The 1,153,433-nt window shown below is 41.7% G+C and overlaps 4 protein-coding genes, 1 non-coding gene and 1 pseudogene across 6 annotated transcripts; 1 reads left to right on the top strand and 5 right to left on the bottom strand.

Annotated features, from left to right (window-relative positions):
* Window positions 1-17,534: 17,534 nt before the first annotated feature.
* On the bottom strand, window positions 17,535-115,943 carry LOC126095219 (putative inorganic phosphate cotransporter). The gene is made up of 9 exons (XM_049909958.1): window positions 115,895-115,943; window positions 111,124-111,305; window positions 96,790-97,023; window positions 83,513-83,600; window positions 69,003-69,250; window positions 49,564-49,719; window positions 49,331-49,460; window positions 46,022-46,263; window positions 17,535-19,239 (listed from the first exon to the last, which is right to left on the bottom strand). The coding sequence occupies exons 1-9, from the start codon at window positions 115,926-115,928 to the stop codon at window positions 19,060-19,062; spliced, it is 1,494 nt and encodes a 497-aa protein (XP_049765915.1). The 5' UTR covers window positions 115,929-115,943; the 3' UTR covers window positions 17,535-19,059.
* Window positions 69,997-70,071, bottom strand: Trnat-ugu (transfer RNA threonine (anticodon UGU)). The gene has a single exon. It is a non-coding gene; the product is annotated as a tRNA-Thr (tRNA).
* A 175,050-nt stretch (window positions 115,944-290,993) lies between the features above and the next one.
* Window positions 290,994-309,387, top strand: LOC126094473 (serum response factor-binding protein 1). 2 transcript variants are annotated; one of them, XM_049908864.1, is made up of 8 exons: window positions 290,994-291,084; window positions 296,499-296,660; window positions 296,747-296,818; window positions 301,358-302,084; window positions 306,732-306,923; window positions 307,013-307,650; window positions 308,396-309,097; window positions 309,195-309,385. In XM_049908864.1, the coding sequence occupies exons 1-6, from the start codon at window positions 291,058-291,060 to the stop codon at window positions 307,126-307,128; spliced, it is 1,296 nt and encodes a 431-aa protein (XP_049764821.1). In that variant the 5' UTR covers window positions 290,994-291,057; the 3' UTR covers window positions 307,129-307,650; window positions 308,396-309,097; window positions 309,195-309,385. The 2 variants fall into 2 exon arrangements, with proteins under 2 accessions (XP_049764821.1, XP_049764820.1); XM_049908863.1 differs by having other exon boundaries at window positions 307,013-309,097; window positions 309,195-309,387.
* Window positions 309,388-336,690: 27,303 nt separating this feature from the next.
* LOC126094472 (sialin-like) lies at window positions 336,691-389,717 on the bottom strand. The gene is made up of 10 exons (XM_049908862.1): window positions 389,668-389,717; window positions 375,796-375,980; window positions 372,455-372,688; window positions 366,052-366,139; window positions 365,496-365,740; window positions 362,730-362,888; window positions 357,166-357,295; window positions 350,810-351,051; window positions 345,240-345,401; window positions 336,691-337,416 (listed from the first exon to the last, which is right to left on the bottom strand). The coding sequence occupies exons 1-9, from the start codon at window positions 389,708-389,710 to the stop codon at window positions 345,252-345,254; spliced, it is 1,476 nt and encodes a 491-aa protein (XP_049764819.1). The 5' UTR covers window positions 389,711-389,717; the 3' UTR covers window positions 336,691-337,416; window positions 345,240-345,251.
* A 19,328-nt stretch (window positions 389,718-409,045) lies between these two features.
* On the bottom strand, window positions 409,046-1,027,481 carry LOC126094474 (bumetanide-sensitive sodium-(potassium)-chloride cotransporter-like). The gene is given in 25 exon segments (XM_049908865.1): window positions 409,046-409,351; window positions 409,760-409,880; window positions 415,519-415,676; window positions 433,621-433,735; window positions 440,117-440,238; window positions 442,150-442,173; window positions 443,930-443,963; window positions 449,331-449,382; window positions 457,554-457,568; window positions 471,819-471,840; window positions 477,160-477,351; window positions 489,253-489,494; window positions 491,285-491,496; window positions 527,735-527,870; window positions 531,963-532,084; window positions 532,206-532,329; window positions 543,492-543,599; window positions 553,656-553,886; window positions 567,013-567,152; window positions 567,329-567,443; window positions 579,984-580,237; window positions 605,542-605,637; window positions 612,283-612,358; window positions 640,636-640,716; window positions 1,027,217-1,027,481. Coding segments are annotated over 25 exon segments (3,183 nt in total). The 5' UTR covers window positions 1,027,472-1,027,481; the 3' UTR covers window positions 409,046-409,215.
* LOC126095895 (5S ribosomal RNA) lies at window positions 896,226-896,343 on the bottom strand (annotated as a pseudogene).
* Window positions 1,027,482-1,153,433: the final 125,952 nt, after the last annotated feature.

Raw genomic sequence — 1,153,433 nt, 5'->3', positions numbered from 1 at the left:
CTTCCATTCTTCACATCCTTCAAAACATAAGTTCCTGGATTGGGTATTTTGGTAATCACAAATGGTCCTTGATACAATAATTGCCATTTTGTGTTCTTCCTCTGTATAAGTGAAGCCTTAGGATGAGTTTTTACTAAAACTTGGTCTTTCACTTTATATGTTTTTATTTTTCCAAGTCGATTGTCAAAATATATTTTCCTTTTTCTTGCCTTGTCCATTATATTAAATAAGGATTGTCGTACTTTATTTTGTAGGTCTATTTTGTTAATAGCTACTTTAGAAATTGGTCGAATCCAGTCATTCTGTTACTGTTTTCCAAACATCAGTTCGTATGGGGTGTATTCCGTCGTAGTATGTGGCATATTGTTTACAATTTCCTGAAAATCGTGAAGATAATCGATCCATTTGGGTTGCTGGTTGTGGCAATATGTTCTCATGAACCGGTTTAATTCACGAAAAATTCGTTCCACAGGATTCGCCGAAGGGTGGTACACTGATGTTAGAATTTGTTTTATACCACAACTTGCTAATGTTTGCCTCCAACGAAATCCAGTGAACATTGACCCATTGTCAGAAAGAATAGCCTCTGGTTTGCCAACCTTGACTATATAATCCTTGACCATCTTCTTGGCTATGGATGCAGCAGTAGCTGATTTTAATGGATAAAGTTTGACATACTTAGTAAATATATCAAGAAAAGCTACAATATATTTGCATCCTCCCTTTGATGATGGTAGAGGACCACAGACGTCGACCGAAATGATTGACAGCGGTTTAGTGGGTATAATAGGATGTAGGAAATCTTTCACACAAAAATTTCTTGGTTTGGCTAGCTGACAAATTTTACATTTCCTTAACTGTCTGTGCACTTTCCTGCGAATGTTTGGGAAGTAGCAATATGCTTGAATCTTCCGAGCACACTTTAATACTCCAAAATGTCCCCAAGTGATGTGCGTGTGCAAAATTAAGTCATTCTCATTCTTCTCGGGAATACACACCTTCCAATTATCTGAATCAAGATGCCCTTTGAAAAATAAGACGTCGTCCTGAACTTTGTACAGTCTCTTCAGATCATCGTTTCCAGGCTTTCCTAAAGTTTCCTTTATTGAATGCCAACGAGGATCTTCATTCTGAAGTTTTTCCATGTTCTTACACATGTCAAGAAAATGTTTCCTATATATTCTATCAGTCATTATAAGAACATTAAATTCGGACGGATTGTCCGTGATATTGATAGTTGACAAATCTCCATCTGGCATTCTAGACAGTGCATCAGCGATGAAATTATCCTGTCCGCTTAGGTATTTAATTTCAAATTGAAACTCTTGGAGTGAGAGCGTCCAACTTGCTAATCTTGGATGTAATAATTTACATGTTTGCAAAAAACTTAACGCTTTGTGGTCACAGTATACTGCTGTCTTCGCTCCATATAAGTAATAGTAAAATTTCTTAAATGACCAGACTACGGCCAATGCTTCCCTTTCGGTAGTCGTATATGTTCTTTCACAAGCAGTTAAGAGTCGGCTAGCAAAGGCTATTGGACAGAAAGTTGATTTTCTGTCTATCATCTTTACTTGGAAGAGGCATGAACCTATTCCAATTTCCGAAGCATCTGCCATTAAACCGAATTCTTGGCTCATATCTGGATGATATAATATTTGTGAATTGACTAAGGCATGTTTTATTGCTTCAAATGCTTTCTGACATTGTTGCGTCCACACCCACGGAGTATTTTTGCGCAACAAGCTGTACAACGGTTTTGCATTAATAGAGTGGTCGTGAATGAAACGCCTGAAGGAAGAGACAACTCCGAGGAAGCCCTTTAACTGCCTTTTTGTTGTTGGAAGTGGAAAGTTTTTGATTGCCTTTAGTTTCTCGGAGTCCGGTAAGATGCCTTTTCCATTTATAAGATGACCCAAAAATTTGATTTTATCTCGAGCAAAGTGGGACTTTTGCAGATTTGCGGTTATGCCTGCTTCCTTGAAACGTTCTAACACTCTTCTCAATAAATCAACGTGCTCCTCCCATGTGGTCATAGCTATGAGCATGTCGTCCACAAACAAAGTTAAATTGCTTCGAAGTGCAGGTCCCAATGCATAATCTAGAGCATTTATAAAAACTCCTGAGCTCACGTTTAGCCCGAAAGGTAAAACCTTAAATTGATAGCTTCTACCTGCATGTACAAATGCGGTGTACTTTTTTGATGGTTCGTCTAGAGCCACCTGCCAAAATGAACTTCTCAAATCAATATTTGTTAAGTATTTCATCCCCTCGAACTTTTGAATTAGCTCATCGATATTTTCTGGATGAGTTCGCACGGGCACGATAATCTTATTTATCTGCCATGCGTCTAGCACGAGACGAACTTTTCCTCCCTTTTTCGAGACAACATGAAGCGGACTACAGTATGGACTCGTCGAAGGTTCGATCAGATCCCATTCAAGCATCTTGTGGATTTCCGCATCAACTGCCTTTCGTTGGTGCCACGGTACTGGATAAAAAATACGGCAGAAAACTTGGTGTGGTATCACATCTAAATGGCATGTATATCCCTTGATTACACCAGGTCTTTCTTGAAAGACTTCATGATATTCCTGTAGAAGATCATATAAATGCTTTCTTTGGTGTTGTTGCAAATATTCAGGTTCTTGTACCTTTTCATATACCATATCTTCAGGGTTTAAAACTGGTTGCAAGTAATTAATTTGGTAATACCGTACAGGTTTGCTATGTATCCACTTTATTTGCAGCTTTCGTCCCTGACAATACTTTCCATGGGTACTATATTCCCTGAGAAGATTCACTTGATGTTTCTGATCCATTATTGTAAAACTGGCACGGCCTAGAGAAAAATCGATATGTCAATTTCTCTCTCTAAATTCATCTATACCCAGGATACAGTCCTCAACCAATTTTTCTATTACAAGGAACGTGCAATTTATAGCTACATTTCCTATATCTAACTGGAGTCGAGTCTGCACTTTAACCTGAGAAGACTTATGACCAGTAGGACCTACAATTCTACAACATTGAACAGGAAAAATCAGTGGATTTGCTTTCTGAAGTATTCTTTGAAATAACTTCTCAGAAACGACATTTACTGCTGCTCCTGTATCTAAAGTAACTTGCACAGTAATGCCTTCAATTGCCGCCTGAATTTTCGCAACAGGTTCAGTGATATGTTCCTCTTGACAAGGCATCATATCCTGCTGAAGTTCTTCTATTAATAATTTGCCATCATTGTACCGAAAGAAATTGACGCTTAAATTTTCGCCCCTGAAAACTTCCTCGACTGCACCGTCGGGGCTTCTGACAGTCGAGTTTAGTTTGACGATTGTCCATTATTAGTAGATGTCTGCTCCGTTACGTCGGTTATTATTGGTGGTTGATTTCTCCATTCATTTGCATTAACATTTGGTATCCAACCTGAAGTTTGTGGTTGGTTGTGATAATCTTGGGTTGGTTGCTGATCTCGGCGTTTTTGCTGATAATTCCCTTCTTGATAGTATCCTTTCCTCTTCTTATTATTCTTCCTCCATTTCCGTTAATATGTTTGTTCACATTGTTGGTCATGATTACACTGGTCGGGTTTTCGTTACCAAATTTCACGTTTTTCTGGAAATAATTCACCTGTGGGTTTGGTGAATTGTGTGCAAAAGGTTTGTTTCCATACTGTTTGTTGTTACTATTATATTTGTTAGGTTGGTAACTTGGCTGGTTATAGCGCACACGTGATTCTTCGAACAGAATGTCTATTGAATCCAATGTGGCTAGAAAATCTTCCACATGTTGTTCAGGCACATGTAGAAGTTTTTCCTTAACTTCAAGTGGAAGTTTGTCCTTTAATATTCGAATGATATCCTGCGTCGGGATTGGTTCATTCCAGTATTTACTTTTATTTATATACTTCTCGAAATACTTTCTTAAAGATCCATTTTTGAAAGAAAAAGGTTGGGGGTCAAAAACTTCCTTACGTAGTCTTTCTTGTACTCCCTTATTCCAGTATTTGTGCAAGAAAGCGCGATCAAATTGGTCATAATCTTGACACCAATCGGATGCTTCTGACGCCCACATCGATCCATCTCCATGTATGAATCCTGTAACGTACATAATTTTTTGTTGCTCAGTCCACATTCGCGGCAATATCCCTTTAAATTGCTTGATAAATACCACGGGATTTATCGACTTCCTTTCGGGAATAAATATCTGGAATTGACGATATTTAAGCATTTTTTCTTCATTCATGGTCACAGGTGTATTCTGGTGGCTACTTCGCGGCGAATGATAATCTCGATAATTTGTTTCTGGTTGATTACGTAAATATGCACCAATACATGGATATTGTTGCATGGATTCGGTTTCCTGGTTTCATCAGGAATAATGTCTGCCTTTGATAAACTGCAAGTAGTATGTGCCCCTCTAGTATTAACTAGACCTTGCTGGCATGCTTTTAATGTATTTTCTATCTTTGCATTCCAAGCAGGAAATTCATCTCCTATATTCTCCTTAATCTCTTTAACTTCTGCCTTAAGTTGTTCTTGTGCAGCTTCGTTGTTAACTTGCACGTTAGAAACCGTTTCTTTCAAGGTTTTGTCAACATAATTTCGCACTGTCTCGGTTTGCTCTTTCGCCCAATCTTCAATGTCCTTAGAGAATGCGATCTTATGTTCATTGAAAAGTTTCTCTATGTGTTTCTCGCCTTCGAGACTGAGAGTGTCTATCCTCCGAGTAAGCTCAATGACAGCTTGCTCGTTATCGTGCTTAATTGTATTCACGTCTTGCGCAATAGTGTTCTGTACATGAATAACTTCCTGCACTTGATGATTTAGTGTATCTTGACGACATAAGATGTCTTTGTATTTGTTTGTTAATTCCTGATACTGTTGTTCTTGTGTAACTATGAGTTGTGCCTGACTGGTAATCAAGTGACTCTGCTTTGTTTCCAAACTCTGGAATTTTTCAGTAATCTTATCATTTATTTCTTTTAGTTTATTAGATTGCTCCTGAGCAAATTAAATTGCGCACTCTCCAATACTTGGAATCTACGATTCATGTCGTTTGCAAAATTAGATTGCGATGTTTCCAATGCCTTAATCCCTTGTGTTATGACAGTCAAACTTGACATCAGCTGGGATAACAAATCGGTATTCTCAGCAATTGGCGATTGCACTGAGCTTAATGAGGATTGTACCGACACAATTTTCGGTACAGTCATTTCGTTTTCGCACGCGTCTGTGTCAGAGATGAAATTCAAGTTGTTTGTTGGTTGCTGCATATTTCTCTGGACTTCTTTCGACATATGAATATCGGAACTAGCAACCGTTTGTGTCGACGGCGTGAGCGCATTAATTATTGCTGGTTGCTCAGCCGTAATCGACATATCGCTAACTACGGCGGTATTAAATTCTGTGGCACTAGTTGACGATGCATTCACACTATTTAATTCATTTTGTGGCATTGTGATGCGTGCTTGCTTATTGCCTTTGAACATAGATCTAGTTATCACCATGTAAATGAGCAATTGACAGTTTCTCCTCTAAATAAGTCCTACAAAAGTGACTATTGAACTTTTACACACGCAAAAAAAACGTTAATGTCCTAATGCTGTCAATGTACACTTTACAATGTGACACAAACACAGTACATAGATAACACATAAAATATTGTCTTACTATATCTACTGAAATACAGGAATTCTAGTAAAAGTAATATAGCAACACTATTTATACTTAGAAAATTAATAGCTGAAAGGTAACTAAATGCATAAATGCTCAAGAAAGCTATTAATTCAAATGTTCTGGCCTTTTTGAAGTTTCTGCTCGGCTGCTGGGACGGCGTACTCGTTCTCTTCACAAGATACTCCCGCACGTTCAGTTAGCATGAAACATACAAAGGACAATAATGTAGTTACTCTATAAAACTAGACATATATACACACAATGAAACATTAATTACTAAATTACTAACATGGTTATATTTCATGTTCACTATGAGTGTTGTATCAGGATCGTGTCCTGTCACGGTCGCCATTTATAATGGCTCCTATTATTACTAGGCTAATTACTATTTAGCTCTACACGGCCTTTATTCTGAAATGGTTCTCCACACCACCTAGTATTGACTTCTATGTGTGAGAGTAACTGTTTTTTCACTGTTGTAGGTAAATACATACAGCGTACACAGGGCGGTGTGTGAAACTGATAGCAATTACACTCTTCTGCTGTTGTAGAAATCTGCTCCAGATGCTGCAGATACCGTGTTGAGCTGAAAGTGATAACCAAAGTACGGAGAAATATTCTTCGGGGCTCTGTTGCATAGCAATCAGATTGCTTTCAGTTCTGAGAAATGTCCAGTTACTATTGTGGATTTGAATGATCCATGAAGTGACTTCTTTTCCGAAGAAAACATCGAACTATTTCACTAGAACTGAACGCTCCCGTCGGAACTGTTCTCAGCTGTGGGATATTAGTAGATCACAATAGCAGTATATCGCTGGGTGTATAATAAGACGTACCTTCTTGAAATGAACAATATTTTTATTGTTCTATTAACTGATTTCCTTCCATATGCACTTATATTTTACAATATGAATCACAAACTCGCAATGGCGTCGGTTTTTACATCACAAGAATGGCTCTCCTCTCCTCAAAATTACTCTTAACAAGAACAAAACAAAAAACTATATCCTAAGAATAATTATGTGAGCGCTGACCGCCACAGAGTAATAAACAATATCTTTGTCTCTCTCTCGCACTGTCACAGCAAGTTACACTGCATGATACATCATAAAACCTAGCATTTCAAGTGAGAAATGTTGGAGAAAATGTTTCTGATGTAGCTGTAATGGTGAAAGTTATTGCATCATTACCATCAAAATATAACACATTTAAACAGCTTGGGACATGGTGCCAGCTAGTCAACATAACGTCGAATCTTTGATGGAACGTCTAATCAAAGAAGAGTCCCAGTTGAATATGAGTGTTAAAGAAATTGGTGCATTTGCAGTGATGTCCATCAAAAGACAAAAGGAAAAAGCAAGATATCCTGATAAAACCATAAGTTCACAAGAATGAAAAACAAGATCAGATGTCGAGTGTTTTTACTGCAAGAAGCGTGGTCATATAGCTCGTGAACGCCATAAGAAAAATGAGAGACAGGGAAACGTAAGAGTGGCGCGAAAATAAATCTGGGTGTACATTTGTTGTGTCAGCAGATAACATGTTTTGAGTTGTCAGAAAGTCAAGAGAGACATGTGCTAAGTAGTTTGAACATGATCAGTAAGATGTGTGGCTATTGGATAGTGGTGCATCGTGCCATATGACTTTTTGACAGGAATGGTTTTTGAAGTTCTGTCCAGTGACTGGGGAGCATGTGTTACTGGATAATGATAAAGAATGCCAAGTTTCCAGTGTTGGTACTATTATTGCCAGCAAATGGAGTGAGGCACGTGTCGAAAATGTTTTGTACGTACCAGGTACCAAAAAGGACTTGTTTAGTGTCGGAATATGCATGTCAAAGAAAATCACTGCAGCTTTCAAAGATGATCAAGTTGCACTAATACCTGACGGTGAGACTGTAGCTGAAGGTATGACGAAAGAGAACAATGTTTATAGGATGTGTTTTGCGACAGATTCCACACTAGGGAGTGAAGTTAATGTTGCAATGATTGATCTGAAACAGTGGCATGAATGGTTAGGACATGTCAGTACATGAACAATTCAACAGATGTCAGCAAAAGGGATAACCAAAGAACTAAATATAAAAAAGGGGAAGATTTTTTCTGTGAATTATGCCAGCTAGGCAAGGCATATCAGCTGAAGTTCAGCAACAAACAGACAAATCGTTCAACAAGACCAGGGGAATTTATTCATTCAGACGTGTGGGCCAATGGCAGTTGAGTCAATAGGTGGTGCAAACTGTTTTGTCATATTCAAAAATGATGCAACTGGATACAAAGTCATTTAATTTCTAAGACACAAATCCGATGTCATTAATCGATTTTGCGAATTCAGTAATCTTGTGTTGAACAAGTTTGGTCAGAATGTCAAAACATTATGTGTGGACAATGGCACTCAATACATTAATTATGATATGAAACAGTTTCTTAGGAACCATGGCATTCAGTTAGAAACAACTGCCCCATATATGCCAGAACAGAACAGTCATTCTGAGAGGGACAATCACACAATTGTTAAAAGTGCATGCATGATGTTGGAACCCAAAAACCTATTGAAGTTTTTATAGGCAGAGACTGTTAACACTGCTGTATACATACTAAATAGAGTTACAACAAAATGCAATTTGGAGCAGACACCACATGAGTTATGGAATGCATGAAAACCATATGTTGGACATCTTCAAGTATTTAGGTCAGATGCCTTTGCTCATGTACCAAAACAATTTCACAGCAAGTTTGATACCAAATCCAGAAAAGTTGTTCTTGTTGGTTATCAAGGAGAATCAACAAATTATCAACTTTATGATCCCGTGAGTCACAAAGTGTTTGTATCGAGGGATGTCACATTCCATGAGGTTAGCAACAGCTCAGCGTCTGCACAACAAGAAGTTGACGACACATACTTAAACTTCAAGACTGATGAAGAACAAGATATCGTGGATTGGCACAAGCAATTTACTGGTGAACCAGTGCAAGCACAGAAAGAGATGAGAAGTTCACAAAATGATCTAAATAAGGCTAAACTGGAAACTGAAGAGCAACCTACGAAAGTGCCATTGATGCAGCTACAAGATCGTTCTCCAGCAAGATATGAAGGTGATTTTGCTCAGTATAATAACCCTTACTGCTTCAAAGAAGAAATTTCTCGTCCTGACTCAAAACACTGGAAAAAGCGATTGAAGAAGAATTGGAAGCTCACGAAGGCAACAAAACCTGGAAGATAGTTCCTAGAACTAGTATTCAGAGAGCTATTAACTCAAGATTGTTGTTCCAGGTTTTATTTAACACAGATGGTAGGATTACTCAGCACAAAGCATACCTGTGCACAAGAGGTTTCAAACAGGACTATGATGTTAACTACAATGAGGAAGAAGTAGTTTACATGGATAAACCTCTGGGAGTGGTGGTTAAAATAGAGAAACCTGTAGTTTGCAAACTTGAGGAATCACTCTATGGACTTAAGCAAGCTCCTTGGTGTTGGAACAAGAAATTTATAGACTTTCTTTCACATTATAGTTTTCAAGCAACTGATGCTGACCCATGTTTAACCAGTGGTGTAATCAGTGGTGATGTTATCTTCTTAGCATTATTTGTAGTTGATGGTCTTATTGCATCAAAGTCAATGGAAGCAATTCATAAAGTTGTTACATCACGAAAATAAGTCATTCAAATCAATGTTGGTGAAGGTCATCGCTTTGTTTGAGTGGAAATTGAGTGAGATCGTGTGGGAAAGAAAAGTTAATATGTTAATGTTACGCCAGTACACAAGAAGAATAATTCAGAAATTTGGAAGGTCTGAAGCAAAAGGTTAAAGTGTTCCTGCTGATCCTCATTTGAGTCTGTTACCTAATGATGAAGGGTTCAGTGGTGAAAAAATATCATATTGTGGAGCAGTTGAATCTCTTATGTTTTTTTCAGTTATCTCTTGACCAGATATTTCATGTTTGAACGGCCATACTAATGCACATTGGCAAGCAGTGAAAAGAATTTACAGGTACTTAATTGAAACACCATATTATGATGTAGAGTACTGAAACAGTAGGAGCAAAATGCAACTGGAAAGTTTTTCTGATGCTGACTACACAGGTGATCTTACATCGTGAAATTCAACAACAGGATTTGTTTTTCTTTTGGCTGGTGGTCCTGTAACCTGGACTTCTCACAGTCAAAACAACTGAATCCAAATATGTACCTGCTGCTACTGCTGCTAATGATGCAATTTGGCTGAGAAAATTACTAGGTGGTCTGGGAATCAAGTGAAAGAACTAACTACATTACAAATCGATGACCAGAATACAATCAAGTTGTCTAAACATCCTATCACAAACACACTAAACACATAGATGTACACTATCATCTCTTACATAAAAAAGTGCAGTGTAAAGAGACAGATGTTTAAGTGTGTACCAAAGAACAACTTGCTGATTTGTTGACCAAAACATTAAACAATAAAATTTTGTATATTTGCACTTAAAGCTCAATGTTGTTAATTGGTAAATGCAATCACTTAAATAGTAGGAGTGTTGAAAAGGTTTTACATAATTGCATTTGCATGTGTTTGCAGTTCTTGTTTATGCTCACATTCTGACCACTAGTGCATAGAGTTTATTTATGTGAGTGCAGCTGTTTATCTTTGTCTTCTTTGCAGTAGTAGTATTCTTTGTATTTTTTGTTGCATGTGAAAAGACAGCCATTGTAAAGAAAGCCAGTTATTTTAATTAATAAAATAAGTTTATAAACAGCTTTATTAATCTCTCTTAGCAAACCTCCACTATCCACATCAGAATGTTATCAATATGGGCTGAAATAAACTAAGACACAATAAGTTAATGATAAAAATTGAATAAAGGACTTTTGAAGATTCAATACAGATTTACTAACATATCCATGAACATTATAAAAATATACCATAAAATTTAGTTCAAAACCAATCTGATGATGGTGATGCCTGAAAATCCCTCATAATGAATATATCTTGGTTGTTTGGTTGAGTAGGGAGAGGAGACCAAACAGTGAGGTTATCGGATTAGGAAAGGATGGGTAAGGAAGTCAGCCATGCCCTTTCAAAGGAACCATCCCAGCATTTGCCTGAAGCAATTTAGGGAAATCAAGGAAAAACCTAAATTAGGATGGCCAAGCATGATTTTAAATCATCATCTTCCCTAATGCAAGTCCAGTATGCTAACCACTACACCACCTTGCTCGGTAAAAATATAATGTCTGTATACAGCAGTAACTACAACAGAAATAAGAGATGCAGTCAGCAAACAAATGGAGCAAATCATCCTGTGGTCCTTGTGGTACCTAAGCAATCTCTTTAAGGAAACATCAATTGAAACAGATTCTCAGCAAACTCATATAATCAATATATAATTTAATATAGAAATGTTGCTGACAAACCTAAAACACTCAATAGTAAAGCAATTTCACAAAAGGGGTAATACATGCAACATACAAAATAACACACTTATGTCACTATTATCTAGCTTTTCTAAGAAATTGGAAGTCATATATGATAGGTTATTTACATTTCTGAATAAAAATAAAATACTAGTTACGGCTCAAAAAAAGTTTCAGGAAAAACAAATATACTGAAATGGCAGTCTTTACTTCTTGAAGCAAGTCCTGAGTGCTACAGGCCAAGATGAATTATTAAACTGTTGGCTACTTCAAGTACTCTGTGAAGCCTTTGATCTGATCAATCATCTGCTACTTAGGTGATTATACAAATAAGCTATCACTGCAGTTTCAAATGATGGTTTAGGTCATGTCTTTCTAACAGGCAAAAATGGCAGAAGTATCATGAAAAAAATTTTCTAATCAAGATAAAGAAAAGCTACGTGTCACATCCTTGGTTATTCTTGACCCTTACAAATGACTTGCCATAGCACTTATCAGCAGCAGAGCCAGTGTTGCTCACAGATGATTTAGTATTTATATTACAGGATGTAATGAAGCTGATTTACAGCAGGAGGTCTCTCTGACAACTGAAGAAGCATAAAGATGTTTTATAGACATATGTATGGTGATAAACGAGAAGTTGATGGAATGGATAAACTTTAGAGACAAGAACATAAGCCAGAAGCAATATAATCATAGAATTGCCTGGTTCCAGTATTGAACAACCTTATTACATGAACCTTTAGGAGTTTGCTTAGGTACTCATTTAAGACAGGAAAAAAAAATGTTGAACTGTGGAACAAATGGTTGAGTAAATAGTGATGTCTTAAGAATGCTTAAGAACCACTATAACAAAGAAACAGTGCTATGTGCTTACTAGGCAAATGTGCATGGCCTGTTAGGGTAAGACACTGTATGATGTTTCAGGGGAACATGAATTTAACAAATCAAACAATGGAAGCTCCAGGTAGGAATATCAATAATGTAGGAAAAGATAGTTTACTACTTATCATAAAGAATACATTTTAGTTGCAGACAGGCACAATAAAAGACACTTACATAAAGCTTTTGGCCACAGCCTTCATCAGCAAAAGAGAAACACATGCCATTCATACACACAAGCAAGCACACCTCGTGCACATGACTGCCAATTCCAGCATCTCTGGCCTGAGATGATAGAGTTGGCAGTCATCTTTGCATGAGGTGTACTTGCTTCTGTGTACAAATGGTGTGTGTTTTTCTTTTGCTGATGAAGGCTGTGGCCAAAAGCTTTATGTAAGTGTCTTTTAATTGTGCCATCTGCAGGTGAACATGTCTTCTTTATGGTAAGCAGCAAGTCAGTCCTTTCCTATGTTGCTGAATTTAGCAAAAGAATCATTTAAATTTAATAAAGGGCAATAAGAACTACCATAGGTAAAATTGTAGCCCAGGGACATTTTCAAAGGATTTAAGTTGTTACCCTTGAAGGATTGCATATGTACTGATTTCTGTGTTACCTTAAATCATGTAGGAAACTATTGCATTAAACAGCCAAATTCTCAATTATGAATATAGAAGGAGAAATAATTCTCATTTAGAAGTTCATAGCAAGGTCCTGTGTCAGAAAAATACACTGTAATCTTCAATAAATTACTTGCAGAAGAAAGAATATAAAATATTAGATTTATTTAAGAAAGAGCTAAACACTAATATGAAATAGTTTCTGTAGCTCTAAGAAATATGTGTGTTACCCCTATTGATGTAGGCCTGTCACTTTCTTCAAGAGTATATGAAATATGTTTCACAGTATCTTCCATACAAAGAACGTTTCTGCTGTCTTCATAATTTGAATCAAAAACAAGACATTCTATTATTTATCCTTGACCGAGGTTGTGCAGTGCTAAGCACTTGAGTTTGTATGTGGGAAGATGGCAGTTCAAATCCATATCTGGCTATCTAGAATGAGATCCTAGCTCTAACACAACTATCCAATTATTTCAATAGAAAATTATCCAACTTTTACAAAAATATATATTATAGTGCCATTTAGTAGATGATTTCATTGGTACATAAGTCCAAGACATGTAACCACATCATCAGTTCATCAGATATTGTTAGAACAGAAATATCATTCATCCTTGTATTCCATGTACACTACTGGCCATTAAAATTGCTACACCACGAAGTGATGTGCTACAGACACGAAATTTAACTGACAGAAAGAAGATGCTGTGATATGCAAATGATTGGCTTTTCAGAGCATTCACACAAAGTTGGTGCCATTGGCAACACCTACAATGTGCTGACATGAGGAAAGTTACCAACCGATTTCTCATACATAAACAGCAATTGACCAGTGTTGCCTGGTGAAATGTTGTTGTGATGCCTCATGTAAGGAGGAGAAATGTGTACCAACACGTTTCCAACTTTGATAAAGGTTGGATTGTAGCCTATTGCGACTGCGGTTTATCATATCGCGACATTGCTGCTTGCGTTGGTCGAGTTCCAATGACTGTTAGCAGAATATGGAATCGGTGGGTTCAGGAGGGTAATACAGAATGCCGTGCTGGATCCCAATGGCCTCGTATCACTAGCAGTCGAGATGACAGATTTCTTATCCGCATCATGCAGCCAAGTCTTGATCCCTGAGTCAACAGAGGAGGATGTTTGCAAGACAACAACCATTTGCACGAACAGTTTGACGATGTTTGCAGCAGCATGGACTATCAGCTCGGTGACCATGGCTGCGGTTACCCTTGACACTGCATCACAGACAGGAGTGCCTGCGATGGTGTACTCAACAACTAACCTGAGTGCATGAATGGCAAAACGTCATTTTTTCAGATCCGTGTTTGGCGACATCACGGTGAACGCACATTGGAAGCATGTATTCATCATCGCCATACTTGCATATCACCCGGCGTGATGGTATGGGGTGCCATTAGTTACAAGTCTCGGTCACCTCTTGTTCACATTGACAGAATTTTGAACAGTGGACGTTACATTTCAGATGTGTTACTACCCGTGGCTCTACCCTTCATTCGATCCCTGCAAAACCCTACATTTCAGCAGGATAATGCACGACCGCATGTTGCAGGTCCTGTACGGGCCTTTCTGGATACAGAAAATGTTCGACTGCTGCCCTGGCCAGCACATTCTCCAGATCTCTCACCAATTGAAAACTTCTGGTCAATGGTGGCCAAGCAACTGGCTCGTCACAATACACCAGTCACTACTCTTGATAAACTGTGGTATCGTATTGAAGTTGCATGGGCAGCTGTACCTGTACACGCCACCCAAGCTCTGTTTGACTCAATGCCCAGGCGTATCAAGGCCGTCATTACGGCCGGAGGTGGTTGTTCTGGGTAGAGATTTCTCAGGATCTATGCACCCAAATTGCATGAAAATGTAATCACATGTCAGTTCTAGTATAATATATTTGTCCAATGAATACCCGTTTATCATCTGCAATTCTTCTTGGTGTAGCAATTTTAATGGCCAGTAGTGTAGAATAAATGGGTCCAGGGTTCTTGAACGTAAATAACAAATGGACAAATTCTCCCATTTTAATTTTTCCTGGTGTAGCAGATAAATTCACAATTTTTCGGAATCATTGGTTGCATTTTGCTGATAAATACAAATCTGATCTTTGATATTACAATTAGTATGAAATACAACAAATATATAAGCCATCTCTGTACTGACAACAACCAGCCCACTCAGCCTTGCACAGGCCTCTATATAAAATGTAACAGTCTATGATGCCAAACTCATTACCAGAACAGATACTTCTGTGATGTCATAATGAAAAGATTACATATTCACAAATATTTAAATAATATGATGTTTTATAGTAATGAGGAAAAGTTTGATACGGTTCAATTTTTTAAATAATTTGTTTTTCATAAAAATTTCCTTAAAATGTGAATTGTAAACCATTAGTTCTAAAAAACTAATTTTCTACTAAATAACATAATTATTTCAATTACTAACATTTACCATTTACACATGTTCTAATAGAAGAATTAAATTTTGCTTTCCCCCCACAAGTTACTTTGTATTTAATGTTATACATTATTAAACAGTCTTAATACTGTATGCCAATATTATGGAAATCTCAACACAAAAGCTTTATATTAAATTAACCTAAATGCAAACTTGAGTTAGTATTCCTTTAGATTTGACAATACAGATTTTGTTTTAGCTAATTAAAAAATCAAAAATATGTTATTAAGAATTACTGAAAATTGTGATTACGTTGTAACATAATGTGTTCACTGTCAATTGGTATACAATCTACAATTCCTCCATACAACATTAAATGCAGCATAATAAAAATTAAATACTCCATAATATGTATCAAGTAATTTGATAGATAAAAAAAATCTTCCCACCGAGTGGTGGCAGGAGAACACAAACATATAGAGCTATTTAAATCAACAAGCTTTCAGGACCAGTGGCTCCTTGTGGCAGAAAAGATGAAGGAGAAGGAAAAGGGTGAAGGAAAACACTGATGAGGTTTAGGAAATGGGGAGTGTTGAGAAAAGTCATTCAGAACCCAGGGTCAGGGGAGACTTACCAGATGTGACGAGAAGAAAGTCTTATTGCTGGTGACTGCACTGGACAAGATTTGGAAACCTGAGAGCTTAAAGGTGGAAATAGGATGATAGCAAGACAGAGATTAATGCCAAAACATTGTGCACAGGTTGAAAACTAAAAACGGAGTGAAGAAAGGAATAATTGCTATGAAGAAATGGTGAGACTAAAGAAATTAACATAAATTAAGGTGAAGTGTGTGGCGAGAACAAAGGACATGTTGCAGCACCAGTTCCCACCTGCAGAGTTCTGAGAAACTGGGGGAAGAATCCAGGTGACACATATAGTGAAACAGGCAGTGAGGTCATGACTGTCATGTTGTAGAGCATGCATTGTGCGTCACTAGTATATACCCTTGGTCTATGCCCATTCATCCTGACTGATAACTTGGTGGTAGTCATGCTAATGTAAAAGGCTGAACATTGTTTACATAACACATGGTATATGACATGTTGTTCCACAGGTGACTCTCCCTTTGATAGTATATATTTTGCCAGTTACAGGGCTGGTGTAGGTGTTAGTAAGAGTGTGCATAGGGCAAGTCTTACAACAGGAATGGTCACAAGGGTAGGAGACACAGGGAAGGGAAATGGGTGCCGAAGGATTATGCTATGCATCAAGTAATACATTAAAAGTTGTGTATCGAATAATGTATTAAAATATGTGTGGCACATATTCCAATATGCAATTCAAGACTGTTACATTATGCAGCATTTGCTGGAATAGTTCTTTTGAAAAGTTACAGCCAATTTAATTCCCCAGTCCAAGCTTATGCTCAATCTTCAATGACCTACCTACCAACAGAACATTAAATTTTATCTGCTATGACTACCACTGTTCTACAGCTTCAGCACCTTCTTTCCTATCCCTTTACCCTAGTCTTTCACAGCCTAGCATGTCACCTTCCTGATTCTATAACAATATCCGTCCATATTAAACCCTCTATCAAAAATACCTCCACTTTGACAGTCAACATTTCTTCACACAAAAACATCTTTCATATATAGTGTGGCTACCTATGAACGGTATATTTTAGTGATGGTTAATCCCTTGCTCTGTATTCTGACAGTATATCAGAGCCACATATAAAAGCATACACCAATTCTGCTATAATTTCTGCATAACTTTTTATGTGGTTATCACCACCAACCAGCTACCCACTCAATGAATGTCACCACTAAACTGTGGTCATGAGCAGAGCTGACCACCCAGTTGCAGAATATACTGCTGAGCATGACACCATGGCATATGCTACTTCAATAGCTGCTTCACAACCCATGCCTTCTAGGTCTCTTGCCTCCACCCCATCCCAACCTTTTCTTTTTTTTAAATTACATTGAAGGAAATTGATATTACAACATTCCTTTTATCCAGCAGTCTCCAGGTCCCAATTTCTGCTAGCTCCTACCCCACACCCACCACCACTACCACCACAACCTGTAACGATACTTCCCACTGCATGGCATTAATGTCTACACCCACTTTTCTCTCAACTGTCCCTGTCCCTTCCTCTGTTACATTTTCTCTATACTCTTCTAACCCATTCCTTCATTTGATCACACATCACACACTGCTTCCCCTGACTGCACCAGGGAAAGTTCATGGGTATAACATTCATATTATATTCCCTTGCTGCCTCTCCCTCCAAGCTGTCAGAGCAGGACATTGTGTGAAAGCTCAGCAATGTTTATGGGCTGACCAAAAATATACAGCTTAGTTTTACATGTTCTGTTATTAGTTTTGTCATGTATATGTTTGTAGAAACTATTTAAAAAATGGGACACAGTGAAAAGCTCATGATATTTTGCTTTCAGTAAAATCAAGTAGAATCAGAACATTTATGTTACATAAAAGAATTTTATTACATACTCTGAGCTACAAAATTTTAAATAAATAACATACATTTGACACATTAATCTCAGATATAGTTCTTTACTTCAGAAATTAGCAGGGGTAACAACACAATTCATTTTAACAGGCAGACAAAATTCTGGTCTAACCAGAGGCAAAATAGTTTGTGTGCATGTAGTGACAACAAAGGAAAACAGAGAAACAAAGAAAAACAAAGTTTCAGTAGACTAACACACTCCAAAGCAATTGGAGAGGCAGAGACAATATAGATATCTGCAGTTATTTATTTTTCATCTTTTGACAATTAATAACTTCTTGTTGCTATTTTGTATTAATTAAAATTTTAGTCTCGTGTCTATAGCATTATTTCTATTTTGTGTGCTCTGTTACCACCCATTTCTCTGGGACTGAAGCTTGTACTCTAAATGCTTCATTTAGAATATTTATTGTTTATATTTGCAACTTTCAGATCAAGTTTTCATACACTGATAATTATGGTATTATTCATACGCCTTTTTGTACTTGAAATCTCATTTTTAAATGAGAAAACTATAGAATTACAAAGAGACAGAATATGTAACTGGCTCTGGTGCCCTAGTGACTGATCATCTTTTATAACATTTTCTGACTTACCCTCTTTCTTTTCTGGGGAAGGAACTAACAGCTCCAAAAGGTTTGATAGTTCTTCTACTCTTACATGTGCCATTAGCGGTACATACAATTTCAGCTGCTGAAGGTAAGAACTGGACAGTCATTCTATCCCATTCTATGTAGTTGTATCACATTTACATTTCTTTATGTTTACAAACAGTTTTCCTTGAGTAAATATAACAACGTGAGTCTGTTAACAGATTGTTTGAAGTCTTATTTTGCATGCTTAGAGAACTGTACTGTCACGCCAGAGTTCTAAAGGAGGAACTTTATTATTGTTAACCAGTGATAATTTAAATTATATTCAAGGAAGTTGCTTATTACCACAGTATGCAAAATATCATTGCAGGTACCTAATTACTAACATTGCAAGTACAAAATTGCTGTCAGTTTCACTTTGTTGCATGTTTGTATTAACTGGCACAATGTGAATATTCACTTTTTCCCATCTGTTCTTGTTGAATAGTAGTAAAGAACACATTTTTAGCAATGTAACCAAAACTAATAATAACAGGCATACAGATCTTTTTACTCTTTGGTTAATATTATTGAGACCTATACAATGCACTTCTGGTTGTGCTGAAACACAAAAGACTCAATGTCATTTCTGTTCCTTGTAGCATGTACAAACAACACAGTTTAGAAACAGGCATCAACCGGCAATGGTCTCTGAAACTTAAATCTTCTAAACACATAGTGTATATGATTTTTAGATCCATCCTAATCATTTTATGACCCTTCATGTGAACAAAGGCAATGTTAGCTCTGAGAAATAATTCACTATTCAAGTCATAAAAAAACTGGCAAGGATGAATATTTCTCTGATATCAGAGATCTTTTCAGTGTACTGATAACAATGATACTTCAGCCTGACTGTATAAGACTGAAGTTAGAGCTTTTTCTTTTTACACAGAATTTGTCACAGGTAGATCTGTTATGTGAGCCGGTTTCCTCTTTTGCTCCTTGCGTTCTAGCCACTTTGATTCCTGCTCATCAGCAGTTCCAAATATGAGGAAGGTGACATAAGGAATTGCACACACTGCCATTGATGTATAAAATACATACTTCCACTGCTGTATTGTTTGCTGCAACAGAAAATACAACAACTCATATGTATTTATCATTCATTTGGATGATGTCAACAGTACTCTCAGTTTCTAACTATTTGTCTAACATTCAGACATTCAGTTTAAGGAAATGAAGTCAAAGTAATACATGGCCCTATTGCTTAGCGTTGTAAAAATGGTTGTATTTAAGAAACAGATAATTATTAAAACAGTGATTCTTTTCTCATCAAACAGTTAGCTCTTGCTACTTCTGCACCTGTAGAAAAAGCATAAATCTTTCCCGCAGCTGTATGTCTCTCTCTCTCTCTCTCTCTCTCTCTCTCTCTCTCTCTCTCTCTCTCTCTCATCCCCCCCCCCCCTTTTCCACACCATTCTTCACTATACCGGCTGGATAAGTGCATCTTAAAAATTGGGATAAGCAGACAGATTAAGTAACATTGAGAACCAGTATTAAATTGTGAGAAAGACTGCACACACTAACTCAGTTTCTCACAGCCACCTTGTATTTAGTACATGATTAGGTGTAATAACTAGGGACCTGTCTGAAAATGTAGCACCTATTTTTTGGTGAAAATCAGACCTATTTTTTGTGTGTAAATCATTAGACATAAAAATTCAAAATGTTGCTATGCTATGTGCAAGAAGACGAATCCTTAGTGCTTTGATATAACTTTCTGGTGACAGAATGTTTCTGACTCGGATGATTGCCTTTTCAAAAATTTTAACAGTTTTTTTTCTGGAATGGTCTTTGCTTTTTCTCTTCTTTTGATTCTATTTAAGCTTTCAACAAATGATGTTTCTGTTGAGAAACAGCAGCATTTCCCCACTGGTGAACTGAATGCTTCTCGGATTTACAGTGTTCCTCGATATTCTTTTTCTTTTCCCACTCAATTTGATAATCAAAAAATCTTCAGAATATTAACACCAGCCTTTCATGGGCATTCATAGCTGTGCAACCAACAGTTGACAATGCTACAGATCGAAACAACAAGGCATGTAGAGTAGAAACATAATTAAAAATATCTCTATTTGCATGTTAAGGGAAAAATTATGATGCAGTCGAAATATGTTGGCAGGTTTTCTTTTTTCTCCAATTGATATAGTGCAGACTGTGGATACCACATACCGGCCATCAGCCTTGAGTGTAAATAAACTAGAATTATAATGTCACAGGGGTAAGAAGCAGTGTGGGGTAATGAGCCCTGCCTCCTTCACAGGGCAGCAGCCTACACCAGTGCTCTGTGTTTCATTGACTGGTGTTGTAGGGGTGAAATTAAACTCCATTATGGACACACTTGAAAATAAGAGAACAACAAGCAATGTACAACACAAAGAGTTCATTGCACAATTACTTGCTGAGGTTGGCAGTGACATAAACAAGCTAGTTGAGGCTGCACTTCCTGGTATTTCAGCAGCCATAGTTCAAAACACCTGCTCCCTAAAACTGCCACTTTAAATTTGTTAGCATTTTACCAATTTTTTTCAATTTTAGGTAGCAGACAAATGTACATGTTTCTTTGTTCTAAGATGCTTGGTCCCACAGCTGATTAGTATGGTGTGTTATACGACACATATTTTACATAGACTATTCAACTGCCCACAACTGGCATGGTACCAGAGCATTGAGTACACTGATACAGTGTTGTCTTTGTGCACTTTTCGCTTTGCAAACACATTAATACATCCATTAATCTTTCAAATTTGGCTTTGCCAGATTATGTGCAATGCCAGTAACCAAAAGTTGGTTACATTTTTTAAATTAATGTGCAGAAAACAGGTACATGATAAAACAGTTCATCTGAATATAATCTGCAATACAACAGTGTGTTTATTCCACATGGGAAAAATATATCAAAACAAAGATGCTGTGACTTACCAAACAAGAAAGTGCTGGTAGAAAGACACAATAAAAAACACACACTAAAAAACACCAGTGCTTTCTCGTTTGGTAAGTCACAGCATCTTTATTTTAATATGCTTCATCAGGAAAGAGGGAAGGAGGGGGAAAGACGAAGGGATGTGGGTTTTAAGGGAGAGGATAAGAAGTCATTCCAATCCCGGGAGCGGAAAGACTTACCTTGGGGTGAAAAATGGACAGGTATACACTCGCACACACACACATATCCATCCGCACATAACAGACACAAGCAGACATAGGTAAAGGCAAAGAGTTTGGGTAGAGATGTCAGTCGAGGCGGAAGTACAGAGGCAAAGATGTTATTGAATGACAGATGAGGTATGAGCGGTGGCAACTTGAAATTAACAGAGGTTGAGGCCTGGTGGGTAACGGGAAGAGAGGAGATATTCAAGGGCAATTTCTATCTCTGGAGTTTTGACGGGTTGGTGTCAGTGGGAAGTATCCAGATAACTCGGACGGTGTAACACTGTGCCAAGATGTGCTGGCCGTGCACCAAGGCATGTTTAGCCACAGGGTGATCCTCATTACCAACAAACACTGTCTGCCTGTATCCGTTCATGTGAATGGACAGTTTGTTGCTGGTCATTCCCACATAGAAAGCTTCACAGTGTAGGCAGGTCAGTTGGTAAATCACGAGGGTGCTGTCACACGTGGCTTTGCCTTTGATCGTGTACACCTTCCGGGTTACAGGACTGGAGTAGGTGGTGGTGGGAGGGTGCATGGGACAGGTTTTACACTGGAGTGGTTACAAGGGTAGGAGCCAGAGGGTAGGGAAAGTGGTTTGGGGATTTCATAGGGATAAACCAAGAGGTTACGAAGGTTAGGTGGACGGCAGAAAGACACTCTTGGTGGAGTGGGGAGGATTTCGTGAAGGATAGATCTCATTTCAGGGCAGGATTTGAGGAAGTCATATCCCTGCTGGAGAGCCACATTCAGAGTCTGATCCAGTCCCGGAAAGTATCCTGTCACAAGTGGGGCAGTTTTGGGATTCTTTTGTGGGAGGTTCTGGGTTTGGGGGGGTGAGGAAGTGGTTCTGGTTATTTGCTTCTGTACCAGGTCTGGAGGGTAGTTGCATGCTGCGAAAGCTGTTTTCAGGTTGTTGGTGTAATGGTTCAGGGATTCAGGACTGGAGCAGATTCGTTTGCCATGAAGACCTAGGCTGTAGGGAAGGGACCGTTTGATATGGAAAGGGTGGCAGCTGTCATAATGGAGGTACTGTTGCTTGTTGGTGGGTTTGATGTGGACAGATGTGTGCAGCTGGCCATTGGACAGATGGAGGTCAACGCCAAGGAAAGTGGCATGGGATTTGGAGTAGGACCAGGCGAATCTGATGGAACCAAATGAGTTGAGGTTGGAGAGGAAATTCTGGAGTTCTTCTTCACTGTAAGTCCAGATCATGAAGATGTCATCAATAAATCTGTACCAAACTTTGGGTTGGCAGGCCTGGGTAACCAAGAAGGCTTCCTCTAAGCGACCCATAAATAGGTTGGGGTACGAGGGGGCCATCCTGGTATCCATGGCTGTTCGCTTTAATTGTTGGTATGTCTGGCCTTCGAAAGTGAAGAAGTTGTGAGTCAGGATGAAGCTCGCTAAGGTAATGAGGAAAGAGGTTTTAGGTAGGGTGGCTGACGAAGCAGCCGTTGGTTGCGAAAGCTAGAATTTTGTGTGTATGTTTGTGTTTGTTTGTGTGTCTATCGACCTGCCAGCGCTTTTGTTTGGTAAGTCTCATCATCTTATATATATATATATATATATATATATATATATATATATATATATATATATATATATATATATATATATATATATATATATATATATATATATAGATGATGAGACTTACCAAACAAAAGCGCTGGCAGGTCGATAGACACACAAACAAACACAAACATACACACAAAATCTAGCTTTCGCAACCAACGGTTGCCTCGTCAGGAAAGAGGGAAGGAGAAGGAAAGACAAAAGGATATGGGTTTTAAGGGAGAGGGTAAGGAGTCATTCCAATCCCGGGAGCGGAAAGACTTACCTTAAGGGGAAAAAAGGACAGGTATACACTCGCACACACACACATATCCATCCATACATACAAGACACAAGCAGACATTTGTAAAGGCAAAGAGTTTGAGCAGAGATGTCAGTCAGGACGGAAGTACAGAGGCAAAGATGATGTTGAAAGACAGGTGAGGTATGAGCGGCGGCAGATTGAAATTAGGAATTAGCGGAGATTGAGGCCTGGCGGATAGCGAGAAGAGAGGATATGCTGAAGGGCAAGTTCCCATCTCCGGAGTTCTGACAGGTTGGTGTTAGTGGGAAGTATCCAGATAACCCGGACGGTGTAACACTGTGCCAAGATGTGCTGGCCATGCACCAAGGCATGTTTAGCCACAGGGTGATCCTCATTACCAACAAACACTGTCTGCCTGTGACCATTCATGCGAATGGACAGTTTGTTGCTGGTCATTCCCACATAGAACGCTTCACAGTGTAGGCAGGTCAGTTGGTAAATCACGTGGGTGCTTTCACACGTGGCTCTGCCTTTGATCGTGTACACCTTCCGGGTTACAGGACTGGAATAGGTGGTGGTGGGAGGGTGCATGGGACAGGTTTTACACCGGGGACGGTTACAGGGGTAGGAGCCAGAGGGTAGGGAAGGTGGTTTGGGGATTTCATAGGGATGAACTAAGAGGTTACGAAGGTTGGGTGGACGGCGGAAAGACACTCTTGGTGGAGTGGGGAGGATTTCATGAAGGATGGATCTCATTTCAGGGCAGGATTTGAGGAAGTCGTATCCCTGCTGGAGAGCCACATTCAGAATCTGATCCAGTCCCGGAAAGTATCCTGTCACAAGTGGGGCACTTTTGGGGTTCTTCTGTGGAGGGTTCCGGGTTTGAGGAGATGAGGAAGTGGCTCTGGTTATTTGCTTCTGTACAAGGTCGGGAGGGTAGTTACGGGATGCAAAAGCTGTTTTCAGGTTGTTGGTGTAATGGTTCAAGGATTCCGGACTGGAGCAGATTCGTTTGCCACGAAGACCTAGGCTGTAGGGAAGGGACCGTTTGATGTGGAATGGGTGGCAGCTGTCATAATGGAGGTACTGTTGCTTGTTGGTGGGTTTGATGTGGACGGACGTGTGAAGCTGGCCATTGGACAGGTGGAGGTCAACGTCAAGGAAAGTGGCATGGGATTTAGAGTAGGACCAGGTGAATCCGATGGAACCAAAGGAGTTGAGGTTGGAGAGGAAATTCTGGAGTTCTTCTTCACTGTGAGACCAGATCATGAAAATGTCATCAATAAATCTGTACCAAACTTTGGGTTGGCAGGCCTGGGTAACCAAGAAGGCTTCCTCTAAGCGACCCATGAATAGGTTGGCGTACGAGGGGGCCATCCTGGTACCCATGGCTGTTCCCTTTAATTGTTGGTATGTCTGGCCTTCAAAAGTGAAGAAGTTGTGGGTTAGGATGAAGCTGGCTAAGGTAATGAGGAAAGAGGTTTTAGGTAGGGCGGCAGGTGATCGGCGTGAAAGGAAGTGCTCCATCGCAGCGAGGCCCTGGACATGCGGAATATTTGTGTATAAGGAAGTGGCATCAATGGTTACAAGGATGGTTTCCGGGGGTAACAGACTGGGTAGGGATTCCAGGCGTTCGAGAAAGTGGTTGGTGTCTTTGATGAAGGATGGGAGACTGCATGTAATGGGTTGAAGGTGTTGATCTACGTAGGCAGAGATGCGTTCTGTGGGGGCTTGGTAACCAGCTACAATGGGACGGCCGGGATGATTGGGTTTGTGAATTTTGGGAAGAAGGTAGAAGGTAGGGGTGCGGGGTGTTGGTGGGGTCAGGAGGTTGATGGAGTCAGGTGAAAGGTTTTGTAGGGGGCCTAAGGTTCTGAGGATTCCTTGAAGCTCCGCCTGGACATCAGGAATGGGATTACCATGGCAAACTTTGTAAGTGGTGTTGTCTGAAAGCTGACGCAGTCCCTCAGCCACATACTCCCAACGATCAAGTACCACAGTCGTGGAACCCTTGTCCGCCGGAAGAATGACGATGGATTGGTCAGCCTTCAGATCACGCATAGCTTGGGCTTCAGCAGTGGTGATGTTGGGAGTAGGATTAAGGTTTTTTAAGAAGGATTGAGAGGCAAGGCTGGAAGTCAGAAATTCCTGGAAGGTTAGGAGAGGGTGATTTTGAGGAAGAGGAGGTGGGTCCCGCTGTGACGGAGGACGGAACTGTTCCAGGCATGGTTCAATTTGGATAGTATCTTGGGGAGTTGGATCATTAGGAGTAGGATTAGCATCATTTTTCTTCGTGGCAAAGTGATATTTCCAGCAGAGAGTACGGGTGTAGGACAGTAAATCTTTGACAAGGGCTGTTTGGTTAAATCTGGGTGTGGGGCTGAAGGTGAGGCCTTTGGATAGGACAGAGGTTTCGGATTGGGAGAGAGGTTTGGAGGAGAGGTTAACTACTGAATTGGGGTGTTGTGGTTCCAGATTGTGTTGATTGGAATTTTGAGGTTTTGGAGGGAGTGGAGCTGGAAGTGGGAGATTGAGTAGATGGGAGAGACTGGGTTTGTGTGCAATGAGAGGAGGTTGAGGTTTGCTGGAAAGGTTGTGAAGGGTGAGTGAGTTGCCTTTCCGGAGGTGGGAAACCAGGAGATTGGATAGTTTTTTAAGGTGGAGGATGGCATGCTTTTCAAATTTGCGGTTGGCCTGTAGGAGGATGCTCTGAACAACCGGTGTGGATGTGGGAGAGGAAAGATTGAGGACTTTTATTGGAGTTGATGGGTGTGTTGATTGGCTGAGTGGATGTGTAGGTGAAGGATTAGGTGGGTGAGGGCAATGGATTGTTCGGTTTGGAACTGGTATAGGGACTGATGGAAAGAAGGGTTGCAGCCAGAGATGGGAACTTTAAGTGTGAGGCCTTTGGGGGTGATGCCAAATGTCAGACAAGCCTGAGAAAATAAAATATGGGAGTGTAATCTGGCTAGGGCGAAGGCATGTTTGCGGAGGGAATGTAAATAAAACTTAATGGGGTCGTTGTGGAGGTGTTGTGAGGGTGACATGGTACTAGAAGGTGGAAAGTGGAACACGAGGCTGAAATGAAAATGAAAATAAAAATAAATGGGGAGAGATAAAGGTAAAACTAGAAAGCAAATGGAGATCTGGTGTGAAAAAAGGCGAAAAAGGGTTGGTTAGAGCTGGGCTATGTTGATCCTGTGGTGAACTTGTGTAGGTAGATAATGATGTGCATAAAGGTTAGTGCCGCCAAAACACGTTAAAGGGTGGAGAAATACGGGAAAATTTCGAAAAAACTACGTGAGGATGTATTAAAAGGGTGGTTTGGTGGTGGCAGATAATGGAAATGAGGCTAACAATTGTCTGATGAAGAAATAATGACGTTAAAACCTGTGGGAAGCGGCTAAAAATGATCGATGATGTGAGAAAAACGGAACTGGAAATAAAGCAAAACATATTAAAACTAGCCGAAAAGGTTGTTTAGTAGCTGAAAGGAACTGTTTGTGAACTGGAAACGGTGGATTTTATAGCAGCGGTAGTGTTGAAAGCGGAAAAAAAAAAATTTTTGGTTATGGTTTGGAAGTGGGTTACGTATTATTACGTATTATTGAGTATATATCGGCGGGATAAAATTGTATACTGGATTACGGTAAAAAAAGGAAAAGGTGAATAGAAAGTAAAACTGCTGGCAAAAACAGAAGGAGGAAATAAGATGACAGAAAAGACTACGAAATGTAACAGTGACAATAACAATAACAATAACAAACGTGATTGTTGGGTTCAAATTAATGATTGAATATAATAGAGGGAAACATTCCACGTGGGAAAAATATATTTAAAAAGAAAGATGATGAGACTTACCAAACAAAAGCGCTGGCAGGTCGATAGACACACAAACAAACACAAACATACACACAAAATCTAGCTTTCGCAACCAACGGTTGCCTCGTCAGGAAAGAGGGAAGGAGAAGGAAAGACAAAAGGATATGGGTTTTAAGGGAGAGGGTAAGGAGTCATTCCAATCCCGGGAGCGGAAAGACTTACCTTAAGGGGAAAAAAGGACAGGTATACACTCGCACACACACACATATCCATCCATACATACAAGACACAAGCAGACATTTGTAAAGGCAAAGAGTTTGAGCAGAGATGTCAGTCAGGACGGAAGTACAGAGGCAAAGATGATGTTGAAAGACAGGTGAGGTATGAGCGGCGGCAGATTGAAATTAGGAATTAGCGGAGATTGAGGCCTGGCGGATAGCGAGAAGAGAGGATATGCTGAAGGGCAAGTTCCCATCTCCGGAGTTCTGACAGGTTGGTGTTAGTGGGAAGTATCCAGATAACCCGGACGGTGTAACACTGTGCCAAGATGTGCTGGCCATGCACCAAGGCATGTTTAGCCACAGGGTGATCCTCATTACCAACAAACACTGTCTGCCTGTGACCATTCATGCGAATGGACAGTTTGTTGCTGGTCATTCCCACATAGAACGCTTCACAGTGTAGGCAGGTCAGTTGGTAAATCACGTGGGTGCTTTCACACGTGGCTCTGCCTTTGATCGTGTACACCTTCCGGGTTACAGGACTGGAATAGGTGGTGGTGGGAGGGTGCATGGGACAGGTTTTACACCGGGGACGGTTACAGGGGTAGGAGCCAGAGGGTAGGGAAGGTGGTTTGGGGATTTCATAGGGATGAACTAAGAGGTTACGAAGGTTGGGTGGACGGCGGAAAGACACTCTTGGTGGAGTGGGGAGGATTTCATGAAGGATGGATCTCATTTCAGGGCAGGATTTGAGGAAGTCGTATCCCTGCTGGAGAGCCACATTCAGAATCTGATCCAGTCCCGGAAAGTATCCTGTCACAAGTGGGGCACTTTTGGGGTTCTTCTGTGGAGGGTTCCGGGTTTGAGGAGATGAGGAAGTGGCTCTGGTTATTTGCTTCTGTACAAGGTCGGGAGGGTAGTTACGGGATGCAAAAGCTGTTTTCAGGTTGTTGGTGTAATGGTTCAAGGATTCCGGACTGGAGCAGATTCGTTTGCCACGAAGACCTAGGCTGTAGGGAAGGGACCGTTTGATGTGGAATGGGTGGCAGCTGTCATAATGGAGGTACTGTTGCTTGTTGGTGGGTTTGATGTGGACGGACGTGTGAAGCTGGCCATTGGACAGGTGGAGGTCAACGTCAAGGAAAGTGGCATGGGATTTAGAGTAGGACCAGGTGAATCCGATGGAACCAAAGGAGTTGAGGTTGGAGAGGAAATTCTGGAGTTCTTCTTCACTGTGAGACCAGATCATGAAAATGTCATCAATAAATCTGTACCAAACTTTGGGTTGGCAGGCCTGGGTAACCAAGAAGGCTTCCTCTAAGCGACCCATGAATAGGTTGGCGTACGAGGGGGCCATCCTGGTACCCATGGCTGTTCCCTTTAATTGTTGGTATGTCTGGCCTTCAAAAGTGAAGAAGTTGTGGGTTAGGATGAAGCTGGCTAAGGTAATGAGGAAAGAGGTTTTAGGTAGGGCGGCAGGTGATCGGCGTGAAAGGAAGTGCTCCATCGCAGCGAGGCCCTGGACATGCGGAATATTTGTGTATAAGGAAGTGGCATCAATGGTTACAAGGATGGTTTCCGGGGGTAACAGACTGGGTAGGGATTCCAGGCGTTCGAGAAAGTGGTTGGTGTCTTTGATGAAGGATGGGAGACTGCATGTAATGGGTTGAAGGTGTTGATCTACGTAGGCAGAGATGCGTTCTGTGGGGGCTTGGTAACCAGCTACAATGGGACGGCCGGGATGATTGGGTTTGTGAATTTTGGGAAGAAGGTAGAAGGTAGGGGTGCGGGGTGTTGGTGGGGTCAGGAGGTTGATGGAGTCAGGTGAAAGGTTTTGTAGGGGGCCTAAGGTTCTGAGGATTCCTTGAAGCTCCGCCTGGACATCAGGAATGGGATTACCATGGCAAACTTTGTAAGTGGTGTTGTCTGAAAGCTGACGCAGTCCCTCAGCCACATACTCCCAACGATCAAGTACCACAGTCGTGGAACCCTTGTCCGCCGGAAGAATGACGATGGATTGGTCAGCCTTCAGATCACGCATAGCTTGGGCTTCAGCAGTGGTGATGTTGGGAGTAGGATTAAGGTTTTTTAAGAAGGATTGAGAGGCAAGGCTGGAAGTCAGAAATTCCTGGAAGGTTAGGAGAGGGTGATTTTGAGGAAGAGGAGGTGGGTCCCGCTGTGACGGAGGACGGAACTGTTCCAGGCATGGTTCAATTTGGATAGTATCTTGGGGAGTTGGATCATTAGGAGTAGGATTAGGATCATTTTTCGTCGTGGCAAAGTGATATTTCCAGCAGAGAGTACGGGTGTAGGACAGTAAATCTTTGACAAGGGCTGTTTGGTTAAATCTGGGTGTGGGGCTGAAGGTGAGGCCTTTGGATAGGACAGAGGTTTCGGATTGGGAGAGAGGTTTGGAGGAGAGGTTAACTACTGAATTGGGGTGTTGTGGTTCCAGATTGTGTTGATTGGAATTTTGAGGTTTTGGAGGGAGTGGAGCTGGAAGTGGGAGATTGAGTAGATGGGAGAGACTGGGTTTGTGTGCAATGAGAGGAGGTTGAGGTTTGCTGGAAAGGTTGTGAAGGGTGAGTGAGTTGCCTTTCCGGAGGTGGGAAACCAGGAGATTGGATAGTTTTTTAAGGTGGAGGATGGCATGCTTTTCAAATTTGCGGTTGGCCTGTAGGAGGATGCTCTGAACAACCGGTGTGGATGTGGGAGAGGAAAGATTGAGGACTTCCACTCAGCCAATCAACACACCCATCAACTCCTGTCCCCAATAAAAGTCCTCAATCTTTCCTCTCCCACATCCACACCGGTTGTTCAGAGCATCCTCCTACAGGCCAACCGCAAATTTGAAAAGCATGCCATCCTCCACCTTAAAAAACTATCCAATCTCCTGGTTTCCCACCTCCGGAAAGGCAACTCACTCACCCTTCACAACCTTTCCAGCAAACCTCAACCTCCTCTCATTGCACACAAACCCAGTCTCTCCCATCTACTCAATCTCCCACTTCCAGCTCCACTCCCTCCAAAACCTCAAAATTCCAATCAACACAATCTGGAACCACAACACCCCAATTCAGTAGTTAACCTCTCCTCCAAACCTCTCTCCCAATCCGAAACCTCTGTCCTATCCAAAGGCCTCACCTTCAGCCCCACACCCAGATTTAACCAAACAGCCCTTGTCAAAGATTTACTGTCCTACACCCGTACTCTCTGCTGGAAATATCACTTTGCCACGAAGAAAAATGATCCTAATCCTACTCCTAATGATCCAACTCCCCAAGATACTATCCAAATTGAACCATGCCTGGAACAGTTCCGTCCTCCGTCACAGCGGGACCCACCTCCTCTTCCTCAAAATCACCCTCTCCTAACCTTCCAGGAATTTCTGACTTCCAGCCTTGCCTCTCAATCCTTCTTAAAAAACCTTAATCCTACTCCCAACATCACCACTGCTGAAGCCCAAGCTATGCGTGATCTGAAGGCTGACCAATCCATCGTCATTCTTCCGGCGGACAAGGGTTCCACGACTGTGGTACTTGATCGTTGGGAGTATGTGGCTGAGGGACTGCGTCAGCTTTCAGACAACACCACTTACAAAGTTTGCCATGGTAATCCCATTCCTGATGTCCAGGCGGAGCTTCAAGGAATCCTCAGAACCTTAGGCCCCCTACAAAACCTTTCACCTGACTCCATCAACCTCCTGACCCCACCAACACCCCGCACCCCTACCTTCTACCTTCTTCCCAAAATTCACAAACCCAATCATCCCGGCCGTCCCATTGTAGCTGGTTACCAAGCCCCCACAGAACGCATCTCTGCCTACGTAGATCAACACCTTCAACCCATTACATGCAGTCTCCCATCCTTCATCAAAGACACCAACCACTTTCTCGAACGCCTGGAATCCCTACCCAGTCTGTTACCCCCGGAAACCATCCTTGTAACCATTGATGCCACTTCCTTATACACAAATATTCCGCATGTCCAGGGCCTCGCTGCGATGGAGCACTTCCTTTCACGCCGATCACCTGCCGCCCTACCTAAAACCTCTTTCCTCATTACCTTAGCCAGCTTCATCCTAACCCACAACTTCTTCACTTTTGAAGGCCAGACATACCAACAATTAAAGGGAACAGCCATGGGTACCAGGATGGCCCCCTCGTACGCCAACCTATTCATGGGTCGCTTAGGGGAAGCCTTCTTGGTTACCCAGGCCTGCCAACCGAAAGTTTGGTACAGATTTATTGATGACATTTTCATGATCTGGTCTCACAGTGAAGAAGAACTCCAGAATTTCCTCTCCAACCTCAACTCCTTTGGTTCCATCGGATTCACCTGGTCCTACTCTAAATCCCATGCCACTTTCCTTGACGTTGACCTCCACCTGTCCAATGGCCAGCTTCACACGTCCGTCCACATCAAACCCACCAACAAGCAACAGTACCTCCATTATGACAGCTGCCACCCATTCCACATCAAACGGTCCCTTCCCTACAGCCTAGGTCTTCGTGGCAAACGAATCTGCTCCAGTCCGGAATCCTTGAACCATTACACCAACAACCTGAAAACAGCTTTTGCATCCCGTAACTACCCTCCCGACCTTGTACAGAAGCAAATAACCAGAGCCACTTCCTCATCTCCTCAAACCCGGAACCCTCCACAGAAGAACCCCAAAAGTGCCCCACTTGTGACAGGATACTTTCCGGGACTGGATCAGATTCTGAATGTGGCTCTCCAGCAGGGATACGGCTTCCTCAAATCCTGCCCTGAAATGAGATCCATCCTTCATGAAATCCTCCCCACTCCACCAAGAGTGTCTTTCCGCCGTCCACCCAACCTTCGTAACCTCTTAGTTCATCCCTATGAAATCCCCAAACCACCTTCCCTACCCTCTGGCTCCTACCCCTGTAACCGTCCCCGGTGTAAAACCTGTCCCATGCACCCTCCCACCACCACCTATTCCAGTCCTGTAACCCGGAAGGTGTACACGATCAAAGGCAGAGCCACGTGTGAAAGCACCCACGTGATTTACCAACTGACCTGCCTACACTGTGAAGCGTTCTATGTGGGAATGACCAGCAACAAACTGTCCATTCGCATGAATGGTCACAGGCAGACGGTGTTTGTTGGTAATGAGGATCACCCTGTGGCTAAACATGCCTTGGTGCATGGCCAGCACATCTTGGCACAGTGTTACACCGTCCGGGTTATCTGGATACTTCCCACTAACACCAACCTGTCAGAACTCCGGAGATGGGAACTTGCCCTTCAGCATATCCTCTCTTCTCGCTATCCGCCAGGCCTCAATCTCCGCTAATTCCTAATTTCAATCTGCCGCCGCTCATACCTCACCTGTCTTTCAACATCATCTTTGCCTCTGTACTTCCGTCCTGACTGACATCTCTGCTCAAACTCTTTGCCTTTACAAATGTCTGCTTGTGTCTTGTATGTATGGATGGATATGTGTGTGTGTGCGAGTGTATACCTGTCCTTTTTTCCCCTTAAGGTAAGTCTTTCCGCTCCCGGGATTGGAATGACTCCTTACCCTCTCCCTTAAAACCCATATCCTTTTGTCTTTCCTTCTCCTTCCCTCTTTCCTGACGAGGCAACCGTTGGTTGCGAAAGCTAGATTTTGTGTGTATGTTTGTGTTTGTTTGTGTGTCTATCGACCTGCCAGCGCTTTTGTTTGGTAAGTCTCATCATCTTTCTTTTTAAATATATTTTTCCCACGTGGAATGTTTCCCTCTATTATATTCAATCATTAATTTGAACCCAACAATCACGTTTGTTATTGTTATTGTTATTGTCACTGTTACATTTCGTAGTCTTTTCTGTCATCTTATTTCCTCCTTCTGTTTTTGCCAGCAGTTTTACTTTCTATTCACCTTTTCCTTTTTTTACCGTAATCCAGTATACAATTTTATCCCGCCGATATATACTCAATAATACGTAATAATACGTAACCCACTTCCAAACCATAACCAAAATTTTTTTTTTTTTTTTTTTTTTTTCCGCTTTCAACACTACCGCTGCTATAAAATCCACCGTTTCCAGTTCACAAACAGTTCCTTTCAGCTACTAAACAACCTTTTCGGCTAGTTTTAATATGTTTTGCTTTATTTCCAGTTCCGTTTTTCTCACATCATCGATCATTTTTAGCCGCTTCCCACAGGTTTTAACGTCATTATTTCTTCATCAGACAATTGTTAGCCTCATTTCCATTATCTGCCACCACCAAACCACCCTTTTAATACATCCTCACGTAGTTTTTTCGAAATTTTCCCGTATTTCTCCACCCTTTAACGTGTTTTGGCGGCACTAACCTTTATGCACATCATTATCTACCTACACAAGTTCACCACAGGATCAACATAGCCCAGCTCTAACCAACCCTTTTTCGCCTTTTTTCACACCAGATCTCCATTTGCTTTCTAGTTTTACCTTTATCTCTCCCCATTTATTTTTATTTTCATTTTCATTTCAGCCTCGTGTTCCACTTTCCACCTTCTAGTACCATGTCACCCTCACAACACCTCCACAACGACCCCATTAAGTTTTATTTACATTCCCTCCGCAAACATGCCTTCGCCCTAGCCAGATTACACTCCCATATTTTATTTTCTCAGGCTTGTCTGACATTTGGCATCACCCCCAAAGGCCTCACACTTAAAGTTCCCATCTCTGGCTGCAACCCTTCTTTCCATCAGTCCCTATACCAGTTCCAAACCGAACAATCCATTGCCCTCACCCACCTAATCCTTCACCTACACATCCACTCAGCCAATCAACACACCCATCAACTCCAATAAAAGTCCTCAATCTTTCCTCTCCCACATCCACACCGGTTGTTCAGAGCATCCTCCTACAGGCCAACCGCAAATTTGAAAAGCATGCCATCCTCCACCTTAAAAAACTATCCAATCTCCTGGTTTCCCACCTCCGGAAAGGCAACTCACTCACCCTTCACAACCTTTCCAGCAAACCTCAACCTCCTCTCATTGCACACAAACCCAGTCTCTCCCATCTACTCAATCTCCCACTTCCAGCTCCACTCCCTCCAAAACCTCAAAATTCCAATCAACACAATCTGGAACCACAACACCCCAATTCAGTAGTTAACCTCTCCTCCAAACCTCTCTCCCAATCCGAAACCTCTGTCCTATCCAAAGGCCTCACCTTCAGCCCCACACCCAGATTTAACCAAACAGCCCTTGTCAAAGATTTACTGTCCTACACCCGTACTCTCTGCTGGAAATATCACTTTGCCACGACGAAAAATGATCCTAATCCTACTCCTAATGATCCAACTCCCCAAGATACTATCCAAATTGAACCATGCCTGGAACAGTTCCGTCCTCCGTCACAGCGGGACCCACCTCCTCTTCCTCAAAATCACCCTCTCCTAACCTTCCAGGAATTTCTGACTTCCAGCCTTGCCTCTCAATCCTTCTTAAAAAACCTTAATCCTACTCCCAACATCACCACTGCTGAAGCCCAAGCTATGCGTGATCTGAAGGCTGACCAATCCATCGTCATTCTTCCGGCGGACAAGGGTTCCACGACTGTGGTACTTGATCGTTGGGAGTATGTGGCTGAGGGACTGCGTCAGCTTTCAGACAACACCACTTACAAAGTTTGCCATGGTAATCCCATTCCTGATGTCCAGGCGGAGCTTCAAGGAATCCTCAGAACCTTAGGCCCCCTACAAAACCTTTCACCTGACTCCATCAACCTCCTGACCCCACCAACACCCCGCACCCCTACCTTCTACCTTCTTCCCAAAATTCACAAACCCAATCATCCCGGCCGTCCCATTGTAGCTGGTTACCAAGCCCCCACAGAACGCATCTCTGCCTACGTAGATCAACACCTTCAACCCATTACATGCAGTCTCCCATCCTTCATCAAAGACACCAACCACTTTCTCGAACGCCTGGAATCCCTACCCAGTCTGTTACCCCCGGAAACCATCCTTGTAACCATTGATGCCACTTCCTTATACACAAATATTCCGCATGTCCAGGGCCTCGCTGCGATGGAGCACTTCCTTTCACGCCGATCACCTGCCGCCCTACCTAAAACCTCTTTCCTCATTACCTTAGCCAGCTTCATCCTAACCCACAACTTCTTCACTTTTGAAGGCCAGACATACCAACAATTAAAGGGAACAGCCATGGGTACCAGGATGGCCCCCTCGTACGCCAACCTATTCATGGGTCGCTTAGAGGAAGCCTTCTTGGTTACCCAGGCCTGCCAACCCAAAGTTTGGTACAGATTTATTGATGACATTTTCATGATCTGGTCTCACAGTGAAGAAGAACTCCAGAATTTCCTCTCCAACCTCAACTCCTTTGGTTCCATCGGATTCACCTGGTCCTACTCTAAATCCCATGCCACTTTCCTTGACGTTGACCTCCACCTGTCCAATGGCCAGCTTCACACGTCCGTCCACATCAAACCCACCAACAAGCAACAGTACCTCCATTATGACAGCTGCCACCCATTCCACATCAAACGGTCCCTTCCCTACAGCCTAGGTCTTCGTGGCAAACGAATCTGCTCCAGTCCGGAATCCTTGAACCATTACACCAACAACCTGAAAACAGCTTTTGCATCCCGTAACTACCCTCCCGACCTTGTACAGAAGCAAATAACCAGAGCCACTTCCTCATCTCCTCAAACCCGGAACCCTCCACAGAAGAACCCCAAAAGTGCCCCACTTGTGACAGGATACTTTCCGGGACTGGATCAGATTCTGAATGTGGCTCTCCAGCAGGGATACGACTTCCTCAAATCCTGCCCTGAAATGAGATCCATCCTTCATGAAATCCTCCCCACTCCACCAAGAGTGTCTTTCCGCCGTCCACCCAACCTTCGTAACCTCTTAGTTCATCCCTATGAAATCCCCAAACCACCTTCCCTACCCTCTGGCTCCTACCCCTGTAACCGTCCCCGGTGTAAAACCTGTCCCATGCACCCTCCCACCACCACCTATTCCAGTCCTGTAACCCGGAAGGTGTACACGATCAAAGGCAGAGCCACGTGTGAAAGCACCCACGTGATTTACCAACTGACCTGCCTACACTGTGAAGCGTTCTATGTGGGAATGACCAGCAACAAACTGTCCATTCGCATGAATGGTCACAGGCAGACAGTGTTTGTTGGTAATGAGGATCACCCTGTGGCTAAACATGCCTTGGTGCATGGCCAGCACATCTTGGCACAGTGTTACACCGTCCGGGTTATCTGGATACTTCCCACTAACACCAACCTGTCAGAACTCCGGAGATGGGAACTTGCCCTTCAGCATATCCTCTCTTCTCGCTATCCGCCAGGCCTCAATCTCCACTAATTCCTAATTTCAATCTGCCGCCGCTCATACCTCACCTGTCTTTCAACATCATCTTTGCCTCTGTACTTCCGTCCTGACTGACATCTCTGCTCAAACTCTTTGCCTTTACAAATGTCTGCTTGTGTCTTGTATGTATGGATGGATATGTGTGTGTGTGCGAGTGTATACCTGTCCTTTTTTCCCCTTAAGGTAAGTCTTTCCGCTCCCGGGATTGGAATGACTCCTTACCCTCTCCCTTAAAACCCATATCCTTTTGTCTTTCCTTCTCCTTCCCTCTTTCCTGACGAGGCAACCGTTGGTTGCGAAAGCTAGATTTTGTGTGTATGTTTGTGTTTGTTTGTGTGTCTATCGACCTGCCAGCGCTTTTGTTTGGTAAGTCTCATCATCTTTCTTTTTAAATATATTTTTCCCACGTGGAATGTTTCCCTCTATTTTTTATATATATATATATATATATATATATATATATATATATATATATAATAGAAGGAAACATCCCATGAAGGAAAAATATATCTAAAAACAAAGATGATGTGACTTACCAAATGAAAGTGCTGGCAGGTCGACAGACACACAAACGAACACAAACATACACACAAAATTCAAGCTTTCGCAACAAACTGTTGCCTCATCAGGAAAGAGGGAAGGAGAGGGAAAGACAAAAGGATGTGGGTTTTAAGGGAGAGGGTAAGGAGTCATTCCAGTCCCGGGAGCGGAAAGACTTACCTTAGGGGGAAAAAAGGACGGGTACACACTCGCACACACACACATATCCATCCACACATATACAGACACAAGCAGACATATTTAAAGACAAAGAGTCTGCTTGTGTCTGTATATGTGTGGATGGATATGTGTGTGTGTGCGAGTGTGTACCCGTCCTTTTTTCCCCCTAAGGTAAGTCTTTCCGCTCCCGGGACTGGAATGACTCCTTACCCTCTCCCTTAAAACCCACATCCTTTTGTCTTTCCCTCTCCTTCCCTCTTTCCTGATGAGGCAACAGTTTGTTGCGAAAGATTGAATTTTGTGTGTATGTTTGTGTTCGTTTGTGTGTCTGTCGACCTGCCAGCACTTTCATTTGGTAAGTCACATCATCTTTGTTTTTATATATATATATATATATATATATATATATATATATATATATATATATATATATATATATATATATATATATATATATATATATATATATATATATATACACACACACACACACTTATGTTATAAGTAGATAAGTCTCATACATAGGAAAATTACCTCACTGAAAAAAATCTTATATACTGTCTATACTTTTGATTCATTCAGCAAAAGAAGATTAGTGTTTGTTTGTCTTTCATCTACATGGTACAGCAGAGTCTCGATAGTTCAAGTCTCGATAGTTCAAGTCTCAATAGTTCGAGTTTCCAATAATCTGAGTCTCTTTTTTTCTTTTTTCTTAAAAAAAAAGTTGCAACGATCTACTTTCTTTTTTTTTTTTTTTTTATTGACATGATAAATAATGAAAACATCACTGCAAAAGATAGACAGGGAGAGTACAGCTCAGTGGCAAAGCAGACAACAATGCAATCAACACCGACAATTAGCTCGCTGCCCTATTGCACGAACATCTGTTGTCAGTATGGCATGAAATGCATGAAATATCCCAACTGCTGCCAGCTGCTACCCATCAAAACTGGGGAGTTCATATGCTGCTGTAGTTCCCAGTACCTGTACTGTACAGTGTTGTGTGTCGTTTTGTTTGTTGACTGTGTGTTCCATTGGACACCTTACAAAGATGAGTGCTGTAACAAAAAAGAGGAAATTTATGCCTTTGCATCTAAAATTAGAAGCACTCAGATGACTTGACAAAGGAGAAACAATAAAAAAAACTTGTTCTCAAATGTGGTGTCAATGAAGTTAATGTTGGTGACTGGCAAAGAAACCAACTTAAATTGGAACAGTTTTCTTCACAGAAATTGTCAGACGAATCTCTCAGTCGAAGAAGTATATAAAAGTCAGACTTTGAAAAAACTAGTGAGGCATTGTTCATATGGTTTACCCAACAGAGACAGAAGGGTGCTCCGATTTCTGGCCCAATCTTGCAAGAAAAAGCTTTGTTTTTCAGAAACCAGCTGCTGGAAGGAGATGACAATTTTGCCGCTAGTGTGGGCTGGCTTGACAAGTGGAAGAAGAGTTATGGAGTGCGTCAACTAGACGTATGTGGAGAAAAACTCTCTGGTGACACTCAGGCCATTTCAAAAATTATTGTCGAGTTTAAAAAAATCATAACTGATGAAAATTTGTCTAATGAACAAACATATAACTGTGACTAAACTGGGCTACATTTTAAAATGTTACCAGCGAGAACACTTGCTTCTTGTGATGAAAAAAGTGTTCCTGGGCACAAAAAAGCAAAGAGTGGCTCACAGTTATGGCAGCTTCAAATGCAACTGGAAACCACAAACTAAAACTAGTTGTGATTTGGAAGTCTGCCGAGCCAAGAGCATTCAAGAATGTATCCATCTCAGCTCTTCTGGTTGTCTATACACATCAGAATAATGCCTGTATGAATCAGGAAATCTTCAAGAACTGTTTTTGTAACTCATTTGTACCTGACTGCAAGGATTTTTTAAAAGAAAGGGGACTGCCATGCAAAGCAATTTTGCTCATGGATAATGCGTCCTCACATCCAAGTGCAGGAGGACTGCAGTGTGACGGTATCCGCGCCTTGTTTTTCCCACCAAATGTTACCTGTCTCATTCAGCTCACGCATCAGGGCATTCTGGAATGTCTAAAACAAAAGTATCGACAGCGATTGCTACAGTCAATCCTGCATTCCGAAGACAATGAAAGCATTGTAGGAGCTTTGAAGAAAGTGTCTTTGAAGGACGTCATGTACTGGATTAGCGAATCTTGGAGTGAAATAAAGTCAGACACAATTTCTAAGTCATGGAGGAAAATTCTGCAGGAAAGTATGCCAGACACAGAAACAGAAGATTTAGCAGATGAGGACAATTAACCATTGTGTCATTTAATCAGAAGATTGCCAGGGTGTGAAGAGGTAGAAGAGATGGAAGAAGGTGAGTGATTAAATTCGGACGAACAGTTGGGAGTGACAGACTCTTCTATAATTGACATGGTTAACATTCCATTGCAGTGTGAGAGTGACGAGGATGACGAGGCAGAGGCTGCACCGATGATGAGCCACACCGATGGCTATGCTGCTCTCGAAGCTGCCATATGCTACGTGGAACAACAGCCAACACCAACTTACCTATTGCTCCTGAGACGGTGGCGTGACATTGCTGCGAGGAAACACTGCAGCTTCGCCAAACAAAAGACACTTCACTATTACTTGTCTAAATAAATAATTATTGTTATTCTGCCAATGCAAATGCATGTGTAAATACTTTTATTTTAATAAAGTTCATATTTTAACCTGTATTACTTGCAATATCATAATATTTCTTTTTCCCATTTAAATTTCGATAGTCCGAGTTTTGGATAGTTCGAGGTCGTTCTGGTTCCGTTCACCTTGAACTGTTAAGACTCTACTGTACCATACATAGATTAGTGTTTCACGTGCCTAAGGCCACACTCCATGAAGAGCTACATCCTAAGGCAAAGGTCAAAATAAGAAAGATAAAAAATGGTAATAGTTGTTTTCTCAAGAATAAGAACATACATTCACAGTTTGTGCTGTCCCCCACCCCTGTACGTTCAATCAATGGAGTTCAGAGAAAGAAAGGGTCAGTGGAACACAAAAAATTAATTACTATGAAATGTCAGATCAAGACTGAGGTATAGTGCTAAGCAGTACTTCAGTGTAGTATACCATCCAATCCAGTCACTTCTATTATGTATGTATACACACACAGTTTATATTTTTTTAGTTAAACTTGAAACAACTGTTCTTGATGATATTTATAACTACATGTAGAAAATAACTGAAGCTTAGGTAAAACTTCATAAAATTATGTGTACAACTTTTTGTAATGTAAACAGATGTCTCATCTGTCATCTTCAGTACAAAGTGAAATGGAATAATTCATATAAAATAATATGAACTGTCATAGGAAATTACTACAATTGGAGGTAAATGAAATTATAGTTTAATTATGTTCAAAATTAATAATTTAGAAAATTAATTGTTAAAAATGCAATATAAATTTTGCATGAAGGAATGCAAATTTATGAAGTTTCACTGTGGAAACTGTAGTTATGTTTTGTCATGTGTGCTGTGGTTTGTTTACATCATTGCACAATTATTGTTTGCAATTGTGAATCAACTAATATTTTACTGTCAGTAATGCATGTATTGATTTACATTTTGTGAACATATTTATACTTCGACAGTTGCACTCAAGAATTGAGTTTGTGGCAATATCAACCACCAGTATTGACACTGATCAATTTATTGACTGCAGCAACTAAGGACATGGTTTGCCTGTAGCTTAAGCTCATGATCTTTGATCACCAGTTCCCACTTGTCACTCAAACTGTGCGTATCAGGTGAGTGTTTCTTGTATATGATCAGTTTATGTTCACAACAATAAAGTGTGGAATACTTTGCCAAATGATTGATATATTATTCTACTTGACCCCAGCCACCTGCTATTCCCAAATTGGCGACCACAGCACATCTGCCACATACTTAATGGACACACAAACTGCTGTCAGGATAATGGACACAGTGACCAACAGGGAACTTTCTTCCACTTCCCCATATGCACACCCTCATCCCCACATGGCATCAGACACCATCTCACACCACAATGAATCAGATCCACCCACCTCCTACAGAACACCAACTTGAGCCAACACTTGTAAGCCATCATACAATCCCACAAAATGACACTCTTCACATGCTCTAACAATTGTTCAGCCACGCCATGAGACTTGTGCTATCACGTCAGGCTCTCAGGTGACAAATTCATTCCTACCTAGTGACAGAGCTCAGCTGGCCAAGTCATGCCAGAACATTCCCAGTCTCCCAACAGCATGGCATATGAGCAATCAGGTTTTGCATACTTACACTCCTGAATCTAATCAATAATAACCTATGGACACCTTACCCACAACACTTCAACAGTAACGTCTACACCTCTTAAACTGCCTCCATTCCTAGTAGATCAACCTCATACCTGGTTTGCTATCACTGAATCAGTAGTCACCACACATAACACATTTGATGACACATTGAAGTATATGTTTTGTTTGTGTCACTTAGGCAAACATACCATCATGGTTAGCAACATCATGTGGCCTCCACGTAAATTTAACAAGTCCGAGGTAGCCAAAACAGAGTTGCTCCTGAGACTACGCAAGACCCCCCTAACAACAAAATTCAAGCCACCCATGTGGAACAATTAAATGGATGACCACCTTCACAGTCATGGCACCTTTTATGGTCCACAGTGAATCCATCACAAATATTTGACATTTCACTGCAGCCATGTGGTCAAAAAATTGTCATGTGAAGTCCAAACTGTGCTAATATGCAATGAAGGACTCCCATTGGACCATAGATTACAGTTAACAGAGAGCATATATGCTTTGCAAAATGGTCACTCACACTACTCAAAAGCCGCTGGCACTACATATTGCAGTCAGCCACGTTACACACGGAGTTGGCAGATGGCTTCTGAATGACACCAATCCTTCTGAGATTACGCGATGTACTCAGCATGGAGCAGCAGTAACCATGTTTCTCACTCCAGGACACCACCACCAAACAGTACCAACCTCTCGCAGCAAGGTCCTCCAACATGTCATGCATGGAGTAATGGCGGCCATCTTACCAACCCTTCCCAGCAGGCCATACCCAACTGCTATTGGACCTCCCTGACAGTGCCCAACACTGCCACAGCCAGTTATCAACCCCAGCTGGCCAAACTACATGCCCGCACAGCTGACAACTACATACGGCACAGCACCATCCACACCATGGGATATGGACAACAAACGACAACTGTGCAGTGGTGCTGGTTTCACACCTGCTTCAGCAACATCACACACAAGTATTCCCAGTGCTGCCAATACCCAAACACCTCCAGTGACCTTCACTAGGTGTCAGAGGCTGCAGCATCAACAAAATTTGCCACACACTAAACCAAACCAGTTTGTCTCACACACCAGTCAACAATAACAACACACCAAATAGCACATTTTGGTGGACTCAGGGTTGGAAATCAGTAGGGTCCTGAATACCGCTCTATCCTCCCATGCCCCCTACTCTGCACATACACTGCAAGCAACAAATGAATCAGTCATTGCCATTTACGCAAGCACCACCTGTGACATTGACCTCAGCAATCGCCAACATTTCACATGGACATTTCTTTGTACCAGTGTCAACAAACCACTGGTTGGGGCTGATTTCCTATGGCAATTTCATCTCTGCCCAGATTTATGAGAAGGAGTACTGCTCTGCAGACCAAGTAATGTCACCATCAAGGGCACCATCAGACAACCACCGGCCCCAGCCCCATGACAACACAAGGACACCTGCCTTTCAATGTATGCAAGCTCCAACTGTTATGATCCACTATTGAGAATCAACTGACAGCAACCAACCAACATTGACACAAGGGAAGAACCTTCTGCATTCACATCAAAACTAGCTAGTGGAGGGAGAATTACAACTTAGGACCTTTCAGTCCTTCCCTATCACCACCGTGCAACAATTACCACCACAGCACAACCTGGCAGACATATGGCAAAAAATGGTAAAAGACCTCCACACCAGAATGCAGAAATTCTCTGCCAATCCTTGTTCCAAATATCATCAACTTGATGAATCATTGACCCAGATGTTACTTACCCTCGACTTCATGAACACTACCAGTGACACACACACACACACACACACACACACACACACACACACACACACACACACACACACACACACACACATACACACAAACAACCACCTTTGACAAATACTGTGAATGAACAGGTCAGGGCCAGTAAAACAAGTGACAGTGCAGTCAGTTTTTATGCAACAAGTGACTATGACAATTATGTCTGTTCCCCTGTACATCCAAATCTTTTCCCTGATAAAAGACCTTACTAATGGCACACTGCACAGAATTATAACAACAGAGGGACTGCTTGTGTCTCCCGAAGAGGACCACCTCTCCCCCAAGAAATGGCAAACCACTGAAGCAGCTATAGACGAGCTGCTTAACTCGGGCATAATCTGCCCTTCAAATTGCTCTTGGGCTTCACCTCTACATATGGACTGCAAAAAGAGTGATACTTCTCGAATGTGCATACCAATGGTGACTGAAGACATTGCAAAAACTGCCAGTACACCCCTTCAGGTTATTTGAATATTTATTCATGTCATTCAGACTAAAAAGGGGGGCTCAAAGATGGCAGCAATTCATGAGCTCCACCCTACGCAAATTCCAGTTCTGTTCCCATTATCTGGACAATGTACTGATATATTCCACTACATTCCAAGAGCATGAAGACCACATATGACAAGTTTTTTTTATACCCTAGAACATCTAGGTGCAGTCATCAACACTTAGAAGTACCACTTGCATCAGCAGAACCTAACATTCCTAAGATATTTCCAGGATGAAATTTTCACTCTGAAGCGGAGTGTGCACTGATATGAAACTTCATAGCAGATTAAAACTGTAGGCCTGACTGAGGCTCAAATGGGGGACTTTTGCCTTTCATGGGCAAGTGCTCTACCAACCGATCTACCCAAGCATGACTCATGACCCGTCTCCACAGTTTCTTCCAGGAGTGCTAGGTCTTCAAGGTTTGCAGGAGAGCTTCTGTGAAGTTTGGAAGGTAGGAGATGAGGTACTGGCAGAATTGAAGCTGTGTGGCAGGTTGTGAATCATGCTTGGGTAGCTCATGTTGTAGAGCACTTGCCCATGAAAGGCAAAGTCCCGAGTTCAAGCCTCTGTCTGTCACACAGTTTTAATCGACCAGGAAGTTTCATTCCAAGGATATTCTGTCATTAGCAGGGATCATACCAACAGAAGAGAGGAAGAAACTCATGCAATTCACTCCCAAGCCCACTACCTACAAGGAGCTATGCAAATTTCTGGGAATGGCAAATTTCTACTGATACCATATTGTGCAGGCATCCAAAATTCAGGCACCCCTCACCAACACCCTTTCCAGAGCCAACACCAAAGGCAACCGAGCTGTTCTGTGGTCGCAAGGAATGTCACAGGCTTTTGAGGCAATACAAGGGCTACAAGGGCTGTGAACCTGACTCACCCCTCACCAATGGCCCAACTGTCAATCACTCACTGCTGATGCTAGCGACACTGCCATCAGCATTGTTCTACAGCAAAAAGTTAACGGCATACGTCAACCCTTGCACTTCTTCTCATGTAAACTGAACAGATTGCAAAAGTTGTGAACTGCATACAACCATGAACTGCTCACCCTCTATGATGCAGTAAAGTATTTTAGACAAGATGTTGAAGGCTGCCCTCTCATACTTTTCACTAACCACTGTCCCTTTACACATGCCATTCAGTATCCTAGTTCAGATGTATCACCCTGCCACTACAGCACCTTCACCTGATAGCTCAGGGGGTGACGGGGGACTGTTTGTGTACTAAACATTCCATATCCACACCACCAGTACCCTAATCAACTATCTGAGCTTAAGTTCATACTCTTTGTTTGCCAGTTCCCTGTGGACTCTCGAACTGTGTGTATTGTGTGAGTGTTTCTTGTATATGTCCAGTTTATGTTCACAGCACTAAAGTGTAGAATATTTTGCTGAGGTGTCTGTATATCTTTCTACTTGATCCCTGCCACCTGTTATTCCCACAAGTTCATGCCAATAAGGTACACAATGGAAGAGTGCATAGCAGTACAGTACAGAACATTTTGCCTGCTGAACAAGTATGCATTCACATGGAAGTTTGTACAACACTGTGAAAGTCAAAACTGTATTCTTTACAAAGAACAATATTGTCAGAAATTATTCTGTAAATAAATTACAAAAGTGAATTCTAAATGAACTTGGAGTTCTTATTCTGTCCCCAAACTCCAGAGTTTAGATGCCTGAATATCTCCAACTACTCATGCTAAAAAGCAGTTAAGTACCAATCACAGATGTAGAATTGCCTTTTATAAAACTTTTATATTGTAAATCTACTCCCTTAACTATTAGAAGCATTCACAATTAATTAACGAAAATTTTTTAACTCTTTTAAGGTTTGTTGTAATGAAAATATAATTTAAGGTTTGTTGTAATGAAAATATAATTAGAGTCAGGAAGGTTACATAGATATAATGCTGTAATTAATCAGTTCTTTTAGTAGTGTTTTCAAGAACAGATTGTTTCATACACACAATCCATCAAAGGAACTAGGTAAAGGCAATTCTGAATAAACATTTTTGAGAATAATGCTAAAATACATGTTTTTGTTTAGTTCTGATGATAAACGATGATACACCGAAACACTTATTACTTGTGATAAATGATAACTGCAGATTGTTATACTTACCCTGCCAGATACAAATGCACTTGTAACAATGGGAGTGATAATTCCAGGAATGTTGGTGCTCGTTAGTGCAAGACCAGCTGCACTTCCATATGATTCCGGGAATAGATAAAGGTGATTCATATAGGAACCACCATATATAGCACAGCGAGCCACCATAGTCATGACAAATAGGGCTATTATTGCTGTTACATTGCAATTAGCAAGGGTTACACCAAGGAGGAACAGTGGAGTTCCAATACAGGCTGTAAGACAAAAGTATTTCTAGTATCAGATGTCTTCTTTGCACTATCTGCAACACAAAAGCCTACGGAGAGAATGATCTTGTACAGTCAAAACTACTTTATTACAAAATATGGAAATAATATCTACAAAACTTCCATAAACTGAAGTAAATAACTACTGCCATTAATATACTTGTAATTAACAGTTTGAAATTTTACTTGTATTCATGTGTTTTGAGTTTCTTTGATAACAAACATCAGAAACAAAGTTTTTATACCGTTCCTTTAAAACCCACAATTCTATATTCAGTAATGCTTCTTCATGAATTTAGTTATGACCTATCTATAGGTAATAAAAACAAAACTAAAAATTGTATGGTGCATTTCTTTCAGTCATGGCAGATAATTTTCATATTGCATGTGGGGTGTATTTTTCCTTCTTTTCCTGCTGCTGTTTATTTTGTAAGATTTGTGGTGGGTCTTACATCAGCACTAGTGAGAAGTTGCGTCCCTGGCCGATATGACGGGGCAATATTTTGCCGACCACAATACACCGTCAGATGAAAGTAGTATTACCTTCATCCTCTTTTCTCAGAGTAGTTTTCTTTTTTGGTGGTCTGGATCCTTCTGTGCCACCTCCCTGTCAATCCAACTGCAGTGAATATCCTTGGAATGCTTCCACAAGTTCTCTCTATTGCACTACTAAATAAATAGCCACACTTCTCACAAACAGGGGTATGTTTTGCCCACCATTTTCATTATTACTTTTCACAACACAACTAACAATTGCCACAGTAATACCACTCTCATGAGTACATTCAAACTTCCATACATACATTCTGTAGGACCTGAGAGAAAAATCAGAAATATCGATTCTCCCTTCTATTCCAGTCTCGTATTGTTCGTGGAAAGAAAGATTGTCGGTAAGCCTCTCTGTGGGCTCTAATCTCTCTGATTTTATCCTCATGATCTCTTCACGAGATATACTTAGGAGGGAGCAATATACTGCTTGACTCCTCGGTGAAGGTATGTTCTCGAAACTTCAATAAAAGTCCGTACCGAGCTACTGAGCATCTCTCTTGTAGAGTCTTCCACTGGATTTTTATCTACCATCTCCATAATGCTTTTGCAATTACTAAATGATCCTGTAGTGAAGTGTGCTGCTCTCTGTTGGATCTTCTCTATCGCTTCTATTTAACCCACACCGGTGAGCAATATTCAAGCAGTGGGCGAACAAGTGTACTGTAACCTACTTCCATTGTCTTTAGACTGCATTTCCTTAGGATTCTTCCAATGAATCTCAGTCTGGCATCTGCTTTACCGGCGAGTAATTTTATATGGTCATTCCATTTTAAATCACTCCTAATGCCTACTCCCAGATAATTTATGGAATTAACTGCTTCCAGTTGCTGACCTGCTATTTTGTAGCTAAATGATAAGGGATCTATCTTTCTATGTATTTGCAGCACATTACACTTGTCTACATTGAGATTCAATTGCCATTCCCTGCACCATGCATCAATTCGCTGCAGATCCTCCTGCATTTCAGTACAATTTTCCATTGTTACAACCTCTCGATATGATACAGCATCATCCACAAAAAGCCTCAGTGAACTTCTGGTGTTATCCACAAGGTCATTTATATATACTGCGAATAGCAATGGTCCTATGACACTCCCCTACGGCACACGTGAAATCACTCTTACTTCGGAAGACTTCTCTCCATTGAGAATGTCTTTCACTTCATATTTTCATCACGCTACATTAAGAGCTACAAACTGTTTTTCTTGCATTCTTTTGTGAGCACTTGAATTGTTCACAGTTGGTATTTTAACTATTATTAACATTATGTGAATGAAGGGTTAAATGAAGTACTGTAAGTTCCATAGTAACCCATTCTATATCATGAGAAATTTTTAACTTTCTTTCTTGTCTTTATTCTATGGCAATCTGTTTCTGAAATTTGTATGTCACTCATTCATTCATTCATTGTTCTCCATAGCGTCTATCAAGAAACAGAACCTTCATGGCTGTGGGATGAATCAAGATATACATTAACATGGGACAGAGATACTACAGAAACTAAATCTGTATATTAGATTAACTTCATTCATTCATTGTGTTCTGTAGAATCTATCAAGAAGCTGAACTTTCACAGATGTGGAATGAGTCAAGATAGGCACTAACATGAGACAGAGACATCACAGAACCTAAATCTGTCTATTGGATAACAATAAACTATCACTATACTGCCTAATGCTATTCACACTAAATTTAATCGAGTGAAATAGTAAGAAAGCTATTTTGGATAAAAGCAGCTTCCTCTGAAGTTTTGTTACATAGCTGCTGTTTATCTGCTCTTAACAGCTTTGTATTTACTTGATTATGGTGGTATTTTTCAAAGAAAATATTTTTACAACTATAAATACAGGGACTTATTTTCAGCACACAATCACTTGAATACCTGCCAGCAAAAACATTGTAACCCTCACTTTTCTAGAATGCAGAGTTTTCACACATAAATGTTGTATCTGGTCAGAATGAGCCTTGTATGAAGTTAAGTTGGCGACCATGTACTTATGTAACTTTTTTCTTTTGTTGTAATTTTGCTGTGGGTCGCTCAGGTGCAGAAATGTTGTAACAATGGAGGAGGAAAGTTATGTGTTGCTAAGTTGGAGTACAAGCAAAGATATAACAGGGGATGGAACACAAAATTAAATATAATAAATGGAAGAGGAATGAGAAGAAATACAAACAGAATTTTTGGCAGACATATTTGGCCCACAGTAAAAAACCAGTGCCTGGGAAAATCTCTGCTGAACAGGCACATGAAAAATGTTATATGTCGGCCTAACAAAATCAATCAAAAGTATACACATATGACACCAGGCAAAAACTGAACCTTCACAATGAGTCTGTAAACACAGCTTCCCAGACAAAATGGAACACTGAAGACTGGCAAAAACTTTACAATAAAGTTCCACATCACATCAAGACAATAAAAGAAACATAAAAATTCAAAGGGGCTCACTTTGTAAAACTAGAATTTAGTCTCTTGGAGGAAATATTATCTTGAAAGATAACATACCTACTGCATCCCACACCCTCATTGTTGTAATAATGCGCACACCTTTCTGCGTACATTTGCGTGTCAGATAACCATATATACTGCAGCTGATCCACCCGAACAGGTAGGGCAATGCTGACACGAGACCAGCCTGGAAAATAGTTCAGCATAACAGACCAACATCTCAAAGTAATGCCTGGATTTTTATTTAATGTGCAGATTTGTATTCTATTTTGAAATAGCAGTGCACTTACTTGATCCAGATCATAGTGGAGTATTTTCTCCATGTAAGTTGGTAATTCAGATAATAATGTGTAGTTCACCCATCCAATCCCAAACATTACAAAACAATGCGCCCACATTGGAGGATTTGACAAAATCATAGGCCACGGATTTCCAATTTTTGACTCCTGAAAATATCAGAATATTTCATGTAGTAAAAGTTGACAATCTTTCTCTCAATGTACTCATCCATTTGTGAGTGGTATTTTATGCATTCCACTAGGAATTTAATGAGCATTGTATCCTGCATTCTTTTCAATCATTTTTCTTTGGTAAATGCTGCCTCAGCTATTTAAACTCTGTTTCTACCAATGATTAGTTTCAGTCTAGATACTGATTCACAAGTGGAGTTCATTCAATTAGTAAATTTCACAATTTAAAATTATATAAGGCAATCTACCTTTGGACTGGATAGTTTGAACTGCAAAAAGACAGTAACCAAATGAACTTCAATTGGGTATGGGAAAATATCCAAAATCAGTCATGGGAATAAACAGAAATTAAGCAGATGCAGTAATATTTATGGATATTGATGTTTATTATTAGAAGACATATACCTTAAACCATATTCACAATAAATGCTACGCTGTGGAATTTGTTTTTATCATGCTTCTTTCTGTGTAGCTCTCTAGTGTCCAGCCAGATGCAGTCATTTATGAAACATGATATTTTGCACTGTACCCAACCGTCACCTTCAGGTGATACCTGTAGAATGAGCATCTTTGCTACATTGCAACTGGTTTATATTGTTATTGCTCCCACACCCTCAGCGTACTGCCACATGTCAAATGCAGAAGTCACACTCAGCCAATATTGTGACTTCATCCACCTGAACATGTGAAAACAATACACAAATACACATGCGCACACGAGCGCACACACACACACACACACACACACACACACACACACACACACACACACACACACACACATACACACACACAATTATACCACGATGGACTGGCCTCCTTCAGTCCCTCCCTATCATGAGAATATCTTCAACTTTTACCCTACTGACCAAAATTGAGTCCAACACCAATTTCAGCCTTCACTTGCACTAAACCAGCAGTATTTCTTTCCGATGTCCCTTCTCAAAGATAACAAACTGTTGAAGGTTCAAACAACAGTCATTTACATACAAATAAAAGTTCCATGACTTTTGGTATGGACTCCAGTAATTACAAAATGGAAGCAATGCACTAATTGTTTGACACCTTCACATGAAGGTCTTAATACCCTGTTCCTGGTCCAAAGGTCCATCTTAATCTCCAGTGCTTACTTAAATCCTTAAACAGAGCTTAGATCTTCATCTGAATTTACCATCTTTCATTCCACAGGCTTCTGAAAACTCTGAAACCCAACTGTCTGGGGAAGTCCCATTGAAACTGATTTCTGTCCCACTGAGCACATTTCCACCCTGCACTGTCAGCATTTTTAAGGAGGTATATCCAAAAGTAGCCATTTCAACAGATAACATGTTAGAAACTTAGTTCAGACATTAAAATTTCTCAGTTCTTTGCTAAAACACTAAACTAATCAACAGCTTCTAAATTAGTAATGCACATACAAAACAATATACAAGATGGAGCTGCTTGCTACAAAAAAGTCTTTCAGTATCAAAATAATAAATGATGCAGAAATAAAAGCAAAGTCATTTGGGATGTTACTAAGCATGAAACTAGAAAAGATAGACACAAGTATATTAGCATACAAATCAAATATGGGATTAGAGTAATAGAAAATTGACAAATTTTGTAAATAACTGTTTCTATGGTGCTGCAGAGAAATTGCAACAAAATGTACCTAATACATATGTAGCACCCACAGTAAATTATAGTGCAAGCACTGTGGCGTTTCCCATTACAGAACTTTAAATTAAAAAATAAGAAATCAGAAGGCTTAAGAAAGGTTCCAGTTTCTGTTCTGAGCGTGGGCATGGACTGTATACACACCCCCTCAAGAAACATAATAAATGTATCATTTAGTTTGTGTATTATCCCAGATATTAGTTGTGTTCTCACTAAAGAAAGGGCAATGCAGAGAGAAAACTACAGGCCAGTTTTCCTACTTCCAGTGTTTCAAAAATATTGAATCAATCATGAAATATGGAGTAACTTTTTTATATTTTACTTTAGTCAGAAGCATACTTATATGATTCTACAAATTCACACTTCAGGTAAGAAACTGGAACGAATTTACGCATGTACACACAAACAGAATTGAAATCAGACCCAAAAGCCATTATAGATACAAATAAATAAGGACAGTCTTGCCAGCAAAGCACAACTTGGCTCCTGAAGTGGGAGAAGTACAATATTAGCCATAATAGAGCTCACAAAAGGGGTTCTTGAAGCTCCTGATGAGTATGACTATGTTGCAACTATATTCTTAGTCTGTTGACCATAAAATACTATTAAACAATCTACAAGCATTAAGTGTAAGAGGAATAGCAAATGAGTGATTCCTGTCTGAGAATAATAAATTAGTGGTTCCTGTCTTACCTGGAAAATAGGGTGCAAAAGGTAGAGATGGTTCACACACCTACTGATTATAAATTTTTAATAAAACAATTGTCAGATAAGAAATTTCTTAATATACAGTGCTCTGCAAAACTTAAGGGGAGTTAGAATGGAAAAAAAAGTTTCTTTTTTTTTTCGCATTTTCAGATTTTTATCTCATTAAAAAATTTGCAATTTTCTGAATAAAATAATATATATATCACTTATAAACTCACATGGGAAGCATTTTATTTTAATTTTTTAAATATAATCTACACCAGTTGAAAATGTTAAAATTTTTACGTGCATTACTTCAAGACCTAATAAAATCGGTAATTTTTTATATAAAAGGCTGGGGATTGTTGTGTTATAAAGTCATGTCCAGAAGAGGATGGGCACCAGGTTGAGGAAGTTGAAATAAAGTTTGAGAGACAATAAACTTTCTTATGGTAAAACCATAAGAGACCAGCTGACAGACAAAATGATTAATGAACTACAGCAGTATTATGGGATGGCCATTAGAAATAATACTGAGGATTGGTTGAAAACGAAGCAGGCAGTATGGGCTACCTTCATCCACAGACTGTCAACTGATGAAAAACCAGTACACCACTTTGCCCTCCTGGACCTGATTCATGGTGCAATACCACAATGCCTAGTACTCAAACAGTTCATACAGCCATACACAATCCATCCCAACAGCAGCCATGGATATCATAAAATCTATTTACAGAGACTTGACAAATCCTGAATTACTGAAGAAGTGTCAGACTCAAAATCCCAATGAGTCATTCAGTAATCTTATATGGACTCGCTTACCACAAAATGTTTTTGCTGGAGTGAAGACAATAAAGGGGGGGGGGGGGATCAGTGATGATGTTATTGCTTTTAATGATTGCAACATTGGTAAGGTAAAAGTGCCACAGCATATGGGAATTAGTCCTGGAGCAAACTGCATCAGAGAACTTGAATGGATGGATATGGTTCGCATTGATAAATCAGAGTATACAGCACAGTTGGTCACTAAGGAGGAGAAAAGAAGAAAAAACTTGGAAAACAATCAAGAAGATGATATACAGTATAGTGTAGGGTGCTTCTGGGTGACTAAAAATAAAAAAATTAAGCATATATTAAGTGAGTTACAGTCTTTTGTAACCTTAGAAGCTGTTCCTGAAAATTTACATTTTGTGTTGCATTTTTCCCTAAATCTCAGAAACCACTTCGAGTAGAGTATTCAAATTTTCAGGGAGTAATAACATACATATCCTGAGTCTACTGAACTAAAAGAAGAACATAATGATATGTTAAAATTATTTAGGATAATGTACAGAAAAGTACAAAAAATTTTAACTGTGTAATTAAAAAATTGTATTTCTGAAAGCAGTCCTGAAATGTAATTATTGCAGTTAAGTAGACTCAGAACATACAGTTTAATGTCCTTTAAAAGTTTCATGTCAATGGCTACAGTGCCTCATGAAGTACAGGGAAGCCAAGTCACTAAATTTAACATTGTCAGGATAGGGTGATCCGGCTCCCCTTAAGGTCAAGGTAGATAAAGTACTATAAAATATTAACAACTCAGTGAAAATGAATGAAAGTGCAGCAGCATGTCACCAGAGGTTTCATGTCATGCACAGGTAGCTGAACACAACATTGTGTGAGGTCAGTGTGATTGTAGTGCCAACTGAGACTGACCCCGCAACATGTGGCAGTTGAAGGAATGGGCGAAGACACTGTGTGTCAGTCACTGAACTGTTATGGTGTACTTTGGTAGTGTTCCTCATTACAATGTGGCCCAGACACAACTACTGATTGACTTCATGTGGGGGAAGAATCATCAGAAAACTAGAAGAAGGACCAAGTGTGATGAGAACAGCCCACGTAACTGGTGTTGCTCACAGCATTGTCTTGCATGCATGGGGAGTATTCCGACCAACAGATACTGATGCCTGAAGGAGAGGAGGTGGCTGACCAAGATCAACTATAGCAGCATATGAGTGCTGCACTGCAAAACAGGCAAGAAGTGATCCATGTCAACAGGTGGTGCAATTGCAACCACATTTAACACGACTGCAAGGCATGCAATCTCTTGCTCCAGTCAAAGAATGACTAAATGAGGGTGGTCTCTGCCAGATGATCACTATATTCATTGTGTTCTGCTAAACCACACATCAGCGATACCATTTTCAATAGGGCCAAGAGCATAGGAACTGGACCAACAAGGAGTGGGGTCGCGTGCACTTCTCATATGTGAACAGATTGGGTATGAGTAGTGATTCTGGATGTACCATGAAACTCTGAGAACTCCAAATCTTTAAACATTGTACTCATTGGTCAATGCTATTGTGACATTCTACTGCTTCTCCATGAGCCTTTCTATGGTGCATTCATCCCTGACTTCACTTTTACGTTTGACAATGCATGACTGAATCAAATGGCGAAGGAGCACCACATAGCTGTCCCTATTTTTCATTGCAAAGTTTCTTTTATTTTCATGCAGTGTCTTACTTAAATGCAAATATCACCATGACTATGACCACTGTTGGGCACATCATCTTGAAGCTGACACATAAAGTTATAAGTAATGCAATAATGAATATTTTGTTAAATAGTTTCTGTGAAATTGTTTGAGAAGGACTGCAGGGTGCACACTTTGATTCTGTCATCGCAGTGTGTCGTCAACTGGCCAAAAGTGGGCAAACAATGAGATGAATAGAAATGACACTTCATTCAAAGACAATAATAACACTCAACCATTTGACTCAGTCATGCATTGTCAAACGTAAAATTGAAGTCAGGGATGAATGCACCCTAGAAAGGCTCATGGAGAAGCAGTAGAATGTCACAATAGCTTTGACCAATGAGTACAATGTTTAAAGATTTGGAGGTCAGTACGGCCATGCAACCATGCAACATAATACCCACAGCATATACCTGAACCACCAACAAGATCATATCCAACAATGTTCCTGAGTGCATTATGTGTGGAATGAGAAGATACTTGGCAAATTGACTGGCCTGCTCATCGCCCTGACTTAAATCTCTTGCTCATTTCCCGCAACTTAAATCTCACTTAGTTCATTTGGGATGTGTTGGGGAGATGTACTGCAGCACATTTTGATGTACCACCATTTACACCAATAGCTGTCGACCAAGTTGTTGTTGGGGGAATGGAGTACCCTGCCACTGGAACTTTATACCAACCTTTTGGCCTGCATGGGAACAAACTGCAGATCATTCATTGCTATCTGTGGTGATAACACACACTATTAAGAGCAATGTCCTGTCTTTTGTAATGTACAGCAGACCACCATAAATTATGGGACATCAGTGTAATTATTGTCTTTGAATGAAGGGTCATTTCTATTCATCTCATTGTTTGCCCACTTTTGGCAAGTTGACGACACACTGCGATGACAGAATCAAAGTGTGCACCCTGCAGTCTTTCTCAAACAATTTCACAGAAACTATTTGACAAAAAAATTCATTTTTGCATTTCTTATAACTATATATGTCAGCTTCAAGATGATGTGCCCATCCATGATCAGAGTCATGGTGATATTTGCATTTGAATAAGACACTGCATAAAAATAAAAAAAAACTTTGCAATTAAAAATAGGGACAGCTATGATTTTTTTACTTGGTTCATATTACATAAGTTGTTGCATATGAAATTTAGCTAACGCATTGAATTTTTCTGTAGACCTGGGTGAAGATCTCCGTCTGTCACCAACATAAAGAAAATTGATCTGATGTAGCACACTCTTTTGCAATTGCACACCAGCGATAAAGTGAGAATGAAATATGCACATATTCATCATATTTCATAAACAGTTTGAGATACTGAAATGAAATTTTGGCAAATTACAGTACCCAAGGAGGAAAGTACGAGGGTTGGCTCAAAAGTAATGTCTCCACCTTTGTAACTCTTCAACAATTGGCAGCATTGGTATGTGGCAGGTACTGGCTTGTTCTGTAGCCTCTTCTCTACAGCTCCAGTTGGTGGGAAGCCTTAGCATTGAGCAGTTGTGTTGTTACAGTGTAAAGTATGGAACCCTGCGCAGACAGTTGGTCAATGCGATTTAAGCAGTGTGCAGTCATTGAATTCTTGACAGCAGAAGGTTTCACCCCAAAGGAGATTCATCAGAGAATGAAAACAATTTATGCTGATTGTGTTGATATGAGTATTGTGTACTGTTGGGTGAGTAAGTTTAAAGATGCTGAGGTGGGAATATCTGACCTGCATGACAAACAAAGAGTTGGACATCTTGTGACAGCAACCACTGAGTTTCACAAGCAAAATGTTGACAGATTGATTCAGGATGATTGTCATATCACTCAGAGAGAAATTTCAAACATAATCAGCATTTCACAAGAATGTGTGGGTCACATTATTGCTTTCCTTGGCTATTGGAAGATCTGTGCACAATAGGTACCCTGGGTGCTGACTCCTGAAATAAACATGCACAGACTTGAAATTTGCCAGGAACTCCTCTCGTGTTATGAGAATGAAGGTGACACCTTTCTCCATTCTGTTGTGACAGGAGACAATATGTGGGTACACCATTACGACCCAGAAACGAAACGTCAGTCTATGGAATATCGACACAAAGACTCGCACCAGAAAAAGAAATTCAAGACACAGCCCTCAGATGGAAAAATCATGGCCACAGTGTTCTGGGACACAGATGGTGTTATCCATGTTGACTTCCTTGATCATGGAACAACAATAAATTCAGTGCATTACATCACAATGATGCGAACTCTGAAACAATGGCTAACAAGGGTCTGAAAGGAAAAGGGAAATATTTTCCTGCAGCATGACAATGCCAAACCACACACTTCACGTGCCACCACAGCAGAACTTCAGAAACTGAATCTCCCCACAGTACAGCATCCTCCATACAGTCCAGATTTAGCACCATCTGACTTCCATCTGTTCCCAATAATGAAAGACGATCTAAGGGACATCACTATGCTTCTGATGAAGATGTTGAGAGAACTGTGAGACTGTGGTTGCAGAAACAGAGTGTCGTCTTCTTCTGGGATGGCTTCAGAAAACTTGTTCATCATTGGCAGAAATGTATCCAATTGGCTGGTGGTTATGTGGGGAAGTGAATAATTGTAATTAAAGATCACATTCTAAGGATTATTTCTGCACCTGATTTATCAAAATATTCCCATAAAAACTCAGTTAACGAAGGTGCAGGGATTACTTTTCATTCAACCCTCATATTTTTCCATGTGGATATAATGCAAAACTTCACTATCTACTGTGTTATTCCTCTAACAACGGACTTCACTCAAGAAAGAATGTAATTTTTAAGTGCCATGAATAGAAAGCAAAACAAGAAATGCTGTAGGTTTTGGAACAGCGTAAGTCAACACATTTATTTCTGTAGTGAGGATGTGCTTTTTCATAAGCTATTCACTTCACTTTTCCTCAGTTCCTCTTTTAACAAACCATAGTTACAGAAATCTCCAGCAATCACATCTGCACAATGTGTTAGGAAGTGATATTGTATAAATTCTTCTATGTTTTGGCAAAAGAAGCAAATTTTAACATGGCAAGAAGAGACATGTAGGTTTTACTCAAAATTTGCCACTCATAATGCTTCTCTAAAAAGTCACAGATGGTTAACAAGCCAGGCAAAAAGAAACAGCTGTTTCTGCTGCTTTTCAATGCGATTCTTTCTAGATACTAGCCAAAGCAGAAGTGACAGCAGATCTTTTTGAATGGTCACCATGCAAGTGTGGGTGTGAAAGGACTCCACTTAATATTTACAAAATATGTGAGCACAGGCTTCAGCTTAGAATGGTACTTCCTCTGCAGCACTCAGCATTTCTCCTAGAGTACCTGCCCACAATCCCCACCACCACCACCACCACTATTCCCACGTGTCTGATGACCATAGCTGTTAAGTCCCATAGCGCTCAGAGCCATTTGAACCCACATGTGCCCTGGCAACTGTCCATCTATGGCCACATTATTCTGCATGTTCTAAAGTGCATGTGAGGATTGCCCACTGTCTGCATGCGGTGAATCAGTTTACACAGTTTATTTAAGACAACATGAGAAATGTTCTTGAATTATGGTAAATGGGGCTAATCTAACACAGTGACCAAATAAGTGAACTTGGAGATACCATAAGTGTATCTAATCTAACTCAGTGATCAAAGAAAAACACAATTACAAACAAATGAATTTGAGGTACAATGGGTGAAGTTAATCTAACAAAGTGATCAAAGCAAAAACACAATAAACAAGTAAATGAATTTGTGGTATCGTAAGTGAAGCTAATCTAACTCAGTGACTAAAACAAATACAAAACACAAATAAACAAACTTGAAGTACTGTAGGTGAAGCTAGCCCATCAAAGTTATGGATTTCAGTCTTTAACGACTGCACACATGATGCAGTAGTGGTTTGCATACAGTTTGCAAAATGAGGTCAGATCTTGCCACACTCACTATAATTTAATAGGCTCTGTGAAGTGGATACTACTGTTGTGACTCGCCGATCTTTCAAAGTGCCACCGCGCAGTTACGTGCATCCTCTACATGCGGCACTGTCTGCCAGCCATGCAGCAGCAGTGCCACCTAAGTGGCCAGCCATCCAGCGGCCGCTAGACTCGGACTCAGTTATGATTTGACTGTTAAAATGTACACACATCTTACTCTGTTTACTTGATCTGTGACTTTCATGTATTGTGTCTTCCTTGAAATATATTTGTTCAACTTGAAGTTATAACTACATGCTCAGGACATGTGACTATGAGGCAGGTGCTGGATAATGCTCCCCTGAAGTGTGGTATCAATCTCACCTACAGTACTAGTTCTCCCTATCTGTTGTGGTAACCTGCAATGCTATTCACTTCATACACATACGAAACTGACACACCATTAACATCTTCATAGGTCATGCCCCTATCCACTACCACTATGCCAAGCCATTAAATTCTGATAACAAAATAACCTGAACATAAACTTAACACCAAAGGAACAATAAATTGCTGCACTTGTTGTGTGGAGAGGTTGGTGTTAGTGCAGAAAGTGCTGGGAGCTGGAGGTGTTTCCTGTAGCATGAGTGAGGGAAAAACCTCAGGCACTGCAGCAAAGAGATGTACTGTTGTCCTCAGATAAAGTTCATTATGTGTTGTTTGGCTGGTTGGACACACTGTATGATACAGCAAAAGATCATCTGATAGAGCAGATGGGTACCAGGCACAAATGCATAATTGTGCATTGCGACCTGTAACTGTTCTTGTTCTTCACAAATAAGGTCCAGGTTTCATCAAGCTATATTACTTGGCAGTGACAAATCATGTGAAAGTTACTTTTGCCCTTAAGTTATGCACACCAGTGAACAGCAATGCCTTTCCAGACAGTATAAGATAAGGGGGAAAAGTTCTTTTTACTGATGGTAGCAATACTGTAGTCACTGATAAAATAGGGCAGGCAAATGAAGCCCTCATGGATGTATACAAATGTGCAGATATAATACTTGAACATTGCAAATATAGGAAACAAACAACATGCATTTCTTCATAAAGAGGAAAAACAAGTCTGTCACACTGACCACAGAAATAAAGCAACTGATTGTGTAACAAACACAGAGTTTTTAGGGTTGAAAATTTATTGTCAGTTAACATGGAATTAACACACAAAGATACTGGCAAAAAGAATATCATCAGCATGTTATGCTATTAGGGTGCTAGCAGCAGTTTGTAACAGGTCATGTCTTTTGGTGATGTACACTTCCCACATAAACTCAGTTCTTAGCTATGAAATTCTTTTCTGGGAATCAATGGTGCAAAACATGGACACTGTTTTCAAACTACAGAAAAATGCAATAAGAATAATACAAAAAAGTAATAATCTGACTCATTGCAAAGAGCTATTTACAAATATGGTTTGCTTAGTTCCCCAAGTGAGTACATCCATCAGTCTGTTGTGCATATCAGGGAAAACATTAGTAAGTATTTCATTAATAGTTCTATATATAACCACAGAACAATAGTTAGTATGGGCTTGTGTTTACAAAGGAATTACAAACATAAAACACAAAACTGTTGTCTTCCAGAGAATAAAATTGTATAATAAATTTTCCCATGTGGTAAAAAATATTTCTAAAATATACTATTTAAAAGGCAACTACAGTATACTTCATAAGTAATGCATACTACACAATTACAGATTACTTAGAGGACTGAGATGGTTAATAACAAAAGGGAAACTACAACACTCTGTCACATAGCAATACGTCATCACAATGTAATACTTTTACAACCAAGTGTAACAAGATCTATAACATGTTATTCTCCTGAGCTCAACATCTTACTCTTCATGAAGGATACTGATTCAGTTTTCATGACACACTGAAGACGCAGTTTCGACAGCACTTTCATTTCACATGAATGTTAACAGGTATTTGCAGTGACATACAGGTTACAAAGTGGCCCCACCAACGAGTGCGTGGCCACAGTGCCAGCTGCTTTTGATACCTGGCTTGCATTGTTAGGCAGGTTGTTGTAACTTACATGAAAGTGATGATATACAGTTATCTTACATTCTTCTCTCAATTTTAATCATAGCTCTACGAACTGGCCCATAAACAAAATTACATGAATGCCAGACAAGTCACCTGCCTGTAGGTACTTAGTGCTACCAAAGCAAAGCTGAGACAGGTTCCTAGTTTATTATAAGATAGTGGGTGCAAATTGTGTACAATCAAGAGAACATTGTATGTTAGTGATCGACCAGATGAGGCAGTGCAATTGTCTAAGACTCTTAAATTCATATTTGGGATGAGGTACTTTACTCTCTCCGGTCATAGAGATTTAGGTTTTCCTAAATCATTTCTGGCAAATGCCAGGATGCTTCCTGTAGCAAGACCATGGCTGAGTGCCTGTATCATTCTCATAAACATACTTATATATTCTATGTGCATGTGTAATGGAGTTATTTATTTTCATTGTATTATGATGACACATCCTATATCATTGTGAGATGATCCATGAGTGAATTAATAAATAAAACAAAATAAATAAATAAAAATCTAGCTCATTACCTACAGCCTTCTTTCTAATGTTAAAGACACCAACTACTTCCACCATCAACATTCCCTAATTTCTATTTCATTTCTGAAATTGCTGATTCCACACATCTATATACTAAATTTACCATGTGCATGGTCTTTCTTCCATCAAACTACCTCTCTCATTGACTTACTGCCTCCTCCTTTTTATGAGTGATCAACTGTATACTTGGATCAAACTACGTTTACTTTAAAAGATGTATCTTCGAACAAACATGAAACAGTCATAGTCACTTGCATGGCATCTTCATATATCATTCTTTCCTGCATCACTAAGAAAAATCATTTCTAGATATCCAAAATACTACAGTCCTGTTCCTCACACTTTTATCAAGTGGCTTATCCCCCACGCACCTAAACCTTCACTCACTACTGACAAATCATTAAGGAATCCCATTCTTTTCCCTCATTACAAAGCACTACCCATGGCCGGAAAACAAAATTGATTGTTATTTTATCCATGTCACATATGTGAACTCCATGGCTGTTGATGACAGTTGATGAATGATGCAACCAGTGACAAATACTTTTTAAATATTTTATTTTAGTGCCATAACCAATTTCAGGCTAATATTTTTAGTTACATGGATCTTTTGACTAAAAGCATGTCATCTGTTCCCACACTACAGTAAATACTCAAATATTATTGTGGAGTGTAGGAGCAGATGACATGCTGTTGATGAAAACATCCGTGTAGCTAAAAATATTAGCCATCAGAAATTGGACATGGTAGCCTGAAACTGGTTATAATACTAAAATTACACATTTAAAAAGTATTGTGGCTGATTGCATCATTCACCAACAAATAAACTTGAATCATATTATTGATCTGAGCTCATCATATTTCTAAATATGGAATTCTTCCTACCCTCACCTACACTGCAAAACAAATCTGTCTATCCTCACATTACTCAGCCAGGTGCAAGACCTGCATAATGTATCCCTCTCACATACCTGTTCTAATTCTTCCACAAGTATGTACCATCCTAGTGAAAGAGCCACTTATGAATACAGTCATGTTACATACAAATTTTCCTGTAACTGCTGTACTTCATTCTATGGCATCATGAGCATCATCCAAGTACCTAGGTATTGTTAAATTGTGCATAACAGCAAGTTTGACTACTCTGTTGCAGAACATACCGCTTAGCAAAAGTGATTCAATTTCAGTAGCCACTCCGAAAACCATTCCACCTGTGCTCTCTTTCTGAACAGCTCAATTTGATAATTCCCCCCCTCCCCTTCCTCCGAGGTCCCCCTACCTTTCTCTGCCCTGCCACTACTGTGGTGAGAGCACTTTTGTGCTCCCCCTTCACTTTAATAATAAGTGTACTTCTTAATTTACATGGTGGCTCAATGGTTAAGGATCAGACTCTGAATTCAAAAAGTCTAGGGTTTGATCCCCAGTCAGTGTCAAAAATTTCTGCTGTCATTTACTTTGTCTTTCACCTCTGGTGGTTGTTTGTTTATGTAAAAAACTGATGAGTAGCATTGTGTCTTGAGTTCTTGTCAAATGGTCTGAGTATGTCAGTTCAAAGGTTGCAGAAAGTCAAGGGCATGCCACTTGCAATATGATCATTCCTGGGTAAATTCTGTGATTTTCAAACCAAACTTTGGGTCATGGACAACTTCACTTTTTAATGTAGATGTAGCACTGTTGTGTTTGAATTCCTTCGTATAATTGTTCCCCCACAAAGTTTATGTTGTGGTCCCTTTTTTATTACTTCCATTTACCCCTCTCCATCTCCTTCACACATATTAATTTCTTTGTACACTTAACCTTATTGCCCTCCACCTTCTGCTTCATTTATTGAGAGAGATGTTACAGTGGTTAAGAAACGCAGTCATATTTTGAAGGATTTTGATTCAAGTTCCTGTCAGCCCCCCCAGTTTAGGTTTTTCTTAGAAAGATTAAAGCAATTTCTGGGATAGTTTGTTTGAAAAGGTCGGGGTAGAATTCCTATTTGAGCTTGTGCTCCATCTCTAGTGACGTCATTGGTCATGGGACTTAAAGCCCTAATACCTTTCTGTTCCTCTTCCACTTACAACCACTGACCAGAGAGTTAAGATGGCCGCGATTATAGATGTGGTAGTAAATCACTCTGAAAACTGTGAGTATTTAGTGTCTATAAGGTGCATATTATGTGACAAAATTGTGTCAAGTGGTATTAGTACATGCTCAATGATGCATACATGGTATCACGCACATTGCTTCATGAAAATAAATCAAGAAAACATTTCATGTGCTTGTGGAACAAAGTGTAAAGGACGTTTGGCCACAACTGAAATGTATTGTGCAACTCATGAACTTATAGTATTAGTAACACTGCAGAATGAACTGAAAGCAACAAGAGAACATGTTCAGTTGTTGGAAAATATGGTTAAAAGCCTATCTCATCAACCACTTAAAGAACTCAGATAATTTCAGGAACACAATGAACCAAAGAAGTGTGCAAAACCTAAATCTGCTTCAAACAATTTTAAAGTTCCGTTAAGAAACAGATTTCAGTGTCTCACTACAGACTGTGAAGTTAATAATGATGAGTCCTGCAGCTTGCACCAAGATTATTTATCTGAATTGGTGGGAAGTAAACACATAATGTTTGAAAAACGTAACTGCCACGATGATGCAAATAAAATGATGAAAATAAACTTTAGTAGGCCTACAGTTTTGCTTGCTGACAGCCACAGGAGGGGAGTTGCGGGTATTCTTCGCCTCCAGCAAGATCTCTCTGTTACAAGTGTTGTGAAACCTGGAGCAAGTCTGACAGAAGTTTTAAAAGACTGTAAAAACTATAACTGCATGTCACAAAGTGAATTTATAGTAATAATGGGCGGCGCAAATGATGTGTATAAAAATGAACTAATAGTGGCAAACAGTGTATTAAGAAATGTGCTATGTACATTAGTGAATCAAAATGTGATTTTGGTAGGCATACCACACAGGTATGATCTTAATGAATCTTCTTGTGTGAACAGAGAGATCCAAAAAGCAAACAGGATGTACAAAAAGATCTGCAAGGTCACTTCAAATGCATTTTTCCTTAATATTGATGACCTGGAGAGAAAGCACTTCACTACACATGGATTGCATTTAAATACATGAGGCAAATCATTACTCAGCCAGAAGATCGAGTTACTAGTGGAAAGTGTTTCTCCTAGAAGTAAGAAATGTTTTCCAATCCCATTGCCAATGATGAAGGAGAGCTGCAATGTAGCTTGCCTACCAACTACTCCAGCTGCTGCAGTAACACAACTTGCAGTAACATTGATTACAGAAGAACATGTTGGGAAAGAAGCAGGCATATTAACAGCTACAACAGATGGAACAACACAGCAACAAACAGAGAAAACAGAAACAGCAAGGGTGGCAGCATACTCAGCTACAAAAACTATTGCTCCATCAAGTGGTACAGGTATCCACTCTGTAGCAACATCTGGACTACCCACAAGGGCAACCCATTAATCAAGATCAAGACATGAACATGAAGAAGGGAAGAGAATTCAATTAGGAGTAGAAGTGTCAAGTGTTGTGGGTAAGCAAAAAACAGTTCATCCTCTCCTTCTAAACGATTTTTTACTGGAAGGCAGCAAGGAGAAGAAGCCGATAAGGTAAATAGTGCAGGAGATTTAATAGCCCCTCACCATAATGGTACATCTGTGAGGAAAGACAGGTTTGATCTTAAAATATGCTATCTTAACATTCAAGGAGTGAGGGATAAGGAATTGATTGTCAATAGTCATGGAATAGAAAATGTGTTTGATATTTTGTGTTTGAACACTGGGCTACTGAGAGTGACCTAACACTTGTTAAATTTGATTATTATAATATAGCCAATAGCTACTGCAGAAAATTGAATTTAAGAGGTGGTGTAGCAACCTATGTTAAAAAGTCACTTAGATGTTCAATCAATAGATAGGATCTAGAATTTTTTGTGTGATGAACTGAACTTTGAAGCTGCTGGTATAGTTTTAAACAGTTTTTAAGTTATTGGTAATATCCCTGTACAGATCACCTAAGGGCATCATCAGTGTATTTCTAGAGAAACTGGACCAGCTGTTACATGTACTTGGCGAAACTAGATGGATGAATTATGATATTGCAATAGGTGGTGATCTGAATTCGGATTTTGATGTAACAACCCACAAACGTAGTGTCACTGAACTTCAAAACCTACTAAGACAATCCAACTTACACTGTGTCAATAATAGGCCCACAAGAGAACAAGCATGTCTTGACTATATTTTTGTGAATTTTAAAACAACAGACGAATCATGTAATGTGCCAGAGTTTGCATTTTCTGATCATAGTTCTGTAAGCTTAAATTATACAAGTAGGTTCCCTCCTGATAAGACTAGTATAACTAAGCCTGTCCCAAAAATTGTGATCACCAGACCTGTCTCAGATGAAAAAATTATAGATTTTGTAATTCCCTTGTTGACAGAGGCTGGTTTGGCCAGTGTTATGGAGCCACACCCTATACTTTAAGTAATGATTTGACAGCAAATATACTATTTGAAAGGTTTTTTAAAGTAGTTTTGGCACACTTTAATGACTGCATTCCAACAAAGAAATTCAATGTAGGCCTAACTGATCAAGTCCTGAAAACTAAAGTTCCAAAAAGACAAAATACATGGTATACAGAACAGCTGACCACTCTGAAAAACCAAGTTATGTTGTTGCACATTGTTTATTGTAGACTGAAGACTAATCAAGCTAAACTAGCCTAGATTACATGGCAGAATGAATATAAGAAATCAATCATAGAAGCCAAAAATGCACACAATCTCAGAAGTATTGAGAAATCCACCAACAAATGCAAAGCTGCTCGGAAGCTGGTAAATAGTGTCACTAAAGATGAAAGAAATGTTACAATTAATATCTCTCCCCAAAAATTCAATGATTATTTTGTTAAATCAGTTGAAGAAGTAGAAAGTAGTATTGATAAACCCAAAATCAGCTCATCGCAGTTACTGTCAAAAAATAGTTGTAGATCATCAACAAATACAAGTAGCTCCAGTTTCTCTGAGGTCTCATCAGATTCTGTATTAAGAATAGTGAAACAGTTAAAATCGTCAGACAGTGTAGACATACATAACTTATCCTGTAACATACTGAAGAAAGTCATAGGCAGTATAGTGTACCCCTTAACACATTGTATAAGCAAATGTCTAGCTGAAGGATATTTTCATGATGAGCTTAAACTGTCTAAGGTAGTTCCAGTTTATAAAAAAGGGGATAAAGACTCTGCCTCAAGTTACCAGCCAATTTCCATAGCCCCATCTTTCTCTAAAGTTCTGGAATCCACAATTTACAAACAATTACCTGATTACTTTGATAATATAGGAATTAGTAGTGAATCTCAATATGGTTTTAGGAAAAATACATCAACAACTGATGTGATAGATGCTGTTGTAAAATACATCCATCAAGTATTTGAGGATAAAGACTTTGCTCAAGTTACATTTTGTGGCCCAGGCAAAGCCCTTGACTGTGTAGAACATACACTACTCCTTGAAAAATTGGACTTCTGTGGTGTTAGAGGTAATAGCCTTAAACTATTAAAATCATTTTTACAGAACCGTAAGCATTACCGTAAGCAAGAATTGTCCAGTGTAGAACTAGTTAAGGTAGGTGTCCCACAGGGATCTGTTCTGGACCCTTTCCTGTTCCTAATGATGATTAATGACCTGCCATCATGTATTAAATCAAAAACTGTACTATATGCAGATGATACAACTTTTCTGAACAGCAGTAATGGCCTCAATAGCCTTAAAAATTGTGTTACAGAGACAATTGCTCAAGCATCATACTGGTTTAAAGCAAATGGATTTTTGCTTAGTGAAAATAAAACTCAGCAGATAGTATTTAGTCTAAAAGACAAGCTACCATCTGATGATCCTAGTTATGTTAAGTTTTTAGGTGTATATTTGGATGACAAATTATCTTGGGGTCAACATGTCAAGTATCTTAGTGGTAAGTTGTCTAGGGCGACTAATGGATTTTGTACATAAAAATTATGTTAGAATATCCTATCTCTCATTCTTCCAAAGCATCATTTCTGGGTATCATTTTATGGGGAAACTCCAGTTGTGTGTGACATCCTTCTACTGCAGAAGAAAGCTGTTAGGGTAATTACAGGCTCATCATATAAGGCACACTGTAAACCTTTATTTTCTGAGCAAAAAATTTTGACAGTAGTAAACCTATATATATACTAGAAGCTTACTGAAGCTAAACGCAGAGAAAATATACATTGCTACAACACTAGGATGAATAGATGTATTTATACTCCATTCCACAGACTCTCAAAATTACTGAACAGTTATGAACTAATGGGGCACAAATTATTTAACAAACTTCCACTAGCTATGCGAGATTTACCAGAGCAACCACTCAAACAAGCACTGTATGACTGGTTAGTTGCTCACCCATTCTACGACATAAAGGATTTCATCAATTGTAATATTATACTGTCATAACAAACCGATTACTCTTTTGCTACAGGAATAAGTATGATTTTGTAGGATTTCAACATGAATTATATTGTATTATATGTATGACCTTGTCAGTTGTAATATTATACTGTAATAACAAATCTATTGCTCTTTTGCAACAGGAATTATATTGTGTTATAAGTATGACTTTGTAAGATTTCATCAGTTGTAATATTACACTGTAATAACAAACCTATTGTTCTACTGCAACATGAATTATATTGTATTATATGTATGACTTTGTCTATTGCCTTAATGGCCTAATGACAATAAAATTATTCTATTCTATTCAAAACAATAATAGCAGTCACTGGCAACACTATAGCAGAGATCATGGTGGCTGCTTTACCATATCAATGATACAAGAATTCCTTTCATCAGCCACATTATAGAACTTTACACATGGTATGTGTTCTATACCATAATTTTATTTGTTAATAATGTGCTTTTGAATATTCTGCTAAACTGTTGTTTGCATTTTATGTGCAATGTTTTGGTGACCAACGCAGCTGTCTTCTTCAGGAGCTGTGAGTTTTTCTGCTATGTGTACTCGTGTCTGGACTCCAATCAGACTGTAAGACTGTTTGGAGTCCAGGCAGCAAGTTCACATAACAGCTAAACTCACAGCACCTGAAGCCAGCTTTGTTGGTCATTGAAATCTTGTGCATAAAATGTGACAACTCAGCAGAACAGCCAAAAGCAAACTATTAACCAATTGAATCAAGAAAACCCAAGATATCACATAATTTCATTTGACTCTATCCCATATTTTTTCTGTTTGTTTATCCTTTTACTCATACTTGCCTTCACATTATAAAAATTTCTTCTTTAACTTATCATTTTCTAGGTCTTAGTTTCAGTCTTTTCTTGCAAATTATATGCCTTTTTCCCTTTTCCATTTAGGTCTTCCTCCCATTACTTTTTCTATTCAGCATTTCTCCCCAGATGTACATTACTGTGATTTTCTTCCAATTTCTTGTTTCATAATTTGAACTGAATAAAGGTTCTCTCTTCCAGTTCTGATTTCTCAATTTTTCAGTATGATTTACTGCATAATTTCCATCTAATCCTGTGTTGTCTCACTCAGGTTGAGGAGTGTAGTCAAGTCCCCATTTCATCCTAATTCTCATTTCTCTGTTTGGATCTGTCTTTTTCCAATAACAGAAACTTATTGCTCCAAAATTTAATGATAAGTTCCATTTTTAGTGTGAAAATAGGCCTTAAAAACTTGCAATCATATGTTTTCCTACACCTACTCTGTTGAAAACTGCAACTGCATTGTTCTTTTCTATATATTAAATTATAAGTGTATTACCTCATCATCAGGCAGCTTCTTTTTTTCATCATTCGTCTTTTTACTGTGACCAGTGTTCTCTAGTATATAGTCAAGTTCTTTCTGTGAGATTCTTGGATGACTCTCAGGTTCACTGTACACAAAGTAGAGCCAAGGAATAGTCAGGGAAATTGTAATGCCACCAAAAATGTAGAATACTGAAGGCCATCCCAAAGACTTCACCATTGTTCCAGACAAGGCCATTGAAAGAACAGTACCCAAATAGTTTGCTGCAACAGGAAGAAAACATTATTCATTTTTTCATCTGTAAGCTGACCTTTATATTTCATAACAAATAAACATTAAAAAATCTGTTATGGTGCAACCTGCAGATTTCCAGATAGCTGTCATAATTAACAGCTCAGAGTAAAGAAGAATGAGTTTAAAATGTAATAACCTTGAGCCATCAGCCTGCTCTTAACACTTTTTATGCAAAACAGAATAATGAATACGTGTATGAAGACAGTAACTGTTCTCGAAAGAACAGACTACTGTTGATGACCGTGCAGCTTTTCCCTGGAATAAATGATGACTAACTGAAACCCTCAGCTGCAAACAGGTGTTGTTGATATACCTCGATGTGGACAGCTGAGAATGTGTGCCCCGACCGGGACTCGAACCCGGGATCTCCTGCTTACATGGTAGACGCTCTATCCATCTGAGCCACCAAGGACACAGATGAATAGCGCGACTGCAGGGGCTTATCCCTTGCACGCTTCCCGTGAGACTCATATTCCCAACTGTCCACAATTATACATATGTAATGTACCTTATAGACATTTGCCCATTCACTCATTACTCGCGCACGCTTTGGCGATTCCCGTAAGAGTTTGGGCAACCTGTGCGCATTCGCACAGATGAAGGTCAATGGCAGGGTAGCCTTTAACTATGTATATGAAGACAGTAACTGTTCTCGAAAGAACAGAATACTGATAGGTGTTGTTGATATACCTCGATGTGGACAGCTGAGAATGTGTGTCCCGACCGGGACTCGAACCCGGGATCTCCTGCTTACATGGCAGATGCTCTATCCATCTGAGCCACCGAAGACACAGATGAATAGCGCGACTGCAGGGACTTATCCCTTGCATGCTTCCCGTGAGACTCCCATTCCAATGAATTACAGACGTTGAGGAACTTCTTAAATTTTCATACAGAAACTCGTTTAAGCTTTTTCACTAATATAACAGAATATAATATACATAATATATAATATATAATATTACAGAATATCGAGAACTAAAATCGCATCCCCAATATAGTTTTCAACATTATAGCTTTATACCATATTTAATATTTTAAAATTAATTATGTTAATAATAACCTATGATGTCTGATCTAAAAACTCCAGAACTTTGATCACAAAATTTTTCTGTGCTAACCTTTTACTTATTGTGCATGGTCACCTTTGAAATATTCTCCTCCACAACTGATACACTGTTCCTAATTTCCTAATGCTATTTGTACTTCTGAAAGCAGTCCTGGCAGGCCTCTTGCTGGATTGTGCAAAGTGCTGTCTGTGAATTTTCTTTTATCTTGTCTATCTTTGCAAATTTTTGTCCTTTCAATAGAGTTTTCAACTTTGAAAATAAAAAAAGTTCACAGGGACCAGGTCTGGAGAGTACAGAGGATGATGCAGCACAATGATTTCATTTTTTATGCAATAGTCACACACCAACAGGGATGAATGTGAGGGTGTGTTATTGTGATGCAAGAGCCATGAATTGTCTCGTCACATTTCAGGATGTTTCTTTCTCACATGTTCTCGCACGCATCACAACACATACCAATAGTACCATCAATTAACAGGTTGTCTTTGTATCATGAACTCCTGATGAACAAATCCTTCAAAGTCAAAGAAATCTATCAGCATAGATTTGACATCTGACATGACCTGATGAGTTTTTTTTTTTTTTTTTTTTTTTTTTTTTGGAGAACATTTCCCAACCAATTGTGAAGGTTGAACCTTGGTCTCAACATAATGACCACAGACCCATGTTTCATCATGAGTTATGATTCTCTTAAGTAACAACTCATCCACATTTGCCAAATCCAAGAGCTCTTCACAGACTGCAAGGAAAAGGTTTTTCTGGTGTTGGGTCATGAGGCGTGGGATGAACTTAGAGGCAACATGATGCATTCTGAGACATTGTGCAGGATTTCATGACATAATCCAACTGAAATTTTACATACTTCTGCAACCTCTCGGACAGACAGTCTTCGATTGGCAGGCACAGTTTTGTTGACATTACTGACATGAGCGTTGTTGATAGACACTGAAGGGCATCCTGAACAGGGGTCATTTTTATCTTCTGTCTGGCCTTTTTCATTGTGTGAACCATTCATAACACCAAGTGCAGCTTAAGCACTGACCACCATAGGCTACCTGCATCATTTGGTGTGTCTCTGTAAAGGTTTTCTTGAGTTTCATGCAAAATTTAATGCAGATGCATTGCTCCTCTATCTCTGCCATCTCAAAATTAGTAAACTGCATGACACACCATTCTACTCAATACATTACTGGTCAATAACTAACAGACATACAATGGTGAAACCTCCAGCAGTTACACATTAAACACAGGTGTGTACGGAGAGGCCAACCGCATTTTGCTCCAACACACCATTGGTGCATAATTACGAATGTTCCAGAATTTTCTGAGCAGACACCATATATTAATGTGTTTACAGTTATCTTTTCATTCCCCCACAAACAGCAAGTCTATGCATCTAATCAGTCAAAAACTCAAAATAGTGTATTGTGCCAAGGACCAAAATTGTACAATAGACTGCCAGAAGAAATAAAAAATGTGAATGTTTCCCACACCTTCAGCCAAAGCCTAAAAAATATTTGCTAAATAATAGCTACTACATTGCAAATGAATATTTAAAATAACTATAGACAGTAACCTGATATTCATGAACACTACTATGTAACAATTTGTGACATGATAAAAAAGTAGAACTAAATACAGGAGCTATAAATACTGTAAGAGAAACGTTTATTTTCATAAGAAATATTGTACAAACATTTGACAACATCTGGACAATGTATATTGTTCTACGTATGAATACATAAATCAAATGCATTGCAGCTCTGGGGTAAGAGAAAAGTGGATGGGAAAAAACTACCAGTACTATTTAAAGAAAGTAATTAGTGGCAGGAACTATGATAGAATGTTGACTGGAATTATTTACCTGAATGGCTTTTGAAATAAATATCATGAAATCAGATGCTAATGTAGCAGATTACCTGAACAAAGTAAATGCTTCTGAATTGGATCAATTTTGTGTGACACATTAGATTAGATTAGATTTACTTTCATTCCAATTGATCCGTAGTGAGGAGGTCCTCCAGGATGTGGAACATGTCAGAAAAACAACAATACATGACAAATATTTACAACTAAAACAAATAAGCTAATGTACCATTCCACAGGTCCCAAGTGGAATGATCGTCATTTTTTAATGAACACTATATGAAAGTCATTTTACAAATACTAATGCACTGAATTTAAAATAAAAAAGTTTTTTATTTATTTATAAGGTAATAAACATGTAATACAACTACTATAATACTTATTTACAATGAACACATTACTGCACTGAAATGGTGCAGAAGTTAGATTGTACTTACACACACACACACACACACACACACACACACACACACACACATTTACAATGAACACATTACTGCATTGAAATTGTGCAGAAGTTATATTGTACTTATATATATACACAAATCAGTTGGTTTTACTGAGAAATTCATCAATGGAGTAGAAGGAGTTGGCCACCAATAAATCCTTTAGGCTTCTCTTAAACTGAATTTCATTGGTTGTTAAGCTTTTTATGGCCGCTGACAAGTTATTGAAAATGTCTGTTCCTGAATAATGCACACCTTTTTGTACAAGACTAAGTGACTTTAAATCCTTGTGAAGATTAATCTTATTTCTAGTATTGATTCCATGAATTGAGCTGTTGGTTTGAAAAAGTGATATATTTTTAATGACAAATTTCATTAAGGAATAAATATATTGACGAGCAGTAGTTAGTATCCCTAGTTCCCTAAACAGGCTTCTGCAGGAAGTTCCAGAGTTCACACCACATATAACTCTTACTGCACGTTTTTGTGCCTGGAAAACTTTAGCTTGGCTTGGTGAATTACCCCAAAAAATAATCCCATATGACATTATGGAATGAAAGTAAGCATAGTATGCCAGCTTTTTCATTTTTATATCCCCTATGTCTGACAAAATTCGCATTGCAAACAGAGATTTGTTAAGATGCTTCAGCATTCTGTGGTGTGCTCCTCCCAGTTGAATTTATTATCAAGCTGTAATCCCAAGAATTTAACACTGTTCACTTCTTCTATCTTCTTGTCATCGTATGTTAGACATATACTCGTGGGACACCCCTTACAAGTTCTGAACTGCATGTAGTGTGTTTTTTCAAAGTTTAGTGACAAAGAATTGGCTAGGAATCAGTGATTAATGTCCACAAATATTTTATTAGCTGATATTTCTAAGACTATGCTTGATTTGCTATTTATTGCAATGTTTGTATCATCAGCAAACAAAACGAACTTGGCATCTGGTAATGTTACTGATGAAATGTCATTGATATACACAAGAAAAAGTAAGGGCCCTAAAATGGAACCTTGTGGGACGCCATATGTAATTAGTTCCCAGTTGGATGATGCCTCATAGCTTGATACATGTCTCTTTCCTCATGACACCCTTTGTTTCCTGCCAGAGATATAAGATTTGAACCATTTTGCAGCATTTCCTGTTACACTATAATACTCTAATTTACTTAAAAGGATATTGTGATTTACACAGTCAAATGCCTTTGACAGATCACAAAACATACCAGTTGCCTGCAATTTTTTGTCTAATGAATTAAGCACATTTTCACTGTAAGTGTAGATAGCCTTCTCAATATCAGAACCTTTTAGAAATCCAAACTGTGACTTTGACAGTATGTTATTTGAGATAAGATGGTTATAAAGCTGACTGTATATTACTTTTTCGAAAATTTTTGAGAATGCTGGCAACAGTGAAATTGGATGGAAATTTGATGCTATTTCTTTATCTCCCTTCTTAAACAGTGGCTTAACTTCAGCATATTTCAGCCATTCATGAAATATTCCACTGATAAATGACTGGTTACACAGATAGCTTAATATGTTACTTAGTTCAGAATCACATTCTTTAATTAACTTTGTTGATATTTCATCATACCCACTAGATGTTTTTGATTTTAAAGATTTTATGATGGACATTATTTCTGTTGGGGTAGTGAGGGTCAAATTCATATTATGAAAGTTGCTTGAAATTTCTGGTCTGAGGTATTCCATAGCAGCATCTACCAAACCTGACAGCCCCATCTTTTCGGTAACAGTTATAAAATGTTTATTAAAAAGTTCTGCAACACTATACACATCTGTCACCAATGTATCATTTACTCTTAATGCTATTTGTTCCTCTTCATGTCTGGTTCTACCGGTCTCCTCCTTCACTATATCCCATATTGTCTTTATTTTGTTATCTGATATGACTATCTTTTCCTTGTAATATATTTGCTTTGACATCCATATTACAGTCTTTAATATTTTGCAGTATTTTTTGTAATGTGCTATAGCATCAGCATCAGAACTGTTTCGGATTGACAGATACAGTTTTCTTTTTGTTTTACAAGATACCCCTATCCCTCGAGTAATCAATGGCTTTTTGTAGACTTTGCTCTAACCTTGGTAAGTTTTGGGGGAAAACAGTGTTCGAATAAGGTAAGCACTTTATTAGCAAAAGTGTTATATTTTTCATTCATGCCATGAGCACTGTAAATATCAGTCCAGTGAATGTCTCTGAGGAGTGTCCTAAAATAATCAATTTTTGGCTTACTGATTACCTTCTTGAGCTCAGATTTAACAGATTTTATATCCTGTTCAGTATTAACATTTAACAGAAGGAACTGCATGTTATGGTCTAAGAGGTCATTGACTATTGGTTTTGTAATATAATTTTGTTCATTGGACTTTTCTATAAAGATATTATCAATGGCTGTTTGTGAGCAAGTGGCTACCCTAGTGGGGAACTTTACAGTGGGAATTAAGTTGAATGATAGTGTTACTAGCTCAAATAAGTTCTTATTGGGAGAGTCTTTAAGGAAATCTACATTGAAATCACCAGCAACCACTATTTCTTTGTTTTTGGTTGTTAAATGGGCCAGTAAAGCTTCAAGGTGGTTTACAAACAGATTAAAGTTACCTGCAGGTGCTCAGTATACACTTAATATTATGAAGGATTTTTTGTGAAATTCTAATTCTGTTGCACGTTTCCATATGCTGTTCTAGGCAAAATTTATGAATGTCTATGTTCTTAAATTTATGACAGTTCCTAATGAATGTAGGGGTGCACTCAGCCTCGTGATGCCAATTGAGGAGCTACTCGACCGAATAGTAGCGGCTCCAGTCACAGAAAACCATCATAACGACCGGGAGTGTGGTGTGCTGACCACACGCCCCTCCTATCCGCATCCTCACCTGAGGATGACACGGTGGTCGGATGGTCCCGATGGGCCACTTGTGGCCTGAAGACGGAGTGCTAATGAATGTGGCAACTCCTCCTTTCTCCATTTCTGATCTACAAAAGTGAGATGCTAACCTAAACCCTGTAACACTTAAAAGTTCTATACCAGTGGTCACATGATGTTCAGAGAGACATATTATGTCAGCTGGGTTTGAAGACTCTAATTCATCTATGCAGATAGTTAATTCATTAATTTTATTTCTCAGTCCTCGAATATTTTGATGCAATAAAGATAGCTGACATTTCACATTGACTGAGTTAAAATTTGGTAGAGTTATAATATCTGCTGACTGCTGAAAATTCTTAACCAATAGCTGTTTATGCTGTTTATACAGCTAACTTTAATCTAAAGCCCTTTATACTAAGAGAAGCAATATAAGTCATGAATGACACCACCAATACTTCAATACATTGACAACCATCTGCTTGTAATTAAAAAACAGTGTATTAAGTAAATATGACAACAGAAGTGGTAGATAACCGAAAATCTATTTGATTAGATGCATAGACTTGCTGTTTGTGGCGGGATGAAAAGGTAATTGTAAACACGTTAATATATGACGTCTGTTCAGAAAATTGCCTATAAATTATGATGCCCATTGACTACCATTTCAGTAAGTATAGAATGTATGTTTTTTAATATTGTAAGCACACTGACATTTATTATTTCTGTTCCTTATGGCACAGTACAGAACTGTAGTTTACAATAGTGCTCTCTCTCTCTCTCTCTCTCTCTCTCTCTCTCTCTCTCTCTCTCTCTCTCTCTCTCTCTCTCTTTCCTTCCCCTTACCATTCTCACCCTATTACTTTAAAAGTGCTTCATAATTCACTCAAACATCTTATACATTGCCTGGCATTGGAGGCAGTAAAATATTATATGTGTTGCCATTCGTTCACACTTCATAAATCATTTTACATTTGACATTTTGCTTATGTGATAACTTAGGAGTACAGTTACAAGGCCTGTCCAAAAAATTCTAGAACTTTGAACACAACATTTTTCTACACTTACATTTTACTTATTGTGCATGGTTTCCTTTGAAATACTCTCCTCCACAATTGATACACTGCTCCCAATGCTGTTTCCACTTCCAGAAGCAGTTCTGATACACCTCTTGCTGGACAGCACAATGAACCATTTGTGAATTTTCTTTTACCTCACCTATCATTGCAAATCTTCTGCCTTTCAACAGGGTTTCAACTCTGGAAATATAAAAGCTCTGTATGGAGCAGGTCTGGAGAGTGCAGAGGATGAGGGAACACAGTGATTTCATTTTTTGTGCAATAGTCATGCACCAACAGAGATGAATGTGCAGGTGTGTTGATATTTGACCTCACCTGACAAACTTTTTTGTTCTTGGAGAACCTTTTCCAACCAATTGTGAAAGCTGAACCATGGTCTCAACATAATGACCATAGACCCATGTTTCATCATGAGTTATGATTCTCTTAAGTAACAACTCATTCTCATTTGTCCAATCCAAGAGTTCTTCACAGGCTGCAAGGAAAAGGTCTTTCTGGTCTTGACTCATGAGCCATGGTATGAACTTCGCGGCTACATGATGCATCCTGAGACACTGTGGAGGACTTCATGACATAATCCAACTGAAATGTTACATTCTTTTGCAATGTCCTGGACTGTCAGTCTTAGATTGGCATGCACAATTTCATTAACATTCCTGACATGATCATCATTGGTAGACGTCAAAGGGCATCCTGAATAAGGGTCATCTTTAAATTCTGTCCAACCATTTTTGAAACACCAAGTACAGCTTAAGCACTCACCATTGTAGGTTACTGCATCATTTGGTATGACTCTATAAAGATTTCTTTGAGTTTTATGTGAAATTTAATGCAAATGCATTGCTCCTCTAACTCAGCCATCTTGAAATTCGCAAAATGTGCAACTCAATGTTCTACTCAATATAGCACTGAGCAATAAATAATGGACATACAACAGTGAAATTTCTGGCAGTTACACACTAAACACAGGCATATGTGGGGATTCCAACTGTGTTTTTTCCAACACATCAATGGTATGAAATTACGAATGTTCCAGAATTCTTTGAACAGACCTTGATTTATCAGGATTGCATTACTGTACACATTAGCTTAGATGTGCACCTTCAATAAACACATTTACAGTGGACTGGAACAACCACCATGATTAATGATAAGATATTTATGTTACTGACTAATGGAATTACCATACAGTATTCATATTTCAAGTCACATGTTATGTAATTAGTAGAAAATTGTTAACTTTAGAGACTCTGCTCTTTATCTATCACAACATCTGTTACAATAATTTTGTGTAGATAGACTGAAATGGCAACTGAAAATTTGTACCAAGGCCGGAAATGGAGCCCAGGTGCATTAACCACTAAGTCACCTTGGCAGAGCAGATCACACAGCTGCAGGACTTACCCTAGCATGCCTCCCTTCTCAATCCAAGTAGTAGGCAGGAGACATGGGTGCAATTCCCAGCCTTGGTACAAATTTTCACTCGCCACATCAGTCTATATACATAAAGTCTGTATGAGACTAGTAAAGTCTATGAAACTGTGTCATTTCATTTACCTTACAACAAGGGAGAATTAATTACAGTGAGTTTTGTTTTCTAAATTGCTAACAGGAACTCGCAAGAATCCCAGTAGATTAATCATTCATTGAATGACTAGTAATTCATGATTTACAGTTTATTTTGTAAGACTTCCAATTTGTTAAGGTCAGTAAGTGGTTTATTGAAACTAGAATAAAGAACACCATTTTGTTATCTACACAAAGGTATAGAGTAGGCCTACATGTATAAATTATTTTTATCTTGTATTGGAATGACGTCTATCACTGTTCATTTGACACAAAATTTTATTTATTAATAACATTTTATTTATATCTAAAAACAAAGATGATGTAACTTACCAAACGAAAGCTTTGGTATGTTGATAGACACACAAACAAACACAAACAAACACACAAAATTCAAGCTTTCACAACCCATGGTTTCTTCATCAGGAAAGAGGGAAGGAGAGGGAAAGATGAAAGGATGTGGGTTTTAAGGGAGAGGGTAAGGAGTCATTCCAATCCTGGGAGTGGAAAGACTTACCTTAGGGGGAAAAGAGGACAGCTATACACTCGCGCACACACACGTATCCATCCGCACATATACAGACACAAGCAGACATATGTAAAGGCAAAGAGTTTGGGCAGAGATGTCAGTCAAAGTGGAAGTACAGGGGCAAAGAAGTTGTTGAATGACGGGTGAGGTATGAGCAGCGGCAACTTGAAATTAGCGGAGGTTGAGGCCTGGTGAGTAACGGGAAGAGAGGTAATATTGAAGGGCAAGTTCCCATCTCCAGAGTTCTGATAGGTTGGTGTTAGTGGGAAGTATCCAGATAACCTGGACGGTGTAACACTGTGCCAAGATGTGCTGGCCGTGCACCAAGGAATGTTTAGCCACAGGGTGATCCTCATTACCAACAAACACTGTCTGCCTGTGTCCATTCATGCGAATGGACAGTTTGTTGCTGGTCATTCCCACATAGAAAGCTTCACAGTGTAGGCAGGTCAGTTGGTAAATCATGTGGGTGCTTTCACATGTGGCTCTGCCTTTGATCGTGTACACCTTCCGGGTTACAGGACTGAAGTAGTTGGTGGTGGGAGGGTGCATGGGGCAGGTTTTACACCGGGGGTGGTTACAAGGGTAGGAGCCAGAGGGTAGGGACAGTGGTTTGGGGATTTCATAGGGTTGAACCAAGAGGTTACGAAGGTTAGGTGGATGGCGGAAAGACACTCTTGGTGGAGTGGGGAGGATTTCGTGAAGGATGGATCTCATTTCAGGGCAGGTTTTGAGGAAGTCGTATCCCCGCTGGAGAGCCACATTCAGAGTCTGATCCAGTCCTGGAAAGCATCCTGTCATAAGTGGGGCACTTTTGTGGTTCTTCTGTGGGATGTTCTGGGTTTGAGGGGATGAGGAAGTGGCCCTGGTTATTTGCTTCTGTACCAGGTCAGGAGGGTAGTTGCGGGATGCGAAAGCTATTTTTAGGTTGTTGGTGTAATGGTTCAGAGATTCCGGACTGGAGCAGATTCATTTGGCACGGAGACCTAGGCTGTAGGGAAGGGACCGTTTGATATGCAATGGGTGGCAGCTGTCACAATGGAGGTACTGTTGCTTCTTGGTAGGTTTGATGTGGATGGATGTGTGAAAATGGCCATTGGACAGATGGAGGTTAATGTCAAGGAAAGTGGCATGGGATTTGGAGTAGGACCAGGTGAATCTGATGGAATCAAAGGAGTTGAGGTTGGAGAGGAAATTCTGGAGTTCTTCTTCACTGTGAGTCCAGATCATGAAGATGCCATCAGTACATCTGTGCCAAACTTTGGGTTGGCAGGCCTGGGTAACGAAGAAGGCTTCCTCTAAGCGACCCATAAATAGGTTGGCGTACGAGGGGGCCATCCTTGTACCCATGGCTGTTCGCTTTAATTGCTGGTATGTCTGGCCTTCGAAAGTGAAGAAGTTGTGAGTCAGGATGAAGCTGGCTAAGGTAATGAGGAAAGAGGTTTTAGGTAGAGTGGCAGGTGATCAGTGTGAAAGGAAGTGCTCCATTGCAGCGAGGCCCTGGATGTGCGGAATATTTGTGTATAAGGAAGTGGCATCAATGATTACATGGATGGTTTCTGGGGGTAACAGATTGGGTAATAATTCCAGGCGTTCGAGAAAGTGGTTGGTATCTTTGATGAAGGATGGGAGACTGCATGTAATGGGTTGAAGGTGTTGATCTACGTAGGCAGAGATACATCCTGTGGGGGCTTGGTAACCAGCTACAATGGGGCAGCCGGGATGATTGGGTTTGTGAATTTTAGGAAGTAGGTAGAAGGTAGGGGTGCAGGGTGTCAGTGGGGTCAGGAGGTTGATGGAGTCAGGTGAAAGGTTTTGTAGGGGGCCTAAGGTTCTGAGGATTCCTTGAAGCTCCGCATGGACATCAGGAATGGGATTACCTTGGCAAATTTTGTATGTAGTGTTGTCTGAAAGCTGACGCAGTCCCTCAGCCACATACTCCCGACGATCAAGTACCACGGTCGTGGAACCCTTGTCCGCCAGAAGAATGACGATGGATCGGTCAGCCTTCAGATCACCGATAGCCTGGGCTTCGGCAGTGGTGATGTTGGGAGTAGGATTAAGGTTTTTCAAGAAGGACTGAGAGGCAAGGCTGGAAGTGAGAAATTCCTGGAAGGTATGGAGAGGGTGGTTTTGAGGAAGAGGAGGTGGGTCCCACTGTGATGGTGGACGGAACTGTTCCAGGCAGGGTTCAATTTGGATAGTGTCTTGGGGAGTTGGATTATTATGAGTAGGATTAGGATTATTCTTCTTCGTGGCGAAGTGATATTTCCAGCAGAGATTACGAGTGTAGAACAGTATCCTAGAAGATACATCCTCCGTCACAGCGGGACCCTTCTCCTCTTTCTCAAAATCACCCTCTCCTAGAAGAGGAATCCTACACTCGTACTCTCTGCTGGAAATATCACTTCGCCATGAAGAAGAATAATCCTAATCCTACTCCTAATGATCCAACTCCCCAAGACACTATCCATAACTCAGGAAAGGATGAGGTCATCAATCAATAACTACAGCAATTCACTGAAAGTAAATGACCATTGTTAAAATGTTTTCACATATTTATAAAGCAGAAAAGGGATGGTATATGACTCCTATAGTGTTACTAATGTCATCTTCAAAATTATTGTCCTACTGAATGAGACTTGCATCTATAAAGTAAAGGTACTGGCAATCAGAGGATGATATATGAAGACCACACTATAATTTGATTGCTAATATTGGCAGTGGGTACACACAAAATATTAGTGGTCCAAGGTCTTTAAATTACTACAGATTCAGAATTAGGAAGCCTCTGCCTTCCCATTTCTTGAAGTTGCTACATGCTGTAGTAGAGCGAGATCATCTGCATATTATGTGGTAACAGTTCAGAAATGGTGTTCACCTTCAGTGGTGATGGGAACAACTGAATGAAAACAATCAATTTGGTTGGTTGTTGGAAAATAATTCAGTGATTTGGTTGTATTTTTATGAATCAGTTGAATTATTCTATCTTTTGAGTGAAACCAGTCTGTGGAAGCAAACAAGTGATTCAGTCAGCTGTAGTTTTACACATCAGTTGGATTATTATTCATTCGTTTCCTGAGACTGAAACCAGTTTGTGGGAGTAACTGAATGAAAACATTCAATTCAGTCCATTGTAGTTTTGCATATTGACTGAATTACTCATTCTTTCTTTTAAAGTGAACCCAGTCCGTAATTTTTCTGTCAGTTGAACGAAGTGTTTGTTCTTTGAACTGAAACCACTCTTTAGTGTTTTAGTTCACTGAGCTGTCCATTCATTCTTCTGAATGAAATCTGTCTTTTCACTTTTTAAAACTCATTACTACTCCATATTGCTGTGGATTAAATTCATTCAAATGTAATTAACATGTAATTAATTAAGCTGATGTACTGCTTGGGATAGAAAGTTGACCATAATTGTTCCCTTAGGGTAGAAGAAGAGGAAGAACATTGGCAAATTTTACACTCTATTTTAATGAAAGGTTGTGATGATGTCCATTAATTAAAAATCATCTAGCATATAAACACTTACTCAGTCACTTATTTGTGGGGAAGATACATATATTGTGCAGAAAATAATTTTACCAGCTCTGTACACACAAAACATAGTCATGCACACAAAGCTGTTCTCACTTTAAAAGTCTTTGGGAAATAGCAGATGTAGCATTTGACAGTCATGAAGAAGTATTATTCACAATCACACACAGGCCCTTCACTTTCATTGTTAAGCCTTTCTCTAGCCATCACAGTAAATGGTACATAACATCATTAGCACATCTCATGGACTGCTAGGGAAGACATTTCGAGTATTTTTCTATGGTATTACTATTGTGTTATTTACGTGTTAATTTTTACTAACTTGTTTTTTATACAATGGGAAGTCCAGGCTGATATATCAACAATTATAAAAAGTGTAGTTTGCTACTCACCTTAAAGATGAACTGCTGAGTTGCAGACAGGCACAACAAAAAGACTGTTACAAACTAAACTTTTGGTCAAAGCCTTCTTCAAAAAAGAAAGGAAAACACACATTCACACAAGCACGTGGACCTCATGCATGCATGGCTGATACCTCCAGTTGCTCTAGACAGACTATCGTGTGCATGAAATGTGTTTGCTTGTGTGAATTTCTGTGTTTTATTTTCTTTTCTGAAGAAGACTTTGACCAAAAGCTCACTGTGTAACAGTCTTTTCATTGTGCCTGTCTGAAACTCAGTATGTCATGTTTATGGTGAATGGCATCTATCTTTTCATAATTGTTAATTTGTGTTTTATTAATTTTAAGTATTATTAAGGATCCCCAGTGACTTCCTTTTGTGAAATGACAGACTCTTAAAATGGCTAGGGTCTGTGTGGTAGACTTTAGATGTGGATAATGGGTGTAGCATTTTTATCAACTGTTTATTACATGTTACAACCTATTAAAAATTAATCAGACACACTGAAGAATGTCATACAAGTGATAATAACCTCACCTGGAAGACGATAAAAAATATACGTTTTGTTTAACAAAAAACTTCAAAAAGTTCAACAAATTTATCATTTCCTAACAAAAACAAAATTTGTATTCTGATTATTATATCTTTCATACACATGTAGAACCAACCACTCTTTGTGGAAACACATGGTTGTAATTATGGTATCTCATGACATTTGATAGAAAAGAAGTACATTCTAATATACTTCATAAAATTATTTGCACTGTATAATCGTAGATGCTGACAGAGTCTTCATAGGATACCAATCTAATAGAAGCTATTAAGTTATAGTGTGATACATTATCGTACCTGAAAAAATAAATCCACTCAGTCTCTGACGTTCATTTTCGGGAAACCATCTACCAAAAATTACGTGCATGGATGGTGTAATAATGCCCTGAAATATAAAACAAAATTACATTAATGCATTAAAATAGCTACAGTTTTGATGTAACTCTTCAGGCTTTCCCGGCGATCTAATGACATCTTGGGTTGTCGGGTGTTCTGCCGGATATCAGCGTCGTACTTGCACGATATTTCGGTCACGTAGCTCGAGACCTTCATCAGGTGCGACCTGAGACTGCTCCTCGAGTGGACCTGGTCCAGAATTTATGCCTATGGCCTTCCCCCTCCACCAACGGCTGCAGGCGCTTCCTCTGTGGTCCGCGCTCATTCCCTGCGACCTGCTGGAGCGTTGCTGCTCCGTTTTCCGTCCGCTGCAGTTCTAGGTGTTCCCTCTGCGGTCCGCGCCCACCAAACCCGCTCCTGGGAGTTTCATCTATGGTCTGGGGTACCAAGCGTTCCCCCTGCGGTCCGCGCCCGCTCACCACGACCTGTTGGAGCGTTGCCGCTCCGTTTTTCGTCCGCTGCGGCTCTGGATGTTCCCTCTGCGGTCCGCGCCCACCAGTCCCACTTCTGGGTGTTCCATCTTTGGTCTGGTGCACCTGGCAGTCCATCAGGGGCTCGTTTACCATCTCCATGTCTCTGGTTCTTCTGTTTGTGTAGTGTTGCAGTTGGCCCCGTTGCTCCTTTAACAATTCCAGAGCCGGATCCCAGGCTCTGCTTAGCTGGTACCCTGTGTCACAATTCATAAGATCGTCAGCCATCTAGCACAAACACCCAGATTTTGGGACAGTGTTATAAGAGAATCGATAGAAATTATAATGGCTGACGATCTTATGAATCGTGACACAGGGTACCAGCTAAGCAGAGCCTGGGATCCGGCTCTGGAATTGTTAAAGGAGCAACGGGGCCAACTGCAACACTACACAAACAGAAGAACCAGAGACATGGAGATGGTAAACGAGCCCCTGATGGACTGCCAGGCGCACCAGACCAAAGATGGAACACCCAGAAGTGGGACTGGTGGGCGCAGACCGCAGAGGGAACATCCAGAGCCGCAGCGGACGAAAAACGAAGCGGCAACGCTCCAACAGGTCGTGGTGAGCGGGCGCGGACCGCAGGGGGAACGCTTGGTACCCCAGACCATAGATGAAACTCCCAGGAGCGGGTTTGGTGGGCGCGGACCGCAGAGGGAACACCTAGAACCGCAGTGGACAGAAAACGAAGCAGCAACGCTCCAGCAGGTCGCAGGGAATGGGCGCAGACCACAGAGGAAGCGCCTGCAGCTGTTGGTGGAGGGGGAAGGCCATAGGCATAAATACTGGACCAGGTCCACTCGAGGAGCAGTCTCAGGTCACACCTGATGAAGGTCTCGAGCTACGTGACCGAAATATCGTGCAAGTACGACACTGATATCCGGCAGAACACCCGACAACCCAAGATGTCAGCTACAATTTTGTTTTAAAGCACAAGCAGAAATTCAATGAAAATACAAAATAAAATGAACTTGGGGCTTTCTCGGGGTTGATTTTTGCTGTGTGTGTGTGTGTGTGTGTGTGTGTGTGTGTGTGTGTGTGTGCACGTGCGTGCGTGCTTGCGTGGGTGTGTGTGTGTGGATGGGGGGTGGGTGAAACGAATTTGTAAGCTGATATAAGGCATTCTAGTTCTTGTTACATGGGTACCCATCCCCTAATGTCACCAGTAGTTGGTGAGAGATTATTTTTACCCATGCCAAGTTTGTTTTCCATTCACAACATTCCACTATTGTATTATCTAAACAAACCTCTTCCATTTCAACCCATTTTAAATGCAAGAAAGTGGTGCACATTTGTGAACATGTTCATGAAGTCCCATCACACTTTACTGCCAATGTGACATTCATTAATGCAATGTGATTTGTTTTTCATTTACAAATATTGATTTTAGAATTAATATTGTTTTTGAGTAATTTAATGTTCATTCTTATTGTTCATTTACAATATATTCATACTTTACTATACTTTTACTGTAGTTTGTGTACATTAATGAATGGTCATGTAGAAATGAACTGAAACTGCAAGTTTGTAAGGCAGTGCCTGTACACAAACTGGGTGATGGGGGTACGGTTGGGGGTGGAGGTTGATGCAGTTGACACTTGTATGGCCTGTATTTAGAATTTCAGAATAACTTCCTGTACACACACACACACACACACACACACACACACGCACGCACACACACACACACACACACACACACACACACACACACACACAATTTCATCTGGCAGGAAAAGGACGTTAAAGAGTGGCAATCTGGCAACACGGTAACCACATATATGGTAACTACCTCTGTCAGTACATATTGGTTGCACTATATACCGTATTTACTTGAATCTAAGCCACACTTTTTTTCCGGTTTTTGTAATCCAAAAAACCACTTGCGGCTTAGAATCAAGTGCAAAGCAAGCGGAAGTTCAAAAAATGTTGGTGGGTGCCGCCACAACTAACTTCTGCCGTCGAATATATGTAGTGCTACACAGGCATGCTTTGTAGGCACAAAGATAAATACTGGCACCAAAACCTCTGCGTCAGTAAATAAATTTTAAAAAAAGGTTGAAGACGAGCTTTTTTCCCTGCCCTGAGTTTTGACTACTGCATTTTCATACATTATCCAACAAAGTAAACACAAATTACGTATTGTTCATCTTCGAATGTAGCAGCATTTCAATGTACTATGAAAATCCGGCTGGCAAGACTGTTTGGGATGTTTGTCAATATGGCCAACTCTACATTCTGAATTTTTTCGTACCTGTGAGAAGAGATGGTTGCTAATAGGAACTTTTATGAAGTATTCTCTTCACCATAAGAATAATACGAATATAAACATTTTGCCATGTATTGTTTCGTGTTTGCTGCTATCTCATTTAAATCCTGTCTGCCCAATAAACTACAAAACTAGAGTGAGACAACAGCAAACGCGGAAGAATATACATATCATGTGTGTTTATATTCATATTATTCTTATGCCTAATAGTGATAGTCAGAAATGAAGCACGGCAATTGACTAGATTTTTAAATCTAAGATGACTCTAATTTCTGTGCAGAATGTAATGTACTAAAGAGGCGTCTGCAAAGATTTTCAAACAGAGAAAAGTTTTCACTAAACTCTCGTTCAGAACATCTTCTATCATACACAGTCTATTATTTCGTTCTTGTTGATCAATATCAAAGAAAGCAGCAGTGTAAGTAACAACAAATAACAGTCTCTTGCCATTGTTTCGCTTATGAGACAATTCCTCTCCCTCTCCCTCTCCCTCTCTCTATTTTTTTTTTTAAAGCGGCGGTAGCGCGCACAAAAGCAAGCCATGCTGCGTGCTGCGACAGGCCGTAAACACGCACTATCAGAATGCAACAAACAATGTACGACACAGTACAGTAATACATTTTCAGCTTAGAGTGACGTAAACACCTATAACAAAGAAAACGGCGCTTATCAGATCAAAGAAAAATAATCAATGAATTCAAACTAGACGAAGCACATGAAAAAGGACGGGTACCCGTATAAATTCAGACGGAGAGCCTGCGCATAGCAATGGCTACCTGGTAAAGCTTAACTGCTAAGCTTACGACTCGAACCAAACTTCTGTAGCTGTATCGTCATTCATTCGACCTAAATTGTCTCTCATATTACAATGGACCAACTTTGTTCCGATTTGGAGATGCGGCCTAAAACTTTTCTCTCCCCCTGAATTTCGAGTCTCAAATTTCAGGTGCGGCTTAGATTCGGGAAATTTTTTTTTCCTCCATTTCGAGTCTCATTTTTCAGGTGCGGTTTAGATTCGGGTGCGGCTTAGATTCGAGTAAATACGGTTGTTGGTGCAGTGGACAGAGTTTTGGGTTAGCACGTAGGAGGTCAAGGGTTCAATCATGGGTTGGGGGTGCATTTTTTTTATTTGCTCATTTCATTTTGACATTTCATACTGTAATATACACCATTTCATAGCTACACGTATCCTAAATTTACAACATTTTGTAATGCTGAACATAGCAAATACATGGTTAGATAAATAGGAAATAGACAGCTGAAACAAATGACTTGTCATAGGACAGAATAACTACAAAAACAATACCAATTTCAAGATGCTAAAGATGATAGTACAGTACAATAACACAACATTTACTTGTGATTTATACTACATGTAACATGAGCAATCAAATGTCACACATTATCAACCAGTGACAATAATAATGTCCCTGTTAATGACCGCATGACCTTCACAACAGAATACATTGTCCTCAGAACAACAGATGCTCAAAGCGAACTCCCAGCACGTCCAAACATTGTGCTACTTCCAGGTCTTGCAGCTCTGGACTCTTTGCAGCAAAGTTGCATCCACAATAACAAGAACAGAATGAACACTCGCTACCAATTCTTCCACTTTTGTCAATGGAGAAGAGTACACATGCTCCATGTGATTTAGGTCAGGTGAACATGGTGGCCATACAACTGGACCTCCATGTCTGAGCCATTTCCATGGAAATGTTCTGTCCAAATACTGTCGCACATTAATTCCAGATTGTGGAGATGCACCATCATATTGGAACCATATCCTCTGCTGAACATGTAGTGGAACATCTTCCAGCCCAACAGGCAGACAGTTTGAGAGGAATGCATGATACCTTCATGCAGTCAACCAGTCAGGCAACATGTAGGGGCCCAAACACCAGTCACCCAATATTCTGGCCCAGATGTTGATACCAAAGTAAACTGGATAACTACAGTCACAGGTGACACACGGGTTAATCTCACACCAATGGTGGGCACTGTGCATATTAAAGACACCCTCATGAGTGAATGCTGCTTCATCCGGCCATATTAAGGTGTTCATGAAGTTGTCATTGGCTTCCTATTGTTGTTGGAATCATTCACAGAATTGCATCTGCTGATGGCAATCTGCAGGATGATAGGGGTACAGCCCATGTTGTGCAGCACGTTAACGACCATGCATTGCAGGACAAGCAGCTGCCTTGTTATGCAACATGTACTTCGCTGACATTCTTGGTGTATGACCTCCAGAATAGCTTCCTCAGCAGCTGGAGTACAGCAAGTTAATGGATGACCTCTATCACACAGTGGTGGAAGTAGAGAACATGACTACCAAAGGCACAGCTGGAGATGATGAAACTATAAGGAGATTGTTTGAATTGTTGCCCCCGGATGATAATTACATGAAATATTTGTCAGGATTTGTAAGCAGGTGGAAGTAGAGGACATGACTACCAAAGGCACAGCTGGAGATGATGAAACTATAAGGAGACTGTTTGAATTGTTGCCCCTGGATGATAATTACATGAAATATTTGTCAGGATTTGTAAGCCGTGAGTCCTTGAGGTACAGAAATACGCAGACAGCTAAAAGTAAGTTAAAACAGTTTATTAACAAAAGACTGATTATAAACATGCATGCTACATGCACCCATCATCACTATGTCTGATATCCTAACAATGGCTAATTACAGTTGTATCGAAGGGCTCCATGGTGAGCTAAGAAGAGAGACATATTCGCACCCGAGGCCACATTAGTTATACGGGGTTCTGCAGATGGTGGCCAATGGCTTACTTGCTTGTGGTGCACAGTCGCTGTACGTACGTCTACTGACCAAGCAAATTGTCAGCATTCCAAGGTACGTCAGCTGGCGAGCACGTGTCATGTACTGTACCGCTACAGGCAAACCCATAGACCCTTACATCACTCTCCTCAGAGAAAACGAGCAACCACAAGTGACTCAAAACGACCTCCTGGGCGATATGAATCTATTTTGCCATTTGTGACATCAGAAGGCATTGGAACATGTATTTCATTTGCAGACACAGTAACGCTCGGTACAAAGAAGTGAGCTTTCAGGATGACAATTTCATACATGACACATGCTGTTGACAAAAGACGTATTAATAAAAGCAATAAAAACACAATATTGACAATTGAGTATGCATTAACATTACGGATGAATCAAAGGACTTCATTTTATTCGCTGCTTCAATGAAGTTTAGCTCATTCATTGAAAGAAATTATATTTTCATGGATATCCTTAATTAAATCATTGTCTTACATACTTTACATGAATACCTACCTGTCTCCATTTCACAGGGTAAGTATAAATCTTATACATTTCAAAATTATGCTTTTATCTAGCAATGGACATAGAAACAATAACAGTTAATTCATCTTCAATCATTAAAGAGTGTGTGGTGGTTAACTTATTGTAAGCATATAAACTGTAAGAGTTAACAGGGTAAATCATAGTATATGTTGCATCTAGCTTTCATTCAATTGACAGTATGATCTGTGAAAATTGTTCTGTACACTGCTCAAACAATCATTTGAACTACTTTCTAAGGCTGTTCTTAAGTTAGGGGCATCAATTCTAGCATCTGATAAACTATCAGTAATCCTTAACAAAAGAGTGTTTAAATCTAAATGTGCACTCACAGCATTTAATCCTTGGAATAGTTCTTGGTTATTTGTATTCATTTCATTATTAATTACGTGGAAATGTGAGATAAATTGCTTTGCAATCTGTTCAATGAAACCTGTGTGGTTAGTAATGGTTCTTTGAATACTCTTTAATATGATAATTTCATAAGAGAGATAGTTGAATTTGTACTGGACTGTTGCTCAAGAGCTAATATTTCGCCTTTAACTTCCAGTAGATCTCAACTAGTTAAAGTACAAAATACAGTATGAAGGAGACTCCCTCCAAAATCAAACCAGGCATGTTTATGCCTAATTAAAGTTTTGTGTGGCAAAAGCTTTAAAAAACAGTAAATCTCTTGTTCATAATTAGCAAATTTAGCTCTACCTGCATTTTAGCTGTGATCCAGTTATTATACCAAGATGTACCCATTTCCAAAATTGTTTCATTACCCTTAACAGAATGAATTAGATCAATTTGCTTCTTTACAGAATTGAACTGTTCATGGATTTCACTCAGATTGTACTTGAGTACAAGTTTTGCATTACTTTTTGAAACTACCATGTATGATTGTGGTTCAAATAAAACACTTGTACTCTGTGGTACTATTACTCCAGCATTGGTAGAATATGCTATTATGGCAAACATTAGAATAAAAATGAACATGGTTAATCAGTTCTGTATACTAGAGTTAACAATGAACATAAAGTAAATGAGTTGCTTCTGGTAACCTGTGGAATAAAAGGTTTAGTTTCACTTGTGCACTTGTGTAATAGCTTCAAAACTAAATTTTCACAACACATTCACATAAGCACATGGCAGAAATAAACACACGCATTGCACTCTCACACGCTACACACATTTATGCAGATTGTAGGGGTGTCTGGAACAGGATTGCTCAGAACATGGTGATGCGTCAGCCTCAAAGTTTGGACTACGACCTTGCGATTCTCGCTTCCTGGGTTTGAGAACAGCAGACTACTTCTTGGTTGGTCTTCATTGTCTTGCGATGCTACAGGAAATCTACCCAGAAATGGCTTTACACAACTGACATTAACAACAATCAAACAAAAGGGCAGTTGGAGCTTAAGAGTGACTGGTGACACCACCTCCAAGATTCGATATGATCCTTTCCAAAACTTCTTAAACTTTTTGACTTGGCTCTCCTTTAACACCATGTTGCTCAGATACACAAGACCTCCAACTCGATACTGTGGCACTGCTGCTTGTCGGTCATGTTGTTTTGCTTGCTGAAGAAAAGATTGATGGTTTCGCTGTTTCACTCCCCTCCATGCTTCCTTTAGTTTGCATGCTAGATCCCTCACGTGTTCATTGCTGATTTTGGCAGTGAACGCAGTCTTCTTCCATAGACGATCTCATATGGTCTTAGGCCAGTTGACATCCAAATTGTTGTGCTTTCTGCCCACATAATGGCTAACCATTTTAATAATTGTTCTGTGGACTTGCATTTCCTTCAGGGTGTGCTGGTGTAGTCCTTAACTGAGTTATTTGCATGAGCTGACAAGTCTGTTTAAGTAATTCACTCATAAAATTCGTTCCTTGATCACTGATTATACTTAATGGTGACCCAAACTTAAGAATTCATTCTTTTACAAAAACATTGGCTGTAGTCTCAGCACTCTGATCAGGTATTGGTATCATGAGAAGGTATCTAGAGAAATGGTCTAACATTGTCAATATGTATTTGTTTCCATCTTTAGTCTTAGGCAATGGTCCTACAACATCTAGTCCTACTCTTTCAAATGGTTTACTTGCCTCTGGCAGTTCTTGCAATGGTGCTCTACTTTTTCCAACATTATTCTGCCTGTTACAGGAATAAAATTGTGAAACAAACTCGAAAATGTCAGCTTTGCAGCTCGGCCACAAAAACATTTGAGCTGTTTTGATGTTTGTTGCTTTTTTACCACAATGTCCTGATAATAAAGAATCATGATGTTCTCTCATAATTTGTTCTTTCATGCTTTCTTGAACAACTAGGCGGTTTCCTTTACTAGTGGTTTTGTATAATAATCCATTTATTTCAACAAAACGTTGATCATTTTTCCATAATTTGCATTGTGGATCTTCTTCTTGAGCTGCCTTTAACTCTTCTTCTTGACTTATTGTAACACAAATATTGACTTTTTGATTCATTGCATCAGCATTCACATGTTGTATACAAGGTCAGTGAATAGCCTTAAATCGGTACTCACTCAGTCTTAATACCCATCCTGTTAATCTGGAACTTGGATCCTTTAAGATCAATAACCATTTAAGTGCAGCATGATCTGTAATAACTGTAAATTCTCTTCCTGTGTAGAAACATCTGTTATGTGTTATACTGAAAACCAAAGCACAAAGCTCTTTCTCAGTAGTAGTATAATTACATTCTGCTTTGTTTAATTGCTGGGAAGAAAATGAGATTGGATGTTCATGACCGTCAACTTCTTGAGACAAGATACCAAAAATTATTACATCATAAAGGTAAACAAGTGCTTCTGTGGGGGTGAGCCCACATAAAACTGAAACCATCAGGCGTTGAAATGTAGCTGGAGCATTACGAAGTCCAAATGGCCTATGAAGATACTTATATACTCCTGTTGCAGTTGCAAATGAAGTTTTTGCTTGAGCATCTGGATGCACTGTTTACTGGTGATAACCACTTGTTAAATCACATACTGAAGAAATTTGACATCTGCCCAAGTAATCCAAGGTTTCCACTTAATTTGGTAAGGGGTAAATTTCGGGTGTGGTCACAGAATTCAAAGATCAGTAATCAACACAAAAACAGAACTGTGGTTCTCCAGAAATTGATTTCTTCTTTACAATTACAACAGGCAAACAGCACGGTGGGTCTGAAGGATCTCTTGGTTTTATAATTCCAGCTTCTAATTGTTCTTTAACCAGGCCCTCTACTAACTCTCTTTGACTGAATGGTATTGGTTTCTGCTTGATTGGGACTGCATTCTCTGTATGAATATGATGCTGAACAAAATGAGTGACAGGTAAATTTGCACGTTCTTGGAATAAATCTGCATACTCCAACAAAACATGTGCTAAAATCTTCTGTTCATCAGCTGTCAATTGTTCTGTCTTCTTCCAAATCTTGCCCTTCAGTTCATTATTAACTTCATCTCCTCGTTGCAATTTTGCGGTACTGTTGCAAAAATCTGTGTTTATAACTTCAGCATTTGCTACCTCATCTGGAATCTGTATTACGTCACTTTTACTTACGCTCAACACTTCAGCAACTTTCGTTCCTCATGACAAAACAACATACTCATTGCCCATATTCATTATTGTAACTGGGACTTTTGTGACATTCTGTCTCACCATTGTAGTGACACTTACACTTCTAGCAATATAACAATGCATTGTATCCAGTAACTCACTTTTCTCAGGTCACTCAATTAATAACAAAGTTCCTTCCTTGCATCAGGGTGACTTAACTTCAACATAGATTGTCTTTCCTGCTCCCTTGGGAATTTGCTGAGGCTGATCAATTTGAACATCGACTTGGACAGTTTGAACTGATGCATCGCTTGGGCGGTCCATTCCCGTGATGTCAGTATTGCTGTTCCTTTGAGTACGATATGAAGAATGATTTCATAGGTTGTAGTTACTACGGCCTAGTCCGATCTTTCTTTCTGTGACAAATATGTCTGCCTTGTTAGTGGACACCATCGTAACGCATTTCGTTATTTGAAGTTACTTGCACCCTTGCTGTGTATTTATCTTTATTTTCACCTTGATCTTGGCCATGGGCAAGAATTAATTCTATGTCAATTTCTCCATAGTTATGTAGTCTTCCTCCATTTAACACTCACACTTTTAATAGCAGCGGTCTGAATTTATCCCATTTATCTATGCAACACCACATTAATGAGGTCTGTGCTCCTATGTCAATAAGTAGTTTGATGTTTCTCCTACAATATATAGCACCTATCATGAAGTTATTTTTGGTCTGGTTTTCGCTGGAACTAACAGGAATCACTGTTTCTGGCAGGGGGCGAATGGAGTGGTGGCCCATACTTCCACATACTTGTTTAAAGATCTGGCAGATTGTCTGTTGCTTGTATTACCTTTCTTCTTGTTGCAACAATCTCTCGAAACAAGGCCCTGCATCCTGCATTGATAGCAGATTCAATTCTCTTTACAATCCTTACACTTGTGACCCAGCATTGCACTGCTGTGTTGAAAACTCTGCGTTCTTGTTTCTGCATCTTATTCGGTCGTCTTAGTGCTTCAACGAAACCAACAGCTGATTCTACTGCTTCCTCAAATGTTTTACATCATACCAATCTAACAGCTTTGCTTACTTCTTCTCTGTGTACAATCCATGAATAAATGTGTCCAAGGCTCTCTGGTCAGCTTTGAACAACTGAATGCAATTTTCATTTTCATCTTCTACTAACCCGTACATTTCAGCACTGATGTTCTCAATTCTGTTGGCAAACTGCTCGATAGATTCATCTCATCGCATTCACAAACTGTAAAGCCGCTCTCTGTAAAATCTAATCACGTTTTTATATTTAAATCTCTGAATAACAACCGTTCTAAACTCATTGTAATCTTCTTTTTTCACGCAAGTAGGCTCCATGCTAATGAAATCTTGTGCTGCTTCCTGAATTCTTAATTTGGCAACCACTAGCTTATCAGAATCTGTCCATGATCCTAACGGGGTGGCACCTTTAAGTTTACAAAAAACAAAACACTGTCACATCATCTTCATGTTTCCCGCTAAACACTGGTACTGATGGCAATAATTAAAAATTCTTTACTGTAGTTGTACTTGAACTGCATGAACTATCATTTGACAAGTCTGTTGGAATGTTATGCTCACTTCTTTCTGCTTTTAACTGCTGAATCTCTTCCTGCATTTCATTAATAACAGTTTGTAGATCAACAACGTTACTCTGACTGAATTGCGGCATTTTGTTTAATTTAATGCCAAAGAGTCACTCAAGTGTAAAATAAAAATCCATCACTGCCTTTTGTATTCTAGCCAAACTGAAGTAGATCAACCTGAATTTCAGCGTTGGATGTCCCCACGTAGTGGGAAGATGTTCATGCTGCTGCTGCTCGAAGTTCACATTGTGCTGCACCTCTTCAGGACTGTATGTTTTCCACAATTATCCCCATGCTGACACCACTTCTATAAGGAGGTTGTTTGTGTTGCTGTCCCGGATGATAATTACATGAAATATTTTGTCAGGATTTGTAAACAGTGGGTCTTTGAGGTACAGAAATACCTGAACACCGAGAAGTAAGATAAAACAGTTTATTAACAAAAGACTGATTATAAACTTGCACGCTATGTGTGCTATCACTGTGTCTGACATCCTAACACCGGCTAGTTATGATTGTATCAAAAGGCTCCATGGTGAGTTAAGAAGAGAGACATATTTGCACCCGAGACCATATGGCACGCTGCAGACAGCAGCCAGTGGCTTACTCCATTGTGATGCACTGCAGCTGTAAACAAGTCTACTGACCAAGCAAATTGTCAGCATTCCAAGATAGGTCATCTGGTGAGCACATATTATGTACTGTATGGCTATGTGCCAACCTGTAGACCCTTACAAAACACTTTTTATCTGGATGGTGTCGACGGGGATATCTAGCAGCATATTCATGAGCAGCAACACCAGGCCGGTTATCAGATGCACCACAATGGTTTAGAGGTTTACAATGAGAAAATTTGATGCATCTACGCATGTACATTGGAGTCTGTCATGGGTGCGTTACTCCACTTGCAAATAGTCCATCTGGTGGACAGCGCATACAGTATAAACATGCCATCAGTCCTGCATGCTGTTCCACCTAATGCACATTATGCCTCTGACAGATATTGTTCCGCATGATCCATCCCAACACCACTAACTGTGAAATGTTCGATTTCGAATTACCCTGTTTCCCTAATAGACTTGCTATTTCCACAATCCCATCAATAGAATAATAATAATAATAATAATAATAATAATAATGAGATATGTACTAAACAGCACGTGGTTACCAGACTCAGTGTTGAAAGGCATAATACATACAAATAGTAAAAGAATTTGGACATTATTTGCAAAGCACATTGCTAGTCCTAATGGGAACATAAGGCCCTAACGAAATGTAATGGACCTGAACAAGGCATGAATAATAATTGATACTAATCTATGGGCCACTGGAGGAGGGTTCAAAGAAAACAGGTTTCGCATCTAGTAGATGAAGTGGTGCGAATAAATTAATAGCCGCAATGTGGAAAGGACTTCTTTCAAAGCTGACCAATCTTCCATTTCTACAATTGTAGTATGTAAGTACAAATGTTTTCTAGAGGACCCGCTGCAATCACTATTGATGATTAAGATGCCAGATACTGTACCAGCTGGACTATATTTACCAAATAAAAAACATATGCCTCAACCGGGGATCGAATCATCGACCTCCTGCAGACTGACCCAAAACTCTATCTACTGCACCGATTGTACAACTATATGCTGACAGAGGCAGGCACCTTACATGTGGTTACAGAGTTGCCAGATTGCCACTCTAACATCCTTTTTCTGCAGGATGTACTCGCCAGACAAAATTACTATGGTACAAACTCCACAAAGCAGAAAATTTAGAATTTGATAGTGCTATCTCATACACAAATGTTCAAATGTTTAAGACAATTTTTGACGTTTTATGTTTTTCATTTCCATATTATTTTCTACTTCATGCAAGCAAATTTATTTATTTATTTTTGCTCCAAATTGGCAGTGTTTGCTTTGATAGGGAAATAATTACATTTACTTACAGAAAAAATTCCAACAATAATACGTGTCAGCATGAAAACAACTGGTCCTCCCTCAGCTGCCAAAGGGCCCAGCACTGAGAAGAGGCCTGCCATCAAAAGTCCTGTGCAGTAGACCCAACGAGCACTGTATCGTGAGGCAGTGTAACCAGCAATGATGTTAACTGGTGCATATCCATAGTAGTATGATGATAATATGTATCCTTGCATATCTTCATCCCACTCAAAGTCACCTGGCTGTTGAAATAAGCAATTTATGATTATGAAACATAGTTGTTAGACAACCACGAAAATGTATGTAGTTTTTGTAGAACACATTGAATAATCAGAAAATTAATAAACAATAATGAAGATACATAACTTTCCACCTGAAGTTGATGAATGAATGGCACATAGACACACTTAACAGTATAGACATTACTATCTTTCAGGTACTGCTAAATCTCCTAGTTTGAATGCACACTATCCTATGCACAGATATCCAAATGCATCCACCCACATCTACGTTAACTGTTTAAGGGTGGATATTCAGTTTCAGTGGAGTGGAGGGAGAGGAAAGAAATTAAGCAACTAAGAGGAGGGTAAGAGGAAAAGTGCAAGAGTGGGTTAAAGTGATGGAAGGCAACAAAGGAGACAGCACCAAAATGAGACATAGAAATGATCACAATAACAAAACTAAGAGAGAAGGACACAACATATAAAAGTGGAGGAAAAAGTGATAAGATTTGGACATGGGAGGAGTGCTGTGAATTACCAACAGTTTTTAAAATTACAACACATTCAAAAGAAAAAGAAAAAAAAGAACAGGATTAGTCATTTCAAACAACAAGAGCAAAAGAAATATGTCTACTATCTACCAATGAAGATATTAGAAGATATTACATTGAATGTGGAGACTTCTTGGGATGCGAGATGTGGAGAACAACTAACATATATGAGATTGCCCATGACTTTGCTACGTTTGTTCAGAAACTATACAAAATTCATTGTCTGCTTGTAAACGCACAACACTCATTCCTCCCAATACAAGTGTACAAGAGCAGGAAAATGAGTTTAGAGGAAAAATACCTGAGACAAAAGAATACAAAAATTACATTGGCTGTTGCACATTTCCTTGCTTTCTCGTTGAGAGGTTTTCATGTTGTTCCAGTAACACCTGTCTAATGTCAGAGATACATAATCTTAGGAGGAAACATAACTTGGTTATTTAAAAATGGAAACATTTAAATATTTCAAGAAAAATGAAGGTTTCAGTTTGAATCCTGGTAGTGGAAGAAATTTACACCACCAGTATTTAATTGGCAAGGGGAGGAGAGAAAGCGTGGTAAAGCTTCTGATTACCAGACTTGGCAACAATCCACTAGACTAAATTTTAAAGCTGTCTGTAGTCTCTCATGAAATGGGGCATGGTACACTGTTGATGGCAGTGCCAGTTTATGAGTATATGTTGTGCATGTTCTCAAATTTTTAGATTCAGATAAATTTGAGAGTGTGAAATTAATACCATCTTCTGTTTAACAGTTATGCTTATCAACAAGTTTATACAGATAGAGCCACTGTCAATAATAATAACAAAAGTAATAATAACAATAATGCAATACAGGATCAAACAATAAACACCAGATATTACAGCAAGCATATTATTAAAGATCCTAATACCACAACAGATAAATGCAGACTTTGCAAACAACAAATAGAAACTGTAGATCACATCACAAGTGGATGTACAATACTAGCAAATACAGAATACACCAGAAGACATGACAATGTAGCAAAAATAATACATCAACAACTTGCCATACAACATAAACTAATAAAACAATGCGTTCCCACATACAAGTATGCACCACAAAATGTACTGGAGAATGATGAATACAAATTATACTGGAACAGAACCATTATAACAGATAAAACAACACCACATACCAAACCTGACATCATACTCACCAATAAAAAGAAGAAATTAACACAACTAAAAGAAATATCCATACCAAATACAACAAATATACACAAGATAACAGGAGAAAAAATTGAAAAATACATCCAACTGGCTGAGGAAGTCAAGGACACATGCGGCATCAGGATAAAGTTGACATTATATCAATTATACTATCAACTACAGGAGTCATACCACACAATAGCCACCAGTACATCAACGCAATACCGCTACATCCAAACATACATATACAGCTACAGAAATCTGTAATTATTGATACATGTTCAATTACCTGAAAGTTCCTAAATGCAATATAACATATACCGTACAGTTAAAAGGAAGTCATGCTTGATCAAGGTCCGCATCACTTTCCATTTTTAACCAGACATAATGTCTGAGAAAAGAAATGCTATAATAATAATAAATATGCATAACTTATCTGACAAAAGAAAGAATTATTTTGTGGAATTATGTTGTTTTGAACATAATTAACTACAGTTTATGGCAATACCAAAAAAATGTGTAAGCTTTCACAACTGTCCATTTTGTATTTTTGTGCAAGTGGGAGTTTTCATGCTTTCCATTTTTTTGGACGAAGTAGAAATCCCTAACAGATGTATTAGTTCATGAATTTACTTCCATGCTGAAAAGCAGATAATCTTACGCTATGATCTAACTGTACACTTCCTTGTTACATGTTTGCTTGTAGTCATGCTCATTTGACTTTGTCACTCTCTCAATCAAACTATCTGTTCTCAGAGGCCGTACTTCCCTTGAGGCTAACTTTTCTTGGTACATCCTCACAGTTTTATTTTTCTATTAGTATTTAAAACAGTCAATATAATCCATGTTTACACTGCACACGAAAGCCGATTCCCGCACAATACACAACCAACTCCAAACACAAAGTTCCATTTGTGGAAATGATGAAACTCAAGTAGTAATGTCTATCAACATGGCCACTTGACTAGAATATAAATGAGGCACTGAGCACCATAAGGGCCTAAAGCACACTGCCTTCAATCCCACATTTACTGTAAGTGAATATCAGAGAAACCAGCGATATAGCTTTTTGTGGATTTTTATATCTACATTGTGGGCCTACAGCACAGATAAACCTGACTCACCATAAGATCAACAGATTTCAGAAGCATGAATAAATGCTACACTCTCACAATAAACACTGATGTGCTTTAGGCCAAAATGGTCCTCAGTGCCTCAAATGGATTACAGTATGATAAAATTCACAACTTAATGTACTACAACTCATTCAGAAACCCACAAAATAGGTTTATTGTCAGTACAGTTTTAACATATACTGACATCTGATCTAATTTTACTACAGTATATAGTGAGCAAATTACCATATCTGAGACATGTGCTATCATCTGGCAGGATTTATGCCAAATGAATGGGGATAAAAGTCTGCCACAGTGTGTACCACCTGGTGGAGATGACATAAACTTCTAGTTGAGTGGCAAGGGCTAGCTGTCCACATTGTGAACCAAGCACATTGTTTATTGAATCTGTATGTATTTGGCCCTTAAGGCAATTATGTCACGTAAGTTGCTCATGTGCAGAAGCTCCTTAAAAAGTGTACAAATGAAGGTGTGCTCACAACCCTGATGCCAAGATGCCAAGTTTTATGGGTCTAGAGGAGCAGTAGCACGATAGATTTAAGTGCCATATCTTTCAGATTACAGCATCTATGTTACACTTAACAGCATTCAAAGAAAAATAACCAATAAATCAGCAAGGTGTGGAAAGTTAGGGTGTTCACACACTCTTGTGCTCTTACACAGCAGCCACCACTGGTTGATGGGGATCCATCAACTGGATATGGACCCTTGAGCCAAGGACCCATTTGCTATTGGCGCCAGGTTTCACCCTCTACCTTACTCCATCATCATACAGCCCAAACATGAAACCACACTATAAACACACACCTACTACAGTTGCTTACATCCAACTGATCCATCTAAGACTCAAATCTCACCCACTGTTTGGTGCTGTTTAAGAGGAACAGGCTATGTGCACCAAGTTTCACTCTCTCCATTATTTCATCACTGTACAGCATAAATATGAAACTACACTCTAGATGCACCCATTTGCAGTCACTTACACTCAATTGAAGCATTTAAAACACAACTCTCATATACAATGTGGAAAGGGGTCATTGTGCATGAGGAAGAAAACACTTTCTGATTAGGTGGCTGAAAAGGCCAGCAGGGTCTTCCAAACAACAATGCATTACAACTCCTTTCCGACAGTTGTTGTTGTTGTTGTTGTCGTCTTCAGTACTGAGACTGGTTTGATGCAGCTCTCCACGCTACTCTATCCTGTGCAAGCTGCTTCATCTCCCAGTACTTAGTGCAACCTACACCCTTCTGAATCTGCTCAGTGTATTCATCTCTTGGTCTCCCTCTACATTAAAGAAACAAAACTGCTTTCAGTCACTACCTGTGATTTTTACTACAAAGCATGATGCAATTCACATCCTAGGGGACCACCTTCAAGTGTGTGACATCATCCTGTATCACTGTAAACCTATAAACAGGCTACCACTGGTTGTCTTAAGCATACATAGGTCTTATAAGATAATATACTGTGCTGTAAAGCAGCTATAATTTTTTGTGAAACAAAGATAATGGAGAATATAATAGAGGGAAACATTCCAAGTGGGAAAAATATATCTAAAAACAAAGATTATGTGACTTACCAAATGAAAGTGCTGGCAGGTCGATAGACACACAAACAAACACAAACATACACACAAAATTCAAGCTTTCACAACCAACGGTTGCTTCATCAGGAAAGAGGGAAGGAGAGGGAAAGACGAAAGGATGTTGGTTTTAAGGGAGAGGGTAAGGAGTCATTCCAATCCCGGGAACGGAAAGACTTACCTTAGGGGGAAAAAAGGACAGGTATACACTCGCACACACACATATCCATCCGCACATACACAGACACAAGCAGACATTTGTAAAGGCCAAACAAATGTCTGCCTGTGCCTGCACACGGGCAGACGGACACGCGTGTGTGTGCGAGTGCACATCCGTCCCTCCCCTCCCCCCCCCCCCCCAAGGCAAGTCACCCCGCTCACGGAACCGGAAAACTCCCCACCCCCTCCACCAAAAAACCCACATCCCCCCCCCCCTCCGACGAAGCAACCATTGGTCGCGAAGGCCTGAATCCCGTGTGCATGCCTGTGCCTGTCTGTGCGTCCATCGACATGCCAGCGCCCCTGCCCCCGCAAGTGTCACATCGTCTTTATATATATATATATATATATATATATATATATATAATAGAGGGAAACATTCCACGTGGGAAAAATATATTTAAAAAGAAAGATGATGAGACTTACCCAACAAAAGCGCTGGCAGGTCGATAGACACACAAATAAACACAAACATACACACAAAACTCAAGCTTTCGCAACAAACTGTTGCCTCATCAGGAAAGAGGGAAGGAGAGGGAAAGACGAAAGGATGTGGGTTAAACCCACATCCTTTCGTCTTTCCCTCTCCTTCCCTCTTTCCTGATGAGGCAACAGTTTGTTGCGAAAGCTTGAGTTTTGTGTGTATGTTTGTGTTTATTTGTGTGTCTATCGACCTGCCAGCGCTTTTGTTGGGTAAGTCTCATCATCTTTCTTTTTAAATATATTTTTCCCACGTGGAATGTTTCCCTCTATTATATTCATATCATTAATTTCCCCTCTCCCTTAAAACCCACATCCTTTCGTCTTTCCCTCTCCTTCCCTCTTTCCTGATGAGGCAACAGTTTGTTGCGAAAGCTTGAGTTTTGTGTGTATGTTTGTGTTTATTTGTGTGTCTATCGACCTGCCAGCGCTTTTGTTGGGTAAGTCTCATCATCTTTCTTTTTAAATATATATATATATATATATATATATATATATATATATATATATATAAAAAGAAAGATTATGAGACTTACCAAACAAAAGTGCTGGCAGGTCGATAGTCACACAAACAAACACAAACATACACACAAAATTCTAGCTTTCGCAACCAATGGTTGCCTCGTCAGGAAAGAGGGAAGGAGAAGGAAAGACAAAAGGATATGGGTTTTAAGGGAGAGGGTAAGGAGTCATTCCAATCCCGGGAGCGGAAAGACTTACCTTAGGGGGAAAAAAGGACAGGTATACACTTGCACACACACACATATCCATCCACACATACACAGACACAAGCAGACATTTGTAAAGGCAAACTTCCGCCTCGACTGACATCTCCGCCCAAACTCTTTGCCTCTGTATATGTCTGCTTGTGTCTGTATGTGTGTAGATGGATATGTGTGTGTGTGCGAGTGTATATCCGTCCTTTTTTCCCCCTAAGGTAAGTCTTTCCACTCCCGGGATTGGAATGACTCCTTACCCTCTCCCTTAAAACCCAAATCCTTTCGTCTTTCCCTCTCCTTCCCTCTTTCCTGACGAGGCAACCGTTGGTTGCGAAAGCTAGAATTTTGTGTGTATGTTTGTGTTTGTTTGTGTGTCTATCGACGTGCCAGTGCTTTCGTTTGGTAAGCCAAATCATCTTTGTTTTTAGATATATTTTTCCCCACAAAATTCAAGCTTTCACAACAAACGGTTGCTTCATCAGGAAAGAGGGAAGGAGAGGGAAAGATGAAAGGATGTGGGTTTTAAGGGAGAGGGTAAGGAGTCATTCCAATCCCGGGAGCGGAAAGACTTACCTTAGGGGGAAAAAAGGACAGGTATATACTCGCACACACACACATATCCATCCGCATATACACAGACACAAGCAGACTTACAAATGTCTGCTTCTTCACTGTGAGTCCAGATCATGAAGATGTCATCAATAAATCTGTACCAAACTTTGGGTTGGCAGGCCTGGGTACCAAAGAACGTTTCCTCTAAGTGACCCATGAATAGGTTGGCGTATGAGGGGGCCATCCTGGTACACATGGCTGTTCCCTTTAATTGTTGGTATGTCTGGCCTTCAAAAGTGAAGAAGTTGTGGGTCAGGATGAAGCTGGCTAAGGTAATGAGGAAAGAGGTTTTAGGTAGGGTGGCAGGTGATCGGCATGAAAGGAAGTGCTCCATCGCAGTGAGGTCCTGGACGTGCGGAATATTTGTATATAAGGAAGTGGCATCAATGGTTACAAGTTGTGGTTACAAGTTGCTTTAACCAACACTTTTTCGCGTTTTTCAACACCAGATCTCCAGTTGCTTTCTAGTTCACCTTTATCTCTCCCCATATATTTTTATTTTCATTTTCATTTCAGCCTCATAGCACCCCCACAATGACCCCATTAAGATTTATTTACATTCCCTCCGCAAACATGCCTTTGCCCTAGCCAGTTTACGCTCCCATATTTTATTTTCTCAGGCTTGTCTGACATTGGCATTACCCCCAAAGGCCCTCACTTAAAGCTCCCATCTCTGGCTGGAACCCTTCTTTCCATCAGTCCCTATACCAATTCCAAACTGAACAATCCATTGCGCTCACCCACCTAATCCTTCACCTACACATCAACTCAGCCAACGAACACACCCGTCAACTCATATCCTTAATAAAAGTCCTCAGTCTTTCCTCTCCCACATCCACACTGGCTGTTCAGAGCATCCTCCTACAGGCCAACCGCAAATTAGAACAGCATGCCACCCTCCACCTCAAAAAACTATCCAATCTCCTGGTTTCCCACCTCCAGAAAGGCAACTCACACACCCTTCACAACCTTTCCAACAAACCTCAACTTCCTCTCATTGCACACAAACCCAGTCTCTCCCATCTACTCATTCTCCCACTTCCAGCTCCACTCCCTCCAAAACCTCAAAATTCCAATCAACACAATCTGGAACCACCACACCCTAATTCAGTAGTTAACCTTTCCTCCAAACCTCTCTCCCAATCCGAAACCTCTGTCCTATCCAAAGGCCTCACCTTCAGCCCCACTCCCAGATTCAACCAAACAGCGCTTGTCAAAGATTTACTGCCCTACACTCGTACTCTCTGCTGGAAATACCACTTTGCCATGAAGAAAAATGATCCTAATCCTACTACTCATGATCCAAATCCCCAAGACACTATCCAAATTGAACCCTGCCTGGAACAGTTCCGTCCTCCGTCACAGCGGGACACACCTCCTCTTCCTCAAAATCACCCTCTCCATACCTGCCAGGAATTTCTGACTTCCAGCCTTGCCTCTCAATCCTTCTTAAAAAACCTTAATCCTACTCCCAACATCACCACTGCTGAAGCCCAGGCTATCTGTGATCTGAAGGCTGACCGACCCATCGTCATTCTTCCAGCGGACAAGGGTTCCACGACCATGTTACTTGATCGTCATGAGTATGTGGCTGAGGGACTGCGTCAACTTTCAGACAACACCACATACAAAGTTTACCAACGTAATCCCATTCCTGATGTCCAGGCGGAGCTTCAAGGAATCCTCAGAACCTTAGGCCCCCTACGAAACCTTTCACCTGACTCCATCAACCTCCTGACCCCACCGACACCCCGCACCCCTACCTTCTACCTTCTTCCTAAAATTCACAAACCCAATCATCCCGGCCATCCCATTGTAGCTGGTTACCAAACCCCCACAGAACGTATGTCTACCTACGTAGATCAACACCTTCAACCCATTACATGCAGTCTCCCATCCTTCATCAAAGACACCAACCACTTTCTCGAACGCCTGGAATCCTTACCCAGTCTGTTACCCCCGGAAACCATCCTTGTAACCATTGAAGCCACTTCCTTATACACAAATATTCTGCACGTCCAGGGCCTCGCTGTGATGGAGCACTTCCTTTCACGCCGATCACCTGCCACCCTACCTAAAACCTCTTTCCTCATTACCTTAGCCAGCTTCATCCTGACCCACAACTTCTTCACTTTCGAAGGCCAGACATACCAACAATTAAAGGAAAGAGCCATGGGTACCAGGATGGCCCCCTCATACGCCATCCGATTCATGGGTCGCTTAGAGGAAGCCTTCTTGGTTACCCAGGCCTGCCAACCCAAAGTTTGGTACAGATTTATTGATGACATTTTCGTGATCTGGACTCACAGTGAAGAAGAACTCCAGAATTTCCTCTCCAACCTCAACTCCTTTGGTTCCATCAGATTCACCTGGTCCTACTCCAAATCCCATGCCACTTTCCTTGACGTTGACCTCCACCTGTCCAATGGCCAGCTCCACATGCCCGTCCACATCAAACCCACCAACAAGCAACAGTACCTCCATTATGACAGCTGCCACCCATTACACATCAAACGGTCCCTTCCCTACAGCCTAGTTCTTCATGGCAAACGAATCTGCTCCAGTCCGGAATCCCTGAACCATTACACCAACAACCTGAAAACAGCTTACGCATCCCTCAACTACCCTCCCGACCTAGTACAGAAGCAAATAACCAGAGCCATTTCCTCATCCCCTCAAGCCCAGAACCTCCCACAGAAGAACCCCAAAAGCGCCCCACTTGTGACAGGATACTTTCCGGGATTGGATCAGACTCTGGATGTGGCTCTCCAGCAGGGATACGACTTCCTCAAATCCTGCCCCGAAATGAGATCCATCCTTCACGAAATCCTCCCCACTCCACCAAGAGTGTCTTTCCACCGTCCACCTAACCTTCGTAATCTCTTAGTTCATCCCTATGAAATCCCCAAACCACCTTCCCTACCCTCTGGCTCCTACCCTTGTAACCACCCCCAGTGTAAAACCTGTTCCATGCACCCTCCCACCACCACCTACTCCAGTCTTGTAACCCGGAAGGTGTACACGATCAAAGGCAGAGCCACGTGTGAAAGCACCCATGTGATTTACCAACTGACCTGCCTACACTGTGAAGCTTTCTATGTCGGAATGACCAGCAACAAACTGTCCATTTGCATGAATGGACACAGGCAGACAGTGTTTGTTGGTAATGAGGATCACCCTGTGGCTAAAGATGCCTTGGTGCACGGCCAGCACATCTTGGCACAGTGTTACACCGTCCGGGTTATCTGGATACTTCCCACTAACACCAACCTGTCAAAACTCTGGAGATGGGAACTTGCCCTTCAATATATCCTCTCTTCCCATTATCCACCAGGCCTCAATCTCCGCTAATTTCAAGTTGCTGCCGCTCATACCTCACCTGTCATTCAACAACGTCTTTGCCTCTGCACTTCTGCCTCGACTGACATCTCTGCCCAAACTCTTTGCCTCTGAATATGTCTGCTTGTGTCTGTATATGTGTGGATGGATATGTGTGTGTGTGCGAGTGTATACGTGTCCTTTTTTCCCCCTAAGGTAAGTCTTTCCGCTCCCAGGATTGGAATGGCTCCTTACTCTCTCCCTTAAAAACCACATCCTTTCGTCTTTCCCTCTCCTTCCCTCTTTCCTGATGAAGCAACCGTTGGTTGCGAAAGCTTGAATTTTGTGTGTATGTTTGTGTTTGTTTGTGTGCCTTTTGACCTGCCAGCACTTTCGTTTGGCAAGTCACATCATCTTTGTTTTTAGATATAAAGATAATCGAGATTTATATTTAATGTTTTTAGCAGTAGCTAAACAAGTTTTAGCAAACCTGTTTTCAGCAGTGGCTAAACAGTTTTTAGTTAATCTTTCTTATGTTAAGTGCAATACTGTCTACAAGATATGTAAATATTTCATTGATATAAGACTAGGAATCTTCATGATTATAAGCAATATTGTTTCAGTCTCCTAAAGTAGATTACTGAAATATGTATTTACCATATGAGTTTTGTGACATATGTATAAGTTTAATCAATATTGCTGGCATTCTTCTTAATAATGGAGACTATCTGGCTGTATTTATCAGACACTTCTTTGTGAAAAATTGAAAAATGTAAATGGCTAACTCACTTGTTATCATGTTGAACATATCTCCTCATGAAGCAGTCCTTCAAGTATATGGAATGAGTCTAGGATATTTACAGATAAAACTACTGCCAGGAAATGTTTCTGTATCCTATATTAACACATTTTACCCAGTCATAACTCATGTGATATAACCAGCAAATGATGGAATATATTCAGAGCATAGGACATGATGTAATCAACCAATGGCAACAACACTGTTAAGCAGAGCAGACACAAAGTAGCCAGTGAAATAGACAAGAAAAAGCAGCAGACCAATCCATGGCACTTAATGTATAACCACCAAACACTTCCAACTCATCTTAAGTCAAAGAAGAGCTTTGTCCAATGGACACTACCCCTAGAAGCCCAACTTGACTCCTTGCACTCATCTTCTACAAACCTGTGTTCAAAGAGGAAATCACACAAGGGCAGCAACTAAAGTGTAGTACATGGAGAGCACTGAATACATTAAGAACAGGAGGCACAAAATGCAAAGTAAACACAGTTAAATGGGCTACTCTGAAGAGACCAGCGTGAATGTGGAGAAACACGGACAACTGAAGATTTGCTCATGTGCTCGCAGATCAAATTTGTTTGCACAGTGTAAGATCTATTCTTGTGCAATGACAAGGCCATTAAGGCTGCAGAGTTTTGAAAGAAGAGAGTTTAGATGTTCTTGCCAAGACACTGAAAGTAAAGTAAGTAAGCACATAAATAGAAGAAGTTAATGGTTTAAATTAATATACATTTAATATAGTTACATCATAAACCTAAGCTTTCTCATATAAATTGGTCATAAATATCTTTTTTGCTTTTTTCCAGGGGTAGGATCATAGGATTACAGCTTAAACTGCAGTAACTGAATATTTCTGACAAACACGATTATAAATTTCACTGCTGAGCACCAAACATTTTGTGGGTTACCCGGCTTAATAAATGTTCTGTTGAACACTTTGACTTTTCCACAAAACATCCAGTTACTTGTAAAACTGCTCAAGAACTCACCTTGCACTTTTTTCTGAATGATAATTATATTTTTTGCCATCATTACTGCATAACTTGTAACCTACGAAAGAACTAAAACAAATACAAAAATTAACCTTGAATCTTGGTCATTTTTTAGCGTGTGTTACCCTGTAAGGTAAGTCCAACACAAAAGCACCAGAAAAATTTTAAATAATGACATAAATGGCTGGTCTCCTTGGCCCAAAACTTTTTGCAGTGGCTGGTCCTTAAAGTGTTATATTTTGAATGATATTCAAGTGCTCCATGATTTCAGACATTCATCACACATTCTTACAAGTAACATAAAATAACGCTTCTCAAATCAACATTCACAGTATTTTTCCATAACCTGTTAGAAATGTAAACAACAGTTGTGCCATCACATTCATTGGAACAGTTTCCTGTTACAAAATGCTGCAGAGTCTTTATCCTATGACCTTTGACACATTTGCTATTGATAGATGCTTGTGTATGCAATGTGTTTTGATGTTGTAAATGGCACATTTTCTTTGTAACTAAAGTTTTATTTAGGTGTTATTCTCTCATTTATGTTCTGTTGCTGTGGTACTATTTTGTAGTAATACACTGAAGCAAAATTCTTAGCGTGTCAGTTTCTATCGGTCAAAATTACAAAAAATTATCTGAAATCTAAAACAATAAAAAATTGCCGCAATTCTTAAAAAATTCCAGAGTTTTACCACATTTTCCCTGGATGAAGAAATTCTCAGGCTGTTCCCAGATTTCCTGTTTGTCCTGGGGCATATACACCCTGTAATATAACTGCAGAATAGTTGCTACTGTAAAAAGGTGGTACTATCTCAGCTATATCAGGTCTCTTTTGTTTAAACACTATTGCTTCATAAATATTTATGTCACTAAGTGCTGACAGTCTAAGAAAGCTATTTACAACCTTTAAGAATGGAGAAATATTTACAGTGATTGTTACTACTTACTGTGCTCCTATGAAGAATTTTCAATGCTTAGGTGCGCAAAACCCTCATAAGCTTTAGAAGTGACTAACATGAGATTTTCCTAATTTATTGTATTATGAGGGCTGTTCAAAAAGTATCTGACGTTTTTTCATAAAATCAATCTTTATTCAGACACAACTGTTTGACACTAGTCACCTTTAAAGTAGCCCACTTCAGCTTCTACACATCACTCCCAGTGCTGCTACCACTGCTGTAAGCATCTCTGGAAAGCCTCTTTTTGTATGGTGTGCAGCTGCTCTGTCAAATTCTGTGTAACATCTTCCCTGTTCTGGAATCTGGTCCCTTTCTGAGTAATTTTCAGTTTAGGGAAAAGCCAGAAGTTGCTCGGTGATAGGTCAGGGGAACAGGGAGGCTGACAAATCATAGACATATTGTGTTTGACCAAAAATCTCTGACATAACTGAGAAGGATGAGTGGGTGCAGTATCATGGTGAAGCTGCCAGCTCTCTGCTGCCCAGAAGTTCTGGCTGTTTGTGGCTAATTGCTTCACAAAGGTGGTGCAGAATATGTTGGTAGTACTCCTTGTTGATTCTAGTACCTTGTGGGGGATACTCATGATGGATCATGTCATTGGAGTCAAAAAAAGACAGTAAGCATGACTTTCACATTGCTGAGGACCTACCTCATTTTTCTGTGTCTTGGGGATGATGAATGCTTCCATTCTGATGACTGGAAATTTGTTTCTGTTTCACACCCATAAACTCTGGACTTATCACCAGTGATCACTGTGTTATGGAAGTTGGGGATACTGTTCACAGAATCCGGCATCTCCTGTACGATCTCTGACTGAAGTTACTTCTGTTCAGTTGTTAGCAACTTTGGCACAAATTTTGTTGAGACCCTCCTGCGGTCCAACTGTCCCATAAAAATGGAATTAATAGATCCAATTCTAATTTTGACCTCATCTGCAAGTTCTCTGATCATGATCTGTCTGTCCTGCATCACTAGGGCCCTTAGTGATCAATAACAACCTCATTTGCCGGTGCTGGGGGCCTATCTAAACATGCTTCACTCTTTATTTATGAGTGGCCATCTTTGAAGCAATTGTCCCACTTCTTTATCTGTGAGGTACCGATTGCTTTGTCCCTAAACACTTCTCGAATCTTGAAGATTGTTTCAACTTGAGAATTACCAAGCTTGAAACAAAATTTGGTGCAGTGACATTGTTCCACTTTTTCTGTTATTTTACCCACAGCACAAAATCTGATCAACTTTTTCTGTTATTTTATCCACAACACAAAATCTGATGACTACCACTTACACCTGTTCACTTGTCAGCAGCTAGCCAGTGACTGGTTATGTCCATAGTCATGGAAAAAAAAGAACAGGAATGCACACTACATATGCCTACAAACATAGAGACTGCACATGCCCTGATACTTTTGTTAGTTTCAACAATAAAATATAAGGTTGGATACTTTTTGAACAGCCCTCTTACATCTTCCAATAGAGTAACAAAGATCTTTGCACTAGAATACAAAACTTCTCTCTGAAACATAAAGAGAGATGCTTCTCTTTACAATACAATGCAATCTGGGAACAACATACCTGAGATACACCAGATGTGGTGTTTGCACCTGCAGGACCACATGTGTTATCAGTAGCATCGTCCTGGGCAGTCTGTTTCACCATGCCACCAATAGCAACAGACAGTGTGACTTTCAATACATACTGGAAAGCTATCCCCAGAAATCCAAGAATTGCAACAGCAGCTCGCAAAGGAATAAGTGCTGTAAAATTTTTTATACTTTTTTTTAGCCCATTCAAGAAATCCATAAACCAAAAGAAAATGATGTACAATCTACTAGAACTTAAGCTCTTCTCTTGTAAATCTCAAAGAAGACAATAAGAAATGAATTTAATGTTCATACACAAGAAGGTATTATATTTAGCTGTTACTGCCATCTTTATGTGTAAGGTTGAGCTCATTCATAGTGGCAAAACAGTACAAATTGTATCTCTAGACCAATCTCCAAGGCATCCTCAAATAGATATGTTAAAACATCATTTCCAATAAAAATAGATCTTCTTTGAAATCACATTAAGGAAGCGGTCAACACTATTTTAAGCTATTACAAAGTTTCATTTTAGAAAACTAGGACCTATTTGGACAGTAAGTAAAAATAAACATTACTGTCAAAAGAACTCTCATAGTTTTATATCAATTACCTGGAAATGATCTGCAGTCATTCATGGACTTAATGTTGCATTACCTGGAAATGATCTGCAGCCATTCGTGGACTTAATATTCCCAAATTATGATGGAATTTTTATGGCTAACAGTGCACCTTGTCACCGGAGCACAATTGTTCGCCACTGCTTTCAAGAACATTCTGGACAAACAGAGCAAATTATTTGGTCACCCAGATCACCCAACATGAATCCCAATGAACATTTACAGGATATAATCGAGAGGTCTGCTCATGCACAAAATACTGCATTGGCAACACTTTCACAATTATAGATGGCTATAGAGGCAGCATGACTCAGTATTTCTGCAAGGTACTTCCAATGACTTATTGAGTCAATGCCACTTAGAGCTGCCGCACTGCCAGGCAAAAGGAGGTCTGACATGATACTAGGAGGTATCCCATCATTTTTAAAACCTCAGTGTATGGTATACATTCACTGTAAAAAAAACTTCTAAAGAAACATAAGCAGCCTCATAAAAAGGTGTAAAACAAAGCCTTGGGCTATAGATAGAAAGATGATGAAAGAAACACATTTCGCTGAGAAGAAGGCAATGTGTGATGCTTACCATGGTGATTACAGCAGAATCTTATTGAAAGATCTCTCAAAAAAACCAAGTAATTCTGGTCATATTTAAAGGCTGTTATTGGCACCAAAGTTAGTGTCCATGCACTTATGTATGAGAAAGGAACAGCAGAACAAAAGATTCCATCTTCAAAAGGTCCTATACAAAGGAAGTTACAGATGTATTGCTCCAATTTACTTCTTGCACCACTGCAAAGATGAGCAATACAGATATTACTTCTGTGGCATTGAGAAATAGCCAATATTGCTAAAATTAAACAAGGCTCCAGGGCCCAATGGAATCCCTATTACTTTCTATACAGAATTTGAAGCTGAGTTAACTGCCATCTTGGCCATAACATAGTGTAGAACCATTGAACAAATGTTGTGCACATTGATTGGAAGAAAACACAAGTCATGCCCATCTAAAATAAAAGTAGTGGAATTGATTTACAACTCTGTTGTTTGTCACATTGACATTTTCTGTTGCACAATTCTTGAACATATTTTGAGTTCAAACATAAATAATTTATCTCCAACAAAATACCTGGCAATCAGCATGCATTCTGAAAACATCAACCATGTGAAACTCAACTTGCCCTTTCATCACATGCCATTCTGTAAGCTGTGGATCAAGGAAAGCAGGTGGCTGCAGTATTTCTTATCTTCTGAAAAGCACTGACTCAGATCCACAGCAACAATTATTAGCAAAGGTATTCTTATATGGGATATCAAGAAACATTCATGATTAATGACCTCACTGACAATATTAATAGTAAACTCAGACTTTTTGCAGATGATGCAGTTATCAGTAATGAAGTGCAGCCTGAAGAAGGCTGGACAAATATCCAGTCAGATCTTGATAGGACTTCAAAGTAGTGCAAAGGTGTTCAGGAATGTAAAATTGTGCAATGCACAAAATTCAGGAAAGTAGTATCCACCGGCAATGGCATCAAACCACAACTGGAATCATGTGACTAACAAAAATATGTGGAATGCAACAATCTGTAGTGGCTGGACAAATTCAATTTAATTTTATCCATATTTGACAGCTTCAAATATGACTGTATTCTATACACTGGAGGTATGTTTTATTAAGGACACAATGCATTTCGGACCCTGTGGGTCCATCATCAGGTGTAATTCACATCGTGTTCTTAATAAAAGACGAAAACCTGTGACTGAAGGAGTTTTTTAATTCATACCTCCAAAATCTATGGTGGTATGAAATGGAATGATCACATAGGGTAAGTCATAGGTAAATACCTAACAGACTTTGGTTCTTTGGCAGGATAGTGGAAAAATACAGTAAGTCTACAAAGGAGGCTGCTCACAACTCTTGTGTGTTCCATCTTACAATATTGCTCTAGTGAACGCAACCCATACTGAATAATTCTAACAGGAGACATTGAACATATGTGAAAAATCTTGGGATATTCTTCAACCCCCTCAATATCACTCCCATAAGGGTGTGAAAAAGATCAGACTAATTACAGCAAGCAGCAAGACATTTATGCAGGCATCCTTCATGCATTCCTGCCCAGCTGGAATGGGCTATAACCCTAACACGTGGTGCCACAGTAAGCAACCTCTGCCACACATTTCACAGTGGTTGATTGATCATTTTTTATTGGTCCAGTTATATCATACAGCACAAATTGTACGATTGAGCCGGCCGGAGTGGCTAAGCGGTTCTAGACGCTACAGTCTGGAGCCGTGCGACCGCTACGGTCGCAGGTTCGAATCCTGCCTCAGGCATGGATATGTGTGATGTCCTTAGTTTTGTTAGGTTTAAGTAGTTCAAGTCCTAGGGGACTGATGACCTCAGAAGTTAAGTCCCATAGTGCTCAGAGCCATTTGAACCATTTGTACAATTGATACTGAACAGGTTGACAGAATGTGCACATAGATGTAAATCAGTTTGGGTTCCTGTGATGTGTAGGAAGACACAAATTGATGTTGACCCTATGCTTTACCTTAGAAAAGAGGCTGAAGAAAGGTAAATGCACATTTATAGCATCTGTAGATTTATAAGAAAAGCTTTTGATTATGTTAACTAGAAAACACTCTTTTTAATTCTAAAGTTCTAAGGGATAAAATACAAAGAGAAAAATGCTATTTGCAACTTGTATAGAGGCCATCTGCAGTTATAAGAATCAAGAGACATTGAGTCATACCAATAGCTGACAACAACAGTATATTTGGTTGATATTAGAACATTTAATTGTTACATTTTGTAACTTATAACACTTGGAAATGATGTGCACATCACAAGTCAATGATCTTAAAAATGATTTGTTTCAGAATTGATCTAACTTATTTAAAAGTCCTCATTCTCACTTTTCAACAAATGTTTGACTTTTTTTCGAAAGCTTTGTAGAGGATGCAGCAACATAGCTTCCTGATTTCAAAACATAATAAAACACATTTTATGAATCAGATTTTTATTTCTGTCCATATATTAGCCTTCAGGTCTTCTAAGGTCTTTAGACAGTTGACATAAATGATAAATGCAGGACTTAAAAAAAAGAGAAAGAATCACAAGGGGGCAAATCATGGGAGCACCTGGCCACTATAAATCAAAAAAATGGCTCTGAGCACTATGGGACTTAACTTCTAAGGTCATCAGTCCCCTAGAACTTAGAACTACTTAAACCTAACTAACCTAAGGACATCACACACATCCATGCCCGAGGCAGGATTCGAACCTGCGACCGTAGCAGTCACGCAGTTCCGGACTGAAGCGCCTAGAACCGCTTGACCACCGCGGCTGGCACTATAAATCACCCCTTATTGAAATGAGGCACTCTGGGAAGTGTTCTCTCAAAACAGCTATCAATGCCTTTGCAGTGTGAGCCGTTGCTCCATCCTGTTGAAACCAAATGTTCCCTCAGTTCACAGGAGTTTTAAAAATTTTCATTACGTTTTCATAAGATTTTAGCATGAAGTATTTGATAGGTAATTATTATTATACATTTTAACTTGATATAACTCTGTTTTATAAATTTTTTAAAGTTACTCCCCTACTTAATAACTCACCATTGCTGTGAAACTGGTGGGTGGTAAGAAAATTTTACTACTGACAGAGACACAAAAGTGAACAGTATATAAAATAGGTTGACTGTACCTGATGTAGATTGTGTGGAATCAAGTGATGCTTAGCAAATTTGACTGGTAAACAAACACTAAGAGTAGTAGATGAATTTTGCTGTTTGGACAGAGCACTAACTGATTACATCCAAAGTAAAGAGGGTATAAAGTTGCAGACTGGCAACAGTAAGAAAAGCTTGTCTGGAGAAGAGAAATATATTAAAATTGAGTATAAATTTAAGAATTAGAAAATCTTTGTATGAAATATAATCTTTATGGGTACAAAACAAGGACAACCAAGAGAACAGACAAAAAATGAACAGAAACTTTTGAAATGAGTTGTTACAGAATAATGCTCAAAAGTATGTCGGTAGATCAGGTAATTGATGAGGAGGTACTGAATGTAGTTAGGAAGACAAGAGCTTCATGACACAGCTTTATAACTAAAAATTATTATTATATTCAGATTACATACTGGATTCCTTGCGAGCAGTGTTACTTGAAGTCATGTTGCCAGCTTTGATAATGAAATGGTAATCACACTCTGAAGGTTCACTCTATGGTTCACTTTGTTTTTATTCCTCTGCTTATCTTATCTTAAGAAGAAGTAGTTTTGTAGTGGCTTGTTAGATTAATGTACAACATGCAGAGACCTTAAAGAAAATGTAGTTATCAGCTGAAGAGGAGTATTACTTGTGTATCATTTATCTGGCATAATATTGCCATTAGCTGATAGGACATTTGGCTCTCATATCAGATTTCTATGGTTTCAATATTCATACAGAAATAAGTGTTAGTCACATTTACACAGCATGAACTTAAGTCTTCTATAAATTATCCATACTATAGTCAACTATGAAAACATTATTATTATTATTATTATTCCACCCCCCCCCCCCCCCCTCAGTGAGTTTGAGCTTTTCCAAGATTGCTGATTTTTTACATCTGAAATACTACTAAGGCAACAAACATATGTAGCTATTAATATACTGAAGGTTTTAGTTTATTGACTATGAGCCCAAGCTCATTCACACCAGATTTAATTAAGTGATCAGACCTGCAGGTGGCTATCACAGTGTGTGGGTGTGTACAAACACACACATACACACCTCCCTGCAGTTACATTGTCCTGGTTGACTAAATGTGCACATGCTGTTGCTCAGTGGGAATGGGAGTTGATTAAGGTGGAGTGAGTGAGGGCAGAAATCTGGTGCAAAGGGAGGGAAGGCAGAGTTGGAAGGAAGATTGGCTGATGGATGGGAGGAAGAGAGAGCGTGCAGGCAGTATAACTGTGTCACAACCATAAGCTCACCCTTGCACAGACAAGGGGAATTGCACTTGGCACACAATGATGTAGAGGAGTGGATGAGAAAGGGACACAGAACAGAGGAAGAGAGAGACTGCAAGTAGGTGGGTGTGAGTATTGAATGAATGAATGAAGTACTGGGCATAAAAACAGGGGTGGAGCTAGACACAGGGTAGGGGCTAAAGGAGATTGAGCCTAGGATGGTTATGAAATAAAATGATATGCTGTAAAGATGATTTATGTATATGTAATTTAAAGAAAGTGGTATTTGAGGATTCAGATTGCACAAGTTGTGAAACAGTGATTGAAACTCAGCATTTTTTGGTCAGCAGCATGTCCTGTCACTTTGTGGCCAGCTCTGCTTTTGGCTACGGTTTAGTAGTGGCCACTCACTTAGGTGGGCAAGGTTGGTAATCACACCTATGATAGGATAGGATAAGCTGGATGGGTACACGGAATAGATCTTGTAGCTATATCTTCTGTAGGGTTATGACTGTTGTGGCAATGGTTTGGGAGTAGATGTGTTATAATGATGGACCAAGGTATTTCATAGTTTCCATGTTTTTCATTTCCAGATATTATGGTAGGTAGTCAAAGTCCTGTCAAACGATGTGATTAAATTGTTCCAGGGTGATATTGGGGGGGAGAGGAGATCTTTTGCATCTTGGTCATGGGACTAGGGGTATGTGTAGATATTGGGACTAGGGGTATGTGTAGATATTGCACAGCAGATCTGTTTGTGGACTATGTTTTGTGGGTAATGATTATCCGTGACAGCCCTGGTAAGACCTTCAGTATACTTGGGGTAAGAGGCTCTTTGTGCCACTGCAGATACATATTGCCCATGTAATCTGTTTGTGTTCTAGGATGATTGGGATTATAGATATTGAAACGGAGATACTGCTGATTGTCAGTGGATTTGATACGGACAGAAGTTTTAGAGTGCCATTAGAGAGGTGAAGATACATATCTTGAAGATGGCACACGGGGCTGAGGATAAGCAAGTGGACAGGAAAGGAGTTGTTGAGCCTATGGAGGAATGAGAATAGAGTGTCTTGGCTCTAGATCCCAATCATTATGTGTTCACAGAAATATATTATATATTTTTTAACAAATTACAATGACCAAGAGCTACCCAAAAGGCACATTCATAAAAGCACAGTGATGGAGAACCAGAGCATGAATTTTTGAATTTTGAGATAGATAACAAGTTGGATGCCATTGGCATGTTGTTAGGATGATGAAAGGCAGTATTCAGCATGTCTGATGGGAAAAAATATATCTCATTATATCAACATCCATATTGAGATAAAACTCCTAGCATATTTTGTATACCTTCAGTCCATGTCATCTTGTGGAATAAACTTCTGGAGCCATGAACCATAAAGGCTAGCTTAAGTATGCAAAAATCATACTGACATGGTTCTTTAAGTTTATACAACATAGTTAGTACTGTGCGTATCCACATCTTCACAGGTCTTAATCATCCAAGTAATTATTATTGCAGGTATAAGTTGATATCTCTCTTTCAAATTCTGAAAGTGGCAGGGGTCAAATACAGGGAGCAAAAGGCTATTTACAGTTTGTACAGAAACCAGATGGCAGTTATAAGAGTCGAGGGGCATGAAAGGGTGGCAGTGGTTGGGAAGGGAGAGAGACAGGGTTGTAGCCTACCCCGACATTATTCAATTTCTGTATTGAGCAAGAACTAAAAGGAACAAAAGAAAAATTTGGAGTAGGAACTAAAACCCAAGGAGAAGAAATAAAAACTTTGAGGTCTGCAGATGACATTGTAAATCTGTCAGAGACAGCAAAGGACCTAGAAGAGCAGTTGAATGGAATGGACAGTGTCTTCAAAGGAGAATATAAGATGAACATCAAAAGCAAAATGAGAATAATGGGATGTAATCTAATTAAATCAGGTGATGCTGAGAGAATTAGATTAGGAAATGAGACACTGAAAGTAGTAGATGAGTTTTGCTGTTTAGGGAGCAAAATAACTGACGATGGACAAAGTAGAGAGGATATAAAATGTAGATTGGTAATTGCAAGAAAAGCGTTTCTGCAGAAGAGAAATTTGTTAACATCGACTATAGTTTTGAGTGTCAGGAAGTCTTTTCTGAAAGTATTTGTATGGAGTGTAGCCATGTATGGATGTGAAACATGGACAATAAATAGTTTAGACAAAAGAATAGAAGCTTACAAAATGTGGTGCTAGAGAAGAATGCTGAAGATTACATGGGACGACCATGTAACTAATGAGGAGGTACTGAATAGAATTGGGGAGAAGAGAAATTTGTGGCACAACTTGGCTAGAAGAAGGGATCGGTTGATAGGACATGTTCTGAGGCATCAAGGCATCAACAAGTTAGTGAGGGTATAAATTGTAGAGGGAGGCCAAGAAATCAATACACTAAGCAGATTTAGAAGGATGCAGGGTGCAGTAGTCACTTGGAGATGAAGAAGCTTTCACAGGACAGAGCAGCATGGAGAGCTGCTTCAAACCAGTCTCCGGACCGAAGACCAAAACAACAACATTAACAAGTTGATATCTGCCCCCTTGAAGGTTTATGGTGACAGAAAAAGAGAAGCATGAATAATACTGTCACAGATACATGTAGCAGACTAACCACTAAATAAAAATGAAAAATGCATGAGCCCGTGGGATTGCAACATATTACAATTTCAATAATAATCATTTGAAGTAGTGTCCATGCACCATTCATATTGTAGTAACAGTTCGCATTGTTATTATTAATAATGGCAACTGTTAGTAAATAAAGGCATCTGTGTATGTTACCAATATTTCCTCAGTTATTTTTTTAAACATGAGCAGATAACCACCACTAGGTACCACTAACAGGACAGTTGAATCAGAACATTTGTACTGAATCTGACAAATTTAGAGAGATTGTCGTCCAAAATTTAAAGAATCAGATGAATTTGAATAACAACTAGTACACATATGACAGGGGTATATATCTTAGACTCTGTAGCTACAAACAGGGTGGACTTTATCAATGATGGCAGTATAGAGACAGGGATTAGTGGTCATGCTGTTACCACAGCAACTATGGTTGCAAAAGTTAATAAATTAGTTAATCTGACAAATTTAGAGAGATTGTCGTCCAAAATTTAAAGAATCAGATGAATTTGAATAACAACTAGTACACATATGACAGGGGTATATATCTTAGACTCTGTAGCTACAAACAGGGTGGACTTTATCAATGATGGCAGTATAGAGACAGGGATTAGTGGTCATGCTGTTACCACAGCAACTATGGTTGCAAAAGTTAATAAATTAGTCAAGAAGGCTTAGAGTGTTTCTGCTAAAAACAACAGATACACAGTTTTTAGCTTCTCAGTTAGACAATGATCATTTAGTTTCAGTGTGATGTTCATGGAGGTATTGTAGGTAAAGTTTAAACAGATTGTAAATTATGCTCTGGACAAGTATGTGCCTAGTAAGTGGGTTAAAGATAGAAAAGACCCACTATGGTTTAGCAATGAAATTCAGAAAATGCTGAGGAAGCAAAGGCTTTTGCATGAATGCCCAAAGCATACAACAATCACCATCATCATACCTTAGCAAAAGATTTACTGAGAACTGAAGAAAATTCTGGTCCTAGGTAAAATCGCTAAGCAGGTCTAACGCCTCCACTTAGTCACTCATTCACCAGTCTAGTGTGGCAGCTGAAGATAGCAAAACGAAAGCTGAAGTTTTAAACTTCATGTTTAAGATATCCTTCATGCAGGAGTATCATACAAACATAATGCTGTTTGACCATCACACAGTGTCCCATATGGATGACATAGTAATAAGCATCCCTGGTGGAGAGAAACAATTGGAACAGTTGAAAATAAATACGTTGCCAGGTCTGGATGGAATCTTAGTTCAGTTTTACAAAGAGTACTCTGTGGCATTGGCTCCTTACACTTATCACAAATCTCTCACCCAGTACAAAGTTCCAAGTGATTGGAAGAAAGCACAGGTGATTCCTGCATATAAGAAGGGTAAAAGAACAGACCCACAAAATTACAGATCAATATCCCTAACATCAGTTTGCTGCAGAATTCTAGAACATATTCAGAATTCGAATAAAATAAATTCCCTAGAGACCAAAAAACTTATGTGCACAAGTCAGCACGCTTTAGAAAGCATAGTTCATGTGAAACTCAGCTTGCCCTTTTCTCATATGATATACTGCAGGCTATCAATGAAGAGCAATAGGCAGATTCCATATTCCTAGATTTCCAAAAAGCATTTGTCACAGCACCCCACTGCAGACTGTTCACGAAGGTACGAGCATACAGAATGGGTTCTCATGTTGTGAATGACTTGAAGACTTCTTAAGTAACTGAACCCAGTAAGTTTTCCTTGATGGCAAGTGTTCATTAGAGACAAGGGTATCACTAGGAGTGCCCCAGAGATGTGAGATACGACCACTATTATTTTCTGTATACAGAAATGATCTGGAGGACAGAGTGAGGAGCAAACTGTGGTTGTTTGCTGGTGATGCCGTGATGTACAGGAAAGTGTCAAAGATGAGTGACTATAGAATGATACAAGATGACTTACACAAAATTTATAGTTGGTGTGATGAATGTAGAAAAATGTAAGTTAATGCAGTTGAGTAGGAAAGACAAAGCCATAAAGTATGGACACAGCAAAAGTAGTGTCCTGCTTGACTCAGTCATGTCAGTTAAGTATCTGGGCAAAATGTTGCAGAGTGATATGAAATGGAATGAGCATTTGAGGATTATGGTAGGGAAGATGAATGGTTGACTTTAGTTTATTGGAAGAATTTTTGGAAAGTGTGGTCCATCTGTAAATGAGACTGTATAGGATGGCTAATGTGGCCTATTCTCGAGTACTGCTCAAGTGTTTGGTATCCACACAAGGTTGGATTAAAGGAAGGTATCGAAGTACTTCAGAGGTGGGCTGCTAGATTTGTTACTCGTAGTTTCAAACAACATGCAGGGTTACAGAGATGCTTCAGGAACTCAAATGGGAATTTCTCTAGGGAAAGTGATGTGCTTTTTGAGGAACATTAGTGATAAAATTTAGAGAACTGGTACTTGAAGCTGACTGCAGAATGATCTTACTGCCACCAAATACATTTCACATAAGGACAATGAAGGTAAGATACAAGAAATTAGGGATCTTACGCGGGCATATAGACAGTAGTTTTCCTCACTCTATCTGCAAGTGAAACAGTAAGTAAAGGAAATGACTAGTGGTAGTACAGGGCACCCTCCACCATGCACTGTACAGTCGCTATCTGAACATGTATGTAGATGTACATATAGAGTTATCTGTGATGCCAATAACAACTTGTGCTGTCAGACAGAAACTAGCGTATTTTCCAAGGAAGCCAGTATATTGTGATTTTACATAAAATTGCATAGCAAATGAAAATATTTGTACAGTCATCTGTCAATTAGTCTGGACTTGCATTAAGAGGCAATAATAGGAAACTTTCAATTTTAAATTCCAATTTTGAAGGTTCATCATCACTATTGGGGGGGGGGGGGGGGAGACAGTTTGACTGCTGCACAAACTCTTCAATGAATGGCAGAAATAATCATCCCTGTTACTGAAATATCATTTGAGTTGCAGAGAAATATTGAACCAACGACTGACAGAATACATATCAGTTATACTAAGTTTGCCAGGGAATCAACCCCCTTCTTAGGTTACATTTAATGTGAACTTCTCAATGACTTAAGAAAGTACATGTTACTTTTGTTTATAAGAAGAATGATGAGAAAATTTGTAGACCAGGATCATTAATAATCTGTGTATTATGTGACTCTACAATATATTCTAAGCTTTAATATAATTACATCACTAGAGAGAGAAATGTCAAATAAAAAGTCAGCATGGATGTTAAAAGCATCACTCATGAGTAAAGCAGGTCATCTTTTATTTCATATGATATCTCACAAATCACAGTCATGAGTGAATCTATTCTTGGATATCTGAAAGATGCTAAAATCAAACTGCACAACAGGACCTAACCATGGGGCAAGATAATTCCTCACCAAGTGAACAAGCACAGAGGGAACACAAAGAAATAGAAAGAAAAAACGAAAGAAAGAAAGAGAGGAAAAAAGATGGTTTAAGGACTACCAGCACAGGTATATGCATCTTCAGTACCACTTGTATCTGTGTCTTCTACCTGTGAGAAGAAGCCTTTCCCATGACCTGCAACTGTAAACACAGTGTCATATCTACAGTGCTATTTCATCCAAGTACCATCATAAAGAAATAACTACTACCAAACAGATATCTATCATTAATATTGTTTATGTATCAACAATGCGCTTGGCTCAAACAGCTGTCACCTACACAGCTCACTCATATTCAACAATGAGTTCCTACTGCTTTTTCATTATGATATTGTAGGATCTCAAAAGTCAGCCAACAGCTGCTGCAGCAAATGCTATATTTGACTGAAGTCTTCTGACCTTTATTCATTTCTGCCAATTGAGGACCAGAGAAAGGCATGACAGTAAATGAAGCAAGAAGCAAGTGTGAAGGGGAAGTCCAGCCAGTACTTTTGCTGCTCCCATGTTTCAGTTGGTACAGTCTGCAGTGTAAATAAAAAAGAATCCTAAAATGAACCTTGTATAGCTGATAAATAATACTATGGGCTGCTACTCATTGTGCCAGTAGATAGCTACATAAGTTCTGTCATTGCTTACAGAATGTACTGCTTAAGCATCTGATGTTGTAACCCCACTGGGTGCAGGCCTTATTTATGTACTGGGTATTTTGTTTTTCCTGTAGTGTTAATGAGACTTTGGCACATGCAATGTCATCATAAGCCTTAATCTTCTTTGCTAATTACTTTGCTAAATGTTTTGTATGCAAATTTTTCATGAATATTGATAGTTGAAGTAATATTTTTCAGTACTGTCTCATTTTTATTAAACCTACTTCCAAAAATATAAAATTTTACTAAATCTTCATAGAAAAAAATGAAGGTGGTGGGGAGGGGGGGGGGGCAGATTTTGCAGTTCTGCTAGAAGCACAGGATCCCTTTGGCATGGCTCTGTCAAACAATATATGTGAAGTACATGTCAGAGGTATGAAAGTATGGAGCATCTTCAAAAATGTGTGGTTGGATCAAATAACTTTTGGCTGATAGAGCCATGCACATTTCCCTAGATGGCTAGTGTCACAATCAGAATGCAACAATTATGTAACAGCTCTGTGGCTGAATAGGAGATGATATCCTGTGCATGACATGGTCTAGGCTAAGATCAGAGCATATTTTAATCAGTATAGATAAGAGCGGAACAGCTATGAGAAATAAGTGATCAGATAATTCTGTTGGAAATCTTATTATGTGAACCTGCAGCCAATAGATAATGTATATGATAAAACAGTGACTGGCAGTCGGGAAAGTTATCTGTTGATACAATGTCAATAAATCTCAGTTTTTATCTTTTTATTTGACACTTGAAACGGGTAATCACTGTTGTCATCTGATTTGCTGTTCTTATCAGTGATTGGTGCAGATATTTTAATAATGTATAAAGCACATGCAGCTTGTTTTATCATTTTGTAACTTCTGAAAACTTATACTGCATATCACAGATGATTTTTACTTACCAGTACAGAATACTGTATCACAGTTAAATGTTTTCAGCTGTTCCATTTCTTTATCATGTGCTTGTTACTGTGAATAGGAAATGAGATGTCACATAGGAAACAAAACCCACACTGCAATCATTCAGTGGTTTGTAAAATCTGACACAGTGTGAAATGAAATCATGAGTTTCTCTGCTTCACTAAAAGTTTTTGACACTGGACAGAAAATTTTGAGCAACAACATTCACACTTTGTGAACATAAGATGCCATTGTATGTGAAGAACAAAACCCTTTGCAAATATACATCTGAATCATCACTTGAGGTCTCTAATCTTCATGAACATTTATATTTATTAAATGTAACTCCTATTGTGCACCACTAGAAACCAATGCAGTAGTTACTTTGTGTCCTGAAATATACATCTGAATCATCACTTGAGGTCTCTAGTCTTCATGAACATTTATATTTATTAAATGTAACTCCTATTGTGCACCACTAGAAACCAATGCAGTAGTTACTTTGTGTCCTGATAATGCCTGAAAAACAAAGAAAACTATTTACCTGATGCTCTGAAAGTACTGTTTCTACCAACATTTAAGATGTCTCTAAATATAAGGAGATTTCTGTTTTGCTGAACATTCTTGAGAATTTTCTTATTTCTAACATATTCAGACTAATCAAAGTAAAAAATTAAATAGTTTACATAATTAGTTTACTTTTAACTCAGTGCCTGAGATAATAGTCTGCTGAATCACTATTTTCAACATTACCATTATCATCATCATCATTTCTAGGATCATTGTTATTGTCATTTATAAGCACACCCTGATTGTGTTCTCGTGCTCCAGCATGTATTCACATGTCAGCAGAACTTGCTGTTGTAAGTACCTACATTATAATAATCCTTAAGTAATGGGGAAGTCTTCACTGCATTTATTTTCTACATACTGCAGAACTTGTTGCTCCAATCCATGTAATTTTCCCTTCTTAAATCCTCTTACAGTTTGTGTAGGTAACTCATGTCTTTCAGTGCATTCTTCATCCAAAGTCACATACAAATATTCACTTCTGTGACATTCAACTTTATTCTGGCCACACAGCTGTTTGTGATCTCTGCATGAACCAGTCATTAACCTCAAGCTAGCAGATCTTTGAATCTCATTACAATCACAACTATGGTTTGCACCCATTCTGAGTCACTATATTTTATTTGCAGATTCAACAATGAAACAAAACTGAATGCTATGCTTGCCTTTAAGAATATTGGTATTGGTATCACAAAATTCAAATGATAATTTAACAATAATGTGAAACAAATCCAGGCCTACACATAAAATCCAATGAATAATGAATATTAATTTTAACATTTGGTATCATGGAAGAAATTAACAAAAATTAAGGCCAGCTGACATGTTGTAGCTCTATTTCCCACCTACAGAGTTCTGAGAAATTGGTGTCTAGAGGAAGAAGCCAGATGGCACATGTGGTGAAACAGGCACTGAGGTCATGGCTGTCATAACGTAGAGCATGCTGTGCAACAAGATACTGTGTGTTGCCGATATTCAACCTCTGCCTACGCCCATTCATCCTAATTGATAACTTGATGGTAGCCATGGCAATGTAAAAGGCCAAACAGTGTTTACATAACAGCTGGTATATGTTATGTGCCATTTGATGGGTGGTTCTTCCTTTGATAATATATGTTTTGCCAGTTACAGGGCTGGTATAGGTAGTGGTAGGAGAGTGCCTAGGCCAAGTCTTGTAGTGGGGATGGTCACAGAGGTAGCAGCCACAGAGTACGGAAATGGATACAGGAGACTAGGGTCTGACAAAGATATTGTGGAGACTGATGACAAAGATATTGTGGAGACTGAGAAGATGACAAAAAGCTATTCTAGTTGTGGTGAGCATAATCTCAAACAAAATGGACCTAATTTTAGAGCAAGATTTTAGGAAGTCATGGCCTCATCAAAGTAGTTGATTAATACATTCAAGACCAAGCTAATACTGAGTGGCAAGTGGTGTGCCTCAAAGTTGTTTTTGGAGGGATCAGCAGCACCAGTGTTGGATGTGATGGCATGGGAAATCTGGTTTTGAACTAGGCTGGTGGGGTAATTACATCCAGTGAAGGCTGAGATGAGAATGGTGGTGTATTGCTGTAAAGAGCCTGCATCTGAACAAATAGGTTTGCCTTGAATGCCAAGGCAGTGTGGGAGGGAACATTTGATGCAGAAAGGATGACAAGTATCAGAAGGAAAGTACTGTTGTTTGTTAGTAAGTGCAATGTGAACAGAATTGTGTAGCCGGCCTTTGATGAGCTTGAGGTCAACATCAGGAAGTGGAATGGTATTCAGAATAGGATCATGTGAAATTTAATTGGTAGAAGGTATTTAGAGATTCCAGGAAATTTAACAGACTGTCCACATGGCAAAGACGTCATCAATGTATCAAAATCAAACCAGGGGTTGAAGGCTTACAGATCCCAGGAAAGCCCCCTCCAAGCACCCCATGAAAAGGTTAGTATAGAAAGGAGCCGTCCTGGTTCCCATGGCCATACCCCTGATCTGTTTGTATGTCTGCCCAAGTATAAAGTTGATTAAGGTTAGCAGGTAGGACATCATAGGTGTGGAATCAGATGGGTGCTGACTGAGGAAATGTTCAGCAGCAGACAGACCACGTACGTGGAGGATGTTGGTACAGAGGGAGGTGAAATCAATGTGGATAAGCAGTTTGGGAGTGGGATGGACACAGATGTCAGATGATTTAGAAAATGTTTGGTGTCTTTAATATAGCAGGTAAGTCTTTGTACTACAGGTTGTTGGTGCTGATCACCTAAAGCAGGTGGAGGTTCATTGGGTGCTTTGAATCCAGCAACTGTAGAACATCTAGTCTGAATAGATTTTTTATCCATCCAATTACTTCATATTGTCAAAAAATTATTATTTTTGTTGTTATATTTCATGTTTGTTTGATATTTTGTAAGTAAATTGTAAAATGTAATTCTTTCTTCTGTTCAATTTGTATTATCAACATCATTATCTTTCTTTTGTGTCTGTACATTGCAGATATAAGAAGTAACTTCTTTCATGGTTTTCATGTTGTTTTTGATTTTATAGAAACATTTGAGCAGAAGATACAAAACGCTCATGGTTTTACAAGATTTTCAGTAATGAGCTCTCTTACAGTTTTGACTAAATTTAATACAACTTAAAACTGAAATTAGTAGTAATTTAAATGAACTATTCAGATTAGATCCACAACTTTTACTGTTCTTCACACTGCTGCCTGAGGTCAAAGTTGGAGAAAAATCAACAACGAATATTTTTCTACAACTTTGTCATTGCACTAATTTTTAAGTGAGTAATGTACCTACTTATACAAGGTGCCATTTGGCAGCTCTGTAAAGTTGTTACTTGTTATCAATTCTACCATACTGCAGTGGTTTTTTGTGAGTATTCAGGAAGTTATTAATATGTAAACATTGCAGCAAAACTTTTGTTTTTAATAAAGTTTGCACTTAAATGGTTTGTTTGTTTTTTAGACTCTTTGGACAACATTTATTTTAAAAATGTTCTTGAATAATACTATTGTCAAATATTCACAAACCATCATTTTAACAAGTGCATTTCATATAAGAAAACTAAAATTAACAGTATAGCTGTTGCTATCTTTAACCTGTCTGCAAAGTAATGCTTATAACAATTAAAATATTCAATTTTGGCAATATAATGTAATTGGCTATATAAGAAAACTCACCCCTCTTTGTACCTCTTCAACCTTTCTTCCAGAAGAAGGAGCCACTGACTCCAAAACCTTGCATAAATATAAACCTCTTCTATGTGTGTGTTCTCCTGCCACTGCTTGGTGGGTAGATTTTTTTCTTATCCATCCAATTACATTTTACTGTTTTTAGACATAGCAGTCCACGAAAAACATTTTTACTACTGATATAGCTAAATTTGTTATCTTGAAAGAAAGCTAATATTTCTACTTTTTTATGTTGTCAGAAAGAGATTGCTAATATATTCCAGATTATATTACAAAAATAACAGCAAGACAAATACTTTCACCTTTATTGGACATATGCAATTCATTCTTATCATGTGGTGCCTTCCCTCAGAACTGAAAATGGTAAAATTAAAACCCCCATATAAAAAAGGTGATCATCAATGTATGGGTAACTATAGGCCTGTGCCTCTATTGTCAAGTTTTCAAAAATTATTGAAAAAGTGTTCCTTTCAAAACTATGTTCTTCGACAAGAATAATATTATTTCTGGATGTCAACATGGCTTCAGACCACAGCAATCAATTGAAACAGGCACTTTCAATCTGATAAACCATGTCTTAAATGCAGTGGGCAGCTACAGGAATATCTTAGGTTTATTCTTGGACCTAACAAAAGTTTTTCGTGTGATTGATCATTCTGTACTCCTGAGGAAGCTTGAATGGTATGGTGTAAGAGGTGTGCCAAATCAGTGGATCAAATCGTATTTGAAATATCGCTCTCAGGTAACTGAAATTAAGTACATGGAAGGAAATGAACTCCAGGTACACCTTTCAGAACCATGTGGACTAAGTCATGGTGTTCTACAAGGCTCCATTTTAGGTCCCTTTCTTTTTTGGGTTTACATTAATGATTTCCCATCACACGTTAGGGATTCTGAACCAGTACTGTTTGCAGATGACACCAGTCTATTGATTGAAGGGAATAAAGAATAAAATTTTACTGCATCTGCAAAAGATATTACAAAAGGAGTGTCTGAATGGTTTAACAGAATCAGGGTAATAGTCAATCCCCAAAAAATGGTACTCATGAATTTCCACACTGATCAAAATAAAGATGCGGCACAACCTGTAATATGTATAGATAACCAGAATGTTAGTGCTGTCAATGAAACTAAATTTCTCACGATTCATATCCAGGAAAATCTTAAATGGAGCATTCATATCACATCCCTAAATTCAAAACTATCAAAAATGAGCTATATAGTAAGAATTCTTTGTAACAATACTAGTGCAGAAACAGTTAGGGCTGTATACTTTGCTCGTGTACATACAATACTTAAGCACGGCATCATTTTCTGGGGAAATGTACACCAGGCCATAACAGTTTTCAGAAAACAAAAGGCAATTATAAGAGTAATGAAACAAGTGAGAAGCAGAAAACCATGCAAACCTTTCTTTAAAGATCTAAAGATCCTATCCCTTCCCTGCATTTATATAACGGAAGTAGTCATGCATGTCAAAAAAGCATACTGAGGAAAGAAAACTTTTTTCCTCCAAACAAAAGTGTCCATGATTACAGTACCAGGTCAGACAGTGACATACATGTTAATCATTGTAACACCACATTATGCCAAAAAGGCGTATACCATGCAGGAACAAAACTTTACTACAGATTACCAAGACATAAAAATCTCTTCCTGAACTACTGCTACTGCTCAATCTCACAGCATCTTATGAAAGAAAAAATGTAATTTGTATCTTTAATTGCACAAATAAGTTATAAATATACAGTATTTTAAAAATATTTGTAATTATTAACTGTATAGATCCAATTTGTTATAAAAATTTTAATAAAGTATGTTTGACATTTGGAAAACCAATAGCTAAAAAGGTTTTCTGTCCAATATCCTGTGCACATTATATGTACCGAAAAAGAGATTTATATGGACAAATAAATAAATAAATATAATCACCCATATCCTGCTTTAGGCTTTCTACCTTTTTTGACCATCCTGTTCGAATCCTCAAATTCAGAATCAAGCAACAGTATCAACTAACTTTTTGAAACAAGTGTTTACATTTGAAAACCTCAACATTTGAAGAAACATTTTTACCTCTGCTCACTGAGCAGATCATAATGACCATTGCAGTATTTAGAACAATGATCATAAGAATTTTGTTGCACAAATGTATCTTGCTTAACCCAGCACAAATTGAAATCTGCCCACAAATTACATTTTGGACTTGAGAAAACTTGTACATGTAGCATTGTGAATCTTATTTTGAGATCTGATGTTGTTGAGGAGAATGGGAAATGGTCACAACCTGACAAACCTAAGCTGATGCTTTCCACAGTTGCCACATGTTCCACATTTTCAGTATCTGCAGCCCTCAAGAAGGGTAACAGAGTAGCAAGTTCTTGTATATCTCACCCTGGGACATTAGTCACAATTTTTGTGAACTTTCCTAACTTAGCCATTCTAGCTTTTATTTATTTATTATCATCCCAATTATCACATTTGTCAGGATACGTTTTAACAACTATATAATATATTTACAAACTTTTTTCTAGGCTGAATTCATATGAATCTATCTTATGTTTAATACAATATACAACTAGTAAGTGCTTTTATAACATTTATTATGTGCTTGACAGACCTATTCCTTGATGTTGTGATTTCATTTGTCACATTTATGATATATATTCTTACACAGTTGAGCAGAGTTATTCACTTATACTGTAGTGACTTTTGTTAAGCATGTGGTTCTTAATCTTCTTATGTGCTTGACATATTCATTTATGTAATTTCATTTGTCACACTAATTTAAACATACATTCTTATACTGTTGTGCAGAGATATTCACTTATGCTGTAACAACATTTGTCAAGCATGTAGTTCTTTATACTCTAATACAGTTGAGCATAGAAATTCACTTACACTGTAATAACATTTGTCAAGCATGTGATTCTTTATAACAGTTTCAAATTTATCCTCATTTTACAGCTCTTTGATATGTTTTGGTAGTGCATTAAAAAGTTTGATGCCTTGATTACATACATGTTTCTGACTTCGGGTCCTTGTTACTGCTTGTAAGTGGGGATCTCTACATTGCTGTGTATCGTAATTATGGTAGTGTGTATTGGTTTTCATTTTGTCCTGGTTTCTTTTGATCACCAACAGACATTTCAGAATGTATAATGATGGAATTGTTAAAATTTTCAGTGCTTTAAAAAGGGGCCTACAATGTGTTTGAGGTGGGCCCTGGGACATTATCCGAATAGCACGTTTTTGTAATTTGAAAATCTCATTCAGACGATAATTTCTTTTTCCCCAGAATACTATCCCATAGGATGCAACGGACTGAAAATAGCCAAAATATACTAATCTGGTATTATTCTAAGTACAAAACATGCTGAATTTAGATTTTGTGCTAAGCTCACCGCATGGTCCTTCCAGTTTATCTTCTCATCAATGTACATACCAAGCATTTTGCACACTGTACTCTTTCAAGTTGTCTGCCCTCCATGGTGGGATTTAGGTCATCATGCTCACTTATTTTTCGATATTGCACATAATTAGTTTTTTTGCATTCAGTGTTACCTTGTTTGCACTAAACCATTTTTGTATATCTTGTAGGACATGGTCCACAGTACTGTGCAATGAATGCTTCATATCACTAACTATTAAACTAGTATCATCAGCAAATACATGATTCTATCTGTGATTCTTGAGTTTCTCCCGGCGTATTTGATAATCAAAACATCCACGGGTGTACTGCCAGTCTAGAGTGTCCAGCGGGCACAATATTTCGGCGATCATACATGTCGCCATCATCAGGTGAACTGACGGACTGAGCTCCTGTGAACGTGCCAGCACGGAGATTCGTATGCTATGGCTGCTCAGAGGGAACTGGGTTCAGTCGCGGCGGCAGCCGATTTAAATACTCCCCGCCCGCAGCACGCTCCCTCCGCTGTCCGCGCCCCGCGCCACGGTCAACACTAACTGAAGGTTTGAAATTTTTTACTATTTTTAGGATATCATTTGGGCTCACTTTTGTGAAAGTCAAGGTGTTTGGGGGAAGCTTTTCGAAGCAGCTGTCCATAATACTAAGTGCATTTTCAGGGGGTTTGTTTATTGAGCTACTAATTTCTTCACTGGACTGAATGCAATATTTATTAAATTCTTCTGGGGTAATGGCAATTTCCTCTTTGTGTTTAGTGTGAGCAATGGAGTTTATTATGCTCCAGGCCTTTTTGCATTTATTGTTAGATTTTTCAATGTTTACTATGTTATGCAGTTTCTTTGCTTCATTTAATGCCTCTTTTGGTATGAAAGCACACACACCCTTCCCAATGAAACAAAAATCAGTAACATAGGAAGTGACATTTAGTGAAAAAAGCTGAAATAAAATATTTTGCTGGTGTGTTTACATATTGATAACTTACAGACTACTCTAAAACAACTGCTGGAGCTCAGTTGGGTCAATAACAAGTAACTCCTCTGTAGAACTGCTAACAGACATTCAGTACACAGTTTACTCAAAAATTATGAGTCACAAAATGGTGTAAAATTATTGACTGATATTTCACCAATTTTGACCTCAGGTAGCAAGAATGTGGTGAATGACACAGTGTCAAAACTAGAACAGTATAAAGAGCAAAAGAAGATGTGCATCTAAGCCAAATATCTTGCTTACATTAATCCTAGCTTCAGCTTTAAACCATCTTAACTTTGGCCAAAATTGACATGTAACTCACACAACTTTTTGCATCCCTCTACTGAAAGTCTATCAAAACCTTGAATTTTTTCTGTATAGAGGTCTAGTTTGGCACAGCTTAATTTTATTGCAGAGGCAATATCTGTACAAATTTCCATTGAAATTGGAGGTCGTCGGTTGGGGAAGATTCCTAAAAGTAGTCCACTTGATGTGGAGTAACGCAACTGCAAGAGTAATTCTTACATGCAACACCATCTACTAGGCCTATGCACTTTGTGGAGCAACAAGTATTATATGCAGCACCATACACGTTTAAGTGCAGATGCTCAGTATATGACAAACAATCGCGACATCACGGGAGTTCTGTGTTCATATCTTCATCTGTTTCCTTGATTATAGGAAAGCTTTTGACTGTGTGCCTGGGAACTGTTGTGGCAGGAGATTACAGTGTTCAGTGTCCCATCACACTTGACAGCAATGATCATCCGTACAATAATCACCTTGCAACAGGGAAGAACAGTGCTCACGTCTGATTTCTTCAGTGTATTGAAATGTGTCAGGCATGGGCAGTGTATCAAAACCTGTGAGGCAGGGTTCTGTTCTGTCCCTCCAACTGCATAATATTCATACAGAACACTTCATTAGAAATGCTCTTGGTGGTTGGACTAAAAGCATCTCAGCTGGTCGTAGAACTATTAGCAACATCCGATTTGCTGATAACACTGTGCTTTTAGCCAGCAGCGAAGATGAAATTCCTGAGCAACTAACAAAAGTAAACGACAGTAGTAATCATATGGATTGGACCTCACGTCTCAGCAAGTCCAAACTCATGATAATTGATCAAAGTACAGCTGATAGGTCAATTACAGGTACTGGAAGTCGTGGTTTCTTTCATCTACCTAGGGTCAACCATCTGTGATGCAGAAACCTGTGAAAATGAGATGAGAAAAGGGATCTCACTAGGATGATAGGCTATGCAGAACTTCATCAAGATCTGGCAAAACAGTGCAATAACGAACACCACAAAAGTCTGGCTTGTTGAAACACTCATGTTTTCCATCTTCTTTTATGGTTGCAAAACATTGACCCTTAAGGCCAGAAACAAGCAGCGTGTTGAAGCATTTCAGGTCTAGTGCTGGTGCAAGATGCTGTGCAGGAAGTGGACTGAAGGAACAAGTTATTATTGAGCAGCTCATATTTCCAGGTGCCTTTTTCTCGTATCAACTAAAAAATTCTTCAGTTCTTTGGCCATATTGTGAGAAGGAATAGAGAAAAATTAGAGGAAATAATCATCTAAGGAAGTTGAGGCAAGAGACTGAGAGGAAGAATGGAAGCTGGTAACCGTCCAGAATGGAGACGCTTTGTTTATGTGGTCACAATGCACAGCAATGAGCATGACTTGTAATGATGGTAAAAATTTTATAAAATCACATTGTTGAATATTAATTACTGTACTTACACTTCAGAATTTGCTTGACTAACTGTTGAGAGCAAAACTCAATTTGATCACTTTGTTCTTTTACAGAAATTTCTACGGTGAAAATTACCTTAGCTAATGACAGAAGTGCCAGTAACTGAATCATCAGTTCTGCTCAACGTAAAAATTGATAGTTGTTATAGAGTTACCATATTTCTAAGTTAAGTACTGCTCAGCTCTGAACATTTTATTTAAGCTCGGAGACTTAGTTTACTTTCTCGGACAGCTTTCGCCACATCGGGGCCAAATCGCCACTTCTAGAAATCCAGCAAATCTCTTTTCTGAACTTATTGTAGTGTTTGTGGGCAGAATAGAGTTAGATAAGAATTTGTGGAAAAACAGGGATGTTAGTGAGGAAATCCAAGTCGTTACGTGTCGTGCCTTCCCGCGTTTAATAAGACTAAGATTTAGCTGTTGAAAGTCTGAGCAATCAAAAACACAGGCGCTGTGAAAGAACTAAACATATTATTCCAAATAGGCACGAGGACGTAATGCCAAAACAATGCAGAACCGACACTCCAAACAAACGTAACACGAAACGAACAGAATTCGAGCTACACCCAACGATCCAGACGAGGTCATCACGTTGAGACAGGGTGTCCTGCCGATGGTCTGCGGCATCCCAACACTATATTTCGATACCATCGGGTCTTCATCGGGTGTTCTGTAAGGTAATGAGATGACAACGAATTTCCTGGAAAGTCTCAGAGATTTAACCCAGCCGAAGGTTTACGGAAAAAAAAGGAGGGGGAGGGGGGGGGGGGGGCAAACTCAAGTGAAGCACACGACTCAAGATGAGGACGAGCTGCCAAACAGAAAATATTCCAGCCAAAATCACACGGTAATCGTACCAACTTGGAGACAAATGAAAAAACTACCTGGAAGTTGCAAAAACGAAACCTCACTCAAGAAATGAGACATCCAATTGCGCAGAGACAGACCTGTTACATTAAGTAAGTAAAGCAGTCATCAATCTTAAGATTGTTTCGAACACCACAATGTTGTACTAGATGTGGTCCTGTTGGAGGTGGTATGCCGTTGCCCTCCTCCAACCTTTGAACTGATTTACCCAGCCAATTATAGGGGACATAAAGTTTAATGTGGATTCCGAATCAGGGTGCACCTCATACCAACAAACTTTGCCAGAGCGGGGAAAAAAGTGATAAGCAACAGATAAAATAAATCTTATAAGTGAGCGGGCATCGAACCTGGGACCTTTAGAATTTGCAGTCTGGCATTTTATCATTGAGTCACCCGAACTAAAATTCAGCATTGTAGTGCTAAGAAATAAAGACCATCCGCCCATTCAGTCATCATATGAATGTCGAAATACGAATGTTGAGATAACTGGTCGCAAAATAGAAAAGCAACTACAATCGCTTAGTAATGGAAAGGCATCAGGACCAGATGAGAAACCTATAATATCCTGCGAAGATTATGCAATAGAACTTGCTATCCTTCCAGCAGTAATTGATCGAAGATCGCTGGAGGAAAGAAAGGTACCTACCTCGCGATTAGAGAAATATACAGGTCATCCAGTTTTCAAGAAGGGTCGTAGAGCAGATGCATATAATTGTAGGTCTATATCGTTGATGTCAATCTGTTGTAGAATCTGGAATATATTTTATGCTCAATAATTATGACGTTTTTGGAGAACAATAATCTCCTCTATAAAAATCAACATGGATTCCGCAAACAGAGATTTTGCGAAATTCAGCTTGCTCTGTTCTTCCACGAGATACGTAGCGCTGTATACAACGGCACTCATGTTAATGCTGTGTTCCTTGAGCCTTAGGAAGGCATTTGAGACCGTCTACCACTGTCATTAGCGAAAAAAATTCGACTTAACCGAATATAGGACCAGATCTGCGATTGGATTCAAGGCTTCCTTGCACGTCGCTCTTACGCAACAAAATCGGCAGATGTAAATGTTATTTCCGGAGAACCCCGAGGGAGTGTGATAGGACCGTTACTGTTTACAATGTATATAAATGATCTACACTCATGCTCATAAATTAAGGATAATTGCAGAAAGTGGTGCCACACAACGTGGTACTACACAAAACTGGCGCTAGTAATTTTAGCACATGGGGAACACACACGATATAGATATGTAAGTCCACGGTATTGGTGATAGGTTGAGAAAAGCGTCCCGAAGCACATGTGTTACAAAACGCCACTGTTTCCTGCGCATGTACCCCGACATCAATATGGGATATGCACCATGCACACGTACTCAGGCCGCACAACGGGTCGGCATACTCTGGATCAGTTGGTCGAGCAGCTGCTGTGGTATAGCCTCCCATTCTTGCACCAGTGCCTATCGGAGCTCCTGAAGTGTCGTAGGTGTTTGAAGACGTGCAGCGATACGTCGACCGAGAGCATCCCAGACGTGCTCGATGAAGTTTAGATCTGAAGAACAGGCAGGCCACTCCATTCGCCTGATATCTTCTGTTTGAAGGTACTCCTCCACGATGGCAGCTCGGTGGGGCCGTGCGTTATCATCCATGAGGAAGAAAGTGGGACCCACTGCACCCCTGAAAAGGCAGACGTAGTGGTGCAAAATGACGTCCCAATACACCTGACCTGTTACTGTTCCTCTGTCAAAGACATGCAGGGGTGTACGTGCACCAATCATAATCCCACCGCACACCATCAAACCACGACCTCCATACAGGTCCCTTTCAAGCACATTAAGTGGTTGGTATGTGGTTCCTGGTTCACACCAGATGAAAACCCGGTGAGAATCACAGTTCAGACTATACCTGGATTCGCCCGTTAATATAACCTGTCACCACTGTTCCAATGACCATGTACTGTGTTCTTGACACCAGGCTTTACAGGCTCTCCTACGATCAGGGGTCAGTGGAATGCACCTTGCAAGTCTCCGGGGGAATAAACTATGTCCGTTCAGTCGTCTGTAGTCTGTGTGTCTGGAGACAGTTGTTCCAGTGGCTGTGGTAAGGTCCCGAGCAAGGCTGCCTACAGTACTCCATGGCCGTCTACAGGCACTGATGGTGAGATATTGGTCTTCTTGTGATGTTGTACACTGTGGACGTTTCCTGTCTGCTGGAATCATTGTCATAATCTCGAGATCATACTTTGTGGCACACGCAGGGCCCGTTCTACGACCTGCTGTGTTTGACCAGCCTCCAGTTGCCCACGTGTTCTACCCCTCACAACGTCATCAATATGTGTTCTTTGAGCCATTTTCAACATACGGTCGCTATTAACATGTCTGAAAACCTCTGCACCCTTACTCGCTGCACCAACACACCTCTGCATATGTGGACTGCTGCCAGCGCCACCGTGCGACGACGGCAGGTCAAATGCATCGCATGGCCATACTCCGAGGTGACTGAAACTCGCAAACCGCCCACCAGAAAGTTGTTTCACCATGAATCAGTATTATCCTTAACTTACGAGCAGAAGTGTAGTACAAAGCATAGGAACGCCTTTAATACTGTTTGCAGATTATGCGCTTGTCTATAAGTAAGGTTCAAATGGTTCAAATGGCTCTGAGCACTATGCGACTTAACTTCTGAGGTCATCAGTCGCCTAGAACTTAGAACTGATTAAACATAACTAACCTAAGGACATCACACACATCCATGCCCGAGGCAGGATTCGAACCTGTGACCGGAGCGGTCGCTCGGCTCCAGACTGCAGCGCCTAGAACCGCACGACCACTCCGGCCGGCTCTATAAGTAAGTAGCAATGCCAGGAGACAGTATCGATTTGCAGACTGACCTGCAGAGGATTGATGAGTGGTGCAGACTCTGGCAGTTGACCCTCAACGTAAATAAATATAACATACTGCGCGTACATAAGAAAAGAAATTCACTGCTGCACACCTACATTATCGACAAATTGCTGATAACAGTATCTACCGAAAAAGCTTAGGCCTAGTGGTCAAGAGTGACCTTAAGTGGAATGACCACAAAAAACAAACAGTAGAAAATGCAGATGCCACACTGAAATTCATAGGTGGAATCTTACAGGAAATGTAACTCATCCATGAAGAAAGAAATTTACAAGGTGGTTGTTCGACCGAGTCTTGTACTGTTCATCAGTCTGTGATCCTTACCAGGTACGACTGGTATAAGGGATAGAGAAGATCCAATGAAGACAGGCACGTTTTATCACGGGATCGTTTAGTTGGCGCGAAAGTGTTACAGCGATGCTCAACAGACTTCAGTGGAAGACGTGTTGAGCATCACGGAGCGGCTTACTACTGAAATATCGAGACAGCACTTTCCGGGAAGAGTCGGACAACATAACTGTTACTTCTTCCCATATGCATCTCGTGAAGGGACCACGACGAGAATATCCGAGAAATTAGAGCTAATGCTGGGGCTTACCGACAATTATTCTTCCCAAATACCAACAGCGAGTGGAACACGTAAGGGGGGGGGGGGGGGACTACGTTGTACCAGAAGTACCCTCCTCAACACATCGTTAGATGGCTTGCCAAGTATGATGTAGACGTAGGTAGACTAAAGGCGAAACGTTATATTTAACTTTGAGCTCAGGTAACAAGAATATGGTGAACGAGCCAGCTTCGGAATTTCAAAGGATAAAGGTCAGAACAAGAAACCCTCCCGGATGGATAGCCTTTGGAGTTAAAGCGCCCGCTTCCTGATCGAATCCGCCCGGCGGATGAACGACCTGGATGTGATTTCTAGGCGGTTTCCCACATTCCATCAGGTGAACATCGGGCTGGTACCCAAGTCCAGTCTCAGTTACACGATTCGCAAACATTTAGAAAACTTGCGCTCACTTTCACATGGATAACACTCCACGCCGACAGTTGGGGTACAGATATTCCGTCATAGGATTACGGGGGTATAGACATGAAGGGAATCCGGCTACCCCTTAAATTAACTACGCCAAATGCACAAGAAAAAGCAAGAAGAACGAGCAAAGTAAGATGCGCATCTAATCCAAATACGTCGCTTACATTTCTCCTAGCTTCAATTTTAACAGTGTCAAATTTCGTAGACCGCCATAGCTTGCCAACCGATGTAGGTAGATTTTTGTTGATTCAGGTGGCGACTGATCCGGTATAGGTTTTCTCCTATTTTCTTTCGAGCCATGTTGCAACTATGGTGGCAACAGATAAAACTTCCACAAAACAACAGGAAGAACATTAGTTACACGTACTTGTCTAACTTCTTACGAAATTTGAACCGATTTGCACACGTTTGAAACAAAGAAGTGGCCAACATAAAAAAAACTCATCAAGAAAGTGTTTTTTACACGTAAAATACGAATGAAGCTACATTTTTGGAAGTGAATTTTCAATCTTATGGTATGAATGCATATTTCATTTATTTTATCCACTTGAAACCGTTCCAGCGCATTCAGTTCAACTAAAAATTAATTTTATGTGCTACATTTAGCTCGACTTTACCATCGTACTCGACAACGTATAAAGAATACTGGGTAAAAAAATTCGTTTTGCTTTATCCATTTATCAACCTTTGTGCAAAGTACCAACCTATTCGTACAAGTTTAAAGTGCAGAAGCGGCGCGCTTCAAAAACCTCCCAGAAAGACGTGTCATTTCACGTAAAGTTGAAATGACACAAGATTTTTCAAACGATTAAAACTCATCTTAGAGCAAGGGCCGAAACACTGGTGAATTTGAACCATCGCTCTCGCTCCAGTCCGGAGTTATTCAAGGATGACTGTTTTGCACTCACAATCCCAACGGTGTACATACAAATGGTGGAGCATTAATTTCATCCCAATTAAAATATTTTGAAAAAGAACTAATCGATTCGCACAATTTGGCTGGGCGACAGCTCTAGTTCGTCGTTCAGACTTAGCTTAATATACTGTAACATAGCTGCAGTGATACAGATGTTCGACTGGCTAAACAAATGGTTTTTGGTCCGAGCTAAAACAAAATTTTCTATTCCACTGTCCCAAATAGCAACCGAGCACCAAGACATCCCCTCCCTCCCCCCCCCCCCCCACCTCACACAAAAAATCGCCTTTTCATACGTATCTGTTACAGCACTTCCGCTGAAAAATGAACATATTTGACAATTTTGATGCGCTTCATAATTAATAGATTGTTACCACTGCAGCGTGCACTGGTGTTAACACCTAGCTATTAGGATATATACACACATCAAAAAAAAAGTTGTGCACCACCCCGGGTCCAAGAACTCCCGAAGATAGACGTTGACTGTGGATGTTTGTGTCACAGACACAGTCCCTTTGACCGTTCTGAGATGTCACTTAACCCGCCCAAAGACGTAAACAACTGTGCATGAGCAGCGTCTATTAGACAGAGGGGGTCCGACAGCCGATCAGTTCCAGTCATTCCATCAGGAAGGCGGTACACGGCTAGTGTTGTCTGTAGTTCAACCATGCCTAGATGGTCTATATCGTGGTTCGATCGCGTCCGCATTGTTACTTTATGCCAGGAAGGGCTCTCAACAAGGGAAGTGTCCAGGCGTCTCGGGGTGAAGCAAAGCGATGTTATTCGGGCTTGGAGGCGATACAGAGAGACAGGAACTGTCGATGACATGCCTTGCTCAGGCCGCCCAAGGGCTACTGCTCCAGTGGATAGCCGCTCCCTACGCATTATGGCTCGGAGGAATCCTGACACCAACGCCACACTATGTTGAATAATGCTTTTCTTGCAGCCACAGGACGTCGTGTTACGACTCAAACTGTGTGCAATAGGCTGCATGATGCGTAACTTCACTCCCGACGTGCATGGCATGGTACATTTTTGCAACCATGACACCATGCAGCTCGGTACAGATGGGCCCAACAACATGCCGAAAGGACCGCTCAGGATTGGCATCATGTTTTCTTCAATGATGAGTGTCGCATATACCTTCAAGCAGACAATCGTCGGAGACGTGTTTGGAGGCAACCCGGTCAGGCTGAACGCCTTAGACACACTGTCCAGCGAGTGTACAAGGTGGAGCTTCTCTACTGTTTTGGAGTGACATTATGTGGGGACGACGTACGCCTCTGGTGGTCATAGAAGACGCCATAACGACAGTACGATACGTGAATGCCATCCTCCGATCGACATTGCAACCATATCGGTAGTGTATTGGCGAAGCATTCGTCTTCATGGACGACAATTCGCTCCCCCATCGTGCACATCTTGTGAATGAGCTCGTTCAGGATAGCGACATCGCTCGACTAGGGTGGTCAACATGTTCTGCAGACAAGAACCCTACCGAACATGCCTGGGATAGACTGAAAAGGGTTGTTTATAGACGACGTGACCCACCAACCATTCTGAGGAATCTACGCCAAATCGCTGTCGAAGAGTGGGACTATCTGGACAAACATTGCCTTGGTGAACTCGTGGATAGCATGCCACGACGAATACAGGAATGCATCAATCGTCAATGCAAGAGGACGTGCTACTGGGTATTAGAGGTACTTGTGAGTATAGCAATCTGTACCACCACCTGTGAAGGCCTCGCTGTATGGTGATACAACATGCAATGTGTGATTTTCATGGGCAATAAAAAGGGTGGAAATGGCGTTCATGTTGATCTATATTCCAATTTTCTGTACAGGTTCCGGAACCGAGGATACGCAAAACTTTTTTTGATGCGTGTAGTAAATGTAAATTAATATCAAAATTAGATGACGCTAAACCTACATCTACATTTACATCTATACTTTGTAAATCACTGTGAGGTGCATGTCAGAGGGCACTTCCTATTGTTATTAGAGTTTCTTCCTGTTCCATTCACGTAAGGGAAAACTCCCTACTTATTACATCAGCATAAAATTAATATGTATATTGACTGTTCAAATACAAATGCTATAAACTGCAGTAACTCAAACAATATTTGAAGTTGGACATATGGTATTTAGTGTCAGTTCGTTCGGAAATGATGCGTGTATGCCATGGTAGAATTAATTTGTTCAACAGTTATGAACTTCCGAGTTTAATGAATCGGGACAGTGACGTTTGGGGACCCAGTAAAGGGAACGCATTCTGAGAAGCTGGTGTGTGTGTGTGTGTGTGTGTGTGTGTGTGTGAGAGAGAGAGAGAGAGAGAGAGAGAGAGAGAGAGAGAGAGACGAGGGGGAGGGGGAGGGGTAGCGGACTAGGCTACTGCACGAGACGCGTATGCGCAAGGTTCTGCGTCGGTTTGGGTGGCAATTTAGCTGCGTTCCGGACCGGTTGGAGAACATCTTTGCACAGAAGCAACTTTTTATTTGTTGCCCCCTTCCATTACTCCCTTTTCCCACGTACACTTTCACTCGTTTCAGTTTGCACTACTATACGTATGCAAATCTAACACGTGAACGCCCCTGGCGACCCTCAGGTTGGTGCTCCATGCGGCCGCTAGACATCTCTGTCCCACACGGTAGGCCCACAACCGCCTCACAGTAGGTGACAAACATTCTGCGACTTTTATTCCTGGAACTGGAGTACCCCAGGGAGCCATCCTAACTTCATCGCTGTATAGTATATAACCTTATATTGCTGTTATACTTTGCCCAACTCATGAGCGAAGTTTTAGCGTTATACGCGAGTAAAACTGTAATTGTCGAAACGACAACAGAAGGCTTAAAACAAATGAACATGAAATACTTCAGCAAACTAGAAAAAAAGGCTCGGCTTGTGACTCATAAAACCCAAAGCCTAAGGCAGTCAACTTGTTGCCGAAGGCAGTCAGCTTGCTTTCTTCAGACAAAAAAATTACACAAAGAAGAAAAAGCGAGCACCAGAAGACGTAAAGCTGCTGTTAAGGGCACTAAAAAAACAACAAACATTTCGGCCTGACTATGAATACTACAGTATAATGGAAACGCTACATCTACATCATAGCAAAACTTATTAATGGACGCGTTAACGGTGCTTTGAATGAAACGAAACAACAGCTCATACATTCTAGGCATTCATTACACCAAACCTCGAAAATATCCTCTCATCGAACTTTCTAATCGGAATAACAGATTAAGTACGTATAGCCGATAATGGTCCTACTTAAAACATAAAAAAACAATTTTCAATTCTCCACGTTACTGATACAGTTACCTGTCACATGTAAAACGCTAATTCGCAAAGAAAAAAAGGACTACAATGAAAAAGAACGCAGGCCGGTGTGACCGAGTGACCGAGCGGTTCTAGGTGCTTCAGTCTGGAACCGCGCGACCGCTACGGTCCCAGGTTAGAATCCTGCCTCGGGCATGGATGTGTGTGATGTCCTTAAGTTAGTTAGATTTAAGTAGTTCTAAGTTCTAGGGGGCTGATGACCTTGGATGTTAAGTCCCATAGTGCTCAGAGCCATTTGAACCATTTTGAAAAAGAACCACACAGGGCTAGACATGAGAGCTGAAAGATTGAAAAAGAAATAAAATAAAATACAAGACTTGCGCTACATCAAGTCTGTGGAAGACGATCTGCACCTCCGCTAGGTGATAGTCTAGCTGTGTTATAAATGCCACCCGGGACGCGCGCCATTTCCATAGCGGTGCAGATTTGTGATGGGGGAGAAAATGAGGTAGGACGAAAGGAAATGGTAAGAGTTAGGCGAAGCAGGATGGGAAGCAAAAGGAGAAGAGATCAAGGGTTTGCAAAGCACTAAAATGCGGAGATGTACGAAAGGAAAACAACAGGAGATTCGGATTGGACTGTGTTCGGCAACAGTTCCGTAAGACCTACCTTTTATTGATACAAGGATGGGAAGCAAAAGGAGAAGAGATCAAGGGTTTGCAAAGCACTAAAATGCGGAGATGTACGAAAGGAAAACAACAGGAGATTCGGATTGGACTGTGTTCGGCAACAGTTCCGTAAGACCTACCTTTTATTGATACAACGGTCCTTGTTCCTCGCTTGCTTGATGTAGCCCTTCTCGTTCCCCCTCCGCAAGTGAGCCAACGCGTCTAAAACACCTAAATCGTTTGTTGTTTTCTTTGTTACGGCTTTGTATTGAACGACAATAAAAAATGAATCCAGTTATTGTTAAAAATAATGCGACTTCGGTTTGTGTATTTTGAATTGTATCATACAAAAAGAATTATCTATATTTGTACTTTTTCTTCGTTGTAAACTGATGATCTCAATACAGGGATAAAGAGACTGATGTGCACAAAAAAAAAAAAAAAAAAAAAAGAGATGATGTCGGTTGGGGCGGGGGGGAGGGGGGCAAAGTTTGCACTCTATAAACTGAATCGAATTGAAACGATTACACACAATGTTTCACATACAAAACAATCAAGTCACAAACAGCATCCCTTAAAAATTGTGTAGCTCTGTTGCCGTCTCTTTGTCCTATAAAACTGAGAAAACGTAGAAAAAGGATTGCTCCGCTGGCCGAATCACTGAGAAACACCTTCCATTTGTTTTCGTCGCTTATGATATTTTCTTTTCTACTTCCTTTTCAGAAGACTCGATACTATAAGGTTCGATATGAATAATCCGTGCATGTTATAAAAGTGTAATATGTATATATGTTTCACATCAGTTGAACCAGTGGATCGATTTCAACCAAACTTGGTACACATAGTACACAGTATGGAAAAGACCATTGTGGGTTTAAGAACCTCTCAAAGGAATGGGGGAGTGGATGAAGTAACAGAGTAGTCCATGGCGCGAGCCAGACTACATTCACTCGCTCAGTATTTGAGAACAAGAGCATTTAACGACTTCCAACAAACTTTACAGATAGTTTCAAACCTTTAAGAGGCCTTTTCTCGCTCACACTCGCCTAAAAAAATGATAAAGGAAGAAAAGTTTATCACTTACTACATTTTCACTGTTCATTCCGTAAAACTGGTGCGTCAGGCATGACCTTTTATTACGTCTTTACTGATAACTCTACTCGCTAGACAGTTGCAGACAGTATCACACACACCACTAAATGTACCTGCAAAAGTATATCACCGTACGACACATAATTCAAAAGATATGACGTCATAAACATTGAGCTGCATGAAAACAAAGCTGCAGATCCAAATTCGCTAGAGATACAGGTGAAATATGTGTGAAATACGTTAGACACATCTGAAACATATATGACGTGTGTGTATGCGGGCAAAGCCATGGGTAAAAAGTTCCTCCTAAACCCATGGATCGATTTCAATCAAACTTGTTACATACATTACTTACTATCTGGAAAGAAATATTGTGGGGGTAAGAACCAGGAGGCTCCTATAGGTGTGGGAGTGATAACGTGTAGATAGAAGGAAGATATGGACAGACAGAGATGTGGAAGCAGGAAATGGTCAGAGAGGGGCAGGAGGAGATGGACAGTAATGTATGGGCGGATAGACGAACAGAAAGGAGGAGGGGGGACGGATATAGAAAGGGAAGGAGAAGGACAGAGAAAGAGAAGGGGTAATGGGCACAGACAGAGGAGATGGACAGAAAGAGAGGGGGTGGAAGAGAAGGAGGAGGAGATGGACGGAGAGAGGGAGGAGGAGGAGAATATGCACAGAGAAAAACGAGGAAATGGACAGAGAAAGGGAAGAGGAGACGGACAGAGAGAGGGGAAAAGAGTTGAACAGAAAAAGAAAAGAGGTGAAGACGGACAGAGAGAGGGAGAGGAGGAGTTGGACAGAGAGAGGGAGGAAGTAGTAGGTAGACAGAGAGGGTGGTAGGGGAGATGGACAGAGAGAGAGGATAGAGATGGAGAGAGAGACGCAGAAGGAGGAGATGGATACTCGGCCAACGTCAGGTACTTAGCTATGTATAAATAAAGGAGTGGCACAAATCTTTGCCATGACTAGTGTTCAGATTCACTGTGTTTTCATACGTTCCAGGTATTTCATGTCATGATCTGTTCTAAGGCTGAAAGTAGTTCGTATTTTCAACTTAGTATTAAACAGCCAACCAGCTGCACATAAATGGTAGGTACGTTGACCTAGATTTCGACACTACTAGGCCTATCTTCATCAGAATGAGTCCGATGTTGTTCCCAGCTGGGCACAAGTGGCGAAAGCTGGGACATTGTATTTAGTTTTGACTTGAACATAGCTGCTCCAAATTCTGACTATTGCTTTTTAGCAATGTAATTTTACGATTTATCAACATCTCATTCTGAAGAACACATCCCTAGTAAGTGTCGAAACCTAGATCAATGTACCTAACATTTTTGTGCAACCCGTTGGCTATTTATTCTGAGGTTGAAACTAGAATACGGTTGCCGAATAACACCCATATTTAAAAAAAAAGGTACTTTGTATTCTTTCACTGTCGTATTTGTTGCCTTGTTTTTTGTCTACTTCTTCCCGTCACTCACCCGCCAAAATTCTCCCTCAATAGAGGCGCTTTTCAATTTGTGTTGACGCATGCGGCAGTGTGTTCCAGCATCCGAAGGGCAGCATTATCTGTGTACGTGCGTATCGCAAAAGGTCGACCGAAGCAGTTCGCTTGAAATGAGAAAGCGTGGATTCGTTCGGTCGATGATTGACAACCGGTACTAACAAACTTCCAGAAAGCGAATCTGTGTAATAAAAAATCAATGTTTCCCCATACTTCGTAGGCGGTATAGGCAACTAGGTGAATAATACGCATTTTATCATTCGTGGGGAAATTTGTCATTCACAATTAAGTACCACAAAGAGCGGATCCGTGATGGGAGACAAGTTACACATACGGGATGTTTATTTTAACTTCAGACAGCTAAATATCTCGTAAGCGACGCATCGCACGAAAAATGTTCTAGGTGAAAAGTTAATATTAGTAAAGGGGCTTATGTCTGTGCTACAACTGGTCACTTTCCTAACAACCTCTCCTGTGTGGGAGGTGTCAACTTTGTGTTTTCAAACGGGAACTGTCCATTTTTATAGAATATTCGGATTCTATGCAGAAAGTGCGTACGGTTAACTCAAACCATCGTTTTTTATTCGTGGCTGTAATCAAAAAATGGTTTAAATGGCTCTGGGCACTATGGGACTTAACTTCTGAGGTCATCAGTCCCCTAGAACTTAGAACTACTTCAACCTAACTAACCTAAGGACATCACACATATCCATGCCCGAGGCAGGATTCGAACTTGCGACCGTAGCGGTCGCGCGGTTGCAGACTGTAGTGTCTAGAACCGCTCGGCCACTCCGGCCGGCGCGCTGTAATCGATGAATATCAAGTGCTTGTTATTGCAATTAAGAATCAACGCATTTGATTCTACATTGCATTTACTCACTATGTAAATGTAAACCATTGTGTTCTAATCTTTCTAACTTTACTTTAGTGTTGCAAATTTGATAGTACAATATAAAATAGTTAGCCGTTTCAATGACTGCTTTGATACCACGTTTAACATGATCCATGAACAAAACGACGTGGATGTGATAGTTTTCTGTGCCATCGGGATTCTTGACATTGGTGAGCCCCATTGCCTCTCACTATTGGGGTGCTTCATTTCGTTGAGTCCCCTTTGCCTCTCACCACTGGGAAGCTTGATTTCGTTGAGTACCCATGGTAGGTGCGCCTGTCACTAGCACCGCCGGAAGCCGTATAGCTACCAGCACGAGTGTTACGGCGGTTGGATGGAAACGAACACCGAATCAGACACTCTCATAGCAGGGTGTGAGGGTAGCCACCGAAATTATGCAGTCCGATGATTTGCGGACTCACTACAACCAACACCTTAGGGAACAGAACACTACGTTACCATACAAGTAGCTTATCTGACAGAAATATCAGTCTCTAGCCATATTATTTGTTCTGTGCAATGACATTTGCAACACTCAAGTAACGTGTGAACATCTGTACCAACCGTTATAAAATGAAGATTTACATTTACGTCGTAAATGAAGTGTAGCATCAAATGTGTCGTTCACACAGCCTTCTTCGTCGGATGTCCTCCTTTATTACTTTATTATTATTTTATTACTATATCTTCGTCGTTTACCAACCATGGCTGGACAGACTGCGTCACAAATACAATGTTTATCAACTAACATTTATACAACACCATATACAAAATTTATATTACAAATAAAAGAAAATATGTATGCACTTCGTGGGACGGCACGTCGACAGTGTTTCTATCTCTCACTGTCCACCCAGCAAAGACATGTGTTTTGTGCAGAATTTATTTCCACAACAAACAAGTTTTCCAAACCCAAGCTTTAACAATTTTCTTGAGTTTTCTGTACAGCAATGTAGGAACGAAGACAGTAAAAGTGTTGTATCAAATGCGTACTTAAAGCATAATCACTGATAAGCGCCCATCTGGTGGTATAGGCCTCATGTCGTGTTTTAATGTGTTATTTCTGTTTCCATTAGTACGAGCAACAGATCAAACTATCATTGTTAACTCGATAGTACTGGTAGAAATACCTCGTCTAGTTTGTAAAATCGTCCTGTCATCAGCCCGTAACTAAACTAGGCAGTGTGTCACACTCAGTTAAGAACACGATCCACGAAATCAGATTTTCGTCATAGGTTACTGGTATCTTACATATTTTACTACTAAAGGATTGTAACTACCAGATACATTAAAAAGTTTGCTTGCGTTTATATGTACTCAAGAAAATCTGAATAATTTTTTTTAATTCGCTTCTTGCACATTCGATTACGGAAAACAAACATTTGTACCATCCCTTCTTTATAATTAACATTTTTAATCAAATTCGATCACCGTATATTTTGCATTTTTTTACTTGGAATATTTTCTTGCAAATTATTAGGAATTATGTTGGTTTTGATATCACTCGAATTATAATCATAAGTAGAGCTTTTATTGTCAGTTTTTTAAAAATTTTCTCAATACGATAACAAAAGTAATAATTCCTGCCGACCAGGTAATATGACATTTATGAACGAAATGTGTTTTATACTGGAAAATAACTGTAGCAAGAGTCATTCAGTGTCTCACGTGTGTCATCTCTGGGCACTTACTACATGCAGTTTCTGTTTTAGCAGTAGTGGAGAGTTATCGGTTGGACTTGGCCTTGTATGGGAGATTTTGTTAAAGAAGACGGAAACAATGATAAATATTCACTGAAGTCTTCAATCAAAATGACTATTCATTTAATGGCATGCATGAAACTATAGAACCTGAAAATCCATTTTGCAACAACAATCATCGAACGAGTCGTTTTACAACAAATTCTACTACAAAAGATAAGTAAATAAAGAATAATTACTTATCTCAATGAACGCAAAATACTCAACATCTAACAAGATCTTTTACTTTGTATTAAGGTACGAAGAAACTAAGAGTCAACAGTCTCAAGAACTGTGGGCATGAGGTTATGCTACATAACTTTTAATTGCCAGAGTATGAGTCACTGCAAAGAAATTGTTAGAAGTCCTTGACTTACTGAATGCACCTAGAAACGATTTCTGAACCTTTTCTTGCTCTTCTTTGGGGTAAAAGCGCTACCAGACAGGATGCTTCATGAAACCCATTACGATACAGGATTTTTTCTTTTTTTTTTTCGTGGTGTGCGACCTCGAATGTACTTTCGCAACACCGTTTATTAATCCTTTCGTGGTTGATGAGATACATACTGTGCGTCCCACTAAAGTAATATGCAGTTTTGAGTGTTGGGACGTCTATATCTCATTTCTGGACAGTGCTAGCATGTAGCGAGATGCTTTCGGAACTTGGAGGAAAACACTACGGATCATGGGGTGGATATATAGAAGGCTCTCACAGATAAAATGGGGTGTCATGTGGTTATAGTGTGTCTGTTTTACAAAAATCATATCAAATCACGCTCTTCTCCATTCCAAGAATGTCTAAAGTAACTAACTGTGTTTTCTTATACGACATAGACATTGTTTTGAAAGATTACTACATATCTCGGTAACTCTGCTGGTTTGTACAACATATTTGATTGCATATTTCTGTCTCAAAAATCTGATAGAATGTAGAGAACATTGCTGTGTGGTATGCCAAAGCCAACTTCAAATGCTATGTTGAAAATCTGTGTGCATTATTTCATATTTTTCATTGTCAGGAGAATAAATAAGTTTTGGTACTGATTCGTTATGCTTTTTTCCATAATTGCCATCCTGATAAAATCATTCTAAAATAAAAAAGTTGACACTGATAATCCCAAGTTAACATGAAAATATGAAACACGTGTATCCCACTACACCGGTTTTCAAACTCGGCCAGCTTGAAATTTTTTTGGGAATGAAAGTGTATTATTATTTATCACAAAGTAAGAAAGGTTTTGACCTTTTATTTTTCATATATATGCTAAATAAATTTTAATCAGTCAGTTTTTGGGGTACGTGGTTATGGGAAAAGGTGAGCGGGGCTCATTTTGACTGCCTACATGGGTGATAACCTCTGCATAATTTAAAATATCGAAATTAAGATGAAATTCGTGAGACCGCGTCCAAGAGTTGTAGCGCTGATTGAGAATCTAAATGAAGATTCGACTAATGAATTCATAGAAGATATCATCTAGGGTATGCTATCCATTTCCTGTCCTGTGAAGCACATGTGTTCGCAACCCAGTCGCGAGTCATATGCATAGGCTCCCCGCTAGGCCACTGTATCTTAACTGTGTGGATACAGAGAAAAAAGACGACGCGAACCTCGCAGTTACACGTCTTGCATTCGGTAGTGAACATATAAGCAAAGATATCTCCTAGAAGAAGCAACTATGTCTCCCAGAAACAGCTCTTTTTCATTTTTGCTTTCCTGGAAAGAAGAATATTAAGAAAAATACGACTTGCCACTGTTTTGGTGTCCCACAAGTCACTGAGCACGATAAATAAGTAGAATATGATCATTTTGGGTATTAATACCGCGCCGGCCGCGGTGGTCTAGCGGTTCTGGCGCTGCAGTCCGGAACCGCGGGACTGCTACGGTCGCAGGTTCGAATCCTGCCTCGGGCATGGGTGTGTGTGATGTCCTTAGGTTAGTTAGGTTTAAGTAGTTCTAAGTTCTAGGGGACTTATGACCTAAGATGTTGAGTCCCATAGTGCTCAGAGCCATTTGAACCATATTAATACCGCGCGGAGTGGCCGCGCGGTTTGAGGCGCCATGTCACGGATTGCTCGGCTCCTCCTGCCGGAGGTGCGAGTCCTTCCTCGGGCATGGATATGTGTGTGTTGTCCTTAGCGTAAGTTAGTTTAAGTAGTGTGTAAGCCTACGGACCGATGACCTCAGCAGTTTGGTCCCTTAGGAATTCACACACATTTGAACATTTGGTATTAATGACATTGCTTAAATGGAAGCCTCAGATTTTTTGCAGGTGAAGCAGTTATCTACACTGAAGCGCCAAAGAAACAGGCATACACATACGTATTCAAATACAGAGATATGTAGACAGGCAGAATACAGTGCTGCGGTCGGCAACGCCTATAAAAGACAATAAACGTCTGGCGCAGTTGTTCGATCGGTTACTGCTGCTACAATGGCAGGTTATCAAGATTTAAGTGAGTTTGAACGTGGTAAGCTGCAAGCCTTCAGCAGATTTCAATGTTGGCCATCAACAAGTCTCAGCGTGCGAACTATTCAACTAAACATCATTGATATGGGCTTTCGGAGCTCGTGTACCTTTGATGACTGCACGACAAAAAGCTTTACGCCTCGCCTGGACCCGTCAACACCGACATTGGACTGTTGCTGACTGGAAACATGTAGCCTGACCGGACGAGTCTCGTTTCAAATTGTATAGAGCGGATGGACGTGTATGAATCCATGGCTCCTGCATGTCAGTAGAGCGCTATTCAAGCTGGTGGGGGCTTTGTAATGATGTGGGGAGTGTGTATTTGGACTGATATGGAACTCCTCTAGATAAAGTACGTAAGTATCCTGTCTGATAACCTGCATCCATTCTTGTCCATTGTGCTTCCGACGGACTTCGACAATTCCAGCAGGACGACGCGAAACCCCACACGTCCAGAATTGCTACAAAGTGGCTCCAGGGACACTCTTCTTAGTTGAAACACTTCCGCTGGCCATCACACTCCCCAGACATCAACATTACTTAGCATACCTGGAATGACTTGCAACGTGCTGTTCAGAGGAGATCTCCAGCCCCTCGTACTGTTACGGATTTATGGACGGCCCTGCAGGTTTGATGGCGTCGATTCCCTCCAGCACTACTTCAGACATTAGTTAAGTCCATGCCACGTCGTGTTGCGGCACTTCTGCGTGCTCGCGGGGGCCCTATACGATATTAGGCTGGTGTACCTGTTTCTTTGGCTCTTCAGTGTATAATGAAGTACTGTCTGAAAAAGCGACACAAATGCCCAGCTAGATCGTGACAAGATTTCAATGTGGCGCAAGGATTGGCAGCTTGCTTTAATCCTACAGAAATTTAAAACTGTGTACTTGGTAAAACGTAGATTTGCAGTATCCTACGACAACAATATCAATGAATCACTGTTTGGTTCAATCAACTCATACAAATACCCGGGTGTAACAGTTTGTACGGTTATGAAATGGACTGATTATATGGGTTAAAAGAGAAAGCAGGCGGCAGACTTCGGTTCATTGACAGGATACCGGGAAAACGCACTCAGTCTACGAAGGATATTGCTTACGAAGCTCTTGGTGCGTCCCTTCTTAGAATATAGCTGAAGTGGGTGGAATCCGTAGCAACTAATACTGTCAGGAGATATTGAAAATCTGCAGTGAAAAGCAGGACAAATGGTCAAAGGTTTCTCTGACTAACTGGAAAGTGTCTGACTAACTGGAAAGTGTCCTCGAAATGCCGGAAAAGCTGTAGTTTCAGACACCTGAAGATAGACAACGAGCCTGCTTCCAGAGTTTCAATAATCAGTATTAAGCGAAGACACTAGAAATCTACTCCAGCCCCTTGCTCATCGCTTCCGTGGCGACCGCAATGATAAGATTATATTAATTACAGCGCTCGCAAAGGCAGCTAAGCAGTCATTCGTGCTGTGCTTCATACACTATTGGAACCATAGACTTACTAAATAAAAACTAGACCGCGCATTGGCGCTAGTGTCGCGTCCCCACATTGAACGTGATAGAAGCCGCCATTTGCAGGGAAACTGCGTAAACAGGGTTCGTTCGTGTGCTGCTTTTAATTGTAACAGTATAATGGAAGCAAAGACGAAGACGGAAACAATGTTACATTTCACAGGTCAGTCATTTCTGGTTGTTTGTTACTTTCTATTACTTGTATATAGTATTTTCATGGAGAAATAATACATCATGAGCGTTTGTTTTTGTTTAGGTTTCCCCTTACAAACGATTTTCTAAATTGGAAATGGATCGTTGCTACTCAGAGAGAGAACTTCCAACCGACAGCAAATCATTTGCTGTGCTCTCTTCATTTTGAAGAGAATTGCTACATGGAAAATTATGTAAATAGACGTCAACTGAAGGACGATGCTATACCGACAGTATTTGGATTTCCAACTCATTTGAAAAGGGTATAGTGTCCTGGAAATCGTGCAATATAGGCCTAGGTTTAATAGTGTGGAAATACAGTCAGTGTGTATAATTTTGAACGTTCCTTTTCCAGGTTACCAAGGCAATCAAATATATATTAAGTATGAATCAGAGGTAGGTCGAATAATTGCTTTTAGATACTTAACATGTATTGTCAGGTGGTGATTATACTTCCTAAATGGTCAAATATTTGATCAAATGTTGCAAACTCAACCACTTGTAGAGGTACTATCAGTGTTAAAAACTAATGTGCGAATGAAATTCCTACCGTATTTAAAGTCATATGTGTTATTACAGTTAATCATACCAAAATTCGAGCGTAGTGTCCGCAGCTCGTGGTCGCGCGGTAGCGTTCTCGCTTCCCGCGCCCGGGTTCCCGGGTTCGATTCCCGGCGGGGTCAGGGATTTTCTCTGCCTCGTGATGACTGGGTGTTGTGTGATGTCCTTAGGTTAGTTAGATTTAAGTAGTTCTAGGGGACTGATGACCATAGCTGATAAGTCCCATAGTGCTCAGAGCCATTTGAACAATACTGTGCTAAACAAAAGTAAGCGTGCAAAATGTACACAGTAGTCGGCAAAAAGCAAACAGGACCTGACAAGAAAATTACGTGAATTAAATAATAATCGTACTGTCTGCTACTTTAAAAGTTTCATGTAATTATCTAATGCAAATAACTCGATGTAAACTCGCACCTTGTCAGGAACGAGCCTTACATTCTTAAATTTCGCGTCTGTATGCAGACGTATTTCGGAAATTAGGAAACTTCATTCAAAAATGGCTCTGAGCACTATGGGACTTAACATCTGTGGTCATCAGTCCCCTAGAACTTAGAACTACTTAAACCTAACTAACTTAAGGACATCACACACATCCACGCCCGAGACAGGATTCGAACCTGCGACCGTAGTGGTCACGCGGTTCCAAACTGAAGCGCCTAGAACCGCACGGCCACACCGGCCAGCAAACTTCATTCATTTAAGTATACTTTTAAAATAGACTCGAATACTCAGTGCTTTTTTAAACAAACATGTGTTTAATTTGTGATTCAATTTGCTCTTGTTGCGTCTCATATACGTCAAATCACAACCCCAGTACTACACTCCTGGAAATGGAAAAAAGAACACATTGACACCGGTGTGTCAGACCCACCATACTTGCTCCGGACACTGCGAGAGGGCTGTACAAGCAATGATCACACGCACGGCACAGCGGACACACCAGGAACCGCGGTGTTGGCCGTCGAATGGCGCTAGCTGCGCAGCATTTCTGCACCGCCGCCGTCAGTGTCAGCCAGTTTGCCGTGGCATACGGAACTCCATCGCAGTCTTTAACACTGGTAGCATGAGGCGACAGCGTGGACGTGAACCGTATGTGCAGTTGATGGACTTTGAGCGAGGGCGTATAGTGGGCATGCGGGAGGCCGGGTGGACGTACCGCCGAATTGCTCAACACGTGGGGCGTGAGGTCTCCACAGTACATCGATGTTGTCGCCAGTGGTCGGCGGAAAGTGCACGTGCCCGTCGACCTGGGACCGGACCGCAGCGACGCACGGATGCACGCCAAGACCGTAGGATCCTACGCAGTGCCGTAGGGGACCGCACCGCCACTTCCCAGCAAATTAGGGACACGGTTGCTCCTGGGGTATCGGCGAGGACCATTCGCAACCGTCTCCATGAAGCTGGGCTACGGTCCCGCACACCGTTAGGCCGTCTTCCGCTCACGCCCCAACATCGTGCAGCCCGCCTCCAGTGGTGTCGCGACAGGCGTGAATGGAGGGACGAATGGAGACGTGTCGTCTTCAGCGATGAGAGTCGCTTCTGCCTTGGTGCCAATGATGGTCGTATGCGTGTTTGGCGCCGTGCAGGTGAGCGCCACAATCAGGACTGCATACGACCAAGGCACACAGGGCCAACACCCGGCATCATGGTGTGGGGAGCGATCTCCTACACTGGCCGTACACCACTGGTGATCGTCGAGGGGACACTGAATAGTGCACGGCACATCCAAACCGTCATCGAACCCATCGTTCTACCATTCCTAGACCGGCAAGGGAACTTGCTGTTCCAACAGGACAATGCACGTCCGCATGTATCCCGTGCCACCCAACGTGCTCTAGAAGGTGTAATTTAACTACCCTGGCCAGCAAGATCTCCGGATCTGTCCCCCATTGAGCATGTTTGGGACTGGATGAAGCGTCGTCTCACGCGGTCTGCACGTCCAGCACGAACGCTGGTCCAACTGAGGCGCCAGGTGGAAATGGCATGGCAAGCCGTTCCACAGGACTACATCCAGCATCTCTACGATCGTCTCCATGGGAGAATAGCAGCCTGCATTGCTGCGAAAGGTGGATATACACTGTACTAGTGCCGACATTGTGCATGCTCTGTTGCCTGTGTCTATGTGCCTGTGGTTCTGTCAGTGTGATCATGTGATGCATCTGACCCCAGGAATGTGTCAATAAAGTTTCCCCTTCCTGGGACAATGAATTCACGGTGTTCTTATTTCAATTTCCAGGAGTGTAGTATTCATCCCTGCAAATGGCGGTGATCAGCTGCTTCAATTGGGGGACAGTTGCCCCGCTTCTCCGCTACGGCGTGGTAGGGGCTTGATTGGAAAGGGAAGAAAACCTTACGTGTGGTACAGCCTCTGCCACACACTTCGCAGACGCTCGTTTACGTGCTGGGAGGTCCGGACAGGGGTGTGGCGTGAACGCAGCTGTGGCAGCTGGGCCCCTGTGCTGCCGTGAAACTTGCTACCGTTCGGATTTGACGTTGCGAGAGTCGTTACTAAAATACAAATAATCGAAATGCACATTTGAAAGTGTGGAGCCTAAACCACTAAACCAGCAGTGGGCACAATACACCAGATTAGAGAGCTCAACGAGACGAATGTTTAGATATACTGGGTGGTCAAAATAACCTGAAAATCTTGTAAGAGTGTTGTAGTGTATATTGCGCTGAGAAATAATTATTAATAAATAAATTCGATACGTTGCTCTCTTGTTCGGTTTTAGGAAACCTATCAAAGAACATGGTCGGTGACACTGTCTCTGGCGGGCCGCTTGAATTTTCGTTCGCGTCGGCCTGATTGACTAACTTCAGTGCTACCTAACTCGGAAACGGCGAAATTTTTATAATTATTTCTCAACACAATCTACCCTCCAAACCCTTACAAGCTTTTCAGACTGTTTCCGATCTCCCTGTACAGACTGACTGTAGCAGTGACGTATTTAATTAGTTAATGAGGGGAAAATAAATATGTAACGACTTTTTGCAATATCTGTAATAGCATTTGTACTAATTAATCCATAGAGGAGATCGACCTACCGAATGAAAGCACTGATCGAGACAAATAGAATGACTTACTCACTTGTTTATTTATGAATCAAATGATTAATTAAAGCCACCACAGCTAATTATACAAGGCAGTCACATGAATAACATTGGAGCATGTATTGGAACACGTAAGCACACATTATCAACAACATTCATATCGCAAGTTTTCAGTGTGTAATTGCTGTTTATGATTAATTAATTACATTTCTCACAGTTCCGAACATAATTGAAAATGAAATAGAGCTAAATAAATTTGAATGACACCAGTGAAAAGAACAGCTCATTTCCTATAAGACTAGTGTACCACGTGTATGTATGTAGTAAACGTTCGAGGCATAGTTAACTAATACTAAATATGGTTCTCATTATGTGAGAATTACGGTTGCTTTAATTAAGATTGTGGACGAATTATTCATTCGAAAATTTAGCGTAATATGTCATTTTAATCAGCACACATCTTTTGGTTACTCTAGTTTTAAGATGCACACGAGGATGGAAGGTTGTAATTCGGACTGGTGAACGCTCACACTAGTTTATTGTAGTTGTCGGGAAACCTGGGCCGCGTCCATTAAGGAGAGCCATCATCTTGGCCTGGGTTCAGACTGACGGACACGTTTGCAGAGGCAGGATCCACGCCACTCAGGGAGGTGATTTAGCCACTTGACTTTTTATACTTAGAAAATTTCGGGTTTTTAGATACTTGGACTAAGAATTATTTCGCCTTGAGCCAGAAATACTTGTGTTTTTCGAGTGTAGAGCCAGTGTGGACTTCGAATTATTTTTTTGTGATTTGGGCCTTCAACTCTGGCAGGACAGTGTCGATGTAGAATATTTCTTGTCTGTGAACATGTGCAATTTATTGAAATTTATACTGATTTTTAAACCACTATATGGACGCTCAAGTCACATTTCGGTCACAATAATGGCAGCTATTAGGTTTTCACCAGTCCATTGTTGTTGATGTGGATTCGGTTAATAAATTACTGTCAAACTTTAATTGTAAATCTCGTCGTTGGGTAACTGCATTTACATGCCACAACTATTTATCAGATCTAACAGACGTTTTTCCTGATTGTACACAGTCCAGTCATGTTAATTTGACCATCACCGACATTCGAAGTTAACGTGCAATAACGACTCACAGACGCCAGGTGGCAACACTAGCAGTGGAAGGTATATCAAGCCTGTCGATGGAATGCTGGAAACAGTGCAGCCGTTGACATAATGCGGAAATGGAGCGATTCATCTGATGTCCACAATGGCATAATCATTGGCTTTCGGGTCAAGGGTCGAAGCATTTCCGAAGCGGTTAAGTTTGTAAACAGTGACCGTGCAAGGCAGTATAGCCCTATCCGGATACCAGCGTTGAAGTAACTTTGGTGCACCACGGGCCATTGATGATGGGGGTGAACAACGGCTGCGGAGATGTGTAGGGACGAATAGACGTGCAACTGTTGAGGAACTGACCGTCCAGTCGAGGATCATATCAAAACCTACGTGCAATTTGTTTTTCCTCGGTATGATGTGATGGCATCTTCCATCAGCACAATGCTATGTGTCACACGTCTCGCAGTGTGCATGCGTCATTCGAAGAACACCAGGATGAGCTTACCGCACTCCTCTGGCCACAAGGCTCCCCGAATTGATCCCCAATCGAGAATCTATGGGACCACCTCGATCGGAATGTTCACGCCATGGGTCCTCAACAGAGAAATCTAGCGCAGAAACGGCGCTGGAGTCGGCATGGGTCCACATCCCTGTCGATACCTTCCAGAACCTCACTGACTTCTTCCTGCACGTCTTGTAGCGGCCGATGCCGCAGAAGGTGGATAGGTTACTCAGGATTTTAACAGGTGGTAATGTAAATTTATCGTGAAGGACGGACTGCGATCTTGGAGACTAGAACTAAATATGTTGCAGAGATGAGACGAAGATATTATCCAGGGAAGCATTGAGAGATACAAATTCTGTCGCAGTTTGGGGCTTTTCTGAATTTTATCATGCACAGTAACTAGACTCTGAGGTTAGGGTGGAACAGGTGAGTATCGCGTGTGAAATTTGGATGAAGAGGACCACAAGTTTGGTTTTCTTCGAGCACGCACATACACACATCAAAAAAAGTTTTGCATCACCCCATTTCCCACAACTCCTGAAGATAGACGTTGACTGTGGATATTATATCACAGGCACTGTCCCTTTGTTCAGAGATGGTACACTGGGGGCGGACGTTCTTTGCACAGTTTTTAGCATGGATAGGGACTGCAACTGCTGTGTTCGGATGCAGGCTGAGTTGGCATCCCTTCGCTCCCAGCTTCAGGCAGTGTTGGCTTCGGTCACACAGCTTGAGGCTGTTGCCAATGGGCATCACTGTGGGGGTCCGGATGGGGGTTTGTCGGGGACGGCCAGCTCGTCCCACGCATCCCCCGATCGGACTACGACTGTGGTTGCCCGGGATACTGCCCGCATTGAGGCTGATCCCTCACCTGTGGTAGAGTGGGAGGTCGTCTCAAGGTGTGGCAGGGGGCGAAAGACATTCCGGAGGGCTGAACGGAAGGCCTCTCCAGTTTGTCTGACGAACCGGTTTCAGGCTCTGTCTCAGGCTGATACTGATCTTCAGCCTGACATGGCTGCTTGTCCTGTTCCAGAGGTTGCCCCTCAGTCTGCAAGATCCGGGCAGTCGCAGAGGGTGGGCTTACTGGTAGTTGGGAGCTCCAACGTCAGGCGTGTAATGGGGCCCCTTAGGGATATGGCAGCAAGGGAGGGGAAGAAAACCAATGTGCACTCCGTGTGCATACCGGGGGGAGTCATTCCAGATGTGGAAAGGGTCCTTCCGGATGCCATGAAGGGTACAGGGTGCACCCATCTGCAGGTGGTCGCTCATGTCGGCACCAATGATGTGTGTCGCTATGGATCGGAGGAAATCCTCTCTGGCTTCCGGCGGCTATCTGATTTGGTGAAGACTGCCAGTCTCGCTAGCGGGATGAAAGCAGAGCTCACCATCTGCAGCATCGTCGACAGGACTGACTGCGGACCTTTGGTACAGAGCCGAGTGGAGGGTCTGAATCAGAGGTTGAGACGGTTCTGCGACCATGTGGGCTGCAGATTCCTCGACTTGCGCCATAGGGTGGTGGGGTTTCGGGTTCCGCTGGATAGGTCAGGAGTCCACTACACGCAACAAGCGGCTACACGGGTAGCAGGGGTTGTGTGGCGTGGGCTGGGCGGTTTTTTAGGTTAGATGGCCTCGGGCAAGTGCAGAAAGGGCAACAGCCTCAACGGGTGCGGGGCAAAGTCAGGACATGCGGGGACCAAGCAGCAATCGGTATTGTAATTGTAAACTGTCGAAGCTGCGTTGGTAAAGTACCGGAACTTCAAGCGCTGATAGAAAGCACCGAAGCTGAAATCGTTATAGGTACAGAAAGCTGGCTGAAGCCAGAGATAAATTCTGCCGAAATTTTTACAAAGGCACAGACGGTGTTTAGAAAGGATAGATTGCATGCAACCGGTGGCGGAGTGTTCGTCGCTGTTAGTAGTAGTTTATCCTGTAGTGAAGTAGAAGTGGATAGTTCCTGTGAATTATTATGGGTGGAGGTTACACTCAACAACCGAGCAAGGTTAATAATTGGCTCCTTTTACCGACCCCCCGACTCAGCAGCATTAGTGGCAGAACAACTGAGAGAAAATTTGGAATACATTTCACATAAATTTTCTCAGCATGTTATGGTCTTAGGTGGAGATTTCAATTTACCAGATATAGACTGGGACACTCAGATGTTTAGGACGGGTGGTAGGGACAGAGCATCGAGTGACATTATACTGAGTGCACTATCCGAAAATTACCTCGAGCAATTAAACAGAGAACCGACTCGTGGAGATAACATCTTGGACCTACTGATAACAAACAGACCCGAACTTTTCGACTCTGTAAGTGCAGAACAGGGAATCAGTGATCATAAGGCCGTTGCAGCATCCCTGAATATGGAAGTTAATAGGAATATAAAAAAAGGGAGGAAGGTTTATCTGTTTAGCAAGAGTAATAGAAGGCAGATTTCAGACTACCTAACAGATCAAAACGAAAATTTCTGTTCCGACACTGACAATGTTGAGTGTTTATGGAAAAAGTTCAAGGCAATCGTTAAATGCGTTTTAGACAGGTACGTGCCGAGCAAAACTGTGAGGGACGGGAAAAACCCACCGTGGTACAACAACAAAGTTAGGAAACTACTGCGAAAGCAAAGAGAGCTTCACTCCAAGTTTAAACGCAGCCAAAACCTCTCAGACAAACAGAAGCTAAACGATGTCAAAGTTAGTGTAAGGAGGGCTATGCGTGAAGCGTTCAGTGAATTCGAAAGTAAAATACTAGGTACCGACTTGACAGAAAATCCTAGGAAGTTCTGGTCTTACGTTAAATCAGTAAGTGGCTCGAAACATCATGTCCAGACACTCTGGGATGATGATGGCATTGAAACAGAGGATGACAAGCGTAAAGCTGAAATACTAAACACCTTTTTCCAAAGCTGTTTCACAGAGGAAGACCGCACTGCAGTTCCTTCTCTAAATCCTCGCACCAACGAAAAAATGGCTGACACTGAAATAAGTGTCCAAGGAATAGAAAAGCAACTGGAATCACTCAACAGAGGAAAGTCCACTGGACCTGACGGGATACCAATTCGATTCTACACAGAGTACGCGAAAGAACTTGCCCCCCTTCTAACAGCCGTGTACCGCAAGTCTCTAGAGGAACAGAAGGTTCCAAATGATTGGAAAAGAGCACAGGTAGTCCCAGTCTTCAAGAAGGGTCGTCGAGCAGATGCGCAAAACTATAGACCTATCTCTCTGACGTCGATCTGTTGTAGAATTTTAGAACATGTCTTTTGCTCGAGTATCATGTCGTTTTTGGAAACTCAGAATCTACTATGTAGGAATCAACATGGATTCAGGAAACAGCGATCGTGTGAAACCCAACTCGCATTATTTGTTCATGAAACCCAGAAAATATTAGATACAGGCTCCCAGGTAGATGCCATTTTCCTTGACTTCCGGAAGGCGTTCGATACAGTTCCGCACTGTCGTCTGATAAACAAAGTAAGAGCCTACGGAATATCAGACCAGCTGTGTGGCTGGATTGAAGAGTTTTTAGCAAACAGAACACAGCATGTTGTTCTCAATGGAGAGACATCTACAGACGTTAAAGTAACCTCTGGCGTGCCACAGGGGAGTGTTATGGGACCATTGCTTTTCACAATATATATAAATGACCTAGTAGATAGTGTCGGAAGTTCCATGCGGCTTTTCGCGGATGATGCTGTAGTATACAGAGAAGTTGCAGCATTAGAAAATTGTAGCGAAATGCAGGAAGATCTGCAGCGGATAGGCACTTGGTGCAGGGAGTGGCAACTGACCCTTAACATAGACAAATGTAATGTATTGCGAATACATAGAAAGAAGGATCCTTTATTGTATGATTATATGATAGCGGAACAAACACTGGTAGCAGTTACTTCTGTAAAATATCTGGGAGTATGCGTGCGGAACGATTTGAAGTGGAATGATCATATAAAATTAATTGTTGGTAAGGCGGGTACCAGGTTGAGATTCATTGGGAGAGTCCTTAGAAAATGTAGTCCATCAACAAAGGAGGTGGCTTACAAAACACTCGTTCGACCTATACTTGAGTATTGCTCATCAGTGTGGGATCCGTACCAGATCGGGTTGACGGAGGAGATAGAGAAGATCCAAAGAAGAGCGGCGCGTTTCGTCACAGGGTTATTTGGTAACCGTGATAGCGTTACGGAGATGTTTAACAAACTCAAGTGGCAGACTCTGCAAGAGAGGCGCTCTGCATCGCGGTGTAGCTTGCTCGCCAGGTTTCGAGAGGGTGCGTTTCTGGATGAGGTATCGAATATATTGCTTCCCCCTACTTATACCTCCCGAGGAGATCACGAATGTAAAATTAGAGAGATTAGAGCGCGCACAGAGGCTTTCAGACAGTCGTTCTTCCCGCGAACCATACGCGACTGGAACAGGAAAGGGAGATAATGACAGTGGCACGTAAAGTGCCCTCCGCCACACACCGTTGGGTGGCTTGCGGAGTATAAATGTAGATGTAGATGTAGATGTAGAACCGCACAATATCTTGGGTTCGGTATGGGGCGGCGGTGGGATGAGAGGCCTGCTGTAGCCTATTGTGGGGTTGTGTACTGCTGAGGGCTACGGCGAGGACGAAGCCTCTCCTCCGTTTCTAGGTCCCTAGTTCAATACATACATACATACATACGTGGAACATAGTGATGAACCAAAGAGAGGCAGTAGGTATGCAGTTAAAGCCGAGCCGAAAATAAGTATTTTAGCTGAGATAAAAAGTACCATGTGGTGGACTTATTGTCATGCGAAAGTGTTTTACTGAAGGAATGTCCGATGACACAAAAGTTAAGACTGGGGCGAACCAGGGGCCCTATTCTGTATCTTTCCTCCATTGTGCCGATCGTTTCGGTACTCAAGAGCACCGAACGGTCTAGTCCTCGAATTAGAGTCCCATCTTTATTCAGTACGCATTTCGGTAGCGATACCGTTCGGGTCTAGAGAACCGAAGCACTGTTGTCGATTCGCGTCGCGCAAGCCAATCAAAAGCAAGCGGCCGCACATCTGCACTTGCGCACTGCAGCGCACACAGCGCCACGAACACAAAGCGGCTAGCAGACGACACAGGCGCGCTATTCTTCGCAGTACTGAACTTGCCTTTTTGCAGTATGAAGTGTTGCTAAAATACCAGCGGAAATGTAGTAGGTTCACAGTTCAGTGACACTGAAAGAGTGTTTAGGATTGCTATTGTGATTGTCGTTTATGGTTATTTTATTTGAAACAAAAACAGCTACTCTGGGTATGGAGAGGCACTTATTATTGAACAGTTTTGTCCAGTATTTATAGCCTGTGCTAAAAGAATAAAAAGATAAACAGAATGTGGTTATAACTCACTCTTAGAGATCCAAATGATTAAGTAGCCCATTTCCCTGTATGATACATTAACGATTTCCATCTTTTATTTATTTATTTATTCATCTGTAAACAAATTTCTTTGTATGGATGTCGTCATTATACATACATATGTACATTATTTTGTCATATAAGATAATGAAATACAAGTTATATATAATAAATTCATTATATATATATATATATATATATATATATATATATATATATATATATATGTGTGTGTGTGTGTGTGTGTGTGTGTGTGTGTGTGTATGTATGTATGTATGTATGTATGTATGTATATTACACATACAATTTATCATTGAATTACATAATGCAGAAGAACCTGCTTCAATCAAAAGGAATAGATCACAAGACTCCTCTAATACCTGTATGGATAAATTACAATCTAGAATGCCCACTTTATAATTGATTAACCTGATTATTTATTTATGCCAATTTTATGCTGCATGAATTCTCTAATCGAGTAAAAACTATTTTTTAATAAATATTCTTTAAGGAATGCTTTAAATTTACAGAGTTCTTTTATGTTTTTGATTTCTTTTGGAAATTTATTTTATATCTTGACACCTTGGTAAAACATAGTGATTTGAGTTTTAGTTTTATTCATTTTGTAAGGTATAAGCAATTACTGTTTCTAGTTTGGTGATCATGTATGCAGCTCTTTGCTAAATATTGCTCAATATTTTTGTGAATAAAAACTGGAGTTTCCAAGATGTATTCACTTGAGATTGTCAGAATACCCCATTTTTTAAATAGCTCACAGCAGTGTGCTTTTACAGTGACTCTTGCTCATTATTCTGATAGCTCGTTTTTGCAATCTGAACACATATTTCACATTTTGGGCATTTGCACCCCAGAATGTTATGTTGTAACTTATTATAGAATGTATGTGTGCAAGGTATGTCATTCTCAGGCATGAACTATTGCACACAGCGACTAATATTAGTAAGGCATAGCATGCTGTGCTACTTTTTTTCCCAAGCATCCTAATATGTTCCATTTTAATTGTTGATCAACATACATACCCAAAACTTTGTGCTGGCTACACACTCTACGGTTTCATTTTGAACTTTAAGTTTTGTCATATACGGTTTTTTCTTTATATAGAAGTTTCTGTTATTAGTCTTCTTCACATTAAGAGTTACTTTGTTGTTATTTGACCATTTGTGAACTTCCGTAAGTGCCTCTTCAACTTTTACATTGAACATTTTTGGTGGCCTTTCTGTAAATATTATATTGCTGTCATCAGCAAACAACACTGTTTCTCCTTGGGTTACCCACGGTGGGAAGTCATTAATATGAATAAGAAATAGTATTGGGCCTAACACACTCCCTTGAGGTACTCCAAGGTTCAAATATTCTACATCTGAAAGATGTTTCACTAAATAATTTGAGCTACTTGAAATTTGAGATATATCCACCCTCTGCACTCTGTCTGCAAGGTTAGATCTAAACCATTTATTTACAACCCCCCTGATTCCTAACGCTTCGAGTTTACCTAGTAGCATTTCATGGTCAACTGTATCAAATGCTTTGCTGAAATCTAGGAAAATGCTTGTTACTTGTTCTCCTTTATCTAGGGCTTCTAGAACTACTCTTCTAAATTTTTCTATAGCTGCTTCTATTCCCTTTCCAGTCCTGAAACCAAACTGTTCTTTGTATAGGAGTTGGTATTTATTTAAGTAGTCCATAAGTCTGTTTTTCGTAATAGTTTCGATTATTTTGGAAAAAGAAGACAGCAATGAAACTGGTCTGTAATTCTCCATATTTTCTGTATCACCTTTTTTGTGTATGGGAAGAATTTTTGTGTGCTTTAGATAATTAGGGAAGCAACCTGACGAGAATGACTCATTTATAATGTCTGCTAAGGGTTCTTTTAAGCTACTAATGCAGTCTTTTAGTGTACACATTGGAACTTCATCTAAACCTGTGGATGATTTACTCTTGAATTTATGTACAATGCTACTAATTTCCTCTCCATTGGTGGGTACCAGTAGCATTGTGTGAGATACATAGTTCTTTGCCATTGTTTGTTGTGTTTTAGGAAGCTTTTCTTGCAGTTTTGTTGCTATATTACTAAAGTAGTTGTTTATAAAGTTTGCCAGGCCCTTAGGATTATCTATTAAACTATCTTTATTTCTAATTTTTATGTTCATCTGCTTTGATTTTGAGTTACCAGTTTCTTGTTTTATTATATTCCAAATGGCTCTGTTTTTATTGTTTGAGTTCTGTATGGTCTTTTCATTTTGGATTCTCTTTGCTTCCTGCAACAGTTTTCTGTGTGTCCTCTTGTACCTGAGAAGAAAATGTAAGAAGGCTGAGACACTCTTATCATTTTTGATAGATGTCAGATATTTGAGTGTTTCAGAGGATTTTCTGATACTTTTTGATACCCAAGTCTTCCTAATAGAGCCTCCAACAGAAATAACTACTTTAGGAAAGGTTTCCTCAAATTTTAACTTGAATATATTCATGAATTTATTGAATTTTTCATTTACATGTGCTGCTGAATATACTTCGGACCATGTCTGGCCAGTCATCTGTGTTGAAAATTCACACCTTTTTGATTTAGAAAAAAACCTTCTGTAGCTAAAATCTTTTGCTTGTAACTTTGTATATATTTTAAGTTTTGCACTTTGACCAAAGTGGTCTGATATCCCAAGGTTTTTAACAGTTACTTCACAGAATTTATGTTTAATATCTGTTAGAATATGGTCAATTATTGAAGATGAGTGTTTCATTACTCTTGCGGCATTTGTTACCCATTGTGAGATACCATAACTCTACAAGATATTCAAGAACCTGGTGCTGACTTCACCCATTTTCAGCATACTGATATTTAAATCTCCACAAATAAAAATATGTACTTTAGGATTACATATTTTGTCCAACACTTGTATTAATTTAGTGAAAAAGGTTTCGACATCACCATTAGGAGAGCTATATAAACACAGTATATACAATTTTTAAGGGTATTTTGTTCTTTTAACTCTACTACTGAAAGTTCAAAATGTTTTTCTTCACTCAGAGAACTCATATCACTCCTAAATATGATCTGTAGTCCTTTTCTCACATAAATACATGAGCCCCCACCTCTTAAAAATAAAATTGAAAAAACGCGTTTTCGAGAGCTCCTGCAGTTCGTCGAAGTTTATAACATGCATCTCATGAATGAAAATGTTTCGTATATGGTGCTACAGTCTAAAAATATTACGGTGGAGGGCTTTCATCTCCATCTACTGTTGTTGACGATTCGATTGCAGATAAAGACTTGTGACAAGCACGATAATGAAGATGACTGCTGCTAGTTACATTCCCAGTAATTTAAGTTGTGCTCTTAGATTCCTGTCTAACCGCGTACTCGGAAATCACTACATATTCGGAAAAATGGTGAATTATTTCTGACAAGAAAAAATATAAAGGTCACTGTCGGTTGTTTCACTCACAGCAATTTCACCTCCGGAAATTTCATATTTCGTACTTTAAACACACAGAAATCACGAAATCATTACTGAGGAAGTGCGCTCTTACATGTAAGTAATATTGCAGAAAAATCTTAACTTACACGAATAACAATGTCTCAGAACGTGTTGCATATATGAAGAAGGAAAAAAAATTTGCACCCATCTGTGCGCGAAACGTGTAGTAATCCCGCGCGCTAACCACTTGGCTACGCTAGACAACAACTACACATCGCTGAAGTCTTGTGCTATTGCGTTGAACGTAGGCTGACCTTGTTGCCAAACGATGTTGTATAAGTCAGAAATGCGTAATAGTTTGGAAGGTTTCTAGTATTAGGCTTCACATAATTGCTTTCCATTGTTACTTGAAAGTTGTAGCAACGTTTCGATAATTACTAACTAAACTATTTGTGGGAAAAAGTACACAAAGTCACTAGTAACGTCAGTTCACACTCATTTAATATACGTAAGCAGAGCCGATGTCTTGCTATTTAATGATCATTAAACACTTATTTGCATTAAAATAACACGTATTTTGCGAGAATATTGACCGAAAACGTTTCCTGTTTGGATGTAATCATTCACAGTAACAACCTAACCATAGTGCTCAGAGCCATTTGAACAACCTAACCTAACCATATTTCTAACAAAGGAAAATAGTCTATTATGACCGAGCGAGGTGGCGCAGTGGTTAGCACACTGGACTCGCATTCGGGAGGACGACGGTTCAATCCCGTCTCCGGCCATCCTGATTTAGGTTTTCCATGATTTCCCTAAATCGTTTCAGGCAAATGCCGGGATGGTTCCTTTGAAAGGGCACGGCCGATTTCCTTCCCAATCCTTCCCTCACCCGAGCTCGCGCTCCGTCTGTAATGACCTCGTTGTCGACGGGACGTTAAACACTAACCACCACCACCACCACCACCACCACCACCACACTAGTCTATTATGAACTCACTTTCCAACTGGATGCGTCCTCTGGTGATTCTTTAGTAACGTAATCACTAAATCCAAAGCTAAAACCGCTAAATATGTTTAAGATAACAAATTATAGGTGTACATAAACCACAGCTCACCGATCAACAGGGCCAGACCGAAATCCAAAACTTCTCGGTACAATTGTCGTAAAGTCGGTGGGACGACTGTTCGTTAACAAGTCCCAGAAGCTTACTGAATAGGATATTTCGATAAAGAACCGAAAATGACCTCACTACCGAGCCTAACCTACTACACCGATCGGTATGAACGGTACAGAATAGAGCCCCAGAACGCTGCGCCGTTTTGCGATTACAGTACCGGTACATTAGAAACATTAGTCTGACTAGTACCCGGGATTATGAAGACAAATGGAATTGCAGAGTGCTTTCCTAAAGTGAATGCTATCAACGTGGATGTAGATGTATGTACGAGTTCTGCCAGGAGGAACTGCAGAAATTACTGCATTTGGACAAGCCGCTAGGAATGCTAACAGAGGCGCTTGCAAGACTTTCTGCTGCGGGATTTGGTTCATAGCCATACTGAGTCGATAGACGAGTTCCTTGATTTCGTGGAGCGCATGTATAACGCGATTTGCTACAGATACAGAGGAAACGGTTCACGAAACAGTATTGGGAATAGTCGGGCAGAAAGGAATTGTCGATAGTGAGCGATTCCAGGGGGTTTGAATAAGTATCACCAAAATTCCGAAACCCTTGGGATCAGCAGTGAAACAGAATTGCGAACAATAGTATGCATAATGGCGATAGCCAGCAAAATTGTGCCCGACCCAGGCAGCAGCCGGATAACTAAACTTTCTCCCGACTGAAGAGACTGAAGCGAGGAGAACGAACTTGCAAAGATTAGAATCGCAGAAGAAATGTGCAAAACAGATAGCAGTATCCATTGACAGAAAAGGAGACACAGATATTTGCAAAAGAGGCTGTAATGGGTAACGAGGAATTGTGGGGAGGCTGGACACAGCGCTAACGAGAGGCAACAAAAAGCAGAAGCGACAAAGAACTTCAGCAGATGTATATTCGAACTGTTTATTCAGTCAGGAAGGTCATGATTAGTGGATTTGGTTAGTTTGGCAGTGCTAAAGCTAGAAAACCAGGCAGATGCTTCCATAGTAATAATGGTCGGCGAAGGCAATGTTTATTCTGACGTGGTTAAAACAGAAGTTGTTCCGGAGTCGCAAACTTTGGTTACTAGCGAACAGTACATAGAATCTGTAGCTGAAGCTATGACGAAACCCTAACGTGTGGTACAATACTAAGTGCCCTCTGCCATCCACTTCACAGAGCCTTGCAGAGCATGTACGCGGATTAAGATGTGCAGTGTCATCAAGTGTTCACCACAGTGCAGGTTTGGTCACCTGGACAACAATGCAGTGAACGCACTCAGTGCCTTTCTGAGGGGCCAACCGTAGCAAATATAGAGGTAAATTTGAGACAGATGTTCTTCTCATGTAGAGTTGACGCATGTTATTTCTATATACACACTTGCATTATCTCCTGAGTGTCTTGTAATTAGATGGCAGAAGTTAAGAAATCTTCATCTGATGCAGCAATGCGAACGAGGCACGAAGTGGCACATGTCGTGGCTACAAGTGGCACTCCGATCTCGATGAGGCTCAAATTAGGTCTGCTCGTCATCGTGAAGTGCTTCACGCACGGAAAATAAACAAAAAGTGAGGAATTTCGCCTCTTCAGGCAGATAGCAAAGGAGTGGACCTAGAAAGCCAGATACAAATAAGCAATTTAATCATAGATGATGGGAAGGAGGATGTCATATTGCCACGGTGAATGAATTCGAACAGCATGTCACTTGAGAGGTACGTGGTCGTCAGCTTAAAGTCGCATGTAGTGTGAGCAAGACGCCTGACAGCGTAGTGGTTGCAGCCAGTGCCTCGCGCATGGAATATTCATGGCTGAGATCGCCCAGAAACTATGCTCTCCACTTGCCATTGTGCCAAGCAGACAGACGGGTCAGGGTGCTGCCAATTCAGCTCCGGCATCAGTCGGCGAGCTCATGGATAATGGAGCAGATAGAAGTGGAAGCACCACTGCTGATTCACTACGCTCCTGAAGTTCAAACAGTGAATAATGACTGGTTCTGTGAGTTACTGCGATTTTTGAAACCCAAAGGTCTCAAAACTCGTGATCTGGCTACAGGATAATGCCTGCTCTCAAACAGCTGTAAAAACAATCCTGAACATTCGGAATCTTGATTTATTGCTTCTGGACCTGTCCTGACCTAGCTCCAACTGGTTTTCACATTTTTGGTACGATGATGGAGCACCTACACGAATTCAAATTTTCGTCTTAAGACGAGTTTGTAGTGGCGGTGCAAGAGTCGATGCACATGATTCCGCAGAGCTCTTTGCAGCACGGAACTAGGAAGTTTGTCAAGAAATGAACAAGGTGCATAGAGGTTGAGGGAGATTACGTACAGAAATTATATGACTTGCGATGTCGTTTTCCCAATAAAAAGTTTATTTTTAAAAATTACTTTTACTTTGTGACATGCCTTCGTATTTACAACAGCACTAACTTATTCTGCTCAGACGATCTACAAAGTTTTTACAAACTAGTTGCTATCTTGTACATATACCAGGACAAGAAAAGTCTCTCCTCAAATATGCTTACAGTATAACAATGGAATTGTTTTGCGAAAGAAAACTTTTCTCTTTGATGATATTTCAAAGCAGATTCATAATCTTCCAGCGAAAAAACGTGTTGTTAAGTTGTTGTTGTTGTTGTTGTGGTCTTCAGTCCTGAGACTAGTTTGATGCAGCTCTCCATGCTACTCTATCCTGTGCAAGCTTCTTCATCTCCCAGTACTTACTGCAGCCTACATCCTTCTGAATCTGTTTTGTGTATTCATCTCTTGGTCTCTCTCTACGATTTTTACCCTCCACGTTGCCCTCCAGTACTAAATTCGTGATCCCTTGATGCCTCAGAACATGTCCTACCAACCGATCCTTTCTTCTGGTCAAGTTGTGCCACAAACTCCTCCCCAATTCTATTCAATACCTCCTCATTAGTTACGTGATCTACCCATCTAATCTTCAGCATTCTTCTGTAGCACCACATTTCGAAAGCTTCTATTCTCTTCTTGTCTAAACTATTTATCGTCCATGTTTCACTTCCATACATGGCTACACTCCATACAAATACTTTCAGAAACGACTTCTTGACACTTAAGTCTATACTCGATGTTAACAAATTTCTCTTCTTCAGAAACGCTTTCCTTGCCATTGCCAGTCTACATTTTATATCCTCTCTACTTCGACCATCATCAGTTATTTTGCTCCCCAAATAGCAAAACTCCTTCACTACTTTAAGCGTCTCATTTCCTAATCTAATTCCCTCAGCATCACCCGACTTAATTCGACTACATTCCATTATGTTTTGCTTTTGTTGATGTTCATCTTATACCCTCCTTTCAAGACACTGTCCATTCCGTTCAACTGCTCTTCCAAGTCCTTTGCTGTCTCTGACAGAATTACAATGTCATCGGCGAACCTCAAAGTTTTTGTTTCTTCTTCGTGGATTTTAATACCTACTCCGAACTTTTCTTTTGTTTCCTTTACTGCTTGCTCAATATACAGATTGAGTAGCATCGGGGAGAGGCTACAACCCTGTCTCATTCCCTTCCCAACCACTGCTTCCCTTTCATGCCCCTCGACTCTTATAACTACCATCTGCTTTCTGTACAAATTGTAAATAGCCTTTTGGCCCCTGTATTTTACCCGTGCCACCTTCAGAATTTTAAAGAGAGTATTCCACTTACCGTTGTTAAGTTAGACTTCACGTATTATCCCACGACAACACAACACAAACTTAACTACATTTAAACGTAAAATAACCATACACTAATAATTAAAGATAAACAGTTCAATGAATACATATAGCATAATATGTAAAGTGTACGTAGTTTGTGTTACAGTACGCTCATCCCACCATTAGTTAAAACTCATAAATACACTACTGTCTCTCCAGCCGGAACGTCCACACCCGTTCGCCGCCTGTTCGTCGCTTCCCACCGTTCATATAACGTGCCGAAGATGTCACCTAGCCTCGCGATATCTTTCACACAGCTGACGTCGATTGCAATAGTGCCAACCAGCGGTACAAGTTCGTTTCAATAAGATTTTGTTGTTGGGTTTCTGCCGTCAATAAATTGTTCACATATACGGGATTGCTGTATTCCTGCACCAAAGCCACTCTGATGAATTACAACGAGCTGTTAAATTTCTGCAAAATCTCTCTTACATTTGTATAAGTACATGATGAAAGGACCTCTGGATGCCGTAAAATTAAGATTTATAAAAGAGTCCTCCGCTGCCTGCAGCTTCAACAAAAACGTAAGGAAGTCCGACGCCCAAAAGAATACCAATAAGCACAAACATTTTAACAACGCAATCATATTCAATTATAACCCATTTAAATAACTCATTTAAATTTAATTATAACTCATTTTAATATATATATATATATATGCGCGTTTCGCATTCAGAGTTATTCGTTCATCATGAGTTTCCTTCCCAAGAAATATTAACTGCTGCTGGCAAATATTGATTGAGTCCAGATAGCAACGAAGATAACTTACTGATTAGATCACAACATTGGCTGATATTCGGAATTGGCCGAAATCGCTTATGCTAAATTATCTTTGCTGCTATCTAGACTGATTAAATATTTGTCAGTTAATCTTTGGGCCACTGTGTTTTTCCTAAAGGTATTATGCCAATAATTAATGTGTCACCAACTGGTCATCTGGACTAAGTATCCTCTCATACCTCCTTTAAGCTTACGAAGGGGGTATAGTTCAATAAAAAATGATAGTCTGAGTGGTCAGATTTGTGGTTCAGTCTTCGCTGTTGTTGCTGCGCAAAATTCTCTTCAGATTACCCTTCGAAATATCACTTTTGAAAATGTCCACAGAATTTTTAGATAATGAAGCTCAGCAAAGTGGTATTATTTTTTACCAGTGTTTGCCAATTACCTTGAATGTGAAACATTTCCGCCGTTAACGGCTCAGATTTATTGCCACTACGCCAGCTTTTCGTTTTATGAGGCAGGTCATCACTTTACACCAAGTAACCACAGCAATATTTCTTGCCTCCATTGTGGACTGTGTGCTTCCATTCAGGACTGCGTGCTGCGTCCAGCAGCGTATGGAACAATCCAGAGGTGAGCCGACTTAATGCATGCGCAGGAGGGTGAGTCAAACAGCCAGGATGCACAAACGATGTGACGACTGGTCGTTTTAAAAAATTTTAGGGTTTTTTTCAGAAAGTGTCGACGTGGTAGTTATGCAGGAACCGGAGTGCGGATTAAATATTACGGAACAATTACGTGTTATATGACAGCATTCTGCACAACTACATTTTAACGTGGGCGCTAGATTACGTCATTTTGTCGTCAATTTCTGTGGTCGTTCGGGTGGAAAGAAGCTGTCTCGCCCGCCAGTCCGGGCCTCCACGATTCCGACGACGTCAACAGGAGTGCGAGTTCGGCGTCAAATTCGAAAGTGTTGCTCCCGCCCGACCTATAATTCTCAAGCGTTTTCCTTTATTTTTGTTCGGGTTCTACAGTCTGTCACTATGCCTACTAAATATGTACCCCTGTTTTCTGTTAAAGTTACTGCGCCGTAATCGAATCTCGGCTACTTGTTTTATAGCAGAAACCCAGAATGCAGTCGTCTGGGTCAGCATCCACCTCTTCTCAAATAGTTTGATGTGGTCAGTCTCAAGACAAGTTCTTGCCACGCCGACTTGTTCAGGTCTCTCTGTTTTGTGTGGTGCTTGCGTTCAGCAGATGTTTTGTCTCACGTAAACACAGCCGCATTTTCAGGGATTACCGAGCGCACCTAGCACTTCCGAGCGCACCTAGCACTTCAAAGACCAACGATGTCTTTAACAGGGCACAACTTTTTCCGAACCTTCGGTGACGGGCGGAACACAGGTTTCGACCACAAGTCTGTAGAACGCGTCCTGTCTCCTTAGTCGTCGCCTCACACTAAAATCCATCGCATATAAGGTAAGATTCACAAAAAAATTAATAAAAATGCCGTCAACATTGTTTATTCGTATCGTTTCAATTTTTTCCCATGAAAACAAAACATCTGTAATTGTCTTTGTAGCTAATTCCATGCACTTCAATTGTAAGCACAGAATGATAACAGTTTTTGTAATTATCAACAACTTCTGTAATTGTACTTAGAAAATTTACTATACGCAACAATACATCAGTTAAACTTTCCCCCAAGCTGCGGCTAAGCCATGTCTCCGCAATATTCTTTCTTCCAGGAGTGTTAGTTCTGCAAGGTTCGCAGGAGAGCTTCCGTGAAGTTTGTAAGGTAGGAGACGAGGTACTGGCAGAATTGAAGCTGTGAGGACGGGTCGTGAGTCGTGCTTGGGCAGCTCAGTTGGTAGGTAAAGGTGCCGAGTACGGCCGGCCGGAGTGGCCGCGCGGTTAAAGGCGCTACAGTCTGGAACCGCATGACCGCTACGGTCGCAGGTTCGAATCCTGCCTCGGGCATGGATGTGTGTGATGTTCTTAGGTTAGTTAGGTTTAAATAGTTCTAAGTTCTAGGGGACTTATGACCACAGCAGTTGAGTCCCATAGTGCTCAGAGCCATTTGAACCATTTGCCGAGTACGAGTCTCGGTCCGGCACACAGTTTTAATCTGCCAGAAAGTTTCACATCAGCGCACACTCCGCTGCAGAGTGAAAATCTCATTCTGAATACATTAGTTGTTAGGAAGAGCGCACAATACCGTGAGAAATCGTCTAGGGGCCCAGTACAATGTAAGATGTCGTGCAGCTCTGAGTGACATTATAAATTTTCCTCAAACATTGACTTTTCACGTCTTTTGAGAATCATGGTGTTCTCTGGACTGTCTTCACTTAAGAGCCATCTGGACAACGTTTATTTTGAAAAAAAAAAAAAAACTGAGCTACACGCACCCGACTTTAAGAATGTTTATTTCAGCTACTATTTACAAAACTAATATTTCATTATTTCCTAATGTTTTATCCCCAGCAAGGCGGTTACACCGCAGAGTCTGGCTTTTGGCTGTTCATAAAGCGTTCCATCTCGAAAATCACTTCGCCGTCATTTTGGAAGTGCCTCCGACGTAATTACTTTTTCGTCCGAAGAAAGAAAAAAATATCACTGGGAGCAACAGCTCGACAATACGGTGGTAAGGAAAAATTTGGTAACTCTCCCCTGGACAGCTTCCCGTGACGCTTCATCCTGAATATCCCCCCTCCCCAGTCAGTTAACATGATATTTTGGAATCGATAATATGGCTATGACGATCCAACAGCTGAAAAATCCATAGCAAGACTGTATATTCATTTTTGAATTGGAAAGAAAAATGTTGGTACATTACACATCAGTAAAATTCTTTTCTTCAGAAATAAAAAAAGACTGATATATACTTTTTATTATAACAGCCTGGATACATTTCCTGCAATACTTAGTCATTTACTATTTAAATCGGTACAACTTGTTTATCCTAAAAACTATGTAATATTGCTAATCAATAATCAGATACAAATTACACATTTAATCCTTATATTTACATTCACTACATTTATCAGATGACTGTCTTGATTTTAGTAGTTCCCTCAAGAAAGAGATAATCATAAAATTCAGTGCGAGATATATTTAAACGAGTTTTCACAATTATAATAGCTGTCATTGCCTCAAAACTAGTGTGATCTTTTTCTTCATGCCAGTACATGTTAATGAAACTGAAAACCGTTTCTACTGCACCATCTGCACCTGGCAGAGGTAACTCAAAATTAACAATTTTCTCTACTTTTCCGAAGAAACATTGCAAATTTCACACATTCTAAGTATTCCAATCCATCTTACTTCTAGAGACACTTTCTTCGTTTCCAAACCTTTAATCTACTGTTCTATTATGTTCTTAACATATTCAGACTCATCAGACAATGAATTCTCTCTGAAAGCAGACAGAGGAATACCATATTGAGACAAAATCCTAAGAGAATACTGAACATTTCTCCAGCAAGGCAGATTGTTGCAATGAGTCAAAGATATATCATATATGTCTGAATACTGACCCAAGGCCCGCTTCTTTAAGTAATTCACAGTTATCATAAAATGTTTTGAAAGACTTGAAGAATCCTTTTTCTGTAATAAGTCGTATGCCACAGGATTTTTCAACATTTCTTTAACAGGCTGTTATTATGAACATGTTGACCTTTCTAGAAATTATTTTTTCTATAAGACTGCGAATTAAATAAGAAGTTTCAATGACAGAGATATTTTGGTTCTCGATTTGTTTAATGGTAACAACAATAACTTGTAACTGATCCGCTAAAAATCCCACCCATAATGCGGAGGAGCTATTAGAGAAGAAATTTAGCAAAATTTGAGGACTGCTGTCAATGGACGACAAGTATGACTTACGTCCTTCGAAAATATCCACGATCCTCCGCGCGGCAGAAATAAGAGGCAGCCAACATCTTTTGCTCTTACTTAATAGGGACTTGTATTCAACACTGGTTAACTTACAGTTCTTCTAAGTCATGGGTTCTAACAATGTATGTTTCAAAAAATTTGTAAATTTGGAAGACAATCACTTCAGCATCAATTGGCAAACCATTTTGCTGCTGCAAAACGTGAGCACAACGGCCACCATCAACAAGTGATTTGCTTAATTTTGCTTGAAGTTTCTGGTAAACATTCTGCGTTCCATTGCGGTATAATCTTCCCACTAAATTTGTACCTGTCTGAAATTCAGCCCCAGTTTATCTCCCACTCAACAAAAAACTATGTATTGCCAAAACATTGTACCCACAAACTGTTATCCAGCTTAAACTTGTATGCTAACGTTGGCTAAACAGAACCTATTTTGAACCGGGCTGTAAATGATTTGAAAGCAACTTGTCTTTATATTAAATGCGTAAATTTCCACTTACCTCAAGGCCTTGACAACATTGTTGCAAATTTCTAGAAAGCGCAACAGCAAACGGGCAACGGCTAAGGTAGATTACCCTTTCTGTTTCTAAATACATATTCAAACTGTTGCATATGGTAATGCGTAATGATAAACAGTGCTGTGGGGAGAGTAACTATTTCTACGAAATAATATGCCAAGACAACAGTTTCAGAATTAATTATATATTCAAAAAGACAAAGTAGTACTTCATGTGATCTTCACACATACCGTAGGTCTGAACAATATTAAGCTCAACAAAGTGAACAATGATTTAAAGAGGGTATAGTGTCAAGAGCGAATTTCTATGAAAATCAAACACCTTAACCAACTAACATGTTAATCTAAGACTCAGGGAAGTGGGGTGGTCTTTCTCTCAGCTCTGAGCAAGTTAGATAGCTGACAATAGTCATTCCTAGCTGCAAAGTGCACAGTTTTATCTCAAACTTCTTTTCTTCACACTAATAACATAATTCAAAGTATATATTCTCTTCGCTTCCTAATGTATTAATCTTACTCGTCCTTGCTGTCCTTTCCAATCAGTCTTTCTTCATGTAACAGATGCCCGCCACCATAGCTGAATGGACAGCCCGCCAGATTGTCATGTTGAGGGCCTGTGTTCGATTCCCGGCTGGATTGGAGATTTTCTCCGCTCAGAGACTGGGCGTTTGTGTCGTCTTCATTATTATCAATCATCCTCATCGACGCGCAAGTTGCCAAAGTGGTGTCACCTTAAAAGTCTTGCACCAGGCGATAAGGTCTACCCACTGGGAGGCCAACGCCACACGCCATTTCATTTTCATTTCGTCTAACAGGTACCATCACAAGTCCAGACAGTACCAGAGAATGCATCCATCACCTACCACACTTCAACTATGAATGTATCAGACTGTGCAGAGGCAAACACTGTGTCACAACAAGTCCAAAGATTGCTTAACGGTAAGGTCCCTTTCTCTTTCTCTCTCTGACTTGCCCATCGATAACATACAAAACTCAAAATGACATGTCCATCTTACATATCCTCCACCTTCCCACAGTAGAATTTTGCACGAGGGTCATTTCAGATAGGAATGGGACGAGGACAAAATTACAAACATTAAGTATAGGAATATACAAAATATGTTACAAATAGAAAGAGCAAAATAGTTTTACAAGAATATGAGTTAAAGAACTATAAGTAATAAATATTTACAAAATTGAAGACCATGTGAATGATTACTCAATAGAATTCACTGGTCAGTTGTCAGTTTTTTATGATGTCTATGAGAACGTTCTGTACAGTCCTATTTTGGAAGTTTATATATAATGTTTTGTACTGAAGTACGTAGTATTGGTGATCTTCACTGTTTTTGTGGCACACAGGAAGTAGGTTAGTGTGTGTATATTACAGAAGGCCTACATTTCTGAAGCACATATGGCAGTAGTAATTTGCATGTTGCAAGTAGGTGAAAGAGTGTCCTGGTCACGAACGACCAAACTTTCTTTAGTTCGTTCAAATAATTTCGCTGTTGTGGAAAGTTATATGGATGCAGACTCAGTTAGGCCAAGCACAGTTCTCAGCTGACTACCCTACACATGCACAAACAGTAAATGTTGTAGTATCTGCTTGAAGCAGACTGAAGATCCATTGATAACTCCAAAACCATCTTGTAGTACCGGAAAGTTCTTTATGCTAGTCAGTTGCAGCTTGTATCAGTGAAGTATGCCAACATCTGACAGAATGTTTCGGTGTATAATCAGCAGACATATTTCTTCTGTCCTGGCAAGTCTCAATCATTTATGGTAAATGGTCAATCAGTTCCAATTTGTTACATTTACAATATTCAGTTACCTATATTAAGACAGGAGTAATAAGATTTTACATCTTTGTATATATGGAATGCACATGAAGTGTAATGGTAACAACAGATTTCTATCTCTATAAAAATCTAAGAAAAAAATTAGCGTCATGGGTTTACAATAATGTACTACAGAAACATCAGACAAGTAAATCATGTGAAACAGTGTACAGTAATAGTCATGATAATAATCAATTATAGTATCTGTACAGAATGACCCTACATAAGGTTCTAAATTTATTCAAATAAATGTTTGTGTGGGCATCAGTGAAATAATCAAAAGTATCGAGAGAAAGATTGAAAGAGACATATAAGTTTAGTGATTACACACTAGAAATAAATATGTAAAGATGATGGTCACACACACAGATAAGGAGAACACAAATATATATTTAGAAAAAAATGGATTAGGGAGTGACCAAGGTTTCTCATCAAAGAACATCAGTCTGTGATTATACCTAACAGTGGCGGCCTCTGAGACATTCCATTGGTGGCAAAAAACACTTAGTTTGGTGGCATACAATGTGCTACAGAATACGTATGTGTGTGTGTGTGTGTGTGTGTGTCAAACAAAACGTATAGAGAAATAGAAATAAACACTTATTACAACAGAGCCCTTGTTATGGACAGTAAGAGTTTGATATGTTCCTGGAGATCATGATAGCAAGTGTTTGTATAAGAGAGAGAGAGAAAGAGAGAGAGAGAGAGAGAGCGAGGTTGCTTTTGCTATCTTTTTCGCATGTCTCCATAAGATATAAAACGTAACACAACTCCGAAAATCTCTCTCGCATACACAAATGCACACGCATGCACACACATCAACAGCACAATTCTTCACTCCTTATAGAGGTTTGGTCCCTTTTAGGTAGCAGTCGTAAGCAGGGGGTGTTTGATGTATAGTTGCTTAAGATGCCGGTGTTGATCGGGTTCGAACTACCATGTAACGACACTAGGCTACTAACCTCAGCTAACAATTGCGCTCTAGCCGTTACCAAATGATTTATGTGCTCCGCTTTGCTTTGAGTTGTGTTTGCTGGTTATTTTCTTTCTGTATTTTCAAATGAGTGCAGGGAGCTATCTTCCTCTGTCACAGGGTTCGAATACGACTCTCACAACACCAAATGGAATCAGCGATCCATATGTCCATTATTACATCGGTTCTGCCTTCCCAGGAGCACAGGACACAGACGTAGGCTGCCAGCCCTGTGAGAGGGAGGCGTGGCTTGTCGCCCCACTTCGCTCTTTTCCCCTCGGCAGCCAGAATTCCTCTTCTGTTTTACGTTCGCGGCCGACTGTTTAACGTTCGCGGCTGAGTGCCAGAAAGGTGCCTGCTGCAACATGAGTGCCATTACGAGAAATAACGGAGCATGTATAAATTATTAGAACTTGTAATCTGGATTTTGCGAAGCAAATTTAATCAAATTACCTACATTTAAAATTAAAAGCATTGTACTCAGCAAAAGCAGCAACGCCATGACTTTGGGAAGACAGCTTCAAAGTAATTGGTAGGAACGATATTGTAAATCGATTCATCTCTCGGTCTTGTTGGCAAATAAATCTGTCATCTCAAATTGAAATGTTCAATTCTACTCACGAATGACTTTTCAGAGGATAGTATCCCTAAGGCACTCAGTCATTCTTCTTTCATGGTGTTTCGTAGGAACGTTTTAATGCTCTTGAGCATTGAAAAGCACCGCTCGGTTTCTGATGTGGAGATGGGCGTTGTGATTAGCACTTTCAAAACTTTAACAGTCTCATCGAATGTATCACGAAGTTCATCCTCTAGTATTAGCCAAAGAAACGGAACTGCATCAGCAATTGCTCTCAACTCAGACCTAGCATAGAAGACTTGAAGCTCATCCTGCAAACTTTCTTTCTTCCAGAAATGGATATGTGTCTTTAATTTCAGGATATTTGTCTGGAAAATCTGTTATGTATTTGTCAAATTGATTTACAACAAATAAGTTGGCTGCAGTGACGTGTCCAGTGAACTGAAAACGTAATTTTATTTCAGGAAGGACAGCATCGTACACTTCCAAAGCATCTCTTTTTTATGCCCTTCACGAATCCATGGCTTCTTGGCAAGCATCATTTCGTCATTTCTGAAACTAATCTCGTTAGGGATGGAGTTAATGTCATCTCTGATGTTTTGCATCACAGCTTCAAAGCTCTAGTTGTCTTGCGTTGCTGTGGTCAATTCGGTTACCTTCTTCTGAAGCTGATTAAAAAGTATGTCTGCTTGAGGCAATATCTTATAGCAAAATAATAGTCAGGAAATGAATTCCTTATCTTGCAGTTTTTGTTTGTATGAACCAGTTTTTTCAGTAGTGGAAGATATTTTTATGCTCTCACTTGTTTCAGTAAGTTCGATAACAGTAACAAGATTTTTTCCTGATTTCAAAAGCATCTGGTACTACTCGCGAATTGTAATTCCATCTCGTCACACACACGGAGCACAACACTTTTGGTCTCTGTGGCGAGTTAGAAACGAAAGAAGACTTACCTGAAAGAAATTCAAAAAAGATGATGTAGTTTGCATTTGCATATTTGTCTTTAATTATTTTCTGAACCCCGTTCGACTTGCCACTCGCAACGTCTGCACCATCGTAACTCTGAGTTATTATTTTTGCTTGAGCATCGCCAGTTAATGCTTCAATTTCTTTCAGAATACTCTAGCTGTAGCTGGTATGAGGATTCTGACCTTCTCGATTAACAAAGTTCCAAAATCTTTCAATAGGTTTTCCCTCAACAACATAACGCAAAACAATAACCTATCTAAATTTAGGAGACAAATCTGTGCTTTCATCCGCGATTGTTGCAACATAATCGGTACGTTTTATTGCTTTACGAACTTCATCGTGATACACTTCCAATGTGCATTGCAATAGTTAGTCGTGAACAGTCTTAGAAATGCTTTTGAACACTGATGCTTGAATGAGATGAACTTGAAGATCTTTATCCAGGGCGGCCGGTGTGGCCGTGCGGTTCTAGGCGCTTCAGTCTAGAACCGCGAGACCGCTACGGTCGCAGGTTGGAATCCTGCCTCGGGCATGGATGTGTGTGATGTCCTTAGGTTAATTAGGTTTAAGTAGTTCTAAGTTCTAGAGGACTGATGACCTCAGATGTTAAATCCCATAGTGCTCAGAGCCTTTTTTTCTTTATCCAGTTTCGCGCTGAACTTGCGAAAAAACCACCTATTTTGAGAGGCATCAGATTCATCATGGCCCCTGACTGCCGGTTCCAAAGCACCACAGAACCGAATACAGTTTACAATTAAATTCAATACATATCTATTCTTTTCTACACGTTTGTTGTGGCTGTCAATTGTTTGTCTATAAAATGTAGACTGGCAATGGCAAGGAAAGCGTTTCTGAAGAAGAGAAATTTGTTAACATCGAGTATAGATTTAAGTGTCAGGAAGTCATTTCTGAAAGTATTTGTATGGAGTGTAGCCATGTATGGAAGTGAAACATGGACGGTAAATAGTTTGGACAAGAAGAGAATAGAAGCTTTCGAAATGTGGTGCTACAGAAGAATGCTGAAGATTAGATGGGTAGATCACATAACTAATGAGGAAGTATTGAATAGGATTGGGGAGAAGAGAAGTTTGTGGCACAACTTGACCAGAAGAAGGGATCGGATGGTAGGACATGTTCTGAGGCATAAAGGGATCACCAATTTAGTATTGGAGGGCAGTGTGGAGGGTAAAAATCGTAGGGGGAGACCAAGAGATGAATACACTAAGCAGATTCAGAAGGATGTAGGTTGCAGTAGGTACTGGGAGATGAAGAAGCTTGCACAAGATAGAGTAGCATGGAGAGCTGCATCAAACCAGTCTCAGGACTGAAGACCACAACAACAACATTGCGAATCTAATTTCTGCTGAATGTTGGTTTTGCCTACACATAAAAGACTAAGCGCATTATTCATGTATCGCTTTGACATTTCATGTGCTTTCATTTTAGACCATATATGCCCAATATCAGTTATTCCGTCTTACACCAATGAACATTTCCCCCAAACAACACACAAGGAAAACAAAAAACAGCGTTTCTTTCTTCACAAACACAAATCCATTTCTTCTTTTGGTACATTTCTCGACTGAACTTACGGTCTTTTGTTTGCTGCTGCAGATTCAGATTCGGGAGTGGCCTACCTAGTGTTTATTATCTGAGAGTCCTTTAGTTTTTAACGAAATCTTATTAAATAATACAACTGCATATATAGTTATGTATGGTAAAAAGAACTGAACTTGTGATTCATAACATAGTACTTTAACAGAAAATTTTTTATTGCATAAGTGAATGAAAAATAAGAAAATTTAGGTTCTTTCAAAGATTAAAAAGTTTGGTCAAACGTTTTAATTTTCGCAACATACATTTTTAATTTTTTTTTAAATTTGCAATTTAAATTTTTAAGAAAATGCTCTTTGGCCCAGAATCGGCAAGTAGACACTACTTAAGTTAAACAATGAATAAAAAGGTATCAACAAGGAGTTGTAATTCTTCAGGCTTTCCCGGAGAGATCTTGACATGTGAAATAATCGGGTCTACTGCCGGATGTTTGTGTCGCTCTGGCACAATATTTCGGCCACGTAACTCGTTGCCTTCTTCAGGTGCGACCTGAGACTGTCTGTTCAGTCTGACTCCTGATAATAAAGTCAGTTACTTTGAATTTTTGGTGTAGTTGCAATAGCCCGTGTAAGAGGATGGACTGTGTGCAACTCATCTTCAGTGATGAAGCAACATTTTTTTGTGAATGGCACAATGAACAGTCACAGATTCTCAGTATAGGGGACAGAGCATTCCCATGCTAACGTGCGTCACATTCGGGATTCACCAGAAGTTAATGTATTCTGCATAGTTTCATGGTTTAAAGTTTATGGCCCCTTTTTCTTCTGCCGTAAAGCCATTACAGGACGCGCCGCTACTGGAGACCGACACTATGCACTTCATCTAACAACAGGATGGTGCTGAACACCACTTATATCATAACATTCATGAATTCTTAAGCAAGAAATTGAGAAACGCTCTCCCCCACAATCCCATGAGATTTTTTTGTGTGTCATTATGTGAAATCTTCAGTATTTACGCCTCCTCTACTAATAAATCTACCAGAACTGCGAACTCGCATCAACAGTGTTCTTGAAGAGCTTGATACTAAACTGCTCCGCCGAATATGGGGAGAACTTGATTATCGATACCTGCAGAATCTGTAGGGGCCTCATAAGTAGCACTTACAGAACTAACAAAACCCTGTGACAATATGTCGTACTATGTAGATACAGTAAATACATGAAATCACTTCAGTCATTTATAAAATTCCTTACCTTGCTGTCGTGATTGTTTCGGCTTATTATTCTTTCTTTCTTTCACTTACACCATGGTCCCGCAGCGATCGCAGGGTCGGCGTGGTTACAACGGATTTGGCAGTGTTAGTGTTAGGGATGGCCAGATGCCCTTCCTGCCGCCACCCCGTACCCCCCCCAGGAGAGAATCAGTGTACCCCAACTGTTTGCGTCTAGTGTAACTCGTGAAATAGCGCGGACGTGTTTCAAATGTCTGCGATGCATGTAACTGAGGCGGAACGTGAGGACTAGCCCGGTATTCACCTAGCGGGATGTGGAAAAACGCCTAAAAACCACATCCAGGCTGGCCGGCACACAGGGCCTCGTCGTTAATCCGCCGAGCGGATTCGATCTGGGGCCGGCGCGCCTACCTGAATCCAGGCGGGTATTGTTTTGGCTTTTTATACATGATGTTTTCTCATTTATAAGTTAACAGTTTCTAAAATTATATTCTGTGATGAGTAAACAGTACAAAACAGTTCATTTCAGACTCAGTTTCAGCCAATTCCCAATTCTCTCACACTTTTTCTGTTGTATTTGGCAAAAAAATATACAAGTTGCTGGTCCAAAATACAGCCATCAGGCTGAAATCGAAAGGCGCTAATCAATCGCTGAGGTAGGTAAGTGATACCAAAACGTTAAAACAACTTTTAACTTTTGGTGGCCAAGGGAAAATTTGCTTTACACGAGTTGTTACAGCATAAAATCAAGCGCCGGCATTCCAGTCGGGAACGATAGAGCAGAGAGGGCTGTGAGAAACCGTTAGCATTCGCACGCTAACCGACCCCTCTCCAGGACGACAACGCGACGGAAGTGGCCTCTATGTGAAGAGGACATAAGTGCCGCACCCGACTGGTCGCGTACAGTTCAAGAGTAGCATCAAGACTAGTCATTTCGCTTATACTATGTAGCATTGTCTACACTGAAGAAATTTGAGTATTTGGTATATCACCCTTTGCTTGCGACATCTGTGTAGTCACATAGTTAAGTATTGTAATCTTTTCCTTTTGTAATGAAACTCATTAATACGACTTATTTGAATGTTGTCTACCGATCCGAGAAAGCAGGTTTCCTAGACCTCCACATTTGACAGCTAGGCTGGGTTTAACATTTGGCGACAAGAAGTTGAACGAACACCGAAGTGACAACCGAGAGCCGACAGCCACCACAGATTCTCTGTTTTCTTTTAGTCGTGGGCTTAGTTCTACCTTGTCTTTTCTTTGCAGGAGTGTGTTTACATGTTTTAATAATGTCTCTTCTATTCAATGTTTGCAGGTGGGCGTTGCAGAAATTTTCTTTGCTTGTGTGCTTATTTGTATAGCTTGCATTGTCTGTTTATATCATTTGTCTATTCCAAAATGAGCAACCCACCTCCCCCAGCCCCTGCTCAGGCGCCACAATTGCAAGCGATAGATACAACGCAGCTAGCACAGATGTTTCAATTTCAGACGCACCAGATCTCCACACTACTAACCATCGTACAGCAGCTATTCACCAACCAAGCCACCAATATAGTGCAACAGGCAACAACTGTCGCTCCAAGTGCTACATCGCCTTCTCGCCAGTTTAACGAAGCTGGAGTAGTTGCAACAGTTTGAAGCCCACGTAATTGCTCACAATGTACCAGGTACTACTACGTTACTTTTTGTCAAGGGTAGGAAGAGCAGACTTTCGTCTCATTCCGAAATTGTTCTCTAACGCCACTCTGAGTGAGCTTTCCCATGATCAGGTTGTAGATTCGCTAACTAACTATTATGACCAACACGTGAATGTGCTGGCAGCAAAGTACCGATTCTTTAATTGCAAGAAAAGGTCAAAAGAAAATTATTGCAAGTGGGTAACAGATTTGCAGCGTATGATGAGATAATCAAAATTCAAATGTATTGTGGTGCTTTATATTCAGATACTAGCTATACCCGGCGAACTTCATTCCACCTCTGAAAATCTTTATATGTTATAGCTGACCTGGCAAACGTTGTTTTGCCATATAAATTATCTCTAGTGTATAAGAATAATGTATACGTGTAACACAATAGCCGTTGTTGGTGGGAGCTCTTGACACAAACAATAATAATGGCCAAAAACAATGTAGGGAGTGAGAAAAGGCTTAGGGGGAAGTCCAGCAGTATCGACCACTATTAGTTCTAGCGTTTCAACAGTAGATCGCGCGGATTTAACAATTACAGCTGATACACGGCTCGTCCATGAGCATACAAACATAGCGGCAATTTCGTGTCGAAACGTGTTCGCCAGCATTATGAATAAGGCCAAGAGCACACGCATCGATTTTTATCGTACGTAAAAATATTGTAGGATTAAATTCTTTTAGAGGAACAAAGGAGAGCATAGGAACTTCCTTGTTCCACTAAAGCAATTTGATCGTACGATATATTTCCATACAATAAAAATTGATGCGTGTGCGCTAGGCCTAAATGTCGGTTTGGCGAATGATGCGTGCTACCTAGTTAAATTTCTCGGTCGAGTTACGTCGATTCAAAGAGGGATATTCGAGTCGTTGCAGTTGGTACGTTTTCTTCAATTACCTATCTATCGAATAGTGAAAGACTATCACCAGTAGACACCTGGCAGAAATAACTGATCAAGTGACAATTGATCTGTTATCGACCGGGGTTCAAAATTATTAAATGGCTAATATCGCTATTAAGAAAATAAAGGTTGGTGGTAGAAGTGTGAAAATTTAGGGTTGCGTATATTTTGCAATGCCACATCATAAAAAAATAAAAAGTTCTGTCCAAAAAATATAGAAAAAATGTTTGGGGTGGACCACCCTTATCACTTAGGGGTATGAAAAATAGATTACGACGGATTCTCAGACATACCGAATATACATGTAAAATTTCATCAGAATTGATCAAGCCGCTTCGGAGGAGTATGGCAACTAACACTGCGACACGAGAATTTTATATATAAGGATTATGTTGTGTGATGCGATTATGTACAATGTAACTGATGTCAAACTTAAGAGTAGTGTGTTGGCAGAAGAGCCAACACCGTGTTGCTAGAGGAGGCCGAAATGCACGCGTTTAAGCCCACGCAGACTGGCGTGAGGTCTGGAACAGTTATGGGAATTTATAATAGCAAATAAAGTACGTAGTTGATGTAATACTTAACTTTAATGCATAATTGGTGTACATCGCTCTTGACGGTACATGATTTATAATCTCAATATAAACTGGTAATGGCGTCTTGCTAGGACGTAGCAAATGACGTAGCTGAAAGCTATACTAACTATCGTCTCGGCAAATGAGAGCGTATTTGTCAGTGTAGCTTCGCTAGCAAAGTCGGCTGTACAACTGGGGCGAGTGCTAGGAAGTGTCTCTAGACCTGCCGTGTGGCGGCGCTCGGTCTGCAATCACTGACAGTGGCGACACGCGGGTCCGACGTATACTAGCGGACCGCGGCCGATTTAAAGGCTACCACCCAGCAAGTGTGGTGTCTGGCGGTGACACCACAAAGAGAACAGATTCTGAAATAGTCAGATCCATCATTTTAACACAGTGCAAATATTAGATCAGTACAATTCAGCTGCCGTGTCGGCCAATAACTTTGAGGAGCCACCAATTTGCTGGGTTGAGTCGTCCCTTGTTCGGGACCGGCCCATTAGGCAGCAATATGCCGTGCACCACACCGTGTAAACAGTCCTCTACTCAGGCAAACAGAATTAAGTCATGCCCTCGGTGCTATTCACGGTACAAACGCCAGGACTGCCTGTCCCGACAAGCACAGGGTACGCTTGCGACAAGAAAGGTCAAGTAAAATCCGTATGTTTGCAGTGGAACACTCGTACACTGCTGAATCGTAGGACATATGAACTGTTAGGCTCCCCACGCCTGGCTAAAACAAACACGCACCTCATTGCTTATAATGGACAAGACATCCCTGTTCTCGGAAAATGTACTTTGCCTGCCATGTATCACTTGCACACGCGAACTGTGACTTTCATTGTGCTATAGTCACGCGATTGTGAGAACATATTTGGCCTTGATTCGCTTGATTTATTTAGCTTTCAAATTCAGGACAATGTGTTGTTAGCGACTGCATTCAGTGCCAAAGACAACTTGCTGAAAGAGTACCCTGAACTCTTTCCTGAAGGATTAGGCAAGGCTAACAATTTTACTACATATTACTATGAAACACAATGCTCAGTCAATATTTTGCCGGGCCACAACTGTTCCCATTGCATTATGGGACAAAGTCGCTGTGGAACTTAAAGAATTGCAAGATAGCGGAGCTATTGCGCTCCTACAAGCTAGTCTGTGGGCAAGTCCACTGGTTTTGCTCCCCAAACCTTCAGGTCGCATTCGCCTCTGTGTTGACTTTAAGTGTACAGTCAACCTACAAACTGTGGTTGATACTTATCCGTTGCCACGCCCAGAGGATCTCATGGACAGATTAGGCGCTGGTCGCAACTTTTAAAAAGTTGCTTTGCGCGGCGCATACCTTCAAATAACACTAGATGAAGAATCTTAAAAAGTGTGTGTTTTGAAAACTCGTTTGGGCTTGTTCAGATATTTGCATTTGCCTTTTGCCTGTGCGTCCGCACTCGCCATTTTCCAACAGTATTTGGAACAGCTGACTTCGCAAGTACTAAACTGTTCAAACTATTTGGACGATATGGTCGTGGCAGGTCGTATACCTGAAGATCACGTTGCAAATTTGCGTGCTTTGTTTCGTGTGTTATCTGATACAGCACTAAAATGTAGACTGGACGAGAGTGATTTTTTAAAAACTGAGTTGCAGTATCTTGGTCATGTCATCAACAGTCAACGTGTACACCCTCCTCAGTCACATTTGTTAGCTATACGTGACCTCTCAGTTCCTTGCAATGTCACAGAATTGCCATCAGTCTTAGGGAAAATGAACTATTATATTCGGTTCGTACCGAATGCTGCACAAATCGCAGCTCCATTGCGTCGCTTGTGTCGCAAGAATGTCCCCTTTGTTTTCACAGATGAGTGCCAAGAGACTTTTCAAAAACTTAAGGATGCATTGCTCAGTGATCGATGCTTCGTTCTCTTTGACCCTGACAAACCAATTGTGTTTCTAGTTGACGTTTCCTCTTACGGAATAGGTGCAGTGCTTTCGGACAAATTTGGTGAAAAAGACAGGCCTATTGCTTTTGCATCAAAAGAGTTGTCCAAAGCTCAGTATAACTATTCACAAATAGAGAAAGAGGCATTGGCTATTGTGTATGGTGTCAGCAAATTTCACCAGAAAATGGCAGAAAATTCTACTGAGTAACGGATCACATGCCATTGCAGTCCTTATTTCATCCGATGAAGCCGGTTCCTGTACTATCTGCCCAAAAATTTCAAAGATTTGCTTTGTTGTTGTCTCAAAATCAGTACGAGATTGTATATCGTCCGACAGCTCAACATGGTAATGCGGACGTGCTTTCATGTCTTCCGATTGGCCCTGATGGAGACTTCTACACTTATACTGCATCTTGTTGTCAAATAGATGCTCAGGGTTTTGAATTGCTTCAATCCTTTCCTCTGAACTACAGGAAAATGGCACTGGCCACGAAAGCTTACTCAGATTAGCACATTTTGCTGAAATACATTCTCCCATCTTGGCCTTGTTCATTGCATAGCATAAAGAACTCTGTAGTGTGCCGATACTTTGCACGTAGGCATGGTCTCGCTGTACAGCTAGGTGTGATTCTTGTTCAGAATGACAGTGGACAGTTACTTGTCTTGATCCCCGAAGCTTTACAAAAAGAAAGTATTGCACTTACTTAACCAAGGAGGTTCGAGTCGTCCCTCGGGCATGGGTGTGTATGTTTGTCTTTAGGATAATTTAGGTTAAGTAGTGTGTAAGCTTAGGGACTGATGACCTCAGCAGTTGAGTCCCATAATGTTTCACACACTTTTGAACATTTTGAACTTCACCAAGTGAGGCGTAGCGCCGTATAACGATCCTGCCTTGGAGGCGATTAAGTGGGAGATGTGTCTCAGAACTGGATAGTGACAGATGGTGACGCGAGACTGGACGCGCACGTAGTCTATGTATCAGCCAATAGAGGACAATATTGGATAGGGGGACTGTGATTTTAGTTTCGATTGTGCCCACTAGTTTGCACTAAAGTAATAGAATGTTTTTCATAAACTGTTCTAGTAGTTTCATAAAGTGTTATGTCTTTTTGTGTAGGTAAAATGTTATAATGTGTTTTAGCAGTATGAATGATGCGTGAGTGTGGTTTAAGGTTAATATGAAGATAATTGTTTAATGAGCTATGTAGTGGGATTTAGTGTGGGAACATTTCGAAGAAGTATGGATATGGACAAAGGGGATTTTTGTAGAATAGATTTGTAAAGTAAGTTTATGGTAATGGGAAAGTTAATTCAGGTATAAATAACAATAGTAAATAACTTTGTGCATAAACAAAACTTCAGCATATTAGATGATTACGTCTGTAAAAAGTGCACTCGTTAGGTTTATTATTTTGCGATTGGTTATTGATGAAAAGCGCGGACTGACGCGGGAGAATGTTGTTTTGCTATTGGCTGTTGAGTAAACTGACCAGTGGTAAAGCAATGTTCTTCGCGCGCCTTTCTCTGCTGGTAGAGAAGACTTAGAGTATTCTAGAGAAGAGTGGGAGCCAAGCCATGAAACAGTTCGGACGTGTGTAGTAGTAGTTCCGATGGAAGCGATAAGTTACCCGATCTAGCAGTGTTTCATACATCAAAACTGCTGGAAAGTTACGGCATAATTATTCCGATGTGTCTGTAGAAATTTCGGAATTTTTAAGTGAATTTTGTGACGAGAAAAGACATATATTCCGCGTGGGTTATTGAGCAGGTCGGTGGCTAAAAACTGTGACTGCATTAGGTACCGACAGACTTAATATTTGGCGATCATGCTCAATCAAAAACAATCTGTATTTTTGTAGCTATTACGTTTTCGGGAAATGCAACACCATAAACTTGCTAATGTGAGTGAAAGGGATTGTGAGTGACTGTGTTAAGACTAGCACGGGCTTGACAGTGATACTTGTTCACCTAAGTTTCAGAATATATTAATTGAGGACAAAATTTCCAATCTTTCATTTCTTGTGAAAACCTTCTCCCGAAACATAGATTAGTGACTTTAATTGCAGCCTGGTTCACGTCGAAGTACAGTAGGTTTCGCTCGGATTCCCTACTGATGAAATGCTGAGACAATGTTCACAGGTAGGTGCAGGTTTAGTCGTAAAGGGACAGGAAGAACCGCGCCGCCACACAAGGACACTGGGGGATTGTTTGTACGAAACAGTTAGCGCGTCGACACTGTACTTAGCAGGGTATGGACTCAGAAATAGAACAGATGACGCCACAGTGTCACGCATGTGTTGAAAATCAGTCCGCCAAGCCACAAAAATTCTCTGCTTGGCCTAAATCGCCATCACCATGTGCACATAGACTTTGCGGGACCGTTTTGGAACACCAGTTGGTTTGATTGTGGTAGACTCTTATAGCATGTTTTCCTTTGTTTTGCCAATGAACTCGACAACGTCACGTAGCACAATTCAGTTGTTGTCCTCTATCTTTTGCCTCGAAGTTTACCTGAAGTCATAGTGTCTGACAATGGCACTCAGTTCACGTCATTCTGTGAACCCAACGGCATACAGCATCCAACACAGTTAAACGGCGAAGCGGAACATTTTTTCAGCACTTTCAAGCAGCAGATGGCCAAACTTCGCACCGCACATACCGGGAATCAAGTACTGAAACTGTTTCTCGCCTCCTATCGTTCTCATCCACGAGATGGACCAACGCCGACGGAATTGCTTCACGGCAACCGTCATCGGACACTGCTCCACCTGCTCAACCCTCCTCAGCATCCGGCAAGTATAGCTTCGTGCTACATGATATTGTGTTTTTCAGGGTTTTCAGCGGCAGCAGACGGTGTGCGCGAGGCGAGATCCTTCGTCGACTTGGCGCAGGCAAGTGTCTCATTTCACGCCCAGGCGGATTGCAGCGCTGACATCACAATCAAATTCGACACTGTCATGTGCACGGTGATTCTTCTGTATCTCTTCGCCGCAGCAGCCGATGCCTCCTACAGCTGGTTGTGGGCCTCAGGTGGTGGACGCGTACCCTTATGGTCGTTTTCTGGGGGACGTTTCCACCAGAGCGAAGGCCTGATGGCGGGGTATGACTGGAGGTTTGACTTTCCCTGCAGCCACAGCTTCCAGTCCATCGCAGCAACCACACTCTTGCCTCCCCTCCTGTTGTCGTGCTCCATATACGACGACGGTCCGTCGTTTTTTTTTTTTTGGGGGGGGGGGAAGGAGGAGGAACGTTACGGCGTAAAGTCAAGCGGCGGCACGCCAGTCGGGAACGATAGAGCAGAGAGGAATATGCAAAAACGCCAACCAATCACACGCTGTCCGCCCTCTCGAAGATGACAACGCGACAGCAGCAGCCCCTGCTCGAAGAAAAGTGCCGCACCCAAGTGGTCGCCGCCAGTTCAAGAGTGGCTTCAAGACTAGTCATTTCGCTTGTACTATGTACGAGGGGTATTTGAAAAGCCCGTACAAAAATAAAAACTATTTACGTGTTTGGGGTAAACCTTTTTTATTTTTCGACATAGTCTGCTTTTAGACTTATACATTTCGTCCAATGCTGTTCTAATTTGTTGATCCCTCCGAATAATAGGAATTGTCCAAGTCTGCAAAATAGCTATTGTTTGGTGCAATCATCTCCTCGTTTGAATAAAATCTTGTCCCGCCAGCCATTTATTCAAATTGGGGAACAAATAGTAGTCCGAGGGAGCCAAGTCTGGAGAATAGGGGAGATGTGAAACGAGTTGGAAACCTATTTCTAATAATTTTGCGGTCAAAACTGCTGAGGTGTGTGCTGGTGCCGTGTCGTGATGGAAAATGACATTTATGCGGTCCAATCGCCGGCGTTTTTCATGCAGCTCGGTTTCAAAAGGTTCAATAACGATGAATAATATGCACCTGTAATAGTTTTACCTTTTTCCAGATAGTTGATGAGGATTATCCCTTGCGAATCCCAAAAGACAGCCGCCATAACCTTTCTGGCCAAAGGAATGGTCTTCGCCTTTTTTGGTGCAGATTCTCCCTTAGTAACCCATTGTTTAGGTTGTTCTTTGGTCTCAGGAGTATAGTAATGTATCCATGTTTCATCCACAGTGACGAAACGACGCTTAAAGTTTTGAGGATTCTTCCTGAACAGCTGCAAACCATCGTTGCAACACTTCACATGATTCCATTTTTGGTCAAGCGTGAGGAATCGCGGAACCCATCTTGCAGATAGCTTTCTCATGTCCAAATGTTTATGCAAAATATTATGTACCCGTTCAGTTGAGATGCTCACAGCACTAGGAATCTCACGCACCTTAACTCTTCTGCCATCCATCACCATATCATTGATTTTATCAATGATTTCTGGAGTCGTAACCTCCACAGGGCGTCCAGAACGTTCAGCATCACTTGTGCCCATATGGCCACTCCGAAAATTTTGAAACCACTTATAAACTGTTCTAATCGAAGGTGCAGAGTCACTGTAGTGTTTATCAAGCTTCTCTTTAGTCTCCTGAGGCGTTTTGCCTTTCATAAAGTAATGTTTAATCACCACACGAAACTCTTTTTCGTCCATTTTTTAACAATCACTCGACTGCCTTGATTCACACGAATGCTAAACGCAAAGAAATAGACCAATATGGCTGATACTTGGTGTGCGTTCTTTCCAAAGATACTACTAACTGAACATGGCCTGGATACCCGCCGGTGGTGCCATCTCTCGGACTTTGCAAGGGCTTTTCAAACGCCCCTCGTAGCATTGTCTATACTGAAGAAACTTGAGTATTTCGTGTATCGCCCTTTGCTTGCGACACATCTGTGTAATTACAAAGTTCATTAATGTAATCTTTTCCTTTTGTAATGAAATTAATTAATACGGTTTGTTTGAATGTTGTCTAGTGATCTGAGAAAGCGGGTTTCCTAGACAGCCCTCATTTGACGACTATCCTGGATTTATCACGTGTGACGCTCGTCGCCCTCATATTCTGGGGGTTTCCACCTGAATGTGGAAGCCCTGCCTCAAGACGCTGATCTCACATTCGCGACGGTTAGGTTTCCCATAATTTCCGAAAATCCCCTGAAAAGACTGAGAGAGGGCTCTTTTGTGAAGGACACGGTTGATTTTCTGTCCCATACTCAATCATCCCAAGTTTAGGCACAGTCTCTAATGATGTCGCAACCGACGGAACGTGACCTTTAATCTCTCTCCAGTAAATAAAGGAGCATTATGTGAGACATTCTAGATTGTTACGAACGGCAGTAAATTATTTAGATGACTTCGTAACAACATATGTACTTATTTATCAATTTATTGCTTTCAAAATTAAGATAACTCATAAATTTTAAAACTTTCCAGCTGACTTCCTAGGCCATTATAATAATATCACTGTACAGCAGGAAATTAGTCAATAGCGTTAACGGTGGCTGCGATGAAGATAAGAGGGTCAAAGACAATCGGCGTTTGGGTGGGGGTCAACGGATTCTTACTTAAGATGTGTATTGTGTTTCTGAATAATTCTATCTGGAAGCTGGCTTGGCTGTTTTAAAAGAGTCTATGTTTGCTGCCGCTCTAGTATTTTCCATGGCAGAACGTTAGAGGGTCGTGGGAAAGAAGTTAGATTACATCGTGGTCAGGCAGAGATTACGAAATCATCTACTGGACTGTGCTCAGAGCCATTTGAACCATTTTTTATAGGAGGTAGTGGATTCAGTATTGCGAGAATCAGAACGTCAGAGAGCTTTGGAGGACTTAAGAACAAATAAAGTAGAAAGGACACACAACATTCCATCAAAATTTCTAAAGTCATTGGGGCCAATAAAACGACTATTCATGTCGGTGTATAGAGTGTATGAGTCTGGCAACATACCATCTGACTTTCGGAAAAGCATCATCCACACAATTCCGAAGACTGTAAGAGCTGACAAGTGCGAGAATAATCGCACGATCAGCTTAACAGCTCATGCATCCAAGTTGCTGTCAAGAATAATATACAGAAGAATGGAAAAGAAAATTGAGGTTGTGTTAGATTACGATCTGTTTGACTTTAGGAAAGGTAAAAGCACCAGAGAGGCAATACTGACGTTGCTGTTGATAATGGAAGCAAGACTAAAGAAAAATCAAGACACGTTGATAGGATTTGTCTACCAGGAAAAAGCGTTCATAATGTAAAATGGCGCAAGATGTTCAAAATTCTGAGAGAAACAGGGGTAAGCTACAGGGAGAGACGAGTAATGTACAAAAAGTACAAGAGCCAAGAGGGAATAATAAGAGTGGGCGACCAAGAACTAAGTGCTCGGGTTAAAAAGAGTGTAAGACAGGGATATAGTTTTTCACCCCTATTGTTCAATCTGCACATCGAAGAAGCAATGATGGAAATAAGTGGGATTAAATGCAAGGTGGAAGGATATCAGTGATACGATTCGCTGATGACATTGCTATCCTGAGTGAAATGGAAGAAGAATTACATCATCTGCTGAAAGGAATGAAGTCTAATGAGTATAGAGTATGGAATGAGAGTAAATCAGAGAAAGACGAAAGTAATGAGAAGTAGCAGAAATGAGAACAGAGAGAATCTTAACATCAGGATTGATGGTCACGAAATAGATGAAGTTAAAGAATTCTACTACCTAGGCAGCAAAATAACCAATGATGGACGGAGCAAGGAGGACATCAAAAGCAGACTAGCAATGGCAAAAGGGGCACTCCTGGGCAAGACAAGTCTACTGGTATCGACCATAGGTCTTAACCTGCCGGAAGAAATTTCAGAGACTGTACGTTTGGAGCACTACATTGTATGGCAGTGAAACATGGACTGTGGGAAAACCGGAACAGAAGAGAATCGAGTCATCTGAGACGTGGTGCTACAGACGAATGTTGAAAATTAAGTGGATTAAGTTAAGGAATGGGGCGGTTCTGCACAGAATCGGGGAGGAAAGGAATATGTGGTAAACACTGACAAGGAGAAGGCACAGGGTGACAGGACATCTGTTAAGACATCAGGGAATGACTTCCATGGCACTAGAGGGAACTGCAAAGGAAGACAGATTTTGGAATACATCCAGCAAATGATTGAGGACGTAGGTTGCAAGCGCTACTCTGAGATGAAGAGGTTGGCACAGAAAAGGAATTTGTGGCTGGCGGCATGAAACCAGTCGTAAGACTGATGTCTGAAAAAAAGAAAGGAAAGAAGTAGAAAACAGTAGAGCTACATCACATCCTTTACACCTATTTTGGACGAATTTACTGAACTGTCGGATACTGGTTTATCAACAAAGTGCTCTTCCAGCATCTGTTATAACACGATGAAGCAGTCTATGCAAGATTCCGAGAAGACAAAACAGGTTCCCAAGATAAGAAAATAGTTTTAGTACAGTTAAACCCTTTGAAAACAGAGCATTCTCAGTTAAAAATGAAACTTGCTGACGGTCAAAAACGATTTCTTTATTAATTCTAAATGCCATTTCGACTCTGCGGATCAATAGCCAGATATAAGTGACGACCTTCATCGTCCGATGATATCTGCACAGAACGCGAAACGTGCTGGGCACTCAGAGAACGAGACATCAAGAAACCGAAAAATTCCATTTTTTAAAAGATGTCACGATTTTATCAATATAAATGAAGTGAATTAGCTTTTTTTATCTAGACTGCGTAGTTTCCATAAGATCTGCCGGAGGTCTGCTCTTAAGATCATTATCTCATCCTGTGGTCATTCAGTTAGTAATATCTGTTTGTGGTACGTATTTGCTGTTATCACGTGCTGTGTACGTGTATAGTAAACGAGCGTAGTCTGGAAAGTTAATTGACTGCTCTTGTCGAACCTACTGAGTCGTGCAGGACATTTTGATCTAGTTTGGCAACCGTCGAACTAGGTTGCTGATACTTTTTGTCCCAGTGTAGCGGAGCCTCTTTGCTTCAGATTTGTTTCTCTTTCCGAACGAGTGAGCTATGGAGGAAAAAAGGTATCCGGCAGCAGAGTATGTAACAGTTTTGCGAGGTACGGTGGAGGATGGCACGCTGGGCGAGGCGCATGTTTGGAGCGCCGCTGTTTGTTTATTGGAGACTACGCTGGACAGAGCGGTTAGCGCATCGCGTGGTGTGTGGCGGACGCTGTGGCTTGGAGCAGGCTGCCTGCACATAGCATTTTCAGGAGGTCAGAGACGTGAAGCGAATTGCGGCTGTTGTGTTTATGGAATACTTGCTACAGGTGTAAAAGCTGATACTGCATTTCTGTAGAGAGACATAGACTATGGTGGATTCTAATGAAGCTCTAAATGATGGAGCAGTGGTCGGGACATGACCAGCCGTTTATAAACAAGGAAGGCTATGTTCCATCTCAGATTATGTACTGATAAGTGAGCAGTAGTATCTACTGCTTTAGATTCTTTTCTGTAGTGTGAAACTGTTAATTCATTACTAACTGGTATTGATATCAGTTGCTATGTTTATGTGACCCTCATAAGTCAATGTGAGAGAGATAGTTCTTTACTGTTTGCCTAAGGTAAACACCATTGAAATTTATTGTGAGATAAAGTTTTCGTTCCTTTATTAAATTTACTGATTTAACCGAGAGGTTTCTTAGTTCCTTTCGAAGGTCTGTTTCAGAACTACAGTATTGTTTTTAATTATTTCCTTCTGAAAATAATTGTTGTTTCAATGTTTAACTCTGTTACAGTAATTGTGGACCACTTTAATGAAAAAAATTTGTGCAGTCACCAGTGACCGAAGCTTTGTGCAAATTTTGTCTTTAATATACACTCCTGGAAATTGAAATAAGAACACCGTGAATTCATTGTCCCAGGAAGGGGAAACTTTATTGACACATTCCTGGGGTCAGATACATCACAAGATCACACTGACAGAACCACAGGCACACAGACACAGGCAACAGAGCATGCACAATGTCGGCACTAGTACAGTGTATATCCACCTTTCGCAGCAATGCAGGCTGCTATTCTCCCATGGAGACGATCGTAGAGATGCTGGATGTAGTCCTGTGGAACGGCTTGCCATGCCATTTCCACCTGGCGCCTCAGTTGGACCAGCGTTCGTGCTGGACGTGCAGACCGCGTGAGACGACGCTTCATCCAGTCCCAAACATGCTCAATGGGGGACAGATCCGGAGATCTTGCTGGCCAGGGTAGATGACTTACACCTTCTAGAGCACGTTGGGTGGTACGGGATACATGCGGACGTGCATTGTCCTGTTGGAACAGCAAGTTCCCTTGCCGGTCTAGGAATGGTAGAACGATGGGTTCGATGACGGTTTGGATGTACTGTGCACTATTCAGTGTCCCCTCGACGATCACCAGTGGTGTACGGCCAGTGTAGGAGATCGCTCCCCACACCATGATGCCAGGTGTTGGCCCTGTGTGCCTTGGTCGTATGCAGTCCTGATTGTGGCGCTCACCTGCACGGCGCCAAACACGCATACGACCATCATTGGCACCAAGGCAGAAGCGACTCTCATCGCTGAAGACGACACGTCTTCATTCGTCCCTCCATTCACGCCTGTCGCGACACCACTGGAGGCGGGCTGCACGATGTTGGGGCGTGAGCGGAAGACGGCCTAACGGTGTGCGGGACCGTAGCCCAGCTTCATGGAGACGGTTGCGAATGGTCCTCGCCGATACCCCAGGAGCAACAGTGTCCCTAATTTGCTGGGAAGTGGCGGTGCGGTCCCCTACGGCACTGCGTAGGATCCTACGGTCTTGGCGTGCATCCGTGCGTCGCTGCGGTCCGGTCCCAGGTCGACGGGCACGTGCACCTTCCGCCGACCACTGGCGACAACATCGATGTACTGTGGAGACCTCACGCCCCACGTGTTGAGCAATTCGGCGGTACGTCCACCCGGCCTCCCGCATGCCCACTATACGCCCTCGCTCAAAGTCCGTCAACTGCACATACGGTTCACGTCCACGCTGTCGCGGCATGCTACCAGTGTTAAAGACTGCGATGGAGCTCCGTATGCCACGGCAAACTGGCTGACACTGACGGCGGCGGTGCACAAATGCTGCGCAGCTAGCGCCATTCGAAGGCCAACACCGCGGTTCCTGGTGTGTCCGCTGTGCCGTGCGTGTGATCATTGCTTGTACAGCCCTCTCGCAGTGTCCGGGGCAAGTATGGTGGGTCTGACAAACCGGTGTCAATGTGTTCTTTTTTCCATTTCCAGGAGTGTATGTTTTAAAAAATGCAGATGTAATCCAAAGTCAGTCAATCGCTCCACCCTTTTCCTACTGTGGCCCAGTTAACGATAATACCTATGGCAGCCGAGAGAGCTCGATTGATTGAGTAATAATTGATTAAAATATAGCTTGTCTTTTGCAACTGTTCACTTAGACATCTGACTTTTTTTTCAGCATGGCAGATGTAAAGAACCCGGATTGTTTGAGAAGAAGTGAGCTGGAGTGTGAATTAGAGAGGCGGAATTGGGGACAAAGGAAACTGTTCCTGAGTTGGTCATCAAGTGCGTCAAAAGTCGTCTGCCTGCACAAAAAACAACAGTCCTCAGTGAGGTGAGTCTGGCTGCCGCCGTTATCACTACGGCATTTGAAGAAATGTTAGAAATCGTGCAGAGCCAGTTTAGTTGTACTCCTATCCACATCCGTAGGTTGCAGGCTTGTTTGAAGCACTACCTGGATAGGATGAATGAATTGGTAGGTGTAGGGAGAGACCAGGCGTAGCAGTTGCTTTCTAATAGTAATTATATTAAGGGATGGTTGCAGGATCAGGACGGTAATGCGAGCGAAATCAGTGAGGAAAGAAATCAGATAGACCACGCTAACAACGCGAGGGGGACAGTTTTAGATACCGTATTCTCTAAGTTGCCAAATCTATTGCAAAATGCGTTACAAGAGTGTTCTAAGTTGTCATTAGTCTCAGTTTCGACCATGTAGTAGAATGTTTGAACTTTTCGGTGGAACTTCAGAATAGAGCACAAGCACTGCAGATGAGTGATCTAGAAGCATTTAGATTAATTGCTGTCTCTGTGAAGGGTAACTAACGGCACGAAGTATTACAGGCACTGTAAAAGAAAATTACATGACAGCAATCCCTACGTAGAATCTGTGAGCTAGTACCGCTAAACGCCATGCAAGAAATGATTTACAACCAATACTGGCGCGAAAAGGGTACTAGAAAGCCACTAATAAAATACTTGAAGTGAATTAAGCTACGTATGGTAGCGTTTGAGTTGGCATACACTGAAGAACAAGTTGTGAAGCATATTTTAGGTGGACTGAACACAGAAAAAAGACGAAGGATGATATTTTGTCAGATTCCCGGAAAGTTTACACAGTTAAACTAAGTCAAGTGTTTCATAACTCCTGCAAACTTGACGATAGCCGTTGAAATCTGTACTGATATTCCGTGTCACTTCAGAATCGCTCGGCTATTTTCAGAGCAGACTGTGGAAGCAGTGCAATAATCGATTCTTTGCGATTGTTTCAGTTTTCCGCTGTTGGTTTACAACTTCTCTGCTGTCGGCATCTGATATTCTTTGGTCGTGGAAAGTTAACATTCAGCTGTGCGAAGTGTACTTCTGGTGTTGGTATTGCACAGAATTTGAAATTTATAAGGTCGAAACGAAAGTACGTTTTCGAGAAGAATATATTGATGCGTTTCCAAGTATTGTGTTTCTAAAGAGCAGTATTCAGAACTGCTTGATATTGTGCAGTACTATTTCTCCGCTCCAGGGCATAATGCCAATGTGGAGAGAGTGTTTTCGCTAGTAAACGCACAATGGACAGAAGAAAGAAACAGGCTAGCTTTAACATCAGTCAATGCAATGCTCCAAATCCAATATAACATGAAAAACACAAATTGCACAGATTTTCATAGACTGATTCAGAATCGGAGCGAGTTTCTTTCTTCTGTCCAGGGCTAAGAGAAATATGACTGGTTTAAAGCATAAAGTGAAAGCTATATATCAATTGTAGCAGCATGATTGCGTACATGTTAATAATTTGTGTTCAGTGCTTTAATTAAAAAGTTATTTCATGTCAATTGCAATTAATTTTCTTCATCATTGACCACTTCTTTATAGATACCATTAATGCTTGGATTAATTTTCCTTGTTAATTACAACTTCTTTGCTGATAGAATTACTGTTTGAACTATGGTAATTATGAAGATTTGGCTGATGTGCAGAAAGGTGAAAGGACATTGTGTGATTCCAGGTTTCAACCACATCTTCATAATTACCACTGTAAAGTAATGATGAAGATTCAACTGGAATGCAAACCAGTGGTCACTTGCACAACATATCGGTCCGTGTTTCAACCACATCTTTATAATCACCGAGTTTTGTCCTTGATTTTCGTCCTTGGATTATGGCAACCCTAGCCTGAAAAGGAACATTAAGTGAAAAAAGTCGAGATGGCTAGCAGCCATATACTCGTAAAAGGGGAAGCACAGCTATATTATAGTAGACCACGACAGAGTAGACCCTATTTATAAAAATGGAATGGAATGATATCAAAGTTAGCATGTTGGAAGAGTTGTAGGCACGGTCATATAAGGAAGGAATGCATGCATGTAATAAAGACTATTGGGATGATGAAGTTGCCTTTCGTGTATGCTGCTGTTAACTGGTACGTGTCCTGCTCGACCTCAGGAGCACAGTTTCGGCTATTGGCTAGCGGTGGGTAGTAGCACATCAGGTTCTCTGCAAGTGGCGAAAGTTGCAATGGATGTGGAGAAATTTGTCACTGCTGATAGATCGAACCTGCCAGTAAAGTGAGTGCCATAGGTTAAGAGCACAATTGATAAGTATATCTGGGAAATTCCAATGAGGGTAATTGAACATTTAGCTACAGAATGTATTTTGGATGCCGCCTTTATTGCCAAGGTGGGTTTAATTTCTGATTGGGCAGGCCAGCGGCTTTATTTTATATCCAGCCCTGAGAACCAACTGGAATTCTGTAGGCATGGACACTGAGGAATCGTGGCCGTAACTGAGGATACTTTTAATAGGCGAGAAAGGAGGGGAGGCGGTATGGAGACATTGGAGGACAGCTGATACACCTAGACAGATTCCTTCAGAAAAAAAGTTCCATGATGTATTGATGGAGGAGCTGGGAGTGACCAGTTAAGTTGAGTACTGGATCGAATTAATCGATTAAATCCCTGTTAATAAGGCGCCTTGTAGGTTATAACCAAGAAAGATGAAATTATTAAAGAAGCTTACAGGAAGGATATTAGAGCAAAGAGTTATCCATCCGTCCAACTCTCCATATGCAACCTCAATACTCTTGGCGCCCAAGCCTAATTGTGAAGATCGTCCAGTAGTGGATTACCGTGAACTGAACAGAAAGGTTGTTGAGATTGTTGCCACTACCGGACTAGCGTTCCTGCTTTGGGTGGATTCGGGGAGCACAAATAATTAAAACATTAGCAACAGGGGTGGCAGTAACTCCGCATCTTATGGACAGCATTTTTTCCGACTTCAAATTGAAATACGTGTACCACAAACTAGATGATTTAGAGGTATAGAGTAGTTTACTCACCGACGTATACAAAATCTGAGAGAGGTATTCCAACGTTTAAGAAGGCAAGATATTACTGTAAACTGACAGAAGTTCGTGTTTGCCTGTTCATCCATGAAATTTTTAGGGCATAAGGTTTTGGGTAAAGGAATCTGGATTGACCCAGACAGGATAGGAGCTGTTAAGCAATTTCCACAGTCTCATAATGTCAAGCAGGTGGCTCGATTTGTTGGTGAAACCATTTTTTCACAAATTCGTAAAAGGATTTGTAGAAAAGGCTACCCCACTCACTGAACTGCGTTCGTTTGAGATATTGTTATTTGTATTGGCATTGTTAAAATCATTAGTAGAGAAAAGGAGAGAAATATACTGTTTACAGAAAGAAAATTTCTGGGTCATATTAATTCCAGTTTTTAATATTTCTCATTATTTTACAATATGAATTAAACAATTTATACAGAATTCACACATGAATAAGCTGAAACAAAATCATTAACCAACATCCTAATGGAATCGCTACTACAGCACATCATACTCTCATATGTGGTGACACATAATATCACACTTTTACCACTCTGGATATCTACGATACTGTTTCTGGACACATCCTTCTTAGCTTGGAGATTGAACTCGCTGCACAGCATTGTACTACACTTAATGGTAGGAAACTGCAGAGCGTTTATGATCTTAGAAAGTTCTCTTTCTAAAATGGGTAGGTATGTATTTAAGAAAAGTATCAGAATTTGATACCCAACCGTATTACTGATGCAGGAAAACAATATCTTGTCCCTAGGTGCATCTTGAATCACTTGCAGTAAAGCTTTGTGACATACCTGATCATCATCTTTACCAACCAAATGGGTAGGGACGCTGCTGGCTGACGCATGATCATTGCTAAAGCTACGAAGACCTCTTCAGATGTCAGTGTTTGTGATGGTCTGGGTGTGAGAGCATTGATAGCACGACTGCTCGTGCGAGTCTGGGCACTGCACTGGCACAAGTAACATAAGCACTTACGTTCACATTGATCCAGATGCTCGTGCAGCCACCCATGTTGTGGATGCAATCAGTGCAGGTAGTGAAGTAGGTGTTGTCAATTGTGAAGGCCAGTTGCAGTTGCATGCGACGACATCGATGATTATTGGAAGGTCCAAATCGTCCAGTATTACTGCAAAAACGCCTCAACAATAAGTATCAAGTGAAAATTTATATACACACATACACAAGTAGAGGAGAGAAAGAGAGAGAGAGACACACACACACACACACACACACAGAGAGAGAGAGAGAGAGAGAGAGAGAGAGAGAGACAGACTTTCTTAGTTTCTTTGAATTTAAATAATCGTGATGCTTGAAGCGAGCTACAAAGGATTACAGTTAGCTTGTGATGCCTTGTGGATCTCTGTCAGCTGGTTATACTGAGCCGAAATTGTGTTTGAACAAATTGCAAGTGTTACAATTCTACCTTAAAACAAATAGTATTTTCATTTAAAAATTATCTTTGGCAGTCGTTGTTGTAGCCCTTTTAGTGAATATTAAGTTTTATTACTATTTCTCAAACTCAAATAATATAATTTGATTTGTACCGCAGGATTGGCTGTATATACACACCTGGAAATGGAAAAAAGAACACATTGACACCGGTGTGTCAGACCCACCATACTTGCTCCGGGCACTGCGAGAGGGCTGTACAAGCAATGATCACACGCACGGCACAGCGGACACACCAGGAACCGCGGTGTTGGCCGTCGAATGGCGCTAGCTGCGCAGCATTTGTGCACCGCCGCCGTCAGTGTCAGCCAGTTTGCCGTGGCATACGGAGCTCCATCGCAGTCTTTAACACTGGTAGCATGCCGAGACAGCGTGGACGTGAACCGTATGTGCAGTTGACGGACTTTGAGCGAGGGCGTATAGTGGGCATGCGGGAGGCCGGGTGGACGTACCGCCGAATTGCTCAACACGTGGGGCGTGAGGTCTCCACAGTACATCGATGTTGTCGCCAGTGGTCGGCGGAAGGTGCACGTGCCCGTCGACCTGGGACCGGACCGCAGCGATGCACGGATGCACGCCAAGACCGTAGGATCCTACGCAGTGCCGTAGGGGACCGCACCGCCACTTCCCAGCAAATTAGGGACACTGTTGCTCCTGGGGTATCGGCGAGGACCATTCGCAACCGTCTCCATGAATCTGGGCTACGGTCCCGCACACCGTTAGGCCGTCTTCCGCTCACGCCCCAACATCGTGCAGCCCGCCTCCAGTGGTGTCGCGACAGGCGTGAATGGAGGGACGAATGGAGACGTGTCGTCTTCAGCGATGAGAGTCGCTTCTGCCTTGGTGCCAATGATGGTCGTATGCGTGTTTGGCGCCGTGCAGGTGAGCGCCACAATCAGGACTGCATACGACCGAGGCACACAGGGCCAACACCCGGCATCATGGTGTGGGGAGCGATCTCCTACACTGGCCGTACACCACTGGTGATCGTCGAGGGGACACTGAATAGTGCACGGTACATCCAAACCGTCATCGAACCCATCGTTCTACCATTCCTAGACCGGCAAGGGAACTTGCTGTTCCAACAGGACAATGCACGTCCGCATGTATCCCGTGCCACCCAACGTGCTCTAGAAGGTGTAAGTCAACTACCCTGGCAAGCAAGATCTCCGGATCTGTCCCCCATTGAGCATGTTTGGGACTGGATGAAGCGTCGTCTCACGCGGTCTGCACGTCCAGCACGAACGCTGGTCCAACTGAGGCGCCAGGTGGAAATGGCATGGCAAGCCGTTCCACAGGACTACATCCAGCATCTCTACGATCGTCTCCATGGGAGAAGAGCAGCCTGCATTGCTGCGAAAGGTGGATATACACTGTACTAGTGCCGACATTGTGCATGCTCTGTTGCCTGTGTCTATGTGCCTGTGGTTCTGTCAGTGTGATCATGTGATGTATCTGACCACAGGAATGTGTCAATAAAGTTTCCCCTTCCTGGGAGAATGAATTCACGGTGTTCTTATTTCAATTTCCAGGAGTGTATTTCAACCAGGTTTCCTTTAATTTTATTGATTGATTGTTTGCCAGTGTACAGTTTGTAATTTTTAATATTTGTGTGTTTTATATTTTATTTTTACCCAACATATATTAGTGTATTCCGTTAAGGCAGTGGTCAGCAAAGCTATAGGGTCTATTTGCTTGGATGCTACACTGTTCGTTGCGTGCCAACTTCACTGCCATTGAAAATTTTTGTAAATTATTCAAAGTATTATTTGTTAGTAAAATAAATACTTATGAGAAGATGTAAAAATTTGTTCTTTGAAAACAGGTGCCGTTTTATGGCTTTCACATAATTTTGTGTTCTAAGTACTGTGTTCAGTGACTATAGGATTCTTCAATAAATTAGTGGTTGAAGCCATTGAGAGTGGTCTTTTAATAAAGTATCTCTGTAGTAAAGTTGTTCATGGTAAGTTGGGTGTCCATATGATGGAGGATCTAATAGTTACGTTTTTCGAGTGCGGGAAATGCAAGAAGGGTTGAGTACTTATGTGGAAGATATTCGTAAGCTAGTATTGTGTTGTCAGTAAAATTTTCAGAAGCTGGGATGGTATGCAGGATCAGTGAGGGAATGCTTTCCACACCTCCCCCCCCCCCCCCTGTCGGTCCAGGGGTTCAGGGGTTAGAATAGGCCTGACATATTCCTGCCTGTCGTAAGAGGCGACTAAAAGGAGTCTCACATGGTTTGGCCTTTATGTGATGGTCCTCTGTAGACTTTGACCACAATTTTTAAAATTTTCCTGAAGAGTGAGCCATTTGGGGAAGGGTGCCTTGCACGGTGCACAATGTCCATCAAGTGCTGAGACCTCTTGTATCCTTTGTCGACTTGGATCTGCACTTCCATTCATTCTCCAGCTGTTGGGCGAGCTCGCCCTCCTGGATGGGTTTTCCTCCATCCTCTGTGCAGTATCTCTTTCTACGCTGTCGACGATAATGGACTTCCTAGCTCGTTTGCACCTGTTATCCAGTACAGCAGCCAGTCCGTTGTGGTGGGGCCATGTACCCTGTTGGTTGTAGCCCTCTGACCCTACAGGGATCGCTCTGCTGATTCCTGCGCCATTAACTCCCCACATATGCCATGGAGTAGATGCCTGTCACCTTGGGGCATGGAGACTCCTGGCAAAGGTCATCCTGCCAGGTGGCCTCTGCTGCAGTTGGGTGGCACCTGTGGGGAGGGCCCCTGGTCGGATTGGGTCGTATCAGGGCAATGACACACCATGATGCATAGTATGTCATCTCTTGCCGGTGGTCAAACACCAGCAATCTCTAAGCGGTCAAGGTTTAACTTCAATCCTAAGAAATACGACCCCAAATCGTTCCCCCCCTGACCACACCATGGGAGGAACGCCAGGCTAAGGATGGCAGCGAAGCTTATTCACCCTGGTACCTCATATGTACGAGAGTTGATGGGGAATCTTTCTTGTCAATGAAACCTCAGGTTTTTTTATGGAGCATTTAGAGAACAAGTTTGTGGAGGTGGTGGGTTTTTCCAAAATGCGGTCAGGGTTGGTCTTGAATAAAACAGCATCCTCTGCCCAGTCAAGAGCACTACTCGCCTGTGACAAGCTGTTCCCATCATGCCCCATAAGAGCTTAAATATGGTCCAGGGTATCAAATTTCACAGTCACCTTTTTTTGCAGTCTGACGAAGAGTTGCGCACCAATTTAGAGCAGCGAGGTGTCCATTTCATCTGGCGTGTCCAGTGGGGCCTGAGGGATGATCACGTTTCCACCAGTGCCTTCATCTTGGCCTCTGAGGGTGACACATTACCCAAGAAGGTCAAGGTGATGGTCTACCACTGTGACATAAAGCCATATATCCCTCTCCCGATGCAGTGCTTTAAGTGCTGGAAGTTCGGCCATATGTCTTCCCGCTGTACTACCAGCATCACCTGTCGGGATTGTGGACGTCCTTCACATCCCAATACTTCTTGTGTCCCGCCTCCCATCTGTGTCAACTGCAGAGAGTACCATTCGCCTTGCTTGACAGACTTCAGGCTTCTCCAGAAAGAAAGAAAAATAATGGAGTACAAGACCCTGGACCGACTGACCTACACTGAGGCTAAGAGAAAATATGAGAGGCTACATCCTGTGCATATGACGTCAACCTACGTCGCCGATATGACAACAATTCTACCATATTTCTTTCTGCTGCATACAGTTGGCTCTCAGAACCGACACACTCCACCTGCCCCCTTGATGGTGGGGGGCAGGGGGCACTTCCCTCCCTGTTGCTCCTGCACAACCTACTTCAGGATCAACACCCCCGCCTCCTCCCCCCCCCCCAAAACCATCGGGGACATCTGTCCCCACTTCTCAGCCACAGAAGTGTAAGTCTTCTTCGGCTCCTCTCGCCAGGAAGGAATTCCTTGGGTCACTCCCTTCCCAGGTTCCTACCAGTGGCAAATCTGACACCCACTAGTGGCTGTAGTAACCACAGGTCGTAGGGCTTAACGCTCCTCCTCAATCCCTGAGACTGAATCAGTGGAGCTCCCCCAACTGGACAAACCTAAGGAGCAGCGAGAGAAGCCTGAAAAGGAAAAGACGCCAAAGAACCAAGGCACTGCGGTGGCACCCACACCACCACTACCTACAAGCTCTGTGTCTGAGGATGAGGTGGAGATTCTGGTGTCCAATGATGACCTATATCTCGCTGGACCCTCAGACACAATGGATGTCGATTGCACAGGTACTCATCTGGTGGCAGCAGGTGACCCTGAGGCGTAGACTGCTTCATTGAGTGTTTCATGCCTTCTCAGTCTCACGATCATGTAATCCTCCAGTGGAATTGCGGCGATTTTTGCACCACCTGACTGACTGACTGACTGAGCTACGACAACTGTTTAGCTTTACACTTGCTTTCTGCATTGCCCTCCAGAACAAACCTGGTTCCCGGCAATGCGGCTACTGCCTTCTGCAGCTATGTGGGATATTACAGGAACTGTAGCGACTTTAACAGAGTGACAGGTGGGGTTTTCGCCTATGTCCTGAACTCAGTACGTAGTGAACCTGTGCCCCTTGAAACCCCTCTTGAAGCTGTGGCTATCAGGATAAAAACAACGCAGGAAATTACTGTCTGCAATGTACATCTTCCTCTCAGATGGTGCAGTACCTCTGAACGTATTGGCTGCACTGATTGATCAACTCCCAAAACCTTTTCTACTTTTGACAGATTTTAATGCTCATAACCCCTTCTGGGGTGGTGCCATGTTTACTGGACAAGATAGGGAGTCTCTCAGTTCGACCTCTTCCTCTTAAATACAGGTGCCTCCACACATTTCAGTGTGGCACATGGCACGTATTCGGCCATTGATCTCTCGGTTTGAAGCCCTGGCCTTCTATCCACTGGAGAGCACATGACGATCTGTGTGCTAGTGACCACTTCCCCATCTCCCTGTCACTCGCCCGGCATCATGCACACGGCCCCTTCCAAGATGGGCTTTAAACAAAACAGACTGGGAATTTTTCAGCTCTGCTGTCACCGCTGAATCTCCCCCACATGGTGCCATCGATGTTGTCGTTGAGCAGGTCACTACAACGATCGTTTCTGCGACGGAAAACTCGATCCCTCGTTCTTTAGGGTACCCTGGCGAAAGGCATTCCCTTGGTGGTCGCTGGAAGTCACTGAGGCAATTAAAGAGCGTCGGCGAGCTCTACAGCGACATAAGCGACACCCTTCCCTAGAGCACCTAATAGCCTTTAAGCCTCTTCGTGCCTACGTTCTCCAGCTTATAAAACGACAGAAACCAGTGTGTTGGGAGAGGTACGCGTCGACCATTGGGTGCCAGTCACCTTCCCAGGTCCGGACGAAGATCAGACGTATTTTTGGGAACCAGACCTCAACAGGTGTCCCTGTCATCAACATAAATGGCGTGTTATCTACCGATGCAAACGCGATTGCCGAGCACTTTGCTGAGCAGTATTCTCGAGCCTCTGCATTGGAGAACTACCCCGAACCTTTCGCACCCTTAAACAGAGGATGGAAAGGAAAGTCCTCTCGTTCACTATTCGCCTCAGTGAACCCTATAACGGCCCATTTACAGAGTGGGAGATCCTCAGCGCCCTTGTACATTGCCCCGACACAGCTCCTGGGCCCAGTCTGATCCACAGTCCGATGATTAAACATCTCTTGTCTGGCTACAAGTGACATCTTCGCGTCATCTTCAACCGGATCTGGTGTGATGGCGTCTTTCCATCGCAATGGCCTGAGAGCACCATCATTCCGGTGCTCAAACCCGTAAAAACCCGCTATGTATGGATAGCTACCGGCCTATAAGGCTCACCAGTTTTCTTTGTAAGTTGCTGGAACGTGTGGTGTGTCAGCGGTTGCGTAGGGTCCTGGAGTCACATGGCCTACTGGCTCCACGTCAGGGCGGCTTCCGCCAGGGTCGCTCTACCATTGATAATCTCGTGTCCCTCGTGTCTGCCATCTGAACAGCCTTTTCCAGACGCCAACGTCTGGTTGCCGTCTTTTTTGACTTACATAAAGCACACAACACCATATCCTTGACACATTGTATGAGTGGGGTCTCGGGTTCCCAGGTTCGATTCCCGGCGGAGTCAGGGATTTTCTCTGCCCCGTGATGACTGGGTGTTGTGTGATGTCCTTAGGTTAGTTAGGTTTAAGTAGTTCTAAGTTCTAGGGGACTGATGACCATAGATGTTAAGTCCCATAGTGTTCAGAGCCATTTGAACCATTTGAGTGGGGTCTCCGAGGCCCACTCCCGATTTTTATCCAAAACTTCCTGTCGCTCTGTACTTTCAGTGTCCAAGTCAGTGCCTCCCATAGTGTCCACAGGGTTCCATATTGAGTGTCTATTTTTAGTGGCCATTAACGGTCTAGCAGCAGCTGTAGGGCTGTCGGTCTCACCTTCTCTGTATGCGGATGACTTTTGCATTTTGTACTGCTCCTCCAGTACTGCTATTCCTGAGTGGCATCTACAGGGAGCCATTCACAAGTCGCAGTCATAGGCTGTAGCCCTTGGCTTCCAGTTTTCAGCCACTGAGTCGTGTGTCATGCATTTCTGCCAGCGTTGCACCATTCATCCAGAACCAGATCTTTACCTTAATGACGATCCACTCACTGTGATGGAGACATATCGATTCTTAGGTTTGGTTTTCGATGCCCAATTGACTTGGCTACCGCACCCTCGTCAGCTTAAGCGGAAGTGCTGGCAGCGCCTCTTTCACCTCCACTGCCTGGGCAACACCAACAGGGGTGCAGATCGCTCTATGCTGCTGCAGCTCTACAGAGCTCTTGTTCAATCCCGCCTTGACTATGGGACTCTGGTTTATGGTTCTATGGCTCCCTCAGCGTTGCGTTTACTGGACCCAGTGCACCATTGTGGCGTTCGCCTAGCGACGGGAACTTTTAGAACGAGTCTGGTGACCAGTGTCCTGGTGGAGGCCAGAGTCCCTCCCTTGAAGTTTAGGCGTGCACAACTGCTCGCCAATAACGTTGCACATATTCGTAGTTATGCTGCTCATCCGAATTACCATTTCGTTTTCCCAACCACGGCAGTTCATCCCCCGCATCAGCAGCCCAGGTCAGGGCTTACTATTGCGGTCTGCGTCCTGTCCCTTCTGTCTGAACTGGAGTCCAGCAAGTATGCATGGCAGCAGATATATTTAGTAGATTCGTCTGATTGATACCCAGTACATCAGTTACTACAGATGTGGCCAGTCAACATCTCTCGGCAATTTTTGGCAGTTTTGGCCCACATTAGCTCTTGATCTCTGATCTCTTTCTCATTTGATGATTTTATTTTGATCATGCGATCTCTCATGTGACCACCATACCTGTTTTTCCACAGACATGTTTTGCTCAATCCTTTAATAGATATCTGAAGTCCACAGTAATTACTACTTATAACCCTCATAAGCAGGCACAGTGAGATAGTCTGATCAGGTCGTTGGCCTTTGCCTTTAATACCATGTTGATCATACCAATAAAACTACACCCACCAAGCGTACGCTGGCTTACGCCATTAATTCCCTACTTAGTAATCTGTGGGCTGTTGACGACAACCTACCTGAGGAAGTGGACCCGGACAGTATTAAGAGAAAATGGGATGCGCCACACTGCAATATCTGTCTTTCACCTCGAAGACAGACTAAGTGGTAAACCCGAGGACATAGAGGACATTCACGTCATGCTGGGGACTTGATGTACGTGAAAAACCTTTAAGCACATAGTAGTAGGTAGAACGACACGATACGTGATCGATTGTGAAAGATCTAGGGCTGTGTTTGAGTCAGTGCTATCTCCCGCCTCGCTAGGAGGCGATAGTTACGAATCTGAAAAACAAAATAGCTCACATGGCGCAACTAACGGCGCTTAATGACCCACCTGCAGGCATTGCTCAGTGTGACGCCAGACGAGTAGTGTCCGGACCGGTGAGTCTGTTGCTGTTGCTGTTGAGTAAAGATCACGCAGAGGTTGTGCTGTGGCGCCTTCGCAGTTGGAAGCATGGTGTTCTTCCTTGACTGACGTAGTGCACGTAACAGTGGAGTAACTGTGGTAGCCACAGTGAACTGTTGCCAGATAGAGTCTATTGAAAGTTCTGCTGCACGTCGCTGACAAGAAACATCAGACGGAGTCAGTCATTCCCCATTTTACACTACTGACCATTAAAATTGCTACACCAAGAAGAAATGCAAATGATGAACACTTAGTCATTGGACAAATATATTATACTAAAAGTGTCATGTGATTACATTTTCGCGCAATTTGGGTGCATAGATCCTGAGAAAGCAGTACTCAGAACAACCATCTCTGGCCGTAATGACGGCCTTGATACGCCTGGACATTGAGTCAAACAGAGCTTGGATGGCGTGAACAGGTACAGCTGCCCATGCAGCTTCAACACGATACCACAGTTCATTAAGAGTAGTGACTGGTGTATTGTGACGAGCCAGTTGCTCGGTCACCATTGACCAGACGTTTTCAATTGGTGAGAAATCTGGAGAATGTGCTGGCCAGGGCAGCAGTCGAACATTTTCTGTATCCAGAAAGGCCCGTACAGGACCTGCAACATGCGGTCGTGCATTATCCTGCTGAAATGTAGGGTTTCGCAGGGATCGAATGAAGGGTAGAGCCACGGGTCGTAACACATCTGAAATGTAACGTCCACTGTTCAAAGTGCCGTCAATGCGAACAAGAGGTGACCGAGACATGTAACCAATGGCACACCATACCATCACGCCGGGTGATACGCCAGTATGGCGATGACGAATACACGCTTCCAATGTGCGTACACCACGATGTCGCCAAACACGTATGCGACCATCATGATGCTGTAAACAGAACCTGGATTCATCCAAAAAATGACGTTTTGCCATTCGTGCACCCAGGTTCGTCGTTGAGTACATCATCGCAGGCGCTCCTGTCTGTGATGCAGCATCAAGGGTAACCGCAGCCATGGTCTCCGAGCTGATAGTCCATGCTGCTGCAAACGTCGTCGAACTGTTCGTGCAGATGGTTGTTGTCTTACAAACGTCCCCATATGTTGACTCATGGATCGAGACGTGGCTGCACGATTCGTTACAGCCATGCGGATAAGATGTCTGTCATCTCGACTGCTAGTGATACGAGTCCTTTGGGATCCAGCACGGCGTTCCGTATTACCCTCCTGAACCCACCGAATCCATATTCTGCTAACAGTCATTGGATCTCGACCAACGCGAGCAGCAATGTCGCGATACGATAAAACGTAATCGCGATAGGCTACAATCCGACCTTTATCAAAGTCGGAAACGTGATGGTACGCATTTCTCCTCCTTACACGAGGCATCACAACAACGTTTCACCAGGCAAAGCCGGTCAACTGCTGTTTGTGTATGAGAAATCGGTTGGAAACTTTCCTCATGTCAGCACGTTGTTGCACCTTGTGTGAATGCTCTGAATAGCTAATCATTTGCATATCACAGCATCTTCTTCCTGTCGGTTAAATTTCGCATCTTTGGCACGTCATCTTCGTGGTGTAGCAACTTCAATGGCCGTAGTGTAGTCACCTCCTGTGATTGCTTCTCGAGACATGCTGATGGACAACAAACCAACACTTCAGCGCATGATGAGCGTCATATTTGGATGTAAATAATTTTTTTTCTGGTATTAGGCCAAAGCGCTCATTTGTGCTCTGAGCGTTTGGATGTGTGTCTGGGCTTTGAAATTAGTGAATATAACTGGGCCTAAGGCTTTTCTTGGTTTAAGAATTGATTCTTTCAAGAACAGAGGTTAAACTGTTTAAATTTTATTATGTTTTTGTTGACGCAATAGCTTTTAAACGTTGTTATTGTATAGTCCAACTTATTTTAGTGACAAAGTTTCTGTGGTTGCTTTGTATTTAAATAACTGTGATGCTTGAAGTGAGTTGCAGTTAGCTTGTGGTGTTTTGTGCCTCTCTGTCATCTGGTTATACTGAACTCAAATTGAGTTTGTACAACTAACAAATTTTAAAATTCTGTCTTAAAACAGTGTATTTTCATTTGAATATGCTCTTTGGCACTTCTGGGCATAACCCTTTTAGTGAATATTTAGTTTTATTACTAGTTCTGAAAGTCATACAATTAAATTTAATTTGTGCTCCTAGATTCGCTATGTAAGTTTTAAGAAAGTTTTCTTCAATTATATTGAATGACTATTTGCCAGTGTATATTTTGTAATTTTTTAGTATATATGCTTTTTAGAGTTTCTTTGTGCCAAACATATGTTAATGTACTCTATTAAGGCTGCAGTCAGCAAGGCCATAGGGGCTATTTGTTTGGAAGCAACACTGTTCGCTGCATGCCAGCTTCACTGCCATTGAAAAGTTTTGTAAATTATTAAAATTGTTATTTTTTGGTGATTTCCTGTTGAATAAATGTACATAATTTGTGTGTGTTTCTCTGGAGCTGTGTCTACGATCTTACCATGACAGAACTGAGTGTGCTTAAGTTTTTGTTCGGTAGTACTTATACGACTCCTCGCTACCTTCCCCTCTCAGACTGATTACTAGGGGATATGCATGCAGATCTGTTCATAGTAAGATGTAGAATGCTGTAATTAGCCAGTTGTTCCACCATATATACTTCCCTTCATCTTTTGAAACCTTCCTGAAAGTTCTGTTCATATCAACTGTCATTCATTCGCCACTTTTCAGAAACCAGAAAGCTTTGCTGTGAATGATTCCAACAATCTATGATGTAAATTCGTCGAATCTCATGTCGGTTGCTGCATGGAGGTGATGAATGTGTTTTAAATTAACATTACCTTGTTTGAAAATAGTAAGGTTTGCTATACCTCTTATCAATAGCTTGGAGATGCTAGAGTATGTCTGACTTCGGTAAAAGACATCAGTTACTACGAGGTGCATTCAAGTTCTAAGGCCTCCGATTTTTTTTCTAATTAACTACTCACCCGAAATCGATGAAACTGGCGTTACTTCTCGACGTAATCGCCCTGCAGACGTACACATTTTTCACAACGCTGACGCCATGATTCCATGGCAGCGGCGAAGGCTTCTTTAGGAGTCTGTTTGACCACTGGAAAATCTCTGAGGCAATAGCAGCACGGCTGGTGAATGTGCGGCCACGGAGAGTGTCTTTCATTGTTGGAAAAAGCCAAAAGTCACTAGGAGCCAGGTCAGGTGAGTAGGGAGCATGAGGAATCACTTCAAAGTTGTTATCACGAAGAAACTGTTGCGTAACGTTAGCTCGATGTGCGGGTGCGTTGTCTTGGTGAAACAGCACACGCGCAGCCCTTCCCGGACGTTTTTGTTGCAGTGCAGGAAGGAATTTGTTCTTCAAAACATTTTCGTAGGATGCACCTGTTACCGTAGTGCCCTTTGGAACGCAATGGGTAAGAATTACGCCCTCGCTGTCCCAGAACATGGACACCATCATTTTTTCAGCACTGGCGGTTACCCGAAATTTTTTTGGTGGCGGTGAATCTGTGTGCTTCCATTGAGCTGACTGGCGCTTTGTTTCTGGATTGAAAAATGGCATCCACGTCTCATCCATTGTCACAACCGACGAAAAGAAAGTCCCATTCATGCTGTCGTTGCGCGTCAACATTGCTTGGCAACATGCCACATGGGCAGCCATGTGGTCGTCCGTCAGCATTCGTGGCACCCACCTGGATGACACTTTTCGAATTTTCAGGTCGTCATGCAGGATTGTGTGCACAGAACCCACAGAAATGCCAACTCTGGAGGCGATCTGTTCAACAGTCATTCGGCGATCCCCCAAAACAATTCTCTCCACTTTCTCGATCATGTCGCCAGACCGGCTTGTGCGAGCCCGAGGTTGTTTCGATTTGTTGTCACACGATGTTCTTCCTTCATTAAACTGTCGCACCCACGAACGCACTTTCGACACATCCATAAGTCCATCACCACATGTCTCCTTCAACTGTCGATGAATTTCAATTGGTTTCACAACACGCAAATTCAGAAAACGAATGATTGCACGCTGTTCAAGTAAGGAAAACGTCGCAATTTTAAGTATTTAAAACAAATCTCATTTTCGCCGCTGGCGGTAAAATTCCATCTGCCGTACGGTGCTGCCATCTCTGGGACGTATTGACAATGAATGCGGCCTCATTTTAAAACAATGCACATGTTTCTATCTCTTTCCAGTCCGGAGAAAAAAAATTGGAGGCCTTAGAACTTGAATGCACCTCGTATATGTCAGTCAAATCAGATGTATTTTGTATATCAACGTGATTACTACTGCTACATCATCAAATATGAACGAAGATTCGGTGTGACTCCTTCATGTTGTGGGAAATTGAAACTTTTGATGAAAATCTTGTATGTAGCTCCATCAATCTCCTCCAGCAGTTGGTATTTAGTCTGGAATAGTATTTTTCAAAATATATGTATATGCACCTTCTGGATGCATAATCAAAGGTATCAGAACATTTGTCTTACCACAATCCATTGGACCTAGAATTATCAATCTGATACCGTCTGGAAGTAGTGAGCCATTCTTCTTCTCGTTCTGTTGTCTGCACTATTCTCAGTCCAATCAGTTACCATAAAGCTCTTATGAAGAAGGTGTTCCTTCTGCCAGTACATGGTGAATACTATATAACTGCATCAGCATGCATGGGGATTCATAGGGAAAAAACGCATATGTCGTACACACACAATTCATTTGATTTTTATGCTCTTACATTTAGCTAGGCATATGTAATTACTCAAATAAGAATGCAGTTCTGTGCTATATCCAATGTGATAATCTTATGTGCAAAATTTAAGGATGACTGTGACTTTTCCATTATGTGTCACTGCCAAATAACAGAGCTCAATTAAACTTGAATCATCAATAGAAAGTATTGCTACAGTATAGTAAGGAAGGTAAGTAAAAGAAATATGCAATGAGATTAAAGAAAACGATACTCTTATCTAAAAACAATGATTAAACTGAAGTCATCGACATTTATGTTGGTCCATGCACCTTTCAGAAAGTGGGACATGATTTTGAGTAGAGTGTGCGACCACCATGAATTGCAATGAATGCTCTGTAGTGTGCACACTTCCTGGCCACAACGTTAGTAAGGAGTTCTTGTGTAGGGCGTTTCATTCTTCCACCAGCGCTGTGGTTGTTTTTGCATATGGATGTGCTGCAATATGTCTCCACAACAATTCCCACACATGCTTCGTGGGATTTAAGGTAGGAGAGTGGCAGGCAAGGCCATTCGCCAAGTATCCTCTCATTCCAAGAGCTCCTTCACGAAAAGCTCATCCATTAAAAGGAATTAAGGGCAAATGCACCCCTGAAAAGATGCACATGGGGAAGGAGAGTAGTACCATAATAACGTTGACCAGTAAGGGTATCATCTTCAAAGAATTGGAAGTCGGTATGTCCACGCAACATTATGCCTCCCCACACCATAACTCATATTCAACAGTGATGGATGTAACTTCATATGGCAAGATGTGGGTCCATGCATTGCACCCAGGAACATAGGGACTCTACAGTCAGGGTGGAAGAAGCTTAAACATTTAAACTGTGATGTCAGGGGTGTTGGGAGGGAAATCACTTGAACATACAAGCTAAACTGTTTTAAACTTATCGTATGTGGATTCTTAGTATAAGTAAACTGTAATGACATAGGAGAGGGGAAAATTAATTAGTTTTAATTTTCCACAATTTTAAACCTAGAATCAGACCCTAAAGACAGCACAAGCGGAATATATTTTCACTCTGTAGCAAGTGTGTGCTGATATGAAATTTCCTGGCAGATTAAACTATGTGCCTGATCAGGACTCAAGCCCACAACCTACCCTTTGCGCGAGCAATTGCTCTGCCAACTAAAGTATTCAAGCATGCCTCACAAGGCATCCTCATAGCTTTACTTCTGCCTGTCCATCACCTCCTGCCTTTCAAACTTCTCAGACGTTCTCCTGCAACACCTGCAGAACTAACACTTCTGGAGAATATCACGAAGAGTATTGCCTGGGATATTGTTTCCATAAAGAATTTTCACTGTGCGGCAGATTGTGCAGTGATATGAAACTTCCTAGCATAACAAAAATGTATGACAGAGCGGGATTAGGACCTTTGTCTTTCGAAAGTAAGTGCGCTAGTAACTGAGGTGCCCAAGCGTGACTCATGGCCTGTCCTCACAGCTTTACTTCTGCCAGCACCTCATCTCCCACCTTCCACACTACACGGAAGTTCTCCTGTAAAACGTGTGCGACAAGTGCTGACAAAACTCTGTGGATGGTTTGTGAGTCACGCTCAGATAGCTCATTTGGTAGAGTACTTGCCAACGAAAGGCAAAGGTATCGGGTTTGAGTCCTGTTCTGGCACACAGTATAATCTGCCAGGAAGTTTCACAGCACAAGCGATGTGGCAACCATGCTGGCTGTGCCAGTAAGACAGGAAATCTGTGCAACCATGCAGGCGACACACGTACTTGCAGGTCTGCTATCTTGGATCACCATGTTGGACGTTATCAGTGACATCATCGGAAATCTGGCAGTCTGTGCCATTATCCTCACCTCCGCCTTCTCCGATTGTGATTTTATGGGACTGACTAAAGTCCAGGAAATCTGACAACCATGCAACCTGGGCCCATATCCCTGGATCCACTACCCTGGATGATTAGATTAGATCAGAGATTAGATTAATACTAGTTCTACGGATCATGAATACGATATTTCGTTATGATGTGGAACAAGTCAAATTTTTCAATACATGACATAATTAAGTTAATTTAACAACATAATTAAGTTAATATAACAACTTTTTTATTGTTATTTTAAAAAAATTTTTATAATTTTTCTTTTTTCCCTAATTTGTATCTAAAAATTCCTCTATGGAGTAGAAGGAGTTGTCATTCAGAATTTCTTTTAATTTCTTCTTAAATACTTGTTGGTTATCTGTCAGACTTTTGATACTATTTGGTAAGTGACCAAAGACTTTAGTGGAGTATAATTCACCCCTTTCTGTGCCAAAGTTAGATTTAATCTTGAATAGTGAAGATAATCCTTTCTCCTAGTATTGTAGTTATGCACACTGCTATTACTTTTGAATTGGGTTTGGTTGTTAATGACAAATTTCATAAGAGAGTATATATACTGAAAAGCTACTGTGAATATCCCTAGATCCTTAAATAAATGTCTGCAGAATGATCTTGGGTGGACTCCAGCTATTATTCTGATTACACGCTTTTGTGCAATAAATACTTTATTTCTCAGTGATGAATTACCCCAAAATATGATGCCATATGCAAGCAATGAGTGAAAATAGGCGTAGTAAGCTAATTTACAAGATGTTTATCACCAAAATTTGCAATGACCCTTATTGTATAAGTAGCTGAACTCAAACATTTCAGCATGTCATCAATGTGTTTCTTCCAATTTAATCTCTCATCAATGGACACACCTAAAAATTTGGAATATTCTACCTTAGCTATATGCTTCTGATTAAGGTCTATATTTATTAAGGGCATCATACCATTTACTGTACAGAACTGTATGTACTGTGTCTTATCAAAATTCAGTAAGAGTCCATTTACAAGGAACCACTTAGTAATTTTCTGAAAGACATTATTGACAATTTCATCAGTTAATTCTTGTTTGTCAGGTGTGATTACTATACTTGTGTCATCAGCAAAGAGAACTAACTTTGCCTCTTCATGAATATAGAATGGCAAGTCATTAATATATATTAAAAACAACAAAGGACCCAAGACCAACTCTTGTGGAACTCCATTCTTGATAGTTCCACAGTTTGAGGAATGTGCTGATCTTTGCATATTATGAGAACTGCTTATTTCAACTTTATGCACTCTTCCAGTTAGGTATGAATTAAACCATTTGTGCACTGTCCCACTCATGCCACAATACTTGAGCTTGTCTAGCAGAATTTCATGATTTACACAATCAAAAGCCTTTGAGATATCACAAAAAAACCTAATGGGTGGTGTTCGGTTATTCAGATCATTCAAAATTTGATTGGTGAAAGCATATATGGCATTTTCTGTTGACAAACCTTTCTGGAAACCAAACTGACATTTTGTTAGTACTTCATTTTTACAAATATGTGAAGCTACTCTTGAATACATTACTTTCTCAAAAATTTTGGATAAAGCTGTTAGAAGGGAGATTGGACAGTAATTGTTGACATCAGATCTATCCGCTTTTTTATGCAAAGGTATAACAATAGCATATTTCAGTCTATCAGGGAAAATGCCCTGTTCCAGAGAGATATTTCACAGGTGGCTGAGAATCTTACTTATTTGTTCAGAACAAGCTTTTAGTGTTTTGCTGGAAATGCCATCCATTCCATGTGAGTTTTTGCTTTTAAGCAAGTTTATTATTTTCCAATATCAGAGGGAGAAGTGGGTGAGATTTCAATTGCATCAAATTGCATAGGTATGGCCTCTTCCATTAACATCCTAGCGTCTTCTAATGAACACCTGGATCCTACTATATCCACAACATTTAGAAAATCATTATTAAAAATATTATCAACTTCTTACTTTTTGTTCATAAAGTTTTCATTCAATTTGATGCTAATACTGTCTTCCTGTGCTCTTGGTTGACCTGTTTCTCTTTTAATGATATTCCAAATTGTTTTAATTTTATTATCAGAGTTGCTGATTTGAGACATGATACACATACTTCTGGGTTTTTTAATAACTTTTCTTAATATAGCACAGTAGTTTTTATAATGTTTGATAGTTTCTGGGTCACTACTCTTTCTTTCTGTCAGATACATTTCCCTTTTCTGGTCACAAGATATTTTTATACCCTTAGTAAGCCATGGTTTGTTACATGGTTTCTTATGAGTATATTTAACTATTTTCTTGGGGAAGCAGTTTTCAAATGCATTTACAAAAGTGTCATGAAATAAATTATATTTTAAATTGGCATCAGGTTCACGGTACACCTGATCCCCAACTGCTGTAGGCTTTCCCTGAAATTTGCAATTGTTAAATCATTGACTGAATGTACTACTTTGGAGGACTGCTGAATGGAGCTATGTTATATATTGTAACTAGCTGTGCACCATGATCAGAAAGACCATTCTCAACAGGCTGAGCATTTATCTGGTTAAACTTATCTTGGTCTATAAAGAAGTTATCTATCAGTGAGGTGCTATCCTTTACCACCTGAGTAGGAAAATCAATAACGGGTGTCAAATTGAAAGAACCGAGTAATATTCAAGGTCATTTTTCCTATTACCCTCTTTCAGAGAATTTACATTGAAGTCCCCACAAATAATAATTTGCTTCCCCATCTGACAGATAGTACAAGGAGTCCAAATTTTTCAGAAATAGATTAAAATTTCCCGATGGGGAACTATATACAGTTACAATTATAAATGTGCGTTTATTTAATTTAAGCTCACAGACACATGCTTCTATATGTTTCTCTACACAAAACTTTTTTGTTTCTGTACTTTTTGCACAATGATAACTTTTGACATATATGGCAACTCCTCCTTTCTCCATATTTTCTCTAATTACATGTGCAGAGAGCTTATATCCACTTACTAATCCATATCAGTAACAATGTGATGCTCAGACAGGCATAGTATATCTATTTCATCCTCAGCTTCTAAATCTTCTAAACAAACCAGAAGCTCATTTATTTTATTCTTTAAACTCCCAATATTTTGATGAAATATACTTACATTATTTTTAATTATACTTTTATGAGAACCTTTCCTTATTCTAACATTTGCAGTACTCTCCTGTCTGAGTTTCTCATTGTGCTTAGGCCTAGTTCCTATACCAGTGGTCACATGGTGTTCAGACAGGCAGATTATGTCAACTGGGTTGGGTGTCATTAATTCATCAATGCAATTACCTAGGACTGAGATACAACTTGGTGGAGATAAAATTTCTGGTGATTGGTGAAAATTTATAATTGACAGCTGTGATTGGTGATCCAATGTGCTAGAATTGTGCTGTTTAATTTCTTTCCTAAACTGAAGATTTGTTTCAATCCTGGTCAAAACCTGTAACCACTGGTATTTTACCATTCGTGGCAGTGCCTCCCCCCCCCCCCCCTTAAATTTCCTGTATTACCCCAGCCAGTTTACCCTTCCCTTTCCTGTTGAGATGTAGGCCATGCCTGGTATAGTCCAACTTACTGAGAGAATCAACAGGAACCACACCAATATGAGTCCCTGGGTTTGAGCCCAAGCAGCCGTTCCAACTCCAAATTAACTCTCCCAACAGAAGAGTTCAAATGAGGCTGGTCATGGCGTCTCAGGACAGATACAAATTCAACATTGGTGTGTCTCAATGCCGACGCAATCTTTACCAGGTCACACTCTATACCGTGCCCAGGATCTCTGTTAATACTGTTCCCTGGCCCTCCCACAATAACCACGGTGTCTTCGCTGGTAAATCCTTTACAGAGTGAAGCTAAATCCTCTGTCATCTGATCCAGCCTAGCACTTGGTTTGAAAAACTTTGTGACCTGGTATTCTGGTCCTAATTCCTCCTGCAGAAGTTGGCCTACACCTCTGGCATGAGAACTGCCTAACAACAAAACTTTCTTCCTTTTCGATGACTTTCCTACATTCTTTTTCAATTCCCTATTGAAAGTTTGTTGTGTCCTGTCTACACCTACCTCTGCTTGAGACTCATCAGTTTCTAACTGAAGCAACAGGTCAAACTTATTTTTGACGTTCACCACAAAACTGTCAGACTTATTTCTAGGCCTGTTCCTTCTGTTACCTGTTGCCACTTCCCACCCCTCTTTGCCCTTCTCCCTCCTTAACCTGTCCAGATCTTCCCTAGCCTGATCTAGCCCAGCCTGAAGGGCAGCAATTTTCCCCTCCCGTTTCACTATCTTCCTGTCTCTGCTGCAAATCCTACATAACCACTGATGAGCCTGATCCACTTTCCCGACACCCCACGCCACTGCAGTCCCCCCAATGAAAAAAAGCTACTGCATCCATCACACCAAACCCAGGAACTAACAATTCTACAGCAAGTCAGGCACTTCTCACTCATGGCAAAAATAATACTTTAGCTAGAATAAATCAATTAAATTACCGAAAATCAAAAAAGACGTTACAAGAATTAAGCCTATTCACAAATGTATGTAAGCAAGTTTCTGATTTAAAATTCCGCTGTTTTTCTGAGATCTGTATTAAAACAATGACGGTATACGCTATTTATTATATATTTCACTCGATGGAATGAAAAAAGGACAATTAAACGAGATACTTTAAGTTAGATTCTCCAAAAACGTTACGAGAATTAGGCCTATAAACAAATGCATATAAGCAAGTTTCTGATATAAAGTTAGAATGATGTAGTAAGACTGCGGAAAAGACTAGTAAATCAGTTGGGCTAGACTCACTATCTTGGATCTTTCAATTTCCCTCCATTTTACGCTTAGCATAATTCAGGAGTTTTGAATTTTCCTGACAATTTTTGAGTCTTCTGCCCGTTTATATACAGGGAAATTCGCCTGAGAACCCTTGGCAAGCTTGCATGGTGACGTCATCGGAAACCTGACGACAATCTAAAGTTGACTCGTTCTCTCACAGTTTCTCTACTGTCTTCACCCACCTAGTATGGACGATACAACTTATTTAGTATGAAGTCAAGCAATTTTCCATTAAAAATATGTTATAGAACGAGAACTGGTGCAAGAAACCGTTTTTGTCATGTGTATGCGGGGGTGGTGAAAGTGGGAGGTAGGATTTATTTGTCCAGTACTAGCTCAAACGTTAGATTCTGAACTCTGTGGTCAATAGTTGGAAATCATGTACTATTGAAGAAATCGAACAGAATTTATCAGTACGAAAGGTACTGCGCCGTCTTCTATAACTCAAACGGCATATCCACATATTTCTGATGACGTTTCAAAAATCAACAGATCTTTTTAAGTCGACATCTCAACAATGCAGTCCTCTCCTTGTACCATCACGTTATGCTTTATTTCTGTCTAAAACTCAGTTATGTAAAGTTGACTTCAAAACAGACGAGCAAACTTCGCTTTCACAGTTTTTCGCGCAGAAATCACAGCAGTTGCACAGAGATGTATTGTTTGTTCACCTCAATAATAGAAGAAAATAGTCGAACAAAACAGTACATACGTTTCAGAGCATTCACACTTTTGCCTTAAAACACGAAGAAATTTTGTTTCTGAACATTTATCTAAAACACAAAGTTTCTTTGAAATGTGAAAGAGATCAAGTACACTGTCAGGTTACAGTTTATAAACGGTGGGCAATTTCTGCCCGATGCGTGCGCTTGAATCTTGGACGGCAGCGTGGCGACATCAACTTTCCTGCTAGTTACACTCATTCGTAGAAACCAATCTAAATGTTCATCTCAAGTATCAGTTGCAATTCATACTGAATTTTTTTCGTTTGAGTAAACGTACGCTCGCAACTGTCGGTATTGTGCATTCAACCCCAAATGTATTTAAATCGTAAAACGACTGAGTTATTGGCATAAGATTCCGTTGCTGCTATAATCTGCTTGTCCACTCCAATAAGGTTTTGAAAAATTGACTCTCATTTGTAAAGATATGAAGAGCGACAAATCATCCTTTTACCTCGTCGTCAGTGAGATTTATTGTCTGAATACATTCGTTAATGAAGTTACGGATTGATGACCACTGTTTTGCGTAAAAATGAAGTTACGGATTGCTGACCACTTTTTGCGTAATCATAAAGGCATCAGAGGTCTCCTTGATCACAGGGTCCCGGGTTCGATTCCCGGCCGGGTCGGAGATTTTCTCTGCCCGAGGACTAGGTGTTTGAGTTGTCATCATTATTTCATCATCATCATCATCATCATCATCATTCGTGATAGTAGCTATACTGGACTGTATAAACAATTAGACTGTGTAAAAATTGGGACTTAGTATGAGCGCCGAGGACCGCGCAGTTTTTCATCATGGCTAACAGAATGCAAGGGTCACATATACAAGCCCAGGAAGTGTACACAAAGCGACATTCAGCGTAGGAAACGAAACTGCAGTTGTGTCTAGTACATTGGTTAGTATTAAATCTGTTCTTTTTACACAGGGTGACTCAAAAGTTCGTTAACATTTGAAAATGCACTAATTTAAAGAATAATGTTGGTAGAAAGATGAAAATTGACACACATGTCTGAAATAACATAGGGTTTTATAGAAAATAAAAACGAATGCAAAAATCTGCCAAAAGACGGCGCTAGACAGCAACATGTCAGTGACGCCAGATGAGAATCGCGTTTAATATAGGCTACAGTGAGAGAGGATGTCGGGTCATCCCTTAGCTTCATTGATAAATCTCTGTTGGAAGGCACGCTTTTGTGTAGGGTGGCGCTCCACCCCACAATGCTACACGTGTGAAATATCTCTCGCGCACATCGTTTGGTGAGGATCTCGCGCTATGCCGCCACCTCCTTCATGCTTGGCCTTCCATTTCTCCAGACCTGAACCCGTGTGATTATTGGTTGTGGAGTTGCCTAAAGTCGTAAGTCTACAGCGATCGTCTGATCTCAGTAGAGACGCCAAAAGATAATATGCGACGTCAGTATGTTACCATACCTACTAAAATGCTGTACTTGGCCGTTCACAACATTGTCTCTCTGTAACACTATTATCGGAATTACCTATAACGGTCTTATCTAACTGCTTTGTATGTTTTTACTTAACGTGATTTCTGTATAATCATGCTCTTTGAAGTTACATCCATGTAAATGTTTTACTCATTATCTACGGTAATTTACAGGGTGACTATCACTGAACTACATGAAATAAAATCATAACTTCCGAACGGTTTGCGTTAGGACGTTCAAACTGCATGGTTGGCCGCGGGGCATGATGGGAACTAGTATGTGCATGCGCATGCGACTTTTTGTTGTCGGCCGTTTGCACGTGAAAATGTCACGGTACAGCGTGCCTGAGCGTACAGCGCTTGTGAAGGCCTTCTGCGGCTCAAAGGAAGTTTCCGAGCGAGCGAATTCACGCTGAAGACATCCGGTCCAAGTGTGCTAACAAGCAATAATTTGATGGGCAAGTTTGAGGGAAGGGTTAGTGTTCGTGATAGCAGTGTTGGCAATGTCTGTCATCCAAAAGGAGTGAAAACGCCGGAAGACATCGAGAAGACACCCGCTGTGTTTCAAACGAGCCCCAGGAAATCGATCAGACGAGCTAAACAACAGGTGGGTATCAAGAGGGAGACGCTGTGACAAATTCTTGCTGAAGATCTGCATCTCTTCCCATACAAAATTCAAATCCATCAGCCATTAAGCCCCAGGGACATAAAACATCGGTTGTGTTTCGCCAATGCTGTTGTCCACAAAACTGATGAACAGGACTTTGATGTGAATATGGTTTGATTTAGCGACGAAGCTCTCTTTCTTTTGGATGGGTTCGTCAATAGGTAAAACTGGCGCATTTGCGGAACTGAGAATCCGCATTTCGCGATCTAACAGTCTCTTCACTCTCAATGGGTGACTGTGTGATGTGCAATGTCCAGTCACGGAATAATCGGTGCGATATTCCTTGATGGCACGGTGACTACTGAATGGTACGCGAAGGTTTTGGAAGATGATTTCATCCCAATTATCCAAAGTGACCCTGATTTCAACAATATATTGTTCATGCAAGACAGAGCTTGACCCCATCGAGGCAGGAGAGTGTTTGATGTCCTGGAGGAGCACATTGGTGACTGCATTCTAGCCCTGGGGTACCCAGAGGCCACTGGCATGGCCTTCGACTGGCCGCCATATTCTCAGGATGTGAACACATGCGACTCATTTTTGTGGGGCTATATTAAAGACAAGGTGGACAGCAGTAACTTCGAAGCCATTTCTGAGCTGAAAAAAGCCATTCAGGAGGTCATCGACAGCATCGATGTTCCGACACCTCAGCGGATCGTGCCGAGTTTCGCTATTGGTCTGCGCCACATCATGGTCAATGATGGCAGGCATGTCGAGCATGTCATAACCTAAATCCGAATATCTGTAGTGACGTACACATGCTGAATAAAGTGTGTTCACGCCGTAGTTTGTAACTATTTTTTTCATATAATTCAGTAATTACCACCCTATATGTAACTGTAATTAATGTATGGGTGTAATTTCAAAAGTTATATGCTGTAAGAGAATGAAAATGTAAAAACTTTACTTGTAATACTGATTCATGCATAGGGAAAGTAGGCTTGTAATCATGTAAAACTTGCTGGGAGGTCTCTCCACAATGGAACTGGGTTGGCGAGAATACAAAAGGTGGATCTGGCCGTCGAACTACAAGGCTCCAGTGTGGAACCAGTCACTCGATGGCCAGCAGGCAATGTGTGCACACACAACGAGGCGAGAAAAACTGCAAGATTATATAACATAGCCTCGGATGTGGATGTAATTTGGCTTATTATTCATGGCATACTTTGGCTGGCTCTGTACTAAGAAAATCCGACGCTAAGAAGAGAGTTTTCAGTGCTAATTACACAACAAGAGCCATGAATATTTTTACCGCCTTTTTTTGAACTGCACAGGAGACCGACATTGCCACCAACTTCATCTGAAATTATCAGTTGTGTGCTGTATAACTGCATGGACAAGGTATCTGGTTTCTTTTTTATTATAAGTTTGTCCTCTATAAACTTTGTGTTGAGCACCTGTACTCTATCCTTAGTCGTTTACCTAGACAGGGTCCTGTTCCAAGTGCTACAGTTTTTCCCAGTATCCTATTTTATTGAACTGGAAAGTCGTTTCAATAATCTTTGACTACAGTGAATAAACTTTGTGGAGTAATAAATTTCGTAATTATTCAGTGAGCATAAGTCTTGAAGCAATCCACGTAATTTTGTTAAAAGTATAGTTATAGTTTCGTCAAAGTACAATTGCTGAGAAGAGATTTAAAGTATTGAGTTTAAAGGTTCTTCTTACTGAAATAACAGTGTTCATAATTTCATGTGTTATGTAGTTAATAGTGTTCCTAATATCGTGTTGTGACTAAGATGTTTTGCTTAGATCAGAGTCTACTGATATACTAGTTTCTGGATTCCCATGCCAACAGTTGAACCAGATTTAAATTGCATATTACAACAACAGTACTTAAAAAGTACAACTTTCATTCTTATAACTTGTGTGTACTACAGTAAGCAAATAACCACTATTATTCAAACTACAATAGGTTCAGGTATCACATGTCCTATTTGATTTAAATAGTTTAAGGAAGTAAAAGCAGCTTGAGAATACAAATAATGATCAGCACTAAAGATACAGTTATTTGACACATATTTCCATGGCAGTAATTTCCAATAGTTAAACTGACAAAAGAGCCTCTTTTCCAAGTTATAAGTGCTCCACCGTTAGTAATCATCATACTGTGATGTACAGATAGTGTTATTGACAGCAAGTTATTGCCTAAACATATTAATACTCCGTCTGTGTTGCTCATGTCAAATCACTGGTACATTACTTGCTAAACTGCGCTAATGCCTTGTATCTTGTCAGCAAAACAGAATTTCAGTATCAAGTAAAGTCAATCTCAATAGTTAACTTTCTTTATGAACCATGCTATTACTTGGTACAACTTTGTCTTATTAGGCTGGCGACCGTTTCCTTTTACATAATTACAGTTTACTTAATTACCGATAGAACCTTAGTTCGATTTCCGTTTGCTCCGCTAATGCTTCCTTTCTATAGAAATCTTTAAAAAAATTAAATTTGTCCGACTCGTCTCCATTACGCACGATCTCTTCATCCTTTCATCATAGGAATAACATCGTTGTGTTGCTAATTTAGTGGTAATCGGGAGTGTTATATCTCGACTATAGGTACTGTTTATGAATGAAGGCCGACATGTTGAGCATTTTCATAAAGGACATCGATTTTGATAAAATCAGTTGTTATGCTAATCATTGCTTTTGTATGATGCGCCATCTATTGGTCATTTTTCGCTTTTTTTTGTATCAGTAAAACCCATGTCGTTCGAAGCATGTGTGTCAATTTCTACCTTTCCCCCTACATTATTCCACGAAGCATTGCATTTTCAAATGTTAACAGATTTTGTGGTCATCATGTACACAAATTATCTCCCATCATGCCTTGAAGAAACTAAAATAGTTCTCACTGTTGATGGTGCACACTATTATAATAAAAACCAATGGAGAAATCGGAAATAAAATTTTCTTGGAATTTTTAAAAATATTTCTCTACAAATGGACTGCCAGTGATCTTATAATAACTCAACGCATGCAAATCTGTACAGAATAGGACTCACCATACCGCCAGAAGCAATGCATTACAGAAATATAATAAAGAGAATACTCTAAAAAAATTCGGTGTTTATGTTGATACGATTCTGAAATGGAAGTCTTGTATTATTGATCTTTCCCACTTCTAAGTTAAACAGCTTTTATATTATGCCTACCAGCAAATTTTCAAGATGAAAATGTGAAAAGGTGATTAATTTCTCTTACATTCACGCACTAAAATCTTATGGCATCACGTTCTGAAGAAATTATTCATTGCGGAATAGAGTTTGATGTGCAGAAGTCTGTATCCGTTCTAAAGATAACAAATTGTACCCCAGCGAGAATAGTAACACAACTAAAAATGCACTATTTGAGATAAATAGTCTTAAAGAATTCTATAAAACTTATGTTGAAATAGTATAAGCGTTCTTTAAATTTAGAGGAAGTAATTTTGCTAGTAAATTCCAATGTAGTCTATACAACAGTACAGAGGACATGTAGCTCTGCTCTCATGGAATGTGAGGCGTTATCTGGTAAGTATTGTTTAATTATTTGTGTCAGTTTTCTTGATTTTCTAAAAAATATTTGGTTTTTGTTATAATCCTCCATGTAATACTTTTGCCACTCTTCCATCCCAAATAATAGATTTTTGTGTTTACTACAATATAATATGGCATTCGAACCTCTATCAGGTGAAATTAATACTAAAGTTAATTTAAAAAATGAAAATAAGTTTCATTTTTGTATTATAAAAATACAAATTCAAAACTAATTTATGAAAATTAACACAACTAATAAGGAACATCAATTAGGAACAATTTAAGGAACACAGTCTACTAAAACATAGACTAACAAATGTGCTTATATAATGAGGGAATACTATTCGCCGATAAAAGGGATTCGATATGAACTTTCTTTATGGGAGAAATGTCCCTCTTTTCCTTGTGCGTTGGAACACTCGAAATATTTACAACAGCTGTAAGCGTCAAATCAGCAACTGTTCTGTCAGACATGCAGGCATATGTGAAGGACACTGTAATGTGATGCAGACACTGTACAAACAATGACATTGTCATAATAATCAACGATATTCACAATTATATTCAAGTTACCTTATACATGAGAAGTTCCACAACTCATAATTTGCTACTCTTCGTGAATGACCCTTGTCCACCTGCCAGTAACAATGCTGATGCAAAACTGTTTTCACCGTGGAGCAACATGAATTAATCTGCAACAAAACCGACACATCTGCCCTGAAGTTTAAATATACCAGGTCTTAACAATTAATTAGCAAATACTCATCATCATTTCTCGGCGTTCTCTGATGCTGCAGTAGCTGTAAAAGAATTTGAGAGTTATCTGCTCCACCAAAATTTTCTGCAGCTTGCTGATTTCTTGACAGTATAGCTATTGGTTTGGTAGTGCTCAGAGAAACTTCAAGGAACTCAGGCTGACACGGTGTCCTTTTCCAAAATCACATGTTTATTGCGCAATGCTTTAACAACACTGGCTCACATAAACTGTCGGAAAACTGGCATACATATGGCTGATTCTTCACTACCTATATATATTTGTAACAAGTACTACCTATGTCATCCACTAATAGGAAAAAAAATTATGGATTTCATCAAAATCTTGCTAGTGTACACAGACTGTCGTCATTCAGTTACGCATTAATTCGTCCCTCTCACAGTGCAACATAAAGTTTTCATGGCTTTCAGCATTGAAATTCGTAAAATATGCTCGCTAACAATGTTTAAATAAAGTTGCTTATTTCATGAAGATTATTAGTTGGAAAATGTTCCTAATATTTCTGTGAGTTTATTACGCACATACAAACGGAATGCTAATTCCAATCCATACATAAACTATCCTGCAATTACAAACTGAGAATTGTTTATGTCTTATATTCAAGTTACGATTAGTAACAGTCGAACCAGCGCAGAGATATATGTATGCTCGCTAAAGTCGGAATGGATTAATGACGGAATATGAATCAGTAAAATAAATTGAATTCTCAATGACCAGATAATTGAAATAAGATACCTCCGAGGATGTCTCCCGGAGTCAGAGACGAAACGTCAGGAGAGAGTTTAATACTTCGACCACGGCCTATCAGCCCGGAAGTTTTAAGTGAAGACAATGCTGGCCGTGAAAGCTTACATTGTATGATGAAATAAGATTGTTACAATATTTGTATAAGTCCGTAAATGTGGCAGTCTGACACTTGAGGTCCACACTGCATGTCATTTTTGTCCTAATGATCGTATGTTTCGGAGTGGACAAATTGCGAGATAGAAATGTGACGTTTTTCGTAGACGTTAGGGCACTTCACACGTATTCTTTCAGTGACAAAACCAAAAATTGCCGTTTTTTTACTTGTGTCACTTTTCTTCAGGAGCGTTATAGTGTCCACTCTAGAACTTTATTCGTAGAGCTCCTTGAACTAAGTTGAACTGAAGCTCCTTGAACACTTGGGTCGCAACTTGGTTCGAGAGCCCTTAGGTTGAACCAGCAAAACCACAGGAGGTTGAGTACAGCAAGAAATAACGGAGATAACACCCCTACTATCGACGGCGTCACCCTACATTAAGTCCCTTATGAAGTTCGTTGTCAACTATCATTCGCAATTCAAAAAGAACGGTAACATCGATGTATGTAATACTATAAGAATGAATAGCGTCCATTATCCAACATTCAACCTTAGTGTAGTGCAAAAAGTAATTGGAATTATATCACAATGTCAGAATATTTTACGCTTGGCCCTCATGGCGTGTAAAATATTATATTTTGGAACAAATATGGATTAGACTTGGCAACAATTTAGCAGCACCTTGGTTTGCATCAATTCATAGAGAATCAAAACAAGTAATTAGCGTATTCTTTCACTTCACCACAAGTTATGAAAAGTTCTACTCTTAAAATTACAAATGGATTCGAACAACGTTTTACTACGTCCCACATTACTGTGACGCTAATATTAAAGAAATTCTCAAGTACGCGAGCAGTCATTCCTTCAGCGTAAAACCAGCACTGATAAGTCACGATGGGCGCCCATGATACTGGCACAATTCTGCCACACACAATCTGTGAAATGCAGGTTTTTTTTTTTCTCTTGATAAGGGGAGGATATAGACTCTTCTGTTCTTCGTAATATCTTGAGTGGAATATTTACGTAGAGCATCCATTGCATAAGAGGGTCGATGTTCTAGCTTCTTATGTATTAGCGTAATCTCAAAGGCTATTGCCGCGCAGGATTAGCCGAGCGGTCTAAGGCGCTGCAGTCATGGACTGTGTGGCTGATCCCGGCGGAGGTTCGAGTCCTCCCTCGGGCATGGGTGTGTGTGTTTGTCCTTAGGATAATTTAGGTTAAGTAGTGTGTAAGCTTAGGGACTCATGACCTTAGCAGTTAAGTCCCATAAGATTTCACACACATTTGAACATATTTTTCAAAGGCTATTGAATTAGCTTCAACTTTTGGTCAATATAAGATGTACGTCGCATTGATAACAACTGGTAATACAACACCACAAGGGAACCAAGAGTTGTATTTTCATCTGGCTCATACCAAATATTTACTTAATTTCAGAACAAAGTGCACCTACTAGTTTATTGTTTCCCTGGTGTCGCTTACAAGGAGAAATATTCAGTCGATTTCTTCTCCTCTTGATAATGTGGTATCTCAATAAGCGCGTTGGGCTTCTTAGAGATATAGAAACTATCTGGCGCCACTTCTTGATGGCTGGGCGTGATCAACTGTCACCCACTTATTCGTGCGATAATTGTATCGGCTGTAGAACGTATGATAAAGCGCAGATTCTCTCTGCCCAACCCACGATACTAAACTGTCGTTAACATATTGAGCAACTCCAGGACGTCGTCATCGTAACGAATAATTCTTCTGCATCATTCACGTATCAGATTTCCCAACCACAGCTGTGACAGCAATATTGGCTAGACTTGAGGTGCTATCTTCGAGATTGCTATCAGTTAATGAGCCACTTCTAAAGCACATGACGCAGCTTCATCATTTCACTCCTGTTGTCAGATAGTGTGGATTTCAAGTAACAGACATAAATCAGAATGGCTTGAAGGCTGTCATGCTGAGAGTGCATTCAACTGCACCTCTTCGTCAGGAATGCACGGGTATGTGACGTAAGCTGTATCTCAGTGCATTAGTGAATAGTCCAATGAAACAAGTATGCACTGTAGAATACCCAAACTATTGACAACTAAACAATTTCGTTTCCTGGAAGTCCAGTACTGATCCTATTCCTGCAACTACAATGTTGCACAAGTTAAAAAATAACATGCCATCAGACAAGTTATTATTCTGTATTGTGATCCTCCTGCTGAAATGCCAGCTAGATTGGTGTGGCTCAAAAGAACTAACTCCTACAAGGGTCCACTTTCTCCTTTCTGGGAGGGAATGAAATGTGAGTAGAAAGCATTTGAAAGAACGACTGGTTGGGGCAGGCAGCTGTCAGATCAATTGTGGGCTGCACACGCCCCACGGTCTGTTCTTTCTTGATGCATTGTAGCAAAAAATTTCATGTTTTCCTGTACGACACCAAATTTTACTGATAACTGAATATAAGCCACTGATATTATTGTTCGGTTCCTGACTGAGGCTGCTGGAGAAAATGTCAGAATGGCTGCTGCAGTTGGTATGTTTTTGACCGGTTACACCTATGACTTACATCATAGGACCACTAAGCAGCACGTAAACGCCATTGCTTAGCCTCGCCTGCCTATTGGCCTGGATAAGGACTTCAACAAACAAGAAGCCTTATGCCTCACTATCAGCAACAAAAATTGCCAGACACTGCAGTTGTTTCCTATTACTGCTCATGAAGTACAGTTCAGGATCCGCGACTTTGTAGGATTATGTCGTTGGTTGAGTGTGCATGGTCAGAGCACTTACTCACGGAAACAGACCCATGCTTTAAAACGTATTTTTAGCTGCGATATTAGCTCATCACATCGGGCACTATGTTGCTGCTGACCATTCTTGAGTCGGAATGTTGTGTTATCATTATCCCTTTGCTCCTCCAGATGCTGCAGCAGATACACTTTGGAGGTGTCGAATGAAGGTAAGTGTTCGACATCATGCACGCTGGCCCAAAATGGACAGTGAGATGGAACATAACATCCGCAAGACCCATATAAGTGCACCAAATCATGCTTATTCTCACCAGTCTTTGTGGACTAATTCTGAGCACCCATTGGAGTGGGTGTACATATTGTAGCGGCACCACCATTTTGAATAGGGAAAGTTAGCTTTGTGCGATATTCGGAGCATGAGTTACAGCCAGATGCAGGCCAAGTTGCAGTAAGTTATGCATACCAGCAGCTGCGAAGGCAAATAGAGGCCACAAGGGTGTAGAACTCCTGGAGAGGGCGCACAAAGCCGTTCCCATGGCGCAAGTCACAGGCAGAGGAGGACCACTGGCCAACGTAAGTGTTATGCGTATGAGCCACGAAGTGGTGCGTTAGCGAAACAGAGGTGCACAGCCGGGTATAAATAGGTGTTGTTTTCTAACGAGATTCATTCAAGCGTGGCAGCTCTCCTGGACGGTGAGGCGTGTCCCACCGCCGGGCTACACGCAGCAACAGATGGGGAGACAGCGTCCCAGTCCACGGTGGGTCATTAGTTCAATGCTCTGGGGCCGACTCGGTATCCGCAGACAGCCAGGGCGGGCCACTATTTGGCTCGCTACCACGGGCAGTCGTCATGGCTCCCGACACTCGCCGGAGACTTCCGAGGCGAGGGTCGCAGATGTGGACGCCGGATAGTGGGTGCTTGGTCGTCACCGCGATCTCAGCCATGCCGGCGAGAAGAAGAACGCAGCTGGCTGCCTGCAGCTCACATCGAACTGCGCTGAGTTGGCAGGGACGCAGACCGCCGAGTCAACTGTGGCATCCTGATGACGACACACTTCGCTGGCGTACAAGGCTGGGTCGACACAGCATTGCGTTTGACTGTGTCGGTGGCCTCAGCATTGCTGGGCCCAGTGACGTGGACCGACGTGAAGGGAGCATTGTAGAGGAAACGAACAAATCATCTCGCCGAGTTTTAATACGACACCTCCTGGCACCTACCCACTACATTTGGTGTCAATATGCCACATTTGGCGTCGGATACCACAACATTTGGTGTCAGAATAGCGGACGTCGTCTTACCAGTACGACGTTAGAGCCCATCGCCTGCAGTCAGTCACAAGATCTGCTGAGTGCTGACAAAACTGTTCTTTTTTGAGTGTTGGATGTTTGCTTTCTTTTTTGTTTGTTTTTTGAGTATGAAGTGTCAAAAGCCACATTTTTAGATGTTTTGCATAGACATATTATTTTCTCAGAATAAGTGTTAGTATGTTTAGAGAGTAACATTGTTTTGTGTCTTTTAATAACTTTTGTGATGATACTGAGTATGACGATACGGAGCTGTAGGAGATCGGGCTATTCTTGTACTTAGTCCCGAAACAAGAGGACTAACTGGGAACGAAGGCAACACAATGGCAGAGTCAAGGAGGCAAGGTGTGTCAGAACCAGAAGCGGTGCGGATTTTGATGGAAAAGATAGCACAATTGACAGAGGACAATACACGGTTGAGAAATGAATTAACATCCAGAAGTGAGTGGGAAACCGCATCTGATCAGTCGTTGTTGTCTAGGGAGCAGGATGCCTCAAGTTTGATTATTCCGTTTTCTGGCAAGGCATCTGAGGATGTGCGTTCGTATGTGGTGGACTCGGAGGCTTCAGCGGTGATGAATGGTTGGTATGATGATCAGTTGTTACATATAGCCAAGATTAGATTAACGGGTGAAGTGAAAACATATGTAAGGTATTCTGAGGCCTTAAGGAAGGCAGGACAGTTCAAGCAGTTAAAGGAATGGTTTTTACAAAGGTACAAGAAACAGAATAGCACTCAGTACTTTAGGGAGAGGTTAAGTACAATGACAAAGAGACAGGGGGAGTCAGTGGGGAAATTTGTGGCTAGGATTAGGGAAGTTAATGAGTATACTTACGACTTGTGTCAGAGCGATGAAGCGAATAGTGTTCTGTTGCAGGAGGCCGAGCAAATGCCACTTGATGTATTTTTGAGAGGGTTACCGGCGCATATGTCACGAAAAGTGCGTAAAAGGAATACGAAAGATTTGTATTCGGCCATTCAGCTGGCAGTTCAATGTGAGGAAATAGACGTGTCAAAAGGGTTATGCGAGAGGCAAACAGTATTTGCAGCAGGTATAAAATGTTATAAGTGTGGTCGTATGGGACATGTGCAGGGGCAATGTACCCCATCACCGAGGAATAGAGAAAGGGGTGGCAACAGCGTGGAGAATGGAGAAGTGGAAATAGGAGAGGTGGACATGCGTTAAACGGCAGAGGGGGCCCAAGACCCACCTAATGGAGCTCCCATTTAATTTCAATGCTACGAATACGTATGCAGAGGTGGAAATTCAGTGGTTGGATCTGTAGAAACTAATAAGTTTAAGATTTTGTTGGACACAGGGGCGCAAGTATCAGTAGCTACTAAGAATATAATGGGACGAAGGAAGTTAGTTGGAGTCGCCTTTGGGGTCGGTGACAGTTGACTTTTGCATAGGGATACAGAATATCGTGGTATTGGCAGCCGATTGTGGAGGATTTCATTGATCAGCAGCTTGCGGACGGTCTATAGAGCATAGTAATAGTTGCTGGAGAGCGGGCATTGTCGTTGTGCCTAAAAAATCTACAGATGGAACTAAGAAATATACAGTTTCTGATATTCTTCACGGATTTGCAGCAGGATCATTTCGTCATCCGGATACAATATTTCGGCGGACCAACTGGCCGTCATCTTCAGGTGAGTTAACGCTAGTGCACTGCCTCGACGGAACTGAATTCCAGCCACAACGACGGAAACCTTTGTTCACCATGGACAGAGCACCGCGCGTGCGTGAGATGATGGGCAGCGCCTCCTGGCGGCAAGTAGACACGCAGCGCGCCGGTGGGAGAAGACGGCAGAAACGATAAATCGCAACAGCACTAGTTGGAAGAATCCAATGATAGAAAAGATCCATTTTGGCGACATAATCCTCACGTGAGAGAATAACTGTGACATTACCTTTATCAGCCGGAAGAATTATTAGATCCCGATTTTCTCTCAGAGACCGAATAACAGCCCTTTCACAATATGGTATATTATTCGGTGGAGCGAGAACTCGACGAAGTTTATAGGCAACCTCCTGCCTGATCTCTTCTGCCCTGTTCTCAGGAAAGCGGGCCACAGCTTGTTCTACAGCACAAATAAAATCCGTAATAGGAGTCCTCTTAGGAGTAGGTGCAAAATTTAAACCTTTTTCCAAAACAGATAATGTAGCATCATCAAATTCCTGATTTGTAAGATTAATAACCACCCGTTGGCGCGTGTCGTCACCAGACATAATAGTAGAAACACAGAGACGTTGGAACTTAGATGACTGTTTACTAGTAGCAATTTTCTGCACTGAGTCCGAAAAAGCCCATGAAGCGCTATCCACCCATTCCCACGATATGGCATACAGTCTTGAAGAAATTTCCAAGTGCAAACAATGTAAATCTTTGGATACAAAGTCCAATTGTCGCCGCGTAAAACAAATACGTTCCCATATCAATGCTTGACTGGCCCGCTTCTTGATTTTGTTGGCCGCTTTTGTGTCAATATAATGATTAATTCTGAAAAATTTAGGGATAATATGGTCATCCCGACATCTCAATAAAAACACAAGTGCACTCAGTAACTTCCCTTTCTTCTTGCGAAAATTATCCAACTTTCTAACAAGACTCACCATCTCCTCCGCGTAGAGGCTTTGGTTGTGATTTCGTAGACTTACCCGGCGTAATAACTTCTGATGTTCTTCACGGGTTTGCAGCAGGATCATGTCGTCATCCAGACACAATATTTCGGCGGACCAGCTGGCCGCCATCTCCAGGTGATTTAATGCTAGAGCACTGCCTGAATTCCAGCCACAATGACGGAAACCTTTATACACCACGAACAGAGCACCACGCGTGCGCGCGATGATGGGCAGCGCCTCCTGGCGGCAAGTAGACACGCAGCGCGCAGGTGGGAGAAGACGGCAGAAACGATAAATCGCAACAGCACTAGCTGGAAGAATCCAATGATCGAAAAGAAGACCGTTGTTGTTTAATATCGGACAAAATCAGCCTGGCGCATCAGTCTGGAACCGCGCCGCTGCTACGGTCGCAGGTTCGAATCCTGCCTCGGGCGTGGATGTTTGTGATGTTCTTAGGTTAGTTAGGTTTAAGTAGTTCTAAGCTCTAGGGGACTGATGACCTCCGATGTTAAGTCCCATAGTGCTCAGAGCCATTTGTAGCAGAGCAGCCGCACACGCTGCCGGCCATCACGATAGCTGTGACTCAGGCTCCAGGCTGCTGACATGTGAGACAGCGTGCAGACTCTTGTTGTGATTTCACAAGAGTGACACAGTCTATTCGTAGGATCCAAACACAAATATGCACTCAGCCTCACTTGTACAGATGGACGAGAGCAAACAGAAACTGTCGCCAGTCTAGAACAATAGCATACTTTCGCAACACCTCTGTGTGTGTGTGTGTGTGTGTGTGTGTGTGTGTGTGTGGTAGGGTATGCAGTTAGCGGTCCTCTCCATTCATAAATAACAGAATCTGTCGATCATTTTCATACAGTCCTTCCTGAGATACAGCTCTCCAACTTCCTTGATGTCAAAACTTTCTACAGCAGCCTTCAATAATACGGCTATTTCCAGAGCATTCTGCTGTTAATGCTAAAGGCTTTCTCAGCACCTGCAGCAGGGAGAGAGTGGTAATACCTGTCGAAGCTAAACAGTTCTTTGTCTAAATATCTCACAAGTTGTTAAGTATTCTGGTTTCAAATACATCGCTGAACACTGAGGGGGGAAATGCTTCCTGCAAAGCAACACATGCCGGCCTTGTGAACAATAGAAAAATACCTGTCTGCTGACCACCACTTTCTAAACGTGTGTCCCACTCCCTATCTCTAGCGACTGAGCAAAATTACGTTTTCACGTCGGTAAAGTACCGCGAAAATCCTGTACAGCAGTATGTCATAGTGTATATTTCCTCAAAGTATTGATTCATCCGATAAAGAAAACTATTCTTTTCTGTTATGTCTGGCAACGAAAAACACTTTATTACCGCTCTAACTGGCGAATCACATCTGTGGCCACTGCCATCGTCTGTTACGAAGTCTAAAATGTACGCTGTGTAGTAGGAATACTCGCATCTTTATTTAAACAGTTACCTTATATCTTGCAGTGGGAGAGCTTCCTGTTCCACGACCACAAAGCTCACAATCACCACATATTTCAAAAGCCAATGGAATTCGTGGCACAGTCTTACAGACGAGAAAACTGAGAAAGAAACAAAGTCTAATAACTGCAACGTACCATCCTACGCGACAGAATCCCCCATCCCCATGGTAATAATAATCACAAAACATCTCTCATAATCCAGGAGAAGCTTCGGATACTGCATCCTGCCACCGTGCATGCTTGTATGGAATGGAACCAGACTGCTGTCCATTGCTGAATGGGGTGCGTTGTAATGGACGACAAGTCCAATACAAAGACCTGCTGGATGGTGAGAGAGAGAGACAGAGAGAGATAGACTTGTCTCATTCTGAACAGTGTGACTTCATGGATAGAGAGAGAGAGAGAGAGAGAGAGAGAGAGAGAGAGACTAGTCTCATTCTGAAAATTGTGACTTCATGGATAGAGAGAGAGAGAGAGAGAGAGAGAGAGAGAGAGAGAGAGAGAGAGAGAGAGAGAGAGAGACTAGTCTCATTCTGAAAATTGTGACTTCATGGATCACATCACATTACAGTCGACCAAGGGATTTCTGGAACTTTTTGTCAAACTTTAAATTTCATTGGATCCTGAAAATACTCCTTCAGAACTTCTCATCAGCTCCTCTTCGTGACTAGGCGTCCATTCAAATACGGGGCCTCTGGTTGGCTGCCTGTGAAACTTGGTGAGTCTATATAGGCCCCCAACCCACCTCTCTCATCCTCATTTGCTCCTGCCCGCTGTGGTGGCTACAGTTATTTTTCTATTTTGTCTGTCAATGTGTGTGTGTCTTTGAAAATGAAATGCAGCAGCAAAAACTCCAAAAATTAGCAGCAAGCGCCGAAGATTTGTAGAAGACGAACTACCATGTAAGTAAATTATTGTTTTCATAGAACTGTGGTTATGGTGTGGAAATCGTGAAAATTCCGTGTGTTAAATTCTATTGTGAATTTGTCGTCAGTAATTCCGTTTCCTTTCGCTCATTACATCACAGCTCCAGGAATTTATTCTGGAGTATGAGGAGAGACAGGAAGACGTGGAGGATGGATCATGGCAGACTGTTCAGCCTGTTCCTGTTGAGGTCCAGCCTCCTGTGAAAAACTCACAGCCAGGAATGTCTTGTAAGTATAAAAAGCATTCTGTAATTTGTTCTCTTAGTAGTAGCTGTAGTAGTAGCAATGGTTTAACGTCCAAAGTTTTGTTTCATGCTTGTTCTTTTTACAGTTTACATGCCAAGAATGCAGGCTGAACTGGACATAATGCTGGAAGCTGTAAAGAAACAACAGCAAACATGCTGTGGAATTCCCTCCAGCAGAGAATGCTTAGCAGCAAGAGTCGCTTAAGTACAGAAATAAATACGAGGGATATTCGGAAAGTAAGTTCCGATCGGTCAAGAAATGGAAACCACTGTGAAAATTTAATAAAGCTTTGCACATACGCGTTCGACAGTGTCTCTAGTATGCCTATCTGTCACTTTGCTCTTTTCTGAGCTCATGGTGAGCACATAAGGATGCGTAGAAAATAGTGTCTCTCGCCAGGTATGAGGTCCTGGTGAGAGATTTCGCCTGATGTTATGCAGCCCACATTACAGAACTGTCATACTGTTTCTACTTTGTGACAATTCTCGGTCGCAATCTGCAGGGGCAATGAAAATGCTCCTGCAGCGTTTTCGATAGGAAGTGTTTGATCATTCGGACTACAGCCCGTAATTGGCTCCCTGTGCTCACATTAACTAGTGGCTATGAAGACAACATTTTCGCACGGACAACGAGCTATAGATGAGCATAGATAATTGGCGGGAAGCATAGGCAGCTGCTTTCTATGACGAGGTATTGGAAAGTTGGTACAACGCTACGACAAATGTCTAAGACGGAGTGGTGGCTATGTAGAGCAGTGGCTGCAAGCTGTAGCTAACTGTTGTAGATAAAATATTTCTGATTTTCAAAGTGGTTTCCATTTCGCCATGAATCGGGACTTATTTTCTGAATAGCCCTGGTATCTGTGTATTAGCTGTGTAATCCTTCTGTATGTGCGTGAGTAGTTCAATGTTAAAAAAAATTGTCTTTCTTATTGTTGCAGCAACTACTCTAGAGGCGCTTGACTTCATAGTTAGGCAGATGGAGACTGTTCACCTGCAACAACAGGTACTGGAACAGTCTCCAGCAGACAATGAGACGTCTGAGCAGACTTGTAAGTAAAAATAAAAAAAGTTCTGTAGTGCTAAAATAAACTCTGTTTGTGTCCATAGTACAGAAGAGAGGAGTCTTGCTCTAACAAATCGATATGTTGTTGTAGCCGCCAATTTCCGCATAGCTGACCAGCAGCTGCAGAGTAGTTCAGACTCTGAGAAATTGGTATTACCCGAGAGACAGGGTGGATCAGGGTTCGAGCTGCTGCTGCCTGAATGGGCCCATGCGATGCCTGATGATTTTTGGGGGGAGATGATAGCTTCCTGGCATCAGAACGACGACATTGGCAGCACTGCTGACTCAGGTAAATTATTATATTCTCACGTTTTCTCTCTTTGCAGCATCTGTGTTTGTGTTAACCAATGTATTTTTCTTCCTCTCTCTACAGCCGGCTCATCTATGTGTTTAAGTACTGTACTTTTTCATTCTACAGCTAGTCAACAGGCAGTATCTGGCGGTGACAACCTCACCACTTAAACCCTCTGGGGGAGCCATGTGCACGGCCCTCACACAAGGCAACGGAAGCTGTCACGGACCAGCTCATATGCCGCTGGCCAGAGAAACAGTGGCGCCACAACCCTTAGCCGCAGCCGCAATGGCCGGCATTTCTGCAACCTGGCTGTTTGCTAAGCCAGGTGTCAGCGCTCCCTCCGCACCAGCATCCTATGCCACCACCCCAGTATCTCCTTTGGTTATTTTTAGTAGTAGCAGTAGTAGTAGTAGTAGTAGTAGTAGTAGTAGTAATGGTGACAGTGATATGGCTAGTAGCAGTCCCCTCCCCTCTTCTGTTACTTGACATCTGATTACAAGCTTCATGCTGGAACTAGACTAAGCAGTGATCGAGTGCGCATTTGATGAACGAATCTCGATTACAAGGTTTGAAAATCCGGTAGGATGGTACAAGATTCCTGTTGGCGTGCTACCCTGTCATGGAGAGAGAGCTCACGAAACTCATAAATGATCCGTGATATCCCTCTATGAAATGCAGCGCTGTACTATGCTGCAAACTATCACATCCTCCCAAAGAAGAAGGCGCTTCCGAGGAGAAACGATGTGATATCGCGGACTTCGTCGATTACTGAGTGGTTCCATGACCTCATCTTGGTTGCTATTACGACCAGGCTTTCAGAGAATGCTGGTACAGGATCCCGTAAAGCACTCATTCATGTTCTACGTGTCGACATCCACTCACAACTCCATGACCCAATGAACGGAGGGTCCAGCTATATCGAGTTACCAAAAGATATAGTAGCCAAACAGGTGTGTATTAATGTCAAGAATAAAATAGACAACGTCTGTTTCACGTGGTGAGTCCTGGCTTGTGAAAAAAGTTATAAGTTTCATCCGGTTCCAGACAAATACCCCGATATTGTGATATTAAAATATGTTACAGCTTTGACACTATCGAGTTCCCCATTAAACTTCAGGACATACTCAAATTCAAGAGGCAGAATGAGGGCATTTCGGTTAACGTTTTTGGCCTGGGGAATAACAAGTCACACAACAATGGTAAAATCACTCACAAAGTCGTCAGACCCCTCCATTTAACCAATTTTATAGGTCAGTGCAAGCTGCATGTTAACATGCTACTAGTGTCAACATCAGAAAAAATGTGTGTGTTTCCTGAAAAAGAACTAAATTGTGTCATATGAAACAAATTCTATCTGCGTACCAAATCTGGGGAACCAATGTGTAGAACGAACCAAATAGTATTACTGAACATTGACATGCATCTGTGTCTGTTCTAAAAGAACCAATTCTACCTCAAGAACTAAATTGCATCTCAACGATCAAACTGTATCTGTAAGAACTGAGTAAAAGGAGAAGTTCTTTACCATAAGTCTTTGTCGTTGTTATTTACGGGAAGCCTAGCCCATTTGTATATATAACGGACATGCAGGAGACAAGTGACATTAGTTTCGAACATGAGTTCTACTAAGGAGGTGAAGTTTAAGATGTAGTATAAAGAAATATATGTAATGGTTGCATGGGACTATGAGTATTGTGCTGAATGTGTTTTGTTGTGGGAGCAGGTGGCCTGTGACTGTATCTGCTTCCAAAGATACATAGCAAACATATCTAAAATTATATCTCCTGTGCTTGAGGAAAATTACAGACAAGGTACCTGGGAAAAGTTACATACTGACAAAGTGTGAACGAAAATACAGTACACACTGATTATGAGGTAAAAATTCACTTATTTCTCTTCTGAATTAAAAGTCATTTTACATTTTCATAAGCAGACGCAGCAAAACTATTTTCACACATCTTCTTCTTGAGTGAATGGAGAGCAGGGTACCCATAGAATTCCAGATCTTAAATAGCAAAAAAATTAAAGATTCGACGCATCCATGTGGCCTACTCCTCGTCTTTGATGTAGATGAGGGTAACCATGTGGTCAGATAATCGAAGCGATGTCGTCAGATCTTTTTAGTGTATACCAGGATCAGCCCAGTGAATTGCATGGCAGAAATGAGTTAGTCGGTTTGCACTCCTACATGTTTTTAAACACTTCACATCTTGAAAGACCATGGTTATGCAATGGATGCTGAACATGTCCATATTATATTAGAATCTTCTGTGTACGCTATGAATGCAATGTCTTTAAACATGAACTGAATTGTCCATGCTGTTCATATTGAAAACCCTGAACGTCGGCAGTGATGTTCTCACCTAGAGATGCCATTGTGAAATGCTTCTGGTGTGGCATAGCACTTGTTCATTTAAATAGCTCGTTGCCCAACACCAACAAGAAGGCAATAGTTAATCACATGATCATGCAGAACTAGAGCATAATCTGCACTGGATTCTGTGAAATTTGCTGAAGATTCAAATTCAGTTCTGATATGTATAGTCACCGATGTAACTATCTCGTTCTGTTTTGAGCAGTCTATTATGATGATTGGTGCCAGCTTCTTGGATTCCCGAGGGCTGAGTAGACATACTTCCTCTTCACAATGAGCAGTGTAGAAGTGCACACGCATGTCAAATGCTAAACTGTTTACATTTTCACTCCGCTGCAGGTGTAAATTATCATATTGCTAGAATTCTGAATTCAGGTAGACTCTGGCATTAGTTAAGCCTCAATCATCAAATCTGGTGGATTCATTTGCTATATTCCCTCTTCTGTTAATCTGGAATGCAAGTATGATGAATCTAGGTGTCTCCAATTGAGCAGAGGTTTTAATAGCCCGTTTTTGTTTGCTTGCAGTCGGTAGAACTGGGTATCCAAAAGGCTCCCATGAACAGAAAGATAATGGTAGAAACACAACTGCATTCAAAGCTTCTAAAAGCTTCAAACACTGCTCATCCTATGCAGTGATGTGTGGCATTTTCCATATTATTTTATTGATGGTGATCTCATTCTCCTCTTGTGATCCCTAAATGTTTGATTTGTTGTTCATTGCACTCCATACCAGAATAAGTTCCTGTTTAGCTTTCAAAATAAGTCGTTACATGCCTTCATACTATCACTTAAGCAGTTTTAGGAGTATACATGCAGTAAATCTCCTGTACTCTTCAGCTGTTCTACCCACTGGTTTGTCTAGGAACCATCCAGTAATTTCTAAAACGCTCAGATCCGAAGGAGAAGCAAAGACATGCGTTTTAAGAGTTGATGATATGCCTGCATTGCATGTATGGTCACTCTCAACTCCGTTAAGTTCATACTGTACCTCATGAAACAGGAATGCTAAAGCATTATGTATTAAGTTCGATGCCACTGTAGCAGTACCATCCCTTTTCGTAAATGATCCACCAAGATATATGAAGCTCCTGCATGGGTTGAAGTATGAGGTTTATGCAAAAGTAGTCCTGACATATAATATGCTCATCATATTCTCCTGTTTAGTTGTATCAAGTGACGTCATTGCAAGGTTTCAGGCACAATGATTTAAGAAACTCATAGTTAGCACATGTTCTGTTGTGAAGTGCCACACTGTCGGTTTTATGTCTTATCCCCATTGTCGCTTTCTGATCTGCAGCATGCCTCAAGACTTGACTGGCTGAAGGTTGCTGCTGCCACTTCTGGTTTCCCGCCAAGGTGGTGTCTTTGTTCTTACCAAGAGTTTGGAGGCGGGTCCACTGCAAGTCATGACTAGTAGAAGGTCATTGCTGGTCTCTGCACATTCGAGGTCACTTGTGGTTCCACTTTAGATGTAGTTGTACAATTATTTCCTCGCCACAAAAGTCTACAAGTTGGTTATCCTGGTACTCAATACGCACCTCCAGATAGTCCATTGTCTGAACTGTTACAGGTAGGTATATAGCGTTGGTATGGGTGTCAGTAATTTTCTACCCAGTTCCAAATGATGGGAAGGATCCGTAAATTGTATGAATTAGTCTACTGTTGATATACATAGGAGTCTGCTGCAATATTGCACTTGACGTGGATTATACTGACAGGAAGTATGTCTACTGACTAATGAGATCTGTAAAATTTATTAGGACCTTCCTTTAGTGAAACCCAACAGTTATCCTACTGAAAATTCCGTCTAAAGTCAATCATTGCATTTTATGCCTTTATTTAAGATTTAAGTGTGGTGATGTTTGCATGTAGCACAATTCCTTTTCAAAACTGTTTTAAAATTTCGTTTAAATCGTCAATATCATATGTGTTATGTTATATATCCACGATTTATTTTCGACCATTAATTTCCAGATGAAGTTTGTTGTTGGCCTCTGTGATATTTGGAGTGCTGTTGTATGTCTGCAGTCCAATCAGTGCAATGCTCCATCCTCCATTGCTTAAATCAATCGACAGGAAATAATTTGCGAATAATACAGAGAATCGTTCTTCTCAAGTCAATGTATACGACATTGCATCTGAACCTCAACTGATGAGTGGATGCTTAGTGCACCTCCTTATATATCCTCATTCGTAAACGTTAGGAGGAACATGATGATGATGCATAGACGTCCTCATAGGTAAGTATTAGAGTCTTTATTGTGATAAAAATTGTGAAGCGCACATCTCCTGTCAGTGAAGTATCGTTGTAACTCTTCTGTTAGTTGCAGGTCTCCAAATGCTCAAATGAGTCGAAATAGTAGAAACTATTTGTATTTTTCTTAACAAATGCTATCCAGAAGGTTCCAGGTCCCCCAGCAATATTTAAATTCACAGTTCCACATTCTCTGGGTTCCCACATAGTCTTTGGTAATGTGTCCCGTGTAAACACAGCGTAGAATCATGGAATGCTGAATTTTTTTTCATAAAACTTGAGCAAATCTGTAATTTTAAGCTGTCTATCTAGTAGGATGGCTAACAGGTTGTTTGTTTTGTTTACATATGAAGGGATGCAGTCCTTTCTTGCTGGTTTCAGGTGTCCTTTCCCGATGGCTACTGCTCCCATCATGTGGTTACGTCTCCCTGCCCCCTCTAGCTGCTCCTGTGAGTTCCATGCATTCTTGACTGTTCTGGCAATAGCTGCATCACCACCAGCCAGTGAACCCATTGCTGACAGACATGCGAGAGCAGGAATAAAAAATGGGATAATTCTACATGATGTCTTGCGTACTGTCAGAACCCAGGGTGCTGTAACCGGCCCTTTATGCTTCAGGGCACTTTTTAGCTGCATACATTGCTGACAGGATACAGTCTTTTAAACTCTCTTCTCCTTCTTCTTCTTCATTGTTGTCTTCTTCTTCAGTGCACGATGTGCAGCATTCATAACTTGCTCGAAACTGACATCCAAGCACAACTTAATTTTATCATGCATGATTTTATCAACTACAAATGCTGCAATGGGCTGTCCTGTAACAACACCCTTACTTCCATATACATACATTGTCTTGGCTTTATCAGCTAACATTCAATCTGCAGCTGATATCCTGGGAGATCTTTATGTTTTGCATACACAGTGTTGTGTTCCAAACACTTCTCATCAATCAGGTTAATCCCCTAATCACCACAAATATTTTTAAATTTTGTACCAGGTCGACAGTAGTTATACCCCAGAATGTGCAATTCAACTGTAGTTTTGAGGATAATACCGCGACCTCCTATAATGTGTCTCCTATCAAGCACATTATGCTACTGTGCTGGATATGCTCTGTGCACTCCATTACATAGCAAGTCGTCAGCATCAATCCAGTAGTTTGTTGCAGCAGGAAAACTAAACCATTTAACTAGTGTTCTATTCACTCGATGTCTTACAACATTCTCTATGAGAATTGTGTGATTATGAGCTCTTCTGCTTTTCCTCTGTGTAAAAGCATCCTTAAATTTATCCTTTAAGATGTAAGTTCTCGGGTTTGTCCTCTGCACTTTCGAAACTGTGATATGTCACTTGACCTGTTTTGGAGGTATGAGTTCTCAAATGTTGTCTCGTGATTTGAGATACATATCAAATCACCCATGAACCATGGACCTTGCCATTGGTGGGGAGGCTTGCATGCCTCCACAATACAGATAGCCATACCGTAGGTGCAACCACAACTAAGGGGTATCTGTTGAGAGGCCAGACAAACGCGTGGTTCCTGAAGAGTGACAGCAGCCTGTTCAGTAGATGCAGGGGCAACAGTCTGGATGATTGACTTATTTGGCCTTGTAACACTAACCAAAACGGCCTTGCTGTGCTGGTACTGCAAACGGTTGAAAGCAAGGGGAAACTATAGCCATAATTTTTCCCGAGGGCATGCAGCTTTACTGTATGGTTAATGATGATGACGTCCTCTTGTGTAAAATATTCCGAAGGTAAAATAGTCCCCCATTCGGATCTCTGGGCGTGGACTACTCAAGGAAACGTTATCAGGATCAGTTCTACGGATCAGAGCATGGAATGTCAGATCCATTAATGGGGCAAGTAGGTTAGAAGATTTAAAAAGGGAAATGGATAGGTTAAAGTTAGATATAGTAGGAATTAGTGAAGTTCGGTGGCAGGAGGAACAAGACTTTTGGTCAGGTGAATACAGGGTTATAAATACAAAGTCAAATAGTGGTAATGCAGGAGTAGGTTTAGTAATGAATAAAAAAATAGGAATACGGGTAAGCTACTACCAACAGCAAAGTGAACACATTATTATGGCCAAGATAAACGCGAAGCCCATACCTACTACAGTAGTACAAGTTTATATGTCAACTAGCTCTGCAGATGAGGAAGAAATTGAATAAATGTATGATGAAATAAAAGAAATTATTCAGATAGTGAAGGGAGACGAAAATTTAATAGTCATGGGTGACTGGAATTCGGTAGTAGGAAAAGGGAGAGAAGGAAACGTAGTAGGTGAATATGGATTGGGGGTAAGAAATGAAAGAGGGAGCCACCTGGTAGAAATTTGCACAGAGCACAACTTAATCATAGCTAACACTTGGTTCAAGAATCATGATAGAAGGTTGTATACATGATAGAAGCCTGGAGATACTGACAGATTTCAGATAGATTATATAATAGTAATACAGAGATTTAGGAACCAGGTTTTAAATTGTAAGACATTTCCAAGGGCAGATGTGGACTCTGACCACAATCTATTGGTTATGAACTGTAGATTAAAACTGAAGAAACTGCAAAATGGTGGGAATTTAAGGAGATGGGACCTGGATAAACTGACTAAACCAAAGGTTGTACAGACTTTCAGGGAGAGCGTAAGGGAACAATTGACAGGAATGGGGGAAAGAAATACAGTAGAAGAAGAATGGGTAGCTCTGAGGGATGAAGTAGTGAAGGCAGCAGAGGATCAGGTAGGTAAAAAGACGAGGGCTAGTAGAAATCCTTGGGTAACAGAAGAAATATTGAATTTAATTGATGAAAGGAGAAAATATAAAAACGCAGTAAATGAAGAAGGCAAAAGGGAATACAAACGTCTCAAAAATGTGATCTACAGGAAGTGCAAAATGGCTAAGCAGGGATGGCTAGAGGACAAATGTAACGATGTAGAGTCTTATCTCACTAGGGGTAGGATAGATACTGCCTACAGGAAAATTAAAGAGACCTTTGGAGAAAAGAGAACCACTTGTATGAATATCAAGAGCTCAGATGCAAACCCAGTTCTAAGCAAAGAAGGGAAAGCAGAAAGGTGGAAGGAGTATATAGAGGGCCTATACAAGGGCGATGTACTTGAGGACAATATTATGGAAATGGAAGAGGATGTAGATGGAGATGAATTGGGAGATATGATACTGCGTGAAGACTTTGACAGAGCACTCAAAGACCTGAGTCGAAACAAGGCCCCGCAGGTAGACAACATTCCATTAGAACTACTGATGGCCTTGGGAGAGCCAGTCCTGACAAAACTCTACCATCAGGTGAGCAAAATGTATGAGACAGGCGAAATACCCTCAGACTTCAAGAAGAATATAACAATTCTAATCCCAAAGAAAGCAGGTGTTAACAGATGTGAAAATTTCAAACTATCAGTTTAATAAGCCACGGCTGCAAAATACTAACGCGAATTCTTTACAGACGAATGGAAAAACTAGTAGAAGCCAACCTCGGGGAAGATCAGTTTGGATTCTGTAGAAATATTGGAACCCGTGAGGCAATACTGACCCTATGACTTATCTTAGAAGCTGGATTAAGGAAAGGCAAACCTACGTTTCTAGCATTGGTGACTTAGAGAAAGCTTTTGACAATGTTGACTGGAATACTCTCTTTCAAATTCTGAAGGTGGCAGGGGTAAAATACAGGGAGCGAAAGGCTATTTACAATTTGTATAGAAACCAAATGGCAGTTATAAGAGTTGAGGGGCATGAAAGCGAAGCAGTGGTTGGGAAGGGAGTGATACAGGGTTGTAACCTCTCCCCGATGTTATTCAATCTGTATATGGAGCAAGCAGTGAAGGAAACAAAAGAAAAATTCGGAGTAGGTTTTAAAATCCATGGAGAAGAAATAAAAACTTTGAGGTTCGCCGATGACATTGTAATTCTGTCAGAGACAGCAAAGGACTTGGAAGAGCAGTTGAACGGAATGGACAGTTTCTTGAAAGGAGGGTATAAGACGAACATGAACAAAAGCAAAACGAGGATAATGGAATGTAGTCGAGGGATTTAGATTAGGAAATGAGACACTTAAAGTAGTAAAGAAGTTTTGCTATTTGGGGAGCAAAATAATTGATGATGTTCGAAGTAGAGAGGATATAAAATGTAGACTGGCAATGGGAAGGAAAGCGTTTCTGAAGAAGAGAAATTTGTTAACATTGGGTATAGATTTAAGAGTCAGGAAGTCGTTTCGGAAAGTATTTGTATGGAGTGTAGCCATGTATGGAAGTGAAACATGGACGATAAATAGTTTAGACAAGAAGAGAATAGAAGCTTTCGAAATGTGGTGCTACAGAAGAATGCTGAAGATTAGATGGGTAGATCACATAACTAATGAGGAGGTGTTGAATAGGATTGGGGAGAAGAGAAGTTTGTGGCACAACTTGACTAGAAGAAGGGATCGTTTGGTAGGACATGTTATGAGGCCTCAAGGGATCACCAATTTAGTATTGGAGGGCAGCGTGGAGGGTAAAAATCGTAGAGGGAGACCAAGAGATGAATACACCATGCAGATTCAGAGGGATGTAGGTTGCAGTAGGTACTGGGAGATGAAGAAGCTTGCACAGGATAGAGTAGCATGGAGAGCTGCATCAAACCAGTTTCAGGACTGAAGACCACAACAGCAACATCAAATTACCCACATTAAATTTCTGTTTGCATGGATCAAGTATTTTAATACCACAGTGCACCATCTCCATGAGTCAATTATCATGAACATTGGTTGGTCTCATTTTTACTGTATTATGTTTGGTTTGATTACATTGCGAAATAATTTCTGGGAGGATATCAGTGTATTGTATGAACCACGAAGATTAAAATGCATCCCCATTTAATCTTTTATTGTTCTGTTCAGATGTTCCATGATACTCGGCTTCAGGTAGGTGAATGTTGAATAGTGGTTTATTTCATACAGCTACATTATGGCTGTGATACGCCTATTCTAAAACTCACCACACTGATTGGTTTGAAGGTTGTCCAGGTATCGATTCAACCCTGTTTGCAACGAACGATCAAATACCCATGCAAGATCTTGACCTGTTGTTGTTTTAACCATTAATGTCAAGACAAATTTAGAGTATGTTTCAATGACAGTTAAAATATATTTGGATTCATTATTGGCATGTGCATATTCCCTCACATCTACAAGATAAGCCTGCCATAAGTCATTCAAATCTTTGTTCATAACTTGTCTATGAGGGTATATTTTATGTGCTGATTTGTGCAGTTCTCGTACCACTGTCTCCATTCTTATTCGATTATACCTGTCTCTCTATGCTCAGAAATTACTGAAACAACTTCGTTTGAATGAGCAGTATTACCAGCTGACTCTTTTATGCTGGGTGTCAATACCATCACCACTGCTGTGTCAAGCATCTAATATATGTCTTGTAATGGTTTTGTATTTTTCACTGCATTGCTTTCCTGCTTTCCTAAGTACACCAGGCATTTGCAGTATTTCACCATACATCTCCAGATTTACAGTTTTTGAGGGATTTGGGAATATGAGGTTCATTAGACAATTGTTCTTTGAAATTCCCTATCAGCTATCTGTACTGTTTTTTCTTTTAAACTTGTAGGTTGAATGCCCACCATGTGCGGTTTTTCACCACCGACACCAAATATTTTGGCATTCCTATTGTCACTGTGGCTGTTAATAAAATCAACAATTTCTTCGTTAGTGCAAAATTTTGCTGGGATTTCATTGAATGATTCTGTAACTGGATTAAAGGTTTCTCTCAGTATGTGCCCTTGATTCAATTGCCCTAGCCATAGCAGTCATAACTTCTCTCAAACTGACTTCTGGTCAGTGTTAGTGACATCTTGTTACATATCAAGTGGACTGCTTCATAATTTGCACCTTACATACATTTTGCCTAATTCCATCAACCTGTACTTTCTTTTCAGTTCCATCAACCTTTACAGTTGTGTTTGTTACACAAATGACATCTTGTGTATTTTGTGCCACAACTGGTACTTGAGTTGAAACAGTGTTTTTAAAAATACATTCAAGCTGCTCCATCTGGGAGTGTTAGCATTGACATGGAAACATTCGTCTTGCCACAACTAGCTAGACCTACAACTATCACTTGTATATTATCATGCTCCACCTTCTTGTCTCCTTCCACACAGGACCAGTTGCTTACAGCAAAGCTCTGATGTTTCATTCATCCAGCCATGGTACCAATTACAACAGGTATTGGTGTGCAAAGTCATTTTACAGAAAAACACTTGTAATAAAATATGTAGCATTACAGCACAATCAACACCTTACCTACTGAACTACGATGGTTACAATAATGAGAAGGTTATGAGTGAGGTGAGAAAAACAAAAAGGTTTTTCATAATATACTTTATTTACACTTCAGTAATCGTACATAGGACGTGGTACATCAACAAAATCCACTGGTTCTTTCTTCACAGAAGTATAGTATTTAATAAATAATGGTTTCTTGTATGCACAGAAATCATTGTATATTTACCTGAAAGTAATTGGCATGCCTTTAGCTTCTTATTTTGGTCTCTTATCAATATGGTGATCTAATTAGTCTACATGCATACTATATGTATGGAGATAGTTCAAAATGTCTTTATATGCACTTTGGACATAAGGCAACCATCTGTTCAGTCTTTCCAACACAATGGATAGCACTATTTGTAGACAAAACAAGTTTGTAAGGGTAGAGCGCTCTAAGTAAAAGGACTGACTACCCAATCTCAGAATGAGTGCAGCACCATCATACAGTGACATTATGGATAGCGTCAGGCCAGAACAGCACATCTCTGGGGGAGAGCAGGATGGATCATATTCTGTGAGTAGTAATGCAAAGAGGGTGCTGGCTGATTTGGTTTGTGCAGGTTGCATACATTCATAGACAAATTTGATTGATTTATGAGATTAACCTCTTGTTCTGCTAAGTGGTTTTCCACATAATTGCTTCCCTCAACCTTGTTCTGCTAAATGATTTACATCATCCTGGGGATAATCCATCCCACTGAGAAACACACCACCACTCACTGGTCACAGTAATTTTACACATACACGTTTCAGACTAGATGTGCAATTATCGTTTATTTGTGTATAGAGTCCTAAAAAATTATGATATGTCTGCAGGCACACTGCCTAAGTCTCTCGATTCTCCTCAGCTCTAGGAAATTTTCAGTTAGCACTTTTGGAAGGTAGTTGAGCGCCTGGCAAACACTTGAAGCCTAGCTTGTACAGTAGTTGCACTCTTAGACAACAAATTGAATACAGATCAACCCTTTGGTGATTAGCAACTGCAACTATAATAAACACTGACGAGACAGCAGACTCAAATGCTAGATAATAACAAACAATATTTTCGCTATACAAAAATTCGAGATCGTACAGCAATGCTACTACATCACAAATAGATACACTGAAATTTCCAAATGACACTGACAATGGCTATCTACCAGCAATGACGGGACGAGCAGAATATAGCGACAATACATGTTTTCTCCCTATCATCCAAAACAAGATACAAAAATTATTTCAATACGATACCTGTTTATATTATGTCTAGCTAAATCGTAAGTCCAGCTTGTAATTGTCCTAATCTAGTTGAAGTAGAAAAATATTAAAGAAAAGCTGTGGACAATAATTTCAGTGGAATAAGTTTTAATTGAATGAATACTAATTTTAGTATTATTGTACACAATAACTTACATTGATATTCAAATAAACTATGAATTGTACATTGGAGAGGTACAATGCAAATCAGTGTGCATAAAGCATAAGAATACAAAATAGAACGAAAGAAAATGCTAAGTTGCATATAACATGGACATATGAAAACTAAGATACACAGCATATTATGCAAATAAATATTAGACTGCCTGTCAGTAAGTTTTACACATTACTGGAAACAATCTTCACAAACAAGCACACTACGTTCATTGCATACATTGTTAGAACATTTTGAACTACACTGAGCGATTTTCCTTTCCACTTCATATGGGCACAAAAAGCATCTTCTTCTGGGCCTTGTTCTTTGGTGGTTGATGTCCATTTCCTGGCACCTTTTGACACCACATCTTTGCAATGATTGTATGACATTTCTTTGCAAATTTCGAGTTTTGGCTCTGGACTCCATATGTGAATTAATAAGTTGTAGAGCCAAGCCTTTCAAGAAAAGCCCCCTTTTAGGTGGTTTTCCATTTTAATATTCAGGATGTTGTTTTGTGAATAAATAGAAAGCATTTACAGTTGCTGCATCCATTGCATTAGCCCATAATACAAAAGGCCATCTCCTTGTCTGTCTTTTGCAAGTGTATGCACATACCTTTTGATCAACAGAATCTACACCTGATTTTTTTTTTGTTATAAAATAGAATCATTTTTGATTTCTTCTTCTTATGATTCTCATCAACTGTGGCGACGTGATGCATGGAACTTAATGGCGCCACACTCTTATTCTTCTTTGGTTCATAGCTCACAATAGTCAAATCATCTCTGAATCTAAATGTTGAAGATAGAACCACTCATGTCTTACATTGTTTCATTTCAGGAGGAATTTGTGGTTTGTTATGGCGAAGAGTGCCGACTGCTGTAATTTTATCCTTCAATAAATCTTGAAACAGGGAAACACTGGAAAAGTAGTTGTCCATCATGATGTTGGTTGAGCTTCCACTGAACGTCTTTACCAGAGACTTTACCACATGAGCTGCAACATTAACTTCATGAGGGCGATCTGGAGTTTTTCCTGAGCACATTAGCCCATCTATAGTGTATGATGTCAAAGAATCACAGAGCCAGAATATCTTTATTCAATATTTTCCTGATTTGCTTGGAATAAACTGTAGAAATTTACAATGCCCTCTGAAAGACTAGCTGTTCATCTGTTGTGCAGCTCTCTCCTGGATGAAACCTTTGCCTGCAATTGCTTTTGAATAGTTCCCACACATTACGAAAAGCTGTCATATTATCATGTTGGCTCCTGGCTTGTCGAGTGCAGCTATAGCTGAATCTTACGGCTCTCGTTATTTCTTCAAATCTGTTTATAAAAAAAGTTGTCATATAAACAGGGTTGCCAGAAGAGTCGTGAGATAATTCCCTTATACGAACATCCCAGCTTCTGTAACCGCCAGCTAATAGGAGAATTCCAAAAAATGCATTCATTTCCCCATCTGTGACATTACATCATATGTGACCTTTTATAGCTGCTGAGCGTCGTCCTTTCAGATTTGTGCAATGAACTATTCCATTCACAATATTATCTATGATGAAGTAACTCCAACTATCTTTTGGTATTTGCGTGTAACTTCCCCTAACGGGACCTGGAGAAATTCTCATTACATTATGGGTAAGCATTCTGCTAGAAAGAGGTAGTGTTTTGCTTCAGTGAGTCCCATCGCACTCAGTAAAAAGTTTGCAGGCTGTTATGTACTTGCTACATTATTTGAATTTGCTGGCAGCTCTCTGTTATCAGACCAGACTTTTGTTGGTAAGCCTGCTTCATTTACGTGGGAATATTCGTTACTACTTTCTTTAGATTTTGAGCTGTCCATCAAAGGTCTATATGCAGGATCAGTTACATCTTCGGAAGCAATACTAGATTCACATTCATCCAACCATTCAGAAATAATCATTAAATCATTTGAATCATCTGCATTTATAGCAGAATTTAGTTCTCTCTTTCTAGATATACTGGATGATTCCATACTGCAAGAAACGAACATTCTGTGGTTGGAGAGGGAGTCTAAATAATTACTTTGTCAGAGAAAGAGAGAAGAAAGGAAAATAGAAAGAATGACAAACACAATTACTCACATTATCTATGAGAGAGACTTCTTTCACATCTGAGGTCAACTTGCATAATGAGTTGTAAGTCCATTATTGTTGTTGCTGGATTCTGACTCATACAACTGCAAGTATAAAAATATCCCAGGTACCACATTCATAAACTGGAAGAAAAGCCCTCGCTAAAGCGTTGGAATACATCAGGCATGAAAGGCCCCCTTCATGCATTATGCACATACCATTAAGAAACCACTCATTTCATAAAATCTTTCCGACATTAAATACAACTTGTAATGTCTCTTAGTAAAAGACATATTATGTGATAAAGAGAAAACATTGTGTATCATATTTTGTTATTGTATAAAATTATGTATTTTTTTATTATTTATTTTAGATAATATCTGTGTCGGCGAGTAATGAAACCGCCACAGACGATAAATATCAAACAAAGATGAGAATATGTGACTAGTATAAATAATACATAACGAACATTAATTTCTCTGTCTTCTTCTAGGAGTTACATGAGAAGGATAGCCTGTGACGTGATATTGTATGCTAGCGTAGCATTCTTTTGTCAAGTTTGTAAGAGGGACACCATTAGGCAAGATTGTTAAAAAGGTGTGTACTACTCAAATTGTTTAAATGTTTGAATAAAGTTATTTAGTGAAACCTTGCATTATGATTCATGTCAAGCTTGCCTGGTATTTTATCCCATCCCTTTAAGACATTTTCAGTTGGTTAAATATTATTAATGGTGCAGAGCGGCGCTACGAACGAGCCAGCCGCCGCCGCGGTTCATTTAAATTGCAGTACATGAAACCTATCATACCGCAACGAAGCGGTCAGGTAATAGTGAAGTGAAAAATTATTTCTTTCAGCTTTCGAAGTTGCAGAGCAGAGCAGCAGATTTTATGATGTGTTTTACAGGCTGACGCAGGCTGCTGATAATATAGTACTAATAGTGAAAAGAGATAATTTATTTTCATCACATGAAAGAAATCTTGCTGTGCGTAGTTCTGGTCTGGCAACCTTATAGTAAAAACATTATTTTTCTCCGATAATAGTCTCATGTTCTCGGGTTAGCCGTGGTACTTATTGTTGTTTTACTATTAACAAAAATCCACTGCAAAATTATGATGCTGAACAATCATTGCGTACTATAACTGCTTTAATAGAAAGCCAGATACAGAACAATAGGAACATAATACATTTTCTTTTGTTGAAAATTAGTGATCCAAAGAAAGGCATAGCACAGCACCGCTAAAAGGTATTTCGAGTCTCTTTTCGTAGTAACATCTCATTTAATATATGAGATGTTACGCGAATAATAATAATAAGAATAAGAATAAAAACAAAGCAAAATAAATAAATAAAAAAAGAACAGAGAAGCGAAACGAGGCCAGAGAAGTGAAACTGGCGCCCAAAAACGCGGGGCCCGAATTTGCAGTGGCCACGAAAATAATAACTGTTTTATGTGTTTTCTTTCATTGTCTATTGTTATATACACGTATGTATTTGGTGATAAATGTATGTATGTGTATCATGATTAATGCCATGTATTAATGAATGTACCAAAACTCTTTCATGAAAAATAACGCACCACTGCAAGCGAGTCAGAGGAAACGATCCTGATAGTACTGAGAAACTGTAACGACTACATAATCCGGGGGCAGCCGAACCCCGAAATCAGATAACCTAAAGGTAAGACTACAGTGTAGTTGTCCTGTTTGTATAAGCTTAACTCCAGTGAAGTGATCTCATATCACTAGTGGTGTGCGTAGTTTGACGTTAGTGTTTATAATAGGGCAAAGTTGAGTGTAGATAGTAATTTTTAGTGTGCAGAGTATTGTAGATAAATTAACATATTTTGTGTGCAAGGGGCAAAACTGTCAGATCTTGTGTTCGAGTAGATGATTTATGAATATGGTTAAATTGCGTAGTCAACGTCCGAGCAATATGGATACCGAGGAACAGGCATTAGTTAGTGCAGGAAATGTAGAAACGGGTGCATTAAGCAGTACAAGTACTCTCTTTGAGGATATACCATGCGAAAATGTGGGGGCAGGGGCACAGGAAGTGGTGCCACCGCCCACCAGTGCTCAAGGAGAGGTAGATAAAGAAATTGCACCAACCCCAGAAAAGCAGGAACCAGAGAGTGGTAATCTGCCTGGTGGGTATTCACTTCAGGCGATATTAGAGCGCGTGCTGGATTACCAGTCAAAATTTGCACAACAACAAGCTGAAAGGGATGAAAAAATTGAGATCTTTCTCGCGCAGCAAGCTGCGCGGGATCGACAGTTAACACAAAATTTCCTTGCCCAGCAAGCTGAGCGAGATCGGCAGCTAGAGGAAAAGTTTCTTGCCCAGCAAGCTGAGCGGGATCGCCAGCAAGCTGAGCGAGACCAGCAACTTGTGCAATCGTTAGAAATTATGAAAAAAGAGATTGCCTGTATGAAACAGAATTATGAGTCGATACCTAAAGCCGTGCAGGAGTTGACTGTACAGGTCAACAACCTGCAAGTAGCAAACACTAACAGGGTAGACGAGATAGGTGTCTTAGCCAACCGATTAGAAAAGCTAGAAATAGATTCCACACAGCTTGTAGAGCAGAAGTGGAACGAACAAGCGACTAAAATTGAAACCGAATTCAACTCATGGCTAGAAGCGAAGGAGAGTGAGATCGACAAAAATATTAATTCTAAGGTACAAGCAGCCATGGCAGATAGAGATTCCGAATCGTTCAGTACCGCAGTAAATAGTCAGGTACAGAACGACGTGCAAACCATCAAACAAATACTCAGTGAGGATATTCCGCAGTGGCAAGTGAATATTAGTAAACGGATATCCGACTTGGAAAAGGGTTTAGCCCAGAGCAGCAAACATCTTGAACATGAAACTATGTCGCCAACAGCCAATGTTTTTGGCAACGCACAAACTTATACGCGACGCAACAATGGTGAATCTTTAGGCGATAATGCGAAGAGCTGTAGCTTCGGTTCGGAGCACACAGCCTATGTCCCAGGAGCAAACCAGTATAGTCCAAAAATATTGGTTGAAGAAAGTTTGATAAAAAATAGGCAGTTTCAAACGTTTACTACTGAACGGAAGTTAGTACACCCAGTAGTATTCATAAAAAGCTTTAAAAATATCTTGCCTAGTGTGTGGAACGAAGCCCAGAAGATTCAATACGTAATGTCATACATTCAGGGTGATGCAGCGTTGTGGGCTACGGAAGTAGCAGACAGCTGCATGACGTACGAACATTTCGAAAGGGCGTTTTTGTCGAAATACTGGTCGCCTTGTATACAAGAGCGGCTAAGAAAAGAAGTATACAATCCCGAACCGTACTCACCCCGTCTGGGGAATCTGAGACGGTATTTCGAGAAGTATGTAAACAAAACGCGTTACTGGGATGAGCCTATCTCACCAAGAGACATAATAAGACTCCTAAAATCACATTTACCCATTCATATCAAAGAGAAATTAATACACGTACCAGAGAGCGACATGGAACATTTCCTGTCTGTTCTAGATTCAATAGATTTAATCCAGGAAGACGCAAAAGCAGCGTGTGACCACTCGCGGAATAATGGATCAGGGTGTAAACATGACAGGAATAATAGTGCACAAAACCACAACCATGAAAATGGTGGGGGTGGTAACAAGCGGCAAAAGCACTCGCAAAATTGTAATAATGGGAGAAGTCAGAACGGGTATGGTCAACCGTCCCATAACAAAAAGCGTCGATTTGACGACCGGTACGATTCCGGACTGCCAGGGACCAACCGCTGGAAAAAGGTACAGTGACAGTAATCGCAATTGGAATCAGAATCAGCGACCAAGCCCAGAACGGCAAGGTAATGACCGGTACGACAACAACAGACCACCACTGCAAAACGCGCCTATTTGCGCAGTCGTGGCGGCCTACAAATCAAAACGTAAATATAGTAGAGGTCGCGGACAATAGTCGTCCAAGTACCTCGCAAGCAAACCATTCAACAAACTAGAATCGGCCTCGATATGCTCTCCATCGCTGGCCGAGGGGTGGAGTGAGAGCAACACGAATGACAATAATATCCCTGGAATACATATGCTGCGATACAACGACGGTATCAGTATGGATAAAGATCTACTGACCGAACCGCATGAATGTAAGAAAGATAGCAACGAGAATGTGCAAGCCATAATAGAAGCGAAAATCAATGATGTTGCAGTGAATATAATCATCGACACAGGTGCCTCAGTGAGTGTAATGAGTACAGAGTTGTTTAAAGCGCTGGGGAAAGGACGTAGCATAACGACTTTCCCGGTTAATAATTGCAAGTTGTCTGGAGCTATAAGTGCACAGAGCCAATTAGTTAAGTACCAGGTGCAGGTGGAGATTTGTAAGGAGGGCGAAGCCATAGCGAGCTCGTTCCTCATTGTTAAAGGGTTAAAGGTGGCCTGCATTCTGGGAGTAGATTTTCTCCGTGAGAGGGACACAGTGATCGACCTCTCCTCGGGAAAACTAAGCATAGTTAATAAAGGTAGGAGGATTGAGTTGTCTATGGTGAAATCGAAGGAGGTACTTGTGCCATGTTGCAACCGAATTAATATCAAATGTAGGAACCCCTGGGTACTACACCTCGATGATTGTTCACATGTAGCAGACCTCTATTATCCGAATTTAGACGATAGAAATTTTGAAACAAATGTTGATGCATTTCAAACCAAAGTACAGGAATCTGAAAGTTTAAGCAACATACAAAAGCAACAGTTGACGCAGCTGCTATCGGAATATAACATGGTATTTACCGACCGACCAGGGATTATCAAGGGCTACCACTATCACATAGAGGTGATGCCCCACAAAACATACTGTCGCACATCTTACTCCATCCCTTGGTAGAGGAGGGAAGTAGTGGCTAAAGAAATTTGAAAGACGTTAGAGTGGGATAGTAAAATTATTTATTCAATGACATGTCAGATGTAAACAGTAGTAGTAATAAGAAAATTTCAATTGTGTTTTAGAGTATAAGTATGTTAGCTTTAAGAAAGAATTTGTGTGTATTTAGAATTTTGAAAAAGCAAGACATAAATAAGTAAGCACAGCATGAAAGTAGAATTAGTAAACTAAGCAATAGCATGCAAATGGAAGACTTTTTTTACAGACAATTAGTGTCATTAAAATACTATATGCTCATCAAGCAATGAATAATCTTTTTGTTGATAAAATAATTATTAATTTCTTGAATCATTTTTCGTTTGTAGTAAGTAAGTACAATTAATGATGCAATCTCATATAGTAATGTAACAGATGTAATTGTGTTAGAATTAAGGAACCCTGAGAGAGAGTCTCTACTGGCCAAAAATTGACTTTGTAGCCCGAAACAATTATGTGATGTAACGTTTACTGCCAATAGTGATCTGAGAACGACACTGGAGTAGAATTCAATCAAAAACAAACCCGTTCCATGTAACCTACGCTTTATATGTATCGATGCTTCAATTGAAGCCAGTGTACTGGGTACACATCCTTGAGTATTAATTATGCGATAAGCGAGTCAAGTCAATCAACGTGGAAACTACACTGTAGTCGTGTAGGACAGATCATTAAAAATAATACTAGTACTAAATGAAGTATTTATTGAGCAATATGCCCAAGTCCAGCTGTCATGCACATGGTAAAATCTGTTGGCTAGATGGGTGATAACCGGGCAAGCTACACTGAAAAGGGAAAAGAAAGCTATGTACCAAAAATCACACACCTTTAAATAATTACAAAAAAGCCATATATGCCTAGTAATAGTATTAAAAGTGTGTAATGACATGGTAAACACAATGGACTCAAGGTAGATGAGAGTGATTATGCTAAGAACAGTTGATGTGCATTAAAAATAAACTGTGTGCATAAACAATCTAGGAAAGGACGGAATATTGTGTGTAGTAGGGACAGAAAATGACTGTTGTATCTGCACCAATATATATGTCGGTATGAGTCAAGTGTTGAGTGACTAACTGTCATAGTGCAGTGCTCAACGAATAATAAATTTACCGTGTGTAAAACTAGTAGTTAGTGATCCGTTCGGAGTCGATCCAAACAAACATCGCTTGACGGAAACATTTAGTGTGTGTGAACCGAAACATTTTCGCGTGTTGAGAGACGCTCTGGCAGCGTATCGACCGTGAGAATAAGTGAAAGTGTGTAGTACAACGTATGTGTGACGAACCCTGAATACCAGTGTCACAATGCGATTGACTTGTGAAGCCACAAGAAACCTGTTATCACGCCAAAACATCCTGTGCATACCAGCGAAACGATGGCTTACTGAACAATAAACGCTTTTAACCAAGTTGCGTTTTCTTCCACAGCTAATAATCTGTATCCTTAAAGACAGTACACCGTTGTGGAATATTTGTTTCATGCATTGTGACGGGGAGCCATGCGGAGAAGCAGATACGAGTGCTGTGCCGCCAGCCAGCTGGCCGCGGGAAACCACTGCAACACGCCGACATTGGTGAATGGTTCGGCGCGGTTCGCGACGACTCGCGCGCCACCCCAGCACGCCGTCGCTGATACGGCGAGCAGGTCGTCGACCCCAGCGGTCGTTGGCACGCCGCGTTCCGGACGACGCTACGCAACAATTGCTTCGCGCCGCCCGCTCTGTACAACATTGTTGACATTCAACTGAACTTTACCAACTACGCTGTTAATGTACTATAAGAAAACGATTTATTGGACACGAAATTACGTGACAGACTTTTTTTTTCTTTAATTCACTGTGTATAAACTCAAAACATTTACTTGTTCGATGATATATGTTATATGTTTTCGTCATATTAGTGAAGCAAACTGACACGAATGCCATACCATGGTAGAACATTGGTCGTGAGTAAGTGCAGAGACAATCAATTACACTACTGTAAAACTGTTTAATGATTGACTTTCAGTGTGACACAGAACACAAATGTGAAAGAGTGTAGAAGGTACATTTTTAACAAGAAGACTAAAAGTTTAACATTCTGTCATAAATAACCTTTGTTATCTGTGAACATTGAATGAATTCCAACCTTTTTTGATGAACAATCGAACTGTGTTTTAAGACAAACCAGGCGAGATGACCATGGCTCCGGCGCAGTTTTCCCAGGTTTTCTGACCGCACGTAGCCCAAATGGGGGAGCCAAAAAACTGTAATGACCCTGGGACTAGGTTTACGGTCACCTCGCAAAGTGTGAGAAAACCATAAAGAGTGTGATCAAAACTATAATGCAAAATAGCAAACAAGTGAATAGTGAATATTGCAAATAAGGTAACAGACAATGACAAAACGGACGTTAGTGGCAGCATATTGCCGAACATTCTTAACGTTAGTCAATTGCTGCCAGGGGGCATTGTAACGTCTCTTAGTAAAAGACATATCATGTGATAAAGAGAAAACATTGTGGATCATATTTTGTTATTGTATAAAATTATGTATTTTTTTATTATTTATTTTAGATAGTCTCTGTGTTGGCGAGTAATGAAACCGCCACAGACGATAAATATCAAACAAAGATGAGAATATGTGACTAGTATAAATAATACATAACGAACATTAATTTCTCTGTCTTCTTCTTGGAGTTACGTGAGAAGGATAGCCTGTGACGTGATATTGTATGCTAGCGTAGCATTCTTTTGTCAAGTTTGTAAGAGGGACACCATTAGGCAAGATTGTTAAAAAGGTGTGTACTACTCAAATTGTTTAAATGTTTGAATAGAGTTATTTAGTGAAACCTTGCATTATGATTCATGTCAAGCTTGCCTGGTATTTTATCCCATCCCTTTAAGACATTTTCAGTTGGTTAAATATTATTCGTGGTGCAGAGCGGCGCTACGAACGAGCCAGCCGCTGCTGCGGTTCATTTAAATTGCAGTACATGAAACCTATCATACCGCAACGAAGCGGTCAGGTAATAGTGAAGTGAAAAATTTTTTCTTTCAGCTTTCGAAGTTGCAGAGCAGAGCAGCAGATTTTATGATGTGTTTTACAGGCTGATGCGGGCTGCTGATAATATAGTACTAATAGTGACAAGAGATAATTTATTTTCATCACATGAAAAAAATCTTGCTGTGCGTAGTTCTGGTCTGGCAACCTTATAGTAAAAACATTATTTTTCTCCGATAATAGTCTCATGTTCTCGGGTTAGCCATGGTACTTATTGTTGTTTTACTATTAACAAAAATCCACTGCAAAATTATGATGCTTAACAATCATTGCGTACTATAACTGCTTTAATAGAAAGCCAGATACAGAACAATAGGAACATAATACATTTTCTTTTGTTGAAAATTAGTGATCCAAAGAATGGCATAGCACAGCACCGCTAAAAGGTATTTCGAGTCTCTTTTCGTAGTAACATATCTCATTTAATATATGAGATGTTACGCGAATAATAATAATAAGAATAAAAACAAAGCAAAATAAATAAATAAAAAAAGAACAGAGAAGCGAAACGAGGCCAGAGAGGTGAAAAACTTTATTGTGTTTCTTAGTCATAAACGTATTTTTAAAGATTACATAAAGTAAGGTCCAATTATATGTGATTTTAATATAATGAAATGGGTGATTAATTCACTCCCCTGCCTGAAAGGCCCACATCATGGATCCAAGGGTTAAAGATCCAACTGATTCCATTTCAAGCTTATTATAGTACCAAGTGGTGCTTGTTACTCAAATGTGTAATGAATATCTAAGGATGCTTGCATCTGTCCTGTGGCTTAATATCCGAAAATTGATTGAAAATACTGTATCTCAGTTTCAATGAAAGTTTCAGATACATGTTATTGCATGTGAAAGTCATAGCCCAAACCCAGTGTTCTAAAATATCAAAAATTCCAAGAAAATTGATTGCACTTACTGACAAGCATGGTTTATGGAAATCCCATTCAGAACAATGAAACAATAGCTGGAAAGGAAACATCATTTTCTGAGTGTGATGCTCATTTGTCTGACATAAGAAAACTTGTCTACTTGCCAGCAATCAATAAAATTATCTTAAGATATTTTTCTTTTGCTTGGAGGAATCAGTGACCTTTTCCAGCAATGAGCAATTATAAAAGTGTCTAGAACACTTGATTCATAAAAGTTTTCTGATATTGGCATTCCACAATGGTATGACCTGCCATCATGGTCTTGTGTGAACAGAGAAATATATGTTGTAAGTGTATTATTAAATAATATGCAAACAGTTAAATATTGACAATGTACATCAGAATGATATAAGATGTAGATTCCACATCATGAAAATAAAAATTGTTTCATTAATTTATGTTTCTATTATGAAATTTTACGGTTTTTTGGTGCACATATTGTAAAAAGTTAATATTTTTCTTCGTCAGGTATTTGACCTTTTTTGGAAGCAAAATAAGGAAGTCCTCATGGAATATTTGTAAAATGTCACAACAGTAAAGAAATTCATAAAATAAAGATACTAAAACTCATACTCTACCTCCATAATAAGAGTGAGCACAGTCAAATGAGGTTAACTTTCAATGTTGGCAGACAAAACTACTCCCCCTCTCCCCCACCCAACAATGCCAAGTTCAAACGTTCTTCCTGACAATAGTTGATACTGCCATGCTCTCCTTTTTGTTGATAGTCTGTGTGTGTGTGTGTCCACTTCAAATGCTTTGTGGAATGTTCTGACTTTTTGTTCCATTCCATGAAATTCACTGTGAATTGTGGAGCATGGTAATTGTCTACATCACACCATGTTGCAAAAAATTCATACAAGTGAAGACCATGGTAAGAAAAAAAGAATATTTTCTTCTTCACAAAAGAGAGGAAATGACTTAACATGTACTGATAATACAAGTAGCACTATACATGATTCAGTGAGGCCTAGTACGAACAGATACAAAGGAAAGACATTTACAGTGCTGAAAATCAATTTAAACCTCACCATAAATGAACTACTTGAACTATAAGAGTATTGTAGAAGGATGAATCTTGGTGTTGTTTGCATATCAGAACAATTGCAGACAATAACTGATGTATATATTTTCATTCATCAGTCCAATGTACCTGCAAGTTTCAAATGTAGGAAATAGAGAGAAAATTGTGATGCTCTATTTGTTATCAGTGCTAGTCTCAAAATCACAAAGTTGATGTAAGCCAGTCATGTTCTTATTTAGATGAAGAGTTCAGAGTTCAGTTATGTAAATTTAACAAACTAGAATATCACAGGTATAAGTCTTTATGGGTTTCCAAATGGGGTTGAAGAAATACTTTTCAAAAATTTTTGCATTATGACTACAAAGTATTAAAGACAAAAGTAAACATTACTATTCCTGGTGACATTCAAACAGATATGTCAGACTCTAAAAAGCCAGTGTCATGATGATTGTTTTAATATTCTCAGATTATTAAACTTTTTTTATATAAACAGAAGTGCTACTCACTAAAAAGCTTGCCTGGATAGTATTGTTGTTGATTTCCTAATGTTATTTGCACCACCAGTCACGTACATGGATGATTTTATGACCACAAACCATTATTTTCACATTCTATATGTAATAGTCAATTCAGACTACCAATTCTACCCAAAAGCAAGATGTAGAAAGATGACTGATAGGAGAAAAAGAAGAATGTGTATACATGTCCACTGTTAGTAATGCAAAAGTTGAATTTTGTATGTAATGCAGATGAAAAAACTAATGTTGAAACAATGCCTGATAGATTAATTAGGGAACATATCAAGGTTTTGTTCTCCTTTTCTCCCTCTATGAAGGACTCATTTTAAATTTAAATCTAAAAGAAATTGCATGATTGTGATACTGACAGCATTAGGGGAGAATGTTGTTACTACACAGCATATTTAAAAGTAACTGTTAATTTGGTATGCAACAGGTAGATTCAATTTATTATGCATATGTGAATTATAAAAAACTGTACAAAGCCAAACTCCCCCTCCGTGGGTTTCAAGAAGCATGGGAGTCTATCACACAATAACACTCTCATACACACACACACAATAATTATTGCTTGAACAAAACAAATTAAATGTAGTATTTATTCTATTCCACTATTGGCTGAATGATACAGCGACTGGTTTTCATAGATATATTAAAAATAAAACAGCCACGGCTGCGAAGTTATTTTTATTTAAAAATAATGTGTTTTGCCATGGTTAGGAATCATCAGATTATGTAAAACTGTCACATGAAGGCCACTGTGCTGGCTACCAAAACTCTGTCAGCCACAAACACATAAACCATCTGTATGGAAATCTGGTGGTCAGGATCTGTGAGAACCCTTGAACTGTTGTGACAGCAAGTAGAGCACAGCTTAGAGCCACACCTACATGTTGGCCTGGATGCCAGCAGCTAAGCATTCTAACTGGCAGTGGCACTTGCTCAGCTGTTTGGTGTGTCTCTATGCTGTGCTCCACCTGCTGTCATAACAGTTCAAAGGTTCCTGCAGTTCCTTTTAGTTATTATGACGATCGGATTTTCACCTAGACAGTTTTATGTGTATATGGCTGATGCAGAGCTTTGGTAGCTGGCACAATTAACTTCATTTGACTTTTTTACATAATCTGACGATGCCTAATCATGACGAAACAATTTATTTTTAAATAAAAATCATTTTGCTGTTGCGATTGTTTTATTTTCAATACAACAAATTAAATAAATTCTTTGTCTCTTCAGTGAAAGAATTTGGAAATGACATCATCTCAAGTGATACTTCTGCAAGTGACCAACTTGGTTAACAGTGGCTAGTAAGACAGTTTTTCAGCAGCATCATATCTACAGCAATACAAAATGCAGCCACAAAATTGTCTAACTCCAAAAGTACTGGTAATTACTTGTTATCCAGCTGCTTCACCAAGAAAACAATTTACTTGATTTGTGAACCTTCAGCACTTACATTTAACAAATACCTAAAGTTTAGAATTTTCTCTGGCGTAATAAACATTTCGACCATTATAATAACAATTTTGAAAATGCATGATAAATATCTGTCCTAAAATTATTGGCAGTTTTCAGAATTTCCTGTGTTTTCCAAAATATTTTAAAATCCTGCTCTAAAATCAAAGAATGGTTGTTTTGCAACATGTAACTTGCTTTCTAACAATCAGTCTGGTTACTGGTCAGGAAAAGGTACCACCTCAGCATATCATGAATAACCATAACCACTGAAAATAAGGATAAGGTCTCTATTGTTTTATATGACTGTAATAAATCTTTTAATGGTAGTCTTTATGAGCTATTATTTGAGAACGATTCCGTTTTACGGAAATTGTTGAGACCAGCTTACCACAGGGGTCAGTTCATGAGCCATCTTTCATTATAGTGATTAAGTATTTCCACTTCATTTTGTGGTGTGCCCTCGAGATGACACAACTGTAGTTGCCACTCATTAACCACTGTCAGCCTTAGAACAATTTTCACAAGAAATTCTTGAGGCAGCAGTGAACCTCATTTTAACCCACATAGGAGCCATCGTTTTATGTTAGCGATATCAGATATAGAGAATAAGCCAACTAGGCTTTCAGGATTATATAGATTAGATTAGTACTTGTTCCATAGATCACAAATATGACACTTCGTAATAATGTGGAACGTGTCAGGTTAATAAAAGGTGTCTATAAAAGATATTACATTGCACAAATTATTACATGACATTTTATATTTTTAATTTTTGTTGGTGGGAGTGGGGAAATTACCCACTTACTAAATCAAAAAAATTGTCTAATGAGTGGAAGGAGTTGCCATTCAGAAATTCTTTTAATTTCCTTTTAAATTCTTTATGGCTATCTGTCAGACTTTTGATGCTATTAAGTAAGTGATCTAAGACTTTTGTGGCAGCATAATTTAGTCCATTCTGAGCCAAAGTTAGATTTAACCTTCAGTAGCGAAGACCGTCCTTTCTCCTAGTGTTGTAAGCATGTACGCTGCAATTACTTTTGAATTTGTTTGGATTGTTAACAACAAATTTCATAAGTGAATATATATATATATATATATATATATATATATATATATATATATATATATATATATATCGTTACTGGTATATACATTATATATTACTATATATATATATATATATATATATATACACATTGTGAGGCTACAGTGAAGATCCCTAGCTCTTTAAATCAGTCTCTCCAGGATGATCTCGGATGAGCTCCAGCAATTATTCTGATTACAGGCTTTTGTGCAATGAACACTCTTTTACTCAATGATGAGTTATTGCAGAAGATGATGCCATATGAAAGCAGAGAGTGAAAATAGGAGTAGTAAGCTAATTTACTGAGACGTATATCGCCAAAATTTGCAATGACCCTAATAGCATAAGTAGCTAAAATCAAATGTTTCAGCAGACATTCAGTGTGTTTTTTCCATTCAATCCCTCATCAATGCATACACCTAGAAATTTTTAGTAATAATAATAATAATTTTATTGTCATTTGGCCATTACAGCAATAGACAACGTCATATACATACTAAAATACAATAAATAGGTTGAAAGAAACATCAGATTTGTTGTTAATATTATAGTATTATATTACAGTTGATAAATTCTCTTATATCATAGGATGGGTGGAGGACTAGCCAGTCATGAATTGCTTGTTTGAATAATTGTTCAGGTAATACTTGAACAGATTGAGGAAGATTATTAAATAATTGACCTTGCCGTTGGTGGGGAGGCTTGCGTGCCCCAGCGATACAGATAGCCGTACCATAGGTACAACCACAACGGAGGGGTATCTGCTGAGAGGCCAGACAAACGTGTGGTTCCTAAAGAGGGGCAGCAGCCTTTTCAGTAGTTGCAAGGGCAACAGTCTGGATGATTGACTGATCTGGCCTTGTAACAATAACCAAAACGGCCTTGCTGTGCTGGTACTGCAAACGGCTGAAAGCCAGGGGAAACTACGGCCGTAATTTTTCCCGAGGGCATGCAGCTTTACTGTATGATTATTAGATGGGTAGATCACATAACTAATGAGGAAGTATTGAATAGGATTGGGGAGAAGAGAAGTTTGTGGCACAACTTGACCAGAAGAAGGGATTGGTTGGTAGGACATGTTCTGAGGCATCAAGGGATCACCAATTTAGTATTGGAGGGCAGTGTGGAGGGTAAAAATCGTAGGGGGAGACCAAGAGATGAATACACTAAGCAGATTCAGATGGATGTAGGTTGCAGTAGGTACTGGGAAATGAAGAAGCTTGCACAGGATACAGTAGCATGGAGAGCTGCATCAAACCAGTCTCAGGACTGAAGACCACAACAACAACATTAAATAATTTGTACCCCATGATTTCACTGCTGTTGAGTGACTTTGACAATCTGTGGTAAGGAATATAGAGGCACCTATTCCTTCTTGTATTGTGGCTATGTACATTTTCTCTGGTTTTTGTTTCTGGTAATTTCTTCTTTGTATAAATTAGAACATAGTATATGTACAAGTTTATGATAGTCATGATTTTCTGTTCACAGAACAATGGTTTACAGTGTGCCTTATATGCAGAACCAGTAATTACCCTAACAGCTTTTCTTGCAGTATTAATATGTCATGTACACAGCTAGAGTTCCCCCACAAAATAATTCCATATGTTATTATACTGTGAAAGAATGAAAAATAGGATGTTCTAACATCTTTTTCAGGAACACAGTTCATAAGTCCCCTTAACAGTTAATAACTCTTGACAACTTACCACTAATATATTGTACATGTTGACCCCAAGATAATTTATCATCTATGTATATCCCAAAAATTTGACATAACATGGATCATCTGACAGAAGCTTGTCTCTAAGACTACAAACCATCTGCTCTGTTTTGTTTTCATTCAGCAGGAATCCATTTGCCTGGTACCAATAGGATGCTTGGTCAATTGTCTTTGCTGCACAAGTTTCAGCAGGAATTCAGCAGGAATCCATTTGCCTGGTACCAATAGGATGCTTTGTCAATTGTCTTTGCTGCACAAGTTTCAGCTATTGAAATCATCACTAGCATGACGAAATGTTGTATCATCTGCATACAACACAGTGGTGGAGTGGATAAATGACGGCAGATCATTTATCATTATTAGGAACAAAAAGGGGCCGAGCACAGATCCCTGTGGAACACCTACCTTGACTGTTCTATACTCGACATTTCTTTCCCTATACAAACAATTGCTTAAGATTCTGAAGATATGATTTTATTAATTTAAGGCTGTTATGTCTAATGCTAAAGAATTCCAGTTTTTCTAGGAGTGGCTTATGCTTTACACAGCCAAAAGCTTTGCTTAGATCACAAACTGTGAGCTGAGCATAGCCCTTATCCTCAAACACTTGATTTAAGTATTTGACTACAAAATCCATAGCATCCACAGCAGACAACTTTTTCCTCAAACCATATTGAGATTCACTAATTATTCCTAATTTTTCAAAATAAACAGATAGCTGTTGGTAAATTACACATTCCAGTATTTTAGAAAAAGCTGGGACTATGGAGATTGGTCTGTAACTGGAAGGTGAGTCTGTATCTCCCTTTTTATATATTGGAACTACCCTAGCCACTTTGAGTTCTTCGGGATAATATCCATCAGATATGCATTTATTTATACAGAATGTTAAGGGATACAGAATATAGGCTATTACTTTCTTTAGTAAATTACAGGATATGTCATATATTGGGTGAGTCACCTAACATTACCACTGGATATATTTCGTAAACCACATCAAATACTGACGAATCGATTCCACAGACCGAACGAGAAGAGAGGGGCTAGTGTAATTGGTTAATACAAACCATAAAAAAATGCACGGAAGTATGTTTTTTTAACACAAACCTACGTTTTTTAAATGGAACCCCATTAGTTTTGTTAGCACATCTGAACATATAAACAAATACGTAATCTGTGCCGTTTGTTGCATTGTAAAATGTTAATTACATCCGGAGATACTGTAACCTAAAGTTGACGCTTGAGTACCACTCCTCCGCTGTTCGATCTTGTGTATCGGAGAGCACTGAATTACGTAGGGTTCCAAAGGGAACAGTGATGGACCTTAGGTACAGAAGAGACTGGAACAGCACATTACGTCCACACGCTAACACCTTTTTATTGGTCTTTTTCACTGACGCACATGAACATTACCGTGAGGGGTGAGGTACATGTACACACGTGGTTTCTGTTTTCAATTACGGAGTGGAATAGAGTGTATCCCGACATGTCAGGCCAATAGATGTTCAATGTGGTGGCCATCATTTGCTGCACACAACTGCAATCTCTGGCGTAATGAATGTCGTACACGCCGCAGTACATCCGGTGTAATGCTGCCGCAGGCTGCCACAATACGTTGTTTCATATCCTCTGGGGTTGTAGGCACATCATGGTACACATTCTCCTTTAACGTACCCCACAGAAAGAAGTCCAGAGGTGTAAGATCAGGAGAACGGGCTGCGTCCTATACGTCCTATGAAACGCCCATCGAACATCCTGTCAAGGGTCTGCCTAGTGTTAATTGCGGAATGTGCAGGTGCACCATCATGCTGAAACCATATACGTCGACGCGTTTCCAGTAGGACATTTTCGAGCAACGTTGGCAGATCATTCTGTAGAAACGCGATGTATGTTGCAGCTGTTTGGGCCCCTGCAATGAAGTGAGGACCAATGAGGTGGTTGCCAATGATTCCGCACCATATATTTACATTCCACAGTCGCTGTCGCTCTACCTGTCTGAGCCAGCGAGGATTGTCCACGGACCAGTAATGCATGTTCCGTAGATTCACTGCCCTGTGGTTTGTGAAACCCGCTTCATCAGTAAACAGATAGAACTGCAACGCATTCTCTGTTAATGCCCATTGACAGAATTGCACTCGATGTTAATCATCATGTAATTGCTGATGTAGCGACACATGAAACGGGTGAAAGCGGTGACGGTGCAGTATGCGCATGACACTACTTTGACTCAGTCCACCGGCTCTCGCAATGTCCCGTGTACTCATGTGTGGGTTCATGGCAACAGCAGCTAACACACCAACTGCACCCGCTTCTCCTGTGACGGGCCTGTTACGGACCCGTTTGCGTGTTACGACCATACCTGTTGCATACAGTTGGTGGTAGATGTTTTGCAATGTGCGGCACGTTGGATGCTCTGTGTCCGGGTACAATTCTGCATACACCCTGCAGACTTCAGCTGCATTTCGTCGACACTCGCCATAGATGAGTATCATCTCCGCCTTTTCAGAGTTAGAATACACCATGGTCTCAGTTCCTATAACACTACACTATCACAGATGTCTGGTAACACGGTGTACTACAGTTGGTCTGCGTGCGGAGACGAATGCAGAATAACAATAGCAACAAGCGCTACATGCGGACACTGCGACAGCTAGACCAAACCACAACAGTGCACTACAGCCACACTCGTAAACACTGTCGTTATCGTAAACATGTCCCTGCAGATGCTGCTCGCCGACCGTGGCCCGTGTTTGTTACCACACGAGACTGAACGTCGGAGGTTTCAAGCGTCAACTTTAGTTTACAATATCTCAGGATGCAATTAACATTTTACAATGCAACAAACGGCACTGATTACGTATTTGTTTATATGTTCAGATGTGCTAACAAAACTAACGTGGTTCCATTTAAAAAAACGTAGGTTTGTGTTAAAAAACATACTTCCGTGCATTTATATATGGTTTGTATTAAACAATTACACTAGCCCCTCTCCTCACGTTCGGTCTGTGGAATCGGTTCGTCAGTATTTGATGCGGTTTACGAAATATATCCAGTGGTAACGTTAGGTGACTCACCCTGTATATCTACACTGTCTGAAGATTTCAACCATTTTACAATGCTTAGGACATGACTAGGTGAGATCTCGGAGAACATAAACGTACCTGTGTCTGTTGGTGGTCTGCAAACATTTTTAGAAAGTAACTCTAATAAACTGATACCAGGTTTGAGTGTAGTATTTCCTACATCTTCAACAGATTTAATAAAGAAATCATTGAACTTTTGGGGACTTATATTAATTTTTTTGCTTCTTACATCTTTAGCAACACCATTTATTAATTTCCATGCAGCTTAGCACTTATTTGTGGAGTTATCAATGGTATTGAAATTATGTGCTTTTTTGGCTTCCATGATGGCTTTTTTATACTCATTCCTGCATTTTATATAGGCTAATCTGGCATGTTCTGTTTTCTGGTTGCTACATACACTCCTGGAAATTGAAATAAGAACACCGTGAATTCATTGTCCCAGGAAGGGGAAACTTTATTGACACATTCCTGCGGTCAGATACATCACATGATCACACTGACAGAACCACAGGCACATACACACAGGCAACAGAGCATGCACAATGTCGGCACTAGTAAAGTGTATATCCACCTTTCGCAGCAATGCATGCTGCTATTCTCCCATGGAGACGATCGTAGAGATGCTGGATGTAGTCCTGTGGAACGGCTTGCCATGCCATTTCCACCTGGCGCCTCAGTTGGACCAGCGTTCGTGCTGGACGTGCAGACCGCGTGAGACAACGCTTCATCCAGTCCCAAACATGCTCAATGGGGGACAGATCCGGAGATCTTGCTGGCCAGAGTAGTTGACTTTCACCTTCTAAAGCACGTTGGGTGGCACGGGATACATGCGGACGTGCATTGTCCTGTTGGAACAGCAAGTTCCCTTGCCGGTCTAGGAATGGTAGAACGATGGGTTCGATGACGGTTTGGATGTACCGTGCACTATTCAGTGTCCCCTCGACGATCACCAGTGGTGTACGGCCAGTGTAGGAGATCGCTCCCCACACCATGATGCCGGGTGTTGGCCCTGTGTGCCTCGGTCGTATGCAGTCCTGATTGTGGCGTTCACCTGCACGGCGCCAAACACGAATACGACTATCATTGGCACCAAGGCAGAAGCGACTCTCATCGCTGAAGACGACACGTCTCCATTCATCCCTCCATTCACGCCTGTCGCGACACCACTGGAGGCGGGCTGCACGATGTTGGGGCGTGAGCGGAAGACGGCCTAACGGTGTGCGGGACCGTAGCCCAGCTTCATGGAGACGGTTGCGAATGGTCCTCGCCGATACCCCAGGAGCAACAGTGTCCCTAATTTGCTGGGAAGTGGCGGTGCGGTCCCCTACGGCACTGCGTAGGATCCTACGGTCTTGGCGTGCATCCGTGCGTCGCTGCGGTCCGGTCCCAGGTCGACGGGCACGTGCACCTTCCGCCGACCACTGGCGACAACATCGATGTACTGTGGAGACCTCACGCCCCACGTGTTGAGCAATTCGGCGGTACGTCCACCCGGCCTCCCGCATGCCCACTATACGCCCTCGCTCAAAGTCCGTCAACTGCACATACGGTTCACGTCCACGCTGTCGCGGCATGCTACCAGTGTTAAAGACTGCGATGGAGCTCCGTATGCCACGGCAAACTGGCTGACACTGACGGCGGCGGTGCACAAATGCTGCGCAGCTAGCGCCATTCGACGGCCAACACCGCGGTTCCTGGTGTGTCCGCTGTGCCGTGCGTGTGATCATTGCTTGTACAGCCCTCTCGCAGTGTCCGGAGCAAGTATGGTAGGTCTGACACACCGGTGTCAATGTGTTCTTTTTTCCATTTCCAGGAGTGTATATTGTGAAACACCATAACTTTGTTTTTCACATTTGATAATTGTTTAGTAAACCATGAATTTTATCTGTTTGTAGTCCTGTTTGTAAAGCCTTTGTCAGTTAATCTGCATTTCTTTATGGGTATGTTGTCATTAAATTGTATCAGAAATGTTTTAAAAAATCTCTCAAATAATAGTTTCCCTGACAAATCAGCACTAAGACTATAACTTGTGTCACCATGACATTGGTTGAACCAGTCTCTCTCAGCAAGGGACTTACAGAGCTGAACAATTTTGTCATCTGTGACAGGCCTGGTGATTATAACTTTTGGGACAGGCTTAGGAATATTACTATTATCAATACAGAACCTACTTGTATAGTTTAAAGATACAGAGTCATGATCTGAAAATGGAAACGTTGTAACAGCACATGTTTCTTCTGTAGTTTTAAAGTTGACAAAAATATTGTCAAGACATGCTTTGTCTCTTGTGGGCCTGTTATTGATTGAGTGCAAATTGCACTGTCTTAGAAGGTTTTTCAACTCAGTCACAGTACGTTTGTGTGTTGTTATATCAAAATCTGCATTCAGATCTCCACCAATTACTATGTCATAATGCAACCATCTGGTCCCTCTTAGTACATCTAACAGCATGTCCAATTTTTCTGGAAATACATTGATGATACCCTTAGGTGACCTGTAAAGGGATACTATTACTAACTTAAGACTGTCCATAACTATACCAGTGGCTTCAAAGTTCTGTTCCTCACATAAATAATCTAGGTCCAACTTAACAATGGAGCAGCTGAATGACTGATTAATATATATTGCCACAACACCTCTTATATGCAGTTTTCTACAGTAACTATTTGCTACATTATAGTTATCAAGTTTGACAACTGGAAGTACACTCTCAGTAACCCAATGTTCACTCAGACAGAAAATATCAAATTTGTTATCTAGTCCAAAACTGTTTACAATAAATTCTTTATCTATTAGTCCTTGAACATTCAGGTAGCAAATTTTAAGATCATAATTGTTGTTTATTTTAGATTGAACGTTTCGGTGAGGTGTTATGAAATTTGTTACACTACTTATCTCGTGGGCTTCTTCATCTTTCTGCCTTCCACAAAAAAATCGTTTAGACAGAGAGGAGGTGCTGTTTTCCGTCTACCTGTAATACTTGATGCTGCTTCTCCTGTTGCAATTCTCTTTTCTCCATATAGAGGCACTGCAGTTACTGTTGCTGGTGAAACTTCTGCTGTTACTGCTACTGTTACTTCCTTTTCCACTGCTGCTACTGATAATGTCACTGGTGACTGTGACGCTTTACGTGTTTGCACAGATGTAATTTTTTCATCATAGAGTGTATCTGCAGATGTTTCTTCCTCATGTGCTGTTGGTGCACTTTTCTTTTCTGTTGTCATTGGCAGAAAACCTGTTGCAGGTAGTGCTATTTTTACATAGGCATCCACTCCTGCTGTCTTTATAACCTGGAGAATTTCTTTGGCCGGCACTTTCATGCCTAGGTTGTTTCTGTGCAGTCCATGTCTAGTAAAATGCTCTCTTACTGAACTCGTTGCTTCAATGAAACCGCTACAAATCTTCCAGAATTTCCGATTTGTTGCGATGATTTCTCTGTTAACACACGAGTCTTCTGTTAAGTCGTGTCTGTAGGGAATGTTTACAACAAATACCTTCGCCTGTGAAATTTTTCCTAGCGATTCTTTCAGTGTTCTTACAGCAAGGCTGCTTTCGTTTTTATAGACATCGTTTCCCCCTCCGATTATGACACAGTTGACGTCGCTTTTCACGGAACTTTCACAGTTTTTCAGCACTTCTCGTAGAGGAGCACCAGGTTTCGAAATTCCAGTCACTTTATATTCGGACTGCATATCAGACATGATTGTAGCCAGTCCCTTACCATGACTCGTCGATAATATGTATATTTCTTCCTTCTTCTTCACTGTTTCCTTTTTTGTCTCGTATTCAGTTTTATTACAAGTTGCTCTCACACGATTTTTTCTGCCTTAGCTACCGATTTCTGATCGAAGTCTATATTTATTAATGGTGTCATTCCATTTACTTTGTGGAACTGTATACACTGTGTTTTGTCGAAGTTTAATGAGAGCCCATTTGCAGAGAACCACTTAATAATTTTCTGAAAAACATCGTTTACAATTTCACCAGTTAATTCTTGTCTGTTGGGTGTGACAGCTATACTTGTATCATCAGCAAAAAGTACCAGCTTTGCATCTTCGTGAATATAGAATGGCAAGTCATTAATATATGTTAAGAACAGCTGAGGACCCAAGACCGAACCTAGCAGCAACCCATTCTTGATTGTTCACCAGTTTGAGAAATCGCCAGTTTTTTGCATATTATGTGAACTGCTTATTTCAACTTTCTGCACTCTTCCAGTTATGTATGATTTAAACTATTTGAGTGCTGCCCCATTTATACCACAGTACTTGAGCTTATCTAGAAGTATTCCATGATTTACACAATCAAAAGCCTTTGAGAGATCACAAAAAAATCCCAACAGGTGACTTCTGTTTACTCAGAGCATTTAATATTTCATTAGTGAAAGTATATATAGCATTTTACGTTGAAAAACCTTTCTGGCAACCAAACTGACATTTTGTTAAAACTTTATTTTTACAAAGGTGTGAAGCTACTGTACAATACATTACTTTTTCAAGAATTTTGGATAAGGCAGTCAGAAGAGAGATTGGGCAGTAGTTGTTGACATCAGACGTATCCCCTTTTTTAAGCAGTGGTTTAACAATGGCATACTTCAGTCTCTCTGGGAAAATACTTTTCTTCATAGAGCTATTACCTATGTGGCTAAGAATCCCACTTACCTCTTAAAACCAAGCTTTTATTATACTGCTGGAAATGCCATCAATTCCACGTGAACTTTTATTCTTGAGAGAGTTTATTATCTTCCTAATTTCAGAAGGAGAGGTGGGTGGAATTTTAATTGTATCAAATTGTGCGGGTAAAGCCTCTTCCATTAAATGCCTTGCTTCTTCTAATGAACATTTAGAGCCTATTTTCCCTACAACATTTAAAAAATGATTATTCAAAATGTTTTTAACTTCTGGCTTGTTGTTTGTCAAGTTTCCATCCACCTTGGTGGTAATGCCATCATCCTGTGCTCTTGGTTGCCCTGTCTCCCTTGTAATAATATTCCAAATTGTTTTGATTTTATTGTCAGATGTATTAAACTCAGATGTGATGCGCAAGCTTCTGGACTTTTTAATAACCTTTCTTAATGTAGCACAATAGTTTTTATAATATTTGGCTGTTTCTGAGTCATTGCTCTTTCTTGTTGTTAGATACAGTTCCCTTTTGTGGTTACAAGATATTTTTATTCCTTTAGTGAGCCAAGTTTTTTTTTTGCATGGTTTCTTGTAATTACATTTAACTACTTTCTTGGGGAAACAGTTTTCAAATTCTCTTACAAGTGTATCATGAAATAAGTTATATTTTAAATTAGCATCGGGTTCCTTGTACACCTCATCCCAGTCTAACTGCTGAAGATTTTCCCTGATATTTCTATTTGTTGAGTCATTAATTGAACACACAACTTTGGAGGGTAGTTTTGAATTACTGAATGGAACTGTGTCATACACTGTAACTAGCTGAGCGCCATGACCAGAAAGGCCATTCTCAACAAGACAAGAATTTATGTTTATAAACTTATCTTGGTCTATAAACGTGTTAACTATCAATGTGCTGCTGTGCTTTACTGCCTGAATAGGGAAATCAATGACAGATGTTAAATTGAAAGAACTGAGCAAGACTTCCAGGTCATTCTTCCTATTACACTGCCGGCCGGAGTGGCCGTGCGGTTCTAGGCGCTACAGTCTGGAGCTGAGCGACCGCTATGGTCGCAGGTTCGAATCCTGCCTCGGGCATGGATGTGTGTGATGTCCTTAGGTTAGTTAGGTTTAATTAGTTCTAAGTTCTAGGCGACTGATGACCTCAGAAGTAAAGTCACATAGCGCTCAGAGCCATTTGAACCTATTGCACTCTTTCAGTGAATCAACACTGAAGTCCCCACAAATAATAATTTGCTTTCCTCTATCTGAAGTAGATGTAGCTAAGATGCAACAGAATCTCACTAGGGAACCAACTGTTTCAAAAAAAGTAGAAAGTAAGAGGAAAGTTCTGTTGCTAGGTAGCAGCCATGGAAAAGGTGTGGGACAGATTATGTAGGAAAAATTAGGTGGCAGGTACCAGATCACAAACTTTTTCAAGCCAAGTGCATGTCTTAGCCAGGTGGTAGACGATATAGGCTCCTTGTGCAAGGCTTTCTCAAAGCAGGATCATGTGATGATAGTGGGTGGAGTGAGAAACAGTATTGATAGGGATCAGGGCTACAGTTTTGAGTGTGACCTGATGAAAATAGCCTCTGCAACGACCCATACCAATGTTGGGCTGGTGCCTGCTTTCATGCGGCATGATCAGCCCCAGTTGAACTGCTCTGTCAGGAGGGTAAATATGGAGTTGGATTAGTTGCGTAGGGCGGCCACTCTGTCAGACGTTGGATTGGTTCCTGTCAAGGCTATTAATAGGGTAATTTCACAAGGCATGGCTTACACCTCGATACTAAAGGGAAGGGTAAACTGGCAAGGTTGTTCGTGAAATCCATAAGGGGGGACACTAGTACTCATGGGTGTAGCTCTTTTTAGACTAATATTAGTGTTCAATGAGAAGTTCAGGCAGGCAGGTGCTAAAGTGGTCCAAAACTCACAAGATTCTCACAACAGTAAAGTAAATAATAATGTTACCATATTTAACCAAAATATTGGTGGATTAAAGAATAAAGTAGATTCTCACAAAAGTAAAGTAAAAAATAATGTTACCATTTTTCAACAAAATATTCCGGGATTGAAGAATAAATTAGATGAGCTCCTGGTTTGTTTAGATGACATTGCATCTGATAATGTAATTTATATACTATGCCTGTCTGAGCATCACATTGTGTCTGATATGGAAAAGGTAAATATCAGTGGTTATAAACTAGCTGCACATATGAGTAGACAGAACAAGGTGAGAGGAGGAGTTGCCATATATGTCAAAAGTTATCACTGTGTAAAAAGCTTAGATACAAAAAAGTTTTGTCTAGAGCAACATGTAGAAACATGCGCCTGTCAACTTAAACTGAAATAGGGCTCTTTTATAATTGTAACAGTATATAGGTCCCCTTCAGGAAACTTTAATTTATTCCTGGAAAACTTGGATGCCTTCTTGTGCCTTCTACTGCAGTCTCTTCCTTACTTAACTGTGGTAGCAAGGCAAATCTATTGGTTGTGCCAATTGGGAAACTGTCAGACACTGTCCTCTTTCTGTGGCCCCTGTTCCCAGTTACCACTTCCCACCACTGTTTACCCTCCTCCCCCTTAACCTCTTCAGTTCCTCCCTCGCTCTGTCCAAATCAGACTGAAGGGCTCTAATTTTCTCCTTCTGTTCAGCTATAATCCTATCTCTTGAGCAAACCCCGCAAAAGAATGGAGGAGTCTCGTTTGCTTTCCCAATTCCCATGCCGCTACAATTTTCCCAATGAAACCACCTCTCACAACAGCTGCACAAAACCCCTGAACTAACTTTCCTCACACACTTAGTATCCATGGTAGTTTGGAAATTAGTTAATGATTTACTAAGTGATAACGATAATATATTAAATACAGAAGTAAAAGGACACTAAATATGTTTTGGAAACTAATATGTAAGTAAACTATTAGCAAATGCACTTAAATTTTTGGTATAACGCTGAATATGCACGTTCAACAATTAGGCCTAAACAGCCGAATGTAACCAAAACGAACTTTTTGCGATTACTGGGAGAATAGGCAAATAAAAGAAAAACCTTTAATGGCAAGCTTGAAGAGCACACTAATGAACGTATTTAATCAAGTACTCTATAGCAAATGCACTTGAGATTGCGGTATAACTCTAAGTATGCACACTCGGAAAGTATGGCAAAGCTGCGGAATGTAAACAAAACGAACTTTTAGCGATTACTGGAACAATACGCAAATAAAAGAAAAACCTTTAATGGTGAGCTTGAAAACCACCCTAATGAACGTATTTAATCAGTTAAACTATAGCAAATGCATTACAATTTCGGTATAACGCTAAATATGCACACTTGAAAAATTAGACCTAAGCAGCAGCAAGTAAACAAACAAACTGTTCGCTATTACTGAAACACTACGCAAATAAAAGAAAACGTTTTAATGGTGAGCTTGAAGAGTACACTAAAGAACGTGTTTAATTAGTTAAATTGACTCCCAATTGGTCTGTAGAGAAAATATCAACGATATTTGCAAAGGAGCATCAAAGTTAACCAAACTTGTTTGGAAACCGAGAGATGTAGCTATTGTGAATATTTAAAGTTATATATTTTGGTCTCATGCAGTCTGTTAAGTCATAAAGGGTGCTATTTGTATCTGTGATATGCTGAACATGCAACAAAAAAGTTAAACAGGAAATAACCAGGGCTTTCCGAATAGACCGCTGTCGATCTCTCTTTAAAGACCAATTCACACTAGCCATCACTGCACCGTCACGTAACAGCACAGTCACGACAGTTTGTATTCACACTCACTCCGTTTACATAGAGCTCCCAAACCCAGATTTCGTAAACCAATTTCGCAGTGCCGCTTTTGGGTGGTCATATTAACGCTTCGAAATCGATTCTGGAAATCCGATTCAAGCTTTCGGTTTTCCAATCTCGCAATCGATTTTCGGTATCATGTAAACGCAACCGGTTTTGAAACGTACTTGGGCTGTCAGGTTTCGTCTTGTTTTTAAACATTTTCGTTTAGTATGGACGGAGTGGCTTTTTGTGCAGTGAAGGATAAGTGGAAATTTTAGACTAAAGCTGTTTACACCTCGTCTAATGGGGTTGTTTGGGGAAGAAGACCAAACTGCGAGGCCATGGGTCTCGTCGGATTAGGGAAGGACGGGGATGGAAGTCGGCCGTGCCCTTTCAAAGGAACCATCCCAGCATTTGCCTGGAACCATTTAGGGAAATCACGGAAAACCTAAATCAGGATGGCCGGACGCGGGATTGAACTGTCGTCCTCCCTAATGCGAGTACAGGGTGCTATCGTCTAATTGAAGAGAACTGGTGATTGTGCTGACTAAATCAAAAACTTAAACAGCTGTTTTCCAAGCGCCATATATAACTGGGCTAGCAAATCCGCTTCAGATCTTAACATGTAAACACGACAGCGGACAACGGTATTCAAAATTCGATTTTCGTCTTTCTTAAGATGTGTCACGTGTAAATGTAGTCACCACAGTCTAACATAACAGTCGCGACTCGCGACACTCACTGCTGTGAAAGTTGTTAGCGTTTGACAGCTGGAGCGACACTAGCGTTCCAAGTGGCGACGAAGGAGGACGTTAGATGCGTCGTAAGCATAGTGTTTGTTTTGCATCCCTTTCGTACGTGATTTAAAAAGCATTTCAATTACTTTTGCCTCCAAGAGTTTGTGTAATATCAGAAGACACAGATGTTTCTAAAAATGAATCTAAAATAAGTGCAAGTAGGGATAAAAATCACGAATCCAGTAGCAAGCTACAACATATTCGTGAAGAAATACTTCTGACATTGGATAGAACTACAGCTTACTATGTTGATATCAAAAGAATATAAACACAAAGATTCACATATGAGAAGCACAGGCATGGACCCCTATGTGCAAAAGGAATCGACGCCCTCCGTTTCATATGCCTACTGTATTTTAGTCATTGTCGCCTGTTGCCACAAGTAAGAGCTTCATCTTTACATTATTCTAAGTGGGACAAGCAACTACCAAATATTGGGAGAAAAAAGCTGTGCGTGTAAACCCCAAGTCCTCAAAGCCAATTTCACTGCCATAAGTGCTGTCATATGTTAAATTTGCCATTAGATACGTTTCATACAATAACAGTTCACTAGTTTATTAGTATCAGAGAAATTCTGTACCTTTTGCTTTAAAAGGTGGAATATATTGTTACCTACCCCACATTATATTTATATGCCGTCCACATATCTCTAAAGTATAAATCATTCTGACAAAACCTGTGTGACTGAGCGCTATAATGTAATAAATTTAGAGCAAGCAGCTTATTTTCGTCTTTCCATCTTGCAGCAAGTTTCTCCTTCAGTGACGTGCTAATCTGGCTTAACAATGAGTCCGGGGCATCTTTTTTTAAAATATCAGGATCCTATAGTCTTCAAAATTTGTTTGTCCTTCTTCACTTGATCCTTTTGATGCAGTTTCTGTTGCTGTCTGTACTTAAAATGATGGGAACTTTCCCTGTTCTGTAATAGTTTTGCACGTAATCTAGCGATCTGCACATTCTGACACATCACACACTTTTGCAAGACAAAAATAACTGCACTTAATATGACCACTTCATTGTCAAAGCAGATCTGTGTTGACGATTCAGATGAATCTGGCATTGATACTCGGAGAGTTGAACTAGCTGCTTCTGTGCTATAGGACTGTTTTACAGCTTTAGACAGATTTCGAACCTATGTGGTAGTTTCCTCTTCATTGTCAAGTGGAGTAACGTATTTGGGATGTTAAACAGTGTGGGTATTGCATTCCACACGAATTTATTATTGTCTACATCCATGAACTGGTTTGGTTCATGGCGAACAAAACTTAGCATTATTGTAAAGGAAAACAGGGTCTTTCTTCAGAAGATCTTCTCTTCTGCTACGCACTAGCGATTTTCTGTTTCTAAAACGAAACATTAATAATTAATACACGTAGTTTGCGAGCGAATGCTGACGATACAGTTTCGTAACATGATGGTATATACGTACCTCTCAGGGTCCTCAAAAACCTAAAGAAAAAAAGACATGTGGTGTCTTCTTGTTGTTGTTGCTGCTACAATTTATTGCGCTGCAGGCCCTCCCATTTGTAGAAACCATTGTACAAACCAAAATAAACAGCTACTATTCACTTTCTCTTTCACGATCTCGCCAAACTCAACAGTTTTACTTACTGGCCGCTTAGGGTGCTGCTGGCATAGTAGGCAACAAAATCGAGGCAAAGTGTCACAACTTTATGTTAGACTGTGGTAGTCACTGTTCATCACGTAATAGCATGTCGAGTCAATTCAAGTCACGTGATCACAACCCGCATAGCTATTCTAAGCTGTTTGTGTTACAGGAATTGCGATCTTCACAAGATGAAAAGATGATTTTCAGTTATTGTTACATGTGAAATGCACATACACAATGCAGAAGTTTATGTACTTTGATGCTGGAACCCTCATTTGTAAGTGCTACAGAAAGGGAATTTCGCACACTATCAAAGAGCTCGAGAAAAGGAATCTGTGTTGTTGTTGTTGTGGTCTGCAGTCCTGAGACTGGTTTGATGCAGCTCTCCATGCTACTCTATCCTGTGCAAGCTTCTTCATCTCCCAGTACCTACTGCAACCTACATCCTTCTGAATCTGCTTAGTGTATTCATCTCTTGCTCTCCCTCTACGATTTTTACCCTCCACACTGCCCTCCAATACTAAATTGGTGATCCCTCGATGTCTCAGAACATGTCCTACCAACCAATCCCTTCTTCTAGTCAAGTTGTGCCACAAGCTCCTCTTCTCTCCAGTTCTATTCAATACCTCCTCATTAGTTATGTGATCTACCCACCTTATCTTCAGCATTCTTCTGTACCACCACATTTCGAAAGCTTCTATTCTCTTCTTGTCCAAGCTATTTATCGTCCACGTTTCACTTCCATACATGGCTACACTCCATACAAATACTTTCAGAAACGACTTGCTGACATTTATATCCATACTCGATTTTAACAAATTTCTCTTCTTCAGAAACGCTTTCCTTGCCATTGCCAGTCTACATTTTATATCCTTTCTACTTCGACCATCATCAGTCATGTTGCTACCCAAATAGCAAAACTCCTTCCTACTTTAAGTGTCTCATTTCCCAGTCTAATTCCCTCAGCATCACCCGACTTAATTCGACTACATTCCATTATACTCGTTTTGCTTTTGTTGATGTTCATCTTATACCCTCCTTTCAAGACACTGTCCATTCCGTTCAACTGCTCTTCCAAGTCCTTTGCTGTCTCTGACAGAATGACAATGTCATCGGCGAACCTCAAAATTTTTATTTCTTCTCCATGGATTTTAATACCTACTCCGAACTTTTCTTTTGTTTCCTTTATTGCTTGCTCAATATACAGGTTGAATAACATCTCCCTCCCTTCCCAACCACTGCTTCCCTTTCATACCCCTCGACTCTTATAACTGCCATCTGGTTTCTGTACAAATTGTAAATACCCTTTTGCTCCCTGTATTTTACCCCTGCCACCTTCAGAATTTGAAAGAGAGTATTGCAATCAACATTCTCAAAAGCTTTCTCTAAGTCTACAAATGCTAGAAACGTAGGTTTGACTTTCCTTAATCTTTCATCTAAGATAAGTCGTAGGGTCAGTATTCCCTCACGTGTTCCAACATTTCTACGGAATCCAAATTGACTGGATTCCGTAGAGGTTGGCTTCTATCAGTTTTTCCATTCGTCTGTAAAGAATTCGCGTTAGTATTTTGCAGCAGTGACTTATTAAACTGATAGTTCGGTAATTTTCACATCTGTCAACACCTGCTTTCTTTGGGATTGGAATTATTACATTCTTCTTGAAGTCTGAGGGTATTTCGCCTGTCTCATACATCTTGCTCAAGAGATGGTAGAGTTTTGCCAGGACTGGCTCTCTCAAGGCTGTCAGTAGTTCTAATGGAATGTTGTCTACTCCAGGGGCCTTGTTTCGACTCAGGTCTTTCAGTGCTCTGTCAAACTCTTCACGCAGAATCATATCTCCCAATTCATCTCCATCTACATCCTCTCCCATTTCTATAATATTGTCCTCAAGTACATCGCCCTTGTATAGACCCTCTATATACTCCTTCCACCTTTCTGCTTTCCCTTCTTTGCTTAGAACTGGGTTTCCATCTGAGCTCTTGTTATTCATACAAGTGGTTCTCTTTTCTCCAAAGGTCTCTTTAATTTTCCTGTAGGCAGTATCTATCTTACCCCTAGTGAGATAAGACTCTACATCGTTACATTTGTCCTCTAGCCATCCCTGCTTAGCCATTTTGCACTTCCTGTAGATCACATTTTTGAGGCGTTTGTATTCCCTTTTGCCTGCTTCATTTACTGCATTTTTATATTTTCTCCTTTCATCAATTAAATTCAATATTTCTTCTGTTACCCAAGGGTTTCCACCAGCCCTCGTCTTTTTACCTATTTGATCCTCCGCTGCCTTCACTATTTCATCCCTCAAAGCTACCCATTTTTCTTCTACTGTATTTCTTTCCCCCATTCTTGTCAATTGTTCCCTTATGCTCTCCCTGAAACTCTGTACAACCTCTGGTTCTTTCAGTTTATCCAGGTCCCATCTCCTTAAATTCCCACCTTTTTGTAGTTTCTTCAGTTTTATTCTACAGTTCATAACCAATAGATTGTGGTCAGAGTCCACATCTGCCCTTGGAAATGTCTTACAATTTAAAACCTGGTTTCTAAATCTCTGTCTTACCATTATATAATCTATCTGATACCTTTTAGTATCTCCAGGGTTCTTCCATGTATACAACCTTCTTTCATGATTCTTGAACCAAGTGTTAGCTATGATTAAGTTATGCTCTGCACAAAATTCTACCAGGCAGCTTCCTCTTTCATTTCTCTCCCCCAATCCATATTCACCTACTATGTTTCCTTCTCTCCCTTATCCTATTCTCGAATTCCAGTCACCCATGACTATTAAATTTTCGTCTCCCTTCACTACCTGAATAATTTCTTTTATAAGGAATCTGTATACTTTAGAAAGTCAAAGCATCAATTTTTTCATTAGTTACGTTAGCCATTAACCGGAATCGATATTTTGATGGACATAACTGGAATCTTGGGTCCAAATGGACCCTTGAAAAAAAAATTCAACATAAGCCCCATAAAAGATATAATTCCTATGTAAATGTGTAATTATTGTATTAAAATAAAGTTTTATTTCAAATATAAATCAGCTTTTATTGAGCAAAAATTTTACATTGTGTAATTTTTTAATTTGTTTCATATTTTACAATAATTTTTATTACCTTACTTAGGAATTCTACATGATTACAAAAAAGGCTTAGAGTAAAAAACTTTGATATACTATGGAGTTTCTCATAACTTCCCCTTAACATAAATAGGGACTCTTTATGCCATCAATCAGAAACAAAAATAATGTTATCTATATCAGTACCTGAACTAAGAATGGGACTTGGTACACAAAACTTTTTTCTGCATGTCGTTTACAGATGAATTTAAAACATATGTCGCATTTTTATGATTGTTTACTGCCAGTTTTAGGACCACATAAATAACATCTTTCTGTTTTTCGTGAACCATTTTGATTACAAGGTGAATTTTCTAGTTGTAGGTCATTTTGTCGTTCATTAGCTGCCCCTAGAAAGTTATCTATCCTTCTCTTCAAATCTACTGTAAATGTAGAATACTCCATCTTTCTTCCTGTGACAAATGGCCTTATCAAATTTCGTCCAATTTCTTTTATGTAATGATTACATTCCATACATTTTCCATTTGATGCTTTCCATAATACGAATCCATTTGCACTTGAAACATTCAATATTGTTGAAAAAATTACACATGGCCATCGTTGGGTTCTTCTAGAGACTGAATAATTGGCGCATTTCTGACCTAACGCATCAACACCACCTTTTGTTCTGTTGTAAAATTCAATTTTCTCAGGTTTTCCACTGTTTTCATTGACTGAATTGTCGTAGTGCATTGATGAGATCACCACTACGCTTCCATTCTTTTTTGGGACATAAGATGTCAATGTTTTGACCTTCATGAGGCCAAATAACGTAGATACTACTATCTGTTTTTTACTGGATAAAAATTGTGGTGGTATTTCCCTTTTATTTTGCGCATTGTTCCAATGTAAGTCAAACATTTTCAATCAGTTTGTCAACCAGCTCTACTAGTTATTGGCAGTTATATTTCTATTTGTTTCAAATAAAGGTTCTGCAAGCTGCAGTACATTCTATGTTGGAACTGAAAGTTAGTTTGCTTTATTAGTGATTGCTTTGCCAATATAAATATAAGCATTGTATGTATAGTGTGAGGCACATAACCTTGATGTCATATTTAGCAGGCTTCGATTGCATATAAACCTTGAAAAAACATTTCCCTCTAAATGGGCAAAGCATTTCATCAACTGTCAAATATTCTGAGCAACTATAGTTTTTTTGACAGTTCTGAATGAAATTTCCAAACATTGGTGAGATGAGAGCAGTACGATCATTAGTTCTTCTCTCTTCTCTATAATTCACATCATCAAATCTCAAAGTGGATAACAGGAACATAAATCGCTTTACTGGCATCATTATTCTGAATATATCTCGGTCTGTTCCATCAGTTGAACATAAATTTTCTATAGCTTCATGGCCAGATTTGAATATACCTGATAATAGCAACAACCCAAAGAATGCTTTCATTTCCACAATAGTCACATGGTTAGTGTAGGTAGCGTTAGTTTTGCAAAAACAGACATAATGTCTGATAGGATAGCAGCAATCAGTGATTTTACAATGTGACTTATAATCCGCCTTGATTGCAAAATATTTATTCATGTGACCGATGTCAGTTCCTCTAGAACCATCTTCAGATCTGTAACGATAATGATACTAATTTACTATTTCACGTATGCAAACCTTTTTCATCCTATCTAATCGACATAAAATGTACCAGTACGCACCTGATATTTCGGTTACAGGAGTAGCCTGTCCAAAACACAGCAACTATCACATGCTGCGTCACATAAAATTGGTTGACAGTATGCACATCATTTATATTTATTATAACACTATTACTGACAGGTGGTGTCTGGTACATTTGTTACATTACATATGCGCATACTGTATTCATTAGATTTTTAATGAACTTTTATCTCTAAAAATACTTAATTAGAATCTGTAGATGTCAGGGTTAAAATGTGTGCATTATCAAAATTGAAAAACACAGTTGAATTGAAAAATTGGTTGGAAGAACATCGGTTTTATAATATAACATAATTACTGGATGTAAGTGGGACAAAAATGATATTTAAAAATGTGAAGCGATGTCTAAGTGTGAACTAAAAATAAGGCAGTTCATAGCTTGAAAATGATGGGAGGTTTTAGACGAGTCTATCGGGACGAATGCCTTGAGTTATTCAAATATGATAGTAAATAAAGAGTTTTGATAAGTTTCCAATGACTTTGTGCAGTTTAGTAAATACACCAAAGTTCTCCACGGTTCGTGTTACAACGAAGCGTTTGTGTACTCTCTAGAACTGGATATCACTGACAGCGACATCTTTTTTGTTGATCTTTGATAATGTTTACATTTGCAGGACATGTGGGTGTAGTGTTTGTGTACGATGGAGAAGCTAAGATTGAACAATGAGGTTCGACTGTGTTTTGTTGTAAATATAGAACTTTTTGTAGAAATATTTTTAATCGTACTTGAATTGCAGCGGTAACTTTTGTCACTCGCACTTTTTCTGTAGATTACAGCGGTTTACAAAAGCGTATTGTGAACGTAATTGTAAGTCTGTTTTCCAACCTCTCCCCCTCTTACGGACAAAATTCTTGTTGCTGTTGATTTTCTGCGATATAACAATTTTGTTTCTAGTGATTTGTATCGCGATTGTTTTATTTGATTTATCGTTCCCGGTCACAATGTATAACTTTGCAGAAAATATTAATAGCAATCTCGGTGACAGAAAAATAGCTGCATAGTTATTCAGTTAGAGCTAGATAAAATTTCAAACTAGTACAAACATTGGTAAGTTGCTTTTAATATACAGAAATGTAAAATTCTGCGCTTCACAAAATGAACGGACATGGTATTCATGACCACAATATCAGTGAGTGTTGAGTACGACAGTTCATAGGGCTATGAAATAAATATTGGTTAAAGTTACGTAGTGGACCCCTGTTCCAGTTTCCTTAGTTTATGTACGAGACACGTTAATAACACACATCAAAACACTCGGAAACTTGTCAGTTATCTAATATAAATATCCTGAATTTGCGTACACTTATAAGACGCCGACGTCAAAATTAGGGTAGGCTACAGGTCATGCTGTTGCCGCAACCATGATTTGGCATTTACCAACCCTTAATAAATCATCACCTTTCAACCTAAACTAGACTTCAGCCTCACACCACAACCAGTATTTCACCGAGATTCCAATGCCAGTACCAGACTCTGGCCACATAATCATTTAGACTCAATCATAACTAATGCTTGTTGCAAACTTTAATACTAGGAAAACGCAATCAGTCCAAAAATAGATTAGTTACAAAATACTCGTGTGATCCAGCCTAGAATATTAAGTGTATGGGACCTGTACAGAATTTGAGTAAACTTGGATATGGGTCAATCCATATGAAGTGGTCCAGTGATGGTTGCTTGACCATTTTTAAATATTTTAATTTTTTTATATGTGATTGCCCTATATTAGAGAAGTTCAAAACAGTTTTTTTAAAATAATTTATCTTGGACTTTTACTGGATGGCAGCAATTTTTATTTGTAGGCGCGTGACGATTTTTCAGTCTGGAGACATTACCGAAAATTTGAATGTCTCTGCACTGCGTTAAGTTATAACATTGCAATTGACATGATTGTTTCTAGAAAAGTGTGCCCTCTACAACATACAAAAAATACCCTAAATTCAAAAATAACTAGTCAAAATGATCTCCAAAGTTTGATATTCAAATTTTCAAAAATCCACATTTTAGGTGAAAAATAACAAACAAGTAGTTATTTATGAGAGTCTATTGTTTCCTGTAGTTAGATATTATACACTGCTAGTCTCATACAGAGCAAGAACACTTACAAATGTTGCCTTAATTTTTAAGAATTTGTGAAATTTGAAAATTTTCATTTTTTGTAAAGTTTGGGGTAAGTTATCTCAGGTGGGACTGAATATAAAAATATGATTTTTGCACTGTTTGCACACCTATATGATAGCAACGTACTGTAAAAATTTCAACGTTGATATCTGACTGTGAACAAAGATATGAATTTTTGAATATGAGGAGATAATTCACATTACTGTGCAACTGATCTTATGGCTGTTGCCTACCATGTGTGATATTGGTGGTATATAATCAGTTATTATTGAAGTAAGGTACTGAATTGTATACGAAAAGTGGAAGCATCACAGAAATTAACATTTATATTATTTTGAAATACTTAAAATAAATATTTTCAATTAACATCCTTTGAGATGCGACTGTTCCTAAACCTGGTGGTTAATGTTAAGAACACTTATTTCTTTAGACAACTACTGTGATATAGAGTAAGACCTCCCAGTTGCTGTGGTGTATGGAAGTGAAACATGGACGATAAATAGTTTGGACAAGAAGAGAATAGAAGCTTTCGAAATGTGGTGGTACAGAAGAATGCTGAAGATTAGATGGGTAGATCACATAACTAATGAGAAAGTATTGAATAGGATTGGGGAGAAGAGAAGTTTGTGGCACAACTTGACCAGAAGAAGGGATCGGCTGGTAGGACATGTTCTGAGGCATCAAGGGATCACCAATGTAGTAGGGCCTATTGGAGGGCAGCGTGGAGGGTAAAAATCATAAAGGGAGACCAAGAGATGAATACACTAAGCAGATTCAGAAGGATGTAGGTTGCAGTAGGTACTGGGAGATGAAGAAGCTTGCACAGGATAGAGTAGCATGGAGAGCTGCATCAAACCAGTCTCAGGACTGAAGACCACAACAACATCAACAACAACAACAACAACAGTTGCTGTGGTAAGTTCAAGCACTGATAGTTTCCTCAAAACATTTTTCCATTGGTATCCAAACTTTGTCACTAGTAGATTTCTTGAATGATATTCTGGGTTCAGCTTCATGAAACTAAATACATAGTGCTAGCTGATTTTGCAGAAAATTTTACATTTGTGATTCAGGATGCAATACAAGGGTACCACTGGGTCAATGACCAGGCAACAGTGCATCCATTTATTCTCTACTTTAAAAATGAGAAAGATGAAGTTTGCAGTTCTTCAATTTGCATTCTAAGTGACTACTTGGAGCACAACACTTTGGCTGTACATGTGTTTCAAAAGTATGTAACAAATTACATTAAAAAATTTCCCAACATTGAGAAGGTGATATACTTTTCAGATGGAGGTGGTAGTCAGTATAAGAACAAAAAGACTTTTTCTGATCTGTGCAACCACAATGTTGACTTTAGGTTGGAGGCTGAATGGCACTTTTTTGCATCTTGCCATGGTAAAAATGCGTGTGATGGAGTAGGAGGTACAACAAAACATGAAGTAAGTAAAGCCAGCCTACAAAGACCAATCACAGACCAAATACGCACAGTACAGGACATGTATGTCTTTTGCAAGGATAATATTAATTTTAGTGATTTTTCACTAGGGGATTCGTTTTCTGATCAAGAAAGAAGTGCTTCCGCATATGAAAACAACACTTCAAACCAGATTTGAAAGAGCTTCCGCATATGAAAACAACACTTCAAACCAGATTTTAAAACTTTATAGCAATTAAAGGAACAATGCATTTCCACAAATTCCTTGGCATTGTGGAAAACTTGGTTCGATGCTATGTAACATCTGAAATCAGTATTTATGAGGATCATTGTGTGAGTGAAATTACATCTTTGTCTTTAACGTTGAATGACATAGTGGCATGTGTGTATGATGGGCAGTGGTGGCTTGCAGAGGTTGAAAGAATAAGTTTGGAAAACAATGATGGTTTTGTGAATTTTTACCACCCTGCTGGCCCAAGAACACCATTCAAGAAATCTACTAGTGACAAAGTTTGGATACCAATGATAATTTTAAGGAAACTTTCAGTGCTTGAGCTTACCACAGCAACTGGAAGGTCTTATTCTATATTACAGAAGGTGTCTGAAGAAATGTGTTCTCTACATTCACCACCAGGTTCAGGAACAGTCGCACCTCGAAGGGTGTTAATGGAAAATATTTCTTTTAAATGTGTCAAAATAATATAAATGGTAATTTCAGTGATGCTTCCACTTTTTGTATATAATTCAGTACCTTACTTCAATAATAATTTATTGTATCCCACCGATATCACACATGATAGATAACAGCCATAAGATCAGTTGTAGAATTATCAGTGAATAATCTCCTCATTTTCAAAAATTCATATCTTTGTTCAGTCAGATATCAATGTTAAATTTTTTACAGTATGTTGCTATCATATAGGTGTACAAAAGTGGATTTTTGAAAATCTGGATACCAAACTTTGGAGGTCATTTTGACTGGTTATTTTTGAGTTTAGGGTATTTTGTGTAATAGACAATGTTGTAGAGGACACTTTTTTAAAAACAATTACGTCAATTGCAGTGTTGTAACTTAACCCAGTGCAGAGATTTTCATATTTTTGCTAACATCTCTAAACTGAAACCGTTGTGCGCTTGCAAACGAAAATGGCCACCATTCAGTAAAGGTGAAAGGTAAAATTAAAAAAAAAAACTGTTTTGAACTTTTCAATTATAGGGTAATCACATATAATAATAATAATTAAAATATTTAAAAATGGTCAAGCAACCAACTTAATTTTTATTGGTCAAGTTCATTTGGATTGACCCATATTTAACATACAAAGAAGGATGTCACAAATGGTGACGGGTTGGTTTGACCAATGTGAGAGCACCATAGAAATGCTGAAAAAACTGAACTGGCAGGTGGTTGAAGATATATGCAAATTATCTCTCAAAAGGTAACTAATAAAGTTCCAAAAAGTAGCTTTAAGTGAGGAATCTTAGGAATATACTACAACCTCTTACATATTGCACCCACAGTGATCCCAAAGACAACATTAGACTAGTTATAGCAGACACGAAGGCACTTAAACAGTCATTATTCTTGCACTCTATGTGGAAATGGAACAGGAAGCAGCCTTAATGAATGATACAATAGGAAGTCCTTCTGCCATGCACTTGACAGTGGTTTGCAGGATATTGATGTAAATATTTATCACTTTTGCTGCTCATCATCATTCATTCTCATGACAGATTTGATGTGTTTGAAGTCAGTCACATTTTGATCGTATGTTGTCCACACTTTTTGCAGTTTTCCCTGGAGAATATATTTTATTCGTTAATAGTGCGCAAGGATTTTTTTATTTTTTTTTAAATTTTTTCCCCCCTTAATCAACCAGCTGTACCTATACATTGTTAACTTTTTCATACATTCACAAGAATGAGTACAGGTAGTATTTTCAGTTGTTTCTAGCAAATAAAGCTATTACCTGTCAATCCAACCTGGCCCATGGGCTGCACTTAAGTAGTTTTTTATTGCAGGTGAAATGATTAATTACTAATTTAACATAACAATTGAATAAAACGGATGAATATTTGATACATCACTGACAAATACATCAACATGAGGCAACACACAGTGTGAGAGAATGGCCATTCACACAATCCAAGTGATTCATATTCCCCAGTGTATGTGTTTTTGGGTAAAAAGTTTGTAGTTTGCTACCTTAGAGCTTCCTCTGACTGGCTGCGTCCTTACGTGATGATGACTTATTGCCATCATCTGTATTGTACCTTGCTTAAGTGCAACAAGTGGGTGGCCCATAATAAATTTTAGCCATTTATCACTATGCATTATGTGCTTCAGTTGCTCTATCTATGATTATTGTTTCTTCACATTTTTATCGTCTATGACATTGTAGTTTGTGGCTGCTAAGTCTGATTGTGTTTAACAGTTTGAAAATGTTAGGGAGACACATTTTGACAAAGCAGTTGTTTAGTGTTTACTTCATGATTTAATGTTATTGTTGTACTTAAAACAGATAGTGTCTATGAGACACAGTGTCAGGAAGGCCCAAGTGCACATTGTTCATAGACTGACCAGAGAAATTAACAAACTTAAGAATAGGAAAGGTAATGAAAAACAAGTTGAAAAGTGTAAAAGGAAAGCAGAAAGACTTATAGAAGAACTACAAAATATAAAGGTTTGTCCAGTTTTATTTGAAATATGTGGCAAGGCCTGTAGTAGATTTTACTGTCATTAATTCATTTTGTTTTTCTCCCCATACAGAAACTTAAAGAAGATGATGTTTCGAAGTTTGCAATCAAAAATACTAGAGAACTACAAGAAATATTGACTGATGTAAGTGTATTTAATCTGGCATCCCCTTAGTATAAAGGTCCAGCAGTCCAGTAGTATTTGAATCTGTTTTGTTGGCCAAATATGACTATATGAATACATTAAACACATTTCTTATTTTAAAATATGTATAAAAATTGGGAAATATGTACAGTTATATGATAAAGGCTTCTATGTTTCTTATCATGTTAGTTATCCAGGGCATACAACACTCAAGTTTCTTTTTCTCTCTTTGTCATATACATTACAGAAAGTTGTGAAAAGAAGACCAGAAACACTTTATTACTCATATCCTTTATCACTTCAAACAGTCCTTTCCCCTCTTCTAGCATGGTGTGAGTAGGTTCTACGTGTGTTAATTACTTTTATTCACAATATATTTATTTGCTCATGGAGTTTATTGTAGATAATCCACTTCAGTATAAAAGGAACGGTGATGTACATAATTACAATACCAGAAGGAAAAATGACATTCATGAATTCATGACTCCACATTAAAGTTTTCTTTAGTACAAAAAGAGGTGTACAGTGCTGCAATAAAAATTTTTGATCAGTTATCCAGTATTATAAAATGTTTGACATACAGCAGAGCAACATTTTAAAACTAACTATGAAAGTTTCTCTTTGACAACTCCTTTTATTCTGTAGAATTACTTTTATTATAGCATTGTGTAGAATTATTTTTATTATAGCATTGTGTAAAAAGATGGTGGGTATTTGCTACTAATTCACATCTGTATATCTTTTTCTTTAATGTTCAGAATGTATCTGCATGCACAAATTAATTTACAATGTAAATGTAAAATGGCTTTTTCCACATCATTATGATATGTTGTGCAAAATGACCCATGAAACATGTAACTAACTAACTAACTTCTCCTCCTCCTCTCTCTCATCTCTTTAACATTTCTTATGTTTGCAACAAACCCTGTTGCCAGCTAAGTTGAAAAGTCCTAAGATTTTTACTGGATATGAAATGATGCTTCTGTTGTTTGCAAATGTGACAAAACGATGATGATAGTTACTACATCACATGCATTGGAGAGTAGTAGTTATATCTTTGAACTCAAATGTTCTGAAAATAAACTGTATACAGGGTGATTCATGGAGTTATGCAAATATTTTAATATGTTGTTCTACAAGTAAAATTAAAGAAAAAAGTTCATATAAACATAGGTCCGCAAATGTTTAGTTACGGAGCTACTTCAAATAAAAGATTTTGCCTGAATTTTAGCAAGTTCGCTAATATAAAGCCATCGCAAAACTGTAAGAGGTTAAAATAAAGCATGACTTCTGTTTATTTTTTGTGATTGATTTGGTGAATCTAATAAAACACGTCCCAGACATGTATCTGCAGTAGTTTTCCAGAACAGCCAAAGAAGCAAAGATGTAATTTCATAAAAATTTTATTTTGTTTACTGTTTGGTCCAATTTGGTTTTTAAATTCCAGACAATTGCACAAAGTTTTCACCAGAAGTTGTAGAAAATTTAATTTTGGAAAAATGAGGGTAATAATGTTAACTGAAACTGTATGATTGTGTCAGATAATCTGCTTTTATTAATACATAACAAATGTGAATTCATGTTAAACTGTAAAAAATAAAGCTCAGTGTTAAGGAAGTTGTATCGAGCACATACAATTTCACAATACATTCACAATAGATGTTCAAAAATTTCTCCACCGAGTTCAATGCATTTAGCTGCATGTGTATAAACAGATTTTGTTGCTCTTTTCAATTTCACAGGGTTGTTCTTAATTTCATCTATTGCATTCAGAATGTGAGCAAGTAATGCCTCACATGTATTGACTTGTTCTCATCAACTATGTCTTTCATCCATCCCCGTACACCAAAATCCATTGGTGTTAAATCGGCCAGTCTGGGTGGCCACAGACGTGTAGCGCCACGACCAATCCATTCCGGAGGAAAATGTTCATTTAAATGTGTAGTAATAATGTTGGTGAAATGTGTAGGTGTGCCGTAATGTTGAAAATACATTTGCAATCGCGTAGCAAGTGGAACGTCTTCGAGCAGGCGAGGAATTTCTTCTTGAAGGAATTGTAGGTACGACTCACGAGTTAGACGGCCTGGAAAAATGAATGGTCCAATAAAGTGTGTGTTGATTATATCACACCACACATTTATGCTAAATCACTGCTAGAAATTGCATTGCACTGTTGTATGTGGGTTTGCTTGAGACCATGTGTGCTCATTATGTAAATTGTTTATACCATCTCAAGTAAAGTGTGCCTCATCAGTAAATAAAATGTATTTGTGTAACTGCGGATTAGTATTTAACCAGTTGCACAACTCCAAGCAAAGGGCAGGATCTCCCGGATGTAAATGATGCACTTTTTGTTTGTGATAATGATACAGATTATTGTACTTCAGTGTACACCATACCTTAGATTGTGAAATGCCTAATCATGTTCAACATTCTTAGTGAAAATAATGCAGTGTGATTATTAATGCAGGGTGATTATTAGAAGTTCTATCCTGGTTGATAAGTATGCCAAAGATTTATGTTGTTGTTTGTAGTGGAGAATGTTGCAACAGAGCGTGAGGGTGTAGTTTCAGCTCTCTGAGACTGCAGAAGTGTGTGCAAGTTGCACTTGCGTGAGTGCATGTGTGTATGTGTGTTTACTGCTGACAAAGGCCTTCATGGCCGAAAGCTACGATTGAGTGAATCTTTTTATTGTGCCTGTTGCGACTCAGCATCTCCACTATATGGTGAGTAGCAACTTCCCTTCTCTCGTATTGTTGCATCATACGTAAATTACATTGGAATAAATGTGAGTAGTTTTGCTCAGCAAAAAATTCCTGGGATTGACCAGGAATCGAATTCCAGATCTTTGGATTTGTAATCTGGCACTTTATCACTGAGCTACCAAGTCATAACTCACAGTCAACACTAATGATGCTTGGAAAAAAATGAAATATACTTAGTAACTGCTGTAGCGGGGAGTGATGTTTTCAAAGAATGACACCAAAGGAAGTAATCCATATATTAGTATCCTGATTTCATTGTATCATTGTTACCTATAAAATCAGTTATAAGCTTGCCAAGAGTCCATCAAGAGGAGATGAATTAAATACACTCTCACTCTGAAGATCTTTGTAATCTCACACCCATGTGCAAACTGTTCATTGTGTTATCCTGAGCTGTGATGCTGCTCCACAGTTAATAATTCACAGAAGCATATAGCAAAATAATGGTTCAAAATCTGAATAGTCTTCCTTGCCATTTTGAATGTTATTTGCTATGGAGACTAGTATCCTGACTTCGAGGAGGAGGCAAGTAATTGTAATTGCATTCCCCTGCCTGGAAAGAGACTACAGCAACCTAAATAACACAAAGCTGGGGATTGACTCTTACATAATATGCATAAGAATGTTCACTTTAAAAGTGCATGACAAGTAGTAATGTGCTACAAATAGGTTTCAGTATATTCAAATATAGGTAAATATTTTCTTTGAAAAGTCGTGTGTCATAAAGTAAACATTAAGCTACCAACAACAGCTGTTTAGTATAACTGAGAAGGTAGCAACATTTTCCAAAGTAGCATTTTTTTAACTTCCTAGGTTTAATTTAGATGACATATGCTTGACTAGCATTTAGCAGTATAGTGATAATTTATTGTTTATACAGATTAAATTTTTACAATGCACATCCATTCTTGATGGAATCTACAGAACATGTTGAGCGAAAGAATCACATGGTTAGTGATCAGTCTTTTGACTCGTTTGGTGCTTTCACCTTTTCCTGTGTTGTATTGAGTCTTCATCTTTATATAATAACTATATCCAACATCTTCCTGGCAGATTAAAACTGTGTGCCGGACTGAGACTCGAACTCGGGACCTTTGCCTTTTGTGGGCAAGTGTTCTACCATCTGAACTATCCAAGCACAACTCATGATCTGTCCTCACAGCTTTACTTCTGCCAGTATCTTGACTCCTACCTTCCAAACTTTACAGAAGCTCTCCTGCGAAACTTGCAGAACTAACACTCCTGAAAGAAAGGGTATTGTGGAGACATGGCTTAGCCACAGTCTGGGGAATATTTCCAGAATGAGATTTTCACTCTGCAGCGGAGTGTGTGCTGATATAAAACTTCCTAGAAGATTATAACTGTGTGCCGGACCAAGACTCGAACTCGGGAACTTTGCCTTTTGCGGGCAAGTGCTCTTCTCTAAAGTTTGGAAGGTAGGAAATGAGATATTGGCAGAAGTAAAGCTGTAAGGATGGGTCGTGAGTCGTGCTTGGGTAGCTCAGAGGTAGAGCATTTGCCCACATTTAATGTCACCCCAGATAATTGACATGGATTGTAACATGTAAATACATTTGCATTGTATTGTTGTACGTTAGTTAACAATTAATTATTTATTTAGTAGTTATCCATATTCTTTTATGTAGTTCACAGCTAATTTACTATATGTTTAATTTCATTGCAGGTATAAGTATTTTTGTACAGGTGGGTTACTGCAATCATTTCAGCCTCAGTGAACAACTTTTTTTTTTCTGTTTCTCTCCTTGTGCAACAGCTGCAGTCATCCTGTCTTGAGCGTGCCCTTGGACGACTGGCTTGTCATCCTGATGTGGAGGCACATGTACGGAAACTACGATCTGAACCTGTTGACTGGGTAGCACTTCTAGATGATCTCGGATCTCAGACAAAACTGAAGAAAAAGAAGAACAAGAAGCAAAAGACAAAACAAAATGAAAATCTGCAAAAATATGAGCCTGGGAGGTTTGTCAGGATAAGGCATACTTCTAGCAGTGAAGACCTTACCTCTGATGTGGTAATTAGTGAGGAAATTGAGACATCAGATGAGGTAAAATGGGATCATAACATTAAAAAACCTAATATATATCCAGATGCAGCTGTAGGTGTTAATAACTCAGTGAAGAAAAATAAAAGTAAACCTAAAAATACTAATCCTGTGGCATCTGATGTTCCTCAGCGTTCTGTAAAAAGGAAAAAAGTTGCAAGTGAAGAAAATGTTTCATCTGATGACAATAACAATTTCAGTGAATCATCAGACCAAGAGAGAGAACATTTGTCTGATGAAAGAGTCATAAGATCTGCTACCAGTGAAAACTTAAAATCATTAGAGCCGGATCCCTTTTTCTTAACAGATGAAGGAGAATATTTAAGCAGTATTGTAAAAAGTGAAAGTGTAAACAGTGAAGAACAGACTATGAAAAAACTTGGAAATTCTAGCAGCAGAGTGTCTACAAAATACCCCAAGATGAATAGAAATCAGAAAGGTACAGAAATTAGGGGCATACATATGGAATCCTGTATAATTACTAATTGGAATTTAATACCTATATTGTTTTCTTTTGTTTAATTGAAGAAGAAATTCTTCTTACACATGTGAAAAAATACTGGTGGCATAATACCTGTCCATTGTCTTCATTATTAACAATTTAACAAGGATCTAAGTTGCACTGTTCTAAGCACTTGATTGTTTAGAACCAAGAACAAAAAACAGTGTTATATGCCTACTCAGACTTTTTGGTGTGACGTATATCACAAAATACAATACTAGGGTCAACTGAACCTATCGATACCAAATATGCCATAATGGTGTTGTTGCTTGTGGCATCATACAAGCATATACACGAAGAGACCAGAACACAGACAAAATTTTTGTGTTTATATTTTTTGTTGGAGTGTAGGTTTTGGTGGTAGGCTGATCTGTAATTTAGATCAACGTATAAGTTACGTTGAAAAGTGACAGTTTGGTTGTGAGTAGGTGAAACGAACAAATGCAAATACAAAATCTTAGTTGTGGTGATATACTGATCTGTAGTGTAGCCCAAACCCTAAGTTAGGTTGAAAGATGGCAATTTGAATGTGAGTGGGCAAAGTGGTATCGAAGTGTCAGTTAACCCCAATATTGTAATCAAGTGGCAGTATATTAAATCACTTCACTTTTTGTTGGAATGATATGAAATTAGATATTGTTTCAGATTTTCTGTGGCTTTCTAAAATTATGTTAGACAAATATATGCTTGTCCAGGATGGAATGTAACAATATTATAAGAAGGAAAGTTGGTACTCACCATATAGCGGAGATGCTGAGTCACAGATAGACACGACAAAAAGACTCTCACAATTATAGCTTTTGGTCATTAAGGCCTTTGTCAACATGTGTGTGTGTATGTCTGTCTATTGTTGATGAAGGCCTTAATGGCCGAAAGCTGTAATTGTGAGAGTCTTTTTGTTGTGCCTATCTGCGTCTCAGCATCTCCACTATATGGTGAGTAGCAACTTTCCTTCTCGTAATATTGTTGAAATATATGCTTGTGGAAGAGAGATGATCCCTTCCTTTCGAATACAGATACACATGCATGAAACTAGTCATATGACAGCTCATCATTGCTGTGTAATGCACTTCAGAGACTGGCAGCAGCTAGTTTAGTGTAAAGGGATACTCAGTGTGACAGGTTTAGAGAAGCTATTGATGAAAAGTGGAGAAATTAAGATGCCCATGTAAGTAGTGCACTGTGTGTCTCGATTAGAGAAATCTAGAGAGAGAAGAGGAAGTAGTTAAAATTTAGTTTGTGTGTGTGTGTGTGTGTGTGTGTGTGTGTGTGTGTGTGTGTGTGTGTGTGAATTTTATATGTGGTGTTTATGATTGGTTTTGAAAGGTCTGTTAGTAATGGATAACGCTCTGTATATGTTGTCCGTTCGGAATTGTCTGAAAGTACACATGAGAGCTTAAGATATGTGAGTTCACATACACCAAAAGATAGATTTTTCAATTGAAACTGTGACAGTATTTCCAAAAATCTAGCTGTCAAATGGTCAAAGTTAGGCACTTACCTGCAGCTTCACAACACAACTGTATACTCTGTAATGAAATATGTAGTAGATGATCATTCACAGCTCAAAAGGAATAATAATGTCCATAACATACGCCACAAAATAAATACGACTTTCCTTACACTTCCTTGAAGATGAATTTGGCTCGAAACAGTGTTCAATTATGTTATGACAAAACTTCTGATAACCTTCCCAATGATGTAAAATGTTAACAAATAGAAAAGATTTTTTATTGTAATGATACTAAAGTAAGAAGTGTAGTACACACTCTAGCTTTATTAAAGTATTTTTCAAAGTTGTATATATTCTATTATAAATAGACAGCAAGTACTGATGTGTGTGTGACACTCAACACCACAATATGTCATACAAATAATCTGTAGAAGGATCTGCACTGTAGTGAAGTGATCAATAAATTACAATCATCTCAGGAAGTAGTCACATTTGGGATGACAAAATAATTTATCCTGAAAAAAACAAAAGAACAAACCTCCGCCAAGAGCATTAATAACATGCAATAGCAACAAAAAAGTTGGAAGAGATTACTTTGAAGTGGCATACGAGCAGTCTTGAACACAGACTTTTTGATGTAATACATGACAAATAACTTTGATAGTCCTATGAACTGAGTAGTGGTAAAATGTTACAGTTACATCATGAGGAGCTGGGTTGAAGTCCTTGTGGAGCTCTCCTGATAAAGAGTTTTCTGTTGTTGTTCTAGATTACTCCAGATTTATCTTGGAGAGTCTTCAACAGCGAAGCCACAGCTTCTTCAAAGGCTGTCAGTGTCAAAGCTACCGTAGTATTCTCTCTCCGAACGATTTGACTGATAATGTAAGCTGTATGTAGTTTGACATGTGTGCATAAGAATCAAATTAGATGTTCAGTGCATTAAACTTGTGTTGTATAGATTTCTGCACTTTCTTAATGTTAAGTTGTGACTTTGAGTTGTACAAGTGCTACCTACCATTAATTGGTCATGCCTCAGTATAATGTAGCTTGCTTTCCCATGGGAAGGCAGGCAGTTAGAAATGAGATTTAATAAAATAATTGTGTTTGTATGAATTGGTCTTATTGACAGTTTTAGACAGTGAAAACGTATTTTATATCATGATTGCAGTCAATTGTGAGGTTATTATTACTGAAATATTGCCAATACATGTTCTTAAATTTGTTCAGTGACTGCAGGATTAACTGTAGGCAACGACCACCTTTTGGGAGGCTTTAAGTTTGTGGTATTTTCGTCTTAAATATCAGTATGTCAAAAAAATTTCTAGTTGTAACAATTTTTTTTCTATGGATCAGATTTGTGTGATTTGATTTTTTAAAAAAATTGCACTTTCCTGTAACATCCATTTTATCTCTCTTGCATTGCACACCACATTTTTTTGTATTTCCACTTACTGCAAACTATATATATAGTATTAACATCGTACTGCAAAGTCTTGAAGGGAATAAACTAATGATAGGAGCATTGTTAACTTTATAGTTGAGGTGTTGAGTGATTGTGAGACACATGGGAAAGATCGAAATCGTCCCTAAACTTCTGACTGATTAACAGAAACACACCATAAATACACTGAAGAGCCAAGGAAACTGGTACAGCTGCCTAGTATTGTGTAGGCCCCCCACGATCACACGAAAGTCCCACAAAATGATGTGGCATGGACTCAAACTAATGCCTGAAGTAGTGCAGGAGGGAATTCCATGAATCCTGCATGGCTGTCCATAAGTCTGTAAGAGTACAAGGGGGTGGAGATATCTTCTGAACAGCATGTTGCAAGGCATCCCAGATATGCTCAATAATGTTCATGTCTGGGGTGTTTGGTGGCCAACAGAAGTGTCTAAACTCAGAAGAATGTTCCTGGAGCCACTCTGTAGCAATTATGGATGTGTGGAGTGTCGCATTGTCCTGCTGGAATTGCCCAAGTCCATTGGAATGTACAATGGACATGAATGGATGCAAGTGATCAGACAGGATACTTATGTATGTGTCAACTGTCAAAGTCATATCTAGAGGTATCAGGGGTCACATATCACTCCAACTGCACACGCCCCACATTAACACAGAGCCTCCACCAGGGTGAACAGTACCCTGCTGACATGCAGGGTCCATGGATTCATGAGGTTGTCTCCATACCTGTACATGTTCATCTGCTCGGTATAATTTGAAAAGACTCTCATCCGACCAGGCAACATGTTTCCAGTCATCAACAGCCTAATGTTGGTTTTGACGGGCCCAGCAAGATGTGAAGCTTTGTGTTGTGCAGTCATCAAGGCTATACAAGCGGGCCTTTGGCTCTGAAAGCCCATAGTGATTATGCTACTTTGAATGCTTCGCAAGCTCACACTTGTTGATGTCCCAGAATTGAAATCTACAGCAATTTCCAGAAGGGTTGCACTTCTGCCGTAGAACGATTCTCTTCAGTCGTCGTTGGTCCCGTTCTTGCAGGATCTTTTTCTGGGCACAGCGATGTTGGAGATTTGATGTTCAACCAGTTTCCTGATATCCACAGTACACTCGTGAAATGGTCATACAGGAAAATCCCCACTTCATTGCTACCTCAGAAATGCTGTGTCCCATTGGTCATGCGCTGACTATGACACCATGTTCAAACTCACTTAAATCTTGATAACCTGCCATTGTATCAGCAGTAACCGATCTGACAACTGCATCAGGCACTTGTTGTCTTATACAGGCATTGCCACCCACAGCGCCATATTCTGCCTGTTTACATATCTCTGTATTTGAATACGCTTGCCTGTACCAGTTTCTTTTTCGCTTCAGTGTCTTTATGTACAGTTAAGTTACATTTCCCAGCCAGCTACAGTTCCCTGCACTGTAGTCTTGAGTTCATTAGTCAGTAAGCTCTATGGAAAGACTCATCCAAATTCTTAATGATTTTTGATATTTTTCAGTGCATGTTGACTATTCAAAACCCCAGCTGTACGTTGGGTGGTTATCTGTGCTCCATCCTTTCTTCATTTATAAATTGTTCGTGTAATCAGTCCTCATCTGGGACTACAAATGTAGGTTATATGCTATTATCACTAAACTAAACATGAGTGTCATGTGTTTTCAGCCAAAAATGCCTTTAATGATGAGTTACGAGGTCCATTGAGAGTAGCAGATGAATATAGACACATGAATGAGGGAAGAAGAACAGGAATGGAGAAAGAGAGGAAAAGATTCCAAGGGGAACCTCTCAAGAGAAAGCATACACTCAACACCCATATTAAGAGACAAAACACAGAACTGAAAACCAGCCAGAATGGTATGTCTGTTTAAATGCCTTGTTTGTGTAGAGCTTTGTGATTTATTTTCTTTTGAATTTCTGTTTTTAACATGTTGTTTTAACTTCAGATGCAGGAGTATCACTACATCCATCTTGGGAGGCAAAAAAGAAAATGCAGCAGCAACAGCTGAATATTCATGCATTTCAAGGAAAGAAGATTAAATTTGATGATGATGATGAATGAAAATATGTGGAATGTTGTAACTAATAAAATGTGTTACATAAAATGTTTTTGATACTTTGATGAGGTTGGGGTACTACTGGAAGTTTGATGACATATCATTATTTTACATATTTCAGATGTGGCAACAAGACAATATGAGGGTAAAGGAGAATTAATTGTAAAGGAAAGAAAGAATATCAGGTTGATCAAACACATTTCTCTTAACTGTCTGAGTAGTGAACCAAGTGGAAGATCATTTTGTTTAATATGTGAAAAATAGAAAAAGTTTTCGCATCTTGCGTCACTGTAGACAGCACAAAGTTCCTCACTGTAGTAGACCAACATATTTGGCATTGTTGAAAACAGTTATTAGTCTGTTGCTAATTATTAATTATTTGCAAATGGGCAGATTTTATGCAGCATGACGGTCAACAGTTATGTAACATTTGCATTCCACTTACAAGCACTGTGCCACACAGCAAGAGCTTCCAGAATTGTTATCACCTCTAAACAGAGGAGCTGAAAGGATGCATTACACAAAAGGTAAAATGTACCCTTGCTTCCTCAAAACAGCAAACTAAATTCTCATGTTTACCCATAGTAAGGTGTGATGTTTTTAGAAAGCTGAATTCTAAGGAAGTGTTCAGCAATAGATTGTTGCACAGCTATTTCCACACACCACATGAGTTACACTAAACACTTGCAGTGCACTGTGACCTGATCATTGCCATGTACGTGTCCTGTAGGCTGCCAGTATCACAAAACTAGTCACTAGCCCTGCAACTGCCTTACAGGCACCACCAGGCGGCGATTTATGACGATTTCGTTTGTGTGATAGTGTCAGGCAATTCATTTTGTATATTTGGTGATTTACTTAGTTTTTCAGAAGTGATGGATAAGCTTATTACATCACAAGAAAATGTCCACAATACAAAGAGGAGGTATTTGCAGAGTTAAGAGTTTCTGACGACTTGTAACATAATTACAGCTTGCGTTAAAGAGTCAATACGCAAAGAACTGTTGGGTAATATTGCCAGCTCCAAAGAATTGCAATTTATACAAAAGTCAGACATGCCACAATAGTATGTATCAGAAAGGAGTGTGAAAATAAACCACATTGTTTACTGAAATCGCCAAGAGAGGGTGCTAAGAAGCAATTGTTACAGGCAGTTTTACAAAATTGGTAACTTGATAAATGCTGTTGGACTTTCATAAAAATCAAAAAATAGTGTCAACATTACGCAAATTACTTACTGCTGTAAAACAGAAAATTCATTTTTCTTTGCAGAAAGATGTTTAGCCAATGACACTGCATGAACTGAGATTTATCTGGAAGAGAAGTGTTGGTAAAAGGAAGATTTTGGTAGAGAGAACTGATGTAACTGACTGGTGATGCAAGTACTTTATGCAAGTAAGGAAGTTAAGTGAGCAAGACAAAGTTCTTTATATTGATGAAGCTTGGGTGGAGAACAACGTTAATAATCGACAAATCGTGGACAGTTAGTGGCAGAAACATAATTATTGTTGTCTGTATAGGATCTGATGCTGGTCTTGTGCCCCATAGGACTATCACAACAAAATGAACCTAAGAATTATTTTGGATTGGATTTAGGCTGAAATAGATATGAATCTACCTGTCACCAGCATTACTGCTATGGACAGTGCTTCATATCGCAATAAGTTTCATAACAAAGCTCCCAATTTGGCCCTTGAATAAAAGGGGAAATAATTGAGTGGTTGTTAAAAAGTAATATGATTGCTGACTTGTCAGTGATAAAAACAACAATATTTCACTTAATTGTACAATTTAAGCAAAAAGACCAAGTATTTAAAATTAATAAAATATTTGAAACCCGAGAACACACTGTGCTGCAGTTTCCACCATACAACCGCAGCCTTAATCCAGTTAAAGTGGCATGGGCAAAGCTTAAAAATGTTGTCAGAAGAAGAAAAATTTGCATTATGAAGTTACTACAGTTGGTGAAAGAAGGTGTGTAGTAATTTTGGGAGTTATCTTTTTTTATTCCAAACCAATTTTCAGTAACTGAGAAAAAGCATATATTCTCACTTGCCCCCAATTGTTTCAGGTTTGAAAACTATCACTCAGGATGAGTGGATTGCATACTACCTGCACATAGAGAAACTTAAAAAAGTGTGCTGTGTTCAGGATGGTGTTAAGAAGAGATAATGCAAGTAGATGCCATAATTATTCATTAGCAATTGGCGATGATCAAGACATATTGTTGAAGATGTCATATTTGGGCAATAAATAATATAATTTTTTAAATATGCGTTGTTTATGTTTTCAGACATTTCCATTTTCATACAGTTTACATTTTATTTTGGTATGAATGTACTACATGATGACAAAAGTGTTATAAAATTTTCCAAGATAAATGCAGTCAAACTTGGTCCGAAGAAATAAACATTTTTATTATTGTTTGTACAAAACCAGCAATAATTTAAGAACTTTATACTCAAAATTATTAATTTTTTGCTAATAGAATGTGTTTCTGTTGTGTCAAACCTTTGCTGCTTATGAGACATGGCTCACCTGAATGGATTCCATCACTAAATCTCTACCTCAGTTATTGTTCACCTGATAATAAGGAACATTGCGTAAAACATGTATACAATAGCTATGCTGTACATTCCTAAAATTTCCTTCAAAACATGCACACTGGCTCTCAAGTTAAATGTAAAAAGTTTGAGACACAAGGTGCATCCAAATATTAAGGGAATTTTTATTTTTTTAAAATAATTTTATTTACTGGTCTATATCAGTGTTACTCACTTCAAAATATTCTCCATTACATATCATACACTCATGTCAGCTCTTTCTCCAGTTCCTAGCACAGTTCTTGGACACTGTCTTTGAGATAGCTTTTAGCTCTTTCATCATATCATTTTCAATCTCACCTATGCTTGTAAAATAACTGTCGAAGGTTTTATTTATTTTTGGGTACATAAGAGTCACATGAGGTGAATATGGAGGCTAGGGCATCATTATAGTGTTGTTTTTGGCCAAAAATTCATGAACATTGAAATAATTGTGAGCACGTGCATTGTCATGGTGCAGAAAACCATGAATTGTTCCACCACAAATCTGGACCTTTTTCAGATTGTCTCAATAGGATAGGAGTGGTGGATAGTGAAGTGCTGCTGGGGAGCGTGCGAGGATGAGGTGGGGAGAGCATAGGACAGCTATGTGCAGTCAGGAGGCTAGACAAATGGCAGGGGAGAAGTGGGGAGAGAGGTGTAGCGGTAAAAGAGAGAAGTAAAAAGACTGGGTGCAATGGTGGAATGAGGGCTGTGTAATGCTGGAATGGGAACAGGGAAGGGACTGGATGAGCGAGGACAATGACTAACAAAGGTTGAGGCCAGGAGGGTTACGGGAAAATGGTATATATTGCAGGGAAAGTTCCCATCTGGGCATTTCAGTAAAGCTGGTGTTGGGAAGGATCCAAATGGCACAGGCTGTGAAGCAATCATTGAAATGAAGGATGTCATGTTTGGCAGCACACTCAGCAACAGGATGATCCCCTTGTTTCTTGCCCACAGTTTGTCGGTGGCCATTCATGCAGACACACAGCTTCTTGGTTGTCATGTCCACATAGAATGCAGCATAGTAATTGCAGCTTGGCTTGTGGATCACATGACTGGTTTCACAGGTAGCCCTGCTTTTGATAAGATAGGTAATGTTTGTGGCCGGACTGGAGTAGGTGGTGACGGGAGGATGTATGGGACAGGTCTTGCATCTAGGTCTTATTACAGGGTTATGAGCCATGAGGTAAGGGGTTGGGAGCAGGGGTTGTGTAGGGATGGATGAGTATATTGTGTAGGTTCGGTGGGTGGTGGAATATCACTGTGGGAGGAGTGGGAAGGATAGTGTGCAGGATATTTATCATTTCAGGGCATGATGAGAGGTAGTCGAAACCCAGGCAGAGAATTTAATTCAGTTGCTCCAATCCTGGGTGGTACTGAGTTATGAGGGGAATGCTCCTGTGTCGCTGGACGATGGGACTTTGGGAGATGGAGGGAGACTGGAAAGATAAGGCACAGGAGATTTGTTTTTATACTAGGTTTGGAGCACAATTGTAGTCTGTGAGGGCTTCAGTGAGACCCTTGGTATATTTTAAGAGGGTCTGCTCATCACTGCAGACGTGGCGGCCATGGGTGGCTGGGCTGTATGGAAGGGACTTCTGGTGTGGAACAGGTGGCAGCTGCCGAAGTGGAGGTATTGCGGGTGGTTTGTAGGTTTGATATGGACGGAGGTACTGATGTAGCCATCTTTGAGGTGGAGGTCAACATCTAGGAAGGTGGCTTGTTGGGTTGAGTAGGACCAGGTGAAGCAAATGGATAAGAAGTTGTTGAGGTTCTGGAGGAATGTGGATAGGGTGTTCTCACCTATGTTCCAGATAGCAAAGATGTCATGAATGAATCTGAACCAGGTGAGGGATTTAGGATTCTGGGTGTTGAGGAAGGATTCCTCTAGATGGCAAATAAATAGGTTGGCATGTGATGGTGCCATACGGGTGCCCATAGCTATACCCCAGATTTGTTTGTAGTTAATGCCTTCAAAGGAGAAGTAATTGTGGGTGAGGATATAGTTGGTCATGGCGACTAGGAAGGAGGGTGTTGGTTTGGAACCCATCAGGCATTGGAAAAGGTAGTGTTCAATAGCAGTAAGGCCATGGACATTAGGGATGTTAGTGTAAAGGGAGGGGGCAGCAGTTGTGACGAGCAGTGCACCATGTGGTAAAAGGACAGGAACTATGGAGAGTCGGTGGAGGAAATGGTTGGTATCTTTTATATAGGAGGGTAGTTACCGGGTGATAGGTTGAAGGTGTTGGTCTGTGAGAGGAGAGATTGTTTCAGTGGGGGCACAGTAACTGAGCACAATGGGCATCCTGAGTGGCTGGGTTTATGGTCTGTAGAAGGTAGGAGTGCAGGGACTGATAGGGATGAGCAGAGAGATGAACTCTGGGGAGAGGTTCTGGGATGGGCCTAAGGATTTGAGAAGTAACTGGAGATCCTGCTGGATTTCTGGAATGGGTTCACTGTGGCAAAGTTTGTTGATGGATGTGTCTGACAGCTGGCAGAGCGCTTCTGCCAAGTAGTCCTTGCAGTTCAAAACAAAGCTGGTGGAGCCTTTGTCCGCAGCTAGGATTATAAGGTCAGGATCAGTTTTTAGATGGTGGAGAGCAGTTCTTTCTGTGGATGTAAGGTTAGTTTGCATGTTGAGGGATTTGGGGAATGATGTTGAGGTAAGGTTCGAGGCTAAGAAATTCTGGAAAGTTAATGGGGTGATTTTGGAACAGTGGGGATCGATCTCAGTCGGATGGAGGGGCAAACTGAGTTAGGCAGAGTTCAACATTGATCTTTGGTTGAGTCTGATTGGTAGGGTTGGTGGCGAAAAAATGTTTCCACTGTAGGGCCTGGGAGAAGGAGAGAAGCTCTTTAACAAGTCCTGCGTGATTAAATTTTGGAGTGGGGCAAAAGGTGAGGCCTTTGGCAAGGACTGATATTTCTGTGGGGCTAAGGCTTCCTCCAGAGGCCTTAGCTTCCTCCAGAAGCTGGTTGCCATGCATGCTGCCAAACATGATATCCTTCATTTCATGTCTGCTTCACAGCCTGTGCCATATGGATCCTTCCCAAAAACACCAGCTTTTCTGAATTGCACAGGTGGAAACTTTCCCTGCAGTATATCCTATGTTCCTGTAACCCTCCTGGCCTCAACCTTCATTAACCTTGTCCTCACCCACCCAGACCCTCCCTCTTTCCATTTCAGCACTAAACAGCCCTCATTTCACCATTGCACCCAGTCTTTTTACTTCTCTCCTTTCCCGCTACCCCCTTTCCCCTCCCCACCTCTTCCCCGCCATTTGTCTAACCTCCCGACTGCACGTAGCTGTCCTGCCCTCTCTCCACCTCGCGCTCCCCAGTGGTACTTCACTGTCCACCACCCTTTCCCTACTATCCCTCCCCCTCTCTGCCCCAGCCTACTCCTTACCCCCACCCAAAAATCAGGCACTTCTTGTGGTTAAAGGTTCTGAGGCGGAGCTGCCCAAAAATATATATTTTAATATATTTCTTAATAACGTAGTACAGAATTTAAATTATTAGGATGCATTTTGAATATTTCCTAAGTGAATTATGGCAGTGAATCTTTTTGGAACTGTTAAGTGATGTTTATCAAACTGATAGTAGCTAATGTTAAGGTGCACCTTGAAACCCCACCTAGCTCTTTGTAGTAGGGGCTGGGGGTTGTCGCCTCTACAAAATACAGCTCTTATCCGTCTCCAAAGCCTCGACTAGCAGAGCCTAAGGTTGTCCTACCACCTTCCACGTAATTTTCACATTCTGTTGCTACATGAAAAGGAAGCAAACAGAGTGGCTTCGCTATCAAATCCCTGTCCTTGTCTCTGTATATCAGTAATTGATATTTAATATTAATGTCTTGGATAGGATTTTTGCTTGTAGCACTGCAAATTTATCCAGTGTAATTTGTAAATGTCTCACCAGAGTACAGTAAAATGTGGTAACATGCATGCCACCACCTAGTGAGAGATTCATTAAGGAACAGAGGAAATATGCATGGGAAAAATGTTCTGTTACTGGTGTTAGCAAGTGTCATTTTTGAGTGTATTGTGCCTGAGTTCTGGTTGGTGTCATTTTTTTGCAAATAACTACAGCGTACCATGAGTCTGGAAACAACACAATGTGAATTCAGTGTACAATTTATTAGGTAAAAACATAATCTTGAAAAAGAACTATTGAATTGTCCAGGTGTTAAAGAAATGGTCATAGACCATTTTGCAGTGCAAAAGAGGAGATGAACCTGGACAAACTGATTTCTTCTATAAACAAATGAATTACAATAAGCAGAATGTGCAGTAGTAAATGATTAGAGGCAGTTCCTGCTTTGTAGCTGCCACAACAAACCATACAAAAAATGATGTGTTTTGGTGAGATCTTTGTTGCTGTATATCTCTTAAACTTGATGTTTTCATAATATACAAGTATAAATACAAAACCAACACATGTGGTATGATAGCTTCACAAAAGCATTTGAAGCAATTATTTTATACCGTTTGCTTGCTTATATAAGCCAATCACAGCACAAGACCTGCGGCAAGACCATGGAAACACTACAGTTTCGTCTCACGAATTCATATGCACTGCATATTGAACACACATGAAACATTAAACATCTCTAATTTATATCGGAAAGTGTGAAAAATATTAAGTATGCATTGAAGCTGACATACACTGCATTAAAAAATCTCTCCAAAAGGTGCCTTTGTAGTGTGTACGATTTGATGTGATTTGTGACATCAGCCATAAAAACATACTAGCTACCTATAGATCTGATCTTGAAGTTATGTGGTGTTATTCAATAGTAATTGATTATGAAACTGAAGGGGGGTAGGTGTGTGAATTTTTGGCTAGCACATGATATTGTTTCCTTCAAACAATTCTGTAATACTCAAATACAGTAATAGTGGTGGACCCCTTGACACAGTCACATCAATTAAATATTAAATATATAGGCTTAACATTGCAAAGCAGTGTATATGGTTGGTAGCAGGGTTTACCTAGATTTATTGAGAGAATTCTAGGAAATTTTAGCACATCTAGAAAGGAGACTTACTATAGAACATTTGTAAAGATGTCAAAGCAATTGAGAGGTGTGCTGCTAGACTTTTACCAGTAGGTTTGGTAAATGTGTGATTGTTACAGAGATGCTCTATGAACTCAGATTGGAATCCCTGGAGTGTAGACGATGATCTTCTTGTGAAACACTGTAGAGAAAGTTAAGAGAACTGACATTTGTGGCTGCTGTAGTATAAATCTACTGCTGCCAATGTATATGTTGTCTAAGGACCAAGAAATCAATTTAACATAAATAGTGCTTGAAAAGAGGCAAATAGACAGTCATTTTCCTCTTGTTTCATTTGCATACAAAACAGGAAACGGAATGACTTGTAGTGGCACAAAGTATTCTCTGCGATTCACCATCTGATGGCTTGCAGAGTATGTAAGTAGATGTAGACATAATAGTCTTCCAGCATAGACAAAAGACAGAATACAGAATGTGCTTTGGGGATACAATATCACCCCAAAGGAAATTATGGAATATCTTGGCATAACACTAGATAAAAAGGAAAACCTTTAAAAGATAAATGCAAAAATGTGAGACACATAGTGGGGACTAAAGAAACGCATGGGAGGCAGGGGAAAGGACACAAACGCAACAACCATGTTACACGCACGCTATGCACAACAGAAACGAGAGTACTTAGAACCATGTTCAAAATGGCTCCCAACAAAGCCGCAAGAGCAGTATATGAACAATAAAAGATGGGACCTCTAGGTTCTAAACTAATAAAGAGAACTTTAAAAATATGGAGGCTAAAAGTACAACACTAACTACAGAAGAAATCGAGACACACTTCTACATTTCAAACTTTCCGTCTTATAGGTATCCACTTCCACCCTGTCCATATTAGCATCAGTTAGTTTTGAAGAACCAGATAATGAGACGACAACCCTACACAAGAGCACACATCTACTCTGTGAAGAGGCATTGCTGAGATCTCAGGAAAATTCCATCAGCAGTAAGGACAAATACATACTAGCATAAGGATATTAAAAACAGAACATAAAATACACCTAGTTTTAAATGAGGCAGTCGTCATTGCACCTATCCTTAGCCTTTTGAAAAGAGAACGAAACTTAATGTTCAAGGAATTGGTGTGTGCCTATCACATATTGTCTGCTTCCATAGCTGAGTGGTCAATGTAGATGGCTGCCATGCAGAGAACCCAGGTTTGATTCCTGGTACTGTCAAGGATTTTTCCTTGGTGAGACGATGGGTATGGGATGCACTGAGCCTCATGATGCCAATTGCACAGCACTAAGTAGTAGTGGCTCTCCAGTCTGGAAAGTGTGCAAAATGGCTGGCCGAGTAGTGTGCTGACCACATGCCCATCCATACCACGTCTGCATGATGCTGCAAGACAGAGAATGATACCGTGGCTGGTGGACATCCCTTGAGCCTCCACAGCATGGGAAGGAGCTCATTTTGCATCAGATATTTTTCATGAAGCAATACAATAAGCTGTAATGCCTCTTCTTACGATACTGGAGATTGCAACTGGAATTCAGAATAGAATGATTGGTGGGAAGTGCAAAGAATGTGACAGAAATATTTCGTGTTCATAGTTTCTGTTATGACAGAGTTTCCAGGGATTTACAAATAAACTGCACTAAAATGAATCCTGGTATTCCTGCTTGCTTTGTGTAGTGGCTGAACAGAGTAATGGAGGTTTAGATGTTATAACTGGTAGCCTGGATAACACACCTGGGATAGATGGTGAATTTTCTTGCAGCCGTGAAAAATCCACAAATGAGAGAACCTGAACAATGTAGTGCCCAGGGTGTGGCTTGAGCAGTGTATCTTCAAAGTTGTGCAGATAAGTAAAACATGTACACTAATTCTAAAAATTGTTATTAACAATTTTTATGCATCCATGGTGTTTTTTCTGAAGGAATTTTGAAACCTGTGATTACTCAAATAGATGAGTAGGGGGGAAAGGTGATCAAGAGGATCAGGACTGAAGGTGATGGTGGTCTGGTTTGTACATGGACATTGAATGAACATGGACAGTGTGAGTGCAACAGTGAATGTGTACAGGGTTGGGTAGTGAGCTACCATCAAATCCATGAAAAAGTAAAAAACTAAACTATTTTGTCTGTGTTTGTCAAATGTAGTTGGGTAGAAAATATGTAGGCAGACCAGTACAAGTAGCATAAGATGTAAGGCTGATCACCAAGACATGTTTGTAACAAAATTATTTTCAGTTTCTAGGAACTGTGTATAATTAGACGACTTGGCAATGTGGTCTCCTCTAGTCCTTTTTTTAGCAGAAATCTTCATGCACCATTTCGAAAATGTATCGTAGACGAAGAAAACTTCAGTATTAATGTTGAACAATGGTTTAAATGCATAGATGATGTAATTTATCTGTGGAATGACATCACCAGACAACTTAACACAGTTAGAACATCTAAACTCGCAACACAAAAACATACAGTTTATCATAAAACTTAGTGAAAAATCCATTAGCTTCTTGGATCATAATGTAGATATTGCTACAAATACACATTATTTCCAAATTTGGAGAAAAGATACAACATACAACAGATACTGAAATATCTTGTTGTACGTAGCAACCAGTGACACACAAACATGTGGCCTTCTTACATCTACATCTAGAGCTACATCTGTACTCTGCAAACCACTGTAAAGTGCATGGGAGAGAATATGGCATGTTGTATCAGTTATTAGGGCCTTTTCGTGTTCCATTCACATGTGCAGCACGGGAAGATTGATTGTTAAAATGCCTCTGTGCATGCTATAATTAATCTTGTCCTCACAATCCCTTTTGGAGCAATTTTTGAGGATAGTAATATATTCCTAAGAGTCATCATTTAGAGCTGGTTCTTGAAACTTTGTTGATAGATCATTCTATGGTGCATTGTTTTACATCCATACCAATGTCAAACACAACAAATTAAATTTACTGCATCTAGCAATGGCTATAGCCCTAACTTATTTGATGACATTCTGCATAAATACCAAAGAAGAAAGCTCTTACCCAACAGTTATGCTCCTTTTACAGTAACAGTGACAACTAAAATCAACTGGTGTACTATCCCATATTTAGAAAAGTTGTACAACAAATTAGCCAAAACTCTCAAATATAGCACTATAAAACTGCATTGTATGTAAGAGGCACCACAGTTCATGTCTTACACAGCAAGGATAAAATAGATTTATTAAATAATAGTGGGGCATTGAGTGCAAAATTTTATACAGGCAGGGCTATAATCACTAGACTAACTGAGTATGAACGTAGCTGGAGATTACATAAGTCAGACCAGTTCTGCTAAACATGTGCTGAAGGAATGTCATAGATACAAAGTCCACTCAGAAACGTTACATATAGCCAACAAAGGCAATTGAGAGATATATATCAAACAAATTAATAAGAGTGGATACTGATCTGTTGTGGTACATAAAGCAGGTCAGAACACCATTGCAGAAGCAACGAAGAAAGCATGCCAAATTTTAAAAGAATGCAAAATCTCCAAGATCGGCAAAGTTTTACAGAAGCTCAAAATTTAGAGCTAGTGTCAATGTGAGATGCCTTTAATAGAGTCCACAATGAAATACACTCTCAAAATCTGGCAGAGAGTCCAAAGAGACACTGGTCATACGTAAAGTACACTAGCAGCAAGACTCAATACTTTCACCACATGATAGCAATGGTGATGTTACTGATGGCAATGCCACTAAAGCAGAGTTACAAAACATGGTTCTCGAAATTACTTCACTAAAAAAGATGAAGTAAATATTCCAGAATTTGAGTCGAGAACAACTGCCAACATGAGCAACATAGATGTAGATATGCACGGTTTAGTGAAGTAGTTTAAATCACTTAATAAACACAAGGTCTCTGGTCCTCATAGTATACCAAATAGGTCTTTTTCAGAACATGTTGATACAATAGCCCCATACTTAGCAGTCATATACAACTTAACTGCTCACTCATAGATTGATCCTTAACCAAAGACTGGAAAGCTGCACAAATAACATCAATACCCTACAAAGGAAATAGGAGTAATCCAATGAATTGCAGACCCATATCACTAACATTAATTTGAAGTAGTATTTTGGAACATATACTATGTTTGAACATTACAAATTACCTCAAAGAAAATGATTTATTGACAAATAGCCACACATATTCAGAAAATATCATTTTTGTGAAGGATAACTAGCCCTTTATTCTCATGAAGTAATGAGTGCTATCAACATCTGACATTGAATTGATTCCGTATTTTTAGATTTCCCAAAGGCTTTTGACACTATTCCTCACATGATACATCTAATCAGATTGTGTGCTGTGGAGTATCATCTTAGTTGCGTGATTGGATTTGTGATTTCCTACCAGAAAGGTCACAGTTCATAGTAACTGATGTAAAGTCAATGATTCAGTAATAACGGACATTCCTCAAGGAAGCGTTATAGGCCCTCTGCTGTTCCCAATTTATATCAGTGATTTAGTGGACAACCAGAGCAGCCTCTTAAACTATTTGCAGATAATGTCCTCATTTACTGTCTACTGTAAAACAATTTGACAAGATATCTGTGTGGTGCAAAAATCGGCAACTGAATCTAAATAACGAAAAGTGTCAAGTCATCCACAAAATTAGTGACAGAAGTCAACTAAATTTCAGTTACAAAGTAAATCAGAAAAATTGAAAGGTTGTGAATTCAACTATGTATGCAGGGATTAAAATTATGAATAACTTAAATTAGAATGACTACATAAATAATGTTGTGGGGAAAGTGGAGCAAAGCCTATAATTTACTGGCAGGACACTTAGAAAGTGCAACAAGTCTGCTAAAGATACTACATACACCACACTTGTCTGTCATTTTCTGGAGTACTGCCATTTGGTGTGGGATCCATATTAGAAAGGATTGGTATAGGACACTGAAGAGTAGCTGATTTTGTATTACTGTGAACTAGGGCAGAGTGCCACAGATGTTACACATGAACTGGGGTGGCAGTCATTAAAACAAAGGTGTTTTTTGTGGCGGTGGGACATCCTCATGAAATTTCGATCACCAACTTTCTCCTCCATATGTGAAAATATTTTGCTGGTGCCCACCTATTCTGCAATAAACTATCACCATAATAAAGTAAGATAAATCAGAGCTTGCATAGAAAGCTTTAAATGTTCATTTCTCTGATCTACTGTTAAGGAGTGGAATGGTAGAGAAATAGCTCTGACAGGCAGTTAATTGTGAACTGTAGAGTAATAATGTCGACGTAGAAGAGAGAAAAACCTAACCTGTTTGAAGCACTTGAGGTAAATACACATTTAGCTCAAAGCCCTCACCCAATTCTAAATGATCAGTTATGGCTGACCACACCCCCACCTTAAGCTTCACCAGCTAAATACTTACAGACCTAGATTCCAATGATTGTTTTCCCTCACAACCTTTAGTGTTATATTTATACAACTTGTATATTTCAATATTGTATGTTTTCATTATGCACTGGATTGGATACTATCCATCTTCTAAAATATAATTTAACGTGTTTGGTGCCTGATATGAGTGATGAGCTCTCGATTTAACATCCTTCACCTAATTTCATGCCCAGAGATTCTGTGTGTATTGAGATGATCTTTGTAAATTTTGTTCCTATTATGCTCTAAGGGACACTAGTCAGTTGTTTCTCGGTGATGGCATAATAAACTGAAAACTGGTTCATAATAAACAAATATTAGTAGAACAAAAAAGCATTATGTCTATTTTTCAATTTTAAAAATGAAATTTTTCTAGCAAGAAGTGACAGGAGACTCTGTAAGTAGGAAATACTAACACATTCTGGTACAGGCATTCGAGTACAAGGGAATGCTGAAAAGTAATGCCTCCAAATTTTTAATTCTGTTCTAAATACTGGTTGACATTTTACATTTCATGCATATTACTCAGCCGACTTTCCCACTTCACTAACAGAAGTTACAACTGTCTGCTGCTAGGGGTCTCCAAACTGTAGCATGTAACATGGTGGTGTGTAACATAATTATGTTGGTCCAAAAATTGTAAACCCAGAAAACTGAAAACACGAATCCAGAGAGCTCAGACCACTCATGAGTGCTGTGACATCAGCAACAATGTGACGCCTTTGGTTCACCATAATCAATCATCCTCCATATAGTCCTGACTTGACCTCATCCAATTTTCATCTGTTTCCAAAACTTGAGGACTTACTGCTGATAGTGGTGAAGTGGTGCAAGCAGAAGTGAGGCTGTCGACAATGATGGTATCATCAAAATGGTCTCTCATTGAGGGAACTGTGTTCATTCTCATAATAGCTATGTTGGGAAATAAATATTTATACAAGAAATAAAAGATGTAGGATGTCAATAAATTTTGTTTCATTCAAAAAGCTTTAAGGGTTTTCACATAAAAAATTTGAAGGCATTTTTTTCAGCATGCCCTTGTAATAATAAGGAAGTGAGTATCAGGATTCAGTAGAAATGACTTACTGAGTTTTCGATAGCAAGGTGAACAATGGTGCACTACCACTTAAATATGTTTCGAATGATGGTGCAGAATATTGTAAACTTGATGAAAACTTTTGATTTTAAAAGCCAAGTAATTGAATTTCAGCAATTTCTTTTTATAGTTCTGTTTCTATTTGCATGTTTCTTTCTCAGTGACTAATTTATCTTTGTGGTTACTTTATATGTTTCTGTGTTTATTTGTGGCCAGTATTGCTGTACTGAAAACTCCTTGCATTTCTTCAGTCAAAAAGAATGAACTCTAGGTATCCCAGATTGAAGTAGTGTGATGGTTTAACAAAATCTTTGATAGTCGCTGTGTTCAGGCTGAGGACCCCAATGTATAATCTGTGGATAGAATGAAACAATATTCTGAGTTTGCCGATATAATGAGTCCTTTGAGTGGTCTCATAAGTACAGTGTGTTTGAAAAGTTGTTGAACCCATAGGTAAAAAACATAATATTTTATATTGATGTACTTAAATCTAAAAACAACATATCCAGCAGACCTGTATGTATGCCACTGTACATTACACAGACTTGTCTCCTTGTCCTCCTCGACATATTGCAGAGCATTTCAGGAGTTTGGCTTCGAAATGCATCCTCAGCACTTTTTTGCAGGATTTCGCTAGTCTTATACCGATGTTGGGTAACATGGGATTTTATTATCCCCTATAACCAATTGTCTAGTGTGTTAGGGTCGGGGCTTCTTGGTGGTCTTTTAAATAGGGCTGGAGATTTTGCTGAATCATGTCCAGTTCAAGACACTTTGAAATTACTCATCAAGGAACTCGTGCGCCTTAACAGCAAAGTGTGCTGGAGCTCCATACTGCTATAAACACACATGATCCATGATTCCCTAGTCTTCAAGCTAATGTATTAGCCACATTTGAAAGATGTCCAAATACGAATTTCCTTTCATGCACCTTTGAACAAAATAAGGTTCAAACAGTTATTGTGAAGCCATCCCAGTCCATAATAATATGAAGAGGGTTCCTTTCCCACTGTTGCATACAATGGGGATTTTTAGTAACTTAGAAAACCACCTCCTCTTTGTGTGTACTGTGTTAAATTATCCATTCATAAGAACATAATGCCCTTGAGAGACCATGGCAGGCTCCATGCTGACATCAGATAATCCATTCAGAAACATCAATGTAAATACTTTCATTTTCAAATCTATTTTAATGTGCTAATGCATTTGTGACCACAGTTTTTTAAGTTCAGCTGCGCTTCTGAGAATGGATTTCATTCAAGATAGCTCAACTGACTGTACGATAGCAGCTCCTGTTTCCTCTCCCATTTTCTTATGTGCACTACACAGTCTCATTTTTGCACTGCCTGATTGGTTGGTTGATTTATTGATCCACTTTCATCTACAGCTGCACAATGTGCAAGAGATATTTGGATTTTTTGTTAATATTAACAGTTTTACATATAATATACCTTTGTACATAATAACATACATTAATATATCAATTAATGATGAATACTTAAATAAATGTTGTTTCGCTATGTACATAGAGATAAAATACAAATGTTCTTCTGAATGAGACTACATTGGGTAAACACACAAAAATTTAGTTTTGTAGATATTCATTTACTGTGTAAAAGCAGTGATCAACCAAGCACAACTTCAGTTTAGATTTGAAGTGACCAATGTTTTGTATGTGTTTAATGGTATCTGGTAAGGCATTGTATAGTTTGATATTAGGATGGATAAGGCTGTTTTGAAATAACTTTGTGTTGGCACTTTGAACATATACATCCAATTTTTGTCTTGTATCATAGCTGTGTATTGTGTGATTTTGAGTGATGAGTGGTTTTTTTGTATGTAAGTTTTGCTTTAAATACATTATATTTTCAAGCATATATATGCAAGGAAGTGGCAGGATCATCCTTTATTGAAACAATGGTCTACATGATTTATCTACCCCTTCCATTATTCTTATAATTTTTTTTTTTTTAATTTTGAATGTTTTGATGGCATCTCCAGAATTTCCCCAGAACATAATCCCATATTGGAGGTGAGAGTGTACAACTGCATAATATACACAATAAAGGGTGTTGTAGCTGGTACAATTTTTTAATGTACACAACACAAAACAAGAAGTACTTAATTTTTTGTTCATTTGCTCAATATGTGCTTTCCATTTCAAGTTGTCTTGTAGATGAAGTCCAAGAAATTTCGTACAGGCTGTTTTGGCAATTGTCTGTCCATATAGCTCTAGATTGGGTGATATCAGATTTTTTGTTTGTGCTGTGTGTATATCCATAGTTACAGTTTTTTCAGTGTTTATTATTAAGTCATTGTCATCAAAGTAACATGTTAGCCTGTCAGTGGCTTCTTTTATGTTTTTTACAAGAGTTTCTTCTGAGTTTCCTGTAATAAGAACACTCATATCACCAGCAAGTTTAGGTCATTTACATAGAGTAAGAACAGAAAAGGACCCATTACTGATCCTTGTGGCACTCCATATTTAACAGCCAGTAGCTTGGAATTATATTTCCTAATGACATTGTCCCTTTCTTGATCTATTTCCACATATTGTTCCCTGTTCTTAAGATAAGAGCTGAGCCAGTTGTTAGCTGTTCCCCTAATGCCAAGATTTTCTAGCTTGTGTAGCAATTTGTCATGATTTATGGTGTCAAATGCCTTTGCCAAATCTCAAAATATGCCCATGGTAAGTTTTTTGTTGTCTAATGCTATCAGTGCCTCTAATAGAAAGGAGCGAACTGCTGATTCAGTTGAGCGGTTTGCTCTAAATCCATGTTGAGATTCTGACAGAATGCCATTATCCTCTATGAAGTCCGTTAGCCTCTTATTGAAAAGCCTTTCTAATATTTTTGAGAAAACAGACAGAAGTGCCAGTGGTCTGTAGTTGGAAATATCATCTTTGTTACCTTTCTTGTATAATGGCTTTACTTTTGCTATTTTCAAACATGAAGGAAAAGTTCCTGTAGCAAAATATAGGTTACATAGGTGGGTTAAGGGCTCAGTAATCAAGTCCCCACACTTCTTTATAATGAAATCAGTTATATTATCTACACCTGCAGAGTGTTTCATTTCGAGACTTTTTATTGTAACCTGTACTTCTTCTACATTTGTTGGGTACAGAAACACTGATCTGATTGAGACTTTTTTCCCTGTTTCTGTATGCTGTTCTCTATTAAAAGTCTGTTGTAGTAGTTTCTCTGTTACATTTATAAAATAGTTATTAAACATACTAGCTACTTCCTGTGGGTTATTAATGTTTTCCAAGCCAGCCTTTAATACTATATCAGTAACTCTATTTTTGTAAGATTTGGTTTCTTTTTTTACAACTTGCCAGATTGCTTTGGTTCTGTTTGAAGCATCTTCTATGTATTTGTCATTGACTCATTTCCTTGCCTCCTTTATTATTTTATTTAAGATATATATATTTTGAAGTAACTGTCAAACTCCTGAGTTGTGTTGTAGCTTCTTGCAATATTGTGAAGGTACCGTTTTCTAGCACAAGATTTCCTTATACCACTAGTAATCCACTTGTTGCTTTTAGTGGTTTGGGTTGTTTTGGCTTTCAATGGAAAAGCAAGATCAAAATAATATTTAAAAATATTCATGAATGTCTGAAACTTATCAGAAATATTTTCTGTACTATACACTATCTCCCATGATTCTTGTTGGAGATAATTCTGGAATGTTTGTACTCCAATATTACTGAAAGTTCTGCCCATGTGTGTAGTCTTCCTCATATAATTATAGGATGGATTAGTGTTTACACAAAAGCTTATAGCCTGTGCATGATGGTCTGCCAGTCCAGCTTTAATTACAACTGATTTATATTTTGGTTTGGAGCTTATTATTATTTGGTCTATGGTAGTACTAGAATGATTTGTTTCACATGTAGGGGAGTGGATTGTAATCTCCAAATTATTGGCTGTTAATATGTTCATCAGCTCAGATTTTGAATTGCTTCGCTTATTAAAGTCTGCATTTAGGTCTCCACATATAAGAACTGATTTTCGATTTGTTACTACTTCATTTAGTAAAGTATCAAGCTGAGTATTGAATTTTTTTAGGTGGGTATCTGGAGATCTATATAAACATATTACAATTAACTTGAATGCTGGAATTTCTATGCCTGATATTTCAAAATCTTTCTCAGTGTTTAAGGATTCAACATTGTCTAAGTTATTCAATTAGATATCTTTCTTTATGTATATGCAGTTCCCTCCACATGTAAACTGATTTCTACAAGTTTGTGCTGCTAACACATAATCTATTATTTTCACTGTCTTTAACTCATTTTCTTTCAGCCAGTGTTCAGTTAAGCACAGCATATTAACATATCTGAGTTCACTTGATAGCAAGATTTCAAGCTCTCTTACTTTACTCCTAAGTGACTGTATATTCTGATGAAGAAGAGTGACCTGGTAAGATTTTAGGTTTGTTCTGATTGTACTTGGTTGACCACTTACCTTTATTCATGAATTTAAATTGTGTGAGAATCTTCATTCTCATCTAGAAGCGTGTGCTGGTTTTTTCCATTGGTCATAAGAAAATGTCCTGATGGTGAAAAGGGGATGTTCTCCATCTCTCTGGTCATTTTACTTGTGAGGTTGATGTTGAGGTGGTTTCTGTCTTTACTGCAAGGACAGCTAGTGGAGGTGGTGTTGATAGGTGCACTAGTTATTCTAATTTGGTCTTGAGGCTTTTTGGGAATAAAAAATCTTGTAGATGACATCGTCGCCTTACATTTCTTCTCACTGGAGTTGCTGAACTTCCTCCTGTTGCTGGGGTGGTAGTAGTTGATTGTTGGTGTTCACTGATACATGTAAAATTAGATTTCCTTGGTGATACTTTTGAGACTGGATCTGCTGATGTCCTTAGTGGGTCTCCTTTGGTGATACTTTTGAGACTGGATCTACTGATGTCCTTAGTGGGTCTCCTGTAGGTACTGCTTCTGGTTTCCAGTGCCCAGTTCTTCTTGTTGTATCTTGAATATCTTCAGGTGTGGAACTTGGTTCTGCTACTTTTTTTTGGTTAGATGCTTTTGCCAGTATCACAGCCTGGTTTAGTCGATGGTAGAGCATGTGCCTCCCAATGAAGCAGAGTTGTTTCAACAGGTGCAACCTTGCTAAAGCAATCTAAAGACATGTCAAGATTCTGTTATTGTTTGACCTGTTGTTTGTGCACCCACATGAATGCTAGTGATCACTTATCAACAGTGTAACTGTGAGTGCTAACATCAGCCATGGCTTGACTACCAAAACAGTGCAATACTGACAACAATGCTTTTTATCAGCTTCAAAGTAGGGGTAGCAATAAAACGTATATGTGCCCACTTGTACAACAACAACAGTGGTACATGGATTTCTCAAACTCCCGATACAACAGTGTTCAAGAAAGAGTATGAGGGAAAAGAACAGATACGTTACAGTGTGTAGATGACTTTATATTCTTCTCATTTGTACAGCTGGACAATGATGCTAAATTATATTTCATCATACATCCTTTCAGATTGTATCGTGTAGTATATAAACATTAAGAAGAAACTTAAGATTTAAATTTCAGGTCAGGTGTAAATGGTAATAACAGACTACTTTCTTGCTCATGGAATTACTTTTACAGTCCAGAATACAGTGTAATGCTTGACAACTGCAAACTCAAAATCCACTGGAATGGAGTTTTTTATTTACTTATTTATTTATTTATTCATCCGTGGAACAATATATATTCTATGGATGTTGTCAGTTTATAATACATGAGCACACATTTACATTTACAATGAAACAGATTTCTCATATTTTGTGTAGTTTTTATAACTAGTCAGACACACATTTATAATTACATCATATTTTGGTGATAATGTCATATGTTGCTAATAATCTACATTTATGTTAAATATTCTTTTACTGTATAACAACTTTTACTTACTAAGAAGGTTTTAATCTTTTGTCTGAAAGTGAGGGGCTCATTTATTTCTTTAATTTCCTGTGGTAATTTGTTATACAGTTTTATCCCATTATAAAATATACTTTTTTGCGCCTTTGCCTTGTTCTTTCTATCTAGATGGAGGTGGTGACGTCAGTTGTGATGTTGTTGTTGTGGTCTTCAGTCCTGAGACTGGTTTGATGCAGCTCTCCATGCTACTCTATCCTGTGCAAGCTTCTTCATCTCCCAGTACCTACTGCAACCTACATCCTTCTGAATCTGCTTAGTGTATTGATCTCTTGGTCTCCCTCTACGATTTTTACCCTCCACGCTGCCCTCCAATGCTAAATTTGTGATCCCTCGATGCCTCAGAACATGTCCTACCAACCGATCCCTTCTTCTAGTCAAGTTGTGCCACAAACTTCTCTTCTCCCCAATCCTATTCAATACCTCCTCATTAGTTACGTGATCTACCCACCTTATCTTCAGCATTCTTCTGTAGCACCACATTTCGAAAGCTTCTATTCTCTTCTTGTCCAAACTAGTTATCGTCCATGTCTCACTTCCATACATGGCTACACTCCATACAAATACTTTCAGGAACGACTTCCTGACACCTAAATCTATATTCGATGTTAACAAATTTCTCTTCTTGAGAAACGCTTTCCTTGCCATTGCCTGTCTACATTTTATATCCTCTCTACTTCGACCATCATCGGTTATTTTACTCCCTAAATAGCAAAACTCCTTTACTACTTTAAGTGTCTCATTTCCTAATCTAATTCCCTCAGCATCACCCGACTTAATTTGACTACATTCCATTATCCTCGTTTTGCTTTTGTTGATGTTCATCTTATATCCTCCTTTCAAGACACTGTCCATTCCGTTCAACTGCTCTTCCAAGTCCTTTGCTGTCTCTGACAGAATTACAATGTCATCGGCGAACCTCAAAGTTTTTACTTCTTCTCCATGAATTTTAATACCTACTCCGAATTTTTCTTTTGTTTCCTTTACTGCTTGCTCAATATACAGATTGAATAACATCGGGGAGAGGCTACAACCCTGTCTCACTCCTTTCCCAACCACTGCTTCCCTTTCATGCCCCTCGACTCTTATAACTGCCATCTGGTTTCTGTACAAATTGTAAATAGCCTTTCATTCCCTGTATTTTACCCCTGCCACCTTTAGAATTTGAAAGAGAATATTCCAGTCAACATTGTCAAAAGCTTTCTCTAAGTCTACAAATGCTAGAAACGTAGGTTTGCCTTTTCTTAATCTTTCTTCCAAGATAAGTCGTAAGGTCAGTATTGCCTCACGTGTTCCAACATTTCTACGGAATCCAAACTGATCTTCCCCGAGGTCGGCTTCTACCAGTTTTTCCATTCGTCTGTAAAGAATTCGCGTTAGTATTTTGCAGCTGTGACTTATTAAACTGATAGTTCGGTAACTTTCACATCTGTCAACACCTGCTTTCTTTGGGATTGGAATTATTATATTCTTCTTAAAGTCTGAGGGTATTTCGCCTGTCTCATACATCGTGCTCACCAGATGGTAGAGTTTTGTCAGGACTGGCTCTCCCGAGGCCATCAGTAGTTCTAATGGAATGTTGTCTACACCCGGGGCCTTGTTTTGACTCAGGTCTTTCAGTGCTCTGTCAAACTCTTCACGCAGTATCTTATCTCCCATTTCATCTTCATCTACATCCTCTTCCATTTCCATAATATTGTCCTCAAGTACATCGCCCTTGTATGTTGTTGTTGTGGTCTTCAGTCCTGAGACTGGTTTGATGCAGCTCTCCATGCTACTCTATCCTGTGCAAGCTTCTTCATCTCCCAGTACCTACTGCAACCTACATCCTTCTGAATCTGCTTAGTGTATTGATCTCTTGGTCTCCCTCTACGATTTTTACCCTCCACGCTGCCCTCCAATGCTAAAATTGTGATCCCTCGATGCCTCAGAACATGTCCTACCAACCGATCCCTTCTTCTAGTCAAGTTGTGCCACAAACTTCTCTTCTCCCCAATCCTATTCAATACCTCCTCATTAGTTACGTGATCTACCCACCTTATCTTCAGCATTCTTCTGTAGCACCACATTTCAAAAGCTTCTATTCTCTTCTTGTCCAAACTAGTTATCGTCCATGTCTCACTTCCATACATGGCTACACTCCATACAAATACTTTCAGAAACGACTTCCTGACACCTAAATCTATATTCGATGTTAACAAATCTCTCTTCTTGAGAAACGCTTTCCTTGCCATTGCCAGTCTACATTTTATATCCTCTCTACTTCGACCATCATCGGTTATTTTACTCCCTAAATAGCAAAACTCCTTTACTACTTTAAGTGTCTCATTTCCTAATCTAATTCCCTCAGCATCACCTGACTTAATTTGACTACATTCCATTATCCTAGTTTTGCTTTTGTTGATGTTCATCTTATATCCTCCTTTCAAGACACTGTCCATTCCGTTCAACTGCTCTTCCAAGTCCTTTGCTGTCTCTGACAGAATTACAATATCATCGGCGAACCTCAAAGTTTTTACTTCTTCTCCATGAATTTTAATACCTACTCCGAATTTTTCTTTTGTTTCCTTTACTGCTTGCTCAATATACAGATTGAATAACATCGGGGAGAGGCTACAACCCTGTCTCACTCCTTTCCCAACCACTGCTTCCCTTTCATGCCCCTCGACTCTTATAACTGCCATCTGGTTTCTGTACAAATTGTAAATAGCCTTTCGCTCCCTGTATTTTACCCCTGCCACCTTTAGAATTTGAAAGAGAGTATTCCAGTCAACATTGTCAAAAGCTTTCTCTAAGTCTACAAATGCTAGAAACGTAGGTTTGCCTTTTCTTAATCTTTCTTCCAAGATAAGTCGTAAGGTCAGTATTGCCTCACGTGTTCCAACATTTCTACGGAATCCAAACTGATCTTCCCCGAGGTCGGCTTCTACCAGTTTTTCCATTCGTCTGTAAAGAATTCGTGTTAGTATTTTGCAGCTGTGACTTATTAAACTGATTGTTCGGTAATTTTCACATCTGTCAACACCTGCTTTCTTTGGGATTGGAATTATTATATTCTTCTTGAAGTCTGAGGGTATTTCACCTGTCTCATACATCGTGCTCACCAGATGGTAGAGTTTTGTCATGACTGGCTCTCCCGAGGCCATCAGTAGTTCTAATGGAATGTTGTCTACTCCCGGGGCCTTGTTTTGACTCAGGTCTTTCAGTGCTCTGTCAAACTCTTCACGCAGTATCTTATCTCCCATTTCATCTTCATCGACATCCTCTTCCATTTCTATAATATTGTCCTCAAGTACATCACCCTTGTATAAACCCTCTATATACTCCTTCCACCTTTCTGCCTTCCCTTCTTTGCTTAGAACTGGGTTGCCATCTGAGCTCTTGATATTCATACAAGTGGTTCTCTTCTCTCCAAAGGTCTCTTTAATTTTCCTGTAGGCAGTATCTATCTTACCCCTAGTGAGACAAGCCTCTACATCCTTACATTTGTCCTCTAGCCATACCTGCTTAGCCATTTTGCACTTCCTGTCGATTTCATTTTTGAGACGTTTGTATTCCTTTTCGCCTGCTTCATTTACTGCATTTTTATATTTTCTCCTTTCATCAATTAAATTCAATATTTCTTCTGTTACCCAAGGATTTCTATTAGCCCGCGTCTTTTTACCTACTTGATCCTCTGCTGCCTTCACTACTTCATCCCTCAGAGTTACCCATTCTTCTTCTACTGTATTTCTTTCCCCCATTCCTGTCAATTGTTCCCTAATGCTCTCCCTGAAACTCTGTACAACCTCTGGTTCTTTCAGTTTATCCAGGTCCCATCTCCTTAAATTCCCACCTTTTTGCAGTTTCTTCAGTTTCAATCTGCAGTTCATAACCAATAGATTGTGGTCAGAATCTACATCTGCCCCAGGAAATGTCTTACAGTTTAAAACCTGGTTCCTAAATCTCTGTCTTACCATTATATAATCTATCTGAAACCTGTCAGTATCTCCAGGCTTCTTCCATGTATACAGCCTCCTTTCATGATTCTTGAACCAAGTGTTAGCTATGATTAAGTTATGCTCTGTGCAAAATTCTACAAGGCGGCTTCCTCTTTCATTCCTTCCCCCCAATCCATATTCACCTACTATGTTTCCTTCTCTCCCCTTTCCTACTGACGAATTCCAGTCACCCATGACTATTAAATTTTCGTCTCCCTTCACTACCTGAATAATTTCTTTTATCTCGTCATACATTTCATCTATTTCTTCATCATCTGCAGAGCTAGTTGGCATATAAACTTGTACTACTGTAGTAGGCATGGGCTTTGTGTCTATCTTGGCAACAATAATGCGTTCACTATGCTGTTTGTAGTAGCTTACCCGCACTCCTATTTTTTTATTCATTATTAAACCTACTCCTGCATTACCCCTATTTGATTTTGTATTTATAACCCTGTAATCACCTGACCAAAAGTCTTGTTCCTCCTGCCACCGAACTTCACTAATTCCCACTATATCTAACTTTAACCTATCCATCTCCCTTTTTAAATTTTCTAACCTACCTGCCCGATTAAGGGATCTGACATTCCACGCTCCGATCCGTAGAACGCCAGTTTTCTTTCTCCTGATAACGACGTCCTCCTGAGTAGTCCCCGCCCGGAGATCCGAATGGGGGACTATTTTACCTCCGGAATATTTTACCCAAGAGGACGCCATCATCATTTAATCATACAGTAGAGCTGCATGTCCTCGGGAAAAATTACGGCTGTAGTTTCCCCTTGCTTTCAGCCGTTCGCAGTACCAGCACAGCAAGGCCGTTTTGGTTAATGTTACAAGGCCAGATCAGTCAATCATCCAGACTGTTGCCCCTGCAACTACTGAAAAGGCTGCTGCCCCTCTTCAGGAACCACATGTTTGTCTGGCCTCTCAACAGATACCCCTCCGTTGTGGTTGCACCTACGATACGGCCATCTGTATCGCTGAGGCACGCAAGCCTCCCCACCAACGGCAAGGTCCATGGTTCATGGGGGGGGGGGGGGGGGGGTCAGTTGTGATACAGATTTCAAACTAAGTAAGGAGTGACATCCAGTATTCTTGAAAATACAGATACAACATCAGGATCCAGTGTGGCAGAATTTTGATACATATTGACTATCTACTAAAAATAGTTGCAGAATTTCATATGGATTGGCATCCCAACTTCAATGTCTGAAATTTAACTGAAAATTTCAGGGTTAGGTTTCCCTGTGATATTTTTGTAAAACCTGATAGGAGCTCTTCCATGATGAGGAATTGAAGAGATAAAAACCAATTGGTACTAGAACTTGTAACTACTTGGTATAGTTTCAGAACCAGCAAAACACTCTCATTAACTGAGAAGGCTGAATGTATAGCACATACACAAGACCACTGTAAATACTGAGAGAGTGCAAGCAACTTCACCCAGCTGCAGTGCAGTTTGTCGGATTTGCTAACATGTAGCTTACAGTTGGCAATTTGGCTGTGGATGAAGGGCTAGATGTCTGCAAAAACAGATGCCCCTGCATATGTCTATGAGGCACTGCAGCTTATGGTTGTGAGGCAGGCTTTGTGATTTACCTTTTTTGTTTAAGGGGGCAACTTACTTAGGGACTGTCTTCTAAACAAAATTCTTTTCTTTTCAAGTGTTTTTACAATCTTTCATACAGATTTTTTCATCACACAAGAATGATGATAATACAGCTATTAACTTTGTATTTTTAGTTTTAAATTAAATGTTGAGGGTGAGGTACTTAGGGCCTCTTATATTTTTATGTTTTATGAACATGTGGTACATAGCACCAGTGCCATTTGACCACTGTGAGCTAAATCCAGCCATGGTGTGATGGTGTCGTGGTGTTGAGATAGAGAGAAAATAATCATACCTGTAACTGCACATTTATGATGGATTAGTTTCACTGTTCAACTTATAGACAGAGATGTATCAGAATTATTTTGTGTTGACCATCAACACAAGCCTAAGAAAAAGTACCTCCTCTCTCTCTCTCTCTCTCTCTCTCTCTCTCTCTCTCTCTCTCTCTCTCTCTCTCTCTATCTCTCTCTCTTGTTATTTCCCTTTGAAGTAACACTTGTTGCTCCATCTCCCATTAACAGTGTATAAATGAACTGTACTTCAAAAAAATTAAGTGTGTTTTAAGTAAATCATTGTAGAAAAAGACAAACTACTACTTACAGTAAAGAAGACATGTTAAGTTGCAGATGGGCAAATTAAAATACACTTACACAAAGCTTTCGGCCACAGCCTTCATCAGCAAAAGAAAAACAGAGAAACATGGACCATTCATGCACATAAGCAACCACATTTCATGCTCACATTACTGCCAACTCCAGCAGTTCAGGCCAGAATGCGACTATCATATGTGATGGAAGCAGCAATCTGGAGGGGTTGGGGAAGGGGAAGGGATAATAGTGTACAGATGGGGGACAGAGAAGCACTGTCTGGCAAAGTGTGCAGGGACTAGAATGCCAACAGGTGCAGCTTCAGGAAGTTGTGGGGCAGGGAAATGGGGAAAAAAGGAGAGGAGCAGGGAAAGATGGGCAGGTGTGTTGGCAGATAACAGCAATCAAAAGAGGTTGGGAGATGAGAATGGGGAGATGATAGGACAGAGTGGGTGGAAACAGTTAGGTGGGTGTATGGGGACAATATGTTAGCGTAGGTTGAGGCCTGGATAATTACATGGGTGGAGAATGTGTTGTAAGGATAACTCCCATCTGCGCAGTTCAGAAAAGATGGTGGTGGAGTGGAGGATCCAGATGGCTCAGGTAGTCAGCAGCCATTGAAATCAAACATGTTATGCTCAGCTGTATATTGTGGTACAGGGTGGTCCACTTTACTCTTGGCCACAGTTTGGTGTGGCCGTTCATTCCAGTGGACAGCTGGTTGGCAGTCATACCAATATAAAAAGCTGTGCAATAGTTGCAGCAGAGCTGGTAAATGATGTGACTGCTTTCACAGGTGGCCCAGCCTCTGATAGGGTGGATAAACATGTCACAGGACTGGAGTAGGAAATGCTGGTTGGGTGGATTGGGCAGGTCTTGCACCTGGGTCTTCCACTGGGACAGGATCCTTGTGGAGAGATATTGGGGTTGGGAATGGCAGAGGGATGGATGGGGATGTTTTGGAGGTTGGATGGGCAATGGAACATAACTTTAGGAGAGGTGGGAAGCACCTCGGGTGCAATATCCCTCATTTCAGGGCTTTATGATAGGTAATCAAAGCCCTGGTGAAGGATGTGGTTCAGTTGTTCTAGTTCAGGGTGGTACTGGGTGATGAAGGGAGGCACTCCTTTGTGGCTGGTTCTTGGGGGTGCACCACCTGTCAAAGAAGCTATGTCATTTACAAGCTCTGCTGCAACTATTGCACAGCTTTTGATATTGATGTGACTACCAACCAGCTGTCCACCAGGATGAATGGCCACTGCCATATTGTGACAAAGAGCAAACTAACCACCCAGTCGCACAACATGCAGATGAGCATAACACGTATGATTTCAATGGCTGTTTCACTACCCAAGGCATCTGGATGCTCCCCTCCACCAACAGCTTTTCTTATCTGCACAGATGGGAGTTAACCTTGCAACACATTCTCCACTCCCTTAATTATCCCTGACTCAACCTAAAGTAACAAATTATCCCCAAACCCTTCACCAAACAGTTTCCACCCCTTCTGTCCTACCACCTCCTCCCCATTCTCATTACCCAGCCTCTTTGTTTGCTGCCCTGTGCCAATTCATCCACACACCTTTCTCTACTCCTCTCCTTTTTTCCCCACTTACCTGCTCCAAGACCTCCTGACACCGCACTTGTTCTACTGGAGTTAGTGGTCATGTGTGTGTGAGGTGTGCTTGCCTGTGTGTATGAATGGTGTGTGTTTCTATGTTTCTGTTTTGCTGCTGAAGGCTGTGGCTGAAACCTGTGTCTAAGTGTATCTTAATTGTACCTGTCTGCAACCCAATGTGTCTTCTTTACAGTAAGTAGCAGTCTATCTTTTCCTACATTGTTGATATTCCTATGTGGAGTTTCCATTGTTTAAGTAAGGAAGGCTGATTTGTAGATTGAACAGCCAGGGAAGTCTGATCACTGAAATATTGTAATTAATTGTTCTGTGACAGTGATTCTTCAGTTTCTCCCTGCATATTTGTTGATCAGACAGTCAGAGATGTCTGATTGCTGAAATATTGTGCCCATTGCACACTATGGACTGCCAATACACCCATGGGATGTTATTATGTGACTGTTTATGAGCATTTGTTTTGAAGTTTAGGTAGGATTTTACATAATTTGTTGTAAAACTATTGTCAATATTGAGTTAAAAGTTTAGTTCAATGGGAGCTATGTATCAATGAGAGGAAAAATACATGTGATTTACTGTTCTCTATGTTTTTCCTTTTTTTCCTGTTGTCAATTCAAATAACATTGCTATTCTTACATTTTTAATGACAGTATTGCATACTGCAGATTGACTCAAGTTAGGTTTGAATTTAGCTTTGTGAGCAAGTAGACTATTTAGGAAGTGTATATTTTGGAGTTATGTTGTTAAGCTTGAGAGCCAAGGTAATAATTAATAAGGAAATCATTTTACAGAACTACATTAGACGTATCTTAAGTACATCACATATATTTACCGACATTTCTGACTGGTGTGCATAGGCAATTCAATAAGAGATAAACATACTCTAAATGTAAAATGTAAATATACAGTATTTCACTGGATTGCATTAGTACCAGTTGTCATAGTAGTTGATTATTAAATGTGTGTTCTTAATTTTGATTAATATTGCATAATACTTCGGTTCTAAGAAGAGAACTGCTGGGTGCTGTATTACCAACTCTAGTACAGTCAGTCAAGTATGGCCTGTCTGCTAAATGGTGAATGTTGTATTGCATGACATATAATTTTACCGAAGAGATTTAAAGGGTTTTGTTTGAAAATTATAATTATTTTTTTCCATGTCAGTTTTATTTATTGTGTGTGGTTTTTGCCAGATGATTGCAGGTTAAAGTGCTACATATTTATTAACATTTTTGTAGTAGTATCTCTCAATATCATGTTAACAATTGTTTTTGCTCCAGAGGGCATTGTTAATTTTTTAATTTTTATAGCTTTGAAATCTCTGAAGGACATTTTGGTGTATACTTTTTAATGTTTCATGATTTATTGCAAATGAACTGATACTGAAATCAAACATTAGACATATTCTTTGACAAAAATATAGATATGTACTGAAAATTTGAAAGGATACATAGCACTGGTGAAATGGTGCATAACGAAGAATCTACATCAAAACCAACAACAGGTAAATATTATGTCTGGAATCCAGTGCTGGTCGGTTATAATAATACAAATGAAAATATATGATTTTAAATTGAAACATTATTTTATTTATTCCATAACATAGTGGAAATATACAGATTTGCACTGGAAAAAATATATATTTCTTGTAGTATTTATATAAGTGATATGAAGAACAGACTATTTTTGAGTTGATTTCAAAGTACACACCAATGTAGATTGAATTGTGTGTTGTTACATACAATACAATTATTTATATGTGTTCGTAACACATATTCTGTCTCATTATTACTCATTTAGAAGTATGAGTAATATTGTGGTCTATCTTGTACGTCCTCTTCTGCTATTGCATGTGACAGCAGAAATAATATATTGCCTTCAGACAATTGCACACTTCTTTCCCTATGTCTGTTACAATCGTGTTTACATACTACATTTAACTTCCCTAGCTCTCGCCTATAACTCCTTTTCGTTTCATGTTATTCCATTCTGTGGCCACTTTCATTTCCACTATTCTATTATTTCCTCTTGCCTTCCATCTGTTTCACTGGCTTCATGCCATGGCCATTTCTCTTATTTTCACTAAAAACTGTGAGATTCCTATTTCTGGCACCCTGACTGTCATGGTCATGTGCTCCTACTGTTTGATACAGTTATCAATCATATGGAAAATTTCCATTTTTTGTCTGTTATTTTGCTTCGTGATTTAATTAGCCTATTAATACTTTCCCTCTCAGGTAGAAGTAATTTACTTCCAACAGTACTGAGGCCTATTTTCACTCTAAGTTGGAAAGATTCTACAATGAATTTGAGCAATCTTCAAGTCATAGATACTGTTGTCAAAATTTTCATCTTCTGTTGTTCTTCACATGTTGTGTTGCATACTGTCTCCTGGAACATACCTGAAAAGAATTGTTGATTTAATTATGGCCATTATTGTCATTTGTAGTTTATACTTTTTTTACAGAGGTACCTAAATGTAGGTCTGTCTTTTTCAGGTGGATTTATTTAGTAGTTGAAACAAAACATACTCTACTTATTATAGTTTGACAGTAGCATTAATTATGGACTCATCTGAATATGAATTCATGCTTAGATTTAAATGTCTAAATATCTTTCCAGCATTCAGTAACCAACATATCCACAGTTACAAATACTGTGTTCAAGAGTTCATACAAACGTGTGTTTGAATTAGCTCACAGCTGAAATACTTTTTGTTTTAAGCTATAGAACTAAATTGATTCTCTGCAAAATACACGTATAGATGACTTCTCAATTAATATCACCTAAATCCACCCCACACACACAAACTGATTTATTCACAGGGCACTAAGGAGGATAAACAAGAAGCAATTGAAAGTTATAATTCAAATTATTACAACACCCAGAAACAAGAAATACGAGGGTTGGACCTTTAATAGTGGCAACTATTTATTTACAGCTCTTACAAAATAGATACGTGTTTCAAAATTTTACTGACCTTCAGAATAGTCACCAACATTGTGTATTACCCATTGCCAGCAATGTGGAAGTCATAGGATACTCTTAGCAGTGCCAGTTGTGTTGACAGTTAAAGCAGCACGATCTATTGCCTGACAAATCTGTAGCAGTTCTGAAGTGAATGCCGTGAAGTGTTTCCTTCAGTTTAGAAATCAAATTGAAGTTACAAGGGCTTAAGTCAGGGGAGTGCAGTAGGTGGTATAGCACTTAGCAGCCCCATCAGTCAAACAAATCAGTAACATGTTGATTAATCGGGTTTCTGCCAATTATTCGTGTCTTTCCTGCACGATATTTCAAATGCATGACTCACAGTCTTCTTCAGGTTCCGTCTGATACCGATTCCAGTGTGGAACGAGTCTGGTATTTATGCCTACGCTGTGTCTGGCACTCTGTCTGTGGTGAGCACCGTCCAATAGCAATGGCTGTAGCATTTTCTTCTAGCTGCGGCTGTTCCGAATGCTGTGTGCATACTTTATGGTTATTATCCATTGTCAATATAGCTGAATTAAGTTCTGAATGGCGTCCAAGCTGTGCTAGATATTTTATCTTCCAGTTGTCATCATTTGAGTCCTTCTGTGAATTAGGATGTTCTGTTACCATGCTGTCTTGTGTTAAGCATTTCATCCAAAGTTTTTGTCCCCCAGGAGTGGCTGCAGCATTATTTTCAGGACGATTGTGTACAGATCGTCGCTCGAGACTCGGAAGAGCGTCCTCAGATACTTTGTCTGTTGTCTGAGGTGCCATTTCATGTATGTCCTTGGTTGCATGTATTGGGCTGTCATCTCTAATTCCATCCTTATACTTGTGCCCCTTAGGGTCTGGGTGTTGTCTACGTTGCGTCTTCAGAACATCAAGTGCTGGGTTCCAAGCCGAGCTCAGCTGGAAACTGGTGTCCCGGTTAATGAGATTCTCTGCAACCTTAATCTCATTAGATTCTTTGATGACACTGTCCCAGTATCTCAATGTTTGTGTTAAAATCTTTGCATCACTGTACTTCATAGAATGATTGGGTTCTAAACAATGTTCGGCAATTGCTGACTTGGTTGCCTGTCTCAGTCTTCTGTAGCTTTGGTGCTCTTTGCACCTGTTGTCTATGGTCCTGGTTGTCTGGCCAATGTATGCCATACCACATTCACATGGTATGTGGTAAACACCCAGTTTCTGTAGATGCAGGTCATCCTTCCCACTCCCTAGCAGAGCCTTAATCTTGGTGGGTGGATGGAACACACTTTTAATGTTATGTTTGTGGAGAATTCTTCTGATTTTGGCAGATATTGGCCCAACATATGGCAAATGTGCAACCTTTTGCATTTCTTCTTGTATCTCTTCAGGAATCTCTCATGGGGAAACAGGGCACAGCACCTTTTGAAGATCTCAAGAAGAGTACTCATTTTTGTAGAACACTGTTGCCAAATTATCTGAATCTGATAGAGTTCATGCCCTGTGAACCAGTGTTCTGAGTACACCGTTTTTCTGTGCCAGGTGGTGGCAACTGCTGGCCTGCAGGTACAAGTTGGTGTGAGTGGGTTTGCAGTACACACCATGACTGAAGGTAACATCTCCCTTCCTCCTAACAAGTACATCGAGGAAAGAGAGCAGTCCTTACTTCTCCAGTTCCACGGTGAATTTAATGTTAGCGTGCATGAGTTTAAGTGGTCCAAGAAAACATCAAGCCTTTGCCTCCCGTGGGGTCATATGACAAAGGCGTCATCCACATATCTAAAAAAGCATTTCGGTTGATCTGGGGCCAATGTATGTGCGTCTTCTCCAAATCATTCATAAAGAGATTGGTCACCACTGGTGAGAGTGGGCTGCCCATTGCTACCCCTTCCATTTGCTTGTAGAATTGACCCCCATACAGGAAGTACATCAAAGTCAGTATGTGTCTGAATAAGTCCAGGAGCGCACTGTTGAACTTTTCTCCATTGAGCTCAAGTGAATCATTCAGTGGTACGTGGGTGCACAGCGAGACCACCTTGAAACTGACCATAGTGTCAGAGTCCAAGATCTGTAGCTGCCTGAGGTGTTGTAGGAAATCCTCTGAGTTGTGAATGTGATGGGCACACTTCCCCACTCACGGCGAGAGAATCTTCTTAAGGTGTTGAGCAGCGAGGCAGGTGGTCGTGCCAATAGTGTTGACTATTGGACATAGAGGAACCCCTTCTTTGCGCACCTTAGGCAAGTCATAAAATCTGGATGGCACTAGTGCTTTAACCCTTAGCTGCTTAATGGTTTTTTCTGGAAGGCCAGTTTCCTTTAGAAGAGCCCTGGTCTTCTTATCCACTTTGTCTGTGGGGTCCCTTTCTGTTGGTCTGTATGCCAGGTTGTCTAAAAGTTGTCACACCTTGCTATCATAATCTGCCTTTTGTGGGATATCGGTTGCATTCCCCTTATCTGCTGGTAACACCACAATGTTGTCATCTTCCCAGAGTTGTTTGAGAGCCAACCTCTTGTCACCGGAGATGTTTGATTTGGGCAGCTCGGTTTTAGTGAGCATCCTACGTGTCTCTCGTCGGACTTCTTCAGCCTTACTGGCAGGAAGTTTCAGGGCCACCTGCTCTACTGCACTGACAAAGGCTACAACTGGAATATTTCTGGGGGTAACTGCAAAATTGAGACCCTTGCCCAATACTTTCAAGGTGGTCGCGTCCAGTTCCTTCTCACTCAGGTTGACAACATTGTGAGCATCATTGTTCAGCTGCACTTTGTGGTTAACACGTTCAGACTTGGCTTGTTGACAGGATGCCAATTTCTTCCTCATGCACTCAGTTAGGGACCAGGAGGTGCCGTCAACTCGATCCCAGTCTTGTCTGGTTAGAGAATTTGCTATAAAAATGTGTAGAGCCAGCAACTCTCTGGATATCACGTCAAGTCGGTGGCGCATGTCACGTACTCTCTCCCTGACCAATGCTAAGCATGCTCGATGTTTAATTCTGTTGGCCACTCTAGAATTGAGGTGATGTTTGATTCTAGCAAATACTGGAACCACGTCCTCTTCTCGGCATTGCAGCAGGAAACAGAGAGAATTGAGCAGTCTGCCCTTCCTTTGTTGAAGCTTGTCTAACACGGCACGGCATGGTAACAGAACGTCCTAATTCGCAGAAGGACTCAAATGATGACAATCAGAAGATAAATGTCTAGCACATCTTGGACACCATTCAGAACTTAATTCAGCTATATTGACAATGGATTATAACCACAAAGCATGCGCACAGCGTTCGTAACAGCCGCGACTAGAAGAAAATGCTACAACCGTTGTTATTGGTTGGCGCACACCAAGGACAGAGTGCCAGACGCGGCACGGCCCACAGTGGGCACGCCTAGCACAACATAGGCATAAATACAGTACTCATTCCACACTGGAATCAGTATCAGACAGCACCTGAAGAAGACTGTGAGTCACGCAGTTGAAATATTGTGCAGGAAATATGCGAATAACCAGCAGAAACCTGATTAATCAACATGACAATGCCTCACAGGGAAAGCTTGAAGAATTACAAATCAGTAACAGCTTGCACTGTACGTGCTTGAGCATTGTCCTGCAAAATAATGGTCAGGTCCTGCAGAAAGTGTGATCACTTCTGTCTCTGAGCTGGTCGAAGGTTGTGTTCCAAAAATGAACTGTCAACACAACTGGCACTGCTAAGAGTATCCTACAACTTTCACATTGCTGGCAACAGGTTATACACAATGCTGGTGACTACTTTGAAGGTCAGTAAAACTTTGAAACATGGATCTATTTTGTATGAGCTGTAAATAAGTAGTTGCCACTATTAAAGTTCCAACCCTCGTAAAAGTAGTCAAAAACAAGTTTCATTAATGTTTTGCTTAAATATGAGGTACATATATTAAAGCAACTCTAGAATTATCGTATTTTAATTGGTATCTTGCCATGCATGTGTTTTGTGTTTCCATTGTCTTTTGCAGAAGTGAAAAATCCATATTTTTATAAATTATTGAAGAAAATTGTGTAGAGTTTGTGTTAACAATGCCAATTTGTGGATGTACAGATCATCAATCAACAGGTATCATGCTTAAATGTGCAAGTGGATCTGCTATTACAACAAAAAATATTACTTCACAGTAGTTATAGATGAAAGCAACGGACTACATGCAGGAGTTTTTCACAGGTAGTTTGAAACCTTTTATATACACCACCTATGTACTCTGTAAAACACCGTGAAGTCAGGTGCTGATCCAGCAGGTCATGATCCCCTGCACGAAGCAAAACCAAATTTAAATTAATTATTATGATCATATGAAAATGTTGCATATATTTATATTATGAAAAGGAAAGTTGCTACTCTCCATATAGCAGAGATGCTGAGTCGCAGATAGGCACTTCAAAAAGACTGTCACAAATAAAGCTTTCAGCCAACAAGACTTTCATCAAAGATATATGACAGCCCACACATACACACCCACACATGCACACGCACATGCAGCTCACACTGTGTGTGTGTGTGTGTGTGTGTGTGTGTGTGTGTGTGTGTGTGTGCTGTCGTCTATTTTTGATGAAGGTCTTGCTGGCTGAAAGCTTTATTTTGACAGTCTTTTTGTTGTGCCTATCTGTGAATCAGCTTCACTTCTAAATGGTGAGTAGCAACTTTCCTTTTCATAAAATAAATATATGCAACATTATCATATGATCATAATAATTTATTTAAATTTGGTCTTGCTTTGTGCAGGGGATCATGACCTGCTGGATCAACACCTGACTTTACTGTGTTTTACAGAGTACATATGTAGTGCATATAAAAATTATATGTGTGTGTGTGTGTGTGTGTGTGTGTGTGTGTGTGTGTGTGTGTGTGTGTGTGTGGGCACGCATGCGCACACGCGCACCCCTATCATCTATTTTTGATGAAGGCATTGCTGGCCAAAAGCTTTGTTTGTGACAGTCTTTTTATTGTGTCTATCTGTGACTCAGCATTCGCTACATGGCGAGTAGCAACTTTCCTTTTCATAATATTGTTGCATTCCATCCTGGATTTTCCATAGTATATATTTTATAGTTGTTATTGAAATTCTAGGCATCTTTAGCATGTTATACTACCTGACAAAAAATGTGAAGCACCTAGAAGGGCAGAAAGAAACGAACTGAAACTTCATGAGTTGAGAGGGTATAAGATTTTATTTCAGTGACTGCAAAACTGAGCCAAATGTTTCGATAAGATTCTGCTCTGGTAATCAGTGAAGACTTCCTGCAGTGCTCTTTTGGCAACCAAATGCATTTCATTCAGCATCTATCTATCTACAGCCCTTTGATTTGTTTTATATCTTTTATGCAGCAGTTACTGTTTCTTTAGAAATTTCTTCACAGAGACTTTATATCATAGAGAGCCGCCTGTCACAAAAGGTATATGTCTATCCAGTGCTTGGTCAAAGATTCTTTTAAACTTGAGCCACATGTCCTTGACTTGCTCCTACTCAAGGGTGAATGTTACCACTGACAAGTTGTGAGTGTGCTCTTATTAATGGTTAGCAAGCAATAATACTACTTTAATGGAAAATCAATAGTTTAAAAAATAATAATATTATTACTTAGCTACAAGTTGTTCCTAATTGTAGATAGTGTTATTTTGTAGCATTTATAAGCACAAAAAAAATGAAAGTGTCATTCAGGATCATTTGTATTGCTAATGTCTCTCTGTCAATATATGCTGGAACTCATTCCTTATCCCAAAATAGATGTGATCAATATAACAATCTATATAACACAGCAGAAATAATGACTGAAGTCCTAAATGAATATAGGGAACATTAACACAATAAGGAGAAGTCCTGACTGGAATACAGTAAATGGAAGGAGTCACTTAGTGATAGGTACAAAGAAAAGAGTGAACAAGACAGTTACAAGCTGTAGTTATTTGAGTGTGTGTCTGCAGCTCAACAACTCAGCAGTAGGGGAAATCATTTCTTTTACTTCTTCCTTCATACAAATATCAGGAAATTTGCACAGTGTGTGAAGTTGAGAACCATTTACAACATTTTTTGGTTGGATATCCAGAGCTTCAGTAACATTCAAAACATCAATAAAAACAGATAAAAGTAACAGCTTCCTAGAAACAATGTAGCATTGTAGCTAATATGGCAAAATAAATAATTATTGAATTGAGGCTTTTGTAATCAAATATCCTTTTTAGAAAGATGTAATGTTTATATAATGTGTGTTATACAAATACAGTGTGAAAAAGGGTACAACAAAGCTTTGTACATTTTACTGATTATTACCTTTTACTGCTAGTTCTTACTTAATTTTTAGCTTCCATTGACTTCAAGCTTAATTTCACTATTTCAAGATTTTTTCTATGTTAGTGCAATTCTGTTGAGTAGATAGTTATCTAAAATTCAATAAAAAACTTTGTATTTGATAAGCATGAAGTTAGTAGCATGTAAGTATTAGTAAACTAATTTTTTAAAGAAAATTCAGAGGTTCTTATTCAGGAGATAAGAAGTCACAAGAAATAATAAAATAAGTAGACAATAGAAGGCATAAAAAAGTCATATATGACACTTTATTCTGTAAGTGTCATTCAACTCAGTTTTAACATTGTTCAGTCTGTAATCATATTTTGCAAATGCTCTAATCAATCATGCTCCTTTCGTTTTGATTTCTATCTTCCTCATCCTTAATTTCTGAAGAAATTTTCCTTTTTATACCATATTACTATGAGTGTCCCTCCTTTTCTTCAGTGTTAAGCTGAAAGTGCTTCTTAACTTCTCATTTTACCTTCGCTTTGTAATAGCTTGACATTATATCAATAAATCTACTGGGATGTGAACAGTTTTCTGTACACAAATTTGTAGCAATACCAATGAAACTGACAGTAGAATGAAAAATATTTGAAGAACTCAGTAATTTCTGCATCACAGAATAAAATCATCTACATCTAGATATACATCTATACTCTGCAAACCACTGTGGGGTGCAAGACAGAGGGTGTGTCCCATTGTACCAGTTATTTGGGTTTCTTTGTGTTCCATTCACATATAGAGCACAGGAAGAATGATTGTTTGAATGCCTCTGTGTGTGAATTTATTTTTCTAATCTTATCTTCACAATTCTTATGTGAGCAAAATGTAGTATCATTCTGTAAGTTGCTGCCTCTGCGGCCTGTCTGTGTCATGGTAACTTCATGTTGATGCTGTTGTCATAAAGCATATTTGAATGTACAAAGAATTTGTTATACAAGGAAGAAGTGAGTATGTTTTAGTGACTCACCTGCAGCACTTGTTAGACCTTTGGCACATCCTTTTCCTTCCTTTTGTTCATCCATCGTGTTTCTTGCTCCTCAACTGTCCCAAATAACAGATAGGCCAAGTATGGAATGGCAGATACACCCATAACCACATATAGTACTTTACTCCACTGCTGAATATTTTGCTGTATAAAGAAGAAAAGAGCTGGTGATTTTCCATTACTTCAGTGACTTCAAGGTGCTTTTGAATGGTCAAATTCTTTTAGGTGAAGATGAATTAAGCTGTTATGAGGAACAATACACACATACACAGTATAAATATATTTCAAATGAACTGGCACATTTCCCACTATCATGGAATATAAAAGACATAGTAAGATAGTGTCTGTATCTCTCTCCACTGTCCAAAACACAACACAGTGTTTGTCAAACTGGCAGTATTTGATGTTAGTTCTGTACTGCACATGTTACATGTGGCTATCAACTTTTGCTGATAAAAAGATGGTAATTTTTTTATGGGCACTACACTGGAAGATTGAGATGTAGCATACTGATTTTGAGTTTATTGTATCAGAGCTCTCTTCAAACCAACTGTATTTCAAGATGCTAGAAGTAAGATACACAAAGCCAGAAACTTGTGCTGCATGTGTATGCTCTTCCACCATCCCTCCCTCCTACTCCCCAAGTGAGTGAGCAATCTGTAGAATTGCCAGTTCTAGGGATGTAGCCCAGAAAAATGTAATTGGACACATCTCTTGCCATGGATGTATGTGTCTGGGTGTCTGCATGATTGTGTGCGTGAATGTGTGTACTTCAACTAGAGAAAGAGCAAGAGCCCAAAAGCTAGTGTAAATGCTGTTTTCTGTTGTGTGTTTCCATGCATCATGTGCCAGTCAGCTATAGGTGAGTTACTGCCTTTTCTTTATTTTATGTACATGGACACAGTCATTGACAAACACCCTCTTGGATTACTTTTTGACACTGGTACTTCTTTGTCATTTTTAAATCAGTCTACTTAAGTTTAGAGTTGCAGGCAGGTGAGACAAATCTTTGAGCTTGTTGATATCATCACTTGCCTTTGCTAGGAAAGTCTGCTGTTTTAATACTTATAATCGAGTCACTTGGCCAGTAAATTTTCGGGTAGCAGCTGAGACCAAAGTGGACAATGTTTCTGGGATAGACTATTCCCACACTTTTGCATACTGTGCAGTCTGAAGGGACTTGCAGTGCATTAAAAACTCCATGTGATATGCATACCCAAACAACAACTATTTTAAAGCTTAAAGTGATTGCAGCCCATCCTTTTTTCAAAGACCACCCATTGCACTTGGCAACACTGAAACAGAGCTGGATAGGCTCACTCATGAAGACATGCTAACACCTATTCCCCATAGTCAACAGTCCATACCCTTGGCCACAGTACACAGGCTCATGCATTTTGATTTCTCATAATGGGATGGTGTTTACATCTTACCAGAAAAGCTTTTCCACCTGTAATAGGTTTCAACACATTCACACCACACCTTTTCATCTGGCCTCCAACAATCACGCAGAGAGATCCCCATGTTTAAAACCCAGCTGCACAAGGAAATGATTTGAAACAACACATCTAATGCTTTCTGTAGGTTTCTAGCTATTTACAGGATGACCACAGCTGAGGGCAGCAGGCAGTTGGAGTGGTTTTTTGGTCATCCTCATCACACCATTCTGAATATACTGTGACCAGTGCCCAGCCCTCTGCCTTCTGAGTGAGCACTACAGTGTGGGCGTGGCAGTTCAGGTGCCACTCAACCTGGATACAGAATTATCTCTGCCCATTGGTCCATGTTGTATACTGTGGCTTCCACCCACAGACTTCTGCAGTGGCAATGGAATCAGCTTAACTTTCACCACCCTGGCCGGCATCTATCTGCTTCCCATTCCTGGCAGAATGTCAAGTCCCATGGTGTCTCAAGCATTTCCCATTGGATCTTATCCTTCCTTGGCAATCCAAAGCAACACCCATGTATATCAACCCACTGCCTTCACTGATGATAGCTCATCCAGACCAAGTACCACCTGCATCTTGTCCCCCATCAGTTTCTGCTCGGAGGAGAACAGACAGTAATGGCACCACCCAACATTATCATTGAAAACAAGTAGCTGGTATAAAACTACTATCAACCTATATGGTGCCACTACTCAAATGACACTGATCATTGGGCATGCTCTCTGGTGGGATTGCGCCAGACTCTGACATATAGGGTGGCATAAGGCAGTGTTGACTTGAGCAGTGGAGTGTGTGCCATTAGTATTATGATATTGGTTACAGTGTTATTGTGGATGATGCTATTTGTAATAGGTGTAATACTGGCACAGCTTCAAATTAATTTTGCTTGGAAACATTGACTGTTCTTAGTGGCATCCTGTATGTATATCTCTTGTTGTGAGTAAAATCCATAGTCTGTGTGACTAGAGCACCTTTTTACAAAACCATGTGAAGATTAACCGTGAGTGAAGATGTGGCACTTCTTTTCAGACTACACATTAGCATGTGATATTACTTGATGATAAGTATAATCCTTTCATTCTCATATTTTTTACATAATTTTTGTAAATAATTTGCGAGTGCAGCCCTGTGTGTCTCATATGCACTAACTGTTTTAGGCATGAATGACATATTTTCACCTGTTGGTTAATGTTTAATTCACTTTTTTGTGTGACAGCTTGTTATTTTTGTTTACTATCAGTCCCATAGTTTGTCACAGGACATTCCAAGAAACAAAATCTGAATATGTTGCTTTATTCACCAATTTTGTCAGATAGCCCATGTGTGTATGTCTGTGGGTGGGGGGTGGGGGGGGAGTCTCATGTACAGTATGGAAAAAAGGCCAGCCTGTCAAAGTTTTATTTTTAATCTGCTGGTGTTATATTATGTAAAAGTAAGGGAGAATATGAAACACACTGTTAATGCTTTGCTTCTTTTGAAGACACAGTGAAAGCATCTGTCATAATTCATGTCACTATTCAATGGATGTATAACTGACAAAAATGTGTTACATCCTCAGTCTAGAAAGCATTGTGCAGAGATCTGATATTCACCTACGATCACCATGGCATTGTCTAGTAACCAAAATTGGTATGATATTAGGTCTTCTACTTTTCTAGACAGATAATAACAAAAGTGATTTTAGCAGTCATTACTGTACTATTATCTGTGTTGTTATCTGAATTTTTGTGTGTGATTATTTGACATATGGATGTCCTTTTACATGTATCTGCTTATATATGTTAAATTGGTTGCCCCATGATCATCTACATGTGGCTGTTACTGTAATAACCTGACACGTTCTACATCCTAGTGATAGATTCTCGTCCAGGATCCACAGAACTCGAAAATAGGTAAAATAAATAAATAAAAATAAATAGTAGTGAGATTTGAACTAGCTAACATGTCATCAGATAACAATTCTATGGTCTAATTTACCGAAGTCACTGATGAGGATGAATTGGATATTCTTATAATTGAAGGAGCAATTTTTTCATGGCAGAACTTTAAAATATTGGTTACAGTTGTGGGAGCCTGTTGTATTGTGTAATTTATGGTCCCAGGTATTGCTCTGTTTTGGAGGAATACATTACAGTTTTCACTTTAGCATATCACATAGCATTGCACTCTGGTCTTGAACTACTTTTAAAAAATGCAGATGTTGTCACTCACTACCATGAATTTTGGCCTGATCACAAAACTTTCGAAAATCCAGTCCCACATATCCTTGCAGTTATAACTGGTCATTAATATCCCTCCCATTGAGCTTAAAATGAAATAAGTGCCTCTAGCTGGCACCTGTTAATATGCAAAGATCCTCATGGAACCTCTAATCCATAACAAGGCATCCTATTTTATGTTTTCTAAATTTTCCCTAAATTCCTTCAAGCAAAGTTGGGATGGTTGCTACTTTATCCATAGCTGATTACTTCTCCCATCCTTGTTAAATTAGACTTGTAATAATGTAAATGCTTGTACATATGAATTATGTTTTTTGTTCTTCAGCTGCATCATCTGATATGTCCAATATACATGCTAAAGTGCTCCACAAATGAATAAAACAACAACAAAAACAACAAAATGCCTCGAGCAACTCAACAATGTTCTTTGTTAGACCCTCAAATAATTCTCATCTTTCCTTGATATGATGCATATCTTACTCAAAATTATGATTTCTCCTTCTAAATTTGTCTTCTATCATTTGCCCAACCTGCACTTCCAGCCCAACACCTCATATGACATTCCTTGGTAGACGTCTCAGATACAATTTTTACACTGTTCCTCCACCCACTACCTCCTGTTGCTAATCCTTCACATTACTTTCCTATATAATCAGAGTCAGGGCTACATGTGAAAACAGTTATGTCATCAAGCAGCTGTACTGTGGCTGCTGTGCATCACCCTTTGTGGTTATATGGCCAGCACTAAACTGTGGCTAGCCATTTGGGGAATGAATGTGCAGCACACTGCAACAGCAGTGATTTGATCAAAACTGGACATGTTCATCATTATGGATTGTCCATGATCTTTAGTTGTGCAAAAATGTCCTATTTCAATTTGCATTTTGCTTTTGTTTATTTTCATGCAATCTGCAGGTTGAAATTGAACATTTTGTACCAGTGACTTTATCAGTCACTTCAGCTTCCATACCACATTAATCGTCTCCCACCAGTCACCATCCCTTGAACTGCACAGATAGAAATGGTCCATCTAGAACATCCTCCAATCTCCTTTACACTCTGCTAGTCCTTATCCTACATCTCCTTATCTCATTCATTTGTCTCATTCTGTGTCCTTCCTTTGTTGTGTGCTTCTCTATATCTCTTCTATTCACTCCCCACCCCTCTGCTGCACATATACACACACCATTTTGTTGTGATTACTTTACTCCATACAGCAAAAGAAGATCTCTGACAGCTGGTTGGATTGTTGCCATCTTTTACTGTGATGTGGAGAATGCTACCTGAAAGCAATAGCTGCCTAAACTGTAGCAACACTGTGGTGATAAAGGAGCCTAAGAAAATCACATTATGTGATTGGTCATAATAAAAGTGCAAAGCAGCTGGGCAAAGTCAACTTCAACTGTCAGGGATGCCATATGGATACTAGGCAAATTTTCATCAGTGGCATAGAGAGCATATGGTGTCCATAGTCCATGTCTTTCATCTCTCTCTCTCTCTCTCTCTCTCTCTCTCTCTCTCTCTCTCTCTCTCTCTCTCTCTTTCTCTTTCTGTGTGTGTGTGTTTTCAGTCATTCAGTAATATATAGTTTTTTCAGTGAGTTATGAAAATTCTGATTACTGGAAGAAATTTACAGCAGTGAAATATTAATAATAGCTGTTCCTCTTGTTTCCAGGTACATAAATGTGTATCAAAGGTAGACATAAGTGGTACTAGTAAAGTACAAGAACACATATCGTTACACACTAGTGCAACAGATTACTATTCAAACAAGAATTCTTATCTAAAGGCATAAATGCAGAAAATTGAAATACTGTCATAGTTGGCGAATTTTAGCACCTGTCATGTTAATATTAGTGGAAGTCTTCCATTTAAGGTAACATACCTGTCCAGAAATGAATGCACTTGTAACAAGTGGTGTTATAATTCCTGGGACAGTGATGAATGTCTGTGCAATTCCTGCTGCAGTTCCAGCAGCATGAGGAAACATATCAATGTGGTTTAGGTATGAACCTCCATAAATTGCACACCGTGTAACCATTGTGAGGACAAACATTGCAACAATTCCTGTCACATCACATCCGAGAAGTGTCACTCCCAACAGGCAAAGTGCAGGTCCAATACAGGCTGTGAAAAAAAGAAATGGGGAACATGAGTTCTTTCAGACATTTAACTTCACTTATATTTTTATTAATGATCAAATAGAGATTACTCTCATAAGCAGAATTTTCAGAAAATGAATGGTGAGAACAGTGCAATTTTCTTTGTAAAATGCTCATAAGTTTCCTCAACAGAGGAAAGTCCACTGGACCTGACGGGATACCAATTTGATTCTACACAGAGTACGCGAAAGAACTTGCCCCCCTTCTAACAGCCGTGTACCGCAAGTCTCTAGAGGAACGGAAGGTTCCAAATGATTGGAAAAGAGCACAGGTAGTCCCAGTCTTCAAGAAGGGTCGTCGAGCAGATGCGCAAAACTATAGACCTATATCTCTGACGTCGATCTGTTGTAGAATTTTAGAACATGTTTTTTGCTCGCGTATCATGTCGTTTTTGGAAACCCAGAATCTACTATGTAGGAATCAACATGGATTCCGGAAACAGCGATCGTGTGAGACCCAACTCGCTTTATTTGTTCATGAGACCCAGAAAATATTAGATACAGGCTCCCAGGTAGATGCTATTTTTCTTGACTTCCGGAAGGCATTCGATACTGTTCCGCACTGTCGCCTGATAAACAAAATAAGAGCCTACGGAATATCAGACCAGCTGTGTGGCTGGATTGAAGACTTTTTAGCAAACAGAACACAGCATGTTGTTATCAATGGAGAGACATCTAGAGACGTTAAAGTAACCTCTGGCGTGCCACAGGGGAGTTATGGGACCATTGCTTTTCACAATATATATAAATGACCTAGTAGATAGTGTCAGAAGTTCCATGTGGCTTTTTGCGGATGATGCTGTAGTATACAGAGAAGTTGCAGCATTAGAAAATTGTAGCGAAATGCAGGAAGATCTGCAGTGGATAGGCACCTGGTGCAGGGAATGGCAACTGACCCTTAACACAGACAAATGTAATGTATTGCGAATACATAGAAAGAAGGATCCTTTATTGTATGATTGTATGATAGCGGAACAAACACTGGTAGCAGTTACTTCTGTAAAATATCTGGGAGTATGCGTGCGGAACGATTTGAAGTGGAATGATCATATAAAATTAATTGTTGGTAAGGTGGGTACCAGGTTGAGATTCATTGGGAGAGTCCTTAGAAAATGTAGTCCATCAACAAAGGAGGTGGCTTACAAAACACTCGTTCGACCTATACTTGAGTATTGCTCATCAGTGTGGGATCCGTACCAGATTGGGTTGTCGGAGGAGATAGAGAAGATCCAAAGAAGAGCGGCGCGTTTCGTCACAGGGTTATTTGGTAACCGTGATAGCGTTACGGAGATGTTTAACAAACTCAAGTGGCAGACTCTGCAAGAGAGGGGCTCTGCATCGCGGTGTAGCTTGCTCGTCAGGTTTTGAGAGGGTGCGTTTCTGGATGAGGTATCGAATATATTGCTTCCCCCTACTTATACCTCCCGAGGAGATCACGAATGTAAAATTAGAGAGATTAGAGCGCGCACGGAGGCTTTCAGACAGTCGTTCTTCCCGCGAACCATACGCAACTGGAACAGGAAAGGGAGCTAATGACAGTGGCACGTAAAGTGCCCTCCGCCACACACCGTTGGGTGGCTTGCGGAGTATAAATGTAGATGTAGATGTAGATGTTATTCGGATCTACTTAGTAGGCAAAAAATTTTAAAGTAATCAAACCATGGAAACTCCAGGTAGGAATATCAACAATGTAGGGAAAGACAGATTGCTACTTACCATAAGGAAAATACATCAAGTTGCAGACAGATACAATTGGAAGACATTAAGGACAAAATTGCAATCATAATAATAAATATTTCATACATTCAACAGTGACTATAATGTCTTTTAGGAAGTATTATATGACTCTGAATCCCAACCATGAGAAGTTAAACTTACATAAAGCTTTTGGCTGCAGCCTTTATCAGTAAAAGAGAGATACATGTCACTCAACACAAAAGTAAGCACACCTCACGCACACACTCCTGGCAACTCCAGCATTGCTGGCCGGAATGCGGCTATCACATGGGATGCAAGCAACAATCTGGAGGGGGGGACTGAAGGTGAAGTGATATTAGTGTAAGGGTGTGGGAAAGACGAACACTGTCTGGTGGAGTGTGCAGGGACAAGAAACCCACAGGCTGCCTAAACCACGGAATTCCCCCCAAATGGCCTAATCATAAGGATTCCTTTTCTGGATCCCACCCCTTCTTTCACAATAACCTACACCTTTTCATATTCTGACAATCCCTTGCCATCAACAATCTGGTACTGCAAAAACACATCTACATGGCACAGGCAATCCAGAATCGCCTCTGTTCCCTCCACAAGATACTACTACTACTACTACTACTACTACTACTACTCTACAATCCCATGCATCACATCACTGAAATTGAATCCCTTGCTCTCCAGCACCTAGAGCAGCATTCCAGATACCACCTCCACGAGTTATCCAACGTGCTGACATCCTATAGCCACCTTGGGGCACCACTTTCCAAACTCTGTCATTCCCACAGTGTTCCTCCTCATCCACCCCTCATAGCAGCTAAACCCAGCCTAGCTGATCTTTTCAAATTGCACATTCCCCAAAACTCCCTACCAGCTCTCCACCAAATCCATAGCCAAGACATCCCCGTAACACTGTTGTTAATCTTTCCACCAAACCCCCCAGCTCCACAGAAGTTTCAGTCTTATCCAAATGCCTCACCTGTAGCCCTACACCCATATTTAACCATGCTGGAGTTGTCAAAGACCTACTTTCCTTCTCCCAATCCCTGCAATGAAAGCACTTTTTTCCCACCTTTCGAAAAAACCACCCTATTTCCAACATTGAACCCTGCCTTTTCCAGTTCATACCGCCATCTAACTGTGATCATCCTCACCCCCTCCCCCTTTCCCTCCCAGCTAACCATCCACTGGTCATCTTCCAGGAATTCCTTATCTCTAACTTATTCTCACCATCCTCCTCCAGGTCCCTTCCTCAGAACACCAAACTTTCAGTAGAAGAAGGTAAAGCCATACACAGCCACAAAACAAATCCTGACTTAATCATCCTACCTGCAAACTAAGATTCCAACACTTTTTATGAATCACAGTGACTACCTGGCAGAAGGACTCTGCCAATTATCTGACTCCTCCACCTATAAACTGCCAGAGTTACCCCATCCCACAAGTCCAACACAACCTCCAGTCTCTGCTTAAAGCCTTAGGTCCTTTTTGGGACATTTCCCCTGAATACATTTCCCTCCTCTCCTCTATGACACCTTGCACATCCACCTTCTATGTGCTCCCCAAAATCCACGAACCCAACAATCCAGGACACCCCATTGTGGCTAGTTATTGAGCCCCTACTGAAATAATTTTGGCCCTCATTGAGCAATACCTCGAATCAAGTGCCTACAATCTAGCCTCCCATGTCAGAGATCAGAGATACCAACCTCTCACTGTTGATGCCACTTTCCCACTAAAAAAAAAAAAAAAAAAAAAAAAGTTCAAATGGCTCTGCTCTGAGCACTATGAGATTTAACATCTGTGGTCATCAGTCCCCTAGAACTTAGAACTACTTAAACCTAACTAACCTAAGGACAGCACACAACACCTAGCCATCACGAGGCAGAGAAAATCCCTGACCCCGCCGGGAATCGAACCCGGGAACCCGGGCGTGGGAAGCGAGAACGCTACCGCACGACCACGAGATGCGGGCTGTACACTAACATCCTCATGGTCTTACCACTATTGAATGTTACCTTTCCCAATATCCTTCAGGCTCAAATCCACTATCTCATTCCTCATACACCTTACTAACTTTGTCCTAACCTGCAACTACATCTCCTTTGAATGAAAGGTGTATAAACAAATCCACTGCACAACCATGGGAATCTGCATGGCACCCTCCTATGCCTAACTTCTTGTGGGTCATCTAGAGGAGACCTCCCTAGCTTCCCAAAACACCTAACTGCTATTCTGGTTCAGATTCATTGATGATATCTTCATGATCTGGACTGAGGGCCAAGACACTCTATCTTCATTTCTTCACCTTCTCTCCCATACACTTCTGGTGGTCCACCTCAACCCAGCATGCCCCCTCTTAGATGCTGACCTCTTCCTCTCTGATGGCTCCATCCACACCTCTGTCCACATTAAACCCACCAACCACCGATAGTACAAGTATTTTGACAGCTGTAATACCTTTCACACCAAAAAACCCCTCCCATACAGTCTGGCCATCTGGGGACAGCATATCTGCAGTGACAAAAGCTCTGTTGCTCAGTGTGCTGAGGGTCTCACCAACACCTACACAGACAGGCACTATCCCCGAGACCTAGTCCACAAACAGATCTCCTGTGCCATTTCCCCTCACACCCCAAATCCCCCCACCACACCCAAAAACCAGCCACAAAGGAGTGTCCCTTCAGCACCCAGTACCACCCTGGACTGGAACAACTGAATCACATCCTTCGCCAGGACTTTCATTATTTTTCATGATGCTCAGGAATGAGTGACATCCTACCCAAGATATTTCCCATCCCTCCTAAAGCAATGTTCCATTGCTCACCCAACCTCCACAACATCCTTTTCCATCCCCATGCCACTCCCAATCCCAACACCTTGCCACAGGGATCTTTTCCCTGTGGAAGACTCAGCTATAAAACATGCCCAATCCATCCACCCAGCACTTCCATATGAAAGCAGCCATGTCATTGCACAGCTTTTTACATTGGTATGACTATCAACCAGCTGTCCACCAGCATAAACAACCACTGCCAAACTTTGGCCAAAAGCAAAGTAGACCACCCTGTGGCACAACATGTAGCTGAACATAACACACTTGGTTTCAATGGCTGCTTCACTATCTGAGCCATCTGGATCCTTCCCTCCACCAACAGCTTTTCTGAATTGCACATTTGGGAGTTATCCTTACAACATATTCCCTGCTCCCATAATTATTCCACTCTCGAGCTACAGTAGCATACTGTCCTCACACCCTCCACCCAACAGTTTCCACCCTCTGTCCTGTTATCTCCTCTCCGTTGTCATCTCCCATCCTGTTTATTTGCCGCCTTCTGCCAACACATCTGTCCATCTTTCCCCACTCCTCTCCTTATATGCTCCTTTTTTCCCCACCTCCCTTCTCCACAACTTCCTGACACTGTGCCTGTACTCTCCACCAGACAGTGTTCATCTCTCTCTACACAAATACATTACCATACCTTCCCCTTTCCCACTCCCACTAGATTGATGCTTGCATCCCATGGGATGGTTGCATTCTGGCTCAAGATGCTGGAGTTGGCAATCATGTCCATGAGGTCCACTTGCTTGTATGTATGAATGGTGTTTGTGTCTCTTTTTTACTGGTGAAGGCTGTGGCTGAAAGCTTTATATAAGTCTGCAACTTAATGTGTCTTCTTTACCGTAAGTAGCAATCTGTCTTTTCCTACACTGTTGTTTTAAAATAATCAAATAGACATAAATAAAAACATTTTTTGGCTTTGGCAGATGACAGAGGATGAGCTGCAGTGGAAGGTAATATGTGAGTGCAATAAAATTCTTGTTAATGATTATTTTAATATTTTACAATATAAAAGAACAATTTTCCACTTGCTCATTCTTTTTTCTGCACTGGATGAATAGGTCTTACCTTCTGGATGCTGTGATCCAGTTGCTTTTATGGTGATAAGTAACACCTCTGCAATCTTCTAAACTATAAACAGAATCTCTTACTAGAAATAGCTACTTAGTTCATAAATTTTATCTGATACAATGTCAGATCAGCAACAGTAATTTGTGGTTTCAGGAAATTTTTATGAAGACAGAAACATAATACATCAAATGTACTGAATGGGGCATAAGCTTATACACTTACAACGGATGAAATACTCTTTAATTGTACTTCATTCTGGATATACTTTATGGAGAAATGTTCCACTCATCAATTGCATTACATGTGGGGAATAGATTTTTGCTTATCTTTACTCATATACTTCTGGAACTGTTAGAGTTTTGTGCCAATAAGAGAGAGTTAGAAATTATAAAGAAGCTTCATCTATTTGACAATAAAAGAGCAGCAGAAGAGAGTTTTGTATAAAAATAATAATTACCTATTGCATCCCATATTTTGAAAGCAACAATCTTACGCATGCCCTTTTGTATGAACCACTGTGTTAGGAAACTGTATATGCTGCAGCTTATCCAACCAAATAAGTAAGGCAGTGCAGATATAAATCCAGCCTGAAAAATAAAAAGAAAAGGTTTTCAGAGTATGGATCATCATCATAATTTGGTAGCTCTTATCCAGGGTTTTATGAACAGTTTCTGACATTACACATCTGTGACTGCCACTTATTAGAAGGACACATTTAGCTCTCTGACCACAATCTTCGACTTTTTACCAGGGCTATTTCCAACAACCTAAGCTCTTGTTTATATGCATGGTTTTGTCAAAATACTTCAAAGCACCAAAACTATTAAAAATATTGAAAATTTGCTACACCCCCCAGATTAAATGGCAGGGTTCATTCTAATCTTGTCATATAATACATTTACAACATTACTGCTCCAGTATAAAATTCTTGAGTGTTTTAATTCTTTCTGGGCTGATTCAAAATCAGCTTAGAATTTAAAAATAAACTTTCTGTTTTCTCAGTTGTGTAGATAAATTGTTAAATGCCACAGAGGAAAACACATATAGCTCTCTCATTTGAAATGTGAAATGTCTTTTCTCATAACATATAGAACTTCAAAACATGAGAGTGATGTACAGGAGACAAGACAGGCTCACAGTTTACTTATTTAAAAATTTTGCTAAACTTACAGTATTACTTGTTGAAGAATTTACTAATTTAAAATTTGTCAAACTTAAAATATTATTCATTGAAGAATTTATTCAAGCTTCTCCCTGAAGCTGTTGAAGAATTTGCATCCACTATAAGTAGCAGGTAACTTTTTATTTCATTTTAAGAGTCCAGTTCAAAGTATCAGTTCGTCATTGCAATCTTCAACTGAGTAGTAGCTTATTTCAATTAGAAAATGATGTAACTTGCTTTTTAAAGTATTTAGCTTCATATTTGTTATGTCACACCCTTTTATTTTGTTGTGAATTTTCATGGCTATATATTAAGGGGTCTGCGCATACAATTTTAAGTGATGTAAAGTGAGCATAACATTTTCTTTATGTTTTGTGTAGTGCAAGTGTTGAAAATGATTTCTTTAAAATACACTCCTGGAAATTGAAATAAGAACACCGTGAATTCATTGTCCCAGGAAGGGGAAACTTTATTGACACATTCCTGGGGTCAGATACATCACATGATCACACTGACAGAACCACAGGCACATAAACACAGGCAACAGAGCATGCACAATGTCGGCACTAGTACAGTGTATATCCACCTTTCGCAGCAATGCAGGCTGCTATTCTCCCATGGAGACGATCGTAGAGATGCTGGATGTAGTCCTGTGGAACGGCTTGCCATGCCATTTCCACCTGGTGCCTCAGTTGGACCAGCGTTCGTGCTGGACGTGCAGACCGCGTGAGATGACGCTTCATCCAGTCCCAAACATGCTCAATGGGGGACAGATCCGGAGATCTTGCTGGCCAGGGTAGTTGACTTACACCTTCTAGAGCACGTTGGGTGGCACGGGATACATGCGGACATGCATTGTCCTGTTGGAACAGCAAGTTCCCTTGCCGGTCTAGGAATGGTAGAACGATGGGTTCGATGACGGTTTGGATGTACCGTGCACTATTCAGTGTCCCCTCAACGATCACCAGTGGTGTACGGCCAGTGTAGAAGATCGCTCCCCACACCATGATGCCGGGTGTTGGCCCTGTGTGCCTCGGTCGTATGCAGTCCTGATTGTGGCGCTCACCTGCACGGCGCCAAACACGCATACGACCATCATTGGCACCAAGGCAGAAGCGACTCTCATCGCTGAAGACGACACATCTCCATTCGTCCCTCCATTCACGCCTGTCGCGACACCACTGGAGGCGGGCTGCACGATGTTGGGGCGTGAGCGGAAGATGGCCTAACGGTGTGCGGGACCGTAGCCCAGCTTCATGGAGACGGTTGCGAATGGTCCTCGCCGATACCCCAGGAGCAACAGTGTCCCTAATTTACTGGGAAGTGGCGGTGCGATCCCCTACGGCACTGCGTAGGATCCTACGGTCTTGGCGTGCATCCGTGCGTCGCTGCGGTCCGGTCCCAGGTCGACGGGCACGTGCACCTTCCGCCGACCACTGGCGACAACATCGATGTACTGTGGAGACCTCACGCCCCACGTGTTGAGCAATTTGGCGGTACGTCCACCCGGTCTCCCGCATGCCCACTATACGCCCTCGCTCAAAGTCCGTCAACTGCACATACGGTTCACGTCCACGCTGTCGCGGCATGCTACCAGTGTTAAAGACTGCGATGGAGCTCCGTATGCCACGGCAAACTGGCTGACACTGACGGCGGCGGTGCACAAATGCTGCGCAGCTAGCGCCATTCGACGGCCAACACCGCGGTTCCTGGTGTGTCCGCTGTGCCGTGCGTGTGATCATTGCTTGTACAGCCCTCTCGCAGTGTCCGGAGCAAGTATGGTGGGTCTGACACACCGGTGTCAATGTGTTCTTTTTTCCATTTCCAGGAGTGTAGATCAGCTCTGCTGCATAGGAAAGGAATCACCTCAAATATGTATAATGAGGGGACAGTTAATATTTTTAGTTCTTTAAATAATGGTCAACATGATGCCATTGGCTTTGCAGAGCACGTGTTATGAATGATTGTCTTTTGTAGCTTTAAAATTTTTATAATGTTTCCTGAGCCTCCTCAAAAAATATGCTGTGTCTAATAATGGATTCAAAAAAGTTTTAGTATTACACTTCCCTGGTGTCTATATGAGAAGCACTGGCTAAAATTTCCATTGAAAATGAAAGCCTGTTTAATTTATTTGCTAGATATTCTGTATGTGTTCTCCATTTGAAATTTCTATCTAAATTTACTCCTAGGAATTTGATAGAGCTGAGTTATTTTTTGATTTTTGTGAATAATAAATATTTCTTCAGGTTCTGACATTTTTGTTTTAAAACTCATCATATGGGTTTTTGAAATGTTTAACATGAATTGATTTAGAGTGAACCATGTTTCCAAGTTCGTCATGACACTCTGTGGTATATTTTCAGCATTTACATTTTCGGTTGGATGAATATTTATATTGAGAGCGAATCATTTTCAGAGAACAGGAATAAAATTGGCCCAAGGACTGAGCCTTGAGGAACACCTTGTGATACTGTTTTCCACTCTGAGTAGTAAACTGCTCCATTTGATGTAATTATTACCATTTGTTCTTTCTCAGTGAGATACGATTCAAACCAATTCAAAGCATATCATTTATTCCAGAACTATCGAGTTTGAAAAACAGCAGGGCATGGCTTACAGAATCAAATGCTTTTGGAAGATCACAGAATATTCCTGCAATTTTAGATTTCTTGTCTAACAATGAAGAAATTTTTTCAATAAACTCATTTATGGCAACTGGTGTGCTTTTACCTTGTTGGAAGTCATATTGATTATGCGAAATGATATTGTACTGTGTAATGAAGCTTTGAATATGTTAAGCAACAATTTTTTCAAATATTTTGGATATGATTTGGAGTATAGAAATAGAATAATTCACCTATCAACTTTTGAACCTTTTTAAAATACTTCTACTTGTTTTAAAAGAATTGGAAAGCAACATTCCTTAAATGTTTTGTTCATTTTGAGAGATAGAGGGTGAGCTATCATGTTGTGTAACCTTCTCCCAACCTGTAGAGTCTTTGGTTTTTAAGGACAGTATGACATTTTTAACACCATTTGTTGAGACCATGTTGTATTTATAAGATATCCATTGACACCGTCTTTCAACCCAAAACTATTTACTTTGTGCTCATAATTTGGTACATCTAAATCAGATTTTTATACATTTATGAAGTACTCATTGAAACACTCAGATATTTGAGCTGGATTTACAACAGATTTTTCCTTAAGTTTAATTTTTGAAATGTCTTGCTTGTAATAGTTTTAAACCCAAGTTAGACTTAACTAAAGACCAATACTGCCATTGTTTTATTTTTACCCTAAAATGACTTTATTATTTGCATTTGTTTTTAAGCTTTTTCAGCTTTTTAAAAAATAATTTTATAGTTTTAACATCTTTTACAAAATGAGAATCTTTTTTGTACTTCAGATGATTGTGTAACTTTCTTTTCCTCTCACTGAGTAGAGGTGTGATCCACCTTATCTTACTAAATACTTAATTGCAATATGTTCTTGTGGGAAAGATTCATTAAATACTCCAAGAAAACTATTTAAAAATTTACTTAAGTTTTCATTTTTTAAATCACTGTCCTTGTCAGACCATGTAACTTTACTCAGTTTCTCATAGAATATTTCAATATTTCTTTTATTGCAACTTCTTGTAATATACCTAAGTTGTTTCTTGTATTATATTTATCAGTTTTTGACTGTGAGAAAAACAAGGCTGAGTGATTAGAAAGTCCTAAGTCTAAACAGAATTTATGTACATATCAAAGAAGTAATTTATTACAATGTTATCAGTGCATGTTGCTGAGTGAGTATTTTCTCTGGTCGACTCTGAAAAATTTAGTTTAAAACCAGGATTTTTAATTGAATCAATAAATTTTGTTGATTCTTTGTTGTCATTTGCATTGTTTTTATTAAAATCAGCAACTGTTAAAAAATTTTTCTTTCTTTAGTTTATCCAGCATGTATTGGAATTTAGAGAGGAATGGTGTAATTAATGCTCTTTCTGGAATTCTGTAAACTGAAATGACTAACATGTTGAGGTCCTTAAGCTCTATGCAGAGGGTTTCAAGTATACAATCTTCATTCAAGTAATTGAAATGTGTTTTCACTACATGGCTTATAGCAGAATTCAGGAATATGCAGCAATCTCCACAATATTTTTTTCCCTTGCAGTAGTTGCTTTCAATTTTGAAATTTTCAGTTTTATTTAAAATATTATTGTATCTAGCTAAGACAATGTTCATTTAAACAAACAGTTTATATAATTTTACATTCTGAACGAAGAATTTGTAAATCATCAAGTTTGTCGCTTAGGTTGCTGGAAGATTTTGAATTTAAGACATTTATATTCAACTGCATTAGGTATGAATTTACACTCATTTTAATGGTATTAAGCATACATTTCAGAAAACAATATTTGCAATTAAATACATTTCTACTCAGCAGAAGGAACAATTTGGTCTTTTTAGCTCTTTTCACCATCACTTATTTTGCTTAAATAAACTAAATTATACTAATTTATTGATGAAAAATTACATTTATTCAGTTTGTCAGTAGCTCACATTTTGTATTTTGCCCAAGAAATTCAGTTAAGGGTACTTTTTTAATAAATAGTAAGATTTAACTAATCTTATGAATACTACTTATTTTAGATAAATATTTTAGTTAATGATAATTATTCAGTGAACTATAATCTTCAAACTTTCTGATGGCCATAGCAGAGGTAGACACTGTTTCTTATTCAAAAATGCAAGGAAAACCTAAAATTAATTTGTCATGTTTACTTGTATGTAAGCAATAATGACTCATCTAGCATTTGTAATGGTAATCAATGGGCAATATTTTACATAAGAAGTAAATAATATACTTACCTCATCAATGTCAAAGTGTAAAATGTTTTGCATATATGTTGGTAATTCTGAAAGCAATGTGTAGTTGACCCATCCAACAGCAAACAGAACAAGACAGTGTGCCCACATGCCAGGAGTCAACAGTATCATAATCCATGGATTAGTTCTGTTTGAATTATCCTAACAGAAGTGAAATTTCAGATTATCATTATTGTAATAACAGTAATCATACAAATTTTAATACAGGGTAAATAAAGCTTAAATTGGAAAATTAAAGGCTCAAAAGTTGACATCAGATGATTATGAACATAAGTGAAGTATCTGTTATTGATAAAAAAATGTTATTACTTGCATATAAAGGAATACTACGTCTCAAGCTTTATGATCATCTCTTCAGCAAGAGCTAAGAAGAGAGCAAGAGGAAGAAATGGAACTGTGCGACATTTGTTTCAGAAAGACAAAAATCTGTATGATGTAACTGTAATGTCAAAGAATGATTATTGATGCATTTAAATCTGCTATTGAGAACTGAAGAGGCCTGAAAAATGATGAAGATTATTATTCTTTCTTTCTTTTCTATTAATATGTTCATCTCTTAAACCTCCTGACTAGTTAATTATTTTCTCCTCAATATTGTTCCAATAAAAGAACAGTATCCTACCTCTTTCCTGCTACTATATAAATTCATTGGTTGACTTTTCTTCCAAACTAACTTGAATGTTACTCTAATTCTTATTACTTTGTCATCTGCTATTAAACTCTTACATCATTATAATTTCCTCTCATTTCTATGTCTTTGTCCCACATAAAAAATAAAATTAAATAAAGAAGATAAAAAATAAAAAAACTAAACTTGAAATTTTATTCCTGCAAAGACATTTTTTATATGATTCTTTGTTTTTACGAATCTTTCATCTATTTACAGCTGAAGAAAATAATGTCTCATAGATTTCAGAAATACTGAATATTTAATAAGTCCAAAGTGTATTATTTTTAAAATAAGAAGGATATAATGGACTTCATAAATCCGAAAAAAGAAAATAACTAGATTAATAACATATTATCAGAAAAAATAAATATGAGGGCTAGTCATAAATTAACCCACAACTGGCTATTAAAAATAAATGTTTGCAGTTACATTGTGTGAGGGGTTCAAAAACAGACTTTGTAGGTCATGTTGTGTCAGTCAGCTCTGTTGTTTTTGTCACTGCAAAAGCAGCAAGTGATTTAAATAGATGATGTTATTGCATCTCCTGTAGTTGTGAGCTATGTTCTGTCATTCGCTTCAAGCAAGCAGAAGGTGTCAATGATGCTAAGATTCTTTGTCAGTTGTGTAGTGTGTACGTGGATGGAGTTAAGAGTAATAGTGTTGTGAGGGAGCAGTACAGAAAATTTGAGTCTGGTTGCACATATGTTCATGATGAAATTGGTCAGGAAAGACATTCAGATGTGGCTTATAAACTTGTGCAACATGCTGATGAAAATGTATATGTGAGACTTTGACTCACTATTTCTGAACTTTCTGAAGATAAGACTCAGATTTCACGGATGACCCTCTTTAACACTGTCTCAGAGAGGTTAGGTTATGAGGAGTTTTGTACACGGTGGGTAACAACATGTCTAACTGATATACATAAAACTGAAAAAATGGGTTTTGGGTGTGACATCCCTTCAACACTACACTAAGATGTAGGACGAATTTGTGAACAGAATCATGACTGAGGACAAGACGTGGGTGCAGTACATGAATTACAGTAATAATGAACAGTCCATCAGTGGAAGCACACTCATTTCTCCAGTGAATCCAAAACATTCAAGCAAATGCTGTCAAACTGCAAAATGATGGTTACAGTTTTCCAAGATATCAAATGAAATTCACAAGCGTAACAAATGAGAATATTGTGACATCACAGGTTTACTATCAAACTCTTATGGAACTCCTAGGATCAATCTAAAACAAACAATTTGGGAAAAAAGTCCTTCTCCTTTACAACAATGTGTGACCCCAAAATGCAAACTGAATTAAAGTAAATCTCATATTTTTGGCTGGAAGATTTTTCAGCATTCTGTCTGTAGAATGACGTTTTTACTCTTCAGTGAAGTGTGCACTGATATGAAACTTCCTGGCAGATTAAAACTGTATGCTGGACTGAGACTGAAATGCAGGACATTTGCCTTTCTCAGGCAAGTGCTCTACTGGCTGAGCAACCCAAGCACAACTCACCCCCTCACACCTTTACTTATGCCTGTATCTCATTTCCTACCTTGTGCTTTGGTAGCTCTGTCAGTAGAGCACTTGCCGCAAAAGGCCAAGGTCCTGAGTTGAGTCTCAGTCGGCACATTCTCTCTACAGTCCAGAATTGGCATGAAGTGATTTTCATCACTTTCCAAGATGAAGGTCGAGCTGCCACTCATCACTTCATGATTGACGCTGTACCCAAAGATGCTGTCAACAACTGGCTGAAGCACCATGCAGCAACATTCTTTGATGAAGGGATAAAGAAGCTGGTGTCACAGGCTGACAAATGTTTGAATAGGGGTGGCAATTATGTGGAGAAGTAGTTTCTGCATGTAGGTACAGATTGTATATAAAATACTTTATCTATCATTTTCTTTTTTTTTAGTAGCCGTTGGAAGTTTATTTATGAATAGCCCCCATAAATTAAAATTATTTCTTAAAAGAAACAAATTAAAATTATAAATTCATGCAAATTCAGTTATTTCTACAAAGTGATAAGCTTGAGAGACGATTATTATTTAATTTCCATAAATATTATTGAAATGTACCTGGCTGTCCACTGGCTCTTTGCTGCTCTTTTCTTTCATATTACATCCAGTATTTTCCAGAATATATCTTAATTCTTTCTCTGTAATTCTTGGATGAGATTCAGGTTCGCTGTATACAAAGTATACCCATGGAATTATTGTAACTGTTGAAATACCACCAAAAACGTAAAATACAGAGGGCCATCCCAAGTTCTTCACCATTGTTCCTGATACTGCCATTGAAAGTAAGGTACCCATGTAGTTTGCTGCAAACAAGTGGAAGTAAAAATTTCACAATCCTTTTCTACGAATAGTTCATCAATAAGTACAAGATATGTATTTATGAAACACCATCTTTAATGACACCTCATGTTACTCATCACTTAGCTCAACATGTAACTGAAAATGTACGTAAGAAAATTAGGTGGCTTTTTAATATTTGATGAATGTTTTAGTAAATTACTTTGCATGTTACCTTACTAACAAGCAGCAAAAATAGATATTCTACCTTTAGCTCTTACTTTTCCTTCAAGAAAAGTAAACAATTCATATATAATAGTAAACATCTGATAATAACCTGAAAATATGGCACCAGATAGTCTCTGACGTTCATGCTCGGGAAACCATTTTGTAAACATCACATGCATTGATGGAATTATTACTCCCTGAAAAAATAAAAGAAATATACATATTTGTCAGTAGATTAAAAACTGTAACACAATATTTACAAATAACTAGGTGGGGTACCCCATTTTGCTAAGGGAGTTGATATGAGACTGTGTGGTTGTTGGAATAAAAGGATGAACTGTAAAGTATAAGATGTAAAAAAAAAATGTTAGTGAAAGAATATTCTATTTACAATTCTTGTTAAAGTATGAAAGGTAAAAAAATTATTGAAAACATATTCTAACTGTTTACAATACTTGTTTATAAAAAGCATTTTTCATTTTCTTATCCAGGGTGAATATGTACAAAGTTTTTGAATTTCCTATTTTTTGATAGATCTTATTTGTTTTTGTCAGAAAATTCATGCTATTATGTCTTGTCAATGCAGACGGGCTCATCCATATCTTAGTTGTTCTTTGATTTCTGGCCACAATGAGTTGCATGTGAATGTTATGAAGAGGTCAGGTCACCCATATTTTCTTGTGGAGGTCATGGCATCTTGAAAGTGCTTATGGATGTGCCTCAGACTTCCTATGTATGATGAGGGTAAGATTACTATTGTTCCAATGTCATCTGAGTTTCCATAATTTATGACTGCGTCTTGAAGGTGGCTGTAGTCTTCTATACATAGTTTCTTCTGATTTAGTCTTATGTAAATTATCCATTCCACTTCTATTTTTGCATACATATCTATCAGGAATTATTAAAATAAACAGTGAGTGCAAAGAATTGTATGTTTCATTGTCTCTGATCATTGAACAGTAAGCATAGAACTCCTTGGAGGTGACTTTTTGGTTTGTTTATGCACCTGTTTCAGGTTGGATTTGTTTCATGTAAAAATGATATCCATCCTTTTCATGCAGCAATATTAATGGATATTGGAGGGCACCAAATGAACAGTGTGTCTCTGCAATGCATTGTAGTTCTCCTCTTCTTTGTTGTACAATTATGTCACGCTTGTGTCTTAATTACAGTGGCAACTTTGTCTATCTGAGGTGCATTAAATTGATGTTCATGTTCTATCTTCATGATCTACTGGTGGTATTTTGTCAGCTCAAATTATAACTTTATAGTCATCAAAAATCATTCGGTCTACTGCTGTTTTGAATATGTAAAACAGTTGATTGTATTTGTGTAAGATCTTCTGTACATCTTGGACTACTTCTCATCTCAATCCACTGATATTTGTGCATTGTTGATCAATTTCTGTTTCTTCATTTCTGATGAAACGTACTTGCAGGAATTTACGGTCTCCATTGGGTAGTGACAGTAATGATCCCAAGTTTTGATAGATTTTTCCTTGAATGGGAAAAAAAAGTAATCAGTTTGAGCTCTGTTAGTGTTGAACAAAGTGGTGCCAAAATAAATCATTTGGAAGCAGGTGGTGTACGCTTTTATATTTTGGAGGAAGTGTTTTGAATCTGGAGTTTCCCCAATCATGTCACGTAAAACTGCCTGCAGTGGTGTGTTCAGTGGTGGTAATTGAATTTTCCCATTTGGGCAACAGAATCCTGATGTTTCTCTATTGAATTTTTTTGCATTGCAAAATTGGTAGATGTTATTCATTTTTTCCAATTACAAGATGTTTGTGTTTGCTACATTATTTTGTCAGGTCATAGTGAAATGCTTAATTTGTTATGTTGTACTGTTTACTTGTCTGTGCTTCTCTTAGGGTGATATTTTCATGGCTGGCTTGAGTTCACAGTCCTTTATTACAAGACTGTGTTGCAATTATTGATTCTTCAATCTGTTCATTTTGTTGTTTTTTTTCCTGCTTTTCATGGTGCTCATTGTTATTTGTTGGGAATTTAAACATGCTTCGCACTCTTTGTCTGTTTTGTTTTTTCATTGTTCTTTTTGTTTTTGCCATTTTGATTCAGAACTGGCAAGAGTTCCTCCTCTTTTACATTTGGGCATTGACTAAAGTATACATAAAATAAATGTTTTACTAACAAATACACTAAGTACACTTTACAAATTTTTCACACTTGATTTATATGCAGTCATTGTATCACTTTGACTACTCACACTTCACTGTTTGTTTTTATTTATTCACTGCACTAGTTTTTCAGTTCATATCTTTGTCACTGATAAGAAACTGATGCTTGAACCTGCGACAGGTCTTACTTTATACCCCTACCACTGGGTAGCCCCACCAGGGTGAATTCCAGAACATACTAGAAAGGCTTCAAATGGCAGACAATGTTCCAGAACATTCCACAACATTTGAGGGTGTTCTGGAATGTTCAACAATGATCTGGCATGTTCTGTGATGTTCCCAAACATTCTGAAATCTTGCTGAATGTTCCACACTATCCCTGAACATCCTGGATCAGTCTGAAACATTCCAGAACATTCTGGAATATTGTGGAATTCTCTCAAATGTTCTGGAACATTCTTAAACACTCTCAAATCTTCTAGAATGCTCTAGAAATTTCTAGAGGGCAAAACTTCCCAGCTCTTATATCTTCTAAAGCACACCCTTCAGGTAAAAATGGCAATGTTCTTCCTGGATGGGGTTAGAGGGCTACCATACCATATAACTCCCCTTATTTTTGTCTAATTTCATTATTTTTCAGTATTATGTTTAAAATTAATTTTTATGTGAAACAAGTTAATATGTCTAATTATACACAACTGAAAATGATATTGTAGCAACATTTTTCCAATATAATGTTGTGAAAAGGGACAGGAAAATATTGTTTTATTTTATGGCCAGTTTTGGTGTTATTTTTAGCAAACTTTTCTGTTATTTTTTGCTAATGTTGGTGTTACTTTTTGTTAGTTTTTGTGTGATTTTGTATGCTTATATTTCAGACACTGTACATCCTTTATTTTGTATTAAATAATTATTTTTCAGTGTTATGTTGAAAATATACCTATCAGTTACATTAGATTTATCAATTTCTCACATCACGTTTGTACATTACCAATACTGAAAAAAGGATCACTTACAGGGTGACAATTATTGAACTATATGAAAAAAAATTAATTACAAACTATGGCATGCACACATTTTATTTAACATGTAAAAGTTGTGACAGATATTTGGATCTAGGTTATGACATGTTTGATATACCTTCCACCATTGGTGATGATGTGTCATGGGTGAATTGCAAATTCTGCTTGACCTGGAATTGCAAAATTCTGCTTAACCTGCTGAAGTGTCAGGACATCAATGCTGTCAATGACCTTTTGAATGGCTGTTTTCAGCTCAACAATGGTTTTAGGGTTATTGCAGTACACCTTATCTTTGATATTGCCCCACAAAAAGGAGTCACATGTGTTCAGATACTCAGAATATGGTGGCCAATTGAGGCCCATACTAGTGGCTTCTGGGAACTCCAGAGTCAGAATGCAGTCCAGAAAGCATTCCTCCAGGACATAAAACAGTCTCCTGCTTTGATGGGGTCGAGCTCCGTCTTGCATGAAGCATCTCTTGTCAAAACTCAGGGTCACTTTGGATAATGGGGATGAAATCATCTTGCAAAATCTTCACATACCATTTGGTAGTCACCATGCCATCAAGGAATATCACACTAATTATCCTGTGACTGGACATTGCACACCACACAGTCACCATTTTGCAATTTACGACATGCTGCTCAATGGCCCATGAATATCCAGTGGAATGTGGGACCTCACCTTCATGCTGCAAGGGTAGGACAGGCCAGTATTTCATCTCTCCTAATTGGAAACCCCATTCACAACATTATATTCCTCCAGCATATCGAACATGGGACTACTCGACATGCCACCATGGCCGTGTAGCGAACTACTGCATATCATAACAGACAGTACACTGTGACCAAAGCTGAAGTACTGTGCAGACATAGAACAGGTAGTGGCTCTAAATGTTACAATACTTGTGCAGAGTTTATTGTCTGCACAACTACCTGTCATCTGAACAGATGCACAAATGGATGATGAATGTTGCAACCACATAAGAAAAACTGAAATGATCCTGATTTACAGAGAACATAGGAGAAATGTCGGGGCTGCTGTTGCCTCATATACAGAGCATTTTACACAGAAAGCCCAGTCTCATTTGTTCATTTACAGGGTTGTGAGTACCTTTATCTCTGGTGACAGTGTAACACTGACAAAAGGAAATGAAGCATACGCATTACAGGAGAAGCAAACAAAATAGCTGTACTAGTGGGAGTGCACCAACTCACTCATAAGCATCCGGAAATTACACTGAGATTCCGATATGTCCATAGGTATTATTTTCACAATATTGCATCATCATAAGAATCATCCACACCATGTGTTACTGCGTCAAGAACTTCATGTGGCCAATTTCAATAACTCAGTAGTTTTTTGTGAATGGGCATTTCAACAAACGCAAATGACACCCACATTCTCTGTTGAGGAACTATTTTCTGACGAGTCTACATTCACAAAACATGGTAATATTAATTGGCATAATATGCATTACTGGAATGTAGCCAATCACCATTGGTTATGGCAAGCTGATCATCAACATCCTTTGTCAGTTAACATAAGGTGTGGCATCATGGGGAACAAATTTATTGGCCCATATTTTATCAACAAGATGTTGAATGGATGCAAGTATCAAATGTTTTTGGAATAGGAACTACTGGTACTACTGCAGGATGGTGTCCTCGACATTTGTCAAAATATGTGGGTTCAGCATGACGGTTGCCCAGTGCATTACTCAGTTGAAGCATGGGAGGTATTAGATCATGTTTACACTTGTTGGTGGATCAGCAGAGATGGGCCTATTAACTGATCCACTAGGTTACCAGATTTGGCTTCGCAGGATTTCTTTCTGTGGGGATATTTAAAAGATAAGGTGTACCAGCAAGTGCCAACAGGCAGTGAGGTCATGGTCGACTGTATCAGAAACACCTGTGCTGACATTCCCAAAGATATGCTTCTGTCCTGCATATGGTCATTTGAAAATTGGATCACTAAGCGTATTGAATGTGGCAGTACTTTGTTTGAACACTTCCTCTAATTGAAGAAATAGAGCAGCATTTGTCTCGAGTCATGGCCGAAGAGGCACGTCGAGTAGTCCCCAACTCAATATATTGGAGGAATACAACATTGTGAATGGTGTTTCCAATTAGAAATTATGAAATACTGTCTTGTCCTACCCTTGCAGCATGGAGGTGGGGACCCATGTGCTATTGGGTATTCAAGGGTATTTGAGTAGTATGTCATAAATTATTATTACGTATCCATTTCTATTTCTCCAATTACAGTGCCCTCTGTGGTGAACTGAAGAAAATGCTTCAAACAAAAGTATGTAGATTTTGCCATAGAATCATAATTTGCAATGAGAAACAGTTGCCTCCTTCCAGCCACACACAGGGTGGAATGAGGGATCGAGTATGGTATCATTGGATGTTCTGCACTGAGACAAACACATTAGAATTATAACTTTCTTTGATCTGATGTGGAGTTTTTGAGATACTTCAGTGTGTTCAGTTAAAATGAACACAATGTAGATAAATAGCATGCTCATAGGTGTGACAGTATTTGAAATATTCATATTTTCCTACCTTTGTTTCAATGGGGTCCTTTCTTGAACATTTTCTTTGAATTATTCTGTTAAAGACATTTATTAAACATGAATACTTACTCAAAATACTCCCAAAATATTCCTATTATTCTGTGATTTCAAATTAATAAAAATGACCTTTTAGCACGTGTAGTAGACATTACTGTTTAGACACTAAATGAAACATCCTGTATAACACTCTTTGGGATCCAGGAAAATCAGCACAGAAAAACTATTGATGAATGAATGAATGAATTAACTTTATATGGTTTTGTTATAATGACACAGTTAATTTTACTCATGTTAAACATAGAGTCTAACTGAAATTTTTGATGTGACAACAGGGGGTCATTAATTACCTAAATACTTGGTGATTGTTGGAACAGGAGAAACCATTTCATTATTGAATTGCTTTGCAGATTAGCTGAATTCATCATTTAGATGCTACTCTTTCACTATTTCCTAGTTACAGATGTTTCATTTCAATGAATTTGGAGGTATAACAATATTAGGATGCCTGTATCTGATACAGTGCAAAAATACATCTTATCAATCTTGGAATTCTTACTCATAATATTAGGCTTAGGAGAAGCACTAAACAAATGTCTTAGGGAAAATTCTTTGCAGTAGAATTAAATGAACACTTAATATGATAAAAGCAGTGACTTGAATATTCCAGCACATCGACTAGTGTGGAACTCTGCTGTAATTCTTTTTTATGTGGCACATTTAAATCATAAAACCAGCACAGCTTTTTCTGATTCAAAGAAATTTCTTTACTCACAGAAGCAAGTCCAACACCGATGCGTGAGACCATGAAGACTACAGGCCCAGCATATGCTGCTAGTGGCCCCAAAAGTGTGAGGAGCCCTGCAGCAAAGAGTCCTGCTCCATACACCCACCGCCCACCAAACTTTGCAGCACTGTGGCCACCAACTATCTGCATTGCCACATATCCATAATAATATGAAGACAGAATATGACCTTGCATTTCCTCATCCCAATCGAATTCTCCAGTCTGCAAAAGAATGGTTTCGTTAACAGGTACTTCCTCCAACAGCATTAATTCATGGTAACGTTATTTCAGTGATGCCCAGATACAAACATACAGAAAAAAGCAGGCCTTAGACACACACACACACACACACACACACAAACACACACACACACACACACACACACACACACACACACACTATTGTTAGACTAAACCAAAATAATAACACCACAATGGCACAGAAAAATAATATTCAAATCTGTGTGAGTGACAGTAATAATGATATCGACCTGTGTCTACAAAGAAATAAATGGAAGCAAACCATTAACATTTAAATAATGCATGTCGGAATCTAAATATTTGTATACTTTTGTTTCATTTTTTTCTTTATTCCATGGAATTTACAAATGATTTATAGCATAAATGTCATGCATATGTGTTTTCAGTAATTCTTTTAGTTTTATAATGAGTTGGTTGTTCAGTCAGGTAAGAAACAACCAAATTTTAATTTCTTGCTTGGCTTTGTGAGAGCAAGGTGAAAAGTTCTTGATCAGCTAGGGAAGTACTGCATTTTTAGGTTAAATATGCACATATTATTCAAAATATACACTTTTTAGGTCAGCATACTTTCTCAAATGTTTTTCCAGTAAGTAGATTCCATCCCTGAAATTTTACTATAGAATGTCTGCAAAATAACCAACTGTGACTGCCATAATCTTATCACTGGATTTCCAGCCACTAATTTCTTTAGATGTGAGAGTAATTGGAAATCACAGGAAGAAAAATCTGATGTGAATGGTGGGAGTTCCATCAGTTTTTATTATAGGTCACTCAATTTTCCCATTTCCAAAGTATCTTTGAGGCAAATACATTGTTCTGAGGAATGACAGTCTCTTCTTTTGAAATCCAGATTTTGTCTAGCATTTTTTCACATTCAGTTCCCCTAGAATGCTTGCATGGTATCCACCAGTTGTTGTTTTACTGTATGCAGTATAATCATGTAGAATAATCCCCTTTGTGTAATGGAATACACATTTCACAAATATTCTGACTGATACAATTTATCCACAAAAAGTACTGATTTCTTTCCAGAATGGAACAAGTGCTATTAATACCTTAGTTTTGCAACTTTTTTCCCAGTATTCAACAAATGTAACCCCCCCCCCCCTCATTCTCACAAAGCTTCCTCTTAACTGATCCATTTTGTAATCTGCACCAAACCTTCTCTTGTCATGTACCTATGATGTCAGTTAATTCATACACATTTAATACTGATCATCCAGTATAACATTGTGGATGTGATTGGTGTTCTCGTTTGTAGTTGCAGTTTTGTGATATTCTTCACATTCAACACCTTAAGGAGAAGTGTGGCACATTTGAATCCCGTCCTCTGTATCTTAAATGTTGAGAATCTACACCTGCACTCCACAAACCACCTTTTGGTGACTGACAGAGTACACTTCCAGAACCACAATGATTTACTCCTCCTCCTGTTCTAATTGTTAGTGGTGCATGGGAAGAATGACTGTTGTTAGCATATGTAGGAACTCAAATTTTTCTGATTTTCGTGTCATGATCACTTCAAGAGTTGTGTGTGAAAGAATTTATGCTTTCAGAATCTCAACAGTTAACTTTCAAATGTGCATAATGCCTCTCTATGTAATTCAATGATAAATTGTGTGTGTAATATACATATATATATTATGAATTTATTGTATATAGCTTGTCTTTCATTATCTTATGTGACAAAATAATGTACGTATGTATGTATAATGATGAATCCATAGAAAGAAATTTGTTTATGGATGAATAAATAAATAAATAAATTTCCCACTGGAATATCATGAACATCTACATGGCACTGTTGTGCTTGTACCATCTCACCGTGGCTTAGATGGTAAAGAAAAAGCAGATTTTCTAGCCAAGAAGGGCACAAAAATTAAACGGGCTGTAGAAACTAAAATGTTGTATTTTGCAGTGAAGCACATTATTAACACATTTCAAAAAGAATTATAAAGTTCCAATAAAATTTCATGTGAGGGAAAGACCTGAAAAATCTCATGTATCAAATGGTAGTGCCTGATGGATTGAGAAGAGAAGCGGTAGTCATATTCTGCTTGACTACTGGACATTACTCTTTGGTCATCTGTCTGCATGAAATATTCATCCTGCTGTCTTCAGAATGTGTTGTGTGTTACAAGATTGGTTTGCTCATGAACAAAGAATGTTTAAAAGAGTGTAAAAAATTAAGTGATTGTAATAATTCAGACTTAACAACATTGTACTGCGAAACAAGAAGGCAAAATAATAAATCAAGTGTCAGAACATTGAAATAACAATAATAATAACGGCTTCATGACTAAACATACCACTGTTATATGGATCTTCTCTGTTAGTAGTCTCTAGCAAGGGTCCCAAATTGAGGAGCAATACTCACAAATTGGTCAAATGAGAGTTTTGTAAACAGTCTCTTTCAAATGTGAATGACATTTCCAGGGTAATCTTTGGATGGATCTTGATCTGACATCTGCTTGTTTCAAAAACTTTCAGCAAACTTGGTAAAAAAAACAAGGTTATGGCACAAAGGTACCTGTAACACTTCTAGTTATGCAGTTGGGTCAGTAAAGAAAACACTGGGGAATCTAATACAACTGGCAGTCATAACAATAAAGGGAAAGGGTGAAACAATATTTATCCTATAGGTATCACTCATTCCAACAGATTTCCCTTTTAACTTTAAGAGATTGCACTTTCCACTGAGACTTGTGTTCCTGATGACAATCAATAAACCACAGGGGCAGTCTATGAAGTACTTTGGAGTGAATTTGAGATGACCCAGTTTCTCTGATGGACAGCTCATGCTGCTTGCTCAAGAATGGAATTACTCAAAAATTCATTTAGTCAACTGGAGGGGAAATTAAAAAGCCAGTATGTAATTGAGTTTTGTGTTCAGTCAACTGAGAATTAAATAATAATATAGAGCTCTGTCTATTAGTATAATGTATTTGTTTAGTATAAAACTGGGATAAATTATCAATCAGACACCACCTTGAAATTAGTTAGTGATCAATAAAGAAAAGAAGGAGCTCCCTTCAGTTTCCATTGTATGAAATAAGCATGAGGTTTACCTGTGAACTTGAGCTTGTGTTAGTCACTGTGATGGGACATGTATCATCAAGAACTGCATCTTCGTCCTTGTCAGGTTTGGATACCATTCCCACAATCGCTACTGACAGTGTGACCTTTAGCATGTATTGGAAAGCAATTCCAAGGAACCCCAACACAGCCACAGCATACCTTATTGGAAAGCAGGCTGCAAAAGAATTTCAAAATATTAGTTACACAATACAAAACAAGAAAGGGACTTAACTCTCTAATGGGTGAAAATTCTCCAAAGACTTGATTGAATACACTTTTTTATACATTAGACATTAAATGTGATGATATATAATGTAGATTCAGTACACTGGCATCATAGATCTGTTTTCTATCAGAATAAATCAGTGTGATGAAATGAGTGGTTTCAAAAGTTGAATGATTTTATTTTTCCATTAACTCATTTCATATTAGCCCACAGTTTGTCTGTTGTCAAATTGTAGAACATAACATTAGTATGCCTCACAGTACTCTGCATTATTTTGCAGCAATTTACCCTTCATAATATCATTTTATTATGAAAACTTTACTACTTACTATGAAATTGACAGTTATCCCGATTTTCTTTTTGTTGGGCATTTGACCATTTGTGTATCACATTTAACTCTGGTGATGCCTTCTGAGGAAGTGCCAAGAATATCCCCAGGTAAATTATACCAATCCTGACTCCTTCTTTCCATTGCACTCCTTTTAGCTTATTTGGTACATATTTTGGCAAAATACCTCATATCTTTGAAGAAGAGCACAAATGAGTTCTTACAAGGGACAAGTATGCTTTCTCTTTTGTGCCACTTCTTGCTTACTTCATTATCTCTTTAACTTAAACAGAGACTAAAATACTTTGTTTGCCACCTGATATATGTTCCCCGAGTGTCACATTATGTATTAGCATTGTTGTCTTGTTGAGATATCACACAGTCTCAGTTGCCTCCTGTATTTTATGCTGTTCCTGCTGTTGATGATTACCAAGTCACTCTTCTCCGTGTTCGTCAACATTGGTCCACAACTAAGAATAAAATGGAAACATGTGGGAGGTGATAATTTTTGTTATCACTTTAGAATGTCTGAGAAATCAAACAGATAGGAACTACAGCCTATTTCAGGAACCAGAAGCCACTGACCATAAGAATAAATACATGATTTTGTTTAGTGTGTTTCAAACAAGGTGACCTTTGGTCAGCAGAGCAGTTGAAATAGGAGTGGTAAATAATATGGAACTCAAGTGATCATACATGGATATGGCAGATACCTGGTGAAAGGAATTATATCTTAGTTCATGAAGGCAGTAGTAAAATTAGGTGGATGTGGTGTGAATATCTGGGGATGTTATTCCTAGCATAAGGACATAGTACTAATTCTAATTGAGAGCAGAATGGTTGCATGAGTTTATAAACATATTTAGATGATAGCATACTTCCCACACTGTAGTAACATCTCTTATATATCAGCATGATAAACCCCCTATAAAAAAGCAAAGACCCTCATAGTTTTGAAAAAGATTGCATGGGTTCGTTGGAGTGGCCTGTTCAAAGTCCCAATGTTTATCACACTCCCCAGTTATTGTTTGGCTAGAGTACAGCATCAGCTCAGTAGCAGATCACTTCACCCACCAATTATTCACCAAGCTTCAGAAAGATTCTTCATACCTATCTACATATTACACACTCTGCAAACCAATGTCAAGTGGTGGCAGAGAATACATAGCATGTAACACATGTTTTGGTTCCTTCCAGTTCCAGTTGCATATGGATCATGTGAATAATGACTGCCTAAATGCTTGTGTGTGTGGTGTAATTTATCTAATTTTTTCTGCACAGTCCTTATTAAAGCAGTTTTCAGGTGAATGAAGCATATCTCTAGATTATTCTCTTAATACTTGTTCTTGAAACTTTGTGAGTAGTCTTCCACAGGATAATTCATGACTTCTTTCGTGGTTAGATAAAAATGGTCAGATAAGAATGGAAACAAAAGTCAGTTTCACCTGTATGGAGTTTGGTGAAAAGATGTCCCCAAAGACAAATGCTATAAAAGTTGTAAAATACGCCATCTGTGGAACAAATGACACTGAATGTCTACATACTTTTCAGACGTGTAGTGTAATGTATGCTCATATCTTATGTTTGAACTTTCAGTATCTCCTGTTACTAATGTGTCAGGTCGGCATCTCAATTTTTAATGATTCTTCAGGAAGAGTCATAGAACTATTTTGTACACATCAGTGCTACAGTTCATAGCATCCTGCCACGTATCTTCATTGTGAGTGTATGTCTGCAGTCTCTTCATATTTTCTCACACCACTGCTGTCAGTTTTTTGCATCCAGAATAGCAGATTAGTTCATGATACCAAATTGTGAAATGAAAGTTTTAGTAATAAAAGAATGCAGCATTCAATGAAGTGCAGTCCTTCAGACAAGAGGGTTTTAAATACAGCATAGCTGGTCTACTTTTAATTTATCAAATCCTGAAGCCCCCCTTGATATACAGCTCTTAAACCTGGTAGCAATACAGCAGCATGTGTAGATCCTGTGTGTCATAGCTCACTAATACACTGTCAGAAAAAAATACACCACCCTTATGGACTGTGTTCAATGGCACCAGAGTATAATATGTGCATACTGAGTCATTTTAGTGTTAATGAAACATTTGTCACAGTCATCAATGATGAGCTGGCTCTCAGGATGCCTGTCTGTGTACCCCTTGCAGATGGTAATTGTGCTGAACTTAGAAATGAACAGTTTTCGTGACATAATTGTTGGGTACCTGCACCTGATGAAGAGTACCTACACCTGTAGAACAACTTCAACCATTTGAAGAGGCTCACATTGTGGGCCTGCTGGAAGCTGGGTGTGTTTGTCAACAGATTGATGCTTATTTTGGGCACAGTGTGTTGGTAGTGGGTCACTGCTTTCAGCAGTGATATGTGGAACATTGCCACACTCATAGACATCCACATAGTACAGACATACACAGACATCAACACATCGTGTGAGCAGAAGTGGCTGACTGTACATCGTTCAGGGAAGGAATCCAGGCACATTTTGCACCAGCTGTGTCACCAAGAACCTTTGAGAATCATCTGCTTGCAGCAGGACGAAGACCGTGTGTGTTCCTGGCCAGGCTACCACTGTTACCGAGTCTCCACTAAGCATGGCTACTGTAGTGTTGTGAAAGAATCGACTGGAGAGCGGAATGGCACACTGTTGTCTTGAGTGATGAGAGTGGTTTCTGTATGCATGCTAGTAGTGAACATACACATGTACGGTGTAGACCTGGTAGGCTAAGCTGCCTATTATGGAATGTATTCCCCCATGACACACAAGTCCTACAGCAGGTTTCACACCTTGAGGGGTCATCATCTGATGTTTCTGCAGGGTAAAGTAACCAGTGCCTACTACACTGCACACGCTGTTGTCCCCATGTTACTGCCGGTTCTTCGACAGGAAGGTGGTATGCTTTTTCAGCAGTACAATGCATGTCCACATGCGGTTGCTGCAAACATATTGTACAATAACTCTTCTGGCCAGCAAGATCGCCAGGTCCCTCGCCAGTAGAATACGTGTGGAACATGATGAAGCGAGAACTTACTCGATCTCGTTACTCTGCAAGAATCGTTACTGAACTGCAACGAAAGATGCAGGATGTCTGGAATAATCTATCACAGGAGACCATTCGCTACTTTGCATGCGAGGATACGCGTCTACATAGCCGCCAGAGGGTGGTAGACGGTGGACTGATGCGACTGTTTGGGCGCCCGTTATTGTGACGTGTGTGTTTCGTTTGGTCTGAATTCGTCACATACGACTACAACGAAGAACCACCTGTTATGCCGCGTCAATAAAATAACCTTATCCTTGAGGGTTTTGCATATTTGCCCTGCAGTGTATAAATAAAAACGGCAGTGACAAGTGTGTGCACTGTAAAATTAATTCCCAAACCACCGACCACCAATCACTAAGTTTTGTGTATGGTGCTGCCCTTGATCACTGTAGTGGCTGTGCCGTAGTAACTGCCGTGGTTGTGCAGATATCAGTGCTTGAAGTGGTTACCATCACATCATGGTGGTCCCCTGGACATCTTTTGTCTCTTTCGTATCAACGTATTTTTCAAGGGAAAACATTCAAGATTGGTCTCTAATTTCCCGAGTTTTTACGAATATACATATATGTTTTCGGATGTTCTAGAATAGAACTTGGAAACGGCACATATGGCACTGACGCACACGCCGGCAAAATACGTCTTAACCTGTGATTTGTGCAACGTACTAAAAACAAAGGAACATCTTATCAATAAAATTTTCTCTTGTAGGCAGAAACTACTACACTTAGTGACGCAGTTCAACAAAAAATTAGCAATATACAAAATAGTGTACCAGATGAAGGTAAAATATTTTAAATGGATTGGTAAGTGATGAACCGAGACGAAAGCGTAAACTTCCCAATACCAGCAATTCCACTTATTTCCTCCAATTTACCATTTACCTTTAACTGGCTGCAATATCCGGTAAGATCAGCGTATAGTATCACTATTAATAAAGCGCGTGGGCGAACAAACATTCCAATGTTGCGTTGAGAATTTAAAAGAACTGTGCTGCTCGTGAGTACAACTACACGTGCGATATACAGTATGGTGAACAACGGTAAAACTACTTCCTCTTTGCGCCCAAAAGCAGAACACACGTTGATAATACACTACTGGCCCTTAAAATTGCTACACCAAGAAAAAATGCAGATGATAAACAGGTATTCAGTGGACAAATATATTATACTAGAACTGACATGTGATTACATTTTCACGCAATCTGGGTGCATAGATCCTGAGAAATCAGTACCCAGAACAACCACCTCTGGCCATAATAACGGCCTTGATACGCCTGGGCGTTGAGTCAAAGAGAGCTTGAATGGCGTGTACAGGTACAGCTGCCCATGCACACGATACCACAGTTCATCAAGATTAGTGACTGGCGTATTGTGACGAGCTAGTTAGTCGGCCACCATTGACCAGACGTTTTCAGTTGGTGAGAGATCTGGAGAATGTGCTGGCCAGGGCAGCAGTCGAACATTTTCTGTGTTCAGAAAGGCCCGTACAGGACCTGCAACATGCGGTCGTGCATTATCCTGCTGAAATGTAGGGTTTCGCAGGGATCGAATGAAGGGTAGAGTCACGGGTCGTAACACATCTGAAATGTAACGTCCACTGTTCAAAGTGCCGTCAATGCGAACAAGAGGTAACCGAGACGTGTAACCAATGGCACCCCATACCATCACGCTGGATGATACGCCAGTATGGCGATGAAGAATACACGATTCCAATGTGCGTTCACCGCGATGTCGCCAAACACGGATGCGACCACCATGATGCTGTAAACAGAACCTGGATTCATCCGAAAAAATGACGTTTTGCCATTCGTGCACCCAGGTTCGTCGTTGAATACACCATCGCAGGCGCTCCTGTCTGTGATGCAGCGTCAAGGGTAACCGCAGCCATGAACTCCGAGCTGATAGTCCATGCTGCTGCAAACGTCGTCGAACTGTTCGTGCAGATGGTTGTTGTCTTGCAAACGTCCCCATCTGTTGATTCAGGGATCGAGACGTGGCTGCACGATCCGTTACAGCCATGCGGACAAGATGCCTGTCATCTCGACTGCTAGTGATACGAGGCCGTTGGGATCCTGCACGGCGTTCCGTATTACCCTCCTGAACCCACCGATTCCACATTCTGCTAACAGCCACTGGATCTCGTCCAACGCGAGCAGCAATGTCGCGATACGATAAACCGCTATCGCGATAGGCTACAATCCGACCTTTATCAAAGTCGGAAACGTGATGGTATGTATTTCTCCTCCTTACACGAGGCTTCACAACAACTTTTCACCAGGCAACGCCGGTCAACTGCTATTTGTGTATGAGAATGCGGTTGGAAACTTTCCTCATGCCAGCACGTTGTAGGTGTCGCCACCGGCGCCAACCCTGTGTGAATGCTCTGAAAAGCTAATCATTTGTATATCACAGCATCTTCCACCTGTTGGTTAAATTTCGTGTCTGTAGCACGTCATCTTCGTGGTGTAGCAATTTTAATGGCCAGTAGTGTAATTTACTTTGAATGAGTTAAGTCTTAGAAAAATTAGATGTCTGACGTCATGTTCATGGAGGATACGATTGCACAGGAATCTGTGGGAGCATTAACGGAAGAAGGAAGGACCTATAGTTACCTCCAACAGGATGGAGCAACTGCTCATACAGCCGGACGAACTTTGGAGCACATTTACACAATCTTCACGCGCTGACACAGTCGTGGTCCTAGCTGGCCACCCAGGTCACCTGACCTGTTAGCGTGCGATTTACTTTTTGTGGTGAGCCCTCAAGTCTAAGGTATGTCGCAACAACCCTTGTAGCTTCAAGAACTGCAACAGAACGTTTCGGACGAGATTGCAGCAATCTCAGGTGTCCAGTTTTGATCCATCTTCAGCAACTTTCTGACCAGGGCCCAAAAATGCCGAGAGATGAATGGTGGTCACCTTCAACATCTGTTATAGTAGGGTTAGTACTGCATTTCCTTTTCTCTCTTGTTTCCCTTTACACCCCGGTACTCTGTTCTCAGGGCTACTTTTATTTGTCCCAGACTGTATTTTTCTAATTGAGAAAACAAATGGTAAGGACGGCCAAGCGAAGCGTATAGTATCAACCAGTATTTAATATAGTGCATTCTATGTGAGATTTGTGAAAAGTGGTGAAAGACGCGTAAAAACAGCAAAATTTGTTTTTGAATTTCCGGGTAGCGCGCTTTATCAGAAGTACAGAAGTAAGCGCGTTGTGAATAGTATTACGTGCTATGTGTACGCAAAATCGAGCAAAGCTATAAATGGTGCAGTGCACTCCGTAGCAACAAGGAAACCCACAGTCTGGCATTTTAAAGAAAGACAAACCGAACATAATATGGCGACGAGCATACGTGTTCTGCTTAATCGACCTAACATTGTGTCCATTCAGTGTCGATTAAATATCGCGTGTTTGCTAAAAATTATCTAAACGCATTAGGGTGTTCTTGAACGGCAAGTGGTATCAGTCACACTGCTTCGTCAAAATGAAACTGCAAAACATGTAATGCGATTGTGAAACTTGATGTAAGAGACATGATACAGCGGTGCAAATATGGGACAACGTGAACTATGAAGCCCCTATTCAGAAATATGCAGGTAGGCTACTCCCCCTTTTTTTTAACCTATTAATTTTTTTTTACATAAAATGTGAAGATAATGTAAGATGAAATTTTATTTTACTAATTTAAGCTCTAGGTTGTTTCTTTTACCGATAATAGTGCTCTCCATCATGAAATAGAAATAAAATTTTTGCACCATTACCCATAGTTCAAAGTTTTACCACCGCTGAAATAACCGGCAAGCAGAATTGACAACTGCCTGCCGTTTCAGGCGCTGTCTTGTACAGACTGTTTCGAAATTACTTGCAACTCACCTTAAAAAGTGCAGTGCGCCGTTTTATAAGCTTATAAAGTTTAGACGTGTGGATATAACAAAATTTTTTATTCCATAAAACTATGCTACACGGTCGTGAACCATTGGTGGGGAGAACCTGGTATATGTTGTACGTAGAGCAGGAAACTGGAAAACTAAAACTGCGTCACTAGGCAATTGGAAATAAGCACACTTAAACCTCACAGAAATGCATTGAAACATGATAGTCAGGTTTACCGTAAAAGGACTTCGGTTGAACTTAAGATTAGTGAAAGGAACGTAGAAAAGGATCCGAAAAATAGTACTGAGCGATGTAAGTTACCGCTAATCTTAATTCAAACCAGTTCTGATTGTCCGACTATTCCGTTTAGCGTCCTACGTCATTTGGTACGGGAGTGCATCAACAATCGATTTTTAGGCGAAAACTGAGACATAAAGTAAACAATCTCGGGTCGACAATACTGTACAGATTCTTAAGATGTAAATAAAACTATTGTGTCAATTTGTAGTATATAAAATATGATTACATGTTGTGGAATTTTGGTCAATGTATTCTTCAATTGTTCGAAATTACAAACATGTCAGTGATCTGATAGTTACAGTTATACACAATCCCGAGCATATAATCCTACACAGTAGTACTATTTTCAATCCAGAACTACTGACAGCTAATTTTCCCCCGGAGAAACCTGGTTGTTCGGCTGTGGGGCCAGTAATTGCACGGGGCCTGCAACGTGCTGTATGGTTGAACCGCCTGCGGTGCAAATGTATTGTAGCCGTTACACAGCAGGCCTATCGCGCAGGCGTTGCATTATACGACGCAGTCGTATCAGGTATCTAGAGCAGGTGATGATGTAGAGAGGTTCTCTTTTACACAGCCTCGGGGTTAATAATGATTAAAATCTGTTTCTGTAGGAATATTACCAAATTTAGAATCCACGAAACGATAAAAGACACATGAATGCTATGTCAGGAGTAGTAAATTGAATTAACAGACAAATTATAAAATTAATCTTGTTTTTTTTGTCGAAATAAAGATGGTGGTGTGTGTATAAATATCTCATTGTGTCAGCTGTCTGCTGCTTCTTTAAGCGTTGACCAAGTTCGGTCTCTCAGTTAGTAATTATCGACACATAAAAAAAATGGTTCAGATGGCTCTGAGCACTACGGGACTAAACTTCTGAGGTCATCAGTTCCCTAGAACTTAGAACTACTTAAACCTAACTAACCTAATGACATCACATACATCCATACCCGAGGCAGGATTCGAACCTGCGACCGTAGCGGTCGCGCGGTTCCAGACTGTAGCGCCTAGAACTGCTCGGCCAACCCGGACGGCTATCGACACATCCCGTCATAAATAAACAAGGGTAAAGTAATGTATGGAGAAGCTTTCGATTCATTGCTGTACTAATTATTAGAAAAGAAAACAGTTCCGTATAGGATATCTAACTAGATTGGAGAGTACATTGAATTTCTCTTGACAGGAGAACACAACATATTATGTGAATGGAATCTTCCAGAAAATAATTTTGGACGTGCGTCAGGGAAATGCGATAAGGTCACTACTAATCATGTTGGGTGTTAATGATTTAACTGAATATGTTGGCTGCAATTTCAGACTTTGCGTAAGCAGGTTTATGAAAAAGACTTCAAGAAGTATATAACAATTCTAGTCCTAAGGAATGCAGGAGCTGACAGGTGTGAATATTTCCGAACTCTCAGTTCAGTAAAGCGTGATTGCAAAATAATAACACGAATTCTCTACAGAAGAATGGGAACACTAGTAGAAGCCAACCATGAGAAAGATTAGTTTGGATTCCAGAGAAATGTAGGACGACGCGAGGCAATACTGACCCTACGACTTACCTTAGAAGATAGATTAAGGAAAGGCAAACCTACGTTCATGGTATTTGTAGTCTTAGAGAAAGCTTTTGACAATGTTGACTGAAATGTCTCTTTTTAATTCTGTAGGTGGCTGGGGTAAAATACAGGGACCGAAAGGCTATTTACAACTTCTACAAGTGTCGAGGGGTGTGAAAGGCAAGCAGAAGGGAGCGAGACAGTGTTGTAGCCTATTCCCAATGTCATTCGGTCTGTACATTGAGCGAACAGTAAAGGAAAACAAAGAAAAATTTGTAGTAGGAATTAAAGTCCAGGAAGAAAAAGTAACAGCTTTGAGAGGCAGCAAAGGACTTGGAAGAGCAGTTAATTTTCAAAGGAGGATATAAGATGAACATGAACTAAAGCAAAATAAGGATAATGGAATGTAGTCGAATTAGGTCAAATGACGCTGAGGGAATTAGATTTCGAAATTAGACATTAAAGTAGTAGATAATGTTTGCTGTTTGGGGGCATAATAACTGATGATGGCCAAAATAGAGAGGACATAAAATGTAGAAAGGCAATGACAAGAAAAGCTTTCTGAAGGAGAGAAATTGGTTAACTTCGAATAGAGACCTAAGTGTTAGAAAGTCTTTTCTGAAAGTATTTGTGTGGAATGCAGCCTTGTATGGAAGTGAAACATGGACAATAAACAGTTTAGACAAGAAGAGAACAGAAGCTTTTGTAATGTGATGCTACGAAGAATGCTGAATATTGGATGGGCTAGATCACATAGCTAATAGAACTGGGGAGAAAAGAAATTTGTGGCATAATGTGACTAGAAGAGGGGACTGGTTGAGAGAACACATTCTGAGACATCAAGGTATCACTAGTTTGTATTGGAGGGAAATATGGGGAGTAAAAATGATAGAGGGAGACCAAGAGAGAAATACAGCAAGCAGATTCGCAGGTTGTAGCAGTTATTTGGAGATGAAGAGGCTTGCACAAAATAGAATAGCATGGAGAGACTTCAGACTGAAGCCGCAACAACAATAACAACAACGTGAAAAACTGTTACCCTTTAAGACTGTAATAATATTCAGCCAGTCATTGAAACGGTATAGACCCAACTCTTAATATAGAAAAGTGTTAAACTGTGTCCTTCGTGAAACTTAAAAATATAAAAATGTTTGACTGTATGGCTAATCAGTCACAGTTCGAGTCAACCACATCGTAGAAATACCTGGAAGTGGCAACGTTCGGGGATATCAAGTCGATTGGTTACAGAGTCTAGTTTCTAGACGTAAAAATGACAGAATTCGAGTCATTGGTATGATTTTGGAAACTGCAGCTGGTTTTATAAAATGAACGACTCATGTGGGACTCTAAACTGTTCGAATACTTGTTCGATTGGTGGGAGGGTGCTACAGAAATGACGCAAATTTTGAACTGGAAAACAAGAAAGAGCTCAACATATTGAGGAAATGTACTTAGAAAACAGCAAAACCAGTTTTTATGGCATAATCTGTCACATTTCTTGGGTTATATATATCGCTACCGTAGGGGCCGTAAACGTGAAATTCGGCTAAGTACAATTCGCGAAGGCATATAAGCATTTGGTTGTCCTATGCTGCGTGTGTGAATGAAATGGGAAGAAACATTGAAATGTGGTACAATGGAGAATGCCTTCTGCCAAGTACTTTACAATTCCATGTATACAGTTGACGACATCCATACAACACACGTTGTCTACGGATGAATAAATAAATAAATAAATAAAAAATAAATAAATAAATAAAAACAACTGGAACAGAGTTAGGTTTGCAAAGTTTCGGATCACTTGGCTATGCGCAACATGCTATAATTAAATCTCAGACCTTTATGTAAAGTGTCACGAATTGATATTCTGACAAAGTTAACGGTGATCTGTCCGTCGTATCGGACGTTAAGCACGACGGCTGTATTAAATAATACCGAACGAGGTTTTCCTAAAACGGATAATATAGGGGGAGGGGGGGTTCCTACAGAAAAAAGGCCACGGTTGACTCCCTTTCCCCATCCTCCCCACAACCAGAGTTTATGCTCCGTCTTTGAAGAACTCCTCGTCGGCGCTACTTTAAACCACAATCTTCCTCTCTTTTACGTCGAAGTACTCTGGAAACATTGTCAGTCACCTATATCGAAAAGTTACTTTTAAGATAAGACACATGCATTTCGCAATGGGATAGTGCCTAGTGAATCTGTACAGAGAAAACCTTAAAGCGGCAGATTCCTTAAAGGACATCCCTTTCCAGAATGCTAGGCGGTATTTAGCTCTGGATCTAGCGTAGTACGCTGCCTTTGATGAAGTCTTTTGGATAAAATCACGAATTCATTCGATATGGTGTTGAAATTTCTTTCTTTCATTTTTTGTTTCAGAGTAGTTAGCTTTACTCCCGATAGATAAATGCCTCTCTAACGTGCTATCGTCCAAAGAATTATGACAGATGACAGACAAATCAGTAGCGGAGAGTGGCTTCTAGGTGTCTGTCCGCACGCAGACGCAGGTAACGCCGGATTGCGTTCCGATTTTTGTCAGTACAGTGTTCTGCTCGTAGGATTCGTGATCTATCACAGCGGTGTTAAAATGGACCGCAAAAGTCATACTAGAACTTAAACAGGTTCTATATTATGCCGTATCAAAATCTTCTTCATTTATTTATTTGTTTACTGTAATTCTGACAGAGGCTAGATTTTAGATATTCAGAAATGCAGCGTTCAAATATCAGTATTTGTTGTGGGTTTATATCGAAACGAAATACGGATCCTGTATTTTCTGTTTTCGTGTGGTTTTTACCTGTTTGTGTTCACATATTCCCTACGAAATTATAAGAGGTAGTCAAATGAAAACCAAACACACACTACAATAACACCATGGAATGGTTCCATCCAAAAGTAATCACCACACACATTAAGACATTTATGCCACTGGGAGACGAGACGGTTAATTCCCGTTTCATAGAACGGGGTCGGCCGCCGGCGGATCCACAACCGCACCACTATTGTACTTCCTCGTCCGACTGAAACCGACGTCCACACATGTCATTCTTCAGGTCGCCAAAATTTTGAAAATCACACGGTGAAAGTTCGGGTTTGTACGGAGAATGTCGCAGTGTTTCACAACCAAATCACCGAAGCTTAGCCTTTGTCCGATTGGCAGTGTGGGTACGGGCGTTATCTTGCAAGAGGATGCTTCCTCTGATCGACGAATTTTTCGAGCGTGAAACCACAACCAACGCGCAGTGATATGGAAACGCTTTGCAGAAACTCCGACGTGCCACAAAGTCAAATTGCCCAGGAAGGCTGTCAGATGGAATCATCCTGTCGGACGACAACGCCCGCCCCCACACTGCCAGTTGGGGGAAGGCCACGCTTCAGCGATTTGGTTGGAAAACACTCTAGCATCCTCCGTACAGCCCGGATCCTTCATCGTGTCATTTTCACATCTTTGGCGACCTGAAGAAAGACATAGGTGGACGTCGGTTTCAATCGAACGAGGGAGTCTAAGAGAAGATGAGGTTGTGGATCCGTCAGCGGCCGACCGTGTCCTACGAAACAGGAATGGACCGTCTCGCCTCCCAGTGGGATAAATACCGTAATGCATGCGGTGATTAATTTTGAATGGAACTATTCCATGGTCCCATTGTGGCGGGCGTTCGAATATCGTTTGACTGCCCCTTATATGAATTTTCATCCTTGCCTCATACGCAGTTTCAGCAAGTTACATTAAAAAATGGGATTTAGTGAACTTTCTTGCGTTTTCAGACTGTTAGATTTCAAACATGGTTTCCGTGCAGCCGAGAGTAATTCAGTTCACGTGTCGGTTGCACACGAGGTGTCTCTCATATTACCACTTCTGCAACATATTTGTTAAATCTTGATGAAGTCTAAATTTGAGCCACAGCTTACCCAGTCGTTCTCCGACAGAACATGTTCGTTTATTTGTCCAGTTAAGCAAAATTTTAAGTTTTTATTTTCCCCTTTTACCACAGTATTGTGATATTCAATCTGCGTATGCCCTCAGCGTCCTGTTAGCAACAAAATTCTGATCTCATTAAAGAATTACTGAAAAACCGCTTTGAGTGAAAGCTGGGAAAATATTTTCAGCAACGTCGTACTCGGTTTAACTGGACAACGTTATCGTAGATGAACTAGTGCACGGCCTTCTATGAGCTCTCAAATGACGGCTCCTCGAACACTCCCAACAGAGAAACGTTATTGTTAATCGATTTTCATTGATGCATACAATCGGCATTCACCAAGTATAACAAGTTAATGTCATTGCAAAACTGTCTATAGAGTGAATTATGTTTGCAGGGCAACGAAATTATACCGAGTAAAAACGCTGGTCTTTAACAAAGAAGTAGCTACGCTATTTTATTCGTATATCTTAAGCAATTTATACCGACAGGGGTGACTACTCATTTTAAGTTACGACCATCCTGAAACTCCGAGGTAATAAAACGCGTAAGTTTAGTAAGACTGGACATATAGTAAGTATGCAATTTCTTACTGAATGGCTTGGCGCCAGGAGGTGCTGATGTCTTCTCCAACATGATTATGTTAAGCCTTTACTGTCGATGAATCTTTCAGATATGTCTTATTTATACATCTCTGTACCTTATCAGTAGCTTTATCAGTGTCTGTGTATCTACCATTTTAGATAACAACTCATTCAAATTTATGAAAGACCATCAGAAATATTATCTGGAGCAGAATATGAATGACCAGATTGAAGAGTCGGATTTAAAGATAAGTTTTTGATAAAAGTAATCCATCTTGATGAACAAGATTTAAATGTACCGAGATTGGGAAGGAGAGAAATGATTGAAATGCTGTCGACATGGGAATCCTTTTCATTGGAACTTGTATTCGGTGACAGCCAGCACCTGTTGTTTTCCATATAAGAAAGTATTCATTACACATATAAGAGATAAGGTTGCATGATACGCATAGCCTCCGTGGTACAAGAATAGACATTTAGGCAGATAATAATATTGTGTTATATGATTTGCAAAATGTCGCAAGGGACACAGGTCATAGTACATACTAGCTTAAAAAAGTCTAGACGTGTTATAAGGACTTACAGCAAATTTATCGAAGGATTCAAAAATTTTCGGTGATAGAGAGTGAAAGTAGGCACCTATTGGGACTGGGGAAAATGATTTTATTGTCTAAATAAAAATAGAGCTCTTTTGCGCTCATAACGGGTTTACTCATTTTGGAGATCGATACATATAAAACCTGAATGGTGGTTCATGGGATTTTATTAACATTCTTCACAAGGAGCCTATTTCCTTTCCGGGAGAGACGCTGAGGGACGGTGACGGGCCTCAAATTGTTTCAGGAATACCTCAGGAACACGGTAATAATCGTTCATTCATTTATACACCCTGTTTCATAAATCCTATTTTGAGGGAGGACTTTCAGGGATATGGATTAATTCAAATTATTATCGTGGTATTTTTAAAACAGTAGATGCCTTGAAAGAAAAAAATCGGTTTTCATCACGTTACATTAATCAGCTCTGCTGTTTCTACCTAGCGCTTCCCACTAGTCGTCTATGTTAGGTACTTCACACAGAACACAATCAGCACTGTATTGGTAAAGTTAAAATCTATTTAATATGAATATTAACGTTAACCGGATTGACATCTCCGAGTCAAAAACATTCAAGTAAATTATAGAAGGACGGGTTATTTTCATTTTGAGTGTTTGTGGTTTTCAATTTCATGCGTGACGCCTGCCACGAAGAAGATTTTTTTTTTCACCAGAATATAAAAGTCCATTCTGAATAGCAGACAGGGATGCATTGTCTACTAAGAAGTTTAACTCCAAGTACTGTGGTTGTGACTATTACAATGTATGTTAAATTCACTATTATTAGAAACCTCAAACACCTTCTGTTCGGTTATCAACTTTTTACAATACTAATACGTTTTTGTAGAATAAACACTTTAATGATCTTAGGTGCATTACCCTAGAAAATTATGCCAAAGGGCAGTGTTAAGTGCAAAGTGAAAATATAGAATATATGCCAGCAATACCGACTACAGGCCAACATAATGAGAAAGATTTCTGTGCGCAAAGCAGGCATAACCATGATTTTGGTTAACTTATAAACGTGCCGACGGCGCCACAGCCTGTTGTCCATCTGGATGCCTCGAAATTTCAGACACGAACATTCATTTACTAAAAAGATTTTGGTGCATTCATCTCTTCTTCGGGTAAATCTGTAAATCACTTTTGTTAGTCTTGAATTGCTAATATGAGTTTTCGTAAGATTAAGGATTAAGCTGTTTGCTGTGTACAAGCTGTAAAACTGTTTCACTATTCTCCTGTGTACTTGAAAGATTTGCATTATCAGCAAATATTACTGTTTTTGAAGAGTCTTTTGATGTCTCTAGTAAATCACTGTAGGACCATTATTGTTTACATTTAGTATGAATGTTGTTGTTGTTGTCTTCAGTCCGGAGACTGGTTTGATGCAGCTCTCCATGCTACTCTATCCTGTGCAAGCTTCTTCATCTCCCAGTACTTACTGCAACCTACATCCTTCTGAATCTGCTTAGTGTATTCATCTCTTGGTCTCCCTCTACGATTTTTACCCTCCACGCTGCCCTCCAATGCTAAATTTGTGATCCCTTGATGCCCCAGAACATGTCCTACCAACCGGTCCCTTCTTCTTGTCAAGTTGTGCCACAAACTTCTCTTCTCCCCAGTCCTATTCAATACCTCCTCATTAGTTATGTGATCTACCCATCTAATCATCAGCATTATTCTGTAGCACCACATTTCGAAAGCTTCTATTCTCTTCTTGTCCAAACTATTTATCGTCCATGTTTCACTTTCATACATGGCTACACTCCATACAAATACTTTCAGAAACGACTTCCTGACACTTAAATCTATACTCGATGTTAACAAATTTCTCTTCTCCAGAAACGCTTTCCTTGCCATTGCCAGTCTACATTTTATATCCTCTCTACTTCGATCATCATCAGTTACTGTGATCCCTAAATAGCAAAACTCCTTTACTACTTTAAGTGTCTCATTTCCTAATCTAAGTCCCTCAGCATCACCCGACTTAATTCGACTACATTCCAATATCCTCGTTTTGCTTTTGTTGATGCTCATCTTATATCCTCCTTTCAAGACACTGTCCATTCCGTTCAACTGCTGTTCCAGGGCCTTTGCTGTCTCTGACAGAATGACAATGTCATCGGCGAACCTCAAAGTTTTTATTTCTTCTCCATGGATTTTAATACCTACTCCGAATTTTTTTTTTTTTTTTTTTTTTTTTTACTTTACTGCTTGCTCAATATACAGATTGAATAACATCGGGGACAGGCTACAACCCTGTCTCACTCCCTTCCCAACCACTGCTTCTCTTTCATGCCCCTCGACTCTTATAACTGCCATCTGGTTTCTGTACAAATTGTAAATAGCCTTTCGCTCCCTGTATTTTACCCCTGCCACCTTTAGCATTTGAAAGACAGTATTCCAGTCAACATTGTCAAAAGCTTTCTCTAAGTCCACAAATGCTAGAAATGTAGGTTTGCCTTTCCTTAATCTATTTTCTAAGATAAGTCGTAGGGTCAGTATTGCCTCATGTATTCCAACATTTCTGCGGAATCCAAACTGATCTTCGCCGAGGTCGGCTTCTACCAATTTTTCCATTCGTCTGTAAAGAATTCGCGTTAGTATTCTGCAGCTGTGACTTGTTAAATTGATAGTTCGGTAATTTTCACATCTGTCAACACCTGCTTTCTTTGGGATTGGAATTATTATATTCTTCTTGAAGTCTGAGGGTATTTCGCCTGTCTCATACATCTTGCTCACCAGGTGGTAGAGTTCTGTCAGGACTGGCTCTCCCAAGGCCGTCAGTAGTTCCAATGGAATGTTGTCTACTCCCGGGGCCTTGTTTCGACTCAGGTCTTTCAGTGCTCTGTCAAACTCTTCACGCAGTATCGTATCTCCCATTTCATCTTCATTTACATCCTCTTCCATTTCCATAATATTGTCCTCAAGTACATCGCCCTTGTATAGACCCTCTATATACTCCTCCCACCTTTCTGCTTTCCTTTCTTTGCTTAGAACTGGGTTTCCATCTGAGCTCTTGATATTCATACAAGTGGCTCTCTTTTCTCCAAAGGTCTCTTTAATTTTCCTGTAGGCAGTATCTATCTTACCCCTAGTGAGATAAGCCTCTACATCGTTACATTTGTCCTCTAGCCATCCCTGCTTAGCCATTTTGCATTTCCTGTCGATCTCATTTTTGAGACGTTTGTATTCCCTTTTGCCTGCTTCATTTACTGCGTTTTTATATTTTCTCCTTTCGTCAATTAAATTCAATATTTCTTCTGTTACCCAAGGATTTCTACTAGCCCTCGTCTTTTTACCTACTTGATCCTCTGCTGCCTTCACGACTTCATCCCTCAGAGCTACCCATTCTTCTTCTACTGTATTTCTTTCCCCCATTCCTGTCAACTGTTCCATTATGGTCTCCCTGAAACTCTGTACAAACTCTGGTTTAGTCAGTTTGTCCAGATATCATCTCCTTAAATTCCCACCTTTTTGCAGTTTCTTCAGTTTTAATCTACAGTTCATAACCAATAGATTGTGGTCAGAGTCCACATCTGCCCCCGGAAATGTCTTACAATTTACAACCTGGTTCCTAAATCCGTGTCTTACCATTATATAATCTATCTGATACCTTCTAGTATCTCCAGGATTCTTTCATGTATACAACCTTCTTTTATTTTTCTTAAACCAAGTGTTAGCTATGATTAAGTTATGCTCTGTGCAAAATTCTAGCATACGGCTTCCTCTTTCATTTCTCTCCCCCAATCCATATTCACCCACTATGTTTCCTTCTCCCCTTTTCCTACTCTCGAATTTCAGCCACCCATGACTATTAAATTTTCGCTTTCGCTTCACTATCTGAATAATTTCTTTTATCTCATACATTTCATCTATTTCTTCATCATCTGCAGAGCTAGTTGGCTTATAAACTTGTACTACTGTAGTAGGCATGGGCTTCGTGTCTATCTTGGCCACAATAATGCGTTCACTATGCTGTTGGTAGTAGCTTACCCGCACTCCTATTTTTTTATTGATTATTAAACCTACTCCTGCGTTACCCCTATTTGATTTTGTATTTATAACCCTGTATTCACCTGACCAAAAGTCTTGTTCCTCCTGCCACTGAACTTCACTAATTCCCACTATATCTAACTTCAACCTATCAATTTCCCTTTTTAAATTTTCTAACCTACCTGCCTGATTAAGTTATTTGACATTCCACGCTCCGATCCGTAGAACGCCAGTTTTCTTTCTCCTGATAATGACGTCCTCTTGAGTAGTCCCCGCCCGGAGATCCGAACGGGGGACTATTTTACCTCCGGAATATTTTACGCAAGAGGACGCCGTCATCATTTAACCATACAGTAAAGCTGCATGCCCTCGGGAAAAATTACGGCTGTAGTTTCCCCTTGCTTTCATCCGTTCGCGCCGGCCGGGGTGGCCGTGCGGTTGTAGGCGCTACAGTCTGGAACCGCGTGACCGCTACGGTGGCAGGTTCGAATCCTGCCTCGGGCATGGATGTGTGTTCTGTCCTTAGGTTAGTTAGGTTTAAGTAGTTCTAAGTTCTAGGGGACTGATGACCTCAGAAGTTAAGTCCCATAATGCTCAGAGCCATTTTTTTTCAGCCGTTCGCAGTACCAGCACAGCAAGGCCGTTTTGGTTAGTGTTGCAACGCCAGATCAGTCAATCATCCAGACTGTTGCCCCTGCAACTACTGAAAAGGCTGCTGCCCCTCTTCAGGAACCACACGTTTGTCTGGCCTCTCAACAGATACCCCTCCGTTGTGGTTGCACCTACGGTACGGCCATCTGAATCGCTGAGGCACGCAAGCCTCCTCACCAACGGCAGGGTCCATGGTTCATGGGGGTAGGTTAGTATGAATAAACTAGGGAATAATGTTGGAAGCTCCATGGCGCTGTTCACGAATAAGGCTGTTGTGTGTAGAGAAGTCGCAAAAGCAATAAATGGTTGCCAAATGGAGGTATATGTGCACGAAGTCGACCTTTGGTGCAGAGATTGGGGGTTGCCTCTCAGGCTACAAAAATGTAACTTATACAGCATAAATAAGTGCTAAGATCAGCTATTATATGATTAAAAGATTGCCCAACATACACTGAAAAGAGGCATATAGAGATATTCAAAGTGGACCGACTACATAAAACTAATAACAACAGAAGCACATGTCAGACTGACAATCCTCAGGCAGTGTAGTCCACCCACGAAGGTTCAAATGGCTCTGAGCACTATGGGACTCAACATCTTAGGTCATAAGTCCCCTAGAACTTAGAACTACTTAAACCTAACGAACCTAAGGACATCACACACACCCATGCCCGAGGCAGGATTCGAACCTGCGACCGTAGCAGTCCCGCGGTTCCGGACTGCAGCGCCAGAACCGCTAGACCACCGCGGACGGCCCCACGAAGGATGCAGCTTACTAAACCCGGATTTGCTGATACTTTGGTATTGCTCCTCAGCTTGGGACCCTTAGGAGTTAGGATTTACAGAAGAAATAGAGAAGATCCATAAACGAGCAGCCTGTTCCGTCACAGGTTCGTTAGGAAGTACTATAGACGGCAAGAACTAATAGCTCTATGTTGCCAGGATGGCATGGAGCAGAGTACGGTGCTGAGGATGTGTCGTACGCCTGAAGATGCTAATGAGACACTGTTGTCAGAATACACATTTACACTACTGGCCATTAAAATTGCTACACCAAGAAGAAATGCAGATGATAAAGTTGTCCAATGAATACCCGTTTATCATCTGCATTTCTTCTTGGTGTGGCAATTTTAATGGCCAGTAGTGTATTATTCGTGGATACACAGTTGCCTGTCTTCACAGCTGGCAGTAGACAGGCGAGCAGAAGGCCACTGGTCACGCCGATATGCGCTGAACCAGTACGTCTCGCAGCCTTGGCTGCTGCAGGGGGGGAGGCACGTACTCAGCAATGCGTGCTGTCAAGGTCAGCTAGCCACATCTCGATCAGTGTTGCCCACGCTGCCTCTGGCGGCCAGCTGGTTACAAGGGCGCTCTCGTTGTCGTCATAGACTTGCCCCGGAATGACAGCCAACAGCTCTGCGTAAGGTGGCTGTAGTCGTGAAGTATTACATCACGACCTCTCAGCAAGAGAATGGTAAGTGATACCGGTGTCTAATCGTAAACGTAGCTAGGGAGGTGGCAGTTACTGCATTTCCATGGGTTGATGGTAGTTCAGCACCCCAGCAGGTACCCTGAGTGAAGCCTCCAGCGGGCCCAGGACTTCTCATCAACGAAGGTGGAATCAAGGTGGTAAGCAGCCTAAGGCAGTTAAGTCCTTCAGGGCAGGCTGGTTGTTGCATCGTCGATCCTAAGCAGGCTACAGATAGAGTATCACAGGTCCCACCTCAGGACTGGTTGGCTGTAAAGTGAGAACTAAGCTGTGGAAGTCAGGATATTTGTAACGGTTGGTCTATCCTGATGACGTTATTGTGTGACGAGAACGACCGATTGTGCTCTAGTTTTTTCCGAACCTGTTAGCGCTTTACTCTGTTACAGGGGGTCGCAACTCTGTTCTTGAGGCTTTCAGTTCAGTTATTGCTGCAGCAACCGGGTACTGAAAGCTATTCTTGTGTGTGGCTTAGGTATTGTTGCTTGACTGTGCATGGTCAACAAAGTGACAATACATTCATATTGTGACACAGAATACAGATAAACACATGACAGTTAACTGGGTTATTGAACCACACACAAGAAAGGAAGGTATACAGTAACAAGGAAGTGACAGCCAGAGTCAATGCCAAGTCCATAGCAAATTCTAGTCTAGCATAGAGCTGCAGGTTTATAGAGTAACCAAGAGCGAAGTTCAAAAAAATGGTTCAAATGGCTCTGAGTACTATGGGACTCAACTGCTGTGGTCATAATTCCCCTAGAACTTAGAACTACTTAAACCTAACTAACCTAAGGACAGAACACAACACCCAGCCATCACGAGGCAGAGAAAATCCCTGACCCCGCCGGGAATCGAACCCGGGAACCCGGGCGTGGGAAAGAGCGAAGTCCAAACAACAAAACATATCCAAATCTCTGGTGAGGCACTGTATGATGACAGTGAAATCCACAATGAAGAATGAAATTTGGAAGCTGGAATACAATAACAAGGAAGCGACAGATAGAGGCTATACCACGTCCATAGCAAAATTCTAGTCTAGTGTAACGTTGTGGATCATAGAATAACAAAGAGTGAAGACCAAACAGTGTAGTGTATCCAAATCTCAGGTGCAGCATGGTATGATGACAGTGAACAGCATAATGAAGAATCTAGATTGGAAGCTGGCGTCATCCCAGACATAGACCAACATAGTGTTCACCACTGTTGTTGATGCTGGTGTTGAGCTGGAATGTGTTCAAACCTACCGGTAACAAATCTAGCAGCCCGCCTCTGAATTGCTTCTTGCTATCCGACTTGGCATGGATCCAAAACACTCAAGCAGTACTCAAGAGAAATAGGTCGCACCAGCGTCCTATATGCGGTCTCCTTTAGAGGTGAACCACTCTTTCCTGAAATTCTCCAAATAAACGGAAGTCGACCATTCGCCTTCCCTATCACAGTTCTCACATGTTCGATCCTCCTCATATTGCTTTGTAAGGTTACGCCCAGATATTTAAATAACTTAGCTATGTCAAGCAGGACAGTTGTAATACTGTATCCGAACATTACAGGCTTGATCTTCCTACTCATCCGCATCAACTTACATTTTTCCACATTTAGGGTTAGTTGCCACTCATCACACAAACTGGAAATTTTGATTAAGTAGTCTTGTATCTTCTTACAGTCAGTCAACTTCGACACCTTACCGTACACCACGGCATTATCCGCAAACAACCGCAAAATTCTGCCCACACTGTCCGCCAAACCATGCCCGGAAAAACCATTAAAAGTGAGGTCAACCCAAAAAAGAACGTTCCTGAACAATAGCCTGAACCTGGACCTCCTACAGTGAGTAAATGAACTGATAGTGAGACAAAAAGGACTAATCACATTGGGGGAAATACTTCAACATCTGCAAAGTATTGCAGAAAACAGCTTTATATGATTACGAGGCTGCTGTGAACCCACTTAGCGAAGGGTCACTGTGCCGTAACTAGCTAAAAGCCATTAGTTGACCTTGTTTTTCTCTGTCCGAATATCGACTGTGTTTCCGTTGTCAGTTTCCACTTACATGCTAACATATCATAATATAGCATTTTTATCAGACTCACTGCAACGCACTACTCTGTTATTTTATTTGGATGTGTGTTCCTATTTCGAATCTGCAAGAATTCTTTTTTTCATAACCAACGGTATTCATTTGGTATTGAGTGCCTACCCACTTAATATTGCGTTCAAAGAATCTTTTCTCCTTGTTTTAATACCTTATTCAGTACTTGGTTTATATTTCTGTTTCTCTAATCTCGTTTTTCACCACTTAAGTGGTAATCAACTTTCGTGTAATATCGGACAGGTTGTAACGTTACGTGTATGTACGTGGATTATTTGGCCGCCTGGGATGACCTTGCCGCAGTGGTAACACCGGTTCCCGTCAGATCAACGAAGTTAAACGCTGTCGGGCTGGGCTAGCACTTGGATGGATGACCATCCAGTGTGCCGAGCGCTGTTGGCAAACGGGCTGCACTCAGCCCTTGTGAGGCAAACTGAGGAGCTACTTGATTGAGAAGTGGCGGCTCCGGTCTCGTAAACTGACATACGGCAGGGAGAGCGGTGTGCTGATCACATGACCCTCCATATCAGCGTCCAGTGACGCCTGTCGGCTGAGGATGACAAGGCGGCCGTTCGGTACCGTTGGGCCTTCGTGGTGTGTCCCAGCGGAGTTTAGTTTCAGTCTAGAGCTGGTAGGAGGTGAGGTAAACTTGTTTGCGTGGGGCCTCGGCTCAGGGCGCGGCGTGGTCGTCTCATAGGCAAAGCGCCGCGGCTGAGCAAGCCGCAGCAACCGTTACAGGCCAGCCAGGTACAAAGACGAACAGCATAAATGGAAATGGGTAAATCCCAAAGCAGGGAATTTGGACGGCTGTTGTTCGCATGCTCTCTGTGCAGGAGACAATGCTCCAAAAATGGCGGAGTGTTAGGCTAAGTGAAAGATGACTTCTTGCAGCTTTTTGAGAGACTATAATAATCTGCAATCAAATATTAATGCCCATCTGAATATATCGGCAATCCCAGGAAAACTAGGTGCATCCAATGTGACAAACTAATTTCAATATTCTTAAACCAACTAACGTTAATAATTTAAAGTGAATAATCATTTTCACAGTGAACCTCTGAATTAGTACCTTTTAATCACTTCATACGATTTCAACAAATAATATCTCAGACGACAGAACTGAGTATAGTTATCATCCCAGAAAGCTATTCAGCTGTATCTATTTTATACATTGACTTATGATGTCTTTTATATCTTTTTATTATGCACATGTTTGACAGAACATCATAGTCTCCACGATTACACAGCAAATGAATAGAGCCTGAATATCTCATACTGTCATGCACTGTGAAGTTACTTGAACAGTTTACTATTTGCCAGTAAGTTTATTTAAATGTTGATTGCAAGTACTGTTAAAAAACTGTCCAAATTTAAAAGGGGTCAATCACATACACTCCTGGAAATGGAAAAAAGAACACATTGACACCGGTGTGTCAGACCCACCATACTTGCTCCGGACACTGCGAGAGGGCTGTACAAGCAATGATCACACGCACGGCACAGCGGACACACCAGGAACCGCGGTGTTGGCCGTCGAATGGCGCTAGCTGCGCAGCATTTGTGCACCGCCGCCGTCAGTGTCAGCCAGTTTGCCGTGGCATACGGAGCTCCATCGCAGTCTTTAACACTGGAAGCATGCCGCGACAGCGTGGACGTGAACCGTATGTGCAGTTGACGGACTTTGAGCGAGGGCGTATAGTGGGCATGCGGGAGGCCGGGTGGACGTACCGCCGAATTGCTCAACACGTGGGGCGTGAGGTCTCCACAGTACATCGATGTTGTCGCCAGTGGTCGGCGGAAGGTGCACGTGCCCGTCGACCTGGGACCGGACCGCAGCGACGCACGGATGCACGCCAAGACCGTACGATCCTACGCAGTGCCGTAGGGGACCGCACCGCCACTTCCCAGCAAATTAGGGACACTGTTGCTCCTGGGGTATCGGCGAGGACCATTCGCAACCGTCTCCATGAAGCTGGGCTACGGTCCCGCACACCGTTAGGCCGTCTTCCGCTCACGCCCCAACATCTTGCAGCCCGCCTCCAGTGGTGTCGCGACAGGCGTGAATGGAGGGACGAATGGAGACGTGTCGTCTTCAGCGATGAGAGTCGCTTCTGCCTTGGTGCCAATGATGGTCGTATGCGTGTTTGGCGCCGTGCAGGTGAGCGCCACAATCAGGACTGCATACGACCGAGGCACACAGGGCCAACACCCGGCATCATGGTGTGGGGAGCGATCTCCTACACTGGCCGTACACCACTGGTGATCGTCGAGGGGACACTGAATAGTGCACGGTACATCCAAACAGCAAGATCTCTGGATCTGTCCCCCATTGAGCATGTCTGGGACTGGATGAAGCGTCATCTCACGCGGTCTGCACGTCCAGCACGAACGCTGGTCCAACTGAGGCGCCAGGTGGAAATGGCATGGCAAGCCGTTCCATAGGACTACATCCAGCATCTCTACGATCGTCTCCATGGGAGAATAGCAGCCTGCATTGCTGCGGAAGGTGGATATACACTGTACTAGTGCCGACATTGTGCATGCTCTGTTGCCTGTGTCTATGTGCCTGTGGTTCTGTCAGTGTGATCATGTGATGTATCTGACCCCAGGAATGTGTCAATAAAGATTCCCCTTCCTGGGACAATGAATTCACGGTGTTCTTATTTCAATTTCCAGGAGTGTATATAAACGATCTAGCGGAGAGGGTGGGCAGCAATCTGTGGTTATTTGCTGATGTTGCTGTGACATATGGGAAGGTGTGGAAGTTGAGCGGCTGTAGGAGTATACAAGATGACTTAGACAAAATTTCTAGTTGGAGCGATGAATGGCAGCTAGATCTAAATGTAGAAAAACGTAAGTTCATACAGATGAGTAGAAAAAACAAACCCACAATGTTCGGATATGGAATTAGTAGTGTCTGCTGGACACACTTAAGTCTTTTAAATATCAAGGCGTAACGTTGCTAAGTGATAGGAAATGGAACGAGCACGTGAGGATTGTGGTAGGGAAGGCGAATGATAAACTTCGGTTTATTGGTATAATTCTGGGAAACTGTGGTTCACCTGTAAAGGAGGCTGCATACAGGACGCTAGTGCGACCTATTCTTGAGTACTGCTCGAGTGTTTTGGATCCGTACCAAATCCGATTAAAGGATGACATTGAAGTTATTCAGAAGTACGCTGCTAGATTTGTTACCGGCAGCTTCGAACAACATGCAAGTTTTACGGAGGTGCTTCGGGAACTCAAATGGGAATCCCTGGATGGAAGGCGGTATTCTTTTCGAGGAACGCTATTGAGAAAATTTAGAGAACCGACGTCTGAAGCTGACAGCCCAACGATTCCACTGTCACCAACATACATTTCGCGTAAGGACCTCTAAGATGAGATACCAGAAATTAGGACTCATATGGAGGTATATAGCAGTCGTTTTTCGCTCGCTCTATTTGCGAGTGGAACAGGAAAGGAATTGACAAGTAGTGGTGCAGGGAACACTTCGCCCGCCACACATCTTATGGTAGTTTGCGGAGAATGTCTGTAGATGTAGATCACTGTCTTCCTTTTCTAACCCTAATCTTATGTCATGAATTATGTTGTAAAATGCGTCCATGCTGTTACTTACAAGTGTTGTTATCATAACATGGACTTACCCGCTGCTCCTTATTTGTACTTTCTTTAGTCTTGTCATTTCATTGACTCTGTGTTCGGATGGCTTAATGGTCAAAGCTTGTGCCTCATAAGCAGGGGACCCTGTTTCCAATCCCGATTCGGCGCAAATTTCCAACATTCACCGTAGATTTATATCAATGTCCACTCGCAACCATTGTCTGCAATTCTTTTGTCCCTCAAATAAGTCCCTCGTTATATAATCTTTGGGCGCTGCTCGAGCAATGTTGAATCAGGAATGCTTTTATGAACTGACTAAATGTTTCACATTGGGATCCAATTCACTTTCCCCTTTCTAGTGTACTAACTGCGTACCCTGTCTTCTTCTTGTCATCCACTGTTTAAAAATATTACTCCAAATTGTTGTTTGAATACCACTGGGTGGATGCTGCTCCTGGCAAAAACCTGAGCCTTACACACACGCAAATACCGATCGTCAGAGGTAACATAGTAATCGACCTCTGGTTGTAACAGAGCTACCATACACGCAAGGTTGTCGTAGGAGAAGTCCAAATCAGTTACATCTTAATAATTTTTCTTTTGTCTTCGGAAAAGTCTCTTCAGCTGCAGTGGATGTGTTTAGTTGTGGGCTCTTGGCACTGTAATGGTGATAACTGGAGGAAATCTTTAACTACTTGGCTCCAGGTAAAGAGAAGACAGTTTAACTGTGTCAATGTAAGCCATTCCTGTGGTTCTAAGACATCATAGTTCACTCTACACTTACTATGGTGCATAAGATATTTGTTTCTCACTAATCTGCAATTGTGGGTAGATTAAACTTTAATAACTTCCAACTCACGTACGAGGTGTGTGAGAAAAGTAATGAGACTGATTTGTTATATACCAAAGTTTCTCTTTGAATGTTCTTCAGAGTACGAAACTGACTTCCTTTTAAGACATTTTTCAATTTCGAGAAAAGAAAAGAGTCACAAGGACTCGCATCAGGTGAATAAGGGAGCCTGCGGACCAACAAAAGGAATGCCTTTTGAGGTCAAAAAGTGGAAGTGGCCGTGTGACATGGGGCGGTGTCATGATGCAGCACCCACTTGTCTGCGATGTCCGGTCTCACTCGAGTCACCCTCTTCCTGGGCATTTCAAAGACAGCTTTGTAAAATACACTCCTGGAAATGGAAAAAAGAACACATTGACACCGGTGTGTCAGACCCACCATACTTGCTCCGGACACTGCGAGAGGGCTGTACAAGCAATGATCACACGCACGGCACAGCGGACACACCAGGAACCGCGGTGTTGGCCGTCGAATGGCGCTAGCTGCGCAGCATTTGTGCACCGCCGCCGTCAGTGTCAGCCAGTTTGCCGTGGCATACGGAGCTCCATCGCAGTCTTTAACACTGGAAGCATGCCGCGACAGCGTGGACGTGAACCGTATGTGCAGTTGACGGACTTTGAGCGAGGGCGTATAGTGGGCATGCGGGAGGCCGGGTGGACGTACCGCCGAATTGCTCAACACGTGGGGCGTGAGGTCTCCACAGTACATCGATGTTGTCGCCAGTGGTCGGCGGAAGGTGCACGTGCCCGTCGACCTGGGACCGGACCGCAGCGACGCACGGATGCACGCCAAGACCGTAGGATCCTACGCAGTGCCGTAGGGGACCGCACCGCCACTTCCCAGCAAATTAGGGACACTGTTGCTCCTGGGGTATCGGCGAGGACCATTCGCAACCGTCTCCATGAAGCTGGGCTACGGTCCCGCACACCGTTAGGCCGTCTTCCGCTCACGCCCCAACATCGTGCAGCCCGCCTCCAGTGGTGTCGCGACAGGCGTGAATGGAGGGACGAATGGAGACGTGTCGTCTTCAGCGATGAGAGTCGCTTCTGCCTTGGTGCCAATGATGGTCGTATGCGTGTTTGGCGCCGTGCAGGTGAGCGCCACAATCAGGACTGCATACGACCGAGGCACACAGGGCCAACACCCGGCATCGTGGTGTGGGGAGCGATCTCCTACACTGGCCGTACACCACTGGTGATCGTCGAGGGGACACTGAATAGTGCACGGTACATCCAAACCGTCATCGAACCCATCGTTCTACCATTCCTAGACCGGCAAGGGAACTTGCTGTTCCAACAGGACAATGCACGTCCGCATGTATCCCGTGCCACCCAACGTGCTCTAGAAGGTGTAAGTCAACTACCCTGGCCAGCAAGATCTCCGGATCTGTCCCCCATTGAGCATGTTTGGGACTGCATGAAGCGTCGTCTCACGCGGTCTGCACGTCCAGCACGAACGCTGGTCCAACTGAGGCGCCAGGTGGAAATGGCATGACAAGCCGTTCCACAGGACTACATCCAGCATCTCTACGATCGTCTCCATGGGAGAATAGCAGCCTGCATTGCTGCGAAAGATGGATATACACTGTACTAGTGCCGACATTGTGCATGCTCTGTTGCCTGTGTCTATGTGCCTGTGGTTCTGTCAGTGTGATCATGTGATGTATCTGACCCCAGGAATGTGTCAATAAAGTTTCCCCTTCCTGGGACAATGAATTCACGGTGTTCTTATTTCAATTTCCAGGAGTGTATTTGGTTGGCCGTTTTCCTGGAGGAACAAGTTCTTTATGCAGAATACCCCTACAGTCAAAAGAGCAAATTAGCGTTGTTTTGATCTTTGATTTTCTCATTCGAGATGTCTTAATGTGCCACTCCTGACCCTGGTGTCTCACGGTCATACTCAAAAATCCAGAATTCATCACCTGTGATCATACAACAGAACAATTCGTGGTCATTGGCAGTCCTCTCAAGAAGATCAATATACCCGTTTCCTCAACTGTCCTGCTGCTCAGCTGTGATGTTTTTCGGCACAGTTTTGACACAAACCTTTCGCATGTGCAGAACGTCGGTCAAAATTTTATGTGCCCGGGACTATCCAAACGTAAATAATATTTTACTTGGTAATTTTCGACTAACGAGAGCACAGTTCATAAGATTTGATTTTAAATTACGTATGTTCATCTGCTTGAATTTAGGTTAACAGGTCATCCTTATTGCTAAAGGTCAGACTGGTGCCACAAGAGCACGCACACGTTCGACGTTTACGTAGGTTTTTGAAGTTTAAGGCGTTTCTGGGCGAGGTACATCTTGAACGTCTTCTGGGCATTCCAAAAATGATTTGTGCCCGCCAATTAAAGGTCACACTCGCGGATTCCTCCAAGTTTAACACAAAACTTGGTGACATAACATTCCTCTAAATTCAGCTGTTCTATTTTCGGAACAAACAACAAACACACAGCTTCACTGATGGCGCTCTCAAAAGTAACGTGATGGCTGTACGGAGCTGAAAGTCGGACTGTGCATCAGGAAGGGACGAACACACTGGTGCGCACAAGCAGAATAACACAGCGTTGCCAGATTGCTCGCAGTGTTGTCAGTCTCATTAGTTTCGTCACGCACCTCGTATATAGACCGACTGTCCAAACGTAGACCGACTATAGACCGGCTATCCAAAAATGAATAATATTTTACTTGGTAATTTTCAACAACTAACGAGAGCTCGGTTCATACTATTTGACTTAAAGCTTCGCTCATCAAACTGCTTTGGTTCTTTGACACTATGGACCACCTGTACATTCACTTCTCTGTAGAGAATTTCAAACAAAAACTCGATACACACTACCGTCACGAAACAATCTCGCACAGCTGCAGACCAATTATCCCCAAATCCGTAGTCGAGAGTAGAATGAAGTTGACAAAACCATACATCATGATTATTGCAAATGTAGACAGGTGCTTTCCTTTTGGCCTCCTAAAGCGTATTATGCTTTGTGTAAACTGCAGTGCAAAAGACACAGAATTTTTTTTATGATTTCTGCCAAGTCTAGCCATGTGCTTACCAAGTAATAAAATTAACTGAAGTTAATGTAATGTGTTGAGTAGAAGTGTGCAACATATTCGTCTCCAATAAACGTTCTAGGCATGGACCGCGTCTTCATGTTGTTATATAGGCCAAAGCTTCGGCTGCTGTGATATGCGAACTTGATAAGGCTGGTATGGTGAAGGCTATTTGCGACAACAGCCGAAGGTTTGGTCTATACGACATGACGACACGTTTCATACCTGAAGACGTTTATTAAAGCCGAGTAGAAGGTTCGTGTTAGTAAATCACTCCTTAGTAATAAAAAAAATAGGAACAAATAGGTAACAGTGAGAATCATAATTTTCGATTCCCTCTTTTACCAGAGTTTGTGAGATGTAAAGAGATACCCAACAGTTTCCTTCCTGAACTGACCTATTTCCCTTAGAGACCCCGCCTTAGGCCTAACGCTGGAGCTCCCTATGATTAGCAAGCGTCCCTCTGTGCTAGTCCGGACCGTGCTGGAAGACCAGCCCCGGTCCCAGCAGTTGAAGCCTGCAGTAAATTTAAAACTTGCTTTCCCAAACGCACCTCATTGAAAAGCTGATGTTAGTCAGATGAGGTCTCGTACATTATCTTCTTACCGGTGACAGATAATTATTATTCTTTTGTAAAGTTCACTAGTGAAATAACTGAAAGAACCAATGCGAAGCCACTGACTGTCCTTAGTGTCTTCTCAAACATGTAGTAGAACAGTGTAAATATAAACGCTTCTTTGAATAACAGAGCTGGTAGGATTGAATCTGTGGTCATTGTACTGCATTCATTTTACTGAATTATCTATACAGGGTGCTAGAGATCAGGCTAATTCGAAAATGGTGCAATGTTTTCGTAGGATGCACTCATCAATGCTTTGCACAATCGTGTTCTTTTGTGAATAAAAGTGCCAGATGACTTTGTTCTACAATCTTCCAGTAGCGTTGTTCCGTTACTTCGCGGTGTTCTTTTATGTGTTGCCAGCCAACGTCAAAAACTACATAAATTATTCGAAATAAATTCGCTGAATGCGAATATCATGACATCGGCTGTGTTAGATTTAGATATGTCACAACCCATTTGTGACATATGAAAATTTGTGTCGTAACGAGAAACTTGGGTCTGTCTGGGTAGCACGCACGGATAGCCGAAGTGATTAAAGTCACCGCTCGTGATACTTGGGAAATCCGGTTCGAGTCCAGTCCGGCATAAATTTTCATACGTGTACGTGACACAGCTGATGCCAAGATATTCCCATTCAGGGAATTTATTCCAAATTAATTTCAGACGGCTGTCAATCGTCATTAATGTCTGTTCATCCAGACATGCAAATAAATAAATACTAAAATTTTGAATATAAAATGTATTCTAAAATTTACCTTTCTGGCACCAAAACAATACTTGCAAATCTCATACAAGCTATACTCAATTAGTACATTGTAGGTAGTGGCTACCTAGAATGGAGTGATAGTATTTGCATATTTGCTGATTAATAAACACAGTTTCTCAGTAGTTTTGAGTTTTATTTTGGAAGAAATTGTACTTCATTTTCTTCTTCTCTCCTACTTCCTCAAAAATAGTATGAGTTCCTCTCTCCTTTACTCAGATCTTGGGGATGGTCTTGAACACAACTAATTTTTCACGGTTTTTGAATTCCATAAAGACTGTAGCTATTGATGCTTTCAATAACACTGTTTGGCAACGAGGGAACGAAATACCGTGTTGTGTTGACACTGGGAGAAATGTGTATTTATTACTTTCTCCTGTAATTAGAGACCATATTTTGTTCTGATAATAATGGACATTATTCTCAGATCTGCTGCGTCAATATTTCATTGTTGCTGTTTAATGCTTGGGAATTCTCCTAACGGCGTTGTAGCCTTTTACACCATTAGGGCAAATTAGTTTTCCGAAAATCAGAAAATCATTCGTATCGTCGAACTATTGCTGACTGTGTAACGCTTTTTTCTATCGTGGTAAACTTGAATCTTGCGTATATAACTGCACCTTGTTAGTCAACAAGGCAGACTTCATACGTTTTATCCTTATTCACAGAGGTACATCGTTGTGGTCCTTTCCTAAGCAATGCTTAGTAAGAACCTTCAACATCGCAGCGCGTCAGCAATCGTTGGTTAATATAATAAAAACCAGAAACCCGCCTCGATTGCGAAAAAAGCACCTAGTGTTAACCTAGGTTTCGGCGTAGATAACTACACCTTCTTCAGAACAATAAAACCCACAAGTGCCTAAGAAGACCTTTGTCAATGATTAAAAGAACACCATGGCTATACATTTATAAACGAAAAAAAGGAAAACACAAACAGTACATATGTACAAAGTCTAAACCGTTATTTAACTTAATGGTGTAGCCTCCACCTCACACCGGCCTATGTTCGATGGGCCATGACCCGCCATAAGCTGCAGCTACAAATGGTCGCTCACTTACACGCCCGACCCGCTACCTATGCACATGCGCAAGACAAGGGAAGGTACTTGAATGCGCATGCACATACTAATACGTGAAAGTTTATACATGGGTCGTGGCTAAATAGCCCTTATATTCCCAACCGTGGATCAACGTATATCAAAAAATAGAATGGATAGAATAAGTAACGAGCTTAATAGGAGAAGAAGCTAAAAAATAACCTCACAAAGGTCTTCTTAGGCACTTGTGGGTTTTATTGTTCTGAAGAAGGTGTAGTTATCTACGCCGAAACCTAGGTTAACACTAGGTGCTTTTTTTCGCAATCGAGGCGGTTTTCTGGTTTTTAAAATGCTTAGTAACATTTGGATTATGTGTAGTGCTATGTCTGATTCTAAATTCAGATAGTATTGGTGATGGATGATATGTTTTATCAGAAAGTATTGTCATTCAATAGTGTTATTAGTGAATATTTAGATAGAACTCTAAAACACTAGAACTAGCCTCTTTACAACCAGTTAACACATGTTCAGAAGACTGACGTTCTAAAACGCTCTTTGTTTCTTTCAAGATACAGGCATTTGTCTTGTAACTTCTGAAGTAGTACTCTCCGTCATTCAAGCTTAAAAATATAGCCTTGAAAATAAAAAAGTTTATTTACAAAAGTAAATTTCTTGATGTAATTATTTGGTACATTTCATGTTATGAATATAAATAGGCAACAAATATAATGTATGTGACAGATGAAATCGAAAAATTCTCTATTAATTTGTTCTAATTATAATTTTAGGACTAGCAACAAAGTTTTCAACAATAGAATGTGAGGACAGATGTCTGATTTCCCCTGAGGATGAGGTACGGCGGCATTCCTCTGGTCAGCAGCTCCAGCCACGCCATGTACAGAGGTGCGGACACAACTCCCTTCCGTGGAATAGGAAGCGCCCTGAAACACAGTTCGTGATCAGATGGGAGTTTGTACTTCTGAAGGTTTCCCGTCATAGGACATTCCAAATTGATTAGAGAGTTATCAGTTTCTTCTGGGAAGCTATTTGGTTTCTATTGGAACATGCAGCATTTGCACTGATATCTTGTGAAATTACGAGGTGTTTTGAAGTTACCAAGCGCTTCCAAACATTTAAGTTGTTTTAGCAAAACACAGGTAAACAGACCTAAATTCCAGAAACGGTTGGTCACGCACACATTGACACAGTGTTGAATTCTATAAATAACATAAAAAACTAATTACATATACTGGAATGATGATAGGGTAATGAATTGACATAAATCGTAGTAATGTAATAAACTTAGCGATCTGGAAATGGGATTGAAATTGTTAGAAGTAGTAACTCACATTACAACAAAAGTTGATGAGATGGAATATTCCAACAGCAGTTCTCTCAGCCTCATATGTCTGTTCGTTTTTTCCTTTAGAGCGAACAGCTCAGAATCTGTTATGTAAATCCCTTGATTGGCTGCAACAAATATACGTTACATTTACATTAGTCAGAAAAATTAAATGCTTTCAGTGCTTTCAACACCATTAAGGTAATACCAACTAAGATTACATGGAAAAAGTTACAAATAAATCGTCTCAATTACACGAGTACTAGAACTCGTTGTACCTAGGAAATAGTGTACCTTGGAGCCCATGTTACTTTTTGGTCGGTACTTCAGTCTAGTGCTTGGTTTTGGAAATACGTGAAGGAATGCGCACTAGAGACCGCTGTTACATATGACGTTGTGTTTTGCGCAGAAATTATAAATACGAATGTCGTTCAATAAGCAATGCGCACATTTTTTTCTCGGCCAGTTTCGAATGATAAAATGCGGACTTTATTGTGGGGCGTCGTGGAATATTACCGCTTCAGCCCTTATAGTTTCATGAAGTTTCGACAAGTGACGGCGCCATACGTAGCCTTCAAAATGACGCCTTTGACGGAGGGGCGTTACAAGCAGGAGCTGTCATTGAGTATCTTTTGTTGGAAACATAGAGTAAATATCTCTGGAGTGAGCACTCAAATGCGCAGAACAGATTTTGTGTTGTCAACATACATTGCCGTCCTGGTCACGTGATCTAGGGACGTCGAGTGTTTGTTCGTATAGCGCCCTGTACATTTAGAATGTCACTACATCCCTAGTACAGACGGATTCTTTTCGTACGTGTCGTGGATTATTTATACATGTTGCGCAGACATTTTAACAGTATCCATTTGATACCGGGAATAAACCAGCTACGTAACTTTTAAGGGCAAGTGATATTAAATTCAGCTTCTTTGCGATAGGTGTCATAGTTCAGATGCACTCGATTTTTAGTAGTTTTTGGTATGATACCGCACTTTATAGTATTATTTTTGCAGTGATAGTCCTGCAAAACGACTTGACAGTACGTTAGTACTTTCGCAAGTGTCCGAAAAACACCGAATTTACCACACATTAGCGATTATATCCCTGCTAATTCGTCCTTTTTTTCTTGTATTTCTGCGTATTTATTTTCTCGTTTTTGCGACCTAAAGCACAATTTTTCTTACTGGTGGCACTTTGAGGTATTTATTTAACGCATTTTAAGTACTTGCTCCCAGTTCATTAAATAAATAGTAGACGGAGTAATCTACATACATAATTGACAAGTCACTGATAAATGCATTTACTGAAACAACTAACCTTTCCCTTTCCTGTTCCACTAGCAAATTTACGAGAGGAAGCGATTGTTTGTAAGCTTTTGTACGAGCCGTAATATCTATTATATAGTCATAAAATCGTAGAAAAATAGGTCTACAGAATCAAGTCTTAATTATAATGCGTCTCGAAATTTTTAAACGTATACAGTGTCTCTTACTAAAATGAAAACTATAATTAGAGCTATATGGAGTGTACCCATGAAAAGTTACTATCCCTCCTTTCACATATTTTTCTTTGCATCCGTAGCAACAACGTAATTCACCATCGCTATTACACTATCAACAAACGGTGAAACACAACAAAAACTCTTGGTATTATAAACTTCAAACGCTGCAGAAAGCACACAGGCACAGTGAAGTCCCGAGATCACGTGACAATCCTGGTTTAATGTTGACAACATGCGCAGAACGCAGTTCTCACTCCAGAGATATTTACTCTATGTTTGGAAAAGCTGAGTATCGCAGATATTCATAGATGCTACAAAGACCTGACAGTGAACAAAAGCATGACGCGAAGTTGGGCGAAGCGTCTGCTATCATCGCAACATGATCGCGCAAACCTGTCCGATCTTCCTCGTGCCGGCCGGAGGTACATATCTGTGACACTTGCAATGTTGGAACGAGCGGATACTCTCATTCGAGGTGGTCTCCGCATCGCATCCAAACACCTCCCTGCTCACCTGGGCCTCTCTTTTGGGAGTGCTGACACACTCGTTGGTTCCGACGTCGACCAATAGAGTGGTGCCATGCGAGTAAATAGGTCTCCCCAGTAAAGTGGCGTAAGGCCGTCGCATTGAAAGGAGAGATTGTTGAAAAATGAAGTTTTGTAGCCAAAAGAGTGGAGTGTACTACTGTTTATTAGAACTCTGAAGAAAACCAATCTACTGTCAGAAAAAAATATGTTACATTATTTATTGATAGCCCTCGTATTACGAGCTCAACTTGTACGGGTATTATATAATATATGTTGTTAATTCTTCAGTTACATGTTTCTGTGGCAAGAAAAATTTACTATATTTTTAAAACTAATTATATAACCTGTGGACGGTTAAACCATACTTCGTTAGTGAATACCGTCTTGTACCTTGAAACGAAAGGTGATCTTTTGACAAAGAGCATGTCATATTAGCAAAGCAGCTGAGTTTTATTAATGTCTTAATAATTTAACATGCCTTGAAAACAGAAATTTGTACTGGTCGTCAGCAGCTCCTATTTCAAAACGTGTTTAATTTGTAACAGGTTTTTGATAATACTTCTGCTTGATCTTATTTCATGTACTGGTCATTGGTGTATAGTAGAGTAATAATGTAACACATAGGCTATTAAATACAAAATTGACAAGATTTTCTCGCTTGCAGCGCTGTTAAATTACAGTAGAACACTTGCTCCTAGGTAATTGACCATGTTTTATCTTGGAACATGTTTTCACATTTGAAAAAACTTTACTTTTTTAATTTTAGAAAAAAACTGCATGACATAAAAAGTGAATGTCATCATTTAAAAATGGAATAAGAAGGTGTATTATTTATAAAATTAAAGTATGAAATGTGTTCTAAGGTTATTTTTAACTGATTCGGAAAGTTTTTTAGACACCTATTCAACACGCAGTAACAACTGTAACTAGGAGGGCATAAGAGGAAATAGAGAACATGCTTGAACAAATAAATTAAAAGGAAAATTCTTACCCAAAAAGAAAAAAAACATCCACTTTAGTGCAGATGTGATTGGCTACGAATTTTAACTATTAAAATAACTTGCATTTCACAGCTGTACTCGGTACGAAAACAAAATGTACCCTAACTCGCAGACTTTCTTCAACAATCCATAGGGATTTTTGGGGTGCATGACTTGATCTTCAAATATTTTTATAATATCATGTTCAATTAGTGAAATCGAACTTTCATTGTAGCTGTTATTACAGGAATGTTGTTATACTTCAGAAACATACAATTTCAATGAAATAATAATAGATATTCTTATTTGGTTGGCTGTACAGTTTAATAAGTTACATTTTACTCTGCCAATTTGCACGACATATTGTAATGATGATCTATAAGATATGTAGTAGAATATTTATTTAAATATGATTACGTGTTAAATAATAACATGTCACTTTACATAATAGTAAATAAGGGAACTGTGTAAGTCAGTGGTTCCCACACTGGGGATAGTTACAATCTGAGGGGTAAAACGTAGTTTTCTGAGGGGTCAAAACAAAAGGGTTCGATTTTGTTTCGATTACGAAACAACGATATTTTTAAAAGAACATTACTATTATCAATATCTTATAACACTAATGACTATTACATAAACTGCCAATAATTTTTTTTTTTTACAAATTCTAGCATTAACGCCTGACACAATGTGGTGGAGGTTACAGTTTGTGAAACGAATGTGTGAACAATACCTTCCTCACATTGTTCAACCAGTACACACATACTTTGTACTTTTTACCATGCATCTATAGCAGTAAAATTGGGACATATACGTCACATATACTAGAATTGTTCTTGAAAATGTGTTTTCCAACTTTCTGCAATGGACCAGAAATTTCTTCATTATTCACTTCACAGCAGATAAATGACATCGACAGCACAATATCATAGTAGCTATGTAAGGGGTGCTGCATTGCTCTCTGGCCTATGCAGTAGTATTATTATTAGTGGCAGTGGTCAGACACAAAACGCTGACAGCATGAAGGCTTCCAATTACTGCCAATTCAGAAGCAAGGAGACCCGAAATCAAGGGATTTACAAATGTAACGCACAGTGCACACTTTTAACGTGGTTAATTTAAATGTGAGTACAAGGTGTTAATAAGGATCTGTAGCTAGGACGAGGACTAATGTAGAGGAATCAGGTTATGTAACAAGTGTCTACCATCAATGTGGATAGTTAACTTTCTTTTCTGAGAAAAGGTTGTAGATAGCACATACAAAGCACCGAGAATTGCTTCGTTACACTGTAAAAACAGGTTGTTCGAAGTAAGCAGTAGTCATTGTCTCATTAGTACAGGTTTAAAAAAACTAAAAAACTAAATACTCTGTCACTCAGTTTCGTCAATTTACAAGTAAAAGTGTCCAAAGAAAATTCTTTTTAATTCAAAAGTTTACTTAGGAACTGAAGTTGATGATGGGGGTGGTGGTGGGCGGGGGGGGGGGGGGAGAGTATGATGGGATGGGGTGTACGAGCTAATACCTCATTGTACTCAGGGGTAAAGGCCTGGTTTTACTTATTGTTTTTCACGATGTAAACAACAAAATTCATAACAACATTTTTCCACAGAATACGAGTTAACCACGGAACACTTTTTCAGATTGCTTACAAATTTGATGTTTCCGTCTGCCATATCTTTTATCATTAAGCAACTGATGAAAGACTATGTAAGCAGCATCATTCACGTTATTGCTTGACTGACGTCTTTTCCTAATAATGTAATTATTGACACCATTATTCCTCGTGACCTGTAATGCATTTTTGACTATAAAGTTTATGAATATATACAGCTATAATGCCTAATTCCCTCAACGGTTCCCTTCAAGATGATCGGGAGTGCACACATTATCATCATCATCATCATAATAAAACCACCACCCTAGGATCATCGGTTTTGAAGACCACTCATTACCTCAAGTTGCCATCTATGTCAATTTAAAACTTTCTTTTTAACACTGACCTTCAATACCCAGTTCGTTTGAATCTTTTACGAACTCGTGAGGGCAGTCCCTCCGTTATAGCTCTTGGCATAGCGCAACCGTTATTCATTTCACATGGCTAACTCAGTTGATTCGGGGCTCCTGAACATATTTGTTATCCACTGACATTCTGCCATGCCACATTTACCTCCATTTTTCCGCTGTCTCCACTCTTTCCCATCTTTGATTGGACCTAGTGTTCATGTGACCATCTTTCTTTCAAAGAAGTCAGGATTGTCTCTATCTGCTTTCCTGAATTCCCATATTTCTGCGCTATTGATACCAATTGGTCTAATGGTGGTGTTACATATCTCGATATTAATCTCACAGGAGATGGCGTTCGGTCCCATGTATTTGGCACGGCATATCAAAATAAATAGTTCACTTACTAATTTTGTTTCAGTGTGATACTTTGAATGACAAAAAGTAAAAGTGGCTTAAATGAATTGTTAAATAAGCTCCAAATCGTGTATTTTTATTTAAATTTAAAACATCTGAAATAACTATACCAGATTAAAATTTTTTTTTTCTTAGTTGATAATGGTTGGCGACTATGAATATGCAACAGATGCGTAGTAGATGTATTTTTTGAGGAACCTGCTCATAATGATGGACTCACAGAACCATAAACTCATAGTTTATTGATCTTTTTAATTAGAATCTAGAGAGTTTCTTTAAAATGTAAGAGTAGTATCCTTTGTGTTGTGATATTGTAAAATTACAACCAGAAGCTCTTACCGTTGGAAGAGTTCTCTCCATTACTGCTGTTAATTCGGAATTTCTCGATCAGAGATTCAAATTCCAATCTTGTTTTTTCTTGTGCTTGCTGAGTGATGTTCGGTATCACGACCACATCGCTGTAGTCGATTCGGAATTTTGACAGGAGCGCAGCTAAACTGTGACAGAACATATTAATTATAAAGTTTTGGTATTAGAATAATAAGTGCACGTTAAATGTATATGTTTAGGTTCTACATACAACAGGTCATTTGCATTCAACACTTGATCCAGGAAATATAAGATCATTTTATGGATGTTTTATTATTCCCTTATTATCCGTATTACGCTAACAGGATCGTACTGATGTGTCCATAGATAAATGATTTGTTTGAAGAAGAACGTTTGACCAGTAGAACCTAGTACTGGACTGTGAATGTTGATCAGAAATGAAAACATACCATGTGGCCCAATAAAGCTAACAGACTCCCTAATGTTTTCAATATACGTGAACATTTTATCAGATGGGATCAGCGGCACTATCGAGTTGTTCGTGCCTCCAGAAAAGTGTCCCATCTTCGGACGATCGTAAAGAAAGACTTAGGCAAAATTTCCAGTTTCTGTAACGAATGGCAGATATCTTCAATGTTAGTAAATGCAAGACAATGCTCACAAGAAACAGAAAGAACCCGACTACTAAGAAACAGAGAATGTCAAGTAGATGACATTTCCTCTGGGTTTCAGGGTTATTGACATCCTTGGCAGAACCATCTATGGGAAAACTATTCCATACGATGCACATGATATATGCAACAGGTGAAGTACCCTTAGAACTGTAGAAGAATGTTCGTGTTGTTGTGGTCTTCAGTCCAAGACGATTGGTTTGACGCAGCTCTCCACATTACTCTATCCTGTGCAAGCCTCTTCGAATAACTACTGCGACTTACATCCATTTGAACTTGCTTATTGTATTCGTCTCTCGCTCTGTATCATTTTAACCATTTTAATCCCCCCCCCCCGCCCCCCGCCCCCATCCCGCCCCCCCCCACGCACACACACATACACACACACACACACACACACACACACACATACACACACACACACACACGCTTCCCTCCAATACTAAACTGAGGATTCCTCGATGTCTCAGAATGTGTCCTATCAACTGATCCCTTCTTTTAGTCAAGTTAAGCCACAAATTTTTTTCTCCCTAATTTTATTCAGTACTTTCTCATTAGTTGCGGGATATACACATCTAATCTTCAGTCCTCTATTGTACGACATTTCAAAAGTTTCCATTTTCTTCTTGTCTTAACTGCTTGTCGTACTCTTTTCATTTCCACTCAAGGCTACACTCCCGATAAATAGCTTTAGAGAAGATTGCCTAATAATTAAATTTGCATGGAATGTTAACAAATTTCTCTGCTTCAGAAACACTTTTCTTATCATTGTCAGTCTACATTTTATATCCTCTCTACCTCGAACATCATCAGTTATTTTACTGCCCAACTAGCAAAACTCATCTACTACTTTTAGTGTCTCATGTCGTAACCTAAGTCCCGCAGCATCGCATTATTTAATTAGATTCATCCCATTCCGCTAGTTTTGCTTTTATGTACGTCCGTCTTATATTCGTCTTTCAAAACACGTTCCATTTCGTCCAACTGCTCTTCCTTCTTTCGTTGTCTCTGACAGCTAACCTCAAAGTTTTTATTACGCCTCCTTGCGCTTTAATTCCTTTCCCAAATTTTTCTTTCGTTTCCTTTACTTCTTGCTTAATGTATAGATCGAAAGACTTTAGGGATAGGCTGTAACGCTGTCTCACTCCTTCTCAACCACTGCTTCCCTTTCACGCCCTTAGACTCTTATAACTGCCGTCTTCTTTCTGTTGTACATAACCTTTTCCTCACTGTGTTTCACCTACGCTGCTTTCGTAACTTCAAAGAATGCATTCCGCTCAATATTATCAAAAGCTTTCTCTAAGTCTACAAATGCTGTAAACATAGGTTTGCCTAAGATAAGTTGTAGTATCAGTATTGCCTCGTGCGTTTCTACTTTGCTCCCTAACTCTAACCGATATTCCCCAAGATTGGCTTCTACCGGTTATAATTCCATTCTTCTGTAAGTAATTTGTGTTAGGATTTTGCAACCAAGTCTTATTCACGTAGTGGTTGATAATATTCACACCTGTCAGCAACAGCTTTCTTCGGAATTGGAATTATTACCTTCTTCTTGAAGTCTGGGAGTATTGCGCGCTATCACATGTGTGTTGCCTACCAGACGGAATACTTTCGTCATGGCTGACTCTACCAAGAATATCAGCTGTTCTGACAGAATGTTGACTACTTCCGAGGCTTTGTTTCCACTTAGGCCTTGCAGTGCTCTTTAAAATTCTTCTCGCAATATCATATCTGCCATTTCATCTTCACCTACTTCCTCTGTCCTTCCCATAATATTGCCTTCATTTCCCTGGTATAGCCCCTCTATATATTTCTTCCATCTTTCCACTTTCCCTTCTTCTTTAGAACTGGATTTCCGTCTGAGCTCTAGATATTCATACAGCTGCTTCTCTTTCCTGCAAACGTCTACTTCGTTTCCTTGTAGGCGGTATCCATCTTTCCCCTAGTTACAAATACTTCTATAGATTAGCATTTGTTGTTTAGCCATTCCTGCTTACCCATTTCTCACTTTCTGTTGATCTCATTGTTTAGACGTTTGTATTCCCTTTCGTCTGTTTCATTTGCTCCACATCTATATTTTCTCCTTTCATATATTAAATTCAGTTACTCGTGTGATATCCAAGGATTTCTATTACGCCTTCTCGGAAAAATACAATAATTTCTATTCCAAAGAAGGCAGGTGCTGATAGACGCGAATATTACCAAATTATCAGTTTAATTAAGTCATGGTTGCGAAATACTGATTCGAATTATTTACAGAAGGTCGGAAAATTTATAGAAGACGACGTCGAGGAATATTAATTCGGTTTTCGGAGAAATGTAGGAACACAAGAGGTAATACTGATCCTACGACGTATCGTAGAAGATATACTAAATGAAGCCCAAAATACCTCAATAGCATTTGTGGGTTTAGAGCAGGCTTTTGAAAATGTTAACTGTAATATACCCTTTGAAATTCGGATGGTGACAGGTATAAAATAAAGAGGGCAAAATGTTGTCTACATTGTGCAGTTACCTTCATGTGACCACCCGTCAGAAAAACGAGTAATCAACCTTTGCAACGCGGACCGCTGCGAGAAATGTAGGAAGAGAGTCACTGGGTCTCTGGAAGGTACCGACAGGAATATGGAGCCGTACCGATTGCAGTACCGTGGCCAGCTGCTGTAGGTTTCTCGGTCGAGGATCCATGGAACAAGCAGGCTGATCGAGGTGAACCCACAGATTCTCAATTCAATTTAAATGCGGGGAGTTTTGAGGCCAGAGGAACGCACGTATGCTGCGAACTGGGTGACAAGGTGCATTGTCGAGAAAAAACAATCTGCATGCAGGGTTGGATGTAGTCCCCAAGCATAGAAGTATACTTGTGTTGATCCTCTGTACCTTCCAGAATTAGGAGATCACCCAAGGAATGCCACGATAACATTCCCCAGACTGTAACACATGCAGGGTGTTTTCTTTCTGATGTTCCTCACCGCACACGCTAGCGATTATCTCTGCGACGGAATATAACGTATGTTTCATCTGGAAAGGCCACCTATTGCTACTCAGTGGACGTTCACGTGCGGTATTTAGGTGCAATTTCCATCCTGCGTCACTGATTAACGGTAGTCAGCATGGGTGCATGAACCGATCGCCTGCTGCGGACGCCCTTTCGCAACAACGTTCGCTGAACGGTTCTTGACACTGTTGGTAGCCCTTGTTTTATCTGGGCGGTCAGTTGCTATTCGCCCGTACCCTATCTCCGCAGCCGTCTTTCAGCTCTGTTATCTATGACCGTGGTGGTATACCACAGTTGTCACAGCGCCGGTTGTGGATAGAGCCATTTTGCCGTGGTTAACCACGGCGGCAGGCAAACTACTGTATTTACAAACCTAGCTGTTTCGGAAATGCTTTCACCCTTGGCTCGAAAGCCAATGACCACTCAGTCCCGCCGGCTGGAGTGGCCGAGCGGTTCTAAACGCTACAGTCTGGAAACGCGCGACCGCTACGGTCGCAGGTTCGAATCCTCCCTTGGGCATGCATGTTTGTGACGTCCTTAGGTTAGTTAGGTTCAAGTAGTTCTAAGTTATAGGGGGCTGACGACCTTAGAAGTTAAGTCCCATAGTGCTCAGAGCCATTTTGAACCACCCAGTTCCGACTGCAATGTTTTCCGCGTCCACCGCTAATGCTCCCACCAGTCTTCTGTAAGTGATTATTGACGTCGAACATAGGAGATGCTCACATTAAGATAGTAATGAGCGTTCTTTAGCGCTACTACGGCGACTTGCGAGTGAATGAGGATGCAATGACGATGAAAGACACACAACACCCAGTCATCTCGAGGCTGAGAAAATCTCCTACCCCTCCGGGATTCGAACCCGGGACCCCGTGCGCGGGAAGAGAGAACGCTACCGCAAGACCACGAGCCGCGGACCTCACATTAAGATGATTGGGCCGATTATAGCTTGTATAGAACTCAGACAGCAGTTATATGAGTCTAGGGATAAGAAAGTGAAAGATACTGGCCAGGTGCGAGTAGGGTTCACACACTGAGAGTTGCATACAAACTTAATTATGTATACAAAGAGTTCATCAATTCGTGGATTCGATAAATGTTTCAAATGGCTCTAAGCACTATGGGACTTAACATCTGAGGTCGTCAGTCCCCTAGACTTAGAACTACTTAAACCTAACTAACCTAAGGACATCACACACATCCACGCCCAAGGCAGGATTCGAACCTGTGACGGTAGCAACAGCGCGGTTCCGGACTGAAGCGCCTAGAACCGCTCGGCCACATAGGCCGGCCGTGGAATCGAGAATCTCGACCATTTTGCCTGTTACCGATACTAATACTAGCAAGATATCGGTCCCAAGATTCCAAGATTTTCGAGAATGTTTTAATTTTAGTAATATAAATGTGTTGACTCGAATACTCTCTTTCAAATTCTGAAGGTGGCAGGGATCAAATACAGGGAAAGAAAGGCTATGGCAGTTATAAGAGCCGAGCGGCATGAAAGGGAAGCACTAGTTGGGAAGGGAGTGAGAAAGGCTTGTAGCCTATCCCCCGATGTTATTCAATCTGCATATTGAGCAAGCAATAAAGGAAACAGAAGAAAAATTTGGAGTAGGAATTAAAATCCATGGAGAAGAAATGAGAACTTTCAGATTTGCCGATGACATTGTATACTGTCAGAGGCAGCTAAGGACCTGGAAGAGTAGTTGAACGGAATGGACAGTGTCTTGAAAGGAGGATATAAGATGAACATCAACAAAAGTTCCTTCTCTAAATCCTCGCACAAACGAAAAAATGGCTGACATCGAAATAAGTGTCCAAGGAATAGAAAAGCAAGTGGAATCACTCAACAGAGGAAAGTCCTCTGGACCTGACGGGATACCATTTCGATTCTACACAGATTACACGAAAGAACTTGCCCCCCTTCTAACAGCCGTGTACCGCAAGTCTCTAGAGGAACGGAAGGTTCCAAATGATTGGGAAAGAGCACAGGTAGTCCCAGTCATCAAGAAGGGTCGTCGAGCAGATGCGCAAAACTATAGACCTATATCTCTGACGTCGATATGTCGTAGAATTTTAGAACATGTTTTTTGCTCGCGTATCATGTCGTTTTTGGAAACCCAGAATCTACTCTGTAGGAATCAACATGGGTTCCGGAAACAGCGATCGTGTGAGATCCTACTCGGTTTTATTTGTTCATGAGACCCAGAAAATATTAGATACAGGCTCCCAGGTAGATGCTATTTTCCTTGACTTCCGGAAGGCGTTCGATACAGTTCCGCACTGTCGCCTGATAAACAAAGTAAGAGCCTACGGAGTATCAGACCAGCTGTGTGGCTGGATTGAAGAGTTTTTAGCAAACGGAACACAGCATGTTGTTATCAATGGAGAGACGTCTAGAGACGTTAAAGTAACCTCTGGCGTGCCACAGGGGAGTGTTATGGGACCATTGCTTTTCACAATATATATAAATGACCTAGCAGATAGTGTCGGAAGTTCCATGCGGATTTCAGCGGATGATGCTGTAGTATACAGAGAAGTTGCAGCATTAGAAAACTGTAGCGAAATGCAGGAAGATCTGCAGCGGATAGGCACTTGGTGCAGGGAGTGGCAACTGACCCTTAACATAGACAAATGTAATGTATTGCGAATACATAGAAAGAAGGATCCTTTATTGTATGATTATATGATAGCGGAACAAACACTGGTAGCAGTTACTTCTGTAAAGTATCTGGGAGTATGCGTGCGGAACGATTTGAAGTGGAATGATCATATAAAATTAATTGTTGGTAAGGCGGGTACCAGGTTGAGATTCATTGGGAGAGTCCTTAGAAAATGTAGTCCATCAACAAAGGAGGTGGCTTACAAAACACTCGTTCGACCTATACTTGAGTATTACTCATCAGTGTGGGATCCGTACCAGATCGGGTTGTCGGAGGAGATAGAGAAGATCCAAAGAAGAGCGGCGCGTTTCGTCACAGGGTTATTTGGTAAGCGTGATAGCGTTACGGAGATGTTTAGCAAACTCAAGTGGTAGACTCTGCAAGAGAGGCGCTCTGCATCGCGGTGTAGCTTGCTCGCCAGGTTTCGAGAGGGTGCGTTTCTGGATGAGGTATCGAAGATATTGCTTCCCCCTACTTATACCTCCCGAGGAGATCACGAATGTAACATTAGAGAGATTCGAGCGCGCACGGAGGCTTTCAGACAGTCGTTCTTCCCGCGAATCATACGCGACTGGAACAGAAAATGGAGGTAATGACAGTGGCACGTAAAGTGCCCTCCGCCACACACCGTTGGGTGGCTTGCGGAGTATAAATGTAGGTGTAGAAAAGCAAAACGAGGATAATGGAATGTAGTCGAATTAAATGAGGTGATGATGAGAGAATAAGATAAGGAAATATGACACTGAAAGTAGTAGATGAGTTTTGTTATTTAGGGAGCAAAATAACTGATGTTGGCAGAAGTAGAGAAAATATAAAATGTAGACTGGAAATGGCAAGGAAAGAGTTTCTGAAGAAAAGAAATTTGTTGACATCAAGTACAGATTTAAGTATCAGGAAGTCTTTTCTGAACCTATTTGTATGGAGCGTAGCCACGAATGGAAGTGAAACATGGATGATAAATAGTTCAGACAAGAAGAGGATAGAAGCTTTCGAAATGTGGTGCCACAGAAGAATGCTGAAGATTAGATGGGTAGATCACGTAACTAATGAGGAGGTACTGAATAGTATTGGGGAGAAGAGGAATTTGTGGCACAACTTGACGAGAAGAAAGGATCGGTTCGTAGGACACGTTCTGAGGCATCAAGGAATTACCAATTTAGTACTGGAGGGCAGTGTGGAGGGTAAAAATCGTAGAGGGGAACCAAGAAGTGAATACACTAAGCAGATACAGAAGGACGTAGGTTGCAGCATTAACTTGGAGATGAAGAAGTTTGCGCAGGATAGAAAAGCATGGAGAGCTTTATCAAACCATTCTCTGGACTGAAGACAACAACAACAACAACAATATAAATGTGCCATAAAGTCATGAAGGAAGCAGGCGACCATTATTATAATAACCAGTAGTTCTGAATTCAGGCTGACTGACGCGTTACGGTAACAGACATCAGATGAGGAATGACTTTATTGCTCATACGACGCGTTTCGGAATTTATCCATCGTCAGATATCCACGTGCGATTACTGCACATGTAGTAATCGCTCCTGGATATCTGATGATGGATAGAGTCCGAAACGCGTCATATGAGCAATAAAGTCATTCCTTGCCTGATGTTTGACTTTTACCGTTGCGACTCGGTCAGCGTGAATGCAGAACTTTTAGTTTCAAGCTTGACGTTGCTTAACAAATGACAAAAGAAATATTTTTTCGTTTGATATAATTACAAATTAATAATTTTAGGATTTTTTTCCTTTACCTGTACTGTGAAACATTGCTTCTTGCCAAATTTCATGATTCTGTATCAACAGGAACTACCCTATAGATTTTGACTGAATTTGCGAGTATTCTCATAAGTGACACAAGTGGACGTATCTTTCGACTGCATTGTCTTACAAGCTTCAAAGTTTTACTCTGCCAAGGGACAATAGATCATAGCATGTGACTTAAATTTCAACTCGATGCGTCTACCCATTGCTGAGGAAAAAGTCTATTAACAGTCGGCCAGGCAGATAGACAAGAAAACGATCCTATAGGGTTTCTGTTTTTATCTGTTGAGATACGTAACCTTAAAATTTCCAGAGAAGGAAATGAGACAGTGGTATAGCCTCTCCAGACGTCACTCCATCTGCATATAAAGCAACAGGAAAGCAAATCAAGGAAAATTTGGGTAGGGGATTCAAGTTCAGAAAAACGCTGAAGATTAGATTAGATGGGTAGATAGAATAAGTAGTGAAGAGGTATAGAACCTAACTGGGGAAAAACAAATTGTGGCACAACTTGAGTAAAAGTAGGACACATCCTTAGGCATCAAGGTGTCGTCAATTTGGTAATGGAAATAAGCATTTGGGGGGGGGGGGGTGGAGAGCTAAAAATTATAGAGGGAAAGCAAGGCATGACTACAATAAGCAGGGTGAAATATATGTACGCTGCATGAGTTATGTAGAGATAAAAAGCAAAGGAAAGCACTGTCGTTCTGGCCACGGACGGGCCAGTTGAGACTAAACGACTGCCATGTCATGCCGTGGCAATGGCATCTTTTGGATGCGGTATGGGTTGGTGGGTATCAGCACACCTCCTCTACCGGCCGTTGCCTGTTCAGTAGACATGGCACCGATACTGCTCACTGATGTTGCTCCAAGACTGGCATCGCGAGCGTGAGTGTACCCCCGTCCCAATCCTTCCAAAAAGGAAAAATCCCTGACAGTACCGGGAATCGACCCTGGTCCTACGTATGGCACTCAGCCACTCTGACCAGAGGTGCATCAAACCAGTCTTCGGACTGTACATCACAGCACGATATGCTAAGAAACGGCATGAATGGAACGAATGTCCAAAATTAGTAGTAAGGGAGGCGAATGGAAGACTTAGATTTGCTGGGAGTGTTCTGGGAAGAGTGAAATTCATCTGTACATACGGGTTAGAAGGCGCAAGTGCGACCAATTCTGAAGGACTGTTCACACCTTTGGAGTTTGTATCAAGTAGGCATAAAAGCAGAAATCTGCTGAGCTACCAGTTCGGTGTAGCCCATAGAAACGTGTAATAGAGAAACTAGCGGTAGTTTTCACGGTAATCTATTAAGGAATAACGATGTTGATCTCGCGAAGTATTGTCGGGTAAACTTGATAACCTGCATTGGATAAATACTGTGCAAAAATCCTCTAAATCCTCTTGCCACTACAATGCAGGGTGTAGAAAGGGAACCACTGCTCAGAATGTCGACAAAATAGAACAGCATAATAATAACGCAGGGGGTGGGGGGGGGGGGGGAGGAAGGTCATAAATGGCTCTGAGCACTATGGGACTTAACATCTGAGGTCATCAGTCCCCTAGAACTTAGAACTACTCAAACCTAACTAACCTAAGGACATCACACACATCCATGCCCCAGGCAGGATTCGAACCTGCGACCGTAGCGGTCACGCGGTTCCAGACTGAAGCGCCTAGAACCGCACGGCCACACCGGCCGGCGAAGTCATAAAAAAACCACAATTTGACCAACAGATGGAGCTGTAAAAGCCAGAATATGCACACCAATAGATGCGCGGCACACGGTTGTTTTTCATTTTGCGTCCGAGGCACCCCAACATGACTCCCTCCATGAAGATCGCGCGCTACTGGTAAAGCTCTTTTACAAGTACGGTGACGGTGTACCAGTAGGCCAGCATAAGTTCCAGACACTCAACAGTGTGGAGAAAGGCACGAGTCTGATATCTGCTAAGGGTCTGGAGAAAATGATTACAAAATTCGAAAAAAAAGGTATTTTTGAAGTGCATTGTGACAGAGGGAGCAAAGCAGTTAATCCGACGTCTGTCGAAGATGTGGCAACAGCACTGCTGCATGAGGGGTCGAGCGGTGCTGTGGAAACATGCAGTGCATATGGGAACTGCTCGAACGTTGGAGATGCCTGCAAGCACGGTGCAGAAAATCCTACGAAACATCCTGCATTGCTATCCGCACAGCATCACGCATGTTCAGGAATTCGCTCTGGAATTTATTGCTCGCGTGAAAGTGGACAATTAATGGCCATGGAACATTCTGTGGACAGATGAAGCCCATTTCCATCTCCAAGTACATGTAATACGCAGAACTGTAGAACATGGGCAACGGAAAATCCGCACGTTCATCAACCGGCACTATTTCATTCTGCAAAGAGGATTGTGTAGTGCGGATGGATAACATCGTTTGTAGCAGGGTCGTATTTTTTCGAAGAGATGAGTCCTGCAGGCCCTTTTTACGTGTACTGTCAGTGGTAAACGCTATAAGAGTTTTTGCGCACCAAGAGTTCCACCCCTTCAACAGAGTGCATGTGTGGGTAGCACCATTTGTATGCAAGATGGCACTCTTACACACATTGCACAGCCAGTGAAGCGGCTGCTGCAGAGGCATTTCGGAACTGCTAAAATTATCAACCGTCATTTCTCTACACTCTGGCCACCTGATCTTAATCTGTGTGACTTCTGCCTATGGGGTTATTGAAAGATGTGTTCAGTGCTGCAATTACGAACGTAGCCGAATTGGAGGCATGTATTGCGCAACGCGTTCTGAAAGTGAGCCCCGAGGCACTCCAGTCTATAGTGACTTCAACTTTTGTCAGAAAGCGATGGACAGCACACTGAACATGTCCTGCGCCAGTCTCAAGACAGTCAGAAACCGATATCATTTTGCTTTTTATGCGATTTTTGGTTTCTGGACAGAAAACTGATCTCATTTTGCTTTTTATGCGGTTTTGGCTTCAGGATAGTTAAAAACCGACTTTTCCCATCCGGTGGCGCGCGACCTTGCCGCAGTGGATAGGCTTACATAACGAACAGTGCCACAAATGTTGACTGCCGAACTTGTGTAGTGATGCAGATTACCAGTACGGATGGTGTGATGTGCAACTCAAACCATAGCCGGCGTATTGCGATTCATCTGTCATTTGTCGCCGACCCCATTTACGTTAAGGCGCACAGCGTCATCTACTGGTAAAATTTTAGTTAAATTTTTTTGTTCTATGACGTTTCCATCCGCGTCGACAATATACTGATCAAATCTGACTTCATTCTTACTCCTAGCATGGTTCTCTTTCTACAGCGTTTTCAAATTGGATCTTTAATTATGGACACCCTGATATAGAGCATAGGGACCAAGAGAATCAGATAACAGAGTTTAGGGTGCTGAAACAGTTACATAGTCATTTTCCCTCACTCAGTACGCGAATGGACTAAGACAGAAAATCGCTAGTATTAATATTTCTCTCTCGCAATAACAACTAGATTAGAAATTCACTCAACGTAGTTTTAAATATTTAAAATATTTCCAGCCCCCCCACCCCTCCAAAAAAACCTGTGGCAAGCTGATAAAAGGTTTGTGTCTGCCTTGAGTCTAAGCGTTGATGAAAGATGCAATGCTCACCTCGAAACAGCTACCTTGACCTATCTTAAAAGCACTACTACACATGAAAATCAGTACTCCCCATAAAAGTCAGATCAAATAATAGGATTTCATTGAATACCCGCCGCAAGATCACTGGTATACCGTGTGGCTGTCGACAGCAAACCTTGAGAACGACGGCACTAGCAACATGTTACAGCTTTTCAGAGTAGGCTTTCCCAGTTTGGTACAAATCTACCATCACAAACAAAGTTGGCAAGGCACTAAACGAAAGGTGTAGGCTTATTACAGGATGTTTGAAACCTAAGCCACTTGTAGAACTCTACTGGCAGGCATAAGGCCACCAGTTATTCTTTGTGAAGTAGCCGCTAATGCGAAGGGAACTAATCAGGCTTATTAAGAAAACCATCCATTATACGGGAACTTTCCAGTAGTCACAAGTATGAGGCCCAGAAGAAGTTTCATCAAGACCACCTCAGTGTTGTAAACAATAGCAGCTACGTGAGGCACACAACTGTGAATTTCTCGACTTGACAATTACTCACTCAATCTGGCTACCCCTTTCGGAAACCCTCCCACCTGGGCAGGAACAGAACTGGATCATTTGGAGCTCAGTCAGCCGCCTTCGATCTGAAGTTGGAAGACCCGGAGTAACCTCCAGAAATGGCGCTTTCCGTGGATACCATCAACTGTCACTGCAGAGTAGAACACCTCATGGAACAGCTGCTGGTCTGTCAACTATGCCCAGCATCTTGCCCAGAAGGAGATCTTCTGCTCGCGGCTCTGAGCGGAATTGATGTAAAATTTTGGGCAACAGTAGTGTAGCTTAATAATTCTTCCTGTCTTTTGTTTTGTCAATTACCATGTATTGTATTTGTTTACGACTCCAATAAATAACGAATAAATACTTAAGGTCTTGGTAATAAATGTAAGTGAAGAATATTCGACGTCCCGCAACGTAGCTGCAATATTGTTTTTGCACGATCAACCCTTTGTTAGGGTGGTAATAGCTGTGAAGCGGGACTACACACAATTTGATTATATCAATCGGTTGACAGGATAGTCTATATTCTGTGTAATTTTCTAAAGCGCATGAAACAAGCACTTTAAAGCCGATAGGGATGGAGTGCTATTGTTCGTCTTTTTTTCACGTGAGGACCTGATAAGCGGCTAATTATAAAATGGTACAGTATATTTCTTATCTGTACAGGAAAGTCTCTTAATACGCTTTTCTTGACGGCAGTATTGCAAAACACTGATAAGTAGTATAAAGACGTAATGAGAACTGCTAACTGTCGAGAAGACATTGCCACTGGTTATCTCAAGTGGATACATCTGCTGATGGGTATCGGCTGCTGATACTGAAAACGCTTTGGCGCCATTTAATTTTTTCGCAAGGTTAGGGACACGAAGGGTGATACGTGTTCCGATTATTGACTCTCCGACTTGAAAATACAAATTCATGAGATTCTATGGGAATGTGATAGGAATGTGAAATAAAGAGATGACACATTTATCTTTGGTGAGCGACGCCAGCTGGACACATTACAAGATTTTTATGGAATACTTATCTGCAAAGACCTGTTCTACACGTAATATTGAGCAATATTGTTTAATTAAGTCTGTTAATAGTTATAACAACATCAGGGAAAATCAACTGTAAAATGCTACGAGTTATTTGTATATAAGGCCAGTGAGGCGTTTCTCGCATGTTTTGTTGCATCCGTTAATGTAACATTGTTCAAGCTTTAAATTACAAGGATTTTGTGCACAAATTTTACAAACTTGTCGAGGGTGGTTGATGATAATAATGAACTATAATTGTACTACTTCCTATTATTAACAGTGACTGAAGTCTGAAGTCGTGTAGAAATAATAAAACATAATGTACAGATAGATTTAATATTGCATTCTTCAAATATTTCTATGACAATAGAAGATTAAAATTTTTAATGAATTTAAAAAGTACTGAACTGAGAAATCAGTACAAAAATTTACTAGATGAAGAACAAATTGGTTTTCGAAAGTAAAAGTTTTGTTCTGATTGAAACTTAGAACTCAAAACCATGAAGGCTTTCATAGAGGAACAAATATTGCGTTCATTCATTATGAGAAAGAATTTGATTGTTAAACAGAAATATTTTTTTTCTTTTCGTTTTCCGTCGTTCCTTAGTTGCTGCAAGGTTCATGGAGGTGTGTTATGTCTACGCCATTAACTGCCATTCATTTACTTGCATAGACAGAACACAACTCCATAAATAAAAAAAACTTTATCGAAATTTTAAAAATGATGTAACTTGTAATCAGATCACTTTCGAGCGATGTGTCACTGGCACATAATTCGATGAAACTTTGACCATACATGGAAAGAACTGCTACGATATAGTACAGAAGCTAACGGAAAGAAATACGCAATGAGATGAACAGAAATGACACTTTTATTCAAAAACATTAATTACGCTGACATTGATGATGATCCCATGGAGCTAACGACGAGACGTGATTCTTAATAACGATGTGGGATCACCAATGACGGCAATGCATTCTCTGCCATGTGTCCGAGTGCTGGCCACAAGGTTAGTAATATTTATTGTGGTGGGTCGTTGTCTCCCCAACGCGTCTCACATGTACTCGATGGGTTTAAGTCGGGAGTACGGACAGGTCAGTCCAATGGCCGAATATCCTCTCGTTCCAAGAGCGCCTCCACGTGCGCAGCTCGATACGGTCACGCATTGTCATTCATAAAAATGAAATCACGGCCGAATGCATCCCTGAAAAGACGTGGGGAAAGAGTATAATGTGTTAATAACGTTGATAGTGAGTGTAGCATGTTCCAAGATATGGAAGTCACCAGTCCCATGCAATATTATGCCTCATCACACCATACCACCTGGACTACCAATCCGATCATGTTCGACTGTGTGCCTGGGTGCATTGCGTGTTCCCACATCTCGCCATGTGAGGATACGTCCAGCATTGTTGAACATGACCGTTTTGGTAGTCCAGGAGTTATGGTCTGGGAAGGTGTAATGTTGCATAGGCATGCTGACCTCCGAATGTTTGAGCACCATACACTCATCGGTAAACGTTACTGTGACACTGTACTCCTTCCCCATGTGCGCCTTTTCAGGGATGGATTCGGTCTCGACTTCATTTTTATGGATGACAATCCGCATCCGCATCGAACTGCGCACGTGGAGGCGCTCTTGGAACGAAAGGTTATTCAGCCAAAAGACTGGCCTGCCCGATGTCCCGACTTACAGTCCATCGAAAATGTGTGGGGTACGTCTGGGAGACGTACTCAAGCACGTCCACATGCACCAACGACCATCCACGCTGGTGGAGGAATGGAACATCTTTCCACAACAACTTTTTGCCAACCAACATTGTAGCATGTCGCAGAGCATGCAATGTCGTCCGCTGTGACCACACAACCTATGAAGAATCATATCCCGTCGTTTGTAATGTCGGAAGGACCATCGTAAATAGCAGTGACTTCCGTGTAGTTACTGTCTCTGAATAAAAGTGTCATTTTAGTTCATCTCATTACGTATTTCTCTCAGTTACGTCCTGTAATATCTTTATCAGTTCTTTCTAAGATTAGTCCCAAAGTTCATCGAACTACGTTACTTGGCACTGACACATCATGTGAAAGCTATTTTCGTCCTTAACTTTCGGACAGCAATGTTGATCAATGAAATGAGGAATAGAATTTTCTGAATGTTGGCCAATAAATTGTGTGCTATCGAGTCTCGGCCCGGCACACAGTTTTAACCTGCCAGGAAGTTTCATATCAGCGCACACTCCGCTGCAGAGTGAAAATCTCATTCTGGAAACATGAACAGTTCCTGATGGCAACATACAGTTTCAAGGTAACAACACATTCGTCGCCATACTACATGCAATTGATCAAATTCTTTGCTAGTACTGAAGACGAACAGAAATACTCTGTTCAGCATCTAAGGTTATATAAAAAAACATTTGTTGTAAGGTAGTCCCAATAACGAAAAGTTAAATCATTTTCTTTGAGGGGAAAGTGGCTATTAGAAACCAAATTTATACAAACAGTTCAGTATTAAAGCAAATCGATTCCTTTAAACATTTAGATTACACACTGTCTGATATATACATTGCTGATGTATCATATAAAGTAAAAAAACAAATTTTCCAAAGAGAAGCGAAACATGTAACATTCACACTCAAGGTGGCAAAGCTCGGCAGTCACTGAAATGAAATTTCCGACTTGACCCAATCAGTCTCAATCTCATTTTAGCTATGAAAATTATGGTGCAAGATTGTAAGACAGCAGGGAAGGATACCAACGGTTTTTTCAAATTGGTAGAAATTTTGGGTATCAGAATACGCTTCGGTTTGGGGGATCGAAAAGAGGGTACCTGAAGTCGTCAGTGTTGTAAGACCCACGAGATATTTGAAGTCCTTACGGATGCGATGTTTAAATAATACGCGGATTTAACAAATTACGAGATGCCGTCGTCAACCTAACAAAGGAAGTGGTTCTGTTTATTAAATGAAAAATGTTGTGAAATATGAATCTACTGAAGCGCTACAGATGGCTGCTAGTGTCTTGGGTATACCACTGGACAAAAATGATTTCGTCATGGTCATCATGAGGTGCTTTTAGGCCGGGGCAATGGACACTTCCACACGTCCTGTGCCCTCACGATGGCAAGGACAAGTATCACTGTACATCCACATCTACATACATAATCCGCAAGCCATCTTATGGTGCTTGGCGGAGGCTACCTTGCACTACTGCTGATCATTTCCTTTCTTTTTCCACTCGCAGACAGAGCAAGGGAAAAACGACTCTCTATATGCCTCCATAAGAGCCCTAACGTTTCTTGTCTCCATGGTCCTTGCGCGAAAATTACGTTGGCGGCAATGGAGCCGTTCTCCACTCATCTTCAGTTGCCGGTTTTCTAAATTTTCTCAATGTTTCCCTGGAGGGAAATATTGCTCGACTATCGGGCATCTATACCAGATGATAGAGGAGGTAGAAAAGATCCAAAGAAGAGCAACACGTTTCCCATATAGTGAAAAGTAATGGTCGTATAACACTCCCTCGGGGGAACACCAGATGTTCCTTTACGTCTAAAGATATCTCTCCCTTGAGAATGCATGCTGTGTTTGTTCTCTTTGCTAGAAATTTTCCGTGAGCTTGTATTTTGTTCACTAGGCGACAGTGTTGAACTGTATCGAACTCCTTTCGCAAGTCAAGGAACACAGAATCAACCTGTCTGTCGACATCTGCTGCTTCCTGGGCCTCGTGGACGAACAGAGCGAGCTGGGTTAAACACGGACGTTGTTTTCAGAACCCATGATGATTCCTGCAGGGAAGATTATTGGTTCCTCTAGAAATGTCAGAATACATGAGCATAAAACATGTTCCAAAATTCTACAATAGCCTGACGTCAGATATATAGGGTGTTTCCGTAAGAGCGTTATATATATATATATATATATATATATATATATATATATATATATATATATATATATATATATATATGCACGGATTAGCAATGGACCCACAAATGCAACGTATTGCGCTCAAACAGGCAGAAAGATGCCATTACTGTATGATTACACAATTGCGGAACAAACACTGGAAACAGTTGCATCCACCAAATATCTAGGCTTATGCATTAGGAGCGACTGAAAGTGGAAGACAACATAAAACTAGTCGCATGTAAGGCAGATGCCAGACTGCGATTTATCGGAAGAATCACCAGGAATTGTGATCTGAACACAAAGGAAGTAGCCTAACGAAACCCTCCTTCCACGAATACTTTAATATTACTTGACAATCCGGCATCTGTACCAGATGAGAGAGGAAACAGAAAAGATCCAAAGAAGAGCAACACGTTTCTTTACAGATTCATTCAGTAAGCACGAAAGAGTGACGGTGACTCAGCCAATTGTAGTGGCTGACGCTGCAACCGAAGAATCCTGTAACACGATGTGCTTTGCTGTTAAACTTCCAAGATCGTACGTTCCTGGAAGGGTCAACCTACATATTGCTTCAACCTGTGTATCTCGCGATCAAGAACATCAGGGAGATAGATTCCTGCTCACACGGCGGCTTACCACTGCCAGCAATCGTTCTTCCTGCGAATCGTTTGCGAAAAGAGGGAAGTGACAGTGGACCAGAAAGTACTCTCCGCCAGACGTCATGTGGTGGCTTGCGGAGCGTAAGTGTAGATATGAATTTTTTTTCTATCATCTCTACACAGTTATTTTGTTTTCCTGAAATGTGTATGCAATTTTTGACACTCTCTGTGCATAGAATCTCCTCTGATTTTATAAAAATGTTACTGTGATAAAGGGCTGGAACATAAACATTCAAAATGGGTAACATTCGTGGTATAGTTAGAAAGTGTACGGTGCTTACTTTCTCTGCTCTCTGTCGAGTTCGTTTTTGCTGCTCGCTAACGAAAAGATCCTCAGCTTGCAACCAGAGAACTGTGACCTCGTGCTCAGGATGTATGGAATCAGCAGCGTTAAACCTGGAAATAAGGCACTTCTGTTAGACAGTGTATTGATTAACAGTGTCGAAAATTAGCACATAATGCCGCATAGGCATTCAACAACATTTCTACGTTTAGCGATCGGAGATCGGCGGCCCAGATCCATGTACGACCACCCAGATTCAGGTATCTCATGATTTGCCTAAATCACTTAAGACAAATTCTGGGATGGTTCCCCCGAAAAGTGACCGCTCAGTTCGAGCATAGAGACATTTTCGGCAGCGTGTTAGCAGTAGGAACTGCATATAAAAAGAAACAAGCCGGAAACCGGTAAAAAAATCCTAATGTCATTGCCTGGAGAGGAAGATGCGGTCCCTATAAGAGCGGTGAGGCCCCAAACTCTCCACTACAAGAACGCAAGCGTGTACCCCACTGAGGACAGAGCGAGCAAGTGCATGCGTCGACCGCCCATTGCAAGCAGTCGACCCTGCATGCTTCCGCTAGAGACTTTGTCGTTCTAATTCCGGTTCTAGGCGATGACACCACATCTCGTCTCCAGCGACCAGTAGTGATTGGAAATCATTCCTTTTTTTTGGCATAGTGCAGCTGATGTTCGGGAGAGAGTCCTGTTCGATGCGCTTCCTGTGTTAGTTGAAGAATGGAAATTTCAGTTCGTCCTTGATGACGGCGTGATCACTTCCGTCGCTGAATCTGAGCTCTGCGACAATGGCTGGTGCCATTGTTGAATAATGGGGGCATCCGCCCGCTGGAATTTTTTTGTGCCATCATTCATCTGACTGGTTTGATGCGATCCGCCACGAATTTCTCTCCTGCGCCAACCTCTTCATCTCGGAGTAGCAGTTGCAACCTACATCCTCAATTATTTCCTGCCCTCTAGTATCGTGGAAGTCATTCCCTGATGTCTTAACAGGTGTCCTATCATCCTGTTCCTTCTTCTTGTCAGTATTTTCTACATTTTCCTTTCCTCTGCAATTCTGCGCAGAACCTCCTCATTCCTTATCTTACCAGTGCACCTAATTTTCAACATTCGTCTCTCGCAGCACATCTCCAAGTGCTTCTATTCTCTTCTGTTCCGCTTTTCCCACAGCCCATGTTTCACTATTACGCAGTGCTGTGCTCCAAACGCACATTCTGAGAAATTCCTTCCTCAAATTAAGGCCTACGTTCGATACTAGTACTCTTCTCTTGGCGAGGAACGCTCTTCTTGCCAGTGCTAGTCTGCTTTTGATGTCCTTCTTACTCCTTCCGTTATTGGTTATTTTGTTGCCTAGGCAGTAGAATTATTTAACTTCACTTACTTCGTGACCATCCCTCCTGACGTCAAGTTTCTCGATGTTCTCATTTCTGCTGATTCTCATTACCTTCACCTTTCTTCGGTTTATTCTCTTTCTACATTCTGCACTCATTAAAAATGGTTCAAATGGCTCTGAGCACTATGGGACTCAACTGCTGTGGTCATTAGTCCCCTAGAACTTAGAACTACTTAAACCTAACTAACCTAAGGACAGCACACAACACCCAGCCATCACGAGGCAGAGAAAATCCCTGACCCCGCCGGGAATCGAACCCGGGAACCCGGGCGTGGGAAGCGAGAACGCTACCGCACGACCACGAGATGCGGGCCTCTGCACTCATTAGACCATTCCATTCACCAGATCATTAATTCTTCTTCACTTTCACTCAGGATAGAAAAGCCATCAGCAAATCGTATCATTGATATTCTTTCGCCTTGAATTTTAATTCCATTCCTGAACGTTTCTTTTATTTCCATCATTGCTTCTTCGATATACGGATTGAAGAGTAGGGGCGAAAGACTACATCTCTGCCTTACACCTTTTTAAAATCCGAGCACTCCTATTATTCCCTCTTAGCTCTTGTGCATATTGCATATTACCCGCCTCTCTCTATAGCTTACCCCTATTTTTCTCAGAATTCCGAACATCTTGCACCATTTTGGATTGTCGAACGCTTTTTTCCAGGTCTACAAATCCTATGAACGTGTCCTGATTTTTCTTTAGTCTTGTTTCCATTATCAACCGCAACGTCAGAAGTACCTCTCTGGTGCCTTTACCTTTCCTAACGCCAAACTGATCGTTATCTAGCACATCCTAAATTTCCTTTTCCATTCTTCTGTATATTATTCTTGTCAACAACTTGGGTACAAGAGCTGTTAAGCTGATGGTGCGATATTTCTCGCCCTTGTCAGCTCTTGCAGTCTTCGGAATTGTGTGGACGATATTTTTCCGGAAGTTAGATGCTGTGTCGCCAGACTCATACGCTCTGCCGGCCGGAGTGGCCGTGCGGTTCTACGCACTACAGTCTGGAGCCGAGAGACCGCTACGGTCGCAGGTTCGAATCCTGCTTCGGGCATGGTGTGTGTTATGTTCTTAGGTTAGTTAGGTTTAATTAGTTCTAAGTTCTAGGTGACTGATGACCTCAGAAGTTAAGTCGCATAGTGCTCAGAGCCGTTTGAACCATTTTTTCGTACGCTCTACAGTCCGCAGCTCGTGGTCGTGCGGTAGCGTTCTCGCTTCCCACGCCCGGGTTCCCGGGTTCGATTCCCGGCGGGGCCAGGGATTTTCTCTGCCTCGTGATGACTGGGTGTTGTGCGATGTCCTTAGGTTAGTTAGGTTTAAGTAGTTCTAAGTTCTAGTGGACTGATTACCATAGATGTTAAGTCCCATAGTGCTCAGAGCCATTTGAACCATACGCTCTACATATCAACGTGAATAGTCGTTTTGTTGGCACTTCCCCCAATGATTTTAGAAATTCTGATGGAATATTATCTGTGCTTTCTGCTTATTTGATCCTAAGTCCTGGACTATGGCATTGGTATTACGGTGTGGCGTTCCGCCCTGCACTTCGTGCCAGTGACGTCCGTGCTGCCCTGAATCTCTTGTCTCTTGACCCTTGCAGCGGACATGTAGTCCTCTTCGTACACTTGTGCCATTCTTCGGTGAATTTTCGTTCGCAGCATCCCTTCCACTGGCAGGAAACTCACTACATCCAATTGATCGGTTTTGGAGACATCCATTCTTCTGTTTTCAGTACGAATTAGTGCAGTGGACGATCAACTTGTGAGCGTGCTCGCTCTGTCCTCATGTGGGTATATGCCCGTGTCCTCGTAGCGGCGAGTCTGGGGCCTCAGCGTTCTTATAGGGATCGCACTTCCTTCCGCAAATAACGACATTCCAATCCTTAAGCGATTTTAATGTTACAGCCTCCGGCTCGTTTCTCTTTGAATGCATCTTACTGAAGTACTTCTTCATTCGTCATTCTGTGAGTCCATGTCACTTCTAACATTTTTATCCACGACCACCTTAAAAAACTGTCCAATTAGGTTTTTTTCTGTCCATGATTCGTTGCTGTGTAGTACTACATTCCAGATGTTACATGTTAACTGTGCCTCCTGTCGCTTTTTGGCAGAACATCTTGCTTACATATGAAGAACACAGTATTGTATACATTTTTATATAAAGGCAACAAACACCGCTCTGGCTGTAGAAAATTTGTTAAAACCACGAAGGATTTCACGCTAGTTTAGGCGCATCCTCAGGTTGTCTAAACAGGGGTAGAGACGAAGTATTTGCAATTTTTTTCTTTTTACATAGGCTTAGAGAATACTGATACATGGAGTAAAATAGACCCGCGCTTTTGGTACTTATGTAATAGTGTGTACAATGTTATTCAACGATTTTATTGAAGCCTCTCCCCACCCATCAAGCCATTGATAAAATTAAAACCCACTGGAAGCGTTTGTGAGATAGATAAAGCGGAGTGCCCCTAAAACAAAACGAAATGAGTATTTGGTGCTCATCCTGAACGCCTAGACAGAACCGAGACACCTATCCAGATAGACCCGTGTCATAATTTGCGAAAATATATTTTGCTGCGAGTACGAACTTCTACTGTTTATAAATTCTCCATTGGTTCTCACAATGCACGGGATAATATTCATTATAAATATTACTAGTCTGTATCATACGGGATTAACAGTACTAGTTTCCAATTAACACATCGTCGATGTTTTATATCAATTTCTGATTAAAGCTGTAATTATTTTATGCACAGCATCTCTTTCACGCTTCACCGTTCGGTGCACTAGCCCTACTTTTTCTAGCACCATTTTTTCTGTTTTCAGATACCACGGCCAGTGCAGTTTTCCTCATGGCTGCTTGCACTGGGCTGTAGCTAGCCCAGTGTCTCTCATGGCTGAGCCCGCACAGTCTCCAGCTGATATAATGGTATGTTTTTATTGGTTCTTACATGAAATTCCGCACACTTTGAAGGGCGTATTTTTCTCCCTCCGCACTAAATACTCGTTTTATGTTACTTTAGGAACACCCCGTTTTATCTACATAGATCCTCTATTCACGGTACCAAAATAGGAGGTGATGAACTTAACTACACTACTGGCTATTCAAATTGCTACACCAAGAAGAAATGCAGATGATAAACGGGTATTCATTGGACAAATATATTATACTAGAACTGACATGTGATTACATTTCCACGCAATTTGGGTGCATAGATCCTGAGAAATCAGTACCCAGAATAACCACCTCTGGCCGTAATAACGGCGTTGATACGCCTGGGCATTGAGTCAAACAGCTTGGATGGCGTGTACAGGTACAGCTGCCCATGCAGCTTCAACACGATACCACAGTTCATAAAGAGTAGTGACTGGCGTATTGTGACGAGCCAGTTGCTCGGCCACCATTGACCAGACGTTTTTAGTTGGTGAGAGATCTGGATAATGTGCTGGCCAGGGCAGCAATCGAACACTTTTGTTTTTTTCCAGAAAGGCCCGTACAGGACCTGCAACATGCGGTCGTGCATTGTCCTGCTGAAATGTAGGGTTTCGCAGGGATCGAATGAAGGGTAGAGCCACGGGTCGTAACACATCTTAAATGTAACGTCCACCGTTGAAAGTGCCGTCAATGCGAACAACAGGTGACCGAGACGTGTAACCAAAGGTACCCCATACCATCACGCCCGGTGATACGCCAGTATGGAGATGACGAATACAAACTTCCAATGTGCGCTCACTGCGATATCGCCAAACAGGGATGCGACCATCTTGATGCTGTAAACAGAACCTGGATTCATCCGAAAAACTGACGTTTTGCCATTCGTGCACCCAGGTTCGTCGTTGAGTACACCATCGCAGGCGCTCCTGTCTGTGATGCAGTGTCAAGGGTAACCGCAGCCATGTTCTCCGAGCTGATAGCTGCTGCAAACGTCGTCGAACTGTTCGTGCAGATGGCCGTTGTCTTGCAAACGTCCCCATCTGTTGACTCAGGGATCGAGATCTGGCTGCACGAACCGTTACAGCCATGCGGATGAGATGCCTGTCATCTCGACTGCTAGTGATACGAGGCCGTTGGGATCCTGCACGGCGTTCTGTATTATCCTCCTGAACCCACTGATTCCATATTCTGCTAACAGTCATTGGATCTCGATCAACGCGAGCAGCAATGTCGCTATACGACAAACCGCAATCGCGATAGGCTACAATCCGACCTTTATCAAAGTCGGAAACGTGATGGTATGCATTTCTCCTCCTTACACGAGGCATTAGAACAACGTTTCACCAGGCAACGCCGGTCAACTGCTGTTTGTGTATGAGAAATTGGTTGGAAACTTTCCTCATGTCAGCACATTGTAGGTGTCGCCACCGACGCCAACGTTGTGTATATGCTCTGAAAAGCTAATCATTTGCATTTCACAGCATCTTCTTCGTGTCGGTTAAATTACGCGTCTTTAGCACGTCTTCTTCGTGGTGTAGCAACTTTAATTGCCAGTAGTGTAGGACCAGTATTCGAAATGTGGATGTCTTACAGGAATGGTTCAAATGGCTCTGAGCACTATGGGACTTAACTTCTGTGGTCATCAGTCCTCTAGAACTTAGAACTACTTAAACCTAACTAACCTAAGGACATCACACACACCCATGCCCGGGGCAGGATTCGAACCTGCGACCGTAGCAGTCCCGCGGTTTCGGACTGCAGCGCCAAAACCGCTAGACCACCGCGGCCGGCCTTACAGGAATCTTAAAATACAGTTTCAGAAGGATTATACGGTATCTATGTAATTATCGATCAAATAGCAATGTTGTGCTGTTGTTGTAAACATGTCTTATGTACAAAAAAAAAAAAAAAAGAATTTGCGTATTAATGAGATAGGCTAGGATCAAAGAGTCTGTTGCTAGGTGTTGCGTTCGACTTTTATACAGTATCTGTTATGATTCATATCACATAAAACAGTCTGTGTAAAAATGAAGTTTCTGAATCGAAAACATTGTGAAGTTCTGTTATCGTGTTGTGTTGGGTAGAGCAAAGAGAGGTGAGGTTAGGACAGGTCACGGAAGACCGCCGTAACCGGAGCGGAGGTGCTCACCGCCATCGTCGTAGAGCCACCAGACGTCTATGTAGCCCTTGGGCTGCTTCTGGCGGAAGCGCGTGAGCCGCGCCAGCAGCTCGGGGCTGAGCGGCTCGCCGGTGGGCCCCAGGAACAGCTGGCTGCCCCAGCGGCGCATGCGCCGCGACACGCCGTTGGCGGCCCTGCCCGCGGGCGACGCCGACGCCGACGCCGCCGGCGAGTCGTCGGCCGCCACCGAGGAGAGCGCGCCGGGGTCCACGTCGCGGTCCGGGTCCGGGTCGGCGCTGACGGCGTCGCCGGGCCCGCAGTCGCAGTCCGAGCTCTCGTCCGTCTGCTCCAGGTCGGCCAAGTCGCGCGCCACTGCGCAGAGTGCAGAGTCAGGCGCGAGCGTTCAGGAGAAGAGAGGAGAGCATGAGATTGCGCATGGTGAAGGGACGAGGGAGAGGTGACCAGCGGCACAACAACGATGTGCCAGTCGGGACGTCTGGCCCAGGTGCCATTTCCGTGGGTACATGCTTTCAAAAAAATGGTTCAAATGGCTCTGAGCACTATGGGACTTAACAGCTGTGGTCATCAGTCCCCTAGAACTTAGAACTACTTAAACCTAACTAACCTAAGGACATCACACACATCCATGCCCGAGGCAGGATTCGAACCTGCGACCGTAGCAGTCGCGCGGTTCCGGACTGCGCGCCTAGAAACGCGAGACCACCGCGGCCGGCGATACATGCTTTCATGACTGGCAAAATAGAATGAAGAGGAGCGAAAGAAAAAGGGAAGAGCGAAAGGAAAGGAGAAGAGGGTAAATTACGAGAGGGAAGAAGAAAAAGTGGAGGAAGAAAAAAAAGAATCAAAAGGTTTAGAAGGCACTAAAGTGGGAGGGAGTATTTTTAGCTACTAGATAGAACTACTCCTGCGATGTAAACGAGCCACTGCAACAAAAGTGGACATAGCATATTTACCATTTGTTATTTTGTTTGTTACTATATTTCATTTGTGCCATGGATTGCTAATTCACCAAGCAGTTGAATACCTCATACCTAGCGATGGCGGCAGCACAGCTTATGCGCCCCTTTTCCCGTTGGAGGCATTCATATTAGCGAGTTTTGCCGATGTACAACCACATCGAAGGAAGCTCTGGCTGTGTGGTACAACAGCATGCAGTCGCTTAGTATATTTAGCATTTGTTGTCTTGGACAGAAACTCTGGAAGGTTTTTTTTTTTTTTTTTTTTTTTTTTTTTTTTTTTTTTTTTTTTTTTTTTTTTTTTTACGAACATTCAATATGCGAGCCATGAGAGACCTGGCAGAAGTCAATACTTAATCGAACTCTTGCCATACCCGTCCCAGCATGGCATCGTCAACTGTGGCAGTCGCTTCCCCGCTTCCCCGCTTCCCATATTCTCTCCCGGAGCTCTGCTACATCACGTTGTAGAGGCGGTACATACACCCCCACAGAAAAAAGTCACATGGAGTGAGATCTGGTGACTGGAGAGGCCATTTCAAGAATCAGCTGTCCCCGACTGTAGCACAGTTGATCCATCGATGCGGCAGCTCCGTGTTCAGGTACCCACGAACTTCACGATGAAAGTGGGGTGGAGCCCCATCCTGCTGAAAGATGAACGGAGGGTCCGATTCCTTTTGAGGCATCAGCCATTGCTGCAACATGTCCAAGTAGGAATATCCACTGACAGTGCTCTCGGCAAAGAAGAATGAAGAATGGCTCGTACGCGCTCCACATTCACTTAACACACATTGGGACGTCGGCTTCTCTTTGCCGGGAACAAGCAACCCGTAGTAACAAATTTGTTGGGCCAGTGGTAAACGGCCTTCCTTGTTGGTGGCTTCTTACCGTACTTGGTGCTAAAAATCCGTTGAACAGCTACAGCACACTTGTTTTTGTCGAACTCTAACACACAGAAAGCTCGCTCCACACCAGAACTCGTCATGTTTGCGACTAGCGCTGACTGTCGGCAAATTACCAAACTACGCTGTGGCGGTGTACATCATCATCATCATCATCATCATCATCATCATCATCATCATTTAAGACTGATTATGCCTTTCAGCCTTCAGTCTGGAGCATAGCCCCCTTATAAAATTCCTCCATGATCCCCTATTCAGTGCTAACATTGGTGCCTCTTCTGATGTTAAACCTATTACTTCAAAATCATTCTTAACCGAATCCAGGTACCTTCTCCTTGGTCTGCCCCGACTCCTCTTACCCTCTACTGCTGAACCCATGAGTCTCTTAGGTAACCTTGCTTCTCCCATGCGTGTAACATGACCCCACCATCTAAGCCTGTTCGCCCTGACTGCTACATCTATAGAGTTCATTCCCAGTTTTTCTTTGATTTCCTCATTGTGGACACCCTCCTGTCATTGTTCCCATCTACTAGTACCTGCAATCATCCTAGCTACTTTCATATCCGTAACCTCAACCTTGTTGATAAGGTAACCTGAATCCACCCAGCTTTCGCTCCCATACAACAAAGTTGGTCAAACGATTGAACGGTGCACAGATAACTTAATCTTGGTACTGACTTCCTTCTTGCAGAAGAGAGTGGATCGTAGCTGAGCGCTCACTGCATTAGCTTTGCTACACCTTGCTTCCAGTTCTTTCACTATGTTGCCATCCTGTGAGAATATGCATCCTAAATACTTGAAACCGTCTTACCCCTGAAACTGCTCTGAACCATGAACTCAATTTACCTTCAACTCTAACTGCTGCCTGACTATCCATGTAAAGACCTTTAATTGCTTGCAAAAGTTTGCCTCCTATTCCATAATCTCGTAGAACAGACAATAACTTCATCCTAGAAACCCGGTCATATGCCTTTTCTAAATCTATAAAGCATAGATACAATTCCCTGTTCCAATCATAACACTTCTCCATTATTTGCCGTAAGCTAAAGATCTGGTCCTGACAACCTCTAAGAGGTCTAATTACACTCCAGAATGGTTTTCCAGCAGCTTGACCCATAGTCTCCAACCTGTTTCCAAAGTCTTCCCAAGATTTCTTCTTGGATGCTGCAATTATCTGTTTGGCTTTGTTTCTTTCTTCAACATAACTTTCTCTGTCTACCTGAGTTCTAGTATGTAGCCATTTTTGATACGCCTTCTTTTTCCTTTTACAGGCTGCCTTGACTGTGTCATTCCACCAAGCTGTTTGCTTCATCCTACTTTTACACACTACTGTTCCAAGACATTCTTTAGCCACTTCTAGTACTGTGTCCCTGTACCTTGTCCATTCCTTTTCCAACGACTGTAATTGACTACATTCAACTAACTGGTACCTTTCTGAGATCGCTGATATGTACTTGTGCCTGATTTCCTTATCCTGAAGTTTCTCCACTCTTATCCTCCTACATATGGACCCGACCTCCTGCACTTTCGGCCTCACAATCCCAATTTCACTGCAGATTAAATAATGATCAGTGTCATCAAAGAATCCCCTGAATACACATGTGTCCCTCACAGCCTTCCTGAATTCCTGATCTGTTATTATATAGTCAATGACAGATCTGGTTCCCCTGCCTTCCCAAGTATACCGGTGAATGTTCTTATGTTTAAAAAAGGAGTTTGTGATTACTAAGCCCATACTGGCACAGAAATCCAAGAGTTGTTTCCCGTTCCTGTTGGCCTCTGTATCCTCTCCAAATTTACCCATAACCTGTTCATACCCTTCTGTTCGATTTCGAATCCTGGCATGAAAACCCCCCATGAGCAGAACACTGTCCTTGTCCTTTACTCTAACAACTACATCACTGAGTGCCTCATTAAAACTATCCATCTTATCTTGATCTGTCCCTTCACAATGCGAATATACTGACACAATCCTAATTTTCTTGCTAGACACTGTCAAATCTATCCACATCAGTCGTTCGTTTATTGCAGCTACGCTGGGTTCCATTTCTTTCCTGATGTAAAGCCCTACACTCCATTGCGCTATTCCTGCTTTGACTCCTGACAGGTAGACCTTGTATTCTCCCACTTCCTCTTCTTTCTCACCCCATACCCGAATGTCACTAACAGCTAAAACGTCCAGTCCCATCTTACTTGCAGCCTCTGCCAGCTCTACCTTCTTCCCAGAGTAGCCCCCATTGATATTAATAGCTTCCCATCTCATTACCATTTGTTTGCCAAGTCGTATCTTAGGAGTCCCTGGTTTGTCAGTTAGAGGTGGGACTCCGTCACCACCAAAGGTCCGAGGCATTTTGCTCTGATTGTTGCCAGCATCATATTTAAAGTACCAGGGAAGCAGGTTGCTAGCCTTACTTGCCCCGAGTCCCATTGGGTTTTACCCCTAACGGTTGATTTGGTAGTCTTTGCCGTATGAGCACAAAGGTGACCACGACTCAGAATATGTCCGAGATGCCCAGCCTTCTTCCAAAGTAACTGGTATCCCGACTGTCGGGACCACTTACTTGGCCACTCATACGTTGCCCGTGATTCATGAACTACGACATGACTACAGGAACCCACACCATGAACCACTGTGGCGGTGTACATGAAAAAAAAAACCTTCAGGGTTTGTCTTCAAAATGACATATGTATGATATCTGTACAATGTTTGGTTCTTGTGGAATAAATAATTGAAAGTCTTTCCGGACTTTATGTACACCGTGTATTTCACTTATCCCATGGATTGCTAGTTCACCAAACAGTTGATGCCCTCCATATCTAGCGGTGGCGGTAGTTCAGCTTATGTGCCCCTTTTCCCAGTGGGCACATGCATATTAGCTAGTTTCGTCCACTTACAATCACGTCTAAGGAAGCTGTGGCTGTGTGGCACAGCAGTATGCAGTCTGGCTACCAGAAGTGTAGTGAAAACAAAATCTTGGAGTCAGCACCTGGGGGCACACACAGTGGTGGACAAGTCATCAGTGCGGCACCAGAGCCATTCATGGCACACCGGCCAAGCTTGTTTGTGTACTGGCATGGCTGGCTTAATGACTTGCAGTTGGTAGTCTAGTGACCAGAACTGTAGTGACAACAAAATCTTGGAGCCAGCATCTGAGGGCCATGGACAGTGGTGGACAAGTTGTCAGTGTGGCAACGGGTCCATTCATGGCACACCAGCTGACCTTATTTGTCTGTCAGCGTGGCATCCTCTGTCTGGGAGTTTCAGTGGGGAGTCTGGTGACTGAAACTGTAGTGACAACAAAATTTTGGAGCTAGCACCTGGTGACCATGGACTGTGGTGGACAAGTTGTCAGTGTGGCACTGGAGCTATTCATGGCACACGGGCTGAGCTTGTTTGTGGATTGGCATGGCTGCCGCATTGAGCTGCAGTGGGGAATCTGGTGAGTGGAACTGTGGAGATAACAAAATTTTCGAGCGAGCAGGTGGGGGCCATTGGCAGCAGCGTACGTCAGTGCGTCACTGTGGCTTTTTGTGGCACATTGGCCGAGTTTATGTATCGGCGTGAATGTCTCAGCGAGTAGTGCCGCTCCATGTAAGTGGAGGACGGGGCAGCTGCTGTCGTCATCAGATAGACAGCCTCAGTGGAGAGTATGGGAAGGCCAACGAAGGAGAGCACTACTAGCAATTTGGACCACGAGAACAGTTGCCTGGAGAGGTGCAGCGAGGCGACTTGCTGGACGGACAGCCGACGCTAGTGGTGGCTTGCGGTCAATTTTGGGCGTCATTCTGGCCAGAGCAGTGGACGGTGCTTGACTTCGCGGATCCAGAAAACACAGCGCGGCGAGAAGTGAAGAACTGGTTGCGGTGGCGTGTCTTCATACACGACAGAAGAGAGCATGTTGGTGTGATCCGTGCTAGCGTGTAGTGCATACAAGTGCGTCATGGCTGGCCTACTTAAGCCATCTGTTGGTTACGTTTGTAAAACGCTATGAGGCCACTTTGGGCCTAGTGTAATCAGTTGAAAAAGTTCTGTGTGGTCGAAGTGTGTGACATTTTATTTGCCATTCCTGTTGCATTTCAGTGTTTTACTCTTTCTATTTTCTTCTTGCAGCAGTATACAGATGTTGGATTTCCTGTGGATTTTGTCACTATTGTGTTGCGTGTCTAGTATTAAGTAAAGTGTCAGAGTTAGTTGGGTGCATTTTAGGATCTGATTCTCTGGTAAGACATTTTATTGGGTATTCTCGTATTCTCCTTTTACTGTGTGCTGCCATTTGTGTGTGCCATGTTCCTTGTATTGTAAGGCTGAATAAATTTAGAGGGGCTGATTTATCGATATAGTGTCCTGTTGTATTAAGTATTAGTGTGTTGTGATTTTGGTATATTTATCTGTGTACCCTTTATTGTAAAGTGATTCATACCAGGGTGCAAGTTGTTAAAAGATGTAATATCCTGTATTAGACCTCAAGTAATAGCTTGTTAATCTAAGTGATGAGTTTTCTTGTTGTTTCTTATCTTGTATGCATTCTGAATTGTTTACACTTATTAATAAAGTTAAGACATTAGGCCAAGACAGCCCCCACTTCCACTCCCTCGATGCCATGTGCCAAATATTGATTCGCAATACTTTTGGTCACTATCGGTTTAATAGCTGACGGGACGTTAAACCCTGAGCTTATATCCTTTATTTCCCGTTGTCCAAACTGAGCTATGTGGCGCAGAGGTCAAGGTATTGGATTCGCCTTTGGAATTAAGCCAGTTGAAATTCCCGTCTAGTGAACCACATTTAAGTTTCATATGATTTCCGTAACTTGCTTAATGCAAATGCTGGGACGGATCCTTTGAGAGGCTAGTTGCTTCTCTGACCTTCCCCAGTTCGAGTTTTTGCTCAGTCTCTAATGAGATGGTTGTCAATAGGACATTAAACCCCTTCTCTTCCTTCCGTCCCATTGTCGGAAGAACATTGACCTTTCTGGTAGTGAAACGTTGCACTATATTTTGTACAGTCATTAATCCACGATAAAGGTACTCTTGACCATTTAGTTATCAGAGATCGTGAAAACATTTTGACAGTCTAAAACTTTGCTGGATTGGGACTGTAACCTTGCCTTTTGCGGTTAATGTTCATAGAGACTGACGCACAACTGTTGTAATCCCCTCCTCGTAGTTCCAAATCTGACACTACCTCTCTCCTCTACTTCTCTAACTGCACTGAAAATCTTAGCTCTCTTGCCTGTTCTCCAGAACAAGCACTCGCGGAAGAAAACAACAGTTTTTTAGTCTGCCAGGAACTTTCAAAATAACGCACATTCCGCAGCAGTGAGAAATTCACCCTGGATTCGGAGATTTGTTGATTTGTAAACCATATGATCTTGCTTGGGAGGAAGCGGGATAACATACTTTACCACTTTCCACGAATCTGAAACAGGGGAAACATGTGTGAACCTGTATCGATAGGCAGAGGAGATAGGTGAATCCTCTGCCACACTTCCTTCAACAGATGTGCGAAACATCGCTGACGGTGTAGGTCCGAGCTGTTCATAGAGACCTTGCATTATCTGAGTGAACCACTTCAGACTCAAGCACATCTTTGGTTAGGGGAAGCAGAAGTTACTAAGTACTAACAGTGGAACATAACGATGTGTCTTAGCACTATACATTTCTGGGATTCCATAACGTAAAGTGATGGTGGTTCTCAGTTGGAACGACGTTTGTCAATGAAAAATTTAATATTTTATTTATTAATTACTCTGTAATCGCAAAAACCACAAGTCAAGTTTTCCTAACTTTACCTTAGTATGAAAAAATTGTTTCTAAAAGTAGAATTTCGGAAAAAACTTAGAAAAGTGAACATTTCATCACAAAAATATATAGAACTCGAAAGAGAAATCAGTGTTTTCCAACATTTTTATGAAAGCATTTGACATAAACTAGATGTTACACAAAGCAACATAGCGAAAATTTGCTACATAAGACAAATAAAACAAAAAGATTACATGATGAATTTAAAAAGGTTACATATTTTGTAGAGCTATTGGCAGTCTCAGTAGTAGGTTTATGGACTACTGGATGAGAGTATCATTACATCTGCGAAAATTCTGCGATATATATTCAGCAATTTTCTTCAAATCCTCAAACATTTTTTATTCAGTGAACCAGCCACGGAAGAGTTACGTAGCGAGCTGAAAGTATTGCTGTATTGAAACTGCAGTGGCTTTTCTCGTCATCGACAAACAATTGAAAGTCCTGTCTATTGTGCATAATGCTGAAATTTCACGTAGTTACTAGACGAAAATGTAACTTCCTATTAGGCAACAAACGTGTAGTGATTCCCGACTAAAGGACTTTTCTTGTAACAACCTTTCAACCTGTTATCAAAAGCCGAAGCGTGTAAAGATTCAAAATTTGTGGCTGGAAACTCAGGATAAGATATATTTAAATTATAGATGGTAAAGATTAATTTATGTATCTGAACAACATGCTGCATACATCACTGAGCCGTTTCTTTGCGTCTCCATGTCTCCATGTTACCGCGGAAGATGTGTGTATTCGAGGCAAGTAACAGGACTAGCGTGATATCCACACACACACACACACACACACACACACACACACACACACGCACGCACACACATACTAAGTGTTTAAATGGCTCTGAGCATTATGGGACTTAATATCTGAGGTCTTCAGTCCCCTAGAACTTAGAACTACTTAAACCTAACTAACCTAAGGACATCACACACATCTATGCCAGAGGCGTGAGTCGGACCTGCGACCATAGCGGTCGCGCGGTTTCAGACTGAAGCGCCTAGAACCGCTCGGCCAAATAGCCCGGCACACTATGTGTTGACATGAGACAACATCATTAATGACCTCAAACGTACTGCGGACAAATCTGATGTATGCTTGGTTTCTGCGATCACTGATTCGATTGCAGTTCTGTTTTGGGTACATACTACTTGTATGAGCTAGCAACATTTACGTAACTTATAATTCTGTATACACTACATTACGATCTTAGGTAAAGGACAAAATACCCGAGAACGGCAGCATTATTAATAAATAAGAACTTATTCCCAGTGATTAGTCTGCCGTTCAAAAGTATTTACAAGATTGAGGTTATGGTATCTAAAATAACGACCAATATTACAACTGAAGACGTACACTGTTGTGTAAAACTTATGGCAAAAAGTACCTTGGCTCACCGAAACAAAAGTAACGTGGCTCACGAAACTTGAACCACAGAAAGAACTGCTACAGTTTAGTACAGAAGGTAACTGAAAAAAAAATACGCAGTGGGATGAACAGAAATGACAGTTTTATTCAAAGACAGTTACTACATTGAAGCCCCTAGACATTAAACAGCGCGTGAAATGGTTCTTGGCAGGCTATGTGATCACCGTGGACGGCAGTTCATGCTCTGCAGCGTGTTCCCATGCTGACCACAAGGTTGGTAAGGAGTTCTGGTGCCGGCCGTTGTGGCCGAGCGGTTCTAGGCGCTTCAGTCCGGAACCGCGCTGCTGCTGCGGTCGCAGGTTCGAATCATGCCTCGGGCATGGATGTCTGTGATGTCCTAAGGTTAGTTAGGTTTAAATAGTACTAAGTGTAGGAGACTGATGAACTCAGATGTTAAGTCCCATAGTGCTCAGAGACATTTTTGGAGTCCATTTGGTTGGGCGTTCCATTCCTACACCGCCGCGTTTGGCAGCTATCGGACGGTCGTTGTTGCATGTGGACGTGCTGCGATATGGCTTCCCAGTGCATCCTACAAGTGTGGATGGGATCTGAGTCGGGGGAACCGTTGGGCTAATCCATTCGCCGAAGAAGAGCTCTTGCCCCTACTTATTTTCTGTGAATTATGCTACTGTACGTTCAGTACCCCCCCCCCCCCCCCCACCATGAACCATGGACCTTGCCGTTGGTGGGGAGACTTGCGTGCCTCAGCGATACATATGGCCGTACCATAGGTGCAACCAAAACGGAGGGCTATCTGTTGAGAGGCCAGACAAACGTGTGGTTCCTGATGAGGGGCAGCAGCCTTTTCAGTAGTTGCAGGGGCAACAGTCTGGATGATTGACTGATCTGGCCTTGTAACATTAACCAAAATGGCCTTGCTGTGCTGGTACTGCGAATGGCTGAAAGCAAGGGGAAACTACGGCCGTAACTTTTCCCGAGGGCATGCAGCTTTACTGTATGATTAAATGATGATGGCGTCCTCTTGGGTAAAATATTCCGGAGGTAAAATAGTCCCCCATTAGTATCTCCGCGCGGGGCTACTCAAGAGGACGTCGTTATCAGGGAAAGAAAACTGGCGTTCTACGGATCGGAGCGTGGAATGTCAGATCCCTTAATCGGGCAGGTAGGTTAGATAATTTAAAAAGGGAAATGGATAGGTTAAAGTTAGATATAGTGGGAATTAGTGAAGTTCGGTGGCAGGAGGAACAAGACTTTTGGTCAGGTGAATACAGAGTTATAAATATAAAATCAAATAGGGGTAATGCAGGAGTAGGTTTAATAATGAAAAAAAATAGGAGTGCGGGTAAGCTACTACAAACAGCATAGTGAACGCATTATTGTGGCCAAGATAGACACGAAACCCTCGCCTATTGCAGTAGTACAAGTTTATATGCCAACTAGCGCTACAGATGATGAAGAAATTGATGAAATGTATGATGAGATAAAAGAAATTATTCAGGTAGTGAAGGGAGACGAAAATTTAATAGTCATGGGTGACTGGAATTCGAGAGTAGGAAAAGGGAGAGATGGAAACGTAGTAGGTGAATATGGATTGGGGCTAAGAAATGAAAGAGGAAGTCGTCTGGTAGAATTTTCCACAGAGCACAACTTAATCATAGTTAACACTTGGTTCAAGAATAATAAAAGAAGGTTGTATACATGGAAGAATCCTGGAGATACTAGAAGGTATCAGATAAACTATATAATGGTAAGACAGAGATTTAGGAACCAGGTTTTAAATTGTAAGACATTTCCAAGGGCAGATGTGGACTCTGACCACAATCTATTGGTTATGAACTGTAGATTGAAACTAAAGAAACTGCAAAAAGGTGGGAATTTGAGGAGAAGGGACCTGGATAAACTGACTAAAGCAGAGGTTGTACAGAGTTTCAAGAAGAGCATAAGGGAACAATTGACAGGAATGGGGGAAAGAGATACAGTAGAAGAAGAATGGGTAGCTCTGAGGGGTGAAGTCGTGAAGGCAGCAGAGGATCAAGTAGGTAAATAGACGGGGGCTAGTAGAAATCCTTGGGTAACAGAAGAAATATTGAATTTAATCGAGGAAAGAAGAAAATATAAAACTGCAGTAAATGAAGAAGGCAAAAAGGAATACAAACGTCTCAAAAATGAGATCGACAGGAAGTGCAAAATGGCTAAGCAGGGATGGCTAGAGGACAAATGTAAGAATGAAGAGGCTTATTTCACTTGGAGTAAGATAGATACTGCCTACAGGAGAATTAAAGAGACCTTTGGAGAAAAGAGAACCACTTGTATGAATATCAAGAGCTCAGACAGAAACCCAGTTCTAAGCAAAGAAGGGAAAGCAGAAAGGTGGAAAGAGTATATAGGTGGTCTATACAAGGGCGATGTACTTGAGGACAATATTATGGAAATGGAAGAGGATGTAGATAAAGATGAAATGGGAGATATGATACTGCGCGAAGAGTTTGACAGAGCACTGAAAGACCTGAGTCGAAACAAGGCCCCGGGAGTAGGCAACAATCCATTAGAACTACTGACAGCCTTGGGAGGGCCAGTCCTGACAAAACTCTACTATCTGGTGAGCAATTGTATGAGACAGGCGAAATACCCTCAGACTTCAAGAATAATATAATAATTCCAATCCCAAAGAAAGCAGGTGTTGACGGATGTGAAAATTACCAAACTATCAGTTTAATAAGTCACAGCTGCAAAATACTAACGCGAATTCCTTACAGACGAATGGAAAAACTGGTAGAAGCCGACCTCGGGGAAAATCAGTTTGGATTCCGTAGAAATATTGGAACACGTGAGGCAATACTGACCTTACGACTTATCTGAGAAGAAAGATTAAGGAAAGGCAAACCTACGTTTCTAGCATTGTAGACTTAGAGAAAGCTTTTGACAACGTTGACTGGAATACTCTCTTTCTAATTCTAAAGGTGGCAGGGGTAAAATACAGGAAGAGAAAGGCTATTTACAATTTGTTCTGAAACCAGATGGCAGTTATAAGAGTCGAGAGGCATGAACTGAAGCAGTGGTTTGGAAGGGAGTGAGACAGGGTTGTAGCCTGTCCCCGATGTTATTCAATTTGTTATTGAGCAAGCAGTAAAGGAAACAAAAGAAAAATTTGGAGTAGGTATTAAAATCCATGGAGAAGAAACAAAAACTCTGAGGTTCGCCGATGACATTGTAATTCTGTCAGAGACAGCAAAGGACTTGGAAGAGCAGTTGACCGGAATGGACAGTGTCTTGAAAGGAGGGTATAAGATGAACATCAACAAAAGCAAAACGAGGATAATGGAATGTAGTCGAATTAAGTCGGTTGATACTGAGGGAATTAGATCAGGAAATGAGACACTTAAAGTAGTAAAGGAGTTTTGCTATTTAGGGAACACAATAACTGATGATGGTCGAGGTAAAGAGGATATAAAATGTAGACTGGCAATGGCAAGGAAAGCGTTTCTGAAGAAGAGAAATTTGTTAACATCGAGTATAGATTTGAGTGTCAGGAAGTCGTTTCTGAAAGTATTTGTATGGAGTGTAGCCATGTATGGAAGTGAAACATGGACGATAAATAGTTTGGACAAGAGGAGAATAGAAAAGCTTTCGAAATGTGGTGCTACAGAAGAATGTTGAAGATTAGATGGGTAGATCACATAACTAATGAGGAGGTATTGAATAAAATTAGGGAGAAGAGGAGTTTGTGGCACAACTTGACCTAAAAAGGGACCGGTTGGTAAGACATGTTCTGAGGCATCAAGGTATCACAAATTTGGCATTGGAGGGCAGCGTGGAGGGCAAAAATCATAGAGGGAGACCAAGAGATGAATACACTAAGCAGATTCAGAAGGATGGATGTAGCAGTTGTAGCAACACGCTCATTACTTGGAAACATTCTTACATCTGCACACCTTATTATGACAAGTATCTTTCTACGAGAATTGAGAGATTTTTTTACTACCTTATGAAATGCCATATGGCTAATGAATGATGTTTCATGCCTTCCTTTGTACATATTTGTTCATTTTCTTTAATATCTAGTTCCTAGCTGCACTGCAGCATTGGTTAAAATAAAATTTTATAGATGTACTAATATAAATATTTTATGCCTACAGATCCAGAAAAAAAGAATAACTTTGATGTACTTAAAAAAAAAAAACGAAGGAGCACAAAAACATATTTCCCTTCACAGGAATTGCATACAGAATTTTCTTTTCAAGTACTTGGTAATTTCTTTTGTAAAATAATTTGTGGTGCACCACTTTAATTACATAGACATTAAGATGTGAATATACATTTCCCTTGTCTGCATTGTTGTCTTTAGTGTAATATTTTTTCTGCTGGAGCTATGTCATGTTTAGATATTTAATTATTTCATTTTCTGTTGCTGTTTGCCAGGCATAGTGTTACTGAATTTTACTTTGTGTTACTCTGCTAAGCCAGTTTATTACTGATTTATTTTTCTTGTTTGCTGCTCATTGCCTTATATTAGTTGTAATATTGTTGCTTACTTTGCCAATTTGAATTTTTTTGTCATTGCTGTTCGTGTTAATTGTTTTGTGCTGCTGCATTGTCTCGTCCCTTAGTTTAGCATCTGAGCTCAGTAGATTTAAGTTAGCTTAAGAGGGGGTAGACTATATAAGAAACTAACTATGATGGATTGGAAGAAATGCATTGAGAAGCTATAAGAAAATGGTTTGCCCAAAAAAGAAAGTAGTGTACAGTGGAGAAAAACTATTTTTGAAAAAGTATGTGAACATATAAATACAGAAAGCATGCTTGGATAGGATTTTTTGGTGGAAACAAATGTTGAAATAAGACGAAAGATCTATCGAATGAAGTTTTGGGTTGGACTGCAGTACCAAATGTTACACTGAAAACAAACACTGTCCTTTCCTTTTGTGTTATCCCACTATGTTTTTGTGTACCCTTGTGTATTTGTTTTCTTCCTGTCTCTGTGTAGTTTCATAGATTTTTTTCTTCTTCTAATACTAAGCTATATTCACTATGATGAGGAATACTGTTATCCTCAAATATAATTGGCATTAATAATATGTTATTTACCTTGTAAATATGCTTAGACATTATTCATTCTGTTTTGTTTTAATGCTCATGTGTGAAGTTGATGTTTCGCAAGTTATTCTGATCTTTTATGTATGTACTCATGTCATAATTCCTGTAACACTGATGTATATGTTATTTCTATTCTTTTGTAAAGCCTGTATTACTACAAATGTTATCTGTATTGTTATGTTTTTAATTATGTATTTTGTACCTTTGTAATTGTATTCTCATGTTATAATATTGTAATTGACACCAGTTCATCAAATTAAGTAACTTGTAAGCATTCATTTCACTGCACACATTTCTGTTGGTCATAGTAATGCACAATATGTGAGAAGTTGGGACTGTTAGTGTTTGCACGTGTGTTACTAATTCAGCAAGGGACTGGATAACAGCATTGCTGGTTCTAAGGACAATTCCAAAAACTTGTGCGTGCACAAGTGGTGGTTTATGGACTTGCTATCTTCTCTGCAAGACTCTTCGATGGTGATTGTGCACCTGCACAGTCGCAGCAGATGGCTGCTGGCCATCTCTACAAGGACTACAGTGGGTCTACACCTTTGCTGACTCACCAGTACCATTATCTCTACAAGGACTGCAGTGGGTCTGCACCTCTGGTGGCCTACCAATACCATAATCTCTACCAGGACTACAGTGGGTCTACTCTGTGATGACCTACCTGCCAATATTCTTCAAAACTTCGACTGACTCTGCTGTGGGTTTGCTCTGTTGTGGCCCATTACCTGTCAGCATGTCAAGAGTCAGCACTGTCTTTCCGTTGGAAGGACAACACTACTTCTTCAAGACTGCATGGAAATCTACTACTTCTGTGTGCAATTTCTTTTACTAATGAGACTTTGTTAAAAAAAACTGTAGTTCCTATTATGATGAATGATCAGGACTAACTTTATGGACTGTGAGAAAATTTTAGCTTTTGACCAACATTGTATCAATAAGTGTGTGCATTTGATTTCTTTGTTATTGTAATTATGAAAAATTTTATCAAATCATTATTGGCCACTGCCCAAAACAATTTGTAAAATTTTTTGTGGGGAGCATGGGGGCTATGTAAGTAGGCTGTTTATGTTTTCTTATTGGCAACGTTACGTAGCGCTCTGTATGAAAATCACTGGCTGTGCTGTGTGCAGTCTGTGGCTAGTTTGCATTGTTGTCTGCCATTGTAGTGTTGGCCAGCTGGATGCAAACAGCGCGTAGCGTTGCGCAGTTGGAGGTGAGCCGCCAGCAGTGGTGGATGTGGGGAGAGAGATGGCGGAGTTTTGAAATTTGTAACACTGGATGTCATGAACTACTATATATATTGATGTGTTGGCAATGTGCCAACACCTTGTAGATAGAGGAGGCCGAAATGCGCGCTATCTAACGCAGACGGGCGTGAAGTCTGGAACAGGATACATATGAATGCACTAAAGAAAAGTACGTAGCTTCTGTTTACTTAACTTTAATTCATCCTTGTGGTACATCGCTCTTGACTATACAAATGAGACTCTCTCCAGAAATGGTTAATGGCGCCTTGCTAGGTCGTAGCCATGGACTTAGGTGAAGGCTATTCTAACTGTCTCTCGGCAAATGAGAGAAAGGCTTCGTCAGTGTAGTCGCTAGCAAAGTCGTCGTACAACGGGGGCGAGTGCTAGTCCGTCTCTCTAGACCTGCCATGTGGTGGCGCTAGGTCTGCAAATACTGACTGTGGCGACACGCGGGTCCGACATGTACTAATGGACCGCGGCCGATTTAAAGCTACCACCTAGCAAGTGTGGTGTCTGGCGGTGACACCACATATATTATGACTGTTAAGGTAAATACATTGTTTGTTCTCTATCAAAATCTTTCATTTGCTAACTATGCCTGTCAGTAGTTAGTGCCTTCAGTAGTTTGAATCTTTTATTTAGCTGGCAGTAGTGGCGCTCGCTGTATTGCAGTAGTTCGAGTAACGAAGATTTTTGGTGAGGTAAGTGATTTGTGAAAGGTATAGGTTAATGTTAGTCAGGGCCATTCTTTTGTAGGGATTTTTGAAAGTCAGATTGCGTTGCGCTAAAAAAATATTGTGTGTCAGTTTAAGCACAGTCTTGTATAAATTGTTCAAAGGGGACGTTTCACAGTAAGTACTGGGAGATGAAGAAGCTTGCACAGGATAGAATAGCATGTAGAGCTGCATGAAACCAGTCTCAGGACTGAAGACCACAACAACAACAACGTTCAGTAACAACAAAATGTTGATGATAAATCATGACGATGTCTAACAATACTTTCAAGTAACATACTGCGAATTGTGAACCGGAAATTCAGTAAAACTGCGTTATTTGGCGCTAGACGTCCTAATTCAGAATCATCTCTACACCACTCAATAACCTGTTTTGGCGGTACATCATTCGCATCTTGCTTCCGTGCTAAGTGATCTTTGAGATATGTTGACCGAATTGTTTAGCAGGTTCATCAGACGCTGGATATTTTTCAAGAACGTCGTTGATGGGTACGATTGGATTTAGGCCAGACGAATATGAGTACTTAATTATTCCGCGTGTGTTTTAGCTTTACAATAGCTTAGTGGTACGCTGTATGTGCAGTGCTCTGGTGTTAACAGCCACGATAAGAAGTTCGAACGAACTGAAGCGTACTGTAAACCACGATTCAAGAGAGATAGGAGCTGGCGAACTTTCGGCGCCATGAGTGTCAAGGCACAGATCAGGCGTCGTGTTTTTCTCATTTCTCTCGCTTGTGATTGCGCCAGTGTATGTCGTCATAGGTTTCACTTGCTGCTCTGTCTGCTAGCTCAGGCCATTATTACCTGATTTTGATTTCTTTCATTCATCTCAGATACGCAACACACGAACGTTTTCACGCACCGTTTATGCACTGTTAGGCACTGAAATTATAATACCAGGAAATTTTAGTTATTCTGCATATAAAGTACAATAGGAAAATTTACTTATTCTAGACATAATGTACAACACAAGAACACATGATTAATGTGACGACTTGTAAGAAGCCAGAATAACTACATTTGCAACACGGGCCGATGTGAGACATACGGGAAGTGAGCCAATGAGGTTCTGGAACGGTACGGACGGGGATGTGGAGTCATTCCGACTCCAGTGGAGGAGCATTAGGTTTCTCGGTTGAGGATCCATGGCGCGAACAGCCCGACGGAGACGGCTCCACAGATTCACGAGTGAACTTAAAACCCGGCGAGTTCAGAGACCAGGGAAGTGCGGTAAACTGTTCCTTGTGCTGTCCGCGGTAGCGTTACCGCCTATCACGCGCGAGACCCGGGTTCGATTCCCGGCAGGGGACTGGGTGTTGTGTGTCCTTCATCATCATTTTCATTATCATTGACTTCCAAGTCGCCGAAGTGGTGTCAACTAAAAAGGACTTGCAATGCGGCGGCCAAACTCCCCCAAATATGGCTTCCCGGCCAACAATGCCATACGATCATTTCATTTCGAACCATGAACGTACACAGCGAGCTACGTGACACGTTGCATTATCCTGCTTCTAAGCGACATTGGTTCAATGGAAAACACACTGCACCTGTCGTCAGTCAGTGGACGTCCAGTTGATGCACTGGAATGCAAAATACCAACCTCCGTCGCCGACGAACAGCAGTCAGCAAGTGTGCACGGACCAGGCGACTGCTGCGGAGGCCCATGCGCAACAACATTCGCCGAATAGTCGTCGAGAGACGCTTTTGGTAGCCCTTGTTCCATCTGGACGGTCAATTGCTCAACAGTTGCACGTTTATTCGCCCGTACACCTCGTCGGTCAGCCCAGTCATCTACGGCCTATGGTGCGCCACAGTTGCCTCGGTGCCAGTTGTAGACAGATCCATTTTGCCATGCACGGTATACTTTAACCACGGCGGCACTCGAACTGCTTATAAATTTAGCTGTTTCGGAAATGCTTTCACACCTGGCCCGAAAGACAATGATCATGTCATTTTAGATGTCAGACAAAACGCTCCCTTTCCGCATTATGATATATTTTTTGACATAGTCTCCTTTTAGACTTATACACTTCGACCAACGCTGTTCTAATTTGTTGATCCCTTCCGAATAATAGGAATTGTCCAAGTCTGCACAATAGTTATTAGTTGCTGCATTCACCTCCTCGTCTGAATAAACTCTTTGTCCCGCCAGCCATTTCTTCAAATTGGGGAACGAATAGTAGTCCGAGGGAGTTGGAATCCTATTTCCATTAATTTTGCGACCACAACAGCTGTGGTGTGTACTGGTGCTTTGTCGTGATGGAAAAGGACTTTTTGCGGTCCAATCTTCGGCGTTTTTCTTGCAGCTCGGTTTTCAAACTGTCTCGTAATCATGTATAATATGCACCTGCAATAGTTTTACCCTTTTCCATATAGTCGATGAGGATTAACCCTTGCGAATCCCAAAAGACAGTCGCCATAACCTTTCCGGACGAAGGACTGATCTCCGCCCTTTTTTGTGCAGATTCTCCCTTCGTAACCCACTGGTTAGATTGTTGTTTGGCCTCAGGAGTATAGGCTATTAATGTATCCATATTTCATCCACAGTGCGAAACGACGCTTTAAGTCCTGCGGATTCTTCCTGAACAGCTGCAAACCATCCTTGCAACATTTTACACTATTCCGTTTTTGGTCAAGCGTGAGCAATCGTGGAACCCATCTTGAGGATAGCTTTCTCATGTCCAAATGTTTATGCAAAATATTATGTACCCGTTCATTCGAGATGCCCACAGCACTAGCAATCTCAAGCACCTTAACTCTTCTGTCAACCATCATCATATCAAGGATTTTATCAATTACTTCTGGAGTCGTAACCTCCACAGAGCGTCCAGAACGTTGAGCATCACTTGTGCTCATACAGCCACTCAGAAAATTTTGAAACTGCTTATAAACTGTTCTTATCGAAGCTGCAGAGTCACCGTAACTTTTATCAAGCTTCTCTTTAGTCTCCTGAGGCTTTTTGCCTTTCGTAAAGTAATGTTTAATCACCACACGAAATTCTTCTTCGTCCATTTTTTGACAATCACTCGACTTCCTCGATTTACACGAATGCCAAACACAAAGAAATAGACCAATATGGCTGAAACTTGATGTGCGTTCTTTCCAAAGATGCTGCTAACTAAATATGACCTCGATACGCGCCGGTGGTGCCATCTCTCGGACTTTGCACAGACTTTTCAAACGCACCTCATTTATACCCTCCACTGCTAGTGCCTCATTTATACCCTCCACTGCTAGTGCTGCCACTTATGTCTGTGAGTGGTTATTGTACGTTGACGTGGAACATAGGCGGTAATCTCATTAATGGGACTGGAACGTGTATTTAGAGGTGATTTGGGTGTGTAGAGGACGTGAAATTTAGTACATAGAGTTGCCATATCTGGCCAAGAAAATAGTTCTAACCCGACTGGACATCTAGGCGAACTGAAGTTCGATGACGTATACGGGTAAGTCATTCTGATGTTTCGACTCTAGGCAGACCTCATCAACCGTAGCGGCTGGCGAGTGGCTGCGTGGCGGTCTCTCGGCGACCGCGACCCTCTACCAAATGTTTTGAAACGGTGAGAGATCTCGAGAAAGTGATGATCCTACCAACAATTGAACATCATCTGTATCAAATTAGGAGAGGACAGTAGAGCGGATGATGTAATTTCGGCCTATCGATATTGTTTCCTCGGTATATTGATACGTATCTTCGATACCTTATCCAAAATGTCGATATCAAAATGACAATATCGAGTGCCGATATTTTTATTCTATATTATTTGTCTTTCACAATTTCCGAAAATATCTTAAGTTGTTCTTCTGATATTGCAGTAGAACATAATTTCACTTTTACTGTGTGAAGGAGTCTTACTACTTTTTAAGCTTTCATCTTATCTAATCTTTCTCGTTGATTGTGCGAAGCAACTGTAGGTGGCACAAAAAAATAAGTCCGATTGTGCTGGGGGGTGTCGGTGTGAATGGTATAACAAGATTCCGATGTGAACAAACAGCACACCAGTTGCGTTAAAATAAACAATTTGCTGATGAACAAAAATCTGAATAACAAGATTGGTCTTTGCGGTTGACGGAGACGTGTGAGGGGAAATGCTGACGTAATAGGCGCTCGGCGCTACCAACAAATCTGCAGCGTTTAGCTTTACCGTGCGATTTTGACGCTACAACTGACAAATCGCTGCAGTTGGCAGAAATGAAAAAAACAGGGAAGTCGACATGAAGTGTTCCGGACACATGGGATATGTGACGAAACCGAACGACGTACCCATCGGACACCTTTTATTGTGACACTTACATGCAGTTAGGATTGTTAGCAAAACGGTTATTGCCAAGCGTGAATTTGCATCGTTTGCCTTTCAATTCTTGCCTCAAGAGGGATAGGCAGGCTGCTAGCTTGTTCATGTACAGAATATCTAATAATAAATCATTCTTAAATATGCAGCTCAATACCAGCTCAATCTGCAGCTGATATTTTTATGTGCCGATATAACGACATTTTTTCTGTCGATATATCGATGTAGCTATACCTGTTCCGAGAAATGGAGTGCTGATAGTGACCCGTTGTAGAGTTCGATGTATTTGATTCCCGAAATTTTTTAAAAATATCAACAGTCCTATAGGACAGCACGTGAAAGATGGGATCTTGCGTTATCTTGTTGAAACATAAAGTCAAGGCCTCAAAGTTTCGTGGAAGCTACTGGCCTTCAGACGTCAGGAATGAAACGGCTGTTTTCCTAATTATCGGCTACGCGAACCAATGGCACCTCACACCACTGAGTCTGTATGGCGATGACGAATGTAATATGGCAACTTCCGATATCATCAAACCTCCACACTCGGATACGTTCTTCGTGATGCTCTATGCATAAGGGAGACTCATCTCAAAAGGCTACATAGTGCCGCTCTTGTACCAAGTGTTGTTGTGCATATCAGTATCGACACGCCCACTCGCACCTCCCTGCGGTCTCTTCAAGGGAAGCCGCAACGATGGTCACTGCTCTGACTGTCCGTTGCGATTCAGACGTTGTCGCACTGGCCGTCTGGATACTTACATTGCTGCAAACAAGCTCATGCAACAAACATATGTCGTGGTTAAACGATTATGAACGGCGGAGCGAACGTCATGTCCGTCCTCTCGCACGGCAATGAAGTGGGGCCACTGAGATCCTGTGTGCCATTAGAGTATGGCTCATCTGAAATCGTCGATTGCATATTCGCTTGACAGTCGTGTGATCCTGACCATCGCAAGCAGTAGTTCCGGGGCACGGTAAACCACAGTCTACGTAGACAATGATACAGCAGCTGTCGAATTCAACACATGGTGGTACAGGTTTCTCCGTCCTAAATGAGACATAACGCAATTTTATCACAATCTAGAAAAATGAAATTTGTAAATGAGTACTCTGATGCGTAATCTCTCACGTGTGCTGTAAGTACGAGGGGCGTTCAATATGCAATGAAACACTTTCTTTCTGAAAATGGGTTGCTTTCATTCAGGATTCCAATCCATCATATTATTTCTCAGTCTTTTGACTACGAAACCATATTTTTCATCGTACTCTCCGTTCAAGGCGACGGCCTTACGCCATCTTACGGGGATGGCCTGTACGCCTGCACTCTACTGGTCGACGTCGGAGCGAACGTCTTGTTGCATCGATAACCTCCTCCTCATCCACGTATTGCTTCCGCACATATAGTCCTTCGTTGTCCTTTATGGTCTTCTATTAGGCGGCGAGGAACCCCTAGTGGTGAACAAGTGTGTCAGCACTACTAACAGAGACATCTAGTTGTGCAGAGAGCTGTTTCATTGTGTACGTCGGCCACCTCGAATGAGAGTGGCCGCACGTTCCAGCATTGCAGGAGTCACTGGTATGTGCGACAGGCCAGCACGCGGGAGATCAGACAAGTTTCTGCGATCTTATTGCGATGACGTCAGACGCTTCGCTCTAACGATTCACCGTGCTTTTGTTTACTGCCACGTCTCCGTAGACATTCTGCAAGCGCCTATGAATATCTGCGATGCTCTGGTTTTCCGCCAAAAGAAACACAATGACAGCTCTCGCCTTGGAATGCTCCTCTGTTACACACACCGTTTTGAAGGCATCCATTGGAATTTTATGAAACCATAGAGGCTGAAGCGGAAATAATTGACGATGTCCCACAACAAATTCTGCATTTTTTCAACCAAAACTGACCGATAAAAAAGTGTTGGATTACTTATTGAACTCTCCTCGTATGTATTGTTTCTCCTACATACTTCCAATGCGCTGAAGCATGAATCGTTCGGCAACAAAGCAAGTAGCACTGCTAAGAAGCGTACAGTCGTGGCAACCTTTAGATCACACAAGTTGCGGTCTGAACTTAGGTCACTGTATATAGACTAAATAAGACAAAAAATAGAGTAAATAAGAAAACAGACCAAAATAGACTAAATAAGACAAAATATGAAGCCAAATAAGTAGCTTTGTTACCACTGCCCATTTATTTATTTATCGTGTCAAAAGTACAGAAATATACATAAATATATATATTTTACATGTATAATTTTACACAAAAGAAGACCCAAAATTGGACACCTCAAGTGTATTTGGTGTAACTCTCTTAAGCTCTTGCATGGTGCAGGTGGTTGGTGATGAAGAACACAGAAGGAAATGGCTGTCAGTCTTCTCAACGCCACGCTGGCAAAGAACTGAGTCCACAGAGAAATCGCAAGTCCGCAGATTGATCTTGCATCTCGTTGTGTTTGATCGTAATCTATTGACCACTTCTCCATATGTCCGGGGGAAAGTTCTTCCTTGGGAGCCATCCATTCTCACAAATACCGACATTTCTCCCACCATCACGAGATTCTTGCAGCATGCGGATTCTCGATGAGAGCCTCAGTAGTTGTCAAGAAGCTCTTTCTTGATTTCAGCCTAGGATGTGTGGGCTGACGACCATATAGTGGATGGGCTTCTTTCGTCGTGGCCTAACTTTTCTCATATCTCACAGCTACCTCACGTCTGATTTCAGGTGGAGCTATGCCAGCGAGGCAATGGAGTTTGTCCGCAGGACTAGGTCTTAAGCAATCCGTGATAATCCGGCAAGACTCATTTAGAGCCACATCTACGTTGTACGAGAAGTGGCATGACTGGACTTGTACCATACCGAACATGCATATTCAGCAGTGGAATAACATAGAGCAAGCGCGCTTGAGCACCCCATGATGTACCTGTCAATTTTCGCACTATATTATTTCTGGCTGCCACGTTCTGTTTGGTGTTTAGGCTATGCTTTTTATATGTTAGCGCGCGATCCATAGTTACTCCAAGATATTTGGGAGTAGGATTATGTTCGAGTACGATGCCTCCCCTATTTAAGGATCTATTTGCCTGTTTATTCTTCAGGTGGAAAGCGCAGGTCCGAGTCTTGGCAGGATTAGGTTTCAAGTACTTCCCACGATAGTAAACAGTGAATTCTTCTAAAGATTTTGATAGCGTATCTTCTACAGTCTCAAAATAGTCAGTCTGAGTAGTGATAGCGTAGTCATCAGCATAAATAAAGCTTCGACTTTCTTTAGGGTTGGTTGATCATTGGTATAGATGTTGAATAACAGTGGCGCAAGCACGCTGCCTTGTGGTAGTCCATTTTTCTGAGTTATCCATCCACTTTTCTTACCCTGAAATTCCACAAAAAATCTGCGGTTCTGGAGAAGGTTTCTAATATTGCACATGAGTGTGAAGTCTTAAGTTATATCATAAACTTTATTCAGAAGGAGCGGATGGTTGATCGTATCGTAATCCGCGGATAGATCGATAAAGATAGCAGCTGTAATGAACCGTTTGTCATATCCCTCTTCGATGTGTTATGTTTAATATTTGAGATGTGTAACTTTTCCCTTCTCTGAAACCTGCTTGCTATGGTATTAGAAGAGGCCCCACCTTTCTAATCACTCTCTGAAGAATGGTCCTCTCCAGTATTTTATAGAGGTGGCAGAGTAAGGAGATAGGACTATAATTTTTGAGATATTTCCTATCTTTTTCTGGTTTCGGTATGGCAATTACTCTTGCTTTTCACCATACTTTAGGGATCTTGCATTCTCGAATATATTTGTTCATAAACTCCAGTAACCAAAGCATTGTAGCAGGACCAAAATTCTTGATTTGTTCTGCTCTAATGTCATCCAATCCTGCTGCTTTACCCAATTTACGTTTATTCAGGGCTGAATTGAATTCGTCAAGAGAGAAAGAAGGAGATAAGATACTATTCTCTTGATCCGTTTGCCTGAATAATTGTTTCCACTCTATATTTCTGGGTTTAGTTGATTTGCCATTAATGAGGAGTCGGTGAGCAATTTGGTGTGGTTTAATATTAACATATGTGTTGACCTGAGTGTTATCATTACTCAGGCGACGTAATAGCCTCCAGGCTTTTGGGTACTTTTACTCACGTCACAGTCGACCATTAATTGTACCCATTCTTCTCTCTTAGCCTCAGATATTGAAGAGAGGACATTCTGTGCAAGGCTTGATGTGGCTTCACTGAAAGGATCTTCTTCAAACTTTCTGTAGTATTATTAAAGAAGAGTGGCCGTTTCAGGTGTTATACTCTTGATACAGTTCATTCTGTATCCCCTTGGAATTGATTTTCGGGAGGAGGCATTAACGATGTTAACAAAATTCTCATATTGATCTATCACAGGATCTATAGTTATAATTTTCTCATCTAATAATTTTGAAAATTTCTGACAATCAGCCTTTTTGAAATTGTATCTTCGTCAGAAAGGGATTTCTTGAGATCTTACTTGTGGGAGAACTTGGCACATAATGGGTCGATGTTGTGTATTCGGTATGGGCTTACAGACGGATTTAGTGCAGGTATGAAAAATACTTTCACTTATAAAAAGCAGATCCGGATTTTAGCCACGTACCCAGCGTCCACTGTAGAAAGAATGAGGTAGTTTGCTGTCATGAACGAGGGAGAGATAGAAAGTTTCAGCCCACAGAAGAACAGCCTCACCATTTTGATCCTCTTGAGTATACCCCCAAACATGGCTGCGACTGTTTAAATCACCTATCACAATAGAAGATTTCCCTGTAGTAAAATTTTCAGATGGAGTGAAGGAAAAATCTGTTGTTGGAGGTTTGTATACTGATGTGACTGTACACTTACTTAACTCAACAGTAATAAATTCAATATTGTTATCGTCTGACTGATAAACACTACAGACTTCAAGGTCAGGTCTTATAAAAATGGCGCTTCCGTGCTGTGCATGTGGTCTTTCAGCAACCAGTTTCATTCCAGGAACAGAAGGACGTCTCTGCTGGGTATCCCTATGTATTTCTTGAACACACAAAACTTCACAGTGCGACCGTTGATTTGATGTCTCTGTTATCATCAGAAGTTGCAATCTTCGGGCAGGCTCCTTTCGCGTACCCCACCACTATCCATATCTGAATGGAATTATAAGACTATTAAAATTACTAATATTACCGTCCATAGCCGTGTAAAAGTCTCCAGATATTTTTCGTGGAGAGCAGTCTTCAGCTGTATGCATTCATTTCAGCCGTAATTATATATCCTACTTTAATGCACTTCCTGATTAATTATATAGTTTTTCTGTATATTCTAGTGATTCCCAACACCAACACGATTACTCACTCAACAGCCCTTTATTTTTGACTGGTTTTCGCATTAACAAGCCACGTCTCACCGCCTCATTCGACACTTTTAATACACACTGACGTACACTTTACTTTGCCGACGTGATTGGTGCTTACGTTCCTTTACTGACCAGCCCCAACCTTAGTTTCGTAAACTGTATTTAATTTGCAGTAAGCACTCCAGACCACTTTCATTATTCTTTCTTTCCTTTTCTTTTGCTGTTCATTCTGTTAATGTTTTCAACTACTCTAAATACAAAGACCTACCAAATCCACCAGCAATTAAATATACTTCCTATAATTTTTAACGTCTTTCCCTTAGTTTCTCTAAATTCGTGGAGGTATGTATTGTCTATGCAACTAAATGAAGGCAGTTTGTTTGTTACCATAAGCGTTTCGCTTCATTTATTTGGGAAGCATCTTTAGTGGCCTGAAATACATGTTTCTTTTTATACATACAATAAACGTGTTCTACTAGGGATGAAGAGGTTGGCACAAGAGATGCAGTCGGGGTGGGCCAAAACAAATCTTTTTGATCGATTTCTGTAGATATTAACGTTTGCTAAAGTTCTGTAGGTAAAAGACTCTGTACTCTAAACCAATACTACATTAGCACTTTCCAGGCAAAACGTCAGCCTTCGATTTCAGCAGGCGTGTGTACGCGCCTGCTACAAACTCTGACATAATGTAATAAGGGCTGTATGTTTCATTTGCTGTAGGCATAGGGTAAAGAAGTATATTTCGACTGCATCTGTTTGTTTCCGACCAGAATCTTGGACAGCTTTTGAGCACCAAAAAGGAGGAAGAAGGAGAGACAAAAGAAAATGTAACAGTCCAAATGCATACGTTTTCTTATTTCCTCTGAAGTATTAAATTAATGTGCATGGGGGGGGGGGGGGGAGGGGAAAGAATCAAATCTCAACTCCTGCTGAGTGATGGCAGCAGGGCAACGGGTGGGAAAAATTTTGTTAACAGCTTTATAAAAATGCGCTGCTTATTTACTGCAAAGAACGTGAGAGCTCCCACGCAGAATAGCATTCCGGCGAATGGAGTACTCTTGAAACTATTGTGGATGCGGTGGAGACGAGGAAAAGTTACCGTGGAACAAGAGGCACCAAAGGCACAACCCACCAACCAGTCCTTGTTTTGCATTCGTCTTAGACTGACGTGTTGGAAATTTACGCCTGGCTTGGGCCATTATAATTGTTCTTTATTAAAACAGAAAGATCAGGTCTACTGATATTGAAAAAAATATGTTCATTGTGTTCCTCGGCAGTCAGTCTTTTCCATCACAAAATGTACTGACGTGAAAGTGTGCTAATTTTAATTAATCTCAGTTTGCATAGAATGCAGTTTCTAAACCGGTGGGTGAAGCTATGATATTCATTTGCTTCTTGGCTTCGTATTTTTTTTGTTCAGTTGTCCGGTTAGAGGCGCCGAAGCAGTGGAACATTTTCCTTGTAACTCGATATTAAATCTAGGGATGCAGTCATACTTTTTTACTGGTAACGTAATTTTCCCAGGGGTATCAATTAGGCACCTTAATGCAGTTAGGCACCTGTGAAAGAATAAACATGCATTTCTACTGAACTACCGTTTGTGACTGAGGGTTATCAAATAACTTTCAGCTCTGCCTCCTTCGAGGAAACGGGGCCGTCACAAAGTTTTTGAACCGTGGCATTCGGAGGATATTTAACAGTGTGAACTTTTCCGCGTATATTACCACTACTGTTGAAGCTATCGTCCCGAATCAACCAATCCGTCAGTACAAGTTTGTCGTGCAATCAACGCGAGATGACCCTGTGCGTGTCTGTGATAGACTTTGTTGCTGACTGGGTTTTGTAGGGAGCGCCGGCTCACAGTGGCCAGTGGTGTGCAGCTCCTGACCTACAACGCTGACGTGTGGCGACACACGTTGACACGTGATACAGCTTTCGCGGTTAAGAGTCGCACAGTTGTTCCTCCCTCGCGCCTCTCTGCCCCGGGAAACGGTATCTGGGCGCTGTCGCACCAACGTACGTACTAATCTCACTTCTCTCATTCGTTCCACCCATCAGATGAGTGTTACACTCCTGAATACGTCTAGACGCTGACTGAATGGAACGAGGGGCACATTTGACCAATAACGTTGGCACTGTTGTTTTTATCTATCGATTAAAAGTCGCCGGCCAGCGTGGCCGAGCGGTTCTAGGCGCTTCAGTCTGGAACCGCGCGACCGCTACGGTCGCAGGGTCGAATCCTGCCTCGGGCATGGATGTGTGTGATGTCCTTAGGTTAGTTAGGTTTAAGTAGTTCTAAGTTCTAGGGGACTGATGACCTCAGATGTTAAGTCCCATAGTGCTCAGAGCCATTTGAACCATTTTTTGAATAAAAATCGAGAGAATCTTCAAATTTTTGAAGTTACTTATTCGCCGGTAAAATGTGTCATTGGAAAGAGCATTTCATATCAGGAAAAAACAAACATGTAATTGTAGATCTACGGCACCACTGGAAACAAACGATAAGATTCGGATATCATGGAAGTGTTACACACAACTACTTATAATATGGATATGAAAACAGTACCTAACTTTTCCACAACACTTCTCTATAAGCAACAATATGTGTAACTAAACAACTCACTATCTTTAATCTTGACATTCAAGTACTGAATGATGAAATGTCAGGACCTTCGACTTTCATAAATTTAACCATTGTTAAATTCAGTTACCACTTCATATGAAAAAGAGTAAGCCTACCGCTTGATTATATAGCTTGTAAATATTGACAAATGTGACGTTAGACATCTTACCATGAGGCGCAATGCAGGGCAGTTCGTCTATCCTCTGACTGGTTTTATTCCGCCTGCCTGACTGCCTATCCTGTGCCAACCTCTTCTACTCAGAGTAACAATTACGCCCAACTTCTTCCATTATTCGTTGAATACATTCCAGTCTCTATCTTCTCCTACAGTTTTTACAATCTACAGATCCCTCTAGCAACATCGAAGTTATTCCATCCTGTCTTAACACTTGTGGTATCAAGCTGTCCCTACTTCTTATCAGTGTTTTCCAGATGTTAATTTCCTCATCGATTCTGCGCAGAAACGTCTCATTTCATATTAGTCAGCTAATTTTCAACATATTTATGTACCTTCCCAATATACTTATGTACCACTACATCTCAAACGCTTCGATTCTCTTCTTTCCTGGTTTTCATATGACTCACTTCAATACAGAGCTGTGTTCCAAACGTAAATTTTCAGAAATTTTTTCCTTCGAGGAAGACAATGTTTGATGTTGTATTGTATGTTAACCGGGGGCCTAGAAACGATGGAGAGGCTCCGTCCCCGTCGCAGCCGCAGTGGTCCACAACCCCACGACGACTACCGCAGTCCACTTCACACCTCCGCCGCCCCACACCCCACCACTTTGTGAAGGTTATTGTGCGGTTCGCCCCCCCATCTCCCACCCCCCTTCGGAACGTCTCACACCAGACGAGTGTAACCCCTATGTTTGCGTGGTAGAGTAATGGTGGTGTACGCGTACGTGGAGAACTTGTTTGCGCAACAATCGCTGACCTAGTGTAGCTGAGTTGGAGTAAGGGGAACCAGCCCGCATTCGCCGAGGCAGATGGAAAACCGCCTAAAAACCATCCACAGACTGGACGGCTCACCGGACACATGTCCGCCGGGCGGATTCGTGCCGGGGACTGGGCGCTCCTTACCAATCCCGAAAACCGTGCGTTAGACGGCTAACCGGGCGGGCATGTTTCATGTTAGTAGACTTCTTTTGGCCAGGAGTGCCCCCTTTGTCTGTACTAGTAATCTATGTTTTATGTTCTCCTTGGTGCATCTATTATATGTCTTCCAAGGTAGCAGAAGTCCTTCACTTCGACTACTTCGTGATCACCAGCTCTGACGTGAAATTAATCGCTAATCTCTTTTCTGTTATTCTTCATTACTCTCGTCTTTCTTCAGTTTATTCTCAGTCCATATTTTGTGGTCATGAAATTGTTCATTCCATACAGTAAGTCATGTAATTCTTCCCCCCTTTCATAGAGGACAGTAATGTAGGCAGTGTGTCTTACCACTGATAGTCTTTCACACTGAACTTTAATTCAACTCTTCAAATTTTCATTTATTTCCCTCATTGATTCTGCGATGTGTAGATTGAATTGTAGGGCTGAAAAATGGCATCCCTGTTTTGCACTCTTTTTAATCCGAGTACTTCGGTCTTGGCCTTCGCTTCTTATTTCTTCCCTCTTTGTTCTAGTACGTAATGTAGATTATCCGTTATTTTCCCATAACTTACATCTATTTTTCTGAAAATTTTGATTATCTTGCACGATTTTACATAGTGTAACGCTTTTTTTAGGTCGACAAATCCTGTGAACGTGTCTTGATTTTCTTAAGCCAAGACAAGAATGAAATTAGTTATAGTTTTCACTATTCTCTCTACTTTGTCGTCTGTCATTACGTAGTCTCTGACAGACATGTATCCCCTACCTGACAATAGAAATCTGTGAAGATCTTTTTTCGGAAGAATTTGTTTTTATTTTTAATCTGTTAAAAACAGCAAAATCTTTTTCCTTTACAATTTTCTCCCACACAATTCCTACTACTTCTGAGATGAGGACATCCTCCATTGTGGCATTTAGCTCCTACAGAGGTATTATTTGACGTTTATCGTTGTATTTATGATTAGTATAACCTTAATCCGCAAAAAAATTACAAAGTAACACAACGCTGTATAAAATATTATCTATTCAGAAATTTATCGACAGAGTAGATGGAGTTGTCAAGTAGAAATTACTTCAGTTAGTTGTTAAAAGTTTTACTATCTGCCAGCAACTATAATTAAAAAAAGTTACACACTATTCTTCTTTCTGTAAAAAGGTAAAAAAAATTGTGGATAGTGGAAATTATTTACGTTCCTAGTGATAAATTTGTGAATGGTGCTATTATTTTCAAATTTAACAAAAAAATTTGTAAGAGGGTATATGTACTGCGAGGGTATTATTAGTATGCTTCTTTTATTTAATTAGCTGCCTACATGAGGTTGGAATGGAGACACCAGATATTATTCATTGAGAACATTCCTGCACAAAGAATGCTTTATATCTACATGTGACATTGTCTCGGAAAATTATTTCGTATGAAATTAACGAATATAAGTACATAAAGTAACCTAGCTTTCGGATGCTCAACAAAATTACCATGATACTGGACTCAAGCTTTTGGATAGATGTATAACATGAAATTTACAAGTTAAGTTTTAATCAGTATACATACACTTGAATTTTGAACATTCAGTTTTACATCTTTCCTTTTCCTGTACTCTGCTGCTGCTGACGATGATATGTACAGAACTATTATCTATTAAAATTCTCTCGAGCTTCCAGGTGCGTCAGTGGTTTAAAAACTATGAGCTCCGGTCGAGTTCTTCTTTGCCACTGTCAGATGGTGTCTGTCGTATCGTTACTGCTGCCGCACTTATGTAGCCTCGCTACCGCCTGTGACGTAACTGGCGCCCAGTCCAGCTCCATATAAGGTAAGATTTTGCTGCAAGACTGCTGCACCTTCTTCATTCTTCTAACGGCCGGCTTCCAAGCAGTGCTTAGCGGCAGACACTTATCTTTATTGATGACATTGTCAGATATGTTTATCTCGCTCGCTTCTTTTACAACGCTATACCAGAAAACCATTTGTTCGTTTAATAGTAGATGTTTCATCGAATGCAATTCGGTGTCCGTTAACCAGAGCATGTTCTGTCACAGCTGATTTCTCAGGATACCGTAGGCGAAAACACCTGTCATCTTCTGAACGGTGCTGTCCAACGTAAAATTGGCTGCACCAGCATGGTATTATTTATATTTCTGGCGTCATGAGGCCTATGTCACTTTTCACAGATCTCGTAAGCTGTCGAATGTTTCCTAGAACCATGGAGACTTAACTGAATTTAAATTATCTGTGTTTCTGTCTCAGTTAAGGGAGAGACCATATACTGAGAATTGATCATTATTTTTTCTGAATATTTTATTAGATGTTCCTTCTACTATTGCCATTTTGTTAGGCTTTATTATGATTCTTACTACACCAGGAAAGAGCACTATGTTATGCTTTGTCAGTTTAAAATGGAAGATAATTTATATATTCTGCAAACCATAGATCAGTGACAACGGGCAGATTCCATATTTCCAGATTTCCCGAGAAGCGTTCGACACGATACCCCACTGTAAACTGCTACAGAAAGTAGGTGCATACGGAACAGGTTCCCAGATGTGTAAGTGGCTCTAAGGCTTTTCAAGCAATGGCACCCAGTACGTTGTCCTCGATGGTGCGTTTCCATCAGAGACAAGGACATCGTCAGGTCTGCCCCAGGGAAGTGCGATAGGACTCCTCTTATTCTCTGTCTACATAAATGATCTGCCGGACCGGGTGAGCAGCAATCTCCTGTTGTTTGCTGATGATGCTGTGGTGTACTGGAAGGTGGTGCCGTCGAGTAGTTTTCCCCTCGCTCCGTTTGCGAGTGGAACAGGAAAGGAAATGACTAGTTTTGATACAACGTACTTACGCCAAGCACCATATAGTGGATTGCGGAGTATGTATGCAGATGTGCATGGCAAGAACACGAGCAGTCCTAAGAATGAACTGTGTGCAACACCGGTAGTAACTTATGCATACGGACAAGAGAATTCATCATGAAGGCTGTATAAGGTATCTAACGTAGCACATTGCTTTGGATATGAAGCGAGTCGCTTACCCATTGTGCCTTGAACGTCTTTTCTTCGAAGTAGTACTGTGATTTGCAAATTCGAATGCTTTACGTAAATGACATAGATCAGGGGCGGGCAAACGTTGCACGCGGATCGTGAGCGCACTGCGCTGTACGTGTGCTGCTCGCGTGCGATCGTCGAATGGGGCAGTGGCGACTGCCGGCAGGTTGCGGCAGTGTAGTACAAGGCTAAGCCGCGGACGTTGATGCGAAGCGGCCACTACGTAGTGAACGTTGTATTTCAAGAACCGGAAAATGCAGAGTGAATCAAGAAAACGGAGACGTGGAGATTTGCTATCTTTTAAAAAGTAATGGGAGAATCATTTTTTCTTTGTGCAAAGACGTGAAAATTCGAAATGTTTAATATGTGGCAGTATTCTCGCTGGTCAGCGGAAGTTTAGTATTGAAGGCCATTATAATAAATTTCAATAGGACGAGTACAATTTATTGTCGGATTCTGAGCGGATGGGGAAATTGACTGAGCTTAAGAAGAGCGACCTGACGATATTAGATGCATCTGTCCTAGTTGCCGTTGTCACGAGAGATCTGCGACTTTCTCTCGTCATGTCTCTCATCTAACTGATTTAACATTTTATGGAGCACTGTTTTCAATTTTTCAGGACGACAACAATAATAGCCCAGCGGTACGAGCAAGCTGTAAAATTGCGCTTAATATAGTGAGAGCTGGAAAACCATTTGCTGAATTAATAAGCCTCGGTTAAGAGCAAACATAAGTGATGAAAATTTACGTAACTGTTTGCGTTTGTCTGTATGCAGAAATTTTGTTCCAGATATTAAACGTATTGTAAGCTCCACCTGTGATAATTAAATAAAACGTATCGTAGTTAATAGGTTCTCTTTCAAACCATGACTTATTTCAAGCACTCCTGCTAACCTTATTCCATCATTCAATAAAGCAAGCTAGAAAAACAAAACGCATTACAGAGGAAGGAGCGGACAGAAGGTATGGTGGGGAGGGGAGGTAAGCGGGTGGCCAGCTTGCCCCTGTGTGCACGCAGAACACCTGTTAACTGCACGCGTGCAAGTGCACCGCACACGTGCAGGATTCCTGCCCGCCCCTGACATAGATACTAGTAGGCGATACCATTCGAATATTTTGACATACAGTCGGTGAAACTGTTGATGGTCTATTCTGTGGCGGAATCCTGCTGGAATCCAAATTGCGGTAGACTCAAAATCTGGAATTTGCAGATATTTTCGACCATTCTTGGCCAATTACCCTTTTTCAAAGCTGTTGAGAAGGTAACGAATAATGTAGCAGGTTTATGGTTATTAATATCTGACAGAATATACTTCTTAAATGGTGGTCTAACAATGTCTTACTTCGTCTGAAAAAAGTGATGCATTATGCATTATATAATTTGCTGATAACAACTGCTGTAACAGAAGATCATGATTGTAATTTAAGTCAGAAGACTGGTCTCGCATAGCTAACTTATTCAGTGGAAGTCTCAACGTAGCTACCTCAACCCACATACCCGTTTAAACCACTATGCAGCGGAATGTACGCTGATATGAAACTTTTTGGCAGACTGGACCGAAACTCGACCTCAGACCCTTTGTCTTTGTGAATAAGTGCTCTACAAGGCGATGACGTACTATCGGAAGTAAAGCTCCGAGGACGGGTCGTGAGTCGTGCTTGGGCATCTCGGCTGGTAGAACAATTATTTGCAAAAGGCAAAAGTCCAGAGTTCGAATCTCAGTTTTAAACTGCCAGGAAGTTTCATCTGAACCTGCTTCCTGTGGTCAAGTCTTGGTTTCTCTTTACACATGTTATCTCACACACTCCTCCCCGCTACCAAATACCTATCCCTTGAAGCTCAGGACGTATTCTATTGGCTTATCCCTGCTTTTAGTCACACTTTCAACACTTCGTTTGAAATTTATACAGGGTGTATCAGAAATGACGCGACGGGTTGTAGAAGGTGTGTTGAGCAACAAATCTAGGATAGGAAACGTCATCCAACAACGCTACAGAGTGTCGAAGTTATAGGCTCCGGCGCCTGGCACTAGGCCACCCATGCAGCAGCAAACGTGACTTCGTACGCTGACCGAGAGCAGGCGGGACATCTCGTAATGTTGTTTGTTATTCAGTGATCATGAGTGATTGCCACGATCACCAGTGGAGAAGATACAGCTAGCTGCAACCTAGAAAGACCATGTTTCCTATGGTTGCAATATTCTGATGCCACAGTAAATGACGGTTTCAGACACAGGTTCCCATCTACAGGGTATTTTTCTCCTGGAACCCTTTAAAATCTCCAGTGTTTTTCAAAATACAGGAGAGGAATAAATTACACATGAAAACACGTGTCCGAAACTGTCATCCACCGACGTAACAGAGCATTACATTCACTGGAGACAAGTGCTTTCTATGTAGCAGGTGGCTTCATCATCTCCCCTGGCAAAAGTGACAATCAGTCGCGATCTCTGAATAACAGACAACGTTGGGAGATGTTCCGCCCATGGTCCGCCAGTGTTCAAAGCCACGCTTACTACCGAAGAATGGCCTAGTGGCAGACGCCGGCTCCAGTAACTTCGACGTTCTGTAGCGTCGTTGGGTGACGTTTCCAGACACGGGTTCCTATCCTCGGTTTGTTCCTCAAGACACCTTCTATAACCCATTTAAGTTTGTGAGCTCATTCCTGGGACACCCTGTATAAGAATGTACATGTGACAGAAGGTAGGTGTTAACAGACGATATTGTCGTTTATAGTGAGGTGATCTCGAGTGAGAGATGTTGTGAAATTCCGGAATAATTGCAAAGGATTGACGACTGTCGCAGCAACTGTTAGACGTTAGACAACCAGTATGGAAGCTTCCTGGGTATCAGAGCTATGTTTCGGATTGTGCCTCGTAACCAGTACCATATCATTGCCAATAGCGAGGAACTCTTTACACAACTGAACCTTCGGGCACGTCCCACATAGCACCTCGAAGATTTACTGTATTAAAAGCATTCTGAAAATCCACTGTAGGGTTAGATTGTAGCATTGACAGGAAATGGATGGAGTAATTCCTGTGTCCGTTCAAGCAATATAAATGGCTCTATCGTGCAAATTTGATAAGGGGAAGAAGATTCACCGAAAAACTTTACCTCTTAGCAGGAACTGCACATGTGAACATCATCAAGAAAGTCTGTATTGACAAAGAAATTTATAGAGTACCTGAAAGGCAGTAAGCATTCACTGCATGGGACCATTTAGAGCAAATCACGACCTCAATCAAGGAGAATGCTCATATCTGGGAGAAAAGTTCGTTTGAACTAAACAACTTGAAGCAAAGTCAATGAACGGATGAAACCTGCTGAAGAAATTTCTCCAGGTCATGACTAATGTTAGGATGCCCTTAGGCAGAGTTTTAAAGTGGACACATCCATGACAGTTGGATAACTGGGTTATTTTAGAAGAAGTAAATACTCTGTGTGAATGTGAAAGGATTCAGTCGGTGTTAGACATTTGAAACTGCTCTCAAAAAAACCGGTGCATGTCGTCTTGACTGACTTACTGTAACCTACAGATAAGGCAATAATCCTGGCAGAATGCTAACGTAAAGCAATGTAATCTGATACATTTTTTGAAATGTCTGTTTATCTAAAAAACGATTTACTGTTAAATTAACCACATTTCTTTTATAGAGATCGTGAGTGGTCGGATATTAACAGCGACAAAGTTTACATATCTCTTTTGCACACCTTCAATATTACAATATGGTGGGAAGGCCAGTAACAGGGAGTCTAGCGCCTCTGCAGTTTCGTAAATGAAGAACCGAGCATAGTGAACTGGACTTATTGTTGGTATTTTGGGACGTAATCGTCTCTTATTTGGATCCACAATGAACAGTCTCCATAACTTCACAATGCCTATTTTCCACGTAATGGCACGACAATGCTTAGTGTGGGGAAACTTGTAAGGTTTCTAGTTTATTCAGTTCACGAAAAATAAACAAGTAGAAAAGTTAAAAACTGATCGGCGAGGATATCTTCCCAAATACAATAATGTTCCATGGTTTCTAAGATCACCATATTTGTCCGCTTGAGATTTATTATTTTTTTTTAATATAACGAAAGACGAACCTACAGGGTGACGATGATACAGTTGAGAAGTAGCAGCCAGCTGAGGATCTAAACTGAAGACTGATCAATTAGATATCTGGAGGAGGATGAGCATGATGCCGTCTACACGGCGAGAATCAAACGTAGTTATTGGATATTTTTCTGGTTCCAAACAGTCTTTATAATGGCCTCTTGTCCATTGTCACCTATATGGATAGGAGACTATGACTATCTCTGTAGAATTAAGTCGTATTATAGATGACAATGCAGTATTATATACGTACAGGAAATGTTGCTATGATTTCGCATCTCCTTTAGTTGACAATTAAAAGAAGCACTTTTTGTATACGGTAAAAATAGCGATCGGTTTTCACTGATATGCAGAGAAGTCTGAGCTACAGCACTACAGGGGCTACAGTATCAGATTTACGATGAAACGATACACACAGATGACGTGATGTCATATTTACCTTGTGTAAGTTGACAAGCTGACTGATTTCTCCTAAGCTTCTCCTCTTCGTCCTTTTTGTCCAGTTTAGATATTGGAACGAACTCGTCGTCCTGCAGAACCCTCGAGTAATCCAGGCCTCCGTCGAGTCTCAATATGCCTACAGCGAGGTATCTGTCCAGGGCGTTGCTGTTGGAGAAGAACATGACAGTAAACGTCACTCAGAGTGTGTTTCACAACAAAAATACTTAAAACAAAAAATTTAAAAAAAGTGGTTACAGGTGAAGATAAAATCCTAACGCCGAGCACCTACTTTCGTCTGCGAATGGGATTTAGGTACACTACAGAGAACTTATTACTGAAGCCTAATTGGTGTTACATAATACGCTGATGAGACAAAACATTAGCACCACTGCTCACTGCGAGACTGAATGCCGCCTGGTGGCATACGCGGAGCAAAGACGAATGTGAATCATTCCAGTGACGACACGGCCAGCAAATGAGAAAATGCAGTGACATAAGCAACTCCGACAACGGTCAAATTTTGATAGCCTGGCGCCTGGAAACGACATCTCAGAAATGGTGAAGCCACTTCTGTGTTCTCGTGCTACTGTCCCGGGGATTCATGCAAAGTGGTTAAGCGACAATGAAATCACGATTAGACGATAAGCCTGTTGACGGTAACACCTCATCAAAGAACTTGGAGGTTGGAGGCTTGCCGAATCTGTAAGGCACGGTAGTCTGCAACCCGTGGCAGATCTGACGACAAATGCGCGCACGCCCGAACATGCTGGTGTAGGCACGAGTGTTTTGGAGCATACCGACACCGAACACTGCTGAACATAGGAAACCAAGCATACGACCTTTACGTGTTCCCATGTAGACCCTATGACATCGCCAATTACGACTGCAATGAGCACGGTATCGTCGAGATTTAACCACGGATCAATGGAAGGATAACGTCTGGTCGGAGGAATCAAGTTTCTTGCTATACCAGGTAGGCAGTACTGCCGAATTGTGTTCCAAGATGACAAACAAGCTAATAATCGGATGGTAATAATGTTTTGGCTCATCAGTGTGCATAGTTATCCCGGCTGTTACTACTTTTGGTAGTTTATTACGTAGAGTGTTCAGGGCTTTGACAGGGACGATCGTTCGAAGCAAAAAAGTCTAGTAAACGTGGGCTCTAAAACGCATATCTTAAGAGCTATGAGCACTTCTTCGCCTTCGATTCAGTGAAAAAAAATCTCTTCTTCTGCAAGCTCTTTGCTGTCGGTATTTTGGGAGGAGGTAGTATGGACCAAAACAAGAAAAAACTGCCTAGTAAACATGGGCTCCAAAACGTATATCTTAAGACCTATGAACACCTCGCCAGTAGAAGAGATGTGTCTCACATTAGGAAAAATGAACAAGTGTTTATAGCTCTTACGGTATGCAGTTTGGGACCCACCTTTACTGGACTTATTTTCTTGTTTTGGTTCATAGTACTTATGAATATCTATGCTGATAAGATCATGAAAGAAAAACTCCTGAAGCATAGACAGTTTCAGCCTTTTGTGTCAGATAACAAATGTGTAAGCCTCGTAGCCTTTATAAAGGGATTTAAGGATATCCTGTCACAGTACTGGAATTATAAGCAGAAAATAAGTTACGAGTCGGTGTATGTACAGGGGAACGTGCATTGTAGGTGACGGAAATGATGGAGTCGTGTACTACGTACGATTAATTAGAGAGGGCGTTCATCAAAGAGTATGTAGCAAGATGTAGGAGAGACTACGCAAGGAAGTCTTCAGTCTGGAGCCAATGAGAAGATACACTCCTGGAAATGGAAAAAAGAACACATTGACACCGGTGTGTCAGACCCACCATACTTGCTCCGGACACTACGAGAGGGCTGTACAAGCAATGATCACACGCACGGCACAGCGGACACACCAGGAACCGCGGTGTTGGCCGTCGAATGGCGCTAGCTGCGCAGCATTTGTGCACCGCCGCCGTCAGTGTCAGCCAGTTTGCCGTGCCATACGGAGCTCCATCGCAGTCTTTAACACTGGTAGCATGCCGCGACAGCGTGGACGTGAACCGTATGTGCAGTTGACGGACTTTGAGCGAGGGCGTATAGTGGCCATGCGGGAGGCCGGGTGGACGTACCGCCGAATTGCTCAACACGTGGGGCGTGAGGTCTCCACAGTACATCGATGTTGTCGCCAGTGGTCGGCGGAAGGTGCACGTGCCCGTCGACCTGGGACCGGACCGCAGCGACGCACGGATGCACGCCAAGACCGTAGGATCCTACGCAGTGGCGTAGGGGACCGCACCGCCACTTCCCAGCAAATTAGGGACACTGTTGCTCCTGGGGTATCGGCGAGGACCATTCGCAACCGTCTCCATGAAGCTGGGCTACGGTCCCGCACACCGTTAGGCCGTCTTCCGCTCACGCCCCAACATCGTGCAGCCCGCCTCCAGTGGTGTCGCGACAGGCGTGAATGGAGGGACGAATGGAGACGTGTCGTCTTCAGCGATGAGAGTCGCTTCTGCCTTGGTGCCAATGATGGTCGTATGCGTGTTTGGCGCCGTGCAGGTGAGCGCCACAATCAGGACTGCATACGACCGAGGCACACAGGGCCAACACCCGGCATCATGGTGTGGGGAGCGATCTCCTACACTGGCCGTACACCACTGGTGATCGTCGAGGGGACACTGAATAGTGCACGGTACATCCAAACCGTCATCGAACCCATCGTTCTACCATTCCTAGACCGGCAAGGGAACTTGCTGTTCCAACAGGACAATGCACGTCCGCATGTATCCCGTGCCACCCAACGTGCTCTAGAAGGTGTAAGTCAACTACCCTGGCCAGCAAGATCTCCGGATCTGTCCCCCATTGAGCATGTTTGGGACTGGATGAAGCGTCGTCTCACGCGGTCTGCACGTCCAGCACGAACGCTGGTCCAACTGAGACGCCAGGTGGAAATGGCATGGCAAGCCGTTCCACAGGACTACATCCAGCATCTCTACGATCGTCTCCATGGGAGAATAGCAGCGTGCATTGCTGCGAAAGGTGGATATACACTGTACTAGTGCCGACATTGTGCATGCTCTGTTGCCTGTGTCTATGTGCCTGTGGTTCTGTCAGTGTGATCATGTGATGTATCTGACCCCAGGAATGTGTCAATAAAGTTTCCCCTTCCTGGGACAATGAATTCACGGTGTTCTTATTTCAATTTCCAGGAGTGTATAAGAGCGTGCCATATTGGGACTTGATTCACGATACCTTGTTATCAATTGTTATCAATACATGGCAAAGACGATGACCTAAATAATCATATAGGATGGGAGAGATGAAGCTGAATATCTAGATTAGAAACCTGATATGGTACATAGTTACAAATATTGAATGTTGTATTTTTTTCCTTTTTCATTAATGTCCCATTAGCAAGATCTAGTTGGGTGCAGGAAAAGTCATCTCTTAGTGTCGTTGGAGGGACAGTATGTCAGTTCCTTAGGAGTACTATAGGGGCATTTGGATTTATGAAGAATCACTTGTCTCTGACCTTAGTGGCCATGCAGATCTCTTTCAGTTTGCACCCTCCCCTCAACAGTTTGAGTGCATCATGGAAAGGAGACATGAAACAGAAAACATCATGATAGCTATCCCACCTGAAACGAAACACTTCTTTGATGACGGCAAGACTCTGCATATTAGACATGTCCATATTGCGATGGTACTATGACATTAGCTAGGCATTCACAGAACATGAGCGGTTCTCATGTCAACAACAGAATTTGATTTTTGTAACTCATATAGTCGTAATATGTACTACTCGACATATGAAGGGTAAATAATACTAGATAATAATGAGCGCAGATCACAAATGCAGACGTCACTTAAGCCAGAATAAAGGGTGGGAGTGATGGAATAGTCACATCTGATTAAAAAAGCCTTGGTAAAAACAGGTCCGGCTGGTAATGTCTTGCGAGGGCATCTTGCAAGAATTACCATGAGACTCTTGGCTGTGGATTCAGGCAGAAGCACCAATCCTCTCTGTTGGAACACATAGAAACTTCATCCTAGAGGAAGGCAGCAATATACAGAAATCGAGGAGAGGGGTATGGAAACTACAGTGCTAGATGCAGGCGTGGAAGGGGCGACGTGAACGGCCATTGTACAGTGATGCGAAAGGCAGTGGGAAATTAGCTTAGTACCTTTCTCTCTTACAAGGAGTCCTCAATTAAAAACTTTATGACGTTTCATTTTTTTGCGTAAAATATTTAGATCAGCACTGTGCAGTTGTTTGCAAAGTATGTGTATTGATGTAGAAGGATATTTCAAAAAGACTACTAAGGAGGAAGTGTAAGGTATGAAGAGTGTACTAATTAGAAGGAAAGAAGACAACTTAAGGTCTTGTCATTAGAGACGGAGCACAAACTTGTTTTTGGCGGAGGATGTGGAGTGAAATCGGCTGAGCTCTTTCAAAGGAACCATTCTGGAATTTACCTTAAGTGATTTAGGAAAATCATGTGGATCCTATACCTGGATGGCCGGAGGGGGATCTGAACCACCGCCCCCCCGCCCCCTCCCAGTCGAATATATGTCCGTTACTTTACTACAGTGAGACTTCGCTCGATAGTACTAAACAGGATGGGAACATGGAATGTTAATATGGTAAAGCAGTGTGGTGAACTAGAAAAATCTAAAGGGACAAATGGAAAGGACGCAGAAGCTGGTTCAAGAATCAGTAAGCAGTGTTGGGGATATGCTGAGTGGGGTTCATAGAATTATTCATAGTAGGTACAGCAGGAGTAAAAATAATAACGAGTAGGTGATTTTGAAACGAAGTAAAGGATTATCTGTAACAAAGAGAAAGAAACATTGACGGTGGGATTGAATGAATATACGACAGTTTCCATAATAACACAATAATACAAGCTATCCACAGATGTGGATGTCATAACAACTGCAAATGTAAGATAATATATACAAAAGAGAATGAGAATTTAATCATAATGGGAGGACTTAATCAAAATGAGAGGCAGGAATGCAGTGGTTTCGGCAATTAATGTGAAAGAGAGGAAAATTAACTGAAATCTTTGATGTTTGTTGCGAACACATTTTTCTAAAACGTCCTTACAAGGAAATATACATGGAAGATTGCAGGGGATCAAGGGCAATACCAGATTGATTATTATTTTGTAAAACAAAGATTCATGAACCAGTGTGCTGATACTGATACTCACCGTAACTTATAACAAATGAATTCTATTTAAAATTCAAGAAACTAAAGAGAAAGTATCTGAAATGTTGGAACCTAGAAAAGTTGATGAAACTACAAACTGAGACTGCCTTTGTAGAAAGGTTGACAAAAGAAATATTGACAGTTCAAGCAGAAACTGATATGGAAAATCGATGGAATGATTTTAAAAATTAGGTGACTACAGCATATTGAAGAAGGCAGAAAAGCAGCAGATCAATGAAAATGCACTGCAGTCGAAAGAGAACAGCAACAACATGGGTCACTCAGCATGGAAATTAAGCAGAAACGTAGAAAATTAAAATAAGAATTACTGGATATATGCCAAGAAATAGATATCTAATTGAACTACTGTAATGTAAATAATATGTAATAAAATCTAATTAACAGTTACTTTAGAGAGTAAAGAACGAGAATCAGAATGATGGTAGATAAACGTAAATGAATAATGAAAGTAAGAATAATTCCAGAAGATGCAAACAATACTTGAAGAATATTTATAGTGGTCCAGAAGGAATTAACCAACTGTAAATGAGCATACGGTAGAAGCTGATGATGGGGGCGATGCAGTATTTATTTTCGAATTAATAAACTTAGCACGAATTCGGAACAAATATTCGTAAAATACCAGCAGAACTCTTATGGGTATCAGGCCGATGGACACAGTAACAGCCACACAAGCTCGTGAACGAAATTCATGTATCTCGAGAAGTTCCACAAGACGTCGAAAGACTGAAATTGTTATGCTTAGGAAGGGAAAATTGTAGTAGGTTTGGAGGGGACCAGTTTGATTTTAGATAAGAAACACAAATTCGCTGAGATTGAAACTGTTTCTCCATACGATGTCGTTTGGGCACGATTCACTACAAATGTGTGTAGAAATTTATAACTGGATCCTTCTATCTATCAGTAAACGCACCTCCGGATGCAGTCGAAAAGGGCAGATAAAACCTCAGCTCACTAAAACAAACGTTTCTTTTTAACACTGCCATTATTTGAGGAGATTTTAGTCATCCAACACTCGACTGGTATAATTACAGTTTTGTAAATTCTGGGCATGACAAGGCATTATGTGAAACAATACTAAATACTCGTACCTTCTAACAAAACTACTCAAAACAGTTACAAATCCAATTCTATTGGCAACAGGCAACAAATAGAACTGGTCCCTCAGGATGATCACATTGAAACTGGAACCAGTGATGCTGATGCAGCTGTGGTGAGAATGATTTCCAAAGTATAAAAAACAGCTAAAACAAGCTAAAAGAAGCAGTAATATCATATCCAAGGAGTAACTCGAAACATTTAGCCTGGAGTAAGCTTAGAAGAACACTTGACCAAGCACTGGATAGACAAGCATCTAGTACAACAGATCGTGATGAGGGGGGTCCTCCACGGTACACAGTATATACGCTGATAAGCCAAAACATTATGAGCACTGCCCACCGCGACGTTGGATGCCGTCTGATGGAGTTACGGCCACGTGACATGGCAACAAAAGTATTTAAGCGGAGCAGAAACGGGCGGAAAATCACCCTAGCGAAGTTATGACCTGCGAATGGGAAAATCCATCGCGATAAGCGACTTTGACAATGGCAGATTATTACTACGCAGAGTCTGTGAACAAGTGTCTCGAAAACGGCGAAGCTTGTCGAATGTTCAGGTGCCACTGTCGCTAGCACCTACGAAAAGGGTAGAACAGGAAATTTACCACTAGCGCTAAATGCTTGGACGTCTACGACTCTTCACTAAGATGGGGTTCGGTGACTTATCTGCTCTGTAAAGTGGTATAATGGTGATCTGTGGCATCTATGACGAAAGAGCACATTGCTGGTGCACGCACAAGTGTTTCGGAGCACACCGCTCATCGTACATTGTTGAACATGGAGCTCCGCAGCAGACTACCCCTATGTTTTCACATGTTGAGCCAACGACATGGTCAGTTACTACAATTGCAGTGAGCACAGGACCATCGGGATTGGACCGTCGATCAATGGAAACGTGTCGGTATCTCGAGTGAATCAAGTTTTTGCTACACTAGGTCGCTTGTCTCCTCTACACATGCCGTCATCGATATGAACGTCGGCTCAAAATGTGTAGCGCGCCAAGGATGCAGGCTGGTGGGAGCAGTATTACGCTATGGGAGATATTCCCCTGTGCTTGGATGGGACGTGGGGTAGTAACCGAACACACGCTGACAGCTGCGAACCACTTGCATCCCTTCATTCTTGATGGTTTCCCCGACGACGATATCATCTTTCAGCAGTATAATTGTCTGTGTCTCGGAGAATTATAGTGAACTCACGTTGACGTCTGGGCGACCCGGGCACCATTAGCTCGCACGTAAACTGGGCGCCCGTTATTTACGCAAATTACATGACCTAAGCGTATACATGTAATGCCACATACACTATGTGATCAAAAGTATCAGGACACCACCAAAAACGTACGTTTTTTTATATTAGGTGCACTGTGCTGCCATCTACCGCCAGGTACTCCATATCAGTGACCTCAGTAGTCATTAGACATCGTGAGAGAGCAGGATGGGGCGCTCCACGGAACTCACGGACTGCGAACGTGGTCAGGCGATTGGGTATCACTTGTGTCATACGTCTGTACGCGAGATTTCCGCACTCCTGTACATCCATAGGTCCACTTTTTCCGATGTAATAGTGAAGTGGAAACGAGAAGGGACACGTACAGCACAAAAGCGTACAGGCCGACCTCGCCTGTTGACTGACAGAGACCGCCGATGTGGCCGAACGGTTCTAGGCGCTACAGTCTGGAACCGCACGACCGCTACGGTCGCAGGCTCGAATCCTGCCTCGGGCATGGATGTATGTGATGTCCTTAGGTTAGTTAGGTTTAGATAGTTCTAAGTTCTAGGGGACTGATGAGCTCAGAAGTTAAGTCCCATAGTGCTCAGAGCCATTTGAACCATGAGACCGCCGGCAGTTGAAGAGAGTCGTAATGTGTAACAGGCAGACATCTATCCAGACTATCACACAGGAATTTCAAACTGCATCAGGATCTACTGCAAGTATTCTGACAGTTAGGCTGGAGGTGAGAAAACGGATTTCATGGTCAAGCGGCTGCTCATAAGCCACGCATCACGCTGGTAAATGCTAAACGACACCTCACTTGATGTAAGGAGTATAAACACTGGACAATTGAACAGTGGAAAAACATTGTGTGGAGTCACGAATCACGGTACACAATGTAGCCATCCGATGACAGGGTGTGGGTACGCCGAATGTCCTGTGAACGTCATCTGCCGGCGTGTGTAGTGGCAACAGTAAAATTCGGAGGCGGTGGTGTTATGGTGTGATCGTGTTTTTCATGGAGAGGGCTTGCACCCTTTGTTGTTTTGCGTGGCACTATCACAGCACATGCCTACATTGATGTTTTAAGCACCTTCTTGCTTCCCACTGTTGAAGAGCATATCGGGGATCGCGATTGCATCTTTCAATGCGATCGAGCACCTGTTCATAGTGCACGGCCTGTGGCGAAGTGGTTACACGAAAATAACATACCTGTAATGGACTGGCCTGCACAGAGTTCTGACCTGAATCCTTTAGAACACCTGTGGGACGTTCCTGCCAGGCCTCACAGACCGACATCGATACCTCTCCTCAGTGCAGCACTCCGTGAAGAATGGGCTGTCATTCCCCAAGAAACCTTCCAACACCTGATTGAACGTATGCCAGCGAGAGTGGAAGCTGCCATAGAGGCTAAGGGTGGGCCAACACCATATTGAATTCCAGCATTACGGATGGAGGGCACCACGAACTTATAAGTCACTTTCAGCCAGGTGTCCGGATATTTTTGATCACATAGTGTACCTCTACAAACCTACCAGCAAGTTGTCAGATCCCTGATACGCAGAATCAGAGATATATGTCGTTCCAAAGACAGGGAAACAAGCTATTCAGCAGGTGATCATAATGCTTTGGCTCACCAGTCTACATAGAAAGTTCTAAAGGAAGAACAACTACAAACCATTAAGTTTAAATCAAAGTATATGGCTGTAGAGAGAGAGACGCTAAATGAAGCACTTTCAGCTGTCAAAGGAGCAGTGCTTAAAGCCTTCAAAATAATGATCACATAGACTCCTCTGCAGTAAAGGAATTGACAGACTGTTTTATTTGTAGGTACTGGGATAATGCAGTCAATCTACAATGGAAATTCCTTACAATATACTCGTTCGACTCACCCACGAATATTTCTCTAGTGTGCAGGACCTAATTAAATGAGACTACCAGGGGATGCAAAGGCATAGAGAAATAATGACGTGACAAAAGTTGATAAGTTTATTAAACGCGGTCTTTCGGAATCCTACTTACGAAGCTCCAAGAACCAATGTTAAATGAGCGGTCTAGGAGTACGCTACAGACCCCTTCACACCAGTCTCTAAGAGGACAAGTTAGACTGCCTAAGAAGGCGATTAAGTGGTAATTTTTCCCATACTTCATACGCGAATAAAAAGGGAAGAAAACCTAACATATAGTACAATGGGAAGTACACTCTGCCTTGAACCTCACAATGGTTTGCAGACTATGGATGTACACTCATGCTCATAAATTAAGGATAATTGCAGAATGTGGTGCCACACAACGTGGCACTACACAAAACTGGCGCTAATAGCATAGGCACATAGGGAACACACACGACACAGATCTGTAAGTCCACGGTATTGGTGATAAGTTGAGAAAACCGTCCCGAAATACATGTGCTACAAAACGCCACTGTTTCCTGCTCATGTACCCCGACAGCAATATGGGATATGATCACCACGTACACGTATACACGCTGCACAATGGGCTGGCATACTATGGATCAAGTGGTCGAGCAGCTGCTAGGGTATAGCCTCCCATTCTTGCACCAGTGCCTGTCGGAGCTCCTGAAGGTTCCACGGGTTTGAAGACGTGTAGCGATACGTCGATCCAGAGCACCCCAGACGTGCTCGATGGGGTTTAGGTCTGGAGAACAGGCAGGCCACTCCATTCGCCTGATATCTTCTGTTTCAAGGTACTCCTCAACGATGGCAGCTCGGTGGGGCCGTGCGTTATCATCTATTAGGAGGAAGGTGGGACCCAACGCACCCCTGAAAAGGCGGACATACCGGTGCAAAATGACGTCCCGATACACCTGACCTGTTACAATTCCTCTGTCAAAGACATGCAGGTGTGTACGTGCACCAATCATAATCCCACCCCACACCATCAAACCACGACCTCCATACAGGTCCCTTTCAAGGACATTAAGGGGTTGGTATGTTTCCTGGTTCACGTCAAATGAAAACCCGGCGAGAATCACTGTTCAGACTATACCGGGACTCGTCCGTGAACATAACCTGGGACCACTGTTCCAAAGACCATGTATTGTGTTCTTGACACCAGGCTTTACGGGCTCTCCTGTGACCAGGGGTCAGTGTAATGCGCCTTGCAGGCCTTCGGGCGAATAAACCATGTCTGTTCAGTCGAATGTAGACTGTGTGTCTGGAGACAACTGTTCCAGTGGCTGCGGTAAGGTCCGAGCAAGGCTACCTGCAGTACTCCGTGGCCGTCTGCGGGTACTGATGGTGAGATATCGGTCTTCTTGTGGTGTTGTACACTGTGGATGTCCCGTACTGCAGTGCCTGGACACGTTTCCTGTCTGGTGGAATCGTTGCCATAATCTTGAGATCACACTTTGTGGCACACGGAGAGCCCGTGCTACGACCTGCTGCGTCTGACCAGCCTCCAGTCGCCCTAGTATTCTACCCCTCATAACGTCATTAATATGTGTTCTTTGAGCCATTTTCAACACACAGTCACCATTAGCACGTCGGAAAGCGTCTGCACACTTACTCGCTGCACCGTACTCTGACATGTACCAACACACCTCTGCGTATGTGGACTGCTGCCAGGGCCACCGTGTGACGACCGCAGGTCAAATGCACCGCATTGTCATACCCCGAGGTGATTTAAACCCGCAAACCGCCCAACAGAGCGTTGTTTGACTATGTATCAGCATTATCCTTAATTTATGAGCATGAGTGTATAATTAGGAAGAGAGGAAGTGTGGGGCGGATGAGGTTGCATTCGAGAAGATATTTCAATACGCTGTTAATAACGAAGGACAGATTAGGAAAAACATCGCTTTTGTAGTTTTGGAGAAGGTATTTTATAATGTAGAAACGATTGAAATGGTTTCCATTCTGAGGTAGAGTAGCATCAACTACAGGGATAGGATTGTAATCTATTCTCCTTACGTGAATATAAAACAGAATTGAGAAATGAGCACGGATTAAATAGTACAGGCGGTCAAAATCAGTGGTAGTTCAAGGCAGGGTTGCTCATGGTAACTACTATATGATGTTGTGGTAATGTTGCCTACTGTCTGATGTCGTAATTGGGATGCGTGGTTGTACTGTCTGATGTCTGATGTTGTGGTAATTGGCATGTATGATAGTATCACCTAATGTATGCCGATGAGGTGATGATACATGTGGTGACGTTGCCTAATGTCTGATATTGCAGTTGTCGAGACGTGTGATCGTGATCCATAGTATATGATAGGGTGATTGTGCGGTGTTGTAGTGTTGTCAGTTGTCTAATGTTGTGGTAACTGGGAGGGTGGTAACGCTCCCTACTGTATGATGGTGAAGTTGTTGAGACAATGGGTAGGCTTTCTTAGTAATTGAGTTAGAACTGTGACGTGTGGTAGTGTTTCCTACTGACTGATGTGCAGTGAGCTGGGACATGCGGTAGTATGACTTGCTCTAGAGTGTTGGGGTGTGGCGGAAATGTTGTCGTGTTGTGTTAGAGTGGGTGGGACGTGTGGCAGCGTTCCTTACTGTATGATGTTGAAGTAGTTGCGGAGCTCGTCGTGGTCGCAGTGCTGCCAGTCGGCCTTGTACCCCATGAGGACGGTGTTGGGTCTCAGCTTGCCCAGCCCAGAGGTCCGCATCAGCGTCTCGGTGCCCGTCTCGAAGTTGTCGCTGTCCACGACGTCGAAGAACGCCTTTATCTTGTGCTTGCGCAGCCACAGGTACGCTTTTCGTGACAGAGCATTGTGCACACGCTGAGAATGCCTTCCCTGTAACAGACACAATACGCCTATATTCCTTCATTCCTTAAATGCCGCTCAATCGTCACATCTTAGTGACTGCAGCGTTTCCATTGCAGTCATCACCTGCGTGATCAAGATCCACGCTTTTTACATTGCCTGACAACGTGACAAAATAAGAAATAATTTAATGCTTATCAGATAAGGGAACCGTGCTTGTACTGCACACGATAACTGCACAATATGGACGGCCGATAGAAGGAAAACTGACAAGGAAATGTACTAAGGACTGATAAGCTTTGTCAAGTCTATGCAGTCCTGACGAGTCTTCAGCAGCACCTGTTAGCGTTGTCACACTTTCTTGTCAGTTGCCTTTGCTAGTGAGTGCGAATCTCTGCGTGCGCGTTTATCGCACATTGAATCGAAATAGTCGACTGTGGAACGGCGAATTTTGCGTCGTAAGACGGTGTGACACACCTCCTTAGCAAAATCAGGTGATTTTTCGAAAATGTATTTTTCTCGGCGTGAGCCTCCGAGTTGGAGACCTTCAGCAAGTATGGAAACGAGAGACACAGAAGAGCAGCATATAGCGCCGAAGGATCGTTTAGTAAGCACGAGAGCGTTACGAATGTGCTCGTGAAACTTTAGTTGCAGACGCTTCCAGAGAGGCGTTGTGCATCTCGGAGTCGTTTACTACCAAAATTTCGTGAGCAGAGCAAACAGATTTAAGTGATCAAAATGCTACTACGGCAAACACCAATAATGTGAGCAAGAGCAGCGTTGCTCTTACAAGAAGAGTCAGGCTACATATTACATCTTTTCACAAACATCTCGCGTAATAACCTTGGCCAAAGAATCAGACAAACTCATTCTTGCCACGTATCCTTCACGATGAAATATAAGGTGGCTTGCAGAGTGTAGACGTATATGATAGTGACTGCAGGTGAGCAAGGAAGGGAGAGGTGCCATCAAGGAAGGCGCCAAATCAAACATTTCCATCCGACATATATATCGCCATCAACAATGCCCTCATTCTTACTTCGTTAAGATATTATGGAAAGGTTTGTACTTTAAGCCTGGACTCAGCGTTAGACATTCACTAAGCACATGTCAGCAGATGAACGGTTAGATATCTTTGGTGACGAGCACCAATGCAGGCTACTTACGCTGAGGATATGTCTGTAGACATGCAAAGAGATAACCTAGATGATGAACGCCACTGCGAGCTACTTACGCTGAGCATGTGCAAACAGATGACCAGTGAGATGCCTTTGGTGATGAGTACCATGCAGGACTTCTGCAATGAGCATGTGCCTGCAGACGAAAAGTGAGAGCCTATGGTGATGAGCGCCACTGCAGGCAATTTATGCTAAGCACGTGTCCACAGAGAAGCACCAAGATGCCGATGCAGGCTACTTACGCTAAGCAGTTTTCGACACTGAGGAGTGAGATGTCTGTGGCGATGAGTAGCAGGAATATTACTTACACTGCACGTGTGTCCACAGCAAGCAGCAAGATGCCTTCAGCGATAACGGTCACACAAGTTACTTACTCTGTGCACTTAGCCACGTTGGGCAGAGAGATGTCTTTAGTGACGATTGCCACTGTGGGCTAATTTACTGAGGACCTGTCCACCGACAAACAGCGAGATGGCTGTGGTAATGAGCGCTGTGCAGGTTATGTACACTGAGCAAGTGTCCACAGTGGACAGCGAGGTGCCTATGCTCATTAACGATGCTGTGAGATTTTCACGCTTAGCACATGTCCGCAGACGAGCAGCGAGATGCTTTCGGTGATGAGCGCCGCTGCCGGCTACTTACGCTGACCACATGTCCACAGACAAGCAGTGAGATGCCTTTGGTGATGAGTGCTGCGAAGTCGATGAGCGGCGGCCGTGTGCCGGGCATGCCCGCCAGCACCAGCAGCTGCGGCCGGAAGTTCTTCACGTGCTCCTCCACGTGGTTCAGCTCCAGCATCGCCTTCAGCGCAGAGTTGTAGCACTGCGCCTGTGTCGATGAGCCCCAGTTCACGTCTGCAACGCACGACCGTTCAGCTGTGAGAGCCAGATCTATATATTTAAGCTACATTACTCGAAGAAGTCGTTCTTGTCCCACGACAGAGCCAGAATTTCTCTGTTCAATCAGCTGTGTTAAGACCTCAGTATACAGGGTAAATAATTTAATGCGAGACTTAAATTAATCGAGTGTTCACACTAAAATGCGTTAGTAAGTTCTCTGCAGTTGTAGTCAGGATATCAACGTATTCCTCCAGTCTGATAACAGCTTTAGGTAGGCTACAGTTATAAGCAGAAACCATATCAAGTTGCAGCTTGACATTGCCCATGTACACGAAGTTCATATACAGGGTGTTACAAAAAGGTACGGCCAATCTTTCAGGAAACATTCCCCACACACAAAGAAAGAAAATATGTTATGTGGACATGTGTCCGGAAACGCTTACTTTCCATGTTAGAGCTCATTTTATTACTTCTCTTCAAATCACATTAATCATGGAATGGAAACACACAGCAACAGAAAGTACCAGCGTGACTTCAAACACTTTGTTACAGGAAATGTTCAAAATGTCCTCCGTTAGCGAGGATACATGCATCCACCCTCAGTCGCATGGAGTCCCTGATGCGCTGATGCAGCCCTGGAGAATGGCGTATTGTATCACAGCCGTCCACAATACGAGCACGAAGAGTCTCTACATTTGGTACCGGGGTTGCGTAGACAAGAGCTTTCAAATGCCCCCATAAATGAAAGTCAAGAGGGTTGAGGTCAGGAGAGCGTGGAGGCCATGGAATTGGTCCGCCTCTACCAATCCATCGGTCACCGAATCTGTTGTTGAGAAGCGTACCAACACTTCGACTGAAATGTGCAGGAGCTCCATGGTGCATGAACCAAATATTGTGTCGTACTTGTAAAGGCACATGTTCTAGGAGCACAGGTAGGGTATCCCGTATGAAATTATGATAACGTGCTCCATTGAGCGTAGGTGGAAGAACATGGGGCCCAATCAAGACATGACCAACAACGCCTGCCCAAACGTTCACAGAATATCTGTGTTGATGGCGTGATTGCACAATTGCGTGCGGATTCTCATCAGCCCACACATGCTGATTGTGAAAATTTACAATTTGATCACGTTGGAATGAAGCCTCATCCGTAAAGAGAACATTTGCACTGAAATGAGGATTGACACATTGTTGGATGAATCATTCGCAGAAGTGTACCCGTGGAGGCCAATCAGCTGCTGATAGTGCCTGCACACGCTGTACATGGTACGGAAACAACTGGTTCTCCCGTAGCACTATCCATACAGTGACGTGGTCAACGTTACCTTGTACAGTAGCAACTTCTCTGACGCTGACATTAGGGTTATCGTCAACTGCACGAAGAATTGCCTCGTCCATTGCAGGTGTCCCCGTCGTTCTAGGTCTTCCCCAGTCGCGAGTCATAGGCTGGAATGTTCCGTGCTCCCTAAGACGCCGACAATTGCTTCGAACGTCTTTCTGTCGGGACACCTTCGTTCTGGAAATCTGTCTCGATACGAACGTACCGCGCCACGGCTATTGCCCGTGATAATCCATACATCAAATGGGCATCTGCCAACTCCGCATTTGTAAACATTGCACTGACTGCAAAACCACGTTCGTGATGAACACTAACCTGTTGATGCTATGTACTGATGTGCTTGATGCTAGTACTGTAGATCAATGAGTCGCATGTCAACACAAGCACCGAAGTAAACTTTACCTTCCTTCAACTGGGCCAACTGGCGGTGAATCGAGGAAGTACAGTACATACTGACGAAACTAAAATGAGCTCTAACATGGAAATTAAGCGTTTCCGGACACATGTCCACTTAACATATTTTCTTTCTTTGTGTGTGAAGAATGTTTCCTGAAAGTTTGGCCGTACCTTTTTGTAACACCCTGTATAAAGATCTCGGAAATCAGCTAGCTTATTTTAAAATTATTTGTTTACTATTCTGTAAAATATTGCACCAGCCACAATGTAACCCCACTGCGAATGCTGTTCTTGGGTAGGGGAAGAGTTAGTTGCTTTTCGTAAGCAGCTGGAAACCGTCCAGGCTATTGGCAAATGATTTTAAATTGCTGCAGATGGCTATGTTGGAAGGGTTAACGATAGTGATGAACTGTAAATCACCCTGACTGTTGGAAAGTGATTGGAAAATGCTGCAGATGGGTGCGATCAGTGGCTAATCATCCTCATGTACCAGCGATACCAAAGGTACCTCGAGTTCCATGCTATCCTGTGGACATTGTCGTCTCTCCAAGAAGTATGGGATCGAACACTGCTCGTCCACTTGGTTATGAGTGGCGTGTCAGTGGTAGGTCTAGGCGCCTATACATGGAAGCCGGCCGTTGTGGCCGAGCGGTTCTAGGCGCTTCAGTCCGGAACCGCGCTGCTGCTACGGTCGCAGGTTCGAATCATGCCTCGGGCATGGATGTGTGTGCTGTCCTTAGGTTAGTTAGGTTTAAGTAGTTATAAGTCTAGGGGACTGATGACCTCAGATATTAAGTCCCATAGTTCTCAGAGCCATTTGAACCATTTATACATGGAAGACAGGAATGAAAGAGAACTCAGGGTGTTACACTCATCCCCATAGCTATCAAGTTCAAAGTGCTCTCTTCCACCGAAACCGAAACTAAGCCAGTGAGATTCACTTCACCTGTTGGGAAAATTGATGTGTGTTGTGTCAAGAGGACCCAAACGCATAGGGGACTATTAACCGTCGGCAGTTCATGCGTGTAGCAAATAATGGTGAATGGCAGTAAAGAATGGGAAAGGACACCAGCTTTAGTCAGTGTGTATGCCTGTGGGCCTGATTCAGCATGATGTAGAGGCTATTCCGCCAGCCACTGGAGAATGGGGAGCAACGAACTGCAGTTTGTGCCGCATATTGAAACAAAAGATGCCAATCCTCTGCGCACCGAGTCCATACTTGGATAACTCAGCGACTGGCAGAGGAGGTTGAGAATATCACCCATGTTCACAGAGTTTTAACGGAGCTCACAATTTGAAGCACTGACCCCAGAGCTGATGGTGACACACCAGTTCTAAGTCGAGTGGAATGTATGAACCAGATACTTTGAAAGTTCTGCGATAAGTTACTCTGTGATCTGCTTGACTTGTGCCATTTTTTTGATAACTAAAGAGTCACCTGAATGGGTCAGGTGTGCACATTAGAGGCTATCTGTATGCGGGTTGCACGTAAGAGCTTTTGAGATTATGTGACTCCCTATCCAAAGAAATGCCCCTTACAGTAAAGAGTGATTAACTGCCGACGCATTCGCAACAAATTGTTAGAATTTCAAGCGCTCCTAAAAAGCAGTGGAGCTTAACTAATACTAGGTGCCGAGAGCTGGTTAAAATCCAAAATTGACGGCTGTGAATTTTTTTGAGAAAATTTAAGTGTATATCGAAATGATAGGCTAATGGTAAATGGAGGTGGTGTATTTGTTGCTGTAGAGAATATATTCAATTCGACCCAAACAGAAGTTGCAGCTACATGTAAGATTGTTTGGGCAACACTTAATATTAAGGGCGGGCATAAACTTGTAATTGAATCCTTCTATCGATCACCAGACTCACGCCAGGTGTAAGGGAAAATTTTAGAGAAAGGCTAAGTTCATTAGTACGTAAGTAATACTTCCATCATAACTAAACCAAAACTCTGTCCGTACATCCCTCGGAAGGCCCAACGATACCGACCGATCACTATGTCATCCTCAACCCAAAGGCGTCACCGGATGCGGATATGGAAGGGCATGTTGTCAGCACACCGCTCTCCCGGCCGTTATCAGCTTTCGTGACCGGAGCCGCTACTTCTCAGTCAAGTAGCACCTAAACTGGCCTCACAAGGGCTGAGTGCAGCGGTTTGCCAACAGCGCTGGGCCGATCCGGGAGGTCACCCACCCAGGTGCTAGCCAGGCTCGACAGTGCTTAACTTCGGTGATTCTTCGGCGATCTGATGGGAACGGGTGTTACCACTACTTCAAGGCCGCTGGCATTTCATCATAAGAGAAAATTTTCATCATCCGACAATGAACTGGGAAAATTACACTTTTGTAAGTGGTAGGCCTGGCAGAACGTCCTACGGAATAATACTAAATGCCGTCTACGACAACTACCTAGAGCAGTTAGGTCGGAAGTCCACTCATGATAGAAATACATAAGATGTAATGGAAACAAATACACTTGCCCTCTTTGAGCATGTCCACAACGAGACTGTTATCAATGACCATGAAATAGCTGTAGCAGCTATGATTATAGAAGCACAAATGCCCACTGAAACAATGGGAGGATTTATATGTTACGCAAAATGGTTAAAGAGGCAGTACTGTTGTGTGTCAATAAGGTGCTCGAAGGAGTTAGTTCTGGAGAGGTACACTTAGAAGAATTTTGACTCAAGTTTAAAATATTGCTTGCACGGTAGGTGTAAAACAAAGTATAGCGCTATAGATTAACTCTGAATGAAACACATTTGGCTGTGAAGAGAGCAATGCGTGAAGCCTTCAACGACTACCGTAGCAGAATATTATCGAGTGATCTCTCACAAAATCCAAAGAAATTCTGGCCTTATGTAAAGGCTGTTAGTGGTACCAAACTTAGCGCCGAGACTCTCTTGAAAGAGACAAAGAGAGAGACACATGCCCAATAGTTGGAAGAGATCCCTTATATTCATCTGCAAGAAGGTGTAAGTAGGCTGTTTAGGTTTTTTTATTGGTAACGCCACATAGCGCTCTGTATGAAAATCACTGGCTGTGCTGTGTGCAGTCTGTGGCTAGTTTGCATTGTTGTCTGCCATTGTAGTGTTGGGCAGCGGCAGCTGGATGTGAACAGCGCGTAGCGTTGCGCAGTTAGAGGTGAGCCGCAAGCAGTGGTGGATGTGTGGAAGGAAATGGCGGAGTTTTGAAATTACATATATTATGACATTTGATGATATTAAGGTAAATACATTGTTTGTTCTCTATTAAAATCTTTCATTTGCTAACTATCCCTACCAGTAGTTAGTGCCTTCCGTAGTTTGAATCTTTTATTTAGCTGGCAGTAGTGGCGCTCGCTGTATTGCAGTAGTTCGAGTAATGAAGATTTTTGTGAGGTAAGTGATTTGTGAAAGGTATAGATTAATGTTAGTCAGGGCCATTCTTTTGTAGGGATTTCTGAAAGTCAGATTGCGTTGCGCTAAAAATATTGTGTGTCAGTTTAAGCACAGTCGTGTATAATAGTTCAAAGGGGACGTTTCAAAGGGTAGCAGAAGTGATACACAAAGCTACTGTCCAATATGTTTGGAATCCATTTGTTGTAGAATCTTAGAGCATATTCGGACCTCTAACGTAATGATCGCGAACAGAATGTCCTCCACCATGCCAAACAGCACGGATTTCGAAAACATCGATCATGTTAAACGCAACCCGCAGCGAAACATATGTGCTTGAAAGAAAGAATAAACTGCGATCGCTAAAGGTGGATCTTACCCAGAAACAAATTTATTTTGAAGGAAACACGTACACAAGACTGACTTTCTACCTCGAGATAAAGATACGAACTTTCACTTGTCTTACATAACATCCCGAAAGCGATGGAACAAGGTAGTCAGGAAGATGCAGTAGTTCTTGATTTCCGGAAACCATTTGACACTTTACTATACCCACTCTTATAATCGAAAGCGCGATCGTCTGCGGTATCAAACGACATTTGTGATTGAACTGAAGATTTGTTGACAGGAAGGGCGCAGCATGTTATCTTGGATGGAGAGACTTCGACAGACGTAGAAGCAACTGCAGGTGTGCCCCAAGAAAGTGTGTTGGGATCTCGTTATTAATTTTTTATATTAATGACCTTGCAGCAGATATTAATAGTAAACTGAGACATTTCTGAAATGGTGCAGTTATCGGTAACGAAATAGTAGCTGAAAAAATATGTTGGTAATATTTCAAAGTGATGCGTAGATTGGCAATTTTCTTTAAAGCTTTGAGTTCCGTGCATCTCTGTCGTTCAAATCTGGCATTTAATTGCCGGAATCAGGCTGTGAACGCTTGGCTGTACTCACCAGTATATTGAGGATATAAAGAAAGATTTACAGAGTGGATGAGACACGCGGAAAAGAATTACAGTATTTTGAAAGTGTTTGGGCTAACTGAAATGGTTTCCACGACGCAAACTTAGTGTTTAACAACCTATCAATGGTTGGGTCATCAGAGGTAAAGCTCTGCTCAGATTGGAGGAGAAGGTGGCCATAGGGAGCAATGCAGCGTTCAGCTTGAGCGATACTATGTGGCAATTAACTTTGAAATTAATGTGGTAAGAGACGAAGGCAAAATTCAAAGTCTAAGTGTTGTGATATATTTTAGTGTATGTATGTGTGTGTGCTTGTTCTGCAACTGAAACACAATTTCAGATATGGTGGTACATAAGGAGTCACAACGTTCTGTCAACGAAATTGTCAAGGAGGACGGAGGAGAGGACAATGGCACATGACACTCTTTTGCCCTTGAAGTGGGGAACTGTCCGTAAAAGGCGGAAGAATAAGCATTGATCAAAGGAGTGAGGGTACAGAGGGCAATGGAAATACTAAATTGAAGACACATAATGTGTATCCACTGGACATGTGGCCTCTAACTGAAAAAGTGTCATAATGATCTCTTAATTGTCTAAAGATTCCGGGTTAGTCCCCCATTCGGAACTACGGGAGGGGCCTGCCAAAGAGGAGGTAACCACAAGGAGAAGATCGTATAAGCAAAAGTCTATGAGTCGGATGTTGGAGTGTGATAAGAAAGCCAGAAAATCTGAAAATGGGAAATACAAACACTCAGGAATCAATGAGCTGGAGAGAAGTTAGGGATTTATGGTCAGATGAACATAGCGTAATACCAACAGCAGCAGAAAATGGTATAATGGGAGTAGGATTCGTCATGAACAGGAACAGCAGAAACTAAGTTACTGTGATTAGCTCAGTGACAGGATTACTCTCAATAGAGTCGACAGCAGACCAACACCAACACTAGTAGTTCAGGTATACATATAGATGTGACAAGCGTAAGATTAAGAGATAGAGAAAGTATATTAGGATATTGACTGAGTAATTCACTATGTAAAGGGAGATGAAAACAATAACTATGAGTAATTATAACGCTGTATTAGGGGAAGAAATAGACTGTGTTACAGGAGAATATGAGCTCTGTAGTAGGAATGAGAAAGGAGAAAGACTAGATGAGTTCTGCAATAAATTGAAGCTGGTAACAGCGAATACTCTGTTCAAAAATCACAACAGGAGGAGGTATACCAGGAAAAGGACAGTGAAATACAACCTAGGAGAACTGGTTTGTTTCTACACTTTTGTGGAAAGCAGGACTATCAGAAAAATTCTGAAGCACTACTTTGGGCCTTATCGCATCCTTCATCACTTGTCAGATGTCACTATGAAGTCAAGGATCATGACCCTTCATCAAGAAGATAAAAGAGTATAGACGCCGTCCGTGTCCTGAGTATGTAGCCCTACTACAATCCAGAAGTGGAGATTGACAATGGGATGTTCAAGGAAACTGAAGACACGCTCGCGAAACTTCGGCAGGAAAAGCTACTTTCGGTGCTCATCGTAGCGGAGAGAACATAGCAACAGCACCAGAGCACGATGATCTGTCAGAGCCGCCACATAGAAGACCACTGATAACATCTAGACACAGGGTGCTGTAGACCGCTCCAGCCAGACCTTTTGAAACAGCGGCTTGCTGTTTCTTCAGCAGAAGGAGCAACACTGGAGCGTTAAGTGTATAGTATAGTGATTAGCGTCGCTAGCTGGAATGCTGCAGGCACCAGGTCAAGCTGACCCCTGCTAATTACTTCGCATTCATTATATCTGGATAGTTCTTGAAATATCTTAAGTTTGTAATCTTCATGTAATCTGGAATATTAGATGCTTTTGTAAATACCAGCATTCTGGAATATTCTATTTTTATAAGTAGCAGCACTGTCAGTCGAGTTGGTCAGCTCAGTTCTGGCTGTACGTTGGTGCTTGCAGTAAATATTATTTCCGTGAGAAGTATATCACTGACTGCCCTACTTTCGGATTTGGACTTGAGTGTGGTTACGGCCTAACAATATCATCCTCACGACTCCGAAGAGAACAACTGCAGGTAAGTGTGAGAAGTAAGACACTATCAATCAATGAATCTCGGAGACTCCGTGTAACCTCGTACAGGGAAGATCAGTTCATATATGTGTGGAGTAAACGTCAGAGGACTCATAATGTACCTGAAATGCGCAAGGAAGTAAACAGTATATGAGCAGCTCCAATCTTCACCCCAACTGTGAAACACTGTATTTGTGAACTAAGTTTAATGGGGTGCGTAGAGGCTGAAAAACCTTTATTACCCAAAAAAGAAAAATAAGGTAAAAAGACTGCAATAGAAACCGGAGCATGTGGTCCTACGTGTTATTCAAGCACGAATCCAAGTTCTACGTATTTGGAAGCCATTATCGGATGTTTGTGCGTCGGCGTCTTGGAGAACGTATGAGGAGTCAGTGTGTGACACCAATGGTGAAACGTGGTGGATGATCGGTCATGGTGTGGGGATGTTTTCGAGGTGATAAAGTCGGTGATCTAGATAGAATTAATGGAACATTATGGAAGAAGGATATCATAGGATACTGATCAATAAAGTAGTTCCATCTGGCAAGATACTTTTTGGACGCGGATCTGTTCTGCAGCAGGACAATGATGCCAAACATGTTTCTAAATTGTGCAAAGGGTATGTCAATAGAAAAGAGAAATTTGAGTAACTAACGTACGTGAGTTGGGCAAGTGAGTCACCTACCTTAAATCCCAGTAAACTCTTACGGGATGAACTTAACAGGGAGGTCAGAAAACTGACATCATCCAATGTTGAAGGTCTATGCAGTAATTTACAGGCGTGTTGGACTGCAATTTCTGCCAAAACACTACAAAATCTTATCTCCAGAATGCCAGGACTGTGAGCAGCTGTTCTGATTGCACAATGTGGATACTTTTAAGAGGCTACAACCTGAATCGTATTGCATTGTATTTAAAGATATAGTGCGAAAATATTTATTTTGTTTGTCTATTTAGTTTTCTGACGTGTTTTTACATTGTTTTTTTTTTTTTTTTTTTTTTTTTTTAACGAGTGATCGAAAACTTTTGACTGGTAGTGTTCATACAAGCACCGTGAGGGAACATAAGAATTGAAGACTTGAGATCAGTGCTGGGATTAAAAAGGTTGTAAGGCAGGGATGCAATCTTTCTCCCTCACTGCTCAATCTGTACATCGAGGAAGCAACGACGGGAAGTAAAGTGGTATTAAAAGTCAGGGAGAAAGAATAATAATGATAAGAACCGCTGATGTCACAGCTATCCTTATTCACATCGAGGAAGAATAATAGAGCGTACTGAACGGGATGAGGTGCTCTCAGGATATGGATTTAGAGTAAACCGAAGAAAGACGAAATTAATTAGGAAAAGCAGAAATTAGATTATCTATAAAGTTAATATAAAAACTGAGGATCAAGAAGTAGAAGAAGTCGTGGAATTCTCATACCTAGCAAGCAAAATACGGACGAAGCAAGGACGACATACAAAACAGACCAGCAGAGGTAAAAAGGGTGTTCCTGGGCAAAATGAATCCACAAGTATCTAACATTGGCCTTAATTTGAGGAAGAAATATCTGAGAATGTACGTCTGGTACACAGCTTTTTATGAAAGCGATCATGTACTACGGTGAAGCTAGAAAAGAAGAGAATCGATGTTTGGTACTTTCAGAAGAACGTTGAAATGTAAGAAATGAGGAATACCTCGCAGAATCGTCGAAGACTAATATATGTTAAAAAACTGACAAGAAGAAGAGACTGAATGGTAAACCGTGTTAAAAAGTCAGGAAATAATTCCATGGTACTAGGCGGATCTGCAAGGGATAAAAACTGTAGGGTAAGATAAAATTGGAATAGGTCCAGCAAATAATTGAGGAAGTTACATCTAACTGTAACTGTGAGATGAAGAGGTTGGCAGAGGAGAGGAAGCAGTGGCAGGCCATGTGAAACCAGTCGGAGGACTGATGATCTAAAGAATTACAGGATTTACAGGGTTTGGAAAGTAACACTCAGGTGGTACAGCTCCAGCGGTTTTAATAACGTATGCTTAAGCAAGATGCGGCGGCCTTCTGCAGTCAGATCTCGTGAAGTTCTACAGAAAGAGCAGGCTTTAATCGGCCAGTATCTGCAAAAGATTGACTGATAGCTAGTAAGATGTTTTATACTGCCTTGTTTGCCAATTGAAGCCAATTCGACATCGCAGACTGGGACGTAGGTTTTGTTGACGATTTTGAAATGAAGAATTACCTTGCGACCATGAGTAACAGCAAGATCGTGGTTGAGGCGAAATCTTTGTCTGAAGAGCAGCGAGTTAATCGTTTAATGCACGGAAAGGATGTCATCGGACATTAAAAAAAATGGTTCAAATGGCTCTGAGCACTATGGGACTTAACTGCTGTGGTCATCAGTCCCCTAGAACTTAGAACTACTTAAACCTAACTAGCCTAAGGACATCACACACATCCATGCCCGAGGCAGGATTCTAACCTGCGACCGTAGCGGTCACGCGGTTCCAGACTGTAGCGCCTAGAAACGCACGGCCACTCCGGCCGGCTCGGACGTAAAAGTTCGCAAAGCCATTGATATACCAAAAATTGAAGATGTAATAGCAAAATTAACCAGCGATTCAAGGTTGCCGAGTACTGGACGAGCGAGTTTGTCAAGTTTTCCTGTACTTAATATGATTTCGTTTTTAAATAGATAAACAGGAGTAAAAATTACCCTTACGTTACTGAGGAAGCCATGAATGCAAATATGTTGGAAATGTAGCATTTGTAGTGTGAAACTCGAGCTGTTCGGCAGCGTTCTTGAGATACAGATGCGTTTACTCGTAAGTTTGGATATAACTGGGATAAAATTAAATCCAACTCAAGAATGTTCTCAGTCTGGTTATTCCCGCAGCGGTTCGTTTATATCTGAAATTTTAGTATGAAGGTGTTAATTATGTAGAGGGTGGTCATTATTAAACTTCTGCTACTTGAACCAGCGTAGACGAAAAAAATCGCAACACAAAGAAGGAGTTCTGTGACATAAACGAAAATTGATTGGCGTGTCTTAAAGATGTTTTTTAGAATTCGTACCAGTCGCGTAAGAGGGGCACTGGTAGCGGCACTTGGAGGATACAAATCAGGTTAGCTTCAAATACACGCTGCATTGATCGTGAACGTTACTTGCCTTTGAGATTGGATGTGGTGAATTGATGTCAGTCAAGCCTGCCTTTAAGGCCATAAAGACGTCATTATCAACACCTCATTGAACGCGGTAATGTAATCGAGCTGCGAGAAAATGGATGTTCCTTCTGTGATACTGTAGAAAAATTTGCCGGGAATGTAGCCACTATACGTAATTGCTGGCAGCGGTGGTCAAGGGAATGTACGGTCGACAAGAAAATCGGGCTCCGGACAGCCATATGGCATTACCGAGAGAGAAGGCGTATGGTTCTGGCGCATCATAGTGTACTGCAGCAGCAATTTGAGCAGCAACTGGCTCGAACTGTTACAAATCGATTACTTCAAGGTCAGCGGCGAGCCAGACGATCTGTAGCGTGGATTCCACTGACCCTAAAACACTCCCATTTGTGACTTTAGTGATGTCAAGCGAGAGCTCATTGGAGGGCAGGGTGGAGATCTGTTGTGTTTTCTGAGGAAGGATAATTCTGCCTCGGTGCCAATGATGGCCATGTATTGGTTAGAAGGAGGGAAGTTGAGGGCTTGCAACCATCCTGTCTGCGTTGTAGACACACTGGATCTGCTACACCTTGTGTTATGGTCTGGGGCGCAATTTCGTACGATAGCAGGAACACTCTCGTGGGTATCCCAATCACCCTGGTTGCAAATTTCTACGTCAGTCTGGTGATTCGACCGACCTGTCATGCTGCCATTCATGAACAGCATTTCAGAGTTTTTTTCCAACAGTAACTCTCCCACGTACCACTGTTGTAACCCAACATGCTCTACAGAGTGTCGACATGTTGCCTTAGCCTGCTCGATCACCAGATGTCTCCAATGCAGCGCATATGGGACACCATCGGACGACCCCTGCCTCATCCAAAACAAGCTTTAACCGTCCGTGGATTATAGTCGCATTAAAGGAATACGCAGAGTTGCTCTTTCCATATTGGGGTTGAAGAACATGGCTCGAAAGTTCGAACTGATTAGCGATTTGGGAACTGCTCCTGGGAGACGCCGACGGCCAATGCGTCATAAAGTTCCGTTTCCATGGCTGAGAAAGCTGGACGCAAAGTGCAGTCTTTAAGCAGTGCACGACAGCTGATTCTTCCATGGCCCAACTTTCAAATAGTAATGCCAATAATCGTGAAATGGCACCTCTAGTACGGTTCCAGGATATCGTGGATGCGGACTGTCGTCACAATGAGCAACATTTGTAACCTGGAATGTAAATATAATACGCAATTACCCTCTCATGTAGAAATTAAAATATTCTTCTAGCAAAGGTCATTCGTTATCTCTGTTCCCCATGTCCTTACAAATGTTTACAGAAAATTTCATTGATCTAGGTCACTCGCTTCCCATGGGAGCACTCACAAGTAATTGTAAACAACCTGTATTTTTATGTGAATGTAGGCTTTCCCGGTGTATACTGCTGATCAAATCTTCTCGGGCTTCCATCCGGGTAGCCGTGTCTTCGCCAGAAGATGATGAGAATGACAGTCACCGAAACGTCGCGGATTTTCGAAGCAACTACCCGGATGGAAGCCCGAGAAGATTTCATCATCCTGTATTTTGGCTTACGACATTTTTCTGAGTCGAAGTGTAGCCTGAAATGGTTTTGGGAGAAGGAACAATTCCAATACTAACAATATATTCTATGATCCATCATTAACTGTTGTGAATTTAAGTCTTTGGAGATCGTTTCATAATATGCTATTGCAAAAAAAGTGTATGATTCGCTGAGTAGAGAAACGGACACAGAGAGGAATAATGTAGCATTGTAGCTAATACATTTGTAGCAATATTACACATGGCGAGTATTAGACGTCATGGATTAACCAAGAAATCTCCCAAGACATAGTTCGATCGTCGACAAGTAGAAACGGTGAATGTGAATTAAAATATACAGCCACACCTCTCAGTGTTAGCTGTTACAATGTTGGATACACTGAAAAAGTGGGAACTGCGAGCTTTGATTGCTTTAACTATCAATGATTTTAATATTTCTGCTATTTTGTGCGTTTTTGTGTGTGAAACAACTGTAGCAATGGAGGACGGATGTGTTAACAGTGACCCAGTTGTTGGAAGTGACAATAATAGATAAGAATTAGGTGAAACTGGTAACAATAATAAACTAGCCGGATTTAGTTGCGATGGTTGATGTAAATTGAAATTCTCGTAGTTCAGTTCAGACATTATGATAAACAATGCTAGAAACGTTGATAATAATTGCCTAAATGTTCAGTATTTTAAACAAACGAACAATAAGCAAGACCTCAACTTCTGCCAATTCGACAATAAAATAAGAGGAAACGCGAACGAGTTAAAGAAAAGGAAGCACAAAATAAAGGACGACATGCGAGAGTTATTCACAGATTCGAAAAATTAGCTTATAGGATTGACTAATATCGAAAATTCTCATTATATGCGCGGCAGTAAACAACACGATGAAGAGAAAGAATTTGAAGTGGTTGAAGTTCAGTCTCAGTCAATCTTACAGCGACTAGAAGTTAATCGGACTACTGAAACGAGTACAATAATTCACGATGATTTGTTATCGTGCCAAAGTCACTTGACGAAAGCAATTCAGAGGTCAAGTTGGTTTCTATTGCACGACAAAATTCTTGTGATCTTGAAATAACTGTTAACGAGCTCGATCAAATGATCAAGGCCAAACAAAATTGTGATGTTTGATTCGCTAATATATGAGGGCCACAATGATAACTGCTACTCTGATGTAACGACCAATAATTTCGCTATCAGCGAATAATTTAATGTTTCATGTTTAGGAATTCCCTGTGAGGTAGATGATATTGATAGTCGTACACAACACTTGTATGTTAATGACTACATATGGTGAAAGTGTGTCGTGAAAAAATTTATATCTGCAGAGTTTTGAACAACATTCTTAGTTGAATATTGGTCAAAGGATTGGAATTCAGCAACAGTTTTGGAGAAGAAATTCAGTGGAAGAGTAGATTAAAAAACAGCTTGAGAAAAAGAAGACGATTTTGCGCTAATTTTGGAAAGAAGAAAAAACGGCGACTAGTAAGAGAAGAGAAAGAAACGTTATGTTTATTATTAGGCGATAACAACTCATACTGGCATGCAAAATTTTGTTTTGTGAAGAAATTCATTGTGTGCATCAGCCATCATAATTGATAATGTGTAATAGACCAATTGAGAATTTTCCCAGTTATTGTTTGTATGAGCCGGCCGGTGTGGCCGTGCGGTTCTAGGCGCTACACTCTGGAGCCGAGCGACCACTACGGTCACAGGTTCGAATCCTGCCTCGGGCATGGATGTGTGTGATGTCCTTAGGTTAGTTAGGTTTAATTAGTTCTAAGTTCTAGGCGACTGATGACCTTAGAAGTTAAGTCGCATAGTGCTCAGAGCCATTTGAACCACTTCTTCTCTCTGTCTGTGCGTGTATGTGTGTTAGTAGTGAAGCTTGAGGGTATTTTGCTGCAAGATGACGCCACTATTACCTACATAAGCGTTTTCAATAAAATTCTGTTTATAAGTAAAATTGTAAAATCCTTTTAGCATTACCTTATACAGAGAACGTGGACATTGGAAGAAGTCAGGCAACACTTTACTTCCTCTGGCGTATATCTCGTGAAATGAGTGAGGACAAAGTCGGAGAAATGCTAAAACTGTACAGTCGTTCATCTATTTTCGCCGGCCGCTGTGGCCGAGCGGTTCTAAGCGCTTCAGTCCGGAACCACGCTGCTGCTGCGGTCGCAGGTTCGAAACCCGCCTTGGTCATGGATGTGTGTGATGTCCTTAGGTTAGTTAGGTTTAAGTAGTTCTAAGTCTAGGGGACTGATGATCTCGGCTCAGGTGCCAGAGCCATGTGAAAAATTTGCTGCAGAGGCCCATTCGCAACAACTTTCGCTAAACGGTTGTTGAGAGACGCTGTTGGTAGCCCTTGTTTTATCTGGGCGGTCATTTGCTCAACAGTTACTGATAACATTTTTATTTAAATTTTCAACAATTGACGGGAAGTAATAATTAAATATTTCGCACAGTTCTCTCACGAAAGAGATATAATATGTTGAGCTTAAACCTCGTGCCTTTTGCCTGAGAGCACCCTTTTCTCTTTGTGTATTGCAGGTTTTTAGCTTGTTGAATGATATTCTTTCAATACGTTGTAGTATCGTCTACAGTAAGAAACTATATCTGGGCTACGACTGAGTTTAAGTTGCAATATACTGCATTTCCGTTTTCTATTATATTACTCGTATAATGCAATTAGTTATCTAAACTGTTTGCTCTCTAGCAATTTTTAATGGGAATAAATTATTAAATGAAGTGATAAATGTTTTCGAAATGTGTTATATTTTTCTTTCAAGTTGTCTGTATTGTAGACCCTTTCAGAAGTTCGCCCTTCCAGACTAACTCTCAGTGTTACAATTCATGGTGAACCTTCAGCTATCCTTTATTTTGCACTATGCGCTAAGCTACTACTTTCGGTCAAATGACCATTATCAAGCATAAGCTGGCATGAACGGCTGGAAGGTTATACCATGATAAGAGTAATTTGCTCTTCTGAGCCCACCATAGTAGAACAAAATTTCTTACAATATATTATTGTAAAAAATTTTGTATTACTATGGTGAGCTTTTAAATCTTTTCTTTACTAATTTCAGTTATGCCTTTTCCTCTGTTCCTTTCAGTTTCAATATCTGGACATAATCAAAAATGGTTCAAACGGCTCTAAGCACTATGGAACTTAACATCTGAGGTCATCAGTCGCCTAGACTTAGACCTACTTAAACCCAACTAACCTAAGGACATCACACACATCCATGCCCGAGGCAGAATTCGAACCTGCGACCCGTAGCAGCAGCGCGGCTCCGGACTGAAGCGCCTAGAACCGCACGGTCACAGCGGCCGGCTCATAATCATTGACTAGCACTCTCATAGTATACCCCTCAATTAAGAAACAATAAATGATGTTGTCTGGGACTGTTCCAGTGCTCGCCTGTGCTCTAGCTGCATAGCACTGTCTGCATCAGATTGTAGCAGGGAGGTATTGTCTGATAGCTGACTGAGACACGAAGTAGATAACTGAAAGTTCTTAAAAAGTAAAACAGCGGAAAAGGCTTAATAGCCTTTGGTAGTACTAGCGCACTTACGATGGATAACGTAGGATATTTGATCAGGTACTAGTTGAGATATTGCGTAAAACCCCTGCTTGATAAGTTTTATTAAAATTTCAACCGCAAATCTTCAGCCGTGGAACGGTAGCAGAACATTTAATCTAGACTTGTCCCGATAAACATGTACAACAGATAAAAAGACATTCTGAATGTACTGACATGAAAAACAAGAAGATAAATTATCGCAGTCGAAATACTTAATATCTCTTATCAGGTCACATGAGTGAAGTGGACACTGATAATCAATCTCTGTGGAGGGTCCACCATTAATGGAAATACGTTGCTTTAATCTAAATTAATTTCCGTCAGGATGGATCCAGCACTAATGGCTACATGTATAGTTACAATATTCATTAGAAATTATTATTGATGGAGGAAAAGTAATATAGAAATAACTTGAAAAGCTTTTACAGAACGTCTGCAGAGGAACACAACTCCCCAAAACTGGAAAAATGATATAATAACTGTATTAATAAGAAATGATACAAACAAGACTTAAGAAACTAGTGAATCATCGTTCTTTCATTAATAGAGGAGGCATGATCTCCAACCGTTAGAAAAAATATTGGATTTTGTTTCCCTCTTACCGGGAGTCCAAATGTTAGGCGCTTTACTGAGCTGCTTAGGAAAAGAGGGTCCGGGGCTCCAAAGAAATGTAATGTGCACTCGGTGCATCTGCCGGGAAGGCCTCATCCAAGATGTGGAGGAGGCCCTGTCTGCAGCTATCGTGCACGCAGGGTGCAGTCGGCTGCAAGTTGTTTCTCAGGCCGCCACCAATGACGTCTATGCTTGGCTGCCGGCGCCATCATCAGTTCATACGAGCGGCTTTGCGGAAGTGGTGAAGGCTACTGGCCTCGCCTGTGGGTTGCAAGCAGACTTCGCAATTTACCCCATCGTTCCCAGAATTGATTGGCGTCCGTTGGTTTAGAGCCAAATGGAGGATCTCAACTAAAGGCTCTGGTAGTTCTGTGACAATCTTAGCTGCAGATTGCCGGATCTGCGTTGTGGAACGGAGAATTGTAGGACTTCTCTTGATAGTTCAGGAGTGCACTACGTAAAAGAAGAAATTACTCCCACAGCAAGGAACTTGTGGAGTGTACGTGGGGCTTTTTTTTTGGGCGAGGTGGTAGTTCGAGATCTCTCACTAGTCAGTAAGCAGAGAGCGAAATCATACAGAGCGAAATCATACAGAGCGAAATCATACAAAGTAAAGACGCTTCGACTGTCAAAATTCAACAGTAAGCAACAGTAAAAAAGTTCCTGAATTTACTTCCCCCCAGGATGGCGCACCAAGAAAGAGTTATCCGGCTGGATCGGGAATCGATAGATGTAATTTACATCTCTCCATCACTCCTGGTTTTCGGGCCGTATAGCAGGTTACAGTCAGGTTGGTATCCAAGACACGTCTTCGGCCTGGAATCTCACTACCTGGTGTAGAACTGTCTTCAGTGATGAGTCCCGCTTCGAACTGAACCCCAATGACCAGCGAGGCATGGAATGTATATCGGAAAAACAGTTTATATGCTATGGGAGAGGGAATGTTCGCTGCAGTGGACAAACATCTACATCTACGCTATTACTCTGCTATTCACTATAAAGTGCCTGGCAGAGGGTTCAATGAACCACCTTCAAGCTGTCTCTCTACCGTTCCACTCTCGAACGGCGCGTGGGAAAAACGAGCACCTCATATTTTCGGTGCGAGTCCTACTTTCTCTTATTTTATCGTGATGATCATTTCTCCCTATGTAGGTGGGTACCAATAGAATGTTTTCGCAATCGGAGGAGAAAGGTGGTGATTGAAATTTCATGAGAAGATCCCGTCGCAACGAAAAACGCCTTTCTTTTACTGATTGCCACTCCAATTCACATATCATTTCTGGGGCACTGTCTCCCCTATTTCGCGATAGTACAAAACGAGCTGCGCTTCTTTGTACTTTTTCGATGCCATCCGTCAGTCCCACCTGATACGGAACCCACACCGCACAGCAATACTCGAGAACAGGGCGGACAAGTGTGATATAAGCAGTCTGTTTAGTAGACCTGTTGGATCTTCTAAGTGTTCTGCCAATGAATCGCAGTCTCTGGTTTGCTCTAACCATAACATTATCTACGTGATCGTTCTAATTTAGGTTATTTGTAATTGTCACCCCTAAGTATTTAGTTAAATTTACTGCCTTAAGATTTGTGTGACTTATAGCGTAATCGAAATGTAGCGGATTTCTTTTAGTGCTATTGTGAATAACTTCACACTTTTCTTTATTGAGGGTCAATTACCACTTTTCGCTTCACACAGATATCTTACCTAAATCATTTTGCAAGTCGTTTTGTTCATCTGATAACTTTACAAGACGGTAAATGACAGAATCATCTGGAAGCAATCTAACAGGGCTCCACAATTGTTCCTATGCCGTTAGTATAGATCAGAAACAATAGAGGGCCTATAACACTTCCTTGGGAAACGCCGAATATTACTATTGTTTTACTCGATGAATTTCCGTCTATTACCACGAACTGTGACCTCTTTGACAGGAAGTCACGAATCCAGTCGCACAACTGAGGCGATATTCCATAGTCACGCAGTTTGGTTAGAAGATGCTTGTGTGGAACGGTGTCGAAAGCCATCTGGAAATCTAAAAATATGGAATCAATTTGACATCCCCTGTCGATAGCACTCATTACTTCATGAGTTATGTTTCACAAGAACGCTGTTTTCTGAATCCGTGCTGACTCTGTGCCAATAAATCGTTTTCTTCAAGGTAATCCATAATGTTGGAATACAGTATATGCTCCAAAACCCTACTGCAAATCGACATTAGTGATATGGGCCTGTAATTCAGCGGATTACTCCTATTTTCCTTTTTGGAGACTTGGGCAATTTTCCATTCTTTAGGTACGGAGCTTTCTGTGAGCGATCGGTTGTATATAATTGCTAAATATGGAGCTATTGTATCAGCATATTCTGAAAGGAACCTGATTGGTATACATTCTGGACCGGAGACCTTGCCTTTATTAAGTGATTTAAGCTGCTTTGCTACAGCGAGGATATTTACTTCTATGTTACTCATCTTGGCAGTTGTCCTTGACTGGAATTCAATAATATTTACTTTATCTTCTTTGGCGAAGGAGTTTCGGAAAACCGTGTTTAATAACTCCGCTTTGGTGACACTGTCATCAGTGACTTCACCATTGTTTATCAATGTTGAAATTGAATCTGACTGTGAAGTTATATGGAAGCATGTAACAGGTCCAGGTGAACTGAAATAAATTATCGGAAGTTTTTACCGGCCACTCAGTTTCGCAGTGAAAGTTCTACTCGTATTTTTGCTTGTTAGCATCCCACATAGTAAACGAATATGGACGTAGAGGTGTTATGAGCAAAGTTTAAACAGATTGTTAATCGTGGTCTGAGAACTATGTGCCTAGTGAATGGATTAAGGACGGAAAAGATCCATGGCAGTTTAACAGCAAAATCCGGAAATCGCTGAGGAAGCAGAGACTGTAGCATTCTCGGTTCAAAAACGAGCCCGCAGGTGACGACAGGCGGAAATTACTAGAAATTCTTGCTTACGTAAAACGATCAATGCGTGAAGCATACAACAACTACCTCTGCTCTATCAGTTTGCATTACTGCACTGAAGCTACATTAAAGTCACATGTTACCATAGATAACATTCACGTTAGGAGGCACAGATAGGAATAGGAAATGGTTATTTTACGAAATCAGTGGTGTAAGATTTCGCCATAAATAAATCAGTTAGCCTCCACGTAAACTGTATTTTATTAGTTTTTTATGGTTGCTTGGATGTATTGAAAATATGTGTTTCTGAACAGCGAAAGATCTTGCCGAGAATCCGAGATAATTCTGGTCCTACGTAAAATCGCTAAGTGCGCCGAAGGCTTCTATCCTGTCACTCGTTGACAAGTATGGTGAGGCAACAGAAGACAGCTAATGGACAAACCAAGATTCAAAGATGGTAGAATCATTCCTCGTTAGACCGTCGTACAGTCTCTCGTATGAAGGATATAGTAATAGTCATCCCTGGCGTAGAGAAGCAACTGAAAGAGGGAAAATATAAAAACGCCAGACCCGGATGCAATCCCAATCCGGTTTTACAGAGAGTACTCTACGTCGCAGGTCGTTTACTTAGGGATTATTTATTGCGGAGTTCTCGCCCAGCACTACGTCCCAAGGGACTGGACAATGCGCAGGTGACTCCTATATATAAAAAGGATACAAGAACGGACCCGCAAAATTTTAAACTAATATCCTTAAGATCGGTTTACTGCAGGATTCATTCTCAGCTGAACATGATAAATTTCCTTGAGAAGGAAAAGCTTCTCTCCACAGATCAGCATTGATTAAAAAAGCATCACTCATATAAAAGTCAGCTTGTTCTTTGCTCGCATGGTATTCTGCGAATCACTTAAAAAGGCAATGGGGAGATTCCATCCAGAGTGAATCTTCCCTCTGTTTCGGAGTGTGTACTGATACGAAACTTTCTGGCAGAACTATGTGCCAGAGGACTAGGACTCGAACCCAGAACATTTGCCTTTTGCGGCAAGTGCCCTACCGACTGTGTTACCCACGCACGACTCACGACACGTCCTCACAGCTTTACTTCGGCCAGCACCTCATCTCCTAATTTCCAAACTTCACAGCATTTCTCCTGCAATGGTGCCAGGTTCGAACCTACGCCCGACACGCATTTTTAATCTGCCAGGAAGTTTCACATCAGCACACACTCCGCTGCAGAGCGAGGGATTAATTCTGGAAACAATCCCTCAGGCTGTGGCAAGCCACCTTTTTGCTAAGAGTGCTAGCCCCACAAGCTACGATGGAGAACGTCTGTGAAGATTAGAAAGTAGGAGACGAGATACTGCTGGAAGTAAAGCTGTGATGATGGGTCTTGAGTCGTTCTTGAGTAGCTCAGCCGGTAAAGCACTTGCGCGTGAAAGGCAAAGGGCCCGGGTTCGAGTTCCGGTCACGTTCATAGTTTTAATCTGCCAGGAAGTTTCAGATTCCGTATTCTCAGATTTCCGGAAGGCTTTTTACATGGTGCCCCACTGCAGACCTTTAACTAAGATACGACCATACGAAATAGGTTCCCTGATAAGTGAGTGGCTCGAAGAATTCTTCAGTAATAGAACTCAGTACATTGTCCTGTTTATCAGAATTTAGGATGTTGTTAGAAGTGCCCCAGGAAAGTGTGATAGGACCGCTGTTATTGTCGATATGCACAAATGATACGACCGACAGCGTGAGAAGCAGTCTGCAGCTGTTTGTTGATGATGATGATGTTGTGTACGAGAAGGTGTCGTCATTGTGTGACGCTCTAAATATAGAAAAATGCAGATTAATACAAATGGGTAGGAAAAAGAATCCTGTAATGTTCGATTACGGCATCAGAGCACACGTCGATTAAATATCTGTAACGTTGCAAAGCGATGTGAAATGGAACAAATACGTAAGGACGGTCGCGAAGAAGGCGAATGGCCGACTTACTGGGAGAATTTTAGGAAAACGTTCATTTGTAAAGGAAGCCAGGTATAGAACACCAGTGCGACCTGTTTTTGTGTACTGCTTGAGAGTTTGGGATCCCAAACAGTCGGGATTAAAGGAAACGTCGAAGCAGTTAGGACGCAGACTGATAGTTTTGATCAACATGTGAGTATTATGGAAATGCTTCGTGAACTCAAATAGCAATCCATGGAGGGAAATATTATTTTTGCGGAACACTATTGACAAATTTAGAAAACCGACACTTTACACCGACTGGAGTACGATTCTGCTGCCGCCAACATACATTTCGCAAAAGGACCCCGAAGTTAAAATAAGAGAAATTAGGTCTGGTATGGAGGCAATACAGACAGTCGCTTTTCCCTCGCTTTGAAATGGGAGATACGATACTGCGTGAATAATTTGACAGAGCACTGAAAGACCTGAGCCGAAACAAGGCCCCGGGAGTAGACAACATTCCATTAGAACTACTGACGGCCTTGGGAGAGCCAGTCCTGACAAAACTCTACCATCTCAAGAGCAAGATGTATGAGACAGGCGAAGTACCCTCAGACTTCAAGAAGAATATAATAATTCCAATCCCAAAGAAAGCAGGTGTTGTCAGTTTAATAAGTCACAGCTGCAAAATACTAACGCGAATTCTTTACAGACGAATCGAAAAACTGGTAGAAGCCGACCTCGGGGAAGATCAGTTTGGATTCCGTAGAAATATTGGAACACGTGAGGCAATACTGACCTTCCGACTTATCTTAAAAGAAAGATTAAGGAAAGGCAAACCTACGTTTCTAGCATTTGTAGACTTAGAGAAAGCTTTTGACAATGTTGACTGGAATACTCTCTTTCAAATTCTAAAGGTGGCAGGGGTAAAATACAGGGAGCGAAAGGCTATTTACAATTTGTACAGAAACCAGATGGCAGTTATAAGAGTCGAGGGACATGAAAGGGAAGCAGCGGTTGGGAAGGGAGTGAGACAAGGTTGTAGCCTCTCCCCGATGTTATTCAATCTGTATATTGAACAAGCAGTAAAGGAAACAAAAGAAAAGTTCGGAGTAGGCATTAAAATCCATGGAGAAGAAATAAAAACTTTGAGGTTCGCCGATGACATTGTAATTCTGTCAGAGACAACAAAGGACTTGGAAGAGCAGTTGAAAGGAATGGACAGTGTCTTGAAAGGAGGATATAAGATGAACATCAACCAAAGCAAAACTAGGATAATGGAATGTAGTCAAATTAAATCGGGTGATGCTGAGGGAATTAGATTAGGAAATGAGACGCTTACAGTAGTAAAGGAGTTTTGTTATTTGGGGAGCAAAATAACTGGTGATGGTCGAAGTAGAGAGGATATAAAATGTAGACTGGCAATGGCAAGGAAAGCGTTTATGAAGAAGAGAAATTTGTTAACATCGAGTATAGATGTAAGTGTCAGGAAGTCGTTTCTGAAAGTATTTGTATTTAGTGTAGCCATGTATGGAAGTGAAACATGGACTTGGACAAGAAGAGAATAGAAGCTTTCGAAATGTGGTGCTACAGAAGAATGCTGAAGATCAGGTGGGTAGATAACATAACTAATGAGGAGGTATTGAATAGAATTGGGGAGAAGAGGAGTTTGTGGCACAACTTGACGAGAAGAAGGGACCGGTTGGTAGGGCATGTTCTGAGGCATCAAGGGATCACAAATTTGGTATTGGAGGGCAGTGTGGAGGGTAAAAATCGTAGAGGGAGACCAAGAGATGAATACAGTAAGCAGATTCAGAAGGGTGTAGGTTGCAGTAGGTACTGGGAGATGAAGAAACTTGCACAGGATTGGGTAGCATGGAGAGCTGCATCAAACCAGTCTCAGGACTGAAGACCACAACAACAACATTTGTGAGTGGAACAAAAAAGGAAACTACTAGTAATGGGAAAAATACGTTCCGCCACGCATCATACGGTGCGCTTCCTAAGTATGTGTGTAGATGTAGATGCAAATGAAGCAACATACTGGCTTTAGTGCAAGAAATCACTTGCAAGTGTTGAATGAAAATTATGAAACGAAGTAACGAGCACGAACTAACACTTTGTCTAGCATTCATAGATACTGGAAAGGATTTTGACTTGGTTTCTACGAAATCTCTGCATACTGACTCAGAGAAACAAGGTGTTAATACATCGTATGTGGGTATAGTGAAGAAAGTATCTGTCAATGTTACTGGTTCCACCAGAATTCATCAAGACAATGGGAAATTTAGAAATGAGTAAGGGGCTTCCATGCAACCAAGATTATTCCTACTGTTCCTAGATTTCTCTTTCACATATTTAAATTGCGAAGATCTGAAGCAATTCTTGTTAATCGAACATATTTAGCAATTATATATAACCACTCGCTCACAGAGAGATGGGTACCTAAAGACTGGAAAATTGCTTGAGTCATACCAATACCCAAAAAGGGAAGTAGGAGTAATCCGCTGAATTACAGGCCAAATCACTAATGTCGATTTGCAGTAGGGTTTTGGAACATATACTGTATTCGAACATTATGAAGTACCTCGAAGAAAACGAGTTATTGACACATAGTCAGCACAGTTTCAGAAAATATCGTTCTTGTGAAACACAACTAGCTCTTTATACTCCTGAAGTAATGAGTGCTATCGGCAGGGGATGTCATATTGATTCCATATTTTTATATTTCCAGAAGGATTTCGACACCGTTCCTCACAAGCGTCTTCTAACCCAACTGCGTGTCTACGAAATATCGCCTCAGTTGTGCGACTGGATTCGTGATTTCCTGTCAGAAAGGCCACAGTTCGTAGTAACAGATGGAAAGTCATCGAGTAAAACAGAAGTAATATTCGGCATTCCCCAAGGAACTGTTAAACGTCCTCTGTTGTTCCTGATCTATATTAACGACATAGGAGACAATCTGAGTAGCCGTCTTAGATTGTTTGCAGATGATGCTGTCATTTACCGTCTTTAAAGTCATCAGATGATCAACACGACTTGCAAAATGATTTAGATAAGATATCTGTATGGTGCGAAAAGTGGCAATTGACCCTGAATAAAGAAAAGTGTGAAGTTATTCACATGAATACTAAAAGAAATCAGCTAAATTTCGATTACGCGGTAAGTCACACAAATCTGAAGGCTAAATCAACTAAATACTTAGGGATCTCAATCACAAATAACCTAAATTGAAAGGATCACAGAGATAATATTGTGGGTAGAGCAAACCAAAGACTGCGATTCATTGCCAGAACACTTAGAAGGTGCGACAGGTCTACTAAAGAGACTTCTTACACCGAGCTTGTCCACCCTATTCTGGAGTATTGCTGTGCGGTGTGGGATCAGCATCAGGTGGGACTGACGGATGACATCGAAAAAGTACAAAGAAGGACAGCTCGTTTGTATTATCGCGAAATAGATGAGATAGTGTCACAGACATGATACGTGAATTGGAGTGGCAATCATCAAAACAAAGGCGTTATTCGTTGCGACGGGATCTTCCCACGAAATTTCAATCACCAGTGTTCTTCTCCGATTGCGAAAACATTCTGTTTGCACCCACCTACATAGGGAGAAATAATCATCACGTTAGAATAAGAGAAATCAGGGCTCGCACAGAAAAATTTAAGTGTTCGTTTTTCCCGCGCGCCGTTCGAGAGTGGAACGGTAGAGAGACAGCTTGATGGTGGTTCATTGAACCCTCTGCCAGGCACTTTATTGTGAATTGCAGAGTAATCATGTAGATGTAGATGCAGACGTAGATTACTAAACCACCGACGGGTTTACACGGCAGAGTGCTGTTTACTTCTGGATCAGTAAAACTTTACCAACGAAAAGAATAAGTTTGCAAGAAGGGTTGCAAATGAAATATAATAAGACAAAAATTATGAATCACAAGCGAATCGAAAAGAAAGTTGTACGAATTAAAAATGAAGTTGTAGAACTAACGGAGAAGGTTTTGTTCTTAGGACAGTTGCAGACAACGACTAAATGGAAAGGAAGAGAGAAAAACTCCAAAGTTCATACCGGGAGTGGTTTTAGTGTACTAAATATGACGTTAAAAATTAAGCGTTCGACGTGATTGAAAAGGAAATTTTACAGTCGCTGTGTATTACCAGGTTTGACTTATTGCATCGGGAGAAGGGGTGACTTTCAGCAAGCAGTGTAGAGGTGTATGTTGGGAAGTAATGGGAGAGACAAGAAATCAAACAGGTGACAAGGCCCAGAATTGAGTGTACGACGTAATTTGACAATAATGAAAGTGAAGCGGAGCTGGCGTGACATGGTAAATTGGCGATCTGAGAGCAGATGAGCCAAGAAAATTCTGGGACACGAGAAAAGGTAGAAATGTCAACCTAGCAAACGTGCATTGAAAGCTTTATACACTGACTGAATTAATAGTAAATCGCAATTATTTTGGTATATTACCAACTGGTACATCTTTGAATGCAAATGCAATGAAAATCACCTGTTTATTCAGAATATTGTCGATTCCAGCAAGTGGCGTTGTTAAAAAAATTTCAAAGTATTTCCTTCTGTCGTTTATAAATATTTCACGAAGCATATGCCCACTCTTCGAAGAAAAATGTTTAGTAGGATATATATGGTCACGCCTTGCGCTTCCGCGTGAACAATAATCTATAATTTTGAAAAGTGAATCAACTATTTTGCTAAAACATCAAACTGAGAGAGCATAGTCAAGTTATCCGTTGCAAGGTAAGAATTTTTTGTAGGTCTAAATGAAAATTTTTTACAGTATATTAGGAACAGTTTCCAATTAGTGAAATTTCATGTACATTCATCAGATGCATTTTTATAATAGGGCGTCTTTAAATTACGTCATAGTAAGTCATTCTAAAAATAAAGACAAAAAGCTTTAGGTTTGCCGGTGGCAATGTAATTCTGTCAGAGACAGCAAAACACTTGGAACAGTAGTTCAACGGAATGGACAGTGTCTTGAAAGGGGGATATAAGATGAACATCAACAAAAGCGGAACAAGGATAATGGAACGTTGTGAATTAGGTCAGGTGATGTTGATGGGATTAGATTACGAAACTTGACACTTAAAGTAGTTGATGAGTTTTGGTATTTGGGCAGCATGATAACTGATGATGGCCGAAGTAGAGAGAACAGAAAATGTAGAATGGCAGTGGCAAGAAAAGCTTTCTGAAGAAGGGAAATTGGTTAACATCAAACAGAGATCTAAATGTTAGTAAGTCTTTTCTGTAAGTATTTGTGTAGAATGTAGCCAGTATAGAAGTGAAACATGGACAACAGACAATTTAGACAAGAAGAGAATGGAAGCTTTTGAAATGTGGTGCTACAGAATAATTCTTAGGATTAGATGGGTAGATCACTTAGCTAAAGAGGAGGTACTGAATAGACCTGGGGAGATAAGAAATTTATGGCTCAACTTGACTAAAAGAAGAGATCGGTTGATGGCACACGTTCTGAGACATCAAGGGATCACCAGTTTAGTACTGGAGGGAAGTGTTTGTGTGTGTGTGTGTGTGTGTGTGTGTGTGTGTGTGTGTGTGTGTTGTGGGTTGTAGAGAGAGACCAAGAGATGAATACAGCAAGCACATTGAAAAGAATGTTGGTTGCAGTAGTTATTCGGAAATGGAGAGGCTTGCACAGTATAGAGCAGGTAGGAGAGCTGTGTCAAACCAGTCTTTGTACTGAAGACCACAACAACAGTCTTTATGAGTTCAAATGGCTCTGAGCACTATGGGACTCAACATCTTAGGTCATAAGTCCCCTATAACTTAGAACTACTTAAACCTAACTAACCTAAGGACATCACACACACCCATGCCCGAGACAGGATTCGAACCTGCGACAGTAGCAGTCCCGCGGTTCCGGACTGCAGCGCCAGAACCGCATGGCCACCGCGGCCGGCAGTCTTTCTGAGTATTTTTGTAAATTGTTCTTTGCATTACGAAATTTACAGACCAACAGATCCATTTTAGATTAATTAAAAACACATTCTTAAAATTAGTTTGCATAATAAGATCAGAATCTGTAATCGGAAGTTTAGAAGTCATGCGGTTTTCAGATTGTTAGCGAGAAATTCAATGAGAGAGAGATTCAACATCAACACTAAACTTGTCACTTTCAGGGTGCGGCTAAGAGCGTAATGTGTAGAAAAATGTATAGCTCCACGAGTTTAAGTGAAATTTTGATGACCACTGGTGAGAACTGCTAACCACGACGCTGAAAGGCGCGCGCTGGCGTTGTGAGCTTGTGAAGCGGTAAGGAAAGTATGTAATCGTATCAGATACGATATGGGCAGGAGATGGGGAAATTCTCTGGCATAAGCGACTTTGACAGAGGGCAGATTGTTATTAGCCGGCTGTGGTGGCCAAGCGGTTAAAGGCGCTACAGTCTGGAACCGCGCGGCCGCTACGGTCGCAGGTTCGAATCCTGCCTCGGGCATGGATGTGTGTGATGTCCTTAGGTTAGTTAGGTTCAAGTAGTTCTAAGTTCTAGGGGACTGATGACCTTAGAAGTTAAGTCTCATAGTGCTCAGAGCAGATTGTTTGGTCCCGTGTCTGGGAACGAGCATCTCGCAAACGGCGAAGCCAGTCGGCTGTTTTCCTATTACTGCCGTCAGCACCTACAGAACGTGACTGAAGGGTGGTTAAAGAGCGAGTAGGCATTACGCTGTTGAACGTCTACGCTTCATGACACACCCTGGACGCTGCAGGCCTGGATTTTTCAGAAACGGAATATTTATTCTATTGTCATAAGACTGAAACGTACATTATTTTTCTACATAATCTCCCTGCATTTCAACGCACTTTGCCCAACGTTTCACAAGTTTTTTGACTCCGTCGGAAAAAATGTTTTTTGGCTGCACCTGTAATCAGTTTTGCACTGATTCAATGAAATCCGCATCGGTTGCAAATTATCTTCCCTGGGCGCTTTCTTCAATGGTTCAAACGTATGGAATTCGCTTGGAGGCGGGTCTGGACTGTATGGTGGGTGCTCCAGCAATTCGGATCCCGACGCCTTTATTGTTTCGGCAGTCAGTTTGGTAGAAAGTGGCCGATCCTCGTCTTGCTGCAGGATGACACCTTTTTGGACTTTTCCGCGGCGCTTGGATCTGATTGCAGGTTTCAGTTTAGTTCGCAACACAGCACAATAGTTCTCACTGTTTATATTTTCGCCTTTTGGATTGAAACGTATGGCTGCCACACCTTCCATGTCTCATATTAGAGCTAGCATAATCTTACCAGCTGCTGGATGACGTTTAAATTTCTTAACTTCTGGTGATTACGAGGGTTTCGAAACCATGCTCGCAGCCTTACTTTCCGGTTCGTGATGATGTTTCCACGTATCGCCTACAGTAACGATTTGCTGTAAAAATCTATCTCCTCGCGATGATAACGAGCCAAATGTTTATGAGAGATGTGCATCCTTTGTGCCTTACGCTGCGCTGACAATTCTTTCGGTACCGACCCCGCACACAGTTTAGCCTGCCGTGTAAGATTGAAGACGCTGAACCATGGCTGATCGATCTTTCCTCCTCACATAGAGAAGTTCTTCCCTGTTTGAAGTGCTCTGTTCACTCGTGGATCTTACTCCGTGATAAACAGCCGAAATTGCATTTGCATTCGACGAATAATTTCCGCAGGCTTAACAGCTTCCGCAAACAAAAAACGAATAATTGCCCTCATTTCCTTCTTTGCGCAGTTGACAATGGAGCTGCCATGTATCATGGTCTGAAACGATACAACGACTAACTCGGAAATAAGAGTGACACGTTACCTATAATTGTTGCTGCGACGATGCTTCATTCTTGGATACTATTAGCGTTACCAAGCCCTACGGCGAGAAATTGCAAAACTCTCTTTACTTTTTGACTCCTGTCGCACAACTGCAGAGGGTACGATATGAAAGAGATTGTAGCGTGGATCAGTGGAAGCACATCGCCTGTTCGGGTGAATCATGCTTCATGATACTTCAGCTCGACGGTCGCGTCCGGATACGCCGTCGTCCAAGCCATCAGCTGCTCAATACATGCACTCCACCACGGACGGTGGCCGCTGAGGGCAATATTGTGCTGTGGGGTCAATCACCTCGGCTTCCATGGGGCTTTTGGTAGTAATCGAAGGCACCATGGCAACTGCGGACTACTTGAGCAGTACTGTCAGTACTGTGGACCACTGCTTTCTTTCATGCTTGATGTCTTCCAGGAAGTCGAAGGCATCTTCCAGCAGGTTAGCTGGAACTCATGGTGATGTCTTTCCACCAAATTCAAGTGACGTGAATCCGACAGAACAGATCTGGGTAGAACGGGCGTCAGCTCTGCTCCCACAAAGTATCGAGCAGCACCTAATGGGATTTGCGTGATCTGTGCCTAAACATCTGGTGTCCCATACATCCGGAAATCTACTGAGGACTTGCCGAGTCCATATCACGCAGAATCGTTGCTGTATTGCGTTTCAAAGGTGGACGACGCATGTATCTTACACCTGTTAGGCGTCTCTCCCTGGTTCTAGGGTTACATTCGCATAGGCAGTTAGTCACTTGGCGGTCGTGCAATTAGTTAACGCTCGTAGCTTAATCTGACTTGTGACTTGCACCGCCAATGTGAAAACCACCTGCATTAGATGAATTTGGTGAAGTGTTTCACCCTTAGTCGGGTGACAACGTTAGTAGCTTTTCCTGTCAAAATGTTCACTTTCAGCTTCCATGCGACGATTTGAGTAAAATAAGTTTCGACTACCGCCAGCCTACAGATATACACGACTCCTAAATAAGCTACAGCGAAGAAAGATACAGGCAACTGTTATTAATCTATACATGCGCACACCGTTATTTTATAACACAATATATTGCAAATTAGTATTTTGAGCCTGTGCTTTAGCAACGGTTAGAGGATAGTAAATGAATCCAAAGCAGCCAACCAGTTGCAACAAAACGTGGTCTTATCCAACCTTTGAGAATGGTTCTGACGGATGTTAATCTGTCTTCTTCAGAAATGTGTGTAACCTGAAAACAATGTAACAGCAATAAATACAAGCTCAAAAACATGATATATGTGAAATTCTCACCCTTTTGTGAGGATCTAGTCTCTGTATGAAGTGTAATTTTGACATGCATTTTTCCCGGTTTGTAATTATTGCTGTTACAGTGTCTTCAAGTTACACGAATTTCTGAAGAAGACGGGCATACATCCGTCGAAACTATGGTCAAAGGCTGAATAAAGCCAACTTTTGTTGCAATAGTTTTGCTGCTCTGGATTCATATACTGATACTGCAAATCACTGAGAGTGAGCTTAGAACCCAGCACGCCTTAACAAGTAGACGGGTGGCTCACCGACGGACCGAATAGCCAAACTGCAGTTAGGGATTCATGAAGTAGTAGAGGATCTTTTAAAACAGGAGTACCTTAACAGAGAACATGTATATCGGGTATAAAGGTTCCACATTGAGTGGCTACCTATTTATTGTTGCATGGATTTTCATAGTACTACTGCAACATCTGCAACGCTGGATTATAGTTTTATTAATGCTTGTTAAAGTTATGGTCATAGTTTAGGCTTACAGTTTGAGCAAGATCACTACTTGCCTTTCTACTGAAAACACAATATACACTCCTGGAAATTGAAATAAGAACACCGTGAATTCATTGTCCCAGGAAGGGGAAACTTTATTGACACATTCCTGGGGTCAGATACATCACATGATCACACTGACAGAACCACAGGCACATAGACACAGGCAACAGAGCATGCACAATGTCGGCACTAGTACAGTGTATATCCACCTTTCGCAGCAATGCAGGCTGCTATTCTCCCATGGAGACGATCGTAGAGATGCTGGATGTAGTCCTGTGGAACGGCTTGCCATGCCATTTCCACCTGGCGCCTCAGTTTGACCAGCGTTCGTGCTGGACGTGCAGACCGCGTGAGACGACGCTTCATCCAGTCCCAAACATGCTCAATGGGGGACAGATCCGGAGATCTTGCTGGCCAGGGTAGTTGACTTACACCTTCTAGAGCACGGTGGGTGGCACGGGATACATGCGGACGTGCATTGTCCTGTTGGAACAGCAAGTTCCCTTGCCGGTCTAGGAATGGTAGAACGATGGGTTCGATGACGGTTTGGATGTACCGTGCACTATTCAGTGTCCCCTCGACGATCACCAGTGGTGTACGGCCAGTGTAGGAGATCGCTCCTCACACCATGATGCCGGGTGTTGGCCCTGTGTGCCTCGGTCGTATGCAGTCCTGATTGTGGCGCTCACCTGCACGGCGCCAAACACGCATACGACCATCATTGGCACCAAGGCAGAAGCGACTCTCATCGCTGAAGACGACACGTCTCCATTCGTCCCTCCATTCACGCCTGTCGCGACACCACTGGAGGCGGGCTGCACGATGTTGGGGCGTGAGCGGAAGACGGCTTAACGGTGTGCGGGACCGTAGCCCAGCTTCATGGAGACGGTTGCGAATGGTCCTCGCCGATACCCCAGGAGCAACAGTGTCCCTAATTTGCTGGGAAGTGGCGGTGCGGTCCCCTACGGCACTGCGTAGGATCCTACGGTCTTGGCGTGCATCCGTGCGTCGCTGCGGTCCGGTCCCAGGTCGACGGGCACGTGCACCTTCCGCCGACCACTGGCGACAACATCGATGTACTGTGGAGACCTCACGCCCCACGTGTTGAGCAATTCGGCGGTACGTCCACCCGGCCTCCCGCATGCCTACTATACGCCCTCGCTCAAAGTCCGTCAACTGCACATACGGTTCACGTCCACGCTGTCGCGGCATGCTACCAGTGTTAAAGACTGCGATGGAGCTCCGTATGCCACGGCAAACTGGCTGACACTGACGGCGGCGGTGCACAAATGCTGCGCAGCTAGCGCCATTCGACGGCCAACACCGCGGTTCCTGGTGTGTCTGCTGTGCCGTGCGTGTGATCATTGCTTGTACAGCCCTCTCGCAGTATCCGGAGCAAGTATGGTGGGTCTGACACACCGGTGTCAATGTGTTCTTTTTTCCATTTCCAGGAGTGTAAATACATAAAATGGCTAATATGATCATATAAGTATCAACGTAAGTGAATAAAAATTTCATCTGTAATAATACTCAATTTCCGCAAATCTTGCAAAAATTCAGGTAATCCCAAGCTTTCCGTTCTCGAGACTCTACCTCGCAATCAACAGCCGCATCTTGTAACTGAAGGTGTATAGCAGATTAAAGCTACTAACAATTCGAAATTGGGACTGAACCCCTCAGATATCACATATATCTACGAGGCCCTCACCTGTCCAGTCATATGCTATGCAAATGGTGTGCGGATCTCAGCCCATCCCACGCACTCCGTCTCGGATTCCGTATCCATCTAACCCCTCTCCACCCGCATCCTGAACCAGCCGCAAAAATTCCCCCATCTCCTCCTTCGTCAGTCCTATACATCTTACAAAATCTAATCCCAACAATCCACTGTATCCGCATCCTTGGGAATTCTGGCCGCTGCCGCGTCTCTGCCAACAGCTTCCAATTTCCTTACACCTCCAAACACATATTGTCCTTTCACAGCGTAATTTCAACCGCCTCCCTCTCCCAGGCCACGAAATCATCTACGAGGACTATCCTTTCTACCAATCACAACCTACCTCACCTCTTTCTTTCCACGCTTAACTGCAGTGCAGTCCACCTCCTACAATCCGTCTTTTGACCCTTCCCAAGACTCATCGCACATTATTTCTCATAGCACTTCCCCTCCAATCCCATTTACATCGAAGCACCATACCTAGGAAATATTACCAGAAGATCATAGTGTCATCTGCTCCATAAAGCTGGATATTAGACACATCACCGTACATTTAACATTAAGATCACTGTTTATATCCAAAAAAATAGGGTGTTTACGTATGTGAATGTTGTAATCAGAGGCTGAGCGACAACATGGCTGCTACCAGTCCAGCTCTCTAAGGGGATCACGTTTACGACAGAGAAAAGTGAAAGAAAAAAATCCGAATAAGTGCGAATAGGACTCGCGGACTGCGGGTTCCGCATAAACTTAATTATGTATATAGAAATTCGTCCGTCCCGGAAATCTAAAAATTCAACGATTTTTGCGTGTTGTCGATATCGATACTGGCAAGATATCAAAATACGTGACATTAGTGGTCGTGTCTTTTACTGCCATTGACTTGGAAGCTTAAACTTTTTACGGCGACAAAGGCTCATAGACCTTAGTATTTTCATAAATTTGAACTCCATACGTTCCCCCGTTCCTGGGGAAAAGGGATCTTAAAAGAAAAAACCTAACAGTTGAATAGCAAATGGCAAAAAAATATTTTTCGTGTGTCGTAATTACAGATTAATATTTTTCGGATATTTTTACCTTACTTGCACTACAAAACTTTGCTTCTTGCCAAATTTCATGATTATTAGTCAACGGGAAGTACGCTATAGGTTTTGATGAGTGAGTTTGCGAGTTTCAAAATACGTGAATCAAATTGCCGCATCTTTTGATTGCATTGACTTAGGAATTTAAACGTTTTACACCGCAAGGGTACCGTAGAGCCTAGTATGTGATATATATTTCAAATTGATACATCTACTTATTCCTGAGAAACAGGGTTCTTAACAGTCTGACAGGCAGAGAGACAGACGGAAAAGAAAGTGATCCTAGAAGATTTCCTTTTTTCCTGACTGAGGTACGGTTCCCTAAAAACAAGAATACGCTACTACAAGAAATAACTTGGACGTGTTCTTGTAGATGAGCTGCAGTGACCAAGATGGAATGCAACAACTCTGATAAAAAATTGGAAGAATATTAAATGCAATCAAACGATAAAGAAGATGTACACTCCTGGAAATTGAAATAAGAACACCGTGAATTCATTGTCCCAGGAAGGGGAAACTTTATTGACACATTCCTGGGGTCAGATACATCACATGATCACACTGACAGAACCACAGGCACATAGACACAGGCTACAGAGCATGCACAATGTCGGCACTAGTACAGTGTATATCCACCTTTCGCAGCAATGCAGGCTGCTATTCTCCCATGGAGACGATCGTAGAGATGCTGGATGTAGTCCTGTGGAACGGCTTGCCATGCCATTTCCACCTGGCGCCTCAGTTTGACCAGAGTTCGTGCTGGACGTGCAGACCGCGTGAGACGACGCTTCATCCAGTCCCAAACATGCTCAATGGGGGACAGATCCGGAGATCTTGCTGGCCAGGGTAGTTGACTTACACCTTCTAGAGCACGCTGGGAGGCACGGGATACATGCGGACGTGCATTGTCCTGTTGGAACAGCAAGTTCCCTTGCCGGTCTAGGAATGGTAGAACGATGGGTTCGATGACGGTTTGGATGTACCGTGCACTATTCAGTGTCCCCTCGACGATCACCAGTGGTGTACGGCCAGTGTAGGAGATCGCTCCCCACACCATGATGCCGGATGTTGGCCCTGTGTGCCTCGGTCGTATGCAGTCCTGATTGTGGCGCTCACCTGCACGGCGCCAAACACGCATACGACCATCATTGGCACCAAGGCAGAAGCGACTCTCATCGCTGAAGACGACACGTCTCCATTCGTCCCTCCATTCACGTCTGTCGCGACACCACTGGAGGCGGGCTGCACGATGTTGGGGCGTGAGCGGAAGACGGCCTAACGGTGTGCGGGACCGTAGCCCAGCTTCATGGAGACGGTTGCGAATGGTCCTCGCCGATACCCCAGGAGCAACAGTGTCCCCAATTTGCTGGGAAGTGGCGGTGCGGTCCGCTACGGCACTGCGTAGGATCCTACGGTCTTGGCGTGCATCCGTGCGTCGCTGCGGTCCGGTCCCAGGTCGACGGGCACGTGCACCTTCCGCCGACCACTGGCGACAACATCGATGTACTGTGGAGACCTCACGCCCCACGTGTTGACCAATTCGGCGGTACGTCCACCCGGCCTCCCGCATGCCCACTATACGCCCTCGCTCAAAGTCCGTCAACTGCACATACGGTTCACGTCCACGCTGTCGCGGCATGCTACCAGTGTTAAAGACTGCGATGGAGCTCCGTATGCCACGGCAAACTGGCTGACACTGACGGCGGCGGTGCACAAATGCTGCGCAGCTAGCGCCATTCGACGGCCAACACCGCGGTTCCTGGTGTGTCCGCTGTGCCGTGCGTGTGATCATTGCTTGTACAGCCCTCTCGCAGTGTCCGGAGCAAGTATGGTGGGTCTGACACACCGGTGTCAATGTGTTCTTTTTTCCATTTCCAGGAGTGTATATACAAATATGGGTAGATTACATTACAAGAAACGAGAGTAATGATGGCTTACCTGGTTTGCGGTAGGAAACGTACAGGTAGAGGGTGACTACCACAACGAAGGTGATGAGCGCCATCACCCAAGACATGAGGAACATCACTCCGATACACATGAGGGTTCCCAGCAGGCTCACCCACGCATTGTAGTACTGCAACAAGAGGTCACCATGCAGCGCCACTCACAGCTGACTTCAGTTGTCAGTGACAAAGTTTAACACCTGAACAAAAAAAAACTGACATCTTGTGAATTGTACATGTTTTTAGTCCTCCTCCACATCTTCATTTCTCAATTCTGCATTTTGCCTGTTCAGAAAACAATCCATTTCCTGAAAACTGCCATTTCGTCATTCTGGAAATGCGTGTCATTCAATGGTTTCTTCATTTGGGAAAAGGGGAAGAAATCACAGCGTGCTGCGTCAGAAGAATACGCGGAATGACGCAAAGTGTGATAGCCTAAAGTAGCGGTATGTGTGACTGCCCTGTCCAGAACGAGCTGCGGCGTTGTTGTGGAGCAGAAACACCTCTAATGACAGCTTGCAGTAAAGCAACGTCTGGTCAGTATCCCGCAATCTCGTCAGAAGATTTGGATAGTATGCTCCTGTAAGGTTTGATCCCCCCCCCCCGCCTACGAGCTTAATTTACGTACACCATATCGTAGCAGTCCCAGAAAACACTCGGCATCACCTTGTCCAAGGATGACTGGGTCTTCACGACTTCGGAGGTGGCAAATCCAATTTTTTACACTGCCAGCTCCGCTTCTTTGTCTCAGTCATAGTGATACATTCAGGAATCGTCCAAGATGATTAAATGGCTGAAGAAGTCTTCTGGACTGGCCTGCCAAAGGTATAACATAACCTCTGCTGCTTCGATTTTACAGGCTTTCTGTATGGGTGTGAGCGGTCGTAGAACCCAGTGGGCTGCAATCTTTGTCATATTCAAAATGTCGCGAAAGACACTGGAAACTGATCACAGACAAATTTTCATTTTTCCAGTATCACTTCGATCGTGATACGCCGGTCTTTCGGCACCAGACTTCACTTCTCTCGAGGTTCCCGTTTCTTCACAGGCTGATGATCTGTTACTTGTTGTTCACCATTCAGATTTGTTTGACAACACTGGAAGTGTCTGTGCCAGCTGCTCACTGTGTCACTGTACACGTCCACCAACTCAGCATGGATTGTTGCAGTACCGTTCCGCTTCAAATGCAGAAGCAAATGAATTACTGCAAGATACTCAAGTTTATAAATGGGCAGCTTCGTTTTGTTTTGGATCCTCTAGAGGCATGTTGCGATATTGTAACGTGAGGATTTCAATGCGTACTAGGACAGCAGACATGAACTCACGAACAAAAAAATTAATTGTGTAACTTTGCTTTTTTGGGGATGATTTTTAAAGCTTTATTACTACCCTTGTATGTGTTCTCTAATGTCATCTAAGTGCCATGCATTAGCTGCTGCGATGGTGTTTTCGTATCGCTTGGAACCCAGTGTATGACACTCATTCGCTTCTCTACATAATCCACCTACTTCATTTCAGTCGCAAGTCTGTCATATTTATGTCTTACAGTCCGATCTGTTTCCTGACTCACTTGTTTTTCTGTATCTACGAGTAACGATCAATGTGCATGAGTGGTTTTTCGCATTTTAAGACCATACCTCGCTGCCATTTATCAAAAGTGGAAATATACATATTTTATTGTAAACTTTTTTTTCACTCACATCAAAGGCATGGCTGGGAAAACATTTCTTAATTTACCAAAAATGCTCCAGAACATTTATATTCTTCTCGTATTTCTTCTGCTTTCCGTCCAGTGACTGTTATCAGCTTCCATGAACAAAAACTCTTCAACTTCTTCTATAACTTCTTTGCTGATTTATAGAATGCTTCTTGCGACGTATTCATTAATCACTATTTCAGCCTACTTGTAAATTCTGGACTAAGGTTCTCGATTCGTTTTCTTAATTAATCTGCGCTAGAGGCAACTGGCATAATTTCAGCAAAACGAAGGACGTTCAGCTGTGCTAAATCAATGCGTAGTTCGTCTTTATCCCAGTCTTTTTTTTCACAAGTTCTTCTCTGGCTGTTGAAAAAAGTTTTTGCAATCCCTAATCTTGTTGACCACACTCTTGAAAAAAAGATGCATTACGAACGAATTACCCAAATGGGACGGCAATCGGTAGATATGATGTTCGAGTACTTCTCCAACACATGCAGATTCCTGTGCACTCGCCATTTAGATTCAAATTTTTTCCTTGTTTCTGGAAATGAAGGAAAACCTTCTGCTTGCGGTTTGCTAAATATAGTGGCATCAGAGTTTCGCTCCAAAATGACAGAATATATTTTGTTCATTACGTCAAATGCCTGTCCTACGTCATAGACGATACTAGGGTACTCATCGTTTAGACCTTTAAGTGCCTCACACACGAAATAATAAACTGAAATTTCTGTTGAGTCTCGTTTTCTCGAGCCATACTATGAGTCTGCATTGAGATCTGATACTGTTCTCTTACAAGTTACCTTCTCTAAGGCCTTCGACAGCGCTGATAACAAGGAAACTGAGCTGTAATTGTGAAGTTTCTCTCTTACTTTTTATGGAGCAGTTTTACTAACGAGTATTTTAATTCTACATTTATGTCCTCACTCCGCCAGCTAGCGTGCGGTGTGTGGTGGAGGGTACTCCTAACCGCTATCCTCTTCCCACTTCCCTGTTTCATTGGTGTATGAGAAGAACGACTGTTACTAAACTTCAGTATGAGGTCTCATTGCTCTGATTTTCTTGGTGTAGTCGTTTCGCGACACCTCGTAAATTTAGCAGCAACCCTCTCGGTCACACGATGTACCGACTGCCACTGGAGTTTGTTGAGCGTCTCAGTAACACCCTCGGCCGACTAAACGATTCCAGAACGAAAGATGCCCGCTCTTCATTGGGTCTCTGTCTCTTTTGTTAGTGTAACCTGGTATGAGTCGTAGACTGGTGGACAATTTACAAGCATCGGTCGAACAAGCATTTTGTAAGCCACTTCTTTCTTGGGTGAACTACATTTCCTTGTGATTCTCCAATGAATCTCACCCTGTAATCAGCTTTCGCTACTCTTTACTTCGTATGGTCAGTCCACTTTAGGTTGCTTAGTATGGTTATTCCTACATATTTTCGGTAGTTACTGTGCCCAGTGATTTTTCTCCGATAGCATAATGGTGTAGTATTAATCTATTTGTATACTTGCGCGCAATATATAAGACTTTTACACACGTTCTGGGTCCACTGTCAGTTCCTGTACTAACCATTATCCCTCCGCATGTCTCTCTGTATCTCGTTACAGTCTCCTGGTGATTCGTGAAAACATCCCGCCAGAAAGACGCGTTCCACAGGTTGCTGAGTGCAGCGCTAATGTTTGGTGCACTGACATTCGTACGTCTACTTGGTGTTTCGTCATAACGTCAGTACTTACTCCTCGTTAATTTAAGAAATGATGGAACTTCCTCATTCCTCGTCCCATGTTTGTGTACGATGCAGCAACTGCTTTGGAATACCATACTGCAAAAGTTGTGGAGAAGAGTATCCTTTTGACTGAACTTTCCAAGTACTGACAGACACTGGTAACTGAGGATGTTGCACAATTATGCTGCATCACTTATGCTTTAATCCTCACACACAGCAGTTGTAATATGTCCTGCCATGATATCTCTTACCAACTGTCCATATACTTTCAATTTACTATTCAGAGTTTCTTGTTCTCTCCATGCAATTATGGTATAACTCCCTTTTCTCTTACATGGCAATGTAATATTAAATTAAAGTAACATATCCATCGAAGTTCTGAGATTTTTGAGTTTTTTAATCGACAATAAAATAAAAAGTATGATGTGAAACTCTTTGATTTATGTGTAACATTAAAACTTCACAGTACTACCACCTTTAACGCCTGGTACTGTAAGATGGAACCTCGCTCAATCACTTCTTCTTCCACTGATATCGTGATACCTTCTTCGTAAGCTGATCCACGGATGAAAAGTCGTTAATAGTTTTAACGAAGCATCGGAAATGTTAATTTAGGTCTGTAGCTGAGTAATGGATGTAAGATCCGTTTCTTCGTGTAAGGTATAGGTGTTTTTGCTAACTTGACAGTTATATATGACTAAGAATTTAAAATAAACAAAATACATCTTACAGAAAACAAAGGAAGAACCATCATAGCCAATGAAATGATAACATTGCAAAATGAAAGTATATCGGATTGTACCTTGAACGCTGGTCTCCAACCGGGGCTCTTTGATATGGAAGCATGGAAGACGGAGAAGTTGATTAGAGCGTAGGCTGCGAGGAAGAAGTTGGAGAGCAAAGGTGCGATCGCATTCAGCTGTGCTGAAAAAAAATACAAACTCAGATTAATCAGCAAGTCGCATGTCTTATTACAGAAATGTCTCATACTATCGTAATTGTCAGTAGCACCGGTTTTAAGATTATTACGAGTTTTTGAGCTCACCAATTAATATGCATCCGAAGGAAATTAGCGACACGAGGATATAACCTCTGACAGGGTCGTTGTTCGCACCATACCCAACGGAGAAGAATCCTATGAATGGATACAGCCTGTCCTTTGCGAGGGCCTAGAAAAATTGAAAACAAATGTTTATTGTCTCTATCAAAACGATTGACATAACTGAACGATATTGCATGGCATCATGTGCTCTACAAGTGACGCGTCCTTAAAGCAATGCAGGCATATGTCATCAATTCATTAATTTTTGAGTGTCCTCGTCCAAAAAATGCATTTTTCTGGTTCTTTTGACTCATAAGGTTGTACCCGTATAAACATTATAGCGAAGTTCTTCCCATTACTCTTAAACTCACTTTCTAAAAACAATAACTCCTGCACAATATCGGTGTCTAAGAACAAAAACTAGCAAACAACATGAGGATGAATTTTGTAACCCAGGGAGTAACCAATCTCCCAATTCTAAGGAAATGAAAGTAAGAAATCGGTTATGTGGACTTACAACATCGTACAAAGGGTGAGTCGGAGCGTCCTGAAACATACTTAAAACGACAAAGACGTAACATTAAACATAAGAATGTAAATTGTCTAGCCACATTTAATGTGCACTTCAACTAAAAACATTAACAGAATTACTCAAAAAGAAAAATATTGTCATAACTGAAATCCAAGAAGAAAATATTCATTGAAACATCTTTCTTGGTTCAGAAAAATTCAGAATTTTTTAAAAGGAAAACCAAGAAAGAGTATAAAAAAGCCACAATCTTCAAAACAGTTAATTGTAAGTAAAAATAAATTGAACTCGAGAATAGAATTTAAACTCATAAATGGAAGGCTTTCCACATTAATCTTTAAGTCAACATGAAAACTGTATACTGCTGTCAACACACATGCACCAACAAACAAAATAAAAACAACACAAACAGGGCAAACACAAGAATTTTGGCCAATAATTAATCAGCAGCACATTAGACCGAATTCCATCAAGAAACAAAGTAATATTGCTTGGAGATTTTAATGCCCAAATCGGCAAAGAACATCGTCACAGATATATAGTAAACAGATATACTGCACATACCATAACTAATGCAAATGAATAACTACTTACCAGCCTATGTGAAGAACAAGGTATGGTATTAAAATCCATATTTTTTTAGAAGCTTCCTCGTAAGCAAACTACATTGGTGTCACTGAATCTAGTTAGGTAGGGAAACAACTTGGTCATGTGGCTATAAGTAAACACTCTGCGATGGAAATATTCCATTTTAAAATCGATAAAAGTGCTGGTTTGAATTTAGATAATTATATGCCCATAATCAAGTTCAGACCCATAGTTAGAAAAAAGAATCCGTACCAACGAAAGAAGTTTGACACACAGAGATTAGCCAAGGACAGTAATTCTAAAACAATATTAATACGAGCAGCAGAAAACATGATTGCCCTAAATAAATAAATAAATGATAATGGAATGATGAATATGATGAACCTGTGCTCAACAGACAAAGAGCCTGGACATCCGAGAAAAAAAATCGAGAAGTCTTTGTATAAACCAGGAAAGCAACATCGAAAGTTCTTCAGATAGTCACACTGTATGATCGGTTGAGCTCAAAAGAAGCGGAGTTCAAGTAAATCACCTGAAGGCAGTTCTGCAAAGTATTCCAAACCAGCTCAATACACCACCAAATTTACGTTTCAAGCATCTAAAAACGCTCAAAACCGTATGCAAAAACAACGAAAACTTTAAAATACTAGCAGAATATTTCAAACAATAACACAACTGCAACCTACTAAAGAAAACTGTAATTTTGACAATGTATATCAAGAGAATCGGATTCGAAGGAACTAAAATTCGAGAAAATTAAAGAAATCTTAAGAATCTGGAGTAGACGACATTCCCTGAGACGTGCTGATATCCTTGGTAGAGCCAGGCACAGCAAAAATATTCCACCTGGCGTGAAAGATGTGTGAGAGAGGTGAAATACACTCAGACTTCAAGAAGGATGTAATATCCCAATTAGAAAGAAAGCAGGTGGTGACAATTGTGAATATTTACGAATTATTAGTTTCATGACGTCATGGCTGCAAAATACTAATATGATTTATTTACAGAAAACTGGAATAGCTAGTAGAAGCCGACCTTGAAGAAGATCAGTTTCGATTCCGGAGAATTGTAGGAACACGGGAGGCAATACTAAACATACGACATCTCTTAGAAGATGTTAAATGGAACGCACCCTTTGAAATTATGAAGATGGCGTGGGTAAAATACAAGGAACAAAAGGTTATTTACAATTTTCACAGAAACCAGACAGCAATAGAAGGGCATGAAAGGGAAGCAATGATTCAGAGTGAAGTGAGACATGATTGCAGACACACGTGGAGCCTACCGCGATGCTATTCAGCTTGTTCAGTGAGCAACCAAACCAAGGAAAAATTTGGAGAAGGATTAAAGTTCAGGAAGAGGAAATAAAAACTTTGGGTTTGCTGATGACATTGTAATTCAGTCAAATGCAGCAAAGGACTTGGAAGAGCAGTTCAACTGAATGGAAAGTGTCTTGAAAGTAGGATGTAAGGTGAACATAAGAAAGACGACAAAACAAGGATAATGGAGTGTCGTCGAATTAAATAGGTATGCTGAAGGAATTAGGTTAGGAAACGAGACACTAAAAGTAGTCGAAGAGTTTTATTACTTGAACAGCAAACTACGTGGTGATGGACAAAGTAGAAAGGACAAAATATGTAGACTCGCAATAGGAAAAAAAGTTTTTCTGTAACGGAGAAAATTAAGTGTTTGGCAGTCTTTTCTGTAGGTATCTGTCTGGAGTTTGGACATGTTTGGGAGTGAAATGTGGAGAACAAGTTGTTCAGAAAAGGAGAGAATAGAGCTTCCGAAATGAGAAGCTAGAGAAGACGTAATACAGAAGAATACTGAAGATTAAATGGATAGATCATATAAGTAATGAGGAGTTACAGAACAGGATTGGGAAGAAAAGAAATTTGTGGCACAACTAAAAGAAGGGACCGGCTGATAGGGTACATTCTGAAACATCGAGGGATTACCAGTTTGTTATCGGAGAGAAATGGGGGAACGGTGGGTGGTTAAAATTGTAGAGATAGCTCAGGACTTGAATACAATAAGCACGATCAAATGCCCTAAGTTGGTGTTGTTCAGAGATGAAGAGGTGTGCACAGGACAGCTGCATAAAACTAATCTTCTGACTATAGATCAAAAGAAAAACAACAAAACAACTAAAAAAATAACAAAAATCTGAAGATGACAATACAGTTGTAGAATTATGGAAGCACTCTAGTGACAATATGATAGCATGCTTAACAAAAATAATTCAAGAAATTTGGAAAACAAACAGACTCCTGGCTGGATATACATCTACCTCAATATATCCCCTACAAAAGACAGGAGATAAAACAGATGCTAACAAATATAGAAGACTCTCCCTGTTGCCTGTGACCTATAAGATCCTGCAGAAGGCCATTTTAAGCAGAGCTGAAACAATACTTGAGCCACGGTTACGTGAGTGCGAAGGAAGGTACAGGAAGAGAGGCAGGAGAGAGATCATGTGTAGAAAAAGTCACAAATTTAAAGCACAACTTAGAAATACAGAAAATCAGAAGCTTGAAATAAGTTTGACATTTGTAGACTTCAAAAGATGTACCATTCTATTGGTGGAAATATATCACTCGATCTTTTAAAAGAGTTTGGTGAAGGTAATAAAACAACAGATATACTTAAAGCAACTTTAGCCAAAAGCAAAATTTGTGTGAGAATTGTCAGATAATTTTGAAACAAAATCCGGAGTAAGACAAGGGGATGGTTTGACATACCTACTTTTTAATTGTGTATTAGAGAAAGTGGCTAGAGAATGTAGGAATGCCATAAATACCAACAGTATACAACTAGGAAGAATGCCAAATAAGACCACTGTACAATGTCTAGCTTTTTCAGATGACATGGCACTTACTACAGACTCACTTGAAAATGCACAAGAACCAATTACAGAACTTCAACGTCGATTAGTAAAAGTACAGTTACAAACACTATTTGAAAAAAATGCAATTCATGACGTACATCGTTTACGCACGTCAAAAGCATAAAATAAATAACAGTACAATATCTAAAGTAGACTCTTTTAAGTATTTAGGAGAATGGGTATGAAACAACACGAAGGAAAAGACAGATATAGAGACTAGCCTACATAAAACTGGGATGACCTTTCAAATATCAAGAAACATGTCTATGAAAATATCTTTATCCTGAAACACAAAAGTGGAACATTATGGAACAGTGGTCATACCAGAAACAGTCTATCCTGTGGGAACTCTTAAACTGACTACGAAGGGAGAGCTATATAAGTTAGACGAAACTGAAAGAAGAAACTCAATACAAACACTAAGAGCCAAAATCAGCAGAAAATTAGAGTACAGATTAATAGAGAACTATTCCTTGAACCTATATGCAGGATGGGTAATGGCAGAATAACTAAACAAAACTCTAACTTCCTAAATAATCACAAATTCAAAATCACATTGGTGATAATTGTATTAAGAAATATCAAAATATGAGTATCGACATGGACACAATAAGAAATAGAACAAGCTTTAAGGAAGCAGTAGAAAAGGCAGGCCTTCAGGACAGGAAAAAATGGAAGAACTGGAAGAAAATTAGCACAGGAAAAAGAGAAACAACATTCTCGAAGAGTGAAAACAGTGTGGGCCCGAAGAAAACTACAGTTGAAAACAAAAAATCAGAGAAATGTTGATTTATTGTACCCTTCGAAATAAAAAAAAACAACTATGTGTGTGTGGGGGGGGGGGGGAGGGGTACACTAATCTACAACAACATCAAATCACAGCATGCCATTACGAAAGAGGGAAAATATACCGTCTCAGAGTATTCCTTCTTACTATTCGCTCCTGATGAAACTTTTGAAGAGTTTTGTTTAATGTTCTTGCTTCCCATTTTTCTTGTCATAGGAAGAAAAGCTCACTGTAAGCTATCAGTGATGCGACAAAAATCTTCCAGGCAACACGCTCGTTACACGTGCTGCATGTAATATGCCACATGATAACGAAGGCAGTCGCTGATCGCCTGCAAATGGCTAGCTACCGTTTTTAAAAAGGAAACGTTCTTGTCTCCAAGTGCCCTGATAATAATGTTTGTGTTTCTTTTATGTCTTTTGCTATCGAGACCAGCCCTATCTCACTGGTATACAAGAATTTTGTTGAAATGTCAGAAACGTGGAGGCTGAATAATTGAAGAAAAAGAATGTGGCGCTAAGTAGTCCCAGTATTTAAGATTCCGTTATTGTTTGAACTCCAAACTCTCTACTCAAACGGCACAGTATATAGAAGGATGGAACATAAAATAAAATATATGTTATACGCCGATTAGTTTGGTTTTAGGGAAAGTAAAGGCACCAGACAGACAGTTTTGACATTGCACTGACTAATGAATGCAAGAGTACAAAAAATCAAGACACATTCATGGGATTTATCGACCTAGAATATGTGTCAGACAATTTAAAATGGTGCAAGAGGTTCGGAATTCTCATAAAAATCGGTGTAAGCTATAGGGAAACAATAGAGAACAATAAGAATGGAAAACTAAGAACGTAGGAATGGAATGGGCATTCTTGATCAATTTGTCCTTTGACTGCCTGTTTGCCTACAGGTTGTGGCAAAATCGTGACGTAATCATAACCCTTGCCTCTCTTAAGACCCACCCCATTCTGAAGCCACGCCCCTTCCTCTCCTCCCTGTTTTCCTAAGGTTCGCGCTTTTTTGGAAATAGGTCAATCAGAGAGCAATTAAGACAGCTCTCCAAAAAACAGTTCAGAATTTTGCTGTAGAATCACATTTCTCAACTCCTTTCTAAGCTCCGTCCCTTTTTGTAGGAAACAGATCAGTCACAGAGCTTCCTACAACAAGAATGTGTGAGGCATGAGTTTTTACCCACCCAGTGGTGTTGGAAATTGTTATTTTATGAATTTGAAGTCAAGGTAGTTTATTGTTTCTTTTGTTTCCATTTCCATAGCAGACTGAATGTTGTAGTGTGTGTTACATACCTACATGTATAAACTGTTTATATGTTCTTGTAATCCATCTATGAGGCATGTGATATCATCTACATACATGTGCCAGTGTAAGAATGAACTCTTTTTTTTCTATTATATCTGCAAAAATTCTATTTTCATTGTGATATTTGCTAGTATGTATGACGTTGGTTTTTCATCCTGAGGCCTTTCTTTTTAAACAGATGAATTGTTAAATTCGATGTATTTCTGCTCATGTTTATTTTTGTGATTCGTATTAGTTCTTATGTAACGGTATTTGGGGTTTCTAGGTTTTCTGCCAGTTGTTCTTTTATGATGTTTATTGTGTCACTGACTGGATTAAAGTGTATATATTGGACATCAAAGGAGATCAGTTTTGTAATTGGCAGGATGTGTGAATCTTTTTGTTTTGATATGAATGCTAAGGAGTTTTATATACTTCTGTTGTTCTCTAGTTTATAATGTTCAGCTAAGTATTAATGTCTGAACTTTGCAGTGTGGTATGTGTGACCACTCTTGAAATTGATAACTAATCTCAATGGGATATTTTCTATGTATGTCTTGAACTGCATTCTGTGTTTTGGTGCTGCTTTTTTTTGTTTTCTAATATTGTTTGTTTCTGTTTTCTTGATCAAGTATTTAATATTTTAAGGTGTTTTTCAATTTCATTTGGAATCTAATGGGTAGATCAGACTTTAGTTTTTGGACATTATTTTTTTTATAATTCTTCTTTGTTTTATTTGGATATTCCAACTATGAGCACCACAGTATAACTTTACCTGATTTTGTAGCTATTGCCCCTTTTTCTCGTTTTTTCTTTATAGATTTTAATAGAGCTTCTTTGTTACCTTACTATTTGTTTATATGAGTTTTCTAGTTTTAATGAGGTCATTTACTTGTTTTATTATGAATTTTCTCGTTCGTCCTATTTTTACATTATTGTTCTTCCTTCTTGTGCTGCAGTACGTTCTGTTTCTATTATTTTGTCCCTAATGTGTATGTGTGTTCCTTTTTCTTGTTAATGTTGTATTACCAAATAAGATTAAAACTCTGATAGACAGCCAACCAGAATTTAAAAACAAATTAAAAGAATTTCTGAGTGAATAATTCCTTCTAGTCAGTAGATGAATTTTTAGATATGAAATAGTAATTATAAAAAAATAATAATAATTTAATTACATCATAAACCTTATGTTAAACTGACATGTTAAAAATCGTTACAAAATGTATTCATGATCTGTTCAACAAACATTAATGTCATGTAATGAAATGCATTTAAAATTTTTCGAAACAAGTATGTTACTACTTTACTTAGTTGTATGACAGTGAGATTCAATATTCTTCGGTAAAATGTGTTTTGGAAGTTCTCCTGCAGTTGTTCTCTCATGAGCATGCTTAATTATGGTTGCTGCTTTCTCTTGATTTTTTCTGAGCTGTCTGTTCTGTTTTGTCTACCATGTGTCATAGGATTGTAGGATTGTTCACGTAAATAAGTATCTGCAAGTGCAAATCATATATTTTTCGTTTAGGTCAAATTTTTTTGCAAAATTTTTTTGCATAATGTCCGCAGCTCGTGGTCGTGCGGTAGCGTTCTCGCTTCCCACGCCCGGGTTCCCGGGTTCGATTCCCGGAGGGGTCAGGGATTTTCTCTGCCTCGTGATGACTGGGTGTTGTGTGACGTCCTTAGGTTAGTTAGGTTTAAGTAGTTCTGAGTTCTAGGGGACTGATGACCATAGATGTTAAGTCCCATAGTGCTCAGAGCCATTTTTCTTGCATTATGTTGCCTAATTTCATTACTGACCAATCTCTGTGCTTCTAGCACTGCTTTGCACTATGCTTGAGAATCACTACTTAACTTTACCCAAATGTTATTTAGACTCAAATGATACTGATTACACTTTTTATTGACTTTAATCTTTTTTATTATGAATATGTATGAGGGGCTTCTTGTACGTGTTGTAGGTCTGGAATGGGTATGCCTAACAGGCAAGGGCGCCCATATGATAGTTTGTAGGGTGGCCTAGACGTGGGGTATGGTGTATCTTTAATATTTTGGAAGACGAATGGCAGCTCGTAAGTAGCCTTAAAGAAGTTGTAATTCCGAACCTGTTAAAAACTTGCGTAATACCGATATTTAAATTTTTTCCCCTGACAGCTAAAGGGGGAGGGGTGTTGCGCCTCCCCCTCCCACTCCCCAATCGTCGCCCACGAGAATAGGCGCCCTTGTTAACAGTCAGCAATAACATTATATATTTGAGTAATGAGGCGGCTGGTGCGTTTCAAAGAAATAATATTGTCGATATTTGCAAACATCCTTCCTCAGCTGATCAGTCATGTCGATAAGAACAGATCTTATTTGCTCCCACAGAACATGGCTTCAGCGAAGGCTAAAATCGAAACTAAAACCGAGGGAGGTGATGTGTGGTGAGCACAGTGGACTCGTATAAGGGCGGACTACGGTTCAGATCAGTTAACGGAGAGCAGGGAATCAGTGACGATAAGGCCGTGATATCATCATTGACAACAGATTACAATCGGAATTTAAAGAAAGATAGGAGGATATTTTTGGTTATTAATCGTGACAGGACACAGATTTCAATTTACGTAAGCTGTCAGTATCAAACATTCATCCCTGAGACTGAAAATGTTGCGTATGGCTGGACAAAGTTCAAGAGTATTGTATGTATGCCTTTGACAGATATGTGCCGAACACGGTTGTGAGGTATGGAAAAAAATCCACAGTCGTTTTACAGCTGTGTTGGAAAGGTGCTTCAAAAACAACGTAGCCAAAGGCTCTTAGACGAACAGAAACTGAAAGAAATGATGAGTAGCTTATGGTGAGCTATAAGCGAACCAGTCAAAGAATCCGAAAGTAAAACTCTATCTAGCGATCTGGCAATAAATTCTTTGACATTATGTTAAAATAGCAAACGGTCAAAGCTATTTGTCCAGAGACTCAGTGACTGTAACGAAGTTGAACGAAGGATGACAGAGAGAAGAGCGAAACATAAGTTCCTACTTCCAAAACGGTTTCACTGCAGATGGTAGTACTGCGATCTCTCTTTCCAATCGTCCCAATAATTTCAAATTGCCAATAATCAAGATAAGTGACCGTGTGATAGAAAATCAGTTAAAATCGCTCAACAGACAGAACCGGGGACTGGATGTGATGGGATACCAAAACGAGTATACGTAGGTTATGCGAAACAGCTTGCTCCTCTTCTAGCTGCAGTACACCGCAGGTGACTGGAGGTACGAATTACGAAACGTTCCAAGTGATTTCAAACCTGCGCAAATCAATCTCGTTTTCATGAAGGGGCATCGAAGAAAGACGTAAAGCTATAGCCGTATACTGCTGACGTCAGTCTGCTGCACAATTTTAGAATACATTTTAAGGTCCTGTGTTATGAACTTTCTGTGAACCGAATACCTTCTCTGCAGCATTCAACATTGATTTTACAAATAACGCACGTGTGAAAAACAACTTACTTAGTTCGTCCACAGTAATTCCTGGCGCTCAGGCTGATGTGTTCCACGACTTCCGTAAGGCGTTAGATAGAGTTCGGGTTTGCTGCCTAATCAACAAAGGACGATAATACGGAATATTGGACCAACTTTGTGAATAAATTGAGGAATTCCTAGCTAATGGAACACCTATATCACTCTTAAGAGAGAGAGAGATCTTCAGTCGTAAAAGTAATTTCAGGTGAAAAAAAAAGAAAAAGACGCACCACGAAGGACCTACCTCAACGGCACACGGCGAGAGTTTCTTTTGCTTTTCTTCGTGCTTGCCACACCCTTCCTTGGCAAGCAAGGTCGCCGAATCTCTTCCCAGTTGAGAACATTTGGAGCCTTTTGCGCAGGACTCTCCAACTAGCTCGGTATTCTGACGATCTAACGCGCGAATTGGATCGAATTTGGCACGTTATCCCTCAGGGGGACATCCAATAACTCTATCAATCAATGCAAATCCGGACAACTGCTTGCATAAGAGCCAGAGGTGGAACATCGCGTTATTGACTTGCTCAATCTGTGAATCTCTTTCTCTTCAATAAATCATTTTTCTGAAATTGTAATTTTTGTTTGACTGCACATGCACATCACATGTACCGATTTCTGTCCTGTTCGGACAATTCCTTCGTTGTGCGTCTTTTTTTGTCTTAGAATGTATGTAAATGTTATTTTACTCATGTTGGATCTTGAGAACTCCACGGTCGTTAATGATGGTAGCTGAAAGCTTTAGTCAGTAACGTCGGATAATTCATGAGTCTGTTGAAACTCAGCATAAAAAGGTGCAAAGCATCCGTTAGTGTGTGATTACACGATTTCCGAACAATCGCTGCAAGCAGCCAGATCTGTTTAATATCTGTGTGTGCGTGAGGGGTGGGGTGTGGGGGTGGGGTGGGGGGTGTGGGGGAGAGACTGCTTGAAATGGAACGACTACACAAAAAATATCGTAGGAAAGGCAGATGCCAGAGTGAGATTCTTTAGAAGAATCCTCAGGACGTGTAGTCCACCCACGAAGAAGGCGGTGTACAAAACCCTCGTTTTACCGATAGCTGAATATTTCTCGAAGTTCTGACACCCTTATCAGATAGGACAGTTGGAGGACACAGAGGAGATCCAAAGAAGGGCAGTGCGTTTCGTCACTGGTTCGTTTAGTATCAATGTGATGCTCATCCAACAACAGTAATAGACGCTGCAAGAGAGACGTTGCTCATTTCGGTGAGATTTCCTGTTAAAATTGCGAAATCATACGTTCCTAGAAAAGTCAACCAATATACCGTTTTCTCCTACGTACAGCTCGTGAAAGACTACGAACGCACAATTAGAGAAACGTGAGCTCGCACGGAGGCTTACCAACAATCTTTCTTCCCGCGCATAATTGGCCAGTGGATTTGGACAGGGAGGAAGTGACAGTGGTATGAAAAGCAGCCTCCGCCATACATAATAAGACGGTTTGCCAAGTATAGGCGTAGACGTATACTTGGTTCACCTTACATCAACTCAGTTATTAGTGTGGGCGTCAGTAGGATGTAAAACTGCAACTCTCCCGCTCCTGGCTGTGTATGACCACAGGTAATGCTATGCACCCTCACAATATCAAATGAAAGTTATGGCCTACAACGAAAACCACCTCAAGAACGGTATATCTACGACATATACATCGGACTTCCCGCCACGATAGCAGAAAATTACTTACCTGTAAAACTCGAGGAGCTCCCACGAGACTTGCAATAGCTGACGATAGTGCCGCTGCGAAGCACCCGCCGTAGATCAGAGGTCCCCACCACGACACCAGCTCCATCACCTGAACATGACGAACACTTACCGGTTATTAAGCCACCGAATCAGAAATACAGATAAACTGTTATCAAAATAATAAGATCGTAGCACTAATGTCTGACGAGGTGGATGAAATAGTTCGAGGGAGTAAAGCTGTCGGGAGCTGGCGGTTTTCTAGTAGAAATTGTTAAAGCGGGAGGAAAAGTAACACAAAAGCAACTTGTAAATTGCTTCAATAATGTCTGCAAAAGAAGACAATTTCCAAATCTGGAGCAATTTTATAACTGTTGTATTTCAAAAGAAAGGAGAGAGGTAAGACAAGCTGTAGGACTATCAGCCTGATAGAGCATACGACACAAGATATTCGCTAAAATATTATCAAGTGCATAGAAATAAACTTATGCATTTGATCAAGCGAAGGAACATGTTGGCTTTTAGGGTGAATACAGCATGACAAACCATTCGCAAGTCCTGAACGAAGTTACGGAACAGACCAGACAGTACAAACACTTGGAGACTACAAGATGCACTGGGAATGTGGCCAATCTTACGTCGGACAAACAGTGCACACATTGAGAGCAACGCAGGAAGGAGCATGCGAAGTTTTATCGCCTACACTATCCCGAAAATTTCGCTTTAGATGCGTATGTTCTAGAAAACAGTAGCCGGATCAAATCTAACTAAACGTCTGTCGTGGCTCGCACTAATGGCTTCTGGGACCGTAAAATTAAAGAAGCCATCAAACTAAAAATCACCGAAAACATCCTTAACAGAGATGGTGGAATGCACTTCAGCGCGGCGAGAGATCCAGCGATCGCGAGGAAGAAGAGGGCGCAGCATACGCGGAAACAAGGCATGCTCATATATAGCGATGAAAGCTCACCTGTGGCTCCTTCCAACCAAAAACATAATGCATTCTGAAGCTATGTGTGGGGCGACGGTAATCGCAACCTCCGAGCACATCAAACAAAACGTTCACTGTGACAATGCATTGAATAATGAAGAAGTTTAAAGAATATGGGTCGTGTATCTCTATTCACTGGTTGCAAAATCATTGATTGTACTCTTGAATATATTTCGTGGCAAAGAATATTCATAACTGATGGTGTTTCAAAATAGTTATGGCGTTACTTATAAAAACAATTGACAACTGGTTTGCGCCTCATAAACTCTGTATGAAATGCGTCCCTAAACATCTTACTAACAAGGCTACAAGAAAGATTATGAATATCAGCACGTGTAATTTGGTCCAGTAAAACACAGAGGATTAAATATGCTTAAAGAGAATTGTCAGCCTTCAATTGACGAATCCTAGTAGCCGAAGACGTTGTGATCGTGTTACATTCATAAAAGGTAACAGGAAACACATTCACCTTCAGTCACCAGTCGTGATACTTATTAAAAAGCAAGATGCATTTCTAATTCCAAATATGCCTATTCAGGTGCTTCACATGGTAATGCCCTCATTACTTCTGTTATCAGTTGCATAGACTTTGAACTATGTACGGTACACATTACTAAAGATAGATTTTGCACATTACACTGGTTTTCGTACATACAGGGTGACTTTTCCATCGTGTACAAGATCTAGGGATTGATCGGTGAGAGGATACAGAACTAAGAAAGGTTTTATGAACTTAGGTCCGGAAAAGCATGGTTTCCATTTACTCAGTCATAATTTGTTACAGAGACTGCGGTCTAATACGCGCTGTACCATGCAGCCACGGTTACAGCATCCTTGGTTTCCTCCAAGAGGGTGGTACTGTTCATTATACATCAGGCCCTACCGCCCTCTTCTGCCGTAGTAATTGGTAATGTTGTGTCCGATTCACTTCTCTTACTGACTCACTTTGTAATGAATGTGATACAGTGTTGTACACAATGGTTCCGTATTCCAATCGAGAGCTTACCGACATGGTGTTTACTTACGGAAAGGCAAATGACAACAACCATAGCATTCAGAATTTTGCAATAGTGTTTCGCCGTTGTCTGAGACAGGGTCGTTTCAGGAAGCAGGAAATCATGAACGATGTAACCGAAATGTTCGGACACCAGACTTACAGGAAAATATGGTTAACGCTGTGGAAGGCGACCGCCGTGTCAGTACAGGGTTAGCCAGTACAGGGTTAGCCAGATGACCATGTGGAGCATTCTTCATGACAATTGTTGGTACCCTTATCATATGGATGTGAAGGGCTTACTAGCGACAGATTTTCCACATCGGAAGCAGTTTTCTCACTAGTTTGTTCACCAGGCAAGCACGATTTCAGGATTCGTGTCATCCATTCACAGATGAGGCCACCTTTAGGGGGAGCGGTATGTTCAACTTTTATCACAGTCATCTACAGGATAGTTGGCAGAACCCTCATGGAACGATGACAACGAATGATCAGCATTGATGCAACCGGAGTGTGTGGGCTGGGATAACTGGTGACAGTATTTTGTGACCAGTCTTCCTTCCACGTCGCCTAACAGGCCGGAAATATCGGCGTTTCTCGCGGGTGACTCTGCCTCCCTTGCTGGAAGAAATGCCTTGATCATTCTAAGGGTTGTGTGGCTGCTACACGATGGTAGCCGTTAACATCCGGACGCATCTCAGTCGTGTTGTACCTGGTCGATGGATTGGACGAGGTAGTCCAGTTGCATGGCCTGTTCGTTGACCGGATCTCAACACGTGTGATTTCTGGTTATGGAACCATCTCAAAAGTATCACGTATGCAGAGCCTATTCCAGATGTGCAGCGTACTCATGCTGCCTTTGACACTGTCCGGAGGCAGGCTGACCGACGTGAACGTGTGAGACAGAACATACTACAGGGTGTACATGTATGCTTTGAGGCATATGGAAACCATTTTCAACACACACCGTAACTTCGGCTGCCTGGTACAGCGCATATTTAACCACAGTCTCTGTAACAATTTATGACTGAGTAAATGGTCTCTAGCATGGAAACCATGCATTTTGTACACAATGGAAAAAAAAAATCACCCTGTATACACTCCTGGAAATTGAAATAAGAACACCGTGAATTCATTGTCCCAGGAAGGGGAAACTTCATTGACACATTCCTGGGGTCAGATACATCACATGATCACACTGACAGAACCACAGGCACATAGACACAGGCAACAGAGCATGCACAATGTCGGTACTAGTACAGTGTATATCCACCTTTCGCAGCAATGCAGGCTGCTATTCTCCCATGGAGACGATCGTAGAGATGCTGGATGTAGTCCTGTGGAACGGCTTGCCATGCCATTTCCACCTGGCGCCTCAGTTGGACCAGCGTTCGTGCTGGACGTGCAGACCGCGTGAGACGACGCTTCACCCAGTCCCAAACATGCTCAATGGGGGACAGATCCGGAGATCTTGCTGGCCAGGGTAGTTGACTTACACCTTCTAGAGCACGTTGGGTGGCACGGGATACATGCGGACGTGCATTGTCCTGTTGGAACAGCAAGTTCCCTTGCCGGTCTAGGAATGGTAGAACGATGGGTTCGATGACGGTTTGGATGTACCGTGCACTATTCAGTGTCCCCTCGACGATCACCAGTGGTGTACGGCCAGTGTAGGAGATCGCTCCCCACACCATGATGCCGGGTGTTGGCCCTGTGTGCCTCGGTCGTATGCAGTCCTGATTGTGGCGCTCACCTGCACGGCGCCAAACACGCATACGACCATCATTGGCACCAAGGCAGAAGCGACTCTCATCGCTGAAGACGACACGTCTCCATTCGTCCCTCCATTCACGCCTGTCGCGACACCACTGGAGGCGGGCTGCACGATGTTGGGGCGTGAGCGGAAGACGGCCTAACGGTGTGCCCAGCTTCATGGAGACGGTTGCGAATGGTCCTCGCCGATACCCCAGGAGCAACAGTGTCCCTAATTTGCTGGGAAGTGGCGGTGCGATCCCCTACGGCACTGCGTAGGATCCTACGGTCTTGGCGTGCATCCGTGCGTCGCTGCGGTCCGGTCCCAGGTCGACGGGCACGTGCACCTTCCGCCGACCAATGGCGACAACATCGATGTACTGTGGAGACCTCACGCCCCACGTGTTGAGCAATTCGGCGGTACGTCCACCCGGCCTCCCGCATGCCCACTATACGCCCTCGCTCAAAGTCCGTCAACTGCACATACGGTTCACGTCCACGCTGTCGCGGCATGCTACCAGTGTTAAAGACTGCGATGGAGCTCCGTATGCCACGGCAAACTGGCTGACACTGACGGCGGCGGTGCACAAATGCAGCGCAGCTAGCGCCATTCGACGGCCAACACCGCGGTTCCTGGTGTGTCCGCTGTGCCGTGCGTGTGATCATTGCTTGTACAGCCCTCTCGCAGTGTCCGGAGCAAGTATGGTGGGTCTGACACACCGGTGTCAATGTGTACTTTTTTCCATTTCCAGGAGTGTATTATCATTTTGAACACTTGTGGATCGTATTCTTGTATCGTACACAGGTCTTCAAAATGTTAATGCGAAGGCTACTCACAAACTTATAATTATCACTTGGAAAAACGAAGCTGTGAGCATGAAACCTGGCAATAGCCACCCTCCACATATTCACCCTTCACAGCGACACCTGTTTCCCAACAATTGGTGGCTTGGCGGAGACATAGGTCGTAGAACTCTTCATTTTCAGCGTTCAGGAAATCTCCCCCCCCCCTTGAAAATCATCATTCTGGAAACTCCTTTCACACATTAGATTCCTCACTCAAGGAAGAAGAAAGAAGTCGCTGGGTGCCTTGTGAGGAAGATATGGGTGATGGAGGGGGGGGGGGGGTGAGAGGGAGGCAAAATTTGATAGTCCAGAGAAGCAACATGTGTGGCTGTATCCTGTGCAACATGAGCTGGGTCGTTGTCGTCGAGGAAAAACATTGTCATGGACAGCTCACCATGACGCTTAGCTTCATCGTGACGGACTCCCGTAACCACGTCAGGAGATGACTGTACTGTGAGAAATTGCCCGCTACGAACACAATCTGTCATGATCACACAATGACAGTCTCAAAAACAGTCAGCGTTGCCTTTCCCGAAGGTGACTGGGTCTTATCCATAGATGAATCCATATGTTCACACCACTAGCTTTTCTCCTTTGCTTTGTGACCATAGTAATACACCTAGCTCTCGTCTATGGTGACTAGGCCTCAAGGAAGCCTTCTACATTTGCCTGTCACAGTTGCACATTTACGGTGCTGCCTCGGTTTGACGGGATTCTTGAATGGGGAATCAAGCGAGAAGCAACCTTTGTCATGTGCAAAATGTCGTGGCAGATGTTGAATACTGATCCTCGACTGAATTTTACTTTTTCCACTGGATTGTGACACGCCAGTCTTCCTGGGCCCCAGCTTCTCTTGCGGTAGCCGCTTCTTCACAGAGATGTGGTCTGCCACTACGTTTTTCGTCACCGAGACTGCACTGACCTCATTGGAAGCGTCAGAACCACCTAACCAGTGTCATATGATGGTTCACTACGCCATATACGTCCCGATCTCGGCACGCATTGTTGCAGCGTTCTTCAAATACAGAAATGAATGACTGCAAGATACTTCACTTTACCAGTCGGCTGTGTCACTTTGTTTAGCTCGTCTAGCGGCTCGCTATGAAACTGCAGCGCGGGGATATCGAAGTTACCAGGACTGCAGACGTGCACCAGGTGGTTATAATGAAAATTCAGCCCGTTAAAGAGGTCCAGTGTAGACTGTAATTATCGTGTTGCAGCGAAATTTGGTGGATATTCTAATGTGTTACTGCGAAACCGATTCACCCTTGAAAAAAAAATTAGTTATAATTTTGACCACTAGCTCCAAATCTGGCGCTCTGTCCCCAGCTCGTGGTCTAGAGGTCGCGTTCTCGCTTCACGAGCACGGAGTCCCGTGTTCGAGTCCCAGCGGGGTCAGGGATTTTCACCTGCCTCGAGATGACTGGGTGTTTGTGTTGTCCTCATCATTGCATATCATCATTCACGAAAGTGGCGAGAATGGACTGAGCAAAGGTTGGGAATTTGTATGGGCGCTGATAACCGCGCAGTTGAGGGCCTCACAAAACAAACATCATCATCACCATCATCATCATCATCTGGCGCTTTGAATGCAAGAAAGACGAACAGGAACGGGACGTGGGCAGAAAAGGCGAAACAAATGGGAAAGGCGTAATGTTACCTTTATTATTAACTGTCATTTACACAGATTGTTGAATACGAACACCAGAGACATCGACGAGATGATGCATCCATATAAGGATTTGATCAACAGTTTTGCTCGCAGTAGTCCCAGTGGAATCTGAGCAACACGTTCTTTCAGATATCCACAGAGCCAAAAGTCACATGGATTCAGATCAGGTGATTTTGGATCTGAAAAACTTCTGGAGAAAATACGTTTGGCACATGTAGCACTAAGCTGATCTTTCACTGGGTGAGAGATATGAGGTGTCGAATTCAGTGGTTTCCACAGAGCTGCGCTCTCCCAAAGCAGGAATCAGATGCTGTAGAAGGACGTCTCGGTGAAGTGAAGATGTCACGTACACCTGACAAGCCCTCATGTTGTATTCTCTTCAAAGAAGAACGGGCCAAGAATAAAGATGCTTGTGAATCCACACCACACAGTCACATCGGCGAGTGCAATGGTTATTCGTACAGAAATCGCAGTTTAACAGTTACTTGTATTCACTGTACCCTGCGGTGTAATATATGTATCGTCCTTCCATATAATATTCCCCGGCGACAAGTCATCAACTTCGATCCGTACCAGTACCAGAAACAGAAGAATGCATTCAGAACATTGCTACTGATCATGAGGTTTCAGCTGCTGCGCAGTCTGCATCTTGTACGGATACCAGTGTAAAATAGACCGCAAAACTTGCCTTACTGCTGATCGTGGGGTGTATAATTCTCGTGACATTGCTTGAGTACTAGCACTACACGGGGCACGTGCTGCATGGTCAGTTAATAGCAACAGCATCCTCGTCAATAACTTCTACCGAGACAGGAGGCCTTCCTCTACCAGGTGCCACGCCATGTTCACCCGTGTTTTCGAATTTCATTTTCTTCTTCATTAAACTGTTTAATGACATCGGGGCACTCCTAAGACCTTTCTGTCGGCGATACTATCTCAATGCAGCATTGTAATTGTTGCCGTTCACTTGAAACAGTTTCACAAATAGCGCACAGTCTCTTTTCTCGATACCCATACTGTTCACTCACTTTATAGTTTCTCAAATGATAGGGTGGATGTAATACCATTACACAAATAGTGTACAGCGTCAGACTTGCAACTAGTGGCCACAACTGTAATTAATTAACTTGCTTTCCTGCGTGAATCGATTCCGCATTAACATATCTACGATATTTCGCTGCTGTACGATAATTACAGCCCACACTGGATCTCCGTGAGTAGCTGGTACCAGTTAAAAAAAAAAAAAAAAAAGAAAAAAAAAAAAGACCTTTATTTTTTTCGAGGTGATAGTTAAAACTTTATGACTACGCCAAGTACGTGTAAGGAAACCAGCGAAATGTGCAATATCTGTGGTGCAAATGTAGATTATCCGTTCTTCACATATGTGTAACTGTCGAAGAGAACCAGACCAGCAAGAACTCCTACATACAAATGTTGACGGAATAATGAAGTTAAACACATGGCGAGGCAGGGGCCACCAGAGCTCAAAATACAGAGTGTTACAAAAAGGTACGGGCAAACTTTCAGGAAACATTCCTCACACACAAATAAATAAAAGATGTTATGTGGACATGTGTCCGGAAACGCTTAATTTCCATGTTAGAGCTCATTTTAGTTTCGTCAGTATGTACTGTACTTCCTCGATTCACCGCCAGTTGGCCCAATTGAAGGATGGTGATGTTGACTTGTGCAATCACGCCATCAACACAGATTTTCTGTGAACGTTTGGGCAGGCATTGTTGGTGATGTCTTGATTGGGCCCCATGTTCTTTCACATACGCTCAATGGAGCACGTTATCATGATTTCATACGGGATACTCTACCTGTGCTGCTAGAACATGTGCCTTTACAAGTACGACACATGTGGTTCATGCACGATGGAGCTCCTGCACATTTCAGTCGAAGTGTTGGTACGCTTCTCAACAACAGATTCGGTGACCGATGGATTGGTAGAGGCGGACCAATTCCATGGCCTCCACGCTCTCCTGATCTCAACCCTCTTGACTTTCATTTATGGGGGCATTTGAAAGCTCCTGTCTACGCAACCCCGGTACCAAATGTAGAGACTCTTCGTGCTCGTATTGTGGACGGCTGTGATACAATACGCCATTCTCCAGGGCTGCATCGGTACATCAGGGATTCCATGCGACGGAGGGTGGATGCATGTATCCTCGCTAACGGAGGACATTTTGAACATTTCCTGTAACAAAGTGTTTGAAGTCACGCTGGTACGTTCTGTTGCTGTGTGTTTCCATTCCATGAGTAATGTGATTTGAAGAGAAGTAATGAAATGTGCTCTAACATGGAAAGTAAGCGTTTCCGGACACATGTCCACATAACATATTTTCTTTCTTTGTGAGTGAGGAATGTTTCCTGAAAGTTTGGCCGTACCTTTTTGTAACGTCCTGTATATCATGATAAAAAATTATAATACAAATAAAAACATTTTTAAATTTTATGACTGAAAGTAGTTCTTTTTCTTATTACATTTCAAACAATATCCACGATAGAAAATGTGTACACAACATACTATAGGATTATGAAGGTGGTAAATAGATTACAAAAGAGTTTATTGAAACAGGAATGTTTGTGGCAATGTTACATCATAAAAATTTTGTTTACCTGGTGTTTAATAAGAAAAGCACAACTCAGTGTCTCTCGCTGAGAGAGTTATATTTAATCTTCCATAATACTTCAGTAAAATAGTTACAGTGTCTTAATGACGCAGAAAATTCCAGCGTAAAAACAATAACTGTTGAAAATTGTCGAGCGCAAAGCTCCGTCTCATCTTATTAGAACAGATGCACTAAAATAGCTGCTTACGACAGACTGCTTCGGTATTTATCGTCATTGTCAAGTACGTCTAAACTGATGTGACCTCCATATTACGTCGTTAGTGAACTGTCTTATAATACTCACTTTTTTATATAAGATGGTAAATGACGTAAAATATTGAAAATAAAACGTTAAAAAATTGGTGTGACAGTAGTTTGACAGTTCCACTCTTACGACCCTGCATGTTTGTAAAGATCTTTGTAAATATATAGCGCGCAGGAATGGAACTCTCAAACTGCTGATACACCGTAATTCATATTTTGTTTTCATTATATTACATCACATACCATCTTATTAAAACAGTGACAGTCATAAGAGAGTTCACTAACGACGTAATAAGGACGTCACATCAGTCTAGACGTACTTGAAAATAGCGGTAAATGCTGAGACAGTCTGCCGCAAATAAAGATTTGTTACTATAAGCAGCTATTTTGGTACATCTATTCTAACAATCATGTCGTTATCAGACATATACAGGGCTTAGATAAAGTCCGGGAACACTTTCAATTATTTACTGCACAGGAACTAAACATTGTACAGATGACATACATATTGCATTTTGAAGAGAAACTCTGTTTTAACAAACATTCGATATGCGAACCATGGGTGACCTGGCAGACATCAATAGGGTAATCGAGTTCTTGCCATACCTGTCCCAGCATGGCATCGTCGACTGGCAGTCGCTTCCCGTATTCTCTCCCGGAGCTCTGCTACATCAGGAGGTAAAGCTGGCACATACACCAGATCTTTAATGTGTCCCCACAGAAAAAAGTCACACGGAGTGAGATCTGGTAATCGGGGAGGCCATTTCATGAAACTCCAACACCAGAAAGCTCCCTCCGCACCTGAACTCACCATGTTTGCGACTAGCGCTCACTATCGGCAAATTCCCAAACTACGCTGTGGCGGTATACATGAAAAAAACTTTCCGAGTTTCTCTTCAAAATGGCATATGTATGATATCTGTACAATGTTTCGTGCTTGTGCAATAAATAATTGAAAGTGTTCCCGGTCTTAATGTACACCCTGTATAATGCTGCTGGCCCTGAAGAAGAAAAATTCCATCCAGCCACCTCACCTGATTATCGTTCTGAAGTCCGAATTTGCACGTTGAGTTGGCGCAGTAATTGATGAGTGATAATGGATCTACACTGCTTGCGTTGTCAAATACGTCCATGGGGTACATGGTTTCGTTGCCAGTAGCATCTCTCAGTACGCAGGCGCCCACCATGAAAGCGTAGCCAACGTACGACAGGAATGTGACGACGATCGCCAACAGAGTCCCCAGTGGTATAGAGCTGCTTGGGTCCTGAAATGAGATTAAAAAGAAACAAACAAGAAGAATGAGGTGTTCCATAACACCCATTGGGTTCTAATGAACTTTACGTGCATTTGGATATACACCCTATAATTATTAAATGTTGATCTTCTACCTCTGAATAATTTGCAAACATGACAAGAATGACCGTTGTTCAGAACTGTAGGCTCACATTCTGCCTTCTGTACATCATTTGTGACGTCGTGGTATCCGTTCTCGAGTCATTAATTTGCATTTGCGAAGAGTCACAGCCAAGATTAGTCTTGGAGCTTTCTCTAAGTTCTTGATGAATGATAGTCTAATGCATAATCACTGTTCAGCGTACGTAAAAAATCATTTGAACTTATAAACGCGCACAATTTCGGTCCTGACGGTGCACTATTTTGCACATAGCTCTCAATTATTTTGAATAGCACTTCAAAAGTGATCATAAAAATGAAACTACCACTTAAAATACGTTGATTGCAGTAAATTTGAGACAGAATTTATTCTAAACTAATTTCCTGCTAGCATTAAGAACTATTTTTGTCATGTTATCTATTACTAGGCCAACTGAACATCATGCACCGAGAGCCAATTTAAAACTGGGTGATTGTTTAATAATTTTTTCATGAACAAAGCATTAGCTATGAAACTGCTACCGTCTTTTAAAAGTGTGTGTGTGTGGGTGTGGGGGGGGGGGAGGGATACATTGAAACTTAAAGCAAATTACGTGTTAAATAGTACTTGTTTCCACTCAGTTTATTTTACGAGAAGTACGAGTATTTTGGCATATAATGTAACAGCGTTGCAAACCTTAAATACACTCCTGGAAATTGAAATAAGAACACCGTGAATTCATTGTCCCAGGAAGGGGAAACTTTATTGACACATTCCTGGGGTCAGATACATCACATGATCACACTGACAGAACCACAGGCACATAGACACAGGCAACAGAGCATGCACAATGTCGGCACTAGTACAGTGGATACCTTTCGCAGCAATGCAGGCTGCTATTCTCCCAAGGAGACGATCGTAGAGATGCTGGATGTAGTCCTGTGGAACGGCTTGCCATGCCATTTCCACCTGGCGCCTCAGTTGGACCAGCGTTCGTGCTGGACGTGCAGACCGCGTGAGACGACGCTTCATCCAGTCCCAAACATGCTCAATGGGGGACAGAACCGGAGATCTTGCTGGCCAGGATAGTTGACTTACACCTTCTAGAGCACGTTGGGTGGCACGGGATACATGCGGACGTGCATTGTCCTATTGGAACAGCAAGTTCCCTTGCCGGTCTAGGAATGGTAGAACGATGGGTTCGATGACGGTTTGGATGTACCGTGCACTATTCAATGTCCCCTCGACGATCACCAGTGGTGTACGGCCAGTGTAGGAGATCGCTCCCCACACCATGATGCCGGGTGTTGGCCCTGTGTGCCTCGGTCGTATGCAGTCCTGATTGTGGCGCTCACCTGCACGGCGCCAAACACGCATACGACCATCATTGGCACCAAGGCAGAAGCGACTCTCATCGCTGAAGACGACACGTCTCCATTCGTCCCTCCATTCACGCCTGTCGCGACACCACTGGAGGCGGGCTGCACGATGTTGGGGCGTGAGCGGAAGACGGCCTAACGGTGTGCAGGACCGTAGCCCAGCTTCATGGAGACGGTTGCGAATGGTCCTCGCCGATACCCCAGGAGCAACAGTGTCCCTAATTTGCTGGGAAGTGGCGGTGCGGTCCCCTACGGCACTGCGTAGGATCCTACGGTCTTGGCGTGCATCCGTGCGTCGCTGCGGTCCGGTCCCAGGTCGACGGGCACGTGCACCTTCCGCCGACCACTGGCGACAACATCGATGTACTATGGAGACCTCACGCCCCACGTGTTGAGCAATTCGGCGGTACGTCCACCCGGCCTCCCGCATGCCCACTATACGCCCTCGCTCAAAGTCCGTCAACTGCACATACGGTTCACGTCCACGCTGTCGCGGCATGCTACCGGTGTTAAAGACTGCGATGGAGCTCCGTATGCCACGGCAAACTGGCTGACACTGACGGCGGCGGTGCACAAATGCTGCGCAGCTAGCGCCATTCGACGGCCAACACCGCGGTTCCTGGTGTGTCCGCTGTGCCGTGCGTGTGATCATTGCTTGTACAGCCCTCTCGCAGTGTCCGGAGCAAGTATGGTGGGTCTGACACACCGGTGTCAATGTGTTCTTTTTTCCATTTCCAGGAGTGTATAATCAAAAGAATGATTCATTGTAGAGTTACAATTAAGCTACTTCATATACACAACGTTTATTGAAAGGTCCGAAGACATTGTAAATTTTGATCAAAGAGGGTGATGTATGTTCATCATAGTGATCGTTATGAATGTATATTTATGCGCATTTCTTTGACAGAGGAATCAACAGTTATACTGTCTTTGGCCCCTAAATAGTCCTCTATATCCCTCTAACTATTATGCATAGAGATACCATTCGTTTAGTCTGTCAGTGCAGGCCTAACTCCTCTTACTATCACGAGTTATAGACGTACATTAGGAGAACAGGGTTGGCAAGTTACGTGTACAGGTAGCAATTTTTCTGTTTCTTTGTAAATGTGCACTAGCAGTTTGTACACTAACTTTTTCACCTGTTTCTCAATTTTGCAATAGTTCAGACTATGTTATGATTGTCTGCCTAGATACAACAATATAACAATACTTCATGTAGAAAGGTTTTGTTAATGGATTCTTTCGTCATTGCTTGATATAAAAATTTCATATTTAACAATGAAACATCCACGTTTGTTGTTTTAACTGAGTAATATGAAACTTGTCACATTTTTAACACAGTTATATATGGTGATACATGTGTTCTATTATCTAAATACTATATTTATCCACACACTGTATAATAATGATTACCATTTTTTTATACTCTTCCTTGTTAAGTTGGCTTGAGAACAGTACCCTAAGCGAAACTAATTATCAATAAACATCGTATTCTTCAAGCAGTTTGCAGGGTTAATAATCTCTTCGGTCTTATAATTGCTTTAAATTAGTATCTGCTTTATTTGTTTCAGAGATGGAAATTTATTTCCTAGAGAAAACTGTAACCTATAATGTTTAGAAATCGACCATTACGCATTTTCGCGTCATACCACATGCCTCAACATGTTGTTCTGTGCAGCATTTATTTGTAGAAATAACTTCCATTTTACGGCTATTTCTCTTATAGCGTCCACACAAAATAACTTGGCCCATAACCGTGCTGGTGATGCAGTAGAGGAGAGAACAATGGAAGTGGTGTGAGCTTCACTGCGAACGACCATCCTGCGGTAGGGGAGTTGTGGTTCGACACCTGTAACTTATGCGCAAATGTTAATTTTTAAGCTACAGCTAGGTAGTCTGCAAACGACTGCAGTAACTGATTAGGTTCTGTCAGTACGTACAGTAATAGGACAAATCAGGACGTGACAAAAAGGTATGGTCAAAGTTCCAGGAAACATTCCTCACACAAGAGGAATAAATGTGTTCTGTGATGATGGCCGTGGAAACACTTTTATTTCCATGTTAGAGCTCATTTTCTACTTCTCTTCATAATGAGATTAATCATCGGAAATACACAGAAACAATGTACCAGCATTACATGAAATAATCGAAATACCCACTTGATTACGTTTGGTTGGAGTGTACAGAAAGGTAATTTTTAAGTTCACCGACAGCGTTTGTTGTCGCATCTGAACGAGGGTAATGTTGACATGTGACTCACTTCATTGCTTGTGTTGACAAGCGACGATATCATTGCTCTGCTAGGATGATGCTTGTGGGATTAACAGTTTAGTTCTCCTAACGAATGAGGAGTTGGCAGATACCATTCTGCTCTTCGGATTAGCAGATGGAAATTGCCGTGGCGCTCAACGTTTGTATTGGAAGAGATCACCAGAAGGATGGTGCCCCGACAGTAGGACGTATGAAGAAATTGATCGCCGTCGTAGGGTGCATGGGACGCTTACGTCTACTACTCGCGACTAGGGAAGAGCGAGGGAACCGAGTTGGGAACTTCTTTGTGCAGTTGATTACAGCCGTAAGTGTCAGCGTAAGACTGTTAGTTGTAACAAGTACATAATGTTGACCACATGACCGTCTGGAGAATGCTATGTGAGGCAGGCACTACCAGCTGTTGATTTTCCTGCATGAGCCGTAAGTGTCAGCGTAAGACTGTTAGTTGTAACAAGTACATAATGTTGACCACATGACTGTCTGGAGAATACTATGTGAGGCAGGCACTACCAGCTGTTGATTTTCCTGCACGAGTACGACGTCTGCGAATGGTTCCTTCAGCAATGTGTCAACCCTCACTTTAGTTCATGTACTGTTCATGGATAAGGTTTTGTTTCACAGTAGACGATTAATGTATGGAAGAGTTGTAGAAACTGAGCACTAGTACGGAAATGAACTTCTTCTGGACCCACGTCCATATAACATACATGGTGTTTCAAAAATGACCGGTATATTTGAAACGGCAATAAAAACTAAACGAGCAGCGATAGAAATACACCGTTTGTTGCAATATGCTTGGGACAACAGTACATTTTCAGGCAGACAAACTTTCGAAATTACAGTAGTTACAATTTTCAACAACAGATGGCGCTGCGGTCTGGGAAACTCTATAGTACGATATTTTCCACATATCCACCATGCGTTGCAATAATATGGTGTAGTCTCTGAATGAAATTACCCGAAACCTTTGACAACGTGTCTGACGGAATGGCTTCACGTGCAGATGAGATGTACTGCTTCAGCTGTTCAATTTTTTCTGGATTCTGGCGGTACACGTGGTCTTTCAAGTGTCCCCACAGAAAGAAGTCACAGGGGTTCATGTCTGGCGAATAGGGAGGCCAGTCCACGCCGCCTCCTGTATGTTTCGGATAGCCCAAAGCAATCACACGATCATCGAAATATTCATTCAGGAAATTAAAGACGTCGGCCGTGCGATGTGGCCGGGCACCATCTTGCATAAACCACGAGGTGTTCGCAGTGTCGTCTAAGGCAGTTTGTACCACCACAAATTCACGAAGAATGTCCAGATAGCGTGATGCAGTAATCGTTTCGGATCTGAAAAATGGGCCAATGATTCCTTTGGAAGAAATGGCGGCCCAGACCAGTACTTTTTGAGGATGCAGGGACGATGGGACTGCAACATGGGGCTTTTCGGTTCCCCATATGCGCCAGTTCTGTTTATTGACGAAGCCGTCCAGGTAAAAATAAGCTTCGTCAGTAAACCAAATGCTGCCCACATGCATATCGCCGTCATCAATCCTGTGCACTATATCGTTAGCGAATGTCTCTCGTGCAGCAATGGTAGCGGCGCTGAGGGGTTGCCGCGTTTGAATTTTGTATGGATAGAGGTGTAAACTCTGGCGCATGAGACGATACGTGGACGTTGGCGTCATTTGGACCGCAGCTGCAACACGGCGAACGGAAACCCGAGGCCGCTGTTGGATTACCTGCTGCACTAGCTGCGCGTTGCCCTCTGTGGTTGCCGTACGCGGTCGCCCTACCTTTCCAGCACGTTCATCCGTCACGTTCCCAGTCCATTGAAATTTTTCAAACAGATCCTTTATTGTATCGCTTTTCGGTCCTTTGGTTACATTAAACTTCCGTTGAAAACTTCGTCTTGTTGCAACAACACTGTGTTCTAGGCGGTGGAATTCCAACACCAGAAAAATCCTCTGTTCTAAGGAATAAACCATGTTGTCTACAGCACACTTGCACGTTGTGAACAGCACACGCTTACAGCAGAAAGATGACGTACAGAATGGCGCACCCACAGACTGCGTTGTCTTCTATATCTTTCACATCACTTACAGCGCCATCTGTTGTTGAAAATTGTAACTATTGTAATTTCGAAAGTTTGTCCGCCTGAAAATGTACTGTTGTCCCAAGCATATTGCAACAAACGGTGTATTTCTATCGCTGCTCGTTTAGTTTTTATTGCCGTTTCAAATATACCGGTCATTTTTTAAACACCCTGTATTTTCTCCCTATGTGTGTGATGAATGTTCCCTGACAATCTGGTCCTACCTTTTTTGTTACGCCCTGTATAGATGTTCAAAGTCAATAGATTCCCGCTAGAGTACCCAAAAATTTATTTAATCGTATGGCTAGAGCCCCCTGTCGGGCAGGCCGTTCGCTGGGTGTTCGTCTTTCAAACTGACGCCACTTCGGCGACCTGCAGTCGATGAGGATGATAGGATAATGATGAGGACAGCATAACACCCAGTCCTCGGGCGGAGAAAATTCCCCGACCCAGCCGGGAATCGAATCGAACCCGGGCCCAGAGGATTGACAATCCGCCACGCTGACTACTCAGTTACCCGGGGCGGACGGTACCCAAAAAGGAATAATCATATAAACAAAAGATCTCAAAGCAAAACAAAATCGACCACACACAGCTGGAAGGAAATCTCATAACACAAAAAGGCGGGTAAAAACGTAGCATGACATTTACTATGATACTGACGTTGCAAACTAAACAACGTATGTCACATGAAAATTATTTGTCAGTCCCCCATATATTACCCACAAATAAAATTTTCTTTTCCTTCTTCCGCATCCTTCCTGAAGCAGTGAAGCCCTGGGACGAAACTGTAGGTATGTTTTCCCCTCTCACTCAACGTTCTCTTTACTGACAGAGATTGGAAAAGATAACGCTCCCTGTAACCGTCTCAAGAACAAAATGGTTCAAATGGCTCTGAGCACTATGGGACTTAACATCTGAGGTCATCAGTCCCCTAGAACATAGAACTACTTAAACCTAACCAACCTAAGGACATCACACACATCCATGCCCGAGGCAGGGTTCGAACTTGCGACCGTAGCGGTCGCGCAGTTCCAGACTGAAGCGCCTAGAACCGCTCGGCCATTCCGTCCGGCCGTCTCAAGAACAGTTTTGAATGAGATTATTGCTTCTTTGTTTGCCTGTTTCGACAAAAACTTAATGGCATTCCATATAAAAGTATGTGCCTTATTTTGAAGAACTTTCCCTGTAGCTGCGCGGTGTGAAGAATGCGGTGCCATGCTGTGTAGCAAAAACGTAGCAAACTCCAAACTGTGTTAGTGTCCAGTTGATAAACCTTGACATTCAGGTAACCCTAAAGCCATAATTCACTCTGGTTCAAATCTGATGATCTTGATGGCCACGCAGTTTGGAACGATTCGCTGCCGGCCGGAGTGGCCGAGCGGTTCTAGGCGCTACAGTCTGGGACCGCACGATCGCCACGGTCGCAGGTTCGAATCCTGCCTCGGGCATGGCTGTGTCTGATGTCCTTAGGTTAGTTAGGTTTAAGTAGTTCTAAGTTCTACGGGACTGATGACCTCAGAAGTTAAGTCCCATAGTGCTCAGAGCCATTTGAACCATTTTTGAACGATTCGCTAATGATTCCGTTCCCTCCGAATATTTTACTGAGTAACCGAGTAACCTCAGGAACAGAGGTGGAGTTTCATCGCGCATCAAGACAGTTGAGCCCAAGCACTTCTCTCCTCGTGAGTAGGGATCACATGTTGGCGAAGTAGATTACAGTAACGTGTGCGTTCACGCTGCATGTCATCGGTCTTTAAGTTCCTCAAGGAAAAATGGTCCAATCATGAACTGTACCGTGCAGTCAAATCATATTGCGATGCGTTCACTACGCAGCGGAATTTCATGAACGTTCGTGACGATTCGCAAATGTGACAATTGTGTGCTGACGGCTCCAGTGAGCGTAAAGTGTGCTTCATCACTCCACAAAATGCACCAAGGCCACAGGTTATCAACTTCAGTCCCACCAAGATAAAGAGCAAAAATCTGCTCAAATATCTGTGTCACGTGCCAAAAGGTGGCGAGCAATGTGGAGTTTATATGGATGCCATTTCACAGTTGTTTGCAGTACTTTTCGGACAGAAGACCATGGAATATTCAGTTGTCGTAACACAGGTCGTCCGCTACATGAAGCTCGCACATTGTGTCCAACGTCCTCAGCCACGGCAACAACAATTCCTTCAATAATTTGTGGCACAATTGGCCGTCGGCCTCTCCCAGGAGTCACTCCCAAATCGCCAGATAATTCGAACTTCCGAATCATATTCATCCACACCGGTGCGGAAAGAGGACCTCTCCGTATTCCTTTAATGCGTCGACACTCGCGATGAGCAGTAGCACTGTTGCTGGCGTTGAGATAAAACAGCATTACGAGCAACGGTCCCGCTCGTATTGCCCATATCGATGTTGACTGTCTGCGACTGTAACGCTTGTGTTTCTTGTTGTTTTCTGTGCTTGTTTTTCAACTATACGTCGCCGTACCAGTACCGACGCCGAACGGCAAGTCTACATCTAGATCTGCATATCCCGCAAACCACCGTACAGTGCATGGCGGAGGGTACCCTGTACTGCTGCTACTTATTTCCTCTCCTGTTCCACTCGCAAACACGATTGCCTGAAAGCCTCTTTATGATCCCAAATTTCTCGCATGTTATCTTCACGGACCTTGTGCGAAATGTACGTTGGTGCAGTAGCATCGTTCTGCAATCGGCATCAAATATAGGGTCTCTAAATTTGGCCAAATTTGTGGAAAGTGCATTGTCTTCCCTCCAGGGAAATTGAGTTCATAATGCATCCCCGTAATACGTGCTTGTTGATCTAACCTGCCAGTAACAAATCTAACAGCTGAATTGCTTCGATACGTTCCTTTAATCTGACCTGGTACTCAAGAATGGGTCGGACCAGCGTTTTATACGCCGTCTCCTGTGTGGATTAGTACACTTTCCCAAAATTCTCCCTATAAAACGAAGACAAGCATTCGCCTTCGTTACTACCAACCTTACCTACTCGCTTTGATATCGCTTTGCAACGTTAAGTCTAGATATTTAATCGAAATGAATGTTCAGGGTGCTCCCTAGTAATGGTGTATTCGAATGTTACAGGATTTTTTCCCTACTCATCCTCATTAACTTACCTTTTCCTATGTATAGAGCGAGCTGCCATTCATCGCAACAGCTAGAAACTTTGTCCAAGTCATTTTGTATAATTCTACAGTCCCCACTGCAACATCATCAGCAGATATCCGTAGACTGCTGATCAGTATGTCCGTTGGTCATTTGTGAATGTAGAGAACAACAGTGGTCCTATCACCCTTCCCTGAGACACTCCTGACGATACCCTTATCTCTGGTGAACACTCGCCGTCGACGGGATGTCACTAAATGGCTCTGAGCACTATGGGACTTAACATCTGTGGTCATCAGTCCCCTAGAACTTAGAACTACTTAAACCTAACTAACCTAAGGACGTCACACACATCCATGCCCGAGGCAGGATTCGAACCTGCGACCGTAGCGATCACGCGGTTCCAGACTGAAGCGTCTAGAACCGCACGGCCACACCGGCGGGCGATGTCACTAACACTACTAACAACGCAAATCCCACAGTGCACAGTTTGAGCACCAATCCTATGAAGTTGGGTAACCATACGGTACATATTTTCCGTCCACACTGACTCAAGTAGCGAAAATTTAATTAGAAGCACACTATATGCCAACATAGTCTTAACGTTAATATTTGTGTAAGCAGGATAGATGATCGCTCTTTTTCAAATCTCACACATACGCTGCATTATACTGAATACATTCCTCAATGTAGCTTTCTCTACTGCATTTAGAATATCACTTATTTGAATTTTTCTTGCTTCTGCCTGTGTCAACAAATAGCTTAATGTAAAAGTGAATGTCCATATGTTGTTGTTGTTGTTATGGTCTTCAGTCCTGAGACTGGTTTGATGCAGCTCTCCATGCTACTCTATCCTGTGCAAGCTTCTTCATCTCCCAGTACCTACTGCAACCTACATCCTTCTGAATCTGCTTAGTGTATTCATCTCTTGGTCTCCTCCTACGATTTTTACCCTCCACGCTGCCCTCCAATACTAAATTGGTGATCCCTTGATGCCTCAGAACATGCCCTACCAACCGATCCCTTCTTCTGGTCAAGTTGTGCCACAAACTTCTCTTCTCCCCAATCCCATTCAATACTTCCTCATTAGTTATGTGATCTACCCATCTAATCTTCAGCATTCTTCTGTAGCACCACATTTCGAACGCTTCTATTCTCTTCTTGTCCAAACTATTTACCGTCCATGTTTCACTTCCATACATGGCTACACTCCATACAAATACTTTCAGAAATGACTTCCTGACACTTAAATCTATACTCGATGTTAACAAATTTCCCTTCTTCAGAAGCGCTTTCCTTCCCATTGCCAGTCTACATTTTATATCCTCTCTACTTCGACCATCATCAGTTATTTTGCTCCCCAAATAGCAAAACTTCTTTACTACTTTAAGTGTCTCATTTCCTAATCTAATACCCTCAACATCACCCGACTTAATTCGACTACATTCCATTATCCTCGTTTTGCTTTTGTTGATGTTCATCTTATATCCTCCCTTCAAGACACCATCCATTCCATTCAACTGCTCTTCCAAGTCCTTTGCTGTCTCTGACAGAATTACAATGTCATCGGCGAACCTCAACTTTTTTATTTCTTTTCCATGGATTTTAATACCTACTCCAAATTTTTCTTTTGTTTCCTTTACTGCTTGCTCAATATACAGATTGAATAACATCGGGGAGAGGCTACAACCCTGTCTTACTCCCTTCTTAACCACTGCTTCCCTTTCATATCCCTCGACTCTTATAACTGCCATCTGGTTTCTGTACAAATTGTAAATAGCCTTTCGCTCCCTGTATTTTACCCCTGCCACCTTTAGAATTTGAAAGAGAGTATTCCAGTCAACATTGTCAAAAGCTTTCTCTAAGTCTACAAATGCTAGAAACGTAGGTTTGCCTTTCCTTAATCTTTCTTCTAAGATAAGTCGTAAGGTCAGTATTGCCTCACGTGTTCCAACATTTCTACGGAATCCAAACTGATCTTCCCCGAGGTCGGCTTCTACCAGTTTTTCCATTCGTCTGTAAAGAATTCGTGTTAGTATTTTGCAGCTGTGGCTTATTAAACTGATTGTTCGGTAATTTTCACATCTGTCAACACCTGCTTTCTTTGGGATTGGAATTATTATATTCTGCTTGAAGTCTGAGGGTATTTCGCCTGTTTCATACATCTTGCTCACCAGATGGTAGAGTTTTGTCAGGATTGGCTCTCCCAAGGCCGTCAGTAGTTCCAATGGAATGTTGTCTACTCCGGGGGCCTTGTTTTGACTCAGGTCTTTCAGTGCTCTGTCAAACTCTTCCCGCAGTATCGTATCTCCCATTTCGTCTTCATCTACATCCTCTTCCATTTCCATAATATTGTCCTCAAGTTCATCGCCCTTGTATAGACCCTCTATATACTCCTTCCACCTTTCTGCTTTCCCTTCTTTGCTTAGAACTGGGTTTCCATCTGAGCTCTTGATGTTCATACAAGTTGTTCTCTTAACTCCAAAGGTCTCTTTAATTTTCCTGTAGGCAGTATCTATCTTACCCCTAGTGAGATAAGCCTCTACATCCTTACATTTGTCCTCTAGCCATCGCTGCTTAGCCATTTTGCACTTCCTGTCGATCTCATTTTTGAGACGTTTGTATTCCTTTTTGCCTGCTTCACTTACTGCATTTTTATATTTTCTCCTTTCATCAATTAAATTCAGTATTTCTTCTGTTACCCAAGGATTTCTACTAGCCCTCGTCTTTTTACCTACTTGATCCTCTGCTGCCTTCACTACTTCATCCCTCAAAGCTACCCATTCTTCTTCTACTGTATTTCTTCCCCCCATTCCTGTCAATTGTTCCCTTATGCTCTCCCTGAAACTCTGTACAAGCTCTGGTTCTTTCAGTTTATCCAGGTCCCATCTCCTTAAATTCCCACCTTTTTGCAGTTTCTTCAGTTTTAATCTACAGGTCATAACCAATAGATTGTGGTCAGAGTCCACATCTGCCCCTGGAAATGTCTTACAATTTAAAACCTGGTTCCTAAATCTCTGTCTTACCATTATATAATCTATCTGATACCTTTTAGTATCTCCCGGGTTCTTCCATGTATACAACCTTCTATCATGATTCTTATTAAGAATCATGATAAGAATCATGTCCATATAAAGCTAGTAAATAAAGAAACATGCAACATCAGTATTTAGCATCCCTTATGGAAGTTTATATGTTCTTAATCTCTTGTCATCCCCTAAATGTGATACCAAACATGTATTGTTTGTACTGAAGCAACTAGTCACATCACAGCGGTGCTCAGGTAGCATATTAAATAAACTTGAAAAAAATACGAGGGCTATCCAGAAAGTAAGTTACGATCGGTCGCGAAATGGAAACGACTATGAAAATCCGATAAAATTTTGCAAAGATATGTTGGGCAGCGTCTCTAGTATGACTCTAGGTAGAAATATGTCACTCTTTTCATTCCTGAGCTCTTACTGAACGCGTAAAGATGTTATAGAAAATAGTGTCTCCCGCCAAGTACGAGGGCCTGGTGAGAATTTTCATCTGAAGCTATGCAACCAACATTACATAACTGTCGTGCGGTTTCTTCTTCAATACAATTCTCAGCCTCATTCTGCAGGGGCAATGAAGATGTTCCTGCATCGTTTCAAATGGAAATGTTTGGTTACCCACAATACAGCCCGTAATTGTCTCCCACTGAATTTCATCTCTGCTCAAACGAACCGCTGGCTATGAAGACAACATTTTGGCACAGACAACGAGCTTTAGGCCAGCGTAGAGAATTGGCAGAATGCACTGGCGGCTGCCTTCTATGATGAGGGTATTGGAAAGTTGGTACAACGCTATGACGAATGTCTGAGTCAGACGGCGACTACGTAGAGAAGTAGCTGAAAGGTGTAGCTAACTGTTACAAATGAAACATTTCTGATTTTCACTGTGATTTTCATTTCGCGATCAATCGTAACTTACTTTATGGACAGCCCTCGTATTATACTCACAATGACAAAAAGCTCTTAAATAGTATTCGAAATATTTTCATATGAGTATAGTTTCTCTAAGGATTACCTGCAGCATACCTTCTTTCCCGGTATTTTCAGATAAAAAATGAAGATCTCTAGAACGTAAGGACAGTTCGAGGACGCTGTTCTACTCTAAGCACTATTTTTACACATACTTACTTTGAGGTCCCCCGACAGATTGGCTCCAGCCACAATTCCAGTGACGGCCGGGAAGAAGACAGAGAAGACGGAGAAGAAGTTGTGATGGACTCCCTCATAGTAACGATAGTCGTTCCACAAGTTTTCTTTGAAAGTCTCCACTGAAACACACAACAGCCGACTCGTCGCTTGGAATACTGCATTGTCAGACGTGCTAATCACATCATTTACGGCAACAAATGCCACTAAAATCAATTTTGAATGTAATCTGAAGAATAAATACATCAAATACTAGAATATTGTAAGAATGAACTGATACGTTTACTCAACCACTTACTATTGTAGCCCACAAATCCTCTAGACCTTTCCTCGGCGCTCTTTGGTCCGATTATACTTCCTGCTATAAAGTCTATTTGCGCAGCAATCAGAACAAATAGAAGTATCATCTGCGTCTGGAAACAACGATTTCATTAGAATCTCAATTGCTGAAGATTGTGAAACATAGCAAGATCCAGTCATCAGACTGCCTGATGTATTCCGTAATTAACACACACAATACTAAAATAGTTTATTTTCTTTCATCCAAACTGATGTTACTAAATTTCAACCTGACACTTTCTTAGTCACTTGTATGTACCTAGTTAAAAAATACACATAGAATGAAACTACTAATGATAAAAATGTTCAAGGAGATAGAAATAGAAACTCCAGGATACAAGCGTCAGAGAATTTTCCAACAGAAAGATATACTCCACGGTGTCCGCGACAAGAGTACGTAATTCGTTACTCGTGAAAAATGTGATTACGAAATAAGCAAATGTTTGTGGCCAGAAACCTCTGAAGTATTTTATTGGTAATAATTAAATATCAACTATGAATAATCAAGTGATGTTCTGTAAACTATGGTGTGCAACCAAAAAAATTTTTACAAACGGATTCCATTCGTAACTGTACGTGGTGTATAGATATGTAATGAAAGATTTTTAAAGATTATGAAAACTACTAGCCATGCTGGAAGAAAAACATCAGATAATGGCAAATGATATGCTTTCGTACTTAGTCAATTCAGCCTCTGCTTTGAATACACTCGAAACGATACCGTAGCGTGGATTTTCTTTCACTGTATCTCTCAGCAACGACCCAGCTGACGGTAACTTTAACATACCTGAGCTTTTGTATCGTCTGCAGTGCTTTTTAATAAAGTTAACGCCTGGACACTTCCCTCGTTGAGGGCCCTTCCTGGCACAGAGTAACAACGCGGACACGATCGAACCGCGGTATTGACTGTCTAGGCAGGATTGAACTACAGGCAACACGAGCCGTGTACCTCCTTCCTGGTGGAATGACGAACTGATCGGCTGTCGGACCCCCTCCGTCTAATAGGCGGTGCTCATGCATGTTTGTTTGCATCTTTGGGCGGGTTAGTGACATCTCTGAACAGTCACAGGGACTGTGTCTGTGATACAATATGCACAGTTAAAGTCTATCTTCAGGAGTTCTGGGAACCGGAGAGATGCAAAACTTTTTTTGATGTGTATAAGATAGTTGATATCTTTCAGGCCAGGAAGCAGCACCAAATTGGCCCACTGAAACCACCTAAGCTATGGCACACGCGTGACCCATTAGAGTTTGAATGTCCACTAGCGCTGTTACGCCACCAGCGTAGTTGTGCACTTATAAATTGTAAAACTGACGTTGATTTAAACTGTAACTTACAGTTTTGTGAATTTTAATAATGTGAAATTAACAATGAAGTCGTTTTGATTCTTTGACCGTTTTATTGCGAGACTGTTATGGTTGCCATTTTAGATCGAACGGAAATGTAACTAGCTTTTGCATAACGTTTTCAGAAGTATTTTACTTTCATCGCCGTCACAGGAAAGATTAACCTACTAATGTTAACGAAATCCGTTGGCGTAAGAAGCGGGATAGCGCAAGTGATGCAGTTCAGGTGGCTTTCCTATGCCAATTTGAGGTTGTTTCGCGGCTTGATGGATTACAAGTGTTTGATATCAATTTGTTCGTCAAGACTTTCCCCAAAGCACCCAGTATCTTGTAGACAGTTACTGTTTACGCTCTATATGCTGTGCACATAACGGTTCTCTGACAATCTCGTGGTATACGCTCAAAGTCATATTCATGTCTGAAGATGTTTCTCCTTATGGAATAAACATGTATTAAGATGTTAGGAAGTCTTTTCTGGAGATATTTCTCTAGAGTGTAGCCATGTATGGAAGTGAAAAGTTGAAGATAGGCCACTGACACAGAAACAGGATAGAAGCTTTCGAAATGTGATGCTACAGAAGACTGCTGAAGATTAGATGAGGAAATGGAGTACCTAACAAGGAACAGAATCATGTTGTGGAAAAAAAATTATGGCACAATATGACTTAACCCTAGAACACTAAAGGGGGAAATGTTACAATGCTACTAAACTATCGTAAATTTTACTACGCCATTGAGCCGTGCACGGTTCGTGTTCAGGCCATTTATTGTTTGTCACCTTCTATTACGGCACTGCCGCCTCGTTTTCTTATTCCATTTACTGGCGTCACTAACTTCCTGCCTTACTTGCCCGTGAGTGGCATTAGCAGCACGCATCGACAGTGCACTGTCTTTCCATCTCTGGAGCGGCCTCCAGTATTTCTGGGTCGTCGTGTGTCGCGAAGTCGGGAAGTGGATTGGAGATAGACCAGGAGTGCAGTCGGGACCCAGCAGCAGTGAAGTCGGGGACGGAGCGCCGATGAGGCGCGGACAACCAGTGCTCGCCGACCGCTGGCGACACACATGAACTGTCCGACTGAAGGAGATTGGAGTGGGAGGACCGTGAGTTGGTCTTTCGGTTGGTCGTCTCATCGGCCAACGTGTATTTGGTCCTGTGACCATTTCCGGGTCTAGGCAGTCGGTCGGTTGGGGCAGAGCAGCGAGGAAGTCTCCGTGGCACGTGTTCAGGCCGGACCCGCTGGTGGCTTCCATGCGCGGTTGGAGTTGTGAGGCGCTTCTTGCAAGGATTACGAAGTTCGTCGCCCGCCGATCCTGGACACTAAAGTTGAGTGCTCACTTATCTGCTATCAAGCCTCAACTGCTATCACATCTCTCATTTCATCCTGGTTGTCGCTTTCTGGGAGATTCCAGTGATCAACAACATGTGTGTAATGAAGTCGGCTAGAATTGCAGCCGTCTTCCTGTGTGGTGTTTAACTTAATTTAATTCATTCCTTCATTAATGAAGTGTACCAGCAGTATCTTCTGCCTTGTGGCCGTTGACTTTCCGGTGACCTGCCCTGGTCATTGACGTAGTTTTTGGCAGTGTATTTTCCTTGTCCAGCATGGCGTGCAGATCGACAGCTGAGGTGTTGTTGGTAGTTATGGGTGTTTATTCTGACTTGGCTGGATTCGGCACCAGTATCCAGAACATCGTGCTATTGACATCTTGTTGTCGTTTTGCTCGTCGGGTGGAGCAGAATTGATCTTGTTGGTTGCTTCGTCGGCTGGCTTTCAGTTGGGTTGCCCTCCGATTAAGAGGTTGTCGGTCTGGCTGCCTGTCTCACCTAAACGTCCGTTAGTGTTACCTTCCCAGGCCGATCCTTGGAACCTGCTGAGTGCCGCTCCTTGTGTTTTACATAGTGATTTCCTTTTTAGTCTTAAGTACTCTGTGTGGCCTTCAGCTGAGTTTTAGGTTATTAAAGTTGCAAGGCTTTTCTTCTTAGGCCTTAAGCCGTAAAAAAAATAGTTTCTTGTTTGGTATGTGGGCTTTAGCCGAGTTTCAGCCTTTCAAAATTAAAATTGAAAATTCCTTGTGCCTAGGCCTTAAGCTGTAAATTTGTTTCAAGTTGGTATGTGGCCTTCAGCCGAGTTTTCAGCCTTTTCAAATCAAAAGTTGAAAAATTTGGTCAAATTAGAAATTTCTTTGTCTGGGCTTTAAGCCGTGAGATTGTTAGGGTTTCGTATGTGGCTTTCAGCCGAGAGTTATGTGAAGAATTTTAGGATAAAGCCTTTAGCCTATTTTAGTTGAAATTTAGAAGCTCTTCCCTTTAGGCCTTAAGCTGCAAAATTGTTTTCTGCATGGTGTGTGGCCATCAGCCGAGTTTTTAATCTCTCTTAAATAAAAAATTCAAAATCCTTGTATTGCCCTTAAGTCATAAGAGTGTTATTCTATATATGAGGCCTTCAGCCGAGTTTCACACGAAATATTTTAATATAAGGCCTTCAGCCTTTTGAAATTGAAAGCTCTTCTTAAGCCGTTAAATTGTTTTGTTGATATGCGGCCTTCAGCCGAGTTTTCGGCCTATTTAGACTAAACTGTGAAAATCTTTGTCTCAGCCTAAAGCCGTAACACTGTTCTTGATTAATCTGAGGCCTTCAGCCGATTTCTACGTGAAAAATTGAAGCCTATTTATATTGAAGATAAAATTTCTTTTCTAAAGAAGGGAAATCTCCAGAACTCCTGTACCTCAATTCCTTGCATAGGCCTTGTGCTTTGTATTTTCGATGTGGCCTTCAGACGATCTAAGTTAAATCAATGGAGGTCTTTCGTTAAAACTTTAGAGTTTTTTATTCTTGCTTGTGTGACTTCCTGTTTTAAGAAATAAAGTTTATATGTTGAGTGCAACTGACAGTAACTTATTCTGGTCCTTTCTACAAATATAACCACATCTGTTCTGTCCTGCTAGTCGAGGGATTTCAGCCATATTTTACTCAACGTAAGCAATAACGTATAGTTTATGCACTAGTTAATTATTACAAGGTCTCCAGTGATGTATCACATACAAAATAAGTACAAAATGTCCTGTTTTTAGACCTTACACTGACGGTATCAGTTCGGCGGGAACCGCGAATTGGTACCAACTGCAACGGTAAATTTTATGAAGACTAAGTAATCTTGGGTTAAAGAAAGGATCGGTTGATGGGACAAAACGTGAGATGCGAAGGAATCGTCAATACGGTACTGAAAAGGAGTGTGAGGGGTAAATTGTTGAGGGAGACCAAATGATGAATACAGTACGCAAGTTCAGATGGATGCAGTTCGCAGTAATTGTGTAGAGATGAAGTGGCTTGTGCAGAATAGACTAGCCTGGAGAGCTGCATCAAAACAGTCCTCGGATTGAAAACCACAACAACGTGATGGCACTGCACAACTGTATCGAATGCCTTCTGGGAGCCAAGGAACGCGGCACCAACCTGGGCGCAGGCATACACTGCCCTCTCTGCCACGTGGATGGACAGAGCGAGCTGCGTCTCACGCGAGCTTTGCGGAATTAATGTCGATTCCTACAGAGGAGATGATGTTATCGTGTATTATTTTCATTTATGATGATACACTGTGAATATCTATTTGTGTCATTTCAATGGGTAGATTTGCATGTGTTTTATATTTTAAGCTATATTTTCGCAGATCTTTAAGCTACGCTCTCGTTTGTAAGTTACGGCCTGTTGACCAAGCAGTAATAAAAACAAATTCGGATAAGTGAGCGTTTGACTCACGAACCTGGGGTTCCGTACAAAAACAATAACATATATAGATTCTTCAACGGTCGCAGGAATCGAGAGTTTCGACGATTTTTGCCTCTTATTGATATCGATGGCAAGATATCAAAATACGTGACATAAATGACTATATTTTTTGTTTGCATTGACTTAGAGACTTAGATGTTTTTCACCTTAAGGGACTGTAGACTTTAATAAATTTCAACTTGATACGTCTACCTATACCTGAGAAAAAGGGGTCTTAACAGATGGACAGATATACAGACGGATAACAAATGAGAGAAGAAATATTTTTTTTCGGATGATATAATTACAAATTAATAGTCATCGGATTTTTTTCCTTCACTTGTACTGTGAAATCTTGCTTCTTACCAAATTTAACGATTCTAAGTCAACGAAAAGTACCGTATAGGTGTTGATGAGTGACGGTTTTGTTTGCATGCCATCCTCGGCAGCAATCACAGGAATATTTGTTTTGTAAGTGGTTACTTAAGGTTCTTTGAGTTTTTAGATGGCATCTGCGTTTCCTCTTATCTGGTCACATGCTGAGAGCCGTATCTCTCAATTGCACTGACGTAGAAGCTTAAATGTTTTACGTCGTCAAGGGACCGTATGTCTTAGTACTTAGCATAGATTTGGACTTTATACGTCTTTCCATCCCTGAGAAAAGGACCCTTAACAGTCGGACATACAGACAAACGAACAGACAGACAAGCAGATGGTCAAAAAGTGACCCTAAAAGGGTTCTGTTTCTACCGATTGAGGTATGAGAACTTAAAAGAGCTCTGACTCGGTTGTTATGTGCTGCACGCCACTCTTAGTATCATGCCACCAACGTCGATACGTCTGCCGTACGCTATAGAGATTGCGGCAGACACCCACACATTGATTCGATTGATCAAGCGACAGTGGCAGCTGAGATAATTCAGTGAGCCAGCTTTCACCAGTAGGAGCTGGTTTACGGACAACTTATTAGTAACATGGAGGGTTTGGCTATCATTCCAGTGTGGTCGTCGTACGGAATGTGTAGGTGCGTTAAGTGTCCATGAAGCAGCTCCTCTTTGACAGCTTTTAGAGCCCTGTTTAACCTTTCGTGAGTGGGGGAGGGGGGCGGCGACAAGTACCGCCCACAAACAAACCGTAACTCCGGCACACCCAGACCCACAACTGTGTGTTGCTTTGAAGCACGTGTAGGTTTCTTGACCGCGCGGCCAGTCTTGTTCAAGTGATTACTTATTCAGCATCATCGTGTCAGCAGCACTGAAATTTAAGCCAGTACCTATCCGAAACTTTTCAAACTTCGCAGAATCTCTCCTACTTTTTTTTTGTTCTAGTCTAGCACTCACAGAAGAAAGGGTATATTGAAGCCTAGGAAATGTCTCACTCAGCAGCGGAGAGAGCGCTGGGCTAAATGACACCATTTTTTCTGCAAATCTGTTTTATTTATTTGTAATGGGCAACTCGATTACAGTAAGTCATCTTGCCTTTGGCAGTGAGCTTCGATCTGTGCGCTCAAAATTATTTTACTATTTTTGATTGGATAGAGTTGAGCCTTTGTGTCAAGGGGACACTTGTCGTGTATCTGGTTGTTAGACTCAGTTTATCCCTTTCTTGGATGAGATCTTGCGCCTTCGTTCTAATATGTGCAGTTTCCTCTGGTGTTTATAAACAAGAGTATTTCGTGTTTTATTTTTTTTATCGTTATAGTAACACCTTTTCCGTCGATTCATTTGAGGTAATCATAACATAGTACCCATCTTATTGAAAACGTTTCTGCAAGTTCTTCTACTTCACAGTAAAATTCTTCCGTGCATTATTTTATGTACGCCATTTTTGTAATTAGATTCCAATACTCCTGTAACAATTTTGCGCCCTTCCTTATAGAGCTCTCCAAAAACCTCTCATCGCATTTTTGGAACAGACTTACTGCTCCATGCAAAACTACTGCTTCCAAACATTTATGGAAGACGAGGTAGGAAAGACAGGTCATTCCAAATACATCCAAACGAGTTAATGCACCGACGTGACAAAAGTCAAGTGGTACCACCTAACAACGTGTCGAGTCTCCAATTTCCCAGCGTAGTGCGGTGGTTCGACGTCGCATGGACTCACCAAGTCGTTGGAAGTCCCCTGCAGAAACAGTGAGCCGGGCTGCTTCTACAACCGTCCATAACTGTGAAAACGTTGCCAATGCAGGATTTTGTCCATGAACTGACCTCTCGATTATGTCCCATAAATGATCGATGGGACTGATGTCGGGCGATCTGAGTGGACAAATCATTCGCTTGAATTGTCCAAAAGGTTCTCCTAACAAATAGTCCGTCGTACGTCACACATTGATTTCTGCGGTTATTTCATGCAGTGTTGCTTGCACTTAGCCCTGATAGCTCTACGCAAACGCCCCTGTTCTCGGTTCTTAAGTGGACGCTGTCGGCCACTGTGCCGTCAGTGGTGAGAGGTAATGCCTGAAACTTGGTATTCTCGGTACACTGTGGATCTCGGAATATAGAATACCCTACCGATTTCCGAAATGAAACCTCCCCCGTCTAGTTACAACTACCATTTCACGTTCATAGTCTTTTAATTCCCGTCGTGGGGCCACAATCACGTCGGAAAATTTTTCACATGAATCACCTGAGTACAAATGACAGCTGCCTCAGTACACTGCCCATTTAATACCTTGTGTATGCGATACTACTGTTATCTGTATATGTGCATATCGATATCCCATGACTTTTGTCACCCCACTGTATGTCGAGTGCGGTGTTCCCTAAGCGGCCAGTGTGATGAATTTCGTGAGATACGCAAGGGATCTGTAATGTTTGTAGCTGCCGAATTATGGTAGTGACTGTTTCATTTAAATGTAACGAAATACTTTTTTGTGGTATTGGGAAGAACCTCGGAAGAGGACTTCGCGACATAGCATGCATGGGATTTAATTACATAGTAACAGGTACTAGCTCCACAAACCACCGTCCCGCCTTCAGAAGACGAAGTCCTGTGAACATCTGCCCTGTTGTACCAATCGCAAGCAAACACGTAACTCACTTACAGATCGTGTGTTCACTTGTGTACTGAAGCTCATTAGTCTGCACTTTTCCTATTGTAACAATCAGAAAATTTCCTCACGACCTTTTCAGACTTCTACAATGTATACTGCAGCCGAGAAAGTGGATATGGTTTTCGTTTATGGTCAATGTCAACAAACCGTTCGAGTAGTTTCCCAGTTATATGCTCAATGGAAACGTGATCGTGAAAGCACTCAGGATCTATCGTTGCAAACATTGTGAAACAAATGAAATAAACTGGAAATTGGAGAGATAAAGGACGTCGACGATAAAGTGTAGCAACTGATGAGAGGAATGCACCTAACATTTTAGCAGCGGCAACATGCAAGCCACGAGTCACTACGAGATAACTGGATATGCGAGTGAAATGTGCCAAGACGTTCTCTGCCAATATTACATACCAACGCATTTAATGCAATCCAAAATAATCTCCACCTACAGTTTCATGGCAACTAATTTCAAATTGGACTATCGTTTTCCTAAAGGATAAGTGATGAGGTTTTCACGTAAGATTTCGTTTATGGCAGAAATGTGGTTTATAAGCCATGGGCAAATCACTCTTGGGAATAGGCATTACTAGTAAGTTGAAAGCTGTCGACAGAACCAGCTTCCATCTATGTAGAGTGGGAATCAATAACTGGCTAAGCGCCAAAACAGTTTTTTTAGTTACACCCGAAAAATGAAGCTAAGTGCCATTGCCAACAACCTGAAAGGGGGGTTAAGGGCTTTTGTCGGCCCACTGGTGGGGCTAAAGCGTGTTAAGTGCCACAAAGCTTTGTAATTGTTTACGAGCATTGTCTGCAACAATACTGTGCAGTCACAATCCGTTTTCTTGTTTTGTTTGTTAACTTCGTGAAGGTATATTGTAAATACGATAGATTTACACAGTGACACCAGCAGAAAAATAAAGAAGAGAGAATCAAATGGTTCAAATGACTCTGAGCACTATGGGACTTAACTGCTGTGGCAATCAGTCCCCTAGAACTTGGAACTACTTAAACCTAACTAACCTAAGGAAATCAGACACATCCATGCCCGAGGCAGGATACGAACCTGCGACCGTAGCGGTCGCGCGGTTCCGGACTGTAGCGCCTAGAACCGCTGTGCCACCCCGGCCGGCAGAGAGAATCAGTTCACGAGGAAAGAAAGGCAAGAATGATGAGATAAACCATAAATTTTTGGTCTCTATGACAGATTTTTCCCAGATTGAAAAATGCAGGAGGCTGTAAGAATGTCAAGTACATAAGAAACTTGTAAAAATTATGGAGAATGCGACACCTAACAATCCATTTGTGATTTAAATAATGAAAACAGCACCATTTACTTATTTCTTTATGCTTAGCACAACGCGTTTCGACAATTTATTCTCATTTTCAGTTGCATTTGTGCATTTGTTTACGAGAATCCGTTTGGTGATGTTTGCATGTGTGATTTTCTGCCTCTGGCATTTTTTAAAAAGTTAGACTGCAATTTGAAAATCGGACAAAATGAACCTTTGAGTATTTTTGAACGCTAATATTAGAATGAGTATTTTTGTTTGCATACTTACAGGAATTGTGCCTCCTCCGTTATACAGAACATCACACACATGCAAATCATGTTTACAAAATATGCCACAAACACATCTACATCTACATGGTTACTCTGCAATTCACACTTGAGTGTGATTCCTACTGTAGACAATAAATAAAAAGTATTGTTCATGTTTTTTCATTAGAGCATTATTGTCACAACAAAAATAACTGAATAACTTGGAATCAGTGTTTTGGCAATTAGCCTGTTATTGATTCCCACTCTACATATTACGTTAGTTTCGTGCCTACTGGTCGCAAGCAATCTTTGCTGCCATACCTACATCCACAGGTCGAATTCTATAAATATCCTGCTGCATCTGCTACGCTACTTCCTCTGCCTATGATATTTGTAGCGGAACATCCTGGGCCAATGAGAAGGGAGGGCACTGAGACATTTAATATGGCTTGTGAGTTTTGAATGGGAACAGAGCGCTCTTCTTTATGTCTGTTCCATTCGAGACGGTTGTTGAGAGAATATATGCTTTTCCTTGTGTGTGATATGACGTGTTAATGAACGTGGTTGCGATGAGGAGAAAGAGCTATCTATGAAAGCAGCTATAGGCTTGTATTTGTGAAGTTATAAGCACAATTATATACAGTTCTTTTCCACGTGTCTACTCTGGAACACAAGGTAACGTATTTCACAAATACACCCTTGACGAGCCACACTGGGATAATGAGATTTCTTAGGCACTGTTCTTGAATGACTAGCAGAGTAATGTTTGCGTTTCGATTAACGTGGGGGAGATTCCGTTTTGTTTACGTACCGTACTTGATTCGTGACACGTTTAGTAAGCTGGTATTTCATTCACCAAAGTGTTTTTCCATATTATGGAGCAAGCCTTTGTATGACTGTACCGAGGCACCACATGAGTCGTGTAACATTATCTCATTGTTCTGAGTAACGCCTTTTCTTCTTGGGATTCAGTAATAATTACAAGGTTAAAGAGGATTTCAACTCTTTATTCACGTTTCATATCATCATCAGTTAAATTAAATAACACACATTTATGTAATAGGGGCCCTGAACAAACACGAGACATTGTACCAATTTCTTGTGCAGAAGTAATGAAAGAAATGATTTCATACCTTCAATGCAATGTATAGTTCAGTGAGAACCGCTTTGCGCTCTCTTGAGTTATTCGGATAGTAAAGAATTCTTTCACTTTAGTACGTAAAATAACGATACAATTAATGTCAGGAATCTGGATCTATGTCGCCATTGGTTGCAGTGCACTTTGTTCAAATCCTACGAAGAGCAGTAAATCAGTAAAATACTTGTTCGCTCGACAATACGTATTTCCTTTGATCAAGATATGATCTATTGCGTGTTGCGCCACTTACAATGGAATTAGTTGTCCCAGAGGCTTTCTGTTGTTGGTGTTGCTGTGGCCGCCAGTCCGAAGGCAGGTTTAATGCAACTCTCCATGCTCGTCTATCCTCTGCAATCCTCTTCATCTCCGAATAACTACTGCAACCTACGTCGGTTTGAGCGTGCTTACTGTGTTCAGCCTTTCGTCTTCCTCTACAATTTTTGCCTCAAGCACTATTTTTAATTCTAAATCGACAATTCATAGATACCTGAGAATGTGTACTATCCACTTGTGCCATAAATTTCTTTCCTCCCCAATGAGATTCCGTACCTCCTCGTTAGTTATTCAAACTACTCATCTACCCTTCAGCACTCCCCTATGGCCCCACATTTCAAAAGATCACATTCTCTCCTTGGCTGAACTCCCTATTGTCAACGCTTCATTTCAGTAAAAGGCGACACTCCAGACAAACAACTTCAGAAAAGGCTTCATAAAACTTAAATCTATACCCGATGTTTACAAGTTCCCTTTCTTCGGAAATGCTTTTCTTGATGTAGGCAGTCTGCATTTTATATCCCGTCCACACCGTCCATCAACAGTTATTTTGCTGCCAAAATAGCAAAACTCACGATAGTATTACTTTTAGGTCTCATTTCCTGATCTAATTTCCTTAACATTGACTGGTTTCATTCGACTAAATTCAATTACTGTAGTTTTACTTTTGTCGAACCAAACCTCTTTTCACGACACTATCAGTTAAGTTCAACTGCTCTTACAATTTCTTTGCTGTTTCTGACGGGATTGCAATGTTATCAATAGACATCAAATTTTTTATTTCTTCTGCATGAAGTTTAATTCCTACTCCAAATATTTCCGTTCCCTTGACTGCTTGCTCAAAGTACAGACTGAATAACATCTAGGGTAGGCTATAATTCTGCCTCACTCTCTTCTCAACCACAGCTTCCCTTTGATGCCATCTCGATTCTTATAATTACCGCCTGGTTTATATGTAAGATGTATATGTCCTTTCCCTCCCTCTTCCTATTACAGAGCCAAAATACAACATAATTCCATAAAATTTCTTTTGATATATTTATGTCAGATGTTAAAAAGGTTACGAAAGAACATGCTTCGTTTTTTACACATTTGTAACTATTCGCCTAGTAAAATCAGATCGCTAATGTCGTTAATGTGTCCAAAGATATTTTAGATGAGAATATTAAGCATCGTACCTTATAAATAGAGGCGCATGTTCATAACTGAATTGACACTAAGAAGATTCAGCACCAGTTTCAGTAAATGGTTGGTAGTTCATCAAGCAAACAGCTGGTTATGAGTCGTCCTCATAAATCATTACTTTTAATAAAGTTACGCTAAGGCAGAAATTACGCGAGACAATTGTGAGCATCACTGTGTTAATTTGCATCAGTACCATTTACACTTTTATGATATAACAAGAACAACATAAACAGTCAGTTATTAAAATGCTTGAAATGAGTTCTAATTAGTGAGATTAGTGTGAAAAACGGTAAAGTGTTCTGTTGCACGTACCCTTGTCACCCAGTCCATTCCAACCAGCGCCAGTATTAGAATAGCAACAAGTGTTATGATGCCAACGATCCTTATATCATTGATGTCACCGTCAACAATGGTGAGTGAATAACCTCTTAGCAGGTCCTGCAGTGACTCGCAGAAACCAACAATATACATCGATACAGCTATAGCATTGGCTAGGGTGAACATCAGACCGATAGCGCCGCCAAATTCAGGACCAAGAGATCGAGATATCATGTAATAAATACCGCCTGAAACACCAAAAATGTACATAATGTTAAAGATATCATAGAGATGTCACTGTAGTGGATGAAAATCATAACGACAAAAAACAGTTTTCATGGTCACAGATCTTAACTTTACAGCACCTAATGCTGTAGAGAATTACTAGTCGCTGAGACTATTTCTAAATTTACTAACGAATTAAACATGCAGCATGCAATCTGCAAGTGTGACAGTTTTATCAAAGTAGCGCTATCCGTGCATATTCATTCATTGATTCGTATACTGTTCCATAAATTCCATCAAGAAGAAATGTGAAACGAATCACGATATACATTGACAAATGATAAGCAGCATGTGATCTGTACTCTGTATTAACTACGCATTATCACCATATGGATCAATAATATTTATACTTGCGTTAGTAATTTTGTCAATTAGTATGAAAGCCAATTACTGAAGAGGTCCAAAGTAATTTTAGATTTAGTGCAGTACAGGACAGATTGCACGCCCGTTAAGTTTCTGAAGCGATATTTTCTTACATTTTAACTGAGCACCACAACTACATGTACCTGTACTCACGGATGGGTCTAAACAGGGGGATTCCGTTATTGTTTCCGCTGATCGTGTCCTCAAGATTCAGTTTCCTCCGCACTTCACTGCCTTCGATGTCAAATTATACGCCATCTTGAGGGTGCTGGTGGAGATGCGATGTGCCATGCGTGTTAATATTCCTCGTCTGTTCCAACCCCCTGAGTGCCCTTCACTCTCTGCAACAACTTGTACCGAGCAGATATGGAAGTCCAGGATATTCCAGGACGCTTTTCTCCACTTACAAAGTATGGGGTTGGAGGTGCCTTTCTGCTAAGTGCCACGGCACATGGGTCTTTCAGGCAACGAAATGGCAGACAAGCAGCCAAGGAGGCATCTCGCAGTCCTCAGTTCTTTAGTGTGCTATCCCTCTATAAGCTATCGCCTCGTTGTTGCGGTACAGAATCATGCATCAATGGGAAGAGGAGTGGCTGCAAGTAACAGATAGCAAACTACTCTGATGAAGTTTACAATTCGGCCACAATGTATCTGGGTCCATTCGCTCAGACAGGATGAAGTTGACATGTGGAATAATCGGGTCTATTGCCGGATGTTTGTGTCGCTCTGGCTTCTTCAGGTGCTACCTCAGGTAGCACCTGAAGAAGGCAACGCGTTACGTGGCCGAAATATTGCGCCAGAGCGACACAAACATCCGGCAACAGACCCGATTATTCCACATGTCAAGATCTCGCCGGGAAAGCCTGAAGAGTTACAGGATGAAGTTCTTCTCAAGCATCTTCACATATGAGACAGCCCTCTGACGCATGGCTTCTTGCTCTGGCGAGAGAACCCTCCAATGTGTAGTGCTTGTGGCGTGCAGATCACAGTGTGCTATATGTTGGTAGACTGTTTTTGTATTCAGAAAAAAGGTCAGTGGCCCATTTGTCAATCAATTTACCCTCTATTTTAAATGACAGTAACACGAATGTGGTACGTCTTTCTTTTTTTTTTCGTGAGTCATCAGTCAGCCCCATACTCTTGTGAATCTATTTTATCATATTAACAGAATCTTCCGTCGGTTCTTGGTAGAACAACATTATAATAATAAATCAAAAGCACCAGTTTGCTTTTGTTCTACAATATCATTTTTATTGCTAACCGGTTTTCGGCTTACAAGGCCATCTTCAGGCATTTCAGTAAATGCCTGAAGATGGCCTTGTAAGCCGAAAACCGGTTAGCAATAAAAATATTATTGTAGAACAAAAGGAATCTATTTTAGTTTTCCTCTTTTATTTCTTGAGCTTTAACTGACAGTTTTAGGACGGATCACCGTTTTAACGCTATCGTACATGTTCTGATCTAATGAGACTGTACAGGCGATCGTGGGTGAGGCTGGGAGAGAGTAAGTGCGATTTTATCTCTCACTGCTTCTTATTTATTTTATCGCATTTTCTACTTTTTACCCACATTCGTTTCTACTAATCTTCGTATGGGAGCTTATAACCTCCTCACTGAGCACCCCTGAATCACCAACACACACACACACACACACACACACACACACACACACACACACACACACACACACAGCTGCTCGTCTGAAAGACAAATTTTCTTTCTTTATTCGTATCAGCTGCTGTTTTATCTACTATTGGTGACTCCATATTTTCATCATTTAGTGGTGTTTTTCAAAGAAAATAGTTACCTACAAATGTACTAACAGAGTTATGTTAAAACTACGCCACTCTGTTCATAAGCAATTACTGTTGACAACACAGTGGCGTTCGTTTCGCGACGGTTGCAAGTACGAGCCGCAATTTGACAACGGCAAAATAGTAGCCTACCAAGACTGTGGTTTATTGTCCCACGATATTATTGCCTGTGTTGGTCCTCACGTTCGGATATCGCATGAATATTGAATCATGTGGGTCAGGAGGTTCATATTCAGTACCGTGCAACGGCCCTCGCTGCTAGCGCCCGAGACGATAGACACGTTGTTCGCTTGGCCGTGAATGATAGTTGAGCCTTCAGTACCGGTTGCGGCAAGCCCAGTACCCACACAGACAGTGCGATGGTATCTGGAGCACCACGGAGTGTCAGTAAGACGACCGTTGGTGCCGTTTCTCTTGACGAGGCAGCCGTAAGAGCAGCGACGACAACGCATCCGTGTATGGAGCGTCTGAGAATACCGAACTTGACGAGACTGCATTCGTATTCTTCGAATATCGGTTCTCTAAATTTAGCTAATTTAGTTACCAGAGCACTTTATTCTACTTCTGAGGGGCTACAGCGAACTTTTACGAAGTTCTAGTCAAGTCGGCGAAAGAAAGTACATGACAGCTAGCAGCGCTTTTCGAACGCGAAGCGCAAACGACTGCAGCCGAAAACAGTACTTTTCTGCGTCTACATCTACATACATAATCCGCAAGCCACGGTATGGCACGTGGCGGAGGCTACCTTGTACAAACAACAGTCATTTTCTTATAACGAGAGGAAAACGACTGCCTATATGCCTCTGTACAAGCTATAATCAGTCTAATCTTATCTTCGTGGTCCAACGTACAGTTAGCAACAGTAGAATTGTTCAGCAGTCAGCTTCAAATGGCGTTTCTCTAAATTTTCTCAATAGTATTCCTCGAAAGGAGGGTCGGCTTCCCTCCAAGGGTTCCCGTTTGACTTCCTGCAGCTCCGTAATAGTTGGTGTTGATCGAACCTACCGGTAACAAATCTAGCAGCCCGCCCCTGAATTGCTTCGGCGTCTTCCTTTAATCCGATCTAGCGGCGATCCCAAACACTCCAACAGTTCTCAAGAACTGGTCTCACTACTGTTCTACATGCGGTCTTCTTTATAGGTGAAACATACTCTTCTAAAAGTCTTCCACTAAACCAAAGTCGATTATTCACCTTTCCTACTACCGACCACACGTGCTCGTTGCATTTTATATCGCTTTGCAGTGTTACGCCTACACAGTTAATCGACATGACTGTGTCAAGTATACTCTTAAATACATTTTTGCTACCCATCCACTTCAAAATACATTTTTCTATATTTGGAGCAAGCTGCCATTCACAACACCAACTAGAAATTTTGTCTAAGTATCCCCCTACAGTCACTCAGGGACGACACCTTCCCATACACCACAGCATCATCAGCAAACAGCCGCAGATTACTGCTTATGTGCGTCTGATCATTTGTGTATGTAGAGAATAATGGCGGTCCTATCACACTTACCTGCAGCATTGTTGATGGTATCCTTCTTTCTGGTGAACACCCGCCGTCCAGGACAACGTACCGGGCTCTATTACTTAAGAAGTCTGCGAACTACTCACATACCAGGGAAACTATTACACATGCTCGTACCTTCGTTAATAGTGTAAGGATGAGCCAGACAGTAGGGAATTTTATCTTATTTTATTAGCTTTGAAAAGGTAGCTTTATTTTTCTTGTTATGGCCAAGTCTCGGCCGGCAGTGTCGGCTGCCCGTAAATTTTCTCATCCCACAGCCTGGCAACAGTAAGTCAGCACCAAGGAAGGCTACCTCGGTCACGCGCCTCCCTCGTGTGCTGACGAAGTAACGCTTCCCTGGCGTCACTGGCCAGGCCGCACCCTGGAAAGTTCCACTGCCGCCCTCGCAGGTTCCTCGGCTTCTGACCAATCAGAGTGGAGGAGGCCGCGTGGCGGAGTTGGATGTACCCGGCCGCCCACCACCGGGGCTCTCTCTCTTGGACACGCGCCGTGTAGCAGTGAACATCTTCCGCTTCTCCCAGTGCTGCAGCTCCGTGGACTTAGCTTTCGCAGCCAGCATGCCGCTCGAACTTGCCCGATTCGCAGACACCAACTTTCGTTAGCTTTGCAAACTATGTTTCACCAAACTCTACGCTCTGACGCACCCTCGCCTCTCTAGGCCTGACGATGTGACCCTTCACAAGGCAAAAGTGGTCAATAAAAGACCTATTGCTTCAACTCTTTTAATCATTCCTTCGCGCTCTCAGCCTTCCCATCTGACCGTCCTGCACAACAGCCTGCAGTGGGGCACTGTGTCAAATGCTTCTCGGATATCTAGGAATGTGGAATCTGTCTGCTGCCCTTCATCCACGGTTCCCAGTATATCGCGTGAGAAAATCGGCAAGCTGAATTTTGCATGAACGATGCTTTCTAAAACCCTGCTGCTTCGTGGACATAAGCTATTCTTTCTCAAGGAAATTTATTATATTCAAACTGAGAATATGTTCAAGAATTCTGCAATATACTATTAAGGATATTCGTCTGTAATTTAGCGGGTCTGCTCCTTTCCCTTTCTTATAAACAGGAGTCACATGCGCTATTTTCCGGTCGCTTGGGAATTTGCACTGAGCGAGATATTCGAGATCAATGCAAGCTTAGTAAGGCGCCAGTGCCTTAGAGGGCTTTTCGTAAAGCTGAACTGGAATTCTACCCGGACATGGCGACTTACTTGTGTTCAACTCTTTCAGTTGCTTCTCTACGTCAGAGGCCTATTACTACGTCCTTCACACGGGAGTCTGTGCGATGGTCGAACAACGATAGGTTTCCACGATCCTCCTGCGTGAACGATTTCTTAAATGCGAAATTTAAAACTTCAGCTTTCCATTTGCTTTCTTCTGTCGACACGCCAGTCTGGGTAAAGTGTGCATGGACAGAAGTCTTCGACCAATTTCGTCTTCTATAGAACTACGGCAACACTGAGACGCCACAGAGAAGCGAGTAAAGAGAATGGAAACTCGACTGCAATCCGTGCGCTCAAGTTTAGTGCACACGCGCGAAGTCTGGCATACTTAAACAGAGTAAACAATTGTGTCTGAAGCCAAAGGCGAACAGGTACCTTTTGTTTATTTTTTAAAGTTGTGCTGGGCTTACCTACAGGTAAACTGTTGTTTGATGTGCTGTTAAAATTAGAAATATATTTTTAGCAGTTGTAAGAGAAACGACCAAACAGGAAAGCATCGAGTGGTTTCCACAAAAGGCTGATAGCAATATATGAGTAAAACTGGTTTCTGATTTTCTTGCTGTGAACAATAAAGGCTAATTAAATTGTAAAAGATACTGTAAGTAAATGAAGCAAAGGTAAATCAACTCCTCGAGTTACTTTTTCGGTAGAGGTTCCCCTTTCCATTAAAAATTAAAAACAACTTGTTCCGCATTTGAGCGTTTTCTTCACTATTGTACATAACATCTCTCCTTTCATTCCGAGGAAAGTGATTGTGACACACAATTGATTTCTTTCGTATCTTAGATCACACTTTCTTTGTGGCACTTGTCAATCGTCATTTATTAAACGAATGTGATTCATAGTACATAATACATTGAAGCGCCAAAGAAACTGGTATAGGCATGCGTATTCAAATACAATGTAAACAGGCAGAATACGGCACTGCGGTACGCAACGCCTATAGAAGACAACAAGTGTCTGATGCAGTTGTTAGATCGATTACTGCTGCTACAATGGTAGGTTATCAAGATTTAAGCTAGTCTGAACATCGTGTTATAGCCGACGCACAAGCGATGGGACATAACATCTCCGAGATAGCGATGCAGTGGGGATTTTCCCGTCCGACCATTTCACGAGTGTACCGTAAATATCAGGTGATCTGTAAAACATCAAATCTCCGTCATAACAGCGACCGGAAAAAGATCCTGCAAGAGCGGGACCAACGACGAGTGAAGAGGATCGTTCAACGTCACAGAAGTGCAAACCTTCCGCAAAATGTTGTAGATTTCATTGCTGGGCCATCCACAAATGTCAGCGTGCGAACTATCCAGAGAAACATCATCGACATGTGCTTTTGTAGCCGAATGCCCACTCGTGTACCCTTGATGACTGCACGACACGAAGCTTTACGCCTCGCCTGGGCCCGTCAACACCGACTTTGGACTGCTGATGACTGGGAACATGTTGCCTGGTCGGAGGAGTCTCGTTTCAAATTGGACTGAGCGGTTGGACGTGTACAGGTTTGGAGACAACCTGAAGAATCCATGGATTCTGCATGTCAGCAGGGGACGGCTCAACCTGGTGGAGGCTCTATAATAGCGTGGGGTGAGTGACTATGACAGGTGACACGTACATCAGCATCCCGTCTGATCATCTGCATCCACTCATGTCCAGTGTCAATTTCGACGTGCTTGGGCAATTCCAGCAGGACAGTGCAACATCCCATACGTCCAGAATTGCTACTGAGTGGCTCTTCTGAATTCAAACAAACTCCCCAGACATGAACATAATTGAGCGTAAGTGGGATACCATGCAACGTGCTGTTCAGAAGATATCTCCACCCCCTCGTGCTCTTACGTATTTATGGACAGTTCTGCAGGATTCATGGTGTGTCAGTTCCCTCCAGCACTACCTCAGACAATAGGCGAGTCCATGACACGTCGTGTTGCGGCACTTCTGCTGTAAGTAGGTTGCTTCTGTGTTGGCAGCACTGTGTAGCGCTTTGCACTGGATCTCTGACTGTGCTTTCTTTGTAAGAGACTCTGGCTGGTTGGACTCGTTGTTGGAAGTTAGTCGCCAGCAGTGACGGAAGTACTATTGGGCACAGCCAGCAGTGATGGATGTGAGGAGAGAATAGTCAGAGGTGATTTAGGTTAGAGGTTTGAAGAGTTAGCTCGAGCGGATGATCTGGAAATGTGTCCGTCATGGAAATGTAATTTGTCGATGATAATATAACCTTTTGGAATTGGATGTCATGGACGTTTATATATTATATGATTTTTGAACTGGTTGCCACATTATTAAGGAAAATACATAGTTTGCTCCACAACAAAATCTTTCCTTTTCTACCCATGTCCCTATTACAAGTTAGTGCCTACAGCAGTTAGAATCTTATACACTACTGGCCATTAAAATTGCTACACCAAGAAGAAATGCAGATGATAAACGGGTATTCATTGGACAATTATATTATACTAGAACTGACATGTGATAAATTTTCACGCAATTTGGGTGCATAGATCCTGAGAAATCAGTACCCAGAACAACCACCTCTGGCCGTAATAAGGGCCTTGATACGCCTGGGCATTGAGTCAAACAGAGCTTAGATGGCGTGTACAGGTACAGCTGCCCATGCAGCTTCAACACGATACCACAGTTCATCAAGAGTAGTGACTGGTGTATTGTGACGAGCCAGTTGCTCGGCCACCATTGACCAGACGTTTTCAATTGGTGAGAGTTCTGGAGAATGTGCTGTCCAGGGCAGCAGTCGAACATTTTCTGTATCCAGAAAGGCCCGAACAGGACCTGCAACATGCGGTCGTGCATTATCCTGCTGAAATGTAGGTTTTGGCAGGGATCGAATGAAGGTTAGAGCCACGGGTCGTAACACAGCTGAAATGTAACGTCCACTGTTCAAAGTGCCGTGAATACGAACAAGAGGTGACCGAGACGTGTAACCAATGGCATCCCCTACCACCACACCGGGTGATACGCCAGTATGGTGATGACGAATACACGCTTCCAATGTGCGTTCACCGCGATGTCACCAAATACGGATGCAACCATCATGATACTGTAAAGAGAACCTGGATTCACACGAAAAAATGACGTTTTGCCATTCGTGCACCCAGGTTCGTCGTTGAGTACACCATCGCAGGAGCTCCTGTCTGTGATGCAGTGTCAAGGGTAACCGCAGCCACGGTCTCCGAGCTGATAGACCATGCTGCTACAAACGTCGTCGAACTGTTCGTGCAGATGGTTGTTGTCTTGCAAACGTCCCCGGCTGTTGACTCAGGGATCGAGACATGGCTGCACGATCCGTTACAGCCATGCGGATAAAATGCCTGTCATCTCGACTGCTAGTGATACGAGGCCCTTGGGATCCAGCACGGCGTTCCGTATTACCCTCCTGAACCCACCGATTCCATATTCTATCTCGACCAACGCGGGCACCAATGTCGCGATACGATAAACCGCAATCGCGATAGGCTACAATCCGACCTTTATCAAAGTCGGAAACGTGATGGTACGCATTTCTCCTCCTTACACGAGGCATCACAACAACGTTTCACCAGGCAACGCCGGTCAACTGCTGTTCGTGTATGAGAAATCGGTTGGAAACTTTCCTCATGGCAGCACGTTGTAGGTGTCGCCACCGGCGCCAATCTTATGTGAATGCTTTGAAAAGCTAATCATTTGCATATCACAGCGTCTTCTTCTTGTCGGTTAAATTTCGCATCTGTAGCACGTCATCTTCGTGGTGTAGCAATTTTAATGGCCAGTAGTGTATTTAGCTGGCAGTATTGGCGCTCGCTGTGTTGCAGTAGTTCGTGTAATGTAGATTTTTGTGAGGTTAGTGCTTAATGAAATGTATAGGTTATTGTTAGGATTTCTTTTTAGCCAGGGCCATTCTTTTGATTTAATTATTTGAAGTCAAGTTATCCTTTTTCTGAGCAGTCAGATTGCGTTGCGCTAGAATATTGTGGGTCAGTGTTGACTTGATAAGAAGTAAAGAGAAAGTAGGCTCAGTAAGTTCAGTTTTACTCAGATGTTTCAGAATTAAATAACGTAGAAGCTTCAACTTACCATTTCATTCAGCAATAGAAGCAGAAAAGAATTTTAATAAAGAAGTTTCACTGCGTGCTTGCGGGGGCCCTACATAATATTAGGCAGCTGTACCAGTTTCTTTGGCTCTTCAGCGTATGTTTGAATGAATTTCTGGTCATAATTGAAAACATTTCTATAAATTTAATTTTAATGAAAGTGTATTTTTTCGATATTGGTCATAGTTACTGTGATACTTAATTTCCAAGTAATCTGAAGTATAAAATTTCAAAAGTTTCTATTGATAAATGTGGTTGTGGTCGGTTTTCATTAGCATCGTTTTAGATGATACTTTTCTGTGTAATAAATGTTGCTAAAACATCGAAATTGTTTTTAAAGTTGGAAAGAAAGCAACATCTCACAACAGTACGGAGAACCGTAAGTTAAAGTATTTTATTTGAACGTGCTACATGATGGCGCCACGTGCCATTAACCTGCAGCTCAGTCGCGAACACTTCGTGCAAGTAGACGCACGTTTCTCAAATCAGTGATCGCGATTTATTGTTGTACTAAATGAAGAAGAAGACATTCCACACCGAGTTACATGATGTGATAAAACTCTAGGGTTTCAGAGGCCTTTCCAAGTCTCAAACATCTACGATGTATGTATATGCAAGCTGAAGCGGCCAATGAAAATTTGTACTAAAACGAGTACTCGGACCAGGTCCACTGATCTCGAGGCAGATGCTCTAACCATTACACTACCCTGGCACAGTGACTCTGCACAACTGTACGCACTACACTAGCATCCCTCTCCCCTCAGTCGCCGGCCGCGGTTGTCTCGCGGTTCTCGCGCTCAGTTCGGAGCCGCGCGACTGCTACGGTCACAGGTTCGAATCCTGCCACGGGCATGGATGTGTGTGATGTCCTTAGGTTAGTTAGGTTTAATTAGTTCTAAGTTCTAGGGGACTGATGACCACAGATGTTAAGTCCCATAGTGCTCAGAGCCATTTGAACCATTTTTTGAATCTCCCCTCAGTCCAAATTCCCATACATGCTGTTCCAGTTTAGGGGGAATACCATTCATCGCTTATCTGCTTATATAAAATGTTGCATAATGTAAAAGCGGAAACACAACTCATCTTTAGGTCAAAGTTTGGGAAAAGTTTCTTCGTGGTACTTATCAGTCGTCTTCTATTAAATAAATATAATTCATATTATATAATGTATTAGAGTGGACTTATAAGTCTGGGCGTAATTCAGAATATTTGCGTAAATTAAATTTTTGTGCAGCCTACTGTCTCCATTTAAAGTAATAACTATGTGTTACTTTCCGGCTGAAAACTTGAATGAAAATTCCAGCCTTGATACAAATAGCGGAACTCCTGCACGGTGACTCATAACAGCTGTTTCTGTTGGAAGTGGAGTTGATTTATTAACTCGAAGTCCCAGGAAAGAAAAATTAAAAAATCAAAATTAAAAAATCAAATAAAATTTCCGAAACGAAAAGAACAGTATTTACAAAAAGTAGCTTCATTGACGACTTAAGCTATAAGCAGTGGTAGTTCACAACTTGCGCATGTAAAGAGTAATGAATATGAAAGCTTATGTAATAAGTTTTTAATTAAAGGTTTATTATAACTTGTTTCATTAGCGTTTCCTTTTGTATAAGTTTTCACTTATTCGGTTGGATTAGTTCCATTTCGTAAGAATGTCCATGTTGTGACTTAGTAGTATGAAGCTATTTTTTCGCATTTACTAGGCTTCAATGTGGCTTCGAATGCAAAGTCTGACTTCATACAAATCAAAGAAGCCGCCCTCTGCTTTTCTTTCTGTGTGCTCCACTCTCTTTTTCTTTTTATAAAAGTTTTCACTATTTGTTGGCTACCACGTGGACGGCAATCGCACAAGAGCTGATGTCACCGATGACAGTGGTCCCGAGCGCCTTTCTAGAAGGCATTATTATCCCCGTACATAAACCGCGCGGGTTATCGAGGGTCCAGGGCTATCGACCAATTACTTTGCTCAATAGCGACATGAAAATATTCACACGGCTACTGGCATCGCGACTCAAGAAGGTCGCACGTTACGTCACATCCAGCGACCAGACTTCCCTAGGAGGCGACAACAACATCCGTACGGCCCTTTGCCGTTACAGAGACATGATAGCATTAGCGCATTATCAGCATCTCCCTGGCGCCTTGGCTTCACTGGACTTTAGCCAGGCTTTCGACCGTGTTGACCACTTCTATTTACGGAGAGTTCTTCAGCATATGGGTTTTCCTGGCGGTATTGTCACAGTGGTTATGCGCCTGTTGAGTAATGCAACCTCTAAAATCATGTACAATGATCGCCTTACACCGTCCCTGGTCATCGCACGATCTGTACGACAAGGATGCCCTCTTTCCACGATTTTATATGCTTTCGCCTTGGAACCCCTGCTCCAGGGCATGCGCCAACGTTTGGAAGGCATGGCTGTGCAAGGACACCGTTTTTGTTGTATAGCCTACGCAGACGACATAGTACTATATCTGCGCAGTGAAGATGAAGTACGAGCCGCACTGGCATGGGTGGCGACTTACGGCGAAGCGTCGGGGAGCTGCCTCAACGTGTCCAAATCCAAGGTCCTGCTCATTGGTGAGGGCTTGCCGGAGAGATGCGCTGCCCCCCTTAGTGTCGCCGCCACCATACGGTGTCTTGGACTTGATTTCACAGCAGACCTGCGCCGCTCAGCGACTATCAATGGTAGACGCTTGCTACAGACAATCAGAGCAAATCTCGCAGATCACCGGCTACGAGCTCTCGACGTTATCCAACGCGTGCAATACGTGAACATGTATCATGCTTCCCGTATACCACACGTGGATCAAGTACTACCAGTCCCAAATCTCCTGGCACGACGACTGTTGATGGCTTTCGGCTCCTTCGTCAGCTCGGGGATGTTATTCAAGGTGCAGTATGAATCCCTTGCACTGCCACAAGATCGTGGCGGGGTGGGACTCATCCACGTGCCGACTCGTGTCAGCTCCCAACTAAAACTTTGGCATCGTTGCCCGCAGAGCCTTACTAGCCTCCTGCTTCACAACTTTGCGCCGGCCTCCTTGTCCGCCCCAGTACTGGTATCGACCATTCCAACCTCCTTTTATTACATCCAACGATTTTTCCAGGAGTTCAGTTATATCTACCAGTCCTTACCACTTACACGTTTGTACCTCACGAAAACAGTCTCCGAATTGTTACAACAGTGCCGCCCGTCCAACCCCATCGAACGTAAGTATCCACAGTACGTGTGGCGACACATATGGAAGGCGATCCATGCGCGTTTTCTCGAATCAGACGTTCAATCAGCGTGGTACATCACCGTGAATGGCAAACACGTTAACCGAGATCGTCTGCACCGCATCCATCTCGCCGATTCATCCCTCTGCACCCACTGTGGAGTGGATGACACGGATGTCCACCGGTTCCACTGTGGCACAGCGCTCGACGTTTGGACACTTGCGCGGCGAATTTTGGCGTTTCTTACTCGCCGGACACCGGCTCAGATCGACGTCCACGTGCTTTTGTACCCCGATAAGACTTTCTACGCCTCCACCAAAACTCACTCTGTGAATTGGATCTGTGGCCACACGATCCGCTATCTTTTTACTTCTGGCGACAAGTCTACGCTAGGATATTGGACTTATCTCAACGAACGACACTGCCTCCTGATACGCAACCCACGCTATAAACAATATTTTTCCAATTTCTTACGGAGCACTTTCGATGACCCACCTAATAGCTGGAACGTCCAAGCCCTGAGAAGCTGAAAACTGTATAAACCGAACAGAACTGAATAGATCTGCTACCCAGAACCCACGCCTACGCCATGAGAAGACACGTTTGGACGAGCTGGCATGCTGTAGGCGGAGACACTTCAGGAGCTCCTGTAAGAACTGGACTTTAACTACAAGCCGCACGATGACTTTAATTAAAATAAATAAAATAAAATAAAATAAAGCGTAATGAGTAGCCTCACTGTTGAGTGTTGAGTTGTTTGTTGGGGGCAGTGGTTCGCGTCTTGAAGCTTCCACGTTTTTTTTCCCTAACATTCGCGTTTTTATTAGGTTCTGATACTTTATTATTAGTTTAATATAAGTATATAATATATCTTATGTTATGTAAATATAAGTTCACCATTTTTTGAGGGGGTGACTTTCTTCGATTGGCTTAATCTACATGACAGTTTGCGCTACTTGTATAAAGATATTTTGCTCCTTTTTATTTTGCCGTTCGTAATTCACATGCTGCAAAGATTCTACTACTGGGTAGGAACAGTGATCAAGTAAATCTGACCTTGGGGTTTTTCTAAAATATGGGAATGATGAAATAACGTTTATCTTATGCGGAGAAGTATTCCAAATTTGTAACACACTGTTTGTAATGGAACTTTTATAAGCCTATGTCCTTATTGATTGGACATGGTACTTTCCTTTTCGTGGACGATGGAGGAAATGTCCGTTTTAATACAGCCAACGTGGGAATTTTACGTGCGCCCGTTTAGTAAACAGCATGATTTACGAACTAGATACATCCGTCAACTGCCGCTGGAGTGCGTTGCGATCGCGTATAGCACGTTGGGGCCCACGTACTGTATGCACAAGTCACATCGTTCCTGCGCGTTCAGCAGCACGTTGAACTTGGCACGCTCAACGTTAACGTTCGACAGCACGGTCCGTGTGCCGACAGCTTAAGCAGTTTCCAGCACGTTTTACAGTTTTTGTTGTTGTTAGACCTGTGGTTGCGCTTTGTGCAGCACTTGTAAGTATATCGCGTTCTACAGATTTAAGTACTGTATAATATATGTAAAAAGTTTGCAATGTACTGTTAAGTTGTCAGACACAGAATTTTATGGTAACTAAAATGCTTAACATTTTTAGAACTGTTTATATAACATGTGGTTCATCAACCCATACTTCGTCGGTCGTGCACCATCTTGTACCTCGAAAAAGAAGCCCCTTGCCATGTAACACGTGATACTTGCAAATGAACGGAGTTTTTTAATGTTTTAACAATTTTATCTGTCTTGAAAATTGAAATTTGTGTTAGTTTCCAGTAGCTTCTACTTCAGATGTGTTCAACTTGTAATTGGTTTTTAATAATACTTCTTCTTAATTTGATTTTACTTACTGGTTATTGGTGTGTAGTAGAGTAATAACGTAACGAATAGACTATCAAATACAGTACAGAACAGATTTTCTATTTAAATTTGAATAGAATATTTGTTTGCAGGTACATGACCATATTGTTCTTTGGAACATGATTTCACATTTGGAAAAACCTTAATTTTCCGGAGTAATGTTTTGTAATTTCAGAAAAGGACTGCACTACATAAAAAGTGAATGTTATAATTTAAAACTGGAATAAGAAATTAATTAAACATTTTTTTACAGGGCTGGATAGAGGCTAAAGTCTGAAAAGTGCACCAACGTACAACACTCTCCCCTACTGTTCGTGATATTTCCAGAGAACTTACGCTGTAGTGTTGTTGTGTATCTTCCATTGTTCTTAGGCGCATGCGCTATACACAACGGTATTTGACGTAACGCGTTATTAAAGAATTACTTCTAACAATACTTTTCGTGGTGTTTTTTTACACTGTTTATTTCTTTCTTTTTGGATCGATGTTCCTATTGAAGTTTCCACCTCCGCTGGAGAGTGGTAAGTTCGTAATCCTTGCTTTCAATTACGTCTATAGACAATTAATAGTTTAGAAGGCGACTTAAGATTTTTAGAACATTTACTACCTTACAACTGTTAAAAGTAATTAAGCGAGTTGGGAACTTAAGAGCTTTCTGACATAACGTGCATTTCAGGAAGAAAGAAGCAAAGATTATGTTACGTGAGTGAGTCACCTTCAACATTCCATTCTTTGCTTCACATCAATATTACGACTGCAAGTAACGAAGTTACACAATCCGTGAGAGTTCTTTGGCATGCGTTACTTTAACGTGTATAGCATATATCAACAACGAACGCTCAGTCGAAATAAACCTGCACTGAATGATTACAGGGCATCGTAACGAGCCCAAGGGTCCGGTTTTACATACTCCTGTATCACACGTACTAGTACATAGTTAGAACAGCACAAAATCCTTAAATTCCTTCTTCCACGTGCCACGTCGGTTTATCGTTTCTGGTACTAATGTACTGATGAGTTGAGGATGAGTTTACGCGTAGGTGAATAAGTGTAATTTTGGGTATTTCCTGTATTTACGTAACCCTGCCCCCTTTATTGATGTGTACATAAATGTCTGCCCAAGTTACCAGAATGTTATTACCAAGAAATGTATTTGATGTATTTTTTTTTTAAATTTCTGGTCAGAAAGGATAGCCCGACTGATGCAGACAAATCTAAAACTAATAATACGTGGATATTCTGTTTAACAAGGAGCGAAAATGGAAACATGTTGAAGTTAACTTGCGAAATAAAATTGTTACCATATTTCGACCTTGTTGCTATGCGCAGCATTTTCTCGAAGTTGATGTGATAATTGGGAAGATGATACGCAGTGGTTTCATAGACCTTTATCCATAATTCGGATCACGTGTTATGTACTCTTCTTAAAATTGAAAAGTAGGTCAAGCTATAAAAGTATGTGGGACACATCAGTCACAATGCAATGCACTGACGCTGAACTGGAAGTATTATGCAATATTTAACCTCCATTTTCTTGGAATTCCGTGCAGACTAGCCAGTTAAAGACAGATGATGGCCTCGTAAGCTGAAAACCGGTTAATGGAATAAATTAATAGTGCAGAACTTCCACAATTTTATACTTTTCGTTTATAATTTAAAAGACATTGGTTCCTAGCAAGTTGTACTCATGCTAAACACATACCGTGTACACCAAGAACCTCCGACAGCTACTTGTCTTGATGAAATTATAAAATTATCGTTGGGTGCCTTCCATAAGTGAATCTTGAAGAGAGTGTAAATAATGAATCCTTTAAGAAATTTGACCTCATCTGTCTCCTAATACCTTTCTCAAGCGCTTAATTTTGTTCATGAGTTCCAAGGATTTTCTGCTCTCATTCTCTTTCCGTTGGCTTTCGAACGATATATTTGTATTACGAACTTCGTCAAGGCTGTACTTTCTCTGACGTTGACCACTTTTGAAAAATCATGACATCTTTAACACGGACTTGAGTGCAAAAGCTGATATAAAAGATGCGACGAAAACAATCTTATGGAAGTATAACAAAATTCTGTGTACTGAGAGGCGCATGCTAATGTGCAGTACTTGAGACCAATTACCAAAGGGCCTGAGAGACTGTAGACAGCTTACCAGTTACTGGTCACTAATATCTACGCCGTAAGCTGAAAGGTAGCTTACCCTTCCAATCAACAAATCCAATCTCTGCTCTTACTGGTAAGTATGCAGGATAACGGTCACGTTTGACTGTAGAAAATAGCTTCGATTACTTTCCCCATTATTCGTCGACTTTGCAAAGTTTCCATATGCACAACTTTAGCTGTCGAAACAAACTGGAAGCTACTCAAACATTTATGAAATGCGCTATTTCTCGCATGGTTTTCGCACTTGAAACTCACTGGTGAGCCGCCGTCAATTCACGTGCAAAACTTCTCGGCGCTTCCTTGGAACTGCTTCAACTGATTTGCGAGACAAGCGCTAAATCCACGAATCAACGCGGTCAAAATATACCTAAATGTTTGTGGAGAAAAAACAGGCTCATATTTTATCCATAACGTTGTTTATTTCTGCAACTTGAGCATAAACGACGACATTTGACAGCCTTGTGAGCCGCTGACGGAGTTCGGCGTAGGTACATAAAACATACTACGTTGAGGAATGAGATTTTGAAGAAGACTGGCACTGTACTAGTGATTGCAACTTAAGAACACTGTCGCGGTGGTAGAGTGGAAACTGCAGGATCTGTTCATAATCACACTGTTAATGTTCTGTAAAATCCCCGCCTCTGTCGGGAAATTTTCGCTCTAACGATTAAATTACATCAAGAGAAATCTGACGTATCCCTGTTTCTTTATCAGGATCATTTCGAAATACGGCTGATAGCTTAATTCTGAATTTTATAGCCTTACTAAGAGGACAGAAGTAGAACGGAATGGTTGCTACAAAACAGAAGAACAACGTGATGCAAGTAAAATGTAACGTTTTCAGTGCTCATTTTTCAGACTTGGGGTAACTAGTACAACATTTTCTGTGCAGAACATTAAGTTGCCGATCGATGCTTGAAGAAAACATATATAACACAGGTAACAATGACCCATCCAGCCGGCTGCTGTGACCGAGCGGTTCCAGGCGCTTCAGTCCGGAACCGCGCTGCTGCTACGGTCGCAGGCTCGAATCCTGCCTCGAGCATGGATGTGTGTGATGTCCTTAGGTTAGTTAGGTTTAAGTAATTCTAAGTCTAGGGGACTGATAACCTCAGATGTTAAGTCCCATAGAGCTTAGAACCATTTGAACCATTTTTGAACTATCCAGACTGATCGCGGCCGTTATTATGTACAAGTATAAACAGTTATACCCAAATGCCTCTATATGTTTTTTTCTCTATGAATGAAAACGTCTTTTTCATAATTGAAGTGATCTGGAGGATTCATGCGCGACTCACTAAAACTACAGGTAGCAATCTTATACTCCGCACTCGCAACAAACGCTTCGATCACTTCCATTTTGAATCACATATTTTTCTGACGTGTTTCTTGACGCGGTAACTTTATAGACACAGTATTGTGCGATTTCGTGAAGCGAGTAATTCAACTTCGCAAAACCGCTAATTGTTTTGCTCCAATGTTGTTAACAGTATCTAAAGTCCACCACTTGTGCGATTTCGTGAAGCGAGTAATTCAACTTCGCAAAACCGCTAATTGTTTTGCTCCAATGTTGTTAACAGTATCTAAAGTCCACCACTTCTGCAAGATAGTAGAGTATCACTGAGAGTAAAAAAAAAAATGTGTCTGGATTCATAAAATTCAGAAAAGATGGCGTATGTAACGTCGATGTTATTTTAGATTTGACTCTTACTTCGTTCCGCATATTCGTTTCTCGATCTAGATATTTGATGTACAGAAGGCAAAAGAAAAATTCATTTTCAACAATACTTAGATTTTAGGTTTTCTTACGTCCCCTTTTCACCCAATACATCACTGCTTTTTCTTTACTTGACGAGACAATTTTAATTCCTGACTTTTCTTTCGGGGTGATATATTAATGCAATATGTTCTTATCACTCGTTAATTCGTCAGTAAGCTATACTATCTCCAATTTCTTCCCCATTGATAGATTTTCAGTCTGTAATATCGATTGTTTCAATCGTTTCTAATCATATTTGTGCCCTATTTAAACGTTCATCCGACAGTTTCACCCCCGCTTCGCACTTCACATGGTCTTCATTCTTGTGTACGGGTGTTGGCTTCAGCGGGCGTCAGTTATGTATCTCTATAAAAAGTAGTGAAACATTCAGTCTGTTCCCCATCATCTGTATTGTGAGATGGAATGCGCAAATAAATTTAGTGCTTGGACGATGATCAAAATGGTGCGTTTGCTGAATTTTTCAAAAATTAAAAGACAGGACTGCAAAATACGAATATTAGCTTCAGTTTTGAACAAAACCTGTTCAATGAGCGCTGCGCCGATAATTAGGAGACCGCACTTCCACGATCACATGAACTACCATCGGCGTAACATTAGCTAACGAATCCAGATGTATCCACCTCTTAATTAAACGAAAAGGTGAATGGGGAAAATACTCGTTTTCGTGAGTTTTTTTAGACATTTTACAGCTTGTATAGGCTGCTGAATTTCGGCATGTGGATTTTAAGTTACGTTAACTCCGAGAGTGGGAAAAAAGCACAATTCGTCTCGACACGTGAGTTCGGACTAAACCTTTGTGAGCCATATGTACTCGGCGAGGAAATTAACGCCACAATTTTCTATTTTAGTGTCTAATACTGAACTGTACTGCACAAAGATACGATGGTGGTTCTATAGTTCTGGAGAGCTGAGTCTCGTTCACGTCTTTTACGAGATTTCACTTAATCGATTCTTACAAAATCTTCTAAATTATGCTTGAAATCAAGTACATATTCCGTATCTTTTGAACTCCTAAAGTTGTTGATTTTAAGGGAGAAATAGCTTCTTCGATATCACATTAAAAATATTTTCTCTTGCAATGGTACTCCATTGTATCTATTTCGCCACCGCATTGGCACATTCAACCAGCTCCTACATTACAGGACCTACATCATATTTTGTCAGAATGCTGAAACTGTTTCACACTTGTACGCGTAGAGGCCATTTCTGGAGACGCTTATTGAGACAGTTGGAGAATAAATGTTAAAATATCGGCTCAAACACTTATTTACAACCGAGCGAGGTGGCGCAGTGGTTAGCACACTGGACTCGCATTCGGGAGGACGACGGTTCAATCCCGTCTCCGGCCATCCTGATTTAGGTTTTCCGTGATTTCCCTAAATCGTTTCAGGCAAATGGCGGGATGGTTCCTTTGAAAGGGCACGGCCGATTTCCTTCCCAATCCTTCCCTAACCCGAGCTTGCGCTGCGTCTCCAATGACCTCGTTGTCGACGGGACGTTAAACACTAACCACCACCACCACTTATTTACAGTGTAAAATCTCTCAAATTTACGTGCTTCGAAGGTCGGGCTTTCATCATAAGAATAATCTTACAAAAATCTCTAAATGTTACTAGTATAAAACATGAACAACATCAATAAAACTAATAATCAAATAACGTGGCTACCTCCCTTACAGTTCTGTCCTGTCAAGATGTATATTCAGATCACCGTCAACGTATAAAATATACCAATCAGCCAGAACATTATGACCGCCAACCTACTACCCGTCCAGGCATAGCAGCTTCACATGGTGAGGAATTACTGCTAGTCAGACACACGCACAGTGTTTGTAGTATCAGTGAGCGTGCTGTCCGTGTCTAGAATGGGGAAGGTCTGAGTTTGGCCGAAGGCATACTGTGATGTCCCGGAGTCTCGGCACGAGCATTTCGGAAACTGCAGGATGTGCTGGATATCCTATGGTGAAACCAAGGCAAATCCACGTCCAGAAGTCGTGGGGCTGGGCAGACACCCCTCATTACAGGTGTTGGACGTCGTAGGCTGGGCACATTGGTAAAAGGGGACAGGCGGCGGACTGTGGCGGAACTGACTTTAGTGCTGGGCAGAGTCCAACTGTGTCTGAACACACAGTGCACCGAACGCTCCTAACGACGGGTTTCCGCAGCCGGACGACTCACGCATGTGCCACTGTTAACACCACGACATCGTCAACTACGACTGAAATGGGCACGTGACCGTCGGCACTGGATGTTAGCGCAGTGGCAGAGCGTTGCATGGTCTGATGAATCCAGATACCTTCTTAATCATGCCGATGGCAGGGCACGAATCCGTCGTCTTCCAGGGGAACAGCTCTTTGATACGTGTACTGCGAGACGGAGATAAGCTGGCGGCGGCTCCATTATGCTCTGGAGAACATTCAAGTGAGCCTCCATGGACATAGTGGAGCTCGTGCAAGGTCCATGACGGCCAAAGAGTATCGCACACTGTTTGTAAACAATGTATACCCCTTCGCGACGATCACGTCTCCCAACAGTAGTGGCATTTTTCAACAAGATAATGCGCCATTCGCAAGGCCAGGAGTGTGATGGAGTGGTTCGAGGAACACAGTGGTGAGTTTCAGTTGATGTTCTGCCTCCCCAAATCTAAAAAATCGAACACATCTGGGATGCGACTGAATTCGGCGTCAGAGTTTATGGCCACCCTCCCCGGAATTTATGAGTATTAGGTGACTTCTTGTGTAGATGTGGTGCCAGCTCCCTCCAGCGACCTACCAAGGCCTTATCGCTTCCATGCCACGACACGTTGCCACTGTTATCTGTGCCAAAGGTGCACATACCAGCTATTAGGTAGGTGGTCATAATGCTCTGGTCGATGGATGCAGATTAAAATGGAATTCCATATGTGCTGGGCATTGGCGGCACCAGCCCTATGCTAACACAACCCGTGTATCATCCTTAACATCACACCCCACAGGCAGACACAGAACAAGTTTCTGGCAGCTCCCGCCGATGGGGGGGGGGGGGGGAGGGGGGACGGGTCCCACTAGAAATACGGGTCCCACAATGAACTTGTGATGTCACACCATGGTGATCTTAAGAATAAACCTGATGTAAACATTACGCCATGTATTCTTCCGCGTTTGCTTGAATCTCATTGGATTTCGTTTCACGGGGAGCGAAGCCCAGCTGTGACCAGTACAGTCAAGTACGATCATAAGGACACGTTTTATGCTGTGTTACACGCACAAGACTGAGCGATAATGCTGGACAACAGCTTTACCGGCGCATTAAACTTGGACAGCGCTGGCCAGCGAGCGGTCCAACTAACATGAAATGACGTGAGCAGTTGCAGGTCAGAAGTAAAACGAGACAGGCAAAGAAACGATATAGCTTCGAATGTCATTCAATTTTTAAAGAGAATGAAATAATATTCGGAGAAACTCCAGCAATATAGCGCGATTCTGAGGTGACCAGACGGAAAGCATAAAATGCACTCATTCTCACCTGTCATAGTATTCTAATTACAAACAAAAGTGATGAAAATTTCTAACTTAAACATAGGGTAATTTTTCTGAACGAGCTGTGTGTAATGCAAAAGCATATTGCAGGGATTTCACCGTACTGTTGAATACTGAAGCCACTGAATGTATTAAGTACAGTCAGTCGTCTGGTAATCTCTTAGCTCCTTCCTTATCCGAGCCGGCCAGAGTGGCCGAGCGGTTCTAGGCGCTACAATCTGGAACCGCGCGACGGCTACGGTCGCAGGTTCGAATCCTGCCTCGGGCATGGATGTGTGTGATGTCCTTAGGTTAGTTAGGTTTAAGTATTTCTAAGTTCTAGGGGACTGATGACCTCGGCAGTTAAGTCCCATAGTGCTCAGAGCCATTTGAACCATTTGAACCTTATCCGACCTGAGAAATACATTTCAGTTCTGGAAATGTCACCTGCTACGTTGATAACGAGCCTGTCAACAACAAAATCCACGACGCCAACCAGGCGCCACATTTTCTCTTCTTCTTTTATGACGAGCCCTTGTATATGCGGCCAGCGTTCGGCAGTGACGTGTGAAAAAGCTGCGTGCGTTAGTTCCAGCACGCCTGGCATCTTAACAGTCTTGTTACTTCTCGGGGCAAATCCCGTACCTTGGCTCCAGATCAATTCTGTTGGGTTCATATTATAATGGTACAGTAGGAAATATAAAAATGCAACGTTTGTATGACGTAATCGATACTGCGAAAATGATTGTTTTTCATGTTTCTACGATACTTATCTACCTCTGTCGTATAAAACGATGGACATAGTCCAAATAAAGATTTTGTTTTTCATTTTTATCTTAAAAAATAAATTGTTAAGTTTTCTTAATTTAAGCAACTTTTATGAACAATCTTTCATAAAACATCGATAATTAAGAATTTGTATTTGAAATGAAAACAGAAATTTCGCGTCCAATATATAATTAGAAACAAGAAGAGGTGCGTTACTCATAAAAAAATGATGATGAGTTTTATAATTATACGTACTTTAAATTGAACTAGAAAAAAATGACGCAGGGGAGATTCAAACCAAAGAACGATTAATTGTATGTGGTTAACATTCCATAACGCTACCAATTGCGGTATATGTACGATGTGCGGTAATTTATCAATTGTATTACATACAATGGCTCGGAAAACTTCAAAGCCGATTATCTCCGTAAATTTATGAAAAACATTAAGAACAGCCTATTTTTTGGCACTTTTTAAGTGTATTCCACACGCGTGTTTCACTACGGAAGCAGCCTCAGCCATTTTCACGGAACAGAAAGCAGCCTCAGCCATTTTCATACCGTTCATTAACAAAAAATGGTTCAAACGGCTCTGAGCAGTATGAGACTTCTGAGGTCATCAGTTACTTACCCCTAACTAACCTAAGGACATCACACACATCCATGCCCAAGGCAGGATTCGAACCTGCGACTATAGCGGTCGCGCGGTTGCGGACCGTAGCGCCTAGAACCGCTCGGCCACCCCGACCGGCGTTCATTAACAGGGCGACAATCAGAGCACAAAGCTGCAGAGGCTGTAACTGCACACGATTTTTGAAATAAAAACTACGTAGCTAAAGGTTGAATAAAAGACCTGCCGTATCACGTACTGTGATATACGCGCCATGGCGTGCTTTTTTCTCTTGGGCCTTTGGGAAGATTGGGAAGAAGGGGAGGGGGGGGGGGCTTTGAGTAACATTAGGTGACGCGTGGAGCCGACGCCACGTTTGAAATGTCGCTCCCACCTCCACACAAGCTTTAAGCAATCGTATTGCTTCCGCCCCGTATCCACAGCCCGCCTTATGTCTTACCAAGTGTGTATCCCTGATCTCGGGTTAAAATTGTTGCAATTTATTGTAATCTCGACCGCCTCCTACATGACGGAATTCTTACATGAACATGCCTGGGCTAAGACTATAATCTTTAAAACTGTATTTTGCGTTCGTCCGGTCGGCAGTGTTCAACCAAGTCCGACTTCTCATTTCCTTTTCCCTGATACGGCACATGTGCTCAGCATAAAGCTCAGAGACAGTGCGAATTGTCTGAATTCTGTATATTTAATCATGCATGCCATCGTGAAAGACTCTGTGGACATCTGTCTCGCATGACAATGAGCCCTTATAGGATTTTGTAAGATTAATAATTAGTACTATTTCGGACGGCATAGTGGGATAATCCTAGCAGAGTATTTTTCTCTATATGGCTTAAAACACATCCCTTATCGCATTCTTGAGTGTTGTTCATATATAAGTGTGTTTTTTCATGTCCAAACGACTGAGGAAATCGAATCAGTGCAAGGAAAAGTATTGCGATTTATTATGGGTTTGTATCGTTGGTTGAAGAAGGTACTCAGCGTAGCTCTAGGGAAGACTTTAGAGGGAAAATGCTGTTTATCAAGTATTTGCGTACTTTAAAAGTTCTAACAGTCCACGAGTGCGGTTGATAATAACTCTCCATACATTCGTAATACCCAAGAATCACACTAGCAAGATTTCAGAGAATAGGACAATGTAGCGGACTGTGAAACCAATCTCCCTCAGAATGGACAAAGGAGGCATGTAGAGAGGTAAAAAGAGTATATTTTGCAGTCTAGTACCTAGTCTAATCATGATATAGTCCACCTGAAATTTTCGCGAATCTCATGATCTCTTCGAAATAGCTTATTACGTATTTCTATTAATCTCTCACTTTGCTCGTATATGCTCATCACCACCTTGGGACGTGTGCTTGTAAAGTTTCAAAATTTTGGTCGGTAATTGTCCTGGGGAGTTTGGTGGCCGGCGGCAGTGTTTAAATTCAGAAGAGTGTTCCTGGAGTCACTATGTAGCACTTCTGGGCGCTTGGGGTGTCTTATTGTCCTGCTGGAATTGCCCAAGTCCGACGGAATGCACAATGGATATGAATGGATGCAGGTGATTACACAGGTTGCTTACGTACGTGTCACTTGTCAGAGTCGTATCTAGACGTATCAGGGGGACCCATATTACACTAACTGTATACGCCCCACACCATTAGAGATCCTCCACAAGCTTGAATAGTTCCCTGATGATATGCAGAGTCCGTGGATTCATGAGGTTGTCTCCACACCTGTACACATCCATCCCCACGATACAATTTGAAACGAGGTTTGTCCAATTTTTCGTTGAATGGTTCGCACGCTGACACTCATTGATGGCCCAGAATTGAAATCTGCAGCAGTTTGCTAAAGGGTTGCACTTCTGTCACGTTGAACGATTCTCTTCAGTCGTCATTGGTCCAGTTCTTGCAGGATCTTTTTCCGGGCACAGCGATGTCGGAGATTCGATGTTTTACCGGGTTCCTGATATTGACGGAACATTCGAGAAATGGTCGTACGGAAAAATCCCCACTTCAACGCAGCCTCGGAGATGCTGCCGTGTGCCGACTATAACACCACATTCAAACTCACTTAAACTTGACAACCTGCCATCGTAGCAGCAGTAACCGATCTAACAACTGCAAAATATTGGGAGTAACACAAATAGTGCTTTTAGACTTCTTTCAAACCGAAGAAGCTTCCAATTGCGTAGCAGGGCTTTATACCATCTGGTAGCAAAGACATGCATATAAAATAAGCTCATAATTCATGCACAGTACCAAACGCATAATTTTATTTACAGCTTGTTGTCCGTGTCACTGTGATTTGCTTACCTCCTTTTATCTGTCCATTGGTACAGACCGCCGACATTGAGATAGTGGTTAATAACGTAACAAAGTTTGCTACGACTATCACACCAACTCCTTCCCCTGGAAAAAAAAATCATCTCAGACTACATGATATATGTAACAATTCATGACGTCAATTAATTGAGATGTCTCATACACATGAGGTGTAAGTTTTCCAGTATGGAAGGAGTACAGTGTGCTACACAAAAGTAAGAGATAAAAAAACACTGCAACAAAAGAAGTGTAACAATAGAAAGGACTATCACGAATAATTAGGCAGACGAAAATAAAAATGCATGGCGTTGACTATTTACTATTCAAGATTAAATTACTTTTAATGTGTTATTCTTTTTTACAGAATTTAAAAAGTAAACATTGTTTACAATTTTAATTAATAGACAGTACTTCTGCGGTCATCTTAATTATATTGACGATTTTGTACCTGAACCACAAATCAATTCAAGATGTAATTGTTTTCTTTCTTTTCTTTTTTCAAGTAACATAACACATTTAAGTGAGAAAGCCGATCTTCTTCCTCTTTTAAAATGTGATAATCCTTGATGAGCCTGTGGCTAATAATAATAATAACTTGTATGGAGTGAGAAACAGGATACTAATCACATTATCAATTTGAAAAGACGCTTTACGTGCTGATCGTTACTGAACAATGAACAAGTAATTACGGTTCATAATGTACTACAAATGATAACATTACGCATCGTTTTGTAGGATTTCATATGTTAGTGTTAACGCTGGCATTTTTTTCCGAGTTAAAAGTTCAGTCGTCAGAAGTCACGGAAAGGACTGTCCCACTTGATGATGTGCCTTGTATGACCCCGAATCTGAACAAAGTGTGACAGACATGTGTAGTGAACATAGCAGCATATCACGATTTTTGAACGTGAAACCATAATCGGTGCAAGACGGCGACTACAGAGAAACTGGGTTTTCCTAGTCCAACAGTGTGTAGGGTGGATCTTTAATTTCTCAAATACAGTATTCCTACACCCATAAGCTGTTCAGTAGGCAGTACAGTTGAAGACAAATGGACATCTCTAAAAAGGTTAATCACAGAAGTTGTAAAGGAAAACACACATACAAAGAAGATAATTGCGAAGAAACCATGGGTAACACAAGAAATACTTCAGTTGATCGATTAATGAAGGAAGTACGAAAACGTTCAGGGAAATTCAGGAACACAGAAATAGAAGTCGCTGTGGAACGAAATAAATAGGAAGTGCAGGGAGGCCAAGACGAAATGGCTGCATGAAAAATGTGAAGAAATAAAAAAAGAAATGATATTCGGAAGGGCTGACTCAGCATATAGGAACGTCAAAACATCCTTCAGTGAAATTAAAAGCAAGGATGGTAAAATTAAGAGCGCAAGGCGAATTCCACTGCTAAATCCAGAGGAGAGAGTGGATAGATGGAAAGAGTACACTGAAGGTCTCTGTGAGAGGGACGTTTTGTCTAATGTGATGGAAGAAGAAACAGGGGTCAACAGGGAAGAGATTGGGGATGCATATTAGATTCAGCGTTTAAAAGAACATTGGAGGACTTAAGATGCAATAAATAACATTCCATCAGAATTTCTTAAATCATTGGGAGAATGGCAACAAAGGTTACTATTCACGTTGGTGTGTAAAATGTATGAGTCTGGCGATATAGTATCTGACTTTCGGAAAAATATGATCCACACCACTTCGAAGACTGCAATAGTTGACAAGTGCGAGAATTATCGCACAATCAAGTTCACAGCTCATGCATCCAAGTTACTGACAAAAATAATATACAGAAAAGTGGAAAAGGAAATTGAGGATGTGTTAGATGACGATTAAGAAAGGTAAAGGCACCAGAGAGGCAATTCTGACGTTATGGTTGGTAATGGTAGCAAGGCTAGAGAAAAATCAAGACACGTTCATAGGATTTGTAGACCTGGAAAAAGCGTTCGACAATGCAAAATGGTGCAATATGTTCGGAATTCTGAGGAAAATAGGGGTGAGCTATGGAGAGAGACGATTAATATACGCAAGAGCCAAGAGGGAATAATAGGAGTGCTCGGATTAAAAAGGGATGTAAGACAGGGATGTAGTCTTTCGCCCTACTGTTCAATCTGTACATCGAAGAAGCAATGATGGAAATAAAAGAAAGGTTCAGGAGTTGGATTAAATATGATCAGCTGATGACATTGCTGTCCTGAGTGAAAATGAAGGAGACCTACATGATCTGGTGAATGGAATGGTCTAATGAGTACAGAATAAGGGTTGAGAGTAAATCAAAGAAAGACGAAAGTAATGAGAAGCTGCAGAAATGAGAACAGAGAGAAACTTAACGTCAGGATTGATGGTCATGAAGGAGAAGGAATTCTGCTATCTAGGCAACAAAATAACAGATGATGAACGGAGCAAGAAGGGCATCAAAAGCAGATTAGCACTGGTGAAAAGGGCATTCCTGGCCAAGAGGAGTCTACTATTATCAAACATAGTTCTTAATCTGGGAAATAAATTTCTGAGAATGTGCGCTTGGAGACAGCAAGGACTGAGGGAAAACCAGAACAGAAGAGAATCGAGGCATTTGAGATGTGGTGTTGCAGACGAATGTTATCTGTTAAGACATCAGCGAATGACTTCCGTGGTACTAGAGAGAGCTGTAGAGGTCAAAAACGGTAGAGGAACACAGATATTGGAATACACGCACAAATGATTGAGGACGTAGGTTGCAAGTGCTACTCTGAGATGAAGAGGTTAATACAGGAGAGGAATTCGTGGCGGGCAGCATCAAACAAGTCAGAAGATTGATTATCCCCCCCCCCCCGCCAAAAAAGAGACTCCCGCACTGATGAAAGGCGCCATTCCGCTTCCTTTTAGCCACAGGGGTAATCGACTATCTATTGTGAATCAGGTCACCGCCGATATGAATGTTGAGCGTCACGAAATACGAGGGCAGTTCAATTAGTAATGCAACACATTTTTTTCTGAAACACGGGTTGTTTTATTCAGCATTGAAATACACCAGGTTATTCCCCAATCTTTTAGCTACACAACACCATTTTTCAACGTAATCTCCATTCAATGCTACGGCCTTACGCCACCTTGAAATGAGGGCCTGTATGCCTGCACGGTACCATTCCACTGGTCGATGTCGGAGCCAACGTCGTACTGCATCAATAACTTCTTCGTCATCTGCGTAGTGCCTCCCACGAATTGCGTCCTTCATTGGGCCAAACATATGGAAATCCGACGGTGCGAGATCGGGGCTGTAGGGTGCATGAGGAAGAACAGTCCACTGAAGTTTTGTGAGCTCCTCTCGGGTGCGAAGACTTGTGTGAGGTCTTGCGTTGTCATGAAGAAGGAGAAGTTCATTCAGATTTTTGTGCCTACGAACACGCTGAAGTCGTTTCTTCAATTTCTGAAGAGTAGCACAATACACTTCAGAGTTGATCGTTTGACCATGGGGAAGGACATCGAACAGAATAACCCCTTCAGCGTCCCAGAAGACTGTAACCATGACTTTACCGGCTGAGGGTATGGCTTTAAAGTTTTTCTTGGTAGGGGAGTGGGTGTGGCGCCACTCCATTGATTGCCGTTTTGTTTCAGGTTCGAAGTGATGAACCCATGTTTCATCGCCTGTAACAATCTTTGACAAGAAATTGTCACCCTCAGCCACATGACGAGCAAGCAATTCCGCACAGACGGTTCTCCTTTGCTCTTTATGGTGTTCGGTTAGACAACGAGGGACCCATCGGGAACAAACCTTTGAATATCCCAACTGGTGAACAATTGTGACAGCACTACCAACAGAGATGTCAAGTTGAGCACTGAGTTGTTGATGGTGATCCGTCGATCATCTCGAACAAGTGTGTTCGCACGCTCCGCCATTGCAGGAGTCACAGCTGTGCACGGCCGGCCCGCACGCGGGAGATCAGACAGTCTTGCTTGACCTTGCGGCGATGATGACACACGCTTTGCCCAACGACTCACCGTGCTTTTGTCCACTGCCAGATCACCGTAGACATTCTGCAAACGCCTATGAATATCTGAGATGCCCTGGTTTTCCGCCAAAAGAAACTCGATCACTGCCCGTTGTTTGCAACGCACATCCGTTACAGACGCCATTTTAACAGCTCCGTACAGCGCTGCCACCTGTCAGAAGTCAATGAAACTATACGAGACAAAGCGGGAATGTTTGAAAATATTCCACAAGAAATTTCCGGTTTCTTCAACCAAAATTGGCCGAGAAAAAAAATGTGTTGCATTACTTATTGAACTGCCCTCGTAGTTTCTACCTCTCCGCAGTGTAACATGAAATGTGAACGTGAGACACTGTACACGGTGATTCGTCCATCGGATGGCGATGTTAAACTCGTTGTCCATCTTGGTGCTATTCGAGAGGAGTAGGCTGTGTGATATGTCTTACAACATCCCTTATCATCTCCAACATGAACACATCACTACACTCCATGCACACAATTATAGTTGTCTACACTTAACAGACGCACTTACACACACCACTCCGATACTTCACAAAGGAAAGGTGCCTGTGGTCGTAAAGGATAAGGGAAAACTTTCCAATTAGGTGGCCGAGCCTGCCTTTCGGTGTCTCCCAGCTTTTTATGCCAGACGACTTTGCTTTTTCCACCAGGCACCACACAGACCTCAGCAGCAGTGCGGAAACTCGCTAATAACATCTCAACAAGCACCTTCCCACGATCTTTTCACAGTCAGAGAATTTAGAAGTAAAATTAGAAACAAAGTTACTTTAGTCCATAATGACACTATTATTTTTCTGTCGTGTAAGAACATTCCGTTTCGTTGGTAGCTCTGACTTTATAAACGTCTGTAAGCACTCCAATGCTTCTCCAGGTGTATTTGTACATACAGCATGTGTAGGAGTGATCGTTTCAGTGTTGCGTTCGCAATGGAACGCCCACGCCTAAAAGTGAATTAAATTAGCACTGCCGTAGACAGCCTGCAACCAGGATTAACATGTAAGTCCCCAAGTTGTGATAATACTCTAAATCAGGACTGGTGCTTGGAATCTGATCGTAGGGAAAGTAGAACAGTTAGATACTGTAAAAGTATTTATTATAAAAAGCAACGCTAAAAAATGCAAATTGAGCAGGTATTGACATAGAACAGTAACTCATACTCATTAATCGAAATTTAAGATCGGTAAAACATCTGTGACTTGACTCGAAATCGCGCCCCTTTTTATTCGGTGGAAATACTAAGTGGTTAACACTGATTAGAACTGAATTTAAGAAAGCCTCTACCCTAAATGGCACTGCCAGTAAAGATCTCAGAGGTCCAGCAAACTGAAATTAACACATTTACTATTAAATATTCTATATTTGACGAGATGTGGTGCGTATCACCGAATTCACTGCTGGGAAGAGCAGTTCTGCTGCGCCGATCTGGTCAGCACTGACGGCCGTCGTGCAGACGAAGTGGGTTGTTTAGCCGGCTACAAAGACGAAGTGAAATAGCGGCTGTAAACTCCTAGGGTTGGCCTCCGTCTCCACAAGAAGCACAGATTCGATTCTCTGCTCATACAGAAACGAATGCTTCTGCTCCTAGTGGCGAAATCAGCACTTTACGGAATCTAATAGTGAGACTGTTCACTGGCACCGTGCCAGCGATGTCTCATAGCGCTCTCAAGCGATGTGTGTCCTGTCGACATCCCTGTGCCCAGTCGGCTCCGGATTAGAGAAAAACCTCGCTACGTTTGCAAGCGCTCTCCATGCGGCCAGTTGTAATACCCATTACAAACGGAATGGATCCCATCCTACGAGTGACAAAGTTGCCGACCAACCTCTTTCGCTCATACTCAGTTCAGAAAAAGGTTCTAGAACTTTCTCTAGATCCTCCTCCGGCTACAAATTCAGCCAGTCAGACTCATTTCTCCGCCCTGTTGTGGGAATACAGCTTGTCATCTTGCGTCATAATTTTCGTTTACATTAGCCCACGCCTGTGTCAGGTGTCCCCCGTACATTCCTTTGTGCTAACAAGGCTGGTGGCGACGCTTAGAAGAACCATCTATACGATCTTACGCTTTCAGCAATTCCCTCGCCCCTAAATATTTTTAGCAACGACACGGATCACCACGAGTAGCCCATTTCGCTGGCTTCTGCACAGGGTGCGGGCCTAGGCAGTAAATGCGTCTATTGTACTATTGTTTTGAGACCCATAAAAATGATCCTACCATCAGCGCTATCTCCCTTGGCCTATGTCTCTTTGGAAGACTGTGGACGCCCTTGACTTCACCTTGCTGTCAGAGCCACTGCGAAATTACTTTCCAAGCAAGCAACTCTACAGAAATGTTAGTATGAGGCTACCCTGTATCAACCAATAAATGATTAATAATTCGATAACCTCACCTAAAATGCGATCCCATACTAAGTAAATATAAATTACGTATTTTCAAAAATTTTCGTGAACGGTGGCAAAATCGTGCTACCATACAGCACTAAAGTTGAAATTAGAACAATCAGTGAACAACTGAACTGACTTAGGAAAAACATGTAGTGGTTCTTTATTAGTGTGTTTTCGTGGGTTCAAAGGGACAAATCCTCAATGTAGCTTTGCTTAACTAATAACATGACTCAGTTTCAGACAGCGAAGACTTAGTTGCCGCAAAATGCTATCTAAGATGCACTGTAAGAAGACTACTTGACGTGAAGTATGTTAATAAACTTCACCACAGTTGTGAATAATTAATTTGACTCACCTATGCCGGCCTGTCCCACGACCCAAGAAAGTCGCAGGAATAGCATTACACCCCAGATGTTGAGCAGGCATCGCATCTGAAAACATGAAAAATAAATGTATACTTCTGCACTTTCCTGTGCTTAGGTAAACAGCAAAGCCGATCTATCTTCATTTAATACTCAGTGAGGACCTACTTCAATTATTAAATGTAATGCTTAGACAACCACGATAGTCTCGATAACTGGACATGAAACTATTCTTTAGGGTAAGAATGGACAACTCTTCTTAATGTTGTTGTTGTTTTCACTGAAAACTGGTTTGCAGAGCTCCATCGTAGCCTACCCTGCATAAGTCACTTCATCTCTGCATGAGTTTTACAACCTAGATCCTTTCCATCCTTCTTACTGCATTCGATCATTTGACTGACTCCAGCACTTACTCACCTCCGCAATTCCCTCTATTATCAAAATAAATAATCTTTCATGCCTCAGTACGCGTCTCATCAATGCATACCTTATTTCTGTCAAGTTGCATATTACAGATCTTCGTACGTAAACATCCATGTGGCCCAAATGTTTACGTGTTTATGGTGCTGTACATTGTCCCTATCTGAAAACTTAGAAAAGTGTTGAATATTGCTTACTATTCGGCGAAATACGAACTTCTTCAAAAGCAGCCAACAGTGCTACAAGGGAATTAGCGGTTTAAATAACTATAACATTAACTAAACTCTTATAATAGAAAGTTGTTCACGTTGTTTTAATTTTCTGATAGATCCTATTACAGTAAAGTAAACATTGAGAGAGATCCATTAGATCCAGCTTATTTATCTTTCGGCTAATTTTTTTGTCTCCGTTGTTTTTCTGAGTTACGATCTTCTCGGAAGGAAGTGTGTCGCTTCTCTGCTTTATTGTATTATTGGTAATCATGCACGTGAGTCATTCTCATAGCCTTGTCCTATCAGTTAACCTATGGTGTGTGGCTGAAACCAGTGAATGTGACTCTTCCGGTAGTAGCCGCTGTCTACTACTGTAGTTTTGCCAATAGCTGTCTTGTAAGTAAAAAGGTAGAGAGGTCTAGCTAGGTCATCAGGACAGGTACATAGCAGGTAGAAAGAGTTGGTTGACAGATAACTATTGTATGCACCCTTGGTGGATATCCTCACCACAAGCTTAGATGAAGGGGATACTAGTTTGGCCTGTGCGAATACGCAGTGCTGTGCTGTCTCGTCAGTGAGGCAGTCCTCCAATGGAGATATTTGAATTATTTAGTGTGTGAATTATAAACATTACCACTTCAGTACTCTTGGTAATCAGGGGTAAACATGCCAGTTATTGGCAGAGTAATTATGTGGGGGGATTTAACATTATCCTTCAGTTTTTGGTAGGGAATTCCTTGTGTGTGAGTGAGTTAGGCTCCACGTGTGGACTAAGACAAAGAGACTTTATATTCCTAGATAGGTTTTGCAGTGTGGAATTAATTTATTAAATGTAATTGCGAAAAGCGTGAGTGTGAATTTTAAGTTAATCACGTGTTTTCGGAACTTGGAATTCGGTGGATTTGTGCAGTGACACTGCCACGTGGACAGTGGTAGAAGGTGTCTATTCCTTGTTATTTTCAGTAAATGTATGCACTTTAAGTGCATGAGTGTTATCCGTAATATATTCGAAATTTATACAACGTGTCCCGGTTAAATATATAAAAAAACGAAATGTAATAATTCGAGACGTTGTTGAGATATTTATTGTCGGTTTGCTTCTATAAGTATGATAACTGAAAGTGTTTTCTGTGTTTACTTGCGACAGTTGATACCGCATGCGAATGCGCGCTCTGCTTTGGACTCCAGAAAAGAAGGTGTTCTATGTGCTTTCTCTCGCGGAGCTAAAGTATATTACACCGGAACAACGTCGTTTTCGGTGTGCGTATGGACTGCGACCATGTTTCCACTTACGTAACAATCAAGAAATGGGACAAGCGGCTTCGAGAAATTAGGAATTTGCTTTCGCTGTCGCATTCGCTTTCGACCACGCCAAGTACGCATTTCCAGAGGGTACTGTTGAATTAATCCATGCGTTCTTCCAGTGGAGACCTCGTAAGTCAACCCAACAATCAAGTAGGCAGTTATAGTTACCAAGTTTGATAGTACACAGTGCCGTCCATAAAACAACTGCAGCTTCATCACCGAATCTAGCCTTAGGATAGGCCGCGATGGAAGGCACCCGCAGAAACAATTGTGGCAAAAATGGATGAAAACGAGGCATTTTTCGATTTCGTCTGTTTCTCGGACGAGGCTACATTCAACACGTCTGGCACAGTAAACATACACAACAGGCGCAGAAGTGGAACTAACTCCCTACTGAATGATAGAGTGCGAACTTGGCTCTCCGAAAGTGAATGTATGGAGGAAATTGTTGAAGGACAGGGTCTACGTCTTCTCGGGACCTACAGTTAATGCAACAACGTTCGTAAACATGATGGAACTGTATGCTGTGTCACAACTTCTTCGTGACGTGATTTTTCAACGACAGTGTTGCTCTTGGATCACGAGTTTCCAGATCACTGGATTGGGAGAAATGCCATTGATTGCTTGGTCCCCGTAGATACCCAGACATTAAGTCGCTTGATTTTTTTCTGCGCGAGTTCATCAAGAATCAAATGTACCAGACACCAGCTTGTGATCTGTCAGATCTGCGCCATCGCTTTCGTGCAGCTGTCGCAAATGTTACTCCTGCAACGTTGCAAAACACTAGGAAGGAAGTGGAATACAGATTAAATGGCTGTCGCGCCACTAATAGTGCGCACATCGAGGTGTATTAGGCCTTTAAAAAAAAGTGTTGAGTTACCATACTTATAGACACATACTGTCAATAAACGTCTGTTATTTCTCAGGTTATTACATTTTACGTTATTATATGTTTAAACGAGACACTCTGTAGTCAGTTTTTCTTTCGTAAACTGATGCTTTTTCAGTGTGTGAGCCTGGGTGTTCTCAGGCACGCTTGTTCCGGGTAAAGTGTGTAGCAGTCCCTTATTAATCAGTGATCTCAATTTGCGCAATAGAATGAATAGTTACGTGGCCAAATTGTTTTTAAGGTTCTGGAATTGTGTAACATACTTCTTAGTGGATTTTCGCAGTTTGTGGAACTTCCTCAATTTCAGTACGTTCCAAAATGTACATAAGCGGTCAGTGTTCGTGAATCATTTGTGCACATCACTAAATTTCTGTAGATGTTAACAAAGTTGTAATGGGGTTTTTCCCTGTATGTATGGTGCCATGTGCGACCACGTGTTGTTCAGAGTACGTTGTATTTCATCTCTCTGCTAAGGAATCTCTCTTCTGAGTAGGCATTGTGCGCTCAAAGTGGCATTGATAGTGGTAAGGGGCGTTTCTTTCAATTTCTTGCGGTATGCATGAATGAAAGATCGATTTCCTAGTTCACGTACCTTTATGTTATTCCAGCTACGCTGTATCATTTGTTAGTTCAGTGTACTGATAAATTTCATTTAACTTTTGTGTGAAACAGAGGCAATACCAATGCATTATACTGTTAAATGCAATTTTTGCTATCTACGCTTAGTCCATGTCTAAAATAAATTGTTCAATAAATTATTTGTATCGTATTGTAAGTAGGCTGTTTAGATTTTTATATGAGTAATGCCACGTAGCGCTCTATATGAAAATCACTGGCTGTGCTGTGTGCAGTATGTGGCTAGTTTGCATTGTTGTCTGCCATTGTTGTCATGAACTGCTATAACTGGATGTGAACAGCGCGTAGCGTTGCGCAGTTGGAGGTGAGCCGCCAGCAGTGGTGGATGCGGGGAGGGAGATGGCGGAGTTTCGAAGTTTGTAATACTGGATATCATATATTAAGACTATTAAGGTAAATACATTGTTTGTTCTCTATTAAAATCTTTCATTTGCTAACTATCCCTATCAGTAGTTAGTGCCTTCCGTAGTTTGAATCTTTTATTTAGCTGGCAGTAGTGGCGCTCGCTGTATTGCAGTAGTTCGAGTAATGAAGATTTTTGTGAGGTAAGTGATTTGTGAAAGGTATAGATTAAAGTTAGTCAGGGCCATTCTTTTGTAGGGAATTTTGAAAGTCAGATTGCGTTGCGCTAAAAATATTGTGTGTCAGTTTAAGCTCAGTCATGTATAATTGTTCTAAGGGGACGTTTCATATGTCGACCCTTAGCCTAGGATACCTCACTGGAATCTTCTGATTTTTTCTTGTAGTTTGTGTATTTAGTGTAGCTTTTGTTTATTGCTAGCGCGTAATTGTAGAGAGAATCTCCTTTGTAGTTGCAGTCTTTCATTGTTGTACTGTAAAACAGTTGTGGCATGCATGTAGATTTGCACCAACTATTTCGCAGCTGCGCTTGTAATTAACTACATATTATTTTCAGTGCTATGTTAATGTGTTCTCTTATTTTTGCTATTCAAATTGTGCTTTTCTGTGTTATCGTGTGAAATATTGTGACAATAATGGCGTGTGAAAAACGTAACACTCGGCTCCAAAGTAAACTGAGAAATGACAGTGAAGACGAAAGCAGTGTGTTGGCCCCACCATGTAATGAATTAACTAATATTCAAAGTAGTAATTTGGTAACTGTGCATAGGGAAATGGAGCGGGCGTCAGACAATGGCGTAGGCAGTGAAACAGGTAGTGAACAGGGAAGCATTATCGATCGATCGGTCGGCAACAGCTCGCCTCAGGAATCCGAAATGATAGGACACAATTTTGCAAATACTGTAGATTCAGGTTTTGCGTCCTCACCGTTTTCTCAAATGAGTCAAGACACATTTTCCGCTTGTCAAAATGTGAATGTTGCCGGTGCAAATTCACTGCCGAAAAGCACTGAGGAACATGTTTCAGACACCAGTGCATTGTTATTACAGTTAATGCAACAAATGGGACAAAGGCTACAAAAGTTAGACACAACGCTTGAACAAAATCAGAAACAAATGGGACAAAATCTTCAAAAGTTAGACACAATGGAACAAAATCTTCAAAAGTTAGACACAATGGAACAACACCAGAAACAAACACAGCAACAGTTACACACAATGGAACAAAATCAGAGACAAACACAGCAAAAGCTTCAAAAGTTAGACACCACGCTTGAACAAACACGTGAAGATTTAACTACTGAGTTACATAACATTGAATCGAAATGTCAAAAAGTCTGTAATGACGTAAAAACACAAATTTGTGAGCATTTCCAACCTATTTTTTCGCGCCATGAAAATGCGTTACAGAATCACGAAGTAGCCATAAAAGAACTGCAAACTATTGTTCATGAAAATCATGAGACCTTGCAAGCTAAAATGGACTTAGTTGCATCTACCGATTCGGTTACGCAACTTGCAAAAACTCAGGAAAACTTAAAGGACACAGAAGATACTCTGAAAATTGGTTCAGAAAGACACATGGAGGAAATTAGTTCATTATCAGAGAAAGTAGCCGAACTTTCGGATCAGGTCACTAACTTATCTACAAAGGTAGATGATGATCTGAATGACACAAGACCTGTAGCCTTCACTGACACAGAAGAGTATGAACAAATTAGGAAATTCAAACAAAATCAGAATCAAATTAATACGCAACACCAAAGAGAAATCCGGGAAGTACAAGATCAGCTGACACAGGTGATACAAGACTTACATATTTCAGAGGACACACGTGCTCCAACACGGGAAGAGGAACTTAGAAATACGGTAAAGCCACAAAATAATAACACAGGGCATTTCGGTAATTATGAAAGGAATTGGCAAGGTACACCGAATTTTGAGATGGAACCGCCAACACGACGTAACAATGACCGATATGCTACTCGCCGACACGATGATTTTGACTATAAGCTGTTCATTACTACACGTAAATTCAAAACGTTTAAGAATTCTGCCAACGACATTCATCCACAAGCGTGGCTCCATCAATTCTCTCATTGTTTCCCTCCCAACTGGTCATTGGAACACAGGTTAGAATTTATGTGTGGCTACTTAGAGAATGAACCAGGTGTAAGAATGCGATCGGTCATTCACGATTGTCACAGTGAAGGAGAATTTTATCATGCCTTCCTCTCAGCATATTGGTCTCAAGCTACACAAGACCGAGTAAAACATAGCATCATAATGATGAAACACTTCTAACAATCTGAATTTTCCAGTCTTGTGAAATATTTTGAAGACATGTTGCACAAGAATCAATACCTGTCAAACCCATACAGCCCCTCAGAACTCATCCGCATTTGCTTAATCAAACTGCCTGAACATTTACGACATATTATTTTAGCAGGACGTTACAAAGACGACATTGAAGCATTTCAGGGACTGTTACAAGAATTAGAAATTGACACAGACAGTCGCGGAATGCGAAAACAGGAAAACAATCACTACAGGTCACATCCATCACAATTCCGTGACGACAGAAATGATAACTGGACGCGACAAGGCTATTCTCACCACACAAATCGTGACCAAAATAGACACAACCCGTATGACAACCGTTGGCAGAGTAGTCATAATTACAGGGAAAGATCACCTCTCCGCAGTAATGACTATCACAGAGACAATCAGAGAAACAGACAATATGGGAACCAAAATAATTATTATCAAGGGAGACAGAATAACTTTAGACGCAACGGTCCAGCGCGCAGTTACGACTCAGGGAGAAATTCTCCACCACGTGACCGACAAGAAAGAAACTATGGAATCTACCGACATGACGACAGACGATATGATCGTAACGACAGACCTGAATTGCATCAGAACTGGCGAGATTTAAACAGAGCAGAGCACTCTCGTCATGATGAATTTGTAGAAGTTAGGTCTCCAAAAACCAATAACGACGCGCGCCAACAAAGAGACAATAGGCAACGACTCACTCCGCTGTCAGCCACAATACCTACTTATGAAACTGACGACGCAGCTGCCGTAGCTAGTAATTACGTAAAAATGGAAGACATTAGGGACATCTTACTCCAGGAACACGACGTAAAACATAACAACATTGCATATCCTGTGATTCACATTACTGTAAATGACGTAAAATTTACGGCAGTACTTGACTCTGGCAGTCCCATTTCAGTAATTAGTGAAACAGCTTTTAGCAAATGCAACAAATCGAACGATTGCCCCACACTTCCGTTACGTAAGATTAAATTACAAGGTGCAATCTTTGGAAAAAGTGTAGATGTACGCCAACAAACCAACTTAGAATTCTTTTGTCAAAGCCACAGCTTCTCTATGAACTTTCTTATTGTTCCATTATTGTCGACGGAAATTATACTGGGAGTAGACTTTTTGAATGAATACAAAGCAATCTTAAGCTTTCACGATGCTGAAATAAGTTTAGAGAAAGAAGGTAAGTCAATAGCTTTGAAATTTGAAGACTGGCTCTCTAACCATGATGAGGAAATTAATCGGCTTTGCCTTCTGTTAGATAACAGTTCGGAATTTTCTACGGAACTAGACACTAACAATCACTCTGCAAGTACTGACAGGGATGACATTGACGGCATATTTGAAATTAATAAGTTAATTCAGAATAAAATTCAAACAATTGAGAATTGTAATGACACTGATAGGCAGGACCTTTTTGAGATTTTACAAGCACATTCCACAGTTTTTTCTCACAAAACAGGAACAATCACGGGATTTCAATACCAATTTCGTGTTCGTGAGCATACTAAATTTTGTGTTAGACCATACGTAATTCCGGCGCATTATAGGGACCGTGTTAGAACAGAAATACAATCTATGCTTAATGAGGGCATTATTGAGCCTGCAGTAAGCTCATACAACAACCCATTACATGTTGTTGAGAAGAAAAATGGATCGATCAGGCTTGTTTTAGATTCGAGACAAATCAATACTATCATTATTCCTGAAACAGACAGGCTGCAGACGATGGAAGAACATCTTCAAAATTTTAATGGTGTAAAAGTGTTGTCTTCCATTGATCTCAGATCCAGCTTTTATCAGATCGAACTTCATCCAGAATGCAGAAAATACACAGCTTTCCTTTGTTTCGGCGTTTGTTATCAGTTTCGGAAACTTCCTTTTGGTTTGAACATTTCTTCGGCAGCATTCATTCGCGGGTTGAATTCCATATTACATGAGTTCTTAAAACGTCACATCACCTTATATGTGGACGATATTCTAATAGCAGAAGCTTCATGGGAACAACATAACCGCATCCTCAACAGTTTGTTACCGTATTTCTGCAGAATCTGGAATTACAGTTAACTTGGAAAAGTCTGAATTCGGTAGGTCAAAGGTGAAGTTTTTGGGACATATTATTTCTTCTGAAGGCATTCAGCCGGATCCTGAAAAGTTAGAAGCAATCAGAGCCATTCCAGTTCCATCCACAAAAAGACAAGTCCGCAGTTTTCTAGGTCTCGTAAATTTTTACCGTCGTTTTCTGAATATGCAAATTCTAGTTACACCAAAACTTTGTTCTCTCACTGGAAAAAATACTATTTGGAACTGGGACGAACAAGCAGAGTTGGAATTCAATTCTTTGAAAGAAGCGTTACTTCACGTGCCAATACTAGCTCATCCAGATCTGTCACAAGATTTCTGCCTTAGCACGCATTCTTCTAAAGTCGGTCTTGGTGCCCACTTATTTCAAGAAGCCATAGAAAATGACACTACTGTTCAGAAAACCATTGCTTTTGCTAGCCGAGTGCTAACAAAATCTGAAAAAAATTATTCCGTTACTGAATTAGAAGCTTTAGCTATCGTTTGGGCATTTAACAAATTCCGTTTCTTTCTTTCTGGCAAGCACGTAAAAGTATACAGTGATCATCGTGCATTACAATTTCTTATGTCTTCAAAATTAAATCATGATAGGTTAAAACGTTGGGCATTGTTTCTGCAAGAATTCCGCTTCACAATAGTCTACATTCCCGGCAAGGAGAACATTGTTGAGGACGCGCTGTCACGCGCACCGGCTGGGCTTGAGAAAAGTAACACAGAAGGCAACCTCGAGAAAAATTTCAGTATTCTTTACATTCAGAAAGTCGCCTTTGAAAACTTCATCACCACATCTTTAAAGGACATTGCTCATGAACAAGATAAAGATCCGATTTGGAAAGACATCAAAAGTAAATGGCATGAAAAGACACACACTCAGATTCGGCATTATTACCTGGTTAGAAACAACATACTCTTCAAACGCTGCACTGTTGATGACAAGCTATGGGTACTTTGCATTCCAGACGATTTTGTTAATAAGCTCATTTGGTACATTCATTTCAGCTACGCACATTTTGGTCCACGAAAATGTTATCATATTCTTCGAACGACTTGTTATTTTAACAATATGGAAAAGAGAATTCGAAGAGTCTTGTCTATTTGTAAACTTTGTCAAAAGGCGAAACCATCTACTGTCTCACATCGTGCTCCGCTGTTTCCTATCATTCCTTCTAAATTAAAAGAATTTGCTGCTGTTGATCTCTTGGGACCACTTGTCAGAACATCTAATGGATTTGCGTACGTTCAAGTCGCTGTTGAACTTACTTCAAAATTTGTTTCTTTCACTCCGTTACGTAAAGCCACTGGACGGTCTGTATCCAACGCCTTTGTTAAAAATTTCTTACGTGAAGTTGGACACGTTAGTAAAGTCATTTCAGATAATGGACCGCAATTCAGATCTGCTGTTTGGTCACGCATGCTTCGGAATCATAAAATCAAACCTGTTTTTATTTCATTGTATTCACCACATTGTAACCCGTCTGAACGGATTATGAAAGAAATCAATAAGCTTTGCAGACTTTATTGTCACAGAATGCATCAGCATTGGGACAGATATTTACACTTATTTCAAAATGTGCTGAATGAAATGCCTCATGATTCCACTGCTTTACCACCTACTCTTGTACTGAAGAATGTAGAACCTCCGAAGAGAATCAGAGAGCTTGTATCTTTCCCGAATGCACGTAAACTTCGACACAAAGACATAATTGATTTGGCTCTTAAAAACATAAAATCTGCAGCAGACAAAAGGAGAAAACTACACGGTAAAGCAAATGCAAAGAAATTATGTATTGGTCAGAAAGTTCTCATTAAAGCTCATTCATTGTCACATAAGAAGAAACACTTGAGTCACAAATTCTTTCTAGTTTACAATGGACCTTACAGAATCCGACGTATACCACATGATAATTGCGTTGAAGTTGAAACTCTGCGTACTAGGAAGAGTAAAGGTTTACACCACATTTCTCATGTAAAACCATTTATTGACAGATAATCTGCTTTTTAACTTTGTCTTTGCCATAAAACTTTTCACTTCACGCTACTTGTACAATTTGTCACACTGAGAAACTGTTAACATGCAACAATGTTTAAAGTTAAATATCCAGTCAAGAACCAAGATAACTTATTCAAACAGAAATTACGAATGCATTGTTATTGCGAGCAGACGACACAGTGTTATTGTGTGTGTACATTCTTGCTTGTTAGTTGCACGATTACGTAACGACTATAAGGCTCACATACTTAGAACATTTACCAGTACTGCTAACGAGATTTTAATGCAACATTTTGGGTTACTTGAAAATACTTTCTGGATTTAAAGTACTTTCAGTGAGATACCAGATAAGACAGTGGTTAGTTTATGTGACAGCTACACGATTTTATCACGACGCTACTAATGAGCGACAATTTACAATGTTGCTTTTGCGGTGTATCTGTTTGATATCTGCACAGTTTTTCTGAATTCTTCTGTAAAGTAAAACATGTTTTAGTAGTAACTTTTGTGGTATAGCTACAATGAGACAGCCTCTGTCGTAGCACAACAATACGTTACAGCACAGTACTTTCTTCATCACGGCAATAAGCGTAATAAGTATGATATCGATACGCAAAGCATTTCACTTTTGTTTATCATGAGGTAAGTACATTGGCTTCTGCTGAACTTAGCTTTTGGAGGACGATAACTACGACACTTCCACAGAGATTATCTTACAGCAAGACGCACATTTAGCGCTACAGGACACGTATTTGAGTGATTAATTTTGTACTTAAAACATTTATTTTTAAAGATTTTTGAATTACAAAGAAAGTTTTCCGTGATAAATTTCATTCCATTGCTGTAATCTGTAACACCTGAGGGTATAATTACATTAATCCTCAGGGGGGTACATGCTTAGTTTGTGTACCATGTGTTTGGCAAGCACAAGGAACCCTAGCTAATATGGTATTTGCTCATACAACTTTACACATCGGTACCATATTTCTCTAACACATACATTACACAGCTATCTGATCACTTAACTGAGAGATAAACATGTTTTTTTACTACGTCAGTGACACATGTTTACGTGATTACACCGTTGGATAACTTCACATTTACGAAATTGTATTTTGTCTGTACTGTGTGAACTGTTCATATTTTTTCGGACCCATTGTGATACTATGAGAGCTTTGAATGATGTATTTGGTAAGGGAGAATGATTTTAAAGTACGTTTGAGGTAGATGACGCTATTTAAATGAGCAGAGAATATTTTTTATGGTTTGAAATTATTGCAGAAAGCTACGACTTTTTTGAGATTTGACTGAGGTGTTATGATGTAATTTTTACGACGACGATGTGTATTATGCTGTTGAGGTATGTTTATGTCAATAAGATGATGCTACCATATATGAGGAATGTGGTTACGTGTTTATATGTATTTGAATAATGAATAGAAGTTAGGGACTCTTGACTTGTGAAAAAGGATGTTGGAAACCAAGAATCGTACTTTAAGAGTTATGAAATGTGTGTAAATGCGTGAATGTATCACAATGCCGGCGAAAATCTTTTGGACACTGTTATATTCATAAGATTTTGTTTCTACAGATTTGTAACGCAAATTCTTGACCTGTGAAGACTGTCACTGTAGCGGTAAATATTTCCGTAAGAAAGTTAAGTGACCACCTGCACGTGCGTCGTCGGGACACAGCTGTGTCAGACACCTGGAGAACAAGCCATTAGGGTGTGTCTTTCCGGAAGCACAGGTAGAAAAAAAGGAGGCCAAAACCGCCGCTAATGACATTCCTTTGTAGAAAGCATCGCAAAAACGACATGGTCGAACCTGAAAACATATGATTACTCGCACTTTGTGCTAATTACTGAAATGCTTATGAATTGATGGGAAATATTCGTACATCTGCACACCTGATTATGACAAGTGTCTTTCTACGAGAGTTGAGAGCTACTGACTTACGAAATGCCACATGACTATTGAATGATATTTTTATGCTTTGGTTTGCGTAATTGCTTATTTCATTTGATATCTGGTTTCCAGCTGTGTTGCAGCATTGCTTTTATAAAATAAAATGCATTTGCTAATGTGAACACTTTCTGTCAACAGATCTATTAAGTAATTATTTTATGATCCACATTCTTTAAAAAAGGAGCACTTGGAAAGGAAAGAACAATAAGAAGGAACTAGTAACAGTAACACATAATTTTCTTTTCAAGTACATGGTAATATTTCTTTTTACAATAAGTTGTTGTGGTGCACCACTTTAATTACGTAGACATTAAGATGTGAATAGACATTTCCCTTGTCTGCATTATTGTCTTTAGTGTAATGTTTTTTCTGCTTGAGCTATGTCATGTTTAGATAAAGTTATTTCTGCTGCTGTTTGCCAGGCATAGTGTTACTGAATTTCACTTTGTATTACTCTGTTAAGCTAGTTTTACTACTGATTTATTTTTAGTTGCTGCACATTGGCTCATATTAGTTGTAGTGCTGTAATTGCTTTACCTATTTAAATTTTTTGTCATTGATGTTTGTATTAATTGTTTTATGTGATGCTGCATTGCCTCGTCCCTTAGTTTAGCATCTGAGCTCAGTAGATTTAAGTTAGCTTAAGAGGGGGTAGACTATATAAGACAATGAGTTATGATGAATTGGAAGAAATTCATTGAGAAGTAGTGTACAGTGGAGAAAAACTATTTTTGACAGAGGATGTGAACAGAATACAGAAAGCAGGCTTAAATAGGACTTTTGGGAATAATGATGAATGAAGGGAGATCTCCAAGAAGCAAAGAAAGTTTTGTTTGCAAAATACTGCAATGAAACAAACCTTGTCCTTCCCTTTTGTGTCATCCCTCTATATGTTTGTGTACCCTTGTGTATTTGTGTTTTTCCTGTCTTTATGTGTTTAGCTGATGAGAGCTATGTTGTAGACATTTTCTAATATTCTGTTATTTACTTTGTAAAGATGTTTAGACATTATTTATTCTGTTTTGTTTTAATGCTCATGTGTAAAGTTGATGTTTCAAAAGTTATTCTGATCGTTTATGTGTCTACTTATCTCATAATTCCTGTAACACTGATGTATATGTTAGTTCAATTCTTTTGTAAAGCCCCTATTACTACAAACGTTATCTGTATTGTTATGTTTTAATGATGTATTTTGTACCTTTGTCATTGTATTCTTATGTTATAAAATTGTAATTGACAGCAGTTCATCAAATTAAGTAACTTGTAAGTTCCATTTCACTGCACACATTTCTGTTGGTCATAGTATATGGACAATATGTGAGAAGTTGGGACTGTTAGTGTTTGCACGTGTGTTACTAATTCAGCAAGGGACTGGATAACAGCATTGCTGGTTCTAAGGACAACTCCAAAAAGTTTGTGAGTGCACAAGTGGTGGTTATGGACTTGCTATATTCTCCGCAAGACTCTTCGATGGTGAATATGCACCTGCACAGTCACAACAGATGGCTGCTGGCCATCTCTACAAGAACTGCAGTGGGTGTACACCTTTGCTGACTCACCAATACCATTATTTCTACAAGGACTGCAGTGGGTCTACAACTCTGGTGGCCCACCAATACCGTAATCTCTACCAGGACTACAGTGGGTCTGCTCTGTGATGACCTACCTACCAATATCCGTCAGAACTTCGAATGAGTCTGCTGTGGGTTTGCTCCATTGTGGCCCATTACCTGTCAGCATGTCAAGAGTCAGCACTGTCTTTCCGTTGGAAGGACAACACTACTTCTTCAAGACTGCATGGAAATCCACTACTTCTGTGTGCAATTTTTTTTACTAATGAGACTTTGTGAAAAAAAACTGTAATTACTATTGTGATGAACAATCTGGACTGTCTTTATGGACTGTGAGAAAATTTTAGCTTTTGACCAACATTGTATTAATCAGTGTGTGCATTTGATATCTTTGTGATTGTAATTATGAAAAATTTTTTCAAATCTGTATTGTCCAGTGCCCAACACCATTTGTAAAATTTTTTGTGGGGAGCATAGTGGCTATGTAAGTAGGCTGTTTAGATTTTTATATGGGTAATGCCACGTAGCGCTCTATGTAAAGTTCTATGTACTGACTTGGCAGAAAATCCTAAGAAATTTTGGTCTTATGTCAAAGCGGTAGGTGGCTCAAAACAAAATGTCCAGACACTCTGTGACCAAAATGGTACTGAAACAGAGGATGACAGACTAAAGGCCGAAATACTAAATGTCTTTTTCCAAAGTTGTTTCACAGAGGAAGATTGCACTGTAGTTCCTTCTCTAGGTTGTCGCACAGATGACAAAATGGTAGATATCGAAATAGACGACAGAGGGATAGAGAAACAATTAAAATCGCTCAAAAGAGGAAAGGCCTCTGGACCTGATGGGATACCAGTTCAATTTTACACAGAGTACGCGAAGGAACTTGCCCCCCTTCTTGCAGCGGTGTACCGTAGGTCTCTAGAAGAGCGTAGCGTTCCAAAGGATTGGAAAAGGGCACAGGTCATCCCCGTTTTCAAGAAGGGACGTCGAACAGATGTGCAGAACTATCGACCTATATCTCTAACGTCGATCAGTTGTAGAATTTTGGAACACGTATTGTGTTCGAGTATAATGACTTTTCTGGAGACTAGAAATCTACTCTGTAGGAATCAGCATGGGTTTCGAAAAACACGGTCATGTGAAACCCAGCTCGCGCTATTCGTCCACGAGACTCAGAGGGCCGTAGACACGGGTTCACAGGTAGATGCCGTGTTTCTTGACTTCCGCAAGGCGTTCGATACAGTTCCCCACAGTCGTTTAATGAACAAAGTAAGAGCATATGGACTATCAGACCAATTGTGTGATTGGATTGAGGAGTTCCTAGATAACAGGACGCAGCATGTTATTCTCAATGGAGAGAAGTCTTCCGAAGTAAGAGTAATTTCAGGTGTGCCGCAGGGGAGTGTCATAGGACCGTTGCTATTCACAATATACATAAATGACCTGGTGGATGACATCGGAAGTTCACTGAGACTTTTTGCAGAATATGCTGTGGTGTATCGAGAGGTTGTAACAATGGAAAATTGTACTGAAATGCAGGAGGATCTGCAGCGAATTGACGCATGGTGCAGGGAATGGCAACTGAATCTCAATGTAGACAAGTGTAATGTGCTGCGAATACACAGAAAGATAGATCCTTTATCATTTAGCTACAAAATAGCAGGTCAGCAACTGGAAGCAGTTAATACCATAAATTATCTGGGAGTACGCATTAGGAGTGATTTAAAATGGAATGATCATATAATGTTGATTGTCGGTAAAGCAGATGCCAGACTGAGATTCATTGGAAGAATCCTAAGGAAATGCAGTCCGAAAACAAAGGAAGTAGGTTACAGTACGCTTGTTAGCCCACTGCTTGAATACTGCTCAGCAGTGTGGGATCCGTACCAGATAGGGTTGATACAAGACATAGAGAAGATCCAACGGAGAGCAGCGCGCTTCGTTACAGGATCATTTAGTAATCGCGAAAGCGTTACGGAGATGATAAATAAACTCCAGTGGAAGACTCTGCAGGAGAGACGCTCAGTAGCTCGGTACGGGCTTTTGTCAAAGTTTCGAGAACATACCTTCACCGAAGAGTCAAGCAGTATATTGCTCCCTCCTACGTATATCTCGCGAAGAGACCATGAGGATAAAATCAGAGAGATTAGAGCCCACACAGAGGCATACCGACAATCCTTCTTTCCACGAACAATACGAGACTGGAATAGAAGGGAGAACCGATAGAGGTACTGAAGGTACCCTCCGCCACACACCGTCAGGTGGCTTGCGGAGTATGGATGTAGATGTAGATGTAGATATGAAAATCACTGGCTGTGCTGTGTGCAGTATGTGGCTAGTTTGCATTGTTGTCTGCCATTGTTGTCATGAACTGCTATAGCTGGATGTGAACAGCGGATAGCGTTGCGCAATTGGAGGTGAGCCGCCAGCAGTGGTGGATGTGGGGAGAGAGATGGCGGAGTTTCGAAGTTTGTAATACTGGATATCATATATTAAGACTATTAAGGTAAATACATTGTTTGTTCTCTATTAAAATCTTTCATTTGCTAACTATTCCTATCAGTAGTTAGTGCCTTCCGTAGTTTGAATCTTTTATTTAGCTGGCAGTAGTGGCGCTCGCTGTATTGCAGTAGTTCGAGTAATGAAGATTTTTGTGAGGTAAGTGATTTGTGAAAGGTATAGATTAAAGTTAGTCAGGGCCATTCTTTTGTAGGGAATTTTGAAAGTCAGATTGCGTTGCGCTAAAAATATTGTGTGTCAGTTTAAGCTCAGTCATGTATAATTGTTCTAAGGGGACGTTTCAGTATGTTCAAAAGAGAATCACAGCTTCTTAACTGCAGCCCCATCCTTCAGCATTAAAGAAATTTTGGAGGAACACGATGAAACCCCATTAATGGAATTAGATGTGATATTCTGTCTCCTTGATTAATATTTTGAAAGAAACGTGTCCATTTCATTTTTAAGTAATTGTCAGATATAACCAATAAGTGGGCCAGTAGATCAACTATTAAAGAGAAGGAGATGAGTAAATCAAAACAACTTGATATATTTTACTTTATAATGATTATCTTTCACCTGGCGACCCACTCAAAAAAGGTAGAGTGTAACAACGTTTTATATAGCTGTTGGTTGGTTGGTTGGTTGTTTCGGGGAAGGAGACCAGACAGCGAGGTCATCGGTCTCATCGGATTAGAGAAGGACGGGGAAGGAAGTCGGCCGTGCCCTTTGAAAGGAACCATCCCGGCATTTGCCTGGAGCGATTTAGGGAAATCACGGAAAACCTAAATCAGGATGGCCGGACGCGGGATTGAATCGTCGTCCTCCCGAATGCGAGTCCAGTGTCTAACCACTGCGCCACCTCGCTCGGTATATATAGCTCTCTTGCCAGTTTAGCTGGATTTCTACTGATAGAGTAGGAATCTTTGAATATATAATGCTTTATGTTACGTTATTATTTGACGTAGGGGACCATCAACTCAAGAAACTTTCGCCACAACGAAAATCAGCCAACATCGCTTGTGCAGCTTAAGCTAAGAGCAACTTAAACTTCAACAGCCGTCTGATGATGAACCTGTCAATTTGAAACCGGTAACGGCGCTATTTTTTCTTAATAAGCAGCGTCATCAACACCGATATATCAATCTGCGTCTGTCAAACGCCCACGTACGTTGTGCCTCGGATGACGTCAAAGCTGGGCAGACGAATGCTTTTTCGGTAAAAGTACGAATTGAACTCGCGAGGACTGTACACGATCCTGGATCGCTCAAATTTCACAGAAGTAATTGTTTTTGTGTCACTCGTAATGTTGACGAAACCGCGTTGTAAGTGGCGAGATTATTTTCCACTTTTAAGGCGAGCAATTAACTTATGGTGATTTAGAAGACAGGACGATAGACAGTTTTATTCGGAACTTTCCGTAGAAGTCGCCTTTGAACTGTTAATAGTGCTGTTTCCAATAGGGATATTATTATTATTATTAGGGATGTTATTATATATTATGCGTTTGAACTTTTACAGAGTATGTCAATCATTTAAAACTCAAAATTTTAATTTTGAGTCACAGTTTATAGTCGTATAGTTCTTGATCCCACTGAGTCAATAGCAAGTAGGTTGTTCGACTGTACCCCACTACACAGAAAATGTTGTGGGGAAAGCTAATCAAAGGCTGCGTTTTATTGGCAGAACATTTAGAAAATGTAACAGACCTACCAAGGAGACTGTCTCCACTTGTCCGTCCTCTTTCAGAATACTGCTGCGCGGTGTGGGATCCTTACCAGATAGGACTGCCAGAGTACATCGAAAAAGTTCAAAGAAAGGCAGCACGTTTTGTATTATCCGGAAATATGGGAGAGAGTGCCACAGAAATGATGCAGGATTTGGGCTGGAAATCATTAAAGGAAGGCGTTTTTCGTTGCGACGGAATCTTCTCATGAAATTCCTATCACCAGCTTTCCCCTACGAATGCGAAAATATTTTGTTGACACCGACCTACATAGGAAGGAACGATCACCACGATAAAGTAAGGGAAATCAGAGCTCGTACGGAAAGATATAGGTGTTCATTCTTTCCAAGCGCTATACGAAATTGGAATAGTAGAGAATTGTGAAGGTGGTTCGATGAACCCTTTGCCAGGTACTTAAATGTGATTTGCAGAGTATCCATGTAGATGTAGATGAAGTGCGACGTACAGTATCGGCATTGTAGTGGGGTGAATCGAAAACCTGTTTCTGGCTATTTTTGCAATGAAGATTCAGTTATTTTTCTGTAAGATTTCCGATTATGGTTTGTGTGTGCAGACTGTGACATTACAATCGGACGATGATCTCAGGGTGTATGAAGAAATTTAGGATGTGATGAATGTCAAATTGCGCCCGCTTAATGTGGGCAATGTAACTTGTTGTTACCAGGGAATATGACTCAATTACTACATGCAGTTTATCTTGAAACATGTAAAGCGAAAACATGACCAGTCACTCAGACGAAGAAATTGAGTTATAGAAAGCAATGTTATGGTAGAGTTACATTTAAGTGAACTTCATGTCATCCCATTGTTTTTGTTTGTCCCGTTGTTTTGTTTATTAGATAAAAGTTGCATAATACCGCAGTCAAGAACAGGCGCGTTTATCACTGAGGAAGCAATTAAATCTTCGATAGAACCAGCAATTCATTTGAGAGCGGATAATGCAGACCTGCGTAAGCAGTCAGATACTTTGAAGGAGAATAATGCAGAACTGCACAATCAGATGGATGCTGTAAAGGACAAGGCCTCGTCCTGTTTGACTGCTTCTAGCTAAGATTCAGTTAGCACTGGATTAGGTAATCTTTTTTCTTGGCAAGACAGGAGAGTATATACTGGAATTTATAGATTATCTGCTCACAGCTGGAAGATGGGATTTTAGAGAGATGACTAGCTGTTACAAGTGACTGAGTTAAGCCCAGTGGGACAAGAGAAAACAGATGTTATGAACCAAGAGGACCTAAGAAAGGCTGAAACATTCCTTGAACTCAAGAAAGGCATAGTACAACGTTATAAAAGGCAGAAGAGATGCTGCCTCTACTGCAAACAATGCGGGAGTCAAAAATGGTTCAAATGGCTCTGAGCACTATGGGACTTAACTGCTGTGGTCATCAGTCCCCTAGAACTTAGAACTACTTAAACCTAACTAAGCTAAGGACATCACACACATCCATGCCCGAGGCAGGATTCGAACCTGCGACCGTAGCGGTCGCGCGGTTCCAGACTGTAGCGCCCTGAACCGCTCGGCCACTCTGTCCGGCTAATGCGGGAGTCGGAAAATCAGAATGAGTCTGTTGAGAAACTTTGTGCATAGGATGTATATCAGTTGACGGCTAATGATGAAGCAGACAGAATCATACTGCATGATGCGCAACGTGGGGCATTATGGGCATTCTTAAGGGGACTTCTACCTGAGGCGGCAAGGAAGAATTTCCGAAGGACCTGGCTGGCCTATTAGCATAATCAAGGCACTGGAAGAAATAAATGCGGTGATAGAAATCCGAGATAAAGAAGGTACTCTCTACTAACGCGAAGTGCTGTCGTTGTTGGCATTTAGGAGAATGTCACCAACAACAGTGTAAAAAAGGTAGGTAAGTGGGGCACCGGGAGTGAGACTTCAAAAGGTGCATAGTGCAAAAAGACGAAAGACAAATAATCAACCGTAAAACCAAAAGGGGAGGCCCCATTCGCCGAAATGTTGCTTGACTTGGGGTAGTAGACGGTAGGGAAGATAGACTTATATCACACACAGACGCTCACGTATGTGTGATGAGTTTGTGTCTCATGGGGAACAGACTTTTAAACCCTCCCTCCTCCCCCCCCCCCCCCCCCCCCCACATTATAGGTTACGTTGAGTGGGAGATAATGATGTATGGTTGCTATGTCAGCGATTTTATATTTTCAGGTTGGAGCAATACGGTTCTGAGAAAGTGTGGAAGTTTTGCCCTATGTATATGAAGGGTACTGCGTTATACTAGGGTTAGATTGCGTGTATAAGCACCATGATAAAGTTAACCTTGGGCAGAGCCTGGTAGAAACTGGGGAAACATCGTTCCAACTGCAGGAGACTGTTGTTGGTGACACTCCGCTGCAAGGGTCAGGTCTCATGAAGGGCAAACAGGTTAAACACCATGCAAAGGTGTGAGAGAGCATCGCGAGATACAGGGAAATTAATTTAGGTAAACATAGCAACAAACCTACTTGCAAACATGTTGTGTGTGTTGCAGAAACACTAAAAGAAAACGATGAATTACTTAAAACGTGGTGTTTTGTGCGCATGGGTATTGTACATGTATGGGAAGTAGATGGCGAACGAGTAGTACTCAGATATTCCAGAAAAGTATGATTGAGATAGGACGCGTTCGGAAACTACCCATGAGCAAGTCGCCAGTATGACAGCATTATGTGCAAAAGGGTGACATTTGGACAGTGCAGAAAAAGTAGCAATAGAGATGTTACTATTGGTATCAGAGGATCTAATTAATCCTTGTGGGGCATTGTCAGCAATACCTGGTGATGGAGCACAGTATTCCAACAAATAATTGGTCACCAGTTTACTGTAAGACACATGGGTTGCCCCATCATCTACAACTGGTAATGGAAGAATTCGTTAACCAGCAATTGTGCAATGACATCATGGAGTACATCTATTCTCACAGTGTTGAAAAAAATCTTCAGATGGGTCGAAGAAATATCGATTTCGCTGCGATCACAAATATATCATTGCAAGGACAATTCCAGACGCATATCCAGTGCCAGATATCTGGAAACCCTGAACAATGTGGACACTGTAGATATTTTTCCACGATTAGACGTAAGAAGTGGGTATCATTGATTGAAAGTTGCAGCAGAGAACCAAAAAAACAGGCATTTACAGTTCCTTGGGGTCTTTACCACTAACAGCAAATGATGTTTGGTTTGTAAACTGCACCAGTCATCTTTAAGTGGTTATTGAATAGAGTTTTCAGAGGATTCAAACCGATACAGAATATAGTGAATCTTGATGATATTATTATATTTGCAAAGATTTTGAAGAAACATGTGCACTGGTTGAAAGACGCTTTTAAGAGACTGCTCATTTGACCCTGAGTACAGAGAAGTGCCATTTTGCACTGAAGGAAGTGAATTACTTGGGATACATGACTAGCCAACACAGGGAAAGAACAGACCCAGCGTTAGTTAATGCTGTACGAAGATTTCCAATGCCTCAAACTAATAAGGAATTGTAGTCGTTTCTAGGACTGACTAATTACTATAAGAAGTTCATAATGAGATTTGCAGATATAGCACAATCATTCATGCACTTTTTAAAAAAAGGGTGTGAAGCTACAGTAGACAACAGAGTGTGAAACCACATTTTAAAAACTGTTCACAATAGTACTATGCTGATCTTCCAAGATTGTGTAAAGGAATCCATTTTATCATTTGATGGTAGCAGCCATGCAGTCGATTGTGTTTTAAGTCAGGAAGTGCTGAGTGAGGAACATCCAGTTACGTATGCATCATGGCACTTGAAGAAAGCTGAAGAAATTATTCTACCCCCAAAAAGGAGATACTGAGTTTTATATATGGTGTCACATACTTCCACAGTTATTTATATTGGAAACATTTATAGTGCTGACAGGTCATACAGCATTGAAATGGTTGTTTGAGTTGAAGGATCCATCAAGTAAGCTTACATGATGAGCATTAAAATTTGGTGAATTAAACTTCAGAGCAATTCATAAGTCTGGTAAGAAACATGGTAATGCAGATGGGCATAGTGGGAGAACTGGTGTAGTGCAGACACTCGACTAGCCTTGCAGAGTGGCTGCTGATGAAGATTGCAAGATTTTCACATTGCGTCCACAGTTCGTCACTCACAGGGGGTATTATGTAGGACAACTAGACATGGGCCTTGCATGGTAGTGCCTGCCGTATAAGTATTAAAGGAAGTGCATTACCACATGTTATCCAGTCATGGATGATGTAGAACCGAAGGCCTGAGAACATCTGAGTTCTGTTAATCGAAAACACGTCAAAAAGATGTAGAACAGTTGTAAACAATTGTGTGCCTTGTGCATAGTGTGCAGATTTAAATCATCAGCGTATGTCGCTGGAGAAGTTGCCAGTGGCTACTAAGCTTTTTGAGAGGTATTTTGGGGCTTTTTAGCCACACTGCAGTGGGGAACCACTATGTTCTGTTATAGATCATTTCTCTCACTATGTTACAATAATAGCTATCCCTAATCATGAAGTGGACATGGTGGCACATGTTGGTAAGTAATTGGTTGCTATGGTTCGGTGTTCCAGTGATGATAATCATGGATCAGGGCACCACCTTTACTTCAGAACTGATGAAATACTGACTCCCTTGCTAATTATTTGCAAGCTAAAAACAGACCCATCACTTCCACAGGATAATTAATGGTAGGACAGAACAAGTACATCGGACAACAAGCAATGTACCAAGCTATTTCATGAAAATCCATAACAACGATTGGGATATTTTCTTGCAATATGTGGTGGCAGCATATAATTCGAAGCCTCATGAGAATACAGGCCCTGTCACATTACAAGGGAGTATGGTAAAAAATTCGCTTCGCCCTTTGAAGCAATCAAACCAGAGTTGGAGGCTTAAAGGTGAATTTGTACAAAAATCATGAAGAGATTGAAAGAAGTGTGGACTGTCAAGAAAGAGTGGTTCGTTGGAATGCTAAGTTACCAGTATAATCTGTAAGTCAGTGAGTGAAACTGACAAGCCCATGCACTCCAAAGGGTAAAACGAAAAAGCCTGTCACCTGGTACCAAGGTTGGTTTTACAATGTGCAGATGACCTCACCAGTAGATATTAAGCTGTAATTATTGACATGTATGGCTTTTGTGAATGTTGGGCCTATTCGACCTTTTATAGGTGCATCAGATTCATTGTTCCCTGTGGTGGCAGCACTCTATAATATGGAAGGATGGGTGGGAAGAAAAAGAGGAAAGTAGATAAACTTAAGCAAAAACACATACGATACCACATGCAATGAGATAGCAGAAGGAGAAGTAGTAGATAGGGATGTTCCATTTTTATGTGTATTAATAATGTAATTGTAGCAGACGATGGGAGTAGAGCATCTTATTTACATTCGGGAATATGCACTATGTGATCAGAAGTATCCGGACATCTGGCTGAAAATAACTTACAAGTTCATGGTGCCCTCCATCGGTAACGCTGGAATTCAATAAGATTCTGGCCAATCCTTAGCCTTGATGGCAGCGTCCACTCTCATAGGCATACCTCCAAGGTATGGAAGGTTTCTTGGGGAATGACAGCCCATTCTTCACGAAGTGCTGCACTGAGGAGAGGTATCGATGTTCATCGGTGAGGCCTGGCACGAAGTCGGCGTTCCAAAACATCCCAAAGATGTTCTGAAGGATTCAGGTCAGGGCACTGTGCAGGCCAGTTCATTACAGGGATGTTACTGTCGTGTAACCACTCCGCCACAGGCCGTGCATTACGAACAGGTGCTCCATCGTGTTGAAAGATGTAACCGCCATCCCCTAATTGCTCCTCAACAGTGGGAAGCAAGAAGATGCTTAAAACATCATTGTAGGCCTGTTCTGTGATAGTGCCACGCAAAACAACAAGGGGTGCAAGCCCTTCCATTAAAAACATGACCACACCATAACACCACCGCCTCCGAATTTTACTGTTGGCAATACCCACGCCGGCAGATGACGTTCACCTGGCATTCGCCATACCTACAACCTGCCATCGGATCGCCACATTGTGTACCGTGATTCGTCACTCCACACAACCTCCTTACACCAAGCGAGGCGTCGTTTGGCATTCACCAGCGTGATGTGTAGCTCGACCATGAAAGTCAAGTTTCCTCACCTCCCACCTAACTGTCATAGTACTTTCAGTCGATCCTGACGCAGTTTGGAATTCCTGTATGATGGTCTGGATAGATGTCTGCCTATTACACATTACGACCCTCTTCACTTGTCGGCAGTCTTTTCCAGTCAGCAGACGAGGTCGGCCTGCACACTTTTGTGCTGTACGTGTCCCTTCACGTTTCCACTTCACTACCACATCGGAAACAGTGGACCTAGAGGTGTTTAAGAGTGTGGAAATCTCGTGTACAGACGTGTGACACAAGTGGCAAGACACCCAATCACCTGACCGCGTTCGCAGTTCCGTGCGGCGCCCCATTCTGCTCTCTCACCGATGTCTAATGACAACTGAGGTCGCTGATATGGAGCACCTGGCGTTAGGTGGTAGCACAATGCACCTAATATGAAAAACGTATCTTTTTGGGGGTGTCCGGGTACTTTCGATCACATAGTGTAATTATAGGTGTTATTTGAAGATGAGACAGAATGAACTTAATCTCTCACCTCTCCTCAGTGTATTCTGTATGAAGGCTTTCGTTTATTTACGTTTCATTTTTCGTGTGTATTCGTTTTACTTAAGGTGTCAGTTTGAGGGTTATTTACTGTATTTCAGACGTTCATTTATTATAATTGATTGCAGGAGTATGTTTTTTCTAATTCATGAGTGCAATGTTTAATGGACTGTCTTGGAGACTCTTTGGTGTCCAGAGTGATTTTATCCTGTGCTGCAGTGCACAGTTGCGGCAGTTGTGAGGGATTAACATGAGTTCAGCACTTTGAGGTTCTCTGAGTAATGGGGCTGGAGATGCCAGTGGTTTATGTGTAGCACAGTATGAATGGATTATGGGAACCATTACTGACAGTTATATTTTGGTTTTGGTTTGGTTATTCGTTATTTGCCTTGTTAGTTTAGGAAGCAGAGAATTAGTTTGATTTGTTTTGTTAACTGTATACATAAGAAGGTGCTTGCTTCTAAATAAATGTGTATGATGGGCATATTGTAATCAGAGCTTCATTATGAAGAATTTAAAAATATATGTTGTTCATGACACCCCGTCGAACTGCTGTAGAAAAATTTGCTACTACGTGAATGTTATCCCCTAATTTTCCTTCGTTGATTGGACTAAGAGCTGATCACATAACTCAGTGTTAGCTGTCGCCTGCTCGACAGGTCTAGGCCATAGGCTGGCCATTATATGAGGACGCTTGCTGAAGTGACCATCTTCCCCGAACTGATACCAGCCTGCGTCTCGGGGGAGCCGACCGCACCGTGCCAACTCTACAACTAGCTTTCGATCGGAATAAATGTGCAGATGTCAGTTATGATTTGCCGCCGGACATCCACCTGACTCCACGACCCCTCTGCCCTGCTGTTCAACTCACACTATCACCGCGCTTGTAGCGGCGGTATCTGGCTTCATCAGCCATCCTCACAAAGCGCAACAATAGTGATAATACAATTAGCTCACATAAACACCAATCCACTGTGTGTAAAAATCTCGGAAATAAGTAGTTCTGTTCAAAAAAAGTCAGACGAGGTTCGTGAGATTCCAGACAGAACGATAAAAATCTGCTCATCTGAGATGATATTCTTATACTTTGTATTATTATACTTATTCGTACACTTATTATTGCTTTAGTATATCGCTCTCAACAGATTAACGTTAACTGTATTAGACTTCTCTATAAGAAAAAATTAAGACATATATTAATGGCGGTGTTAACTACTTTCCCTAGTAACAAATTTCATAAATATTGTGAAAGATAATGTACTACCGAATTGCTGAACATCTAAGCAACTATTGCAGACTGAGGAAAGGCACAACTTTTATTCCACAGAGATATTTCCACTAAAAATGATACAGTATTTATTGATTAACCCGCCACATATTAAAACATTTAAATGATACAATACCTGCAACTGAAATTTTATTGGCTGTGTATAAGGCTTTTTAAATGCACAAATCATAAGATAATTTTTGAGAAGCTTTTTCTAAAAGTTTTGTTGTAATGAAGCTACAAGTAATTATTGGTATATTTAATATTTTGCTAATAGATGGTGAGGAGTCAGGTAGCTCCAGTAATAATAATCTGCTTCCTGCAGACAAACCATTACTGGTATATGTAAGGTTTGATGCTGGATCTATGAAAACTATTATATATCTTATTGAAAAAGCATAATAGTCTTACTTACTGATGATGCAAACATTAAAATCAGATACACACAGATGCAGTAGGTGAATTAAAGATAAATGGCATTTTTTTACAATAATAATTGATTCTCTGTAAATGGACTGTCAGTTAACTCAGGAAAAACAGTGTTCATATGGTTCATAATTTAAGATGTATGAAAGAGAATATTCACTGATTCTGTGTATGAATATTCATAAGACTTCGCATCGTAAGTCACATATCATATAAGTTCTTGGCTAGATACGTTTAACTGCTTACACTATGCATGTGATTGTTGAATTTGATGAGGAAAGAATATAAAATGCAAAATAATCTAACTTACTGACATTTAAATATCATACAGAAAAATAATCTGGTAGAAATACTGTACTTAAATGTACGCTTATTATTGCACAAAACACAAAATGAGAATTATAAATGGCACACGTCCTCATAGCTGGTGTAAACAACGATTTAAGATTCTTGGGTCACTAATAATAGCTTCATAATACACTTACATCATAACGGTATTCTGTCCTAAACGATGGTTTATGATTTCAGTGTATTATTAGCTTTCATAAATACAACCCTAGAAATAAATATGATCGGCACTACTTATAACTTCTGGCGTTGGAACAGAAATGTGCAGAGTATGTACCGGTAAGTATCTGATCACTTCTTTTGTGAATTGGAGTTGCTGAATTTATTGGTGATAAGAAGCTTGTATTTCCCGTTGTAAGGCAACATCTGAAATCGACTTTAACTGTTTATCTTTCGTGTTGCTGTTGTCTACTTCTGTTCCTGTGTTATCAGCTGCAGTCTGGAGATTGATGTTTTTCGTCATCAACAGCCTGCTACGCGATTTCCTTCATCTTTGCTCACTAAGAATTTATGAATTCTCTCGTCGTTTGCTGTAAATGCACCTACTTTACACCGTTATTCTGTGTACATGTACGTGTCGAGAAGGCCTCAGCTTGGAAACTATGTATCAGCTATCGACTAAATGGAACAGCAAGATAGATTCTTCTGCCAAATTAGTTATTATTACTGCTACATGATTGAACCAAGATACTAAACCACCCAGTACAGTAGCAACTAATGACCTCAGCCGATCAGCAAAGACGTACGGGTCCTCTCTGCGTAGCTACGTCTGAAAATAACATCAGACGACTACTGTTATCCGGAGCGCTTACTCTTCCCCTTCCTTGTACTGTGATGTTAAATGCGCAATAGATCTCTGTCATTTCTTAATCTGGCATGTGGTCGTAATGACAGCCAATTGCCGCTTGTTTGTGTTTAAGAAAGCAGACGAAACTTCGACGATCCGTCGATGGAGCTAAAGCTATGATTAACATTAGAAATTGGGCGGTTCAGATGAGATCAGCTTTATTTTCCTCTAAATTACGCTAGCATAATACCGTGACCACAGCCGATTTCGCACGCCTTGCTTGTCGAAACTGAAGTAGATTTAGTCTGTGAAACGCTGGCCTCAAACAAACCTGCCTTAATTTAGAGGACTAATGTGAATATGACAGCCGTGTTATTTGTTACACCACTTCGCTTAATACTCCTAATCGCGCAGTGAGATAAGAAACCACGACTTTCCATTGATAAAGAGTAATGATGTACGTCAACCAGAGAATTTGACTGTTTTTCCCAGAAAAATAATTGTTTATTCTCGAACGATGATTCACGCTACAGCGAGGCGTGCGCTCTTCTGGGATTTCCTGGCATTAAAATAGGGTCCCGTACCGGGATTCTTACCTTGACCATTGCCTTCACAAGCTATCCAAGCGCGAATCAAAGTTCCAAGAGTGCAATGTCGAGTCCTATACACATTTTATTTGTCAGAAAGTCAAATTATTATTCTTATGTCTTGTGTTGTACTGGCAAATTACCACAAATTTTAGTAGGACATGCTAAAATTTACAGATGTAAAAATGTCACATCCGGAAACAACGGTAAAATATAGTCTAACATACCCCCACAATAAAAGCTGATTATGAAATATCGTAAGAAAATACTTACAAATACGCCTTCTACCCATCCGAATTTTATGACTTTCCCCTTCTTCTTTTGAAGAGTTTCTTCTTCTTCTTTGATTTCGTTCTGGAAAGAAAGAAAAAAGGATGTAATTCCATATATTTGTAATAGAATTAAAGTCATAATTGTAATACGACCATGTTACTCTTGATTATTTCGGTACCTTTACGTATGTAAGAAATCAAACATTGCAGTCATGGAAATAAATTAATATAATATCAATATTCAAAGAGGAAACAAGGAACAGTACACATTATTTAGAGAACTGTCTATTTTAAAACGAAAAAATTAGGAAATTTTATATGGAATATTTTCAAATTTACTTTTTTCCCGTAATCATTCCATTAAGGTCTTCGAAAATTTAGAAATTCTTAGACTGCACTGCCTTTGAAACACGTTGTTGAAGTGCATGATCAGGATAGTGTCATAAGGTTAGCTTAAGTCAGTTCGGTGATTATGTGGTGATAAGGATCCATTTCTTGACTAACATTCCTGTATGATACACATAATTTCTTTCAGAACAAAGAAAAAGTGTTGTTTTTTTCGCAGTACGGCAGCATATGATAGAACTACTGGTGTGCAGAAAATATTCGCTCTTTGCTCAGTACTTCAGGGGAACTGTTCTTTGACAACATGGAATCTGGAGAATGTTCTCGTTACGAGAGGTACTCAGTATAATGGATTTATAAGACAGAGGAGAGTACTCTTCTCCATTGGAAAGTTACTTGATAATTGCAAGGAAATACCGACCCACTAATACGAGATTTATCCATTCTGTAAGTGCTTGTATGTCCATCTGGTGTGTTAATATATAGAGATATATTGCATCTGAAAAGAACATAACTGTTTTTATTCAAGTTCAGAATTAACGATAAGCTTTTGGTCATCCACATCGATTTTATATATATGCTAGCTGAGTACCCATAGTCGATGAGGTATTCATTTATTTCAAGATTCTATTACCCATCTCTGCTCCCCCCCCTTTCTGTCCATCTCCTCCTCCCTCTCTCTCACCTCCTCCACCCTTACTCTTTGCCCATCTCCTTCTGTCTCCCTGTCTGTCCATCTTCCCTCCCCCCCCGCCCATGTACTTCCCTATCAGCTCTACCTCCCTCGCCCACCCTTTTCATAGCTCCTTCCTCCCTCTTTTCATCTCATTCCCCCTCTCGACTATCTCCTCCTCCTTCTTCTTCTCACTCCTAAGTCCACCTTATCCTCCCCCTTTGTTCATCTCCTCCTACCTCTCTCTCTGTACATCCCTGTCTCATCTGTCTCTCTGTCCTTCACCTCCCCCTTGTCCATCCTCTTCCCCCTTCCGTCTGTCCATCTCTTTCTTACCCCTGTACATATACTTCCCTTTCCTTACTCTGTCCAACTGCCCCTTCACCCTCTGTTCGTCTGCTCCTTCCCTCTTTCCATCTCGTCCTTCACCCTCTGATCAACTCCTCCTCAACCTCCTCTCTAGCCATCTCTTTCTCCCCCCTCTCTCGGTCTGTCTCCTCCTCTTTCTTTTCTCTGTCAATAACCTTCTCTCCTCTCGCTTTCACCATCTCTTCCTCTTCTCTTCCTGTCGTTTCCCCTACCTTCCTCTCTCTGTCCATATCCTTCCCCAGCCCCATCTGTCTCCATATCCTTCTTCTCCCTCACTATTTGTCCATCTCCTCCTCCCCTCTTCCTCTCTATACATTGTCACCACCTCTCCGGCAGAAGGTTTCTGGTTATTACCTTCACAGTATTTCTTTTCTGAGAGTAAATAATTTGTGTACCAAGTTTGGTTGAAATCGATCCTTGGGTTTGGGAGCAACTTTTTACCCACAACTTCGCCTGCGCGTGCACTATTTACATATATTTTACATATATTTAACATATATCACTAATATATTTGAACATGTATTTCACTTGTATCTCTTCGAATTTCGCTTTGCAGTTCCGTTTTCATGTGCTAAATTTTAGGACTTCACGTTTTATGATCTGTGTGTCCTAGACGCACATATTTTAGCAGGTACATTCAGTGTTAAGGGCGAATATAGTCTGCAAAATATGTTTTGAATATAGTTAGTAGTAAAAAAATCAAAACTTACATCATGCCTAATGTGACAGTTTTACTGGATGAACAGCGAAAATGTAGTAAAGTATAAGTTCCTTTCTTTCAGCATTTTGTGTGGGATGTCAACGAAGAAAAGTCTCGTAAACGTTTGAAACTATGCGTAAAGACGGTTGTAAGTCACCAAGTGCTCTCTTTTCAAATACTGAATGAATGTGATCTGGTTACTATGCACGTCGTAAGCTACGCTTCTTTCCCCCACCCCTTATAGATAGGTCGTTCTTTCCAGACAGTAAGTGATATGTAAACCAAGTTTGGCTGAAATTAATCCAGTGCTTTAGGGGCAGATGTGAAACATGCATCCATTTTAAAAATATGCATAGATATATTAGTAAATATCTGGAAGTAGGAGTAACAGTGTGAAACTGAAGGGTACAAAGAAGTTAGGTGAAAGGAAAGCAAATGAAAGACCAAGTTATTGAAGTGTGGAAATATGTAGGGCTAGTGTAAATTGTAATAAGGCTGAGTGGAAAATGATGTCGAAGAAAGTCGGAGAAACACTGCTTACTTAGTACGTACAAGGATTCAGGGTAACTTAAATGGTAATCACTGGAAATGGCGAAGATGTTGTCATCATGAAAAACTAGTTAACAAAGGCTACTTCAAAAAGTGGCACAATGAAACCGTCGCCTTGTGAAAATATAGGGGTAATATTTATGGAAGTTAAAACAGCAACAGGCCACTATTGACTATTTTCTTTTAAAAAACTACAGGCGTTACCGTTGTCTGACTGACAGTTGGGGAACTGACACCCCAACCAACTTATACCACAACTGGAAACAGTTGACATCGTATGGTCAACACTATATGAATTAAGTAAAATAAATGTGAGAGGCCATCTGACTGTGAAACTGTCCGTTTGAACCCATAGCAAGGCAACTCGTTAATAAATAGAGTAACTGATTGATGAGATCTTCTCGGGTTTTCAGCCGGCTCATGTCCTCGGAACGTTTAGACGAGTTTCCTACTCGTCATTTTCAGGCCAATATGTGCAGAAAACTCGTTGAAACCTTGCCACAACACGACACCAAGACTCGACTGGCAACGCGAGAAGATTTTATCAATGAAATTCGCCGAGGAAGCATGCGTTCCCATAGTATAAGTGATGTTTGAAGCTTTTTTGTATGAGTATACTGTAGAAAAAGATAGACGTACGCGATGAGATTTAAGTCGGGTGATCGGGCATGTCAGCCCATGCGGCGAATATCCTCTCGTTCCGAGAGATCCCCCACCTGCTCATCGCGATGCAGGCGCACATTCAAATGGTTCCAATGGCTCTGAGCACTATGGGTCTTAACATCTGAGGTCATCAGTCCCCTAGACCTTAGAACTACTTAAACCTAACTAACCTGAGGACATCACACACATCCATGCCCAAGGCAGGATTCGAACCTGCGACCGTATCAGCAGCGTGGTTCCGGACTGAAGCGCCTAGAACCGCTCGTCCACAGCGGCCGGCCCAGGCGCACATTGTCATCCATAAAAATTAAAGGATAGGCCATCACATGGTAAGAAGTAGGAACGCGTAACACTCCCAGGAACACTGTCGAACATGATCGTTTTGGTTGTCCAGGTGTTACGGTGTGCAGAGGCATTACATTGCGTGGGCATTCTGGCCTCCAGATCCTTGAACACGGTGCGCTCACCACTCAACGCTACTGTCACAGAGTACTCGTCACCCATGTGCTTGTCTTCAGGGATGCATTTGGCCCTAACTTCATTTTTAGGGATGACAACGCCTGACTGCATCGACTGCTCAGGTGGAGGAGCTCTTGAAACGAAGGAAAAAAATTGGAAATTTGTGGTAAGGTTCTACGGGACCAAATTGCTGAGGTCATCCGTCCCTAAGCTTACACACTATTTAATCTAACTTAAACTAACTTACGCTAAGGACGACACACACACACACTCACGCCCGAAGGAGGACTCGAACCTCCGACGGGGTGAGCCGCGCGGACCGTGACAAGACGCTTGAGACCGCGCGGCTACCCCGCGCGGCAACCGTTCAAATGTGTGTTCCTAAGGGATCAAACTGCTGAAGCTATCGGTCCCTAGAGCTACACACTACTTAAACTAACTTATGCTAAGAACATCACACACACCCATGCCCGAGGGAGGGCTCGAACCTCCGGCGGGAGGGGCCGCGCAATCAGTGAAATGCTGCCTCAAACCGCACGGCCACTCCGCGAGGCGGAACGAGAGGATATTTGGCGGATGGACTGGCCAGCTAGTTCCCTTGACTTTAGTACCATCGATCACGTGTGGTGTGCGTTGACGAGACGTATTCTAGCACGTTCATATGCACCAACGACTATCCAGTAGTTGTCAGTCTCGCTGGTAGAGGAATGAAAAACTTTACGATAAGAACGCCCCAGCAAACTTGTGGCCAGCATGGAGCATGGGCGCACGTTGCAGAGCATGCATTACCGTCCGTTGTGATCGCACACCCTATAAAAACCATGTCCCGCGTTTTATAATGTTCTGGAGACCATCATGAATCGCGGTGAATTCATTGTAGTTATTGTCTTTGAACAAAAGTATCATTTATGTTCGTCTTATTACGTATTTATTTTAGTTACCTTCTGTACGATACTGTAGTACTTCTTTCTATGTATGGTCCAAGTTTCATCAGTCTCTGTTATTTTGCAGTGACACGTTACTAGCGTACATGTGTATAACATATACACTGGTGCCCAAAATTAAAGCAACAAATAGCAATTTCCCAGTCCTGTGTCTAAATCACGATATAATCATACAAACTGTCAACAAATGTCGTTACGATCGTGTTCTGCACGGAAGATGGCATTCAGATCAACGGACAAGCACGCTAACAATGACTCTGAGGCACCTATCAAGCGGGGTAGTGTCTGCAGGGTAATCCCGCATCAACAGTCGCTGCGTACACAGATACAGACGGTGCAATATGGCGCAGAGAAGACGCCTACAGACTCTTTGCCGTGGAGGGCCGTAGGAAGAATGGAAGCAGGAGAGTCGCAGACTGATGTGGCCCGATGGCTTAATGTGAACCGTTCTGTTGTTTCTCGGATGAGGCGTTAGTTTATAGTGACCGAAACTATATCCCGGAGACCAGGACAGGGCTGACCACGTGTGACATCAGAAAGGGTGGACAGTTATTTAGCTGTAAGGGCGCGACGGTATCGCCTTAGTACTGCACTGCAACTGGCATCTGACCTTGCAGCATTTGGACATCTTGTATCGAGCACACGGTGTACAGAAGGTTTCAGCAGGGTGGCTTTCATTGCTGGAGACGTGCTCTCTGTTTACCCCTGGCGTGTCTTCACAGAAGGGATCATCTAGAGTGGAGCCATCAATATGCCACCTTGGACGGTCGAACAGAGGACCAATTTTCTTTTCACAGATGCGTCCCGATGGGGTCTGGAAAGAGATTCTCGACCTACTCGCATCTGGAGGGCATGTGGAACACAATTTCGGTACCCAAACATTGCGGAAAGAGACCGATATCGAGGAAGATCCCTAATGATATGGGCAGCGACACCTCTTCATGAAATTTCCCAGGTGAATCAGCAACATTTAACTGCTGTCACGTACCGTGAGGAGATCTTGGGACATCACTCGCGACAGTTACGAGGTACTTCGCACTGATGAACGATAATACTCGACCTCATAGAGCACCTTTTTTTGTTTCGTTTTTTTTTTTTTCACGCATGGCGTGGCCTGTTCGCTCTCCCGATTTGAATCCCACGAAGCATGTCTACGCACTGGGGTGATGGGTTGCATCTGTCAACCTCTCTCCAAGACTTGTGAGCAGTTCTGCAGGAAGAATGGGAGTTATTGCCTCAACGTGAGATGATGACGTAATTCACAGCATGTCCCGTCGTTGTCAAGCCTATATTGGTGCCAGAGGTGGTGACATCCCATACTGAGCACATTAACCAGTTGCCAGGGTGTATGTGCCAATCGGTGAAGTTGGGGAAAAAACGAACATTTTTGTCTACCGTTATGCATGTTGCTGTTGATTACGTTCTCTAATCTTTACATTGTTTCTACTTTACTAATCACCTGTTTATACTGTTTTGTGGCAAAATAAACGAAATCTCGCAAAATTTCCGTTTCTGCTTTAATTTTGGCATAAACAAATCGTAGCTCATCCAAAATAATAAATAGGCAATTCGTTAGCTACGAAAATAAGCAAGAATCACAACTGAATCAGATACCACATTACAGTGCACTTTAACAAATCTGACTAAAATTGACAAGAATCAGCTTACACTCCGCTGCAGAGTGAAAATGTCATTCTGGAAAAATTGACAATATCGAAATATTACCGTGGCACATCTGGATGAAGTGTCGAGGGTCTGGTTCTAATAAGTACGACCCAGTATAAAACGATTACGTTCGCGAAGTCGCTCTGTGATTGCTGAAATGTTGATATTAACACAACGATATACAGTAGAAGGGTATGCGTTTGTAAGTGTGGCCGGAGGTGAAAGCATATTGACCGTAAAAATCTTCAAGTACATCAAGACTGGAGCTTCAAAATTACTGAAATTTAGTCGCTACGGTTCATCTGGCTGTCATGGCTAGATCTCACTACGTATGTTGATTTACAGGTGGCGGCTGAAGTGGCTACAACCTGCATTGCAGCTAAGTGTGACTCAGACTGCAGTTCTTCCAAGTCCTCAGCTCATCTGCTCGAAAAGGCACTCAACTGCTCGGCTCCTGGCTAGTAGTGATGGCTGGCGAAGACGCCAGGGGATGAAACCAAAGTGATTTTGTTCTATGTACTTCCGAAGTGGAACACTCAGGTTTGTGTGTTTTGGTTCTTTACGTCATTTCAATTGTCTGTGCTACGGATTCCGGGCGCAGACCAGTAAAAAGATGCCTTACAAGACGCTGGCCCTCTCTCTGACTCTGATTTTAGGCGGTTAACCAGTTAAGTGTTACCTAACATTTGGTGCCGAAGAATAGTGTTCTGCTCTCTCTGTATTTTTCTGTGACCAGTGAGGTGAATCCTTAACAGCACAGCCGTATTTCTCTATTACTAGTTTATTTACGTTAGCCAGTCCTGATAGATCGTACATTGTTTTAAACATTCTGTTTTTCCAATGCCTGGGCCCTGGTGGCATCTACACACACAAAGGTGGTTTGGCTATGGGAACCAAAGGCGGTTTTCTTTGCGGCGAGATCAATTTACGAAATTTCAATCACCAACTTTCCTTCCGAATGTGAAATTATTTTGTTGACACCCACCTACGCAGTGAGAAATGATCATCATAATGAAATAAGAGAAATCAGAGCTCTAACCCAAAGATTTAGGTGTTCCTTTTTCCCACGCGCTATTCGAGAGTAGAATGGTAGAGAAGTAGTATGAAAATGGTTCGATGAACCCTCTGCCAGGCACTTAAGTGTGAATTGCAGAGTAACCATGTAGATGTAGAGGTAGATGTAGATCAAATTCTACCTACAGAAGAGCAGCCTAGAACAGAGGATTTAGGAAGATTCTTCATTTTGTCTTACCGTTCTTATCTGCTTCAACATTCTAACGGAGCCCATATAATAAAAATAATTAAATTAAATGAAAAATAAATAAATCCTATTCTACGTGCGTAGTTATCAAGCCCCATTCCTCATTTCCTTGTTTTTAGGATGTACATGGATTCTTAAAAGATTGGCGCACTGCCTGTAGGATTTTGTTACCTTCCATTGCTCGTAGCGGACTGGAAGGTGAGTATATGACAATGACAGCCACTCGTCCTAAAGGAAGGGAGGAAAGAAGATTAGGGTTTAAAATCCCGTCGACATCAACGCCATTAGAGCTCGGATAGTTTCAAGAGTGTGGAAGGAAATTGGCCGTGCCCTTTCCAAAGTAACCATCTCGGCGTATCACGGAAAATCGAAATGAGGATGGTCGGCCGCGGATATGAACAATCGTCCTTCCGGATGCGAGACCAGTGTACCAACCACTGCGCCACTTCGTTCGGTAACCACTCGTCGTGGCGATACGCCACGTAAAAATTTCCACCGAAGATCCCTCCACAAAAGTCAACAGGTAGTACGTGAACAAGTGGCCACGTAAGCCTTAATAATTTTGTCTTAAAATCTCATTTATTAAAGTTTGTACAAAGTCGATTACCAGGTCTTTGTGATACGAGCACACATAGCATACGAGTATAATGTCCAATAATCCGTGTAAACCTGTTATTTTTAGCAAATGGGGACCATGGCTAAACTAGTTACGGATGCTATTCGATATTAACGTTAGTTCCTTCTTCGCCCTCTAAATCGACAACTGTTGCTGGTGATCATCTATAACTACTAAGCGACGTTCCGGAATCCAGTGTCAGTTTAGCTTCCAGGGTTGACAAAAATTTGATTTTCAATATTTCGCGTAATTATTGACTGAATTTAAAAAAAAAATGGTGCAAATGGCTCTGAGCACTATGGGACTTAACTTCTAAGGTCATCAGTCCTCTAGAACTTAGAACTACTTAAACCTAACTAACCTAAGGACATCACACACATCCATGCCCGAGGCAGGATTCGAACCTGCGACCGTAGCGGCCACGCGGTTCCAGACTGTAGCGCCTTTAACCGCTTGGCCACACCGGCCGGCACCGAATTTAAAAATTTAAAATTCTGTCGTAATTTATCCATTAAGATAAGTATTACGATTAGAAACAATGTGTGTATGTCTCGAGGCAGCGTAACTAATGGCTAGCAAATACCCGATGTTACTTAATTCAGTATTAGAAAATGAGTGCAGTTAGCGAGTTCCAACAAACTTTACGCATAATTTCAAACCTTGACGAATCTTTTTCTCGCCGACAGGCCTCACAAATTTTATCTCTTACTACATTTTCCCCGTTCACATAGTAAAACTTCAGCAGCAGGCATGACGTTTTAATTTATTACTGTTTTACTTTCTACTCTATAGTATCTGTAGTATCCACTGAATGTAATTGGAACGTTATATCATTGTGCGATACATAGTGCAAGAGATATGACGTCAGAAACTTTGAGATGAGTGAAAAACTTGCATTTGCTTAAAATGGATTGCGAATTACACAGATTATATTCATCATTTTCTTCGTAGTGAGAGAACTTAGAGACCTCCAACAAACTTTAAACATCTTTTCTTACCCTTTCGAAACGTTTTCTGGCTTACATGCTTTTTACATGTTTAACTTCAAATTGTCGTCGGCTGCAACACGGCGAGAATTCGTAAAGTATTCTTTCATAGACTGAGCATTTCAGCTTAACTTATATATGTTTCTGATTACTGAACAGACCAACCCTGACGTAAAATATGCGTCCACATAACTCATACTGAGTGGTTGCAGGAGGGAGGGGTTGTATTGACGGAGCTTTCTTGCTTGCCGCCAGGCCTATTTACGTCTGTGGCGTAATCCTTCAAACAAGTTGACAGCGGTGGACGTTGTGCTCCTCCATAGTTAGCGGTCATGTTCGTATATTTATAGCAGTCGTCTTCATGATATATTTCAGCTGGTCCTTAAAGCGCTTGAGAGACGTTCTATGAGGTCTACTGCCAGAGCAGAGTTCACCACAAGGGATTTGGCGAGAATACCTGGTATCTCTCATGCGATGAGCACGGCCTAATCCAAAGCATTGAAAGCTAATGAGATATCGTGGTTGTCTCACTGCTGTTAGATGCGCTTTCTCGAGAACCGCAGTGTTGGTCATATGGTTCTCCCACTTAATTTTCATGATGTGCCTCATTTTTTGTCGGTGGAACCGCTCGATTTTTTGATATCACGGCGACAGTTTCCAAGTTTCACAGCCGAACAGGAGCTTGGAAATCATAACATCTCTGTACACCATGAGTTTGGTATGCAGCTTTAGGTCGTTATTCATGAAGACTCTGTGCATTAAAGGCCCGAATGTTGCATGTCCAGCCCCAATTCTTTTATCAACATCTTGTTCGCAGGTACACTGTTTAGGCAAGTTGTCTCCAAGTTATGGAAACTGTTCAGTCTGATCCAGTGTTGTGTCCAAGACGGAGATATCGAACTCAGGGAGAGTTAATGCTGGGTCGGATTGTGCGCGTACCTTCGCATTAATCGTAAGACTAAACTGATACATGCATTTTAAAGTAGTGTTAGAGCAGGAGAAGCTGCATCATCGGCGTGCTGTAGTTCTGCTACCCGGGTGACCTGGGTATGTCTTTGCGAAGTAAATCTTACCAGAAGTTTTGGTGTAACACGGATCAAAACGAAACTTAATCTAGACGCCTCGATTGTTTTCAGATGATTCACACAATATGGCAGACATATACAGTGCAAAGAGTGCTGGAGCAAGCACGCTGCCTTGTTTCGAAATCTGAGTCGTTGGGAGTTAATCCGAGGCAGAGTTACCACTGAGAACCTGCCCAGACTAGCAGTCATAAAGATCTTGGTTGCTAATGAGTTTCCCGTGCTGTATGGGCGTGGCCGAAGAAACTTCAGTCCAGAGCTGCGCTGGACACGTCAGGAACCGAAAAGCTTCTTCAACCGCAGCCATACAGCCCGGAAGACTCATCAGCAACTCTGACATCCACTCGTGAAAACCTTCATAATACGAAATATTTAATGTATTAACTCATTTGCATAGAAATCTGACGTTTGTTTTATACACGGGAGGTCGATAAAGGAATCGGGGGCTAACTGGCAAGCTGCTGTTCAAAATTTGTTTGTGCTGAGTCCTCGCTCAGACGCCCGGATAAAGCGGCGGCAGTGGCGGTGCGTCCCCGGCACGGAGCCACCGTCCAGTCCATCCCGGCGGCCGGCCGCGCTTGGCACGCGGAGCAGTTGGCGGCGTGGAGCAGGTCGCGGCGGCAGCCAGGAAGAGCCCAATGAGCGACCAGTGGAGTGGGTCGCTGCCAGTGATTGGACGCGAATCCGCGCCTGCTCCGCCGTCTCCTCTCCGTGCCAAACTCCCTGCCCTCGCGTAGCCGCCGTACAAAACTGCACTCTTCTGCCCTCCCGCTTACCCGCAAGAGGACACGTGAAACGTTGGGTCAAGCGCTACCACAGTCTAATAAGGGATTCACCAAATTACTAGACCATGAGGGCCACGTATCAAGTGTGGGCGGATACACATTTTTCCAGAAATTAAAGAAGACTATTATAACGTAATTTGTTGTTGCTTGACACGAACACACTATTCAGTGGAAGCCTCTTTATTTCTACTGAGTACACTTAGATAACATTCAATCAGAATTTTTAAAATCATTGCTGGAAGTGGCAACAATACGACCATGTAGAATATATGAGTCTGGCGACATACCATCAGACTTTCGGAAGAACATCAGCCACACAATTATGAAGATTACAAGAGCTGACCCTCACAATTCCTAAGATTTCATCAGCTGACAAGTGCGAGAATTATTGTACAATCAGGGTAACAGCCCTAGCATCAAAGTTGGTGACAAGAGTGATATACAGAAGAATGGAAACGAAAATTAAGGACATGTTAGATGACGATCAGTCTGGCTGTAGTCATCGTAAAGGCACCAGAGTGGCAGTTCTGACATTGCGGTTGATATTGGAAGCAAGTCCAAAGAAAAATCAAGACACTTTCATAGGATTTTTCGATCAAGAAAAAGCGCTCGACAGTGTAAAATCGTGCAAGATGTTCGAAATTCTTAGGAAATTAAAGTAAGCTATAGAGAAAGACGGGTAATGTACAATATGTACAAGAAGCAAGAGGAAGAATAATTTATTTTTTTTTGATTTTGAGGTCCGCCAGTTACGCAAAACACCGTTTTTCCCGGTACCCAAACATGTTTCGGCACCACTGTGCCATCGTCAGTGGGTTTTCGTTTTTATTTATTCTGCAATGTCAACATTTTTGTTACATGATTATAAAATTATGTGCATTTTTAGTTCAAACAACAGATCGTTTCTTTTTGTAAATACCTTTACATTTGGTGAGCATGTAAAGGTATTTACAAAAAGAAACGATCTGTTGTTTGAACTAAAAATGCACATAATTTTATCATCATGTAACAAAAATGTTCACATTGCAGAATAAATAAAAACGAAAACCCAATGATGATGGCACAGTGGTGCCGAAACATGTTTGGGTACTGAGAAAAACGGTGTTTTGCGTAACTGGCGGACCTCAAATCCCAAAAATTTTAAGTGCAAACACGGCCAATACAAGAAGCTGCAAATCAAAAGATGGGAAGAATAAAACTGAAAGACCAACAACGAGGTGTTGGATGTAGTCTTCCGCCCGTACTGTTCAATCTACACATCGAAGAAGCAATGTCGGAAATAAAAGAAAGGTTCAAGAGTGGAATAAAAATGAAATGTAGAAGGATATTAACGATAAGATTCGCTGGTAATGTCTGTGTCCTTAGTGAAACTGACGAATGAATAAAGACGAAACTAGTGAAAAGTAGAAGAAATGAGAACATTGAGAAACTTAGCATAAGGATTGATGATCACGAAGTAGGTGAAATTGAGGCATTCTGCTAACTAGGCAGCAAAATAACGCATGACGGACGGCGTGAGGAGGAAATAAAAAGCACACCAGCGCTAGCAAGACGGTCTACTAGTATCAAACATAGGCATTAATTTGAGGAAAAAATTTCTGACGATGTACATTTGGAGCATAGCATTATATGATAGTGAAACAGGGACGGTGAGAACCCAGAATAAAAGAGAATCGGAGCATTGCTACAGAAAAATGTTGAAAGTTGGTTGGACTGATAAGTAGGGAATGAGGAGGTTCTCTGTAGAATCGGCGAGAGAAGGAATGTATGGAAAACAATGACAAGAAGAAAGGACAGGACGGAAGGACATCTGTTAAGACATCACGGAATGTAGATTCCAGAAAAAAAAATGTTTGTTCACTCCTGTACGCAATTCCAAATACAGATAACAATTCAAATGCAATGTCTTTGATCTTGGGATCTTTTCTTCTGGAAGAAACTTGAAAAACTGAACTAGGCGTCAGTTATTCAAACTTGTCGTCCATTTTGTCATCAGCTTGCAGATCAAAGGTATACATCCACTTCATAAAAAAGGGGCTCTGGAAAATTTGGATCTCGTTGGAATAAGCGTCTAAATCTGAGGACTTCTCTTCAGAATTCCAACAAATTCCATTGTAAATAAGAGTGGAAAACTTGAACCACGCTCGCCGTTCAACGACCGACAGTTCGTGAAGTGTGAGAAAATTTTCTGTTTGACGCTATGTTCAAGAAGTATCAGTTCCCCCCTGGAAGTTTTAACATGCGTAGAGGTCACCAACAATATTGTCCTCCTCTTCAAAGTTTTTGTTTAGTTCGTCTAATGGCGACAACATCAGCCAAGGATACTAGTGTCCATGGCCATTCTTTGTCCCACAGCACTTCCGAAGGATTGTTTTCCTCATTCAGATACATTTCAATCTTTTTTCTCAAAGAAAATGCCCTTGACAAAATTACACCGCAATTTGACAACCTTAGTGCCGTGTGATACAGAAAATCACCTGACAAAGATTCTACCTTTTCCAGGAAAGAGTTGAACTGATGGTGTTTGAGTTCTATGACATCAAATGAAATTGAACAGAAATTATTGGCTTCAGCACACAGAACATATTCTTGACTGTACACAAAGTATTGTCAAGGGTTTGGAAACACAACTTGCTTCACATTCTGAATTTAATCTTACAACGAAACCTGTATATTTTCCACACACATACATATGTGATCAAAAGTATCCGGGCACCTCCAAAAACGTACGTTTTTCGTATCAGGTGCATTGTGCTGCCTGCTACTGCCAGGTACTCCATATCAGCGAGCTCAGTAGTCATTAGACATCGTGAGAGAGCAGATTGGGGGGCTCCGCAGAACTCATGGACTTCGAATGTGATCAGGTCTTGGGTGTCACTTGTGTCATACGATTGTACACGAGATTTCCACACTCTTAAACATACGTAGGTCCACTATTTCCGATGTGATAGTGAAGTGGAAACGTGAAGGGACACGCACACCACAAAAGCGTACAGGCCGACCTCGTCCGTTGACTGACAAGAGACCGCCGACAGTTGAAGAGGGTCGTAATGTGTAATAGGCAGACATCTATCCAGATCATCACAGAGGAATTCCAAACTGCATCAGGATCTATTGCAAGTACTATGGTAGTTAGGCGGGAGGTGAGAAAACTTTGATTTCATGGTCGAGCGGCTGCTCATAAGCCACACACAACGCTGGTAAATGGCAAACGACGGCTTGCTTGGTGTAAGGAGCGTACACATTGGACAATTAAACACTGGGAAAACGTTGTGTGGAGTGACGAATCACGCTACGAAGTGTGGCGATCCGATGGCAGGCTGTGGGTATGGCGAATGCCCGGTGAACGTCATCTGCTGACGTGTGTAGTGCCAACAGTAAAATTCGGAGGCGATGGTGTTATGGTGTAGCCGTGTTTTTCATGGAGGGGGGCTTGCACCCCTTGTTTTGCGTGGCACTATCACAGCACAGGCCTACGCTGAAGGTTTAAGCACCTTCTTGCTTCCCACTGTTGAAGAGCAATTCGAGGATGGCGATTGCATCTTTCTACACGATCGAGCACCTGTTCGTAATGCATGGCCTGTGGCGGAGTGGTTACACGACATCACAGTAATGGACTGGCCTGCACAGAGTCCTGACCTGAATCCTTTAGAACATCTTTGGGATGTTTTGGAACGCCGACTTCGTGCCAGGCCTCACCGACCGACATCTATACCTCTCCTCAGTGAAGCACTCTGTGAAGAATGGAGTGTCGCTCCACAAGAAATCTTCCAGCACCTGATTGAACGTACTCCTGCGAGAGTGGAAGCTGTCATCATGGCTAAGGGTGAGCCAACACCATATTGAATTCCAACATTACGGATGGAGGGTGCCACGAACTTGTAAGTCATTTTCAGCCAGGTATCTGGATACTTTTGATCACATAGCGTATATCTCTCCCCCATCTGTTGTAGTACTGACAAAGAAGACATTCATACATTTCAGCTGGAGATAACTGTACGCCTGTTGTTGTACCATGAAGGAAACTGGATCTGCTAGTTCTTCAGTAACTTGGAAATCTGTGTTGATATCTCTAAAAAACAGCAGGATTTGAGCAGTATCAGATATGTTTACGATTCGTTTAGGCCTATTGAGGACCAAGAAAACTTAGATGCCTTTTCTTGTAAGTGATTTGATATAGTGATTAGGTAAAATAAACAGTATCTTCTACACGACACTCCGCAGAATTTCCGAACCAGTAACCGCGTTACATTGTTCGGTTTTCTTGGCAGAAACTCCTAAGAAATTTTGGTCTTATGTCAAAGCGGTAGGTGGATCAAAACAAAATGTCCAGACACTCTGTGACCAAAATGGTACTGTAACAGAGGATGACAGACTAAAGGCCGAAATACTAAATGTCTTTTTCCAAAGCTGTTTCACAGAGGAAGACTTCTCTAGATTGTCGCACAGATGACAACATGGTAGATATCGAAACAGATGACAGAGGGATAGAAAAACAATTAAAATCGCTCAAAAGAGAAAAGGCCGCTGGAACTGATTAGATACCAGTTCGATTTTACACAGAGTACGCGAAGGAACTTGCCCCCCTTCTTGCAGCGCCGGCCTAGGTGGCCGAGCGGTTCTAGGCGCTACAGTCTGGAACCGCGCGACCGCTACGGTCGCAGGTTCGAATCCTGCCTGGGGCATTGATGTGTGTGATGTCCTTAGGTTAGTTAGGTTTAAGTAGTTCTAAGTTATAGGGGACTGATGACCTCAGAAGTTAAGTCCCATAGTGCTCAGAGCCATTTGAACCATTCTGAACCTTCTTGCAGCGGTGTACCGTAGGCCTCTAGAAGAGCGTAGCGTTCCAAAGGATTGGAAAAGGGCACAGGTCATCCCCGTTTTCAAGAAGGGACGTCGAACAGATGTGTAGAACTATAGACCTATATCTCTAACGTCGATCATTTGTAGAATTTTGGAACACGTATTATGTTCGAGTATAATGACTTTTCTGGAGGCTAGACATCTACTCTTTAGGAATCAGCATGGTTTTCGAAAAAGACGATCGTGTGAAACCAAGCTCCCGCTATTCGTCCACGAGACTCAGAGGGCCATAGACACGGGTTCCCAGGCAGATGCCGTGTTTCTTGACTTCCGCAAGGCGTTTGATACAGTTCCCCACAGTCGTTTAATGAACAAAGTAAGAGCATATGGACTATCAGACCAATTGCGTGATTGGATTGAAGAGTTCCTAGATAACAGAACGCATAATGTCATTCTCAATGGAGAGAAGTCTTCCGAAGTAAGAATGATTTCAGGTGTGCCACAGGGGAGTGTCGTAGGACCGTTGCTATTCACAACATATATAAATGACCTTCTGGAAACATCGGAAGTTCACTGAGGCTTTTTGCGGATGACGCTGTAGTATATCGAGAGGTTGTAACAATGGAAAATTGTACTGAAATGCAGGAGGATCTGCAACGAATTGGCGCATGGTACAGGTAATTGAATCTCAATGTGGACAAGTGTAATGTGCTGCGAATCCATAGAAAGAAAGATCCTTTATCATTTAGCTACAATATAGCAGGTTAGCAATTGGAAGCAGTTAATTGCATAAATTATCTGGGAGTAGGCATTAGGAGCGATTTAAAATGGAATGATCATATAAAATTAATCGTCGGTAAAGCAGATGCCAGACTGAGATTCATTGGAGGAATCCTAAGGAAATGCAGTCCGAATACAAAGGAAGTAGGTTACAGTACACTTGTTCAACCACTGCTTGAATACTGCTCACCGGTGTGGGATCCGTACCAGATAGGGTTGATAGAAGATATAGAGAAGATCCAACGGAGAGCAGCGCGCTTCGTTACAGGATCATTTAGTAATCGCGAAAGCGTTATGGAGATGATAGATAAACTCCAATGGAAGACTCTGCAAGAGAGACGTTCAGTACCTCGGTACGGGCTTTTGTTGAAGTTTCGAGAACATACCTTCACCGAGGAGTCAAGCAGTATGTTGCTCCCTCTTACGTATATCTCGTGAAGAGACCATGAGGATAAAATCAGAGAGATTAGAGTCCACACAGAGGCATACCGACAATCCTTCTTTCCACGAACAATATGAGACTGGAATAGACGGGAGAACCGATAGAGGTACTCAAGGTACCCTCCGCCACACACCGTCAGGTGGCTTTCGGAGTATGGATGTAGATGTAGATGTAGAAACATGTCTTCAGCTATAATTAAAATGCAAAAATGCATCTCGTTATGGAATCATCATCAGTGATTGGCTTGGCTTGTTTGGCTATTTCATTGGCTCTTCTTAAACGTACGTTCGTAATGTCTTCACTTTCCTGAACACATATCACGAAAATGTTTTGTTGAAAACAATGTCCAAGTAAATGTTTCGAGTTTATGTTCACGGACCTTGATATTGAATTTATCAAACCTTGCAACATATTTTCATTCGTAGTGGCGACTAATATTACATTTATTGATAACAGCAATATCTTCCTTACAGATAACACACAATGCTTCTAGCGACCTCTCTCAGAGTTAAACGAGTGGGAGGAATCACGCGCTACTTTAAACAACTGTCGCTCACGCGCGGGCCGGATTAAATACCTTCGCGGGCAGCATTTGGCCCGCGGGCCCTGTTTTGGAGACCCCTGGTTGACATTTACAGTCGCGATACTCAGTGTTGTGAAAATGGTTACCATCTGACAGCTAGAACGATATTAGTGTTCCTGGCGGTGGGAAAGTCAGCCGTAAAAATAATGTTTGTTTTTAATTATTTTTCTGCTTAGTTAACGGTATAGTTATTGAATTTTTGCTTAGTAAATTAGTTAATTGTTAAGAGACACGATTGACAGTGAAATAAATGTAAAAACATGTGAATCTCCTTGATTCAGAGACATAAGCTACAATTTATTCATGAAGAAATTCTTGCAAATATGTGTATAATTACAGCTTACTTTGGTGAAAGCAAGAGAATATAAACACATATTTAATGCATGAGAGGCACATACTTCTGTTATTTCCTGTTCTTAATATGATAAGCACTTTCATTGAAACCCAAGAATATTGTATGGAATCTAATGATTGGCAAATTCTTACTTGTCACTCGAATTTCTAAAGCATGAATATTTTTGTAAATGTAATAACTTTTGTATCAGAAGCATGTGTGTTTACGATTCTTGCTGTTTGTGGCTCAGATGCAGCAACAATTGTGAAACTGGTTTCGTCTGTGTTGGGACACAGTTTCACTTGTGTGTGGTTTTTCCCTTCAGCTTCAGTGCTCGTGGTTTATTCAATACTTTAAATAGTACAAGTATTACATTGCATACAAGTTTCCCACATACCACATTCACTAATCTGACTGGAAGTGTGGTAAAGAATACTTCACGTTGTTGAGTGGATTTACAGCTACATCTACATCATTCTCTGGATCCTAGCCGATGATGTCTGGTGAAAGGTATTTTTGGTACTACTACCTGATTCCCCTATACTGTTCCAGTTGCTAATGGCGTGTGGGAAGATTCATTGTTGGTAGGCCTCCATATCGGCCCTAATTCGTATTTTCTCGTCGTGGTCTTCTAGAGAGATGCACGTAGGAGGAAGCAATATGTTGTCTGACTCTTTCTGGAAAGCGTACTCTCGATTTCAATATTAAACCTCTCCGTGATGCACAACGGCTCTCTTCTAACGACTGACAATGTAGTTTGGTGAGCATCTTTGTAACGCTGTCGTGCCGACTAAATGATCCTCTGACGAAAAGTAGCGCTCTTCGTTGGACCTTCTCTATCTCTTCGATTAGTCGTATCTAGTAGGGATCCCAGATGGATGAACAACACTCAAAAGCCAGTCGAACGAACATCTTATAAGCCAGTTCTTGGTGGGTGAGTTATATGTCCCTAAGATACTTCCTATGAATCTCAGTCAGGTGTGTGCTTTTCCCACTATTGGTTTTACACAGTCATTCCAGTTGGCGTCACTCGATGGGAAGGTCTTCACAGCCCCTCTCACCCACATTTCACCCCTTATTTTAACGTCTCTGTGATGGAGGATAGAATCGTGACGCTCAGCGTTGAAATCATGCGGCTTTCTTATCAGTGACCGAGAAAACATTCCAGACACATCGCCTGTTAGAATTAGCACGAAATGGCCGCAGTGGGTGGCATAAAGAGCGTCAGTTAAACTACATCTTTCCTTGGGACGTTGACTTCCACACATTTCACAGTGTGATAAGCAACAAGAACATGTTCTTGGCAAACTGTTTGCTCTTGTGTATAGGTTGGTACCACTTGGGATCGTTCAAAACCATTCGACGAAATCTGAACGTGATCCGTGACCATTCCACTTGAGGTCACACTGGACAGTTGCTCGTAGATATTTTACAGTAGACACTGTTTCCAGCTCTTTCTCATCAGTAGTGTAGTAGCACAGAAGTGGCTTTCTTTTCCTATGTATGCGCAATATGTTACATTTATCTACATTCAGAGTCAACTGCCAGAGCCTGCACCATTCATCAGTTCTCTGCAAATCGATACTGTTCTCTGGCGTTGCTACTTCGTTATAGACAACCGCATTGCTTGCGAACAGACTTAGAAACCATCTGACGCGTTCTTCTAGATCATTTATACAGGGTTATTACAAATGATTGAAGCGATTTCACAGCTCTACAATAACTTTATTATTTGAGATATTTTCACAATGCTTTGCACACACATACAAAAACTCAAAAAGTTTTTTTAGGCATTCAAAAATGTTCGATGTGTGCCCCTTTAGTGATTCGGCAGTTATCAAGCCGATAATCAAGTTCCTCCCACACTCGGCGCAGCATGTCCCCATCAATGAGTTCGAAAGCAACATTGATGCGAGCTCGCAGTTCTGGCACGTTTCTTGGTAGAGGAGCTTTAAACACTGAATCTTTCACATAACCCCACAGAAAGAATTCGCATGGGGTTAAGTCGGGAGAGCGTGGAGACCATGACATGAATTGCTGATCATGATCTCCACCACGACCGATCCATCGGTTTTCCAATCTCCTGTTTAAGAAATGCCGAACATTATGATGGAAGTGCGGTTGAGCACCATCCATTTGAAAGATGAAGTCGGCGCTGTCGGTCTCCAGTTGTGGCATGAGCCAATTTTCCAGCAAGTCCAGATACACGTGTCCTGTAACGTTTTTTTCGCAGAAGAAAAAGGGGCCGTAAACTTTAAACCGTGAGATTGCACAAAAACGTTAACTTTTGGTGAATTGCGAATTTGCTGCACGAAAGCGTGAGGATTCTCTACCGCCCAGATTCGCACATTGTGTCTGTTCACTTCACCATTGCTTCATCACTGAAAACAAGTTTCGCACTGAACGCATCCTCTTCCATGAGCTGTTGCAACCGCGCCGAAAATTCAAACCGTTTGACTTTGTCATCGGGTGTCAGGGCTTGTAGCAACTGTAAACGGCAAGGCTTCTGCTTTAGCCTTTTCCGTAAGATTTTCCAAATCGTCGGCTGTGGTACGTTTAGCTCCCTGCTTGCTTTATTCGTCGACTTCCGCGGGCTACGCGTGAAACTTGCCCGCACGCGTTCAACCGTTTCTTCGCTCACTGCAGGCCGACCCGTTGATTTCCCCTTACAAAGGCATCCAGAAGCTTTAAACTGCGCATACCATCGCCGAATGGAGTTAGCAGTTGGTGGATCTTTGTTGAACTTCGTCCTGAAGTGTCGTTGCACTGTTATGACTGACTGATGTGAGTGCATTTCAAGCACAACATACGGTTTCTCGGCTCCTGTCGCCATTTTGTCTCACTGCGCTCTCGAGCGCTCTGGCGGCAGAAACCTGTAATGCGGCTTCAGCCGAACAAAACTTTATGAGTTTTTCCACGTATCTGTAGTGTGTCGTTACCATATGTCAATGAATGGAGCTACAGTGAATTTATGAAATCGCTTCAATCATTTGTAATAGCCCTGTATATACTGTAAAAATTAATTATCCAGTCACGCTTCATTCAGGTACTCCGGAAATTACCTTACATAAGTCGGCGTTGTTCTGTTAAGAGTGACGTGTTGAATACTATCTGCAAGACAGTGTTGAATCCAGTTGTAAATCTGGTCCGATACTAGATAAATTCGTATTTTTTTCACTAAACGGTGGTGGAGGACGGTGTCAAATGCCTCCCTGAAGTCGAGGAACAAGTCATCAATTTGAGTGCCGTTTACCATACGTCTTTCTGAAAAAGATCAGATCTTTCGCTAGCTGCCTTTATCTCCTTCTGCAAAAGATAAGGTCTCCTGCTGTTTCCAAGGGTTTTTTGTTTATTGAAAAAAAAAGACGTTCTTCAGTAAATACCTGTAGGTCTTGAGAGAATCGTAACCCGTAATGTACCGCTTCATACCTCCCAGGATCCTTAGGAAACGGAAGAATGACAAATCTGGTGTAATTTTTTTAGCTGGTGCCGATTTTTATGACACTACATACGCTCCAAACTGTAAAAACTGTGTTACAAATCAATAGGAACGACACTATTCTCACACATCCGAGATCGAATTCAGAAATGTGGCTTTGTAGTCCCTTGGAGCGCTTCTATCGCAGTGTATAAGGAAAATGACTGGGAGTACACTAGCTACAATGAACTGATTTTAACAGCCGTGGCCGCTTTCTGTTTCTGCATAGTAAGATTTCAGTTATGTAACTATGATCGGACAAGTTTCTCTTAAAAAGAGAACAAAATGAGTCACAAGATTACATATAAGTGTAAAACCACTATACCGGTACAATGGAGAATGAAAAAATGCATAAGTAAACGATACGATATTCACAAAGAGGCTGCACCGAGGGCAGTATCGATGAAATAATAAGCGCATGTGACTGGAAACTTGTCTCCCCCAACAGACATCACGCTAATGTCATGCAACTCTGCCACTAACCTTTGTGACCGTCCGCCTACATTGGACATCCATACGCCTTTCTTAATATCTCTAACTAAGTAATATGGCTAGGGCGATGTGGAAAGATGTTGCTGAGCTACAGTATTAAGCTCCAAGTGGGGGATAAACCTTGTGTTAATCTTCTTGGCAATTGTTTTAAAAAATTAACATGCCGCCACGCAGTAATTAGACTTACTGGGAGAAGAAATACGGGACCGTATCAGCGTTCGTGACAACAGCAGCTTACAAATAGGTCTTAGGGTTTCCAAAATTGTTTCCGCGGGAAGCGGGTAAGTGCTCCGCGAAAAGCTATTAAATAATATGGCATTTTTCCTTTTCCTGCTTTTTAACGATACTAATTATTTTTTTAAATTTTGTTACAATTTTTGTGTTACTAGTTATGATTTAAAACTGTAATAATATGACGTTTTTCCTTTTCGACGTCTTGACGATACCATTTTTTAAAATTTTACGATTTTTGTGTTACTAGTTACGGTTTAAAACTGAAATAATCACAGAATAAAACATCCTATTTTTTAAAATTTTATTAACATCCTACGTAAACAAAGTGTTCTATCAAAGTACCAGGATTCTCAAATTTTTCCGTCAGAGGAAAAGTTAGTGACTCCCTGGTCTGAGGAGAAAGGCCAAAGCCATTTAATGAAGATTTCATATTTACTCTGTAAAAGGCCAATAATTGTCTTTTATACGTATGAGACTGTCGTTATGTTGTTTGTAGCGGCATGTTAGATTATGTGACTGAACTTACTATTAATACTGAATGAAATTTTACAGGATAGCTACGGAATTCTTAAGCGCAGTGTTTGTAGCGATGGAATCAAAAATATAAAAAATGGTTTGTTCCAACATAGAATTATTACTTCATGAGTACATTTGAGTGATAATGTCGAAGTATGATGATTACTTTTATGATCTGCTGAATACCAGATATTTATTAATTTGAAAAATATTTGCCTGCAACTGGTGCAATATAACTACGCCTTAGAATTTATATAGATTATATAAATTTTTACCCAAGGAAAAGCTTTGTGTTATAGACATTCGGGGCTACAGATAGACAGTTTAGTCAAATATCCATTCCGCATATTCTGGGATTTTGAGTACTGAGTTCCTAATGGTCCTAATGGCTCTCAGCACTATGGAACATAACAACTGATTTTATCAGTCCCCTAGAACTTAGAACTACTTAAACCTAACTAACCTGAGGACGGCACACACATCCATGCCCGAGGCAGGATTCGAACGTGCGACCGTAGCAGTCGCGCGATTCCGGACTGATGCGTCTAGAATCGCTCGTCCACAGCGGCCGGCACTGGGTTCCTGTTAGATGGACATTTCACCTGAACCAGCGCTTTCCTATTATTCAATAGCACAGGAAACGGTGTCTGGAACACATAGCAGTTACACTGTGCAACAGAATCACTGAGTCACTTTTTCTGATAGTCCGTTATTGTCTTCAGTCGCGACGCTTAAGTCTGAAATAGCTGAAAGATGTGCGATGCTGCAAAAGCGTGGCGCCCTGCGAAGTCATCCTTGGGCTTGGCAACGCTTCAGGCAGCAAGGTGTCGACACATGCGAAGGAAAGGCCACAGCTCAGAAGTTCACGTGACCTTAACGATGTCATTTTGGCACTAAACTTCACCAAAATTCTTCCCGGCGCCACTGTGAACATGTCGTACGATGGGAAGGTCTTCACAGTCCCTCTTACCCACATTTCACGCATCGCAGCTCCTCTTGCCCAAATTTCACCCCTTCTTTTGACCCCTCTGCGATTGAGGTTAGGTCAGTGACGCCTAGCGTTGGAATCATGCAGTTTTCTTATGAGTGGGCGAGGAAAACATTCCAGACACACCGCCGATCAGAATCGGCATGAAATAGCCGCAGTGGGTGGCATAAACAGCGTCAATGAAACCACTCCTTTCCTTGGGACGTTATTTTCCACACATTTCGGGGTCGAAATCGACAGTTCGCAATACGATGAGCAACAAGAACACGTTCTTGACATTCTTTGTCACTGCTGACATTCTCGGTCGTTTCAACCCTTGCAGAAGGAGATTTTGGGGCTGCATCCCCAGTAAACGTGATCCGACGGCTTTGGAGGGTAACGCAACCTCAATTTCTGCTCTCGTGAACAGGCTGGAACGACTAGAAGCCGTTTAGAACCATTCGACGAAATCTGCACATTTTCATCCGTTCTTTTTCGTGCTCTCCCATGTCGTAATAACAGAAGGGGGGGAGGGGGGGAAAAGGGTCCCTCTAAGATCCCTCAATTCCACAACATCCTGGTTGACACCCACGGTCTTTAGTTGAGCACGTTACAAATGTATCTGTTGGGAACGCCGACAAACGTTCTGCCTTGCGGCTGCTCTACCGCCTGACGGGAGGCAAACACAACCTGAAGGGTGTGAAAGGGGTTGCCTAACGCTCAGGCGGTAGAGTAGCCATGAGGCTTAATTATGCGGATGTTACAGACAGATACATTTACAGCTAAGGTGCTTGGGTGGTACCCGGCGTGTTACCGAACTGAAAAGTCTTAGACGGACCCTTTGCCGTTTTATTCGTGCACATCAAAATGTTGCACCCCCTTCCCTCCCCGTGATCACGCCAAAGGAGAGGGCAGGAAGAGAAGGGATGCATAAGTACCCTTTTCTTGCCACGGATCACGTTCAGACTTCGTCGAATTGTTTTGAACGGTCCCTAGTAGTCCTAACATATACAAAAGAGCAAAAATTGCGGTCGCGCTGCCTTCCAAAGGAGTCAGATCACGTTTAATGGTGACGCAGCTCCACAGTGTCCTTAGAGAACGGTTGCAACGTCTGAGGGTGCCAGCAGTGTCAATGATTATCAAGAAAGTCTTCCCGTTGCTTATCGCACTGCGAACTGCCGTTTCCTGCCGCTAGGAGAGTGGGAATCAGCGACCCAGGGAGAGGAGTGGTTTTATTGACACACTTTATGCCACTCCCTGAGGCCTTTTCGTTTTCTCGTCGGCCACTCATAAAAAACACATGGTTTAAATCCTGGGCGTAGCTGTTCTATCAGAGAGGAGTCAAAACAAGGGGCGGCGCGTGGATAATCGGGCCTGTTACGACGTTTCCATCATTTGACACATCCACGGTGGTGCTGGGCAGAATTGTGGTGAAGTTTGGCGCCAATGTGACATCCTTAACCCACCTTACACGTCACATGAACTTCTGAATTGTGACCTTTCCTCTACATGTGTCTGTATCTTTCTGTCTGAAGCATCGTCCAATTCGAGAGCGACGTCGCAGGATGCCACGCGTTTGCACCATTAGAGAGGTTGTTTGTACGCACGCTTGAGTCAAATGTCAAATTTATTTGTCACACTGGGCGGGAATTACGTAGGTTCGAACAGGTGATTCTTAAGTCTGTTGGCTGTATACATGCAGGTCTCCAGTTTGACGACGAAGGGGTTACAGAAGTTTCTACAGGTAGCCATGTCTACCTCAAGCCACTCATTGATGATTAGATCACGTAGAGTTACCAAACTGCGGTGATATTGAATGCTAAGTTTCATCCACTATTTCAAATAGTCCAGAAATTTTTATGGCATCAAGATCGCGTGATTTAGCATGAGAGTCGAGGTGTGTTAAGGTAACTTTGTCTACATCGAAACGGGCACATATGCATGCAGCGCCGTCCTGGAAAACGGGACTGTCAGCATCATATTCACCATGGAGATGTCGAGGAAAGGGCAGTACTTATTCTTCACCGAGAATATTCAAATAAACATCCTGGTCCAAGTTCACGGTAACATGAATGGGTGGGGCATGACGATAAAACACGTGAAAAACATTACAAATCCACCTATGGACTGTAGTATACCCTTCATACAGTGCGGGTTAAACGCCTTATTGAGCAGTGGCCGCACATAGTGGCTTGCATCAATTGAAAAGTGGCAAAATCAAGACTCGTCGAACCACACTACAATTTCAATCTACTTATTGTCCAGTCTCTGTGTTAGTGCAGCTTCTTGTGCCGCTGTGTGCAATGAGCTTTTGCGAGCTGTCCGATTGCAAATGTCCCCAGTAGAGTCGTAAAACTACCGTAGGTTACCATAAGTAAGAGGAGACTACGGTAATTTTCCTAGCAGCCTTGGTCAACGAAGGTGGTACCCCGTTACCTGTATGTTATGGATGTTGCAATACCTGTCGGGCGTTACCTCATAAAGATGGCTTTCTTTATGTATGCCATCAGTGTCTTACTTTATTCTCCTAAAATCCAGAAGTGGTGAACTGTCTAGAAAGTGAGTGAGGATATAAAAAGGACCAGATAACTTATGGAACAGTTTTTTTCTACATAGTTATCCTCCCAACTGTTATTTAAAAATAAACAGAATTTATTGAAATATTGAAATTGTCAACATTTAATTCAGGTTTTACTCGAAAACTATTGATTTGTAATGTGAAACCAATGGAGGCTGTGGTAAAAATAAGAAATCAATACACATTTATTATACAATGCTAGAAAACACAATTTCCTCAACAAAAAGGTAAAATCATCATCATCATCATTTCCTTTGGGCCTTTGTCCCGCTTCAACACAGGGTCTGCCTTATTACTACGGATTTGTCAGTGTTAGTTGCAGAGGGTGGGCAGATGCCCTTCGTGTAACTACCCTGAACCCCCTGGGATAGAATTAGTGTACCTCAGCTGTCTGCGTCTAGTGTAAGCCATGAAGTAGTGCAAACGTTTTTCACATGTCTGCGAGTCGTGTAACTGAGGCGGTCCGTGGGTACCAGTCCAGTATTGATCTATCGGGATGTGGAAAACCGCCTAAAAACCACATCCAGGCTGGCCGGCACACTGGCCCTCGTCATTAACCCGCCAGGCGGATTCGATCCGGGACCGGCGCGCCTACCCGAGTCCAGGAAGCAGCACATTAGCGCTCTCGGCTACCTTGGCGTGTTTCAAAAACGTAAAATTAAAAAAAAAAAACGCAGTAGAAAAAGGGCATCACTTCAGTACTTCATCGAACTTATACAAAACACATTCGCAATGTTCGATTCAAACGTGGTTGGGATGGACCTGCATTCACTGACAAGAACATCTGCTGCTGGATTTGAAACCAATTGTCAGTAACAAGGAGTGACATTCTTCTCTAGTCTTGGTCGGTTGGGATTGTTTTAAGAGCGCTGTTCTTAAGCATCCTTACATTGTTGCCAGTGGCACACCATTCCTTGTGGACGCGTTGTGCAATCTGGGCTGATACACCAACAAACTGGTGAACTTTATTCACGGTGCGGTATAGGAAATTCCAGCTTTCTACCAATCTGTGACGTTGTTACCTTGTTGACTTATTCCACAATCATGAGGACTATTTCACTTGAGGTATGTGGAAGGTACATAACGTATCTGTTTTTATATCAATGCAAGGTGTCTGCTCTTTCTTGTTTTCTGCCACGCTCTACATCCTGGAGTTTCTCCTCGCTGTGGATCTACTGGAACGAAAGTACGATGAGCGTTAAAAAAGTAATACAATACATTTTTTTCTCTTCCAGTTTAGATTGAAAAAATTCGGAATTTGTTGTGGGACATCGTGGAATATTCCCGCTTCAGCCCCTACAGTTTCATGAAGTTCACATTGGGAGAGGCGCTATACGTAGACTTCAAAATGGCATCTGCGTTTCAAGCAGTGTGCTGTCATTGAGTTTCTTTTGGCGGGAAACCAGAGCATCGCAGATATAAACCTCTTCATTAGCACAACTTAAATAGGCGTTGAGGGAACACATGTTCACTTGGTACCAGTTCTACACCATCCACAGCCCTGCAAAGTGACTACTGTATTCTTTTAAGGGGACGACAAATACACCGACAGAGAGAAATCGGAACAGCAAAAATTACTTAATGTAGAGTAATGAAATTTCGGGAACACAATTGCTTAGGTAAGTGCTAAACATTGCAAGATCACAGGATAATGTAAGCAGAAGATAAGCCATTGCAATTGTGAAATGGTGGTACATTAATAAGCTAATATTGAATGCGAGCGTGCAAACGTACATGCATTGTATTGCACATGTGCCGGATGTCAGTTTTTGGGATGGAGTTCCATGCGTGTTGCACTTGGTCAGTCAATGCAGGGACGGTTAATGCTGGTGGTGGATGACGTTTGGGTTGCCGTCTGATGATGTTCCATACGTGCTCGATTGGAGACAGTTCCGGTGATCGAGCAGGTAGGGCATGTCGACTCTCTGTAGAGCAATGTGTGTTACAACAGCCGCATGTGGGCGAGCCTTATCCTGGAATGCTGTTCATGAATGGCAGCACAACAGGTCGAATCGCCAGATTGACGCACAGATTTGCAGTCAAGGTGCGTGCGATAACAACGAGAGTACTCGTGGTGTCATTCGAAATCGCACCCCAGATCATAACCCTAGGGCTAGGTCGAGTGTGTCTAGCACTCTGACGGGTTGGTTGCAGGCCCCCAGATGGCCTCCTAACCAACACACGGCCATCACTGGTATCGAGGCAGAACCAGCTTTCATCAGAAAACACAACAGACCTCCACCCTGCCCTCCAATGAGCTCTCGGTTGACATCACTGAAGTCAGACAAGGCGGTGGTTTGGGGTCAGTAGAACGCACGCTATAGCGCGTCTGGCTCGGTGTCGTACTTGAAGTAAACAATTTGTAAAAGTCCGTTGTGTCACTGTGGTGCTAAATGTTGCTCAAATTGCTGCTACAGATGCAGTATGATGCGCCAGTGCCATACGCCAAAGATGATGGTTTGGCTGTCCGGAGCTCGGTCTTCTTGCGACCGTACAACCTCGCGACCACCCCAGGCAGCAATCATTAACAGTGGCTCCATTCCTGCCAAGAACCTCCATCGTAACCCTGTTACACGACTTCGTTCCGATTCAGTGAAGTGTCGATAACGGCGTCTTTGTCAACTTGAAGGCATTCTTGACTAACATCAGCTCACCACGTCAAATGTCAAAGGTAACAAAAGCTCACGACCGTTACAGCGTGTATTTAAAGCAAATCTGGTTTGCTTCTTTATAGTGGCGCTATGGCCACTCTTATGCGACTGGCGCGAAATTTGAATAGACATCGCCTTTCAGATGTAGAAAAACTTGTACCAACTTTCATTTACGTCGCACACTACTTCTTGGTGTCGCAATTTTTTTGCAGTCAGCGTAGTTTGTTCTGCCGAGCATGCCTTCTAATAAGTATCCGTCAGTTTTTGAACAACATACAATGTCTGACTGACCAGCAAAAAGGCTGGAGGTTTATATCAGGTGAAGGTTCTCCCACGTCGTTTCTCCTTTCCATGGCAGTAAGTATTACACAAAAGTCAATAGGTCTGACGTAATCAGATTGATTTGGTAAGTAATCAGTACGCACAGGTTTTTCGTAAAGTTATTTCTTGTCGGTCGTCGTTTACCCGCACATCACTGGGGTTCTCTTTATTTTAATCAAATACATTAGTCTTGCTCAATCAACTTAGAAGCAGGTACATATTTGCAAACAGTAACAAATATTTTATGAGAAACGAGAGAAACGTAAATAAATATAAGTAACCTTACAGTTTGACAGAAGTAGTAGTAACTCAAATAAACATAAAGAAGTATGAAAATGGCTCAAACAACAGTAAATTCCATTTTAGGACTGTTTTCAATGTATATAAAATACAGCAATAAAAAACTGAACAAGAAAATCCAGAAAAAAACAGGTAAAGAAAAAAACAAAACTCCACACAAATCCCGAATTCACAACACCCACCACAAACACGCACACCAACGTCACCATCGCCACACAGCAATGGAACAACACAGAAACTTAAAGAACATGCTGGTGCACATTAACATACGGAAACAAACTGACACACAGGATTTGGAACATCCTCAAGAAACAAGGAATAAAAATAAGCACACTGTCTTAAAAAGGAAGATGACACTGACATGTACCAAAACTCTGGCATTTATCAACTCCAATGTAACGGCTGTGATGCCCTATACTTAGGACAGAGAAGCAGAACTTTTGAAATAAGGTATAAGGAACACAAAAGAGCATGGAAATATGGCATTCAACAATTGCAAAACACCTCCGTCAAGAAAACCACCTCCCTACCACAACAGAAAAGGACGTGAAAATAGATACAGCGACAAGAAACATCTCCTCACTCTCCAAGAGAACCTTCGAATTAAAAAATCAATAATGAAGTAGAAAAACATAAATAACCAGACAAACATCAGCATCCAGACGCTATTTAAACTAACAAAACATATTATACAGAAATAATAACGCCTCGTAGAAACCACAAAATAATATCACAAACTAGGCAGTATTCCCACCCTAGATCATCCACCACTGTATCATAGTAAAACAACAATTTACACACACAATTGTTAGGACATGTTACCTCCCTTTCCACAAACACACACACACACACACACACACACACACACACACACACACATATATATATATATATATATATATATATATATATATATATATATATATATAAGTCGGAAAATATAAACACTCACAGAGTGTTGAGTGTGCTCCCTGCCGCCGTTGGATAAGCAGCTGCAGCAGCAAGTCGTATACTCCTAGTTCACTCATTTGTTACATAGTTTAATTCTTAATTTCTTTGCGTGTTTTTGGTACTTGCATTGTTTAATTCATAAATTTCGAGCGTATTATAGTATTTGAGAGTTGTAGCATCGCGTTTTAGTACCTGAATAGTGTAAAATCGCGTAGTCTCCTTCCGCCGCCGAGAAGTGCGTCAGCAGTGCACAAGTGGCAGCATTACTGCATTTACTAGGCAATCTCGTATTTTAATAACCGTTTAAATTTTGTGTCGATTTGTTTGCGCTCTCTGTAGATTAGTTCAGACGTTCATTGCACAACAGTTTTTAGCATGGATAGGGACTGCAACTGCTGTGTTCGGATGCAGGCTGAGTTGGCATCCCTTCGCTCCCAGCTTCAGGCAGTGTTGGCTTCGGTCACACAGTTTGAGGCTGTTGCCAATGGGCATCACTGTGAGGGTCCGGATGGGGGTTTGTCGGGGACGGCCAGCTCGTCCCACGCATCCCCCGATCGGGCTACAACTGTGGTTGCCCGGGATACTGCCCGCATTGAGGCTGATCCCTCACCTGTGGTAGAGTGGGAGGTCGTCTCAAGGTGTGGCAGGGGGCGAAAGACATTCCGGAGGGCTGAACGGAAGGCCTCTCCAGTTTGTCTGACGAACCGGTTTCAGGCTCTGTCTCAGGCTGATACTGATCTTCGGCCTGACATGGCTGCTTGTCCTGTTCCAGAGGTTGCCCCTCAGTCTGCAAGATCCGAGCGGTCGCAGAGGGTGGGCTTACTGGTAGTTGGGAGCTCCAACGTCAGGCGCGTAATGGGGCCCCTTAGGGATATGGCAGCAAGGGAGGGGAAGAAGACCAAAGTGCACTCCGTGTGCATACCGGGGGGAGTCATTCCAGATGTGGAAAGGGTCCTTCCGGATGCCATGAAGGGTACAGGGTGCACCCATCTGCAGGTGGTCGCTCATGTCGGCACCAATGATGTGTGTCGCTATGGATCGGAGGAAATCCTCTCTGGCTTCCGGCGGCTATCTGATTTGGTGAAGACTGCCAGTCTCGCTAGCGGGATGAAAGCAGAGCTCACCATCTGCAGCATCGTCGACAGGACTGACTGCGGACCTTTGGTACAGAGCCGAGTGGAGGGTCTGAATCAGAGGCTGAGACGGTTCTGCGACCGTGTGGGCTGCAGATTCCTCGACTGGCGCCATAGGGTGGTGGGGTTTCGGGTTCCGCTGGATAGGTCAGGAGTCCACTACACGCAACAAGCGGCTACACGGGTAGCAGAGGTTGTGTGGCGTGGGCTGGGCGGTCTTTTAGGTTAGATGGCCTCGGGCAAGTACAGAAAGGGCAACAGCCTCAACGGGTGCGGGGCAAAGTCAGAACATGCGGGGACCAAGCAGCAATCGGTATTGTAATTGTAAACTGTCGAAGCTGCGTTGGTAAAGTACCGGAACTTCAAGCACTGATAGAAAGCACTGAAGCTGAAATCGTTATAGGTACAGAAAGCTGGCTGAAACCAGGGATAAATTCTGCCGAAATTTTTACAAAGTTACAGACGGTGTTTAGAAAGGATAGATTGCATGCAACCGGTGGTGGAGTGTTCGTCGCTGTTAGTAGTAGTTTATCCTGTACTAAAGTAGAAGTGGATAGTTCCTGTGAATTATTATGGGTGGAGGTTACACTGAACAACCGAGCTAGGTTAATAATTGGCTCCTTTTACCGACCCCCCGACTCAGCAGCATTAGTGGCAGAACGACTGAGAGAAAATTTGGAATACATTTCACATAAATTTTCTCAGCATGTTATAGTCTTAGGTGGAGATTTCAATTTACCAGATATAGACTGGGACACTCAGATGTTTAGGACGGGTGGTAGGGACAGAGCATCGAGTGCCATTATACTGAGTGCACTATCCGAAAATTACCTCGAGCAATTAAGCAGAGAACCGACTCGTGGAGATAACATCTTGGACCTACTGGTAACAAACAGATCCGAACTTTTCGACTCTGTAAGTGCAGAACAGGGAATCAGTGATCATAAGGCCGTTGCAGCATCCCTGAATATGGAAGTTAATAGGAATATAAAAAAAGGGAGGAAGGTTTATCTGTTTAGCAAGAGTAATAGAAGGCAGGTTTCAGACTACCTAACAGATCAAAACGAAAATTTCTGTTCCAACACTGACAATGTTGAGTGTTTATGGAAAAAGTTCAAGGCAATCGTAAAATGCGTTTTAGACAGGTACGTGCCGAGTAAAACTGTGAGGGACGGGAAAAACCCACCGTGGTACAACAACAAAGTTAGGAAACTACTGCGAAAGCAAAGAGAGCTTCACTGCAAGTTTAAACGCAGCCAAAACCTCTCAGACAAACAGAAGCTAAACGATGTCAAAGTTAGCGTAAGGAGGGCTATGCATGAAGCGTTCAGTGAATTCGAAAGTAAAATTCTATGTACCGACTTGACAGAAAATCCTAGGAAGTTCTGGTCTTACGTTAAATCAGTAAGTGGCTCGAAACAGCATATCCAGACACTCCGGGATGATGATGGCATTGAAACAGAGGATGACAAGCGTAAAGCTGAAATACTAAACACCTTTTTCCAAAGCTGTTTCACAGAGGAAGACCGCACTGCAGTTCCTTCTCTAAATCCTCGCAGAAACGAAAAAATGGCTGACATCGAAATAAGTGTCCAAGGAATAGAAAAGCAACTGGAATCACTCAACAGAGGAAAGTCCACTGGACCTGACGGGATACCAATTCGATTCTACACAGAGTACGTGAAAGAACTTGCCCCCCTTCTAACAGCCGTGTACCGCAAGTCTCTAGAGGAACGGAAGGTTCCAAATGATTGGAAAAGAGCACAGGTAGTCCCAGTCTTCAAGAAGGGTCGTCGAGCAGATGCGCAAAACTATAGACCTATATCTCTGACGTCGATCTGTTGTAGAATTTTAGAACATGTTTTTTGCTCGAATATCATGTCGTTTTTGGAAACTCAGAATCTACTATGTAGGAATCAACATGGATTCCGGAAACAGCGATCGTGTGAGACCCAACTCGCTTTATTTGTTCATGAGACCCAGAAAATATTAGATACAGGCTCCCAGGTAGATGCTATTTTTCTTGACTTCCGGAAGGCGTTCGATACAGTTCCGCACTGTCGGCTGATAAACAAAGTAAGAGCCTACGGAATATCAGACTAGCTGTGTGGCTGGATTGAAGAGTTTTTAGCAAACAGAACACAGCATGTTGTTATCAACGGAGAGACGTCTACAGACGTTAAAGTAACCTCTGGTGTGCCACAGGGGAGTGTTATGGGACCATTGCTTTTCACAATATATATAAATCACCTAGTAGATAGTGTCGGAAGTTCCATGCGGCTTTTCGCGGATGATGCTGTAATATACAGAGAAGTTGCAGCATTAGAAAATTGTAGCGAAATGCAGGAAGATCTGCAGCGGATAGGCACTTGGTGCAGGGAGTGGCAACTGACCCTTAACATAGACAAATGTAATGTATTGCGAATACATAGAAAGAAGGATCCTTTATTGTATGATTATATGATAGCAGAACAAACACTGGTAGCAGTTACTTCTGTAAAATATCTGGGAGTATGCGTGCGGAACGATTTGAAGTGGAATGATCATATAAAATTAATTGTTGGTAAGGCGGGTACCAGATTGAGATTCATTGGGAGAGTCCTTAGAAAATGTAGTCCATCAACAAAGGAGGTGGCTTACAAAACACTCGTTCGACCTATACTTGAGTATTGCTCATCAGTGTGGGATCCGTACCAGATCGGATTGACGGAGGAGATAGAGAAGATTCAAAGAAGAGCGGCGCGTTTCGTCACAGGGTTATTAGGTAACCGTGATAGCGTTACGGAGATGTTTAACAAACTCAAGTGGCAGACTCTGCAAGAGAGGCGCTCTGCATCGCGGTGTAGCTTGCTCGCCAGGTTTCGAGAGGGTGCGTTTCTGGATGAGGTATCGAATATATTGCTTCCCCCTACTTATACCTCCCGAGGAGATCACGAATGTAAAATTAGAGAGATTAGAGCGCGCACAGATGCCTTTAGACAGTCGTTCTTCCCGCGAACCATACGCGACTGGAACAGGAAAGGGAGGTAATGACAGTGGCACGTAAAGTGCCCTCCGCCACACACCGTTGGGTGGCTTGCGGAGTATAAATGTAGATGTAGATGTAGAGTGATAGCAGATGCCCCCACCACTACCAAAGCAAACAAAAGGTGAACGCATCCCTCAGTAGCAAAAGAACGCAGAAACGTGAAAATACACTCCTGGAAATGGAAAAAAGAACACATTGACACCGGTGTGTCAGACCCACCATACTTGCTCCGGACACTGCGAGAGGGCTGTACAAGCAATGATCACACGCACGGCACAGCGGACACACCAGGAACCGCGGTGTTGGCCGTCGAATGGCGCTAGCTGCGCAGCATTTGTGCACCGCCGCTGTCAGTGTCAGCCAGTTTGCCGTGGCATACGGAGCTCCATCGCAGTCTTTAACACTGGTAGCATGCCGCGACAGCGTGGACGTGAACCGTATGTGCAGTTGACGGACTTTGAGCGAGGGCATATAGTGGGCATGCGGGAGGCCGCGTGGACGTACCGCCGAATTGCTCAACACGTGGGGCGTGAGGTCTCCACAGTACACCGATGTTGTCGCCAGTGGTCGGCGGAAGGTGCACGTGCCCGTCGACCTGGGACTGGACCGCAGCGACGCACGGATGCACGCCAAGACCGTAGGATCCTACGCAGTGCCGTAGGGGACCGCACCGCCACTTCCCACCAAATTAGGGACACTGTTGCTTCTGGGATATCGGCGAGGACCATTCGCAACCGTCTCCATGAAGCTGGGCTACGGTCCCGCACACCGTTAGGCCGTCTTCCGCTCACGCCCCAACATCGTGCAGCCCGCCTCCAGTGGTGTCGCGACAGGCGTGAATGGAGGGACGAATGGAGACGTGTCGTCTTCAGCGATGAGAGTCGCTTCTGCCTTGGTGCCAATGATGGTCGTATGCGTGTTTGGCGCCATGCAGGTGAGCGCCACAATCACGACTGCATACGACCGAGGCACACAGGGCCAACACCCGGCATCATGGTGTGGGGAGCGATCTCCTACACTGGCCGTACACCACTGGTGATCGTCGAGGGGACACTGAATAGTGCACGGTGCATCCAAACCGTCATCGAACCCATCGTTCTACCATTCCTAGACCGGCAAGGGAACTTGCTGTTCCAACAGGACAATGCACGTCCGCATGTATCCCGTGCCACCCAACGTGCTCTAGAAGGTGTAAGTCAACTACCCTGGCCAGCAAGATCTCCGGATCTGTCCCCCATTGAGCATGTTTGGGACTGGATGAAGCGTCATCTCAAGCGGTCTGCACGTCCAGTACGAACGCTGGTCCAACTGAGGCGCCAGGTGGAAATGGCATGGCAAGCCGTTCCTCAGGACTACATCCAGCATCTCTACGATCGTCTCCATGGGAGAATAGCAGCCTGCATTGCTGCGGAAGGTGGATATACACTGTACTAGTGCCGACATTGTGCATGCTCTGTTGCCTGTGTCTATGTGCCTGTGGTTCTGTCAGTGTGATCATGTGATGTATCTGACCCCAGGTATGTGTCAATAAAGTTTCCCCTTCCTGGGACAATGAATTCACGGTGTTCTTATTTCAATTTCCAGGAGTGTATTTAGTGCAGTGGAAGTGATATATGTAAAATCCAACACATGCGCGTGGAAAATACGAAGAAAGAAACAAACAACAAATAACCGTGAGTAACTATAAAAATTAACACCGGTTATAGCCGTAAGTAAACCATGCGAACTGTTCATGATACTATCAAATAACGTTGTAAGAGAAAAACTACGAGTATATTGTTACAGTGACCAATGAAGATGCTTGAAAATAGAGTGAAACGCGTTTGGTCTTAATAGACTTTCATTACAATTGCAAAATACAGTAATTAACCTACAGAACTTGTAGAAAATCCTTATTCGTTGTAGAAGACAAACAGTGTAGGAGTACTTTGTGACTGCACAGTAAGCAACATTAACAACAAAGTGTTCCGATACAATACTTTTTTTGTCGCAACTGTTCTGCGAATCTGACTACCAATTCTGATGATGGTGTAACATCAATGAAACATGTTTTCAAACAGTAGCAACAACACTTTATAAGTCTCGTGACGGAACTCTCAAAAAAATGTAAGTTTGTTAGCGTGATTCAAGAAGTTTTTACCATATTCCATTTTTAGTCTTTAATGTCTCAGATATTTGTTTGCGGTATCTGTAATGTCGGTCAGCAGCATCGTATCAAAAATTATGGAAAAAGTCTGATCCAAGGTAACAGCGAAACAAAAATTGATTACCAAGTCATGATGAAGACTGCTACATGATAGCAGGAATTTCAAGTAGCAGTAATGTACGCCCATCTCTCCAGCAATGGATAATTTATGAAACTGTTACCTACTCTAAAGCACTTAGCCGTTAGATAAACTTCGGTGGTTTACTTTTGAGAATATTTTGGAGGCGACAGCATGATTGCTAACAGATACCTAGAACGAGTCCCCGAAGGTACATTATGAAAAACATGCCAATAATTAATCAGATCAATGAGCAACAGTGATTACGATGTGCATTGTGTCACAGATAAATGGTTCAAATGGCTCTGAGCACTATGCGACTTAACTTCTGAGGTCATCAGTCGCCTAGAACTAAGAACTAATTAAACCTAACTAACCTAAGGACATCACACACATCCATGCCCGAGGCAGGATTCGAACTTGCGACCGTAGCGGACGCTCGGCTCCAGACTGTAGCGCCCAGAACCGCACAGCCACTCCGGCCGGCCTGTGTCACAGATAACTAGCAAATTTGTTCACGAAATAATAATTATTAGCGATATATTGAAGTAATATTTAAAAACTATGAATCGATCGAAGAAAATTAAATTTTCGAAACTGTGATGCTTGAATGTCTTGGCGTGGTAAAGAAAGTTAACTGAAATTGGATTATTACACTCTAGGAAGTCTGGAAAAACAGATAAAACAGATTATTCTGGGTTAGTTCTGCAGACTCAACGTAATTCACAACTCTTTATACGTCTACTAGCAAGAAGGTGTGAAACCGTTTTGAATGACAATACATCACAGTGCTGGTTTTATTGCCTGCCACAGCAACTCGGTTTTTCTTTTTATACAGATCGTCCTGCTGAATTTTTCATTACGATTTATACAAATGAACTGGTTCAATAAAAATAGATTGAAACACACGTGTAGATTATTCTGTAATACACATTAGGTTTTCATATTTTTGTCTGGTTCCAGTCGACCAAGAATTAAAAAAAAAAAAGAAAGAAAGAAATAGCTCCAGTCCCCCGTTCGGATCATCAAGGATTTCCTCTTGGTTACTAGTCGAATGTCAGAACTAGAAATCACCTTCCAAATATTAGTAGCTGTGAATCACTTTGTCACACTCCCAGCTTTCCTGGGATTTGGCCGAAAAACACCACGTCCTGGTGTAATCTGTACTGCTCTTGTGACTAGGGAATGGAAAAAGAAGTGACATTTCGATCAAGTCATCAGTTTTTACACACTAAAAGATATACTTATACACATGGTGACAATTATTAAGTTACATGAAATAAAATCGTCATATATTCTAAACGGTTTGCGTTAGGACGTTAAAACTGCACGGTCGGCCGCGGGGCATGAAGGGCATTAGTAGGCGCAGTACGGTTTGTTGTAGCGACGAAGCCCACTTTCATTTGGATGGGTTCGTCAATAAGCAAAACTGGCGCATTTGGGGCACTGAGAATCCGCATTTCGCGATTAAGAAGTCTCGTCTCCCTCAACGGATGCCTGTGTGGTGTGCAATGTCCAGTCACGGAATAATCGGTGCGATATTCCATGATGGCACGGTGACTACCGAATGGCAATTGAAGGTTTTCGAAGATGATTTCGTCCCCATTATCCAAAGTGACCGTAATTTCGACAATATGTGGTCGTATGAGAGACGGAGGGTTTTTGGTGTCCTGGAGGAGGACTCTGGTGACCGCACTCTGACTCTGGTGTACCCAGAGGCCACTGGCGTGGGCCTCGATTGGCCGCCATATTTTCCGGATCTGAACACATGCTACTCCTTTTTGTGGGGCTATATGAAAAACAAAGTGTACAGCAATAATCCCAACACTATGGAAGAGCTGAAAACAGCCATTCAGGAGGTCATCTACAGCATCGATCTTCCGACACTTCAGTGGGTCATACAGAATTTTCCTATTCGTCTGCGCCACATCTTCGCCAATGACGGCAGGCATATCTAACATGTCATAACCTAAATCTGAATATCTGTAGTGACATTTGCTTGCTGAAAAAAGTATGTGCACACCGCAGTTTGTAATTAATTAGTTTTTTTTTTCCTATAGTTTAATAATTGTCACGCTGTACATGTACTAGGCATTCGTATTTTACAGTGCCTTGCTTGCTATCAGGATTTATCGAGAGATTTTCCTTGGTTGCAATGTGAGTGACGTATACGGCAATCGTCTCCTATAAATCACAACTGGGAACCCCTTCTCTCGGATTACTGGAATTTAGTTGAAAAGAACTGAATTCTACAATGGGTCGGATCTCAAGCACCTCGCAGATCTGAGGATATGGAGTGAAAAATTTATTATTTTAATTCATTCTGATCTTCACTTTAAAAAGGTAGATCACCATACGACGTGTGGTGGAGCGTCTATGGTACGTGTTTGTGTGCTGATCTCTGTATTACATTCTCGGTTGGTTCCCTGTAGAATCGACCGCTTCTGCGCTTCTAAGTCGCAGTCTCTCCAGTTTTATCGCTATCATGTAGATGGATAATATTCATGGGCTTATCCCACGATTGTTTGGTAAGCTACTTGTTCTTCGAAAAGCTTTACGTTCTCGTCTGGCATTTGCTCTGCCATTCGCAGTCTCTCCAGTTTTATCGCTATCATGTAGATGGATAATGTTCATGTACTTATCCCACGATTGTTTGGTAAGCTACTTGTTCTTCGAAAAGCTGTACGTTCTCGTCTGGCATTTGCTCTGCCATTGCGAGATTATCTTAATCTTTCCGGCTTATGCTGTTTTGGTGGATTGCGCCAAGCTTTACGACATGAATGAATCTTATGAGTTATCGGCGATGTTACGTTGAAACGATACAGGGACTTAACGTCTGCTTGTGTCTAATATTAGCTGCTACTCTCTGCTTCACACACAAGCATAGTACATACCGTTGAACTTCGCAACCGTCACCGCAGCTTACGACACAGTATAGTCCAAATGGTTCAAATGGCTCTAAGCACTATGGGACTTAACATCTGAGATCATCAGTCCCCTACACTTAGAACTACCTAAATCTAACTAACCTAAGGACATCAAACACATCCATGCCCGAGGCAGAATTCGAAGCTGCGACCTTAGCAGCAGCGCGGTTCCGGACTGAAGCGCCTAGAACCGCTCGGCCACAGCGGCCGGCTTAAGTATAGTCGACTAACAATCTCACAGAAAAGCGCCATTCTCAATTAAACAAATCGTACGCACGTTCTCAGGACGCGGCGACTTTTTTTTTCTTTTTTTCAGGTTCCGCACTTAATTTTTTCCCGTGAACTATATTCTGCTGTCTTTGAATGCCAGACTACTGATCTCTTAATATAATTTTGGTCTACAAGGATAAGATTTGTTTCCGCTTTTCAGCAAGTCATAGCAATGTATCGTCACTGACCTTCCCTTGGGAAAATATGTCACTAGTAAACATTGCGTACGAGTTTTAAAATAAGCGCACATTGGACTTTCTTACAATCGCATCTCCATAGACCAGTATATCAACCATAATCATAAATGTGGTGATTCTTAGTTTCACGCGTATCTAGTTATGTACTTAGAACTACCGCTCTGTTGGGTAGACGGATTAGGGAACCCTATATTGAAATATTAAGTACTACTTCCTGTGGTTTTATTACCCTGTTCGCTACATTAACTTCTTGTTGCTCATATATATTGGATTAATTCTTTTGAAAAAAGAAGAATTTCCATTAACGGGGTACACGAGCTAATTGTCCACTGTCACCATCAATGCAATGATATTCGTTTTGTAAACATCTACGTTGAGTAGCTAAAAATGAGTAGTGAAGTTTTAAATGGAAGGAAGCAGTCAGAGGTGGAAAGCATTTCAATCGAAGTTCCGATAGACGAGCAGATGAGATTCAGCGACAGCCGACCACACACATTCTCTATGGAATTAGTAAGTCACATGCATGCAGAGTTATCTTCTGGCTGGCCGTGGCCGAGCCCTACAGAAGCGGGGAGAAGCTGGGTAGACGGGAGTTCCACAAGCAAGCTAAGTATTATGTTACGTTATGTTAACCGGGGACATAGAAACGACGGAGAGGCTCCGCCCCGCCGCAGCCGCAGTGGTCCACAACCCCACGACGACTACCGCAGTCCACTTCACCCCTCCGCCGCCCCACACCGAACCCAGGGTTATTGTGCGGTTCGGCCGCCGGTGGACCCCCCAGGGAACGTCTCACACCAGACCAGTGTAGCCCCTATGTTTGCGTTGTAGAGTAACGGTGGTGTACGCGTGCGTGGAGAACTTGTTTGCGCAGCTATCGCCGACATAGTGTAGCTGAGGCGGAATAAGGGGAACCAGCCCGCATTCGCAGAGGCAGATGGAAAACTGCCTAAAAACCATCCACAGACTGGCCGGATCAGCGGACCTCGACATAAATCCGCCTGGCGGATTCGTGCCGGGGACCAGGCTCTCCTTCCCGCCCGGAAGAGCTAAGTATTACTTCTAGAGCAATGTGTTTTGAAAAGTACGCAGTCACTATGAATTTCGAAGATATTTACATCATTCACTAACAGCTGTATTAATAGTTTATACATTGCGCCGTTGTCCGTCAGCCGAACAATTAACAGCCAATCAGATTATTTTCCATCTCTCAATAAGAAACGGGCAGAAGGGCAAAGGCCACTACAGCGTCACCTATTGATGAGAAATGTAACTATTCTGTCAGAAAATTTGTTTCATTGCTGAAAAAAATCTCATCATTTTCTGTAATTATATGACTATACCTTATTGCGCCCTAAAAAAATGCGATACGTCTCATTGATTTTTCAGTTTTGTATTGCTTGAAACTTAGTAGTAACCATAAGTAGAGCACCAGTTTCTCCTTTGGTTATTATCTAACATGTCTGAAGAAGAAAGTATGTTGACCAATTGTTGTTATGTTTTACGTTTTCTTTACGATACTTCACTGTGCCGGATACCGTTCTCCTCTATACCTCGGCATACGTCATTGTCTTCAGCTCTCTGCAGTCACGTCGAACGTACATGTTTTCTAATTTCCTTTATCATCTCCCAACTATTCATCATCCACAGCTGGCACGGATGATGTAAGATGGGTTGCTTGCCTTAAGGTGCATGAAATATTTCCGGGCCAAGTTCATTTTCCAAAGAACATGCTTGTTCCAACTATCATTCATTCGTCTCGCTGCATGTCCCATATATCTCCCATTCATTTTCATTGTAACTGTCATCACATCTTACACTCCACCTATTTGCTGTTTTTTCATTTCACTCTCGGTAATTCTCAACGTGCATCTCTCTATTACTCATTGAACGACCCTTTCGCAATGGAAGGGATTGTCTCTTTTAAAGGATTAACAGAGGGCAGGATTATTGATTTATTGTAAAACTTACCTGTTCCATGTACCATCAGGAGCCAAATTCACGTCAAATGAATTGGCAGTTGACCCTCCCGATGGAGTGTGTGTGTTATTCTTAGCATAATTAGTTTAAGTAGTGTGTAAGTCTAGGGACCGATGACCTCAGCAGTTTGGTCCCTTAGGAATTCTACATAAGAGAGAGAATTGGCAGTTTACATCGCGCCCATCCAGAAAGCTGAAAATGTAGACCAAAACCTGCTGTGTTGTCGAAAAGACACAGGACAAAGAGCGTTGAGATTCTACCACTCACATGCAACATACCTGAGGTCAGACTCCTGAGAGGGCACGCACGACAGGGGCCTCGTTACGCATCGGCCTTATGTCACACAAATAGTTACTAAACTTACTGGCAGATTAAAACTGTGTACCCGACCGAGACTCGAACTCGGGACCTTTGCCTTTCGCGGGCAGGTGCTCTACCATCTGAGCTACCGAAACACGACTCACGCCCGGTGCTCACAGCTTTACTTCTGCCAGTATCTCGTCTCCTACCTTCCTCCTTTCTTTCAGGAGTGCTAGTTCTGCAAGGTTCACAGAAGAGCTTCTGTAAAGTTTGGAAGGTAGGAGACGAGATACTGGCAGAAGTAAAGCTGTGAGTACCGGGCGTGAGTCGTGCTTCGGTAGCTCAGATGGTAGAGCACCTGCCCGCGAAAGGCAAAGGTCCCGAGTTCGAGTCTCGTCGGGCACACAGTTTTAATCTTCCAGGAAGTTTCATATCAGCGCACACTCCGCTGCAGAAAGAAAATCTCATTCTGGAAACATCCCCCAGGCTGTGGCTAAGCCATATCTCCGCAGTATCCTTTCTTTCAGGAGTGCTAGTTCTGCAAGGCTCGCAGAAGAGCTTCTGTAAAGTTTGGAAGGTAGGAGACGAGATACTGGCAGAAGTAAAGCTGTGAGTACCGGGCATGAGTCGTGCTTCGGTAGCTCAGATGGTAGAGCACCTGCCCGCGAAAGGCAAAGGTCCCGAGTTCGAGTCTCGGTCGAGCACACAGTTTTAATCTGCCAGGAAGTTTCATATCAGCGCTTACTCCGCTGCAGAGTGAAAATCTCATTCTGGAAATAGTTACTAAATGGACATCCATCCGCCAGAGATGAATATAAGCAAACAAAACGGCAGACTCATCTACTGTCGCCGCAAAGAAGAACTATACTGAGCGTTTTGCAAGTGGTGCTAGTCACCGGTCACTGGATTTAACACTCTTACCAGTGTTAAAACACACATCAGTGCAAGTGAAAACTGAACTGCACTACCACGCATCATCTTCAGACTCCAATTAGATACTGTGAAACTTCTATCAATAAATCATTGGTCTACTTAAAATAAAAAAGTCTATCAGTCAAAATTAAATTAAAACACTACAAGACGGTGGTTCAACGAGGGGTGAGATAAAACAGTGCAATTTGTTTCCAAATTCACTTAGAAGCACAGAATCGACTAAATCCTAAAAGAAGAGAGAAGAACAGCTAGAACATGCATAAATGAGAAATGTCAAAAAGATGGACAAAGGCGAAAAGTGCCAAATGAAGTGGTGTTCAGTGAACTGGTGCCCAATACAGATATTAAACGGAAAAAAGGATCTCTTTTTTGTGAGATACCAAGAAAAAGATATTGAGAAACTTTCGAAAATGAAGCAACAAATAGAATAGATAGAGAAAAATCAAGGAGGAAATGAAAGAGCTAGAAATAATCCTGGAAAATTTGAAGAAACAAAACAGAAAATTTAAAGAAACTGAAAAACATAACAATGAAATTCAAATCAAGAGTATAAAAAGACAAACTATAAAAATGTATTAAATATGAGAAACAACAAAAAGGATCAGAACGAATGGAAAGATACCAGGCAATTCAGAAGGAAAACGTGTTGTAGAAGATGACCAGAAAATGACTGTCTTAAGCGGTCCAGTGAGCTGTAAAAGCAGAAGAAGAAGTACAAATCATTGTAAATTGTTTCTAACGTGCCCGCATCTCGTGGTCGTGCGGTAGCGTTCTCGCTTCCCACGCCCGGGTTCCCGGGTTCGATTCCCGGCGGGGTCAGGGATTTTCTCTGCCTCGTGATGGCTGGGTGTTGTGTGCTGTCCTTAGGTTAGTTAGGTTTAAGTAGTTCTAAGTTCTAGGGGACTGATGACCATAGATGTTAAGTCCCATAGTGCTCAGAGCCATTTGAACCATTTTTTTTGTTTCTAACGTGTGTTTCCATGCATTTTGTCATACATGTTGCCTAGTGCTATTTAGTACTGTGACGGATCTGTATAACTGCTGGGAAAGGAAAGTCACGTAGCAACAGAAACAACTTCAGTGGTAGGGGGTTCTGATCCTACCACTTGACACCCACGGCGTTTGGTGAATACAACAAAATTAAATTGTTTTCTGGATACATGGATCACCTTTATTTTGATTTTGTCGTTATCAGTGTTTGAAATCGAGCGAAAGCAAGTTGCAAACCAACCAGCATCGTAATATATCTCGTACAGAGCTGTGTACATCTCGGTTGAGCAGTAGAGATGCCATTCATCATTGAAACAACCGGTTTTCGACTGTATCAGTTATTTCGTCTCCAGTGCAGCCTGACCGCTAAAACCGCTCAACATAACCTGTTTCTGAAATAAGCAGTTTTCGGTTTATATTGCTATTATTTTCAGTCATAAAAGTAGACTTCGAACAAAGATGGAAAAATTCTAATGTTTGTGGTGGAATAGGAAACCTTGATCGATAGAGAGTTATGGTGTGACAGGAATTGGTCTCACTGTCTCGAGCAGAGATGGCGAGAGTGAAGGATACATGCGTGCCGACAGCGTGAGCGAAAAGTCACACATTGTTCACCTCCCTGCATCGCCAGTGTTGGATTACGTCAATTGTTCACCCTGAAGCAACCACAAATCTAAGATATCAGTTATTATCCCAAGTTGATAGCGTGTCGATAAAATTTACCTTCTCTTCCAAGGAAAATTCCTCGCCTTACTATGTCCGAAACGGCTCAAGCTGACGAAGGCAAAGTATCTCAACAGCCTTGGTTGAGGCAACTCAGTTGGTAGCGTGGTTTCAAACGTCCGAAAACGGAAGCAAATACCACCTAGGTAACTGGCACTGGTTAAGGCACTGGACTTACATTCAGGAATAGCGATATTAAATTTCCGTACAACTTTCCCAAGTCAGGTCCCCAGGGATGGTTCCTTTTCAAGATACATCGCGGATTTCCTTTCCCTGCCGCTTATCCTAATCTTCCTTTTCTGTTAAAAAAACTGACTTTTGTAGAGCGTGTTTGTTGACTAAGAACCATTTACTAAATTAATTCGACAAAAAATGAGCGCACTTAGCTGTCGTGAGATTTACAATTGTGTATTGTTGATAGATCAGTGTTTTGTCAAGAAGGAACAATGGCCACGAACTCACATTCTTGCAGTGACGATCGAATCTGAGGTTGCCGGTTCGAATCCTCGTGCGGAAAGAAATTGCCACCGCCAATTTTTCCCGCCTTCAGGACGAGGGATAGTGGTGTAAAGTTTCTGATCACCAAACGTAGCCCCTATGTTCTGGAATAATTTACAAAGCGCTCTACATTATCTCACAGAAGGAGACTGTATCACATTTTTGACGTAATCCTTTAATCAGACTAGGACGTTAAATTAAGCGTTCTACTTGGTGCTCTTTGAGAGTAATAGACTATGTGCCGGCATGTTCCAAGGGTTCAAATGGCTCTGAGCACTATGGTACTTAACATATAAGGTCATCAGTCCCCTAGAACTTAGAACTACTTAAACCTAACTAACCTAAGGACATCACACACATCCATGCCCGAGGCAGGATTCGAACCTGCGACTGTAGTGGTCGCGCGGTTCCAGACTGAAGTGCCTAGAACCGCTCGGCCACAGCGGCTGGCAAATGCCGGCATATTGTCCACATGAAACTCACATCTGACGTCTTGATAGTAATCATCTACACGAAAACAGTCACACAACACACAAAGTACCGTGCGGGGTAGCCGCGCTATTTCAGGCGCCTTGACACTGTTCGCGCGGCTCCCTACGTCGGAGGTTCGAGTCCCCGTCGGGCATGGGTGTGTGTGTTGTCCATAGCGTAAGTTAGTTGAAGTTAAATTATGTAGTGTGTATGCCTATGGACTGATGACCTCAGCAGTTTCGTCCCATAGGAACTTACCACAAATTTCCAACACACACTGTCCTTTAAGGAAAGAGTTTTAATGGAAACACGTGAAGGAACTCTTCCTGGTTAGGCATCAGAATCCCTACGCAATATGTCAGCGAATAGTGCCGCACAACATTTGGATTCTATATTCGAGGTGTACAGCCACTACAAATTTAATCAATGTCGTTTTTGTTCATGACGTTGCACAAAGTTCCTCAGTATGAGTGAAAGAGGACTTAAACAACTTTCGTGAATACCGCAAAGGAGACAGAGAAGAAGGATTGCGATTACCGGACTTTTACATCACTGCATTTCATAAATTTTCTCCTCGTGTTTTGTTGGAGAAGAACAACGGTGAATACGTTATTTTTAACAATGATGCTCACTTAAATTGTTTAGTGACTGCACAGGTTCTAAGTGGCCTTCATGAACAAAGGACCTTGCCGTTGGTGGGGTAGGCTTGCGTGCCTCAGCGACACAGACAGCCGTATCGTAGGTGCAACCACAACGAAGGGGTGTCTGTTGAGAAGCCAGACAAACGTGTGGTTCCTGAAGGGGGACAGCAGCCTTTTCAGTAGTTGCAGGGGCAACAGTCTAGATGATTTACTAATCTGGCCTTGTAACATTACCTAAAACGGCCTTGCCGTGCTAGTACTGCGAACGGCTGAAAGCAAAGGGACACTACAGCCGTAATTTTTCTCGAGGGCATGCCGCTTTACTGTATGGTTAAATGATGATGGCGTCCTCTTGGGTAAAATATTCCGGAGGTAAAATAGTCTCCATTTCGGATCTCCAGGCGGGGACTACTCAAGAGGATGTCGTTATCAGGAGAAAGAAAACTGGCGTTCTACGGATCGGAGCATGGAATGTCAGATCCCGTATCGGGCAGGTAGGTTAGAAAATTTAGAAAGGAAAATAGATTGGCTAAACTTAGATATAGTGGGAATTAGTGAAGTTCGGTGGCAGGAGGATCAAGACTTCTGGTCGGATGAATACAGGGTTAGAAATCAAATAGGGGTAACGCAGTAGTAGGTTTAGTAATGAATAAAAAATAGGAGTACGGGTAATTACTACAAACAGCATAGTGAACTCATTATTGTGTCCAAGAAAGACACGAAGCCCATGCCTATCGCAGTAGTACAGGTTTATATGCCAACTAGCTCCGCAGATGTTGAAGAGATTGATGAAATTTATGATGAGATTAAAGAAATTATTCAGATAGTGAAGGAAGACGAAAATAGAATAGTCATGGGTGACTGGAATTCGATAGTAGGAAAAGGAAGAGAAGGAAAAGTGGTAGGTGTATGTGGAATGGGGGTAAGAAATGAAAGAGGAAGCCGCCTGATAGAATTTTGCACAGAGCATAACTTAATAATAGCTAACATCTACATCTACATGGATACTCTGCAAATCACATTTAAGTGCCTGGCAGAGAGTTCATCGAACCACCTTCACAATTCTCTATTTTTCCAATCTCGTATAGCGCGTGGAAAGAACGAACACCTACATCTTTCCGTACGAGCTCTTATTTTCCTTATTTTATCGTGGTAATGGCTCCTCCCTATGTAGGTCGGTGTCAACAAAATATTTTCGCATTCGGAGGACAATGTTGGTGATTGAAATTTCGTGAGAAGATTCTGTCGCAACGAAAAACGCCTTTCTTTTAATGATGTCCATCCCAAATCCTGTATCATTTCTGTGAGACTCTCTCCCATATTTCACGATGATACAAAACGTGCTGCCTTTTTTGAACTTTTTCGATGTACTCCGTCAGTCATCTGGTAAGGACCCCACACCGCCCAGCAGTATTCTAAAAAGAGGAAGGACAAGCGTAGTGTAGGCAGTCACCTTAGTAGATCGGTTACATTTTCTAAGTGTCCTGCCAATAACACGCAATCTTTGGTTAGCCTTCCCCACAACATTTTCTATGTGTTCCTTCCAATTTAAGTTGTTCATTATTGTAATTCCTAAGTATTTAGTTGAATTTACGACCTTTAGTTTGACTGATTTATCGTGTAACCGAAGTTTAAGAAATTCCTTTTAGCACTCATGTGGATGACATCACACTTTTCGTTATTTAAGGTCAACTGCCACTTTTCGCACCATTCCGATATTTCTTCTAAATCATTTTGCAGTTTGTTTTGATCTTCTGATGACTTTGTTAGTCGATAAACGACAGCGTCATCTGCAAACAACGGGAGACGGATGCTAAGATCCCAAATCGTTTATATAGATAAGGAACAGGAAAGGGCCCATAACACTACCTTATGGAACGCCAGAAATCACTTGTTTTACTCGATGACTTTCCGTCAATTACTACAAACTGTGACCTCTCTGACAGGAAATCACAAATCCAGTCACATAACTGAGACGACACTCCACAAGCACGCAATTTCAATACGAGCCGCTTGTGTGGCACAGTGTCAAAAGCCCTCCGGAAATCCAGAAATACGGAATCGATCTCAAATCACTTGTCAATAGTACTCAGCACTTCATGTGAATAAAGGGCTAGTTGTGTTTCACAAGAACGATGTTTTCTAAACCCATGTTGTCTTTGTCTCAATAGACCGTTTTCTTCGAGGTAATTGCCGGCCGCGGTGGCCGTGCGGTTCTGGCGCTGCAGTCCGGAACCGCGGGACTGCTACGGTCGCAGGTTCGAATCCTGCCTCGGACATGGGTGTGTGTGTTTTCCTTAGGTTAGTTAGGTTTAAGTAGTTCTAAGTTCTAGGGGACTTATGACCTAAGATGTTGAGTCCCATAGTGCTCAGAGCCATTTGAACCATTTTGAACCTTCGAGGTAATTCATTATGTTCGAACACAATATATGTTCTAAAATCCTGATGCATATCGACGTTAACGATATGGGCCTGTAATTTAGTGCATTACTCCTACTACCTTTCTTGAATATTGGTGTGACCTGTGCAACCTTCCAGTCTTTGGGTACGAATCTTTCGTCGAGCGAAAGGTTGTCTATGATTGTTAAGTATGGAGCTAACGTATCAGCATACTCCGAAAGGAACCTAATTGCTTTTATTAAGTGATTTAAGTTGCTTCACTACTCCGAGGATATTTACTTCTACGTTACTCAATGTCGACAGCTGTTCTCGATTCGAATTCTGAATATTTACTTCGTCTTCTTTTGTGAAGGCATTTCGGAAGGCTGTGTTTAGTAACTCTGCTTTGGCAGCATTGTCTTCGATAGTATCTCCATTGCCATCGTGCAGAGAAGGCATCGATTGTTTCTTGCCGCTAACATATTTCACATACGACCAGAACCTCTTTGGATTTTCTGCCAGGTTTCGAGACAAAGTTTCGTTGTGGAAACTGTTATAGGCGTCTTGCATTTAAGTCCGCGCTAAATTTCGAGCTTCTCTAAAAGATCGGCAACCTTGGGGATTTTGCGTCTGTTTAAATTTGGCATGTTTGTTTCGTTGTTTCTGCAACAGTGTTCTAACACGTTTTGTGTACCAAGGAGGATCAGCTCCGTCGTTTGTTAATTTATTTGGTATAAATCTCTCAATTGCTACCGATACTATTTCTTTGAATCTAAGCCACATCTGGTCTACACTTATATTATTAATTTGGAATGAGTGGAGGTTGTCTCTCAGGAAGGCGTCAAGGGAATTGGTTCAAGAATCATGAAAAGAAGGCTGTATACATGAAAGAGGCCTGGAGGTACTGCAAGGTTCCAGATAGATTATATAATGGTAAGACAGAGATTTAGGAACCAGGTTTTAAATTGTAAGACATTTCCAGGGGCAGATGTGGACTCTGACCACAATCTATTGGTTGTGAACTGTAGATTAAAACTGAAGAACCTGCAAAAAGGTGGGAATATAGGAAGATGGGACCTGGATAAACTTAAATAACCAGAGGTTGCAGAGAGTTTTAGGGAGAACATTAGGGAACGATTGCCAGGAATGGGGGAAAGAAATACAGTAGAAGAACAATGGGTAGCATTGAGGGATGAAATAGTGAATGCAGCAGAGGATCAAATAGGTAAAAAGACGAGGGCTAGTAGAAATCCTTGAGTAACAGAAGATATATTGAATTTAAATGATGAAAGGAGAAAATATAAAATTGCAGTAAATGAAGCAGGCAAAAAGGAATACAAAGTTTCAAAAATGAGCTTGACAGAAAGTGCAAAGGATGATGAGGCATATCTCACTAGGGGTAAGATAGATACTGCCTACAGGAAAATTAAAGAGATTCCTTGAAGAAAAGAGAACCACTTCTACGAATATCAAGAGCTCAGATGGAAACCCAGTTCTAAGCAAAGAAGGGGAAGCAGACAGGTGGAAGGAGTATATAGAGGGTCTGTACATTGGTGATGTACTTGAGGACAATATTATGAAAATGGAAGAGGATGCAGATGAAGGTGAAATGGGAGATATGACACTGCGTGAAGAGTTTGACAGAGCACTGAAAGACCTAAGTCGAAACAATGCCCCTGGAGTAGACAACATTCCATTAGAACTACTGACAGCCTCGGGAGAGCCACTAAACTCTACCATCTGGCGAGCAGGATATATGTGACAGGCGAAATACCCTCAGACTTCAAGAAGAATATAATAATTTCCTTTACTGCTTGCTCAATATACAGCTTGAATAACATCAAGGGATTGGCTACAACCCTATCTTACTCCCTTCCCAACCACCGCTTTCCTTTCATGCCCCTCTACTCTTATAACTGCCATCTGGTTTCTGTACAAATTGTAAATAGCCTTTCGCTCCCTGTATTTTACCCCTGACATCTTCAGAATTTGAAAGAGAGTATTCGAATCAGCATTGTCAAAAGCTTTCTCTAAGCCTACAAATGCTAGAAACGTAGGTTTGCCTTTCCTTAATCTATCCTCTAAGGTAAGTCGTAGGGTCAGTATTGCCTCACGTGTTCCAACATTTCCACGGAATCCAAACTGATCTTCTTTCATGATTCTTGAACCAAGTGTAAGCTATGATTAAGTTATGCTCTGTGCAAAATTATACCAGGTCGCTTCACCTTTAATTTCCTACCCCCATTTCAAATTCCCCTACCACTTTTCCTTCTCTTCCTTTTCCTACTATCGAATTCCAGTTACCCATGACTATTAAATTTTCGTCTCCCTTCACTATCTGAATAATTTATTTTATCTCATCATACATTTCTTCAATCTCCTCGTCATCTGCGGAACTGGTTGGCATATATACTTGTACTACTGTGGTAGGTTTGGGCTTCGTGTCTATCTTGACTACAATAATGCGTTCACTATGCTGCTCGTAGTAGCTTATCCGCGTTCCTATTTTTTTATTCATTATTAAACCTACTCCTGCATTACCCCTATTTGATCTTGCATTTATAACCCTGTATTCACCTGACTAGAGGTCTTGTTCCTCCTGCCTCCGAACATCACTAATTGCGCTATACCTAAATTTAATCTACCCATTTACCTTTTTAAATTTTCTAACCTTCCTGCCCGATCAAGAAATCTGACATTTCACGCTCCGATCACAGAACGCCGGTTTTGTTTCTTCTGATAACGACGTCCTCCTGAGTAGTCCTCGCCCGGATATCCGAAGGGGGGACTATTTTACCTCCGGAATATTTTACCCAAGAGGACGCCATCATCATTTAACCATACAGCAAAGCTGTGTGCCCTCTGGAAAAATTACGTCTGTAGTTTCCCCTTGCTTTCAGCCATTCGCAGTACTAGCACAGCAAGGTCGTTTTGCTTAATGTTACAAGGCCAGATCAGTCAATCATACGGATTGTTGCCCCTGCAACTACTGAAAAGGCTGCTGCCCCTCTTCAGGAACCACACACTAGTCTGGCCTCTCGACAGATACCCCTCTGTTGTGGTTGCACCTACGGTACTGCTATCTGTATCGCTGAGGCACGCAAGCCTCCGCACCAACGGCAAGGTCCTTTGTTCATGTAGGGAGGAAAGCTGATATGTAGCACCAGAATTATAAGTGACACCGGTAAAGAGATAACGCCTGAAATACAAACAAATATAGGAATAAAACAAGAGTGTAGCTTGTCACCAACATTAACACATCTATATTAATGACATGATCAGGAAATGGATAAGAGATAGAACACCATCAGGCATAAATATTGGAAGGAATAAATAAATTAGCACCATGTTATTCGCGGATGATAAAGTTATCATGCAAGACAGCGAAGATCGCAATATGAACAAAAAGAGACATCAACAATAAGCCGATAGAACAGGTAGACCTTTTCAATTATTTAGGGTTTGACGCATCACGTTATCAAGATATGGATATACAGAAAAACGTATATGTGACACAATAAGAAGAACACTGCAGAGTAAAACAAGGAAAGAGACAAAATGGTTAAAATGGCTCTGAACATTAAGGGACTTATGATCTGAGGTCATCAGTCCCCTAGAACTTAGAACTATTTAAACCTAACTCACCTAAGGACATCACACACATCCATGCCCGAGGCAGGATTCGACCCTGCGACCGTAGCAGTCGCGAAGTTCCGGACTGAAGCACCTAGAACCGCTCGGCCACTCCGGCCGGTGGAAAGAGACACAACTGAAATGTTTAAAGTCATGGCAATTCCTGCTTTATCATATGGGGCAGAAAGTTGGACACCGAGAAAGATTTACGGCAACAAGAAGCATCAGAAATGAAATCTCTAAGGTCTTGAAATGCTGCACTAGGGAAGACATAATAACAAACGAAGTAATAAGGAAAGAATTAGGATTCAAACCGATAAACCAAAAAGCAATCCAAAACGAGGAAAGTAGAGAGAACATTTACTTCGTATGTCAACACGAAGTCTTCCAAAATTAGCAATCGATTATAAACCATGGGGCAAAAGAAGTGTGGAAAGACCGAGGATGAGATGGTGAGCCCGAAACAGTCTCTAGGCCTTATCTTAGAGTGGCAGAAGAAGAAGATTTTGCGTGAAATTTCAACTGTATAGAGTGGACATCATTGTAAACTGATAGTAGCAACTCCATCTAGCACCAACTGGAAGACTGAGTTTGAAAAGTGGCGGCTGACACCACACTCAGGTACTCGGTGTTTGACTGAGTAGCGCAAAATACATAGGTCTGACAAAAAAAGGTTCCTCGCTTCGCTAAGGAATAGTTTGTCATGGTGTATTTATGTTTGAATGGTTTCTTATTTACACGTCCTTCCGTTGTGATAATGTACATCGAAATCTATTAACTGAAGTGGCGGTAGCCGAAGGAAAGAAGAAAGATAAAAATGAGGTTTTAACGTCCCGTCGACGACGAGATCATTATAGACAGACCACGAGCATATTTTTGGGAAATGAAGTCGTTTACGTGCTTCTGGTTGGAACCACTCCTGCTTTTGACCTGAGCGATGTAGGAAAACCTTCTTGGTCGAATGTGAATTTGAACGTACATCCTCCACAATGCAAGTTTGCTCTGCTGAAAACTGCTTCACTACCTGCGATTGGCAGTCGACTAGCATTTTACAGCATGTGTATTCTTTCTCATCACCGGAAATATCCTGTGCATGGTCAGACACAAAATGAATGAGATTCTGCAAATTTGTGCACTTACGAAAGACATTCAGTTGTTGATGTTTATCTTTATCGTAGATCTCAATTTAGTTCACAACGTCCGAAGTATTCCTTCCATTTCCCAAAACATTCTCGCGTTTCCGTGAGGCTATGCAGGAGTTCTACTGTTTTTGCGTTCAGGCAGAGCGATGGAGTACAACCATTGCCTGTGAGTTGATAGATCAATTTGGAGCGCCTCACAGCTTCAGGAGAGTGGAAGAACAAACAACAGCCGCATACTAATACAGTTCATCACGAAAAATAATTCCTTAATAATTCGATATTCCTTGTTTCTCTTTGGACAATGTTCATCTACTTCTACATACATATTCCGCAAACCACCATGCGGTGCATGGCGAAGGGTACCTTGTACCACTGCTAGTAATTCCCTTTGCTGTCCACTCGTTTAGCCGAGCGGTCTAAGGCACTGCAGTCATGGACTGTGCGGCTGGTCCCGGCGGAGTTTCGAGTCCTTCCTCGGGCATGGGTGTGTGTGTTTGTCCTTAGGAGACGTTAAGTAGTGTGTAAGCGTAGGGACTGATGACCTTAGCAGTTAAGTCCCATAAGATTTCACACACATCTGAACATTTTTGCTGTCGCCTCGCAAATGCAGCGCAGGAAAAACGACTGTCTATATGCTTCCATACGAATCTTAATTTCTCTTGTATTTTTTTAACTTTATTGTTCATAACATTCCACAGTAGTACATAATTTTCAACTGACATTTAAAAGTAATAAAACAAACTAAAGTTAATTATAGGTCCCTTGACATTTCAGAAGAAATGCAAGTCTAAACCAGATAGTGATGTCCGTAACTTGATCGTATTTGTTTCTCAAAGATCAAATTATCTCTCGTTTCTTCATGTTCTGAATCGCATCATCGAAAATGGAGGTCACATGACGGCTCTTCTGAGAAAGTTGGCGTATGTATCATAGTAATTATTCATGCGTAGTAGCTTGTGATGCTGGTCGAAGATGTACGTCCAAAAATCTCCTTCGCCCCTTTCTTTCCTGGTCCTAACGCGAGCGTTTGTGGATGGAAGCGGGATTATTCTGTAGTCTGTCACAAATACGGTTCTCTAATGTCTCTGAAAAATTTTCTTTTCGCGAAAAGAACGTCGTCTTCCATCCGAGGAATTCCCATTTGAGTTCACGGGGCATTTCCGTAATACTCGTGTGATGATCGAACCTATTGGTAACAAAACTAACGGCGCTCTTCTGAATCGCCTCGGCGCCTACCTTTAATCTCATCTACTGGATTCCCAAATACTCGATCATTACTCAAAAATGCATCATACAAGGATTACGTCCGCAATTTCATTTGTAGATGAGTTACACTTTCCTCGACTTGTCTCAGTAAACCGAAGTCGACCGTTCGCCTGTCTTGCAACCGCTCTTAGGTGCTGATTCCATTTGACGTCGTTTCGCAATGCTACGCCTGGATTTTTAAACGACGTGACTTTCAAGCAGCACACCACTTATAAATATAGGTACACAAATATCAGACTAATCATTTCTTGTGAATTATTACTTTTATCTGCCTGTCAAACATTACCACTGTTCATACTGTCCACTCAAACAAGGAAGGTATGGTAGAGTGTAACGTCCTGTCAGTTATACGATCACATACAATTTATGTATAGAGAAATGTTATGAGGACCTTATGATGCTAATGTGTACATAAATCTTGCAATGTCGTATCTGTTGGTCATGAACAAATTGGAGGTTGTAGTACTTGTCGTTTCTATGTAGTGAGACATTACAGGTAATGAAGAGCTGTTTGTAAAGGGAAGAAACCTCTTGAGATCAGTGTCCGATGTTGTTTATCCAGTAGTTGGAGATAAGGCAGTCAAGCAGGCACGGTCGTGACCTTGCACGCGATAAGGTTCGAGGGCACGTTGTTCAGACTCCACAACAATCTTGTAGTACGCACACGACTGTTTGATAGCAAAAGAGAATTTTTTTTAAAAAATACGTAATACTGACGCCATCTATGTAAGAAAACAGGAAAAATCAAACTGACTTCCCACTGGCATCATTTGACATGAATAAAAAGTTTCCCGACTGAACCTTTTAACAGGTAACTGGAAAACGTGAAACCGATGAAAACAATTCATAATTATCTCTGAAGCTCTTTAAAAAAACTTTCAAATAAACACTGTGTAGTTAAAATGATAGCACGATTTATAAGGGTTTGTTTGAGAAATACTAAAATAAATGAGCATCATATAAAGCAGAAACTTTTAATAAAATTGGAAACTGACATTTGATTATATGTGATATATAACTGGTGATGTGTTAGATACACTACTGCCCATTAAAATTGCTACACCAAGAAGAAATGCAGATGATAAACGGGTATTCATTGGACAGATATATTGTACTATAACTGACATGTGATTACATTTTCACGCAATTTGGGTGCATAGATCCCGAGAAATTAGTACCCAGAACAACCACCTCTTGCCGCAATAACGGCCTTGATACGCCTAGGCATTGAGTCAAACAGAGCTTGGATGGCGTGTACAGGTACAGCTGCCCATGCAGCTTCAACACGATACCACAGTTCATCAAGAGTAGTGACTGGCGTATTGTGACGAGCCAGTTGCTCGGCCACCATTCACCAGACGTTTTCAATTGGTGAGAGATCTGGAGAATGTGCTGGCCAGGGCAGCAGTCGGACATTTTCTGTATCCAGAAAGGCCCGTACAAGACCTGCAACATGCGGTCGTGCGTTATCCTGCTGAAATGTAGGGTTTTGCAGGGATCGAATGAAGGGTAGAGCCACGGGTCGTAACACATCTGAAATGTAGCGTCCACTGTTCAAAGTGCCGTCAATGCGAACAAGAGGTGACCGAGTCGTGTAACCAATGGCACCCCATACTATCACGCCGGGTGATACGCCAATATGTCGATGACGAATACACGCTTCCAATGTGCGTTCACCGCGATTTCGCCAAATACGGATGTGACCATCACGATGCTGTAAACAGAACCTGGATTCATCCGAAAAAATGACGTTTTGCCATTCGTGCAGCCAGGTTCGTCGATGAGTACACCATCGTAGGCGCTGCTGTCTGTGATGCAGCGTCAAGGGTAACCGCAGCCATGGTCTCCTAGCTGATAGTCCATGCTGCTGCAAACGTCGTCGAACTGTTCGTGCAGATGGTTGTTGTCTTGCAAACGTCCCCATCTGTTGGCTCAGGGATCGAGACGTGGCTGCTCGATCCGTTACAGCCATGCGGATAAGATGCCTGTCATCTTGACTGCTAGCGATACGAGGTCGTTGGGATCCAGCACGGCGTTCCGTATTACCCTTCTGAACCCACCTATTCCATATTCTGCTAACAGTAATTGGATCTCGACCAACGCGAGCAGCAATGTCTCGATACGATAAACGGCAATCGCGATAGGCTACAATCCGACCTTTATCAAAGTCGGAAACGTGATGGTTCGCATTTCTCCTCCTTACACGAGGCATCACAACAACGTTTCATCAGGCAACGCCGATCAACTGCTGTTTGTGTATGAGAAATCGGTTGTAAACTTTCCTCACGTCAGCACGTTGTAGGTGTCGCCACAGGCGCCAACCTTGTGTGAATGCTCTGAAAAGCGAATCATTTGCATACCACAGCATCTTCTTCCTGTCGGTTAAGTTTCGCGTCTGTAGCACGCCATCTTCGTGGTGTAGCAATTTTAATGGCCAGTAGTGTATAACATGACGGTAAATGCTGTTGATCATTTAGGAACTGTTGAATTTGAGCTAAGATAAATTTTTATTCCCGTTCGATTGGCATTTAATGTCAAATTCGATATCTTGCTTCTCCAGAGCCGTCGCTGAGAAGATGTGATAAGCAATTTCGTGGCAGAGAATGTATGTTTCATGAAGGGAAAGGTCGCAGGTTCGAATCCTGCCTCGGGCATGGATGTGTGTGATGTCCTTAGGTTAGTTAGGTTTAATTAGTTCTAAGTTCTAGGCGACTGATGACCTTAGAAGTTAAGTCGCATAGTGCTCAGAGCCATTTGAACCCATGAAGGGAAAGGCTGCGCCGCGGGATGAAATGTGAGTACGCAGTCAACAAATCACGTGCAAGTTACACATTTATTCAGAGAAATCAAATGAAAGGAGCAAGTCAAAAACATCACCAGTGAAAAATATTTTGCGGAAATGGTCGCAGTGTATCCCGTAAAAACCACAACATGATGACCACACCAAGAGAAAGGGGTTTTGTAAGAATATTACTGCCATTACTGAAATGTCTGAATAAAGAAAGGTGGTTAGAGTTTGACGTCCCGTCGTCGGCAGCGGCGTTAATATAGACGGAGTACAAGCTCGGTTTACGAAAGGATGGATAAGGATATCAGCCGTGCCCTTTTCAAGAGAACCAACCAGGTATTTGCTTGCAGCGATTTAGGAAAGTCACGGGTACCCTGTATCTGGACAGCCGGACGCGAGTTTGAATAATCGTCCTCCAGAATACGAGCTCAATATGCTGACAACTGCGCCACCTCGCGCTGTGAACTGCTAAAGGGCTTTCGAGATGAGTGAGCAAGAGTGACGAAGAAATACAGGGTGCTTATAAATGAATATCGGGTTTTTAACGCTTTATAATATTTATAATATTAAACTTACAGTTGTAAATGATATGTCAAATGAAAGAGCAACTCAAACAGTTTTACCAAGAACCTTATAAATGTTCAATGTGAGCACCATTTGTCACACGGCACACATCAAGTCTGTACCCAAGCGCTGGATAGGCCGTAAGGGGCCCAATGACAGGGCTTGCTTTTCATGGCCTCCACGTTCACCTGACCTAACGCCACGCGATTTTTTCCTTTGATGCTTCATCAAGGATCGTGTGTACGTGTCTTCGCTACTAGTAGACCTGCCTGAATTAAGAAACCGGATTGAAGCAGCTGTTGCTATAATCACTGAAGACACACTTATCAACGTTTGGGAAGAACTCTGCTATAGACTTGATGTGTGCAGTGTGACAAATGGCGCGCACATTGAACATTTACAAGGTTCTTGGTAAAACTGTTTGAGTTGCTCTTTCATTTGACATATCATTTTAACTTTAAGTTGAATATAATAAATATTATAAAGCGTTTAAGCCCCGATATTCATTTATAAACACCCTGTATTTCATTTATTTAGAAAACGCAGTAGACTTAATATCCGTGTTGGAGACTGTAAAACCCTGTTATTCCGTCGAGGCGGTGGTGATAGTAAGAAAATAAGTTTGGTCTGTAGCCATTTCCAAAAATTCTATGCTTGTCCCATTTTTCCATGCCTAGAGAACAAAGGGAAATCACTTGTATCTCCACAAGTTTACATGTCGGTTAACGCCACAACTAACAAAGGAGCAGAAACAGATAGACCGCCACTTTGGCATACAAACCTACATTGACACTTGCCAGTTGGGTGGATGGAGTCGTCGCTTATCGCCTGGAAACATATTGTACGCTGTGTTAAATGGTCTCTCTCTTCAGTAGAAGCGGGGGATTACTAAAGGACCGCACCTTCTGGTCGTCTTCCTTCGGTAGTGTTAGCAACCGGCAAAAAGATTAAGCACCGTGTAAAGCCAACTGTAATCGTGGGCCGGTGTTTCAGCTTGCGGAACGCTCTATGTTTCCTTTCTGCACAAGGGATCACTGTGTATGGGTCCGACCCTCCTTCATGATGTTACTGTCCAATTTGCTACGTGGTTTTGAGCATACTGACTGTCATGATATCAGAAATGGAGTCAGCTACCTCTAAAATTCACGTCTCAATCTCATCCTAGAACCGTTCCTTACTTACTCTTCTCCATGGGAGCTCCGCAGCACACCCTATGTGTTAACTGAATTTCCTTCGTTTCTCACCACTTACAAGCAGGAAATAGATGACCAACATTAAACGAGCAGCGAGTAACAATCATTGGTATGACAGACGAGATATCGCAGATCTCTCAGAGCATTGTTTCTTCACGTCCAATTGCGTCAAATCTACATCACACCTTTTTCCAGTGATGTTGCCAGAATTCAAAAGGTGTGCTACAGCATCAGTCTAGAGTCTCATACGAAATCCACTTGAGGCGAGAATGAACTCAAACTTCGTTTTTCCGTCGTGTTGCACGTGAGACCCAAATTAAAGGCCGTTGATACACAGCTAGGTGGTGAAGTATTTAAGAAAATGGAAGTAGGCGGCTCAATTAAAAGTCCTAGCATCTAAATATAGGTTTCCCAGGTATTCCCTAAATAATTTCATCTGGAAGCTGGGATGGCCATTTTATAAGACGTTGGCCTGAGCTCAAATAGTTCAATTGGCTCTGAGCACTATGAGACTTAACAGCTGAGGTCATCAGTCCCCTACAACTTAGAACTACTTAAACCTAACTAACCTAAGGAAATCACACACATCCATGCCCGAGGCAGGATTCGAACCTGCGACCGTAGCGATCACGCCGTTCCAGACTGAAACGCCTAGAACCTCTCGGTCACAACGGCCGGCTTAGCCGGAGTCCTATAGTATCTTTCTCCATGGGCTGACCTCCGTATCAAATGACTTTGTAGTCGATGAGGGTGAATTGTAATCTTATTTCTCTAAATCCCTTTTTGGGAGGTGTTAAGTGTTTCTTACTTATCTTTTTGGGACAGTGATTAGATCAGTTATTTATTCACAGTGTTGGCGAAAGTCCATAATTGCGTAACTGTCCAAAAGATGCTTCCTTTGACTTTCTGAGGATGTAAGTGAAATGGGTGCAGGAAAAGCGAAAATGAAAATAAAAACAAATTCTCATTAGGAAGACACTGTCAGTATGAAGGATAGTCAAAATAACTTTAGGAGAATTCAATAGCAAAAGTTTCAACAATAACAGTGCTTAACGATCTCCATTAGTTAAAAGTACGGATAGGATCGGTGGAAAGAGTTCATTGAGTGTCTCTGCTGCGATGGGGAAGAACTGTCTGTTGAAGTAGCAGAAGAAGAAATGGATAACGATTTGGATAGCATATATATTATCGAATTAGTATCTAAGTTTCACAGAGTTTCGGAAGACTTGTTACAAAACAAATCAGGAGAGATAGAAACTATTCCTTCGGAATTTCTAGAATCGTTGTAGGAAGTGGCAAAAAACCATTACTCACGTTATTCTACTGAATTTTGAGACTAGACACATATCGCCAGACTTCTGTAGGAATATCTTGGGCCGGCTGTTGTGGTTCTAGGCGCTTCAGTCCGGAACCGCGCTGCTGCTACGGTCGCAGGTTCGATTCCTGCCTCGGGCATGGATGTGTGTGATGTTCTTAGGTTAGTTAGGTTTAAGTACTTCTAAGTCTAGGGGACTGATGACCTCAGATGTTAAGCCCCATAGTGCTTGGAGTCATTTGAACCATTTTGAATATCTTGGGTGTTAATAATCGCTCCAGCTGTATTTTAGTCTTTTATTACTGTACCACTACCGGTTTCGTGGCGTTAAAGCCAACTCTTCAGGTGACATCTGTATAACAATAAATCCAGAATAAATAACAACTCTGGTATAGTAAATTGTTTTAAGATTTTCAGAAAATATTAAAACCTTTTAGATGAGAATATGAAAAGGCTATTACTCACATGATTAAAACATCAGATGTCACCTGAAGATGTGGCTTTAACGCCACGAAACCAGTAGTGGTACAGTAATAAAGGACCAAATTACAGCTGAAGCGAGTATTGATACCCAAGATGAATACTCATAGCTGTGGTTGCCCCTTCCACAAGGTTGTCTGAAGGAATAGTATTCACACATTCCGGACACAACAAGGGCAGATACAAGCGAGAACTTTTGTACAATCAGCTTTACAGCATAAGCTTCCAAGTTACTGACCTAAATAATATACAAAAGAAAGAGGAAAGAAACTGACGATCACTTTGGCTTTAGAAAAGATAATGGTACCAGAGAGGTAGCTTTAAGTCCTCAGGAAAATGGATATACGACGTAGAGAATGACGATTAATAAGCAGTGTGTACAAAGAACCACGCGGGAGTAATAAGAATGGAATGCCAAGAAATAGTGCTCGCATTAAGAATGGCGTAAGGCAGGGATTCAGAATTCCTCTCCCATGTGTCGAAAAAGCAATAAAGCAAATTTAAAAAAAGGTTCAGAAGTGGGATTAAAATTAGGATTAAGGATGGCAGTGATCTGGTTTATAGAAAAGAAAGATCAAGCTTAAGCTCGAAATTGAGAACAATGTATGCTCTGAAGTGGAGGAATTCTGCAACCTTGGAAACTCATCACAGACGAAGTAAGGAAGTACAGGCAAAGAGAGCATTCCTCGCCAAAAGAAGTATGCAAGTATCGAACATAGGACGTCACTAGGGAAAGTATTTTCTGATAACGCCGGTCTGCTTCTCGAGGACAACATTGTACGACTGTAGGAAAGCAAGGAAAATGGGACTGAAGCGTATGAGATGTGCTATTACAGAGAAATATTAAAAAAGTAGATGGGGTTATAATATGGTGCAGTACGTCGAAAAGTCTGCGAGGAACGGAATACATCTATTTAATTAACTAGAAGAACGGACAGGGTAATATAAAGGGGTTTTGAGACTTTGCATGAATCAACCGCCTAGGGGTGGTAGATCGGTAGATCACGTCATCCGTTGCTGGCAAAATTTGCTCTGATGTTTCCCAGCGATGGTAATCCTCTTTTACGAGGGGTGTTCAATAAGTAATGCAACACATTTTTTTGGGAAAACAGATTGGTTTTAGTCAGGATTCCAATACGTCGCATTATTACCAACTCTTCTGGCTACAAAACCCTATTTTTCAATGTAATCTGAGTCCGATGCAACGGTCTTACATAACCTTATTGGGAAGGCCTTTATGCTCGCATGGTGCCACTCTACTGTCTACGTCGGACCCCCCCCCCCCCCAGAGGTTCCACAACTCTTTTGTGGATACGTGCGTGGTGAGCACGGGGCCCCGAGCCATTGCAGCCTTCTTTCTCTGCAGGGCTGCATTTCCTTTCCCTTCCCCTCCTTTCCCCTCCTTGCTCCTTTCCCCTCGCCCTCTCCTCTCCCTCTCTTGGTGTCCTTGCTTATGTTGGCCCCGCTATCCTCCTGGTTCTGTTGGTTTTCTAATTCGGCTTTGTTGCATAATCATCTCCTCCTTTTGGCATTCCTTGGTCCCCCTCTGGGGTTTGACCTCCATTACAAAATTTCTCCTCCGTAGTGTGAGCCATTTGGGGAAGAGCACATTATCTAGTGTCTCCGACGTGCGCCCTCCTAGTACATTCCATCGTTTCTTTCACGTCGTTGTCTGATGCTAGGGTGCATAGCCAGCACGGTAGCCAGCCTGTGTGGTAGGGTCGCTATGTACCCTTTTGGTTGAGCCCCCTGAACACACAGGGATCACACTTCTGATACCTGAGCTGTAACCTCCTCATGCATGCCTTGGAGTGGTTGCTCGTCCTCCTGGAGCAACGGAACTCCCGGCAATGGCCGCCGTGCCAGACGGCCCTTGCTGTGGCTGGGTGGCGCCCGTGAGGAGAGCCCCTGATCGGAGTGGGTGGTATCAGGGCGGACGCTATGCAAATGAAACGCATACGGGTCCAGAACTCTGGCCGTTCTTCTGTGGCCGTCTCTCTGCGTGGAACTGATTCCTCAAGTGCTGCTTCTCTTGCCCCTTCGGCCTTCCCTTCCATGGATACCCCCTGGGAAGAGGGTCAGGCCCGTCGGCTAGGGGCAAAACCTTTCCCCCGTTACCTAGTTTGCACCAGGACTGATGGAGATACTTTCACCAATACCAAACCTTTATTCTTTGTGGAACACATTGAAGACAAGTTTGGCGAAGTGGACTCCCTGAGCAAGATGCGGTCGGGTTCGTTTCTGATAAAAACTGCTTCAGCTGCCCAATCTGCGGCCCTTCGTGCCTGTACCCATCTTGGCACAATACCTGTGTCCATTACCCCCCACCAGTCTCTAAATATGGTACAAGGTGTGATTTTTCACAAGGACCTCATCCTTCAAACTGATGAGGAACTTCGGGACAATCTCGGACGGGGGGGTGTTCAGTTCACTTTGTTCGGCGTGTTCAGAAGGGTCCTAAAGACAATCGTATTGATACTGGTGCCTTTATCCTGGCCTTTGAAGGGGATACCCTCCCTGAGAAAGTTAAGATTATGGTCTATCGTTGTGATGTGAAGCCGTACATCCCACCTCCTATGAGGTGTTTTAAGTGCTTGCGTTTTGGACATGTCTTCCCGCTGTTCACAGGCCCCTCTCTGTGGTGACTGTGGACGTCCACTCCATGAGGGGAGTCCCTGTGTTCCCCCTCCTGTCTGTGTAAATTGTCATGGTAGTCATTCTCCATGTTCACCAGATTGCCCAGTATATAAGAAGGAAAAAAAGATACAGGAGTATAAGTCCCTCGATCGTTTAACCTACACAGAGGCCCGTAAGAAATATGCAAGACTCCACCCTGTGTCCATGACATCTAGTTACGCCTTGGTTACATCTTCACCCCTTCCTCCCCCTTCCTTACCCCCATCCCGGACCCCTCTCCTCCCCCCCCCACCCCTGCGGCTCCCACACCTTCTCCTATGGGCGCTGCTCCCCCTCACCAGCCGGAGAAGTGTCCCACTCCTTCGGCGTCTGCCGGTCAAGGGCGCCTCTCCCGGGATGCCCCTTCCCGGCACCTTCCAGGCCAAAGGTCTGCTGCCGCGCGACGATCGCTAGAGCCGCGGTCTGTCGGCCCCCAGGTCGCCCGGTCTCTTTCTGTTCCTGATCTTGCTGCAGCTGTCTCCTTCATGCCACACAGCCCTCCTCGATCGCAGCCTGAACGGAAGAAGAAACATAAGTCCCGGGACAAAGAGCCTCTGGTGTCACCGGAGGTCCCTTCCCCGACTTCACAACCGGATTCTGACCTGTCGTTCATGGATGTCGCCCCCTCCTTGTCGGTGACGGGTGGGGACCCGGCGGTATGACTGGATTTAAAGTGTTCAGCCCCCATTTAAACCATCGTTCTGTGATTCTCCAATGGAATTGTAATGGATACTATCGCCACCTTCCGGAATTGAAATCCCTTCTTTCGTCCTACTCCGCAGCTTGTGTGGTTCTCCAGGAATCTCATTTTACTGATGCTCACTCACCGACCCTCCGTGGTTTCCGTGGTTTCTGTCGAAATCGGGTCGGACCCCTGCGGGCTTCTGGTGGCGTTTGTACATTGGTCCGTACAGACATTGCTAGCACGTGGATTCATCTTCAAACTACATTGGAAGCGGTTGCTGTTAGGGTCCACTTCGACTCTGCAATCACAGTTTGCAATCTTTAAATCTTTATCTCCCTCCTGACAGGACTCTTCCACCTGCTACCTTAACCGCCCTTCTTCAGCAACTCCCTCCTCCCTTCCTCCTCCTCGGGGATTTTAATGCTCATCATCCTTTGTGGGGCAGTGCCTTTCCATCTAGACGAGGTCTTCTTATAGACCAATTTTTTGCAGACCACGACCTGCGCCTTTTTAATGATGGCTCCCCTACTCATTTCAGTGCCGGTCATGGTACCTTTTCTGCCATTGATCTTTCTCTTTCTTCTCCCTCTCTCCTCCCTTCATTACACTGGTCGCCACACGACGACCTTTGTGATAGTGACCATTTCCCATTGATTATCACGCTCCCTTCCCGCTCCCCGATGGACAGGTTGACTCGTTGGTCTTTCCAACGCGCCGATTGGCCTCTATACACTGCACAGGTCGCGTTTTCTCCCTCTTTGTCGGGTCGTATTGATGACGTCCTACATGACGTGTCTGACGCGATTGTTCGCGCTGCTAGCCTTGCTGTCCCGCGCTCATCTGGACTATTTCGTCGCCGGCAAGTCCCGTGGTGGAGTACGGCTATTGCCATTGCCATCCGGGATCGCCGTCGAGCTTTGCAACACTTTAAAAGGCACCCATCCGTAGCCAGCCTTACTTCCTTTAAACGCCTTGGCGCTAAAGCCCGTTATTTAATCAAACAGAGCAAGCGGATATGTTGGGAACGATTCGTTTCTTCCCTTGGTTCTACTGTCCCTCTGTCACGGGTATGGGCTACACTTCGCTCTCTCCAAGGTTGCCATCGGCAGTCCACCCTCACAGGCCTTCACCTCCCGGATGGCATTTGTACAGACCCATTAATTCTTGCAGAACATCTAGCGACCCATTTTGCAGTGGCGTCAGCGTCAGCCTCCTATCCAGCTGCTTTCATTCATCAAAAACAGCGGGCTGAAGCTTCCACCTTATGTTTCACCCCTTGTGAGTCAGAATCTTACAACGAACCTTTTACTGAATGGGAATTTCTTTCTGCTCTATCTTCTTCTCATGATACGGCCCCTGGCCCCGATTCCATTCATAACCAACTGCTTCAACATCTCAGTGCTCCACAACGGCAACATCTTCTTCGGGTGTTTAACCGTATCTGGCTCCAGGGTGACTTCCCTTCTCAGTGGAGGGATAGCATTGTGGTTCCTGTCCTTAAGCCTGGTAAGAACCCCCTATCTGTTGACAGCTATCGGCCAATTAGTTTGACCAATGTTGTTTGTAAGTTACTTGAACGGATGGTAGCCCGTCGGCTCAATTGGGTCCTCGAATCTCGGGATCTATTGTCCCCTTACCAGTGTGGCTTTCGAGAGGGACGGTCTCCAATCGATCATTTACTCCGCTTGGAATCCGCAGTCCGGCAGGCTTTTTCCCAGCGCCGCCATTTGGTTGCAGTGTTTTTTGACCTTCGCAAGGCCTATGACACGGCCTGGCGCCATCACATCTTACTTACCCTTCATCAGTGGGGTCTTCGGGACCCACTCCCGATTTTTATCCGCCAGTTCCTGATCCATCGGTCATTCAGAGTCCGAGTTGGTACTGCTTTTAGTTCTCCACGGACCCAGGAGACGGGCATCCCACAGGGTTCTGTCTTGAGTGTCCTTCTCTCCTTTAAAATCGCGAGTGGTCCACTTCTGTCGGCGTACTACGATCCACTCTGATCCAGTGCTCTATCTCGCTGCACAAAGATTGCCTGTGGTCCCACGGTTTCGTTTCTTGGGTCTTCTTTTCGACAACAAGCTCACTTGGCTGCCCCATATCAGACTCCTGAAGGTAGGATGTTTCCGTAAACTCAATGTCCTTCGCTTCCTTGCCCACTCCTCTTGGGGTGCGGACCGTTCCCTCCTCCCCCGTCTTTATCGTGCTCTAGTTCTGTCTCGCTTGGACTATGGTTGTCAAGTTTATGGTTCAGCTGCTCCTTCCACACTGCACGTGCTGGATCCAGTCCACCATCGTGGTATCCGTTTGGCCACCGGTGCCTTCCCTACTAGCCCTGTTGATAGTCTCCTAGTTGAAGCTGGGATTCCCCTCCCCCTTTCAGTTCGGCGGTCCCAGCTTCTGGTGTCTTATGCACTCACTATTCGTTCCTCTCCCACTCATCCTTCCTATTCTATCCTGTTCCCAGACCATGGACGTCACCCACCCGACTCCCGCCCTCGGGCGGGTTTACCAGTTGGTCTGCGCCTTGCGTCTCTTTGCCGTGATTTTCAGCTTCCTTCTTTGTCCTGTCTTCCTCGCTCCCTCCCCTCTACCCCTCCTTGGTTAGTTCCTCGGCCTCGAATTCAGATGGATCTCCGGCGGGGTCCGAAAGATTCCATCCCCCCCCCGGTGGTGTTCCGTTCCTTTTTCCGCCAGATTTTATGTGAGTTTCGGGATGCTGTTGTTTTCTACACTGATGGCTCTAAATCTGCTGCTCATGTGGGGTATGCCTTTACGTCCTCTGTCGGAACGGAAAATCATCTGCTGCCACTTACATGTGGGGTGTTTACTGCGGAATTGATGGCAATTTCTCAGGCCCATACCTTTATTAAACAGTCCCAACACAACCGCGTTTTGTTATGTACGGACTCGATGAGTGGCCTTCTTGCTATTGACCGGTGTTTTTCGCGCCATCCCTCGGTCTCTGCCATCCATGACCATCTCGCTGATATTCACCGTGCTGCTTGTTCCATTGACTTCCTTTGGGTCCCTGGCCATGTGGGTATCCCGGGTAATGAGCTCGCTGATCGTTTGGCTGGGGGAGCAGTCACTTACCCCCCGTTTTCTGTAACCCCTCCTGCAGCGGATTTACGGCTTCACATCAAATCCCACTTCGCACAGTCATGGGCCACTTCTTGGGAGGCTACTCCCCTGTCTAATAAACTTCGTGCAATTAAGGTGACACCAGGCCCGTGGCGTTCTTCCTTTCGCCTCTCCCGAAAGGACTCGACCACACTGTGTCGTCTCCGCATTGGCCATATCAGGCTGACCCATGGTTTTCTTTTGCGTGATGAGCCACCCCCACTATGTGGTTGTGGAGCCTTCCAGTCAGTAGCCCACATTTTGGTTGAATGCCCCCTTCTTTTGGCTCTGCGTGCTAAGTATAGGCTCCCCAACACTTTACCTTTGATGTTGGCTGACGATTCTCGGATGGTCTCTCCGGTTCTCGGTTTCCTCCGGGAAAGTGGTTTTTATTCTCAGTTTTAAGGTTTTTAATCTCTCTCTGGTGTTGGGGCAGGGCGGTGAGTGTTTGGATGTCTCCCACTGTAAGCAGTGTTCGGAGATTCCCGATTCCCCTCCCTGACCGAAATCCTCTTTTCTTCCCCTTTTACTCTGTTTTTACCCTTTTTTTAAGGCTAGGATAGTCTTTCTATTCCATCCTTACTTTCTACATTCTAGCAGTTGTACCTTTTACGTCACAGGTGGTCTTGCCTATGCTGCTTCAGCATAGTGTTGGGTTCGTTCTCTTGCCGACTTCCCTCATTTTGTTTTTTACCAATGACAACATGACTGCCCTTTTACGTTTTTACCTTTTTCCGTTTTATTTTTCTGACTTTACTGCGAAGTCCCATTAGCGGCATGGAGCCTATTTAAAACAAGGGACTGATGACCTTGCTGTTTGGTCCCTTAAACCTCAAACAACCAACCAACCAACCATCTACGTCGGAGCCAACGTGTTGCTTCATCAATAATGTCCCCATCACCCACGTACTGCTTCCGCAGACTGCATCTTTTATTGGGCCAAACAGTTACTCTTTGTGATCTTCTGCTAGGTGGCACGGAACCCAGCAGGCACACACCTTTGAGTAACCCAACTGGTGGACGAGTGTGACAGCACTACCAAGAAAAACGTCCAGTTGAGCAGAGAGGTGTTTGGTTATGCTCCGTCAGTCACCTTGAATGAGAGTGTCCACACGTTCCAACATATCAAGGGTCTCAGATGTGTGCAGCCGGCCGTCGCACGGGACACTGAACAGGTCGCCATCTGATTGCGATGGTGACAGACGCCTCGCCAACGAATCACCGTGTTTCTGTTCATTGTCAGGTCTCCGTAGACATTCTCCAAGCCCTTGTGAATATCTTCGATGCTCTGATCTTCCGCCAAAAGAAACTCAACGACAGCTCTCTGCTTGGAACGGAAATCCATTACAGACACCATTTTTAAGGCTACGTGTAGCACTACTTATTGGAACTTCATGAAGCTATAGAGGCTGAAGCGGGAACAAATTCCGTGTGTTTTCATCTGAAATTGGCGAGAAAATATGTGTTTCATTGATTATTGAACGTCCCTCTTATAACTGGTGATACCCAGAGAGGCGCCAGAGCGTAGGAACACTGCGGCGCTAATATGTATTATGTATTGCCTATAGCTCAGTCTTTTGCTCCGCATGATAGATGGGCGGCCGAGCTTCTAAAATATCTTTCTCTATTTACAGATACTCATTATTAAGGTTTTCTTGTTGAAAATCACCTATCAATTTACTGGGGTAGGTAGTACGCAGATGCAGCTCATGTTGTTAGTACAAGTAGAACGGCTAATTCGGTGAAATATCGTCATCCCAAGGCGGAAAATTTAATAAAAGACTCCTAGCGTCGCTGAGAAGCATGAAAGAAAATTTTGTTCAAATGGCTCTAAGCACTATGGGACTTAACATCCGAGGTCATCACTCCCAAAGACTTAGAAGTACTTAAACCTAACTAACCTAAGGACATCACACACATTCATGCCCGAGGCAGGATTCGAACCTGCGACCGCAGCAGCCGCGTGGTTCCAGACTGAAGCGCCTAGAACCGCTCGAAAATTTTGTTTCAAACAAAAGTTGTTCTCCACTAGTTGATTAACACCCCAAGACGTTTTATACAAAGATTTTGAAACAGCCTGCGTAATAGGATATCTGCTACTATGTCAGGGAATAACTTCCCTAGTACTAGACGAAGTAGAAAAACACAAGGCAAATATTGGAATACATACAACAAATAATTAAGATTGTTAGATGAGGCTGTTTTTCTGAGGTGGACAGAGTGGTAAGACAGCAGGTTTACGATTTCCCTAAGTCGCTTAAGGTAAGTAAGTATCGCTCCTTTGAAAAGGACACAGCCGATTTCCTTCCTCATCCTTCCTCAATGCGCTCCAGGTCCAACTCTCTAGTAGTCGATGGGACATTAAACCCTAATATTCCTTTCTTTTTTCCTTTCTATGACTTCCACCACCCTACTCACAGAGAAAGAGAGAGAGAGAGAGAGAGAGAGAGAGAGAGACAAAGAGAGACAGACAGACAGACAGAGAGACAGAGAGAGAGAGAGATAGAAGTGCTGTATAGTTCCCACGCTCTTGTAGCACCCACCTGGCGTGAGAGCTTATCTGGCGCGAGACGTGCAGACTTTTATCAGTAATGGAAGTACACGTGTTGTTCTTGAGTAACCGGCACCCTAAGTAGCGCCTGGCGCCACACTGACGTCTGATTACATATACGACAGTCGTTATCGCACAATGGCTGATAGCAAGACCATTGTCGCTGGGCAGAGTTGACAGGAAAATCCTGTACGCCAGCTAATCGCTCGATGTATGACGCAATGTGGCCGGCAGACCTGATCACCAGTTGCATTTGAGGGCTACCATTTTAGTATCATCTATTTAATCGTATTTTTTTTCTCCCGAGAAAGTTCCGCTGGCAAAGCTATAATTACAGATTAATTTATTATTCACATCTGGTAATAACCGGCAGTGGCTTTACACTGAAGCACGTGGAGTCTCGAGGTGATTAAGAAATCCAACTGCTAAGAAGATGGAGATAATGCGTCCCTCGTGAGTCAGTATTTCTGTATTACCTGCTCTACATGACGACTGAAGGTTAAGAGTCTGATGTGCTGCTGGCGCCAAGTCATTAGGAGAACATGCACAGATCGAACATGTGCTGGAAAGCAAATTAAGCTCTGAGCTGGTTTAGAGGCTACTACCGGTAATTTAGGGAAACTACCGGCATTCTAAACCTGATTGGCTGCACTGTAATCTGAATACCGTCCCTCACATTGCAGTGTCTCTACCACTGCGCCGTCTCTCTCACTTTAATCTTGTTCGTTTTGTGCCTCCACAACTGAATAATGTAATGATAAGAAAGACCATCGCAACTGTATTCTTCCTACATTTATTAGTCTACAACCGAGTTCCTTCCATATGGAGATGGAGCATTTAGCAACAGGCCTCGTAACTGATTCTCCGAAAGTGATACAGTCATGACGCCACCACCTTTCTACCATTTTGTGAGAATTAGCTACAAATACTGTTGATGAATTATCGATGTAACCTAAAGATATTCATTTAGATGAAAACCGCAGGTGCTACAGTAAAACAAAACCTGAAATACAGCTGTGGTGGTCTTTATTAACATAACTGTCTCACTCTGTTTACATCAAATTTCTAGACACACTCTACAAGTCATTTTGAGGTGTGTGGCAAAGTTTACTTTGTTGTGTAATCACAGGTTCTCTTGACGTGTACCACATGTTTTTCAGAGTATCTGACACTTAAGATTTTTTTTTATGTTTCCCTCGCCGTTCAAAAAAGCTTGTCGTCTTATGCACCGTCCTTCTTCGTACACGTTTGATGTCCCCTGTATGTCTGACATGATATGAGTCCTACACATACGAACAGTATTGAGGTACAGGCCATTAAAGTGTTTTTTAGCAATTTTTTAGAGGCAGACCTCTATTTCCCAATATAAACTGACACTTGTTTTATCTAGTGATGAGTCTGTTTGTCGTTCCAATTCTACACACTTTACTCCCAAACATTTGTATATAACTTATTAAGGCAATAGTCAAAAGGCAGCACGCTTTTACATTTCCTGAAGCGCGCAGCTTGACATTTCTCTACATGGAGAGGTAGTATCCAGTCTTTACACAAGGCTGACCTAATTTGATATTAGTGCAGTTTTTACCGTTTAGAATTTCGTTATACATTCGAGGGCGTGCTGAAGAGTAATGTCTCCGAAATTTTTACGTGAACATTCTATATTAGCCGGTCTTTGTGGCCGAGCTGTTCTAGGTGCTTCAGTCTGGAACCGCGCGACCCGCTACGGTCGCAGGTTCGAATCCTGCCTCGGGCATGGATGTGTATGGTGTACTTAGGTTAGTTAGTTAGGTTCAAGTAGTTCTAAGTTTTAGGGGACTGATGACCTCAGATGTTAAGTCCCATAGTACTCAGAGCCGTTTGAACCATTCTATATTTTTATTCTTTATGTCTACACATTTATTTATATGTTTGCATAAGAGACCCGAAGCTTATATCACAAATTTGGCACTGCACTGAAGAAGTGTTACTTTGATTGTTCGGCCTTTGCACGCCATGCTCTCACATGTCAGTGGAACGACACATTCTCATTGTATAAACAAAATTTTTGAAGAAAATCAGAGTGGGTGCTCCCATGCTACCCGAGCAGCATTTCAGTGTCGGGGCCTCTAAAGCTAGCGCATAAAATCAAAAATGTCGAGCTCATATGGAGATGTCCAGGGGGTGGCAAATCGGGTGCGGTCTTCACTGTCCAACACACAGACCGGCGTCTGCCACAGCCTAACTTCTGTGGCAGTTGCTCGACAATTCAAGGAGGTATGACTGACTGAATGAGATTCACAGACTGCCCTCTGCCGACAAAGGAGACCCGGGAACATACCGGGGCCCACTTCCATTGCAGGAAACTTTCTCGCCGAGTGCACTCTCTAGTGCCCATACATGTTGCTCCGAAAATAGTGGAATTTTCAAACATTCTGTTTTCTTCGTCGGTTTCGTAGTCACGGGTGTCTCCTCGCGTATCAAATAGCTATTATGATTCGATAACTGCGATGTAAAATCTGTTAAGTCCAACCTATTACTTATATATATGCATATTCTCCATTTCAGTCATACGATTTGAAACTTTCCATCCAATAACCTGCTTCTTAAGCAAAATCACTCTGGATTCAAGATTAAATTCGTAGCTACCTGCTATCACTGGCTTAATCTCTCCCTCGGAATATCTCAGCTATCCTGTTTCTGTACAGCAGCGAACCAGTATTTCCGCTATATTGTCAACACAATCCATGTCTTCCTCTTTCCATTCTATATCTGTTGTCTTTCCTCCACCTCATTTGCCAACCTTAACCTACTTAGTCACGCCAGTCAACTTACACAGATTTGATTCCGTCTTTACTGCTGCCATACATTGTTCGTAGAAGTCATTTTATATGTCCGAAAAAGAAGAAACAAAGAAATTATTTTGCACAATGTTAATTAGAGTGGTATTTCTGAAATACCATATACAAAGTGGTATTTCTTCTTCTTCTTCTTCTTCTCCTCCTCATTACTATTCTTCTTCTTCGTATTATTATTGTTATTATTATTATATATTGCTCGTTTGCTACATACCGCAATGTTAACTCACTAAGGATGTCCATTTAGAGCTAAGAGAGGGTATGAAAGCTCTAATCCTGCCAGGTTCAATACATGCCTAAGTAAACAAGTGTAGTTATTTTCAGTACGGTGCTAGCTAAGGCTTCCTTGTGATAGTCTGTCAGATATACGTGTCTTAAGCTCTGAGGCACTGTGGTTGACTTAAGAAATTTCACTGTTTCACTCCATGTATATATCCGCAACATGAGGCTACCGCTACAAGACTGAATGCTATCCTGATTCCTAGATACATCCATCGTCTCCAGTGGCTTTCGATGTTTCAGGATCAACATGTTCCTTGTGCCCTCAGCCCGGGCAAATATTTTACCTGGTACTTGTCTACATCCACACAAATACCTGACGACTCGTGATTCATATATGCCTTAATGAAATTACGATCCCGGATGGTATGACTACGTTAGTTTCCACAACAGATGTCTTAGTGAATTGTTATACGAGCTGTGATCCAGTTAGCCTCGTTAAAGTCGAAGCTAGCTGACAGCGTTGTTGCCCACTGTAATTGACTCTGGTATCTGCTTTTTTTTCCAACACTTCCGCTAGGCCCTTTACAAAGTGGCTGTCAAAGGCTCAGTTTATTTATGGTTTTCTAAATAGAATGCCTTATCCGTATCTAGTGATATATACTTGATCAAAATGCTGAATCTGATAACATCACCCTGACAAAGGCACAGTACCTGACGTCTTCACTATCATGAGCCATGACGAACTGTTCCCAGGCGATGGTAGCGTTACCTCTCACAAGTAAGACGCACCTTTTCATTAATCACTTATTGTACGGCGGAAAGAGAAGAATCTTCTGCCATGCAATTTACAGTATAATGCAATGTCTAAATTCAGATTCAGATGCAGGAGTACTTCCGATCTATTTTCTTGTACAGCTGGCGACGTCAGTTTTCGTTGTGGACGTGACTATTACAGACTGCGAACCACTCTGTAGACGTTATGCCTCAGTCTTATTCCACCTCTTTAAGTAATTGCTCTCCAAGCCTTAATATCACAAACATGGTACCCCAAACAGACTAGAAACATACAAAACTAACTCATTGCTGGAGATTATATTGTATGTATATGGTCACTTGGACGAAACTAATGTCTCGTAAATGTTTTAGTGTTACGAATAAAGACTTTCTACAGCTGATAGGTTGCAAAGTGACAGTTATTTGCTGTTCGATAATGTCTCATAATTTTATTATGTATTGAGACAGCAATTGATACAAAATCTTCCACAACTCAGATTGATCACAGAAAATAAGACGAGTTAATGTAATTTTTGTCGTGTTATTTATTGGTTGTTATCATCGCTTAATACTTTAGAATGTGGAATAGCTCTAATTACAATCGCAGTGTATGAATTTTGCTGTTCTACAGTGAAAAGTTTAACATCTTATACTTCATTCATTTATCCACACAAAATAGCAAATGTTATAGTTCTAAATGCAGAAGTAAGGGAGAGAGGAAAATACTGTGCAGTTGAAATGTTTTGGAGGTAGACACTCGCCTAATATGGCTCGTAATATACCGAATCAGGACCAATATTTCGCCACTGCTGCTCAAATGAATACGGCTGATTCAGCTGTCCCTGCTGCTGGATTTTATACAACTCACAACGCCTTCAAATATCACCTGTAAGATTTTCATATTCTCTCGCCCGGTACGCCAAAATTATTGTAACTACATGAAAATTGAACAGGACCTTTTTGTAGGAAATTTAATGTAGTTAAATTTTGTACTGGGATACGTATTCGCTAGAGGCCATAGTTTTTTAATTATTCAAGAAAAACGTTCAAGTGTGAGCTTCAAATGCGTTTCTCTTGAATAACTTCAAAAACCGTAACCTCCAGCGAAAACATACCCCAGGACAAGATTTAAGGTCATTAAACTTCCTAAAAAGGTCCTGTTCATTATTTTTACAGGGCTAATAGTTTGTGCATAGGAAGCGAGAGAATAAGAAAATTGCATATAGGGTTTTTGAAGGCGTTGTGGTTTGCCTAAAACCGATCGGTCGGGGCAGCTGTGTGAGTTAAGGTGATAGGTATCCCGTCTGCCTCCCCCCCTTCTCCACCCACCAGCCAATATATTCATTAATGTTGTGTAGCTAATGTAAGTACCAGAAAATATCAGCACGAATTTCTTATGAGTGCTCCTAAAGTTTGCGCTCTTCTCAACATGTAAATTGGATTATTTTGGAATTCTTCATGAAGACTGCTACTGAGCATAACTTCTGCAATGGCATTATTGCTCCTTCCATTCACACTTTCATTGGTTAGCAAATACTTTATGGTAATCCCTCCACCGTGATATGCAAGAATTTCGGACCTGTGAATGAACACTTGACGTCAACAACTCTGGCCATGTATGAAGGATCTGTTGAATTCATTTTATGAAGAAGCACAAGTCCTCCGCCTGATGAAAGTGGTCTGACATACTACTTGGTTGATGATCACAATATTCCGATTAACGCCGTGGTCGCTGTAACTAATTGTGTGAGGTCATGAATTATGAAATCTAATGTCTTAACCTTGTCCGTTTAACTTGTAGTTAGTATCTTAGTAGCTTCCGCCCGTCAGGTATCGTATTTATCGAAACGCATCTTGAGTTCTACTTACGAAATTTTCTATAAATATGAAAAACACTTCACAATCCCTCTGTGATGCAAAGTACGTGTGAAAGGTCAAAATTTCATTTGATAAATATCGTGCTCTTCTGGTGACTTGTGAATGAAAGCTGATAATATACACGCAACTCTCACATCCTGCGCGATATCTATTGCCTTACCAAGTGATCAATGGAGACAGCTCGCACATCCTACGCAATATCTATCGCCTTAACAAGTGATCAATGAAGACAGATCAGTGATATGCAGTTTCGAAGTACGAAACGCCACTGCAGCACAAGCTAGGATAGCATATTTGGCACTGACATTTTCAGAGGACTGAAGGTAAAAAAGAGAGATTTGAGATTATGTCGAACGATAGATTTACAAATGGCTCAGAGCACTATGAGACTTAACAGCTGAGGTCATCAGTCCCCTAGAACTTAGAACTACTTAAACCTAACTAACCTAAGGACATCACACACATCCATGCCCGAGGCAGGATTCGAACCTGCGACCGTAGCGGTCGCGCGGCTCCAGACTATAGCGCCTAGAACCGCTAGGCCACTCCGGCCGGCGATAGATTTACAAGTCGATACGATCATTATTAGTAGCGTCAAAATTGGGCGTTCGTAGAGTGCTTACCAGAGAAAGTATTTGTTAGTGTGCAATCACCATTTCCGGCTTTAGTAACGAGACTTTTGTACATCGAACAAGGACCGTCGTTACAGCACTAGACTGAAGCCGTTCTATTGTCATACAGATCGCGTTTACAACTTAAGTCAGCAATCTCATACAGCTGTCTACTACTTCTGACCAGGCTGAAGCTTTCGCTGCGTTGTATGTCAACTTTGACGGTTTTGTATATGATGAATTCAGTCAACGACCTCACGCTGTTGTCCACTCTGTGACAGATGCCTTACGTAGTGAAACGTTTTTTTTGTCCGTAACTCGGAGTTTTTGTGGTGTCGAGTGAAATCATAGTCATGACTCCGCCCAGAATCCTCGCACTCTTGGCATGTACGGCACGCGAGACAAATTACGCGAATACTGTCCCGCGAATTTAATCGAAACTTCAGTAGCGAACCCGGATTAATTCTCTGGACTATTACGTGAAAAAATATCCATACATATTAAAACAGTGTATATATGTACCACATCTCCTCCTAAACCACTGGATCGATTTCAAACAACCTTGGTCACATATCACTTACTGCCTGGAAAGAATCACTGTGTGGTAAGAACCAACTCACTTTTAAAGGGGTAGCGGTGAAATAGTGTCACAGCTCACGACACGCAAATAGCGAAACAATACTCATCCAGTACTTGAGAATGAGAGTTCTTAGTGATGTACAACTAACTCTACACATAATTTCCAACCCTTACGACAGGAAACGATGCAAGGAAAAATGTTTATCGCTTACTACATTTTGGATGTTCATCCAGTAAAACTGCCACATTAGGCATGACGTTTTAATTTTTTACTTATTTACTGCTAATTCTAATTGCAACATATGTTTTGAATGCTGCATGTATTCACATATATGCTGCATTTGTTCACATTGACCACTGAATGTACCTGGAAAAATGTATGATTCTACGGCACATAGTTCAGGAGATATGACGTCATAAACACAGAGCTGCGTGAAAGCGAAACAGCAGGGGGAAATTTGCTACAGATAAAGGAGAAATATGTGTTCAGAGGAAAGTGGTATATGTTAAATATATGTAAAATATATGTGACAAGTGCGTATGCAGGGAAAGCTGTGGGTAAAAAGCCCTTCCTTAACCCCTGGATCGATTTCAGCCAAACTAGGTATGCGTGTTACTATCTGGAATGGAATACTTTGAGACTAAGAACTAGCTGTAACCTATTTGGGTGGGGTGATAATGTGGAGAGATGTGGACAGAAAGAGAGGGGTAAGGAGGCTGTGGACACATATCGAGGCTGGAGCCGATGAATGAGAGAGGGAGAGAAAGAAAGGAAGAGAGTAAGGGAAGAGAAGGAGATGCCCAGAGAAATGAAAAAGAAGGAAATGGACAGAGGGAGGTAGTGGAGGAGAGTAGTGGGGCCTGGTGGAGATGGACAGAGAGGGGGAGGAGCAGATGGAGAGAGAGAAGTGGAGGAACAGATGGACTTAGAGAGGGAGGACAAGTTGAACAGAGGGGGAAGGTGCAGATGGACAGAAGGGGGGGGGGAACATATGGAATGAGAGAGGGGTAGGAGCAGAGAGATAGGAGAAGGAAGTGGAGAAGATGGACAGAGTAGGGGTGGAGGAGGTGGGCAGAGAGAGAGAGAAAGAAGGAGACGGACAGAGAGGAGGAGGAGGACAGAGAGGAGGAGATGGACAGAGAGAAGGGAGGAGGAGATTTACAGAGAGAAGTGAAGAGGAAATTGGCAGAGAGAGCAGGTGGATAGATGGACAGGGAGAGGGGGGAGGAGTAGGCAGAGACAGGAAGAGATATGGACAGGGAGGGGATGGAAGAGGAGATGGAAATACAGAGGGATGAGGAGGTGGAAAGAGGGGGAGGAGGAGATAGAGGGAGAGTATGAAATGGGCAGAGGGGGACAAAGTAGAAGGTCATAGGGGGGAGCGGCAGATGGAATGAGAGAGCGGGGGAGTAGCAGATGCACAGTGAGAGGAAAGGGGGAGATGGACAGAGAAAGGGTGAAAGAGGCGATGGAGTAATAGAAGACTGGAATAAACACATACACGAGTACGTACGAGAGTCGTCAGTCTCACTTCGACTGTGAGACACTGTTAGACTTCTCACAAGTCGAAATTCATTAAACCACTTTCAGGAAAGATTCCGACATTCGACCTCTGGGCTAGAATAGAATCACTGCCACAGTTTACAAGCAGACTTCAGCTGGCCACTATCAACTCTCGCTGATAATCAAAACCACCACAGAATCAGGAATACAGTTTAAGGGAATACAGTTCAAAGTCAATAGAGAGAGAGTCACTCAAAAAAACATCACTCTCATATTTGGCATGAAATGAAATCTGTGGTCGTGACTTATCTCCAGCCACGTCCGTTTCGTTCATCCATCCAACTAGCTACGCTGTGCTATGCTCTGAGTTCTGTGTTTTTACTGAACAAGTGCAAACGCAGTAATCCACAAAACTCGCGGAGAAAAATAGGAAAGCGCCTGAGCAGAATTCCACGCTCGCGCACGAGAATGCTCTTTCGAATGATTTGTAGATGTTCCATACCGGAAAAGTAATCTCGTCGATCACTAAGGCTAACTAACTCTCGATTTCCAAAATAACCACTTACAAACTTCGTCTCAGACGGCCCAAGACTTGTCACATCAATCCCACGAGGGCTGCTGGGCAACTTTCGATTTCGGGAGCCCCCAAAACGCTCCTCGAAAGTATTTAACCTTTAAACATTCTAGCCAACGAGAATCAGGAGCACAGAGTAGGCAATTCGTTGGCCATTTCCTGCTCCTGCTTACGGCGCCTCTGTAGGGTGCTTCTTAAGGAGAACGCTGGAAACACAGGCAGTCTTGGGGAAATTATTCGTCTTTAAAATCAGCTCAGTCAGCTCCGAGCACCACCCATTCAGGAGGATTAGGGAAAGCCCACTCCACATCGAGTCCATGTCGAACCAAATCCCCCTTCCTCCTGCAAGTGGAAAATAATCGATGCGACTATAATAGCAAATAGGGCTATGACATTTGGGTGGCCGGGAAATGATACATTACAATAGTTCGTGACATTAGAGATTCTATGACGCTTATCCAGTAGCACTATAGAATATCGACACTGGAAATTTCGCATCTACGCTAAAATAAATTATGTTTTATCAGTGACAGCTTTAATCAAGTTGGATACTTCTAGATATAGTCAATTTGATACTGATATTGCTAACAGATAAAGTAATCCCTGAGTGCTACAAAGTCAATGTCACAGTGTGTTTGCAAGGTGGTCTCGCACAGGTTGAAGGTGGACGATATAGAGAGTGTTATTACAACTACCAATGATACAGTAGACTGAAAAAAATGACGTAAATGTCTTAAGAATGCGCGATAAACCATCTGGGACAACAGACATATGGTTCATATTCACGGTGTGTAGAAGAAATCTCGGAGAACTAGACAGCGCATGAGGATGAAACATACAAACTCTTCGCGTAACCAAAGTGGTCGATGATACTCAAAAAACGGAAGGAAAGGGCAAAAATGACGTCAAGCAACAATTTAAGCAACTGTTTACTCCCTGTATCTACTTCTGCATGACAAATCGTTATTTATACATATTACATATTTGCACTGCGTCTTTATTTTTATATGTAACCCCTGTTGTTAAAATCAGTGACCGCAACACATTGCATAATAAAAAATAAACAACAACCTTATGGTATTACACGAAGTCATTTCTGTAAGGGGAGAAGAAAAATTTTCGTTTGAGGACGTTGCTGCAGCCTATACACAACGTAATGGGACTCCGATGCGGGAATATAAACATCGACATGCAAGAAATTAGTGTGGCGCACGTGTCTTTCCGACTTGCATGCTGTAAATGTGGGGACGTATACTATGGAGACATTATTACCAAATGAGTCCAAATAGGACCAACTTACTGTTATTCTTCTATTGGCTGCGGAAGGACAAACACCGGTAGACATCCATCGGAGAATGAAGAGCCGGCCGCGGTGGTCGAGCGGTTCTAGACGCTACGGTTCGAATCCTGGTCGGGCATGGATGTGTGTGATGTCCTTAGGTTAGTTAGGTTTAAGTAGTTCTAAGTTCTAGGGGATCTGATGACCTCAGATGATAAGTCCCATAGTGCTCAGAGCCATTTTTTTGTGTGTGGGGGGAGGGGGAATGAAGAATGTAGTATGTTTGTCGAAAGCCACCGTTATGGAAACGTGTGCCAAGTTCCGTGCTGGTCGTGATTGGACACAAGAGGTCCCTATATCGCAAGTGTTGTAGCGTAGAAGTTACGCCAAACCAAGTAGGAGTCACTCGAGCTCCCACCCTATAGCCCTGATGTTCCCCCACGCGATTGTCTAGTCTTTGACTCCTTAAAAAAGGCCTTCAGGGTCGACAATTCATATCGGACGACGATGTTCAGCAGGCAGTTACGCACTTTTTCAAATGGTTCAAATGGCTCTGAGCGCTATGGGACTTAACATCTGAGGTCATCAGTCCCCTAGAACTTAGAACTACTTAAACCTAACTAACCTAAGGACATCACACACATCCATGCCAGAGGCAGGATTCGAACCTGCGACTGTAGCGGTCGCGCGGTTCCAGACTGAAGCGCCTAGAACCGATCGGCTACACAGGCCGGCGCACTTTTTCGCACAGCAGGAAATGGTATACTACCAAACGGGTCTCATGAACCTGGTGCGTCGATGGGACGATTGCCTCAATGTTTATGGCGATTTTGCCTGACTGACATACCGATTCTGGGCTGTACGTCCTTCGAATGGATACTTTTTCATCGCCTTTTATGCAGTTTATCAGAGCTGTGCAACACAATCAACAAAATATATTTTGGAAGAAATGGGCCTCCGAATGCTGAGTAATAATGCAGCCAGTTCACGAACAGAGATCAAACGCCATCGTTAGAAATGTTAAGGCAGTTGATTCCGAAAAGCGGAAGGTAAACATTAGCGCGCTCTGGCTGTGTAAACACTTCTTACTCAGCTAGTGATCGTGCAATGTGTACGGTGATAATTCGTTGTGGTATTCGATAAACTGAAATAGACTCTGCCAAACCGCCAAAACTTTTGCTACGCTGCCACCACCACCATGGACCGTGGCGATTGCAGCCCCTTTGCAACACAAGCTTCGCAAAACCAGCCACACGGTGTCACAGTGGATACCGATGCACTTTATGCACGAATCAGTGAAGTGATCAGCGACGCAGTCATCGCGTCCCACAACGCAGACACACACACACACCAACATATTCTACCTGTCGATACATTTAAAACGAGAGACCTGCAACCCTCATAGAAACGTCAGCGCGACTGTAACAGAGGGACACGACGACCGAGACCAAATGGAGAAAGTGTTGCGTGTCGGCGCCACCAAAGAAGGATCCGTCACCTACCAATATGTAAATTGCGTTGTTAATTTTTAAGCAACTTACCACAAATGACCTTTTATCTTGTTTTTTTCGAAGTAGAGACAGAAACATAGGCAGACTCAATCCTATGGCGCTAGGCAAACTTATTAGACGGGAATGTGAGTTATTACTTAAACATACAATCAATATTACAGCGGCAGGGAAAAACTGAGACTGCGTCAAGAGTATCAGCGTTCTTGGATCAGCGTTCTTTCTTAGCCAGACCAAATTTGGAGGCCTATGTTCCGAAGTTTTCACAATTAAACAAGGCATCATCAATGATGTTGAAACCTCCCTTGCGGAGGGCGAATTACGGACGGAAACGACCTGTTGCAGCGAAGTTATTGCCGTCAGGTGATTTAGTAAAATTGTAAACCTGAGCGGGAAAAGGGGAGCAAAGCCGTCACCAGTTTTTATTGTAACAGATCACGGCGGCTCTCACAGTTGGTTTATATTCATGGAGTCCTCCGACCAGTGGACGTGTGTGTACCCTCCACCTTAAAGTGCTATAATTGTTTGCGGTTTGGATATGGCAGCGAACGGTGGAGAAGTGAGATAAAATATATAAAATATTCGTACTGTGGGGGGCCAATCAACAAACCTGTATTCATGGTATCGGTTGTCACATTGCCCTATCTCCAACCTGCCCAATGTATCTCAAGAACAAGAGAATTAACAAAATTGTGTCTCTCAGTAACATCACCTACCGAGAAGCAGCAGCTGTGTTTGAAAAAAAGACCTTATGCGAATGCAGTTACTTCTCCCTCAAAAATTCCGAGACAGAATACATATTATCCGACATTTTCGACTCAGATGCGTATCAATGCAACTACCGGCACTGCGACCTATATCTGCAGCAACCAGCCATGTAATGACGACTGTTCCGGCGTAACCACAAGCGCCGGCACGAATACGAAGAACGCAAGAGCAGAGAAGGCTGTGAGACGACGTCAGCCAATAGCACGCTGACTAGGACGTCACCACGACAGGAGCGGCCCCTACAAGAAGAGAATGTAAGCACGGCTCCTGCCATCCTCGGCCGCACAATACTAAACTGGGACTCGCATAACAGTTATTAGTGATCCATATCAATGGCATACATGGATATTGTGTATAGCCAAGGACTGACAGTTTGAATGTCGCCCATCACTTGCGACACGTTCTTGTAAATACCAAGTGAAGTATTGTCAATCCTCTTTATCGTAATAAAAACTATTAATGTGATTTGCTCGAATTTTTGTAGAGATATCCGAGAACGCAGCATCCTTTAGGCACCCTATAAGCAACCAATGGGCAGAACCCCACAACGACGTCAGGAACGGTGGCTCCAAGTGGATTCATCGCCGATACCACCGCCCCCTCCTCTCATACAGCATGCCCATCTACAGCACCAACAACAGATAAATTCAACAAAACATAAAGGAAACAAAACATAATGGATCCCACCAAAGCGCAGTCCCCCGGGACCAATTGTACGAACCAGAACTCCGTCTGCCTCTTGCTCCAACGGATCCCAACCCCTACCCATCACAATTTTACAGACTCAGCCAACGAAATGATGTTGGCAACTACCTGGTTAACAACATTTCAAGTATAGTAATCGCAGTAGTGAATGATGTATTGTACCAGCAGATTACTAATGGGCCCACTCCCGTACTACAAACAGATTCGATCCGGATGTCAATCCAAAACATGTCGACCCCACTCCTTATCCCCCAAAATCGCCTGTAAAATCATCTAGTGGGACGCAAGATAGCTCAAGGCAACTAAAGACAGCCTTCGACATTTTCTGCTCGTAACTAAAGTACACGTTTGTGCCATCACCGAAACATGTTTAAACTGGATACTATGTCATCTGCAAAATAGAGATAGTGCCTACAGCGGTGCAGCGTTGTTGGTTATACAAAACATACACTTTTTTGCTGTTAATATTGCCATTCAACAATAGGAAGTATTCGCATGCGCATCAAAGACTTCCATTTGAATTTGGTCTGACCATAAAAACGTCAAGGCCACAGTTAACAACTATCATTGCCTCTATAGGGAAACCCTATTAGGTGACTTTAGCGGGCACCACACATTGTGGAGCTGCGGGCGTGCCTACGCATTGGGAGAAATGCCAGTGGCGCTCCTAGATTCATAAAGCGTTACAGCGCTATATCATACAGTCTGCAAAGAAACATAATCAACCACGATTTGGAATGTCATAAGGAACATAAAAAACGGCCTGACAATCGACATGTGGGCACCTCCACAATCTGACGTACTGAACGACGAAGACGAGGCGGAATATGAGGAGGACAACAGTGTACGTACACGAACCTTTTTACTGGAAGAACTCCAGATTGTTCGCTCTCGAGAGAAGGGTACTGCACTTGGCCCGGGTTATATTGACTACCCAACGCTACGACACCTCCCAAGGAAAGGCAAACTGCTGCTGCTCAAAATTTACTAAAGCGTATGGACACAAAAGATCAAAATCGACTCACTGAAAACATGTTGTGTTGTCCCCACCCACAAATAGGGAAAATGATATGATAAACCCGACTATTATCGGCCTGCCGCCTTACTACTGTGCTCGGCGAAGATGATGGAAAGTACTATAAAGCGGCGCTGAGAATGGTGGTGTAAAAAGAAGAAAATGTTATCGGAAAATACAGCTTTGGTTTCGCAAAGGAAAAGGGACAACCGACTTCCTTCTGTGGTTAGTTACTGACATGCAGCTAACTTTCTCTAGGAATAATTTTATGATGGCTGCTTTCGTAATGTATGAAGTTCGTTCAAATGAAACCTGGTCAGTGCGTCTACCTTTGCCTTACACGGAAGGTGGCACCACATAACTGCGAGTATGGTTGCGCCATCTATTGGTAGAGAGACTGACTCGTGCGCACCGTTTGATGTTGCATAGCGCCAGTGTGGTTTCACGCCGAAGAGCAGGTAGTCACACAAGTTATCGTGCACTACCGAACATGCAGGCGAGTAAGCAAGAACAACGAGGAGTGATTCGATTTTTAGCGGCGGTGGGAGTTGGAGGCTGTGAAATACATCGACGGAAGAAGGCTGTGTACGGTGAGTACAGTCTGAGTCGTTCAAGTGTTGTGGAATGGGGCAAACGATTCCTTGAGGGGCGCGAGTCACTGGAAGACGATGCTCGTCCTGGACAAGCTCATCGTGTCGTCACACCGGAAATGGTTGCGGAAGTGGATGCCTTAGTCTTGGACAACCGCAGAATCAACGTGGACGAGATCTATCGGTTACTTGGTATTAGCGTGGGCCCCGCCCACACCATAATGCATCAACACTTGAACTTTCGAAAAATCTCTGCGCAGTGGGTTCCCCACCAACTGACCGCCGAACAGCTCAATACTCGAATGGCGCTGTCTTTGAGTCATCTGAAACGTTATTATGAGGAGGAATACGGCTATCTGTCGCGTATTGTCACAGGTGATAAAACATGGTGTCACCATTTTGAAGCGGAAAGCAAGCGTCAGAGCAAGCGTCAGAGCAAGCAGTGGAAACATGCGACTTCACCATCTCTAAAGGAATCAAAGGCCGTGCACACCAGTTCTGGTAAGCTCATGATGTCCTTTTATGATCACAAGCGCCCATTACTTGTCGAGGTCCTGGAACGGGAAATCACCACCAATGCCCAGCGTTATCAAGCCACTATACAGAAACTTAGACGAGCCATCAAGTCGAAACGCCGAGGCACGTTGTCCAATGGCGTTATCTTCTTGCATGATAATGACCGCCCACACGCGGCCAATGCGGTGAAGACGACACTGCAGCAGTTTCGGTGGGAAACGCTGGAACATCCACCGTACAGTCCCGATCTTTCACCTTGTGACTTTCATGTGTTTGGACTTCTAAAACAAGCTATTCACAGACATCGATTCGCAACGGACGACGAAGTGTGTGAGTGGGTCCAGGCCTGGATCCGACAGCAGCCTACTAGCTTCTGCAAGGATGCAATCGACCGGCTAGTGTCGCAATGGGAAAAATTTGTCAACAGTTTTGGCTACTATTTTTGAGTATGTGCACTGCGTATAACTACATTTTTGAGTTAATAAAATCGTTACCGTTACTTTTGGACAACCGTGTTTCATTTGAATGCTCCTTACAGAATGAACCATACGACAAAGTCGTCCTGTCAGTCTTAGGGAAAAAATTGGAGGTACATATCGTGCGTAACACTGTAAGCTCCCTCAAAAATAGGAAGACAATCATTTTGCAATACGGAACTACACTGGGCCCCAGAGAAACTAGCAGAGGTCTCTCACAGAGATCAGTCTTGGCTCCCATATTATTCAATCTCTATTTCTCACACCTTAATGACCTCTTTGCCGGAGACATCCAAATGTTGTAATATGCAGACGACGTATTCATCTATTCCGAAGACAGTACTCTTCAGTCCTGCCAGCTTAAAATGCACACTGCTCTCATACGCTGCATGAATGGTGTACAGAAAATGACCTCGTAATATCTTATAGCAAATCTACTATAATAAATTTTACTCGCCACAGCATTCCCTTTCCCCAATCAATAAAACTGGGACAGCATAATTTTCAGTTGCGCAAACAATATAATATCTTGGGATGATCATCGGTGATAAACTAGGGTCGGCTCATCATACCCGACATATCATTTGTAGACGAGAAAAAGCATGCAATCTTATCACAGCTTCGACTGGAGTATGATGGGCGCTGATCGACGGGTAGCAATGAGCTATAACAGTATCTTCTGAAGACACACTCTGATTACGGACACATGTGCTACGGACCAGCGTCACACAGCACGCTCCAAAGACTCGACAGCATGCAGCACAAACCTTTACGTACAGTTACTGGTACATTCACGTCAACGTCAACCAACTTATTACCATGTGAATCAAATGAACCATCGTTAGAGCTGCGACGAATATTCCTCTGGAACAATTTCTCCCACGGCCCATTCTCGACGAATAACAGCCCCTTGACAAAAAAATTATGGAATTAACATCCTCCTACGTGAGCGGACGATATTTGACAAATAAGGAACTTCCATCTTCAATTTACAGGCAATGGAATTCCTATCTCACTATCACGATGCGTACATGGTGTACACAGATGGGTCCAAATCTAGTGAGAGCGCTGGTAGTCCTACTAGGACGTCGAGGCCTATACAAGCTAGATCCACACACCATTGTCATGACAGCCGAGCTGACTGCCGTTTTGGACACCCTGCTGTTGGCACAGACGATCACAGCAGAAACAGTAGTCGTATCTCTGATAGTATGTCACACCTACAACGTGTTAGACACCATCATAGTAGGTGGGCCAACCCACCAGTTGCAGCAATTGTCAACGTTCTGTTTCGGGTACAGCGGAACTATGGCAACATCGTGATGGTAAGGATTAAAGGCAGCTCTGGGATACCTGTAAATGAACAATTAGGTATAGGGTGACAATTATTGAACTATATGAAATAAACGTAATTTAGTTAAAGTGCACACACTTTATTCAACATGCAAACGTCACTACAGATATTCCGATGTAGGTTATGACATGTTCGATATGCCTGCCATCATTGGCGATGACGTGGCGCAAACGAATAGCGAAATTGTGCATTACCCGCCGAAGAGTCGGATCATTGATGCTGTCACTGACTTCCTGAATGGCTGTTTCCAACTCAACAACGGTTTTGGGGTTATTGCTTTACACCCTATCTTTAATATAGCCTCACAAAAAGGAGTCCATGTGTTCAGATCCGGAGAATATGGCAGCCAATCGAGGCCCATGCCGGTTGCTTCTGGGTACCCCAGAGCCAGAATGCTGTCCCCAAATTGCTTCTGCAGGACATCAAACACTCTCCGTCTTAGATGGGGTCGAGCTCTGTCTTGCATGAGCCACCTCGTATTGAAATGAGGGTCACTTTGGATAGAGGGGATGAAATCATCTTCCAAAACCTTCTCGTCCCGTTCAGTAGTCACCGTCCCATCAAGGAATATCGACCGATTATTCCGTGACTGGACATTGTACACTACACAGACACTCGTTGAGGCTGAAGAGACTTTTCGATCTCGAAATGAGGGTTCTCAGTCCCCCCAAATGCACCAGTTTTGTTTCTTGACGAACCCATCCAAATGAAAGTGGGCTTCGTCGATAAACCATATTTGCATTAAAGTCCTGTTCGTCAATTGTATGGACAATAGTGTTGGCGAAACACAACCGCTATTCCATGGCCCTGAGGCTTAATGGCGGATGGGTTTGAATTTTGTATGGAAAGAGAGGCAGGTCTTCAACAACATTATTTGTCGCAGTGTCTCCTGGTTGCTTTCCACCTGTTGTGCAGCTCGGTTGATCGATTTCTTGGGTCTCATTTGAAATACAGAGCGTGACTTTTCGATGTTTTCAGGCGTTTTCACCCTTTTTGGACGACCAACATAGCCAACACTGTCATGACGAAAACTTTCCGTTCTCTCAAACTTGCGAATCAAATTCTTGATTGTTGGCACGCTTGGACTGGTCGTCTTCAGCTTGAACTCTGTCACACATTTCCTTTGAACACCAATTGGGCTATTACTGCCCTCATAGAAGGCCTTCACAAGCCCTATGCTCTCAGCACGTAGTACCGTGACATTTTCTCGTGCAAATAGCCTACAACAACAAGGCGCGTGCACATGCACATACTAATTCCATAATGCCCCGTGGCCAACATTGAAGTTTGAATGCCGAAACGCAAACCGTTCAGAAGTTGTGACGATTTTATTTCATATAGTTCAATAATTGTCATCCACGTATCACATAAACGTCCTAGTAAGTAATCTTCGGGCTCTTGGCCATCGGTTCCCAAGCAGCCTCCAAATCTTGTTCGCATCCAACGATATAGCAACATATGTACTACTATACGAGTTCGTCGACAGATGCAGGCCCCTGGGCTTGGAAATTAGAATTCCAGGAGACAAGCAGCGCTCAGTTAACCGACTATATTCCCATATGCTATTCAGCAGAATATGGAATGTCTCTAAATGTATGTCACTATGTACGTCCTATATGATTGTATCTGAATATGTTTCTGTATCCGAATATGTCTCTTCTGTACAATCCGGATCTTGTATACTGTTTTTAAGTTCTGTTTAGGTAGTACATGTAGACCCGCACAAATATTCAATTCTCTATCCGCAGCTTATCAAACAATCTTACCGGACATACAAAAGAACATTTTATAGTTAATTTAACTTCCAACACTTTCATGACAATTTTTCGTCGAATATTGTTACAGGCGATGAAACATGGTTTCATCATTTCGAACCGGTAACGAACCGGCAATCCATAGAGCAGAGCTACACCACCTCTTCTCCAAAGAAAAATCCGCGCCCTAAGCTGGTAAAGTCATGGTGAAGGGTCGTCTGGGACTCTGAAGGAATTATTCTGTTCGATGTCCTCCTTCATGGTGCAACGATCGACTCTGAAGTGTATTGGTCTATCCTGAGGAAACTGAAGAAACGACTTCAACATGTTCGTCGCCACAAAAATACAAACGAACTTCTCTATGGCAACGCAAGGCCTCACAGAAGTCTGTGCACCAGAGAGGACCTTACAAAACCTCACTGGACTGTTCTTCCTCATCCACCATATAGCTCGGATCTTGCACTTTCCGACTTCCGTTTGGCCTAATGAAGCATACACCCAGGGGGAAGCAGTATATGGATGACGAGGAGGTTACTGATGCAGCAAGACGCTGGTTCCGACGTCGACTAATAGAGGGCCTACAGGCCCACACAGTAAAGGGGCATAAGGCCATCCATTGAACGGAGATTATTTTGAAAAATAGAACATTGTAGCCAAGAGAGTGGGGAATAATATGATGCATTGGAATCCTGAATAAAAACCAACGTGCTTTTAGAAAAAGAATGTGCTGCGTTACTTGTTGAACGCGCCTCGTTACTGAAGCATGGGCAGTAAGTAGTACAGATAAGAGCAGAATGGACGCTTTTGAAATGTGATATTAGGGAAAACTGCTGAAGATTAGATGGGTAGATCGGCTAATGAGGAAGCTCGAAAGAGAATAGGGGGCAAATGGTACAACTGCCTTACCATAAACCTTGACCGAAGGAAAGAGAAGTTTGGCACTACACATTCTTAGGCAACAAATAACAACTAATTTGGCAATGGAGGGAGTGACATTGTAGACGGAGGTGAAGGTTTGGGTACAGTAAGCAGGTTCAGAATGATACAGGTTGCGGTAGTTATGCAGAGGTGAAGAGATTTGCACAGGATAGACTAGCGTGGAGAACTGCATTAAGCTAGTCTCCGGACTGAAGACTTCAATAAATAACACGCCTAAGTTGGGCCCATGTGCTCGAATAAGTAGATTTCTTCTTTCCTTTCTCGTTTATATATTTCTTTCTGTATTTCTCTCTTTCTCCTCCCCTCTGACCACTTGCCCGGTCATTCGCTCGTGCCCTTGAAGCTGATCGTTATAGAACTGCCTCATGCTGTTAGACATGGCCCACGGACTAGCGAAGCTGCTCGGCTTAACTTAGAACTTACTGCGGACAATTGGCCCGCGGCTTGCTGAAGGAGCTGCCTCGGGCGGTGCCTCAGTGCGTGCCAGCAGCCAGAAGTAACCGGACACAAACCGCTCGCGGAACGTCGGCACAGGAAATGCGAAATTGACGGAAGAAACAATAAAGTGACATTTAGCGTCGATTGCATCACGAGCGCTTACGTAAGGAAGCGGCCGCTAGGCGCGTCCCGCAGTGGACAGACGACGTTTCCATTCGCAGAAACTCTTAACGGAGAGCGCCAAACTTTTCCTTCCATCGCCGTTTGATCCCTTTTTTAAAACGTAAAGTGACTGCGCATCGTATCAAGTTGTGAGAGCTAGTTTTCATATCACATTCAGACAATCAGAGGAACAATAATGTGGACGTCTACGTGTTTTTCAAGATCCAAAAGAACTGTTTAACCCTTTCATGGTTAAAATTTATTTTGCAAATAGTTGAAAAATAAAATATTACAAACGTTCTGATCAGGAGGCGATCAGCTGATTGTAATATTTGCAGAAATACTTCAGAGTCAAGATCGCACTTAAATATTTATTTTTGAACTGCTGATCGGGTTCAACAGTAATGTTCTGTCATCTTCGGATGAGATCGGATGAGATCCGAAGATAACAGCAAAGTAGTATTGAAACCGGCCATCAATTCAAAATAAGTATTTAAATGTGATCTTGGTTCTTAAGTATTTCTTCAAGTACTATAAAAAATATAGGACTTGTGATAAGTAACAAACTTTCGCCACAAAAAATTTTAACCTTACCCTTTTTGAAATCGGTGAAGTGGAACACATGTTTCCCACGAACCTAAAAAGATCCATGTTTTCATGTGAACCTAGGATTTTCAGAGGTAAATTTTTTATTTTAGAATGATTCTATCACGATGACAATGAAAAACATAAAATATCGCACACGGGTTTTCAACATAGCATTTGAAGATGGCTTTGACATACCACACGCTAATGTTTTCTACATTCTATGAAGTTTTCTGGGGCATATACGTCCCACTGCATACAAATTATGAGGAAACCGCAGAATTACTCAGATGTGTAATACTATTTCAAATCAGTGTCTATGATGTAAAAGAAAACTCAGTTAGTTACTTCAGGCATTCTCGAAATGGAGAAGATGTTGATTTGATCTGAGTTTCTTGTCAAGAACTCGCTGTGTCACCTGTAAACAAACACAGCCCTATATGATCGCTCATAGCCTTTTGAATATCCACCCCATGGTCGGTAGCATTTTTCTTCGAGTTCAGAATGCATCTCGCTACATGTTAGCACTAAACAGATGTACTTATGCTCAGAAATGCATACTACTTTAGTGGAACATTTGTATCCCGTCAACAAAAGGGTTAATATATTTTTTCGCTCTCTGTGTGTGTCTGCGAAAAGAATTTAGTAATCCAGTTGCGACGTTCCATTCAGGAACTGGAAGCTATACCTAGTCTAGGCTTAAAAATTGGTGAAAACCTCAGTCACTGATAGTTGTTGTGTTTGAGATGGAAGTGAAGATTCATCTAACGTATGCTATTCCCCATACTCATGTAAAGGAATGTCGAGTTGTTTCTCCAGTTTGCCGAGTCAGTTTACTTAAAAACATGAATATCATGAATGAAACATGCTCGTTTACAGACGTTGGCCCAATGAAATCAATGTTAACAGTTTATTTACGTATGTCACTTATGTGGATGGAACCTAAGGAGTTAACCAACAGGAACGCGGCACTTGGCTTTTCCTCGGTTTGTGTCCGAGCCATGACTGTCTCCATGAACGGTACACGGTGCTGGTAAAGTTCTTTACAAAAACAGTGACTGTGCGTCAGTAGCCCCGCAGAAGTTCCGGACACTCAAGGGCATGAAAAACGGCACTGGTCCGATGTCTCCTAAGAGTCTCGAGAAAATGATTATATGGGCAATGGGGCAGAGGGAGGAAAGCAGTTCATCCGACATTTGTCGAAGATGTGGTCACAGCACTGCCTGAGAGTTTTATCGGTGGTGTGTATCAATGTGCACGGGGAATTGTCGGAACGTTGGACATGCCTGTGAGCACGGTGCATAAAATCCTACGAAGCATCCTGAATTGCTATCTATACAGTATCACTCATGTTCAGGAATTGCTTCCTGTTGACCTGCCAACGATACAAACCTTCGATCTGGAATTTTTTGCTCCCATGAAGTACGCGATGAATGGTCATGGAACATTCTGATTCAGTTGGCAGACGAAGCCCTTTTCCGTCTCCAAGGACATCTCAATACGTAGAATTGCAGAATATGGGCAACGGAAATCCGTACGTACATAAACAGCTACCTTTTCATTCTGCAAAGGTGACTGTGTGACGCGGGTTGAAGACATCGTTTATTGTAGGGCCGTATTTTTTCGAAGAGATGAGTCCTACGTGTCCTGTTACCTGTACTATCACTGGTAAAGGCTGTGAGAGTCTTTTGCCCACCAACGTCTTTCCACACCTTCAACAGCGTGGATGTGTGGGTAGCACCATTTGTATGCAGAAGTGCACTCCTCCGTACATTGACACGGCTGCTACAGAGGCATTTCGGAAATGTTAGACTTATCAGCCGGCACTTTCCTACAGCATGGTGACCAGATCACCTGATCTTAATCCGAATGACTTCTGGCTGGGGATTATCTGAAAGACGTTGTGTTCAGCGGTCCAGTTATGAACGTAGCGAACTGAAGGCACGCATTGCGCAACGCATTCTGACCGTCGGCGCCAACACACTCCGACATCTTGTGGAGCACGCTGTTTTTCGATTGCAACTTGTGGCAGGAAACGGTGGATGGTGTATTGAACCTGTCTTCCGCCAGTCTCACGACGATTAGAAAACAATGTCAGTTTGTTTTTTATGAGGTTTTTGGCCTCAGTACAATTAAAAACCGATTTTTCCCATCCGATCTGACACGACGTTGCCGTGGTTGATGTTAGTTGTTTAGTTAGATGTGTCAAAGATCCACTGAACGACTCTTTTATCGAAATGATGTGGAACAAGTCAGTTTACGGTGTATGTATACATGATTAGTATTAACATTAATGAACACATTATTTTATTTCTAAACATGCAATTTCATTTAAACAAGATTTTTTCAGCTGTCTTCCAATATTAAGTAGTAATTCATAAATCGAATAGAAGGAGTTGTCCAGGAGAAATGATTTTAAATTAGATTTAAAATTTATTTCTCTACTTATTAGAGACATTTTATGTTACTGGGAAAATGACCAAAAAGTTTTATTGCTGAGTACTGAAATCCTCTCTGGGCCACTGACAGCTTTAACAATGGGTAATAAAGGTCACTTTTCCTTCTTGCGTTGTAGGTATACACATCAGTGTTCTTCTGAAACTGTGATGAATTATTTATGACGAATTTCATTAGCGAATATGTATGTTATGACGGGGGCAGTTAAAACGCCTAGCTCCTTGAAGAGGTACGTACACTATGTCCGTAGGTGAACACCACGTATTTTTCTTACTGTTCGCTTTTGTGTAATCAATGCTTTCTTTCTAATGGATGAGTTACCACAGAAAATTATTCTTTACGTCTTGATCGAGTGGATGTATGAAAATATATTAGGAGGTTGATACGTTTGTTTCCAAGATTAGCAATTGTACGAACAGCAAAAGTAGCTGAACTTAATTGTTTAAGAAGCTCCGTAAAATACATCTTGCAGATCAAGTTTTCAGCAGTATGTATTCCTCAAAAATTTGGAGCATTCTACCCTACTTACTGACTCTTTCTCATGTGCTACATCAGTCGTTAGTATGACTCTATTTGTTGCACGGAACTGAATGTAGTGTGTTTCTTCAAAATTTAGGGAGAGTCCATTTTCACAGAACCACTTAATAATTCTTTTGAAAATATCATTTACCGATTCATCTGTTGCTTTCGCTCTAATGGGATTTATTATGAAACTAGTATCGTTCGCATAGTGGGCTTACCTTGTTAACAGTGTTACAACTGTTGACTGCCGAAACCGTGCAGTTGTACACTTTGAGCAATACAGATCTATCATTTTAGCCGACTCCATTTGAGTTAAGACGCTTACAGCGTCATCTATTAGTAAAATTTCCATTAAAACATTTTTTGTTCCGTGACGTGTCCTTCTGCGTCAATGATATGCTATTTAAATTTGACGTCATTCTGAGCAGTGGTCCTTTTTCTAAAGTGTTTTAAAACTGGAACTTTTGTTATGGACACCCTGTACATAAATATAAACTTCAATGTCCTTGAACATGTTACAAGGCAAAAAGAAATGCAGTATATCCAGGCAATGAGGTCATCCATCGGCTTATGAAAATTCCATTACAAAAAGTGCAATGCAATTTTCGTTAGTTCTCTACTTAAGATAAAAATTGTTTCATCTTCTCACTTTTTTAATAAAAACCCTTAGGTCATTGCTACTTGATCACTGTTGCTGCTATTCAGTAGCAGAATCTTTACAGACTGGAAATACAAAACTTAGTGCATAGCATCTTACTGCAAGTAGTGCAAGCAGTTTCGTATATTAAGCCAATCAATCAAACTCACTCCTCCGAAATTGCGCTCTTACATTCACATAATATTGGGTATTATACAATATACTGTTATTAAAATAGTAAGAAAATGTCAGAACATATTAGAAAACGTGAATATTTGTGAAAAATGTTTGGATCGAGTGACATAACCTAACACCTTACAGTTCTGCGACTGTAATCATTGTGCTAAACCGACCACGAATGAGTATTGACCATAGTTTACATCTTGTCATCTCATGAAAGCTTTAATCGTACGTATGTTATTAACTGACATTTAAATATAAACAGCTGTACCAAGAAGAATGCGTTTTCGATGAATCGTCAATGTGCCGCTGCGTTAAATGGCATACTTCCATAACACGCAAGTTACAATACTTCTTTAAACACCAACATAACATTTCCTATCATTTTGTTGCAACAGATCACAAAATTATCGACGGATTTTCTAGATATACTCAATTTTCTGTTGCTCAGAAACAGCGTACATACCATATGAGCTTTACTTGAAAGCCAATATGGTGCCTCGCGAGAGAGATGACATGCATGTGCCGTAGGTACCGTTCTTCCTTCTCACTGGTCTACATTCAAACTCACGTTCAGAGTATCAGACGTGCTAAATATTGCTCTGCACCTTCGGAAAGACTCGCCAACGCTGGTTTTTTATCGTGTTACTACGTCAAAAACTCTAAACGCTCAGTGCTCAACGTTCGAATGCACGATCCGTGTGCCGTCGGCGTAACGGTACCAGGGGTTGAAAGGTATAGACGTATGGTAAATTAATTCAAGTTTTGTAAGAAAATATTATCACAGTCTAATATAACAGTTGCCCACCGCGCCAGCAGCACCCGAAGCGTCCAGTAACTTAAACCGAGAGTTCGGTGCATTCGTGAAAGCGAATAGTGGTTGTTTATTTTTATTTCTACAATGGTTTTTACAAGTGGGAGCGTTTGTAGCGCAATAAATTGCAGCAACAACAGGAAGAAGACACCACAACTGTCTTTTTTTAGGTTTCCTAAGGACCCTGAGAGGTATATACCATCATATTACTAAACTGTATCGTCAGGATTCACTTGCAAATTACATGTGGATTAATAATCAATGTTTCGTTTTAGGAGCGGAAAATGGCTAGTTAATAGCAGACGAGAAGACCTTATGAAAAATGACCCAGTTTACCTGCATAATAATATTAGGTTTTGTTCATTACATTAAGAACAAAATCAGTTCATGAACGCAGACAACAATAAACTCGTGTGGAATGCAGTACCTGCACTGTTTGACATCCCAAATAAGCCAGTCATCTGACGATGAAGAGGAAACTGCCACAAAGATTCGACAATCCATCTAAAGCTGTAAAACAGTCCCATGACACAGAAGCAACCAGTTCAACACTCCTGCTTTGACGATGAAGTGGTTAGATTAAGTGCAGTTATACGTCTCTTACAAAAGCGTAGTGTTTGGTATGTGTTTCATTCACTTCTGTTGTTAGTCACTTAAATTTCCTAGCTTCCCTCGTGTGATGACGTTATTTTGTTAGCACCTTGTTCACTGACAGATTGCTTGAAAATTATTCAAATATTTGGTTATTTTTTCAACATATATCTCCCACTATTTGGCAGTTGCTTGTCCCAATTAGAATAATACACTACTGGCCATTAAAATTGCTACACCAAGAAGAAATGCAATGAATAAACGGGTATTCATTGGACAAATATATTATACTAGAACTGACATGTGATTACATTTTCACGCATTTTGGGTGCATATAACCTGAGAAATCAGTACCCAGAACAACCACCTCTGGCCGTAATAACGGCCTTGATACGCCTGGGCATTGAGTCAAACAGAGCTTGGATGTCGTGGACAGGTACAACTGCGCATGCAGCTTCAACACGATAACACGGTTCATCAAGAGTAGTAACTGGCATATTGTGACAAGCCAGTTGCTCGGCCACCATTGACCAGACGTTTTCAATTGGTGAGAGATCTGGAGAATGTGCTGGCCAGGACAGCAGTCGAACATTTTCAGTATCCAGAAAGGCCCATACAGGACCTGCAACATGCGGTCATGCATTATCCTTCTGAAATGTAGGGTTTCGCAGGTATCGAATGAAGGGTAGAGCCACGGGTCGTAACACATGTTCAAAGTGCCGTCAATGCGAACAAGAGGTGACCGAAACGTGTAACCAATGGCACCCCATACTATCACGCCGGGTGATACGCCAGTATGGCGATGACGGATACAAGCTTCCAATGTGCGTTCACCGCGATGTCGGCAAACACGGATACGACCATCATGATGCTGTAAACAGAACCTGGATTCATCCGAAAAAATGACGTTTTGCCATTCGAGCACCCAGGTTCGTCGTTGAGTACGCAATCGCAGGCGCTCCTATGTGACGCAGCGTCAAGGGTAACCGCAGCCATGGTGTCCGAGCTGATAGTCCATGCTGCTGCAAACGTCATCGAACTGTTCGTGCAGATGGTTGTTGTCTTGCAAACGTCCCAATCTATTGACTCAGGTATCGAGAAGTGGCTCCACAATCCGTTACAGCTATGTGGATAAGATGCCTGTCATCTCGACTGCTAGTGATTCGAGGCCGTTGGGATCCAGCACGGCGTTCCGTATTACCCTCCTGAACCCACCGATTCCATATTCTGCTAACAGTCATTGGATCTCGACCAACGCGAGCAGAAATGTCGCGATACGATAAACCGCAATCGCGATAGGCTACAACCCGACCTTTACCAAAGTCGAAAACTTGATGGTAGGGTGTTGTGTGATGTCCTTAGGTTAGTTAGGTTTAAGTAGTTCTAAGTTCTATGGGACTGATGACCATAGATGTTAAGTCCCATAGTGCTCAGAGCCATTTTTTGAACTTGATGGTACGCATTTCTCCTCCTTACACGAGGCATCACAACAACGTTCCACCAGGCAACGCCGGTCAACTGCTGTTTGTGTATGAGAAATCGGTTGGAAACTTTCCTCATGTCAGCACGTTGTAGGTGTCGCCACCGGCGTCAACCTTGTGTGAATGCTCTGAAAAGCGAATCATTTGCATATCACAGCATCTTCTTCCTGTCTGTTAAATTTCGCGTCTGTAGCACGTCATCTTCGTGGTGTAGCAATTTTAATGGCCAGTAGTGTATAAATATGAAGGTCGTGCTTGTGGCAACAGGCGAGAATGACAGACACAGTAGGCCTACAGAACGATAAACGATCTGTCGATCGCTTTTGCTTGTAGAGGTACATGTCTGTGCTTCTTACGTGTGAATCCGTGTGTTTATATTCTTTTGATATCAACGTGGTTAGCTGCAATTCTATCCAGCGTCACAAGTGTTTCTTCACGAATGTGTTGTAGTTTGCCACACGATTCACGATTTTTGTCCATACTTGCGCTTATTTTAGAATCATTCTTAGAAACATATATGCCTTCTGATACTATACAAACACTTGGCGGCAAGAAAATAACTCAAATATTTCGTAAATTACGTAGGAAATTGATGCAAAACAAATATTACGCATCTGGCGTTCACCTTACTTGCCGCTTGGAGTGCTAGTGTCGCTCCATCTGTCAAACGGTAACAACTTTTACAGTAGTGAGTGTCGCGACTGTTACGTTAGATTGTGATATTATATTGAACCATAGATGGTCAAATGTAGTATCGATTGTGTAGTAGCGTCGCTGCTTAACAGCGATCCCTGATTCAATGTGTTATAGGTACTGGGTTAGGGTAACTTTACATCGAGTAATGTATGGAGTGATATGGAGGATTCTCGAGTGTAAAGACGTGTTGTAATTTATGTGTGCTGGATATATACTTACTCGCTTCGTGCAGTAATGATTTTTTTTTGCATGATACAATGATGTTTACTAACTGTAAAAGGAATCTCAACTGAAGCTGGAACTAATTAAGGTAAAGAAAGTTGGTTTGTTACTAATGCAATGCGCGTGTTCATGAGTGATGATTGAGACAGTGTGTGACCATTATTAAGTTTCACAGAGTCAAAACACAAGGTTTAAAATTAGTGCCACATTGTTGCTTATTTTGTTAGTGCCACATTGTTGCTTACCGCAAGTCACTACCAGTTCCCAGATCCATATCATTTTCGATTACCTATTTTTCTCAAGAAGTTATTGTCTCAGTCATACTCGATTTAATTAAAATGTATACTAAGCTACAGCCATGCACAATAGCTGTTTGCTAACTATACTATTTAAAGTGCTAACATAGAGCAGTACGAAGAGCCTTACCATTGCGCAGATAAAGGTAAGAAATTTGATTATTTCAGAGATAGCATTCGTTAACCACAGGGACCTTTATTTCCAAACCGATCAAGTTTTGTTTTATTACTAGGGCCATTTTAAATCACTGCCTCTGCCAGGCACTTTATTGTGAATAGCAGAGTAATCATGCAGATGTATATGAACAGTGTGGCATCAGATTCAGTTTTTGTGTTTCGTAAATTAACTGCAGTTTTGATTAGGTTTAAAGTTATTAACAGTTTACTTTCTCGCAGCTAAATTAAATTTACATTCTGGCAGTGAGAAAAGTTCAGTACAGGGCAAAGCACGTAAGGGACGAGATAAAATACACGTTCACATCCCATTCCCATCCTAACAGTTGCGTTTCAGATTACTGTCAGTTACGTAATTTCAATCACATTTCAAACATACATGTTTCAGGGTGTCTTACATCCCTGGGTATTTTCCCTCATAGAATGCCACACTTTTATTATATTCGGTTGAAATAATTTCATGTAACTAAAACGTACTTTTATGTGTCCGCTACCCCTATCTTTTTCCCTAAGAGACGTGTCGCCGACCTACGTGTAGTGAAATGATCATCATAATAAAATACGGGAAGTCAGAGCTCACACGGAAAAATATAGGCGTTCGTTTTTTCCGCGTGCTGTACGAGATTGGAATAATAGACAGTTATTGTGAAGGTGGTTCGATGAACCCTCTGCCAGGCACTTAAATGTCACTTGCTGAGTATCCATACAGATGTAGATGTAAGAGTTCTAAGAATGTCCTAGACCGTCAGTGCTTTTCTCAATTCAAATTTTTTCATGTAGTAAGTAACATATTTGTCGAATACAAATGAAGACTATGGACTGAATACTCTTCACTAGCCAATACCACACATATACATTGAGAGGCGAAATACATGGGAAGGCACTGGTAAACGTGGCGGACGTCGCACGCCGAAGACTACGTGATGCACTTGTCTCGCTTCAGTCCTGCAAGAATGTCTTCGGTCACGTCACACATTCCAATCGACGGCCATTTGACTGACAGTCGGTCATCGTCGACCGCCACGATGGCTCCACAGCGGACACGTGACGTCCATTCGTGTGTGGAAACGTCTCTGCGATTCTAAATATAATAACTGTTGATCTCGGGAAAAACAAATTTCTTTGTAGTATCCTATATGCCATGGTCCATGCGTGTAGCAAAGGCTATCATTTCAGATCCAAAGTCGATTAAATTGAAGCGTGCTGTCATGTGCGATGCGCACTGTCTGTTACGGACTGATCAGATATCGTGCCCAAAGTTGCGCGGTATAATGCGTCCAGCAGCAACATCTTAACGTCGTCCGTGGCACACCAATAGGCTTACAGCGCCATCTATTGGTCAGATTTTCGTTAAATTGCTTTTATCCCATGGCGTTTCCATCTTGCGTGAATAATATGTTTTGCAAAATTGACTTTAATTACGAACAGCCAGTATACTACAGACACAATAACGTGACTATCGTATTGACAGGGGAGGAAATGTGCGTTTCAACAGACCTACCGTAGGAATTTTAACGTTTGCACAAGTCGCATCGTTTCTGAGCGTTCAGCAACACGTTTAAGTCGGCGCTTCCGTCGTTGACGTTCGAAAACGGTCCGTGTATCGAAGGCGGCTTTAGGATTTGCGTTTGGTGTCAGAAGTGGAACTTTTAACATATTCTTTAAACTCAAAAGTAGCATGCATTAACGGCACTATTATAATGGAAAACACAGTATTTTAGTAGAACATTAAATTCGGTTTGCGTCAATGTGATTTTATGAGCTTGCATCTTCTGTACAATGGGCTAATATTTTTGTTCAGAGGTACACCCATGTCATCACTTACCTTCAGTCAAGAACTGGACTTGTTTTTAATTGCTAGAAAAGCGGAAACCCCTTGTTCACATAAACAGTTTTGGAGGGAAGCATAAGATATCACAAGGTGATTTCTCGAATTTTAATGTATTTAAATTTTTTTTTTTTTACACCAAAACCGACCAAGAGAATCAGAGTCAAATTCGTCCTTACAATTTCAATTGTTTTGGATTTCAATGAGTTCTTCCTAGGTTTCTTCTGCAGCTAATCCTGCATTAGTGCTAAAAGCCTTGCGAATCAGTTTTTGGTCAACTTTAGCTTCTGTTTTGTTATATTATGGGAAGTAACGACTGAAGTCACAAGCCAACATCTGCAGATAACTCTTGATGTCTTCTTGTACCTTTGCCGTAATCGTGTCATACCTTTTTTTATCTAGTGCTTTTAATATCACGAATGAAGAATAATTATTTTCGCCAGTTTTACCTATCAATAACTAAAGGTTACAGATAAAGACGTGAAGTTTATCTTCAAACATAAATATATTTGCAACGTCTTCTAAATGCCTTTTTCCCGAACCTCACAACTTCAACTTCTTCAAACGTTTGAAAATATTGACATAAGCCAAATGCAACTGAGATGTCAGATCAGAACGCTGCTTCCATTTTTTTCCCACCACAAACACTTCCACCTCTCCTTTGAGTTTGTATAACGTGTAGTTTGAAATTTCCAATCTTTAGCAGGCCATTTTGTAACTCTTGCGAACCACAGGTGGTCTGCGGACGTTTAGATCCAATGGTGTAACAGGTATAAGTGCAGATGTTTCTATTGTTGACTGAGGGCGCTCTATTGAACAACATTACATCAATATTTATGCCATTTGCAGACTAACTATTGTAGCCATTACAAGTCGTATGTTTTAGCTTGTTTACTACATCCAAGCATGTGTGGCAAGAGCAAGCTTTGGGGGAGCACTGGGGCAGCAGGTCAGACGTTGAAGTGTGGAAGCGTGGCTGCAAAATGCTTAGTCTATTCTGACAGGCGTAGTCCACTTAATGGTGCAGTTACGATCATGCGGAAGACATCAGGTTGTAAAGTTGGTGACGTCTTTGTAGGAAGACCATTCGACGCGGAGAGAAAACGAGCGCAGTGAAGTGGGTACATATACTGAACCAGATATAAAAATATCTTCACTTGGACCTGTTGCACCCTGTATGTCTGTCCTTTGAGGTGGCCCTGTAATCTGGCACGGCGTTGAACGTGGCCCTCCTTAACCCATCGATTCCGTATTCCAGGTGCAGTCATGGTATCCCAACCTACACGAGCAGCCATGTCGGGTAACAATAAACCGAAGTGTCTATCAGAAACGATCCTGCTACTGCTTAATTCCAATAGGTGCTGGTAGGCGTTTCTCGTTCTTATACGAGGCAAAATACATCTTGTCACAAACAGCCTACATCACGAGAATTAAGTGCATAAAGAGGTAATTCACGTGCAACTAGTTGCAATTTTACCATCTGATTGTTCCTGAGCGGTCTGTAATAGTAGCGAAGGGGGAGAGGGGGTAATGGCCCACAATGTTCAATTTTTTTGTGATACTGCGGGCAGTGAGAGGCAGATTTCCATGCGATTTCGAGTTAAAGTCGTAGGTTAGGATGTTACCTATAATTCACCTAAATTCCAGCTCTGTCTGATTACAGAGAAATTAACAATTTACCTAAAACAAAGATTTCGGGGTTTTACCTTACAAATGGGTTAAAGCCCTTGAGTGCGGGTCTTTACGCCATTTGAAATAAAGTGGATAATAATAGATGACTGCATAATAAAACACTTGACATAACTTATTTGTAACATTGTGGTGTTGTAGCCAACTTACCCAGCACAATATTGAACTGAAATGGCTCGTAAATTTGAACATAATGCTTACAAATACATGTACAGAAATAATAATTTCCTTTCCACGAAAGGAGGATTCGTAGGGTAACCTGGAACTGTTCAATTACTGAGGCTAAGCTATTTAGATACCTAGTAAGTATTGTACCTCGTTAGGTCCTCTGATCCTTTCTTGAACTCCCAAGACAAGAACTTCGCAAGACAGGAAGTCCATGTCTACATCTAAAGTACTTTCATGATATTAAATGTGTGAATCTGACTCTGAATAATTATTAGAGGGCTGTGTGGTCTGTTTTCGTTTTCCTTTTTTTGTCATTGATGTAATGAAATCTAGCTTGCGCCGTTTTGTTTCTGCAGCACGCTCGTTTGTTTCTTTAGCACGTCTTTCGTTCCCAGTAGCAAAGTTTTCTTTTCCCATGCATTCTTCTTCCATTCGTTCTTTATTGCGTTTCGACGTTACAAGCACAGAGTTCAGTGCTTTGCCAGAAAGTTTCTCCTAATTCCTTATTTTATTGTTAGACAGGGGAATTATATCTTCGGATGGGGTAATCTTACGCAGTGTGTGTTGAATGACATTTTTTGCGGGCAGTATCATTGAAGAACTGTCGTCACATTGTTGGAGCTGCGGGGATTTACACCAAAACCCTTGCTGCGATTTGCCCCATTTCGCGATTTTCTGACACGCGCGCCGTCTGAACCCCTGTTCTATATTGGTGAGGACCAGTTTCGGTCTTACTAGCAAAACATCTTCAGTCACGATTTGGGAAAATGGAATGAAGTGCGACAATATAAAAGAAATTACGAAAGTGTAACACTATAAAATTTAACATAAACCTACGTAAGAAAGTATGGAGCATGCAATGGGGATGATTACACAGAGAATAACGTGATATGTGCACAACTCAGTCGCCAGTACATTGGTGCAGCGTACAGAGAATTCTTCCGTCAAGAAATAAAGAGAATTACTAAAATAAAAAGCAGATCGAAGTAATATACTGCAGAATGTATGCTGCACTATAAGATGAAAGCAGGAATACAAATGTAGAAAACCATCTCACAGTAAATTTACATTTTCGTATCTGTTTAAGTATTTCGTAAGATGGAAAGCGTGAAATTATCAAAGTTTAATTTCATGATGGAAGAATCTTCTGTAAACTGTATCAACGCTCTGACCACTGACTTCGGCACACGTCACGTTACCGATAAGCAATTTTCCCCATTGCACCCTCTGTACTATTTTACGTAGTTTTATGTTACATTCTTACAGCTACTGACAAACTACACCTTGAAGCACTTTGTATGAATAAGACAAGGATGTTTTCATGTTATTTGCCATACCATTGACGGTAGTCTTCATAGTGTTACACTTACATTATTTTTAGGCTCGTTTTCCTTTTCCCAACTTGTAAAGTTGGCTTGATAGATCGAAAGCGATCATTGTCGGTAAAAAAAAAATGTGATCCAGACGCTATTTTTCTTGCATAGAAGACTCCAAGCGTGGGAACTCGGTCTACTGCTGTGCGGGCTGCGTAGATCTCATCACCGGTAACTATATTGTATCAAATAATATGTCTCAAAATGATAAAAACAGGCAAGACAATGACACAGTGAAGAGTTCGATGTGGTCAGAGATATCTCGAGTACAGCATTTGAGGCCGCCATGATAGCCCTGAAAATACTGCGCAAAACGTGAACGTATTCCGACTGTCACTTCGGAGAGAGGTGATAACATGACAAAGCTACTGATCATGACATTCATTTGAGGACAATTCATATTATATTAAATACATTGAACAGAGCTCTCAATATTTCTAAACAACAATTCTTGCCGAGACAACGTCTCCATCTAAGTACAGTCGAAACTGCTACTCCTCCTCATCACCTTCCGTTTAATATTCAACAGATGAAACTGCGGCTACTAATATGCTATGTTTCCACATATCTTCTGCACGGGGCGGAAGTGTGGACACTGATAAAGCCACAAAGAAAAACCGTAACTCCTGTGAGGTTTGGACGACAGGTTCACATTCCAAATTACGAAACAAAGAAATGTTTTTGAAAACTGCAGCTCTAAGAAGCATACATGAGACTTACACAGACTTCATCTACCAGTGCAGGTAAATGATGATATACAAATAATTAGATTCTTGATTTGTGTGGCCGTATTACCCCTAATTCCTTTATAATTACTGAAGGTATTTTAAATCATCCTTACAACTACAAGAACATGCGTATTTTGTCACCAAACGCGTTTCTTTTTATTGAAATAAAGCATCGTAGGTCGTCTGTAATGAGAGAGATTTACAATTTGCCTTGCTTTCTAGATCGAAAACAGTTCGTTGCAAAAGATGTCGATTTTACTTATGGTGTTTTATGTCAGATTTTCCCTCACACTTCTAGCTCTCTTTGAGGTATTCCATCCTTTGGTACTGTTGTTTCCGGCCTAATCTCACGTTCCTTTACAGAACGATGAATTTCGTGATGTTTAACACATCAGCATAGCATCACTACGCAGAGAAGAACACATTTGTGCACCAAAGGAAAAAGTAGCGATTACGCTGGTAATACTGCTCAAAACAGAGGAGACATATTTAGCAAGAAAGATGCAAACTAACAGTAGTGATGTAATATTGTGTTGTTTTTCGAATTAAGAAATATATAGTTATGCAAATAAATATGGACTTAGGTTGGAATCAACAGCGTTAAACGAAAGAATACCTCGAAAATGTGCAAACAGACGGCAGTCCCTGACACGAGTGAAAATCGGAAATGAAATACCATGAGTGAAATAAATATCTTTTGTTGTTGTTGTTGTTGTGCTCTTCAGTCCTGAGACTGGTTTGATGCAGCTCTCCTTGCTACTCTATCCTGTGCAAGCTTCATCTCCCAGTACCTACAGCAGCCTACATCCTTCTGAATCTGCTTAGTGCATTCTTCTCTTGGTCTCCCTCTACGATTTTTATCCTCCACGCTGCCCTCCAATACTAAATTGGTGATCCCTTGATGCCTCAGAACATGTCCTACCAACCGATCCCTTCTTCTAGTTAAGTTTTATCACAAACTCCTCTTTTTCCCAATCCTATAGAATACCTCCTCGTTAGTTATGTGATCTACCCATCTAATCTTCAGCATTCTTCTGTAGCACCACATTTCGAAAGCTTCTATTCTCTTCTTGTCCAAACTGTTTATCGTCCATGTTTCACTTCCATACATGGCTACACTCCATACGAATACTTTCAGAAACGACTTCTTGACACTTAAATCTATACTCGGTAGCGAACTATTTTTCGATCTAAACAGCAAGCCAGATTGCGAATATCTCTCTTTATAGGCCACTGACGGTGTTTTATTTCAGTAAAACGAAACTCGTTTGGTGACAAAATATGGTTTTTCTTCTAGTTGCAAAGATGGATTTAAAACTCTTTAATAAATACAAATAATTAGAATTGCAGAAAATTACATGATCTCTGCGTTTGAGAAAAAATTCCTGTGCCTGTAGGTAGGGCGTTGCGGCCTTTAACTAGATAGAAAGTTAATTTGAAATCGATGACTGGAGTTGTTTCGATGTAGAAAGAAAAAGGAACTAATCTGCAATAAAATATCATAGATGTATTCCACTGGCAAGATATCATACAAGCGGACAGCGAAGGCCACCATGATGCTCATGATCCTTCGACTGAGGGTCGCAAATTTATCTCTACATGTGGCCAGACCAAACTGAGATATGGTATGTGTAGTTTCGTTAGGGAGGAGCGATGACCTGGGCTCTAAAACCTCCTTAGCGGGATGTTTGTTTAGGTAAGTCAGGAGAAGACTACTCACAAGAATTGGCTACTGTATTGGCGGGATACGTCGGGCGTGCACATAGGAGGAAACTATAATGTAACTACATGTATTGGATAGTACACTAAAAGCATGAATTATTAGATCTACCCACCTAATCAGAATTCTTCCGTAGTGCGACATTTGAAAAGCTTCTATTCTACTCTTGTCTCAAATATTTATCATCTACGTCTCTATCGTCTACGTCTCGCTCCTGTACAGTTCTATACCCCGTACAGACACCTTCGTCATCGGCTTCCTAAGATTTATATTTAATATTATCGAAGTTCTCTTTTTTAGAAACGCTGTTTTTGCTGTTGCCAATATGCATTTTATATCTTCTCTCCTTCGGTCTTATTATTTTGCTGTCCGAATTACAAAACTTATCTATTCTTTTCAATGTCTCACTTCACAATCTAATCCCTTCAGCGTCGTCTGATTTAATTCGACCAACATTTAGCAAACTCAAGGTCACAAAACTTGTGCCTCGTTCCATTATACGCCAAAGTATACGCCTGCCTCCTAGTGGTGCTCTCTGTAAATAAGTCACGACACGTGTTACGAATCGATACTTAGAATGATGTTCTAATCACTGTCTTTTTATGGTTCCGTACCTGAATAGATGAAAATGGAACCCTTATAGGATCACTTTGTTTTACGTCGTTCTGTTTATCTGTCTGTCCAACTGTTAAAAACCTCCTTCTCAAGAGCGGTTAGACGTATCAAGCTGAAGTTGACGTCACGTACTAAGATCTATGATCCATTGACGGTGTAAAAATGAATCTTGTAGGTCGATGCAGTCAAAAGATACGCCCATTTGTGTCACAGTTTGATACTCGCAATCTCACTCATCAAACTCTACAGGGTACTCCCCGTTGACGTAGAATCGTGAAATTTGGGAAGAAGCAAGGTTTCACAGTAAAATGAAAGGAAAAAAAGGAAAACTGGTAGTTTGTAATTATATAAGAAGAAATTTTTTTTTCTCATTCTTAATCCGGCTGTCTGTCTGTCCGCCCGTCTGTTAAGATACGTCAGTCCCAGGAACGGGTAGATGTATCAAGCTGAACTTTATGTCGCTTACTAAGGTGTACGGTCCCTTGGCGGAGTACCAAATGTAAGCGTCTAAGTCAGTGCAATCAAAAGCCACGGCCATTTATGTCACATGTTTTGACACTAGCAAACCCACTCATCAAAACTAGAACTGAAATGACGGAAGTCATGAGATACCTCCTGATATCGTGTAGGACCTCGTTTTGCTCGGTGTAGTTTAGCAACTCGACGTGGCATGGTCTGAACAAGTCGCAGAAATAATGAGCGATGTTGTCTCTACAGCCATCTATAAGTTGCCGTTGCAGGATTTTGTGCACGAACTGTCCTCTAGATTATGTTCCATAAGTGTTCGATGGGATTCATGTCGGGCGATCTAGGTGGCCAAACCAAGCGCTCGGATTGTCCAGAATGTTCTTCAAATTAATAACGAACTGTTGTGGTCCAGTGGCATAGCGCGTTCTCATCCATAAAAAAATCCATCGTTGTTTGGTATCGTGAAGTCCATAAATGGCTGCAAATGGTTTCCAAGTGGGTGAACATAACCCTTTCCAGTCCACATCATTATGGAGCCACCACCAACTTGCACACTGCCCTGCTTACAACTTGGGTTCCATGGCTTCATGGGATCGGCGCTACATTCGAACCCTGCCACCTCATCGTATCAACTGAGATCTGGACTCCTTTGATCAGACTACGCTCTTCCAGCTGTCTAGAGTCCTACCGATATGGTCACGAGCCCAGGAGAGGCGCTCCAGGCTATGTTGGGCTGTTAGCAAAGGCACTCGCGTCGGTCGTCTGCTGCCATAGCCCATTAACACCATATTTCGCCACTTTCCAAACGGATACGTTCGTCGTATCTTGCTCGTCTGTTAGCTCTGACAACTCCACGCAAAGGCCGCTGCTGTCGGTCGTTAAGTAAAGGTCGTTTGTCACTGTGTCGTGCATGGTGAGAGGTAATTCCTGAAATTTGGTATTCTCGGCACGTTCTTGTGGATCTCGGAATATTGAATTCCTAACAATTTCCGAAATAGAATGTCCCATGTATCTAGCTCCAAATACAATTCCGCGTTCAAAGTCTTAATTCACGTCATGCGGCCATAATCACGTCGGAAACTTTCACGTGAGTCACAGCTCCGCCAGTGCAATGCACTTTTATACAATGTGTACGCGATACTACCGGCATCTGTATATGTGCATATCGTTATCCCGTGACTTCTGTCACATCAGTGTATTAAGTACTTGCCATTCACGTACAATCGTGAAAGTTGGAAAGCAGATACGTTTCGCAGTACAAGCGAAGGAAAGAATGCGATAATTCTTAGATTGTAGTTATATAACACACAAAGGATATTTTTTGTCATTTGTTATACTGACGTGGTCACGTGTTTGGTACCTCCTGCCATTTTGTTTAGTTGAGGTCATGGGGCTGTGGACTGTGTAACATCGTGTGTTTGCTTACGATAGTTTTGTGCCTAAGAATGAGTCTATCGCTGCAGTTCGGCCTGAGTTTCGTTGCCATTTCAATCTTTCAAGACATCATATTGTTCCCATTAGTAACAATATTTTACGTTAGGCTGCACATTTCGTTTATGAGGGACAGTGATGAACACAAAATCGTGAGTGGCTCCTCCCTGAGTACGCGCTGCAATAAATGTTGAAAGAGTTCGGCAAGCCATATTCCGTGGTCCTGATCGATCCGCTTGGAAACATTCTGCTGAACAGCACCTCAGTAATCGTTCAGTAAGGCGTTATTGCATATTGATCTGGGACATCATCTCTACAAAATCGCCATGATGCAACAATTGAACCATAGAGATTATGTACCGCAGCTAAATTCTGCTCGAGAAAGGGAGGCCATACTTGAGCACAATGACAACACAGCTTTGTTTACGAGTGATGGAGCTCATTTTCATCTGAACGGCATGCTAAACAGTCCACTGGGTCACTGGGCCACTGAAATTCCAAAATTAATGCATGAGAGACCACTACATAGTTCCAAGGTGATTGGTGTGCTGTAACCGGTAAAGATGTTATTGGTCCATACCTCTCCCAAGACGATACCGAGAACACTGTAAATGTAGCCTCGGAACCTTATAGACAGATTATCACTGAATTCTTCCTACCTGAACTACGAAGAAAGCGTACTGCTATTCGGTGCGTTTCGTTTCAGCAGGACAGGGCCACAGCTCACACAGAAAGAATGTCAGTGGAAGGTATTCGGACTGTTTTTCGTGGTCGTGGCATTTCCCGGTTTGGTGACATTAGTTGGCCTTCTTGTTCCCCAGACCTGTTCATGTGCGACTACTTTTTGTCGGGCTCCCTCAAGTCACGTGTATACGAGCATAAACGATGTACACTTGAAGTCGTTCAAATTGACAGAGCGATGTTGGAGAGAGTGCAAGGCAACTTGTGAGAGCGGCATGAGAAGTGCGTTGCTGGAACGGCCGTCACCTGTAAGATCCTGTTTTCAAGCATTAATTTTGTAAAATTGCAACATTATTTGAGTATTATGTTGTAAATAAAAATTTTTTTGAAGCACAAGTGACAATATAAATATTTTTTAAGCGTCCGTCCTTTTTGCTTCACCCGGTATAAAGCCAAGTTTTTATCGAACACACTAAACGCGAGTCCTGCTCGAACCTGGTGTAACGTCACGAGTCCATAGGCGATCTAATCGCCTCCCTAGAACTGGTACGAGGCAAGATGGAATTGTTGTACGGCTGAATACTAGTTGTTCCATGACTAAGGGCACGCCACAGCATATCCGGCTAGTTGACCAGTAAGGGCGAGTTCAGTTACAAAGACGAGCAGCATCGCCGGAAATGGGTAAACCCCAAAGCTGGGAATTTGGACGGCTATTGCTCACAAGACTTTTTTTGCAGACATACTAAGAGATGGCTTTCTTATAACTCTTTGAGAATCTATAATAATCTACAGTTAAGTGTCGAAGTAAATCTGAATATATTTGCGATCTCAGAAAAGTGAGGCGCATCCAATGACACAACAATATTTTCAATATCTTTGAAACCACAGGAGTTAATACTTCACAGTGACTACACATTTTCACAATGACGATCTGAATTAACAAATTTTAAACGTTTTGTGGGATTTCAACAAACGATATCTCAGATGATAGCATTGCACTGTAGTTATCATACCAGAAACCTGCTCTGTCTATTTTGTTTGTTAACTTTTGACGTCTTTTATATTTTTTTATTAGGCAAATGTCTATTCAGAACATTGTACAACTTACGAATGCAGCGTGAATATCTCATATCTTGACATCCTTATGTACTTATTTAATGAACAGTTTACTATTTTGCCAGTAATTTTATTGAAATGTTGATTGCAGGTGCTATTAAAAAACTGTGCTAACTTAAAAGTGATAGCAGACACCATAATTGAAAAGAGAACCAAAAGATGCTTTTGTCAGGAAGATATAAATAATTCTTTAAACAATATTTAACGAAAATTGATTGTCATTTAAGTGAGTGCACTTGCAACAAGAATATTAGCTTATTTATTTATGAACTAGCCTTTATTGGTAATTACTGTGAATACTCTGATGTGACTAATTGTTCATGACATTTCTTTATTTAAATATTGTCATGATATATTAGTTTAGTCTGGGAAGCGGTCATGTTGAGTCGGATCATGTCTGTAGAAATTAAGAGCGGTGTATCTTTTGGGGCGATGGCCTTCAGCCAGTGGAGAAGTAGACTGTAGAGGAACATCATGAGAGTCGAATGGAGACAGGGACTCTTTGAATGAAGAGCACCAGTGAGCAATTCGGAAACTAGGGTGTTCGTTTTGGAAGGACGCAGAACTGTCTGTGATAATGTGTCATATTTGGTCGTGTCAATTACAGACTCTGGGCGATGAATGGTTGCTACAATAAACTAATTTTTGAAGGGATTTTATATTTCGAGAGGTCTGAATGTGCTCGAGAGCAGGACTCTTTTTCCGCTTGTGTTACAGAACTGAGGATAGACGAAGTATGAGTTTCTACTCATCATCTCACGTTTGTTGATTTATAGATCATGATTTTGAACTCTGAACTGTTTTGATCTAGTGAATATTCCGTGTATTATGATTACGAAATGAATTTGGTTTTCACATACCTTTGATGACTATTTAGTTTGGGGATTTTGCTACCATTCTTGTAACGTCCTCAACATAACTTTACTGCATTTCATAAGGGTATTCTCTGTCTGTATTTTAACTGAAAATCCTAGAACCACTGCCAGTTTGAGATATCCTTTGTTAAATAAACATTATTCAACATAATTCTCTGTCGTCTATATCATTTACAGACGTTCGAATAAAACCCGTGTTATTAAATTATTTATTTCATTTCCTCTGTGTATTTCTGTGTATTTTTTTACTCGCAATTCCAGCCAGTGCTTAGACTATTTGATTGCAGGACCCCAGCTATAGGTTATTATTTGCAGCGAATTAGTGCGGGCACGAAAGCAGACGTGAGTGACTCGACCCACTGACTACATCGGGTTATTGTTTTTTAAACATAGCCGTGCATAGCCCAAGTTGCTGAACTATAAATAACCGCAGGTAAAGACTAAACTGGTTTGTTCGTATGAGATGCAGTTTAGAAGGGCAACTGCTCTAGCAGTAACCGTCAGATATCGTCTCACTGGCTAATTTTTCTGAATGTCTTGCAGTTTTCACACAGTAGTCTTCTGAAACTTATATTTTATTGTTTTAGTTGTATAATTTTGTTGTATCGATTGATGCGAAAAATAAGCGTACGATTCAAGAGAAACCTTTCCAGTGCCCCCATAAGCGACGGCGCCGGCCTGTGGTGACGCCCCGTGCAGCCGTGCGGCAGGCGGTCTGCAGCCACACCGCACCCGGAAACGTGTGCCCTTGGTCGGCCGCAGCGCCGGCCACGCCACACCCCGGCACGGCGCTCCAATTAGTTGATGAGCGCTGTCCGCCCTCGGCTGCCGTGGGAAGGCGGACCTGCCAATATCTGCCGGCGCTCCGGTCCTTAACCCTGCCAATTAGGGTCGCGAGGTGCACTTGCGAAACGACCGACAAGCAAACACTCGCACTCGAAATTCCACATTATCTTATCTAAACTCCAGTAGGACAAAAACAAAGACGCACCACGAAGGAATTATCCGAATGGAACGGAAGTTGGGAGATATGATTTACATGTACAGACAAAAAAATTACAATTTAGAAAAAAATGGATGATTTATCAAGAGAAAACGTTTCACAAATAGCGCAAGTCAATAACGCATCTGTCCTTCTCGGGCCCTTACGCAAGCAGTTAGTCGGATAGGCATCGATTGATTTGTTGAAGCCGACCGTGGTGGCCACGCGGTTCTAGGTGCTGCAGTCCGGAACCGCGCGACTGCTACGGTCGCAGGTTCGAATCCTGCCTCCGGCATGGATGTGTGTGATGTCCTTAGGTTAGTTAGGTTTAAGTAGTTCTAAGTTCTAGGGGACTGATGACCTCAGATGTTAAGTCCCATAGTGCTAAGAGCCATTTGAACCATTTTTGGTTTGTCGAATGGTCTCCTGAGGGACATCATGTCAAATTCTGTCCCAGTGGCAAGTTAGATCATCAAAATCCCGAACTGATTAAAGGATCCTCTCCATAATGCTGCGAACGTTCTCAACTGGATAGAGATCCAGCGACCATTCCGGCTAAGGTAGGGTTTGGCAAGCACGAACACAAGCAGTAAAAACTTTCGCCGTGTTTGAGTGAGCATTTGTCTTGCTGAAATGTAATCCCAGGATGGCTTGTCATGAAGGCAACGAAATGGACGTAGAATATCGTCGACGTACCGCTGTGCTGTAAGGGTTATGCGGATCATAACCAATGAAAGGAAATGACGCCCCAGACTCTGTTTGGTGGGGACTGTCAGGTTGGTATCCCACTGCTCTTCGGGACGTCTGAAGACACGTCTTCGGCCTGGAATCTCGTTGACTGGAGTAGAATTGACTTCAGCGATAAGTTCAAATGGTTCAAATGGCTCTGAGCACTATGGGACTTAACTTCTGAGGTCATTAGTCCCCTAGAACTTAGAACTACTTAAACCTAACTAACCTTAAAACATCACACACATCCATGCCCGAGGCAGGATTCGAACCTGCGACCGTAGCGGTCGCTCGGTTCCAGACTTAGCGCCTAGAACCGCTCGGCCACACCGGCCGGCGCAGTGTCCGGTGCCTAGCTTGATGTGGACGGTGTTTTTTGTAAAAAGGACGACGCCACCTTAGTTGTTTGTTATATTACAGATTAAGAAGCTTATCAGTGATAAGTCCCACTTCGAACTGAATCATGATAACAAACGAAGATGTGTCTGGAGACACCCCGAAAAGCAGTGGGATACCAACCTGATTGTCGACCGCCACACAGCCCGGCAACCAAGAGTGATGGTCTGCAGTTTCTTTTCTTTTCATAGCAGGATCCCTTTGGTTGTTATCCGAGGCACACTTACAGCCCAGCGGTACGTCGACGGTATTCTACGACCGTTTCGCCGGCCGGTGGGGCTGAGCGGTTCTAGGCGCTTCAGTCTGGAACCGCGCGACCGCTACGGTCGCAGGTTCGAATCCTGCCTCGGGCATGGATGTGTGTGATGTCCTTAGGTTAGTTAGGTTTAAGTAGTTCTAAGTCTAGGGGGCTGATGACCTCAGATGTTAAGTCCCGTAGTGCTCAGAGCAATCTGAACCATTTTTTACGACCGTTTCATTGTCCTTCATGGCAAAGAATGCTGAGGTTACATTTCAGTAATACAATGCCCGCACGCACAGGCCGAGAGTCAATACTGCTTGTCTTCCTGCTTGCCAAACTCTACCTTGGCCAGCGATTTCGCTGAATGTCTCCCTAAGTGAGAATGTTTGGAGCAGTTTGGGAGAGCCCTCCTATCACCTCCGGATCTTAACGATCTAACGCGTCAGTTGGACAGAACTGGGCACGACGTCTCTCCGGAGAAGGAGTAATAACTGCTTGTCAGGGGTGGACCAATGAATTAGTGACTTGCTCAATTTGTGAAGCTCTTTCTCTTGAATAAATCATCAGTTTTTTCGGAAATTGTAATAATTTGTTTGTTACGTACATGTACAACACATCTACTGATTTCCGTACCATCCGGATAATTCCTTCCTATTGTGGCAGTTTTACAAGAATAAGAGTGCTGTATTCTGTCTGAGTTGTTTCCCTTTTGGGCATCTGTAGCCCAATTTAATTTTAATCAGCCTCTGATGTCTCGGTCTTTTATGCATTATACTTTCATTCTCACGCTTTGTGAATTTCTTCGGTCCTTTGCATGTGGTGTTTTCCTGCTCGGTCTAATTGGGTCCTGGAAATATGTTCAAATGGTTATAAGTACTGTGGGACTTAACAGCTGAGGTCATCAGTCCCGTAGACTTATAACTACTTAAACCTAATTAACCTAAGGACATCACACTCATCCATGCCCGATGCAGTATTCGAACCTGCGACCGTAGCAGCAGCGCGGTTCCGGATGAAAGAACCTAGAACCAATCGGCCACAGCGGCCGGCCTGGAAATATGTCTCAACCTCGATTTTCGATATAAAAGTCACCATGTTGTAAATTTATTTTCTGTATTCTCATTTCTTCTCCATCCCACTATGCGTACTCCGATTTTCTTGCACGCAAAAAACTGCAGATCTAATTTTTTAATACCTCCTAGTCCATTCAGCGCGTGTGTGCGAAGAATAAAGTTCTTATTTTCTAGGTGTCTTGTGTTTCATTAGGCAGGACTTGGTTCGCTGGTATACTATGTAAGACATCTCCACCCTCAGTATTTGAGAATGTTTCGTTTCACAAGCTCCAGACTGCTAAGTAACCCTGGTCTTACTAAGTGAAGTCGTTCTGTAGCGAACAAAGTTTCAGGTCGGATCACTGTCAGCTACTGCGTCATTTTTTTCATTTATTCGTGTTCTCTGTGTTTACGATGAGTCTGTAAGCTAAATTCATCTCGTTGATTCATGCTCCCGCTTGGCAACTTTTTCTGTCAGGCGAGCTTCTGCATGTTCTTGTAGATACTTAAATCACTCCACTTTCGGAATATTTCGTCCTAATGTTATGCATCTACAAGCTGTCTTCACGCTCGTCATTTAGTGTAGTCTGTCTGTGTGGGCAGAAGTGTATTTACTGAGAACAGTGCTCAGGAATTTGAATCGCGCACAGAGAAACTGGAGATGAACTGAACAGAGATTACTTTGGTTTCAGGAATGATAGAAGATATATTAATTGGCGCATGGTGATTTCAGTATGGGTGCACACTACGTCCGAACTCTTGTGGGACTCAGCCACAAGCTGGTGGCATAGATGTTAATGTACAGTGGACGCTACTAGCGTGTGACAAGTTGACAACATGGGTAGGATGAGAACCAGGTGTGGATGGCCGAAGCGTTAAAGGCGACCGCTCCCCTAAAGTGGGACTCCTGGGTTCGAGATCTGGTCTCGCACAGATTTTCACGTGTCACTGTTGAAATAATTTCAGTGACCAATTGCGGCCTATATTTGCATTTCTCTTAGAAAGGTTAAAGTATCAGAGAGCTTATTCTGGCATTGTAACAAGTAACGAAAGGAGGGCAAAGAAAGAAGCAGGATGCTTTTGTAGCCACTTTAGTCGAGAGAAATACAAAGTAGAATAAAAAGTCCTGAATCCTGAGATGAATAAGGGAGGAGTACAGGTGCAGGATAGTAACAAGAACGTTGTCATTGATGGAAAATCTTTGCGGACGCGATTGACCATAAAAGGCATAACAGAACCACTGATGGTCACATTCTGTATAAATAAAGAACTACTATCAGTACTATTGTCATCACTGAAGCCTGAAAGTAATGACAAAAAAGTAGAAGTCAGCTCAGAAGCAAACAGTTCACTGTCGCTTACTAGATGAAATTTTCATCTCTAAAAGCAGTTTCGCAAAGGGAGAGAAACTTTGGCTTCCAAGCTCTTGATGTTTGCTCCAACTCTAATTAAAACTCGAAATTGTCTCTTAGTAGCATGTGCTAGTGCTGCGGTCTTCAGCCCAAAGACCGATTTGATGCAGCTCTTCCAGCTAGTCTGTCGTAGGGAAACCTCCTAATTTCTGCATAACTACTTGAAAATGTATCCATTTGACCCTCCTTTCTAAAGCTAATCCTTGGTCTTGATCTATAACATGAGCCCCAATATTCTCCTTCATACCTAAACAGGTGCTTCCCTGATGGTCCATGACGCGCCTTATCAGCCGACCTCTTCTTTTAGTCGAGTTGTGTTATGCATTTCTTTCCCCTCCGATTCAATAAAGCACCTCTTAATTATCCGATACATTCATTTGTTCTTTAGTATTTTTCCGTAGGACAACGCATCAAAAGCAACTGTTCTTGTGAGATCTTCACTGTTTATCGTCTCCATTTCATTTCCGTACAGGGCTATACTCCATACAAATACACTCAGTGTTTTCCTGTAGCACAACGCTCCAAAAGCATATGTTCGTTTCTTATCTTGACTGTCTATCGTCTCCGTTTCACTTCGGGGTATACTCCACACAAATACAGACAGGAAAGACTTCCTAACACTTAAGTTTCTATTAGACATTAATAAAAAATTACGGAAATTATTTTCTTGCTATTGTTTTCTGCCTTTTTGCCTTCTCTGCTTCAGCCATCTTGCGTTATTTTTCTGGCCGAACAGCATAATTAATCTACTGTTCTTAGTGTCTCATTCCAAATTCCCTCTAAATCAGATTACTTAATTACGAAAAATTCAATAGCCGTGATCACATAAATTAGTCCTTAGTGTTGACAACCGGTTTTGACAGTCGTGACTGTTGTAACAAGGACGATGTATCTGAGGGCAATATTATAAAACGTGTTCCGTTGTGAGTCATGCCATGTTGTCATTATGATGAATAAAATACAGCACACTATACACAGGTCTGTTGACAATAAAGCCGTTTGCAGTTAAAAAGTACCTTATGCACCGGGGCCAGTTCGCATACGTTGCTCTCATAGAGGCTTGTTAATTCTGAAAACGCGCGTTATAAGTAAAACTCACATTTGTACGTCTGCTTATGTTTGCGTAACATGTTTCATACGTCATGGATCCCCCTTAGGCGAAGTATACGATGCATGTAACATGTCACGGAGTGGAAAACTGGCAGACGTGTATAATTAAGTGCAAGGAAACATGGTAGTCTTGTATGACGACGTGGGTGAGTGGAGGGGGTAGGAATGTCTGAGAAGGCAAGGGTGTGGGACGGATGGGGAAGGGTACAGAGGTGGTGGGATAACACGGGACTACAGCCACAATGCAGCATCCAAGTATGCATACGAAATATAATGCAAGAATGGGATAAATATAGTGGCTATAATATGCATACAGAACCGTATTAATGCATTACCAGTTACATATGGCATGGGGCTATTACTTCTTGGAAGGTAAGGACACATAAAAAATTACTTTGATTCAACAAAGCATTAACACTTCAGTGTACATGTACACCATATCTTATTAACAATATATATGGATCCTAAATACTGTAAGGAATTTTACTAGGAGCTGGAAATTCACAAACTCGTGGTGTGAGACTACCTGTGCAAAATTGGTATATGCTTCAACCGTGAAGAGTACCAAAATTATTCTGTTCAAAGAAGATAGTAAATCACACGCAAGATACTGCCAAAAAGAAGTTAGCAATAATGCAGAAACAGTAATGGTCATGTTTACACTATCAACCAGTAATCAAAATCCATTGCTCATACAAAACCATTTACAGAAAATTTTAACAAAGTGCATCTATCCAGAAAACTTTACACACACTTAACTGAGTTTGAAAAGCATTCAGCAACATAGGGGTAAACCACAGTACCAAGTACCTAGAAATGTTTGCTACTGTGACATGCTAACGTACAGGTTTATATATTACAGGTATGATGCAAGTCAATCGGCACAAAACATTAAAAGTGTAGACTATTATAAATTTGGTGTGCATAGAAGAAAACATATTGTACATGGAACCTATGAAAAAGAGTACTTAAAACAATTAAAATACACTTGTACAAGAAAGTCACAATTCCGCATCCCAGTGTCCTTTTGGATACATTGCAAGAAACAGAAACCATATGGTAACCACGGTGTGCTCATTGGAACGTGTTAATGTATTACATATTGCATAACGTGGGATAACAGATCCTAAGTAGAAAGAACCACTTAATGAAAAACAACTTTGGTTCAACACAACATGTATGCTGGAGGAAGATAGTTAATTCAGTGTAGAATAATGAAGCAAAAATGAAGTCAGCAATAACTTAATGTCGTAGTTGTCACGTTTAGAGTGCCAACTGATAACTACAATACGCTCCTCAAATCGACTGTTTTACTGAAACTTCCAACAAAGTATATTGATCCAAAAGCCTTGCACACATGTGTGTTAATCGCTCTGTCCGTCGTAATTTGTTCGTCCCCCTTCTAAGAATTCTCCGCCCCCCCCCCTCATCCTCATCCTCATTCTGACCTGCCCAACTTCAATATCTGCAAATTTTCATACATGTTTCTTATGCTGTTTCCCTCCTCCAAATCCCCCCTCCCTCCTACACCCCCTCCTCTCTCTCTCTCTCTCTCTCTCTCTCTCTCTCTCTCTCTCTCTCTCTCTCTCCCCTACAAGTATTTACTTCTAACAAATGGTTCAAATGGCTCTGAGCACTATGGGACAGCTGAGGTCATCAGCCCCCTAGAAACTAGAACTACTTAAACCTAACTAACCTAAGGACATCATACACATCCATGCCCGAGGCAGGGCTAGAAACTGTGACCGTAGCGGTCGTGTGATTCCAGACTGAAGCGCTTAGAACCGTTCGGCCACAGCGGCCGGCTTTACTTCTAACATTATATTTCCTATGTATCCATTTCGCTAACTGACCTCTATAGGTAAGCCACCTCTCCTCCTCCAGTCCCTCATCCCCGTTGATCTTCCAGGCACACTCTTCACTTTCTTCCTTTTCTTAATCATATACTATCTTCACATAATAATATCTACTCCTATTTCTTCTTCCGCCATTTCCACCCCCACGATACCCCCACTCCTGTGTTTCACTCATATTGTTATGTTTAGTTCCTTTTATATTATTAATAGCACTTACTACATCGCTAAGTGCGATTCATTGGCTTCTGTACTTTATTTTGTCTATTACTTACAGACTTCGGTTTCTTCATGCTGTATAACGCATGCTCGCTTCATATTAGTAACGATTTGATGTATACATGTAAATGCAAAGATGATGATTCACAATGCTGCCTCCAAAGGTGATCACATGCGATGAGATGACACCTAACACTTGTAAGCTTATATCTGTGATACTTCTGTATTTACTATTCTAGAGTCTACATACTTTGACAGTTACATCTTAAAGACATGTGTTAGTCTTGTTTAACTGCTTAGCTCTCCCTTACAGGTATGACTTGTTAATGACCTAAGAAGTAAGCGAATATTTCGTAATTTTATATCAGTGTGCATCTAATTTTTTTTAATTTTCAATTTTTTCTATATGTCTTACTATTTGCATGTCCCAGCTTTTAGCATAATGGCATAAGAGCCGAAATCTATGCAGTATAGAAGATAGATAAAGAAATACACAGTCAAATCGTGGTCTGCTGTTTTAAAAAAAAGTGACATGTTACTTGAGCCAGTGTAGACGTTCAGACTGTGCGCTGCAAGGTTTGCCTCAGTAGTCACGACTTAGCGTCATGTGTCGAACTGGTACGGCGACCGGGGATTGAAACACAAGCATCAGTGTGTATTACAGTTGCAGATAGTTATCACAGATCTGGACAAGGTGAGAAGGGCTTTAATCGTAAAGTTGTTTTATTAAAACAACAGCATTAATGGTGCTGCTCTTCGCTTGTATCCACACAGTAAAGGAATACGGAGAACTGCTCCTTCCGCAATGGGGTTGAAGAACATTCGAATTAACTGGTGATCTGGAAATTGCTACTGGGAGAGGCATTGGACGCAATGAGCATTCTTCAGGCATTACACGAGCTGTCACGACAGCTGCACATTCTATGGTTCACCTGAGATGTTTGGGGCCGCAGTAGAGGAAATTCTAGTGCTGTTCCAGGCTGTCGTGAATGCTGTTAGTCGTGATCGTCACAATGGGAAACGTTTGTAACTTGGTAAAAATGGTAAGCAATTAACAAATGCTACCCCCTAACGTGAAGATTAAAATGTGTTTCTGTGAATGGTTTATTCGTCATTTCTCTTCCGTATGTCCTTACAAATGTTTCCACAAAGTTTCATTGTCCTACGCTTAATTGTTCTTCATGGAGGCCCGGTCAAGTAGCGAAAATTTAATCATAACCACCCTTCCGTCAGGCTAGACTAAGGTAAATTTATTCCACATGAGGCTACTGCGTAATAGCCTGGAATGGAGGTGATACAGGCGGAATTATGAATATTACACGTGGAGTACCCGTGACAGTCGTAGCCAAGGCGATAGTCTGGCGCTCATCACGTGTTGCTTTACGACTTTTGAACCGCGCCCGCAGCGGCCGTTCACACCTCCAAGAAAAGCGAGACATTGACGTGGGTCCCTGACATTTCTTCCCGTGTATCACCCTCATACAAAGAGCGTCGTAACGACGGAAAAGGAGGACACGGTTTTCCCGTAGCCATGTACTTGGTCGGGCGCCCGATAACGCAAACATGTAACTACTGACGTTTATCGGTCGCAATAGACAAGTCAAGTGCTGGCGCCACGGACACGCCTGATTGATGTGAACTCAGGCGTATCAGATGGATCTCAGTGATAGCAGCATCGGAAATATGTTTGTTCCAGTCTTAGAGTCGTGCAAACGCGGTGTCGTCAGCCTTTAAAATGTAGTTACGTAAGAAATGAAATGATCGTATGGCATTTATTGGCCGAGATATCCCCCTCGTGGTTCGGCCGCCTTATTGCAAGTATTTTTGGTTGACGCCACTTCGGCGACTTGCGTGTCAGTGATGATGGACACGGAACACCCAGTCCCCTGCTGGGAATAGAACCCGGGCCCCCTTGCGTGATAGGCGGTAACGCTACCGCTGCGCTGCGGAAACGGATGGTTACGTAAGAGAAGGTGTGCGACAGTTTTTAAGTGTTGGAGGGCGAATGGAATTATGCGTAATTCCCCGTATCGGCCTTCTGTCGGATTAATCTAAACCTAATTTTGAGCATGGCTGCGCTTCAGCAACTGTGCATCCGAGGACTGCAACGGACTGAAAATAACAGCCAACCAATTTCAAAATACAAGTTTATTAAACCTTGACCATGATTTCGACAGTTTTAAAATTGTTTTCTTCAGAACGTACTGTACCTATTGACGAATAATTACTGCAGATGCCGCTACAAAGCATAACTTTTTCGATGGAGTATTTTCGCTCCAGAGGGAAATGTAATTTTACGTAAAAGCTTCAAGTACAACGGCTGCCCCTAAGCTCAATTGTTATTTACAGTTTTGTAACAGATTTCAAAATAAGTGTAGACATCCTCAAATCTGATAAGATCAAACAGGCCAAGGTCAAACACGAATGTAATAATTTAATAGAAAAAGAAATTGTGTAAAATATTAACTTTTGTACAGAAGAATAAAAACTGATTAATAGTATTAATAGCAAATTAAAAGAAAATGTTGCTCTGATAAAGAAGTCTGACAAAGGCAACTCTATTGTTATTGCCTACGTAAAAGAATACATAGATAAAACTGTAAAGTTTTTTTGACGTAAACGACATCATTAAGATCACCACTGATGCCACTGTTAATCTGCAAAAAGAAATACGGCGATATTTAGCTAATACTGATAGCTTGTTTGAAAAGTTTAAAGAGAAATGACTTGTCAAAATGAACCCGAAGCCTCCAGTTCTTAGAAGTCAGTTTAAACTATATAGAAGAAAACCACCCAATCCGTCCTTTAGTCAGTTGAATGGGGACTGCACACCATAGATTAGCTAGGGGGCTTCATTACAGATTCAGAGACTCGTTCGTTTTCGAACGCAACTTTTCAATTAAAAATAGTGCTGACTTAATCAACAAAATAAAACTAATAAATTGTTCCCCGGAAATTAGGTTGAGCTCATTTACGTAGCAATTTTTTTTTCACTACTCTACGTACTGATCTGACTCTTAACTCTGAAACATTTTATTACTGTACAAAAATTTAACTGACGTACAAATAGCTGAGCTTATTAATTTGGTAGATGTGGTACTTAAATATAATTATTTCACGTTAAATGGTAAAATTCAAGTACAATCACACGGCCTAGCGATGGGTAGCTCTTTTTCCGGAATCCTAGCTGGTATCTTCGTTAATTCTATGCGAAGTGCTTTCTTCAGTTGTAACAAATATAATTATTGCCTTTAATGGCAATGATCAAGAATTAGAACAGTCGTTCAATACGTTTAGTAGTGGCCACGATAAAATATACTTTACAAAAGAAATCCAGAATGAAAACGTGGAGCTTACGTTACTCGATCTTAAAATATCTACAGCAGATAACAGCATCAGCTTTCGTGTTTCCCCCAAGCCATCTTATTGAGATAATACTATGCCAGATAATTCCGCTCACCCACGAACACATAAATTAGAATTTTTTCATTCCGCTACCAACCATGCCATAACAACGCCCCTAACTCCTAGTAATCTACAAAATAGAAATCTACAAAATAGTAAACTCCATCGCTGCCAACAAAACATATAAGCTAGTATTAGATTATATCCTCATTAACAAAACTGCCAAATAATTTTCAACTCTACAAGGTAACAGACGCACATACAGTAAGGGAGACAAAAGTAAATTCGTTTCCATACCGTTTTTAGGCAATATGTCCCATAGGATTAACTGCCTCTCAGTGAATAAATATAAACGCTAGTTAACTTTTTCTGCTAACAACCTAAAGAAATATCCAGTGCATATCATCAAAGACGCTGAAGATCTGTTGTCAAATTCATTTACAAAATGATCTGCAGCAAATGTCCTAGTTACTGTAGGGAACAAACTGGTAGACCAACCTAGTTGAGATATAACGAACATCTCTTGGGAAAGAAAGGTAGTAATGCACACAATTCCACCTTTGCAGAACATTTATTTTTTGCTGGTCATACTCTGAAGGATTTAGAAGATAGCGTAAGCTTACAGAAAGAAGTAAAAGGCGTAGATTAATTTGTGTGAGAAGTTCGAGCCGGCCGGTGTGGCCGAACGGTTCTAGGCGCTTCAGTCTGGAACCGCACGACTGCTACGGTCGCAGGTTCGAATCCTGCCTCAGGCATGGATGTGTGTGATGTCCTTAGGTTAGTTAGGTTTAAGTAGTTCTAAGTTGTAGGGGACTGATGACCTCAGATGTTAAGTCCCATAGTGCTCAGAGTCATTTGAACAATTTTTTTTTGAGAAGTTTAAAATTTTCTAACACTTAGGGAAAAGCGATTGCTGCATATCAAATGATCGATTTCAGCTTGCAAGTAGACATTTCCTGGAAGGCTTTAAGCCTCTACTTCAGACCGAGTAGCCAAGCTTACCGCTCGGTGGTGACCTCCAAACGGTGTTTCTTCTCCTCAGAATTCTATATGTTCAGTAGGATACGTCCTTTATTTTGTTGTTTTGCAATATACACTTCGTCGTTCGCAGTTACGTGGCTGTTCAACATTTTAGTAATGAAGCACCTTAGGCGCTACAGTCTGGAACCACGCGAACGCTACGGTCGCAGATTCGAATCCTGCCACGGGCATGGATGTGTGTGATGTCCTTAGGTTAGTTGGGTTTAGGTAGTTCTAAGTTCTAGGGGACTGATGACCTCAGAAGTTAAGTCCCATAGTGCTCAGAGCCATTTGAACCATTTTTGAAGCACCTTACACTCATCCCCCCCCCCTCCATTTTCTCATTTTTAGTGTTTTTTATTCTGCCCTTAACTTAGAGATTTCTAGACATATAAACACTGGTTAGTGTGGGTTCGTTTATTCATTATCTTATTGGCCATTTTATAAATCCTTGTGTTCTAATATATTTGTTCTTATAGTATGCTCCATCAGTACGACCATTTCCTTTAGCATTGTGCTTCACAAGTGATGATTTTTTAATATTTTCAGTTTCTCCGTCACAGTGTATCTTTCCACAATATTCCCTCATGTCAGGGGTCAACTTAATACGTCAATTATTAGGCCCCTTGTTCATTGACAATGTTTCCCTGAAGCGTTTTCTTTAACACTCCTGCTTGTATTCGCGCACTAGTGCTTCTCGTGCGTTTTTGTGACATTGTAAAGGGTTTGATATGTTTACCTCAGGCCGACCGTTGTGGCCGAGCGGTTCTAGGTGCTTCAGTCTGGAACCGCGCGACCGCTAGGACTCAGGTTCGAATCCTGCCTTGGGCATGGATGTGTGTGATGTCCTTAGGTTAGTTAGGTTTAAGTAGTTCTAAGGTTAGGGGACTGATGACCTCAGACGTTGAGTCCCATAGCCATTTGAACCGTTTACCTCAGCCTGATGGTCTTTATAAGCCATATGACTTTAATTGCACGCTTTTATACTCCTCTATCCTCTCCCTCTATCAAATTTTGAATTAATATATTAATTCTAGTAATGAATATGTACTTGTGAAATCACACACGGCGCTCATTGCAGCTAAGCGCACACAGGACCCGCAGGAGCGCCACCTACCAGAGGTAACTGAAGGCTAGCGTCTCTACTCTTCAGCCAGCCGGCACGTGTCACTAGCTGTGTACGTGGCATACTTAAGTTCTGTAGGATCCGATGCCGCGTTTCATATTTAAAGAACATATGTATACAAATCTTTCAAGTGGCACAGTACACGTTGTTGAATTCATTGTTAAATGAGTGGTATTTTAAAAAGTTTTAAGGTAAAGCCTTACAGTAGAGAGCTACTACTTTCATATCATGTATGTTAAGTGGCGATGAAGCGGATGACACGCACATGTACGACACAATCAATGACTCCTACATCGTATATAGATAATAAGTGATTTTACGTGAGTACGCTTTAATGAAAATACTTGTAAACATTTCCCGTAATTTTGTGTATTATAATAATAGAGCACCTGATCTACACACAATAAGGTAATATTTCTTAACTGGTATAATATTTTCCAAAGAAAACAGCTTTAAAACTGTCGAAACCATAGTCAAGGTTTAATAAACTTGTATTTTGCAGCTGGTTGGTTGTTATCTCCAACCCATCTAAACCTAGCTCTTAAAATGCCCACCCTTGCATAATATGAGTAGTGTTAGAATAAAGAAAATTAGTAAATAATCTAAGGCACAAGAGGTGCAGAGAGTGAACCCTAGTCTGATGTTCCTGATAACGCTGTCTGTGCTCTCTCGCAACAATTCAAACGAACGCCTAAAAAGGGCACTCACTATTCATTTTCACCTCCTTGTCGAATAAAGTTGTTCTAAATGAGCCACTAGAAAGAGTAACCTATAATTAAGAGACACACACTCAGTATGACATATATGTATGTTTATTATTGGACACATAATTCGGGCCGCCATCAGTAGTTTCTCAATCCCAATTCCCATGGATACACTTATGTTCGTTACTTTTCTTTTCTCTTATGGGTTTCAGATCTACGGCTCCATATATGCCTGAGGTGATCTTAATGGCTCCCTACCGCCGGAGGTTCGAGTCCTCCCTCGGCCATGGGTGTGTGTGTTGTTCTTAGTATAAGTTAGTTTAAGTAGTGTGTAAGTCTAGGGACCGATGACCTCAGTAGTTTGGTCCCTTAGAAATTCATACACATTTTAACATTTGATCTCAATGGTTTAAACCAGCAATGTCACTAAGTTATCCCCAAATAAAAACAAGAATCCGCTGCACGTCAGTATGGCCACCGCCAGTGTTCACGTCATACCGCAACTCGTAAACTGAAGTACGAAGTGTCATATGAAATTGTCAAACCAAAGTACCTCTTGTCGCCCAGTCGCTCTAGTACTACCTGCAGTGAATTCCCCAAATTGCTGATGCAGCTGTTTTTATTGTATGATTTGTGACATCATTCTTATCGTCTGCCATGACAAAAGTCAGAATGAACCGTGTCTTTCAAGTTAAATCATCATTTATACAATTTCAAATTACGCTGAAAACCAATTTTAAGTTAATTCAGTCCATAAATATAGAATTCGTAGAGCCACACAGGTTGCCAATTCTGTTTCAGTTCAAATTCAGTTTACAAAGTATTTAAAATACAAAGAGCGATCTAAAAGTTTCCGTTCGAATGTCGTCAAGTCCATAATCAATATGCCGATCAGACAAAGCCGCCCGGAGCATTGACGCAAACATTCCACTATGCACCAGGTTGAACATACCCATTTGGTAAAACACTGTGACTTGCTGCGTGAAAAATTCCATAACTGTCTGCTGCATATCTTCGTCGGACAACAATCATTGATCATTCTAGGCCTTGTTTAAGGTCTGATAATCGCATGGGAGAGAACTGGACTACAGGGCGGGTACTCGAGTGTAACTACTGCGTTACGATGTTTGCAATAGGGGACGTGCGTTACTATGAAAAAGGGCACTACACTTCGCACCATTCCACAACGGTGGTTTTGAACAGATGCTGCCCTTATATATTCTGCGTTGTACTTCGGCATTTGTACTTCGGCATCTAAGAAAAGAATATCACGTTGGCCCTGTTTAGGCTCATTTGGTCGCCATAGCGCATGTTTCTACATTTGCCGCACGCACGTCAGAAAGAGACAAATGCCACACTAATCTCTTACGTACAGGTCGGTGCTTATATACCCACTTCGGAGTCGCACTACGTTGCATATACGCTGCAGCAAAGACCCCAAACGGCAATTTTGTAATCGCCCCTCACATATTTATTGGAATGGGTTGACATGGAGATGTTTAAGTCACTTGAGGCGGACGTTCGCCATTATACGTTAGATTGTTTTTCTACCCTTGTCTAACCACAGCAAATTCTTCGTTTAACGATTCACTATCCTAGAAAGGAAATAATGAGTCAGATGTCATTTTTAAAGAAAATAAAATTTCAGAAGATTTCAGAGAAGTAACATATTCAGTAAAGAATAGATATCTGAACTTCTCGCTAGTTTTAAAGAAGTTTTCATTAGATAAATTTTTTTATGATGAACAAAGTAGCTGACGCTCTCTGTTTAGGAAACAAACAAGGAATTAATGCAAATAATGACTTTTAACCCCGTTTTCAGTAGAAACCGTGATGAAGAGTAAACACAGCAGACATGTGCAGCATGCTGGCTGTAGCTTTGAGCAATCGAGATTCATCCGTCTCATCTCACACCAACAATCTGTATCTAAACAGGATGAAAGCTGCCACTGTTTGCACGTGCTGATAAAAGATTCTCATATTTCGTTATTTGCCTAAGTACAACATGGCATCCAGGACGCCGGCCGGAGTGGCCGAGCGGTTCTAGGCGCTTCAGTATGGAACCGCGCGACCGCTACGGTCGCAGGTTCGAATCCTGCCTCGGGCATGGATGTGTGTGATGTCCTTAGGTTAGTTAGGTTTAAGTAGTTGTAAGTTCTAGGGGACTAATGACCTCAGAAGTTAAGTCCCATAGTGCTCAGAGCCATATGAACCATTTTTTGCAGCCAGGACGTGACAGTGGAGTATGTTCCCCATGAGCCTGTTACATTGATTGTTCCAAATTTGTGGAAAAGAATAAAGTACACTGTTTGAGAACTAGTGCAAAATAAAAAGCAGTAACTGTTCTGCTCGATCATTTCAAAACGTTGACGGACTCACAGGAAAACGGTTTCTGCTTTATTTCACATACGCCTTGCTCATAAATTCTACGACGCCATGAGATACAGTGGATCAGTAAATTAGATACTATACTAACATGAAAGTTTTCTGGGCGTGGTATCACATCACACTGTAAAAAACAATTAGTGATGAAACCAACGTTTCGGCCACGGTTACCGTGGCATTCCTACGATTTACTAGTTACACCATTAATACCACACGCAGAGAACTTCCGTGTTAAATTATTCTGGTCGCGAAAGCCTACGCAATTATCATTATTTGTTGGAGGTACCGGCGCAAGGCGCAACTGGGCATTGAAATAATTCAGTGACGAAAGTTGAAAATTTGTGCCGGAGCGCGACTTGGCGCCGGACTTCGCTTTAAGCGAGCGGTCGCCTTAACCACTTGGGGTATCCGAGCACGCTTTCAGTCCGAACTAAATTCTCGCTTTACGGCACACTACGAAGTAGCACCCCTGTGAAATAACCTCATTTTCTCGCAGGGTTTCCTGTGTTCCCGTAAGAGTTCGGAACCTGTTGTGGACCTACACTGAGGATACCACAACCGTCAGGCTTACAAACAGATTATTCACCACACGTATATATTAGGAAATTATATTTGATAGTGTATTATACAAACCTTTCAGTACATGTAATTCTAAAATTATGTCAAACAGTGCAGATGCCTATTGAACAAAAATAAAGCTGACATTGTCTGCTCAGACACGCCTTTACCAATAATTATAACTAAGAATACACTAATTAAGAAAGTATTAAGTATAAACTGATATTAAAATAGACTCTTTTCACGTCGTTAGGCCTTTGTCGCGCGCACTTCTTTTCCAGCGTGCAAACAATCAGAATATTTCCTCGTGTAAAAGCTGCAAATAACACCACCTGTGTTCTGGCATTAGATAAAGACATGAGTTCGAAGACATCATTTTCTGGAGACAGCTTGTAACCTCCCCACAAAATAATAATTCAATATTATGGATAATGATTCTGATTTTAGTGTAACCTCAAAACAGAAAATTCTGTCTGATTTGTAACCTCCCTACAAAATTCTTTCTCATTTAATCTAAGCTCAAAATTCATTCACATTTAGCGTAACCTCAAAACAGAAAAATTCCTAAACCTCTCAACAGTAAAAATTATAATTATGTCGTTCACATTCAGTATAACATCCCAATAAAAAAAAATTCAGTAACCTGGTAATAAAACAATGTAACAAACCTCTCAATTAAATTGTCGCTCACTTATGACTTTTCAATAATTCACTGTGAATTTCCCCCCATGAACCATGGACCCTGCCGTTGGTGGGGAGGCTTGCGTGCCTCAGCGATACAGATGGCCGTACCGTAGGTGCAACCACAACGGAGGGATATCTGTTGAGAGGCCAGACAAACATGTGGTTCCTGAAGAGGGGCAGCAGCCTTTTCAGTAGTTGCAGGGGCAACAGTCTGGATGATTGACTGATCTGGCCTTGTAACATTAACCAAAACGGCCTTGCTGTGCTGGTACTGCGAACGGCTGAAAGCAAGGGGAAACTACAGCCGTAATTTTTCCCGAGGACATGCAGCTCTACTGTATGATTAAATGATGATGGCGTCCTCTTGGGTAAAATATTCCGGAGGTAAAATAGTCCCCCATTCGGATCTCCGGGCGAGGACTACTCAAGAGGATGTCGTTATCAGGAGAAAGAAAACTGGCGTTCTACGGATCGGAGCGTGGAATGTCAGATCCCTTAATCGGGCAGGTAGGTTAGAAAATTTAAAAAGGGAAATGGATAGGTTAAAGTTAGATATAGTGGGAATTAGTGAAGTTCGGTGGCAGGAGGAACAAGACTTCTGGTCAGGTGTCTACAGGGTTATAAACACAAAGTCAAATAGGGGTAATGCAGGAGTAGGTTTAATAATGAATAGGAAAATAGGAATGCGAGTGAGCTACTACAAACAGCATAGTGAACGCATTATTGTGGCCAAGATAGATACGAAGCCCACACCTACTACAGTAGTACAAGTTTATATGCCAACTAGCTCTGCAGATGACGAAGAAATTGAAGAAATGTATGATGAAATAAAAGAAATTATTCAGGTAGTGAAGGGAGCCGAAAATTTAATAGTCATGGGTGACTGGAATTCGAGTGTAGGAAAAGGGAGAGAAGGAAACGTAGTAGGTGAATATGGATTGGGGCTATGAAATGAAAGACGAAGCCGCCTGGTAGAATTTTGCACAGAGCACAACTTAATCATAGCTAACACTTGGTTCAAGAATCATAAAAGAAGGTTGTACACCTGGAAGAATCCTGGAGATACTAAAAGGTATCAGATAGATTATATAATGGTAAGACAGAGATTTAGGAACCAGGTTTTAAATTGTAAGACATTTCCTGGGGCAGATGTGGATTCTGACCACAATCTATTGGTTATGAACTGCAGATTGAAACTGAAGAAACTGCAAAAAGGTGGGAATTTAAGGAGATGGGACCTGGATAAACTGAAAGAACCAGAGGTTGTAGAGAGTTTCAGGGAGAGCATAAGGGAACAATTGACAGGAATGGGGGAAAGAAATACAGTAGAAGAAGAATGGGTAGCTCTGAGGGATGAAGTAGTGAAAGCAGCAGAGGATCAAGTAGGTAAAAAGACGAGGGCTAATAGAAATCCTTGGGTAACAGAAGAAATATTGAATGTAATTGATGAAAGGAGAAAATATAAAAATGCAGTAAATGAAGCAGGCAAAAAGGAATACAAACGTCTCAAAAATGATATCGACAGGAAGTGCAAAATGGCTAAGCAGGGATGGCTAGAGGACAAATGTAAGGATGTAGAGGCTTGTCTCACTAGGGGTAAGATAGATGCTGCCTACAGGAAAATTAAAGAGACCTTTGGAGAGAAGAGAACCACTTGTATGAATATCAAGAGCTCAGATGGCAACCCAGTTCTAAGCAAAGAAGGGAGGGCGGAAAGGTGGAAGGAGTATATAGAGGGTTTATACAAGGGCGATGTACTTGAGGACAATATTATGGAAATGGAAGAGGATGTAGATGAAGACGAAATGGGAGATAAGATACTGCGTGAAGAGTTTGACAGAGCACTGAAAGACCTGAGTCGAAACAAGGCCCCGGGAGTAGACAACATTCCATTTGAACTACTGATGGCCTCGGGAGAGCCAGTCATGACAAAACTTTACCATCTGGTGAGCACGATGTATGAGACAGGAGAAATACCCTCAGACTTCAAGAAGAATATAATAATTCCAATCCCAAAGAAAGCAGGTGTTGACAGATGTGAAAATTACCGAACTATCAGTTTAATAAGTCACAGTTGCAAAATACTAACGCGAATTCTTTACAGACGAATGGAAAAACTGGTAGAAGCCGACCTTGGGGAAGATCAGTTTGGATTCCGTAGAAATGTTGGAACACGTGAGGCAATACTGACCTTACGACTTATCTTAGAAGAAAGATTAAGAAAAGGCAAACCTACGTTTCTAGCATTTGTAGACTTAGAGAAAGCTTTTGACAATGTTAACTGGAATACTCTCTTTCAAATTCTGAAGGTGGCAGGGGTAAAATACAGGGAGCGAAAGGCTATTTACAGTTTGTACAGAAACCAGATGGCAGTTGTAAGAGTCGAGGGGCATGAAAGGGAAGCAGTGGTTGGGAAAGGAGTAAGACAGGGTTGTAGCCTCTCCCCGATGTTATTCAATCTGTATATTGAGCAAGCAGTAAAGGAAACAAAAGAAAAATTCGGAGTAGGTATTAAAATTCATGGAGAAGAAGTAAAAACTTTGAGGTTCGCCGATGACATTGTAATTCTGTCAGAGACAGCAAAGGACTTGGAAGAGCAGTTGAACGGAATGGACAGTGTCTTGAAAGGAGGATATAAGATGAACGTCAACAAAAGCAAATCGAGGATAATGGAATGTAGTCAAATTAAGTCGGGTGATGCCGAGGGAATTAGATTAGGAAATGAGACACTTAAAGTAGTAAAGGAGTTTTGTTATTTAGGGAGTAAAATAACCGATGATGGTGGAAGTAGAGAGGATATAAAATGTAGACTGGCAATGGCAAGGAAAGCGTTTCTCAAGAAGAGGAATTTGTTAACATCGAGAATAGATTTAAGTGTCAGGAAGTCATTTCTGAAAGTATTTGTATGGAGTGTAGCCATGTATGGAAGTGAAACATGGACGATAACTAGTTTGGACAAGAAGAGAATAGAAGCTTTCGAAATGTGGTGCTACAGAAGAATGCTGAAGATAAGGTGGGTAGATCACGTAACTAATGAGGAGGTATTGAATAGGATTGGGGAGAAGAGAAGTTTGTGGCACAACTTGACTAGAAGAAGGGATCGGTTGGTAGGACATGTTTTGAGGCATCAAGGGATCACAAATTTAGCATTGGAGGGCAGTGTGGAGGGTAAAAATCGTAGAGGGAGACCAAGAGATGAATACACTAAGCAGATTCAGAAGGATGTAGGTTGCAGTAAATACTGGGAGATGAAGAAGCTTGCACAGGATAGAGTAGCATGGAGAGCTGCATCAAACCAGTCTCAGGACTGAAGACCACGACAACAACAACAACAACAACTGTGAATTTAACCTGGTAAATTTTGGACGACAGCAGTGCTGCGTCATGGCCCTGAAAGATCATTCCGAATAAAAAAGGAAAAATTCTTACCTCAATGAAGTCGCCGGATATATCTGCTCTTACAATAAATTTTTCCGGCACAGCTCTGTGCAATGCTGGCCGACCTATCTGTCATTTATGAAAGGGAGCAACTGATTTTTCTATTGCAATAATCGGGATGATCATGGATGGGAGAAATTAGTAAATTCTTTAAATTGAAATGAATGGTTGTTAAAAGTTACTTTTTATGAGGAAGATTATTATTATGAGAGTTTTAAAACATTTACATGCGACTTGAGATAACATTACTACATATGCGCGAGGCTGCTTTTTACCTTATACAATAATACTCAGGCTCCGGCATCGCTGCACCACGACCGGCCAGCCAACACGATACACCATACCAGACCAGAGCAGACTCCAGACCAGACTAGCAACAACTTACTGCTACAGCTACACAGTTCCTACTGCCGTCAACACTGCTCTCTGGTCAGAGATTCTCTTATACCTTGCCTATTGCAGGCAGCGCATGAGCAATACATCGAAATTACATCTGCTCGGACTTCTTACAAGCTTAGTAGTGCGACCTGCTTTCTTTCCAGAGCGTTATAGGTTTCTTACTTATTGTAATAACTGGGGATTATTTCAGCACATTGCTGATGAACTACATTATTGTTTTCTGTGAAACTTTTTTCATACTGTCATTTGAAGCTGACAATACAGTTGAAAATTTCGGTCATCAAATTGATGTTGATACTTTCTACATGATATCTTTACTCCTATTTTCTGTTGGAGGATCACCTCTGTTACTTTGCGATGACTACAGTGAACTATGTTTACATGACATAATGACACTAACTGTAACAAGACTTTGTAGTAACGAAGGCCACTTTTCTAAGATGGCATCTGTTCTTTCGTACACGTCCGAAAGAACAGATACCATCGGTGACCAAGCAGCTCGTTAGAATAAAATTACAATGAAATTAACACCCTTAGCTGCTTACAGGCGTTGACATACGTCAACGGAGATAGATGAAAATGTGTGCCCCGACTGGGACTCGAACCCGGGCCACTTTGTTTGTTTCACGATTACGAGTAACAATAAATGAAGGCTGCTTAAAAATACGTTGGTGAACAATATTGATGATGTTTAAAATTTTGTATGTTCTTTTATGTTACAATAAAAATAAAATCACCGCTGACGATGTGAATGATGCTATTGTGTAATGCTGATGCTGGTGATGCATGTGAATGATCATGGTTATGGCGGAGGTGGAATGATGAGTATGACTACGGGATCTTGTGGAACCGCAGATAGCGACTAAGTCAGCAAGGTGGAGGAAGGAGAAGAGGGAAAATGGAATATGGTGTGAGGTGGGGCCTTGTGAATAGGGTTAGAAGAGGTGTATACCTCGGCACAGATTTAATCTTTGGAGAGTGGGAGTTGGTTGAAATTCCGATAGGAAAGGATGGATAAGGCATGAAGTTGCAGGAAAGGTGGATTATGGATGTAGTGGCACAGCACGGTGCCTAGACTGGTGATTAGTGTATGGGATACTTGGTTCAGGGGCTAGGTTTTGCGATTAATTTGTTGGATCCAGAAGTGTTCTAGGAACATAAGAGAGAAAGGGAAGTATATTTTTTTATTTATTAGCTTTCGGAACAGTCTCATACAACTTTTTCAACAATGGAAATATTTTGTTACGGTTTGTTTTGAAAATCCAGACTTTACATTAGTTTAAATCGTACCCTGATACGAAGTTAAGAGTGGGACGTAGATGACTTGATATGGAATACGAGCTGCAGAAGGTAGGCGGATGCGAAACGCAAAGCGGAGTGAATATCTTTCCAGAACTTAAAGTGTCTTGTAGAATTCAGGAAAGATTAAGATCCAGGCAGCATCAGCACAGCTGAGAGAGGATGAGGGATTTATAGGTGAGGATAATGGTAGAAGGATATAGACACCACGTACGGCTTTTAGTAGTTTTAGTAATTTTCATCGGTTTCGGGCTTTGTGTTGGATGGTAAGGACATGAACATTCCGTGTTATATTCCTGTCGAGGGTTAATCACAAATACTTTACTGTGTTAGTCAGAGGGATAGATGATTGTTTGTGGATAAAGAGGTGGAAATCTGGACGACAGAAACGCCGAGTGGTGCGACCAAAGTTGGTGGTTTGGCTTTTCTGTTGATTAATTTGAATTTGCCACGTAACCATACCGTGCACCATTCGACGAGGATATTCAGGTGACGATGGAGGGAGGCATGGGAGAGAGAAAGGGTGTGGTGAATGTCTAGGTAGGCAGTGTCAACATAATGCAGCACGTGGGTGGGGGCGGGATCCATTCACCTCGCTGTGTCACATATGTAATGATCCCTTTGTGACTGTTGTAAAAGAAGGGTTGCAAATTTCGCAGAAGAACTTCTGTGAAGTTTGGAAGGTAGGTGAGGTACTGGCGGAAGTAAAGCAGTGAGGAGCGGTCGGGAATCGTCCGTGGGTAGCTCGTCTGTAAGCATTTGCCCGCGAGAGGCAATGATCCCGATTTCGAGTCTCTGTCCGGCACACAGTTTTAATCTGCCTGGAAGTTGCAGAGAGAAGTTATTTGTAATTCTAAGAAATTACTGTGGTCAATGTGCTGTCGACACCGAGAGAACATAAAATACCCTACAGATGTCTCGACATGCAGGAAAAACTCTGTAGCGAAGTCTCACTCAAATGAAAATCAAATCGCCAGGGCGCAACACAGTAACACCTGTTATCACGTATCCGTTGTACTGCGAACGCCATCTACCTGCGAATTCTGCACTACCTGTAGTCTCCCTCTGTTTTCTGTCTTATCTGAAGTTGTCTCTCATTGATGTTTCGCACCGAATTTTTACGAAAGGGAGTACGACGTCTGCAAGAAACTGCAGCGAAACTAGCGTCATCAGACTGTTGTTACACGTTTTTATAGTCAATGTTTCACATATATTACCTCTTATCCTTTTACTCTTCTCAGAGATATTCAGACGCTTAATGGTTGTTCTTCAGTTTATTGGCTATCTCTAAGCTGCGCGTGTTTCAAAAGTTTCAGGCTGTCAGTTTACTGCGGCGACATAATCACTGCTTTTGAATTTTCTGCTTCGTGTTTACGGTTCATCTGCACGTGGGCGTGCCGACTTGAAGCAAGCGAGAAATAAAATATGCGTATGTTTGCAGGTGGACACCACTACTGTCTATGCGCCACGCGGAAGGTTAGCAGAATTTGACCAGTTCTAGGGACAAAGGGAAGGGATTGAACTACGCAGTTTCAGTTATCTTATTCATATGCAAAGGAGCAAGGGCAATATAAAATCAAATGATTACAAGTTCTCTGTGGTAGCGACATTGACAGATTCATTGGTGGCATTATGTGAAATTGTAGCTCCCCTGCAGTAGTAGATGAGAGAAAGAGCTCGTTAACATTGTACGGTTGGTTGCTATTTACAGCTGTTAATATCCAAAAATAGAAACCTTGGCATCACAAAAATTGTTAATAAAATCTAAAAAAATGGTTCAAATGGCTCTGAGCACTATGGGACTTAACATCTGAGGTCATCAGTCCCCTAGAACTTAGAACTACTTAAACCTAACTAACCCAAGGACATCACACACATCCATGCCCGAGGCAGGAGTCGAACCTGCGACCGGAGCGGTCTCGCGGTTCCAGACAGTAGCGCCTAGAACCGCACGGCCACTCCGGCCGGCCGTGATTTATCATGGAACAGAAATTGAACGAGATTTTTTAAGCATTCCGGAGATCTCACTCTTTTCATTGTTTATGGTTAATTCACACAATACAAAAATATTGTCTAAATCATTTTGCAATTTTTTTAATCTTCTGATGTATTTAGTACATAATACACGACATTAGCATCTACAAACAGACTACGAGGAGTGCTCAGATTTTCTCCTAAATCGTTCACGTAAGTTAAGAACAATAAAAGGCCTATAACGCTAACCTGGACAAACAGATATCATTTCCGTCTCACTAGATGACTTTCTGTCAATTGATGCGGTCTTTCTGACAAGAAATCAAGAATCCAGTCACACAACTGAGACTTAATTTATAGGCATGCAATCTGATTAGAAGCTGCTTGTGAGGAACGACGCTGAAGTCCTTCTGGGAATCTAGGAACGTGGAAAGAACTTGAGGTATTACTCATTACTTCGTGTGAATAAAGAGCCAGTGGTGTTTGACAAGAATCACAACGTTGAGAAACAGTATAATGTTCCAGAATCCTACTAGACATCGATATCAGTGATTTGGGTCTATAATTGAGCAAATTACTACTCTTTTTCCTTTCTTGTGTATCGGTGTGGCCTGTGCGGCTTCCAGTCTTTAGGTGCGGATCTGTCGTCGAGCGAGCAGTTGTGTGTGATTGCTGAAAACAGAAGGAAATGTGGACAGTGGAAAAGACAGAAGTAAAACCATTAGAATCCTTTGGACTGTTGTTTTCACAGGATACTGTTGAAGATCAGAGGGATTGTCAGAGTGCACAATAAACACATTCTATGAGGCAACGAGAATAAAATGCCTGATAACATAATGAATCGAAGAGGGAGAACGGTTGGACACGTTTTGAGATGAGTCGCTACTGTAAACTATAGTTTAAGGGATAGTGGACAGTAAGAGTCGAATGTTTGTGTGCATGGTAAAATGCCGACTTGATGCAACAGCTATGCTGAAAGAAGATATCACTTTTGACGAGAAATCACTTAGCAGATCTGCGACCATCTTCAGCATTGAATGAAAATATACTAGTCTTACTCATCAGTGTAATTTTTATTAACATCTCATCATTATGCGTTTTGGGATATCTCCATCATCAGATCTTTGGTATAAACGTAGAATGTAAGGCAAGGAAAGATATATATTTCACCACATTGAAGCTGACAAATGTACCTGTCACAAACCATACACCTTGCACTGCATTCCAACAGACCACCAGTGCCCAAACTGACACAAGCATTACAACGTGGCACAAAGTAAGAAATTTTGCCATTTCGTCCGTGACGACAGGCTAAACTGTCATTAGACAAGGCTTATTGAAACTTCAATTATTGCACTGACAAAATATAAATAATTTTGTTAACTAAAGTGTATAAACATTTTTCGTAATAAAAGAAGAACATTGTAACAAATGCGTAGCTATTACATTCCAAGCCGCTAGATTTTAGACGTAGGAAGAGACACGACGTTAAAAACAGCGTAATGTGGCTTAACGAAACAACAAATAGTTTCATATATTAAGATTGTATAAAGACAGTAATGATAGCAGTGAAAATAATAAAATATCAGAATTGTTATTCTTTTCTTAAATGCCAAATAATATTGTGCTGTTCCGATGACCATCGTTTTCTCAGTGTTACAGAGTCTCTTCTGTCGGTAGGTCGATAGCTTCACGCTTTCAAAAGTGAGCTGGCCTGTCTACATAAACATAAGATAATCTCTCCAGCGTTTACAGTACTTCAGTACACTGTGTACTTTTAATTCTTTAGGTGTGTCTTCAGTTCTGAATACCTCTTCACTGTATCTCCCTTTTGTAGCTTGAAGAAATCTCATTTAAGTGGGCTGCACCATTGGATCTCCCCATTTTGTACGTGCCCAAGTTTCTCTTCTATATAACTGCATCTCAGTCGCCATTGCTTTTACAATATAATCTTCGTTTCATTTCCTACTTCGTTCCTCAGGAAGTTTTTTATTATACTAAACATCTTTTTGGTCACTTTAAACAAATAGCCTCCAAGGAAATCTCCGACCATGTCAGCACTACATGTTAAAACATATGCCTTGATCACCAAATAATATTATTTATGATCACAAGATGAGTATCTGGAGAATCACATCAGAACTGTGACATTACATATAGGATAGAAGACAAGATATTAAAACAAGTACTTTACGACTATGTAGTAATTGCAGAGAACACATGAAAAATCAATACTCAGTATTTTGTCCTTAGTACTCCATAATACCAACCGTGCCCAGTTGATATAGATCCACACAGTACAAGACAACAATTTCAACACAAGGTGACGTTAGTGAATGTAATGCCTATAACATCAAGGTAACCAGAAATCAAATGTACTGTTTAGATTCTTTACACAGGATACGTGCTAGATTAGCCAAGAGCGCTAATTCGCTGCTTCCTGTACTCCGGTAGGTGCGCCAGCCCCTGGATTCCACCTGGCGGATTAACGACGAGGGCTGGCGTGCCGACCAGCCTGGACGTTTTTTTTTAGGCGGTTTTCCACGTTCCACTAGGTGAATACAGGGCTGGTCCCCACATCCCGCCTCAATTACACGCCTCGCAGACATTTGAAAAACGTTCGCACTCTTTCATGGTTTACACTAGATGCAGACAGTTGGGGTACACTAATTCCGTACTGGGGGGTATGGGGTGGCGGCAGGAAGGGCATCCGGCCACCCCTTAGATAAACTGACCATGCCAAATCCAGTTTAACTGTGCCGACCCTGCGCAAAGATGTGGGACACAGGCGCTAGGGTTAGACAAACTTCGAGAGGTTCAAGAGGATGTCTTAAAGAACAAATCGAGGAACCCATGTCCGGAAACGGCACCCAACGACGCTACAGGACGTCGTAGTTATAGGCGCCAGCGCGTGGTAAGAGGCCGTCCGTTGGGCAGGAAACGCGACTTTTTATGTTGATGGACAGCATGCGGGTCGTCTGGCAATATTCTTTTTTTTTTTTAATGTCACGATCGGCAGTGGATAATATGGAGTTAATTGCTACTTAGAAATTCCTTGCCTCCTATCGATGCGATGCACTGTTGCCTCAGTGGATGACGGTTTTGGATATGGGTTTCCATCGTTGGTTTTTCTCCTGTATATCGAAAAAATGGAGATTTTAGAGCAGTGGTCATCAAACTGCAGCCCACGGGCTGCATGCGGCCTGAGTCATGTATATGTACGGCCCAAGGTTCTCAGCGGTATTTTATGATAATATGAATCTAGCAACCAACAGCCGAATGTAAAATCGTCAAACAACGTTAATAGGTTCTTAACAGTGTAGCTTTTCTGCTCAGAACCAGACAAAAATACATAGTCGCGCGGGGTAGCCGTGTGGTCTTGGGGATCCTGTCACGGTTCGCGCGGCTCCCCCCGCCCGAGGTTCGAGTCCTTCCTCGGTCATGGGTGAGTGTGTTGTCCTTAGCGTAAGTTAGTTTAAGTTACATAGTGCGTAAGCCTAGGGACCGATGACCTCAGCAGTTTGGTCCCGTAGTTCTTACCACAAATTTCCAATTTCCAAAAATACATACAGAAACAATAATATTTTAAGCTGTGCTTAATTTTAATTAACGTTGATGAATTTGGTCATGAGTTAAGTAAAGTAGTTGGCCGCATACCTTGGCGACAGAGGGATAAGTGGTGTGGTCATTGCGAGGTTAGAGAATCTGAGAGGAGGAATTTTTTACTGTATTTTTACCAGTGCTGACACTTCACGGACGCATGTGTCATGTACTGATCAGCTACAATGACACAAGTGACATCGACTCTTGAATGCGCATTATACAGACGGCCATCTTCAAATGCAGTTCATATTTCTGCTAGGAGTATCACATGAATTAGAGGCCGTTATAATGCAACACAATGAGCAGAAGAAACCAGGCATTCAAAACATCTAATAAACATTTGTGATCGTGTCTCACATTGCGTAATGTCTTTAAATATAAGTTCAGTTATTGTTATTAATCAATCATCCGCTCACACAGACAAAGCAAAGCTCCAATTATCTGTGACAGACAGAATGGCCACCCGAGTGCATTAGTGTTGTTATCGGACTTGGTAGGATATATACACAGTGTGTCCCAGGTCCGTTAGGACTGTGGCTATGAAAAATGAGTCATGGATATTGCGCACAAAATCACTGTATTTATTCAAAATAGTCTCCCTCTGAATCAAAACTTAGATTAAATCGGTTCAAAAGTGTTGTGAAACAATCAAGTAGTCCTCGTTTGGAGTTCCATTTAGTACTGCAGTACACAGTTTTTTGGGTGTCCTTAATTACGTCGTAACGGTGTCCTTTTATTTTCAGCTTCAATTTGGGGAATAACTAGAACTCGGCTGAGGCCCAATCCGGCGATTACAGTGGGTGATCCAGGACTGTGACCCATTCGCTGGCCAAAAACTCTGGCACAACCTCTGCTTTGAGGGCTGGGGTGTCGTCATGGAGGAGCAGTTAGGAGGCAGGGTCTCGATATTTGGCTTGAATGCGACGAATTCTCGCCAACGAACGCTTGAGGAGTCAAAAAACTTTGATGTTTTCTCACTGCCATTTTCCGACTAGTGTAAGACACGTGCTGTTAGATACGAGGCCAGGATGCCTACTGCAGCAATGCTAGCGCTTTGATTTTCTACTCAGCTTTTTCTTTTAACACTTCGAAGATCATAATACCGCAACTCGCCACGAGATAGCATTGCAGTTTGCTGTTCACACAAGCAATCCTAATAGAACTGCGACACCCTGTGTAAGTGGCATGAACAGCGTCAGATGTTGCATGATCACTGTGAAGGAAACAAAAATACTGTGTACTCCATTTGTCCAACTGGTCGAATCGAGCAACATCCTAGTTTATGTGGTCGCGGCTCTGTAATACCCTGGACGATCATCATCATAGAAGATGGTCAGAGAAGATGGTGGCGAGCTTGGAAGAGGTCCCATTCTTGTTTGGAGAGGCTCAGCAGTATTACCCATGGGGTTGTGGTGTGGTTAGCCATCGGTTATGATCTCATGTAATGGCTGCTATTAATTCAGGGAACTCTGACATTACAACGGTGCGTCACGAACATTGTGTCGTCATGTGTTACATCTCAAGCGACACTATGGTGGTGTTATTTTTCAGCAGGACAATTCACGTCCACATGTGGCTCTCGTCTGTATGAACTGTCTTTGTGTTGTTGAGGTACTCCTGTGGCCAGCAAGATCCCCAGACCTGTCTCTAACAGAACATGTGTGGGACCAGCTCGGTTGTCAGCTTCGTCTCAGTATTCAGGATGGACCAGGATAGACCAGTTAGCCGGCCGGTGTGGCCGTGCGGGTCTAGGCGCTTCAGTCTGGAACCGCGTGACCGCACGGTCGCAGGTTCGAATCCTGCCTGGGGCATGGATGTGTGTGATGACCTTAGGTTAGTTAGGTTTAAGTAGTTCTGAGTTCTAGGGAACTGATGACCTCAGATGTTAAGTCCCATAGCGCTCAGAGCCATTTGAACCATTTTGATAGACCAGTTACAACTGTTGTGGCCTAACTTGCCTCAGGTGAGGTTACAACGGCTTTCCAACCGGATGAGTTAAAATGCCTTTGTATACGTCTTCTATTCACTAAGTATTATATACAGGGTGTTAAAAAAATTATCCAATATTTCAGGGGAAGACAGTAAGCAACAAAACAAGACAAAAATGCCTTATGAGCGTTGGTCCTACAAAGCATACGTTCTGACATATGAACACTCGTTCACAGGAGGTCCTCTTGTTATGTCATCCATGGTAATGCATTACTTGTCCCACTACAGACGACTGCCCGATAATTAACGTGAAGTACAAACCCTGGCATGTAAAGTGCGAGGTAGGAAAGCGGCTGGTTGCGGATGTGAGCACCGTTGTTGCATTGGCGCTCCGTGTCCTACGATGGTCAAGAAAATGTTCAAATCTGTGTGAATACGTCGGCCGCGGTGGCCGTGCGGTTCTGGCGCTGCAGTTCGGAACCGCAGGACTGCAACGGTCGCAGGTTCGAATCCTGCCTCGGGCATGGGTGTGTGTGATGTCCTTAGGTTAGTTAGGCTTAAGTAGTTCTAAGTTCTAGAGGACTTATGACCTAAGATGTTGAGTCCCATAGTGCTCAGAGCCATTTGAATCTGTGTGAATACCTAAGTGACCAAACTGCTGAGGTCATCGGTCCCTAGACTTACACACTACTTAAACTAACTAATGCTAAGAACAACACACACACCCATGCCCGAGGGAGGACTCGAACCTCCAGCGGTAGGGACCCTGCAATCCGTTACATGGCGCCTCAAACCGCGCGGCAACTCAGCGCGGCCTGGTCAAGAGCGTGCTAGGGTACTGCTGTGCAGTATTCACGTAAGCATTAGTTGGCTCAGTGGTCTGCAGTGAGTTGTTCCGTTTAGGCTGTGTGATTACACTGTAGTCTTGTTGCGTCTGTTTATGTTCTTGTACATTTCTCCTAACTTCGGGTCGTACCGTGATGTTTGGCCTACTTACAGGTCAGGGTTTAAAGTACATGTTATTGTGATGTTTGTGGTGCGGTACAACATATTTTCTCGCTTGCAGATAGTCTGACACAACCTACCAACGGAGGTCTTTTATTCCACAGGGGAAATGGTGGACGTGATTTATTGCTATGTTTAAGTAGATTGATTAATCAGAGAACCCGTAACCTATACACTGAACCATTCCAGCATGCAGGGTGCCATCTCTTAAGCTATTCAGCCGATTATTCCAGCTTGTTGTGGAAACAGATTCGGTAGCACCCAACAAAGCAGACAGAGTAAACAGTGGAAGGCCTCGTTCAATTCGCACGCCAGAAATGGAGGAGCGTGTTGCAGGTGCAGTGGACGACAATCCTGAAACCAGCGTGCGACGAATAGCTGCAGCTGAAGGTATTAGTCATCCTCTTGTCAGGGTGGTACTTCAAGAGCAGTTGTTGTATCCGTACAATGTTCAGCGCTTGCAGGGCCTTGGTGCACAAGACCATACTGCCAGAGCGCAGTCCTGCAGTGGTTCTTGCGGCAGTGTAGTGCACGTCCACAATTGCCTCCAACATTTTGTTTACTGATGAGGCAGGGTTTACACGAGATATCATTGTAAATTTCCATAATCAACATCTGTGGGTTGACGAAAATCCCCAGGCAGTTCAAGAAAAAGAGTATCAGGGTCGATTCTCAATCAATGTATGGGTAGGAGTTCTTGGATAGATTACTGGGGCCCTTTGTGCTACTACAGAGATTTACCGGGGTTCGTTATCACCGCTTTCTGAAAAACGTACTGTCTGCCCTGCTGGAGGATGTGCCATGTCAGGACAGATGTGGTTCATGCATGATGGCACACAGTCACATTTCCGCTGCATTGTGCGTGGGGACCTGAAAAGATGATTTGAAAGCTGGTGGACTGGCTAGGGAGATCCCATACCTTGGCCTGCTCATTCCCTGGATCTCAATCCCCTAGACTTCTGGTTTTGGGGACACATGAAACAATTGGTCTATGCCACTCCAATAACTGATGTGCAGCCACTTTACAATCGTGTCTTCCGTGCATCTCAGTACATTCAGAATCAACCAGGCGATTCCAAAGAGTGCATGAGTCCTTACAGCGAACAGCAGAGGCATGCACTGTGATGAATGGACATCATATTGAGCACCTCCTCTGAACAAGTTAAATGTCAGAATGTATGTTTTGTAGAACCCATTGTTATAAGCCATTTTTTCATGTTTGGATGAGTACATATCGCGCATAGTGCAATGCACGATGTTCCTACGTGGCTAATGGTCAGTGCGATATGTGAATTTTAATATTTTAAAATAATTAAGAACAAAGGAATAGGTATTTCAATTAATTAAATGAACATTAGTAATTACTATGAAAATGTATCACTAGAGTCCTGTTTCATACTCTCAGTCTTCTCACACAAAATCAGTATCAGCACATCACAAGAATCGTGCGAATATTAGCTACTACGAAATGGCTAGTTGCTGTACGATAAATTACGTCTTCCCTAGTATGAAATTAAACTAGAAGTCCATTAAATCTCATTTGAACAGTCACAGAATCAGATATAACAATACGTGCAATGCAATCTTTACTTCATCCGCTATGGCAACATTTACTCTGATACAAACAAAACTTGTAATTACCATTAAGAGACATCATACAGTGCATGCATACTGGCCAGAGTGTGGTACAACGTCATAGTAATATGTGGGCTCATACTGTCGAGTTTTTGCAAATTTGATTAAATTTCTTAGTCGCCAAAATAAGAACAAATTTACTCCCAACTCGTGCTGTTTCATTTCGTTTCCTCGACCCCTTCTGGTGTTTCATATTATTTGTCAGACAGTGTAAAATGGTCTTGAAATACAAGTTGACGTTAGGAACAGTTTCGTGCGGAAAGTTAATAAACGTTACAAGCTTGAATCAATCGTAAAGACTTCCGGGTTTCTGTACGTGTCTGATTTATACTCGTAACGTCACCAGAATATAATAAGCAAGGGGAACCTTGAAACTTCCTGGTAGATTAAAACTGTGTGCCGAACCGAAACTCGAACTCGGGACCTTTGCCTTTCGGGGGCAAGTGCTCTACCATCTGAGCTACCAAGTACGACTCACGCCCCGTCCTCACAGCTTTACTTCTTCCAGTACCTCGCCTCCTACCTTCCAAACTTTACAGAAGCTCTCCTGCGAACCTGCAGAACTAGCACTCCTGAAAGAAAGGATATTGCGGAGACATGGCTTAGCCACAGCGTGGGGGATGTTTCCAGAATGACATTTTCACTCTTCAGCGGAGTGCGCACTGATATGAAACTTCCTGGCAGTTTTAAACTGTGTTCCGGACCGAGACTCGAATTCGGGACCTTTGCCTTTCGCGGGCAAGTGCTCTACTATCTGAACTACCCAAGCACGACTCACGCCCCGTCCTCACAGCTTTACTTCTGCGAACCAGGAGAGCTTCTCTAAAGTTTAGAAGGTAGGAGGCGAGGTACTGGCAGAAGTCAAGCTTTGAGAAGGGGTCGTGAGTCGTGCTTGGGTAGCTCAGATGACGCCGGTACGGTAGCTCAGCGTGTTCGGTCAGAGGATTTAGCTACCCTCTGTAATAAAAAAACTGAGTGAACGGATCAACGAACAACCTAACCTGAACGAGTGTGATCGGACGTCCGCAACGAACAAAGTCAACGAGCAATATAGAACAAAATGAGAGTAAAAAAAAAAAAAAATGGTAGAGCGCTTTCCCGTGAAAGGCAAAGGTCCCGAGTTCGAGTCTCGGTCCGGAACACAGTTTTAATCTGCCAGGAAGTTTCATATCAGCACACACTCCGCTGCACAGTGAAAATCTCATTCTGAAAGTTGAACCTTGTTATGTTTTGCTTCTTCCTAAGGATTTGAAATCCTCAAGCAGGGCTGTAGAAGGCGTAAGACGAAAGCAAACATCATGCACCAACAACTGATCGATTTGTAGACGGTAATATCACTTGTGGTCAGAGAGCGCATTGCACTGGCAGAAATAGGAGGCTGTACGAGGAAAACAGGTGTTCGCTTCGTTCTTTCTTTTCTTTTGACGGCTCTTCACTCCATGAAATGAGTAATACAGTTTGCCATATAAAGTTACGATCTCTGATATAGAGTTCTCGCATTGGCAACTGAGTAAAACTCTCATCAAGGAGAAAGTTAGTTTGAACAGATCAAGTCGAAACGCCATTTTGATACTGCTTTGTTTAGTTAATAGCTAGTTTAATATGAAATTCGAACTACAGAGCAATTTTACTTTTTACACTTGGAGCAGAAAGTAGTTAAATTGAAATCAGATACGAGAAGTAATTTTCTTCGATGTAGAGGCAGTAAGAACGTGACAAGACACACCAGACTGTGGTCATTATCATAGATTAAATCCCTAACGTTTGCACAGTCTCTTGTGATGTTAACAGCATGTCACACGGCTGATAGTAATTGGTCCGTTGGCTGTGGCGTGTAAGTTCGGCGGTGCCCTTACAGCCATTCGAGGGGAGCAAGTTATGTCCCAGGAACGGATTTCTTCCTTTCTGTTTTCTCATCTGCAATGTAAATGTAACGTGACACACTACACTCACTTGCCTCAGTCATTAACGCTAACAAAGAGACTTACGCCACAATACTATAAACGACGGGACGAAATGTACCAATGTGCGTGATTATTGGAGCTTCGTTGTTTCGACAGCGCCGCGGACATTTCGCTAGGAAACCCTTACACTTCCTCCATAGAGTCCCGATCTCTCCCCAAGCGATTTCCATGTTTTTGGAGCCCTGAATAAAGAAGGTCGTGGCCGTCAATTTACCTCGGACGATGGGATGTACACCCGGGTACAATTACGGTTCCGCAGGCATCAGCAAAGATTTTCCCATTAAGACATTGATCCTCTTCTCCCTTAATGGGATAAATGTATTTACAGTTACGGTGATTAATTATAAGTAATAAACAGTTTACTTACTTTTTTTCAATCTGTCTCATTTTCATTTGACCGCTTCTTATATTTGAACTGTTTGTGGTGTCAGATTTTCTGAGGCAGATATTGGGATAAAGCCCAGCATTTGCGTAAATGACCGTGAAAACAGTAAATTACATTTACGCAGAATGGTGTACCAGACCAACACTCACTGATCCACCACGCGGATTCGACCTGGGTCTGGTTCACCTCCCTGTATAAGACGCCTGTTCACTATGCGTTACGAGTAGGTCCAACGTCTCCCAAAGGGAATGGAGGATCGGGAATAAGTCTCTGTAAGTTCGGTTTTAATGTTTGTCTAGCAGTCTTCAATTGAACTACTAGAGATGTTAATATCACAAGATTATCATAAGATTACAGTGAAAAATAAAATTAATATGTCACAAGGTTTTCATAAAAGCACAGTGAAAAATAATGTTAGTATATTGCATCAGAATATATTAGATTAAAAAACAAAGTAGATGAGCTTCTTGTTTGTTTAGAAGATTTAGGAAGTGAGGATGGAATAAATGTACTACGCCTGTCTGAACCTCATATAGTCACAGATTTGGAAAAGATAAATGTAGATGGATATAAGCTTTCGGGAAATGTAAGCAGAGACACCGTGTAGAGAGGAGGAGTTGCCATACATGTTAAAATCTGTCATAGAGTGAAAAATTGAGAAACTAAAACATTTTGTGTACAGCAACATATAGAAGCATGTGCTTGTGAGCTTAAACTAAATAATGGTACTTTTGTAATCGTTTCCATGTATAGGTCCCAATTGGGAGATCTTCAGACGTTTTTGAAAACCATGGATTCTTTGTTGTGCTGTCTGTCAGACAGACGGAAGCAAATTATTGTTTGTGGGGATTTCAATATAGTTTTTCTGAAAGAGTCCGATAGAAAGCTTGACCTTACAGTATTACTTGGTTCTTTAAATTTGACGACAGTTATTGATTTTCTTACTCAGGTGGTACAGGAAAGCACTGATAGGTAATGTTTTTCTAGACAAAGATAAATTTAATGAACTAAATTATGATCTGTCCAACTTTGATGCACAGCTAGTTACAGTATATGGCACAGCTTTGTACAGTAATGCAAAACAGTCCACCAAAATAGTGTGTTCAATGAAAGATTTAACAACTGAAAATTTTAGGGGAAGTTTGCAACAGTTAGACTGGGATGAGGTGTACAGGGAACCTAATGCTAATTTAAAATTTAACCTATTTCATGATACCTTTGTGAGTATATTTGAAAATAGTTTCCCTAATAAAACAGTGAAATATAATTGTAAGAAACTATCTAAAAAGCCAATGGGTTACTAAACGATAAAAATTTCTTGTAAACAGAAAATGGAAATGTATCTTATAGCTAGATGAAGTAATGATCCAGAAACAGTGAAACATTATAAAAACTGTTGCATAGTTTTAAGAAAAGTTATAAAAATATCCAGAAGTATATGCATTGTCTGTGATTAGCACATCTGATAATAAAATTAAAACAATTTGGAATATTGTTAAAAGGGAAACAGTGCAACTGAGAGCACAGCAAAATTGTATTTCTATCAAGCTCAATGAAAACTTTGTTAACAAGAAGTCAGAAGTAGAAAACATTTTTAATAATCATTTTTTAAGTATTGTAGAGAAAATAGGTTCCAGCTATTCATTAGAAAATGCAAGGCAGTATGTGGAAGAGGCAATATCTATGCAATTTGATAAAACTGAAATTCAGTCCACCTCTCCCACTGAATTTAGGAAAATAATAAATTCCCTCAAAAATAAAAGCCCACGTGGAACTGATGGTATTTCCAATAGAGTACTAAAAGCTTGTGCCCAACAGATAAGTATGATTCTCAGCCATGTATGTAGTAGCTCACTGAATCATGGCATTTTTCCAGCTAGACTGCAATATGCTATTGTTACACCATTGCATAAAAAAGGGAGCTGTGATGTTAACAACTACTGCCCAATCTCACTTCTGACAGCTGTATCAAAACTTCTTGAAAAATGATGTATTCAAGAATAGCATCATATATCTATAAAAATGAAGTACTAACAAAATGTCAGTTTGGTTTTCAGAAAGGCTTTTCAACAGAATATGCTATATATTCTTTCAATGATAAAGTATTAAATGCTTTGAATAACCAAAAGTCACCCATTGGGATATTTTGTGATATGTCAAAGGCTTTTGGCTGTGTGAACCATGAAATTCTTCTAGATAAGCTCAAGTATTGTGGTATGAGTGGGACAGTACAAAAGTGGTTTAATTCATATTTAACTGAAAGAATGCAGAAGGTTGAAATTAACAGTACAGATAGTCTGCAAACATCAGCAGAGTCCTCTAACTGGGCAGGTATCAAGAATGGTGTCCCACTGGGTTCAGTATGGGGTCCCATGTTGTTTTAAACATATATTAATGGCTTGAAAATCTATATTCATGAAGATATAAAACTAGTTCTTTTTGCTGATGATAGAAGTATAGTAATCACACACAACAAACAAGGATCAGCTGATGAAATTGTAAATAATGTCTTTCAGACTATTATTAAATGGTTATCTGCAAATGGACTCTCACTAAATTTTGAGAATACACAGTATACACAGTTCTTGATGAGAAATCGAATTGGAAGAAACACATTGATGATCTGCTGAAATGGTCAGGTACAGCTACTTATGCTGTTAGGGTCAACACAAATTTTGATTATAAAAATATCAGTTAATTAGCTTTCTGTGCCTATTTTCATTCACTGCTTTCATATATAATCATATTTTGGGGTAATTCATCATTAAGAGAAATGTATGCATTGCACAAAAAGTGCATAATCAGATTAGTAGCTGGAGCCCACCGAAGATCACCTTGCAAAAATTTATTTAAGGAACTTGGGATATTCACAGCACCTTTGCAATATGAAATTTTTAATTAATAGGCCATCCCAGAAAGGATGATCTTCTCTATTCTGGATTAAATCTGACTTTGGCACAGAAAGGGGTGAATTATGGTGCCTCAGAAGTCTTTGATTATTTGCAAAATAGAATTAAAAGTCTGGCAGATAGTCAACCAACATTTAAAAATAAATTAAAATAATTTCTGAATGACAACTCCTTATACTCAATAAATGAATTCTTAGGTATGGATACTAACTTTAAAAAGTTAATTATATTGTGTAGAGAAAACCTATGTTAAACTGAGACATAACATATCATTATGAAATGTTGTATTCATGATCTGTGGAACAAATATTAATGTAATGTAATGAATAGGGGATCGTGTTGTTGCAACTGCGAGTCTACAGACACCAGTTGCTTAATGCTGGCCCCTATTTCGACTCCACATGAGGTTGGATTCCTTCTAAACGGTAGTCAAGGAGCCTGAAAATAGCGTTATGAATGCCGAAACCGGTCGTATAAGTAAATTACATTCAAAATACAGACGGAGGAAGGTGCTTTTAATTTTACATATTATTTTACTTAGGAAAAAGGCTACCTTTGTTATTTGTGTCTAATATTAGCTACACATACGCGCAAGCAGTGGAAAATATGATGGCGGTGTGAAGACAACCATATTGTTTCGAGGAATGAACGGGTGGGCAGCATCCTCACTGCGTTTTATTTCACAAAGCACTTTCAATCCAGTCATGCTACATCACGTATTTTCTGGAGCAAACCACATGAAGCGCTAAGTTGAATCTGTTATGTGTTTGTGACGTAACCGTTGCTGTTGCGAGAAGTACTAAAAAGAAACATTCGTCAGAACAATGCGTGTGCGGAGTTGTAAACACGTGCTTGAACTGAGTTGTAAATACCACAGCTATTACGGAAATTTACTGTAAACCAACTTAACAGAGGCACCACAACAGCAATAGCGGCATCGAGACGGCAGCATGTTACTCCTAGAGTCCAGAAACTAAAAGAAATGTCTCTCCTACATATACAGTATTTTAATGAAAATGCTTGCCTGGGGCAAAATACATTGGAACCGGTGCTGTTTTGGTTATTTCGTTTTAACAGTGAAAACTATAGCAATATTTTACTTTCTGTTTTGACATACAGACTTAAAAAACACACTAGGTTGGCATCATCCGAACACCGTGGTTATGAAGTGTAATGTAAGGAATCTATCGTAGTCGGCGAACCAGGGAACTTGGAGCTAACAAGTTTCTGATGAGAATCCAGAAAATTTTCACAAACTGTATTTGTCAGCTTAGGTTGTTGGCGGTATAGTATTCTAGCCAGGAACCTACAGAAGATTCTTGCTTGTGGCCACACAGAAACCAGAGAAGTGGGACTCACCTCTCTGGCGTGGAAGAGTGTTTCAAGGCCTACCACGTACATACCAAAAGCATTACATAAAAGCCGGCCGGGGTGGCCGAGCGGTTCTCGGCGCTACAGTCTGGAACCGCGCGACCGCTACGGTCGCAGGTTCGAATCCTGCCTCGAGCATGGATGTGTGTGATGTCCTTAGGTTAGTTAGGTTTAAGTAGTTCTAAGTTCTAGGGGACTGATGACCTCAGAAGTTAAGTCCCATAGTGCTCAGAGCCATTTGAACCATTACATAAAAGTGAAAGGACTTTTTATTGTATCTCATTCCGAATCTTAATCTCAAAAGTTTTCAGTTCCTGTAATTAGTCCTGTGAAATAACCACAAGAAGCAAGTTGTAGGAAAAACATCTGCCAAGCTGAGATTCATTGGAAGAATGTTAAGGTGATGCAATTCATCCACGAAAGAAACGGCTTACAAAACATTGTGCAACCGATACTTGAGTACTGTTTATCAGTCTTAGACCTTTATCAGTTTGACTTAGGAGAACAGAAGAACCAACAAAGTCCGGAGCGTTTCGTCACAGCACTGTTTGACGGGCGGGAGATGCGCAACGAGCTCCAGAGGGTAGCGCTGTGAGAAGTGTTGTGCATCACAAAGAGGTTTACTACTGAAATTCCGAGAGGGTGCGTTCTGAGAAGAGTCGGACAACATATTACTGCATCCCTCGTATGTCTCGCGAAATGCCCAAAGGAAAAAATCTGAGAAATTATAGCTAATACAGAGGCTGGACGACAATCATTCTCCCCACCCACCATTCTGAATTGTAACGGGGAAGGGGGAAACAGACAGTGGAAGTAGAAGTACCTTCCGCTTCACACTGTAGGTGGCTTGTGCAGTATAGTGTACATACAGATAATTTCCTTGTAGTTGAATTAGTAATTGCATGGTTGTGATGAATGTTATTATTAATGTTAATATAATTCCTGGCGCGGATGTATGAGCAGTGAAGTGCACAGGTAGTTTTTTTTCTACACTAGTAAAATCCATTGCAACATATTTCTTGAATAAACACAAACGGATATTAAGTTCAATCAAAGTAAAATATTTATCCGGATTTCACGTCCAAGTTGTTATTGTTGGCACGTGCACGAGTTTATTTACCAAAATAATACACTGATATGCTATTGCGTAGGTGCAGTACACATTTGTTTAAGCTGCGATGTCACAAAGAGCATGAGCTCTTCTCATGAACGACACGAGCTACAGTGGAAATAAATTGCTGAGAAACTAACCACTATGCTGTCACATGGTGTCCATGGGTTGTTTAGTATTTGGTTGATTCTCACTTGATTTTCTATATGTTTATATGCTTCTACACTTTGCTGTTTTCTATTCTTAAATTTCACTACTGCTACTAAAGCAGATAAGTTGTGATGCATTATACTTGCTGTAACATCAATACAAACAAAATGTTAGAATTTAGTGTTACGTTGGCGAGGAAAAGGTGCCTGGGAGAGGGAAAAAGGGAGGGGGTGGCCAGATATTATCTGATCAAAAGTATCCGGACAGCCCTATGTAACGCAAAACTGATACTAAATGACGCTAGGGACGATTCAAAAAGTTCAAATGTGTGTGAAATCTTATGGGACTTAACTGCTAAGGTCATCAGTCCCTAAGCTTACACACTACTTAACCTAAATTATCCTTTAGGACAAACACACACACCCATGCCCGAGGGAGGACTCGAACGTCCGCCGGGACCAGTTCATGACTGCAGCGCCTCAGACCGTTTGGCAATCCCGCGCGGCTAGAGACGACTCCACCAGTATAAAAAGAGGAGGGGAGTGTTATGTTGTCATTAGAGAAGTCATAACCGCAGATTAGGTCTTTCAGGAGAGGTCAGTGACTTCAAAAGTGGTCTCATTGCTTGTCACCTGAGTTGTCCAAGTCAGCTGTTGGCGATGTGATTCACAAGTGGAGAAGGGAAAGAACAACCACAGCTAAATCAAGAGCAGGAAGAGCTCATGTACTGCTGAACAGAAACCATCAAGCATTGTGGAGGATGATTGTAAAAAATCACATGAAATCACTTGTGAGGTCCGAAAGCGCTACCAGCCATCCATCTAGCACAATAACTCCGTAGGGAGTTAAAAAAGATTGATTGAGAAGTTCCTCCTAACTCACATATTTCTGTGGTCAAAAAGATGCTCGAGATGTACTGGACACTGGATAAATGGAAACGAGTGATTTGTATGAATCACCCTGTAGCGATCAGCAGCCGCCTACCGTGTATGTGTGTGTGTGTTTGTGTGTGAGTGTGAGTGTGTTAGTGCGCGGGTGTGAAATTATCACGTGTGCTTCAGTAGCTCCTTGCTAGCTGTTTTACCAACGGCATGACTTGAGCCGCAGTGTAAATGAATTAGCTCCTGCGATTCTGTCAAGCCATTAGTAAAACAGCACGTCTAACGGACATTTTGGCGCGCAGTGTAGCTGTTTTACTAATGGTGTGGCAGAGTCGCAGGACCTAATTCATTTACACTGCAGCTAAAGTTACCTGCTCACCATCGTCGACAGGTTCACACGTTGGCCGTTTGAAGGCGGCAGCGGTTCGACGACGTCAACGTGAACATGTGTGAATCGCATTGTGATGTCAGAGAAATTACCTACTGGCGCATTTATGTGGCTGCCGACTTCACTGCGTTGGCGCTGGAGACAACACTTCGTCCACTCTCTAAAATCCTTCCTTGCTCCCACCCACATAAAGCGATCTACGTGGAACCTGACAGAGCGTAGATCTCGTTCCTGGGTAGCTCAAACTGTGTAAGGATTCGAATTCTTGCCGTCGGAAGTTCAGAGGCAGGTATGGACGTGGCTTGGCCGTGGACACATTGCAATACAGGAATGTAGATGTTTTGCTAATGGCATGGCAGCTAAAGTGGTGGCCCCAACATAATCTGGACTGCCTGCGCGTACATAACCTCGAATCAAGCAGCTGCTAACCCGGCAGTATCTTGACTAGCCGTGAGGCTACCGCCTTTCTGGCCACAAAATCCGGCGCTGTGATCTGCCCTGATAGAGACAAATTTTATTTACTTAGGCGTTACCGCAGACGCATCTAATTCTGAATTGGTGGTGAGCCAATTGGAGCAGCAATATGCGCAGAAGTGTAAATGTAAAATATCATCAACGCACCAGCTGAGGGGAATGCATACAAATAGTTGAAGACGGAACTGATCCGCCGCATATCTGTGTCACAAGAAGAGCGCATCCATCAGGTGCTCACTCAAGAAGATATTGGAGACCGAAGTAAGACCTTCACATTGTCTGTGGCATCTTAAAAGTAAAATTGCTGCTGGTACCGTATACGATCATCTGCTGCATACAATCTGGAGCAGTCGCTTACCTCCATCTATCAAGGCGATTATCGCTATGCAGTAGAAGATGTTAGATGGCCTGTCAGAATTGGCCGACAAGGTGCTGGATGCCGTCTCACCTGCGCCTATTACGGTATTAGCCGTGCAGTGCGCCGGCCACTGTGGCCGAGCGGTTCTAGGCGCTTCAGTCAGAAACCGCGCTGCTGCTACGGTCACAGGTTCGAATCCTGCCTCGGGCATGGATGTGTGTGATGTCTTTAGGTTAGTTAGGTTTAAGTAGTTCTAAGTCTAGGAGACTGATGACCTCAGATGTCCCATAGTGATTAGAGCCATTTGAACCGTGCAGTGAGTGAGTACAGCCACCTCGGTAGCGCGAGCTGAGTACAATCCATTAGCGGCGGAGGTCGATCAACTGATGCAACACATTAGCCAGCTGGTACCGTGTTGCAGTGTCGGTGGAGTTTCCAGCAGAACATGTGCTGGTACCACCGGCGTTTCGGGGAATATGCGCAACTCTGCACCACACCGCATGCGTTTTCAAGTGCCAGCAATAACTTGACATAGGTACTTCGTCCGATTGCCGGTCAACATCACAGCACCTATTCGTCAGCGATCGACACCCCGGCTGTAAATATTTGATTGATACTGGCTCCAACTTATGTGTTTACCCATGTATGATGCTACATCAGTTGTGACCACGAATGTCGTTCTGCCTAATAGCCGCAAATAACTCGCCTATTACAGTGTACGGCTTGCACAGAATAGAGCTGATCTTGGCCTCCACCACGCGTTCCTTTGGAATTCCACAGTGCGGATGTGGCAGAGCTAATAATAGGAGCGGATTTCTTGGAGTACTATATCTTTTTGCCAGATTGACCAACACCCACCTTGTAGACCAGACCACCGGGCTGACGGCCGCGGGTTTCCCTCGGCAGACATCCACCCAATCTGCCTGGCTGATTAGCGCCACTGACGTTGAGTATGCCGCGCTATTGAAATACTTTCCAGCGGTAACAAAGCCACTGGGCATCCCGAAGAACTCAGGCACAACACTGTATCAAGACAACTGAGGCCGCCGTCCGCAGCTCGTGGTCGTGCGGTAGCGTTCTCGCTTCCCGCGCCCGGGTTCCCGGGTTCGATTCCCGGCGGGGTCAGGGATTTTCTCTGCCTCGTGATGACTGGGTGTTGTGTGATGTCCTTAGGTTAGTTAGGTTTAAGTAGTTCTAAGTTCTAGGGGACTGATGACCATAGATGTTAAGTCCCATAGTGCTCAGAGCCATATTGAACCAACTGAGGCCGCCGATCTCCAGCCGACCACGACTGGCTCCTGACCGTTTGAAGATAGCCAACGCCGAGCTTGATAACATGGCCAAAGAGGGCATTATGTGTCCGCCTGACAGCCCCTGATCTTCACCATTACACCTCGTCCCCAAAAAGGGTGGTGCATGGCGTTTTTGTGGGGATTACAGAGCACTGAACGCCTGCACGATACCTGACACGTACCCAATACCTCTGTTCCGCGGCTTAAACTAAGCGTTGAGCGGCGTTTGTGTCTATACTAGATTGCGCCTAGGCCTAAATACAGATTCCGGTGGTGGACGAAGATATACCGAAACAGCCGTTATTACGCCATTTGGCTCATTTAAAAGCAAATTTATGACTTTAGGTCTCAGGAATGCAGCGCAAACGTGTCAAATGTTCGTCGATTCAGTGCTGCAAAGCTTGCAAGTCTCTTTCGCTAACCTCGACGCGATATTTCCCGAAAAATGTTAAACCTAATAAGGTTGACCTCTATTGCCAAATTTAGGCCAAATAGAGGACAACCGTATTAGGTTTAACATTTTTCGGAAAAATAGCTTTTTCGATAATATCATCCCAGCCGACTCTACACACTCCCAAGCCTTCTTCCATTCTTGCATACACCGAGCGCTCGCTATTCCTCTTTCAACAGACGCAATGGAGAACGAGTTACAAACCCTAGAAGCTATCGCCTATAATAATGGATATAAACCAGAAATTGTGAGAAAGCTCTTTAACAAGAAAACAGGTAAAAAAACTGCAACCTCATCTACACTAAGTGTCGCACCAGAGGATAACTCCGCTAGCTGCATTTCTATTCCCTTCATAGGCAAATAATCTTATAAAATATGGCGACTCGTAAAGAACCACGGCTTTAAGATTGCATATTCTACGAATAGTACCCTCAGAAAGAACTTGGTCCACTCGTTAAAGAATATTAATGACAAATTACCTCGTTCTGGGGTGTACAAAATTACCTGCAGTGATTGCCCGAGTTACTACATCGGCCAGATAGGGAGAGCCCTCTCAGCTAGATATAAAGAACATATACCAACGAAAAGTGGTGATGGCACGCGTAGCTCGACTTACGCCGAGCACCTTGTTCAATTGGCCCATGATCCCAATCTACCAAATAACACAGAGCTATTAAATTGCGAGGTTAAAGGCACTAGGCTTGACATCCTTGAGGAGTTGAAAATCTTTAAACACCTGTCGCTTGATATAGAAATCCTACTTAATGACCAGCTACAATTGAGAAATAATAACTTTTTCGAAGGTTTTCAACCTTTGCTGCACCGGCCCTGATGTTACGTTGCCTTTGCAGTCGCCAACGCCTGACTCCACTTTCTCAAGTCGTATACTACTGTATTCAAAATTAAGGAATAATTTTGCCGAGTAATAGCTAGTCTTTCTTACGAGCTCCGAATCCGTTTGTAGGGTCCTCGTTCTCCTCAGAAGTAAGCTCGGTTACATATTCCGCCATTAATAGTTTTAACGCTTATATTAATCCAATTCCTAACCAAAGGTAGTTACTGTTAAGCATCTATATTTCCACGTACCCATGCGCATGACCGTCAGCGGTACTCGGTACATAGCTGCTCGCTACGATTAGTTCCGGCGCAGCTCTCGCGGCCTACCGACCTCGTCCGCGCAGTGGGGCCTGCTGTTTCTTTTCAGCCCAAGTAATGTAGATTTATGACTGGGTACTACGGTGCTACAGTTTTATACATGACATGGCCAAACTTAGGCATGCAATAGTTTAGTGCCAATAGCTTCTGAAGAAGGCCAAATTATTTTGGCTGAAACCTAGGTAAAGATTGGTTTCTATTTGCAACTGAGGCTGACGTATTATATGTTTACTTAATTGCTAAAGTTACTGTTCCTGAGGAGAGTTGATAAAAATTTTGATACGAATGATGTTAAATAGTTATTTTACTCCGTCCTCCCACTCTACGGCAACCTTACGCCGGTAGGGCGTACCAGCCCCCTCTCATGAAGCAGCATCTGTGAGGCAATGGTTTGCGGACAATAAGTTTCTAAAACGACTGGCCTGCCAAAGTCGGGACCTGAGCGCAACAAGACACCTTTGGGTCGAGTTAGAATGTCGACTTTGCTCCAGACCCCTGCTTCCAACATCATTATCTTCTCTGGTTTCGCGTCAACAGGTACCTCAATAAAAGTGCTCCCAGCAGAGTTCAAGAGGTCATAAAGGCGAAGGGTGGACATAACTCATAGTAATGTCCAGTAACAGGTATGCAGATAGTTTTCATCAGCCTACATTCCTCGCCTTGGCCGCCGGAATACCTAAACCTCAGAATCGCACTCGGACCCAAATCAGTTCTCTGTTCGGCGCTCAGATGACAAAATCTATCACATCTTCGGTAAACTCAAACGACCTACCCAGAATTTCTGAGCTAATAACAGACAGTGAGCCATGATATTCCACTATATGTGTCAAAACCTTAGGGTTAAAATTTCGTAGACTGTGAGAGATCCAGACGAGATATTTTGAGATAAGGAGCTAATAGCCGAAAATCGACATTTCAGGCGGTGCCAGGCCTTGAATCAGCAATACGTGAGAAGTAGTAGCTTATAAACTGTTTATGTTTCATAAGAAACAGCTACTCGCCACATCAGCGATGGTGGCACTACCTTGAAAAACAGTACACAGCTGTCAGTGATTTTCGCACAGTGGAGCTAAGCAGTGTGTACAGTTCATGACTGGTCCCCAAATACGGACCTTTAGTCGTTATAGCGACTTACAAACGTACATTTAATAAATTGCACAGCAGAATATAGTGGCCGGAAAACCGGACGAGTGTGCAACAACAGCCGCCATCTTAGTTGAAAGAAATGAATTGCGTTGGATAGAAAGTTGAGGAGACACTGTAATTTTCAGCTGCACTGAACTAGCCAAGGTTCTTATCAAATAGTTGCTCACAATCTAGAATTTTAGGATATGGTATTGGGTCGTGGCAGAGAAGGTTTATCAACATGAATGCGTCAATTTTCCCGTGAACACGACCTTCGAAGATCACAGTCAGGTGAGTTCTGCTGGAGCAACAATTATACTGACGCTAGTTATTTGGAACACCTGCTATGAGTTTAAGTTGCTTATGTCAGTGAAAACTAGGACCTGGTTTCCGAACATTACTTCCTTTCAAAAAGTACTCCTATTTTCGTGAATAAGAGTAATCTTCCGCACTTGCTGTCTTTACTTGGATTAAATATGCTTTTAGTTCGTAGTCTCCACTGCTGCACAGTTTCGCCTGTGTAGCCATCCTTCGGTGTGTAGTATAATCTGTCACAAGGGACACACGAGGGCGGACTGAAAAGTTACGGCTCAAAATTTTTACTCTGTTCTCAATACCAATTGCGGTATTATACGTCATGCGTATTACTCGGTCGAATTTCCCGCTTCGTTAACGCAAGATGCAACCATCTGCCGCTAGAGGGGTCCGACTCGTAGCGTATAATATGGCGGTGTGTAACATAATTATGTCGGTGCGTGAAAAACAGCGTGCTGCAATCGGGAGTCTAAGCCACAAAAAACTGAAAACACGAATTCGAAGGGTTAGTCCACACATGGAGCAGCTTCTCCTTGCACATGAAAATGCTAGACCACACACGAGCTCTGCAACATCTTCAACGGTCCTATGCCTTGCGTTCGCTGCCGTTGATCATCTTCCAGCCAGTCCCGATAAGGCACCATTCGATTTTCATCTGCTTTCAGAACATAAAGAACACCTTCGACGACTTCTCTTTGATAGTGATGAGGCGACGTAAGCAGAGGTGAGGTTGTGGCTTTGTCAACGAAGTCAAATATTCTACTGTGACGATATCAACGAACTGATTTATCGCTGCTCGGGATGCACAGCCTCTATAAGTTTCTTAAATGGCATCATTACCGGTTTTGGCTGTAACTGTTTTTATTATGTGTTGCGTTTTTTTGTTTGTGTGACACTATGAAGCATCCACAAAGATATTATACAATGTATCAAGGAGAAGATGGAACAACAGCATGTACCACAATATGCAGTCTGTTAACATTCACATAATTACCGGAGTCATCGTCATACTATATTACAGAAACAGCGTAGAGCGTTCTTTTAGGGCTGCGTCATCCTTGATGATAATAGGGTCAATGTTGACTCACTTCAACCTGCATCTAAATACAAATCTACATCTCATGTTACTCGTGTAATTGATGACAGCCATAGACGCTTGACGGTGACACGTAAACAGAATCTACAGTAGCGCAACAAAAACAGTTACAGGCAAAAGCGAGAATGATTTCAAGCGTTTCTTGAATAGCTGTCACGTAATATACCGCTTGCATGTATAAGGGTATACTTTATACAGACAAGTGGTATGTTACATTACAGTTATTTAAGAAACCATTGATGTCATGTCGCTTACTTTAAAAGTCTTGTTTTTCCCCTCGTTCCATAAGCGAACGAAATAGTGCAGAGTCGCTGTTATTGGTAGTAATCACCCTCCGTCATACACTGTGCAGTAGCTTGCGGTGTATATACATTACATAGTCAAAAGTAAGCGCACACCTGTTAGCGGACCTCCCTTCGCCTTTATGACGACCTCAGCTGTGCTGGGCTCACTTTCACTGAGGTGTCAATGGAGGAATGCAGTCCTTAGTAGCCCAAACCAGAATAGGTAGTGATGCCGGGCGCTGGGGTTTAGAACGAAGCTGACGTTGTAACTGATCTCAGTGGTCGTCTGCTCAGTTCAGGTTGGGGCTCTGAACAGGCCAGTCCATTTTGAGAATGCTGTTGTCAACTGCCTCAGAGATGCTGGTTTATGTCAGGTTGTATCGTCATGCCGATACAATCATCTTCTCAGAACTTTTCCTCTATTGCACGCAAAACACACTGGTTCCAGATTTAGCGTTTTCCTGGGCGTATTAAGGGGATCATACCCTAATCACATAAACAGTTCGACGCTGTAACACCCTCTCCCATTAATTCACTGTTGGCATTCACCATTCCCAAACACTTCCATCGGATTGCCAGAGGGTATAGGGTGATTCATCCAAATCACCGTTTGCAGTTATCCAGTCTCCAGTGCGTCTCTCTTTACATAATTTCAAGTATCGCTTTGACTACACAAATATGTGACTTACGAGGAACTTCTTGATCATTCTGTTTTAACTTCCTATGGATTGTGCTAGATGGACTGCTGGTAGCACTTTGGAACACTCAAGTGATTACTTCCGCTTGTCTCATGTGATATTTTTACAGTCACTCCCCGCAATGCTCGACGGTTTCTGTCCATCTGTACATGAGGTCTACTTGCTCTTGGTTTAGTTGTTGTTGTTCTTTCGCGTTTCCACTTCACACTCAGACCACCGACAGACGACTTGGGCAGCCTTGGAAGGGTTCAAATGTCCCTGATTGGTTTGTTGCCTACATGTCATCTAATCCACGTTCGACGTCACTGAGGGCCCCCCCCCCCCTTTTACATGTCTTACGTTACATCTAGTAGTTTTTTCTGCATAGACAGGGATGTCCAGATACTTTATATCACATAGTGTATGTAGATACAGAATTCAGGAAAGAATTCCTTGTTCCATTATCCACTCACTTGGCGAAATGGCCGCCAAGCTATGTCTAGTACAGTCAAGTACGATCGTAAGGATTCGTTTTATGCTGTATTACAGGCACACAGAATGAGCGATAATGTGGGACAACAACTTTACCGGCTCATTAAACTTGGACAGCTCTGGTCAGCCAGCTGGTCCAGCTAACTTGCAATGACGTGAACAGCTGAGTTCAAATGTGAAAAGAGACGGGCAAAAAAAGTATAGCTTCGAATGTCATTTCTTATAATTTTTAAAGAGAATGGAAATAATATTCTGAATAACTACCGCACGCTTCTTACGTGACCAGACGGAAAGCATAAAATGTTCCAGTCTTCACCTAACATAGTATTCTAATTACAAATAAGACAGATGAACTTTCTTAACTTTAACACAGGGTAATGGGTGATGCAAAAGCATACTGCGAGGATTTCACCGTATTGTTCAATACTGAAACCACCGAAGGTATTTATTACAGTCAGTCGTCTGGAAATCTCTTAGCTTCTTCGTTATCCGAATCCGAGAAATACGTTTCAATTCTGGAAGTGTCATCTGTTTCGTCAATAACGAGTCGACCAACAACAAATCCACGAAGCCACCCAGGCGCCGCATTTTCTCCTCTTCTTTTACGACGTGCCGTTCTTTATACCGCCAGAGTTCGGCACTGCCATGAGAAAATCTGCGTGCGTTAATTCCAGTATGCCTGGCAGCTTAACAGTCTTATTATTTAAAAACTTGCCTCCAGATGTGTTCTGTTGTGTCCATATTGTAAGATACAGTAGCAAATGTCAAATGCAGCATTTATATGGTGTGCTCGATGCTGTAAAAATGTGTTTCAAGTTTCTGCGACACTTATCACTCTGGTTCGTGTGACTCTACATCTGCGTTATAAAACAATGGACATAGTCCAAATAAATATTTGGTTCTTAATTTTTTCTCTAAAAATGAAATTGTTATGTTTTCTTAATTTAAGCAACCTTTATTGACACCCTTTCATGAAATATCGATAATTAATAATTTAGTTTGAAATGAAAACAGGAATTTCCCGTGCAACATTTAATTAGAACCATGAAGATATGCATTATTCATGAAAAAGATGATGAATTTTACAGTTACGAGGTGTAGGTACTTCAAATTGAACCAAAAAAATGACTAAATACAGACTTGAAGCAGCGTCCCATGAATTTTGAAGGTTATCAAGCTACTACGCTACCGATTCCGCTATACATCCGATATGTGTTTGTATCTGAACTGTATCAAATACAGTTCCTCAGAAAACTTCAAAGCTGATTATTTTCTGTAAATTTAAGAAAAATATTAAGAACAACCCATTTCTCGGCACATTCTAACCGTGTTCCACACGCGTGTTTCAATACGGAACAGGAAGCAGCCTCAGCGATTTTCATACTGCGTAGTAACAGCGCGACAATCGGAGCACAAAAGTAGAGAGACTGTGACTGTATATGGTTTTTTAAATAAAAATTAAGTTTCTAAAGCGTGATCAAGAAAAATGTTGATGGCTGTTAATACATTAGAAGATCTTAAAAGTTTCATTTAACGTAACTTAGTAATGATATATCTAATACATTAGTAGAAACTACTCCCAAGAGCGTAACAACACCAGTGTACGTGCGCTACGGCTTCTGACCAATCAACCCGTTTGTGAAACTTCCTGGCAGATTAAAACTGTGTGCCGGACCAAGACTCGAACTCGTGACCTTTGCCTTTCGCGGGCAAGTGCTCTACTCCACCATCTGAGCTAACCAAGCACGACTCACGCCCTGTCCTCACAGCTTCACTTCTGCCAGTACCTCGTTTCCTACGTTCGCAGAAGAGCTTCTGTAAAGTTTGGCCGGCCAGAGTGGCCGAGCGGTTCTAGGCGCTACAGTCTGGAACCGCGCGACCGCAACGGTCGCAGGTTCGAATCCTGCCTCAGGCATGGATGTGTGTGATGTCCTTAGGTTAGTTAGGTTTAAGTAGTTCTAAGTTCTAGGGGACTGATGACCTCAGAAGTAAGGTCCCATAGCGCTCAGAGCCATTTGAACCATTTTGTAAAGTTTTATTGGTAGGAGACGAGGTAATGGCAGAAGTGAAGCTCTGAGAACAGGGCGTGATTCGTGCTTGGATAGCTCGGATAGTAGAGCACTTGCCCGCGAAAGGCAAAGGTCCCGAGTTCGAGTCTCGGTCCGACACACAGTTTTAATCTGCCAGGAAGTTTCACTCCGCTGCAGAGTGAATCTCTCATTCTGGCATCCCGTTTGTGTTTGTTTACATCAAGTTTATTCTTACGATGAACAGAGTGTAACATAATTACTCGGTTCCGTTTTTCCATTAGCTGTTGCAATTTATCCGCATTCGAGGCAAACCATTCAAAGTAGTCAGAAAAACAGAACTTATTCCTTGTTCGTTTACCCAGCACGGCTGGAATTTTTTTTTCTTTCTTCGATGTCTGTGTCTAGTTTGGCGAGCGACCTCAGCAGCATTTTCGCAGATTCGCAGAGCACGGCATTGGCGGGCCCTCACAGTGCCGGAAGCGACCAGCCGATCTGGCGGCTCCGCCCACGCACAGACGGACACGGAGCATTCAGCCTCGCTTTAACGTCCACTGCTGTGGCTCCCGCCTGCTACGTCGATAACGTAGCGACCCTGTCCCACCTACGTCTGCATTTGCAAGCTGCTGGACGCAGCAGAAATACGAAATTCACTGCGACTTGTGTACAGTACTGCTTCAACGTGCATAATAAAAAAATAATAAAAAAATTTAAAAAAAAAGAAAAGAAAAATTGTAGTGCGTCCTAAAATCTTTGTTTCGGAAGCTGTTGTCAAACGAATTCCTTCCATGCACGTAAGAAGGGAAACACAAGTTTATACAAACGTTCAGATGCTAAGAGCGTCATTCTTTTGTACAAATCGTATGAATAATCATTGTGCTGTAGGTTGTGATCTTGATACGATTACGAAAAAATAGAATGTACAATCGTATAAACTGAACTAAACAGACAAATTATAACAGCAATTAAGTTGCGATAGTTCTTATAGTAAATCGAAAGAAAGAATTACATCCATATCGCACCCATCCTAGCTGCCAAAATGTGATTTTATTAAACGGCATCACCCCTCTTTCTCTGCCCCTTTCATCCTGTCCCTGTCTCTCTCTCTCTCTCTCTCACACACACACACACACACACACACACACACACACACACACACACACACACACATCGTCAGTTTTATTTGCATGGTAGTGTCAAAGAGCTTTATAGTAGCTTATTTCACCCCTTCCTGTGCTGTAGATTCCTTTAAAGAGTAATGCAGAAAATTTTTCCTTTTACTGTTGTACAGGTGTTTCACAATGTTCTGACGATTTTGCTGTTTGAATAACGCGCGCTAAAAGCAAGGTACAGCAACGATAGCGTCGTCTATTAGTAGAGCGGAGTGTCAAGTTTTACCCCATGTACAGGTCACTTATGTCGTATTGGTCAAAACAACGTGTTTTCGGTATGGAGTGCTATTTTCGCTGCGGCGAATCTGCCGTTGACATTTTTGCTATAATTGGGTTAATCAGTTTCGAGACATGTCATACCAGAATAATTAAAATTTATAGGTGACACTAAAAACTTATTACATCCCAGACAATTGGTGGTTAGGTACTCAATATAGGAATGTAAACTCTGTCTTCGAGATTCCAGGGGGGGACAAGTGCCACCTCTTGTTCTCCCCTTGTGGACGCCCATGTTTCCATGTGTTATCTACACATTCTGGCTGCCACTTGGAACTCGTTACATTCACCGCTCCTTGCTATTAACACGTGACTCAGGCGCTTTCTGTCGCCTAACCTCGTAATCATTCTGGCGGGAAACGCACGCGGTGACACTGTGTGAATCCCATTGTCTCTACAAAAACATTGCCAACTTCACAACTGCTTTTTCTACACGCTGGTGCACAAGCGAACGACACGTTTTAGGTTCTTACACGCAAAGTGAAAAGTAACTACTTGTATGCAAGTACATATCTACTTACTCTCTGAAATTCATATGGGTATATTGCCGCGTAATTTGATAAAATACTTGATGATGAAAGACCGACGTTTCAGCCGTACTGCAGCAGCCTTCCTCAGTGCAAAGGCAAATTAGTAGGGGTGGGTGTTTCAATATATTGCACTTTTAATGGTGTCAGTGTTCGCCTCCGTAATTAAGTGGTCATCGTAGACGGCTGCCATGGGAAAAACCCAGGTTCGATTCCCGGTACTACCAAGGAATTTTCCTTGGTGGGAGGACTGCTACGAGGTACAGACAGCCTCGTGATACCAATTCTGGAGCTAGTCGGTCGAGAAGTAGCGGCTCCAAGGTCTGGAAAGTCGGCAAAAGTGCTGGCAGAACGCTGCCCCTACATATCGCATTCGCATGACGCCGAGTAGTAGACGATGACATGACGGCGTTTCGACATCCTTTGGGCCTTCAGAATCTGGTCGAGGGGCTCGTAATGGTATCAGCAGACCACCAACGTCACATCTGTTAGATTTCATTGACCGTAAAATACCATTGGTTGGAGTCGAGAGAGAGGCAGGGGAATTACACGGCTTGGTGGAAACTGGCAACCCGCTACAGATCAACGACAAGCTTCGGGGGGCTGTGTTTTCCTGCTGTTAGTGCGAAGAAACGACACCAGCTGTCCATGCGCTCTTTCTTTATGCCAGAGGTATCCAACAGGAACCCAAGAAGTGAGCGCATCCGTCAAACGATTGGTAAGAAAAATATAAATAAAAATAAAAAAATAAAAATAAAATTTGAAATGCTGTTCATTTGTAGCAAGCTCTTTCTCGCAGTCGTTTTTTTAAGTATATTATGTGCGGCCCAAAAATACTTGCCTTTTTACAGTGTGATCCAGCTAAGCTAAAAGCTTTGGACACCTATAGTGTGGCAGTGTCCGGTGAAGATGCTGCCCTGCGATCACACATAACCCAGCGTACCTTTACTGCTGATAGCCACTACGCCCCGGGAACCGTCTTCCATGTTGATGTCGTCAGGCTGCTTCAAGATTTCGAATGCCTTTCTTATTTTTCGTGTGCGAATCCACAACTCTCTTACCAGCACTTGCGCTACTTGAAACTTAATAGGTTGCTCAAAATCTCTATGGTGCTCCTCTAGTGTCGGTCTGTTGCGCTGCTGCAATCGAACATTAGTGCCTATGCTCTGCTATACGGGTACTAACAAGCCTTCCCGTTTCACCAATGTAGGTGTGCTGACCACATGCCCCTCCATTTCCGCATCCAGTGACGCCTATAGGTTGAGGATTACACGGCGGTCGGTTAGAACAGTTGGGTCTTCCGAGATCTTTCAGATAGTTTAGTTTTAGTTTTGTAGGAGTAGGTTGGCGTTTGCAGCATTCAATGGCCAGAACATGACTTTCAATGAGTTAAGGTGAGTGATAAATCTTGGAGTAGCAGGAATCCCATCAACATTAGCAAAAGTAAGATAAGGCTTTTTTAGGTGTGAGTATACAGACGATGTGTCAGTACCATTACATCCTAATTTCGGTGGCGCACGTCACATGGCATTAGGTCGTAGCTATTCTCTGTAGCCATCTGAGAGGTGAAATAGTAATATATATACCATAATCCTAAAATCCCTTTGTTTACTGGTAACAAGATCTTTGTTAGAAATACTATTTTCCTAATACGGGTACATGAAGATCAAATGTGTTAAACGTCTCTGAGCACCATGGGACTTAACATCTGAGGTCATCAGTCCCATAGAACTTAGAACTACTTAAACCTAACGAACCTAAGGACATCACACACATCCATGCCCGAGGCAGGATTCGAACCTGAGACCTTAGCGGTCGCGCGGTTCCAGACTGAAGCGCCTAGAACCGCTCGGCCACATCGGCCGGCGCACATCAAGGTAGTATCAAATTAATATAGTAGAAGTATTTTCAGAAAAAAATTCTTTACAGTATTTTTATTGAATTTGTTTTGTTACTTGTTTATTTTGAAAAGCAGTTTTATTACTACTCATGCAGAGTGCAACACCACATGTCTGGCACATCTATTTGGCACGAAGGAGGTGCCACACTTTGCTACACAATGCACACCTACATGACTTTGGCGCCTAGAGATATATGATTAGTTTCTTTTATTCATTTACTTCTGGAATGTCTGGTTTGTTACTTCCGATGCGTAGAGCTTTATGTGCTCTTGTAGGAAATTTTGGAAATTTGTGGGAAGTTCCTATGGGACCAAACTGCTGACGTCATCGGGCTCTGGGCCTTAATCTAACTTAAACACACACACGCATGCCCGAAGGAGGAATTTAACCTCCGACGGCGGGAGCCGCGCGAACGGTGACAAGGCGCCCTCGACCACGCGGCTACCCCGCAAGTCTTGTTGTAGAACAGACTGCGCTCACCCAAGCCCTCCAGTGGCAGCAACTTAAAACTTAATCCATCTTCTGCTTTAATTTCGCTGTCGATTATGTTGGTACTAGCAACAGCCAGACAGAAAAAATGCCACATTATGCCGTGCTAATATTCCACTTTTCACTGTCCATTTCGGAGGCTGCTGACTGTTGATGGCTTGGTTGTTCAGCCAGTAGCTGATACAGCGTTACACTGTTCAGGTGACCAGTACACAGGTTACATGATATCTTGACTGAGAAGAGGATATGACGGAACCGTTATTTGCCACTGCTTACATGCTGAAAACACGCATTATTATCTTGTTTACTGCAGAAGCTCACACTTAGTGACAGCTTCCGAAATGCAAAACGTCAGTAAAAAATGTTCTTTGAACTGTATAGTTATCAGACAAGCAACAATTTACAGACAACGGAGCGACAAGAAGGATGAGCTGCAGCGGTAATCTCATAGCCACGAAAGGCGTGAAATGTGTGATCTTCAATACCGAGTACTGGAGGAGGTGTTCAGAGATCAGTAGGTTCCAGTAATCGTCGTGGTTTCGCAATCACACCACTGCTGAACTAAGTAGGCGACCTAAAAAATGTTGGTTTCACTCGGTAATCACTGGTAAACAATGTGCTAGAATCCACTACCTTAACCCTCGGCACTTCCGTTACTACACTCTTAGCACGTTCAACCCACCGTGAGTACGAGAACGCTACTCATTTAACTTACATTTCGTATGCATTAATCTATCGGCTGTGGCACCGTAATTTGCAGTAGTCTGTTTAGTAGAAATCTTGTGAATAGAGCCATTCGCAAAAATTGTGGTGCGTACTATGACTGCAGCCGATGCGAGCTACCAGCAGAGGGGCTGACAGATGGTACCACCCACACTGCGGCCACACGCCAACCGTGGCGTCAGCACGCGCTAACAGCCACCAGCCCACACGTACAGTTCCTCTCCTCCAACGTGACGTTTCGGTACCGTCGCAACTTCCTCATAGCTCTGTCCGTACCGATGATTCTCTGACACGAGCATCTCGTAAGGCTGTCCATAGTAATCACAGATTTCTTCTAATCCGTCCAGTATCCAGTTCTCCTAAACTTGCAACATCATGGAAAGAATTTGTTCGAGCTTCCTCTACTTCTGCCTGGTTTTACAGAATAGTGAACCTCGCCTAGAACAGAAGCGCGGAGTCGATAGGTTCTGTAAGTAGGCTGTTTAGTTGGTTTTTTTTTAGTTTTTTTTATTGGTAACGCCACGTAGCGCTCCGTATGAAAATCACTGGCTGTGCTGTGTGCAGTCTGTGGCTGGTTTGCATTGTTGTTTGCTATTGTAGTGTTGGGCAGTTGGGTGTTAACAGCGTGTAGCGTTGCGCAGTTGGAGGTGTGCCGCCAGCAGTGGTGGATGTGGGGAGAGAGATGGCGGAGTTTTGAGAGTGGATGATCTGGACGTGTGTCCATCAGAGACGGTAAATTTGTAAGGCTGGATATCATGAACTGATATATATTATGACTTTTGAACACTATTAAGGTAAATACATTGTTTGTTCTCTATCAAAATCTTTCATTTGCTAACTATGCCTATCAGTAGTTAGTGCCTTCAGTAGTTAGAATCTTTTATTTAGCTGGCAGTAGTGGCGCTCGCTGTATTGCAGTAGTTTGAGTAATGAAGATTTTTGTGAGGTAAATGATTCATGAAAGGTATAGGTTATTGTTAGTCAGGGCCACTCTTTTGTAGGGATTTTTGAAAGTCAGATTGCGTTGCGCTAAAAATATTGTGTTTCAGTTTAAGCAGTCATTTATAATTTTTCTAAGGGGATGTCTCATATGGCGACCCTGCCAGGGTTCAGTTCTTACGGTCATCTGTGCAAAATGCACAAAAAAGTAGGAAACAGACACAGCACCAAGACAGAAATGCTGTCCTGCCCGATTAACACAACCATGCCTTATATCTCTGTGGAATTCAAAGAAGTCTTTTATTGGACCGTTTTTTCTTTGTTATGACTGTCATCACATGTGCCTTTCTTCCTACAGCACTAAACAAAACACGTAAAACCTACAACGAAGATAAGCTTCGTCAGTCGGCGTAGAAACATAATAAAAATGTGATAAACACGAAACACTCGTAGTGTAGCGTCACCTTCGGCATATGGTCTGTTTATCACAGTAGGAAAACCGATCGAGGTGGTGCAGTGGCTAGCACACTGGACTCGCATTCGGGAGGACGACGGTTCAATCCCGCGTCCGGCCATCCTGATTTAGGTTTTCCGTGATTGACGTAAATCGCACCAGGCAAATGCCTGGATGGTTCCTTTGAAAGGGCATGGCCGACTTCCTTCCCCGTCCTTCCCTAATCCGATGAGACTGATGACCTTGCTGTCTGGTCTCCGCCCCTAAACAACCCAACCCAACCCCAACAGTAGTAAATACAAATGAACTATAGTCTGAAGCCACAGTCCGCATATTGTGTTTCTTCGTAGTTTTGTTATGTTTTTACATCTTTTGTCAGTTCCTGTCTTGACTACAAGATTTTTAGTTTTTGTTTACTAGTTTAGGATAGACGCATCCGATGATGATTTAATGGATCGAAACCAGTCCAAAACTAAAGAACAATTTTGGAGTCAAAGACGGTTTTGAATCCCACAAATTTTAAACACTGCGTCGATGTATATATCAGTGTGATTATGCTACACTTCGTCTTGTATCGCTGCCTAACCTGAGTGGCCGGCCGAAGTGGCCGTGCAGTTAAAGGCGCTGCAGTCTGGAACCGCAAGACCGCTACGGTCGCAGGTTCGAATCCTGCCTCGGGCATGGATGTTTGTGATGTCCTTAGGTTAGTTAGGTTTAACTAGTTCTAAGTTCTAGGGGACTAATGACCTCAGAAGTTGAGTCCCATAGTTCTCAGAGCCACCATTTAACCTGAGTGTGGACACTGAGCATGGTAGGCGATCGACCCCATCGGTTTCACGGTCCTCCCCAAGGGTAGTGATAAACACAGAAGAGAACAAGCCGCACTACATTGCAGTGGACATAATAGTAGAGCATTTTATAAATGACTATAACATTACGAGTTAGAAGTTCGGGCCTAGGAACATTATGCAAATATTCTGAGGTTACGAGGACCGTCACCACCACAAACAACAACGGGCTGCCGTTTCCAGCTAGGACACTGTTTCGTGCCACGCCGACGCGGGTCGCCGAATTTGCCTGTTATGCTGCTCCACGCGCTGACACTGTAAAGTGTTAACAGCCACTAACAGAACCAGCTATGTTTTCTTTCAACGAGTGTTTCAAATATTCTGCGTGCCTGCCTTACAGGGTGTGTCAAGATCACTGTTAAATATTTTAGGAGTAGTATAATTCGAATAAAACATTCCATATAACGCGTGTCCACTTTTTACAAAGACACAAATGTTAGAACATAAACCAAACAAATACTCACACAAGGTGTCGTGCAAAGCCAAATGATTAAGTTAAAAAGTTGATTTTAAGAAATTCCCCGTCAAACTTCAAAGAACTTTCGAATTTTCTTGGCAGCACTACATGTAGCTCTTCTGAGGTCTTCTTGGTGTTACGAGGACAGCGCTGTACATAATCCGTACGATCTACACCTTAGTAGATTTCGCCATTCAACCATACACATAGGCAAACATCCGAAGGGGCAGAGCCCTGGGACCTATATATGACGATAGTAACTGTTCTCGAAAGAACAGGCACCATTGATGACCGTGCAGCTTCTCTAGAATAAACGATAATTAACTGAAACCCTTAGCTACCGACAGGTGTCGTTGATATACCTCAATGGGGACAGCTGAAAATCTGTGCCCCGACCAGAACCCGAACCCAGGATCACCTGCTTACATGACAGACACTCTACCCAATTTTTTTTCTTTTTTTCTCGTTTTGTTCTATATTGTTCGTTGAATTTGTTCGTGGCGGACGTTCGATGACACTCGTTCAGGTTGTTCGTTGATTTGTGCACTCAGTTTTTTTTTTTTTTATTACAGAGGGTAGCTAAACCCTCTGAACGAACACGCTGAGCTACCGTGCCAGAGCCACCGTGGACACAGATGAATAGCGCGACTGTAGTGACTTATCCATCGCACGCTTCCCGTGAGACCCACATTCCCAACTGTCCACATTCTACATACATGATGTTCCTAATAGAATGTGGACAGTTGGGAATGTGAGTCTCACGGGAAGCGTGCAGGGGATAAGTCACTACAGTCGCGCTATTCATCTGTGTCCTCGGTGGCTCAGATGGACAGAGCGTCTACCATGTAAGTAGGAGATCCCGGGTTCGGTTCCTGAACGGGGTACACATTTTCAGCTGTCCCCATTGAGGTATATCAACAAATCCTGTCGGCAGCTGAGGGTTTCAACTATCCTATACCCGGGGACCTAGTTGTTGTTGTTATGGTCTTCAGTCCTGAGACTGGCCTGATGCAGCTCTCCATGCTACTCTATCCTGTGCAAGCTTCTTCATCTCCCAGTATCTACTGCAACCTACATCCTTCTGAATCTGCTTAGTGTATTCATCTCTTGGTCTCCCTCTACGATTTTTACCCTCCACACTGCCCTCCAATGCTAAATTTGTGATCCCTTGATGCCTCAAAACATGTCCTACCAACCGATCCCTTCTTCTGGTCAAGTTGTGCCACAAACTTCTCTTCTCCCCAATCCTATTCAATACCTCCTCATTAGTTACGTGATCTACCCACCTTATCTTCAGCATTCTTCTGTAGCACCACATTTCGAAAGCTTCTATTCTCTTCTTGTCCAAACTAGTTATCGTCCATGTTTCACTTCCATACATGGCTACACTCCATACAAATACTTTCAGAAACGACTTCCTGACACTTAAATCTATACTCGATGTTAACAAATTCCTCTTCTTGAGAAACGCTTTCCTTGCCATTGCCAGTCTACATTTTATATCCTCTCTACTTCGACCATCATCGGTTATTTTACTCCCTAAATAGCAAAACTCCTTTACTACTTTAAGTGTCTCATTTCCTAATCTAATTCCCTCAGCATCACCCGACTTATTTTGACTACATTCCATTATCCTCGTTTTGCTTCTGTTGATGTTCATCTTATATCCTCCCTTCAAGACACTGTCCATTCCGTTCAACTGCTCTTCCAAGTCCTTTGCTGTGTCTGACAGAATTACAATGTCATCGGCGAACCTCAAAGTTTTTACTTCTTCTCCATGAATTTTAATACCTACTCCGAATTTTTCTTTTGTTTCCTTTACTGCTTGCTCAATATACAGATTGAATAACATCGGGGAGAGGCTACAACCCTGTCTTACTCCTTTCCCAACCACTGCTTCCCTTTCATGCCCCTCGACTCTTATAACTGCCATCTGGTTTCTGTACAAACTGTAAATAGCCTTTCGCTCCCTGTATTTTACCCCTGCCACCTTCATAATTTGAAAGAGAGTATTCCAGTTAACATTGTCAAAAGCTTTCTCTAAGTCTACAAATGCTAGAAACGTAGGTTTGCCTTTTCTTAATCTTTCTTCTAAGATAAGTCGTAAGGTCAGTATTGCCTCACGTGTTCCAACATTTCTACGGAATCCAAACTGATCTTCCCCGAGGTCGGCTTCTACCAGTTTTTCCATTCGTCTGTAAAGAATTCGCGTTAGTATTTTGCAGCTGTGACTTATTAAACTGATAGTTCGGTAATTTTCACATCTGTCAACACCTGCTTTCTTTGGGATTGGAATTATTATATTCTTCTTAAAGTCTGAGGGTATTTCGCCTGTCTCATACATCGTGCTCACCAGATGGTAGAGTTTTGTCATGACTGGCTCTCCCGAGGCCATCAGTAGTTCAAATGGAATGTTGTCTACTCCCGGGGCCTTGTTTCGACTCAGGTCTTTCAGTGCTCTGTCAAACTCTTCACGCAGTATCTTATCTCCCATTTCGTCTTCATCTACATCCTCTTCCATTTCCATAATATTGTCCTCAAGTACATCGCCCTTGTATAAACCCTCTATATACTCCTTCCACCTTTCTGCCTTCCCTTCTTTGCTTAGAACTGGGTTGCCATCTGAGTTCTTGATATTCATACAAGTGGTTCTCTTCTCTCCAAAGGTCTCTTTAATTTTCCTGTAGGCAGTATCTATCTTACCCCTAGTGAGACAAGCCTCTATATCCTTACATTTGTCCTCTAGCCATCCCTGCTTAGCCATTTTGCACTTCCTGTCGATATCATTTTTGAGACGTCTGTATTCCTTTTTGCCTGCTTCATTTACTGCATTTTTGTATTTTCTCCTTTCATCAATTAAATTCAATATTTCTTCTGTTACCCAAGGATTTCTATTAGCCCTCGTCTTTTTACCTACCTGATCCTCTGCTGCCTTCACAACTTCATCCCTCAGAGCTACCCATTCTTCTTCTACTGTATTTCTTTCCCCCATTCCTGTCAATTGTTCCCTTATGCTCTCCCTGAAACTCTGTACAACCTCTGGTTCTTTCAGTTTATCCAGGTCCCATCTCCTTAAATTCCCACCTTTTTGCAGTTTCTTCAGTTTCAATCTGCAGTTCATAACCAATAGATTGTGGTCAGAATCCACATCTGCCCCAGGAAATGTCTTACAATTTAAAACCTGGTTCCTAAATCTCTGTCTTACCATTATATAATCTATCTGATACCTACTAGTATCTCCAGGATTCTTCCAGGTATACAACCTTCTTTTATGATTCTTGAACCAAGTGTTGGCTATGATTAAGTTATGCTCTGTGCAAAATTCTACAAGGCGGCTTCCTCTTTCATTCCTTCCCCCCAATCCATATTCACCTACTATGTTTCCTTCTCTCCCTTTTCCTACTGACGGATTCCAGTCACCCATGACTATTAAATTTTCGTCTCCTTTCACTACCTGAATAATTTCTTTTATCTCGTCATACATTTCATCTATTTCTTCTTCATCTGCAGAGGTAGTTGGCATATAAACTTGTACTACTGTAGTAGGCATGGGCTTTGTGTCTATCTTGGCCACAATAATGCGTTCACTATGCTGTTTGTAGTAGCTAACCCGCACTCCTATTTTTTTATTCATTATTAAACCTACTCCTGCATTACCCCTATTTGATTTTGTATTTATAAACCTGCAATCACCTGACCAAAAGTCTTGTTCCTCCTGCCACCGAACTTCACTAATTCCCACTATATCTAACTTTAACCTATCCATTTCCCTTTTTAAATTTTCTAACCTACCTGCCCGATTAAGGGATCTGACATTCCACGCTCCGATCCGTAGGACGCCAGTTTTCTTTCTCCTGATAACGACGTCCTCCTGAGTAGTCCCCGCCCGGAGATCCGAATGGGGGACTATTTTACCTCCGGAATATTTTACCCAAGAGGACGCCATCATCATTTAATCATACAGTAGAGCTGCATGTCCTCGGGAAAAATTACGGCTGTAGTTTCCCCTTGCTTTCAGCCGTTCGCAGTACCAGCACAGCAAGGCCGTTTTGGTTAATGTTACAAGGCCAGATCAGTCAGTCATCCAGACTGTTGCCCCTGCAACTACTGAAAAGGCTGCTGCCCCTCTTCAGGAACCACATGTTTGTCTGGCCTCTCAACAGATACCCCTCCGTTGTGGTTGCACCTACGGTACGGCCATCTGTATCGCTGAGGCACGCATGCCTCCCCACCAGCGGCAAGGTCCATGGTTCATGGGGGGAGGCGGGGACCTAGGTGAAGAAGAAATTTGATCATATACGCCGATCCCTGTTCCTCGGAATTTATGGTTTAGACTATGTTACCTGACCACTAGAAAGTGCAGGGCACCCGTAATTGCTGGAAGAACACGTGAAAGGAACCTTTTCCAATATTCCAGGAAACACGTTTTTAAGAAAATTAAGACGACATAGCCCTGTAATACTAAGCGGATACACAACAACTCTAAACAGACGTCTTTGATACCACGACACACATTTACAGAGAAATGTTCTTGAAAAAGCGTCCCTACAAAGGCATGAAGATTGTCGTCGGACCACCGATGAGAGTCACGAGTGTCGAAATGGCTCCATCAGTATTAATGGCTTTACTTGGCGATTATCAGTTAGGAAATTGGAATCGTCTATCTTCAGCTCCTTCTTGAAAGTGTTGAATCCGCTCTAAATTCCAGCTGTTGATGGTGTACATACTTAATGTCCATCATATCTTTGTGTGTGCAACACCGATACGTGTAGAAATTCTGCGTATACTTGTTGAAGGACTGACTTTTACCCAACTTCTTCATCCACACACAATTCATCCGCGCATTCTTGAGCATTGTTATTGTTTGGGATCCGCGTCAGGTCGCGTTAAACGAAGACATCGAAGCAGTTCAGAGACGGACTGCTAGATTTTTTGCGCGTAGGTGCGAACAACACGCATGTGCTAGGGAGATGCTTCGGGAACTCAAATGGGAATCACTGAAGGAAAGGCGACGTTCTTTTCGAAGAGCACTATTGAGAAAATTTAGAGAACCGGCATCTGATGCAGACTGCAGAACGATTCTACTGCCGCCATCGTACATTTCGCGTAATGACCATGAAGATCAAGTTAAAGAGACAAGGGCTCGTATGGAGGTATATGGACAGTCGTCTTACCCTCGCTCTATTTGCGAGTGGAACAGGAAAGGATAAGATTAGTAGTGGTACGGGGTACCCTCCGCAACGCACCGTACGTTGGCTTGCTGAATATGTATGTAGATGTGGATGCAGATGAAATCCATCGACTTTGGCAAAGGGCAGATTGTTGTCGGCTGGCGCCTGGGAACGAGCATCTCGGAAACAGCGAAGCTGATCGACTTTTGGCATGCTGCTGTGTTGAGCCTATAGGATAAGTGACTTAAGGAATGACGAAAACACGAGTAGCCGGCAAGGTATTGGATGTCTATGCCTTATCACAGTATGTGGAAGGGTAGGTGGCTGTCTGTGAGAATTCTGATGACAGAGTACATTTCAGATGCAAGCAGAGGTGTATCGGAGCATACGGACCAAAAATATTTATTGAACAAGGGACGCCACAGAACACCTATCTGTTCCTAAGTTTATCCAACATCTTCAGTATGATAGCAGCAGACAGGGGATCGTCTAGATTGGACCGTGGATCAGTAGAAATTAGTCTCCTGGTCGTATGAATCATTTTTCTTGTAAAACCAGGTCAACGGACGTGTCAGGACACGCCATCATCCGGGTCAACTGCTGCTCTAAATACGTCCCGTAACCACGGACGCAGGCCGGTGGGGGCAGTATTACGCTAAGGGGAACAGGCACCGGGGCTTCCGCAGGACCTGCGTTAGATCCCAGAGGCACTTTCCGGACCACCTGCGTCCCTTCATGTTTGATTTTTTCCCCAACGGCGATAGTAGCATGGCTATCTGTGTCACAAGGCTAGATCGTGCTACAGTGGTTTCTGGAGTATCATAGAGAACTCACGTTAATCTGTTGCTCACCAAATTCTTTGATGTAAACCGGAGGAAACTCATCTGGGACGCTATCAGGCGCCAGCTCAGCGTCCATAAATCACCACCTCGAACTTTATAGTTCTAATGGTTTAAATCCCCCCATGAACCATGGACCTTGCCGTTGGATGGGAGGCTTGCGTGCCTCAGCGATACAGATGGCCGTACCGTAGGTGCAACCACAACGGAGGGGTATCTGTTGAGAGGCCAGACAAACATGTGGTTCCTGAAGAGGGGCAGCAGCCTTTTCAGTAGTTGCAGGGGCAACAGTCTGGATGATTGACTGATCTGGCCTTGTAACATTAACCAAAACGGCCTTGTTGTGCTGGTACTGCGAACGGCTGAAAGCAAGGGGAAACTACAGCCGTAATTTTTCCCGAGGACATGCAGCTCTACTGTATGATTAAATGATGATGGCGTCCTCTTGGGTAAAATATTCCGGAGGTAAAATAGTCCCCCATTCGGATCTCCGGGCGGGGACTACTCAAGAGGACGTCGTTATCAGGAGAAAGAAAACTGGCGTTCTACGGATCGGAGCGTGGAATGTCAGATCACTTAATCGGGCAGGTAGGTTAGAAAATTTAAAAAGGGAGATGGATAGGTTAAAGTTAGATATAGTGGGAATTAGTGAAGTTCGGTGGCAGGAGGAACAAGACTTTTGGTCAGGTGATTACAGGGTTATAAATACAAAATCAAATAGGGGTAATGCAGGAGTAGGTTTAATAATGAATAAAAAAATAGGAGTGCGGGTTAGCTACTACAAACAGCATAGTGAACGCATTATTGTGGCCAAGATAGACACAAAGCCCATGCCTACTACAGTAGTACAAGTTTATATGCCAACTAGCTCTGCAGATGATGAAGAAATAGATGAAATGTATGACGAGATAAAAGAAATTATTCAGGTAGTGAAGGGAGACGAAAATTTAATAGTCATGGGTGACTGGAATTCGTCAGTAGGAAAAGGGAGAGAAGGAAACATAGTAGGTGAATATGGATTGGGGGGAAGGAATGAAAGAGGAAGCCGCCTTGTAGAATTTTGCACAGAGCATAACTTAATCATAGCTAACACTTGGTTCAAGAATCATGAAAGGAGGCTGTATACATGGAAGAAGCCTGGAGATACTGACAGGTTTCAGATAGATTATATAATGGTAAGACAGAGATTTAGGAACCAGGTATTAAATTGTAAGACATTTCCTGGGGCAGATGTAGATTCTGACCACAATCTATTGGTTATGAACTGCAGATTGAAACTGAAGAAACTGCAAAAAGGTGGGAATTTAAGGAGATGGGACCTGGATAAACTGAAAGAACCAGAGGTTGTAGAGAGTTTCAGGGAGAGCATTAGGGAAGAATTGACAGGAATGGGGGAAAGAAATACAGTAGAAGAAGAATGGGTAGCTCTGAGGGATGAAGTGGTGAAGGCAGCAGACGATCAAGTAGGTAAAAAGACGCGGGCTAATAGAAATCCTTGGGTAACAGAAGAAATATTGAATTTAATTGATGAAAGGAGAAAGCATAAAAATGTAGTAAATGAAGTAGGCAAAAAGGAATATAAACGTCTCAAAAATGAAATCGACAGGAAGTGCAAAATGGCTAAGCAGGGATGGCTAGAGGACAAATGTAAGGATGTAGAGACTTGTCTCGCTAGGGGTAAGATAGATACTGCCTACAGGAAAATTAAAGAGACCTTTGGAGAGAAGAGAACCAATTGTATGAATATCAAGAGCTCAGATGGCAACCCAGTTCTAAGCAAAGAAGGGAAAGCAGAAAGGTGGAAGGAGTATATAGAGGGTTTATACAAGGGCGATGTACTTGAGGACAATATTATGGAAATGGAAGAGGATGTAGATGAAGATGAAATGGGAGATAAGATACTGCGTGAAGAGTTTGACAGAGCACTGAAAGACCTGAGTCAAAACAAGGCCCCGGGAGTAGACAACATTCCATTAGAACTACTGATGGCCTCAGGAGAGCCAGTCATGACAAAACTCTACCATCTGGTGAGCACGATGTATGAGACAGGCGAAATACCCTCAGACTTTAAGAAGAATATAATAATTCCAATCCCAAAGAAAGCAGGTGTTGACAGATGTGAAAGTTACCGAACTATCAGTTTAATAAGTCACAGCTGCAAAATACTAACGCGAATTCTTTACAGACGAAGGGAAAAACTGGTAGAAGCCGACCTCGGGGAAGATCAGTTTGGATTCCGTAGAAATGTTGGAACACGTGAGGCAATACTGACCTTACGACTTATCTTGGAAGAAAGATTAAGAAAAGGCAAACCTACGTTTCTAGCATTTGTAGACTTAGAGAAAGCTTTTGACAATGTTGACTGGAATACTCTCTTTCAAATTCTGAAGGTGGCAGGGGTAAAATACAGGGAGCGAAAGGCTATTTACAATTTGTACAGAAACCAGATGGCAGTTATAAGAGTCGAGGGGCATGAAAGGGAAGCAGTGGTTGGGAAAGGAGTGAGACAGGGTTGTAGCCTCTCCCCGATGTTATTCAATCTGTATATTGAGCAAGCAGTAAAGGAAACAAAAGAAAAATTCGGAGTAGGTATTAAAATTCATGGAGAAGAAGTAAAAACTTTGAGGTTCGCCGATGACATTGTAATTCTGTCAGAGACAGCAAAGGACTTGGAAGAGCAGTTGAACGGAATGGACAGTGTCTTGAAAGGAGGATATAAGATGAACATCAACAAAAGCAAAACGAGGATAATGGAATGCAGTCAAATTAAGTCGGGTGATGCTGAGGGAATTAGATTAGGAAATGAGACACTTAAAGTAGTAAAGGAGTTTTGCTATTTAGGGAGTAAAATAACCGATGATGGTCGAAGTAGAGAGGATATAAAATGTAGACTGGCAATGGCAAGGAAAGCGTTTCTCAAGAAGAGAAATTTGTTAACATCGAGTATAGATTTAGGTGTCAGGAAGTCGTTTCTGAAAGTATTTGTATGGAGTGTAGCCATGTATGGAAGTGAGACATGGACGATAACTAGTTTGGACAAGAAGAGAATAGAAGCTTTCGAAATGTGGTGCTACAGAAGAATGCTGAAGATAAGGTGGGTAGATCACGTAACTAATGAGGAGGTATTGAATAGGATTGGGGAGAAGAGAAGTTTGTGGCACAACTTGACTAGAAGAAGGGATCGGTTGGTAGGACATGTTCTGAGGCATCGAGGGATCACAAATTTAGCATTGGAGGGCAGCGTGGAGGGTAAAAATCGTAGAGGGAGACCAAGAGATGAATACACTAAGCAGATTCAGAAGGATGTAGGTTGCAGTAGGTACTGGGAGATGAAGAAGCTTGCACAGGATAGAGTAGCATGGAGAGCTGCATCAAACCAGTCTCAGGACTGAAGACCACAACAACAACAACAACATGGTTTAAATGGCTCTGAGCACTATGGGACTTAACATCTGAGGTCATCAGTCCCTTAGAACTTAGAACTACTTAAACCTAACTAGAACTACTTAAACCTTTCTAACCTAAGGACATCACACACATCCATGCCCGAGGCAGGAGTCGAACGTACGTTCGCAGCGGTCGCGCGGTTTCAGACTGAAGCACCTAGAAACGCTCGGCCATTGCGGCCGGCCGCACTTTATGGGAATTGCGTGTTCTGTGCGTAAAAAATCTGGTGCAACATACCTCCGGAAACGTATCAAGGACTTACCGAATCCATACCACATAGAATCGCTGCTGTATTGCTTCACATCGTGGACCAACATCTTTAATGGCGTTAATCTTACGTCTCATCAATTTATTTCCCCTTATGAACGTTTTGCCACTTACTGCAGCAGTGCCTGAAACAAGGGACTATCGCAGACTGTATTACAAGACTCTCACATAAACAGAATAATTCCTTCCTTCTCATAAACTATAAATTTTTCTGTCCCTCTCGTGGTTTGTTCCTGCTAAACGTAATAGAAACTTAAGTTCTCCAGAAATATATTGTGTGGTTCTTACCTCTATCCTGCAGGAAACTGAACAGAACTTGCAACGTTATTCCAGAAATCTATTCCACCTTGTACATGCACCACTGATTTCAAAATGTACTGGCAGAAAAAATATCAGCACCAAGAAATAATTAATGTAGAGTAGTAAAATTTCTGGAATAAATTTCTCTAAATACACTCCTGGAAATTGAAATAAGAACACCGTGAATTCATTGTCCCAGGAAGAGGAAACTTTATTGACACATTCCTGGGGTCCGATACATCACATGATCACACTGACAGAACCACAGGCACATAGACACAGGCAACAGAGCATGCACAATGTCGGCACAAGTACAGTGTATATCCACCTTTCGCAGCAATGCAGGCTGCTATTCTCCCATCGTAGAGATGCTGGATGTAGTCCTGTGGAACGGCTTGCCATGCCATTTCCACCTGGCGCCTCAGTTGGACCGGCGTTCGTGCTGGACGTGCAGACCGCGTGAGACGACGATTCATCCAGTCCCAAACATGCTCAATGGGGGACAGATCCGGAGATCTTGCTGGCCAGGGTAGTTGACTTACACCTTCTAGAGCACGTTGGGTGGCACGGGATACATGCGGACGTGCATTGTCCTGTTGGAACAGCAAGTTCCCTTGCCGGTCTAGGAATGGTAGAACGATGGGTTCGATGACGGTTTGGATGTACCGTGCACTATTCAGTGTCCCCTCGACGATCACCAGTGGTGTACGGCCAGTGTAGGAGATCGCTCCCCACACCATGATGCCGGGTGTTGGCCCTGTGTGCCTCGGTCGTATGCAGTCCTGATTGTGGCGCTCACCTGCACGGCGCCAAACACGCATACGACCATCATTGGCACCAAGGCAGAAGCGACTCTCATCGCTGAAGACGACACGTCTCCATTCGTCCCTCCATTCACGCCTGTCGCGACACCACTGGAGGCGGGCTGCACGATGTTGGGGCGTGAGCGGAAGACGGCCTAACGGTGTGCGGGACCGTAGCCCAGCTTCATGGAGACGGTTGCGAATGGTCCTCGCCGATACCCCAGGAGCAACAGTGTCCCTAATTTGCTGGGAAGTGGCGGTGCAGTCCCCTACGGCACTGCGTAGGATCCTACGGTCTTGGCGTGCATCCGTGCGTCGCTGCGGTCCGGTCCCAGGTCGACGGGCACGTGCACCTTCCGCCGACCACTGGCGACAACATCGATGTACTGTGGAGACCTCACGCCCCACGTGTTGAGCAATTCGGCGGTACGTCCACCCGGCCTCCCGCATGCCCACTATACGCCCTCGCTCAAAGTCCGTCAACTGCACATACGGTTCACGTCCACGCTGTCGCGGCATGGTACCAGTGTTAAAGACTGCGATGGAGCTCCGTATGCCACGGCAAACTGGCTGACACTGACGGCGGCGGTGCACAAATGCTGCGCAGCTAGCTCCATTCGACGGCCAACACCGCGGTTCCTGGTGTGTCCGCTGTGCCGTGCGTGTGATCATTGCTTGTACAGCCCTCTCGCAGTGTCCGGAGCAAGCATGGTGGGTCTGACACACCGGTGTCAATGTGTTCTTTTTTTCCATTTCCAGGAGTGTAACATATTTAAGTCATTAACATTGCAAGATCGCAGGTTAATGCAAGCGCCAGGTAAGCAATTACAAATGTGAAGTGCTGGTACATTAATAACTGGTGTAACCTTCATAATGTTGACTGCAAACGTGCAAACGTTGTTTTTTGTAGGTGCCAGATATCAGTTTATGGGATAGATGGTTCAATTGGCTCTGAGCACTATGCGACTTAACTTCTGAGGTCATCAGTCGCCTAGAACTTAGAACTACTTAAACCTAACTAACCTAACGACATCACACACATCCATGCCCGAGGCAGGATTCGAACCTGCTACCGTAGCGGTCGCTCGGCTCCAGACTGTAGCGTCTAGAACAGCACGGCCACTCCGGCCGGCTATGGGATAGAGTTCCTTGCCTGTTGCACTTGGTCGGTCGATATAGGGACGGTTAATGTTGTCTCATATGTGCTCGATTGGAGATAGGTCTGGTGATCGAGCAGGTCAAGGCAACATGTCACTCCGTAGGGTAGAGCATATTGGGTTACAACAGCGGTATGTCGGCGAGCATTATTCTGTTGGAAAGCACCCCTGGAATACTATTTATGAATGGCAGTAGAACAGGTCGAATCACCAGACTGACGTACAAATTCGCAGTCACGAGAGAGCTATCCTTGAAGTAACCATTTTGAAACAGTTCTTTGTGTCACTGTGGTGCCAACTGTTGCCCAACTTGCTGCTGCAGATGCAGTACCATGCGCCAGAGCCACACGCCGAACACGATGTCTTCCGTCTCTTGAGTGTCACGTGGCTGACCGGAGCCCGGTCTTCTTGCGACTGTACGTTCTCGTGAACACCGCTGCCAGGAATCGTATACAGTGGCTACATTATTGCCAAGTATTTCTGGAATATCGCAGAAGTAACCTCCAGCTTCTCGTAGCCCTGTTATACGACCTCCTGCAGATTCAATGAGGTGCTGATGGCGGCGTCTTTGTCGCCTAAAAGGCATTCTTGATCAGCGTCAACTCGCCAGGTCCAGTCTCAAAGGTAACTGACGCTCGCGACCGTTCCAGCGTGTATTTAAACCAAACCTCATTTGCATCCTCATAGTGGGGCACCTAGCGCTACTCTTATGCGACTGGCGCGAAATTGGAATAGACATAACCTTTCAGATGTAGAAAGACGTTGACCAACTTTCATTACGTCACACAACTCCTTCTTGGTATTGCGATTTAGTTTCGTCAGTGTAGAACAGTACTCAGAAGTGCAGGTAATCACCCTGGGAACTACAAATGCAATGACGTGTTGAACGAAATATTTCGTCGTGCCGTTTCATGCTGAGTGGCAGCAATTTTCCTAAAAGGGAATGCATCACTTTTGGTAACGCTTTGTAAAAATGTATTTTGCTTTAGATTAAGAAGTAGATCTCAATGCACACTTTAATACGAGTTTATACTCAATGAGTACTTGCTTGTTTTATTCGTAATTTTTATCATCAGTTGGGGCATATCTGAATCAACGATATAAAAATTGCTGAAGTTGCGCCTGCGTAGGGTGCGACAGTTTGTAACACAACAACTCTGTCGATTACTAATTTGTTTTTCCTTTCAATTTTGCTATCACGATGTGTTTTTTCTGTGAAGCAAAGGGAGTAAATAATTTTACTTACATTTTTATTATATGGAACAGTGGCACAGAGATGCTGAAAAAATAGAACTGGCAGTCTCTTGAAGACAGATGCAAAACTATCCCCTGGAAGCTAACTTTGAATTTCAAGAATTGACTTTAAATGATGACTATAGGAATACTCTAAAACCACCTATGCACCGCTACGGTCGCAGGTTGGAATCCTGCCTCGGGCATGGATGTTTGTGATGTCCATAGGTTAGTTAGGTTTAAGTAGTTCTAAGTTCTAGGGTACTGATGACCACAGCAGTTAAGTCCCATAGTGCTCAGAGCCATTTTTGAGGCATTTAGACAGTTATTCTTCCCGCGTTCCATACATAAAGGAACTGGAAGAAGCCCTAATAACTGACACAGTGGAAATACCCTCTGCCGTGCACCTCGTGTTTTGCAGAGGATGGATGTAGATGGTGTACAAGCGCCTCGATAAGACAAGCGGGTGAGCTGCCTGTAACACTCTGGAGGGGAGAAGTCCGCGCTCTTATTGGCAGGACGAAGGCAGAGCGATTTGCGGCCGGATGTGGCGATCGTCAGTGGAACCCCCACGTTGTCCACGGGCAGACTCGTCTGACAGTGGTCCTTACCTTACGTCACACGCATGAATTCCTGGGTATCCTCAGTTAAAGAAGCGCTTCCTCATTGTACACTGAAGCGCCAAACAAACTTGTATAAGCATGCATATTCAAATTGAGAGATACGTAAACAAGCAGAATACTGCGCCGCAGGTGGAAACGCCTGTGTAAGACAAAAAGTGTCTGGCACAGTTGTTAGATCGGTCACTGCTGCTACAATCGGAGGTTATCAAGATTTAAGTGAGTTTGAACGTGGTTTTATGGTCGGCACACGAGCGATGGGACACAGCATCCCCGAGGCAGCGATGAAATGGGATTTTCCTATACGACCATTTCAGGAATGTGTAGTGAATATCAGGAATCTGATGAAACTTCAAATCTCCGACATCGCTGTGGCCGGAAAAAGATCCTGCAAGAATGGCACGAACGACGACTGAAGGGAATCGGTCAACGTCAAAGAAGTGCAACCCTTCCGCAAATTGCTGTTGATTTCAATGCTGGGCCATCAACAAGTGTCAGCGTGCGATCCGTTCCACGAAAGATTATTTATATGGGCTTTCGGAGCTGAAGGCCCAGTCGTGTAATCTTGATGACTGCACGACACAAAGCGTTACGCCTCGCCGACATTGGATTATTGATGGCTGGAAGCATGCTGCCTGGTCGAACGAGTCTCGTTTTAAATTGTATCGAGCAGATGGACGTGTACGGGTGCGGAGACAACCTGATGAGTCCATGGACCTTTTACGTCAGCAGGGGATGTTCAAGCTGGTGGAGTATCTGTAATGGTGTGAGGCGTGTGCAGTTGGAGTGATATAGGACCCATGATACGTCTAGATACCACTCTGACAGGTGACAGGTCATCCTGTCTGATCACCGAAGAGGTCTCCACCCCTTCGTACTCTTACGGATTTATGGACAACCCTGGAGGATTCAAAGTGTCAGTTCCCTCCAGCACTACTTCAGACATTAGTCGTGTCCATGCCACGTCGTGTTGTGGCACTTCTGCGTGCTCGTGGGCGTCCTACACGGCATTAGGCAGGTGTATCAGTTTCTTAGGATCTTCAGAGTAGTTGCCGGCGTAAGCTATCAATGCTTGGTTTGTCAGAATAGGACGTCGCAGTTATTATTCTCCCTGTGGAATTTGTCCAGCATGCAAAAAGCTCTTCAGTATCAACTATTACAATTGGTAGACGGTGTAGGCCTGGAATTCCAAGGGAAGCATACGGGAATGCTACAAAAAAACTCAGACTGTGTGAAACGAGCGGTAAAAGTATTGACTGCTTGCTCCTCGGCTTCCTCAGTCGCCGGAACCGAGCGACCGCAACGGTTGCAGGTTCGAATCCTGCCTCGGGCATGGATGTGTGTGATGTCCTTAGGTTGGTTAGGTTTAATTAGTTCTAAGTTCTCGGCGACTGATGACCTCAGAAGTTAAGTCGCATAGTGCTCAGAGCCATTTTCCTCAGTCGGCAAAAATCGGAAACTGTCGGTGAAACCGCATGTTTGCTTCAGCACCCGCTCGCCGACCTTTGAAATCATACAATACCGTAGCGAAGTAGCAGCAAGAACTCCGCCGTTGAACATTAGAACTACTTACTCGATTCCCCTTGGCTGAGCGTTCAGCACGTCTGACCGCCACGAGGCGGGCCCGGGTCCTAGCCGGGTACGAGATTTCTTCCGAAAGTCGGCGGCTCAACTTACCCAGATGGCGTGTAGCGGCCATCAGTGCCGTACAATCGTTTCATTTTATTTCAATCCAAATCGTACGAAAAATAAGAAAACTGACCTCGCATTTTTTTTAAAAATCGTTATTACACTACTGGCCATTAAATGTGCTACATCAAGAAGAAATGCTGACGATAAACGGGTATTCATTGGACAAATATATTATACTAGAACTGACATGTGATTACATTTTCACGCAGTTTGGGTTAGAGATGGGAGATCCGCTCTTGAACTAATTCATAGAGTTGAATCTTTCAAAGGTGTGAACAATCAGTGATTCAGAAAAAAAGAACGGTAGCTCCAAACGTTTCCCACGGCAGAGAGTGAGAGAGAGAGAGAGAGAGAGAGAGAGAGAGAGAGAGAGAGAGAGAGATGGAGCATATCAGCAGCGCCTCTGCTGGTCAGAGCACAGTGCACGCCACACAACACAGCCAGCGCCGGCCTCTGCCCTGCTTCTACCTTGGCTGCCTGCATTGTGCAGTGCCCCATTGGATTTTGTGTTTCACATATGCCGTGCCGTCTCTGTGCGTCGTCTGCCGTGTGCAGTGTCTGGCGCAGCTTAACTTCGCATCGCACTCTGTTGGCGATCGTTTCAGTCGCACGTCCTGCCCTCTGGGCAGTTGATGCGAGCAACAGGACAGAGAGCCACCTAGCGGATAACATAGGAACTACTTGCAAAAACCTGCTCGCAAGGGAATGGACGATTTGTCTCGGAGCGGGCGAGTTCACCGTTCCCCCCACCCTCGGAACTCGCCTGCTCAACGCTCACCCCACCGTCTCGACTCTAGTCAGAGCGTTGAGCAAAGCAACTCAGGTGTCACTCTGGTCTCTGCGGTCTCAGCTCATGCAGTAATACAGCTCGCGGCTCGACCTGCTCGACTCAGCGCCTCTGCATCAGAGTTCGTCCCCACTGGATATTGTTCTTTGTAGTAATACCGCTATGTATATTACATTATTATGTTATGTATACATCAATTGTTTTTTTTATTATTATTTGTTTAAACTGATTAGATTAGGTTCCCGATGACTCCTCTTACTATAGGATTTTTATTATGGACACTCGAATTTACGCTTTAATTACGAGTGAACCGATAAACGTATTGCAAAATGTGATACACCAATATTTTCCTTGTTTTACTCTGCGTAAGGCTGTACGCAGCACTTTCGTTTTACAGTCAAATTTATATATTTTTTTCTTATTCTGGTACGGATTTTGCGATTTTAGGCGTCTTCGGAAGGAAACGTTCACTTTAAAAATATATGGCTTGCAATGTATTTGTATGAGGTTAATGAAATTTTAATACATTATAGCCAAATATATTGTTAATGTAAATCTCAAGTTACAACATTTTCCGATCACCCAAAAAACCACGATAGTGCAAAATAAATCAATAATCAAAAACTTTGCCATATCGTGGAAATTTCAATAAACAATACAAAATTCTTACTCATTATCTGTGTTACTTCAAAATAGGATCAAATAAGATCAAAATACAGGTATAGTACTGGAATAAACCAAGTTTAAAGGGCAATGTGCCTTCCATTTATTTTCTATTGTAAATGAGTTGTGAGTCATGAAAAAGAGCTAATTCATTTCAGGGAGTGAACAGTTCTGATCCAATCTCTGAAAAGAACAGTTTTGCCCATCTCTAGTTTGGGTGCATACATCCTGAGAAATCAGTACCCAGAACAACCACATCTGGTCGTAATAATGGCCTTGATACACCTGGGCATTGAGCCAAACAGAGCTTGGATGGCGTGTACAGGTACAGCTGCTCATGCAGCCTCAACGCGATACCACAGTTCATCAAGAGTAGTGACTGGCGTATTGTGACGAGCCAGCTGCTCGACCACCATTGACCAGACTTTTTCAATTCGTAAGAGGTCTGGAGAATGTGCTGGCCAGGGCAGCAGTCGAACATTTTCTGTATCCAGAAAGGCCTGTACAGGATCTGCAACATGCGGTCGTGCATTATCCTGCTGAAATGTAGGGTTTCGCAGGGATCGAATAATGGGTAGAGCCAGGGGTCGTAACACATCTGAAATGTAACGTCCACTGTTCAAATTGCCGTCAATGCGAACAAGAGGTGACCGAGACGTGTAACCAATGGCACCCCCATACTATCACGCCGGGTGATACGCCAGTATGGCGATGACGAATACACGCTTCCAATGTGCGTTCACCGCGATGTCGCCAGACACGGATGCGACCATCATGATGCTGGAAACAGAATCTGGATTCGTCCAATTAACTGACATTTTGCCATTCGTGCACCCGAGTTCGTCGTTGAGTACACCATCGCAGGCGCTCCTGTCTGTGATGCAGCGTCAAGGGTAACTGCAGCCGCGGTCTCCGAGATGATAGTCCATGCTGCTGCAAACGTCGTCGAGCTTTTCGTGCAGATGGTTGTTGTCTTGCAACCGTCCCCATCTGTTGACTCAGGGATTGAGACAGACGTGGCTGCACGATCCGTTACAGACATGCGGATAAGATGCCTGTCATCTCGACTGCTAGTGATACGAGGTCATTGGGATCCAGCACGGCGTTCCGTATTACCCTCCTGAACCCGCCGATTCCATATTCTGCAACCAGTCATTGGATCTCGACCAACGTGAGCAGCAATGTCGCGACACGATAAACCGCAATCGGGATAGGCTACAATCCGACCTTTATCAAAGTCGGAAGCGTGATGGTACGCATTTCTCCTCCTTACACGAGGCATCACAACAACGTTTCACCAGACAACGCCGGTCAACTGCTGTTTGTGTGTGAGAATCGGCTGGAAACTTTCCTCGTGTCAGACGTTGTAGGTGTTGCCACCGGCGCCAACCTTGCATGAATGCTCATCTGCATAGCACAACATCTTCTTCCAGGCGGTTAAATTTCGCGTCTGTAGCACGTGATCTTCGTAGTGTAGCAATTTTTATGGCCAGTAGTGTACTTTAAACATATGAAAATTACTCTGAAACAAAGTAACTTTCATAAGGTTATGTCTTAAATGTTTACTAGTTTTCGAGTAAAGTTCGGTAAAGTTCGCGTTATTTTCCGAACGAGACAGTCTGTCTGCTGTGAAACTCAAGAACCTTATATCGGATTTCAGTTTACTGCGATTCTTTTTGAAGCTGAATTCTGTCGTTCATGTAGGTATAACATAACGTAAGACAGTTTCCATAAAGATTAAACATATATGGGTTTGAACCTCTTTTTATTACACATTGATTTCAGTTTCAGGTTTCGTGGCTTCTCTTCTCTGAAGCGTGGAAAAAATAATTAAATAATAAATATTTTCGCTCGCGCTGTACTTAGTTTGCGATGGACTGCCGTCTGTAACTCAACTTGGCCAGAGTCGCCACAGCGTTTTGTTGCGTAATATGGTGCGGCGCAGCCAGCGGGTTTTACTGCTGTTTTTGCTAACTTTTAATTTTTTTTACAGCTCTTTACTGTAGACACCATAAAAATTTTTACTAATATTGTTTTTAAATCAAACGCTGAACTATAAGAATAATTTTTATTCCACTTAAAATATGCTTTTCATAAAAAATATGAAACATAATGAAAATTACATTCAATTTAAGTTCTGATAATACCACTTAAATACTACCTCAAACTGTACAATATTATCTTCATTTTGAATTTTATCTGAGAATTTTACTTTGAATAATTTCTGACCTACAGTTTCAGAATCGCGTGGTTTTATTAAATTACGGTAACTTCGACCTTTAAAAAATCCGAAGGCGCTTCTTTATCGCAGCTGCGATTTTGCAAAAGATATGAACTTTGCGTCTAGTTTAGATGACAGCAAACGGAACCCCCGTGGAAAATGCAAAGTTCCCTGCCGTCCGAACTGAAAGGAGCAGCCCATTAGCGAGCTGTGTAGAAGGCAGCTATTTGAAACAAAAGCACTGTTGCCGCAAAGACCGTGTCAAAAGTAAATGTATGTTCGGTAGGAGTCGTTTATTCAAGATGACACTTAGGTTAAATGACTCTGCAGAAATGACACTGTGACAACAGGGCGCGTTTACAGTCTCAGGTCGACGGAAATACTTCTGCTCATCGGCAGAAGACAGGAACACGATGGGTAGGAGAAGTCACTCACCTCCTCCAGTTCATTCTAGACACCTGAAACAGTCTTTGTTTCCTCTTTTGATCTCATTTTGCGCCCCCCTTGCTCCTGCGCACTTGGTGAGGACCTGCCTCAACACAGGGATGACTCTTATAGCTGAAACAACCACCTTTCTGTTGTATCGGTTTCTTTTCATGCCAGATTAATCTGACAGTTAAAACTGCTGGAAATAACTAGTTCCTACAATAACCGAATTTGTATTTTTCATTCCTTTTATTGCAGGTAATGAACATTGCAAAATCTTGACTCTCTGTTTCAAGATGCACAGAATCAAAACATTATACCGAGAGAGGTCAAGTCTCTCTCTCTCACTTATTTGCTAATTCAGTGCTATTCTTTAATGTTCTTCTTACACCCCAGATATCATTCTCTTTGAGACGACAGGAAGTTATCAACATGAACAGGTGCTGATAGGAGCATGTACAGTGTTAATGCATGAAACAGTATTTGCTGGGATTGACAACAAGCACGCGGTTTGGTTATTTGACAGTGAATTTTGTGCAGATTACACAGATAAATCTTAAGAGTTTGCCAAACAAACGCCACCCAGTGGAGTGCCACTTATTTGTTGCTTCAGTTTGTGTTGCCGACAGTTCGTGGTTTATTTGTCTTGCTTAACTTGTGTTGTTTGTACTATTTTATAATTAATACATTCTTGCCATTTTATATAAAAGATTAAACCTGTATTGGTATAATTTAATCACCCATCACTAATTGAGTACAATAATGACAGGGCGACTTTTTTATTTATTTTTCTCAGGATTCAGTTTTTATTTCAGATTCTGATGCAAGTGATAACCTCCAATGCAGGCTAGCAATAGAGACCACTGTCAGACTGCAGATTTAATTCAGCAGACGAGTGGACAGGTAGACATGTGGAAGGCTTACAAGGTAAAGCGAGTCTTTCAAATCACACCGCCAGACCAGCGTAGTCTTGCAATATTAAATATGGGCAAATAAAAGAAAACTTAGTCTGTCCACAGTTCGCTGCTTTTCTCAAGAAGTGATATATGGTTGAATACTATAAAAAATCAGCAGTATTCTCCTATTGATGCTAATTTTTTGAAATTCTACTGAAAAATCATGTTGTAATTGTGGATATACCACTACTTAGGCATTACGAATAGTCAGTGCTAAAGGGTGAAAGCTGAGATTGTAGAACTGTTTTTCGTGTTAATTTCTCCATTTTCAAGGGGTACAAGCAGATAAAGGTATGTTATGCAAATACAGGCAGCAGATCATCTACTTTCTATTTTTACTGAGTGCCATTGATGAATTGTTGGCAACTTTTTAATTTATTGCTGTTACCCTTATTTCCTTCCTCTTTTATTATTTCATGGAAATGCAAGGCAAACCTTTAACCTTTTAAAGTACATGAAGCATTGTACTTCATTGGTACATCACTTCGTAAAGATATTTCCAGATTACGGCTGGTGTCACTCTGCAGTACAACGGATAACCAGCACCGACAGCGAGGAACTACCGTATATATCATGTGGGGTGGGTGGGTGGGAGGGGAGGGGAGGAGAGGGGGGAAGTCTCGCACACTGCATGTACACGAGTACCTTAAGGCACAACACACGATGAGGGGGACATTATCGTCTCAGCAATGCTGTGCCAGTTCTTATGCCATGTGTTTGCGACTCGTTTCTGTGGGCATTGTTATTAAAGTAGCACTGATCACTTTTTCTGTTCTCTATAAAAACGCAATATTTCAAGCCTTTGCATATTTTACGAATAAAAACCCGCTTTAAAAAATGTTATTTATAAACGAAAAATTTTAGCATTGCTGCTATAGCCAATTGATATTTCGTTTTTTTTTTCACTCGGTTATAAGTAAAAATAAAAAAAAACACCTTTTATAACGGAGGCCAAACAAATACCGAAAAATAGTGGTTATTCAGAACTAAAACACCGGCATCGGCTTTAACCGTTTGGTTTTTGCCATCCCCCACGCCCTTGGTACGGCCTTGGGCTAACGCTAACAATAGCGTGTCGGCCTCTCGCAAAGTGACGAACGCGGTAGCTGCGCTTCACGCCGCCTAACCGCGGAATGTGTTTCCAGATCTCTTCGCGTGTCACGGCTGGTGGCCACCACGCGCCCTCCTCGAGGTCTTTCCATTCTCACGGTCATTTGCGTAGAGCGCCGCCGTATCCGCTCCTCCGTATTACAGCCACTTGCTGGCTCGAGGTTACAGCCTTTACGAGCAACCACCACTCGACTTTGTGAATTATGGTTTAGCTGTCTACGGTCTCCCGACAATGCAAGGCATCCGACAGACCTTTATCTGATGCCACAGAAATGGCAGCATTTCCAGAGAAGGAACAGTAGCAAATTCCAATGACTTCGTTTGGATACTGGTATGGGACCATTGTTAGTATTCTCATGTGGGATGCGTTATTTTTGCTACTCAACTTTCTTCCTGTAGACCAAGTGGAATACAGTAACAGTTTCTAAGAGTCACATGCACAAATCCAATGCACATTTATTCAAGCATCGTGTTCCATAAAACCCATTACTAAGAAGATCTCCGGAATATGGAACAAGTCGAGTTATCAGATAATAGACTAAAGCAGCCATCTAAACTTCTACATTCGTACTTTGCTAATTACTGCAAAGTACATGGAAGACTGTACTTCTCGTGGTACAACTTGTTAGTGTTTGTTGGCATTCCATTTTCGTACGTAACTCAGCAAGAATAACAAATGCCTCTTTGTGCACTATAGTAGTGTAATTTTGTCTTCGGGGTCGCTCGGGGGGAAATGTGTATGAGGTTGTGGTATTCACTATCTGATCAAAACTTCCGGGACACCTATTGGCCAACACTGCTACGGTCTGCGTCCACTCTGAAAGGAGTGTACTGAGCTCACTTTTATGTGGCACCAGGATAAGATACGAATATTAATAAATTAAAATGAAACTAGTATACTATCAACGACGAACGTCTCTGATAGGCTCGATGATGCGGATCGCTGACTGTGCGTTACCGCAGAGCCAAAAGATACTGCTTCTGGTCTCTGAGTAAAAGAGCGCTGGACGTACAGTTGTAGGCAGCTGTGTGTGAGGAAAAGACGATGCAGTAGGCAGTTTATGTGGTGTGATGTGTAAAGCCACTAAGTGTTAGATTAATGTAAGTATGTCAATATTGTTGAACAGGGAAGCAGAAGTCTTCACGCAACCTGAGGTTAGATAACACTTGCTGTTTAAATCTCATAGTTTGTTAATCAGTTGTGAGTAATGTAACTTCAGTTATCAGATGTTTTTGAAAAGACAAACCTAACTTGCCATATAATTTTGCAAAAAAAAACAAAACACATAGTCCTAGTAATACACCACAATCAGTACCGCCTCCCTGTCCATGTCATATATTTTTTAAAGAAGTTGGATTCTCTTAAATGTTCTCGTTAATGATCCAAAACAATTTCATGTGCATTTCAAAGTATTACAGCCAGCGTCGTCCACAAACAGCATTAACCGTCCCTGTATTGACCGACCAAGTGCAACAGGCATGGAACTCCATCCCACAAACTGTGACATCCGGCAGCTGTGCGACACGCTGCATGCACGTTTGTATGCTTGCATTCAACATTCCGGCGTTAAACCGGTTATTAATGTACCATTTCACAATTGTAATGGCTGTACAAGCGCTTACATTAACCTGCTATCTTGTTCTGTCAATGACTTAAATATGTCACCCAGACAAACGTATTTCCGAAATTTCGTTACGCTACATCAATTAGTTTGTGGAGTTACGATTTTTTTCCCGTCGGAGTATTTGGCGTCTGTTTCCAAGAGTGTGCCACTTGGGCTCCAGTACCTCAGTGACATTCTCCCGTGAGTTAGAAATAGCCGTGCCATTCGTGCTGCCCTTCTTTGTGTGCCCTTTATGTGTCCTACACACTGAGCGATGTTCTGCTATGAATTTCAGAAATGCTTTGTGACAAATCCCGATTATAGACAATTTCCTCAGTATCCGAGTACTGAAGTGTAGTCCACGACCTGCCTTACCTTAGAGTGAGCCCATATAACTATTCCGTTTCATGCGTCTAGAAACTGTCACACCCATGTATTTGTATGAGTTGGCTTATTCCAATTGCGACTCATTGATATTGTAGTCACAGGATACTACGTTTCTGCGTTCTTTCAACTGCAAACCTTTGCGTTTCTGAACATCCAAAGCTAGTTTTCAAGCATACTAAGGTGACGAAAGTTATTGGATAGTGATATGCATATCCATAAGATGGGGGTAGTATCACGTACACAAGGTGTAAAATGGAAATATATTGGCGGAAGTGTCATTCGTACTCTGTTGACACTCATGTAAAAAGTTTTCCGACGTGATTTTGAGCACACGATGGGAATCAGCGGACTTTGAACGCGGAATACTAGTTAGAGCTAAATGGATGGGTCATTCCATTTCGGAAATCGTTCAGAAATTCAATATTCCGACATCCACAGTGTCAAAATTGTGTTGAGAGTACCAAATTTCAGGCATTACCACTCACTTGACGACCTAGTCCAGGGGCGTTTGCCCGGAGTTGTCGATGCTAACAGACAAGTAACACTGAGTGAAATGACTGCAGAAACCAGTGTGGGATATATGACGCACGTATCCGTTAGGACAGTGCAGAGAAATTTGGCTTTGCTAACAGCACGACATCGTCTGCAGCATTTCTCCTGGATTCGCGATCATATCGATTAGCCCCTATATGACTGGAAAACCGTGGCCTGGTCAGATTAGTTCCGATTTCAGCTGGTAGGAGCTGGTATTAGGGTTAGAATGTGGTGCAGGCCCCAGGAAGCCGTGGACCAAAGATGTCGACAAGGCACTGTGCAAGCTGGTGACGGGTCGGTAATGGTGTGGGCCGTGTTCGCATGGAAGGGACTGAATCTCTGGGCCAGTTCACAGACTTGAAATGGTTACGTTCTGCTACTTGGAGACTACACTATTGGCCATTAAAATTGCTACACCAGAAAGATGACGTGCTACAGACGAGACATCAAACCGACAGGAAGAAGATGCTGTGATATGTAAATGACGTGCTGACATGAGAGAAGTTTCCAACCGATTTCTCATACACAAACAGCAATTGCCCGGCGTTGCCTGGTGAAACGTTGTTGTGATGCCTCGTGTAAGGAGGAGAAATGCATACCATCACGTTTCCGACTTTTATAAAGGTCGGATTGTAGCCTATCGCAATTGCGGTTTATCGTAACGCGACATCGATGCCCACATTGGTCGAGATCCAATGACTGTTAGCAGAATATGGAATCGGTGGGTTCAGAAGGGTAATACGGAACGCCGTGCAGGATCCAACGGCCTCGTATCACTAGCAGTCGAGATGACGGGCATCTTATCCTCATGGCTGTAACGGATCGAGCAGCCACGTCTCGATCCTTGATCAACAGATGGGGACGTCTGCAAGACAACAACCATCTGCACGAACAGTTCGACGACGTTTGCAGCAGCATGGACTTTCAGCTCGGAAACCATGACTGGGGTTACCCTTGACGCTGCATCACAGACAGGAGCGCCTGCGATGGTGTACTCAACGACGAACATGGGTGCACGGTGGCAAAACGTCACTTTTTCGGATGAATCCAGGTTCTGTTTACAGCATCATGATGGTCGCATCCGCTTTTGGCGACATCACGGTGAACGCACATTGGAAGCGAGTATTCGTCATCGCCATGCTGGCCCATCACCTGGCGTGATGGTATGGGGTGCCATTGGTTACACGTCTTCGTCACCTCTTGTTCTAAATTGTTCAAATGGCTCTGAGCACTATGGGACTTAAGTTCTGAGGTCATCAGTCCACCTCTTGTTCTCATTGACGCCACTTTGAACAGTGGACGTTACATTTCAGATGTGTTCCGACCCGTGGCTCTACCCTTCATTCGATCCCTGCGAAACCCTACATTTCAGCAGGATAATGCACGACCGCATGTTGCAGGTCCTGTACGGGCCTTTCTGGATACAGAATATGTTCGACTGCTGCCCTGGCCAGCACATTCTCCAGATCTCTCACCAACTGAAAACGTCTGGTGAATGGTGGCCGAGCAACTGGCTCGTCACAATACGCCAGTCACTACTCTTGATGAACTGTGGTATCGTGTTGAAGCTGCATGGGCAGCTGTACCTGTACACGCCATCCAAGCTCTGTTTGACTCAATGCCGAGGCGTATCGAGGCCGTTATTACGACCAGAGGTGGTTGTTGTGGGTACTGATTTCTCAGGATCTATGCACCCAACTTGCGTGAAAATGTAATCACATGTCAGTTCTAGTATAATAGATTTGTCCAATGAATACCCGTTTCTTCTTGGTGTAGCAATTTTAATAGCCAGTAGTGTATTTGCAGCTATTCACTCTATGGATGACTATGTGCCACGTCACCAGGCCACAACTGTTCGCAGTTGGTTTGAAAAACATTGTGGACAATTCGAGCGAATGATTTGGGCACCTAGATTGCCCGACATGAATCCCACCGAGCGTACACAATATCCTCCACCGGCAACACTTTTGCAATTAAGGACGATTGTGGAGGCAGCATGGCTCAGTATTTCTGGAGGCGACTTTCTAACGACTTGTTGAGTCCCTGCCATGTCGAGCTGGTGTGCTACGCTGAGATAAAGGAGGACGGACACTATTTTGGGAAATACCGCATTACTTTTATCACCTCCGTGTGTAGTAGCAACAAACTGTGGCTGGTACCTGTCTGGAGATCAGTAAAGTCACTCATTGGAAGGCGAGCCTAGCGAGACAGCGCAGTGGTTGCCGCTCTAGTTGCAGCGAGGTTTAAATCAGAGAAGTGCAGAGTGACCCGCCGCTCAACAGTCCCACGGGCTTCACCGGTCCTGCCCGGCCCATCTCATTCGAAGCGGCCGACTGCGCCGCCCGTGGCCCTGGGTCGCCTCGGCTCTCAGCAGACCTGCCCTCCGTTCTGGGTGGACAGCGGCACTCACACCGGCAAGCAGACACCCCACGTTATCGTGCGGACACAGGCAGCACGTGGCACCTCCATACAGTATGAATATCTATGGAGTGAGCATTCGGAGGCGAGGACGAGAATTCTGTCGATAACATCTCCTGCACTCAACTCACGTGATTTTTTGACGGCGCATTTTAGCCCGTATACCAATATTCTGTTAGGGGTCGGACGAGTGCCTTGTGACGAATTCCCTTAGTCAGTTTCCCCGGGATCCTTCAGAATTACCGTGAAACTTGGTATATGCGTTTTACAGACATCTTAACAGTTTGATGCCAGGATTCACTTGATTTACGTTTTTTCGGCAACGGAACAAGAAGAGACAGCCAACATTTTTTGTACGTTTTCTATCGCACTTATTCATATTGCCGAATCTCTGTTCCAGCTAACTACTGTACAATGATTCTGTAGACTGCGTGTGCCGGCCGCTGTGGCCGATCGGTTCTAGGCGCTACAGTCTGGAACCGCGCGACAGCTACGGTAGCAGGTTCGAATCATGCCTCCGGCATGGATGTGTGTGATGTCCTAGTTGGGTTTAAGTAGTTATAAGTTCTAGGGGACTGATGACCTCAGAAGTTAAGTCCCATAGTGCTCAGAGCCATTTTGTAGACTGCGTGGACGTGTCACGAAAAAAAGCAATGCATTTGGAACTATGAAACTGTTACAGCAAGTACGGTAAGCGGTTTGCACCATCTGATTGTTCATTCTTATTATCCTTCTACTTTTTACAGACAAGTAAAATATCTGTACCATTACCATTTTTTCGCTACATGATCAGAGATGTGAAACCATACGGTACATACAAAAAATTAAAAAATTCAACATCAATGGTCGAATGTTGGAGTAACAAAAGAAGTGACAGCCAACAAAATTTTTTTTTAGGTTTCTATTGGACTGATTCATATTGTCGAATCCATTCTAATTAATCGAGTTACAATGACACTGAATAAGAAATTGTCTCACGCAGAAATACTTGAACACAAACAAGAGTATGAGAAATTGGAGAAAACATCCGACTGCCTGAGAAATTGGGAGAAAAAATCCGACTGTCAAGCACAAATTTTATCTGCAGCCGCGCGCGTAAAGTACTGTACAATGGAGTGAGTGACAGGTTTGTGAAATATTGTTTTCATATTCGTAACATGCTTTGATCGTTGTGTCCAAAAGCGCGGTTTCTAAGCTGTAGCTGGTGCTAGTCATCTTTTTGCTTTGGACATTATTATGATGCAGTAACCAAATGCTGCATTAATGGATGAAATGAATTGGTGTGCTGTTAAGATGTAGCGTTATTCAGTTATCGCCACTTCAATTATTTCTGTTGGCCTACTTTCTTTGGATTTCAATGCTGGCCGTGTTGGGTACATTTGCAAAGGATGCGCTATGCTTCTACGTGCTTGGCATGATTAAGCTGTAAATCCACAATTATTAGGTTCTTGATTATTCTTCTCTTACTTTCGTTTATTAATTTTGGTTTTGAGGCGTATATATAGCTGCAAAATATCAATATGAGAAAGTCGTTAAAATGATAGTGATGGTATACAGCAGTGAAAATCAGTAAAAAGGCAGGGTTCTACGAAAGTAATAGCACCATGTCGGAACCATACGTGTATCGAATTTACTACGCAAGTAGTAGATACACATAAGACATAAACAGCCATGACGAAATTACCTAGTTTCTTTCATAATAGAGTAACAAAATAAGGCATTTGCATATCCTGAATGGAACCTGGTATAAAGGCACTAACTGTCCTGTTGTGTTGTTAGTACTTTGTCCAAACTTCGTTCTTCCTAATTTCTTCAAAAATTCTCTTCAGCATTGATTTTGTTAGGGTTTATAGTTCTTCCAGTGAAATTGTCCGCCATTCTTCTCGCATTGCTCTTTTCAACTCATATACGGCCTCAAGTTGCCTTCCATTGTGACGAACACGCCTTGCAAGTATTCCACAAAGGTTTTCCATGGGGTTCAAAACCGGGCTACGTGCAGGCCATGGCAAGACATCGATATTTTAATCTCCAAACCACATTTTGGTTCTAACATTATCTTGTTGAAACATTAGACTTTCGTCTCCTAGGTCCTCACACAATCTAATCAGTTCTGTTTCTCAGTGTACCTGTTCGAGTTCATTCTAATGTTCGGCCGAGCAATACGTGATTTACCTTTAGCGCAGAAGTCTGGCCAAATCGTAACACTTCCAACTGCAAAATTTCTGCCCATTCTTACCTTTTCTCAGAGCATGCCAATAACATTGAAATCTACCGCGCCATCTAAATTAAAATTCTTGTCACCGAAGATCACATTATCCGATTCTGAAGTCCGTGACATGTGTTTTTCGGCAAACTCCAATCCAGCCTGTTTTTGTTTGAATGTTTATGTGGTTTTCTGCAGTCATGTCACAAAATTTGTCGTACACGTCTATCAGTTACTGACAACTGTAAATCAGCAACAAGTTGAGAAGAATAACGATTTGCGGCACTTGATTTGCGCAGAAGTATTGCTTTCTATTCCTCAGATAATTTTCTACGTTGCCCATATTTTGCCTTGTGTCCACATCGTGCCCCCAATTTAACGAAATTATCAATCACTGTACTTGAACGGTTCAACGTCTTTACGATTTCACGATTGGAGTGTGCCATTTCCGGTTTTTGCTTTTTCATCATATTGGTAACTGTTTTCCGCGTGACATGGTCACAATCGTGTTTTATGTGCGCAACAGCCACTGCCAATAATGGTGTCTGTTTCCTATCTGCAGTAAAGGAACGTAAGCACGCACTAACACCGCACGGAGCCGACTACCTTTATGCCGAGTTTCGCCATCTATCAAGTGAATCGGACATGTCTTGTTGTAAACTGGACTACCGAAATTTGACTGCATTGTCGATATACTTGATTTCATACTATTCCATAATAACTGTACACAACTATTCCAACTGACAATGTTAATTTCCCTGCAAATATCCATGATTTTATACTAATTTCCATTACCATATGTGCATGAGCTTGACATATTTCAAAAAAATGTTCAAATGCGTGTGAAATCTTATGGGACTTAACTGCTAAGGTCATCAGTCCCCAAGCTTACACACTACTTAACCTAAATTATCCTAAGGACAAACACAGACACCCATGCCCGATGGAGGACTCGAACCTCCGCCGGGACTAGCCGTACGCCTGACATATTACGCACGTATATTATTTACTGTTTTTCGCATAGAAATCATGACAGCTCTTGAATAAGATTTCAAAATGCGTCACGCTCAGTATCCCGCGAGTAGTTGGGCTGTGATTGTAATTCCGCTGTAAGGCGTTGGGGCATCCAGAGGCAGCAGTGGAACAGAGCTAGTGACAAACAGTGCGCGCGATGTTTAATTGCTGTACTTTCATAAGGTCATAACTGCGTTCTATCAGTACTGTGGCCCCAACTTTCCTACGGGGTCGATTGCTGGGGTTGACATCCTGCAAGTGTTCTTTTTTCTACTTAAAATAAGAGGTACAGTTGGTAATGTTTCCTTGTGAGACATCTTTAATGAACTTTGACTTTGCCAAATTGTAGCATGCGGTCCATTTAAAATCTTCTTTTATTCACAGATATCGTGATTTCATTTGTTACTTACTTATTAAATGACCACAATGCGTTTCTGATGACGAATTCATACTTTACTTTCGCAACAAGGTACTGGATGTTTACTTATAATGATAACTCCTTATTCTTGGAACCGTGTAACAGTACTATACAGGGTGTGGGCAATAATATGGAAACGCCGAAAATGCAATACATTACCATGATTAATACGGTGTAGGAAACGTTCAATACAGCTTCTAGTCGTCTCGGAGTGGATGAATACGGGCTCTGTACAGTTTTCAAGAGAATCTTACACCATACTTCCAGCAAAGTAGTGTTAACGATGATAGAGGCGGAGAACTATCGCCTGTCTGTCCAAAGTATATCACAAAGGTTCAACAGTACTGAGGCTTGGTGACAGGGGCTGGCGGAGGAAAAATTTTAGAAATTTGTGGTGTGGCGCCCTCACACTACATGCGCGCCACCACAGCTTACGGCGCGATGGTACAGAGACCTCTAGGGGTCTTCGACGTCCATGACGTCTGGCGGGGATTCAAATTTCGTTGCGCGCGGTACCAGATGTGGAAAGGACTATGGCACCAAATTGCTGTGGTCATCGGTCCCTAGGCTTAAGCATTACTTAATCTAACTTAAACTAACATACACTAAAGACAACACACATACTCATGCCCGAGGGAAGACTCGAACCTCCGTTGGGGGGGGGGGGGGGGGCGAGCCGCGCGAACTGAACTGTTGGCGCAGGAGATCCGACAACTCATCCTCGTGCTCACAAAACTAATCCTGGACGACGTGAGTTTGTGTGAACAGGGGGCCTTGCCGTCTTGGAACACAGCATCACTACTATTGCGGAACAAACATTGCACCAGGGGTGGACGTGATCAACAAAAATGGTCACAGTTCCTGGCAGTAATGCGACCTGGCGGAGTAAACACGCACTCATGGAATACCACGATATGGCCCCCCAAATCATCACCTTCGCCCCCCGCTCCCCCATGGTCCACTCTTTGAACGTAAATTCGGCCAGAAGCTGGAAAAAGTGTGAAACAAGTCTCATCTGACCAAATGACTTCCTTCCATTGCTCCATACGACATTTCCATAGCGACGTAACGCTAAATGAATTTCATCTTTTAAACATTCAAAAGAAAAGTTATATATCTTAACAGTCCTGACTCTATGCCCATTATGCTGTATGATCACATCACTGGTGCGCCCGGCATCATGTCTAAATTTTCAGTTGCCTCCATTTTGCATTGCATATCACAACTAAATAATTTCAGCTGTATTCCCACTATCTCCGATTCTTATAATTTGAATTCACTGCTTATCCATTCACGGATATCAAAAGCTGATGGACACTGGTAGTTTCTGTTAAAACTACACTGCAGTGTATCAAGAAAGGTAGTAGGAGTAATCCACTTGATTACAGGCCCAGATCATTAACGTCAATATGCAGCAGGATTATGGAACATAAATTGTGTTCGAACATTATGAGTTACCTCGAAGACAACGGTTTAGAAAACACCGTTCTTGTGAAACACAACTAGCTCTTTATTCACATGAAGTGTTGAATGCTGTTGACAAGGGATGTCAGATCGATTCCGTATTTCTGGATTTCCAGAAGGCTTTCGATAGTGTACCACACAAGCGGCTTATAGTGAAATTGCGTGTTTATGGAATATCATCTCAGTTATGTGAGTGGATTTGTGACTTCCACTCAGAAGGGTCGCGATTCGTAGTAACTGTCGGAAAGTCATCGAGTAAAACAGGGGTGATTTCTGGCGTTCCCTAAGGTAGTGGTATAGGCCCTTTGCTGTTCCTTATGTATATAAACATTTTGGGAGACAATCTGAGCAGCCGTCTTAGGTTGTTTGCAGATGACACTGTGGTTTATCGACTAATAAAGTCATCAGAAGATCAAAACATATTGCAAAACGATTTAGCAAAGATATCTGAATGGTACTAAAATTGGCTGTTGACCTTAAATAACGAAAAGTGTGAGGTCATCCATATGAGTTCTAAAGGAAGTCCGTTAAACTTCAGTTACACGATAAATCTGTCAAATATAAAGGCCGTAAATTTAAATAAATACCTAGGTATTACAATTATGAACAACTTAAACTGGAAGGAACACACAGAAAATGTTGTGGGGAAGGCTAACTAAAGACTGCGTTTTTAAGGAGACTGCATCCATTACGCTTGTCCGTACTCTTTTAGAATACTGCTGCGCGATGTGGGATCCTTATCAGATAGGACTGACGCAGTACATCGAAAAAGTTCAAAGAAGGCCAGTACGTTTTGTATTATCGCGAAATATTGGAGATAGTGTCACAGAAATGATACAGGATTTGGGTTGGTCATCATTAAAAGAAAGGCGTTTTTCGTTGCGACGGAATCTTCTCACGAAATTCCAGTCACCAACTTTCTCCTCCGAATGCGAAAATATTTTGTTGACGCCGACCTACATTGGTAGAAACGATCACCACGATAAAATAAGGGAAATAAGAGCTCGTACGGAAAGATATAGGTGTTCGTTCTTTCCGCGCGCTATACGAGATTGGAATAATGGAGAATTGTGAAGGTGGTTCCATGAACCCTCTGCCATGCACTTAAATGTCATTTGCAGAGTATCCATGTAGATGTAGATCTACATGACCGATAGCAGATATTTTGTTATTATTCGTACAGCCGTGTAACAGCAAGGCGACTTAGCTTGACATAGGTGCGAGGCTCCGCTGAGATAAACACAGTGCGCGAAGCTTGCATTGGTTGCCCTTTGCCAGTCAGGTGTGCGCCGTACTGCTGCCTCAGGCAGACTGACTGAGCTATCCAAGCATGACTCAGGACCTACCCTCCTTTCCTTCAGGAGTGGTAGTCTCAGATAAGAAAGAACTTCAGTGAAATTAGGAAGGTAGGAGATGAGATATTGGCGGATATAAAGCTGTGAGGGCAGGACGTGAGTCGTGCTCGATACCTAGAGCGCTAGTCGGTAGAGCCATGCCTGCAAAAGGCAAATGTCACAGATTAGATTCCCGCTGCGACACACAGTTTTAATGTACCAGCAAGTTTCAAGGAATCTTCTGCTTACGTGGCAAAAGCGGCTTGTGCGTTGAATAACTTTATTTGCTATTCTGGTGGGATGTTTCAGTATCCTAGCCGCGCGGAATTAGCCGAGCGGTCTGGGGCGCTGTAGTCATGGACTGTGCGGCTGGTCCCGGTGGAGGTTCGAGTCCTCCCTCGGGCATGGGTGAGTGTGTTTGTCCTTAGGATAATTTGGGTTAAGTAGTGTGTAAGCTTGGGGACTGATGACCTTAGCAGTTAAGTCCCATAAGATTTCACACACATTTGAACATTCAGTATGTTTTGCCCACAGACTTGCTGCCGTGCCAGTAACGCCTTTCCTGGAGTACCTTGAACAGTAGTTGCCCGACTTTTGTACTTGGTGCCCTCCTTTGCCGTTCCAGAATATCTCATGCCTCCCTATGTTTATTTATTTTCTGTACTTACTTATTAATTTATTTGCTCCTTTTGAAAAACTTTATTTGACAATAATCTGCAATCCGCACTTCAGTAAAAGAGCATGTCCCCCCCCCCCCCCCCAGGTTGGGAAACCCTGACTTACAGCAGTCACAATCTGTTCGACTGGTGGAAGAAGCTGATAACTACTTTCTCATCTCAGAAGGAGCAATTATTATTCAATGACGGCACACATCAAATCTATAGCCGAGTTCTTTCCAAACGTTGGTAAGTGTGTCTTCAGTGACTGTAGCAACAGCTGCTTCAATCCTGTTTCTTAATTCAGGGAGGTCTGCTGGCAGCGGAGGCACGTACACACGATCCTTGATGAAGCCCCAAAGGAAAAAGTCGCATGGCGTTAGGTCGGGTGAAGGAGGCCATGCAAAGCAAGCCCTGTCATTGGGCCCTTGCGGCCTATCCAGCGCTTGGGCTATAGACTTGATGTGTGCCGTGTGACAAATGGTGTTCACATTGAACATTTATAAGATTCTTGGTAAAAATGTTTGAGTTGCTCTTTCTTTTGACATATCATTTATAACTGTAAGTTTAATGTCATAAATATTATAAAGCGTTAAAACGCCGATGTTCATTTATAAACGCACTGTATATCACAGACCAAAACCATAGTTTTTTATCTGTATTAGAAACAGCAAAAATGAAGGTAAGAAATTGAGAACGATGGTGCAAATTTCACTGTAAGTTCTTACCCCGTTCTTTCATTTACATTGGTGTCATCCTCCATGCCAATATAGTCACATCTGCCCTCAGGTACAATTTCGTTATGTAATTCCATAGAAAAGGGCTTTTTTTCAACAAGCTGAATGAAGATCATCTTTGAACAGCCTTCCTGTGTGAACAACCTATTGATATGCAACACAGAAAGAAATGTACAGGTGAAGACGCATTACCATACTGAAAACACCCATGCAAGTCGACGCTCTGGCTAATATCAGCGTTAAACGAAAAACAGAAACGCGAGGCAACTCCGTGTAACAAATGGCAATAGCTTTAGGTGTGATGTTACTACCAACCTAGTCGTGGACAACCTACAATATAAATCACTTATTTACTCATGACTGAAAAGAAGTATGGCTCTCCTTCCAGTGTTAAAAACAATTTCAAAGTGTTAGCTACATTTAAAATACAGCAACGTATAATCTAAAATGCACCAAATGTAAACTGACCAGTGACTAATTCATTCACTGCAAACTTTTCAAGACAAACTGACAGCAGAAAATCGCAAACACCAAGAAGGAGCTGTATGGCATAAACGAAAGTTGGTAGGCGTGTTTCTGCATCTGAAAGATGTCTGTTCCAAGTTCAAGCCAGTCGCATAAGAGTGGCGCTAGTAGCACCACTATGAAGATGCAGATCAGGATTGCTTTAAATACACGGCTGTAACGGTCGTGAGCATTAGTTACCTACGTGGTGAGTTGATTTTAGTTAAAAATACCTTTCAGGCGACAACGACACCATTATCTACACTTGACTGAGTTTGTTGCAGCCACAGTACATGACTTCTGGCAACGGTGTTCACGAGAATGTACAAAGGAAGACGGGGCTCCGGACAGCCACCTGTCTCTGCCCGCAGGAAAGACCATCGTGACCCGCGTACGGGTGTCGCGCGTCGTATCACATCTGCTGCCGCAATTTGAGCAGCAGTTGACACCACAGTGACACACAGAACTTTTGCAAATCGGTTATTTCAAGGACACCTCCGAGTCAGATGCCCCGTAGCATGCATTCCAATGACCCCAAACCATCGTCATTTTTTACTACATTGGTGTCAAGTTATAGCTCGTCGGAGGACAGGGTGGAGGTTTGTTGTGTTTTCTGATGAAAGCTGTTTCTGTTTCGGTGCCATTGATGGCCACGTGTTGGTTTGAAGGCGTCAAATTGAGGGCCTGCAGCTAACCAGTCTGCATGCTAGGCACACTGGACCTACACCTATAGTTATCGACTGGGGTGGGATTTCTTATGTCAGCAGGAGCACTCTTGTTGTTATCCCATTCACCGTGACTGCGAGTTTATACGTCAGTCTGATGATTCGACCTGTTGTGTTGCCATTCGTGAACAGCATTCCAGGAAGTGTTTTCCAACATGATAACGCTCGTCCACATACCGCTATTGTAATCCAGTGTGCTCTAGATGCTCGGCATGTTGCATTGGCCATATCGATGACCAGATCCGTCTTCAATCGAGCAGATATGGGACGACAACGCCAGTGTCATCCACAGCCGGCATTAACCATTCCCCGCATTGACCGACCAAGTGTATCAGGAATGAAACTCCAGCCCATAAGCTGACATTCGGCATCTGTTCGACACAATGCATGCACGTTTGCATGCTTGCATTCAACATTCTTGCCGGTACACCGGTTATTAATGTGCCAGTATTTCACATTTTCAAAGGCTTATATCACGCTTACTTTAACCCGTGATCTTGAAATGTTAATCACTTATTTGTTGTAGCGATTTTTTTCCGCCAGTGTATAAGGGGTGGTTTACTAATTTCCTAAGTTTAACAATAACTAAGGGCAGCAGCGAAAAGAAAACCAGTTCAGTATCAATCTGTGATGAGAGACTACAAGATGTGATATAATTGGTATTTTTTATCAGAGAGTTCCCTTAGAATGAAAAGAGAAGACTGCAGAGAGGAGAACAAAATAATCTTTTTTGTCTTAGTTTTAAACAAAATGTACAAGCTTTATTGAACAACTAATTAGAGAAATGGATGTAGCTTTGTTCCCTTTACGTAAGACAATTTTAATCGAGAGAAAACAGATAACTCGAAATTTTGTTCTCCCTTCCCGTTTCAGCGCATCATACATAGTTGCATGGTGCAACCAGCACTGAGGGAGGCACGTCAGTGATACGTGTAAGGTTCCCAGAACGAGATTTTCACTCTGCAGTGGAGTGTGCGCTGATATGAAACGTCCTGGCAGATTAAAACTGTGTGCCGGACCGAGACTAGAACTCAGGACCTTTGCCTTTCGCAGGCAAGTGCTCTACCGACTGAGCTACCCAAGCACGACTCACACCCCGTCCTCACAGCTTCACTTCTGCCCGTACCTCGTCTCCTACCTTCCAGACTTCACAGAAGCTTTCCTGCGAATCTTGCAGAACTAGCACTCCTGGAAGATAGGATATTGCGAAGACATGGCTTATCCACAGCCTGGGGGTTGTTTCCAGAATGAGATTTTCACTCTGCAGCGAAATGTTCGCTGATATGAAACTTCCTAGCAGACTAATACTGTGTGCCGGACTGAGACTCGAACTCGGCACTTTGCCTTTTGCAAGAAAATGCTCTACCATTCCCATTCTGGCTTTGTAGCCATTCGTAATTGCGGAAGTGCTGCTAGTGCAGAATTTTGTGCACGAACTGACCTCTCGATGATGTCCCATAAATGTTCGATGGGGTGATGCCGGGCGATTTGGTGGACAGATCATTCGCTCGAATTGTTTAGAATGTTCATAAGATCAATCGTGAACAATTGTGGCCCGGAGACAGAGCGCATTGTCACCCATAAAAATTCCATCGTTGTTTGGGAACGTGAAGTCAATGAATACCTGCGAATAGTTTCCAAGTAACAGAACATAAACATTTCCTGTCAATAATCGGTTCAGCTGGATCAGACGAGCCAGTCCATTCCATGTAAATACACCCACACTACTATGGAGCCACCACCAGCTTGCCCAGTGCCTTATTGGCAATAGGGTTCAAAGTGTGTTAATTCCCATCATGTAGCCATAATCACGTCGAAAACGTTTTCACGTGGATCACCTGAGTACAAATAATAGCTCCGCCAATGCACTGTCCTTTTATACATTGTATACGCGATACTGGCGCCGTCTGTGTATCTGTATATCGCTGCCCAACGATTTTTGTCATCTCGGTTTATATGGGCTACCTGTGAAGAGTACTGTGTGATCTACAATTGTCAGTAGCCAGGTTTGCACCCGCTACGAATAACCTCTCTTAGAGCTCGGTGTCACCCCCTTGCATAGCCTTTGGTTTTGCCTGATGGTTTATCTATGTTCAAACTGAATTACGTTACAGTACGTCTCCTAGATTGCTTCGGTTTGAGTAACTGACAGACACCTAAAACGTGGTTTCCGTCTACTGGGCTACGACAGTCAAATGCGACCAGGCATCATAACAGATCTAATTACCTTGCAACCACTGTCAAAACGTGATTCACTGGACATGTTTCTGTGAACCATGTGTGTTTCGTGACAGATAAGGAGCCAACAGATTGCCTTTAAAGTTATAATAATTAAACACGTTCATATAAAATATCTTTTATACTGCCCACTAAATAATATACGGGAGTAAATAGTAATTTATTAATAATTACCAATATCTATCATTGTGTCAACTCAAAAGAAAAATTTTAAAATACGGTCTCATCTCCTTCTTTTTATGTCTGAGCAATTAAAACACTCAACTCACCCATCCTCGTTAAATATCCTATTACTGATTAATTCTAAAAACCTACGAGCTAATTAAAATAACTAGTCGTGTGGCTGTAGATCTATTCCAGTTGCAGACGTTTTTTCTATGAATTATAACAAACAGGTAAAACAGTATTTTAAAACTGATAGAAAATGTTAGTAGCGAGCTAGCTATGTCATGTGGCAGTTCTCGCTGAAGTAAGCACTCCATTTCGGTAACTAAAATAAATGATAAATTGTTCTATAGAAAATTATAATTTTCTGGTTTTCATTTAAAGGAAGAAATTAACACTTCAGATATGTGATTTTATTTTCACTTTAACCTGGTTTCTTTTGTGTGGTTTTATTCAGAAAGCGGAACAAATTATTTATTTTGCGTTAATTTTATTTGAAACTCTTTGCTTCTACTTTGCGCATACTGGAAAAGAATAATCGAATAGATTTCTTTACAGCTGTGGCCCAAGCGATGGCCAACAACAAATATCACATACCGATCCTTCTCGGACGTAATCGCTTTATAACAGTCATAGAAGTATTCTTCCCGAATTCCCTAGTACATTTCCGGTGCTTCCACTACAGCTATCGAAGTGAGCTATGCTTCGTGTCCAGTGATCACGGATTAACGATTGTTGGATCATTACACAAGTCAGTTTAAATTACTTTGTATTCAACCTTTCTACACACATCATAAGCAAGTTCGCCTCTTCTGTCTCTTATATAACATCTTAACTATTCTTTCTGCTCTTTCAACTCATCTTTAATAGAAATAGTGAGCATAAGCATTAATAAGTCAATTGTATGAATTTTTCTTTCTTTTGTTTTTTACTTCTGGGTAACGTCGAAATTAGACTAGTAAGAACAGTGAATAAATATGTCGATTTTTATAAGGATACAGCAGAAAGCTGACAGTAATCTGGAAAAAGTGCGAAAATTTTTCCTGTTAGGTTATAGTTCGCGAGACTAAGAAGGAAATCTGCGAGATTCTGCGGCCTGGCATCCTTATGAAACACACTGAAAGGAAGTGTTCCATCATCGCAAGCAACAGATGCGAAGCGAAAAGTGACAGAAAGCTTTTAAGCGCAATAATTACAGGCAAAGACACAGAAACAAAGGGAAAGTTGAGTTATGACAACCTCTTACAATGACAAAAGACGAAACTGAAAAGGGGAAAAAAGGAGAAAACAGTACAGATTCCTATCTATTTTTGTTTTAGGAATCAAAAAACTAGTCTTTCAGTTTTATTTAAAGTTTCTTAAAAAAGTTTTGTCGTTTTTTCTGTCACTGAAATATGGTTTTTCTCATGCCCAATGGTGTATTTTCTTTTCAGAAAGCAACGCTGGGAGCTTCATTTTCTTAAATGGCGTGATGCATAGCATTACCAGGTACAACGATCTATCTGAAAGAGAGATTTTAGGTATGTCGTTCCTACAAATACGTTAAGTAAATAGCATTGTTTATTTCTTCATCTTTTTGTAAAGAAATAGCTAGGTCATTCCACTTATTTTTTGTACCCGCCTCTTCTGTTCCGAGATCGTATCACTAATGACGATTTCATTGGAGTTGACGCCTTTCTTCTTTCCTAAGGGTAAAATACGCTAGAAATGCACCAGTGAGCGACAGCAACAGCTGCCTTACAGTGAGTGGGAGGGCACGTCATTCCCCGACTTCCGGTCCGTGGCAACTCGTGTGGCTAGTTGCGGGATTAGTCGCCGGTAATGACACACTGACAAGCCCAAATATTATGACCACTATGACACAAAGAAAATAGCTGACAGTGGTCATTGATTTATATCAATGGGGAAAGATGAAAATTTGTGCCAGATGAGGATTCGAACCCGAGACTCCTGCTTACTAGGCACACGCTCTGACCACTACGCCAACCGGACACAGGCAGTCTAGTTATTTATCGTCGCAGTCTTTTAAAAATGAATGGGAATCACCGAGGATAAAGATTGGAACTCTTAATAACTATTATGTAATCACATAATCGAATGGTACCACAAATTTGGTATGGATTGCTGTTACAACACTATGCCAAAAAAATTTAAAAAATTTAATTGACTTGGCCGAAAGAAAAGGCACCACATATATTATGACCGCTGCCCACAGGAAGATTGAATCCTGTCTGGGGTCGTCACGGGTACATACGCGGTAAGGGAAGTATGTAAGCGGAGCAGAGATTGGGGAGTCATTCTAGCGACTATACGAGCCCAACTGAAGACCTCCACTGACATAATCGATTTTGACAAAGGATAGATTTTTATGGACCGGTGCCTGGGAACCTGCATCTCGTAATTGGTTAAGCTGGTCGGCTGTTCGTGTCCTACTGCCACGTGCATCTGTTGAAAGTGATTGAAGGACGGTGAAAATACGAGAGGGTGACAAGAGGTTGAATGTTTACGTCTCATCACAGAACGTAGAGATCAGAACCTTACGCGCTCTCTAAAGCGGGGTAGATTGTGATCTATGGCAGATTTAAGGATAGAGTACAATGCTTGTGCAGGCACTAATGTTTTAGAACACACAGTTCAGAGCATATTGTTGAGGAGGAGGTTCTACATCAAACGACCTCTATGTGTTTGCATGTTGACCCAATGAAAACGTGGGAACAGTTACGATTGTAGCGGGTACGGGATCACTGAGAGGGTTGGTGGATCAACTGAAACGTGTCGCCTGATCGAATGAATCACGGCTCTAGTTATATACGCCGACATCCAGCGAAGGGCTACTCGAAACAATCACCGCGCAGCGGACGCAGTTCGGTAGGAGCAATATTACGCTATGAAGGCGCTTCACTTGAGGACCTCTGTTAGTAATCGAAGGCAGGTTGTGAACTATAGACTTCCTGAACATTGTTTCAGGCTGCCAACATCCTTTCAAGCTTGATACCTCTTCCGAAACGAGTACTTCTTCCAGTAGAATAACTCTCCACGCCACAAGGCTAGAATCAACCGGCCAGAATCAACTACGGTGGTTCAAGGACCGTGGTAATAATCGTACGTTGATACGTTGCGCACTAAATTCACCTGACCTGAACCCGATGGAACACATCTGGGCCACTAAATTCACCTGACCTGTATCCGACGGAATGGATCTGGGTCACTATCGGGCTCACTCAAGCTCCGCGTCCACAAACCACCGGCCCCTAATTTACGGGAAATGCGTGACCCGTACGTAGTTATCATGTGACGTATCAACGAAAACCTGTGAAGGACTTGTCGAATCCATGCCATGCGGAATTGCTGCTGTTTTATGTTTCAAAGAGGGACCAACACATCATCAAGCTGGTGTTCACATTGTTTGGGCTCATCAGTGTATTTTAGTCGGGCAATAGATGTCTTTCCACAGTATGTATTAACATTAAAAACAACTAAATTTCATTGATATCGTCGCCGCGTTTCTGCCGTATCTTGATTTTCCCCCTACCCTAATCTATGACGTCCAAAAAACGTATGTTAACATTAATATTAATTTAATTGGCCCGAATGACGTTAGTTCTTATTCTGTATCTATCCTTGTCCGCTGCAACATGTCCTGCATAAGACTACGGAAAGTACAGTGCAGAGTGTTTAGTAAGCTGTCGCGCTTGAACTCCATCTCGTGTCTGTTATCGGATGAACGGTGAGTAGTGTGTGTGTGTGTGTGTGTGTGTGTGTGTGTGTGTGTGTGTGTGCGCGTGCGTGCGTGTGCGCTCGCGAGCGCGCGTCAGTTAGCACTTAGGAGAGACGAGAGATGTTTGCATGTAATCGATGCTGATGTAGATCTCATTATCGATTTCTAAACATCGATGGCCAGTTATAATTGGCCCCAAAAGTGGATGTTTTTAACATCAATTTAAATGACATATTTATATACTGTCGTAACAAGCATCGCGAGAATACACCTAGCCGGCCGAAGTGGCCGTACGGTTAAAGGCGCTGCAGTCTGGAACCGCAAGACCGCTACGGTCGCAGGTTCGAATCCTGCCTCGGGCATGGATGTGTGTGATGTCCTTAGGTTAGTTAGGTTTAACTAGTTCTAAGTTCTAGGGGACTAATGACCTCAGCAGTTGAGTCCCATAGTGCTCAGAGCCATTTGAACCATTTGAATACACCTAACATCACAAATATTAATCAAAAAATACAGCAACATTTAACATTACGGTGTTTTGAGAGTAGTTGTTGACAGATAGCTGATGGGAACTGTCTTTCAGAAACTGAAAATCTATTTATACACCTCAAATACCATAGCGCAACTCTTTTTGTAGCTTTGGGTGGGTAGTAATGACATTGTGATACCATCCTTCTAATAGTTTTTGTTTAAGATCTAAAAGGTGATCCTTCAGATAACAACTGAACTTTGAAGGTAACACCGTTTCTTCTCCACTTTGTCTACTTTATAGCTGATAAAATTAAAATTTGATTTCTCTGTTTTCTTAGAACGGATCAGCACGTTATCCATCACGAGTGACAGTCGTTTCAACGGCAGCAAGCAAATCCTTGAAGGTTTTGACTGCCTTCAAATATATCAAAACGTCTTAAAGTGTACGTCCTTGAATTTAAAATCGAGCAACATTGATATGGCTAATATGTTAACATTAATATATTAACATGTTAATTTGCTAGCAAGCTGTTTTTGATTTTTGTTATGATCAGACTCCTAAGATTATTTCCACTGATCTACATTGATTTATTTTTATATACAATGTTCTTCTTATTGGGACTACTTACTGTTTGCAGCTTATTTTTCTACACAGATTTTACGAGTAGCTACTAACTGTATGCTGCAGATTGTCGCAACCATCTGCCATATCTACAATATTTGCGGCTTTTAGCATGGGTGGTTGATATTAATATTGATATTAATCACGGGATGTAGTTTGAGGATTGAGACTTTCGTCAGACTCGCCGCGATAGCTGAGCGTGTTAACGCGGCTCTTCCGGATTTGAGGCGGTGATCCTGCACAAACAGATCGAATCCGGAATTAACAACGAGGTCTGGTGAGCCATACAGCCTAGATGTGGTGGTTTCCCTCATCGAACTAGATAAATACTGCCTCATATACACGCTACCCAAACATTTAGAAAACGTTTTCATAGTTGAACATGGTGTTTACTCTAGACCAGAGTCGGTCATGGTGTGCAAAACTTCATCGATGCACCTCTTGCTGCACATGTGCAGGCTGAGGCTCGGCCTATATCGGCACTACAAGATACGTCTCGGCTTTGCTCTGTCCTTCTCAGTTTAGAGCGGCATTTCATTTATAGTGCGATGTGACACTTCCTTTCAGTATTTGGTGCGGCGTACTTTGACCGGCACGACGTCCTTCATTTCGGAAAATCGTGTTGTTTATCCTTCGCTAGTTGTTCACGATGTAAAGGGAGTTCACAGGCCCAGTGGCTGTTTGTTCAAAAAAAGGCAGTTTAGCGATTTATTGTCGCAATCCTTTAAAAATGAATGGGAATAACAGAGGAAGGGATGAAACTCTGTCATTATTATGTTGTCACATAATCGTTGGGTAGCACAAATTTTCTATGAAATGGCATTACAACACTAAGCAAAAACAATTTAAAGATTTAGTTGACGATGAAGGCTCTAAAAACTATAACGATCGATAGACGATTTGCACGAGATTCATTGATCTGCAAATCAGAAAGCACTTTGAGTTAAATATGTAGGCATGGAACACGTGATGGCAATGGTGGCGTGAATAGTAAATTTCCTGATGTCACCCGCATTATTACATTGTCAGTTGCAACAGTTTTCGATGGAACTGAACGAAGAGTAAGGAGACGTTATATATAACTGGAAAGTACGTTGGGTAAGTCAAATGACATACCTGGAAAAAGTTTTCGATTTAAAATCCGCCGTTGCTGAATTTTTTAAGGAAAAGGGAAATAAATAACGAAAATTAGAAGGTCCAGACTGGATTGCAGACCTCGCATTTGAAAAAGAGTTGACGACAGAGTGCCCTTAGTAAAACATTGTAAGGTGAGAAGCCATTTTTCAGACACAATACTCAAGTTGGAAATCTTTTGAAAGAAAATATAGCAAATATCCCACCGAAAACAAAAAAGGCAAAATTGTTGTATATCTGTGACACCATATTTATTGAGCGTCAAGCTTCAGTGAACGCTTTTGTTGAAATTCTTCTTGCGAGTTGTTCAAAACCTTCAAGAACTTTCTGTTTTGGTTACAACGTTTTCAAGTATTGCTCGTCACTTTTAGCTGCTGTGTATAAAGGAAGCTTTATAGTTGCTTCGCTAGTTGTTGGATATGTTTTCAGCTTAACATTAAAGCTTTCAATTTACCTTAAAAATCCTCAACATGCTTGGTCCTCACTTCTTCAATCTAGTGATGGAATCATTCGGCAATTTGAAGATCTTCGTTCTGAAGATAAATTTTAGGTTGAATATCATAAGAAATTTGAAAATCATCAGCCTTAGCTGAAGAAGTGTTTGTGTCTATCATCGATGTACCTAGACAGGAAGAAAAGCAAACTGAAAGAGACAACCATCCACACGAGTCTCCTTAAGTTTATTACAGAAGAGCAGTATTTTTGCCAGAAATAGATGGACTCTTTGAAAATCTGGAGAAGAGGTTTCATCTAAACAAGGGTTTATCATTGTAAATGAAATAATGTTACCCATTAACTGCTGTCACTAGAATAACTGCTGTCACTAGAATTTAGAAAACCTATCTGAACTGAAAGTTTACTTTGAGAGTAGTGTACCACAAACCGAAATTGAAGCAAAGAACACATTATGAGTGAGAAATGATATTACCAAGAATACACTCTCCTGCCTACAAAACTGTTGCTGGTTATTAATGCTTGTAAAAAAAAAAAAAAAAAAAAAAAAAAAGAGAGAGAGAGAGAGAGAGAAAAGAAAAAAAGAAAACTTCTATTCAAAATTTGCGAGGACATTTTCCACGATGAAACAAGTGAAAACTTACTTGCAGAACGCAGTAGGAAATGAAAGAGTGGGTGGACTAGCGCTAGTGTCAGTACACTATCCTCTTTCTTTTACAGCAGAAAATGTCTTAAATGTCATGCCAAGAGTCGGAAATGAAGACTTCTACGATAGCTATCAAATTAAGTTCTGTGGTATTTATAGGTATATGTAAAGAAATTTAATGTTGTTCAAGAAAATTAGGGACAGATTTCAGTTACATCAAACCTATTTTGAAATAATTAATTATCCAAGAAATCCATATTCCACATGAAACGAAAGGTTGTTTAATTGATAGAGTTATCTAAACTCAATGAATACTCTGATTTTATATGACATGGATAGTTTAAAGAAATAATATTTTCATTTCTTTGTACTACATTAAAGCATTTTCAGTTAAATTAACTTAATTTCTAATTTGCCTGTTGCTGTCACATAAAGATAATTGGTATATAAGACATTCACATACAGATTATGTGACTGAACCATGGATTAAATATTGCTGTAATCTATTTAAAATTTTTCAAATTAATTATTTTTATTCATATTCTTTTGTTTGTGAAATAACTGTATGTAATATCTTTGGGACAGTGAGTCCAATTGTCACAACAATAATGTATTTGTAAATACGTGTCTTATAAGCTACAGTATTTTTTGTTCATTGAAGAGGAGTTGATTAGCATCAAAGAAGACTATATAACCACATTCTCATGGGTAAATACAAACCTATTTATGAACTCACATACCTTAGAAATGTAATTGATATAAATGCATGAACCATTGTTAAGATCCCAAAATTGTTGCTCATAGTATTTGTGTATTCCGCTTTGCTTTACCATTTAATTTAGTTGCTGTAGTTTGAAGTTGAATGTTGAAATAATTTTTTTTATTCTCTATCACTTCCTTAAATTAAAGAATTTTAATGAAATGAAAGATACTTTAATAACAATCAATATCGAATTGAGGAACCTGCGAAGATTTCACGCGCTGAACGTATTCAGACTTTGCTTCACATAAATGGAAAATTTAAATAAACGTTTGTAGTAGAAGAAAGATGGCTATTGCCAAAAGCGATTTGAAACTATTTAACTTTATAAGTTATGCAGCCTAACGTAAAAATTGTTTTACTTGGCGATTGTGAACCTTATATTAGAAGACTGAGCTGTGTTTTATTAGGTAGGAGGCAATATATTATATTAGAATTTTGATTTGTTGGAGCTGTGTTTTTTTTAGTAAAGAGGCAATTAATTGTATTAGAACTTAAATTTGTTTGGCAATAGAATGAAGTTATCATATTGCTAAATAAGGAAACATTTAGTTGCGTATTTGGAAATGAGAAACCCGCCATTGACCGAGTATTCATTTTGCCCTTTTTCTATTGGAAAGAAACAAAAACAAAAAATGAACTGTGTTTGTAGAGCAGTATTCCCGACAGCTTCTATAAGCTGGGCACAGGTACTTAACGCGTCAACGCGATTTTCTAAACTTCTCTATGGCAACATCTCTTCTTAGCTCTATAGACGACTTTTGTTTTCGCCTACAGCCGTCTGCGCTTCGCAGTTGAAATGAAAGCTGTCAAAAGCGCTGCCAGGAGTCAGGGATTTCCTTAAGTAGACACGACTGTAGGAGTGTCTCAGTAGTAAAGAAAAAGTGTATTAAAACTTTATGAATTTTGCGGCGTTTTTTCACATGTCTCAGTGTTTACCGGTATGATTTTATATCTCTTGTGCTGTACGAAGATATATTTATGTAGGTATATTCAGCTGCATACGTGGAAACGTTTAGGAGGGGATGTGGAACTCAGGAACCTACGAACGTACACACACACACACACACACACACACACACACACACACCTTCACACGTCCGCACATCCATTTCTCTACCAGGGTCGGCAAAGACGTAACCTTTGTCAAAGGGTGGGTCCATTTGGTAAAGAAAGCCTTTAAGGGCTCATGTTTTTTATTTATTGTGAAAACACATTTATTTTCAGTCTCATACTAAGCTTTTCTTGCTTATGTACTTAAACTTAAAAAGTAAATAAATGTGTTTCCAGAATAAGTAAAACACATGTGCCCTTTAAGGTTTGGTTCAAATGGCTCTGAGCACTATGGGACTTAGCTTCTAAGTTCTTCAGTCCCCTAGAACTTAGAACTACTTAAACCTAACCTAAGGACATCACACCCATCCACGCCCGAGGCAGGATTCGAACCTGCGACCGTATCGGTCGCGCAGTTCCAGACTGTAGCGCCTAGAACCGCTCGTCCGTCCCGACCGGCTCTTTAAGGTTTTCTTTACCAAATGGGCCCACCCGAAGACAAAGTCCTGGCTACATGTTTGCCGACTCTGGTAGAGAAATGGGGAAAACCACACGAAGAAGGAAACTGATTACTTCAGCAGCTCATCAGTCACCATTATACTTCACACAATCCACACTACAGTCCTCACAGCGGCACTCAACTCAGACGGTTTGTATTTTCAATTCACCTATTTGTTACCAAACTCAGCATGAAGAGTAGTGATAATGGAAATTATGACAACTATATAATACGCTACTGGTCATTAAAATTGCTACACCAAGAAGAAATGCATATGATAAACGGGTATTCATTGCACAAATATATTATACTAGAACTGACATGTGATTACATTTTCACGCAATTTGGGTGCATAGATCCTGAGAAATCAGTACCCAGAACAAGCACCTCTGGCCGTAATAAGGGCCTTGATTCGCCTGGGCAGTGAGTCGAACAGAGCTTGGATGGCGTGTACAGGTACAGCTGCCCATGTAGCCTCCACACGATACCACAGTTCATCAAGATTAGTAGTGACTGGCGTATTGTGACGAGCCAGTTGCTCGGCCACCATTCACCAGAAGTTTTCAATTGGTGAGAGATCTGGAGTATGTGCTGGCCAGGGCAGCAGTCGAACATTTTCTGTATCCAGAAAGGCCCGTACAGTACGTGCGACATGCGGTCGTGAATTATTCTGCAGAAATGTAGGGTTTCGCAGGGATCGAATGAAGGGTAGAGCCACGGGTCGCAACACATCTGAAATGTAACGTCCACTGTTCAAACTGCCGTCAATGCGAACAAGAGGTGACCGAGTCTTGTAACCAATGGCACCCCATACCATTACGCCGGGTGATACGCCAGTATGGCGATGACGAATACACGCTTCCAATGTGCGTTCACCGTGATGTCACCAAACACGGATGCGACGATCGTGATGCTGTAAACAGAACCTGGATTCATCCGAAAAACCGACGTTTTGCCATTCGTGCACCCAGGTTCGTCGTTGAGTACACTATCGCAGGCGCTCCTGTCTGTGATGCAGCGTCAAGCGTAACCGCAGTCATAGTCTCCGAGCTGATAGTTCATGCTGCTGCAAACGTCGTCGAACTGTTCATGCGGCTGTTTGTTGTCTCGCGTACGTCCCCATCTGTTGACTCAGGGATCGAGACGTGGCTACACGATCCGTTACAGCCATACGGATAAGATGCCTGTCATCTCGACTGCTAGTGATACGAGGCCGTTGGGATAAAGCACGGCCTTCCGTATTACCCTCTTGAACCCACCGATTCCATATTCTGCTAACAGTCATTGGATCTCGACCAACGCGAGCAGCAATCTCGCGATACGATAAACCGCAACCGCAATCGCGATAGGCTACAATCCGACCTTTATCAAAGTCCTCCTTACACGAGGCATCACCACAACGTTTCACCAGGCGACGCCAGTCAACTGCTGTTTGTGTATGAGAAATCGGTTGGAAACTTTCCTCATGTCAGCACGTTGTAGGTGTCGCCACCGGCGCCAACCTTGTGTGAATGCTCTGAAAAGCTAATCATTTGAATGTCATAGCATCTTCTTCCCGTCGGTTAAATTTCGCGCCTGTAGCACGTCATCTTCGTGGTGTAGCAATTTTAATGGCCAGTAGTGTACATATATCTTGTCACGACCGGTTTAGTTCTTTTATAAAGTCATAAGCTGGCCGAATTGTGGCGATATCATAATATAAAACGTCTGGCTGTCCTATGTACTCGTAACATCGAACTGCGATATTTTGTATTCAAAATCGATATTAATATATTTCAAAGACATCATTACCGATTTTGATAGATCGGTTTTTAAACAACCACATCGATATCCCTCCCTGTCGATCATCGTCGGACAAGAGTAGTGTCGGCGCGTGCGAGAACGCGCGTACGTGGATGCACAGCGTATTCGGGACGCAATTCTGCTGAAAGGGAGGAGCGCGAGACATGATCGGTATGAACATAAATCACAAAAGCGGTCGTTGCCATGGGAGTCGTGTTCGCCGGCAGATTTTGCGCTGCCTTCCAGAAAGTGACGGCCGCATTTCGCTTTCCGCGCCCGTCGCGCAGTCGCAGTCGCGCCTGTCGTAAAAGCCTCGTGCGTCCGAGGCGGCCGTTCCGGAAAATCTCCGTGCGCGAATGTAAATGGCGGCGGAATTCAGCGACAAGCGCTCGTTTACGCCGGCAGCCTTCTTCATGACTATGCATCGCAGACTCGCGCCGCCTGCCAGGGACACGCGCCACGAGCAGGCGGGCGGCCGGAGGGAAGCGAATGAAATTAAATGCAGAAAGACGACTCCAGCAGGTGCCGGGGCAAAGGCGGGTCACTGTCTTCTTCCGTAATTTATACGAGAGGACTTCAAAAAGTAAGTTAAACATATCCTCCCACACCAAGAGCATTGCGCAACGAGAGTGGAGCATTGTGGAAAGAGACTAAGTGTTCTGGGTTTCCTGCACACACAGTTCTGATGCGGTACGGATAAGAGGTGCACGTGTTGGTTAGGAAGAAGGATGATGGATCGTTGGGACATGCAGTCTACAGGAAACGTACTCCCACCGACTTCTACTTACAGGGTAATAGACTTGTACTTACAGGGTAATAGTTGTCACCATCCTACTCAGCGTGAAGGGGTACTTCGTACCTTTGTACACAGGGCACATGTCGTTTCTGTCGCCGAGGCTTTGCCAGCTATCCCATCTTGAAGTTACATTTCGTCAAAATGGTTATAGTGATAGACAGATTGAACGTGCGTTGCGCTATTGACCAACTGCACGTCGGGTGATTGATGATAATTCTGAGTCAACACCTAAGTCTACTGCCTTTTTGCCTTACGTAGGAAACACTTCCAACAAGATCGGTCGTATTTCACGGAAATACGATGTGAAATGTTTTTTCCGACCTCCATCTAAGATTAGAGCGCTTTTGAGTTCTTTTAAGGATGATCTTGGTCTGCGTAAGGCGGGTGTATATCGTATTCCTTGTAGCAGCAGCATGGCATATATTGGTCAAACTATCAGGACCGTGGAGGACCGATGTAGGAGCATAAACGGCACACACGATTACAGCAGCCAAGTAGATCTGCTATTGCCGAACATTGCTTGGATACTGGTCACCTCATGTTATATAATAACACCGATATATTGGCATGCACGGCCAGCTACTGGGACAGGTCATTAAGGAAGCAGTTGAGATTAAATTAGCGAGCAACCTCGTTAACAGGGATGGAGGTTTTTGTTTAAACTCTGTTTGGAATCCGGCCCTCTCCCTTGTCAAGAAACAGAGGGACAGAGTCAATGCTACCTCACTTGCGAATTCATAGTCTCACTGTCGATAGCTCTGACTTTGGTCATCTTTGTTGGCTCTAGTGTCCACTGTGTGTTATCTTTCCTGCTTCAGTCCGAGAACCAAGGTTTTAAATTTGCATGTACGTCGCCTGTCCGTTGCAGTTTGCCTTGAAAATTGGCGGGGTGTTCTCCCGCCGAAATATCGGCGGTAACTGAAAGTGTTACCTGGCTGAATTCCCGAAAGTTATTTGAAAGTTGCATACGCCAGGAGAAAGTCAGGTCTCAAAATTGGAAGAAGGTTTATACCATTGTTTACAGAGACTTGTTGACTGTTGAAAAATTGTGTTATGAATGTCTGTTACTTTGTAAAGTAGTAGAGTAGTGAATAAAAGTTACTTGGTCTGCGACAATAATGTGTAAGTTATTTTTGAAGTCCCCTCGCATATAACACAGTGGCGATTTAGACGGCACAACGTAGGAAAGGAATTACGACTTCACATCTAGATCTATGTGTTGGTTGCCGGCAAAGTGTCAATCAATGTGTCAGTCAAGGCATAGTATAGAATGCCTAGGCAACATACAAAGTGACTAAAATTTTTTTTGCAAGGTGTCTTAATTAATTTTAATACAATACTTCCCCTAGGAAATGTATAAAATGCATGGGTAGTTTATAAAACTTGAAATGGACACAGAGAACGTATACGCATAATACTACAATGAAGTAACATTTTGAAATTAGAAATTTATGTATTTGACGAAAGTGAAAGTACAACAATGAAGTTTCCACAATTGTGGAATCATATTGGCTTAGCCTGAAAAAACTGGTTTTAACAGTTTTTAACTATTATTAATGCGACAAACAACTGAAAACCCCCTATTTTTAAAGAATTATTGCAAATATGATTTATAAAAACTATCTTCTGTCACATCAACCACTACAGCCAAAATGTAATGAGCGTCCCCACGAACTTTATCAGTTTCATGAACAGAAACTCTAAATGTAGATCCTTTTCCAACTAAAGGGAATGTTTTGTTGGAGAGCATTTTCATTTTCTACACCTGGCTTTTTTGTTAATCTTGCAAAGAGGGCATCTAATACACGTACCAAACCTTCCTTTCCCTATTTTAAGTTGAATTCTCAGAAATGAGATGAATTTAGCGTTCACAGCGTGCACACAGGTTTTTGAACAGACATAACAGGCGAACTGTGTATTTCAGAGGAGAAGCTCCAGCCCTCCGCTGATATACGTCTACAGAGCGGCAAGTTAAGTGTTTCCTTTTATGCGTTTCCACGTAGTATATTTATTAAATTTTGTGCTTGTTTCTCTGTTTAATATGTTTAACCTCGCGTTTTTGTAAGCGTAAATTCATTCAGCTTGTAGCTCAATAATTGCTCACTGAAAAGCTGGCTACGTAGCTCGTTCACGCATCAGCCCAGTAGGGTAGCCAGTTACATATCCAGCACTGTCTGCTTTTATAGTTCCCTTCTTCAGTAGCCGCCTGCTTAGGTGAGCGGTAAAGTGTTTGCCTTCCATGCAGTGGGCCCGGATTCTATTCCTGGCCGGGTTGGGGATTTTCTCCACTCATGGACTGGGTGTTGTGTTCTCATCGTCATCTCGTCATCAGCGACATGCAGGTTGCCCAATGTGGCGTCACCTGAAATGAGATCGGCAACCTAGCGGCCAAACTTCCCCAGATGGGACCTCTCGGCCAACAATGCCACACAATCATTTTTACTTCGTCAAACAGTCTTGCTAGGACGGCTCGGATGTGTGCACGCTGTGTGCAGACGCACGATGAGCTGGCCACAGTTCGCGAACAGCTGAATGTGCTTTTGGTTACGATCATTGACCTTCAGGCTACTGTCTCTGGGTGTAGAGGTGGCGGAGAATCTGGTGTGTCGCATGAGACACCACAGGTGTTGCTTGTTTTGTCCACGGGCTCTGCTTCCGAGATACCTCCTATTGCACCCAAAGCTGTGGATGGGCCCTCATAGTAGGGTCAGTGACTGGTGGTAACGCATTAGCGTCGCTCGAGGCGGAGGGCCATTGTGAATACTGGCCACTTGGCCTCGCCCATTCCCCTTGCAGGTTGTCCGGTGGCCGCTTTTCAGAAGAGTCCGAGCAGGCACACGGGTCGAGGTGTTTACTAATTATTGGGAGCTCCAATTTTAGGCACGTTATGGAGAGTCTTAGGCAGATAGCGTTCTCGGCTGGAAAGAAAGCTAATGTGCACTCAGTATGTCTGCCGGGGTGGGGGGGGGGGGCGCATCCGAGATGTGGAGGCGGCCTTGCCTATGGCTATCGAGCGTGCAGAGTGCAGTCGTCTGCATGTTGTCGCATTGGTTCTGAGGCGATCCTCAATTCGTAGAGGCGGGTGGCGGAGGTGGTGAAGACTTCTGGCCTCGAGCGCGGGGTGCAAGCAGAGCTCGCAATTTGCTGCATCGTTCCCATAGTTGATCGGGGTCCTTTGATTTGGAGCCGAGTGGAGGGTCTCAACCAAAGGCTACGTCGACTCAGTGACGGTCTTGACTGCAGATTTTTAGACCTGCGTTATCGTGTGGGGATTTGTAGGACTCCCCTCGATAGGTCAGGTGCTCTGATGAACACTCGCCAGTCGATGTGCAGCAAAGGAAGTTTGCTTTGTTTTGTTTCGTTTTGATTTGTTGCATGGCGCAAAAACAAATAGGGTCATACTCGCCCATGTCAGAGCTGTAGAACACGAAGATAAAGAGAGGAGCTAAAAACGACTACACGTTAATCCCTATCGACTGGAGAGAATACAGCTGAAGATAGGGGCGTGGAGAAAGGTCTATGGTTCAGAATGGTTCAAATGGCTCTGAGCACTAGGGGACTTAACTTCTAAGGTCATCAGTTCCCTAGAACCCAGAACTACTTAAACCTAACTAACACACATCCATGCCCGAGGCAGGATTCGAACCTGCGACCGTAGCGGTCGCGCGGTTCCAGACTGTAGCGCCTAGAACCGCTGGGCCACCCCGCCCGGCAGAAAGGTCTATAAAATACACCATAGAGAAATGGAGGTGCTGAACTAAAAATTAAATCTCCTTCGCCATATTGCTACGACGGATAAAAAGTAAAACGCTGTCGACAGCCCCCGCGTCGTTCGCTAAAATGGCTGATAACTCAGACGGCAAACACACATGAGAACGTAAGTGGTTAAAAAAAGGGGGCTTTCCGTCAGGAAATGGCAGACCGTCGAAGGATTAGGGCAATGAGTACAAATTGGAGGGGGAGCACCTCTTAACAAATGGCAATGGCTGAAACGGCAGTGCCCAATACGCAACCTAGCTAAAATTATCTCCTCATGCCGTAAGGGCCGAGAGGTCGTCCACGCCACTGGGAGAAGCTTAATAACCCGGAGCTTTTTTCCATGGAGGGAGGACCAGTGGTGATGCCAAAGTGACATCACCTGCTGATAGACGGCAACACGGAGATCATCAGAAGGAGTGTAAGAACTAGCAGGCTGAGGTACGAGGACTTAGCCTTGGCAGCAGCGTCTGTCAGACTGACATGATCAAGAACCCACACAAACATCACGGACTCCAGCAAGAGTGAGCAGGTGACAGCTTTTCTGGGCCCGTTGTACTAAGGGATGGTCAGTGTACGGCACTCAGAGGCTTTGAAGAGCACTGAGATAATTGGAGCACATGACGCAATTGAAAAGCCTGTGTCGCCGGATGTACTGCGTGGCCTGATACAGGGCGAAATGCTCTGCCGAAAAATACTGAGCAGTGTTCCGGAAGCCGATACCGAAAAAGGGAAGTCAAACGAAGTTCTCACAATTTTATGAGTAAACTATCGAAGTATTCGCAATAAAGTTCCCGAATTTACTGCTCTCCAGGAAAGTTCTCGCCCTCAAGTTATTTTTCGAACCGAGAGTTGGCTGAAACGTGAAGTGGAAAGCTCTGAGATATTTAGCGAGTCACAGAAGATATATCGGAAAGACAGATTAGAGGGCATAGGACAAAAACATTGTGTCTATTAAGGTCGAAGTTGGGTATGACAGTGAAGTCGTCTGGTCGCGTACAACAGGTGTACATGAAAGGCAGTTGTTGGATGTTTTTACCGGTCACCTGGTTCTGCTGTGACAGTTCTAGAGTCCTTCAAAGAAATTCTACCGTCAATAGCGCATAAATACCCAGATCATACAACACTAGATGCAGGCGACTTGAACCTACCTCATGTAGACTGGAATATTTATAGATTCATTGCAGTGGGTACAGAGAGACAGTCATGCGAATACTTTTGAGTAAGTTTTCTGAAATTTATCTTGAACAGCTAGCTCGACACTCCACATGTAATGGAAATATCTTAGACCTTGTAGCTACAAACAGGCCAGACGTTATCGACAATGTCTGTATGGAAACGCGCATTAGCGGTCAGAATGTCATTAGACCAACTATGATTACGAAAGTTAATAAATCAGTCAAGAAGACTAGGAGAATGTTTCTGCTAGATAGAGTACATCAACATCTCACTTATACAGTGAATTGGCATCACTTGGTTCGAGTAAGATGGATGTAGAGGAAGTATGGGCAAAGTTCAAGGAGATTGTCTGGAGAGTTACGTGCCTCAAAAGTGGATAAAGGATGGAAGAGACCCACCATGGTTTAATAACGAAATTTGACAGGTGCTGAGGAAGCAGAAGCTGTTGCACTCTCGGTTCGAAAGAGAACGCATACATGACGGCAAACCAAGGTTAGAGGAGATTGTGCGTCTGCGAAAAGAGCTATGAGCGAAGCATACAACTACCAGCGTCATATCTTAGCAAAATGTCTGTCAGAGAGCCTGAGAAAATTCTGGTCGTATGTAAAATCGCTAAGCGAGTCTAAAGCTTCCAATCAGTCCCTCGCCGATCAGTCTGGCGTGGCAGTTGAAGATAGAAAAGTGAAAGCCGAAGTGTTAAATTTCATGTTCAAGAAATCGTTCATACAGCAAATCATATAAACTTACCGTCATTTGACAGACTCCCGTATGGACAATATAGTAATAAGCATACCTGACGTATAGAAACTACTGAAAGATTTGAAAGCAAATAAGGCAGCACGTCCAGATGGATTCAGGTTCGATTGGCGCCTTACCTAGCTTGCATTTATCGTGAATCTCTCGCCTAGCACAAAATCCCAAGCGACTGGAAAAAAGCGCAGGTGACTCCAGCATATAAGAAGGGTAAAGGAACGGAGTGGCAAAATTACAGACCAAAATTCCTCACTTCTGTTTGCTGCGGAATCTTCGAACATATTCTCAGTTCGAATACAATATACTTTCTTGATACTGAGAAGCTTATGTCTACGAACCAGCGTGGTTTTAGAAAGCGTCGCTCGTGCGAAACTCGGCTTGTCATTTTCTCACATAACATACTGAGAACTACGGATGAATGGCAAGAGGTAGACTTCATATTTCTAGATTTGCGAAAATCATTTGACACGGTGCCCCACGCAGGCTGTTAATGAAGGGACGAGCATATGGAATAAGTTCACAGATATGTGAGTGGCTCGAAGACTTCTTAAATTATAGAACTCAGGATGTTGCCCTCAACGGCTAGTGTTCGTTAGAGACAAGGGTATCCTCAGAAATGCCCCAGGGAAGTGTGATTAGGACCGCTGTTGTTCTCTACATACATAAATGATTTGGCGGACAGGGTGGACAGCAATCTACTGTTGTTTGCTGATGATGCCCTGTTGTACGGCAAGGTGTCGAAGTTGCGTGACTGTAGAAAGATACAAGAAGACTTAGACAAAATTTACAGTTGGTGTGATTAATGGCAACTAGTCCTAAATGTGGGAAAACTAAGTTAATGCGGATGAGTAGCAAGATCAAACCTGTAATGTTCGGATACAGTATTACTAGTGTTCTTTCTCTGCCTCGTGATGACTGGGTGTTGTGTGATGTCCTTAGGTTAGTTAGGTTTAAGTAGGTCTAAGTTCTAGGGGACTGATGACCGTAGATGTTAAGTCCCATAGTGCTCAGAGCCATTTGAACCATTACTAGTGTTCTGCTTGACACAGTCAAGTCGTTTAAATATCTGGGCGTAACGTTGCAAAGACATATGAGATGGAACAAGCATGTGACAACTGTGGTAGGGAAGCCGAATTGTCGACTTCGGTTTGTTGGGAAAATTTTTGGGAAGAGTGGTTCATCTGTGAAGGAGACCTATTCTTGAGTGCTGCTCGAGTGTTTGGGATCTGTACGAGGTCGAATTGAAGGAAGACAGCGAAGCAATTCAGAGGCGAGCTGCTATATTTGTTACCGGTAGGTTCGAACAACACGTAAGTGTTATGGAGATGCTACGGAAACTCAAATGGGAATCTCTGGAGAGAAGGCTACTTTCTTTTCGAGAAATACAGTTGAGAAAATTTAGAGAACCAGCATTTGAAGCTGACTGCCTAACGATTCTACTGCCGCCAACATACATTGCGCATAAGGACGACGAAGATACGAGAAATTAGGGCTCATACGGAGGCATAGAGATAATCGTTTTCCCCTCGCTTTGTTTGCGAATGGAACAGCAAGGGAAATGACAAATAGTGGCACAAGGCACCCTCCGCCATGCAGGTACGGTGGCTTGCGAAGTATCGAAGTAGATGCAGAAGTAGATGATTGAGTCGATATTGAAGCTATACGTGTAATGAACTCGAAGTGGACTTCTTTCATACTTTGTCATCAATGTAACTGTCATTCTATTATATGCCTAAAGATGCATTTCGTACTCTGCCTAATGATTTTTGGTATTCTATCTATCGCCTAGGCATTCCATAAAACGCCGGATTTCACAGTTCTGCTGGTGACATATTCGCTCTGCAACTTCCCGTACAGTGCATGCCGGGCCCATTTCGTAAGTCCCACTGCTCTTCCATTTCCACATGGCACTACCGTTTTGGTCCCAGGCGGGGCAAACGGGCGCGATTGCCCGACCAGTCTGCCTCAGTCAATGGCGTCATCGAGATGCGGGATGGAAGGTCGTGTGGTCAGAACATCGCTCTCCCGGCCGTTGTCGGTTTAGCAGACCTCGTGCTGCTATTACTCGGTCAAATAGCTCCATTATCGACATCTCGAGACAGAGTGGACCCCGTTAAGTCCTTCCACAAAGGAAATATCCCTGGCAGTGCCTGGAATCGAACCCTCGTCTTCCGCTTCGCAGTCAGGCGCGCTGGTCTCTCATCTTCGGCGATGGACATTTCCACATGAAATGAGAGAAACATTGCTCTCTCTAAGAGGGGTAGTTATAAAATTTTAACTATCACCTCAAAAAAATAAAATTACAAATTAAAATTTTGCTTGTTGGCGGGTAGATGCCTACAGACCTAGCACACACTGGAATCTGTGTCACAGTACCATGTCACGTCGTTGGAGCAACCAAAATAAAATGGTGCAGCACATTCATTGTGTGGAGAGGAGAAACTGACTCTTCAGCTCTCATACCAGAATAGTGATCTGTAGTAGTTTGTTTCAGAACAATCACCAACATCAACATTTCCTTTTAACAGATTTATACGCAAAAGGCACGTTTCTAAACGCCCGTTTATACAAGGTTTTAGGGGTATAAGTTCAGATACTGTGATATCTGGTATCTTAATGTGCACCCACTTCAGTGTGTTAGTTACTTTTCTCTGCACCTCATAGTCTTCCCACAGATACTTCACATAATTTACTGCCTGATGTTTTCCGCTCTCTCGTAGCTCCACCACTGAGTGGACTATGCCCGTCAGTATAGCTAACCGCTTTGTGTCCATGCGTCCACATTTCAGCACCTGATCTGCTGCCCAGAGGAAAATAAGCAATAATGACTTGCTCTTCCTACTCCTTATAGCTAGAGGTAATAGTCTGAAAATAAAGTAAACACTAACGTAATGGTTTTCAAAACAGTGTGCTAAGTCAGCAATAAAAATATTTGCACTTACCCATAACACCGTTTACAGTTTATCTCAAGCTGTTGTTTAATGCAGATGTACAAAACTGCTTTCGTTATGTCATTACGCCTTCCACATTGTACATTCTTGCATGCTCACTTGTAGCAACAATAAAAAAATGCTGAAATGTAACCACGATACTTGCACTTTTGCCGAGTTATTTAACGTAACTACAATCCAGTCTTCCAACAACGTGCACAACAACATAGTTTTCCTTTCCTTGTATCTGTCCGTGCAGCTGTGTACGGTAACCCTTGATATTAACAGTGGACTGGTGCATGATGAAGAAGTATTCAGCGGAACTCAAGGATGGAAAAAATCTCACCACACTTGTTTAGTCTGCAAGGGAAGGAGAGGTGGTAATCTGAAGTTTCTCTCATTTCGTTTCATTCCTTGTTCGTCCGTAACACAGAACACACCTCTGCGCTGTACGAACGTCACAACCAGTCACTCACAAAACACAAATACACCACAATTTACTCCATACGACTCGAGAGAGGACGTTAAATATACCTGTGTTTGTAGCATTTGATGTGTTCTTTGGCTCCGAAATAAACCGATAATATTATTAGTTCGTTGCATTGTTTGACTTAATGAACAATACAGGTAAGAGACAGACTCCGCTTCACACTTTCAAAGCATTCAAACTGAACTAAATTCAAGAAAGAAAAACCAATAGGTTGTTGACGAACATTTTTATATATCACCCTCTTTACATCCTCACCCTGACTCCTACAGGCAGTAGGCGTATCTTACTCCCACAGTATTTTCATGCAAATAATGAGGCATCTACATATAACATTTGGTTGAAATTGCTTCAGGCCTTCCTACTTTATGCTTCTGCGTCACCTACTTTTCATCCACACCCATATTGGAGGTAGGTGGTTCTTAATCCATAGTGCTTCTTTCCAGATAGTAATTGATATGTTTACCAAGTCTGATTGAAATCGATACAGTGATTTAGGAGGAGATGTGCAATGCACGAGCGCACACGCAAATTCTTTATATACAGGGTGAGTCACCTAACGTTACCGCTGGATATATTTCGTAAACCACATCAAATACTGACGAACCGATTCCACAGACCGAACGTGAGGAGAGGGGCTAGTGTAATTGTTTAATACAAACCATACAATAATGCACGGAAGTATGTTTTTTAACACAAACCTACGTTTTTTTTAAACGGAACCACGTTAGTTTTGTTAGCACATCTGAACATATAAACAAATACGTAATCAGTGCCGTTTGTTGCAATGTAAAATGTTAATTACATCCGGAGATATTGTAACCTAAAGTTGACGCTTGAAACCTCCAACGTTCAGTTGCGTGTTGTAACAAACACGGGCCACGGTCGGCGAGCAGCATCTGCAGGGACATGTTTACGATGACGACCGTGTTTACGAGTGTGGCTGTAGTGCACTGTTGTGGTTTGGTCTAGCTGTCGCAGTGTCCGCACGTAGCGCTTGCTGCTATTGTTATTCTGCATTCGTCTCCGCACGCAGACCAAATGTAGTACACCGTGTTACCAGACGTCTGTGATAGTGTAGTGTTGTAGGAACTGTGACCATGGTGTATTCGAACTCTGAAAAGGCGGAGATGATACTCATCTATGGCGAGTGTCGACGAAATGCAGCTGAAGCCTGCAGGGTGCATGCAGAACGGTACCCGGACAAAGAGCATCCAACGTGCCGCACATAGAAAAACATCTACCGCCAACTGTATGCAACAGGTATGGTCGTAGCACGCAAACGGGTGCGTAACAGGCCCGTCACAGGAGAAGCGGGTGCAGTTGGTGTGTTAGCTGCTGTTGCCATGAATCCACACATGAGTACACGGGACATTGCGAGAGCCGGTGGACTAAGTCAAAGTAGTGTCATGCGCATACTGCATCGTCACCGCTTTCACCCGTTTCATGTGTCGCTACATCAGCAATTACATGGTGATGACTTTAATCATCGAGTGCAATTCTGTCAATGGACATTAACAGAGAATGCGTTGCAGTTCTACCTGTTTACCGATGAAGCGGGTTTCACAAACCACGGGGCAGTCAATCTACGGAACATGTATTACTGGTCCGTGGACAATCCTCGCTGGCTCAGACAGGTAGAGCGACAGCGACCGTGGACTGTAGATGTATGGTGCGGAATCATTGGCGACCACCTCATTGGTCCTCACTTCATTGCAGGGGCCCAAACAGCTGCAACATACATCGCGTTTCTACAGAATGATCTGCCAACGTTGCTCGAAAATGTCCCACTGGAAACGCGTCGACGTATGTGGTATCAGCATGATGGTGCACCTGCACATTCCGTAATTAACACTAGGCTGACCCTTGACAGGATGTTCGACGGGCGTTTCATAGGACGTGGAGGACGCATAAATTGGCCAGCCCGTTCTCCTGATCTTACACCTCTGGACTTCTTTCTGTGGGGTACGTTAAAGGAGAATGTGTACCGTTATGTGCCTACAACCCCAGAGGATATGAAACAACGTATTGTAGCAGCCTGCGGCGACATTACACCAGATGTACTGCGGCGTGTACGACATTCATTTCGCCAGAGATTGCAACTGTGTGCAGCAAATGATGGCCACCACATTGAACATCTATTGGCCTGACATGTCGGGACACACTCTATTCCACTCCTTAATTGAAAACGGAAACCACGTGTGTACGTTTTCCTCATCCCTCATTTTAATGTACATGTGCGTCAGTGAAAAAGACCAATAAAAAGGTGTTAGCTTGTGGACGTAATGTGCTGTTCCAGTCTCTTCTGTACCTAAGGTCCATCACCGTTCCCTTTGGATCCCTACGTAATTCGGTGCTCTCCGATACACACGATCGAACAGCGGAGGAGTGGTACTCAAGCGTCAACTTTAGGTTACAATATCTCCGGATGTAATTAACATTTTACAATGCAACAAACGGCACTGATTGTTTATTTGCTTATATGTTCAGATGTGCTAACAAAACTAACGGGGTTCCATTTAAAAAAACGTAGGTATGTGTTAAAAAACATACTTCCGTGCATTTTTGTATGGTTTGTATTAACCAATTACACTAGCCCCTCTCCTCACGTTCGGTCTGTGGAATCGATTCGTCAGTATTTGATGTGGTTTACGAAATATATCCAGCGGTAATGTTAGGTGACTCAACCTGTATATGTAGACTGTTTGTCTTAACTTGAGACAACTAAATATCTCGAAAACGTCTCATCGTTCTATTTTCAAATGGGACCCCATTTTTACTGCATATTCGGATTCTATGCCGAAAGTACGTGCGGTTTACTCAAATCATTTCTTCCCATTCGTGGTAGATGGTGTTGTAATAGACAAATATCAAGTGTGTTTGTTTTTGCAATTAAGAACCGACGCGTTTCATTCCTCATTTCAATTACGATACAGATGCAAACCTTTGTGTTCTACCGGTTGATACTTATGTTCGAAATTTACTTTAGTGTTGCAAATTTGATTGTACAGTACAGTATGGTTATCCATCCCAATGTCTGATAAAAACTACGTTTAGCGCGTTACAGGAACAACAATATGAATGTAATAGTTTTCTGTTCCCATCCGGACCCTTAATATCGATGAGTCACCTTGCCTCTCACCTCTGCTTATTTCGGTGAGTATCCATGACAGTCGCGCCTGTGACTATTACTTCAAGGACATTTTATCTTATTATAATGGATGTGGTTTGTATTCCACCGACAGACGCGTAGCGACCAGCACGAGAGTTACGGCTGCTGGATGGAAACACACACCGAAATCAGTTAGCCTGACGGCAGGGTTCGAGAGCGGACATCGAAATAAAACTTTGCGATGGTTAGGGGGCTCACGACAATCAAACTCGCATGGGATGGAAAACTACATTACCATAGAAATAGACAATTTGCCAGAAATGTCAATGTCCAGGCATACTATTTGCACATTACAATCACATTTACAACACTCCAGTAACGTTTGAACGTCAATACCAACCATTAGAACACAACGGTTTACATTTACAAATGAAATGTAGAATCAGACTCGTCAGTTCAGGCACACTTGATACTTGTCGATTACAAGGTCATGTACCACGAATGGGAAACAATGTTTTGAATAAACCGTACGTATTTTGGCGTAGATTCTGAATATGCAATAAAAATGGGTGTGGGGTCCCGCTTGAAAATACAGTTGACCCGTCCACGCAGGAGGAGTGGTTATATATTCTGTGCGTGTGTGTGGGGGGGGGGGGTGGAAGGAGGGGGGGGGGACATCTATCGTGGCCAGAAACAATCTGAAAAGCTTGTAAGAGTGTTGTAGTGTGGGTTGTGGCGAGAAGTAATGGTTAAAAGAAATTCGATGCGTTGTGCCATTACCAAGTCAATCAGCATTGAAGTTAGCCAAGCAAGCTATTGCGCGCAAATTCAAGCGGCCCACCTGATAAAATTAGAGTTAGTTGTTCTCATAGCGTAGATGACAGCGCTCGAGAATTCCCCGCTTTTGGTTCGGATTAGATCCTTACTGCGGTCCGATCTCCCAATTTCTGTATCTCTCTCTTGTACGGTTTTAGGAAACCAAACGAAGGACAAGTTTGACAACACCGTCACTGGCGGGCCGCTTGAACTTGAGCGCGCAACCGTCTGCTTGGCTGATTTCAACGCTAATTAACTCGGAAACGGCGCGGAGTATCGAATTTTTTTTCTTAACAATTATTTCTCAGCACAACCTACCCTGGGACACCCATACGAGTTTTTCAGAGTGTTTCTGACTATCCTGCATACATAGGATGTCTCTCCCAAACGTCGTCAGGTGCATTTTGCCTCGTGTTTCTAAGATATTTGGGATTTCGTTTTTTCAGTGTGTAGCTGGAGTGAGCCCAAACAAACAGTGCTCATCACATGTTTATGCGATGTCCAGTGTCGACCGAAGACGTCGATTAGTTTCCCGTTACAACGAAATTGATTCTTAATGCGGAAATTTACGTGCCCATTCGATAGGTCGGTCCCAAATTTTTCGATATGTGTTAACAGGAACATTAAAACACGAAAAATAACCAGTACTTCAACAGCGACAGCACCGCCTTGGCCCACCCTGTCTGCTTCCACCACACAGCTGCGCTGCTTAGTTGCTCCTGGAGTATTGGCTGTTCTCCGTATTTTACTATCCCTGTTAATACATATCGCTAAAACGAACGTCTCAGAAGTCTAATATGGGACCACTCTATGGAACCGGTAATCAAAATTGCGCTTTAAAAATGATTTTGTTCGTAACGGGAAACGAACGGACGTTTTGCTTAGAGACTGGGCGTCGCATGAAAGAAGTGATGAGTCGTATTTGTCAAGGCTGATTCCAGCTATGCGTTGAAAAAACGAAGTTGCAAATATCTGTCGAAACATAAAGAAAATGCACCTGATGACTCTTAAAAGAGACACCCTATATATTCTCAGTAGCCTCGCAAGGCTGAATGGATCTGCTTGAGCAGAAGGATATCTATTAGCAAAGTTTAGACTTACATAACGCCAGCATTAGAGTTGCCACGCTATATATAGTCCTGTATCTCACCAACCAAGCAGATCAAAGGTCCGGACTGAGGTAGGGTGGCGTTCAGCAGCGCTGTACACTGACAAGAAATGCTGTTCCTTCACAGCAGGAGAGTCGTCCCCTGCAAACAGAGAGGTAGCTGATAACACCAGAGGCAGATCCTGCTTCAACGGCCTCCGCAGCCACGAAGGAACCGACAGGATGGTATTCCGAATGGAAGAAATTGTTGCTTTTACTGTTAGATTGTATTTCAATTGGCTAAAGTGTATAGTAACGGCAGACAACAATGGAACTGGCTGTAGTGCAGGGTAATAGAATTATGTCTACAGGGTGATTCGGCTGCCCCTACCACTGGGTTTTATGCAACCAGCAACACTTTCAACAACCGCTCGCGACATTTTCATATCCACTCACTCGCTAGATGCAAACTAATAGTCCTACAGAAAAAAATGAACAGGATCTTTTTGTGGGAAATTTAAAGTAGTTAAATTTTGTACTTCAGTATGTTTTCGCTGAACGTTGCAGGTTTCGAGTTATTCAAGAAATATGCATTTGGAGGTGACTTTTGTACATTTTCTTGAATTACTCGAAAACGGTGGTCTCCGGTGAATAGTAACCGCAATACAAAATTTAACACATTAAATTAGCCACAAAAATCTCTTGCTTTTTTTCTCTGTAGGACTAATAGTTTGCATGTAGCTAGTGACAGATTTTGAAAGTCTCACACATACTTTTCGAAGGTGTTGTAGGCTGCATAAAACCGATACTTAGGGGCAGCTGAGTCACCCTGTACACTGACGAGTCAGTAGATTATGATTACTGGTCACTGCCAGACTAAATGCCACTGTTGATGTTTAGGCATACATGACATGGTGAGGAAATCATACAAGTGGAGCAGAGTGAATGCGAAATTATTCTAGCGATTATAAGGGCCGCAGACGGGGAAATTCACGGACACAATCGATTTTGACATAGGACACATTGTTATGGGCCACCGACGAGGAACAGCATCTCAAAAATGGCAAAGTTGCTAGACTGTCACATGTCACTATCATGTGCATCTATGGAAAGTGGTTAAAGGATAGTGAAACGACTAGGAACCAAACTGTAGGAGGTCCATGCCTCATCAAAGTACGTGGAGTTTGGAAGCTTATCCAGCCTGCAAAGCAGGATAGGCGGAGACCTGTGGCAGATCTGACAACAGAGCGCAATACTGAAGCAAGCACAAGTGTTTCACAGCATAGAGCTCAGTAGCACAGAAGTACAATTGCAATGTGCATGTGATCATCGAGAGTGGACCGTGGAGGAATGTAAAAGTGTCGCTTTGTTACACCAGGTCGATGGTCGCTTCTAGATACACTGTCGTCCAGGCGAACGGATGCTCAAAACGTGCACTGCGTCACGGACACTGGATGGTAGGTGCTGTGTTTTACTATGGGTGAGGGGAGGGGGGATTCACCTGGAATTCCAGGAGACCTGTGGTACCAATCAAAGGCATCGTGACGGCTGTGGACTACGTGAACATTGTTGCATCCCATTATATGCCATGTCTTCCCCAACAGTGACGGCATCTTCCAGCGGGATAATTGTCGCAAAACCAGAACTATGCTGTAGTGATTAGAGGATCATGATAGTGATCTCACGTTCATCACTTGGCTGCCAAATTTGCCTGCCCTGAAACAAATGGAACATGTCTGTGATGCTACCAGGCACCAGCTCCACCCAGAAACCACCAACGCATATAATTTACAGGAATTGCTTGATCTGTGCATAGATCTGTGGGTACTTCTGGTATCCTTAACTGAACCCCTCCTTCCATGTTCCACACGCGAATGACGCGTGGGAAAAATGACTGTCCGTAAGCCGCTATTTTAGCTTTAATCTCTCAAATTTTCTCGTCGTGGTCATTTTGCGAGATGTACGTGGAAGATAGTAATATATTATCAGACTCTCTCTGGAAGGAGCTCTCTCGAAATTGCAATAGTAAACCTCTCCGTGATACACAAAGTATCTCTAGCAACGTTTGTCACAGGAGTTTGTTGATTATCTCTGAAACGCTCTCGCGCCCCTCGTAGTTGGATCTTCTCTATCTCTTGTATCAGTCCTACCTGGTACGCATCCCAGATCGACGAACAATACTCAAGAATCGGTCGAAGAAGCGCCTTCCAAGCCACTTCTTTCGTGGATGAGTTAGATTTCATTATGATTCTTCCTGTGAATCTCAGTTTGTCTTCCGCTTCTCATCTATTTATTTTTTATGGACATTCCATTCAAGATCGTTGAGGATAGTTACTCCTATGTATTTTAAGGTAGATACTAATGCCAGAAATTTGTCATCACTAGTATAGTGGCAAACAGAGGATTTCTTTTCCTGTGTATGTGCAATTTGTTACATTTATTTATATTCAGGGTCAACAGCCATAGCCTGCACCATTTATCAATCCTCTGCAGGTCATTCTGCAAATCCGATACTGCCTTTTCGCGTTGCTAGTATCTTACAGACAACCGTATCATCTGCAAACAGTCTTAAAAAGCTCCCAACCCTTTCTGACAGATCATATACATTCGAGGGGCTTTCAATAACCATTGCAACACATTATTTTCACGGCCGATTTCAGTTGAAAAAATACGGAATTTGTTGTGCAACATCATTGAATAATCCCGCTTCAGCCTCTATAATTTCACGATGTTCCGATAGGTGGCGGGCTTAGTTTCTTTTGGTGGAAAAACAGAGCTTCGCAGATATTCATAGGCGTTTGCAGAATGTCTATGCAGACTTGGAAGTGAACAAAAGCAAGGTGAGTCGTTGAGCGAGCCGTCATTCGTCATCACAACAAAAATTGTTCAAATGGCTCTAAGCACTATGGGACTTAACTTCTGAGGTCATCAGTCCCCTAGAACTTAGAACTACTTAAATCTAACTAACCTAAGGACATCACACACATCCATTCCCGAGGTAGGATTCGAACCTGCGACCATCACGGTCGCGCTGTTCCAGACTGTAGCGCCTAGAACCGCTCGGCCACTCTGGCCGGTGTCATCACAACAAGGTCGCGCATACCTGTCTGATATCCAGCGTGCTGGCCGGCCGCACAGAGATGTGACTTCTGCGATGTTGGGACATGTGGACTCTCTCATTCGAGTTTTTGCATGATCATCGTGCTAATTGGAGGTCTGAGGGAGTTTGGCCGTTTACTTATGTGATAAAGTGGAACTACATCCGTCCGTGCGATGATATTTATTACATGGCTACCAGTCCCGGTGCTTCAGTACACCATCTTCAGGCCTCAACAGACGCTGAGGAGGTTAACTCCGATCTTATACATGATTTCTCAGTGTCCAGCGTCTATGAACTGGTTTTCACAGACTACCTGTAACATCGATGTTCTGTCTCCAATCATCAGTTAGTTGATGTGTGGTACTGAAGAACCGAAACTGGTAGCAATGTAATAAATACATCGTAAGGACGGCTGTAGGTGTTCCATTTTATTACTCTCAATCGAAATGATCGACGATCACAAAGAAACACGTCGCTGCTCAACTAGACGACTCTATTGGTGATGTCGACACACTCATCCACGAGTAGGGGTACTCGAAAGTGAGTCCTGCTGGGTTCCTCACCAATTAACAGAAGATCATGAAGAGCAACGAAGGACCATATAAGTGGAACTACTTGCGCGTTACAAGGTCATCACTACAGTTTTTCTGTCGAACATCGTCCCAGACGATGAAACATGGGCTCATCACTTCGAACCGAAAACAAAACGGCAATCCATGAAGTGGAGCCACATCACCTCTCCTCTGAAGAAAAAGTTCTAATCCACACACCCCAGTCGGTAAAGTCACGGAGACGGTCTCCTGAAGGGGCTGTTCTGTTTGATGTCCTCCCTCATGCTGCCACGATCAACTCTGAAGTGTATTGTGCTACCCTCCACAAAAATGCAAACTAACTTCTTCTCCATGATACCGCAAAGCACCACAAAAGTCTGCGCAACCGAGAAGAGCTCACAAAACTCGATCGGACTGTTCTTCCTCATCCACCCTACAGCCCGGATCTCGTACCTTCTGACTTTCATCCGTTTGACTCAATGACGGAAGAATTTTGCGGGAAGCAGTACATGGATGATGAGAACCAGTAGAGTGGTACCATGCGGACACACAGGCCCACAGTAAGGTGGCGTGATGCCGTCACATTATGTTGAGAAATGAAGCCAGAAGAATGGAGAATAATATAGTATACTGAAATTCTGAATATAACCAACCTACTATCATGAAAAAAATGAGTTGCGTTACTTATTAAACGCCTCTCGTACACTGTAAACAGTAACGCTCCTATCACACTGACCACGCGGGGTAGCCGAGCGGTCCGGGGCGTCTTGTCACGGTCCGCACGGCGTCCCCCGTCGGAGGTTCGAATCCTCCCTCGGGCATGGGTGTGTGTGTGTGTGTCGGCCTTAGCGTAAGTTAGTTTAAGTTAGCTTAAATATTGTGTAAGCTTAGGGAACGATAACCTCAGCAGTTTGGTCCCAAAGACCTTACCACAAATTTCCACATTTCCTATCACATCTCCTTGGCATACTCCGGAAATTAACTTTCCACCTGACGATTTTGTTCCGTTAATTTCTTTTGGACAACTCCTATTCAATGGACGAGTTTCTGTTTCAAAGCTGTTAAAAAAATTGTACCTCTAAATGTAGCTGCATGTGTAGAACTAAAAATTTCAGTAATATTAATATTAGCACTATTCATGTGTGTGTGTATATATATCTTGTAATCAGACTTGTTCCACATCATATCGATAAAATAATCGTGAAAATTTTCTGCTGAACGTGACATTGCTAAACTAAACTAAACTGTCGAGGTGTTGGCGGGCTGGTCCCGGCGGAGGTTAGAATCCTCCCTCGGGCATGGGTGTGTGTTTGTCCTTAGGATAATTTAGGTTAAGTAGTGTGTAAGCTTAGGGACTGATGACCTTAGCAGTTAAGTCCCATAAGATTTCATACACGTTTGAACTTTTTTTTTTTTTTTTGTCGGGGTGTTGAGGTCTATCTTCAAGGATGTCTTGAAATCAGTCGTAAATCTGGTCCAATACTCGGTAAGCTTTTTTTCACTAAACCACCGGAAAACTACCACGAATCGCTCCTGTACTGCATTCCAAAAGTGGGTCAACGCGATGTTAAACATGACGTTATAATCTTGGGATCACGAATTTAGTTACCTGTCGTATGGGAGGATGAGCTAATCAATAACGGAAATAAGCGTGAAGTATTATATCATAAGTTAACCGGAGGAAATATTACTCCGCACCCATCCCCACCCCTCCACCCTCCCCCTAAAAGAGCATGCAGCTTTGCAGCCCTGCTCTGTAGGTGGTGTAGTAATTGTACCGGCCGGTCATATGACTCTCCACTGCTGACGCAATCGCGGCAGTGAAGTTATATGCGTGTGGCAGTCGGTTGTATGGAAGCTGCGTGGTAAGGTGACTTGACGTGGAGACGTGACATACTGTCGGAAAAAGGAGCTGTCGTGTTCCTAGAGAACAAACTAAATTGGAACTTCACACGACGAAATGCAATGAGCTGGATGGCTCTTGTCTTGACAAACTGTTCTTTTACTGAAACAAAATTTATTGGTTCTGATGCATTTTAATCAAAGCTTATCAACCTAATATTTTAGCTATCGCTGGTGATCGCAACAGAGGGTAAACATTTTGTGGGTTGTCAATAACGGAAGTGTACGAGGGGAGTTCAATTAGCAATGCAATACATGTTTTTTTGCAAGCAGGTTGGTTTTACTCGTCTACAAAACCCTATTTTGAAACATATTCTTCGTTCAATGCGAGGGCCTTACGCCATTTTACTGGGAGAGCCTGTATGCCCGCATGGTACCACTCTATTGATCGACGTCGTATCCAACGTCTTCCTGCATCACTAATCTCCCAATCATCCACCTATTGCTTCCCGCAGAGTGCTTCCTTCATTGGGCCAAACTGATGCCGGCCAGGGTGGCCGAGCGGTTCCAGGCGCTTCAGTCTGGAACTGCGCGACCGTTGCTGTCGCAGGTTCGAATGCTGCCTCGGGCATGGATGTGTATAGTGTCCTTAGCTTAGTTAGGTTTAAGTAGTTCTAAGTTCTAGGGGACTGATGACCATAGATGTTAAGTCCCATAGTGCTCAGAGCCATTTTTTTGAGCCAGACAGATGGAAGTCGGAAGTTGCGACATCCGGGCTGTTGGGTGGATGAGAATGAAGTTTTGTGAGCTTCTCTCGGATGCGCAGACCTGTCTGAGGCCTTCCTTTATCATGGTGAAGGAGAAATTCGTTGGCACAGATGGTCCCGCGTTGCTCTTTACGGTCTCCTGTCAAGGAACCCAGCAGACACATACTTTTGAGTAGCTCAGCTGATGGACGAGTATGTCAGCCCTACCAGCGGAGACGTCCAGTTGAGCGGTGAGGTGTTTTTTTGTGATCCGTCAATCACCTCGAATGAGTGTCCACACGTTCCAACGTCGTACCAGTCACAGCTGTGTGCGGCCGGTCTGCACGCGGGACAGAGGAAAGGTTTCCGTGACCTGATTGCGATGATGACAAACGCCTCGCCCAAAGACCCAACGTACTTTTCTTTACTGCCAGGACTCCGTAGACATTTTGCAAGCGCCCGTGGACATGTGAGATGCTCTGGTTTTTGGCCAAAAGAAACCAATGGCAGCTCTCTGCTTGGAACGCATCTCTGTTACAGACGCCATTTTCGAGGCTACATATAGCACCGCCACCTGCTGAAACCTCCTGAAATATTCCAAGGATTTCTCCAAATATCTCCTCAATTATTCAAACCCAAAACGGCCGAGAAAGAATGTGTTTCATTATTCATCGAACGCCCGTCGTATAGTACACTCCTGGAAATGGAAAAAAGAACACATTGACACCGGTGTGTCAGACCCACCATACTTGCTCCGGACACTGCGAGAGGGCTGTAGAAGCAATGATCACACGCACGGCACAGCGGACACACCAGGAACCGCGGTGTTGGCCGTCGAATGGCGCTAGCTGCGCAGCATTTGTGCATCGCCGCCGTCAGTGTCAGCCCGTTTGCCGTGGCATACGGAGCTCCATCGCAGTCTTTAACACTGGTAGCATGCCGCGACAGCGTGGACGTGAACCGTATGTGCAGTTGACGGACTTTGAGCGAGGGCGTATAGTGGGCATGCGGGAGGCCGGGTGGACGTACCGCCGAATTGCTCAACACGTGGGGCGTGAGGTCTCCACAGTACATCGATGTTGTCGCCAGTGGTCGGCGGAAGGTGCACGTGCCCGTCGACCTGGGACCGGACCGCAGCGACGCACGGATGCACGCCAAGACCGTAGGATCCTACGCAGTGCCGTAGGGGACCGCACCGCCACTTCCCAGCAAATTAGGAACACTGTTGCTCCTGGGGTATCGGCGAGGACCATTCGCAACCGTCTCCATGAAGCTGGGCTACGGTCCCGCACACCGTTAGGCCGTCTTCCGCTCACGCCCCAACATCGTGCAGCCCGCCTCCAGTGGTGTCGCGACAGGCGTGAATGGAGGGACGAATGGAGACGTGTCGTCTTCAGCGATGAGAGTCGCTTCTGCCTTGGTGCCAATGATGGTCGTATGCGTGTTTGGCGCCGTGCAGGTGAGCGCCACAATCAGGACTGCATACGACCGAGGCACACAGGGCCAACACCCGGCATCATGGTGTGGGGAGTGATCTCCTACACTGGCCGTACACCACTGGTGATCGTCGAGGGGACACTGAATAGTGCACGGTACATCCAAACCGTCATCGAACCCATCGTTCTACCATTCCTAGACCGGCAAGGGAACTTGCTGTTCCAACAGGACAATGCACGTCCGCATGTATCCCGTGCCACCCAACGTGCTCTAGAAGGTGTAAGTCAACTACCCTGGCCAGCAAGATCTCCGGATCTGTCCCCCATTGAGCATGTTTGGGACTGGATGAAGCTTCGTCTCACGCGGTCTGCACGTCCAGCACGAACGCTGGTCCAACTGAGGCGCCAGGTGGAAATGGCATGGCAAGCCGTTCCACAGGACTACATCCAGCATCTCTACGATCGTCTCCATGGGAGAATAGCAGCCTGCATTGCTGCGAAAGGTGGATATACACTGTACTAGTGCCGACATTGTGCATGCTCTGTTGCCTGTGTCTATGTGCCTGTGGTTCTGTCAGTGTGATCAAGTGATGTATCTGACCCCAGGAATGTGTCAATAAAGTTTCCCCTTCCTGGGACAATGAATTCACGGTGTTCTTATTTCAATTTCCAGGAGTGTACAATTAACGTCTTGGAAACAGTATATACGCAAATATGGAAAGCTTGATACGGTGTCGAAGGAAATCCTAGACAGATAAAACCAACAGAACAAATCAAGCCAAACGCTATTTCATGTTCGCCAAAGATAGCTGGACATGGTGCTTATAGGGTCCGGACACAATCCTTTGGTGTAGCGTTTACGAAGCTTCCTTTTGATATATTTTGAAGCGCCATGTGTTTATGTATGCGTTGTGCATGATTTTTATTAATTGCCGGCCGCGGTGGTCTAGCGGTTCTAGGCGCTCAGTCCGGAACCGCGCGACTACTACGGTCGCAGGTTCGAATCCTGCCTCGGGCATGGATGTGTGTGATGTCCTTAGGTTAGTTAGGTTTAAGTAGTTCTAAGTTCTAGGGGACTGATGACCACAGATGTTAAGTCCCATAGTACTCAGAACCATTTGAACCATTTTTTTATTAACTCTTGTGCGGAGTCGTCACTTGCTTTCGGTCTCGGATGAGTATCTGAATGAGAGGAAAGGAGAGAACTGGGGGCCACCACCTCTCCTTAGCTTTACAGGATTCCACTCACTCTAGGGTCCTGCTGGAGGCATCTGTATAGGATACCACTCCTCAGTTGACAGCATTGGTTAACGTACTACGCAGCAAGGTTCTTAGAAAAAGAAGTAAATACATTTCGTCTTGCGCGTCTTTTGACCCTCGGGAGGTAGTTACGAAAAATGACTCAGCGGAGCTGCTATACACTGGTTTCAATTCAGTAGCTTTTACTGTGGCTGTAAGTGTGCACATTGGAGTGTATAATGTGTAAGGCATAACGACATTACGAAAACAGTTTTATACATCCACATTAAACGACAACTGTTTGAGATTAAACTTATCAACATACGCGACGTGAGTAAATATTCCTTGTGTGTTTAACCAGTTCTTTATTTTTTATGTGGCGACAGTTTCGAGGGTTAACAAACTTTTAAGGAACGGCTACGAGTCACTTTTCTGAGATGGGAGATGAAGATTTAGTAATTTTCTACTGCCTGTTTGAAATATTACAGAGCTTACATCAAAGAAGGAAACTAGTGCACGTGTAAATGTCTTTATAAACAAGAGACTATGAGAAATGTATTAATATCAAACCTAATGTCCGAACAAAATATTAGCAGCCAACATATGTTGAGTATTAGCTTTAAACATAAGAACAGCAACACAGACACTCGTTTTATGTTGGTAAGATTGGGGCAAAGCTTAGCGACCAATGTTGATACCAAAAATGCCTGTTAGCCGCCTGTTGCCTGTGTAGCCTATGTACACAATAATTTAAGATGAAATATCAACCGTCTTGAATATTGTTGACCTCAGTTGCTATTTAGTTACTTAGTTAGCTTCATGTTCTATGGATCATTTTGCACGATAAATGTTAATGACGCGGAACGAGTCATTTTACACCCATATCGCAAATTAATTTGTACATATGGTAAGATTCTGAACATTTATAAGTTTTTTATGAATGAATTTGAGATTACGTGTGTTTACCATCAAATAAATGAAATTAATATTTTACTATACGCTTTTCTCTCCAGTTTATACTGCAGTAATGTAGAGTAACACATGGAAATCGTGGATACATATGTGCTATACTGGCAACTGTTAATTGCGATGGAATCAGACCACCCTCAGCCAGCAAAACAGAAAGAACGCATGTGTTAAAACACAAATACTCACTGTATGCAATAAAATATATATTGGCCAAGAAACCATCTGTACTACAACTGTTTCAAACCTATCATTCTAGTGGCGGCATATGTAAATTAAATGTGCAGCATCCAAGAGAAAATATGTGTTGCCCTCCACAAGGTGTATCTCGACGAAAACTGACATAGGTGAAATCAGACGGTAACAGAAGTAAAATCGTTTCAGTAACCATGGATCTACAAACGAGACTTTGGCGAGATATTTGTAAACGTGTGTTTACGGGCTACCATTGACACAGTTATGAAATACAATTCTGGTCAGCACAAATCTATTTGAAATATACACTTTGACGAAGTCCTCATCTAATTGGGAACAAATTTAAGCCATGGCCCTTAGCTGGGGAATGTGGTACATGCGTGAAGACGTACCGGCACATTTTGCTGCTGATACACACTACGGTGAAAAAAGTCATGGGATACCTCCTGACATCACGTCGGACCTCCTTTTACCCGACGCAGAGCAGCAACTCGAAGTGTCATGGACTCAACAAGTCCCCTGTGAAATATTGAGCCATGCTGCTTCTAAAGCCATCGAAATTGCAAAAGTGTTGCCGGTGCAAGATTTTGTGCACGACCTCTCGATAACGTCCCATAAATATTCGATGAGATTCATGTCGGGTGGTCTGGGTGGCCAAAACATTCGCTTGAATTGTCCAGAATGATCTTGAAACCAATCGCGGACAATAGTGGCCCGGTGACTTGGTGCATGTCCTCCATAAAAATTTCATCGTTGTTTGGGAACATGAAGTCCATGAATGGCTGCAAATGGTTTCGAAGTAGCCGGAAACAACCATTTCCAGTCAATGATCGGTTCAGTTGGACCAGAGAACACAGTCCATTCCATTTTAACACAGCACACACCATTATGGATCCACCACGGGCTTGTACTGTGCCTTGTTGACAACTTGGGTCCATGGTTTCGTGGTGTCCGCGCCAAACTTGAACCTTATCATCAATTCTTACCAACTGAAATCGGGTCTCATCTGAGCAGCCCACTGTTCTCCAGTTCTATAGGGTCCAACCAATATGGACACCAGCCCAGGAGAGGCGCTGCAGGCAACATGGTGCTTTAGCAAAGGCACTTGCGCCGGTCGTCTCCCAGCACTGATTTCTGTGGTTATTTCACGTAGTGTTGCTAGTCTGTTAGCACTGACAACTCTGTGCAAACACTCATGCCCTCGCTCGTTTAGTGAAGGCTGTCGGTGTCCATGGTGAGAGGTAATGCCTGAAATGTGGTAACCTCAGCACACTCTTGACACTGAGAATGGCGAAATACTGAATTCCCTAATGAGTTCCGAAATGGAAGGTCCCATGTGTCTAGCTCCAACAACCTTCCTGCGGTCAAAGTCTGTTAATTGCCATTGTGCGTCCATAATCAAGTCGGACATCTTTTCACATGAATCAACTGAGTAGAAATGACAGTTCTGCCAATGCACTGCCCTTTTATACCTTTTGTACGCGATACTACCACCTTCTGTATATGTGTGTATCACTGTTCCATGACTTTTGTCACCTGAATGTAATAAAAGTAACGCTCCATGAAGCGTAGGTCGAGTAGGGCCCAGTACCTTGACCTCCAAGATCATCTAACCTCAGTCATCTGGATTTATGTGTGTGTGGTCATTTGCAGAGCAGGATTCCCTTAATACCGTTGAAGAAAGGGAGCAGCAAATTTTTTAGTCTTGTCAAGAATTATTAGGCGAGCCGGGGAAGGAGGGGGGGGGGGGTGAAAGCCTTCGTAACTACCTCTAGAGTTCAGCGTAGTGTTTGATTCAAAAGCGAGGGCGACACATCAGACAATTCGTTTATGTTGCGATTGTACAGTAAATATTAAGAAGTACCGTATTGTATCAGTATCGCATTTCTTTTTAAGTCACGTCGTGGATGGAATCTGAGCCCATTTACATGAGGTATAATACAAATGTTCACATTTAAATACTTTTGTACTTGTTGGGAGAATACTGAGTGCTGATAACAGTGCACGTTCGTAACCACACATTCGCACTTATTTCGCAAACGGAGCACATCTGTGTACAGGAACGTTTTCTGCACGGTCCAGTGATATTGCTGTGACCGCCTGTGAACTTGCAATAACCACTCACAGATGGCAGGCGACAGCACTAGCAGTACAGGGTATGTAAAGCGCGTCGGGAGGACGAAAAACCAGTTTAGTCGTTGTCGTATGGAGCGATTTATCTGCCGTCCAAAAGGGCATGGTGACTGGCATTCTGGAGAATGGTGCAGTCAATTCCGAAACGGCTAAGTTGGTAAACTGTTGGGGTGCGCTGTGGTGTACGGGCGACAGACGTGCAACTGTTGAGCAACAGGGCGCCCAGATGAACCAAGGGGCTACCTACAGTGTCTCCTGAACGACCGTTCAGAGAACTTTGCTGCGTATGGCGCTCTGCAGCACACCCTGGTTGACCAGCGACGAGGACTGGAATCTGCGCGCCAATACTGCAACTGAACGTCCACTGAGTGCGAGAGGTGGCCTTTCAGGTGAATCACGTTTCATGTTCCATTGGACAGATGGCAGTTGGCACGTACGCCCCTGCAACAATCTTCGCAATGGTCCAGACCGGAAGAGAGAGTGTTATGGTCTGGAGAATGTTTTCGTGGCGTTCCCAAGGTGACTCCGTTATTCTGATCCCGTTATTCTGGAAGGCACAGGTACGCATCTGTCCCTAGGGATCACGTCTACTGCTACATGCAGTTTAATTTTTTCCTAAGCATGATGGCATCTGCCAGCAGGACAATGCAATGTGTCACACAGCACGCAGTGTACGAGGGAGTTTCGGAGACCACCAGGATGAATCTGTCGTGTTACTCTGGCCACCAAAGTTCTCGGATCGAGAATCTGCGCAACCATCTCGATCTGGCTGTTCACCCTACAGATCGTCAACCAAGAATCTTAGCGTTTCTGGCGACGACAATGGAGTCAGTATTGCTCCACATCACTGTCGGAACGTCATTGACTCTCTTCGTTCACGTCCACGTTGTACGAGGTGCATTCAAGTTCTAAGGCCTCCGATTTTTTTTTCTCCGGACTGGAAAGAGATAGAAACATGTGCATTGTTTTTAAATGAGGCCGCGTTCATTGTCAATACGTCCCAGAGATGGCAGCACCGTATGGCAGATGGAATTTTACCGCCAGTTGCGAAAATGAGAACTGTTTTAAATACTTAAAATGGCGACGTTTTCCTTACTTGAACAGCATGCAATCATTCGTTTTCTGAATATGCGTGGTGTGAAACCAATTGAATTTCATCGACAGTTGAAGGAGACATGTGGTGATGGAGTTATGGATGTGTCGAAAGTGCGTTCGTGGGCGCGACAGTTTAATGAAGGCAGAACATCGTGTGACAACAAACCGAAACAACCTCGGGCTCGCACAAGCCGGTCTGACGACATGATCGAGAAAGTGGAGAGAATTGTTTTGGGGGATCGCCGAATGACTGTAGAACAGATCGCCTCCAGAGTTGGCATTTCTGTGGGTTCTGTGCACACAGTCCTGCATGAGGACCTGAAAATGCGAAAAGTGTCATCCAGTTGGGTGCCACGAATGCTGACGGACGACCACATGGCTGCCCGTGTGGCATGTTGCCAAGCAATGTTGACGCGCAACGACAGCACGAATGGGACTTTCTTTTCGTCGGTTGTGACAATGGATGAGACGTGGATGCCATTTTTCAATCCAGAAACAAAGCACCAGTAAGCTCAATGGAAGCACACAGATTCACCGCCACCAAAAAAATTTCGGGTAACCGCCAGTGCTGAAAAAATGATGGTGTCCATGTTCTGGGACAGCGAGGGCGTAATCTTTACCCATTGCGTTCCAAAGGGCACTAGGGTAACAGGTGCCTCCTACGAAAATGTTTTGAAGAACAAATTCCTTCCTGCACTGCAACAAAAACGTCCGGGAAGGGCTGCGCGTGTGCTGTTTCACCAAGACAACGCACCCGCACATCGAGCTAACGTTACGCAACAGTTTCTTCGTGATAACAACTTTGAAGTGATTCCTCATGCTCCCTACTCACCTGACCTGGCTCCTAGTGAATTTTGGCTTTTTCCAACAATGAAAGACACTCTCCGTGGCCGCACATTCACCAGCCGTGCTGCTATTGCCTCAGCGATTTTCCAGTGGTCAAAACAGACTCCTAAAGAAGCCTTCGCCGCTGCCATGGAATCATGGCGTCAGCGTTGTGAAAAATGTGTACGTCTGCAGGACGATTACGTCGAGAAGTAACGCCAGTTACATCGATTTCGGGTGAGTAGTTAATTAGAAAAAAAAATCGGAGGCCTTAGAACTTGAGTGCACCTCGTAAAAAGTAGTTACTCAGAGGTGGTCACGTTAGTGTGATTGGTCTTGTATTATCGTATCCTTACTTTTGTGTCAGCTTTCGCATTTAATTATCAATTCATCGAGATGAAACTCGTGTGGTGAAACAGGAATTACATTTATTCAGATGCACACAGATATAACTCAACATCTTTAACATACACTGCGCTGGAAAACTTAAGGATCATGTAGATAAAATAACATAACATATTAACAGCTCGTTGGAAGCGGCAAAGTGAGGGAGCACGTCACCAGAGGTCTTCCGTCCTACAGAGAAAATTGGACTTCATATGGCATGAGGTCAGTATGATATAGCGCCATAAGGGGCTGACAGCACAACGTTATGCTGCTGAAGGAACGCGAAAAGACTGGGTGTTTGTCAGAGAGCAGTCATAGTGCGCTGTGGTCTCCTTCATTTGAATATGGCCCAAAGACACATTTGGATGACTTCACAAGGGGCAGAATCATCGGGAAACTATAAGAAAGACGAAGTGTGACGAGTGACGCTGACGGCGTTGTTTCACGTGCATAGGGAGCGTCCCGGACAAGAGGCTATGCTGCCAGAAGAGGTGGAGGCGACCGTGGTCAACTACAGCAGCAGGTGACTGCTACAATGTGCAACAGGCAAGGAGGGACCCACGTCAAACAGCGGATGCAGCTGCAACAACATTTAATAGGACTGGGATGCACGCATTGCCACGCTCCTTAGTGACACGACGACCTTTTGCCCGACGTCCAGTACGTATGCCAAGAGCATTAAGACTGGACCAACGACGAGTAAGGTCGCGTGCCCTTCGTGATCCACAGCAGGTTTAGGCTGAGTAGTGTCGGTGGACATACTCTCATATGGTGGAAGGTAGGAACACGTAATACTCCGAGGAACATTTTCCAAAGTAGTCCTTTGGTGGTCTTGGTGTTACGACGTGGGGTGTCGTAATGTGGCACGGGTCATTACGGACCTCCAAATGTTTGAACACTGTCCACTCACTGGTAAAAGATACTGTGACACTATAGTCTATTTCCATATGCGTCTTTCCAGGGATGCGTTCGGCCCTGACTTAATTTTTATGGATGATAATGCGCGGCGATATCCGACAGCGCAAGTGGAGGATCTCTTAGAAGGAGGGCATATTGGGCGAATGGATTGACCTGCCCTTTCTCATGACTTAAATCCCACCGAGTACGTGAATGATGCACCAACAACCATCCAGCAACTGTCACCCACGTTGGTGGAGGAATAGAACTCTTTACCAACCTTGTGGCCGGCATGGGAGCGCGTTGCAGAACACGCACTGCCGCTCGTGGTGATCACACACCCGATTAAAAACAATTTCCTTCCTTTTTTAATGTACAGCGGACCACACAAATCACGGTGACTTCAGTGTAATTACACTGAGGTGACAGAAGTAATGAGATAGCGATTCCAGATATACAAATGACGGCAGTATCGCTTACACAAGGGATAAAAAAGTGCATCGGCAGAGCTGTCATTAGTACTCAGGTAACTCATGTGAAAAGGTTACCGGCGTGATTATGGCCGCACAATGTTAATATACAGAATGTGAACACGAAATGTAGTTGGAAATAGTCGCATGGGGCAGTACATTTCGGAAATCATTGGGAAATTCAATATTCCGGTATCCAAAGTGTCAACACTGTGCTGAGAGTACCAAATTTCAAACATTACCTCTCACCACGGACAACGCAATGGCCGACGGCCTTCACTTAATCGCCGAGAAAAGCGACGTTCGCGTACGGTTCTCAGTGCTAACAGACGAAGCAACACTGCTTGAAATAACCGCAGAAATCAATGTGGGACGTACGACGAACGGATATCGTTAGTACTGTGCGGCGAAATTTGGCGTTACTGGCCTGTGACAGCGCCTTTGCTAACAGGACGATATCGCCTGCAGCGACTCTCCTGGGCCCTAGACGGCTGGAAAAATGTAGCATGGTGAGAGGAAACCCGATTTCAGTTGTTAAGAGGTGACGGTAGGATTAGAGTGTGCTGCAGACCCCACTAGGCCATGGAGCCAAGGTGTCAACAAGGCACTGTGCAAGCTGGTCATGGCTCGATAATGGTGTGGGCTGTGTTTACATGGTTGGACTGGTCGAACTAATCCGATAACTGACTGAAAATAGTGATTTTCGGCTACTTGAGACCTTTTGCAGCTAGTCATGGACTTCTTTTTCACAACTGGTTTGGAGAAAATCTGTGCAATTCGAGTGAATGATTTGCCACCTAGATCGCCCCACATGAAACCCATCGAACATTTATGGGACATAATCGAGGGGTCAGATCGTGAACGACATCCTGTACCGGCAAAACTATCGCACGCCTATAGATGGAGCATGGCTCAATATTTCTGCAGGGGACTTCCTACGACCTGAGTTCATGTCACGTCGAGTTGGTGCACTACGCCAGGCTAAAGAAGATCCGACACAATATTAGGAGGTATGCCATGACGTTTGTTACCTCAGTGGTTTGTCTTTGAATAATTGTTTCATTTCTGTTCGTCTCACTGCTTATTTCTCGTAGTTATCTTGTGTATTATATTCTAGCAATTCTTTTTGTGCGTGGCCCAAGTTTTATCAAGTTCTTTTAGTTGGTAGTAATACGTCATGCGAAAGCTACTGTCGTCCTTAGGTGTTGCATACTAGGGTAAAAACCTGCCAAAAATCGATGTGTGCGCAGTCCGTGGTCTAGTATCCAGCATTGGTGCCTCTGGATCACGGGGTCCCGGATTCAATTCCCGGCCGAGGTGGGGTTTTCTCTGCCTAGGGATTGGGTGTTTGTATTGTCCTCATTGTTTCATTATCATCATCATTCGTGACTGTGGCTAGATTGGATTTTGTCAAAATTGGACTGTGAAAGAATTCGGACTTTGTAAGGGCGCTGATGAACGCTCATTTGAGAGCCCCAGAAATCAATCATCATCATTATCAAAAATCGATGTCAGTAATGTAGTCTTACCAGAATCATGTGGGACAGTTTTGGTGCGTTTTTGCGTATTACTACTGTACTGTAGTCACTTGTTTCCATTTTCTAAGTTACAATTATTTGTCGACTGTCACGAGAGGCGCGTGTCATGCAAGGACGCGAGGACGAAGTCCATTTCCGCACATGCGAGCGCAGTGAGATGGAGGTTGTTATCTGTCTCGTTGACCCCAGGCGTTAATGACGCTGCCCTCTAAATGACTTCCGGCGCGCACGTTGCGCAAACAGCGGTGTGGCGTATAAATGATGCCACTCCTGCTTTACGCCGTCTTCACGAATGACTACAAGGACTACGATCCACGTGCGTGTCAGATGCTGCGGCATCAGCGTAACTGTCAGCTCAGATCTTCTTCTGGACGCCATTTATTAACCACAGGAAGAAATACCGTGAAAATCCCTTATCGCAATACTCTTGGGCATCTGGGTTAGTTTATTAGTTTGGGTCGGAGCTCTCTCAGTACAATTGTACCACAATGCACGTAGTCCCACGGAAATTAAGTACCATGTGATGCTTTACTTTTGATCTTTTGACCTGCCTGGAAAAGGTCCTCATCTGCCCTTCTTGACGTTACGGATATGAGAATCCAGGAAATGAAACAGACAATATTTAGATACGTTATTTTTATAGTGTTAATTACATTACGTAAACACACTTTTTAGTCATGGCATTTTCTTGAATAAAAATGGCTCTGAGCACTATGGGACTCAACTGCTGAGGTCATTAGTCCCCTAGAACTTAGAACTACTTAAACCTAACTAACCTAAGGACATCACACACATCCATGCCCGAGGCAGGATTCGAACCTGCGACCGTAGCGGTCTTGCGGTTCCAGACTGCAGCGCCTTTAACCGCACGACCACTTCGGCCGGCTTTTCTTGAATAACACAAATGGAACTTACGACCAATGTCAGAAACGCAGATAAATTGATTTTTATTATAAAATGCTAAATTCCAGGTCCTTAGAATTTGAATCACCATTCACATAAATTCAGCCAGGCCTGTTTCTAGACAGCATCGTGGAAAACACTTAATAAAAACTAAATTTTGTCCAAAACTAGTAAGTGTGTATAAGACAATACCTAAACGTTTGTATTAAGTGCGCAAAAAAACATTTTTGATCTGTCCCTTACCGACCTTGAAAATACAACCTGTTTATGCGTGTGTCCTGGTGTTGCATCACTACTTCATTAATAGAGAATTGTTTTCATCCATAGTAACGCTAGCAGAGAAACATGAGTTGACACGAAGACTAATAATGGCCCACATCATAACCAAATTAAATGGACTGTGCATAAATGTAAAATCTCTGATCAACCAAGACGCTCAGAAAAATTACGGTGTTTTCTGGAGTAACAACCACTTACATCTGAATATTGGGAAGATAGAAGACAGGTTCACAGTAATTGGAAGAATCCTAAGAGGTAATGTAAGTCATCAAAGTCGAAAAAAACTACTCCAGAACAGGCCATGAAGGCCCAAAGGCACCGACCGGCCGCCGTATCATCCTCAGACCACAGGCGTCAGTGGATGCGGATATGGAGGGGCAAGAGGTCAGCACACCGCTCTCCCGGCCGTATGTCAGTTTCCGAGACCGAAGCCGCTACTTCTCGATCAAGTAGCTCCTCAGTTTACCTGACAAAGGCTGAGTGCACCCCGCTTGCCAACAGCGCTCGGCAGACCGGATGGTCACCCATCCAAGTGCTAGCCCAGTCCGACAGCGCTTAACTTCGGTGATTTGACAGGAACCGGTGTTACCACTGCGGCAAGGCCGTTGGCCATTAGAGTCGGAGGTTCTTATGAAACACATGTTTTTTCGATGGAGACCTGTGGATTGTTCATTAGATTAGAACCGTCTCTAAGTCCAATTTTTGGAAGAAAGATGGAACAGAGACCAGTTATATCACCAGTGTGTTTTTCAGAGGGTGCCGTTTGATTCCTCGTCTACGTCTTTCCTACTGGTTTGTTACTGAATACCTATTCAATCGCTAAATCTTTCCCTACACTAGACATGTTGTTTCCGTTTTATACAATCTTACTCTATTGTTTTAACCACACAATACTTAATCTCACCGGACAAAAAGTTAACACCTCGTTAACAGGCCACACTGGTAGCTTTGGAGTACCGTATATGTCGTAGGAATGGTACCAGAAGGTCATGTGACAGGTCACTGACCTAGCTCATGGCACTAAAGTGGCGTGATGCGGCAGTACACTCTGCTCAATTTTCCAGAAGAGGCTGACAATTCTATGAGTGTGTAATATAATTAATTTTTTTATGGGTATAAACACGGATATTAAAATGACGCTCTCTTCCATTATTGTTATGCATATATATTTTTTAAACTGAACAATGTGGTGTTTTGTTTTACCGAATTTGATGGTCTACTTAATTTGAAGATGAAGCCTAGGATATCGTTTTTTTCCGAGATCCTGTACCTCGAGCGTTTTTAACGTAACTTTTAATATTACAACTCACGATGCACAGGTAGCCAATAGAACCGCTATTGAGCCAAGAGAGCTAAGTTGGTTTTATTGTGCGAGTGTTAGTTGAACCCAACTATGTTTTCCTCAATATAAATTTTTTAAAGTTAGGGTCGTGTATTTGAGCGATTACAGTGCAATCAGCATGAAATCTTCGATATTCTGTAAAAGCAATTTCATTTGCGACACATCGAGAAAGTTGTGAATCGGAAGATAAAGAAACAATTTATATTTCATGTAGACATTTTAATCCAAGTTCTGTCGTTCGTATTCGGTGTTAATGTAGATCTTTTTAAACAGAATTGTGTGGATACTGTGGAAATTTTAGTAGAAATTGTTCTGTAGTTTATTTACCTACGTTTCTCTATGAAGTACTAAAACACGGTCCCCTCATTGATGAATGGCTACCACTGCCAATCGAGCGACTACCCAAGGAACCTACTACCAAAGGAACCTCAATAACGCCGAAACAAAAACATAAAAGATGTCGAGAAAGGTATTCGCGAAAATCTTCTAGAGCAAATACCATGACAGGTATTCAAAATTGGTTGCTTGTGTCACCAGATCCTTAATTTCTAATTTGCGGGCTGAAAACAGAATCATGATGTCTTAAACAGTTCCGCAATTATTTGAGAAGTACAGTTCAGCTTAATCGCTAGCTTTTTATAAATACTGAATTAATTAACATTGCTCCATAAAAACATTACTTTTGAGCATGTATGACTGCAGTGGGTAGAATGCTGTAACCCCCAGTTTGTAAAATGTCCGTCTGCCCCCTTTTTAAAGTATAAAGTGCATGGCAAAATGGAGCTATACAAAACCGATGCAAGGCAGCTGTGGTGCCACAGGGGCCATAAATGACAGAGGTGACCGACGGCTACTAAGATGTGTACAGGGAATAGACGTACAACTGTTGAACAACCGACTGCTTAGATGAATCAAGCAGCAACGAACAGTGTCTCCTCAGCGACCATTCAATGACCGTTGCTGCGAATTTGTCTCTACAGTAGATGCCTGGTTCATTTACCCTTGCTGTTCGTCATTCATCGACCACGAAGACTGGAAGCTACACGCTAATACCACAACTGGACTCCCGTTAAATGGCGACAGGTGGCTTTTTCGGATGAGTCACATTTTATGCGCCATCGAACTGATGGATGTTAGGGTGTACGCTATGAAACGTCTCAAAGCAAGGGGTCTAAGCCGGAGCCCCCCCCCCCCTCGCCCCACAGTGGGCTCGCTGCTATTTGGCGGGTTCGTGCTTGGCTACTATGGGGCCTCAGCTTTGGCAGCATCGTTTCTCTTCCGTGCTGCATGTCTGTCCTCTTGCTATTCTTTGTGCACTCCCTCGGGTAACATGTCTGGGATATTTTTGGAAATGTGTTCTGCATTTTCAGTAGCCGATACCAGAACAGTCTCTCCATTGTTTCTCGTTCCTTTTTTTCTTCATTCCCCTTCTCCTATCATTCCTCCGCTCCGGGTTTGTGGTTCTTCTTTTTCTTCTTGCTCCATGTTCGCTCCTGAAGGTCAGCCCACGCGTCTCACGCGTAAGAGGTGACTGGGAAACGTTATTCCCAGTCCCAGTTTGACAGGTAGAGTTCGCACGTACCACCTGGTACAGGCCAGGCCATTGGGAGGGGTGACGGCCTGAGCTGCTACCTTCCCAAACTGCCGATTGGTCCCTCTGTCAGGTGTTCAGGTGGTGTGACCTAAGATGTGAACAATCACCTAAGGCGTGTGCGCCCACTTCTGAAGGGGTCACATAGTTGGAAGGAGCGCACTATCGGAGATGCTGGCAACCATGGGGGCTTTTCTCGTAATGAGCCAATCATCTTCTTCACAGTCAATGTCTACTAAACGTAAACGGAATGAGGCTAACGATTTGAAAACCCTCCCAGCTGTACCACGCTTCCTTGTGGTTTCACGTACTGATGATGGTCAGTCCTTTGCTACGGTAAACCCGTTTATTATTCAGAAACGTGTTGATGCCATTTTGTAGCCCTGTGAGATCCTGCTCTCGTTTACACAATGGCACTTTGATTTTGGAGACTACTTCTGGTTCTCAAGCGCAACAACTGCTTGCAGCTTCACTTCTCCACAGCTATCCTATTCGTGTCGAGGTCCATTGATTACTGAATTCTTCCCGTGGTGTTATTTACACTACTGACCGATGTAGACATTCAAACGTACCTCTCTGATCAGGGTGTCATTGCAGTCCATCAGGTAATGAAAACGGTAGACGCCTCCTTACAGCCCACATGAACTTTTTTTCTCACTTTTAATAGATTGGTGCTTCCATCAAAAATGAAAGCAGTTTATGAAGTTACCATAGTTCGACTGTACATTCCAAACCTGATGTGACGCTACAACCACACTCGAATGTCCTATCGACACCAAGCCAAATATGTAACCTGTGGTAGGGATGGTAATGAGGGCGATTGTCCCCCTTCTTCTCCCTGCTGTCCGCAGCTCGTGGTCGTGCGGTAGCGTTCTCGCTTCCCGCGCCCGGGTTCCCGGGTTCGATTCCCGGCGGGGTCAGGGATTTTCTCTGCCTCGTGATGACTGGGTGTTGTGTGATGTCCTTAGGTTAGTTAGGTTTACGTAGTTGTAAGTTCTAGGGAACTGATGACCATAGATGTTAAGTCCCATAGTGCTCAGAGCCATTTCAACCATTTTTTTTCTCTCTGCTGTATCAACTGCAATGGCGACCATGCCGCCTCCTCCCACAAATGCCCCGTGTATCTCGGTGAGCAGGCTGTCCAGGAGATCTGGGTGAAGGAAAAATTGCCTTACGCGGTCGCTCGCAAGTTGTTGGCTGGCCTGCGTTCTACCATCCGGCACTTACAATACTGTTCTTGCTGCTTTTCGCTCCATGAAGGACAGGACCACGCAGACATTTGATGTCAAATTCGGTACCGTGGCTGCAATGTCGCCCAGTGTCATGGTAGCATTCCCGTCTCCTCCTCCAGCTGTGCAGCAAGCCATCAAACTTTCACTTTCGCTCACAGGGCGAAGTCACCTGCTATACAACCAGCACACTGGAAAGGACGGAAGGAATACTACCGTGAGCCGGCCGCGGTGGCCGTGCGGTTCTGGCGCTGCAGTCCGGAACCGCGGGACTGCTACGGTCGCAGGTTCGAATCCTGCCTCGGGCATGGGTGTGTGTGATGTCCTTAGGTTAGTTAGGTTTAAGTAGTTCTAAGTTCTAGGGGACTTATGACCTAAGATGTTGAGTCCCATAGTGCTCAGAGCCATTTGAACCATTTGAATACTACCGTGAAGACTTCCTACGTCCCTCCAGCCAAGAAACATCTGAGTCTTCTTCTGCCAACTGGAAAGGCTCCAAGATGTCAAACATAGACAAATGGTCTTCTCCTTCGCCGACTCAGAGATTCTCTTCGACGTTGTCACCACGTGATATTTTTTTTCCCCTGCTCTGCACACCGACAGAAGAATGCTGACTCCTCTGTAGATTTCATGGAGCAGGATCCTCCAGCCTCTGTGCCCTGTGCAGTGAGTCTTCGAAGGCAGGCACTCGCAGCCGTCGAGGTGACAGCCCTTCATGTTTTCCCTCCTCCCTTTTCATCATGACTCTCCTCCAAAGGATTGTTCACAGCCTTCGATCCAACAAAGAGGACATACAGCTGCTCTCAGAATCGCAGCCTCTGCTTGTTCTCTGCCTACAGCAAGCAAAATTGCGTCCTCACGGCCACTTTGGGCTCCCGCATTTCTTCCGGGTCCGCTTTGATCTTCCCGTCCGAGGATGGCATTCCATCTCATGAGGGAGTCACGCTGCTCATCCAGGATGACGTTCACAGTCAGCCCATCTCCCAGACTACCCGGCTTTAAGCTGTTGCAGTCCGCATTTTCCTTCCTCACTTCACCTTTTCCCTATGCTTCTGGGTGTGCCTTCGTCATTGGTACCGACGTTTTTCGGTATCGGCTTCCGGAACTCTGCTCAGTGTTTACAGCAGAGCTCTTCGCCCTGCACCAGGCCACGCAGTACATTTGGTGACACACCTGCTACGGCTATCTCAGTGCTCTCCAGAGCCTGTGTGTGTATACACCATCCACACCTTGCTGCAATGGGTCCAGGAAAGCTGTCACTTGCTCAGTCTTGTTGAAGCCACTATGATGCTTATGTGGGTTCCTGGTCACATCGGTCTGACAGGAAACGAAGCTGCTGATGCTGCTGTAATGCTGCAGTCCTGATACCCCAGCCCGCTAGTTCTTCCATTGCCTCCGATGATCTCTGTGCTGCTGTCTGTCACTTTGGCATCAGCACTAGTCCTCCCTTTATGGCAACAAGCTCCAGAGTATTAAACCTCTTCCAGCGGCTTGGGCGACCTCCTCTCTTCCCTCTCGCCGTGAGATCGTTTTAGCTAGGTTGCGTACGGAGCACTATCTTTTTAGCCATCGCCATTTGTTAAGCGGTACTCCCTCACAACTTTGGCCTCATTGTCCTCAACCTTTGACGCCTCGCCATTTTATGACGGAATGCCCTTTTTTTAAACCACTTACGTTCTAATTTATATTTGCCATCTGGGTTATCGGCTGTTTCAGCCGACGACGCTCGGGCTGTCGGCCGCGTTTTACTTTCTATCCGTCATAACAATATGGCTAAGGAGATTTAGTCTTAAGTTCAGGACCACTGTTTCTCTATGGTGTATTTTGTGTTCTCCAAGTATATGTTTTTGGCTGTCTTTCCGTCCGTCGATTGGGCTTGACGAGTAGTCGCTATTAACTCCTTTTCTTTTCTTCGTGTCCTACGCTTCTGACATGGGCGTGTATGACCCTAGTTGTTTTTGCGTCCAAAAACAAAACAAAAAACGAAAACAAAGCCGAAGGACGGAGCGTTATGGTCTGGGGAATGTTTTCTCGGCATACCCTGGGTGAATTCGTCTTTCAGGAAAGCACAGTGGATCAACACAACTATACGTCTATCCCTGGGGGACCATGTCGACCCTTGCAAGCTGTTTTCTTTTTTGTCGGCACGATCACATTTACCAGCAGGACAACGCAACGTGTCACGCAGCTCGCAGTGCACGTGTTGTGGTTCGAAGAGCACCAGGATGAGTTTACCGTCATGCCCTGGTCACCAAACTTACCGGATTTAAACCTAATCGAAAATTTATGGGATCAGCTCGACCGGGAGCCTCAACGGAGAAACCTAGTGCAGCTGGGCACGCTACTGGTGTCCGCAGGGCTGCGCATCCCTGGTGGTGCCTTCTAGAACCTCGTTGACTCTTTCCTGTACGATTGCGCTGCAAGAGGTGGTTATTCAAGCTCTTGACTGATATGACATTAACGTCACTGGACCATGGAAATAACTTTGACAGTTACGTAATTCTTGAGACTTTTGTGGAATTATCGTGTGGTATGAGTCATTTTTATGAATCGATCTAGGGCCACGTTGAATTTCTTGAACTAAATTTGTTTAACGCGTGATGCTATTAAATGATGACCCTCATACAAGCTGTGTCCCTTATTGTACATTCTTATTAGTGGACACCGTTGCGTTTTGATCTATCCGCACTGCTGTGCGGGGCACATACGAATTGTAGTACATAACGTGTTACCTGATTTAAGTAACTGGGTCATGTACATTGTTATTTTTACTTTCATTGTTTCTGCACTATAACTGTTCTGTATTATTCCTAGCCCCAGGTTACTTGATAATGCCAAGGGACGAAACCAACTGAAAGTCAGTGCAATAATACGTTTATTTATGAAGAGCGCCTCAAGCAGTAAGATACCCTGCAATGAGATTTTCACTCTGCAGCGGAGTGTGCGCTGATATGAAACTTCCTGGCAGATTAAAACTGTGTGCCGGACCGAGACTCGAACTCGGGAACTTTGCCTTTCGCGGGCAAGTGCTCTACCATCTGAGCTACACAAGAGCTACTCATGCCCGGTCCTCACAGCCCTACTTCTGCCAGTAGGAGAGTTTCTGTAAAGTTTGGAAGGTAGGAGACGAGGTACTGGAGGAAGTAAAGCTGTGAGGACGGGGCATGAGTCGTGCTTGGGTAGCTCAGATGGTAGAGCACTTTCCCGCGAAAGGCAAATGTCCCGAGTTCGAGTCTCGGTCAGGCACACAGTTTTAATCTGCCGGGAAGTTTCAGTAAGATACCCTCTCACAAAGGATACCCCAGCACTTGAAAGCGCCCGCTTCCGGGACACGAATTAACGACGAGGGCCGGTTATATTGGAGTTTGTTTTTAGGCGTTTTTCCACATCCGTCTAGATAAATAGCGGGCTGGTTCTCACATCCCGCCTCAGATAAGCGATACGCAAATGTTTACAAGAAACGTTCTCGCCCTGGACATAACATTACATACAAACAGATAGGGTACACTAATTCCGTCCAGGTGACATCTGGAAGGGCAATCGCTCACCCACTACCATTAACATTGCCAAATCCGAAATAACGTGCCGACCCCGTGAAGACGCGGGAAAATCTACGAAGAAAAAGAAGAAGAAGAAAAAGGATAGTGACAAAATGCTGAATTTTCTGACGGCGTTTATCCTTTCCTTGCGGAGCGTTTCAGGCCTCAGTCCATGTTGAGCAGAAGGAAACCACCCTGTCTGCTGGAAGTCACGGTTCGCTTTCACACTGGGAAGGGTTTCTACAAACGCGGAACGAGTCTGTTCGCCGGAGAGGCCCCGCATAGCTGGCGATTAGAGCCGCTGGTCTGCTGGGCGGTGACGGACACGTCTAATCAGGCACTTCCCGTCATTCTGCTTGACTTGGCAGACTCTACCGCCGGCGGCGTCCTCTGCGCCTCTCACGCGCTGCAGGTGACCACCGGCAGAACAGACTGCTCCGGGAGACCACTCGTGGTGTCGAAGCTACGCAGGTGCTGCTACTTACCGCAGTACAGGAGAAAACTGACAAGAAGGGAGTCAAAGCGTTTGACAAATGGTGCCACAGAACGGTGCTGAAACCTAAGTGCACTGAAAAGGGTCTCCGCAGAATCGGTGAGGAAACGATTATATGGAGAGTAGTAGAAGAAGGGGCAGAATGATAGAACTTACGCTAAGACAGCAGAGAACACATACCACGATACAAGAGTGAGCCGGAGAGGTCAAAATGACAGGATATGGAATATACACAACTAATAATTGAGAACGTGGGATGTAAGGGATACTCTGAGGTGAACATATGAGTATAGGAGAAGAAACTGCAGCGGGCTGTCTCATACTACTCAGATTGATGAACACCCCCCCCCCCCCCTCCCCTACTCCTCGTTGAGAACTCGTGCATATGTAGTAGTTTTACTGACGGTAATTATTTGCACGAAAGTCCTTTTGTTTCCTCAGTACTAGTCGAGCATGACAGCGTGTACCTGGAAAACACCACTGAAAAATCAACCAGTACATCGACTTACTTTAAAGGCATGTTAATTATTAACAAGCCTCAAAAGCTATGACAGCACTTAGTTCTTTATTTAACAATGCTTTGACTGGTAGTTCTGTCTTAGGGGAATTTAATTTTCAAGTTCCCCACACATAGGATTTTCGTATTTTTTTCTGAATTTAAAGAAAAGCAGTCTAGGTTTCCCGAGAGGTCTATGACCATGAGGGCTTTCTGTTTACTGTTGGTGGTTTACTTTCCCTTCTTCCGGAGTTCGAAGTGCATCTTCGTTCCGACGAGGTCTCCTATCTTTTATTTGGGATATAATGTCTGGCTCTCCATATAAATCATAGGCTTCTGCATTTGTTAGTTTTTCCATTCAACTGTGGTCTTTCTTGCATCTCTCCAAAGACCTTTATCAAGATTTTCCTTTCAAAGATTTTTAGTTTCATCACTTCCGATTAAATTAATGTCCAAGTCTCACGAACGTTATAACTAATAGATCTAATAAAAGTTTCATGTATGCACAACTTTGAATTCTTGAGATTTTATTTTTTATTTTGTCCAATAGTCCAAAATGCTACATATTTGCTTTTTGAATTTTGCTGTTCATTTCTCCTTTGATATTTTTGTCTGCATCTAACATGATTACGACGTAAGTAAGCTGATTTACTTTGCCATTTTTTTCTACACCTATTTTTAAGTACTTTACTGCATCTGTTTGCAGTAACATGACATAGGTTTTGGCTTCTTCAGTATAAATTTCCAATGCTGTTAGGCGTGTAAACAAATATAACTTCTATATACTCATAGAACGTTTTCTCAGCTATTTAAAGAAGTTGAATCCTATTTTACCACATGAAACACAGTGCCTGTTATTTAACGCATTAGAAAACTATCTATAGCTACTATACTGCGAATAATTTTAAAATATAACTTTTAAAAAATAATCCAAGTCATCACAAACAAAATGCTACTTAAGGAAACGAACAGATTAATTACAGTTAGTTACAAAAATGCCAACGCACTGAAACAGGTCTGATATACAATGCTGAAGTGTGCCAATTCACAGTGAAGCGAGCTATCCCATTTTATAAAAAGTAAGGTAAACTCCGTGGCGCAACTCGGCAACCGGGATCCTGGCCTGTCTGCAGCCTTTGTTCGCCGCAGCATTAGGACTTGCAGGGTTGCGACCTCACCACTCCGTCCATGCGGCACGCATTTGACAGTAGGATGAGTGGACCTTGGGCCGTCCTGGTGACACCGGAACGAAGAATAATCGCCGTCCCCATCCGGAATTGAACACAGGATCTCCATGGTCAGAGTCTAGTGTTCTACCCGCTAGACCATCACTGCCACATCCTTTTCTACACTCCTGGAAATTGAAATAAGAACACCGTGAATTCATTGTCCCAGGAAGGGGAAACTTTATTGACACATTCCTGGGGTCAGATACATCACATGATCACACTGACAGAACCACAGGCACATAGACACAGGCAACAGAGCATGCACAATGTCGGCACTAGTACAGTGTATATCCACCTTTCGCAGCAATGCAGGCTGCTATTCTCCCATGGAGACGATCGTAGAGATGCTGGATGTAGTCCTGTGGAACGGCTTGCCATGCCATTTCCACCTGGCGCCTCAGTTGGACCAGCGTTCGTGCTGGACGTGCAGACCGCGTGAGACGACGCTTCATCCAGTCCCAAACATGCTCAATGGGGGACACATCCGGAGATCTTGCTGGCCAGGGTAGTTGACTTACACCTTCTAGAGCACGTTGGGTGGCACGGGATACATGCGGACGTGCATTGTCCTGTTGGAACAGCAAGTTCCCTTGCCGGTCTAGGAATGGTAGAACGATGGGTTCGATGACGGTTCGGATGTACCGTGCACTATTCAGTGTCCCCTCGACGATCACCAGTGGTGTACGGCCAGTGTAGGAGATCGCTCCCCACACCATGATGCCGGGTGTTGGCCCTGTGTGCCTCGGTCGTATGCAGTCCTGATTGTGGCGCTCACCTGCACGGCGCCAAACACGCATACGACCATCATTGGCACCAAGGCAGAAGCGACTCTCATCGCTGAAGACGACACGTCTCCATTCGTCCCTCCATTCACGCCTGTCGCGACACCACTGGAGGCGGGCTGCACGATGTTGGGGCGTGAGCGGAAGACGGCCTAACAGTGTGCGGGACCGTAGCCCAGCTTCATGGAGACGGTTGCGAATGGTCCTCGCCGATACCCCAGGAGCAACAGTGTCGCTAATTTGCTGGGAAGTGGCGGTGCGGTCCCCTACGGCACTGCGTAGGATCCTACGGTCTTGGCGTGCATCCGTGCGTCGCTGCGGTCCGGTCCCAGGTCGACGGGCACGTGCACCTTCGCCGACCACTGGCGACAACATCGATGTACTGTGGAGACCTCACGCCCCACGTGTTGAGCAATTCGGCGGTACGTCCAGCCGGCCTCCCGCATGCCCACTATACGCCCTCACTCAAAGTCCGTCAACTGCACATATGGTTCACGTCCACGCTGTCGCGGCATGCTACCAGTGTTAAAGACTGCGATGGAGCTCCGTATGCCACGGCAAACTGGCTGACACTGACGGCGGCGGTGCACAAATGCTGCACACCGCGGTTCCTGGTGTGTCCGCTGTGCCGTGCGTGTGATCATTGCTTGTACAGCCCTCTCGCAGTGTCCGGAGCAAGTATGGTGGGTCTGACACACCGGTGTCAATGTGTTCTTTTTTCCATTTCCAGGAGTGTATATCACATGAAAATCTAAATACTGATGAGTAAGCCTACAAAAATTATTATTTCCTGAGAGCTTTCTTTAAAATACAATCATTAGCACATTAAATGAATGATAACATTTAACTCCGACTGGTAAAAAACTTTGTCTTAATTGTTATTGTACTTTCGAAAGTATTTCTATGGTGGGAGCTGGGAGGAAGGCCAGGTTATTGATTTGATACACAATATATCTACAACAATTCTGCTTTAGATTTCAGTGTTGTTGGTCCTAAACAATTTACCACCCTCAGAAGACAAAAAGGTGTGATACTTAAGGATGGATCTCAGCTGAACACGAATAGAGGTCAATTTCTTCACGATTTTATTGTATTACAAACGTACAGTCCCAATTGGCCAAGTCTTTCCTGGTGACATGTCCCGATCATGTGTGCAAAGCAGTGGTTCTGTATTCTGTACAAAACTACATCGTTTTCTCATGATGCTGGACAAGACCCGTAATTCGTTAAGATATGATGCTATAACAGTTCATCATAGGTAATCTTGACATCTGCGAGAAACATATGACTGCAATAAACACTGTTCGGTAGTTAATATACAGTAATGTACCAAACATATTCACTCGTGCACACGTGAATTTATTTTCGTAAATAAATAAATAAGCGGCAGGTTTTACCCAGAATTATTTCTGTGCCTGGCCGGAGTGTGATGGGGCTGAACTTAGCAGAAAAGATGTGGAAATTAGAGGAATTGAGTTCAAACAATCATGTTGGCCATTCAGAATACATTTTACTTGGTTTTTCTACATCGTTTAAGGCAAATACTGAGCTGGCTCCGTTGAAAACGACACGGACGTGGTACTTCTCCATTCCGAGTTTGACACTGATTTCCAATCACCTCGTCATTGAAGTGACGTTAAACCTCAATCCCCCCGGAAGGCTCTACATCCTGGGGATTGCGTGCGCTTGCTATTTAGATTCTCAGTGCGGTCTCACATCAGGGCATAGGTCCCGCCTGACCGTAACTTAACGGCCGATTTTCCTTTGGTCGGTCTTCTAACTGTTTTGACACGACCCTCCACAAATTGCTCTCTTCTGCCAGTCTCTTCATCTCAAAGTAATAACTGCATCTAAAGTCCTCAGTTATTTCTACAACATACTCCGATATGCCAGTATGCAGATAATTAAGTGAGAGGAAAATTTAAATGTCGTGGGGGACTGGAAGTCGATAGTAGGAAAAGGAAAAGAAGGAAATATAGTATGAGAATATGAACTGGATTAAAGGAGTGAAATAGAAACCTGTCTAGTAGAATATTGCACCGAGCATAATTTAATCATCGCTAACACTAGGTTTCAGAATCACGCACGAAGGTTTTATACCTCGAACAAGCCTGGAACCCTGGAAGGTTTCAGATTGATTATGTAATGTTAAGACTGAGATTCTGAAACCAGCTTTATAAACTGTAAGAAATTTCCAGGGGCAGATGTGAACTCTGACCATAATTCATTGGTTATGAACTGGAAGCTAAAACGTAAGAAATAGCAAGAAGGTAGGAAATTAATGAGATGTTACCTTGCTAAGTTGATAGAACAAGAGGTAATTGAGAGTTCCAATGGGAGCATTAGGCAACGTTTAACTGAAACAGCGTAAGAGAAGGCGTGGAAGACGAATGGGTAGCTCTGCGGATGGAACTGTGAAGCCAGAACATAATCGAGTAGGTAAAACGCGACGCCTAGTAGGAATTCTTGGATAACACAGGCGATACCGAATTTAATTGACTAAAGGAGACAATATATAAGTGCAGCAAAGTAAGCAGGCAAAAGGGAGTACAGACGACTAAAAAATGAAACTGGCAGAAAATGTAAAATGGCTAAGCAAGAATGATTAGAGGACAAATGCAAGGCTTTAGAATCATTTACAACTAGGGGAAAGATAGATACCACCTGTAGGGCCTGTAGAGAAAATAGAAGCAACTGCATGAATATAAAGAGCTCGGGTGGCAACCCAGTGCTAAGCAAAAAAGGTGAAACTGAAAGGTGGAACGAATGAATGGATGGGTGATGAACTTGAAGGCTATATTACAGAGAGAGAGGGAGAGAAAGTAGATGAATGTATGATAGAGCGAGAAGAATTTGTCAGAGCACTTTAAGGCCTAAGCTCCATCTGGTGCGAAATATATATCAGGCACGAAAATACCCTCACACTTGTGCATGCACAATTACATCTAAATTCCGCAAGTTATGAAAGCCATCTTTATTCCGCCAGGATGTGTGGAGTGTGTGGGGTGGTAGGAGTTTACAGGCGGCGCACACCTCCCGTATTATAATACTATAAATTAACAAAAATGGTTCAAATGGCTCTGAGCACTATGGGACGTAACGTCTGAGGTCATCAGTCCCCTAGACTTAGAACTACTTAAACCTAACTAACCTAAGGACATTACACACATCCATGCCTGAGGCAGGATTCGAACCTGCGACCGTAGCGGTAGCGCGGTTCCAGACTGAAGCGTCTAGAACCGCTCGGCCACACCGGCCGGCTATAAATTAACAAATCACAATGAAATAAACATACAGACAATTAATAGTTTTGAAAAATAAGTCATCCGATCGCAAATCCTATGGGACGCACAGCACAATACTAGCACTATGGAGCCGATAATGGGTAGTTTACGCACTTTGAAGCCCAGTTGAGCTGGGTCGGACGCCAATTGCCGGGGTTATTTCCCCCTCCACTTAAATGTGGCCGATGTTACAGACACCTCGGTGACGCCGGGTAGACGGCGCGCTTTACCTTGCCGCCTTCTCTTTGTGGCACCAGTCGAGCCGGAGGTAGTCGTCGACTGTCCGAGCATCCACTATGCGTGCTTGGACGTCTATGACCGTCAGGATGTCAGACTTGCAGAGTCCTTCACGTGTTCCAGGCAGGGTCCTACAGACACGTCGAAGCCCCTCTGCGCGAGTCCGCGCGTGGATTACTTTACGATTTCGTCGTGACACTTCACGCGGGAGCCGTGCGTCTGCTCATTAGCCTGCGTGATGTGGTTGTTGGTCTCCAAAGCTCTACAGCCCGGTCTGCATCTGGTGTCCGTCATCCGCCCGCGACTCAGCCACGTCTTAGGTGGTAAGGCTTTTATGCGGATGGCGTTGATGTAGTCTCGCCCAGACAACAATTTACTGGTGTCAGCGACCCACTGGTGTTGCCCCCAGGGGCGGCGGATACCGAGAGGGCCGCTCCGTCGAAGGTGATATGTAAGCCAGTCGCCCACATCTCCCCAACCTGCACCGACGTCTTCAGAAGGCGGCCTCCCCACGTAAAGTGCCGCTCCAACGCCACGACGTCGCGTTGCGCCTCACCAAGGTCTGCGTTGTCCATGGCTGGCCCTATCTTCTGCAGCGCTATAAGTCGTGATCGCCGGACGTTTGGCCCCATCCAGCGGGCAGATGGAATGCCGAGTCCCTCTTGGATCGCAGACGCGTGAAGTAGCTGAACGGGATGTCCGCTGACTTCAGGGCCTCAGTCCAGGTGCGACTGAGGTCCAGGCCATGATACAGGCTAACGTGATGTAGATCTCCTCTGCTGCAGCGGAACTGGCTGATCATATTCGTGACTCTTTCGCGCTTACCTGTAACGAAAGTGCTGTTCTTCTTTCAGGCTTCTCTATTTTGACTCTCAGTCTTATCTGCTATGGATCCCATTCTGCGTAGTTTCGACTGCATTTCCTGAGAATTGTTCACTTCAGGACGATTGTAATAATTCCAAACATGGCAAGTGCTGACAGGTGTGAATACTAGCAAACTACCAGTTTTGTAGTTCAGGACTGCAAAATACCGATATGATTTATTAACACAGGAATAGTAAAACTGACAGAATCCGACCTCGGGGAAGGTCAGTTTGCGTTACCAAGAAATGGAGGAACATGCGAGGCATTATTAGCCCAATGACTTAGAAGGTAGACTAAAGAAAGACAAACCTACGTTTATTCCATTTGTAAAATTAGCTGAAGCGTACGACAGTGTTGACTGGAATAAAGTCTATGAAATTATGAAGGAAGGAGCGGTAAAACACAGGGAACGAAAGATTACATACAGCTTGTACAGATACCTGACGGCAGTTATACTCTTAAGAGCCGAAGGACATGAAGCTGAAGCACTAATTGACAAGAAAGTGAGACAGAGTTCTAACCTATCCCCCAAAGTTATTCCCTCTGCGCATTGAGCAAGCAGAAATTGCAACAAAAGAAAAGCTGGAGAAGAAATTGGAAGTTAGACAGAAGAAATGACATTGTAACACTGACAGAGACAGCGAAAGACTAGGAAGAGCATCTGAATGGCTTGTATAGCGCCTTGAAAAGAGATCATAAGATGAATATAAACAAAAGTAAAACAAGAGTAATGGAATGTAGGTGACTTAAATCAGGCGAAACTATGGATATTAGATTAGGAGAGAACAACTAATACTAGGTGAGGTTGCTTATTTGTTAGCAAAACAACTGATGCTGGCCAAAGTGGAGAGGATATAAAATGTAGGCTGACTGTAGCAAAGGAAGTATTTTTGACAAGGAGGAATTTGCTGTCATCTAATATATATTTAAGTTTCAAAGGGAAGGCGTCAATAGGGCATCGAAATAACTCGATGGTGAAAGCTGATACTTTGTGCCGGACTGGGACTCAATCTGGGTCTCTTGCTTAACGCGAGCGGTTGCCTGAACCGCCTCAGTTATCCGGACATGTATCCCCTCCGACCCAAATTGTCAGCTAGTAGCGTCCACTGACCGTTCACATAGTGCTCTCAGCGGACCCTGTTGTTTAACCTCAACGCCTACAAATATACTATATATGTGTGTGTGTGCTGTCTGTTGTGTCGGACATGAGCGACAGAAAAGACGCCAGACATATAAATAGTATAAATTTAAGAGTTAAGTAGGTGGTGGTACAGAAGAATGTTCAAGATTAGATGATTAGGTCGAATAACTGATGCGATGACTGGGGAAGAAATAATTTTAACTAAGAGGGGTATCGGTTAATAGGACCCCTTCTGAGGCAGGGAGCCGTCAGGTTGGTATTGGGGATGAGTGTGTGTGTATGTGGGGAGGGGAGGGGGCGGGGGAGATTGTAGAGAGAGACCAAAAGATGAAAACGGCTGGCAGGTTCAAATGGGTATAGTTTGCGTTACTTATTTTGAGACCGAGAGGCATGTATAGGAATAGTCTTCGACCTGAAGAGCGCAGTAACAACATTCCAATCATAGTCTTCCACAACTCCCCTGAATACATTGGAAGATAAGATGTCTTAACATATGATTAATCTTCTTGCCCCTTCTTCTTTTCAATATTTTCCGTATGTCTCTCTTCTCACCGATTCTGCGGAGAATTTTCTCATTTCTTATCTAATCAGTCGACCTAATTTATTTAGCGCCACATCTCGTATGTTTCGATTCTCTTTTTCCCGGCTTTTCTACATTCAGTGACTCACTTCCATTACAGTGCTGTGCTCCAAACGTACATTGTTTGAAATTCGTTCCTCAAATTGTAGCGAATGTTTGGTACTACTAGACTTCTTTTGGCAAGGAATGCCCTCTTTGTTTTTTCTAGTCTGCTTTTTATGTGCTTCTTGCCACGTTGCTTCCTAGGTAGCAGTATATTCCTTCAAGTCGTCGTCTTTTTTGCCCCAGTTAATATGATACACTTTTGGCTACTTTCATCTTTGTCACTCCTCATTACTTTCGTCTTTCAGTGGTTTATTCTTAATCTTTAGTGTTTGGTCGTTAAACTGTTCGTTCCATTTTTAATACGTCCTGCAACTCTTCCTCACTTTCTTCAAGGATTGTCGAGTCATCAATAAATCGTATCACTGATATCGTTTCACTCTGAACCATACCTTTATTTTCCTCGTTGCTTCTTTGCTGTGTAGACTGAATTATCAGGCGTAACGTCAAGACTGTCTCCTGATACCTTTACCTTTCCTAAACTAAACTGTTAGTCATGTAATAGACTCTCAACTTTCTGTTCCATTCTTCTGTATATTATTCCTGTCAACAACTCGGCTGCGTGAGATATAAAGCTGATTTCGCGATAGTTTTGACATTTACCTGCTCTTGCTAACTCTGGAAGTGCGTGGATGATATTTTTCCGAAAGTCTGATGGCACGTCTCCAGACCACTGATTCTACAAATCAATTTGACTAGTCTTTTGTTTCCGTCTTCCCGCAATGATTTTAGAAACTCCGAAGGCATGTCGTCTGTAAGTTGCGCCTTATCTGATCGCGAGCCCCCGAAAGCTTCGTTAAACTCTGGCGCCAATACTGCACGGTGCTGAAAGGAAGGCTTTGCAAAAAAGGCCCCCCGCGTCCAAAAGCGAGCGGCGTCGGCGAGTGGGCACGTGGACGGCTTCCCACGGCCCTTAGTCCGCTGCCGGCGGCGCTCCGCCTGATGACTCGCAGTCATCTGAAGGGCGCCATCTGTTCGATTTAGCACTCCGTCGTCGTGATTAATGTTTCCTGCAGTTTCCAGCAGTCCGTCCAATCTAGGCCAGCGGCTCCGCGCTTCCTTCCAATCCAGCCCCGCACCGCAGACGCCGGCGCTCCCGTTCCCACCCGCGCAGACGACACTCTCCCACATCTGTCATCGCAGACTCTGTCTCCAGCCGCGGCAGTTTCCTCTCCTGTCTAAATCTACATCTGTACTCCGCAACACCTATGCGCAGCGTCTGTTGGCGGGCACGTAGGATACCGGTATCACCCCCTACAACCGTTTCCTGTACTTGCTTGTCGTTGGATAAGTGAAATAGGTTTTGGTGTTCCTGGAAGTATGCGCGTCACTTTCTTTTTTACGAAAAAAAAGAAAGCTCCTCTCCATAGGCACAAAAAGAAGATATTTGTGCCCCACACCCCATGTATTTGAAAAGACATAAATGAAATGCAGAGAACTGTGGATGTTCTACAGCATTAATTTATTTCGTTAAAGAGAGGTTACTACAATACTGGTCAACAACAGCGCAAAAGATATTAAACAGCTCAGTAATTCCCGTCTCCTAAACTTCAGCCTCACAATTCTCGAATTCTTCCCACACTGTCTGTTCAATTCTATTCCTTCGTTCAATCCTGAATTCATTTATTTTACTGTGATTGTCTATGTACTATTTGTATGCTGTTGTTATTACGAGGGCGTGCCTAAAAGTAATGCCTCCGAATTTTTTATGTGAAAACTCTCAAAGCTTCTTAAATAAAACAATGTCCGAAAGAAAAGCTACCCTCTATATATACCGGGTGATCAAAAAGTCAGTATAAAATTGAAAACTTTATAAACCACGGAATAATGTAGATAGAGAGGTAAAAATTGACACTCTTGCTTGGAATGACACGGGGTTTTATTAGAACAAAAAAAAAATTTCTAGATGCGTGAAAGATCTCTTGCGCGCGTCGTTTGGTGACGATCGTGTGCTCAGCCGCCAAGCCGTCATGCTTGGCCTCCCAGGTCCCAAGACCTCAGTCCGTGCGATTATTGGTTTTGGGGTTACCTGAAGTCGCAAGTGTATCGTGATCGACCGACATCTCTAGGGATGCTGAAAGACAACATCCGACGCCAATGCCTCACCATAACTCCGGACATGCTTTACAGTGCTGTTCACAACATTATTCCTTGACTACAGCTACTGTTGAGGGCGGGCCGGGGTGGCCGAGCGGTTCTAGGCGCTACAGTCTGGAACCGCGCGACCGCTACGGTCGCAGCTTCGAATACTGCTTCGGGCATGGATATGTGTGATGTCCTTAGATTAGTTAGGTTTAAGTAGTTCTAAGTTCTAGGGGACTGATGACCACAGAAGTTAAGTCCCATGGTGCTCAGAGCCATTTGATTTTTTATTGTTGAGGAATGATGGTGGACATATTGAGCATTTCCTGTAAAGAACATCATCTTTGCTTTGTCTTACTTTGTTATGCTAATTATTGCTATTCTGATCAGGTGAAACGCCATCTGTCGGACATTTTGTGAACTTTTGTATTTTTTTGGTTCTGATAAAACCCCATGTCATTGCAAGCGGCTCACCCGCCATTTGACCATCTTCTTCTGTGCGGATGCACAAACAGTGCCCGAACTCTTACGGGAATCGGCAAAATGCCGCGAGTAATGAGTATAATGGGCAGGTGCACTATGAATATAGTGCTGGACAATAAGTTGGGAATGGGGGTCTCACGGGGGGCGTGCCAGAGATAAGTTCCTGCAGTCGCACTCTCCTCTGTGTCCTCAGTGGCTCAGATGGATAGCCGGCACGGTAGTTCAGCGTGTTCGGTCAGAGGACTGCTTGGCCTCTAATAAAAAAAAACTGAGTAAAGGAAACAACGACCAACTTGAACGGATGTCTTGTGACGTCCGCCTAGACCAAACGCAACGAACTATATCGATCAAAAAAATAAAAAATAAAAAAAGATGGATTTAGCTTCTGTCATGTAAACAGGAGATCCCGAGTTGGAGTCCCGGACGGGGCACACTTTTTCAACTGTCCCTGTTGACTTATATCAACGCCTGTATTCAGCTAGAAGTATTCATTTCATTGTAAAAATAAACATTATTAGTATTCAACATATTTGTTCTTCATGTCTACATATTTATTTATCAGTGTAGTCACTCTCACGACGAACACATTTCTCCCAATGAGACACCAGTGTCTTGACACCGTCACTGGAGCATTTTTGGCACAGTTGACGGAGCCACAACTTCACCTCTGCTTGCTCTGCTTCATCGCTATCAAAGTTAAGTCTTCCAATGTGTTCCTAAAGTTTCGGAACCAGATGAAAATCGGATAGGACCAAGTCGGGACTGATGGGGGATTCTATCAGGTTGCGGCATTGCAGCCCCATCATGTTGCCATCTTGCGACAATATTCTGGCTGGCAGCCGTCCGGCCAGCTTTAGATGAGCGTCCGACACTCACGGAGGATGATCGATGACTGAGAACCCAAGGCGTCGGATTGTTGCAGATGTAGCATGGCTCGTGTGTAGTCTCGCATTGTTATGCTGAAGAAGAGTGTGCTCCATGTGTACGAACTTTTCTAATTCGAGACTCGATTACGTCTGGCTGTTTCTCACGCACTGACATGGTTAACGTTACACACCGTAATTTTGCACACTACAATTCGGAGTCCTCCAGCGGCAGAGGGTTCCAACACGCGTCATCTTAGCGGGAACGTCGGCTGAGTAATGTGACATGCTATACTTCAACCGATATTAAGAAGAGAATAAAAAATTCAGAAGTATTACTTTTCAGTATGCCCCCGTATATGTACATCTTCCTCGTGGTGAGAGAAAGCATATCACTGACACATAATTTAGTTTGTCTATTTTCTCTTACAGTTGTCGATCCTGCATTTTACTCTGTTTCCGCACCAGCTTCCATATGTAATACCTCTTCAGGTTATTCCTCAGTAGTCACAGCTTGTACTAATTTTATTTTATTGTGATTGTTTTTTTTTCTTAGGGGACGTAACTGCTAAGGTCATCAGTCCCTAAGCTTACACACTACTGAACCTAAATTAGCCTAAGGCCAAACACACACACCCATGCCCGAGGGAGGACTCGAACTTCCGCCGGGACCACCCACACAGTCCAGGACTGCAGCGCCTTTGACCACTCGGCTAATCCCGCGCGGCTGTGATTGTTAATTTCACTTAATTTGTTATATAGTCTTTTACTATTATGCTAAGTGTAATTCTTGAGAATGTTATCCTCCTCTTGTTCTACCTGTGGCCGACCGGTTCTAGGCGCTTCAGTCTGCAACCGCGCGACCATTACGGTCGCAGGTTCAAATCCTGCCTCGGGCATGGATGTGTTTGATGTCCTTAGGTTAGTTAGGTTTAAGTAGTTCTAAATTCTAGGGTACTGATGACCTCAGATGTTAAGTCTCATAGAGCTCAGAGCCATTTGAACCATTTTTTTACGGACGCGCGCACACACACAAACACACACACACAGCGTTGCCAAAGATGACATGTACTCTGTTTTTACAACTCACTCTCTATGCATTAATTCTTTTCCAGCGTTGTTCATCAGAATTATATCCCCTTTGATCTGTGAATTTTGCGTTCTGTACCGATATAAATCGGCAGCCTTAAATCTGGGGGTAAAAAAATTTGAGGATCTTTTCTGTACTGCATCCTGCGCCTTTCCTGCGTATTTTGCTTGTACCTTTTTGGAAGTCTGATGATGACTTTTTAAGCTGAAATCTAGTTAACTAAACAAATTAAGACTGTAGAACACCCAAACTTCTGTGCTTCTCATTTTTTAAAGTTTTGAACATGGCTACATTGTCAGCGGCCGTTACAACGTAAAATTGAAGCAACAAACAGTCCTCGGTCTCAAAATGAAGTCTTTTTAACCTAGGTTTCGGCCACTTCTGAGAGTGCCTTCATCAGAAATAAAACATTTAAACTGACATGTCACGTATAAAACATCAAGCGCTAAAGCTTTATTTTAAAATTATATGACTAAAGCTTTATCGCTTGATATTTATTTTATACGTGACTTGCCAGTTTAAATGTTTTACTTCTGATGAAGGCACTCTTAGTAGTGGCCGGAACCTAGGTCAAAAAGACTTCATTTTGCGACCGAGGGCTGTTTGTTGCTTCAATTCTTCTCATTGATAATTATGAATTTGTTCTACCATGAAACGACGGAAGATTCAGTCAACTTTGTTGAAAAAGGGTCTATATCTTAAATCTACCAAGAGCCGCCGTCAATTTCTCTTTCTTCGCTATCTGTTTCAACCTTCTGAACATCTTGTTTCATAACATTATTTACAGCAGCCTACAAGGCAACGTTTTTACTACAGTGACAAATAAAATGAATGACGTCACGGATAAAATTCATTATACAGTCAATAGCAAAACGTACTAACACAGTTAATCAATCTAGAATGAATTTCCACTCTGCAGTTGAGGGTGAACTGCTCTGAAACTTCCGCACAAATTAAAACTGTGGGCCATTCTGGAAAACATCACCTAGGCTATGGCTTTCTTTTTATTTTTTGTCATCGGTCTTCTGACTGGTTTGATGCTGCCCGCCACGAATTCCTCTCCTGTGCTAACCTCTTCATCCCAGAGTAGCACTTGCAACTTTTGTCCTCAATTATTTGCTGGATGCATTCCAATCTCTGTCTTCCTCTACAGTTCTTGCCCTCTACAGCTCCCTCTAGTACCATGGAAGTCATTCTCTGATGTCTTAGCAGATCTCATATCATCCTGTCCCTTCTCCTTATCAGTGTTTTCCACATATTCCCTTCCTCTCCGATTCTGCGTAGAACCTCCTCATTCCTTACCTTATCAGTCCATCTAATTTTCAACATTCGTCTGTAGTACCACATCTCAAATGCTTCGACTCTCTTCTGTTCTGGTTTTCCCACAGTCCATGTTTCACTACCATACAATGCTGTACTCCAGACGCACATTCTCAGGCCATGGCCAATGCGTAATAAAAGTGTAGTTGTGAAGGCTGGTTGGCGGTTGTGCTTGGCCGTGGCATGTGTGGAGGTTCTATTTGTTCACATTGCCATTTCTCAACTGAGCAACTTCATGTATCAACGATGCATTGGGGTTGAGAAATCTGTACGAGTATTGCATTAATTTATTCTCAAAACGTACAAGCAAGATACGCAGGAAAGGCGCAGGATGCAGTACGGAAAAGATCTTCAAATTTTTTTTTACCCTCAGATTTAAGGCCGCCGTTTTATATCGGCATAGAGTGCAAAATTCACAGATATGTCTACACCCACTACGTAGAAACAAGCTACGTAGGAGGAGCACACTGAAGCATCCCTCTGCAAGATTCTACCAGCAATATTACTGCAATGCGCTCCTAAGCGTTCTACGTCAATCATATATACTCATGCAAATTGGTCACGTGTTTGGAGAAGTGTCCAGACAAAGATTGTACCTACAAATATTAGAGCTTTGTGGGTAGATGTCATCACCGAAAGGTACCCAGCTCTGCTAGGAAATATAAAATCAGACTTACACTTCTCAGCTTTATGCGAAGTGTGCAGTGTTGAAATCCACATGGAACACGTGAATCAGTGGAATAAAACGATTAGTATTTGGAACTGGCTAAGAAAAAAACTTTCTATTATCACGAGAACCGCCATAAATAAGATAATCGTCGATGAAGTTTTGGAACCAGATTCGAATATTTTTTTCTGGTGCTAAACACACAGGAGTTTACCGACTGTTTGTCGTTGCAACATCTGAACCTTAAATCTCGTCTAGAACCAGACATGGACAGTCAGTGCACAATTATCTGCGTAATCACCTGATCGAATAAGACGTTCGAGAAAATAATTTAAGTTACAAAGACTGTGTTTGAGACCACATAATTATGAGGATGCAACAGAGAGACAAATCATTGTTTAGTGTAACTCATTTGCTTGTTTCTTTTTTTTTTATTTTAAAGGGTGAACCAAATCTGAATATGCACAAACACTTGTAGAGCCTCGTAATACATATTTCAGTTCAATAAATAAAGAAAAAGATAGCTCATTCGCTAGAGCACTTGCCCGCCTAATGCATAGCTCCCACGCTCGAGTCACGGGCTAGCATACAGTTTTAATCTGCCAGGAATCACAGTTAATCGGTCATTATATACCGCCAATCACGGTCATCTTTTCCTGTTGCGTCACTCTTCATACTAATTTTTTTAAATACGTGGTTCCAGTGGCACGGACTAATCAGGACATTGAATCAAAGCTTCAGTAGGAGAAAAGTTTAAAAGTGCCAGTCATAGAGCAAAAATATTTACTTTCTTGGTTATTATCGCTCCTTGAAACATCGTTTCGGTATCCGTTACATAATTCTTATTCGCGTATTATTCCTGTTGCACCACACGATGTACAACAATGGACATCTCAGAATTGTTTTAGACTTTCTTTGTGCGAATAATACTTTCATTCTCTCAGAACAAGAGCTTCCCTACACTCAAATAAAAACCGTCATCGTATAACAGTATGCATAGTGTCGCGTACACTAGGTATGAAAGAACAGGGCATTAACAGAACTGTCATTTGTACTTGGGTGATACATGTGAAAAAGTTTCCGACGGGAATTAATGGACTTTGAACGCGAAATGTTAGTTGGAGCTAGCTGCATGGGACATTCCATTTCGGGAATCGGTAGGTATTTCAATATTCCGAAATCCACAGTGTCAAGAGTGTGCCGAGGAATACCACATTTCAGGCATTACCTCCCGCCACGGACAATGTAATGGCCGACGGCTTTCACTTAACGACCGAAAGCAGCAGCGTTAGCATAGAGGTGTCGGTGCTAACAGACAAGCAACACTGCGTGAAATAACGACAGAACATATCCTTTAGGACACTGCGGCGAAATTTGCCGTTAAGCGGCTATGGCACCAGACGACTGACGCGAGTGCCATTGTTAACAGCACGACGTCGCCTGCAGCGCCTCTCCTGGGATCGTGTCAATATTGACTGGACCCTAGACGATTGGAAAATCGTGGCGTGGTCAGACGAGCGCCGATTTCAGTTGGGAAGGGCTGATGATAAGGGTTCGAATGTGGCGCAGACCCCTCGAACCCAGGGACCCAAGTTGTCAACGAGGCACCGTGCAAGCTGACGGTGACTCCATAATGGCGTTGGCTGTGTTTGAATGGATGAACTGGGTCCTCTGGTCCGCTGACTGGAAATGGCTACATTCGCCTATTCGGAGACCATTTGCAGCCATTCATGGACTTCATTTTCCCAAACAACGATGGAATTTTTATGGATGACAATAAGCCTTGTCAGTGGGCCACAGTTGTTCGCGACTGGTTTGAAGAGCTTTCTAGACAATTCGAGCGAATGATTTGGCCACCCTGATCGCCGAACATGAGTCCCGTCAACGACATACGGAAGTCCGTCCGTGCACAAAATCCACCACCAGGAACATTTTCGCTATTATGGCGGTTATAGACGCATCATGGCTCGATATTTCTGCAGAACATCCAACGGCTTGTTGAGTTCATGCCACGTCGAGTTGCTGCACTACGTCGGCCAAAAGGAGGTCGACACGACATTAAGCGATATCTCATGACTTTTGTCGCCTCAGTGTACCTTCAAACCACGTGCTTCCGGTCTTTATGGGTTTTACTCTCTAGCAAAGTATCCAGTCGTAAATTTTCTGACTAACTTTTTTTCTACCTCGTATTTCCTGTGGCTCATTTTGTTGTCGTAGTTGTGGCTTTACTTCGAGTTGCGCCGAACTCCAATACTTGTCTAGTTGACTGCTTGAGTTCATCTTTTGAATGTACCAGTAAAATTTGAGCTTTCATTTTTCATGTCTGAATAAATATTGGGCTATAAGAATTTTTAACCTGTTGCAGCCCTGTTAGCAACTGTTATAAATTAATACGTCAAAGAACAGCCTCAGCTGCGAAAAGTTACTGGTCTTTACCCAGGTTTCAGCTAGAGTAATCTAGCCTTCTTCGGAAGCATAAAATAAACTAATACATGCCAGAATAAGGCACGGTCAAACATAAAAACTAAAGTACCGTGGTACCATGTCAAGCTACGTTACTTAGCTGTGGAACAGCCCCGGCCCCACTTCATGGAAAGCTGTCGGTTAGCCACGGACGGAACTCTGCGACGGTCTGCGTATTAAATATTGGGATACTTTTGAATTTCACTGTTTGCCCTCGGCTTCTTTAGTGTATTTTGGACCAATTATTTTCTGAAATACTATTCGTTCCCTCTTTTCAATTTTTTATGTCCCGCATTCTGTTTTCAAACATTCTGGTGTGATGGCAGAGTTCTAGAGATTTTGTGCTTTATGAGATGTATTTTTATCATGTAAAGACCACATGATGAAGGATCGTCATTATAGTACAGAATACTAACGTAAATCAAAAAAGTACATCAGCATGAAGGTTACACGTGACGAAAACGAAACTGAGACCATAGATTAATTACGTGACAAACAAATAATTAGTATTACAACACATTTCATTTATCTCTGACTGTGAGAAATCAATGTGGCGTGAAGCCACCATTTACTGCTGTCGTATCTTCGGCGAGAGAAGTCCACTAGTGTCAAACGTAGGTGTTAATTTGATGAAAAAATTTCTGAGAATGTACCTTTGAAGCACAGCGTTGTATGGTAGCGAAACATGGACTACGGGAAAACTGGAGCAAAAGAGACTCGAAACCTTTGTGATGTGGTGCAACAGAAGAATTTTGCAAATTAGTTGGACTGATAAAGGTAAAAATTGAATAGGTTCTCTGCAGAGCTGGCGAGGAAAGGAATATGTGGGAAACACTGACAAGAAGAAGGAACAGGATGATACGACATGTGTTAAGACATCATACTTCCACTGCAGAGCTAGAAACAGATTGGAAAACAGCCAACAAATAATTGAGGACGTACGTTGCAAGTTCTACTCTGAGAAAAGGTTGACATAGAAGAGGAATTCGTTGCGTGCCGCATCAAACCAGACAGAAGACTGATGACTCAAAAACTAAAAAATAATAAAATAAAAATCCTCTAAAATCGTGCTGAGGAATCATAGCCTGGACGTGTTTCTGTGGAACATACTTCTAAAGAGAGTTCTATGTTATTTCACGAAGGATCAGCTGTGGTTGCTGGAGGACTGTGATGAATTCGTTGCCGACTAAGGCCTCCTAGACGGCGAATCTGAATTCAGCTAAGACAGATAACTGAGCACTTGAAATAAATTATGATTTGGAAGAAATGAACACTAAAACAAAACAAAATTCTAAATTTAAAGTCATAGTCTCTATCTGATTAACTATAGAGACAATTATTTTTACAGTCTACTGATGTCGAACTGGACGGCATTATCAGTGTCAGGTATGACATCCTCTGTTCAAGAAGAAAACAGTACTTGGTCAGATGAAACTGGATAAAAAAGACTCAATGTAATGTAAGCCTCCGGCAATGAGGAAGGCGTTCATTAAGTTTAAACCTTACAGCACTTCCCATTTTAAAACTCCGTGGAACACGTGCTTGTCACTCATAATCTGCTCGTGTTCGCGAGCACTGTCCGCAGCCAATTTACAAGAATCTTGTGCTTTTCGTTTGAGAAATACCCTTCGCACAACAGAAACTTCAAAAGGCAACTACCCTGAAGAAGAAAAATTGGTCGTCGCTTGGATGGAAATACCAAATTTTAGAATGGCTTTTGCGGTGTTCGCATCACCTACCATAACAGAGCCCATCGAGTTAGTCTGTTTCAACCACGAAAAATGTAACGGTGCAGTCGGCACATTCGTCATATATAGGCCGGAGATACACAACTAGAAGGAATTTCATCTTTACCCTACAAAGATGAATCTTCTACAGTCTACGCTAATGTTCAGAAAGAAAAGGACACTTTGAACTACTAGAGATAGGACGATCATATTCACAGGACGGGTACATTAGTAAGTTCTATAGCGCATTTGTATCATGTCGACCCATGGGTTTACGGTCAACGTCGATACCGCGGCGCAACACCTCCTATTGGTGAAACGTGCATGTGGCTCTCGTTGCCGCTATAAAGCGAAGGTAGTGGATGATTATGAGATGAGCAGATGTGCCGGATGCCTCGCAGACGTTTGCGCGAACCGTACCGTTAAATCAGTGAGTTTGAAAGAAGGCACATTGTTGGCGTGAGAGAATGTCATGCATCCATCCGCGTAATTGCTGCTCATGTGGGACGGAGTGTTTCGGCAGTGCAACGGATGTGTGCCAATTGGTTCAAAAAAGGCCGTAGAGCACGACGAGATAGGTCAGGTCGCACCACCCAGACCACCTCATCCTAATGGCATTGTAGGACAGGTCTGCGTCCTCCTCGGCTCTGACTCAACATTGGAGCAAGGGAACACATCGTGGCTACCAGGGGTGACAGTCCATCGCCGTTTATTCAGCGTGGGTTACGTGCGCGTCGTTCGATTTCTCCGCCTACCTTTGACGAATGTGCAGAAACATGTTAGACGGCAGTTGTGTATGGAACGCCGTCACTAGGGATAGGACTGGCATCAGAGAACGTTTTCGGACGAGTACGGGTTCTGTTTGTTTGAGAATGATGGCAGCATTTTGGTTCGCCGTAGACAGCGGAAGCGGCATAACAGTGACTCCATTTGCACAAGACATAGAGCGCCAACTCAAGTGCTTATGGTGTCGGGTGCTACTGGGTACAAGTACAAATTACAGTAGGTGCGCGTCCAGGGCACTGTGTCCAGTGTGACCAAAGTGAATGACATCCTGCGACCCGTAGCCATACCCTTTCTGCACAACACACGAACGCAATTTTTCAGGAAGACACCACACGACCACGTGTTGCACGAACACGCGCCTTGTTGGTGTCACAGGATGTCAGCCTTTTGACCTGGCTCGCCAGATCACCAGACTTGTCGCCAACCGAAAATATGTGGGTTATGGTGAAACGATGGGTGGAGCACATTGACCCAGTACCAATCACAACAGATGAACTTTGGAACCAGGTGGATGCATCATGGGTAGTAATACCACAGCACACCATTCCCGCCTTATTCGCGTCGATGCCATCACATATGAAACAAGCTTTCAGGACCTATGGCGGACCCTATGCCTCCCAGGCAACAGGACACATGCTGAACCAAGGAGACTGAAACTCCGCAGCTCGTGGTCTAGTGGCTAGCGTTGCTACCTCCCGGCCGGGTTGGGGATTTTCTCTGCCCAGGGACTGGCATGATGATGATGATCATCATCATCATCATCATTCGTGAGAGTGGCTCGCTTGGACTGTGTAAAAAGTTGGACTGTGTAAAAATTGAGACTTCGTACAGGCGCTGATGACCGTGCAGTTTAGCGCCCCACAAACCAATCATCATCGTCATCAAGGGGACTGAAACGGTAATCATTTCTGCAAAACATAAAAACGTACACGTCCTGTGAATATGAAGATCCTATCACTAGTACTCAAGATGTTCTGTTCTTTCTGACCATGAGTGTACTATATTATAAATGGAATCGAATATAATTTGTGGTTTATTGGAATCAAGTGTTTAAATGAACAGTTTTAGTGCACACAGCTGTAATTCATCACATACACTACCTGATCAAAAGTATCTGGAAACATATTACTGGAAATTAATATGGAGTGTGTCCACCCTTCGCCTTTATGACTGCTTGAATTCTTCTGGGAAAGCTTTCAGCGAGATGGCTGACCGTCTGTGGAGGAATGGCAGACCATTCTTCCTCAAAAGCCGACACCAGAGATGGTTGGACGCTGGAGTCTGAAGCGAAATCGGCGTTCTAACTCATCCCAAAGCTGTTCAGTCGGGTTGCAGTTTGGACTCTGGGCAGGTTAATCTATTTCAGGAATGTTATTGTTTACAAACCATTGCCCCACAGTTGCTGCTTTATGACAAAGTGCATTGTCATGCTGCTACAATCTTCGACCCAAAAATAGAGTTCTAAAACTACCGTAGACTATCGTAAGCAAGCTTAGACTGCTGTGGTTTTTCTAGCAGCCTTAGTCAGTTAAGATCGTAACGGCGTTACCTCTATGTTATGTGTTTTGCGTAACTATTGGACGTTACCTCATTTCGATCGCTTTGTCTACGTGTGCGATCAGTCTCTCATTAGATACCTCTAGAAACCAGAAGCGGTGAACATTCCTGAAACTGAATTAGGATATATAAAGGGCTGCATAACCAACGGAAAATTTTTGTTGTACACAGTTATCCTCCTGCCTGTTACTTAAAAAATAAACAATATTTACAGCAAAATTGAAATTGTCAGTGTGTAATTCAGGTTTTAATGGAAAAATGATTTGTATTGCGAAACAGAAGGCTATTCTGCTAAAAATAAAAAAAACAATATAAATTTATCACATAGCGCTAGAAAAAGATAAAATTAAGAAAAACGCAAAACGAATCATATCAGACGTTTTGTAGATACATACATTTTATTTCTCCTAGACGCTTTTACTTTAAGGTATCTTCATGGAATCTAAAATGATACAGTTTTGTTTTGATATGTGATATTTGTAGATTATGAAACAGTTCACGTCTTTTTTTTTAAGTAAATAAGTAATTACTTACAGTTCTTCGCATTTTTTGCTAGCATCTGCGTTTCCTCTCATATGGTCATATGCCGGAGATTGCACTATAACTGGTAATATTTTGGAATCCTCGAGTGATTCTTTTCGTTCATTTAGCTCGATTTCTCAGCTACCCTTCGCAACGCTCGACGGTTCCTATCCGTCAGTATAAGAGGCCTGCCTATTCTTGGTTTTGCGTTGGTTGTTTCTCCGACGTTCCACTTCACAATCACATCACCAACAGTCGTCTTTGGCAGATTTGGTAGGATTTAACTTATCCTGAATGATCTGGTGACTTCAAATCACTACTCCACGTTCGAAGCCACTAATCTCTCCTCACCAATCTATTCTGCTTTATGGAATCTCTACTGACAACACAATAGTCACCGCCTATTTTTGTACTGGAAGTTCCGTTTTTCGTCGCGTCTAGCGGCCAATTTCGCTTTAAATAACGGATATTTTTGACTCTATAGTATAGTTTCACAATGAAGCTTCCGTGTGGTATTTGATTATTTCCTTGTCTCATCTATATAATCAGTCCCATACTCAAATGTAAGCGTTAGAAACAGAAGATTTTGGCGCAGCTTGACGCACTCGACCATTGCGAAGAACCATGTAGTGTGTATAAACCAAGATCGACGGTATATTGATTGCCAAAACCGTAGCATAGAGCGAAAGTTGCAACTGCATCAACGCAAGTTGAAATAATTGTTAGAGAATAAAGCCGGAATGTTCTTAAACTACAAGCCAGGATCCAGAAAAGTGAGGTAGCAGTTGTATTCTGATATCGTCGTAACCAAGGCTTCAGTGGCACGATGTGAACCGCTGGTCTGCCCGCAGGGCCGAGCATTTATTCCTCGTAGCGGGCCAACGACAGTCTCAATGTAGCGTGTTTGCCGTTACCCTTGTATGCGCAGCACCCGAGGGCGAAACCATTTGTCGTAGCCTTCGAACAATTTCACTGCAACTCTCAGAGTCGTCTCCATGTCATTGGAGTGGCAGAATATGACAACGAGACTGTGCGCTGACCATAGTGCGCTTTGCGATGCGAAAGCTTACAAACTCAAGTTAGCTGCTGAACGGGTGGCCTAATGGTAGGCGTTGCCCCTTATGACGTCGTTGTTGCATGAAGTTTGCGAACATTTTTGCATGAAGTTTGCGAACATTTGTGCATGAAGTTTGCGAACATGGGTATCATTACTTCATTTGTTCCTCAAGACACCTATAACCCTTCGAAGCCTCTCAGTACTATTTTGTACATCCTGCACAGTTGCTTCTCTCTCCCTGTCCAGTGTTCAACCTGGAAGGTGGGTTGCAGCGGTACGCCGTTCCACTCTTCTGTCTGCCTTCCTCTTCGTTTCTGCATACTTAGCGCATCCCACGTTATTCATAATCTGCTGCATTTATAACATCCTTTGTTCGTACCTGGCGATTTCTTTCCTCGATGGCTCCTTCTGCTATTGTCCCAATGGTGCTAGTGTGTTTTAATGTTTGAATGTGCCTCCACAGGAATATGACTGTCTGTGCTCAGCACCTCTTCGCTGGTAACTCTACCTTTTCGTCATACTTCTGCATCTCCATGGCTTCTAGACGTCTTTTATCTTGTTTTCCTATAGGCCAAGTTTCGCATTCGTATAGGGCTACACTCCAAATGCTTTCATGATTCGTTTCCTTACTTCGAGCCTGATGTTCTTACTGGTAAGTTATTTCTCAATTTAAATTCAGTTTAGCCTTACTGTATTCAGTTCTTAATTTCTTTGCGGTTGCAACCGTCGTTTTACCAAATACACTATTGGCAATTAAAATAGCTACACCAAGAATAAATGCAGATGATAAATGGGTATTCATTGGACAAATATATTATACTAGAACGGACATGTGATTACATTTTCACGCAGTTTGGGTGCATAGATCCTGAGAAATCAGTACCCAGAACAACCACCTCTGGCCGTAATAACGGCCTTCATATGCCTGGGCATTGAGTCAAACAGAGCTTTAATGGCGTGTACAGGTACAACACGATACCACAGTTCATCAAGAGTAGTGACTGGCGTATTGTGACGAGCCAGTTGCTCGGCCACCATTGACCAGACATTTTCAATTGGTGAGAGATCTGGAGAATGTGCTGGCCAGGGCAGTAGTCGAACATTTTCTGTATCCAAAAAGGCCCGTACAGGACCTGCAACATGCGGTCGTGCATTATCCTGCTGATATGTCGGGTTTCGCAGGGATCGAATGAATGGTAGCCACGGGTCGTAACACATCTGAAATGTAACGTCCACTGTTCAAAGTGCCGTCAATGCGAACAAGAGGTGACCGAGACGTGTAACCAGTGGCACCCCATAGCATGACGCCGGGTGATACGCCAGTATGGCGATGACGAATACACACTTCCAATGTGCGTTCACCGCGATGTCGCCAAACACGGATGCGGCCATCAGGATGCTGTAAACAGAACCTGGATTCATCCGAAAAAATGGCGTTTTGCGTTTCGTGCACCCAGGTTCTTCGTTGAGTACACCGTCGCAGGCGCTCCTCTCTCTGATGCAGCGTCAAGGGTAACTGCACTCATGGTCTCCGAGCTGATAGTCCATGCTGCTGCAAACGTCGTCGAACAGTTCGTGCAGATAGTTGTTGTCTTGCAAACGTCCCCATCTGTTGACTCAGGGATCGAGACGTGGCTGCACGATCCGTTACAGCCATGGGGATAAGATGTCTGTCATCTCGACTGCTAGTGATTCGAGGCCGTTGGGGTCCAGCACGGCGTTCCATATTACCCTCCTGAACCCACCGATTCTATATTCTGCTAACAGTCATTGGTTCTCGACCAACACGAGCAGCAATGTCGCGATACGATAAACCGTAATCGCGATAGGCTACTATCCGACTTTCATCAAAGTTAGAAATGTGGTGGTACGCATTTCTCCTCCTTACACGAGGCATCACAACAACGTTTCACCAGGCAACGCCGGTCACCTGCTTTTTGTGTATGAGAAATCGGTTGGAAAATTTCCTCGTGTCGGCACGTTGTAGGTGTCGCCACCGGCGGCAACCTTGTGTGAATGCTATGAAAAACTAATCATTTGCATATCACTGCATCTTTTTCTTGTCAGTTAAATTTCCCGTCTGTAGCACGTCATCTTCGTGGTGTAGCAATTTTAATGGCCAGTAGTGTAGATTAATTACTATATCACGATTTCTTTCTTCCATTTCTTGTTATTAGAGGTTCATATCATTCTTCAGTAATGCATACTATCAGTTTAGTCTTCCTCTTGTTTATTCTCATACCATACTGATTACAGAAAATCCTTTCTAATTTGCTGAGGAATTTCTGTATTTCTTCTGCCGTCTCTGTGTCCGTAGTAATATCGCATGCGTAATGCAGCATGTGTCCATCAGTAATGTCCACACCTCATTTATTCCATTGGCTTTGTATGTTGCTTCCTGAAAGCACTGACCATAGGAGGGGGTAGAGAAAGAAAGAAACCCTTATCCCACACATTTTCTAATTTTTGCTTTTTGTTCCTGATGAAAACAAACTGTGACCCCCCCCCCCCTCCCCTCCTCTTCCCAGCAGAAACGCATCCTATATCCGTGCCTGCCAGTACTGTAGAGTGGATGATACGCCGTCTAACTAAATACGGGATTTCTTGGCCACATTAAGTTACTAGCAACAGCTGTTTTTTCGTCATTAGTCGTGCTAGCCGGGTTAGTATCCTCCCGACGCATTAACGACCAGGGCCGGTGTGCCCGCGAGCCTGGTTGTGATTTTTATGCGGTTTCCCATATGCAACTAAGTGAATATCGGTCAGGTACCCAGTCCCACCTCAATTACACGATTCGCAAACTTTTCGTAAACGGTGTCACACTTTCGCAGATGGTGTACACGATTTCCGTCCAGAAAGAAGAGGGAAGGGAAGAGAGGTATCGACAGGAAGGGCATCCGGCCACCCTCTTACTCTGCCAAATCGAATACTCAATAAGCCGGCCGCATGTAGGTATGGGATAAAGGCGAGGAAAGAGGAGAGGAAGATTGGTAGAAGGTATTTCATCGCAGGAGCAACATTTATTTACTTACGAAGAGCATTCAGTATGTAATACAACACTTTTTTCTCGGCCAATTTCGGTTGAAAAAATACGGGATTTGTTGTGAGCCTCAGCTCCTAGAGTTTTATAAAGTTCCTTTAACTGGCGGCGCTATATGTAGTAGCATTCAAATTAAAGTCTCTAACGGCGATGGGTTACAGATATTCATATGGGCTGGCAGAATGTCTATGGAGACTGACGGTGAACAAAAGCACAGGGAGTCGTTGGGCGAGACATCAGCAAGGTCGCACAAAACTGTCCGATCCCCCGCGTACCGGCTGGCCGCGCACTATTTTGACTCCTGCAACAATAGAGCGTGCGGGCACTCTCCTTGGAGGTGATCAACGAATCACAAACACCTCACTGCTCAACTGGGCGTCTCTGTTGGTAGTGTTGGCACACTCTTCCACACGCTGGGGTACTGAAAGTTTTCTGATCTTTGCATTCCTCGCCGCCTAATACAAGACCATAAAAAACAACAAAGGACCATATTTGCGCAATTGATTGTGCGTTACGAGGCTGATCGTTACAATTTTTGGCCGAACATCGTGACAGGCGATGAAACGTGGGTTCATCCGAACCGGAAACAAAACAGTAGTCTATGTAATTGCGCCACACAACTTCTCCTCCAAAGAAAAAGTTCAAAACCACACCCTCAGCCGGTAAAGCCAAGGTGACGGTCTTCTGTTACTCTGAAGGGATTATTCTGTTTGATGTTCTCCCCCATGCTGGAATAATCAGTTCTGAAGTGTTCGCCCCAAAAATTCAAACTAACTTCTCCTTGTCTATGACAATGCAAAGCCTCACGTAAGTCTGCGTGCAGGAAAGGAGCTCACAGGTTGTTTCTCCTCATCCACCCTACAGCCTGGATCTCGCACCTTCCGTCTGTCTGGCCCAACGAAGGATGCACTCCGCGGGAAACAGTTGAAACTTCTTTGTGTCTGCCCACTGAAATAACTGAGTATGTGAAACTTCTTTGTGTTTACGTAAACTACTGAGTACACCTGAACCTACTGTCTTATTACTTATTTTTATCATTTCAACACTGACCTACGGAATTTTTCCTGACAAAGACAACACGAACTTAACCTATTCATTTATTACCCACAGTGTACAAGCCCGACGGAATCTGACTGCTCTACAATGACAACATGACTCCAAATAACTAACGCAAAAGAATTGCCCTGAATTGGAAGAAATCCTAACAATAAACCATACTTTTTCATAAGTCACCTCACAGAAAATCTTCATAACACGAACTACAGCAATTACAGCAAGCAGCAACTACAGCCATGTAAATAAAAGGATTCTAACTATTATAGGCTCTAACTACTAGGAATCATATGGTTAGCAAAATAAAGATTTTGTTGAAGAGCAAACAATGCATTTAGCAGATTTTATATTATCCATCTGAAATGGCTCTGAGCACTATGGGACTCAACATCTTAGGTCATAAGTCCCCTAGAACTTAGAACTACTTAAACCTAACTAACCTAAGGACATCACACACACCCATGCCCGAGGCAGGATTCGAACCTGCGACCGTATATCCATCTGACATCCAGTTCCAAAAATTATATAGTGGTCAATAAATCCACTACCCAAACATTACCAACTACATCCAGTATCATTTTACAATGCATGTCCTACCATCACTGAGTTTCCACGAAGAACTGTCCAAGCCTTCCGCTCGCTTACTGCTAACTCATAGTCCGTCTAACCACAGAGTCTCTTATATAACCGAGGGCGCAGAGCGCTGCCAGCGATATTAGTTACAGGCTATTGCACTGCCAACATACAAACATATAAACAGGCTACTTACACGGTACGTGGATGATGATGGGGAGGCTCTCACGTCGAGCAGTAGAGTGGTACCATGTGGGCATACAAGCCTTGCCAGTAAGGTGGCGTACGTTGAAAAATAAAGTTTTGAAACTAAAAGGTGGGGAATATTATGATGTATGAAAATCCTGCTGTCAGAAAAAAATGTATTGCGTTACTGAATGACCCTCGTACATTTTTGAATACGCTTTGACATTTGATTTGATTAATTAACATTTATTCTTTACAACCTTGTCCCTCCTTGCAAAGAAACGCTCATAGGAAATCCATTAATTTAATCTTTTATATTTCTTAGAAATCACTACATAACTCACAGGGAGCCAATGAGAAAATGTAGAAACTAATAATACTATAAAAATTAAGAGACCACAAACATGTCTGCAAGCAATGAGACGTTGTAGTGTAGTGCTCTAAACTTCTGCCAGGAATTCCTCTACAAGAGAAAGGAATGTGGCACAAGGAAGCCTTTCAGCTTAGCTGTGAAAACATGGGGCTTGTCATTCAAGCTTTTCTGTTCTTCTGCTGGGCTATTAAAAACGTAACTTGCAAGCAATCCACACCTTTTTATGCAGTGATTAAAGAAGTGGTATCCAACTGCAGATTCTGTTCCCATCTTGTCTTCAGCGAGTCAGCGTGGCAGATCATTTTCAATGTATCTGTATTGTTAAACATAAATCACACGATGGACGGATATGTACAGGAATGACAGACTCACAGTGCTTCGACACTCAACCAATGTCATACCGGTAAAGTAAGAATGTAAAGAAGCTTTCGCATCTCATTGTCAGCGATGATTACTGTTATAGTACAGATATCAGCATTTCGTTTCCTACACAAAATCGGGCACCCATTACCTCACCAATGAGCGCCTTAAAACCTAAACCCATCATCTAGACAAGACCATCAATTAGATATTTCCACTGGAACATATCACTTATATTTAAGATAATTCTCATTTATCGTTCCGTCTCAGTTGCACATTTTAATTAGGTATCATGTTTCGATCCCTCTGGATCATATTTAGATCCAAAAGAAAATAAAACTATGTACTATTAATATTTATAGTAAGGAGAAAAGAAAAGAATTGTACATAAATATAGAATTTACCTAAGTAGTTGCGTCAGCAACCTGTCTTTTCTACTCAGAAGTACGTTCCCAGAGTACTGTGTTTTGCAACTGCGGTCAGTGTTTTAAATAGGTGTATGCTGGTGGTATGGGGGGAGGGGGGGGGGAAGGAAGGGGAAATGGACTGAGGCTGATTGGCTGAGGGGAAAGGAAGTAGGGAGGAGGCAGTGGGGATGTCACGAGTCTAACAAGAGAGGTAGTACTAAAATTATAAAGCATAACGAGAGGGGTAATGCTAAAATTATAAAACGTATAGTTACGTAAAAGTGCTCGTTGAAATACTAATAGTGCAGAACAAACGGTATGTAAAATACAAGCGACATAAAATAGTGAAATTATAAAGTGGATAGAGGAGAGACTGGCAACGATGGCAAGCGGGGAGGGGGAGTAGGGGGCGTGGTAAGTGAGGGATAGTGGCGGGTTCAAATGGCTCTGAGCACTATGGGACTCAACTGCTGTGGTCATAAGTCCCCTAGAACTTAGAACTACTTAAACCTAACTAACCTAAGGACAGCACACAACACCCAGCCATCACGAGGCAGAGAAAATCCCTGACCCCGCCGGGAATCGAACCCGGGAACCCGGGCGTGGGAAGCGAGAACGCCACCGCACGACCACGAGATGCGGGCAATAGTGGCGGGGATGCTGTTGGTTTAACAAGAGAGGGTCTTATACTAGAATTGCAAAAAGTTAATTGTTCTGTTAAAATACCAAAATGGATGCGTAAAACTATAAAAGAGGGATAAATTATAAGATTATAAAAGAGGAAATAAAGTAGCAGAAACTGAATTAGTATCGTAAGCTATTCAAAGGGTGAAACTTTGAAAGTTTTAAGTAATAAAGTCTTAATCTGAAAGCATAAAAATAAAAATTGTGTAAATTATTTTATTTAATATATTAGGCCTGGAAGAATGAATGTATTAATAATGAAAGACATGAAGATCGTAAAATTACAGAAGCGGAATTTTGTGCAAGAACTAGACTGCATGAAGTGTCATTAAATATGATGACTTTTCGGTTCATTGAGTGTACAAAACTGTCAAAAGCATAAAAGAATAAATTACAAAAGTGAAACTATAAGTAGCAACTTAAGTTATGGGGATAGGATGTGAGATTCACGGTTAAGTGCATGAGCTTCTGGTTGGTAGCGTTGTGCGACGCACAGTTCTGCGCTATGTACGGAAGCCAGTCTGCACACCGCGCGGGCGTGCTGCTAGGATAGTGTAGTGTGTGTGCCGATGCGCTACCACTGTCTCTTGTCGGTGAGTGGGGCTGTGGACCACACTGTACGTGCGCTACGGTGAGGTGCACGATTGGAAGAGGCTTTCGAAGTTCCTAAAAATGCACTGTTAATAAAATCGTTCTGCTGATTTAATGTGTTGCCAGGTTCTTGCAGACGGTGTGGAAAAATCTCAGTTTCTTCCAACAGTATCAGGAGGTGTACCTTTGGTTCAATGTGCAGTCTTTCCAAATCCGTGTCAATAGTTCCAACAGCATGCACCGATTTTAGAAGGCGCTCAACAAATATAGTTTTATTACTGTGAACTGTAGAGTGCTCTTCGAAGCGTATTTCGGATTTGATTGGATTAAGTGGAGGGAAGAGACCAAATAGCGAGGTAATCCGTTTCATCGGATGAAGGAAGGATAGGGAAGGAATTCGGCCGTGCCCTGTCAAAGAAACCACCACGGCATTTAACTGAAGCGTTTTAGGAAAAACACGGAAAACCTAATTCAGGATGGACGGACGCGGAATTGAGCCGTCATCCTCCCGAATGCGAGTCCACTGTTTAACCACTGCACCACTTCACTCGTTGCGTATTTCGGGCGTCCTGCCTGTTTGACCTGTCAGCTTTTGGAAAGTTTCCATACTTTGTATACAGTCCTAAAAATCTAAAATGCTTGACTTCACTGATTACCTGATCATCCTGAAACAATAAAATTTCAAATTACAGATCGTTGCCATTGATTAGTGAAAGCAATGGATCAAGTAAAGAATCATTATAGAATACGAGCCAGATTAAGATCCATTCCCTGTTTATCATTACGTAAGGACAACTGCCTCTTTCCAATTTTCTAGGTATGGAATGGACAACTTTCCCCTAAATTTACGTAATCGACCGACTTATGCTAAAATATTGAATGATCAACATAATTAAATGTTTGATAAATCGAAGTAGGTACCTTCTGCCCTCAACTTCCCAATTAGCCCTGCAAGTACGTCACGCACAAAAGATGAATTACATTTTCTGTTGACGCTCCTTTCCTGAAGCCAAATGGCAATTCTGACAACAAATAACGGGTACTGAGATGTGATAGTACTATGTTATAATCTGCGGTTTCAAAAACTTTCCGCTTCTCATCTAGTGATCAAAAGAAGACAGGGCAGCAACAAAAAATAGTGAACAATAGAAAAACAAACTCATCCAACGCAAAAAAGCGTGGGAGTACAGGTTAATACCACATCTTGAGTTCTGTCACCACGTGAATTTAAGTCCAAGCATTCACGGCGAGAAATCTTGGCATGGCGTGATAGAGACGGTTAGTCCGAAAGGCAACACTGAATGACACAGAGTATTGCTTTACCTCACCTGTTATTATCCTGATACGATGTTAAACGTAAATTGATCTTAAGAAGGAGAGTTAAGAGCGCAGTTGGAAAAATAAGTGGTCGGAAGTAGCGGGAAACGAAGGACAGAAGGAAAAGGATCAACTGAAGTGTGATACTTCGGAAGAAGGTTATAAACTAAGTGGTGAGATGGAGTACTAAATGAGATGTTTCTAAAAGGTAGAGCTGTCCATAAGGAGAAGATTGGTTTGAACACGTGTTTTACTAAGCATGATCCTTACCCTCCTCCGACTGTTGAAATGACTTTCGAACCCGGTTGTAGGAACAGGAGGGGAGGGGGCAGCTACGAAACAACTTGGAATTTGAAGTCGTTGCCAGAGACGAAGGGAGCTGCAAATAACAGAAGAACAATCATAAGGTAACTGGGGATTGAATCATGGATTTTTGGATATGCAGTGCGACCGAACAGAGGAAGTCTATGGAAGACTTGTACGCAATGAAGAATAGAAGGTGTTGCTTGGAGATATTTAGTCGGCATCTGGATGTAGTTCATCAATAAACGGAGAGACCAGTTGTCAACAAACAACTCCAGCGACAAATAATCCAGTGTGTCAGTGAAATCATTTTACAAACTGACTAGACTGTGGGTTTTTGGTGAAACATTGTAATTATCACACAAGAAAATGCACTTTTTTTACTGAAGGAAATGATATAAAACATAGGCAAAGAGGTGTGTTAATTGTACAATATCTTACATTTATTTAATTAACTACAACACATTTTCTTGCTTTCTTTCAGCTGAACCAAAGATATACGCCACAGCTCGAACCATAACTATTTTTACTCTTTATGTTTATGGTGACGAATGAATAGATTATGAGGGTGCTATAGTCTTCATTTTTATATTGGCCACTGTATAGTCTCGCATTTGATAGTACAATTTAACAGTCTTCGTCTCGTTTAGGACATTCTACTGCTTGCTCTTAACTGCAAATAGGCACACTAACGATTGGAAGAACCTAATAGAGCTAGTTTGTAAGAATTCTTGGTAAGCAACAGTATTAAGAAGAGTAAAATTATGTATAACCAGCATATCGAAAAGAAAGTAGAACGAATTAACAGAGAAATCATAAAATCTTTAGATGAGTTTTTATTTTCAGGGCAGTGGGAGACAATGACCAGACGGACTATAAAGAAAAATATATAAGCGCAAAAATAGCTTAAAATTGTTTTGGGGAAGTAAACATCTTTTTCAAAATTATGTACACTTATAGGCAGTCCAGGCACATTAATGTGGTCCCGGCCTATATCCTACATCAACGTAGATCACTTATAGACAGGACGTGGAAGCACTAACAGTAGAGGGTATATAAAACTTGTCGCGGGAAGCGGAAAACAATGGAGTCGTTGTCATTATGCGGAAACGGAGCGATTTACCTGACGTCTCAGAGGGCCTGACCATCGGCTTTCGAGCTAAGGGTGGAAGCATTTCCGAAACGGCTAAATTTGTAAACTATTCACCTGCCACCGTCATTAACGTAGGGCCTATACTGTGCATTGCAAAATGGTGCTATTCAAACCTTCGCCGCGGCAGCTGCGATGCACCGCGGGCCTTAGATAACAGGGCTAGACGACGGCTGTGGAGAAGTACGGGTCAATAGACGTGCAGCTGTTCAGCGGATGAACCAAGGGGCTACTAAGAGTGTCTCCTCAACGACCATTCAGCGAACGTTGCTACTTATGGGCCTCCGCAGAAGGCTCTGGTTCATGCAACCACGCTGACTGGCACTTACACGCCAGTATCGCAAGTGAATGCCCACTGATAAGTGACAGGTGGCCTTTTCTGATGAATCATGTTTGATGTTCCATCGGACATATGACTTTTGGCGCGTACGGTCCTGCAACAATCGTCGAAAGGATGCGTGCCGGAGGAGGGACCGTTGTGGTGTAGGGAACCTTTCCCTGGCATTCCCTGGGTGATGTTATTCTGGAAGGTACAGTGGGTCAACACGAGGATGCCTCTATCCTTGGCAACGTACATGCAGTTTGTTTTTCCTCAACACGATTACGTCTACCAATAATACAACCCCCTGGCCACCAGACTCCATGAATCCAATAGAGAATCTGCAGGGCCACCTCGATCGGTCTGTTGGTGCCAAGGATCCTCAATGGAGAAACCCAGCGTTGCTGGCCACGGAGCTGGTAGTCGGCACGGCTCCACATCCCTGACGGTACCTTCCGGGACCTCACTGATTTTTTTCTTGAATGTCTGTGCAGCAAAAAGGTGGTTATTCAGGCTTTACACAAGTGGTCACATTAATGCGACTGGATCGTGTGTATGCTAATTAGTCTGAAACGCAAAGTTTACAGTCAACATGCATTATCAATACTGAAATTTGGATGTTAGAAGCGGAATTTGAATGTGAAAACATATTAAACATGACCGTCGGCCAGCGAAGAACGGGGAGATGAACGTTGTATATTATTGGGAGAGATAGGAAAGCAATGAAATGGATCATAGCGGAGAGAGAAGACGTTATTAGCTCAAGCGAATGGGGCTAGGCAAGACAGGTAACCAGGAGAATTGGTGACAGATGGACCTTCGACGTACCTTGCTGTGTGTTTAGAGACCAAAAAACTCCCGAGTCCTTAAGATTCGAACTCCCATGTATAACACAGCTTCTAATGTGTGATTATTTTACAATTGAGGCAATGTGTTAATATTTAACGTTAAGCTTGACAGTGAGGAATTGTTTAGAACAGAACTGAAATTATGTTTAAAGTTTCTTGGATGTCGGTAAGTGCCTTCATTATTAAACATTGGGTGAGTATAGCCCGGGAAATTTGGGCCCCGTATTAACCAAAAGTTAAATGTGTATAACGTTCGCGTACAGTGGTATGATTTTGCAGGTACAATCAGTGGTATGTGTCGATACTGACTGCAAAATGTGTTGCGAATGGAATTATTGGTAAAGAAGTGATAAATTAAAACGTCGCTTATGATGCTGAAGTTTTACTGCATGAACGGCGAAAACGTAGTAAACGATAAACATTTTTCCTCCTATCTTTTTGTGGAGGGTTGTTAGCGAGAAAAAGTTTCGCTAAAGTGTGAAATTATGTGTAAAGTTAAGGTTTGAAATTATGTGTAAAGTTCGTTGGAAGATCCAATTTGTTCTTATCCTCAAATACTGGATGACTATAGTCAGGGTAACTCGCGCGCCGTAACATACACTTAGTGACGACATATGCACTGTTTCTTGCTGTAATACTTACCTTATGGCCAACGGCCTTGCCGGTTCCCGTCAGATCACCGAAGTTAAGCGCTGTTAGATGGGTGACCATCCGGTCTGCCAAGCGCTGTTGACAAGCGGGATTCACTCAACTCTTGTGAGGCAAACTGAGGAGCTACTTGACTGAGAAGTAGCGGCTCCGGTCTCGGAAACTGACATACGGCCGGGAGAGCGACGTGCTGGCCACATGTCCTTCCATATCCGCATCCAGTGACGACTGTGGGCGGAGGATGGTACGGCGGCCGGTCAGTACCGTTGGGCCTCCATGGCCTGTTCGGGGGTAATTTCGTTTTTTTTTATACTTATCCCATTGCCTTAAACCTTAAACGTAAGATAATACTTATTAATCAGAGGCGTGGAGCAGCAGTTATGGTCCGCACCGTGCATCAGGCTCCATCCGGGTGACACAACTTGCTAGGTTCTGCAGCACTAGTTGTAATTTCTTTTTTCGTCGTTTTTGGTGGGACACTCTTTCCAGAACAATTTCACATTCTTAATGACGTAATGCAAATAATGTAGATAAATAGTAGTGTCGGATGAAAGTGATCTGAGAGACTTTTCTTTTACTGTTCCGAAACTTTTTACTGTGATGTATTTTCTTTTCTGTCTGTATGTTTGTAATTATGTGATCGGAGTCAATGTTGGTAGGTGTATTATTGTTTCAAATGAAATAGTCACTATTGTGCGTCTGGCGTGCCGCAAGATATTGCCTACAGAAGATCGAATGAAGTGTTGATTCATTTATACGTATGTAAACGGAATTATTTACTAATGTTATTTGTATATCATTTTGTTCCTATTTTAGTCGTAATTTAGGTGACAAGAGGTTTCTTTTTCCTTGATGCAAAATGTCTGAAAATTCATGCGGAAATATTTTTCAATAATGGTGATGAATCTGTGAGATGTTTCTTTGAGCCCTGAGCCACAGTTCGTGGTTAATTGTGCATTTTCCGTACCTACTCCCAACTCAGTTTTGCTGTTAAGATTTTACTTAACGTTGGGTGTCTCGATAGCGTAATGTAACGGGATGGTTCAAATGGCTCTGAGCACTATGGGACTTAACAGCTGAGGTCATCAGTCCCCTAGAACTTATAACTACCTAAACCTAACTAACCTAAGGACAGCACACACATCCATGCCCGAGGCAGGATTCGAACCTGCGACCGTAGCGGTCGCGCGGTTCCAGACTGAAGCGCCTAGAACCGCTCGGCCACTTCGGCCGGCAATGTGAGGGGAGGCAGGCTGTTGTGGCCGAGCGTTTCTAGGCGCTTCAATCTGGAACCACGCGACCTCTGCGGTCGCAGGTTCGAATCCCGCCTCGGGTATGGATGTGTGCGATGTCCTTAGGTTAGTTATGTATAAGTAGTTCTAAGTTCTAGGGGACTGGTGACCACAGATGTTAAGTCCCATAGTGCTCGGAGCCATTTGACCCTTCTTTGTGAGGGGATTTTTTCAAAGCTCAAACTAATTACCGATTGTGTTAGGTCCACTATGAGTCAAGCACGCCATTTTAGTTTTGCAATTTACTGAGTCGAAAATAGTTTAGGCAAAGGTATATATTTTGATTCATTTATTTATCGTGTCAAAAGTACAGAAACATGAAAAAAAGGATCTAGCGATGGCGGGAGAGATGTCGGTATTTGGGAGAATGGATGGCTCCAAAGGAAGAACTTCCCCCTGGACATTCGGAGAAGTGGTCAATATGGAGGTCTCTCAGTAGATTACGATCAAACATAACGAGATGCAAGACCAATCTGAGGACTTGGGGTTTCTCTGTGGACTCAGTTCTTTGCCAGTGTGGCGTTGAGGAGACTAACAGCCATTTCCTTCAGTGTTCCTCATCACCAACCGCCTGCACCATACAAGACCTTATGAGAGCTACACCAAATAATTTGAAGTGTCCAGTTTTTGGTCTTCTTTTGTGTAAAATTAAGTCAACACTTTATATATATGTACTTTTGACATGATAAATAATAAATCGATTTTGATGAGGAAATTTCAAAATTTCCAGAAGAAAAAGTTAGAAGCAAGAGATGCTAAGCTATGTGGTAAAGTCACCTACCACTAAGAAGATCTTTGTTATTTGTGCTGCGTCATTAATAAACAAAGACCTTGTAGAAATAACTAGAGTTCCCGGCGACTCGGCAGTCATGGGTTATCTTGAACCTCCGCTTGGACGCTGTTGTGGTGGTAAGAGGCTGGTTAGTAGCTTGCAAGGACGTAGGTCGAACAGTATATATTTATTGGGGCTTACATGAAGTATTTTTTAGTTGTAATTGTGCTGTCTACACAGTCCAACCTACGTGAATGGAAATGGTGAGTAGCTGCAGTCCATTTAACTGCACAACTTAATTCGAGAAAGGAACCAATATTATCTCGCACAGCAAGGTGGATATTTTACGCTTTGTATGTTATCGCAGTTGCTTGATAAACGTGTCTACAACGTGATATTAATTTAATAATCGTGTATTTATTTCCCGGTCTCCTGTTTCAGAATGGCACCATTTCAGTTGAACTTATTTCTAATTTCAGACGCCAATAAATCTTTGCTAGCGTAACTATTTTTGCAAGTTAGTAATAACAACTGAGCTGATTTTGATATTACATGAATTGTGCATCATTATTAACAGAAATAACCTATTTGACTGTCACTACAGGGGACCTTTCTTTCACCTAGGAAAGTTTGTTACAACGAAGGCGTTAAGTGAGAGTGTTGTTTCACCAGCTAAAGTTTAATAGTATTCATAAGAGGCTAGATATACAAGTTGTTCAGGGATACTGGAAAGTAAAAACTGCTTTATTTGCTGTATGCCTAGTCAACAAGGAAGGGATTTATTCCTTGTGTTCGTGGTTAACAGAAAGTGTAAACTGTTTAATATGATGTAGGTCAAGACTGTATTAAAGACTTTCAGGTCATAGCACTTACATTTTCACATGATAATAAATCAATGACATTATATTCTTTTTAATGGCATCTGTTATGTGTGACAGTACTGAAAATGGCGCTCTAAACGTTTAATTTCGTGCTGTAAAATATCTCAGATGCTGGTGAGGACACCAGACAGTCAGGTACAAACTAAAGTGAGCAGCTTCAAAAATTCATATTGTTTGTACACAAGATTCAACGGTGTAAAGTATGTAGCTGAAAATGGTAATAATGTAGTGTACCAGATACCGAAAAAGTCATGTTGTGCTAAATAAATTTCTCTTAATAAATTTGGTGAACTAACCAACTAAATTCTCAAGATAACGTAATAAGCAGCATTTAGTTGAAAAGAAAGTTACGGCATATTTCTTGTAATACGTAAAATAAATCGGTTCGTACATAAATTAAAAAAACTGTCTTGTAGTTACATATTTAAATGAGACATCATGTTTGTGACCTAACTCAAAGGAAAACGTGTCATAACCAATGGCGTCGTTAATACATTCAATGGTCGCGCGTAAGTTTATCAGCACAATGACGGCCGAGGCGCTATTCAATTTGCCCACGGCTCGCAACTATACAATGCATGGGAGTGCTGTGCCTTGTTACGTCAGTTAAAATGTATTACTTATAAAAATGCGTTTTACTTCTTTGTTTCCATTCATAAGAACTTTTTAGACAATATAAAAATAGCTAACAATCTTAACAATATGTAACATATTTTCTTACGTAACCGTTTCTATCAAAAAATTGCTCCCCACTCGCAAAAAAATTATGTTTTTGTGGAGTTTGTAAGTGCGGAGGGGGGGGGGGAGACAAGTAAAACTCAGCACTGGATACAAGACAATCTAGCTATGACACTGTTGTTAATGAGTGGTTTAAGAAAGCATTTTAGATTAAATTCAATCAATAATTATATTAAATACTGAAACTCAAATTTTGTTGCCCCTGGAACCCGTTATATAGGCAATCTGTAACTGTTACTGTGAACCATGAACTGGATTAGCCACTTAGTAATACAGACAGAACAAAAGGGCAAGATAGCGACATAATGGGCTATTCAGCAACACAGAGGCCCGTAGCGAAAGATTATAATGCGTGTAAACGTCTGGAGGAGGTATTCGTCCAGCAGTGGACGTCAAAGGGCTGATAAACATGAATACTGTTTAAGGCTGGTAGGAGTTAAATTTCCGTTCGCTTTCCAACAAGGTCTACAGTTAAATAATTCTACATCTACGTGACTACTCTGTTTCTCGCACTTGAGTCTGTAATGAATTTTGTCTCCTCAGAACTTCCGTACTGCAATTTAAATGTTCGATTCCGTATAAATTTCGGCTTGACTTTAGTTAGTTTTGTACTTAAGTTATATGTTACACTTCTAAAGTTAATTTTGCATATATTTGTTCACCAAACTCTACTTTTCTTATAATATGATTTTCTTTTTCACAGCGATCCATTTGCCAACATTGATTTTTGAACCATGAAAATTGGTAATAACGGTTGTTAACTTAAAAGAATCAAAAACCATTTTACAGTGAAATTAATGTTATTACGCTTTAGTTTTCATGTAAACAAAATTTGTTCCACTTATGTTCAAACGTGTGTGAAATCTTATGGGACTTAACTGCTAGGGTCATCAGTCCCTAACTGACACACTACTTAACCTAAATTATCCTAAGGACAAACACACACACACCCATGCCCGAGGGAGGACTCGAACCTCCGCCGGGACGAGCCGCACAGTCAATGACTGCAGCGCCTAAGACCGCTCGGCTAAGCACGCGCGGCTCTGTTTCATTTATAATTTTTTTAATTTTATTATTGATAATTCAGTCGACAGTTATAAAAGACGGGAAGCTGGCAGTTTTTATATTGTCAAGATTTGCAACCTTCATTGTTAATTATTAGGCGCATTAATATTTCTATAAATAATTATTTCCAGAAAACATTATGTAAATTATATCAAAAATTAATTTCAGTTAAGACAGTCATAATAAAATTAATTTGAGCTGCATCCTGTTCTAGAAGGATCTGGAAGCTATAATCGCAATACTTATAGAAATTTCAGGCGCCAGAGGCGCCATAATAGTTTCCGTTGTTGTCGAGATTGGTCAATGTAACTATCACTTTCTTTTTGTTGTCTTTAAATGTTGCACAACGCATTTACTTAACAAGTGGCGTTTTAAAAAGTATCAAGAATTTATAAACAAATAGTGCTGATGCCAAAAATCAACAATTGTCCAGCGACTTTTTCTGATACAAAAAACCTTAGACCTCTTAACTGGAAAGCATAAACAGGAACCGATACCCTAGGTAACGAGACAGCCATAGTAGCAAGATTTATCTGCTAATACAATGTTTCTGCTCTTATGAAATTATATAAACATTGACAACACTAGAATAGTTAGTCTAACGTAGGGCACTTACTTTCTGTACATCTACGAATATTTTAATAGTAAGGGGTATGTAATATTATAAGTGCCTAGCAGAGGGTTCTTTAAACAACCTTCAGACAATTTCTCTATCGCTTGTTAATTATTAGGCGCATTAATATTTCTATAAATAATTATTTCCAGAAAACATTATGTAAATTATATCAAAAATTAATTTCAGTTAAGACAGTCATAATAAAATTAATTTGAGCTGCATCCTGTTCTAGAAGGATCTGGAAGCTATAATCGCAATACTTATAGAAATTTCAGGCGCCAGAGGCGCCATAATAGTTTCCGGTGTAGTCGAGATTGGTCAATGTAACTATCACTTTCTTTTTGTTGTCTTTAAATGTTGCACAACGCATTTACTTAACAAGTGGCGTTTTAAAAAGTATCAAGAATTTATAAACAAATAGTGCTGATGCCAAAAATCAACAATTGTCCAGCGACTTTTTCTGATACAAAAAACCTTAGACCTCTTAACTGGAAAGCATAAACAGGAACCGATACCCTAGGTAACGAGACAGCCATAGTAGCAAGATTTATCTGCTAATACAATGTTTCTGCTCTTATGAAATTATATAAACATTGACAACACTAGAATAGTTAGTCTAACGTAGGGCACTTACTTTCTGTACATCTACGAATATTTTAATAGTAAGGGGTATGTAATATTATAAGTGCCTAGCAGAGGGTTCTTTAAACAACCTTCAGACAATTTCTCTATCGCTTGTTAATTATTAGGCGCATTAATATTTCTATAAATAATTATTTCCAGAAAACATTATGTAAATTATATCAAAAATTAATTTCAGTTAAGACAGTCATAATAAAATTAATTTGAGCTGCATCCTGTTCTAGAAGGATCTGGAAGCTATAATCGCAATACTTATAGAAATTTCAGGCGCCAGAGGCGCCATAATAGTTTCCGGTGTAGTCGAGATTGGTCAATGTAACTATCACTTTCTTTTTGTTGTCTTTAAATGTTGCACAGCGCATTTACTTAACAAGTGGCGTTTTAAAAAGTATCAAGAATTTATAAATAAATAGTGCTGATGCCAAAAATCAACAATTGTCCAGCGACTTTTTCTGAAACAAAAAACCTTAGACCTCTTAACTGGAAAGCATAAACAGGAACCGATACCCTAGGTAACGAGACAGCCATAGTAGCAAGATTTATCTGCTAATACAATGTTTCTGCTCTTATGAAATTATATAAACATTGACAACACTAGAATAGTTAGTCTAACGTAGGGCACTTACTTTCTGTACATCTACGAATATTTTAATAGTAATGGGTATGTAATATTATAAGTGCCTAGCAGAGGGGTCTTTAAACAACCTTCAGACAATTTCTCTATCGCTCCACTCTCTAATATGGGAAAAATGGACACTTAAATCTTCATCGTATTTTATTATGTTTGCCATTTCTCCCTATGTAGGTAGCCGCCAATGAAAACGCTTTTGTTTTAATCGTTGCCACCTCAACTTCCTCGTCCTATCCGCGACCCCCCCCCCCCTGGCCCCATCCCCCACCGCCATTTCGCAATAGTGCAAAATGAGCCGCCCTTCTTTGGAGTTTTTCGGTTTCTGCTGTCAATCCTATATGGTACTGCCCCCATAACATACAGTATTACTCTTAGCAGAGGAGGAACAGGGGAAATGCAGTCAGTCACTTTAGTAGACGTGTTGCTTCTTATAAGTGTTCTGCCAATAAAACACAACCAACGGTTTACCTTCCCCACAACGTTATCTACGTGATCGTTTCAATTTAAGCTGTACGTAATTGTAAGTGCCTAGGTTTTTAATTGAAATGACAGCCTTTAAATTTGTGTTATTCATCGTACAACCGAAATTTAAAGGATTCATGTGGCTTACCTCGCACTTTTTCTTATTCAGAATCAATTGCAACTTTTCGCGCCATACGAAAGTCGTATCTAACTATTTTTTGAATTGATTTTCATCTTCTGATGACTCTACTAGGCAATCTAAGAGGGCTGCTCTGATTGTCTCCTAAATCGTTTACAACGATCAGAAACAGCAAAGGGCTTATAACAGTTTCTTTGGGAATGACAAATATCGCTTCTGCGTTACTCAATGACTTTCTGTTGATTACTACCTACTGTATCCTTCCTACTTTATCCTTTCTGACAGGACAACAGGTATGATATTCCATAGGCACGCAATTTTATTAGAAGTGTCTCACGAGAAAAGATATCAAAAGCCTTTTGGAAATATAGAAGCATGCGATCAATTCGAGATCCGCTGTCGATAAGACTCGTTACTTCGTGGGAGTAAAGAGATAGTTGTGTTTTACAAGAACGATATTTTCTGAATCTGTGCTACGTGCCAATTCCGTTACCTTCGAGCCAATTCATAATGTTTGAACACCGTACGTGTTCCAAAATTCCACTGCAAATAGACATCAGTGATATGGGTCTGCAATTCATCGTATTACTCATATTTCCTTTCTTGAGTATTGGTGTGATCTCTGCAACTTTCCAGTCTTTACATGCAGATTTGACATAGAGTGACGTTAATAGGCTACATGATTGCTAACTATGGGGCTACTGTCTCAGCACGCTCTGAAAGAAACCTTATTGGACCGGAGGCCTTGCTTTTATAAAGTGATTTAAGCTGCTTTGCTACACCGAGGATATGTAGTTTTAAGATACTCATATTGACAGTTGTTCTTCATTCGAATTGTATACTATTTACTTCACCTTCTTTGGTGAACGAATTTCGGAAAACTATGTTTCGTAACTTCCCTTGCTGTCATCGGCAATATTCCCACTGGCAATTACTGCTATTATTAAGTGCTACAACAAGCACTTTACTGTTAATCCCATTAGCAGACGACAACCACTTTCCCTTCCCCTCCCTTCCACGAAATGAGGCTATCTGCGGCACTGTGTTAAAGTTACAGGGTGCAAAGATACTTCTCAATAGATAAAAGAAACTTACTGCAAAAGACAAGTGACCATAAGCACGCTAAAGTATTACAACAGGACTGACAGCGTTGTCTATGAAGGGCGATCTAAAAGAGGTGACGTATTGCTCCGGGAACAATCTAAAGCATTCAGGATTCTACCACCCACGGCTACAGTGACTCATTGTCAACACGGAATTTGATATTCCGTACTGCACTGCATTGTGTGGTAAACGTTACGTTTCAGGTTGACTAAATGAGTCTGTTACCGGCTAGTTTTACATAACCTTGAACAATAGGGCTCGGCTAGAAAAGCGATGTGATGTTACTTGACAGACACTGTTTACATCGAGGTACGAAGATTTACTGGAAAGTCCTCCTTTAGCGATGGACGGATTCAAAGCCTCTAGCGCAGTGGGCATACACAAGTGTTGCATTTGGGCAGATAAACGTCGAATTAAGTGTTACTCTATGGATGGTTGAATCCGTGTCATAAACCTACACATGTTGTAATACTTTTTTGAGCTTAGATGGTCCAGTATGTGATTTACATACCGTCGCTTCCAAGTGGATAGAGCGTCGCAGTTTGAGTGAAGGGCGACGCCCAGATCTTGGGGTTCCGGCTCACTCTGTGTTTATAGACTCTGCAGTGTATAATATAGGAAAAAAATACTAGGAGCACCTAAAACAACTATTCCGACTGCTGAAGGTATTAAACCACCTCTTCTTGAAGAGCGTAACTTAAAACACCATCATGTTGATGACTGACTGAAGCTTTGAAGTTTACTTATTTATTTTATAATACCGCGTGCATCGTGATATAATTATGAATAGCCCTATAATCAATATGTTTAAATGTAAAATAGGAGTTTCTATTAGCGCGATGTAGAAGAGTGTTCCACAAGCCACGATGACCAAAGATTTGTACCGCGTGACGTTAAGCGTGCTGTACATCGTGTTAAAAATTGATTTTAAAATCTATTTATTACATGAATGACAGTTCCATTAGCCTTTCTTTTCAGAGATATAGCGATGACTTAGCAATATGTAGCGATACTCTTTAAACGGAGGATGCACCTTTGCTATCGATGCAAACGACAAGTGGGAAAACGAAATTTCTACTGGAGTTGTTGATGGTGAAACTACAAATTAGTATTGCCAACTAACAAGCCTGAATTTGCATCTTTCTGAGCATCTCCCTACGTAAATACAGATGAAGAAAAGAGACTAAATATTTATGAATTATCTTCCACCAGACGTTGTAGAGAGCTTAATAAGTAACGCAACATTTTTTTCTGAAAGCAGATTGGTTTTATTCTTGATTCCAGAACTCCATATTATCCCCCACTCTTGTGGTTACAAACCGCTGTTTTTCAGCATTATCTCTGTTCAAGACGACGGCCTTAACACCACCTTATTGGGAGGGCACAAAGGGCACGGTACCACTCTACTGGTAGATATCGGAGCCAACGTCTTGCTGCATCAGTAACCTTCCCATCACCCACGTACTGTTTCCCGCGGAAAGCATCCTTCATTGGGCCAAACTTGCTGTTCCCTACGGTCTTGCTGACAAGCTATCTTGCTGGGATCTTGAGGCAGTGTATGTCTTAAAATCACGCAGACAGTTCATAGAGACACGGGAGATGTGTGGACAAGCATTATCATGAAACTTCCTGGTAGATTAAAACTGTGTGCCGGACCTAGACTCGAACTCGGGACCTTTGCCCTAAGATCAAATGCGTGTGAAATCTTATGGGACTTAACTGCTTAACTACTAGCCACGTGTTGAAGTCACACACACTGGCTCCCCACATCATGAAGTCAGGAGTAACGTCATCAGTCCCTAAGCTTACACGCTACTTAACCTAAATTGTCCTCCGGACAAACACACACACCCATGCCCGAGGGAGGACTCGAACCTCCGCCGGGACGAGCCGCACAGTCCATGACTGCAGCGCCTGAGACCGCTCGACTAATCCTGCGCGGCAGGACCTTTGCCATTTGTGGGAAAGTGCTCTACCGACTGAGCTATCCAAGCACGACTCACGACCCGTCCTCACAGCCTTACTTCTGCCAGTACCTCGTCTCCTACCTTCCCAACTTCACAGAAGCTCTCCTGTTAGTTTGGAAGGTAGGAAACGAGGTACTGGCGGATGTAAGGCTGTGAGGACGGGTCGTGAGTCGTGCTTGGATAGCTCAGTTGGTAAAGCACTTGCCCGAGATAGTCAAAGGTCTCGAGTTCGAGTCTCGGTCCGGCACACAATTTTGATCTTCCAGGAGGTTTTATATCAACACACACTCCACTGTTGTTGTTGTTGTTGTTGTGGTCTTCAGTCCTGAGACTGGTTTGATGCAGCTCTCCATGCTACTCTATCCTGTGCAAGCTTCTTCATCTCCCAGTACCTACTGCAACCTACATCCTTCTGAATCTGCTTAGTGTATTCATCTCTTGGTCTCCCCCTACGATTTTTACCCTCCACGCTGCCCTCCAGTACTAAATTGGTGATCCCTTGATGCCTCAGAACATGTCCTACCAGCCGATCCCTTCTTCTGGTCAAGTTGTGCCACAAACTTCTCTTCTCCCCAATCCTATTCAATACTTCCTCATTAGTTATGTGATCTACCCATCTAATCTTCAGCATTCTTCTGTAGCACCACATTTCGAAAGCTTCTATTCTCTTCTTGTCCAAACTATTTACCGTCCATGTTTCACTTCCATACATGGCTACACTCCATACAAATACTTTCAGAAATAATTCAGAAATAACTTCCTGCCACTTAAATCTATACTCGATGTTAACAAATTTCTCTTCTTCAGAAACGCTTTCCTTGCCATTGCCAGTCTACATTTTATATCCTCTCTACTTCGACCATCATCAGTTATTTTGCTCCCCAAATAGCAAAACTCCTTTACTACTTTAAGTGTCTCATTTCCTAATCTAATACCCTCAACATCACCCGACTTAATTCGACTACATTCCATTATCCTCGTTTTGCTTTTGTTGATGTTCATTTTATATCCTCCCTTCAGGACACCATCCATTCCGTTCAACTGCTCTTCCAAGTCCTTTGCTGTCTCTGACAGAATTACAATGTCATCGGCGAACCTCAAAGTTTTTATTTCTTCTCCATGGATTTTAATACCTACTCCGAATTTTTCTTTTGTTTCCTTTACTGCTTGCTCAATATACAGATTGAATAACATCGGGGAGAGGCTACAACCCTTTCTTACTCCCTTCCCAACCACTGCTTCCCTTTCATGTCCCTCGACTCTTATAACTGCCATCTGGTTTCTGTACAAATTGTAAATAGCCTTTCGCTCCCTGTATTTTACCCCTGCCACCTTTAGAATTTGAAAGAGAGTATTCCAGTCAACATTGTCAAAAGCTTTCTCTAAGTCTACAAATGCTAGAAACGTAGGTTTGCCTTTCCTTAATCTTTCTTCTAAGATAAGTCGTAAGGTCAGTATTGCCTCACGTGTTCCAGTATTTCTGCGGAATCCAAACTGATCTTCCCCGAGGTCGGCTTCTACTAGTTTTTCCATTCGTCTGTAAAGAATACGTGTTAGTATTTTGTAGCTGTGGCTTATTAAACTGATAGTTCGGTAATTTTCACATTTGTTAACACCTGCTTTCTTTGGCATTGGAATTATTATATTCTTCTTGAAGTCTGAGGGTATTTCGCCTGTTTCATACATTTTGCTCACCAGATGGTAGAGTTTTGTCAGGAATGGCTCTCCCAAGGCTGTCAGTAGTTCCAATGGAATGTTGTCTACTCCGGGGGCCTTGTTTCGGCTCAGGTCTTTCAGTGCTCTGTCAAACTCTTCACGCAGTATCGTATCTCCCATTTCATCTTCATCTACATCCTCTTCCATTTCCATAATAATGTCAAGTACATCGCCCTTGTATAGACCCTCTATATACTCCTCCCACCTTTCTGCTTTCCCTTCTTTGCTTAGAACTGGGTTTCCATCTGAGCTCTTGATGTTCATACAAGTGGTTCTCTTATCTCCAAAGGTCTCTTTAATTTTCCTGTAGGCAGTATCTTCTTACCCCTAGTGAGATAAGCCTCTACATCCTTAGATTTGTCCTCTAGCCATCCCTGCTTAGCCATTTTGCACTTCCTGTCGATCTCATTTTTGAGACGTTTGTATTCCTTTTTGCCTGCTTCATTTACTGCATTTTTATATTTTCTCCTTTCATCAATTAAATTCAATATTTCTTCTGTTACCCAAGGATTTCTACTAGCCCTTGTCTTTTTACCTACTTGATCCTCTGCTGCCTTCACTACTTCATCCCTCAAAGCTACCCATTCTTCTTCTACTGTATTTCATTCCTCCATTCCTGTCAATTGTTCCCTTATGCTCTCCCTGAAACTCTGTACAACCTCTGGTTCTTTCAGTTTATCCAGGTCCCATCTCCTTAAATTCCCAACTTTTTGCAGTTTCTTCAATTTTAATCTACAGGTCATAACCAATAGATTGTGGTCAGAGTCCACATCTGCCCCTGGAAATGTCTTACAATTTAAAACCTGGTTCCTAAATCTCTGTCTTACCATTATATAATCTGTCTGATACCTTTTAGTATCTCCAGGGTTCTTCCATGTATACAACCTTCCATCATGATTCTTAAACCAAGTGTTAGCTATGATTAAGTTTTGCTCTGTGCTAAATTCTACCAGGCGGCATCCTCTTTCATTTCTTAGCCCCAATCCATATTCACCTACTACGTTTCCTTCTCTATCTTTTCCTACACTCGAATTCCAGTCACCCGTGACTATTAAATTTTCGTGTCCCTTCACTATCTCAATAATTTCTTTTATTTCATCATACATTTCTTCAATTTCTTCGTCATCTGCAGAGCTAGTTGGCATATAAACTTGTACTACTGTAGTAGACGCGGGCTTCGTGTCTATCTTGGCCACAATAATGCGTTCACTATGCTGTTTGTAGTAGCTTACCCGCATTCCTATTTTCCTATTCATTATTAAACCTACTCCTGCATTACCCATATTTGACTTTGTGTTTATAACCCTGTAGTCACCCGACCAGAAGTCTTGTTCCTCCTGCCACCGAACTTCACTAATTCCCCCTATATCTAACTTTAACCTATCCATTTCCCTTTTTAAATTTTCTAACCTACCTGCCCGATTAAGGGATCTGACATTCCACGCTCCGATCCGTAGAACGCCAGTTTTCTTTCTCCTGATAACGACATCCTCTTGAGTAGTCCCCGCCCGGAGATCCGAATGGGGGACTATTTTACCTCCGGAATATTTTACCCAAGAGGACGCCATCATCATTTAATCATACAGTAAAGCTGCATGCCCTCGGGAAAAATTACGGCCGTAGTTTCCCCTTGCTTTCAGCCGTTCGCAGTACCAGCACAGCAAGGCCGTTTTGGTTAGTGTTAACAAGGCCAGATCAGTCAATCATCCAGACTGTTAGCCTTGGTTCCCGGGTTCGATTCCCAGCGGGGTCAGGGATTTTCTTTGCCTCGTGATGGCTGGGTGTTGTGTGATGTCCTTAGGTTAGTTAGGTTTAAGTAGTTCTAAGTTATAGGGGACTGATGACTATAGATGTTAAGTCCCATAGTGCTCAGAGCCATTTTTGAACTGTTGCCCTTGCAACTACTGAAAAGGCTGCTGCCCCTCTTCAGGAACCACACGTTTGTCTGGCCTCTCAACAGATACCCCTCCGTTGTGGTTGTACCTACGGTACGGCTGTCTGTATCGCTGAGGCACGCAAGCCTCCCCACCAACGGCAAGGTCCATGGTTCTCCACTGCAGAGCGAAAATTTCATTCAAGCATTATCATGTTGAATCTGCGACGTACCGCTGTACCGTTGGAGTTCCTTTAGTCACTACTAGCCATGTTTTGAAGTCAAACACAATGGCTCCCCACATCATGAAGTCAGGAGTAACGTCATTGTGCCTCTCCAAAACATTGGAAGAACTGAACCTCTCACCAGGTCGCTGCTATATCCACCGACTGTGGTCATCAGGGGTAGTGCAGGACTGCGGTTCATCACTGAACACCATGCGACACCATTCGTAAGCAAACCATGCTTCCCGGTCACGGTCTCACTCTAAACGCAGCTCTGTTTGTTGTACTGCTAAACGCAGCCTACGCGCAGGGACGGTAGTTACCTAATCCGGTGCTGCTAGTCTCTGACCGGTGAGTCCGCAGCTCGTCGTCGTGCGGTAGCGTTCTCGCTTCCCACGCCAGGGTTCCCGGGTTCGATTCCCGGCGGGGTCGGGGATTTTCTCTGCCTCGTGATGACTGGGTGTTGTGTGATGTCCTTAGGTTAGTTAGGTTTAAGTAGTTCTAAGTTCTAGGGGACTGATGACCATAGATGTTAAGTCCCATAGTGCTCAGAGCCATTTGAACCATTTTTTCTGACCGGTGAGGCCGGATGACACAGAATGTTCCAAGGAACGCATTACTTGTAAGTCTGCAAGCTTTCGTGGCCGTTGTCACTAAATTAAAATCTTCTAGGTTGTTAGGCTGCGTCATATTTCCTTCTAAAATAATCGGCGTGTTTCGACCCCTCTTGTGGGATCTTCTTCAGGAAGTTTCCGTGTCCACTATTTGCTAGTACACTTGCTTTCCGACGGAAACAGCTGATTTGAATGGATTACAGTGTGCTTCGCGCAGAATATAGCGTGCCTTCCTCGTTGTGGTCGACCGGAACCTTGACGACGAGTATACCTGCCTTGCTGTTCCTATACAGTCCAACGACGGGCCAGTGTCGCATCCCAATGCCCTGCAGTTCTAGATACTGTTCTCGCCCCTTAACTACCTTACGAGGTCTAGTAATAACCATACACTTACAACGATATTGCACTATGGTGTCATTTGTACCTGTCACGGAGTATTGTAGCTCTTCTACATACCTACCGATGGTGGGTACATATATGAAGTTATATTGACATCCGAGCATGTCTTCTGGGCCGTACACTTTTATTTATTTTTTTTTTCGAGCAGTGTAGATAATAAGTGACAGTGTCGTTGGTCTCAATGTTGCCAATTCTATCTTATCAAGTACCTATTTTCGATATGTTGTTCTAGAGGGACACAAAATACTGTGCTTTGTTCCTTATTTCACCTATGTCCAATACTCCTTTATTCACTGAAAACGGTTTTATAACCCAGCTGTTTGTTCCTCGATTTTCCAAATGGGAGAGCTGGTACTAATAGAACTTAATAAATCTGTGAAAGAACATTTTCCATAACGTGCGTAAAGCACCATAGTCATCTCTGGAAGCATCGAAATGATTTCAACATAAACTCTTTGTTGGTTTCGAAGAAATGTGACTTCTTTATTGTGAGGTAATACAGGGTGAACAAAAAAACCGACAAACTTTCATAGGCGGTAGTAAGAACCAAAACAAGAAAAAAATATCTAGTAAATATGGGTTCTAAAATGCATACCTTAAGAGCTATGAGCACTTGTTCGTCTTCGTGATCGTGGAACACATATCTTCTATTTTGGAAGGCATTATGGACCAAATCAAGAAAAAATATGCCGTAAACACGGCCTCTAAAATGCATGGCTTAAGACCTACGACAACTTGTTCAGTAGAAGAGATGTGTTTCACAGTATGAAATATAAACAAGTGTTCATACCTCTCATGGTATACCCTTTAGAGTCATATTTTCTGGGCATTTTCGTACTGCTTGGTCCATAATATTACCTTTCCAAATATGGAAAGTAGAGTACTCTCAGTAGAAGAGATGTGTAAGGGGCTGTCAAATGAAAACGAGGCAGATGGAAAAATTAAGTAAATCATTTATTATTTCAAAATTAATCGCCATAACTGTTACCACAGTTATCCCACTGTGAGACACGACGGCCAATGCCTTCATGAAAAAATGTTTGCGGTTGCTTACGGAACCATGATTGTACCCAGGCGTACATCTGTTCGTCCGAAGCAAATCGACGCCCACGAATGTCTTTAAGGCTCCAAAAATATGGAAATTGCGTGGGGAGAGACAGGCACTATATGGAGGATGTGTAAGGGCTTTCCAGCGAAACTTCAGAAACTTTTTCGAAACAACCTGCCAACAAATTGCCAACCCACTTGTTGTCACGGTTTAGTTCACCATATTTCCCTGTAAGCCGAGTTTAAAAGTGCTACTTTAAACAAAGAAATTCCAAAGATACGCGGTTAATTTCGGCGGAAGGTGACGAATATTGAACTGTGATCTAGGCGACTATGCCCAAACGCTGCACTTGTCGCAATAAGGAAATACCTGTTGTGTTAAGTTACGGTCATCTGTGACCGTGCGTAAATTTCAAATTACGCCATTCACGTATCCGGTCTACAAATGTTATCTACCGTTACAACGCGTCAAGTGCAAATAATGGCCTTTTCAAATTTTAGGCAATAACTGCTTACGTACCTAGTAGAATCTGAGAGTGATAATAGAGATGATTTAAAAAATAAATTAGGTCACTGTTGAGACCTAAATCGAACAGTTATTGGTTTTACCACCTAGAAAATTTCATTTTGTCGTTGCAAGGGTAATTACCAGCTGGATAGGAACCAAAGTTATAGTAAATCTACCTTTGGCACACCATCCACCAATAAAAATAAAAGGTCTGAGAGACAACAGAATCGCTTTCAAATAGACATTAAAATCGTTCTCCTTAACGACTCCTTGTACACCACAGAGAGATTATTGGATATAAATAATCATAGAATTACAAACCTAAAAATGGCCAGCACATAAAATTTTCTATTATTTACGCAACCTCTTGCCTATTTGGCAGGTTTCAAATTGTTATGAGTATTATCTATGGGAATAGGGACTAACTTACTATGATAAGGTAAAAAATATCCTCTGCCAAACCATTTACAGCGATCTACGGAGTGTGTATGGGTGTTGGGTTGGGTTGTTTTGGGGGAGGAGACCAGACAACGACGTCTTCGGCGTCATCGGATTAGGAAAGGAAGTCGACCGTACCCTTTCGAAGGAACCATCCCGGCATTTGCCTAGAGCGATTTAGGGAAATCAGAGAAAACCCAAATCAGTATAATAGAGATGATTTAAAAAATAAAGTAGGTCATTGTTCGGACCTAAATCAAACAGCTATTGGCATTTCAATGTGATTTGCAGAGTATCCATGTAGGCGTACATGAGGATGGCTGGACACGGGATTGAACCGTCGTCCTCCCAAATGCGAGTCCAGTGTGCTAGCCACTGCGTCACCTCGCTCGGTGGGTGCGTATGGGTGTTCTACATCATCAGTAGCCTACATACTGAAATTGCAGCATCAAGAACGAATCATCGTTAAAAGCATCGATAAGTATATGTTCTTAAACGTATTTACTAGACCCATTTGCCTAACATTAGAAACTACAGCCGACATAATCATTGCGAGAGGATTCAGCAGCTGTACTGATATTTAATATCTGCGTCAGCAACCCGCTTTGTCTCTACAGAAACAACTCATCCAAACAGAAACATTGCGTTTTCGTTGTACCTAGTTCTTCCAGCTCTAATGCTGGCAGCATTCTACATCGCACACCGTGTTGTAATAACAGTTTTAGAACAAAGGAAGCCTAATGTATCTATTTTCTCTTCCGTATGGCAGAAACGCTTCGCCGCCCTTCCCTTGAACGGCAGCCCTTTCCATCTCAATTTAGACGGTTACATAAGGTACAGTAATTTACTGACCTTCTGAATCTTCAAGTTTGTCTCTCACACTGAGACAATGCTTTATAGGATGAAGAGACAAAAGTCGTATGCACTAAGCGCGCTAAGGTTCTTCTGCTCTTTTTTTAAACGTCAGACAAGTAACTTTACACGCACCGTCACCGTTAAAACCAATGGCTATGTCTACAGTTTGCGTCAGCTGCATGGAAGAGTTCTTTTCTGTTCCGCTCGCAATTTGATCGAGACGAAAGTATTAGCTTGGTGCATAAGTTCGTAGCGTTCTTGTTTTGCATTTTTGGTATTGGAGTTTATTTATCGATTGTCATTTTTTATTTCTTCACTGTTACTATTTGAGTCTACATATTGTCATTTTGCCATTTCGAGACACTAGAAAATTGAGTCTCACATGTAGAAATCGGAACATTTTCGACAGTCTTCTGTTTCCTTGAATCAAAGTCAATAGTTATGATAGCCAGCGCACACACGCCATTATCCTGTTCAGTTTTCTGTGCAGGATGTAGCGTACTCTATCCGTGAAGTTAACTTCATCGTCAGTATACCTCGCGCAGTTTCATCCTGCAGTCTTCCATTACTGTGTCACGCACTTCTCAATGGTTTCCCGAAGTTGACAGCGGGAGTGTGTCTGATCTTCTCTGCTACTGAGTCCATGCTAGTTCGTCGTATCATTTGTACGATTAATCGCAATGATGTTTAACGAGTCATTTTACATACATATTATACATTCAGACTTGAAAGTAAGTCTACATGCTGATCATTTACAAGAGTTGTTTTATTAGATGTGTAGAATACACGGTAGACTACCAACATACATAACTGACTGCACCATGTGAGGTATGTGAACAAGTGTATAACCATCTTATTTCCAAATTAGTATTCGAGGCTAAACTTTTCAGTAAAGCGTGTACAAAGTACAATGCGTCAACTCTGTGTCATGTTTCTTTTTAACTGCGAAGATAAATTGACATAAAGTTAGACACCTAATTACTGCTCCTTTGTACAAGTAAACTGCTTTATGCCAAAAAGTCATATTATCTCCATAATAATTTAACATGAATAATAATTTTCAGAAAGAATATAAATAAAAATTCATTGTAGATTGCACCGAAAATGGTGAAACACGTTTGGATGAAACAAAAGTAATAAAACGACGTCTTTCATAAGGCTGAATTCGGCCGGTGTGGCCGTGCGGTTCTAGGCGCTTCAGTCTGGAACCGCGTTACCGCTACGGTCGCAGGTTCGAATCCTGCCTCGGGCATGGATGTGTGTGATGTCCTTAGGTTAGTTAGGTTTAATTAGTTCTAAGTTCTAGGGGATTGATTACCACAGATGTTAAGTCCCATAGTGCTCAGAGCCATTTGAACCATTTTGAAGGCTGAATTCAGAAGTTTACATTTCAAATACATGTTCAGAAATTAAAAAAAATATTTCATACTGTACTCAGTGCCGACTCGTTACCACCCAATCACTTACGTTATTTTTTTTTTAATGTGTAAATGACGTCAGCCCTAAAAATACTGTCTATCACATTTTCGTGCGATGCTCGGCATCGACAAAAAAACATCGGTTTGTTTCTCATTACCAATAATGATTTGTTTAGCTGGAATTTTATTTGCACATTTGATTGATGGGGTCTCGAATTAGTCTTGTAGGGTATTCGATTTGACCACGTGTCCTAACAGGGGTAGTAAAACAGGAAAAGTAACGTGTATTCCAGCAGCGATGGAGTATCGCTACTGCATGGCGTGGCACGCACCACTACAAGGCATAGAAGACAGGGCGAAGTAACGGTCACACTCAATGTTTTATATCTTTCAGATACGATCATAGAATATAATTACAGGACTAAAAGTTTCGGTCCTATACTTACTTTCTTCAAAATCCATACTCCGCATTCAGTCGATGTTGGAGTACTTCTGATGCACCCGTTAAAAGATAGGGTTAAATCGTATATCGCACTAGACTAATTCAGTAACGATCTTCGAATGTGCACATGAAATAGCACTTTACAAAATATTTTGACTACAACGAGAAACAAAGCGAGGCTTTCCGGCAAAGCACTCGTCACATAAGTGATGAGCAACATTTGTTTCAGCTGACTACTTATATACTGAGTAAACGGAATTGCAGATATCTGTCTAAATACCAGAGACATATGACTCCTGATATCTGTTTGGAAATACAACCGTCATATTCATGGTGCAACAAAATAATATCGACAAACTTCCAGACTTCGTAGGTTAACAGCCTCGAGTTCGTACAATGACTGACACCTCTGCTGTCACTGTGCTTAGCGGTCTCTACAGTGTTTTTGTGATAAGCTTGAACATACTGACGCCACCGCAGTTCTATAAGTTCCACTGCGAACGTAAAAACTGACGTTTTCTGGTTCATATGGGACAGAAAGTGACAGTGGCACTATTCAAAAATCGAATATTGTAAAAGAAATTAAAAATTAGTAATTTCATCCTAACAAGATCCTCAGGCATTTCTCATCTTTTTTTATAGCGATTGGTAATTGAAGTGAATGAGCTTTGCTGCTATGCCGAAAGCTTGTACTGGCACGGTTTGCGCACAAGCGATGTGCTCTGTCAGATAAACCGGTAAGGATATAGAGGGGGATTTTATCTTTCTTTATCTACGTCTGCCTTCTGCAAGTGACCTTGCAGTGTGTGGCAGAGGTTACTTTGTGTTTCGCTGCCACATTCTCCCTTTCCTGTTCCAATAGCGAAAATGCTTCGCGGAAAGAAGCCTCCGTGTGGGCACGAATCTCTCTAATATTATCTTCATGGTCTTTTAGCGAGATATTCGTAGAAGGAAGCAATATGTTTGCTGACTCTTCTATGACCGAGAGCCCTAGGAACTTCAACAATAAACCACATCGCGATGTAAAACTTCTCTGACTGGGCATTTCAGCAGTGTAGACCTAGTAACACAGGTACACATAATAAAGAGCACTTTGTTATGTGTACCTGGAATCTTTAGCTTCTTCGACTGGTAAAAATACCTTCTACATTATACATAATCCTTGGAAATATCGTGTAAGCATTTGTAGACTTACAACGTTGTTGCGGTAAACATACGTTTCCCCTTTTTCATTACGAGTATAACTATTCCATTTAGAGGGTCGAGTGGAGACACTTCTGCGTGACGCCAGGATACTTGTGGGAACCTCTGAGGGGTCGGCGACGATACTAAAATATTATTAGATTTTAATAATTTATTCTCGATACTCTTCGGCACCAGCCTCGGCTGTTGCTCATTCAGCTGGGTGTTGCTTTCTAGCTGACGTTTGTCCACTCAGCTCTGCAGTTGCATGCCCTGGGGGGGGTTTGGCCAACTCGGTGCCACGGCGATGAGCGCGCCAAGTTTCTGTCACTTCCGACAGATAGCATAGCTGCAGGACAGTTCCAAAACGTCGTCTGTAGGTGATGTACGTCATTGAATTTCTCACTGCAGAGAAAGAAACTGTGGGGAATATTCACAAACGCTTGTGCAAAGTCTATGGACCATTTACTGTCGGCAGAAGTACAATTAAGTTGCTGGGCACGAACGGTGAGGTCATCAGAAGGCTGTTCGCCAGGAAGACCATCCACAGCTGTCACACTTGACATGTTGCAGCGAGCTAATGCTGTAATTCGCAAGTTCAGACGCATTACGATTCGGCAGTTGGCTCTGCATATGTCAATCAGCAAAGGAAGTTTGGGTGCTATTATACGCACTCTTGGATATTAAAAGTGTGTGCAAGATGGGTCCCGCGGTATCCAACAGTGGATCACAAATCGCATGGGCCATTAAATGACGCCATTCGTGAAAGAAGTTTTGAGGATGACGAGGAGGTGATTCACACAGTGAAGCAATGGCTCCGCCACCAGAACAAGGGTTGGTACCTGCAGGGCATACACGCCCTTCTTTCGCGCTGGAGGAAGGCCTTGGAACGAGGTTGAAGATTACGTGGAAAAAGTAAGGTGTGTCGATAAAACACCATTCTTTGGTGTCTTTAATTCTCATTATGTTCAATACGAAATTGTTGAAGAAAAAAATGCGGTGCGTTACTTTTTGGTAACCCTCGTATTATGTTACTGAGTTTGGCTTTCCACTCATCTGGTGCTAATTCACATACAAGGCTTAAATTTTATTACCGACCGAGGTGGTGCATTGCTTAGGGCACATGACGGAATCGAGAGGACCAGAGCTCAAATCGTTGATTGGTCATCCAGTTTAGGCTGTAACATCCGTTGTCCTAGCTCAATAATTATTTTGAGTTTCACTTCGTTTCAGGCAATTTGATATACTCCTCAAGTGAATGGTATCAATGGGAATGAAATCAGTGAAGAAGCAGCAACGTTAAATGATATCAGTGACATCCGATCAGACATGCTGAACCTGCAATTTAATTTGTATGTTTTGTTAAACAGAAATTTATGTAACGTATTCGTTCACTTCTTTCCAACTAATTCCATTCATTTTTTCATCACTTAACATAATTCGTCTGGAACGTATCGATATGGGAGGGTTATGCCCCAGCCTGTTCCCCCAAGGACGCTGTTTTTGCATAAGAACACGCGAAAAACGTTACTCACTCCTAGGAGACGTCTAACGTGTAACACCTTCTCTGGCATTTATAATGACCTCAGTTCTGCGAGGAAGAAACTCTAAAAGTTTCTTCCGGTATCCTATATCCAGCTGAAGCGTCTCACTGGTCATTAGATATAATAGAGCAGCTAAATCGCGTGTATATTGATTGTTATATTCACCTGCTCTTCGAAATAGTACCAGACATTTGCTGCGGGCTTAATGTACTGTGATGTAGCGGGCCCAGTCAAGCAGGGTGCCTGAAACTTTGTCAAAGCAGGAAAGTACACGAGCAGCCCTGCGAAGACGGTTTTTGTTATTTCAGAACACAGTAGTGTCCCCAGGACACTCATCATGAAGAATAAAAAGCCGAGAATGGTGGAATAAGCAGCCTCGCTCATAGAGTAATCTGAAACTGTGAGCGAAGGGTACCGAGAATGGTGGTTTAAGCAGCCCTATTCATGTTCAGGATATCGTGAAACTGTGGGCTTGGGTCATCGAGAATAGTGGGAAAAGCAGCCTCGTACACGTTCAGAGTGGCTTGGAATTTCAGACTCAGTTCACCGCAAATGGTGGAGTAAGCAGCTTCGTTCACGTTCAAAGAAACCTGAGACTGTGGTCCCAGGCCACAGAGAATGGTAGCACAAGCAGACTTGTTCATCCTAAGAGTAACCTGAAACTGTGGGCTCAGTTCAACGAGAACGGAGGAATATGCAACCTCATTGATATTGAAAGTAACTGTGGGCTCAGTTCACCGAGAGTGGTGGAATAAGCTCCATCACTCCACTGGAAACCTGGGTAAAGGAGAATATTTATTTTAGTGCTGCAGGGACGCAGTTAAAGAAAATATGGTTTACACCCAACAGAATTTTAGCTACACCAGTCCCACAGCAGTGTTAGTTACCGCAGGAAAAAAAAAAGAAACCTTAGTTAGGTTTCAGTCTCTCTACCCCAATGTACTTGGTGCGCTGTTTTCATGATTTGTCAATTTTAGTTTTATTTCAACTTTGTGACCGGGTGCCCTTTCTCTCAGCAGTCTGTATATCGCGTAATCTTTTTCTTCTGCATATTACCGTATTTTAAATGCTCGTGCATTGTATTTTTTAAAGCGGAAATTGGGAATCAATCCAGCATTTGCCTAAACGAGCCAGGAAAAACACGTAATGAGCACACCGTGCATTACAGATATTTTCGCTCAGTTGCACTAGGAGAATCGGTTCCAAGACATTATTTAATTTAATGGGATGTAAGAATACCTGACGCAAACTTGTCTAGCACCTTAAGAGTGCAAACTTTTACTTGAAGTAAGTAAGGGTCGTTAGAATCGTACACTCTCTGACCAAGGAATCTTACCACTTGCTACCTTATTGCTCGTCGATCGACGCGCAGGCCGCCGAAGTGGCGTCAAATCGAAAGACTTGCACCAGGCGAGTGGTCTACCCGACGGGAGACCTCGTCACACAACATTATTATTAATATTATTGCTCGTCGAATTTTCTTCCTACCAGATATCATACATAATGAAACAGTGCTTCTCTGAGATAGATGTGAATATGTGATCATGACATGCAACCGAATTCTTGAATTCGCAGCGCCACCGGTGATACCTAGGTGGCATTGGCCTTAGCTGCACAACGCACGTTTACAACACAAACAGTATACAAAATACCAGAAATGCAGGTAAAGGTACACTTCGATAATACTGACAGCAGAGCCCTTGGAAGAACTTCCATGGCTATAGCGAACGCCAAGATGGTTGGTTTTAAAGGGCCGATTTCGTTCCCCATCCTTCCCAAACCATAGCATGTGATCCGTTTTAAATGATCTAGACGTTTGACAGGACTTTAATTTATTATCTTCATTCTGTCTTCAACTATTATTATTTTGAATAATTGTGCGCTTTCAGGTATACTGCCGAATTGTTTCCACAAATTCGTTTTATCAGTCACACCAAGAAAACCAGAGTTATCACATAATTTCAAATATTCACGATTTTTTTTTCGTAGCACTTTGTCGTAGATAAGCAATAAATACCAGTATTTGCAGCTAGGAGCACCCTGAAAAACACTATTTGAGTTATCGACAGTTACTAGGAACAGCTTGTCCCGTATCATAGTCTTATTTTTTGTTGTTACATCTGATCCACTACTGTTCTACTTTTTTTGTTCACTTACTTGCTTATAACGGTGAATCAATCGCAACACCAGACCGAGCGAGGTGGCGGAGTGGCTGCTACTCTCAACTGTCATTCGGCAGATTTCGCCTAAGCCGTTTAAAAGATACGGAATATTTTCTTCCCCCAGCATTCTCCCCTTCTGTGCTGCTGATTAGTCCCCATTGACCTAGTCGTTGACGGAACATGAAACTCTAAACCTGTATCTGTCATTTTTTATCCATAACGGTATTTTACTTGTCACACACATATCTTCTCTGTCGCTGTATTTCATGTTTTTGACCTCACCACTTCCCCACATTCGGGATTATAGCTCTATGGCTTTCAAGGTCTTCAAAGTTCCCCAATAAGGCCCCTGATTATTTCCGTAACAGAGCCCGTCCTTCTGACGACGGGAGGTACTATTTCGAGAGCACTTGTTTGAAGGCGCCATTCCTGGATGTGATATCAAAGTTTTCAGAGCGGACAGTGCGTCATACACATCCTGCACTATCAAAGCCGAGGTCAGGCAACTGGGCCGGAGCGGCAATGTTTGTACTGCGATCACGGCGGAACACGGCGCCGGCTCCCAGAGATACGACATTCTAAGCAACTACAGTCCGATTTAAAGTAGCTTGCATTTGGCAGCGAGCGCACTGGGCTACTCTCTCCAGCGATGCCCCAGTAGCAGCTGTACTGGCATTGACGGTTCCCACTGTGTTGTCATTTCCCCTGTGCAAAGGATGGTGCCTGCCAGTCTTCAAGTGCGAGACGTTTACGGACACGAAAATGTTCCCTTTTTCAAGACAAAACAAACAGCTGTCTACACTTAAAATTAAGAATGATTTTGAGACGCTTAAAACGCGCTATAGACGTGTATACCATACGTTAATTTCAAAATTTGTACGTAGTTTTTGTAGGAGACAAAGACTTTACACTTCACACTCATTATCAGTTGTTGTTGTTGTATTTGTTATTGGTGTTTATGATGTTGCTATCTCCACTTCGAAGGGTACTCTGATGCAGCTACTAAATGTTCTCCTTCTTTAAAAATACTGAATCGTATCAGAACTTAAAAAGTTTCCACAAGAATCGTTTATCCAATGATGTGGTTCACTTTCTCCCACGTTTTAATTCACTGAAATAAAAAGGTCAAAAATTAGAGTTCATTTGTTAATTTGATAATTATCTTTTTTATCGAAATCCCTTGTAGTTTCTTCATTTGTAGGCTCTATTGTCGGTAAGTATTTTCATTCTTGTTGATTCCAGAACGATATTTTGGTTCAGCTTTATAGCTGGTCACTAACGTGAGTGAGAAAAGTCGCAGGTGTTCTGTACATATTTATTCCACATTACTTCAGTCTAACAGTTATAACGTCAACTCCTTGTGTTCTTAAAACAAAACCAACCAACATGTAACGCTTCGCGTCACGAACGTACAAAAACTTACAAGCCAAACAGTACACAGATAAAAAGCGCACAAAAAATACAAAATTAGCAATACAAAGGTAACTATTTTCGTGAAGATCGATTTGTTTTTACATTCACATAAATTTATAAGTGATTAATAGTACGTTGTTGTTGTGGTCTTCAGTCCAGAGACTGGTTTGATGCAGCTTTCAAATATTCAAATGTGTGTGAAATCTTATGGGACTTAACTGCTAAGGTCATCAGTCCCTAAGCTTAGAAACTACTTAACCTGAATTATCCTAAGGACAAACACACACATCCATGCCCGAGGGAGGACTCGAACCTCCGCCGGTATCAGCCGCACGGTCCATGACTGCAGCGCCTGAGACCGCACGGCTAATCCCGCGCGGCGATGCAGCTCTCCATGCTATTCTATCCTCTGCAAGCTGCTTCATCTCCAAGTAACTACTACAACCTACACCCTTCTGGATCTGTTTACTGTACTCATCTTTTGGCCTCCGATTGTTACCCTCCACGCTGCCCTCCAGTACTAAATTGGTGATCCCTTGATGCCTCAGAACATGTCCTACCAACCGATCCTTATTCTAGTCAAGTTGTCCCACAAATTCATCTTCTCCCCAGTTGTGTTCAGTACCTCCTCATTACTTACGTGATCTGCCCATCTAATCTTCAGCATTCTTATGTAGTACCACATTTCGAAAGCTTCTGTTCACTTCATGTCAAAACTATTTATCGTCCATGTTTCTCTTCCATACATGCCATACTCCATAAGCATACTTTCATAAAAGACTTTCAGACACTTAAATCTATACTCGATGTTAACAAATTTCTCTTCTTCAAAAACGCTTTTCTTACTAGTGCCAATCTACATTTTATATCCTCTCTACTTTGACCATCATCAGTTATTTCGCTCCTCAAATATCAAAACTCATTTGCTACTTTAAGTGTCTTATTCCATAATCTAATTCCCTCAGCATTACCTGATTTAATTTGACTACATTCCATTATCGTCGTTTTGCTTTTGTTGATGTTCATATTATATCCTCCTTTCGAGACACTGTCCATTCCGTTCATCTGCTCTCTCAGGTCCTTTGCTGTCTCTGACAGAATTACAATGTCATCGGCAAACCTCTTCTTGTTTGCGTCCCTGGCCGCTGACGGGCCCGGCCCACCGCTGCGCCGTCCATCGCAGCGGCAGGCCGGATTCTGTCTGGCCAGGCCTTAAGTGTGGTTCTGTTAGAGCTTGTTGCCGGATTCTGTCTGCGTAAAAATGGACGTAAAAACGGAGAAACGAGTTTGTGTGAAATTTTGTTTTAAGACCGAGAAATCAGCTTCTGAGACTTACAAACTAGTAAAAACAGCTTTTGGAGATTTGGAGATGATTGTATGAGCCAGTCAAATGTTTTTGTCTGGTTCAACAGATTTAAAAATGGCCGCGAATCATTTGAAGATGAACCACGGCCTGGCTGTCCTTCCACCTCAAAAACGAATGAAAATGTTGTGAAAGTTCACGACTTGGTGCCCTCTGACTATAGACTTACAGTTAGGGAGATGGCTGATGAACTTAATTTAAGTTTCTATGCGGTTCCGTCAATTTCAACTGAAGATCTGGACATGCATCGAGTGTCCGCAAAATTCATTCCGAAAGTATTTTCAAGTGACCAGAAATAATACCGACTTGAAGTGTGCCAAGAACTTATTAATCGGACTGAAAATGACCCCGATTTGTTAAATATGGAAATTACTGGAGGACAGAAAATTAACCAAGAATACTACAAATGTGTCCTTGAGAGCTTGCGCAAAATGGTGTGGAAGAAAAGGCCAGCATTGTGGAAAGACAGGAGTTGGGTGCTACACCATGACAATGCTCCGGCTTATCGTGACTCTTCCATCGTAGAATTTTTGACGAAATTAAAAATTCCTGTGCTTCCACAACCGGCATATTCCCCTGAATTTGCCCCTGCGGACTTCTACCTGTTTCCTAAACGGAAATTTTCTCTGAAAGGGAAGCGGATTGACTCAACTGAAGACATCCAGGCAAATAAGGAGTGTGTCCTTAACACACTTCAGGAAATAAATTTCCAGGTATGTTTCCAAAAGTGGAAACACTGTTGGAGTCGGTGTGTTCAGTCAGAAGGGGACTATTTTGAAGGAGATGCATCACAATAGCATGTAAGTACCACCATTGTACAATTACAAACCCATTCTTAAAACTTTCTAATCACACCTCGTATATCGCACGTCAATTTCAGATTTTTTCTAGGACTGTGGTGGCTGCCTACACACAGTACTTGCCGCAACAACGATGCAACTTCGATTTGAAACATCAGATGCCAGATAATTTAAGACAGGCTACACAGACTATCATGGCCATCTTCAAGTGTAGTCATCAAGTACCACACCAATGCCCGCCCGTTTCGAGAATATCGGGCTGTCATTCTGCGTAAGGCTTGTGCCGATCCAAAAGGATCCATGTGTGTGACAGCGGAGACAGTGGTATCAGAAGCGGTGAGACCCGGCTCTACTTTTGCACCGAGTAGACTGACGCATTGGTTAGGGCAGTTGATGAAAGGGATACATTTTGTGTTGTCATTCTCATGAATCCGCCGCTCTTGTCGCACAGAGATCACTAGCAAATAATCGGTCGATGTCTGCTCGATCGCATCTGACTAAAAGACTGCACTTGCAGGCATCTCTATTGTAGGCCTAAAAAATATAACATGTACGATTTATTTTGTTGTTATGACCATTCGCTTGAAACTACAGTAATTTTAAAGATGGGATTCTTCAAGTTAGCCTACTTTTGAGCGTTTTGTGGCTTGACAGAACGTCATCTTCAAAGTAGTCTAAAAATATATTTGCTGCAGTTTCAGGTGAACAATCACGACAAAAGGAAATGTTAGGTCGAAACCAGTTGCCGAGAAATAATCTGGAAAGTTTTAACAACTCGGTGTTGTAATTATACAAGAAAGTGTGTAAAATGTACATGTTATAGATTTTAGGCCTAAAGTAGAGGACCAACCAAATTTTGTAAAATGTTTCACAGAAATAAATGGGGATCCACTGAAGACGAGATAATTGCAGAAAAGTATTTTGACAAAGAATTTAAAAAAGGGAGGACATTATGTTCTGCAGACGCTGCAGTTTTAAAAACAAAATTTAATTCCCAAAGACGGAGAAAACAGGAGCGTAAGATGAGTATTGCAGGGGTTTGGTGCAGCAGGAATTAGTGCCCAGAAACCTGAACGAGTGTGTAGACAAAAGTTTTGCAACGCGCGCCATTTTATTGGATAGAATTTATAGTCTTGGATGGAGACATACGAGGCACTGATTCACTGAAGCCATAGTGAAGTGAAGAAAGATTTCGAAAAAAAAGAAGAAAAAGATGTGTTCACACAGTGGAGAAGGTCCCTCAACAAGCACCGCTGCATCGCTTGTGAGATCTTTACTTGGAAATACTCTGACGGGGAACAGCTCGTAACACCGAGGAGGAACTGTGCGACGTAAACGGAAGTTGGTAGACTTGGTCCTATACCTGACAGATGATGTCTGTTCAAATTTTGCGCCAGTCGCATAAAAGTGACGCCAGTAACGCCGCTATGAGGATGCAAATCTGGCTTGCTTTAAATACACGCTGTAACGGTCGTAACCGTTAGCTACCTTTGAGATTAGATGTCGTCACTTCTTATGAGTAGAGAATGCTTTTAAGGTGACAAAGACGCCATCACCAACACCTCATTAAGTTTGAACGAAATCGTATAATACGACTACGAGAAGCTGGACGTTCCTTCTACGATACTGAAGAAAGACTTGGCAGGGGTGTAGCCACTGTGCATGATTGCTAGCAGCGCTGGTCACGAGAATGTACGATTCCAAGAAGACTGGGCTCTGGACGGCCACGTGGCACTACCAAGATGGAAGATCATCGTGTTCGGGCAGCAGTTGAGACCACAATGAATTGTTGCAAATCCGTTACTTCAAGGACAGCTCCAAGTCAGATGCCCTGTGGTTTACATTCCACTGATCCCAAATCACCGCCATTTGCGATGTCAGTGGTGCCAAAGGAGAGTTCACTGGTGGTTAGTGTGGTGGTCTGTTGTGTTTTCTGACGAAAGCTGGCTCTGACTCGGTGCCAATGATGGCCATGTTGTGGTTAGAAAGAAGCCAGCTGAGGGCCTGCAACCAACCTGTGTGTGAGCTAGATACACTGGACCTACTCTAGGAGCTATGGTCGGAGGTGCGACTTCGTATGACACCAAGAGAACTTTCGCGGTTCTCCCACGCACCCTGACTGCAAATTTGTACGTCAGCCTGGTGATTCGACCCGTTGTGCTGCCATTCATGAATGGTATTGCAGGAGGTATTTTCCAACAGGGTAACACTCGCCCACATACAGAGTATCGACATGTTGCCTTGACCTGTTCGATCACCAGATCTGTCTCCCGTCTACCACATATCGGCCACCATCGGACGACAGCTCCAGCGCCATCCACATCCAGCATTAACCGTCTCTGTATTGATCGACGAAGTGCGACAGGTATGGAACTCCATCACACAAACGTCTCCGGCACCTGTGCAACAGCATGCCAGCACGTTAGCATGCTTGCATTCAACGTTCTGGCGATCACACCGGTTATTAATGTACCAGCAATTCACATTTGCAATGGTTTATCTTGGCCTAACCTTAACCTGTGATCTTGCAATGTTGATCACTTAAATATGTTACTTAGACAAATGGGTTCCTGAAATTTCATTACTCTACAGCGGGTTGGCTGATGGATAATTTTTGGCGTCTTCTCCGTGTAGTGCTCTGAGGAGCGTCACTCTTTGATTCCACTCCTTTCTCCACTGCATCTCACTCCCCCTCATTCTGCTCCGGACATTTCTACGCATCTCGACTGCAGCTATGACATCAAATCTCACCGAGCGAGGTGGCGAAGTGGTTAGCACACTGGACTCGCATTTGGGAGGACGACGGTTCAATCCCGCGTCTGGCCATCCTGATTTAGGTTTCCCGTGATTTCCCTAGCTCACTGCAGGCAAGTGCCGGGATGGTTCCTTTTAAAGGGCACGGCCGATTTCCTTCCCCATCCTTCTCTTATCTGAGCTTTGCTCCGTCTCTAATGACCTCGTTGTCGTCGGGACGTTAAACACTAATCTCCTCCTCCTCCTCCACAACAAATCCATCAAATGGTTCAAATGGCTCTGAGCACTATGGGACTTAACATCTATGGTCATCAGTCCCCTAGAACTTAGAACTACTTAAACCTAACTAACCTAAGGACATCACACAACACCCAGCCATCACGAGGCAGAGAAAATCCCTGACCCCGCCGGGAATCGAACCCGGGAACCCGGGCGTGGGAAGCGAGAACGCTACCGCACGACCGCGAGATGCGGGCACAACAAATCCATCCTCTGCAGGGTACTTATGGCACAGTGGATACTCTCGTACAGTTTAACGATGGTAAAATCACACTGCAAATGTGATTGCGGGTTAATAGCGTTGCCTAGGAGATACGAATGCCAAGGTGGGAAGAAAAGCAGGAGGAGAAGGAGATCAGTGGCTAACGTCCCGTCGACAACGAGGTCATTACAGACGGAGTACAAGCTCGGATTAGGGAAGGATGGGGAAGGAAATCAGCCGTGCCCTTTCAAAGGAACCATTCCGGCATATGCCTGGAGCGATGTGGTCAAATCACAGAAAACCTAAATTAGGATGGCCGGACGCGGGCTTGAAACTTCGTCCTACCGAATACGAGTCCAGTGTGCCAACCACTGCGCCACATCGCTCGGTGGAAGAAAACAGTGTTTGGACCAAATATGAGGAAGTACAATCTACATGAAGAGTGTAATGACAAGAGACTGAGGTTGGTTGATTTTATCGTAAGCAAACTCTCACCACAACTGGCACTATATTCCCACAGAAGAATATCCGTAAAGGGACCTGGAAACCTGTGGATGGAGACACAGTCAACCAGATAGGTCATGTCCTTATCTAAAGAAGATATGGTTCAAAATTAAAGATGTTCAGGTGAAGAGGAGGGCTGATGCAGATTAGGATCACTGTATGGTGTTGATCACTTATAGGCAGAATATATCAACAAAAATCTATAACCTTGTAGAAAGGGTTAAGTATAATGTGGGCCTAGTCGTCGCCAGTGAGAGGCAAATAGCAGAAATCAAGACTGAAATAGATGGAGGAATGAGAGCGATTGCCATTGAGGAGGAAGCCAGCCCCGAAGAGTAGTGGCAACTAATGGAAAGATCGATACGACAGGCGATGGAAGTCAAACTGGCAAATAGAGTAAGGTGAAAGTGAGTGGTACTACTATGACTGTGAGAAGGCTATTGAGGAGTGAAATAGCGGAAGTGAGAAGATGCTCCAGCGAGACATATGGGCCGACAGATAAAATCAGGAAGAAATGAGGCAGAGAGTAAGAACTTTTTCTAGAAGGCACAAGAGAGAATTTGTGAAAAATAGACTGAAAGACGTCGAGAAATATAGAAGTGAAAAGGATGTTAGAAGAATTTTTAAGCAAATAACGGATAAAACAAGGGTGACAGCCTCGAACAACGACGTGCAGGGACAAGGAAGAAATTTAACCGGAGATGAAACTGAAATAATAGAAAGATGGGAAGAATGTTTTAAAGAGTTATTGAAATATGGGGAAATCCAGGAATTTTGGGAAGAGGAACAGGTGGAATAAGCTGTCAGCAATGATAATGAACGGAAACTAATGTTCGAAGAAGCTGTGGGAGAAGATACCAAGTGAAAAGCCGGCTGGAGTGGCCGTGCGGTTCTAGGCGCTAGTCTGGAGCCGCGAGACCGTTACGGTCGCAGGTTCGAATCCTGCCTCGGGCATGAATGTGTGTGATGTCCTTAGGTTAGTTAGATTTAAGTAGTTCTAAGTTCTAGAGGACTGATGACCTTAGAAGTTGAGTCCCATAGTGCTCAGAGCCATTTGCACCATTTTGAACCAAGTGAAAATTTCCGGTATGGTGGTATAGGCATATTAAAATATATGCGTGAACTGGTTCGCAAGACATGTAGAAGTGAAAAGATGCCATCGGTATTCCAATAAATAAGAAGGGCGACAGAGCAAACTACAATAATCATAGAGGAATGGCAGTGGTGAATACTACCTACAGAGTTCTGGTTGGGATAGTGAACATATGCAGAAGCTACGACTGGGGAAACCAGTGCGGGTTTAGGAAGGAAAGAGCAACAACAGATCAGATGTTCGCCTTTAGTTTCATGATGGGAAAGAGTTACGAATACAATATAGCGGTGCATCAGCTGTTTGTGGATTTCAAAGCAGCTATGACAGTGTCAACAGAAGCGGTCTTATTAAAGCATTACGGGGATAGGGAATCTCACAAAGATCATAAGGTTCGTGAAAATCACCGCAAGCAACGCCAACTGCAAAAGTTTAGCTAATGGCAAGTATTCGGATGTTGCAAGAAGAATCTGTATCTCTGACGTTATTTAACTTGGCTCTGGAGGCTGTCATGCGAAAACTGCCAAGCAAAACAGTCGGTACTATTTTCAACAGGACGACTCAGAATGTGGCATTTGCCGACTACATAGCCGTGCTTCTCAGAAATATTTACTGAAAAACTAAGTAATATTGGAACGCAAAGCGGCTGCCCTTGGCTTGGTCATAAGTTAGGAAAAACAATGCAGATGATGAACACAAATAACAAAACAAGATGGAGAGGCGTTGAGCAGTCTGAAGGGTTTGAAAGACTAAATAAGTATTTGAGAGGAATGGTTATGGAAGATAATATGATAGCAACAGAGATAAAGGCAAGAAGAGGTACAGGTAGCAGATGCTATTTCAGCGTCTTTAACATGTTGCGATTCTCCAAAATTTCAGGACAGCTGAAGACGACACTTTACTAAACCATTATAAAATCAATTATATATAGGTCTGAAACGTAGATAATAACAGAACAAGTGAAAACTGCTTTGAATGCATGGGAACGCAAGATATACCGCTGCAGTCATGGGCTGAGCGGCTGGTCCCGGCGGAGGTTCGAGTCCTCCCTCGGGCATGGGTGTGGGTGTTTGTCCTTTTTAGGTGAAGTAGTGTGTAAGCTTAGGGACTGATGATCTTAGCAGTTAAGTCCCATAAGATTTCACACACATTTGAACATTTTTGAACAAGATATATGGCGCAGTATATGAAAATAGTGCTCGGAGAATTAGGACCGATGCAGAACTGTATGAACTCTAAAATTCCACCAATCACCGTTGACGTAAAGACGTGAAGATTACAGTGTTAGTGATGGGATCTGTATGGAGGATTTGTAAAGGCTTTCCCGAGAAAATTGTGCAGCGTAGTTGAAACAACCTGCACGCCAGCTCCGGGAAGGTCATGGTATTTTTCTTTGACTGCAAGGGCCCGCTGCTCATAGAGCTTCTGGAACAAGGCGCCGTAATTAATGCACAGCAGTACGTGGTGACTTTGCAAAAACAGAAGGGCGCCATCAAGTCCAAAAGCTCAGTAATGTTGACGGACGGCATAATTCTGTTGCAGGATAATGCCCGCCCACGTGTTGATAACGTTGGATAGACTACGCTGCAGAAGTTTCGCTGGGAACCCCTTACACATCCTTCGTGCAATCCTGATTTCTCCCCTTGCGATTTTTGTGCCCTGAAGTAAGAAATTCGTGGATGTGGATTTGCTTCCGACGAAGAGGTGCACGGCTGAGTACAATCATGGTTCCGTAGGGAACCGTAAACATTTTCCCACGAGGGCATTGACCGTCTTATCTCACAGTAGGATACATGAATACTAAACAGATTACTTCCCTCTCTTCACCTGTCTCGCTTTCATTTGACTCCCCTTTGTATTGTACAGTCCTCAGTTAATTCAACATTTAAAAATGTAGCCTCTTCAATCGCAAGCTAACAGTTTCCGTGCCTCTCTAGCTCCAGCTATCCTCTGCCAATTGAAGACAGTGGCTTTCTTCAGTTCTTTATCCCATCGGTCGGATGGGGTATTTTGTAGTGGTAATCTCTCTCTGGGATTCCACTTTAACACTGCCTTTGTCCATCTTCGTACGGTACGTCCTGCTCATTTCCTTTTTAGACTCTTTATCCCTTCCACGACACCCTGAAAACTTGTTGTTGCCCTTTCTGATATTTCTCATGAGACCTAGGAGTGACCTTTATATAGCACTTTGAGCAGTTCGAAGTTCTCTTTTGCAGTAAAAATACGATAGCACACAGAACACAGTCTACACGATTTACAGACAGATGGCGCACGCGTTACATCTACATCTACATGGTTACTCTGCAATTCACACTTAAGTGCCTGGCAGAGGGTGCATCGAACCATTTTCATACTTCTTCTCTACCATTCCACTCTCGAATGGCGCGTGGGAAAAAGGAACACCTAAATCTTTCCGTTCGAGCTCTGATTTCTCTTATTTTATTATGATGATCATTTCTCCCTACGTAGGTGGGTGTCAACAAAATATTTTCGCATTCGGGAGAGAAAGTTGGCGTCTGAAATTTTTTAAATATCTTGCCGCATTGAAAACCGCCTTTGCTTCAGCGACTGCCACCCCAACTTGCGTATCATATCAGTAACACTCTCACCCCTATTGCGCGATAACACGAAACGAACTGCCCCTCTTTGCACTTTTTCGATCTCCTCCGTCAATCCTACCTGGTTAGGATCCCGTACTGCGCAGCAGTATTCCAGCAGAGGACGGACAAGTGTAATGTAGGCTGTCTCTTTAGTGGGTTTGTCGCACCTTCTAAGTGTTCTGCCAACAAAGCGCAGTCTTTGTTTTGTCTTCCCCACAATATTATCTATGTGGTCTTTCCAATTTAAGTTGCTCGTAATTGTAATTCCTAGGTATTTAGTCGAACTGACAGCCCTTAGATTTGTGCGATTTATCGGATACCCAAAATTTATCAGATTTCTTTTAGAACCCATGTGGATGACCTCGCACTTTTCTTTGTTTAGTGCTAATTGCCACTTTTCACAGCATACAGAAATTCTTTCTAGATCATTTTGTAATTGGAATTGATCATCTGATGATTTTACTAGACGGTAAATTACAGCGTCATCTGCAAACAATCTAAGGGGGCTGATCAGATTATCACCTAGATCATTTATATAAATCAGGAACAGCATGAGGGCTTATGACACTACCTTGCGGAGCGCCAGATATCACTTCTGTTATACTCGATGATTTACCGTCTATCACTACGTACTTTGTGACTTCTCTGAGAGGAAATCACGAATCCAGTCACACAACTGAGACGGGGTACTCCATATGCACACAATTTAATTAATAGTCGCTTGTGAGGAACGGTATCAAAAGCCTTCTGGAAATCTAGGAATATGGAGCCGATCTGAGATCCCATGTCGACAGCACTCATTACTTCATGGGAATAAAGAGCTAGCTGTGTTGCACAAGAACGATGTTTTCTGAATCCGTGTTGGTTATGTATCAATAAGTCATTTTCTTCAAGATGATTCATAATGTTCGAATACAGTAAATGCTACAAAATCCTACTGCAAATTGAGGTCAGTGATATGGGTCTGTAATTCAATGGGTTACTCCTATTTCCTTTGTTGAATATTGGTGTGACCTGTGCTACTTTCTAGTCTTTAGGAACAGACCTTTCGTCAAGGGAGCGGTTGTATATGATTGCTAAGAAAGGCGCTATTGTGTTTGGATACTATGAAAGGAACCTGATTGGTATACCATCTGGACCGGAAGACTTGCCTTTCTTAAGTGATTTGAGTTGTTTCGCAACACCTAAGATATCTACTTTTATGTCACTCGTGGTTTCGAATTCTGGAATATTTACTTCGTCATCTTTCGTGAAGGATTTACGGAAAACTGTATTTAGTAACTTCGCTTTAGTGACACCATCATCGGTAATTTTAGGTTAACTGATGGTTGTCGCGACAGCAATGTCATCCTGCTGCAAAGCTGATTAAAACAAAAATGAAAAATCGTGAAAACAGTTGATCCTATACGACGATACAAACTCTCGGAAAGGAAGATGTTTCTGTTGCTTACACCAAGCGGATACAATTGTTTTCTGCAGTTGCTACAGCCTGAAACTGTCATACATACAAATGCGGCCTTAACAAATAACCTTGAGTGTCTCCTATTCGTCTTCCATTTGCGGCGTGTTACCTACAATGAACTTTTAAGGTTTGACGTAAAATGGGCCATTTCGTGCGTCCACTGGTAAAGCTCGTCTGATCCATCTGCTGGCAGCAGGAATGAATGACGTTGCGGACGCGTGTTCGTCGCTGACCAAAGGCAACCAGACATCAAACTTCTCCCTTCGATCAATCCCCACGACACAGAGAAGTTGGAGGGGAGCGATGTGGAAGCGCCGCAGGATGAAACTGCTATTCATTTGCCTTTTGTGGATCAAAAATTTAATTTTGCGAGCGCTCGGGTGAGCTTTTACTGGCGTATTAAAAGCATCTAGCACGAGGACCGCTATTTGTGGCAGCGGAGCAGTTGCTGCAGTCCATCACTCACGGGACCACGATCAAGTGACAGATGCCGATTCGGTTATGTACTCGATAGCGTTATATTTTCAGAACGTTTAAATTACCCACATCCTGTAGAGCGTGTGCCATTGCTCTTACAAGCTCTGCCACAAACATCGTTTTACATTCTGTAGGTTCGTCTTAAACATCTGCAAACGGAGGAATGTTTATTTTCCACTCATTATTTTTTCGGGGCTTCTTTTGTAGCCGGTGTCGAGTTTTATTATCAGTTTCTCATTATTCTAACCTCAGACGCTTTTCAGCACGGACTTCAATGATTATTGGTCACTGCTTTTACTGTTCCATCGAACACCAGCTTGCTAGTGAAAATGTTGGGTTCATCATAGGCAATGTATCAGTTAGCGCAGTTCTATATATAATTTCATGGCTTGCAGGAAATAAATTAATGCTACATCACAGTCAGACTTGGTTTTTACCGTTTCTAACACTCAGTTCAACTAAAACGGACCTGTTGATTGAACAGAATGGGCTTATGATTAGCGAGTCTGAAGAATCCGAATTTCTACGTGTTCAGATAGATGGAAAGCTGTCATGGAAAGCCCATGTTCAGGATCTTCTTCAAAAATTGAATGCTGCTATAATTAGCATTAGAACAGCATCTGCAGTAAGTGATAGTACGACACGAAAATTAGTCTACTTTGTCTATTTTCATTCACTTATGAAATACGGTATATCTTCTGGGATAATTTATGGCTCAGAAACGGTTAGTTCGAACAATACGTGATCCAAGTTTGCGAACTTCTTGTCGACCCCTGTTCTGGAATCTGGGAATCAATGACATTAGCTTCTCAACATATTTATATTTAACCTTATTTGTTGTTAACAATGTGCACTTATTCCCGAGAATAATCAGCTTTCACGCAGTTAATACAAGGCGGCAGAAATTCTCGGTGTTAGCTTACCCAGACGGCTGATATCTATCGTCTGCCGTCCGAGATTCAACCACGGAAGCTTTCCGGTGCACCTCCACCGCATTGGAATTTCTCCAACTCCGCTCTGTGACCGGAATAGCACTACAGAAGATGACATCGATCACATATTCTTTGCATGTGCAAAATGGGAAGGCAGAGACCATGTTTTTTTTCTTTTTTTTTTTTACAACAATTACTTACGGCTGCCGCCCTTCTACTTTTATTTGAATAATACCGCACATAACAAAGAGACTTTCATATTTTTACAAGCTGCCAAGAAATCTTTGTAATAAAACCCAGCACCGCGAACTATGTTAGCTGTTATTTTAATCGTTAAGTTAACATGCATTTTATATGCTTGGTTATTTTAATTTAGGTTCCGAACAGTTGTATTTCTAGTGCTCCTATTTTTTCGCTTTAGGTATTAATTGGTGCTGTTAGTCGTTATGTTAATTGTTATGTTATATGTATTTCATATCTATAGTTATTTTAATTTAGGCTCAGAAAAGTTGTATTTCTAGTGCTCCTATTTTTTCGTGTTATGTATTAATTGGTGCCGTTAGTCGTTAATGTCGTTATACTTGCATCACTGCTATGTCATTAATTTACGGGTTGTACTACATATCTCTTATTTAACATTTACCTGGCAAAATGGCCGTTAACTGCCGGAGGCCGAATACATGAATATAATAAGGCAGATATCCAATCTGTACTTGGATCACACGTCCTCGTTGTACAGAAAGGCGTGCAGTACTCCATTGCGTCCATTTTCAATAAGCTACCACAAGTATTTAAAAAAATATCAGCAGTAATTCACGCACTTTCAGATCCAAACTGATGAACTTCCTCATATCAAACCCGTCTATTCTGTTGGACTGGTTGGTTGATTTGGGAAGAGAGGGAAGTGTGAGGGGTAGGTTTCTTATCTAGTCGGAAGATTCATAGCAGCAAAAGTGAAAAGGCTAAAAACGTAATGGACATCTTTTGTACTGTCAGTAATAAAAGAAAGATGAAAGGAATATGGAGGTCAGCAGGTGGGCGTCCCAGACCTCTGGTGGGACAGGAGACGCCCCGCCCACAGCTGTCCTACCCGTGATCCATTACAGTCAAGAGCGCCCACTATTCAACGAAGTGCGACACGCAGAATAGAAAATTGGGTAAGTCAGAAAGGAGGCAAACAGAATCCAACAGCGATCAAAAGAGAGTAAAAGAGCAATGAGAGAGTAGCCAGATCAGTGAGGTAGGGTCGTGGGTACACCCCCCCCCCCCCCCAGGCCTGTTAGGGAGTTCCTAGAAAAAATTAAGCAGATCCCTGTGTTATCTTGTTTCTTGTTGTTTATGCGAATATGTACTCAGCAGCTTGTCGTCTGCGACGATTCGTGTACATTTTGTTTAATGTATTTATTGACTTTCATAATATTAATATCTTGTACTGACTCGTTTCTTGACCATGGAGCTTTGCTCCACAATTTGGTCCTACGGACTAGACTTTAAAATAAATAGAAGCAACAATGGTTAACACACAGGAGTTGACGGTGGTAGTTCAGATCCCCGTTGGATGATCCAGATTTATTTTTCTTGGTTTCCCTAAACCACTTGAGGCGAATTCCGGTGTGGTTCCTTTCAAAAGGACATAAGTGATACGCTAATCCATCCTTTTTCCAGTTCGAGCCTGTGATCCTTCTCTTAAAGACCTCGTTCTTTGCCACCTTCCCTGCTCTGTTTCTTCATCTGGTGACGTCTGTTCCTTACGCAAATGACGCAGCAGAAGGGGTTATTATTATTTGTCGACTAAATTATTATTATACTAGCTGACAAGTTCGACATGGCTCAGGTATTCCTTTTGCCTCTTTTCTATTAGAAACGAAAACAAAAACTGAACTATGTTTGTAGTGTAATTTCGAATAAATTTTATTTCCATGTATTCGTAAGAGAAACACTTCTGAAATTATGAAACGATTTCTGTGCGCTGGGCGCAGCTGCTTTGTGTCTCTGCTCCACGATTTTCCAAACGTCTCTATGGCAACGCCACTTCATAGCTCTATAGACGGCTATTATTTTCGCCTATAGCAGTTAGTGTTTCGCTGCTGAAAGCTGTCAGAAGTGCTGCCAAGTGCCAGGGGTTTCCTTATGTTGACTGCATTGTAGGAATGTCTCAGTAGTAAAGAATAAATATATTAAAATTTCATGCATGATATGGCAGTTTTTCACGGATCCCAGCTTTTATGACGTCATATCTCCTGATATGAGCGTCATACAGTGATATAATTTCGTAAGTACCTCCGGGGCATATGTCGATACTGTCTGCAAAATGTGTTGGGAGTAGAGTAAGCAGCATAGAGGTAATACATTTAAACGTTATGCATGATGCGGCAGCTTTTCACCTACCTAATTATTTATGACGTCATATCTCCCAGACTATGATAGGTAGGTGATTATTACCTCCACAGCGATTGTTGCCTGACAGTAAAGGAGATGTGCACCAAGCTTGGTTGAAGTCGGTCCAGTGGTTTAGGAACATACACACACATACATCCATTTAAATAATATTTGTGGATATTTGTTATTGATACAATGATAGTGGTTTATATAGAAACCGTCAATAAGTTACATATGCTCTCCGACACCTCGTCGAACATGTCAACAGTTTTGCAGAATGAATATAACCAGTGAGCGCTGTTTTGAAACTTCCTGACGGATAAAAGTGTGTGTCGAACCGGGACTCGAATCCGGACGCTCTTCTGTCGTTGGCAGTGTTCTTACCAACTGAGCTACCCAGGACCACAGGAAAACTTTCGGGTCTGAGTCCCGATCCGACACACAATTTTAATTTGCCAGAAATTGTTCAGCATGTGTTCTGCGCAATTTCTGCTATCAACAGAAGTCAAGAATGTTGTTTTTGGTCCTGTAGACACTTTCCCGTTCGCTTTGGAGTAAGAGGAAGAAGAGGAGGAAGAGGAGGAGGACGACGACGACGACGACGACGGCATCAGTGTTCAACGTTCCGTTGACGACGATATCCTTAGAGACGACCAGTTCGCTTTGGGATAATTCCAGAGTCCGATATAACTGTGACGATGTACACAAACTTCTGTTTCCACATGGTTTTTACCTCAACTCCCTGATTCAATTATTTGGACTTTTTCTCAGTGTTTGCAAATTATAGGCGTTTGGAACAGCGATGTCTATGAGCAAGGTGGCTTCCTCAGCTTACACTGAGGAGACAAGTCACAGGATACCTCCTAATACCGTGTCGTACCTCCTTCTGCCCGTCGTAGTGCAACGACTCGATGTGGTATGGGCTCCACAAGTCGTTGGAAGTCCCCTGTATAAATATTGACCCATGATTGCGAAAGTCTCGATTATGTCTCATAAAAGTTTGATGGATTTCATTGTCGGCCGATCTGGGTGGCCAAGTTATTCACTCTAATTGTCGAGAATGTTCTTCAAACCAGTGGCGAACAATTGCGGCCCACTGAAAAGGCGTTTTGCCATCCATAAAAATTCCAGCGTTGTTTGGGAATTTGAAGTCAATTAATGGCTGCAAATGGTCTTCAAGTAGGCGAATGCAACCATTTCCTTTCAGCGGACCAGAGGACCCAGAACATCCCATGTAGACACAGCGCACACTATTATGGAGCCACCAGATGCTTGCACAGTGCCTTGTTGACAACCTGGGTCCATGGGTTCGTGGGGTCTGAGCCACACTCGGAACCTACTATCTGTTACTAACAGCCGGCCGCGGGGTGGCCGAGCGGTTCTAGGCGCTGCCGTCCGGAACCGCGCGACTGCTACCGTCGCAGGTTCGAATCCTGCCTCGGGCGTGGACGTGTGTGATGTCCTTAGGTTAGTTAGATTTAAGTAGTTCTAAGTTCTCGGGGACTGATGACCTCAGATGTTAAGTCCCATAGGGCTCAGAGCCATTTCAATTTGTTATTAACAACTGATATCGGTACTCATCTGACGAGGCCGCGGTTTTCAGGCGCCTAGGGTCCAACCGATATGGTCACGAGCCCTAGAGACGCGTTGCGGGCAATGTCGTGCTGTTACCAGATGTACTCTCATCGGTCATCTACTGCCATGGCTCATTAACGCCAAATTTCGTCGCACTGTCCTAACGTGAACGTTCGTCGTACGTTCTGCATTGCTGTTGCTTGCCTATTAGCACTGACAACTCTACGCAAATGCCGCGCTGCCGTCGGCCACTGCGTCGTCCGCGGTGAGAGGTATTGCCGAGTATCAAATGGCTCTAAGCACTATGGGACTTAACATCTGAGGTCATCAGTCCCCTAGACTTAGAACTACTTAAACCTAACAAACCTAAGGACATCACACACATCCATGCCCGAGGTAGGATGGAACCTGCGACCGTAGCAGCAGCGCGGTTCCGGATGAAGTGCCTAGAACTGCTCGGCCACAGCGGCTGCCGAGTATCCTCGGCTACTCTTGACACTGTGTTTCTCGTAATGTTGAATTCTCTAAAGATTTACGAACTGGAGTGTACCATGCGTCTAGCTCCAACTGCCATTCCGCGTTCAAAGTTTTTTAATTCCTGTCGTGAGGAAACATTACACATGGAACACGTGAGTGCAAATGACATCTACGCCAATGCACTGTCCTTTTTATAGTTTGTGTACGTGATACCACCACCGTATCTACATGTGCCTATCGCTATCCCATGACGTATGTCACAAAGAGCTACAGGCCACCACATAACATGCAGAATTCAAATTCTCTTCATCTTCTTTCCTATGACGGTTCCTGCATTGATACGGGGTACGCTTGCTAGGTATTCCGCCCGGAAAAACGAATAACTCTAAGTAGTTGTGGTGTGTGTACTGTAAGACCTTCGGTACACACACCATCAGATTTTTTGACTTGTCGCTCTAACGAAGTAGGCGAGTGTCAGTAAAATGTCTCGTGGTCTTATCGTGGCGTGTTTATCTTCTGCCATTAGGTCAGACGACAGAAATGCCACTTGCACGCTTAGAGTAGCAGATTGACGGTGACCAACTTTAAACAGAACTTGATTAATTTTCACATACATTTATTAAAATAATAAAAATCATAGATATTACGTAATTGATTCTGGATGATGTTTACAATTGACAATCTGAAGTTCCTTTGGTCTTGGTACATTGATCTTATTCTCACACATCTCTGATACTTGACAAAGTGTCTATACATTTCTCTTCATGGCTATGTACAGGAATATGATAATCTTAGTAGGCGCAGACTGAAACTTGACTATAGACTGGTACAGACTAATGCAGACTGACTAATCGAAGGTCTGCACACTCGTTATAATACCTCGTGCATTCAGGTATCACTGCGCGAGTGTGATCCGCGAGGAGAAAAGGTTCTACGTTAGCAGCAATCTCATTGATTGCGTTACATATTAATACGCGGATCGGCGGAAGCAGAATTTGGTCCGTCTCTAAGGCAGCGCCATCTCGTAGTGCGGAGACGGACGAGCGCTGTGCCTGTGCTGTTGTGCTTAGGGGGGCGCGCTTTAGTGGGAAAGCTGTGTATGCGCTGACTACGCTGAGCTATGTACACAACAGTAGTAATTTAATTATGTAAAAATTATGACGTGAACTGTTTTCTAATCTGTAAGTATTGCATGTGAAAATGAACTGCATTATTCCAGATCAAATCCACTGAAGATGCTTTATAGTAAAAGGCTAAATGCGTCTGGAACAAATATACTGCAGCAAGAAAAAAGCGTCTGAATTTATAAAACGAATCGGTTCCTGCACCTTAGTGCACGTTTCTAATATTTTCCAAAAAGCCGATCGCGAAAATGTGACTTTTCAGGGGGGTCATATCTCGGGTCCTGTTGATCACGGAGATGAGGGCTCAAGTGTTTTGGATAGACCTTGGCCCAGTGATCATTTGTATACCTATCGGGAGAACAGGCATACTGCAGATAATCTACAGTAAAGTGGGAATTTGAACGTTATGCACTTTCTGCAGCCCAGGAAAACTGACAAATTGGTTGGTTCTTTTGCATTAGGTGTGGTCCAGGCTAGTCTCTAGGCGGCTTGTAAATGCACCACTAATTTGCTCGCAGGTGGTTCATGATAAAACCCTTTGGGTGACTGGGGATTCGGGATTTCCATTTCTATAATTTCTATTCAAGGCAATTCGTCAAACTTTTTACCATTTATTCTTAAGATGAATTTTTTCGAGGAACATTGAAATTTTTTTAGATTTCGTTTCCATTACAGAGATTTTACGTATGTAAAATTTGCACATAATATCCAGTCTGAGGCGAAAATGTAGTTTTAACTGACGTAGTGAACACATGGCGCAAGGGTCCTAGGGTCATCGCAAGGATTCTAAGGTCATTACGTTTTTAGTCACCATTTTTTCACCAATAAAATTTTATTGTGACGCGGTGTGTGTGTGTAATTAGCGCTTCATACCTATACAAATGTGTTTAAAGTTCTACTGCAGTTACAAAACCAAATGGGCTGAAAAGAGTCTTAACATGGCTGTAACGAACATAAAATAACTCCCAAAAGTTATGTGAAACTGAAGACACCGAAATTCAGTAAAATATTTCTAATAAATTGTTACTCTTTTAAGATAAAAATCATACGCCTGGCGTTTTCGATGAAGTGCGGTCGATGAGCAAAGCATCAAGAAAGAGAAATATATTATCTGTACATATATGTTGTTTATATGTGTCAAATTATGTAAATGTGACGAAGTGTAAAAATAAATTGTCAAAACGTTACTGATTCATAGGTGTCGGTTTATACAACCAGTAAACCCTGCTGTAGCTGTGAAAAGAAGAGAATCTGCGGAAAAATGCTCCTGTCGGAACATAAAGAAGACAGATACGTTTCTCTTTAAATGAGTCTGGCAGAAAACTGGGGAACCAGCTACCTCAAACTCAGTCCGCCTTCTTCACCGCAAAAGTTTGGTATGCGAACATATTCTCATTTTTTTGTTCTGAAAGGGAGTAGCAAAGACGCAATGACGGTGGAAGAGAGAGAAAACAGTGTAAGTGGAAGAGAAGTAGAGGAGACAGTTATGGCGGGTGAGAGAAAGTGGCAGCCAAAGAGAGAGAAAAATGGATGAAGACAATAACAGTGGGAGCCAAAGAGAGAGGAGATACTGATGGTCAGTGAGAGACATTGGCAGTAAAAGAGAGAGAGAGAGACGGATGGAATAGAAGCAGTAGAAGCAAAAGAGAGAAGAGACAGTGGAAATGAAAATGAACCTAAGAGAGTCTGGACCGTCCCAGACCGACGAACTTTAGCAGGTAGGTATAGGGGAGGCATATTTTGGACCGAAATTTTAAACACGCGAATACCGGGGAAAAAACAAGTTGGACCTCCAGAATTTTTTAGCTGCCTAGGTCTGGCGGAGAGAAAGGCAAAAGAAGACAGCGTAAGTCAGAGAGAAGACATGGGCAGTGGGATATGCTGTAAATCAATGGAAGAAAAATGACATAGTAAGACAGAAACATATATAGACAGAGGCAGTGAGAGGGTGATGCTAAGTGTGATAGCTCAACTACAAAAAGAGGCTGGGTAAAAGTATTAAGAATGTTCTGTGTGAAAAGAGCGCGATATGGTCGCATGCCAACATTTTTGTCGAGGGAAGCGGGATGAGGATTAAGGCAGCTGGATCCCTTCTTTTCTGTCAGAGCCTTTTAAAAAGGAACGTATCTGCCTTTTTGTGCTCCGACACCGAGCATTTTACCGCTAGTATTTATGTACTTGCTGGGCATGATGACCACGCGAACAAAATGGAGGTATCCGGGTATCCGAGTGTGGTTGTCATAGGTGTCTTTGAATGAGTTCTAGCCACATAGTAATTGTCAAATACGGGTTCACCACTTAATTTTCATAGTTTTTAATGTTCTCTGACTCATGCGTGCCACCGATTATCTAGAGGAAAGCTTCCTCAAAAGAGCCCGCCATTTGTAAAGAGCTGCAATTAGGGCCATATGTCCACGTGAGAATTTGCGGACTGTCTGAAATAGGCGATCGGAAACAACTCATAAAACTTCTCTTCATTTTAAAGTCACGAGCTCTGATCGGCGAAGTTCATGAACACTGCATTTGTTACCTGATACCGTCCCTTCTGTAAAAATATGCTCCTTAACCTCTGCCGTGACATTGCATGCAGTAAACAAAAGAGCTCCAAGCTATCTACACCAGAAATTACACCACAGTGTAACTTCCTAATGTGCAGAACTCCGCATTAGGCAATATGAAGGCCTGGAAATACCGGTTCACCAGACATTCAGTAAATATGCCCGCTTTTATCTGACCAGTATAGAATAAACAGTGATTCATCGATCCACAACCCTCTTTCCGCTGATCTATATCTACGTCTGGACACTGCAAATTTACATGTACATCTGTACTCCTCGAGCCTACAGAAGCGGAGCCTAGACTGTCAATAATATCGCACAATAGTGTTGTGAAATATTACGGAAGCTCTCCCTACAGTGATAAGTAACATTGTCAATTGTGTCGTCAATAACATTGAGCAATAATACAGTGTTTTGGAATGTTGGATGATAAAGACGCTTTTGTTGTGTTAACTGCTTTACGTTGTTGCATGCAGAAAAGCAGGTGGATGAGAAATTGGTTCAAGGAGCGTCAAGGATCGCTCACGAAAATTGTTCAGAGAATTGAGGTTGAACGAGAAAAGAAGAATTATAATTATCATAACTTCTTGTGTGTTGATGGTCCAACATTTGATACGTCACTGAAAATAGTTCGTCTTGTGCATTAGTGTCCCCATACATAGGTACTTCCCCCATCCTCCCTCTCAAATTTATGCAGACGCCCGTATCCCCATCATCAAAAAACAAAATAATACAGTGAGAGACCCAGTTTCACTAGGTCAGTGCTTATCTCTTACATATGTGGTGTCTGTTCTTTTAGAAATGTCCGAAAGAACAGACATCGCATATACAGTTACCCCTTAACCTGCGATTTAAGTTTCAACGGCCCAGGCTCAAAATGTAAACACAATAGCCTGGCCTTCGGGCCGTTCCACGGTTCGGCAAATCGGTGTGACGTTGTACGAACTGCGCACGACTTACGGAACGTTAAGTTCGTTAGTACAAGGTGACAGTTATTAAACTGGTTTTTTTTTCTTTGGTCGTCAGTCTTCTGACTGGTTTGATGCGGCTCGCCACGAATTCCTCTCCTGTGCTAACCTCTACACCTCAGAGAAGCACTTGCAACCGACGTCCTCAACTATTTGCTGAATGTATTCCAATCTCTGTCTTGCTCCACAGTTTTTGCCATCTTCAGCTCCCTCTAGTACCATGGAAGTCATTCCCTCGTGTCTTAACAGATGTCCTGTCATCCTGTCCCTTCTCCTTATCAGTGTTTTCCGCATACTCCTTTCCTCTCCGATTCTGCGCAGAACCTCCTCATTCCTTACGTTATCAGACCACCTAATTTTCAACATTCGTCTGTAGCACCACATCCCAAATGCTTCGATTCTCTTCTGTCTCGGTTTTCCCACAGTCCGTGTTTCACTAGCATACAATGTTGTACTCCAGACGTACATTCTCAGAAATTTCTTCTTCAAATTAAGGCCGATATGACTTATTTGTAGATTTCTCTTGTCCAGGAATGCCCTTTTTGCTATTGCTAGTCTTCTTTTGATGTCCTCCTTACTCCGTCCGTCATTGGTTATTTTACTGCTTAGGTATCAGAATTCCTTAACTTCATCTACTTCGTGTCCATCAGTCCTGATGTTAAGTATCACGCTCTTCTTATTTCTACTACTTCTCATTACTTTCGTCTTTCTTCGATTTACCCTCAGTCCATGTTCTGTACTCATTAGACTGTTCATTCCGTACAGCATATCATGTAATTCTTCTTCACTTTCACTCAGGATAGCAACGTCATCTACGAATCGTATCATTGATATCCTTTCACCTTGAATTTTAATTCCACTCCTGAAACTTTCTGTTATTTCCATCATTGCTTCCTCGATGTACGGATTGAACACTAGGGGCGAAAGGCTACATCCTTGTCTTACATCCTTTTAATACGAGCACTTCGTTCTTGGTCGTCCACTCTTATTATTCCATCTTGGCTGTTGTATATATTGTGTATCACCCATCTGTCCCTGTAGCTTACCCCTCTTACACCACTTTACATTGTGGAACGCTTTTTCCAGGTCGACAAATCCTATGAACGTGTCTTGCTTCCATTATTAACCGAAACGTCAGAATTGCCTATCTCGTGCCTTTACCTTTTCTAAAGGCAAACTGATAATCATCTAGCGCAACCTCAATTTTCTTTTCCATTCTTCAGTATATTATTAGTGTAAGCAACTTGGCTGCATGAGCTGTTAAGCTGAGTGTGCGATAATTCTCGCACTTGTCAGCTCTTGCTGTCTTTGGAATTGTGCGGATGATGCGTTTCCGAAGATCAGATCGTATGTCGCCAGACTCATACATTCTACACATCAACGTGAATAGTCGTTTTGTTGCCACTTCCCCCAATGATTTTAGAAATTCTGATGAAATGTTATCTATCCCTTCCGCCTTATTTGATCTTAAGTCCTCCAAAGATGTCTTAAATTCTGATTCGAATACTGTATCCCGTATCTCTTCTAAATCGACCCCTGTTTCTTCTTCTAACACGTCAGACAAATCTTCCCCCTCATAAAGGCTTTTAATATATTCTTTCCATCTACTCGCTCTCTCCTCTGCATTTAACAGTGGAATTCCCGTTGCATTCTTAATGTTATCACCCTTGTTTTAATGTCACCGAAGGTTGTTTTAACTTTTCTGTGTGCTGAGTCTGTCCTTCCGGCGATCATTTCCTTTTTGATGTCTTCACATTTTTCATTTCCTCATAGCTTCCCTGCACTTCCTATTTATTTCATTCCTCATTGACTTGTATTTCTGTATTCCTGAACTTCCCGGAACATTTTTGTGCTTCCTCCTTTCATTGATCAGCTGAAGTATTTCTTCTGTTACCCATGGTTTCTTCGCAGTTACGTTCTTTGTACCTATGTTTTCCTTCCCAACTTCTGTGCTGCCCCTTTTTAGAGATGTCCATTACGCTTCAACTGTACTCCCTACTGAGCTATTTCTTATTGCTGTATCTACAGCCTTAGAGAACTTCAACCGTATTCCTTAGTACTTCCGTATCCGCTTCTTTGCGTATTGAAGTTTCCTGACTAATGTCTTAAACTTCAGTCTATTCTTCATCACTACTTTATTGTGATCTGAGTCTATGCCTGCTCCTGGGTACGCCTTACATTCCAGTATCTGATTTCGGAATCGCTATTACTAGCTGAAACTTGTTACAGAACTCAATTAGTCTTTCTCCTCTCTCATTCCTTGTCCCAAGCCCATATACTCCTGTAACGTTTTCTTCCACTCCTTCTCCTACAACTGCAAATGGTTCAAATGGCTCTGAGCACTGTGGGACTTAACTTCTGAGGTCATCAGTCGCCTAGAACTTAGAACTAATTAAACCTAACTAACCTAAGGACATCACAAACATCCATGCCAGAGGGCTGTTGATATTACCATATACTCATCTGACCAGGAATCCTTGTCTTCTTTTCATTTCACTTCATTGACGCCCACTATATCTAGATTTAGCCTTTCCATTTCCGTTTTCAGATTTTCTGGTTTCCTTACCACGTTCAGGCTTCTGACATTCCACGCCCCGACTGGTAGAACGTAACCCTTCCGTTGAATATCCAATCTCATTCTCTTGGTAACCTCCCCCTTGGCAGTCCCATTCCGGAGATCCGAATGGGGGACTATTCCGGAATCTTATGCCAATGGAGAGATCATCATGACACTTCTTCAACTACAGACCACATGTTTTGTGGATACACATCACGTGTCTTTAATGCAGTGGTTTCCATTGCCTTCTTCATCCTCGTGCCGTTGATAATTGCTGATTCTTCCGCCTTTAAGGGCAGTTTCCCATCCCTAGGACAAGAGTGTGCCCTGAACCTCTGTCCGCTCCTCCGCCCTCTTTGACAAGGACAAGGCCGTTGGTGGAATGAGGGGTGACTTGTTAAGCCGGAAGTCTTCGGCTGCCAATGCTGATATTAGTCAACATTTTAGCAGCGGCAGGATTTGAACCCGGGACCGAAGACGTTTTGATTATGAATCAAAGACACTTCCGCTAGACCACGGGTCTAGGGGAAAATAAAATTGTAGCTTCTGAACGCTTTGCATTAGGACGTTCAAACTGCACAATTGGTCGCTGGGCATGATGCGAATTGGTATGTGCATGCGCACGCGCCTTGTTGTCGGCCATTTTCATTTGGATGGGTTGGTCAATAACCAAAACTGGTGCATTTGGGGGACTGAGAATCCGCATTCAACAGGTGACTGTGTGGCGTGCAATGTCCAATCATGGAATAATCGGTGCTATATTCCTTGATGGCAGGGTCACTATCGAACGGTACGTGACGATTTCGGAAGATGACTTCATCCCCATTATCCAAAATGACCCTGATTTCGACAAGAACTGGTTCATGGAAGACGGAGCTCGGCTCCATCGAAGCAGGAAAGTGTTTGATGTGCTGCAGGAGCACTTTATGGACCGCATTCTGGCTCTGGGGTACCCAGAGGCCACTGACATGGGCCTCGAATGGCTTCCATATTCTCCGGATTTTAACACATGTGACTCCTTTTCGTGGGGCTATACTAAAGACAAGGTGTACAACAGTAACCCCGGAACCTTTGCTGAGCTGAAAACAGCCATTCAGGAGATCATCGACGGCGTCGATGTTCCGACACTTCAGCGAGTCATGCAGAATGTCGCTATTCGTCTGCGCCACATCATCGCCAATGATGGCAGGCATATCGAACATGTCATAACCTAAATCCGAATATCTGTTGCGACGTTTACATGTTGAATAAAGTGTGTGCGCGCCGTGTTTTATAACTAATTTTACGTTTTTTTCGTGTAGTTCAATAATTCTCAGCCTGTAAGATTCACCTCCTTTAATTTTGTGAAGTATATGATACGTAATCGCAAGCTCACGAAATAACTGTGTTTGTAATACCACGTTGAAACTTACTTGTACCACTGTTTGACAAAAATCTTGAAGCAGCCAAAAGGGGACGAGGTAACGAAATGAAACTTCACGAGTTGAGTGGGTGTGTTATGTTGTTTCAAGGATTACGACATCGAGTCTAATTTACCATGAACGTGGCAGTGTTACTCCACTCATTATTATGACGCTGCATGTCCCTCCCCGCCACTTTCCCTCGCCTGGATGCAGGCATTGATTCGGTTAGGAACGGTGTCATAAAGCAGTTGTATCCTCTCCTGAGGCGAAGTGGCCCACAATTTTTGTAACTGATTCTTGGTATCCTGGATACTAGCATTGCGGCAGAACTGAGATAAGATTTGGTCCCGCACACGTTTTGTTAAGAACATATCTTGTTAGCACCTAATATCAAGCTGACAGTTCATAGAGTCACGTACCGTATGCCGACGAGCATTATCCCGTTTATAAATAGGTGTAAGAGGAAATACGCTCCAAGACATAAAACGATGCACCACAAAGGAATTATCCGAATTTGATGGATATCGGTAGACATTATGTACACTACTGGCCATTAAAATTGCTATACCACGGAGATGACGTGCTACAGACGCAAAATTTAACCGACAGGAAAAAGATGTTGTGATACGCAAATGATTAGCTCTTCAGAGCATTCACACGAAGTTGGTGCCGGTGGCGACACCTACAACGTTCTGACATGAGGAAACTTTCCAACCATTTCTCATACACAAACAGCAGTTGACCGACATTGCCTGGTGAAACGTTGTTGTGATGCCTCATGTAAGGAGGAGAAAAGCGTACTATCACGTTTCCGACTTTGATCAAGGTCGGATTGTAGCCTATCGCGATTCCGGTTTATCGTATCGTGATGATGATGATGAGCGTTTGGCGTCATTGGCCGGGAGGCCCCTCGCGGGGCAGGTCCGGCCGCCTTGGCGCAGGTCTTATTACATTCGGCGCCACATTGGGCGACCTGCACGCCGGATGGGGATGAAATGATGATGAACACAACACAACACCCAGTCCCTGAGCGGAGAAAATCTCCGACCCAGCCGGGAATCGAACCCGGGCCCGGAGGACGGCAATCCGTCACGCTGACCACTCAGCTACTGGGGCGGACATCGTATCGTGACATTGCTGCTCGCGTTGGTCGAGATCCAATGACTGTTAGCAGAATTTGGAATCGGTGGGTTCAGGAGGGTAATACGGAACGCCGTGCTGGATCTCAACGGCCTCGTATTACTAGCAGTCGAGATGACAGGCATCTTATCCGCATACCTGTAATGGATCGTGCAGCCACGTCTCGATCCCTGAGTCAACAGATGGGGACGTTTGCAAGACAACAACCATCTGCACGAACAGTTCAACGACGCTTGCAGCAGCATGGACTATCAGCTCGGACACCATGGCTGCGGTTACCCTTGACGCTGCATCACAGACAGGAGCGCTTGCCATGGTGTACTCAACGACGAACCTGGGTGCACGAATGGCAAAACGTCATTTTTTCGGGTGAATCCAGGTTCTGATTACAGCATCAAGATGATCGCATCCGTGTTTGGCGACATCGCGATGAACGCACATTGGAAGCGTGTATTCGTCATCGCCATACTGGCTTCATCCGGCGTGATAGTATGGGGTGCCATTGGTTACACGTCTCGGTCACCTCTTGTTCACATTGACGGCACTTTGAACAGTGGACGTTACATTTGAGATGTGTTACGACCCGTGGCTCTACCCTTCATTCGATCCTGGCGAAGCCCTACATTTCAGCAGGATAATGCACGACCGCATGTTGCAGGTCCTGTACGTGCTATTCTGGATACAGAAAATGTTCGACTACTGCCCTGGCTCGCACATTCTCCAGATCTCTCACCAATTGAAAACGTTTGATCAATGGTGGTCGAGCAGCTGGCTCGTCACAATACTCCAGTCACTACTCTGTGGTATCGTGTTGAAGCTGCATGGGCAGCTGTACCTGTACACGCCATCCGAACTCTGTTTGACTCAACGCCCAGGCGTATCAAGGCCGTTATTACGGCCGGACGTGGTTGTTGTGGGTACTGATTTCTCAGGATCTATGCACCCAAATTGCGTGAAAATGTAATCACATATCAGTTCTAGTATAATATATGTGTCCAATGAATACCCGTTTATCATCTGCATTTCCTCTTGGTGTAGCAATTTTAATGGCCAGTAGTGTACATGCACAGACAAACAAATGATTACCATTTCAGAAAAATTGGTTAATTTATTCAAGAGAGAGAACTTGACAAAGTGATCAAGATAGTAATGCGTTGGTCCACGTCTGACCATCAGGAAACCAGTTATTAGGCTTGGCAGTAATTGTTAGAGCTGCTGGACGTCCCCTTGAGGGACATCGTGCCAAATTCCGTCCAGCTGGCGCTCGTCGAAATACGAGTTGTTTCGTGGACCCTGCCCATAATACTCCAAACCTTCTCAATTGGGGAGATATCTAACGACGTTCCTGGTCAAGATAGGGTTTGGGAAGCAAGGAGACAAGTAGTTGAATGTCTCACCGTTTGCGGGCAGGCACTATCTTGCTCAAATGTAAGCCCAGGAGGCTTGCCAAGAAGGGCAACAAAACGGGGAGCACAATTTCGTCGACGTACCGCAGTGCTGTAAGGGTACCGTGGTTGACAACCAGAGAGGTCTTGCTATGAAAATAAATGGCACCCCAGACCATCAACTCCGTTTGTCGGGCCGTATGGAGGGCGATAGTAAGGTTGGAATCCAACCGTTGTCAGGGCCGTTTCCAGACAAGTCTTCGACGTGTAATCTCACTGACTTGAATAAAATTGTCTTCAGTGATGAGCTCCGCTTCGATCTGAGCCCCGATGACCATCATTTAACAGTTTAACCGCTGGTAAATTGAGTGATATACTAATCTACAAGTAGTGTTGAAAAACAGCCTAAGTCGCTACGAGATACTAAGGTCTTAGGGCGCAGTGGAGTCTGCCACGATCTACAAGGAATTTGGATTTGAATTAGATCCATTTTTGATGAAAATTTACCGTGGATACGTTGAGCAGAGAAAAGTTACCTGTGACTGGAAACGAGCGCGGCTCACACCCACCTGCAGAAAAAAGGAATTCAGCCGAATATCCACCACCCTATATCATATACAATCATTTGCGGCAGAAAACTGAACCCCGTTCTGATTTCAAACAGGAACGAAGCTGGAACAAAATTACATTCTCCGAGGAAGTCAAAATGGATTTCAAAATTTTGATCATGCGAAACACAACTCCCACTCTTCACACGTGATGAGCTCAGTTCCTTGGACAGCAGAAGCTTTACTGAACCAATGTTTCTAGACTTTCGAAAAGCTTTTTATTCAGTACCAGCCTCGAAGCCTTCTAAATGAAATACGTTCCCGTGTTATGTCTAATCAGATTTGCGATTGTATTGAAAATGTTCTGACGGGCAGAACTCAGCTGATTATCCTGGTTGGGGAGTCATCTACTGACACTGAAGTAATATCTGATGTGGCCCAGTGGAGTGTAATGGGACAGTCGCTGTACGTTAATGACTTAGCGGGTAGTGTTAGCAAAAATCTCAGGCATTTCGCAGATGAGGCCATCTTCTACAAGGAAACTGTATCCGGCAAAAATTGTGCTAAGACACGGGCAGATCTCGTGACAATATCAGCCTGACGAAAACATTGGCAACTAGCTCTTATTTTAGATTAATTGTAAATCCATACACTTCACGAAACTTAAAAGTGTGTTATCCTTTGCCTACAGGATTAATGAGTCAGAAGCACGGTCAGTTGTTATCTTCTCTTCCTAGGCTCGTGGGCTGTTCAGGAAAAATATTGTGTACTTGTCGATGTATAGATAGAGTCCACGACGCGTAATTATTTTTTACTAACCACACACGTACATACATGCTTACGTACGTCCCTATTGCCTTATTTCCCATCGTCCTGCACTCTAGGTATTCCGCTGTCACCATGACCCTACATCTATGAATAATATCATATATATGTTGCCAGTTTGAGCAGTGGTTTCAACTTTTCTTCTTGACCGGAAGAAGTGTGGAATAATCAAAATTCCTCAGACGTTAGGAACTAAGAAGTATATTTCAGCATCTATTGTACATAATTTATTATTTTTGCTCTTATGATGAAATGAGTAATTTTATTAGTAGTAAATTTCAAGTTCGATTCAGCATTTTTTGCTGCCAAATATTCGCTTAATTCTTTTCCTGAAGATACTGATTTTGTCCGCTCTGTGCGATATTGCCTTTTGTTTGTTGGGCACTCTAGTTAATTAGCGGAGGCGCTCTTAGTAACACAGTACGTACAACGCTCACTCCATTCCGTTGGTAGGTCGTAATTCTACAGTTCAAAGAGAAAGTTATTCATTATAAAAATTTACGAGGAAAACTCAGGTTGTTCAACGATCCCTGGACTAATATTTACAAACTCTGAACGTAAATAACGTTAGTTTCGCGGAAGACAATCAACTAGAACTGTTTGTATTTGAGCTAGAACGACAACGTTGCTTGTTTGCTAGCGTTTGTAGACATTTCATCACACCATGGAAGTAGAACCAGTTTACAGTGACGTGCTTTATATTTGCTGGAGTAATTGTGTGGCCGTTCTTCTCTGAAGAGACTATGAAACGTCCCCTTAGAACAAATTATACAAGACTGTGCTTAAACTGACACACAATGTTTTTAGCGCAACGCAATCTGACTATCAAAGATCCCTGCAAAAGAATGGCCCTGAGTAACATTAAACTATACCTTTCAGAAATCACTTACCTCACAAAAATCTTCATTACTCGAACTACTGCAATATAGCGAGCGCCACTACTGCCAGCTAAATAAAAGATTCAAACTACGGAAGGCACTAACTACTGATAGGGATAGTTAGCTAATGAAAGATTTTAATAGAGAACAAACACTGTATTTACCTTAATAATCATAATATATATAGCAGTTCAATTTCAAAACTTCCGCCATCTGTCTCCCCACATCCACCACTGCTGACAGGACACAATTTTACAAATACTGTAGATTCAGGTTTTGCGTCCTCACCGTTGTCTCAAATAAGTCAAGATACGTTTCCAGCTTGTCAAAATGTGAATGTTGCCGGTGCAAATGCACTGCCGAAAAGCGTAGAGGAACAGATTCCAGACACTAATGCATTGTTATTACAACTAATGCAATAAATGGAACAAAATCAGAGACAAACACAGCAACAGTTAGACACAATGGGACAAAATCTTCAAAAGTTAGACACAATGGAACAACACCAGAAACAAACACAGCAACAGTTACACACAATGGAACAAAATCAGAGACAAACACAGCAAAAGCTTCAAAAGTTAGACACCACGCTTGAACAAACACGGGAAGATTTCACTACTGAGTTACATAACATTGAATCGAAATGTCAAAAAGTCTGTAATGACGTAAAAACACAAATTTGTGAGCATTTCCAACCTATTTTTTCGCGTCATGAAAATGCATTACAGAATCACGAAGCAGCCATAAAAGAACTGCAAACTATTGTTTATGAAAATCATGAGACCTTGCAAGCTAAAATGGTCTTAGTTGCATCTACCGATTCGGTTACGCAACTTGCAAAAACTCAGGAAAACTTAAAGGACACAGTAGATACTCTGAAAATTGGTTCAGAAAGACACATGGAGGAAATTAGTTCATTATCAGAGAAAGTAGCCGAACTTTCGGATCAGTTCACTAATTTATCTACGAAGGTAGATGATAATCTGAATGACACAAAACCGGTAGTCGTTAATGACACAGAAGAGTGCGAACAAATTAGGAAACTGAAACAAAATCTGAATCAAATTAATACGCAACACCAAAGAGAAATCCAGGAAGTACAAGATCAGCTGACACAGGTAATACAAGAATTACGTATTTCAGAGGACACTCGCGCTCCAATACGGGAAGAGGGACATAGAAATACGGAACAGCCACAAAATAATAACACAGGGCATTTCGGAAGTTATGAAAGAAATTGGCAATGTGCACCGAATTTTGAGATGGAACCGCCGACACGACGTAACAATGACCGACATGCTACTCGCCGACACGATGATTTTGACTATAAGCTGTTCATTACTACACGTAAATTCAAAACGTTTAAGAATTCTGCCAACGACATTCATCCACAATCTTGGCTCCATCAATTCTCTCATTGTTTTCCTCCCAACTGGTCACTGGAGCACAGGTTAGAATTTACGTGTGGCTACTTGGAGAATGAACCAGCTGTAAGAATGCGATCGGTCATTCACGATTGTCACAGTGAAGGAGAATTTTACCATGCGTTCCTCTCGGCATATTGGTCACAAGCTACACAAGACCAAGTAAAACATAGCATCATGATGATGAAACACTTTGAACAATCTGAATTTTCCAGTCTTGTTAAATATCTTGAAGACATGTTGCACAAGAATCAGTACCTGTCAAACCCATACAGCCCCTCAGAACTCATCCGCATTTGCTTAATCAAATTACCTGAACATTTACGGCATATTATTTTGGCAGGACGTTGCAAAGACGACATTGAAGCTTTTCAGGGACTCTTACAAGAATTAGAAATTGACACAGACAGTCGCGGGATGCGAAAACAGGAAAACAGTCACTACAGGTCACATCCGTCACAATTCCGTGACGACAGAAACAATAACTGGACACGACAAGTCTATTATTACAACGCAAATCGTGACCAAAACAGACACCACCCGTATGACAACCACTGGCAGAGTAATAGTTACAGAGAAAGATCGCATTTCCGTAGTAATGAATATGACAGAGACAATCATAGAAACAGACAATTTGGCAACCAGAACTATTATTATCACAGGAGACAGAATAACTTCAGACGCAACGCTCCACCATGCAGTGATAATTCAGGGAGAAATTCTCCACCACATGACCGACAAACAAGAAACTATGTAAACTACCGACAAAACGACAGACGTTAATTTCATCAGAACTGGCGGGGTTCTAACAGAGCAGAGTCCTCTCGGCAAGGCGAATTTGTAGAAGTTAGGCCTCCTAATCCCAGTAACGGCGCGCGCCAACAAAGAAACAGACAATGACTCGCACCGCAGGCAACCACCTGCGCCCGCTGGCTCGGGGAAAAATAACATTGACGCTAACCTTGAGCAAAATTCCAGTATTCTTTACGGACGAATATCGCATGATAATTGCATTCAAGTTGAAACTCGCGTACTGAGAAGAGCAAAGGGTTACACCACATTTCACATGTAAAACCGTTTATTGAAAGATAATCTGCTTTTTAACTTTGTCTTTGCCATAAAACGTTTCACTTCACATTACTAGTATCCTTTAGAAACTGTTACCATGCAACAATGTTTGAAGTTAAATATCCAGTCAAGAACCAAGAGAACTTATTTAAACAGAAATTACGAATGCATTGTTATTGTGAACAGACGTCACAGTGTTATTGTGTGTGTGCATTCTTGCTTGTTAGTTGCACGATTACGTAATGACTATAAGTCTCACATACGTAGAACATTTCCCAGTACTGCTAATGAGATTCTAATGCAACATTTTGGTTTACTGGAAAATACATTTGGGATTTAAAGTACTTTCTGTGAGATCAGAGATGACTTAGTATTTGGTTTCTTTGACAGCTACACGGTTATATTACGACACTACTAATGTGTGACATAATTTACATTGTTGCTTTTGCGGTGTATCTGTTTTATATCTGCACAGTTTTTCTGAATTCTTCTGGAAAGCAAAACATGTTTTATTAGTAACTTTTGTGGTACAGCTACAAGGAGACAGCCTTTTCCATAGCACAATAATACGTTACAGCCCAGTACTTTCATCATCACAACAATAAGCGTAATAACTAAGATATCTCTACGCCACGCCGTTGGATAACTTCACACTTAAGAAATTGTATTTTGTCTGTACCTTGTGAACTGATCATATTTTTTCAGAACCATTGTGATACTATGAGAGGTTTGAATGATGTATTTGGTATGAGATCATGATGTTTAAGGTACGTATGAGGAAGATGACACTTTTGACATGAGCAGAGAATTTTTTTAGGTTTTGAAATTATTGCAGGAAGCTACGACGTTTTTGAGAATTGACTGAGCTGTTATGATATTTTTTACGACAACGGTGTGTATTATGCTGTTGAGGTATGTTTATGTCAATAATATGATGCTACCATATATGAGGAATGTGATTACGTGTTTATATGTATATGAATAATGAATAGAAGTTAGGGACTCTTGACTTGTGAAAAAGGATGTTGGAAACCAAGAATCGTACTTTAAGAGTTATGAAATGTGTGTAAATGCGTGAATGTATCACAGTGCCGGCGAAAATTTTTTGGGCACTGTCATATCAATAGGATTTTTTTTCTACAGATTTGTAACCCAAATTCTTGACCTGTGAAATATTTTTATATGAGACTGTCACTGTAGCAAACTGGTGTCGTAAATATTTCGGTAAGAAAGCCAAGTGACTTTGACGTAATGCGTCTTGAGCGGCCAGCTGTGCGTCGCCTGGAAAAAAGCCATTAGTGCCTTTCGGAAGCACAGGTAGAAAAAAAAGGGAGGCCATTCTCCTCGCTATTGACATTTCCTTGTTGAAAGCATACTGTGGAGCTCGTAATTTATGATATTTACTGAAATGCCTAATGAAATGATGAGAAACATTTCACGGCTATTGTCTTGCTAGTTGAGAGAAATGCCACATGGCTTGCTTTATGTATTTATTTGCTCATTTTCTTTAATATCTAGTTTCTAGCTGCACTGCAGCATTGTTTAAAATAAAATTTTATGAATGTACTAATATAGATATTTTATGCCTACAGATCCAGTAAACAATAACTTAAAAAAAAAAAGCGAAGGAGCACAAAAAGACATTTCCCTTCACAGGACTTGCATACATAATTTTCTTTTCAACTACTTGGTAATATTTTTCGTAGAATAAGTTGTGGTGCACCACTTTAATTACATAGACATTAAGATGACCACTTTAATTACATAGACATTAAGATGACCACTTTAATTACATAGACATTAAGATGACCACTTTAATTACATAGACATTAAGATGTGAATATACATTTCCCTTATCTCCATTGTTGTTTTTACCGTAATATTTTTTCTGCTTGAGCTATGTCATGTTTTGGTATAAGTTTCTGCTGTTTGCCAGGCATAGTTTTATTGAATTTGACTTTGTATTATTCTGTTAAGCCAGTTTTACTAATGATTTATTTTTATTATTTGCTGCACATTGCCTTAGATTAGTTGTAATATTACAATTGCTTTGCTAATTTCTTAATGCTGCTTGCTTCGCAAATCTGCGTTTTTTTTCATTGCTGTTTATATTAATTGTTTTATGTGATGCTGCATTGCCTCGTCCCTTGGTATATATATCTGAGCTCAGTAGATTTAAGTTAGCTTAAGAGGGGTAGACTATATGAGGCACTGAGAGCACAAGCGGACTAACCCCGGAGAAGTCAATATGGAGGAAACAGGTCTCATAATACGGGCCCACAAATAATGTATGTTTGTGATACATTGCAGCCTTGTAACATGCATATGATGTAACTGTGGTTTTATTGAACAATATTTTGACATAGATAAATTACAAAAGTACTATATAGTAGAATATTAGCAGTTTTGTTGTGGCTTAGTCCATTTTCGCTCCAAGTAGTTGAACATTCTCAATGACAGGTCCGTTAGTACGCTGATGCATGTGACAATAGTATTCATTACTAGTATACATTGTACACATTACATGTACCATTTTACATTGGTTTCTGTAATGTTACGCATTGTGTTACATTTCAAAATCATCCACAGGCAATGTTTCTACAGCATTTGATGACGTTTGTAAAGTTTTGTAGAAATCATGATGAAGTGGAGGTACATACGGAAGCAAACTTAGCAGATCCTTCTTTTTTGCCTCTGTAATTACATTTCCATTAGGATAAAGCAGTTCGAGATTGCTGATGCATGTGGATGTTCGTTTGGCCACATCAATTTCCTGAAATGGCTCTTGGTTTTGGTTCGAGTATTTATACAATATTTTGAATCTGTTGGTTGCTTCATACCGCAGCCACTGTATGTTCAACCATTGTACTTTACAATTGCCAGAAGACATTTTTCGATTCGTGATGTTTCTTTCGAGTTGTTTTGTTGAAAAGAAACATTCCGCATTCATATTAATTACCTTGAATGGATTCCTTTTTCTGGCACTCACTACCACATCATTCCAGTGTTTAGGACGGTAAATATTAGGAAAATACTTTTTTCGTTTCTGAACTAAGCCAAAATCCTGATCACAGGGCAGGTACGAGTGTCCGCTAACTAAAAATTTATGGTCTATTTCCTTCACAGAGAACTCTGAGCTGTTGACAATGTATTGGCACAGTACAGCAACCTTTATGTTTCTATTCTGGCCTCCGCACTGATCAGAGTACATAATTAGTTTTTCAGTCCTGACAAAATTGTATGAAGTACAGCAAACAAGAACCAATTTCTTGTGGCCCTCTCGACGCAATGGATTCATGCCACAGAAACATGTATACATCATCATTGTGCATATTGTGGATGCCAAAGCAATATGTCCACAACTGACGTTTGTAATAGCAAACTCCAGTTGAGATGATCGGTGTAGGCAAAGTTTTCATCAAATCAAATGTTATCACTGTAACGTTACCATCTGATTTGCTAAGCAATGTATCACTATGTAAACCTGCCCGTGCATACTCAGCTTTTTGCTGATGGAATTCACGTTCTGCAATTAACTCCGTCCTCTCCTTATCATTATCGGCAGCTGTTATTTTTACCTGCAAAGCATCACATGTTCGACAAGAGTCGGACACTGGTGGATGAAATGACAAATTGAAGTTTTCGTAAAAAATTTTGCGGAAAATAAAATGAGAAACGGGCATTTGCTCCTCTGCACAGTACAGTGAATACATGACTGATAAATTTAAATCTGGTCCTAAATACTTTCTACCGTTATTTTTATGATACGCATAATGGCTTTCATACGCCGGGAATTTTTCTATGAAACGTTTTACTACATCAACTTTGTAGCGAGGTGTTTTATTACCAGGTTCACCTTTACCTCTACCATCACGAGGAGGGGTGGCTTTTTCCCCTTTATTCTTGAGTACCCTATCGATTCTTCCAGCAGATACGGCTAAAGTATTCTGAAAGAATCTTTTGCACACCCTCGTTTCAGACCCATTTGAATTGAGCAAGTAATACAATCTCGTCTTCTCCCTACGTGAATGTTGCTGACCTACGTAAGACCGTGCTTTATCAACGACTTTAATCATGGTAAACAGGAAAGCCGACTGCAGATCGTGGCTGCCTAAATTATAAAACTCATTGAACACTTGTTCCTGCTGTTCTTCGTTGATGTGTTTGTGGCACTCATACCGGCACGTACACTCGCTGATTTTCCGCAATTCCTTTCGAGGTACAAGGTTACCCTTACGGTTTACATACTCTTGACCTAGAGCTCTCCGTTCTTTCCTAACGTTACGAAGCCATTTATCTTCGTTTCTAAGGCGCTTCTTTCCTCGGCTCCGTACCACGGCATCGTCGTTCGTCTCTGGCACGTCCTCCGGAACAGTTGTTGCTGCAGCCGTGCTCGCTCTCGCGTCTCCCGGCACGTCCCCATCGGACGCAAACACCTCTGTAATAACAATATCCATCCCTCAATGTAATATTAACTACACTACAGTAATGGTCAACGTGTGCATTGGTATCCACAGGCGAAGCAATTGCTCAACACAACTCGGCGGGCGGTAAAACATTGTTGTACACATAACATTACAAGTGATCGTTACTTGATTACACAAAATAGCAATACATAAAGTATTGTTTGTATGTCATTCTGTTTTCGTATGGAAAACAACCTGCATTTTCTGAACAACGTCACCATTCGAGATACGGTACATCTAGACGTGTTTGCATATGAACGCGTTAGTGTACAATCGACAATGTTATCCGCAAAAAAGGAATGGAACACAATACAAACTAACCTTCCAATTGCTCCTCCACGCTTTTCGCAGGGGCTGCCATGCTGATCAACTGAAATACACGTCCACGTGGTCACTGGTCCAATACGTTGTTCCACACTAAATACACAAGTCTTTCGTTCGCCGGCGTCACGCGCAGTGGCAGTGGACGGAGAGCATAGAGCACAAATGGACTATGACGCATAGTCCACCCCTGCTCTCAACGGTATCTATCGGCGGTTGAGTGCAACAGCAATGTTTACGTTGCTACATTAGACAAACCTTCAGATAAACAAACAGATCAACATGCATTGCATAATACTCGTATACTGTTATCACAACATGTCAATACCTCAAATTCACAAAAAGTGTGGGTTAGTCCGCTTGTGCTCTCAGTGCCTCATATAAGAAACTAACTATGATGACTTGGAAGAAATGTATTGAGAAGCTATATGAAAATGGTTTGGGCAAAAAAAAGGATACTGTACAGAGGAGAAAAACTATTTTTGACAGAGGATGTGGACAGAATACAGAAAGCAGGCTTAAATAGGACTTTTGGGAATAATGATGAACGAAGGGAGATCTCCATGCAAAATACTGCAGTAAAACAAACCCTGTCCTTTCCTTTTGTGTCATCCCTCTATATGTTTGTGTACCCTTGTGTATTTGTGTTTTTCCTGTCTTTATGTGTTTAGCTGATGAGAGCTATGTTGTAGACATTTTCTAATACTCTGTTATTTACTTTGTAAAGATGTTTAGACATTATTTATACTGTTTGGTTGCTCACATGTGAAGGTGATGTTTCAAACGTTCTTCTGATCTTTTATGTATTTACTTATGTCATAATTCCTGTAACACTGATGTATATGTTAGTTCAATTCTTTTGTAAAGCCCATATTACTACAAATGTTATCTGTATTGTTATGTTTTTAATTATGTATTTTGTACCTTTGTCATTGTATTTTTATGTTATAAAATTGTAATTGACACCAGTTCATCTAATTAAGTAACTTGTAAGTTACATTTCACTGCACACTTTTCTGTTGGTCATAGTAATGCACAATATTTGAGAAGTAGGGGCTCTTAGTGTTTACATGTGTGTTGATAATTCAGCAAGGGACTGGATAACAGCATTGCTGGTTCTAAGGACAATTCCAAAAAGTTCGTGAGTGTACAAGTGGTGGTTTATGGACTTGCAAGACTTCTAAGGACAATTCCAAAAACTTTGTGAGTGCACAAGTGGTGGTTATGGACTTGCTATATTCTCCGCAAGACTCTTCGATGGTGAATGTGCACCTGCACCATCGCAGCAGATGGCTGCTGGTCACCTCTACCAGGACTACAGTGGGCCTGTCCACAATTTCTACAAGGACTGCAGTGGGTCTGCACCTCTGGTGGCCCACCAATACCATACTCTCTACCAGGACTACAGTGGGTCTGCTCTGTGATGACCTACCTACCAATCTTCTTCAAAACGTCGAATGACTCTGCTGTGGGTTTTCTCTGTTGTGGCCCATTACCTGTCAGCATGTCAAGAGTCAGCACTGTATTTCCGTTGGAAGGACAACACTACTTCTTCAAGACTGCATGGACATCCACTACTTCCGTGTGCATTGTCTTTTACTGCTCAGACTTTGATAAAAGAAACGGCAGTTTTACTGTGATGAATGATCAGGACTGTCTTTATGGACTGTGAGAAAATTTTAGCTTTTGACCAACATTGTATAAATAAGTGTGTGCATTTGATATCTTTGTGATTGTAATTATGAAAAATTTTTTCAAATCATTATTGGCCACTGCCCAAAAATATTTTGTAAAATTTTTTGTGGGGAGCATGGGGGCTATGTAAGTAGGCTGTTTATGTTTTCTTTATGTAAGTAGGCTGTTTATGTTTTCTTATTGGCAACGTTACGTAGCGCTCTGATGAAAATCACTGGCTGTGCTGTGTGCAGTCTGTAGCTAGTTTGCATTGTTGTCTGCCATTGTAGTGTTGGGCAGCGGCAGCTGGATGTGAACAATGCGTAGCATTGCGCAGTTAGAGGTGAGCCGCCAGCAGTGGTGGATGTGAGGAGAGAGATGGCGGAGTTTTGAAATTACGTATATTATGACTTGTGATGATATTAAGGTAAATACATTGTTTGTTCTCTATTAAAATCTTTCATTTGCTAACTATGCCTATCAGTAGTTAGTGCCTTCTGTAGTTTGAATCTTATTTAGCTGGCAATAGTGGCGCTCGCTGTATTGCAGTAGTTCGAGTAATGAAGATTTTTGTGAGGTAAGTTATTTGTGAAAGGTATAGTTTAATGTTAGTCAGGGCCATTCTTTTGTAGAGATTTTTGAAAGTCAGATTGCGTTGCGCTAAATAATATTGTGTGTCAGGTTAAGCACAGTCGTGTATAAATTGTTCAAAGGGGACGTTTCAACTACGACAGCAATGCCAACTCCGTCAAAATAAAAACTACTAAGTCTTCCAACAAATAGTTCACCGTCGTACTATGTTTCACCCCTGCAGCCATTTATAGGTATCAGATTTCTTCAGTGCCAGATTAGTTGTCAAAGATCTTAACCTTTTTATTTTTGTGTACTTTTTAAATCCTGCCACGAGTAACGTTGCACGATTGTAACTACCTGTCATTCCATTTTCGTGAAGAATGTAACTGCTGTTCCTGTTTAACAATGTTGTCGACGATGTATTGCCACCGAAAGATAGCTTTCGGTCATTGATATCTATTAAGGATTTTTACATAACAGTATAGGCTTTCATGGCGTCTTCATATACATTGTATGGTCTTAGTTTAGAGGTTGTTACCAGAATAAGGTGGAGAGGGGGGGAGGGGAGGAAATGGAAGGAACTATTGATGTCAGCCTCATCGGGACCTTACAAGGAATCAGAGGCGACGAGTGAAAATGTGTACTGGACTGGGGTTCGAATCTGAGATCACCTGCTTGCTAGGCGGTCGCGCTAACCATTGCGCCATATTGAAAGCTTTTATCGCAGTTACACGGAGTGTCTCTGCACGCCTCTCTGCCACCCACACTGCCACCTAGCGCCACCTATCCGCAGTCCCTATCCACGTCCTCCACGCTCGCTACTTAGAGATTTCCGCAGGAGGTCAAACGTAACTATGCATTCGCACTGAAGGTGGCCCATTGACTGCCCATCGAGGCACATCAGTTGTAGAATCTGCGGTGTCTCTTCTTTCGGACGACATATCCGAAAGAACAGGCACCATGCTTTCATATAGATGACGTGTATTCTGCCGTGAAACCTCCTGACGTACTGGAAAGAAGGAGAGAGCCACTGACACGTGGAGATTGGGATCTCAGCGTGAATCGTCCGCGGTTGCTTCAGTCGAGAACGGAATCTCCGCCGAACGGCCGAAGTTCGGATTCGAGTCCCAGCCTAGCACATCATTTTCATGTGTTATTAAATTTCTCAAAGTGTGTGTGTTCTCGTTTGTTTCGGTTAGAAACTGCAGCAATCCACAGCCTATCAAGGTTGTTATGCACATACAGTGCGTGCGATATATGAGCGGTAGTCATTAGGTTTTAATTACTTCCTCGAAAAAGAATAAAGTTAGTAATGAATTTTTGTTTGTTCAGAGCTACATTTCTGGAGTCCTGGTACACATTGAAATCCTCGCATCACAATACCGTAGCCTCTAGAGGAGTCAAAACAAGTGGAGCACCCCAATGACAAGTATCGTGCGGTAATTCGCCTTCTGCAACTGAGTGAGAGAAACCTACGATGTTTGCATGATGGTCAGGTCCTGCAGAAAGTGTCATCACTTCTGTCTCTAAGCTGGTCGTAGGTTGTGTTCCAAAACTGAACAGTAAAGAGACAGAAGTGATGACACTTTCTGCAGGACTTGACCATCATTTGACAGGACAATGCTCTAGCACGTACAGTGCAAGCTGTTACTGATTTGTTTGACTGATGGAGCTGCCACGTGCTATACCACCTACTGCACTCCCCTGATTTAAACCCTCGTGAGTTCAACTCGATCTCTAAACTGAAGGAAGCACTTCACGGCATTCCCTTCATGATTGCTACAAATTCGTCGGGCAATAGACCGCGCCGCTCGAACTGTCAACACAACTGGCACTGCTAAGAGTATCCTACGACTACCACATCTCTCACAACGGGTAATACGCTATGCTGGTGATTACTTTGAAGGTCAGTAAAACTATTTTTTACGAGCTGAAAATAAATATTTGCCATTATTAAAGTTCCAACTCTCGTATGATATTGGTTGTCTGTACGTGTACATCACGTCTACCGATTTCTGTCTTATTTGCATAATTTCTTCGTGGGCCGTCTTTTTCTTTTATTCCTTTCAGTGTCGGAACATACGGGGTAGGCGAACTCACTCACGCCGTCCGGTTAATTCTTAAATTGTCTTTCTTGTTTTCTATTTTTGGTCCTTTTTTACCTTCCATATGTGCCGTTACCATCTCCTCAGTGCAGCCACGGTCGCATTGTAGGGTGAATATGGAGAAAAGGAGTAACTTCGTTGTCAAGTTTAATGGTAGAAGATCGGTTTTTTCGAGGTATGTCACTAATTTCGGAAGGGGGATTCTTGACTAAGAACAGATGGTAAGAGTGTATCAAATGTAACGCAAAACCAATTTATTTTTGGATAACAGATCGTGATATATTCAAAAAAGTGGAAATATAAAAAAAACGAAATAACCTCTTTCAAAATATCTTTTCGAAATGCATTCCACCTGTTTTAGGCAAGTTGTACTATTGGACAGCATTTAAAACCTTAGCTTTAATTTGATTAACATTTCAAATGCGTCACGAACCCGTCAAACGTATGATAGATCCTACCTCCCAGATCATCCACGCTATTCGGGGGGGGGGGGGGGGGGCGGGGGGGGGGGGGGTAGCTTAAACCTAACAGCTGTTCACCCCAAAAGGAAAGTCGGCCGATGTGGCCGAGCGGCTCTAGGCGCTTCAGTCTGGAACCGCGCGACCGGTACGGTAGCAGGTTCGAATCCTGCCTCGGGCATGGATGTGTGTGATGTCCTTAGGTTAGTTAGGTTTAAGTAGTTCTAAGTTCCAGGGGACTGATGACCTCAGCTGTTAAGTCCCATAGTGATGAGAGCCATTTGAACCATTTTGAACCCAAAAGGAAAAATTCAGTAGCTAGTGGTCCAGTGAGAGAGTTTCGGATACTACAAACCCAATATAATATGTCTCGTCCACTGGTAACGGTAATCACTGTCTCAATTCCACCGCAGATTATGAAAGGAATGGACTGATGCCGGTATTTATGTAATATAAGCTTAGGTCAATTATATGTATAGCTCATACATGTGTAAGCATTGGGACCTGTATGTATTTTGACTTCATCAGATGTAGTTCCGCGTTCTCAGCTGCATGCTAAATTTCTCCGCAGTGTTCTGTGGGGCAAAGAAATGTGACCCTATCGACTGGTTTCTATCTCAATGCTGCATTGAGAGATTAGTTATGTTGTTGTTTTATCCAGTCAAGAGACTCGTTTGATGCAGCTCTCCAGGCTACTCTATCCTATGCAATCTTCTCTTCATCTCCAAGTAACTGCTGCAACCTACGTCCGTCTGTATCTGCTTAGTGTATTCATCTCTTGTTCTCCCTCTACGATTTTTACCCACCACACTGCACTCCAATACTAAATTGGTGATTCCTTGATGCCTCAGAACATGCCCTACCAACCGATCCCTTCTTTTAGTTAAGTTGGGCCACAAAATCTTCTTCTCTCCAGTTCTATTCAGTACCTCCTCATTAGTTACGTGATCTACCCATTGAATCTTCAGCATTCTTCTGTAGCATCACATTTCCAAAGATTCTATTCTCTTCTTGTCTAAACTATTTATCGGCCATGTTTCACTTCCATAGAAATACTTTCAGAAACGATTTTCTGACACTTAAATCAACACTCGATGTTAACAAATTTCTCTTCTTCATAAACGCTTTCCTTGCCATTGCCAGTCTACATTTTATATCCCCTCTACTTCGACCATCATCAGTTATTTCGCTCCCAAAATAGCAAAACTCATCTACTACTTTAAGTGTTTCATTTCCTAACCTAATTCCCTCAGCATCACCTGATTTACTTCGATGACATCCCATTATCCTCGTTTTGTTTTTGTTGATGTTCATCTTACATTCTCCTTTCAAGACACTGTCCATTCCGTTCAACTGCTCTTCCAGGTCCTTTGCTGTCTCTGACAGAATTACAGTTTCATCGACAAACCTCAAAGTTTTTATTTCTTCTCCATGGATTTTAATCCCTGTTCCAAATTTTTCTTTTGTTTCCTTTACTGCTTGCTCAATATACAGATTTAATAACATCGGGGGTAGGTTACGACTTTGTCTCACTCCCTTCCCAACCAATGATTCCCCTTCCTTGCCCTCGACTCTTATAACTGCCATCTGGTTTCTGTACAAATTGTAAATATCCTTTTGCTCCTTGTATTGGACTCCTGCCACCTTCAGAATTTGAAAGAGAGTATTCCAGTCAACATCGTCAAAAGCTTTCTCTAAGTCTACAAATACTAGAAACGTAGGTTTACGTTTCCTTAATCTATTTTCTCAGATAAGTCGCAGAACTGTGGAACGCAGTTTCGTTTCTTCTGATGACGACGTCCTCCTGAGTAGTCCCCACCCGGAGATCCGACTGGAGGACTATATTACCTCCGGAATATTTTACACAAGAGGACGCCACCATCATTTAACCACACAGTAAAGCTGCATGCCCTCGGGAAAAATGACGGCTGTAGTTTCCCTTTGCTTTCAGCTGTTCCCAGTACCAGCACAGCAAAGCCGTATCGGTTGATGTTACAAGGCCAGATCAGTCAATCATCCTGACTGTTGCCCCTGAAACTACTGAAAAGGCTGCTACCCCTCTCAACCCTCTCCAGGAACTACGGGTTCGTCTTGCCTCTCAACAGATACCCCTCCGTTGTGGTTGTACTTCGGTACGCTAGCCTTCCTACCAACGGCAAGGTCCATGGTTTATGGGGAGAGGAGATTAGTTATATCTACATTTATTCTCCGGTGTCCAACGTACAGTGCATGGCAGGAAGTAAGAAAGAGAGGACAGGTCTCCCATTTTTTTCTGAAGGCGAGTTCGTTTATTTCGTGCTTCCAATACACCAAATTATTCCCCACTCTTTTGGCTACAAAACACTGTTTTTCAACATTATCTCCTGTGATTGCGATAGTCCTACGCCACGTTACTGGAAGAGGCTGTATGCCCGCATGGTACCACTCTGCTAATCGACGTCGGAGCCGCCGTCTTGCAGCATCAGAAACCTGACCATCATCTACGTACTGCTTCCCACGGAGTGTATCCTTCATAGGGCTAAACTCGTTGCTCTTGATGGTCTTCTATTAGGCGGCGGAGAATCTAGCGGGCACACACCATTGAGTGGTCGATGAGTGTGTCAGTACAACCAATAGAGATACAACCAATGGAGACGTCCAGTTGTGCAGCTATGTGTTTGTGATCCGTCGATCATCTCGAATAACAGTGTCCGCACGTTCTAACATTGTAGGAGTCATAACTGTTGATCGAAAAGATTTGCGAGATCTTGTTTTGATGAGGACAGACGCCTCTCCTAATTACTCAAAGTGCTTTCGTTCACCTACAGGACTCCGTAGACGTTTTGCAAGTACTTCTGAACATCTACGATGCTCGAATTTTCAAGACTGCTATTGCGCCTCTACCTATCGGAACTCCATGAAAGTATAGAGGCTGAAATGGAAATATTCCACAATGTCTCACAACAAATTCGGCATTTTTTCAGCCGAAATTGGCCGAGAAAATTTCATTACTTATTGAACGCTCCTCGTACAAAGACGGTCCAGCAATCAATCATACAATTTTGATAGATAGTAATGTGTAACCGGTGAACTTCGGATGAACCTCGTTCTCAGCTTCGAACGAGATGTCACTGTGGTTAAGTGGCCATACTCGATTTTGGGAGGATCGGTTTTTGTGATTTCCCTAAATCGTTTAAGGCAAACTTCAGAATGCTTCCGGTCAGAGCTTGTGCATCATGTACAATGGTCGTTAAACCATGACGTTTTTCGTTCTAAGTCGACACGTCATTCATATGTGTTCACAGTCGAAGACGTTTAACTTGAGGGTGAATTACCTCTTGCGAACAGGTGAAACATTACCACGGCGAGACGCTAGGCTGATCAAGAATGATTACGCAGGACTGAAGTAAAATGAACATAGAATGTTGTGGAATTACCTCAAAGTAACACTCTTGGTACGTAGTCGATCCCATAAAACAAACGTGAGTGAGAAATATATCTCAGGTTTTCACCGTGTAGTGTTTTGATTAAATATAGCTAATATTTAGACCGAGCACTGTAGTTACTACCAGAGAAAGTAAACACCTGAAGAGAAACACTATGACTGAACTTTGTACAGTAAATGTTTTGGGTAACTTTCATTCTCTTACTGTTCCCTCTGCACTTCTTCTGCAAACCGGATGTAATTAAACACAACTGCTCGACGAGCTCACTTAAGATTATTGCTTAATATTATCGCACTGAATACGCAAGGGCTGTTGAATAAGTAATGCAACTTTCTTTCTGGGTCAGTTTCGGTTGAAAAAATGCGAAATTTGTTGTGGGACATTGTGGAATATTCCCGTTTCAGCCGCTGCAACATCATGAAGTTCGCAAAGGTTGCAGCGCTATACGCATCCTCCAAAATGGCGCCTGTAACGGAGTTGCGTTTCAAGCAGACAGCTGTCATTGAGTTTCTTCTAACGAAAACCAGAGCATCGCAGATATTCTTAGGTGCTTGCAGAATGTCTACGGAGACCTGGAAATGAACAAAAGAACGGTGAGTCGTTAGGAGAGGCGTCTGTCATCATCGCAACAAGGGCAAGAAAATCTGTACGATCTCCCGCGTGTTGGCCGGGCACACACATCTGTGATCCTCGCAGTGTTGGAACATACGGACACACTCATTCAAGATGATCAACGGATCACAAACAAATCTTTGCAAAGCTGGACGTCTCTTTTGGTATTCAGAATGAAATTTTCGCGCTGCAGTGGAGTGTGCGCTGATATGAAACTTCCTGCCAGATTAAAACACAGTCGAAATACAATAAAGAGGAAAAAAAGATATTCATACGCAGGGTCAGCGATGCCGGCGGCCAATGGTCTAGTTAATAGTTGTAAATTCTAACTCACGCTCCCAAATTATACGATGAAATAATACAGAGTTCTCATATACAAAAAATTAGGGTTCAGAAATAAGTCGTACAATGTATGCATTTAAATGGTACAGTATTCTGGATTGGACTAGAGTGAAGTGTGGCAGTTTCTAGCAATGGTAATGACCGCAGGGCCTACAGAAATAGGTCAGAATATTTATTACTTTACGATCAGCGATGATGAGATACAATGGAGGTGGAAGCTCAAATGGTTCTGAGCACTATGGGACTTAACATCTTAGGTCAACAGTCCCCTAGAACTTAGAACTACTTAAACCTAACTGACCTAAGGACATCACACACATCCATGCCCGAGGCAGGATTCGAACTTGCGACCGTAGCAGTCCCGCGGGTCCGGTCTGAAGGAGATGGAAGATCAGTTGTCAAAGCAGAGAGCCATTTCACTGTGGACCGCAGAAACAGAGAGGTTGGAGTTTTCCATTTTAAATTTAATAGTGGTCATGGTTGGGAATTATTGGTAATTTTAATTTTATTCTCAAAGACGGCGGATTTGTGAAAAGGATTTCTTCTTCTTGTAAAATATAAAAGAAACTTTGAAAACAACAAACCATTCATAAATATTCTTGTATGTTTTACCTGACGACGAGGACCTGCTTTCGAAACACTTCGTGTATCCTGTGATCTTATCACAAATTTTAACATTTTACGAAAACTTGGGTTGCTACGACTGTCGGAGATGGCTTAAGAGTATCGCCTGTTTTCTTTGCGTCTGTGCCCTGGATTAAATCCGCAATCTCTCCTCAATGTCACCTAGATGAGAAGCTCATGTGACTCTTTTGACTGTTATCTGCTATGTGCGCAAATGTCGTTGCTGCTATCCGCGAGGAGTAAGCTATGTAACGGCACCCTCTCCCATCTCTCTCTCCTCCCTGCGGGTCCGGGGTAAGAATAGGCCCGAGGTATTCCTGCCTGTCGTAAGAGGCGACTAAAAGGAGTTTCAACCGTTTTGGCCTTCCATGTGATGGTCCCCCTTGGGGTTTGATCTCCTTTTTTCAAAATTCTACAGAAGTACGAGCCTATTGGGGAAGGACGTCTTACGTGGTATATCACTGGTCCTCAGTGCACTAAGACCTTGACACTCAGCATTGTAACGGCGTTGTAACCACACCCACTATTCCTCAAATTGGGCCTAAACACCTGATGGGTTGCACAAGTTACGCCCATAGTGCGTCCCCATCTGCACCTACGATCATGATGGACTTTCCATGGCACCCGAAATCCAGCACGGTAGCCAGCCCGTTGTGGTGGGGTCGTCATGTACCCTCTAGGCTGTAGCCCCCTGACAACACAAGGATCGTACTGCCGATACCTGAGCTGCACCCTCCCCACGTCGGCCAAGGAGTAGATGCCCGTCTCCTTGGGGCATCAGGACTCCCGGCAACGGTCATCCTGCCAGGTGGCCCTTGCTGAGGCTGGGTGGCGCCCGTGGGGAGAGCCCTTGGTCGGAGTGGGTGGTATCGGGGCGGACGTTTTGCAGATGAAACGTGAACATGTATCAGGTTGATCTGCGGCCGAGTCTTTTAAAAAGAAAGGTACTGTCTCTGGTTCTGGTTCTCCTGCCCTTTCCCCCTTGGCCATTCCCTGGGAGGAAGAACAGGCCCGCCGGCTTGGGGCGAAGTACTTCCCCCGCTATTTAGTCTGTTCTCGTACTGATGGGGGGGGGACGTTCGCCACCTCCAAGCCCATGTTCTTTCTCCAGCACATCGAGGACATCTTCGGGGAAATCGAGGCTCTCAGTAAAATGCGTTCGGGGTCCGTTCTTATAAAGATCACCTCCGCCACACAGTCGGCGGCGCTCCAGGCATGCGACCAACTAGGGGACATCCCAGTGTCCATTGTCCCGCATCTGGCACTGAATAGGACGCAGGGGGTTATTTTTCATCGGGACCTCCTGCTGCAATCTGATGAGGAGCTCAGGGCCAACCTGGAGCGCTGAGGCGTGCATTTCGTCCGGCGAGTCCAGCGCGGCCCCAAAGACCGTCGCATCGACACCGGGGCCTTTACCCTCGCCTTCGAGGGGGACGTTCTCCCGGAGAAGGTAAAGGTGATGTGCTACCGGTGCGACGTGCGACCTTACATCCCACCTCCTATGCGCTGCTTTCGGTGTTTGCGCTTTGGGCACATGTCGTCACGATGTGAGGCTGAGCCCCTTTGTGGCGATTGTGGACGTCCTCTTCGTGAGGAACATACATGCACCCCACCACCTCGGTGCGTCAATTGTCCTGGCATCCACTCGCCTAGATCTTTAGACTGCCCCGCGTATCAGATGGAGAAGAAGATTCAAGAATTAAAAACTTTGGATCGTCTCTCTTATTCTGAGGCCAGGAAGAAGTATGACCGCCTCCATCCCGTGACGTTGACAACTTCGTTTGCCTCAGTCATGTCCACTCCTTCCACAGTATCCTCACCCCTATCCTGTCCCCCCTCCACCTCCTCACCCCATCCGGGGTCTATGCCTCCGCCTCCCAAATCCCTCCCTTCCAAATCCTCCTCCCTCACAGCCCCTGCCCCCTCTGCCCCAGGGGCCCCCCTTCCTCCTCCTCCCCCTCTGCCGCCTGAGAAGTGATCCTCTTCTCAGGCGTCCATCAGGGAACCGTTCCAGACCCCGGCTTCCCAGGTCCGGCGTTCCAAAACGGACCCCGCGCATGAGAACCTTCTTCGGGTCGAGCCCAACATCCCCGTGCCTCATCGGACTTCCAAGAAGGCCTCCAAGAAGAAGTCTTTATCCCCCTCTAAACCCTGGCGCATTTCGTCTGATGCTCCATCCGTGAGTCGCTGCTCCCGGCCGTCTTCAGTTTCGCTGGGATGCTCTGCTGCCAGGCGCTCACTGGCCTCTCGTCGGCGAATGATGCTGCCCCTCCTACACAACCCGGGAAAGCGGCCGCAGCTGGCGACGACTCGATGGAACAGGATCCGCCTCCCGCCGGTTGTAGCGTTGTTCCCTCGACACCTGGCCCTCTGCAGCCGTCGAGCTGACCAGCTCTTCACCCGTTTCGTTCCCTCTTTTCTGACCCGCGATGGCTTTGTTACATTGGAACATAAGAGGTATTCGATCTAATCGGGAGGAATTACAACTGCTCCTCCGCCTGCACTGTCCGCTCGTCCTTGGTCTCCAGGAAACCAAGTTGCGCCCAACTGACCATATTGCTTTTACCCACTATACCTCGGAGCGGTCTGACCTCACTCCTGTGGACGGTATTCCAGCTCATGGTGGGGTCATGTTGCTCGTTCGGGACGATGTCTATTACCATCCCATCCCATTGACCACCCCACTCTAAGCAATAGCTGTCCGTATTACTCTTTCTGCCTTTACTTTTTCTGTTTGTACCGTCTACACTCCATCAACATCTGCAGTTAGTCGGGCTGACATGATGCACCTGATTGTTCAGCTTCCTCCGCCGTTTTTATTGTTTGGCGACTTCAATGCCCATCATCCCCTTTGGGGCTCTCCTGCATCCTGTCAGAGAGGCTCCCTCTTGGCGGATGTCTTCAGCCATCTCAATCTTGTCTGCCTCAATGCTGGCGCCCCGACTTTCCTCTCGGACTCTACTCATACCTACTCCCACTTGGACCTCTCAATCTGTTCTACCACTCTTGCCCATCGGTTCGAGTGGTATGTCCTTTCTGACACCTATTCGAGCGACCACTTCCCCTGTGTCGTTTGTCTCCTTCACCACACCCCATCCCCACGTCCTTTGATGATGATGATGATGATGTTTGGTTTGTGGGGCGCTCAACTGCGTGGTTATCAGCGCCCGTACAATTTCCCAATCTTTGCTCAGTCCAATTTCGCCACTTTCCTGGATGATGATGAAATGATGAGGACAACACAAACACCCAGTCATCTCGAGGCAGGTGAAAATCCCTGACCCCGCCGGGAATCGAGCCCGGGACCCCATGCTCGGGAAGCGAGAACACTACCGCGAAACCACGAGCGGCACGTCCTTCGAGCTGGAACATACTGAAAGCTGACTGGGGACTTTACTCCTCCCTGGCGACCTTTACGGACCACGATTTTCTCAGTTGTGACAGTCAGGTCGAATACCTCATGGCTGTTATCATCAATGCTGCCGAACGTTCCATTCCTCGTACTACCTCTTCTTCACGTCGCGTTTCCGTCCCCTGGTGGAATGGGGCTTGTAGAGACGCTATCCGTGCTCGACGACGTGCTTTACGCACCTTTCGCCGCCATCCAACGTTGCCGAATTGTATTGGATACAAACGACTCCGAGCGCAATGCCGTAGAGTCATCAAAGACAGCAAAAAAGCTTGTTGGGCCTCTTTCACCAGCTCCTTTAACAGTTTTACTCCCTCTTCTGTCGTTTGGGGTGACCTGCGCCGGCTGTCGGGCATTAAGGCCCACTCCTCGGTACCTGGCCTGACTTCAGGTAATGAGTTCCTTGTTGATCCTGTGGATGTCTCCAACGCCTTCGGCCGCTTTTTCGCGGAGGTTTCAAGCTCCACCCATTACCACCCTGCCTTCCTTCCCAGGAAAGAGGCAGAAGAGGCTCAGCGACCTTCCTTCCACTCGCTGAATCTGGAAAATTATAATGCCCCCTTTACTATGCGGGAACACGAACGTGCACTTGCACTGTCCCGGTCCTCTGCTCCGGGGCCAGATGCCATTCACGTTCAGCTGCTGGCACACCTTTCTCCGGCAGGCAAAAGCTTCCTTCTTCGTACCTACAATTGCGTCTGGACCGAAGGTCAGGTCCCCATGCGTTGGCGTGACGCCGTCGTTGTTCCTATACCCAAACCCGGGAAGGATAGACACCTTCCTTCTAGTTACCGCCCCATTTCTCTTACAAGCTGTGTCTGTAAGGTGATGGAGCGCATGGTTAACGCTCGGTTAGTTTGGATTCTTGAATCTCGACAGCTACTTACCAATGTTCAATGCGGCTTTCGTCGTCGCCGCTCCGCTGTTGACCACCTTGTGACCTTGTCGACATTCATCATGGACAACTTTTTGCGAAAGCGCCAAACAGTAGCCGTGTTCTTCGATTTGGAGAAGGTTTATGATACCTGTTGGAGAGGAGGTCTCCTCCGCACTATGCACAGGTGGGGTCTACGTGGTCGCCTGCCCCTTTTTATTGATTCCTTTTTAACAGATCGAAAGTTTAGGGTACATGTGGGTTCTGTATTGTCCGACGTCTTCCTCCAGGAGAACGGAGTGCCTCAGGGCTCCGTCTTGAGCGTAGCCCTTTTTGCCATAGCGATCAATCCAATTATGGATTGCATTCTACCTAATGTCTCAGGCTCTCTTTTTATCGATGACTTCGCGATCTACTGCAGTGCCCAGAGAACATGCCTCCTGGAGCGCTGCCTTCAGCGTTGTCTAGACAGCCTATACTCATGGAGTGTGGCAAATGGCTTCCGGTTCTCTGAAGAGAAGACGGTTTGCATCAACTTTTGGCGATATAAAGCGTTCCTTCCGCCATCCTTACATCTCGGTCCAGTTGTTCTCCCATTTGTGGAAACAACTAAGTTTCTAGGGCTCACACTGAACAGGAAACTTTGTTGGTCTCCGCACGTCTCTTATTTGGCTGCCCGTTGTACACGTTCCCTCAATGTCCTCAGAGTTCTTAGTAGTTCATCTTGGGGAGCGGATTGCACTGTCCTGCTTCGCTTGTTTCGGTCCATAGTCCGATCAAAGCTGGATTATGGGAGCCTCGTCTGCTCGGCCATCCCTCTTACGCCGTCTCAACTCCATCCACCATAGGGGTTACGTCTTGCGACCGGAGCATTCTACACTAGTCCCGTCGAGAGTCTTTATGCTAAAGCTGCCGAATTACCATTGACCTACCGGCGCGACGTACTGCTTTGTCGGTATGCCTGTCGGCTGTTGTCAATGCCCGACCACCCCTCTTATCAGTCCTTCTTCGCCGATTCTCTCGACCGTCAGTATGGGTTGTATGTGTCTGCCCTGCTGCCCCCTGGAGTCCGCTTTCGTTGCCTGCTTCGACAATTGGATTTTGCCCTCCCTACCACCTTCAGAGAGGGTGAGAGCCCGACACCACCTTGGCTCCAGGCTCCGTTTCATATTTATCTCGACCTCAGCTCGCTCCCGAAGGAGGGTACTCCGGCTGCAGTGTATTGCTCACGGTTTGTCGAACTTCGTGCGCAACTTGCCAGTCACACCTTTAATTACACTGATGGCTCCAAAACTGACGATGGTGTCGGCTGTGCCTTTGTCGTCGGGGCCGTCACCTTTAAATACAGGCTCCTCGACCAGTGTTCCAGCTTTACGGCCGAGCTTTTTGCTCTCTGGGCGCTAATGACCTCAATAGTTGAGCGCCCATAAACCCCCCCCCCCCCAAAAAAAAAATCTTTCTCTCATCGTCACCAATTCAAACACAACACCATACGATACGTCCTCTCACTGAAGCCATTTACAGCACTTGCTTATTCACCCCGTTACGAAATACTGCAGACTCATACACATCTGCCGGCCGGAGTGGCCGAGCGGTTCTAGGCGCTTCAGTCTGGAACCGCGCAACCGCTACGGTCGCAGGTTCGAATCCTGCCTCGGGCATGGATGTGTGTATTGTCTTTAGATTAGTTAGGTTTAAGTAGTTCTAAGTTCTAGGGGACTGATGACCTCAGATGTTAAGTCCCATAGTGCTCAGAGCCATTTTTTTTCATACACGCCTGTCAAGTTACTCTTGTCTGAAGCAAGCTGTTCTACATCCACACCAATAACCTGCAAGGTGTGTGGCGATCATTTGCCGAGATGTATGTTGAAGGAAGTTATTTGTTGCCTGACTCTTCATAGAACGTCTGATTTTGAAATCAAAGTTATCTGCAATGTACAGTGCCTTCCTTGTAGCGTCTGCCACTTACTAAAGGAACCCATGACGAAACCTGACATTCCTCGATGGATCTTGTCCGTCTTCTCCATCAGTCCTACCTCATTAAGTCTTAGGTTTGGCGTCGAGCATTAAGAGGGGCGTTCAATAAGTAATGCAACACATTTTTATTCAGAAATCAGGTTGGTTCTATTCAGGATTCCTATACACCATATTGTTCCCTACTCTTGTCTACAAAACCCTATTTTTTAACGTAACCTCCATCAAATGTGACGGTCTAACACCACCTTACTGGAGTGCCTGCATGCCCGCTTGGTACCACTATACTGGTGGACGTTGGAGCCAACATCTCGTTGTATCAATAACTTCAACATGTACATACTGCTTCCCGCAGAGTGCATCCTTCATTTGCCCAAACGGATGGGAGTCAGAAGGTACGAGATCCGTCTTGTAGGATGGCTGAGGAAGAACAATTCAGTCAAGTTTTGTGAGATCCTCTCGGGTGCGCAGACTTGTGTGAGGGAGGACATCAAACAGAGTAACTCCTTCAGAGTCCCAGAAGATCGTCGCCATGCCTTTCCCGACAGATGGTGTAACTTTGAACTTTTTCTTCAGAAGAGAGGTGGTGTGACGCCACTCCATTGATTGCCGTTTAGTTTCCGGTTCGAAGTGATGAACCCATGTTTCATCGCCTGTGACGATGTCCGACAAAAAACTGTCACGATCAGCCTCGTAACGCGCAAGCGTTCTGCACAGTGGTCCTTCGTTGCCCTCTTTACGGTCTTCTGTTAGGAGGCGAGGATTCCAGCGGTCACACACCTATCAACACCCCAACTGGTGGGGGTGTGTGTCAGCACTAGTAATAGGTACGTTCAGTTGAGCAGCGAGGTGTTTGACTGATCATCTCGAATGAGAGTGTCCGCACGGTCCAGTTTTACAGGAGTTACGGCTGTGTGCGGCCGGCCAGCACGCGGGAGATCGTACAGATTTTCGCGCCTTGTTGCGGTGATCACAGACGCCTCTCCCAACGACTCACTGTGCTTTTATTCATTGCCCGATCTCAGATATTCAGCATGCCCCTATTAATATCTGCGGTGCTCCGGTTTTTCGGCAAAGGAAACTCAGCGCAGTTATCTGCTTGAAATGCACCCCCGTTACATTCGCCATTTTGAAGACTAGGTATAGCACCGCCACTTATCAAAATGTCACCAAGCTGTAGGTGCTGCAGCGTGAATATTCCATAATATTCCACAACAAATCCCGCACTTTTTCAACCGAAACTGGCCGAGAAAAATATGAGTTCCCTAACTTATTGGACGTCCGTCGTACTCATGAATCGAACATGTGTTTTGCAAGCTATTGCTTTCGTGAATGCATTACATTTCCTTACGAATCTTCCAGCGCATGCCTGGCATCTGCTTTCCTATAATAGTTTTATGTGACTGTTCCACTTGGGGCGGGTACTCCCAGATATTTTACGGTAGCTACTGTTCCCGTGATTTATTTGCAACAGTGTAATCTAACAGTATTGGGTCCTTCCACCTATTTGTACGCAATTTACTTTGAAGGTAAACTGCCAATTCGTCTCGCAAGCTCTGCCTGAGGCAGAGAACCTCTTATCACAACCCTCACTTTCGACAAATGTGACACTCAAATTGCTGTAGATTTGACTACAGGCTGTACTCACGACGATGCATACTCTTTACACAGAAAAGCAGGGTGTATCTCTTTCTTAACTATTTAAAGCGGTTACACAATCAAAGTTAAGTGCAGGCATACAATTGACTTCCGTTGGAATGTCCGAAAGAAACCACACACCAAAATGAGGCTTCAGCAGTATGTCGTGAGGGAAGGCCCACTGAACAACTAACGTAAACACTACTTGAATATTTATAAACTAATTCTTGCTACAGTTAGTAATTCTCTGTCCTTTTTCCGTGACATCGCATATGTTCGGCTTATAAAACAGAGTCTTTGATTCTCATTCTCTATATCATCCCATTTAAATTGTTTTTATTGCAATCCCATGACATTTCCTTGAACTGACAATCTCTAAATTTGTTTATCCAGGATATTACAGAAATTATACGGAATTCACTTAGTACTCAAGCGGAGAGCATAAGTTTTTCGTTGTTCGTGATCAGTTTAAATTTTTCTCAATATTCAAATACTTTGTTTAAGTAATTCATAATTCGTTTTTATCTTCTGTTGATTTCAAATGGTTCAAATGGCTCTAAGCACTACTGGACTTAACATTTGAGGTCATCAGTCCCCTAGACTTAGAACTACTTAAACCTAACTAACGTAAGGACAGCTCACACATCCATGCCCAAGGCAGGATTCGAACCTGCGATCGTAGCAGCAGGGCGGTTCCGGACTGAAGCGACTAGGAACGCTCGACCACAGCGGCCGGCTCTGTTGGCTTCATTAGAAGTTAACCCACAGTGTCATCCGCTAACATACTTACAGGGCTCCTCAGACTGTCTTACAAACGATTTATATAGATCAAGAGCAACAACGCTTCTGTCGCCAGATACGACCTGAGTTTCACCACAAGAGTTCCCATCAGTCATGCTTTACTGTGACCCTTATGGCAGGAAATCATGAGTTCAGTCGCGTAGTTGAGACGATATACCATAGAACGCCATAGAACGTTATAAAGCTACTTGTAACGAGCGGTGTCCGTATTCTGCTGGTAATCTTCGAGTATGGAAATCAACAGGAGAGCCCTTGTCGGTAGCTCACTACTTCAGACGAATGAAGAGAGAGATTTTCTGAAACCTTGCTTGGTGTATGTCAGTAGTACATCTTCGACGTATTTTAGTAATGGTTGAACAAGATATATGTCCCAAAATGCAAGTACAACTCGATATTACTGAAAATAGTCTACAGTTCTGCGGATTACTTTTATTTCCTTTTTGTGAATTAGTGTGTCCTGTAAAACTTTCCAGTCTTTAGGAACAAATCTTCAGTCGAGCCGGTTGGTCCCGGCGGAGTTTCGAGTCCTCCCTCGGGCATGGGTGTGAGTGTTTGTCCTTAGGATAATTTAGGTTAAGTAGTGTGTAAGCTTAGGGACTGATGACCTTAGCAGTTACGTCCCACAAGATTTCACACACATTTGAATTTTTTCAGTCGAGCGAGCCGAACGCCTCATGTATCTGATACTTTGAAATTTAATTTATAAGAATACTACAGTCATGTGTTAATATTCTACTAAATGGTCGCTTGATGATGATTTAAGACTTACAACGCATCGCGGCCTATTGTAAATATCTATAAAATACACGTAGCTTATGGCTCGTACCTCTTTGATTTTTTTTCTTTTTTTAGGAGAGCAATAATTCAGTGTTGAACGTAATTCTTCCAAAACATTTAAAATTCATTTCCCCATTAACTTTCATACCAATTTCTCTAAAATTTACCTAATATACACATAAGGCTCTCGTTAATTTAAAGAATTCATTTTAAAATATTTCATTGTCACGAACTTACAGCTTCTAACTAGGTTCCACTGCTGTAGTTGAAGTACTGCATATATCTTTTCTTAAAAAGTATTAACAGGAGACAAATGGAACTTACAATGTCGCCAAAAAATATCTATGACCCAATCTAATGAAATAAAACTATTGTATTTCAGGTACTTTTAATTCTATAAGTGTAAAAGCACTTTTTATTTATAATTTTCAGCTTCGAATTGTTTATGAGTTTATAGGTGTATGATACTACAAAGCAATTTCGTTGGCTAGAAAATGGATACTATAAAAAGCTAGAGTAAAAATCTGTCGAGCAGATTTTGAGAAAATATGAGTTCAGAACCAAAAATTTAAGTCACGGAAAAAGCATTTAAATAAAAATACACATTATATTTAAACACTCTATGCACACCAGTGTTCCGCGGCAAGTGAATACATGCTACGCGAAAAACTATGAATAACATGGCATTCCTTTTCAATGTTTTGGTGACACTAATTTTTTTAAACTTAATGATTTTTTGTTATTAATTATGGTTTGAAATTGAAGTAATCCCTGAACAGAACGAGTTTCTCGTTCTTTCAGAATTCTATTAACTTTCAAAATAGACAAGGACTTTCATCAAAACACCCGAATTGTCAAAGTGTTGCATCAGAGGAGAAGTTTGGAAAACCCTGATGTAGAGATTCTCTTCGAGCCACATCTACTCGGATACCAAATTCAACACATCATAACTCAAAATCTGTAGACGATATGCGCGTGAAAAAAATTTTCTAAGAGCTACAACCTCTTAAATAGCAATAAGTGCAGTTCCATTGTTTTGGCCATAACACTAAACTAGAAAGCGTAATCGAGAGTGTATACATTAACGACCAGCAGCACTTAATAGCGTGGGCTAGCGATGCTATTGTGTGCTGGATAGTTGCGTCGGCAGACGGTCATAAGAACTAGCAGAAAAAAAACTGGAAGAAAATTGCACTCGCTGCGATGTGTACGAGAGCCACACTTGGCAGCGTTTACATCGTAATAAACGATTCCGGCCGCTTTGCGTTTGAAATTCAGCACGTCTATCGGACGATTTTATGAATAGTTTCACTGTCAACATTAACAACCACTGTAACACTGTGCACGTCTTTTCCTGAGCTGTCAAGTACCATTAATTAAATGGCATCGTTCCGTTTACAAACATATTTACTTCAATATCTCGGTTGATACAAGTTTTAAGTGGATTAAACGTGCAACAAAATTACGTGAATTCATTACATCCATTGAGGACGAAGTAGTACGACTGTAATATGCAAACAGTCGCTTTTAGAAAGTGATAAGATTTATGATACCGTTAACTATTTTACTACTCACTGCATTTTCATTCGCAGAAGACGGTGTCACGGAAACGATATTTTCTGGACCATGTGCAACTAAGTGCTGATGTCCACCTGCTTGCGCTGTCTCGTGCTATCCTTTCCAGTAACGTAGATTAAAAACAAGCACTGAACGTAAGTTCGAGCATGTGAGTTCAGTGTTCGTTTACTGTGAAACCAAATGCGCGTAAGTATTGTGTGTTTGCGTGTGTAAACTAGCAAAATATAGTTTATCGGAATGAATTTGTCATGGATGCCACGAGGAAGTGGAGTCACAACGATCGAGCCGCACGTGCTCCAGAAAATGCTTCTGTAACACTTCCATTTGATGACGAGCCTGAAGTGCTTGGAAAACTATTTAGTGGTACAATAATCGTATCGTATTTAAAAAGCGACTGATTGCATATTACACGTACACAAAAACCTGACAAATGCGGGTAGGACTCGCGCTTGAGGTTTCCATACATATTTAATTATGTATGTATATTTTGATGAGTGAATTTGTGAATGTCAAAAGTGTGACATTGATGGCCATATCTTTTGATTACACTGACTTAGAAGCTGATTTTTTACACCGCCAGGAGATCGTACACATTGATATTTGACGTAAATGTCAATTTGATACCTCTGTCTATTTATGAGTAAAAGGGTTTTAACAGATGGACGGATAGACAGACAGGCAACAAATAGAAAAATAATATTTTTTGTATGATATCATTACAGGTTAACAATTTTCAGGTTTCTTCCTTTACTTGTTCTATGAGACCTTGCTACTTGGCAAATTTCATGATTCTAGGTCAACGAGAGGTACCCCATAAGTTTCGATGAGTGAGCATCAAAATGTGTGACAAAAAAATGGTTCAGATGGCTCTGAGCACTATGGGACTTAACATATATGGTCATCAGTCCCCTAGAACTTAGAACTACTTAAACCTAACTAACCTAAGGACAACACACAACACCCAGCCATCACGAGGCAGAGAAAATCCCTGACCCCGCCGGGAATCGGACCCGGGAACCCGGGCGTGGGAAGCGAGAACGCTACCGCACGACCACGAGATGCGGGCAAAATGTGTGACATAAATGGCAGTGTATTTAATTGCACTGACTTAGAACCTTGAATTTTTTTATACCACCAAGAGATTGAAGACCTATGTGTCTGCCTAAATTTCAGCTTGATACCTATACCTGTTTCTGAGAAAAAGTGGTCTTATCAGACAGACAAATAACAGAGTGATAGTATAAGAATTCCGTTATTACCGACTGAGGTTAGGGATGCGAAAAACCGACTGGTTTAAACTGATACCGGTAATTTAATTCGGAATAACCGGTATTTTTCGGTCCCTGTTCAGTCTCGGTTATAACATTTTTTTTTACTTTTTATTAATTACCGAGCAAAAAACCGAAATATCAATTAGCCATAACAGCAGTACTATTTTTTTTTCTTTTTTAAATGAACTTTCTTTAAATAGAATCCGCACTGGTTTGAAATATTGCGTTATTACAGAAAATTCGAAAAGCGATCAGAGCTTTTTTTCATAGCAATCCCGACGAAACGAACAACAAATGTACGGAATAAGAATTGGTACGGAATTGTTGTGACAATAATATTCCTATTGCCGCGTGTCGTGGTTACGTGGCCGTGTACATTCAGTGTGCAAGACTCGCATCCCTCATAGTACTCTATACGGCATTTTCTCGTTGGAGAATAGCACCAACCATAGTCTGGAAATATTTTTACGCTGTGACGTAGCCCTGAGGCACATTGCTGCATTTGCTTTAAGAGATTGAAGTTTTGTCTGCATTTCAATAAAATAATGAAAGAGGAAGGAAATTATGGTAAAAGTTGTTGTTGTCTTGAGTCCAGAGACTGGTTTGATGCAGTTCTCCATGTTACTCTATCCTGTGCAAACTTCTTCATCTCGAAGTAACTTCTGCACCCTACATCCTTTTGAATCTGCTTAGTGTATTCATCTCTTGGTCTCTCTTTACGATTTTTACCCTCCACGGTGCCTTCCAAAACTAAATTGGTGATCCCTTCATGCCTCAGAAAATGTCCTACCAACCAATCCCTTCTTTTGTTAAGTTGTGCCACAAATTTCTCTTCTCCCCAATTCTATTCAGTACCTCCTCATTAGTTACGTGATCTACCCATCTAATCTTCAGAATTCTTCTGTAGCACCACATTTCGAAAGCTTCTATTCTCTACTTGTCTAAACTATTCATCATCCATGTTTCACACCCATAGATGGCTACTCTCCATACAAATTCTTTTAAAAAAGACTTCCTGGCACTTAAATCTATACTCGATGTTAACAAATTTCTCCTCTTCAAAAACGCTTTCCTTGCCATTGCCAGTCTACATTTTATATCCTCTCTACTTCGACCATCATCAGTTATTCCGCTCTCCAGATAGCAAAACTCATGGCCTTTGTTGTCTTTTACAGAATTACAATGTCATCGGCAAAGCTCAAAGTTCTTATTTCTTCTCCATGGGTTTTAATTCCTACTACACATTTTTCTTTCGTTTCCTTTACTATGGTAACAGCAATAAATTAAAAACTTAAATATTCACTCATAATAAACAATAAAAATAGCAAGCAGCTAATCTGTGGTTGCCTGTCTACATAATATAACTCTCTATCTGCCTGTAGCCCTTGATAACGGACGAACTGAAGCAAAATCAGAGTTCTTCACACTCACATTTCACCTTTTAGAACTACCTATTCGTAATGTCCAAATAGTGATACGATCCCCAACTACAGTATGATTTTTGACAGAGTTTTAAAAAATCAGAAGAAATAGGAGAGTACTGGCGATTTTTCTAGTATTCAACCACGTATCACTTTTCGAGGAAAACGGAACGGCCGGCCTGTGTGGCCGAGCGGTTCTAGGCGCTTCAGTCTGGAACCGCGCGACCGCTACGGTTCGAATCCTGCCTCGAGCATAGATGTGTGTGATGTCCTTAAGTTAGTTACGTTTAAGTAGTTCTAAGTTCTAGGGGACTGATGACCTCAGATGTTATGTCCCGTAGTGCTCGGAACCATTTGAACCATTTGAAAACGGAACGGTAGACCGATTAAGTTTTCTTTTATGCATGTATTTAATTTAATATTCTGATTCTATGTATCTTGAAATCAAAGGAGTCACAGTTTTTCATTCTTTATTCGATTTGTACTTTTATTACAGGAAATAATGAGGATAAAAAACTAAAATTGGTAATTCCAGAAACCGTTTATTTTGAGAGGGTTTAACAGCTGGGTTGAATTGGCGTGGGAAAAAACCGACAGAGCTTAAAACCAGCTGCTTCGGTGATAATCGACATCCCTAAATGAGGTACCTGCAAATTACGTACCCCTCTGCATACTACGTTTTGCCGAAAACCTAGTTTCAATTTCTCGAACGGTTGACGAAATAAAAGGGGTGCAGGTGTTAGGTGATAGGTGGACGTAACGGGATGACGGGCACGAGAGCGCGCGGGGGCGCAGCAGGCGGCGTGCGGCAACAGGTGGGGGCGGTCCCGGCGCGCGGCGACTTACCTTGCCGGAGTACTTGCCCTCGTGCAGCTCGTCGAGTGTGGGCCGGTAGGCGTGCGGCGAGTTGGTGAAGTCGCGGTAGTGCTCTGCACGCGGCGGCACCTCCCTCGTCAGCTGGCCGAGCGAGCGCCACTCGTCTGCCACGGCGAACACCTCGAATCGCTGCGGCTGCCCGTCGCCGGCCTCCGCGTCGTCGCCGGCGGGCGGCACGGCGTGCATCTCCAGCTCCAGGCGGTCGCGCGCCGGGCTGCTGGACATGGCGGGGCGTCGGCGGTGGCCACACTGGCGCCGGCCGCCGGGCAGCGCGGCCCGCGGGCGTGGGCCGCCCCCACCACAGCCGCCGGCGGGCGGCCCGCCGCGGCCTTCCGGTAGCCGCCGCTGCCGCTGGCGCTACGGTGACCGCCGTGAGCGCCACACGCAGTGGCGGTCTTGCATTCTATGCGCATTCACCCCTCATCCCCAAGAAAAAGCCGGCTTTCCATATGCAACTAAAGTGACGTCACGCGAGTGACGCCACTGAAGTTGCGGGTGGAAACACCCATGTTCAATATGAACTTCCATGTGCAACTAAAGTGACGTCACGCGAGTGACGCCACTGAAGTTGCGGGTGGAAACACCCACGTTCCATATGAAACTATATGGTTCCAGTAACAGTCCCATGAAGGACCTTGCCGTTGGTGGGGAGGCTTGCGTGCCTCAGCGCTACAGATAGCCGTACCGTATGTGTAACCACAACGGAGGGGTATCAATTGAGAGGCCAGACAAACGCTTGGTTCCTGAAGAGGGGCAGCAGCCTTTTCAGTAGTTGCTGGGGCAACAGCCTGGATGATTGACTGATCTGGCCTTGTAACACTAACCTAAACAGCCTTGCTGTGCTCGTATTGCGAACGGCTGAAAGCAGGGCGAAACTACAGCCGTAATTTTTCCCGAGGACTTGCAGCTTTAGTGTATAGTTAAATGATGATGTCGTCCTCTTGGGTATAATATTCCGGAGGTAAAATAGTCCCCCATTCGGATCTCCGGGTGGGGACTACTCAGGAGGACGTCGTTATCAGGAGAAACAAAACTGGCGTTCTACATATCGGAGCTTGGAATGTCAGATCCCTTAATCGGGTAGGTAGGTTTGAAAATCTAAAAAGGGAAATGGATAGGTTAAAGTTAGATATAGTTGGAATTAGTGAAGTTCGGTGGCAGGAGGAACAAGACTTTTGGTCAGGTGAATACAGGGTTATAAATACAAAATCAAATAGGGGTAAAGCAGGAGTAGGTTTAATAATGAATAAAAAATAGGAGTGCGGGTAAGCTACTACAAACAGCATAGTGAACGCATTATTGTGGCCAAGATAGACACGTAGCCCACGCCTACTACAGTAGTACAAGTTTATATGCCAACTAGCTCTGCAGATGATGAAGAAATTAGTGAGATGTATGATGAGATAAAAGAAGTTATTGAGGTAGTGAAGGGAGACGAAAATTTAATAGTTCTGTGTGACTGGAATTCGACAGTAGGAGAAGGGAGAGAAGGAAACGTGGTAGGTGAATATGGATTGGAGGTAAGAAAAGAAAGAGGAAGCCGTCTGCTAGAATTTTGCACAGAGCATAACTTAATCATAGCTAACACTTGGTTCAAGAATCATAAAAGACGGTTGTATACATGGAAGAATCCTGGAGATACTAGAAGGTATCACATAGATTACATAATGGTAAGACAGAGATTTAGGAAACAGATTTTAAATTGTAAGACATTTCCAGGGGCAGAAGTGGACTCTGACCACAATCTATTGGTTATGAACAGTAGATTAAACCTGAAGAAACTGCAAAAAGGTGGGAATTTAAGGAGGTGGGACCTGGATAAACTGACTAAACCAGAGGTTGTACAGAGTTTCAGGGAGAGCATAAGCGAACAATTACCAGGAATGGGGGAAATAAGTAGAGTAAAAGAAGAATGGGTAGCTCTGACGGATGAAGTAGTGAAGGCAGCAGAGAATCAAGTAGGTAAAAAGACGAGGGCTACTAGAAATCCTTGGATAACAGAAGAAATATTGAATTTAATTGATGAAAGGAGAAAATATAAAAATGCAATAAATGAAGCAGGCAAAAAGGAATACAAACGTCTCAAAAATGAGATCGACAAGAAGTGCAAAATGGCTAAGCAGGGATGGCTAGAGGACAAATGTAAGGATGTAGAGGCTTATATCACTAGCGGTAAGATAGATACTGCCTACAGGAAAATTAAAGAGACCTTTGGAGAGAAGAGAACCACTTGTATGAATGTCAAGAGCTCAGATGGAAACCCAGTTCTAAGCATAGAAGGGAAAGCAGAAAGGTGGAAGGAGTATATAGAGGGTCTATGCAAGGGCAATGTACTTGAGGACAATATGAAATGGGAGATACGATACTGCGTGAAGAGTTTGACAGAGCACTCAAAGATCTGAGTCGAAACAAGGCCCCGGGAGTAGACGACATTCCATTAGAATTACTGACGGCCTTGGGAGAGTCAGTCCTGACAATACTCTACCTTCTGGTGAGCAACATGTATGAGACAGGTGAAATTCCCTCAGACTTCAAGAAGAATATAATAATTCCAATCCCAAAGAAAGCAGGTGTTGACAGATGTGAAAATTACCGAACTATCTGTTTAATAAGTCACAGCTGCAAAATACTAACGCGAATTATTTACAGACGAATGGAAAAACTGGTAGAAGCCGACCTCGGGGAAGACCAGTTTGGATTCCGTAGAAATGTTGGAACACCCGAGGCAGTACTGACCTTACGATTTATCGTAGAAGAAAGATTGAGGAAAGGCAAACTTATGTTTATAGCATTTGTAGACTTAGAGAAAGCTTTTGACAATGTTTACTGGAATACTCTCATTCAAATTCTAAAGGTGGCAGGGGTAAAATACAGGGAGCGAAAGGCTATTTACAATTTGTACAGAAACCAGATGGCAGTTATAAGAGTCGAGGGGCATGAAAGGGAAGCAGTGGTTGGGAAGGGAGTGAGACAGGGTTGTAGCCCCTCCCCGATGTTCCTCAATCTGTATATTGAGCAGGCAGTAAAAATGGTTCAAATGGCTCTGAGCACTATGGGACTCAACATCTTAGGTCATAAGTCCCCTAGAACTTAGAACTACTTAAACCTAACTAACCTAAGGACATCACACACACCCATGCCCGAGGCAGGATTCGAACCCGCGACCGTAGCAGTCCCGCGGTTCCGGACTGCAGCACCAGAACCACTAGACCACCGCGGCCGGCTGAGCAGGCAGTAAAGGATACAAAAGAAAATTTCGGAGAAGGTATTAAAATCCATGGAGAAGAAATAAAAACTTTGAGGTTCGCCGATGACATTGTAATTCTGTCAGAGACAGCAAAGGACTTGGAACAGCAGTTGAACGGAATGTATGGTGTCTTGAAGGGAGGATATAAGATGGACATCAACAAAAGCAAAACGAGGATAATGGAATGTAGTCGAATTAAGTCGGGTGATGCTGAGGGAATTAGATTAGGAAATGAGACACTTAAAGTAGCAAAGGAGTTTTGCTATTTGGGGAACAAAATAACAGACGATGGTCGAAGTAGAGAGGATATAAAATGTAGACTGGCAATGGCAAGGAAAGCGTTTCTGAAGAAGAAAAATTTGTTAACATCGAGTATTGATTTAAGTGTCAGGAAGTCGTTTCTGAAAGTATTTGTCTGGAGTGTAGCCATGTATGGAAGTGAAACATGGACGACAGATTGTTTGGACAAGAAGAGAATAGAAGCTTTCGAAATGTGGTGCTACAGAAGAATACTGAAGATTAGATGGGTAGATCACATAATTAATGAGGAGGTATTGAATAGAAGTGGGGAGAAGAGAAATTTGTGGCACAACTTGACAAGAAGAAGGGACCGGTTGGTAGGACATGTTCTGAGGCATCAAGGTATCACAAATTTAGCATTGGAGGGTAGCGTGGAGGGTAAAAATCGTAGAGGGAGACCAAGAGATGAATACACTAAACAGATTCAGAAGGATGTAGGTTGCAGTAAGTACGGGGAGATGAAGAAGCTTGCACAGGATAGAGTAGCATGGAGAGCTGCATCAAACCAGTCTCAGGACTGAAGACCACAACGACAACAATTTTATTATACGCCAACTAACAGTTACCAAGATTCTTGCCAAATTCATATAAATAGTTAAGGTTTTTAAATTAACCGCCGGCCGGAGTGGCCGAGCGATTCTAGGCGCTCTAAGTCTGCCATGCCTCTGGCATGGATGTGTGTGATGTCCTTATGTTAGTTAGGTTTAAGTAGTTCTAAGTTCTAGATGACTGATGACCTCAGAAGTTAAGTCCCATAGTGCTCAGAGCCATTTGAACCATTTTAAATTAACGCCACAATGCATAAGGACATTTCCATTATACACAAAACTACAAATAGTACTCGAAGAAGTAAACTGCGCAATACAATGGTGGCCCGATTACAAACAGTTAACTGATTAAATAAACCTGGAGCGGCGCTGTGAACGAATCCCATAACAGTACTTTAATATAACTTGAACAGACTTTAAATAAAAGACATTAAAACGTATACTTTTGTGTCATGAGAGAATATTATTCTGCTCGCATATAGACAAGACACGGCTAAGCTGTCCAAACTCTACCCACGTGTGAAAACCGAAGCAAACAGTAATACTGCACTGATTGCACGTGAGGTTGTTACACATAAATCAAGTTAAGTTCTCAAACTACCGGGTCCCTAAAACGCTATTAAAGCAGTAATTACAATTAAACCCTTTTTTTAAGAAATCAAGAAACTTAGTGCTCAGTTAGCCCAGAGCCTTTCATCACAAGTCCACAAGGACGTTAAAATAATAGGAACACTGAGTAAATTGCTTCTCCAAGATGATTAAAGCCAAGTCCTAATCCGGTGATCCCCCGCCGCGGCACGATACCAAAAGAATGGCAATAAACTAAACTTGAGGCTGGAACGGGAGATACGCAGAAGTGCATGTGGCCTGCCAACACCTAGGCCTCGTGCGATGACGGGAAAGCCGCCGAAGCAGAAGGAAAACGCGTCCCTGCCCCGGACAAGATGGCTCTGAGTACTATGGGACTCGACTTCTGAGGTCATTAGTCCCCTAGAACTTAGAACTAGTTAAACCTAACTAACCTAAGGACATCACGCACATGCATGCCCGAGGCAGGATTCGAACCTGCGACCGTAGCGGTCTCGCGGTTCCAGACTGCAGCGCCTAGAACCGCAAGGCCACTTCGGCCGGCCGCCCAGGACAAGGAGAACAGCAACGCGTCAACCGCTGCCGATGCAAGGCTGTCAACATATACCAAACAACAAATAACACAATTTTGATACAAGTTAAAACACTCACCAATACTTAAACGGGCAATTGAAGATTATTTTCAAGGAAACCGACTACCAAAACTTCAGTATAATGGTGGCCGGCTCATAAACTTTGCAGTTTAATCTTCCTAACAATACCAAGAAACAATGTACAAAGTGTAATTCTGCAGGATTTCGTGGCCGTTGTCACTGAAGTTAAAACCTTCTGGGTTATTAGGCCGCGTCCTAGTTCTACTAAAATGATCCACGTTTCTAGCAGTAGTGGACACCATACGATCCTGAGGAAGACCCCAGCAGAGGGGTCGAAACGTCCATCATTTTAGTAGAAATATGACGCAGCCTAATAACCCAGAAGATTTTAACATCAATGCACAAAGTGACTAAAAGAATAATTACATAATAATTCAAACAAGATTTATAAAGTCAAAGTATTCCTTCACTAGGGCCTCTTAGGGACTAGTAGACACTGTAATTTCGATTCGTAACAAATGGCAGGTGGACGGTTAACATGTACATCTAAAGCCGAAGAGCTCCTCAACACGAAGAAAGAGAGTGTACAAATGCAAGCATACACACTCACATATGACCCACACATTCGTACATTAGGCTGAGTGCACACAACTTTAGTTCCAGGCCAAAACCAATAACTCGCCAGAGAAAGGAAACTGGAAATTTGTGGTAAGATCCTACGGGACCAAACTGCTGAGGCCATAAAAAATGGTTCAAATGGTTCTGAGCACTATGCGACTTAACTTCTGAGCTCATCACTCGCCTAGAACTCAGAATTAATTAAACCTAACTAACTTAAGGACATCACACACATCCATGCCCGAGGCAGAATTCGAACCTGCGACCGTAGCGGTCGCTCGGTTCCAGACTGTAGCGCCTAGAACCGCACGGCCACTAAGGCCGGCGCTGAGGCCATCGGTCGCTAAGCTTACACACTACTTAAGCTGAATTAAACTAACTTACGCTAAGGACAACACACACACACACACACACACACACACGCCCGAGGTAGGACAAGAACCTCCGACGGGATGCTGGTGGGGAGGGGAGGGGGGGGGGGGACGCGCGAATCGTGACAAGAGCCTCAGACCTCGCGGCCCCCAGGAAGAGCCGCAAGGCCTATAACAAACAGAAATTACAATAATTATTATGAAATACTCAGTGATAACAAACAATGATTTCAAGTACCACATTAATATTGCAATATACTAGCTTGGCGCCTACAGAAACCTCCAGATTGACTTGACATATACAGCCCCAAAAGGGGTCCCTCAAAGGCAGAACCAGATTTCTGGCCAGCTCACACAATCTTTAAGTACAGTACTTAATGAACAGTCTTCATACATAATTTCAAATAAATGTCAAAGAGGCCTATAGCTTCAGGACTCCAGGTAGGCACTGGATAGTACTGCCCTCTTGCTAGTAGCTGCTAACAAGTTGTTCAATACGTCTCGACGTATTTTGCACGCCGAAATTAACTGATGCCCTTCATAACCTGGTTGCACGCGACCAGAGCCGCTACTTGCCCGCCAAACTCGCCGGTAGCAACGGTCAACGCTGCAGGGAAACGCGGGCCTACATAGCCCAGCAGTCTACGGTTTCAACTCGGTGCAACGCCTAGTACTCAAGCACATCCCGTCCAGATCCGTGTTCCACGCACCACTCGCTACCACACAGCCCCAGAGGGAACACAGAACCAAGCGAAGATGATACGACGAGGGCTAGAATCGATGGAGCGCGCGCACAAGTGGCGCCAGTAGGACAGGTGAGCGCCCTCACAGAAGCTGCCACGGCTCAGAAACCTTTTCAAGACACAGTCACCTGTGATGTATATCCGCAGACTGAATCAACGAATGAAAATTTCTGCCAAATACGGGATTCACGTTGAAACCCAAAAAGAACCAAGGTCTGTGATGATTATACTGAGTGCACTTACCTCGAGCAATTAAACAGAGAACCGACTCGTGGAGATAACATTTGGAACTACTGATAACAAACAGACCCGAACTTTTCGACTCTGTAAGCGCAGAACAGGGAATCAGTGATCATAAGTCCGTTGCAGCATCCCTGAATATGGAAGTAAATAGGAAAATAAAAAGAAGTTGGAAGGTTTATCTGTTTAGCAAGAGTAATAGAAGGCAGATTTCAGACTACCTAACAGATCAAAACGAAAATTTCTGTTCCGACACTGTCAATGTTGAGTGTTCATGGAAAAAAATGGTTCAAATGGCTCTGAGCACTATGGGACTTAACTTCTAAGGTCATCAGTCCCTTAGAACTTTGAACTACTTAAACCTAACTAACCTAAGGTCGTCACACACATCCATGTCCGAGGCAGGCCGAACCTGCGACTGTAGCGGTCGCGCGGTTCCAGACTGTAGCGCCTAGAGTTTGTGGAAAAAGTTCAAGGCAATCGTAAAATGCGTTTTAGACAGGTACGTGCCGAGTAAAACTGTGAGGGACGGGAAAAACCCACCGTGGTTCAGCAACAAAGTTAGGAAACTACTGCGAAAGCAAAGAGAGCTTCACTCCAAGTTTAAACGCAGCCAAAACCTCTAAGACAAACAGAAGCTAAACGATGTCAAAGTTAGCGTAAGGAGGGCTATGCGTGAAGCGTTCAGTGAATTCGAAAGTAAAATTCTATGTACCGACTTGACAGAAAATCCTAGGAAGTTCTGGTCTTACGTTAAATCAGTAAGTGGCTCGAAACAGTATATCCAGACACTCCAGGATGATGATGGCATTGAAACAGAGGATGACACGCGTAAAGCTGAAATACTAAACACCTATTTCCAAAGCTGTTTCACAGAGGAAGACCTGCCTGCAGTTACTTCTCTAAATCCTCGCACGAACGAAAAAATGGCTGACATCGAAATAAGTGTCCAAGGAATAGAAAAGCAACTGAAATCACTCAACAGAGGAAAGTCCACTGGACCTGACGGGATACCAATTCGATTCTACGCAGAGTACGCGAAAGAACTTGCCCCCCTTCTAACAGCCGTGTACCGCAAGTCTCTAGAGGAACGGAAGGTTCCAAATGATTGGAAAAGAGCACAGGTAATCCTAGTCTTCAAGAAGGGTCGTCGAGCAGATGCGCAAAACTATAGACTTATATCTCTGACGTCGATCTGTTGTAGAATTTTAGAACATGTTTTTTGCTCGCGTAACATGTCATTTCTGGAAACCCAGAATCTACTCTGTAGGAATCAACATGGGGTGCCGGAAACAGCGATCGTGTGAGACCCAGCTCGCTTTATTTGTTCATGAGACCCAGAAAATATTAGATACAGGCTCTCAGGTAGATGCCATTTTCCTTGACTTCCGGAAAGCGTTCGATACAGTTCCGCACTGTCGCCTGATAAACAAAGTAAGAGCCTACGGAGTATCAGACCAGCTGTGTGGCTGGATTGAAGAGTTTTTAGCAAACAGAACACAGCATATTGTTCTCAATGGAGAGACGTCTACAGACGTTAAAGTAACCTCTGGCGTGCCACAGGGGAGTGTTATGGGGCCATTGCTTTTCACAATATATATAAATGACCTAGTAGATAGTGTCGGAAGTTCCATGCGGCTTTTCGCGGATGATGCTGTAATATACACAGAAGTTGCAGCATTAGAAAATTGCAGCGAAATGCAGGAAGATCTGCAGCGGATAGGCACTTGGTGCAGGGAGTGGCAACTGACCCTTAACATAGACAAATGTAATGATTGCGAATACATAAAAAGAAGGATCCTTTGTTGTAGGATTATATGATAGCGGAACAAACACTGGTAGCAGTTACTTCTGAAAAATATCTGGGAGTATGCGTGCGGAACGATTTGAAGCGGAATGATCATATAAAATTAATTGTTGGTAAGGTGGGTGCCAGGTTGAGATTCATTGGGAGAGTCCTTAGAAAATGCAGTCCATCAACAAAGGAGGTGGCTTACAAAACACTCGTTCGACCTATACTTGAGTATTGCTAATCAGTGTGGGATCAGTACCACGTCGGGTTGACTGAGGAGATCCAAAGAAGAGCGGCGCGTTTCGTCACAGGGTTATTTGGTAAGCGTGCTAACGTTACGGAGATGTTTAGCAAACTTAAGTGGCAGACTCTGCAAGAGAGGCGCTCTGCAACGCGGTGTAGTTTGCTGTCCAGGTTTCGAGAGGGTGCGTTTCTGGATAAGGTATCGAATATATTGCTTCCCCCTACTTATACCTCCCGAGGAGATCACGAATGTAAAATTAGAGAGATTCGAGCGCGCACGGAGGCTTTCCGGCAGTCGTTCTTCCCGCGAACCATACGCGACTGCAACAGGAAAGGGAGGTAATGACAGTGGCACATAAAGTGCCCTCCGCCACACACCGTTGGGTAGGTTGCGGAGTATAAATGTAGATGTAGAGCTGTAACTTGTGATTAAACGTTATAAACTGTTTCTCAATATAGTGCTTTGTATAACTGAATACTGCCGAAATTTTACAAGAAATTAATTTTTATTAATGAGAGATGATTGGTCAAAACTCAAGAGCCATGTTTCGTTGCATTTATATCACGATGTTATAAATGAAGAGAAAGAACAATAAATAAACAGCTGCTTGTTTCTTCGATGTTGACGTGCTATCCCAGTACTGTTAGAAAGTCTCTGTATTGCTTTTCGAGTTTGGGGAGAACAGGAAGTCGGTTTAGGTGTGACTGGGAATTTTGCATTGAGGAGGGAGGTGTGCAAGGGTAGTCCGTTCAGTTGAGCAAAGCCGCTGCGCCAGATGGCGTAGAGGCATCAAGTTTACATTTATTTCACACTGTAGTCCCTTGGCGTTGTAGTGCCCTGCGTCGAAACTTTCCACAAAGTTTTGGTATTTTTCGAATTTGTGCCTTTCTGGTGGAATCGCTGGTTGTGTAGAATCTCTTTGCTAGAGAGGCTTTTGGTACGAATGTGGTCCGCGAGGCGGCGTGTGATGGACAGTGGCGGGAGGCTTTGACTTAGCAGCGGCACGAGGAAGGTGGCGAGTGGGGCCCTGTGCTGGGAGCAGCCCATGTATCTGCCGAAAAAAGTCCCTCCAGATCCTTGAGCGTCCTGCACTCCGCATCACCTGCCGTATACGCCTCCGGTCCCCCACGCGGAACCTCTATGACTTCATTCCTTTCCCCCATCTGCTACTATTCCTCGAACATCTCCGCATACTCTACCCCTCCCGCCGCCTTGATCCCCCTCACCCCCTGGTTGCTCCCTCCTCTCCCGTCCCCACCCCCTGCCACGCCTTCACTGTTGTGTCACCCCTAACCTCCTTCTCTACACCCTTCATCTCCTTTCCCAAGGTGGCTTCCATCAACTTCCCCTCCCGGATAATGCCCTCTCGCCCTCCATTTATCCCTCCTATCAACTCTGATCCTCACACCCCTCCTTTCCTCTGTCCTTTCCCTGGGCTCCCTCTTCCCCCCCCCCCTTCCGTCCTGTTTTCTCCCCACCCACCCTCTCCCTACATCCCTTCTCCCCCCCTCCCGAGTCCTTTTGTATTGTCCTCCTCTGCCTTCCCCACTCCCTGTCACGACTGCCCAGCACCCCCCCCCCTCTTATGGGTCCTCATCCTCCATTGGTTCCTTTCCCCCCCTTTCGTTTTTCCTCTCCTGCCCCTCCTTTTATTTTTTCCGTCTTCTGTCCAGGTTCCCCCCACCTGCCCTTGGCTGTGGTATGTTATATTTGCCAACTTTTTTGTGCAGTGTTCAAGTGAAAGTTCAGTGTTGTTCGTCTTTTTAATGTGTTGCAAACAGAAATCATGCTGTCGCTGGGTGTGGATTTTATGTCTTGCGAACAGAAACCAGACTGTCACTGTGTTTATTTAATTGTCTGTCTATTACTTTACCTGTCTGCTTCATATGTATTTTATTAGCATCACCATCCCTTTGTTTCTGTGTTTTAAGTTCCACGATTTTTTCCGCAATGTTAACATTTAGGTCTCTGATTTTATCGCCTGTTTTTAAAACAAATTCTGTAGGCTGAAGACCGCATACTAAGCTGCTGCCAGCCCGACCCCTCCGGGGCGAAGGGGGGGGGGTGGGAAGGGGGGGGGGAATTGAAACTCAGCAAAGGAAAAAAAAAAACACCATATGTCTGTTGGTGCAGCCAACAAAGACGGCAAAAGCCGAATTAAAGGGCGTCAACCCAAACTTAGTGACAATGACACAATTCATATCACCAATCTATTTATCTCCACCCCCCTTTCACTCTTCCCTCTTCTACCCCCCCCCCTCTCGTTTTTCTTTGTCCTATCATTTCCATTCCCATCAAGCAAATGCTTGGCAAAGAGCTCCCAAAAATGAACTCGCCTCACATTCACCTGCTCATTGAGAAGGCACACGCTAGCTGATCTATGGTGACAAAAGATCTCCATATCCTCTAGCAAATCAAGATAATTTCCCTTTTGTGCTTTATATAATAACCTCACATGTGTCTCAATTCGAGGAAGTCCATATCCACTGTTTATAATGTGGGCTGCAAAATTCGACCTATCAGCCGCATCCTTTCTGTCAACGGCGACATGTTCAGCAAATCTAGTTGCAATTTTACAGCTTGGACAAAGTATTTTGTAAACCCCCGACTGGTGTAAAACTTTTACTTTTTCTACGCCATGGTCTAAAATTTGTCCCAAATTATTCTTGGTTGAAAAAGCAATCTTAACCTTGAGGTTCCTAAAAATAGCTGCAACTTTAAGACTAACTGTCCCATAGTATAGTCAAAGAAATATATTTCATTGCTTCATTTTCCCTACAATTACTTCATTTGCTCCATGTCTTTATATTTATTGGCAAATTTTTCATAAATTTTTTGAACTAAGGGTAGCAGGATAATCATTAGATTTAGCTATGGAAAAATAATATCTAACTCAGTTTTACGATCCTCTTCAGAAAGTGGGGTACAGAAAACACGATTAAATGCAAATCTGAAAAATGCTGATTAAGTGGGCTGAATGACAGTTTATGATACAGTCAGTATATGTCTTTTTTCGAAATATGCCAAAATGAAGCCCTCCAACACTATTCTTATGTATAGATCCAAAAAACTAATAACCTCATTTGTTTTTCGCGGAAGTTTAATATTAAAAACACTAGATTTTACATTAAATCGTGAAGAATAGTAAACAATTCCAATTGAGCAGGTTAGTCAGTCCCACTCACAAGCTAATCATGAAGCGTTAGCTTAATGTAAAAGACAATTTCTTACCACTCAACATCGCATGAAGACTATTGTTCAGTGAAATAATTAAGCTGAGTAACTAGACAGACCATGAAATGACGGCGTTTCCATAACTTAGACTGTCTTTTGCACATAAGCCCATTTTCGTCGTTGAAACCGGAGGTTCAACGACGAAATGTATGTGCAAAAAGACAGTCTCAGTATGGGAAACGCGATTTCTGGTTTCTTAGCTGACGTGTTCATCAATCACCTTGAAACCAGATAGTTTCATGAGAATGTTGAGTTGGTAAAGAAAATTGTCTTTTACATTAAGTACGTTGATGATTGCTTGTGAGTGGCAATGAAAATGACATTGACGAAATTGTATCCTCATTTAACGCTTTACATGCTAAAATAAAGTTTACATATCAACTTGAAACAAATGGGGTTATTAGTTCTTTGCATCTATACATAAGCAATAGTGACGGAAGGCTTCATTTTGGCATATTTCGAAAAAAGACATATACTGACTGTATCATAAACTATCATTCAGCCCACCATAATCAGAATTTTTTCAGATTTGCATTTAATCGTGTTTTCTGTACCCCACTTTCTGAAGAGGATCGTAAAACTGAGTTAGATATTATTTTTCCATAGCTAAATCTAATGATTATCTGCTACCCTTTGTTCAAAAAATTTATGAAAAATTTGCCAATAAATATAAAGACATGCGAGAAAATGAAGTAATTGTAGGGAAAAATGAAGCAATGAAATATATTTCTTTGCCATACTATGGGACAGTTAGTCTTAAAGTTGCAGCTATTTTTAGGAACTCAAGGTTAAGATTGCTTTTTCAACCAAGAATAATTTGGAACAAATTTTAGACCATGGCGTAGAAAAAGTAAAAGTTTTACACCAGTCAGGGGTTCACAAAATACTTTGTCCAAGCTGTAAAATTGGAACTACATTTGCTGAACATGTCGCCGTTGACAGAAAGGATGCGGCTGATAGGTCGAATTTTGCAGCCCTCATTATAAATAGTGGACCCGGACTTCCTCGAATTGAGACACATGTGAGGTTATTACATAGAGCAGAAAAGGGAAATTATCTTGATTTGCTAGAGGATATGGGGATCTTTTGTCATCATAGATCAGCTAGCGTGTGCCTTCTCAATGAGCAGGTGAATGTGAGGTGAGTTCATTTTTGGGAGCTCTTTGCCAAGCATTTGCTTGATGGGAATGGAAATGATAGGACAAAGATAAACGAGATGGGGGGGTAGAAGAGGGAAGAGTGAAAGGGAGGTGGAGATAAATAGATTGGTGATATGAATTATGTCATTGTCACTAAGTTTGGGTTGACGCCCATTAATTGGGCTTTTGCCGTCTTTGTCAGTTGCACCAACAGACATATGGTGTGGATTTACGTCTCATGATATACGAGCACACAATTAAGAGCCCCTACGAGTTCCCAATTCATTCTATCAGGCCTGTGGTAATTTTCCTATGTATGAAGTTTGCTAGCACTTTATTTCTGCATTTGGTCTTGTTTCTTTAATACGTTTGTTTCGTTCACGTCCATAATTTTCTTATCTCAACTTACTTTACTTTACATGTGCATTCAGCAATGTGGCGCCATTTGCCAACAAAAATCCGGTCTTCCTGAAAGCATTAACTATACGCTGGATGGATGCCCACACCGGTTTACGTTTTGGCATTATGATTAACTTTTGCTCTTCGATAATGATAAATAATTTTAAATTTTTTAAAAAGTTTTTTAAAATTTTTTTCTATGGTGTGCTTCTCACCTATGTTTGTTACTTTTTTTCTCATTTGTACAATCGCCTTTTGGCGTATATAACTGTACTATGTGGTTGACAAAATCTTTGTCAATACATCCATTTTTGTAAATATTTCAGTATTTTATCATTATATTTTACCTCACTTTAGATGTCTTTTCTTCTTCTCATTTTTAATTTTAGTTGTATCTTTTCGCATAGAGGGCGGGTTTGCTTTGCAGAGCCCGCTTATGGTTTCTCGTTGTCATAGTCAATGCTCGATGTATCACATTATGTTTGACCTCTGCTTAAGACAGTATTACTACTCATGGCACATATTCGGTGAAAGGTAATTTGTATGTGCATTTTAAATGGTTTAATGCGTCTACATACTTTTAATTCGTTTTACGTTGCTTTATGTACATTTATTCATTTGGTCACTGTTATTAATACTTTTATTTTTATTCTTGTATCTGTAGCACTGATGATGGCTGTTAATCAGTTGAAATCGAGTTGCAAAAGTAAGTAAAGAAAACATGATTTTGCGACTGGTTGCTGCTTATTTGGTCATTTTAAATAAATTAATATTCAATATTTAAGAGTAAACAAGTCGCTCTAGCCTTAAAATGTCTTTGTAACGACACTGAAGTACTGAGTGAGCTAATAAATGACATAGATATCGACAAGTGCAGGTCAAGATTACTTTCCAGTCCCCTAATTTTTAAGTGCACAAAATGTAACTTCAAAATTTCTTATAGAATGACTTTAATATTTAAAATACTTGTGACTTCTTATTTAACTGATGATGTGTGCAAGAGTGAGAATATTTGCGCTCAAACGAATCTTTAGACCATCTTAACTAGCATCCAACACGTCACACAACAACTTTGAAACTGTGCTTTTGAGGATGTAATATAGCGGTGCAGAAAACAGTTAAACTGGAAAGTGGCTGGAGGTTTTAAGGACACAAATCCTTGACAAGCTTTAAATACATTTATTAACAATAACTCAACAAGGTAGAGAGCATGAATAACGTCAAGCACAAGTAACGCAGCCAGCACTCAAGTATGCAAGAATTAATGTCTAGTACACTATAACAAACAGTAAAATCTTCTGCCCTCATTATACCTTTAGCCTTACAATCATGCTGGCTGCCATAAATAATTACGCAAACTATAAAGGACTGACAAGAAGTAAAATAATGAAATACTGACTCAGGCACAAACTCCAAAAGGTGACCCAACAGATAACACACCCAAGCCCCAAACCAACGATAATACAATCAGTTAACAAGTGGAATAGTATATATACTGCTTGACAGCAGCTACGGAACAGACACATTCTGGCACAGGAATAAGCAGAGGCAATGATGGAGTATATGAAACACAGTACATACACAACGGAGGTGGAATGGTATCTTAATAACGAGAAGTGATACAGATTTCATCACATAGGAAAGCAGGAGAACAGACGCAAATGATGTTCAGTTTTACGCTGATCAGACTCCCAGCGTAAAGGTCGATATCGGACTCTCAGTAAGGAATATGCCCACCACTAATGCACATTTTGCACTTGTTATTCATACTGGCTATCAAACTGTAGAGGACCCCTTGCAGAACATTGTCCTTCTCCTCTCTCAGGACGGTTTAGAATCCCAGGTTAAGGGAGTATGCAGGCCATTCTACATGTTCAATAACTTCACTTTCCAGTACGTCCAACACCTCAGCGGTCCTATGTGGGCGGGAATTATCGACCATAAACAGAAAGTTGGGACTTACTGCACCCCTAAACAGACGGACATGATCCAGAATAATCACCCTCCAGTACTGTAGAGCTGTAACGGTGCCTCACGCAAAAATATACAGCGGTTTTCGGCCATTGAGCATATTTCCTGTCCACAACGTAATATCTGGGCCATACCACTGACGTTCATAAACTTTCTGTAATGTGTAATCCCTCTCTCTCCACAACTGCCAGAATTACTTACTGCAGTGAAGCGCGGTTCATCGGACAACGTCACTCAGGACCACTGTTGCTGATCCAAACCAACATGTTCCCTATCCCAACGAACTCTTTCACGAATATGGCGTGAATGAAGTGGGATGCATTTAACAAGCGTAAAAACCAGACAGATTTAATCACTGTGAAGTGATTCTGTCAGAGATGTGTATTGGTAGCGGTTGCAAAGTCTGCAGTGATCAGCCTGGGAGTGAGATGTCTGTTTCTTTTCGCCACCAGGGCTACGTATCGATCCTCCTGCGAAGAGTATTGGGACAAGGGGAGTGCATTCCACATTCCATTGTTGCTAAATTTATTCGAGGTGGTGGCGATGACATCATCCAAGATGGCGGCATGTAGACTTGGCAAGAGCGCTTGACGTCATCCAAGATGGCTGATTTTGGCGGGAAAATAGGCCAATTGAGCTATGTCCACTATCCTAACCCCCAGAAAACTGGCGGGAAATTTGAATTTTGGCGGGAAAATAGGACAATTGTGCTATGTCCACTAACCTAACACTCCAGAAAAAATTGGCGCCAAATTCAAATTCCACCATGATAGCGGCTGCAAAACCATACTTATCTTTATTATTATTCATTATCATTAATTATCATTCATTATCTTTTATTATTATTTATTATTATTGGCCTACCTCCACTAGAAAATTGCGCCAAATTCAAATTCCAACACGATAATGTCTCGAAAACTGTACTTCTATTTATTATTATTATCATTATTATTTATTCAAGATGTCCGATTTCGACAGGAAGAAAGACATTTGTGTTACATCCATAACAAAAATCTGTCACAATTTCAAATTCCAACACCATAATCGATCACACATACGAAATAGTCCACATCCTACGAACTTGACTGTCACTTATGTTTTTTCACTGCTAACCTATGAAAATCGCGTCAAATAATAAACTGCACTTTTACTAACTTAATTCACATCCTGTTATTTTGCAGGGAAAAACGACTGAAGTCTTTATTTCAAGCAGTACCATCATCACTTGTTCTCCAACAGATTCAGTACACATCTCTGAGATCCCACCAGCATCCATGAGGTCTAGGCCCCAGCTGAACTAGTTCAAATCGTCGCGGCCCCTGGCGCCGCCACCAACCCGCCAGCGAGCGGGCGCCTCGCCCCACCTCACAGCTGTTGGCAGCGGTCCACGCGCTCCAGCGACTGCTCAGACCACGCGGGTCCAGAGGTGTAGACATGTTTTGCTCTTACGAACCTGCCGATTCTGACATCACAATGGTAGGTTGTCCGTACACCATGTGTATTCGTCCCTCATACACGTTTCGTGCCAAAATTGTTCGCCAAGAGTGGAATCTGCCCCAGTGTCACACAATGGTTGGTCCATTGGTCCAGGACATGGTGGACAAAGAACGCCCTGCCACACTTATGGCGCCAGAATTGTTTTCCTGGACAGGTTCGAACCTGCCGATGCCGATGGCACACAACGGTCTTTCAGTTCGCGATCCACCAAGTGTCTTTTTGGGACCAAGAACACACTACCTCACTTTTTGCGCCAAAGTTGTTTCCATGAGACTGGAAACTTCCATGACCTCGCAACAGCATGTGTGTCGCCACGAGGCCCCTCACTAAGTTAATTGATCACATGACTCTCATTATTCAATCCACATGACCCCACAGCCTACTCCAAAATGATCCCTAAAAACACATGCCTGTATAGATGGGCCATAATTCCCCAATTTAATCTAACACCAAGTTCTCAACTCAAATCCCTATTCACAAAAAAAAAAAAAATAATCACCTGCATGTGAATCTAACGTAACGTTCGCAACTCAAATCCCTACCTACAGAATATAAGAACTCACCCAAATTCTATACTGTCCCACAAATACTTAACCTTCTCTTTATTCATACAAAATTCTCTCTTTACCAAGAATAATTTCCTTCAGCCCTTACTAACACCATTCTTAATATCATCAACCTACAATCACACGTATATAACATACTTTTAATAATAAATCTTTCATCCAAACACAATACACTCTATTACACACACACACACACACACACACACACACACACACACACACACACATTATCATCCCGAATCCTGAATTCACTATCATCCAGTCTATTCAAAATAATATCAATTATTTGTCTATAATTTTATAAATTATATAATGCTCAGCTCTCCACCATGTCCTGGAAGCATCTGACTAGCTCAGCTTTCAGCTACTAGGGGTGCTAGTGAACTCAATTACCACCCCGACAAAATTCTCAACACCCATTGGTTCATCCTAAGATCACATGATACTACGTCATCAGATTTATATAAGGAGTCACCCCTTGGTCATCTTTCTCACTCATCCGTTGTCCACCGCATTGTTCGTTTGCTTTTCGTTGCTTTTTCGTTGTTCTCTGCAAAGATGAAGAGAGTTAACACCAGCAGTAGCAGCAGGCTCTCAACACCCAAGAGGCGTAGAGTCCAGGATACGCCATTACCCAGTAATTTTGTTTTCATTATCAATTTTCCTGTATATCTTATATATTCCACTTATTAATTACATATATCTCATTGTTATAGTGGACCTCGCGGACTTGATCAACTGCAAGGAGCGGACTGGGGTCCAACAGGCTCCTGTGCTCGAGACAGAGCCAGAATTGCCATGTGAGTATAATTTTAATATCTAATCTGTTCCTCATTTATATTAACCATTTAAAATTTGTTTTCTTATTTTGTATCTCTTATTATTTTTTTCTTGTTTCTAGATCACTTAAGGCAATTCCAACTCGAGTTGGAAGCAGGCTATCCCACGTAGTCCCCTACATAATTGGATTCAGCCCCCAGTTCCATATGCCCCAGAACACCGCCACACACGTGAGTATACCGAAAAATAAATCGTTTTTCACTCTAGCTAGGGTGACCAGACGTCCGGATTAATCAGGACATGTCCTCCTTTTTAGCTCTTTGCCCGGGGTCCACGCGGATTTTTACTGTGTCCAGTGTTTTCGCAAACTTCGTGTAATACAGTTAAATTTACAATTCGTCCCGTTCTATTGCTCTTTTCTTAAATACTTTAACTATTGGCACAGCTTTAACCACCACCGGACCATCAGTAACAATTGACAACTAGTTTTAATTCCCGGCAGAAACACGCAATCTTATTGGCTGTCTGAACGCTATAATAAGAAATGCATGTTGCTTTGTTACTGAAATGTTAAATTTCTTGCACAGGTGACCAAGATCTTGAACATCATATTGTCACTTGGAAGCATAAAAAAACCTTCAGGCTTTCAGTTCAATGTCTAGGATAGAGACATTATTTCAGCAACAACCATCTACTTCTGCTATAAGCCAGAGTTCTTGCTGGAGAAGGAGCATTAGCATTCCATAATGTTAGGCATCATTTTACCTACAGATCAATGGATTGTACGCCAAAATTAAATGAAGCAATTTATTTTGACTCTGATGTTTCTAAAAAGATTTTCTCAGCCAGGACAAAAACTTAAAGTATTGTAAATAATGTGATTGCTCCACATGCCTTCACTGTAACAATGGAAGACTTGAGTGGTATATCTTGTTTTGGCGTTTCTAGTGATGGAAGTAACCATGGCAATATAAAAATGTTTTCGATTGTTAGACGACATTTTGATTACAAACGGAGTGGTTTAAAAACAAAAGTAATCAAGCTAAAATCTACTCCAAATGAAACATCTGAGACAGTTGCAGAGTACATTACAGAAACTTTACAGCATTTGGGTGGTGTTAATAAGTGTGTGTCATTTACTGGTGAAAATTCAAACACAAACTTTGGTGGTATTACCTGCAAGGAAGACAATAATATATTTAGCAGATTAAAAACGTCTCTGAAAAATGAGTATTTAATTGGAGTGGTATATCCAGCTCACGTTTTACACAATACAATTCAGCATGGAGATGATTGTCTTTCTATTGATTTAGTGTGTATTATTTGTAAAAATACAAAGTTATTTTTCTATTTACACAGTTAGAAGAGAACAGTTGCGATCTTTCTGTGAATTCGGTGAAGTTAATTACAATGAAGTCCTGTCTCATGTGAAGACCAGGTTGCTGTTTCTTTTTCCAGCCATTTAAAGGGTACGGGAAATGTATGCTGCTCTTAAAACTTACTTTCTCTCTGAAAGCAAACCACCAAAGGTTTTGTTTCAATTTTTTGAGAATAGGTTGAGTGAAGCTCATTTGTGGTATTTGTATTCATTTATGTCTTTGTTCAGGACAAGTATTCTGGAATTAGGAAAGGAGGATAACTCTGTGGTTGATGTCATTGAAATTTTAGTCAGTATGTAAGGTGCTTGAAGAGCATTAAGTGAAAAATTCATTTGCCTTAAGGTCAAGCAGATCCCGAAAATTGGAACAGAGGTAGGCTTCGAGAAAGAAGTCAGAATTTTTCTGGAGGGAACTATTTTACTTTACCAATCATGCCATGAATATTTGAAATGGTGCCTCTGTATGTTTGAGGACTTATCATGTTTTAGATGGATGTCACTTAAAAATGATTATTGCTACAGTGATGTTGAGAATATCCTTGTGTATTTGCAGGAGAAATGTAAAGCCTTTGAAATTGAAGATGCAAAATGTTTTGATCAGTTCTGCAATTTCAGGCAATTTCTAAAAGGGAATAGTGATGATCCAGAATTTAGGACTTTATCTTGTAGTAAAAAATGGGCAAAGTTTTTTTGTGACAGTAAGTCAGTTGCTTGTCACTCAGAGTTGCTGAAACTTTCTGAAAACTTTTATCAATATTTCAGGATATAATGCTAATGCCAAAAGAATATTTTCTGTAATTACCACACAGTGGACTGATGAGAGGAATAGATTGAACCTTGAATCAGAGAAAGGTCTGTTGATGGTCCAATATAATTTTAAAGAATTTTGATGTGCATCATTTTACAATTATCTGTTAAGTAAGCCTAAACTTCTGCAAAAAATTGGTTCCCCCGAGTAGTATCAATAATTGTTAAGGAATAGATGTATGTTATGTCTATAAATAATAAACTCATTTATTAAAAGTGAACGCATGTTTGATGGGAATACTGCAGATGAGGATACCACCCGTCAGCTTTGGACAAGTCACATGAAAGTAGCCAATCAGGAGTGGCATTTAGGCAGCCATCTTTGTTAAATCTTAAAACTATGTGTAAATATATAAACAATTGATGCCACACTGTCACCACAATCAATGTTTTTAATTTAAAATAATAAAAATATTGCTCTGGGAATCGCCACCTGACCACCAGTAACAATTAACTAGCGCACTAGTTTTACCGGTAATTCCCGGCAGTCACGTGACTTGTCCAAAGCTGACGGGTGGTAGCCTCATCTGCAGTTGCCCCATTTGATGTGTCCTCTTTTTTCTTCCTTTGTCTTTCTTTTCAAAGCTGTTTGTCCTCCTTTTTAAACAATTGCATCTGGTCACCCTAACTTGAGCTAACCTTTCAAAATAACTAAAATTATGTTTCATTCTGTTACAGAAAACACTATTGAAGACCTTATGGCTGTCGATAGACAGATCGAGGTCATTCAACAGCAGATAGATCATCAGCCTACTTGTAAGTTTTAAAAAAATTACATATCTCTAATAATATTAATATACTTATGTCTTTTTCTCAAACAATCCCATTTATAAAATATCTCCTTTGTTCTAGGTGATTATAAACACTTATTGGACGATGAATTGAGGATCCCATAGACTGGATGAATTGTTCATGGCTTGGATTCAGAGCCAAAAAAGTAATTACTCACCCATGGCGGCGGCTAAACCGTCCGGTGAAGATGCCATTGGTCATCCCACAGAGAGCTGCCGCTGCCAAGGTCACACAGCCTGGCTGTTTGCACTCCGGCTCTCCCCGGCCACCACGTGCACCAGGCGCCGCATGGGAATCTGCCTCCTCCGCCAAGGTCACCGAGCCAGCCTCCGGATGCTCGCACTGGGGCATGCCTGCAGTACTCAGCAATTGCGGATGCCATTGAGCGGCGAACCTCGATCACTAGGATCAGAAACCTGAAAGGGGGGTACCACGATCCTGTTGGATTTCTAAATTCGTGCCTCCCTGTTCTGGAGTTGGAGCTCCTCGAGGTAGTCAATAATCCATGTTATCATGCCATTAAATGCAGTGCACTTCTCTGCATTGAGTTTTCGCATCCCGCCAAAGTTGAGTCTGGTGATGGAGAGACTAGCATCCATAGTCTTTGGGGGGATAATGGCGTGATAACGCGGAGCCCATCAATCACCGAGTGGTTTTGTAAATCCACCTTGAGTGTCATATTGGGACGGTTTTCCGAGATGGAATTCTACACCTGGACATCCATATAAATGTCCACGATCCATTAAACGGAGGGTCTAGCAATATCAAACTTCCTTAAGATATAGCTAATAAGCATTCATGCATTAATGTTGAAAATAGGAAAGATCAGGCTTATTTTGCATGGTCAATCCTGGCTTGCGAGAGAAAGTACGATAGAAGAAATCATCCTGGTGATAATATTCATTCATGTTATAACTTTGATGGTATTGAGTTCCCTGTCAAAATCCAGGACATAACTAAATTAGAGGCCAAGAATACCAGAATAACAGTACATGTTTATGGTCTGGAGAAGAAGAACAAAACAAAGTCAGATGAACAAAACGAGCATATCGTAGTCTGCCCCCTCCATTTCTCAAAATTTGCCGGTGTGAGAGAGCTACATGTAAATATGCTTCTCTTTTCTGAAGATGACAATTATCACTATGTGTGGATCAAGGACATGTCCCGACTCCTTTATTCCCAGTTAAGTGACAAATGTAAAAAGAATATTTGTTTAAGGTGCCTCAGTTATTTCTCCTCTCAACAGTTAATAGCTACACATCTAGTAGACTGTACCTCCAAGGATGCAGTACATGTTATCATTGCCACCGAGGAAAACAAATTCATAAAGTTTAAAAATGCTCACCACTAGGAGCGGCGTCCGTTTGTAGTCTACACCAACTTCAAACACCTCCTTGCTCTTGTGACCCACTGTGAAGGCGACCCTACAATCTCACACACCACCTTTACAGAGAAACACGTACCATATGCGGCAGCGTACTAAATTGTATCGTCAAATGACTCCAACCTTAACTGATACAAATCTTAGGCAGGGATAATCCTGCGGTTTGGTTGCTCTCTGAGCTTGAAAAATTTTCACGGGAGGTTGATAAGCTTTACAGTGGCAACATCCCCATGACCAAATAGAAGGAGAATGAAGATCTGTATAATAATGCCACTGTTTGTCATATTTGTGAGCTACCTTTAGACAGAAAAGCGGGAACTCCTCGTAGGGACCACTGTCACCTTACAGGAAAATTCTGTGACGCAGCTCACAACACATGCAATTTGAAGTACCAGTTACCTAGACACATATGCGTTTTATTCCACAATTTAAGTGGGTATGACGCTCACTTTCTAGTTGAGCATTAGCCGATTTTGTTTTGGAGAAAGATCAGGTCAGTGTCCTACCTGAGAGCGTCGAGAGGTATATTTCATTCTCCAAACGAATGACGCCAATAATTCCTCTCCACTTCCTTGATACGCCACGTTTTATGCAAGCACCACTACAGAGACTTGTTGAGACTCTACCTCTGGGGGATACGCATATCACTCGAGCAGCATTTCCTGTCAAGGAAAAGTTTCAACTTGCGACTAGGAAGGGGGTTTTCCCACATCAGTATGTGGATAGTATGGCCAAAATCAACGAAACCAGGTACCCGACATTACTGCATTCTCCAGTAACCTCACAGGCGACGCCATAACGATTGCAGAGTATGAGCATGCTGTGAATGTCTGGCAGGAATTCAATATTTCCACTTTAGGAGAGTACACACGGCTTTACATGAACACAGACATGCGCTTGCTTGTGGACGTTTTCTATAAGTTCCGAGGTCTATGTATGACCACATATTCTCTGGACCCCGCCTTTTATTACATGGCACCTGGGTTGTCTTGGGACGCGATGCTCAAGAAAATGAAGTGCAGCATCGAATTATTGACAGATCCTGACATGCTTCTTTTCTTTGAGCAAGGGATCCGTGGGGGACTTTGCCAATGTGTCCATAGATGTGCGAAAGCAAATAACCCACGGATGGGTGACAGGTTCAACATATCCCTTGATTCAAGTTATATAATGTACCTTGACGTGAATAACTTATACGGGCACACCATGGGGCAATCACTGCCGATTTCCAAGTTTCGGTGGCTGTCTGAAGATGAATACAAGGGATTAGGTGGAAAAATCATGCCGAGTATGGAAGCTGATTCTGATGTAGGGTATGTTGTGGAGGCAGAACTCACATACCCTATTAGTTTGCATGATGCGCATTCCGATTTGCCGCTGTGTCCAGAGCAACTAGTTCCGCGAGGAGGTTCCACACCGAAACTGATGACAACGGTGGGGGATAAGCAGAAGTATACAGGGTGAGTCACCTAACGTTACCGCTGGATATATTTCGTAAACCACATCAAATACTGACGAACCGATTCCACTGACCGAACGTGAGGAGAGTGGCTAGTGTAATTGTTTAATACAAACCATACAAAAATACACGGAAGTATATTTTTTAAAACAAACCTATGTTTTTTTTAAATGGAACCACGTTAGTTTTGTTAGCACATCTGAACATATAAACAAATCCGTAATCACTGCCATTTGTTGCATTGTAAAATGTTAATTAGATTCGGAGATATTGTAACCTAAAGTTGACGCTTGAAACCTCCGACGTTCAGTTGCGTGTTGTAACAAACACGGGCCACGGTCGGCGAACAGCATCTGCAGGGACCTGTTTACGATGACGACCGTGTTTACGATTGTGGCTGTAGTACACTGTTGTGGTTTGGTCTAGCTGTCGCAGTGTCCGCATGTAGCACTTGCTGCTATTGTTATTCTGCATTCGTCTCCGCATGCAGACCAACAGTAGTACACCGTGTTACCAGACGTCTGGGATAGTGTAGTGTTGTAGGAACTGTGACCATGGTGTATTCGAACTCTGAAAAGGCGGAGATAATACTCATCTATGGCGAGTGTCGATGAAATACAGCTGAAGCCTGCAGGGTGTATGCAGAACACCCGGACAGAGAGCATCCAACGTGCTGCACATTGCAAAACATCTACCGCCAACTGTGTGCAACAGGTATGGTCGTAGCACGCAAACGGGTCCGTCACAGGAGAAGCGGGTGCAATTGGTGTGTTAGCTGCTGCTGCCATGAACCCACACATGAGTACATGGGACATTGCGAGAGCCGGTGGACTGAGTCAAAGTAGTGTCATGCGCATACTGCATCGTCACCACTTTCACCCGTTTCATGTGTCGCTACATCAGCAATTACATGGTGATGACTTTAATCACTGAATGCAATTCTGTCAATGGGCATTAACAGAGAATGCGTTGCAGTTTTACCTGTTTACCGATGAAGCGGGTTTCACAAACAACGGGGCAGTGAATCTACGGAACATGCATTATTGGTCCGTGGACAATCCTCGCTGGCTCAGACAGGTAGAGCGACAGCGATCGTGCACCGTAGATGTATGGTGCGGAATCAGTGGCGACCACCTCATTGGTCCTCACTTCATTGCAGGGGCCCAAACAGCTGCAACATACATCCCGTTTCTACAGAATGATCTGACAACGTTGCTCGAAAATGTCCCACTGGAAACACGTCGACGTATGTGGTATCAGCATGATGGTGCACCTGCACATTTCGCAATAAACACTAGGCTGACCCTTGACAGGATGTTCGACGGACGTTTCATAGGACGTGGAGGACGCATAAATCGGCCAGCCCGTTCTCGTGATCTTACACCTCTGGACTTCTTTCTGTGGGGTACGTTAAAGGAGAATGTGTACCGTGATGTGCCTACAACCCCAGAGGATATGAAACAACGTATTGTGGCAGCCTGCGGCGACATTACACCAGATGTACTGCAGCGTGTACGACATTCATTGCGCCAGAGATTGCAATTGTATGCAGCAAATAATGGCCACCACATTGAACATCTATTGGCCTGACATGTCGGGACACACTCTATTCCACTCCATAACTGAAAACAGAAACCACGTGTGTACATGAACCTCACCCCTCATGGAAATGTACATGTGCGTCAGTGAAAAAGACCAGTAAAAAGGTGTTAGCATGTGGACATAATGTGCTGTTCCAGTCTCTTCTGTACCTAAGGTCCATCACCGTTCCCTTTGGATCCCTACGTAATTCGGTGCTCTCCGATACACACGATCGAACAGCGGAGGAGTGGTACTCAAGCGTCAACTTTAGGTTACAATATCTCCGGATGTAATTAACATTTTACAATGCAACAAACGGCAATGATTACGTATTTGTTTATATGTTCAGATGTGCTAACAAAAGTAACGGGGTTCCATTTAAAAAAACGTAGGTTTGTGTTAAAAAACATACTTCCGTGCATTTTTGTATGGTTTGTATTAACCAATTACACTAGCCCCTCTCCTCACGTTCAGTCTGTGGAATCGATTCGTCAGTATTTGATGTGGTTTACGAAATATATCCAGCGGTAATGTTAGGTGACTCACCCTGTATAATTCACTATCGTAACCTCCAGCAGTGCCTCAGTTTGGGTATGGAGCTGGTTAAAATCACCTGGGCCATCTCCTTCAAGCAGTCCTGATTGAAGGAGTATATTGCTTTCAATATGAAACAGCTTCCGCGACGTGTGACTTTGAGAAAGATTTTTATAAATTAATGAATAATTCAATTTTCAGTGAAACTATGGAGAATTTGAGGGGGCGACGTGAAATTTTTATTAGAACCGAATGGGATGGGCGTTATGGCGTAAGAAAATGCATTGCCAGACCAAATTTTTAGCGGATCACCATATTCAATAAGAACTTTGTTGCTGTGGAGATGGCAAAAACTGCAGTATAGTTTACTAAACCCATCTATGTGGGGATGTGCATACTAGTCCTGTCCTAACTTCACATGTACCACTTTCATTATGAGTTCGCGAAAACTCATTTCGCAGATCCTAAGTTTCTTTATATGGATACTGATAGCTTCATCTATTGGGTGAAGAACTGCGATCCATATGAAGTAATTGGGTACCACAGTAATAAATTCGGCACATCATCTTATGCGGCCGATAATCCTTATGGAATTGTTCCACAGAACAACAAGGTTATCGGTCTCATGAAGGACGAGTCGAATGGATCACCGATTGTGGAGTTCGTAGGTCTTCGGTCAAAAATGTATGCATATCGCACATTGAAAGGTGCAACCCAGAGGCGGGCTAAGGGCGTGCGTTGCATGGCATCAAGAGCTCTATCTATCGAAGACTATTTGCAATGCCTACGTGGGTGTGTGTGTAAATATTGGATGCGAGTGTTTTGTAGTGTGTATCAGGTTGTATGCTTCCATGTATGTCTGTGTGTGCAAATGTGCACGAGCCTATGTTAAGTGTGTGTAAATATATATTAATTATTCTCTGAAAGAAAGTCAGAAAGAAATTTAAAAAAAAAAACTTGAATAAATTATTTAAAAAAGTCTTTATATGTAAATATATACATGAGCAAAAAATAAATAAATTTGGCCAGTTCACTTGTACCTTTTATAATGAAGAAGAAGAAGTAGAAGGAAAAAAAAATAAAATTTTCGCAGCCCATATCTGCTTCGATCAGAGTTGTTGTTATATAGATTAGATTTTAGTTTGTAAGTTTCACCTGCCATTAGCCATCCAATCGGAAGTAATTTTAAGTGCATGAGTTCCACCAATTAAATTCTATAGTTCACGTTGTCATTGTAGTGGAAAAAATGTTTATAACAACTAACTTGATATATATATATATATACATGTTCACATGCTTGTTGCAGTGGAAAAAAGTGTTTGGACCCACTTACTGGAATGAAATATATTTTCAATTGGTCGTGGTAGTGGAAACTGTATTAGAGCCACCCACTTCAGACAAATACGTTTTCCTTTAGTTAAGTGTTTCCGGTGGAACTTCATTAGCAATAGTATTTACCTTGTAAGATAGTGTAATTAGGGTCTAGTACCTCTGCAATAGTTGTAAAATTTTATATATATATATATATATATATATATATATCATTTATCTGAGTAGAATGCTCATACTTCTGAATAATGTAAAACACGTATCTTCAGACAGCATAATGTTGATATTTTTCATCAAAACCAATAATCTATCTGTAAACCCGTATAGAAATCATTTAACAGTAAATTGATATTTGTTAAACACTGTTTAAAAAAATTCTGAATTCAATAATAAATTCACTCATTTGATTGTAAAAATGTCGAATTTTTTTATTATTTCACCCTCAATCATGATCAATTTTTTTTGTTTAAAAAATATTATAATTTTATTTTTGTGTGTCTACAAGACGTGGATACAGCCACATTGCACTGCAGAGAGACTTATAAGGTTTTGCTGCTTTAAAGAAATGAATTCTGAATGACGCGTGCCGGTCGCAAACATGCAGCACACCTCAGCACTTTCTTTCAGCCTCTGATACCAGCAGCAGCTTCTCGGCTGGCATCTGATGCGTCGCCACGCAGGTGAGGTGAAAGGTGGTCTATTATTGACACAGGTAACGTTAGTCAGCACGTCACGACTATGGTATGCGTCTCGGAGAGTTCCATTGGAATTCGCTTCATATACAATATCCTCGAATAAACTTACATTCTAAGGACATTGGCTATTGTAGAAAGAAAGAAAAATAACAAATTTTATAAATGATTATTTATTTGTAATCCAAGTTGGGGAAAAGTAATTTTACATTCTTGTATGCAGATATAAAAGCACTTTTTTCGTAAATGTTCTTGAGTCAATGGATAGATGAACATCTGTACAATTCCAGGTCTTGAATAGAAGCAAATTTAAATATTCGATGCAGCCAGGTAATCTTCGCATCACCTTTAACGTACATGATTGTCTCCTTGTGATCAAATACTCGGAGCACTCACATCACATCTTTATAAGAGATGCCAGTGTCATCCCAGTGAATTCCATGATAGTATTGTGTTAACCACATTGCACTTCTACATGTTTTAAACACTTCACTTCCTTGAATGGTTTCGGCAAGGCAACTCTTGATGCAAATGTTCCTATTACTCCATCACTTTGTGTGAATGCTATTAATGAACAGTCTTCAATTATGAATCACCTGCTTTCGTCATAGTGAAATCCTTGTACGTCAGCTGCGATCCTCACACCTTGGCATAACATCGTGATCTGCCTTAGAGCTAGCAGAGCACCTATTAATTTATACGAGGTGCATTTAAGTTCTAAGGCCTCCGATTTTTTTTCTCTGGACTGGAAAGAGATAGAAACATGCGCATTGTTTTAAACTGAGGCCGCGTTCATTGTCAATACGTCCCAGAGATGGCAGCACCGTATGGCAGATGGAATTTTACCGCCAGCGGCGAGAATGAGAACTGTTTTAAATATTTGAAATGGCGACGTTTTCCTTACTTGAACAGCGTGCAATCATTCGTTTTCTGAATTTGCGTGGTGTGAAACCAATTGAAATTCATCGACAGTTGAAGGAGACATGTGGTGATGGAGTTATGGATGTGTCAAAAGTGCGTTCGTGGATGCAACAGTTTAATGAAGGCAGAACATTGTGTGACAACAAACCGAAACAACCTCAGGCTCGCACAAGCCGGTCTGACGACATGATCGAGAAAGTGGAGAGAATTGTTTTGGGGGATTGCCGAATGACTGCTGAACAGGTCGCCTCCAGAGTTGGCATTTCTATGGGTTCTGTGCACACAATCCTGCATGACGACCTGAAAATGCGAAAAGTGTCATCCAGGTGGGTGCCACGAATGCTGACGGATGACCACATGGCTGCCCGTGTGGCATTTCGCCAAGCAATGTTGACGCGCAACGACAGCATGAATGGGACTTTCTTTTCGTCGGTTGTGGCAATGGATGAGACGTGGATTCCATTTTTCAATCCAGAAACAAAGCGCCAGTCAGCTCAATGGAAGCACACAGATTCACCGCCACCAAACAAATTTCGGGTAACCGTCAGTGCTGAAAAAATGATGGTGTCCATGTTCTGGGACAGCGAGGGCGTAATCCTTACCCATTGTGTTCCAAAGGGCACTACGGTAACAGGTGCATCCTACGAAAATGTTTTGAAGAACAAATTCCTTCCTGCACTGCAACAAAAACGTCCGGGAAGGGCCGCGCTTGTGCTGTTTCACGAAGACAAAGCACCCGCACATCGAGCTAACATTACGCAACAGTTTCTTCGTGATAACAACTTTGAAGTGATTCCTCATGCCCCTTCTCACCTCACCTGGCTCCTAGTGACTTTTGGCTTTTTCCAACAATGAATGACACTCTCCGTGGCTGCACATTCACCAGCCGTGCTGCTATTGCCTCAGCGATTTTCCAGTGGTCAAAACAGACTCCTAAAGAAGCCTTTGCCGCTGCCATGGAATCATGGCGTCAGCGTTGTAAAAAATGTGTACGTCTTCAGGGCGATTACATCGAGAAGTAACGCCAGTTTCATCGATTTCGGGTGAGTAGTTAATTAGAAAAAAAATCGGAGGCCTTAGAACTTGAATGCACCTCGTACAGCTCGCACTACACCAGTGAGTGGGCAGTAGTTAACAACACGATCATGCAGAACTGGAGCATATGCTGCAGTGTGATCTGGGAAGTTTGATGAAAATTCAGTCCATACATCTACAGGCCTTGTTTTAATTATCTCATTCTGTTTTGAACAGCAATGGCGATTATTGGTGTGAAACTCTGTGGACTCAGTAGGCATCCTTCATTTTCACTGCCTTCGTAATTAGATGCTCAGAATCTCACATACATGTCAAATGCAAGACTGTATGCATTGCTGTCCCACTGTAGATGTAGATTCTCGTATGGGTAGTATTCGGAATTCAGGTAGACTCTGGCGTTAGTTAACTTGTAGTGGTCAAATTCAGTTGAGTCCTTTTATACATTACCACACCTTTGAGTTTGAAATGCGATTATGATGAATCGAGGTGCTTCCAACTGTACTGATGTTTTACTAGCCCAAGTATGTGTGGATGCTGTAGGTAGGACTGCTTATTCCAAAAGCTTCCACGATCGGTAGGTTAGAGGTAGATAGGTGCCGGCATTCAGAACTTTTAAGAGCTTCAGGTGTTCCTCGTCAGCAACGGTGATGTGCGGCATTTTCCATACTATACTATTAAACTTTATTTGAACATTCTCTGCAGCTGTTTCAACGAATGAATTCGCGTCACTTGCACTCTGCACCAAAATAAGTTCCTGTTTAGCGTTCATAATAATTCACTGCATGTCCTCAAAATAACCCATAAGCATTTTTAGTGGCATGCACGTGGTAAATCGGCTGTATCCCCCCTCACCATCAGGCGCATCTATGAACCACCCGCATTTTCCAAGCTATTTGAATCAGAGGCTGAGGCTGAAACGTATGTCTTAAGTGTTGACATTATACTGACATTCCGTGCGCGATCTATTTCTACACTGTTAAGTTCATAACGTATCTCTTGAAACAGGAATCCTAGAGCATTTCGCGTGAGCTTCAATAGTGTCCTCAGCTTTCTTAAATGTACAGTCCAGATACAGGAAGCTCTTGCAAGGCAATGTTACGGCACCCTGATGCTGGATAACAATCCTAATTTCATCATTTTTGTTAAATGTGCTTGAAGCATAGGGTTTGTGTGAGTGGTATTCATGATGTAAAATTCGATCACCATACTCTACTGACTGAGTTACATTGAGCAACGTCATCTTGCGGTTTGAAACCTGCTGAAATAAGGAATTCTTAATTAAGGCATGTGATCACCTTGCGCTTCCGCGATACACTGACGGGTTGTGAGCTTGGTGTGCTAGCTTTATACCTCATTCCCATCTCGCCTTAGATGCAATCGTGCAAGGATCTCTTCTTCTCAAAAGTTAACAAGCTGATTATTCTGGTCAACAATACGCAGTTCTAGGTAATCCAATGTCTGAACTGTTACCGGGAGATATATAGCGTTTGTGGGGGCTTCAACTATTTTGTACACAGTACCGACTGTAGGGAAGAATCCGTAAATTGAGTTGAATCAACTTATCATTGAGGTATGAGTTTGTGGCAATATTGCACTCAACGAGAATTGTGCTGACTGTTAGTATATCTACAGCTTGATCCGATGCGCAAAATTTACTGGCGTCCTTCACCAAAACACGATCCTTTGCAAAACCTAGCAGTGGACCTATTGAATCTCTCTGTCTAAAGTCAATCGTAGCACACTCTGTCCGTATTTCAGATTTAAGGGTATTAATGTTTGCGCGTAGTTCAATACCTTTTCCTGACTGTTTTAAGACTTCGTTTAAATCATCAATATCATAGGCACCAGGTTGTATTTGTAGAATCTCATTCCGACCATCAATTTCCAGATGCAGTTGCTCTTTGTGATATTTGGGATGCTGTTATATGTCTCCAGACCAAGCAGCGCAATACTCCAGTCCCCTGCACTTAAATCAATCGGCGGAAAGTAATTTGCACGTAATACTGATCCTTGCTCTTTTAAAGTCAGAGTATACGACATTGCATCTAAACGTCAAATGATATGTGTGTGTTCAATGATGGCTCTTTTATATGTATGGATGTTCGCACACTGGCTCATGAGGAGAGGTGAAAGCACGCATTCCAGACTTCTCACCGCTCAGTCTAAATATAGCGCGCATTCCAGAGGTTCGCTGATGCAGGCGAAGGCTACTTCGTCATGGCTGTGATGAGGAACATAATGCAGAAATACCCGCACAGGTATGTGTTAAAGCCCTGATATCGCCGGAAATTGTTGAAAACATGTCTTTTGCTGGTGAGTAGCATTGTAATTCTTCAAGCGGCTGTAAATCCCCAAATGAATCGAAATATTGTACTGTATTTGCACTTTTCTGAACATACGCCACCCAATGGGTCCCTGGCCCCCTGGACCCCCAGCAACATCTAAATTTACAATTTCGCACTCATTAGTCCGCCACATGGTCTTCGATAATGTATCCCACATAAAGAAGCCACGAAATCCAGGAATGTGAAGTTTAACAATATTAATGAGGTCTTTATTCGTGAGCGCTCGATCAGGTAGGATAACTAACGGATCTTTTTAATTTTTTTTTATTTATGAAGAGACCTAGTCCTTTCCCGTATGGTTTCAAATAGAGACCATTTCCGATAACTGCTGCTTCCATGATCCAATTATGTCTTCTGGCTTCCTCTGATTGCGCATGTGCATTTTTGACCATTTTGTATATGGCTGCAGCCCACCTGTAAGTGAACCTACCACCGACAGCTGCAAGGGCTGGAACGAGGTACGGAATAATTCCATCTAGTGTGTTTTGGAGTGGTAGGACCCTAGGTGGTTTAATTGCAGTCTTCTTCTTCTTCTTCTTGTTCTTCTTCCCTCTCCCCCCCCCCCCTTTCCCTTCAACACACATTTAGCTGCATACATCAATGTTTTTCAAACAACCGGGTTTCTTCTTCTTCACCCCCAAAACTGTTCGCGCTGCATTCATAATTTGTTTGAAATTAATCACCCCCAAGCCCAACTTAATTTTTCCATGCATGGTTTTATCTACTATGAATGCAGCAACGCACTGACCTATTCCGAGATATTTTCTTCATCTTATTTGCTTAGCTTTATCGGCTAATATTTGGTTGGCAACATGGTGTGCTGGGAGATCTTTATTTGCAGCGTATGCGAGGTCGCGTCGAAGGCAGGCTTCGTATAGTAGGTTAATACCACTATCACCGCATGCCAGGCGTTTCTGAAGCTATGTTCCAGGCCCACAGAAGTTATGTCCCGGAATGTGCAATTCAACAGGCAATTTGTCGAGAATACCACCTCCACCTCTTATTATGGTGTGCCTCCTATCATGCATGGTACGCTACTGATGAGATAGCGGTCTACGCTCCCTGTTATATATCAGCGTCAATCCAACTGTTTTCTGATGATGGAAATCCTAACCATTTAACTAGCACTCTATTCCCGCCATGTCTTATCACGCACTCAATGAGAAATACATGTGGCTCAGAGCTCTTCTGCAACTCCTCCATGTAAAAGCATCCTGCAATTTCTTCACCCTTGCCATCCTTTAAGATATATGTCCTAGGGTTCGTTCTCTGCGCTTTGGATACTGTTAATATCTCTGCTGGCCAGTTTGCTAAGTATGATTTCTCGAACGCTGTATTGCGTTTTGAAATATGAACTAAGTCGCCTACACTGAACCTGTGTTTGCACGGGTCCAGCATTTTAATGTGGAAATATATTGTGTCCATGAGTGAATTATCGCGAACATCGATTGGTCTCATTTTTATTTTACTGTGTTTGGTTCGATCATACCGCGCAATTATCTGTGGGATTATATCTAGCCACTTGTACGAACCACAAAGATTTAAATGCATCCACATTTGAGCTTTGACTGTTCTGTTCAAACGCTCCATGATGCTAGCTTTCAGGTGGGTAAACGTGGAGTAGTGGTGTATCCCGTATCGCTCCATCACAGTCTTGAGATGTTCATTGTAAAACTCTAAAATTCACCACCATGATCGGTTTGAAGATTGTCCGGGCATCGATTTGTTCCTGTCTGCAGCAAATGCTCAAACACTACAGCAACATCTCTACTGGTTTCAGTTTTGACAGGTAATGCCCGTGCGAATTTAGAGTATGTATCAATAACCATTAAAATGTATTTGAATCCATTATTCATATCTACAAGATCGGCCTGTCACAAGTCATCCAGCCCTTTAATCGTAACATGCCTGTAAGGGTATGTTTTGCGTGCTGGCTTGTGCAATTCTGGAACTACCGTCTCCATACTTATATGATGATACCTCTCTCTCGAAGCTCAGAGATTATCGAAACCACCTCATTCAAATGAGCTGTATTATCCACAGCATCCGAAGCCATCGACAGTCGAAGTCCGTCTATTAGTTCATCCGGCTCATCGTAATATTGCGGGGAGTTGATTGCTCACACATGTATGCTGAAAGTCTACACCCTCATGAATGCTTTTAGATTGTTCATTCAGTAAAGGTTGTATAATGGTCGTGTATTTAGAGTTTTGCAGGTTTTTCAGTGTTCCGTCAGGATTTTTATACAGCTCAGTCAATTGTAGTATTTCACCACACACTTTGCTGTCGTTGGTAGAGTATTTTAAGCTTTTTGAGGGTTCATTTAAATTCTGTATCCCCAATGCGTATTGTCCTATCAGATAAACTTATAGTTTGAGAGCCTAGCATGTACGGTCTCTCCCAGCTGACACCAAATGTTCTATCTATCTTACCCGCCCCATACTGGTTGGTGAATTGTTTAATTGGATCATTAACACACAAAGCCATCTTACTGATAGATTTGGTAACAGGATTAAAAGTTTCTGTTAGTGTTTGCTCGTGATCCACATGTCCCAACTTTAGCAAATGTAATTTCTCTCGAACTGCTTTGCACGTCTGAATGACTTTATGCTTTGTCAACATCTCGGAGTATACTAATCAGAGCTCTACGTATCACGTGGTTTAATATATGCTTTGTTGTTTTTCTTCTTATGCTTGTTTCCCACACCACCCTCTTCAGTAACAACCACATCAGCTTCTATCTTCCCCTCAATTACGCTAAATCTATTCTCTAGCCGATTTTGGTTAAGCGCAAGAAGTTTGTGAGTGTCCTTTAATTCCCTTACAACCTTACCGATTCTTGCGTCAAGATTCTTAAATTTCATATCGGTGTACATGCGAGCATTCTGTCTATGCACACCTAACCTCTCAGACTGAGCGTCCGCCATGTGTGCGAATTTGTCCATGGTGTAGTGTCTACTGACGGAATCAGCTATTTTGTATGTTTATATATGTAGAAACTCCTGAAAGTTCCAGCTATACCTACCGTCATTCAGTTTCTGACTTTTATCAGTAACGAGAAACCCGTATTGTGAGTGGATCCAACAATCAGCACATATCTTTACAAATTCATTCTATTGCATGTCGGTCCCTACATGAGCCTGGTAAATGTGTTTTAAATTGAGATTGTCTTGTTTGAAGGCTATAATGAGGTTGGCATTATCCCTCACCAACTGTTTAGAGATCCTGGAATATGTCAACACCCATATGATGACCAAAGCAGAAATATCTACGAATTTGATCCTGCTTTTCAACAGCCACACCGTCACATATGAAGACAGTGTTAGGCTTTACCTCTTCAGGTGGGGGGGATGTCAACACTTTCACTGAATGCTCTGTACTTTACACCATCTACCCCATATAATATTTTCTGCAGTAACTGGTACTTGGGTTGAAAGAGTGTTTTGGAGAAGACAAAAAGGTGCTCGAGACGGACTCCGTCTATGTGTGTTAACAGAGCCATGAGGACATTCGTCTTACCACAGTTGAAAGGACCTACGATTATCGCTCCTATGCTGTTGGGAAGGAGTGCTCCATTCTTATTGGTCTTCTGGTCTTGGTCATCATCACAGGATCAGTCACCTACAACAAAGTCCTTGCAGCAAGGTTGCTTCACCCAGTCTGCCATGATACCTACTGTGCTAGGTGCTGGCGTGCAATAGGCTTTTATATGATAAATAATATGTGTGTGTAGTCACTATAGCGCAGTCACCTTACCAACTGAGCTACAATGGTTACATGATAGAATGAACTCCCAAGTCATATATTTAAAGAGAAGTGTGTCACATACAATAACATACATAGACGTATACAAACATGCATTAAGGTATGTGACATTTTTGTCTAGAGAAATAAAAAAGACAAACAGAAATTTAACATTATAAATATATTTATTTATTCTAGATATACAATTATGATCGGCATGGAAAACAATAAGTTAATTCTTTTTTAGAAGGTGCAGCAGAAGTACAATATTTCGAAAATAGCTGCTTCTTATATCCCTTAAATTCAGCACTTATATCTCGTAATGTTATAGGCGCATTGCAATAGTCTGGTATTCCATCAGTAAATTTGAGTTCAACATCTTCAACACCTATTCGAGGAATAGCACAAGACTTCAGCACTGCAGTTATACAGGTACTAAAACAATGATCTATATCTTCTATGTGAATGCTACATGTGTGAAGGCAGTTAATGATGTCACTGTATACAGCTTGAACATAGGGACGTCATCTATTTAGTCTCTCTATTGAACTAGTTACTGCCATGTCTAGATTGAAAAAATTATCAATAGTCGAGTGCTGCATGAAAATACTATGACCATCAGTACTTTTAATTATTAGTGTAGCATCGTCATACATTGATAGAGTACTCACAGTTAGACTACAACAGTACATGCCCTGGTAGGAGTGGGATGGAGCGTATTTGGTAGTCATATGCTTCTTGATGTATGTTTTTAGATGACAGAGTTCATCCCACTTGTAGTCAGAAAACCTAACTTTAATATTTTTGGGTACATTTTCGAGCACTAACACAGTTGACAGGCTACCGTCTTGTGAAACTTCAAGTCCTACATGAAGACGCTTTGAACCACTAACTGTTAACACATAGCATGAGGCGAACAGTAAAGGCTGTGGTGCACTGGAGATCAGTATCTTCCCATCCACAACATCCATACTAGCGCCGTTAGCCTACTGTTCTTGCATTGATGGTTGTACGTCTCTTGTGTGATGATCAATGAATGGCGCCTATGAAGGAGTCCAGTACTGTGAAGCCGCCTCAGACACAGTCTCTGGCACTGACATTAGCACCTCGCTATCCTGCTCAAGCATGCTGAGAAGCTGTACTACAGGATCCTGCATGGAAGAGTCCGAGGTCACCATGTGTGCGGGTCCCGACAGGTTGGAACCTGCTGATGCTGATGCTGACGTCACGGGTGAAGCTAGCAGACAAAGAAGAAATTTCATAAGCATAATATGCTGCTGTTACAGAAATAATAATAATAATAATAATAATTTTGCAAATTAGGTAATTACTTTTCTGCTGCTTCCTCCGCCTATTCTTCTGCTTCTGCAGTGACTGACACTTCATCTTGACTTGACTGACCTGAACAGAGATCGTCAGCTGCCGAGTCCTCCTTATATACCATCCACCTACATCATCATGATGCCATGTTCATATTGACTGAATTGTGTGATCACATGACCTATCGAAGCACCCTCGAGCAGTGAGCTCGTGAACTAGATCAGTTCTTCGGTCTGCTGGATCGGAAGCAGTCATCTCCTGTGGGCTGGGAGCTTATATGGTGCTTTTAGAAAAGGCAGACAGTTCCAACAATAGCAGATGTTTCCATGAGATGGGTAATGCATCTTTAAAGCATCTCACTGCGACGCATTTATTTCCTCTTCATATGTTCTAACATTAATGTGCGCTTCCATTCAGCATGTAGGAGGCTATGGCGGCAGTCTTCAACTGCTTAAAACAACATAGCTGTTAAACTCATCCCGTTCAAACACCAATAACTCATCGATGGACCACATTCGACGTGGTCACGAGGATGGGGGGATGAGAAGCTGATCTTCAATGGTATACACGGAGTATACAAATATGCTTAGGCCGAAGCGAATTGACATCAACTGGATGTCTCTTCCATTTTGGGAGAGTGAATGTTTGATGGTGAATATGTCTGCAGTTTGCGCATGCGCATGAGCATGTGCTGGTTGTGATATGTATCCTGGCTCCATCCCTCTGCATTGCCGAAAGCTGCTGAACAGAATTCTTGTACTTATTCCTTCGACACTCCTCCATTATTATACTCTTCCGTATGTGGTGTAGTGAACTGTGACTACAGTCCTTCCTCAAATGTCTACATGTAATGCAGCTATTGGAAGCTGCTCTATCCTTCACATTCATCTCAATGATCGAACACATGGCGATGGTTTGACAAGGACAGCTCAGCTAAGATTGAATGTGCATGAGCAATTCAAGTCAGCTGAGCTTTCTGCCCGCCAAAATCGGCCATCTTGGATAGCGTCATGGTGGCGCTCCCTGGTGGCGGAGATATGAACTAACTCAGCTCGACTGCGGACCTCGTGATGAACACGTGCATTATATAAATAATAATAAATGTTAATGAATAATAATAAAGACAAGTATGGTTTTGCAGACATTATCATGTTGGAATTTGAATTTGGTGCCAATGTTTTCTGGAGGGTTACGTTAGTGGACGTAGCACAATTGACCTATTTTCCCGCCAAAATTCAAATTTCCTCCAATTTTCTGGGGGTTAGGTTAGTGGAGTTAGCCCAATTGGCCTATTTTCCCACCAAAATCAGCCATCTTGGATGGCGTCATCGCCGCCATCTTGAATAAATTTGGCAACAATGAAATGTGGGGCAGCACCCCCCATGTCCCACTACTGCGAAGTGGTGGTTGATCTACGTTTATGGCATGCTTTTCGCGTAGCATTTCCAACTTCAGCAGCTGTTTTCAGCCGACTCGTCCACGATCACAAGGACTCAAATTATGTCTTGCAGACATATTGCCATACTATACGGAGTGTCACACTAATCAGTTCCACAACCGCCTTCACCAAAAACTGTACTGCATGAGCTGTCGAATGCATGCAGAGCGTTCATAAACAGTTAACATGTCCCATCCTCAGCATTTCCTTTTACTATCATTGGTCAGGCGTTCTGCAGAAATTGTCAGTTGCTCTGAAGTAACTGACAGTTGTTCTTCAGCAGTTGTCAAACAGTGTAGGTAATTAGGACACTGAACCAAGCTATCCACTGCTGACCACAGACCACAACAAATGTGATCAATAATTCGACTAATGTCAGCAGTAAAAGACAACAGACAATCCTTGAACACAATTTCAACAAAGTATAGATCCTTTAAGGTCTACCATACTAATACTTGCGTTGGCGTCGATGTAATAGCAATACAACGACTCACACAACTTAAACGAACTGAAACGCAGCTTGACACAGACATCTGCATAATCCAAGTTTTTCACTGAACACAACGGGCATAAACTCGTCTCACACTTTCGTGACTAAACGCATGCCACAGTTAATATCAGCCAGTATCTTGTCAGCGCCACACTCTCTGGACGAGAAACACCAAGCACCTCCTCCCCAGACAGTAAACGTTGTCCCACATTGTCAGCAAGACGCTGAAAGCCCATCCAACTGGCTGCCTACTCAAACACTCACTTGCTATGATGCTTTCTCGCTGGTCGTCTTCCTACTGCCATGTCACTGCTGAGGCTCCCCGTCCCATGATGACAATGGCTACTCCATCGTCCCTAGACACAGGGCTACTGGCTGCCATCTGCCAAGTACTACACGTATAACCAGGTGCCAACACCCTAAGCCCGCCACGTCAGGACATAACAAGACCAGACGGTGTGCCATCCATAGCCCCGCACTACAACTGAAATCTTGTCCTGCTGATGTCCACGATCCCCAACAATAGCTCTTAAGTGTATACCCTAGCCATTCCACCACTGGCTCCTCTTGCGAAGATAACACTACTCTTCGATATAATTATTTTGTTCCTTTTTCCTGTGTTTTCTTTTTGCTTGTTTACTGCTTGATCTCCTTGATACATCAGATGAGTTACTTTAGAATGAATTTTGTAAATTTCTTTCTTTGTAAACCTTGTTTCTGTTTACATCATGCACTTGTTACGAATGTATTAGTTATCTGTTTTTTTTCTGATGCTGCGTGTTTGCAAATTTATTAATATGCTACCCGAAACTTGTTTTCCAAGAAAAAAGAAATGTGATGTTATACTCGGTGTAGTGCTGAGCGTTATATGTTGAACGGCGTAGAGAGATACAGATAGGTTGGCAGAGAAAAGCATCATTAAATAGGAGAGACAGTTGATTGTTGTGCCAAGCGTGTGCAAGTATCCTGTGCACTTGGTCGATGTAAAATAACTGTTTGAACACTGGTACGTTTTTATGTAAATGTAAGACGGCGTTGCGTATAGAAGTGTGTATAAACAGTTCCATGAAAAATGGCTATATATCGAGTATAAATTGTATAAAGTGCAATAACTACATTGCGAAAGGTATCACTTTATGTGCAGCATCGCACAAAATGATTCGTGCAAAGTGTTTCGCGGGAATGAAAGAATGGGACACGAAATGTGACTGTGGCATGGAATGCTGTGATCTACTAACGGTAGCTTTGTCAAGATACGATAACTGCATAGAAGAAAGTGTTACTCCATCGCTTCAGCAAGACCTTGTGCTTGCAAATCGTTATGTAACTAAGTTAGAGGAACTGATAAGCCAACGGAAAGGTGGCAATTTAAAAAACGAGTGTAGTGAAAAAATACCAGCAATTTTCGTTTCAAACAAAACTTCTGCTCATAGTGAACTAAATCTTTCTGATGGTATGAAATCGTCAGGGAATAGAGTCCAGCGAAAAATGGGTGATAAAGACACTACAGGACGAAATGTGTACTCAAAGTGTACTATAAAGCCAATGGAACGAGGGCACTTGAAGAACAACAAATATCAGGTCTGTGTATTACGTGATAGTCGTGCAAAGGGTGTGGCGCAAATAATAAATGATCGGCAGTCCCAATTTAGAGTAACAGGCGTTATCAAACCTGGCACTCCCCTTAATGAAATAGTAAATAATTGTGAAGAATTAGTTAAGATTGAAACATGCTGTGTGCTAATTGGTGGAGCAAATGACATATACAAAAATGAAAGCCAACTAGCGACAAGGGCACTTCAAACAACTCTAAAAATGCTGTCAGATCTAAATTTAAAGGTTCTCGTTGTAAGTGTGCCACATACATATGATCTAATCGAGGAATCATGTGTAAACAAAGAAATAAAGTCAACAAATAATAAACTTAGGAAGAGCTGCTGTGCTTTTAAGTGTGCAACTTTTGTGGATGCAAACAGCTCAGAGAGAAATCATTTCATGAGGCATGGACAGCACAGGAACTATTATGGAAAAAAGATGATGAGTGAAAAGATACTAGACAAAATAAGCTGTATATCAATAGAAAACTTCCCTAAAATCCCACTCCAAATGAGGGCAGAAGCAGAAGAAATGAAAACCTTAACTAGAGCAACATTTGCTGAAGCACTGAAAATATCAACATCTGCTATAGTTAATATTAAAATGTCATGAGCTACCACAGCTAGTATAAACAATCGATCAGCATTATCCATTTTAAGTAGGAAAAGCAACAGAAACATCAAACCTGTGGTACAACAGGATTTTTGGTATCCAGCCTTAATGAAAACTCCAAGTTAAACGAAAGGAGAAATACCATTGGAGCTCACTCCCCTGTTCTAAAGATTATGACTCTAAATGTGCAGTGCCTCAAGAACAAATATTATGAACTCAAAATAGCAGTAAGTAACATCCAACCTGATTTCTTGTGTATTACTGAACACTGGTGTAAGGATCATGAAATTAGTAGTATTCATATTAATCCATTTAAACTGGCAAATCATTATAGTAGGAAAATTGCAAAAGGTGGTGGAGTTGCTATTTACCTTAGACAAGGGTTAGAATTTAAAAAGAGATGTGAAGCAGAGAACTTAAGTATTGAAAAGTTCTTTGGAGCAGATGCTGTCCAGCGATATGGCCTGCGGATAAAAGTCATAGTCATCACTGTGTATAGGTCACCATGTGGAAACGTAGAAGTCTTTTTTGATAAATTAGAATTTTTGCTAAATACTTTTTACAAAAAAAATCTGTGATTATTCTTTGCAGTGATTTAAATATTAATATTCTAGTTGAAAGTCAACAAAAAAGGCAATTTTTGGACATATTAAAGAGTTTCAACATGTCACCATACATAAACAATTCAACTAGAATAACAAACACCTCCAGTAGCCTCATAGATAACATTTTCTCAAATATGTCAACAAATGACATAGAGGTAACATACATAGATTTAGGGCTGTCCGACCACAATGCTCTCACCATTGAAATCCCTTTAAAGTCGAAGGAAGATAAAGGTGTAAATAATACTTACAAAAGAAACTTCTCTGTGAACAGCTGTCATCAGTTCATAAGTATCCTAGAAAATGAAAATTGGTTAGATGTTATGAAGCAAACAAGTACAGATGAGGCATATAGTCTATTTGCATCGAATTATATGATGAACTTTGAGATGTGTTTTCCAAAGAAACTGACCAGAATCAAGTCTACTGTACACATAAAGTCAAGTTCTTGGATGACTCTTGGCATTAAGAAATCATGTGAAAACATGAAAAAACTCAATTCAGAGTTGAGGGAGTGTGCAGATACTGATTTTATGGAATACGTAAAAAGGTATAGGAAAATATACCACAGAGTAATTTCAAATGCAAAGTTACTAAGTAATGACATGGAAATAAAACAGTCGAGAAATAAAATTAAAATAGCATGGGAAATTGTGAGGAAAGAAACTGGGATACCTATCGAAGATAAGGAAATTATTCTAAAAGATGAGGAGAATAAAATGGTAGATAAATATGCCATGCCTAATTATATAAGTAACTACTTTTTAAATATACCCCAGACATTAAGCAGGAATTTTGGGGAGCAGATAAAGAGAGCAGCACCCAAGGCAGCCAGTAGTACGATGGCAGCACCAACAAATGATAAGGAAGTTTTAAAAGTGATCAAAAGTCTGAAGTCCAAGCTGTCAGCTGGAGTAGATGAGGTGCCAATAATACTAGTAAAGAGAACAGCTAATCAAATAGTGAAACCATTGATGCACATAGCAAACCTGTCAATGACTGAGGGCGTGTCTCCACAGAAACTGTAAATTTCTAAAGTCGTTCCCCTGTTGAAAAAGGGTGATAAGCTTAAAATAGAAAACTACAGACCTGTCACATTTCTCCCAACTTTCTCTAAGGTTTTAGAGATACTAATGAAATATAGAGTCACACATTATCTTAATATCCACAATCTGATAAACAGTAATCAGCATGGATTTCAAGCTGGGAAAAGTACCAAAATAGCTGCACTGGAATATACAAAAGAAATAATCAGTAAATTGGAAGAGGGAAAAAGTGTAGTTGGGATAAATCTAGATTTGTCAAAAGCCTTTGACACTGTTGACTACAGCATACTTTTGGAAAAGCTTGAAGCTGTAGGTATCAGAGGACCAATAAAAAAGTGGTTTGAGTTATATCTGGAAAAGAGGACGCAGGTGGTTGAAATTACAGCACCAAATATTAACCAAAAAATTAAACTAAGATCAGATCCAAGGGAGGTCGCAGTAGGAGTACTCCAAGGAAGTGTATTAGCCCCTTGCTGTTCTTCATTTACATTAATGATATTCAGGCATCAGAGAGAAAAGCTAGAATCATGTTATTTGCTGATGATGCTAGTTTAATAGTTATCAATATGAAGCAGTCATTGCACAGTACTGTGGACCATGTCCTACAAGATATACAAAAATGGTTTAGTGCAAACAAGCTAACACTGAATGAAAAAAAAAAACTAATTATGTGCAATATGGAAAAATAAGTGAACATGATGACCTAAATCCCACCATGGAGGGCAAGCAACTTGAAAGAGTGCAGTGTGCAAAATTCCTGGGTATGCACATTGATGAGAAAATAAACTGTAAGGACCATGTGGTGAGCGTGGCACTAAAACTAAATTCAGCATGTTTTGAACTTAGAATAATTTCAAGAGTTTGTAGTAATTACTGTACCAGATTAGTATATTTTGGCTATTTTCAGTCCATTGCATCCTATGGGATGGTATTCTCGAGAAAAACAAATTGTCATCTAAATGAGATTTTCAAATTACAAATAATTCAGATAATGATCCAGAACCCACCCCAAACACATTGTAGTCCCCTTTTGAAAGCACTGAAAATTTTAACAATTCCATCATTATACATTCTGAAATATCTGTTGGTGATCAAAAGAAATCAGGGCAAAATGAAAACCAATACAGACTACCATAATTACGATACATGGAAATGTAAAGATCTCCACTTACAAGCTGTAACAAGGACCCGAAGTCAGAAACATGTATGTAATCAAGGCATCAAACTTTTTAATGCACTACCAACACATATCAAAGAGCTGGAAAATGAGGATAAATTTAAAACTGTTATAAAGAATCACATGCTTGACAAACGTTAGTACAGTGTAAGTGAATTTCTATGCTCAACTGTATTAGAATATAAAGAACCACATGCCTGACAAATGTTATTACAGCATAAGTTATTATCTCTACGCAAATGTATAAGAATATATGTTTAAATTAATATGACAAATGAAATTACATCCATGAATATGTCTGTCAAGCACATAAGAAGATTAAGAACCACATGCTTAACAAATGTCACTACAGTACAAGTGAATAGCTGTGCTCAACTGTATAAGAATATATGATATCATAAATGTGACAAATGGAATCACAACATCAAGGAATAGGTCTGTCAAGCACATAAGAAATTATGTTATAAAAATACTTATTAGTTGTGTATTGTATTAAGGATAAGATAGATTCATAATAATTCAGCATAGAAAAAATTTTTTGTAAAGATATTGTATACCTGTATTTGTTGAAATGTATCCTGACAAATCCTATAAATAAATAAATAAATAAACAGATTAATCTTAAAAACTATGATGTGCAGACTGTCCAGCTGTGTGAACCCTGTAAGTTCACAGTTTAATTTTAGACTTCACTGTTTGATTGGTGCATATTGTGTAAAATTAAACAGAAAGGTGCTAACATGCATCCTCATCATGAAATGATACACGGAACTTAAATACTGAATGTACAGTGTGCCGATAGCAACACAACTGATGTGAGTGTGCCATGATTATTGTGCACAGTACAGATTGACTCATACTGTGAACTGTTCCTTTAGATTACACACACTCATACAGGGTGAAGCGAAATTTGTGCACTCGGGCTTCACATTACAATTCCTCACATGCCAGCGATAAAAAAATGTCTCTCAGAAAATTTCGGCCCGCGAGTACATCCTTCAGAAAAAGGACATTAAATAGTGGCAATCTGGCAACACTGTAACCAAATACATGGTAAACTTCTCTGAGAGTTTTGGATTAGTATGGAGGAGGTCGAGGGGTTCGAGCCTGGGTGGGTTAGTATGGAGGAGGTCGAGGGTTCGAGCCTGGGGTGGGGTGCATTTTTTTATTTGCTAATTTCATTCTGACATTTCGTACTGTAATCTACACCGTTTCCTAGGACACATGTACGCTCAATTTATAACATTTTGTAACGCTGCATATGGCAAATACATGGTTAGACAATTAAGAAACAGACAGTTGAAACAAATGACCTGTCATAAAACAGAATAACTACAGAAACAATATCAGTTTCGAGATGCTAAAGATGATAGCACAGTACAATAACACAATGCGTACTTGTCATTTATACTACATGTAATATGAGCACTCAAATGTCACACATTAGCAACCATTGACAATAATAATGTCCATATTAATGACTGCATGACCACAACAGAATACGTTGTCCTCAGAACAACAGATGCTCAAAGTGACCTCCCTGAATGTCCAAAAATTGCGCAACCCACCAGATCAAAGAGCTCTGGACCCTTCGCAGCAAAGCTGCATTCACTGTAACAAGAGCATCATGAACACATGCTACTAATTCTTCCACATTCATCTTCAGGTGTCCCCACAGACAGAAATCCAGGGGATTTAGGTCAGGTGAATGCAGTGGTCACACAACTAGACCTCCATGTCTGAGCCATTAACCTGGAAATGTTCCGTCCAAATACTGTCGTGCATTAATTCCAGGGTGTGGAGGTGGACCATCATGTTGGAACCATATCCTCTGCCGAACATGTAGTGGAACATCTTCCAGTGCATCAGGCAGATAGTTTGAGAGGAATGCATGCTACCTTCTTGCAGTCAACCTATCAGGCAACATGTAAGGGCCATAACATATGTCGCCCAATATTCCACCACAGTTGTTGATAGCAAAGTGATCTCAGTATCCATGATCACGGGTGACATGTGGGTTAACCTCACACCAATGGTGGGCATTGTGCTTATTGAAGACACCCTTATGAGTGAATGCTGCTTCATCTGACTATAAACTGAGCAAGGTGGCACAGTGGCTAGCACACTGGACTCACATTCGGGAGGATGACAGTTCAATTCCGCGTCCGGTCATCCTGATTTAGGGTTTCTGTGATCTCCCTAAATTGTTCCAGGCAAGTGCCAGGGTGGTCCCTTTGAAAGTGCACGGCTGACTTCCTTCCCCATCCTTTCCTAATCTGATGAGACCGATGACCTCGCTGCCTGGCCTCCTCCCCCAAACAACCCAACCCTCATCTGACTATATTACAGTGTTCACAAAATCATTGTTAGCTCCCTGTTGTTGTTGGAACCATTAACAGAACTGCATGCGCTGATGGGGATCTGCAGGACGCAGATGTTGCGTGAAAGCATAATGACAGGGTTGTAGCCCATGCTCGTACAGCACGTTAATGACCGTGTGTTGCAAGACAGGCAGTTGCCTTGCTATGCTACTTATACTTCACTTAGGGTCTTGGTGTATGACCTCCAGAATAACTTCCTCAGTAGCTGGAATATGGCGAGTCTGTGGATGACCACTTTCACGCGATGGTGGAAAGAAGGAACCTGACTCCCAAAGGCCCAGCTCCAGACACATTTTTATCTGGATGGTGTCGATGAGGATATCTAGCAGCAATTTCACAAGCGGTAACACCACCCCGGTTATCAGATGCACCAAGGACCAGAAGTATACCCACGTACTCATTGTTTGTGTATGCCATACGTCTGCCACACTATTTTAGAGGTCTAAAATGAGAAAATTTGACATGTCTACACATGCGCATTGGAGTCTGTCACAAGCATGTTATTCTGCTTGCAACTAGTCTCTGTCTGGTGGACAGCGCATACAATATAAACACACTGTCAGTCCTGTGCACTGTTCCAGCTAACGCACATTACCCCTCTGACAGATAGTGTTCTGTATGATTCATTCGAACACTGCTAATTATGAAATGTTTGGTTTTGAATTACACTGTTTCCCTAATGATAATAGAAATGATGTTTCCACAATCACATCAGTAGAATAATAATAATTACACAAGGAATAACTTATCTGAAACCTAAAGATCAAGCAGACACAGCAAACCCAGCAAAATATCACCCCATAACATGCCTACCAACAATATACAAAATATTAATTTCAGTCATTACACAGAAATTAATGACACATACAACACAGAACAAAATTATAAATGAAGAACAAAAAGGCTGCTGCAAAGGAGCAGGAGGACATAAAGAGCAACTGATAATAGATGCAGAGGTGACATATCAAGCTAAAACTAAACAGAGGTCGCTACACTACGCATACATTGATTACCAAAAAGCTTTTGATAGTGTGGCCCACTCATGGTAACTACAGATATTGGAAATATACAAAGTAGATCCTAAATTGATACAGTTCCTAAACATAGTAATGAAAAATTAGAAAACCACACTTAATATCCAAACAAATTCAAATAATATCACATCACAGTCAATACCGGTTGAGCTTGGAATATACCAAGGAGACTCATTAAGTCCTTTCTGGTTCTGCCTTGCTCTGAACCCACTATCCAACATGCTAAATAATACAAATTATGGGTATTACCAACACAAAATCACACATTTGCTATACATGGATGATCTAAAACTACTGGCAGCAACAAATCAACAACTCATCCAATTACTAAAGATAACAGAAGTATTCAGCAATGATATAAATATGACTTTTGGAACAGACAAATGTAAGAAAAATAGTCAAGGGAAAACACACTAAACAAGAAGATTACATATTGGATAACCACAGCGACTGCATACAAGCAATGGAAAAAACAGATGCCTATAAATATCTAGGGTACAGACAAAAAATAGGAATAGATAATACAAATATTAAAGAAGAACTAAAAGAAAAATATAGACAAAGGCTAACAAAAATACTGAAAACAGAATTGGCAGCAAGAAACAAGTCAAAAGCTATAAATATTTATGCTATACCAATATTGACCTACTCATTTGGAGTAGTGAAATGGAGTAACACAGACCTAGAAGCACTCAATATGCTTACACGATCACAATGCCACAAATATAGAATACATCACATACATTCAGCAACAGAAAGATTCACATTAAGCAGAAAGGAAGGGGATTTATCAACATAAAAAACCTACATTATGGACATAATAGAGGGAAACATTCCACGTGGGAAAAATATATTTAAAAAGAAAGATGATGAGACTTACCAAACAAAAGTGCTGGCAGGTCGATAGACACACAAACAAACACACAAAATTCTAGCTTTCGCAACCAACGGTTGCCTCGTCAGGAAAGAGGGAAGGAGAAGGAAAGACAAAAGGATATGGGTTTTAAGGGAGAGGGTAAGGAGTCATTCCAATCCCGGGAGCAGAAAGACTTACCTTAGGGGGAAAAAAGGACAGGTATAACTCGCACACACACACATATCCATCCGCATATACACAGACACAAGCAGACATTTGTGTCTGTCGACCCGCCAGTGCTCCCGCTTGGCGGGTCCCATCATCCTTCCTTATATATATAAACTCTTTGCCTTTACAAATGTCTGCTTGTGTCTGTGTATATGCGGATGGATATGTGTGTGTTTGCAAGTGTATACCTGTCCTTTTTTCCCCCTAAGGTAAGTCTTTCCACTCCCGGGATTGGAATGACTCCTTACCCTCTCCCTTAAAACCCATATCCTTTTGTCTTTCCTTCTCCTTCCCTCTTTCCTGACGAGGCAACCGTTGGTTGCGAAAGCTAGAATTTTGTGTGTATGTTTGTGTTTGTTTGTGTGTCTATCGACCTGCCAGCGCTTTTGTTTGGTAAGTCTCATCATCTTTCTTTTTAAATATATATATATATATATATATATATACCTAAAAACAAAGATGATGTGACCCACCAAACGAAAGCGCTGATCAAAGGCAGAGCCACGTGTGAAAGCACCCACGTGATTTACCAACTGACCTGCCTACACTGTGAAGCGTTCTATGTGGGAATGACCAGCAACAAACTGTCCATTCACATGAATGGACACAGGCAGACAGTGTTTGTTGGTAAGTCTTTCCGCTCCCGGGATTGGAATGACTCCTTACCCTCTCCCTTAAAACCCATATCCTTTTGTCTTTCCTTCTCCTTCCCTCTTTCCTGACGAGGCAACCGTTGGTTGTGAAAGCTAGAATTTTGTGTGTTTGTTTGTGTCTACATTATGGACAGGTAGACAAATTAAGAAAATTAAGAAACTAGCAAAATACACAAAGCAATCACTCATATAAATACATCGGCTACACCATTACAATTTCATAACCACTTCTACAACCCTTTAGATCACATAACATCAACAGATACAAAGAAAGTAAATTGGAAAAAGAAAACACTACATGGCAAGCACCCGTATCATCTAACACAGCCACACATCGATCAAGACGCATCTAACACATGGCTAAGAAAAGGCAATATATACAGTGAGACGGAAGGATTCATGATTCCATTTTTAACCAGACATAAACGTCTGAGAAAGGAGAGGAAGAAATAATAATAATAATGCATTGAGATACATACTAAACAGCATGCAGTTACCGGACTCATTGTGGAAAGGCATAACCATGGTGATAACACAAACAAATAGTAACTGAGTTTGGACATTATTCCCAAAGCACGTTGCTAGTCCTACTGGTAACATAAGAGCCTAATGAAATGTAATTGACCTGAACAAAGCAAGAATAATAGTTGGTACTAATCTATGGGACCATTTGAAAAGAGTGCAAAGAAAACTGGTTTTGCATCTAGTAGATGAAGTGGTGCAAATAAATTCATGCCCATGACGTGGAAAGGGCATCTTTCACAGCTGACCAATCTTCCATTTCTACGAGTGTAGTATGTAAGTGCAAATGTTTTCTAGAGGACCCACTGCAATCACTGTTGATGATTAAGATGTCAGATACTGTACCACCTGGACTACATTTACCAAATAAAAAACATGTCTCAACACAAGACTGAACCATCGACCTCCTGCATGCTAACCCAAAACTCTACCCATTGCACCAATTGTAAAGCATGACTAATATTTGTTGACAGAAGTAGTTACCATACATGTGGTTACTGTGCTGCCAGATTGCCACTCTTTTTTTGCTTTGTGATACATGGCACTGTAATAGTCACAAGCATGTGGCTCACAATTTCAGATGAACGGTTGGAAACATAGAGGTTTTTTAAATTAAAATACAGAACGTAGGTACATTTGAACATTTTATTTCGCTTGTTCCAATGTGATACATATACCTTTGTGAACTTATCATTTCTGAGAACACATGCTGTTACTGCATGATTACCTGTAAATAACACATTAATTCAATAAATGCTCAAAATAGTGTCTGTCAACCTCAATGCATTTGGCAATACATGTCACGACGTTCCTCTCAACAGTGATTAGTTTGCCTTCCGTAATGTTTGCACATGCATTGACAATGCACTGACACATGTTGTCAGGTGTTGTCAGTGGATCACGATAGCAAATATCCTTCAACTTTCCCCACAGAAAGAAATCCGGGGATGTCAGATCCAGTGAACGTGTAGGCCATGGTATGGTGCTTCGACGACCAATCCACCTGACATGAAATATGCTATTCAATACTGCTTCAACCACACACGAGCTATGTGCTGGACATCCATCATGTTGGAAGTATATCGCCTTTCTGTCATGCAGTGAAACATCGTGTAGTAACATCGGTAGAACATTACATAGGAAATCAGCATATACTGCACCATTTAGATTGCCATCGATAAAATGGGGGCCAATTATCCTTCCTCCTATAATGCCATACCATACATTAACCCACCAAGGTCGCTGATGTTCCATTTGTCGCAGCCATCATGGATTTTCCGCTGCCCGATGGTGCATATTATGCCAGTTTACGTTACCACTGTTTGTGAATGATGCTTCGTCGCTAAATAGAACGCATGCAAAAAACTCTGTCATCATTGCCGAAAGTCAGTTATGGCATGACGTTCATGCCAAAATTCTAACCTCAGGATCACGCAGTAGCCCTCATTTATATGAGGCACTATTTCCATACACTGCTTCTGCCTGAAAATCTACTTCCATTAACACCAATGGCCTTATATTATTATCTCCCACATGAAGCAATCAATAGCATCATAGGTTCCACTGTCTCCGACCCACTAGGTCCCTACTGGCTACCAACATATCTGCCCCGGTGTCTATTAAAAACTTATATTTTCTTACCTTCACCACACCCACTATTGCACATCTGCCTTTGCATATATATACTTGTTGCAATTCATTTTAACATGAGCACCTTTTGGTGGACTTCAGATTCCCTTTGCATTTAACAGCTGCTACCTTCCTCTCTTCCACCCTTACTACCGTTACCATAGTGCCGCTGATGATACATACCATGTTTGTTTCACTATAGCTGGTGACACTGCTTCTATACATGCTCTGCATACCCACAATTGCAGTGCTTCACATCTGCAGAGAATACGTGAAGCCTGTCCATCAACACATCAATCTCCCCACACTCCATCGCTAATCTCATAGCCCTAGGCACCCCAGTACACACCCTCCTCAACATATCTTGTGGCAAACCCTATAGGAAACCCTTGAGCACCATCTGCTTGGCCTCCTGCAGCAAAACTTTCACTCTGAGTCACTTCATATGCTCACACATTCACTTTTCTAATTCTGTCAGCAAAATGTTCAACGGCTTCCCCTTGCGTCTTTATAACAGTATTCAACTGCTACCAAAGGAATCCCATGCTACTTTGCTCCTTTTATCTCTGAAGAAGCCCATTTCAACTGCTCAAATGTCTCCACCTTTTTCAACATCTGAGCATCTCACAAAAGTCTTTGCTTCTTCCATTAAATGTAACTTCACTAGTATCAACAAATAGTTACTGGCCAAACCCCCGATACTCACTGATGTCAGATCCTACATGAAGGACATCACACTCTCAGATGTTGTTCCAGAAAAAGGACTGATTTGGCTAGCAGCAGCTGGATCTACTACAAGGCTTGGTGCTCTAAGCAGTGATCACTCCACATCTCTATGTGCCATCTTCTTAGGTATTGTATTTTCTGCTCTCCATTATGTTGCCTCATTAATTAATGCCTGAACTGCCTTGTGCCCAGTGACACCCTGCTCCTCTGCTGCTGCTGTTGCAATATCTTTATCCTTCATTCATACACAATACAAATTTGCAGTAATTACCAACAGCAAATAATAATAATTAGAATTATAATTATTATCATTATTACTACACCTTGTGCCTTTCCTCAAGTATCTACATTCTCTACACTGCTTCACAACATGATCAAAATCATGCCACATAAAACAAGTTACAGATACAGATTCAGCACATGGTGCAGAATGCCCATGCAGATTGCACTGAGAACACCTCTGAGAACTGCTCTTTGCTAATGCCACAAAATTTACACACATCAGCCAGTTCTCCTGGTCAAAACAAAGTAACCCTCAGGCTACAATGACACTCCTTAGATGAGTGACACACATAAAAAGTAATACAGTTTCTCCACTCATCACACTATGTGGTACTGCAGCTTGTGACCCTGAGGTTACATGCACAGGCAATGCACCCTATGCTGCTCAGTGAACACATCATCAGTACTTCTGACACCACTTCATAGTTGACCTCAGAGGTAGCATGGGATGGAGCTATATTGTCAGGAGGTCTGGTGGCCTAGGTGTCAAATTTGAAGGCAGGTTGATGAGGCCAAGGAAGAAGCAACCCACACTCCTGGCCGAGAAGAGGGAGCCAATAGTCAGTCAACTGTGGCTTGTGTCCATCCAACTGGCTGAAATGTGTTGGTGTCCTGCTTTCCTGACATTTGCACTCAGTGCTGGGCCCAGGAATGTGTTGCATGACCCACAACTCCAACATCATTAGCACATGAATCTTGCAGCTAGTCACTTATGATGAATGGCCTAATCAAGTGGCCAAGGCAAGTGGCAAGAGACACACCCACTGTATTGTCGAAAGTCATCTGCTGTGCCCAGGATCTGATCTGGTACCTCCTGGCAGGAAGCCAACTGCAAATGGGGTGGTCCAGCAAGCTCACTGCATTGTTGTATGGTTTGGTAGTGCAAAAACCAGGTATCCTGGCAGGGACTCAAACCAGCAGCTGTGGCTCATGGCTACATTCCATCTCCACATCTACTGCAGCCTCTGTTTCCTGGTGGTACTGCTGGACTGTGAATGAATCTGCTACAGAATTAATGGTTATTTATATCAGATAGCGGTGTAGTTGTGCCACTGCAACCACACTTGGTCATGTACTTGACAATACTGCTGAAATCCCTATGACTGAGACATCATCTTTCCTGTCCTGTGCATTATCATTGTGCTGGCAAGGTATGCAGAGAGAGGCTAGTGTGTCTCACAATAATTTCTCATGCCTGTTGTCTTATCTCAAATGTAGACATGCTGTGTTCACCAGCCACCAGTCGCTAGCAAAGTTCCACTCCACCTTCTCACAAATTTTACCAACCTGGTAATGGTGCTATAATCAAAATAGCTTTGATGACAATTACACCACCCAGTAACATTAAAGTGATCACCTGTCAAAAGCCTGAATAACCACCTTTTTCAGCATAGGCTGCTACGAGATGTGCAGGAAGGAAGTCAGTAAGGTTATGGATGTTACAGGTAGGGTTGTGGAACTATGACAACTCCAGTGGTGTGGCCAGTTGTGCTAGGTTTCCCAGTTGAGGATCCATGGTATGAAGAGCCCAGACATGGTGCTCCCACAGATTCTCAATTGGGTTTAAGTCCAGGGAATTCAGTGGCTAGGGGAGTATAGTAAATTCGTCCTGTTGCTCTTCAAACCATGTGCATACACTGTGAACTGTATGACACATCACATTGCCCTGCTGGCAGTTGCTATGATGCTGAGGAAAAACAAACTGCAAGTAGGGGTGGACATGTTCCCAAGGATATATGCACACTTGTATTGCTTGCTGAATGATGTGATCACCCAGAAAATGCCACGAAAATATTCCCCAGACCACAACACTTCCTCCTCTCATCTGGACCCTTTGCTTTCAGATGTTTCATGCCTTACACACTAACGACGATCTCTGCCTGTTGACACTCAACAGATTTCCAGTTGTGGTACTGACATGCAAATTCCAGCCTTCAATGCCGGTGAACAGCAGTTGGCATGGATACATGAAGCAAGTGCCTGCTGTACAGGCCCTTACACTACAGTGTCTGCTGAATGGTGACTGAGGTAGGCCATGGTTCATTTTGGTGTCAGTTGCTCAACAGTTGCATGTCTGTTCACCCGTACACATCTCCAGAGCTGTCGTTTACCCCTGTCATCAGTGGCCTGTTGTGCACCACAGATGCCTTGTATAGTTTTGGATAGTGCTATTTCACCATGTGCGGTATACTTCAACCATGGCAGCAAACGAACAGTTTACAAACTTAGCTATTTCATAAATGCTTCCACCCTTGGCCCAAAAGCTAATGATCATGCCTTTTTGGGCATCAGATGAGTCACTCTGTTTCTGCATTAAGACAACGACTGCACTGTTTTCTGTGTCCCGGAAAAACTTTATATACCCTCAACTGCTAGTGTTGCCACTTGCCACCTGGGATTCATTATTGCACTTTGATGTCAAACATAGAGGTGGTCATATTAATGTAACTGGACCTTGTACAACAATGTCACTGACTGAAGCAGCTTATGAACAAAGTTTTAGAAAATTAAAGATTATAAAAAACCTACTTAATGTCGAGTATAGGTCATAGGTGCCCATAGAAGTTTATTCAATTGGAAGAGCAAGACACAAAACTGCTACTTTTTTATGTAAATGAGTTGGTCACTTTCCAAAATCAAAATGAAATGTGTGTATGGCATATTTGAACAGAAATTTCTCCTGGGTAGTTCAGCTACCTGGAGCAAGTCTTTTTATTTGGGAGCAAAGCTATTTATTTGACACCACTTCGCACCATGTGCACATATTTTACTGGTGACACAAAAAAATATTATTTCCTATAGAACTGATGGTTATCTTTGGTTTACAGGAATGTGTAGTGAATAAAGTATACTCCAGATTCCAACGGGGAGGAGGTGGTAAGTATCCTCTCTGCCCCCCCCCCCCTCCCCTTGTGGTCACCTGCACCTTGGGTGAAAGCAGTCTGTCAAATTTATAAGCAGTGATCAAAAATTTTCTTTTTGAAGGCTGTACAGACCAGAGCTGTAAGCATTGAGGCAATTATCCTGCATGTGTACCAGGTTGAAGATACCTGTTTGGTATAACTCTGTGTCCTGCTGAGTAAAGTGGTGCATAACTGCCTGCTGCACATACTCATCTGACAGGAATTGTTGATCCTTTGAGACCTTTCTTTAAGGCACCGAAGGCATGATAATCACTTGGGCAAAGATCAGGAATCTAGGGCAGGTGCTTGATTGTTTCCCATTTCAGCTAGTGTAATGGATGAAGCTGGCCTCCCAGATCAACCAGCCTTTTGTGTCGAATCACGACCATGACACATCTTGGGGCACCATTCAACAGTGGTGAACTGACATACTGCCTCATACAGATTTCTCTTTCTTTGATGAATGTCTTCTGGATTTTTTTCATTCAGCACCCAAGAAAAGAATAACAGCACATTTGTTCTGTTTGGATGCATTTCGTAACAACATGCTAATCCCCTGCCTACATGTCAGGTCTTACATACGTGATTCGCAGTTGTGTTATGTTGCATGTATGCTGCAGCAATGCTCTCAAACAGAAACTTCTTGATTGCCCCTTATCTTGTCAATAGAATCTGACACACTTTCTAAACTTGACTTCAGTCTTATAATCAATGAGTTTTCTTTACTCAAAACAAGGAAACACATAATAAAATTATACTAAAGTCATCATCCCTGGAAAGGAACATTTTCTCAACTATTGGTTATACACTTCTTCTTTTATTGCTAATTAATAATTTATGACTTGTTAATAACTCATGAAAATAAAACTGTTCTTCATTATACGTCACAATATAAGCAATGAGCTGTAGCTGCCCTGAACAACAGGAATGGATTTTGTTTTATTTTCAATTTTGAGAAGGTTTATAGTTTGAATTTATTTACTAAAGTGATACAGGGGTGCAGTGTCACCACAATATGGATCTGGCTACAGCGGCAATATCTGTGCGATTCTGTACTGAATCAACTGGCACATTTCTCTTCAGTGTACACTACATAGTTAAATTTGCAGGGATTGTATCCCATTTCTTCTCACTTCCACTCCTAACTGCAACTTTTCTGCTCATACAATGGGGACAGAGAAACAGCACACAACCAAAATCAGTTCATCAGTTCTTTTGATCTCTGACCCCTGCTTCACCATCTTGTTCTCATAGTCTGACCCTGGTCCACCACCTTCTTCTCATAGTTCAATCTCTGGAAAGTGTTGGTAACGTCAGGTGTGATATCCATTTTCTCCATGAAAACATGACTGCATACTGGCCAATTCAGCAAATGGATTTTGTTAAAATCTTAATCTGCAAAAAAGTTATTAAATGTAATGCACTCACCTACAGATACAGTCCCTTCAGAAATCTTTTATATACAGTGGAACCTCACTTAATGAGCACCTCCCATAATGCACAATTTATGTAACGAGAAAAACAAATTGTAAAAGAATGGCTCACTTAATGAGCAATGTTTCACATAATGAGTGACAATGATTCGATGTGATGTCACCAGCCATATGTGTGTGCTGAAGGAAAAGTTCAACAATATGAACAACTAGCATTGTGGGCAGTGGCATATGAACAATGTCTTTAGTATGTACTGCAACATGTACCCAACTCATAGAATTATAGTTGGAGGTGACTTTAATTTACCCTCAATATGTTGGCGAAAATACATGTTTAATTCTGGAAGTATGCATAAAACATCATCCCAAATTATGCTAAACGCATTCTCTGAAAATTATTTTGAGCAGTTAGTTCATGAGACCATGCAAAATGTAAATGGTTGTGAAAACACTTTTGACCTCTTAGCAACAAATAATCCTGAGTTAATAACAAGCATCAAAATGAATGCAGGGATTGGTGAACACAGGGTTGTCATAGCAAGACTGAATACTGTAACCCCAAAATCCTCCAAAAATAAACAAAAAATATACCTATTCAAACAAGCAGATAAAAATTCACTTGATACCTTCCTGAGAGACAAGGTCCACTCCTTCCAAATTACCAATATAGGTGTAGACCAGGTGAGGCTTGAATTCAAAGAAATTGTATCTGCAGCAATTGAGTAATTTATACCAAATAAATTAACAAACGATGGAGTTGATCCTCCTTGGTACACAAAAAGGTTGCAGAAACAATGAAACAAGCATGCCAAATTCAAACAGATGCAAAATCCCCAAGATTGGTGATCTTTTACAGAAGCTAGAAATTTAGCACAGACCTCAATGTGAGATGCTTATAAAATAAACATCAAAAAAAGTTTTGCATCACCCCAGTTCCCAGAACTACTGAAGACAGACATTGACTGTGAATATTGTATCACAGACACAGTCCTGTTGACTGTTCAGAGACGTCATTAAACCCACCCAAAGATGTAAACAACCATGCATGAGCAGCACCTATTAGACGGAGGGGTCCGACAGCCAATCAGATCCAGTCATTCCATGAGGAAAAGGGATACACAGTTCATGTGGTCTTTAGTTCAGTCATGCCTAGATGGTCAATACCACAGTTCAATCACATCCACATTGTTACTTTGTGCCAGGAAGGGCTCTCAACAAAGGAAGTGTCCAGGCATCTCGGAGTGAACCAAAGCAATGTTGTTCGGACATGGAGGAGATACAGAGAGACAGGAACTGTCAATGACATGTCTCACTAGGGCCGCCAAAGGGCTACTACTGCAGTGGATGACCACTACCTATGGATTATGGCTTGGAAGAAACCTGACAGTAATGCCACCATGTTAAATAATACATTTCGTGCAGCCACAGGATGTAGTGTTATGACTCACACTGTGTGCAATAGGTTGCACAATACATAACTTCACTCCCAACATCCATGGCGAGGTCCATTTTTGCAACCACGACATCAAGCAGTGTGGTACAGATGTGCCCAACAACAAGCCGAATGGATCGCTCAGGATTGGCATCACGTTCTCTTCACTGATGAGTGTCGCATGTGCCTTCAGCAAGACAATCAGAGATGTGTTTGGAGGCAACCCAGTCAGGCTGAAGCCTTAGACACACTGTCCAGTGAGTGCAGAAAGGTGGAGGTTCCTTACTGTTTTGGGTGGCATTATGTGGGGCTGACATACCCTGCTGGTGGTCATGGAAGGTGCCATAATGGCTGTTTGATAAGTGAATGCCATCCTCCGACCAATAATGCAAAAATATCAGCAGAATATTGGCGAGGCATTCATCTTTGTGGACAACTATTCATGCCCCCACTGTGCACACCATGTGTATGGCTTCCTTCAGGATAATGACATCGCTTGACTAGAATGGCCAGCATGTTCTCCAGACATGAACCGTATCTAACATGACTGGGATAGATTGAAAAGGGCTGTTTATGGATGACGTGATGCACCAACCGCTCTGAGGGATCTATGCTGAATTGCCATTGAGGAGTGGGACAATCTGGACCAACAGTGCCTTGATGAACTTGTGGATAGTATGCCACGATGAATACATTCATGCATCAATGCAAGAGGACATGCTACTGGGTATTTGAGGTACCGTCGTGTACAGGAATCTGGGCCACTAGCTCTGAACATCTCACTGTATGTTGGTACAACATGTAATGTTTGGTTTTCATGAGCAATAAAAAGGGCGGGAAAGATGTTTATGTGTATCTCTATTCCAGTTTTCTGTACGGGTTCCGGAACTCTCAGAACTGAGGTGATGCAAAACGTTTTTTGATGTTTGTAGTTTCCATAACAAAACTTTGTCTTGAAACCTGGCAGATAATCCAAAGATATTCTGGTCATATGTAAAGTATGCTAGCGACAAGACACAATCAATGCCTTCTCTGCACAATAGCAAAGGAGATACTGCCAAAGTAGAATTACTTAACACTTGCCTTCTGAAATGCCTTCACAAAAGAAAATGAAGTAAATGTTCCAGAATTTGAATCAAGAACAGCTGCCAACATGAATAACAAAGACGTAAATATCCTCAGAGTTGTGAAGCAACTTAAATCACTTAATAAAGCAAGTCTTCTGGTCCTGACTGTATAACAATTAGGTTCCTTTCAGAGTATGCTGATGCAATCATATACAACCATTCACTCAAAAAAAGATCCATACCGAACGACTGGAAAGTTGCACAGGTCACACCAATATTCAAGAAAAGTAGTAGGAGTAATCCACTAAATTACAGGCCTGTATCATTAACGTCGATATGCAGGTTATTGTGTTCAAAAATTATGGATTACCTCAAAGAAAACTGTCTATTGGCATACAGTCAACATGGATTTAGAAAACATTGTTCTTGTGAAACACAAGTAGGTTTTCACTCACATGAAGTGTTGAGTACTATTGACAAGGAATTTCAGATGGATTCCGTATTTCTGGATTACTGGAAGGTTTATGACACTGTACCACACAAGCGACTTGTAGTGAAATTGATGGCTGATGAAATATCGTCTCAGTTATGTGACTGGATTCATGATTTCCTATCAGTGAGGTTACAGTTTGTAGTAATTGTCGTAAAGTCATTGAGTAAAACAGAAGTGATTTCTGGCATTCCCCAAGATAGTGTTATAGGCCCTTTGCTGTTCCTTATCTATATAAATGATTTGGGAGACAGACTTAGATTGTTTGCAGATGATGCTGTTGTTTATTCACTAATAAAGTCATCAGAAGATCATAACAAATTGCAAAATGATTTAGAAGAGATATCTGTATGGCATGAAAATTTGCCAATTGACCCTAAATAATGAAAAGTGTGATGTCGTCCACATGAGTTCTAAAAGGAATTTGCACAATAAATCAGTCAAATCTAAAGGCCATAAATTCAACTAAATATCTAGGAATTACAATTATGGGAACTTAAATTTGAAGTAACACCCAGCAAATGTTGCGGGGAAGGCTAATCAAAGACTGCATTTTATTGGCAGGAGACTTAGAAAATGTGACAGATCTACTAAGGATACTTCCTACACTACGCTTGTCCATCCTCTTTCAGAATACTGCTGCACGGTGTGGGATTCTCACCAGATAGAACTGACAGAGCACATCGACGAAGTTCAAAGAAGGGCAGCACATTTCGTATTATCACGAAATATGGGAGAGAGTGTAATTGAAATGATACGGGATTTGGGGTGGATATCATTAAAGCAGAGACATTTTTCATTGCGGTGAAATCTTTCCACAAAATTCCAATCACGAACTTTCCCCTCCAAATGCAAAAATATTTTGTTGACACCACTACATAGGGAGAAATGATCACCGTGATAAAATAAGAGAAATCAGAGCTTGTATGGAAAGATATAGGTGTTTGTTCTTTCTGTGGACTAAACGAGACTGGAATAATAGAGAATTGTGAAGGTGGTTCAATGAACCCTCTGCCAGGCACTTAAATGTGATTTGCAGAGTACACATGTAGATGTAGATGTAGATGTAGATGTAGATGTAGATGAGTCTGGGTTTAGTGCTCATCCTGCTACCATCTTAGTGCAGCCTGTGAGCACACATTTCTCTAAGTTTACATTTACACAGTGTTTTTTTATGTGCAAATTTTAATAACCTACATAGAAACGTCCCCAAAGATAAAGCCACAAGAAGAAAACCACAAGAGATAGAAAGAAGAAAGCCACAAGAGAAAGAAAGTGGCCTTAAAAATGAAATGTAAAATCACTGAAAATCGTGAATGTGGTGTGTTCTTTGCTGATTTAGCATGAACATACACTCAGTCTAAATCAACTATCTGCATTATGCTCAAGAACCAGGACAAGATTAAGGAGATAGATGCTTCAAAGGGTGTGGCAAGAGTATCTAAACAGCAGTTTCGTATTCTCAATGTTGTTGAAAGGTTGCTCCTTATATGGATAAATGAAAAGCAATTGCAAGGCGACACTATTAATGAGAACATCATTTGTGAGAAGGCAAGAATGATTTTTGCTGAACTCTCTAAGAAGACACCAGGATCATCAGCAACCAAAGAAGTGTTTGAGGGGATCTGTGGGTGATTTGAGAAGTTTAAGAGAAGAACTGGCGACAGCAGTGTTGTGAGGCATGGTGAAACAGCCAGCTCCAACACAAAGGTAGCAGAGAACTTCACCAGCAAATTCAAGATGCTCGTAAATTCTCAGGGTTATCTCTTGCAACAGGTTTTTAATTGTGATGAGATGGGTCTGTTCAGGGAAAATATGCTGAATCCTACCTTTATAACTGCATAGGAGAATGTACTATCTGGCCACAAGCCAATGAAAGACCATGTCACACTGCTATTCTGTGCCAATGCAAGTGGCGATTTGAAAATTAAACCACTGCTTGGTTACCATTCAGAAATTCCACAAGCCTTCAAGAAGTGAAATTCCAGAAGAGCAGGTTAAATACGATGTGCAGGTCCAACAACAAGCCTTTGGTGAAAAAATATTTGTTTGAGATGAATCTGCCAATCCATGCCTTGCTCGTTATGGACAATGTTCCTGCTCATTCTCCAGGACTGCAAGATCACCTCCTCAGTCCATCAAGATGAACACATAACTCTAAAGACTCTAAAACAACCTAATTCTAACTCGAGCACTGCTTTGAGTTGACTGAAGCTACCAATCTCACTCACTGAGAGTTTTGGAAATATCACTTCAACACCGTTGCATGCCTTAAGGTGATCAAAAAGGCATGGGAAGATGTTACCAAGAGAACGCTCACTTCTGCTTGGTGTAAGCTCTGGCTGAAGTACATTGTCAAATGTGACTCTGAAGCATTTGAGTCAGCACCTGTGGAGTCGGTAATCAATGAGAGTATGCATTTGGCCAAGAACATGGGACTAGAAGTAGATAAAAATGCAATCAATGAGCTTGTGAAAGATCACGGCTAAGAAATGACCACCAAAATGCTTATGAAGTTGCAGTGTGTTTCTCAGCAGAAAGTTTGGGAGAGGAGTTCTTCAGAGGAGGAGGAGGTGGTAACAGCAAAGCAGCAATCTTCTGGTGCAATAAGAGAAATGGTGAAGGCATGAGAACTGGTTGTACTGTACACTGAAAATCATCACCCCAATAAAGTAATGGTTACTCATGCTACAAATTTATTTGACGATAATGCTGCGCTGCTTTTTTGGCAAATATTGAAGCATCGATAGAAACAAATGGCTATAGATAGCTTCCTAGTAAAAACAATTCATTGTGTATTATGAATAATAAAATACATAATACTGTATGTATCATTTTCTTTGAATAAATGGTATAAGTAAAGTAAAACTTTCAGTACTTTTTCTACGTGGAATGCATTATCACATTTTACATTAATTTATATGAGATAAATTGTTTCAGTTAATAATTGTTTCGCACTATGAGTAAGATTCAGGAATGAATTATGCTTGCTATGTGCGGGTCCACTGTGTATAAAAATACATCCAATCACATCAGAGGCATGCTTACTACTACTTCACACTCCAGTAAATAACCATATTCCAAAGAGTTGACAGTTTTTCTTGACAAATGAATTTCTGTTAATTTTGCTTATTATTTCATAAAGGAATCCAGAAATAAACATAGTAAACAGTACTAGAATGTGTAATTAATAACAGGAATTCTAAGTGTGCCAAATAATTTGTAATTTCTAATGTTTCTAAGAAAATTAATTGTAACTGTACATTCAGAGCTAGTATCAATTGTAGAATTAAAATAAAGTAATTCCTTTTTATAAATTTTAGCTTAAAATATAACATATTTGGTATAAAATTATGTAAAAGCTTTCAGAAAAGCAGCTGAAGTAATACTGATTTGTCCAAAATTCAAAAAATAACACTGGCATCAACAACTACTGCTGAGAAAAAGTAATGCTGGAGGAGGATGTCTCATTACAATACCCAGGCACTGAAAGTTGGGGCAAGATGAAGTTATTAAGTAACAATATCTTTTAAATTAATTAAGTTTGGGCTAATGGAAATATAAAGAGAAAATGTAAATATGAAGAGAAAAAATAGCTCTTTAATTTGGAAGTGATCTTTCCCTCAAAATTTATGTAGTAGCTCATAAAATTTTCCCTTTGGCTAGGTTTAAGAAATTGTTTGTTAACAGCTTTGGATTGTGTAGTGTAACGGAGGAACACCCCGCAGCTGATGTACTGGGCCTATTAGTTTAGGAAAAAAAAAGGTTGTCGGGGTTTGCAGCGTTCAGCTGCTGCCCAACAGATGCGCCTTCTCGTGGAACAACTGCGTGACCGTACTGCTTGGCTGCTCTCCGTCAGATGCCCACACCCGCGAAGTCGCCGCTGTCTGGTGAAGGCTCCACGAAACTCGCGTTGACTTCCGAAGGACTCTTGATGCTTTGTTTCGTACCTGTGTGCCTTAGTTGCACACAAGTCCTGTTTCTAAGGTCGCCACGGTGTAGTGTAACGACGTATAGGTTTGTTTATAAATGATTTTCTTTTTGATATATGGCCATGTGCAGACTTCGTCACCTACATCAGTTACAACCTACTTCAAAATGATTTATATTCTTTTTAAATTGTCACAGAATGGTTCTTGAACGAAACTGTAAAACATCAGTTGAGTCGTAAGCAAATAATTCCGTCACTTGGGCCAATTGGTGAAGGCTCCACGAAACTCGCGTTGACTTCCGAAGGACTCTTGATGCTTTGTTTCGTACCTGTGTGCCTTAGTTGCACACAAGTCCTGTTTCTAAGGTCGCCACGGTGTAGTGTAACGACGTATAGGTTTGTTTATAAATGATTTTCTTTTTGATATATGGCCATGTGCAGACTTCGTCACCTACATCAGTTACAACCCACTTCAAAATGATTTATATTCTTTTTAAATTGTCACAGAATGGTTCTTGAACGAAACTGTAAAACATCAGTTGAGTCGTAAGCAAATAATTCCGTCACTTGGGCCAATTGGTTTGCGTAAACTCTTGCAATTTTAAACTTCGTTTGTTTTCTCCTCAGAACTTATATTGATACACGTTATCTTGATTGAATTGAAATTAGAATCACACATTGACTAAACCATTTAGATTCAAAGTTGCGATGACCACAATAATCTTGTCAAATATACTATTAATCAATTCACATACTTCTTCATAAATAATTCACCAGAACACGTGTTTCAACTTTAGTAACCTCCACTAATTTATTAGCTTCGTACATACAGACGTTCTGAACCTCAGGCTTAACAGATTTGGACTGACTTTTTAATAACATCAAGATCTCTATGACGTCATTGTTATACAAAAAGAGTATAAAACATTCTTTTTAATTTTTAGAAGCACGACGCAACAACTCGGTTCCAGGATCTTCTGTTGCTCCTCGGCTGTCAACCCGCGACGTATAGCGGCCAGCAATTTCCTCTCTGGTCGCGGCAACGAAGATGCTGTCTCCGTTCGTTGCGCCGCCCTCTCCGTACATGAAACACACAAAAAAATACAAAACTTTTAGATAATTCATATCTATTACAAATAATAAGAAAAATACATAAACAAACTAAATTACAGTTATAGTCACCTGCAAACTGGGCTGACACTGGTGGATGGGTGACGCTTCAATTTCGCGTCCCACTACAATTGTCATCATTTCTGATGAAATTAATTAGCTCATTGCAATCGGAACAACAAACTTAAATGATCTGAATAACAGAGTTTCATGGAGGGAATATGTTTCTATAATTTTGATAATTTGCACAACTTATGCTTAATGTAGGAACTTTTGACAACAGAATTTGGAAAGAAAATCAGTTAAATTACTTTCTACTTTACTTTTTCATGTCCAGATCTATTAATTTTTGACCCAGTACTGCACTAGTTCAAAAGCTTCAATCTTATATAGCCAGAGGTAGTCCAGGGAGCAACATGCAGGACAATTTTGGTTCAAATGGTTCAAATGGCTCTGAACACTAAGGGACTTAACATCTAAGGTCATCAGTCCCCTAGAACTTAGAACTAGTTAAACCTAACTAACCTAAGGACATCACACACACCCATGCATGAGGCAGGATTCGAACCTGCGACCATAGCGGTCGCGCGGTTCTGGACTGAAGCGCCTAGAACCGCATGGCCACACCGGCTGGTGACAATTTTGGCATGTTAGATGATGTTCCATGTTTTGTCTTTCTCCATAGTCATATTAATTGTCATCAGGTTGATTTTTACATGGGCTACACCACTTCTGATACAGTTTAGCATCATCCATGACTTGTAGTTTAATTCAACAACAGTTGTATGATGTTCTGAAATAGGGTAGCTGACAGAGGATCCATCCAAGGTGTAGTAGAGGACTGATATCTTAATTTTAATCTTTGTAATCTATAAATTAGGGGAAAGAAATACAGTAGAAGAAGAATGGGAAGCTTTGAGGCATCAAATAGTGAAGGCAGCAGAGGATCAAGTAGGTAAAAAGACAAGGGCTAGTAGAAATCCTTGGGTAACAGAAGAAATATTGAATTTAATTGATGAAAGGAGAAAATATAAAAATGCAGTAAATGAAGCAGGCAAAATGGAATACAAATGTCTCAAAAATGAGATTGACAGGAAGTGGAAAATGGCTAAGCAGGGATGGCTAGAGGACAAATGTAAGGATGTAGAGGGTTATCTCACTAGGGGTAAGATAGATACTGCCTACAAGAAAATTAAAGAGACCTTTGGAGATAAGAGAACCACTTGTATGAATATCAAGAGCTCAGATGAAAACCCAGTTCTAAGCAAAGAAGGGAAAGCAGAAAGGAGTATATAGAGGGTCTATACAAGGGCAATGTACTTGAGAATAATATTATGGAAATGGAAGAGGATGTAGATGAAGATGAAATGGGAGATATGATACTGCATGAAGAGTTTGACAGAGTTCTGAAAGACCTAAGTCGAAACAGGGCACCGGGAGTAGACAACATTCCATTAGAACTACTGATAGTCTTGGGAGAGCCAGCCCTGACAAAACTCTACCATCTGGTGAGCAAGATACCAAGTGTACTAGTATGAAATGAACATGAAGATACAAATGTGTCGACAGGGAACATTTGTTGTGAACAAGCCTTAATTTTTTTTGTTTGGTTGGTATGACATCTGTCAAAGATATTTAGTATACATCAAGTCATGGAACAAACAACATCCTATGTTTTCATCATGTTAACAATGTCGAATTTTGTACCAGAAAGTGATGATTTGCGGAAAGCATTAATTTTTTGTTTTGATTTGAAAAAAAGTGCTGCAGAGTCACATTGAATGCTTGGCGAGGCATATGGTGATCATGCTCTATCAGAAGAAACATGCAAAAGATGGTTTCAATGGTCCAGAAATAATGATTTTGATGTAAGAAATGAAGAACGTGCAAGACCACCAAAAATTGCAAGCAATATTGGATGAAGATGATACTTTGAGTCAGAAGCAAATGGCAAAAATGCTAAATGATGCACAACAAACAATTTCTGGCCGTTTGAAAGCTATGGGAAAGATCCAAAAGTGTGGAAAATGGGTGCCACATAAATTGAATGAAAGACAGATGGAAAACCAAAAAACCATTTGTCAAGTTTTATTTCAAAGACATGAAAGAAAATCAGTTTTGCATCAAATTGTTACTGGCAATGAAAAATGGATTTATTTTAAGAATCCTAAATGGGAAAAATCATGGGTTAATCCTGGACAACCATCAACATCGACTGCAAAACCAGATTGATTCGGCAAGAAGATAATGCTCTGTGTTTGGTGGGATCAGAAAGGTGTGGTGTATCATGAGCTTCTAAAACCCAGTGAAACTGTGAATACTAATTGCTACAGACAACAAATGATCAATTTGAACTGTTCATTGATCGAAAAAAGACCAGAATGGGACAGAAGACGTGGCAAAGTAATTTTTTTACGCAACAGTGCACCTGCACACAAAGCAAAACTGGTTCAGGATGTAATCAAAACACTTGGCTGGGAGCTGCTACCCCAGCTGCCATATTCACCAGACTTGGCCCCTTCTGACTACCATTTGTTTTCATCAATGAGACACGCGTTGGCTGAGGAGCACTTCGATTCCTACAACGAAACCGAAAATTTGGTGTCTGATTGGTTTGCTTCAAAAGACGAACATTTCTATTGGCGTGGTGTCCACAAATTGCCAGAAAGGTGGTCAAAATGTATAGAAAGCAATGGTCAGTACTTTGAATAAAATGTTTTTACTTTTCAATTCAAAATTAGTGTTTCATTTTCACAAAAAAAACGCTCATTTCATAACGGTACACCTGGTATATGAGACACGCGAAATACCCTCAGACTTCAAGAAGAATATAATAATTCCAATACCAAAGAAAGCAGGTGTTGCCAGATGTGAAAATTACAAAACTATCAGTTTAATAAGTTGCGGCTGCAAAATACTAACACAAATTCTTTACCGATGTATGGAAAAACTGGTAGAAGCTGACCTCAGGGAAGATCAGTTTGGATTCTGTAGAAATATTGGAACACATGAGGCAATACTGACCCTTTGACTTACCTTAGAAGATAGATTAAGGAAAGGCAAACCTAAGTTTCTAACATTTGTAGGCTTGAAGAAAGCTTTTGACAATGTTGAATGGAATACTCTCTTTCAAATTCTGAAGGTGACAGGCGTAAAATACAGGAAGAATAATGATATTTACAGTTTGTACAGAAAGCAGATGGCTGTTCTAAGAGTCGAGGGGCAAGAAAGGGAAGCAGTGGTTGGGAATGGAGTGAGACAGGGTTGTAGCCTATCCCTGATGTTATTCAATCTCTGCGATTTTTACCCTCCACACTGCCCTCCAATGCTAAATTTGTGATCCCTTGATGCCTCAGAACATGTCCTACCAACCGGCCCTTCTTCTTGTCAAGTTCTGCCACAAACTCCTCTTCTCCCCAATTCTATTCAGTACCTCCTCATTAGTTATGTGATCTACCCATCTAATCTTCAGCATTCTTCTGTAGCACCACATTTCAAAAGCTTCTATTCTCTTCTTGTCCAAACTATATATCATCCATGTTTCACGTCCATACATGGCTACACTTCATACAAATACTTTCAGAAACGACTTCCTGACACTTAAATCTATACACGATGTTAACAAATTTCTCTTCTGCAGAAACGCTTTCCTTGCCATTGCCAGTCTACATTTTATATCCTCTCTATTTCGACCATCATCAGTTATTTTGCTCCCTAAATAGCAAAACTCCTTTACTACTTTAAGTGTCTCATTTCCTAATCTAATTCCCTCAGCAGCACCCGACTTAATTCGACAACATTCCATTATCCTCGTTTTGCTTTTGTTGATGTTCATCTTATATCCTCCCTTCAAGACACTGTCCACTCCAATCAACTGCTCTTCCAAGTCCTTTGCTGTCTCTGGCAGAATTACAATGTCATCGGCAAACCTCAACGTTTTTATTTCTTCTCCATGGACTTTAATACCTACTCCGAATTTTTCTGTTGTTTCCTTTACTGCTTGCTCAATATACAGATTGAATAACATTGGGGACAGGCTACAACCTTGTCTCACTCCCTTCCCAAGCGCTGCTTCCCTTTCATGCCCCTCAACTCTTATAACTGCCATCTGGTTTCTGTACAAATTGTAAATAGCCTTTCGCTCCCTGTATTTTACCCCTGCCACCTTTAGAATTTGAAAGAGAGTACTCCAGTCAACATTGTCAAAAGCTTTCTCTAAGTCCACAAATAATAGAAATGTAGGTTTGCCTTTCCTTAATCTATTTTCTAAGATAAGTCATAGGGTTAGTATTGCCTCACGTGTTCCAACATTTCTGCGGAATCCAAAGTGATCTTCGCCGATGTTGGCTTCTACCAGTTTTTCCATTCATCTGTAAAGAATTCGCGTTAGTATTTTGCAGCTGTGACTTATTAAACTGATAGTTTGGTAATTTTCACATCTGTCAACACCTGCTTTCTTTGGGATTGGAATTATTATATTCTTCTGGAAGTCTGAGGGTATTTCGCATGCCTCATACATCTTGCTCACCAGATGGTAGAGTTTTGTCAGGACTGGCTCTCCCAAGGCCACCAGTAGTTCCAATGGAATTTTGTCTACTCCCGGTGCCCTATTTCGACTTAGGTCTTTCAGTACTCTGTCAAACTCTTCATGCAGTATCATATCTCCCATTTCATCTTCATCTACATCCTCTTCCATTTCCATAATATTGTTCTCAAGTACATTGCCCTTGTATAGACCCTCTATATACTCCTTCCACCTTTCTGCTTTCCCTTCTTTGCTTAGAAATTGGTTTTCATCTGAGCTCTTGATATTCATACAAGTGGTTCTCTTATCTCCAAAGGTCTCTTTAATTTTCCTGTAGGCAGTATCTATCTTACCCCTAGTGAGATAAGCCTCTACATCCTTACATTTGTCCTCTAGCCATCCCTGATTAGCCATTTTGCACTTCCTGTCGATCTCATTTTTGAGTCATTTGTATTCCCTTTTGCCTGCTTCATTAACTGCATTTTTATTTCCTCTCCTTTCATTAATTAAGTTCAATATTTCTTCTGTTACCCAAGGATTTTTACTAGCCCTTGTCTTTTTACCTACTTGATCCCCTGCTGCATTCACTACGTCATCTCTCAGAGCTACCCATTCTTCTTCTACTGTATTTCTTTCCCCCATTCCTGTCAATTGTTCCCTTATGCTCTCCCTGAAACTCTGTACAACCTCTGGTTTAGTCAGTTTATCCAGATCCCATCTTCTTAAATTCGCACCTTTTTGCAGTTTCTTCAGTTTTAATCTACAGTTCATAACCAATAGATTGTGGTCAGAGTCCACAGCTGCCCCTGGAAATGTCTTACAATTTAAAACCTGATTCCTAAATCTCTGTCTTACCATTATATAATCTATCTGATACCTCCTAGTATCTCCAGGATTCTTCCATGTATACAGCTTTCTTTTACGATTCTTGAACCAAGCGTTAGCTATGATTAAGTTATGCTCTGTGCAAAATTCTACCAGACGGCTTCCTCTTTCATTTCTCTCCGCCAATCCATATTCCCCCCCTATGTTTCCTTCTGTCCCTTTTCCTACTCTCTAATTCCAGTCACCCATGACTATTAAATTTTCGTCTCCCTCATCATATATTTCATCAATTTCTTCATCATCTGCAGAGCTAGTTGGCATCTAAACTTGTACTACTGTGGTAGGCATGGGCTATCTTGGCCACAATAATGCGTTCACTATGCTGTTGGTAGTAGCTTACCTGCACTCCAATTTTTTTTTTCATTATTAAACCTACTCCTGCATTACCCCTATTTGATTTTGTATTTATAACCCTGTATTCACCTGACCAAAAGTCGTGTTCCTCCTGCCACCGAACTTCACTAATTCCCACTATATCTAACTTCAGCCTATCCATTTCCCTTTTTAAATTTTCTAACCTACCTGCCCAATTAAGGGATCTGACATTCCACGCTCCAATCCGTAGAACACTAGTTTTCTTTCTCCTGATAACGACGGCCTCCTGAGTAGTCCCCGCCTGGAGATCCAAATGGGGGACTATTTTATCTCTGGAATATTTTACCCAAGAGGACGCCATCATCATTTAACCATATAGTAAAGCTGCATGCCCTCGGGAAAAATTACGGCTGTAGTTTCCCCTTGCTTTCAGCCGTTCACAGTACCAGCACAGCAAGGCCATTTTGGTTAGTGTTGCAAGCCAGATCAGTCAGTCATCCAGACTGTTGCCCCTGCAACTACTGAAAAGGCTGCTGCCCCTCAACATAAGAGCAATTTTTGTGTGCCAGCTGTGGTCATTTGGGTCAACTAGCTATGTTAATAGCTCACTGATGTTGCATAGCAGTAGCCATTAACTATACATCCTAACATTTTGTCACAGTGACATGCTAAAGGCTGCTGCCCCTCTTCAGGAACCACATGTTTGTCTGGCCTCTCAACAGATACCCCTCCGTTGTGGTTGCACCTACGGTACGGCCATCTGTATCGCTGAGGCACGCAAGCCTCCCCACCAATGGCAAGGTCCATGGTTCATGGGGGTTTGCTATTAGGGGAGCAAAATAACTGATGATGGTCAAAGTAGAGAGGATATAAAATGTCGAGTGGCAATGGCAAGGAAAGCATTTCTGAAGAAGAGAAATTTGTTAACATCGAGTATAGATTTAAATGTCAGGAAGTCATTTCTGAAAGTATTTTATCGAGTGTAGCCATTAATGGAAGTGAAACATGGATGATAAACCGTTTGGACAAGAAGAGAATAGAAGCTTTTGAAATGTGGTGCTACAGAAGAATGCTGAAGATTAGATGGGTAGATCACACAACTACTGAGGACATATTGAATAGATTTGGGGAGAAGAGAAATTTGTGGCACAACTTGACTAGATGAAGGGATTGGTTAGTAGGACATGTTCTGAGGTATCAAAGGATCACCAATTTAGTATTTGATGGCACAGTGGAGGGTAAAAGTAGTAGAGGGAGATCAAGAGATGAATACACTAAGTAGATTCAGAAGGATGTACGTTGCAGTAGGTACTGGAAGATGAAGAAGCTTGCACAAGATAGAGTAGCATGGAAAGCTGCACTAAACCAGTCTCTGGACTGAAGACCACAACAACAACAACAATATATTAATGCTACCATGTAGTGGATGGTTCTCATCAAGCCTCTCTCTCTCTCTCTCTCTCTCTCTCTCTCTCTCTCTCTCTCTCTCGCACACATACGCATATCCATCTGCACGTATACAGACACAAGCAGATAATATGTGCAGATGGATATGTGTATGTGTGCGAGTGTATACCTATCCTTTCTTCCCCCTAAGGTAAGTATTTTCCGCTCCCAGGATTGGAATGACTCCTTACTCTCTCCCTTAAAACCCACATCCTGTCATCTTTCCCTCTCCTTCCCTCTTTCCTGATGAAGCAACCATTGGTTGTGAAAGCTCGAATTTTGTGTGTGTTTTTGTGTGTCTATCAACATGCCAATGCTTTCGTTTGGTAAGTTACATCGTCATTGATTCTAGATATATTTTTCCCACGTGGAATGTTTCCCTCTATTATATTAATATATAAACTGTGTTTTACAGATAATCGAGGCATTTAACCATTAAATTTTCTTTGATGAAATGAACAATTTCCAGAATTCTTTTGACCTTAAACCTTGAGTTGAATAAGCTTTTAATCCTGAAAAAGAAATCTAAAGTGCTGTGTTGCAAAACAGCAGACAATATGACAATGATGACAAGGCGGCAGGACCTGCAGTCTGCCCATTATTAGGTGAAACAGCGGTGTTTACTACAACACTGGACACAGTCTGTCTTATTAAATGTCCTTCTGCAAAACATGAAAACTATAAAAGCACCATTGATGACAAGAGTGATTCTATTACTAAGAACAGATGACTTAAGTTTTAAATTGGAAGCTGTATGTCAAAAGGTTCAGGGTTAAGATGCACACCTGTGCTTAAAGGTTAAACAGATTAGCAAACAATATGACAATGATAAGTCTTACTTCAAAGTAACCAACCTCTTAATTTCAATTGGCAGCCAAGGTGCAACTGAATCCCAACCTGTCTCTTCTGACAATTTTATTTTGACTAAAGCCCTGGTGACAGTTGGCTGTTAATATTTTCAGAGTTAAACTGATTGACAGTTATTAAGACCACTCAGAAAGAACATCTTAAAACATTACTTGTGAACACTTATTACAAGAGAACTCACTCGGCGGAACCACAAGGTCCAGCTAAAACACACCAATAATGACCCGGTCTTTTAAACACAGAAACAAACAGTTTAGTGCAACAGGTTATTCAGATTATAACTAATGACTAAGAAATGCAATTACAATCAAAGAATTGAACTGGTTGGCAGCTAAATCTAACCACCAGGTCCCTCTTTTGTCTATCAGCAACCTGTGCTTTAGTACAGTCGTTTCAGCTGTATTTACAACCAAGAGCTGATTAATTAGAACATTAATGATCAGGTACAGACCAGAAGGAAAGGCAATATAACAATGGGACAAATTTTCAAATGACAACTTGTGTCTCAGTACAATACTACTGCCTATATTTAAGAACAAAGAGCCAATCGAGTAAAACTCTTAAGTGTCAGGTACAAACCAGAAAATAATAAGGAGGGCAGGTAGACAATGAAACAAATCACCATGAGGATCACAGAATGTTACTCTCCTTTATCAGAAACCAGTTCGATGGATCCACAGTGTGTCAGAGTGGATACTGAGTGATGCCGATGGAAGCCAGGTAGAAGAGGGCAGCCAGGCCACAAGCGGTCATGCGACATGAATGTTGCCAACCAACAGACGGGATGTAGGTTTGCTGCTTGTTATTGACACTGCTCCTGGTGAAATACTCCAGTATCTTTGCTCTGTGCAGGCCGTCCTCGCGCAGCTCGTGGCTTTGGCCAGTCGAACCTTGTAACCACCTCTTTTTGCAATGCTACTTCTAAGGACACAACCCACAGATACCAACTCTTCCTTATAGATATTGGCAATGGGGCCTCAAGAGGGATAGTCCATACTACACCTGAGCCAGTGGCACCAGACAGAACAGTCTACTAATTCAATGGCACCATGGCTCAACCTCCCCCTCTCATACCTGAAGAAGCCTCCCTTGGGACTAAGAACCCCTGACTCCACTGGAATGTTTAATCTGACTGAGATGAACCCTTATGAGCTTCCCTTTTTCCGGATATATGGCCAAAAGATTGACTGGGCTTGAAATTTTGACAATGGAATATGGACCTAGGAAACACAGGGAGAGCTCCCCTAAACATTTATCCAGGGAAGTCTGCCCAGGAACATTCCTGATGTAGACAAGATCCCCTATCTTCCCCTGAAGGGAATGCTTGTTTCTTTTATAGTGACAGACCTGTCAATCGTCAGCCCAAGCTCACTCCCATTTCTCCCTGAGGAACCTCCAGAGTGATATATGGAGGTAAAAGATCATTTGTCATTTGTCTCCCATAAATTGGAGAGCGAGGAATTCATAGGATATGCGAGCATTAGGCTAGCTGGGGTGGCCTGGGATGCTTCATGCCGCATGGAGTTAAATGTTAAGTTTAACCACAGCAAGGCACTATCCAACTTCTTGGTTGATTTATGGTGGTAAATAATCAATGCTAACTTCAAGTTGTGGTTAATCCTTTCAGCAAAGGAAGCCTTAAGATAATAAGGTGTGGTGGTAACATGTTTTATCTCGCTGCCAAAACAGATTTGTCTGAACGACCTTGCCAGAAAGCCAGGAGCATTATCCATAATCATGCAATAGGGATAGTTGATATTACACCTGAGTCAGTGGCACCAGACAGAACAGTCTACTAATTCAATAGTGCCATGGCTCAAGTTAGTATCTTTTACGAGGGCGGTTCAGAAAGTAACCTCCGATCGGTCACAGTGCGGGTTGTGGGGGGAGTAGCGACGCCATCTGTGCGTTCACGCACTCAACAGGTCAGTCGGCATCAAGCCATGGTCGAGTGAACGTCGTACCTGCGCTAGTTTAGTTTTTGTGGCAGTTTGAAATGTGTGCTGCAATAGAAAACCCCGCCAAATGTGAAGTGCGTGCTGTCATAAGGTTTTTTACAGCCAAAGGATATTCTGCAGCAGCTATTCATCGTGAGCTTTGTGCCGTGTACGGACCAAGAGTTATGAGTGAAGGAGTTGTCCGTGAATGGGTACGTTTATTTAAAAGTGGACGAGAAAACGTTCATGATGAAGAGAGGAGTGGTAGACCATCATTGGTGACTGACGAACTCGTTCAGACAGTTGATGCAAAAGTTCGTGAAAATCAACATTTCTCGATGTCGGAGTTGTCTACTGGTTTTCCACAGATTTCTAAGACTCTCTTGTACGAGATAGTGACAGCAAGATTGGGTTACCGTAAGTTCTGTGCACGATGGGTGCCCAAAATTCTTACCGACCACCACAAAACTCAAAGAATGGCCTCTGCATTTGACTTTCTGTCACGTTATGAGGACGAAGGAGAACCATTGTTAAACAGAATCGTGACCGGTGACGAAACCTGGATTAAGTACGTGAACCCTGAGACAAAAGAACAATCAAAGATGTGGGCACATTCAAATTCGCCTACTAAACCAAGAAAAGCCTCGCAAGATTTTTCTGCCAGAAAACTGATGGCAACGGTGTTTTGGGATGCCAAAGGGGTGTTGTTGGTTGAATTCATGGAACGTGGTACGACCGTTAATCAAGACGTGTACTGTGAAACAATAAAAAAGTTACGACGGGCTATACAGAACAAACGCCGTGGTATGCTGACTTCCGGTATCGTTTTTTTGCACGATAACGCCCGTCCTCACTCTGCTCGCAGAACAACGGCCCTTCTTGAGTCCTTCAAGTGGGACGTTATCAACCATCCACCTTACAGCCCAGACCTGGCGCCAAGTGATTATCACCTCTTCATGCATTTGAAGAAATGGCTCGGGTCACAGCGGTTTGATGACGACGAAGAGCTCAAAGATGCGGTCACAGGCTGGCTCCAGGCACAAGCGGGTGATTTTTATGCAGAAGGAATTTCAAAGCTTGTGAAGAGATACGATAAGTGCCTCAATCGCTATGGAGACTATGTAGAAAAATAGTGCAAAGATGTAGTTGTAAGATGTATATATTAAAATATTTTTATTTAACTTGGTGTATTTTTTTTAAATCAACCGGAGGTTACTTTCTGAACGGCCCTCGTATATAGGAGGTTAGGTTTCAGGTAATAGTTTGAAGGGTTTTTTTTCCAACACCAGGATCCTTGCTCTTTCCATCTGTATCAGTACAGAAAAGTTTCCTTTTCCATAGTGAGACCCAGTCACACATACTGTTCCTGCGTTGTTGCTTGGCTCATGGAATCCCTCCAAATGGCCTTGCCCTCAAATTACCCATCTCTGGCTGCCACCCCTCCTTCCACAATGATCTCCATGCATTCAGATTCTGCCAATCCTTAGCCCTCACCAACATAGTCCTGCAAAACCACATCAACCAAGCCCAAATATCCTTCCAGTACCTTCTCTCCATCCACAAAATTCTCCTGTTATGCAATACCAAATTCCTGGAACCCATAACACAAATTGAAACTCTTGTCCTCCAGGAACTAGAGCAACATGCACAACACCATCTCAAAAAGCTCTCCACCCTGCTCACTTCCTACTCCTGCCTTGGAGCTCCACCTTCCACCACCTCTACAACAAAATCCAATCCTCCTCCATGTCCCCTCATAGCTGACAAACCCTGTCTCACAGACTTACTACATTTAGCCCACCCTCCAAAACTCCCTCCCACCACCACACAGAATGAAGAACCTAAACAGACACGAAACAAAATCATGAACCTTTCCTCCAGAAGCCTTAGCCTCAAAGAAATATCAGTCCTATCCAATGGCTTCACCTTTTGTCCCACTCCCAAATTCAGCCATGCACAAATTGTTAAAGACCTTCTCTCCTTCTCCCAGTCCCTACAGTGGAAACACTTTGCCTAACTCAGTTCACTGTTCAATCCAACTGGGATCCACCTCCACTGCCCCCAAAACACACCCTGTTAACTTTCCAGATTTTATTTAGCGTATGGCTAATACAAACATATCAAGAAATTACATATACATATGTACATGTTGACACACAAGAAACTTGAGTTTGTCTTTACAACTGAATATCCAGTCCTTCAATCCAGCGCACTGCATCTGGAGTTGCTAGCAGGAAGTCCTCTTTGGCACCATGATAGGCTCGAATCCTGCATTCACTGACAACGTGGTGAACAGTCTGGCATGGAGCCCCACAGTCACAAGCTGGATCAGGCAGCTTCTTCCACTTAAAGAGAGCATCCCTGCATCGCCCATGGCTGGTACGGATTCTGTTGAGAATAGACCAGGTCTTGCGTGGTAAGTCGAATCCACTTGGAAGTTTAGCACCTGAGAAGATGTTATGCAGGTGCACATCTGTCACTGCTTCCCACTGACCTTTCCATTCTTCAAGAGGTTTGAAATTCTTAGCAACCATGTCGGCAACATCGCACAGAGTTGGATGACGTGATTTCAGTCTCTTGCGATTTAAAAGTGGCAGGTCGCTATGCATGGGTAGGTTAGAATTCCTGGAGATCTTGAGGAATTCTCTCATAAGGGCAGTACATCTGCGTAGATCAGGAGGCATTATACCAGTTAACAGTGGAAGCCAATAAACTGGAGTAGATCTGATTGTGCCAGATATTATGCGCATTGTCGTATTCAGCTGGGTATCAACAAGCCTTGTATGATGACTATTCATCCAAACAGGTGCACAATACTCAGCACTTGAGTATACCAAGCCCAGAGCTGAAGTTTGCAGGGTGGTTGCTGAAGATCCCCAGGTTGTTCCGCATAGCTTATGGAGGATGTTGTTTCGAGTCCTCAGCTTTTGAGCTAAGTTCAGAAGGTGTTGTTTGAAGCATAGTGTACGATCCAGGATGACACCAAGATATTTTGGGTTCCAATTGTGACGAAGAATTCTGCCTCTGAAACTTACTTCCAGTTTTACGTTCACCAACTGGTTATTTAGATGGAAGCAACACACTTTTGTTTTACTCACACTGGGTTGGAGTCTCCAGATTTTGAAGTAATTGTCTAATGCAGACAGGTCATTGGCTAAAATCTCTTCTGTTGTCTTCATTTCCTGGTGTTTGACAGCTAGAGCCAGGTCATCGGCATAGCAGTATTTTCTGGACGAAGTGTCAGATAGATCAAATAGATATAGGTTGAACAGTAAGGGTGAGAGAACTGATCCTTGAGGCAATCTGTTGTTCAGCTTCCTCTCCTTACTTATGTTGCTTCCAGTGATTACCTGGAACTTCCGATCACTTAGCATGCTGTTAATCAGTCGAGCCATTGGTTTGCAGGGTGTGATGCGGAGAAATTTGTAGATAAGGCCTTCCCTCCACACAGTGTCGAAGGCGGCAGTTAGATCAACAAATGCCACAGATGTTTTCTGCTTCATTTGGTATCCTGACACTATGAAGGATGTGAGAGACAATACTTGGTCGCAGCAGCTGCGCCCTGGTCTGAAGCCTGCCTGATCAACTGGAATGTTCTCTAAGATAGCACTACTTATTCTGTTATATATTAGCCTTTCAAAAAGCTTGTAGTAGCAGCTGAGTAGGGAAATGGGGCAATAGTTTTCTACCTTGTTGCTGGGATTGCCAGGTTTCAGAACAGATATTATCTTCACCTTTTTAAACTCAGATGGAAGTTGACCAGTCAGCAGGACGTCAGCGAAGAATTCTGCCAGCCATTTCTTAGCTATTCCTCCCATACGGATCAGGAATTCTGGATGGATATCATCGAATCCAGGTACCTTAAGAGGTTTGAGGTCCTTCAGTCCAGAGTCAATGTCTGAAACTGTGAAGGGATGGGTATACTCAGATGAGGGAGATGCCTTCTTTTTCAGGTCACGAAGCTGTCGTCTGATACGTCTTGTATGTTTCTTGTCAGGAGGTACTCTTGAGGTAATAATGATGTGGGAAGCAATTTGGTCTGGTGTTACTTCGGAATTTTTTCTGCATGCTGGTGCACTTCCTCCCAGTTTTCTCAGAAGACTCCATGCTTTCCTGCTCGAGTGGGTAAAGTCCATAGTTTTGACTGTTTCTGCCCATTTCTGCCTCCGAGACATGTCCAAGCGGGACAATAGTTCCCTAGCTATCTCTGGATCACCACTTTGCTGGAAGTATTGGTACAGTGTTTCACTTTCCTCATTCCATCCTGGAACATATTCTTCTCAGTATCCTCTTGGCATACACATTTTAGCTGTTGCTGTTACTGCACCAATGAAGCGTTGATAGTTATTATGTGATAGAGGTATCCATCGCATGGTCTTATCCAGTTCCGTTGAAAACTTCATCCAGTCGGCTTTCTGGAAATTCCATCGAGCATGCAGAGTTGATCGTACGACAGGAACAGTGCAGCCAATTTGTATTATTACAGGTCTGTGTTGGCTGTGAGGAAAGGCATCTATCACTTTCCTTGTGGTGTTGATGGGAAAGCCAGTTTCGTTGCAGCTAACAAAGCATACGTCAGGATTTGAATCCTTGTCCCAAGCAGCTAACCTGAAAGTGCCATGATCTTTGGCATCAAACACTAGATGAAGATTATTCCTTCAATCCATTCTGCAAGCATGCTCCCATTTTCATCATTTTGAGAGTACTTCCAAAGTTCATGGTGACTATTGAAGTCTCCTATGTAAATTGCAGGATGTTCTGCTATGTGTAGGACAAAATCGGGCCATGTTGTTTTGGGTGGTTTGTAAACATTTGTAATAGTAATGCCGTACAATTGTATGACAACTGTATGTATATCTGCCTCCACACTTACAGAAATCAGTGAAGCTTCGTTTCTGTTGTTACGGACATACGTAGCAATTCCATACACCTCGTGGTAAGTTACACCAAGTGCAGAATATCCAGGAATTCGACCTCGGCTTCGGAATATTTCTTTGCTGGAAACACGAGTTTCTTGAATGGTGGCGACATCGATATTATTGTCCAGCAAAAATTTTGACAGGTAGTCACACTTTGCCCTGCTAATGCTTTTGATATTCAGTTGAAGGAGTCTGATAGTTGGTCCAATGTTTCTTGTTAATGAGCTCTGAAAAGAACTGTTTCTGCTATTTAGTTGATATGTCATTGCCAGGAGATCCTATGGATAGATCCAGAATTTCTAATCTCCAACCTTGCCTCACGTTCATTCCCCAAATTCCTCAATATGCAAACTAACCTTGCACCTGCAGAAAGAATTGCAGTCCACCATCTAAAAACTGATCCTGATTTTATTGTCCTGCCTACAGACAAAGGCTTCAGCACAAGTGTTTTGAACCACAAGGATTATCCAGCAGAAGGACTCTGCCAGCTGTCAGAAACATCAACCTACAAACCTTGCCCCAGTGACCCCATTCCAGAAATCCAGCAGGATCTCCAGTCGCTCCTCAAATCCTTAGGTGCATCACAGAACCTCTACCCAGAGTCCATCTTCCTACTCACCCCCACCATTCCCTGCACTCCTGCCTTCTACATGCATCCTAAAGTCCACAAACCTAACCACCCAGGACACCCCATTGTGGCCGGTTACTGTGCTCCCACTGAGAGATTGAATTGTATTGATTTGGGGGAAGAGACCAAACAGCGAGGTCATCAGTCTCATTGGATTAGGGAAGGATGGGGAAGGAAGTCAGCCATGCCCTGCCAAAGGAACCATCCCGGAATTTGCCTGAAGTGATTTAGGGAAATCACAGAAAACTTAAATCAGGATGGCTTGAAGCAGGATTGAACCGTTGTCCTCCCAAATGTGAGTCCAGTGTGCTAACCACTGCACCACCTCACTTGGTGTCCCCCACTGAGAGAATCTCTGTTCTCATAGACCAACATCATCAACCTATTACCTGGAACCTACCCTCCTATATAAAAGATACCAACCATTTCCTCCACCATCTCTCCACAGTTCCTGTCCCTTTACCATATGGTGCCCTGCTCGTCACTATTGATGCTACCTCCCTGCTCGTGGTCTCACCACTATTGAACACTACCTTTCCCAATGCCCAATGGATTCCAAAACAATAACCTCATTCCTAGTTGCCATGACCAACTATACCATCACCCGCAATTACTTCTCCTTTGAAGGCATTACCTACAAACAAATCTGACATGCAGCTATGAACACCCATACAGCATCATCCTATGCCAACCTATTCATGGCCATCTAGAGGAATCCTTCCTAAACACCCATAATCCTAAACCCTTCACCTGCTTCCAATGCATTGATGACATCTTTGTGATCTGGACCAAGGGTGAGGACACCCTATCAACATTCCTCCAGAACCTCAAATACTCCTCCCCCATTTGCTTCACCTAGTCTTACACAACCCAACAAGCATACTTTCTAGATGTTGACCTCCACCACCTCCCGAAGTCCCACCATCCAGCCACAGAGGTGCTTTCCCCTCATAACTCAGTACCACCCAGGACTGGAGCAACTGAATTACATTCTCCACTAGGGTTTCAACTATCTCTCATTGTGCCCTGAAGTGAGAAATGTGCAGCCCACTATCCTTCTCACCCATCCCACAGTGATATTCTGCGCCGGCCGGAGTGGCCGAGCAGTTCTAGGCACTACAGTCTGGAACCGCGCGATGGCTACGGTCGGAGGTTTCAATCCTGCCTCGGGCATGGATGTGTGTGTCGTCCTTAGGTTAGGTAGGTTTAAGTAGTTCTAAGTTCTAGGGGACTGATGACCTCAGAAGTTAAGTCCCATAGTGCTCAGAGCCATTTGAACCATTTGATATTCTGCCATCCACTGAACCTACACAATATACTTGTCTATCCCTACACAACCTCTGCTCCCAAGCCCTTACCTCATGGCTCATACCCCTGAAATAGACCTAGATACAAGACCTGTCCCATACATCCTCTCACCAACACCTACTCCAGTTCAGTCACAAACATCATCTGTTCCATCAAAGACAGGGCTACCTGTGAAACCAGTCATGTGATCTACAAGCTAAGCTGCAACCACTGTGCTACATTCTATGTGGGCATGACAATCAACAAGCTGTCTGTCTGCATGAATGGCCACCAACAAACTGGACCACCCTGTTGCTGAGCACGCTGCCAAACATGACATCCTTTATTTCAATGACTGGTTCACAGCCTGTGCCATATGGATCCTTCCCACCAACAACAGCTTTTCTGAATTGTGCAGGTGGGAATTCACCTTCAATATATCCTATGGTCCCCTTAACCCTCCTGACCTCAACCTTCATTAGTCATTGTCCGCACCCATCCAGCCCCTTCCCTGTTCCCATTCCAGCACTACACAGCCCTCATTCCACCACCGCACTCAGGTTTTTACTTCTCTCCTTTTCCACTACCCCTCCTCTCCACTTGTTTTTATATATATATATATATATATATATATATATATATATATATATATATATAAAGAAAGAAAGATGATGAGACTTACCAAACAAAAGTGCTGGCAGGTCGATAGACACACAAACAAACACAAACATACACACAAAATTCTAGCTTTCGCAACCAATGGTTGCCTCGTCAGGAAAGAGGGAAGGAGAGGGAAAGACAAAAGGATTTGGGTTTTAAGGGAGAGGGTAAGGAGTCATTCCAATCCCGGGAGCGGAAAGACTTACCTTAGGGGGAAAAAAGGAAAAAAGGACAGGTATACACTCGCACACACACACATATCCATCCGCATATACACAGACACAAATGTCTGCTTGTGACGTCCAGGGCCTCGCTGCGATGGAGCACTTCCTTTCACGCCTATCACCGGCCACCCTACCTAAAACCTCTTTCCTCATTACCTTAGCCAGCTTCATCCTGACCCACAACTTCTTCACTTTTAAAGGCCAGACATACCAACAATTAAAGGGAACAGCCATGGGTACCAGGATGGCCCCCTCGTACGCCAACCTATTCATGGGTCGCTTAGAGGAAGCCTTCTTGGTTACCCAGGGCTGCCAACCCAAAGTTTGGTACAGATTTATTGATGACATCTTCATGATCTGGACTCACAGTGAAGAAGAATTCCAGAATTTCCTCTCCAACCTCAACTCCTCTGGTTCCATCAGATTCACCTGGTCCCACTCCAAATCCCATGCCACTTTCCTTGACGTTGACCTCCACCTGTCCAATGGCCAGCTTCACACGTCCGTCCACATCAAACCCACCAACAAGCAACAGTACCTCCATTATGACAGCTGCCACCCATTCCACATCAAACGGTCCCTTCCCTACAGCCTAGGTCTTTGTGGCAAACGAATCTGCTCCAGTCCGGAATCCTTGAACCATTACACCAACAACCTGAAAACAGCTTTTGCATCCCGTAACTACCCTCCCGACCTGGTACAGAAGCAAATAACCAGAGCCACTTCCTCATATCCTCAAACCCGGAACCTTCCACAGAAGAACCCCAAAAGTGCCCCACTTGTGACAGGATACTTTCCGGGACTGGATCAGATTCTGAATGTGGCTCTCCAGCAGGGATACGACTTCCTCAAATCCTGCCCTGAAATGAGATCCATCCTTCATGAAATCCTCCCCACTCCACCAAGAGTGTCTTTCCGCCGTCCACCTAACCTTCGTAACCTCTTAGTTCATCCCTATGAAATCCCCAAACCACCTTCCCTACCCTCTGGCTCCTACCCCTGTAACCGCCCCTGGTGTAAAACCTGTCCCATGCACCCTCCCACCACCACCTATTCCAGTCCTGTAACCCGGAAGGTGTACACGATCATAGGCAGAGCCACGTGTGAAAGCACCCACGTGATTTACCAACTGACCTGCCTACACTGTGAAGCGTTCTATGTGGGAATGACCAGCAACAAACTGTCCATTCGCATGAATGGACACAGGCAGACAGTGTTTGTTGGTAATGAGGATCACCCTGTGGCTAAACATGCCTTGGTGCACGGCCAGCACATCTTGGCACAGTGTTACACCGTCCGGGTTATCTGGATACTTCCCACTAACACCAACCTGTCAGAACTCCGGAGATGGGAACTTGCCCTTCAGCATATCCTCTCTTCTCGCTATCTGCCAGGCCTCAATCTCCGCTAATTTCTAATCTCAATTTGCCGCCGCTCATACCTCGCCTGTCTTTCAACATCATCTTTGCCTCTGTACTTCCGCCCCGACTGACATCTCTGCCCAAACTCTTTGCCTTTACAAATGTCTGCTTGTGTCTGTGTATATGCGGATGGATATGTGTGTGTGTGCGAGTGTATACCTGTCCTTTTTTCCCCCTAAGGTAAGTCTTTCCGCTCCCGGGATTGGAATGACTCCTTACCCTCTCCCTTAAAACCCAAATCCTTTTGTCTTTCCCTCTCCTTCCCTCTTTCCTGACGAGGCAACCGTTGGTTGCGAAAGCTAGAATTTTGTGTGTATGTTTGTGTTTGTTTGTGTGTCTATCGACCTGCCAGCGCTTTTGTTTGGTAAGTCTCATCATCTTTCTTTTTAGATATATTTTTCCCACGTGAAATGTTTCCCTCTATTATATTCATACTATTAAGTAGTCACTTGAACTTACATATGTGAAGGAAATAAATATTTTTTTATTTTAATTTAAATGATAATGACAACATTTAAATTTCAGTATTGGTTTGGAGCAAGGGGATAAAAATATATACTTCCATTCATTCTGATATTTGAAGCATTCAAAGTAACCAAATCAAATCAAATTTCTGCTTAGGTCATCACCAGTTATTTTGCTGCCCAAATAGTACTATTGTTAGTGTTTTATTTCCTAATCCAATTCCATCAGCATCACCTGATTTAATTTGATTACATTCCATTGCCTTTCTTTTCATTTTTGTTGGTGTTCATCCTACAATTTTAACTGCAAACACAGTAAACACAAGGAGCTTCAAATCCAAATGATAAATACCTATAATCTCTTTTCAGGACATTATCTTCCATTATCTGCACAATGCACAAATTGAATAACATTGTGAATAGGCTACAGCCCTGTCTCACTTCCTTCTCAACCACTGCTTCCCTTTCACACCCTTCAATTCTTATAACTGGAGTCTGGTTTCTATACAATTTGTAAATAATATTTTGCTTCCTATATTTTATCCTCAATAACTTTGGAATTTCAAAAAGTGTATGCCAGACAACACTGTCAAAAGCTTTCCTTAAATCTGCAAACACTATAAATGTCAATGTGTCTTTCTGTAACCTATCTTCTAGGATACATTTTTGGGTCAGTATTGCCTCACATATTCCTACATTTCTTTGAACCCAAACTGATCTTCCCCTAAGGTCGGCTTCTACCAGTTTCTCCATTCTTTAAATCATTTGTGTCAGTACTTTGTAAGCATGACTTATCAAATTGACAGTTCAGTAATATTCATACCTTTTAGCATCTGCCTTCTTAGGGAATGGATTTATTACATTCTTATTGACATCTGAAGTATTTCACCTGAGTCATATGTCTAGCACATCAAGTGGGATAGTTTTGTCATGCCTGGCTCCCCCAAGGTAATATCATCTACTCAGGGGTCCACGTGTCGGCTCATGTGTATCAGTGCTCTGTCAAATTCTTCTCACAAAATCATCTCTCCCAACCCATTTTCATCTACTTCCTCTTCCTTTTGTATAATATTACTGTCAAGTTAACTACCCTTGTCTAATCATTTTACATACTGCTTTCACCTTTCCTTTCTTCACTTAGTACTGGCTTGCCATCTGAGCTCTTGATATTCACACAGCTGATTCTCTTTTCCCCAAAGGTCTCATTCCTGTTGGTGGCATTTGTTTTTCCACTGTTACGTATGCCTCTACATGCTTGCATTTCACATCTAGCTATCCCTACTTTGCTGTTTTGTACTTCCTGTCCATCTCATTTTTTAGATGACTGTATTCCCTTTTGCATGCTTATTTTGTGGCATTTTCATGTCTTCTCCTTTCATCAGTTAGATTCAGTGTCTCCTACATTATCCAGGGACTGCTACTGGTCTACGTCTTTTTCCCCTTTTTGTTCCTCTGCAGACTTACCTTGTTCATCTCTCGTGGTTTTTATTCTGTACCTTACCCTGTTTCAGTCAGTTGTGGCCTAATACTTCCTATCAAACTCTCAACAATCTTTATTCACCAAGCGGTAGCAGGAGAACATACATATAAAAAGATTTTATGTATGCAACCTTTCAGAGCCAGTGGAGCCTTCTTCCAACAGATGGGGTTGAAGGGGAAGGAAGAGGGGTGAAGGAAGAGGATTGGAGAGGTTCAGGAAAAGAGCTAGAGTACAGAAAAGTCGCCCAGAAACCCAGGTTGGGGGAGACTTTTCGGATGGAATGAGAAAGAGTCTTTCCTGCTGCTGCTAGGTGAGTGGAAATTTTTTTTCCCCTATCAATCCAGTTACATTATATTGTCAAAAATTGATTGCTTTCATTGTTATATCTCAACTATCCCCATTTTTTTTCACTTTATCCACATCTCATCTCCTTCAATTCCTGCCATTTTGCAATTTCTTGTTTTAATCTGCATTTCATAACCAATAAACTATATCCATAGTCCACACCTGCCCCTGGACATATCTTACAGTTAAAAATCTGGTTTTGAAATCTCTGTCTTACTATTATATAATCAATCTCAAACATTCCTGTAGCTCCAAGTCTCTTCCAGGTATACAACTTTCTTCCATCGTACTTAAACCAAGTGTTAGTGGTGATTAAATTATGCTCCAACATTCTATCAGGCTGCTTCCTCTTTCTTCCTCAGTCCATGTTCTCATACTATTTTACCTTCTCTTCCTTTTACTATTGTTGATTCCAGCCACCCTGTGGTGGGGCGGGTTGCTCTCTCACTATCCTTTAAACAATCTGTCCACCTATCTGGATGGGCTTCAGATTGTCTGTCCCTTCACTCTGTGATGGTACGAGGTGCATTCAAGTTCTAAGGCCTCCGATTTTTTTTCTCCAGACTGGAAAGAGATAGAAACATCCCAGAGATGGCAGCACCGTACGGAAGATGGAATTTTACCGCCAGCGGCGAGAATGAGAACTGTTTTAAATACTTAAAATGGTGACGTTTTCCTTACTTGAACAGCGAGCAATCATTCGTTTTCTGAATTTGCGTGGTGTGAAACCAATTGAAATTCATCGACAGTTGAAGGAGACATGTGGTGATGGAGTTATGGATGTGTTGAAAGTGCGTTCATGGGTGCAACAGTTTAATGAAGGCAGAACATTGTGTGACAACAAACTGAAACAACCTCGGGTTCGCACAAGCCGGTCTGACGACATGATCGAGAAAGTGGAGAGAATTGTTTTGGGGGATCGCCGAATGACTGTTGAACAGATCGCCTCCAGAGTTGGCATTTCTGTGGGTTCTGTGCACACAATCCTGCATGACGACCTGAAAATGCGAAAAGTGTCATCCAGCTGGGTGCCACGAATGCTGATGGACGACCACATGGCTGCCCGTGTAGCATGTTGCCAAGCAATGTTGACGCACAACGACAGCACGAATGGGACTTTCTTTTCATTGGTTGTGACAATGGATGAGACGTGGATGCCATTTTTCAATCCAGAAACAAAGCGCCTGTCAGCTCAATGGAAGCACACAGATTCACCGCCACCAAAAAAATTTCAGGTAACCGCCAGTGCTGAAAAAGTGATGGTGTCCACGTTCTGGGACAGCGAGGGCGTAATCCTTACCCATTGCGTTCCAAAGGGCACTATGGTAACAGGTGCATCCTACGAAAATGTTTTGAAGAACAAATTCCTTCCTGCACTGCAACAAAAACGTCCGGGAAGGGCTGCGCGTGTGCTGTTTCACCAAGACAACGCACCCGCACATCGAGCTAACGTTGCACAACAGTTTCTTCGTGATAACAACTTTGAAGTGATTCCTCATGCTCCCTACTCACCTGATCTGGCTCCTAGTGACTTTTGGCTTTTTCCAACAATGAAAGAAACTCTCTGTGGCCGCATATCAGCACACACTCTGCTGCAGAGTGAAAATTTCATTCTAGAAAAGCAGTGTTGATGAAAATCCGTTTGAAAAAAATGTCTAAAATTTCCTTTTAGTTGGTTTATTATCTCTAAAACGAAGAAATGGCCATCAAGTTCTTATTTAATATTCTGACACTAATTATGCAATATTACTGACAGCAGTAAGCAGCCAGAAGATATTTAGTCTGACCTGATATTTTAAACATCCTAAATAGTCACTGATCCATGACTATTTGTGAATTAACTCAGTCAGTCATTCAGTAGTCTTCTAGTATAGATCTGCTCACTGTAATGTCTTGTAATTTGCACGGAATACACTACGAGGAGTTTATGCATGACTTGAAATGTTCACACACAAATTCTCCTAAAATAAATCACTCACAAAGCTCAAACCTTCTCAAAAAACTCAACACTGTAGTCACTTTTCATCAACTACATGAGAATCGGGATTACAGAAGCGTCCGATTCCACCAGTCTGCTTTGACCCATTACATCATCAATATGGTGGAAATGACCATTCAAAAAAAAAATCTAACTAACGGGACAACTGTGAGAAATCTGGGGTTTTAGGGTGAGGACAAGCTAAATATAAATACAAAAAAAATGCACACCACGATCCCAAACCACACATATCGACGAAAAAAAGAAAAAAAAAATCCACAGGAATCGGTCATTTCCCTTGACCTATATAGTTCAACACCCCCCCCCCCACACACACACACACATTTCGGTACAAATCTGGTCCATGCAATTTAACACAGGTGTATACCACAAGGCGGCTCCCGAGCGACTCTCGGCTCATAGATCTGAGGCACCAGCCCTACTTAAACATGTGGAAAATGCTCAATTCCTATTGGCTAGTATGTTAAGCAGCCAATCAGATCATTTTGAGCACTTCTACACTCACAGTATTTCTAATGCTAGCCAGTCAGATTACTACAAGTAACTTATACTAGAATTCTCATAATTCCATAACTAGATAAAATTTAATGAAAACAAAATGTGATTCCTTTTCACAAAATAAATTACTAATAAATTTAGTACTAGACCAGGGGCAGGCAAACGTTGCACGCGGCTCATGAGCGCACAGCGCTGCACGTGTGCTGCTCGCGTTCAGGCGTCGACCGGGGCTGTGGCGACAGCCGGCAGGTTGCGGCAGTGTAGTGCCAGGCTAAGCTGCGGACGTTGATGCGAAGCGAGCACTATGTAGTGAACGTTGTATTTCAAGAAATGGAGCAGTGGAGATTTGCTATCTTTTAAAAAGTAATGGGAGAATCATTTTTTCTTTGTGCAAAAACGTGAAAAGTCGAAATGTTTAATATGTGGCAGTATTCTCGCTGGTCAACGGAAGTTTAGTATTGAAGGCCATTATAATAAATTTCACAAGGACGAGTACAATTTATTGTCGGATTCTGAAAGGATGGGGAATTGACTGAGCTTAAGAAGAGCAATCTGACGATACCAGATGAATCTGTCGTATTTGGCCGGCCAGAGTGGCCGAGCGGTTCTAGGCAATGCAGTCTGGAATCGCGCAACCGCTATGGTCGCAGGTTCGAATCCTGCCATGGGCATGGATGTGTGTGATGTCCTTAGGTTAGTTAGGTTTAAGTAGTTCTAAGTTCTAGGGGACTGATGACCACAGCAGTTAAGTCCCATAGTGCTCAGAGCCATTTGAATTTGTCATAGTTGCTGTTGTCACGAGAGATCTGCGACTTTCTCTCGTCATGTCTCTCATCTAACTGATTTAACATTTTATGGAGCACTGTTTTCAAGTGTTCAGGACAACAACAATAATAGCCCAGTGGTATGTGCAAGTTATAAGACTGCGCTTAATATAGCGAGAGCTGGAAAACCAGTTGCTGAATTAATAAGTCTCGGTTAAGAGCAAACATCAGTGATGAAAATTTACGTAACTGTTTTTGTTTGTCTGTATGTAGAAATTTTGTTCCAGATATTAAACGTATTGTAAACTTCACCTGTGATAATTAAATAAAATGTATCGTAGGTAATAGGTACTCTTTCAAACCATGATTTCTTTCAAGCACTCCTACTAACCTTATTCATTCACTCAATAAAGCAAGCTAGGAAACAAAATGCATTACAGAGGAAGGAGCGGGCAGAAGGTATGGTGGGGATGGGAGATAAGCGGGTGGCCAGCGTGCCCCTGTGTGCACGCGGAACACCTGTTAACTGCACGCGTGCAAGTGCACCGCACATGTGCAGGATTCCTGCCCGCCCCTGTACTAGACACTCCTTCTGGCTGCCCTTTACAAAATCAAGCTTACTCAGACATACGTCACAAATTCCCCTATTACACAACAACTCTCTCACACTTACATTTACATAGCTTTAACAAAACATCGCATGCTTTCTGTACATATGTCCTCACAGTCTTTCCAAAACCACATGCAATGAAAATATGATGAAATAATAATTTTCCAAACTACTTTCAATTTGATCAGAAATCTGTGGCAATGGACCTAAAGAAAATTCCAGAAAAATGGATTATATGAATCTATCCACACGGTTCTAGTTTCAGTTGATACTATAGATGAATACATTACAGCCCAACCTGATTAGGGGCTCTAACATTCCATGCTCCAACTCAGAGAAGTTATTGATTTGAAATTTTAACAGCATGGTTGTGTTATCCATAGAATTTGGTATACTAAGCATGAAAAAGATTGATAAATATTTAACAGTACTACTTCAGACTAATGGTGTGTACATGCAATGTATTGCTCAACAGTACTACTTCAGACTAATAGTGTGTACATGTAATGTATTGCACACAGCATTAATGAAGTACACAGCTCTCTTGGCCCAGTTATCTGCTCCCCTCCTGGCTCCATGGCAATGAAACTAGTTGTCATATGAACTTGTACTACTTCTGTAGATGTTGGCTTTGTGTATATCTTGGCTAGAATAATGCACTGACTTTACTGCAGCTTATTCACATATCTTACATTCTTATTTTTTATAGAGTTACACTGAGGTTACAAAAGTCATGAGACAGTGATAGCACATGGCAGTAGTGTTACTTATACAAAGAATAAAAGGGCAGTTCCTTGGCAGCTTGTACTAAAGGATTCATGTGAAGAGGATTCCAATATGATCACACAAGCACAATGGGAATTAACAGACTTTGAACACAGAATGGTAGCTGGCACTAGATGCATTCCATTTTGGAAATCCTTAGGGAATTCAATATTCTGTGATCCGCAGTATCAAGAGTATGCCAAGAATACCAAATTTCAGGCATTACCTCTCACCACAGACAATACAGTGGCCGACAGCTTTCACTTAATGTCTGAAAGCAGCAGTGTTTGCACAGTTGTAAGCAAAACTGTGTGAAATAACCATGGAAATCAATGTGGACGTATGATAAATGTACTCATTATGACATTGTGGCAAAATTTGGCATTAATGGGCTATGGCAGCTGATGATTGATGCAAGTGCCTTTGCTAACAACATGACATCGCTTGCAGTGTCCATCCTGGGCTTGTGTCCATATTGGTTGGACTCTAGATGACTGAGAAACCATGGCTTGGTCAGAAGAGTCTTGATTTTAGTTGGTATGAGCTTATGGTAGGGTTAAAGTGTTGTGCAGACCCAATGGTGCCTTGGACTCAAGTTGTCAACAAGGCATTGTGCAAGCTGGTGGTGGCTTCATAATGGTGAGAGCTGAGTTTACATGGCATGGACTGAGTCCTCTGGTTCAACTGAACCAGTCATTGACTGGAAATGATTATATTTGGTTGCTTGCAGACCATTTGCAACCACTCATGGACTTTGTGTTACCAAGCAAAGATGTATTTTTTATTGGTGACAATGCACCATGTCACTGGCCGCAGTTATTCAAGACTGGTTTGAAGAACAATGAACAATTTGAGCAAATGGTTTGGCCAACTAGATCACTTGACATGACCCCCATCAAACATTTATGGAACATAATCATCCTGCAGCAGCAGTACTTTTGCAATTATGGAAAGCTATGGAGGCAACAAGGCTCAATATTTCTGCAGGGGAGTTCCAGTTACTTGTTGAGTCCATGCCACAACAAGTTGCTGCACTAAGCTGCAAAAAAGGAGGTCTGGTCCAACATATTGGGAAGTATCTCATTACCTTTGTCATCTCAGTGTATGCCGATCGATTGTTATGTACTGAGCTGACCAGAAGTCTTGTTCTTCCTTAACTTCCACTATATCTAACTTCAACCTATCCATTTCCTTTTTTAAAATTCTCTAACCACTCTACCTACCTGATTAGGGGCTCTAACATTCCATGCTCCAACTCAGGGAATACCACTTTTGTTTCTCCTGATAAAACATCCTCGAGAGTAATCACAGCCTGGAGATATGAATAGTGAATTACTTTATCTGTGGAATATTTTGTACAAGAGGATTCCATCTTTGTTAGGCCATATTGTAGTGCTGCATGCCCTTGTGGAAAAATAGTGGCCTTAGTTTCCCTTGTTTTCAGCCACTTGCAGTACCAGAACAGCAAGGCCATTTTGGCTACTGTTACAAGGCCATATCAGTCAGTTGTCCAGACTGTTGCCCCTCCAGCTACTGAAAAGGCTACTATTCCTCTTCAAGAGCCACATTTGTGTGGCACAGATATCTATATCATTGAGGCGTGCAAGCCAACGTGCTGTTTAAGTTCCATGATTCATGTAACGGGACCATCATAAAAAAAATGCAAGAATGTAATATGTGAAGTGAAAAGTCAGAATTATATGACAGAATGAAATTAAAGGGATGCCCAAAGACAGAATGAAGTAGGGGCATAAATTAATAAACTGACTTCAAGAGCAGTGTAAGAAAATTCGGCACTGCTTACAAGCAAATTAAACAGAACGTTGTAGGAGTGTGAAATAAATATTTTAATATGTGACTCAAGAGGAGATGGTTGTTGGTAGAGAAATAGTGTATGTGACCCTCTATGATCAGACTTTGAGAGGGCACTTCATGATCTGACATGTATAAATTAACATGAATCAATAATGTACAACTGATGTTGTTAAAATCAGTAGGGGTTGATCTTGCGTCCAAAATCTATTAAACATAACAGTTTCTATCATATTTCCATATGAGTATTACCATCAGACTATACAATGTAAAACTTGATAAATGTAAGAAGAATCCAATTATTGTTCTGTCATTCCCCTTCTGTAAAAGTTTCACTGGAATAGTAATTGCAAGAATACAATGAAAAATGAGGGGTTACTATAAGAAAACCAGGTAAGCTTCAGAAACAAAAGATCAACCTTCATAAATAGTCCTGATCATGAAGAAATTATCAAGGTACCTGTCCAGATTGATGATCTTGACTCATTCATTCACAACCTCAACACCTTCTCTCTGATCCACTTCACCTGGTCCTTTTCAACTGAGCATGCAACCTTCTTGGATCTTGACCTGCTCCTCTCTCATGAGTCCATCCACGTATCTGCCCACATTAAACCTGTCAACGATGAACAGTACCTGCATTTCAACCACTGCCATTTCTTCCACACCAAAAAGTCCCTTTAATGCAGCCTGGCTACTGAAGGACAGTGTATTGGCAATGACAAGAACTCCCTTGCTCAGTGTGTTGAAGGTCTAACGTATACATCTAGTCTGCAAACAGATTTCCTGTGTCATATCCCCACACACCCCCAATCCAACCACCACCCCCAAGAACCAGCTACAAAGGAGCAACCCCTCCATGACCTAATATCTATGCCAATGCATCACACTTCACCCATTGGGAATCCTGCTGTATCCAGAGTCCAGAATAAATAAGTACAAAATGATGGAGTCTGTTAATTGTCAGTGGTTCAAATATATGGTGAATAATAGGACCCATTAGGAAAATGGCACGAAAGGAGGGGAAGAATCACCTTGTCTAGTCAGTTTGTATGCCTGGAGGCCCCATTCAACATGTTAAAGTGACTGTTTCAGCAATGGTAAGGGAACATTGTGTAATCACCTGCAGATTGTTGTATTCACTGGAACAAACAATACCTACTATCATATGGACTTTGATGTCATTCTTCAATTATTCCAGTAACTGTCAGAGAAGGTATGCCGGTGAACTTTCAACAAAGCTAACAATCTGTGGTTCTCATTTGAGCTGAATGCTTGAACCAGAGACTAAGAAGGTTCTGTGACAAACTAGGCTGTGACTTCCTAGACTGGCACCATAGGATTGTCAACTATAGGGTCGAGGGTGTGCTACACATCAGAGGCAGCTACCAATATAGCCAAATATGTGTGGGGTGTACACTAGGATTTTTTTGATTAGGTGATTCTCTGCCCAGTCTACATAATGAAAGCTGCATGAGGCCCAAAAGTATTAGTGTAATAGAGAATGGCCCAACAGATGAGACTGTTAAAATGCCACTAATCAACTGCTGAAGTGTTAACAGAGTTCCAGAGTTTGAAGCACTACTAAAAAGTAGCAGATCTCACATAATATGAGCTAAAGCCTGAAACTGACAGCAGTGAGATTTTGTTGGGGTAAATGTAGGTGTATATTAAAGAAAGGGCTAATAGAATATGGAGGTGGTGTATTTGTCACAGTTACTCAAAGTCACCAAGACAGAAACTGAAACTACTTGTGAGATTATTTGCACAAGTCTCAATCAAGACTGGACATAGAGCTATAATTGGGTCCATCTATCAACCACCAGACTCACCTGCAGATATAACTCTAAACTTTAGAAGAAACCTCAGTTCACTAGAACATAAGTTTCCCAATCACACTGTCATATTTGGAGGAGACCTAAATCATACAACAATCAAATGGGATACTTGCAGTTTTGTACGTGATGGACATGACAAAAGATCCCTAAAAAAAACTAAACACTGTTTCTGAAGACTACCTAGAAAAGGAGCCCAGTCAAGACAGAAATGCAGTCAATGTAATAGCAACATCAAGATATGACCTCTTTCAAGATAGCATCAGTGACCATAAGGCAGTTGTAGAAACAGTGATTGCCTTGGTATAAAAGGCAACTAAAAGAAGTAGAAAGTTTTTCAGGTTAAGTAAACTAGGTACAGAGACAGCAATTTATCATGGAAAAACTTTAAACTTTTAATCTGGGCATGAAAAATTTAGAGGAACTGTAGCTCAACTTTAGAAAAATAGTTGACCAATCACTGAAGAGGTAGAAGGGCAATGTGAGAAGCCTTGAATGGCTGCTGTAGCAGAATCTTATTGAAAGATCTCTCCTAAAAGCCAAAGAATTTCTGGTCATATGTACCTGTCATCTAGGGTTAGTACATTTGATTAATGATCAAAATGTCCTAGATTCTGGAGTCAATCCCAGCTGTTGCTAAAATTTTGAGTAAAAATCAGCAGTGATAGTGGCTGAAGACTTCTCATGTAGGGAATCACCATCATTGTGCCAGTGGCCTTGTCACAGAGGCTGGAGCATTGGCCAGAGGTTCAGGACAACCTCTTGGCCCTTGGGTGGAAAACTGCTCCTAAAAGGTGGAGGAATCAGTAATGATCAACAGCACAAGGATGTGGAAGGCAATGTAAACCACTGCATTAAACACAGGTAATGTGCATGATCCACAGTACTTGCCACCTGTAATTAAAGAATATCATGATCTCTCCCATTAATCCCTTGTTTCGGTGTGCAGGAGGAACTTCCAATGGGAAGGTAACTATGAGAAAAATACTGAATAAACAACAAAGTGTAATATTCTGTGAGCCAGAGCATGGAATGTCAGAAGTTTGGATGTGCTAAGGAATCTAGGAATCTGAAGAGGGAAATGCAAAGGCTCACTGTAGATGTAGTGGGGGTTCAGTGATGTGAAGTGAAATGAAAATAAAATAAGAATTTCTGGTTAGACAAACATAGGGTGATACTAGCACCAGTGGGAAATGATGTAACAGGAGTAGGATTCATTATAAATAGTAAGGTAGGGTGGAGAGTGAGTTACTGTGAACAGTTGAGTGATAGGGTTGTTCTCATCAAAATGGACAGCAAACCAACACCAATGACAGTAGTTCATTTGCAGTTACCTTTGTTTGGATTTAATTGTCAAAGTAAGGTTGGCAGTGCTAATGCTATAAACCCTTTGGTGAAATGAGTGATGTAAACTTTACTGTGTGTCTTAGTGTTTGAACACATGATTTACAAATGTGAAATGACATATGGATGAGTGCAATCTCTTCTTTCAGCCTAAAACTATTATAAATGGAACAGGTTATGGGCCCAATTTCATTTAAGTGCCTCAAGTTAATCAACAATTCAAAACAGTGACGAAAAGTCATTGTAAATACTACAACACCTGCTTTGAGTGAAAACTGTGTTGTGAAATCTTCCTGTGAACTTTGTTAGTGCAGGTAAGCGTTAAAAAGAGTGTTTTTTTTTTTTTTTTTTTTTTTTTTTTTTTTTTTTTTTTTTTTTTTTTTTTTGCCCCAGCAAATACAGTAGTCAGAATTGGAGGCTAAAGTTTCATAAACTGAGATTTGAGTAATGTACAGGCAGCTGACTTTTGAGGTTAGAAACATCAACAGCTGAGTTTTAGATTAAAATATCTACATTCAGAAGTAACTTTTAGGCTGCACAGAATATTCTGAGATAAAATTCTGCAGAAATGGACATGTCAAAAAATATTAAACCACTAACTGTTGTAATGGATTGGCCAATTTCGAAAAGGAAAATAAGAGACTTGCTGGATTACCAAGAAGGTGCATTGGAGGCCATTGATAAGAAATTAGTGAAGCCCAAACTTCTGGAAGATGGCACAACAGTCAGAGAAGTTAGAAAGCACAAAGAACAATCTGAACTGTATTGAAAGGTAAACAGCTATGCAAAGTTCATGACAATTAGTGCAATTAGTGATGAAGTGTATCAAAAGTTATGTACAAGGAAACTGCCAGTCATACGTGGGCTGCCTTAAAACAGCAGTTTGAATCTTCAGCCAAGGATCAGTTGTTCACAGTCTGCACAGACATCTCTCTTCTAGCTGGTTACCAAGTGAGAATGAGTCTACTCATGCAGCGAAACCGAAAAGTTTATGGAATGAGTTAAACAGAGGACCAAAGCTAAAAATGAAACTGTTTTACCAGACCTAATGCTAGTTTGCATGACCATGCATATTTTACCATGTGAATTTGAAAACTTTCAATCAAGTTGTATGTTGTTAATGCAGGATGAGAAGAGAACATTTGACAAATTAACAATACACTTATGTATGTTTGAAAGAAATTTCATGAAGAATACCAATGGTGACAGAACACCAAAGGATGCATTAATGGTAAATGTAAGCAAACAAAAGCCAGATGGCAAAGGCAAGTTTTTTAAGAGTGAATCAAGAAGAGGTGACACTTGCAATTACCATAACTGAAAGAGCCACTGGGTGAAGAACTGCAAAAAGTGAATTTCTGATGGAAAACCAAAGAAAAATAGAAATAAAAGCCAGGAAGATTGTGCAGCTGCTATTACTGTGTTGATGCCTGTATGTGAAGAGGTCTATTCAGTTGCAAAAGATTCAGCAACATGGTGGGTCAACAATGGAGGACATCGAGCAAAACAATCAGGGAAAGTTACACAGCCCAAGAAGAAGATGAAGCAAGCCCCAGCAAAGAAGAGTCTGAAAAATCAGAGACTGAAAAGGAGAGTGCTGATACCAGAGAAGAGGAACTCCTTGCTCAGTGTCATCATCAACAGCAAAACTTCTCAAAATTATTGAAACCCTCATAGCTGAAAGACTTTGTGATGATGACTGAAGAGATGATAAATCAAACAAATAAACAGCCAGCACCATATGAAGAATCTGTAAACAATATGTAAAGTTTTCACTGGAAGGAGTCTATGAGAAATGAAATGAAGTCATTACAAGACTATCAAGCATGGGAACTGACCACTCTACCAGAAGGTGCAAGAGTTATACCATGTAAGTGGGCTTTTCGTGTGAAGACTAATCCCGATGGAAGTATTGAGAAATATAAAGCAAGGCTTGTTATCAAAGGTTTTAATCAATGATACGGTGTAGATTACAGTGAAACATTCACTCCTGTAGCTAAGCTGACACAGTTCGTTCAATGTAAGTGTTGCTGCAGCTGAAATGATGCATCTCATACAACTTAATGCATCTACAGAATTCTTGTTTAGAGAATTAGAAGAAGTAATATATTTGCAACAGCCAGAAGGGTGCACTGATGGCATAGAGAAAGTTTGCAAATTAAAGAGAAGTCTTTATGGGTTCAAGCAATCCCCAAGATGTTGGAGTAAATGTTTTGAAGCTTTTCTTTTGTCTGCAGGTTTCAAGGCAAGTGATGCAGATTCTGGACTACAAGAAACTGTTCATTGCCTCTTATGTTGATGATGGGTTAGTTATGGCAAGTGATCAGCAGAATGCCAAGAAGTTTGTTGATGAATTGAAGGCTGAATTCGAGATCACTGTGAAACCAGCATCATATTTCCTTGGACTTGAAATAAAGTGCTTTGATGATGATGCAACCAAGATAAGTCAAGAAGCCTGTGCAAAGAAGATCTTTAAGTGTTTCGATTTTCAGGACTGCAAACCAGTCTCAACACCAATTGTGAAGGAACCAGATACATTACAGACAGAAAGGAAGAATGCAGAGAAGTGCAACTTTCCCTATCAACAAGCAGTTGCAGCACTGATGTACCTGATGCCTTGAATGCGACCTGACCTAGCTTAAAGTGTGAGCTTCCTGTCTGGAACCCTGAACTTAGCATCAACTGAAGATGTAGTGAGGTTGAAGTGGATACTCCGCTATGTAGTGGGTACATCTGACCTAGGCATAATCTGTCATCCAAATTTTGTGTAGTGGGATGTTAGATTGCAACAATGATGTGGACTTTGGGAGTACAACAAAACTGGATGGTCAACACCTGGTATAGTTATCACACATGCTGGTGGAGACGTCATCTGGCTCAGCCAAAAACAGGTGATGACTGCCACATATATTACAGAAGCTGAGTTGGTAGCTGCAACAGAAGCTGTTAAAAAGGTAATTTATCTGTGTAGTCTTTTTAGAGGAACGAGGAAGCTAGCAGAAGTTCCAGTTCTTAAGGTGGGCAATCAGGCAACAGTGAAACTCACACAAAATCCTGAATTCCATCATTGAACAAAACATATAAAGTATTTTTTCATTAGAGAAAAAACTTTGGAACAAGAGTTGGGCATTCAGCACATTTCAGCTGAGGATCAGTTAGCAGATATCCTGACAAAGCCCCTGGCAAAACCAAGACTGTTACTTTTATATCCAAAATTGGGTCTTGCAAGTTGATATGTTTGTGTTTCTCATTTCGTCCTTTTATCTTAGTTAAATAAGGGGAAGTGTTGCAGTTACCCTTGATTGTATTTAATTAAGTGCTAAAGTGAGGTTGGCAGCACTAGTGCTGTAAACTCTTTGGTGAACTGAGCAATGTAAACTTAACTGCGTGTCTTAGTGTTTGAATACGTAGTTTACAAATGTGAAATGAAACATAAAATAAAGACTAATGCAATCTCTTCCTTCATCTCAAAACTATCATAAATGTAACATTACAGGTACACATGTAGAAGTAACAAGCAGAAAATGAAGAAGAGAGAGAAAGTATATGAGGACACTGAATAATATGTAAAGGGAGATAATAATATAATAATCACAGGGGAATAGACTGTGGAAGTAGAGGAAGGAACGGAAGACAAGAATTGAGAAGAATATTGGTTTCGTAGAGACAGGAGAAAGATTAAGTGAGCTATGAACTAAATTTCAGCTAGTAACAGTGAATAAACTGTTCAAGAATCACAAGAGGAGAGGCATACTTAGAAATTGTCTGGGAACACAGGAAGATGCCAGCAGGATTACATAATGGTGAGACAGAGATTCTGAAAGAAGATACTGAATTATAGGGCATTTACAGGAACATGTGTCATGCTTACCCTGCTATCGCTCCCCCTTCCCCACCCACACTCCACATTGCTATTGATGTGGCAGTTGCATTCCAGTCGGACCTACATTGTTATCTACAACAGGCAGAAGGCATGCTCTGTTGGTGCTGCACATTTTAGAGATTTTGATCAAGATGAACTTGTGCTGCAGTGTTATTCTTCAGCACACCAGTGTAGAAGGGTGCACAGAATCAGCTAAGTGAGAAACCCATGCAATATGCACTTTTATTTATATATGAAAACCAACTTGTGAGAGATCATTTGTGCAAGATCGTGTGTCGATTTGAAGTTCTATATTCATATGTTTTACTGTTCACATTGCTTCTTCTGTGTAATCTTTCATTGATTGTATCAGTGCCCATTTGTATTCTGATATACTGTGAAATTTTGAACATTCACAAAAAAATGCTGCAATAAACTAGTATTGTTGTCGTCAGCTGTAGGCTTAAACAAAATTGTGCTTTTTAAAAATTTTTAAGGACAGTAGGCCTATAGGCCTATCCTTGTTCAAAACAATCTTTTTCTAATTATATTGTACAATTACATGAGAATTAGGTAAGTTCCAGAATTGTCGGATGCTTACAAAACTATGTTTTTGTAAGTTACCAGTACAAGTGTTTTGGACATGTAATTTAATTAATAGAAAATCAGCATTTTTGGTTCACAGTTCAGCCAAAGTATACATCATCACTGAATTTAATTGTATATAAAGACAAATAAATGCATTTTTGAGAATTTTTGGAAGCTACCATTGTCCATTGCATAATCTACGAGCAATTTATAACAAAACTGGGTTTGTGATTTAGTTACGTTAGCATTTGCAAATGTATTGTTAAATCTAGTTCCCTTAAAGAGGAGGAACACCACATATTACTTGCATTTATCATAATTAAACTCAGTTTTCAAGTATGCTGACAACTATAATTAATATCAAAACATTTTAGGAAATTAGTAATTTTTACCAAAGATTTTTGTGTTGCCTTAATACAAATCTGATTTCATATATCTGCTTCAATTCTTATAGCGAATTAGCAACTTTTTACCTTAGCATATTAAAAGATAGTCAGCAGGCTTAACATGAAGTTATTTTTTCCCTGTGCTGTAATACACTGACCAGCCAAAATACAGCTCTGCTTGAATGCTGTTCTCAAACATGGAATGAATTGGTTAGCATTTACAAGCAGCTGGAAATAGCCCTGACTACTATCAAACAATTGACAGCTGCTGCGAATCAGTTTGTTGGAAGAGCTCACAAGAATCAGGTACCTGTGATACCTGTACCAGAAATACCTCAAGTACTATCCTCTCCTGTGCATCCTGTCTTCTCTGAAGGAATACTTGTCCACATGACTGTGAGTGGCATGTCAATGGTATATCTGGAAATATATTGGATCTAAAGGCAACAAATAGATGTAACCTTTTGAGGATGTCCAAATCAAAACTGGTATCAGTGACCATGATGACGATGTGGCAACAATGATTACCAAAGTACAAAGGACAGCTTAAATAAACGGAAACATATATATGCTGAGTAAACTACATAAAAAATTAGTATTGTGATATCTCAATAAGGAACTTGAAACTTTCAGCACAGGTCAGAAGCAAGTAGAGGAATTCTGGCTAAAGTTTAAAAGAATAGTTGACCATGCACTGGACAGATATGTAGCCAGTAGAACAGTTCATAATGACGGAACCTCCGTGGTATACAGCCACTGTAAAGAAGCTGCTAAAGAAACATAGATTACTGCATAATAGGTGTAAAACGAAGCATAAGGAGATAGATAGAGTGATGCAGAATGAAATGTATTTGGCTGTCAAGAGAGCATACATGACTACCATAACAGAATATTATCAAATGATTTTTCACAGAACCCAAAGAAATTCTGGTTGTATGTAAAGGCTATTAGTGGCACCAAACTTAATTGTCCAGCCCCTAGCAGATGAAACAGGAACTGAAATTGATGGCAGCAAAGCAAAATCTGAAATGCTTAACTCCATTTTCAAATATTCCTTTACAAAGGAAAACCCAGGAGAATTGCCCCAATTTAATCCTCGTACCACAGAAAGAAGAAGGCAAAAAGGAATACAAACGTCTCAAAAATGAGATAGACAGGAAGTGCAAAATGGCTAAGCAGGGATGGGCAGAGGGAAAATGTAAGGATGTAGAGGCTTATCTCACTAGGGGTAAGATAGATACTGCCTACAGGAAAATTAAAGAGACCTTTGGAGAAAAGAGAACCACCTGTATGAATATCCAGAGCTCAGATGGAAACCCAGTTCTAAGCAAAGAAGGGAAAGCAGAAAGGTGGAAGGAGTGTATAGAGGGTCTATAAAAGGGTGATGTTATTGAGGACAATATTATGGAAATGGAAGAGGAGGAAGAAGAAGAAGATGAAATGGGAGATATGATACTGCGTAAAGAGTTTGACAGAGCACTGAAAGACCTGAGTCGAAATAAGGCCCCGGGAGTAGACAACATTCCATTAGAACTACTGACGGCCTTGGGAGAGCCAGTCCTGACAAAACTCTACCATCTGGCGAGCAAGATGTATGAGACAGGCGAAATACCCTCAGACTTCAAGAAGAATATAATAATTCCAATCTCAAAGAAAGCAGGTGCAGACAGATGTGGAAATTACCGAACAATCAGTTTAATAAGTCATGGATGCAAAATACTAACGCGAATTCTTTACAGATGAATGGAAAAACTGGTAGAAGCCGACCTCGGGGAAGATCAGTTTGGATTCTGTAGAAATATTGGAACACGTGAGGCAATACTGACCCTACGACTTATCTTAGAAGCTAGATTAAGGAAAGGCAAACCTATTTTTCTAGCATTTGTAGACTTAGAGAAAGCTTTTGACAATGTTGACTGGGATATTCTCTTTCAAATTCCAAAGATGGCAGGGGTAAAATACAGGGAATGAAAGGCTATTTACAATTTGTACAGAAACCAGATGGCAGTTATAAGAGTCGAGGAACATGAAAGGGAAGCAGCGGTTGGGACAGGAGTGAGACAGGGTTGTAGCCTTTCCCCGATGTTATTCAATCTGTATATTGAGCAAGCAGTAAAGGAAACAAAAGAAAAATTCGGAGTAGGTATTAAAATCCATGGAGAAGAAATAAAAACTTTGAGGTTCACCGAGGACATTGTAATTCTGTCAGAGACAGCAAAGGACTTGGAAGAGCAGTTGAACGGAATGGACAGTGTCTTGAAAGGAGGATATAAGATGAACATCAACAAAAGCAAAATGAGGATAATGGAATGTAGTCGAATTAAGTCGGGTGATGCTGAGGGAATTAGATTAGGAAATGAGACACTTAAAGTAGTAAAGGAGTTTTGCTATTTGGGGAGCAAAATAACTGATTATGGTCAAAGTAGAGAGGATATAAAATGTAGACTAGCAATGGCAAGGAAAGCGTTTCTGAAGAAGAGAAATTTGTTAACACCGAGTATAGATTTAAGTGTCAGGAAGTCGTTTCTGAAAGTATTTTTATGTAGTGTAGCCATGTATGGAAGTGAAACATGGACGATAAATAGTTTGGACAAGAAGAGAATAGAAGCTTTTGAAATGTGGTGCTACAGAAGAATGCTGAAGACTAGATGAATGAAATAAGTATTAGTGTCAGTGGTATTGAGAAACAGCTGAAGTCATTAAAATTGAGCAAAGCTCCAGGCCCTGATGGTATCCCTGCCAGATTACATACTGAATTTGTGGCTGAGTTAGCCCCTCTTCTAATTGTAATCACTCATAGATCCTTTGAACAAAAAACTGTGCCTAGTTCTTGGAAAAAGGTGCAGTTCACACCCATCAACAAGAAGGGTAGTAGAAGTGATCCACAAAACTGCTATTCAATATCCTTGACATTGATTTGTTCTAGAATCTTAGAACATCCTCTGAGATCAAATATAATGAGGTATCTTGAACAGAGTGACCTCCTCAGTGCCAGCCAGCATGGATTTCAAAAATGTCGATCATGTGAAACCCAACTTGTACTTTTCTCAGACTACATACTCAAAGCTTTGGATAATAGCAACAAGGTAAATGCAGTGTTTCTTGGCTTCCAAGAAGCATTTGACTCAGTACTGCACCTATGTTTATTGTCAAATGTATGATCATATGGGGTATCAAATGAAATTTGTGACTGGATTGAGAACTTTTTGGTATGGAGGACACAGCATGTTGTCTTGGCTGGAGAATCATCATCAGATGTAGAAGTAACTTCCAGTGTGCCCCAGGGAAGTGTGTTGGGACCCTTGATGTTTGTGTTGTGCATTAATGATCCTGCAAACAATATTAATAGTAAAATTAGGCCTTTTTGCAGATGATGTGGTTATCTATAATGAAGTGCTGTCTGAGAGAAGCTGTATAAACATTCAACCAGATCTTGATAAGATTTCAACATGGTGCAAAGATTGGCAATTTGCTCTAAATTTTTAAAAATATAAAACTTCGTACTTCACAAAATAAAAAAAAACATAGTATCATATGACTATAATATCAATGAGTCACTGTTGGAATCTGCCAACTCATATAAATACCTGGGTGTAACACTTTGTAGGAATATGAAATGGAATGATCACATAAGTTCAGTCATGGGTAAAGCAGATGGTAGACTTCAGTTTATTGGGGATGTGCAATCAATCTACAAAGGAGATGGCTTACAAATCATTCGCGCGACTGGTTCTAAAATATCATTCAAGTGTGTGGGAACCATACCAGGTAGGACTAATAGAGGATGTTGAACATTTACAGATGATGGCAGCACAAATGGTGACAAGATTTGTTTACTCTGTGGGAGAGTGTCACAGAGATACTGAAGGAACTGAACTGGAAGACTCTGGAAAATAGAAGTAAACTATCCTGAGAAAGTCTGTTAATGAAGTTTCAGGAACTGGCTTTAAAAGATTGCTCTAGGAATATATTGCTACCCCCTACACATCACTCACATAGGGGTTGTGAGGATAAGATTAGAATAGTTATTGCATGCACAGAGGCATTCAAACAATCATTCTCCCCACATTCCATATGAGAATGGAATAGGAAGAAAGCCTAACAACTGGTACAATGGGATGTATCCTCTGCCATGCACCTCATGGTGGTTTGCAGAGTATATATGTAGATGTAGAAGTAGTGACATGATGATAGGACACATGTTAAGGAATCAGTGAATAACTTGCATGATAACCAAAGAAACTTGTGCCAAGACTACATCTGCGTGATTCTGAAGTAAATAAGATGGTGATATGGCTGTAATTAGTAATACAACATGATTGCTATTATATTATGGACAGTGTTATGTGCCACTAGGCAAACACCAAAATGTCATGTCAAAGGGTCATGGGGGTGTGATAAATCAGCCCAAAGTATACATTTCCTTAAAAATGCATTTATTGGTGAATCTTCCAAATTTTTTGTAAGTGGAGCATCAACATAATTAAATTCTAAGCAACGCAGAAAAATAACAAAAAATCTTATGCTTGATTGCTGCTTTTGAGCTTTTGTTATGCATGAATAGACCAAAAGCCTTGAAAGTCTTCTGGTCTCATTATACATACTGGAACAATGTGTAATGCCTATTATAAAAATAAAGCATTAATAAACCACATGCCTTTCATAGTCTGAAACATTTTGATGAGGTCACTTTATTAGAAACACAGCTTAAATAAATAGCAAATTATATTTTGTAAACATCTTCAACTTTTGTAGTCCTGTGTTCCTCAGGTGTGTGTAATGGTACGGAATACTGATAATTTTTACTTTTTTGGCCTTCTGGCTACAACTGAACGAAACATAATTTTCATGCCATATGTGTTTTGCCTTTATTTTCTGCAAGGCATCTTCAGTGGCCTGGAATATGTACATATTTTTACTATTTAGTTTGCATTTTGTGGTACTGTACCTACAGGTTATTAACAGTTCTGGTGGTTAGTTTTTGCTGTAATGTAGTAATATATTAAATTCTACTTACAGGCTGCATGGATGATTTTCTACATATCACACTTCTGTTCCATTTTTGGTGCCGTTCCTCTTCTTGTAATTGCCACTTGGGTTTTTTTCCACATTCCACAGCACTGAAAACTGAACACTTGTTTTGATGCAATATTTTGGTTTGTGTTGCCACCTGTTATCGTCAAAGATCAAATGTTATTGCCAACTTTTGAGTGTAATTTTTGAAGTATCTGTGATCTGTTTGTGTATGCCTGTGTTTGTGTGTTTGTGTGTGTGAGTGTGTGTGTGTACCACATACAGTATCACTGATTACATTCGACATAGAAAATATGTACACCTCCATCCCTATCACAGAAACAATAGAAATCATAGACAAAATCTCACATACTACAACAACCTCACCACAGAAGCAATACAAGAAATAACAAATATGCTCAGACTGACAAGCGAACAAAACTACTTTCAGTTCAAGAATGAATATTACCTACATAGTGGTGGGCTACCAGTGGGATCACCAATATCAGGAACATTAGCAAACATCAGTCATCTAGAAAATCAGATATTTGAAAAGATAACCAGTAATGAAAGTTTTAAAATCATATATCAGTACAGGTATGTGGATGACATTATTTGTCTGGTAGATGAGCCAATTGAAAAAATAGATGAACTCCACTGAGAAATCAACAAAGCACATCAGAACATAAAATTCATACTTAAAAAAGAAAAAGAAAATCAAATAAATCTTCTAAACATAACAATAAAAAAAGAAAATGGCAAACACACATTTAACATCTTTAGAAAACCAACAGCCACAGACACAATAATACATTCCACATCTAATCATCCTGACAACCAGAAGCTTGCAGCACTAAGACATGTGTTAACAGATTAAACAGGATCCCACTCAACAAGAGAAACTATGAAAAAGAAATGAGTACAATCATGCAAATGGCTATGAACAATGGGTATGGCACAGATGTAGTACACAGGCTCAATCAGAAAATAAAAACACAAATACAAAACAAACACAACACTTCCAGAATACAAGATAACTCACAAGCTGCAAACTTACAAACACATTCAACACACACACACACCATGACAACGTCACACAGAAAAAAACCAGATGGTATGTTATATCTTAGACACATAAACAAACACACAGAGTTGCAAACATCCTAAAGAGACAGGGATTCCAAATAGCATATAAGACTGGAAAAACTCTCCAGCCACACTTAAGCCAACCAACTACCAAGAGGGATAAATTCCAGTGATCAGGAACATATAAACTTGAATGTCAAAGTTGTGATGCAGTATACATAGGCATGACATGCAGGAAATATAAAACATTGTACAAAGAAAGTATCAGGTGTTGTAAGTACAAACAAACCATTTCACATTTGCAGAACATTTAAAAGACCATAACCACAAACATGGAACAAGAAATGAAAATAATGAGAATAAGCAATCATGACAAATATCTTATACAAATGCAAGAAAACTTTCACATTCAGAAAACCATCACTGAAAACAAACATGTGACTCACACACACACACACACACACACACACACACACACACACACACACACACACACACACACACACATCACAGGTATTACACTCAAAAGTTGGCAATAACATTCGATCCAATCTTTGGCAATAACATCCAACAGTCGGTAAAACAAACCAAAACACTGCATCAAAAAAACAAGTGTTCAGTTTCCAGTGCTGTGAAATATGGAAATATCCCAAGTGGCAACTACAAGAAGAGGAATGGCACCAAAAATGAAACAGAAATGTGATATGTAGAAAATCATCCATGCAGCTTGTAAGTAGAAATTAATATATTGCTACATCATGGCAACAACTAACCACTAGAACTGTTTATAACCTATAGGTACATTACCGTAAAATGTAAACTAAATAGTAAAAATGTGTACATATTCCAGGCCACTGAAGACACCTTGCAGAGAATAAAGGTGAAACTTGTATGGCACGAAAATTGTGTTTCATTCAATTGTTGTCAGATGGTCCAAAAAGTAAAAATTATCAATATACCATAATATATTTTGTAAGCTGAACATTGTTGAAAAACATGCTGAAGGTTACAGCACCGTAGTTCTTGGAGCATCGATGTATCTTTGTTAAGAAACACGTAACGATCACAACATTACAAGTAACATAAAAGACACACGATGGAACTTTGATGAAAGTCAAAGATATCACTCCTTACAGTTCAGAAAGGTCACCCAGAGCCATGGGTCAGGAGAGACTTACCAGATGACAAGGAGAGAGTCTTCTCATCCTGTCTGGTTAGTCCCCCCTGACCCATCATTCTGGGTGACTTTTCTGAACTGTACCCCTTTTCTTAAACCTCTCCAGTCCTTTTCCTTCATCCTCCTTCTTTCTTCTTCAACTTTTCTGCTAGGAGGAGGAGCCACTGGCTCTGAAAGCTTGTAAAAGACAAACCTTCTTGTGCATATGTTCTCCTGCCACTGCTTTGTGAGTAGAATTTGTCTATCCATTTACATTTTTCATTGCACAGGCAACATTTTTTGTAAATCAAAACACAATCTTTCAACATCTTGATTATTCATGACTACAAGCATGTCTTCCTTCCTCATACCCTGGGCCTTTTTTTTTTTTTTTCCAAATGACAACCTTTCTCTTCCTTTAACATTTGCAGCTTAACATTATTATCACAATGTTTTATTTTTACTTCTTGTCTGCCACACATATTACATGTATCTTTCTTAAGATTTTTCCTACATAGGTTGAATTTTGACAAAAACAAATTTTTACATTATGACAAGTTTACTGGTTTAGCTACTTCTTCACAGTACAATTGACGCATGAAATTCTGCCTCTGCATTCACCCTTCTGTAATGTGTTTTACATTTGAGAAATTTATTAATGTGTTCAGTTATCTCTTGTACATGGGTATCCTCAATTTTATTTTTTCCAGCTCCTACTCCACAACAATCATGTACTCCTTCAAGGAATTTCTTACTTTGCAAAGCGTTATTCACTTTAGAACTTCATTTCCTCAACATCTGCAAAAATAAACTTTACATACTACCACCTCACACAGTTCGTATAACCTATTAAACTTTCCTTTGTTTGATGTTTTCACTATTTTCAGCTTTGTTTAAAACTCCAAAATCACTGAACAAAGCAATGCACACTGGGCATCAGAAGATTCAACCCTATAAAATTTGTCAAATTGTTTCCTAGCATTGTGTCGTCCTACTTTTTCCAGACATTTGCAGGGGCAGAGGTAATGTTGAAACTCTTTAGCATCTCTGAAGCAATTTCTTTGCATAAAATAGCCCTTGTTCTGAATGCAGCATCTTTCCCTAGTCTCCCTGTCTTGGTTTTTGTTCTTATGTTTCTGTCCCCTTTTTGGTCTCCACTGCAATAAATTTCTGTCTAGTCCAGAAATGTTAGTTTGTACATCATTAGTACACACACTCTGCTGTGGGATATCTTCATTTATGTTTATTTGCGTTTCATCATTGTCAATGTGGTTACTACTAGATCTGCAATTCTCATCTTCAGTACAAGTTACAGATCTGTCATGGGGGTTCCATTCTCACTACTACATTTGAGGTCAAATCATTGTTACAGTTATTTTCATTTGGAGAACAACCTTTGCTTGGAATGTCCACACCTGATGATGTATATTCTCCCTAAAGAATGGAATATGTAAGGTCTAGGTCTTTTTCGAGCAGTTGTGAAGTTACCCTGCAAAAGAAACTTGTTTTTATACCTCTACAGTTCCAAATCCATTTGACACCCTTCTTGCACTTTCAGTTACAGACTGTGTTCTTGTTTTCAATGCATCTGATAATCATAACATTCACAATGTTATAACACACAATCTAATATTAGGTCCTTAAACACCACACACTTCACAGATCAAGGAAAGAAGGCATTTTGCTTAGTCTGTGCACACAGTCGATGTTGTTAATCAGCATTGCCACATTTTCTGTTTACCATCACTAAACCAGAGACTGGTAAGTCATGCTTGGTCTACTGTTGCAAAACTACAATTTGGATTGTGGCTTGTGATGCAAAATTGAAGATCAAATGTAAGCGAAGTAGCACATAGTCCTTTCCAATATTTTGTGGCAACCACTGCTAACATGACAATGTTGACCTTTTTCCAAATACGTTGTTTCCCAACAGAATACTCTCACATCAAAAAGTTTAAAGAAATGGGGCTTGGTCTTGTGTTGCATAACGTGGCTCATATTTTGTAACATTGGTAATGGATTTATTTACTTATCTATTTGTTTTTAAACATGAGATTATTGGTATATTTCGATGTTTGGGGATCCATGTCTTTTATGTCTTGTTAACTTATCCTCTGTTATTATGAAAGACTACCCAAAACTCATTGATTATTTAAAACTTAACAAAATGCAGAGAGTCAAGCGATGGAAAATCCAGGATGGAATGTGTGATGAAGCAAGCTGGGATATTTTTTCTTCCCCTCTTGTTTTGCAATCTGCCTCCTTAAATTCGTTTTTTCAGTTTTAACTAATTACCATTAATATAATTCTTCTTCTTCTTCTTGAGTTATGGCCTCTGTAGGACCATGGGTAGCCCCTTTGTGGACTGCATTTTCCTCTTCTTCTCCCAGAACCTCTTCATTCTTTCTCTTCTTCTCTACCGCTCTTCTTCCGAGATCTTCAGTGTCCTTTTCTCCTGGTGACACTTTAATCTTTTCCTGTATTCTTCTCTGTCGTTGATCTCCGGAATCTTGGTCAGTGTATATTTGTTCCTCCAATTTTCCTTTCCTTCAACCTTGATCCCCAATTCCAAACAGTCCTTCCCAAGTCCAACAACCCACTTGGTTCCTGTCTTTCCCTTGTCCTCTCCGTTGTTTCCCACACTCTATTCGTCATTGTGTCCATCTGCATTTTCAAATAAGAGAAAGGTTGGCCCTCAGTTTTAAAGAATTTAACACCAGATCTAATTTTGTGCTTAGTTTTAGGTATATAGTAGATTTTCTAATTTATTTTGACTATTCCTAGTTAGTATCTTTTGTTATAGGGTGAAATCAGTAATTGTTTTGCAACTTAAATTCTATTGTTGATATATAAACAAATATAAATTCTGTAATAATTGTAAACATTTCGAGGACGAAATGCGAGTATTCTTGAAGTATCTATTTGGCTCCAGTCAGAAACATGTTAGCAAAACCAGCCCTTCATTAACTCCAAAGTAATTAACAGTTTTGTCAAAAGTATTGTTTACATAACCATGTATGTTAATTTCATCATTTAAACAAATAATTCGGTTTAACACTTGTAGCAGAAGAAACTGTTAAAAAGATGCAATTTTTTGATGTATTCAGTTAATTTAATGATTTAAGTTTTAAGTGTAATTTCTGTAAATTAAACTTAGGACAATGTGTAGTTTTAGCACCTATTATTGTTATGATATATAAGGGCCCAAATTTTGGTCACGAGACAGTCAGTCCATGGTCAAGTTTCAGTCGACAAACCTATGTTGGTTAGAACAACAACAATGCATCTGTGAAATAAGTGTTACAGAATTAGGCTGTGTGTTAAAACAATGACAGTGTCTGCTCCATAAGTACCTTTCTATTCCTCAAGAACTGTGAACTTTGTGGTTAGATTTTTACTGCTCTTAGATGTTCACCTGCAACCTATTAATGAGGCGTATCAAAAATTAAACAATAGTGCACTGGCCATATATAACTGTGTATTATTGGGGAGTTGTGAAAAGTGAATGTAAAAGACTGTGAAATGCAACTATGCATCTGTCGGCTACATCATTTACAATAGACAGTATTGCACGTCGATCACCAATTTTTTTAGCGAGTGCGTCGACACCGAGGACAACAAACGGAGAGATAAATAAAGCAGGCCAAACTGCTACATATGTAACAATATAATGAAAAGGAAAGTTGCCACTCATCATATAATGGAGATGCTGAGTCGCAGACAGGTACAACAAAAAGACTGTCACAAATAAAGCTTTCGGGGGCCTTCATCAAAAATGGACAACAAACACAAAGCTTTATTTGTGACAGTCAGAATACGGCCCTGCAGTCAGCAACATCTATATAAGACAACAAATGTGTGGCCCAGTTGTCAAGATTTAAGTGAGTTTGAATGTGGTGTATTAGTCAACGCATTAAAGATCGGACACAGCATCTCCGAGGTAACAGTGAACTGGGGATTTTCCCATGCAACCATTTCACGAGTGTGCTGTGAATATCAGGAATCTGGTAAAATATCAAATCTCCAACATTGCTGTGGCTGGAAAAAGATCCTGCAAGAATGGGACCAACGATGACTGAAGAGAATCGTTCAGCATGACAGAAGTGCAACCCTTCTGCAAATTGCTACAGATTTCAATGCTGGGCCATCAGCAAGTGTCAGCATGCAAACCATTCAATGAAACATCATCAATATGAGCTTTTAGAGTAACCCTGATGACTGCATGACACAAAGCTTTATGCCTCGCCAGGGCCCTTCAACACCAGCATTGGGCTGCTATGACTGGAAACATGATACCTACTTGGATAAGCCTCACTGCAAATTGTATCAAGAGGATGGACGTGTGCTCATGTGGAGACAACCTCATGAATCCATGGACCCCGCATGTCAGCAGGGAACTGTTCAAGCTGATGGAGGCTCTGTAATGGCGTGGGGTGTCTGCAGTTGGAGTGATATGGGACCCCTGATACGTCTAGATATGATGTCTGATCACCTGCATCCATTCAGTCTTTGTTGATCCATTATGGACTGTGGGACAATGGCTGGCACGTATTTCTTGATGCAATAATTTACCAACAGCCATATGTATTGTGGAAATTTATTTTATGAACTTCTTATATGCTACCAGTTTCGGCATTACATTGATGCCATCTTCAGGCCCCACACGTCATAGTCGTAAAATCGCTATACACAGAAGGAGCCATATAACTGGATCCGTGAATCAAATCTAAAATACAAAACAGTGGGGTAAATGATAGAGTTTCAAGAAGACATCAACACACTACATTTTATGCTCGACATACTGTTAAGCAACCATTAGCATTGCTGTTCTTTTTGTAGATGACACTAGTATTGTAATCACTCCCAGTATACATACAGAAGTGGAAGAAATGGTAAACAATGTCCTCAAAAGTATCATTGACTGGTTTTCTGCAAATGGTCTCACCCTGAATTTCACGGACACACATCATATTCATAAAAACACGGGAGAACTGCCGGATATCAGTAATGTCCTGCCACGATATTTTGGCGCAGAGTCTTCTGGCCATCTTCAGGTGAGTGCCACTGTAGTAGTACTGGCGATTAAACGCTGAACTTTGCTATTTAAAGCCATACTTAGGTGACATTGCGCATGCGCTGCTCAGCGTGCGCGTTCATAACAACTCCATGCGCTGTGCCTCGCGCTCTCCACTGTGAAAGCTTGGTGTATCGATATCAGGTCGATTTTCATCTTTATGCAGATAACTATGTCGACTACGAAGTTTCTCTACAACAGGATTCCAAGCAGAGTTTAGCTGATAACATATCTCGATTGATGAGAGTCTCATTGTCAGACAATCTTATTTCCACAGAATTGATAATCGAGGTCCAAAAGCTTGATGTATGGGCCAAAATTTTTTAATTGTTGTAATTCATGGAATGGTCTGTGGAAATACAATGTTCGGCGATTGCGGAATTGGTGGGTTGGAGAAGGCAAGTATGTTGTTGGTGTTGAACCACAATGCGTTCCTGCACAGTTCGTGTTGTTGGCAGACAACCATCATTTTTAATGCCTTGGTGCGACGGAAGAGTGCTGGCACACTTGGTCACTTGGTGTACAGAAAGCCCACTCATACAGATCTGTATCTACAAGCTACTAGTTGCCACCATCCAGTACAAACAATGGGCATTCTCAAAACCTTGATCCACCGTGCCCATGCCATCTCTGATGCCGACATTCTTCAAGCAGAACTGGAACACCTGCAAAAAGTATTTCTGAAGAATGGTGTTTCACCTAGGGAAGTGAACAGAGTGATGAATACCTAGAAATGACAGAACAAGGAAGAGGAAAAGGCCTTCAGGTCGACTGCTTATCTACCATTTATTGGGAATATTTCTTCACAGATAGGCAGAATATTGAGAAAGTATCAAGTGAGAGCCATCTTTCACCCTCCTTCCAAAATTTCATCACTGGTGGGATGTGTTAAAGACGACCTGGGCCTGCGTAAATCAGGTGTTTACAAAATTCCATGTGAATGCTGCAAATCATATATAGGGCAAACAACACGAACTGTGCAGGAACGCATTGTGGAACACCAACTACATACTCGCCTTCTCCAACCCACCAAGTCCGCAATCGCCGAACATTGTATTTCCAGAGACCATTCCATGAATTACAACGATAAAAAAATTTTGGCCCATACATCAAGCTTTTGGACATTGATTATCAATGAATCTGTGGAAATAAGATTGTCCGACAACAAGACTCTCATCAATTGAGGTAGCGGTTATCAGCTAAACTCTGCTTGGAATCCTGTTATAGAGAAACTTCGTAGTCGACATAGTTATCTGCATAAAGATGAAAATCGACCTGATATCAATACGCCAAGCTTTCACCATGGAGAGCGCGAGGCGCAGCGCAAGGACTTGTTATGAAAGTGCACGCTGAGAAGCACAAGCACAATGTCACCTAAATATGGCTTTAAAAAGCAGAGCTCAGCGTGTAATCACCAGTATTACTACAGTGGCACTCACCTGAAGACGGCCAGAAGACTCTGCGCCAAAATATCTTGGCAGGACGTTACTAATATCCAGCAGTTCTTCCGTGTTTTTATGGAACAATCAGCATGCCGGGAAAGCTTTAAACATCACATCATATTCAGTTCTGCACCTCTAGGGGTACTGCACCAAAGATAAGTGTAACACATGGTGATGAAATAATACATAGGGTGGAAACTTCAAAATTCTTTGGTATCCATATTGATGTGAATTTAAATTGGCAAAAACACTTTTTGGAACTCCTAAAACAACTTGGTTCAGCCACATTTGCACTTAGAATCATAGAAAATTTTGGGGAGAGAGAAATCAGTAAGTTGAAATATTTTGCTTATTTTCATTCAGTAATGTCATATGGAATAATGTTCTAGGGTAACTCATCTTTAAGGAAGGTCTTCATTGCCCAAGAATGTGCTGTAGGAATAATATGTTGTGCTCACCCACAGTCCTCTTGTAGACATCTGTTTAAGGAGTCTGCTTCACAGTATATTTATTCCCTCATGAAGTTTGTCATAAATAATCCACTACAGTTTGAAAGGAACAATGAAGTACATTATTACAATACTACAAGCAAAACTGACATTCATTACTCAACATTAAGATTGTCTTTAGCACAGAAAGGGGTGCACAACGTTGCAACAAAAATTTTTGACCACTTACCTAGTGATATAAAAAGTGCAACAGACAGCAAGGTAAAATTTCAAAATAAATTGAAAAAGTTTCTCCTTGACAACTCCTCCTATTCTGTAGAAGAATTTCTAAGTTTGTAATGTGTTAAAGGAGGTGGGTAGGAATAGCTAACTCAATCTGTATATCTCGTTTTCATTTCGAGAGGAAGTGGGGGGGGGGGGGGGGGGGGGATAATTATATGGTGATGTTAAGAATACAAATAGATGTACAAATTAATTTGCAATATGAATGTAAAAGACTTGTTCCACATCATGATGATTTATCATACAAAATGATCCATGAAACATGAAAGTAACTAACTAACTATTCCAAAAGCTTTCACAAGATTTTGAGAAAAAATTTCAAGAATTTCATCATTATGTCATCACACTTCAAAAAGAGAAGAATTGTTCGATGGAGCGAACTGTTTGATTGGCCAAAAGGACAACACTGATGAAGTGCACATTTGGTTGGGTTGGATATGCCACGTAATAACATGATTGATGAGAAGGAGACAAAAGAAGTTACTATCAAAACATCAGGTTGTGAAAAACAGCATATAACTGTAATGCTGGCAATTGCAGAGCAGATGGGCACAACCTCCCCCCCCCACCCCCCCCCCCCCCCCCCCCCCCTGTTTCCTGATTATGCCATTGTTCGAAATCAAGAGAAGAGATGGATAACTGAAACTTTAATGCCTGACTGGCTCTGAAACATATGGGAATTCCATCCTTGTCGGCTTTTCAAACCACCATCAATGTTCTGTCTTGATGCATTTCATGGTCATCTCACTGACAACACAAAAAAGTAGATCCACAACCAAGCCAGTGACCTTGTTGTTATTCCTGTAGGAATGAATTCTGTGTTACAAATGCTGGATATTAGTAGGCACATCAAAACAAGTTTTGCATCACCTCAGTTCCGAGAGCTCCAGAACCTGTACAGAAAATTGGAATAGAGATCAACATAAACATAATTACCACCCTTTTTATTGCTCATGAAAACCACACATTGTGTGTTGTACCACCATACAGTGAGACCTTCAGAGATGATGGTCCAGATTGCTGTACACACCAGTACCTCTAATACCCAGTAGCAAGTCTTCTTGCATTGATGTATGCCTGTATTCATCGTGGCATACTATCCACAAGTTAATCAAGACACTGTTGGTCCAGATTCTCCCACTCCTCAACGGCGATTCAGTGCATATCCCCCAGAGTGGCTGGTGGTTCACGTTGTCCATAAACAGCCCTTTTCAATCTATCACAGGCATGTTGAATAGGGTTCGTGTCTAGAGCACATATTGGTGACTCTTGTCGAGTGATGTCGTTATCCTGAAGGAAGTCATTCACAAGATGTGCACGATGGGGGCATGAATTGTTGTCCATGAAGACGAATGCCTCGCCAGTATGCTGCCAATATGGTTGCACTATCAGTAGGAGGATAGCATTCACATATCGCACAGCTGTTATAGTGCCTTCCATGGCCACCAGTGGCATACATTGGCCCCACATAATGCCATCCCAAAACGTCACGGAACCTTCACATTGCTGCACTCGCTGGACAGTGTGTCTAAGGCATTTAGCCTGACAGGGTTGCCCCCAAACACATCTCTGACGATGGTCTGGTTGAAGGCATATATGACATTCATCAGTGAAGAGAACATGATGCCAATCTTGAGCGGTCCATTTGGCATGTTGTTGGGCCCACCTGTACGGTGCTGCATGGTGTCGTGGTTGCAAAGATGGACCTCGCCATGGACATTGGGAGTAAATTTGTGCATCATGCAGCCTATTGCGCACAGTTTGAGCCATAACAAGACGTCCTGTGGCTGCATGAAAAGCATTATTCAATATGGTGGTGTTGCTGTCATGGTTCCTCCGAGCCATAATCCATGGGTAGTGGTCATCCACTGCAGTAGTAGCCTTGGGTGGCCAGAGCGAGGCATGTCATCAACAGTTCTTGTCTTTCTGTATCTCCTCCATGTCTGAACAATATCGCTTTGGTTCACACCGAGACGCTTGGACACTTCCCTTGTTGAGAGCCCTTCCTGCCACAAAGTAACAATGCGGACATGATTGAACCACGGTGTTGACTGTCTAGGCATGGTTGAATTACAGACAACACAAGCTGTGTACCTCCTTCCTGGTGGAATGGCTAGAACTGATTGGCTGTTGGACCCCTCCATCTAATAGGTGCTGCTCATGCATGGTTGTTGACATCTTTGGGTGGTTTTAGTGACATTTCTGAGCAGTCAAAGGGACTGTGCCTGTGATACAATATCCATTGTCTACGTCTATCTTCAGGAGTTCTGAGAACCGGGGTGTATAAATAAAACTTTCAAAGGTTATGCGCAGGAACAGAATGAAAATCAGTTTTGAAAACCAAACCATGAACTGACTCCAGCAGGAAAAATTATGTTGCAGCCCACATTATTGCACACAGTGTTTCAGCTGCTCAGATAAAGCATTGCAGCACCAATGATCATAAAATCATTCAAGAAATGCTGTATTTCAAATACTCTGGAAGTGAAGATGATGTGTTCTGGAAAAACACTGAAGATGGGGAAAATGGAAATGAATGCATTCTTGATGGAGACTCCTCTGAGGAGACCAGTAATGATGACATTAGTGAGTAATTATGAGTAACACCTGCAATTTACATTATGTTAGTTTGCTTGTCATGTAGGTAATCAAATTAGGCATTCATTTTTAATAATGACTGTGTCACTTAACAATGGGTCACTTAAAAACTGTTGTTGTTTTGATAGTTCATGTATACACGCATTGTTGTGCAAATTTAGCCTTCAGTGACACACCAAGAAACTCATCTTTTATTATTTTAATTTTTTAAATTGGGGCATGCATTACATTTCATGGCACATTATAATTGTGTAAATATCGTATTCCTGTCATAGGGAGCACAAAGACGTGATCAGATTAATTATAGCATACATGATATACTAGGTAGTCTTTCTTCTCACACTGCGTATAACAATGAAACAGGATGAAACCCTTCTACAGGATATAGTAGGAGTATCCTCCACCATGCACTTCACAATGGTTTGAAGAGTATAGCTGTAGATGTAGATGGTAAAGTAAAATGTAATAAGAAATTCAGAATACTGAAAAGAATGGGAATAAAGTGAGGAAAGAAACAGGAGTAACAAATAAGAAAAACCAGTTTGTTTAAAGTAGACTGTGTGATGAGGCTGTAGCTTGCCACCAGTGTTGTTTAATGTGAAGTAGCAATGAAAAAGTTAATCAAATCCAAAGAACAAGAATAAAAGAGCAACGGGTACAGATAGCAACACCACCTTTGACAGACAATATAACATGCACCTTCTGCTAAAAGTAGAAAGGCAAGGGATATTTAGTAAAACTTTTGAATACAATTAACAATTTTGGTTACACAGAATGTGGATTAAGAATAAACGAAGTGTAGACAAGAGAGTAGTAGTAAAAAGATGAGCAAACATAGTAAAAAGAAGAGCAAACTGCCTAACACATAAAACTGAAGAACTCAGTAGAAATAGTGAAATAATATTTTCACCTAGGGAGTAAGATTACAATAGATAAGAGCTAGCAGAATCAGAATAGTACAGATAACAGGAATTTTCTTCAACATAAGAGTCCTGTGTGCATCAAGTGGAAGTGAATTAGTAGTTCCTGAAAGTATATATCTGGAGTGCAGCATTGTATGGAAGTGGGACATCGTCCATGCAAGTCTAAAGAATAAGAAACGTGAAGCATTTAAAATGTGATGCTATTACAGATTGCTGAAAATTAAGCAGGCATCTAAAACACAAAAGCAAAATGTAATGTGTGTATAGAACCATGGACCTTGCTGTTGGTGGGGAGGCTTGTGTGCCTCAGCAATACAGATAGCCGTACCGTAGGTACAACCACAACGGAGGGGTATCTGTTGAGAGGCCAGACAAACGTGTGGTTCCTGAAGAGGGGCAGCAGCCTTTTCAGTAGTTGCAAGGGCAACAGTCTGGATGATTGACTGATCTGGCCTTGTAACAATAATCAAAACGGCCTTGCTGTGCTGGTACTGCGAACGGCTGAAAGCAAGGGGAAACTACGGCCGTAATTTTTCCCGAGGGCATGCAGCTTTACTGTATGATTAAATGATGATGGCGTCCTCTTGGGTAAAATATTCCGGAGGTAAAATAGTCCCCCATTCGGATCTCCGGGCGGGGACTACTCAAGAGGATGTCGTTATCAGGAGAAAGAAAACTGGCGTTCTACGGATTGGAGCATGGAATGTCAGATCCCTTAATCGGGCAGGTAGGTTAGAAAATTTAAAAAGGGAAATGGATAGGTTAAAGTTAGATATAGTGGGAATTAGTGAAGTTCGGTGGCAGGAGGAACAAGACTTCTGGTCAGGTGACTACAGGGTTATAAACACAAAGTCAAATAGGGGTAATGCAGGAGTAGGTTTAATAATGAATAGGAAAATAGGAATGCGGGTAAGCTACTACAAACAGCATAGTGAACGCATTATTGTGGCCAAGATAGATATGAAGCCCACACCTACTACAGTAGTACAAGTTTATATGCCAACTCGCTCTGCAGATGACGAAGAAATTGAAGAAATGTATGATGAAATAAAAGAAATTATTCAGATAATGAAGGAAGACGAAAATTTAATAGTCATGGGTGACTGGAATTCGAGTGTAGGAAAAGGGAGAGAAGGAAACGTAGTAGGTGAATATGGATTGGGGCTAAGAAATGAAAGAGGAAGCCGCCTGGTAGAATTTTGCACAGAGCACTACTTAATCATAGCTAACACTTGGTTTAAGAATCATGATAGAAGGTTGTATACATGGAAGAACCCTGGAGATACTAAAAGGTATCAGATAGATTATATAATGGTAAGACAGAGATTTAGGAACCAGGCTTTAAATTGTAAAACATTTCCAGGGGCAGATGTGGACTCTGACCACAATTTATTGGTTATGACCTGTAGATTAAAACTGAAGAAACTGCAAAAAGGTGGGAATTTAAGGAAATGGGACCTGGATAAACTGAAAGAACCAGAGGTTGTAGAGAGTTTCAGGGAGAGCATAAGGGAACAATTGACAGGAATGGGGGAAAGAAATACAGTAGAAGAAGAATGGGTAGCTTTGAGGGATGAAGTAGTGAAGGCAGCAGAGGATCAAGTAGGTAAAAAGAAGAGGGCTAGTAGAAATCCTTGGGTAACAGAAGAAATATTGAATTTAATTGATGAAAGGAGAAAATATAAAAATGCAGTAAGTGAAGCAGGCAAAAAGGAATACAAACGTCTCAAAAATGAGATCGACAGGAAGTGCAAAATGGCTAAGCAGGCATGGCTAGAGGACAAATGTAAGGATGTGGAGGCTTATCTCACTAGGGGTAAGATAGATACTGCCTACAGGAAAATTAAAGAGACCTTTGGAGATAAGAGAACCACTTGAATGAACATCAAGAGCTCAGATGGAAACCCAGTTCTAAGCAAAGAAGGGAAAGCAGAAAGCTGGAAGGAGTATATAGAGGGTCTATACAAGGGCGATGCACTTGAGGACAATATTATGGAAATGGAAGAGGATGTAGATGAAGATGAAATGGGAGATACGATACTGCGTGAAGAGTTTGACAGAGCACTGAAAGACCTGAGTCGAAACAAGGCCCCCGGAGTAGACAACATTCCATTGGAACTACTGACGGCCTTGGGAGAGCCAGCCCCGACAAAACTCTACCATCTGGTGAGCAAAATGTATGAAACAGGCGAAATACCCTCAGACTTCAAGAAGAATATAATAATTCCTATCCCAAAGAAAGCAGGTGTGGACAGATGTGAAAATTACCGAACAATCAGTTTAATAAGCCACAGCTGCAAAATACTAACGCGAATTCTTTACAGACGAATGGAAAAACTAGTAGAAGCCGACCTCGGGGAAGATCAGTTTGGATTCTGTAGAAATACTGGAACACGTGAGGCAATACTGACCTTACTACTTATCTTAGAAGAAAGATTAAGGAAAGGCAAACCTACGTTCCTAGCATTTGTAGACTTAGAGAAAGCTTTTGACAATGTTGACTGGAATACTCTCTTTCAAATTCTAAAGGTGGCAGGGGTAAAATACAGGGAGTGAAAGGCTATTTACAATTTGTATAGAAACCAGATGGCAGTTATAAGAGTCGAGGGACATGAAAGGGAAGCAATGGTTGGGAAGGGAGTAAGACAGGGTTGTAGCCTCTCCCCGATGCTATTCAATCTGTATATTGAGCAAGCAGTAAAGGAAACAAAAGAAAAATTCGGAGTAGGTATTAAAATCCATGGAGAAGAAATAAAAACTTTGAGGTTCGCCGATGACATTGTAATTCTGTCAGAGACAGCAAAGGACTTAGAAGAGCAGTTGAACGGAATGGATAGTGTCTTGAAGGGAGGATATAAGATGAACATCAACAAAAGCAAAACGAGGATAATGGAATGTAGTCGAATTAAGTCGGGGGATGTTGAGGGTATTAGATTAGGAAATGAGACACTTAAAGTAGTAAAGGAGTTTTGCTATTTGGGGAGCAAAATAACTGATGATGGTCGAAGTAGAGAGGATATAAAATATAGACTGGCAATGGCAAGGAAGGCGTTTCTGAAGAAGAGAAATTTGTTAACATCGAGTATAGATTTAAGTGTCAGGAAGTCATTTCTGAAAGTATTTGTATGGAGTGTAGCCATGTATGGAAGTGAAACATGGACGGTAAATAGTTTGGACCAGAAGAGAATAGAAGCTTTCGAAATGTGGTGCTACAGAAGAATGCTGAAGATTAGATGGGTAGATCACATAACTAATGTGGAAGTATTGAATAGGATTGGGGAGAATAGTAGTTTGTGGCACAACTTGACCAGAAGAAGGGATCAGTTGGTAGGACATGTTCTGAGGCACCAAGGGATCACCAATTTGGTATTGGAGGGCAGCGTGGAGGGTAAAAATCGTAGGGGGAGACCAAGAGATGAATACACTAAGCAGATTCAGAAAGATGTAGGTTGCAGTAGGTACTGGGAGATGAAGAAGCTTGCACAGGATAGAGTAGCATGGAGAGCTGCATCAAACCAGTCTCAGGACTGAAGACCACAACAACAACAACAATGTGTGTATGTTATTAGCAGGAAGTTCAGCTGCCTGGAGCAAGTCTTTTTATTTGATGCCAATTTGGCAACTTGTGCATTGATTGTGATGAAATGGTGATGAGGACAACACCCACATCCAGAATTCAAGTATTGTTTGTAATGAGGAAAACATGTTTTGAGGTATATGAAGTAAATTTTTGTAGACACACAAATTTTTACTGTTGTTTATAATGACAAATAATTGGTGTAATTCTGAGTGTTAATCACACATACAATACTGAATATCGAAAATTTCATAATTTTTTGCCCTTTTTCAAATCTTAGAAAATTATACAAAGCAGTCCCATGGGGCACAGCTTAATGGTTTAATGTGGGGTGCAGTACACCATTACAATGTACCCCATTATGATGTATGCCAATAAAAAGTAGTTATTTGCCTCTAAAATTGTATATATGAATACAACTGAGAACAGAATATAAACTAGCGATTTTAAATTAGGATATTCAATTATAGATTTTCAATATGCTTCATAAAAGAGCACAAAAAACTGAGATTGATCTCTTTATTGAGGATGATATGATGGTTGCTGTTGAACTGATGCTTTCTGGAACTAGTCTCTGCAAGGCAGTTGCTATTAAGAATCTGAGTTGTGGAACTTTTTACAGGTAAAAATTCCATTGGGCAGTTTTTTTACCAAAATGAGCACTTTATGGAAAATCACAGCAAATAAATTTAATTTACATAATTTACTTTTCCGTATATTGCAGGAATATTAAGAGGAGTAAGGACAGAGGAAAAACAGACATTTGCATGTGTCCACAATAAAACTGCCAGTGAATTTTTCACAGATGAACAACAACAATCTTTGGTATTCTACTTGGTGTAATGTTCTTAATGTGCTATGACTTCGACACTGTAGAAGTATGGCACTTGGTATTCCAAATGCCTCAATATAACCAGCTAGAAGAAAAAATATGGTTGGCATAGATTGGCTCTATGCTTTTAGAGGATCCCATCCAAGCCTTAGCCTCCAATGTCCAGAAGCTTGCAGTTTATGAAGTGCTACATCATTCAATAAAACTAATGTTGGAATATTCTTCAGTAATCTGAAAAATATTTTGAACCATAATTCAAAGTTTAGTGATGGAACAGGGATTTTCAGTTTTGGTGAGACTGGTGCCTCAACAGTATAGACTCCGAGAAAATAATTTGCTTCTAAACGAATTAAGCAGCTGAACAAGGTTACCAGAGGGGGAAAAGGTACACTTGTGACCATAGTGTGCAAAATCGATGCTTTTGGTATTGTTCTTTCTCCAACAATAACATTCCCAAAAGTCAATTTCAAGGGCCACATGCTCACAGGCACTTCTCCAGGGACACTACATAAGACTTGCAGCTACATCAGGCTGGATGGATAGAGTGTTGTTTCCACATGTTGTGGAGCATTTTGTGCTTCTTTCACCACTCATCCTAGACAACCATGAGAACCACTTTGCTATAGAGGCACTGAATATTGCTAAGGAAAATGGTGTAACAGTGCTTACCATTCCACAATCCTTCAGCAATCAAATGCAACCTCTTGATGTTTGTGTGTTCAGTTCATTCCAGGCTCATTACAACTCTGCAGTTGATTCATGGCTAATGCATTATCCTGGTAAACCACTGTCTATTTATGATGTCGCTGGATGTGTTGGCAAAGCCTCCACTTGCTCAGTGACAGCAACCAACATCATGACAGGTTTCAAGCAAACAGGTATTTTTCCAGATGACTGTGATATTTTCACAGAATATGATTTTATGCATAGTTCTGTGACAGACTGTGTTTTGATCAACAAAAACCCAGCCACAGCACTAAATGACAGTGCTCCTTAAGTCTCATCAAATCAAAAGTCAGTTGCTGTTCCTGTGACAGACAATGATGCAAGCAGTGTAATCCCTGCTCTAGGAGCTACTGAGTGTCAAAGGCAGTCACAGAAAGATCCCTTTAATATTCTACCAGAGGAAGATCCACCATTGCAGAGTAGACCTATGATTGATCCTGATATTTTCAAAGGTTATCCTAAAGACGATGGAAGAATAAGCAACAGAAGAAATAGAGAGATAGGAATGAGTTGCATCACAATAGATACTCCAATTACAAAGGTGTTTGAAGAACACTGAAGAATGCAGATGATGAAAGAGGAAAAGAAATGTAAGTCTCACATGAGATGTATATTTTCAAGAGGCTCTGACTTAGCTGGGAAGTTGAAAATAAAATGTGTGCATCTTTAGATTATTCGGACAGTGGAGATATCAGAAGTCAAACTGAGAACGAAGAAGGAAAGCTGTCTGAGATGATTACATTTTAGTAGAGTTCCCTACAAGAACTCATTTCACTATGTAGGTAAAGTAATCAAGAATAGAGACATGAAACTTCCTGGCAGATTAAAACTGTGTGCCCGACCGAGACTCGAACTCGGGACCTTTGCCTTCGCGGGCTAGTTCTGCAAGTTTCGCAGGAGAGCTTCTGTAAAGTTTGGAAGGTAGGAGACGAGGTACTGGCAGAAGTAAAGCTGTGAGTTCCGGGCGTGAGTCGTGCTTCGGTAGCTCAGTTGGTAGAGGACTTGCCCACGAAAGGCAAAGGTCCCAAGTTCGAGTCTCAGTCGGGCACACAGTTTTAATCTGCCAGGAAGTTTCATATCAGCGCACACTCCGCTGCAGAGTGAAAATCTCATTCTGGAAGAATAGAGACGATGGTGGGGACTATCACATGACATTTTCCCATGTGTTTGTAGATCAGTATGTAGCTGACACATCATATGTGTCAGAAAAAATGTAGTAATGGTCTTACCAAAATCTACTTGCTTGGGAAAAACCAAAAGACAGTATGGACGTATTAAATTTGATATCAGTTTTTAAAAAAAATTAATCTTTGGTGAATATTGTAAAAAAT

This window comes from Schistocerca cancellata, chromosome 8, assembly GCF_023864275.1.
Source record: "Schistocerca cancellata isolate TAMUIC-IGC-003103 chromosome 8, iqSchCanc2.1, whole genome shotgun sequence".
NCBI lineage: Eukaryota > Metazoa > Arthropoda > Insecta > Orthoptera > Acrididae > Schistocerca > Schistocerca cancellata.
The sequence above is the reverse complement of the archived record's forward strand: the minus strand, read 5'-3'. Positions and strand labels throughout refer to the sequence as shown.

Excerpts from the sequence above, each read along its gene's own strand:
- LOC126095219 (XM_049909958.1), bottom strand. The coding sequence starts at position 115,928 with ATGACTTCAAGTAACACTGCTCGCAAGGAATCCA. Across the intron at positions 97,024-111,123 it reads CCACATCTGGTGTATCTCAG|CCAGGTGACTTTGAGTGGGA; the intron begins GTATGTTGTTCC and ends TTATTTCAACAG. Across the intron at positions 49,720-69,002 it reads AGAAGCTGCCTGATGATGAG|GAGTCAAAAATTGGAAATCC; the intron begins GTAATACACTTA and ends TGATATTTTCAG.
- LOC126094473 (XM_049908863.1), top strand. The coding sequence starts at position 291,058 with ATGGAGAAGCTAAGATTGAACAATGAG. Across the intron at positions 291,085-296,498 it reads AGCTAAGATTGAACAATGAG|ATAGTGTCTATGAGACACAG; the intron begins GTTCGACTGTGT and ends TACTTAAAACAG. Across the intron at positions 302,085-306,731 it reads GATGAATAGAAATCAGAAAG|CCAAAAATGCCTTTAATGAT; the intron begins GTACAGAAATTA and ends ATGTGTTTTCAG.
- LOC126094472 (XM_049908862.1), bottom strand. The coding sequence starts at position 389,710 with ATGTTGGAGAAGACATCAGCACCTCCTGGCGCCAAGCCATTCA. Across the intron at positions 372,689-375,795 it reads ACACAAGCTCAAGTTCACAG|ACTGGAGAATTCGATTGGGA; the intron begins GTAAACCTCATG and ends ATTCTTTTGCAG. Across the intron at positions 345,402-350,809 it reads GTGCATTCATTTCTGGACAG|CAAAATATTCAGCAGTGGAG; the intron begins GTATGTTACCTT and ends TTCTTTATACAG.